We start from the raw sequence: 1,119,391 nt of genomic DNA, 5'->3' as shown, positions 1-1,119,391 counted from the left end.
GTTCCAGCACCAGCGAATGTGGTTGTTCTCCCGGGTCCACTGGGGCCTTTGTCTTTGGGGGAATCACACAGCCTCTACCAGCTGTCCTCCCAGCAGGGGAACTGGCTCTCCCCGTGGCCCCAAGACCTCCAGACTTCACTCTGCTCCTGGGGATTCACCCTTGTCACCAGAGCACCGCCAGGTATCGAGCTATGGAGTTTCAGACTCTGTGATCCCCCTATTTATAGAGTCTTAATGGAATTTAAACCCTCTTCTTTCTCCTTTCTCCCTTTTTTGTTTAGTCTCTGCGGCTGTTTCCGCTTTTCCACTTTCTCTCAGCTGCTTTTGGTGGGGGGGGGTGCTTTTCCCATTTCCCCACTTCCCCCCATCTCAATCCTCTCTCTGCATGCAAAAACAGCTCCTTGCCCTCTGTGGCTTCTCTCTCCCCCAGTTCACATCTCCGTGCCGAGTACCTGCTGAATTGTGTGATTCAGGTGGTGCAGATTGTCGTGTTAATCCTCAGATCAGTTTTCTAGGTGTGCAGGATGGTTTAGTGTTGGTCTGGCTGTGTTTCATGGATGGGAGACACACAAAAAACTTCCATGCTGTTCTGCCATGTTGGCTCCTCCCACCTTAATATTTTTATTAACTAGATTTTTAAAAATAGTTTTTATTAGTTGTCATTTATTATTGTAGAGTTCCATGACAAAAGTTTCTGAGAGAAAGCCCATAAAGGAACATTTAATTGTGAACAACTTAAATAGGGTATATGGTGAAGGAACATAGAGAACAGTATGAAATATGATGAAGCACTAGAATTTTTGCCCAAGTTCAAAGTAAAAAAAAAAAAAATCACATTAACAGAACTGAGCTGCAATGTGGGAATTTTCACAAGATGAATGGACAGAGAAGAGTATCCTGAGAGAAGACTAAGGTTAGTGATGTGAGGAGAATTGAACTCTTGTATTTTGTGTATATGTGTATGTTACAGTTGGTATTTTCAGATTATGCAGAAATAAGTAATGTACCCTAAAAATACCCTTTAGACTGGAGAGCTGAAATGATAAAGAATTTGGAAAGGAAATGACACTTTAAATTCTGCTCAGAAATAATGGCTTTGTAGTAATGTCTTCAGGACATTTGTAAAACTCTTCAGAGTTCTTCCGACTTACACAAACATGAAGCCGGAAGAGCAAAACTTTGATTCAAAACACTATTTGATCCTCCATAAAGCGGAAGCATTGAAATTGAAAAGAATAAGCACCTCACTATATGTTGGCTACCTTAGCAGCTAAATAGTCCTATTCCATGAAGTGCTATTAGATGATTTTTCTTGTTTCAGCATATTTTGTTTTATGGCATTGCAATAGCCAACGGGTGTGAGCGGTTTATTAAGAGCATTTAGGAAAATGAGTTTCAGATGGTTTTTGGCCATGCTAGCATTGTAGTAAAAGATCTGTCAAACTGTTCACTTACTTCTGGAAAAGTAAACTATTTGGGTCTAATATAGGTCTTCCTCACAAGGTATAGTGAGGTATCAAAACTCAAATGGTGATCTAAGTAGATTTTTTATCTATATTCTCCAATCACAACATTCAGCTAATGTGAATGTCAACTCTAAATTTCAAAATCACGTATTATGTGTACCCTCAGGTGCTATTTCATCGGGTGCTTAGCCACAATTTCTTATACATCCCATCTTATTTTAAGAATGTGTCCTCCCTTGGGGCGCCTGGGTGGCGCAGTCGGTTAAGCGTCCCGACTTCAGCCAGGTCACGATCTTGCGGTCCGTGAGTTCGAGCCCCGCGTCAGGCTCTGGGCTGATGGCTCAGAGCCTGGAGCCTGTTTCCGATTCTGTGTCTCCCTCTCTCTCTGCCCCTCCCCCGTTCATGCTCTGTCTCTCTCTGTCCCAAAAATAAATAAACGTTGAAAAAAAAAATTAAAAAAAAAAAAAAAAAAAAAAAGAATGTGTCCTCCCTAGAAAGATCTATAGCATGTTCAGCTCTGTGCCAAGTACTGTATATGTGTAAGTGCCACCAAGCAGAAATATCACTCATCAAGTACTTCTTAAGAGGCATCAACTTCTAAAAATACTGGTTTAATTCTGCATTGATCTCTCTAAAAGCATGTTTTATTTTACTTAAATAGCAGGTGTACGTTAGAGAAAGTCTTTAAGCAGGGAATGATCTGTTTACCTGTTTGTTCTCCTGACTCAATGTAGAAATTGTCAAAACCTCTCAGAATATCCTTTATTTGCATATACTTTGTAATGAAACCTAGTATATTCTTAACTTTGTTGTATAATAAAGCCATGACTAACAACGTATGAAGGAGAGAAAGTTTTGGTGCTGAGATAAATAATTACTGTGTCTACTATATATTTCAGAGCTTATAATACTATTAGTGGTAAGGCGCAGAATTCACCTATCTAGATCTGTTTAGAACAGTTTATCATCTTATATGGCACATACACTGATAATTGTCCTATCCAGTGAAGAGTGCAAATGATTCTCTTTAAGTGCCATAGCCTATCACAGTGGAATTCAAAGTACTGAGCTACACAGATCACCACCTCCTCATAGCTTTGCTTGAACCTCATACATCCTTATATAACTTGGATTGTAGAAAAAAAAAACCTTCAAGCTATTTTTAGTGCCTGAGTACACTAATGCCTACACCTCTTTGTGTCCTTACATGCACCCATTGGGGGTCCAAAGGTCCTTGACTTTGCAAAGCTTCTTGTGTCTGTGTGGCAGATGGTTTACCTCTATTGAAACAGGACTCCCCTCCCCCCCCATTTAAAAAACAACAACAACAACAACACTTTATTTTGAGAGAGAGAGAGCGCTAGCAGGGGAGGGACAGAGGAGAGAGAGAATCCCAAGCAGGCTCTTTAGGGCTTGAACTCATGAGCTGTGAGGTCATGACCTGAGCAAAAGTCAAGGGTAAAATGCTTAACCAACTGAGCCGCCTAGGTGCCCCAGAAACAGAACATTTTGATGAAAATGGAGGAGAATATAATATGCTTTTGGCAGAAATAGAGGACTTCCCCTGCCCTCCTTACCTCCTCTGATTGACCTCCCCACTTTCTCTGAAGCTTTTAGTTCTTTCCTTGCAGAATGTGTTGCAGACAACAAAGTAAATATGATAACATGCCTGATTTGGGCTAAAGTGACTTCTCTCTGATTAATTTGTACAGATCCTTACCTTTGACCAAACCACTGCCCAATGCAAGAAGAAAGACTGGAGCAAGGGCATGAAATATTAGATGTAATCACTTCCATAATCTCCTGTATGAATTTGTCCAGTTGTCAAACCTTAGGACCTTAGAGCTCTTTGGATATTTTGGGTAGAATATGATTTCTAAAAATGAATTTCTAACCTTGATCATCTTTTTTTTATTTTTTAATTTTTTTAATTTTTTTATGTTTATTTATTTTTGAGGGACAGACAGAGACAGTGGATGAGCAGGGGAGGGACAGTCTGAGGGTAAGACACAGAATCTGAAGCAGGCTCCAGGCTCTGAGCTGTCAGCACATAGCCCCATGTGGGGCTTGAACCCACAAACCATGAGACCATGACCCGAGCTGAAGTCGGATGCTCAACCAATGGAGCCACCCAGGCGCCCCTAACCTTGATCATATTTAATAAATCTAGATTATTTCCTATAGGGCTTGACAGGCACAAAGTTCACAGAAGGTGAGTGCTTCCTGGAAAACCTAGTTCTTTGTATTGTGTGACCCAGCAGGACTTGGCCAGCCATACAACATAATAACTGGACTCCAAAGACTCCTTTCAGGCTACCGTCATTGCAAAGCATGGGTTCTGATCACTTTCCAGCTGTGTGGCCTTGGTCAAGATACTTAACCAGGGCATTTTGAGCCCATTTCCTCATCTGCAGCATGAGTATGCCATCCAGGTTACAGGGGTCATCAACACACTGAGCATTTACTATGCACCAGGCACTGTTCTAGGTCCTGGGGATATAAGGTGATGAATAGCACAGACAAGGTCTTTTGGAATTTACATACTAGTGGGAGAGTCAGACCAAAAAGAAAAAAAAAAAAAATCAAGATAATTTCAGATGGTAAAATGGACTGAAAAACACAGTGGTGAGATAGAAAGTGGGTGAGAGGTACTTTCATAGAATAGGGTAGTCAAAGAGGGCCTCCCAATGGCACTAACATTGGGAAACTGAGCTGAATAATAGCATGGAGCTAGCTATGTGAAGATAAGGCACTGAGTGCTCTGGGCCAAGGGAGCTGCCAGTATGGAACTTTTAAGCGGGAACAATGTTGGTGTGTTGAGGAATGGAAAAGCACTTGAGGAAAGCAGTCAGCGTGGCTTGAGGGCAGTGAGGAAAGGAAGGTGTGTCATGAGATGAGGTTCAGTGGAACTTGACAGTTTAAGCAAGGGGGTGACCTGATGTCGTTTCAGAAGCTCACTCTGGTCACTGAGCAGGGAGAATGGGAGAGGAGCAAGGGGAGAAGCAGGGAGACCAGTTAGGAGGTTCTTGGCTGTGGAGATTAAATGGTCTTATAAGTAAAGTATCCAGCATCGCCCCAAGCAAACAGCAGCTCCCTGATAAATAATTCAGCCTCTCCTCTCATCATGTTCTTGGATCTTGTGATTTCTTTTCCCCCAACAGAGGCTCAGTATTCACCGTAAGATTAACTTCACTTGGCCTCTCTTAAACCAAGCTGGCTACATCACGACAGAGCATCCCTGTCGCTCTCAGGCTGGTAGATGAGGAACTGATAAATTGTGAAGACTGCATAAGCATTCCTTCATATATTCGGTGTGCTGCCGGCCACTGCTCCTGCTACCTACTGCCCTGCACAGTGAAACTAGGTGTTACTTAGAAAAAAAGAGTCATGTGGTCAAGTAAATTGGAAACACTAGGCTAATAGGCTTTTTCAGCAGAACTTCTCATAAAGGACTGAGACTATGTACTCTGTATCCCCAGGCAGGAGACATTATGTCATATTTCCCCAACTTATCTGATCTCAGAAGGCTAAAGTTCTACTGGAAAGACTCTGGAAAACACTTTCAAGCTGTAATTGGGCAACTATTTTTCAGAGTCTGATGATCTGATTAATGGGTTAGTTAGATGTGTCAGTGTCCTTTGGCACAAACAACAGAGGACATCTCTAGCGAAGTTAAGCAAAAAGGAATTCAGTGGAAGCCTATGGAATCTCTGAGAATTGACAGTGTAGCTGGTGAGCCAAATGTGGGAATCAGCAGGACAGGAGAAAGCAGTGGGCTGAGGGAGCCAGAATCCAGCGGTGGGCAATCTGGCCAGGCTACCCACCCAGACGATCACAGCTCCAGTGTTCTGCAGCTGCTTGGTCTTTCGGTTGGAGGTGTACATTCCAGGAAGGGAGCACCACATGGACCTTGCTTTGCAGGTTATCAACTTTTAGAAAATATGACTTTAGTGGCCACAAACAATCCTTTACTGTAGTTTGCCAAGGCCCTGTTGTTAGAAACTTGAGTTGTTGCTTTTTCTTTTCTCAGTAATGCTGTGATGAATATCACTATGCATAATACTTTTGTTTTCATTCCTTCAAAATTTTTTTGGATTATTCTCAGGTATGGAATTATTGGGTCAGAGAACATAAACACTTTAAAGCTCATATTGCCAACTGCCTTTCCAAAAATGTACCATTATAGAGTTTCTGTGATGTGGGGATGGGTATGTCACCACACCTTTGCCAACACTGGGAGTTTGTGACATACTACTTTAAAAAGAAATTCAAATTGGATGAAATTACTTGCTCCCAGCTGGGGAGATTTCTGGAATCTATAAAACAGAGGGTGATTTTGGCAGGCTATATAGATGAGTGAGGTAACTAGTCTAGTCATCTGAAGAAATGTGTGGGTCTAAAGCAATCCTACTTGCATCAACCATACTGAGTGATAGCTATGTCCTTAGATCCACACTGATTTCCTCTGACAGGTCAGGCAAAAGGCCAAAGACTCCCAATATGAATCTACTGATTATAACTTAGTTTTTTTAAAAAAAATCACTATTTTTATACTGTGTTTAGAAGAGAGAAATTATTTAATAACTCAAATGTAAGTTTTTTGGGTGATGTTAGCTGTTTTCATTTTTTTACATGTGATTTTTCAGGTTAGTTTTTCACGTGTGTAAGTGTATGAGTGTGGTCCTGTGTTGCGTGATGAGGATTGGGGGTGATAGAGAGGAGTATATTTCTGGTACATTAAAAGATCAAGCCAAGCAATGCTGTCTCCTTCCACCCGCCCTCCCCCCGCCCCCCAAACAAGGGACACCTAGATGGGTATCTTTTTTTTCCCTACTATATCTTGATATATTTAGTTAGGGGAAACCTTCTCCTCCCTGATGATTTTTGAGATGGAATGCTGTAAAGTCTTCCTGCACTAAGAGTTAAAAAATTGGACCTGCATGTTCTTATTCTCCAAATCTTATCTTGTGTTTGATTAGAACAGTAGCAATATTGAACATCCATTATGGTAGCAAGGTAGGGGAGTGAGACATATCTCCCCTAAACTTCCTACCCTACATCATCAGGGGTGATGAGATGTCTCCAGCTTCTGCGCCAGCGAGAACCCAGCACTTTTGGTGTGGGTTTGCCCCTTTAACAACAGAGGTCAGATTAGGAGTGAACCTCCTTTAAGCCTCTGTCCCCCAACAGCAAAGGTCAAGAAGAAGTCCTCATTTTGGGGTCAGTTGGTTAAGTGTCTGACTCTTGATCTTGGCTCAAGTCATAGTCTCACGGTTGGTGAGATCGAGCCCCAAGTTGGGCTTTGCGCTGACAGCATGGAGCCTGCTTGGGATTCTCTGTCTCCCTCTCTCCCTGACCCTCTTCTGAACACTCTCTCTTTCTCTCTCAAAATAAATAAATATACATTAAAAAAAAGAAGTCCTCATATTAAACAGTGGTCAGGAGAAGACCACAGACACCTCTCCTTTCTCTCTTCTCACAACCACTCCTACCATTATTTTTCCTTAACCTGCCAAGACTGAATTTATCCAATTCCTTATCCCAAGTTAGGTCAGCTATCATGAGAAGCCCCAGACTCCTATGCCACCTCTAAAATTTAATACCTGTCAGGCTGAATATCTCCCTTTCTGTTCAGGATTCACAGTCCAACAGAAGCAATATTCCCTATGTCCTCAACCTCCGTTCTGAATGTTCTGTTGCCATCTGGTTTCCATTTAGAAAAGAGGTTGAAGATAGAGGGGATTTTGCAACTACTGGACCGCGAATCCTGAAGGACAGCAAGGGAAAATTTGTGATCTCCATGTATAATCTCATTTGGAAATAACATTGGAGATCTTAAGTTTGTGTTCCTATGTGCAGGTGTGGCTCAAAAGTCCCCCCTCCATTTTTGTGATAGACACTGAGATCTCATGGATAACCCCATGGGACTATGCTTTCAAAGAGATAAAAGATCCTAGACAACTCCCAGAGTGCCTTCTGAACACAATGTGTTCAAACCAGGCCAAAACATCATGCTGCCCAAGAGGGGAGCACATTCTGGATCTAGGGTATTTGTATTCAAGAGGCTACCTATCATCTTGGAAAGGATCTTGGGCAAGATTTAAGAAACTTGGGTTCTTCCATGAACTAGTTATGTGAGCTTGGGCAAGAAATGTACTGTCATTGTGCCTCAGTTTCCTTATGAGTTAAATCACTGTTTCCTAGACACTAGTCCACAGACCAGCTACGTCAGAATCACATGGGGGCTCTCAGAACTCAGATGCCAGGTTCTTGTATCTGAGATCCTGGTTCAGCAAATCTGGGGTAGGGCCTAGGACCTGATATATATGTACTTTTTTTTAATTATGGAAAGTTCAAACCTATGCAAAAGTAGAGAAGGTAGTATAATGAACCCTCTTGAATATATCACCCAGCTTTAACAATTATCCTTTAATTAATTATATGTGTTTTAGTAGGTTTCTCTACAAGATACAGACTTTAAAATATTCACAATACCATTTTACACCAGAAAAAATAACAGTAGTCTTTTAATATTATCAAAACTCTTGTCAATGTTCACAAATCCACAATTGTCTGATGAAAAATGGTTTCTTTTTGTTTGTTTGAATTGAAATCCAAATAAGGATCATACAATATCATTGGTTCATATACCTCTTAAGTAACTTTTAATCCATTGGTGTTCCTCAATTTAATTTTTTTCTCCTTTAAACCTTTTGTTGAAAAAAAACTGGGTTGTTTGTCCTGAAGACTTTCCCATAGTCTGGGTTTTGCTGATTGCATCCTTACCTCCCATGTTTATTTTCTGTAAAACAGAAATTTGACCTAGAGGTTTGATCTGACTTAGGTTCAAAAGTTTTGGCAAGAATACTTCATAAGAGGTACTGTGCATTTTCATTAGGGTCACATAATGTCTGGTTGTGTCTCTTTTTGTAACATTAGCAGCCATTTATGGTCATTGCCTGTGTCCATTAATTCATTATGGTTGCAAATGATGATATCCTAACCCCAGCATTCCTTTTTCACTTATTAGGTGGAATAATACAGAGAAACTTGCCCTCATCTACTACTTACTGATTTCGCAGTACAGTTCAGTAGGAAACATACCCTAAATTCTTTCATTTTCCAGTTTTCAAAGTCATTTTGATGCTGAGATATTACTATGATCCTCCAAAGTGAGCATTGAAGTTTCATTATTATTTTTAGTAGCATTCTAACCTCGTGGATTTTTAACATATTTGATGTGCTCTGGTCTACTGCAATTCTTATTCTTAGAATTCCTCTCTTTGGCCAGTGGCAGCTTCTTCAAGTTTTCTCTTGAGTTCTTTGGACACATGGCATTGGTCTTTGATAGTTTCCTTGTTTTCTGAAAATGACAAGTTCCCTAGGCTCATCTTGTACATTATTTACCCCAGACTTAAAATATTGCTCAAGCTTCAGTGGAATTCATATTGTTAAGACTCTTCAGTTAATTCTGATGGGCAGCCAAGTTTGGGAACCACTGGGCTAAATCTGAGTTTCCTTTCAACTCCAAAACACTGCTTTGTTTTATTTTTTCTTATTAAAGTAGCAAAAAATTATTTGGAGTGATTTTTAAATATTTATATGAAATAAACATATATTTTGACAACCGATATTCTTAGCTGCACTTTCAAATGTATCTCTCCTGAAATATCTTCATACACTTTGACCCAGAAATGCCACTTTTGGAAATCTGATCTAAGGAAATAATTTTAAAAATGGAAAATGCATTCATCAAAGCTTTATTTGCAAACTGTAAAAAGTTAGACATAGCTCAAACATCCAAAAATAGAGTAGTTAGGTAGATTGCAGAGAATTTACTGAAAGGGATATCATGAGGCCATTAAATGATGCCTAGGAGGACTATGCAGCCAGATGCAAAATTGTATTTATGACATTATGTTAAAATATGCATATGAAAGTGTTTAAAATGGAATATGCCAAAATGATAGCAGTTGGTTAGTAACCTAATGGGTGATTTCTCTCTACCCTCCCCCTTTTCCGATTTTTTCCCCCAAATTAGTTATACATGTATTTGGAAATTCTACAAGTCTGTGATATTACATGATTGACTGGCATGCATTCCCTTGTCATTTAGAAACAACAGGTTTAGGGAAAAGGAGCACAAAACGTAAGATAGAACCCAGAGTTTGGGGCGTTATTTGGGGAGTGGTGGGGGAGATATGAGCACCAGGCTGAGAAGGGCCAGGGTTGGGGGGGTGACAGTGGACATGACAGTACCCCCCCTTTAGTCTTACCTGATCATTGTCTTCATTAAGCTCACAAATGGTTCACCTATGAGCATGAGGAATCTTTAAAAGCTCTTTAGTCTCGCTGTTGACCATCTCTGGCATGTCCTCATTGAGAGCACTGTGGATAGTTTTCACACCAAGGGCTTCGAAGAACGTGGCTTGATGGTGAGGATGACTGTCCAGCCTGTCTGGACAGTCTGTCCAACGTGACTGTCCAACATGACTGGCATGTTGAGGAATTTGGCTTCAATATATTCAGGTAACCAAGGGAGTATCCATCAAAGTTTGTTTGGGGCTTGCCCTCTTCATTGCTTGGCCTTCTGACAAGCTCCTTTAGGTTGTATGTATTGATAGGTGAGGCATGTTTTCTCAACTCCTACCTCCCCAGCACCTGGAAGGTCCTGCCCTGGCTTTCTCTCTCTTGACAGGAGGTGGAAGCTGAGGGTGAGGAAGCGGATAAGCGTCGGCTAACCAGGCTTCTTTCACCCCAATCTCTTGACATCTACTGACAGGCACTTATCAGTACTTCCCCCGCCTGGGAGAGGAGACCTTGTGAGGGAAAAGGTGGAAAGGCAGGTAGGAGCCACATTACAGAGGACTTGGAGGACTGGGCTGAGAAATTTAGATTTTCTCCTTTAGAAATTACAGGGGTTTTTGAGCAAGGGAGTGACGCCATCTGACCTATAATTCAAGAGAACCACTCTGGCGGCTGCGTAGGAGAGGTTGGCATGAGGTAAAATCATTGGGAGGGCAGCCAAAACCACACAGGTCAGGTGAAGAAAGGCCACAGGAGCTTGAACAGAGGTGGCAGCGGCAGGAAGGATGGATTTACCTACCCATGAAAAAGATTCTGTTGCCTTTTCCTCCTTAGCACACAGCACACTTGCATTTGTCCCATTGCCACTGTAACGAATTGCCACAAACTAGGTGGCTTAAAACAATGCAAACTGGTTCTCTTGTAATCCGGGATGTCAGAAGGGTGTTGGCAGGGCTTTGTTCCATCTGCGGGATTCTGGGGAGAGTGTATTTACTTGCCTTTTCCAGCTCCTAGAGGCCACCTGTGTTCCTTGGCTTGGGCTCCTCCCTCAATCTTCAAGGACATCACTCCAAGCTGCTTGCACCCTTGCAGCCCCTTTTCCGACTTTGGCCCTCTGCCTCTCTCTTATGAGGACACTGGGATTACATTGGTCCCACCCACATAATCCAGGACAGCCTCCTCATCTCAGGATTCTTAATGACATCTGCAAAGTCCTTTTTGGCTAGGAACATATAACACAAGTTCTAGGGACATCTTTGGGGGCCATTCTTCTGTCTGCCACATTGCTCATGCTGGTCTCCCACACGGTTAAAAGAGTTATGAAGCCAAATTCTGGCCAATGGAATGTGACCAGAGAAATATGATTTTTACTCTTCCCTCCCAGGCCTGGCCCATAAAATCTCCCTTGTAGTCCTCATGCTCTGTCCCTTTCCCTGCACTGGGGACACAAAGGAGGGCAGAGTCAGAAGGTGGAAGCACCTGGGACCCTCGAGGATGAACCAAAATGCTGTCTGCCTCTGGAACATCCATAATGAGCAGAGTGAAAAATAAACCTCTGTGTTAAGCCACCAAACTTGGGAGTTTGTTGTTAGCTAGCATTGCTTACCCTAGTATCTCAACTAAACTGATTATTGTTTGAGACTGAGAGTGAGGAACAGGATGGTTTAGAGCCTCAGGAAGTGGGCAGGCTGGAGGCTATTAGTCAAGATACAAATTCAACTTGGAAATAAGAATAAATAAGAATTCATTACCTCAGAGTAAAAACGAAGTAAGGCAATAGATCTAAAGACGTTTCATAAATGCTTCTCTTTTCTATATATTCATTAGGCTTTCACAGGAGCCCATTCTGGGGAGGACTGAATATATTTAGATGAGCAGATTCATTTGTGGTCTTGCTTTGATCAGATACCTGAGAGGCTTCATAGCAACAGGGATGGAGAGTTACAGGAATGGGCCATGTCCCAGTGCTGGAGGGACAGGGCTGGAAGGACAAGGGGCTGGGGGAGAGATAGTAGCCCTGACCGGTGGTCAAGGTTTCTGGCTGAGACCAGTTTTGGTGGAAGTCTTAAGCATTTTTTTTGTTCTACGTATACTTAGAAGTAATAAAAAAAATGATAAAACATTTTAAAATTTAAAGTGAATATGCTATAAAGTGAACATTTCCAGTGGTAATGGCTAACAACTTGTTTAGATTACCTGGGTGTTTCTCTATTCATGCGCTAACACACACACACACACACACACACACACACACACACACACACACACTTTCAACTTCCTTTTTATACTTGGTATATCTTGAATAGACTTCCTAATCATTGCCTATAAATATTCCTTATGTTGTAACTATTATTGATAGACATTAAGTTGTTTCCATTTTTTTCTGATTACAAATACTGTCTCAGTGAACATCCTTTGAGCACTTTAAGAGCACTTTACAGAGTCTATCCACTGGAGGACAAATAAATTCCTGGGAGTGGAATTGCTGTATTAAAGAGTAAGAATATTTTATATATTTTTTAAAAGTTTATTTATTTATTTTTGAAAGAGAGAGCACAAGTAAAGGAGGGGCAGAGGGAGAGAAGGAGAGAGGATCCCAAGCAGGCTCCACGCTGGCAGTGCAGACCCCCATGTGGGGCTTGAACCCACAAACAGATCATGAGCTGGGTTGAGATCAAGAGCCAGATGCTTAAGCAACTGAGCCACCCAGGTGCCCCAGGAATCTTTCATAATCTTGACAGGGATTTAAATTTCCCTCCAAACATATACCAATGCCCTCGTTTTGAGGGACTGAAGCTGTGGAGTCAAGGAGGTGCAGAGGAAGGAAGGATTCTTGTGTGAAGACATGATGAGGACAGGAGGGTGGGGTGAGCAAGAGTCGTAACTCTCTGGTCTCAATAGTGCGGGGCCAAAGACAAGGCCTTGGGAAGAAAGGCACATGCTGAGCTTAATGCTCTCTTGTCAGTGTATTAATACTATTATTATTAAGTCTTACTACTATTTCAGCAAAGGGCCCCAAATTTCCATTTTCCATTAGACTCCACAAATTATGTAGCCGGTTCCCACAGGAGGAAAACTTGTCCTTGTGGTGAGGGAGTTGCTGCGTGGGTAGCACTTGGCCCTGAAATCGAAGGGAACAGGACTGGCGCCAGTCCAGGGAGATCTGGACCTCTGAGGAGAGGGGTCACAGGGGCCTGAAAGCCAGGGGCCTGAAGAGCAGCTGGATTGGGGCATCCATGAGAGCCTGTATTCACTGGCTCCCTTAGAGTGTCCTAAAGCAGTGCCCCATCTTGTGTCTCCAGTGATCCTAGAGTGTGGTTCCCATAGCAGCAGCAGCAGCTCTGGGAACTGGTTAGAAATGCAGATTCTTAGCCCCCCTCTCCCCCCGAGCCCCAAACATCAGCATAGCCAGAAATTCTGGTGGGGCCCAGCAATCTGTGCTTCAGCCAGTCTTCCAGGTGATTCTGACAGGTGCTCAAGTCTGAGAACGGCTGTCTAAACCAACTCTGAATCCACAGGAGACCTCTCAGAGTTGTTTTCCAGAAGAGTGTACACCATCTGGCCTCTCGAGGGCAGAAGTGAGCCCTACGAGAGAAGACCCTGGAGCCTGCCGGTTTCCTTGCCCAGGCTGGGGCTTCTTCCTCCCGTTTCAGCTTGACAGAAATGCTTTGGACCATTATAAGTCTCTTGGGGGTGTTAACTTACTTTTTCTCCCTCTCCATCATGAATATAATCTATTGGGCTAATAAAATGCCATGCAGGCTTCATTTCTGTGGTCCCCTGGTGGATCCAGCATATAATCTATAATAAGTCCTCCTCACCTTGGGGGATAAAAGAAAGCTTGGCAAAGATGGATATCCTAAAAGACTTATTAATGATGTGAGTTCTGTTTTGAAGAAGCTAAAAGTCACCGTGTTAGCAAATGCTTTATGATCATAGTTTGGACTCCTGGAAGTCACACATATCTAAGGTAAACATCTTTGTCAGGGAAGGACCCTCTTGGGATGCACAGAATATGAGAATATTAGAATTGGAAAGGGCAGCTAGAGATGGTAATAAAGCTGTATCTTATCTAGCAATAATATTGAAAAATGCTAACAAATTGTTTAAACACCCTGAAGAGTCGGTTCTTTGTGCTGTGGCCAGTAAAATGGGTTGTGGATACACTGTAGAGTGGATATTACAGGGACCTGTTGGGCACTGTGGTTGAGTCCAGGTCTACACCACTGTCCTCCACTTCCCTGCAGTCTGGGGCTAGAAAGGGACGAAGCCACTTGAACTTGCAGTGGCTGAAACTCAAAGTGCATACACTTTGGAACAATGCAAAGGAAATGCCCATCTCTGTTTGAGTGTCCTGGATGAGGGGCATGGCAGCCTGAGGGCAAACCTGGGGTGCCCAATGTCCCCTACCCTGGGAGCTAGATGGAGCATCCCAGCCCTTCCCCGCCCCCCCCCCCCCAATCCTGAACCTAACCTGTGGGACCCAGATCTGTCTGGTCACTTCTGTGCTGTAGGGAGGTATCAGAGCTGGTATTTGTGAGTGCCTCTGTATTTGGGCTTGCCCTTTGGAAGGACGAAAGGATGAACGAACTCAGCCTCAAGAGCTGGAGAGCAGTCATCCTCTACCTGCCCTTTGGGGCCATATAAGCGGCATTTGGTTCTGTGGAGACAGCAGAAGGCTGCAGGTCTCCCTTATGTGCACCCAGACTTTGACATTCTCTTGGTAGCACCTTCCCCTAAAAGGAATCTCTGTGTTTGCCTTAGGCCAGCTGGCTGCAGCCGGAGATGTGCCTGTTGGAGACATGCCGAGGGCGGCCTGGTGACAGACTGATTCATAGAATTTTCTCTAAGCTGCAGGTGTGAAAAGAAGATGGGTTTAGGGTGTCATAACTGATGAAAAGGCTCAGTGGAATAGAATTGACTTTCCAAGTCATTGACACCGGCAGGAAAATGTTAACTCATCCAAGCCGCTTGTTCTGGTCTGATACCCCGGAGTCCCCGGAGGCTCTGCTCTTTCCCATGGTGGCCGCCCAGGGGCTGACTGTTGTTCATCTTCTCCAGCATGTTTGCAGTGAGAGGGGACACGATGCTGTTGGCTGGATTTGCAAACAAGAGTGTGTGATATTCTCTAAAGGGTGTGGCGCCCTGACTTTATAGGATTAAAAAGTAAGTCTTAATGCAGGAGTATTCATCAGATGCTCTGCATTCAATTTTCTTTTTTCTTTTCCCTTGTAAGTGACCTTTTGTTCTAAGAATGGGCTTCTGACTAGCAGGGTTTCCTTGTGTTGGCTGCTTTTTCTCTTTCTGGGCTCATTCTTCGTGACATGATTACCATGTCCCTAGCCTCTATGTTGGATGCTACGATTGGAGGTTACACTGGTGAGAAGAAAAAGGCTCAAATAGATGAATTCTTAGGAGACCAAGGTCTTGTATTTATCTCGTTGCTTGAAAAAGATACAGAGTAGGGAAACACACAGAAGCTGTGACACACAGGTGGAATTATGGCTACATGGAATGCTTTTCAAAGCGTTAGATGGCATTGTTAGGTCCGTGAAGAAACTCTTCTCCTGGGAGGTTCCATAAATTCTGAAATCCAGTCAGGCCGCTGTGCAGGCTGGATTTCCACTCATTGCCTGAAGGAACTGGAATTTGTATATGGAACAGCATTTCCGCACAGTCTTCTCTCTCTCTCTCTCTCTCTCTCTCTCTCTCTCTCTCTCTTCTGGCTTTGAAATTTGCATTCCTTTTAGTAAAATTCGTTGGTTCCAAAACATGTACACATACTTGTTTGTCCATGCCACTTAATCCCTAAGAAATTCGGAATTTTACAAGCTTTTCTTATTAAGAATTCAGTGAAACAGAAGCTGGTGTTGGCAGCTCCCTATTTTAGGTGAGAAACTGAGGCACATTTGAGGTCTGGCACCTTGTGCAACCACAGTGTCCCCACATTCCTGATTTGGTACTGAAAGAGTCAGGGTTCTTAGCTGCATGAGGTCACAAGCCTGGATGCTTCATGTAGAGTCTGGGAATACATGTGTTAGCCCTTTTGGCTTCTCTATGGGGATGGAGTCATGCTGGGGAAGTTTCCAAATTTAGGAAAGGGATTTGATTGCCAGTGAAGTGTCTGTTCATATCTTTTGCTCATTTCTTTATTGAGTTGATAACTCATCAAAACATTCTTTCTGGGACGCCTGCGTGGCTCAGTTGGTTGAGCATCCAACTCTTGATTTCAGCTCAGGTCATGATTCCAGGGCCGTGGGATCAAGCCCCCTGTTGGGCTCCGTGCTGAGTGTGGAGCCTGCTTATGATCCTCTCTCTCTCTCTCTCTCTCTGCCTCTCTCCCTGGCTTATGCACTCTGTCTCTAAAATTGAATTAAATTAAATTAAAATAAGTTAAAAAAATTAAAACATTCTTTCTGAAAAGCCCTTCTTTAACATCTGTATTTGGGAAAAGTCTGGGAAACAATAAAACGCTTAGAAGCTGAGAACCGGCTTATCCCCAAACCATAAATTTAAAATTAAATGTATTTATTTCTCAGACAAAAATACTTATTGTTAGCAGTGTATTATATAGGGTTATTTGGGAATGTTTGGTGGGCAGAATTAATAAGGAGCCCTGGGATGCTTTGATCTCTCATTTTTATAGCTATCAGGCATATGACCAGAGCTGAATGTTTAAAATAATTAAACAAGTGAAGAAAAAAAGCATATTTGTTGTGTTTTTGATTATCAGAAAAGGTAATTCCCTAAAGCCATAACCTCAGAAAACCTAGGAACAATTTATTTTGAGCCCATTATTTGAATATCTTAGTTCTTCCATAACTATAATAAGACATTTAACCCAGAGTGCATTGATCTGCTAGAATTTCATACCACTTGCTTTAAATTGTACAATCCATTCTTCCTACCACATCTATTAACATGTATTGAACACTCAGTACAACCTATCATTTAGGAGATGTAGAAAGACCTAATCTTGAAGCATTTACCAATTAGGAGAAGTGGGTCTGTTCCCTGTGAGAGCACTGCATTTAGCTACTACATTTCGTGAAGGAGCAGGGCTGCTTAACCTCCCAACCTCCGGGGAAGTCAGGCAAGGACACTTCACCACCTGATTTCTGACTTGATGATCTTGATGGTCAGGATATTTCACAGGCCTTGCTAAGATTTACATCTTGGGATCTCCCTGCTGCCTGGGTCCACACCTTTCTGGGGCTCCATTTTCTCCTCTATCTAGATCCTTTCCAGAGGTACACATACTTGACACATACCTGTAACACATAGCTGCCAGTTACAGGGCAGTGGCCTCTGTCAGCAAATTTTATGAGAAAGGGGAAGGAGTTCTCCAGACCTTACCCCCACAGACCAATGCAAACCAAGGGAAATCTTGGAGAGCTCCTAGATCAAGAAAACAAAATCCAAAGACCCTTAGGGAGAGTTGAGGCATCTGGGTAGAGTGGTGTTCTGCTAGATTTAGAATAGTTCTATGGTCCAATAGCAGGTAAAAGCTTTCATTTACTTTGGCGATAAGGTTTCTTGTGGAAATCATGTAGACTGGCATGCAGGGATCCAGGACTAACACTGTGTAAAGAATTGATCCCTATGATCTAAAGTCTGAGTATTAAGACTGAGTTTATGGAACTGACGTGTTCCAAGACTAGGAGTCCTGAGGACTCACAAGAAACACTTACTCTCCCCTCTTGTCTTTGGTCCCGTACAGCCTCTCTCTCCCTTCACTTCTCCCCATAGAAGGGGGAGGGGGGAGGAAAATGTTCTCATTTTGCTAAAGGCTTTTTCTAGAACCTCTTCACCTCAATCCTTAAAACCTTTGAGATGGTATGGAACCAAGGACTGCAATTTTGGAGCCCCTCTTTTGAGTCTATGTGGATGGTGTAGTACTAATGTGTGACATGTGGGAATACCTGACACCTATTGATTTGTTTGTTGCCATGTGGAGCTTTGACCACAACAGAGCCTGAAAGAGGCTCACCTTAACAGCCTGGTGTGTGTGTGTGTGTGTGTGTGCGTGTGTGTGTGTGTTCTTCCTCCTCATCATTACATCTCCCAACTTGTTATCCATCATATTTAAGGTCTCTTTCAAGGATATAAAAAACAAACAAAACTGGCACGCCTGGGTGGCTCAGTTGGTTAAGCATTCGACTTAGGCTCAGGTCCTGATCTCATGGTTTGTGAGTTCTAGCCCTGTGTTGGGCTCTGTGCTGACAGCTTGGAGCCTGAAGCCTGCTTTGGATTCTGTATCTCCCTCTCTCTCTGCCCCTCCCCCACTCGTGCTGTCTCTCTCCCTCTCTCTCAAAAAAAAAAAAAAATTAAAAAAATTAAAACCCCAATACTCATAAAAGAAAGTAGGTGGAGCTGAGAAGGGGTGATGGAAAAAGAAAAATACGTATAAATATGGAGGGTGGCTAAAAACCACACATTTTACTATCAGTGGGCCAGCAGTTGGTTTAGAGCTTTCTAGTCGATCTAGGAGAAGCCCAGCTGGTCTTAGATTACGAGCCAGAAGGAATTTCTTTTGGGCCAAGTTAATCAGTAGATAACAATGATTAAAGTACTTTTAATCCATTTAAATCAGATTTACTTTTAAAAGCCAGACAATTTGGGGGTGGCTAGGTGGCTCAGTTGGTTGCGCATCTTGATTTCTGCTCAGGTCATGATCCCAGGGTCATGGGATCAAGCCCCGAGTTGGGCTGAGCATGGAGCCTACTTGGCATTCTCTCTCTCGCTCCTCTCTCTTTGTCCCTCTCCCCCACTCATGCTCTTTCTCTAAAAAAATAAATAAATGAAAATAAAAGCTAGACAGTTTTAGTGCTATCAATATCCTTTGCCCACCCTTCCTCCTAAAAAGCTCCAACATCAAACAAGTTAATGAGATAAAAATCCCTGAAAGGAACCAAATCTGATTAAAAGACACAACATTATTTCTACCTTCAGTGAGAAGCTGGGGAAATACTCTGCCCACGAATAATGTGGCAGAGTCAGTTTTCAGTGAAGAAGGAAGTGAGCAGAGAGCAGTCTTTGGGTGTGGCAGCATCCACTGTATAGTTGCACCTGAGCCGATAGCTATGAGGTGAGCAAGAGACCCAAGCAGGCCCGTGCGAATTCCCTTCCTGGGGATTTGACTCACAGCATGACTTAGAGGCTGAAGATGCTTGGTTGTCATTCACGCTGATGTGGGTGTCTGGATGGGGCTTGAGCCCAGTTTCCTGGATATCCCACCCCTGACGAGACCTACTGGTCCAGTCCTTTGTGAGACTCTTCACATCCCCGCCCTCTGATGCCCCCGAAGATTCCAATAAAATATATTTTAATTTATGGTGGTGAGACTCAGTTCCTGTTTCTTGCAACCCAAGTATTCTGACATACTGTCAATGTGGCTCCAGAGTGAAATACAGTCAGTGGGATCATTTGAGGTGGTACCAAGGAGCATTTAGAATTTTCAGTTATGTAATTATTTTATTGCATATTGGGGAAAATGGTAAACAGCACATCAAACCCACAATGTTATGGGTATTACTGCTTAGAGTGAGGATACAATTAGTTAGGTCAGGAAGTGAGTTGTTCTAAAGACAAGCACTAAGTGATAGCATAGGTGTCCATGGCTATGGGAAACAAAATTCTCAAAGGTGGTGTCTGAATCGCTGGTGGAGGCCATGAGACCTGTCACATCTTTTCAGGAAAGGGGACACCAGATCTGTGTTTTGAAAAGTTCCCTCTGTGCCATTGTGGTGGCAGAGAGAGGAGAGGCCAGAGACAGCGAGAAGTCTTGTACCAAGGGCCCAGGGAGAGGGCCCCAGGGGTAGCAGCACACATGGCCAAGTGGGGTTGGAGAGGAGGGGCTGAGAAACACTTTGAGACCACCATGTGATCCTTCATCTCCCCTCTTCCTGGTTGCAGGTAGAGAGGTCAGCTGAGACAGACCTCTCTTTCCCCCCTTTTTTCCTCCCCTTGTCATTTCAGTGTGCCCTAACCACCTCCATCCCCAACTCAGACCTGTCTGGCTTCCAGGGCTGCTTGTCTCCAACAAAGGGATGAAGGTAGATCGTAACTCCAATTCTGCAACCTCTCAGCTGAGGCTCAGGTCATCAGGAGGGGCCCCTAGATGCTTTCTGCTGTTTCTCCCGTTTGCCACTCTCTAAGCTTAGGCTCCACGATTAAGGTGGGAAAACTGCCAGCATCCCAGTTATCTCATCTAAAAAATAGGGATGCTAATAATAACACCTACTTCATAGGATCAGATGGATATTGAGTAACACATTCATTGAGAATATTTAGACAGTTGCAAAGTAAGTGTGCCATACATGTTAGGTATTCCCATGAAGATTTCTAGTGTCCATTTAGATAGTAGTACTTGGAAATCCAGAACCACCACTGGGAACACTTTTTGTCTTACAATAACTACAGAGGACACTCAGATGTTTTCCCTCACTCCCAACTAAAAGACAACACTGTATTTTTCTACCAAAAATTCTTTTTTTTTTTAAGTTTGTTTATTTTGAGAGAGAGAGAGAGAGAGAACACAGTGGGGAGAAGGGTAGAGAGAGAGAGGGAGAGAGAGAATCCCAAGCAGGCTCCATGCTGTCAATGCAGAGCCCGATGTAGGACTTGATCTCATGAACCATGAGATCATGACCTGAGCCGAATTCAAGAGTTGGACGCTTAACTGAGCAAGCCACCCAGGCACCCCTCTAATAGCAATTCTAACATTGAATTTGTTCTCTCACCACATGTAGACCCACTGTCAAGGGAGTTACTGAGATTTTTAAAAAATTTTCTGATGGATGATCTGAACCATATAACTTTCTCCCCAGCTCCAGGTTGCAGCTACCTCCTGATACCATAAGCCTGGGTTGGGGAGCAACGGGTATACCTTCAGCTTTTGGGCCAGGACTTCTGTTCCAGGGCTGAGATTTTAAAGGCCTTGAAACTGTCTGACACCAGAGAGAGAAAGAGCCTTGCTTATAATGTAGCAAGACAGTACATTTTTATTGCTGTTTTACAAAGATGCCGAGGTTTTAATGGTGATCTGAAGAGAGAAACAGTTTCTAATGATTTTAGCAAAAGAAACATGGAAAAGGGACTTCTGATTTTGTTTGCTAAGATCCTAGAAGTCACAGGGGTTTCAGATTTCCTTAGGGCTTCTCCTTAGTCTCCAGCTCTCTCATCCAACCCCATTAAGTGTATATATATATATATATATATATATATATATATATATATATACACACACACACACACACATATATGTATATATATACACACATATATATGTATATATATAAGGATATATATACACATATATATGTAAATATATATACATATATATGTAAATATATATACATATATATATGTATATATATGTCATTGTCATCATCACCATCGTCAAGCTTTTGAAGAACTTACCATTCAGGAGGATAGAAAGAGGAAACATTGCACGTTTTTCCTTAATATTGGCATGAAATATTTGGGGGCAATAGTTTTGGAGCTATAGGTTTATAAATTAGTCTAAAAGTGTGTGTGTGTGTGCATGTTTAGAGTTCTCATACAGACAGCTACTCATTTTTTCTCTTAAGAGAAAAAAAGAAAAAAGTATCTTTAACATTCAGCTAAATAAAGTTCTTTAAAGATAAGTGGATTTTGAAATCTGGTGAAAGCCATGAAGCTATTCAATTCAGTATGTTCTTACTAACTGCATGAAGAGCAAAAAAATGGAATTAAAAATCTCCCTCAACCACCAGGGCCCATCCCCAGAGGTAACCACCACAATAGTTTCTATCATAAATTCTTCTGGCACTTACTGTCATCACTTTATGTAATATGCTCATCCCCCTATTTCTTGATTTATTATTTTTAAATGGAATCTTTTAACTTCCTGCCATCTGGAAAGAAGGCTTTAGCTCATTCATGTTTCTGTCCACCTCCTGCTCTCCACACTGGCTACCTGCTGCCTATAATTTTAACTACTTCTTCTAGTGGTTGCCTACATCAACCAAGAGAATCCCTACAGATGACCCACTTACTCCTCCTTCCATCTTTTCTTGTCTCTCTCTGACCTCTTTCACTACCTCCCATCGTATGCTTGTTACAGTTACAATGTCACTGTTTGACACCTTCTTCATTCTGTTCATATCAGTACACATCTTCCTCTACTCAGGATGGGGTTACATCCCGATAAACCCAGGGCAAATTGCAAATACCATTAAGTAGAAAATGCATTTAATACTCCTAATCTACCAAATATCATAGCTTAGCCTAGCCGACCCTAAACGTGCTCAGAACCCTTGTGTCAGCGTACCATTGGGCAAAATCATCTAACACAAAGCCTATTTTATGATACAGTGTTGAACGTCTCACTAATTTATTGAATACTGTACTGAAAGTGAGAAACAGGGTTGTTGTTGGGGAACACAATGGTTGTTTGTGTATCAGTTGATCACTCTTGAGATGGCGTGGCTGCCTGGGAGCTGTGGCTGCTGCTCATTAACACGAGAGGGGACCGCACCACATATTGCTGGCCTGGGAGGAGATCCAAATTCAAAATCTGAAGTATGGTTTCTACTGAAAAGTGTATCATTTTCACACCATCATAAAGTCAAAAGGTCCTAAGTTGAACCATTGTGAGTCTGGACCATCTCTATATAACTAAGGCTCCCATCCTGTCTTTAGGTTAATTCTAAAAACTGAAAACCTATTAACAGCATTTACAATAATGTCAGTAGGTAGGTGTTGGTCATTGTAGAGCCAACTATGATTTGAGCCATATAGTTGAAATTGTAATCCTTTTTTTTAACGTTTATTTATTTATTTTTGAGACAGAGAGAGACAGAGCATGAACGGGGGAGGGTCAGAAAGAGGGAGACACAGAATCTGAAACAGGCTCCAGGCTCTGAGCTGTCAGCACAGAGCCCGACGCAGGGCTCGAACTCACGGACCGCGAGATCATGACCTGAGCCGAAGTCGGCCGCCTAACCGACTGAGCCACCCAGGCGCCCCTGTAATCCTTTTTTTAAGGTTTGTTTATTTATTTATTTTAAGAGAGTGAGAGAGAGAGAGAGAGAGAGCGAGTATGCAGCAGGGAAGGGTTAGAGACAGGGGGAGACAGAGAATCCCCAGGCTCTGCATTATTGGTGTGGCTCGAAGTCACAAACCATGAGATCATGACCTGAGCTGAAATCAAGAGTCGGTCACTCAATCAACTGAGTCACCCAAGTGCCCTGTAATCCTTTTTTTTTTTTTTTAAATCTTTGCTCATCGAAAAATTTTGTAAGCATCTCATCCCAGTGGATTTTCCCTTAAATTTTCCTACTTTCCTTCACTTCTATGAGATCAGTATTGCCTAATATAGATTTATTTTGCTTCATCTAATCTTGCTTTAGTTTTTTCCTATAGGGTATGTGTGTGATAAATCTTTTGGTAATTGTTTGGTACTTACTTTACTGGAAATATTTTTTTTTTGATTGGGAATATTTTTCTTTTACTCTAATGTTTGATTCAATTTGTGGGGGCATAAAATTCTTCGTAGAAACTGACTTTTTTTAATTTAATTTTTTATTTTTTAAAATTTACATCCAAGTTAGTTAGCATATAGTGCAACAATGATTTCAGGAGTAGATTCCTCAGTGCCCCTTACCCATTGAGCCCATCCGCCCTCCCACAACCCCTCCAGTAACCCTCCATTTGTTCTCCATATTTAAGACTCTCTTATGTTTTTGTCCCCCTCTCTGTTTTTATATTGCTTTTGTTTCCCTTCCTTTATGTTCATCTGTTTTGTCTCTTAAAGTCCTCATATGAGTGAAGTCACATGATTTTTGTCTTTCTCTGACTAATTTCACATAGCATAATCCCCTTCAGTTCCATCCACATAGTTGCAAATGGCAAGATTTCATTCTTTTTGATTGCTGAGTAATACTCCATTGTGTGTGTGTGTGTGTGTGTGTGTGTGTGTGTGTGTGTGTGTCTCTCTCTCTCTCTCTCTCTCTCTCTCTCTCTCTCTCTATATATATATATATATATATATATATATATCACATCTTCTTTATCCATTCATCCATCGATGGACATTTGGGCTCTTTCCATACTGTGGCTATTGTTGATAGTGCTGCTATAAACATGGGGGTGCATGTGTCTCTTTGAAACAGCACATCTGTATCCCTTGGATGAATGCCTAGTAGTGCAATTGCTGGGTTGTAGGGTAGTTCTGTTTTTAGTTTTTTGAGGAACCTCCCTACTGTTTTCCAGAGTGGCTGCACCAGCTTGCATTCCCACCAACAATGCAAAAGAGATCCTCTTTCTTCGCATCCTTGCCAACATCTGTTGTTGCCTGAGTTGTTAATGTTAGGGAAACTGATTTTTCGACTATTAAATATATTGCACGACTTTCCTCAGAATCCAATGTTGCTTAAGGAAAGTCTGATTTTTGTTCCTTTTTGGTAATCTCATTTTTTTTCCTGGAAGCTTTTAAGATTTTTCTCTTTATCCTTGGGGTCAGGAGATGTTAGCAGAATATGTCTTGATGAGGATCATTTTCTTTAATCTTGTTTGGAACTTGGTGAGCCCTTTTGGTCTGAAAAGTCACATCTTTCTTCAGTTCAGGGGCATCTTTTTTTTAATGTTTATTTTTGAAAGAGAGAGAGAGAGAGAGACAGAACATGAGTGGGGGAAGGGCAGAGAGAGGGGGAGACACAGAATCTGAAGCAGGCTCCAGGCTCCAAGCTGCCAGCACAGAGCCCGGTGCAGGGTTCGAACTCACAAACCGTGATTCATGACCTGAGCTAAAGTCAGATGCTTAACTGGCTGAGCCACCCAGACATCCCAGAGTCATCTTCTTTTAATATAATTTTGGTTATTTTTTCTCTTCAGCTATGAGTGTACACTCTTACTGGAATTACTGTTAGATGTAAATCAAACTGCCTGAATATATTCTCCTTCTCCACTCTTCTGTCGTATTTTCTATTTCTTTGCCTTTTTACTCTGTATATTCTGGGAGAGTCTGACTTTGCCTTTAAAATCATCAACTCATTCTTCTATCTTTCCCTCTCTTCCTTCATTTTTATATCGATGCTTACATTTTTTAATTAATCAAAATCTTTGCATTCTTTTTTTCAAATTGACCATTTTCCATAGCCCCCAGCAGCTGACATGAATTTCCTTTGGAGGTGTGTGGGTCTGAGTTTTCCCGGAGCAGGAGCCTGGTGCTTTTGCCTAAGTGGGTGGAGCACGTTGAAAGGCCCACCGTGTAGGTATGTTGCCAAGTCAAGTTGGCGGGTGGCCGTGGGACACGCACACTTGCCCGCATCAGGAGGTCTCCTCTTTGGGTGGAGTGCTTCAGTGTAGCGGGCTTGCTGTGGCTCCGTATCCTCAGTGCCTTCCTTCTCTGCAACCCCGTGATTTGCTCCAGGACAGTCCTTTGTGTCTGGTGGAACCTGCTACCTCTCCAGGCCTCCCTTGGGCAGACCTGCACCCTACACTTTTGTCTACTGTCTGGCGGTACCTTTTTCTCTGCTCTGTCTCCCTCAGTCCCAGGCCATTTGTCAGGGATTCCTTAAGACTTCTGTCTGCTGATGCCACCTTTCCTGGTGGCTGGGGAGGGAGATGAGATAGCCCTGGGCCCTCAGTCCAGGCAACACCAGGAGCCAGAAGCTGCAAGTTTTTATCTTGAGTTGTTCAAAATTCTGCTCTAAAAGCCCCCCACATGGAATGCACAAAGAATCTATCAAGTTTATCTGTATGCTAGATTTCTGAGGTAGCTAATATGCCTTGCGTCTGTATGCCCAATTAGCAACAAGAAGATGAGTTCCTGCACATTCTTTGGTTAATTAGATTGGCTATGAAATCACTCATTTGATGACCACCCTAATGAAGCTAATAAAAGCCTCTTCTGAAGCAGTCTATTCTTCGTACCTTAAGTACTGTACCTCGCTCAGCTACGCTGTCTATTTTCACGCTCCGTTGATTTCATTAGATACAAAATAAAATCACTACCTATTAAAATTGCATTAAAGTACTAACTTAAACTGACAAAGGCTTAGAAACTTAGAGCCTGAGCTGTTGTTCGGCCTCCTGTATATGGGAAATTCCTGCATCAGGCAGACAGTGGATTGGGCATGGTCCCGTGCTTTATCACCTAAACATTCTGCATTTCCCCAAGCTGGGTGGGGAGCCAGGAGTGCAAGCTGCCAATGAAATTACTTGGTTTCTCATCAATCAGTGATTCAACAGCATTTTAATGGTTCAGTGGTTATTTTCTGATTTCCAGAATCAGATGTGGCAAATGTGGTGATGAGAAGAGAGACACTTTTTACATGGCCAGCGTAATGCCTTCAGAAAAGATCACCCATGGAGACATTTTCACTGTTGATGGTTTGGAGCTGCTAATGCAGAGGCCAAGGCCAGTAGAATGGCTATATACTTCCAGTATCACATGTAATCAGTGTTACCTGATTTTTAAAAAACAAAAATTATCAAAAAAACAACAACAACAACAACCTTGGTTCTTACAAAAATAGGAACAGATAGCTTCCCCAAACCAATATGTGACCTGACTATATCCAGGGAGAGTGAGGCAGAATGGGAATCTGGGGGCAGGTTTTGGAAGTATGTAGCTGGCAGGTGCACAGAGAAAAAGGTATTGGCTGAGAAAAGAACTCTGTTCCTGGCCCAGATCTGGGTTACCTTGTGACCTTCAGCGCGTTACTTCGTGGACTTCAGCTTCCTCATCTGTAAAATGAGGCTGTCATGCCATATATTACCATTGCTCTCACCAACCAATTCAGTGTGTGTGTGTGTGTGTGTGTGTGTGTGTGTGCGCGCGTGCGCGCGTGCATGCAGGCTCATATGCGTGTTGGTGCAAGCCTGTGTGTGAGATTTTTAAAAACTGCCCTCCAAAAAATGGCCCCTCTCCAAATTGAGTGCCACTGTTCTAATCCAAGCTTCCTGCTGCTGCCAGGTAATGTTCCCTTTGGGCCCCACATTAAGAATTTTGTTCTGATCACTTTGAGACTGAAGTTCTGACAGCTTCTGAATCTGTGCTCAGGAGAATGGGATGGTCTGTGCTCACAGGCTTCAGAGGAGGGAAGACTCTGCCATTTCTTTCCTTCCATCTTCCCACACTTCCTCACCCCCTCTATGGACTCTTATTAGCTGACCCCTGAGGTCGGGTCCTCAAGGCAGGAATCCAGAAGGTGACAGGACACTGTCCCTGATGCACATACTGAGATCCTAGCACTTGCACAGCAGCTTTCTAGGTGCCACAGCATTCTAAAGAAAGCGTCATGCAGATGAAGAGTATGACACAAAGATGTAAGGAAAAACTGACATAAAAATCAGTTTATTAACTACTTGCTCTGTATAAGGCATTGTGCAAAATCCCTAAATAATTGTCTTGAATCCTTACAACAGTCTAGTAAAGTAAACATTATTCTCCCATATTACAGATGAGAACACTGAGACCCAAGTGGTTAAGTAATTTGCCTAGGGCCGCAGAGCTCCTTAAGTGGCTGATCCAGGACTGGAGATAAGCAGAGCTCCCTGCCACATGGCCAGACAAGGAAGAATCATGGAGCAGACTGCTTTTTGGACTGTGGGTTGTAAACCATTAATGGGATATGAAAATCAGTGTGAAATCAGGGTTTACGAACAGCATGAAGAAAACAGAACAGACTAGAGAGTATCAATTACATCTCATGTTTTGTGAATTGTGTATGAGTGTGTACATGGTTATAACGTAAAATCAGTTTCCTGTGTTGTGATAAGAAATAGTTCTAAAACTCTGGCTTGGAGAAGTTAATGAATGAGAGGGAGTGAGAAGGGCTCTGCTTTGGGGAGCCTAGGCTTTTCCCTCCAGAAATCGACCATGACCTGGTTTTGTCATTTTAAACACCCTCTTTACATCCTGATCTCCTTTCCTCATGGTTCTTTCCAGCTCTGAAATTCAGTGATTGTTTGAGAAGCACAGACAATTTGTGTCCTAGGAATTTAGGGGACAACAAGGTTTCTGGCACTGAGGAGCTTCATGGGGATGTTGTCGCCTGAATGGAGAGAGGAGGCTGGTGTTTCTGGGCAGGGGGACCAGCCTGAGCAAAAGCATGGAAGTGGACTCCAGGGGTACAGGAGTAGAGGGGTAACTCACAGGTGGGGTGGGAATGCAGCACTTCCCATGCTGGGCTGAAGAGGCTGGGCAAGGTCTTGTTGGCCGTGGGGAGTGAATGAAATCTTTGGGTCAGAAGAATGGGTTGATACAAGTACACTGAATTCTGGAGTTGCAAATTCCTCAGACGCCAGTCAGATCCCATGAGAGAATGCAGTGGACCAGGTGGGGACTCGGGAGCTATCCATTTCATGGCCCCTCTGAGGGGGCAGCCACCAATGATCTCTGGAAGATCATCTTACAAGATTCAGGTCCAGTGTTGCTAAAATTCAGATTTTTCAACAGAAATCTGAATTTTTAAAATTATTTATTTATTTGGAGAGAGACAGAGGGAATGTGAGCAGGGGAGGGGCAGAGAGAAAGAGAGAGAGAGAGAGAGAGAGAGAGAGAGAGAGAGAGAGAGAGAGAGAAAGAGAGACAGGGAGAATCCTAAGCAGGCTCCGTGCAGTCTGCACAAAGCCTGAGGAGGGGCTCAGACCCACAAACTGTGAGACCATGACCTGAGCTGAAGCTGGACGCTTAACCCGAAGTCAGATGCTTAACTGACTGAGCCACCCAGGCGCCCCCAGAAATCTGAATTTTTATGTGAAACTCCTGAATTGTAATGTAGGTAACTAAAAGGCAAGACTGCTGTAACAAATACACTTCAAGATGCAGTGCCTTTAAGAAGATGGACCGTGGTTGGTTTGGGGGGGCCAGCTGTGCTCCACCTGGTCACTGAGGGTCCAACGCTCCCTCCATCTTGTGCTGCCCCGCTTTACGGTATTGTACGCTGGGTCACAGGCTTGTCCCTGCTTCAGCGGCTATTTGCAGCTGAGGCCAACCTCAGAGTAGCTGGCGGCTGGGGGAAGTCTGCCAGCCACACTCCCTATAGCTGGGTGGCAAGTCCTTCCACAAACAGGTATTTGGACAGAGCGTCTCCATATTTACCAAATGCCATGATCCACCATGGCAGTGAATGTATTTCTGTAACACTATTTGTTAAGTTACATGGACTTTGATAATGCCAATATATTGTATCATATGGGGACACACACATCTGATTCCTCATTTTGGGACTTTTAGACTGTTTCCCATATTTGAAATTAGAAACAATGTCCTAATGAACATTCTTAACTAAAACTTTAGACACATCCTCATTATTTTTAATGCCCGAGTTTCTAAAGTAAGATGTCAGTCAGAGAGTGTGTATTGATCTTTCTGCCTCCGATCTCATTTCCTCCCTCCCTCACTCCTACTTTCCTTTCTTCCTTCCTTTGTTCTTTCCTGGATTTGTCTTCCTTCATTCTCCTTTTATTTACTTTTATCTTATAAAATACACCACACCTAAGGAAAGTACATAGATGTACATTATAATTAATATGGAAAAGACGAATACTCATACCACCAAGTCAAGAAATATAATGTCACAAGTCTCCCTAAAGCACTTCCATATGCCTTCTCCACAGAGGACCCCATCTGACTTTTGTGGAAGGCAGTTCCTTGATTTTTAAATAACATAATTTTGTCACCTATGTATATACTATGGTGTAATTTCACCTGCTCTTGGACAGGTATTATAGTATTATATGGTATAGTATTACAAATAATGTAGGCCTTGCTCCTTTTACTCAGAAGTGTATATAAGATTCACATGTTTTTATATATACTCTGGTTCATCTCTTTTCATTTAATATTCCATTGTTTGACAGTGCAACTTATTTGTCTCTTTTGGTGTTTTGGATTTTATAAACAGTGTTGTTTTGAAGACTCTGGTCTCCTGGTGCCCATGTCCACAGATTCTTCAGCACATAGGCCCTATGAGTAGAATTGCTGGGTCACAAGGTTGAGCATTTCAAGTTTAGTAGATAATGCCAAGACCTTTTTCATACAGTATCAATAATTGGTGATTTTCACTAGCAGTAGATGAGAGTTCCCCTCCTTACCAACAGTTGATGTTGCCAGATTTTTTTATTTCTTTAGCAATTTGGTGTTGTGTTTCATTGTGGTTTGTGGTTTAAAAAATTTTTTTTAATGTTTATTTTTGAGAGAGAGAGAGGAGAGAGAGACAGAGCGTGAGCTGGGGAGGGGCAGAGAGACTGGGAGACACAGAATCTGAAGCAGTTCTGGCTCCAAGCTGTCGGTATAGATCCTGACACGGGGCTTGAACTCACAAACCATGAGATCGGTTTCATTGTGGTTTTTAATCGCATCTCCTTGATTACTAATGAGACCGAGCACCTTTTCATGTATATTAGTAATTTCAATTCATTCCTTTGTGAAGAGCCTAAATAAAATCTTCTGAAGTTTTTTTTCTATTAGGTTACCTGCCTTTTTCTTACTGATCTGTGGAAAGTCTTTGTCATGTGGTTAGAAGTCCTTTGTCACTTATGTGTGTTGCCATATCTTCTCCCATTCCATTTGGTTTTTACTTTATGTTCTTTTTTGATGAACAGAAGCCCTTATTTTTTTTAAAAAAAATTTAATGTTTATTCATTTTTGAGAGACACAGAGAGTGAATGGGGGAAGGGCAGAGAGAGAGAGGGAGGCACAGAATCCAAAACAGGATCCAAAACAGGATCCAGGCACTGAGCTGTCAGTGCAGAGCCCAGTGTGGGGCTTGAACTCATGTACCGTGAGTTCATGACCTGAGCCAAAGTCATATGCTTAACCAACTGAGCCACCCAGGCACTCACAGAAGCCCCTATTTTTAATGTAGTTACATACATATATTTTTTTTTCTTTCATGGTTAGGGCTTTTGTGTTACATTCCACCACCACCATCCCCTCCCCCCCCCCCCGCACTGAGATCATTAAGCTGTTCTACATTATTTCTAAAAGCATTATTGTGTTTACCTTCAACATTCAGAATTGTAATTGAGCTGGACTTGAGTTTTATATATAGTATGAGGTAGGTGTCTTTCCATTGTCATTTTTCCCCCATATGAACATCCACTTGTCCAAGCATCATTTATTGAAAGACTATCTCTGTCTTATCCTTTTGCGATGGCAGCTTGTCACAGCTCAGGGTCCATAAATGCATGAGTCTGTGATGGAGTCTGTGATGGTCTATTCTGGTCCATGGTCTATTTTTCTGTCCCTGTACTAATATCGTACTGTCTTCATAATGAGAGATTTCTACCAAGTTTTTAATATCTGTAAGAGGAAGTCTTCCTATTTGTTCTCCTCTGAGCTTTCGTTGGCTTTTTCTTGACCCTCCACATTATATATCCATCAATTTTTGTAGTTAGCGGGGGTGTTGATCTGAATAACCACAATTGTTATTAGCAGAAGCAGTACTTTCTGGGTAGAACATTTGAATTTGGATTTAGATATGTCACAGAGATACGTCACTCTGCAAAAGGTGAGATACTAATGTACACTCCCATAAGTGGGTCATACCAAGATTTGGAATGAAAAAAATGCTATCTATAAGGTTTGAAATTTAATTTGGGTGGGGATATAGTGTTGACATCATGCCTCTTGTAGCTGCTCAAAAAGCCTGTGCTGAATATATGAATCTTTTGGATGATAAAAATGCCAGGTGTAAAGACAAGCAGTATGGGTTTTCCCTTATCATTGAAACTGCATGTGTGGTACCCATGTTTGAAAATGATTGATTATATACTATCCTGAAAAGAAGGCCTAGAGACACTTACAGGCAAAGTGAGTGTTTTAAAAAACCCTTCGTTACCTAATAACCTTAACGGCAAGAGCAAACTATGTGTATGTATATAGTTTACAGAAGCATTCAGAGGACATTGCAGATCTTGGGTGCGTGGAATTGGCTAGCACCTTTGCAGTGCTCTTGAGCCAGCAATGAAAGTATTTACCATTGAGTTAATCAGGAAATAGCATGACGAGGTTGTTCAGTGACAGCTCACCAAGGCTGCAGGTTGAGTGAGACCGCTTTAGGTGCATGGGCATAATCATAAACCCTTAGCAACAGGGAAGCTGGCAACTAAAGGGTTAATATTAGACACCCACTCCTGAACCAAAATCCAAACATAAAAACCAACCCATGGCTCCAATAAACTGTGTGGTTCATGACCTAACATAGATGAAAGGGGTGATGGGGCACACAAGATGGAAAGTGTAATAAACAAACAAACACACAAGCAAAAAAGCCTCCGTTAATGAGCATTCTGACCACGATCAAATCACATGCAAATTGGGAGTGTCTATTTGAATTGTGTAATTGGAACTCATCACATGGGGGAAGAAATTCATAGGGTAGAATTTGGATTGTACTAGGGAGACACTGAACTGAACCATTAAAGGTTAATGGAGCAGTTAAGCTGAGGAAAGTTGCAAAATCAATTTTACAGCCAGGATGTTTGTACATTCTTTCATTCATTCACTCAACAAATATTTGCTCAGTGTGCTCAGTGTACTCCATATGCAAAGCACTCATACTAAGTCCTAAAGCAGTTTTAAAGATGGGCATGACAGTAGTATAAAACGTTCACACTGATTTCTTTAAGTGGCAACATGTCTGCCTTTGAGTTGTTATGTTTCCCACAAATTATGGTCTTTGTCTTAAGAAACTTATTTTCTGGGACGTTTCTGAAAGACTGGAACCCTACCATTCATGGTATGTCAGATAGTTTTCTTTATTTTGTTTTATTTGAGAGAGAGAGAGAGAGAGAGAGAGAGAGAGAGAGAGAGAGAGAGAGAGAGAGAGACACACGCAGGGAGGGAGAGGGGCAGAGGAAAAAGAGAATCTTAAGCAGGCTCCACACTCAGCGCAGAGCCCAATATGGGGCTTGATTCCATGACCCTGGGATCATGACCTGAGCCAAAATCAAGAGTCAGTGCCCAATAGTTTTCAGAAGAATGAAGGATGATTTTTAATTTTAGTCTGGGATTGGTCTGTCTTTAACACTTTTTAATACTTGCTAATCTTCCTCTCCTTTAAAAACAAAACAAAACAGGGGCGCCTGGGTGGCGCAGTCGGTTAAGCGTCCGACTTCAGCCAGGTCACGATCTCGCGGTCCGTGAGTTCGAGCCCCGCGTCAGGCTCTGGGCTGATGGCTCAGAGCCTGGAGCCTGTTTCCGATTCTGTGTCTCCCTCTCTCTCTGCCCCTCCCCCGTTCATGCTCTGTCTCTCTCTGTCCCAAAAATAAATAAACGTTGAAAAAAAAAATTAAAAAAAAAAAACAAAAACAAAACAAAACAGAGATCACGTCTAAACCTTTTATAGGTGATAATCTAACTAGAATTTAATAATTTTCTTTTGGTTTTTGGTTACCTTTCAGTTTTGGAACATGATGGTTTTCCATACCATTTTTATTTATATAATTTTTATTTAAAATAAACACAGGTCAGGTCTGGAGCAAGGAGTCAGATGAAAGAAAATAGTGGATAAATAATAGAACAATATGTGCATGTGGCAAGAAAGAGGGGAAGTAGCAGTGGAAAGAGCGAAATTTGGGAACCTTACGAGGAGAAGTGAGGCGTGCTTTGCTCAGCTAACTCAGTGGTTCAAGCAGGAGCCGCAGAACACGCTAGGCATTGGCTGCCTCTTCCTTCTGTGGTAATTATGGAAGCTCCCAGAAGGAGGCTTTTCTGCCTGTCTTTCTGTGGATGGAGACTGGCATTGGAGCAAGGGGCCTTCCAAGTGGGGAAATGACTGTGGAAGCCTGAGAGTCAAGGTGTGTGCTACAGTTGACGGTGGTGCCCCAACTGAAGTATGCATCAGAATCAGCAGGAGGGCTTTTCCAGGTACTGTTGGAAATGCTGGAGGTAATATCCAGTGACTGGGGGAAGGGGAGTGTTTAAACCTCACCTGGAGAAGGTTGTTGAAGGCCATGTGAGAAGGCCTGTGAATCTGGAGAATAAACACAGAACTGGCGGTCTGGCCGCTGGGCTTGGAATGTGCATCCTTTTGTGGTTATGGACTTGCAGTACCACCAGGTGCTTCTGTTTCCTCAGTTCTTCACGGCAGTCAGTGACTAAACTCTGTTTTAGCACATTTATGTATCTCTCCTGTTGCCCATGAGACCTCCTTGCATATTAGCCCCAGTTGGGTGGCACTTTTGTGGGAGAGATTGGGAGGAGAATGCTTGGATGTGGGAGGACGGAGAGATCTTCTGATCTGGATTCTTTGTTCTTGCTTTGTATCGAAGCTGAGTACAGGGTTAGGCTTTCAGTAATCCTTGGGGGACACCATGAAGTCAGGAAGCTAAAATTCTACTGGACCTAGTTATTCATGGGCAAAATTAGTGCCTCATTTCCAGTCCTCTTGAAATATCTATCCTTCTCTGGTGAGCGATTATAAGGATGAGCATCTGTAAATTGCTTTGAAAGTGAACCATGGTTGTGCCAGGAGATGACATTATCTACCTTCTCTTGATGGCAAGAAACAGCAATGTGGGGAGTCTTGTAGGTAAATAAAGACTTTTTGAATCAGGAGGAATCATGGGATTAAACTAAATGTGAGCCCCAAATGCACACAGTGCATATTCAGCACTTTGCCTTGAACTACCAGATGGATAATAATCTGCTAGGGGATATTCTGTGTGGGTTATTTAAAAGGATATAAAAGATTGCTGACCCAGACTGGGACTGTATGCAAGCTGTGGGCTCATCTGCAGCGACTGTACACATATTTCTAAGGGTTTCCAGCAAAACATAAGTAAACAATTGCCTGCCTGAGTGATATGGGAGTTTCATAAGGGCCATAAACACCCAAGCTGATGGCCAACATGGTTGGACAAATCCAGCTGTTTACAGAAACAAGGCCATTCAGCCAAAGCATACCAAATGGCACCATCTTTCATGGGTTCTTTTCCAACATGCCATGCCAAGCAGAAGGGTAAAATCTGAGAGATGGATGCCCAAGCGTTCTGACCTGGTGACACCAGCAAAAATGCTGCAAACATGTGAAGATGTCGTGGCCTTCACATCATTATGGACAGAATTAAACAAGCCAGGGATCCAAAAGCCTCCAGAGCAGTGCCATGCATATTAATTGAGAACAATTAATTTTCACTGGAGAGGCCTTCTTTCTGTCATTAGTGACTGTTATTCCCACTTTGTCAGCACTGCTATTCTGTCAAACCCGATATTATGTGTTATGATGCTGCACATCCAATTTTCATTCTCTAGGTTCAGAGTCCAGGCCATGGCAATGGCTGAACATTGGTTTTCCATAACGGGTGTTAAGGGATGAACTGAACCAGTAGGGCTAAAGCCCAACAGTCTCTTATGTTCTGTGCAGAGGAGATTTGGGGGAAAAAAACCCAAAATATCCACCATTAAAATAACAGTGGAAAAATAAATTTGAATGAACCCAGGTGTTTGTCATAAAAATCACAGCAAATATCTCAGTACAATAAATTCCTAATTTCTTATGTTTTCCTGGAATTTCATCAAGTTGATTAGATCCTGAAATAAATGACAAATGGGGCATTGGCTGGAAATGAAGAAAGCAATGCATTTTCATATAAAGGCTAGGAGTTTAGATATATATTGGATTGGAATTTGACCTATGGCATTAAAATGCAGATTGTCTCCCAAAAACTGTAAGTGGGACACAGACCTGCAGATGAGACTTTTATGCATAATAAGTTGTGTCCTAACAATGAAATCTTGCATAAAAATAGACAGCTAACAAGGCAAAGGAAAAGAAACAGTTCAACAAATCAACAAAACATTTTGTGCTCTAGAAATGAGTGTGACAGAAACCGAGCTCAAGCCGAAAGGTTGCTCCTTTGAAGTGAGTCAAACCACATGTTGTGTCGTGACTGAGAAAAGAGGAATCTGAAGAAGGACAAGGATATATCATCTGAAAACTAATGAGACGTTACATTTTGAGCCAAAGTTGCATCCAACTTTTTAGCATGTAACTAGGCAAGATCTGAGCCAGAGGATAAAGAGTTGACATAAAACTTTGGGGATTCAGAACTCAGACACTACCACAGAAAAGGAAAGGGAGAAAGGACAATCTATAGAGCTGAGAAGATGCAGAATGGAACAATCCAGGCTGAGAACTACTTTCTATCTCCAATTTTTCCCTCTGAGGGATTTGCTATCTTGTGACTGCCAAAACAATGCATGTATGAGACCATACATTCCACTTTGTTCACCAATACATCTTAGAAATTATGCAGCATACATTAAGCACAGAGGTCACCTAAGGAAAGTTGCTGTTTCTGCATAACAGTTTGTCTGTAAGTTACAAGAATAGAGAGATAGCATTGCCTAGAATGGAATCAGCTTTTGTGTGTGGCAACGTGTACCGTGAGACTCATGACATGCCCCTAACACTCATTCTTCTGCAGAAAGAACCGATGTCACAGTATGTTGCTATTGTAATTAAGTGCTGCCACGATTTCTTTTTCTTTCTGTTTAATGCAAGCAAAGGAGGTATTTCTGTTGCTTTCGGCAAATACAAAAGTTGAGAGTAATGGACTAGTTCTGGGAATTGTGAGCATTATTTTACTTATTTTTGTGCTAAGAACAAAATATTCTCGTATGGTTGTGCAAGTTGTGTACTGCACAAAGGCTCCAGCATCTGCTCATTAGCTGTGAACCCTGACGAGGGGCTGTACCTGGGGCAGGGAAGGGGGTAGGGAGGCATCTCTTTTTAATTTGCACTGCTCCAGGAGAATCCTCTATGAACCACCTGGTAATCTTATGTAGCCCAGAGGCGGGAATGGAGGGGACCAGTCCACCCACCTGCATGGCCCTGAGTAATTTATTGTAGGTGTTTACCCATCATTAAACATCAAAGTGGCTGCTACTTTGCTTCCTACACTCTAATGTGTGGACCAGTCACACAGGAATCTTGCTAAACAGCAGACACTGATGCAAGATGTCTTGGGCCTGAGATTTTGCATTCTAACAAGCTCTCAAGTGACCTCGTTCAGCTGATCCACTGACCACACTTTGGGTAGCAAGGCCCAGGGGACATCAAGGCCATCAAGACACACAGGTCAACTCCAGCTGTGATGGGCTCCATCCTCCCTGCTGTTTGAATACTTCTCCCTATCTTTTTGCACCCTTCCAATGTCAACCAGAACCCTTCCTGCCTGAAAAGAAGCCCTCACCAAACCAAATCCCCAAATATCCCTAACAAAAGAGGAGGAAAGAAAGTGATAGGACATCCTTCTTTCTTGTAGATCCTAAGTTCTTTCAACTTGCTTCATTCCTCCCTTAAGAGAAAAGACCCTTCATGTGGGGTGGGGGCAGGAATTACTAAGGGCTCCATGCCATGCTGTGTGCTTTACCTCTGAACCCTCCCTGGCCTTTTCTGTCTATTCTAGGAGACAGATATTATTATCCTATTTACAGATGGGAAACTGAAGCTCAAAGAGATTTCATATCTTGTCTAAGAACATTGAACTTGTAAGTAAACTTGTAGGGAATTAAATCCAGAGCTGATTCCAAATTCTGTACATGGGCCACTATCTGTTTTTAAATCTCAAAGAACTTAATTCTTTCTGTTAATAAAGAGACGGTTTTCCAATTGACCGCCTATTATCAGATACTGTGGTACATGAGGTAGAAGTCACATTGAAGGCATGAGGGTGTTACAGCAGACATCCCTTTATTTGTTTTAAACAGAATTCTATTAGTGCAGAGGCGTGTGGATGTCCCATGGAATTTCTGCCAATGTGATGTTATCTCTTCATCCTCATGACTGTTGATTTGGGTGACTGGTTAATTGTTTTTAAAGCATTTCTGATCAGGGACTGAAACTTCAGTGTCAAAGCTTCTCATCTTTTCAAATATCATATTTCAAAATACTCTTGAGAGTTATCTCTCCTGACTGATCAGGATGGATGGGGGCGGTGGGGGGGGGGCAGAGCTGGGCCTAGATGGTCCACAGAGAGGGGGATGGCTGCCTCTCAGCAGATACAGGGAGGCCTGGCCTCTGAGCATCTGTTAGGGTACAGACCTTCTGTGGAGAGAACAGGCTTACTCCAAGGAGGAATTCCTGTGAACTGGAGCTCCACCCTGGGGATGAGGGGCAATAATCAGAGCAAAGCACTCTGCACACTCCCAGCTTCAACCCTATTCAGTGTGTTCATAACTCACAAGTCCTGACCAACTGAGGGAGAAAGCCAGGGAAATGAAATGATTTTCAAAGCGCTTCAAGACCACTGTCTAGCTGAGGATAGCAGAAGACACAGATTTACTGCCACTGGGCGATGTTTGGCATGGAGATGTGGAAAGAGATAACAGAAGCCGGGTCTCTTGTTTCCAGGTAATAGTTTCTCCAAGAAGCCTTGTCCTAGAAGTTATTCATCCTTACATGCTTCAGCATGATAAATAGCTTCATTCAGCATGCTGAGATGACCCAGCAGCCTAGCGCATCCGAGGGGTAGATGTAGCCCACACTAAATTGCCTTTAGTGAACTGAGCATTGACATTATGCCATTGGATTGCATTGACTGGTCTTATAAGAACCAGCACTTTCTGCCCCAACTCTATAGTTGTTTTTATTGTAGATTACAGAGACACATTTAAGGACTTAGTCTACTTTCTCTACTGCATAATTCTTTTATGAGGACCCACAGCAAATCGACCAGTAAGTATTTATTGAACACTTACATGCCAGATACTATGCTAGTATTGGGAAAAGAGTAGTAAACAAAGAAATCACATAAATGAGGCTTACAATAGAAGGAAGATAAAAAATTTTTTCTTAGTTTTCTGTGTCAGGTAAGGCTGTTGGTCTCCTGACCAATTTTATTTCTTTACACTGGCTACTGGGAAGCTCAGAACCAATTTTTTTTTTTTTTTTTTTTTTTGGCTCACCTCTAATAATTGAATAAGACCTCATGGAATGAATCGCTATATAGAAGCACACCCTTGGCTTCATGTTATTTTCCATTTGATCACTTTTCTTGTATTTATCTTTGTGGGCAATCTCATATCCCTACTATCTCTCTCTCTCTCTCTCTTTTTTATAGGGGGCTGTAATTAAATAATAATCAAAGAGCCCAGCAGGTCCTTGGAAGCAGAGGTCAGGAAATACTGATGATTAGATGTGGTTTCTGGGAGTAAATCTGACTAAAAAGGCATGCTAATTAGTGTGATAGCAGTCCTAGCTGTGTGGCTGAGGGGGGCAGGGATTACAAGTGCGCAGCCCAGCCAGTGTTGGTGATAAATAAGGCCAGGGGAAGGTGTGAGTGGTGAGGTCACTGATGCCCATGTGGGGGCTGGGCTGCATGGAGGTCCTATGATCACTGCCTGGCTAGATACTAGAATGTAAAGGTGGGAACTCAGAAGAGAATGCACTGCTTTAAGGGCAGGTGGAGAATAAGGCACAAAGATGAAGCATGAATGAAACCAAAGCTGCAATTAGGCAGTAAGCCATCACGTTGATTAGGAGTTTTTGGTTCTAAGTAACAAAAATGGACTCTGACAAACTTAATGGGGAGGAGGGAGAATTTGTGGATGCATTTGGAGTAGCTCACAGGATCTAAAAAATAAATCCCCCAGGTTAATAGGCTTAAAGACAGGGCCCCTCTGAAAGGTTAATGGAGCATCTCTCTAGGGCCCCACTGATGGGAGGCGGAGGCTGCAACTGTTTTCTGTTTTTCAGTCTGTCTGATGAAGATTCAGACTGTCTGGCACGTACAAGGAGTTCAATACACATAGATTGAATGAATGAATGGAACTTTCATGAAGAGAACACTTAACTTGCTAAGTCTGGGTCCCACATATGCCCCTTGGGAGGAGAAGAGGAGTACTTTGGCCAAAGTTCTCATCAAAGCCACAGTCAATGGGGCGGGGTGGTTCAGACACTGTGCCTGAAGAGAGGAAGAACGGAAGGGCAGGCCAACCCCAGAAGGATGCCTGATGCAGGCAGCAGAGAAATGGCTGGTGGACTAGTTGTGGCAGGGGGACATCTCCTTGTCCAGTTAGCTTGTCCCTAATGTCTGGTAGGAAAAACTGTGCAAAGAGACTCCAAGGCTTTGTTCCCAATCTTCTGTCTTTATTCCCACACTCAGTTAGACGTTTCTTGCTAGTATTTATTTAAAAGTTTTGTGTGTATATTAACCAACGCAAAGGACCTATTTCCTCCTCTGAAATCCTCCTCTAGTTATCATCCCCTTAGAATGAGTTGGGGTAAGTATTCACTCTTCTTCTGTTCTCTGGAAGAGTTTGTATAAGATAGGAATTATTTACCCCTTGAAAGTCTGGTAGAAAGCCTGATAAAGCCCTCTGGGCCTGTTGTTTTTCTTATGGAAAGATTTTAAATGACTGCTTCATTTCCTTATAATCATAAGACTGTACAGGCTATTTCTTTGTTTGACAATTAAGGCAAGTTTTTTTTTTCTTCTTGGAACAACCATTTCATTAAAAAATTTTAAGTAAATTAAGTAGAGCATTTATCTCTGGAGGTTTTTGGGCTCTGTAAAGGGCTCGTGAGTATTCATTATCTTATTTAAAATCATACGAAATAGAAGAGAGCCACCCTTGGACTGATGATGGTGTGTTTTAAATCAAGGATTATGATTAATCCAATTCTGTGCATTTAAGTTCCACTGAAAATGCGTATTTGTTGCAAATATGAGTGAGCCAGTCTATCTTGGTGTCCAGGGGTGAATCTGGCAGGCCCCCAGTGACACTGACAAGCTTGGCTGGAAATTGTCCAGATACCCTTGACTTACATTTTTTTCCAAATCCTGATCATGGAGGAAGGTCTTGGAAGATTTTGATGCCATGGGCTGGGGTACTGGGCTGACAGCACCCCGGAATGTTAGGCCCCTATTTGTCAGGGATTAGGTAAAGGTCACAGCCAATGTCCAACAGCGTTCCTTTTCCCCATCACAGGGGTCCAAGAAGAGATACTGAAGGAGCATCCTGGAAAAGACTCTGAATTGCAATGAACTAAACAGTGAGCCAAAATTAAGGACAGCCTATGGCATGACTGGCTCCTCTGCCAGTGAAATTATTAGGTGACTTATTATATGTCTGGGTCATTACCATGCTAGCAGAATAAGTGGATTCAAAGGAAAAGAATTTCTGAACAAATGTGGGAAGAAAGGCATTGTTAGCAAGTCTTTGGATGTCATGACTTGTGACAAAGTTTGGAATTAATAATGACACCATGCAAAATGGTAAAAATTTTGCCAGCAAGGAGAGGGTGGAGATGCCGGAACCTGTAAATTTATGCCAGCTGAGCACTGGCTGTGGGGGCGTGTGGCAAATGGATTTACTATTTTGCCGACTCTAGTGAAGTGTTAGAAAATTGCAACAAAATTTTTCCTATGCAAACAATTGTTTAAAAAAGGGTCTTCCCTCAAATAACTGCAATTCATGGTGCTTTCTGAGTAACCACAAACCCAGAGACTAAATTAAAAATACTAGAAATTATTTTTCTTGGAATCATGCTGAATATGAAAATGGAGATTTTCTTTCCTCCACAACGCCCTCTCTCTTTAATCAGTCTTTCAGTGAGCCAATATAACTTATTTATTTTTATGGGGAAAAGGTAGAGGGAAGAAGGGACAGGGACTTTTGAGACAGCAGCGGAAGAGAAGTGGGTGGGCCCAGAAATGGAGAGATGAGAAGTCACACGATTAAACTCTACCGCCTTCCTCTGTAAACAGGGATTAATAGGGCGTCTGTCCTGACCCGTTCCTAGAGGGGATGCTTGCTACTTGAGAAAGGTGCACACAAAACTCTACTCTGTCCTAGAAATGCCTCATCCTTACACTTTATCAGAACGACAGGGGGAAAAGTTATTTGAACTCACTCAGGGCGTTATGGATTTTTCTGGAAAACGGGGGAAAGTCAAGTTCTTTGAACATTTTCCTATCCTGAAAACCCACGTGAATTAGGTCACTTTTCAAGAGTCCTTGCACTCCTGAGATTCTATAAAACTCACTGAAGAATAATGGCGCAAACAGCAACGTTTTAAATTTAGAAGAGTCCTTTGGCTGAGAGAGGCTACCCAAAATAGCACAAATGTAATTTTGCAGTAACTGTCAAACTTCCAAAAACTTCATCGGGCAGGAGGTAACAGAACACCTCCAGCAGATCCGCGCTCTGTTTACCCGCAGCCCGTGAGCTTCAAGACTCCTAGTGATTCGCTGCTGCTCAGGCAAGGCCTCCAGTAGGGTTCGATCATCTGGGCATCTAACACCCAATCACCGCTGAATTACTGGAGGCTAGTATAAGTGTCCCCATTTTATGGATGCAATTGAGGGTATGGCTTAGTCGTCTCTCTTACTCGCAGGAGCGAGCGATTTTTCATCTTTTTGAAAAGAAAGCAACTCAAAATGACTTCTTACTTCCAACAACCGTGTTTCCTTTAGTCGAATCATTTGAGCTCCTCTGTAAAAGCAAGAAGCAAGGCAAGTTGTTTTGTGTGTGTGTGTGTGTGTGTGTGTGTGTGTGTGTGTGTGTGTGTGTTTTTAAACTGCAAACTACAACAACAAAGAGGCACTACTCCCCGACCCTCCACCACCCCGGTTCCCGAGGATGTCAGTCACCCTGGAAGCGTCAGTCACCCTGGAAGCGTCACCAAGAGCGGAGGTCGGGAGAGCATTTTCGGGGGGCGTCCCGAGCGGCCCTGTCCGTAGGTGGAGTAAAGCGAGAGGCAAGACGCCCCGCCTGCACACTCCTCCCGAAAACTGATGCGTCTTCTTTGACCCGGGGGTCAGAATGATTTATTACTTCCTCAGTGAGGGAGAAACCCCAGACCAGCTGGAACGCGTGAGCCGGGAGTAGAAAGCCTGCAAGCGGCGCTCGGCGTCCTCGGAGCGCTCCCGGGAGCGGCTGTGTCCCCGGTTCCCGGAGGAGCCGGGCGGTGCAGACGCCGAGGGAAGAGCAGAGTGGGCGGCCGCTGAGGGATTTCTGTTCAAACTTTATCACCAACTCTTTCTGAGAGCAAAAATATGCGGCTGAGCCTGGCAGCGGCAAGGAGACTCCCAAGTTTCTCAGAGCCCCCGACGCCCGATCGCTCCGAACCCCGCGCTCGCGCCCAGGCTTTATGCGCACGAATTGTTACGGCCTCTGCCGTGCGGCTGGCGGCCCGGGCTGCGTCGCCGTGAATCGAGTCCCGCATCTCCAGCCCCCAAGGCGGCGGCGGCTGGAGCCCGACTCTGGGAGGAGGGCGGGCGCGGGACGGGCGGAGGAGGAGGGCAGCGCGGCGAAGGGGAGGAGCCGCAGCGACAGACGGCGGCGCGCACCAACCCGGCGCCGGCTGGCAGGAGCCGCGCAGAGGCTGGCCCGAGCGTGTTGCAGCCGCTCCGCGTAGGGGGAGTCGGGTAGCAGCATCCTCCCGGGCGCCGCTTTCGCGCGGCGGCGGCGGCGGCAGCGGCGGGGGCTTTCTCTGCCCGGATACCTCTTTGGCCAGAACTGGTCGGTGCCCGGGGGCGGGCCGACAAGGGAGCGCTGCAGACTCGGGCCCCCTGGCCGATTGTTGTGTGTGTAGGGTCCTCCCCGGCCAGTCGGAGGCTGCGGAGCGGCGGGCGCTGCCGGCAATGCCGGCCCGGGCATCCTCCGAGTGATGGAAGAAGCAGCTGCTGCCGCTGCAGGGTCGCGCTGCGCCCCATCCACCGCCGCCAGAGAGATGGGAAGGTTCGGGGCGCGGAGGCCGAGAGCGAGAAAGGCGGAGCCGCTTTGCCGGGAGCTGGGTCCTGTATAAGCCCCCTCCCCCAGCCGGCTTCGCCCCCCAAAGCGAGGAAGGAAGCTGCGGTCTCGAGAGGGCGGCGGAGACGCCGCTGGAGCTGGGCACGCCGGGCTCAGCGGAGCGCAGAGCAGGGTTCCAGGCCCGGTGAAAGTTTCCCTTCCCAAGCCGCAGGGCGCCTGCCGCCCGGAAACTGCCCAGGGCTTGCGCTGCTGAGTCCCGCGGACCCCTCTGAGGCGCGGGGACTCCCGGGGAAGACAGAGAAACCGAGGAACGAGTGACAGCAGGACAGACCACCCGGCCGTGAACCCGGGCGGCTCTGGGGTGCGCCCGCGGCTCCAGGTGAGCGGGGGAGCCTGGCAGACCCGAGGGTGGGCGTTACTTAGGTGGAGGAGGCGGATGGGGAGGAGGATTCGGGCGCATCGGCTTACTCTGCTTCCCCTCGCAGGTCTTTCTCGGAGCCGCTGCCATGGGAGAGACAGCTTTGGGCGTCGGGGACCAGCCGCCGCTGCTGCCGCGCCTGCCTCGGAGCCGCGGCCCCAGTCCCCGCGCCCGAAGTCGGCCCGCTGCGTCCCCCTCTCGGGCTGCAGGGCCGCCTCCGCCGCGCCGCCGGCCCCGGCTGTGCCTGTGATGAGCCGCAGCCCGCTGCGAGCCCTGCCCCCGGGCGCGCTCCCCCGGTTGCTCCCGGCCGCGCCTGCCGCCGCGCCGCGCGCCCTGCTCCCGCCGTGGCCCCGGCGCCCGGGCCGTCGTTGGCCCGCGTCCCCGCTCGGAATGAAGGTGTTCCGCAGGAAGGCGCTGGTGCTGTGCGCGGGCTACGCGCTGCTGCTGGTGCTCACCATGCTCAACCTCCTGGACTACAAGTGGCACAAGGAGCCGCTGCAGCAGTGCAGCCCCGACGGGCAGCTGGGTGCCGCGGCAGGGGCGGCTGGCGGCGGCTGGGGGCGCCCGGGGCCGCCGCCAGCAGTGCCGCCCCGCGTACACACCCGCCTGGACCCCCGTACGCCGTACCGCCCTCCCGCCGCCGCCGCCGCCGCTGCCGCCGCCGTCGTTGGGGCGGCCCCCGCCGCCGCAGCAGGGGCGGCGGGGGCCGTAGCCCCTCCCCGCAATGGCAGTCGGGGCACCGGGGGTAGCGGAGAGAAGCGGCAGTTGGTGTATGTGTTCACCACGTGGCGCTCGGGCTCATCTTTCTTCGGTGAGCTCTTCAACCAGAACCCCGAGGTGTTCTTTCTGTACGAGCCAGTGTGGCACGTGTGGCAAAAACTGTACCCAGGGGACGCTGTTTCCCTGCAAGGGGCTGCGCGGGACATGCTGAGCGCTCTGTATCGCTGCGACCTCTCCGTCTTCCAGCTGTACAGCCCCGCGGGCAGCGGGGGGCGCAACCTCACCACGCTGGGCATTTTTGGTGCGGCCACCAACAAAGTGGTGTGCTCCTCGCCACTCTGCCCCGCCTACCGCAAGGAGGTCGTGGGGCTGGTGGACGATCGTGTGTGCAAGAAGTGCCCACCGCAGCGCCTGGCGCGCTTTGAGGAGGAGTGCCGCAAGTATCGCACGCTGGTCATCAAGGGCGTGCGTGTCTTCGACGTGGCCGTGTTGGCGCCGCTGCTGCGCGACCCTGCCTTGGACCTCAAGGTCATCCACCTAGTGCGCGATCCTCGTGCTGTGGCCAGCTCACGCATCCGCTCGCGCCACGGTCTCATCCGCGAGAGCCTGCAGGTGGTGCGCAGCCGGGACCCGAGAGCCCACCGCATGCCATTCCTGGAGGCCGCTGGCCACAAGCTTGGTGTCAAGAAGGAGGGTGTGGGCGGCCCGGCAGACTACCACGCGCTTGGCGCTATGGAGGTCATCTGCAACAGCATGGCCAAGACACTGCAGACGGCCCTGCAGCCCCCGGACTGGCTGCAAGGCCACTACCTGGTGGTGCGGTACGAGGACCTGGTGGGAGACCCCGTCAAGACCCTACGGAGGGTGTACGACTTTGTGGGGCTGCTAGTGAGCCCCGAAATGGAACAGTTTGCCCTCAACATGACCAGTGGCTCAGGCTCCTCCTCTAAGCCTTTTGTGGTGTCCGCTCGCAACGCCACGCAGGCCGCCAACGCCTGGCGGACGGCCCTCACCTTCCAGCAGATCAAACAGGTGGAGGAGTTTTGCTACCAGCCCATGGCCGTGCTGGGCTATGAGCGGGTCAATAGCCCCGAAGAGGTCAAAGACCTCAGTAAGACCCTGCTCCGGAAGCCCCGGCTCTGAGAGGGTTTCCTGGGAGACTTGATTCCTTGTAGAGACACCCACGGGAGGATTGTGGTGTATTTAAACAAAAACAGCCCAGACCCAAACTGAGGAAGCCCACGTATTCTATTATAGATATATAATATAAATAACCACACAGGCACTTGCTGTCAATGTTTTGAGTCATTGAATTTCAAGGAACAGCCACAATACACACACGTCTCAGAAAAGGCAAGACTTGAAAGCTCTGACCAGCTCCCCTCCTCTCCTCTCCCCTACCTTTTTTCTCCCTTCCTTTTTCTCCCAGTTCTTACCCTCTCTCCTACCTGCCATGTGTTTTGAAGTGGGATGTTGATTAAATCAAGGTCCAGTAACTTAAATCTTGTTTACAAAATTTTCGTCGCATCTGTGAACACGTAAAAGAGTCATTTGGATGTGGGGTGGGGTGGGGTGGAGAAAGGGGAAGTTGTCCAGGAGCACAAAGCTCTGTCGGACAAACCAAGGAGGCATTCTTCTAAAAGTAGACTTGTGTAAAAGGCAAAGATTATAAAGTGAGTATTAATTAAAAAAGGTAATAAATAATATTCTTTTTAATATCTGCCTCCATTACTTTGGATTTACCTGTGCTACTTGTCCTGTGTAGCTTCGGACGGAATTTGCTTCCCCTCACCCCACCCCATTTTCCCAGTCTGTTTCCTAGAAAACTGCTAGGACGGGTGGCAGCAGCTTCTGACTCCTTGATAAGAACCTTGGAGTTGTTTTCTCACACGTAAATCACAGCCTGTCAGGTGCCCAGGAATGGGAACAAACCTTGAAATTCTAAAGGCAAAAACCAAGCAAGGCACTGGAGGAGAAGGCCCACTCTACTTTCCTGTTCCACTGTGGGCACAGAAAGGAAGAAGCAACCCGTGAGGATTTGACGGCATTCAGTTTTGATTATTGTTGGGTTAAGACTGGGGAAACTTGACGCAGAGACATGTTTTGGTGCTGAGGTTAGTTCAGAAAAAGGATTTTGTTTTTTGACGAAAAGTGTGTAATTAAATTTTCTGAGGATTAAAACATAGACCTCGAAAATTAGTGTGAACACAGTGTTGACAATGGTAGCAACTTCTTTAGAAAAATGAAAGAAGTATGTGTGTCTGGAGTGTTTTTCTGCCTGTGACATAGTACATGGAGGCATTTGAAAAGGGGAAGTTTTCATCTGAGAACCATAAGGGTACGCACAGGCTTTTCCTTTTCTTTCTTGCTTCCTATTTAAATTAGTGCAAACAATATGAATTTATAATGGCTTACTTGGGATGCCCATGAGGCTACATTGCTTTTCCTTACTGTGTTTCCTAAAAGTAAAATTGCAAAGAAGCTATAACATGTTGCAGACAGTATAAGGCTTCAGCCAAGAGCTTCTTTTAGATATGAAAATGAATTATGGGAAAGAGGAAATGAAATGAATTATGAGTAAGTGTGTTGGATTTTGAGATTTGGTATTTTCCAGGGAGAAAACCATTCCAATTTTCCTGCAATGGTAATGGTGTTGCTGCTGTTCTGAGCCCATTTATACTGAAACATTCTGCAGAATGTCATATTACAATAAGAAGTTATGAAGCCTGAATAGGAACAAGAGACAGTGTAGTTCTATGTTTCATTAAATACGGTACAAGTTCAATATCATCATGACTTTATTTTCTATAATTTATTGTGAAATCTCTGCAGGCCAAGCTGTGTTGGTTAAATGCTGAGGATTTTAAGGAAAATATGATGAAAAATAATACATACATGGGAAATATTCAACACAAGATGATTCTTAAGTATAATTTTCATTACAAGGTGAACTCTCACCATGCTGTTAAGCATTCAAGATAAAGAAGCACAGAAGTTAAAAAGAAAAGTTGTATTTAGCAGTGGGTTTTATCACACATTCTAGAATGATTAGTTCCTGACTTACTAAAACAGTTTATAGTGTTGTGTTTATTAAACCAGATTGTAGCTATAACATATCGATCCTGTTTTCTATGGTGTTTTCATGGTAGCGCCTATGCTGAAGTATCATGGCCAATAGTGGAATATTTGCAATAGCTTTAATTTAAGAAGACTTTAAAATTAAATGAACAAAATTAATATGAATGTGGGATGACTATAGATGACACAGGTTTAACAGGAAATCAAGACAGCATCATTAAAAAGCAACCATTCTGAATAAAATAACCACTTAAAAACAAATTTCATACGGCATGAGAATCAGCTATCGCTTAATCACAGTAGAATTCATGCTTGGTTTTTGAGTGAAGGAGTTTTAAACAGTTGAATTCATTCTCCTCTCAGTATATCTAAGGACTTTGTGTTGAAGTGGAAATATGCTGTTTTTGGATTTTGTATTAAAAAAATATTAGATGCTGTGTAGAGCCTTTGCAGCCTGCAGAGCATTGTGGCCTCTGCTCAGATGAAATTTTAAGCGTAAACACAGAACATTTGTCCCCTGTGCTGTGTCTGAACGTGGTTTCCGCCCGAAATACCCTTGTTTTGTAGCGATGCATTCTCTCCACTCTGCCACTCTGTAATTTGAAAGGTGAATTGTCGCTCCTGGAGATTTGTTCCTAGCTGCATTCTAGGAAAGCAAGACAAGTGTAGTTCCCACTAACGGCCGACATAGTCATATCAGTGGCATCCAGCTTCCACGGGTTTGAGAAGGAGAGATGCATTTTTTGGTGTTAATAAGCTTCTGTCAGCCCCTGGTGCAAGCAGACCTGTGTCCCAACAAATTGCAACAGAACCTGTGACGATTTCTGAGGCAGCAAACGTAAAAGAGATCCTTTCACATTTCCCAACCTGGCAGGATATCCATCAGCAGGAGGAAATATTCTTCAGAGCAGGTTATCTGAGTGATTTTTATTTTCAGATTCTGCTTAGCTGATAGCACGCCTGACTTACTCCTTTGACTTTGGAATGCCTTTGTTAATTAGAAAGCTCTATTTAGAAAATGTAGTCTACCCAGTGCATTTAGTCAACAAATATGAGTTTAGAACAAGGCAGCGGCACTGGCTGGGTGCTTGAATTTCAGGGAGCTCAGAGGCACTCAAAGGCCTCATTCAGGCTGACCTGTGGGCACCTTGCAGGCAGGGACTGGGGTAAATCCTGTACCCTTCAGTGTCCATAGAGTGAGTACTTGACAAATACTTGCTAAGTACCTCCACGAAATCTAGAACTATCAAAATTTGGAAGTCCTCAGAAGGGCAAGAGCGGAAGAATGTGTTACCTGTTTGGAGAAACTGCCAAGCTGTTCACCAAAGTTTGCTGAAGGAAAGGGGGGCCTTAGGCTCCTATGTTGATGTGGGGAATGGGCAATAGGAACATCTTCAGGATTTCCAGGGTGACTGTGCATAGGCTAGTATTTCCCACAGATGAAATAGAAACAAAAACTCAGAATTTCTGAATGTGGACAAGTAAAAATTTCCAAATGAGGAATTTGATGTTTATTCTTTGTTTTCCCAATTGCATTAACAAGATAAAGGCAGAACTCAAAACATCCCTGCAGAAGAAATGAACTCTCTGAGGGAGAGCTATGAGGTTGTTCATTATTGCAGAAGCCATGTAATATTTATTTATTATTTTTAGTGCTTTGGATGTGCAGTTTAAAGGACTTTGAGGTGGATTTCACCCAGGCATAGGAATAGTTACTTTCAGGAAGTTTGGCCTATTGTGGATGCTGAATGAGACAATGGCTGCCTGTTCCCATGCATCTCTGCCTGGCCGTGGCCAGTTCTGTCCAGGATTTCTGTTGCACACAGTATAGTTGCGGCTGGATTATGCTGTCGGTTTGAAATTAATGTGAATCTGAGTGAGGCTGTTAATTAACATTCCCTGGGTCTGAGCAATGAAATAAAGATCATGTTTGAAACCTCGTCTCTAGAGATGACTTCAGAAAGACCAAGAGGGAAATAAAAAGGCATGTCTTATCTGTAGTCGCGAATAAGGATGAGGTGTCACTTTACCACCCTCCCCCAACTTTCTTCCCTCCCCACACATGACATCCATGCGCGTCTGCACATGCATTTGAGTTCCTGTGTTGTCTTCAGTCTGGAAAAGACAACGTTTTGACACCAGCTAACAGGTATGTGGGGAGGGGTACTTTCGATTTCAGGCGAAATTGGGACAGTGAGTGGCCAATGATTCTATCAGAACCTATGACTGTTCTGTGTCAGGATCCAGTGTGGACATGTAGAAAATGACAACTGCAAAGTGAGGAATGGCTTGAAGTGTGTAATGGGCTGTCTTGAGGTAAATGCACACGTTACAGACCCCTCTTGTCATTCACCTTGAGGAGGGCCCCTTCAAATCTGTCACGGCGAAGAACATAATTTGTTCATGTCCTTCCCCCCCTTTCTGGACTTGAGCTGCTACTTTTGCGGTTCAAATGCATGCCACTGAGCCGGCTCGGGTACAGGCTCTCGTACGAGTGTTTAATAATTTAAATTACAGGGCTTGACTTTTATTACATCTGATGCAATTCTGCACACCCTTAATCAAAGTATGCTGAGGAAATTGTTAAATTCTGAATAACACATTAAGCTTACAGAATGGGAAACTTTATGAACCAGTGCTTGGATGTGGTATTGTTTGTAAACTTGAAGGGGCCTTGAGGGAGTAGGAGCCTATCCTATACTTGGCAGGATGGTAAAGGATGATCAAGTGTGGCTAAGGCCAAAGCTTAACTTTTGGTTGAACCAGTTACTTGTAATCAGAGATCAAAAAGTGTTTGGGGACTGCTTGAACTTGCAGGTTTGTGATAGTCACCCTGCCAAGTGAATGGCGGTGAAAATGATCACCAAAGTGGCTCCCATCCCAAAGTGCATAGGCAGGGCTTGGCAGAAATTCACCGTGAAGCAGTTAATCCTCTAGACAGGACCAGCTAAATAATTTGTGGAGCGCAGTACAGAATGAAAGTGTGGAACCCCTTGTTAAAAAAAATTATGAAGCATTTCAGTTGAGCAACAGCAAAGAGTTAAACCAAGCGTGGTGTCCTTCTGCCTGCGAGGCCTGCAAACTGCACAGGCTGTGTGCCGTGGAGGCAGTCCTGCATCGGATGCAGGGGCTGAAATGCCTGACTATAGGAGAGAGCAAATAATGGTGGCATTCAAGTTCCTGGGAAATCAGTGCAAAGGTAGAAGCTATTGTGTGCAACTATAATTAAAGCAAAGACATACCAGTGAGACAAATGTACTTTGCATGATGGAATTCTAAGGAGGTGGATGTGCACATGACAAATAATCCTTAGTAACTGCAGCCAGTGATTGACAAGGCCTTCTGAGTCATCAGTTGGGCTTGAGGGCACTTGGGACTGAGTGTTCTGAGGACTGGTCAGACAGAGACAGCCTATGCTGTTGCAGGAATCCTCACAAGAACAGGATAGACATCTTTCAGGAGGACGGAGAGCACACTCTCCTTGTCCTCAGCAAGTGGATCCTGGTGCGTGCCGCTAATGATAAAGTTACCTTCCTTCTGGAACTACTGTGGGGCTCTGCGTTTGCTTCTTGTGTAATAGAGAGGGAAAGTCTATGTATGGAAGAGCAAAAGGTCAAGTGACAATAAACTCAAGGAGTAAAGGTGCAAGATGTACTAAGCCGACTGGTGTGTCTCTTCATTGTGCTAAGTATAGTTGGCTCGGTCTATTTTTATTGCAGGTGTGATATGTCCCATTTTCCTCCAGGTAGCAATTCTCCACCCTCTTTCCCTGTCTCCGGCCTCCCATTTCTTCTCTGCTTTGTGGATTCCTACTCATTAGTGAAGATCCTGGATCCTTCGGAAGGTTTCATTTATTGGCCCTGCTCCAAGATGCAGAACTGTCTGTCTGTTCCCTACTTCCCCTTGTTCCTTTTGCATTGATCTACTGGTGTCAGTCACTGCAGATTGAGCTTCTTTGTTCACAGCCTCCTTCCTTTCCTAGTCTGGGCGCTTCAGGAAGGGTGGGACTGGATCCATGTGTGTGTGTATCTCCCACGCTGAAGCAGTGTCTCGCTCACAGGTCTTTAATAAGTGAGTGATAAATAAAAGATGTAGCCCAAGAAGACATTTGCTGAAGAGCCTTTAGAGTTAGTATGCTACATTCCATAGTGTCTTGGGCTTTGTACGTGTGGCAGACAGGAGCTGAGAAAGAAGGCAAATGAATGTGGACGAAAGGAATACCAAATAATGCCTTCCATATTAATGCCCGCCCCCCCCACCCCCGCAAGAAAAGTAACAAATGAACTTCAGTCAAACAGAAATGATGCAAGTTTTTAAGAGCCTAGTAGGAAAATGTATTATTGTAAAGGAGGCAGAGGCTGTGTATTTGTTTTTCACACATGGATCTCACCTCCACTGTGATTCTCTTTCAGCCTCTCTGGGGACTAGAAATTTTCAAGAAGCAACATGGAGGTCTAAATATTACATTTCCATTTTCAGGTGTCCCAGTTACTCTGGCAAACTCTTCTTCTCTCTAGGGCTGAATGAGCTCCTGGGAGGAATTAAAATATTTGATGTTCTTATATTGGTGCTCAGTATCTTTAGATGAAGGGTGGTATTACGTTACTCTTTTTTAAAAGAAAAATATAAATGAAACACATTTTCTTTCTGAAATAATGGCCCTCACATTTATAGTTTTTAGTCCTGTTATTTAACCAGCCCTACTTGCTGGTGAGACCAGTAACCTTCCCAGGACGTGAGTTCCAAGTGCACTTTATTTAGGGTAAGTCTCAGTTGCACATAGTTTTTCATTTGTATTTCCACATTTCCCAAGTGACTTCTTGATGTGCTGTGCTCTTTATAACTTGCTATCACCATTTTAATTTCACTTTCAAGTGCCCTAACTGGCAGTAATGATGGTAATAATCATAATACTATCATTTACCCTTTGTAAATCATTTGTTTTGTGTTGGTCACTGTGCAAAGCACTTTGAATTATGATTCTATTTTATTCTCGCAACAATCCTATGGATAAGTATTATTATTGTCCCCATTTTACAGAAGAACAATTTAGGTTTAGATGGGTAATTTTCCGAAGATCCCATAGCTAGGACGTGGCAAAGCCTCTTTCTTTTTGCTTGGTAGATCAGAGATCACACTGTTTCCATTAAGGGATACCAACAAGGCAGCAAATCTTTTTGTCCCAGCCAAGTGCTTTCTGAGAAATTCTTGAATGCTTGTTTCTGAATGCTTGAGGCATGATGCCTTCAGCCAAAGAGGAGGTGTTACCTATATCTTTAGAGATGCATTTTTATGCAGCAGGAAGAAAAAGGTCACTGTTGGTTTGAGTGCTGTTGGATGAAATTCCTCTTGGAATGACCCCTGTTAGCCAAAGAAGTCACGGGCCATTTGGGTGGTGGGAAGAAGCTCTTTGTGACACCTGGACAGGAAATTTGGGAGTTGGGAGAAAGAGAGTGAAAGGAGAGGGGAGTGGCAAAGGGAGGAATAACAGGGGACAAGTAATAGGACAGGGGGCTCAGGATGCTGGGGCCCAAGAAGGGGACACTGACATGGTGCTCCCCAGAAGAGAATGGCCAGTGGCAGGAAGACTGATGTTCAGCTGGGCATTGTTTGCCCTACTGGGCTGCACTGTAGTTGCCTTTGTTGCCCAAACCTCCAGTAAAGGCTGTTACATGCCTCACATTGGGTGGGTGGTGCTTTGCAGGTGGAAGGGATCAGAGTAGTGTCAGCCAGGAAGACATGGAACAAGAAACCAGGAGAGGTGAAATGCATTGAAGCAAATGCAAATTCTGTAGTTGACCTTGGAACTGTTGGCTTAGCCCTTGAGTCCCTGGGGGAGTTTGAGAGGGAGGGGAATTTCTCTCCTACTGTGAGCTGGGGCTTCCAGGCAATCTTATTTGAATTATAAAGGACAAGGTAGCCTGAGCGAGGCTCAAGGAGGGGGCTTGTCAGCAGGCTTATATTTGTTCCAGGGTTAGGAACTCACTGGGCAAGTGGAGACCTAGCAAAGTCAGGAAGTGTTGGTATGTCATAAAAACTGAAGTGACAGAGTCAGCTCAGGCATTTGCAAGTGTCAAGTGAGGTGCAGAAAGGCTGTGAGATGTACTCTGTGTCCCTAGTTTAGAGGAGGAGCACAAACTAGAAATCCCAGCTCCTGATTCCCTGTTGGAGTCTCTCTGACATTTTCTCATCCTAGGACTTTTTATTTTCTTGGTTCCTACCAGTCTTTTGGCCACTCCAGTATTGCTCAATGTCTCTATACTATGTCTGGGATCAGAAGAGTGCCCTTTGGGATTCTGGTTAAGCTTTAGTAAGAGATGAGGTTGAAACCAAAGCAGACAGCTGAGTTTCTGTTCTGGGTGGTCTGAAAATGTCATTCTGTTGGGCATCTGTCGAGGTTTTTTGGTTGTAAATCTGACTCAGTTACAATGAGAAAAATAAGTAATGAACTGGAAAGGTTGTGGGGAGCCACAGAATTGATGAATAGCTAAGGAGCAACGCTGGACACCTTGCTTTCTTCTCTCCCCAGCCCTGCCCTCCCTTCCCCTCTCTCCCTTTACCTTCCCCTCTCCTCTCTTTTTCTCAACTCTCCTTCTCTTCTCTTCTCTTCTCTTCTCTTCTCTTCTCTTCTCTTCTCTTCTCTTCTCTTCTCTTCTCTTCTCTTCTCTTCCCTTCCCTTCCCTTCCCTTCCCTTCCCTTCCCTTCCCTTCCCTTCCCTTCCCTTCCCTTCCCTTCCCTTCCCTTTTCTTCTCTCCTTCCTTCCTTCCTTCCTTCCTTCCTTCCTTCCTTCCTTCCTTTCTTTTTTCCTCTCTTCCTCCCACCATCTCTCTCTCCCTCTCTCCCTTCATCCCTCCCTCCTTCCCTCCTTTCTTTGCCTTGCTTCACACATTCAAAATTCAAAGTGCTGGATGAGAGAGTTGCATTGGCTGAGGTTGGGTCAGGTATCTGTTCCTTGGCACCTGAGCAGAACACCTTGCCACCAGTGGGTGCCACCAGTCCCACCCACCAGCATCGATGTGGGGAAGTAGTTTTCCCGTAACAAAATCAGAATGCAATTATAAAAAGTAGGGGGATGAATGCCAGGTGGCCTTAAACTAATAAATATCTTAAAAAATTTTTTTTTTCAATGTTTATTTAATTTTGGGACAGAGAGAGACAGAGCATGAACGGGGGAGGGGCAGAGAGAGAGGGAGACACAGAATCGGAAACAGGCTCCAGGCTCCGAGCCATCAGCTCAGAGCGTGATGCGCGGCTCGAACTCACGGACCGCGAGATCGTGACCTGGCTGAAGTCGGACGCTTAACCGACTGCGCCACCCAGGCGCCCCTAATAAATATCTTTTATATTCATTTACACACTTATTATTCTCCTGTTATCTTGAATAATTGGAGGCTATTTAGAGTCCACTGCACACAAGGTGGTTAACTCCGCATTGTTATGTTAAAATGAGGCAGAGATGTGCCTCATTAGTTAATTGGGACACCATGCCTGTTGGACATAAAGAAGATCATCCACTTATTTACCCTTAAGTAATGTGGATGAGGGAGAATCCAGATGGAATGAGTGTGGTGAAATTCATGTAAATGCCATATTTTGTGACATGTTTTCCTTCAGGTTTTAATAGTAATGCCACCCTATACTGCCATAATGCTTTGTAATCTGCCAAGGATGGCAGATATTACCGGTTTCCCACCCACTAACCATTCTTGTGTCTTACTCCCAGAACCTTACTTTTGTTCAAGGGGGCAGTATGCTCAGCTAAAAATATTTCCCAGTCCCCTTGGTAGGTAGGAACGATCATGTGATAGTCAATGAGTCGTAAATGGAAATGTGCTAGCGGTTTTGGGGCAAGTGTTACGTTTCTGAGAGAGACAGTTTTTTGTTTTTTGTTTTTCTTGCCTGTTTTGTTTTCTTCCTCCCTCCTTCCCTCCCTCCCCTTCTTTCTATCTTTCCTGCAGATTGAGTCTGGAAGTGGGGCCTCTATTTCAGAACTGAAAGGCAGCCACGAAGGTAAAAGCAGCTTGCAGAAAGACCGAAGCTGGGGACACTGAAGCTGGGGATACTGATGACATTGTGGAGCCACTGCATAGCCTTGGACAACCAGCCTTCAAAATGTCCTGTGATGTGGGAAAAATAAACACCTAATTGTTTAAACTGTTGCTGCCAATTTTAATTGGCATAATCTTAATGAATACGCCAAATACTTTCACTAAGGCAGATATAAGATTACGATCCACCTTTTACAGGAGAAGAACCTGGTAGTCAGGCTGAGTTGTTTGCTCAAGGTCTCAAAGTGTAGGAAGTGACAATTTTGATGTTCAAATTAGTGCTCTTTTCACTCAGCCAGGGGCACTCAGCTGGGTGTGGAACTGTTCCTGCAATCTGGCTGGGGGCGGGGGGTGGGGGGGGTGGGGGGGGTGTGGATTGGGGGCCGTGTGTGTGTGTGTGTGTGTGTGTGTGTGTGTGTGTGTTTTGCCATGACTGGGGAGTAATGCTGAATGTTTTGCTATGCACAGGACAGGCCTATGTAATGAACAATTGTTCTGCTAGAAATGCCGAGTGGTTCCATTGAAAAACACTGAGCTAAATTAAGCCAAAGAGAATTATGTACTTACTGACTCAAAATCAAGAATAAGGCTGGTTCATAATGATATTCAATAAATGTTAAATGATAATGATATCACTATTGTCATAGCATCATTATCATTGCTATTCTGGGATTTGTGGCTATCATGAATTTAAAAGTTGCATGTTTCTCTAGCTACATTCTGCTGTTTTAGGTGAGATGTGGAGAAGATCGCTGACTGGACAATGGGTAATGGATAGGGAAAAAAAGGAGAAATACTGGCTTGAGACTGTCAATGAGATCAAAGATTTGAGATTTTCTGTAAATAAAAATAAAATCAAATGATATAAATAATTCTGGCAGAATAAAATATAGAACGTTGGTCAGGAATTCTTGAAAACTACATGTCTGCAGTTGTTACTAGTCAAGGGCTAAGGTATTTGGTAGTTGTGTTGGATTGGAGGGGGAGATGTTGAGAAGCTGAAGGGCTGAGATGTCAGATGGGTTTCCAACACAAATACTGAAGTCACGGATAATGGTGGTGGAGACCATGGTGGACAGGAGGTGATGGATCTGGGTGCTCAAATCTTGCAGGTATCTCTGGTTTCTTTCTTTCTTTTTTTAAATTAATAAGTTTAGTTTTTAATTTATATCCAAGTTAGTGTATAGTGCAACAATGATTTCAGGAGTGTATTCCTTAATGCCCCTTACCCATTTAGCCCATCCCCCTTCCCACATCCCCTCCAGCAACCCTCTATTTGTTCTCCATATTTAAGAATCTCTTATGTTTTGTCTCCCTCCCTGTTTTTATATTATTTTTGTTCCCCTTCCCTTATGCTCATCTGTTTTGTATCTTAAATTCCTCATATAAGTGAAGTCATATGATTTTTGTCTTTCTTTGACTAATTTTGCTTAGCATAATAACTTCCAGTTCCATCCACATAGTGGCAAATGGCTTAGATTTCATTCTTTTTGATTGCCAAGTAATAGTCCATTGCTTGAATAGTCCACTCATCCATCGATGGACATTTCGGCTCTTTCCATACTTTGGCTATTGTCGATAGCACTGCTATAAACATTGGGGTGCATGTGTCCCTTCGAAACAGCACACCTGTATCCCTTGGATAAATACCTAGTAGGGCAATTGCTGGGTTGGAGGGTAGTTCTATTTTTAATTTTTTGAGGAACCTCCATACTGTTTTCCAGAGTGTCTGCACCAGCTTTCATTGCCACCAGCAGTGCAAAAGAGATCCTCTTTCTCTGCATCCTCGCCAACATCTGTTGTTGCCTGAGTGGTTAAGGTTAGCCATTCTGACAGGTGTGAGGTGGTATCTCATTGTGGTTTTGATTTGTATTTCCCTGATGATGAGTGATGTTGAGCATTTTTTCATGTGTCGGTTGGCCATCTGGATGTCTTCTTTGGAAAAGTGTCTATTCATGTCTTTTGCCCATTTCTTCACTGGATTACTTGTTTTTTGGGTGCTGAGTTTGATAGCAGGTATACCTGGTTTCTGAAGATGACACTGTCTTTGCCCACTACTTGTTTGGTCTCATCACATTCCAATGCACAAACCAGCATCTGCATGTTTGTGCCTTGTGGAAACTTCTGTGCCGGTTCACACAAATGCCTTTTTCCTTTGATCACAAATTAGCACTCATCTGCATAATATTTATACTGGCTTTAAAATATGATGTGTTTCAAGCTAGTCTGCAGTCCAACTTAATCCTAATCTCAGGAGCAATTTAACCACACTTTTTGTTTCTTGTCCCCTGCAGAGAAAGTAGTGTAATGAAATATTTCTGGAGTGACTGAATCACACCACAGCTGAGGCAGAGGTGGGGCAGTATTGTGTCAAAGGTCTTCAAAGCCAATCAGTGCCCAGTCCTTTCCAAACTTTGTGTGCTTTGCACTGTGGCTGGTCCATCTGCCTCCCTCCACATGGTTGTTGATAGTATTTATCAAGTGTCAGTGTTTTTCTCCATGCTTTCACTGTCCCCTGTATGTGCTTCTATCATGTATTTGGAGTGGTGACTGTGGGCTTTTGGCTCCTCAGCATCCAACCCTTGATTTTCTTTTGGGAATCCATGTGTCCTGCTCTCTTGGTACACGGGGTTCTGCTGGAGCTGACTCTACCCCAAACTCCAGGGTTTGCCAGGAGCAAAGTCTGACTTCTTAGGACACAGTGATTGGTTAAGGGCTGAACACGTGACCCAATTAGGACCAATAAGATACCTTGAATTTTTCCTGAGACATCTGGGATTGGCAGGCACTCTTATTAAGAGAGGGCATATGGGAGGTTCAGTCGGTTAAGTGTGGGACTTCAGCTCAGGTCATGATGTCACTCTTGGTGAGGTGAGCCCCGTATCTGGCTCTGTGCTGACAGCTCAGAGCTTGCTTCAGATTCTCTGTCTTTCTGTCTCTTTTTCTCTCTCTGTCCCCTACCCTGGCTCTCTCTCTCAAAAATAAACATTAAAAAAATTAATTAATTAAAAAAGAGAGAGAGAGAGAGAGGACATATGGACTGGCCAACCCATGTTGCCTCCAGGAGAAAGAAGTCAAACCACAGAAAGCAGAGCAAAGAGATGGAGAGAGAGAAACTACGTATTGGAGGAGAAAGGGGAACTAGGTATTGGTGACATCATTTTAGCCTGCTTTGAAGTGGACCTGAAGTTGGCCTTACCAGGGTTTTGCAAATACAGGAGTCAATTACATTCCCTTTTTGACTTGAGCCATTTTGGGTGAGCTTTTTCTTTCTTGTAATACAAAGAATCTCAATGAATACTGAATTTACCTGGGGTGTTATAAGCTGTCTCTCCTATTACATGGCCCGTCCCTCTAAGGCAGGGCCCTTGTCTTATCATCTTTGTGTTTTCTGTAGAAGGCACAGTGCTTGGCACCTGGGATGCCTCCAAATTATGTTTATTTAATTGTGAATGGAATGATCTTGAGCTCACTTTACAATTTTGCTGCTCAAAGTGGGGTCCTCAGACCAGCAGCACCAGTGCCTCATTATCCTGCCATATGGAGTCTGCATTTTAATAGGATCCCCACGCAATCAATGTGCATGTTAAGGTTTGGGAAGGGCTGCCCTGCAGACCTATAGACAACTTCGGTTTGCAAACATCCAGCCCGGAGTAGCTGTACACACGAAGCAGCACCTCTGCCAATTCTGGCTGCATTTCAGGCCTCTTCAGTGGGCATCTTGCCCATGGGGCTCCATAAACGTATAGATAAAGATGCTCAGAAAGCCAGCAGTGGCATCCGCAGCTGGTCCAGTCCCACAGGGTGAGGGAAGTGAACGACCCTCATGGCTTCCTCATAGATGCCTGGATCCCTCCCTGGCACCACATCCTGGCAGCCTGCCAAGAGACTGAGCATTTGTTTATTTATGAATATGTTAACAACCCACTAGATTCTTTTTGGTTTGGGGAGCCTGGAGAAGGCTAATTGAAACCTGAATTCTGTCACAGTCTAGGGAATACCACACATTAAAATGAATTCTGGGCTCCCATCCTGCAGCATTTTAGCCATGAGGCTGACTCAAGAATGTGATTTTTAGGAGTCTTTTTGAGCATACATTATCAGGAGAGGTAAAGGCAAACGAGCATCATGTAAATAGAAAAGATGAGGATCACTCTCATTTCTTATCTTCAGGTGGTGGGAAAGTTTGGTTGCCACACCCCTAAAAATCGAACGTTTGCCATAAAGGACAATGTTGATTCCTGCCCCCACCCTGACTTCTGCTCACTCCATTTGCGAATACATTTTACCATAGGAGTTTTACACCCAGCCGTAACACATGAAGTCTGAACCAGTTTAGAAAAACAGAGTCTCATGGAAGGATCATATTTGCATGTATTTATACATATGTACATGTGACCTAAATGATCTGCACAATGTTTGAATAACACAGGGCAGAAGGAATGAGTCATTTCTCTTCTGTAACTTAAGAATTTGTTTAAAAATGACTGTTAGGAGACTTGAAGCTGGGGGCAGAAGAGGGACACACTCACGTCCTCTAACTGCGGTTTGCTGTCCTGCAAGTGGGACTTGGACTGACTCAGCATTGTCCCCACGGGGACGTGGTTCTGGCGTGGCCATTGGCAATTGCTCTTCCAGGCTTCTCAAAACACCTGAAGTAATTCAGAACTTTGGCCATCATTTCTTCCAGCCTCCAGTCCACAACTGTGTGTCAGTTGTGGATCAGCTCTGTGGGTTGCAGTCATTTTCTGATGATACTGTCAGAGGACTTCTGTGAGCTCTTAATTGTTAATAGTTTGTGACCTTACCACTCTGATAAAAATATCCCAGTGTGGGATACTTGCATTTTAATATCCAGCATGTTACTCATCCTTTGTTTCTAAGTGTCTTCATGTACACAAGTTTTGACAACCAACATAGTTTGCAATTCCAGTAAGTGGGAGAAAGCAAAACCACACTGACGAAACAAGACACATAGTGGAGCACATTCGACTAGGGGTAGCCTGGAGAAGCACTCCTTGGGCAAGAATTCTGTACAGCCAGCCAAGCTGACTCTCACCAGCAAAGGCTCAGGACAGCCCTGAGTGTAGGGCAAAGTCAAGAGGGTGGCAATACATGGTTCTGTATACATTGTATCCCTCTCTCTGTGTAGATAGTATGGATTTTAAAGGAAACAATTTCATAGACAAATAGCGTTTTAACATATCAGAGCTGAAAAAGGTGGGGCTAAACACTCCACTTTGGGCTTGAGTGCACCTAACAGGTGGTATCTAATCTAACAGGTCCCTAACCTAACAGCCAGCTGGTGCAGATAATGCCTTCTTCCTCCAGAACAGATGCCAGCCCTGTTAGATTTGCCAAGCTAGTGGTTGGTTAACTTTTCAAAAGCAGTTTATATTTGCAAAGAATGGGTACAAAAGATTCTTCTTCCTTTGACTTCAGGAATTACTATCAGAGGATGATAACCATTTGCCTACCTTGATTGAGGGTACTGTTCTAGCCACTGTGCTGTGAATATATTTAATCCTCACTGTGACCCTCTGAGGCAGCCACTACTCGTATCCGTTTACAGATGTGGCTGAAAGAGGTGGAGATGGGGCGCCTGGGTGACTCTTGATTTCAGCTCAGGTCATGATCCTGCGGTTCATGAGTTCGAGCCCCACATCGGGCCCTGTGCTGACAGCATGGAGCCTGCTTGTGGTTCTCTCTCTTCCTCTCTCTCTCTGCCCCTCCTCCAACTGGCTTGCGTGCTTAAAAGAGGTGGAATGACCTGCCGGGTGTTGCACATTTATAATCACAGGGCCATCGGCCTCAGCCCAGAGCCCAAGCCCTTACTAGGCAAATTCCCCCCCCCCCCCCCCCCCCCCCGTTAAAGTGTTTGTAATTGTTCTCATCTCAGACCAACATGGCTACCTTCTGTCAAGTTAAAACCCTAGACTAGGCCTGACTGTTTGCCAACAAGAGGAAAACATCACACAACTCCTTCCTTATCTGGGCGTAGTGACTGAGGAATTTTTGTTTTTCATTTTTTCAGGTTTTTATTTTTTTAGGAAAACTTTTAAATTTTATATAAAACTATCTAATCCAGAGTCCCAATTAGGGTCCAATTTCTGATTTGAATCATCATCATGTATTACCCATATTTTGAATTGAATGAATTGTTTTAATGCGAAGTCTAATCTGGGTGCACGAGGAGAGCAATTATTTCTGTTTTGGTGTTATATAGAGTCAGCCAACATGAAATGATTTAGGAGGACTTATTTATGTGTTTTCTTAATCAGAATTGCAAGCAGGGGACCTCAGTGACCTCACTGTTAATAAAGATGCACATGTAAAACATAGTCACACGTGGATATTGGTTTTTTCGGGATTGGGTCCTCAAGGCATTATGAAGATATCGTATGATGTTCTGAGTAGGCTGAAAACAAAATCCATGGGGTGCCTGGGCGGCTCAGTTGGTTAAGTGTCCGACTTCAGCTCAGGTCATGATCTCATGGTTTGTGAGTTTGAGTTCAGTGCTGACAGCTTAGAGCCTGGAGCCCGCTTCAGATTCTATGTCTCCCTATCTCCCTGTCCCTCCCTCCACTCACACTCTGTCTCTCTCTTAAGACTAAATAAACATTAAAAAAAAAGAACAGGAAAGAAAATCCACAGTATTGTGTGCTTAAAAATAAGGATAAAGACATTATGTGTGTGTGTGTATGTATGTGTGTGTATGTGTGTGTATGTGCACGTATGTGTGTATATGTGTAGGTGTGTGTGTGTGTCTGTGTGTATATGTGTATGTGTGTGTGTGTGTATGTGTATGTGTGTGTGTGTGACAACCACTATTGTTTCATGTCGTAGTTCTGTGCTCGCTGACACAGGAGGCAGCTGCAGAGCACAGATTTAGTTATCCAGAAAATACACACAAATCACTCTGGACCAGTAAACAACCAGTAAGAGGCAAAAAGTCAGGGATTGACTAAAAGTGATGTTATCAACTGATAACATCACAGACTAGTTTGGGCAAAGGACCCAGAATGATCCATGCTTTTTTACTTTGTCATGAAAGAGTTCTTGGATTCCCCTTAACTTTCCCTGAATATTCAGAGAAACATTGTATCTTTGCTTTCTTTTTCCAGGTGGTGGTCTCTGATAAAAAGATACTGTCCTTTCATTGTCTGGGGACCATGCTAAACCCTGTTTTATTACTGATTTTATATAGTTGGCAGGAAAGTTAGGTGAGATGAAACTCCTAGCAGAGCACAACACTGAGTGCTTGATGGTCTGATATTGAAGGAATGCTTCCTTAAACAAAAGCAAACCCTCAATCTTGACAGTTATGTTTAAAACTCTGATTTGGAAGTGAGGGAAGGGTGAGGCAGGAATTCTAAACACAGTAATAGTGAGTTAGGATTAAGTTTAAAATTAGGTTTCATTGAGGGGCACCTGAGTGGCTCAGTCAGTTAAGCGTCTGACTTCGGCTCAGTCACGATCTCCTGGTTTGTGAGTTCAAGCCCTGCTTCAGGCTCTGTGCTGACAGCTCAGAGCCTGGAGCCTGCTTCGGATTCTGTGTCTCCCTCTCCCTCTGCCCCTCTCCTGTTTGTGCTCCCTATCTCTCTCTCTTAAAAATAAATAGATATAAAAAAAATTAGGTGTCGTTGATAGGGCATCTTTAGCAATGGTAACTTCTCTTTGTTCTTCCATCTGAGCTTGGTATTTTTCTCTCTTCCCCTTTATTGAAAACTTGGGCAACAAAACAGCCTAAAACCACTCCTTCGCCTCCCTTCCTCAAACAAACAAAACTAACCCAGGATCCACAAACATATATTTAAGACTCTGACTTGGAACTCACGGAAATGGTATTAAGCAAGGAAATTTAGTGTTTTGGTTGAAATGCCCCTTCTCCTTGGCTCATATACTTTTGCTTACAGCTTGCAGGGCTCTGAAAGAATTCATCTGGAAAAAAAAATCAAAGGCTTTTAACATTAAACAGCCTTTTCATGTTCATAAGCCATCTGTGCTGTGACTTCAACCAGCATAGTCTCGATGTTGCCACACTAAGTCTCCTTGCCCAGGAAGTGAGCATGTGCTGTCTCGAGTCCAAAGACAGCCCCCAGTCCAGCTGATTTCACTTAGGGAGGCATTGGCGACGGGTCTCTGTCCTACTCCAGCTCAGTCGGATGTAAACATAAGTGAGGAATATGACAGGCATCCCCAGGGTCCTGTGGAGCCCACAGCATCTGGATTCCCTTCTCTCTTAAGCAGTGGGTCTGATTTCACTCATACGTTCTCTACAACCTGCCTGGGTCTGGGGTGGGTTGGTCATATGTATGCCAAGAATATTTTTCCATGGGGCAAAACAACAGTAGCTTGAAAATTGCCATGTCGATTCTCAAAAGTAGGTACTTAATAATTCAGCAGAAATTTAAAGAGTTGTAAGGTGCAAGGGACACAGGTGGTCATATTCTCTCTCCTCGTGGAGTGTATCCTGGAGTAGGAGAGACGGACACTGCTAGTGTAGGACAAGTGCAGGGAGGAAGGAAAACTTCCTTGGATGGAGGAAGAGCTAATCCATACTGGGTGGTGGTGGTGGTGTTGCTCAGGAAGGTTTCAAAGAGGAAGTAATGCCTCTCCAGGGGTCTGGGAGGCAAAATAGGAATTCTCTGGAGGGGTGGGATTAAGGCCAGGTTAGGGTATCTGGCAGAGGGAGAAGAGCCTGGGAGAAGAGTGGTGGGGTTGGCGTCGGAGAATGTGAATGATGAGCTGGAGAGACAGGCAGGACTGCTGGTTGCTTCCCAACAGCATTATCCCTCCACCTATCCTCTTCATCAGAACCACCATGTTTTATGGAAGCACCCAGTATAAAGACTACATTTCCCTGCCCCCTTTGCAGGGGTGTGGTCCCTGTCTAAGTTCTGTGAGGAGGAAATAGAGTGATGTGTATATCCTCTTGGCTGTGCCCTTAAAGAGTGTGCCCTTCCTCCTTGCCTTTCCTGCTTCCTGAGGGCTGGAATGTGGATGAGATCAGAAATGTTCTGGGGATGGCCCTGCCCTAAGAAAGGGTCTGGGACCTTACAGTCATGGACTGCTCATGCTCAGATGGTTATATGAAAGAAAAATAAACTTCTGTCTTATTTAAGTTACTGGTAATTGGGGTTTCTCTTATAGCAGCTATATTTATGTTCATAACAATTCAGGAGGTAAGGGGCCAGATGTTTCTTTCCTCCATCTGAATAGCATGCTCACCGAGTGCCTCTTCTCTGGAGGACTGTGTGACAGGCTGGGGTTATAGTGGTGACCAGGCTGGGTGGAGTGCCCACTCCCATGCAGCTAGAGTCTAGTGGGCCAGTGTGTAGGGCTTTGTAAGCAAAAGAATAATAATAATGATGATGAAAAAGATGATGATGATTAGAGCAGCTGACATTTATCAAGAGCTTTCTCTTGGCTACACATCGTGTGGAGTACTTGTCACATTACTTCATGTAGTACTTACAGCAGCCCAGTGACTTAACTACTTTTGTGTCCCCATTTTATAGAAGAAGAATGAAGAGATTAAGTAATTAGTCTCAAGTCCCATGAAGAAGTTTATTCATTTTTTATTTTATTATATTATTTCTTAATTTATTTTGAGAGAGAGAGACAGAGAGACAGAGAGACAGAGAGAGGGAGGGAGAGAATCTCAACCAAGCAGGCTCTGTGCTGTCAGCTCATGAACCGTGAGATCATGACCTGAGCTGAAATCAAGAGTTGGACACTTAACCCACCGAGCCACCGAGGCCACCCAAGAAGTTTGTTCTCCATTTTCGCAGCAGCTGGAAGCAGGGTGGGGTCGAAAACACCTGTGGGTATAAGTAGGTAGGCATGGCCAAAAAATGGGCTAAGGTTAGTGTAGGGTTTGTTTGAACTTTTGCACTTTCAGGTCACTGCTGCCACCTGTTGTTGGCTGACTTCTTAGTTCTCTGACAGACCACACAGTCTGGTTTCTACAAAGCTGGTTCTAATCACACCCTGCCCCCTCCTTGCTAACTCCAGCCACTCCCCAACCAGAACCATCAGAAACGTTTTATTTTTTTAATGCTTGATTTTGAAATAATTTCAGATTTACAAAATATCGCAGGAATAGTACAGAAGACGTTCGAAGCCCCTTCACCCAGATTCCTCAGATGTTAACGAATCTCACACACACACAGCTGCAGTGAAATGATAAAAATCAGAAATTTAATATTGATGTGATACTGTTGTATAACCTAGAGACCTTATTCACATTTCTCCCATTGTCCATCTAACGTCCCTTTTCTGGTCCAGGATCCTGAGGTTAACACGTTGCATTTAGTTGTTATGGCTCCTTAGTTTCCTTTAATTTGTGACAACTTGCTCCTCAGTCTTTGTACTTCATGACCTTGATGTTTTTTAAGAGTATTGGCCAGTTATTTTGTGGAATGTCCCTTAAATAGGGTTTGTCCAGTTTTCATGATGATTAAGTTCACATTATGCTTTTTTGACAAGAACGCCACAGAAATGATATTGTGTTCTTGTGCAACATATCAGGAGGCACATGAGATTGACCTGTTCCATAACTGGTGACATTAACTTTGATAGCTTGGCTAAGGTGACGACTGACAGATCTTTCCAATGGGCGGTTACTATTTTCCCCTTTGCAATTAATAAGGACTTTATGGAAGATACTCTGAGACCTGCGTAAATATCTTGTTTCTTATGGCATATGTCAAATGGTAATTCAGATAGGAGCTTTCCATTCCCTCTCATTTATTTGTTTAGTCAATTATTTACATTGGTATGGGTTAATGAATTTTGTTTTATTCTATGGGCAATTACCTATTACTACCACTGTTTATCTTATTGCTATAATTGTCCCACATTTGGTCAATTGGTTTCTGTGTCATTTTGACATATCCCCATCATTTTTTGAGCATGTCTTACTTTTGCTCTAAATGTAGAGCTTGAACTCACGACCCCAAGATCAAGAGTCACATACTCTACTGACTGAGCCAGCCAGGCACCTCTGAGCATGTCTTACTTTTTGGCATCATAAGATGACCTAGCCTCACCTTTTATTTTTTCTTCCCTGGGCTGGAATCAGCCATTTCTCCAAGGTTCCTCTTTATTGAAGAATGCTGTTTAGAAATTAAGATCTGGGTGCTAGATCTGGTCATAAACCAGAATAATTTAAGCCTCAATGCAAAGGGGCTTGGCTGTGTGTTGCCATTTTTCATTCTTTCCTGCTCAGTCACTTCTTTATCATCCACTTATTTCTGACCTGTGAGGTATCATAATATAAGCTATTGTTCTGATAGTTACAGAAATATCAGTGTAGATATTTATTTTTATTTACTATGTTTCAGCAAATATTTATGGAACACTTACTATTCTAACAATTCATCTTTTTACTTGTGAGCACCAAAATTTATTGCTACTATAGCCAAAAAGAGAGGAGATTATGGATAATCTAAGTCTGATCATATACTTATGCTTTGGTGTGAATAGATTGTATCTATTTAACTCCTTATCAGTTGGTTAACTCGAACCATTTGCTCAAGCTACTGTTCAATTTAGTGGAGCAAAGTCATCTTGACTAGCTGTTTGGCATTGTTAGGTACTAATTAACTAACACATTTTTCATTTTTTTAAAACAATTGTGCTGTGGTGTAGATATGACGTTGGCTAGAAATTCAATTTCCCAGTTTGTAATGCATTTGTCAAAATGGTTGAATCATATCAAACCTCAGCATAGCTGATATGCTGGAACACCTATTTCCCTGAAGGATATCAGAGAATTATATACGTAGTCAACAGGTAATTTATGAACTCCAAGACCAAATATCCCAGTGCAAAAGCTAATCTATTCTGTTTTGGTGAAGGATGTCTCTATTTCATTTGCTATGGATTCCTCATCAAATTCACTCTATCGCTCAAACAAGAGTGCAGCGAGCAAACCCTCAGAACATGATTTAATCATGTTGATTTAGTCCACAATTTCCCACATGGGTAATGCAGTTAGAGCAATCATATAAATCAAAACACCTGATTCTTCTCTAGAAAGTCAAAGACTTTTCTACATTGTATTTGATGTATCTGGTGCCAAATGATAGATTAAGAAGGAAAGATGCAAGATTTGAAGAGAGAAGTTAGAAGGGATTCTATATATTCTTTTTATAAAAATGCATTTTTGTTGTTGCTGTTGCCAGAGCCAGTCCCCCCAAAACTTGAGCAGTTCCTGGTATGATCACACATGGGTTGTCATTGTAAAAGTCATCGCTGTTCAAGATATGCATCTGAGTATGTTTACCAGACTTGATGATGGCACTGACCTTGCAAAGAGAAGAAGATCCCCAACCGTCTTGGAAAGGTCATCCAGATATCTCTACTACTTCCTAGGTGCCTCAAGAGACTAGTTCAACAGAAGGTGTTTCATCTGAGTAGTTCTTCCCTTATCATTGTTTTCTGAAAAACTAAGGTCCATTCAACCTCCATCCTAGCCTCTCAAGACATAATATGACACCATTTTGAAGCCACTTGGGAGCATCATTTCTTCATCCAGAGCTCCTGATGTAGAAATAGTCAATGTCTCTCTTCTCAGCACACAGAGACTCATCTTCCTGCTGCCCAGCTGATAATCCTCGATTTCAATTCTCCTTCGCAGACTATCCCTAACAGCAGGTATTGTTGTCATCATGAGAACTGTGGGACAGAGGAAAACTCATGACTGACCCAGATCAGCCAACTTGGCAGCAGAGTATGTTATCCCTCAGTATTTGTTAAAAACCTAACAAACGGCCTGGTGTTTGCCAAACACCTTTTCAGCATCCCCATTCTCCCCACTCTATCCCAGGCCTTTTGATTCTGTGTGTTGTCGCTGCTGGTAATTGCCATAGAGGGTTCAGAGGGAGTTCTGTAAACTAGTTCTTGCACCCAGAAAACAGCAATTATATTTTCCTACTCTCTTGGGATTCTGTATTGATCCCCTATTACTACATTCATTCCTTCAATAAGATGGTCATTTTCTGTATGAGAATGTTCTACCTGTTCTACCTTGGAGAGATAGGCCAATCTGTTTAAGAAATGCTGCAGTGAGAAGATTTGACCTAACATGACTTGCTTTGATGGTGAAAGAAAGAGAACATAGTGCAGACTCACCCCAGGGCCTTTGCACTCGCAGTACCTTCAGTTTGGAATGTTATTTCCTGAGATCTTTGCATGGCTGTTCCTCTCTTGCCATTCAGGTCTCAGCTTAAATATGCTTTCCTCAGAGAGACTCCCCTTACCACACAGGCACTCTCTTTCCTGTCTTCCAGTTTTATTTTCTTCATAGCACTTATCATCTGATATCATTTTGTTGGTTGATTTGTTTACTTGACACCCAGGGGCTAGAATGGGAACCCCTTGAAAGCAGTGACCTTGTCTGTTCTGGTTGTAAGCGTATCCCCAGAGTTTAGAACAGGCAAGGTGAAATCTCTCTTATAACAGGTCTGGGACACCTGTGTCAGCTCATAGGTAGAGCTATCAACGTCACCCAGAAGAAACAAGTCCTTGCACCTCCTTCATTGGTATGCTGTGTCTCAGGTATATCACCAAATTGTAACTCCGCCTGCTCCCGTAGCTGTCTGTCTCTTGGAATTTCATGATTATGATTGCCTTCTTTGTAGAGATTAGATGTATGATTGCCTTCTTTGTAGAGAAAAGATGGATTTTGGTGGCAAGTGAGGAGTCATTTGCCTCTTACTTACTTCCAAGCCTTCTTCCCCAGCTGAAAATTACATAAATTAAGCGGCTGTGGTGTCCAAGCCAGCGAGCTGTCAACTGTGTGTGGAGTATAGTTCACACTGTAAGTCATTTCATAAGCAGGGGTGCAGATAGGATTTGCTTCGCCATGACATTTGGGGCTGGCTGCTGCTTCTGAGGGGCCGAGGGGAGACTGTGCCACCAGGCCACCTGACCGTGCGCGCCAGGACTGAGTCCTGCCGTCTGATGTCTCTCCCCTAGCTCGCCTCTCCCCACGCCAATTAATATTACGAAAGGGCAATGTTTATGCAAAACCACATGCCGAGAGGCCTTTTGCTCCTAATTTAAACTATTAAAATGCCATTAAGAATTGCACAGCACATTTCGGCACTGTTTTCCTTCATTATTTCTTGTTGAAGAACAACCATGTGGAAAGGAATGCATTTTGTTTCTGTGCAAAGTGGAGCTCATTTTTTCAGGAGGGTTTATGGTGCCCGTTGGTGGGATTCATCTCCCCAGACCCAACCCCTCTATCCGGACATAGAGTGGGCAGATACGATTTCTGTCAGTGAAAATAAGCACAGTTCATGCAAACATACCAAGGCATTTATTTTAAACATTTGGCTGAATAAAACATTGTGGCCACTGCACTGGAGACAACCTTCGTTTCAACCATGGAATGTTTTGGAGGCCATGATATTTCTATTGTTTGCTTGTTCCTTTTCGATAAAGCATCAACATTGATTGTACCACGGCTGATACCTCATCAGAAGTTACATCTGCTGCTCAGAGGCAAAACTGGTTATCGGAAGACCAGTTCATATGTCATGGGAAACTTTTCGTGAATATATAGTCTACCTGCAGGGCTTGTTATTTTTGAAATTTTTGCCCAATTTACATTTTTTTGGAGATTAAAACACACTCAGTTTGATCCCAGCTTTGACCTTTTAAATTGCTACAAGTTAATCTTTGGCTAAAAGCATGGAGAGCGGGAGTAATTATATTTTGTGAAAGAAGCAGGTTATGTGCACAGAGGGTGACCGCAGTTATGGTAATGTGTCTCTTAGACAACGTTTCCTTGCTAGAAATGGTATAAACAAAGAAAAACAGTATTTTCATGCATTTTTATTGAAAAAGTGTACTTAGATTCTGGATGGTTGCTTTGCAAACAAGCTGCTCCTGGGTATTTTCCTTCCCCTTGCTTTTCTCCATGAGCGATGGTGTTCCTTGGCAAACATTGCCCACGGACTGCCATGACATGGGGTGGGGATGCTTCCTGGCTCACGCATGCTGAGTGATTCATTTGGGGGAGCCAGTGTGGTTCAGTCTGAAGTCTGAGTCCCCTTAGGCAATGTCCTGTTGACCTTTGAAGAAAGAGTAGTTTTTGATTTTTGCCTCCTCTGCCCTGTTAACCTCCCACAGCTGGCCACAGAAGTGGCTCCTCTGGGCCCCTCTACTTCCTGCCGGAAGGGACAGAAAAAATAGTGGAACTTGTTCAGTGCCAACATTATCAGCATTATGGTCAAGGCTTGGCATCCATGCACTTTTCTAGCCCTCACGCCCCCCCCCCCCCCCGAGAATGTACCATCTAACCCCATTTTATTGGTGGGAGAAACTGAAGTTACTCACCTGGGAGGGGGCAGAGATGGGAGTTGGATCCAGGAGTCAGACTCCAGAGCCCTTGGAAGGCTCTAAACCATCACAACAGGTGGCCTGCCATCTAAAGGGCCCAGAAGTCCTTCAATCATATCATTTGCTTGACTGAGGAAATGAGCAGAAATTCTAGAAATCTCCAAGCCCCAATGTCTAGGGGAATACATTTTACACAGAGAGCCTGATGCTGTTGTCTCTGTGGGGACAAGTACCACCAAGGCTTCACATAATGAGATCTTGTGAGTTGGGACTCAACACAGGTAGATACAATGTCCTCCAAAGTAAAAATCTAAGCCAGATTGGCTTATTCCAAAGATGCTTATTCCAACATGTTCTCTTCCTCTTTCTCCTTGTCCTCAATATCCTGTGCTGGACAATGAAGCTCCTCTTAGAAATGGAGGAAAAACACAGGGTTTATAGTGTCATCCATTGGAAGTTCAAGCCTGGGCTGCACTGACAACAAAATAAATGACCTTAATTTACTCAATTTACTCAAACTCTTGACTCTTGACTTCCTCCTTTGTAAAATGGAGATAATTACAACCTCATCATCATCTCCAGGGATGCACCAGTCTTTATCCTTTGAGTATTGGTTTGATCTTTGGAATAAAGCCAAAAAAAAACCTTTGCAGGAAGGAGCTGTGAATAGGTGGGCTCTCTGGGTGTAGCTGTGCAGAGAAGATGAGACTGCCCTGCCATGATACTCCTTTCCTCAGGTGACCTGTTCAGGTGACCTGTGAACCGACTCTGATGTAATTTCAGAAATGGCGTCCTCTTGGCACAATTGTGGGAAGAAGAGTAGCACCTTCCTCCCGTTGGGATGGAAAAGTTCAGTTTGCTAAACTCACTTGTGGGTCATATGATGCCTTATGGATCTTTATTTCCTTAGAGACCATGGTTGAATGTTTACCGCTTCATAAATTTTCTTTGCGAGGACCTCAGGCCTGGGTAGGTACTTAATTCTTTCACAAAATGGCGAAACCTGGTGAGTGGGAATAGCCATCTTCCAGTTATTCTTTATGACACAAACTTAGACAATTAATTGAAACTCTTGAAGCTTCTGTTTCTCAACTCAAAAATGGGACATTGTTGTGTCTTGCAGGATTGTTGAAAGGATTAGAAATAATGTTTGAAAAGCATTAGCACACTGCTGGTGTGAAGTAGGTACTCAATAAATTATATGTGCCATCACTGAAATTCCTTGAGCAGAAAAGGATAATCATATTCACAGCTGGCTTTAAAATGTATGTTACTTCCAACAAACTATGGCTCTCCCAAGTATTTAAGGACCTTAATACTGGTTTTAATACACATTTACCAGTGCCTATGTTTGTGCCCAATTAATGAAGTATTAATGGAGATCTGGGGTCACCTCAAGTGTGGGGAAAGCGACAACAGAGAAGGGAGAAAAAACCCTGCAGAACTGAATGAGGTCCCCATGTTACTGTGTTGGCCACGGTGGACAGGTGCTGCTATAGCCCAGCCTGCTGTGTTGTGGAGCCACGATGTGGAGGCAGAATAGGGTAGTGGCTAACATCATGGCTCTGCAGTCACCATCTGGCTTTCAATCTCAGTTCTGCCGTTTACTGTGCAACCTTAACCTCTCTGAGCTGCAGTGTTCTCATCTGAAAAATGGGATGACAGCATTTACTTTATAGGGTTGTATAAAGTTTAAATGAATTACCATATGTAGAACACTTAAATCATGGCTAGCCATACTCAATAAATGTCTGCTTCCAGATTATTGCACTGACACTTATTGAGCACCTCCTCTATGCTAGGCACTGCTCTAGGTGCAGGAGAGAGTATGGGCAGAGTGCGTGCCCTCATGGAGCTCTTAGACAAGTAAGCATCATAGGTAGACTAGAAGCACTGTGAGGGAAAGTGAAGGAGAGCAAGGAAATACCTCATGAGTTAGGGAGGGTGGCCAGGGAAGGCCTCTCTGAGAGGAAGACATTTGACATGAAGATGATGGATGCCTGGTGAGTTTAGAGCCTATATGAAGAGTTGAAGGTAGAGAAACACTAACTTTTAAGAGGGTTTCAGAGCTGTGACGTGGTCCTGTGGTCAGGAACTCCCTGAGAGATATTACGTTGTTCCATAACCCCATGCGCCGGCAGTGGCCTCACAGCAGGGTCATCCACACATGTGGAGTGCATTCAACCAGGAATTCTCCAGAAGATGCCACAATGCACAGTGGCAGCCCATGCCCTCCCTGTCAGAGGGCTCATTGTCTTCGGGAGGTGTAGATGGAGGAAGTGGCACCCAGAGAGAGACCATGGCTGAGAGACTTTGACTCTCCAGGTCACTCCATAGCTGATAACAGTTCCAACGTGAGCAGCCCTCCGGCCTGGTGTCGCCCCCTAGCGACCAAGAGCCTCTCTGGGGAGCCCTGGCTGCGGGACCTGGGCCCAGAGAGGCTTCTGTCTCCTCTCTCCATCACCCACCCTCTGCCCTCGCTGTCCTCTCTTCCCTCCACCTCTGCCTGGAAATGCCCAGAGCTGGCAGCAGTAGAGGTGGGGATTCAGGAATTCTGACAATATGACCCGAAGATCCACGTGATCCATGCCCCCTCTCTTAACAGCAGCAATTATAAAGGCAGACTTTCATTAAGCAGCTTAGGGGCTTTTAATGGAATTGGAAATTGGGTAATTATGAAAACAAATAATCACAAATGGAAGATTCTATGCAGCTGAGCAGAAAACTAAATCAAATGCACGTTTCACACCAGGTAATTCCAACGTGCTTAGACCCACTTTATAGATGTGGAAAAGCGAGCTATTAAGACTACTCCATATCCAAACTTCTCAGCATTATACATTTGTACATTAATATAAAACGCAAGTGTTCTTCACATCTGAACTCAGCAGATTACAATACTTGCACTAAATGACAGACCTGCTAATTATCTGGGCTCGTGCTTGTGGTTGTGCAAGATACACTTAGCCCAACTGTGGCGGTGGCCCTGCTGGTTGCCTATCCAACGTATACTTTCATTTTTACCAGGATGGTAATTTTGATAGGGGTTGGTGATATGTCCAGTAAAATGCACACCTCTCAGACTCCCTTGCTGCTATGAGTGGCTATGCGAATGTCATGATGACACTCATTGCTTACACTGAGTTGTAAGCAACATGCTGCTAAGTGATTTTTGGGAAAACGTGCTTTCCGGATGCAAATTCTTCCCGTTTCTATTTCTTTATCTCCTTCCTGCCGGAATGTAGATGTGATGATTGAAGGTACTGCAGCTATTTTGGAACCATGAGGCAACAAGCATGAGGGATAGAAGGCTTGTGGGGCAGAAAGAGGAACAGAGCCTGGGATCCTGATGCCTGTGTTACCTTTCTGAGCTATTGCTAGGCTGCTGACCCCCCGGACTGCTTCTCGAAGAAGACCTATAAATCCTTATCTATTTAAGTCCTTGGTAGTCAGGTTTTCTGTTCTTTGCAGCTGCCCACATTTCTAACTGGCACAAATAGCTTCCATAACAATGGGCTAGCAGACATAATTAAATTTCCCCTTTCTGAAATGGGCACTAGATTTCGTGTGAAAACAGAGGGCATATGAATGGATAATGGAAACAATAGATAGTCTAGTTCTCTGCAGGAGAATTGGCCTATCTAGCTATTGCTTTGTATTAAATTATGGCATCTGGCCTCCTATGTCTTTTGTTCCTTAAAAAAAATTTAAATGGAAGCATTCCTTTGTGAAGACACTGACTGGCCACTGGGTTTCCAGATCTGGCTGGGCTTCGTTCTGTTCCTGTTTAGCCTGATTTCTTGTCCTGGCTCTTTTCTTCTTGGCTCCATTTACGGCCCAAATACTGATCTCCCTGCAGTTGTGATTTCAGAGTTCTTGCCCTTTCATGTTGACCAGGAGTGACTTGATGTAGAGCCAAAAGAAGGGGCAGGGAGACACCAGCCTTGGTCCCATTTGCTTTTCTTGGCCCTTTAGAAAAAAATTCAACAGCATTCCTAGTTAATTGTATCTTCTCTCCCTTTTATTTTGGCCCCTGGTCCACTGGATGAGAAAGAGGAATGTGGTTTTAGGCAAGGGGCTTCCGGTGTGCAGTTACAGTTTGGAGTCTGGTGCCCCCCCTCACTCCTCTGTGTGGCTTAGTAAAAGCAAGAGAGTGCTGGAAACAACATTTGCACGTCCCTTCAAGCCATCGGCACACAGGGGACTCTGATGCATGCCAAGATGTGGCCTAGCCTCCAGACCCTTCTTTGTTTGTGTCCACATCTGCCCAGGGATTTCCCAGAGAGAAAAAAATTCACACACTTCCTTTCTCAGAGTGCTGAGGGTCATGTAGAGAGCCTGGGGTGAAAAGCAGAAGCGAGCATGGCATTTATGGACTCTTCTTACATGTGGGAAATAATCACCCTCTGAGCCCTTCCTTTTCCAGCAAACATATAATTGCATCCCAAATCGAGAAGTGCCAATGCCACATACCTGCGAATGCCGAAACTGGTAAAAAAGATTAAAATGAAATGGGCGTCTCCAAAGAGGCTTTGCTCTCCTCTGTGCTCTGGCAACTGTCACCTGCTGCAGGCTGGCTCCTCATCCAAACTCCTTGTTGTGCAAAAGAGGTGTTTTGTTTTGTTTTGCTTTGTCCTGCTGTCTCATTTCATTTCCCTTACCCCTTTGTCCTTGTGTTATTTATGGGACAAGGCTGAGGAGTGAGTTGCTGAGGCACTTTTCAGCATATGCTTCATAAGTTTTATGAACCTCAATTGGATTTGCTTTTTTGTCTCCATGTCTAGGCTGAGTAACTTCTTTCTGGAGTATAACCTATCAGCCTGCTAAAGGCAATGAGTACAACGCCCCTCCCCCCTCCCGGTGCTGCCCCGAACCTTCCCAGCCAGCCAGCCTAGACTCTTTCCAATCATTTGCTTCATTTCCTGATGCGACGGGGCACCTGAAATGGGGCACACAGCTTCAGCTGTGGCCTGTGGGACAGGCCATCAGTCACCTCCCCTGCTCCTCGGCTCAATAAATAGACGTCTCATGGATGCTGTTAACTGATGCCCTTTTCAGAAGTGAGGCTCCCTTTTCTCTGTGGGACCTTCTTCCTTCATGCGGTTTGTAAAGTGCTAAGCTAACTCGAAGTGCTCAGAAGTCAGAAGCAAATGAATTTGCTAGACCTAGGCACTTGAATAGGAAGGTGGGGTCTCAGATCAATAATCAGGCAAATTTTTCAGTCAAGTGTGGCTGACACCTATCACTGTCGGCCTTCTCAGCATCAGAGCATCCTTCTTACTGGAGACTCATCTTTCCTTGAGGGGTCTTAGAGAGGGGGAGGACCCAGATGCCCTCAATAAAACCAACGAGGGTGACAGATACTCCTTGTTTGCTTGGCAAATAAGACACTTCCTCTGAACTTGGAACTTTCAGGGAGTGATGCAGAGGATGAAGAGGCCATTGGAGATAAGTTGTAGCAGGTGGAGTGGGGTGGCCTTGGCTCTGGTTGGGGCCAGCCTGACAGCACCCTGCCTGGATCAGAGCTTGTCTGTGTTCCTGGGATGCCCGGCTTCCCCTCTTCTATTTTCCAAGCCTAGATCTCCAGTCTTCCCAATGACTCAGCATGCCCCTCTTCTTTCAATATGTTGCTTTTCATACAGCCTAACTGGCATCCAACGGAAACATGAACTCTCCCACCCCTCTGCCCACCTCACAAGCCACTAGAGAAAACTCAGGAGACACTGGCTTGACCTTCCATTTCGGTCATCGTTTTTACTGGAGATGGACCACAGTTCATTTTTTATCCAAGAGGAATGACCCTACTCACCCACCCCTATCATGATCTGAATTAAGGCCAGGCTTGTTTGCTTTATTGCATTTTAGGGAGAAATTCAGAGAAGGTGACCAATGACTGGTGTTTTTAGCACACAGGTGGTGCACCAATGCGTGCTTTTCATAAAAGGTTCAAAGAATGCCAGAATATTTAGAGGAAAACACCATAGCCTTCTCAGCCGGTGCCCCAATCGCTCTTGCCTCCTCCTGTCCCACATGGCAGGAATGGTGAACACTGCTTTGCATTTGTTTGGTCCATATACCTTAAAACACAGAATTGGGACATACTATGAGTTTTGCTTTGTTACTTGTTTTTTCAGATAATAACTTGTCTGGGATATCTTTTTTAAAAAAATGTTTATTTGTTTACTTTTGAGAGAGAGAGAGAGAGAGAGAGAGAGAGAGAGAGAGAGAGAGAGAGGGGCAGAGAGAGAGAGAGAGAGAGAGAGACAGAGAGAGACAGAGAATCCCAAGCCTGATGTGGGTCTTGAACTCACAAACCATGAGATCATGGCCTGAGCCGAAACCAAGAGTCAGATGCTTAACCAACTGAGCCACCCAGGAGCCCCTGGGATATCTTTTTATAAAGTTTCCATATATTCTCTTAACACACACACACACACACACACACACACACACACACACACACACAATATTCTATATCATACTTTATTTACCCTTTCCCATTTAGGAGTTTCTAATTTTTCACTAGCAGAAAAAAAAATGCTCCCATGAACAGTCTTGTGTATTTATCTTTGTGTTCATATGTAAATATCTTTTCCAGAATAGATTTTTCTGGAATTGAATTTTTTCTACAATGGCATTCCTGGCTCAAACATTATATATATTTAGTTTTGATAGGTGCCATCCAACAGCTTTCCAAAAAGGCTCCACTGATTTGCGGTGCCTCTTATAGAACAGCCCAGAGCTCAGTCCTCTAGCTCTTTCAGATTCTATAGGCGCTTAATTCTCTCTCCACTTAACATTGCCACAGTGGTTTTGATTTCCTGCAACAGAATCCTGCCTGAGATCCCATGCTATGATCACACGTCTCCTCTGCTTTAAACACTTCTGTGGCTACCAAATACAGTTCAAACTAAAACATTATATGCTTCCCTTGAGCCCCACTTTTACTCATGGCCCAGTCACAGCTTCTCTTGCCTCTGGCATCAAGAACGGCTCAGCCCGCCTTTCAGGTTCCCCAGAATCCGACTCCATTCCCTCGTTAGTCAATATGGTTTTGCTGTTTTCCTACCACTCACCCTGTGCTCTCGATGTTTTGAATGAGTGTATCTCCTACTGGTCTGCTTTAATCTGCAAGGTGGAAATAAATACCTGGCACCCACTCAGAGGGACTCCTGTCTTTAGGCTTTTGCTTTTTCCCTCTAGGCTCAATTGTCGTTTCCAGCTTTCCCTTATCTGTGCACACCACTCAGGACAATCCCATCCTCTTGAAAACTGCCAGGGGGATGATGCTTGCTTTTGTGTGGGTTCTGCTCTGGTGCGCAACCCCTCCCCCCTCCCCCCCCACCAATTGAACTCAACATTCGATTGTATCAGGGTGTAAAGCTGTTCTTTGGTAATTGGTACACACATGTGTATGTTTTGTCTCAGTTTAGATGGTAAGGCCTCCATGTAACAGCTACCGCATCTTGTTTTCCTTTTGTATTCCAAAATGTTCAAAACAAGAGAAAAGAAAGGATTTTTACTGACTACCAATTATGGATAAAATGCTTTCTTTGCATGACCTCATTCAATTTCCACAATAACCCTGGAAAGATATTTTTACCTTTTGGAGATATGAAGCAACTTTCCCCAGGCAAATTCCCCAAATTTAAATTTAGATCTGTCTCACCACAGCGCCATAGTGCTCCTAAATCTGTTGCCTGACCAAGTGCCCCTTAGTTTTTTATACTCCTGGGGAGGGGGAGGGATGGTGACTCCTACTATGAGTAACCAATTCATGGAACATGAAAATGGGCCTTCTTCGTCTAGATAGTGTTTCAGGATTTTCAGAGTATTTACTCTGTGTGCTTTTATTTTCTTCCAGATATTTAAAAAACTTTTTATTTTGAGAAAATTTACTTACAAGGAAGTTGCCAAAACAGCACAGGGAATTCTCCAATATACTCTTTACGAAGCTCTCCCTAATGTTAAACCCTTATATAAATATAATTACAATAACTAAGAAATTAACATTGGCCCAGTGTTAGTAATTACGGATGATGGTAGAATTTTTCCAGTTTTCCTACCGATGTTCTGTTCCAGAATCCAATCCAGGAAGCCACATTGCCTATAAGCATCATGTCTCCTCGGCCCCTTCCGTTCTAGGACAGTTCCTCAGTCTTTCCTTGCTTTTCATGACTTTGATAATTTTGAAGAATACTGATCAGGCATTTTGTAGAATGCTCTTCAATTTGGGTTTGTCTGGATTTCTCAGGATTATATGAGTTATGGATTTGGGGGAGGAATACCACAGAGGTGACTCGTCTGCCCTTCTCAGTGGATCAGATCAGGTGGTACGTGCCATCATAACATCACTAGCCATGTTGGCCCTCATCAGTTGGCATGGGTGATTTCTCTGCTGTAAAATAACCATTTCTTACCTTTAAATGAATAAATACTTATTTGGGGGGAGGATAATAGTTTGAGATTATGGAAATATCTTGTTTCTTCTTACATTTTACCCACTAATTTCAATATCTCTCTGTGGGTTACGCCTTCAAAAGGTGTCACTGTGGTGTTCTAATAGTGATTTTCTATTTTTCTCATTCCATCCACATTTATAAATTGGAATTCTTGGTTAAGGAAGTGTACTTTTTCTCCTATGTATGTATGTATATATGTATGTATGTATGTACTCAATTGTTTGTTTACCCACTGTGGACTCAGGGATATTTACTTTATTTTTTGGGTTATAATCCAATAGGATTGCTATTTATTTTATTGCCCAGATTGCTCCAGCTTCACATTGGGAGCTCTTTCAGGTTGAACCCTGTGCCTTTTAACATGTTTCTTTTTTCTTATTTTTAATAATGTCTTCTTTTTTATAGTCGTCTTTTTGCTTTTTACCACCATGAGACACTTCCAATTCCTCTTGGATTTTTCCTGCTCCAGCCCTGGGGTCAACTATTTCTCCAAGGAGCACTGGTTCCTTTCATTGGAGTGTGGTATTAGAAACCAAGATCAGGACACTAGGTGTATTCATTGCTACTGGGCTATTACTACTTCTAGGCTCTCTCAGTGGACAGACTGAGTTAGAACACACGTGTGTATCTTTACATATCTATCTATCTATCTATCTATCTATCTATCTATCTATCTATCATCTGTTTATTATCTATCATCATCTACCTATTGCCTAAAATAACCATGAGACTTGATATCAAAGCCAAAGACTATGATATCAGAACAGTGGGACAATGAGGAGTTATTGTTTAATGGGTACAGAGTTTCAGTTTAGGACAATGGAAAAGTTGTGGAGATGGATAGTGGCAATGGTCGCAACACAATGTGAATTTACTTAAGGACACTGACTTACCCATCTAAAAAGGGTTAAAATATTAAGATTTTATGTTACATATATTTGATCACAATAAAAAAAAAGTAGCCATAAGTTCATGCTGCTCCCTCCCATATCCATAAAGCCCTGCAGGGTTTCTACTAGCTTTCCTCTTGCCTTATTTGTAACTTCTTTCTCTAACAGTAAGAAACTTGGTTCTCATTACCCACAATATATTTTCTTATATGTTCCGTACTGGCATACATATAAAGTAATTTCAGAATTGTTAACCAATACCCTTGTGAGAAATAAATTTACCAACTAGAGTACAGTGTTTATGTACTTTCTTTTTTGTCCCTAGCCTTAGAGTACCCAGTCAAGATACTGTTTTCCAAAGTTACTTAGCTCAGTTCCTTTCCTCCTCACCCTCTTCGATGTGGTCATGTCACTCATTTGTAATACACTTGGATTCATTTGTCACAAGTGCTTGCTTGATGGCCAATGAGATAATGCATGCAAAGTGCCTAATGCACTACCTGGCATGAAACAGAGTCTTGAGAAATATGAGCTGAACCTGAATTTGTGGTAGTGATTAGTGCTGTCCATCAGCTTCATTACTCCAGCCCTACAAAATGTCAAAAGAGCTTGCATCAGGTTTCAAGGGCCATTCTTGTCTGTGGCTCAGAACCGGGGTAACCAGCCCACAAAAATTGAGTCAGAAGAGCTGCCCTCGTTAACATCGTGCTTTACACGGCTGAGCTGCTTCTCCCAGGACGGTAAGTCTGTAGGTTTAAATGATGAGTAACAGTGAAAGGTGTGAATCATGCAAGGGATAGAAGACTCCATGAGTGTAAAACTATACAGAAACACAACAGAATGTCTCAAAACAGCCCTCCTTTCACCTCTCATTCACTTTTCCATATCGGCCAGTCACCTCTTTATCTCAGCAGAGGAATCTCAGAGATTCCAGTCTCCCCTTGGTCAGCTGGAGATGAAGTCAGGATTTTATAGTTGTTGCAGGCAACAGGAACCAGCTAACTTGAGCAGAACAGGAATGTGTGGGAGGATATATGGTGGATGACAGGACTGAAGAGAAACCTGCTGGACCTTGTTTCAGAACAACAGGGACTCAGAAACTCTGGGAAGCTTGGTGGCAGGAGCCAATTGTCAGTGTGCCCAGGTCATGGCTGCCAGAATGAACCAGTTGCAGAATTCTCTCTGCGTCTTTCCACTCAAGACTCGATTTAGGGGAGGGTTCCATGGATCTAGCCTGGGTCACATGCCCACTCCTGGCTTGAGGGAAGGCAGAGAACCTTGCATAGAGACCCACTAATGGGGACAAGGTGGTAGATGGCAGGCAGCAGATGTCCACTACTTTCTGGGATGTACGCATCTTCCTTCCATCTGTTGTGAGCTCTAAGTTAATTTACCAATAAAAAAAAATCAAAGAAATAAGCTCCTTTTCTGCACATTCCCTACATCTATTTACTTAAATTTTAAAAAGTTACATCCCCACTGCCAGGGCAGGTGTGAATTAGGCTGTGATATGTGGTTGGCTCTGCTATTGTCCAAGTGGTTAGTGTTCTAGGCCATCCTTCAGGTCAGTGCGAAGTTCATGGTCAGGGCAGGTCCCTCGGACTTCTATCCAGCTTCTTTTGAGACAGCCCTTTACTGTGGAGTTTGGGTATTAGTTTGAAGCCCTTGGAGTTTCCCTGATTTCACATTGTATGAAATCCTCAAATAAAATCCAAAAAGAAGTTACGTTGGGTGTGCAAGTCAATTTAATACAACATCAAGTTTAAAAGCATGGAAATTTGGAATTAGAAAGACTGGAATTCTGGGGCACCTGGGTGGCTCAGTCAGTTAAACGTCCCACTCTTGGTTTCGGCTCAGGTCATGATCTCAGGGTTCATGAGTTCAAGCCCCGCATCAGGCTCTGCACTGATGGCATGGAGTCTGCTTGGGATTCTCTCTCTCCATCTCTCTCTGCCCTTCCCCTGCTCTCTCTCTCTCTCTCTCTCTCTCTCTCTCTCTCTCTTTCAATAAACGTTTTTTATTTTTTTTAAAGAAAGACTGGAATTCAAATTCTGATGTGACCACTCATCTTCTGTGTGTTCTTTGGTGGTATCAACTTCCTTAGGGCTCAGTTTCCCCTTCTGTAAAATGTACAAAGGGTCTAGATGGTAAAGATACAAGCAATGGGATGAGACCCTTGAGTTGATTCTCCAGTCCACACTCAATAGCTGCATGACCATGGGAAAGTCACTTGATGTCTTTCACATCTTTTCTTATCTGTAAAATAGAAATAATGGTAGTGCTTCCCTCCAAGGCTTGATCTGAGAACTAAATGAAATAATTTACAGAAGTCACCAATGTTATTACTGGCACAGAGTTTTCTTGAAGATTAAATTCCTATAGGTGAGGTCCGTGGTGTAGGGCCTGCCCTACCGTGGTAAACCTTCAATAATGGTGACCATTGATACTGCGTGTCTTAGTGGCTGTTTGTGAATTTTCTGTGCTTCCTTCTATTTGTGTGGGTAATTGAGTTTCTGTGTATGTACCTATATTTTCAGCAAATTGCCTTATATCTGGTGAGAGACTTGCTGTTGCTGTTTTTATCTTCAGAGAATTCTAAAAGATTGCAAAGACCCGAGGAGGCTTTGGAAAACTGTTTAATAAACTGATTTGACTCAACACTCTAACTTCCTCTTGAGTTACTGAGGTGGTGAGACTCATCCTTAACTGCAAGTTTCTATTTGTAGAGCTCTAAAGGTAGAGCTGAAAATATATTCTAAATGTAGTCAAATATAGATGAAGAAAACAACAGGCAGTCCTATTTCAAAAAGTCTGAATTCTTTGTCCCCAGTTTCCTGGAGATTTGCTGAATTCTCTACTTAACTTTGTGGAGACTGAAATATCTGACTGTGTCCCAATATTAGGGGAGGCCCACAGATCCCATGGAAGGGGCTTTAAAGCTAAATTTCTTGCTGGCTTCTGCATGAAGAGTGTTTTCCTTTCTACGACCTAGATTTCATATCTTTATCACGAGTTCTCCTATTCTGCTTTTCCATTCCTTTTGAATTCTTGGACACTGCCCTTCTGTCTTCATGATTTATCACCTCTCTGTTTCTCTAGAGGCTGCCCGATTTCTTCCCTGGAGACCTCAGTGTCTGTCACAGTCATCCCGTGATTTCATGCTGACAATGTTCTTGGGATGGAAACCACTCCATCAACTCCTCTAAGGGACAGGCTGTTCTGAAAAATTAATTTAACTTCTCAGTAACCACATCACCCCTGGATCAGCCCCAGACCCGTGGCTTCTCTGACTCCCAGACACCCCTGCCTATGAGGGGGCTGCTTTTTAGTTGGGTTTCTTGGTGCCCTTTGAGTTTCCAGCGTGGGCCTCTGGGGACTACAGCTCTGCTCAATAACCTGCCATCTTCTTGTGAGATGTGCCTTTTAAATTCTTCAAAACAACTTTCTCAGGATGGCTCCCAAGCCCCTCCATCCAACAGTGACCATGATTCAGTCTTCAATCCCTTTTGTGATTCCTTTGCATCTAGTAGCACAGACAAGAGTCACATTTATGACAAAGCTATGGTTTTGGGGGGACTTTGAAGGGGGTTGCACTATTACTTTCAAAGTCTCCCTTTATTTAATTGCTAATTTCCCATTTCTTAATTTCCAAGTTCTACATAGGTGAGTTCTCCCACTACAACTGTGAATTTTGCAAGATAAGTTCAGGGTTAGACTTCTATCCGGGATCTCTCCGAATAGTAAACTGTGAATGGGCTTTGGGAAAGAAATGTGTTGTGGTGAAAAGTCATTGTATTCATCAAAATATTAAGAACCTTAGTTTTGCTTATGAATTTTTTGGGGCATTTAGAAAACTTTTGAAATGAATTCGTGTTTAATTTCAAAGCCCATCATTCTTTTGCTAATCTGTAGCATCATCACCCGCTTACTTAACTGGAGGCATAAATAACTCGGGAGGGAGACTTGGGGAGTGAGCCAATGAGGAGTCTTCCCTGCTGCCTCTTCTGAATCTCTGCATGTGAGGTGTGAGGGCAGTGACACCATTTGTGTCTGGGTGAACTGAGGCAGGATCTGGTGACATCATATGAAATTCAAAGTGTCTTGAACAAGGTAGGCTGGGCACAGGGCTCCACTTTTCAAATGAAGTCATTTTTCCACTTTGGGAAAGTACTTATTGAGCACTTACTATATACCCAACATCGTGCTTGACAATATAGGAGGCATAATCAAATTAAAGACCTGGCTTCTGCTAACTTCAAAACACTATTGGTGGAAAGAGGGGCACCTGGGTGGCTCAGTTGGTTAAGCATCCAACTCTTGATCTCGGCTCAGGTCATGATTTCCTGGTTTGTGGGATCGAGCTCTGTGTCGGGCTCTTTGCTAACAGTGCAGAGCCTGCTTGGGGTTCTCTCTCTCTCCCTCTTCCTCTGCCCCTCCCCCGCTCTCTCTCTCTCTCACTCTCAATAAATAAATAAACTTAAACAATATTGTTGGAAAAAGAGGTACAGATTTTGGGAACTGACATAGATATCAATTAGAAAATGGTGCACATCAGTAGAACAACCACCATGAGTGTAATTAAATTCATACGCTAAGTGCAACTGGAGTTTACAAACGTGACAGAGAAGAAGATTACAACTGTTGGGAGGTCTTCCTGGGGGAAGTGGGCTTTGAGTGGGTCTTTGAAGGAAGGAGGCTATATCTGCTGGTGTCCAGATATGTTGCCTTAGAGACAGGCAGAAATGGGTATGAATCACATGCCTCATTTCAGAGGTTGTGTGACATTGGGTAAGTTATCTCATCTTTCTGAGCTTCAGTTTCCTAATCTGTAAAATACAGAAAACACATCACAGTGTTATGAAGATTATATATGATAACATGGTAATTGATGGAGGGGCAAAGTTGTTTCAATGGGAGAAAAGAAAAACTTTTCAACAAATGGTGCTGGAAAAATGGATATCCATATGGGGAGAAAATGAGCTTAGGCCCCTACAATGATCCATGTATAAAAGTTAATTTGAGATGGTTGATAAATGCAATACATAAAATCAGATCCACAAATCTAAAAGAAAGCATAGGAGACTATCTTAGTCACCTTGAGGGTAGGCAAAGACTTCTATGTCAGGACATGGAGAGCACTCACCATAAAAGATAAATTCATAAATTAGACTATATCAGAATTAAGAATTTCTACTTTTTGAAAGATATTGTTAAGAAAATAAAGACAAGACACAGACTGGGAGAAAATATTTATAATACATATACCTGACAAAATACATATCCAGAAAATACCAAGCACTCTTACAACTCAACAATAAGAAGACAACTCAATAAAAACATGGGCAAAAGATTTGAACAGAACATTCAAAAAAGAAGATATATAGGTAATAAATACATGAAGAAGATAATCAATATTTTTACCCATTCAGAAGAAGCAGTGTAAAGCCAGAATAAGATACCACTAGATATCTATTAAAATGAGTAAAATTAAAACAAGTATAATACCAAGTTGTAGAAGAACTGCAACATTCACACTCTGCTGAGGAATTTAAGTGCATAACACCACGGAGAATGTTTGCCAGTTTCTTACAAAGTTAAACGTACATGTATGCTATGACTTAGCAATTAAACGTATATTTATCCAAGAGATGTTGAAACTTATGTCCACACATACAAAAAAAAGATTTGTGCAAGAATGTTCAGAGCAGTCTCATTCATGACAGCCAGAAATTAGAAACCTACATGTTCATCACTATGAAAAGATAAGAAAACTAGGAGATATCCATTGTAATTGAATACTACTCAGCAATAAGAACAATGACTAACACATAACAACATGGGTAAACCTCATTATGCTGAGTGAAAGAAATCAGACACAAAGGAGTATTTACAGCATGATTCCATTTATGCTAAATTCTATAACAGACAAGATGAATCTATAGTAATAGAAATCAAACAATTGTTTTTGTGGGAGGGAACTGAATGGAAAGTGGCACAAAGGAATGTTGTAGGATGATGGACATGATCTCTATCTCTACTGGACTCATGGTTACACAAATGTGTATAATTGTCAAAACTCATTGTATAATCATCAAAACTCTAATGTATGGAATTGTTGAATCATTATATTGTATACTTGAAACTAATACAACATTTTATGTTAGTTATGCTTCAATGAAAAATAAACATTAAAATACCCTCATTGAGCTGAACATTTAAGACCTGTGCATTTTACTGTATGCAAATTATTCCTAAATACAAAAGGACAGCATTGTAAAGTGCTCAGTATGTGGTAATTCTCAGGAATGGTGGCTATGAGTATTACAGGTGTGGACAACAATATCAGGGGTTTTAGTTTTGATCTCCTGCCCAATAAGCCAGTGGCTTGGTCAGCCATCTGCTTTGCCAGCAGGGTCTTGTGGGACTCAGATGAAACTCTTGGCAGATGCTAGAATGTTCTTACTGTACCCATAAAAATGCACCTGAATTCTGTGTGAACACAGATACTCCTTCTCTCTCCTCAATGCTCTCTCTCTCTCTCTCTCACAAACACAAAATTATGGACCTTCCTTCCTTCCTTCCTTCCTTCCTTCCTTCCTTCCTTCCTTCCTTCCTTCCTATCATCTATCATCTTTATGCCACCTCATTCCAAAGTCACTTTAATGTGGATTATAAAATACATGTCAGGGGCACCTGGGTGACTCAGTCGGTTGAGCGTCCAACTTTGCCTCAGGTCATGGTCTCACGATCTGTGAGTTTGAGCCCTGCGTGGGGCTCCGTGCTGACAGCTCAGAGCCTGGAGCCTGCTTCAGATTCTGTGTCTCCCTCTCTCTCTCTGCCCCTCCCCCACTCGTGCTGTGTCTCCCTGTCTCTCTCTGTCAAAAATAAATAAACGTTAAAAAAAATTTAAAAATACATGTCAGCCACTGGATAAATGGTGTAGGAAATAAATGTAAAACCAAAGCCACAAAGAAATAGACACCATTTGGTCCTGAACCCCTGCTAGAAGCAGGTTACAGATAGATTTGACTCTGAGCTTCCTAGTCAGAACAACAAGAAGAGAAACATGATTAGTTACTAAACAGCCCACAGAGCAGATTAACTTGATCATAAAGCAGCGTCTTGGGCTGAGGTCTGTTGTTCAGAGCCCCAGGTTTCCAATTTGTTTGCCTGAGTGGTGGATTAGTGTTGAGGGGAGAAGGAACCAGAGAGTTTTTCACTCTTGGCTCGATTTTCCTGGCAGGGAGATGCTCAGAGTTTCCTTTTGGAAGTGAGTGGAGCTGGGGCACTCCCTGCAGTGGAGACAGCATGATTTGTATTCCTAGTCTCTGTGGTCATCGTCTGTGTGCTCAGCCTGTCCTCACTGCACAGTTCATCCTCACGCTGTTTTTCTGTGATTTCAGTTTTGATGTTGACACCTTTTCTCGAGTTAAATTCTGGCAAGACAAACTTGTTGCTGAATGGTGCATCCCAGCAGTGGTCCCTTTCATTCATCTCGGCTGTGTTTCTTTGATTACGGTAGACTTCTATTTTTCCTTCCCCTTCTCAGAGTCATTTTAGACTTTAAAACCTCTTAGGGCTTTGGCTGGAGCTATCAAGTGCATGGATACAGGCATTTTTTAGATGGAGAGCACTCTTCCATTGACCCTCTTAAGAATGAGCTTCCTAAGTGGAGGCAGTCATTGGTCTTGCAATAGAGTACAATCCATCTTCCTCTTGTCCTAAAATGTTACTACCCCTAAGAATCTGCCATTTGGTAGCTTGAAATGAGATTTTTAGGCTGGCCTCTGGACTTAAATCTTGATTTCCAATAATGGGGAGCTTGTAAGTGTCAAGCCACCAGACTGGGTGTTGGGGGATATAGATTTTAGGTTAACTTCTGGGGCTGATGTTAGGCAGGTGACATAACCTTTCCAGAGCTGCTTTCCTCGAAGCGCAGTGGAGGAAATAGGCTCAGAAAGTTGTTCTAAAGGTCAAGTAAGATATAACTCTTGAAAGTGCTTTGAAAATCTGAGTGTTTTAAATTCTCAGTCTGGGGGTGCCTGGGTGGCTCTAATGTACTGGTTAAGCATCCAACTTTGGCTCAGGTCATGATCTCACAGTTTGTGAGTTCGAGCCCTGCGTTGGGCTCTGTGCTGACAACTCAGAGCCTGGAGTTTGCTTTGGATTCTGTCTGTCTGTCTCTCTCTGCCTCTCTGCCCCTCCCCCACTAGTGCTCTGTCTCTCAAAAATAAAAAAATGTAAAAAAAATTAAATTAAAAAAAATTCTCAGTCTGCAAGGGAGAGGAAAAGAAGGAAATATATTTTCACCAGGATTGAATTTGCAGGTTGTATTCAGCGCCTTGGCAGGAGGACAAAAGAATTAGGAAGCATATTTCCTGTCCTGAAGAGTTTTAGAGTTTGAAGAATGTACATAAAATGCAAACCATTTACTCTTGAAACTCTGTCTGAAGTCTTTTTTCTTTTTTTTGTCTGAAGATTTTGGGGCCAGACTTGTTTCTTTTTGTTTCCTTCTTTAAATACTTAACTTCTTCCTCCTGACATTGATATTTAGGTATCACAAGAATATCTCTTACTTCTCTTGAGAGGTATGTTTCAGATAATGAGAGTTTCATAATGCATCATGTTTCTCTTATTGCTTTGGCTACCAGGAACCTCAAGGCTACAATTATTGCTTAATCTAAATAACCATGATATCCAATGTGCTTGAGCCATTTCCTTTTGCTTCCTCTTTTTCTTACCTGATGTCTTATTTTTCTTTTGCATTTGAATAGTCTTAGTGAATATCTCTCTGCTGGTGCAAGTTGTTGCAGATTTTTTTTGGAATTAGAAATAATTTATATAAATTAATTTGGAAGTATAAATAATGCCAATACATAACAACACCTAACAAACACTGTTCTATGAGAAAAATGCATTCTGAGTTCTAATTCAGCATCTTTCCTCCAGTCTTAGTGGTTGAAGAGCAGCCTGTCTTGAATTCTAAAGCAGCTCTAACAGCCAATGGCCACCATTGAAGAAATTAAGTACCAGGTGTGAGGCACTGACCACTTGAGAATTCTCTAGATTGGTGGAGGAACAGGACAAGCTTCAGGCCAGTTCTTTCTCAGCAGCTCTTAAAAGGGTCTGCTCAAGCAGATCTCCTTCCTGGTCCCCATTTGCACATTTACATATAGTCAGTGCTTGATACTCAGAATATTTTTCTCATACTTTAACCTGCTTGTGAGGGGCGCCTGGGTGGCTCAGTCGGTTAAGCGTCCGACTTAGCTCAGGTCATGATCTCGCGGTCTGTGAGTTCAAGCCCCGCGTCGGGCTCTGTGCTGACAGCTCAGAGCCTGGAGCCTCTTTCGGATTCTGTGTCTCCCTCTCTCTCTGACCCTCCCCTGTTCATGCTCTGTCTCTCTCTGTCTCAAAAATAAATAAATGTTAAAAAAAAAATTAAAAAAAAAACATGCTTGTGAGTCCCCTGGACATCTTGTTAGAATGCAGGTTCTGATTCAGTATTTGTTGGATGGGGCATGAAAGTCTGCATTTTTTTTTTAATTTTTTTTTTCAACATTTATTTATTTTTGGGACAGAGAGAGACAGAGCATGAACGGGGGAGGGGCAGAGAGAGAGGGAGACACAGAATCGGAAACAGGCTCCAGGCTTTGAGCCATCAGCCCAGAGCCCGACGCGGGGCTCGAACTCACGGACCGCGAGATCGTGACCTGGCTGAAGTCGGACGCTCAACCGACTGCGCCACCCAGGCGCCCCGAAAGTCTGCATTTTGAATGAGTTCTCAGGTGATACTGATACTGTTAGTCTGGGGAACATGCTTTGAGTATCGAGGACTTAGAAGTCATTTAAACCTGATCTGTTGAATGGACAAATCTGACTTGTGTATGAAACATACTTCCTAACATTAGAACTGGCTATATTGCTAGACATGCTTTCTTTTAAGAATCCTAATTCTTCATAGTTCCTAGTTTTTATCAGTTGAGCATCTTCTGTTAGAAATTTATTATCTCTTCCACCTCTTGGTGAGTTTCTTCTTTCTTCCTTCACCCCCTGACCCACATCACACTCTGAAGTCCATACCTAAAGAAAATATGTTGTGAGCTGTAGTGTCACTGGATAAAGGTCTAGGCTCTCTGGTCTCAGAGGTAGACTGGCTTGTACTTTTTTCTCAGAACTGGGGGTCCTGCAGGGCCTCGCACCTAGTTGGTCCTTCTTAGATGTTTGTTGCTTGATTGGCCTGTGATTCTAAATATTTTTGATAACTGAGGAGAAAAGATCAACAGAAAAATTTATCAACATCTCTCTGCCCATCAAAAGCAGAGGCTAATGCACACTGCATTGGTTTCAGAAATTACCGGGAAGATGATGGCCCTACTCTGCAAAATTAGGGATGATGATGGGCATTGGTGTCCATGTACTGGGTGCATTTGCTCAGGTTTTCAGACAGCTCCTATAATGCTGGTTCACTTCACATCAGGCCACAGAGACCAAAGGTATTCACAAACCAGTGGCTAGAAAACTCTACAAAGTATGCTGTGGAGGCTGCATGTATGAGCATCTATGCCACATGCTGTCTGCCATGTTCCTTCTCCATTCTTGATTCTCCATCACCTTCCTCCTTGCCTCAGTCAGCGAGGTGAATCAGGGATGCCAAGTGACATCTCAGAACTTATACATCTGCATAAACGCACCTTTTTCTACTGAGTTCCTCACCTTGGAATAAGCTTGTAGTTGCCCCAGTAAAGGAAGGGTTCCATTCATGTTGCAAAACATCAGTCATGCTGTGTGTCAAAACAAATTTTTTATTGGCTATGCTTAAAGCATCCAAGTTTGTTTATAGAATATATGAAAAATAAATTAGGATGTATTAAGGAGTTACTGTTTAATAATTTAATTCTCACTGATTTGCATTGATATGATTTTGTGAGTGGAAGAAGAATGTTTTGTTACAATTAGTGAGTGGTAAGTCGCATACACATCAGATATTGAATGGCACTTCTGCTATCTTGAAAAATTTAGCTAAAGTCCCAAAGCCAATAATTGGATAATAATTCCTAAGGAGTTGCTGCTAGACATGTTCCTGCAGCACCTTTAATGAAGTGGCCACACCAGCCCAGTGATCTTCAGCCTAATAACCACCTGCAGCCTACATGAGGAGAACACTCGAAGTTCAAGGGGGATCATTAAGGAAATGAATCACGGGTCTTTGGCTTTTCCTTACAAGCCTGGGGCAGGGGTGGGTCCTCCAGGGCACCAACAATGTATCACAAAAGCATCAATGAGGGAGAACGTAAGTCCACTTTGTACCGTCTCCTTTTTCCCTGCTCTTACACTGGAAGAGAGATGGGTAGAGATGGAGAAGGTGTGGAAGGGCAGGGAAGTACAGACCACTCTCCACCCACATGCAGATCAGGACTAAGGTGGAAGAGAGGGTGATCAAGTTAGAGGGTGATCAGGGAGAGGTGGTTAAGATCAATATTTTGATTGAGATTGGACCAAGCCAGAGAGAGCCTTGATTATCAAAATGAGGCTTGTTCTTAGACATGGCAGTGATTGCAAAGTTATGAGATCTGTCAAGTGTGGTCAAGGGATAGAAAAGGGAGATCTGACAGGGCAGGTGTGAAGGCAGTGGCTGAGGAAAACAAAGCTGTTTCCCTTTTCTTTTTTAATTTTTAAAAAGTTATTTATTTATTTATTTAAATTTTATTTAAATCCAAGTTAGTTAACATAGAGTATAATAATGGTTTCAGAAGTAGAATTTAGTGGCTCATAAGCTGTTTCCTATTTGAACCCCACTTGATCCAGGCCAGTCAAAGCCGGTGTTTCACATAAGCCTGGGTGCACCTAGGGGAGTACATCATGTCAGTGATCATTGTCTGTCCTGGGTGTTTCAGGGAAGAAAGGATAGAGAACCTTTGAGTTATACTTTATATTTTAGCCTCAAGAAATACCATACTGGTGCTCAAGGGGTGAGGCCCTGTCCCATGCTGCATTCCTTGTAGATATTATCTCATTTGGCTTCTATTTCTTTGGATTAACAAACACCTTTTTTTTTTTGCCTTTAAAAAGTTTTTAATTGAAATATAAATATTTCAGGTGGCACAGTCAGCACAATATTTCTGGGTGGCTCAGTTGGTTAAAGTGTCCAACTCTTGATTTTGGCTCAGGTATGATCTCACAGTTTGTGAGTTTGAGCCCCACGTCAGGCTCTCTGCTGACAGTGCAGAGCCTGCTTGGGATTCTCTCTTTCCCTCTCTGCCCCTATTCCACTGGTGCTCTCTCTGTGTCTTTCAAAATAAATAAATAAACTTAAAAAAAGAAGAAATATAAATATCTCTAGGAGGGCAGCACCTGAAGTAGTATTAGTCAGTGACTTTGGTGGAATGTCTGATGGGATCAATTCCCCATCCCTGCTCAGGAACCTTCAGTGGCTCCCCAGGGCCTGTGTAATTGAGCCTGAACAATCTAGCCTGGCACACAGTCCCTCCAGGAACTGGTTTCAGACTGCTCTTCTGGAATGGATTCCTAAATCCTCCCATCTTTTCCCACAGGTTGATATAACTCTTCTGGATTCCATGCCTCCTCTTGAACATGCTACTCCCTTTTCCCCCTTATTCCCATCATAGGGAATAATTCTCTCCATCATTGTCTTTAAAAAGTCTACCCACCTGGCTGGGTTAAGAGGCCACCTTCTATATAAAGACCTCCTCTTACCTCTCAATTGATTTCTCTCTCCCTTAGTGACCCTTAATGCAGAAACCAGCCCCTGCTTTGATAAGAGGATGTTACACATCAGGAGTTAGAGAAAGAGAGCTACAGTTTCAGCAAAATGACAACTTATGGTAACTTTATTGGGCAGACACTGGGACTTCCTTCAAGCATATGTCATCAGTACCCCTCCTTCTTTTTAGATTTATTTTTAATTTTTTTACAGCTCTAAGGTTTACTCTTCTCTCTCATATTGAATCTTTTATTTTAAGTATAATTTATTGTCAAATTGACTAACATACAGTGCATACAGTGTGCTCTTGGTTTTGGGGGTAGATTCCCTTGATTCGTCGCTTCCATACAACACCCAGTGCTCATCCCAACCTCATATTGAATCTAATGAGACCTCCTCTCCCTCAAGAGTCATCCAGGTTCCTTCCCCTGCTGATCACATGGCAATTCTCAGAGGAGTTCCTTGTAAATTCTATGTGTTAAGGAACTGACTGATGAATACTCCCTTCCTATCTACCATGCAGCTCTTAGTGGAAGACAAATCTTTAAAAAGTTTTCTGTATCCAGGGGCACTTGGGTGGCTCAGTCAGTTAAGCATCCAACTCTTGAGGTCAGCTTAAGTGATGATCTCAGGGGTCTTGGGATGGAGCCCCCACGTGTGGCTCTGCAGTGACAGCACAGACCTTGCTTGGGATTCTCTCTCTCTCTGGCCCTCCCCCACTTGCTCTCTTTCTCAAAATAAATAAGTAAACATTAAAAATTTTCTGTATCTGTAGATTTATTGTTTACGTCATCCTATAGTGTTGTCTGTACACAAAGTCCTTAACTATATTGTCTTGCTATTTTTAGTTAGTTTCTTTAATAACTTGTCTTTTATTTGCTTCAGAGCTCACCTCTACCATTGCTTCCTCGCTTCTTGTCACATGAGGCAGTTGAACACGTAGGAAGAAGTCGGTGATTGTTAATTGTTTTACTCTCTAATTAGACCCACTATGGAGTAGATACTACAGGGTATTGGTTTTTAGGGGTGTAGGAAAGTAATTTGGGACAGTCATTTCTAAAGACCAAATGTGTAAATATTAACTGAGTTTGCCTCTCTCTAGTCCTCAGGGGACTTGAAGCAGATCAACAGACTTTTCAAGAAATAAACCACAAGTAGCTGAAAAACACCAAAGTTCAAACTGCATCCGGTGTAAGTCTGTGAGAGAGTTTCTGCAGCAGAAGGAAGTTTGTTGTTCTTGACCTGAACCTTAGTATTCTATGATACTATTGGGGCTGCAAAAATGCTTCTAATCTCACTGACAAAGTTACGTTTTTATCCATAAATCATATCTGGAATTAGAGGAACTGACTGACTGATAGAGAAAAATTTCCCCAGTGACAGTAGACAATGTATGTGTGTGTGTATATATATATGTATTTAAATAAGTGTAATTGGTTACTATTATGAAAATATTATTTCAGTTTTAAGTGGTGTTTTTCTGAATTTGATGTGTATTATTTTAAAAATACGATACAGACATAGCTTTTAAACCACCCCCCATCCCATGCCTCTGACATTATTCATACTGAAGCTTTCAACCAGCCAACTTGGAAAGCACTTTCAACTACAACTCACATCATTAGTGTTTTTGCTGTCTAAGCAGAAAAAATTGGGATGCAGCTTAGCAAAGGCTGAGGAAAACATAAAAGAAGAAGGGTAATAGATCTGTTTCTCAAATAGTTTTCCTGTGTAATGAGCAGCCTAATGATGTTTTTCAATTAATATATTTTCATTTATCTCAAGATGAGAAACCCAAGAATATTTTGTTAGGATAATCTGTATTTACCAAGATGTGTGCACTTTGGAGTCATTGGTCTTTACTCAGCTCTTGCTCTGCCAGACTTCCCCTTCTGGGCCCTCACAGCTTGGTGTCAGCTCCTGATCTTGCTTCTGGGCTCCAGGCTGGACTTTCCAACTCCCTGATAAACATTTGAGAGAAGTCTGGTTGATATTTGTAACTAAACAGGCTAAGGTAACCTTACAATATATCCCCTAGCAATATTTGCATTTATGCCATTGGCATCTCTCTGCACACCTGAATCACCTTCGACTTATTTGTTTGGTTTCCTGTAATCAGTGGCAGCCAATTCCTGTTGATTCAGACTTTAAAATATTTAGAGAGCACTTTCTCAGGTTTCTATTTCTATTTCTGCTGTCCTAGTTCAGGTCATATCCTCTTGTGCTTGCCTAGGTCATGGCAACTAATGATGGTCTAATTGATCTCATGAGCTACTGTGATTCTCTCTCAAAAACACACTTCATGTTACCCCCACAGTGCTCTTCTTAAGGAATTACTTAGATGACGCCCTTCTCCTGCTACAAGCCTTGTGGTGGATCCCCACTGCCGACTGAATCTGCCTCTTTTTTTTTCCTTTTAATGATTTCTAAATTTATTTTTGAAAGAGAGAGATAGAGCATGAGCAGGGGAGGAGCAGAGAGAGAGGGAGACACAGAATCTGAAGCAGGCTCCAGGCTCAGAGCTGTCAGCACAGAGCCCAATGTAGGTCTTGAACCCACAAACCATGAGATCATGACCTGAGTGGAAGTCCGACGCTTCACCAACTGAGCCACCCAGACACCCTGACTGAATCTGTTCCTAATCTAACTTTCCAGCTTCATTTTCTGTAACTCCCTCCCATCTCCCTGCTCTGAACTGCAAGCAAACAGCTCACTATTGTTCAATGAGATACTTACTCACGTTCACCCCCTGTTCTTTGCTTGGGTTGTTTTCACCCCTAGATCCTCCAGCAAGACAACATACACTGTCCTGCAACTTCCCCTAGTCCCTCACCCCTGCCTGTCCCAAGCATTACTCTTCTTTTCAGGTTGAGAAACACAATCTTTCCTGGTAGGTTTTATGGAGACCATGTTTACATTTCTGTCTCTACTGCACATCAACTTGAGCTCCTGGAAAGTAGGGACTGTGTTTTATTTTATTTTATTTTATTTTTTAAAAATCATTATTATTATTATTATTATTATTATTTTTTAAGATCCAACTTAGTTATGTTATTAAGTGCTCAGTGAATTCTTCTTGTTGATAAATGAATTGTTGCCCTCTTTATGAATCTTTATCTGATCCCTGGAAGCAAGATTATTCTCTTCTTTATGTAACTATACTAATTTGTATATACCTCCAAGGTTTTTCTCTTTGCATTTGGTTTTTAATGATGTGGGTTAGTATATTTTTCTTTGTATTTATCCTGCTTGGGGCTTGAGGGACTTTCTGAATCTGTGGCTTGACGTATTCTGTCAGCTTTGGAAAATTCTTGGTCATTATTTCTTCAAATATTGGTCTGCCTCCCTTTTTTTCCTGCTTCTCTTTGGGACTCTATGTCCATATAATTCTGCTGGGCCTCCTGTGTTCCTTTCTGTATTTTACATCCCCCTTCTCAGTGCTTCACTCTGGATAATTCCCACTCTTCTATCTTCCAGATTACTAGTCCCTTTTCCAGCTGTGTCTAATCTTCTATCAAATCTATTTGTTGAGTTCTCAATTTCTGATATGAGTTTTATAAATTTATTTGTGATTCTTTTTTATAGATTATAATTATCTTACTTTTTATTTTCATTAATCTATACATCATAGGGGTTTTAAAGTATTTAAATAACTCCTTAACTCTCTGGAGGGTCTGTTTCTATTGTCTTTTTTTTTTGTGCCTCTTTTTCATCTCTTTTGGATATCTGGTAACATTTTATTAAATTCTGGACAGGTATATGAAAAACCACAGAGGTTATAGATGGTACTTTCTTCCTCCAGCACCGAGATGCTGCGGGCAGCTCTGCTCAGCTTCCCGTGGTCTTAGAGGCCATTGTCTACCTCTTCATAGCTGCTCCTTCTGAACCAGCAAATGCCACGAGGGGAAATGCTGCTCCGATTGTTGGGGTCTGGGGTCCCTTCTTTTCCTAGATCTGGGCCCTTTAATTCCTGGTTATCTTGCTGGCCCTGAACTCCAAGTTTTGTCTCCATATTTCTGTGAGAAGATGAAAGTGCTGCTTAGCTCTTTTGCCCCTTAGCAGTTGCTTTCTGCTTGGCTTCTCCGCCTTTCTGTATGTGCCATGCCCTGACGAGATACGAGGTATGGAATGCTGGGCTCACCTCAGTGAGTTTCTCTTTTCTCTGGGCTCCTGGCCATACAAAGCCTGACTTTCCTGAAAATTCCCAGTGTCTTCAAACAGATGTATCACACTTTTGTAGCTTGTTCAGTGGGATGATTGCTCTGCTATATGATAGTCTGCTATAGCTGAAAACAGGGCTCTATGTTCTATTACAGCACTTTCTTCTACTATAAATTTCTAGGTGTGTTTCTTTCCCTCATTTATAAGTTACTTGAGAGCAGGAACCACATCTTATTCCATTTATCTCTGGTAAAATGCCAATTCATTCATTAATTCATTCGATAGTATTTTTTGAGCACCCACTATGGGCTAAGTGTGGAAAGATTCATCAGTGAATAAAACAGACAAGGTCTCAGCCTGTAGTCCTTGTAGTGGAGCTTATTTGCTAGTGGGAGAGAAGACACATGAACAAAGAAAATGCAAAAATACCAAATAGTAACATGTGTTAGTGTAATATTAAATTAGAATGCTGGAATGGAAGGCGGGTGGCCACTTAAAGCACTCTCTACGTGGGTCATCATTAGGTTGAGGTCTAAATGACAAAGAAAAAAAAAATCAGGCACGAAGAGCCCTGGAGTAGATCCAGGTATAGGGAGGAACAATGGCAAGGGACCTGGGGTGTTTGCTAAAGTGGATTAATGTGTGAGATTCTAAATTCAAAATGTCAATGTAAGCTTTTTTTTTTTTTTCTTAAGAGAACATTACTTTATACGTCTTGAAATGGCTTCTAATTATAAGTTGTAAATGTATCTGAGGTACTTCAGTCATTTAGGAATCTTGAATATTACTTATGGCTCCTGGAAGAACTAAGACATCTATAACAGGCATACTTCACTGCAGGAGGGTCCCTTGCCCGCCAGGGTGGCAAAGCTGAGTGGAAACAATAACTGATTTTTCCTTATCTTTGAGGCTATCTGAATTTGAAATATGCTATTTTTGTTTAACAATCATATTAATAATTATTTATATATGGGGCGCCTGGGTGGCTCAGTCGGTTAAGCGTCCGACTTCGGCTCAGGTCATGATCTCGCGGTCCGTGAGTTCGAGCCCCGCGTTGGGCTCTGTGCTGACCTCTCAGAGCCTGGAGCCTGTTTCAGATTCTGTGTCTCCCTCTCTCTCTGCCCCTCCCCCGTTCATGCTCTGTCTCTCTCTGTCTCAAAAATAAATAAACGTTAAAAAAAATAATTATTTACATAAAACAATTATATTTTTATCAGGGCTCTGTATCAGTCAGGAGCTTAGCAACCAACAAATTCCGATTCATATAGTTCAAGAGACTGCAAATAAGAGGCTGCTTACAGGGGTGTAGACAGGGCGAAGGGAACAAGCAGGGATGGTGAGGGATTAGCAATGGTGGGAGCCAATACTGTCCTAGGCCTGAAGGGACAAGGGGTGTTACAAAGTCCATTACTTCAGTCCAGTGCAAGCTGAAGTCAGGGAAGGGTGCAGCTCAAAAAATATGGCCCAGAGCAGGAAAGGAGCAAGAAAGAAATGCCTGGTCTTCTCTTTCCTTCTGCCTCATCTTGAGGTGCCTCCTTTGGCCAAACCCACCCAAGAGCCAGCTGGCAGTGGAGCCTGGTTGATGCAATGCGGCCCGCAGGAGTTGGTCCCCAGAGCTCAGAGCTGCATGGACAAAGGCCAAGGATGGACCCAGGGCGAGGAAGAAAGTAAGCCACAATGCACACATCCTCACTTTTGAAATAACAAGCAATAATAGGTCTGAAGAGAGTTTGTAGGTTTCTTTTGGAGCTCCAGCCTCACTAGGACCTGTGTGATACAAAGTGCCTTTCCCCAGCTAAGGATAGAGAACCTGAGGGGTTTTCAGTCATGTCTTTAAGCATAGGAAATTATTTGAAAAGAAGTTGAAATCAGCTCGGGGGACTCTGAGAATGGAATTCGCAGTGGAGTTTTTAAGGCTTGTTTTAAGGCCAAGTCTTGTGTTTGTGCTTGTGGGAGAAAGGGATAGACCAGGAAAGAGTAGGTATGAAGGTGCAGGATTGGGGGTCTGGGAAGAAGAGCCCTGTGGCCGACATGGATTTCTCAATGTATAATCATTGATACCCCCAGAAATTCTTGAAATCTAATCATATGCTGAAAATGTGTTTGCTAATGAAAGGTTCTTGACATTGATACGAGCATGGTTTTATGACGCACAAATACTTACATTTTCAATTCAGCAATTTTAAGTAGCCAAAATCTTCAACTGTCATTGCTCGACATATACAAAACGCCCATGCATACTTGTCTGTGTATTCTCCTACATAAAATATCAATGCTCCCAGGCTCAGATACTTGGTGGATTTAGGCTAAGTCATATTTAGACCACATCTGATATTTTGTCTAAAACTTCCCGAACTGAACAACCTCTTATTCTACATCCAAATATTGTGTAATATTTCAGTCAATAATTTTTTGTTAATGTCGAACTTAGATTTCCGTTGTTTCTCTTTCATGTGGAAAATAGAACAGTTCCTAGATGGGGAAGGGCATGGGATATATCTTATTGGATCAAAGGGTATGCATACCGTTTTGTTCTTGAGCACTTGAAATGATTTATGTCACATATTCCCTTCCAAAAGCTTAGTATTTACCATTCTAACTATTTTATAAATTGTTAACTCATTAAATTTCAAGCATTTCTGTGAAGTAGGTACTATTATTATTATGATGCTCATTACACATATGCGGGAGCTGAGAATGGTGGCATGGAGGGGTTAAGTACCTAACACAAGGCTGCACGGTTAATAAAAGGAATTAAAACTGAGATTTAAACAGGAAATCTGGCTCCACAGTCTGTGGCCTGCACTGCTATGTCAGGCTGTCTGCATTCAACAGTGGCTTGAGTTTTATGATAATTCCACTATTGTAGGGTTGAGATTTCCATATTATGAATCGAAGTGTGTACCAAACATTTAAACCAACATTTTCAAAAGCACCCAGTACATCAGCCCTCACATTAAAAATACTGCTAATTAGAATATTACCATAGCATTTAAATACAGAGAACAAACTGAGGGTTTCTGGAGGGGAGGTGGGTAGGGAGATGGGCTGAATGGGTGAGGGATATTAAGAAGGGCACTTGTTGAGATGAGCACTGGGTGTTAATATGTAAGTGATGAATCACTGGGTTCTACTCCTGAAAGCAATACCATGCTGTATGTTAACAAACTTGAATTTAAATAAATAGATTTAAAAAAAAAGGATATTACCAAAATAGAATCCATTAATGTTTCTTTGGGCCAATAAAAGGAAAAGATTTAACAAGCATTCCTTAAAATTCACTGCAGGAATGCTGCTATAGGATGTCCCCTGTAGAAAGGTTTCTCTCAACGAGTAAGTTTGGAGAACATCATGTGTTATATCCATGTATTTGAGATTCACGACCCACATAGTAAAAGTTCAATGAAGTCCTCACTAAAGACACCTGTTTAACTTTTTTTTAGCCCAGAATTTACCAAGTTAAGTTGACAAAAATTATTTTTTCACAGAACACTTATTATCAGACCGAAGGGCCAGTGTTGTACAATTTTGAGCTGGTCCCTTAAAATTAAAGCCTTGGCTCTGAGATTTCTTGAAGGCAAACAAAAAGTGGGGAGGGGCTGAAGAAAATGACCAGCAAGCGAAATGATTCAGGCTGGCATCTTTGTGTCTGCACTGTCCAAATTCTCCTGTTAAGGTCTACAACAATCTGCTAAAAGGGTATTTCCTATCACTGAATAGCGTCGTCTGTTGGATTTCTTTCTGATCTGAGGCAGCTCTTGATGCAAATTTGGGAAGAGTAGCGGTGAATCTCACTTGCCTTTCCTGTGTGTGCTGTAGATATCTCCTCAAATAGCCTTGCTTTGTTTGACATTTTAGAGTGATTTCTGAATGTTCAAAAAGGGCAGATTCTAAATCCAGATCTGGTGAGAAATGCTGTTACTTATCTGAGAAGAGCAGCAATGGAGTGCACACACAGATGTGAAAGGAGATCTTTTTAAAACAGAAATGAGAGAGGAGAGAGATAGAGAAGAACTTGATGTAGGAATTTGATATTACTGAAGGCCCTGCAGTTATGGTAGGCACCTCATGCTGTAATTTCTCTTCATTTGGGCTGGGATTCCCAGCCACATTCTAAGAATATGGTTAAGAACATTGTATTCTCTGTACTGTAACTCTCTCTCTCTCTCACTCTTGCTTTCTCTCGATTTCTCAACACCAGTCAGGTTTGGGCTTATTGTATTTTTGGACAACTCGTTCTGACTCTGGCTTTGTCCTCTCTTCCCATGTCTTCCCCACGGTAGTGACCCCTCTGCCCCATCTTTTGGTCCCTCTGGACAAGTCAACCCTCCCCAGGGCAAGATGGAGAACAACTTCGCTTTCTTACAGTCATCATTGCTTCTCCTGTTTCTCCCCATCAACTGGCTCCCAAGGCCCAGGACTATCAGGAACCACTGTTGTGTGGACCCTCAACGCTGCGCTTCTATTTTCCATTAGTCTTGGGCCTGCGCCGGCAGGGAGAAAACTGCTCTCTGGAAGTAAACTTGTGACCTGTGCAAAATGAATTCACTTTTCGATGGCACCAGAGGACCATTTAGTAAATTACTTTCATTGTACAGAATACCACCCTGGTGTCCTGGAAGATGGAATTGGTGTCACATGGGTGAGCTATTTTCTCCCTGAGAAAAAGTATACTTCCATAAAGGGCTCTGGCAGGTGTGTGATGATCTGGTCGGGGGGGCGGGGGGAGGGGGATCTGGCAGGACAGGGCAAGCATGGCGATAGAGTTTGGTCCCTAACACTTCTAGAAGTGGGTCAGGAGGGTTTTCTGGGGACACTAAAACTAATTCTTCACTGCAGTTTGTGGCAGTAACATTGACTAATGGAAACAACAACAATGGCAACAAGTGTTTACTTAGCTCCTGTCAAACTCTGGCACAGTGGAAGATACTTCACACGTATTATGTCACTTAATTTAGCAAAAACAGTAAGAGATAGGTATTTTGATATCACTGTTTCATGGAAATGAGACTTTAGAGAATTTAAGCCTCATATTAAGGTCAGGCACATAGAATGTGTTGACATGAGAGTACAAATTCATTCATTCATTCAACAAATATTTATGTTACAGAGACCCTTCTGGGTGCCAGGGATATAGCAGGCAGCAAACCCCCCAAATGAGAATATAGTATATTAGACAATGAAAAGTGTAATGGAGAAAAATAAAGCAGGATAAGGAGATGGAAAGCCTTTTTGTGGATGACTGTTCTATTTTATGTGAGCAGGGGTCAAGGAAGTTGTCTCTGATAAGGTGACATTTAAATAGAATTGAAAGGAAGGCAGAAGTGAGTCACGTACATACTTCAGAGACCAGGAAACAGTAGGAGCAAGGGCCCTGTGATGAAAATGTGCTTGGCGTGGGCAAGGACAGGAGATCAATGTGACTGGAGCAGAAAGGGGGAGGGGCAGGGGTAAGAAATGAGGGTAAATGCCCTTATCAACGAGACCTCCGAGAGCTTCCTCGCCTCTTTTGCCACGTGAGTACACAGTGAGGACTGCGGCTATCTACAAACCAGGAAGTAATCTTTCATCAGACACTGAATCTGTTGGTGCCTTCATCTGGGATTTCCCAGCCTCCAGAACTGCGAGAAAGTTTTTTTTTTAATTTTAATTTTTTAATGTTTATTTATATGAGAGAGAGAGAACTTGAGCAGGGGAGGGGCAGAGAGACAGAGACAGAATCTGAGGCAGGCTTCAGGCTCTGAGCTGTTAGTACAGAGCCTGATGTGGGGCTCGAACTCACGAACCATGAGATCATGACCTGAGCTGAAGTTGGACACTTAACCGACTGAGCTACCCAGGATCCCCAGAGAAATAAGTGTTTTTAAGCCACCCAGTCTATGGTATTTTTGTTAGAGGAGCTCGAATGGGCTAATTCACACTATAAAGGCTAGTAAGGGTTCTTCCTTTTGCCATGGGAGATATCAAGCCCCTGGTACTCTTTAATTGCCCAGAGTCAGGAGGCCCAGCCTCTATGCCCCAGGAGAGAATAGTCACCCTTTGGGGTTCCATGAATGGATCACAGATGGATGCTGTAATTCTTCACTCTTCCAGCTAGGTATAGAGGAGAACAATACCCCTTTCACCTTCACCATCTCTGTGCTTTTTGAAACTTGCATGGGGAAGTGAGTTGCCCAGCAGAACAACTCTGAGGAGGCCCCTGCCACCCTCTAGACCCACATACCACGTTGAGTCACAAGATTGGACAAATGGCTTCGGGTTTTCCCACATTTCTTCCTGAGAGATTTCCTGGGCCAACTCCATGCTGAATATGTCGTGAATATATTTTCTTTAATCCTTAATCACCATCCGATAAGCCCTCCCTGAATGTTCCCCTATCCCCATGCTACTCTGTACATGCTGAAATCTGACCCTTCTTCCATTTCTCTTCATCTGTCCAACCTTCCCTCTATGCCCTTTGGAGCTCTTGGTTGTCATTCTGTCATCAGCACACACATTCTCATCCTCTTCCCTGGATGTGCCCTTTACCCTCTCACTCCAGCTGGACCCTGGCTCTCCCTGAGGACACTGCTTCTTCTGCAGTCTTCTCAAGGAGAGACTTTTGATTTCATACCCCATGGACCTTAAAGCCTGGAAAAAAGGGCAAGTCTCTTCCTGACTTGCCTTTGCTACTTCTAATTAATCATTGCTCTTGCTTCCAACTTCAAAGCTCTCAGCCCCTTTGAAGCACATCATCTGATGTTACCACCTGCTACCCCACCTTGTTGTCATTCACTGACCTTAGTCCTTGTGCCTCCAGCACCTGCTTTGCTGTCTTTATCTCTACTGCCAACGATAATGATAGTGACAGCGCTCACTGAGTTTTCTCTCTTCTCCTGGAACTCTTCTAAACACCCCAAAAGCTTTATCTTATTTAATTCCTTTAATGCTATGAGATAGGTATTGTTACCACCCTCATTGTATAGATGAGCAAACTGAAGTGCAGAGAGTAATACACTTTGCCTAACATCACACACAGTTAGTGACAGAGTCAGGACTGGAAATGCAGGCTGGCTCCTGAGCGTGCGCACTTAAACACTATATTAAGCTGTTTCCTTGTCAATGTTCTTGGCAAACTTAACAGCTATGCAGTTGACCCGTTTGACACCCTGGCCTCTCCGTTCCTTGATCTCCTTGGTTCCTCTACTCTACCACAACTACCCACACCTACAGTCACATTCATGGCCTTGTCATCAGTGATAACAGCGTTACCTCAAAATGTTGATTTTGAGTTTTGCACTCTTTGTGTCTTTCTAACCCTCTACAGTAGTAGTCCCAATTCAGAAATCCCTCAACCTTGGGAAAGCCTCAATTCCAACAAATGGTATTAATATATCCCGTACCCCCTGCCCCAAATCTTCATATCCTTTCAGTGGAGTATGGCAACAAGTTGAGGGAGCACTTCCTGATTTATCTAAGGCTGTATAACAAATCACCACAGAGCTTAGTGGCTCAAGACAGCAAACTTTATTTGCTCACAATTCTGCAGGCCAGAAATTTGAGCAACACTTGACTGGATGGCTCTTCTGTTCCATGTGGCTTCAGCTGGAGATCCTCATGAGGCTGGAGTCAGATGACAGCTGAGATTGGAGTGTCCACGACTGCCTATCTCAGGTCTGGAACCTCGGTGGTGATGGCTGGGATCTCTCTCTTGCTCTCTCTCACTCACTCTCAGTTCATGCAGGGCTGCCTCCAGGGTCTGTCTTGGGCTTCCTTACAGGACAGCTGGATGGCAAGAGTGAGTATTTTAATTGGCAAAGCTCGAAGCTGCAGAAACTTTGCACACAGCACACAGCACTTTGGCTGCATTCTCTTAGTCAAAACAAAATATACAGTGAGCCCCAATCCAAAGGGAGGGGAAATAGACTCCACCTCTTGGTGGGTGAGTGGCAGGATCATACCGCAAAAGAGCATGTGCATGGGGGGTATTGTTGTAGCCGTCTTTGGAAATACATTTTAACCGTGACATAGCACTTCAATTTCCTATTACCTGTCTCATCCTCTCCCCTTTCCTCCTTGCCTGACAATATTCCTGACCTGGTCAAACCCAACTATCAATCCACTCCATGCTTGCATTTGAGTAGATGAATGTTTCTGGAGAAAAGTCATGCAACTTTCTGAATTTTTAATAGAAACGTTCTAACTTTCTAATTTTGCTTCCAACCAGCTGGCCTTCTTTCAAATTTGCATGCCATGCTCCTTCCAGTCTCTGGCCCCTGAATGTGACACTCCCCCAAACATTTGCATGGCTGCTGTCAACCATTCACATCTCATCTCCTCCCAGAGGCCTCTGAACACCTTAGTCAGGAAGATTTCACTTGCCCTCTTGTAGACACCCCATATCACATTACTTCATTTTTTCATAGAAGTCACCCTCTAAAATTTGCTTATTCATCAAATGGTTTCTGTGTTTACTGTTAATTTCCTCACCAGAATGCTAGCTTTTTGAGGGCAAGACTTTATCTTGTGATCCATAGAGTCTAGACAAGGCCTAGCACAGAGTATGTTCTCTGTGGATATTTATTAACTCGCTGAACCAATGCTTTTTGGTTTACTGAATCATATAAGTAATTCAAGCATATGAGAAAAATTTCAAATAACATCAAGGCATAAAATAAAAAGTAAAATTATCCTTCTGCCTTCTCCAGGTCCTGCTCCTAAAAAGTAAGTTGGTTTGGGAAGTTGCGGAATTTAGCACATGAACATCATCCCTCTCTCTCCTCTTTTTTTTTTGAAAGTTATATTGTTGTTTAGAATGTCTTCTTTTGTTTCCCTTTATAACTATATACCTTCTTTTGGTTATACTTTATCACTATTTCTTGGGTCCCCTTTATGTAATAAGAGAAAAGGTACCATAGCCTCTCCCTTCCCCTAGTCTCTATCCCCTCTCCCCTCAACATGGGTTATTACTGTTACATGATCAAGGTTTATTACATTTATATTCTGATCTGTAACTATAATTACGTCTTCTGTGCTTTTACGATAGGTTAGTTTCTTAAAATCAAAAGCCATTAAATGGCAATTGGAAATTATAATTATGTAAATATTATTCAGTGGAGAACCAAGTAGTTTGATTAGAGTTGTAGAGAAAGAAAAATAATCCTAAATTACCAAACTTATGGCACTCAAAGGAGAAAAGACCCAATCTTCAAGGTCAAATGAGTTCTCTGTTTTCCACTTCATATTACTTTACTTGCTAAAATCATGCTGCAGTTTAATTTGCTTTGATTTGACATATGACATTTCTTGACAGCTTTCTTTATCTTTTCTAAAATCTCTAATTGCCTCTCTTTTTTTCTTGTTGATATGAATATTATAATAATAAAATAAATCTTTTATAGCAGTTACTCAAGGTCAGGCACTAAATACTGTGCATGCATTATTTCATTTAATACCCACAATGACCCCAGGAAGTAGAAATTATTTTTATACCCATTTTTAAACCAGAAAAGTGAGCCAAGGGGAATTTAAGTAATTGCTCAAAGTCACATACTTAGTTTGTAATTTGAACCAAGCAGTCTGATTTTGGAGATGGAGATTTTAATCACGTGATTTATTTATCTAATTAGTAGGTATATCAAGCTTCTATAATTACACTGTTGTCGAAATAAATCGATTTTTTTTAATTGATGGCCTTTACGGGGTGCAGGGGGCATTCCCAACTTCCTGTTTCAGTGTGAGTTTTAGGTTTTAGTATTGCTGCATAGCCGTCATCTTGACATTTTTTTTGTTGCACTTCTGGTTTGATCCACACATCTTCCTGTTTCTTTCGTTTCATTTAAATTTTTGCTGGCATACATATAAGTCTTTCAGAAAGTGTAACTAGAAAGCCAAATTTCTGAATCCTTGCATGTTTAAAAAGTTCTCGCACTTGATTGATGGTTTGCTTAGCTATAGAATTTAGGTTGAAAATAATCTACCAGAACTTTGCTGGGATTGTGCCACTATCTCCCAGGATCCAGAATAATTGATGAGAAGTCTGATGCCCATTCTTTTGTAGATATTTCCTCCATCCCCCCCTTAAGGTTTTTGTTCTTCTCTTTAACTTTGATGTTTCAAAATTTCATAATAATATGTTTAGGTGTGGGCCTTTTTGTTCAGTAATTGGTGCATCCAAGACTTGTGTTAGCTTCTGCTCTAGGAAATTTTCTTCAATGATTTATTTAATTTTCTTCCTTCCAGTTCTTATTTTTTTCTCTCCTGGAACTCCTGTGGGATTGGTGGTGGAATTCCTAGATGGAAGTTAGAGCTACCATTTTGCTTAAGTTTTTCTCCTCTTTTCCTTTAAAAATTTCCTCCTTTCCTTTCTTCTTTCTTCCTTCTTTTAAATCTCAATCTTTTCTGTGACTTTGTCTTCTGGCCCTTCTATTGATTTTTCTTTTGACAATTATGTACTTAATTTCCAAAGCATTGCAGTTGTTCTCTGTACTATGTTCAAGTATCCTGTTCAATTTTGATGGATACAGTCTCTTTTCAAACCTGTACATGCACTTTAGTAATCAGTTCCTTTGTTTACCTTCGAGATTCTTTCATGCTGTTGGTTTTCTTAAAATGTTTGCTGAGACTTGGTGGCTTGTTCCTGTTTGTAATAGAAAGATTAGATTTTTAAATGTGGGCCACTAAGGTAAATTCCTTTTGGAGCCGAGGAGATCTCTTTTTACAGCAGATATCACCATCCTTCTTTTCCAAAAAGATGTCTCTGGGCTATTCATACTCTGGGGGCAGTTCACACTGCTTGCTCCCCATATATAACCTGGTATATTTTTATCCAACTAAAACCAGAATAAAGTGAGTGCCATGGGAAGGCTTAGGGAGAAAGAAGGGGAGTCTGTCGTATAGGTGGTGGTTCTGCCACGGGTTAGTATTTTAAGTGGCTGATTGTGTACAATGGAACCCTAGAAGGTTTTTGTTTTTGTTTTATTATTATTGTTATTGTTATTATTTTATTTATTTATTTTTTTTTAGCAAGAGCAGGGGAGGGGGCAGAGGAGAAAGAGAATCTTAAGCAAGCTCCATGCCCAGTGTGGAGCCTCATATGTGGCTTGGTCCCACGACCATGAGATCATGACCTGAGCTGAAATCAAGAGTCAGATGCTTAACTGACTGAGCCACCCCGGAGTCCCTGTTTTTGTTTTTTTAAAATGAAGACTTTATTTTTGTAGAGCAGTTTAAGGTTCATAGTGAAGTTGAGAGGAAGGTACAGAGGTTTCCCTTATACCCCCTTCTTCCACATACGCATAGCCTCCCCCACAATGGATATTCCACAACAGAGGGGTACATTTGTTACAACTGATGAACCTACACTGACACATCCTGATTACCCCAAGTCTATAGTTTACATTAAAGTTCACTCTTGATGTACAAACGTATGATGACATGTATCCATTACTATATTATGCAAAGCATTTTCACTGCTCAAAAAGTCCTCTGTGCACTTCCTGTTGCCCCTTCCCTCCCCCTGCCCCCAACCCCTGGCAACCATGGATCTTTTATTTGCCTTTTCTAAAATGTCATATCCAGAATGTCATATTATTGGAATCATATAGTATGCAGTCTTTTCAGATTTGCTTCTTTCACTTAGTAATATGCATTTAAGTTTTCTCTCCAAGTCCTGATAGTTCACTTCTTTTTATTGCTAAATAATATTCCTTTGTCTGGATGGACCACAGTTTATTTATCCATTCATCTACTGAAGGACATCTTGGTTGCTTCCAATTTAAAGTGTTTTTTAATGGTGGTGAGTTTTTTGTCCTTGTGTCAAAACCCATTGATCAGAACTATCTCCTCCAGCCCTGCATTATCTTACAAAGTCACTGCCCCACTGTAACCACTGGCAACACAGCCAACTTCCAGGACTCAGAATATAGAGTAACTGTTTAAATCTCTGTTGTCTAAGAAGGGGCTTGGCAGGTTACCCTTGGGCCAGCCCTGGCCTCTTCCTAACTTCTTATTTCGTGCCTATTTTACCACGAATATATCTTTTTTTCCCTCGTGAATATGAGATCATTGTGAAAATTCAAAAAGTTCTGAAGTTGGAATATTAACTATCACTCAATATTATACCACTCAGTAAACAGGTGAAAAGGTAAGTAGCACATGATGTATACAGTTTTTAGTTGACTTAAAAAATTTTATAGCTCGTATTTTTTTGGTAAGTTTATTTATTTTTGAGAGAGACAGAGACAGTGTGAGTGGGGGGAGGGGCAGAGAGAGAGAGAGAGAGAGAGAGAGAGAGAATCCCAAGCAGGCTCTGTGCGGTCAGCACAGAGCCGGATGCAGGGCTCAAACTGACGAAACTGTGAGATCATGACCTGAGCTGGAACCAATAGTCGGATCCCTAACCAACTGAGTCACCCAGGCGCCCCTATAGCTCGTGTTTTTAAACATTCTTCAAAACATGATCCCTGATTGTTGCATGGTATTTATCACATGGGTATACTACAGTTCAATTTTTCTCTACTTTTGAAGTTTGGGATATTTCTAGTTTTTTTTTTTTTTTTTTTTATCATGAATGCTACTATGAGAAATAAACTCATTCATAAAGTTTTGCTTTGTTTTGTTTTCACACATTTCTTAGTTCCTTGGATTAATTCTTAGAATGCAGGTAATAGACAAAAGTGTTTCAACACATTCTAGAGCTTTTGTTACATACTGCCCAATTGTCCATCTGATCGTGAAAAATGGCTAGACTTTTTGCTAGTATGTAAAAATTCCCTTTTGACTGAACTAACATCTAAACTTGATATCGTTTTAAAAAAGAGAGAGACTGGGGAAACAAAGATTTTCTATCAGTATGACAGGAGAAAATATTTTTAGGCGTTTTTTTCTCTTGCATTTTTAAAAAATCCTTAGTGAGATTAAATATGTCTGGTATCCCATTTGCATTTCTTCTTTAGCAATTTTTCCTTTCAGATCTTTTGCCTTTTATTGTGCTAGTGTGCTTCTCTTTTATTATTTGTAAGCCTTTTATAAATTAAGAATTTTTCACACATTTATATGGACGTATGCATATCTGTATCTACAAAATCAAACAATTTACTTAAATATTGTTTATTTAAATCTTGCTATTGTTGCGTTTCTAAAGCAGGGGTGAGATGTGAGCCCTCCATGGAAGGGTTGGGCCTCCTCTCGGAGGCACAGAGCCCACAGAGCCGTCAGCGCTGTTACCATTTTGCAAAGCTCCAGGGAAGCAAAACAAAAGAAACAGGGCAGCTTTGAAGGTCCCTGCCAAACTCTTTAGAGCAACAGGATTAGGAGGAAAATGAGGCTTCTAAGAGCATGACTAAACATTTAATACCCCCTTGGAACCCACAAAACAAAAACACAATCATCTTCATCTCACAATTAGAAAGAAATCACGAAGGACAGTGGCTTTGCTGATCTCCTTAAATGCATTATAAACCTTAGATGGAATTTTTTTTTTTTTTTTTTTTTTTGCAACAAAGTGGCCAAAGCTTTATGGCTAGCACAGGATAACTCAGAGCAGATCTTCAGGTACCCAAGACTTTTCATCCCTAGAAACATGGGGCTTAATTTCTACATCATAGGTGGTTTTAGTCTGCATAAATTTACTACTGCTTTTGAAATAATTCAATTTCAAGAACAATGGAAGCTCGAACCCACTTTGGTGGTGGCCATTAATAGCTCTTGTTTGATGAATAATTCTGAAAACTCTTTTTTTCTTGTCACAAAAAATGAACTGGTGATGCATATGCTAGCATTAAGAAAGAGCTTAATATATTGGCAGATAAAAACACAGCACACACTGAAGGAATGTATTATGGACATAAGCCATAAAAATGTTTTCAATTTCTTTTGGTGTTAGGATACAGCGTAAGAAACTAGTCAATTTCTGGAGAGTCACTTGAGGCAATTTGCATATAGAATGTTTATGGCAGATGTGACTGAATAAATGGAGCCAGTTCCTGTGAATGTTGCCTCCCATCTTTGTCCAGGCTACCAGCATCTGGAAATTGTGGCCATGCTGCATTAAGAAAAATGATTACAGGGATCGAAGACAATATTAGGTCTTCCCCACAAAGTTTATATGATTTTAACTGAATTTGCAGCTAACTGATGTAGTACTATTAGAGGTTTCTGTGAAGTGAGCAACTTAAGGAACTCTTTCAACAGCAAGAGAAATAAATATTTTTCTCCCAGTCCCCAAAACTTTTTTCTTTTCTTTTCTTTTCTTTTCTTTTCTTTTCTCTTCTTTTCTTTTTTCTTTTCTTTTTTTTCCTTTCCTTTCCTTTCCTTTCCTTTCCTTTCCTTTCCTTTCCTTTCCTTTTCTTCCCTCCTCTCCTCTCCTCTCCTCTCCTCTCCTCTCCTCTCCTCTCCTCTCCTCCTCTCCTCTCCTCTCTTCCCCTCCCCTCCCCTCTCCCTCCCTTTTTCTCTTCTCTTCTCTTCTTTTTTTCAATGGTGTAACATGAATTCACCCTGTTTGTAAGCACTGACATCCTTTTGCATTTCATCCTGGAAGAGAGCTTACTGCAAAGCCTTCTTTACCGCCAGATTCTGGGGAAGCATTTATTTACCTACCAAGGGAGGGGCACTTCATGTGGATAAAAAGTGATGAAAAGGCTATGAAAAGTGACACCACTGAAAGAGAGGATCATTGGCCAAATTACAAAATGCAACAGACAATTTTCTTTGACTCCATTCCAGATGTGAGAAACAGGTAACGTAAGGCAATCATCCTGCCAACAGGACCGGTTTCCTTGGGGCCCTGGCAGAGACAAGGAGGGGCACAGTGAGTGCCACAGATTGTAGCTCATCATGGACTTCTCAGCCCAGATGCAATGGTGAAAATAGATAGGCTCCACTTTCTGTTTGGTTACCTTCAGGGGTCAGGTCCCAGTGCATGTCACGAGCTCTGCTGGCCGGCCTCTTTCCCAGCCACCCTCCGCTGGCTCCAGGGTCTTCTCAAGAGCAAATGTCACCAGCTCAGGTTGGCCTTCCGTGACCTGCCCATTTAAGTTACATCTCACAGTCACAGACACTCATGGCCTCCTGTGGTGTTCCTTCATGGCTCCCACCGTCATCTGTAAATGCTCATTCAATTGTGTGCTTACCGGTTTCTCCGGCCAGGCTGTGGTCAGGGCTCTCTGCTGCTCCCCTGCACCTGTAGAAAAGGTGCCCAGTAAACCTTGGTGGCAAACGTGGGAGATTTGTGGTTTTCTGAGGGCGACTGGTGTCCATTCTCCTGCCTTGTCCAGGCAAAATTCTCCAACAGCTTGATTTCCATCTGTTTCCTTTTTCACTTTCTCTTTCCTTTTCTCTGTCCTCCCTCCCTTCCCCCTGTTCATTTGTAACAACTTTATTGGTTTCCTTGTTTTTTTCTCCCGTGTTTCTCTAGAAGGAAGCAGATGGGTAGAGGATTTCAGATGAATACTGAATATCACATCCCCATTGATGAGATCATTTCAGAATATTCTAAAATTATTCTTCATGGTTCCATGGCCGGGGAGAAAATATCCCTGGGTTTTTGAGAGTCAGGATGCTGCTGCTGCCAGGTTTAAATCATTATTAAAGAGACAAAGGCTCACCAGGATAAAGCTGCTGGAAAGTTTTCTTCAGCAGTAGAGTATATTCAATAAATACCACTCACCTGGAGGTGTGCTGGGTGAGAGCTCCTTCTTTTGTGTGTATGTATATAGTTACTTGTTACTGTACCTAAATGCCACATCTGGGGGGAGCTTACTTTTCTTTAGAACTTTAAGATAGCATCCACCCCGGGACTACCAATAGGAGATGGCTTGGCCCTGGAAAGAATTTTTAAAAAATTTTTTAATGTTTATGTTTGAGAGAGAGAAGGAGAGGGAGAGAGAGAGAGAGAGAGAGAGAGAGAGAGAGAGAGAGAGAGGCAGAGTGCAATCAGGGGAGGGGCAAAGAGAGAGGGAGACACAGAATCCCAAACAGGCTCCAGGTTCCAAGCTGTCAGCACAGAGCCCACCGCAGGGCTTGAACCCATGAACTGTGAGATCACGACCTGAGCCATAGTCGGACGCTCAACCGACTGAGACACTGAGGTTCCCCTGGAAAGAATATTTAAAAAAATTTTTTTTTTGCATTTATTTATTTTTGAGAGACAGAGTGAGACAGAGCACGAGCAGGGGAGGGGCAGAGAGAGAGGAAGACACAGAATCCAAAGCAGGCTCCAGGCTCCAAGCTGTCAGCAGAGCCTGCTGTGGGGCTCGAACGCATGAACCATGAGATCATGACCTGCGCCGGTCAGTCGCTCAACCGACTAAGCCACCGAGGCGTCCCTGGAAAGAATATTTTTAATAGTACAATATTAATGGCCTGAAATTTCCCACCCCTCCTCTTATAAAAGCAATGTGGGCAACTGTGTCAGAAGGGCGATGTCATGCCTTGAGACGTGAGAATATGACACGTGTTCCAGGTAGTAGTGCCTACTTGCCACATTTGATCATCTCACTCTTTACTCTCTGGAAAATAAAGGACACATGGGCTTGGCTCCTTTAGAGAAGCAATCTGAACTTTGTAAGGATTAAGCCCATCAGTTGGGTGCTGAGCCATCTCTAGCTGAGTCGTTGGATTCAAAGAGCAAGCAGACCCAGCCATGTTACCTGAAAGGTAAACACCCTCCCTGCCCAGCGGTGTCCACGACAGTTTGACTCAGGTCAACTGCCTCTTTCTCTCACCTTCAGCTCAGCCCGGGAAAGGCTGCCCTGGTGCAAAGCTCTAGAAAGGCTCGACATCTCATGCAGGCAGGCAGATCTGTCAGTAACCTAGCAACGTGGCAACAAAAGCATCCTCATGCTGTTCAGCTTTTCAAATAATGAAATGATAGTCACAACATTTTGCATTTAAACTGCACCATCTCCAAGGATCTTAAAATCTGTTGTGAATAGAGAAAAGGAGTCCCAGGAACTTGCTCCTCCTGGGATGGCTAGCTCCATTTTACAGATGGCTAAGCCAGGGCAAACAGAGCACGGAGGTCCATTTCACATGAGTGGGAGAACTAGCTGGGCATCCTACAGAAAGGACTTCTAACCAATAGAAAAAAACTGAAGAAAAGGAGCTGTAAACCAGCCCATTTTTTCTCATTAAACTTTACAACTCCTACGGAGCAGAGAATATGTTGATCATATATTTTGAAAAGTCTCAGCTTTACTGATTGCTAAATTATAGATGAGATCAATGGGTAGGTGGTCTTACAGCCACACTGCTGAATAGAGAATCAGCTCTAGGAAAAGTTTGCAAGACATGGTTAGTTTTCTAAGAATGTGATTATACCGTGATTGTTTTCTCAAGATGTAGTTCATTTCTGATCTGAAGGCAGATACTGTTGTTTGTCTCTGCCTTCTTTTTTGTTAGCAATGGTGGTTTGAAAAACATTGCTACAAATTTTTTGATATTCCTTCCAGTGAGAGATAGGGTCTTTGTAATCTCCCCTGAGTCTGGGTGGGTTTATGACTGATCCAACCAACAGAGTATTGTAGAAGTTATGCTATATAGCTTCCTAGGCTGAATCCTATAAGGTAATACAGTTTCTTCCTTATTCACTGACATTGGGAGCCCCAGGAGGCCATGTAAGGAGTCTGACTACCGTGAGGCTGGCACGCTGTGTAGAAATCCAAAGCACTGTCAGGCTATGTGTAGGTACTCTAGTTAACCATCCCAGCTGAGCTCAGCCTTTGAGTCATTCCCACCCAGGCACCAGACATGTGAGTGAAGAAGTCTCTAGATAATCATTCTGCCCTCCGCCCACCTCCCATTCATTCCAAAGGTCCCACCTGAATCCTCCAACATCGTGAAACAGATACTAGCTATCCTTTCTGTGCCGTTTTCCAAATTATCTGCAAGAATCATTAAATCGTTGTTTGATGCCACTAAGTTTTGTAACCAAACCCATTTGTACGCCCAATGTGTGGTGCGGTCAGTCACTGAGACATCGAGTATGCGTCAAGGTTTATTTGAGAGATAGCCAACCAACCAGGGCAAGGCAAGCCTCAAATCTACCTCCCCAAGGGTTGGGGTTGTATTTATTTAAGGGTGACTGCTCAGGATGTCACGGGGGATGTAGGCTGAATGCAATATGCTTATTAGATATAGGGACAAAGGAGTGTGTCCTCCTTTCTGAGCATGAGCAGTCAGGAATCCTGTCTCTTCGTGGGACATGTATTCATTAAATGGCAGCATACACATGACAAACAGGGGAACATCCCAGGTGTGTCCTCACAGAGGTTACTTTCGTTTCCTCTTCTGTGCGTCTGCAAGAATTCTTCCCAGCCTGATCTAGTCTTAACTAGTCTCATTGGTGGTCCGTAGGCTTCTGCAAGACAATCTCGTAAATCAGTCAGATCAGCCAGTGTTTCCTCAGGGTAGGATGGTAAAGCATTTGTTAATGTGTTGGTTTCAGTTTAAGGACATTTCTTGACTAGCAACAATAACCAGAACACTAGCAAAACCCCAGTGGTTCACCCTCCTCTGCATATTTGTGTTCTGGAGGAGAGGCTGTGGCCCTTTCTCAACCGCTGAGGATGAATATTTATTTGTCTAAGAGAATTATGGTCATTTCGTTTCTTTTACTACATGTTTAGATTGAGTATGGCCCAGAGATTCAATCCTGGCCAATAAGGAGAGTGGAGAAGTTTGCTGGGGCTCTGCTCTCAGGACATTTCCCCTTCTTCTCAATGAGATTTGCAGGGCAGAGTGGTTCTCAGTGCTACCTTTGGGTGCCGTTGTCTGTACATGATGCCTACTCCTGTGCTACCCATCCTGGGACTAGGAGGAGAGCCGAGAGCCCACGAGGATGAGCCACATGCTGAAGGTGATAGGTCAGAGAGACAAGGATGGAGAAGCTATGTCCTTGGTTAAGCACCACATCGGTGATGCTCGATCCTGGAACCACCACCACCACCATTTCCTCATTGTTTAAGCCTGTGTGTGTTGGGCCTTCTGAGACCTGCAGCCAAAGCTTCCTAGTAGCTCCCTGATATTTCAGAGCATAGGTTTTGGTCCTAAAGCTCTAGGTTCAAATCTCAACTCTGTCACTTACTTGCTGTGAAACTTTCAGTTGTTCTAACTCTGTTTCTTCATCTGTAAAATGAGGATAAACACGTTTTCATCACTGAACTTTTATGAAGATGTAATGATTCACTCAGTAAATACTTATCGAGTGCCTGACTCCCAGATCAAAGAGGCAGAGAAATTCTTTCCAAAGACGGCCTGCTTCGAATCCCCCTCATCGACAGAGCCTCGTCGCCCTTTTTTTTTTTTTGCACCGTCTTTTATTTCTCTATGAACACATCCAACTACTCTTTTCTTGTTTTCTCCCTCCCTAATATTCATGGCCTGTCAATGAAGATCGTGCTTAAGAGCGGTCTTGATGTCCACTCACACCTGTAGCTGAGAGACGTGGTTGAGGGGTTCTTTCCTGTGTGGCTGGAAGCATCACACATGCTACGTGCTGCCTTGCCCCTGTTTATCCCGAGGAATTGCCCCGTCTCACATTTTAGCTCTCTGGGCCTGGTTGGAATTCTGTCTGCCTGGCTGCCTAGGCAGCCCTTCAACCCTGAGTGAGGTCTTCAAGTGCTGCTGTCAAGCCCCTGGGGGGAGAGAAACAAGTCACGTCCGCCCAGCCTAGCTCTGGGCTGCTGGGCCCCGGAGAACTGCAGCCGTAGAGCCATCGTGTCATGAGTGATGGGCCATGACCTCTCAGCTGTGCAGAACCTCCCCTCCAAAAATGCACATGCGTCCCTTTCCTTTTTCTGTGCACTTGCATCTGCTCACTGAGGCATCTCCCTGGAGCTCAGGATGCTGCATGGTTTTTAGGGTTTTTATGGGTTTGTCAGTTCCAAGTGCTTCTTGCAGTCTTGCAAAAGAAACCTGCTGAATCACCACGGGTGGCCAAATACTGTGGCCAGAACTGGCATTTGACGGGGTTTCTGAGGAGGAGGCCACTGGCCGTTCAATCCTTACGGATTTGTGAGGGGCTGTGGTGGTCTCATTAGGAAGGGAGCAGGCAAGTAGTTGCCTTTTGGGGTCCTACCTCTCATCCCGACTTTTTTACCTCCTTCTTTTGGTTATAGAGAAAACACGTCACCTCTTAAGTCAGACAGATCTAGATTTGAAAGCTGAACTTGCTGATTAGACACTGTTTGTTCTTAGGTAAGTTACTTAACCTCTCTGAGTCTGTTTTTTTTTTTTTTGAAAAAAGATAATGCTTAACTCATAGGGTTGTTGGAAGGATGAGATGAGCTCACTATGCCTAGCGTAGTGCTCAAGAAATGTCTCATTTTAGATGTCCTCTTTGAAAACACAAGTGCACATCGAGGATTCCTATAATACAATAAGTGCTTATCAATGAGCACTCCCTCATCACTTAATGATAATTAAAGCAAGGATCGACAGGAGTTAAGTAGAGAGGGTCAAAAGAGAGAGACAGAATCTCGTAGGAAATGGGTGATAGTACCAAAGACATTGATTTTCTCATCTTGCGGCTTTCCCTGGAGTTGGGCCTTTTAGGGGAAATGACTATATATATATATGTATATATATATATACATATATATATATTTTTTTAATTAGTTCTAAGGTATATACTTTTTTCACAGTTTAACATCTCTGAATTTTGAATTCATCTGACAGTTTGTGGCATTTATAATTACAACTTTTTAAATGATACATGAAGTAAGCTATAATTGAGGGCATCTTAGTTTTGATGAATATGGTAATACTTTTTGTAAACAACAATAGTGCCAGGGATCTGGGGCTTTCACTGGGATCTCTTAGAACTGCACCTCCAAAGTAGCCACTATCACCATGTGGATTTTCAGAACTTGAAATGTGGTGAGTCCCCCCACCGTGACATGGTGTAGTGCAAAACACTTACCAGATTCTGAAGATGTAGTATGGAAAAAAATAATGCGAAAATATCTCCTGAACACTTTTTTTTACTGATTACATGTCAAAATAATTATGCTTTGGATATAGTGGGTTAACTAAACTACATGACTAAAATTGATTTCATCTTTTTACTTTTTTAAATGAAAATTTTAAAAATGTTTACTCATTTTTGAGAGAGGGAGGGAGAGAGAGAGAGAGAGAGAGAGAGGGAGAGAGAGAGAGAGAGAGAGAGAGAGAGAGAGAGAGAGAGACAGAGCATGAGCAGGGGAGGGGCAGAGAGAGAGGGAGACACAGAATCTGAGGCAGGCTCCAGGCTCTGAGCTGTCAGCACAGAGCCTGACACGTGGCTCAGACTTACAAATCTTTGAGATCATGGCCTGAGTGGAAGTTGGCTGCTTAAATGACTGAGCCACCCAGGCACCTCTCATCTTTGTATTTTTTTAAAGTGGCTACTAGAAAGTTTAAATTCCCACGTGCGGCTCGCATTACATTTCTCCTGGACAGCATTACTTTGGAAAAAGATCAGACATTGTCTGTTGTGACCACCCTATAGACGCTGGATGGACTATAGCCCCAAATTTGGTTCAGATTATAGCATATATCAAAAGGATAGGAAAAGGCTTATTATCACATAATGATGCTTTTTAGGGGAGGGTGGAGTGGATCCCAGGCAGGTCCAAAGATGGCTGGAGAGAGGAGGGAAAGGAGACTGGTTAGAGGATGGGACTGAGGTGGGCGTTCCCACCCCCAGAGATTTATCTGGCCTAAAACTCCCTCAAGGGAACACCTGGGCTTCCCCCCCACCCCCCAGCTTTCCCAGATGTGGGACAGAAAGGGAAGATGAAAGGGGAAGGTCAAAAGTGTCAGTTCCAAGTGCTGATAATAAACGAGCCATTAGCTAATCCTGCACCCTCATTTTACCAGTGAAGACTCAGACGTAGAAAGGGGAGGTGACTTGCCCGATGTCACACAGACAGCTAGTGGCAGTGCTGTCACTGGGGAGACCAGAGATGTTTTCCCTTCTGTTTCACGGCTCCTCTTGGAAAGCTACCTTGGAGGACAAGAGAATCCTTTGTCCAGGGATGGTCTCCATGTTTTATGGCTCTGTTGGGAAGGAGGAGAGGCTGAAGGGTAGTGGTCAGGCGTGGCAACAGCCCCCAGGGACTCTCTTGCCAGGGCAGAGGGAGGCCAATTTGGCTGATGTTTGCTGACAGGCTGGCTCAGGAAAATGATTTGAAAAGTTAATACTAACTTACCATAGAATGAAAAGGAAATCAAGAATCCTGAAAAAAACAAACAAAACCCAAAAAACCCCAAACACAAATAAATCCATGAGGATGGAGTGGGCATTGTGTGTACACTTTTTTTCAACATTAAAGTGGCTTTGAATCAGACCAGGAAGCCCTCACACCTACATTTTGCTTGAGGATTAAAAACTTCCAAGAGAGGTTACTAGTCCAGGGACAGAGGTCTCCCCTTGCAGGTGCACGGCTTAAATGCTTTGCAAAGAAAAGAAAATAAACTCATCGGGATTTGTTTGAAAACTTCAGTAGAGTTGTCTTGACTGTACAGCATGAATTTTGGAAGCCCAGGTACTTAAAAACACACTTGTGAAGAGACTGATTTTAAAATCTGAAACTTTGCCTAGTTCTTGGCTTCCCTGAAGGGCCTAGTGGCACTTCAGTGTTTTCTGTTGATTGTAGCATACACAAATGCAACTGCATTTGTTTTGACTTGTCTGATTTTCTTCCATCCCGGAAGTAGAGCAGACTTCTCTTGGAAATGACATGGGGTAAAGTCTCAAATAATTACCAATTCCAGCTGACACTTGGTGGGACCCTGGAGCATGCTTCTATCTGCTACCTTCTTGAAAGAATATAGGATAGAAGAAATTGATTGAGAACCAGGTAAAGAGCTCCTTGTAGATTGCGGCCAGTCAAGAGAATTTCAAGAATATTTGCACGTCGAGTCAGCCCACAGTTGCCTGGTGAGTGGGACGTGATGGATATAAACAGGTAAAAGCTGTGGTCAATACCCAATTAACTATATTTAGCTTTGAAATGTCTTTTGTTTGGTACTGTCTTCTGAATATGAGGGATTTTATGGTTGAAACAATACCCACCTATACCAAGTATATATTCTGTGCCAAACCTGGGGTAAAGCGATTTCACACTGGGGATAGCCTCTCTATTCACTCTATGATTTACTGTCTGAGGGGCTCTTTTCCTTGGAGAGGAACATTCACTACTATCTATCTTTTTACTGATGCTCAATTTGTTAATTTTTTAGATTTTATGAAACAGTAGACAGCTCTTTAATAATTAAACAGTTAGTACTCCTCAGAATATTTGTACCTACTTACAATGACTAATCAGTCAAAATTTAGGAGTTTGATATTTTCCCTCTCAAACTCAGAAACTTATTTGATTAAACTATTTTAAACAGTTAACTTTCCCAAGTCCAAGGTATCAGAGTCTTTTAAATGCTCTAAAAACCTTAAGAAGGAGATAAAACATGTGGAATACTATGAAGATTGCAGACCTTATTCTTGCAATCACAGTACAGATTCCAATGTTTTATTGTTTCTATCCATACCTGTACCCTCATTATCACTCTAATTTCTTATGCCTTCCCAAGGTAGCAGTAATTTTACCAGAGAAACTTACATGGCAGAATAAACCAGCAGAATTTTGGGTCTGGGCATGGTACCCATTTTCCAAGTTCAGGATGCTTTAAACCAGAGTCTGGTCAGTGGCCCTGACTGTGTCTGCTTTTTTTTTTTCTTTTTTTTTTTTAATTGTTAAAAAAGTTTTGAGAGAGAGAGAGACAGAGCAGGAGTGGGGGAGGAGCAGAGAGAGAGGGAGACACAGAATCTGAAGCAGGCTCCAGGCTCCACGCTGTCAGCACAGAGCCTGACGTGGGGTTCGAACTCATGAACTGTGAGGTCATGCCCTGAGCCGAAGTTGGACGCTCAACTGACTGAGCCACCCAGGCGCCCCTGTATCTGCTTTTTAATTTGTTTCTCTCACTAATCATGAGATTGTAGGATTTTAAGGCTTTCAGACTTTTGATGTATGCTGTTTTTTTCACTGTCGTGGTGTATATTGGCTTGGCCAAGTCTTTAAGTAAAACATGGAAATATAGTTACAATTTCCTAACATCTCATTATTATTAATAAGTGCATGGAGATGGTTAGCTTCATGTTGTACGTTCTCCTCTTTGGGCTACAAGGTGGATGCTGAGATATATACCTTCTAGGTCCCTCCCTGAGGACTCAGGCACTCATTCCCCCAGAGGGCAGGCATGTTGCCTGCTGATGGCTCATAGCAAGGTCCACCCTCAGAAACTGACCTTAGACAAAGGCAGCTGCCTTTCTCCAAGGACAGGTTGATGTGGTGGTGCAAATGTCTGAGCCCCTTGCCTCAGTATGGGATATGTCTGAAAAGCCATTCCAGTTTGAGAGCTCCCCACGGGATCGGCTTAGACTTTGGCTGCCACCGCATCACATTTCAACACTCCCCTCTGCCCCTTCCTGCCCACTTGCTTTCAGCAGTTGTTCCCAACAGGACACCCCAATAAACTTCCATCTCAAAGTTTGTTTCCGTGAAGCCCATCTGTGAAGGTTGGTGTCAGGTGTAGTCCTAGGAAATAGGATCTGGGTGATGATGCCACCAACCAAGTGGCAGTGAGGACCCCATCACCGGTTGTGGCCCCCTGGTGTGTGATATGGTGCAATTGCTAAAATATGGTGGACTGAGATGGGATACTGGCAGAGTGGAATTTACCAGCAGATGAAATATTTCAGTATTGGAGAGGTCAGGAAAAGTAAACATTTTTAGCATTATGAAATTGGATGGTAGTTGGTTGGGGGTACCAAGGCACTGAGAAAATGAAAGACTGAGGGTGATTAATCACCAATTTAAGGTGAAGTGTGAAACGCAGAGGGCCTCCTTGGCAGCACATAAAGAGACTCTCATTTCCTGTAGCCAAAGGGCAGAAAATGCTCAGCATTAGGTTTAGGACTTAATTATAAGGGTGATGGACCTCCAGAAGAGGTTGAATTCTCAAACTTGGTAAGTCTGCTACCCCAAGGTCAGGGTCCTGATGAGAAAGGTGTGGGACTCTGAGACTTGAGATGGGGTCATCTGGGTTAATGTACTTGAAAATTTTAATTCCTACAGTCCCCTGAACCCTCTAGGCCTGTGGAATGGCCATAGTTCTCACTAATAAAGGCTAGTTCACCGTTTTCTTGAAGACAAGACAGAGGTACTCATCCTGGCCCCCTCCAAGATCTATCTGTATCTCTTCCTGAGACCAACGACTAGAGTTGAGTCACAATGTAACCTGGCCAGAGAAGTGCTGGGCCTGTAAGGGAAAAAAGGAAGTAGCAGTCCTTAGTGAATATGTGGTATCCTGATGGGGAGGAGCTGGGTGGGATGCCGGATCGAGTGGTGGTGAAGGGAAATAGAAAGTTGCCTAAAGGAGAGTTTACTGATATAGGGACACTCTCACAGGACACATAATCTGACACCTTGGAAAGAACCTTGGGGGATGGTGCCGATGTGCTGCTGGCACATTGCTCTTATAAGTTTGAAGAAAGTAATGGTCTATGCTAACTGAAGGAGAAATGCCACAACTGTGTAGCAGATGGTAGAGGGATCAAAGAGTCAGAGAAGTGAATGTGCTAGAGATAATATACTAAGTAAGGGTAAAACAAAACAAAACAAAACAACATTCCCCCCCCCCCCAAACAACCAACTGCATTCCAAGGGAAAGCCAGAAGAATCATCCACTTCACACACACACACACACACACACACACACACACACGGCAATGAGCTGGCAAGAAGGACGTTCACATCATTGAGAAGTTTGGAGGTGTTGGTGTTCTGCAGGTCAGGGCTGACAGCAGACAATGCTGTTAGGACAATGAGTTCAGCAATGAGGCTGCTAGGATTCAGGTGCTGGCACGCAACTATCAGGAAAAAGTGGAGCACCATCTTCATAATTAATGGCAAGGTCAAGGTGGCAGCTGGAAACCTTGACCCACCGAGAGCTGGAGAGATGGTTAGTAAAATACAGTATCCCTACAGGTGAGAGAGAGTGGTAGCCATCAAAGGATTGCTCCATCCATGCAACCAAAAGGTATCGAGGATAGATTATCAGGAGTTTGAGGGAACTACTCCAGTAAAAATTCATGATGTCTCGGGTCCAGTTTCCAGACCTGAGACAGTTTTGGACTCGAAACCTGTTTACTGAAGGAGAGGCAGAGTAATCAGGAGGAAGAAATCTGCAACACCATGGCAGGTGAATATGGTGATAATTCCTCTGGGTAATAATTCATCCAAGGGCCTCCAGTGGTTTTCTCAGCCAACTGTGCACTGGATAAGGGGGCATACCGAAACATTTCAGATACTGTTGGCCGCAGAGTCTGAATTGATGTTAATACCTGGGATCCCTCCCTCTTAGACAGTCCAGGCCCAACTCACAGTATACACTGGGCTCATCCAGAGGTCATTTTCCTGGAACAGACATACTTGGTAGTTTGCAGAAGTGTCATACTTGTTCCTTAGCCTCTAAGCTAAGAGATAGTATGGTGGAAAAAGCCAAGTGGAAGCCTTTGGAGCTGCTGTCCTCCAAATGACAAAATAGACAGTAACTCTGGTGACCTTCAATGAACTATGCCTCCCAATGTTTACACCTTTGTGTAGTCCCCTCCAACATTGACTCCGAACTTGGGAAAATGGATATGAGTAGGCATGGTACAAGCAAAGGCTTAATAAGAGGTTGCACAGAGGGGCTTGTCCTGGAATGCTTGCTCTTAGAATCCGGCTGCCATATGGAGAAGCTCTAGGTAGCTGCATGACGAGACTACATGGGAAGAGAAGCTCCAGCCTGCCAGCCATCTCTGCCAAGGTGCCAGCCATGTGAGTGTGGCTATCTTGACATTCCAGTTCCAGCTGCCATCTGACTGCATTTGCATGAGAGGCTCCAAGCAAGAACAACAGAAGAATGATCCAATTAAGCCCCTGAATCAGGCTAAATAATAAAATAGTTGCTGTATTAAGCCACCACATTTTGTGGTAATTTGTTATTCAGCAACGAGTAAACATAAAGAATATAATGGGGAATGGTGGAGGTTAGTATAACTGATAAAGACCTAAAGCCTCTCAAAGTGCAGAATTTTGAGTGGTGCATTTACTTGTATACTCTCATGGGAGGACAAGTGGTTCAAGGTAAGAATATGAATGAACTCTAGGCGCTTGTGAATGGGTTGACTGGTTGGTCAGAGGTCTGGCAGGAGAAAGATCAGAATGCTGGGGGTAGGAAGGCCTGGGGAAGAGACATGTGGATGGATCTATGGGAGTGGCCACAAAGTGCATCCTGTGAATACTGGAGAACATTTTATTTCCCTGTTCTCACTGGTTCACCTCCATGCTGTATGTGGGAAGTACCATTCTTAAATTTAATGTTGCTCTCATTTCCTGAGCTTGTTTTTGTCCTGGCTTATACCTTCCTAGGAGCAGGTAAACCATTTATGTCTAAGATGGAAATGACTTTCCTGGTAGCGGGTCTGAGTGTGGTGAGAAAACCCCAAACCTCCCTTCCTATGGGCTGGGGTAGTGTTCAGATGATTACGCAATACATTTTCTGATGTATTGGTTCGAATGCTAAGGTTTGCACATATTGTTGACAAGACTGCTGCAGCCATTATAATCAATCCTTAACTGTGAAATCTGAACCTTTAATCTAGGAAACATATCCAGAGATGGCCACGGCGGTTCGTATTATTTGAGGTAGAATATCTTATCCTTCCTTTATTAAGAGACTTGAGTAGGTACTTGATGTTGTCTTTAACTGGATTAGGTACTTGGCTGTCTTCCCAGTCCACAATAACATGCTTTCTTAGAGAAGTACACCTTCATTCCCACGGATGCGGTTCTGGAAGCCAGGTTTGTGCTACCTGACGCCTGCCTCTCTGGTCACAGCGATTTGGACCAGAGGTGGGCACCTGACCCAAGTTGAACCAACCAGACTTTTCTCCTGGGGACTTGGAATTGAGAGTATGGCCCAGGCAGTTTGTGCTGGTCTTTTGCTGAGAGAGGACAGAATCTCGGGAGCTGGGGCACACTCACCTTCTGCTCACACGTGCATGGGGAAGCATCAAAGGCTTGTCTTCAGAGGGAAAAGAGAAACAGATGTTAACAGCTCCAGAGAGCTTTCTTCTTTTGGGGCTTCCACCCTTTTCTGATCCTACCTTTCTTTTGCCTTCTGAGATACTCCTATCTCTTTATAAAGCCTCCTCCTCCCTTTAAGCTAACTTGAGTTATTTTCTGTTACTTACAACCGAAGAGACTTAATCAACAGAGGCCCTTTTGCCTGAACATTCTGCTGGTGCCTGCACATTGCTGCACAGCTCTTCCTGTCTCCTTCTTCCCCTCTCTCTCCATCCTGCCTCCACGCTCTTTTTGTTTTTGCTTTTAATTCTTCCCCTCAACACTGCATTATGATTGTAAATTAAGCTTACAGAGGATCCCTGTTCCAACCCAAAGCCATTTTCTTGCCAGGAATCCCAGAGCTACAAACCCTCAGCTTTGAAGGGTAAATTAAGCTGAAGGGTATACCTCTCAGAATATAGTTCACAATCTCTTATCTAAAGAAAATATGCAAGGTCATTGTCTTCCCTAAAGGCAGCCTCCTCCTAGTTAAGTACCTATGTCTGGTTCTGTTTGTGTGATCACCAACAGCTCCTTTCAGTGAGAAGGAATAACAGGCACCCAGCAGACAAGGGAAGACAAGAGGGTGTTGTGGCCTTTTACATGAGTTTTTTCATCTTTCTTTATGATTGTTTAATATAAAAGAAGAGAGACTTCATAGTCCCTCCACCTGTCAGTCAAGGAAAATCAAAATGTGACTCATTTGTTTAAATATATTTCATAAGTTTCCTCCAAATTCAAGTACTCTTGCTTGTGTGGCAGAGGGAAAACAACAAAAACCTAGAAATAACAATGATTTTCAGAAATAGGAGAGTGGTTGGATAACTATAACGTAGCCACCTTTCAGAAAATTGAGTATTTATTTAAAAAAAATGATTCAGAGCAGCACGTATAATAGTAAGAGCTCTATCTGGGGCAAAGACTGCTAGTTCCTACCACCATCCTCCAAATAAATCTACCCCTTTGTGAGACTTTTTAGCTTGGACACATAGTTGCCCAGGGGAAGACTACACTTCCCGGCTTCCCTTGCAGCAAAGTATAGCCGTGTGACCAAGTCCTGGTTAATAAGAAGTGAGGGGATGTTAGGTGGCCAACTTCTGTGTTGTTCTGAAAAGAAGGAAGGGGGTGGGAAAGATCCTTTTTCCCCCCTCTTTCGTCCACCATATTTCCTGGAATGTGGCCATTTTCTGGAATGTGGCTATTTCCTGGAATGTGGCTATTTCCTGGAATGTGGTTAACAGGCCATGTGGATGAATGATTCTGCTTGGGGAGGACAGACAACAAGATAGAAAAGGCTTGAATGCCTGGCTCACTGTGTGCAGCAGAGTTCCAGAAGGCCCCTGGACCATCTACCTAGGGACTCTGAAGGCAGGAAGAAATGTCTGTCTTCTTAATTTGGATCTGTTATCTGCAGCCAGACTTATAGCCCAATTAATATCTTATCTAAGTAGGAAAAGAAATTCAGTTATAATGTGCACAGCATGATGTCATTTAAAAGTGTGAGTGAAAGACTCTACCTTGTACACACATGCATATATGCTTGTAAATGTTTAAGTGATTATAAAGAAAGGTGGGAAAGTAAGTGGCCAAGCTTCTAACTTTGATTTCCTAAGAGGTGGGGTGGGGAGAAAGTATTTAAACTTTTCTTTAACATCTTTTTTTTTTTTTGACTTATAACAAAAAAATTTTTTTTAATCTACGAAAGAAATTATTTCAAGTTTTCCTGAAATTAGCATAGCTAATGCGGAAGTATTTATTTAAACCATGCAGTTGAAGGCTTTTGTGGTAAAAGCTCAGGGTCAGAAGCCCAGCCTGTCCTTCTGCCATGGTAGGGCACTCTATCTGAGTGAGAGATTTATGGTTGTGGGTCACTCTTACAAACTTGTTTCTAGGTAGAGGTGCTGCCAGCTCTTTTTATGTATTCGAAAAGGGGAAATGTTGTGTTTTGTATACAGTTGTCTCTCGATTTGCTGCCACTGTGGAGCACTTAGAGGAAGAGATGGACAGAATGAGTGAGGAAAATAATTAAGCTGTGGAAAGTCATGTCCCTAGTAACTTCTAACCAGCTGACCACATGGTCAAAGCTCAGGGTGAGAAGGGGAGTCAGATAGCCCTGAGTTACTGCCTACAACTTACCTACAACAAGTAGTGAGATTTATACATTTGCTGATATGGGCTCAGTTGGAAATGAAAATTGGGAAATCACACGCGTCAGAGTCAGTAACCAACAGCAAAAGCTTTCAAATACCTTTTCCAAGCATTTGTTTAAAAAAAAGAATTGTTTTTTTTTGTATTCCACCAAACCTCCCTATTTCTCTAAGTGTGAATGCCACAAGACTACATACAGTTTGACAAAGGTTGAAACTCTGCTATTTATTGAGCATAGGAGCTAATTAAATTTTTCCACATGGGGGACCTAGGTGCCTCAGTCGGTTAAGTGGCTAACTTCAGCTCGGATCTTGATCTCATGGTTCATGAGTGTAAGCCCCACATTGGGCTCTCTGCTGTCAGTCTGGAGCCTGCTTTGGATCCTCTGTTCTCTCTCTCTCTCGCTTCTCTCCACTCTCTCTTTCTCAAAAATAAATAAACATTAAAAAAATTTTTTTTTTTCCATTTGACCAAGGACAGAGAAACCAAGGGTTTTTCATCCCTTGGTAAAGTGGAAAAAAAAATCAGTGAAAACAGAAGGGTGTGATGTACATACATTTGGAAAGGCATCTTTTCCAGGACGAAAATGAAGACTATCAAAAAAGTACTAAATAAATTCCAAATGGCATAAACTTAAAAGGCATAAAATTCTTAATTAGATGTAGGTGAAGGTTACCTGGCATAGTAGGAAGAACATGGACTTTGGAATCAGGTAGGTGTGTATTCAAATCATTGATTTTACACTTATATCAGTGTCATAAGATATTAAAATAGAACACTTTTGGTGAGGCTTCAAGACCATGGGATTAACTTATATTTCAAGGTGAGGAGACCATCGTGATGACCTGCAATAAAGTGTTTGAAACCAGTTTTGGGTCCCTTATCCCCTCAGCCATCAAGGGTTTAAAAAGGTTGAATAGAGATTTAAAAAAGATTTTTGTTTGGAAGGGTGGAGCACTTTTCTTTTACCTCAAGCCTGGGGAGAAGGTCTTCAATGGAACCACCAGTGAGTTCGATGTTTGTCCCAATGAACCAATGTCTGAGTCATGCCTGAGACAGCAGAAAGGTAGACTGCTGTGGCTTTGCTTTGCTGAGAGAGGAGTGAAAAGATATTGCTGCAAAGAAGGGGAATTTCACTCCCAAGTTGTCTGGGGCAAAGAATATATGTTTTCTTTTCACCAGGTATTGTTCAGGGCTATTAGAAGACTGGGGAGGGTTGTCTTCGATACCAATCAAGAAGACTGCCTTGAAGGGCAAGGTGACCCGAACAGAGAGTGGTGTTGGGTATCACTGGACCAAGTTTGATGGGAGAAACCAGGGTTGGCGGGGGGGGGGGTCCTCTGAAGAACCCACAAAAGTGCTCCTCAGAAGAAAGAGTCAGTTGTATACAGCTGCCAGTCCTAGGAAGCACTGGTGTCAGGTGCACTAATGGTGGCAGGTGGGGTATAATTGCTAAAGAAGACTCAAGGTCACCAATGTCAGTGCTGACAAATCTATAGTTTATTGCAAGAGAGGATAAAATATAGCACCAGCATTAAAGCAGATATATACATTTCAGCCACAGGTTGTGTCACAGTAAGGAATCAGGAGAGACCAGGAGCAAGCTCTAACTGTCTTCCTTCTGTAAAGGCCATGGCAAGATGCGCTAACTCTCTCAGAGAGGAACCACTGTTGTATGCACAGAATACATAGGAATCGGGGAGCCCAAAGTAGTCTCAACCAGAGTTTCTTTTCTTTTTTGTGTGTTTTTTTTATTTTCACTTTTTAAAATTTACATCAGTTAGCATATAGTGCAACAATGATTTCAGGAGTAGATTCCTTAGTGCACCTTACCCATTTAGCCCATCCTCCCTCCCTCAACCTCTCCAGTAACCCTCTGTTTGTTCTCCATATTTAAGAGCCTCTTATGTTTTGTCCCCTTCCCTGTTTTTATATTATTTGTGCTTCTCTTCCCTATGTTCACCTGTTTTGTATCTTAAAGTCCTCATATGGGTGAAGTCATATGATAGTTGTCTTTCTCTTACTAATTTCGCTTAGCATAATACCCTCTAGTTCCATCCACATAGTTGCAAATGGCAAGATTTCATTCTTTTTGATTGCTGAGTAATACTCCATTGTATATATATACCACATCTTCTTTATCCATTCATCCATTGATGGACATTTGGGCTCTTTCCATACTTTGGCTATTGTGGATAGTGCTGCTATAAACATGGGGGTGCATGTGCCCCTTCAAAACAGCATACCTGTATCCCTTGGATAAATGCCTGGTAGTGCAATTGCTGGGTCGTAGGGTGGTTCTATTTGTAGTTTTTTGAGGAACTTCCATACTGTTTTCCAGAGTGGCTGCACAGCTTGCATTCCCACCAACAATGCAGAAGAGATCCTCTTTCTCTGCATCCTTGCCAACATCTGTTGTTGCCTGAATTGTTAATGTTAGCCATTCTGACTGGTGTGAGATGGTAGCTCATTATGGTTTTGATTTGTATTTCCCTGATGATGAGTGATGCTGTGCATTTTTTCATGTGTTGGTTGGCCATCTGAATGTCTTCTTTGGAGAAGTGTCTATTCATGTCTGTTGCCCGTTTCTTCACCAGATTATTTGTTTTTTGGGTGTTGAGTTTGATAAGTTCTTTATAGATTTTGGATACTAACCCTCTATCTGATATGTCATTTGCAAATATCTTCTCCCATTCTGTCGGTTGCCTTTTAGTTTTGCTGATTGTTTCCTTCGTTGTGCAGAAGATTTTTATTTTGATGAGGTCCCAGTAGTTGATTTTTTCTTTTGTTTCCCTTGCCTCTGGAGATGTGTTGAGTAAGAAGTTGCTGTGGCCAAGATCAAAGAGGTTTTTGCCTGCTTTCTCCTCGAGGATTTTGATGGCTTCCTGTCTTACATTGAGGTCTTTCATCCATTTTGAGTTTATTTTTGTGTCTGGTGTAAGAAAGTGGTCCAGGTTCATTCTTCTGCATGTCGCTGTCCAGTTTTCTCAGCGCCACTTGCTGAAGAGACTGTCTTTATTCCATTGGATATTCTTCCCTGCTTTGTCAAAGATTAGTTGGCCATACATTTGTGGGTCCATTTCTGGGTTCTCTCTTCTGTTCCATTGATCTGAGTGTCTGTTTTTGTACCAGTACCATACTGTCTTCATGATTACAGCTTTGTAGTATAGCTTGAAGTCTGGGATTGTGATGCCTCCTGCTTTGGTTTTCTTTTTCAAGATTGCTTTGGCTTTTCGGTTGGCCAGAGTTTCTTATACTCTGCTGGTCATGTAGGTATATTTTTGGTATGCAACCAGGTCCAATGGCTGAGACTTTTGGGGGTCTCACTAAGGCCAGGTGCAAATAATCAACCTCATTCTTATTAAACAATGCTGACAAGTTGGTACCAACCAGCCCAAAACTTGGACACATGGCTATAAAGTGACTATTAACTGTGCCTTGACCAGGATTCAATGCCATGCTGGTATATACTTCTTTTTTGAGTAAAACAGCTCAGGTGTGTTCCAGGCTTGCTGGAATTAATCTTTGTAGTGCACCAACTCATGACAGTCCCTGTGTAGTAAGAATGTTTCCACTGCTCACTCTCCCTGCACGCTAAGCCTAGAAGAGGTAGAGAATAGTGGAGGAGAACAGAAGCCCAAGATGAAGAAATAGAGTTGATCACACCTATTTCCTTCTCAAAGCATGTCTGTCTAAGGGACAGGTAAAAGAGTTCATTCTAAATGGAGTTGAATATTACAACTATTACCTAGGACTAGATATTTTAATTATTGAACTGAGAACATTTTCATGACTACAAGTACCTAAAATGCTTTTTTTTTAAATTGGTGACTATTGACCATAAACCCATGAGACTTGCCTTAAATTTCATCTTGTGGGCAGGGGAAAAAATTAGCCCCTCAGAATGGGTTTGAATAAGTAGGAGGAGAAAATGATCAAGCCATTTGTTACTATATCACATGAGTTTGGTTCTTTTAACATATTGGTTATATGGGAATATCAGGGGTGCCTGAGTGGCTCAGTCGGTTAAGCCTCCAACTTTGGCTCAGGTCGTGATCTCACAGTTCGTGAGTTCGAGCCCCACTTCGGGCTCTGGGCTGACAGCTCAGAGCCTGGAGTCCACTTTGGATTCTGTGTCTCCCTCTCTCTGTCTGCCCCTCCGCTGCTTGCACTCTGTCTCTTGCATTGTCTCAAAAATAAGTAAACATTAAAAAGTTTTTTAAAAAATATGGGAATATCAAAGGTAAAATTGGACAAGTGCTAAGGAATGTCCAAGAAAAATAAATAATCAAATAGATACATATTTCCCACTCCAAACCCAACTAGAGACAAGGAGTGGATTCTTTTTGCTTTCCTTATGAAGCATAAGGTTTACTTATATCATTTGGTTTTGTGATGAAGATAAAGGGATTAAGGTACCAGTTTTGAGTTTAAGAGCTTGGTTTGCAGGATTAAGAGATATCTGGAACAGCAGGGAAGGTTGCAGGGTTGGTGTGTGAAACTGCTCTTCTAGTCTGTTAAGGCATGTGACCAGAAGCAAAATGAAAGTGCCTTTTCCCTGCCTTCCCCCCTTCCCTGCCTTGGGGTTGGTTTGATTGGGTTCCGTGACTGGATTCTGGTCATCTGATGAGGGCAGAAGTGGTATGCCACTTGCAGACCTGGCTCTTAAAAACCAAGTGGATGCTCCAGATTTCTCTTTCTCTGCTGCTGTGATGTTTAAAGGTAATGCTTTCTAGATGGAGACAGGACAGAGGAAGTTTTCCTGACCTGTTCAGGGCTTTGTGGGAGCAAGTTCAGCCATAGATATGTTGGGTTAAATCATAGGTTAAATTATCCTGACTAATACGTGGGAAAAGAACTGTGAAGAAAGGAAGGAGCGGGTACATGAAGCAGTTTTCACAGACAGAGGTCTAAAGGTGGAATCAATATTTCTTTTAGATCAATATTTGTTGAAGAGAACAGGGAATAAGGAAAGAAGAAATGACACAAAATAACTCTATCTCGTGGTTGCATTAAAAAAACTTAAAATATGTACAGAAATGTACAAACATCATACAGTTTTCGCAAACTGAATGTGCCTGGCATGTGAATACAAACAACCCCAAACATCCAGAGCATTACCAGGATCCCAGAAGCTTTCCTCCTGGACCTTCTCAGTCACAAGCTCGCAGGAGCACCTGCAGGCCTGACCTCTAATGCTGTGGCTGCACCTTGACCTCCACTTCACCATGTGACCTGAAAAGGATCTCCCTGCCCCAGCCTACTTAAGTTTCCATATTACCCAGAAACTCTAGGCTTCTTGAAATTTCTTAATTTTCTAGTTTTCATAACTACTAGAAAAAAATAAAGACAATGGGGAATTGAATGAAAAAATTATCAAACTGATTTTAATTCTTGGTGGACTTTAGTTTAATTAATATCAGTTTAATTTTCTTCAAATGAGTATTATACATTTTTGTATGTCCACACAAACTTAAAAAGTTAGCTATATATGTTACAAAAAGTATACCTTTTTACATTTTATTTCTTCTTCTTATTTTTTAAATGCTTATTTATTTTTTGAGAGAGTGAGTGTGAGTAGGGGAGGGACAGAGAAAGAGGGATACAGAGAATCCAAAGCAGGCTCCACATTGTCAGCACAGAGTCTGATGTGGGGCTCGAACCCATGAGCCATAGGATCATGACCTGAGCCAAAGTCAGACGCTCAACGGACTGAGCCACCTAGGCACCCTTCCTTATTATATTTTAAAAGAGATTTTACAACGCAAGTTGTATAGTCATAATCCAGTATAATTAAAAATAAATACTGGTGAAAACAAAACAACACAAGAAAGCAAATACTGGAGAGTAACCAAAATATTGCTACATGGAGAATAAGAATAAACAGAAAATACTTGGTGCAATCAAAAGTAAAAACTGTAATTTACAATCTATGTACAAGCAAAAAAAAAATAGCTTTATACTTAGACCTCATTTCAAAAGCTGTTCTCATAGAAAAAGTCACAGCCTCAAGTATCTTCAGTAATACAGAAGGACTAAAAATAAAGATATTACCTCTCTTTAAAAAGGGGGAACCCCCCCAATTAACCTAAATAAACCAGGAAGTGAGGATTACCATATTTCATGGTTTCTAAGACCCATTTTATTTTTTCTTTCGACATCTCGGAAATCAGAGTGCGTCCTCAATTTCTGTTGACCATGTAGCAGGGTGACCTTGTTATTGCTCGTGCATGTAAGAATTTGGCTGTTCTTTCTGATAGCATGATGGCAATCCCTTGGTGTCTCAGTCAAAAAACCATTTAAACACTATTTGAGGGAGGGATATGAATACTGTTTCATGACTGAAATATTTTGAATGACACTTCCAGTAACAGAGAACTACAGCAAAACTTGTAGAACAAGTATTAGCAATTTGGGAGATCACTCTTAAAAAATGCAGTGTCATCAGCACAGAGGACAGTATTGTATGGGAAAATGGTAACATTAATGAGTGAGTGGATAGTGATTTACAAGAGTTGGGTTCTCGGGGAGAAGACATCTTAGAAATCTCTTAAGCAATTCTGTATTTTCCTTTTATGGATACACAAGAGAAATATGATAAAAATTTATGCCTCATGAGTTTCAAAAACTCTTCCAATAAGTATGAAATAATATTCTAAGTGATAAGAAGGCCTTATGTCCTAAATTATGTGAAAGTGTTTTATTTTTCTTAGTGGTGTCCAAAATAATGATGAAATGTGGTAACACAGCCAATAGAAAATGAAAAGAGTAGAATGTACAAATAAATATAAAAACTAGATTTTTGGGCGCCTGTGTAGCTCAGTCAGTTAAGTGTCAGACTTTGGCTCAGTCATGATCTCAATGGTTTGTGAGTTTTGAGTCCCGCATTGGGCTCTGTGCTGACAGCTCAGTGCCTGGAGCCTGCTTCGGATTCTGTGTCTCCCTCTCTCTCTCTGCCCCTCCCTCACTCATGCGCTGTCTCTCTCTCTCAAGAATAATAAACATTAAAAAAAATTAAAAAGACTAGATTTTTGAAAAGATTAATAATGTCTACATAAACTCTTCATGAGCCTGATTAAGAAAAAAAGTGTGAGAGCAAAAATATATAAGATCAGGAGTAAGAAAAGAGACAGGGTTACAGACAATGCACATTAAAAAGGTAAGAGAATGGCATATGCAACTCATCAGCAAACAATGTGAAAATCAAGAAAAGGGGCTGGTGAACTTTTTCTACAGAAGGCTAGGCAGTAAATATTTTGGGCTTTCCAAGTGAAGAGGTAAATCAAGGGTATTATGTAGGTATTTAAATAACCATTTAAAAATTTATAAACCATTCTTAGCTCAAAGACTGTAGAAAAATAGATGGCGGGCCAGATTTGGCCCATGAACATTATTTGCTGACCTGAACTAGAAGAAAATGATGATTTCCCAGACAAATACAATTTCCAAATACGACCCAAAAAAGATTGGGTAATTTGAACAGAACAATTATTGTGGAAGAAATTAGAACAACACTTAAAGATCTACTAATATAAAAGACACCAGGGTTGGATGATTTCAACAGTTGAAAAATATTTAACCTTTAAAGAACAATAATGCCAAGTTATTTCTGACCATAGAAAACTGTTACAGATCATACATAGAAAAGAGATGGAAATCTCCCAAATTCATTTAGTGAAGTCACCATAGTGGTAATATCAAACTCAGTTTTTTAAAAATTTTATTTATTTTTTATTTAAAAAAATTTTTAATGTTTATTTACTTTTGAGAGAGAGAAAGAGAGAGCATGAGTTAGGGAGGGGCAGAGAGAGAGAGGGAGACACAGAATCTGAAGCAGGTTCCAGGCTCTGAGTTGTCAGCACAGAGCCCCATGCAGGACTCCAACCTATGAACCGTGAGATCATGACCTGAGCCGAAGTGTGACGCTTAACCAACTGAGCCACCCAGGCACCCACAAACTCAGTTGTTGCGCAGCTAGTATGCAAAACATATAGACAAACAGTACTTACAGATATAGCTGAGAAAATAAAAAATGAAATATTAGCAAAAGAATACAGCAAAGTATCAAATGAATGGCATATTTCAACCAAGTAGGAAAGGCAAGGTAGTTAGATATCAGGAAATCTATCAGTATAATTTATCAGATCAACAAATTAAGAGGAAAATCATGTGATCAGAGCAATAGATGCTAAAAGGACATTTTCTAAAGAGTATTTTAAAAGTTTCAAAAAAAGAAAAAAAAACCACCAAAAACCAAAAAAACAAAACAAACCAGCAGTTATTCCTACAAAAACACTCTAAATAAATGGCAATAAAAGGAGGCTTTTATCATTTAGTTATGATTAAGACTATTTTTCAAACCAAAATAGGAAATGGGGCACCTGGGTGGCTCAGTTGGTTAAACGTCTGACTCTTGATTTCAGCTCAGGTCATGATCTCAGGGTTCAAGAGATCAAGCCCTGTGTGGGGCTGCCTGCTGAGTGTGGAGCCTGCTTGGGATGCTCTCTCTCCCTCTCTCTGCCCCTCCCCATGCTTGGACTCTCTGAAAACAAACAAAAAAATAAACATTTAGAATTATATTTCTAAAAAACAGAAACAAAACAAAACAAAAACAAAACAGGAAACATCGTTCTAAGTCCTGAAATGATAAAGGTAAGTCAATGAAATTCAGAAACAAGATGACAAATCTTACCTTTATTATTGAATATTATTTTGGAAATTGTATTGGATGTACTAAGATAAAATAATATGTTTAAATATTGGAGAAAAAAGAACTAAATTGATCATATTATTTCAAATGTAAAAAACCAAGAAATTCTAGTTTTAAAAATTTCTAGAACAAATAAGAGCATTTGGTAATGCTGGACACAAGCTTTTTTTTTATTCCAGAAATAAGAACCTAGAAATGGAAATGAGAAAACATTCTGTTTATAACACTAACAAAAAATTTAAAATATGGATAAGAGAAGGACAGAATCTATGTACATGGAATAAATGACAATGTGAGATGGAAGGATATAAATTAGCTGAATAAATGAAAAAACACATCATGTTCTTGGATGGAAGAGTTAGTATCATATAAAATCAATTATGTCACTATTAATATATCAGTGCAATTTGAATTAGAATTCCAATGAAGGCTTTTGGGAGGAAAATTGATTACAATGATCTTAAATTTCATATGGAGGAAAAAAGTGCCTATGAATAGCCAGTAAAAGTGTAAAGGGAAGCAGAGCAAGGCAGCATCTATTTTACTAGGTATTAAAACACGAAAAAGCCACCATAATAAATCAATATGATACAAGCAATGGGACAGCTGTATAGATCAGAGCACAGATGGACAATTCAGAAATAGATCCTATTTTAAATGAGAATTTTATATATGAAAATGTGGTATTTCGACATAGTGGAAGAAGAGAGATTTATTTAATAAATAACGTGAGCACAACAGGCTATCTGTCTGGAAGAAAATTAAAGAGGACTCTCATCTAGTATCATTTATAAAAATAAATTCCAAATAGGTTAAAGGAATGAGGTTTGTAGGGTCTCTTTAAACTGATGGATCTCACTGTTGGAAATCATGCTTTGGCTACCCCATCTCTGTCGCCCTGTCCAAAATCCTCTCAGGATGAAGGGAAGCTGGGGGCTGAGGTGGGGCCTCTGTTGCAGCTGCCCTGTTGCGAGGGAGCTTGGAGGTGAGGCTTTAGACACGATGCAGGAAGACAAGGAGAATAGGTATTGAGTTGGAGCTAGTGTGTCTGTCCACTTAAGAAAGCCAGTTGGGGTGGGGGGGGGGAGGAGAGAGAGAGAGAGAGAGAGCTCGCGGAGGAGAGAGAGAGAGAGAGAGAGAGAAAGCGCGTGCAAGAGAGTGTTAGTTTATGTTGGTGTGTGTAACCCTCCAAGCTTTCTAGAATAGCTTTTACACAGGAAGAAAAAAAATGTAATTACTGCTGCCTCTTTCTTCATACTTAAGTACTTTGGAAAAAATAAGGAATGAAAGCCAGAAAAGTAAGCAGAAGGCTGACTGCTTTCTTCACTCATTAAAAAAAAATTTTTTTTTAATGTTTATTTTTGAAGGAGAGTGAGAGAGGGGTGGGGAGAAGAGAGAGGGAGACACAGAATCTGAAGCAGGCTCCAGGCTCTGAGCTGTTAGCACACAGCTTGGTGTGGGACTCGAACTCAACAACTGTGAGATCATGACCTGAGCCGAAACCAAAAGTTGCACGCTTAACCGACTGAGCCACCGAGGCACCACTCTTCACTCATTTTTTTTAAAAATTTTTTTTTCCAACTTTTTTTTTTTATTTATTTTTGGGACAGAGCGAGACAGAGCATGAACAGGGGAGGGGCAGAGAGAGAGGGAGACACAGAATCGGAAACAGGCTCCAGGCTCTGAGCCATCAGCCCAGAGCCTGACGCGGGGCTCGAACTCATGGACCGCGAGATCGTGACCTGGCTGAAGTCGGACGCTTAACCGACTGCGCCACCCAGGCGCCCCTCTTCACTCATTTTTAAGGGACACCAAAGACAGGTGTGGGGGTCATTCAGCATTTCCCCAGCAGCCTGCAGAGGAGGACCCTTGGGTAGGGGTGCTTGGAAGTGAGCATTTAAGGCCCAGTGGATAATTGCTCTTGAAAGAAATCCTATTCCCAGTGCTTCTGGCATCCCGGCCTGAGAGACAGCCAGGCACAGAGGTCACCTTAGAAAAGCAGTGGGCTTAGGGTGGAGAGAGGACAAGAGGCTGCCTGAGCAACTCCATCAGGGAGAGAGGCCGGTTGTGGCCCCTGATGACAAGAGGGAGGAAAGGAGTTCTCTGCTGCGCTGGCCAGGGATGTGAAGGACATTTAAGCTTGGAGCCCAAGGTGAAGCATTGTTGCAGCCAAAGCTATCGTCTGAAGGACTTGGAGGGGTTGGGGAGGGGACAGGGATAGGAGGGGTCCCCAGATTCCAGATAACTCTACCCTAGGCCAGAGAGGTGTTTATGTAAGGGCTGGTACGTGAACACAGAGACAAAGCACATTTAGCACTGTTGGGGTTCTCTGCCAAAGCCAGTGCCTGGGTGGGGCCCCTGTCCCCAGGTAGTGACAGAGAGGCAGAGCATGAACAGCACAGCCCCTTGTCTCTGGCTCTCACCTATCATGCCAGCTTGGAGACCTTCCCAAATATGAAGTGGTCAGGGCTAGAGGCCCCCAGGAATGGTATCAGAAGGAAGGAGTATGGTTTTGGGCTTGAATCCCAAGTGACCTGCTCTCTAACTGGCTATCTGGTCATGGGCAGGTGGCCAGGTACTCTGAGCCTTGGTTTCATTGCTGTTAACATGAGAACTAAGGGACACGATGGGGCTGTCAGGAGGTTCAACAGAAATGAATTAGATAGCACTTTGCATAGTCTGCCATAAAGTAGGCACTTAGTAAGAATTTTCTTCATTCTCTCTGAGGAAGCAATCATGGCCTCCATGGTATGATGGAGGCCTCTCTTTAGTCAGGTCGCCTGGCCCTGCCTCAGAAGGGTGGGGTGAGTGTGGTTTAGTGAGCTGTTTCAAGGTATATTGTTATCTGCTGGTTTATCTAACTTGTTTGCTATTGCACCTCTTTGTCTAGAATAGTGCCTGGCACATGGTGGATGGTCAATACAAGTGTTCAGTAGGCGAATTAATTTGTTTCTTTTATCATTAGGCTACTTTGAATGAAACCCTAGAAATACCATAATTTTCACCCAGACCATTTTTGTCACCTGGGGATCTATCTTCCTTTCAGTTAGTTTTTCACAAAGAACTGACACTTTCTTTTTTAAAAAATGTTTTATTTATTTTTGAGAGAGAGCGAGAGACCACAAGCAGGGGAGGAGCAGGGAGAGACGAGAGAGAGAGAGAGAGAGGGAGAGAGAAAGAAAGAGACAGAGGATACGAAGTGGGCTCTGTGCTGACAGGAGCAAGCCCAATGCGGGGCTCAAACTTATGAACTGTGAGATCATGACCTGAGCTAATGGATGCTCAGTCGACTGAGCCACCCAGGCACCCCAGAACTGACACTTTCTATGGTCAGTACCAGGTCTCAGATCTCACAAAACATTACATGTATTAATATATACCCCAACCAAAGTCTGCATTAAAAAATAAATATTTTAGGGGCGCCTGGGTGGCGCAGTCGGTTAAGCGTCCGACTTCAGCTCAGGTCACAATCTCGCGGTCCGTGAGTTCGAGCCCCGCGTCAGGCTCTGGGCTGATGGCTCAGAGCCTGGAGCCTGTTTCCGATTCTGTGTCTCCCTCTCTCTCTGCCCCTCCCCCGTTCATGCTCTGTCTCTCTCTGTCCCAAAAAATAAATAAACGTTGAAAAAAAATAAATTAAAAAAATATTTTACTGGTATATTAATAAAAAGATTTCTGCCTGATGTTTTAGAAATTACTGGCTACTGGAAACATACTTAATTTACTAGGATTTCTTTGCAATCATTATGCCTACTCAGGAGTTTTTGCAAGGTGAGCAAAACTCACTTACAAGTGGTTTTTTGATGTGATGAAATTTTTATGAATGCTAGACTCAACAATTAATGAGGTTAAAATAATATTGTATTTTGGCAATAAACATTTATTTATTTATATTTTGCTGGTTGCTTTTCATATTTGGGAGCCCGTGATTTTACATTCTGGCCTCAAACATTTTTGTAGATCTCTGAAGAACTTACAGGACACAGGCCCTGGACCTAGAGTGCCTGATGGAGAAGATGGTCTCATAGGATCATAGACTCTGCACATTTGTAACTTATCAGGAGTGGGTCTAGGTGCTGTCTGAAAGAGGCAAAGGACATTTTAGGAGATTGTCTTTTAGCTCTGGCCTCCACTCCATTCAGCCCTGATTCTCCTTTTAATGTCTCATCCCCCCTACCCGCCCCATCTTCTTTTGGTTTTCACTCTCTGCACTCATTGAAACCTGTCAGTTGCATCACCTGCCCTCAAGGCCACAATTCCTGGCTAATTGGGCACAATGATCTGCATTATTTTTTTTAACTTTTTTTTAAATTTATTTTTGAGACGGGGAGAGACAGAGCATGAACAGGGGAGGGTCAGAGAGAGGGAGACACAGAATCTGAAACAGGCTCCAGGCTCTGAGCTGTCAGCACAGAGCCCGACGCGGGGCTCGAACTCACGGACCGCGAGATCGTGACCTGAGCCGAAGTCGGCCGCTTAACCAACTGAGCCACCCAGGTGCCCCAATGATCTGCATTATTAAATAGTTGCAGTGCTGGGCTAAGTCATTCATTTTTGTACTCCTTCACAAAGGAGGGTTAGCAAATGTGAGTTGAAGGTAAGAAATGGTGGATGGGTTCTTTGCAGTAACTAGAAGGCATCTTCCCTTCCCAGGTAACGTGGCTAGTTACAAGGCCTTCTGGTGAAGGTGCTCCTGTATGGAAGTTCCTTCAGTGTCTCTCCTCCAGTCTTGTCCCTATTCAGAGAGTGGACAATGGAATGAGGGGGAGAGGAATGAAGATCACACATCTGAGATCTGATTATACAACTGCCTTTTCAGTCTTGCCACTCAGATTATGCTTTGAGGATAAGTAGCATCTGTATCACCTGGATAAGTAGCTTGTTTGAAATACAGAACCCCAGGCTCCACCACAGGCCTGCTGAGTCAGAAGCTGCATTTGAACAGTCTCTAGGTAAGTTTGTGTGAACATTAAGGTTTGAGAAGCCCTGTACCAGACATCACCACCTGGATGTCCCTTAAGTACTCAGTGTCCACTAGTATGAATCGAACCTGCTCATCTGCCCCCACAACTTGTCTTGCTCCTGACGTTTCTTTCTTTCTGGCTTTATGGGGTATCTTAAATATAATTTCATCATAGGACTTGTGTATTGTGTATTATGTTTTATTTTTACTGCATTCTCCCTGTTGTATTATAAGCTTCTTGAAGACAGGTTTTAAGTCTATTCAGTTTCTATCACCAGCAACTTTCAGTGAGACTGAAGCAAGCTTGACTTCTCTGTACCTCAGTTTCCTCATCTGTAAAGTGCAGGGTCTTCATCTTAAAGAGTCCTTCCAACCCTAACATTCTGTGATTCCATGATGTGCCTAAAAGAATCAGAAGTGTGAGGTTGAAGCACCTTGAAAGCCACCTAATTCAACAACTTCCTTTCCCTATCTTGCCCCATGATACTCTTGCTAAAGGTAAACCCCTCAGCCACATCTGCCTCAAGTGATGGTCCAGCTTAAGCATAGCCATCTCTAGTAACAGAGAATTTAGGACCTCCGCATCAGTATATTCTATTTTCAGAAGACTCTACATTTTTAGAAACGTATTCTTATATTTTTGACACTTCATAGTTAAACTAAAAGAGAATGGATATTGGGATAAGATAGAACTGGTCTCCAGTTCCATGAGAGCCACTAACTAACCGTGTAAGTTGGACAGACTCTAAGATGACTTTGTGACCTCTGCCTTCTGGTGTTCATGTCCCTGTGTAATTCTCTTCCCTTGAGTATAGGTGAGTCCTGTGACTTAGTTCTAGCCAATAGAATACAATAGAATTACACTATGTGGCAAAGGTGATGTCACTCCCACAATTATATAAGATTCCATGTCCCTAACAGACTGTCTTGCTATCTCCAATGCTGGGTTTGAAGAAGCAAGCTGTCATTAATTTTATAGCCACAAGGAAACAAATTCTGCCATCAGCCTGAGGGAAATTGGAAGGGGAAACTTCTCCAGTCGAGCCTCTAGATAAGAACCCACCTCTGACTGACACCTTGATTTCAGCTTTGCAGCAGACCCAGTAGGCCTTTCTTGGCCTCTTGACTCTCAGAAGCTGTGCAATAATAAATATGTGTTGCTTTAAGCTGTTATTCATATTTCAAGAAGTGTGGAAGGGAGGGAGGTATCATGGCAGTAGTAGCGAAGTAGGGGTGGATCAATTATGTGACTTTGGGTGCAAGTGATAGAAGATTCAACTACTGACAGTGGATTGAATAATAAAGATGTTTAATATCCCATATAAGCAGTGAAACTAGACAGAAACCAGTCTTTAGGCTTGCTTAAGAAAGTAGTTCAGTGATGTCATCAAGGATTTATGCCGTCTCCATCTTCTGTCTCTGTCATCTTCAGTGTGTGTCTTTGTCTCTCAGTTGCTTCCTCATGGTTGCAAGATGGCTGCAGTAGTTCCAGGCATCACCAAGCCCAGCGATGGAAAAGACGCCTTATTTTTTCCTTCTCATGCATCTTTGTTTTTAAGATCCCACCCTCCCTCTTCCCTTCTTTCATATCTCATTGGCCGAAACTGTACTACATGCCACCCCTAAAATAACCAATGGGAAAGAAAAGAGACCATCATGTTGTGATTGGTTAATGAAAATTCTCTGGGGTAGAGGAGAACCAGGTCTCCTCTGAAGTACAAGTCTCCCTAATCCTTGAATCAACTCAGGGTTCTGTTAGCAGGGGAAATAGGGTATGAGATGGCAACTGATGACATCTGCGATAGGGTGGGTGATGCCTTTGGGTACTGAGGCCTAGCTCTGTTTCAAATCCAAGTCTGAAAGTGGCTACCGTTTCTTGGATGTAGATTGACCCTTTACAAATTCTCAAGCACTTTAACGGGTAGCTGTGGGTTTTATTCTGGACATACTAGATTTCATCAGACCTAAGAAACCACACAGTATAAGATTCACCATTATTTTATGAACTTCTAAGATTAAAAAAGTGGCTTTAAACTCTGACATAATGTCCTAGAAGTAGTTGTATGTGGCCCTTGCATCTGTAACACTAGCCCTTTGCTACTCTGAAATTTCTTTCGTCTCTTCCAAGGGATTCTGCTGTTACTACTGCTTTCAGTTGCATTGTTGGTGTGGGGCAAATATAACTGCATCATTTCTCGTGGATTTCTTCTTTTTTTAGGTCTTGAAAGCAGTTGGTTGTTGCTTTGGGAGAAAGTATGGAATTGCAGTTGTTCCTATAACAACAAATATTTGCTTCACAAATGTCAGTTTACACCCCACTCCTCTGTTTCTTTATGCACACACAATAGCTCATTATTTGAATGCCAAAATGTAGGATAATCTTTTGAGAGACTTTTAAATGGCATTGAACCTCAACACCCGTCCTTGCAACCACATATTGAACTCAGCTGAAATTCAGATGACAATATAAACAGCTGTGACCAAGTTTGCCATGCAGAGGCAATGACAACTATACCATGATTGCCTTGATTCTGAGGCACATTTTGATTTGAAAGATGTTAAAACGTGGGAGGAAAAAGGCATGTCTTAGAATGGATGAAATATGGTACATCTAAATAGTGCAATAGTCTTTGGCTTAATCAAAACTATTGATGGCTTCATGTTCCTCATTAACGTCCAAGAGAGTGCAGGCTCTGCAATATACTAAAAATGCAGGGAAAAGCTGGTCAGTCGTGGCTTGAATGGTTCTAATTACATCGGAGAGATGTGGAGCAAGGCTCTTTGCTGAGCTGGCTGTTCAACATGAGTGGTCACCACCGGTGCTTATGATTTTCTCATTGCTAATTGGACAAATGCTTGTGTCGTCTGTCACTTCCTGAATCTGTTTTCTGCTTCACTGCACTCTTCACTAAGGCAATAAGATACTGCTAGAAATGAAGAGGAGTATGTGTGCACGGACACACACACACACACACACACACACACACACAAGAGTGACAGAGACAGACGAGAGAGGCAGAGAAAGAGACAGAGAGAGGAGCTTGCCAGTCTTGAGTTTAGTGAAGAAAATCACTTGCTGTAAAAGGTTGGTTCCTGAAATGCTGAGATCCAGTCAGCCATGTGAAATCAGAGAGAAACCACAGCCCTTAGTGGGACTCTGTGGATGGGGCTTCTGGGCATAGTCTCCCTCAAGGGCCCTCTCTCGAGATGAGTGTGGGCTCCTGCTGCTGTGCCTGCATCCGAACGCTGCAAATCCTGGAAAACAAAACCAGGTTCAAGATCAGACTGCCCTGCGTGCAGATACAGGTTTCCAGAGGAAAAACAAAGAAAGAAGAAAAAAAAAGTGTGAGAACCATCTTATCTGATGTCAAACAAGTGAACAGCACTTTCTTTTTTGATGGTTTGCTGCAGAAAAGAACACTTTTTTGGCAAAACTCCACTCTGCCTTGAAGTTGGCTGTTCTTCAGAATCCTGGTCCCTGGCCCACCCACCCTGCATGACTATTTGCTGCGTTGCACGAACTATACTAAAATGGCAGCATGTGCTTGTCAGATGCAGGAAGGGAGGACTGGAGTCACAAACATCTCTCTGATCCCCATGGTCCCCTTTTGTCCCCAGCACAGGCAAGTTGAGGCTGAGGCAGTTGGTGATGTGATTTTAGTAAACCCCATCTTTCTTCATGCTTCTCCTAGCCCTGAAATCATTGCTTATTCTTCTAACGTTTGTGCTTTTTAAATTTTACCTCTTGCCTTGGTAGAGTAGAGGAAAAGAAAACTTCTTTCTTTTTTTGCGAATAGTGTGTGGTATTAGACCACCACACATTAGTGAGAGGTTCGAATCTGATAGAATGAGGTTCAAAACCTGGCTCCTTCACATACTGATGTATTACCCAGGGTGAGATTGTTAACCTCTATAAATCCAGGCCTGCTTATCTGAAAAATGAAGGTCATAATGCGAAACACCTCCCTGATTGTTTGAGGATGAAATGAGATCCCTCATGCACAGTCATGGCTGCCTGGCACCTGCTAAGTGTCCGAGAAATGGTAGCCAACACTGCTATGTTCCGTTTATGCATTTTTAGGGGGTTTAAGTTCATTATTAGCCTTTACTAATTCCATTACTGTCAACCCCTATGTTCCCAAAGGGAGGATCTGGCCCCTGACCTTGTTTGGTTCTCACAACACTCTTTCTGTGGGCGATTGATTGCACCTCCCTCCATCTTGTGTCTTCTAGCTCTCTGTTTCTCCTGTTGGTCAAGCCTCTCTTCCCAGCCCCAGATGTCCCCAGTCTCCGGCTGGCAAGACCCAGCTTGCAACTAATACTGAAACTGAACTCAGTGTCTTCTCCCCAAATGTGCTTTTCCTCTGAGGTTTCTCTCTCACACTGGCTCCCAGGCGCCCCACACAGAACTGCAGCTCATCCCAGCCCCACTTTCTCTATGACTCTCCACTTCCAGGGATTCACCAACACTCCTCTGCCCCCTATGCTCCGTCCCCTCATTCCTGTCCCAGTGCCCGTGGACTTCTGTAGTTTTACTGTAATAAGCATTCCTAACAGGCCTTGTTTCCATTTTCTCCATCTACCAATCCATCCTTCCCTCTGTTGCTCTTATCTATTTACATTCCTGTTTAAAAACCTTTTGTGGTGCCACGTCATCCTCAGTGTAAAATCCAAACTCCTTAACAGGGCCTGCAAAACCCTTCCTGATTTGATCCACCCCTCTTGTTCCTACAAAGGGACTTTTCCCTTTGTTTTCAAATTCCTCACACTCCAGCCATATGGGAATGCTTGGAACACTCTTCCTTTTTTTTTTTTTTTTTTAAGTTTATTTATTTTGAGAGAGAGACAGAGACTGTGTGTGCATGCTTGCCTGAGAGCGGGGGAGAGCCAGAGGGAGAGAGAATCTTAAGCAGGCTCCATCCAAGCCCAGCACAGAGCCCGACATGGGGCTTGACCCCATGAACCCTGAGATCATGACCTGAGCTGAAACTAAGAATCGGACACTTAGACTCAGCCACCCAGGCACCCCTTGAATACTTTTTCTGATCAATGGGAATCTCCTGAACTTTGCATAAATTCTTCCCTCAGTCTGGAATGCAATCTTCCTAATTTTTTCTTTGGGTTATTAATTTCATTGGGTGATTCATTTCAGCTCAGTTGACTCCCATAAAGCCTTTCCTGACTGTACTCTCAAATATGGGTTAGGTTCCCTTCCATTGCACTTCATTCCTTATGCATTCCTTAATCGTAACTCTTACCACACTCCTTAAATGAAGGGAATTTATTTTTAAGCTCTGTATCCACCATACTTAGCATTAAGCCTAGCACATGATAGAAATACAGTATGTTTTCTGAAAGAGTGAATAGAAGAAGGAAGGAAGGAATAGATCATTTTGATGGTAATAAATCTAGAAAGTACACGGTCCTCTGAGACTCGATGCAACATTTCAGTACTTGCCACAGCAGACTTTATATTGGGATATAAATTGCCTGTGTTCCCTCTCAGTTGTCTGCACATGAACAGAACCCCACTGTGCTCTCCAGAATCAAATACCATTACCTTCTAGGGCCAGGTTCCGGGCGTGGGAGGAATGAATCAGCCAGCTTGCAAGTTCTGTCCTTCTGACAATGGAGGTCACATAAAGAGTTTAAGTCCACCTTCTCAGCCACTTGACCTAGGAGTACTGAAGACTCTGAGAGAATAAATGCCAAGATGCATCAGTACATCAGTCCTGATTCCGGCCTTTCTCATTGGATACTGTTCAGTTTTTATTTTCAAGCGGCCTTCTAATGGTTAATAACCTCTCTTCCGTCTCACTTTCTATCATTATTTCCTGTTTCTCTGTAACAAAAGAGAGATTTTGACAACACATGAATATATCTGTAGATCTGGGGTGCTCTTTCAAAGCTTGTGGGTTTTTATGTTTTTCATCAGATTGTCGAGACTTCTGAATCTCTAATTTACCCTGAATGTATGCCTGTTCTGAGCAGCTCTGATCAACTTAATTTTCAAAGCGTTTGTCTTCCACACACGGAAGGGGTTTGAACAGTTCCTTTACTGGTCTGTGCACTTTTGGTACTTTTGTCCCTTATTTCTGGGAATAGTGGACTAAAGGACTAGGGAGCCGGCAAAGTTGGAATTTATTAGGAGGACTTGCCCCTCTCTAGATCATTAACAACTTCAATGAAAAAGAAGTCATTAAACGAAAAACTTCCTGTTTTTTTTTTGTTGTTGTTGTTCAGCCATTATAGATCAAAAGCTGATTTCAGATGAGGGCTAATGCCTTTTATTTTTATATAAAGGATCTTTGAAGTGCCAAGAAGGCCATGCCCATTCCTCAAGTGGGTAAACTTGACAAGGGAGGTTACTAGATTGATCCAAGGTCATACAGCAAGTTAAGTGTCAGAGTCTGGGAAGAATAAACACCCAGGCCCTGACATGCTGTCACTGCAAAATTTTGCCAAGTGTACCCTAATGGTCTGATATTTTATAGCTTAGGTGACAAACTTCCTTTATCAGTCACTGTCTTCCTTTGTGACTAGACAGTTTTTTTTTTTTTTTTTTCTCATAAGCCCAGGAGATTTGGCCTCCTTTAAAGCTGACCTCAGGATCCTTTAATTCACAAGCTTGTCATCCTCAGGTACTCAAGACACAATGAATGGGACACACAGTTCCTAGGAGGCTTGCAGACGTCTTTTCCCAGGTGACACCAGCCTGCGGACGAATCAGAGATGATGTCCTGGACTGATGCCCTGAGAATCCCAGCATCCTCCCTGCTGTGTAGTTCTTGGCTGCACGTTTAAAAGACAATCCCAGAACGTAGGCCTCAACCTCAGAGATTTGTATTTAATTGGTTTGGGATGAGGCTCAGGCATGGTTATTTAAAAAAGAAATCTCTTTGAATGATTTTAATGTATGACCAGGGTTAAGAACCAATATTCTTGTCTACCTTGCTGATTTGGTGCAGAATCACTTCATCCTTAAAAGCAGGCTTTGTAGAGCCATGGCCAAACAGGTCAGAACTTCACTCTATTTTTAATTTAAGCCACATTTACTGTACTCTGCAGATGCTGAAGAAAGCTGGCTTATCCTAGCGAGTCACAGGCTAATGATATAACTTCTCTGTAAGGCGGCCCAGACAAATGAAGCAAACTCAATCTCTCATCTTCTAAAGCAGCTGGATGGGTAGAGCGTGAATGGAACAGGCTGGCATGCCTCTGGAGTGAGGAAAATTGTGTCTCTTGAACCTGTCAGAAGTTCTTGAAATAAAGCAGTGGATAAAAGGGACCAGTGGCTATAATTTATTTAGTTTTTTTTTTTTTTTTCAGAAGCCTTTGATAAGTTCTTCATAAGAAGAACTTACAGCTTGTTCTGGTAACTGGGGAGCTTGTAACTGGGGAGGAAACTAGAAAACTGCCAGGGATTGAGGACTGATCAGGAGATGAGACAGCCCAAATTAGGAACAAATGGCCGTTTTTCAGTGTAGCCAACTTTGGCAGGAACCTGCACGGTGATCTGATCAACAAACCTTGTGAGTTTTACGGTTCTTTTTTGTTTTCATTACCCAATTTCATAGAACCCTTTGAGAAACAAGGCTCCTTAAGCAAATGGGGTTAATAAACCAGCTTTCTGCCCTCCTTCTTGTCCATGATGGCTTGTCCAAAACAGAGCAGCAAGGTTGGGTGGCTATTTGCCTGGCTTTAACCTCAGTTCTTGGTTTATATTATGAAAATGTAAGATCTTCTAAAATGTTGTAAAGAAACTGAATCATAGTCATTCTAGAGACTGTCGTGAAAGGCTAATGTAATGGGTTGTGGTAATCAGCAGATAGGGCTAGAGCTCTAAGAGGGTGAGTTACTTAGACTTTACACACCAGTTCCTCCCATTTTTAGGGCCTGCTACACTGGCCTGGAGACCTCCTGTTGCCCAGGTAACCGAGGCCTTCCTATCTTGGATCCTGTGGAAGATTTTGCTTCTCTACCATCTACTCCTGCCTTTTCAAAAAATCTTAGCACTGTGTTTTTGTTGTTGTTGTTGTTGATAAACTTCTTATCACTCACTCAATTCATGGAATTCAGGTGGGACCTGTTACTGACCTGCCTGCCTAACATCCATATATCTTAGCTCCAAGGTGGATATGTCCCCTTGGCCTGGCCAGTTAGCACCCTCCATCCCTTTGTCCTCAGCGACTGAGTGTTGGTCACCTTGCTCAAGTTGGTCTAACGAACTCTGGCCAAGGGATTTTCTTGGAGCTACTGAGAAAGAAGTTCCTTCTGTCTGTTGCATTTGTGAAGCTGGTTACCAAGGGTCACCATGAAGAGCCAAGAGATGGAACATGACACACTTCCCGACAATGTCTTTTGGGTATCTGGATCCAGTCATATTTACCAGATATGCCCACTGGACTTTTCTGTTATATTAGTCAACAAATACCCCCTCCAATGTGTCTTTCCTCCAGCTGGTTAAAGCTGTGTCTCTTTCATTCATACAATCCTTTCCTTAGAGGTTCCTAGTGAATGCTTTCCTATACACACTAGTGTCCCATCAAATTAAAATGAGTCTGTCTCATCTCCTTGGGGCAGTCGTGCATGGTGAGCTCACCTAAGAAATGAGTCTGTGCTCCTGAGCCATTGGGAAGGGGATGTCGGGGGAGGGGGTTGTCTCAGGAAAAAGTTGACATTCTCCAGTTTTCTGGAGCCAACAGTTCTTCTTTTTTGGTGAACCCAACAGAATAGATATGAGGAAGGGGGGGTTAGGAATGAATCGTTACTGATTGAGTTCTCTGTGCTGGGTATGGTGTCAGCCGCTTCACACACATTACCTCAATTCTTATACAGATCTTATGTATATTAGTATCCCTGTTTTACAGATCAGAAAATAATATCAATAGCAATAATAGCTACTATTTATTGAGTGCTATGTTCTTTTTTTAATTTTATTTTTAATTTAAAAAACATCCAAATTAGTTAGCATATAGTGCAACAATGATTTCAGGGATAGATTCCTTAGTGCCCCTTACCCATTTAGCCCATCCCATCGCCCACAACCCTTCCAGTAACCCCCTGTTTGTTCTCCATATTTAAGAGCCTCTTATGTTTTTTCCCCCTCCCCATTTTTATATTATTTTTGTTTCCCTTCCCTTACGTTCATCTGTTTTGTCTCTTAAAGTCCTCATGTGAGTGAAGTCAAATGATATTTGTCTTTCTCTGACTAATTTCACTTAGCATAATACCCTCTAGTTCCATCCACATAGTTGCAAATGGCAAGATTTCATTCTTTTTGATTGCCAAGTAATACTCCATTGTATATATATGCCACATCTTCTTTATCCATTCATCTATTGATGGACATTTGGGCTCTTTCCATACTTTGGCTACTGTTGATAGTGCTGCTATAAACATGGGGGTGCATGTGTCCCTTTGAAACAGCATACCTGTATCCCTTGGATAAATGCCTAGTAGTGCAATTGCTGGGTCGTAGGGTGGTTCTATTTGTAGTTTTTTGAGAACCTCCATACTGTTTTCCAGAGTGGCTGCACCAGCTTGCTTTCCCACCAACAATGCAAAAGAGACCCTCTTTCTCTGCATCCCTGCCAACATCTATTGTTGCCTGAATTGTTAATGTTAGCCATTCTGACAGGTTTAAGGTGGTATCTTATTATGGTTTTGATTTGTATTTCCCCGATGATGAGTGATGTTGAGCATTTTCTCATGTGTCGGTTGGCCATCTGGTTGCCTTCTTTGGAGAAGTGTCTACTCATGTCTTTTGCCCATTTCTTCACTGGGTTATTTGTTTTTTGGGTGTTGAGTTTGATAAATTCTTTATAGATTTTGGATGCCAACCCTTTGTCTGATACGTCATTTGCAAATATCTTCTCCCATTCTGTAGGTTGCCTTTTAGTTTTGCTGATTGTTTCCTTCGCTGTGCAGAAGCTTTTTATTTTGATGAGGTCCCAATAGTTGATTTTTGCCTTTGTTTCCCTTGCCTCTGGAGATGTGTTGAGTAAGAAGTTGCTGTGGCCAAGATCAAAGAAGTTTTTGCCTGCTTTCTCCTCGAGGATTTTGATGGCTTCCTATCTTACATTGAGGTCTTTCATCCATTTTGAGTTTATCTTTGTGTCTGGTGTAAGAAAGTGGTCCAGGTTCATTCTTCTGCATGTCGCTGTCTAGTTTTCCCAGAACCACTTGCTGAAGAGACTGTCTTTATTCCATTGGATATTCTTTCCTGCTTTGTCAAAGATTAGTCGGCCATACATTTGTGGGTCCATTTCTGAGTTCTCTAGTCTGTTTCATTGATCTGAGTGTCTGTTCTTGTGCCAGTACCATACTGTCTTGATGATTATAGCTTTGTAGTATAGCTTGAAGTCAGATTGTGATGCCTCCTGCTTTGGTTTCCTTTTTCAAGATTGCTTTGGCTATTCAGGGTCTTCTCTGGTTCCATACAAATTTTAGGATTATTCTAGCTCTGTGAAGAATGCTGGTGTTATTTTGATAGGGATTGCATTGAATATGTAGATTGCTTTGGGTAGTATTGACATATTAACAATATTTGTTCTTCCTACCCAGGAGCATGGAATCTTTTTCCATTTTTTTTTTTTTGTGTCTTCTTCAATTTCTTTCATAAGCTTTCTATAGTTTTCAGTGTATAGAATTCTCACCTCTTTGGTTAGAGTTATTCCTAGGTATTGTATGGTTTTTTGTGCAACTGTAAATGGGATCAATTCCATGATTTCTCTTTCTGTCGCTTCATTTTTGGTTTATAGGAATGCAAAGAATTTCTGTGCATTGATTTTTTTTTTATTTTTATTTTTTCAACGTTTTTTATTTATTTTTGGGACAGAGAGAGACAGAGCATGAACGGGCGAGGGGCAGAGAGATAGGGAGACACAGAATCGGAAACAGGCTCCAGGCTCTGAGCCATCAGCCCAGAGCCCGACGCGGGGCTCGAACTCACGGACCGCGAGATCGTGACCTGGCTGAAGTCGGACGCTTAACCGACTGCGCCACCCAGGCGCCCCTGTGCGTTGATTTTATATCCTGCAACTTTGTTGAATTCATGAATCAATTCTAGCAGTTTTTTGTGGAATCTTTTGGGTTTTCCATATAGAGTATTATGTCATCTGCGAAGAGTGAAAGTTTGACCTCCTCCTGGCCATTTTGGATGCCTTTTATTTCTTTGTGTTGTCTGATTGCAGAGGCTAAGACTTCCAATACTATGTTGAATAACAGTGGTGAGAGTGGACATCCCTGTCTTGTTCCTGACCTTAGGGGGAAAGCTCTCAGTTTTTCCCCATTGAGGATGATATTGGTGTTGGGTTGTTCATATATGGCTTTTATGATCGTGAGGTATGCTCCTTCTATCCCTACTTTTTTGAGGCTTTTTATCAAGAAAGGATGGTGTATTTTGTCAAATTCTTTCTCTGCATCTATTGAGAAGATCATATGGTTCTTGTCTTTCTTTTATTGATGTGATGGATCATGTTAATTGTTTTGTGGATATTGAAGCAGCCCCGCATCCCAGGTATAAACCCCACTTAGTCGTGGTGAAAAATTTTTTTAATGTATTGTTGGATCCGGTTGGCTAATATCTTGTTGAGGATATTTGCATCTATGTTCATCAGGGAAATTGGTCTATAGTTCTCCGTTTTAGTGGGGTCTCTGCCTGGTTTTGGAATCAAAGTAATGCTGGCTTCATAGAAAGAGTTTGGAAGTTTTCCTTCCATTTGTATTTTTTGGAACACCCTCAAGAGAATGGGTGTTAACTCTTCCTTAAATATTTGGTAGAATTCCCCTGGAAAGCCATCTGGCCCTGGACTCTTGTTTTTTGGGAGATTTTTGATTATTAATTCAATTTGCTTACTGGTTATGGTTCCAAATTTCTATTTCTTCATGTTTCAGTTTTGGTAGTGTATGTGTTTCTAGGAATTTGTCAATTTCTTCCAGATTGCCCATTTTATTGGCGTATAATTGCTCATAATATTCTCTTATTTTTGTTTTTATTTCTGCTGTGTTGGTTGTGATCTCTCCTCTTTCATTCTTGATTTTATTTATTTGGGTCCTTCCCTTTTTCCTTTTGATCAAACTGTTAACTCTTTCAAAGAACCAGCTTCTGGTTTCATTGACCTGTTCTACCGGTTTGTTTGTTTTGTTTTGTTTTGTTTTGTTTTTTTTGGTTTTGATAGCTTTAATTTCTGCTCTAATCTTTATTATTTCCTGTCTTCTTTTGGTTTTATTTGCTGTTATTTTTCCATCTCCTTAAGGCATAAGGTTAGGTTGTGTATGTGAGATCTTTCTTCCTTCTTTAGGGAGGCCTGGATTGCTATATACTTTCCTCTTATGACCACCTTTCCTATGTCCCAGAGGTTTTGGGTTGTGGTGTTATCATTTTCACTGGTTTCCATATACTTTTTAATTTCCTCTTTAACTTCTTGGTTAGCCCATTCATTCTTTAGTAGGATGTTCTTCAGTCTCCAAGTATTTGTTACCTTTCCAAATTTTTTCTTGTGGTTGATTTTTAGTTTCATAGCATTGTGATCTGAAAATATGCATGGTATGATCTCGACCTTTTTGTACTCATTGAGGGCTGATTTGTGTCCCAGTATATGGTCTATTCTGGAGAACGTTCCATGTGCCCTGGATAAGAATGTATATTCTGCTGCTTTAGGATGAAATGTTCTGAATATATCTGTTAAGTCCATCTGGTCCAGTGTGTCATTCAAAGCCATTGTTTCCTTGTTGGTTTTTTGATTACATGATCTCTCCATTGCTGTGAGTGTGGTGTTGAAGTCTCCTACTATTATGGCATTACTATTGATGAGTTTCTTTATGTTTGTGATTAATTGATTTACATATTTGGGTGCTGTCACATTTGGTGCATAAATGTTTCCAATTGTTAGGTCTTCTTGGTGGATAGACCCTTTGATTATCATATAATGCCCTTCTGCATCTCTTGATACAGTCTTTATTTTAAAGTCTAGATTGTCTGACTTTCTAATGTCAGAGTATGGCTGCTCTGGCTTTCTTTTGTTGACCATTAGCACGATAGATGGTTCTCCATCCCCTTACTTTCAACCTGAAGGTGTCTTTAGGTCTCAAGTGGGTCTCTTGTAAACAGCATATCGATGGATCTCGTTTTCTTATCCATTCTGTTACCCCATGTCTTTTGATTGGAGCATTGAGTCCATTGATGTTTAGAGTGAGTACTGAAAGATATGAATTTATTGCCATTATGATTCTTGTAGAATTGGAATTTCTGGCGGTCTCTGGTCCTTTCTAATCTTTGTTGCTTTTGGTATTTGTTTGTTTGTTTGTTTGTTTGTTTATTTATTTATTTATTTATTTATTTATATTTTAATCTTTTCTCCCCTCAGAGAGTCCCCCTCAAAATTTCTTGCAGGGCTGCTTTAGTGGTCACAAACTCCTTTAATTTTTGTTTGTCTGGGAAACTTTTAATCTCTCCTTCTGTTTTGAATGACAGCCTTTCTGGATAAAGAATTCTTGGCTGCATATTTTTCTGATTCAGCACACTGAATATATCCTGCCACTCCTTTCTGGCCTGCCAAGTTTCTGTGCATGGGTCTGCTGCAAACCTGATCTGTCTTCCCTTGTAGGTTAGGGACTTTTTTTCCCTTGCTGCTTTCAAGATTCTCTCCTTGCCTGAGTATTTTGTGAATTTGACTATGATATGCCTTGTTGATGGTCAGTTTTTGTTGAATCTAATGGGGGTCCTCTGTGCTTCCTGGATTTTGATGTCTGTGTCTTTCCCCAGGTTAGGAAAGTTTTCTGTTATGATTTGTTCACATCACCCTTCTACCTCTATTTCTCTCTCTTCCTTTTCTGGGACCTCTATGATTCTGATGTTGTTCCTTTTTAATGAGTTTTGATTTCTGTAATTCTTAAATCATGCTCTTTTGCCTTAATCTCCCTCTTTTTTTCTGCTTCATTATTCTCTATAAGTTTGTCCTCTATATTGCTGATTGTTCTGCCTCATCCATCCTTGCCGCTGCTGCATCCATCCGTGATTGCATCTCAGTTATAGCATTTTTAATATCATTCTGGTTATTTTTTACTTTTTTTATCTCTGCAGAAAGGGATTCTAATCTATTTCCAATTCTAGCTAGTATTCTTATTTTCATGATTCTGAATTCTGGTTCAGACATCTTGCTTGTATCTGTGTTGGTTAAATCCCTGGCTGTCATTTCTTCGTGTCATTTCTTTTTTTTGGGTGAATTCCTTCATTCTGTCATTTTGAAGGGAGAAAAGGAATTAATGAAGTAGAAAAATTGAAATTAAAAAAATTAAAATTAAAAAATATTAAAATTAAAAAATTAAACACACACACATCAAATAAATGATGCTAGATCCTAGATGTGTTTTGGTCTGGGTGTTGAAAGTGGTTTGACAGATTAGAGAAAAAAAGGGGGGAAGGAAAAAAAAAAGGAAACGTTTGAGAATTTGAAAAAATGAATACACTGAAGTAGACTTAAATGAGATGATGGGAGTAAAATAGAATTTGAAAAAATATACATAAAAGTAAAGGGTATAGTAGAAAAATATTAAAGAAAAATATTTTTAATAAAAATTAAAAATAAATATGAATTTTTCTGTATTCACGAAAAAGAGAAGAAATGAAAAAGAGAAAAAAGATAAAAAAAGGAAATCGTTTGAAAATTTGAAAAAGTGAATACAGTGTAGTAGACTAAAATAAAATGATGCAAGTAAAACAGAATTTGAAAAAATTTACATAAAACCAAAAAATATAGTAAAAATTTAAAGAAAAACATTTTCAATAGAAATTGAAAATAAAAATGAAGTTTTTCTCTTTCTGCATTCAAGAAAAAGAAAAGAAACAAAAAAGAGAAAAAAAGAAAAAAAAAGGAAAAAATGGAAATTGTCTTAAAATTTGAAAAGGTGAATACACTGAAGTAGACTTAAAATTATGGAAGTAAAATAGAATTTGAAAAAATTTACACAAAAGTAAAAAATATAGTAATAAAAATTAAAGAAAAATATTTTTAATAGAAATTGAAAGTATATATGAAAAATGAATTAATTTAAATAAAAATAAAATGAATTTTTTCTCTTGCTGTATTCAAGAAAAAGAAAGAAATGTAAAAGAGGAAAAAAAAAAGAAAGAAAATTGAATAGCTGGCCTGCTAACTGATTGAAGTAGGACTGAAATTACTTCGTTTCCCCTAGAAGTCAGGTTATGAAGCGCTTCATAGTCTGTAAACTAAGTAGGCGGTGAGACTTGTGTTCTTGAAGAGGGAGGTTGGCTCAGGTAGGCGGGGCTCAGTGTAACGGCCCTCCTCTCCACTAGATGGCGCTGCTAGCCATTGGGGTGGATTGTTGCAGCGCTCGTAGGTCCATATGCGCCTGCGCAGGAGCGGTGAAAATGCGCCACCCAGCTACCCAGTCTGTTTTCCCCAATCAGCAATCATGCGCCTGTCCTCTGTCTTCAGCTTTTGTCCACTCCTCGCGTTTTCACTCTTTGTGACCAGACCCCAGGCAGTACCTCTCTCCTGAGTTTTGTCTCAGATGCGGCTACTTTCCCCGGCCACTTACTTCCAAGGGACTGCGGCTTTGACCTGTTCCACCCCTTTGCGGGAGGGTCTCACCGAGCAATGGCCGAATGAGCAATGGCCGAACGTCGGCTGCACCCAGGAGTTCTTGCTGGACCTTGCTGCTGTCCGTGCCCCGAGACTGTGGCCAGGTGCCTGCCCGCCTCAGAAAAAGTTCGCGAGATAGTGTAGCAGCAGCTTTTCAGGGATTATGGAAAATCACAACACACATCTGGCACCAGGCTTCACCCTTAAGGACCTTGTTCCAGCACCAGCGAATGTGGCCGCTTTCTGGGGTCTGCGGGGACCAGGTGGCTTCAACAGTCTCTACCAAATGTCCTTCCAGCAGTGAAACCGCTTTTCCCTGTGTGGCCTGAGAACCTCCCGGACCCCACTCTGTTCCTGGGGATTCGCCCTTCCCACCAGAGCACCGTGAGGTATGGAGCTGCGAAGTTGCAGCCTTTGCGCTCCCCTTGTTTACAGTCTTAATGGAATTTAAACCCTCTCCTTTCTCCTTTCTCCCTTTTTAGTTTAGTCCCTGCGGCGGTTTCCAATTTTCTGCTTTGTCTCCAACTGCTTCGGGGGAGGGATGCCTTTCCCGTATTCTCCCCCCACCATCTGTCTCCGTCCTCTCTCCCCCCGCAAAAGCACCTCCCTTCCTGTGGATTCTCGCTCCCCAAGTTCGCCTCTCCGCGCCGCATACCTGCTGAATTCTGTGGTTCAGGTTGTGCAGATTGTCGTGTTAATCCTCCAATCAGTTTTCTAGATGTGCAGGATGGTTTAGTGTTGGTCTGACTGTATTTCACGGACGCGAGACACACAAAAAACTTCCATGCTGTTCCGCCATCTTGGCTCCTCGAGTGCTATGTTCTAATGTTGACTACAATTCTACTCTATCCATTAGAATCATAATAACCTGCAAGGTAGAGATTATAATCTATATTTTATAGATGATGAAACCAAGGTTCAGAAAAGTTAAGTTCACCATTATGCAGCTAAATGAGGAGAAATCTGCATTCAGGCAGACCTAATTTGAAAGCCAAGCTTGTTGTGAAACAGATCTTCATTAATAGGTTTGTGATGGGTCTGATCAGGTATATATTTAGGACTAAGGAGGGCCTCTCAGCATGCCTGATATTGGAAGGGAAGAACAGTCAATAGGAATAAATCACATATGGTGCTGCCCACCTTGGGCCCTGGCATAGTGACCACCAGTTTTAGTTGGGACCTCCGGTCAGGTTACTTGCTTAACAAGATCTAAAGGAGATCTCCAATAAAAAGGAAAAAAAATGGGGAGTGCCTGCATGGCTCAGTCAGTTAAGTGTCTGACTCTCGATTTCGGCTCAGGTCATGATCTCATAATTCATGGGTTCGAGTCCTGCGTTGGGCTCTGTGTTGACATGGCAAAGCCTGCTTGGGATTCTCTTTCTCCCTCTCTCTCTGCATCTTGCCTGCATGCGTGTGCGTGCTCTCTCTTAAGATAAATAAATAAACATTAAAGAAAAATAAAGGGAGTTCTTTACCCAGGACTTTAGAAAGACAACAAGAAGCAATAATTAAGACCACAATGTAGATCACAGCTCTCATCCAGCCTATATGTTGTAAAATAAACCCACACAGATCCAACACATACTGGATGCTCCTTATATTTGAGCATCTGGTGTTAATTACTAGTTGATAAAATGTGGAGCTGGCTGGGATTAGGGGTTGTTTGCCAGGGCCTATTAGTATTCTTCCCTTATGTTGTGCCAGTCCTGTTGATCTGTGCTAATGTCCTGTGGTGATTTGTGTCCCACATTGGTCCATGCCAGCCCACTTCAGATGTGTACTCTTCTTTTTGGGTCAGAGTCGAGATCCAAGTTACAAAGTGTTCTTTTTTAGAACTCACCCCCTTGGAGCACAGTGTTAAAGGTTTATCAATTGCATTTTGGTTGTGCCATGTACTCCTGTTCCAATTGTTAAATTTATTAAACAAAAAGGTCATTAGACTGAGGTGTCTCTAATGCTATGGCTGCCTAATGTAAGCAAACCAAAATCTAAGCCTGTAAATGCTTCAAGATTATAAAATCGAAATGCTAAAGATGACCAATCACAGCCAACTAGGCTTTAAGCTGTAGCCAATCAAATACTTTCTTGGTTTTCATACCTTCTCCTTATAGGTCTTTTCTCTTAGCACTTATCAGCAGAGTGCTCTTAACCACTTCTGGTTTGGGGTGGCCCAGTAGAATACATTTTTGTTCAAATAAAATAAAATTTAATATGTCGCAGTTTATCTTTTAGCTGTATGCTAAAATATGGCTGTATGCTTATGGTACACTGAAAATGGCTGCCAGAGATGTTCATGTTCTAGTCCCTGAAACCTGTGAATATGTCACCTTACATGGTGAAAGGTACTTTGCAGATGTGATTAAGTTCAGGATTTTGAGAGGGGGAGATTATCCGGATTATCCAAGTGGACCCAATGTAATTACAAGGTCTTTATAAGAGGGAGGATCAGGAGGATCAGGCAGCTCAGCGTCAGTAGAAGGAAATACGATAGCGGAAGCAAGGAAGTGGTGATGAGCCCTGCTCTGCAGCAGCCTCCAGAAGCAGAAAAAGGCAAGCGGCCTCTCCCCATGAGCCTCCAGGAGGCACTTCTCTCCTGACACCTGGACTTTAGACCATTGGGCCTGATTTGAATTTCTGACCTCTAGCACTGCAAGATAATAAATGTGTGTTGTCTTAAGCAACTAAATTTGTGGTGATTTGTGACAGCAGCAATGCTCCAGACCAAAGCTTAGATGTTGGAAGGAATTTTTTTTTTTCCCTCCAGCAAATGCCTTCTGCCAATATCTGCCACATGGTACTTTAGTGATGTGCTTATGAAGGTGTACACATGACTTCCCCCGATCCTTCTAGATGGGTTTTGTGGGTTCCTCTGGCTTTAAGAGGGAAAAGAGTAACTTCTGATTTGTGTGCATCCTGAAAAACATTCCCCCTCCTTGGCAAGGCCCTTATTCTCCACTTACTTCCTGTGTCCCACTAGCATTCGGTCCCCTTGCCACAGCAGCAGCCAGTAAAAACTGTCTGCTTGCTCTGTCACTGGGTTTTACTGTGATAGAACAGTGCTTGTCAGTTAACTAATACAAAGTTAACCATTTAATTCACACTTTGATGTTGTAATTTGAAGACTGCAGTGGAATGCCAGTTTCCACTGGGTTACTGAGGGACTTGAGGATGGTGACTGCATCCCTGGACTGGACTCAGCTGGATAGGAGGATGACTCAACTTGGAATAGGACTTGTGGGCTGTGTGAGCCAGTTAAACTCAGAAGATACTGGGGACTAAACTTGTTTTTATCCATCCATCTTCCCTTTAGTAGGGAACAATGATTATCAGAAGCTTGCTTAGCATCTACGAAGTCACCGCAAAGGGAAGTGTTAATATATGAAAGTTTTGAGGATATTTAATTCAGGAGAGCTGTTTAAAAGCAGGGAATTAAAAAAAATGCTTGGTGAAGTCTAATATGTGAAAGTATCAAGGGAGAGCTATTCTGGGTGTGTCAGGGTGGGAGTTCCTCCTCCGTGGTGGCCCCTGAAGGTCCTTGGAGAGCCACCGTGTTCCTGCCACGGAGAGGCCTGGTACATCAGCCTGTGTCATGGCAGAATACACCTTGTTGATGCCAGCTGTGGAATCTCTCCCATCCAGACTGATGGGGCAGGACAAATGCTTCATGATGGGGTCTCCGAGCTTCCCCCTGTGTGCTCCAGGCCAACCACACCCCCTTGTGTGCCAGAGTCTGTTCTTAAACTGGGTACAATACAATTGATTAGGATTTATTTTTCTAAATTACAATTACAGTTCAGTTTTGTTTCTTTGAAATAACACCCTGGTTCCCTTGATTGGTGTTTTGAATGTTCCCAATCTCTTCAGTCATACATTTACAATCTTTTGGCTTATTTCTACAGATGGCTAAATTCATGCATTATGTATGGGTTTTACAGGTGGTGTCTCAGAGGGCAAATTTATTCCTGAATATTTGTTGAGTATTATGGTCACTCTGTGCGCCACATAGGTGGTGATGGTCTCAGTTTGAGCGGAGCTGTCTACTCTCCTCATGGGAAGCCTGCTCACTAGCACGGCAAAGAATGCCTGTGAGGGGGTTGGACAGAGAACATGTTTCCTTCTTTCCCCCCAAATTTCTGAATGGGGAGGGTATCCTAAGTGTGGAAGTTGGATTAGAACTGTCAAAAGTGTATAAACTCAGCTTTAAAGCTTGAGAACCTCAAGTCATGGTTCTCTTTGTTCTACAATAATGCAAAATGCCTGTGTTTGTCACCAGTCTAGAACAGAATGACAGTTTGAACAATCAGGCAGAAACAACTTGACTGATAATGACACTTCAGTCCCAGCATCCCTATCTTCACGGAGACTGTGCTAACTCAGCTCTGCTTGGTTTAGGACTCATAGCTTTACTGTCCTTTAATGAATTAGTATCTCAGTTGAGGTTGGTTGTGACTTCTTTCTTATAATTGTGTCTAATTAACATCGAAGTCAAAACAATAGCTTTCTTCCCCCCCCCCCCCCCCCCCCCCCGGCATCCTTCAGCGGCTTATATAGGAGCTTCTGGTCTTCCTCTCTGCTCTAGCTTTCTCTCACTGCTGCCAACTCAGCCCTCACCCAGCTCTGAATTTCTGTGAAAGTTGGAAGAGGGGGGACGATGACCCTGGCGCATACCAATCATATGCTTCCTGTCCTCTCCACCCCCAACACTTCCGTCACATGCCAGCCATATGGTTCAACTATTGTCCTGTCTCCAGGGGCATCAATATTTTTGTTCAGAGACCCTCAGGCCCCACCTCATCTCCACAGAGGGCTTTCTCATGTTACACAGCTGTGCTATGTGTCTTCATCACTTGAACTTGACCCACTAATGCCGCTCTCCAGGGGATCCACACAGTGTGGGAGATGCATCACTGAGATAATTACATGCGATGGAGAAAAGTGTATCCCTCAGAGCAGGAACTCTTTTGAGGTTAAAGCCACCATAAGTGCTTGTGAAAGTGCTGATGCCTGGAGAGAAAGAGCTCATAATTGCCATGTGATTCCAGGCCACCCGAGAAAGCCAAGCCTAGTGGGTACTGGAGGGAGGATGTGTCACTGTAACAAGTGTGATGGCTAGAGGTCGTCTTAATTGAGCTGCTAAATGGAGTTGTGTGTATTTTTTCCTTTTTAATGTGGATGGGTCACAGTTTTTATGGCTGCACTTGTTTCATCTTTCTTATAACTGGCTTGGCTTTATTGGCACAGCTGGGTGTTGTGGACTGAGAATTATTAGGAGTAATTACTTTTCCCTTCAAATGGAAAGCCTTCTTTACCTCTTCCTAGGTTATCTGTCAAAAGTACTTAGTATAACCTGACCTGTGGTAGGTGACTGAATCGGATTTGCTTGCAGCTTCTTGGCATGTGTTTCTCAAAACGTTAGCATATGATGATACTAGCAGGCATTTGATACACCTACGGGCCACCATTTTCATAGGAAAAAAAAAGATGTAACACAATTTTTAACAAAGTAAAATGAAAACTGCATTCAGAATTGAAAACAGTTTTGTTTCTGTGAGAGACACGATAGAGTTTACCATCCTTCACTAATGAATCCATATGTGTATACAGACCCTATAGTCTCTATCCGGTGGTGGAGAGTCTGAGTCACAGATGAATTTCTCTATCTAGCCTATTGCTTTTTAGTTTGCATTTCTCCCAAATTTTAAAAATCTGAATTCATAATATGTCTTCGGTAATGGAGGGACATGTAGGGTGTCTCTGTCAGATAGTTCTGGGTATCTGAATATAAACCCCAAATTACTGAGTGCTTTCTCGTTATTGTCTTGGTGCCCAGAAGCCCCTCTTTCAATTAGCATGTCTGACTGTGGAAATAGAAATGTTTCAACAAGGAAGATGATAGTGAGTGGAGACCTTATTTATTTTTTGGCTGTATTTGTAAGTCTTCTCCATATTCTTTTGTAGCATTTAGATATGGCTTTTAAAGTACTTATTAAATATTTGTTGAATAAATAAAGGTCAAGAGGTATATTGGTGACCACTGAGGTTCTCTCTGAATAATGCAGTGTGTGGATGGACATTTTTATTTGCCTCTCAAAGGGCTCCCTGGGTACCCTAACAGTATTTTGTCAGTATGACCCTAACACACTTTTCTAGTCTACCTGATGAGGCATGAAAAAATCATTGTCAAAGTGGAAAGTCTTTTCTGTAGCAAGGGCTTTAAGTAACAAAGGAAACGAAAAGTTATAGGGCATTTCATTTATTTATCTCACATAAGCCAAGAGTTGATTTATACTCGATTCATAGGTGGTATTGTCCACCTGAAACGTGAAATACCAACTAACAAACATATATGATCATAAAGGCTTTTCACCTTGAAAATTGTGGGCTAAAGTTTACTTTTGTTTCCCCTGTAAGCATATTTATAATGAAACTGGTTTAACAAACATTTTGACAAAAGCATAGCCTGACCCATTTTGCTGTTAGGCATTCAACTTTGAATGAGGTGCCTGTGGCTTATGACTCTTTTTCAACTTTGGGCCAGATCTATCAATTTTGTACAGGAATGTATTATTTTGTACTTGTTTTGGACAGATTCAAGGGTCTTATTACAGAAAAGAAGAGCTCTTTGAGCTCTAAGGATGAAGGGAAAGCTTTTTACCCTCCTCTGACAAGTTTCGTACCAAATGACGTCCTGCAAGGGGTCAGCGGTGAGGTGATCGCTGCTGAGCCACAGCCCATGTTCTCACTCGAGTCTTGTTTGCTACCTATGTGCATACCATTTTGAATCATAGTATTTCCATTACTGTTTCTGTCTCTGCTTTAACACTCCATTGAACTCCTTTTGAATCACTGATCCATTTTTATGAATTGTGATGACATGATACTAACAACCAAAATGTATATTTGCCTAATGTAGAGACTTATGCCCAAATAAGGAGTAAACATGTTATTCCAGATAAGCTGCATCCTGTTAACTGAAGACTAGCTAACTGGAGAGCTGCTGGGGCAAACTACCCAATACGATGCTCATCTGTCATGGACCGACTTTAAAAGTAGAAGGATTTTTGTGAAAGATCACAGTTAATATTACATTTAAAGTGAGTGATCTGGCTGTGAAATAAATGGTTCTGTCCCTTTATTTTTAAGACTGCCAACCTGCCTGTACACCCCTTGAAAGATAGTTAAAGACCACCTGTTAACCAAGTCCCAAGCCTGAGAAACACAGCTCTGGCCTCAGCTACTCAAAGTGTGGTCCAGGGACCAGCAGGTCAGCATCACCCGAGAGCTGGCTAGAAATGCAGAAGCTTGGGTCCTGACCCAGACCTTCGGAATCAGAATCTGTGTTTTAATAAGGTCCTCATGGCATTCAAATGCACATTAAAGTCTGAGAAGCTATTTTAGACCTCTCTTTCTAAGATGGATGTCAGGAGGGTGTATTTACCCTCTTAATAAAGAACGGCAGCATCGCAGCCTTTAAGGATGTCAATCCACACCCACTGAATTGTCAATTGAAGAGGAGCAGAATATGCCACCCCCAGAATGTGCCACTTTGGCCATATGGATCATTTTGGGTGGAAAACTCTGGGCTCGTCAGACTCAAGAAGAGCTTTTTACCTCCCTCTTAACTGCCTAAAAGAATTGACATAGCCTCCTCTTGCTCCCCACCCCCCCAAGAGAACTACCACCAGAGATAACTTTTTACATCACAAGGACATTTCTGTATGGCATAGAAAAGTTTATCAACATTTGCTCTTCCCATCTTGCTGTGAATTGTCTTCCTTCCCTTTGAAGCCCCAGAGACACTACCCCCTTCTCCTTAGCTCAGGATGGTGTATCAGCCTCAATGACCTGACTGCCAGGGAGTCTCATATTTTTATGGGGCTCCTGTATGTACAGAATTTGTTTTTCTCTTGTTAATCTGTCTTATGTCAATTTAATTATTAGATCATCCAAAGAACCTAGAAGGGAAGAATGAAAATGTTTTTCGCCTCTATGCAATCCCTGACTGACCCAATAATCATCTCTTCATTTCTGGCTGGTGCATACTGTGGGGTGAGGGGGGGTGCATGGGTGGCTCTTGGTCAAGGTTTCACCAGGGAAAGGATGCACTTGGAGACCCATAGCCAAAGTTGACTGAGCCAAGGTTGGGCCAAATTCTGATGCAGTTCTCATCTTTGGAGCCAGTGTTATGAAAAGGAGCAATTTGAAGTGATTTGGCAGATGATGTTGCATGGTCACGGGGGCTTGGAGGGAGCAGTTATTTTTTCCTCTTTTGTTCAGGCAGCAGCTGTGGCTCCCTATAAATGATATCCCAAATGTGTTGTATGCCAGGGATTTAGAACTTGATGATTCACAGGTTTTGTGAGTTGGTGCTTTTGTAGCTGGACAGTGGTCTCAGAAATACATGTAGTTATAGTCTGAGGGTTGAGAATTGGCATCCTCAGCACCTCTCAGTTACTTTCTAGCCAATGAGCTCCTTCTTGCTCAAGGAAATGTGATACCACTGGACAGGCCCTCTGCCCCTCCTGACACAGCTTCCTCCCATCCTTCTTTTTCGTTAGATTGTCCTCACCACGTTCCTAGCTTTTGCAGCCCATTCTAACCACCACTTCCTCTAGGAAGCCTTTCATGACTTTCTGCAACTGGATCATGTCTCTCCTTCCTGGAAAGTCCTTGTAATCTAGTGGTTCTCAACCTTGGCTGCAAATTTGAGTCATCTTGGAAGCTTCACGAACTCTCGTTGTCCAGGCCAAAGCCCAGACCAATGAAGTCAGAACCACTGGGCTTGAGACTCAGTAGATTGTAAATCTCTCCCAGTCAGTCCAGTGTGAAGCTAGAGTGGAGGAGCAGGACCATAATTCTTTTTCCTTTAAAGTTCCTCTTTAAATTTTTATTTAACCTTTTTTTAAGTAGGCTTCACACCCAACACAGAGCCTAACACAGGGCTTGAAATCACGACTCTGAGATCAAGGCCTGAGCTTAGATAAAGAGTCAGATGCTTTACAGGTGTGCTGTGTCGAAGGGACACATGCACCCCAATGTTTATAGCGGCACTATCCACAATAGCCAAAGTATGGAAAGAGCCCAAATGTCCATCGACGGATGAATGGATAAAGAGATGTGGTAATACATATATACAATGGAGTGTTACTCAGCAATCAAAAAGAATGAAATCTTGCCATTTATAACTACATAGATGGAACTAGAGGGTATTATGCTAAGTGAAATTTCTCAGTCAGAGAAAGGCAAAAATCGTATGACTTCACTCATATGAGGACTTTACGAGACAAAACAGATGAACATAAGGGAAGCAAAAACAATATAAAAACAGGGAGGGGGACAAAACATAAGAGACTCTTAAATATGGAGGACAAACAGAGGGTTACTGGAGGAGTTGTCGGAGGGGGGATGGGCTAAAAGGGGAAGGGGCACTAAAGAATCTACTCCTGAAATCATTGTTGCACTATATGCTAACTTACTTAGATGTGAATTAAAAAAATAAATTAAAAAGATAAAAAAAATAGAGTCAGATGCTTAACTGACTGAGCCACTTAGGCACTCCCTCTCCCCCCTTTAAGGTTCTTCTTAAACCTCATTCTGCTATGGATCATACAAGAGACCACTGTTTTCACTTTATTCCTGTGCCCAGATTAGAAGCTCCCAGAAATCAGGGTTAGAGTTTTCTCATCTCTGTGTCCCTTGATAGCATCTAGCACATAGCTCAGTGAACTTGCATATTGTTTCTCCTGCTAGTCATTCACCCTGCCTTGGGTGACCACTGACCCTGATCAGAGAGGGTGTGGCTACTGTGGTTCCTGTGGTCATCATCACGTCCATTTCTGGATTCAAGGATTGGAGGTGGGGAAGTCAGATATGTGTGTGCTGAGATAAGCCAAAAGTTCTGGTATTCCAGGACCTTTATCCATTAAACAAAGAATTATATTCTGCTAGAAAAAAATGTGCTTAAAGGTGTAGATGACTAGACTTCTTTCTGTCTGCTCAGAGTCATCTCTGAGATGCTCATTTGCAGCATAACAAACTAGTGGCTTAAAACCACAGTAAACATTTACTGTCTTACATAGTCTCTATGGACCAGGAATCTGAGAGTGGCTTAATTGGGGTGGGGTTCTGGCTTAGGGTTTCTCATGAAGTTGCAGTCAAGTTGTCAACTAGAGCTTTGGTCATATGAAGGCCCGAATGGGGTGAAGGATTCACTTCTAAGGTGGCTCATGCATATGACTGACAAGTTGGTGCTGATTGTTGGCAAGAGGCCTCAATTCCTTGCCACATGTTCTCCACAGGACTACTTGAGTGTCTTTAGAACATGGTAATTTATTTCCCCTCACAGTGTTCCAAGAGAACAAGGCATAAGCTGAAATGTCTCCTTTAATTATGTACTATTATGTCCACAGTATCATATTGGATATACAGGTCAATGTGGGTGGGGACAACACAAAGGACTTTGCTTTTTCTTTAGGCAGGAGCAGTCATTTAAATGATTCTGCTTGATCCTGTATAGGATGAGCATATGATGTAGGCTGGCCAACTGGATAACTCTGTCCCTTGGGTGATAGGATGAGCATATGATGTAGGCTGGCCAACTGGATAACTCTATCCCTTGGGTGAATATTATTGGTGTAAATGTGGGCATGTGTAGACACAAACTAGGCCAACCACTGTCATTCCTAGGATTTTGCTAGAGCATTTGAGAGAGAAGATGTCCTCTTGGTTTGGAGCTGCTGGCAGACATCTTTGCAGCTGTTGGTCCTGGTGAGAACAAGGCAAAAATGGAGAAGACCAGAGTAAGGAGAGAGAGAGAGAAAGGAAGCATGTTGATGGCCTGGTTTGTGCCCCAATATTTAGCTAACTTTCTCTCCTGGGCTTCTAAGTTATACACGTGAAGACATTTTTTCTTCAGCTAGATTGACCTAGATTGTGACCTCTTGGCACCAAATCAGTTCCGACTAATCCAGGGTCTGGAAGCCTGGGGCCTCCCAGCTTGTTCTGGTTCACTCTGCCCTTTATGTGGTCATTCTCCAGTCTCTGGTCTCTCTACTGCTTTTTTTAAATTATTAAATATTTTATTTATTTTTGAGAGAGAGAGAGAGAGACAGAGAGAGACAGAGCATGAGTGGGGGAGGGGCAGAGAAAGAGGGAGAGACACAGAATCCGAAGCAGGCTCCAGGCTCTGAGCTGTCAGCACAGAGCCGGATACAGGACTCAAACTCATGAATGGTGAGATCATGACCTGGGCTGAAGTCAGATGTTTAACCAACTGAGCCACCCAGGTGCCCCTGGTCTTTCCACTGTAAACCCCAGGAAGCTGAGGTGTATTTGTGTAGTCTCCTGTCTCCAGTGTTGGGGTATCAAAGGTTCCTAGTGCATACCGACAGACTTATGCTAATTCCTTCTGCAGCCTGGTATATGGGAAATAATCATGATCTTTGAAGCTATACAGTTCTGGATTCAAAACTTCCATCTGCCCTTAATCAACTGTGTGATCTTAGGCCAAGGGCTTACCATCTCTGTCTCCAAGGTCCTTGCACATAAAGCAGGGCTTGAAATGTGATGTTCCCAGGGCTCTCATGAGGATGAAATGAGATATCACACATGGAAAAGTGAGGCCCATATCAAAGGGCCATTTTTTTCTTTTTTCCTTCCAGACATAGTGCCAGGTACAATAGAGCCCTACCTAGCCAGGATTTAATTCAGTTCAGTTCTGTTAAATTAGCATATCCTGAATGCTTGCATCTGCAAGATGATGAGTGGACAATGAGGTTTCAGGAGAGTGACCTGGTAATTTTGCTTAACTGAGGGCTGAGTTTCACCGTATGATCGCATTGCCTTAGGCCACGTTATGAAGTAGAGGGTATTTGAATCTGATCTCTTGCACTAAATCCTTGCTGAAGCACTCCCCTCCCACTGACCAGGATGGGGAGTATTAGGGAGGATGCTGGCATTCAGAGAAGCTGATCCCTGTGGTGTGGTTCAGATGGTCCATTCCCCTCCTTCACCTACAGGCTGGCTTGTTGGAGCTCCCCTCTCCTCCCCATTCATCGCTAAAACTAATCAATCTGTGTGATGAGGTGAGCCAAGATGTCTCTGAATTGATGTGCTTCCTGGACTCTATCATTGCTCATCTGTTCCATCTTTATTTATCCCATTAATGATGCTGACATTGGCAATTCCTAACCTTGATTATCAGCAGTACATTGTAAGGGTTTAATAAATGTTTGTCAAACTGAATGAATGACAGGTTGATGGACAATATTTGGGAGATATATGGAACCTTCCGCAGGTAAGTTTCTTACTCCTTGCAACCTCCCCCACACCTAGTCTAACAGCTGCCCTGCTCTGAATAACAAACATCTGAAAGCTTCTTTGCTAATCTCACAAGTACTTTAAGATTTTGCTTCAGGGCCATCTTATGAACATTAGTTATCCTTGAACTGTGGTACAGATGGAGAAGGGGTAGGAGACCAGATCAACACTCTGAGTAAATCAGAATATAGCAGGTAATGTATATTTTAGAAACAAATCCCTAAAGTGCTCCTTTCAAACACATTTGAATTCAGCAAATAATCTACCTGTTTCCTTAATTTTGTGTGAGCATTCCTCTTACAACCTTTGTCCTTCTGTTCCAGTCAAGAGGGAGATGGAGAGGGAGGGGAGGGAGATTAGATGAGGGAAGTAAAATCTCAGCTCAGGGTAGACCTTCAGAATGGGCAGTCTGGAGGTCTCTGGTATGAGCTGAAACTACAGTTCAGAGGCAGAATTTCTCCTTCTTCCCAGAAGCCTCAATTCTGCTCTTACAGCCTTTCAGTGGATTCAATCAGGCACACCCAGATTATCTAACATAATCTCCTTTACTTAAAGTCAACCAATTATGAATGTTAATTATACCTACAACACACACATGCATAGCAACACCTAGATTAGTATTTGATTGAATAATTGGGGATTATATGCCAGCCAAGTAGACAGGTGAAATTGGCCATTACAGTTGAGGAGAGGTTGGGCAGTTGTATAAGGCCAAAAACACAGTAACAGTAGAAATCAACATTTTTTCTGCATCTAACCCTTGTCCCACGGGAATGCCAGATCTCCCTATAAGGGATTCTCCAAGGTTTATTTCACAGGTGCATACTCTGTCCACCCACTGGATTTTGCACTCCTCAGTTCTCCATTCTGTTCCCTCTTTCTTCTTCTTGTCAGGGGTTTACCCAGGGTTTGAATGAAAATAATCTGTGATGCCTTTTGAAGAAAAATATGCTCATCCACGCAGAGATTCTGGCATCGTCTTTTCGTGGGGTGGGCATACTGGAATTTCTTTGCAGGAGTTAGAGAAAGGTGAGGAAGTTGTGGCATTTGAAAAACTCTTTGGTAAAGCTGTGATGCAAACCTCATTCTTCCAAATACACATCTTTAGGCTAGACCTTTTCCTTAAACTTCAGATCTGTGTAAACAACATCTGGACATTTCCATGCAGCTCTCCCTAAGAACCTCAGGCTCAACATGTCCAGAGTTGAATCTGTTGGCTTTTCCCCAAATCTGTTCCTCTTCCCAATACCCTCAATGACTGGAACCATCCACCTGCCGTCATGTAAGCCTTAAACTTGGGGTCATTCTGGGCTCTTCCAGCTTCCTCACTTTCCATGTCCAATCAGTTACCAACATTGTAGACTCTAGCTCTGAAACTTACCTGGAACCTCTCCTTTAGTCCATTCTTCCTGATTCTGCCTTATTTAAGTTTCTCATCATGTCTCTCCTGGGCTATTGAAATAGCCTCTTGACTGGGCTATTATGCCTTCTCTAGGCTTACTTGTACTCCATCTCCCCACAATCTATGTAATTATCTTTCCTGTTTAAAATATTTCGATAGCTCCCCATTCTCACAGGATCATGGCTCAGACTCTTTAGTTTGATCCGTACCTCCAGAATTATCTCTTATACTCCCATTCCTACCTGCAAACAAAAACAACCTATATGGTAGCCATGTGGACTAAATTATATGTAGTTCCTCTAATGTGCCAGGCTGCCTCACACCCCTTCGTCCATGCTGTTCCTTTTAACTGGCAGGTTCTTCCCATATTCTAGTGATCAGTCTTACCTCCTGCCCCACAGACCAGCACCAATCATATCTGCTTGGTGAAACCCTCTCATCTTTCAAGATCTCACATGTAACTTCTTCTTTAAAGCCTTTCTTGACCATGCCCCCTCCCACACCCCCATCTTGAAGCCACTTTCAGAACTGACCATACATGAATATGGTATCATTATAAAAATTAAAAATAAGGTGGATAAACCAAAGGCTCTCTTGATTCAGCCCTTGTAATTGCACTCCCCTCTTGGTTATCAGTCTGTCATGGATCTTTCCAGACTGTTTTTCACTAACAATTTATCTTGGAAATATTTCCATGTGAGTGCATGCATATGGACCCATTCTACACAGAGTGTAATTGCTGCAGAGAATTCCCTAGTATGAGAATATTGTGGTTCCCTTATGCTATTGATGGATATTCTCCTCCCCAATATTTTGCAATAACAGTGCCACAATGAATATCATTTTGTCTGCTTCTTTATGCATAAATGCTAAGTATTTGTTTTCTACACAGATGCCTAAAAGTAGAAGTCTGGATAGAAGGTATACATATTTGATTCTGCATATTCTTTCCATATTTTTATGTCTGGTTGAATGTTTTAATTTTTCATGCATTGGTAAGAGTTCTTTGTGTATTTTGAACAATAATCCTTAGTCTGATATACACATAGACGCACACACAAACGGAAGTATGTGCGCACGTGTGTATTTCTCCAAGTTTGTTTCAAATTTTGCTTATTGTCTTTGTCATAAGAAATTTTGTGTTTTTATGCAAATTTATCACTTTTTGTTTTGGGTTTGTGTCTTTCTCATGAAACTGTTCATATGCCAAGGTTATTTACATATTCTTTTTTAATTTTGTTATCCTATAGGTTTTTTTTTTAACACTTAGCTGTTTAAATTACTTGCAATTTAGTTTTTTATGTTGTAGGGTATTACCTGATATTTTTCTTTTTCCAAATTGAAAGTCAATTTGTCTGCATTACTTACTGTGTAATAGCCCATTTATTCTCAGCCCAAATTTAAATGCCATTTTTTAGTAACTAAATTTCTAACTATATTCATGAACCTGCTTCTGTACTTTGTAGTAGATTTTCTTGACCTCTTTCCTTATTTCTAGGTCATTACCACACAGTTTTGGCTGCCGTAGCTTTATTGTATGTTTTGGTATCTTATAAGGAACCTATCATTTTTTAGCAGTCTGTCTTCTCCAACCAGATGTTTGATGGATGGGACGGAGTCATATTTGCCTTTGAATTTTAAGGACCTTTTATGTAGTTTTCATCCATGTTTGTTGGATGGTGCAAATGAATAAACCCAGAAGCTATTGGTACTATTGATGCTACACTTTATATTCTCAAGGTCTCAAAGATCATCGTGAAAAATAACAAATTTTTTAGTTTTTATTCCACTTCCTATTATAGTTCAGTACTTCGATGAGTTATTCATAGGACTCTTATTATTATTTAATTTGTTTTTGAATAAATAATTCGTCCATAGTGTACAAAACCCCAAAGGCACAAAAGTGATAAATTAAGTCTCCCCTCAGTTCTTAAGAGGAAATTATACTACCAATTTCTTCTTTAACCTTCCAAAATGGCAGCATACCATCTACTCTGTTCTGCACTTTGCTATTTTCATTTAACAATACATCCTAGAGATCATTCCATACCAGTACATGTGATACTGTCTCATGAGATGGCTGTGCTGTGTTTTATTTAACCAGCAATTCAGTTGTTCCAATAAATATCCTTTGTATGTATAATATTCTCAAATATCTAGAAGTTCTGCACATGAAATCGGTGGGTCGAATGGTATTTGAATTTTCAGCTTTGATTTATACCATTAAATTGCTCTCCAAACAGTTTCTAGAAACTTCACGAATGAAGACCTTAATGGCACTTCCCATCAGGCTTCTGACTTGCTCAGGCATGTACTGAGTACCACGGGGACACTACAGAGGGTCTAGCTGGGAGACTGACAGTGAGTGGAACTGTGTGTGTGTGTGTGTGTGTGTGTGTGTGTGTGTGTGTGTGTGTGATGTATACTTGGTAAGAAGCTCAAGGAAAAACCATAAATCAATTAATTAATTAGAGTCCTGTTTAAAGCTCTAATAATGAGTGCAAGCATTAGTGGTTTGAATAAAGCTCCTTTGCCTTTATTATTCATTAGAAACTGGCAGTAAATAATAGGTTTGAATTTCACAGTCCTCATGCTGCTAATCAAAGCACAGAGATCTTAAGATCATAAATTATTATCCCTCACAACAGGACAATAAAGGAAATTTGGTTTTATGAATTGCTAACTGGGACACTGGCTAGCCTCTCTCTGGGTCTTGGGCTGATTCAGAGGGAAGGATGCTGGTAATCACATCTTGAAACTGGAACACTGTCTTACAGATCAGGTGGGGCAAAATTTCCTCAAACTCATGATATTTTACTTACCTGGAGTCAGGGGGATGAGTGGTCTGACCCAGATTAAACAGCCCCTTATTCTCCTTGTTGGCCGTGGTTCATGATGGTCAGCTGGAAAGGGTATTTTTCTAAGCAGGAAGAAGGCTTTCCTGTGGGCAGGAGGCTGTTTTTGCTGTGCCCTCTTAGGGAGTTGGTGCTGGGTTTAGATTGCGTGCCTTCCTCTCCCCACTCCTTCTCATTTCCATCTCATATGTCATTTTTCTCTCTACTCCTGCCTCCACTAATGTTAGTCTGTTTTGAGAGGATCTTCTCTTTCCCTGGTGTGTCTTTCTCCACGCAAAGCAGCAAAACACTAGGTTCTTATCTCTTCTTTTCATAGGATGAGGACAGAAAGAAGATGAATCCTTATCTTCTGACTTGCCTTTTTATTCCTCCCCCCATTTTTGAGGCTTTTCACGATTGTGTGTGTATGAAAGTGTGAAAGGAGGAGGCTGTTCCACTCTGCCTGCCTTAGCTCTCCCTTCTCTGGCTGGCACACCCTCCCAGCCCACCAGTGTTCTCTTCTTTCTTTCAGTGGCTTGTCCCTATGGCTTTTCCTGGGCCACAGGACCCTTGCATCTCCCTTACATTACCTTTCAGTGCCTACTTCACCTCGCATTTCAAGTATAAAGGCTTAGAACTACCAATTAGCATGAGCAGAGAAAATGTCTTTATCTATCATGTATCTATCTATCTATCTATCTATCTATCATCTATCTACCATCTATAATCTATTTTAGGGGGAGAGAGAGAGAGAGAGAGAGAAAGAGAAAGAACACTAGAAAGTGAGCATGTGAGTGGGAGAGGGGCAGAGGAAGAGAGACAGAATCGCAAGCAGGTTCCACATTCAGTGCACAGCCTGTTAGAGGGCTCAATCCCATGACCCTGGGATCATGACCTGAGCCAAAATCAAGAGTCAGAAGCTAAGCTGACTGAGCCACCAGGTGCCCGAAAATGTCTTTAAATAAAGCATTGGCCAACACAATCATACTTTATGACAAAAGTTTATTAGGATTAGGTCAAATAGAAAACTTCATGCTTTGCCATTTGCATATTTACCCGGAATGACCAGATTATACTTAGCTGAGTATAAAACAGTTTGTGCCCCTGGATCCTACTGTTTGGAAGAAAATCAACATATGTAGCAGTGTGTCTGACACCACCATGGTTAATAGCCTAACAACTGGTTAGCAAAGCATATGCTATTTTCAAGCTTTGGGCCTGAGGAAGACATCATTCCCTACCTCCTTCAGAAACAGACCCATCATAGCCTGGGCACCTAAGACTAGAGCCTGCTTTTTCGGAGTCTAATATTAACATCTATATTTCAAGAGAAGCTAGGCTTGAGGTATCTTTATGGCTTAAAAGGCACAGATCATGCAGCTGAATTAAAAGCTATTGTGTCGGTCTGTCATGGGCTATGAGCCATATCTTGTAAGAGGAGTCCCCAGGCTGCATCCTTGAGTCTTCAGTATGGTCTATGCATCATCGGCTCTGCTCCTCTAGCTTCTGCTCTTGCTAATCAGCTGTGGGTGTTGGGTCTGGAAGACGGGTTGGGACTCCTGCACTGTCTCCTGCCATGTGGAGAACAACCTGTGCTCTGGAATCTCATTACTCAGTGTACAGAGGGGACCTGCCACAGGGCTAAGGAGTGACTCAAATGCAAGCAAGGATGGGGAGCCTTGTTCTTCAGGTAAAATATAGTATGGAGAAAAGAAAACCGCTCTTCCTGGAAGGGTCCTACCAAGTTGGAAAACGGAGCTGCATTTAGCGCAGGGTACACCCAGCTGGAACTAACCCTTTGATTCATTCCATGGGAGAAGCAGCTTGACAAGAATGCCCATGAGAACAGTGGGTCACCACACGGCACGGCTTCTGTGAGGCCATCAGCAGTGGTATCGATCCCTTGTCTGGGCTTTGCAAATAGCCCTGAGGTCATTAAGGGCACGTGGGAGTCTAGGTCTTTATAATATACAAATAATCAGGTACTAAATAACTTGGCATAACCTCCAGCTTAGGAGCCAGATGTTTTGCTCAGAAACTTTTTTCCTTATTTTTAAACTCTCCCTAATGAAGGGAATGAAATCCAAAATTGAAGCGAAGGCCTGGAGAGCTCCCTACTGAACGGAAACCCCTCAGACACAAGGGTATCTGTTCCTCCCTTAGCAGCAGCGAGACTCCTGACTCCCTCGCTTCTCTGCCCTTCCCACCCCGCCCAAGTCGCTAATAAAAATGGCTGCTGTCAAAAACTTAAATTCAGTTGCATAATAGAGAGGGGTGATAATAAATTCTCATTTCTTTAGGCACCAGAGGATACTTGTGACAATGTTTTGATTCTCTTCAATTTGTGCTCTTACTGCATTTTCCAGCTTCTATTCCCCACGCTGCCTCCCCAGCTTGGCTTGTATCTCTCAGTGAGCCTGGCATTACTTGTGATTACGTCTGCACTGTTCACCACTAATTCAGCTGGGACTGACCCGGAGTCTGCTCGAGCTTGAGTTCGTAGCCTCCTAGGCCGAGATCCCCCTCGTAAATGTTGTCTTTGCTTGGAGTCTGTGGTGAAGCTTTCTGGTCCAGACCCAGCCCTGCAGGAGGACTGCAGGGCGAGGTGGCTTGCTCCTGGTAACTCATGGCCAGTTCGTCCTGATTCACAATGCATTCTACATCTTCCTCTTTTAGCTGCTCCTGGATTTTGGGAAGAGAGAGAAGTCACTTCATGATGAAGAAAGCAAGAGCAGTCTGACAGTGTTAGAAAGTAGGGTGTTTGTTTTCCTTTCTTAATGGCCCTGTCTTGCCTTGGCTGAGGTACCTGCTGCAGGCAGGTGTCGCGTTTCCATGTCTGTGGGCATGGTGGAGCATTTCCCCTGTAAGACCTGGAGGCATAACACAGCCATATGGGGCCTCCAGGCCTAAAGAGAGAATTGGTAGAGAGCGCGTGCTAACCGAGTGCCTCCTTGGGTTAAGGGAGTTAAAATAAAATTCAGTGGATTTCTTGAACTGGTACATAACTAGGTTGAGAGGAGTCAGGAGTTAGGAGAATCTTGGCACCTCAGAGTACGGAATGATTCTCAGTGTTGGTTTTGGAACACTCCTGCCTATCACGAAATTCTCAAAAGGCAGTTTCTGTTACATTTTATTTGAAAAGTGTGTCCTCACAGCATGCTTCTTGGGATGGGTATCACAAAGCTAAAAATGGTTGGAAGTCACCATAGTAGATAATGGCAGAAACTAACTGGATCTGACCAACGTAGCTTTCCTCAGACAGAGCTTTCCTTGAAGGAAAGAATAAGATTTCAACTCTTCCTTCATTGGCTTTGGGAAGACCATACAAAATCACTCATAGAATGAGCCCTGGCTAGGTGACTGAGGTCAGTGGTTTCCAACGTTAGGCCGTTGAATCCCTTGGAAGGCTCATGGAAGCATAGATACTGGGCCCCAAGCTCAGAGTTCTGAGGTGGGGGGGGGGGGGTGCTGATAATTTGTATTTCTAGCAAGTTCCCAAGTGATACTGAGGCTGCTGGTCTGGGGACACACTTTGAGAACCACTGCCTTAGGCCATTGTGTCCTGAGCACATCTGAGACACATTTTTCTCTGTTTATGCAAGGGAGTGCATAAACCTCCAGCTGGACAACCTCCAGGGGCGCCACACACTCCAAGGCTTTGCTCCTCTCCAATCCCTGATGCTGGTTTGTTTGTAATGATTCTAATTGCTTTTCAGAATTTTTTATTCCACTCCCTTGAGCTATAAAGCACAGGCCTAATATTCAAAACCTCAAAACACAGCAGTTTGTGAGGACATGTTACTTCTTTTATGTTTTCTAAATTCATTTTATGGTTAAAAATATTGATTAAAAAAAATTGTATTCTTAAAAGAAGAATGAGCCCACATAAGCAACATCTGAAAGGAAAAGAGAAATGCTTCTTGGTGCAGTGAATTTTAAAACGCTTCCTCCTCAAGCTGGGAAGTAATAGCCCTGAGGTTCCTGGGCTCATCGGTATTCACCAAGCCCGGCCCACTCCGGGCAGTTACTCACCCCATAGGCCTGCGGACTGGTGAGCAGCCGGGAAATTGGCCCGCACCATTCAGGTAACGTGGTGGTCAACGGAGGACCAGAGTGGGTTAAAATTGGTTTCAGATATCTGTAAGGCCTGTTAAGGAATACTTGCCAAAAGGAAGTTAGAATTTAGTTTCTCACACAGCACAAACCTTTGCATGCAGTGAAAGAGACAGTTATGTTCACCTTTAAATCCCCTACTCCCTCATTTAGGAGGCAATCTGGCCTGCAAAAATTGCTGTTTATAATCTTTGCTCCACACACTTTTCCAGCCCTCCTGGAGGTCTTTAATCATGAAGAAATGGGGACTGGGCCAGCCAACATCAGAGAGAGGGGTGAATGTTCCTCTTCTCCTCCCCTCCCCCCACCAATGTCTCATCTGCTTGGAGAATGCATTCTTAAGAATTATCTTAAAACAATAGCATAAAAGATTGTGTTTTCTTAAAACAGCACACATAGCTTAAACCGCCAGTAATTTTCACAAAGAAGCAAGAGGTATTTCATAAAATGTTCAGTCACTTTAGGACTGGGTAGTGAACATTGATTGTTTTCCAAAATACTTTATTTTCACTATTCAACACAGGCACTTTATACTTCATACATCAATGCGCTTCTATACAAAATTATGTAAATAAGCTGGTGCCAAGTTCATTCTATTGTCTAGCACCTGTCTTTCTTATCTCTTCATCCCAAAGTGCTCTAACAAGTTAAAAGAAAACCCTGTTCGTCTAAAGCTGTTATATTTCCCTCCAATCTAGCAATAGTGAAACCCCTAGAGGCTGCCTCAGGTTGCCTTATTATTTCTTTTTTTTTGCTCAAAGGAAAGTAGTGGAATTATTTCCCCATTCCATCAGACACAACTTTTAAGCTTTATATTATTTCCTCTGCTGGAGAATATTTCACCTCATCAACTTTCTGAAAAGCTATAATAAATAGAGAAAAGGAAAAAATGGAAAGCGGTTAACTTCGTTTGGCTTGTGAAAATCTGAAGTCATCCCCAGGCACTAAGGATGTGAGAGGACCTTGGAGATGGCTCTCCTGGAACCCATCTATATCTGGACACCACTCTGTCCTTCCTGTGATGCCCGAGCATGTGACAGCAGAGGGAGATGCAGCCTACAGGGGCCAGGAATCTTGTTGCCTCTGGCTTCAAATCCTTCCCCATCAAATTGGTGATGAAACAGGAGATACTCATGAACACAGTCTAGTTATGATGCAAGGAGAGCTGCTTAAGAGCATCTATAATTCCAACTGAAAATGGAAAACTTGGCAATTCCTTTCACACGGGCAGCTGTTGTGCTCAGTGGAGGACCAGGGAAGATGTCAAAGTTCAGAGCCTGGCATTCCCTGTAACATTTTTTGAGTATGTCTGTGACTCTGGAAAGCCTGTGATGGTCTTCCATTAATTTTCATTACAAATTGTTATTTCCTTCATTGTATGGATGAATGAATGGAAGCCTAGAGATATAATGATATTGAGTAATCCAAAAGCTCCCATTGCTATTTGAATCTGCCACCATCATCACTAGCAAAAGATAAATGAGCAGGGCAGAATCATGCATGTGACCAGCTGGTTCTCGAGAGAGAAACGCTTCCAGACCTTATCCCTGCTGACGAGCTGTAGACCTTCTCACATAGGGGCATGTGAGGATACATGGTCTTATTAGGGTTTATGGTGTGAACAGGTGAGCAAAAAATACTTTTGTAGGGAGGTGAGATGGGTAAGATAGATGTATAACTGTAATGTAAATCAGGGAAAATCCAGCCAATTTTATTTCAAGATGGAAAAGTGACAGTAAGTATGCAACATTTTTAGAGATGTCATATTAAAAACAAAAACAAAGGGGTGCCTGGGTGGCTCAGTCAGTTGAGCGGCTGACTTCGGCTCAGGTCATGATCTCATGGTCCATGAGTTCGAGCCCCGCGTCGGGCTCTGTGCTGACAGCTTGGAGCCTGGAGCCTGTTTCGGATTCTGTGTCTCCCTCTCTTGACCCTCCCCCATTCATGCTCTGTCTCTCTCTCTCTGTCTCAAAAATAAATAAACATTAAAAAAAAATTTAAAAACAAAAACAAACCTGAAGAGATTTGTCAAGGCTTTAATTGTTTCAGAGAGGCCTGGGCAACTTTCTCTATTTGAGGTTCTCAGAATATTGAAAAATTAAATTATATAACACCAAAATAATGTTACAAGAGTAAGGCACAAATTTAGAATTGTGTAATGGACATTTTCTTGTTTTAATCCTGATGACGTATCTCTTTAAGTCTATGTGTAATGTTACTGGAGCTAACACTTAGAGGCGAAATTTTAGCTTTTTTGAATGTGAGGCCTGGACCTCAGGGGGTACCATTTGGCCTCTTTTGGATAGGTTCTGGGATTTTTGACTCTCAACGCCTTGGCATAACTGTCGTCTCTGCCACTTTTTGACTGTGTGAACTGTGGTCTAGTTATTTACCTCTGTGAGCCTCAAGTATTGTTGTGAATATTAATGGGAAACAACATTATGCAAAAATGTTTTTAAACTCTATGTGCTATTCACATGCTATTTATTTTGTTTTAAATAATTATTTTCTAAGCAATGCTTCTGAGAAATGTTTGTCTTGATCATTGTTCAGATAATAGTGGGGAGATGGAACTGAGGGTAGAGAGGAGAAAATGGCATTCCAGGCATTTGGTGTGGCCTTGGGGGTCACAGGCTAGTTAGCAGGTGGGACATTTAAGGTACTCCTACATCAAAAATGGCTATTTGGGTCAAATTTTGTTGTATAGGCAGCTAGTGTGAGGTGGTAGGTGACAGGTGGGCAGAATTTATTGATGTATGACTCTTCTAGGAAACTGATGATGTTGCTTTTGCTGCTCTGATGTCTCAGTAGCTGTGAGTTCAAAGGAACGAGGCATACCCTGTGTGGCAGTGAGCGGAATGTGCAAAGCACCACCCCTAGCCATGGTGCATGTGCAGCAGAATCTATGTCAAACATCTTGGTTTGCCCAGTGCTTATCATATATCCTGTGCTCAGTGGATGTTTGTTGAATTTCTGATATAGGAAACTATTCTGGGATGGTATGAGTGATGGAAGTAGATCCTGGGTAACTGTGACAAGAGAAGATGAAGGGGGCAGATAATAGCCAACGGACGAGGTTTTTCTGAGGATAAGAGGCTAAGAAATGTTACGTTGAAGATGGACCTCTTGGGCCTGAGTTATTAGACTGAGGGGACCATGAAAAAAGACTGGTAATGGCATGAACTGAAGTGGTTAAAAAATAATCTGGTTTCTTATTCATTTGCTCCTTCATACGCTCACATGTTTTTGTTTTATGTGCCAAACTGGTGAGGCATCCACACAAGGACATGGACAATTAATTGCATTATAAAATGGAAAGCTCCCTGGTGTCCACACTGTGGTTTCCTTGAGGGCAGGAAACCCTGTTCTGTTCACCTGGATACAGTGCTTCGCACATTTTAGATGTTCAAGAAATAGCTGTTGAATTAATGAAGACAACAGGCTCAGAGAGAGGAAAAGAATTGCTCAATGGAACCCGGCCAGACAGTTAATGGCAGCGCTGGGCCTGTGATCAAGGACATTTCCATCACACGGGGCATCTTTCTTCTGCTACAGAGACACTGAATGACAGGTCTCATCTGATTGGACAGCTGATTTGGAATTGAGGAATCCATGATTTTCCGAGTTCTTTATTGCTGAGCACTGTCTGGAAAGTGGCTGGATCTCCAGGGTTACCTTAATTATTAAAGAGTAAGAAAACTCTTCTGATCTACAAAAAAAACCCATGCTGCTGATTTCGCAAAATGTGTTATTTTTTTCATCAAGTTCTAGTATATGTTTGGGGAGGGAGATTCCCTGTTGGGTATTTTTGGTACAGCTAGTTTTGCTTCTCTAATAAGCTAGAAATGTATCGAGATGAAATGTGAAGCTCTGGGGGGAAGAAAACAATGACTTTTCCCATCTAAAGGGCATAGGTTTGGGAATAGCAGTTTGGTTCAGGAGATGTAAGTAAAAGCTGGAATTCCATCCAGAGTTAACACACGTGCAATAAGGAAGACAATTAACAGATGCCCTTTTCTTTTTTGGCCTGAGCTATCAGAAGGTCCAGAGCTAAATTTAATGTTTAACTGAACTAACATCTAAAATACCTGGCAACACTGATTTCTTTCTCTTTTTTGTTTGTTTGTTTTTAATTATTTTAAATCCTCATGTTTTACCCATTGTAAGTTGCCAAAACTAATGAGTGTACAGCCTGCTCATATGCTTCATATGACATGGTCTTACCTAGACTAGTGAGATGCAAAACCCCAAGCAAAGATGCAGCTCTACAAATGAGTATCTGCCCCTTTGAGGAGACTAAGCCCCGTTGCCCCCTACCATGGACTGAATGTCTGCATTCTTCCCAAATCCATATGTTGAAGTCCTAACCTTCAATGTGATTGTTTTTGGAGATGTTCTCTGGGAAGTAATTAGGGTTAGATGAGGTCATGAGGGTGGCCTCCATGATGGGATTACTGCCCTTATAAGAAGAAATACCAGCGTTTATTTGCTCTCACTCTAAATGTCCACAAAGAAGAGGTCACGTGAGCATAAGTGAGATGGTGACCATCTGCAAGCCCAGAAGAGAGTTCTTACCAGAACCTAATCATGCTGGCACCCTGATCTCAGACTTCTAGCCTCTAGAACTGTGAGAAAATAAATGTCTGTTGTGTAAGCCACCCAGTCTATGGTATGTTGTTATGATAGCCTGGGCAGACTAACACACTCCCTCTCTCTGGACCTCTTTAAAAATCTCTGAGAGTCCTGAAGACCTATGTTCTATCCTGGCTTTCTCTAAACTTGCCTCATCATGAAGATCATCTTGGACATTTAAGAATTCAGATATCCCAGGGGCACCTGGATGGCTCATTCGGTTAAGGGTCCGACTTTGGTTCAGGTCATGATCTCACAGTTTGTGAGTTCGACCCCTGCATCAGGCTTTGTGCTGACAGCTCAGAGCCTAGAGTCTGCTTTGGATTCTGTGTCTCCCTCTCTTTCTGTTCCTCCCCAACTCATATTCTCTCTCTCTCTCTCTCTCTCTCTCTCTCTCTCTCTCTCTCTCAAAAATAAATAAGCATTAAAAAAATTTAAGAGTTCAGGTTTCCAAGTCCTGCCCTGGAGATTCTGATTTGGCAGGTCTAGGAAGTGGCCTGGGACTCTGTACTTTACAGATAGTCTATATTTTAAGCGCCCCAGATGACTGGTGATTAGGCAAGGTTGGAACACGATTCTCTCTGGAGTACCCTCCATAGGAGATTCAAATTTTAAATAGGAAGAAAAAGAACATAGTGTCTTACATCTACAAAGCCATCATTTTTAGGGTGAAGATAGTTATGAGGTAAGCCCATTTGGCCCAGAACCCAGGCCTATCTAATGTAATGACCTTTGCCATTTGTTCCATCTTGTCTGGGGGATGGGTCGGATACTTGGCTCAAAAAGATGAAGCCTTGATGATGTTACACCTGAGATTGAATTAATGAAGTGTCATGTCTGAGCTTGTGTAGGAAGACTTTGTGTATATTGGGAGCATTTGCATGTGCTTGTATGTATAAGTTTGACAAATGGTCTTGCTATCTGAATAAAATACTCATCACTGCACAGCTGTGTCAAGAACAAAAGCGCATTTAGCTCTCTATAGGCTTTTCAAGAATATACTCTGTGCTCTTTCATTTATAAAACATTTCCATATGTCTTATTTTCTCCTTACAACTGTAGGTAGGAGCTATAGTCCCATTTTACAGATCAAGAAATGTATACACAGATGGTTTTTCAATTCTCTTCTAATCTATTCTTACCTCCTTTTCCAGGGTGCATTTAGCTTCCAGTTCTGGCTTGCCATCAGATAGTCAGGGATCAATGACAGGTGGGTGGGGAAAGATAAGTACATCCTGTAGTGGAAGCCAGCCTTGCCCTCTAAGCCCATACATGCCAGCAGAAAACCAGGTCCCACTTACTATTGACTTTCTGAGTCCCACACTGTTATTTGAGTCCCACACAGCATCCATGAACAAAGCCAGTAGAGGATACACAAAATTTTACATATCCTATCACTCTTTGCTTCTAATATACAAATTACACCCCTTCTGCTTTGTTTCCCAGGAAATATGGCCTAACAAATTGACTGTGTTTTCCTTCTTTCCTTTGCATATATCACATTTCACAATTGAACACTCACTGTCTTGCCATTTTGGGTGAGTCTGCGATGAGCCATTCTGCAGAGAGCTGGCTGGAGGTTCAGGTTGGAGGAAGGCTCTAAGAGCCCAAAAAAGAAGCCTTCTTCTTTGAGCTATTTCATCTCTCTGTTCTCTCTACCTCGAGGGAGGACTTCCAATTTTGTACCAGGCACTTTCAGAGAACATAGGAGTAAGATCCTGTCTTTGCAAGCAGTCACTCTATTTCAAGAACAAGCTATCAAGATGGCACCTTCTACTAGGCTATTCATGAAGTTATGGTTTTAAAATAAGGAAAAGGCAGAAACCCTCTTTCTCTACACAGATGAACATATACTTCTTTGGTTGACAATTCTAACCTTTACCATCTTAAAGGAAATTTCTCTAGACAACTGCTGGGGCAGAAAGAAAGCAGCAAATGCTAGAATAAACACCTGATGCATAAGCAGAATTGCCTGCAGGAAGCCAGCAAGGAGTGACCGTATCCCCCTTCGGCCTGGTCTCTAAGCTCTGCTACTCATATGTCTAATCGGTGAATGGCTCTCCTTTCAAGGCCAAGCTGGTATGTCCCTTTCTCCCAGCAACTTTCTCAGACATGCCATGCTGAGCTGCTTCAGTTCCATGGCTGTTCTGTAGCAATGTGTATCTATCTTTCTGGTAGCATTTATCACATTGTCTGGAAGCTAATTGTTTACATCTCCATCTTCCTCTAAGCTCCTTGAGGGCAGGAACTTTATTATTATTTAACAAAATATTTATATTGTAGAATGGAAAAGGGATACATCAAACCTCACCAATCCAATATATAGCCTAATGGATCATTATAAAGCAAGGAAATCACCCAGACCAGGAAACAGAATTTTGTTACCCAGACCTGAGGCCCCTTCCAGGTATCTCATCCTAATGCAAACTCCATTCTCTCCCCACAAAGAACTACAATCCTGATTTGTACACTAATCACTTCCTTGAGCTTTTTTTCCCCTTTAATGTTTATTTATTTTTGAGAGAGAGGGAGAGACAGAGCATGAGCAGGGGAGGGGCAGAGAGAGAGGGAGACACAGAATCCAAAGTAGGCTCCAGGCTCTGTGCTGACAGCTCAGATGCGGGACTCGAACTCATGAACCGCGAGATCATGACCTGAGCTGAAGTCAGACACTCAGCCGACTGAGCCACCCAGGCGCCCCATTAAATGTGTTCTTTCTTTTAATCTGTAGGTTCCTCCTCCACCCTTTTAACTTCTCTAAAATTTATCTGCTGAAGAACCTAGGCAATTTGACCTGCGGACTTCCCATAGTCTGAATTTTGCTGATTGCAAACTCAGGTGCTGCCCAGCATGTTCCTCTGCCATTGGTACTTCCTGTAAGTTCCTAGCTGGATCCAGAGATTGGATTCAGATTCTCTTCCATACCGTTGCAAGACTGAGAAAGGCACCTCATATCTGGTTGTGCCTCTTTGTGTGATTTGAGCAGCCTCTAATGTGTAATGCCTATATCTATTTGCTCACTGGGGATTGCAAATAGTGAAATTCTAATTATATATTTTTTATTATTTTATTAGTAGAATCCTTTTATAAAGAGACATTTTTCATTTATTCTATTGAGATATTCAGTGAATAGTCAAAATAGGAAAGACAAGATAAATGCTTGATTTATTCCATCTATTTATCAGTTTTCCAGATGTTTGGTTATCATCCTCTGAAAAGGACTGATTCTTTGTTTAAATATAATTATAAAGTAATGAATTTAAATGAATTTGATTGCAATTATTATCATTGTTGAAATGCAAACTGACCCATAGTTGGTCAATGGGAGTCTTTTCAAACTGACTCCGGAGTCCTATTGACATGATGCCAGTATCTTTGATAGCTTCTTTCTCATCTGTATGACAACTTGTTCTAGGCTCATCTTGAACATTGCTTGTTTCTTACCTCAAACCAACCATTTCTCCAAAATTCTCTGATTTCTTTTAGTGAGAAATGGTATTTTAACAGCAAAATCTGGGTGCCAAGGGTTACAATTTATAGTGAGGTACTGTTAAGTGTTCAACAACTGACTCTTTTTTTTTTTTTTAAAGCTAGATTTGTAGCATTTCCCAGTTTCCATGGTATAAACACTCCCATTATGGCTGATTTCAATATGTCAACATGAAGTCCCTGAATGTGGAGTTGGGACAAGATGTGTACAATCTGTTCTCACCAGTTAGTGCAGACCAGCTTCAACATGCCACTGGTTATATATCTCATGAGTTACTATGGATACGTCCAATTCAAGTTCAAGATTCAAGTTCTGATTCTCAAGGACATAAGGAATGGTAGAATTAGAATAGTCCATAATTACTCATTTGTTTTATCCTTTATTAAATATATAGTAGTCTCAGAATAATAATAATAATACTGATAGAACCACCATAAAAATTACATGATACTTTAAAAAACTTCTGCATATCCTCCCTATATTCTAACCTCTCATTAAAAAAAAAAAACCCTATTGTGCAACTATATGTAGTTATACTATATCTACATTGTCAGATCATATAGCCATTACATCCTACACCCTCTCTCTTAGCTCTTGTTTAGTCCTAGCTCCCTGGGTAACTATATACTTAATGCTCACCCTCCTGCCTTATGTCAGTGTTTTTCTAGTCATTTTGATTGTTTGAAGCTTGTTTTTTATTAGATTCCTCAGGAAGAACTCATGGAAAAATTCTTGAGTTCTTGAATACTGATACCAAATTGTGCCTTTTATATTTTGAAACTCTGTTTTTCTGGAAACAAAATGATTGGCTTATCACTTTCCTTATTTGATTGTCTTGCATATGTTTCTAGTTTTTTTTTTTTTTTTGACATAAGTAGTTGCTACTGAAAAACATAATGCAAAGACAATTTTCTTTTCTTTATAAACCACATGGGATTTTTTTCTAGATGCCAAAAAGACATTTTATTTAAAGTTCATTAATTTTAGTAAATTTTTTCTGATGTTGGTTGATAGTCTCAGGTACTTGAATATGACCTGCTTAAAGATCAGGTGATCTTTAAAATGAGTAGTTCCAAATGTTTTAAATGTGTTGTATTTCAGCAAAGTTCTCCTGCATTAATACTTGTTCTGTTTCTTTGCTTTGCTTTTTTTTTCCTCAGAGACTCCTATTTTCTGGATGTTTAATCTTTGGCTATCTTCAATATTTGTCACTTTCCCTTGAATCCTTTTTATCTTTTTCTTCATTTCTGTTTGATGTAAAATTTTTTTCTTTCCTTTAACCTACTATTAAGGTATTATCTGTTGTGTTTATTTACTTTTTTATTTCTTCTAATTTACTATTCATTTCTGATATGAGCTTTTTCTTCATTTTAAATTACTTTCAGGGTTTTTTTCTAATTCTGATTCATGTTGTTCCTTTATGTCATCATTTTCTTACTGTTTTAACTTGTTTTATTATAGATTATTATAGTTTTGACCTAGTTGTGGCATGTCCCTCTGGCATGCTTTGATTGTCAATAGGGATATTATTCTGTTATCTCCTTTTTTTCTTACAATAACTCTCCATGGGATTTGACTTCTGTACTTTTCTGTTGTTGTTTTTTTTAATCTAAAATTAGTTTTCCTTAACGTATAGAAGGAGGCACTATTCAGGAAAACTTTTTCAACTTCATAGGGCTCTCTCCTCTGTTGTTTTTATATACTGGTAAGCATGAGATTTTCTCATCTGTTTTCCTCCTCAGCTGATCTGGACCTTGTCTTTCCTTCGTCACTATTGTCTTTGTCCAGCTCAATTTTGATTTTACTCCGGGTAGCTGCTCTTGAGTGCAGGACCCTGATCTTGAAGGGCACCCTGGTGGATCCATTTTGAGAGCTCCTGACTGCTCCAGCCCTTCAGTCCTTCTTACTGGGACCTTTCATTTACTCCTGGTAGAGAGGGCAATACCCCCACCCCCACTCCCACTCCAGTTTCAGAGATGTTTATCAAATTAGCCCAACTACCCTCTTCAGGAAATACTATTGACTATTTAGGAGTTCTTCTGTTTTCAGGTCCATCACATACTACCCTAATTGCTTCCTTTTCCCCCCTTCACAGACACTTGTGTTAATGGTGGTTTGTCTCTACTCACTTGTAACTTGGGCTTTGTGAGAAAACTTGTTTTCTCAAAACTAGTTTTGATTTGAATGTGTCCATGGATTTTTGGTTTTATTATCTAATTATTCTGCCTGTTTTTATGTAGGCATTTGGAGGGATTGAAAGACTGCTGTTGATGCTTCCCAGAATGGAGAAGTGGTTCTTCACCTTCCTGGCCTTGGACTGAGAGCTTTGAAAATTTGCCCACATGCTCATCATTTGCATACAATTTCACATGACATTTCAAAGTGTTCCCAGAGGTCTTGAAATGCATCCATGCTCCCCTAGAGGTCCTGAGCTAGGAAACTCTGGTCAGGAGCAATTAAGTATTAAGAATGAGGACAGACTAAAGGCTGATAAAGTGGGGTACTTTTTACACTATTTGTATTGGAAGTTGGTTTTCTCAGTGATATCTCTAAGATCTACCTATCAAATGTTAAGATAATTCTATTTGGTTCTTTGGTTCCAGACAGACAATCCAGAGACAGAAAAAGGGCAGTGGAGTTTGTGGAAAGTTTAAAGGAAAGACAAGAGTGGTAGGATGCCGAAGCAACCAACATAAGTAGGGCAAGTGGACATCAGATAAACAAGGGGAATGTTGGAATCATGAGGCTGGAGATAAACCTGAGAGCTCATTTGATCCACAGTCTCAGTTCTTAATAGAAAAGAAAGTCTAAACCTGGGGTTTTCTCCAAGTGTGGTTACTTGACCATTTGCACTGGAATTTCCTATTTTGCTGGTTAAAATGCAGATTCCCAGGTCCTTGAATATGACCTGCTTGGGTGGGAGTTCTACTAATCTGCATTTTACCAATCCCCTAAAAACCACTGGTCTAAGTGATGCAGAGAAGAATGGCATCTGGTCTCATGAAGGACTCTGGATGTGGAGGTGCCACATTTATGAACTGCATAGTATAATAATAATAATAATAATAATAATAATAATAATAATGATATTTATATCACCTTTACTCTGTTATTGTTTTTTTCTCCTACTATTGTGTCCTCAAGAATTTTCTCTTTGGACACAGGAGATCAACAGATTTCCAGTGATTTTTTCTGACTATCACATGCATTTGAAATCCACTGTACCACACAGAATGCTCAAGTTGGCTCAAGTTGTTTTGAGAGAAAGAGTTCTGGAGTAAAATGTTGCGCTATTCACATGGAATAGGTCTTGGCTTTTAGTGGCCTCTGGTTAAAGGAACTGCCACCCAGATCCAGACCCCCTCTGTCAGCTCACAATGATTTGACAACAGACCTTTATGGGTCACCTCCCTGGCGGTGTGTCAGAGAACTGGGCTTTGGGAAGTAATTCTACTCCAGCATTCCAAGTCTTCATTCTGGTTTGGAGGGAAATTTCTACTTGATTTCTTCCTCCAGCATTGATTGCATATGGTTTTATGAATGCTGGAGCCTCAGCTGGCTACCCCAGGATTCACATTTAAGACATAGGTGGCCAGCCCCGCCCTAGCCCTCTCTCAAGTCCCAGAAGAGTGTGTGTCTGAGGGGGACTGGTCTCCATGTAAGCATGGACAGGGATTCCTTGGGAATGCATAACTGTTCTCATCTTCTACCCCTGGGGAAATAGGAACAGTCCATTCTGTATCGGCAAGTGGAGCCTATGGGTCAGGACTCTCAGAGCATGAAGTTAAAGTAAAAACTACCTTCAATACTTTCATGGAAAGGGAGATAGCAGACACCAAATACAGATGGCTGAGGTTCTGGCTGCTGTGATTGTTTCTCAATTTGAGCAAAAGTCTCCAACTCTTTATGCCTTGATTTTCTCATTTCTAATAAGACACATGGTGCTATGTTAGGTGTTGGTTGGGTAACTATTTAGCGATTGCAATTACCTTGTGTATTTGTTTCCCAGGACTGCCATAGCAAAATACCACAAACCACGTGGCTTAAACAACAGAAATGTATTGTTTCACAGTTCTGGAGGCTGGAAGTCTGAGATCAAGGTATTGGCAGGCTTGGTGCTGTCTGAGGGCTCTGTCCCATGCCTCTCTCCCTGGTTAGGGCCAGCAATTCTTGGTGCTTGTTGGCTTGTAGATGTGTTACTCCCATCTCTAACTTCATCTTCCCATGTTGTTTTCCCTGTCACTTCGCATGATTAAAGTTTTCTTATAAGCAAACTGGACCCATCCCATTCCAGTATGACTTCACCTTAATTAATTACATCTACAATGCACCTATTTCCAAATTAGGTTACATTTCAGGGTACTAGGGGTTAGGACTTCAATATATCTTTTTTTTTTTTTTAGGAGTAATTTGGCCCATAACATCCTGCTTCTTCTGAAAAATCCCAAGTCTTCGGTTCATTTTTAATTTTTTTCATAGTAGTTAAAAAGACAGGCTGGGTGTGAATCATAGCTTTGCTACTTATTATCTATGAGTGGGAAAATTTCCTAAACTCTTTGAGCCTCATTTTTGTCATCCCTAAAATGAAAATAGCTTACAATAGTGACCTCACAGGGAAGAAGATTAGGTGAGATGAAAATAGATACAATTTTTAGCACAGTTTAGGGCACATAATAAGCACTCAATAAATATTAGTTAACATTATTATTATTCTTTCACTGTATCCCTTAAGGAGTTTTGTGAGTATTAGAAACATATTTCAAACATCCTCAAGTCAATTTACTCATGAAACACCCACCACATATCCTGCAGAGTTCATAATATTTCTTGTGCTGGCTGCTGGAGCCCTGAGACAAATATTGCAAACTTTCTCTCAGAAGATTCCCTTCTATTCTTGGAGCAGTGCCCCCACACAGGGTGCCCAGGGAGGCATTGCTCCTTGTTTCCTGACAGCAGGATTTCTGTGGAGCATTTACATTGTGAGGCTCCTCATAGGACCCTAACAGGACAGGAATGACCTGTCTCTAAGAATGAGGCGCTTGCTCAGAATGTGCTTGCTTTAAGATCACCTTAGAGCACCTCTTTCTCATCATCACATTTGTTTCTCTGGGCCATGGTTGTCCTTGAGGCCATTCTAACCTTCCAATACTCTAAGGACACCTTCTCTGACCTTTTAGCAAACTCAGTAGAATGCATGCCCTGTGGCTCTTTGAGGAAGACAAAACCTTTTCTTTCTCTCTCCCTCCCTCTCCCATCCCTACCCCAGAAATGCTGGCTGCTGTAACCCACTGAGTTTGTTATAGGTATGGGCATCAGGGTATGTGACATTAGGTTATTTTTGAGCTATAAAATGAAGCCCGTTCAGGAGACATTAGAAGCTTTATTTCCTTTGACTGAGGAGATACAAGAGGAGAGCTCTTTGTTGTTACAGGGTCACGTGTCATAAATAATCTCATTCCCCTCTCCAGGCACATTTTTCTCTCAGATGCAATCACTTTCAATTTTTTTTTTTCTTTACCTCACCCCCTACCTGGAAATACATTTTACAATTGCCACTCAGTACATGCCCTAACATCTGCTCAATCATACATATATAACACTAAAAATACTTCTACGATGCACTTGGATCTATTCCTATTCCCTATCCAATCCTATCCCCTACCCTATTCTATCTTACCCCATTCCATTCCACCTGTCTTCTGTTATGCTTATACTAGATACGGCTAGTGTGCACCAATATCCAATCCTCCTCCTTTTTCAGGTACCTGAAGTAGGTATATCAGCTTCCTTGAAGGAGGGGTGGGGGTAGCTACATGACTAATTTTAGCCAATGTGTATGGTTCTAAGTGACTAGTGTCACTTTTACATGGAAACATAGACTGAAGACCTCTATTTCGATTAAGCCCTAATTCTGTAGGGCCTGCATGCAACCTTGTTGACTTCTTCCCTGCTACCATGACCCAAGGAGGCCTCAGGCTGAGATAGTGGAGCCACAGATCAAAGCTGCTTGGATCACTGAATTGTCATGTGGAGGATAGTGGCTGTAAAGAGTCATCCACATCCTTTGTGGCCTTTAAGTGAGAGAGAAATAAACTGCTTGATGGGCCACTGAGATTTGGGAAATGTTTGTTACCATGGTATAGTCTATCCAGTTCTGACTAATACACTGCTTCTCTTCCATTTCATTTGTTGTTTAGAAATGCTGGTTCCAACCCATTATGGGTAGCCTCGTACAGTTTGCAAATCATTTTCCCAAAGCATCTGCCACATCGATAACCCCAAAATAGAGACGGAGAGAGGGCTCTCCATAGTGGAGGGAGAACATAGACGACCACTGTCTGTCCTCAGGGTCCTAATTTCTGGAGTTGGTGGACTTCAGGAATAAGGGCTAAGTAGTTGTGTGACTAGGGTCCTAGAGAGTTAGGTTACAGTTGCTTTGGTGGGGGATGCACCAGAGACTAGGTCCAAAGGTGACTGAGTAATGGACTTACCTTTTCTGTGTGATTTTGCCTTTGAGATGTACATGATTCCAGACTCAGGTCTCATATTCTTGACACTTGAACTTCATTGCCCTCTGTTGATCTCATCCCACTTACTTTTCCAACCTTATTCCCCACACTCTTTCACAAACCTTAGCTCCTGATAAATAAAATAAAGCAACGATTCCCATTTATGTGTCGCTATGTTTCTGGGCCTTTGCATATGCTGTTCCCTCCATTTGAACAACTTTTCTTTTCAGCTGGCACTTGGAAATCTTAAATCCGTTCTGACACAGCTCAACTGTCACTGCCTCTGAAATCCCATTTATCTTTTATTTACGTCCCTTCTAGCATTTACCGTTCTCTCCCCTATGGTTATTATCGTTCTCCTCCAATCTTATCTTGAGCTAAGCTGCTTCTCTTTTAGTTTTTTCACAAAAGTCCATCCAGATAAAAGGGTTCCTATGAACAATAACCACAGTACATACCCAAAATTAGAAAATCCACTGACTTAAAACAACAACAACAACAAAACAAGGTTGATTTACTAAGGTTGACATGGAAGGCCTTTCTAGGCTGCCACAGTTCCCATATCCACCAAATACTTTACAGATTTTTATCTTTGAATGTTCTACTTCCACTACTGAGGATGTCCTTCCTTCCTTTGTCTTTCAGGGAGACCTGTTTATTCTTTAAATCTTGTGGAATAGATTCCTAGTATTTGCCTAGCCAATATCCAGTCTCCCTTTCCTCCTTACAACAGAAGGAGGTTCTATTTCCTCAGCAGATTGAATGGCAAGTGAAATGGAAAAAGTTTGTTGGGTAGAATTTCTAGAGAAGCTCTTTAAAGACAGCATCAAATTTGATGTTTCTCCATTCTTGCCTGGAACTTAAATGAGCTGTCTGGAGTTCCAGCAGCCATATAGAATCTATAAGGTACACTTGAGGGCAGAAGCTGTATACTCAGGACTATAAAGGAGAAAGACAGAAGGACCAGAGAAATACTGATGACATCATGGAAATCTATCACCAGCTTTATATTGTCTAATGCTTCTTTTACATGAGATGAAAACTTCTATTTTGATTAAGCCATGGTTATTTAGATTTTTCTGTTATATGCAGCCAAACACAGTCCTAATGGGCATACAGCTCAATGCAAATAGTTCCTCTTTGTGTCTATCCCTGTATTCTAACTAGAGGATTTTTTCACTGGGGCTCCCACAGGCTTTCACTCAGACCTCTCTGATTACATTGATGATAATATATCAGGATTTTTTGACTATACATCTCCTCACCTGTTAGACTGTGAGCTCCTTGAGGGAGGAACATTTTCTCATTCCTTTTTGTATCTGCAGTGATTAATGCCCCATAAGCAGAAATGAGCCTTCCTAATCGATGTTTACTGAATTTTACTGAGACTTGAAAAGCCTTTAAGGTTTTCCGTTAACATGTAAATTATTTTGGGAAAGGTATTATCTAAAGCCTAAACTTTATTTGGGATTTAGTTGGCAAGAAATAAAGTCATGGGAAATGACACTGGATGGGAGTCCTAGGGATGGGGTGAGAGAGATGAGTAGGGTTGGACTGGCCCCTGGAAGGAAAGGTGGGAAAAACTGCAGCCAGAGATTCCAGTCTGCCTGGATCTCCCAAGGCGGCTCTCCTTTGCTGTTACGTTTTCCAGTATACAAAACCTCACTCCCCTGGAAAGCCCTGAGAGGAGACGGCCTGCCTTAGGAATGCTTTACATTACCCCTCCTGCCTCTCTGAAAGGCAAAGCTTCTCTCCTGAGACTGGGTATCACAGATAACTGGCTCCTTGGGCATACTTGCAAGTCCCTTCTGTGTGCCCCAACCCTGTCCCTTTGGTCCTCCTGCACCACTTTGGAAGGGTCCGTCACTCTTGAGTTGCAAGATTAAATGAATGCATGTTTGGATAAGATGCTTTTGGGCCCTAGATCAAAGTCTTCACTGTTCAGGGTCTAGACCTCTTTCAGAGCAAGTATAAAACCTGCCTTCCCCTTCTAGTGAATTATGGGTGCAAAAGGAAAGAAGTACTGCCCATATCTGCCATATCAATACATCTTCTCAGGAGCGGAGCTCAGATGGCGTACTCAGAAACCAATGTACTGAGAAAATGGAAAGACGTACTTTCTATTAAAACCACTCAGAAATTTTATTGGCCTGGACAAATATGATCCTTTGGCTAGGAAAACCCACTAGAGAGCAAGTTAAACCATGTCTCGTAATATGGTTATTCTCCCCTTGTAAAAATAATAAAAAATGTTTTGGTAGGTTTGTTCTGTGTGTTTGTGTGTCTGCTTTAACAAACAGTTCCAGGCCCCCCCCCCCCTTTTTTTTTTTTTGTAAGTCACAGATCTGGATGTATGCCAAACCGGTGGCAGGAGCTGTCCCGCTTGCCACAGAAAAGGAAGAGAAAGCACTGAGTCGTTATACAATCTCACTCTCCTAAATCAAACCTTCCATTTGCCATGATTATTTACCATTGCTTTGTAATTGTGAGCAGACAGCTGAGTGGAGCTGGAAGTCTATTCATTCTTTAAAGTGACATAAAGTGGCACTTGGAGTCCCAAACGATAATTGTTCTTTTCTCCTTGTTAATATCTAACCGCTGCTAGGAGTTCTGTGCAAGATTCATTTAATGCCAGCTCCAGAAATTTCTGTGGGATTTGGCTCTTGGCCTCTTTTTGAAACCCAATTTGAAATCACCCCGAGGAACTGGGAAGGCTGAATTGATTGTGACCTTCAGTCAGAATTCCTCTCTAAATATTTTAGCAGTATGGAGAGTTTTCCCTCATTTACATTCCTCTGCTACTCAGTAGTGGTCATGGGTAGGAAGTATTGGCCGTTTCTCAGAAATGCGATTACTTTGAGGGCATTTCCAGCTCAACCTGAATCTTAGGAATCAGAATCTGGTAAGGAAACTAGGTCTTTGGAGATTTCCATCTTAGTGTTTAGACAAAAATTTGAAGCCTATGAAAACCACTCTGCAATGGTGGACGGGTCCTTGCTTTCAGGGCTTCCCCCCACCCCACACTGAAGTGATCATTTGTGGGTGAGCTGCCAAACCTACTAAAACTTTCTGTTGATCACATGAGTGAGATACAGACAGTCACATCCTTTGGCTGTATGTGAGGTTTCAAATATCCTTGCAATCCCTGCTGATTAACTACAAAAAGGGATAAGAAAATAAATATATGCTGATATTAATGGGCCTTTCTTTTTTTTCAAGCTTTTATTTATTTTTGAGAGAGACAGAGCGTGTGAATGCAGGAGGGGTGAAGACAGAAGGAGACAGAGAATCCCAAGCAGGCCCCACGCTGCCAGCACAGAGCCTGATGCAGGGCATGAAACTGAGATCATGACCTGAGCTGAAACCAAGAGTCTGACGCTCAACTGATTGAGCCACCCAGGTGCTCCTCAATGGGCCTTTCTACACTATAGAGGAGTTCCTGCTATTCTTACCTCCTGATTTCAAATGCTATGTAACGTAGTTGAGTTTCTGACCTGAGCTAGAATAAAAAGCAGTAAATTTACCCCTCTTTGACCCTCTGGCTCAGAATTGCAGTGTTAACGGTGTCTAGCATTTATTAAACACTAAGTATGTTGAAAGTTCTGTGTTAAGCACTTTACATGAATGATCTCCTTTAATCCTAGGGGGTACCTCTTTCATTATTCCCATTTTATGGGTGAGGAAACTGAGGCACAGGGAGACAAAGGAGCCATCCCATGGCCACACAGCTAGGTAGTGGTAAAGCCAGGAGGTGAACTCAGGCTACTGTACTGCCAGATTGACTCTCTATCTCTTTGATTCTGGAGCTCAATGGACTTGAAAAGAGTCATGAGAGGTGACTCGTAGGAGGTCTTAGAAAAGACCTGCACTTTTCTGAATTCTCTGAGGCTTCTTCGGCACCATTCACACCTGAGGCCATCACGCCAATAGGTGACTGTAGCCCAGAAACTTTGTGCCAAGACTCACGGGCTTGGGTTGGGACAATTGCCCACCATTTGGTATTTGCCATGAGAGAATTTCCTGGAGATTTCCATTTGCAAAGGTTGGATTTTTAACATTTTGTCCCATGTATCACTGGTTGTTTGAGGAAAAGGAAAGGAAAATAGGGATGCTGTAGAAGAGGAACTGAGGTCTCTCACCATCCCCAGTTTCTCTTATAGTTTTGAGTTTCCATTCATAAGCAGTAGTGTTTCAAGCATTTTAGGAATTGGATACACAGTTGAGAGAGTATGAGATGTGGCTTGTAGCCCAGAACCCAGGAGAGTTTTGAATATAGAGGTTAGTAATGCAAGCAGAACTGAAAGATTCTTTTCTCCTTCATCCAACAAAAGAGAGGTCAAGGGCTTTCAAAAATTGGTGACTGTGGAAGCTTGGAGAATTTTCATATTACACATGCCATCTGCTGACTGAATAACAGTTATAATTTTCTCCTAATTGAATTTCTTTTTTTGTTGCCAATTTTAAGAGTGTTTGCAAAGAAAGGTGTGTGTGTACTCTGGAGGTGGTCGTGGTAGAGAAGGTGTGAGGGTCTCAATAAACCTTCCTAGCACCTGCCTGAGAGCTAAGGCAAGGCCCTGGGCCCGTGTGCACAGCACCGCTAGACATAGAAGCTCTGTGACCTTCTTGAGAATTTGGAGGAAGCCAAGCCAAGCGTTCCAGGACTCTTTCTGTTGATTTCTGTGGGGCTGCAGGACTCCTGACACCATTCAGAGCCCTCCGAGTAAATCTAAAATTTTGAAAGGAAGCTAAGGCATTGTCAGTACAGGCCGTGCCCAAGGTCCCCACTGATCACTGAAGTTTACCACTTGGTAACATCCCCTCCAGCTCCCAAACTTCCTTTCAGCTGGGGACTCACAGAGTGTTCTTGCTCAGGGTAAGGTTATATTGTTTTGCAGTGTGGAGTGATATTCTTTATCTCCCATTGGTATTTCCTAGTTTAGGGATGCAGTTCTAGATTTAAGTGGAGCTGGAAAGCCACCACAGCAGATTTCAGTGACTGCATATAACCATCAGAATGGTATCTTCTGGTGTCCCGCCGCCCCGCCCCCCCCCCATCAGGAAGCAAATAACTCAGATTAACTCCAAACTCTTCAGAATCAAACTGCATAGTGTCTGACAGACTGTGAAAGCCGGGGCCAGTGCAGGTCACCTTTGAGTCATTATAACCCACATCATTCGAAGTCTTAAAGCAAAATGTGGCTCCCCTATTTCTGGACCTCACAAGGTGTGGGTCACCATCTCCATCTCTCAGGTCCTTCTCTGTCCTGATAGCTGGGCTGGCGTGAGATGGGGATAATTTCTGGCAAGCAGGGAAGGCCCTAGAACTCACAGCAAGGTAGCTCTCGATGGGCAGTTGGTGTTGACTCGGAAGAGGTGGCAAGGCTGACATTTCTTCTTCGGTGCTTGACCTTTGACTTGGCCAGCTCATACTTCGGGCACAAAATTTTTCTTTGCCAATTTAGGAGACTGCTAATAAAGCAAACTGATTTATTTGAGGACTCAAAAAATAGCCTTTCAAGGGGCAGACATCAAAGGGTGCTACAGATTGAGAGGAAAAATTCTTCCACCCCTTCTTTATACTCTGGGAGTTCTTTTCCTGTGCTTCCCATTGCTAGCTTCTGGTGTGAGTTTTGTGTTTCATTTTTATGATTCACAGGTTCCTGAAGTTGAAAGAACCTGGAGCAGATTGTCCATTGTTTTGAGTTATCCTTGCAAATTTTCTCTCTTGGCCTACACAATGAAGGAACCGACTCTATAGCTATTCCCTCAGGGTTTGGAATAATTCCCATTGCTGCTATTCCTACAGGCGAGTACAACCATTTCCTCATTTTCTGCTCAGCACCTTGTCCCTCAGTGGTAATGGAATAATAGTGAGTTTATAGACTCATTGCATTTATGGACCTTTGCACTTTAATTAGAAATGGCCTGGGTTAAGAGAATTGCATGACGTGGACCCCAAAGGGGATTTTAGAGATTAAAACATTCCAAGAGAAAACAATTTGGATTTTCCAGGAGGGCTCAAAATTATATGAAGTGCTTACTTTTAACTAGGATGGTGTTCACAAGTAGATTTTTGCCTGTACCAAAAAAATGCCTTCTTGGAAGAAAAACAAATTTGGGCTTTTGATCGATTTGTTTTTATTCAGAAAATCTGAAATGGAATTAATTTTATGTGTGGAGAACTGGTCATTGCTTCTACTGTGGACAGTACTACAATAGGAAAAAAAGGAACATTTCCTTCTGAAGAGAATTGTAGTGAATTGAGAACTAAAGAGCTTATGGAAAATAGCTTTCAAATGATTATTTTTGTTTGCTTAAATGCTTGATTATGATGATTGTAATTCCAGCTATACACAGAGAGAGCATGGACTAAAAAGCTAAGCCTAGACTCCCATTATGACAAAACCCAGAGAACACATCACACTTTATAAAATCCAAATGCCCACAGGTTTCCTGGGTCTGCTGAGTGAAATAGAAATACACAGTTCAGGTCCTACTGATGTGCATTTTCAGGGCCAGGAATTCTTTCCAGGTGTCCTTTAAAAGATGTTCCTTGGCCCTGGGTCACTGTAACAACTTAAGAAATAAGACCTGAATTTGAAATTTTCTTGCTTGCATGCAAAGGTCGGCCCTCTGGATTCCGACAGGAAGCCTCTGGGGTGGGGGTGGGGGGTGAGTAATACATCTGCAGATGGCTCAGGGTTCCAGACAATAAGCTCATTCCAGTCCCTGAGCCAGACAGTTTTGAGTGAGATGATTTCATCACTGCTCTAGACGGGATGCCTCCTGCTACTGCGTCACTGCTGAGCAGAGTCCTGTTGCCAGTGACGTTCCATGAAGCAATTCTTGTTCTTTGTGTGGAAAGAGTAGAATCATTACACACATGCAGTCATTTTAACTTCTCAGACCATAACCCACATGACTAATACCAATAAACTTTGAGCCAAGAGCCTAAAGCCACAATGGCCAGACAATCAAGTAGAGAATTTTAAATGACTTTGGAAGATCCAAGGGCTGTCATGGCAATTTAAAGCTCTGATCCTTTCTGGCCAAAAGCAAACCAAATACCCTTGCTTCTGCCCTCATCCAACTTGCATCATGCCCCCAGAGATGGCGAGGATGTGGTTGCAAGAGAACTGCCACTGCTGGTGGAAGGCTCAGAGGTCTGGTAAATGGCTTGGAGAGCGTTCCATTGTCAGAATGTGAGCCTGCCTCAGCCTGAAGAAGGACTAGGGCCACTTGATAGCTGCTGGTCTGCTCAGCTGGGTTGTCAGTGGTAGCACAGGCTGGAGGCAGAGGGTTCTGTATGAAGGGTGGGTGGAGGGATGCTTCTACACCTGCTCTGTTGTAGGGCCAAACAGAAGAGCTTGGTGTTGGAGGCTTAATTTTACTGCCTCCCAAACAACAGCAGCCAGTGATAATGTCGTGCCAGTAACAAGGCTGCTCTGGTACCCTTTGACTTGGCTTTTTGTTTTATTCAGTTTCAAGAATGTTTCTGAATAGTTTTAAAAAACGTTCCTTTGTCTTCACCCTATCAGCTCTGAAGCTCTGGAAAAAAAGGCCAAGACACAGCAAGGGCACCTCACATTTGTTCTGACTGAAATTGACTTCCTTGTCTCCATCTCCCCAAGACCTGTTTTTCCCCCCATGCTCCCTGTCTCATTAAAAGCTCCATCATGCACTGTCATGCTCAAGCTCAAGCGTGGGTCTGACCTTCAACTCTATTTTCTCACTTCTACATCACAATTGATCAATCAGTTACCAAGTTCTGTCTATTCCACCTGCCAAAGACTTCCCTGTCCGTCCGTCCGTCCATCCGTCCATCCATCTATCCATCCACTTCTCTCTAGCCCACAACTTGCTGCTGTCACCCAGGCTGCCAGCACCTCTCTTCTCAGTGGCTGCAACAGTCTCCTCACTGGTATTGGGGTTCTGCTGAGCAGCCCCAGCTCACTGCCTGCCTCCATTCGCAGCCAGAGTGGTTCTTCTGCAATGTTGACTAGATTATGGTACTTCCCTACCTACAACCCTACTGAAAGCTTCCTGTGGCCCTGAGGAGTCTAAACTGGGCCCTTTGAGACCCATCTCCTGCCTCTTGAAATGTAATTGCACGTGCTGAGTCCTGTCTTCTCTTATTCTTTGCACTTCTGTTTCCTCCACCTGAGTGCTGAGTCTTCCACTGTCCCTGGCTAGTTCTTCCTCCTCAGTTACTCAGGACTCAACTCAGGTGTCAAGGCCTCTGAGAAGCTCACTGTGACTCTCCCTCTTCTGGACTTCTACATCCTGAACCCACTATAACTAGGGGGGCTGTGTAATCTATTGTCAAAGCTAAGACACTCATGGGAGTAAAAGGGGGCACCTGTACATTTTATGCATGGACAACAGGTGTAAATTGGGACTGACCCAGGCAAACCAGGATGTATGGTCACCCTAATTATGGCATTTATCACACCTTCAAATTGCCTGTCAACTGGTCAGTCCTCCCCTCCCGCTACCGGATAGTCTGCAAGTTCTCAGATGACAGAGAATACCCAGTTTCAATGTAGTTACTTCCATAAAAGTTTCTCAGTACATATATTTTTTTGTTAAACAAATGAGCGAAGGGACAAATATGGCTGAAACAAGCTGGAGTCTAGTCACCCGGTCCCAGTCTCCAGAGTCGGATGGGAAAACATTAGTCCTCAAACCCTGCTGGCAGGCATGGATGTCTAATGGAGCTAGATATTCTCTGTTTCCTCTCTGAAGAAGTCTTCAGCCATCACAAATTGCATAGAGAGGGGGTGTACTAGTTTACCTTGATAACACCCCCCAAATTCTGAATTCTAAGGCACATCTAGCTGAAACGAAGCAGATGGGTTGGGTCCCAAAGTATGTTTCATGGCAGATTAAGCACCTTATGATGTTAAGACACATTACATGATAAATGGATTCTGGGTCTAAATAAGTCACGAAATTAAGCACATCTCTTTATGGCTGAGACCCTTCTACACTGTAAGGTAAGCAGTGTTTCTCAAATTTAGATAGGACCTATCCTCCTTACCTCTTCTCTCTCCTAGACTTCTGTCCCCTAGACTCCTAGACCCACTTTGGGAATTAATAAAATCATATTGCCCACACATCTTTAGGCAGGTGAAAGCTTTGAGTCCCTCAGGGTAAGGGCTGTGCTTTATTTATGTCTTCCCATTGCCTAGACTGGGACCTGACACATAATCAATGCTCAAAAAATGTTTGTTGCATGTGGACTAGAATGCCATGGATTCAACTGAGGACACAAGAGCTTGGGGTTGAGGGAATCTGGGTAACCCTGCCCTGCAGCATCACAGGTACCTTAGCAATAGGGAGGGTGCTGACTTGCCTAAAGATGACCAGTGAGGCTGGTGGAGCTTATCTTTCACTCCCTGTCACCCTCCTTTTGAGCAGTGCCCTCCTTGGCCTCACACCCTGTTTCCATCGCACCCTCCCAGCGTCCACACCCACAGGATTTGACTGTCAGTGTCTGTTCACCAAAATGCTAAGTTGATGAGGCTTAGTCTTACTTGGTGATGTTTGCTTAGATGGTTCCTGCTAACACTCTCCTGGTCTCAAAGCGATGCAGCTTGTGTGGCAGAAGCCCAGGAGGCAGGGCTTACATTGAGCAGGACCTCGCCCCCTCTACTACACATTATATTTCTCACTGGACTCACTTGTGAGGCTGTCCTCGATGGTGTACCAAAGCCAGGTGTTCTCTCCAGCACTGGAAGGAAACCTTACAGGTCAGCATTCAGAAAGGAAAAGGCTGAGGATCTTGGCTTTGAGACATCAGGAAAGAAAAGCACAAACTAACTTAAAACTACCCAGTAATGGAGAGAAAAATAAAGCAATCACAAGTTCACAAGTGCAACCCAGCTCCCACAGCACAGGTTTAAAAAGTCTCTCTTGAAGAGGTTTTTTGCAGTGTAACTTTGATTTTTTTTTTCTTTTGAGATACTATTCCTTCTTTCAAATTTATTATTTATTACAGAATGAAAAAATTCCATGAAGCTACAGGCCTCTTTTTCCACTTTCCTTTCTGAAAGGGGGAAAAAAAAATCAAGAAATGCCACAGTGAAATTTTGTAGTTGAGCCAATATGAGCTGCAAAGCGAGTCCAGCTGAAGAGACTGTCACCCGCACCTCTGCTCTGAGCCAGGGAGGGTAGGGTTTGAGGGGACTCTCACATAGGTTCCTTTGCTCTCACAAACAAGGGTCATCCTCTGGGCTCCTTCCTGGCCTAACCTGCTACTCCAACTGGAACAGCAGGCAAGAGCCAGGAGTTTCAAAGCAGCAGAAGCCCCTCCATTGAGCACACGGAGAACACAGAGCCAGAGGCCTTCTGTTTGGCTTAGAATCCCCTGTACCAGGCCCTGGCATGGTGCTTGGCTGCCATGGAATAAATAAGGATGAAATGTAGCCTTGTCACTTTAGGTTAGATTTTACCTCTGATTAAGTTCAGTCTCGGCTGACTTTGCTATCACATGGATTAGGAAGCACTTTGGATTTCAGGGCAGTTTGGATTTCTGAACTACTGGTGACAACTGGTAGACTTACACTGTCATTTCCATGTATAGCTGAGTAAACCAGATCAGAAAGGTTAGGGAATTTGGCTTAATGCCTTCATCTGTGACTGGAACCCAACTTGGCCTAGTTCCAGAGCCCATGTGCTTTCTGCTGTATCCTGCCTCCTCCTGGCCACACGAAGATCCTCTGTTTGTGCTTTCCTGTGTTTGTGGAGCAGCCCTTGTAGCTGGAGGACATCCTAGAGCTGTAAGATGAGGGGTGTGGATTAGATGATCTTGAAGGTTCTTCCTGACCTCACATTTTGTGACGAAGCAAATGTATGTTCCACTGTCTCAAATGGGGTTTGCACCTAAGTAAACACCTAGGAAGAGAAATCTGTCCCCTTCAGGATCCTTTTCCCAAATTGCAAGACCCTGGTGCCTTTTGGACCAAGTGGCATATGTGAGTCCCCAGATCCCTCTGTGCTTGAGGTCACTGCTCTGGCTACAGCAAAGGTGATCTTAACTGAGACAGGAGCCTGGGGCTGGTTAATGTTACATCTCCTGGGGGACAAAATAGAAGCCACTAACCACACTATAGGTCCCAGAGCTGTAATTAGAGCTCTGATTTCTTTCTTTCCTTTATGGTTTTTTTTTTTTTGGAGGGGTTGGAGATGGAGGACCCCCCCCCCCATTAAATTGGTGAATGTGTGGGTATGCATTTCTCTTCTCATCTGTCTTTATTTTGGAGTGTGTTTAAGGATACATATTATGTGCATTCCTCTCCCCATATATCTCTATGCTTATATCAATTCATAAATAAAATATATAGCTGCTTGGCTAAAATGTATCACTTGTCTGCAAGATTCCTCCTGCAGGTTAATGTCTCCTGCCAGGGGAGCTGCCCCGGTTTGCATTGACTTTCAATGACCTACTTGTATGCACTGGTTCAGGCAGAGTTTAACAAGTGGCCTGGCAGATATGTGTATCTGCACATATTCCTCGTTCTTATACTTGTTTTAGTATTATTTGACTTCATTCTGCCAAAAATCAATAGTATGTGCATAAAGTTAGCTTTGCCATCACACCTTTAGATAGGAAAATGGTCATGAATAGATATTTTTAGAAATGGCTGAGAAGGGGAGGCTAATTCATGCTGTTTATCATTCTATGGCTGTTCTGTTATTGGCATAATTGACATTTTCCTGATAATTGCCTTCAGTATCCTCAGTGCTTATGGGAAAAAGGATCTTCAAGATGGAATCCACCTGAGGACTGGGCATCGTGCAAGTTCGCTTTCTGTTGTTGAATGTGATCTGAGACCGAGGTTGGTGGTTGTGAATTTTAGTAGGTTAGTGTCAATCACGAGAGCTTATCTGAGTCATATTTGGCCTGGAATTGTAAATTCCTGAACAATGTGACACTCGAGCACTGGGCAGTCTCAGAATTGGAAGTTGGTTTAATCCCCATGATCAGATTTTAAAATATGATTCCTACAGTATTTACTCATACTGAAGAATTTTATCTTTTAGCAAAAGTCAATGTCTTAAATTTCTCTGTTACCCTTGCAGGAGGTATTTATTGTTCACATCAAGCATTCAACTGGGACCAGAGTAAAAAAAAAAAGAAAAGAAAAATTTTATAAACTTATTTGCTTATACACATGTGTAAAAACAAACAGAACAAATAAGATGGGATGATAAAACATAAATTCCTATAAAATATTGTAGAATACACTCAGCCAAGTCAAGTTCTTTGTGTATTGAGAATAATTGTTTCTTGTAAACTAAATCACAAAGTTGGATAAAAAAATCAATGGACTATTATTTATATTTCATTTAATCTAGATGCTTTAATAATGTCTATTTGGCCAAATACAGTATTGATTTTTCATTGCTGTGGGATTCACTTAACCTCAGGTAAAACTAAAAAAAAACCCAAATTGCCTACCTTCTCTTGTAATTGTTGGTGTTTACAGTGGGAAAGAACACGCTGAATGTAGGCAACTGATGGAGGAAGGGGGAGAGAATGTAGGAGTTTGGTTTTCTGCCTGCTTTCAACTGGCAAATGCCTATAGTAGGTGTGAGATAATAGAAAATGTGTACGTTGGTCTCTGTCTCCTCCCCACTTCCCACTGGGCTCCTGACCCAGGGCTCCTGATACTTTGTATCTTCCTAAGTGATCAGAGTTCTAGGAGTACCACTTGTCCTAGTATTTGCCTTTGCCCTGGCCCTGACCCAGGGCTCCTAAAACTCTTATAAATTCCTAAGTGATAAGAGCACTACGGACATTTCTTGTTCTAATGAGGCAACTCTGGGTAGGCTCCCTGATGGGGGCTGGTCACCAGAAAGACCAAGCCATGATTAGAAGCTTGGAATTTTCAGCTCCACCCTTCACTTTCCAGAGTGGGGAGAGGGGCTCAAAATGGAGCTAATAATTGGTCATGTCTACGTGAGGTAGCCTCCATAAAATCCCACTAGCAGGGGGTTTGGAGAGCTTCCAAATTGTGAACACATCCACATGGGGAGGGTGACGTATCCCAGCTCCACGGGAACAAAAGCTTCTGTGCTCGGGTTCTGTGCTCCAAGAACTCGCCCTATGTACCTTTCATCTGTCTATTCATCTGTATCCTTTACCAAAACCTTTAACAAACTGGTAAACCTATGTTAAGTGTTTTCCTGAGTTCTGTGAACCTTTCTAGCAAATGCATTGAACCTGAGGAGGGGTCATTGGAATCTCTAATCTATAGCTGGTTGGTTAGAAACGTGGGTGACTGCTTGGACTTGTGACTGGTATCTGAAGGTGGGGGGCAGTCTTGTGGGACTGAGCCCTTCCCTGTGGGATCTGATGCTATCTCTGGGTACATAGTGTCATTTTAACTGTGGATATCCAGCTGGTGTCTGAGACTTGCCTGTTGTTGTGGAAAAACCACCACACATGTGGTGACCAGAAGTATGAGAAGTGGTGTGCTATGTGAGTAGTAAAAGGGGCTCACAAGAATGAAACACAGTAGGGAGGAACTGGGTTTTTCCCACTCAGGAAAGAAAACAATCTGGGTTTTTCCTCTAGAGTCAGGTAAGCCTCACATCCTTACAGTGCATTTTCCAAGCTTGACAAGGCAAGACTATTGCCCAACAAGGTACTTAGTAAGTGTGTGACAAGGAAGCAGAGAAATCTAGTGGAGGAGTCTGCATCAGATAAAATTAGAAATTCCAGCTTCTATTTTACATGAACTTTATAAGGAAATTGGCTGGATTCTAAATGGGCTGTCCAAATACTAAAAGAAAAGAAATTCAGAGACAAGGCTGGGTGGATGGGAGAAGGATGGGCAGTAGCAATCGTGAAGGCCTTGACCAACAGGCCTTATATACTATAACTTCTAATAATTGCCTTATTTTATTCTTTTTAAATTTTATTTGAGAGGCAGAGAGAGAGAGAGAGAGAGAGAGAGAGAGAGAGAGAGAGAAAACGTGAGCAGGGGAGAGGGGCAGAGGGAGAGAAAATCTCAAGCAGGCTCCACACTCAGGGTGGAGCTCTACGTGGGGGGCTCGATCCTACTACCTTGGGATCATGACCTGAGCCAAAATCAAGAGTTGAATGCTCAACCCACTGAGCCACCCAGGCACCCCTAATAATTTTCTTAATTAATTCTTATGGATTTGTAATTTACATGCAATGTTTCCATTTTGCACATGAAGAAATTGGGTGCTCAGAGCAGTTAAGTTACTTGTGTAAGGTCACACAGCTCCTATTTAGCAGGACTGGATTCCAGCCTTTGTGGGACAACACGCTATGCTCTTTCTGCACATGGCCCATGTGCGAAATGGAATTATGTCTAAAATAACATTATCATTAAGATTATTATTTACAATTTCAGTTTGTGCTTATGACTTGTAACATTTTCATCTGCACGGTAGAGGAGCTGACCAGAAGATCACTGAGGTCCTACGTATGCCAAAATTTAATGATTTGATATTATTGGTTTAGAAAAAGCTTGAGATTACCTCTGGCAGTCCAGGAGCTGAATTTGGTTTGCAGATAGGTTTTGTTTTTCCTGTTGATGGAACAGGCAAACGTCTGATGTTTAAGATTTTTTTGAGCTAACATTAAAACAAACGAAAGCTTATCTAAAAATCTGACTTCCAGCTTTTCTTGAACAATCAGCAGATCTGGCAGTTGAGTCTGCACTCCTGAAAGGTAACAATCCCTTGCTTCTGAGTCCCAGCTCTTCACTTTAGATGTTGTCTGTAATTCTCCACTTTGCCATAGCCCCCACCAACCCGATGAAGCCACATGTCGATTGCTTTTACTTTTTTCCCCCCTCAAATCTGGTAGCTCCCCTTCTCTGTACTGCCCGCCTTGTCCCTGTAGGCACCTTTAGGTGGGTTTCATGATACAGAGAACAGTAGCAGCTCGAAGAGTACAGATTTGCATTCAAGAAACTACCATGTTACTGATCAGTTCTTTGATCTCCGGCTAGCCCATTAACCATTCTGAACCTCAGATTCCTCTTCTGTTGTGTGGGAATGGTGAATGATTTGGGCAAGGTTAAATAAAATAGTCCATGATATTATGCTCTATATATGTTAACTGACCCTAAGGCAGTCTTGAAAACCTTCTTTAAAGAAATTCTGCTTCCCCCTACCACTCCACAGAGGATGCTATAACAGACAATGTAGCCACAACCTCTCATATCCATCTTCACAGCTAACCTAGCCACCTATACCCTTTTCTAGACCATTTCCCCCTCCCTTTCATGCTTTCTTTAGCCAAGTGATTTTTGATTGTGCTTCAGACCATTTCCAACACTATTATAATTACATAGCAACGTCTTTTCATAATGTGAAGAGGAACAATTGAGCAAAATTTGCAAGGGCTCCTGTCCTCCACCCCCAACACTCCTTCAAGCAGCTGCTGTTGGCACCTTTCTTTCCCTACTGAGAAGTGAGGCCCCTGCACTTTCAGGCATTTGGCTACTATTGTGGGTCGTTCCATTGTCACTCCGGTTTCAAGGGCCTGAAGTAATATGGCATTGCCCATCATGTCTGAATCACTTTTTTCTTGATTTGAATCGAGTGTCAGCTATGGTGGCGGTACATGCACTTGGAATGGGGAATGAGGAGTGGATCCTGGAGTCCCAATAGTGGCAAGTAAATAGTAACCTTTGGGCTTTGAAAACCTTTGGTTTTCAAAGAGTCCCGGGCCTGACTCAGCCTCAAACAAGAGGGAACGCGGTCTGTGGGGGCCTTTACAGAAGTAACCTGCATTTCGGCAAAAGCATGAAGTTCAATCAAAATTACTCAGAGTGGAGAATGGCTTTCTCCTTGCATGGATGAGAAAGGTGAGACACAACTTTTGTTTTGCCTGCTGAGTTCTCTGCAGGGTTTATCTGTTTGGACCAAGTGTTGAAGCCTCATCGCAGGGTTCAGGTTAACCACTGTGTGTCCACCTTGTGGATGAACAGGACTAGAAAGTGGGTGTTTAGAGCTTGTGCTGGGCAGGTGCTGGGCAAACAGGGAAGGGAGTCTGTATGGATTTACAGCCCAACGCTGGTCCTTCCCCAGGTGTCTGTTTGCTTCTGTGCTTGAGTTAGTCAGTGTCCTTTTTGCTCTACTTATTGGATTATAGCTCTGAGCCTTGTTGCATTTCGTAGCAGGAACATGAGCTCTTACTGGGGAGGTGGAGAGGATGTGGCTCACTAGCACTATCTTGATGTGTTTCTTTCTCTTGGGGATTCATTTCCCAAGTTCAGGATGTGGCAAAGAGCTTCCCTGGTCTTCTGAAGAGCCAAACTCAAGGCTGCTAGCAGGGCATTGGCAACAGAGGACCTGCTGCCTTGGGACAGATACTGCCAGTTAGGAATAAATTTCTTTTCTTTTTTAAAAAAATTTAATGTTTATTTATTTTTGAGAGAGAGACAGAGAGAGAGAAAGAGAGAGAAAACACAAGTAGGGGAAGGGCAGAGAGGGAGACAGAATCCTAAGCAGGCTCCAGGTTCTGAAGTATCATTAGAGCCTGAAGTGGGGCTTGAACCCACAAACCGTGAGATTGTGACCTGAGCCGAAGTAGGAGGCTCAATGACTGAGCCACCCAAGTGTCCTGAGGAATAAATTTCTAAGTGTTTCAGGGTGCTCAAGCACGGCTGAATGAATTCCTTGGCTGGTTTATTCTTACACTTTGAGAGCAGCTTCCATAGTGCAGTGAAAACACAGAATGCAGGAAAATGCTGTTAAGCCAGGCATCCTGGGGGCTCTGAGTAGATGGATCCATTTTGGGAGCTTGCTCTGAGAAATTTGGAAACCAATCGTTGCAGGTAATGCATGTGTCCTAAACTCTTTACCTTTCTTGCTGGAGGGCAAGGAATACAGGAGCATGGGCGGTGAGACAAACCCTGTGGCTGCCATTGCTACTTTATAATCTTAGGCAAATCACTTCATCTCTCTGAGCCTCAGTTTCCCTATTTTTTAGACAGGGATCACTGCATTCATTGAGATGATGCATGCTTGCATCACTGTATGCCTGATGCTTAGCACACAGTATGTGTTCAAGGAATGTCAGTTTCATTCTCCGTTTCCGATGGCCATGTATTTGCTGTCCTAGCAGAAAGTGGGTTGAAGGCATGGAAAGAGTGTTTAATATTTTATCTGTTATCCATCATTTACTTTCTCTTTTCTAAAGCATTACAGCTCTTTTCTGAGAGGTAAAGAAGGCCCTAAGAAGATTAAATCAGCATGTAAATTTCAGCTTAGTTCAAAGCTAAGCCCCTTAAGAAACCTTTATTTTGCAGAGAAGCTGCAGCTGTAGCAGGGACTCAAGCACAGGAGCTGCAAGCCCGCGCACTGGCAAGGCCATCGGGGCTGCTTGCCTTAGCACGCTGGTTCTCAAACAAGCAGACAGCAGGATCGCCTGGAGGGCTTGCTAAGACAGCTTGCTGTGTGGGACCTGAACATTTGCATTTCTTATGATTCCCAGAAGATGGTGACGTTCCTGGTCTGGGGACCACAGCTGAAGAAGAAACACCACTTAGTGGGAGGAGGCACGCAGGCAGTGGAGACTCCTGGGCTCTGGGCCTGTAGTGTTTTTAAGTAGCTGCATGACCGTAGGCAAGTCAGTTACTTGAGCCCTAGGAGACACAGCTTCTTTGTTGGACAAGACACAAAAAGTATAATTTGGAAAAAGTGTAATTTAGAGCAGAGTTTCCTAATCTTTTTTTCTCTAGGGGGTGGCCACCCCAGGCCCTGCTGGGCTGATAGGGGCCGCTGAGGGGATGAATATCATGGTACATCTGTAACATATCCAGAGTGTTTGGCATACAGGCTGGGAAAGTCTGACCAAGTGGTTAAGAGCATGTGCTTTCGTGTTCTGGAAATCTTAGGTTAAGTACTCCTTCTGCCTTTCCATGTGGTCTTGCAGCTGTTCACTAAGGAGTCAGCCTCAGTTTGGTCAGCTGTGAAATTGGCACAGGGCTTGTACCTATACCATAGTTTAGTGGTGGATATCAAATGAATGCATTATTATTTCCATCTCTAAAATTCTGCGATTCACTCTTTGGGCCTATCCTGTACCTTATTGGAAGAAGGGGATAAACCTTCCCTGTTTAGAAATGTAAAAAGTTAAAAAAAAATTTTTTGAAGTGGGGAGTGCTCTAAAAGCATGCTTCTCAATCTCTAATATGCATCTAGATCACCTGAGGGAGGACTTTGTTAAAATGCAGGCTCTATTTCCTCTGGTCTGGGGTGGGGCCTGAGATTCTGCATTTCTTTTCTTTTTAATTTTTTAATGTTTATTTTTGAGAGAGAGAGCATGTGTGTGCATGTGCAGTGTGGGGAGAGGGCAGAGAGAGAGGGAGAGAGAGTATCTAAACTGGTGCTGTGCTAACAGCACACAGCCCAATGCAGAGCCTGGACTCGTGAGCTGAAGTTGTATATGTAACCGACTGAGCCACCCCTGAGATTTTGCATTTCTAGACAGCTCTCAAATGATACCTGGTCCGCAGAGCTACACTCTGAGTAGCAGGACTCTTGAACAGCCATTCCCGAACTGGTTTGCATATTGGAATCATTCGGTGATCTTTCAACAACCCCAGGCCATTCTCCAAAGCAATTAAACCACAGTCTCTGGGGACAGGGTACAATGGTTGAGGCTTCCCATGTAATCCCAAGGTGCAGCTTCTGAAAGTTGGCTGTGTATTGCAGAATTAAAAAAAAATGATGTTTGGGTCCTGCTTCCAGAGATTCTGACTTGGTCTGGATGAAGTCTGAGCATTAGGGTTTTTAAAAGCTCTCAGATAATTCTAATAAGCAGCAAAGTTTGAGAACCTCTCTCTGAAGTCTAAAGCACTCTTTAGTAAGGCACAGGGAGAAATTGGAGTGATTCATATTCCAGAAGTTTCAAATAATTAATTTCCCTTCACATGGACCCCCCCTTCCCTAGGACATTTGCACTGAAATATGGCCAGAATAAGAACATGTTTTACTCTTATTTTAAAGGCAAAAACCTGTTTAACATCTGCATTCAGGAAGCTGTGTTGTCTAGTAGCTCAGAAATAGGCCCGAGAGAGCATTCAGCTCCTAATCCCTTTCACCACTGCCTTCAGTGTGACCTTGGGAAATCTTTTCATGTTCATTTTCCATATTTCCTCCTTTGCAAAACCTGGCTAATCCCACACAGTGACCACAGAACTGGTTTATGGTCAGATGTGACTTCAAAAACATTCCTGCTGCACGTCTCCTAAATTGTTGTGATTTGCTGACTAACTTTGGACATTTATGCAAATGCACATTTGTGAGTCTTGAAAATCTGTCCCATTTGAACTATAGTTTTCTATGTGTTCCCTCTTTTAAGGGTACCAACTACTTCCTGTTCTATTCACACAAGGTTTAGGCTTAACATACCCCAGAAATTCATAGAAATCAGCAAGAAAGCAGAAATGGTTTTTTAAAGCTGTGCTGAGAACGCTGACTGTACCCAGTTAGTGTTCTTCTCAATCCCCCAGCGGAAATGTCCCTCACTTGTCTGTGTAGTCCACCTGGTGGCCCAGCCCATGCTTCTGGATGATTGTCTGAACTCCGGCTTAATGAACTGGGCTCATGAATCGTTGTTTCATCAGCACTTAGTGCACTGCCCTTACGTGCTTAAGAGGTGCCTTTCGGACAAGTGAATGAAGCGGTAGAAAGAAAGAAAATAAGATAGTACAGAAGAGCCAACGGCTTCCAGAAAACAGGAAGGAAACAATATTAAAGGCAAAAAGGAGAAAATAAGGAATTGATACCAATAAAGAGTAAAGGGAATGAAGTAAAGGGCTGAAAAAGCCCAATGAAGGAGATGTGGGAGAGGCCTGGATGTCTGAGGGAGGTGTGTGTGGAGTGGGGAGATTAAGAAGGCCCCTGAAACAGCCAGAGAAAGAGTAAAAAATGACAGAGAGAAAGAAATAAGGATAGTGAGAGGAGGGCCTAAGGGAAGCTGAAGGTAGAGGGAGAGGAGCAGAAGCTGGGAAGAAGGGGTGGGGAGAGAGGGAGGGCTGTCACAGGGGACAGGACCTCCAGGGGACAGGACTCTTTCTCTGTACCGAGGACAGCCCACTGTGGCTCTGGCCTGAGAGAGGCCTGGAGGGAAAAGCCAAACTGGTACAAGTGAAGTGGGTCACTACCAGGGATTATCACGTTTTCTGGAATTGGATGTTCAAATTGCATAATACTCCTTGTTCTCAATTATCCTCCACAAGAGAGCAGAGTCCCTCCCGTGGTACAAATGCACCTCAGCTGAGCCCCAGACAGCCACTACTAACACCACAGACAACCCCTTGGCAGCCTTTCCTGCCCTTCCTTTCTACCATATCCTGCCCTTCCCCCACAGTGCCACAACTGCATATCCAGGCATTTCCCTTCCTGACTTCTGCGCACGGCCATCTAGGCTACCTTCCTGTTCCTCCAGGGCCTCTGCCAGCCCATTCACAGCCTTCGTGCAGATTAGAAAAAGGGGCCCATGAGGGTCATGAGCAGATGAATTAGAGAAGGGTACAGATAAGAGCAAACAAGACTAGTATCACAGAGCCCGAGATTCCAAGGAGAAGCTCTCTGTGTGTGCTGGGGGTGGGTGTGTGGGTAGAGCAGTGTTTGGGGAAAGTTTTTCATAGAAAGTGATATTGGAACTGACTTTCCAAAGATGAGCAAAATTTTCCCTGTTCCAGGTGTTCTTTTTAGGCGGGGAAAAGTGGAATGAAGGGAGAGGCCTTCTGCAGGGACGGGAATAGCAGGTGCAAAGGAGCAGAGGTGGGCAAAGTTAAGATACACAGTATTTTTGGAATGCTCGTGTAAAAGGCAGTCAAGAGGGGCTGAGTGATGGAAATAAGGTTAGAACAGGTAAGAAGGGCCATGTCATGAAGGAACTTGAATGCCAGGCTCAAAACCAGATGTCACCTTCTATGAAATAGGGAGTGTCTGGTGTGAAGCAGGGATAAGACATGAGCTCTGCATTTGAGAACGATTACTCTGGAAAGGTATGATTCATTGCTTTTTATATTTGAGCAAACTCATCCTCAAAGGTGTATTTATAAGTGAACTGTTCTGTGTCCCACAGTTAATGACAGAACCAGAATTTGACTCCATTTTGTTGTGTTAAACCACACCTCAGGTCTGAGTGACCTCCGTGAGATTTCCCTTACAGAACTTGCGAGGCTCATCTCACCTCACTCAGAAGCCAAAAAGGACTAGATTCAAGGCTAGCCTTGATAGTACTCTTTGGGCTTCCAAAAATATGATTTAAAAAACCTAGTTCTTTCATTTCTTAGCAGAAGGACTTTATTCATGTCAGATTAGTCTTTAGAAAGCTAAACCGAAATGCTCCATTGGGCATTTATTGGCACTGAGTTCCAGAAAACATGTCTATTGTCAGCTGAAAGAAGGAAAGGGGGAAAATCGGGGGGAAGAGGGCTCAACTGTCTCTAAGATCCCCATGGGAAGACCGTAGCCACGTCAATTCTTAGTGGCCCACTGCTATGGCAGACTTGGAAGCCAAGTTGTATCTACTTGTTTTGGTCTGTTCCTTCAACATAACTTCATACCAGGTTTTATGATAACAAAATCGACATTCTTCAATGTTTTTATCCTTTTCTTGTCTCTTATACACAAGTGAAAATTCTACTAACCTGAGATGGCCTCAGGGAGAAAAGAGAAAGGGCCTTGAAAATCCCTTTGATGAGGGTGATCTTGTGAATCTCTGGTTGCTGGAGCCATTCAAGGAAACAGCTTCCCCAACCCCCTTTTAATGCCCATACCTGGGAAGTGACTTTGTTTTAACTCCAGCAGCAAGAAACACTTGGGTGAACAGGGGATGTACCATGAGTCTAAGCCACAAAACCGAGAGGAACCCAAAGTCTGCTAGTCATCTGGAGTTTTATAAGAGAGGCCCTTGGGATAAGGGGATGTTGGTGCCTTTTGCACTTGGCTTCAATTTGAAGACATGCAGGCCTCAGTCAAGAACTTGGTTTCAAGTTAGACTTGATAAAAGTCCAGCCAAGGCTGTCTCATAATGAGATATCCAACGTCTGTCTTCAGAGAAGCCAATAAATTACTCTTATCACTGCTGATAAGGCTGAGACTCTTTGAGGCTTCTCTCAATAAAGAAAATGTGAATAATAATGACTCTTCCCCAAATGTTCCCTGAGACATTTAAAATCCATTGTCTATTAGTAATTTTTAAAAACGTTGGTTTAATATCCTTCCCTTCTTTAAGTCTGGTGGCTTTAAACACGTTAGTTTTAACACACAGATCTTTCCAAAGGTTGACTGTGTACCTGCAAGCCAAAGTGAAAATTATCCCCACCCTTAGGTCACAATTCCAGCCCCACAAATTCCCCCTTAAACACACACACACACACACACACACACACACACACACACACACACACACACACTGGCCTTCTAGCTCCTCCTGCTGGTGACTGCTCAGCTCTGCTTTTAACTTTATAACTGGGTCAACTAATTGATTTATGTCTATGAATAATAACTTTCAAGAATATTTTATATTTTGATATCTGATCCTGGACCAGATGTCAAAATTAAGATCTGGGGATTAGGAAAAAGATTCCCCTTTCCTTCGCACAGGCAGTGACCAGGCAGAATCACAGCTTTTATATCAATATCTACGTGCTCGCCATTCCTAAGTGCCAACTGATGTGTGCCCTTTGGGTAGGGTGGGAAAGGGAGAGATCTGAGGGCAATTGTTTGAGAAGCTCCATGAGGCATTTCTCCTGCTGCTTCTCACCATGTTCTAGAAGGTGGTGTCTGGTCCTTCTCCTAAACCTCTTATTGAATCACACTTATTTTGTGAGGCTGCAGGCGACTGGTGGTGATGATGACAACACTAGAAGTACTGAGTGCTAAGCACTTTATATTCTTTACCTCATGTATTCCTCTTGACAACCATATGAGGTAGGCAACACCATTTTACAGCTGAGAAACTGAGGTTCAGAGAAGTTAAGTATGTCTCATAAGTGGTGAAACGAGAATCTGAACCAGGTCTATGTGATCTTAAAGTACTGAAGGCAATTTTTGTTGCTTTGGTAAAAGTTCACAACTGCTTGGGTTTCACTCTCTTTACGACAGGGGTGCTGGGGGAGAGCAAACTGATAGGAAGAGAAAGTCTAGGGAAGAGGCAGCCAATGAAAATACAAATACTCTACATAGGGTAGAAAGCTCTCAAGGAAATGCTTTGGCAAATTTGACACAACTGGTTAGTGAAGGTCAATTCTATTTTAAAGCCCCTGATCAAAACTAACTGCCCATCACCTCATTAAAAAATAAATATGTGAAGATAAAAAGTATGTCTTTAACCAGAAGTGGGCTGGCAGGAGTCACAGTTCAAGTCACACAAGTGCCTCCTCATCTCTTTTCCTGGCCTGTCTCACTTTCTCAGCTGTCAAGTGCTGGAGAAGAATATTTGCTGTTTGTCAAATTCATATTTATCTGAGAATAGACAAAGCAGTCTCAGAAAACCTCCTTTTGTGCTATATTCTAATCAGCAATTTAATCAGATTATGAACATTTGTTTTTTTTCTCTTTGTGCATATGATCAAAAAAATCATAAAAATGGAATTCCTTAGAATAACATCCTAAAACGTGACCATGAGAAATGTGGACATTGTTTTCCTTACTGTCTCACTCTAGCCTCACTTTCTTCCTGAAAGATTCAAATGCACCTCGGAAGCACCACGGGGGGGTTGTGGGGTCATAGTAGAAGTGCTGAACAGGAAAGCAGTGGTTTGTTGGCAGACGGCTGAGGGCTCCCCAGAGGACCTGGCCCCCTTTTGCCATCACGTCAGCATCCACCTGCTTCCAGCTAAAAAACCTCAGGACACCAGCATCTTCTGCTTGGGGTATTGCCATGGCCTGCTCTCCCTGCTTGCCCTTTGTCCCTCAACACATTCCCTACACTTCAGTCAGAGTGATGATTTTAAAGTATGGCTTCCTTAGCATAAAACCCAGCACTGGAACCTGGTGAACTTGGCTCCTACACTGTCTGGTCTCTGCTCCTCCCCACCTTGTCTTTCCCTGTTCCAGACCTTTCTCAAATATGCTTGCCTCTTTCTTCCTCTCTTTTCTCCTGACCTGCAAGCATGCTGAATCCTTCCCCTGGTTATATCTCAGAAGGAATCTTACTTCCTCAAGGGGGTCCTCCCTACTCTCTATCCAAAGTTATGTTGACCTGTTTCTCCCTTTCCTCTTCTATAATAATTACGGGTAGTTTGTTCTTTATAATAACAAGTAACTCAGGGCTCTGCTGGGACAGGCTCCCTAGAGCAGATTAAGCACTCTTCCCAACTCTGTATTCAGTGACCTCACGTTAGTAGACTGACATCAACCAACGGTGGGAGGATTTTTACCTTATAAATTAGCATATGCTATAAAGCAGTTTTTAACTTTTCCCCCAGAGAGCTGGTTGTTAAACATTTATGAGCACACCACTGGTTATTCCCATAAGAACTGAAGGTATCCCAGTTCTGCCCACAGAGCCTGGCTCATAATAGGGTTCTATAAATATTTATGAAATTAAACAAACATAAATTGAGACTTTCAGTGTGGCCATACTGAATTGTATTTTATAAATATATATAAATATATATGTGTGTGTGTGTATATATATATACATACATATATATAAAATCTCTCATCTTGACAATGATCTCATGAAGCTAGTATTGCGTCCCTTATGTTTTGAATGAGGACATTTAGATTCAGCAAAGTAAGTGATGTGCCCATTGTCATAGAGTGAGTTAGCTGACGATCCCTTGAGCCTGTACCCTGGGGCATTGCTCCAGCCCATTGCCTTCTGCTCTTGGCTGTCTGCACTCATGCTGTCTTCAGCCTGGCTTGGGTCTCTAAATACAAACTGCAGCTTGTCTTTTCCTGAGTGGACTTGTCTTTGTGTATTCATTTGCCTGGTCCCAGTCTCACAATCATAGCCAGTTGACTGCCCACACTCTGCCTGATCAAGGTCTCTAGTCTGTCCTCCGGATGGGCCCTGCCTTTGGACACCTGCATGTGGCCCAGAAGGCACAGGACATGGCATAACAGATGAAGGCTGGGAAGCTTCTGGAGCCCCATGCCTGGGACTCAGCAGTAGGGTAATCAACTCATCCTGGTTTACCCAAAACTTTCCCAATTTTAGCACTGAAAATCCCACGTCCTGGAAATCCCCCAGCTGGTATGGTTGGTCACCCTACTCAGAGCACAGAGAGATCTGAGGCCATTAGAGGAAGAGAAATCCCAAAAGAGTTCTGAAAGCACAGCATCCATATAGACTTCCTTAGGTCCACCTTCATACTGCCTGCTGACTTTATGTGTCTGCATCCCCATCTTTGAGAGTGACTAGCACCAAGAGCAAGTCATTTAATTTCTCTAAGCCTCTGTTGGTTGATGTATCTACAACATAGAGATAATGAAGACTAGCTACATAATTTGTGGGACTCAGTATAAAATGAAAATGTGGGGTCCCTTGTTCAAAAATTACTAAGAATTTCAAGATGGTGTCCACAGAGCACAGAGCCCTTCTGAATGGGGGTCTCTCTGTGGCTCCAATCCTCTCAAGCCTATGAAGCTGGGCCTGGAAGTAGATGATCACACCTCTCATTCAAAGTTGTGAGGATTCAGTGGCCCAAAGCATCAACAGCACTGGGCACGATGCCTGTTTCAGGGATAATGTTCAGAAGATGGTGGTAATTGTTTCTGAGGTCTGATCCTGTTTCCCCCTCACTTGCTCAGCCTCTCCCAGAACAGACACCTGAATTCTTACCTTGACAGTAACGTGAATTCAGTAATCTTTTGTAAGTCACTTCAGCTCCTCTAGGCTCAGAGTTTTCCCTCTATAAGACATGGGGATTGCGGGAAATCTCTAAAGAGCTTACCAGCTCTAAATTTGTTTCGGCCAACTCCGTGACATTTATACATATGAGCAAGGTCTTAATGTTCTTTGGAAAGCAGTTTCTTCCTCCCTGGGTTTTCTGAGATTCTATTTGGCCTTCAAGTTCCATTCTTATCAAAGAATCTCTCTCCCTCCAACCCTGAATAAATCAAGCGTTCTTAGAATATTTCCAAAGTTCTTTTAATTCAAAAGTCAACCCATTTTATACCTGAGCAGTCTAAGGCTTGGGGCAGCTGAACACCTCACTTGAAGCCATAATGAGTTGGAGAAGTGTGGGAATCAAACCCAGATCCTCCACAGTAATATACTGTTTCTATCTTGCCTCAGGAAACACCAGAGAGTACCTTTATAATTGTACTTTGCAATTATTCTTTCCTAAAAATTTTCTTATAAAAATAAAGAGGAAGTAGAAAAGAAAAAAAAAGCTTTCCATTTGGGCTCACTCGATGAATTTTTTTTTTCAAGTATGTCCCCATTTTCCTCAAACCCTAGGACATCTGACCTAGTTCATGATTTCTCTAGTATTTTCTATTTAGTAAGGACAAGGGTTTCCTCTCTTCCCATTTGAGTGTAGGATTCTCAGACCCTCTCAGCATGTTTCTGTGCTCTAGAGAGAATTAGCAGATGTTCCTTTAATGGCACATCTTCTTAACCTTTTGTTACCTCCTATCACAACTGGTCTCTAGGGGATATCTAATTCCCATAAAAGAAAAGGTTGGACAGAGGGAAAGAATGTTCTCAGCCATTTCTTGGGCCTGGTCCATGTGAACTCCTACTAGACCTCTCCATGGGCATCTGGTCATGTGCCTGGTAGTTGGAAATTCTTGAGCTTTTCCCAAGGATAAGAATTTAAAAAAAGTCTCTGTCTCTGAAAATCCTGTTGCTTCCTAAAATCATGCCTACCCTTGTCTGTGCTGGTCCTTTCACCAAGGATCCTCAGCTGGACAATGGATCCAGCTTGCTTTTTGAGAAATTTATTTTTTAATATAAAGTTGTACTTCTCACACAAATTGGCTGAGGGCCAGACAAAACATGTATTGTTTTAATGGGAGTGAAGACTGTAATTTTATGTTCTTCTTTTAGTTTAATCCAACCTTCTTCTGCTGCAATGTTACTGAACTGACATATGTTCCAAGTCAACTGGAAGGAGTTTTTTGGTGCCACCCTTGGCATTCATTAAGATTTAGGGCAATATGCCATTTTCTCCATTTCAAACAGCTTAGAAAGGAAGTCCAAAGGCTCAGATTCTAAGCAACTATGATTTGTCAACCAATGCCTGAGAATAATGTTTGTAAACTAAGAACAATTTCCAGTGAGTACTTTCTTCCTTTTCCATAAGGTTGTGTAATAATCTCTTTTCTAGAAGAAATTCACATATATCTGGGGTTGCTATGAATTTTCAATAAGTATCAGGTCAACATGAGAGCTTCAAGAAGCTTGGAGTGAAATGCAGGGGTGGAGAGGCCTTTACAAATAAAACCAGAAAGTCTTACGCTTCAAAAAAAATCTCAGTTTAGAATCTGGGTTTGCATCTACTTCAGAATTGGATACTTTCTGCTTCCTGCCCACTATCCTGGCACGGGGATGCTTCCTAGAGACTGCAGAGACTGTAGAGTTGCAGAGATGGAGTTGTAGTTGTGTAGGTGGATGGAACATTCCTTAGAGGGCCAAGAAAGCTAGTGGGCATAATCCTGTGTGTGCAGAGAGGGCAGTGATGAGAATTGGTATATCCAGAAGAATTTGTGCCATGGTGACCCTCATATGCTCATGAGATTGTGTGAACACTAATAACACAGGTGACCATAATTTCATGGATAGAAAATCAGAATGAAAATTTAAGTTCTAGAGAAAATTTTCTGGGCCTAAAATTCTTCAGGGCTAAGAACATCCTTAAGTCAAACTGGATTGTTTATTCGGGAGGATGTCGGATGTCCTTAGGCCTCTTATTTTAGAGATCAGGAAATGGGTGCCCAGAAAGGTTAAGTGAGCTGCGAGGTTGTAAAAGGGAAGACTCTCTGTATAAACAACTTGATATCCAGAGAACCTTTCCCATCCAGTTCAGCCAAGACTGAAAGTGGCTTCTTACCTGCCCCACAAAGTCAGTGGGAAATGGTGGTCTTTTCTTTAAAAACAAGTCTCTCTTCTTAGCTGCCCAGCATCTTTGTCTTGTGTAGGAGGGTTTATACTTTCTCCAGAAAGGGAAGAATGTCTCAGTGAGCAGAAAAGACAGTGAAGTACCCCTGATAGCCAGAAACCAAAATGAATATGCCTTGACAGTCCATGTTTTGGTAATTTGGGTCCATCTAGGGAAGACCTTACATGACTGGTGAAATGACACGGCATATTATTTTTGGCATGGGATCAAATATATTCTGCATTAATAAACTAATGTGTTTGCGTTTCCTAATGGTTATGACCCTCTGTTTTGGTTAGTCTGGAACTTTAATGGAATAAAACCATTGAAATATCATGCTTTATCATACATTTGTGTAGCACTTAGTTACTGAGAACACATCACCTCATCTATCCCAAATGTCTGCTGTGTGAGGCATGTGTTCTTATTTTTACAGATAGAGAAATTAAAAGCACTGGGAAGAATGACCTTCTCAAGGGCAGGCAAAGAAGTGGCAGATGTAAGGGCTTGACCCTGGGACTTCCTATTCTGATTCAAAATTCTCTTTCTACCATATCATAATTAAATTTTTTCAGGTGGTGATAAATTCTTCTGTAGGACTCAGGTGAAAGCAGACTTTACTCCCGGGCAGGTTAAGTGCTTCTTGTACCGATAACTACACATGTTACCTTGCAGAACTAAACAACAGTAATGAGGAGGATTAGGACTAAGTAAAGTTGTATTAGAAGCAGGTGACATGGCAGATCTGGTTACATAAAATAAAAATATTGGGAAAAATGTCTTTTCTGATTGTGTTGACAATGGTGGGGAAAGAAACAATGTTCTGAATGTTCTTTTGTCTCTACCTATGGCTCTGGATGAGTTTGCTCCCCTGTGTACTGAATACCATCCCTGAACATTGTGAGACTGAAAAGTGACGATCGTCATTCCATATTTTCATTTCTTTGAGATCTTTCCAAGTTCGGCTTTTGAAAATATGTTGAAAATACATCACACTTCTTTACCTGATGGGGAAAAACTAAATGAGCTAGTACTTTTGAGGGATGAGACATATTCTATTTGTCTACCGGAAGGTGAAACAAAGTATTAAGTTCCAATCTTTCTTTTTTTAAGCTCCAATCTTCAGGGGGGAACAAAGTCTGAATACCGACAATTTGGTCTGTTAAATCTTTTTTAAGTTACAGAGAATCACACCCCAGGAAAATACTCAGTTGCCCTCTCACAATGTCAGAGGATATGGTGTAATCTACTTCTGTCGTTTGCTGAACAAGAAGTGATGTGTGGATGCGTGGGTATGGGGATGGTGGATGGTTGAAAATGCAGTGTAGCAAGGCTCCATCAAGTAGCAAATCAAAGGAGCAGGAATAAACTTTGGAGGAAAACTGAAGTGGTTGCCAAAAAGTTGACCCTCAGTTGTAATGTCACCAAAGCACTCCTACAAAAGGTCTGGCCTCACCGTTTCCAGCAACGTGAGCACTTGTCTGGAAAGAGGCTCTTCTTAAATCTTTGCTCCAGTCTCCATGTGACTATCTCTGAATCTGTCCCAAAGACAAGAAGCAGGTAAGCTGCTTGATGTCACACCAGTACAGTAAGCGTGGCCTTTCTAAATTGGACACTAGCTCACCAGCCCAAAGAAATCATCTGTTCCCTCATCCTGCTTTTCTTTCTAGTAGGTGAAAACCCATCCTGTCTTACACAGCTGACAGAGAAGTAATATTCTACACTTTCCTTTGGACAATTCATTCTTTGGAATAGCAACCCCAGGTTCCTAGAAATTTTTCTGTCTTGAAACTGAGTCCTTCATATTGCATCTTACTTCAGTGTAGCTGGTCACTACTTTCTAATAATATCAGGCATTTGGAGACTGACATCCTCCTCCTCATACCTCTGACCATTGCTCAGACCAAGATGGCAGCTCACACTCGGTGATAACCCCTGCGGTATGATGCTGACTCAAAGACTTCCCCAATCTTCTGTCCCAGAGAACATGCTCTCTTCAAATACCTTCCTTTGGGTCATTTTCTGGGCAAGAGAGCTAACTAATTCATCTTATTCTTTGATGAAGCTAGTGATATTACCCAAGAAACAGAACAAAGGCCAAGGAGGTTAAAAAAACTAAAAAGCTATAATTAATTAAGCTTCTACTGTGGACCAAGCACCATACCAAAGTCTTCTACATGAACCTTCACAGGTGAGCCTCAGGAAGGCCCTTCAAGGTAGGTTTGGGTGTTGCTGCTTTTGTAGTTGAGGAAATGGAGCCTTGGATCCATTGTGAATGGAAGAACTGCAGTTCAGTGTCTTGCTGATTCTAAGGCCACACAGCTTCTCACAGAGGACAGGGGCTCATTGATGGTGAAGGGTTCCAACCCAAAGCTTAAATCCTATCCATACTTCTTTTTTTTCTTTTAATGTTTGTTGCTCCCCTTACAGCCATAGGAAAATAGCTCCACATGTGATTCACAGAACACACCCAGTAAGCAGCTGGTTTGAGATTGAAAAAGTCATCTAAGCCATAGCCCTGCTCAATCCTGGCAGCCACAATGATCAGAAATCAGGAGCACCTGCGTGGCTCAGTCAGTTGAGCATCGGACTTCGGTTCAGGTCACAGCTCATAGGTTCTAGCCTCGCATCAGGCTCTGTGCTGATGGCTCGGAGCCTGGAGCCTGCCTGGGATTCTGTGTCTCCCTCTTTCTCTGCCCCTCTCTAACTTGCACTCTTTCTCTCTCTCTCAAATGAATGAATGAATGAATGAATGAATGAATAAAAAAAAAACACAACAACAATGGCCAGAAACCATAAGATTTCTTCAGGCTGTCTCACCAGCCTGTCAATAGTTCTATTTTCTCCCTGGATTCTCCCAAAATGTTCCAAGTGTTATTCCCATTCTACAGATAGAGAAACCCTCTTCCTGAGAGCAATGAAGTAGTGAAAGTTCACAATTTTTTGACTGCTTGGCTTTTAGGGAACACGTGGGTCTTTCTTCTTGTTCCCTTCTGGGTAGAGGGGCAAGACAGCATGTCTCTCTTCCCCTAGACTGTCCTACAGAAAGGCCTTGGCTGCTATGCTGGCTTTCAAAGTGGGAAGTGCTGCGGCACAGAGCAGGGGGGCAGAGGGGAGCACATTCCCCCTTGATTCCACATGGGCGGAGCCCATCCCCAGGGGGTGACCAGGCCAAGGCCCAGGTGTGGAGCTGACAATGCTGCCAGGACCTGCCTCTTTGTGGGACCAAGAATGTGGGGTGTGCATGGGTGGAGTGGAGAGGGAATTCAGTCACCTTGTCCTTATGCCTACCTCCATCATAGCAATTAATTCCCTCAGTTATGACTTTGAAAGTCTCTGTCTCCCCACTGGACCATGAGCTTCTTGAGAACAGGGTCTGCCTCTTCCCATTTTCCATCCTTAGGAGGCAGCATAGTTTGTTAGCACAGAGTAACTTTTCAGTAAGAATATATTGGACAAATGGAGGGAGAAACGTGGCTATCATATGAAGATCACCCTTCTTTCCCCTGCTGCTGAGATCTCGAATTGCTCTATTTCACTATATGTTGGGATCCCACGCTCCCTCCTGCTCACCAGCCTCTCCTCACATTGTGCTGGCCCTTCTCCCTCTGGCCTGTCCCCACACAGGGCTGACCCCAGGGAATAGAAATAAGGAACCTGGCAGACGGAGCCATATGAATGAGCATTATGAGTTAGTTTGGGGGTGGGGAGAGACTGGTTTGAATTATAGTTTTCCGGGGCTGGAAGTGGGGACTGTGTGAGTGACACACAGCAGCTGTTTCCACTTAAAATTGATTAGCAAGTATCACTACAAATGAACTCAGAATTTAAAACAAAACACCATGGAAATGAATCATTCTAAATCATTCTAAACTGGTCGAAGGAAAGACTTTCTCCAGCTGAAGACCAAAAAGATCTCCTTTAGTTCTGCTTTTCCCCACTGGCCAGCCCTCCTGGAAGCTACAGTCCCCCACATCACTGAGATGAAATGCATACCAATTCTTTCCTGCTGGCTGCTTGTCACTAGTTTTAACTGGCCTCGAGCAAATGCCCTGGCACTGTCTGCAAAACTGGAAGTAAAATGCCGCCCGAGACAGAGGCAGCCAGGCTAGCTTTCCCCTGCTTTCGGGCAGGAGCCACATTCTCAGAGCAGCCCTGGGGGCTCTCAGAAGTGGTCTATTATGACAGTCAAAAGTGAGTAGCTGATAGGCTCATGGACAGTGCTATTTCCATTAGCCTTAAAAGGTGCTAAAGCACCTGGAAAGTTAAACATAAAATACTGTTTGGTTTTCCAAAATGTTCTCATTAGAGAATTAAGAGTTTAATTCGCAGAAACAAATAACCCCAAGGTGTGATACTCAAGGAAATTTCAGAGAGTCCTGTGGTTATTAATGACCATACAATGAGCAGTCTTAGTAGAAAGCCTGATAGGGGAGGCAAATCAAATAAAGAAAATCAATTTCTGAGAATAAATTAAATTTAAAATGCGTCAGCTATAGGCCTCAGCAAAGACAAGTTATAGTACATCTTCTGGTCATCTAACTAATGGAAGTCACATTTTATTCCCATTATACTGGGCACATATTACCAAGCTCTGATCTCTCTAAAATTAGATCTTTGCAAAGATATAGTTGGCTCATCCTGACAGGGCTGATGGGTGGTGAGAGCCTCTAGCAGCAACACACTCCATCTGGGAAGATTCTGTTCTGTTCAGCTCTATAAAGCATCTTTGTGTTTCAAGAGTTGATGGATTGCTACATGGCACAAAACAAACCTTAGTGGCCCGTTGTCTTTCCACTGCTGCTTAGCACACAGAGTAAGTACATGGCTGGCCCTAGCCAAACATTCATGTCACTCCCCGACAAGAATTGGAAGATGCCACTTAGTCACTTTCCTACCTAGTTTTGTTTAAAATCATGTGTAAGAATCATGGTTCGGGAACCGTAAGATAAAAAAGACCTAGGGGTTGCCTGTCCTTTGGCCAAGGAGACATGATGACACTTACTTATTGTCTATACCAAGTTTAGGCTTTTACATTATCTTTTTTAATTGGAAGAATTCCCACTTGAGCAGAGTTAAACTGAGTGTTTAATGCTTCCCCGGGGTAATGCTAAAGTATATATTAATTGTGCACTGGTAGAATGAACGTGATCCCTTGGCCCTGTTTTGTGGAAGGTACTGGAAAAGATGGAGTGTGGGATCTAGACAGAGAGAAAAGACCTCCAAATAGTAGCCAGGAAGGGTCTTTGGCTGGTGAAAAGAAATCAGGAGGCAGAAAGGGGAAGATAACACCGAGATGTACCCTTGCCCAAAGCTTCATCTAGAGGGTTCTAAAATATGTATTTGAGTTTCTGAGTAGACAAGGTTGGATTATTCTTGGCTGAGGAAGTCAAGATAGAGGGGTATTGGGTTTGGGGAGTTGGAGAGTTTACAGTTAAGATAGGAGGAGGAAATGATGAAATCACACAGGTGAAAACATCCCTCCCCCAACCCCCAATCTTTAGATATTGAAAACCACTTGCCACCCACAAGATGGCAAATTTGACCACACGGGAAAATTTTATTTTGTTTCATTGTTTCAACTACCCAACATTTATGATGTGCAATTACTACATGTCAAATAGTCTGTTAGCCAATGGGGATATAACCTTAATTATAACATAGTCTTTGCCTTCAAACTTGCTCCTATTCTAGTGTGGGAGACAGAAAGTAAACAGGCAACTTTGTTCACCTTGTTCAGAGCCCCTTGTGTTCGGTGCTCTGAGGGGGGCTAATGAGAATCTCTGGGAGTGTATGGGATGGGCAGTTATTACCAAACTTGGTGGCAAAAGGACCTCGCCTACATTGCAGGACTTCTGAGAAGAGCTGGTCTGCAACAAAGTGTCAAGCAGACAATATCCATGCAGTGACTGCCTTGGAGGTGTACTTTTAAACCTGCACTGACACTGGTAGGCATAGTGCTAAGAAAATACGTGGTTTCCCTTCTCTGCCCATGTAACCCTGTCTTCTCTCTGCTTCAGCCTTATATCCAGGCAGTAGGTCTGGGTTCCCTCCCTGGGTCGCTGAGAGAGGTGTCTTTCTTCAGAAAACCTTTGGGATTTGGATTTTCTCAGGAAGATGGAGGAATGAACACCCACTCTTGTGTCTAATCCTTCCCCTTGACCCAAAACTTCCCAGAAAAATGTCTCAAAAAAGCTTTCCTGAGACTTAAGCCTTCTGCCCCACCCACTGATTGCCACTTCTCCAAGACTGGAGTAGGGCAAATAATGGGACATATTCGAGGGGGCATTTTTTATCAGAGATATATGGAGTCAGCAGATAGCCACCTTCATGTACCGCTCTGTGCAAAGAGGAATAAAATAGATTTCTTTTCCAAAAAAAAAAAAAAGAAAAAAAAAGAAAAGAACTGGTTGACCCCATATCAGGCTTATAAATATATAGTGATGCATTCCAGACATTTGCTAAAATCCTGACTATCTCATAAGGATCAAAAATAGAAGAGTTGAGGAAAATCAGTTCTGCTGGAATCAGCAATATAGAATGGACACACCAGGGAAGGAGTAGAGAAGGATGATATTGACAATATTAAGACAAAATTCATGTTGAGCACTTAAAACTGTTTGCAAGTGTTACTTCATGTGATTCCCCCAACAACCCTCCCAGGAAGGAGCTATCATTATATCCATTTCACAGAGGAGCAAACTGAGGCTCAGAGAGGTTAAGTAGCTTGCATGGGCACAGTAACACAGAAATACTAAGTGGTGGGCACAGGATTCAATCTTAGTTCTGATCCTAGGATTGTTGTGAGGACTAAATAAGTTAATACTTGCAAAGTGCCAGCAACAGGGCCTGAAACAGAGCCAACATTCAATAAGCACTCACCATTATAACTAATGCAGATAAATCTCTCTTGCAGATTTCTTCCAAGAGAAAAACAAATGATCTCCCTTCAAATTACCAACCTAATGCAGATCCCTCAGTGATTAAAGTCACTAATTATCTGCCTCTGAAGGAGAAAAGAAATAAGGCAGGAATTTGCCCACTCCCTCTGTCCAGTCAGGTTTCGGGCACATAGTGAGATGAGAACACGGTGTGCATTGCTCGGGCAGCCCTTCTCAGAGCTGGGCTCCCTCCTGAGGGGCTTGCTGCCCATGCACATGTCAGTGAGGCTCTTCCTGAGCCCGTGGCAGGGAGAACTCCTACCCCATTTGCCTTTTGCTTTTCTCTCAGATTGGATATCTCAGTGTTACCCAGATCAAAAGACTTTCCTTAGTCACAATCCTCCTGATTCCCATACCAGCAGGAGGGTGTGAGGTCTTTTAGGGGGTTGATAGATGAGATTTGCTGAACCACACTTCCCACCAGTTTTTTTCCAAGATGTAACACTCTGGGAACTGGAGAAAACAGACATCTATTTTCCTTCTTTGAAAGAAAGCAGTATGTACAAAATTTATTATTTATTTCTAGAGATTTGAAATGTTCTGTGTTCCATTTTCTTCTTTCTTGCTCCATCCCAGTATCTTTGTAGGTCTTTGCCACCCAAAGGGATTTGTAAGATTGTTACAACCATCAGCAGTGCAGTGAGATGTTGATATATAGTTGCCTGTTTTTTTTTTTTGTTTTTATTTTTGTTTTTTTACTTTTTCTCAATCTACTTTCAAAAACTATACCTAAGGTTGTTTCGCCATTAACTAATAAATGCTCCTAATGAATTTCACCCTTCTTTCAACAAATCAAGACTGGGTTTTTCAAAGGGAACATGAGAAATAAATTAAAACTGTATTAGGAAGAAGCTGTCATCACTGTAATTTTTAGAATAAGATAAGCAAGCAATTTTGTGTTATTTCTTTGAGGAACTCAAAGTAACAATCAATTAACCCTGTGAAGTAAATATGAGAGAAATGTGATTAGGTACATTTTTCTCATGAGAAAACAAACATGGAGAGGAAAAGCAGTTTGCTTGTTCAGAATTCACAGTGCAGTCAAGCAGGACTTGTAACTATCCCCAGACCTTAGCCAGTAAGTGTTAAGAGTCAACCATCTAGAAGTAGCCATTGGATCAAACAAAACAAAACAATTGTCAGTTGCAAGCAGCTGCCCTTCATGGGGTACAAACTCGGGACTTGCCAGAGTCCCCGCCAGTTCTCCCTGAAATGGGGTAGCATCTCAGTTGTCATTCCTGTCTTTATTCAGCCTGCGATACTCAGTTATGCCTTCTGCCTGAGGATAAGGTATAAGACGCCCCATCTACCCAAGTGCAGTTGTCACCATAATTGTTTTTAAAGTTTATTTACTTTGAGAGAGAGAGGAGCAGAGAGATAGGGAGAGAGAATTCCAAGCAGGCCCACTGTTAGCGCAGAGCCCAATGCAGAGCTTGAACTCATGAACCAAAGATCATGACCTGAGCCGAGATCAAGAGTTGGACACTTAACCAACTGAGCCATCCAGGCACCCCTATTCTTGCCAGGATTCTTGAAACTAGTTGCATAGGAGAGAGGCAGGACAAAGGGAGTTAGAGACACGGGGAGATGCTAATGTGAATTGAAGTCTTTTTGGGAGAGAGGGACATGATTTTGACCTTGCTAGAGAGGGACTGGCAAGCTAGAGAAGGGAGTGGGAAGGTGGGGGAGAAGGCATAGATTGTGATGCCACTAAATAAAGGAGTTAGTACAGTAAGGCTGGTTTTCAGTTGTCTTCTGGTTTCATATGTCACTTGCTCTGGGTCTCTGGGAAGGTCTCTTATCTTGACCTCAGTTTCTTATAATACATAAATTTGATTTCTTATAATTGTCAAACTAAAATAAAGTATCCACTATGTAAAGGTAATGGAAATTGTCATAAATTGGTCCTCCTGAAATGGCACCTGATAAAACGGGAGCTTACTCATTGCAGACCCGATTGATGGCTAGGCATGCTGGAACTCACGTGCCTTGTACATGAATTGATGGAGAAGACGAGGGGCAGTTTAATAGCAGTTTGAGAATGTATGCAAAACAGAGGCTCTGGTCCCCAGGGTGGGTTCTGGGCAGCCCAGGGCAGAGGCTTCCTTGGATCTCACTTCGGGTGTCCCACAAATTCTCTTTTTGACCTTGTCAAAACCACTTTGGCTGTTGCCTCATGTTTCCCATCTACAAACAGTAGCTAATGAATGATACCTACCCACAGGTTGTAGGTAGATTAATTAGTTAATGTTTGCCAAGTACCTTGAAGATCAGAGCTCTGCCTATTGTAAAAGCTTTTTCCTGCTTGTCCTGAGAAGTCTAATCCCTTAGAAAAAGAGGCCATTTCACAGGGCAGTGGCTGCCCTCTAACTGATGGGATAAGATCTTCCCCCATGTTTTTATCTGTCAGAAGAAAGGAGTTTGTTTAATTAGCAGGCAATGCTTTTCTGGAAACAGCTTCTGTGAATTTGCAAAGAGGCTACAACTCCCAGTGTATTATTATCACTTATCTTTCCCCCCCAGCTGACATTTGCAGCCTGTTGCAAGTCACAAATTCCTAAAGGATGGACGTAGTGGAGAGAAAGCTAAGTGGCAATGGAGACAAGCCACTAAGGATTTCTGCTGAAATCCAAATTTGAAAACTTGCAAGAAACATCTGCAAGATTCTCAGGGCAAAATGGTAGCAGAGAGAGTGTAGGCCTAGAGGGACTATGGGCAAATGCCTTCCCATTTTGTGATTCTATTTTCCTGACTCTGAAATGGGTTGGAAGTCCTTGGCTATTCCTTTGCTTTTCTGGCATATTGTATGGGCTGGTGCTGTCACCTGGGTCCAGTGCTTCAAGATTTTTACCACAGCATGCCCTATACACATGAGCTATTTGTCTATTGGAGGTCCACTTAGTTCTCTGCTACCCGGATGGCCACATTGGAGCAGCTGGGATGACATTTCTCATCACTCTCCAAATTTATTCTGCTTCTTTGTTAGTTCATACTCTGCTTCTCTCCACTGCACTGTGAGCTCCAGGAGGCCAGCCAGGCACCTTGTTCCCCTTATTCAGTGCGGTATCCTCAGTGCCTGGGACTGGCCTGGTGCACAGTAGTTGCTCAGTGAATATTGCTTGAGCGAATTATTGCCCATCCTCTATACACTACCACTCCAATGGCAACAAACACCTGTTTGGAAGAAGATGAAGTTTCACAATTCACAACCTGAATTGTTGTGGGTTTAATTGTGTCTCCCCCCAAAAGATACATTCAAGTTCTAACCCCTGGTACTTGTGAATGTGACCTTATCTGGAAATAGGTTCTTTGTAGATGTCATCAAGTTAAGATGAGGTCATACTGGATTAGGGTGGGCCCTAATTATGACGACTGTCTGTAAGAAGAGGGATGTTTGTACACAGAGACACAGGCAAACAGGGCAAAGATGACGTGAAGACAGAGACTGGAGTGAAGCATCTGCAAGTCAAAGAATACCAAAGATTATCTGACAGTAACCACCAGAAGCTAGAAGAGGCAAGGAAGGATTTTTCCTTGGAGCCTTTGGAGGGAGCATGACCCTGCTGATGCCTTGTTTTCAAACACTGGGCTTTCAGAACTGTGAAAGAATACACTTTTGTTGTTTTAAGCCACCCAGTTTGTGGTACTTTGTTACAAAAACCCTAGGAAGCTAATGTGTGAATGTTATTACAGATCAAAGAGACCCTTTGGGGAATGAGATGAGAAGACTTCTTACCTTTGCTTAAAAGTTTAGTTTACTTATGGCTTCCACAGAAGAGCAAAGCAGTGTGTTTTTAATCATAGCAGATTTGTCAGAGAGGTAACGGATAAAGATGGAAAGAGAGGGAAGTGTGTGCAATCTACAGAGGCTTTCCCTTTGTGCCAAAGAGCCTCCTGATCCTTGTCTGTCTATCTGGTCTTCGAATATGGCCACCCAAAGTCCTTCACATCCCACGGTTAGCTTCACTCAGCAGGTCTAACTCTTTGTTCTTTGGTTGCCCTTCACTTTGGAGCTTTAAGTTCTTACTTTGTGTGCCCTAGATTTTCTGTTTCCAGAGAGACAAAGGGGTCTGCCAGAGGTACTGTGGTCTGTGTGTCAGGTATGTGTTAGGACAATTCCCCTCACATTAATTTTAATCACTAAGGCCCAAAGAGTCAGCTGAAATAGTACATACATTGTTCTGAAGTATATTTCTAATTGTAAAGAATATTTACAAATTCAATTCAAATATTTTTGGAATGTCAATGGTTCTTGATTCTGAATTTTAGATCCTTAATAAGACTCTACTCACTCTGGAGCAGTGATTCTTGGACTTGTTTAGGTGACAGATCCTTTGATGGCCTGATGATGTTATGGAGTCTCTCCCCAGGCAGGTGAACATCCACACAACATCTTGATGATGCCTTTAGGCCCTGGATTCCACATTAGGAAACTATGCTCTGCTCTAGGTGGATCATCTTCTCCCCCATCCCAGCTGTCAAAAGGGGAATCCACTTGATCCTTCCACTGACTTCTCAGAAGAGAAAGGGGGTGCAAAGGAGTCCTGGCCTCCAGCTTTTGGGAACACAGTAGATCTGACCTTTTGGTGGATCTCATCTGACTCTTTTTCCTTAATTTACATAGTTTACCAGTGTGATGGTTAATTTTATGTGTCAACTTGACTGGGCTATAAGGTGTTGAGTTATCTGGTCAAACATTATATTGGGTATGTCCGTGAGAGTGTTTCTGGATGACATTAACATTTGAATATGTAGAATGAATAAAGTAGAATGCCCTACCCAATGTGGATGGGCTCCAACCAACCAGTTGAAAGCCTAAATAGGACAAAAAGCTGAACCTCCCAGAAATAAGAGGGAATTCCTCCTGCCTGGCTGGCTTTGAGCTGGCCTTTTGGTGACTTTGGACTTCACCTGAAACATTGACTCTTCCTGCGTCTTGATCCTAGTGGCCTCCAGACTGGAATTTATACCATCATCTCTCCTGGGTCTCCAGCATGCTGACTGTGGATTTTGAGACTTCTCAACCTCCATAACCATGTGAGCCAATTCCTTAAAATAAATCTTTTTATATATAGTCTATTTATTCTGTTTCTCTGAAGATCCTTGACTAATACAGCCAGGGAAAGAGGAGGCAAGACCTGTACTTCTTTTTGCTTGTGAACTAGTTCTTCCTCAGTGGATCTAGGCCTTCCTTTTTTTGTGTGTCTTCAAGCCAGAAATTCTAAGGGTTACTTTTAAGGTGTTTATTAGGACAAAATAGGATACCTATAGATTAAAAGAAAAAAGAAGTCTATCAGACCAGTGTCTGGCATGTTGTATACAATGGTAATCATAAAAGATGGTTACATTTGCTTTGTTTCTGGCATATGGCTCCATTTGTAATACATATATGCACCTTGAGCATACGAATATTTTAAAAATGGTTTCTTGAAGTTGGCTTATGTCAGTCTTCAGTTTGTCAGGCTAAGAAAATGAATGGTTACCTAATTTTCTAATTATTTAATTAGAAAATATACTTGGTCCCGATGTCTCCATTTTTCTTTACATTACATTTATCAGTCTGCTCTTGCTGATAGAGGTGACAATCCAGGTGAAAGCTACTTCCCTTTGCTGTCCTTTGTTGTTATCATCACCTTTCTCCCTTGCTCAACTTAAAAATCCTGCTCTCCTGGGTGGGGGCAGAGATGAGGGCAGGAGAACAGCATCAGTCTTCCTTGAATAAGACTTAACAAACAAGTGGGAGCACCATAGGTTCACTGCACCGCTTCTCAGGCAACATGTAAACTTGGTCTAAATCTTCCTCCCCATCCTCATGGCCTGCTTGGGTCCTTGAAGCTCCAACAACACAGCCCCTGAGAAAGCACTATCCAGGCAGACCAACCTGGGCTCCAGCTGCATTCAGGGGCCTTCCTCTTACTGGTGTGTGACTCCCATTGGGTGGGTTCCTCCACTTCTGGAAGCAATACCTGCATATCACGGTTTCGAGGAGTGCATAGATGTAAAAGGACTAGGGCTGTGATGATACAGTGTGGATGCTCGGTAAATGGTAGCTGCATCTCTGTTAGTCTGCATTAAGACTCTCACTGTAGCCTCTGAAAGGCTGTTTTTCCCACCTCGTCCACTACTGTCAGCTTAATCTTAAACTAATGTCACTTCTTTCATTAAAAACCTTCTTTGGAAAATAAGCAAAAATTCCCCAGATCTTTTACTCTGGTTGGTCAGATTATAGGCGACTTGCTATTTTCTTTCTTGTGTATTTCTGTCTCTTCTACTGACCAGTAAAAGAAATAAAAAAAACAAGCCTCCATTTTTTCCACAATGGTGAGAACAGTTCTGAGCCTGCTCTCCATTGGCTCTGGTTAAATCTGTCCTCATTGGTCATGTCATTGTGTCAATTAACCTGCCCCAACTCCAGATTCTCCTCACCTGTAAGAAGTACTTTGTGTAAGGATTAAATGGGAAAATACATGTGAAATAACTAACACAGTGCTTAAGTAATCAGAGCTTTGAGTTCCAGAAAATACCTGAAATACTGGCTTTGGTAGGTATTTGTTAATAGATATGTGGAACATAGTCAACCATGTCTCTGATTTCCTCACCCTCTATAACCCAAAACCTTGTCCTTGGCCTCAGTTCAGGCAGAGCTTACTGTCAGGTCAGGTTTTCCTCTGGCAAGGTCAACCTGGCTGTCCTTTTGATCTTCTGTCTCAGACCGCAGTCTCCCAAGGCTGGACCCTGTCTTACATGTCACATATGCAAGTCAGCATAAAAGTCTTCCTTAACTTTTCTAAGGGCAGAGATGCTGTGGGCAGGAGAAATGGAACAGCACAGACACTCCTGGAAGGTCTTGGCCAGTTCCATAAGACACAACATGCCCTTGGGCTCCGTGGTGGTTTCAAACCTTTGGAAGCCCACAGCCTAATGGCAGTTAGTACCATCCGTGACAGCACTAAAAGGGACAGTTGCAGAAGATCTATTGGTGCCTTGTCAGTAACTGTTTAAAGTGAATCCTGCAGACCTGATCTCTGCCTATAGGATCAGCTTGGGGCAAACAAACACAGGACATATCAGCCATCACTTGTGCATGTTCTGGAATGTACAGATATGCCCTCAATCGGTTCTTAGGAGTCAAAATGCATTTTGGTTTAATGTATTGCTTTAAGAAGGAATAATCTGTTTTCTTATGGTTGAAGCCCTGATACCACTTGGTATTGGTTTTTCTATTCACGTGTGCAACTTCTCTGTGTGCCTTTATGTATGTGTATGTGAATATTCACAAAAATTCAATAAAAAGTTTTTAGCAATAATGGAAAGAAAAAAATGTATAAATCTTGGATGTGTAGTGAAAGGAGATTTTGACTATGTTTGGACTCAATTATTGGAGAAATGACTACTTTGAAGGGTATAGGGAAAAAAAGAAGAAATCCCTCCCTACATGTGTTTCATATTCTGTCAGCACTTGCTGGCTATCTCTTATTCCCAGGCACCTGTGTAGTGTTTGGGTTTCATTTCAGGGAGAGATTCTAGTCCTGGTAGGCATTGCTGAAGCCACCTAATGTTAGCGCCTGAACAGGGACATGTTTTCTGGCAAGTAAAAGGACTTTTCCTGGAAGAAGCAAGAATGATCCTCTTCTGGACAGCATTGGAGAAAATTGTTCAACTGAGTCATGGTAACAAACCTCAACTGGGTACTTAACCCTGCCAGATACCCAATTATCTGTGTGTGTGTGTGTGTGTGTGTGTGTGTGTGTGTGTATGTGTGTGTGCGTGTGTGTGTTTAGAAGACTTGCTTTTCCACCCTTAAAATGACTTGCTTTTCTCTCCTCTAGTCCTGTTCTATCCTTGTTGCCAGCCAATGACCTCACCGCATACTCTATTGCAAAAAAAGGGGAGCCATCAGCTGTAACAGAAGGGAACCACCTCATCTCCCCCTCCCCAACCCCCTATCATACTCCTACCTGTCTGGGCTGCAAGCTCTATTTGTCTTTCTTCCATGTGTTTGACAACACCCCCCACAAAAGCCAGTAACTCCTCATGGGATCTGGATTGTATCCTCTGACACATTTTCAGGGAATTCCTTTTTTATTCACTCTTTATCACTGATATCTTCCTTCCTACTGAATCATTTCCATCAGCTACATACAAACATGATCTAGTATCTCCCGTATTTCACTTCCCTCTACACCTTGCCCCATCTATTTACTTCCTTTTAGAGCTCCCTCAAAAAGTTAATTTATGTTTATTGTCTCTTTTTCCTCATTTTTATTCACTCCTCAATCTACCCCCACTATCTGTTGCACCTGCCACTCCACTGATTTTGTGAAGATCAATGACATCTGTGTTGCCAAGTCCAAAGGACTCCTCTCTGTGTCCCTCAGCCCTACCAGCACACTGTACATTCTTCTCCACACACTCCCCTACCTGACTCTCAGGACCTTGCTTCCACCTTCCTACTCATGGGCCTCTCCTTTGCAATCTTCTTTGCTGAATCCCATCCCTCTCTCTAGGTCTAAATAGTGGTGTCCCTGGAGGGTCTGTCCTGAGAACTTCTCTCTAGCTGATCACACCTGAGAACACCATCTCTCTAGCTGATCTCATCCATGGCTTTAATAGTACCTAGAGGTTAAAAAATCATATGTATGTGTATAGATACATATCCATATATTTTCATATTTTTTTCTGAGCTCTAGACTTATATATCCAACGGGCTACCTACCATCTCCATTGGCTAATCTCAAACTTAACGTGTCTGAAATGAATTCTCAAGTCTTCCCTGCTGCCAGCCAGTCCTTCCTATCTCTGTAACTGGGATCACCACGTGGTTGCTCAGGTCAGAAACACGGAAGTCAATCTTTTCCTTTTCCCTCACCCTGCTCCCCATACTAAATGCATGAAAGTCCTGTGATTCTACTTCCAGGCTACATCTCAAAGCATCACAATTCCTTGCGTCTAGGCCACCCTTGTCTCTTGCTGCACCAGTGTAAACAGCCTTCTGACCTTCAGATGCCATGCTCACTGTCCGACAATTCTCCATAGCACAACAGGAGTGAGCTGTACAAAAGCAAATTAGATCACATTGCTTCCCTGCTTAAAACCCTTTGATGGATGCCTACTTCACTTAGAATAAAGTATATACAACTTAGTCTGGCCGACAGGACCTGCATGATCTATCTTCCCTCACTGGCTTTCCCTGCTTTCGCATATGGTGTTCCTTCTGCCTGGAACCCTCTTCTATCAGTTCAAGCGAGCTCATTTTCAGTTTCAGAAAGCCTTTCCCTGACATGGCAAACAATGACCAATTGTGTAATTATTCCACCTGCTTGATTTGATTTTTGTTTTTCACCTTGCTAGATTTTAGGCTGTAAGCTATGTGACAACAGGGGCCATGTGTTCTATCCTCACACCTAGTACAGTGCCTGGCACTTAGTAGGTACTAAATAAATATTGTAGGGTCACTGAGGTAGTATATCTTGGTGCACTTAAAATCAATGGTCACGTGTCTCTCCTTCAGGGGCCCATTTTCTCTTGTTTTGTGCTCATAGTTCTTACAAATGGTGATAGAGGCACTCATCTATCTTGCAGTAAAATAAATTTTTTTTTCCTCAGCAGTAACGATCTTCTTGAATCTGTCAGCAGACACACATTCAGAAATAAGTCTTAGGATAATTCCAGTTGAAAAAGCTCAGAAATGGTCCTTGCAAGTATTCTGAGAGTTCAGTGGGGAACTGGAAACATATTCCCCTAGAATTTCAACCAGAACTCAACTTGTGGAGGCTCTTTCAGACAGAACAGAAAGAAGGAAGTTTAAATTCTCCAGAAATGGCAGATGATAAATCCAAATGAGTGCTAAAATTCCTCTCTTAAAAAATCACCGCCTCCTACAGTTAAAGAAAAAAATTCATAAAAGCAGACTTGGGCAATGGTAGTAAAGGAGGGTGAAAAACTTTTAAAATGTGGGGGAAAAAGCCAACCTAGACACTAGATCAGACAGTGCACAAGAAGACCTTTAGCATGGTGCCATGTGGGATAAATACAAATTTTAATTCAAGAGGATAAGGAGACATAGCTTTTGTCTGTTTTATTTTCCCATCTCCTCTTATTACTACTACTAGTAGATTGATTCTATTTTTTGTGCCTTGAGGCTTTTATTGTTTCCTATCATTTGAACTTAGAAGTATTTTCTCTGCCCCCCCCTCCTGTGCCCCCTCTCCCCTTCACTATTCTTAGTTCTTCCACAAACATCTTCCATCTATGGCCAGCTACTCAAGATATAGAAATACCCTCTAACATCTTTCCTGTTCAGTGTACTTGGGGATAATACTCTGATTGTAAATTAGGATGAACAAAACATTCTGACCCCAAAAGTTTGGTGTTCCCACACCGTTCTGCAATGTGGTAGTGACTAGATTTCCCAGGCTACCTAGGGAAAAAATCAAGCACACACAGTAACTTTTGTGGGTAGCCATGTCAATTCTTCTAAATTTGTTCTAAACTCTTTGAGTGCTACCTAGCCCTGTCCCCAACTTACATGTTCCACTAAAAGTTGCAAACCTGGGTGAGCTATTTTTACTGAGAAAACATGGGTTCTGAAAGCCTCCTCTCTTCTCATGGAATGCATGTCAACAGGGTGAGTTTTTCTATTTGAATATTTCTGCTGTATGTACAAGTACTATTTTCCCTGCCTACATGGATCTTAATTAACCAAGAGTAGATAGATACCAAGAAATCTGAGTTTTTGTTAAAAAATAAACTATTACATATGGTACTATGACATGGTGGATCCATGTCATTATATATTAGTCTAAACCCGTAGAATAAAACCCAAAGACTCTATTTTTTGTGCCCTGAGGCTTTTCCTGTTTCCTATCGTTTGAACTTAGAAGTATTTTCCTCTGATCCCCTCATTTGCCTTTGTACAACACAGAGAATGAACCCAATGTAAACTGTAAGCTTTAGTTAATAATAGCATACCAATATTGGCTCATGAACGGTAACAAATGTACCACACTAACCCAAAATGTTAACAATAGGTGAAACGGTGCAGAGATGCAGTATATGGGAATCTGTACTTTCTGCTCAAAATTCTGTAAACCTAAAACTTCTCTGAAAAATAAAGTCTAGGGGCACCTGGGTGGCTCAGTTGGTTAAGCATCCAACTTCGGCTCAGGTCATGATCACATGGTTTGTGAGTTTGAGCCTCATGTTGGGATCTCTGGTGCAGAGCCCACTTCAGATCCTCTCTCTCCCTCTCTCTCTGCCCCTCTCCCACTAGTGCTTTCTTTCTCTGTCAAAAATAAATAAACATTAAAAAAATAAAGTCTGGTAAATTAAAAAAAATACAAAGTAGTTTATCATCCCTATGGTCTTAAGATATTTGCTGATATTGAAGATTATTCTGCTTAATTATTCTGAACAGCCTGAAAAAATTGCAACAGTGAACCATAAAGAAACAGGAGAAATTCTCCTGCCATCTTAATGGGATGCCGATATAACACTGGAGTCTAGATGTCCCTGATCATGCTTGACACATTCCCCTTCCTTCAGCTCCTTGATTCAAAGCCCTACACAGTATTCAAAACCCAGTTCCCTGTGATCTCCTTATCAGAACTTCCAACTCTCCACCTGGAAATAATTTTATCATTCTTGAACCTGGAGGTAATTTGCTTGAACTTTCCTAGCTTCTGGATGTTATACATAGGACCTCTCCATTTTTTGTTGGTGTTGTTCTTGTTTTGTTTTGTTTTTAAATCACAAGTTATCTTTAGCTGCTGGAGCATTTTTGGGTTGTTGTCCCTGATTAACTTGATCCATTCTCCTATCTGCTATGGACCCCAAGGATTGCTACAACACTGCATGGGTTTCTCCTCTTGGTGACGCTGTTCTTGCCTGCCTGACAGTTTGTAGGACTGTTTCATGCTGTTCCATATCTGCATCAACTTTGCTTGACCACATTTGACCCTTTAAGGATATTGTTAAGGAGCCTTGAAAATATAACCTTATTGCCTCATGTAGGCTCCAAACTTTCCACTGAAGTTGACCTTTGCATGTGGTGTTTGTTCTATAAGGGTCATGTAGACAAACAGCTGACTTTCAAGTATCCAGCCACTTAAGAACAGGGAGCGGTTTCTGAGCCTCAGTGCAGCCATAACCCAAACGGACACATTGCTCTATAATACAGTAAATTCTGTGATATGAGGAATGTTCTCTATTTAGGACAGCCTTACAGATCTGGTAATTTACTGTCCCTTGAAAATGTGTGTGTGTGTGTGTGTGTGTGTGTGTGCGCGCGCGCGCGCGCGCACGCAGCTTGGGGTGGAAGTGGTAGTAAGGAAGTTGATGGGTGAATAAAGAAAGGTGAGAACCTGATACCAGGGCCAGAACAGGGAACTCGGTAGAGCCACGAGGAATAAAATAGCCAAAATGAAGACTAAGTAACTTGTGGAAGATGTAAAGGGGGTTTCCTTTATGGGTGTTGGTGGCACAGATCTCTATTGACAGGAAATTTGAAATCACTGATTAGCAAAAGCAATTTTGATTTCCCATCAAGTTCTTGGCATGTGTGTATGGATGATATAGGTGAATCTGGCTCGCCACTCCCCATGGCGCTCACACTGCAGGCGTGCTGGACACCTGTGCGTCCATCTCACTCCGCTCCGTGGACTCACTGGCCTGGCAGGCGGCTCCTCTGGCCTCGGGGTCAACTCGCTTGCCCCTCGGAAGGAGCCCCATTCCTGTTCCATCCCCATTTCTGAGCGCCCAGCCGTCCCCCCTCTTGGAAATGCCCTTCTCTTCGGCAGGGACATTAGGGTCCTCATTGGCAGGGCCTCGGGGCCCCGGCCTCGGTCCCTGGGCTTGGTACCTGCCGGGTCTCAGAGGCTCACTGGTCCCCCAGCTTTTCTTCCGCACCTACACTGCCCGCAGGCCTGGCTCTGTGTTTTCTCTCCAGAATACAGGGGGGAGGGTAATTAAGAGAAAATCCCAAGAAAGAGCCTTCGGAATACTTGTGAAACGCTGTAGGTGCAATTCGTGGGAAGCAGAATGTGGCCAGGCTTTGAACTCCAGGGTGTGGGAGACAGAGACAGTAAAGTGAGACACGGCAAGCCTTTGGACAGGCCAGAATCATCCGCAAGAGCACTGATGTGCTGGGAACCGCCCAGCTGCATTTTAAACCAACGTGGACTTTAGAGCAGGAGAATAAAAAGATAAAGCTTCATAAATGGGAAGTCAAGCCGTTTGTGAATGGAATACGCTCAGTCTTTTTATTTTAAATTCAGTGCCAAGTGGCAGGGAGGGGACTTTATTAGCTTCAAATCTCACATTCAACACTGGGGACAGCTAGCTCATCAGAAGCTAAGAGGGACAGGCTTCAGGCAGTCTTTGGCCATTTCTGAGGAATGTGCCCAACAGCCAAGTAGTAAGATCCAAAATGTGGAATAAATGGCACCGGGAAATATCTCTTTCTCATTAATTTTCATTTATAAGTAGACAGAGAAGTGGTTGGATATTATTTTGAGAATGTCTCTTTAAGCAAAAATTTATTATTAATGGCAAATATTTTAGGACATGGTTAGTTGCACCTTCTTGGGTGTCAAGCACATGCTGTTTCCTGAAAATCATAAAATATTGTCCTTCTGTTCCTAGCGGGAGGCACATATCCCATTGTCTTGTTTCCACAATGCTTAACTGTGTTACAGCAAATGTCAATAGTGAATTAACTATCCCTTCGAACGTTTCAAAAGTGACTTTTAATTAAGCGTATTAACCTGATGTATCATCATTTGAGCAGCAAGTAAAATAAGATTATAGGCATTTTCAGCTTTTGGATGCCTGCAGAACATGAAAAGCATTTTATGAGGCTTGCATTAATGCATATTTCATTATAATGTAATTCTATATTAGATATTCCACTTATGCATAGAGCTAAAATAGTTTCTGCTCTGTAGCGATGCCGATTTAAATGAGTAAACCACACGGAATGGAGAAAGCTTAACTCTTTGTGCATCTCAGCATTATGCTTACAGAAGAAATCTTTAAGGGCAGAATTTCACCTTCAGTAGAGAGAATATAACACTTCTGCTTCAGGTGGGATGGGGCGAGAAAGAACGGATGTAACATTTCTTCTGCACAACATTACCTGATCAGGGATAATTCTGAGCATACCGGGAGCATTTTCCCTTTATTCCACACATAGCCAGCTGATAGGTTTAGATGCACTGAGCAGTCCACAAGACCGAGTTGCACATGAGAGACTTGTGAGGGCTGGTGGGCTGCCTTGACCACTTGGATAAGTACAGCAAGCACAACATAAATGCAAACAGAAACCCTGGGAACTAGGTGCATGGCCCTCTGCAGGGCTGCCATGAAGTATCCTGCACAGTATTACTAATAGACCTTTTACAATTTTTATAGCTTCCCGAGTTATTTTTGAGTCAGTGCTAGCATTCAATTATTTCCTGTTGAATAAGGAACAAAACAGGCCTAAAGACTGAAAGGAAAGGCTGCTGCAGGGAGCGATCTCTCCAGATGGAAGTTTTCTGGCAGATTGTGATTTGTGACTCAGAATGAGCCCAGATCACTGTGCCATATGGGTGGCAGCAGAGCCTGTAGACACTGACTCAGTGAAGTCACTCAGCAACCCCTGAATTCCTACTATGTGTCAGTTACTAGCAGGGCACCAGGAAACAAACATGAGTAAGTGATAGTATGTGCAGTAAAGGAGTCCATTCGTTCATTCATTCATTCATTCATCAACATTTACTGAACATTAACAATGTGCATCATATATTCAGGGATTTGAATATGTAAACATAGAGTAAATCACCATATGGTATTATGACAAAGTCAGTTATAAAGATAGGAGGAAAATGCTTCACAAGCATGGAGATGGAGAGAGAGACTAATTATATCTGGCATATTCATAGAAATTCTCCCAGAAAAGGTGACATTCAGCCTGAATCTTGAAGAAGGATTAGGGGATTAAGTGAGGAGGAAAGAAGGACAAGGCCATTCCTAGCAAAGGAATAGTGTGAGCCAAGTCATGGAGTTAAGGATTCGTGTTTGGGAGGAAAAATAAGAAATCAACTGTGAATATAGCTTGTGGCCTCATAGGCAGGAAATGCAGCTAGAGAAATAACATGTGCAAGATCTTCTATGCCACGTTAGAGTTGTAGCTGTATTCCATACATTGGGGATGGCAAATCCCAGAATTCTGCATTTTCTATCCTCATGACAGATGTTCTCAATCTGCCATGAATGGTGTTCTTTTCTGCTGAGCCCAGGACAACCCATACAATCCTTCTCTACAAAAGACTGTGGAAGCTACCACCAACCTACTGGAACTGGTCCATAAGAGAAGAAATATATTCACCATCTTTGCTACAGGCAAAGGAAGCTAACTAAGGGTTTTAAATATAGGAATGACAAGGTTGGATTTGATTGTTGGAGAGACTCTTTTACTAAGTACACTAGAGCATAAATTGGAGTGGGGAAACTCTTGAATCAGGAAAACTAATAGTAAGCTATTTAATAGTTTAAGCCATTGGTTTTCAACCCAGATGCACATTGAAATACTCACGTGCTTGTTAAAAATATCTTCTACTTATTTTGCTTTAAGTCAGTCAGAGAAAGACAGATATGTGATTTCACTCATATGTGGAATTTGAGAAACTCAACAGATGAACAGAGGGGAAGGAAAGGAAAAATAAGATAAAAACAGAGAGGGAGGTAAACCGTAAGAGACTCTTAAATGCAGAGAACAAAATGAGGGCTTCTGGAATGGGGGTGGGTAAAGGGATGGGTTAAATGGGTGATGGGCATTAAGGAGGGCACTTTTCAGGAAGAGCACTGGGTGTCATATGTAAGAGATGAATCACTGGGTTCTACTCCTGAAGCCAAGACTACACTGTATGCTTAACTCACTTGAATTTAAATAAAAACATAGATGGGGAAGCAAACCATGAGAGACTCTTGAATTACAGAGAACTAACTGGGGGCTGCTAGAGGGGAGGTAGGAGGGGGGATGGGCTAAATGGGTGTTGGGCATTAAGGAGAGCACTTGCTGGGATGAGCACTAGGTGTTATACGTAAATGATGAATCACTGGGTTCAATTCCTGATACCAATACTACACTGTATGTTAACTAACTTGAATTAAAAAAAATAAATTTATATTAAAAAAAGATATTTGTTGAAAAAAAGGTAAAAAATTCTCTCTCTCCCTCTGCCCCCTCCCCCACTCATGCTCTCTCTCTAAAAAATAAAAAAAAAATTAAAAAATTAATAAAATATCTGATACTTAGGTCCCACCCCAAACCAATGAATCCAAGTGATTCATGTGTGCCCAAGGGTTAAGATATCTTGTCTGGGTATTAGTTAATGAGAATATTTATTAAACAAAAGAGGTTTTATTCTCTTTCAGTATGAGCTTAGATAGGAGAGAAGATGATTTGGGGAAGATAGGAAAGGATTTGCCATTGTTTGGTCTTTACTCAAATACTACTAATAAAAACTGTGCTTTCTTGGTGTCTTCTGTCTATTGACATATATAGATATATCATTTCCTTTAATCCCCACATTAATCCTCTCAGTATGTGTTTATTATCCTCAATTTACAGCTGAGGTAACCAAGTCTCAGAGACTTTAAGTAACTTAAGATCATAAGGCAATCTGATGCCAAAAGTTATATTCTTTTTACTCCTTCTTATTACTATCAGGTCTTTTATTTAAATCACATACAAAACACAGCAAATATATTAGAAGAAATAATAGCAGTTGGGGAGTGTGTTGTTACTTTTGGGTATGATCAAATTCATGTTCAGAAACTAAAACTTGAGTACTTTTGCTGTGAAGCAGGCTGGGCTGGCCCTTTGGCCCAGGAAATAGGTGATTTTATACCTACTGAAGTCTTGGGGGGAAGACTGTTAAGAACATAAGCATTTCTCTCTGGGTCAGGATATGGTTATTCCCACCCATCAGGAAAAGTGCTTTCACTTTTTGTTCTATTTGGCTCAAATTCTACTTGTATACACATCACGTCATAGGCCTGACTAGGTGCATTTGTGTGGTTGTGATTCCTGTGTACAAACAGTACAAAGACACATCTAAAATTAAGAGATATACCCACCCATTTTAAATGTCCTTTCACAAGTATCTATAAAATTTGGGTTTTACCAATTGTTATTTAGCAACTAAATAATGCTCAATGTCTGCCTAATTATTTGGGTCATTTCAGTACTAAGAAGCAGGAAACTAGTGGTAGTATTCATGGTAAACATTAAGTTCTTACTTGGTTTGAAACTTCAATTCTAGAATCTCTACAAAACCAATGCAGCTATATAGCCAGCACCCATGATGTGTGTCTAATTAAACAATCTGTATCTCATCTACAAGTCGGCAGGCTGCTTCCTGGCTTGGGTGATAAGCCATGAAGGTTGGGCTCAGAGAGGGGCATGTCACTCAGCCAGGCCCATGGCTTGCCCTGATAGTATAGATGCCAGCAGTGGAACGTATGACAGAGTGCAGAATTCCTAACTCCAAGTCTAATGCCTTCATCTGTCAGATCATACTAATTCATAGCGACAGAGCCAAGGAAGGGGTATTTTATGTATGTGTTATGATTTATTCTGTTGGCAAAATCTTATACATTTCATTAACATTTGCTTTTTTATCATTGGAAGGAGACCCTAGGACCTTGACTTCTCAGCGATGTTCTGTGGATCACCCAGATTCCTTGGTGGGTAAGAGGGGACCTAAGTGGAAGTCATGAGGTGGAGACGAAGATGGAAGAGGGAATTGGACTTTAGAATATTCATTCCATTTTCAACCAGAGAAGTTTTGCTTTTATTAATTTCATTTGAAAAATAAAGGCTATAATTGGTGTGAAGAGCACTAGATCTAAGGAATCTCTGGGTAAAACATTTGCATATGTCAATCATTTGGACTACTTTCCGTTTTAATCAACCGGAAATCCAATTTTGATCCTGCACATGTTTGGAAAAAGTGGCCTGAACATAGCTGAAAAGAGTTGTCACAAAGCCCATGAACTCGATTCTCAGGAGAGGTCTGGATCTACCTGCAGGTCCTTACGCGATGGCCAGTGGACTTCAGATGGCTTTAAAGATAAGGTTTCTGATTTAACAATCCTGGTTACTAGATTTCAACAGCATATATCAGCAGAGAGCTATTGGAAGCTGACATGCTGCAAAGTCATAGATACCACGGCAGAGGAACTGTGTTAAGACTTAGTCACCTGCTGCACTGGAAGGACTATCTCATAGTGGGGTGAAATATGGAGTCTAGACTCTGACAGGTTTGGGTTCATGACCGAGTTTGGCCCCTTACTTGCTTTATGACTTTGAGTCTCAGTGTTATTGTCTGTAAAATGGGCATAGTAGTCAAGCTGTACTTGAATCTGACAGGACAGCTCTTTCACAGAACTTCTGGACTTTCCCAGAGCTTTCCTGTCAGCCTGCTACAGAAGAATCCCCTTGGCTCATGGTTAAACATATAGATCCTTCTACCCCCAGGCTGCCCGAATCTGAATCATCAGGGGAAGGGCCAGTAATATGACCATATAACCGAAGCCCCAGTGGATTCTGAGCTGCCCCACTTTAGAGGTAGCTTGATAAACCCCAATAAAGGTTCCTGGGGAACTAAAGAATGGGGAATTCCCAGCCTATGGTGACCCTGGCCCCATGTCCCTTTTTTCCTAAACCTATGTCCTCTCTATTGGTAGAGAAGCATCTTCCTTGGTGCTTTGAAAGTCACAACTCATTACTGCTTCTTGTCAGGGCCAGAGTGCAACCAGTCAAAACCCTGTGAAGGTGAGTCACATGGTTTTTTTTTTTTTTTTCTTTCCGTACTTAAGGGAAAGGCTAAAAGAAGCAATTGAATGCCAATTAAGTGACTTTTATATCTAAGAGACCAGCATGGATGTCCCTTTAAATAAATAGTTTTATTAAAATGTACATTCATGTGTATTTGAAGATGAGTGATTGTGTACTTCTTGCACCAGGCTGAAAAGGGGCTACGTTATCTTAGTGGTCTTGGAGGGCTTCAAAGAAGAAAAGAGCTCTCATTTTGATTGCAGTGTCAAAGTGTTATGGCTGTCAACCCAGTTATGCCTGAATATATTTTAAGAGGCTTCATTATAAATAAAACTGAATCCTGTTTTCTGTAATATTTCTGTTTGCAGAAGGCATGTGGCATAGAGAAGGCTATTGTAAACATTTGTGACCCCATTTGGCCTGTGTGTTTTTCTGCATCAGACTGAAAATCCTGACTGGCAGACAGGGCAGTGTCATATTTAACAAACACTTTTGTGAAACCCATAGAGAGAGGGAGAAAGGAAGCAAGTAGGAGCCAGTCAACTCTGTTTAATCGTTTCTTTTTGGTTTAACTCATTTCCAGCCCGAATTGTGTGTGTATATCTTGAGACATACATACATATATTTTTAAATAGGTCTTTAAAAATAATGATACACCAGACTACACCCCAAAACCAGATGATGGCTTTACAGGTGCCTGCTTCCACTCACAGCAACCACGGGGTAGAAGACAAGAATTAGAATGGCCCAGGGCAATCAGTCACCTTTATGTTTAAAAAAAAAAAAAACAGTCTGAGGATTGCATGTCTAGTCTTCCAAGTTATTAAAATAATCACGAATGAGGGCATGGTGCTTGGCACTTTACCATTATAACAACAGCTTCTTCCAGTTTTGAAGATTAGGAAGTAGAGATTTGAAAAAGTTAAGTGACTTGCCCAGGTGACTCAGTTGTAAGTGAAAGAGACAGGGGTCTGAACCCATTGTTTTAAATCCAAAGACCTAAGTTCTGCAATGTTACACCACCTCTACCTTATACCATAAAATAAGGCCATGTGATCTGAAAATGTCCTCACCTCTCTTCTCAATTCTTGGCTGGAATTATAGCCAAGGAGTGGTTGAGAATGCTGGAAACTTTCAGACTCCATGATTTGAGTCTTACTGATGCCTCCCACATGAGACAGCTTGAAGGGATGGAATTTTGGCTTCCCCATGCCACTATCTGCCACCAGTGGTTTCACTGTTAATCATCATCAATAATCATTTGTGAGTCACTTGGAATTCCACCTTGCTCTATCTCACAGTCTTCTCAGGGCTCCCTCCTGGTGTGAAGGTTCATCACGAGGCTCCTTGGACAGGTGCCCTCAGCCTCCTTCACTGTTTGTATGTATTGGCTGCCATCTCTCTGTGATTAATTACAATTAGCACAGCTGCATATGAGCAGAGCGTTTGGGGGAAAGAAATGCAGTTTCTAGCTCTCTTGCTCACCTATTCAGTTCAAGCCCTGGGTGAGGATCTTCTGTTTGAGTCCCCAGTTGCTTAATTCTTGCTCAATACACACGTTTCTCTTTTTCGTCTTTATGTCCACTCCCCCCTTCTACACTGACATAGGACTCTGTTTCTAACATGAATAAATTACTCTTCAGATACTTTTTACTGATGTCTTAAGACTTTCCATCACGTGATACTGCCACATTGTTGAAAGCTGTTGCTGTGCTTGGTGAACAATAGTTATTAGTAAAAGTGCAGATTGTTGAGGTGCACCCTGGAGTTCTCAGCAATCACATCTACTCTGATGATTTCTATTCCTGTTCCAAAGCTGATCTTCAGTGTATTCAGTTCTGATCGTTAGGTTCGGGTTAACAACTGTTGCTCAATTCACTGTTCTTACAATTATGATTATGAATCCGGGACTGACAACTTCTTCTGTCAAGGGATGTGCTGCCTGAATTAGGGACTGTGCTACATACAATTATAGCTCCCAAAAAGGTGTTAACTGACATGGAAAAAAACCCAACCATGTCAAAGACTAATACATAGGAGAAATCTCAAAAGCATTAAGGATACAACATGAAAACTTTTGCATCATGACATTGTAAACAAAATAATAAGTGACCTGGAATCATGGTTGATTAAATTCATGTTAGAAGCCCTCAGTACTATCGTATCATGCTTAGTCTCTTGGGCACCCTTGCGCATTGTCAGCCACAAACTATAATTTCATGCTTGACTAGCCTAATACGGTCTTAGGTTCCAGATTCTGTGCACAACCACAGCGAGCCACAAAAATTAAGTGAAAAGCAAATCAATAAATAAAAGAGTGGGCAGAAATCAAAAGACAGTGCTGAACACCAACCTGAAATAGAACAAACTTCTCAGTGGAATACATCAGTGTTTTTACTATCATTTAACTAAAGGGCCTTTTTGATTACCTGATGATTCAACATTTACTAGACATATACTAGAACACCTGCTATGTGCCAGGTGCTGTGGTAAGCCTTGGGTGGTCGGAATTTTTCAATGGAAAGCCAGAGGAGAACCCATCTCAACTACTCTCTAGCTAGTCAAGTCTTCAAAGAGACTCTCTCAAAAGGGTTTTGGTTTGTGTCTTTGGCAGCTTTCCCAGTGCTCCCTGTTTGCACCTTCAAGATTTCTGCAGGAAAGGGGGCATCGATCCTTTCTCAGATGCAATTTATAATAATTATTGACTTGACGCTTAATGTATTCATCTGTTTATGTTTCAGAATATACTCAGAAAAGGTCTTCTGCTCAGACCTTCCTTCATTCACTAAAGATTCTCCTAAGGTCCAAAAACCTGTTAGCAGGCATCCTTTCATTTCTTCTTTCCTAGATGGTACTATGAATGGATCAGTATGAGGAAAGTAAAAAAGAGATGGAAAGTTTATTGTAACTTGTTAGTCATCAGCACAAAAGTTTGTGTTAATTTCTATATGTTTTGTGCAGTTAAGTTCATTTGAATGTTATCATTCTTGCTGGTAGCAGAATCATAATTAAAGCTGAAAAGGGTACTTAATTCTAGGGAAATTCTTTAAGAAATCCCTAAAAAAATTCTACAAACTAACCCTCCCATCATCTTCCTTTAGGCTGAATAAAATCTGTCCAAATGTCTTTTGGAACTTACATTGAATACAATCAGTTCTTTTCTCTGAGTTTATCTCAGGGTAGCATTAATTTGGTATCATTGGGAGGGGATTTTCCTTAATTAGGATTAATTAGGATTTTTTTCACTGTTCTTTTGTCCTTCTGTTGTGCAGGCCTTTTGGAGCTGAGGGCTCACAGGTGCCTAGTTCCCATGAACTTGGTTATGAGAATGTACATCTGAGATGCGACCAGTTTTGGAGCCTTCAATGCCTAAAGTTAAAGACTTTAAAGGGTGGTTTGGTGGCTGCAGAATAGGGTTTAAAAGCAATAATTCATAACTGCACTGTGTTGCAAAGGAGGGCAAGAGAATCATTCTAGGTCAGTCTTTGCTGTGCAATACAAATTTGTATTGAAGAATTAAAGGTATTGGAGGATATCCTATAAAAACCATTATTGGGCATCTGTGAATTAAACACACTTTTCAGGAGGTCGCAAGCTGCCTGCCATGGTATTATGAGCAGGAGAAATGGTGCAAAATGGTTGGGAAGAGATGTGGAGAGGAATAACATCTTCGGGTACCAAATTGAAAGTTAAACTTCTTGAGGAATTTTTGAATCCTGGTCAAGTAAATTGACAATATATTCTTTTACTAGAACTAATCCAATAAGCAAATGCAGAAAATGGCGCCATATGAATGCTAGAGATTGAAATCTTTCACAGTGATATAATATATTGTAATACTTAATATTACTGTGAGACCATATATTCATCATGTTTTCTTTAGCATGCTTATCCACATAGACAGGACTGGATCCAGATTTTGTATAGCCTGAAGGATACCCACCCCTTCTTAATATAAAGGATATAAACTTCCGAAAATAAAATCAGGACAAATCTTTTACAAAGGGGCTCCTTTAAGTGAAGGACCCTGAAAGCTCAGTGATATTAATTCCTGGTGAATCTACTTCTGAATGTTTAGAGCTATGTTATGGGAACCTATGTCATGGGCAGGGCCTAGCTCTCCTGTCATCTCGGAAGAAGGCAGGCAAAGGTAAATATGAAAACTACATTTCCAAGGTTCACGCTTAGTACATTTGAGTGCTTTGCTGACCATCTTTGAACCTGCTGTTGACCCCTTTGGAAGGGACTGCTCAATGAAACAAACACCAGGACTTCTGCTTCCTTATGACCAGTGGGCCCTGATCCAGTATTTACTGGATTTCTTCTCATGAGGCCATTTACAAAGTTATGTATTTCTGTTTATTAGATTTAAAATACCCCACCCAATGTTACTGCCTATGTAGCCACCAGAGCAATATCTACAAATAAAATAATTTTCAAGGCCAAACAAGTGCTAGGACCTAGATTTGTCAAGATTAACTCAAAAAAGTTGTTAAAATCAGGCAATTCTTGTAAATATCGTAACACATCACCTTATTTCATAAAAGCAAGCAAACTGAAAATTAGCTTCCTTTCCTACCTACTGGGTGATCTATTTAATCTCTCAGGCTGGGTAGGGTGTATCTAGCGCATGTTCAAGCACACATGCATGCACACACACACACTTGCGCACACGCACACACACACACACGTTTTTTCTTTGTGAAAAGATAATTTCTTCTTTCTATTTTATCTCTCTTTGAACAAATTGTAAAAACAATGTTCAAATATTAGCTAATGTAATCTTCAAATGCTAGTAATATAAAAATGACTGTAATAATAAAGTGGTACTATTGCCATCCATAGCACTGGCACTTCCACTATTTCTCAAATCTGCAACTACCCTATTTTCTAGTTTTTATTCATTTATTCACTGAAATGACTGATATGGGTAGTTTAGACACCCAGAGGAGGAGATTATGATTTTGACCTTAATAGATGGTTTGACTGTGCAGAATATCCCTTGGACTTAATACTAAAAGAAGTTATGGATTCCCCCCCCCCCCCCCCACTTGGCTCTTTTCCTCTTTATTATGAAGGAGACTAATTGTGTGATCATGAGCACATGTGTGACAGGAAATATTAAATTCCTTTTGATTTTAATTTTTTAAAAAGTTTACTTATTTTTGAGAGAGAGAGAGAGAGCACATGATCAGGGAGAGGAGGGGCAGAGAGAGAGAGAGACAGAGAGAGAGACAGAGAATCCAAAGCAGGCTCTGAGCTGTCAGCGCAGCGGATGTGGGGCTCAAACTTACGAACTGTGAGATTGTGATCTGAGACCAAGTTGGACACTTAACGGACTGAGCCACCCAGGAGCCCCACCTTTTGATTTTTCCTTTTGTGGTGATAGGAACAGAAGGGTATTCTTTTAAAATTCTTTTTTTTTTTCTAGGCAAAGTGGGGGAATAGACAGCAAGAGTAAGTCAGTTCTCAGAATGAGATATTCTAGCAAGATGTAAAGAATGAAAAGTAATTTTCGAAAGCTAGGAGAGAGCTGCCACAGGTGGTAGTTGATCAAATCAGTGACATGGCTTCATAATGTGGTCTCAGAGTCAGCAAGAAAATGCAGGAGTCCCTATTGTGTCCCCCAGCATGAATTTAGAGGGTCTTCTGGAAGTTGGAGGGCTGTGAAGGTGGCATGTCTACTAAGATGGTATCAAAAGGTGATTCATGCTTATGTATAAAAGAAAGCACTTTTGTCTGTATTTTCACCAAGGTCATTTACCCAACAGTGCTGGCTGGGAAGCATGGTTCTACGTCCTATGAGTTCCCATTTAAGGAGTTTGTCTATGATCTGAGCTCTGAGCAAGGTCCTGAGCCAAATGCCTGAGCAATATTATATCTAAACTAACAGCCAGGTGTAGTGATCAATGATCTGAACAGCTTGCAAGTTATGGCTAAAAGAATGGCTTACCCATCAAAACCAATAACTCCCAGAATAATTATGATTCTAGCTTTTGGGCTGAAAATTATTTAAATGAAAGAGTATTTACAAAAGGAACAGCAGGGAGAAGAATCATGTAAATTAGATTCATTAAATGGACAGATTCACTCACAGTTCATTTTGGGATAATTTATGCCAGTTTTCTCTGATGTCATCTGTTGTTCAGGTTCATAATTAGTCATGCTCATTATTAACTGATGGAGGTTGTTTTGTATTTTGGCAGAAGGAGGCATATTATCTGGGAAATCTATGGATATTAAGCTTTCAATATAGGTGCAACATTTATTTGCAAAAATGCAACTCTTATATTTTCCCCAATAATTCACTCTCCTGATGCATTTATCCTGATGCATTCTGTATCCTTACAAGGCTTTACAGAAGAATCTCTCTCTTTACTAGTATATAATCTAGAATAGGATAAAATGCTCATTCGAACTCTTAGTGTTTTCTACTTAGAATAATTTTAAGATATATTAAGAGACATCTATTTTATAGGCCAAGTTACAGATCTCCTGAAAAATCCAATAAGATGATGATGCCCATTTAAAAGATTTTATGATCAGAAAATTCATTTTAAAGCTGTTTTATAACTCTTCCAAATGTAAGCAATATATGTATCTAAGAGGGTAAGTCACTAATCCATTTAGACCCTTTGAAATTCTTGGTGTAGCTTGCAGTCCTTTATGTGTCTCAGTTCTATGAGTTTAGTGACTCTAACCTTGAGAAAGTAACAAGAATGATGCCCACTGTTAATGTTTCTCTTCTAAAAAACAAAATGTTTCCTAGCATGTGATTGTTTTTTTCAAAAAATAGTTGACTCTGCAGTATTGTACTTAGATCATTTCCCATTTATAATTCTTTCTTGTTTCAGTGTGTCGGAGGGAAAAGAAAAGGTGTTATGTAGTTCTTAAAAAATTCAACCAAATAACAATCAGAACATTCTAAAGGGTTTATCTTGAACGTAAATTCTGAAAGTAGTAAAACTGGTGAAGGATGATTTACATAATAGCTGGATGAAAGAGAGAGTATTCAGGAAAACACTTGAGTTTTTTGTTTCCATAACAGAATAGAGGAGACACTGGATGGGGATTAGGTTTGGAGAGGATTCTTGAGTTTGGTTTTGGGTATACTGACAGTGATGAGTCTTTAAGGCATACAAATGGAGATATCAAGTAAATTGAATTTATGTGTCTAGAGTTTGACGGTTATAAATCTGTGACTCACCTCTGTTTTCATGTTATTTTAAATTAAGCTTGTAGATGGAATCATTTAGGGATAGAGAAGAGGGCCTTGGATGGAATCTTGATTAACTCCAGTATTAATGAATAGAGAAAGATGAGTCTAGAAATAACTGGCCAGAGAAGTAGGAAAAAAACTCAAAGAGAGTGTTGAGTCAGGGAAGACAAGGCAAAGAAAGAGTATTACAATAGGAAGGGAGCAATCAATGGTATCACGTGCTGCTAAGAAGACATGTCAAAAGAAAACTGAAAAATATCCATCTAATTTAGGGATATGCTGGTCGTTGTTTATGTAACAAGCTGCTTTAGTAAAGCGGATGAGGTGAAAGCCAGATCTAAGTGGTCTGAGGTGTGAACAGAAGGAGCGCAAAGGAGACATTGGGTATAGTCAACTTTTCTGAGAAGTTTGACTGTGAAAGGGAAGGTGATAGAAGATGATTGACATAGGGGTTATGGGGTTACTGGAAGCTTTTATTTATGTTGCTGTTAAATGATTAAGATGTAAGCATGCCTAAAAGCCAGTTCAAAGGCTTTAGTTGAGAAGGAATTGGTTGATGTTATAAGAAAAGAGAAAGTATAGAAGTAGGTTAGTTTTAATGTTTGATAGATGGATGAGAGTTCTCACCTAATGGCTGTGAAGTAGGGGGTGAGCTCATTTGTTGAGAGATGGGAAGTTGGAGAGTTGAAGTTTGAGGAGAGCAGATTAGGTATGAAAAATAATTAAAGATAAAAATTATGACAGACGTGAGGTAAAATAGTTGGGCAGTACGGGTCTGTTTGAGGTGGGTTATCAGTAATTTATAAGGGAAACAGTCCTCCCAGGTGTGTAACTATAACAGGGCTCAGCTACTCATATGTGGTCCCCCCAGAAGCAGAGAGTTGGGTTCATCACTGCTTGGGGTTTTGTCAGATGGATATACCAAAAAGAATGGGCAGGGGAATCTAGAAGTGCTTGCAAAGGTGTTACTGAAGTGATGGAGCATGGATTCTAATGTAGGAAATATGGAGAAAAGGGAGATCTTAGTGAACTGGAATCTCATTGAAGGAGGAGATTATCTATTCATATGTCCCCTTAATAGTTTGTCTATAGAAGAAGAAAAAATAATGTCTTGTTTAAAGTTATATATCTTTAAAGTCACTGATTATAAAGAATTTCTTTTTGATTATACCAGAGGGCAAAAGAGAACTAAGTCTAATTTAACTGCTTCCCCTCCCCTCAAATTTGTAGGAGGGCCCAAGCACAGACAAAACAAATTTCAAAGACAAGCACAGGCTTGTATATATTCTTATCTGAATATAGATTTCTCCCTATCTGGCAGTTAAAACTCTCTCTGCATAATAAATTTGTGGGAAAAATACTCTCTTCATTTGTTAAAGGAACAATATCGTGTACACAAAATTGTAGTCCAGATGAAGAAAAAAAAATGGAGAGAGAAGATAAAAACCAAAACTTTACTCAAAGGCGAACCTCATTTAATTTTCCCATTATTTTCAGTAAAATGAATGCTGAGCTAATTGCTAGAGAAAACTGATACGTGGTGTTGTAAAAAATATACTTAAAAATAATCATCCAAAGCCTCATTTTTTTTCCTGTACTGTGTGGCTTTTTAAAATATATTGTTTTTATTAAAACCTTTAGATGAAAGGGAAAGAAATAAAACACTAGCTATTAGAACACAAGAGAAACACAGTGAGAAAGAACTTTATATTCAAACTCCACAAAAATGTTCAGATGACTGTTGTCAATTTCCTTCACTACATAATAGGTGATATCACAGCCAAGGGCAAGTCTAACTTTTCGTTTTTTCCAGAAAGGAAAATGACTAGTTATTCCGGAAAAGCAAATGAAAGGAAATGGAATTTTCTCCTCACCTCAAATAAACCTCAAATAAACAAAAAGCATCGAACAGTTCAAGGACCTGAACTTGGACCTCGTAGAAGACCTATACTGAAGCAATTGCTAGAAGTCCAGAATGTGCCAATCTGTGAGCCTAAGAGATGATGGATAAGATTTATCTCAGCAAGGCACAACAAAGGTATATTCTGTCATTGACTTTGGTCATGTACTGGCTTAGGAAATTTCACAAGCATGGCAACCAACAGTTTAGAGTTTTAATGGAAAAGGGGCTTTATGTATGGTTTAATCAGATGGTAATGTGAGAAAGGAGCAGGAATAGTTTTGTCTGTGTTAACAAATGGAGGTGTGAGAAATCAAAAAGGGGAAATCAAGAAGATCGCTCAGATAAGTGAAGGAGTAAAAATGAAATTCCTCCAAAGAAAATTTGTTATAAGAAATTGTAGGCTTTTTTGGCTAAACCAAAATCAAATGGAAACTACTTCCAATTGAGGTCTAGAGTTATAAAGCACAAGATAGGGAAGGGGACCCTGGATGGGGATTTCCCATGCCCTCAACTTTGCCGAGCCTCAGTTTCCCCACCTGAAAAGAGAGAAAAATGCCTCCTGGTCTGTGCTAAAACAAAAAAGGCCACCAGAGTTGTCACCTGACACCCTTATCTATAGCCACCTTATTTAACTGAGGAGAGCTGGCTTTTCAACACCTCTTCCCAACACTTGGGATGTATTTTATAGATAACCTGTGAGTGAGCAGCTATTTCTAATTGAAAGGATTACTCCAAAACCAGCATGATGAAGAAGATCCAGTTAGAAAAAAATATTTGTAAAGTGACAATTTAAGGAGCCATTTAAAAAAGATGCGTTCATGGCTTGTCAGGAGCAACGTAAGATTGCTTTCTTTGTTTCTGTCAGAAATGAGGTAAAATCAGGCCATTCTGGAAGCTAGATGAGAGGGTAAGCAGCTATTGGCGGTGGCATATTGGATTTTATTCCATTTATCTCTTCCATTTTCATGTATGCTTCCTGTGATTGAATCATAGGAAGTTAATATGTCTATTATTTACTTCCTCAGAGTCTAAGAAAGTACCTTTATTAACCATAGGCCATCAAAATGGGCTATTACATTCTGTTGAGTTTGTAAGAAAAAAAACATGACGAGTATGCCCTATTTCTGGAAAACAGATTCCAAGTGTGCATCAGAGAGCCAGGCATCTCTTTCCTTTCTTCACACAATACCACGAAAGAATATACACTCCTTTTCATAAAAGTGGCTTTTGTTAGGCCAAATTCTCAATGAAGGATTGTTTTAAGCACTTGCATTGGGCAATATGGTTGAAAGCATAAATAGACATACAAGACTGAAAAGCGAGCTCTAATTTCCAAGCCCATTAAAAAACGTGGAGGATACTCTGGGAATTATGAGTGGTCAAGGCCTCAGGGATTCCTGAACTTGTGTGCAGACCGCTATGTATTAGGGGAGTTTTTCTCACTGTTAAAGCATAGGAAGTACATTCCATGTACTGTACAGATGGGGAAACTGAGTCTTGGTGTGGTTTGTTAAAAAAACCCAGCAAAACCAGGGTCCAAAACCAGGATTTCTGACTCATAATCTTGTACTTTGTGACCCCTGGGGCCTGACGGCATGCTCACTGAATATGGTTTCTGGCTTAGCTAGAGAATACCTGACTTTTCTCACAAGGAATACTCTATTCACTGAAAGTGATGCTTGAGTGTAATGCTTGCCATCATATTTTACGATGGAAAAACAGGCAATTTCATGGCCGGATGGCATCTCCAACCATCCTCTTGACCATGGGTCAGGAGGAAGCCAGCTGTCCTGGGTCTCAGCTGACTGCAGCCAGGGGACTCCATCTTCCCCTGCTCTGAATGCCTTGCTCCTGGCTACTGGGAGACCAGGGTGAAAACACATGCAGTAGTCCTACCTCCATGTGTTTACTCCCAGTGAGGGACACGTGGCATATTCAGACCAACCACCATTGAGCTGGAACAAAGTTGTTTTGCCTGAAAAGCCTGTAGGTGGGCTTAAAGGTGTTTACTTGAGAAGAGAGGAACTGTGAGAGCCTTTTTGCTCCTACAGAGGCAGGCGTTTCAAGGTCAGCCCTGGAAGCTCCTCTCCTTGGGCAGAATCTGGGCAAGCCTCATCCCCTGGAACTAGGGAAAAGCCATAGTGTATGATCATGAAGGAGGGTGGAACACATTAATTGATGCCATTAAGTAATAATAATGATAGCAGTCCTTTATTGAGGGCCTATGTTTTTTCTAAGCTCTGTATTAGGTATAATTACTAAGTCTGACGTCACGAATCTTACAACAATCCTGAAATATAGGTATTATCATGATCATCATCCCCATTTTAAAGATTAGGAAATCAAAGTTCAGAGAGTTCAATAACTTCCTCAGTATCACACAGCTAGTAATTGGCAAAGATTTAAACCTACTTATTTGACTCCATGCTGCTCCAGACCAATAAGTTTGAACTTCACTTGGTTGGATGTAGTATCAGTGATGTATTCATAACATAAGTTAACCTGAAGGTTAATTTAAGCAAAGTCTACAAACAGAAGACAGGTTGATGTGACTGAATTTTTATGAAATACTAAAATAAGCATTCTGCCTCTTTTTGAGTAGGATATTAATGGCAGAGCATCTCACTAAGGGGGAGTAGCTCAGAAGACAAAATGAGTTCACTCAGAGGTCTAGAGAACTCCATTTATGAGGCAAGGCTGGGTGAGTGGCTTGTTTATCCCAAAGAATAGGCTCAGCAAGAAGACAGAGCAGGCTCATATAAATAAGTTTCCACCTGGGGCGAACGAACTGCTTGTCTTCTCCATTCGAGTAGTCTGCCTGCCTTCACTCTGGGACTGGCAGAAGCAAATGTACAGTGAGGAGGGCTGGACTACCCCCCCGCCCCAGGCACTCAGAGCCCCCCACCTCCTTGTAACTACACCTCCCTGGCCCTTCTCTCTGCAGCCTCGATACCCTTAGTAACACAGCATTGGGTTCTGTGAATTTGGGGCTAGAATTTTCTAGAATCTATCTCTTTCCTCTCTATTCTTATCACAACAACCATCACTTAGGCCTTTGTGACTTCTCCCTAATCAATGCTGTTAGATCAATCTTTCTAAAACAAGACTCTGTGTCACTCCTATGTCTACAAATCATCAGATTCCCCCTTATCTATGGAATCAAATCCAGACACCTTCATCTGATACTCAAAATCTTTATGGAATTCCATAAACACGGCTTTTTAGTCCCTTCTCTAATACCCAACGCTAAGTGTACCACGCTGTCATCCTCACTTTGTCCCAAGCATACATAATACTTCCCCACATTCTCACCTTTGCTTTGCTTAAAAAAATGTATAAGCATTAGCTAGTGTTTATTTGATACTTCATAGTTTTCAAAATGGTTTCACTTAACCTTTTTCCATTTAAAAATTATGGTTGCTGAGTGGGGTAGATACAATTATACTCATTTCACAGATTAGAAAATGTTGGTTCTGAGCAGGTCTAGAACCTGAGGTTCCATAGCTGAGGGTCCAAGGCAGGTCTAGGGGCCAGATCTTCAAATTCGCTCTATTTTATAGTTCTGTGATGCTTTTCTCTCTCCTGCATCTGGCCTTTCCTCTGCCTCCCTCCAACTGCTACTTGTCAATTCTACCATTTCCTCAAAGTCCAGCTCAGACCCACTGACTCCATGAACTCTTCCAAAATAATCCAGGAGAGTTATGGCTCTCTCTCCTCTGAGCTCTTCACAGCTCCTCCAACCTTGCCTGGCACTTAAAGCAATTAGGTGAGGAGGCCTGGGAGTTCCTGGATAAGGGCCGGAGGTCAGCTTAGATCAAGTATTAAAACTTTTTGATCATGACTCCAGTTAAGAAACATGTTATAGGGGCGTCTGGGTGGCGCAGTCGGTTAAGCGTCCGACTTCAGCCAGGTCACGATCTCGCGGTCCGTGAGTTCGAGCCCCGCATCAGGCTCTGGGCTGATGGCTCGGAGCCTGGAGCCTGTTTCCGATTCTGTGTCTCCCTCTCTCTCTGCCCGTCCCCCGTTCATGTCCTGTCTCTCTCTCTGTCCCAAAAATAAATAAACGTTGAAAAAAAAATTAAAAAAAAAAAAAGAAACACATTATATATCACAAAGCAGCGTGTATGTCATGAGTGTGTGAGCACACACACACACACACACACACACACACCTCTGAAACAAATTCCATGAAATAGTATTAACTTCTAATTTTGCAATACACCCTCAGATTTTCTCTAGCGTGCTTTTGTTTATTAAAAGTGCTGGTTAGGAACCTGCCAAATTGATTTTGAGAACCATTAGTGAGTTCTGATCAGTAGTTTGGGAAACTCTGGTTTAAATCTAATCTGTTTCTTCCAAATGGTCTAGACAGCATTTTCAAAGATTTGCAAGAGACTGAGCAAGCAAGAGAGCTATGTTCATCAGGGATTTAATCAGTAATTCCTAACAGGAACACAAACAGCTCTCACAATGGCCAAGCCAGGAAGGAAGAGCACTAGGTTCTACTTGCTGGAAGGTCAAGGATAGGGATTATTTCCACCCCCCCCCCCCAGCTTTACTGAGGTACAGTTGACAAATAAAAATTGTATACATTTAAGATGTACAAAATGATGTTTAGATGTATGAATACATTAAAATGATTACCACATCAAGCTAATTAACAAATCCATCATCTTAGATAGTTACTATTTGTGTGTGTGTGTGTGTGTGTGTGTGTGTGTGTGTGTACGGTGAGAATACATAAGGCCAACTATCTTATTAGAACATTTTAAGTATATGATTTAGTATTATTAACTATAGTCACCATGCTGCACATTAGATTTTCATAACTGACTCATCCTGCATAAGTGAAACTTAATAACCTTTGACCAACATCTTCCTATTTTCCCTAAACCTCAGCCCCTGGTAACCACCATTATACTTTCTACTTTCATGAGCTTGAACTTTTTAGGTTTCACATGTAAGTGAGGTTTGCAAGATTAGGGATTCTTTTTTTAAATTGTAGTTGACGTAAAATTTTATATAAATTTCAGGCATATAGTGTAGTGATTCAACATTTCTATTTATTACTCAATGCTCACTACAATAAATGTAGTCACCATACAACATTACTACAATAGTATTGACTATATTCCCTGTGCTGTACTTTTCATCTCTGTTAGTTTGTACCTCTTAATACCCTTTACCTATTTTACCCATCTCATCACCCACCTTCCCTCTGGCAACCACAATTTTTTTTCTCTGTATTTAAGAGTAGGTTTTTTGTTTGCTCATTTGCTTTGTTTTTTAGATTCCACATTTAAGTGAAATCCTGTAGCATTTGTCTTTCTCTGACTTATTTCACTTATCATAGAATACCCTCTAGGTCTACCCATGTCATCACAAATGGCAAAATTTCATTCTTTTTTCTGGCTGAGTAATATTCCACTGTATATATATACCACATCTTCCTTATCCACTTATCTATTGATGGACACTTGGATTGCTTCCATATCTTGGCTATTGGAGATAATGCTGCAGTAAACATTGGGGTGCATATATCTTTCCAAATTAGTGTTTTCACTTTCTGAAGGTAATTACCCAGTAGTGGAATTAATGGATCATATGGTATTTCTATTTCCTTTTTTAAAAAGTTTATTAATTTATTTATTTTGAGAGAGAGAGAGAGAGAGAGAGATGCAGACAAAGGAGAGAGAGAATCCCAAGCATGGTCTGTGCTGTCACCACAGAGCCCGATGCGGGGCTCAATCTCATGAACCGTGAGACCATGACCTGAGCCAAGATCAAGAGTTGGTTGCTTAATTGACCGAGCCACCAAGGTGCCCCAGTATTTCTATTTTCAATTTTTTGAGGGACCTCTATATTGTTTTCCACAGAGGTTGTACTAATATATGTTCCCTCCAACAGTACATGAGGATTCCCTTTCTTCCACATCCTCACCAACACTTGTTATTTCTTGTCTTTTTGATTCTAGACATTCTGACAGATATGGAGTGATATCTCATTGTGGTTTTGATTTACATTTCCTTGGTGATTAGTGATGTTGAGCATCTTTTCATGTGTCTGTTGGCAATCTACATGTGTTCTTTGGAAAAATGTCTATTCAGGTCCTCTGCTCATTTTTTAATTAGATTTTTTTTTTTGGTGTTGAGTTGTATAAGCTCTTTATATATTTTGAATATTAACCCCTTATTGGATATATTATTTGCAAATATTTTCTTCCATTCCGTAAGTTGCTTTTTTGTTTTGTTGATAGTTTCCTTTGTTGTGCAAAAGCTTTTCATTTTGATATAGTCCCAATAGTTTATTTTTGCTTTTGTTTACTTTGCCTGAGGAGACGTATCCATAAATATGTTGCTAAGGCCAATATCCAAGAGATTACTGCCTATGTTTTCTGTTAGGAATTTTATGGTTTCAGGTTTCACATTTAGGGCTTTAATTCATTTTGAGTTTATTTTTGTATATGGTGTAAAAAAGTGGTCTCGTTTCATTCTTTTGCATGGAGCTGTCATGTTTTCCCAACATCATTTATTGAAGAAGCAATCTTTTCCCCATTGTATATTCTTACCCCTGGTGTTTTAGATTCATTGACAATACAGGCATGGGCTTGTTTCTGGACTCTCTATCCTTTTCCATTGATCTATGTGTCTAGTTTTGTGCCAGTACCATACTATTGTTTATTACTACAGCTTTGTAGAACATCTTCTAATCCCAAATTATATACCTCCAGCTTTGTTCTTCTTTCTCAAGATTGCTTTGGATATTTGAGGTCTTTTGTGGTTCCATACAAATTTTAGGATTGTTTGTTCTAGTTCTGTGAAAAATGCTATTGGTATTTTCATAGGGATTGCATTGAATCTATAGATTGCTTTGGGTAATATGGACATTTAAACAATATTAATTCCTCTGGTCCATGAGCATGGTGTATCTTTCCATTTGTTTGTGTCATCTTCAATTTCTAGCATTAGTGTCTTGAAGTTTTCAGAGTATAGGTAATTCACCTCCTTGATTAAATTTATTTCTAGATGTGTTACTCTTTTTGGTGCAATTGTAAATTGAATTATTTTCTTAATTTTTCCTTCTACTATTTATTATTAGTGTGTATAAACACAACAGATTTCTGTATATTAATTTTGTATCCTGCAACTTTACTGAATTCTTCATTAGTTCTGATAGTTTTTTTTTGTTGGAGTCTTCAGAGTATTCTCTATACAGTATCATGTCATCTTCAAATAATGACAGTTTTACTTATTTCTTACCAATTTGGATGCCTTTTATTTCCATTTCTTGTCTTATGGCTATGGCTAGGACTTCCAGTACTATGTTGAATAAAAGGGGTGAGAGTGGACATCCTTGTCTTGTTCCTGACCTTATAGGGAATGCTTTCAGTTTTTCACTATTGAGTATGATGTTAGCTGTGAGGTTTTCATACATGGCCTTTATTATGTTATTTGTTTCTTCTAAATACACTTTGTTGAGAGTTTTTATCATGTTGTATTTTGTCAAATGTTTTTTCTGCATCTACTGAGATGGTCATATGGTTTTTATCTTTCCTCTTTTTTTTAATTAAAAAAATTTTTTTTAATGTTTATTTATTTTTGAGACAGAGAGAGACAGAGCATGAATGGGGGAGGGTCAGAGAGAGAGGGAGACACAGAATCTGAAACAGGCTCCAGGATCTGAGCAGTCAGCACAGAGCCCGACGCGGGGCTCAAACTCACAGACTGCGAGATCGTGACCTGAGCCACCCAGGCGCCCCTATCTTTCCTCTTTTTAATGTGATGTATCACACTGATTGATTTGTAAATATTGAACTACGATTACATCCCTAGAATAAATCCCTCTTGATCATGGCAAATGATTCTTTTAATATATTGTTGGATTTGATTGCTAATATTTGGTGAGGATTTTTGCACCTATATTCATCAAGGATATTGTCCTGTAGTTTTCTTTTTTTTGTAATGTCTTTTTCTGGTTCTGGTATCAGGGTATTGCTGACCTCATAGAATGAATTTGAGAAGTTTTCCTTCTTCTTGTATTTATTGGAATAGTTTGAGAAGAATAGGTATTAATTCTTCTTTAAATAGTTGGTAGAATTCACCTGTGAAGCCGTCTGGTCCTGGACTTTTCTTTGTTGGGAGTTTTTTGATTACTGATTCAATTTTGTTACTAATAACTGTTTTGTTCAAAATTTTCTACGTCTTCATGATTGAGTTTGCTTCTAGGAATTTAAAGGATAGAGATTCTTAATGGGCTAATTAATGGAGGCATGGGGTACATCGATTACACAGTGTGTCATCTTCAAGGGATTTGTGGGTGCCAGAGAGTTGGGGAGGAAGATTTCTTAATAAGACATATCTGCAGACTGAGAGGAGACTTATGTGCTCATCATAATCTTGAATATCATAGGAAGTTAGCTAGAATTTAAAAATAATAAAAATGTAATAAAATTGTTTATATCTGCATAGTGGGTCTGAGGGCCTTCAGGCCTATAAACCTGTCATTGAATTTAGTATCATTTCAACTTTATGAAGCACTTGATGTTTGCAAAGTGCTTGTACAATTACCAATTATAATGTTCATATTTTAAACATTTTAGTTCAGAGAAGGCCTGAAGACTTCAATCTAATAATAAAAAAAAAAAACGGAAAAATAATTGGTCAAGCTAAAACGTAGGCTTCTAAGCTTGTGCTGTTGAAGCTGTTTCAATGTGGGGCACCTGCTTCTGAACTGGGGTCCCCTCTTCCTTTTGGCACCTGGAGTCTTCAGTGCATGCAGCTAGCCTGGGGCAGCCACTCCTCCTGACAGACACTGGCACGCTGCTTTTGGGAGCTCCAAGCATGGTCTGTGTCCACGTGAAGCAGGGGATGGAAAGGCAAAGCACTTGGCACCTGCAATCCCAGCACTAGGCACCAGTGCAGGATGTGGGGAGAGGGGTGCTTGCTTTCTGGGAAAGAGCAGTGAGGAAAGGGAGAAGCAGTTACCCTCTTTCCTGTTCCTTGTATTAACCACATAATAAATGATTAGAGGTAGACTTGCGTAGGAGCCTGTACATACATACAAGCTGGAAATAAGCTCTGGCCATGTTTACAGTGAACAGGTCAGCGGAACCCAACACACTGGTGGATTTCAAGAAATTCCAAGGAAATGGTTTCAAGAAATATAAAAAGTAATCGCTTGAGGATGTGTCTGTTTCCTTTGGAAAAAGGTTAGCTCTCCCCTGCTGCTTCTCCTACATTTAAAAGCCCATAGCATTGGCTACCACTGGCAAGTAGCTGTCCCAAACAACTTCTGCCAGAAATTCTCCCATTTCTGACCATGGACTGGTAACTGAAATATGAGAAGCTGAGATGAAAGACTGGGTTGGCTTTTTAAATTAGGAAACATTTAGAGACAAAAAAAACCAGACTCTTAAATACAAAGAACAAACTAACAAACTGGTGGTTGCCAGAGGGGAGGTGGGTGGGAGGATAGGTGAAATAGATAAATGGGATCAAGAGTACACTTATCTTGATGAGCACTGAGTAATATATCAAATTATTGAATCATTATATAATACACCTGAAACTAATATAACACTGTATGTTAGTTATACTTCAATAAGAAAGAGAAATAAATAACAATGGTTAAAATGGCACATTTTATGTAGTGTGTATTTCGCCACAATAAAAAAATTGCTGAAAGAACTTGATAGAAAATGCAAGATGCTTCCAGGAACCTCTTTAAGGTGCAGCATTCACATATCTTATTACCATTGCAGCATGGAGTTAATTCTTACAATCCCCGGGGGAAAGTACTGAGATGACCAACTGTCCCATTGTGCCTAGGACGGAGGGGCTTCTCAGGAAGCAGGACTTTCAGTGCCAAAACAGGAAACCAGAAAAAAAGTTGGTCACCTTAACAGTAGCCAGCAAAGGCACATCTTCAAGAAAGACAAGATGGCAAGATTGCTACTGGTGGAGGACAAGGTGAGGTAGTACGTAGCGAGGCAGTCTTCAGATGGCAAAGCAGGCCCAATCAAGACTTCTTGCACTTACCACAATGGAAATGTTTTTTGTTTTTTTGTTTTTTGCTTTGCACTTTTATCTAAAACTGGATTGCCTTGGCTTCTTTAATTTACCTTTTTGATGACCAGTGGACAATTTGAATAAGGAAACCGTGCGGACCTGGCCTACATAGGGCTGGAGGTGCTGACAAAGAATACGCTGATGGACATAATGCAGAATGCAGAGACTGTCTGTTCTGTAAGCGTTCAAGTTAAACCCCTTGGGTCTTCTGGAGAATAAACAAACAACTGAAATGGCTTCCTCTGATGAGCCACTTGGCTGCTCAAGGGCAGAATCCCCTGATCGACTTTTTTGCTGGCTGCCAGCTACTCAGCATTGTACCCCAAGTATGAAAATCAAAATTTGTGTTCCCAAATGACTTTTCTTTTGCCTGCTCTACTTCTCTCTCTCATATTTAAATCCTGTTTGATTTTTTTTGCCTTTGTTAGAGGAAATCAGTCTATTATTTCCCCTTACATACAAATCAATAGCTTGTTAATAATTTAAAAAGTAAACCAGAAAATATTTTGGTAGACTCTAACAATTATACCACTGGATCATTTTTGTTAGTGAAACTTAAAAACCAATCTCTTACTGAAATAATGTTTATCTTTAAATACATTTGTATTTTGAAACACATCCTCAATGTTCCAAAGCATCTTGCAAAGAAGAATGAAAACATTCCTGTCCTCATTTTTACCCACATAGGAAACTGGTGGGTGTTTTCATTAGCAACTATCCAGAATCATTTTAATTTTTCTGCTCTCCCCATTGCACCACTTTCCAGATGGCCATGCGTTCTCTTCATTATAACAGATTGGACTGTGTGACTCTGTGCTTAGGGTGCTGCATTGGTTTCCTGCACTCAATAGGATAAAATCCATTTTCTTGACCATCACACAGGTGGTTCTGCCCCATCTGTCCACACGGTAACTCTCCACTTTTGCTTCCCATTGATCCAGTCACACTGAAACTCTCACCATTTTCCAAACACCTCACACCCTGTTTGTGTCTTTGCCTGAGCTGCTTCCATTGCCAGGAAGTGCCTCACACCCTCAGCCCAGCTCCTTACAGTCTTACTTTTTTCCCCCACCCAGTTCGAAAGTTACTCTGTGTGGCTTCCCTGATTCTCCACAGCTGGTTAGTTGGCTATACCAGCCGCTGGCTTCCACAACACTTTGCTCATAACTTTAATATAGTTCTTACTCATTGCTGCTGTCTCCACCTCATTAGGATGCTGGTATCTTGAGGGCAACCAGTATTTCTTACTATCTCACCATTTCTTATTTCGTGACCTCAAAAGAAGCTCGAAGACATACTTACATTTGTTCTTAGAGAAGAAGCATTAAAACTAAATTCAGTTAAGACAATGGAAGAATATTTAAACAAAATACTTATTTTTTTTTCAGGAGGAATAAATATTAAAACCAAATCTAATTCTGGAAGCATTAAATGTGTAGGTACCCTATCAATGACTGTCACACAGATGAATCAGATTTGTGACAGAAAGGAAGCTTCAGCCTATGATACATTGCTCTACCCTTAGCTACCTGATTTGTTAAACAAAAGTATAAAATTAATACTAATAAGAGAGAATTCTGATAATACAAAGTGTAGGGTATAAGAGTATCATCCTCTACTTCAAAGGCTGAAAGCACTGTTCTCTGGAGACTACCTCCTTTCTCGTCTTTCTTCCAATTCTGTGCCTTGCAGGCAGATCCATTCAGGCTCCTTTCGGCTACGCATGCCACACCTACACGGGTTCTCCACAGCATTCCCTTTGCCCAGTATGCTCTTCCTCCCTTCCCATTGTTTCATGTTAGGAAATCCCAATTCCCCACAGACTCCTTGCCGCATGATTAAAAGAACAGTATTTGTTTCTCCAACAATCTCTTCATCCTCTAACCACCAGGACACTGATCTCTTTGCCCACTTTTATTTATGAGTTGATTTGACGTACGTCGAGAATCTGTCATCATCATCTACCTGGGGAAGTGAACTTTAATTAGGCAGGGCCATGTCTGCCCACATGCGTTGTGTTGTGTCTATCACAATTTCACACGCAGACAAGGGCTGAATAGTGTGGTCCCCAGAACAGACCCGGTCTCTGTCTCCCTGTCAGGTGAGAATATGTGAGGCTGGTGGCAATGGCTCATGCTAATAATGTGTTTCTGGTAGCTCATGAATGTGTTGGCAGCCTGTAAATGCGTTGGCTACTACAGTTGAGAAGGAGTGAGCAAGTAACGGTTGAAGAAAATTTAAGCAAAATACTCTTTCCCATAGGGAAGAAATATTAAACCTAAATTCAAATCTGGCAACATTAAGGTAATACATATATTTTTGTCAGTCTCAACATTTTTCCTTCTTCTTTTTTTTTCCAAATAAAATGATTCAATGCTGACCCAGAAATCTTCAAATATAACATCTTATAGCTAATGACAAAACACCACCTGAAAGGTGCAATTGAAAGATTTTCTTTATCATGAGAAGGTACAAGAGGAATAATTATCATCAAAGGCTTGTATTGCTTTCATTGTGGAACAGCAAAATTGCTGCCCTTCTCTATCAAGTCAAAATTGTTATCTATGGTGTAATTTCCAGAAAAATAACTATGGGACGATGGACTATAACTTAGAAAAATCATAAATGAAGCAATTGCATGTGCAGAACAGACGACACAAGGAAACTGCCTAACACCACTATATCCATTGACTCAAGATCAAATAAGACGAATTTTATATGATTTGTAGCGTAAGTGGAAGCTTTCGTTTATGTGGCAATTGAAGACTTTCCTATGGTAGTAAAATATGGCTGTTGCAACTGAAACTTGCAAGCATACAAAATAATGGATACTTTGGTCACTCAGAGATAATAAATGATGGTGAATATGAAGCAATTACATGACGTCTCCATTTAAGGGATGTAGCCATCAACAGGTAGTCATGATAATATAATGAAGCTAACATTATTAAGTACTTATCTAAGTGCTTTGTGTTAACTCATTTAATTCCCAAAACAATCCTTGGAGGTGGGAACTTCCAGTATTTCCATTTTGCAATTTAGAGACTGGGCACGGAGATGGTGCCCAGTCTTTCCCAAATTTACACAGCTAGTAAGCAGACAGGTTACAATAGCAAATCAATATATCCTGATCTGTGAGCCAGACTTTCCTCAATTTGATAAAAACCAAGAGTGGAATGTCTAAGTGTATCTTTCTTTATACCACAGTCATGTTCCTGCAAAGACATCTGTAAATCAGAAATTTAAAAACAGAGCCAGAGTAGAATGTAAACTTTGTGAGAATTTGTCAGTGGCTGTGTTCCTAGTGCCAGGATAGTGCCTGAGTCATGGTAGGCTCTTGGTAAACATGTAACAAGTAAGTGAATAAACAGCGAAATGAGGAGAATCTAATAGGGTACTTTGCAATGAGAAAGTGTTCAATAGATTTGTTTTTAATGGGATTTAAAGGAATTTACTTTATGAATTCATTCTAGAAGAGGAGTCACTTTCTGATTTTTTATATGCATAAATCCACATTTTCATATCATTTGCTTAAAGTAAAGATGAAATGGGAAAGCATTTTCATTTAATAGAATATTCTTAAAATTTTTATAGAAGAAAAGGCAAAAAAAAAAAAAATCAAGGATGTCAAAATTCTTGTAGAGTCCTAAGATTATTGTAGAAAGCTCAGTTATCATCTCAGGACCTATAACTTTTCATATTCACGGTGGGAGATCCAACATTTTCGGGCAACAATTCACAAAGTCATACTTGTAGTCACTTCTCAGGCCTCCAGAAGAGTTTTTAGTCCAACTATGGAATACTGCAATGTATTTAGGCTATAGAATCTTGAGAAACCTGCACCCACTTAACCTGCACCCACTTAACTGTCTTAATCATGGGCTCTGAGAGGTAAATGAAAAAGTTTCCAGTAGTAAAGAAAAAAACTCAAAATCAAAACTAATAACTCACCAACTTTTCTCATAGATTTAGCCAAAATAGAGGACAGTAATGGGAATACCCATTATATGGAATAAGAAATCATGGAAGCCCTAAGTCAGGACCTGAACAAAAGACAGTCTGTGTTTCCATCCAGGTACCATTAACATTCCCCTACATTGGTTCTTACCAACAAGTTGTGGGAACACAAGGGCCCAGTAACCTAGTGGTTTTTTATTTATTTATTATCTATTTTTTTTAGTAAATTTTAATTTCATTTCACTTAGGTGCTATATCAAGGGCTATCTATAAGATCTTTCTACACCAGCACCTATGAGGACAAGGTTGACCAAAGTCAAGCTGAATACCCAATGAATTACCCACCTGGATAAGAGTGGTAGCTGCCCTGCTGCCTGGTGCAAGCTTAGCTCCTCCCTACATCCAGCTTCTCAGGGGCAAACAGTTACAATGTCCCGTGTACCATATGCAGAGAGAGTCTTTAGAAAGCTGATTACTTATATTTCCAATATTTCAAAATCTGCTTTCTGAAACCACTTATGGAGTCACCTGTTTCCATTTTGCAAAGTTAGGGTTATAAATAATTTTAATTTATGGCTTTTCCAGAGAGGTCTCTCCTTCCCCACTCCTCCATTAAACTCTGGAGATGCCAGGGTGTCTCTTTCCTATGCTAAGGACCACCTGCCATTTGAAAGGGTCCTCAGAACCTAGCATATTGCTTGGTGCATAGTAGGCACTAAATAAAATGGAATGAAAGATATCTTCCTTATATCCTCTGCCTGCAAACTAGTGAAGCTTTTGATGAGCCACCAAAGAGGCTATCATATACAACTGCCAATTGTTTGCGAGGCACACTTGCAAACAATAATGTCACACATATATTTACGCTACCAAAACTCAGTGGATGGACCACCAGAGCCAGGACCCTTGGATTCCTTAGGTGGACACAGCCTGCTCTTTGTTGATTATGAATGCTGGCTCCAAGTCCGTCAGTAACCTTGGATATGCTTTTTCTCTCCTTTGGGCTCTGTTGCCTCATTTATAAAATGGGGATCATAGAGCTAACATTCCTTGCTCCTCTGAGAATTTTTTGTGAAGTAAACTCAAGTCATTCACAAGGCCACAGTACTACCCCAATAAATAATTCATGGATGCTTCTGCTAGTCAGAATAAGTAAAACTGCAATGCAGTGATCATCATTTAAAATGGAAATTGCTGCTCACAATATTCATACCTACGATTGAAAATAAGTACGACTGTGTGGGATATAATGAATCCTGTCAGGTTTTAGGAGGGGAAGGGTTTTTTTCTCCCTCCTTTTTTTTGTTAAGACTATAATGCAATTACATTTAAATCCATTAAATACTTGGTTCCAAGTGTCCTTTTGGATGATCCTGAGGTTTGCCTTTACTTTCCTGGAATGCAGCCCCAGCCTGTCACACTTCAGTAGAGGAGGGGGTCTGGTATCTGCCACTTCTCTTGCCAGACTCTTTAATGGGAAACTCAAGAGCTGCAGCTTCCACACGTCTGCCGTGGGCCTTTCATTTTGTTGGTAATACCTCAGTGCACTCTTCATTCCAAACCAGTGATGGGAAGGAAGTCTCCATCCATGTTGTTTTCTGTCATTCTGTTACTGTGTCAACTTGCCAATCCATTGTTATCTTTGCACTTTCTTACATTTATGTAAAGGTTGGCAACCACATAATAACTCCTTATTTTCAGCTGATGTCGATATACAGGAAGTGCTAAAAATGATTTTGGCTGCTCTTTTTACTTTGGAAAAGGTCATTCTTATCCTGTGTCATTCACAATTGTAAAACTAATATATACACATGCTTAAGCGCTAAAATACACATATCTCTTAAGGAGAGACATGATAAATGATAGAATGGAAAGAGACTGTAGGAAGCAGACAGTTGAACAGGATCATTAGTCACCTATGAATAAGGCAACCTAAGATTCCCACTCCGGCTGTAACACTGTGGATCTGAGCAAATCATTTTACCTGATGCCTTAAAGATATGAGTAAGGGGTATTACTTTCTGTTTCTAACCTCCTTGTTATAAGAGATTGTTAGTGAGGATGATAGGTGGCTCTAAAATTTTGAGCTCTGTAATCTAATACTAAAATGCACACACAATAGGTGAGATAAGATGTATTCAAAGTCACCCAGACAGAGAGTGGGTTCTAAGCTTGATCCAGGCTTGCATGTAGCAGATGAGGTGTACTAATTAAGCCTAAGGAAGGATGAACCAACGATAGGAAGGAGGTCAGTGAGGAAACAGAGATCCATGTCTGCTGTGGTGGCTGTCCCTGCTTGGGGAGAGGGACACTGAGTCTTGGGGGTGTAGATGTTATTTGGATACCAAATGGCAGTCTGGGTGAAAACCCAAAATTATCTATTCTGCCTTGCCCTGGTTTCAAACTCAGTTAGCAACCTACAAATAACTATTTGGGGGCACCTGGGTGGCTGAGTTGGTTAAGTGTCTGACTTTGGCTCAGGTCATGCTCTTGTGGTCCATGGGTTTGAACCCCATGTTGGGCTCTGTGCTGACAGCTTGGAGCCTGGAGCCTGCTTTGGATTCTGTATCTCTCTTTCTCTCTACTCCTCCCCCACTCACACTCTGTCTCTCTGTCTCTCTCTCAAAAATAAATAAATATTAAAAAAATAATAATTATTTGTATTTTCCTGCTACATCAATGTCTGTCTAGAATGAAGATGCCCTGAATAGAAAATACTGCTTGCTTGCTTGCTTTATTCCTTCATTCATTTATTCATTCATTCCACAAATATTTACTGAGTGTCCACTATGTGCTAGGCACTGTTCTATGCCCTGAGAACACACTAGTGAGTAAGAACAGACCCAAATACCTGTTTCAAGAAAGCACATAACCTGGTTGGAGGAGACTATTGAAACAAATGAATAAAATACATACTGTGTCAGATGGTGATAAGTGTTACGGTGAAGAATGAAACAAATAAGGGATGACAGAGCGCTCCTGTTGGGATCGCTAATTTAAATATGGAGCCAGAAAGTCTCACTGACAATTTGAATGAAAGAGTGAAGGAGGGAAGCATATGAATGTCTGAGGGAAGAGTCAGTGCAAAGGCCTGGAAGCAGGAATGTGCTAGGTGCATCTCAGGAAGGCCAGAGTGGCTGGAGCATAGTGAGCCAGGGAGCAAGAGTAAGAGGTGGGTCCAGAGGGCCACTAGAAACCAGATTGTGACTTGAACCTTCCCACAGCTGGGAAAGGACATTTCTCCCCATGAGGATACAGATCATGACTTAGCAATTTGGTGTCTGGCTCTTGTACCTCCTTTGAACCTGGCTAAGGTGCATCCATTTCTATGAACCTAAACCATTCTTGGAGTTTTTGGCATATTTAACGTTCTGCCCCTGAAAAATTGAAGACCTGACCCAGAAACCGGGGGACTCCTTTATGGTGCTGTTCTTAGGGTGACCAATCAAGATTCCTAACTTTATCATTGCATGTATCTTCAACAGGTATTTGAGATGTGAGCTCTGTACTACATCATGTATTCATCACTTTAATAGTGACTTAATGAACATATTTAGATGGGGTTTTACATGTAAAGTGAGGGATATAATGGATACAGAGTTGTCAATGAGAAAGTTCACATAAGTATATTGATGGACCTGATGGTGAGAGATCTGGGCTTGAATCATGGAACCAACACTACCTATGGAAGCTTAACAAAGTTCTTTTAAGTTCTCTGAGACTTTGTTTCTTCCACCTCCAAAAGGGTGGTTGTAAGAATGAAATAAAATGAAATGGGTGGTTAGGAGGATTAAATGAAATAATGTACCCACTGGCAAATCATCTGTGGTCAGTAACATCGTTTCCTTTTTCATCTCCCCCTTCTCAAATTCTCCTTTGCACTGCATGATTCAGAATTGCTGCCCACCTTGAATCACAAGGAAATCTTAATTACCCATCAATTTTGGCACCATAGGCTTCCAATAACGCTCTTGAACAAAGGAGCCCAGGTTGTTTCAGTGAAGGCCAACACAATCAGCAATCCATTTGGTTTGCACCATACTCTCTAGACCCTTCCAACCTCCTACAGAGCCGTGGAGGTGGAATGGTATTATAAATGTAAGGCACCCAACACAGTGTTTGGCCATTATTTGTCCTCACTCAATGTTAATTTTTATTATTTTTATTCCCCTGTAGTTTTTTTTGGAAAATGTTATGGAAATGTATATGTGTATGAATTATGCTATGAAAAAGTAAAAAAAGAAAACAAAACTATGAGCAACTGGGGCTTGTTTTACTGATACCAATAGTACATTAAGAGGGTCTTTCTAGGGTCTGAATTATGGGTATAAGTTGAATGTGAATTGAGTACTACCCCAAAATTGGTTTTTCTACTACCCAATTATTCAGTGGGTATGGGTCACTATCTCAGTCACCGATCAGTTGACTTTAAGGAGATAATCCTCAGTAATGTGAGTGAGCCTCATGTAGACAGTTGGATGACCATAAGAGCAAAACTGAGGCTTCCTTAAGAAACAAAGAATTCTGCCTCAAGACCGCACCATTAGCTCCCACCCGAGAGTTTCCAGACTGAGAGCCTGCCCTACAAATTTTAGACTTGCATCCCCCACATTCACATTAGCCAATTCCTTGACATAAATCTATGTATATGTATGTGTGTGTGTGTGTGTATGTATGTGTATGTGTGTATGTATATGTTTGTATATATTTATATGTATGTGTATGTACATATATATCTATGCATGTGTGTGTGTGTGCGCACATGTGTGTATACTCCTATCGGTTCTGTTTCTGTCTCTCTGGAGAGTCCTGATACAGGTGCATATGAAGGCTTATTTATTCTTCTTTTCCTTTTATCATAATTCTTTATGATGCCTAATTTGCATGATGCAATTTCACTGAAATGAAACTCGAGCAACTCTAAACGGCATAGTCAGTTTCTTTCAGCCTGTCAACAATTTCTTTTTGGCCTAGGCCAGGCCACTTGACCCTGGGGTGGGGGATCATCCCTACACTGATGGTGGCTGGCACAGCCTACCTATGAGATTTAAAGGGCACATCACCTGTGTTCTAGGTGAAAAGCAGAAAAAACATAAATGCCAGGTGGATGATTTGTTTCGGAAATACAGATGTCTCAAGAGGTCAAGAGGTGGAAACTGGTTGGTTTGCTACTCTCTGGGTATGAATTCAGAGCGTAAGTAGGATATAAAAACTTTGTTGTCTAAGTGAAAATACATTTGTGCAGTGGTGGTAGCACTGCAATTTGTAGAATGAATGCACAGGAGGACATATTACCATGAGAAGAGATGCTACTGACAGGGTAAATCTGCTTTCAGTTTTTGCAAGTCTGTCTGCAATCATATGGAAATAAACCCCTGGTGAAAAGTGAGATAAAAACTGTGACGTCATCTGAATTTAGTGTCACCGCTCTAAGCTAAAATTTTGGGTGAGTCTCCACTTTCATTTCTGGTCTCCAAGTTATTTTTCCCACTTTACTCCTTTTCTTCATTATAAAGCATTCCTCACAGCACTGTCAGAATTTGAACAAAAACATCTTATATCTCATTTCCGATTTGTCATTTTGTGTTATTATGATTTATAATAAGACATATGTATATATGTGGTCTTTGGCCTTTAAGAATTTCCTAAGTGATTACAGCAAAAATGGTATCCTTTGTTATGTTAATGAGGTGGCATTTGGACCCCACATAAGGATGGGGGCTGCTTGCCAGGAGAACCAATCTGTGATCTGAGGGCTGGATATTTCAGTTTCCCCTCTCCTTCACCTCTGGGGGGGCGGGGAGAGGGGCTAGAGATGGAGTTCAATCACCAATGGCCAGTGATTTGATCAGTCATGCCTATATAATGAAGCCTCCATAAACACCCAAAGGACAGGGTTCAGAGAGCTTCTGAGTTGGTGAACATGTGAGTATTTGGGGAAAGTGGTGCACTTTGAAAGGGCATGAAAGCTAGGTAACCTCTCCCACATTCCTTGCCCTCTGCATCTCTTATCCTTTTATAATAAATTGGTGATACTTACTAGCTAGTAAAATGTTTCTCTAAGTTCCATGAGCCACTCCAGCAAATTAGTTGAACCCAAGGAGGAGGTCATGGGAACCTCTAATCTGTAGCCAGTGAGTCAGAGGCAGGACTTGAAAATTGGGTCCAGGAACCCAAAAAGACATTTTCTTACTTTATACATTTCATAATCAAGCAGCCTTTTGTGTATTCTTTAGTCAAATTTTTATAACTTCCTAAAAATTTGGTTATCAGATACTGTAAGCAATGGCAGGGGAAAACTGTATTTCCAGATGAGAAATCAACCTGGAACATAAACCCGCATAACTTGCTAAGAACCAGCTTGCCTTAGAGAGACCAGGAAGGCTTTACGTAGTTAATGAGATTCCAGAACCTCCAAGAGGAAGTTAATGGCCAAGACCAGTGCTTTTAAAGTGGTGGAAACCTACACTGTCCATAAAGGCTCAAGATTGATCAAGGCAAGGTATCTGTCCGGAGAGAGAAGGGCTGTGGGAAAACAAAACTGTAGGCTCAAAACACCTCTACTTTGCACATGTCCATTTTGTAATTCTTGGAATGTTCTACTTTTGCAGAATTGCTTTTTAAAATCTCACCTGTTTTACTTTTGCTTATATCTGCAATCTTCAATTGGCTTCTCTTCATTCTTACATAATTTTTTTTCTTACATAGCCATTCCTCCAATTTGCCTTCCTTCCCTCCCTGCTGTGAATTTCCTGTATTTCTCTTGCCTCCTCCCCCATTTCCATTTTACCTCTTCTGCACCTTACTCTTTGAATTTCTTTTGGCTGTTCTTAATTCTTCCTCCTCTCCCACTGATCTGTTGTGGTTTTAATCATTGCTTAGGTGCTTTAAAATCACCCAGTGACTGACATTTTCTCCCTGAAAGGAGAAGGATTTGTGACTGTGGAAAACTAACTACAAAGACCCAACACATTCAATTTTCAGCGCAGTTCTTTCCTTTCTTCCGTGGTGCTTTTGCTTGGGATTAGAGATGGACCACTTACTGCAATTCACAATGGCAAAGCCCTTCAGGCCTCACTTCTCAGCCCTGTCAGTCACAAGGCAAGGTGTATTGGAGCCACTATGCTTACACTGATTGGTAGAATGTTAAAATTGGCCTTCATGAAGAAAAGCTTACTCAAATCTGCCTGGAAAACAAACTTTTCCATTATTTTATAATGTGGTGATCAGACTCATTCTTCCTCTCAGACCACCCGTTCTCTTTGCCCCCTGCGCCACCCCATATTTTTGCCTCATGAAACAAGAGCACACAAATGGGTTTCTGGGAGAAGGGTGAAGGATTTTTGTTGTTACTCTGGCCAACTGACAAGAAGTAAGATCTTTGCAAAGGGAAGAACAGTAAAATTAGTTCAACAGATCAGTCCTCAGGACTATACGATTTTATCATCTGGCATTTAGGGAAATATTAGGTTGCCACGAATACACTAAATTTGTTTGACTCTGAGAGATTTCACTTCAGCTCTTTGTAACACTTAAGTATAGACTAATTCAGCTTTTCACTTTTAGATAAATTTGGTCGTGAATTCACGTTACCTTTCTGTGTTTCTTGAAGAGCAGGAACATATATCTCAATGACTAAGTGCTTGAAGTTAATGTCTGGCAGACAGCAGGATCTGGGAGATCATCATTATCAAAGGATACTTGTGGTCAAAGCTGTACCACATTCTGAAGAGCCAAGCACTCTCTGTTTTGGTTGTGTTTTTATCCAAGTTATTTGCTTCCTGGAGAAAGACAATAGAAAAAGGTATAGGATAAATAATCAATATAAAATATTGACATATGTGATCAACATTAATATAGAATATATTCATATATTTTCACTATAAAAATACATGTCAAACAAATTTAACCACATTAAAATTTTTTTCTGGGTTGTGAACATTTTTTAAAAATATTTTTAATTTTATTTTTTGAGAGAGCACAAGCAGGGGAGGGGCAGAGAGAGAGTGAGACACAGAATCGAAAGCAAGCTCCACGATCTGAGCTGTCAACACAGATTCTGATGTGGGGCTTGAACACAGGAACGTGAGATCATGACCTGAGCTGAAGTCAGATACTCAACCAACTGAGCCACCCAGGGGCCCCTGGGCTGTAGGCGTTTTTATCTAAATGGTGAAACAGCTGCCAAGCAAATGAGCTCATAGATCTTGCCATGTGGATGAGACTCTTGTGGCATAATTCAACATTTACTTTTCCTCGTAATCCCTACTTTATTAAACATGTAAGAAATGCCACTTTTTTGACATCAATAAAAGTGATATTTCTGTCAGATTGCTGTTGTGTGATTTTTCCAGTTTACTTCTGTCAAATTTGGATGGTATTTATTTATGACTTACCAAAAGGTCAAGTCTAAAGGGATGATAACAATCTAATAATTGTTAAGCTAGTTTTCATTCATTTTCTTTTTGATCATTACCAAATGCTATGGTTAATTTTTGATATCTTTCTATTTTAAGAGTTTTGAAGTACATATTCCTTATAGAAAGCCTGTAATAATCGAATGTGCTTGTCTTTTTTTTTTTCAAAATGGTCAAAGTGGGAGGGAAGAAGATAAGGAATTAAAAAGGGAAAGCATTTGGCCTTTCAGACAGCCATGGTCAACCCCACCAACTTCTTCGACATTGCCGTCAACATTAGCATCTCCTTCTAGTTGTTTACAGACAAAGTTCCAAAGACAGTAGAAAACTTGCATGCTCTGGGGAGAAAGGAATTGGGGAGAAAGGATTTGGTTATAAATGTTCCTGCTTCTACAGGATTCTTCCAGGATTTATGTGCCAGGTGACCTGACTTCATAATCCATAATGGCAAGTCCATCTATGGGGAGAAATTTGATGATGAGAATTTCATCCTGAAGCACATGGGTCCTGGCATTTTGTCCATGGCAAATGCTGGACCCAACACAAACAGTTCCCAGTTTTTCATCTGCACTGCCAAGACTGAGTGGTTGGATGTTCGGCATGTGGTCTTTGGCAAAGTGAAAGAAGGCATGAATATTGTGGAAGTATGGATTGCTTTGGGTTCAGGAACGGCAAGACCAGCAAGATCACCATTGCTGACTATGGACAAATAAATTTGACTTGTGTTTTATCTTAACTACCAGACTATTCCTTCTGAGGCTCAGGAGGGCCCCCCTTTACCCCCATTTGCTCAAAATATCCTATAATCTTTGTGCTCTCACTGAAGTTCATGAGTTCCATACTTTCCTTACTCTCCTCCAAGTCTAGCTCAATTGCAGAGGTAAGTTTATGATTATGAAATAAAAACTAAACAACAAAAAAGAAAAAAAGAAGAGAAAAGCATTTGATGGGTGTTTATGTGAGACTAGAGGATGAAGTGTGAGAAAAAGGAAAGAAGGTAAAAAATGTGAACCTTAGAGACAGATGATAATGAATATTGCAGTGTGGTAGGAAGGAGATTCAGTGGCATTTTTACTGCTTTTGTGTATCCGATTTTGCATATTAAGAAAAGAGATTTATTTCTAGGCTTCAATCTGTTGTAACTTTCTCCATCAATAAAAGCATTTATATATCTTGACATGGACTTTATTGCTTTGTTCCATTGCTTTGTTTGGACCCACAGTTTTAATCCCCAAATTGTAACATTTGTTCACAGTCCAGTAACGATGTGAACATTCTCAAGAAATGATGATGTGTGGAAGACAATTGCAACCCACGGGCTGTTCCAAAGCCAGCCCATAGATGAACCCAAGTAGATTTGCTTTCATTTATTTTATTTACTTTTTTCCCCATTCCCAGACAGTTCCACTGATAGTGAATGATAAAGAGCTCTGTTCTGCTCTCTGAAACATGTGTAGCAGCAGATGCTATAGTTCCACCCCCACAAATAAAATGGGAATACAAGAAAGCAAAATGTGGTCCATTTCTAGTTCATATCTTCTGTCTAAAATGGTTGAAGCAGAGACTCACAATAAAATTAAAACCCAATCTGGCAGCAAACCTTGTATAAATTCTTGAATGGTGTTCCCTAGAATGCCACTGTCCTACATGGTGCTGATGGAAATTTTATGTTAATTGTTTAGAAAAAGACAGGTCTGATAGTGTTGGAAAGGTCTCTTATATATGGACTTCTCAGAGGCTTTCATTTATAAATGAGCATTGTAAAATCTTCAAGAGGGAAGTGTTTCTCAAACTTGGAACCGTAGAACCCATTCATCATTCCCAAGCCCCACGGTGAGACATCTATGACCTTTTCAGGGACATTAGGTTTAAAAAATCTGTTTTCTTATAAACCTGAGTTCCATGCCTGGTTATCTAGAGTTAGACTTTATTCATCATATCCCCGTCAAAAGGAAACCAATGTCAATTTAATTTCTGTCCTTCCCCTGAGTCTTTCTGTAGCCGTTTCTATCTCAACAAAGGTGTCAGATTTGCAAAATCACAGCTGCACATAGTGTTTTCTTTATTATTTTGTAACATCTGCAAACTGTTTCTGAGTCACCATTTCTCCAATAGGCACAGCTTTTGGAGTTCAGCTGGCAGAGTAAAACTACTCACCCTAAAGCAAACTAGTTAGAAAAATTGGGGGCCAACAGTAGAGAGTTGTCTATCTGTCTATCTCTCCATTTTCCTTTTCTTTAAGAACAATAAAGGACTTACAAAATCTTATCCATCAGCAGGCACAGGAAATTTTTGTTAGCTCTAACATCTACTGATGACAAGATAGTCATTGAAGAAAACTGATAGAAATTAGTGTAAGCAAATCACAGTTTGGGTTTGACTGTTCGTTTTTAAGTATAGGTGGTCTGTGTGGTGGTGAGCTCTCCCAGCCTCTAGCACCCTCTCTGCAGCAGTCCCACTGAATGACGTTTGCAACAACGACACTGAATGCTCATTAATTCCTTGGCAGCATGCTAGTCCCATTATTTCATTAACTTTTTTTTTAGTCATTAGTTTTCAGCTTTCAAAACACTCTATCTATCAGGGTAGTTGTGTTTACACCTATTGTATAGGTGAGGACCTAGAGAAGCCCAGAGAAGGGAAGAGATGAGCCCAAAGTCACACAGCAAGCGCAAGCAACAGATCTGGAATTTGATTGTAGGACTGCTGGACTCCAAAGGTGATGTTCTTTTTGCCAGTATCTCACTTAGTCTTTAAGTTTTAGAAAGTACAAACATTAAATAAGTTATTGGGCTGCAGCTTCCTAGCCTGAAAAACTAATTGAAGAAATTGGATTGGCTGGTCTCCAAGGTCCTAATCATATGGAAAATATTATATTTATATATAAAGCACAACAACAACAATCACAGCTGATACTTCTTGAAAACTTACCATGTGCCAGACAGTATTCTAAGTGCTCTTCATAGATTAACTCTTTTAATTATTATAGCAGCTGAAGTATGTTCTATTATCATTCCTATTCTACTGATGAGGAAACTGAGGCAACTGGGGCACAGAGAGGCTTCCAAACACACTTGGGACCTCTCAACAGCCAAGATTCCTCTCATCCAGGTGAGGCCCCAAGTTATAAGTGGGGAGTAAACTAGGGCAAAAGAATATTTGAATGGGGGGGCACCTGGGTGGCTCAGTCAGCTAAGCATCTGACTTTGGCTCAGGTCATGATTTCACAATTTGTAGGTTCGAGTCCTGCATCAGGCTCCGTGCTGACAGCTCAGAGCCTAGAGCCTGCTTCAGATTCTGTGTTCTCCCTCTCTCTCTGCCCCTTCCGGCTTGCACTCTGTCCCTCTGTCTCTCAACAATAAATAAACATTAAAAAAAATATTTGAATAGGGCGATGAGGTCAGGATTCTGGGGTGATCATGTAAGTTAAGACAGAGCTGCTACCTACATCCCCAAACATAATGAAAATGCATGGCTCCTATCAGCTGGGTAAAGTGCTGAAGGCTTTGAAAGTGTCCCTATAGAAACTTAACATCATTGTTAGGTATTTCTCTAGACTCCTAGATACTGGTTTCAAGGGTTTTTCAAGGTCTTAGAAAAACCTTTTCTGGCTTTCTTTCCTCCTTCCCTATCCTTTTTATTTTATTTCCTGAGGGGAATATACTAGAACTCACAAGCACTAGTGAAATATCTTATACTCTATTTCTGGCAAGACTTTCAGAGATATTTTTTTGACAGTTGATAAGAGCAGCACATATTAGGTAGCACTTTGGAAAATGTTAACAAATGTAAATTTTTTTCAACTTTATTTTACTTGAGAGATTGGAGATGTTATTTATTTTACTAGTTTGTAAAGAAATTGACTGGGTTCTAATTAGAATAAAACATAGACCATATTTTCCCAGGTGAGGGAAATGCCACTGATGACCCAGCATTGACTTTTCTGCTGATCATAGATAAAATTTTCAGTGGGTATCTTAAATATCTGTTGGCCCAGTTCTGAATCCATTCATTTATTTTTCTGAAGTTATTGATGACTTAATAACTTGGTTATGAAAGGCCATCAATAAATGAGTAGAAATAAATGAGTTAGTCTACTCTGTGCTCTGCTTGTTCACTGGGGGTTGAAGATAAATGTGCCCAGGGAAGGCCAGCCTTTGCAGTCACCCTGGAACAGGAAAGGTATCTGATTAGGCAGCACTGAGGGCAAGCCTCTGGGAGGGTCCAGATGGGCAGAGGACAGCAGGTAGCATTAATTTACCTAGATTACTCTGAAGCAGAGATCAACTCACACCCAAGGACAATGGATGTGACCAGTCATTAGAAGTAGAATCTGGAATTTGATGGTATTTTCTTTATCACTAGCAGTATTTCTTTTCTTCTGAGTTCCTTGTCTCAGAGGGGAAGTGGTGTGCATGTTGGAACACACAGAGGATAGAGAAATTGAAAACCAAGATTTGAGTCTGACTCTCTACCGTTTACCATTTAATAACAATACACTTATCAACTCTGAGCCTCATGTTTCACGGTTGTAAATGGAAACCAGAGATTCAAGAGCATTGAATCCTAACTTTTATTTGCCCTTGATACTTCTAAGAAGCAGAGTGCTTGATATATGTGCAATTTCTGGTTCCTTTATTATCTTCTATTTCTGGGAAAAGGTAAAAGCGACTGGGACATTAGATATCTTTCTTTTTCCTCCTTAGACAAAGGAATAAACCAGAGGTTGGGAAGTGACTGAGCACAGAAGGGAGTGAGTCCTTACCTTTTAAGTGATGCCCTCACCCTTGGCACCACCCCAGAGAGGAAGCAGTAGGAAAATTGTGAAGGTGTTCTTTGTTTTATGCTTATTTAGACCTCTGGGAGAAAACAAAAGGCTCAGGCCAGAAATCTGTGAAATCCAGAGAGTGAAGCAAGAAGGGACTGTTTGTTATATTAACCTTAATGAAAAAGGACTAAGCAAATGCAAATACATTCCTCTATCAATATTCAAATGTGGGGCCTTTGTTAAGTGAACTGGATGAACTCAGCTCTGGGATAATCATGTGGGATTGCTCCTCATTTCAGGGGGATTCCATGGATTAGGAGACAGAGATTTTCCTTTCTATTTTTTGAGATTTCATATCCAATATTAATGTCAGTGGAAGTTGCACAGAATTATAATAAAGACAAATAATTATCATAACAAGCCCGTAGAGCTCCTTATGGGTTCCAGAGCATTTTTACAAGTTGTACCTTTGAATAAAATTTGATAGCAGTACTTTTGATCTGCCATTTCCCCACAATTTGAAATGTATTTATGTAATAATTTCAAGTTTATTGCCTTGATTTTCTAATTTCCAAGGAGAGGGCCAGATTCTGTGCCCCTAAGGAGAAAAAATTCTGGATTTTGAGGAAGGAGCATAATACAATTGAAGGTCAATAGGAAATTTTTCCAAATTTACATTTTAAAATGTATATCAATTCTTAGCTTCCACATAGAAACTACTTTATACAAATCTTCTCACCATCCCCATGCCGTGATGAATTCATAAATATTCTCTAGAAGGTATAGTCAGAAAATACATGCTTAGGAAAGAAAAAATGAAGGAAAGAGTTAGTCAAGGATGGATAAAACTGTTATGGTAACATGTAGACAAAGATAAACTACCAGATGGGCTACACTCATGGTTTAGCTACAAAGAAAGGGCTTGTTCAAATAGCCTTTCTGTATAGGACGTCCAAGTTAATCTGGGAGAAAATAAATTATTTGGTTCAGATAAATATTATATTGCAGTGGTTTAAAAATATATACCCATAAATTCTTTGGCACTTTTTCCTTTAAAAGATGGAGATTGATTTCCCTTCCTACTGAATGTGGATTGTACTTAGTGACTCATTTTTAATCATTAGAATGGAGCAGAAGTGATGGTGTGCCATATCTAAGACTAGGTCATAAAAAGACATTGTGGCTTCCTCCTTGCTATCTGGTGTTAGACCATGTGAGGGAAGTCAGGGGCCATATTGTGAGGACACTCAAGTAGCTCTATGGAGGGAGAGATACATGTGGTAAGGAAATGAGTCTTCTTGACGATAGTCAGCAGTAAACTGGTGGCCTTCTGCCATCATGGAAGTAGATCCCCCAGCCCCAGTGAAGCCTGCAGATGACTGTAGTTCTAGCTGACATTCTGATTGCAACTTCATGAGAGACCTCAAGTTAGAAACATTCAGCTAAGTTGCTTTCAAATTCCTGACCCATAGAAACTGTGAGATAATAAATATTTGCTGTTTTAAGCCACTAATTTTTGGGATAATTTGTTATGCATCAATAGAAAGCTAATACAACTATATACTAGAATCATCAGTTCCCAGTGTAAAAGGCATTGGAGTGGGAATTGGGAAGAGATAATAAGATGATACGTCACAACTCTGTAGTTTACAAAGTGCATTCACAAAGGTAACATATTTGGGGTATAGAAGATATATTTCCCCCTTAAGACTATATCAAAACTTATCCTAGATCTAGTATAACATGTTAGGGATTTAGGACTGAATATAAGGCATAAAATGATGGACCAATTTACAGGCAGGAGGAGATTCACATCATTTCACTATACTTCATAGTCTTCTTAACTAATGCCTGATTTATATCGCAATTTAGTTGGTGTGCTCTTTTATATGCATGTACACACACACACACACACACACACACACACACTTACATCCATGTACACACATCATAATGGAAAATGCACCTTGGAGTATCTTACTCATAATGTCCCCTAGTGATGGTGTCCCAAACCACAAACACCAAAGCAAAGATAAGAGTCTCATATTGAGACTTGTGATTGGAATATATAGTATTATATATTTGAAAATAAAACAAAACAATGTATTCCCTTATAAACCTACTTCTAAAATATGTAATGGTTGACAATCATAGAATAACTGGTTTCATAAGAATATGTTAGAATTTAGGTATTAGATGACAGGCAGCAAAAGCCTGTGATTCTCAAGAGAAGGACAACGGATGAGGTGAGCCTATATTCTCCTGGACCCTGCCTGGAGGCCCTATTCCCATTGCAGTGCAAGAAGGTAGAGTCCACGCTGAGAACAGTCCAAGCAGAGAGCTGCCATCTCACTGAATCAAGGAACTAGGGACTAGAGTTTGGGTGTTGCTGAAGTGTCTGGAATTTGTTGTTGTGGTGGTAGTCTTGGGAAAGTTCTTTTAATTCTTTGAATTTCAATTTCGTAATTTATAAACTAGGGGTGATAACAGGTGTTTTGATTGGCCACGGTAAAGAAAAGTGGGTATACACATGGCACCTAATATATAAAAAGTGCTCACTAAATGGTAGTTGCCATCTTCTTCCACTTCCTCTTTCTCATTATCATTCCTGCTTTCTAGAATATGAAATGATTGAATGTATAGGTAAGAGAAATATATGGAATTTGGTCCTATGCAGTAAAAATTAGTTGGAGGAAATACACTTTTGGATGTATAAAACAAAAGTAATTATAACCCAAATAAAGTCAGTATTACCAAGGGAAAACCTAGGATATTTGCTGTGGAAAATCCCTTTTATTTTTCTCAAAATTCTACTAGTTACAATGCAACATAAAAACCGCTCATCTGGGTCAGGTCAATTTTATAGAGCTTAGTATTCTATTTCTGAAATATTTGTGGAGGTATAGTATGGAATTTATATTCTTATGAGGTCAATTCCAACAGTATAGGAGCAAGTTTGGAAAAATGTTAATTGTTAAATCTGGAGTGTGTGTGTGTGTGTGTGTGTGTATACACACATGGAAATATTTATTCTGTTTTCTATAAGTTTCTTAGGACATTTGAAAATATTCACAGGGAAAAATTAATTTTTTCATATATATTTTTCATATATACATGAATATTTATTCTGTTTCCTATATGTTAATTAGGATATTAGATTTGAGAATTCACAGGGAAAAATTAATTTTTATTTAAAGATGAGGTGATACCAGCATCTGCTAATTAATCTCTTCTCCTCTTGAACCTACTTGTATTTCCAGCCCTTGCAACTCTAGATGACCATGAGAAATAAGTATCAATTGCAGAAGAGCAAATCCTTTTATTCTTCCTCAAATGAGCGCTTTCAGATTTTAGGGGTATTCCAGGTTATGGTTTTCTGGGAATTGGCAAACAAGACTTCATTCACCTTACTCACACTCTTCATATTTTTATAGATACTTTATTGTATTCCTTCTTAGTGCTAATCTTTCTGCAGGAGAAATAGTAATCCTTTTAATCTCCCTCTGCTAAGTTATTGAAGTTGCCCTTCTCTGGACCTTTCTCAGCTCTGCTCTGACTTTCTTGAGCTGCAGTGACCAGAACTGATCCACACAGGTTACACAGAAGCATAAGTGACAACCAAAACCAGAATTTCAATGAAGAAACTATGGGAACAAAAAAAAAAATTGGAAGTGAGCATTAAGAGAGCACATAGAGAAGCACAGTGTTAAAAAAAATAAAAAATTATGTTAGAAAAGATGAAAATTAACCTCATTGTAATAGTTGGAAGAGTACAGATGGGAGAAAAATGAGTTCTTAAAAAGGGTTGATCCCATTACTTCCAAGCTCCAAACCTTTAAGGGTTTTCCCTCCATCACACGTAGAATAAAACCACACTTAATCACCTTGGCCAATGATTTGGCTGCTCTCTGTTTCTCCCAGTTCATGTCCATCTCTCCTAACTTGTTCACCAATTCACAGCCACACTGGCCTTCCTGCTACTCATGGAGCACACCATAACCCATTGTGACTCTACAGCTTTCATCCTTGCGGTACCCTTTTTCTGGGCTGTTTTTTCTCCAGATCCCACACGGCTCACTTCTGCACATCATTCAGACTTCTGATCAAATGCCACTTCCTTAGAAAGGTCTACCCTGGGGCATCTGGGTGGCTCAATTGGTTAGGTGTCCGACTTCTGCTCAGGTCATGATCTCATGGCTTGTGAGTTCGAGCCCTGTGTTGGCCTCTGTGCTCAGAGCCTGGAGCCTGCTTTGGATTCTCTGTCTCCGTCTTTCTCGGCCCCTCCCTCGCTTGTGCTCTCTCTGTCTCTCTGTCTCTCTCAAAAATAAATAAACATTAAAAAAAAAATAAAATAAAAACAAAGGCCTGCCCTGATGAGGCAATAGCCTCTCCTCCATTGTTCACCATCCTCTTATCTGCTATACTCACATCATTTACCTTTTTTCTCATCAGCATCGTCCATTAGAACAAAAGCTCTGTGAGTGAAAACTTTGAACTGGTAACTGCTGCATCCTCTTCACATGTAGACTAGTCTCTGACATGGTGGATTGTATGGATGAATGAATGAATGCATGAAAGCATACCATTTCAGAGTGGAAGTTCTGGAACCAGATTGTCTAGATTAACATTCCACCTCTTCTTGCTATGTACCCTTGGACCAGCTATTTAACTTATTTGTATAGAGTTTCCTCATTTGTAATATGGGGATAACAATGGTATCCGCTCATAGGGATAGGCTTATCTTGGAAATTGAATTAATACAGACAAGGTGCTTAGAAGTGTTAACAATAGCCTGTACTCAACAAATGTTAGAATGATTATGAGAAAAATGGCAAAAAGGGAAAAAGAAGCAACAGTGGTGAGCCTTCTTGGGCAGCAGGAATTTCTATTAATATATTAAGGCAAGTGTGATGCTGCAGTGATTCTCAACTTCTGTGCAGTGCTGTGTTTTCAAAAACTCAGCATCAATTACAAGGAAAACCTCTTATGGTGGGAGTAGGGGAGGGGGTGGGAGTCTCAGAGTTCTTTTGTTTTTGCTTTTAAATTTAAGAGACATAAAATTCACAACTGTACTATCTCCCATTTCTCAAAGAAGCACATTTGCATAGAGTACATATTTAAACTTTAATACCTGTATGTAGAACATGCTTTCTAAAGCTTTTGGGTCTGGTACAAGCAAAAGTATAATACCATTCACACTCTAAAGCTGTTGCAAGGCAAAAAGGAAAATCGTGACATTGCTGGTTAGTGACAGAAGTTCGCATTTCCCAAAGGCTGTTTTACTGTCCACCAACTGAGAAAGAAGAAGTTCCTTAAAAAATATAATAACGTGTGTTTGTTACTGATTTTGAGAGTATACAATCAGTAATTGCCATAACTGTAAAATTTTTAGCTTTTGGTAAAAATAGTCTTCCTCTTTTTCTTCTATTTTTAGAAGTTGACTGGTGTGAAAATCATCTTATTTGTTAACACAAGCCCAATTGAATACATGCAAACCAAGTGGAAACATGCAATCCTCCTAAGAATGAGGGTTTATGCTCTTCAGTCCTCCAGAGCAACAGATGCTGATAATAAGCAAAGAGATGTCAGGCAAAATGAGGGCAAAGAGGTTCTTGACACATGGTTTGGAAAGTACCAAAAAAAACACCAAAAGCAAAAACAAAAAAACTGTCCAGGTCAGTTGGCAGCAGCATGGACACTGTTTTTTTGTTGTTGTTGTTTTTTTTGTTTTTTTAATTTCTAGCTCAATGCCACTGTTTCCTATACTTGACACGGAAGATAAGAATTATTCCAAGGTTTGGAGAAAATCTCTTTCTGAAATGTAGCTACCTTGGTAGTCAAATATTATTATGAATAGGAACACTTCCAAGACACCTCTTAAAAACAAAATTATTTGAAGGAGCAGAAGTTCAGTAGGAACCATGTAATTTATAATAAGATTAGTTAGCTAACATTTGTACAGCTCGTTATGTGTCCTGTACAGGAAGCCCCAAGTGAGAAATATCTTTTAAAACGGTGGCCTGCGAAGTTTTGTACTGCTTGAGGAGAGAGTACACTTTTTCCCTCTAATTAAAATAATTTAGTATATTAGTGATTATTTTTCCCTCTTTCCTTGCCTTGGCTACCAAAGCTCACTTGTGGCTTGACTAAGCAAGTATATAGGACCTTATGATTTGCTTATTCTTGATTCTCTTTATCCCTCTGGTTTTGACTTTCTGCTGTTAGTAATATTATTTATTGAATTTTAAAATTCTCTTAAAATATTTTACTATTATTTTATTCTATGGGTAAACTGCCACAAATCCTTCATAAGATGAGATGGGTTTAACTAAATTAAGTTTCATAGTTTTCATAAATATAATTTCACTTGATCGTTATACCAATCTGGAGAAGTAGACATTATTATCAACCACATTTTACACATAGGGAAACTGAGACTCAAAGAGGTAAAACAACTGTTGGAGATTCAAATACAATGCAGTTTTCACTGGACCTAGTTGCCCTATCTCATGTCTCTAACAACAACAACAACAACAACAACAACAACAACAACAGCAACTACTACCTTCTACTGGTTTCAGTATCTTCAGGTAGGAGTTATTACTGAATTAACAATGGTTTGAATGAGCTAAAATAAAATGTTTAAATTGTAAAAGGAAGGAGTTAGGCTCCTAGGTAATCTTCCTAATAATTATATGTGATTTCAAAATATTAGGCAGCTAGAGAAAGATGAAGAATTTCCTTTGATGCATTTTCTTATTCTATCTCTTTTAAAGAAAAAGATAGAAGAGAAAGATAGAATTTAGATAAAAGTTTTGCTTGAAGGTAGGAGGATGGATTAGTTGACCTATATGAGATGAAAATGCTTTTCAAAAATCAGCCACCATGGCACCTTACTAACTACTCATTACAGCCCACGAGTATAAGGAGATGGGCTTTATTCTCCCTTCTCAGGTCACCAAGCTGGCCCCAATCCCAGTGTGCTGGCACACCTGCTGTGCTCACTCCTGCAGTGAGGTGTGTTTCCTGGGCTATGGAGTCTGAGAAAACAGCACCAGCCTGGCCTTGAAACACATGTACAAAAAAAAATTGAAAGTACAATAAGCCAGGATCATCACCAACTTAATTTTCCAGGCCTTTTTATAGAGCACAGGATCCTTCCTTCTTTATGTCTATGTAAACCAGGAAAGTAGCAACATTTTGCCCAGGAGCACTAACCAGCTGTGCCTTACTGATGGCATTATAGAAAAAAAAATCACAAAATAAAAGAGATGGATCCTCTTTAAATCCAGGTATGATCATAACACGAGTCATTAAGCAACATCACTTATTTATATTATACTACTGTGTCTATCTGCTTACAATTTCAACAAAAGGTGCAACATTCCTACACAATTGTTTTAAGTACTGAATTAGAAATGGCTAATGCAAAATTGCCAATGGCAGATTCTACTGCGATGTCAGGTTCAAGTTCAGAGTTTGGGGAATACATTTCCTGTACTCGAGGGAACAGCACATTATTTTGAACAAATTTCCCTAAGGATTTTCAGGTCTCTGCAGAGAATGGTTGTGTGGTTAAGTTAGGAATGGATCACCTAGACAGTTTTGCTGTGCTTTTGCAAATTTTCAATGTTTCAATATTTCTATACACCTAGACCTGATTAACGAGAAGCTGTGCAGGAGAAACAGGTCCATTTGGGCATGTGTGCCCGACATGCATTGGACATGCACTGAATAAAATTTCACTGAGATTACCTAGCTAGCCAGTCCCTAGGCAGAGGATTTGAACTCCAGGCTACCTCATTCCAAGAACCATGCTCTTGCTTTTATACTGTAGAGTTTCCAGCTTCTTGTTGCCACAGAGAGGGTGCAAGTGCATTCTAGTTCTAAGCATTCTAAAGGTTATACAAAGGTTATCGATACCCTGTATTCCCAGGTATTTTATAGCCATTGGGTGTGTTTTATCAGTGGAGGCAGTGCCCTTTAGGTTGAGCCCCTTGGCCACATGCTGGACAAGCATGGAAGATTCCATGAAACAGAACATTTTATATTTCTGTACTCTATGAATTGGCCTCTTTGACTTGCCTGGTGTGAGGTGGGCTCCTTCAGATCTTCATCCAGATCCACACCAACTCTGTTAAAGAAATGAGAAAACTGGTAAGGGCCTTGCTGCAGATGAGACTCAACAGTTTTGTGTGGCAGATCACTGGAACCAAATATGATACAGATCAAAGGAAAGGTTTGGCAGAAAACCATCCTACCTCTCCCTGAATCAAAAGAACCTCAAATGCATTCGTGTCACAATGAGAACTTGTACAGCTGGGCCTCAGCACAGCTAGTGAGATTGAGCACCAACTCCTGTTCCTCACTGCTGTCTCTTGATAACAGTAGGAGCCTGAGAATGTCCACAGCCCTGAAAATAGAGATCCTGGAGGAAAGGCCACCTGCTATCCCTGCAGGACTCATTGACCAAACTGCTCCCGGAATGTGGGGGCTGGGTTGGAGCAGGCTCCTGGAGACAGAAAAGAACAGGCCTTTGTCCAGATGCTCACCAAAGCTGCCAGTAGAGAGGATTCAGCGTTCTGGGGCCTGAGGCTGAGACAATTTGACGTGGGGGCCTCTTTTTAAAAGAGCCTGTAATACGGTGTGTCTGGGTGGCTCAGTTGGTTGAGCGTCTGACTTCGGCTCAGGTCAAGATCTCATGGTTTGTGGGTTCGAGCCCCACGATGGGCTCTGTGCTGACAGATTGGAGCCTAGAGCCTACTTTGGATTCTGTGTCTCCCCTTCTCTCTGCCCCTCCCCTGCTCATGCTCTTTCTGTCTCTCAAAATAGATAAACAGTAAAAAAATAAAAAAGAAAAAAAAATTAATACAAAAATATGACCACAAAACTAGGTATGGAAATGACTTTTGGGAAAGAAAAAGTAAATTACAAAACGTTTCATGATTTAAAAATCTGGCAAATGCAACAGACGTTTCAAAATCCATAAAAATAATTAATATTCGAATTAACTGCCTAACACACTTTTAAAATAACTTTTTCCTCTATAAGTTTTGCCTCCATACTTTGATACTTTCTTTATATGGCAATGATTTTGTACAAGAGAGAATAGGAAGATAAGGTAGCCTTTCCTCTAACAAGATCGATCGAAATTATTAATAACTGGGAGGCACTAAAGCATGCCTGCTTACAGACATGCCAGCTGTGTGCAGTGCTGCTACATATTAATGCCCTGAAAACACAAGATTTCTGGTAAATTTCATTTTGTGCAATTCCCATAAACAAAGCACAGTGGGCCTGTCAGTGTATATACTGCGTCATCGAATATATTCCTGAATTCTGTTTTGATGGGGGCACCAATGAGAACGGAATCCTCCACTTGGAATTTTACACATCTCATGATTGGAAGAATTTTCCACAGACTAGCTTCAGGCTCAGGACATTTTAAGCCTTGTTTTTCTACAACTGCCCACAGACTTCTGAAGCCTGGCGCTGTAGGACATATTCAACTTTGATTCAGCCTTGTGGCACTATTCTTATAAGCCATTCCTGCACTGCGATGGCCAGCCATGACTTGCCCATGCATAGAAGTGACTGCAGACCACACAAACATATCCTACTAAATATAAACTAAATGCATTCCCAACTCAGCTTCCCCTGAGTCGGATCCCCCAAATGCCCACTCTAGGGCCAACAGACCAGAGGAGAGGTATGACTGAGGGGAAACTGTAGTGGAAAGAGTCATCAAACCCCACTGTGGTTAAAATATATTCCTTTTGCAAATCTTGCAAAAACATAGGACCATGGGAACACAATGCTGGGTTTCTTCCCAGGGCCTCGAAAGGGCCAGAGCAGTTGAGGGTCCTGGAGTTTGAACTTCCTCTGCTCCAGAGTGGGCCTCTGTCTGTCTGGAGGCAGGCTGGGAAGACTAGGGGAGGACTAGGGGGAGCAGCCCAGGGCCTCAGACATCCCACCCAAGCTCCACCAGCACCTGTCCTGTGAATGCCTCAATTCCTAGAGCTTTGGGGTCTTCCCTTTAACTCCTACCCCTGCAAACACTTCTTTAGCCCCCTTGCCATTCTGTTCTCCAGGTGGAGGAGGAGAAAGCAGGGTGAGGAGCCAGCAGCTGGCAGGTGTGCTGTCCAGTGAAAGGAAAGCAGTGCAGAGACAGCTTATTTAAAATACTTCTGATGCTTCAAAAAATCACTGTCTTCTGGCAATGAATAGCCTCTTCTTTCTAAACCAGGGAGCGAAATGGGTAGCTATTTATTGTATGTGGAACTGAGAAGAGCCTCTGGTAGGGACTAACCTTTGATTTTCTTAGAGTAGAAAGATCTCTTTTATCTATTTGAAGTCAGATTGAGAGAAGGAATGAGAAAAGAGGGAATGAGAAAGGAGGGAGGGAAAGGGGTCAGGGAGGAGAGACAAGTAGGGATGAGGAAAGAGGAGAGGGAGAGTCACCCTGTGGCCTAATAGGTAAGGCATTGGCTTCCCAAAGAAAGAAGGGAGGAAGGAGGCAGTGCATGGGGAGGGAGGCAGGGGGAGAGAAGTCCTGGGGAGGAGAGGAGCAGGAGAAGGGGCAAGGAGGGTGGAAGGCTAGGAGAGGTGAGAGACAGGGAGGAAATGAGGAAGGGGTAGGGAGAAAGAGTGAAGGGGGAGCTAGGGCCTGGCCTTCCAAGGTGGGTCCAGGCAGTGACGCTGTGGTGCAGATGGCCTGGGTCCAGCCTCTGTGAACAGTGAGGGACAGGTGTGGAGACACCCTGGCCCCCCGCCTCATGATGCCGGGCCACATTCAAAGCTCTGATGGCTCTGAGCTCTCTGGCTGATGCTGAGGACCCCTAGGAGGCTTTATTTCTGGGTAAGCCTAGATCCCCCTTCTCCATGTCCCCCTCCTCAGTGGACTACCTGGCACCTATCTAGGCTATGAATTGAACTGGGGGTCCCAAAGTTCCCATTGCTGCATCTATTTAGGGCCTTTTTCTGGTTCCCTGTCTAGAAAACTCAAGAGGACAGAAATCGAATTTCACAAGAAACCCAATAAGGTTTCTTGTTTGAGGCAGTACTAAGGTTTTCCACAAAAACTTAAGTTTTCCTTTCCAGCAGCAATCAAAGCAGACGTTTCTAGTTTCAATTATTCCAGCAGCCAGATGGAGCTGAGGAATGATGGCAGCAGATTAAGTTCTTTGGTTTTATGTGAGACTCAGTGAGAAGCATCTCAGAGGCCTGAGAAATGCTGTTCTACTGGGAGCAAGAACAATGCTTCCTCCCTCCTCCCATTTCATGGAAGGCCAAAGTCTGCTCCTGGGGCCAGGCCTGTGGCCCTTCTTGGCCTTGAGCAGACTAAACATCTCCTGTGGCTTGAGGAAAGAGAAACTCTATGTAAGTTCTTTCTTCCCTCTTGGGGCAGCTGTGGCCCTGTCCTCAGAGAGTGTGCAGTTTGGCAGGTTTAATTAGAAAAATCTAAAACATTTACTGTAATTTATGTGTTATGAAGGGAAGTCACATAAGAACAATATCTTCCTCTCTTGATTTTACCTCATTTGATAAAAACCCTGCTAAAATACATTACCTGGCTCCCTGCCTCCTTAAACAGAATGTGATGGGGATACTTGGATCTTTCCTGGAAGTCCCAGCACCACCACCGGCCCCATAAAGTGTAATACTCACTGTGTTATAATGATTTCCAAGCACTATATGAACCTCTTTATGCCCACATTAAGTGGTCTCTGGCTACTATTCTTTCTCTTTTAAAAATTCTTATATCTGCCAGTTAGATTGCCTAGATTTCCTGCCTGCAACAATATATTAGCAGATGGTCTCTGTGCTCCCTTCTACCTTTTAATTTAGTACGGGACTGATTGCTTGATAGTCAAATTTAATACATTTTTTCAAGTTTACAACACACAGATATGCACACATACACAACAAAACAATAAAACTGAAATGTTACAGAAGCGATTACAGTAAAACACAGTTGTTCCCTGTCCCACTCTCTGCCCTACTTCCACAGACCAAGTCCCCATTGCCTCTGAGGGCAATTTTCTACCTTTTCTCTACTGAGATAAATATACTGATATCAGCACGTGTGGCACGTTCACACAGCATCCCCAGGGTTACGCAAACATGCCAGCTGCATCTGTGTCTCTTACTCTCTTGTTCAAGAGAGCAAGTCAGAGTGTGAAAGTGACATTCTGTTAGGGTTAACCTTGAATCCACTCACTTTTAGGTATAAAAGATCATTTACACACTATGGGTTTGAGAAACTAATAGAAAGAAGACACCATGGCACACAGCTTGTAGTGCTATGTGTGTTTATAGCAGCTCCCCAGGTGAGAGATCACAGGTGTATGGCACGTATCTTTCCTGTGGTATCAAGCCCCCTTTCTGTTCATCTGATCCGGATACAGTGCCCCAGGGTTGGTAACCGGACCTGTCCTTATTTCTGAGCATTACCCAAAATGGTCCCTGAGCCGTGGCCCCACCAGATCTGCCAGTGCCTCTCCCATCGATTGAATCCCCTCCCTCTAAACTCCAGCGTGGCAACCACTGGGCACCTGTCATGCACTACCTCCTTTCCTGAACGTTCCACTACAGTCCCTAATCTTCTGATCACCACCATGAACCATCCATCTTGTTGCCCTACCTTGTTTCAGATTCCACATCACTGTCTGCTTTCATTGACTTGGACTGTAAGTAGCTTTGTACCTCCAACTCTGATCTCTGCTCGCAGACTGAACCCTTTCTGTAGCACCTGTGATCATCTTGCTCTGGCTACTGCAACCCTGGCCCACCTTGTGTTCACCTGTCTGGTTCTACCTGCCAGTGCTCTTCATGATATATCAGCCCTAGCTGGAATCCCAGGACTCACAACTACCCTGTGGTTGCTGAGGTGTCACTGAAGCCCAGCTATTAAGAGCCTCTCCCTGCTGTGTGACCTGCATCACTCACTGTGCTCTGGTTTCCTCATTACAATGGGGATAATAACAGAACATGCTCCCCAGACTTCTGGTGAGGATTCAATGAGAAAATATTTATAAAAGTGGTTAGCTTAGGACCTGGTACCTTAGGACCTGGTACCTGGTACCTGCTCTCAAGAGATGTTAGCAGCTATTGTCCATGTTATTGTTTTTATTATTATCAGTACTTAAACAAAATCCCTGAGGCCAATGCTCACTGCCATGCTCACTGCTCACTAATTTCAAGATCAAACCTTCTAGTCTCCAGCTCTGCAATGGACAACCCTTGAATATATTAGAGTAATACCTACAATTGAGCCACAGAGATTTCAGAGGAAAATATTATTTTCATTTAAGGGGGGGGGGGCAAACTTCCCAGATTGGAATTTGTTTCAAATTTACTGGTAGGCTGTTGGAGTCAGAGGTCAAAGAAGGAAAGGAAGGTGTCTGAAGAGCAATGAGAAGAGAGGGTATGGGTAGAGCCAAGCAGAAAGAGCAGAGAGAAACAAGGTGAAAAGGAAGCACAATGTGATTACAAAGATTAGGTACAGGTGGTGGATACCTAACTGTAAAGGTGCATGCAACTGTAGAAAAGGGAAGCCAAGGGTGGATGATGAACAACCACACAGCCCCCAAAACATTTATGAAAATACAGTATAGAAAAATAAAGAACCAATAAGAGATTTAAAAGCAACTAAAAAGACTGACTGGTTAAAATTTTATACAATGTTTTGCATTCTTGATGTACCTTTTAATTTTAAGCAAGTTGAGTGCTGCCTCTATGGTATTCAAATGAAAATGAAAGTGAGCTTTGCACATATTCCCAGCTGTGCTCTCAAACATCTCACTCCGGGTTCCTCATTTACAATGAGCATCCAGCTCCATTTTCAGAGCAAAACACATCTCTGTACTACCATAATGCACTTCCCCTCCTATCGCGCTTCCATTCTTTGGCGAATTTTATTAGACATATTGAAATCTCAGGATGCTCCCATATCCAATCATGGTCCAAAAGAATGCTCCAAAGTTGGGTTTTTCTTGGAGGGGAAGCAAGGTGAGTAACTAACAAAAGGCTCACTTTTCCCATTAAAGTCAACAAAATCCATTCTGATCCTTATCACTTAGCACCTCCAGAAAGGCAGTGAAATATTATTAGGGCTTAGTCTTATTGTGTGAATCCCAATGGTCCTAGGTGCAATTTTGGTTCTTTTGAACCTCCTGCTGACAGGGGCTGGGTGGTGGGGAAGGAGATACGATTTTCTCTAAGAATTGTGTTTGATGACTAAGTGTAAAAAATGACATTTTCAGTAAGGGAAGAGTGACTGGGACAATGGAGGAGTCTTCAAGACATCCCCAGAGGTTTGGGGACTATTGTGTAGCTGGAAGAACATCACACAGGGGCCAAAATCTGGTACCACCCAGAATCACCACCCCCATCCTATATCACTTGAGTAAATATTAGTGGAACTTGTGTATGACCCAAATTAATCTAATTAATCCCTCATACTTTTTATATTTGTTTTGGGGAAATAAGAAAATGAACTAAAGTAAATGAAAAAACTCACCTTGGTTCATTTTGCTATTTCAATGTGGCACAATAGTTAGGAGTTGGGAGTGTGGAGCCAGGCTATATGAGTTCAAATCTCATTTCTATCATTTACTAATTTATAACTTAGGGACAAATAACCCCTCTAAATCTCAGTTTTCTTGGTTATGAATGGAGATAAGTATATATCTACACTATGGACTAATATAAGGATAAAATGAGTTAATACATATAAAGTGTGTAAAATATTGACTGCTACCTACAAAGCTCTCATGAAACATAAGCTAATGTTCTTATTGTTCCTGTTATTAATAGGAAAAAAATTGATGTATCCTACATTGAATGATAAATATAATATAGGTTAGGGTTGAGAATAGATATCCTATAAATGACATATGCTAGGATATAAGGGTGAATGACAGGATTCCTGCCATCAGCGGTCCAAGATCTAATAGGGAGACAGACACTGGAAACAAAGAGCTATGGTACAGTGAAATAAGCATTGTACACAGAGTTATTTGAACACACAACAAATAGCCCAACCAAGATGGGATATAGAGAGGTTGGGTACATTTCACAGAGGAGTAGGGTATTGAAAAGTGAATGCTGTATAAGTGCCTGACACTAAGCTTTTTGACTGTAGTGTGAGTGACTGACATCAAGCTTTTGTTTGCTGAGGCATCCATTTCAAAGTACATCCATCTTGAATAAACATACTGCCAGCTGTATATACAGCTACTAGCTAAACAACCAGATAGGGAATTCAGCTGTCCCACTCATAAAATTTCCTCTTTCAGAAAAGCCCTGGGTAACCTAGATGACTGACCACTTGAGTGATCCCACTTCTGATTTCCCACACCCTAATTCCTGCCCTTTGCTTTACATTAGCCACTAAAGACTGAACAAGTGAACACCTAGATACCCCACCCTTGGATCTTAATAAAGGCAGATGTCCAGGTCCATGCTCTTTCTCTCTGTGTGCCCACAACCTTGCTGCATGGCCTCAAGCATGCCAAGTATATACTGTCCAGGACTCACGATAATAAATCTCATTCCTCAAAGTTCCCTGATGGTTTTTGCTGAAGTGTAGGCATCTTGTAATCATGATGAAAACCACAAGGGCTGGTCCAGCCACAACATTGGCCCTGGTGGAGAAAATGTCTGTGGGATCTTCTCTATGAGTAATACAGCCAGGTGTGTGCCTCAGGCATTCCTAGCCCATAGCATCACTATCAATAGGCTTGGGCCAACACAACAGAAAGGATAAGTTTAATGGCAAGTGAAAAGGAATTTGGGAGAGGGCACTATAGGCTGAGGGCACAGCATGGACAAAGGCATAGAAGTTTAAAAGTACCAAGTAGGTTTGAGACATGGTAAATAGCACTGTATGGCTACACTACAAGCGTTACCTGTGATGAGGGGCAGGTGAGATCAGAAAGTAATTTCAGGACAATTAAAAAGGGCCTTGAATACTATGCTAAGAAAGTGGTTTGTTGTTGTTGTTGTTTTTGCTTTTGTTTTTGTTTCCTATAGGCAGTAGAGGTTGAAATAGATTCATGTTCTAGAAAAATCACTAGTGGCAAAATTGTGATATTAAGAAACTGGAGGCATGAAGGTCATTTAGTAGTAGACTACTGAAATAGTCCACCCAAGAGTCCATTAGAGTCTAAAGGGAGAGAGTGTGGTGGAGAAGAGGTAGATTTGACAGACGTGTACTTGGAGGGGTGGTGGTAGCACGTGAAAAACTGTGTAGTGAAGGAGAGGAAAGTATTGAAATGTTTCTGAGTTTCCTCTCAGGACACCAGAATTGTTTACCCCTAACGTTAACCACATTACGGGAGAAGTAGGAGAGGGAATTTTCCCTGAGGTGCATCCTGTTAGAAAGTTGAAACAAGCTCAGAGTCAGTAGGGCCTGAGCAGATATATTGTGAGTGAAGCAAGGTTAGCTCTATATATTGTTATCAGCTCAAAAAAAAAGAAAAAAAAATAGCCCCTCCCCTTTAAGAGTTTTGGCTGTTTGCTGTCTGAAGTGGAGGTTGAGACCAAACAGTAAAGTCCAAGGAATAAAGGAGGTATAACGGGTTTCAAGGTCAAGATCAGTGGACTAGGAATGTGAATGGAAGCTGGAAAAGGGTGTGTCACGTTTGGTATCTGCAGATAGTTTGGGCATCTTATTTACAGAGAGGCTGGTAGGAAAGAGGCTCAGGAGAGTAATTTATCATAACCTTGGAAAGAAGTGAACACTTTCTGAATGAAGTTTGTGGCAATAGATGTAGAAAATTTCGGTGTGGATTAATATGCACTACATGGGACAGTCCCATATGGGAGATGCCCAAATGTAGTCAATGCGGGCTCAGTATCAGGAAAAATAACAGCCCTTCACTCCTTGTTTGCTTTCAGACAAAGGATGAGGAATTATATCAGAGGTGTAATAGAGACTCTCTTGGCCAAAGACTGGGTAGAAGATTTTATACATCAGAAGACTGGTTTTAGAATACAAAGGTTAATGTGTATTGGGAGGCAACTGGAATTTCAAATTTGGGAAGTGACAAGATGACATATCTGCTAGTGAAGTGAAGGAATAAAAGGAAGTTCCCCAGTTTGGGGACATGAAGCATGTGATATGACTGTGAACCCCTATTGAAGAGTAAGTTTCAAGCCTGGGGATGCTGCTGAGAGCAGAGCTGCCCCTCTGGGTTTCCACCAGTGCATGAACACTCTGTCATCTGTTGGTTCCCTGTATGTTCTCCTAGGTTGCACTTTCCCACATCTGGGACATGTCTGATTACCAAATTGAAAATGGCTAGATCAAGGGTTCACGTGCTGTCTTGGTGTCCAGAGGTTGTCCACATGACTTTTATTTTCTCCCAGAGATTATGGATGGGTCTTTATCAGGCTGACCAGAGTAAAGAAGGGTCTGGTCTCTCTTTAACTTTTTGCTGACACAGTTTACTGAAAATACTAGGGAACAGCTAACTAGAGGCATATAGCATAATCACCAGGAGTTAGATGCCCTGACTAGCTAGTTCCACCATTTACTCTGTGACTGTAGCCAAGAAGCTATGCCTCAGTTTCCTTTTCCATAAAATGGAATATGAATAGTAACTATTCCAGGGTGCTTGTGAGAAAATGCACTCAAGGGGCTCAGCACAGGACTATAACTAGAAAGTACTCAGGAGCAGTAGCTGCTACTATTGTTGAGGTAATTGTTGATGTTGTTGTCATTGCTACTTAGGCCCTCTGGATGAAGATGTAACTGAATAACTCCAGCATCACAGTTATGTTTTACCTTTCCTCACCTGAGCTTAAAGTAGGTTTTCCTTGTGATTCGGGTTCCAGTGAAGGCTTATTTACAGTGTAAAGACAGATTAGAGTAGGTGTGCTCTGGATGTGTGGATGAGCTGTGGGGCCAGTGTTTGTAATGTCTGACAATTTAGAAATACATTTGGGAATATGTAAGTATGCTGGAAAAATTATGTTCTTTGAGAAATAAACACCAATAAACAAGTACATGTCACAGACACAAATGCAGATCTACGTCCTGTTCTTTAAGTTTGGCAAGACTTCCTCTGAGCTTGGAGTACTTAGTTCTGCCAAGATGTAAGCTAATTTCAGGCTACAGATAACAGTCAACCATAACCTGGATTGAGACTGAATCCTCAGACTAATTTCTTTTGACCTAAACCACAAGCACACTGACATCCTTTGGTGGGAAGATAGATACAATAGCTTATCAAGTCATCTGGACTTTCTGCCCTAAGGCTTCACTCAGGGTGCCCTGCTTGGGCAATTAGGGATTTATCAGAGCCAAGGGCACATTCCCCAGAAGAGCTATCCTTTCAAGTGGATTAGCTTGTTTAAATTCTCATATGTTACCCGGTGGAGCATCTTCTCGATGTCAAACTGAAGACTATGGGGAAAACAAGACATTTTATTACTGAATATGAGGTTGTTACAGGAGTCTGCTTTCTACGTTGGTGTGAAACTAAAAGTGGTTGAAAATAAATCCCAGACTGTTAAGGGTCTGAATGAGAAGCAGAAAACTTAAAACCTAGAAACTGACGTGGTTTTGGAGTGATGGGAATTCAGAGCTGAGGGTCAAGAAAGAATTCTTGAGACATCTTTTGGTGCAAAAAAAGGTGATTTTATTAAAGCATGGGACAGGACCTGTGGGCAGGAAGAGCTGCTCCTGGACTGTGAAGAGAGACTGATCATATACTTGGGAGCTGGGAATGGTAAAGTCAAAGGGAAGTTTCCAAAGGGACTTTCATATGCTAAAGAAGACTCAAGGATACTGGAGGCCTAGCTAGTCTCAAGCGGAAGGTTGTTTTTCCACCTAGCAAAGCATTAACATGAAGACAGTAGGAAGTTTTCCTGGAGAAATGTTATACTCAGCCAGCCTCAAGTATTTGTCAGTGGGCTGCAGGTTATAAGGAAATTTAATTTTATCTGCCATCTCCTTGTGCCTCTGTTGCCCACATCATAAACTGTTGTGGTTACTTCTCAAACGGCTCATATGACAGTATCAAAAGTGCATCTCCTTGTCTCACTCAACACCATTCCAAGCTATTAAGAACTCCAGGTGTTCCCTATCAAAATAACACCAGCATTCTTCACAGAGCTAGAACAAATAATCCTAAAATTTGTATGGAACCAGAAAAGACCCGGAATAGCCAAAGCAATCTTGAAAAAGAAAACCAAAGCAGGAGGCATCACAATCCCAGACTTCAAGCTATACTACAAAGCTGTAATCATCAAGACAGTATGGTACTGGCACAAGAACAGACACTCAGTTCAATGGAACAGAATAGAGAACCCAGAAATGAACGCACGAATGTATGGCCAACTGATCTTTGACAAAGCAGGAAAACTATCTAATGGAATAAAGACAGTCTCTTCAGCAAGTAGTGCTGGGAAAACTAGACAGTGACATGCAGAAGAATGAACCTGGACTGCTTTCTTACACCAGACACAAAGATAAACTCAAAATGGATGAAAGACCTAAATGTAAGACAGGAAGCCATCAAAATCCTCGAGGAGAAAGCAGGCAAAAACCTCTTTGATCTTGGCCACAGCAACTTCTTACTCAACATGTCTCCGGAGACAAGGGAAAAAAAAAGCAAAAATGAACTATTGGGACCTCATCAAAATAAAAAGCTTCTGCACAGCAAAGGAAACAATCAGCAAAACTAAAAGGCAACCGACAGAATAGGAGAAGATATTTGCAAATGACATATCAGACAAAGGGTTAGCATCCAAAATCTATAAAGAACTGATAAAACTCAATACCCAAAAAACAAATAACCCAGTGAAGAAATGGGCAACAGACATGCATAGACACCTCTCCAAAGAAGACATCCAGATGGCCAACCGACACATGAGAAAATGCTCAACATCACTCATCATCAGGGAAATACAAATCAAAACCACAATAAGATACCACCTTACACCTGTCAGAATGGCTAACATTAACAACTCAGGCAACAACAGATGTTGGCCAGGATGTGGAGAAAGAGGATCTCTTTTGCATTGTTGGTGGCAATGCAAGCTGGTGAAGCCACTCTGGAAAACAGTAGGGAGGTTCCTCAAAAAACTAAAAATAGAACTACCCTATGCCCCAGCAATTGCACTACTAGGCATTTATCCAAGGGATACAGGTGTGCTGTTTCGAAGGGACACATGCACCCCCATGTTTATAGCAGCACTATCCACAATAGCCAAAGTATGGAAAGAGCCCAAACGTCCATCGATGGATGAATGGATAATGAAGATGTGGTATATATGTAGAATGGAGTATTACTCGGCAATGAAAAAGAATGAAATCTTGCCATTTGTAACTATGTGGATGGAACTGGAAGGCATTATGCTAAGTGAAATGAGTCAGTCAGAGAAAGACAAAAATCATATGACTTCACTCATATGAGGACTTTAAGAGACAAAACAGATGAATGTAAGGGAAGGGAAACAAAAATAATATAAAAACAGGGTGGGAGACAAAACAGAAGAGACTCATACATATGGAGAACAAACTAAGGGTTACTGGAGGGGTTGTCAGAGGAGGGATGGGCTAAATGGGTAAGGGCACTAAGGAATCTACTCCTGAAATCATTGTTGCACTATATGCTAACTAATTTGGATGTAAATTTAAAAAAATAAAAAATTGAATTAAAAAAAAAAAAAGAACTCCAGGTGTAATGGTGGCCTGATCCCAGCTCTCCATTAAAGAGCGTCCCTGGTGTGCAATGTTGATCTGAAGTGCTGTCATTTGTTTTTAATATGAAATTTATTGTCAAACTGGTTTCCATACAACACCCAGTGCTCATCCCAACAGGTGCCCTCCTCAATGCCCATCACCCACCCTCACTTCCCTCCCACCTCCCATCAATCCTCAGTTTATTCTCAGTTTGTTTTTTTTTTTATTTTTTTAACATTTATTTATTTTTGAGACAGAGAGAGAGCATGAATGGGGGAGGGTCAGAGAGAGAGGGAGACACAGAATCCAAAACAGGTTCCAGTCCCTGAGCTGTCAACACAGAGCCCGACGCGGGGCTTGAACTCACGGACCAGGAGATTATGACCTGAGTCGAAGTCAGACGCCCAACCGACTGAGCCACCCAGGCGCCCCATCAGTTTTTAAGAGTCTTATGGTTTGGCTCTCTCCCTAAATTTTTTTCCCCTTCCCCTCCCCCATGGTCTTCTGTTAAGTTTCTCAGGATCCACATAACAGTGAAAACATATGGTATCTAGTTTTTCACATGTTCTGGCTTCAGTGGGAAGGGGCCTGGATGGGAATGTGTTATCTGGATGCAAGGAAGGTATTCTCTCCATGAGACATCATCTACAAAAACCAAGAATGAACTTTGACAATGAAAGTAAACACATGGAACGTACATTTAAGGAAACATAAAATTCTCTATGCAATCATTCAGGAGCAAAGGCGACTCAGCCAAAGTGAATGATGACTAGGAGACATTTAGGTGGAATAATGTCCTGGAGGTAATCCTAAAAGGGTAACAAAACTTTGCAAAACTTATGGATGTTTATCCACAGCACAAGTGATGAGAAAGGTACAATTCCAATAGTTGGTTCTGAACTCTTCATCCCCAAATGACTTTACTTGTTAGTAGGGCAGGTAATCTACAAGTTGTTTTGAGAAGGCTACCTCCCCACATCATGACCTTCTATAATTTCTAATGCCTAAATTTCCTTAGCACTGGATAAAGCTCTTCATTCTCCATCAAAGATTAGACCTAAAGGCAAAAAACTTGGGAGATGTAATATTCAGGGTTGTATTCATACAAGGTGCAAGGGAGTAGATCAGATTTATTCCTGAGAACAGAAAGAGGTGAGAACAAAATCCCAATGGCAAAAGGGCACCAAGAGTTTGAGAGAAGGCACCATGGAGCATGGAAGTTAGGGAGGCAGAAGGTAAAAAGGCAGCTGGAGATGTAAAATTATAATAGTAGCAGCCAACATGTATTGAATGCTTATGGAGTGTTATAATATGCAGTAGGTAATATTCATGTATTATCTAAAGCATATGGAGGTTGGGAAGAAGATCTGAAGTTGTCAATGTAACACTATACATTTTAGTAATTAAAAATAAAAAATATATTATAATAAATAATGTAAAATAAATAAATAAAATAAATAAAATAAAAAATATATTATATTAAATATATTTGTGTAAGTTAGTCATTAAAAAGCACTTGCAACTGGGTTCTGCAATAATTTTTTACCAGTAAGTCTGTTGCTTCTGGCTATCTATCACCAACATCCTGCAGATGGTAGAGAATTATTAACCACGTATACTTAAAACATGAAAAAATAGCCAAAGAAGATTGTTTCACCAACACTAATAAATCATTAAAATAGAAATTGAAATAGCTTTGGGATAAATAATGGTTGCCCACACCATTACTTTAGCCCACATTTGGAAATAGATTGTGATCCATAACCTCTACAAACAACTGAAATCTTACTCTCCTTTGGGGTGCTTACTTATCACTTTGGAAGGCCATGTGATGGCCTTTGGAAGGTTAACATGTGATGCTGTTAACAGTTAGTGCCCAACTTTGTCATAGACACCTATTTACTTTTTAAATAAAAACATCTTTTGTTTATTCCAAGAAAAGTTAAACCAGAAACACTAGTCTTAATGTTGCATTATCTTGCTTTTACCTAAAAATGAATAAATATCTTATTTTTAAAAGGGAAATTGACAGGGAGAGATAATGGGTAAGCTAGGAAGCTGATATTGCATGACTCATCAAAAGAGAAGAAAATAATTTTAGTTTCTTGCTGAGAGGGATTAAAGTACATCACTAGAAAAATAATGTTCTTTTCTGACCAAACCAGCTGCTATTAACAATGAGGCTGAGGCACAGGCTTGCATTCAGGCCTGTGTTAAAATGAAATTAAATGTTTAAACTCTAAAAAGGAAAAGAATTCATGGTTACTGCTATGCATCGAAAAATTGCACTTTTATTTCACAACGAAAAGGTTAAAATCAGGGGTGTGAGGGAAGAATTAATGAGAGTGCCATTGGGAAGAAGTTGTCTTAGAGCAGATGAGAAAGAGGAAGACGAAAGGAATGGGTAAAGATCTGCTATAAAACTGGTTTTCAAATTACCATGAAGATTGCAGAAAGTGCACAGCATGGGAACAGAATTAGCATCAATTTGGCAGAAAATGAAATAATGAGAGTTAAGTGAAAGCTCATGGCCAATGCAATATTCAGGCCTTTCCAGTCTATCATTCTGCAAGATCATGATGACAGCTTAAACAACTATTGCATATGAACTGATATTTTTCTTGACACCACACTCTCTAAGTCCTAAAAGTATGTATCAACTAGGATGGGTGAACTCTTTCATTAATTCCTTTCTTCCCTGACTTCTTTCATTCATTCATGAAATCATGGTTGAAGATATATCATGACCATTATTACATGCTAGATATTGTGATAGATACAAAAAAATGTGTTAAAGTGGATACATCCTCAAAGTACTTACACTGAGTTTCATTGAATCAAAGGTGCCATCAATTATAAAGCACACTATTACTTTATGTGTTTCTAAGAAGAAACATGCTGCTAATTGTATTTCTGACACCATTGACTACAAGACACATCTTGACTTTAGATATGTTAAGACGTGAAAAAATGTACTGTTGGAATCAATGACACACCTGCACAAAATAATTTAAAAAATCCATCACTCAATAACAGTGCCAGACCATTAAGCACATCAGCCTCTGGGCATTCATGTATGAGTAGGATGTTATCTGCCCCTTCCTTGGAAAAGGCCCAAACAGGTATTTTTAAATCTTTTAACAAAATGTTTTTCTCTGCTTACAGATTAAAAGATAATACATTCCCGTTCTTAATTCTATGGCAAACATCTCCAAGTCTCTAGGTGAAATCAGAGCTGGGACTAGGTGACATGAGGCACCCTCTCTCCATGGGCTATGCAAGGGCTGACTGAGCATTTGTCTGATCCTGAGAGTGTAGATTTTGCATCTTAGGTACTATGTTTGCCTCACCCTCATCCTGACCTTGGGTGAAGTAACCTCACAATTGTTTAGATTGCCCACCTGCCCCCCACCCTGCATCTTTAGGAGTTGTAGGACTTTTTCCATTTGTTCCTCTAGATCTACTCTCCCTCCTTCACTACACTGTTCTGGGCTCCAAGATGCTCAGGGATGTGGATAGCATTTACTGCATTCTCTTGTCCTTCAAACTTTGGATTGGTTTGGGCAGAAGGGGAGCAATGGCAGGATATTGGAAGGAGGGAGGAGAACAAAGACAGGATATTTATTCCTCAGGCTACCTCTGTGCCAGGTCACCATGGTTGTCTGTGTCCCTCTCCCAAAGCTTCAGCTCCTAATTGGCAGCCTTTTTTATACAGCTACTCTCTATGGTTCTGGTCAATACTCCTTCCTGTCCTTTTCAGTATACAGTGGTAACTACCCTCCACAGATTCCAGCTCTGGAGTACTGCACTAACCCTTAATGGTTTCCTAAAACCAGCCTGTGTCTTTGTAAATGTTCCCTTTATGAATTTTCTTTAAATGACCCAGTTTGAATGTACTACTTGTTTCCTTCCCGTATATAGAAAATTTCACATCCATAAGCATGCAGCTACATGAAAAGTCTCACTTGAACTGGGAGCTTTTAAGTTTGACATTTCTTAAGAAACTCTTGAATATTATAAATTTAAACAGAGTTTTGTTTCTAGCCTTAAAGTTACAATGGTGGTTTTTAACTGTTTCTCTAGGGTGCCTGAATAGTCATGCCCAATTTGATATACACTGATCCAAAACCTAGGCAGGACCAGGTTTTCACAGGGAATTTATATATAAGTTGGGGCATCTGCCAGTTGCAGATGTGAGGAGTGCAGATCATACCATAAGGCACAGTAGGACCTAAACAGGAGTGCTGAAAATGTTCCAGAACAGAATCCACTTATTATACCCAATGGTGAATGTGCTTTATTAAATGTTCCAACTTAAACTACTGAATTCTGTAGAAATGTTAAGCACTCTCAGAAGTCTTTCTAGAAACTGAAATTGTACCCTAGTGAAGAGTGAGGTAGAGCTCTCTAGCTCAGACTGAGCAATCTGGATCCTGCTGACCTTCCTAATGGTGAGCTTGGTGAAAACAGTTCCCATCAGGCTCAGAATTACAAGCGTAAGGGACCTCAGATCATCTCATCCTACCACATTAAAAAAAATTGTTTTTTAACATTTTATTTATTTTTGAGAGAGAAAGAGACAGAGTACGAGCAGGGGAGAGGCAGAGAGGGACACAGAATCCACAAAGCAGGTTCCAGGCTCTGAGTTGTCAGCACAGAGTCTGATGCGGGGCTCGTGAACCACGAGATCATGACCTGAGCCGAAGTTGGACATTTAACCGACTGAGCCACCCAGGCGCCCCTCATCCTACCACATTTTAAAGATAAAAATGCTAAGATCCACACAGAACACTTGGCAAAAGTTGTGAGGTAGTAAGTAACAGAAGCAAGGCTTTAACCAGTTTTTAAATTTAGGTTGTCTCCTTTCAACTCTGTATGCTGCCTACCTGAAATAAACAAATGAATAAGGATGAAGGAGAACATGAAACCTTTTTTAAACACTTCAGTGAGAATGAACTATTAGGAGAGGGAAAGATTAAAATGTGTAAATTAGTGGAAGAGACTTATGTCCCAAATGTCAGCATACAACAATACTGAGTGAATTTGAAATTTGAAAGACATATGGCTGTAGTGTGTTATGATGTGGTATTTCTCAAACTCTTAATAATTCATGTAGCAAGTTTGTGATTTTTTATGTAATTGAAAACTATTTCTATCCTTATTTCTTCAATATTTTTCTTTAACTTTTCTTTCTTCTATTCTGCCAGTTTGCTTCATGTAATTTTGGGTCTTCTTGCTATGAACATGTGTTTATAATTGTTATACATTTCTGATGCACTGTCATAACATATTATCACTATAAAAGGGTCCTTAGTAACATGTATGTGTGTCACAGTCCATTTTGTCTGCTGTTAGCACACTATTCTGCTTCTTCTACAGTTACTGTTTTCATGGTATATCTTTTTCCAACTTTTGCCTTTTAGCCTATTTGTTTCTTTGAATCTAGTTGTATCTTGTTTACTTTTGTATTTTTAAATCTAGTCTGATAATCTTTGCCTTTGATTAGATTGTTTAGTTGATTCACACTTAATGTTTCTATTAATATAGTCAGATTTACTTCTGCCATTTTACTAGTGGTTTTCTATATGTCTCATGTATTTTTTATTCCTCTGCTCTTCCTTTACTGCTTTCTTTCATATTAGATATTTTCTATGTTCTTTTTTAATTCCTCTAACGGCTTCCAAGTTACATTTTTTGACTTCTTTTCTGAATGGTTGCTTAAGGGATTACACTATATATCTTAACTTATCAAATTCTATTTCAGATTTATTCTATGTTAATTCCAGTGAGATATACAAAATTTGCTCCATTCTATTCTCTCCTCCTTCCTTTGTACATTTAGTGTTATATATATCACATTTATATATGTTACAGATATAACACTATAGTGTTGTAATTGTTGATTTACATAATTTTACACCTTTTTAAGAAACTAAGAAGAAACCAGAAAACTATACAAAGTTTTTGTATTAATCTTCTTATATCGTTTTTGGTACTTTTCATTTCTTCCTGTAGACTCAAGTTACCATCTCATGTCACTTCCTTGCTTGCTCCTTTCCTCTTTGTGTTATTATTGTCAAATATATGTCTCTATATGCTGTAGGACCCACAATTCAATTTTATAAATATTGCTTTATCCTGTTGTTTTAAAATTAATTTCAAAAAGAAGGGAAAAGACGTACATAATTATGCTTTTATAGTTAACGCTTAATTTTCTTTGCCAGCATTTTTTTTTCATATGGATTAAATTACAAGTTAGTGTCATTTCCTTGCACCTTAAAGAATTCTTTTAGAAAAATTTTTTTAAAGTAGGTCTGCTAGCTACACATTCTCTGTCTTTATGTTAGAGTATCTTTATGTGCTCTTCATTTTTGAAAGATAGTTTTGCCGGTTAGAGTGTTCTTGGCTAACAAATTTTTTTGAAGCACTTTAAATATGTTATCTACTATCATTTGAACTCCACTCTTTCTGATAAGAAGTTAGTTGTTCATGTTATTGGAATTCTCTTCTATGTGATAAATCATTTTTATTCATTACCTTCAAGATTTTCTCTTTGACTTTCAACAGTTTTACTGTGATATATTTAGATACGACTCTATTTTGGTTTTCCTACTTGGAGTTCATTGAACTTGGGAGATATAGATTAATATTTTCCATATTTGGGAAATTTCAGTCATTATTTCTTGAACACTTTTTCCCCTTTCTTTCCTCTCCTTCTGGTACTCTCATTATATGCATGTTGGTGTGCTTAATAGTGTCTCAGAAGATCTGTTTATTTTTCCTTTTTTTTCATTAGTTCTTCAGATTGAATAATTTTTAATGACTTATCATCAAGTTCATTGATTCTTTCTTCTTCTCAAATCTATAGTTGAGCCCCTCTAGTGAATTTTCCATTTTATCTATTGTACTTTTCAACTTCAGAATTTCCATTTTTAATATAATTTTTATCTCCTTATTTATATTCCTTATTTGATGAGTCATTGTATCATACTTTCCTTTAATTAGTCAGCATGGTTAAGTTAGTTGTTTGAGGATATTTATAATAGCTGCTTTGAAGTCTTTGTGGCCTTCATCTAGGCCATCTAAATGTAGTTTTATTACTTGGTTGTGGTGGTTGTTGTTTTTCTGTACAAGGGTCATACTATCCTGTTTATGTCCATGTTTCATAATATTTTGTCAAAACTGGACATTATGGATATATATTGTAACAATTCTGGATTCTGATTAGCCCCCTCTCCCATCCCCAGGGCAAGTTGATGTTGCCATTTTTGGTTAGTTTAGTTTTTTAGTGGCTTGCCTGGACAAAGTATGTGAAGCCTATTTTCATTTTGGAAGTCCTGATCAACTGATGTTTTACAAGTTTAATTTATCTTAAATAATATTTATGAAATCATGGTTTGCTATGATAGCTGTATATTTAATATTCTTTAATCCTCAGTATACCATCAGGACTCATTGGACCTAATTTTAGTTTTTGAGTTTGTTTTTTGAGTTCTATTTATAAGTATTGATTTTTCATGTCTTTTAAAATTATTTCTTATAAACCTTCCAAAATACAAAGAGAGGTCTTACTTATTTAGGCAAATAAAATACTATTTTTTCCTTACAATTACTACATAGGTCCACTGGATTCTTTTCAAAATCTAAGATATATTATAAACTGATAATGATCTTATTTCCCATCTCTTGAAAAATTTTTCTGTTTTATCATCCAAAAAATTATGTCAGCATTACTCATTATTCTCAGTGATGCTAAACAATACTAGATTAATAAGAAGACAAGAAGACTGATAGGATACCTAGATATAATAGTGAAATGAGTCATCATTATTTTATTATCTTTCAATTATCTTATTATGTTACATCTGTCAAAAAGGTGTAAAAGAAGACAGGAGACAAGTTCTGGGGAAAATGGCAGACTAGGAAGATCCTAAGCTCATCTTATCCCACAGATACAACTAGTTAACACTCACATTAGTGTAAATAATCCAGAAAATGACCTGAAGATTGGCAGAACACTCTCCACAGCCAGTACCCTGACCACAGACAAGACCCTTCCCCAGAGAATCAGCCTGGGTCTGAGCCACAGGGGTCTCTGAAGTGTGGGGTTCTGAAACACAGCCATGTCTGAAATAAAACTCTGGAGGGAGGTGCCACCTGGCAGGTGGACAGCTGGGAAACAGAGTGAAGGTGGGGGGCTGACTGAAGCCTGAGACACAGGAGGGGTGATTGATCATGTGCTTGTGAAGGTACAAACTTCCTGCTCCAACTAGACAGCAGGGTGATGCCATTTTCACCATTAGCCCACCAACACTCATGGACCCCAGTGAGCTAACCAGCGTCACCAAGTGGAAAGTGGAGAGTTTACACCAATCCCGGCCCCCCTGTACCTTCTGGGCACATCTCCACTAGGGCAAGTCAGCCTGAGAATCAGAGCAATAAGCCCCTCCCACAGAAGACCAGCACAAATCCCTTCCATGCACTTAATCTACTGCTCATAGAGTGCTGCAAATTTTCAGGGTTAGGGGAAACTCAATCTAACTTCATTTATTATTTGTTTGGTTTTGTTGTTGCTGCTGTTGTTTTATTTTGTTTTGTTTTTTTGCTTCTGATTTCGTTGTTTTTTCTTTTTGGATACAGAAAGAGCAAATTTTTAAATTTAATTTAATTTTATTATTATTTTTTTAAAACTTTTAATTCTTTTTTTCTTTTTTTCTGTCGAGACTCTCCTTACAAGAAGACCAAAGCACCCCTGGTACCTAGCTTCCTTTATTTAATTTTCTTAAATTAAAAAAATTTTATTTAAAGAAAGAAAGACAGAACAAGAAGAAATGATAGAGATTTAATCAATACAGATATAAGTAAGAAGTCTGAACTAGAATTTAATACAACAATTATAAGGATACTAGCAGGAATTAATGTAGTATAAATCTGAAACAGCATCTGATAAGTTAAGATATATAGTGTAATCCCTTCAACAACCACTCAGAAAAGAAGTCAAAAGATATAATTTAGAAGGCATTAGAGGAATTAAAAAAGAACATAGAAAATATCTAATATGAAAGAAAGCAGTAAAGGAAGAGCAGAGGAATAAAAAATACATAGATGACATGATATTATATATAGAAAACTCTACATATTCCACCAAAAAGCTACTAGAACTGATAAATGTATTTCATAAGGTCACAGGATACAAGATAATGAGGCAACAGAAAGAGAAGTTAACAGAACAATTATGATTGCACCAAAAATAATAAAACACCTAGGAATAAACTTAACCAAGGAGGTAAAAGACTTGTAATCTAAAAACTGTAAAACATTGTTGAAAGAAGTTTAAGATAACACAAAGAAATGGAAAGATATTCCATGCTCATGGGTTGGAAGAAAAAATATTGTTAAAATATTCATAATACCAAAAGCAATTTACAGGTTGAATGCAATCCCTATCAAAACACTAACAGCACTTTTCACAGAACTAGAACAAATAATACTGAAATTTGTGTGGACTCATGAAAGACCCCAAATAGCCAAAGCAATCTTGAGAAAGAAGAACAAAACTAGAGGAGGCATCACAATCCCAGATTTCAAGGTATACTACAAAGCTGTCATGATCAAAACGGTATGACATCAGCACAAAAATAGACATATAGATCAATGGAACAGAATGGAAATCCCAGCAATAAATGCATGCCTAAATGGTCAATTAATCTTTGACAAAGCAGGAAAGAATATGCAACGGGGAAAAGATAGTCTTTCAGCAAATGGTGCTGGGAAAACTGGACAGCTACATGCAAAAGAAAGAAACTGGACCACCTTCTTACACCTTATATAAAAATAAATTCAAAATGGATTAAGGACCTTAAAGGACATTAATGTGAGACTTGAAACCATAAAAGTCCTAGAAGAGAACACAGGCAGTAATTTCTCTGACATTGGATGTAGCAATCTTTTTCTACATATGTCTCCCAAGGCAAGGGAAACAAAAGCAAAAACAAACTATTGGGACTACATCAAAATAAAACCTTCTGTATAGTAAAGGAAACACTCGACAAACCTAAAAGACAACATATTGAATGGGAAAAAGATACTTGCAAATGATATATCTGATGACAGGTTAGTATCCAAAATATACAAAAAATGTATACATTTATATACATAATTTATTGTCAAGTCAGCTAACATAAAAAAAATTGGAAAAAAAAGAATGTATACAACTCAATACCAAGTAAACAGATAATCCAATTAAAAATGGGCAGAAGATATGAACAGACATTTCTCTAAAGAAGACATGCAGATAGCCACAGACATATGAAAAGATGCTCAGCATCACTAACCATCAGGGAAATGCATATCAAAACCACAATGAGATATCACCTCACACCTGTCAGAATGGCTAAAATCAAAACACAAGAAACAACAAGTGTTGGTGAGGATGTCGAGAAAAAGGAACCCTGGTGCTCTGCTGGTGGGAATGTAAACTGGTGCAGCCACTGTGGAAAATAGTATGGAAATTCCACAAAAATTTAAAAGTAGAAGTTAAGTTTAAGAAACAAGACAATGAATAAAGAAAAAAAGATATAAACCAAGAAACAGACTCTTAATTATAGAGAATAAACTGATGGTTACCAGAGGGGTGGTGGGGAGGAAATGGGTGAAATAGGTGAAGGGGATTAAAATTACACTTATATTGATGAGTCCTGAGTAATGTATAGAATTGTTGAATTGCTATATTGTACACCAGAAACGAATATAACACTGTATGTTAATTATATTGGAATTAAAATTTAAAAAATTAAAAAAATAAATAGATATTAAAAAAAGAAGACTGGAGAAATTTTGTCATCATCTTTTAGCTTTCACTGGATGCAATTGAGAATTGAGAACTTTTCAATTTTTTTCACCCATAATGTCAAAAAAAAATTACAATGAAAGGTATTTTACAGCTCTTAGACAAATGAGAAGTCAAATGCAAAGGGCTACCCAAACTCTATACTCTAAGTATGATGGTTGAATTGACTGTATTAGCAAAATCTTACACATAACTCTTCAGATAACAATATCCTACATGAATTGTTTTAAACTCAAGAATTCATTAATGATGAATGTAATTCTAAGAGCACAAAGGAAATATGACATTCTCACTCAGTCATTGAACATAAAAAACTTTATCATGTAATATTTTACAAGAACTCAGATTATCCCATGTTTCAAAAGGACATGTCCATTACTCTTTCATCTTTTATGTTTTTATGCCAAAATTACTCGACATGATTTGTAAGTGGACAAATGCTGAATCAGGAATGTATACAAAGATGAGTGGAAGGAAATTAAAATAATTTAATAGATTCATTATTCTAATTGCTGTTTGTAAATCTAAAATGGACATGTTTTGTAGTGTGGAATTTAAAATATGGCCTTCTTCTCTTCAACAAAATTATGATTAACCAAAAGTTCCACCCAAATCTTTAATTTTTTCACTTTGATAATGTTAAGTACAAGAAAAAGATCCATAAATAATGATAAACTACAACTTCTTAGTTATGTATTTGAAATCTGTAATAAGTATTCACAAATTAAATATTTTCCAGGTGCATGTATGACAGTTGATGAGCAAATAGTTGTACCCAGAGGATGTTGTCCATTTCAGATTTCTCTTTCTCTCTTTCACAAAAAACTGTTTGATGTGTTTATATTCTTTACCAAAATTTCCAATAAAGTTGTTTTTCACTATCCTTTTATTCTTCTGAAAATTATTTGTAAAATGTCATAAAATGTAAACAATAAAGTGCATTGGATGGCAAATGATGGTGAATATTTCTCCTATGATACTAGTGGTTAATCATAAATGTACAATTAAAAATATTTAAAGTTCATCTTCTACCACCTAAAATACTGCATTCATGTAAATGACACTTTAGGCACAGGGATGTGCTAGAATACCTAATAGGTTTGGAACCAAAATGACTCAGTTTTAATTTTAGTCCCACATATTTTGGCTGGGTAACCATGGACAAGAATCCTCCCTTCTGTGAATCCTCATTTATTAACTTATAAGAAGAGGGTAATAGAGCTTGCTTTGCAGAATTAGCATCATATTCAGTGATGAAGACAAGGCACCCAGCATACTTAGTAGGAAACAGCAGGTGCTCAATAAATGTTTGCTTCCTCATTTTTTTCTCTTTAGTATTGATAATTTTTGTTGAGGCAGATGCATGACTAGATTATGACTAATAGAAAAATAGGTCTGGCTCAAAATATTACAAATAGAGGAATGGCACTTTGTGTGTGTGTGTGTGTGTGTGTGTGTGTGTGTGTGTGTGTGTGTAGGCATGTGCATATATGCATGAACATGTGTTTAAAGGCATACAATTAAGTGAAAATAAACAAATCTTAGTGGAAAAATGAGATGAAGAGTGTTTATACATGAATGAAAGAGAAGTGGAAGGATTATATTAGGGGAGTATTATACAAATTTCCAGGCCTGATAGAGACCTTGATGTGCTCTCTTAATGTTATGTACACACCAAGAGAGAGAAAGCAAGAGCACCTATTCTTGGGTCTTCAGTGCTCCAGATATCTTTTGAAATGTAAGTTTCTCTCTCTCTCTCTTTAAAATTTTTTTTAATGTTCATTTATTATTGAGAGACAGAAAGAGAGCATGAGCATGGGAGAGGCAGAGAGAGGGGGAGACACAGAATCTGAAGCAGACTCCAGCCTCTGAGCTGTGGGCACAGAGCCCGACGTGGGGCTCGAACTCACAAACTGTGAGATCATGACCTGAGCTGAAATCAGACACTTAACTGACTGAGCCACCCAGGCACCCATCTCTCTCTCTTTTTTAAACGAAGTGAATGATTGTTTCTTAGTTTTCCCTGTTGACAATTTCATTACTATTATTCAGAAGAAAATGGAAGCAACAAAAGGGATTGATATTGCTTTCATTATTGACCAAGAAAGCAGAACAGCGATAACAAAGAAGGAATGGGAGGTTGCCATGTCATCTTGGGATTTATTAATGTGAGAAACAGAAATAGTAGACTCAGTCAGGTATATTCTTTGGCATTAGGAAGGCATACTTCATAATATTTAGGAAAAATATGGCAAAACTGTCAGTGATATTAGGAATCACTACATCTCTTTTGGAGAAAAAATTAGGCAATATATAAAAGTCATACACTATTTGGCACCAAAAGTCTATTTCTGGGAAATAATTCTGAAATTAAGCCATCCAACTGACAATTAAAGTAAAACCCAAATTACAAGCATCATGTGTATCTACATTCCAAAAACCCATCTGAAACAATTAGGATATTTTGTCTCCTCACCTCCATTCCAATTACCCTAGAATAGCAGTCAGCAAATGTTTGATATAAAGGGCCAGTAGTAACTATTTGGGGCCATACTCTATTGCAACTACTCAGCTCTGTGGTTGTAGCACAAAACCATCCATAGACAATATGTAAACAAATGAGCATGGTTATGTTCTAATATTTTATTGTGAACTTTGAAATCTAAATTTCCTACAATGTTTACGTACCAAGAAATATTATTCTCTAAAAAAGTTATCTGAAAAATGTTGCTTCACCCATTAAAAATATAAAAATCATGGGGCACCTGGCTGGCTCAGTTGGTTGAGCCTCTGACTCTTGATTTTGGCTCAGATCATGATTGCTTATGGTTGTGAAATCGAGCCCTGCATTGGGCTCTGCAATGAGCTTGGAGCTTGCTTGTGATTCTCTCTCCCTCTCTCTCTGCCCCTCCCCTGCTTGTGCTCACCCCCTCTCTCTCAAAATAAATAAATAACTTTTAAAAAATGTAAAAATCATTATTAGTTCACATACCATACAAAAACAGGTGGCAAACTTGACTTAGGATGTTCTTAGGACCTTTCTTCCCTCTCACTCCACAATTGGGTCTGGATTTTTATAGTATCAGCCCATAGAAAATGTATATTTCTTCTCTATTTGTCACCTTGGATGCCAATCCCTATTTGTAATGTTCTTTTTAAGACACAGTTTTCCATTAATCGTGTTGTGGTTATACATCCTACCTCACCAAATATTATTGATACCAAGGAGAAAGGAAAGAAGAAACAAGTATTTATTGATCACCTTCTATGGTGAAAAAACATAGGTTTTCGGAAAGGGAGTAATGGTGTTCCAAGCAACATTGTCTTGTAAACTTGATGGAACACCAAATAGACTGAAGAGCAGATTGAAGAGCAGGCCAATGCCACAGATAAAAGTAAATGTGCAACTGGTTTAGTTTTGAACCATTCAATCCCTAGTGACTCTTATAGAATACTCCTGCAAAAGGAGTGTAACTTTCTAGGCTTATAGATGCATAGGGTTTTTCAAGGAGCATCTCTCCCCCCATAACCACAGCCTATGGGTTCTCTCCATTTCAGAGACTGGTTGGCAAGTTGAGGCTGACCAGGATCTTTTGAATCACAGAGTCAGGACCCAACCAAGCCTAAGGCTCATTTAAAAGTCCATCCCAATCCATAGTTCAAGTTCTTTCCACAGAAAAATGACAAATTAAATGAATTTAAATAATGTCATGATCAAGGTTAACTAAAGCAGTGTGTTTCTTATAATATGCATATTTATCACCCAACGATTTTGTTAGCATGAAGAATCTAATTCAGCAGATGTCTTAGTCAGCTTAGGCTTCCAGGACAAAATACCATAGACTGGGTGGTTCAAACAACAGACATTAATTTCTTCCAGTACTGGAGGCTGGGAAGTCCAAGATCAGAGTGCTGGCTAATTTGCTTACTAGTGAGAGCTCTCAGATTGCAGATGGCTGCCTTCTCACTGTGTGCTCACATGATCTCTTCTTTGTGTGTGTCTGGAGAAAGAAAGAGCACTAACTCTCTGGTACGTCTTCTTGTAAGGACACTAATCCTACTGGATCCCACCCTTGTGACCTCATTTAACCTTAATTACCTCCAAATAGCCTCTATCTCCAAATACAGTCATATTGGGAGTTAGAGCTTCAACATATGAATTTGAGGGGGAGGACACAAAGCAATCTGTAGCAGTAGGTGAGTGTGGCACCTGAGATTCTGCATTTCTAATAACTTCCCAGGTGATGTGGAGGCTGCTGGCCTTTGGACCACATTTTGGGTATCAAGGAATGAAAGTCTAGGTTCCCAAGTCCTGCTTTAGGAAAGAGTGAGGGTGATCAATGATGAATGGGATGACATATAGTTAATCATATTAATAAGGTTTGTTCAGGAATGATGCTGATGACAATAACAGCACTGCATCCTGTTTGTATGTAAGATGTCATCAAAGAAAGCACAAGACATGAAGAGATGCACGAAGAATGACGGCCTAGTCTTCAACAAATGACTCCAATTAGAATTGTGTTGAACGGTATCTTTGAGATTTCTGGACTTTTCCTAAGACATGTGAAATTCTCCAGATCAAAAGCTTCATGCCTCTAAATCTAAAAGTCTTACCAAAGACTGAGTCTCTGAAACATTATTAAAAGTTCATTCTCAACTAATGTGAAGAGATGAGAAAAAGAGTGCCATATGAGAAAAATAATCTTAGCATATAAAGAGGAAAGAAAACCCTGTCTTAGTTTCCAAACTCATACTTCTATTCACTCTGCAGAGATAGGTGCAGCTTGAAGGAAGATGAAGAAAGAGGCCATTTTGCCATAATTTTATTTGGACCTCCAATTTGTACATCACTGTCCAGGAGAAATGAGGACTGACTTTACAAAAGATCTGATAAAAAGAAAAAGAAAAAGAGAATGCCTTCCCAGATATATTTTGACAATTTCCTACAAATGAGGCTAGTTAATTCTGGGCTCAGGAATACCAGTTTTCTTTAGTGATATGTTGCTGGTTCTCAGAACTATTTTGGATATTTGTGTCATTCTTTTTCTTGAGCATGAAGTGGGCTCATTTGGATGTGAGGTCAGGCCACTGTACCCATGTTCAGTTACTGGTATTAACTGAAAGTAAAACTTTGGAAGCTTCAATTGTAAATGATGTGATGTCCTTCTATTTCTTTGACTGAAAAGTGACAAGCATAAAAAATAATTATCTGACCTTCCATGGCCTGTCTTTGGAAGAACGCTTTTTTGGGATACTGGACATTTCAGACTCTGGTTCATGGCACAAGGACCAACACTGTGAGCATCCCTGGAAGCCTAGAATAGTGGTTTAACCTCCCAGTCCTTTTTTTTTTTTTTTTTTTTTTTTTTTTTTTGCACAGCCTTGAACAGAGCAACAGAAAGGTCTGATTAAAATCAGCTGACAGTATTCAACATTCCCATTTCATTCACAGTTTAAACCTTCTCACCAAGGACTAAGTTAATATGGCAGAAATCAGCGGCAAAGGATTAAGCAAATATACTTTGCCTGAAGCTATCCCTCTGCATCAAAGAATCAAGTCAAGCTGGCCTAAGTGGAGGCACAGGATGGAAGAGAGTTTTTCTAGGAGGCTCTCTGCTTGGCTCTTTTTTTTCCAAGTGAAAATCTTGATTGACCTGCTGCTTTTCCTTGAAGCCAGGCATGAAGACTGATTCGGATGGAATCCAGAATATTAACAGATTTGTTTGAAAGAGTTATCTGAATATTAAGAGATCTTTACCAGCAATTCTTTTATTTGATTCCCCAGATCTAAATTTTTCAGTGATATGTTGCTGGTGTTCTGGGCTGCAAGGGGTGGAGGGAAGAAAGACAAAAACCATAAATAGACCTAAAGTGCTAAAGTTGTATCTAATAATCATTGAGTTTACAGTGTGAGGTTGTGTTTAATTACTTTAGGGACAAGTCTTTTAAGAAGCTCACTTGTTTCCTTAATAGTGTGTTTAAGTTGAATAATGGGGTCCAGTTGAGGAAATGCTGTCCCCCACCCTTCATTTTCTATCTCCAAGGCAGTCCCTTTGACCTGCAGCAGAAGAGAGTGTTGGAGAGGGTGGAGCCTTCTTCTCCCTCACTTCAGAGACTGGGCTGGACATTTCTAAGATCAGCCTTTATTAAACATATACTTTTTGGCTTGTTTGTCACATTAATATGTTAACTGCAGCCCTGGACTGGTGACAAAGGAATCTGGGGTGAGCAGGGGGTATATGCAGATTTGTAATGAGTATGGTGCCTCATATAGTGTCTTGACCATTTCAGGCACCTCAAACTTTATATATTTGAAATGGAAGTTTGTGTCTTTCCTTTCAAACTTATTCTTCCTTCTCCATTTTCTGCCTTGCTAGTAGTATTTATTACCTTCACTTAGTTACGCAATCTCAAACTCTCACTCATCTTTAACTCTTCTCACTTCCTATTCTCCACTTCCAGATGCCAGCATCTTTCTACTTCCAGAATGGCTTCTCAATTTGGCTCTTCTTTTTGATCCTGCTGCATCTGTATTGTAGGCTTTTATCACTTTACTGTAGAATTATTTTCACCCTTTATCCCAGGGCATTGCTGCTGGAATTGTCTTCTTTTGCACTCTATTCCTTTTCTAATTTTTTAAAGCTGAATAGGCATATTTTATTTATTTTCACTATTTTTGTTTTAATTTTTCTAATATACTGAAAGCACTTAAAGCTATACATTTTCCTTTGAACACAGCTTTAGCTGTGTCCTATCCTCTTTGGTATGAAGTATTTTCTTTTTTATTAGTCTCTAGATAATGATAAATTTTAGCTAGAGCTTGCCTATTATACCAAAGATAATTCAAAAGAATGTTTCTTAATTTGCAACAAATCAAAAATTTTTGGTAATAATTTATTGTTGATTTACAATGTTACTGGATTATAATTAGAGAATGGAGCCTATCATATTACTCTTTCTTTTCTCTTTTGGATGAATGATACTTTGGCTGGATAGGATTTTAGGATCATGATCTGTTTCTATTCATAATCCTTCTTTCTTTCTATATGTGTTAATTCAGTATTCTTTAGATTCTAGTACTCCAGATGATGTATAATCTGTTCTTTCTGTCAGAAGGTCTGTAAGATTTGCTTCCTACCTTTGAAATGTAGGAATCTCACCAGAGTAAGTCTTAGGATTTTGTTGTTGCTTTCCCTCTTAATTCATCCTCTCTAGGATTCAGCAGGGACTATAATCTGAAGAACCCAGTATTTTTTCAGTTAGGGAATATTTTCTTCCATTATTTGCTTAGTACTTTCCATGCATTTAGTACTTCCCATGCACTTGTTACTTCATATCCTCTGGCATTTCCATTGTTAACATGGTAAATCCTCTGGATTGGTCTTCTGAGTCTCTTTTCTTGTTCCACATATTTTTACTTTGGGGGGTAGTTCTCTGTGTCTTGAAATGTTTCTTTAACTTGATCTTCCAGAACACAAATTCTATTCTCAGCAGTGAACATTCATTTTTTCAAATTGTCTAGTGAACTTTTAAAATTCAGAAATATCGTTCTTAGTTCCGGAAAGGCTTTTCTGTGCTCCAATTACATCTTTGTTCTAATTACTTTTATTAATGTCCTCTCTCTCTCTCTCTCTCTCTCTCTTCTATTAGTTCTACTATAAATGAAGCTGCCAGCTCTACTTGCTCAGTGTAGTCTTTTTCCCTCTAGTTACAGAATCCCCTTAAGTGGGCTGTAATTTTTCATTACCTACTCATTTTGTGTGCTCTCTCAATATCTGTACCGACCAGACTGTTAGGGTGTTCTATCAGTGATGGCAGAACAGGGGGCAGGAGGCATGCCAGTGTCCATTTTTGTGGCCTGTAGCCAGCAACAAAGCAAACTGATAACTTTTGCTGAGGTGCTGATTGAATCCTTTTTCAACATAACACACAGATCAGTCTGGCTCATCAGAGAAACCCCAAGTAGGTCCAAGAGTGTGAGTATGATCTGGTGATCTTTTTGCATTCCATACCTGTGGTCAGGAGCAACATAGCCCCTCTTCTAAGAGACAGACATCTGCCACATGGGCTTCTTCCAGGAGCCACAAAATGCAAGGCCTTCGCTTTCAGGCTCCTTCTCTGCTGTTGGGCAGCAGGTCTTGCTGAACACTATGGAACCAGAAGTCCCCAATATGCTCTCCCCTTGAAGTGTCCTCTGGACTCTGCCTCTAATCTCACTTTTGACTCCAGAGAAGGGATTGAAAAGGGCAGGGAACAAGAACCATGCTTTTTCTCTGGCAGCAACTTTCTCTGATTCCAAGTTATCTTTTTAAAGTGCAGGCATGATAATCCCAGTACATCCAGAGCCTCCCCATTTCCTGTAGCACAATGTCCAAACCCTAAATCCTTTGAGCCCTCCTCAAGCTGGATGCATTGAACTAGGCCACGTATCCTATATTCTATATTTTCTGTCATACTAGACTTCACGTTCTCCAAACCCATGCCACGTATTCTCCCTTCTGTGTTGATGTACCTATTCTCTTCATCTGGAAGTCCTTCCACTTTCCCCATCTTTGACTTTTGGCATCCTTCTCATTCTCTAATTCAGGTACCATCTTTTACAAGAAGCTTCAGTTGGATCTATTCCTCACTCCCCAGTGCTCCTGTTTCTCCTATTTGTTCCTCAGTGACAGCACTTAACACAGCTTGCCTTTCTTAGATAACCTGTGTACTTTTCTCCCTCTCCCACCCCAAACCCTAAATAACGTGAAGGCAAGTTCCAGGTCTATTACATTCTATCTCTTCCTGTAGTGTCTTACATGAAATGAGTAATCTTTGTAGGGTTGAATTGATAATGGAAAACATTTAAACTGGAAATTGGTAGATCAATCCTGACCTTTTCTTACCATAGGTGAGAGATACAGCTATAAAAATCTGCTGAAGTTTAATGGAAGAAATGAAGCCTGAGCAGCAGTTTACAGACTTCCAACTTCATAAAAGCCCTCTGAATCCCACAAAGGACTTCCAATTATTTTATTCCATCCCATTGAGGCATTACTGTACAAAGAGCAACGGGATGTGGAGTAACAGGGACCATGGTCAGTCATAGGCACTGAATTTCATGCAGAGCCTTATCCTCAAGCATGAAGGTTAGTCACGTAAAAGATGGCTGGCTTTAGCAGCACATCCTAGAAGTTTGTCCTTTTCAGAAGGCATGTTGTACATGAACCATTAAAGAGATGAACTTTGAAGGGGAAATGCCTCTGATACTGCAGGAAGTTTGAAAACATGCATCATGTAAAGAAGTAGAAAGATTAGACAAGCAAGTAAGGGGTAGTCCTATGAAGTGCACAAGAAAAGACTTTTCTTATCAAAGGCATTTTCAAAGGTGACTCATTACAATGAAGCAAGACTCGCCCTACTCGTCCCAGTGGCAAACTCCCACTCAGACAGAAGCTGGACACTCTCCTGAGTAGGAGCCCCTGTGCAGAAGGAGGGTGTGCTATGGAAGGAGAGAAGAACAGGAACTTACCAGACCTCTGTATGACTTGGGAATGAGCAAAGAAAAGGCTGTTGGATGAGCAACAGTCTAATCTTGACCTAGTCTAACCATTTCTCTGCTTGGGGGCTCCTTGAAGTAGCTAATCTCTGGTGCCAGTTTTTTGCTGTTGCTCTGGAAGCCATGTTGAAGGCATTAAAATACAGAGACCAGTATTATTAACTGTGTGTCTGTGTGTGTTTATTGTAAAGATGTGTTAGCATGCTCCAAGCAGCTTTCCTTGGGTGAGAATATACTGTAGCTCTTCCTGGAGAGGAGCCTATTGTCCTCTTTAAGAATTCCATTAAAGTACGCTGTTGCTTTAAATAGACCATTTAAAGTTAAGGGCCAGTGCCTTACCCAGGGCCAGACACATAGCAGCCTCTTGAAAAATGTGCTGAAATTGAATAGTCAGTATTCAGTGAAAAGGCAGAGATTCAGTCTGATATTTTCTTCCTTTTGGAACTTCATACCATTTATTTTTACAATTGTATTCCAGTTCTTTTTTTCCTCTTCACAACCCCTTCAAGACTATCTGTGTATTTTTGCATGTGTTTGTATGTGTATGTATATATGTGCTTTTGTGTGAAGCGTGTATGTCTTTATACTTGTGTGTATATATGTATATCTTTATAGACATCTGTGTATGTGTGAGTATATTTGTGTGTATATCTGTCAATAAGTGTGTTTGTATCTATTAATTGCGTGTACATGTGTAGCCATGTCTGCTTATGTGTGTATACCCATATGTATATATATGTATATATACTTGTATATGTGTGTATAACTCCATATATATGCATTATGTGTGTGGGTATGTGTGTCTATGTGTGCATGTATAAATTTTATGTGTACATATTAGACACCCACTACAGCCTAGTGATAAAGTAATTTCTTCATAGAAACTAGTTGAAAAGAGTCTAAATGCCATTTTGCTTGGGTTCATTCTCTGAGTCTTGTAGCATTACCTGAGCAGGATGGGGAAAGGTAATGAAGACAGAGTTACTTTAGTGGAATGGGGTGTGGGAGAGCACTTTGGGATGTTGACATTAGCCATCCAATCTAAAGAGAGATATTGATGGTGCAGGAGATGGGGAGGGGAGAGCTGAGGGAGGAAAAATCTGAGAAATGACAGAGGATGGAATACAGAGCTCAGGGAAGGGTTACCATAGAAAAGAGAAGGGACAAGTCTTTTACTGGGTTAGGAAGCTCTTTCCAAACCAGGTGACCTTGTTTCACTGCTCTCAGGGAAGAAGCAATGATGACAGCAGACTTGAAATGCTCCTTGCTATGGACTGGATTGTATTCCCCTAACATTCATATATTGAAGTCCTAACCCGCAATATGATTGTATTTGGAAATAAGACTTTTAGGAGGTAATTAAGACTATGGAGGACATAAGAATGAGGACTTAATCCTATAGCATTGGTGGAAGGAGAAGGAGAAGGAGAAGAAGGAGAAGGAGAAGGAGAAGGAGAAGGAGAAGGAGAAGGAGAAGGAGAGGAAGAAGAAGAGGAAGAAGAAGAAGAGGAAGAAGAAGAAGGAGGGGGAGGAGGGGGAGGAGGGGGAGGAGGGGGAGGAGTAGTGGTGGAAGTGACCTCTCCACTTGCATACACTGAGGAAAAGCCATGTGATGATATAGTCAGAAGAAGGTCATCTGCAAGGCAGTCCTCACCAGGAACTGAATCTGCTGGGATTTCCCAGCTTCCAGAATTGTGAGAAATAAATTTCTGGGGTTTAGGCCATCCAGTCTGTGGTATTTTGTTACAGGAGCCCAGGCAGACTAAGACACCCCTCAAGAACTCTGCATGTGCAGCCACTAACCTGTGGGAGAGTAGCCTCCAAGGCCCAGAGGGACTCTAACTTTGGGAAAAGCACATCCTTGCTTGATGTGATAGTCGCAGAGGCTGGGACAATGGGAGGCCTTCAGAAGAAGGGGTGTTGGGATTCTGTAGTCTCTTCTCAGTCAAAGGAGCTTCATTACATGCATTTCTTGTGCGTCTCTACCATGACATTCTATTTGGCTAATTCCTACTCAGTTCCCCCAAGAAGGAAGCTGACCCAGCAGGAGGTTCTGTTCTGAGCATCAAAAGGTCATAAAAATTCATGATTTATTATCTCTTCTTCCCATATCTGCTACCCAGTCTTCTTGGTAAGCCTGTACTGGGTTAAGAATTCAGTGTCTGAATTCTTCACTTACTGGTATTGTGACCTAGGGCAGGTTGCTTAACCACTCTGTGCCTTTGTTATCTAATCCATCTACCTTGTAGCCTTGCTGTGGAGGATCAAGAAAGTTAATGTATGCATTAAAAAAAAAATCTTAGCATGTGGTAAAGACTCAATGTTGGCTGTTACTATCTTTTGCCAACCATCTTCCTCAAATTCAGCACAGGACTTGTGGAAGTTCCTGCAGCAGATGCATGGGCAGCTCAGGCCTAGGCACATACTTCTAAAGGAAAATGCTGTTGATTGTATCAGGAGAAGAAGATGGGCGCAAGCGAAGTTGGGATGGCAGGTTTGGTAGTTGAAGGTGAAGGGGTTCATGCCTGTTGGCTTCTGTTTTCTCAATGAAGTGTGAACCAAGGTCATCAGTTGATAAGCGCAGGGAGGAAGGGCTGTGTTGTGTTTGTGAGAGATGGAGAAGGAATGAATTAGATGTCTAAAGGAGGGGGAAAATGAACCTTCTAGAGAAATCTAGTAAGCTTGCTAAGCAATATTGAGTGCCAATTTGAGTCTTGAGATCATGAATTTAAAGTGAAAACAGAGGCTTGATTGTGTGAATTTCTTCCAACATCCAGCAGCCTGGGTGTTGGCAGGGAGAAAGCACGGAGAAAGTAGGGAGTTGCTTTCTGATCGATTGCCCTCATTTGTGGGGGGGGTGTGTCCACTGTCCACTAAAGTATGCTTTTATAGACAACAATTGTGCCAATTTTTTTTCCGTAACACATTGTGTTAATGATAAAGGGCAATATATTAGAGTCTTCTCACCTTGGTGCAACTTCATTTTTATTCCCTTGTTCCTTTCCGCTGAGACTACATGTTTAAATTACCAGTTTATGGTAATTTAATTTGTGGAATGCTTTGGACAAAGAACTCATTTTGTTAGTTTATGTGGCTTTGGGTCCTATATTTTCTTTTCATTATCCTTTTGGAGCTTAATTTCTGCCAAAGCAACAAAGGCACAGGGCAATAACAAAGGCTCCTATTTATAAAGCCCTTACTAGGTACCAGCCACTGTTCTAAGCACTCTGCGTATATGAACTCACTCATTTTTCACAACAGTCCCATTTTACAGATAGGGCATAAATAACTTGCATGGGGTCACACAGTGAGTATGTATCAGAGCTGTTGTTCAATCCAGGCAGCCTTGCTCTGGAGTTCATGCTCTGCACTTCTCTAATGCACCCTTGAAAATAAGTTAGTAAATTAAATATTTGTGTCTTTCTAAAAGATTGACTTTCTGAAAAATTTATAGTAGATCTACCTGCCTCTAACTGTACCATTTCCTTAGCTTCCTATCATGCTGTATTTATCTTCCCACTCCCCACTCATTACGGATAAAGTTACGAGTATCATCTGTCAAGCTGGCCAATATGTTTATGAAAGGCCTACCCCATTTTAGTGCAAATGAGATAAAGATGACCAAAGCACCCACAGACACAAGAGCTGATTGAAAAACAAGCTATGTAAAGAAAAAGAACAGGTCAATGATGTTGAACTTATTTTAACCTCAGTGGGAGCCTTTTTAGCTCCTGAGCAGATGCCAACTGGTCTGGTTGTGTTGGAGAACTGCTCTGGCAACAAGATTTCAAGGACTCTAGTCACTGAGCTCTTGAATTTCTGAGTATAGAATGCTAGGAACTAGAGGTGATGTTCTGAGTTCAGTGTTAGCAACTTTAATTTGTCTCTTTGACCAAATGGGATATGGCTGGAGCTCCAAGCATCAACCGGACAAGGTCACATCCTAGTAGTGTTTCTCATGATGGGTAAGGCGACAGTTGGCTGAATGGAGAGGAGGCAAGTTTGGAGCCCCTAATACATAGGACCTAGTCTGGACCCAGTTGTTTACTGGTGGTGCTGCCTCAGGGAGGACATTTAAGCTTTCCAAACTGCAGTTTTCTAATTTACAAAAGGAGGAAGTAATACCTTCCTTGCAGGGATGTTGTAGGGATTAGCAATCAGCTTGTAAACTTCCTAGTATAATATACATTCAATTAACTAAAGCCACCATTATTTATTATTACACAGAGTTAAACATGGCAGTTAAAACTCTCTAGAAGAATTTTCTTAAATATATCCTTCATTGCCTGAGCAGTCACCTATTCCTCCTAGTTCTATGTCACCTTGGGGATATTCAGAGAGGGTGAAAAGGCCATAAAAATGCAACTTATTATACTCATTTGTTATTTTAGAAAGTTTTCACTAGATGGCACTTAAGAAATTACATGATCATTTTAACTTGTGTTGGGCTTTCTATTACTGTATATATATAATTATGGTATTTATTATTGTTTTTATTATTACTTAACACTGTGGTGAGGAGAAAGGTGAAAGAATTATTTATTGATTGTTTCTATTGACCAGGCACTGTGCCAAGTTGTTCTGCATACATTTAAATATCACAACAACTTGGGAAATTTAGTGGCAGCATTATTTACATTAAAGATAAAAAAAACAAGGCTCAGAGAAGTTGAGTCACTTTTTGCAAAGTCACACAGCTAGCGAGTGTCAGAGCCAGTCTGGCCCCAGCCTCTCTGCTCTGACCTCCATCCTTGTGACTTCCTGAAATGGATACTTATGGTCATAGCTGTTTGATGGTAGCAGTTAAGTGACTTGTTCAAGGCCATACAGCTATTGAAGAGGAGACACAAGACTGAGTCCCAGTTTTTCTCATCTTTAGTCCAGTTTTCCTCTTTTTCCTTGACTGTCTCGGGGTAGATAATATAGAATGTTTGAGAACATGGACTATTAGGTTTCTTACTGTCAAAAATATGGAAAGAGAAAAACTAAAATGGTGTTGGACTAGAATTGAAGGTATTGGTGTGAACTCTCTATGCACAAATGAACATATATAGAAATGAACATTGTGTGTCTCTTTTTTCACACACATATAAGTTCCTAATCCTTTCCACCTATAGAGCCAGCCTTGAAGCAGCAATGAGCACACCAAACACCAGATCTTGGTTTCTAAATACCATTGTTCACTAAAAGGATTGAAGAGTCCTTGGAGGAGTGGAGGTTGGAGTAGGGAGGGTGCAAGATAAGCCTGATACATCTCATTGTGCCAATTCACAAGGAAGTGCTCTAAAAATGATGGAAAAATATCAAAAAGCCAGAGCAGACAGGTTGAAGGGATTCCCAATAGGCAAACTGGAAACAATCTGAGCACAGAAATAAATAATAGTAGTAACACATTATAATCCATTGAATAAAATAGAAAAGCACAAGTCATTCGCTGATATAAGTAAATGACTTCAAAGTTTGTAAGGTCTGGAATATTTACGTAGCTTCAAAGTGCCTTCCCACAGAACACTTATTAATTATGGAGGGCAAAAAGAGTAACTTCACAGTGGAGAAACCTAGTTGACATCATTTCTATTAAGTGATCAAAGTGAGTATCACCAACAATGTGACAAGCCTAAATCATGTGCCTCTTGAGAGCATGTAATGAGAAGAACTCAGGATCACTTCTGAGATATTCATGCTAAACATGCAACACCTGAATCTAATCATGAGGGACTATCGGAGACCCCCAAATGAAAGATCCCTACACAATATTTGGTTTGAAATCTTCAAAAGTATCGAGGTCATTAAAGCTAAAAGATTGAGGAACTGCTCCCAATTAAAAGGGACCAGTGGGACGTGACAAGTAAACACAACACATGAGTTTGAACTGCAGCCTTCTGCTTCAAAGGGCATTACTAGGAGAATTGGTAAAACTTGAGTGGGGTGTGAGAAATAGATGGAAGAAATGTTTTGAATGTTAAATTCCTGATCTTGGTGTTTGTATTGTGGTTATGTAGGAGAATATTTGGTTTGTTGGAACTATATGCTAATGTATTTCAAGGTGATGATGTATCCGGTGAACAATTTACTCTCAAATGGTTTGGTAAAAAAAGGTATATGTATGGTACTTGCAACTGGTTTTAAGTTTGACATTTTTTTAAAAAAGTTATCTTCTGAAACAATAAAAACCTCAAAACAAAAACAATAATAAAGATGGAACACGGGTGCTGCATTCAGGGTTTATAGTAAAGTGGTTAAAAACACAGCCTCCAGATTTGAATAAGCTTTGCCACTTACTAGCTACGTGAACTTCAGTTATTTGTGACTTACTTTCTTGGTGTGTAAAATGGGGATAATAAAAGCACCAATATTGGATCCTTGTGGATTTAAATGCATTGGGAACTGAAAAGTACTTAATATCAGGGCTTAATACTGTTTGTTGTTTTTATTACATATTGGCAACAACATGATTCTCTGGGATCCATTTTCCCCTCAGGGCACATGCCAGGGAGAAAGATCTGATGTGTCCCTTCTGACTTCTTCAGCTACAAATATAATTCAGCTAGAAAACATTTGCTGTATGGTCAACTGTATTATTCAGGCAGATGGCTAGAGGTTTTATAGACTGAGGAAATTTAAAATAACACCAATATGTTTATAATCTTTGGATATATACTTAGTTTTGATGTGGGGCCTAATGGGGATTATGGTTTGTTTGTTTGGTTTTTTTTTTTTTTTTTGACTATACATAATCATTGTATCAGGCCCAAATATTGTGTTGGGAATAATATAGGCATTAGTATGAAGACAAAGTGATTATCACATTGACAAGATGTCTCTTAAGCAATTTAAACATATACATGCATTGCTATTACAAAGGATTAAAGTATATCCACTACTAAAAATGGCTAGTTCAATTAAAAATGCAAATTTAAAAACCGAAATGAAAACAATGTTCTGGTTGGAAAGGAAATATAGATAGCGTTTTAATGTTGATTCTTTGAACTTACTTCTTTTCTGCCTTTTGGATATTTAATTTCAAGCCATAACAGTGCAATACAAAGAGTTTAATTTGGGGATGGGGAGTAAGGCTAGTATTTTGCAAGTCTCTTTTGGTGTATATTTTTTGGTTCATCTCCACTAATGAAATTCAGTTTAAGAGCCCTGAGTTCTTTTCCTGTCAACTTTGGTTGACACGAGAGCAGATGGCCTCTGACAAAGCCTCTTCGATTTCTCATTTAGTAGTCTTTCAAAATGTTACTTTAAAATGCTTTAGAGGTTCACAATGACCATTGCTAATATGACAAGATGGGCTCTACTCTACCTCACAGAAAAGAGTGAAAAACTCCAACGGGGCTGAACTCTAACTTCGACCCTGGGATGCCCACTTGAATATGCCCCTGGTCCTAACTAAATAGCCACACTGGATTTTTTTTTCCCCCGAAAAAGGCAGAGCATTTTTGATGCACCTTCAAGATTCCATTTATATCAGTGACATAATGGTGTCAGCTCTTTGAAGGAAGAAAGAACAGGCAGCAATGGGTATTGTATTGTTAAGTGCCCAAGAATCAATTACATCCTTGCTGAGACAAGAGGCAATTTTCCCATTTAAACTTCACAGATGTACGGACTGGCAAATTATTGTTGGGTTGTTGCTTCTTTTATTATAATTAACAATTAAAAAACACACGTTATAATGTAATTAGCTGTTTACTGACTATTACTGGCTTAGGTCGTAGTGGAGACTTTACTTTCAAGGATATGAACTACTAAAAAAGTATTTTAATCAACCCTTTTATATTCACTCACTAGTGTGGAACCACTTTGGCCCCTCCCAATTAAGCCACTGGAAATTTCCAAGCTGATCTGGGTTTATAAGAAGCATCTTGTGGAAACCTATCAGTTTCCTTTCTTAAAATAACCTGCTCAGAGTTCATTGATTCTCCATTTCTGGGAAATGTGGCAGCAATATTCTTGCATACCCCCCCCCATTCCAACCACCCTTGTTGCTCTTATTCATCCCTAAATAAATTATTTTATCTCAGTGTAGGCTCATATTCTTAATATTTTGCAAACACACACACATGTAGTATGCATAAGAAACTATTTTCACTCAAGGTCAGCTAGACTTTTTGTGATCACCCTTATGTGGACAACCTATTCGAAGGAAGCTAATAATTTGGATAATAAGCAATGCCTTGTTGGAAAAAGGCACTAGAAATGGAAATTATTAAGTTTTAACAATAGATGACTGTTCATAGTTATAAGAGCTAACATTTGTAAGGTACTTATTAGGTACTAGGCACTTTTTTAAGTACTCTCTATACTGTCCACATAGAAACTCATTTAACTCAGCCAAGAGACTGTACTCAGTCTCTTAGGCCATGGCTACAGAACTTGAAAGTGATGGTGCTGGAATTCAAATCCAGGCAGGTGACCCCAGAGCCTGTGCTTTTATCGCTATAGTCTACTTGTATCTACAAAACATGATGACTTTTAAGCAAGGTCAAGTCAATTTTTGATTTAAAGAAAAACCCATAGAAATGAAGTAAAAGAGCCTTGAAAAGCAATTTCTTCATATCCTGATTGACAATCAATGCTGATGAGATTCCTAGTGAATATTTCATTTGCTAACTCTGTGCCAGGCTAAGGCATGAAATGGGTTAAATGCCCAGAAAATATCCATGGAAATAATGGCAAAACTTATGCCTGTGTAACGCATTCATGCATATAACAGATTATTGAAGTTGCCTATATACCTCCTTATGTGGCCTCAGACACTAAATCTAAGAAAAGAAACTGCCATATTTTGCCACATAATTAAAGCTATTATTATTATTTAGATATTTAGGCTACTTTTTAAGTATTTAAAATTATACTTAGAGGGCTCCTGGCTGGCTCAGTTGGAAGAGCATATGACTCTTGATCTTGGGGTCATGGGTTGGCTGTAGAGATTATTAAATAAAAAATAAGGGGCGCCTGGGTGGCTCAGTCGGTTGAGCGTCCGACTTTAGCTCAGGTCATGATGTCACAGTTCGTGGGTTCGAGCCCCTCATCGGGCTCTGTGCTGACAGCTTGGAGCCTGAGCCTGCCTCAGATTCTGCATCGCCCTCTCTCTCTGCCCCTCCCCTGCTCACACTCTGTCTCTCTCTCCTTCAAAAATAAGTAAACGTTAAAAAAAATTTAAAAAAATAAAGAAAAAATAAACTTAAAAAAATAAAGTAAACCCCTTTAAAATAAAACAAGCTGTTTTTGGATCTTCTTCCTCTTGCATCAGGGCATCTTGTGTAGAGGAGTAAATGGCCTTTAACAATTATCAAGTAAGGTACTTCTTACTTGTACCCTAACCTGTTAGAAAATAGGGCTAGAGGCAACTTAGGATAGGAGGTCAAGTAGCTGAACAGGGACAGGTGCTATGTGACGAAAAGGGAATGGGGTGGTGTGAGGGGTGGGTAGAAACGCTGGTTTCAGAAAATTTAGGGCTTAGACGTAGTTATTACAACTGAGCCCAGCACAAGGCAACAGTGGAACAGTGAAATGTGTTTTGGCTTCTGAGATTTCATCTTTTATCCTTGTCCCCTGCCCGGCTGCTGGCACTTAATGCTGATATTTCTCTCAGGCATGTCTCCTGCGGCTCCTTCCCCCCAGGGTCTCTTAGCTGGCTGTCAGCTCATCTCTTAGAAGCCACAGCTTGATATAGGCTTGAGAAACTACCTCTCCCAGGAGAGCTGGGGTAGAATAAATGAGAGGACTTGGAAAACTTGAAAAGGTGTTACAAGTATTTATTGTTATTATTAATGGGACATTTGAAACAGTAATACCTTTAAACTATGAAACTGAATCAAATGATAACTTAGGCAGTTAGGTAGATTGTGAAGATGTTTGGATGATGTTTGAGGTGAGGGGCCCAACTTGGGACTCATAATATGACTATGTGTAAAGACTTTGCCTTGTATGAGGGAGAGAGGAAGGGAGAAAGCAGGTGAAGGTAGAAGGCAAAGCCCCACTGAGTCTATTTGCCAGGAGAGAGGCGAGGGGAGGGGAGGGGAGGGGAAGGGAGAGGTGGGGAAGGGAGAGGAGGGGAGAGAGGAGGAGGGGAGGGGAGGGGAAGGGAGAGGAGGGGAGAGAGGAGGAGGGGAGGGGAGGGGAGGGGAAGGGAGAGGAGGGGAGAGAGGAGGAGGGGAGGGGAGGGAAGAGGAGAGGAGAGGAGAGGAGAGGAGAGGAGAGGAGGGGGGGGAGAGGAGAGGGGGGGAGAGGGGGGGAGAGGAGAGGAGAGGAGAGGAGAGGAGAGGAGAGGGGGGGAGAGGAGAGGTCAGGTCTCCCCTTGCTACCATTCTAAACACAGTGAGAGCACTTCACCTTTACAAACATTTCTTGACTGCCTGCCATGTGCCATCACTGTGCTAGATGCCAGATGAAGTACCATGGTGACCCAGACATGTCCCTACCCTCAATTAGCTGATGGCCCAGTGAATGACACCAACAGGCAGATCCTCTCCATGACTGTCCAAACCCAGACACCCACTTTTAGAAAGTCAGGCAAAGGTCTGGGAGGAAGGATGAGACACCTGGAAAGAGATCGCCTCCACAGGGGGAGAAGCAGAGTGCGTGGCGTCCTGGTCGTCACAGAGTGTGTAGGACAAAGCCTCTGTATCAGTTACACCCATGATGGCAGCTAACTGCCAGCCAAGGCCAGAGTCACAGAGTATCCTATGTTCATGCCAGAATGTATAGACCTTAGAGGTAATCTCTTCCAAATCTGTTATTTTACAGATAAGGAAATTAAAGTCCAAAGATGTGCTGATTCATGAGGCAGTGAGAGGCAGAGCTAGGCACAGAAACCAAGTACTCTCATGCCACACTTAGGCCTGTGCCACAGGGCCTTGGCAGCTATTAAAATGAGGACACACCTAGGGGAGGGGGCATTTTCAGTCTTATGAGTCATTTGCACTTCAGGGTTAATGACTTCATCAGAGCCTTTTGGAGAATGGATTTGGGAAGAGGGTGATGCGAGATGGGAGTAGGCACCTCAGGTGAAGGAGAGCAGATTGACGCCACCGAATCAAGCTTCGCTGACTCACAATGAGGCTCAATCACACAGCCATGGGTCTCCCCACACATGTGCCTTCATATTTTATCATTTAGGCTGACAAGGCAGAAACCTCTTATAACAGAAGTGAGCCCTGCAGTCTCAGGGAAGTGCTGAATGTCATGTACACTCCTGCATCCTTTTTCTCCACAGAGGAAGATTCCAAAGATGGTGCAGGGGCCGACCCCACTGTTGAATCCGTGATACTCACAGACATGCACAAAAGGCAGGATACGGACGCCCCAGCTGGCCCACCCAGGGCCCGTGTGGAGGAAGCATGGCAACCGCAGCCAAGCTCCAAGAGGTGGGGAGGCCGTGCAACTGCATGTGGCCTTCTGGGGAAGCATCCTGTTTACTTGCATCAGCTGCATTAAGAACTCATGGCAGTCAGTCACTGTCAGTCACTGACATACCTGGTCCACCAGCCCTTCTGTCCAGCCATCTTTCAGGTCGGGATGATCACATGACCCAGCTGGGCCAAAGATAAGGAAGCACAATTCTGTTGGGTAGGGTTTTTAGGAGATTTGCTTTCCTGATTAAAAAAAGGGTGACAGACTTGTGGGTTATGCATGCTCTCTTCCTTCTTCTTCTTCCTGGAACACGGATCTGTGTCAGACTCTTATGACCATGACAAACTAACACAACAAGGATGATGGAAAGAGCCTGTTATCACTGTCATCATTGATTTTCTGTACTCGTTCTGGACTGCTTCTTCCACATATCTTAACGCGTGAGACAAATAAGGCCGTATTTGTTTAAGCTGTATAGTTGAATATTTTCCTGGTTTCATAACAAGCAATGATCCTGAGACTTAAGACCTTTCACAATCTGATACCACAAAACCTCTCCTGTCTCACCTCCCGCCACCTTTCTCCCTTCTCCAAACCACTTTTCTCCAATTCAAAAGTTGTAGCCCTGAGAAGTCTCCCCTGGGAGAACTGCTTGCACACTCTCCCCTGTGTTCTTGCCTTGTACACACCACTAATGACAGCATGTAAAACCATGTATTATTCATTGATTTGCTAAGATTCTTTCCATTGTCTCTGAATTTCATTCCCAGCCTCCATCTTTGCCTCCTACAGTGTATTCTCAAACAGCAGATGGAGGGGCTCCTTTAAAACACCAGTCAGACTCCAACCCTCCTCTTTGCAAAACTGTCCACTGCCTCCTCATTTTCAAAGTAAAAGGTGAAATCCTTATAATGGCCTCTAAGGGCCCATACGATCTTTTTGTCCCCATTAATTCTCCAACCTCCGCTCCTGCCAGTCTCCTACTCTCTAGCTCTTTGGCCACATTGGCCCACTTTATCTTCCTCCAGTGTGCCAGGCACACTCTCATCTTCCGGTTTTTGCATAAGCTGTTCCCTCTGTTAATATGCTTTTCCTCCTTCCCCACCTTCAAGTCTTTGTTTAAGAGATTCCTTCTTATTAGTCCTCCCTGGATAGTCTAATTCAACCTGCAATCCAACCCGGTTCTCTATACCCAGGCTTCCACTCCCCCTTTATTCCACTCTAATTTTCCTATAGCACTTATCACCTTCTAATATACTGTATGACTTACTTATTTATTATGTTAATTGCTTATGGTTTATTTCCTCTTACCAGAATACAAACTCCTTGAGGGCAGGAATTTTTGTCTTTTTGTTAGCTAATTTATTTTAAATGCCTAGAATAGTGCTTGACACAGAAATATTTGAGTGTATGAAAAAACTGATTCATGTAAGATCACCATGGCACTGAGGACCTACTATGCACCAAACCCTCTCAGCTCCTGGGGATGCGGTGGGAATGAGATGTTATCCTGGCCCCCAAAAGTCTGCAGTTACCCCACCTAGACTAGTCTTGTTAATAAGCAGATTATATTTAGCATATAAAGGAAAAAGAGGAATTTAAACACTGATTTCTGGAGGGCTACTTGATTACAGCCACATCTATAATTCATACAGAAAAGGGAAACAGATGACTCCAGATTTTGGAGAACTTTATAATGAAAGATGCTACAGTGAGCCAGCTACCCAGGAATCAGTATTTAAAGGGTTCTCTTCCCCTGAGAATGGAGGCCAGCAGGCTGATCTTGCCCACATTGTATCCCAACTGAAGTCACTTCTCAGTTTTTTGACTATGGCTGAGGAATCAGAATCCAAGACATGACCTGACTGGACCAACAATATCAACCAACTACCCTGGATATTAAGTTATGGCTCTAGTAACTTTCTTTGAACCTAACAACAACAGGGAGAATTTAAATAGAGCTCTTGAGGGAACCTGGGTGGTTCAGTCGCTTAAAGGTCTAACTTCAGCTCAGGTCATGGTCTCATGGCTCGTGGGTTTGAGCCCCAGGTTGGGTTCTGTGCTAACAGCTCAGAATCTGGATCCTGCTTCAAACTCTGTGTCTCCCTCTCTCTGCCCCTGCCCCACTCACACACATTCCCCCCACCCTCTCAAAAATAAACAATAAAAAAAAATTAAATACAGCCCTTGGGCCAGCATTCCTTTTCATGAAAATCTCACCAGACTCAATCATAAGATTTAAACTTGATAAGTTTGCTCTCGATTTTATGTAAAAATGGACGATTGATGTAGTAGCTGCAGAGATTTCTTCCTTTTGCTCAAATATGTTAGGGCAATAAGGGCTCCTCTTGATTTTAACTTTTTTGGCTTTTTGTTTAAAGGGATGGTCACTTGGGCTTTTTGAGGAGTCTTCCACAAGCAGCATGGAGATTTATTTACTTTATTCAAAAAAATTGTGGTGAATAATTTTTATTGTGTGTTTCAACTCTCATTCCTTTGATAGAAAAGTACTTTATAACTGATAGGCATTTTAGCAGATCAAGGAGATTCATTACCCTGGCGGTTTTTCATTTTCAGATAGAAATGAGTAAAAATTATCCAATTTCTCTCTTTTATAATAACGTCCAATACATTTAGTGTCCAATTTCACACTGTCCCTTGATTTATAGCGTTTGCCAGATTAATCAAGATCTGCTGATATTATAAAAGTTTGGGTGTCTCTTAACTTACAAACCTCAGGAGGCAGGCACAGAGAACAATACAAAGGATAAATCTGTTTGACTCTCAAACACATTCTAGAAAGTAAAAGAATCTATATTCTATTTACTCATGTGTTTCTATCTTGTCCTACCCTGTCCCAAATCTGGAGGAAATGAACAGATTCTTGGCAGCAGAAAGGATCTCTTGGAAACCTTTGTTAAAATCAACTGGAAAGTAAAGAAAGTGGGAGGTACATATCAAACCTTTAGAGTTTCGATAGTCTACATGTTCTGTATCTTTGCACGTCAAGTTTTCATCTAAGATGCCTTTCTACCTGCTATCTCACTAAAGCGTGATGTGCTGCAGATGACCTTTGGGTTAGACTCTCCCAGGTCTGCCACTAACTGCCTGTGTGACTTTGAACAAGTCACTTAATCTCTCTTGGCTTCATTTTCTTATCTTTAAAATGGGCACAAAAACAAGATAAGAAGTCAAGTATACGGCACATAAAAGCATGATACTATAATCCCCATCTTCCTCCCCTACACACATCATTTCCCCTAATTTAAGCAATGACTCAAACTCACTTCGAGTCCTAGAACCTTTTTCAAGGTAGCCTTCATTGTGAACTGTGGTATATGATGCCATATATATGTGGATGCAGTTCTATCTCCATAGATACATTGAGAGGCATTTGAAGACAGGGATTAGGTATTGAACTGTGTTCTCCTCATTTTCTACACAGTGTAACTGCTTCATAGATGTTAGTGACTGATCAAGAAAGAAAGAACAAAGAAAGAGAGAAAGAAAGAAAGAAAGAAAGAGGAAAGGAAAAAGAGAAAGGGTTATCTTTTTTTGCTTATGTAGAAATCTCATGTTTAGTTTTCTGTGTGCTGACATCTCCTGCAGCTCCTCAGAGCTGAAGACGTCTTCATGAAAGAAAATCCTGTAATTTTCCTTTCCAGCCTCTGCATTGTGCTGTAATTTTCCTTTCCAGCGTTCTATTGCAACTACTAACCACCTTAACCTCTTTTTGTAGGCCCTGTCCAGTTTGAGGGCACAGGTCAAAAGAAAAGTCCTCTCTAGTGCTTACTTCTCCAGAAACTGCTGATTTTCCCCCTGAAATGCTTCCTGTGCCTGCCTGGTCTCCCCATCCCTATGGCTCTTGCTCTAGGTCAGGTGCTCTTCTTCTCTCACCTGGATTCAGTTCCATCAATTTCCATCTTCCCCTGTTCGATCCATAACCTCTGCTGTGGGGCCAATTTGACTCAGGTAGAGCTCCTACCATCTCAGTGGCCCTACTCACAGAATCAAATCCCTCAGCCCCATCCCCAGCATCCTCCATGACCTCTCCACACTTAGCTCTTCCATTTCTTCATGTCCTCTGGGCTTCATTCTAACCACGCTCATGTGGTCCATCCCATGAGCCCCTTCTGATCTCTCTGTTACTACTTGTTAATCTTTCCCTGGCCACCCAATGCTGCCCTTGTCTATAGCTCTGGATCCCTGTTTTTTGTTTTGTTTTGTTTTGTTTTTTTAGGCATGGTACCTGTGCCTGTCTGTCGTCAAGCTTTCCCATCCCTCAGCTAGAGTAAACCCCTTCTCCTGGAATCCCTTGGACCCTATGAAGACCCCTATAAAACATTTATTCCTCTCAATCCTGTCTTATATTTAATAATATATTTTGTATTACAAAAATTTCTAGTTTTGGATGTCTTTTCTCTATTTGATTTTCTTGTAAGCATTTTGAAGAGAGAATGCATGACTGATATGTCTTTTCTTTTTAAAGAAGTTTTTTTGTTTTCCCATTATAAATACAATGCACCTTACTTCTCTGAGTTGGAGGAAAGGCATTTGTAGATAGATAGTGAGAGAGCTCGAGTCCAATAGCCTTGTGTTTTCTTGGTGAAGAAGATAGCAAAGTCAAGGTTTTAATGTGAGAATTTCAAGAAAACTTCTTAAAAAACTAATACTATTTTTGAAAAAAATATTTATTTACTTTTGAGAGAGAGAGAGAGAGAGACAAAGAGAGAGCACTAGCAGGGGAGGGGCAGAGAGAGAGGGAGAGAGAATCCCAAGCAGGCTCTGGCACTGTCATTGCGGAGTGGGACCCAGGGCTCCAACCCATGAACTGTGAGATCATGACTTGAGCCAAAAATCAAGAGCCAGATGCTTAACTGACTGAGCTGCCCAGGTGCTCTTATTTCTCTAATACTATTAACAATGCTTAGCTTATTTATTTCCACTTCCAAATATAATTTTATAGAAAACTCTATTGTCTAAAGACATTTGCCGACTACAAAATATTTGGAAAATTCAGAAGTTGGAGCAAGGGAGGAGGTCTTCACCTTGAGTCTAATACATTGCCTAGTACATTAGACTTTCTCTAAATTAATTATCTTGAAGGAACAAATCAATGAAATAAAGCTTTTCAGAAGATATGAGACTTTGGAATGAAGATCAGGGCCATGTAAGTCTGGGACAGGTGTCCAGAGCAGCTTGTAGAGTGGCAGGATTTGAGGGGGGAAAGGAAGCCCCATTTAGGTCTTTCCCGAAGGTTCCCTGCTTGAATGTCACTCAGTCCAAAATGGCACATGAGAATACTTCTCTCTGTTCCTCTCAAACCACTAATAGACCTGGAGGGCAAACACAATTATACACAAAATAGGACTACTTGGCACTTTTTACACCCTTTCCTCTTTGGAGGGACCTACTTGGGCCAGAGGTAGGACCAGGAGAACTCGTGTAGAAAGGGAAGTGATATATTATGAGCAATTATATGCCAATGAAATGGGCAATCTGGAAGAAATGGACAAATTCCTAGAAACATACACACTACCAAAACTGAAACAGGAAGAAATAGAAAATTTGAACAGACCCAGAACCAGTAAGGAAATCAAATTAGTCATAAAAAATCTCCCAAAAAACAAGATTCCAGGGCCAGATGGCTTTCCAGGGGAATTCTACCAAACATTTAAGGAAGAGTTAACACCTATTCTCTTGAAGCAGTTCCAAAAAATAGAAATGGAAGGAAACTTTCAAACTCTGTCTATGAAGCCAGCATTACCTTGATTCCAAAACCAGACAGAGACCCCACTAAAAAGGAGAACTATAGACCATTTTCCCTGATTAACATGGATGCAAAAATCCTCAAGATATTAGCCAACTGGCTCCAACAATACATTAAAAAAATTATTCACCACGACCAAGTGGGATTTATACCTGGGATGCAGGGCTGGTTCAATATCCACACAACAATTAACATGATTCATCACATCAAAAAAGGAAGGACAAGAACCATATGATCCTCTCAATAGATGCAGAGAAAGCATTTGACAAAATACAGCATCTTTTTTTTGATAAAAAGGGAAGTGATAGACATTGGCAACAAACCTTTAAGATGATTGCACACCTTTTCTTTCTTTTTTCTTTTTTTTAATATTTAATTTTGAGAGGGACACAGAGCATAAGTGGGAGAGAGGCAGAAAGACAGGGAGACACAGAACCCGAAGCAGGCCCCAGGCTCTGAGCTGTCAGCACAGAGCCCGATGTGGGGCTCAAACCCATGAACGGTTGAGATCATGACCTGAGCTGAAGTCTGATGCTTAACTGAATGAGCAACCCAGGTCCCCTGCACCAGCTTTTATCTCTAACTAACCAGTATCCAAGTCCCAACCCACGTGTACTTCCCCTGCTCCTCAGGACAGCACCTTCGTGTTTACCTCTCTCTCTGCCCTTCTCTTGTGCTAAATTCCTGTCAGTCAGCCCTCACAGTACCTCTCCAAGTACCAGGACTGTGGGGGCTACCCCTGGCATGGGGAGAGGTGGGTTCCAGCCTGCCTGAGGCTCTGGCTCGGTGTCTGTGGGGAGAGCCCTGCAGTCAGTCTCAGCGCCCGGCTGCCTTCCCGGTGTGCCCCTCCCTCACTCCAGCTGGCTAATGAGCCAGAGCCTGGTCTGTGAAAATTTATTATGAGAGCATTTAGTATTAGCATGAGGCCCTGTTGCCCATCACTGCTCAAAAAACATTTTGAGGCCTTCAGGTGGAAAGTGCTATAAATGCAAAACAGCTTCAGCTAGGTCTTGTTCAGTCCATCAGCAAATGATAGGTGAGTAACTGTCCTGTTCCAATGAGTCCCTTCCACTTTGTGGATGATGATTTGTGAAAATCACAGCAGAAGCAAGGTCCTCTCCTCTCCCTTGCTTTCTTCATGGTGCAGATGGAAGAGGAAACAGTAAAAGTACAGCTGCCCTGGTTCTTGGTCTAATGCAGCAAAATAAGACATTTCCTCTTCATGGACTGTAATTTGTGGCTAATTAGGTATAAATGCATTCTGGCTTACCATCTCTGATCCAGAGGTCAGCTGGTGTGTTTCCTAATGGATCAACAAGAGAGAAGGCAAATGCTCATCACAGGGAAATGAGCATCCTCAGCTGAGATGTGCTGACCATATCTGTGTGAGCATTGGTTCTCTGTCTGGAGGGAGTCTGCCTGGGGGCCATCTTCCTTCTAGTTAATGCATCTTTAATGAGAACACTTAAACATTATTCCCTTCTAAAGGCTTTCCCCCACTCCCTGGATTATACATAGCCAGGCTGGAGCTAGATCTCCCTGTGATGTTTCATGGTACTATGTGTCATTCATGCATAGCTCTTGCCGGAATATTATCATCTCACAATTGATTCAACCTGTTTCTCCCACTAGACTCATAAGGTCCACGATGGCAGGATTAGGTCTGCCTCAGTTCCCCACTACTGCTCCAGCCACAGTGTCTTCCACTTAGCAGCTGCTCACTACGTTTTGAATGAAAGAATCATAGACCATTAGCACTGGAAGGGACACTGAAGCCACCAGACATGACACAATTTGCCCAAAGACACACTGATCCTTGCAGAAAATCATATTTTCCTGATTCTTAGTCCCACATTCCTTTCTACAGTCACTTGTGAGTCCTCTCCCCTCAGAATGAAACAGTCACTCCAGAACCACTCTGGTCGGTGGCCTCAGCTCAGATTCCAGAATGGTGATCAGTGGATACAGGGTGGTTGGAGGGAAGGGACACCCGGTGACAGCTCTATCATATCCAGCTCCCTCAGACTGTTAATGTATCCTGCTTCCTTTGAGGCACTGGGACATTGTATTGAGTTCAAGATCTAAGACTTAACCCAGAAAACAGCTGATCTCTACTAGAAGAACATTTGAGGCCTGAGGCAGCTCAGTAGGCAGAAAAGTAGGTCAAGTTAAATTGTATAAGCAGGGGAAATCCTTGGTTAAATGATGGGAGGCATGTTGTGATCCCACTGACAGGGTCTTGGGGAAAGAAAGATTTCCCACCCCCATCCCCCCAACTGGAGGTAGAAACAATGAAAGGACTTTACTTACCAGAAACATCTATTCTGTTCAGGGAAGAAAAATAGCTCTTAAGAGTATTCATGAAATAATTGCAATCAAGAGCAAAGCTATAAACATAACAGCATGAATGGTACAGAAAGATATAAAGAGCCAGGTGCACCAGAAAACACACTGTCTTTAAGTTAAATGGCTGAGTTCTCTCTTATGGTCACTATGAAATTATAGAGGGGAGTTGTTAGCTTGGCATTTCCTTTTTCAATAGTAAATCAATGGATCCTTCATTTTCACTAAATTGTTTTCCTGCCCTCCAGGGAAAATATGACACAAGCATAATGCAGATGCGGAAAGGAAAGGCCAGGCTGGGACAAAACATTTAATTAAATCCCCTTTTATAAAACAACCTTCCTTCAGCTTGACAAATGGATGAAGCAAAATGTGCTTATACAGGCAAAACAATTAACCAGGTTCATAACAGTTTATAACTAGCATGGATCAATCGCAGGTGGCAATTCATTCCATTACACGTCACATGTGTGCTGGGGAAGGGGGAGGGGCAGAGAGACCCAGTCTCCTCAGAGTGGTAGCTTCTGAGCAACTCGCTCCCTCATGGAGCAGAGATTTGTGGGGGGTTCGCAGTGCCCAGGGTTCTGTGTTTAAGGAGCAGGGTAGAAATGGGTTCTATGGAATATGCCCCCGGTGTATGTGCATGTGTGAGTGCAGGGAGTTGTACAAAAAAAGGACAGTCCAGTGGCCCAAGCTGCTGAACTCAGGCCTCTTGGTCTGCCCAGGGCTGTTGCTACAATAAGAGGCTGCTTCCTATGTCCTTACTAAAGTGCATTCATTTGTTAAGTCATTTGTGCAATTGCTCGATTTGTATAGCATGAAACTTGTGTGATTGCCCACTCTGTGCTACTCACAGCTGCAGGTGATGGGGATATAAAGATAAATGAGCAGTGTCTGTACCTTGGGGAATCACACAGCCTAACAGCAGTAATAACACATAACACTCATAGAAACTGATCACATGATAGGCACCATTCTAAGCCTTTTCTATTAGTTAATTCCCCACAATAACCCCAAGTGGTAAGTGCTCTTGTTCCCATTCTGCAGATGATGAAACAGAGACGCAGAAAAGGCAAAATAACTTGCCTCAAGTCACACAGCTAAAGAGATCCAGATTAGTACTCCAGTAGGTGGGCCTCTGAACCCACCTTCCTGTACACTACCTCCAGCTGCTTCCTGCTAAGACTGCTATACCTTCAGAGTTCAGTGGGGGCACAGGGACCAAGGGGTCATTTGTCTGTGGGATCAGGAAATGTTCATAGAAGAGAAGTCGCTATGATGCAGCACCAGGTGGAAGATGAGTAAGAAGGAGAATTGCGGCAAGAAAGGCAGCCTGAGCCATGGGGGTTTCAGAGGCAAAGGCTGGAGGGACCTCACAGTAGGTTACCTGTCACACCGTGGCTTGTGGAGTCATGTAGCTTTCACTCTGTCCCCTAGTCAAGGGCCAAATTTGGGATCATGCCATTCTTTTCTGTGTCCCCCATTCCCTTCCCCAGAGCTCCCGATAAATATGAGGTGAATGGAAAAGAAAGTGTGGGGCAGAGAACACAGAGACTTGGGCTCTGAGAGGAGGCTGAGTGGTCTATTATGGCCCTGGTAGGTGGAGGGGCGGCAGTTCAGGGGGATGTGGCTGCAAGCACAGCACAAAGCTGAAGCTGGTTATGCTGGGGGCAGAGGTGGCTTTTCTAAAGCTCTGGCACCTAAGTCTGGGTTTTAGGGATGCCTGTGTGGCTCAGGCAGTTAAGCATCTGACTCTTGGTTTTGGCTCAGGTCATGATTTCATAGTTGTGAGTTTGAGCCCCACATCAGGCTCTGACAGTGTGAAGCCTGCTTAGTATTCTCTCTCTCTCTCTCTCTCTCTCTCTCTCTCTTTCTCTCTTTCTCTCTTTCTCAATAAACAAACAAACAAACAAACTGAAAAAAAGTTAAGCCCACATTGGCTCTAGTTAAGGAGTTCAGAGGCTACCCTGGTGCCAGATTCAGTGTGCTTTGACATTGTGGGCTTTCCAGGGCAGCAGAATTAGCCAGTGCAAGTTGCATTGTCTTCATGCTCACTTAAGCCACATTCATACTGTGTTTACAGCAGGAAAGGGACAGTTAAGATGGAGTGAATGGTGCAGGAAACAAGGGAAACACATGCTGATGACAGCTGAGAATGTATTTGACTTTCATTTGCCACTTTCCTCTGCAGGGGAGACCCACCTCAGGATTTTACAAGCCCTGAAAACACGGAATTTCATAATGTTTCCTGTAGGAAATCAAAAGGGCCTTTAACGCATTCTAATGATTTCTTTAATTGCCACTAAGCTCATGCTGCTTGAATTCTGGGAGTTTTCCCCATTGTTTATTGTTAGCAGAGTGGGAACACACCCCATTGGGTACATGAAGATATTTATGAAATGAGCCGTAGGAACCTGGAGGAGTTCTCTGAGGGCCTTAGCAAGGCTTTACTTCTCAAGGCAGGGTCTTTACTGAACATAGTGATTCTTTCTTTCTGATGTGAAATTCCAGGGGACTTTGTGGTAGAAAATCACTTGAACAGTGCACCCTCAAAAGGATTTTGGCTGGCAAAATTGAAGCTGTGTAAGTATGTTCATATAGAAGAGGCTTTAAGACAAGCCTGGCATAACTTTTTTTTAAGTTTATTTTTAAGTTTATAGAGAGAGAGAGAGGGAGGTGCAGGGAGGGGCAGCAACAGAGGGAAAGAGAATCCCAAGCAGGCTCTGCACTGTCAGTGCAGAGCCTGATGTGGGGCTCAAACTCACAACTGTGAGATCATGACCTGAGCCGAAACCAAGAGTCGGATGCTTAACCAACTGAGCCACCCAGGCACCCTACGCCTGGCCTAAATTTTGTGAGATGCTATTCTACAGATCTTGGTCTAGATTTAAAGATGCTCTTCTTGGGAATTCTAGTTACTGAACTGGAGTTGCCTCCATTCCGTGCTGTCAGAAGTCTGTCCATTCTTGGGCTGTACCCTTCCAGACAGGCTTACTCTTCTCCAAGATCTTACTCTGCTGATAATAGATATTCTTGCTCATACAGTGTTTTCTTTTTATCTTTTCATTTTTCTATTCCCTCCCTTACATCAAAACTCACATATGCTAAGTCTCATTTTCTCCAGAGTCTACTTTCTGTTTGCCCAAGTGGTAAACAGTAACTGATAATCTCATCTGTATTCATGAGTAAATGGGATATACTAGAATCTCTCTAAATTCTTCTCCTAACCCCTTTCTCCACTCTGTGGTAGAATACCTGTTTAATAAGTGCTCTTTGGGGCTTTAAAGGGTATTGCAGTCCACATGAAAAAGTGTGGAGCTATGCTAGGGAAATTGAAAGGTGTATTTGTACATAAGATGGTACCCTCACAGAAAACCTTGGATGAAAAATTTTAGCATCAAACTATGAGTCCATTCCTACTGTGTCAGATACCTTAGCATATACTCACAGCCACTTTCTTGTAGCCATCGGTTTCTCTAACTTTCGTAAAGAACCCACAAGTTAGTCAAAGGCATCCCGGCAGGTAAACAGGTATATCTCTCAAGCATTTAGGACAACCCAACACTGCAATTGCTAATTTCATGTGAACCAATATCTGTACATTTTATTTTTAAAAGAAAACCCTTCATCTTTCAATGTAAAGAGTTATATTGAAGTGGGCTTTGTGTGTCCAAGATGGCCTGTGCAGAAAGAAAGTCTTTTCTATGCCAGCTTTTTTATGGGTCCTTTTCCCAGAATTCCTTACCTTGGCCTTCCCAGAATTCCTATACCCTATGTTTAGCTATATATAAAGTGTTCTTTAAAATATCCTGTAGGCAGCAGGTCATTTATTTATCCATCCATCTATCCATCCATCCATCTATCCATCTATCCATCCATCCATCCATCCATCCATCCACCCACCCACCCACCAACCCACCCATACTTTTATTGAATCAGGTCACTTGTCATTCCCTTGCTCAACATTTTTCAATAGTTTGCCATCACCCTCATGATAAATCTGACTCCTTGCCATGGCTACCCACCCCTTGCCTATCCTTCCTATGACTGCACATTTCTCCCTTCACAAGCAATACAGACTTCCTCATGTTCCTTGAAGGCCTTTTTGGTCACTATTCCTTCTGCTCAGAACCTGCTTCACTGAGACACTTAACACCATTCAGGTCTCTGATCAAAAGTTACTTTCTCAAAAGGTTTTCCTTTCTACAATAGAGACCCTTGACCCCATAGCGTCCCTTTTCCCTGCTTTAGTTTTTATCCCAACACTTACTTAAGATTATCATCATATAAGATCACAGATACTTACTTGTTTTCTACTTGTCACTCTTCCTACAATATAAGCTCCAGGAGAGAAGGATCTTAGTCTTTTCTCCTCTTTGCTCTATACCAAGACACTAGAGAAACACTTAACAATAGTTGGCAGTCCATACGTATTCATTGAATAAACGAATGATTGTCTGAGGTAAGTACTACGTTATCCCCTTTTTAAGGTGGGGCAATTGAGACTTAGGTGACACACAGGAAGTGGTGGATCTAGGATCCAAATCTAGTTTTAAATCCAGGTCCAATTCTCTTTAACCCCTAAACTCAACTGTCTGCTATTGCCATACTATTTGTTGGATCCCCAGAGACAAATGGGACATAATTATTTCCTTCTGCGAATTCACAGGTAATAGTAACAGACAGAAATAGATTACATTAAGGAAGAGTGACTACCTGGATAAGGCACAGAAAGGGAAATGTTTAACTCCATACAAATCTAGTTGGAATGGAAAATATTTTCTAGTCAAAAGGGAGAGGTCATTATTGGTAGGAAAAACAATGTGTTGCAAAAGCACTGAGACTTGAAGTGTTGGGGGGTGGGGGTGAGCACCCTGAGCTGTCTGGCCTTGCTGGAGTGGTAGAGAGTGAGAAGGTGGAGTGAACCAGGGCTTCACAGGCAGGTACTGGCGCAAGAGAATTCCACCCTGTAAGTCTGATGGCGACACATACATGCAGATGTACATATTGACCAAAATGAGTGTACAAGGACAATTTTATACAAACAAAAACATGGGTGTCCCATACTTTCTTAAAGGATACTTTCTCAAAGGACTCAGTATATTGTTACAGAGCAGCATCTCAGAAAGATATGCCCCCATTTCATACAACAGAGAATATAGTTTCAGCTACCCAGTTCAGAAGGCTCCCCAAGCTCTCTATGCTTAAAAACCAGTGCTATCAGCTTCTGTAAATTGCTTGCTACCCGTATAAATTTGAATTTTTAAAACCCACAGGTTTCAAGTAATTTTTGTTAACATGATAAAGTGAAACAGAGCTGGTGAGGCCAATTAGGAGAGACTAACATAGGCACGTTTAGGTTTGCCACAGGACGGAAGGGTACACATGTAGTATAAAGAAACTATGTGGGTCCATGGGCCTGGTCTGGCTGGATCTGGGGATGAAAGACAAGGATTTTCCTACTTCATTTGGAAGAATGTTCTCCAGCGTTATGATCCATTGACTGTTTCCAGTACTTCAATATGACTGACGGCCATTTAAGCCATATAAAGTATGACTAAGGACTCTCGTTACAACCTCCGAGAAAGAGAGAGGTTTTTGAATCCTCTGTAACCCTTTCTGACTAAACAAACACAGGAAAGCATGGTATACAACAAGCCATCCCTAGAGGTTAGCAGAGCAGGGCAGAGGTAGGGAAGGTTGGAAATTTATATTTTTGAGGCAAGGTTTACAGTAATTTGTGTCACATCATGCTTTTCCATTTAGGATTTCTCAAAGCTACCACAGAGTCTCCTGCACTACTTATACATGCACCTGCTATACTGATGAGATGGGCATTGTTTTAAGGTTTTAAGCATAATAGTATTTTAAGACATAACCTCATTTGCTGCTCTTTTAATTGCTGCTTTGTAATGCTTTATCTATTTTAATTACTGTTTTAATGTACTGCTTGTACCCTGAGGTGCTTTCTGTGAATGGTACCATTTTAAGAAATGAAGAATTAAATAAATAACTTCACAGGTGAGAAATCACATTAGTCAAACCTGTGTCTAAAAGAGCATTGTTATTTGCCTGATACGGAGTGTTAATAAGCAGTAGTCTCTCTTTCAAGCATAAGGACTGAGCTGTGATGTCCAAGGTCAGACACAGAGCATGGGTAAAACTGGGAATGGAAGGCAAGATTCCCAAGGGTTCATTTAGTTTCCAATAACTAGAATTCATGCTATCATGTTTAAGTTTGATCTTATGTTCTCAACAAGTCTTTATGAGTAACAATAGCTCTAATGAAGGCAAAAGTATATATTTTCCACTTAACTCCAGCAGCAATTGAATTGTAGTTCTCTTGGCCAGGAAACAAATTCCATAGACCCAGTTCTTAACCTGAGTCATGTTACCCTTAGTCACACACTCGATAGCATTCCTTGGCTTAATAAAGTAGGAAATGGACTGCTGGCTTGGAGTTTCCTGACTTGAAGTAGGTGCTGTAATGACATAACTCCCCTCTACACCCCCACAGCCACACTGAGCTTTTTATTTCCGTATTTAAAGCACAGGCAAGATCAAAACAATAGATGAAATTTCATAAAACAGTAGTAGTTACGCCTAGATGTTTTTACTAACTTCCTAAAAACACTTTGGAATCAGCTCCAACTGCATTTATAAATGAAAAAGGAAATGAAGCACAACACCCCAGCCACAAAATTCTTTGGTCTTGAATTGGCCAGATGTCTAGATTTCCTTTACGTAAACAGGGTCAAATGTGAGGCCAACCATTTGTAAACTCCCAGATCCTCATGGGCAAGGATGCTAATGAAGTTGTCTAGTTTCCACAAAACTGTGATGCAACTTCTTAGGATGGAGAAACCAGGCAGATGGATGCAGTCGGCCCAGGGCCTAGCCCGGAGGCCTACATGGAGTAGGCCATTACTCATGGAGTAAATGTGGCTCATGGAGTGCAAAAGAAAAGAACTTTATCACACCTCCCCTTGGCCCCAATATACACATATGTACACACTTGCTTCTACAGACTCCTATGACTTTTTATTAATCTCAGACAGCTTACAAGAGTCCTCTGGTCACTTGTAATCACAGAAGTGGTCTCAGTTCAGTAATAAATATGTTTAGTTACATGAATAACACCCGAATGTGAATATGAAATTCTCAGAGTGAGACCCCAGTTTGGGCCTGCTGCAAGGGTCAAGTCCTTCTTTCTATCCTCCTTTTATTTCCCACCCTACTCCTGCTTACAGGCTGGTCTCTCTCTCCAAGGATAAGGAACAGGAGAAGGAGGAGGGGCAAATGGGGAAGAAAGGTTATGTCTGTGTGGCATAACTATGGCATTGTTTCCCTTTGGTTATGGCAGATATTGGAAACGTTTGTCAGGGCTCTTCAGAGGCCCATCCATGGCTGGGACTAATTTGCAAGTTCCTGACATGGATTGTGTTTCATCCACTTCTTCCTTGGCCCTGAACATCTGACTGTACAGACCTGGCTTTCTTCTGCTGTGACTTCCTCACCTCTCCAGGTGACATTCTAGGGCAGGGTCTAAGAGACAACTCCATATAGGCTTTCTCTATTACATCACACAATTAATAAGAAACGTACTCCTTAGGTATGTTTTTGGTGGGAATGTATCAAATTCCCAAACTGTGGATCTCACTCTGTTCCAGGCTACTTTAGCCAGCTTCTGAATTTCTCAGACCCAGGTCTGCCCCTTCAGTCTTCTGGGGACATGCAGCAGTCTTGCCGATGGTCTCACTGAACTCCATCTCATGGGCTTATGATGAGGGACAAACCTTCTCTGTGTTATTCCTTTCTCACAGGAAATGGGACTCACAGATCTACCTTGGCCAATGGCATGTGAGTAGATATGATACACACCATGAGCGAGTAGTTTTTAGAAACTTTGGGAGTTTCAGCTCCTTGCTCCTTTCCTTTTCCACGAGAGAACAGCATGTTCCAGGTAGGGCTGCTCCCTTAGTCTGGGTCTTAGAATGAGAAAACAGATGGCATAGCCCCAGCCAACCTGCAGTTAAGAGGAGTTGAGCCAACCTGAGCCACAGATGAGAGCCCAGTAGAGATAAGCATCCCTCTAGCTGACCCCTAGCCTTTACATAATTTGAAAAAGAAACATATCTTTGTGAATGCAAATCATTTAGATATTTGGGCTATTATTTTTGCAGTGAAAACGTGACTTACACACTAGCCAAGTATTGGCCAGGAAGGTATTAGGGAAATTGGAATGTGTCCTGGAGTCCAAGTGAAGACTGAGGTTTCAAGTAAGATGGAGGGGCAATTGAATTCAATATTGCTGACAGTCCAATAAAAATTAAAAATGAGGCTTGACCATTGCATTTAGCAACATGAGGGGCATCAAGACTAATAAGAATAGTTTTGGGGGCAGAATGATGGGGGCTACTACCTATTCATAGTAGGTTCAAGAGAGATTGAAAGGAGAGGAGTTGTAGACACTGTGAGCTGAAACTATTTTGAGAGGTTTTGCCTTAAAGGACAGCAAGGAATGAGGCTGTGGCTGGAGAGGGATGTGCAAGCAAGAAAGGTTTTTTATTTTTATTATTAAAGATGAAAGTAATTAAACTAGGTTTTAAAACTGTTCAGTGAAGAGGACAAAATGATGATATGAGAGAGAAGACAGACAACATTGGAGTGATGTCTTCCAATAAGTGAGGGAGGATGTGACTACCACATGAATAGAAGGATGGGCCTTAACTGGAGTAAGGTCAGTTTGTTCCTCTTGATATAATGGAAGGTGGAACTTAAGGACACTGATGCTGGAAGGTAGGTTTATGGAGAACCTGTGGAAGCTATCTTTTTATTGCTTCTATTCTCTTTGTGAATGGGGGAGATCATCAGCTGAAAGAGAAAGCTGGGGAAAAGGTAACAGGTGCTTGACAGAAGGGAAGGAGACAAGGTGAGAATGAAATTATCTGGTAGAATTGGAATGTTGATGGGCTAGGGAATTTTAGGATAATTGCTGGGCAGCCCCCAAAGTCCCTGAAAGCCTACTGCATATGAAGTGTTATGCTCAGAGCTGTGAGACAAAGGGAAGAAGAGACCCAGACATTGCCCTCAGTGGTCTCACACTCTAAGGTAGAGAGTTGTCATTCAGATATATCAGTGAATCATGAGTTACTTCTGCGAGGTATGGTCTATTAGGAAAGGAAGTATGGCAACTGCGGTGGGAGCACAAAGCAGGGAAGAACCTATTTTACCTGTGTGGTAGGATGCTGCTGATGAGACATTCTCATCATTCTCAGAGGGGATGACTGATTCTTAGTCTAAGGCATGAAAGGCACATAGTACTCATCTAGGTAATGAGAGGGGAAGGCTGTCCTGGTAGAGAGAGAAGCCCTGTACAGAGGAGGTAGTGTGGCCTGTTTGGGGGAAATAGAAATATTTCTTTTTAAAATTTTTTTTTTAACATTTATTTATTTTTGAGACAGAGAGAGACAGAGCATGAATGGGGGGAGGGCCAGAGAGAGAGGGAGACACAGAATCTGAAGCAGGCTCCAGGCTCTGAGCTGTCAGCACAGAGCCTGATGCGGGGCTTGAACTCACGGACCGTGAGATCGTGACCTGAGCGAAGTCGGACGCTCAACCGACTGAGCCACCCAGGCGCTCCAATAATAGAAATATTTTAATATGGCTGAACTCTGTGTGTGTGTGTGTGTGTGTGTGTGTGTGTGTGTGTGTGTGTGTATGAATGTGCACAAGTACATTGGTGTATGGACTCACATGCATGTATGTTTGGAGGAGGGGTGTATTTGTGACCAAGTGACTCCTAGAGATACATGTGTTGAATGTCATGATCAGCAACAGTCTGCCTTCCTATTTCCATTTGATGTGTGTCACTTGAAAGTATCTCCCCCCAAACCCCACCTATTATTGCAAATACTCTTGGAAGAAGCCAAAATTATGATGATGTTTTTTATTTTTATAGCACGTATTAGAAGTAATAGGACACAATGAACAATGAATTGAGAAGTTCGTTGTAAGATATAAATATAGGCCAGATTTCCATTTCACCTTGGTGTCCTGAGTTACACAGACTAGGGATTCGGCTCAGTGACTGAAAGAAAACAAAACAAAACAAAACACAATCCTAGCCAAATGTTTGTGTTGAGGATTGGAGGTAGAAATATTGAGTAAAACAAAAAAATCAAAACTATACTATCAACATACATCAATACCTTTACAAAATACATTTACTCCTACAGCTTTGTGTTTTTTTGTTGCCAACAAAAAAATTCTCCAAAAACCATCACCTCAAAGTTTACCTTGAAAAAGGAAACAGCAAAAGTCATAGTTTACAAATGCCCTGTGTGACTTCTGTTTAAAATGGTTTCCAATTAGTAGTCCCTAATGGTGCCTCTGCTAAATTCCTACTCAAATGCTTTTGAATGCCCAGAAAAGGCAAACAATTCCAATACCATTGAAAACCCAAAATAATGGGCAAGTGAATGTTACAATATCCTAAGAGTTTTTAAGAATCATAAGGCTTATAGAGCTATTTTGTGAAAAACAACCAGCATCCTATCCCCACTTCATGGAATATCACATCCTTGCTTGCCTGCAAGACAGCAGAAATATACTTTGTTCTTAGTCCCCCCAAAAACCTATTGCAAAGCGTCATAGGGCAGTAGTAAAAGGTGGGAGTTGAGACTGTTGTGTCAGCTACACAAAGGCAGGGACTTTTGTCTCTTCTCTTCTATGTCTTACTGGTTGCTGGCACAGAGTAGAAGCTCAATAAATATTTGTTGAATGAATGTGAATGAATGAAGGAAAAGATGGGGGACAGAAGTCCGTATTTCCAATAGCACATTGCATTCTGTGGAGAGTATATGTCCCATATGTAGAGTTGTAGCCAAGGATGAAGGTAAAGAGATGCCAGGAATACAGTATGCTACATTGGCTCAAAGGGCCTGAAAACCAACAGTGAGGACAACAGAGAATTCCTCACACATATGGCATAGCCTCAAAGATGAATATTTGCTTGATCCTAGGGCCTGGGTTATAAATGTTGCAAATTGACTTGCTAGCTATGGCTCCAAGAAAAGAATGTGATGAACAACCAGATGGACATTGTGGGAGCCAAGGGCAATTCACACACCTGTCTGTTGGCAAATATTGAGTCTAGAGAGATTTCTCCTTATTAAAATACTAGCAAAGACAAGAAAAGTAGCACAGAGTTTATCAAGATATTCTATACAATAAAGAAAAAGAAACATCTTCCTGAAGACCTAGAAGAAAGGAGTTTCTGGAATTACAACAAAGTTTTAGAAATCTGTTAGGCATCTTCAAAAACATCCAATAATTCCGGACTATAAGAAACAGGACAGAAAGTCACCAAGAAAAGAACAAATTACGTTGCCAGTGTTTAACTCACTCTTACTAGAAAGCAATTAGGCAAAATACATTTTAAACTTTGAAAAATATTCTACCCCTTGACTCTTTAATCCCATGTTTAAGGATCTACTCTAAGAAAATAATCAGAAACACAAACAGGTATATATGTATGTAATAATCACAGTATAATTTATGATAGTTTAAGATAATTCTAATTTAATTCTAATTTAATATATTCTAAAACCAATTTAGATAAATAATTGTGGTATATTCATATGATTTTATTATTCAGTCATTTAAAATAAAATTTCAACAGATATCTAATAAAATTAGAAAGCTATCATGCTGTATTTTTGAGTTAAAAAGTAACAGACCTGAATTTTGTAAAAAAGATTGATTGCCAAAAATGTCTTTGGAAATGTACTAAAATGTTAACAGTAATCATCTCTGTAAAAAGACACCAAGTGAATTTTATTTTTTAAACAAGTTTTTAGTTTTTAAATTTTATATAGTAAGCACATATTAGTTTTACTCATAAAATTAAACACCTGTTTAAATTTCTGGTATTGGCTAATGAAAAATAAAATTACTGTTTCGAACACATTTAGAATAAAACCTTGGCTTGAGAGCATAATTTGTTCTGGAAACATGCTTGTAATCCAAAGTACTTGTTTATCAAAGCGAATTTCATTTACCATTGGCTCAGTTGTGATCATGTGACATTTGGCATCATGTACTACTCGTATTGCAAGACATCGATCATTTATCAAGTTAAAATTTATTAGAAATGTCTGCTTGTCTTGCAAAAACACTCTCAGAACAAGTTACTCATAATTGAAAGTTTTACTGCACTTTCTCCCTTTCTTTGAGAATCCCACTGAAATAACAAGACTGCTGTACAAACATAAATAGACCCATAAATACAATATATTAAAGAAAGAAAAGGATGAGATTATTTTGATGACTAGACTGTAATAAACTACAACCTGCATGGACAAATACTGCAGGCCACGCTACTCTGTGGCAGAACTTTGGGAGGGCCACACCAGAGGGGCAGGTGGCCCCAGAATGGGCTGAACATATCCATTTCCAGCATTTCAGCTGCAGTTTTCCAAACTAAGGGATAGTTTGCTTGGTGGGAACTCATGTGTGGGTGCTGTGCTTGAGGAGAAATAGAGATAAAGAGGCTCAAGGGGACATCAGGTGACCCTTAATGTACAAATTGAAGCTTGGAAAATATAAGAAAAAAGTAGCCAGTGTCACTGAAAAGCCAGCTGTTGAGATGCTTTTGTACCATCATCTCCAAATATGGGTGCTGCCTCACTACAGGCCAATTATAATTTACTTTACAAACCCAGCACTAGGTTGGGTGGAACACTCTACCCACTAAAAAAAAAAAAAAAAGCTAATGTTTTTCCAAACATTCCTTGTACTCAGTACAATGAAACCTGCATTAAAGCATATTTTGCCTCTAATGGGCAATTCCCTGTCTTAAGCAATTTCTTCAGAGTGATTCTGTATGATACAATCTGGCAATTATTTTTAAAATCTCCAGCTAAAATCCCATATTTTGGCTATGCAACTGATCTTTAGGGTGGATGCAAAATGGGAGTTTTATTGCAACTCTGGATTGTACACAGTAATTTTTCTTAAACCATTTCATTAAGGTTTAAAATGCATACTAGCAGGTAAAAGATTATAATAGATTAAAAAAAAAACTAAGACTTTATTTTCTGAAGAGAAGTTAAGGACCCCGGGGAATTAAATTATGTTGATTAAAACATGGAAATCTATTTCAAGCAACACTAGCTCACTGCTCACTTATAACCAAAATAAAATGGGGGAAAGAGAGGAAGTCCCACTGTTCAGTGCTTATAAAAATGACTTTTATATATTGCTTTCACTCTTTATTTTAGGATTCTACATTACCAGGACTAGAAGAAAGAAAAGGAGCATGAACATGTTAAGAAGAATATGAGGATTTTAAGTTTTAATTCTGGGATGAGAAAAATATAGCAGACAATTTGAAGATTTTTTAACTGTCATAAAATGATATATCACACACATAAGATACACATAAAAGACTAGAGAAAATAAGAATGCAAGACCTTGATTACAAATAAAATTATAGTGGGAAATCTAATTTACCTTATTTAGAATCTGACATCTAGTAAAAATATAGGTAAGATTATAGAGAATTTGAGCAACATAATCAATAAACTCAATTTAATAGACACACAAAATTATACTGGGAAATCTAACGTACCTTATTTGGAATATGACATCTATTAAAAGTATAGGTAAGGATATAGAGAATTTGAGTAACATAATCAATAAACTCAAGTTAATACACACACACACACATAAATTTTTTCCTCAAAAGTAGCAAATATACATTTTTTTCATGTCCATGGAACATACACCCTGATCAGTTATGTACTTGATCACAAAGAAAATCTTATATTTCAAAAGTAGAATCACTACAGTTCACAGCCTCATAATTTGATAAATTAGGAATAAATAATAAAAAGGTAACCAAAAATTGTAATTGTTGGGTAAACTAAGAAACTTTCAAAAAATTATCTATCAAAGAGAAACAAAAACTGAATCACCTCAAATATAATCACTGATTCGGGCAAGGATCATTGACAGATGTTAAAAACAGTAGGTAAAAGATTGCTGGAAACAAGATATTCACACAGTGGTCAAGTATTACCCCATAGGTTAAAAACTAGTTACCAAGGTAAAACTGTACCTTTACAGTAGACGTTACCACCATAACCATATGAACAAACTTGGTATCATCAATAGTGGGACAGTCTGACCTTATATGTCTGCTGACATGAAATACACACTATTGAGCATATAACGTCATCCATGAATATTCTTGCCAAAAATGTTCAACCTGAATTTCAGGCCTGAACATAATTTCCAGTTTACAGTAAATGTAGCAGAGAGAAAAATACATTAACTGATGCTATGTAGAAACAAACAAGTCCAGAATGTGGAATAGTGTACATAACAATTGACCTGGTTTCTTCTAAAAATCAATGTCATGAAAAATAAAAAAGAAGCTGATTTAAAGAAACTACAAAAATTTTTTTTAACCAAATGCAGTGTATAACTTTGATTGGATCTTGAATTTAAAAATATCTATGCAGTATTTATTTTCTTGCAATAACTGGGGATATCTGAATATATATTGACATGATAAAAACTATTCATTGTTTTTTTTAATAAGTATTTTTAAGCATAGTAATGGTATTTTGGTTAAGAGAATGTCAAAGATGTATGCTTCAGTATTTGGGTAAGAGGTGTGTGATGGCTGTCCTTACATCCGATTCAGTGAAAAAATAAAAGAATAAATAAAAAGCACTTGCATATTTAATATATGTGATCTATATGTACATGCAGAGAAGTATGAAAAAACAAGATGGAAAAATTATTAATGTGTAAAACTAGCTGAAAGACATATGGATACTTATTTTACTATTCGTTGAACCATGTAAAATCACCAATACTTTACCATTTTTGAACTACAAAATGATAATTTTACATTTGAATATACCAATTACCAGAGGAGACCCTGGAAACGTGATTACAGACCTACTATTAAAATGACTCCAGGAACCAGATGGTTTTACAGCTGACTCCTAACTAGTCTTTAACGACTTGACCATTTTTGGTGTGCCTGGGTGGCTCAGTTGTTTAAGCCTCTGACTTTGGCTCAGGTCATGATCTCACTGTTTGTGATTTTCAGCCTTGCATCAGGCTCTGTGCTGACAGCTCAGAGCCTGGAGTCTACTTTGGATTCTGTGTCTCCCTCTTTCTCTGCCCCTCCCCTGCTCATGCCCTGTCTCTTTCTCTCAAAAAGAAACAAACATTAAAAAAAAATTTTTTTTTTAAGATTTGATCATTTTTATGTTATTTTAGACCATAAAAAATAGAAAAGTCTTCAGTTAATGTCATGAATATACCATAGTCTTATTAATATCTAAACCTAATAAAGACAGTCTTCTCTCCCCCAAAGAGAAAAACTATAATTTCAGTAATTATTATATATATAAAATTGTAGAAAAAACGGCTTTTCTGAGAATATAAGGATTTTTAATTATCAGAATATCTATCAATATGTTTCATCACATCAATAAAATAGAAGAAAAAACTTTGGACAGAATTCGGCAGTTATGCGGTGTGGAGAGGTGAACTTGGGGAGCGAGAGAAGCTGCGGGAAGGGAGGTGCTTTTGCAGGCAGAGAGAGGACGGAGACGGTGGCGGGGGGAAGAATATGGGAAAAGCACCCCTCCCCAAAAGCAGCTGGAGAGAAAGTGGAAAATTGGAAACAGCCGCAGGGACTAAACTAAAAAGGGAGAAAGGAGAAAGGAGAGGGTTTAAATTCCATTAAGACGGTAAACAAGGGGAGTGCAAAGTCTGCAACTCCGCAGCTCAATACCTGGCGGTGCTCTGGTAGGAAGGGTGAATCCCCAGGAAGAGTGGGGTCCAGGAGTTTCTTGGCCACATGGGGAAAGCGGTTCCACTGCTGGAAGGACATTTGGTAGAGGCTGTGAGGCAACCTGGGCCCAGCAGACCCCAGAAAGCGGCCACATTTGCTGGTGCTGGAACAAGGTCCTTAAGGGTGAAGCTGGTGCCAGATGTGTGTTGTGATTTTCCGTAATCCCTGAAAAGCTGCTGCTACACTATCTCGCGAACTTTTTCTGGGGCGGGCAGGCACCTGGCTGCAGTCTCGGGGCACCGATAGCAGCAAGGTCCAGCAAGAACTCCTGGGTGCAGCTGACATTCAGCCATTGCTCATTTGGCCATTGCTCGGTAAGACCCTCCCACAGAGGGGCAGAACGGGTCAAAGATGCAGTCCTTTAAAAGTAAGGGGCCAGGGAAAATAGCCGCATCTGAGGCAAGACTCGGGAGAGAGGTACTGCCTGGGGCCTAGTTACGGAGAGTGAAAAAGCGGGTAGTGGATGAAACCTGAAGACAGAGGTCAGGTGCAGGATTGCTGATCATGGAGAACTGCGATTGCCGATCAGGTAGATGAGTGACGCCATTTTCACCTTTCCTGCGCATGCGCGCATGCGCACACACAACTACAAGCACCACCCCAATCCACCGCAGTAGGCTAGCAGCGCCATCTAGTGGAGAGCGGGGCCGTTACACTGAGTCCCGCCCACCTGGGCCAACCTCCCTCTTCAAGAACACAAATCTCACCGCCTACTTAGTTTATGGACTATGAAGCGCTTCACAGCCTGACTTTTAGGGGAAAACGAAGTAATTTCAGTCCTATTTCAATCTGATAGCAAGTCCATCTATTCAATTGTCCTTTTTTTCTCTTTCAATTCTTTTTTCTTGAACACAGAAGAGAAAAAAATCATTTTTATTTTCAATTTTTATTAAAAATATTTTTATTTAATTTTTTACTATATTTTTTACTTTGGTGTAACTTTTTCAAATATACTTCCATCACTTTATTTTAGTCTACTTAGTGTATTCACTTTTTCAAATTTTAAAACCATTTCCTTTTTTTCCTTTTTATTTTTTCTCTTCTTAGTTCTTTTTCTTGAATGCAGAAAGAGAAAAACTTCATTTTTACTTTCCATTTCTATTAAAAATATATTTAATTTTTTTACTACATATTTTGCTTTTATGTAAATTTTCTCAAATTCTATTTCATGTCCATCATTTTATTTTAGTCTACGACAGTGTATTCACTTATACAAATTTTCAAATGATTTACTTCCTTTTTTCCTCTTTTTTCTCTTTCATTTCTTTTCTTTTTCTTGAATACAGAAAAATTCATTTTTAGTTTTAGTTTTTATTAAAAATATTTTTCTTTAATTTTTTCTACTATATTCTTTACTTTTGTATAATTTCTTTCAAATTCTATTTTATTCCCATCACCTCATTTTAGTCTACTTCAGTGTATTCATTTTTTGAAATTTTCAAACAATATCCTTTTTTTTCTCCCTCCCCCTTTCTTTCCTCTGTCAAACCACTTTCAACACCCAGACCAAAACACACCTAGGATCTAGCATCGTTTATTTGATTTTGTGTGTGTGTGTGTGTATTTTTCATTTTAATATTTTTTAAATTTTAATTTTTTTTTAATTTTAATTTTTCTACCTCATTAATTCCCTTTCTCCATTCAAAATTACAAAACTAAGGAATTCACTCCAAAAGAAAGAGCACAAGAAACAACAGCCAGGGATTTAACCAACACAGATACAAGCAAGATGTCTGAACCAGAATTTAGAATCACGACATAAGAATACTAGCTGGAGTCAAAAATAGATTAGAATCCCTTTCTGCAGAGATAAAAGAAGTAAAAAAATAGCCAGAATGAAATTAAAAATGCTATAACAGAGATGCAATCACGGATGGATGCCATGGCGGCAAGGATGGATAAGACAGAACAGAGAATCAGCAATATAGAGGACAAACTTATAGAGAATAATGAAGCAGAAAAAAAGAGGGAGATGAAGGCAAAAGAGCATGATTTAAGAATTTAAAAAATCATGACTTGTTAAAAAGAACAATATCTGAATCATAGGGGTCCCGGAAGAGAGAGAAATAGGGGTAGAAGGGTTACGTGGGCAAATCATAGTGGAAAACTTTCCTAACCTGGGGAAAGACACAGACATCAAAATCCAAGAACCACAGAGGACCCCCATTAGGTTCAACAAAAACTGACCATCAACAAGGCATATCATAGTCAAATTCACAAAATACTCAGGCAAGGAGAGAATCATGAAAGCAGCAAGGGAAAAAAAGTCCCTAACCTACAAGGAAGACAGATCAGGTTTGCAGCAGACCCATGCATAGAAACTTGGCAGGCCAGAAAGGAGTGGCAGGATATATTCAATGTGCTGAATCAGAAAAATATGCAGCCAAGAATTCTTTATCCAGCAAGGCTGTCATTCAAAATAGGAGAGATAAAAAGTTTCCCAGACAAACAGAAATTAAAGGAGTTTGTGACCACTGAACCAGCCCTGCAAGAAATTTTAAGGGGGGGCTCTCTGAGGGGAGAAAAGATGAAAATATAACTAACTAAACAAACAAACAAATAAATACCAAAAGCAACAAAGATTAGAAAGGACCAGAGAACACCACCAGAAACTCCACCTCTACACAAATCATTAAGGCAATGATTTCATACCTTTCAGTACTCACTCTAAATGTCAGTGGACTCAATGCTCCAATCAAAAGACATAGGGTAACAGAATGGATAAGAAAACAAGATCCATCTATATGCTGTTTACAAGAGACCCACTTGAGACCTAAAGACACCTTCAGATTGAAAATAAGGGGATGGAGAACCCTCTATCATGCTAACGGCCAACAAAAGAAAGCTGGAGTAGCCATACTTATACCAGACAATCTAGACTTTAAAATAAAGGCTGTATCAAGAGATGCAGAAGGGCATTATATCATAATCAAGGGGTCTATCCATCAAGAAGACCTAACAATGGGAAACATTTATGCACCAAATGTGAAAGCACCCAAATATATAAATCAATTAATCACAAGCATGAAGAAACTCATTGATAGTAATACCATAATAGTGGGAGACTTCAACACCCCACTCACAGCAATGGACAGATCATCTAATCAACAAATCAACAAGGAAACAATGGCTTTGAATGACACACTGGACCAGATGGACTTAACAGATATATTCAGAACATTTCATCCTAAAGCAGCAGAATATACATTCTTCTCCAGTGCACATGGTACGTTCTCCAGAACAGGCCACATACTGGGACACAAATCAGCCCTCAATGAGTACAAAAAGGTCGAGATCATACCGTGCATATTGTCATACCACAACGCTATGAAACTTGAAATCAGCCACAAGAAAAAATTTGGTAAGGTAACAAATACTGGAGACTGAAGAACATCCTACTAAAGAATGAATGAGCTAACCAAGCAGTTAAAGAGGAAATTAAAAAGTATATGGAAGTCAATGAAAATGATAATTCCACAATCCAAAACCTCTGGAATGCAGCAAAGGTGGTCATAAGAGGAAAGTATATAGCAATCCAGGCCTTCCTAAAGAAGGAAGAAAGATCTCAGGTACACAACCTAACCTTATGCCTTAAAGAGCTGGAAAAAGAACAGCAAATACAACTCCAAAACACAAGAAGACAGGAAATAATAAAGATTAGGGCAGAAATTAATGCTATCAAAACAAACAAACAAACAAAATCACAGAACAGATCAATGAAACCAGAAGCTGGTTCTTTGAAAGAATTAACAAAATTGATAAGCCACTAGCCAGTGTGATCAAAAAGAAAAAGGAAAGGACCCAAATAAATAAAATCAAGAATGAAAGAGGAGAGATCACAACCAACACAGCAGAAATAAAAACAATAATAAGAGAATATTCTCAGCAATTATATGCCAATAAAATGGGCAATCTGGAAGAAATGGACAAATTCCTAGAAACATACACTACCAAAACTGAAACAGGAAGAAATAGAAAATTTGAACAGACCCATAACCAGTAAGGAAATTGAATTAGTAATCAAACATCTGCCAAAAAAACAAGCGTCCAGGGTCAGATGGCTTTCCAGGGGAATTCTACCAAACACTTAAGGAAGAGTTAACACTAATTCTCTTGAAGCTTGTTCCAAAAAATAGAAATGCAAGGACAACTTCCAAACTCTGTCTATGAAGCCAGCATTACCCTGATTCCAAAACCAGACAGAGACCCCACTAAAAAGGAGAACTATAGACCAATTTCCCTTATGACCATGGATGCAAAAATCTTCAACAAGATATTAGCCAACCAGCTACAACAATATAGTAAAAAAGTTATTCACCACAATCGAATGGGATTTATACCTGGGATGCAGGGCTGGTTCAATATCCACAAAAGAATTAATGTGATTCATCCCATCAATAAAAGAAAGGATAAGAACCATATGATCCTCTCAATAGATGCAGAGAAAGCATTTGACAAAATACACCATCCTTTCTTGATAAAAAGCCTCAAGAAAGTAAGGATAGAAGGAGCATACCTCGAGATCATACACTTGATCTTAGCCAAAAGGCCGAGAAGCGATTACCTCGAGATCATAAAAGCCATATATGAAGGACCCAACACTAATATCATCCTCAATGGGGAAAAACTCCTCCCCCTAAGGTCAGGAACAAGACAGGGATGTCCACTCTCACCACTGTTATTCACCATAGTATTTGACGTCTTAGCCTCTGCAATCAGACAACACAAAGAAATAAAAAGCATCCAAATCGGCCAGGAGGAGGTCAAACTTTCACTCTTCACAGATGACATGATACTCTGTATGGAAAACCCAAAAGATTTCACCAAAAAACTGCTAGAATTGATTCATGAATTCAGCAAAGTTGCAGGATATAAAATCAACGCAGAGAAATCGGTTGCATTCCTATAAACCAAAGATGAAGCGACAGCAAGAGAAATCAAGGAATCGATCCCGTTTACAGTTGCACCAAAAACCATAATATACCTAGGAATAAATCTAACCAAAGAGGTGAGAATTCTATACACTGAAAACTATAGAAAGCTTATGAAAGAAATTGAAGGAGACACAAGAAAATGGAAGAAGATTCCCTGCTCCTGGATAGGAAGAACAAATATTGTTAAAATGTCAATACTACCCAAAGAAATCTACATATTCAATGCAATCCCTATCAAAATAACACCAGCATTCTTCACAGAGCTAGAACAAATAATCCTAAAATTTGTATGGAACCAGAAGAGACCCTGAATAGCCAAAGCAATCTTGAAAAAGAAAACCAAAGTTGGAGGCATGACAATCCCAGACTTCAAGCTATACTACAAAGCTGTAATCATCAAGACAGAATGGTACTGGCACAAGAACAGACACTCAGATCAATGGAACAGAATAGAGAAGCCAGAAATGGATCCACAAACACAGCAGGAAAGAATATCCAGTGGAATAAAGACAGTCTCTTCAACAAGTGGTGCTGGAAAAACTGGACAGCGACATGCAGAAGAATGAACCTGGACCACTTTCTTACAAAAATAAACTCAAAATGTCTGAAAGACTTCAATGTAAGACAGGAAGCCATCAAAATCCTCGAGGAGAAAGCAGGCAAAAACCTCTTTGATCTTGGCCGCAGCAACTTCTTACTCAACATGTCTCTGGAGGCAAGGGGAAAAAAGCAAAAATGAACTACTGGGACCTCATCAAAATAAAAAGCTTCTGCACAGCAAAGGAAACAATCAGCAAAACTAAAAGGCAACTGACAGAATGGGAGAAGATATTTGCAAATGACATATCAGATAAAGGGTTAGTATCCAAAATCTATAAAGAACTTCTCAAACTCAACACCCAAAAAACAAATAATCCAGTGAAGAAATGGGCAAAAGACAGGAATAGACACTTTTCCAAAGAAGACATCCAGATGGCCAACCGACACATGAAAAAATGCTCCACATCACTCATCATCAGGGAAATACAAATCAAAACCACAACGAGATACCAACTTACACCTGTCAGAACGGCTAACATTAACAACTCAGGCAACAACATATGTTGGCGAGGATGAGGAGAAAGAGGATCTCTCTTGCATTGTTGGTGGCAATGCAAGCTGGTGCAGCCACTCTGGAAAATAGTATGGAGGTTCCTCAAAAACCTAAAAATAGAACTACCCTACAACCCAGCAATGCCACTACTAGGTATTTATCCAAGGGATACAGGTGTGCTGTTTCAAAGGGACACATGCAGCCCCATGTTTATAGCAGCACTATTAACAATAGCCAAAGTATGGAAAGAGCCCAAATGTCCATCGATGGATGAATGGATAAAGAAGTGGTATATATATACAATGGAGTATTACTCGGCAATCAAAAAGAATGAAATCTTGCCATTTGCAACTACGTGGATGGAACTAGAGGGTATTATGCTAAGTGAAATTAGCCAGAGAAAGACAAATACCACATTACTTCACTCACATGATGACTTTAAGAGACAAAACAGATGAACATAAGGGAATGGAAGCAAAAATAACATAAAAACAGGGAGGAGGACAAAACATAAGAGACTCATAAATATGGAGGGCAAACAGGGTTACTGGAGGGGTTCTGGGAAGGGGGGATGGGCTAAATGGGTAAGGGGCAGTAAGGAATCTACTCCTGAAATCATTGTTGCACTATATGCTAACTAATTTGGATATAAATTAAAAAACAAAAAACAAAAAACTCTTTAAAGCCCCCCCCAAAAGCTAATTGGCAGAAGTCAGAATTGAAACTCAGTTATCTCATCCCCCCCCAAAAAAAAACAAACACAAAAAAAACAAAAGAAAAGCCTTTGTGATTATTTCAACATATGCTAAAAATGCTATTAAAATTCATCTGACATTTTTAATAAAAGCTGTGAGTAAAGCAGGGTTATTCAATGAGTGCTAGGTTCTGCTCAAAGGATATTAGCGTCTATTTTGTTATTTAAAGTTCACATATTTAATCTTCGGAGGCAAATGCTGTTGTCCCCATTTTATTCTCTAGGGCAAATGTCTAGAAGGGGGATCCTGAGTCATATGGTGATCGTATATTTAACTTTATAAGAATCTGCTGCAGTGATTTACAAGTTGGCCATACCATTTTGCATTCCCACCAGCAGTGTTCCAAGTAATGTTCTAGCAATGTCCCACCAGCAATTCTTTTCAAATCTGTAACTTGTATTTTCATTCTCTTAACAATGTCTTTTGCAAAGCAAAATATATTTCAATTCAATGAAGTCAAATTTATCTTTTTCTTTTATGCATGATGTTAGTATTATAGCTAAGAATCCTTTGCCTCATTCAAGGTCATGAAGATTTTCTATTACATCTTCTAGAAGTTTTATATTTTACATTTTTATCTATCGTCCATTTTGAGTTAATTTTTGTACAAAGTTTGAAGTTTAAGTCAAGATTCATTTTTTTAGTGTTTGGATATTATATTAAGTTTCTATTGCTGTGTAACAAATTACCACAACCTTAGAGGCCAAAAATAACACCTATTTATTAGTTCACAGTTCTGTAGATCAGATGTCTGGCACAGTGTGACTGGATCTTTTGCTCCGGGTATCATAAGACTAAAATCAACATATGAGCTGGGCTGAATTCTTGTCTGGAAGCTCTGGAGTAAACTCTGCTTCCAAGTTCATTCTTGGTGGTGGTGGAATTCAGTACTTTGTGGTTGTATGCCTATGGCCGTCTTTTTTGTCAGGAATATGCTCAGAACTTAGAGGCTGCCCACATGCCTTGCATTCCTTACTACCATCTTCATGCAGCAGCAGTGCATCAAATCCTTCTTGTGTTCTCTCTGAATTCCTTTTCTGTGACCAGAGAACATGCTGTACATGTAGAAAGGCTCATGTAAACACTCCCCAGATAATCTACCTATTTTAAAGTCAACTGTACCATATAATATAAACGAAGCCTAGGAATAAAATCTATCATATTTGCAGTTCCAGTAATTATGCAAGGCATGTACATCAGAGTGAGAAGGGACAGGAAATGTTGGGAGGCATTCTAGAATTCTTCCTACCACAAATACCCAATTATTCCCATACCATGTGTGGAAAATACTATCCCTACTTCATTGAATTGCCTTTGTACTTTGCTAAATCAATGAGTCATATTCGTGTGAGTCTATTTTTGGACGTTTTTCTATGTAGTTGACTTGCTTGTTTCTTTCATCAATACCACATTACTTGGTTACAGCAGTTTTATAGTAAGTCTTAAAATCAAGCAGTGGGAGTTTACATCTTAATTCTTCTTTTTCAAATTTGGTTTAGTTATTCTAGTCCCTTTGCCTTTCTTTCTAAACTCAAAAATAATTTATCTGTATCTACAAAATAGTCACCTGGAATTTTGATTAGGTTTGCATTAAATTTATGGACCAATTTATGGGGAATTCATAACTGTATTGAGTCCTTCAGTCCATGAACATAGTATGGCTCTCCATTTATTTAGGCCTTTCTTGATTTCTTTCCTTGGCATTTTGTAGTTTTCAGTATACAGATCCTGGATGTGGCTTGTTAGCTCTTTTTACTAAATATTTAAAATTTTTAGAGCTATTGTTAGTATTTAAAAAATTTCTGTTTCCAATTGCCCACACACACACATATATATATATGTATGTGTATATATATATATATATATATATATATATATATGCACATACACATGCATACACACACACACACACACACACACACACATATATATATATATATATATATATATATATATATATATATATATACAGAGTTTTTGGGTATTGATCTTGTATCCTAGAACCTTGATACGTACTCATTTATTATTTCTAAAAGATTTTTTTTTGCAAATTCTTTCATTCTTCATAGATGATTATACTGTCTGCAACTGGGTGGTTATATGTCTTCCTTTCCAATCTTTATGAATCTTGCTGATTTTTATTGCCTTATTTCATCAACTAGGATTACCAATATAATGTTGAATAGAAGTGGTGAGTGGATGTTCTTGACACATTCCTGATATTCAGAAGAAAGTATTCAGTCTTTCATTATTAAATATGATGTTAGCTATGGGTTTTTGTAGATGAATCTTTACCAGTTTAAGGATGTTTCCTTCTATTCATAGTTGTCTAGGAATTGTTATTTTTTTAACATGTGAAAATTGTTTTTTGCCAAATGCTTTGCCTGCATCAATTGATATGATCATGTTTTTTTTTTAACCTATTAATATGATAGGTTTCATTGACTGACATTAGAATTTTGGATCTGTTTTTCATTCCTAGGGTCAATCTCATATAGTTGAGATGTTTAGGTTTTTTTTTTCACATATTGCTGGATTTGATTTGCTAATATTTTGTTGCAAACTTTTGCGTCTATGGTCATGTAAGATTTTGGTCTATAATTTAACTTTCTTGTGATGTTATTGCCTGGCTTTGATATTTGAGTAATCCTGCCCTCTTAAAATAAATTGGAAAAAGTTTCTTCCTCTTCTATCTTGGAAGAGATTATTTAGAATTAGTGTTATATCCTCTTCCAAAGAAGAATTTGCCAGTGAAACCATCTGGGCCTGTAGTGTTCTTTTTTAGAAGGTTTTAAACTATGAATTCTATTTCTTTAATGGATATAGGATAGATCAGTGTATTTCTTCCAGAATGGTTTTTGGCAGGTTGTCAATGATTATTACATTTCACCTATTTTGTTGAATTTATGTTCATAGAGTTGTTCATAGTATTCTCTAAATATTCTTTAAGATCTGTCATGATATCCTCCTTTCGTTTTTGATATTGGTGATTTGCATCTTTTCTCTTTCTTTTTGTTAGACTGACTAAAAATTTATCAATGTTATTTATCTTTTCAAAGAACCAGATTTTGGTTACTGATTTTTCTCTATTCTTCTATTATCAATTTCTTTGATTTCTGCACAAATCTTTTATTATCCTTCCTTTGGGTTTAGTTTGCTCTCTTAATCTTCTAATTATGAGAGATTAAATTGTTGATTTGAGAACTTCCTTGTCTTCTAATATCAGCATTTAGTGCAACAAATTTATTTTTGAGCACTATTTTAGCTGCATCCCACAAGTTTTGGTATGTTGCATTTTTATTTTCCTTTACTTCAAGATATTTTTTAATTTCCCTTGAGTTTTTGTCTTTGAACCATAGATTGTTTAGAATTGTGTTAATTTCTAAGTATTTGAAAACGTCCAGTTATTTTTTTTAAATTAATGTTTATTTCTTTATTTTGAGAGAGAGAGAGAGAGAGAGAGAGAGAGAGAGAGAGAGAGAGAGAGAGAGAGAACGAGAGGGAGAGGGGCAGAGACAGAGGGAGACAGAGAATCCCAAGCAGGCTCCGCACCATGTGTCAAGTGCTGTGCACTTGAAAAGAATATGTATTGTTCTGCTATTGGGTGGAGTGTTCTGTAAATGTCAGTTAAATTCAGTGGTTAATGGTATTGTTCAGTTCTTCTATTTTATTGTTGATTATCTACTTGTTATACCAATTACTTAGGGAGGAGTATTGCAGTTTTAAACTAAGTGTGGATTTGCCTATTTTTCCTTTTGGAGGTACTTGCTTTTGCTTCATGTATTTTAAGGCTATGTTATTAGGTGCATACACATTTTATATAGTCATCTTCTTGGTAAGTTGACTTTTTTACCATTTTGTAATGTCTTCTTTATCCTTGAGAAATTTTCTTGTTCTGAAGACAATTTTGTCTGAGATTAATATGACCACTCCAGCTGTAGTTTGGTGTTTGCCTAGTACATATTTTTTAACACATTTTCCACTTTTAAATATTTAACCTACTTATATTTTTATACTTAAAGTGTGTTTCCTATAGACAGCATATCAGCATATAGTTGAGCCTAATTTTTATCTACTTTGATGATCTTTTTTTTAATTGATGTCTTCATACCATTTAAATTGAATATAATTATTGATATGTGAAGATTTAGATCTACCATCTTATTACTAGTTTTCTGTTTGTTCCTTTTTTCCTTCTTGTTCTCCTGCTTTCTTTGGAGCAACTCAAATTTGAATTTGTTGTGTACTCCACATCATATATTTAATTTTTTACTGTATCTCTTTGTTTAGATTTTTTTAGTGGTTGATCTAGAAATTATAATATAAAATCTTTCACAGTCTACTTTGAACTAATATTTTACTATTTGAGGTAGAATATAAAAAACTTACCACCTTTCAGGTCCCTTTACCCACTCCCTTTTTTTAAAACTCCATAAGACAAGGTTAAAATTTTTCTTATAACAATCATGTATATTTGAAATATATTAAGAGAAAAATATTTTCTATTATATTAAAGATATATTTACCATTTTTGTTGCTCTTTCTTCATTTCTATTGTTCAAAGTTTCCCTCTAATATAATTTCCCTTCTATCTGAAGCAATCTCTTTGGCTTTTTTTGTAAGAGCAAGTCTGGTGGTGAAAAATTTTATTCTCATTTTTGTAGAAATTGGATGATTTCTAATAATCTACAAGTTCACAGACTCTTTCATCTGTCATCCTTTATTTTGCTGTTAATCCAATCCAGTGAATGTTTCATTTTGTTATTGTGTTTTCAGGTCTAAAGTTTACATTTCTCTCTTTCCTGTACCTTCTATTTCTCTGCTGATTTTTTTTTTTTCCATTTTTCCATTTGTTTCCATTGTGTTTGCTCTTCCTGGAGCCTGGTAGAGTAGCTGCTTTAAAGTCTTGATCCGTTCATTCCAAATTCTGTGTGATCTTGGGATTAGTATCTGTTGATTGTCTTTTCCCTTGTGAGATATTATGATTTTTCTGTTTTACATATGTTGAGTAATTTTGGATTTATCCTGGAAGTTTTGAATATTATGTTAAGTGACCCTGGATCTAGATACGTTACGTGACATAGGATTCTCCTATGGAGAATGTTGATATTGTGTTTTACCAGTCAATGAACCACATTAGGTCCGAGACACAAGCCTTACCAGCCTTCTGTTGCTGGTGCTTTCAATGTCAGTTGTTTCAAAGTCTTTGCAGTGTAATCAGATCTGTCCTGCATGTGCTAGGCACTAGATCTGTGCCATCCAGTGTCCAGTCTGGAATTTGAGTGATTCTCTACATTGTAGATCATTTCTCAAAGCCTTTGGTGTGCTATTTAGGGTCAGATATATACATACACAACTTGGAGATAAGCTCTAAAATTTACACAGGATTTTATTGGAACACTTTCTTGTACTCTCTCCACTCTACAATTTCTTCCACAGGGCTTTAATTTCCCTATATTACATGTTTCCCATAATTTTCCCCATAATATTGTGCCTACATCAGAGCTCAAACAGTGAGAGGACTAAGGGAGAAAAAAATTCAATGGGAATTCTTCCCAAGGTCTCAGTACCTCAGTTTTTCTATTTGGAATTTTAGGGGTCTGTCCAACCGCTACTGTCATCACCACCACTGCTGCTTCAGAATTGCTTGGCATTGGGGTGAGACAGAATGAAATAAACAACAAAAACAAACCCATGGGATTTCCCCCATTCTTCTGACCCACAGGGGTCTCCTTCTCTGTTCCTTGTGCCCAGAAAAGAGCATTTCTCTTGCAGTTCTTCTTCCTTGTTGCATAATTCTGGTCTTTGTACTGCTTTTGAGTCTAGGTCAAGATATTCCAGAGAAGAAAAAAAAAATAGGAAATCCACTGCTGGTTTGATAGTACATACTCTGAATTCTGTTTGCCTTCCTCAATCTGTCTGCTACTATTTACTTTTAAGAGCCCTTAGATAACTGCTACATGCATTCTGTTCAGGGCTTTTAGTACATTTAGTGAAAGACACATGAGGGAGTAAATATTATTACTCAATCTTGACCAGAACTGGGACCCCCTCCACAGACTTTTGAATAGCAAGATTCATCTATTAAATTTAAAATCACTTTTTTTTCAGACTTACTTAAAGTAAGATAACTTTATTGGACCATACTTTATGATAACAGGCTAATAAATTCTTTCCAATAGAGCAGAATGTTCATTGTTTGGTAAACTTAATAAATAGGTGAAGTTTATTGATACTGATGTTCTCAAGAGCATTTGGAAAAGATAAACAAGCACATGTCTAATGGAGGATAGCTGGCAGTGTGACGATAAAGCTGTTATCTCTGGAAGCAGGAAGATTCTATACACAGAAAGAAAGCATATTAAAGAACCCAGATGATGGGGTGCCTGGGTGGCTCAGTTGGTTAAGCATCTGACTTTGGCTCAGGGCATGATCTCATGGTTTGTGGGTTTGAGCCCCACCTCAGGCTTTGTGCTGATAACTCAGAGCCTGGAGCCTTCTTTGGATTCTGTGTCTCCCTCTCTCTCTGACTTTCCCCACTCATGCTCTGTCTCTCTCTCTCTCTCTCAAAAATAAATGAACATTAAAAAAATCTAAAAAATTATAAAGAACCCCGACAGCATTGAAAGCAAATTTAGGAGCTTCTAGTTCATATACTTGTTAGAAACCTAGGATATTTTTAGATCAACAACAATAGGTTGTGACTGTTATCCAATATCTTTAATAGAATATGTCAAACTAGATTGATTTGAGCAATAAATATCTGGAGTTGTGGAACAGTTTTTAGAAGAAACTACAGAAAATAGAACATAATTTTAAATGGGGGTTAAGGGTCAGAAATATAAAGTATAAGTCTACATTCAAATGAGTAAATTGGTTTTCCATGTTTCATGATGGAAGGTATTTCTGAGGTCTGTCAATTGATACAAATTAATATAAAATATTTAAATTAGTAAAAAAATCAATGTAAAATAATAAATTTTATACAAATTGATAAGACAGTACAAATTATCAGGTAAGATTGTAAGCAAAGCTTATGTTAAGAAGAAAATAGAAGCATGCTCTAGAAACAAACTTTCTGAGCTGTTGGATAATGGTAATGATTTTTGTGAGCATTTTTCTTTATCATTTTGAATGCATAAATAGGAGCTGCCTACAAAATTGATTAATCTAGTTACTACTTAAAATGAACTAAGGTCCTGGGGTGCCTGGGTGGCTCAGTCGATTAAGCATCCATCTTCGGCCCAGGTCATGATCTCACAGTTTGTGAGTTCGAGCCCCGTGTTCTCTATGCTGACAGCTGGGAGACTAGAGCCTGCTTTGGATTCTGTGTCTCCCTCTCTCTCTGCCCCTCTCCTGGTTGCACTCTGTGTCACTCTCACAAAAATAAATAAACATTAAAAATTTTTTTTAAAAAATGAACTAAGTTCTCCAGAGACTATTTTTTTTTGTTTCCCATGTAAACTATGCTTTCACAAATACAATTAATTAATAATATTTATATGTATGTATGTGTGTGTATACATATGCCACAAGCAGTAAAAGAATGTTTGGATAGTAAAAGGCTCATAGTTGGTCATGTGGGTATTGCTATAGGAACATTTGTTGAGCACTTACTGTGTGCCCTAAATTCTTTATACCTGCATCATTTAATCCTTATAACAATCCACAGAGGTAGGTATTCTTATTCCACTTTTACAGATAAAATTGAGGCATAGAGAGGCTGACTCTATTGCTCAGAATCCCACAGCTAGTAAGAGAAGGAGGCAAGGGGGGCGCCTGGGTGGCGCAGTCGGTTAAGCGTCCGACTTCAGCCAGCTCACGATCTCGCGGTCCCTGAGTTCGAGCCCCGCGTCGGGCTCTGGGCTGATGGCTCAGAGCCTGGAGCCTGTTTCCGATTCTGTGTGTCTCCCTCTCTCTCTGCCCCTCCCCCATTCATGCTCTGTCTCTCTCTGTCCCAAAATAAATAAACGTTGAAAAAAAAAATTAAAAAAAAAAAAAAAAAAAAAGAGAAGGAGGCAAGGTTGGTACCCACACTGTCTTATCTCCAGTTTATGTGAACTGACTTACTACATTAGTATACCAGTGAGGCAAATTGGTAAACATGCATGAGACTTTGGATACTAGAAAGGAAACCCAACAGAACACAACTAGGTACTGAGGAGACTTAATTATCTGAATTCCTCCATTATATTATATGGACATTTTCTTAACTCAGTAATAAAGAAAGTCTGTGAGCAGGTGTATTTAACTCTGTTATTGTTTAAAATTAAAAAAATGCTCCTAAGGACAGTTCTCTCATTATATCTGTGTGTATTCCAACGTTTATTTATTTTTGGGACAGAGAGAGACAGAGCATGAACGGGGAAGGGGCAAAGAGAGAGGGAGACACAGAATCGGAAACAGGCTCCAGGCTCTGAGCCATCAGCCCAGAGCCCGACGCGGGGCTCGAACTCACGGACCGCGAGATCGTGACCTGGCTGAATTCGGGCGCTTAACCGACTGCGCCACCCAGGCGCCCCTATCTGTGTGTATTCCTATGATAGTTGTTATTAAAAATTTTATAGTTAGCGGGTATAAATGATAAAGAAAGCATTCTAGCATGGCATAAAATGGGATGGGTCATAAACCAAAAATATAAGTTAAAATTTTAACAAAAATAATAATAGTGGAGACATTGTGCTGTTATTTACTCTGCAAGGGACACAGGTTAGTGTGTTAATTTTTTGTGTGATATGTGGAAGAGGCTGACAAAAGGCTGACTTGGGATCCTGGATGGGGTTGGGAGATAGGTGACAAATTCCTACAATTCCAAATTCCTATAGTTGAGGAAGACAAGCTTCCTCACTTGGCTACTTTGGACCAGGGTTTAACCTTGTTTACCTTTAACTGTTCTAGGTCAAAGAGAAAATCTGCACCAAGAAATTTCTGTGCTGCATAAGCAAGTCAACACACTCATGATGGATGAAGATTTCCTGTGTTTGTTTTTAACAGGCCTGTCTTGGTTATAAAAGCACATCTCTTTTTCCCCAGAGGACCTGTTAATCAAGGCAGATTGCAGGCATCAGGAATAAGCTAATTTATTTAGGGCCAGAGAAGAATATGCTACTTGAGCATACAGGCCTTGGGCTTAGGCTGCCTGGCCTGGCGTCTGGCTCTGCAACCCAACAGCCCAACCCTAGGCCAGTTTGCCAGGACTTACTCACCCTCGGAGGTAGCTACTATTATTATCCCATTTTATACATCAAAAACTGAGCCACAGGGAGGTTATATGACTTGCATTTTGTTAAATAGTATCTGGCACAGATTAAGTACTCAATAAAAGCTGACTATTATTGTTTGGAATGTTAGCAGCCAAAATCTGGAAGCTGTAGAAATCACCTTGCTGAGGGCACTTTCTAATGCTGTCTGGAATACAAGTTCTGTATTGCTCTGGTGTGTAAAGCTTTCTGTACTGTGGTTGAGATATTTTGAAGCATTCCTATATGGGGGGAGCCCAGGAAAGGTTTGCACTGGGGTATAGGTTCCATTATCATGTGCTTTGTTAGTGCCATACTCTAAACCTAGGATGGGGCTACCAACACAAAACAGTTACTACTGCCAGAGAGTTCTGCCCTGTTGGTCTCCGAGGTTTTATTTGTAAGCTACATGTGTGGTCATTTGGTGGATAATCCTGTTTACTGGCTTCTGTAGGGCAAAGCCTGATACGTTTGATCTCTTTTGTTTCCTGGCTAACAGCAAAGCTAATCCTTGGAGTCTGAGGGTTGGGTTTTCCTCACCACCAATATTAATGTATTCTGCAAAAAGGAGGAGATCTGGATTCTAGTCAAGAAACCATTCTTCTTTCTTTTACATGGAAACCTCCAAAATAATCCTGCAGGAGTCTATTCTTTTTCTTTAGAATTTTGAAAAACAAAGTTCTGTGATTTATTTCAAATATTGCATTAAGAATATTTTATTGTTTTTTAACGGAAAATAAAATAGCTTTAGGACAAGAAGTTTGAATGTGCTTAAGACAAGACTTTATGAAGAATTTGTTTCATATATAAAGATCATTCTGAATTTCTCTAAGCACAGGATCCTTGCTGTTTTGAAGTCATTTCCATCAAAGTGCAATTCATATTAATACTATCAATTGTTACCTGATATAAAACATTTTATCTGCATCCTACTGTGGTAGTTTGAGGCTAAATGGAAAATTTTATAGGGGTAAAAACTAACTCAAGTACATACCTAATAATTTAAAAGAAAAGATGTAGAATTAAAGGAAATCAAGAAAGAAAGGTAATGTGAAGTGTATAAATATATTATATACCAAATGAGGATGTCTGAGTGTATTCAATATCACATTCGCATTCCTGCTTCTTGGGCTTTCCATTCTTGTCATTTTATTAAAGCTCCAATTTACTTACATTCTGGTATTTTATGGAAAAAGTCTGACACAAAAGTTGGTTAATGAGACGTTGCTCTGTAAACAAGCAAAGCTTTGAAAAATACAGTCTAAATAATGGACCACTATCATTTAAAAGCTATGATGGAACTGAAGATTTCTTTGATAACATTGTAAATCATGACAGGGAAGTGAAGCGTATGATGACGGTATCACTAACACATGACTGAACCAAATCTATGTTATACTTGTGTGTCCATTTGTACACACATTAACTTATGTTCCTATTCTTTAATGTTTATTCTATTATATTCTATTTCCCTCCCACTAATCAATGCACTGTGACTCTTCCTTCTCAAGTTAGCCCCGGCCTTCCTCCAGTACAGGTGTAAAGAGTTTAAACCGAAGGCTTAGGTGTGCCTGGCCCTGGGCAACCCCAGTCAAATCTGGCAATATTTATTATCAGCCTCATCTTCACTTGGGGTTAGGAAGTCTAAACCAGTGGTTCTCAAGATGTGACCTTGGAACCAGCAGCATTAGCATTGCCTAGAATATGGTAAAATGCAAATTCTTAGGCCCTGGTCCAGACATATTAGGTCAGAAATCTGGGGGTTAATGAGTCCTCTGGGTGATTCTGATACTCACTCAAGTTTGAGAGTCTCATCTTGGTCTTGTTGTATCCTGTCCCTGGGTTGACTTCCTGGGTACTCACATATGTATGAATTTCGGTTTTCCTTCTTTGATTTCCTCATGACTGCATCTCTGATCTCTCTGGCTGGATTTCTGCCAATTCCAGATTTAACAGTCTAGTTCCCAGCTGAGATTTCCACCTTTTCTATTATACTGAAGCCCTGCCAGTTTCTTTCCCTAAATACATCACAGCCCTCCCTATAACCCTCTCCACCTGGCCGGTGGCCAAATCTGGCCTTGAATTGGGCCGTTTGGAGCTAATTCCCTCTGGGGCTTCTCCATGATCTGACCGCATGCTGTGCCCCCCAGCAGGCCATAATAATGCTGGCTTAAGCTGACCTCCAGACCCCTCACCTGTGGATGCTATGGTTGACATCACGATCCTTCCTTATGAGGCTCTGTTGTATATAACCTCGGTAACCATTCTAACCTGCCTAAAGACCCATTATTAAACTCCCCTCTCCCTGATGTTCTGGATATGAAGAGAGTGCATAAGCTATGACATCTATTCAAAATCAATGGATACCTTTGGAAAACACTATAGGAGAGTTAGGTAAACACTTTAGGGATAAAACATGCTCCTGATTTAGGGATGATTTCTTCAGGGTAAAGAAAGACAACATTAGAAAATAAGTTACATTTGAATTACTTTAGGAAAATGTTGATATCACTACTTCATGTTCTAATTATTCTAATTTACCTGATGGGGTAGTTAATACTTTTATCTTGTGGAGATTAGTATCCTCTAACTTTTCTTTTCCAAGCCCTAATATTTCCATGCCTGGATCCACCTACTTAAATTTATTTTCTAGAAACCTGAACACACCACTATCTTGCTAACAGTTCACAGGGGACCCAGTGCTGTAGAGTTTAATGCAATATGTGTGCTCATCCATAGGAGCCTACAGGTAGCTACTACTGTGAAGGAAATTGCAGGTCACATTTATATGCCTAGAAAATAATTCAACAAGCATTTCAAAACACTCTCCATTCACCTTTGGTCAAAGCCCTTTTATGTGTTTAGCAATAGTCACAGTACTTACTTCAAGAAGTTTTTTATTTCCTTGAATTTGTTTTAATGCATGGCCACTTGGCCCAGTTTAAGCCTAAGTTCTCTTGTACTAAAACTCTGAGTCCTGTTTCTGCTTCCTCTTTGTCAAATGGATAGAAAATTATCAGTAAGTGCTTAACAAAAGGTAATTTACATTGTGGTTATATTCATTTAATGTTTCATGTAGCAATTATTTATTTAATACTGTATTAGTGCTAGAATAAGAATCTTTGAAAGAATCTTCTTGGAAGTCATTTGATAATCAGATGGATCTTTTCCTATTAGATGTGACTGTATGGAATTGCCTTATAGAGATTGGGTGAGGACCAGGGAGGGGTTGCATGATCATCAAGATATACAGCATCGAGAAATAAAATGTGATTTACCTAAAGCACTGTTACATCCTGGGATATGACAGGATATAACAGAACCTAGGTCAAAAATATACTTAAATAAAGACAATAACATTTTAAAATAGATTTATCATTTTTACAATTGGCACAAGCTATTCATTTTAATCAAATTTCAACCTTGTCTACTATACCAGAGCCCTGTCAGCTCCCTAAATACATCACAGCCCTGCCTTTAACCAACCCTCGCCTCATGGTGGCCAAGTCTGGCCTGGAATCAGTTGTAGTTAATTCCCTCTGGGTCATCTCCATGATCTGACAACCCCATGCTGTGCCACCCAGGAGGCCATAATGATGCTGGGCCTAAGCTGACCTCCAGACTCCTCACCTATCAATGGATGCCACTATCTACTATCAACAAATCAGTGGATGCCACTACCCATCCACTATCTATATACTTTAGGTTTATAGCGATCTTCTTCCAGGCACTTCTTGGAGGGTCTGTGACTGAAGCTTCATTGCCTTTTCCTTTGAGAAACCATCTAACTCGTGGCTACATAGGATCCCTCTGACTAAACATATGGTTCACTAATCAAATATATTTAAGTATTTCCTGTGTCCCCATTTCTATCCTAAGTGCTTTGAAGAATTAAAAACAAAACAAATATACTTTCTCCTTGGTATTACAGTTTTTCTGTATAAATCCTATTGAATTGTGAATATCTTGAGAACAAGACCTGTGTATTTCTCATTTTTGTACTCCAGAGAATACTACATTGTCTTCAATAAATACTGCTGAATGGAAGAATTCATAGATAAATAAATTCCTTTCTAGAGACAGACTGTAAGCAGACATCACCCTGAGAATTCTAGGACTCTTAGAAAAGTCATTTCAGTTGGTAATAGGTCTAGGAGAGGACAGACTGTTTCACCTTGTGAATGAAAGTCAACTTTACCCTAGGGAAAGTTAACATACAGACCTGCCATTGTACTCCTGACCAAATCAGCAACACCACAAATGAGACAGTGAAGCCATGCCTCGTAGTGACATCCTTTGCTGAATGGAGCCACTCACCTGATCTGAAGCCAAGTCAGCATGGGGGTTGTTCCTCCTCCAAAGACCCAGACTGTGAAGAACACAAGGAGCAGCGTGGTGGTAAACATCATTTGTTTGGGCTGAGATTCTGTGTCCCGAATAGCTAAGGCAAACGCTATTGCTCCTCTCAAACCTTACGGGAGGAACCAAGAAAGCATAAGAGAAAATGAACATCTGCATGAAACTCATTCTCATTTTACTAAATTTATCTTTTTGATTTGCTAACAAACACAATTACTTTTTTAAATTAAACTTTTTGAGATAACTATAGATTCACATGCTGTCCTGAGAATAGAGACTTATCGTGTGCTCTCTCCCACTTTCTCCCCAATGAAAACATCTTGCTAAACAAGTACAATTATCACAACCAGAATTTTGATGTTGATTTGGGTCAAGATAAGGCACATTCCCAGCACACTAACATCCCTCATGTTGCCCTTTTATAACCACATCTACTTCCCTCCCACACACTCCCTGCTTAACTTCTGGCAACCAGTAATCAAATCTCCATTTCTATAACTTTGCCATTTCAAGAATCAAATGGAATCATGAAGTGTGTAGTTTTTTTTGGAATTGGCCTTTTTCACTCAGAATAATTCTCTGGATATTCCTCCAGGTTTCTGAACACATCAGAAGTTTGTTCCTTTTTATTGTTGAGTAGTATTCCATGGTATGGATGTGCCATAGTTTGTTTAGTCATCTATCTGGTGAAGGACATCTGGGCTGTTTCCAGTTTTATGGCTATTCCAAAAAAGGCTGCTGTATATATAACATAAGTGTTCATTGCTCTGAGGTAAATGCCCAGGAGTGTAATCACTGACTGCATAGTTTTAAAAGAAATTACTAAAATGCTTGCCAGAATGGCTACATACCATTTATATTCCCACCAGAAATATATAGGTCATGCAGTTTCTCTGCATCCTAACCAGCATTTAATGTTGTCACCATTTTTTAACTTTAGTCATTCTAATAGGTGAGTGGTAGTAGCTTTATTGAGTTTATAATTTGCAGTTTCCTTCTTTAAAAATTATTTATTTTTTTTGGAGGGTACAAGTGGGGGAGAGGCAGAGAGAGGGGGACAGGGGATCTGAAGTGAGCTCTGTGCTGACATGCTGACAGCAGTGAGACTGCTGTGGGGCTTGAAGCAGTGAGGCTGATGTGGGGCTTGAAATCACGAATGGCGAGATCATGATCTGAGCTGAAGTCGGATGCTCAACCGACTGAGCCACCCAGGTGCCCCAATAATTTGCATTTTGCTAATAACTAATGGTGTTGAATATTTTTTAATGTGCCTAGTTGTTATCTTTATACCCTCTCAGATGAAATGGCTCTTCATGTCTTTATCTCATTTTCTAATTGAGTTGTTGGATTTTTGATTGTTGAGTTTTGAGAGTTCTTTATATATTCCAGTTTTTTAAAAAAATTTCTTTTAATGTTTATTTTTGAGAGAGAGACAGAATGCAAGTGAGGGAGGGGCAGAGAGAGAGGGAGACACAGAATCTGAAGCAGGTTCCAGGCTTTGAGCTATCCCCACAGAGCCTGACTCAGGGCTTGAACCCACGAACCGCAAGATCGTGACCTGAGCTGAAGTTGGCCACTTAACCCACTGAGCCACTCAGGTGCCCCTATATATTCTAGATACTATCCTTTGTTGGGTGTATATTTTGCAAATATTTCCTCCCACTTTGTAGCTTTTTACTGATTAAGTCTAATCTGTAGATTTCCCTTTTAGGAATCATGTGTTTGGAGTCAAGTCTAAGACTTCTTTGCTTAGCTCTAGGTCCCAAAGATTTTTCCTTATGTTTTTAAAATTTGTTTGCAAAAGTTGTATAGCTTTACATATTACACTTAAGTCCATGATCATTTGAATCAATTTTTGTATAAGGTATGAAATTTAGGTTGAGGTTTTATTATTATTATTATTTTTTGCCTGTGAATGTTTAATTTTTTCATTGAATTGCTTTTGCAACTTTGTTAAAAATCAGTTGGGTATTTTGTGTGGATCAATTCCTGGATTCTCTATTCTGTCCCATTTATCTCTGTATCTTTCTGTTATCTAATAGCACTCCAACTTGATTACTGTAAATATATAGTAAGCCTTAATATTGGGTATAATGATTCTTATATTTTGTTTCTGCAACTGTTTTAACTATTCTAAATTTTTTTGCTTTTCCATAAAGTTTTAGAATAATATTGCCTATATCTACAAAAAAATCTTTCTGGGCACAATTACTTTTAAAAAATCAAATGTGTGAGATAATAAGAAAAACCAAGCCTATGGACCACTGAAATTAATAAATAATTAAAAACTGTTTAAGAATTACGTTAGCCTGAGTACATACTATTGTGCTGTCTATAATCTAAACAACCTAATAAACCTGCTTTTTCTTGTTTTTTTCTTCTTTAATAATAATAAGTGAATTTTTATGAATCCACATTAAACATATTTCCAAGAGGTATGTTAAAATTTCAAATCGGAGTGTGATGATACAAGTAAAAACAGATGAAGGCTTTGAAAAAGAAGTAAAAGCACACATAGTAAAGTAAAAAAGTTAAAATGGAAGATCTCTCTTGGGTAACACAAGACTTGTGAGACATTTATGGGCCTTGTTATATCAAGTAACAGGTCAAATAAACATTTATAAGGACAACAAGAATAAGTCTAACAGGTAGGGATTTGGCTGTTTTTATATGAAGGTTTGAATCACATACATAAGATTTCAATGGTCTATTTATTATAACATTTACTGCATCTAAATTTTATAACATTTACTGCATCCAAATTTTTATTCATACATTAAAATAATTTTAGAAGTTAGACGCAGTGGGGGTGCCTGGGTGGCTCAGGCGGTTAAGTGTCTGACTCAGGTTTTGGCTTAGGTCATGATCAAACAGTTCATGAGTTTGAGTCCTGCATTGGGCTCTGTGTTGACAGCATAGAGTCTGCTTGAGATTCTCTTTCCCTTTCTCTATATTACTCCTCTGTTCATGCTGTCCCTGTGTCTCTCAAAATAAATAAATAAACTTTAAAAAAAAAAAGAAAAAGAAACCGGACACAGGATAGAATGAAGAAAGCTATAGCCTGGTTTATATCCCTGGCTTTCCAACTTAGATATGATGTTCCTTTCTTATCTCCACACCACGAATATACAAGAGACAAGTGGCATAACACAAGATTCAGAGGGTTAGGCTGGAGAGACTTAACATATTTTGCCTGAAACAAGGAAACCTCAAAAGAGAGAGGAACATGTATTCCGATTATAAAATACCTTCAAGGAACAAAATGTAATGGAGGAAGGAAATTATTCTAAATTTCCATGTAGACAAGGAAATTGCCCGAAGATAAGGGAGATAACATTTGAAGTAGATATTAATATAAAAAATTCTTATACATCAGAAATTCTGAACACTTGAGATGCCTGTACTTGAGAAGAAAAGTCCTCCATTAGAGATGTTCCTGCACTCAGACCCAGCTGGAAACAAAAGAGTAGGGATATTAATAACCATTAATACTGGGGAATATTTTCATAATGCCCTCTCCAGGAAATACAAATGGTGTCATTAGGGAACAAAAACTAAAAGAAACTCTTGCAACAGACTTCTGTATCAGAGGAGAGAATTTATAGGTCAAGGTAAAGCTCCTCACAGTGTTTAATCACAGTATAAGATTAGAGATAGAAAGTAATCTTTTCATTTTCTCTTCTCTTCAAGCTCGCATTGCTAGAAATAAAGCAGCATTTCCCCAATTAGGTGGTGAGAATTAGAAATATTAAGTGATGACACTTTAAGTATTTCTTATTTTATTGAATATGTGTGTGTGTGTGTGTTTCAACTTTGAATTTTTGTGAGAAAGAAGAGAGTAAAGACTGGAATAACAGAAAAAAGTTGTTACATCATGCTTATTGTAAACTCTTTCAAGTTAGATACCAAGGGCAAGAAAGTATACAATCATTTCTTTTCCTAAATATGTTTAATAATGTGTTATGTTAAACTAGTGTAACTATGCTCTTAAATCTAAATTATCTATACACGAGCAGTTCTTGGTTTAAAACTATACTCAAAAGATAGCTGTATCTGACTTCATAAGAGACATATCCTTTATATAAAACTTTCTATTTACAGGAGATTCAGTGTAAAGATCTTTGAAGAAATAAAAAAAGGAAAAGTTCAGCCACTGCCTTTTACTTCTGGCAGGTTTGAGATACATTGCTAAAAGAGCCAAACTCCAAAATGTTGACAAGAGGATGCTTTCTCCATGTGATGATCATCTGACAAGCCACAGAAACAGGATATTTTTAGACAGGGGATCATCTGTCTGTAGGCCTGGTCAAATGTGCCACATATGGCACATGCCACTTGTGAGACAGCCTGGCACCATGGGAAGCATGGAACTGAGACAGGTGAGGTTATAAGTGGACAAAGGTAGGCTATTTTAGAACTCCAGATAAAAACTAGTGCCTATATTCCACTCATCCTTTATGATTCTGAAGTTACTTATCACACATTTTCAGCCTAGACTATTGCCAAACCAATGGCCATTCATTGCTTCATTCAATATACATGTGTCTTAGTTTGCCATAACAAAATATCAGATGGGCTGCCATAGCAAAATACCATGGACTGCGTAGCTGCAATAGCAGAAATTTATTTTTCACAGTTCTGGAGGTGGGGATGGCCAAGATCAGGGTGCCAGCATGGTGGATTCTGGCAAGAGTTCTCTTCCTGGCTTTCAGAAGGCTACCTTTTTGTGCAAAAGCAAGCTCTGTATGGTGTCTCTTCTTATAAGGGCAGTAATGCCATCACAGGAGCCCCACCCTCATAACATCATCTAAACCTAATTATCTCCCACAAACTCCTTCCCCAAATACCATCATGTTGGATTAGGACTTCAACATACGAATTTGAGAGGACACAATTCAGTCCATTTGCTTTGTGGAGATTCTGTGTACACCTATCCTATCTACTTACCATGGATTTGGGAAACAGAGGGCTTTAGGATTGAAATAAATTACTTCACCTATCAGCAAAATACTAGAAATGAAAAATTAATTTTGACTTAGGAGTTTCTTTTAGCAAAACACTATTTCTAAAGAATATGTCCACTTTGCTTGGAAACTCAGAAAACCCAGAATTCATTGTCAAAACTTGTGTTTTGTTTTGTTTTATGGGTACACTGACCCTTTGGACTTACCTTTCTTTTTCTCTTTGCTTTCATCAACTAATGGAAATGATTCTATACCTTTGGGGGTTGATAGACTATACTATTACATTTTAGATGGGTTTACTTTGCAGAGATATGACATATTTCACATACTCGGTTGGAAAGTTAGCCTCATCTTGGGGAATAAAAGAATTACCTGCAATTAAATGTGGTTTCATTTAAAATTGGCCTCTAAGGGATTCTTATGTTAATTATATTGATGTTCTATTCATAACAATAGAAGACTATTGAACTAAGGAAAGCTTCCTAGCAAGGACCCCTGCTGCAGAAAATATGCAGCTTCCTGTTTATCTTTAAAGAGCAAAACTGAAACTTAATCTGCTATAAATTTGCAAATGCGTTCTGAATGGTTGAAGGTCAGATACAGCTACATTTAAATCACAGGAATATAAGTACTCCCTAAGGCACTTTTACTAAAGGTACAAAACAACAGTCAAAAACTAAATTACTGAGCATTCACTACGTGCTATACATTACCCAAGACACAGTGGGTATATGCAATAGTGAGGAAGTTGGGGCTCCTCTCTTGCAGGGCCCATGATCCTTCAAATATGACTCTCTTAACAGGTAAATGGAGATAAGGTACATTAGAGGTGTAAAGTGTATATCTGCATGTATAGTCTGATGAAGAAAAAGATAAGATTTCTAAACCTCATGAGGGTCCAAATCAAAACCATTGTCAACAGATATGTAATGTTTAAGGAGCTATAATCAATGGTGGGACACAAGAAGTCTTTGCATCCATGGTTTTCTATACCTGAGTCATTTTCTCCCATCCAAGTTCTCTACACTTCTTTCTTTTTATAACTCTCACCTAGACTTCACCTAATTCCAACTAATCTTCAGAGCTCAAATGAGTCACTAATTTCTCTATGAAGCCTCCTCAGAGGTCTGGGCCTGGGTTGGACTAATTTATGTGCCTAGTACAACCTGTGCTTCCCTTATCAGGGGACTTATGACATTACATTGCAATTGGCTAGTTGTTGTTTATCCACAACACTTATAGCAATGCCAAGCACATAATAGGTGCTCAATAAATATTTATTGATCAACGAATGCATGAATGTTCTGTTTTTGATTCCAGATTACATACAGAAAAACAATTGATACCTTCAAGTTTAATGAAATGGTTGAGTAATTGTTTCTGCAAGTTCAGCTTCTGCCCTTTTATCATTTATTGAGACTCTTAAAACCTTATATTGAGAATCAAGAGACCTGGGATCTGTTCTCAGGCCTGCTCCTAATACGTTGTTTGGTCATAGGCAGGTTGCGTTATTGGGATCTGTATTGTCTCATATCTAAATGGAGGTTTTAAGATGAAACTTATGGTCTTTAAGTAGTAGTACCCATCAGAATCAGCTTGGAACTTAAAAATATATGTAGCTATTGATGCTAGAGTCCTGACTCTAGAGATTTGGATTCAGTGGAGAATGGGTTACATGATATCTCAGGCTCCTCTCACTTCTCACTGTACCACCTAGGTCCAAGGCCCATTACCTTAGACCCTGACTATGCTGCTGGCCAACACTCTGGTACTGAAAGGGCAGGCCTATGCCAGCCGACTCCATCTTGTTCTGTGTCCTTCACCTTGACCACACCTCCTCCCCTTGACTCCATCTTGTTCTGTGTCCTTCATCTTGACCACACCTCCTCCCCTTGACTCCATCTTGTTCTGTGTCCTTCACCTTGACCACACCTCCTCCCCTTGACTCCATCTTGTTCTGTGTCCTTCACCTTGACCACACCTCCTCCCCTCGAGTAAACCCTCCCTCACCTGCCGGACCCTTCCCCAGGACCCCTCCCCAGCCAATTGGCTGAGGCCATAGCCATTACCTCACCCACTGCCCCCAGGCCCCAATAAAACCTTTGTCCTTTTGAAACTCGCTCTCTTTCCCTGGTATCTCACCGCTGCGTGGGTGCAGGTAGGGGATTGAGCTCGAGCTAGCTCGAATAAAGGCTCTTTGCTTTTGCATCGGACTCGGCTCCCTAGTGGTCTTTGGGGATCACGAATTCTGGGCATAACAGTACCTTGGCCTCACAGCCTCCATCCTCTCCTCTTTCCAGACTATATTCCTCTGAACAGTTTCTTTAAAACCTAGCTTTATCAGGTTCTGATCAGACCCAGCAACCGTAAGTGGCTTCCCACAGCCCACAGAAACCTTTGAATCAGAATCTTACCCCACTTTTCCCTCCTCTTCTCCTAGTGAGAATTTTCATACCAACAAGATGCTCTTCATCTCTTCCCATAAACAGTTGCTGTCCTTACCTCTGTGCCATGCCCCCACTGTCAATCCCTTTCATTTCTTTCTGCATATATTCTACCCCATGAAATTTCCCCAGAATACTCCAGTCCACATTGTTCTCTCTTTCCTAGAAATCCTTAGAAATACTCTCTCTTTCTTAGAAATAAAACATATTGTCATGCCACTTGTATTAGTAAATGATATTCTGAAATGAATCAGTGGTTTAATTTGTCATTTACTCTCAACTCTTAATCTTTTAAAGGCTGGAATTACATCTTCCTTATGCTCACAGTACTCAAAACATGAAACTCAGTATATACTTATAAATTGAAAAACTGTGTTTAGGGTGGTTAGGAAAGCCACTCTGGCTGGGTGAGTTTTGAGCACAGACTGTAATAGAATGAGGAGAAAAAAAAAATAGAATGAGGAGAGATCATGTGGGTACCTGGGAAAAAAAGCATTCCATGCTACTGGAACAGTAGATGCAAAGTCCTTGAGGTAAGGTTATGTCTGGTATGTTCAAGTAGCAGCAAAGGGGCTGGCATGGCTGGAATGGAATGAATGTGGCAGGGGGTAGGGAGTGGAAAGAGATAATGCCAAAAAGGTAACAGAGACAGATCATTCTGGGCTCTTGAATAGCAAGGTTTTTGAAATTTTTATTTTCTTAGAATTTATTTTATTTATTTTGAGAGAGAGAGAGAGAGGGAGTGTGAGCAGGGGAGGGGCAGAGAGAGTAAGGGAGAGAGAGAATCCCAAGCAAGCTCTGTGCTGCCAGAGCAGATACCAATTGCAGGGATGGATTCCACAAACTGCAAGATCATGACATGGGCTGAAGTCAAAAGTCTGACACTTAACTGACTGCGACACCCAGCACACTGACTGAATTTTTTTTTTTTTTTTTTTGAGATGGAAAATTTCAGGAAGGTTTATGGCAGGGTAATGATATGATCTATTCTACTTAAAAGCATCACTCTGGCCCTGCTATCAAAAACTGATATTGGGGCACCTGGGTGGCTCAGTTGGTTGAGCGTTCGACTTCACCCCAGGTCATGATCCTGCACTTCGTGGGTTCAAGTCCCGTGTCAGGCTCTGTGCTGACAGCTTGGAGCCTGGAGCCTGATTCAGATTCTGTGTCTCCCTCTCTCTCTGCCCCTGCACTGCTTGCACTCTGTCTCTCTGTTTCCCCCAAATAAATAAACATTAAAAAAAAAACAAACTGATATCAAGACTGGAGGTAGGAGGTCAGTCAGGAGGCTGCTGCATTAGTCTGGGTAAGAAATGAAAGAGAATCAGACTAGAGTGGAAGCATGGCAGATGCCTGACTAATTCAAAGGTTGACAATATTTGCTGATGGGTTGGATGAAGGGTATGAGAAGAAGACAGAACTCCAAGAACTTAAGGCCTGAGCCACTAGAAGAATTGGGGGAAACTGTGGGAAATGCATGTTGGTTTAGGAGGGATATCAAGGATACTGATCTGGCTATTTGAAATCCAAGATGCCTGTTGGTCATCCAAATGAAGACACTGAGTGGGTAGTTGGATCTAAGAGTCTGGAGTTCAAAGGAGAGGTTAGTCTTTTTACTGGGGAGAGTGGGAAGGTGGGAGGGAAGTTTGGAGCTTGAAAAGTGTAGGAAGATACAGTTTATTTTAAACCAAGTCTGTTCTTGCCTCAAGGCCTTTGTACTTGCTGCTCCTCCTGCCTCCACCTCCTCCCAGACTGCCCCTTGGCTGTTCTTCCTCATCTCAGTCCTCAGAAAGGCTGCTCTGACCATGCCATCCAAGTATCCTCCACTTTCACCCAGGTCTTCTTTGCCTGTCTTTTATTGCACTTGCCAACATCTGAAACAAATTATCATGCTTATTTTTCAATCTTTAAGATCCGTGTCCCTTCACAAGAAAGCAAGCACGGTGAAAGCATATCTAGTGCTACTGGATGAATCCATGAATGAATGGAGGAGGGAAAGGTCATATTTGCATTTGGAACACGCTGGAACCCAAAAGAAAATGAGCAGTAGATGGACACAGAAACTGACCCATCCCTTAAAAGAAAGATCTCTAAGATGAGTTATTTTGCTGATTTTCTTTCCATTTGGGATATAATCAATTGCGATCCTTTTTTTCCTTTCATTTAGAGTACTGTTAGGGGGTTGATTTCAAAGATTTTACACTTTCTTATCATTAATCTGATAAATCAAACCCTACAGTGGACCTACAATTGAATTATGTATTGCTTTTACCCTTGTGGAAGTCCCATGACCTTGCAAAGGGTAAGTAACCACTTTCAGCAAAAATGTCAGTCTGGTTTCAAAATACATTTTCCAGGATAGTACAACCTTGCTACACAGTTCCATTTTCAGTTCAACATCATTTTATCACATGGAAGCGATACCAACAGATTGTTTCAGTGGAAAAGCCTTCCACTGAATTCAAAATAAATGGAGTTTTTTTTTAAAACTAAATCTGTATTAGACAAGCAGAACTTTCTTTCCTTCGTCTCTCTTCCTGAACTTGAATCATTTAAACTTAAGGTCACTGAGAAGGAATGCAACATAACTTTGGTATATTTTTGCATAAAATGAAGTTTGTTTTTGGATGCCTTGAGCAGCCAGGAAGGGTACTGTAAATAGGATTAGCTCTGTCACGGCTCTGAGTCAACATGCATAGATGCCTCTGGCTTTGGAAGTTTATTTTTATGTAAGTAAGGTGGATGTGGTAGTAAACTGTGGAATAATCCTTGCCACTAGCTGAAATCTTCAACAGAGTTTCAAAAGAAAGGCTAACAGATCAGAAGAAAGCCAATATTTGGTAAGTAGTACCCAACTTATGTCCAGGTTGCATTTCAAAAGTCAACTTATAAGTTTTCTGTTCAAACAAGTGGTTCTCAACTTCGGTGATTTTTGTCCCCTCAGGGAATATTTGGCAATGTCTGGAGACATTCGTGATTGTCTACAACTAGGGGGCAGAGGACACTACTGTTAATCTTGTAGGTAGAGACCAAGGGTACTGCTTAACATCCTATAATGTACAAGACAGCCTCCACAGAAAAGAATGATCTGGCCCCAAATGTCAATAGTTTGCTGGGGTTGAGAAATCCTAGTGTAGACACTGGATTGCTTTTTCCCATAGGAGCAATGTTATAAATGGTGATAATGTTCCTACTGTGGAGGGCTATTTTGGCAAAGATGGCTATTTAACCTATTCTTATCCTTCATGGTATGCTGCTGTAACTGCACAAACCACATTTCCTAGCATCTCTTGCAGCTAGGTATAGACAGATGGGAAGTTCTTACAGTGAAACAAGAGCAAAAGTGACAGATGTCATTACTGGGCCAAGGCTTCTATGAAGTGGATGTTCCTACTCCAGTCTCTCTTTCCTCTTCCATTGGCCAGTTATAAATCACAGGGAGTCCCTGTAGCAGTGATTCCCACACTTTGGCATCAGAATCACCTGGAAGACTTGTTCAACCTCAGATTGCTGACATTCAGCCCCAGAGTATCTAATTCTGTGGGTCTATGGTGGGGCCCAAGAATGTATATTTCAAATAAGTTCCCAGGTGGTGTTGATACTGCTGGTCCAGGGACCACACTTTTAGAATTCTTGACTTAGGTAATTATGATGCTACAATATGGAAAGAGCCTGGTGATGTTTGAGTCACCATCTAGAGGAGAGGCATCATTTTCCCTGCTTCCATGTCAATATCAACCCTGGCCTGTAACACGAACCAGAGAGGATTTACTACTATGGTTCAACCAGTGAATTTTGAGAGTCTCTGAATTCCAGCAGCTTAGCTTATCCCAAAGCTCTCTACCTTAACTCTCTCTTTCTCCTACATGTCCCTGTAGCATCACAGAATACTTTTTCAACAGGTGAGAAAATAGGGGCTAGGAGCGGCCAAGGTTACATAATAAATGTTTGGCTGGTTATCAATCTGTTTCATCCCCCCTTTTGAATATTTAACTCACAACAAAGATAAAAGAATCATGGTTATCTTAAATTTGAGTTTTAAGGAAAAATGCAAAAAAGAAAATTTTCTTCCCCTCTCCTAAGGAGAAGATCAATCTGAGGCAACATTTTAAAATAGCTATTTTCCCTTTTGCTCCTCCTCCCCTACTCTTTCTGCACGACTTCTTACTCTCTTTCTTTCTCTTTCTCCTATTCTCAGCATCAGTCTCCCCTAATCCAGAATGACCCATTTTAGACTCTCCTGTCAAAACCCCCATTTCCTTTTGCAGCCAAAATTAGCTTCCTGCCAGGAAAAAAAAAAAACAACTGAAAACAATCAGAAGGAAGAAATCTGTTGAGGAAGGATAGCACACAATCCTCCTGAATGGCATGCTTTTAAAAATACTTGTTAACATGCATACTTTCACGTTTACTTGTGGAATTTAAAAAACAGCTTCAGGAAAGTCCAGTGACACTTTTCAGACACTAAGGGAAGTGGGTGGTGAGTGGGATGAGGATCCTATAAAGGGAGGGCAAGGCTGTCATTCACAGGCAGGGCACCTGCCTTGGTGTCTGTTTCTTTCCTCATGTGGAACCATGAGTTTCTAAAGTAGTTCCTGGTGCTTTAGGAAGAAAGATTTCTAGGCAAAAGCAGAGGAAGACTGGGCAGTGGGCCTGAGACCCAGCCCTAGTCACAGAGGTTTGGTCTATCTGTGAAAGACTTGGTTGCCCAAATAGCATTTGAATCCTTCTAATATATCAGAGCTAACGCTAAAAATTCCTAAATTACTTAATGGCTCTATGGACATTTAGCACCGGCATTATTGAAAGTAACTGCTTCTTTCTCATTTGTGCATATAACTTGAGTCAATCTTAAGTGACTTCTTTCAAACTCTATCCATAGAACCTGAGGGCAGAATTAGAGGGATTGGTGCTTGCCACAGACAGACATACTTTTTGAACTCAGTTCATGTGTGTTGATAGTTTTCTAAGGTTATGTCTACATTATAACCAAACAAGCAAGCAGTTAGTAAGCAAATTCAGGCAGAAAATGGGGGGAAATAAAGTAGATTATTTGTTTGCCTCAATGGACAGGTTAATTTGGTTAAAATTATCAGATATTGGTGATATTTCTGAATTCTGGACACCCTGAAAAACTGAAACGTACACAGAAATTTCCTGAATTAAATGATAAAATTATTTCTTTTTCTGTATCCTAGAATCTTATCCTTGAAACAGGGAGAGGTGACAGGCACTCTGGATTGTCTCCTTTCATCACGCAGTAGCTTTCAGGGGCTGGCATGCTCCTGTTGGCTGCACTCTCTCACTAGATAGGATGATTGGGTTACCTACAAGATCTTGCCTCTTTCGCACACCCAATAAATGTTTAAGTAGACTGTGACATTACACATGGGTCAGTTTGTCCCAGAGGGGGCTACACCACATTTTTCTCATAAAAACTGGTACGTGGAGTTACAGCATTTTGACTTATGTATTTAGTGCCAGGAGTGAGTCGCTGCTAGAAAGAAAGGCAGAATGTCAACAACTGTCCTTAAATGAAGGGAAGGAAGGAAAGAGGAGTCCTTGTCTTCCATGAGTGTGTCACTAACACTTCACACTGGCCTGAGATGGTATCTTTGGCAGCGATATGATAGTCAAGCCTATTTTCTGGAATTAAAACCTCAGTCTCTGATAGGAGGTTTTCCAGAGAGCAGTTGTGAGTTTATATGAATCATGTCTCTGTAAAGCACTAATGGCTGTCTCATCTGTGGTAGTTAAAGAAAGTGATAGAAACTCCCACCCGTTGAGTATTTCCTAGGTGGCAGTTCCATGCCGGGCATTTTAAATATACTTTCTAGTTCTATTTTCAACATTGAACATCTAAGGTAAGTATTATTATCCTATTTTACAGCCAAGGGAGTCGAAATTTGGAGAGGGTTAATCATATAGCTCTGTGTGGCTGAGCCTGCTTGAAAGCCTGAGCTTAGTGCACTTCACCAAAACAGCAGTTTATATTCAGAAAATATTGTGGTGTGCCAAATGGCAGAATCTAATTTGTTGCTTAAAAATTCAAGAGCTGGTAATTTTTACTATAAATTTATTTTGGAGCTAAGTGAAGAATGATAACATTTTGACCTAATAATAGGAGAAAACAACTCTATGGGGCTGGCCACAGGTCTAAACTAGTTCTCAGATGTTCTGAATTTATCATAACCAAAATAAACGCTTCTCAGCCTTTGAAGCTATGAGGATTTAATGGCATCTGAAATTCATATGGGCCTACTATATCTGTCTACTCTGACACAGCAATGGTGCTCATGGTTATTTCTTATTCAAGGTGACTTTTTCTGTGACTGCTTGATACACCGGTTAAAACACTTTTCATGTCTCATTTCCTGCATAAGCTGGTCAATTCTGTCCCATTTGAAGACCTCAGAAGACCTATGTCAGTTGTCTACTTTGCTCACTAATGCCTACCCCAGGCCTACAGTGAGAGATGAGGGCTCAGTGGAAGTTCATCTCCTCTAATGAAGAAAAAGTTCTGAGCCTATGCTGCAGATAGTTAGTTCCCATACACTGGTAAGGGAGAAATAGTGACCTAATTAATTGCACAAGAAATGGCCAGGGAAGGAAGGATATATAGCATGGGATGGTGAGAGAACACTGGACTCTGAGTGAGGGGACTGCAAAGAGGTAGGCCTGGCAAGGAATGCTTGACCACATCCAGTCTGTCTCTCTGGAATTATGAAGAAGGGAAGAGGCAAGGTAAGAAAGAGCCTGTTGCTTAGATGGCTCAGACTCTCAAATAATCCTTGTATATACATTTAAAGAAATCTTTTCCCAAGCTGAAGTTAGAGTCAGCCTGATCTTGATTCAAATCACCTGACTCATGTAAGTCTCAGGGTTTTTAATGAGATTTTAGTTATTTTATTTTATTTTTCATTTAAAACAATTCTCTTTAAAAAATGTTTATTTTTGAGAGAGATAGATAGAGCATGAGCGGGGGAGGGGCACAGAGAGAGGGAGACACAGAATCAGAAGCGGGCTCCAGGCTCCGAGCTGTCGGCACAGAGCCTGATGTGGGGCTTGAACTCATGAACTGCAAGATCATGACGTGAGCCAAAGTCAGACTCTCAACTAGCTGAGCCATCCAGGTGCCCTGAAAGATCTTAGTTTTTTAATGGAAAAACAAACACATCCCTCCAACATAAAGCAGGCAAAGATTTGAAAAATACTCTCAGATCCAAATGGTACTTTTGTGAAATATTAACAATGTTTACTGTTATCAACACTCAGCGAAGGGTGAAAATATTTTCTTTCATTTAAAAAATGAAACGTTTTAGTTGTTGATCTCTTTCCTTAAAATTATCGTTGCTTGGCTCCTACCTGTGGAACCAGGTAAGCTTGGTCTGAGAGGTTCCTATGGACCAATTCTGGAATTAGGAGTTCCTAGGGCTGACAGAACAGGAATGGATAGTCCTTAACTGGTCATTTTAGTGTAATGTACAATTTTAGTTGGGTAGAACATGTTGTAGGTTGTTCATTTATTTGCTTATTTATCTACCAATTATTTGTGGAGGGGTACTCTTTCATCTAATGTGCTGAGTGCTGATGTGGGTTTATAAACCTTCTAGCATAGAAGGGATTGCAAACAGGCAAGCAAAAATTCATGGTAGAATGTGAAGGGTACCAGGAGAGGAGAAGTATTGGGTGCTCTGGAAACAGATGAGAGGGACCAACCCAGATGGAGTTATCGAGGCTTCCTACAGCAAGTGACGTCTAAGTCAAGATCTGAAGAAAAAAAGAAATTAGTTGAATAAAAGAGTGAAGGTGCGTGGGTATGGCAAGGGTTTTGAGCAGAGGGAAAGACTGAGTGAGTAGGGGGAAAGACTTCAGCAAGCTAAAGGAAGTGGAAGAAACTCAGTAACTGGGTAAACATTGTTAATGCTGATCAGACGGCAAAAGGAAGAACAAGAAGACTGGTATCTAGGAGGGTCTAAGGCAAAACAGTAAGGTAGAAGGAATAGATCGAAGAAAGAGGTTCAGAACAGAAAACCATGAATTGTGATTATGTTCTGGGATGTGCTACTCAAACTTTCACATCCACATGACCTACCTGGAGATCTTATTAGAAGGCAGGTTTGGCCTCATTATTTCTAAGGAACTCTCCAGTGATGTTAACGCTGGTCTGAGGAGTGCACTTTTGGTTATCAAGGATCGAGGACATGGGAGTGTCCCTTTACATGGTGGCTGTTAATTGTCGTGAGGCAGTCCTGGTAGCTTAATGGAGTTCCATTAGCTCGGGTAGTAACAGACACAGATTCTTGTTCCTAAGCATTGCTGAGACAATGACTTTTGCTCTTTACTTTCATGAATTCCTCTTGTTTTCTTCCTGGCTGCAGTTGATATGTCAGCTGGGTAAGGCCACTTCTGAGTCAGTCTCAAATTGGCTGTGACCATGGCATGACTGACTAATGGCTCACCAAAACGACATGGGGAAAGGTGGTCTTCTCCACCTCGACAGTGGTTCTTTAGTTGTCCTTCTGTAGAATACTGCTGTTCTGTGAGCTGCTGGCCATAGTGTTCCCTAACACTTGAATAACAGTGGCGGTCTTTTTACCATTGAGGGGAAAAGATGAATGCTAATGGGAAAATTTTCTTAATTTAAGTTTTTCTTCCATGACTTTCTCTTAATCCTTTGATGCTGGCAGCCATTCGGAGGCTAATAAAGAGTGCTGGTGGACAACCAAATGAGCAACAACAACATTAAGCAGCAGAGCCTGGGGACGCTAGTGCTGCTGTCTTCATGGCAGAATGAGCTTATGGATGAGGTTTTGTATTATATCGGTACACTCTGGCCACACGGTCCTGGTTAAAACTCTTCCTAGTTTATGCAGTAACGCACATCAGGGTTCCAATGTCTCTCCCAAGAGGAGCAGAAATGGACAAACTGGAGAAGCATGTTCTCTGACATGTTGTCAGGCTCCTTCGCCCTGTTCAGGCACTTCCAGGCCTCCCTCCCGTTCAGATGAGCACAGCGGCTCTGCACAGAGGCTCTGCAGCCCAGCAGGCCACAGTCTCCAAGTCAGTGGTTTCAGGAGGGCTGCCAGGGCTCACTTGGGCTTGGCATTTCCCCTCCTTCCAGCAACTCCCGGCTCTTATTTAGTTTTAAATTAAATAAAAATTGTAGCACATGGATTTGAATTAAAACAAGAGGCCTGATCTTTGTAATATGCGCCACATCAATAGGAAAGCTAATTTGTGCGAAGCACATCTCCTCCTTTAATTTAAACCACAGAACTCTGCCTCTTTGGTTTCAAGGGAACTGAGAGCTGGGGCGGGGCAGCTCACTCCTGGCATTAACTAGGGCTGTGCTCCAGGGCACCAGGAACAGTTTCAGGAGAGCTTAGTGTTCCTCTTAAGCCCTTTGTGCTGGGTGTCACACGATACACCAAAGCAGTTCCGAACTCCTGGCCTTGAATTTAAAGAAGGCCTTAAAAATGTCTCAGGGTAAACTTCCTCCAATTGACTCTAAACTGCAACCTAGCTACCAGAAAGAGAATCTGCATCACTGAAAGCTTTCCAAGGCAGAGAGACCACTACTGAACTTGAGGCTATTCCTCATTTTCAGGCTCCAAGCCTTTGTGTGTGTAGATTACTAGTCTGTGCCAGGTGAGGAATTCAATCTGGGTTCTGACAGTTGCTTCACTCAGTTTCACTGGCTGTAGTGGCAAAAGGTGGAGACTGGGGTGGAGATGGCAGTAGCGCTGTCACCCATGAACAATGTGAGCTTTACTCAAAAACACTGCAATCTACTCGGCACCAAGCCCTTGTTTCAATGCTCACTGCAGGCCCCACTCACTGCCAGGAGATGGGTGATAAATAGCGGGATCCCTTTGTAAACTTTCACCTCCAGGGGAAATTTATATATCTGGGGCACCCTCTTTAAGAAAAATAATACAAAAAAAAATCTTTTACCAACTTTATATACCATCAGACACACTTCCAGGGCCCCTCCAGGATCTTGGAAGGGGCCCGTGTGAATGAGGAAGCCTGAGGCATAAGCTTCTTTGGCTTTACAAGTGAATCCACTTCTGTTAGGCAGGCATTGCCAGCTATCCTCCTGCCCAGTGCCAAAAGGGTATGCAGAGGGTGAGGGTAAAGATGATAGAAGAGGATTTATTAGATGATAGGTGTAATCGATTAAGACAAAGTTCTTGTTCTGATCTGACTGGGTTTTGAATATATTTTAAGTTTATTTATTTATTTGGAGAGAGAGAGAGCATGAGCAGGGGTAGGGGCAGAGAGAGAGAGAGTAGAGAGAGAGAGAATCCCAAGCAGGCTCTGCGCCGTCAGCACAGAGCTCGATATGGGACTTGAACTCACAACCTTCGAGATCATGACCTGAGGCAAAATCAAGGGTCAGATACTTAATTGACTGAGCCACCCAGGTGCCCCTTGACTGAGTTTTGAACCACCTGAGGTGCACTGTCTTAGTGAACCAAATTTAGTCCACACAAAGCCAAGCTCTCTCTAGGCTGCAAGTCTCTTAAGGGCAGGGTCCATATCTCTGTGTTTGTTCCTAAATACCTACCCAAGAGTGTGTCATTGAATGTCTGCTGAATAAATAGTTGGAGACTGTGAATGAGTAAATGTGTAAATAAGTCCACACCCCATTTTAAATAAAGGGTCATTGTTTACAATCTCTACAGGACTCTGAAAAGTGTTTTGAACTATGTAAAGAAAGGCTCCAAATAAATGTATTTTTGGAGTATGGACAACTGGATTCTGCCAGAGGGCTACTAAAGCCATACTTCTTATTGGGTAACTCAAACTACTCTAGGCATAGTTAAGAACATTAGGCTATATTATAAAGCAAATATTTTTAAATTTTTGTATTATTTTATTTATTTTTTGAGAGAGAGAGAGAGCAGAGGAGGGGCAAGAGAGAGAGGGAGCGAGAGATTCCCAAGCAGGCTCCACAATCAGTGTGCAGAGCCTGATGTGGGGCTCAGTCTCACAAACCTTGAGATCATGATCTGAGCTGAAATCAAGAGTCAGATGCTTAACTGACTGAGCCATCCAGGCTCCCCTAAAGCAAATATTCTTTAAAGGGACTGGCTTTCTCTTCTGGTTTCTGGGTGTTGTTGTCATACGCCCCCAAAATGCTAGACAGTGTGCTATGTGATCTGCTTCTTTACCTCCTCCTCTGGCTTATGTTACCTTAAGTTGACCTCTTAAATTATTTATCTCCTGGCAAATACATTTAAAATTTTAGATCCTGAGTGAAGGTAGAACATGTCAAAATTCACACAGAAAATCAAAGCTGAGTCTTTTCTGAAGACAAATACTGCCCTGCACATGGTGAACTCACCTGATGCTTCCTACACTCCAATGGGGGTCAGTAGGCACAGTGTACAACTTGAACTGATGGTTGGGAAGGGTGTCACCCAAATGTTTGATTTGTTGTAAAATGGTCAATGACTGGGTTTGCTTGAGAGACATGTTAGACATGTTGGGATTGGCCTATGTTAGGAAGGGCCTGGTTTTAATTCTCTTGAACTTGAGGGTAAATCTGAAGTAGTGTCATGTGGGTAAGAAGGCTCTAAATTTGAAGTCAAGAGGCTTGGGTTCAAGTCTCATTTTCATCTCTAATTGGTTGTGAGATTGTGGGCAAGATAACCAATCTCTCTATGTCTCACTCACTCTGTCTCTCTGTCTTTTTAATCTGCAAGAGACTAATAATGCCTAGCCTACCTTGGTCTATATCTGAGTCTCAACTCATTGCTCCTAAAAGGTCTTAGAAAGGTTAGAGTGACTTTTAAAATTTTTTTTTTCAACGTTTATTTATTTTTGGGACAGAGAGAGACAGAGCATGAACGGGGGAGGGGCAGAGAGCGAGGGAGACACAGAATCGGAAACAGGCTCCAGGCTCTGAGCCATCAGCCCAGAGCCTGACGCGGGGCTCGAACTCACGGACCGCGAGATCGTGACCTGGCTGAAGTCGGACGCTTAACCGACTGCGCCACCCAGGCGCCCCAATTTCTTCATTTTAAAGCTAGGAAGATAGCTTTTTAGTGGAAAATCCAATGTTTTTCCCATCATATTGGGAATATCATCAATATTATTAACTTGTAATTAAAATGGCATTAAAAATAGAATAAGTAACCCAATCTCTTTGTTGTTCAGATTCACTTCAATGTGAACAGCATACAAAACAAAAATCTAGTCAAATTTATAAAAAGAAGCCCACTTTGACTTTGAGGTCAAGCTGCTGAACTGCTAACAGTGAGTGACTGATGCCCAGCAGATGACACAGATGCTCAGTGTGGAAGACAATGGGTGTCAGTCTCTCGATTATAATCATGTACAGTAGGTGTCCTAAAAATTTGGCATGATAGTCTTTTTGGTAATTGGAACTAGCTGATTGGCATTCTCCTGAATTAAACTAATAATATCAACTCCCTTTATGTCATGGGGGTTATTGTTGTCCCCCTAGAGGGTGAAGATGCTTTAGAACAAGGCCAGATAGTAAATATTTTATGTTTTGTGGGCCATGCGGTTTCTGTCGCAACAAGTCAACTCTGCCTTTATAATGCAAAAACAGACAAGACAGTATATAAACAAAACAGTGTAGCTGTGTTTCAACTTTATTTACAAAATTGGTGTGGGCTAGCTTTGGTTCAAAGGTCATAGTTTGCTGACTCCTGGCTTTAGAATATCATAAAGATACCATCAAATTCTGGGCCTCCTAGGAGGGCCTGGGTGGCTCAGTTGGTTAAGTGTCTGACTTTGGCTTAGGTCATGATCTCAAGGTCTATGGGTTCAAGCCCTGCATCAGGCTCTGTGCTGACAGAACAGAGCCTGGAGTTTGCTTTGGATTCTGTGTCTCCCTCTCTCTCTGCCCCTCCCCTGCTCATGCTCTTTCAGTGTATCTATCTCTCTCTCAAAAATAAGCATTAAAACAATTAAAACAAAAGAGTTTTAAAAAAAATTCTGGGCCTACCCACATCCCTGGGTCATACATACTGCTGGCCTCAGTTTTTAGCACAGCTTTACTCCTAAAGCTAAGCAAACACAGAAGGTGCCAAACCCTGGAGGAACCATCAAGCCAGGTGGCCATTTGGGCAGGCACTTCACACCCTGACATGGCTATCCCAAACCTCACACCTTTCTCAGAAGTGATCTTTGTAAAATAAAGCATTGTTTAAAATATAATACTTGAGTTTTAAAAATAAGCCAAAGTAGTTATTCTCTGGAGTAAAACTACAGATGTTTTGATGGGAAGGAAGGAAAAGTGCTTTCCAGCTCCAGAATTGGGTTGCAAAAGTGCAGCTCAGTGCTGACTTCCTATTTACAAATGATCAAACTTGCCTTTGTTTACCCATAATAGAAGTCAACTCATTTCCAAAGTTCATTGCTGTTCTAAGTCAAAGATCACCTGTCAGTTGAACTTATTCTCTTTATGACTCTTTCACTTCGGCATATCTGGAAATGGAGGGAAGCATGGTCAGAGGCCCACACAAGGGCAATTTTAAACTCTGGGTCTTCATTTTTTTTCCATACTTGATTAAATAACTCCTTCTCAACCTGGGAACTACCCACCCCTTACTGTGTGGAACAGGCTACAAGGGAACTGAAGGTGAAACAAGCCTTTTATTCCTAGTACTACTTCTGAAAATGTGGATTTTGAGACACTTGGGTGGGTTCAAAGTGGAGTCTCACAGACCTGGATTTAGGAATGCTTTGTTCCTTGGCCAAGTTACACAACCTGTGTGAGGTTCTGAACTTCAGTTTCTCCATCTACAAAGTGGCTTAATATATACTTCATAGAACTGATCTATAGTGAGCGGCAGATAGTAGATATTCAATAAATGATAGTTTCCCTCAGTTTTTCCATATCCCCTTGTATGCCCCAAATTCTATTTGTTTGCTCTATTCTATGAGTGTTTATTATACTCTCACATATATTCCCACGAACTGCCTCTGAGGGTAACGTAAGTGTATTCACACATAGAAGGCATGTAAGGAAAAAGCTTTCTGAATAAGGAAAGACTGCTGGTAGGAAAATTGATTGAACAGAAAGAAATCACCATTCCCAGAGTAGTTCAGGGTCAGAAAATTCATTTGGTTTATTTTCTTTTGGAATAAGGTACCTTCAGGTATGGTTTAAATAAGTAGAACATAGCTTTTTGAGAGCAGAGAGCTTGTCAGTTAATACACCCGTGTTTAGAACTGCTCTGGGCAATAGGTAAGTGCACAATTAATACCTGTTTTCTCAACTAATAACTGAACATACTTAGATATGAGTTACTTGTGTATTAACTATGGGAAGTTCCTGGAGTTTTGCATAGGGAAGGAACAGGGATTTTAAAGAGAAGTCTTTTTTTTTTTAATGTTTATTTATTTTTGAGAGAGAGAGAGAGAGCAAGAGAGCAGGGGAGGGAAAGAGACACAGGGAGACATGGAATCCAAAGCAGGTGCCAGGCTCTGAGCTGTCAGCACAGAGCCAAATGAGGAGCTTGAATGCACGAACTGTAAGATCATGACCTGAGCCGAAGTCAGACACTTAACCTACTGAGCCACCCAGCGACCCTCTAAGGAGAAGTCTTAACACTGGACAAATGTGGCACCATTTACATACTGTTTACCTTCAAGTATGCAATTTGTGAAATGACTATGCAAATTCTCTGATATGAAAATTGATCTGAAATAAGTTAGGGGAACGTCTAATACCCATTCTAGGCCAGTTTCTGGCAGATACTTCAGTTTTATTTTCCTTCTGGAAAGAGAAATCCCCCTGTTGCTCAGAACTTATGGAGTACCAGCATGGCACTAGGTAATGATGGGGTAAAGAGTAGTAGATGCCATGGGGGTAAGAGAATCAGGAGGTCTCTATGTCTCCTGCTTTCCAGGTGCTGTAAAAGTATGAGAAAACAGTAGTGCTAACACACAACAGTTCACATACCTGAAAACATCATCATGTGCTGAAAATTCCAGGGGATCTTCTGTTTTCGGCCCAGATTCAGGAGGAAGGAGAGGGGGTATATGTTGCAGGCTCTGGCCAGAAAAATTGCCAGCTATAGATAAGCAAGGAAAAACATTGAGGAAAATGCTACAATTGAGGGTGCCAGTCCTTGGGCTGTCATTGTTACGTTCTTAAGCTTCTCTATTTTATGACCCAGAAAACAGGGACAAATATGTCAATACGTGTATGTCCAACTTGCTGCCAAAACTCATCTTTAAATGTCAACTCCTTTCCAGAAATAATAGAGAACTCTGCTTTTCTTTGAATATCTACTTGGTTTAGAATTGTTAGCCCCATATCATTTCAATCACTGGAAATTTTCTCATCACATTTATGTTGCTGATGACTGACTCTTTGCTCAACTCTGCCACCAAATGTGAGGCAGAGACCGTTCAGAGGCTGTGGCATTATCTTCTCAAGCAGCACTTTAGAAAGGATAAATGTACTTCTGCTCATGATTGCCATCTTACTTTCCATTAGTTTATACTCCCTGTATCTAGCAAGCTTCACTTCCGTTTTTCTTTTAGTTGATTTGACTTTAAGAGGAATTGCTTGTCTAGATGTATAATGCAGCTGCTGCTTTAGGAGGTATTGTGCTGAAGTCCAAGCTTTGTAGGTTAAAATCTAGGAAAATATTGGTGGGAGTCATCTCTCCCCTTTTGTCACCCAGGACTCCTGCCCTGATAGTCTGTCTATCCCAGTTTGCCCTTAAATAGGATGCAGTTATTTGGGAAGAGGGAGCTACCGTCCATGATGTAGGGTTGATGAGATTGGAGAGTTCAGCTGAATGTTCAGTGAAAAGAGGACAAGAGGCAAATGCAGGTGCTTAGCTGGAGCAGGGCTTACAGAAGTGCGGTCAGCTCTCCTGGCTGTCAAGATCACCTGCCTGTGATCTGATAGGACATCTGCCTAGTTCCTAAGTGGAAAGAAGGACAACAGTTGCTGACTGTCCTTGGAGACATCCCCAGCACCTCACCATCCTTTCAGACAGACATCCATTCCTACTGGGGAATGCTTATACCCCAGGCCTAGAGCTCCCAAAGTCCTCTGCATTAAAAGTAAGGCCTACATTTTGTTATTTTACTTATAGGAAAGGGCTATCTTATTAAAACAGACTTACATGTACACAATGATTAAGACATTGAAAGCACATCCATAATGCCAATTTCATCTGATTTTTACTCTGTGTATCCTATTTTCAAAGTCTTCACTGGAGAAAAGATTTTACCATCTTCTAATGAAAATATTTCTAAAGCTTAGTAATCTTGGCTATATTCTGACACATTCTACTGCAGATTAAGTATATTTCTCTATAAAGAATGGATTGACATATTTTTATGTAAATGATTTATAATTTAAAAACATACTCTGAATATTCAGAAAATCAATATCTTTTGAATATTTATTTTCAAGTATTCTATTCTCCTTTAGTTTTCCTCGTTTATTTCTCTCAGTATTTTCCAAACTTCTTATCTTGAACCATAAGCACTTAATAAAGGTCTGAATTTCTTAGCATCTTTTCTCTCCTAACTAGAAATTACGTATCTGCCAGGAATTTGAGGCTTGCAGTAAACTTGAGGAAATTACTTTAACAATTTAACAGAATGAGTAAAAGTAAGTAGTTTATTCTTTTCCCTCATCACTCCACGTTCTGTATTTCAAAGGATACAAAGGCTCCGAGTATAAAAAGAGCATTAAAGATATGATTCTGGAACGTGAACAGCGCCAGGCCCATGTAACAGAAGATGACATTCTCAGCCAAGAAGTTCATAAATTCAAACAGCTGAAAACAAAACAGAAACCAAAAACCATTAATTATGACTCAGGTTTGAATCCACTTAATATCTTGTGACTGTTTTGGTGAGTGGATGGTTTTCTTTTATCTGTGTGTGCAGCTTCTGGAGGGGTGGGTGCAGGCCCCCTGACTACCCTGTCAGGCCCTCTAACTCTACCCTGGCTCTCTACCCAGGGACAGATGTGGCAGCCATGTCAACATCCCATCTTCCTTTCCAGCTACAAGGCAGCCAGAGATATACCTGGGTATATTAACCACCATGATCCTTCATAGAACAGTTCCTACAAGGATGAAAGACTATTCCTTGGTCTAAAACTGAAACTCAGTGACTGCTTAAGGTGTACTTTAGGAAAGGTTGCAAAGATGGTGTGGCTGCTTCTGACATTACTCAGTAGATGCACTTGAGTTCCTAGGCCCTGAAAACTGTTCAAAAAAAGTTTTAGCTAGATTGCCTTCCTCAGGTAGGCAGGAGGGACAAACTTGGAAAACTTGAAAACTTGGAATAAGAATGAATGTCAGTTATATTTCAATATCAGAATGATCAGTATATTTCAAACCCGAGACAATGAGACTCATTAAATTGACTGATGTAGGTATATCCATTAAATGTCTACAATTTCTAGCTGGTAAAAAGAAAATGATTAATCCCAGGGATCAGTTTATGCAATGAGAACACAATAGATACATCAAATTCAGTCAGAGGAATGGAGTAATAACACGCTATGCAGAAGGATGCTCCCAAGAGTTATTCTTAGATCATTAACTAAACAATTTAAGTTGAACATGAAAAACGTTCTCCAGCTTCCACATTAGAAGTAAAAGGGAAATGTGTCCAGAGGCTACAAGAAACACATATTTGGAAGAGACTTTAGTTTATGTTCCAGAATTTTCATTTGGAAGTTTCTGAAACTTCATTCTCAGACCTACATAAATCACCGTGTTAGGTAAATGTCTCTGGAGGCATTTCTCTTGACTTTTTAAGGACTCATTATTTTTTCATGTAACGTATTTATGGCCCCACAAATAATGCCCAATACCTGCTTACCGAGAGTTGACAGAAAGAAAAGCAGAATCTTGTCAGAAACATTATTTAAAGCCAGTAATAGAAATAAAGGATTAAAAAAGACACAGCTCCTGTGGTACAAGATGGTCTTTCTTCAGTGGTAGTGATCATCAATTATCCTGAGAACTTGTTTCACATTCTAGGCCTGCTCATCTTAATAAACACTGTCACCCAAATAACCACCAAAAACTTAAAACCATGGGAGAAAATAAAGGGGATAGGGAGCACTTTGCTACCTCATCAAATCTTTACTTTTGCAGAAAACGAGATTTGGCCACTGTCTTCATTTGCTCAGTCTGTCATAGCAAAATACAATACTGAGTGGTTAAAACAACAGAAATTTATTTCTCACAGTTCTGGAGGTTGAAAAGTCCAAGATCAAAGTGCCAGCCAATTAGGTTCTGGTGAGAACTCTCTCTGGTTTGCAAATAGCAGCCTGCTTGCTGTGTCTTCACATGGTAGAAAAAGAGATCATCTCTCTCATGTCTCTTCTTGTAAGGGCATGCATGAATCTCATTCATGAAGGTTCCACCCTCATGACCTAATCAGCTCCCAAAGCCCCACCAGTACATACCACCACACTAGGGGGTAGGACTTCAACATATGAATTTGGATGGGGGGCACAAACATTCAGTTCATAGCAGCTATCCAGTTTCTAACATTAATAAACACATGCAAGATTAAATTCATAGAGCCTCTTCTCCTGTCCCCATCCCAAGTACTGTAGAGAGGACATTTCACCATCTAGCATCCATTTGGCTTCTTCTTGGTGGTCACACCCCGATTTCCCTGGGATCCCTCTTCTTCCCCACTCTCAGATCACATGCTGACACTTCCATACTCAGATATAGAATATATGATTTAGGACTAAACCACTCAAATCAACGCATTTCTCTAGTCAGCATGTTTGGTGCAGAAATAGGTGTGGTGCATTCAGAGCCAAAGAAGTACAGTGAGATCTTGGCAGGAAATGCTGGGACAAACACCCCCACCTTTTCACTGTGTGAGAAAGTAGGATGCAGGCCAGGAGCTGCTGTTAGTCACCTTGTGATTAAGGGGAAATAGCTCTCTGAAAGAGAAGCCATGTCCTGATGACACTGCTTAATCTGTGTTCGACCTCTCCCAAAGCAAAATCTATCCTTGGACTTTTGAATTAAAAAGACAGATGAACATAGGGGAACAGAAAGAAAAATAAGATAAAAACAGAGAGGGAGTCAAACCGTAAGAGACTCTTAAAGACAGAGAACAAACTGAGGGTGGCTGGAGAGGTGTTGGGTGGGGGAATGGGCTAAATGGGTGATGGGCACTATGGAGGACATTTGTTGGGATGAGCACTGGGTGTTATATGCAAGTGATGAATCACTAAATTCTACTCCTCAAATCATTATTACACTATACGTCAACTAGCACTTAAATTTAAAAAAAGATATGACAAATTAATTTGTAGATCAATGTTTAATGAAACAAAAAGATAAAAATTTATTACCAATTTTCTGCAACATGCCAGTTTAAACATGATTTTTTCCCTGTATTCTCAGTACCTGAAGTAGACAATTTTAAGGTTTTCTAAGTAGACAGAGATAACATATACATATAAACAATGAGAATTTGTTTCTTTCTTTCCAGTTCCTATATGTTGTTTCTTTTACTCTTTCAAATTTTACTGGCTAGAACATACATCATAATGAAGTACTGATGGTAAAAAAAAAAAAAAAAAAAACCAAAAAACAAAAAACAAACAAAAAAACAAGGGATGCCTGGGTGACTCAGTTCGTGAAGCATCCAACTCTTGATTTCAGCTCAGGTGATGCATGATCTCAAGGTTTATGAGTTCAACCCTCACATCAGGCTCTGTGTTGACAGTGCTGAGCCTGCTTGGGATTCTCTCTCTCTCTCTCTCTGCCCTTCCCCAACTTGTGCATGCTCTTTCATTCTCAAAAATAAAGAAATAAACTTAAAAAAAAGACCAAGAAATCACTTTTTGGTTTGAGGTAAGGTTTCTATCACTTAAAAGGATATATATATATATATATATATATATATATATATATATATATATTCTTTTACAATCCCGTACCAGTTTAACAAAACACCTCTCTGACTCAATATAGATTACAAAGTAAAGGGTGTGATCAACTGTTGGATTTTGTTCAGATAGCAACAAAATCAGTTATCCCTGCCCACCCCTCCTCCCTGCTCCCACCCCCAACTTTAATCTATTCCTCACATGTAAAGGAAAAAAAGTATTTGGTAAGTCAGTTTTTTTCTTTTTCTGTTGGTTGTTGAGACATAATGGGAATTTGCCCTATACATTTTACATGGAGACTCATGGTATTAATTGTTTTGGAGATTTGCTTCTGTTGGAAAACTCAGGATTTTAACTTGATTTAGTCACTCAGTTTATTGAAATCTAGCACTGACCAAAATTAGAAGTAACTGTTTATATACACATTATACAGAAGTTCCATTTTCCATTTAGGTCCATTTCTAGGTCTGCTCTTTGTTTCTATTGTTATCTATTCTTCTACTAATAACATCTCTTTTTAATTAATGTAGATCCATAATACATTGTAATATTTTATAGATCTAGATTTTCCCATATTTTACCTTCTTCAGAATCTTCCTGATTATTTTTGCATGTTAAAAAATGTTTTTTATGCTTAATCACTTAGAAGTGTATAAATCACATATTTACAATTTAAGATTAAAGAAGAGAATATTACCAGCACCCCAGAATTACTCAATTCCCTTCCCACTTATACTCCACACCCCAATGCACTGCTATCAGCACTTCTGTCATTGCACATGACCTTTCCTTCAGTTTCATGTGAATGGAATCAGACAATATATATTCTTTTGTATTTGTCCTCTTTTACTCCACATCACGTCTGTGAGACTCTTCATGTTGTTGCGTATAGAAGTAGCTCATTTTTTTCAGGGGCGCCTGGGTGGTGCAGTCGGTTAAGCGTCCGACTTCAGCCAGGTCACGATCTCGCGGTCCGGGAGTTCGAGCCCCGCGTCAGGCTCTGGGCTGATGGCTCAGAGCCTGGAGCCCGTTTCTGATTCTGTGTCTCCCTCTCTCTCTGCCCCTCCCCCGTTCATGCTCTGTCTCTCTCTGTCCCAAAAATAAATAAACGTTGAAAAAAAAAATTTAGAAGTAGCTCATTTTTTTAATTATATGAATATGCCACAGTTGATTTATTCATTCTACTACTGATAGACATGTGGGTTGTGTTCCGTTTCCGGCTATGATGAATTTTGCTGTTGTACATCCATGTTCGCATTCCTATGGGATTGTCAGGACACAGCACCAAGCAGTTTTCCAGGTTGGTAGTTCCAGTTTGCACCTCCCATCAGCAGTCCTTGTTGGCTCACGTTCTTGTCAACACCTGGCTTTTGTTGCTTTGTTTTTGAATTAATACTTTTGCCTGCTCACATTGCCATCTGAACTTATTGGGGATCAACTTGTCCATTTCCACAACAATAACCCACTGGCATTTTAGTTGGAATTGGATTAAAGGTATAGAGAAATTTGGAGAGAATGCACATGTTTAGAATATTGAAACCTAAATCCATGAACATCACATATCCTTATAAAGATTTTGTTTTTCTTTCATTTCTCTCAGTAATTTCTGCATAAAGATTTTTACATATTGTTGGTTAGATTTATTCCTAGATTTTTTTTGTTACTGGTGTAAATGATACCCCTTTCAAAATTCATTTTCTAACTGTTGGTTGCTAGATACATGTATACAATTAATTTTTTACCAATCTTGTATTCAGGGCCTTACTAAATTTATTCAATAATTCTCATAGCTTTTTGGTAGATTCTTTTGGATTTCCACAATTATGTTGTTTTCAGATAAGGATATTTTGTTTTTCTCCTTTCCATTTGTTATACATTTTGCATCTTTTTTTCTTGTCTGATTATACTTGTCAGGACATCCAGTTCAGTTCAGTGCAGAATAAAAGTGGTGATGGAGCATCTTTGTCTTATTCCCAGTCTTAAAGGAAAAACTTTCAAGATTTTTCTACTAAATTCATAGAAACCCTTTAAACAGATTAAATAAATTCCTTCTATTCCTAGTCTATTAGGAATAGATATTAAAAAAAAAATCAAATGCTTTTTCTTCATCTATTAAGATGATCATACAGTATTTTTTTTCATTTTTTAATGTTTATTTATTTATTCTGAGACAGAGAGAAAGAGAGTGTGTGAAAGGGGGAAGGGTAGAAGAGGGAGACAGAGAATCTGAAGCAGCACAATATCCCTTTGGGATATGGATTGGATATGGATTTGGATTGTGCTAATGGCAGCACAATATCCCTTTGTATTTTCCTACCAAATTTTATTTCACTGTACCCATTATTGGACATTCGGTTGTTTCCAGATTGTTCCCCTTTAGACAATGCTGCATTGAGTACCTTTGTACAATAGCTCTCCCCAGTTGAGTGATTAATTCCTAGACATGAGCTACTTCTGTTGAAGGGTATACGTTAATTTTTCTTTTTCAACGTATTACCAGTCTGCTCTTCAGAAAGAATATACCAGTTTGCATCTCTAATAATGATGCAGAGGGTGCCCTTTCCCCACATACTTGCCAAAAGTAGTTTTTATCAATTTAAAAAAAACCTTGACAATCTGATAGACTCACTTATTTTAAATTGTAGATAGTTATTAGCATTTTTAAAAAGATTCCTTTCATAGCAGTGTAGCAGCATTGATTAGCACTCCTTTGTCTATTTATATCATGTGGCAACATTCCTCTGAATGAACAGGCTTCATAATTTCCTTCTTGGGGCACTTAATGAAAACGTGTGGGTGAATTCAATTTTATTTCACTTGAAAAATCTCCTTTAGGCATTTCAAAAGGAGAATCTATGGTAAGACCATGCTGACAGAAGCAACCAATTTGACCATTAGGACATCATTGCCTGAGTCTGGATGGAGTAGTTAATTATTGAGGGAATAGATTTATTGGTCAATTTTGGAGGGGAAAAAAACCCAAAAAAAACCAAAACCCAAACTCCATTTCCAAACTAACAACAACAACAACAACAACAACAACAGTCAACCTAGTCAATTCATGATTCAGTATTCACTATGAATAACCTCAAATGTACTTTGTCCTCACTCAGGGTCAATGAAAAAACAAAACAAACAAACCTTAACTCAACATTTTATTTATCCAGTACAGTAAACAACATTTGTTTTATTTCCATTAATTCTCAGTTGTGTGCTTTTGGAGAGGATCCAACTTAAGTTAGCTTTGCTTAGGAAAGCTTTTCTTCAGGAAAATAAAAAGCAAGTTAATACCACAAAGACTAGGGAAATATTGAAACTACATAAGAGGGCAATCAGTGTTTAAAAACTCTGAAGGTTCATGGTAACCATTCATATGTTAATTAAACAACTTAAACAATTTAGCAAATGATGTTCTCTGAAGGCTTCCTAGACGTTAAATTTTTTAGTATGAGATACTAAGAAAGTAAAAAAAAAAAAGTCATACTTATTTTATAAAATCACATCACTAATTCTGATGGGCATTTTTCTCCTATTGGTAAAAGAATGAAACTTTACTATTTTACCCTGGTTCATACAGAGAAATATTACAGTGGTGCACTGTACCGCATTCTGCTTACCTAATACCAATTAAATTCACATGGATTCCTCAACACAACTTTTATTTGGCATAGTATAGTTTGACACCATTTACTGACTTGCCTCTACTTCTCCACGTAATATGCTGAAATCCATTTTATTTGGGATGTGAAAGAAGCTACAAAACTAATAAAAATGAATGAGAAGGAAGAACTAAAAATGTCCCTTTATTTTCTCCATAATTTTGTCCCAGGATTAATTTTTTGTTTGTTTGTTTTAAAATTTGTCTTTCTTCCTAACTGGGACCTTTCGTTAGAGAATATCTCAGATTTCATTTTTTATATACTATTGGGTATACCTATATTTTGAACAAGCTGGAGTATAAGCGAATAATTTTTATTCCTGCATTGAAGGATTTGAAAGCAAACATTATAATATATTTTACTGGAATTATAAACTTTTGCTCCTGAGATTCTAATATTTGCTTAGCTCCAGTCCTGAGGAAATTTGTTAATGGTAAACCCAATAATTCCTATGGGCTTTTAGAGGTAGCATAGGAGTTGAATGATACTGAAGACCTGTGATCTTTACCACTAGGATGTAAACGATCTAAAGGCTTTACTTCCAGTCATGGTCTTGGTTCCCAGAGTGTAGCCTCTCTTATGAAGCTAAAGATTTATAATTACATATAAGTACAACTGCAAACCTTTGAGATTCTTCTAAATTTAGGACACTGTAATAAAAGCAGTTTTACTACTTCTAAAATAGTAATAATACTAAGGGACTAATTTTTTTAGGATTTAAATTATGCTAGGGAATGTGTTAAAGACTTTTATGTACTTTAAAATGTTTTAACAGTTTTTTTTATAACGACAACAAAACTCATAAAGTGATAATCTTATTTCCATTTCACAGTTGGGGAAGCTGTACTCAATGGCATTAATGTACTTGCCCACATAAAACACAACAAAGGGAAAAATTGAGCTATCTGAAGTTTTGTTCAAGGCCCACACCACTTTTGCCAGACTAGGCTGTCTCTCCATTATGTGAGTTTCAGGTTTGGGGGCGGCAAGATGTTTGTTAACAATAGTATTGGTGAACATTTATAACACCTTAGAGTTTTCAAAGCATATTTAATATAAACTTTTTTGTTGGATCATCAGAGCAACTCTGGGGGTTGGCAAGGAAGGTATCTGTGACTCTGACCACATTTTTTTTTAAGTAAAGAAACCAGAAAGGTAAATTTCTTTGTATCCAACTAGTGGAAACAATAGGGGGTAACTTGAGGTGGTGGACACTTATCCTCTCCCAATGTCTACTACCACCCGGTCACCTGAACCAATCCCACCAAAAAAATCAAAAAGTGAAAACAAAACTTTTGCCCTGCAGTTGTAATGTTAAGGCAAAACTTCTTTCCAATCCTAGAGAAATTTGCATGTAATGATTATATATATATATTAGTTTTTTTTAAGTTTATTTATTTTTGATAGAGATAGAGAGACAGCACTTAAGTGGGGTAGGGGCAGAGAGAGAGAGAGAGAGAGAGAGAGAGAGAGAGAGAGGGAAAGAGAGAACCCCAAGCAGGCTCCATATTGTCCGTGCAGAGCCTGATATGGGGCTCAAACTCATGAACCATGAGATCACGATGTGAGCTGAAGTCAGACGCTTAACCAACTGAGCCACTCAGGTGCCCCTCCAAGATCAGATTCTTTAAGTTTAGGACTATAAAGTCTCTGAAGTGGAGGAGGTATACCACTTAAGTGTTCAGAGAGTTTCTAATTTGTCATAAACTTCTTTGAGAATTCTTGGGCTCCCTATGCACTCTGGGCTGGTACCCAGCCCTCTCCCATACCCTGAATTTCATTCTTCTTTTAAACTTAATTTGACTTTTTAAAAACATGAGAATTTCAGAAGCACAGCCTATAAAAACACAACAAAACACATTTTAGGAAGATGAATAGGCATCATTAAGTAAGTAAAGTTAATATAGGAAATAAATGTAGTTACAGCTACAAGGAATTCAGCTTCATTAAACTGAATAAATACTGTAGCCAGATTTTCTTGAAATCCTTGAGCTTATAACTTAAGGGGAAGGTTATTTTCTATGAACTTGTTAAATTACTTTAGCCAGTAAATACTGATAATAGTATTCTTATTTCTGGAGGTTTTCCATTTTTGATTCTTTTTCTTTTTTGTGGGGGATGGTAATTAAAGTGAAAGTACTGAGTTTGTAAGGTTTTATTTAAGTCAATACACTACTAAGTTAAGAATAGCTCCTCTAGTATGCAACTTCGCAGAGTGATTATCATGATATTGATCAGAAATACTGGCCCCCAAATAAGATTGGGCTTAGATCTATTTTGATGAATTGCGCACATGCGCGTGCACACGCACACACACACACACACACACACACACACACACACACACCCCACAATATAGGATTACAAGATTTCAAGGATAAAGTCACCTTATAATATATGTGCAGACATCTGGCCAATGCTTGATTGCTCCAACATTCTTGTCAAGGGGCTGCTCAGCATGTAACTGAATACTGCCAAAAGCAGAAACCTCACTACTTTCCAAGGAAGCAAATGGCATTTTTAGACATCTATAACTGTTAGAAAATCCTTCCTTATGTTGAGCTGAAATGTGGTTCTCTATCACTTTCAACTACTTCTTCCACTTCTATTTCTTGGGTTCATAGAAAAAAAGTCAAATACAGTATTATTTATTGCATACTGTTTTGCTCTAGCAGCAGAAAGGGGATTTCTATCAGAATCGTTGCAGTGGTAGGCAATTCTACAGTTTAGGCAGCAACTGCCAGTTTTCATTCCACAGTCTTGTTAGTCTTGAAAATAAACATTTTGCTGGGAGTTTGTGGTTGGCATATAGGACCCCAAGTGTAGAATAACTGCAAAGACTGGGCTGGGGGGCTACATAACCAGAATTATGTTCAAAGGATCAAAGGAGTGTTCTCTAGAAGGATCGTCTCAGGAAATCTAACAGTACTGGCCCTTAGGAAAAAAAATTAAAATCGTGGCATAACATAATTAGTTTCTCTGTTGTTTTGCCAATAAATACTAGCTAAAGAAAACTAGCTGAAACAATATATTTTCTGGGCAGAAATTAAAACCACGCTGAAAAAATTCTCTTAATGAATAAACCAAGAGAAACATTGCTATTAATATTAGGTACTGGTATGAAAAATTCACACATTATCAAAATTTTTTAAAGGTTAATTTCCATTTCTTTAACTTTTTTCATTTAGCTATGATGAATTTCCTTTCTTATTCATCTTGTGTGTCTTTTTATCGTTTGTAATTAGCCAATGCTAATTTTTTTCTTGAGTGGGAGTATGAAGAATGTACACACAAAAAGGGAAGATTTCTAATGATGTCATTTTTTTAGGTCTCTGAGTTGTGTACCAACTTCCCAGGTCTTGCTAGTGATCTAAGCGATAGCCTCCCACGACATGGCTGTGGATACACCTCTGCATCCACCATGAGAACAATGTGCTCTTAGTATATGAAGGTTTACCACTGGAAGCATACAGAAGGAATACTGAGCCCCAAATGTCATGAGCTGTGTTTGATTTTTCCATGCCACTCCATTTTCTTGATGAAAGTGTTGCAAACAAAAATACTTAGGATCAAGGACATTATTAAGTGCTGCTTTTTATCAGCTATTTCAGAGAAAAATGCATTAAAATACTACTAGATATTTATCCAAAAGATACAAAAAATGCTGATTTGAAGGAGCATATGGGCCCCAATGTTTTTGGCAGTGCTATCAATAGCCAAATTATAGAAAGAGCCCAAATGTCCATTGACTGATGAATGGATAGAGAGGATGTGGAGTGTGTGTGTGTGTGTGTGTGTGTATACATATATATACATATATACATACATATATACATGTGTGTGTGTATATGTGTGTGTGTGTATATATATATATATATATATATATATATATATATATATATATGCATGCAATGGAATCCTACTCAGCAATCAAAAAGAATGAAATCTTGCCATTTGCAACAACATGGATGGAATTAGAGTGTATTATGCTAAGTGAAATAAGTTAAGCAGAGAAAGGAGAAATATATGGTTTTACTCATATGTGAATTTAAGAAACAAAACAGATGAACAGAGGGGAAGGGAAGGAAAAATAAGATAAAAACAGAGAAGGAGGCAAGTCATAAAAGACTCTTAAATACAGAGAAAAAACTGGGGGTTGTTAGAAGGGAGGTGGGTGGGGGGATGGGCTAAATGGGAGGTAGGTATTAAGGACGGTACTTGGGATGAGCACTGGGTGTTTTATGTAAATGATGAATCACTGAGTTCTACTTCTGAAACCAATACCACACTGTATGTTAACTAAGTTGAATTTAAATAAATTAATTAAAAAAAAGAAGAACATCAGGACAAATGCAAAAAGCTAGAATCAAATAAGTATTCATTGAAAAAGGCTTTCCTTCACTATTTTAGAGTCAGAAGTAGAAACGTGCGTTTGGAATAACACTTAGTATCACTAGCTTGAAAGTTTCAAGAGCCTCTTTGCTCCATGTTACGTTTTTCCTAATAAGTACTGTCATTTATACTAGTGCATTGACCACATTCAAATTCCTTTGACAAACTTTCTAAATTAGCTAATTTTGAATATACTACTGTATGTAAGGGTATAGCAGTAATCAGAAGTTTTCAGAAAAATTTCTTTTACCATCCTTCCCCCATTTCATATTTTTGAGGGAAATAACTTGAACACTAATTTCTTTTTTTTTGGAACAATGCATGGGAGTAGATATTTTATTAATTTAGAAGGTAAAGAGATACGGATTTTTTACTTGTGTGTTTCAATATGATTTTAAGTCTAATGCATATACAACTAAGGGTTAAAAATCATTTTCATTATGCAAAAGAGTTTGAATTCAATTTTTGAACTATGGTGGAGTAGAACATGGAAAGGCATTCAATAGAAGGCTTTCATTGAATGAAAAGCATTCAATGAAGTTTAGAGTAGAATATTGATTCTGCTGAACATGATGAGAAATTGGAGAGTGTGAAAGGGTCTTTATAAATCAGAGAAATCAATGAAAAAGAAAGACAAAAAGCATATGACATTTGAATAATGCCATTCAATTGGATAACAGCTATCAAATGATTTTTATGAAGGCACGAATATCAATAAATCATTATTTGATGAAAATTAAGTTTGCTTGACTTGCTTCTTTGTAATAGACAGTTAAAATATAGTGGATATAGATTGTCAGTACTTACACTGAACTCGAGAAAACTCTTATTGTACACTGATAAACTTCGTTGAGTTTTCATTTTCAGTAAGATTTATAAAGCCCTTCTCCTTAAAGCCTCTTTGTATTGAAACTATCGCACATCCTTGACAATATAGGTAACGTCAAAAATTATGAATTATCACAGTACAAGAATGCATTTCTCTTTGCTTCAAGGAAGACACTTATATTTTCACATAAAAACCATGCATGCATAAATCAATCTGAATGAGAGCTTTAGCTTTGACTTATTTTGGTGGTTTGGAGCTAAGTTTATTCTTGTTCCGAACTGTTTAGGTACTTCAAAGTAACCCACAAAGATCCCTCAGAAAGTTTTCTTGGGCTATATATGTATTTTTGATGATATTCGGGATGAGTTGCTATGCAAAAAATAATATACATATATAGAGGGAAAGACTCTATTATAGATGTGCACTAAAAGCTCTTCATCAGTTGCCACTCTGTAGTTTAACCCTCCATTCCTTCTGTAAAGCACAATGATCTATGCCTTCTGCACAGTAAGTGCTGATGGCTACTGAGTTACTCTCCAGGATGCCCAGGTCATTTCTATCCCCACCAGGTGAATTTTAGGCTTAACAAGGGTCAATCCCACTTATTTCAAAGTCAATTTATCTCTGCTTTAAATATGTATTTGTATATATGTAATATATATATATATATATATATATATATATATAAAGTGTATATAATTTAACTATATAGATTCATTAAGTATGAATATGAGAGAGTTGATATTTTTCAAAAAAACTAAGTTAAATGTGTAGAAAAGACTTGGTAAAATTTAGTTGCTTAGAAAACCTTACTAACTGAGTAGGGAGCAGGACAACTGTAAAATGTTGCAAAAATATATATCTAAATACAGAAGGGTTCTTAGCTTATATTGCCTTGCCAATGTTTTTGAATTCTTGCTCTGAACTAAAGACACAGAAATAGAAACTAGAAGTTCTGGTAGGTACATTTTAGGTGTGTGTGTGTGTGTGTGTGTGTGTGTGTGTGTGCAAGAAAGACAACCTAGAACTCTCAGATTCAAAGAAAACACATTGACTTTATCAAAAGATTGGCAAACATGCATTTATATCAGTGATAATTAAATGCTGGAGGTATTTGTGTCATTTTTTTATATGATTCCTTTCTTTGACTTTTCCATCAAGTGATGTTGGATCAAAGTAGTGTCTTTTCCTTCTCTATTTCAACTTCTTTTTTTATTTAAAAAACCTTTGTTACCATTTATTCATTTTTGAGAGACAGAGACAGAGCATGAGTGCAGAGGGGCAGAGAGAGAAGGAGACATAGAATCTGAAGCATGCTCTAGGCTCCGAGCTGTCAGCACAGAGCCCTGACACAGGGCTCAAATTCATAGACTGCAAGATCATGACCTAAGCTCAAGTTGGACGCTTAACCGACTGAGCCATCTAGGCAACACTCAACTTTTTTTTTTTTATATTTGGTATTTCCATTTGGTTCTTCCTACAACTTCCTGTGCTTGCTTCATGTTACTAATATCCTTTATCTCTTTAAGGATACTAATTATGCCTTTTTAAAATTCTTGGTCTGTCCCAATAATTTTGCTTCATGTGGCCTATGTCATCCAGATTTTGGTCTCTGTTTTATAGTAGTTGCATTCATAGGGTATCTTGTTATTTTAGCCTATAATCTCATATCTTCTCAGGGTCAATCTTATTTGCCAACATTATAAAGAAAGGCCCATATGCACACTAGAATGTCCAGTGATTTTTAGGAGATGGGAGGAGATGAGAGGAGATGAGTTCCTGGGTCGAGAACACCCTCAGCATCATCAAATTTTAATCTCCCCCCAAAATTGATTTGGGTTCACTCCTCTGGCTATTTCTTTGTCAGGGATTTACCCCTAAATCTTTAGAATGAAGCAACACTGGGAAGAGGTGATCTCTCTAGGTTATCTTCAATCAACCTGGGGATTTGGAGACACAGGAGATGGAGAAAAGGATGCCCAAGAGCAGAGCACCTAGTCATCCTGCACCTGCATCAACTTCTTTACTGCCTACATGCTACCCCTGACACTACAGAGGATGCTCTAGATGGTTGCAATGAGGCAACTCTTCAAGAGAAAAGTTGAATGTACAAGTTAAAAATCTCTAACTGATCTTTCTTCCCACTCCTGCTTCTGGCTCTTGTCCAGGTGTGATCATCCTCCATACCACTTGATGACCACCTCTGGCCTCTCCAGGTATTCTTAAAATTTTTGTAACTTTCTCAGGTCTATGTTTCCTCTCTATTATGTAATTTCTCCAGATTTGACTTGGGACGAAGGAGCCAGCAGTTGAAGCTAGTTTGCTATCTTATTAGCATTGAGTTTTGTATTATTTTTTAAAGTTAAAGTTGCTGGTTGAGAATGATAAATGGTATTGAGGGTTCTCCTCTATAGGGGTTTCTGAGTTTAATTTGAGTCCATTTATAGCCCAGATCAAAATTACTGCAGGGTCTGCTCAAGGAATAACTATGGAAATGATATAGTCTGTGGCTTATGCCCTTCAGTCTCTCTGTATATAGCACTTCCTCCACTTTCCATGGGTGAAGAAGTCATACGTTTCAAAGTTTTTGGGACTGACCTATATTCACATGCTTTTTCTTTTGTCCCATCTAAGTACAATTGTGGTTTTCCACCATGCGTTCTATTTTTGATTTGGAAAACAGTTACTCTATGAAAAAGATCTAATTCCTTGAACTCCTTATCCTCCAGATTCTGAATATCCTAGAATCTTGTCTTCCAGTCACCAAACCAATTACTTAGAAAAGTGAGTAAAGTCATGCACAGGAAATTTCTTAAAGAAGATGCACAGATGACCCCAAAACTCATCTGTAAGGTCTGGAAGGATACTGACCACATTTGTGGTATTTGTCACTGAACACCAACTCCCAGCATAGACTTTAGCATATCATAATGCTTAATAAATACCTGTGGAATGAATAAAATAGATAAAAGGGGGGAATTCCCAGTGCTTTGTGTCACTGTAAGTTTGCACATTTTTTTCTACATGAAAATTTAGGAAAGTATAATAAAATTTATGGTTCATAAAACCTTGATTGGAGCAATTCCACTTCTGGGAATTTATCCTAAAGAACTAACATGACAAGTATACATAGATTTATATCAGGATGTTCACTGCTTAAAATAAAAAATATGGAAAACGACCAAAATATATATTCTCTAAAAGGAGAATCTTAAATGATATAAAAGGGCTGACACATCTAAAGTTTCACCACCATGTATGATGTTGTCTATAGGTTTTTACAAGATATGTTCTATCAGATAAAGGAAGTCCTTCCCTTCTATACTTTGCCAAGAATTTTTATAATTAATAAGTGTTGAATCTTTTATATTCAATATTTTTTCTATATCTACTGAGATTTTTTCCTTTGGTTAATGTGTTAAATTATACTTACAATATTGTAATATTAAAAGTATCCTTGAATTGCTAGGATAAACCCAGTTCAGTCAGAATGTATTTTTTTTCCACACTGATGAATTTGGCTTGATAATATTTTGTTCATAACCTTCATATCTATGTTTATAAGTAAGACTGGCATGTATGTTTCATTTTTTATTACTGCCACTGACAAGTTTTGATTTCGGGAATATTATAGTAGTTTCATGAAATGATTTGAGGGACCATTCCTCTGTCTTTTTTCTTGACAAGTTTGTATAAAATCGAGTGATCCATTTCTTGAAAATCAGATAGAACTCACCTATAAAACAATCTGGGCCAGAAACAACCAGATCTACCAAGGATTTCTCTGTGCTACTTTAACCCTGTCCCATGGATCTACCTATATACTATGATACAATCTTGCCACCTCACACCATTATATTCACCATATTAGAAATCTATAAGGATATAAGAAAGGATATAAGAATATAAGAAAGTGTAAGTGGAAATATGCTTAAAATTTCAGTAAAACACCCTTAAACATTGTCCTGAAAAATGGAAAAAAAGGTAAAAGAAAGAAGAGGAAGAGTCTGTTTAACTTCTCATTAGGAATATTGCCTGACCCTCATTACACACACCTCCTGATTCTCATTAGGCCTCCTCAGATTTCATTTAGTTTTCATGTCATTGCTTATTTTATATGAGGGCTACATAACAGGTTCTCTTCCAGTCCCAGAATTCCATGGAGAGTAAAAGAGAAGATCGCAATCATTAATGAGCTATCAAGGAGACACATCTTCAGCACCTCCTGAATCATGTAGAAATCCCTAGTCCACAGGTCTTAGGAATGACTAGCAAAAAGCCAGTATTTTAGTTTTCTAAATATATTTTCACAAAATAATGCTCATCTTTGCTTTCAAGGTGCATGATTTTGTAAGGTAGGAAAAAATGACTTGTAAATTGAAATGAAAAATATAAATAAGAGTGTCTTATTTTTACCTTTTATAAAACTTCTAAACTTTGAAGAACTTCATATTTTTCTTAGTTTTTAGAAAAACAAATGAACAGATTTAAAAAGCTATATAATTGATTTTATCAAAACTCAAAGCTAACCCCAGTAATTACCCCTCTTTGTAATATTTAAACCTTCTGGCAAACATGAAGGGCTCAATGAAGGATAACTCTCATTGTTATATTTGTCTATAATCCCCTCGATGTCTAGCATATTCTCAATTGTTAATTGTTGAAAGACAATGAATTATGATAACATTGTGTATACTGAAGGTAAGCAGGTAAGGAGATAGGAATGAAATTTTGGTGGCATACATGTTTATTTTTACTTCTGCCCCATAAGCTATATAAAAAGAAGAAAGACTTGAATGTCTTTTACCCAAGTCAAGCAATGAAATCCAATGGTAATGTTTTATTTTTTTTGCTATGCTGAAAAGACATGATTTTGGTGTCCTTTTTGAATGTAAATTTTAATGCTGTAGCAGAACAGATGGAAGACTGAGAAGGGAAGACCAGAAAGTAGGAGGGAGATCAGGATGGGACTGACTGTCTCAGAGAAACCAAGTGAAGAGGAGGTTTGAAGAATGTATCCATTGTCTACAGTGAAAAACTGGGCTGTGGAAGGGACTGAGAGGTTGAAGATACAAAGGGGAGAGAAGATGACCCAAGTCCTTGCTAACACAGGAGAGGAAAAGGATAGAGGCTGAAATGAGATGGGGGGGTCAAGGTTAACAGAGTCCCCATCCAACTGATGGCCTCACTGTCTCAGTCAAGCTTAAGGCAGGGAGGGTGAGATTGCAGAACACACAGAAAGAGGAAAAAGGGATCAGCTTTAATAAGCAGGGAAGAACATGCAGTGACCATGTAGTTTCTTTATACGTAAATAGTTCTTTTGAAAATGCTTGAGAGGACTAGAAACAGTTTATGCACATAGATTTTGAACTAAGTCCCCCAAATTGTATCTACACCAACTGCACGGACTTTCCAGAGTGCCTACCATTATGACCAATTCATGGAATAAGATCTCTTAAGAATCTACCTCTGTACTTGACAGAGATGAACACGTATGCTGAATACCATACAGATGTCAGAAGAAATTGTCAGCCTGGGCAAAATATGGGCTACTTACTTTATAAAGTGCTAGCCAAAAGAGGATGCAGTTAATTAAGGAACTGGTTCTCACATTTGTAAGGCTTTTGGAAATATAATTTTTTTTATAAACTATCATTTAGATGAACACAGATTCATTATGAAAAGACCTCTTCTTGAATCATAAGGACAGAGTTCTAGCAAGCATCAATGATACGCTAAACAGTGTCCCTGTGTGAGCTAAATATTATTTCTCCCATTTTGCAGATGAGGCCTCTGTGGCTCGGGGAGGTTCACATACTCAAGATGCCACAGCGAACAAGTGACAGGCGAGGACTCTGGCTCTATCAGCTTATTGATAGATGCTTTCTCTAGAATGCTGAAGTAGCATATAAGTCTTATCTTCTAAATCTTCCCACAATCTTCTCTTTGCCCTGTGAGTCTCCTAGGGAAACATTTCTTCATTTACTCTAGGAATTAGAATTCAAATATCAACACATCCTTACAGCATATTTCTGTGCCTGTGACTACTGAGGAATAGTGTACCCCTTTAAAATGTACTTTTTCACTTAGATTGTACAGATGAGTTGTTGTGGAACCAGATTTAAAATGATGCATAAATAAGATAGAATGAAACGATAAAAATCCACAGGTTGAAAGAGAAATAAGTAGATGGTATCTAGATATATCTGTTTGGCCAGTCATGACAAAAGAAAGAAGAATTAGAACTGAAGGGAAATGTTGGGGTTACAACTGTCAAGCAAACAGTGCAGGATGCAAATTTGTCCATACACAGTTTTATCCTTGACAAAATTAAAATAGTTCAGAAAGATGGAAGGAAAAATGCCAAAATATTAGTAATTACACTGGTTGCTTTTAGGCAGCAGGGTTTTCTATTAGCTCATTATTCTGTTTCATATTTACCAATTTACTACAAAACTTATGCTGTTTTTATAAATAGAAAAAAAATAATGAAGTCATAGCCATCACTGAAACCTTTCGGCAGGTAGCTTTGATGGTTGTTTTAAACCCACGGTGGTGGTGGTGGGGCGGGGGGGACTACACCAAGCCCTCCAAACACAAATCCCTGCTTGTTTGGGGCAGGGAGTAAGTAGGCAAAGCAGTTGCCAGAAACACAACAAGGAAAAGTCTCTTGGGTTTGTTCTCTCATTTCAAGGGAAAACTGAAATGCACCTCTGCACAGGATTGTTTCAATTCACTTGTGTCATATCAGCGAGGAGTGGCCGCCCAGGAAGGCTCAGGAGCAGGCTGCTCTGTGGGCATGCGGTAATAAAAGAAAAGAGGCAGTAATTGCCCAGCAATTCCAGTTGTCTTTAATGTAACTCCAACCTAATATACTTACTTCCTGTATTTTAGCATCCACACCAGGTTTAGAGAAACAGACCTGCCAATAATTTTAAGAGAACAAAGGCCCCTCTCAGCTCGCACATCCCCCTCCCCAGCATTGCACCCTGCCTCCTCACAGCAGCGCTCCCCTCCAGCAATCAATTCCATTTCTAAGGAGACAGAGAACAATTTATTCAGCTTCAATTTGCTGAGAGGAAAACCTCCTATTCTCTAATATTAATTCTTGAAGCAGATTCAAAAACAATTTTTCTTCCTTGCCAGGGTTTGGGGCTTTGAAAGATATTAATGTAGACAGTCTTTGAAATATTAGGACTTGGCAGCCATTGTAAGGATCTTGAACTTATCAAGGCATAAAAGGAAGTCTGAGGGCAAAGTATATGTTATTTTACGTGTTGAAATATATATCAAGCTTCTGGTCAGGGAGGGGCTTGGGCACCCCTGGGGTAGCATGGACATATGCATAGATAACTGTTGTATTCACTTAAACACAAATCTTCCTGGTAATAAGGATCAGGATTATATGAGGCAATATTTTCTTATTTTAAAGTAGGTTTTCTTAAAATTTTTTTTAATGTTTATTCCTTTTTGAGAGACAGAGACAGTGCGAGTGGGGGAGGGGCAGAGAGAGAGACAGACACAGAATCCAAAGCAGGCTCCAGGCTCTGAGCTGTCAGCACAGAGCCTGAGGTGGGGCTCGAACTTACGAACTGTGAGATCATGATCTGAGCCGGAGTTGGACGCTTAACCAACTGAGCCACCCAGGCACCCCTAAAGTAGGTTTTTATATGTCTAGTTCTGAAACTATGTCCATGAGATTTTATACAAATCCACAAGCATATAGTGAACAGTGATAAGATAGCTTGATAACAAATTTCAGCACCTGTATTTCTCTTTCATAGATATAATATTGCTATTTTTTTAAACCATTTTTCACAGATAACATGTAATGTGTTCCAGCTGCTTCTTTCTAGTCTTTACCATTAGATTAATAAACTATCATTTTAACTAAACACATTTGCTGTATTGGAGTATAGTAAGCTCCAACACATGACTAAAATGTTTAATTGATGGGTGACTGTGTGTGTGTGTGTGTGTGTGTGTGTGTGTGGCTAGAATTTTCTATTGGTTCATAAAAGTAAAAATCAGAAAACATCACAAAGCTGAAGTAACTAGATTAGGTTGATTTTTTTCCACTTAATTTGAGTAGATGTCTTGGTGCCACACAGTATGTGTTTAGCAGTACTGACTCAGAATTGACAAATATAAGCTCTCATGTAATAAAGACAATCCCAAGGACTCCCTGCGTCAGTCCATCTTCCATCTTATCTTTCTAAAACACAGATGTAGTCATGTCACAGCTTATGAACCTTAGCTGGGTTCTTACTGTCTATCAAATAAAAACCAAACTGCTTCCTTTGCGTGACATTCAAGACTCAAGACCTTCTAAGAACTAGCAACATGCCCACCTCCCAATTCTTAACTTTTTGCCCCTCTGGACCTCCAGTGAGGGCAGAACCAAGGAATGGAGGGGGCCATAGATGAAATTGTTTTGTGGGGAGTTGTGGTCCAGGCACCATAGGTCTAGCCTGTGAGACAGGCTTAGCAGGAAAGAGAATGGCACCTCATGTCAAGAGCTGGGCAGTGTGTACCTGGAACAAGGGGAGAGGAATGTCACCAGGCTGGGGCCAGGCTGAGGCATGGCCAAGGCTAACTGGCTACAACAAAGCTAGATACTCAGGGCATGGGAGCAGGAGGAGAAGGAAGAAGACTAAAGCCAGAGAGAGATGGAGAAAACTATTTCCATTTCTTTTCCTCCAGGATCATGTCCATGGGCAGGCTTTGTAGAAAATATAGACACTCAAGGAAGGGGAGAGTTAGTATTCCTCTTTTGACCACTAATTTAGACCCAGGTTCCTTTTGTTCATCTTCCTTCTCTGTGCTGCAGGCTCTGTGACCTTGGTCAGTTTACTTTGCTTTTCTTGCTCCTTTTAATCTCCACTGGTAAAATGGAGACAGATTAGTACCTACCTCATAGAATTAATTATTGGAAGAACTAAACAAATTAATTCAGGTGTCTGCACATGGTAGGTCTTCTATAAATCTTACTAGTTATTATATTATTATGATGTTTAAGACATTTTTTCTTTATGCATTTAAGAAATAATAAAGCATAGAAAGCAGAATTTTACTACCATGTAACTAAGAGGGTGACCAACTAGTATCACTTTTCTGGGATCTTTTTCTGTTTTAGCACTGAAAGTCCCATATCCTAGGATCCCCTTATTACTGGGAAAACTGTTGGCTGATTACCCTACTAACGAGTGTGAGAACTCTTTACAAATAGAACATCCACTGCTTAGCAGCACAATATTGATTTAATCATATAAATTGGCCATTTTTGTAGGCCCAAACCATCAACTAGTAGCAATTTCATATGATCTAACTTTGTAGAAAGTCCCAAATGGCTATAAAGGGGCTAAGCAGTGTAAGGGGACTTCTATACTTTAACTTCCCTCTAGATTTTTTTTTGTCCCTCCAGATCAAAAGAAAGAAAAGACAACAAATATTTCTTAAGCAGACTGTGTACCACGAATTGGACTATTTCATAAATAAGGAGTTTATTAACTTTACTTTGGTTGATCTTTATGACTCATAAGCCAGGAGAATCAACAAGACAGAAATATGAAGCCAGCAAGAACCTTAACTCTAAAGAAAACGAAAGAAAGAAAAAAAGCCTGAAGGAGAACATATGCGTCTTAAAGATGAGAAGGAGCAAGCCAAGACCATGGAGGGAGGAGACAGACTTTGGAAACGAGGTGCACAGACTCCTGGATAATCTAACTCATTGAGGTTCAGAGACTCAGCCAAGCTTCTTGAGCAGGAATCACAGCATCTTATTTTAGGGTGGCAAATGCCTTTCTGGAAGGAAGTTAGCATCTTATGGCCTGAACCACAACACTGAGATAGTTAAAAAACAAACAAATACACACACACACACACACACACACACACACACACACACACATAACATAAATGAAAAATTTTTATTGTATAAAAACACAAGAAGGAGATGCAGTCCAAATTCATCTTGGCTTTTGAAAAAGACATAGAGAATTTCTTAATTCATCTGAAGCATTTTGGCCCCATTTCTAGTAAAAAGAAGTTTTAATTGTTTTTGACATGTCAGCCTCCTCAGAGGTTTAGACAAAACAAGGGCATTATGACCTTTTGTTTGTTTTGTTTAGGGAGTATCATCCTATGAGAAGATCTGTGAATGGATTTTGTTAGTATCCAATGCTGTTGTTGGATACTTTTATATTTGGGTGAGATGAACACATTAGAGCAGGGATATTTAACTCTTAAGAAAAGTTAAAGTAAACTTTAACGAAGAGAAGAAGACAGAAGTCATAGCCTTCAATTCCAAGGACTCTGAGACCTACGAATGTTACTGGTTTCTAGGGAGAGACTGAAAAATCATAGTATTTTATAAAGCACTTTATATTCAGATAAAATTGTATGGTATTTATAAAGTACTACACTACATAAAGTTGTTGATATGTACATTAAAAAGTGAAGACTTCACAAGCAGGAGACTAGAAAGATTGTAAACTGTACCTGATGCTGTATTTCTAGGAAATTTGGCAAAAGAAAAGTCTGTCCAAGGTGTGCCCTACTTTGTTTTGACTTGCCAATAAGGGGAAAAGATGACTGCCCATCGCCCAAGTCCAGGATAGAGGAGTGCAAACCTGGAGTCATGCTCGCCTGCGGTCTAACTGGAACGTCACCTAATCTTAGAACTCAGAAAGGCAGCTGCACTTCAGATTTATGGTGCATTGCAGTCTGTGTTTATTGAGTTGGTAACATGAACTGTGTGAGTGGAAGGGAATAAATACCTGCCTTCAAGGAATTGAGAAAGTTGAGGTTTATAAACTACAAGTGGTGAATAAGCTAGTGAATTATCATGATTAGTAAAATATTCAAGTTATATTATCTAGTCAAGCCTTCTCCTTAATGACCAGATGAAAAAGTGCTCACACATTTCCTCAAGTCCACCAAAAATCTCAAAAACGCTATCCAAATAGTTGTTGCAATGCATAAAAAAGGGACAGAAGAATCAGACCAGATAGCTGTCTAAAGGGCAGAGCTGGCTTCACATTACTCCATAAAGAAGAGTGTTATTCACTATATGTTTTCTCATCTAACCAGCTTCAGTTTGGTAGCTACTCTAACTAAATTCATTGAAAAATTACCATAACGTGATTCAGGATTTGCCTAGGTCAACCTGTCTTCTTTTAGCATTTTAAATTTGATTTAATGGAATAAGATAATCCCACTGTAGACCAGAAGCTTAAACTGCAAGATGTAATTATAAGCCCCAATTCTAGCACTCAAAAACAAAACAAAACAAAACAAGATAACCAAAACAAAACCTAACATGCATATAGTGCCACAAACATCCTGTAAAAACAAATGGGTACAAGCTAATTTGATCCTCACAACAACCCTATTCATTCATCAACAGCTATTTGGTGAGTACTGTTATGGTATGAGTACTATTATCCCGGTGTTGTGAAGTAGACGCTAAAATTACCTCCATTCACAAATGAACTTGATTCACCTGACCCTCATGCCTCCCCTTGGGCATCCTGGTCCCACTCAGCTCTTTGAGATTTTGAATGCTCTCTTGGCAAGAAAGCAAACCACAATCCCCAAACTTCTTTCCTGGTCTCTGCCCGTAACACTCTAGAGCCTGTAGTGAATTCCACTGGGTTTTATTTATTTGAGTTATCCTCAAAAGAGTACTAAGAGCACCTGTTCATGCCTTTGGGGACAGGGACTCAGATGAGGATATGCAGGAGCTGAAACCATGAACAGTCCACAGTCCATCCTCTTGCTGGAAGGCGCACTAAACCAGGGAAGACATCATATGTGGGAAGCTTGTCTTCAAAATCTTTAGAAAAGAGGCAGTCTACACAAACCTTTCTTTACTGAGTCCTTCTCATCTCCTCTTTATAGCCTAACTCTATAAAATACAGTGTGTGGGTGTAAATGATGAGAAATGGTAGGAAAAACAAGACCAAATGATGTAGGTTGTTGTTAGCATATACCAAAGAGTTTCATTTTAATGCAGTATATCTATATCATGGCTTGGAAAATCACCTATGACATAGTAAATTTTTAAAAAAAGCTTTAAAGGGGCGATGGGGTGGCTCAGGCAGTTGAGCGTCTGACTTTGGCTCAGGTCATGATCTCAAGGTTCCTGAGTTCAAGCCCCGTGTCAGGCTCTGTTGACAGCTCTGAGCCTGAAGCCTGTTTTGGATTCTGCGTCTGCCCCTCCCCTACTCATGCTCTCTCTTTCTCTCTCTCTCTCTGTCTGTCTCTCTCTCAAAAAAATAAACATTAAAAAGTTTTTTTAATAAAATTTAAAAAAAGCTTTAAAATAGTAAAAAGTAGAAGAGAAGAATATTTTGCGTAGGTAAATAGCACAGGTGCAGAAGCAGACCGAAGCTGAGAGCCCATGTCCGGTTCTTGTCCTCTACCTGCCCTTACTTCCCAGGTGCCAAGGTTGTGTATAGACTGACCTCGAGATACACAGGATAATTTGGCACTTTTATTTTCTCACTTCTGGGCAGCATTGTGCCAGGTGTTAATAATTCAAAAAAGTCAGGGATCCAACCCAGCAGAAGATGCTTTGAAAAGGACAAATACACTGAAATCTGGGAAAAGGCAGTGAGTGAGGCTAATCAGATAGAAGTAGATGTATGAGCATACCATATGCAAAACATAGCAAAGCTGACCTTTGTTGTGTTACTGATGCATAACCATGAAGAAAAAACCTTGCATCTTTAAATACCATATATCTTTGAATCTTTTGGAGGTAGAGGCATTTTAAAAATGTATCCAAGAGAGGGAGAAAAAGAATTCAAACAGACCATTTGCAGCAAATGCGCCTCTGTCAGGGAAAGGTCTTTGTAGCTAACGGGAAATGGCATTTCTTTGTTAATGAGGTGAACATTTATGAAGAGCTATTATGCATATTTTTCAAAAATAATAATGTAGATCTCTCCTGCAATGCAATAAATGTCTGGGTTTAGTCCACCTAACCTATTGTCTAAAATATAATGCAATTCCTAACATAAGCAGCTATGAAGAAAGTGAGTCATATACTGCTAGTTGTAACAATTCTCAAAGCTGTGGCAAAAGCTTTTGTTATTAAAGATTTCACACAGTAAAAAGTGAGTGTAATAATTGCCTTGCCAAGATTTCACCTGAAAAAAACAAACAAAACAATTCTGTTCATGGGGAAAAAAGCCCATATTTTACACATTGAAAATTAAATCAGCTATCAGATAATTTTTGAAACACAACACCAAAGCTCATAGTAATTAAAAGATGGTAATATTTCAAGAATCAGGTAAATCTGGAAGTCAAAGGAACACAAAAATTACTTATTGGTGCTTTTCAAGTTTTTAAATTCTAAAATTATTTTTTTTTATTTATTTTTTTTTTTTTTAAATTTTTTTTTTTCAACGTTTATTTATTTTTGGGACAGAGAGAGACAGAGCATGAATGGGGGAGGGGCAGAGAGCGAGGGAGACACAGAATCGGAAACAGGCTCCAGGCTCTGAGCCATCAGCACAGAGCCCGACGCGGGGCTCGAACTCACGGACCGCAAGATCGTGACCTGGCTGAAGTCGGACGCTTAACCGACTGCGCCACCCAGGCGCCCCAAATTATTTTTTTTTAAAAGTTTATTTATTTATTTTGAGAGAGAGAGAGAGTGAGCCAGCAGGGAAGGTACAGAGAGAAGGACAAAGAAAGAATTCCAAGCAGGCTCCTTGCTGTCAGCACAGAGCCCGATGCGGGTCTCAAACCTACCAACGCACCAACTTTGAGCCGAAACCCAGAATTGGACATTTAACAGACTGAGCCACCTAGGCACCCCCTCAAATGATTTTTAAATGGTGTGTAACTTCTGTCCAGCAGAGCCACAAATCAAATTATCTCTATGTTCATCAAGGTCAAAATTTGAAAGGTAAAGTGTGACTTTATGAACTTTGACTATAAAAATGTGAATTGTATATACTGGTTTTCTCAGCACGGCCACCATGAAGTCTCATATTCCTGTGGCAATCACTCTCTCCCAGAGCCTGCTGCATTAGGCACTTCTTACAGAACCATGGAAATGCTCCTCCCCAGGGTCAGGCATTGATGCTTTTGAATGCAAGTGGTGGGCCTGATTTAATAGGCAGACCATTGGCTCATGTTAAGCTTCAGGGCATTCAGAGGCCCCAGACTCTTTTGGTCCACAAAGCTTGGGTTTATACTCACAAGGTGGTGGCAGGGCAGAGCTGGGGGCCTGGCACCCTCCTAAGTCTTGTGTGCTGACCAACATAGTACATATAAGTGTTTTTTTATCGACCCTAGCAGTTGCTTGGCTTGACATTTGGAAATGGGTAGAAGAGTTTGAATGATGGACAGTGGGATCAGAAAAACATATTTGGCTTATGGTTCTCTTTGAATTGCAACCTGTTTCACTGAGAAACTAACAGTATACCTAACATTTTACTTAAAAAAAAAAAAGCTTATAAATCAGTCATTTTTTTGTGTCCTGTAGCATAAGCTGAAGCTTCTGATGTAATTTAAAATCAAGCATTTTCTTTTCAAATAGAATTCCTAGGTTGAGGCCTTTTAAAATAGTGATAAAAAAGTACCTTTGATCACATAAATCATTAGAATATTTGGGTGAACAATAGAAATGAAACTGTGTCTCTTTTCAAAGCAGATCTGAAGCCTAAATCCTGAAGGTTACCACTTAAATCGTAATAATAAATCATAAGCAAGGAAAATATTTAGAAAAGAATAACTTAAAAGCACTTAAAGTGCTGAGAAGGCATATATATATATATATATATATATATATATATATATATATATACATTCAAGTCAAAGTAAAATTAAGCTATTGATGAGCATACAGACTGGAACATTTCTTAGACAGTTGAAAACACTTCAGCATTTTGTTATGGAAATTGGGATACTTTCTACATCACAAAATCCATGAGTACATATTGTTTCTGAACAAAAAGATTCATGTTAAAAGCAGAAACCTGGAGTCTGGTTCAATTCTATCACTTCCTGCCATTGATTCCGGGTGGTATATTTTCATGTCCAGTTGAACACTTGTCAGTGAATTTACATCTATTTTTCTGTTTAACTCTGAAAAACATTGCATTACTTGCTTAAAATTAAGTATTAACATATGCTTTTGGATACAGGATTTTCTGTTTTTCTAAGTAGTTGAATATGTTCCTTGTGGTGATGTGAGCTTTTGAAGCACTTATGACTTATGATGCAAATGTGTTCTTTGGGGAGGGATTCAGTGAATAGAATGTGTTCTAAGTTGAAAGCTCTTGAGAACGTAAAAGAATCTGAAATTTCTAATACAAACATGTGTAACATTTACACATAGATTATAACTTTACACACATATTTGATTCTTCTCTACACATTTATTATGTAGAAACATTTCACTTTTCTTTTGCACAATTCTGAAAAATTGTCAGAGTGCCTTAGCCATAACTCTGGGAAACAGACATGGTAAGTGTTCTTCTAATTTATACTCAATAGTGTACATTAATTAGAATCATTGACGGTTAAGAAACACCACCTCCTCAGCTGATGAAGTTAGAGATTGATTTTAGACTCTTAGACTCTTAGACTCAAGAGCATTGAGTCTACGAAGATTTTTTTTATTGGGGCTCCAAACAATTTTAGGTGGAGAAAAAGTGGGAAAAATTTCTCTTTCCTAGAATTACCTGTAGTAGAGGATAGTATAGGTAAGTCCAGAGTCATATAGATCCTATACTTAGAAACTTTCCAAATGTATTTTATGAAATTCATCCTATAATAATTGTCATGTGAAACTGAAACTGGTAAATGAGAAGTAAGTTGTGAGATACTTTTAAGTCAGTAACTAGAGATGGAAGAAAGAAAGTTTGGAGAGGTGAGAAAGGAACTAGGTTTGAAGTGTGTACCACTCTCATTTTCCCCATCCCTACCTATTTGCTCTGTGATCCCACGTATGTTACTTACCCCCTTTGTGTCCTAGTTTCCTGCTCAGCAAAATAGCTGCTAATAAGACCTAACTCACTAGTTGTTGTCATGAAGATTAAATATAATAATTTTCACCAAACTGCTTTAGATTGGCAGCTATTATTCAATAAGTACTAATTAAATCTGCATTCTACTAAGTTAAGGATTGAATAAGTGGAAGTAGAAACCCTTAACTCATTCCGGTTGGAGTTCCATTTTTTATGCAGTGGAACAGTTTAATATGCTGTGATTGCTATAATGAGTCTGAATCTTAAAGTGAAACCTCCATTTGTTTGCTTCAGATGGGTGAGCAAGTCACCCTATCAGAGAATCTGTCAGTTGGTCTTTTTAATTTGGGCAGTGTGACTGCCTACTGAGATCTATGAACTGTGGAAACACTTATTTGGGTGACATCTCCAAAACGTCCTACTTGCAAATATGAAGTTATTTATACAGACATACAAATTTTGATGTCCCTAAGCCTCTACATCCTCACACAGAATATAAAATCCCTTCCAGAGTTTCCTTTTCTCTTAAATATTTATGGGAATCCCAAACAGGAGTTTCATGGGTGACTTCAATGTCCCCTAGGTCACTGGTTCTTAAGTATGGCTGCAAATTAGAAGCAGCCAAGGAGGTTTGAACGTTTTGGCTGCCCAGGCTGCACCCCATGCCAATTAAGTCATTATCCCTGGGGGAGGCATCATGATTTTGACAACTCCCTGGGTGATTCTAGTGTGCAGCCTGGTTGGAGAATCAGTGCCCCAGGCCCAGCAGCATGTGGTTCACACATGTCGCCACTTGGGCGGCTCCAATCTGCTGGATCAAAACCCTCACCTGTCAAATGACAGAACCTCAGTCCTACTGTATCCAGTATCTTTCCAGGCTCTTAATTTTGGCCACTCATTAGAATCACTTAGGTAGAATTTTAAAAATATTGCAGCTCAGACCCCACCACAGGGTAAGTAAGTCAGAACTCTTGGGCATGGGGATCAGGCATCTGGGATTTTTGAAATCCCCTTAGTGATTCCGATGGGCACCAGAATTGAGAATTACTTCTCTGGGAGCTTCTAACAGGAGGGAGCAGGGGTGGTTCATAGGATCAGAGTCTAGAGCTTACCATGCCTCAGCTCTGGCTGCCCATATGGTTTTTCTACTCAGCCATCCAGACACTACTTACACTGACCTATTCTTGCTTTATTCCAAGCTGCTGACCATTCTCTCCACTGCTGCCCACATTGCACCACCTGTAGTCTGCAAGTCTAGGACTGCCTCACTCCTTGCGGCACCTGACACTGGTACACCTTAAGCTCTATTCCTGCCTGATTCCTAGTCTCTGCCACTTACTTCTCTCTCCAATCAGTAGAAGAGGACTTCGTTTTCCCATGCCTACTTCTTCTAGAGATGGTCTAGTAGAGTTGCTTGGATACCTACTTAAATTATTTCAAGTTTGCTACTCAACATTCTGAACAAAGAGGAGGATCCCAGCAGTAAAACAATGTTGCCACCCCCATTTTACAATTAGTGCTCTCCCCCTCAGAGTGCAGGCATGCCAGCAGGTGAGTGGCTTTGGAGGGCCACGTTTATTTCTACAGGGTTCCACAAGAAGATGCTGACCCTCGGGATATACTAGATGCCTTCTTTATTAAAGGTTTACTTACTTCTCTCTATGTTTAACTTCTTTCTTTATCCTTTTCCTCACATATATATCACTACATGCCTAAATTCCAATTACAGATAAAGTTCAAGCTCCTTCCCTTGGATTGCCTGGATCTTGGGCAAATTAAAACCAGGGCTAAACACGTGTGTTAGTGCCTAAAAACATTCTAGAGCCTTTAATAAACTGTTTTCTTCCGGGAAAATAGGGAACACCTCCATGAATGTTTTTGCCTTATTCCACAGGCCCATGTATCTAAGTCCTGGCAATAGTCCAACCATTACATGAAACATTCAGTAAGGCCAAATGGGGAAGAAAGGTTCCCTTTAAAATCAGACTATTTTTCCCTGGAAGGTTAGATGACCTAAAACTCTCTTAAAATACTTGGATGAAACAAAAGACTCCTGTACACCACCTGTCCCAACTTGGTACTATAAAAGCAAGCCCCAAACCAAACAATAAATCAGCACAAAGGGAATAATAGTGGTGTTTTCCCTAAGAGGGCAGTATAAATTATTAATTTATGCTAGAAATGAGTACAGGCACTGTCATAAAACTGAATTATTATAACACCAGCCTGCAGACCACCATTTGAGAACACCTGCATAAGGACATAAAAAGTTAAGCTATAAGTTTGCTTTGTGGCCCTAGGGAAGACCCTGGGGGGCTACTCACAGAACTTTACATTAACCATCCAGAAACCTGCTGTGTCAGAAGTCAGAATTCTGAAACTCACTGGTTCTGGTTCTTGTCCCACTCGCACTAGCTGCGAGCCCCTCTCTGTCTCTCTGTTTCTGGTTGGCCCAAGAGATCTTCTACCTTGGCTGGCCCTATGTTACCATCAGAATAACATCTTTAGAATGGAAACATAAGATGCAGGATGATAAGTGCTGAGGTATGAAGCCATAGTCCTAGAAACCAAAAATAACATTGTCTCCAGATCTGAGTCCCAAGGACCACATTTTCACAGATCTCTGGGAAAGAGAAGAGTTGTGCAAATCCAGTTACCTGCAATGACTGAGAAAAGATTGGACATCCTCTCCCAACAGAATAATTCCTTTAGTTTTGATCGATATCTTTGTCCCTCAAAGTTGCCCTTGAAATTTTAATTTGAATGGAGCAAAGCACATACAAAAAGGGAAAATAAATATGTTATAAAGCATAATTTTTTAACTGCCTGGAACCAATGGACAAATACAGCAGAAATAACTTGTTACCTGGATGTTCACTGCTAAAGCAGGTCCATTATAAGGGACATTCTCTTCTTCCTTAAGAACAGATTGGTCACTGCTGATTCCAATCAAGTTCTTTCTCAATATAACCCAGAACAATTGTGTTAAGTGACTTTCCTAAAACCAAATTCTTATTATTATTTATTAGGTTTCCCTTTCAGGTACCTTAATCAAGGTTCTATATCATATATCCACTGATGGAATTTTTTTGGATTTTTGAGCTGTGCCTCCAGAAGCAATTCAATTTCTCTTCTGAAGGAATTGCACAAAGACTTAACATTTTATTAAATCCATTTGCTGCATCTTTCAAGACCATCAAGGAAATGGCATCCTTAAATTTGGCAACATTCTTTAGCAAACACACACTCCAGCACACATATTCAGCCTTGATGTTTTCTGTGCTGCATCAATAAAATTTAATTAAAATGAGTAGAAAAATTACAGTAATTTCCATTTATCATCCCAAAATGCCATTATGAGACTGAAACCCTTCATACCTGTACCTATCAAGCAGGGTAATAAAACTATAATGGGCTATTCAAGGGGGTAATGCCATTGCAATCCTTAGAAATTTTAAGGTAATAATGAGCAACCATCTGTCTTGAATGTCATTAAAGCAAGGACCAAGCCAGCTGATCTTTTAAATCCTATTCAGATAAATTTTTCCATGATGCATTGAATCAGACCCATACATAGAAGGACATGGATCATAATGGATCATATATATTTATATGTTGATATTTGAGTAATAATGATGGTATTTGGTTTTGTTTTCTAAAGGTGAAAGAATGAGAGAGAAAAAAAGAGTGAGACAAAGAGCAAGAATGAGAACGAGAGAGAGGAGAGAGGATTATCTCTCTGAGGAGCTAAGCCTCCACATAATGAAAAATAATACAAAGCCATTAGTTTGGAGAAAATGTAATAAAGAAAGTTAAATTTTAGGAAAAAGCTGAATGAAATAAATATATTTTTTTGGAGTTTTGGAAGTTGAGAAAGACAAAGTGTAAGAAAGCTTTGAAATCTTGTTGGCAAGAAATTTAAAGGCAAATTAATATGGCCACAAAGATACTGCCTGTCGGGTAAAGATAAAGATAGTCCTGGTAGATGAATCTAATACAGAGCCTTTCACAATGATGATGAAGAAGCAGAAGAAAATAACTAACAATACCCAATTACTCTTAGCTACATGGAATACTGATGAATCTTTTTTAAAAAATTTTTATTCATTTATGAGAGACAGAGAGAGACAGAGCATGAGCAGAGAGAGAGAGACACAGAATCTGAAATAGGCTCCAGGCTCTGAGCTGTCAGCACAGAGTCCGACACAGGGCTTGAAGTCACGAACTGCAAGATCCTGACCTGAGCCCAAGTCGGACACTCAACTGACTGAGCCACCCAGGTGCCCCCTGATGAATCTTGAAAAAAGAGAAAACCAACAGTAGCAAAATGGCATAAAATATCTGTCACAAGATAAAGAGTAGAATAGGATAGAAGAAGTGATAGCACCAACACTTTGGTGGAAAATGAAAAAACTTTCTTGGTTCTACCTATTAAGACCCTCTCAAGCCAGTGTGAAAGCTGAGAAGGGAAAAGAAGAGCAACGAGAGGAATGGTGAGTCAGAAGGAAAAAGTTTACTTAGGTTCATAGTCCTCTATTAAAGGAAAGAGGGAAGAAGAGAAGCCCAAGGAGAGGCAAGACAATGATAGTGATAAAGGAGAAAACAATGAATTAGAGGAAACAGTAGTGGAATGGATAAGTAAATCCAAGAGCTGTTTCTTAAAATGATTGGTATAATATGCAGTTTCATAAATTAAAAAAGGAGGAAAATACATACACGTCATTTTCTATAGGAAAGGTACATGATCAGATGTATTAAAACAATATTAAAAAATAATGGGCTATGACGCACAACTCTATTCTTTGCAAAATCTGACTAAGAGTGGTATTTACCCCATGGATCTTTCAGTGAATATTAACTGGGATAATTGATATGAGAAATGTATTTATAGTACCTTGCACAATAGAGTTCAAGAACTGTTATTAACAATTTTGAAAAACTGGAGAGGACAAATGGTTTATTAGGAAAGTAAAGTTGACTGAAGAAGTAGAAAAATTCAGTCACATAAGAAATTGAAACCATTATCAAAATATGGCTTCCAAAAATGTCATCAGGCACCATGGTAGTTTTAAAATATGTCCACAATGCTTTCATACACCTCCCTTCAAGAGGTGGAGCTTAATTCCCCTTCCATTGAGTGTATACTGGTCTTAGTGACTTGTTTCTAACAAACAGATTATGGTAAAAGTGACAGTGTGTGACTTCGGAGGATAGTTAATCAAAGTCATTTCTACTTTTTGTTCTCTCTCTTCCCCTCTCTCCCCCTCTCTCTGTCAGGGAAAAGTAAGCTTCTATATCATGGAGGACACCCAAACAGCCCTCTGGATAACACAGTGAAGAACTGAAACCTTTTACCAACAGCCATGTGAGCAAGCCAACTCATAGTGGGTCCTCCAAGCCCAGTCAACTGTTAGATGCTTCAGTTTTGGCCAACAGCTTGTCTACAACCTCATGAGAGACTGGTAGCTACAACTACCCAGATAGATGGATGCTCCTGGACTCAGAGCCCTCAAAAACTACATGAAATAATAAAAGTTTGTTGTCCTAAGTTTCTAAATTTTAAGGTGATTTGTTACACAGCAGTAGACAACTAATACACCAAAAGTTGCGTTTAGAGGTAGGTGCTAGGTATTTTTAGCTTGCAGTGCATGTCCCTTGAGCTCAGATTCATGTCCAGGTTGGCTACTGGGTTGGAGAACTGACTCTACCTCTCCATGTTATAGAACTTTTTTGGGATTCAGTTTCCTCTAATAAAATTCTGGGTTTAAAGGCTTATCTTTATAGTCTCACCTCACTCTGAACTTCTTGGATTTTATGACTTAAAAAATTCAACTGCAATTATATACCATGATAAACAAACACAGATGTGTGGTTAAAAGAGTTGGTAAGATTTAATTGAGAAGTTACAGTACAATTATAGCTTTATCAAAGAAAAAAATTACATGAAAGATTTTCAAGGGAAAGCACAGTTCATGTCTTACTTAGCTTTATTTCTCTCTGAGCCTCAGTACCTGGCATACAGAAGGTACCCAATACTAAAGGTGCCGAATGGTCATTTGTGACCTCTACTATAATGCACATTGATGTGGAGTAAGGCTTCTTAACTAGGGGTTCACAGATAATAATTCTTTCTGGGCACTGAAAGTACAGCGTGTTCTTGCCATGATGTAGGAGCTCCACTCTCATTAGCATTTAAAAAAGAACACTTATTAGCTGAACTACTAAATGTCCTTTATACAATATAATGAGTTTCATTGAAAAGAATCACCAGCTTAGCTAAGGAGAAATTTAAACACTTTGCCATCATTTATAAATTCAACCCTTCTAGATGGTATTTTTAAAGGTACTTTGAATGAAGGGAAGAAAAGTGGTAGAAATCTTGACAAAAGAAATGTAATTAGAGTAAAAAAATAAAAAAGGCAATTCTATGCTTTATGAAGATATCTTTGATCTTACTTCTCAGAAGCCAGGGAAGCAGGGGCATTGTTGCCTATGACATTCTCTCTCTCTCTCTCTCTCTCTCTCTCCACTGTGACTTGGAACAGGTAACTGGGATGGAACGTGCCTGCTTTTGTTAAAAGTGACAGAGAAAAATTGCATAAAACCATAATCAAAAACCACTGTAATGCAAATCAAAAAGGTGGAGGCACACTCCATGAAATTCACACAAGCAATGGAATTGTACTTGATCTTTCTTTCAATATCTCAGGATTACCCTAGACATTTGCTTTATGCCTCCAACTCATTACATTTAAATTAATGCATCATATCAGAATTAAATAAAACCATTAATTAGCATATATTGTTTCCCCTCTTTATTTTTTATCTTGGAATGTTAATGGTCATAATTCATTCATTCATTCATTCATTTATTAATTCGGCAAGAATTTAATGAACTTCTAAGTTCAAAGCAAAAATCAAATGGTAAATTTCCATAATGTTTCATATAGACCACAACATCTGAAGAAGTTAGACAGGACAAAAATATGTCTAGAGCTACAGAAGGTTAAGATAAATTTAGATGTTATATATATAAGCAGTTTATCAAAAGGAAGTGTGGTGAGCAGTGAGATGGATGTCATAGATTGATGTCATGTCCTCCATGATGCTACCTTCATTATCTTTGTAAGGCACAGATCTGATTTTTATCATCATCTCCATGCCTAAAAGCCTTGAGCAATTATTTGCCTTATAGGATACAGTTCTCTTAAATGTAGCACAGACACTAAAAGGTCTGCCTGAAATCACCTCTCCATTTTAATTCTCAGTTCTCTCTCATAACCTTTCCTTTCTGCTCCCTGCCTTATACCAGCGGCCTCAACACACTTCTACCTACTTCCCCAAGGCAACTCCAGTCACAGTGCACTCCCTCTTTGTTTCTGGGACTTGTCAAGCTCTTCCTTAGGTTTACGGTTTTGCCTACTCTTTTCTCTTTGCTTTCATCCCCCATGAAATCTGCATGATAATCTTCTAATTACCCAAACATTCAACCCACAATCAGCTTCCCATGAACACCTTGCCTCCAGGAAACAATTCCGTCCTCTGGTTCCCATGACATGTTGCACATCCCTCTGTGTTAACATTTGTCACATGGAGTTGTTGTTTGTGTATGTGTACACACACATGTGTACGTGTGCATGTGTGTGTCCCTGCAATATTAGGAACCCCTAAGGATGAGAATTGGGTCTTATCTGCCTTTGTCTCTCTGGTGTCTAGCATGGTGTCTGCCACACAATCATGCGGTGCATAGTTCACTGTCAGTCCATGCTTGAATTGAAAAGCCGGAAAGCCCTTCAGTAAGATCTTGAGACTCACCAGTAGCAAGGTAAACTCTGTACTCTCCACCTCAGGGATATAGACAGTCTTAAAAAACCCATTACAATCACTTTCCAGGAAAAGATACACAGCCCTCCATGAAACTTTTCACTCCAGTATGAACCAGGGACTTCAGTTTTTGATCACTTCATCCTTGAATTTGATTCAACAATTTATTAAACATGGTCTACCCAATGATTTGTCCTCAAGATCAATGGCAAACTCTGATCTCTCCTCTCATCTCAACTGCATTGTAGTCTGTAAGCAAGTGATCTCTGCCCAATCTTAGAAAGAAGGAACAAGATGCATATCTTACGTTCTAGGTAAAGTCACAGAATATTAGGTATAGAGCATGATCCTTAAAACCCAGTCTATTAGGTATAGAGCATGATCCTTAAAACCCAGTCTGGGGCTCCTGGGTGGCTCAGTCGGTTAAGCGTCCGACTTCGGCTCAGGTCATGATCTTGCGGTCCGTGAGTTCGAGCCCTGCGTTGGGCTCTGTGCTGACAGCTCAGAGTCTGGAGCCTATTTCAGATTCTGTGTCTCCCTCTCTTTCTGACCTTCCCCCATTCATGCTCTGTCTCTGTCTGTCTCAAAAATGAATAAACGTTAAAAAAAAATTAAAAAAAAACCCTAGTCATATAGTTCAATCATCCATTTTACAAATGAGAAAACTGAAGCTCACAGGTATTCAATTAATTACCCAAAGCCTCCACCATTAGTCATAGAGATGAGGGGCAAACTCCAGCATTCTGGACTCTCAGTCTCCTTTCTACCATATCATCTGGCTTCTCCCACATTCTAAATCTTTTTCTTGAGTTTTCTTACAAAGTTATACACAGCACATCCAATTTGGCATCATTGTTTTGTTTTTTTTTAATTGGAAATTTAAATTTGGATTTGCATTGCTGCCTTTCCATTCAATGGTGATAAACACTCAAAAGATCATCTGGAGGGAATGGAAATAAAATAAGCATCTGGAAAGAATGTGCTATAATGAATATGTCATTGTTTGCTCATAAATGCTAGACAAAGAATCTGGTTTTCAAAAATAAATGCATGGGAAAATCTATGTCAACCCCAACCTGTACTTTAGTAAGAAATAAATAAATAAATAAATAAATAAATAAATAAATAAATAAATAAATAAAAATACACTAAAAGTGCTAGATTTACAAAGATTATAGAATTAAATATAAGACTGGAGCACCTGGGTGGCTCAGTTGGTTAGGCGTCCAATTCTTGGTTATGGCTCAGGTCATTATCTCACAGTTTGGTGAGTTTGAGCCCTGCATCAGGCTCTGTGCTGGCAGTGTGGAGGCTGCTTGGGATTTTCTCTCTCCCTCTTTCTCTCTACCCCACTCATGCTACCCCACTCATGCTGTCTCTGTCTCTCTCAAAAATAAACTTTAAAAAAATTAAAAAAAGAATTAAATATAAATGACTCATTACCTGAATTAGCTGAAAGTGTAATAAAGATCACCAAACATTCATTCATTCATTCATTCATTCATTCATTCATTCATCTATCCATCCATTCAAGGTTTACTGAATAAATGATACTAAGCCCCACGGTTGCTGCTATCACAGCTATTATTCAAAGAATATTTAGTAATAGGCAAAATAGTTTGAACTACAAGTCAAAAGATATAAGTTCAAAGTTTGCCTCTTCCACTCAGTCTTTTCTGTGTTATTCCTTAATTTTTTTTTAATGCTTATTTATTTTTGAGAGAGAGACAGAGTGTGAGCAGGGGAGGAACAGAGAGAGAGGAAGACTCCAGGCTCTGAGCTGTCAGCCCAGAGCCCAGTGTGGGGCTTGAACTGACAAACTGTGAGATCATGACCTGAGCTGAAGTCAGAGGCTTAACCAACTGAGCCACCCAGGTGCCCCTTCTGTGTTATTCCTATCAGCATATAAAAGTACTGTATTTTTCCACCTTAAAAATAAAAAGAATTTTCTTTTGGCATCATGTCTCTCTTCAGGTATCATCTCATTTCTCTGTTCCCTTTCACAGCAAAACTCCTTTGAAAAACAAGTCTGTACATGCAGTTTCCAATTTCTTTCCTTCCATCCTCTTTTGAACCTATTATAATTAGGCTTTCACCCTGACACTCTACCAATATGACTCTTATCAATGTCATCAATGACATTCATTCTCTTTATCTTAATTGGCCATTCAGCAAAATTTGGCTGAATTCATCATGCTCCTTTTTGAGACACTCTCTTCATTTGATTTCCAGGACACCATACTTTTCTTGATTTTTCCTTCTCCATACTGGCTACTATCTCTCACTCTCCTTTACTGGTTCCCAATGTCTTACCATTGGAGCGCCTCAAGACTTGGTTTCTGATCTTTCCTCTGTTTCTCTCTTAGACATCTCATCTAAGAGTTATAACCAGTCTCATGTTTTTAATATCTCTCTATACTGATGACATCGAAAATTATACTTCTCACCCAGACCTCTCTCCCAAACTCCAGAATTCTAGGTCCAACAAGGTACTCAACAGCTCCATTTTATTGACCAATATACATCTCAAATGTAACAAGTCAACAACCAATTGTCTCTCAAACCTGCTATCTTGCAGTGCTCCTTGGCTAATAAATGACACCTCCATTCTTTTAAAATTTAAATATTATCATGCCATGCCTTTACTTAACAACCTCCAGTGTTTCCTTGCCTTGTATAGGCTCTCCATGACCTGTTCCTTGTCACTGCTTTGCTACTGTCTTTCATATTTTCCCCTGGTCCACTTTACCTCAGCCACATTGGTCAATTTGACCCAGGTGGCCTTTGTATCTGTTGTTCTCAGTTCCTGGACAGCTCCATTCCAAATGTCCATGTAACTCTCTCTTTTTCTTCTTTCAGGTTTCGCTTTCTTATTGCAACCTTCCCTGACCACCCTATCTAAAATTGCAACCCTGCTTTCCCAAACACAAACTCCTAACTCCCTTGTCTGCTTTACTATTGGCCTATGACTTGTCATAAGCACACTATATATTTAGCTTGTTTATTCTGATTATAACAAAATCTCCTCTACTAGAAATTCTTTTTTGTTCACTCTTGTACCCCATCACCTTGAACAGGGGCTGGCACAAAATAGGCCCTCAGAAAATATTACTTGAATGAATGAAGGTAGTCAGTGATAATAAAATAAGCTACCTTTTAGGTAAAAAGGTAAGTAGAAAGTAAATGAGGAAAGTATGTCATACATGTTAATGCATAATGCATGTTAATTATTCCAATTAATACTATATCTCTTGTGTATCTGTTGAAAATAATTTTTATGTGGGAACTGCAGGAAGGGAAGGAGAAATTCTAGTTAAAAGGGAGTGGTATGGAAGTATGTGGTTTTGCAAGTTAGCCTCAGGCAAAGTAAAGAGAGCTTTGGAAACACCCTGGAGTTTGGCCCAGATCACTAGCTCCCAGGTCTGCTTAGCAAGTGAGGACATGAAGGAGGAAAGGGCTGGGAGGCAGGCTGGGATTTGTATGGGTAGTGTCATAGGGTCTGTACGCAGTCTTCTGGATGGTTCAGGGTGAGACCTCGAGGCTCACAGACTTCTATGTGCTCATGTCCATCTTGAGCATCTCTAGCAGTTTTCAGTTTCTAGGGCAAGAGTCCAGGCTTATAGTATTTGTCTATTTCTAGGGCTAGGTGTGCATACCCTAAAGGAAGTGCTTTGCTATGGAAATATAAATCTTTATGGTGGCTAACAGCAACGATGTCTCTATTATGCTGCTTTGTGCCTAACACATAGAGATGTTACATGTGGTTTTCATAGGTTGGAGTGAAAATTAATTTGCTAAACATATTTTAAAGTGAAAATGCTTAAAAACTGAGAACAAACTGAGGGTTGATGGGGGGTGGGAGGGAGGGGAGGGTAGGTGATGGGTATTGAGGAGGGCACCTTTCGGGATGAGCACTGGGTGTTGTATGGAAACCAATTTGACAATAAATTTCATATATTGAAAAATAAGAAAGAAAATGAAAAAAAATAAAGTGAAAATGCAATTTTAAAAAGGCACTGTAATTTTTGAAGCTATAAAGGATATATAATTCTTAAAAGTCTTTGTATCCAGATATAGGTATTTGATTAGCTGATATAGCCACAGTCCATGAATACAATTCCTTTATAAATCATATCACCTTTGCATTTTATAATAAAAAGTTGATTTTCACAGATTGTCCCTAGACTTTACTAATTAACTTCCCTTGTTCCCATTAAATAGTCCTGGGGACAGAGGCACAGAGCCTGTGCAACTTCTATTTTTCCCACTGACAGTGAGAATAGTGTGGGGAGGTACAAAGAGATATTATTCTCTGTAACCATGTATTATCATATAATATTTTACAAATTTTTCCCTGTTTCAGAAAGGAAATAATGGTAACCTCTATAATACCTGCCTCAGCCTTTCTTTACAATTTGTAATTGGTTTCCCACATGGAGTTTGAACTTCGCTTGCTACACTGCTACAGATGTGGCCAAGAACTTCTTATCTGTGAAGTTAATTAAAGGGCTGGATCTCATTTCTTTCAAAGTGGTGACCTCAGACTGTCCACTAGGGTGGAGAATATGTGCGCGTGTGCATGCATGTGTGTTCAAAATATGTACATATGCTAGATATGCATATATTATGAAAGAAAAATAAGTAGAAAATGACAAATCCTGAGAGAAAAGCAATGAAGAAAGGTATGAGAAGGGAAGGGAAGGCATTCATTAAGTTTCTACTATGAATCAGGCACCCAGGAAAGGAGGTAAAGGGGGAAACAAAGATGGAGGGATGCAATTACCTGCATGTTAAAGAATGAACTTGTAAAAATCCCCTTTCTTAAAGAAGAGTACTGTAAGAAAGGATGTTGGCAGTCCATCAGGGAGTGCTTGTCAAGTCATTCAGAGGAGAACAGAAGTCTGTGGGGCACTGATTTTGGCTTTGTCTCCCCTAGGTGCTGGGTTGCTGTCTCGCCATGGGATGAGTTAACTTTGAAGTTCTGCTGAGCAGTCTAGATAGCATGACTTAAAAGTGCGAGTCCCTAACCAGAGTTCAGTTCCCCAGAATACAAATGCTCAGAGAACCAGACAAGGTCAGGAAAAACCAGCCCAAGGCATTTCCCTTTAAACCCTAGGGAATGCAGTAGTCTCTATAATTAAAAGGATTCCTATACTGGAAGTTTCTAAGTATTGGTATCATTTTTTTTTTCATTTTTAAAAACTGTGGGTCCTTAAAATATCTCTAATTGTATCTTTATGATTCCTCTGATTGTAAGAGGGGGAAGGGTGACCTTGCAGAGTCCCTGGGGAGGCAGGAGATAGGGTCAGGTCCAGCTGATCTTGGGACATGAAAAGAGAAAGAGAAGAAAACAATTAACTATTTTAGAGAGCTTTAAGGTAAGTCTTCAAAAACTCCTATTTAGGTTTTGCTAAGATGTCACTTTGGTTTCCCCCACTCCCACTGCCCCAATATCACATCAGATATCTTCAGCACTGATGAGCTTATTATAGAAGATTCTCTGCCTCCATTTGCATTTTGGGGTAGATTATACTTTGGTCCAATTCTTCATTATTCTCTATATCCATACTCCTTACCATATAACCTTGTAGTGCTTTCCCACTGTGGGCTGGGGACCTGCTCAGTCTCTTGACCTTGGGCTCAGGCATGTGATTTTCTTTGGCCAGTAGGATGTGGAAATGTGATGCAAGCAGAGGCTTGAAATGAACTTGCACATTGGGGCTTGTTCTTCTGCTAGGAGAAGAATGACAGACAGGTGGCACTGGCACATGCCCCAGCCAAGCCTACCTTAGACTTAAATCCTGCAGATGTGTGCAAAATAAATGTTTCTTTTTGAATGCCACTGAAGTTAGGTTGTATGGTTGTTTGTTACACAGCAAAAGGTAACTAATACAAATGCCATTTGATCCATGCTCCTCTTCTTTGCCAGAGTGATGTTTCTTTTTTTTTTTTCAATTTTTTTTTCAACGTTTTAATTTATTTTCGGGACAGAGAAAGACAGAGCATGAACGGGGGAGGGGCAGAGAGAGAGGGAGACACAGAATCCGAAACAGGCTCCAGGCTCCGAGCCATCAGCCCAGAGCCCGACGCGGGGCTCGAACTCCCGGACCGCGAGATCGTGACCTGGCTGAAGTCGGACGCTTAACCGACTGCGCCACCCAGGCGCCCCTCCAGAGTGATGTTTCTAAAATGGAACACCACTTATCCCTTATCTTAAAATTACTTTGCTTAAGATACATTAGTGACTTCTTGTTATGGGCTGAATCCCACCCCCCACCCCCCAACACCAACTCCCTACCCTTCGTCAAATTCATATGTTGAAGTCCTAACCCCCAATATCTCAGAAAATGACCTAATTTGGAAATAGGGTCATTTAAAATACAATTAGTTTAGTTAAAATGAGGTTATACCAGAATAAAGTGGGCCTCTAATCTAATGTGACTGGTGTCCTTATAAAAAGGGGAAATTTGGAGACAGACACACTCTTAGGAAAAATGTCATGTGAACATGAAGGTAGGGATCAAGATGATGTGTCTACAAGTTAAAGAATAACAAAGATTGCCAGAAAACCACCAGAAGCTAAGAGAGAGGAATAGAACAGATTCTCCTTTACAGTCCTTAGAAGGAAATAATCCTGCTGGCACCTTGATCTTAGACTTCTACATTTCTCAGACAATACTTTTCTGTTGTTTAAGCCACTCCCCATTACCTCTAGGATAAAGTCAAAACACTCTTTCACAAGGTATGAAAGTCCTTTCATAAACTGCTCTCTGGCTTTATCTATGGTTTCAACCCTCACTGTAGCCTTACCCCATTCCCTAGCCACACAGAACTAGTTACAGTGCTTTGATCAACTGCTTCAGAGATTTTGTCCATCCTCAACTTTGGTTTCAAATGCCCTTCATACTGCCTTCCCACCCCCTACTAGGTTCCACATGATTACCTAATTAACTTCTATTTGTATTTCAAGCTTAAGATCAGATATCATCTCTGGAAACTTTCTCTTCACCTTCCCAATTCTAGCTACAAGATGATGCCCTATTGAATGCTCCCCAAACACACTATACAGATATTTCTATCACAGTCCATATCACACTGTGGATAATTAGTTGTTCATTTCACATCCTTACCCTCATCAACAGACTTGATAATGAACATCTTAAAGACAAGGTCATATCCCATGTCCTTTTATTCCTAGTACCTAGCATAGTGCTTGGCACAGAGGGGCTGTGCAGCACATATTTGTGTAAGGAATCTATATCCAAACACATGTGTTTTTGGCATATGGAAGCTACATTCTGCTAGTGTGACAACTGGCAGCTGAGTTTACGGAGTAGCGAAAGCACCCAATTAAAGACCAAACATCACTTCCTTATTCTTCTTCATTTCCTTCTCTCTGTATAACTACCCAATCTCACATGCTTTATAATGCTTTTAGATGTAAGTGACTGTGAATTATTACCGACTGTGGGCCTTTCATCTTCAAGACTGACAGTCTATGTTCCACATTTCTCAGGAGGGAGAGACTATTATAACTATATTTTTGCTTACCAAGAGAATTGTTAATGGTTATCCTGGAGGAAAAAAAATCTATAAATATCCAACCTATAATGAAGCCTTAAGCGTACTTTCTTCCTTCGCTAATGAAATTCTTTCCAAGTGCATTGGCAGACTTGCTACATAACCATTACACTGTGAAAAGAGACAAAGCCTGTAGTGAATTTTTTCTTTTACCTGTTTAGTCCTCGTTTTGGAATCCAATGACAGATTGTTGTAGGTATAATGTGCCTGGGTGACTCCACAGAAAAGAACAGCGACTATTCCTGAAATTCAAAAACATACTGGTCAAAACCAATTTTCTCTGCCATCTAAGCCAAAGGGTAGGGCCACCTCATCTAGACGAAGATGGACTAGGTGTCAGTAGAGCTACTTCTAACAATTACCATGACGTAATAGTCTCTAAAATTAAAAGGATCCTATATTGGGGTATACCTTGCTACTTATTTTAAACATGGGTCTTACAGGATTAACCTAAAGAAAAGTATTAAGAAGTACCTTCTTCTCTTGTCACGAGTTAAAAAAGTTATGCTTGGAGAAACATGAACAAAAGACTATATAATCAACTCTGGGCTTCTCCTAGCCAGTGCCAACTGCTTTTTTTGCATTTTATACTAAATGCTGGCATATTCGCTCAAACATTGGCTTTTCACTGGGTACCCTGATGAACCTGAAGAGGTTCCCATCATACACAGTGTTAAAAACCATGAATCACAGACCTAAGAAATTCACAAGGGTTTTGTTGCTCATGCTGATGCCTCTACTTGCCAAGCACAAGAGAAAGGTCCTTGTTTGCCCCTATGCCTCCTTGACAGAGCTGGGAGTTCTGTTAATGCTGCTGAAGAATCACATGAGCACATCCAAGGCACACACTCCTTGCAGGTAAGCTGGTCTGTTCTTGTGTGTTTCCAACCCACAGTGGGCTCTCAGCTGCTTCTAGGCTAGCTGCAGGATTTATTTCTTAAGTCATCAGTATACCCAGCTTTTTTTTTTTTAATTTTTTAAAATTTATTTTTGAGAGAGAGAGAGACTGACTGAGCACAAGCAGGGTAGGGGCAGAGAAAGAGGGAGACACAGGATTCAAAGCAGGCTCCAGGCTCTGAGCTGTCAGCACAGAGCCCAAGGCAGGGTTCGAACTCATGAACCATGAGATCATGACCTGAGCCAAAGTCGGCTGTTCAACTGATTGAACCATCCAGTTGCCCCCCAGTATACCTAGCTTTAAATGATACATGAAATCATACACACATTAGATGTTTCCTGGGGACAGAGGAGTAGCAACCCTGAGACAGATGTGTCATTTGTCTCTGGGCTGTTATTCTCTGTTATCCCTCCTGAGCTGGGGTATGGAAGTGGTGGGGGTGGCATTCTACTTTGGATTAAATATTCTATTAATTATGGGAAATTGAGCATAGAGGAGGGCTTTGGGAAAAACACAAGATGTAAGTATTCCTCAAGTCAGACCAAGGGGATTGAATTGAATTTCAAGCAGCAGAATCTTTCCAACTAAAAACACTCATAAATTAAATGCTGATGATTCTTAAGAGTATAGAGATATGTGAACTGAATACTGACATTGCAAATGAATCTGCAATAAAGAATTTTAAAGAACCAAGCATTTTTTAAAATGTTTAGACTGGATGCTTCTATTTATACATCGGTTATTTCTTGGATTGGCTTTGGATAAAATATTGCTATGGCACATTTACCTAGTACAAGTGCACAAACATTTATATTACTTATTTTCTTTTAATATGCTTCAAAATTTTAGGCAAAAGGATAAAAATGACTAGGAAATTTCGCCAAGAAATATATATTCAGTAAGTATTCTATAGATTTTTGGGTAACTTTTCAGTTTCTTAGCCTCTCCTCAGAAATACTAAGAAAAGGATGCTTACAAAATATATGTCACTCTTCACAAATATTCTATTAAAAAACAACCAATAACAGAGAAACTTTTAGGGTACTGAAGCACTTTAGGTACTTGAGGCACTAGGAAGATTGCCATGCATGTTATTTTGTTATCAAATATTTTTCTTTCTTTATTTAAAAACATAATTTATCTCTCTCTGCTGATTCTGTAGTCTGTTGGAGATTTTTCTGGGTGAGGTTTAGCTGACCCTCCCACTGATGTGGAAATGTTTTGATTATATATATTGATTTGTGGAGAAGTGGTGAATAAAAAGGGTGGGAGTACGTGTGGGTAGTACCTAAATGTATTCTGAGAACAAGTGGTAACAAAGAAGTGTTATAAAGGATAGGGAGGGGATTTAAGATCCGCTGAATGCCTACAGTGAACCAAGAATGCACCATTTTGTAAAAATCATCTTATTTATTGCATTGATTTATTACCTCACAACAGGCTTAGCACTATTAACCAGCTCTTCCTACTGTCTTCCCCTTTCCAGTAACAGCATCTCCATCCTTCTTGCTGTTCAGGCCAAAACTCTGGGATCACCCTTTACTTTTCCTCTCTCTGTAAGTCAGTGATTTTGTTGGCTGGTCCTTTGAAACTTACCTAAATCCAGCCACTTCTCAACGCTTCCTCCCCTAACACTCTTTTCCAGGCCACCATCACTTTTTTTTCCCCCCTGGATTACAGGTTCCTGATTGGTCCCCCTGTGTCCACTGTTGGACTCTCACAGTCTAGCTTCCATACAGCCAGAGTGATTCTTCGGACAATTCAGATCATGTCAGTCCTCTGTTCTAAACTTTGTAATGGATCCCCATGATGAAAAGGCCCTGTAGGATCTAGTCCTGCCTCCTTCTCCCCTTCCTACAGATCTCTGAGCTCATCTCCCACTATCCTCACCCCTTGCTGTACACTATATGCTAAGCACGTTCTACTGCAGTGTCTTGAGCTTCTGGTTCCCACTGTTTGGAAAGCTGTTCTTCATATATCCACATGGTTCCCTCCCTCCCTTAAGATGTTACATTATCAGACAGGCCTTCTCTATGCATTCTATAAAAATGGTCCTTCTCATCATTCTCTACTTGCCTATCTTGCTTTATTTTTGTATATTATTCACTGCCACCTAACATTTTCTATATTCCTGTGTTTATTTTCTGCTTTCCAGCATTGCAAAGGAAAGCTCATGGAGTGCACAGGGATTCATTGGTCCCTAACCCTTTGAGCAAAGCCAGGCACATGGTAGGCATTCAGCGAGTGTTTATTGAATAAGTTAATGAATATCCCTATTCCCATGTAACAAGTAAGAAACAAAAGTAATTTACTCAAGGTCACCTTGAAAGTGGCAGAGCTGAGATTCACAATTTCACAAACTCCCTGTGCTTTTCTGCCTATATTAGACTATCTGTGAATGTTTTAAAGTAATCTTAAACCATCTGAAAAAATATCATTTCTGATGTCCCAGGGAAATAGAGATATGAGGATTACATATCTGATGTGGCTGGATATCTTGTTTTCCCTAGTAGCTTCACTGGTTTTCCTTTCTTTGCCTCCATTAGACTACTAACAGGCAGTGTTTCTGCTAATCCTTTTTTTTTTTTTTTTTTTAGCTCTGTGTATAGATATGTCACACAAACAATGAAAAGTGTACCTATCTGACCAGATACTTGGTGTTGTAATTAAAACAACTGAGTTGATCTAACCCTTAGTATTAGCTACATAATCATAATTCTATACCTTAGTAATTAATTAACTCACACAAATTACTGTAATCAGTATGACTTTTACAAGCCAAAACATATTTTGAAAATGTCTCATCTAAATAAACCTATTATCTATAAATTCTCTGCCATGTAAGCAAATTCAGAGTTGAGAGTTTTCTACCTTACAGAAGTATATTTTAATTGTTATTATATTTTTGCATACCTCTGCCTGTTAGCACTAGTTGTACTACTGTTGTGTGGGGCCCTAGACAACTCTCTTACATGCTCTGCAACTCAGATTCTCAGCTGTATGAGGAGAGGGAGGGGCACCAAGTGCTCTTTGTGCGGGTCAGTAAACTAGTGTCTCAGCTCCAAACCCAGCCTCTTGTGCTTGCCCTGTGATATGGGCCTGGGACCATTCAGACCACATCTTCCTTTGCCACAGCCTGTTGAGCTCTGCTAATATGAGTCCCAGAGGGAGGCTAAGATGTGAGAAGGGGAAAGGCCTTGCTCCCTTCCTGTTTGCTTGCTGCTCCTGTCAGTTGCATCTCAGCCATGGTTCTTCTCCACAGCTTTTTGAAGTTGGTTCCAGCCTCATAGGCCCCACTCAGAAGTCTGGTTCCCAGCTTCAGCAGTTACCTCTTAGGAAATTCTAGATTCTCTTCCCTTTGCTTCTCCTGGCCCAGGGTTTACATTTGCTTCCTGTAATTACTACCTGTGTTGCCTCAGTGCCCCCGTTCTATTTTTTCAGGTCTCTATCATCTGTATACTCAATCTCCTGCATTAAACTCTGGGCATAGCTAGTTGGTTTCTCTTTTCCTGATGAACCCTGACAAGTCCTCACTTGTGGGTCCCTTCTCATTGTAAACTTTGATGGTTCTCTGAAACTACTGAAGCCATGTCATCTGGAAATAAGATCCAACCTGTATCCTCCCGCTATGACTGGGACAACAGGGGATGTCAATGGCAGCTGTGATGCCATGCCAAGTTCCATTCCTACTTATGGAAGGAATTGACATTTTTAAAAAGTGATGGGAGTTTGAGCCAGTAGATTAGAACAAGAGGCTTGGGGGAAGGGAGTAAGTTAGGCCTAGAACTACTAGAGAGGCATGGGCTATACTTGGACTTGTGTCTTCTGATTTCCAGTCACATGATCTTTCCAAAATATGAGCACTATCCTACAAAGAAGTGACTGCCTTGAAGTGTGAGAAGTTTCCTATGATCTGAAATGTTTGGGTTGAATGATTATCTGCCAGAGCTGCTGTGGAAAAAATTTCTTTTCCTAAAGTTTGGATATCCTCCAATTATGTGGGTCTGTCATTTTCCTATATATTACTTTATTAATTCACTAGGATTAACACCTCAATGTAGTCTTTTTTTGTTTTTTGTTTTTGAATTATTTGTTTTGAGAGAGTGTGGGGAGGGGTGCACAAGTGGGAGAGGAGCAGAGAAAGGGAGACAGAGAGAATCCCAAGCAGGCTCTGCACTGCCAGCACAGATCCTGATATGGGGCTCCATGCCATGAACCATGAGATCATGACCTTAGCCAAAACCAAAAGTCAGACACTGAACCTATTGAGCCACCCAGGTGTCCCCTGACCCTTTTTTAAAGTTTAGGACAAGGAACTAATACTGATCCCAAATGAATCAGACATTTTTAGTAGAGGCAGCCCAACTTTCTCAAAAGGTAAAGACAAGATAAATTTATAGATTTTCAAATATCCTTTCAAGTTTACATAGGCAATTCTTCTAAAGTAAAATTTTAAAACATATCATTATCATACCTTCTAATCATAAAAATTTTTTCAAGAGCTATGAGGTTTAAAGATAAACTCAGGAAGTCTCCTGGGTATAGAAAAAAAAAAGTGTTTCTAAATCTTTAGACCACAAACTTTCAGGTCAAAGGACATTGAAAATGGTGAATTTCAATGTCTGTGTCTAAGTGACAGACACAGCTCACCTCAGAGGAACCCACTTCCTTTCTTTTCTCTTACTGCTGTTTCTTACCCCTCTGTTTTGCTTGTCCCTCTCATTCCCAGCCTGTGCTTAATTTACAGCGACCCTACTATCCTTTCCATATATCAGAAGCTTCTTGGGGGAGCCTGGGTGGCTCCCTTGGTTGGGTTTCTGACTCCTAATTTCAGCTCAGATCATGATCCCAGGGTCATGGATGGAGCCCCAAGTTGGACTCTGCTGGCAATGTGGAGCCTACTTAAGATTCCCTCTCTTTCTCTCTCTGTCTCTGTCTCTCTCTCCCTAAGTTCCTTTCCCCTACTCACCCTGTCTCTTGCTCTCTCAAAAAAAAAAGAAAAGAAAAAGAAAAAAGAGAAAAAAAAAAAGAAAAAAAGAAAGAAAAGAAAATAAAAGTAAAGAAAATAAAAAAGAAAAAAGGAGCTTCTTGATCCCACCTGAAAACTCAGGTGGCTTGAGCATCTGTGGCCTGAAGCATCTGAATTTGGCAGGAGAGATTTCAGAACTTTACCTAAAGCCTCTGGAATGTTAATCTACATTTGAATCACCTGGAAATCTTGTTGAAATGCAGATTATGGGTGTGCCTGGGTGGCTCAGTCCTTAAGTGTCTGATTCTAGATTTCAGCTCAGGTCAGGATCTCACTGTGTCTGAGATCCAGCCGCACATCAGGCTCTGAGCTGACAGTGTGGAGCCTGCTTGGGATTCTCTTCCCCCCACCCTCTCTGCTACTCCCTCACTTGTGTGCTCACTCTTTCTCAAAATTAATAAATAAACATTTAAAAAATGCAGATGCTGCTTCAATAGGCTGGGAGTGGAGCCCATGATTCTGAATTTTATACTACCAGGGCTATCTGTGCTACTGGTCCTAGCATTGCATTTTGAGAAGCAAATCTCTGACCAACACTTTGGCACTAAGTATCAATTAATTCACTTTTGTTGTGGCTTGGTTTTGACCTTGTACCATCCAAAATGTCTTTTGCTAACTATAAAAAAAGTTTTAAAATTCTATATCTGTATTTTAGTCTCCATTTTTATTCACGTAACTTTCTAGAATTGACATGATTCTATGAAGTAATTTCAGTTTCATGGACATTTGAGGAGTTTAAAATTTTTTCATTTTGGGATTATTTATTTTTAATCCCAGCAATACTAGAATGTGAAAAGAAATTACTTGCATGGAATAAAATTGATAGTATATTTTACTATCAATAGTTCAATAAATCTTTCCCCCTCAAAGAAAAAGCAAACAAATCAAATTCTTTGATCACAATGTTATAAAATTGGAAGTTAACAAAACCATACCTTAAAAAATGTATCCATTAGGGCTTTTTAACTATATTCTCCTAGATGAAATTGAAGATGAAATCAAATATGAAATTTTAGCTCATGTAAAATAAACAGCAATAAGTGTAAATTCTTTATCAACACCAATGAGATAAAACCAGATTACTCAGAGGAAAGTTTACAGTCTTACATGCTTTCCATTAGGAAAAAGAAAAGGAAAAGAAAGGAAAGGAAAGGAAAGGAAAGGAAAGGAAAGAAAAGAAAAGAAAAGAAAAGAAAAGAAAAGAAAAGAAAAAGAGAAAAAATGGACTGTTTACCTCAAGAAGCTAGATAAGAGACATAACAATGGACCCAAAGAAAGTAGAATTAAAAACCTAAAAAAAAAAAAAAAAAAGAAAAAAAAAGAAAAAAAAGGAAAAAAGAAATAGTCAAAGAGAACATACAAAAACTAGATTTGGTCAGTAAAATTAAGAGTTCTAGGGGTGCCTGGGTGGCTCAGTCAGTTAAGTGTCTGACTCTCGTTTTGGCTCAGGTCATGATCTCAAAGTTTTGTGAGTTTGAGCCCAGCATCAGTCTCTATGCTGATGGTGCAGAGCCTGCTTGGGATTCTCTCTCTTCCTCTCTCTCTCTGCCTCTCCCCTACTTGCGCTCTCTCTCTCAAAATAAATAAATAAACTTAAAAAAAAAAAAAGGATTTTTAAAGTAACCGTATGGTTCATGCCCCTCAGGGCTTGGGGTCCATCAGGGCTTTATCCTGCCCAGGTACCACTCACTCTCTGTTCATGGCTGCAGATAGAAAAAGAGTAATGTTGGCCAATGGCTTCACTCATCTAAGAGACAATTTTTCTTATTTGGATAGCACCCATCTGTCTTACAGGTCTGTTCTGAGTATAAAGCCATATGATGGATATTAACATGCTTCATAAATTAAACATTAATAAGTAAGTACATGTAAGGTTTTAGTACAATTACTAGAAGTAGATGAAAGGAAGAAGACATGAAAAGAAGGAATAACTCAGAGAAGCTCATTCCATGGATAGACACAACAATACTTCTGGTTTAATAAACTGCTGGGGGAAGAAGTACAAAGCCTCTAGTACATGTCTTGCATATTCTATGCCCTTAATCATTATTTATTACCATCTCTTCCACAGTAACTCCTGCATCAAGGAAAAACAAGTGAAAATGTACTCCTTATTCCTAGTAATCCAAACTTAGACAATTCTCAGTAATACTACAGTGAAGGTACCAGATTTTTGCAAGTTACCTTGGGTGTCTGCTATCATCTACTCAAATTCTATTAGTCTACTGAGGTCATTCAATGAGCAAAGCACAGGTTATGGCTATGGGGGACACAAGGATGAATAAACCTGGTCTGACATCCCAAGCAGCTTTTTAACTCCTATCAGAGACAGCATGTACACAAAGACATCTAATAGCAGGTATAATGTAGTAGGAGACAGGAAAACAGAAATCCTGAGATGGTGTGATTTCTTTTGGGCTGTGGTAGGTGGAAGAGACATGGGGAAAATTTCCCTAAAAGATGCAGAGGCATTAGGGCTTTGAAAGATAGAAAGAGTTTGATGATGCAGGGTCAGAAGTAAAGAAATCAAGTGAGTGAAGAGGGCGAGGTAGGAGACCGTGGAGCATGTATGAGAAGCATGCAGCTTACCTGCACACTTAGGTTTTACTCCATCATAAGTTAGGAAATAAATACAAATTGAGTTTATTAATTATATTTTTCTAAATAAAAAATACAATAAAAAAACCGTTATTACACTGTATTCTTAAAATGGTCAAACTAATTACTATAAGCATAAAAGCATTTAATTTACATGTTTCATTAGTCCTGGCATCCATAAAAATGTGAAGCCTCCAGTATGCCCATCCTGTGCAGGCAAATATTACTTCATTTTCCTTTGCAACAAAAGTAAAAACTGGTCATTCTATTTCCATCTCTGCTGCAAAAACAAGCAGTCACTAAATGCAACTGCTATGTTGTATGCCTAAGATCTTGGATTCAAGTTCTATTTACGGGGTCCTGTTGCAATGACAAATGGAATCAAGTACATATATCTGGGTCCACAGGGGGTGGCACATGCTCAAAAAATATCTGGGATCTAAAATAAAAAGGAATTCTGAAAGAAATCAAGAAGTGGCCTAGAGAAAATAATAATACTTTCTGACTCATGTGTGTACACAAGATTGCCTTTCACTGTCTGCACGGTGAGACTACAGTGGTGTACAAGATCCCTAAAGGGCTGGCTGCAGGGGCTTATTTATGCAATTTTAAACAAGAACTAGAACCAATACTTTATGACACTAGCTAAAAGAGCTGTTTGAGAAACCACAAAGAGGTACACAGTTAAATTCAAATTAATTGGCAAGCAAAGAAATTTAGGGAACAGCATGAGGAGGTCTGTAATTCTCTGGGAAAAATAATGATTCTGCTGGCAAGAAAATTCTTTCCATTGAGATCAGCTTTCATAGGACAATTAACACTTTCTGGTTAATGGAGTGACGTGTACACTGTTCCCCTTGATTCCCACTCTTGGACCCTTTCAGAGTGCATTAGTCCTACTAAATATTGTATATGTATATGTATACATGTACACATAAAACATATGCTTACCTGAGCAAGATTCAGTGTGTGGTTGTAAATCATATAAGGAAAAATGTACTGGGTTGGACATCAAGAGACCTGGGATGTGGTCACAGTTCATCCACTTAACTAGGTGGCTGACTTGTGCAATTTAGATTCATTGCTTGGTCCATTGTCTTCTTCTCAATGAATTCAAGAAGATGGTATTCACCAAATTGGAGTATATAAGAAAACACATTGAAATATGGAAGAAAATATAAAAACTTCATAGTTTTTAATTAGAATTTTTGTGTATTCTCAAGTATGTAAGTACCTTTGTGGGCAAACAATTATGCTTGTGTGCAGACAGGTGCATGATAAAGATATTTTATTTTATTTTTTTGCCAATAAGGGTCAAGAAATGCTGACAAACACTGCTCTAGATGACCTCTAAGCATTTTCTGGTCTTAAATATCTGTGATCTGAGTGGTTCAGCTTTTACATTTGCTTCAAGGTCTGTGTATACGGATTGAAGAACTACATGGGGCTCCAGAGCTTCACTGTGACTTCCTGTCAACTAGATTACTGGTGTCTCCCTAGATCTCAAGGACTCGGTCTACACTCCCTCTTTGTATCACCCCCGAACTCCCATAGTTCTGTCCCATAGGCACAGAAATGTAGGTTGGTCAGAAGAAAGAATCTCTGTTTCAAAAAACATTTATCTGCTTTGAAAAGAGAATCAAGAGAAATTAGTTTTTGATCCTCACATACAAATAGATGTTTTTCTAGACTTATTAGTGGCAGGTCCATTTTCTTCTAATATTTAAATTTTCTTATTCAAGAGTATCTTCACCTATAGTCTCTGTTACTGATAACATTATTCAGTAGTTCTTTTTTCATTAAAAGTTGATGAAGCCCTCAGATACAAAAGCGGAAAAACAAACGTCTGTCACAAGGAGCACGATTTTCTTTGACATTAAATGCAGACTTGAGGGGTTTCTAAGAGTGAAGAATATTGCATTTTTGGACAGGAAATATTGATTATATTATCAGAACACAGAAAGAGAGTGTGAGAGAGAAAAAAATGTGTCTTGCTCTCAGATGGTACTCTGAGGGGTTTTAAAGTTGATGGGTTATTTTTCCATGCCATACTTTTATTTGTTTTTGATCTAGTAAAAAGAGACATTTCTGACAGGTTTCCTACCACCACTGCTGAACGTGAACCTGGAACTGAGAAGTCAAAGATTTAACGAAATGGAAAACTCCTTCAGGGAATATGAAAGATTCCAAGTTTCCAAAGAGTACGATTACTGTCTAGTTCACCATATTTGGCAACACCACAGTTGGCAGATTAATCATGAGTCTGTGGAATACAAGGACATCAATACAGAAAACAGCACGAATCTATGTTCTTATTTCTGTTTTTTTCCAATGCAGTATAGGCATGCATTTAAGAGTTACTTCCTGTCTATGTTGCAAGGTTTATAAATTTCCATTTAAAACAAAAATATCCTTCAAAATGTAGCAGAGGGTATTTATGCAAATTAAACTGAGGTCTGGAGAAGAAGTAAAACACTTTTTCACTTATATCTCTGGCATTCCATCTCAAGCATTGGTGTTCATCAAGCTTACCCTCTTTTCAGTTTTCATTTCCTTGGAATCAGCTAGCACATTTGCACCAAAGTCACTTAAATCTCTAATGAACAATGTCACTCAAGATTTCCATGTCCAATTGCCCACTATACCCTTCTATGTAGTGTCCACATTTCTGTAGCATCTAGGAGACTTTTGAATGAAGTAATTTTTGTTTGTCTCTTTCTGTTGCATGTATATTCCTCATTTTGGTGAAATAAACCATTGATCCAGTTGATATAGGGACTTGGAGTTATCCTTGACTCTTCTTTCTCCTTCACCTACATGTTACATATTTGTGCCATCTATTTTGTGACAATTTTCTACATGCCTATGAAGAAAATGGGTTTTGTAAAAGAACTTTCTTTTTTTTCCCCTATGCCTACTGGGGTCATGAGGAGACATTAAACATTGACTGAAAACATTTACAGTGAAGAAAGCAGGGGTAAATTTGTCCACTACTCAAGTTACATGTGCAAGGTTGTTTGAATATTGAAATGATGAGCTATTCAGTTCAAGAAAGTGCAGCTGTGAGTTAATGAGTTATTATGCGAGGAGATGCACTTTACACCTGTGTTTATTGAGATGGCAACATTGCGTGTTTGCCCTTGGTTCAGTGTGGTTAACTAAGCCCCTTGAGAATTTTGGGTGCCTATTACTACAGTTTGAATGCCTAATATTCTGAGCCTCCAGGTTTTATTTTTTGGCTTGGAAAACACTCATTTGTTTTTAGTGCACCTCATGTGTTAGTGAATTGTTGGCTAATTAAATGGATTCATGTGGTTCTGTCAATATGAAAGCATGAGCAGTTTTAAGCAAAGAGATGTCAGCTAATGACATGTCCTTAGAAGCAAAAACTGGCCAGATATGTTTTAAGAAACAATTCACACCAAGTCCCCTCCCAGTGATTTGTTTTATTTACTGAGATCCAGAAATATATTTTCCACCAATTCATGCAATGCATCACTGGCAAGCCAAATGGAACACATCCACCTCTAAGCTAAAGCCTTCTTAAGAGTTTCAGACAAATTTTTGCCAAGCTGAGAGAGGATGGAGGTAAGAAGTAATGAGCCAACTTACTTAGATCAAGTAAAGTCTCAACATGTCCAGTAACAGTCACTTCATTTGGTAATCTTTCTTCCTTGTCTATTGTAAATGAGAAAGACTTTCCCAAGTTCTCCTTTTCCTGACTACTTACCCTATAAAAGCCTTTCAAGAACTGACCTGACAGATAAGCAGAACCTTAGCTTCCAAGCTTCAACTTTTCCTTATCATGACGATGTAATTAGGCCCTTGTCATTTGAGACCAACAAGAGAACATGACTGGGTGATGGGCTTGAGATGAATTAACTGTTTATGTTGTGCCTGATGTTTTTGTGTGTTGAGTGCTGCCTTCAGACATCCTGGTTAATTCCTTCGTAAATGTGCCAGAGCATTTGTTTTCACCCTTCTACATTTAAAAAGTTTTTCAGAGTTTCTTACTCTCTAGAATCAGACTGCAAAGCCCAATAGCATTACTTAGTAATCAGGAGTTGTTTTTTTTTCTTTCAGATTTTTACATGTTTTTTTTTTTTTTTTTTTTTTTTGTAGATGGATGATTCTAAGGTGAGTAAACAGCAAACTATACCGTTTAACTTTTTGTATGAGAAAATGAGGTGTGCCAGTGGCCTTCCTCCCCCTCCTTTGCCTTCAGTGGATATAAAATATGCCTTAGGAATCTAAAAATGGAAACTGCTTTTATTACAGCAGTGCCCGGAAGCAGAGAAATCATTAGACATGGTGTCAATGTTGCCATTAGAAATCATACTCTTCGTGTGTTTAATGACAGTCCCTGTAAGTTTGCTTCTGGCAAAAACCTGACCCCCAAAGCCTCAGCTGGGAAACAGATTATAAAAATGAATTCTCAAACAACCTGTCCAGCTGTGCTTTTTGGTTATCTTTATAAACTGAAAAGCAGCTTCTATCACAGGATTCAATTCCATTAGAGATTATGCTATAAATAATACCGCCAAATTATTTTCAATATTCAATTTAAAATAATGGCTCAGTAACCTAATGACTTTTAGAAAATAGAACTCTGCACAAGAAAAATTCTACCTGATCAGAAATTAGGTATGCATGTGTATCGGGTACCTCATAGAGAGAACACCTTGGGGTCATGTATTTACTCAAAAGCCACATTTTGTACCTGTACAATGTCTTTCCATTACAAAATAATAAAATCCTTTTACCTTAGCAGTAAAGAAAATTGAGATACCAGTGGATAGGATGACTTATCCCAATCCCTCAGCAAGTGAGCCAAAGAGCCAGAAACCAGAGACATATCCCTAAGTGGCTGATTTTGTAAGTTGAGTGGGCACATCCATATACATTCTCTTCTTTCTATGCTCTCCTGGCTTGAAAGAACTCCCTAAAGTCCATTTCTATCTACATACTCCCATTCTCTAGAAAGACTTCTTCCTTGCATTTGACATTTTGCCCAGTCTTCCCAAGTGAAAGTTTTCTCAAACTACACTTGTATATTTCCAACAGCAGAGAACCAAACTTCTGGCTAATAGAAATCAGAACATTCATTTGCATGTCTAAAAGCCACTTGTTTCTATAAAACTAAGTTCTTCTATATGACTATTGAACATTTGCAGGTGCAATTTCCAAGTGACTGAGATGAGGCGGCTGCAAATGTGGCCCTTGAAGTAAAAGATAATCAAAATAAATCAAATGATCATCATCAAATTAGTAACAACTGAAAGTGAAAGCAGAAGATGTGGTAATGAGCAAGCTCCCCTCACACTGGAGTGTTCATAATGAATCTTATAAGAAGCTGAATCGAAAATGATAATGAACACTGTGCAAACTGTCTTTAAAAGCTTGATCCTTTTTGTTTGCCTATGACTGTGCATCTGGCATAAGAGGGTCCCAAGTGTCCTAGCCTAGAGGCTGCGCTGTCTTTGAGCCTCTTTCCCTTCTGATCTGTCACCAAGTTATTCAGTTTCTTTTGTGGAAATACATCATGGATAATTCCTTCCCTTGTACCATTTAGGTTTCTTTGTTTGCAAGCAATAAACACTGATTCTGGCTACTGTCATCAGAAAAGAATTTATTGGAGGGAAGAGTGATAGCTCTGAGAAAAAAATGTACAAAGGCAGCCCCAGGAATCTTTGTCAGGAATAAATAGGGGGTTTCAACAGGGCTTTGCTGTTGGAAAGAACAGGTGCCAACAATCATACATCCTTCTATCTCCCTTAAAGGATCACATCCTAGGCAAAGAGTGTCTGATTGACCTTGCTTCAGATGTCCCTATTCTCTTTGGCAGGGGAGACTGGGACACTTTGATCAACAAGATGGTATCTGATGAAGGAGGGGTAGTTTTCTAAGCAACAACACGATGCTATTACCAGTGAAGAGGAGAATGGGTGATGGTAGCCCAAATCAATGTATGTCTATTATATTCCTCTCAACTAGGCTCTGGTTTCCTCAGGTCTATATATCTGTATTTTAACTTAATAGTGAAGCAAATGAAATTTCTGATTAGTGTGATTTCTGATATATTCTTTAGTTGATGTATAAATCTGCTCTGGAATATACTGACCAGTGGACATATACAATCTTTAAGAATGTTATCAGGCACAGGTCACTCATTACCTTATAAAGCAATCTGTTATTCAGATTTTGGAAATTTTTCCTCTTGTTGAGCTAAAATCATTCATTCAATTGCTGAAAAGATAGTGAGTGCCCAGAAGACTTCAGTCATACTCTTGGTGCTAATACAGCCCTCACAGATCTGACAGTCTGATGTAACTTTGGCCTATCAATCCTAATTCTACCCATTAGCTCTAGTTCTAGATTTCAGAACTACAGGGAATAGATTGAATAGCCTAGTGAAGTCTAGATGCACATAAACAAACAGTAGCCAGTTAAAAACTATAACGGAAGAAGTTTTGATTCATCCGCATACCCTCCAATATAAGATAGTTTAAAAAGTACTTAAGAAGAAATTTGTAGTTGGAGTGTGACGACAACTATAAAAATTTACTAAGGATCATAAAAGATGACTTGAATAAATGGAGAGACGTAACATATTCCTGGGTGGGAAGACTCAGCATTGTAAAAACACCACTTCTCAAATTAATCTAAAAATTTAATGCAACCACAATCATAATCCCAAAGTTATTTTCTGCTTGAAATTTAACAGTTACTTTCAAGTCCATCTGGAATAATAGAGATGTGAGTATAGCAAAGAAGCTCTCGGAAATGAGGAAAGGGGGTGAGGGATGGAGCTACTAGATAGTAAAATGAACAATGAAGCTGTAAAGGGTAAATTTTTTAAGTTTCTGTTTTTACGTTTATTTTGAGAGAGCGTGCACGTGAGAGAGAGAGAGAGAGAGAGAGAGAGCGAGAGCGAGCTTGCACCACTGGGGGAGGGGCAGAGAGAAGGAGACACAAAATCCCAAGCAGGCTTCAGGCCATCAGCACAGAGCCCAATTCAGGGCTTGAACTCATGAACTGTGAGATAATAACCTGAGCCAAGATCTAGAGTTGGACGCTTACCTGACTGAGTCACCCAGGCACCCCTGAAATTATCAAAACAGTGAAGACCAAAATCTCAGTGGTACAATAGAAAGCCCAGAACCTGCACACACATTTATGTACCTACAGACATGGACATTATATCATAAATACATAGGTTACACTTGAAGGGTGTTAGGGTGAATGGATAACCTTCTAGGAAGATGATCAAGTCCCTACTATATCCTGTACTACATATCAAAACAAATTTCAGTTGGATTCCAATGCAAAAATAAAATTATTAAAAGAAAGTACATATTATCATTAGTAAACACTTGGGCTTTCCATGCAAAAATTAATAAAATCTTAGGCTTTTTAAGGAGGAGATAAAATTAACCACATAAACTTAAAAATGTCCATACTATCTTTTTCCTTTACTAAGCAAACAAAATATAACATATTTAAAAGATAAAACCACAAATTGAAGAATATTTATAGCTTATGTGACAGTCAAAAGGTTAATTTTTTAAAGAAATAAAAAGCTTCTAAAATTCAATGTGACAACCATAAGCATCTCAGTAGGAAAAAGGACTAAGGGCAGAAATAGGTAGTTCACCAAAGGAGAAATATAAATTGCCCATGACATGAAACTAAAATGTTTTCTTTGGTACAAATATAATAAATGTAAATCACAACGAAATGGAGGCTGATTATCAAATTAGCAAGGATGGGTAAGATTTCGTATGGTAAAGATGTAAGTAAATGAGGTCTCTTTCATTGTTTGTGGAAGCATAAAGGGTTACAAATTTTCTGGAAGATAATTTGGATGAATTTTTCTAAGACATTAAGATTTTGGCCTTCCTTTTAACCCAGTAATAGAAATGAATACATGAGTCTATAAGGATGATCATGGCAATCATATGTATAATACTGAAAAGTATAAACAATCAAAAGGAGGGGAGAATAATTATGGCAAGTTGATAGGATATCCTATTAAGCATCCATTAAATAATAGAGAAGAATATCATGAAAAATAGTCACTATAAATTCTTGAGTGTAAAAAGCAAGTTACTTCAAACTTAAAAAGTATAATTATATTATGCATGAATGTATATATTTAATTAAATGTATGTATATGCATATAATTAGATGCATATAATTAGATGTATATTAACAATAGTTATTGAGTAAGAAAACAGGTAATTCAAATATAATGTCCTTCTGTGAATCTATACTTTCTAAATTTTCTATAATGTTTATGTATTAATTTGGTAGAAAAACAGACATACTTTGTTTAAAGTAACAGAAATCCTTTTTTCAAATGAAATCTTATGTGAAAACCCAATTGATGGAACCAATAAAAGGGATAGTGTAGGGATGACAAGCCTAGCACCCTGCTCACTTGGTGGGCATCCTGGAGCACCACTTTGAAATGTCAGGGTTGGGGTATTCTGCTGAGAAACCAGTGTATGTAAGCACCATCCCTAGGATCTACATGATGGGTTGTTCATGAATGCAGACAAGGCCCCAGGATTGCTGGTTACCTCCATGGTTACTCATCAACTGTTTATAATAGCTTATTCCACTTAGTTCCTTATATTTGTTGTCACATATTCATTTGTTATACACTTTTTAGAAAGTTTTCTAGATTTTAGCTTTGCAATATCTTAGTTTACTTGTGGATTAGAACTAAAAGGATTGTATCATTACCAGAAATAACATTAGATAATTATGTTTTTATTATTATTATTTTAATGTTTATTTATTTTTGAGAGAGAGAGAGAGAGAGAGAGAGAGAGCATGAGCAGGGGAGAGGTAGAGAGAGAAGGAGACACAGAATCTGAAGCAGGCTTCAGGCTCCAAGCTGTCAGCACAGAGCCTGGAGTGGGCTCGAACTCACGAACTATGAGATCATGACCTGAGCCAAAGTCAGACACCTAAGTGATTGATCCACCCGGGGCCCACCCTTAGATAATTATAATTTGATGCCACTCTCTCAGATTTTCTTTGAAGTTGATCTGAGAAATTACTACATCAAGAATACATGTTCATCTTCCCTAAACTATTATTAAAAATATTGTCCCCTATGGTGTTCAAAGGTCCCTTATACAGGGATACATGTGATAAATTCTCCTAAAATTTTAGTACTGGAAAAAAGTTTGCCCATTTTTACAAATAAGTATGATTTCCTTTTATAATGTTGTATTATTCCTGTATAACTCATCATCTTTCCCTTTTGGCTTTGGCTGCCAGAAAGCCCAGAGTTATTATTTATTGCCAAACCACAGCAATGAACAGCTGTCTAATTTTGCAGAAAAACTCTATCCCAAAGCACTTGAGTATTTACTCTCAACTAAATGGTCCCATGATATGCATGGCTCATGTTATGAACTGTCTCAAATCCAATCTGGAAATAGGCAAGGATTAAATAATAAACAAACAAAGAAACAAACAAACGGACAGACACATTAGTAATTTAGTCTAACCGGGCTTGGTATTTGGCAGTAGAAAATGCTTACACCTAGAGTTTGGTTTCTATCAAATACTTAGGCACATTGCTTAATCTGGAGTACTTCTCTGACGTGAGTGTGTTCTTGGGTGCAGCTGTGGACATTTGGGTCTTTCCACTACCATGGCCCACACATACATTCACCCATCCCATGAGGTGGTCTGTGTGGCATCCAATAAGGATATCAGGTAGAAAAGGGTGGCAAAAGAGAAATGGACAGGTAAACCAGCAATCTGTACAAGGACTATAATCTTTTAAGTAGTTACTAGAACAAGATCTTGCTGAAATGGATCAGAAACTACAAAGACAATTTTCACACATAAAAACAAACAATTTTTAGGTAATGGTGTGTGTGTTTATTACAATGTTCAAAAGTAGACTTCAAAATAGCAGGTGAGTTAAGAGATTTCTTTACCTTTCTAGAAGGTCAAATATGTATTCTTATTATTAACCTTGCTTACCTTTTACAACATGTTGAGTAGTGAAAAGGGCATAGAATCTGGAGAAAGGGAACCAGAATTATTTTGAATGGCTGATGTAAATTTTTTACCTTCATTATTTTAAGGGACACAATTGATCTTTTCCTCTGGAATGAATAAGCTCTTTAGCAACCTCCCTACCAACAGTGGAAGGCACTAACATAACATTGTGTTGTGATGATTTGGATATAAGGGCCGGTAGGGTGGACTCTGGTAATGTAGCCTTGGTATACACTACCCTAAGAACTGGCAGGGTGGCTATCTGCATCAGCAACAGACACCTTCAAAGTTGTGGGGAATAGCTTGGCCCCTGTGACTCTGCAGTAAGTTGGGTCAGCTGTCCAGAACAACAGGTTATCATTACAAGAAAGATGTGCCATACATTTCACAGGAGAGCCAAAACCAATCTATAACCAAGTGGACCAGGCAGGCTCCTGAGACACCAAATATCTTCCTTCTCATGAGGGCTTGCCTGATATTCCACAGATGGAATTTCATTCAAGATAGCAACGCTTCATGCCCAAGAGCCTAACTGTGGAATCAAATCTCCTAGTTTTAAATCTCAGCTCCATCACTTACTGTTGGCTGAGTGGCCTGGGTGTAGGCCCTAACTTTGAGTCCTTTGAATGAGCAAGGATGTGCATGAAAGGCGGTTAGCTAGCACTTGGCTCATGGTACACCTTCAGTATATGTCAACTTTTATTATTATTTAGACTTAAAGTACCACCTAATAAAATGCAAATAGCCAGAGAGGCATACCTTGTTACCAGTGAATACTTGGAGTGGGGTGGAGAATCTCACCACTTGAATGTCAATTAAGATGACAACAGTAGGGAACAGCAAGGGATCAAGGGCTGAAACCTGGGAGAAGCAGGGAACTAGGCCAAAGGAGAGAAACAGCTTTGACATTTTGCTCAGAGCCACAGTGATTCTTCTACACGGAAAGGCACCCAATCGTTGCAGCTATCCAAGCGCAAATCCTTGCTGTTGCAGAAAGGCAATCTAATTGCCGAATCCAGATCACAGGATCCATGGCCCTTGGGACATTAGGGACTGCCCCTTTCTCTATTAACTGCTCTGCCTCAGAGGATTCTATATATAAACTTTCTATGGTAAGAGATATTAAATTGTAGAACCGCCACGTTAGCTCTTTGTTTTCTGTATGCAAAGATTCTCAACACTGGTGTGGGTGGAAATGTGCACGCCCTGGGCCGGCTGCCTCTACTGCCTACTTGCTGTTAGCAGCCAATGGAAAACCACCACCCTTTTCTATAAAGCACTTGTGCACCCCTTCACGTCGTGAGTAGACTTCCATTTGTAAAGTCATCCATCACCTCTATATTTGTAGATTTTATAAATTTTTTTTTTCAACATTTATTTATTTTTGGGACAGAGAGAGACACAGCATGAACGGGGGAGGGGCAGAGAGAGAGGAAGACACAGATACGGAAACAGGCTCCAGGCTCTGAGCCATCAGCCCAGAGCCTGATGCGGGGCTCGAACTCCCGGACCGCGAGATCGTGACGTGGCTGAAGTCGGACGCTTAACCGACTGCGCCACCCAGGCGCCCCCTCTATATTTGTAGATTTTAACATACCCTCCTGACCAGTGACAGAGAAGAGGAAATAGCATTTTGGAGGCTTTCCGTTAAGTTTTTGCATACAAAATGGATGAGTTATTATCCTCCCCCCTCCCCCAGGGTACCGAGCAAAGGCTGATTCAGGCACAAACCCATCTTGGAGAGAGTCCATCGCACCTCCTGCTGGGTCAGGCAGGCATACGCATGGGAGCACATACACATATCACGCATGCAATTTGCTGTGCAGAATGCAGCACTGACCTGTCAGGCCGGCAGCCTCAGCAGACAGGAAGGCGCTCCAAGACAGGAGGAAAAACAGGCCTGTTTCCAGCATAGGGAACTCACACAGCTTGGTAAATTTGGTCAAGTGACAAAGACACGTTAAGGGAAACAACAAATGCTTTGAAAGCGAAATCTCCTCCTTAGCTGAGGAAAACTAATCTCGTTGTGATCGGTTTCGAAGAAGAGCACTGATTTTCAGACCTGACTGGGAGGCTGTAGGTCTCACTGGGACTGCTTTGAAGGCCAGCATGAGTTTCATGCCTCACTGGGGGCTGAACACTCCAGTAAAAATGCAAACCTGTGTTCCAATTTAAAAAAAGGTGTCTTACTAAGAAGATAAAATCACCTAACTGTGGGTACAAAACCTCCTGAATTTGGCCTTGGTCCTTGGGGTGTGCCTCTCGGGAGCCTGCAGCAGATGAGGCAAAACAAAGCCATGGAGAGTAAAGCAGGGTGAGGTGCTTCAACTACGTCAGCACCAAAGGAGGTCACTGCTCCCTGGAGAGCCATAAGCCGTGGACAGATCACCTTAAAGACTCCTCTCCTGGGGATGGAAATAGGATCAGAGCAACATTCACATTCAGTGATAGGGAAGATACCCAGGCCATCTTAGTACAAGTAGGCTAGGGGAAAAAGTATATCATTTCTAGGTCAGGCAAGAAGCCCTTTGGCAGGCGATGGTTCATTCTGGCTGAGATGACACTTGGTCAATAAATAGCCTATAAATTACATATAGAGCAAAGGCATAGTGACCCAAATCATGCAGGGAAGGGATTATAGGAAGATGATTAGGAATAGGTGATCGATGGAAAAGGGTCACATCGCAACTATGCCTACAGTTAGGCAAAAAAAAAAAAAAAAAAAAAAAAAGCCCTCACAAATAAGGATATGTTATGTGGCATTTTTATGCTTCAAGAAAAAAAAATCTAAAGAGATTCCACATTAAGAGATGTTTAGCAGTAGGGCAGGGAAGTGAAAAGCATGACCCCTGGGGCAGAAGATCAAGGTCTGAGTCTTGGCTTTGCTAGTTGCTGGCTGTGTGATTTCTGAGCAATATGTTAACCTCTCTGAGCCTCATTTCTATCCTATGTGAATTATCTGCACCAAGTGTGCAGAGTAAAATGAGATGAACATTTAAAACGTTTTTGCAAAGTTTTAGAAAGCACAAAATGCCAAGGATAAGCAAAATAACACCATGGTTGGGAGTGTAGCCTCTGGAAGCCAACTCCACTTCACTGTATCAGCTTCTTTGCCATGCTCCATAGCCATTTTGTATCTTGGTTTCCCTGTCTGAAAATGGGGATAATCATGTAACCTACCTCCTAGGTATATAAACCAGTCATTATGTGTTAAGAGTGCTTGGTATGCAACAAGGAATATATAAATTTTTCTATTAGTGTGATTTAAATTAATTCATTCTGTAAAACATCTTTCCTGGAATCAGATTCAGTAAACACCTAGGAGCAATTCTTTATCTGGAAGAAAACATGGGCTGGACCCTTTTCCAGCAATCCTTCTTGTGACTTGGAGGGCAGGCTTTGTTTTTAATGGGATTTGTTCTTCTGAATTCCCTCTTTCACGTTATCGTGGAGAAGGCTTAGGCCACTTTGAGTAACGGTATATCAAATGGACATAGGACATTCTTCTCTTTCAACCTTGTCCAGAAAGTAATTCAGTTCTGGGTCAAGACCCCAGCTTGCATAGAGCCCAGGGACCTATGCCCTGAGGAGCATTGCCTCCTTATGGACAATGTATCAAGGTTATGATGATGGAGGGGATGGTTGCACACCTGTCTCCTCTGCAGCCTGAATTTGTGAGAGGCAAGGCCATTGATGCTGCGTGACAGATTCTCCCACTGAGACTGAGCCCCTGTCCCTTCCATCTCTCCACCATTTTTTCCAGATCTGATCCAGTCTCATGGAAGACTTCCAAATTCCAGGAATTTTTTCCCTTCCCTTACCACCTTATTTACTTATGTGTCCATACATTGCCTTCATGCCAGGTGGAGAAGAGTTCCAATTTCAGCTCTTCCACCTAGGGCAGGCTCTGGAGCCAAAAGACATGGGTTTAAATCTTGGCCCTGAAATCTCCTAGCTTCAGACAAGTTGTTTAACCTTTATGTGTCAGTTTCTTTAGCTGTAAAATTGAGATAATAACTGTATCTCCTTCCCAGTGTTATTATAAAAGCTATATGAGAAAATCCATTAGCAAAATGCTAATGACAATGGCTGGCAAATGGTAAAGTTCTCAACAAATGTTACAATAATAATAATAATAATAATAATTGTGTCCACTATTATTGATATGTGACCCAGAGGAGCTACTTAACCTCCTTGAGCCTCAGTTTCCTCATGTGTAAAATGAGGATAATAACAGCCTATCTTACAGGGTTGATTCAAATTTAGATATATATATATATATATAAAGTCCTTGGCACATGCTAGACATTCATTAAATGTTGCTATCACCATTGCCATTACTTATTCAAAACAACATGTGGCCTCCATCATAATTCCACTTAATAATCAAGAGGCAATAGGGATTAGTGATAAAGAGCATGGTCTGTCTCTGGGTCTGTCTCTTGGTTTCAATCTTGGGTTTGAATTTTGGCTCCAATTCTTACAAGCAGCAGGACACTGGGTATTACCTTGACCTTTCTAAGCTTCAGTGTCCAATAAAATTAAAATATCTGCATGATATCATTATTATCAGGGTAAAGGAGGTATAGTGTGTAAAACAAATAAAGGCTTTACATATCATAAGTACTGATATTAATCATTAGATTATTATCATTATTTTTATTAGGAATCAGCCCTACTTTTTCTGAGTTACTTTATTTCTTTGTCAATGGAATTGATACTCTCTAGGATTTCTGGGATAAAACTTGGGAGTGGCCTTTGAGTCTCTCCTCTTCCAATCATTAAGTCCTAGAGATTCTTTTAAACATTAGTCTCCTTCTTGATGATTCTAATCTTCTTTTTCTGATTTGTCCTGTGAACCTGTTTCTTACTTATTGTTTAAAAATGGGACTTTCAATACATCACTCTCCTGAGCAGAAACCTTCAGTAGCTAACTGTAGACTATAGAATGAAACTCAGATTTCTCTGAATAATACTCCAAGATACTTCACAAGGTGATTCCAACCCATTTATGTATCATCTTCCACTGCTCACCAGCCTGAGCCCTGTGGTCCTCTCAGGCACATCTGCATGTACCACATTAGCCCCATCCCCATACCTTAATGAATGCTGGTTTTCTCCTGAATCACTTATCACATAGCCTTGTTTATATCCTACCTATATTTCAGGCTCAGCCTACACTGCCATCTGCATGTAAATACTGCTTTTAAAATTATTTTTCAGAATTATAAGGTTGGCCAAGAGTCTTTTGGACTATTCAAGAAACAATGGACCCATCCACATCTGTATTTTTAGCATCCTAATAAGTTGGCTGTGGCTTTGCAACTCACCTTCTAAACAACTCTTATTGCAGCCCTTGTCCTTCCAAGTTTGTTACTAATTGAAGGTAGAGTCCGTATTTTATTCATCTTCTGACTCATGTTAGAAACCCTTAGTAGGACCTAACCTTTTAGCAGCTGCTCAGTGAAACTCTGCTCTGGGTCAGTCCCCATAAAAAAGAACCTAACATTTTGCTTTCTTTGCTAGAGACTTGACCCTTCTTGCACCCTTCTTCTTTCTCTTTTCCCCAACATCTTTGGTCTTTGATCCTTTGTCCTGCCTCTTTGGATGGCTTCTGCTAGGCCCTCATACTTGACATCAGCTTTCTGGCTTTCTTCCTCAACTCTAACTTATTTTTGTCCCATCCAACTGCTCTGACTGAACCTCTCACTAGACCAGCTTCAATCTCTGGCTCAAGTCCTCTAGGAACTCTACCCATTCTCCTACCCTACTACTGCATAAGAGGGAATGAGACATGACACAATTGCCCATATATGGCAAACATGTCATTGCTGCCTTCCTTGCAGGTCTTCTGTAAAATAGCCAGAAATGCTTCTTTAAATATACAGTGATCTTTGCCTTGGCCAGCCTTGTGATCTACTGATTGACAGAAGTTTGAAAAGGAAGAAGATACCCAGTTAATCACCCCTGGTCAATCCTGTCTTGTTCTTGACTTTGAATTTTCAGCTCTTTCTCTTGGCCCTAATATAGCCAATCCAGATCATGTCCAACTATTTTCCTAGGTGGCAGTTTTTTAGGACTGTTGCTATCCTAGGGTCAGACAGTATCAGCGGTGCTAGAACAGGCCTTGGACAAGAAAAGAGCCTGGGCCTCTGTGCTGCTGGTATCAAACTGTGCCTCAAGGATGACTCAGAACTAAGATGGCCCCAGTGGAATTGCATCACACTTGAACCAGACTATCTAGCCATTCATAGCCTAGAGATTGTCCATCCTCAGAAACATTCCAGGGACACTGACAGCTCTTAACAGTCCCCAGCTTTGCACATACACACACAAAGGATATCAGTGCTGTGACAACAGCATATGCAGACCCCATTGCAAACGAGCCAGCGAAGATCCCCAGGAAATTCCCCACGGACTGGAAGAATGCTGCAGCATCAAACGCATTTGGATTCTCCTTGGGACTGTAAATGGATATAGAACTGAAAAGAAAAGAGGGTGAAGGTTAGTCAGTGACTTCCCTCTTATAGCCCAAATACCAGAAGTCAGAAGTTATCACCCACATTTGAGGAGGGCACCTTCTTCTGTGAGGTTCGGTGATGGCTGGAAGAGTTCAGAAGAAACAAATGAGAACAGGGAGAGGTGGAGAAAGTAGAAAGCTTTCCTTTTCCTTACAGCCCAATCCCATGGTATCAATATATTGTTGCCAGTCAGTAAACATTTTTATATTGGAAGGGTCATAAAGAATATTGTTTTTGAGCAAACTAGGCATTAAAACATGGTAGGTGTATAAGGAATCTGCTGAGGAGATAGATAACTGTGAATTATTTAGTGGCCATATGTCTTCAGTGCTGTTATATATTCACAAATGCTCCTGATAAAAAGTGCACTTTTATGGCCTGTGCACAAATGGGCAATACAAATCACAGCGTGCACAAAATATTCTGCTGTGATCTTGTCATAAACCACAAAGCATTCCTCCTCTCCAGTGTAACCCTTCAGAAACAGAGCCCAGACGATGCTTAGAGCATCACAGTATTAACCCCTGGGGAGAGACAAAACCCTCATTTTCCCACTGAAACAAATGGCAGCAGCTGCCCGAGGTCATCTTTTAGACCCCAATTCTGGTGGCTGCCGACAGATTTATTTCCATAGAGAAAAATCAATCCGCCAATAGGCAGTCTGCTCACTTAAATATTTTTGAGGACGCTGCATTTGCTATTTTTTTTTTAACCAGGGCCTCAAATCCCAGAGTGTTAATATGAAGGACAAGGTGCATCCTATTTTAGGAAATATGAACTCTGTATTGTAGCATTAAAATGAACAGACATGCTAGAACCAGTTTTGGGGAGACAAATAAAGTAGTATTTCAGGATTTTTTTTTTTTACAGTTTTTATTTTAATTATGAGGTCTTTAAAACTAATCAGGAAAATCAAGAGTTTTGCAATAGGTACTGTTAGGGATTTTGTAGCAGTATAGAAAGCAAAAAGTACACTAGACATGTTGACTTGAGATTAGATTGGATTTTACAGAGATGTAACTGACGCTTTATGGTTTGGATGATTAGAACATGTTAACTTTCTGATTTGAATTTTTGTATCTAGAGACTAGCTAAGTGGGGGTGGGGGGTGGGAGGTGTGTGGGGAGGGTGGAATGGATTCCATTTCTTCTACAGGAAGATGTGTGGCTTAAAAAAGGTAGTTTTAAATGTTCTTACTTTTTTCCCTGGATGTCTTTAAAGCATTAAAGTAGGCCAAACACTTCTACTTTGATCATGTAATTGGATAAGGAAGATGAATGTGGATCTCAAATGGAACCCTGAAATGTATGCAAGAAAAGGATTGCCTTTGATGTGTTTTCTTTTTGTAAAGTGTTGTGCTTTGCAGGAAAAAAAAATGGAAAAGCAAACCCATATTAAGGTCCTTTGTATCTGACAGTCTAGAGAATGGGTGTAAAACCCCATGACCATTATGAAACTTGGTGGCCAATGCTGCAAAGCTTGATGTGTGAGTTGACATTCACCATATTTCTTCATTCCAACGAAGGAACAATAGTGATGAGAAAACATTCTATTTGCATTCTGCCCTTTCAACAAAGAGCTTTGCATAGTAATACAGTTGTGTAAATAATTCTGTTAATTCCTGGGGCTACCAATAGACCTGGTCCATAAACAGGTACCTCTTCACCCTCATCTCCAGCTCTGCACTCCTAAAAGTATTTGTCTGTCCTTATGCTTCCTAACCCTGGAGCACCATCATCACATCTTTTGGCCATATCCTCTACCATTATTTATGTAATGTTTTTCTTTAAATCAACTCATTTTTATTCACATGCAAGAGCATTTATTAAAGAATGTTTACGAAGTCATAGGTTTGATGTGCTAATTTTATCTCTTCTTACTATATACGAGATTATGTAACTATTACATTTGATAAAAAGTTCACCTTTGTGTCACCTAAAATCATCTGGGTAACCCCACTGTTCTCAGTCTGCATTTTGGGAGACATTATCTTCCTGGGCCCTGATGCTCCACCCAGTACAGGCAAATTTCATATACTTCCTTGTGATGTTTGATTTAACTTAAAGGTAAAGGCTAACTCCCCTTGACTTATGAAGACTTGTATGTTGAATTTGCTGCCCCTAAAGCTCCACAGGATGTATACATTGGGTACCTACTAAATGCCAGGTGGTGCATTAGGTGCAGGGTGTCAGGGGACAGGCAGGAAAGGGCATAGAGAAGAGAAGCAGAATTTGAGTCAAAAAACATTTTATTGAAGATATACAAGGCATATATATGGAGGCGGAGAGGCTAAGATGTAGATGACCTTAGCTCTAGTCATGGTGCTAAGTGTGATTTTGTGAGAGACACACAACATTTGATGGTGCAGATGAGGCAAGAGTCACTATTTCAGATTAGAGGAGATGGCATTTGATCAAGGAAGCAAGTCAACAGACAGTGATGGGAAGAGGGCACTTGAGGCCAAAGAAAAAGTGTAAGCAAAGGCAGGAAGGCAGATGAGATGAGGGCATTTCAAAGCAGAACCGTATAGTTATGGCTGGAACACAGGGACCATGTACGTGGGCACCTACGGAGAGGGACAGATAGGTAGATGGTGTCACTCAGCTTTAAATTTCACGTTAAAAATATACAAAAGCCCTCACGTTTACATAACATTTTGTCCCCCTTATGCCTTAATTACAACTTCATCTGATCTTATAGCATTCCTGCCAAGTAAACATGGCAGATATTGTTATCCCTCCTTTTCTTTCTTTTCTTCTTTTATTTTTTTTATAAAGCAAAGAAACTAAGTCAGAGAAATTAAGACCATAGAGCTATTGTGTTCAAAATGTAGATTTTTTTGGTTTCTCCCTTAAAAAAGTGATTTTGGGAGGAAAACATGAAATCACATCAGTATAGTTGAATGAGTGCTGCACTGACTATAAATACAGTAGAAGTTCAAGTACTAGAACATTTAATTTCATCCCTGTATGGAACATGGGCAGCCCTTTCCTATATGCAAGGACAGAGCAGAGTGCACTGTATGGGACAATAGTACCCTCTTCCCCATCTAATTAGATGGCAAGACTCGGGGCTTCTCATGGGAACCTGCTTTCAGGCTTGGCTCCTGGACCTAAGCTTTGCTGGGCCTGGCCTGGATCTTTTTCCTCTTTCTATGCCCAGGACACAGACTGGTGCCTGGCACATGGCAGGCCAAAAAAAGGCTAACAGAATAAAGGTAGGATGATTGGAAAGTTGAAAGGAAAGAAAGAAGAAATACAGGAAAGAAGCAGGTTTACAGAAGCTAGTCTTGAAATGAATCATCATCTATGAGATTTGTTTTTATTAAGCGATGACTTTATATAGTTACATTGCGGGTACTTTTAGAGTCATTAACCCAAACTGAAGATGACACTTGAGACTCTTAAGCCTCAAAGGTCTGACCCTTATTGGCTATATGGTTTGGGGCAAGTTATTTCATCATGCTCAGACTCAGTTTCAAAGCCTGTATAATGGAAATTTAATTATATTATCTCTCAGAAATGCATGAAGATATGAGGTACATTTAAATCCTGTATATTTATCTTGTTGATTGCAGGGCCATTCACTGGGTGCTGATTATGTTCATGAGAAATAAACACTCAATGAATGTTGACTATCATCATCACCATCATCATCATCATTCTGCCAAGAACTTCCACAAGCCTGACAATGACAGAGAAGAGAGTGCTGTGGCTGAACCTGGCCTCAGCTCCTACTGCAGGGAGATGGGGTGAGGCTCCCCTCCTGGCATGCTGGGCTTCCAGGTTGTTGCAAGGAACTAGGCACTTTTACATGGGAATAGACAGGTCTCTGGGGGGAAGAAATGGCAGTAGAAGTGAGGCTAAGAAACTGTCATGTTTGTTGCACAGCTTTTCATTCCATGGATCCAAAATGAAGGGAGCATCCTCAGCAGTCTGGGCAGGGATCTGTCTCAGGATAAGAACAGGAGAGGAAACTGAGCTTGAGTTGGGTCACCCCTAGGTAAGTGGCACTGCTAGTGGATTCCTAGTAGACATTCTGCAGGCCCTCTGGCTTCTGGTGAGGAGTAATGTAAAGAAAAGTCAGGGAGGATGCATCTCTCTTGACTGCCAGGATTTTAGGAAGCTGTTCCCCCAGGCTCTAAATCCTGGTGAAGGAGGCATCTCTTTGGGCTCTGGTTTTCAGCTGCAACACTAAGCCTATGGATTGTAGAGCAACAGCTGCAGAAGGTGCATTCTGGAAACAAACAAGGGTTTGGGTAGCATATTCCAACTTCCACCCAAGAGAGGAAGAAATACCATGTTCCAGCAGTTTCAGCCCTTTGGACTTAAAAAGAAAACCATTTCCTCCCCCATACTGAGGGGGCTGCTCGGACAATTCGCCAAAGCAAATATTGGAATGGAGAGAGGAGGAGAAGAGGAATTAGACTTTGTTAACCTGTGTGTGCTTGTTCTCTGGGGGCACTACTCTGAAGAGGCACTGTTTATAGCACAAGCTGGTGAAGATAGATCTACAATCCCCACATTTCTGGAAAGAATATTTAAGTTAGATGAAACCAATATCCTTGAAAATGATATGAGCAGAAACACATAGTGGTGTTTAAATATTCATCTCATAAATTGGAAATAAGTCCAGGTTATTGATTCATTCTGTTCAGGAACAGATTATTCAGCAAAAACTAGTTTGATGATAGTATATTGTATCCGTTCTCAGAAATAAATGTGTGCAGCATCTTTTATTCACAAATTTTTGAAATGGATGAGATATCCTAAATTCCTTTGATGAAAGCAACATGAATAAGGATCATGTTGCTCACTGTATCATTTAAGATTCACAGACAGGATCACAACTCCAACGACCCATTTTTTTCCCCCATCTTTATGATGTTTCTTCAGGGAACTCACCTGGCAGCTTAGGTAGTGTTAATAGCATAGAAACTGAATCTGGCATCTGGGTTCAAGTCTCAGCTCTACCACTTACTGCATGTGTGACCTTGAGCAAGTTACTTAAATTACATGCACCTCAGTTTCCTATAAAATGAGGATGATAATAGTAGTAACTATCATACAAGTTGCTATAAGAATTCAATGAATTAATGTTTATAAGGCACTTGTTATGGTACCTGGATCACAGGAAGAACTGGACAAGTATTTCTTAAGTAAATCTTACTTCTTCAAATAACCCATTCCTCCTCCTGCTCCTCCTCCTTCCTTTCTCTCTCTTTTTCTCTCTTTTGAACTGAGAGTTTGCTTTACTTCTAAAAAAAAGTATCTCAAATTAGGTGTCCAATTAGCACTTCAACTGAAACAGAACTGAGATGTCATCACATGTCTCTCTTACACTCTGATTCACTGGTCCCTGGTCTAGGATCTCTGGGTGTCAGGGATCATTTGATCTTAGAAATTGTTTTTTGTGGAATGGTGTATGATATGTATGCTCAATAAATGCTAGTGATGAAGAAGAAGAAGGAGAGAGCAAAAAGTAAGAAGAAAAGGAGAAAGAAGAGAAGAAGGTACTACAATTATGCTGGAAGTGAAAATGATAAAATGTAGGGAAAGTAATCTATAAATGGTACCACCATCACTACCACCAGTGCTATCCCCTCTGTGACTCTGGTCTCCTTACCATTCTGGATCCTATTGAATCCTCTCTCTCTTGGTTTTTACAATCTTACTTAAGATCACCTGGTTTCTAATACCGTCCACTTTGTTAATTTTCACTGCTACTGCTAAAATATTTTGCCTCACATTGGCTTGCTTAAACTACTCAACAATGCCAAGCTCCTGGGCAGTTATTCTTTCATTATGATACTGTCCTCTGACTGGCCCTCCCAGCTCCCACAGTCTACTCATGGTCCTGGGTGCCTGACGGGGAAAACCTACTTCTCCTAGCCCTAAGTCTAGTCTATTAACATGAGATCAATGTCACTCAAAGACCTTCAAAAGTAAAATATTAGAAAAACACATTGTATCCCTGCCAGAATTTTTATGAACATAATCATTAAAGGAAAAAATGAGAAAATCATTGCTATACCCAAAGATATACAAAGGACTTACCATTTTCTCTGAAAAATCTTTAATCCCTAACAAAAATATTTCTAACTGCTGACACTAGTTTATTATAGAGTTCCTGATTGGTTGGGATACATATATCTATGTGTGCGCGCGCGCGCGCGCACGCACACACACACACACACACACACACACACGAAGTGGTTTATTATTTTTTTTTCTATTATTTATTCCAACTGTACTATATCAAATCCTTCTTTGTGTGGGTATATAGTTCCATTAATGATGCCTTAGCCAAATTCCACTATTTGGTTTATTTTAGTTATTAAGACTTGGTACAGTCTAGCTTAAAACCTAAATTGTCAAAGCAGTATTCTTCTCCTCCCTACAGAATGTTCTACAGCAGCAAGCAAGATGACTTGGAAGCAAGGAGAGGCAGAAGAGGTGTTCCTCCAATTTTCTTCTAGGCACCAATGTTCCCTGCTGTTGGAGGCACAGAGGAGGGATGGGGAGCCAAACTGGTTCCTGCTTGATCCCTCTCTTAGAGGCCTCTGCTGACATGGTAGCAACTCCATTTTGCTGAGAATCCCCTCACAGGCACCACTTGATCTTCCATCTGTCCTGCCAGCTATGTACATTCCCAGCCCTTTTCTATGGCTTGGATCAGGGACCATTTGGACAGCTTGGTGCCTCTCACCTTTTGTTTGACCTCCAATCCCCTTTAGTGGGCCATGGACCGCTGTGCCAAGTGGGCTCACCTTGCCCTCTCCCTAAACACCCCAAACCAGGGAGCCTTCAGGTCCTGCTGACACGGACTGTTCATGCTAACTCCTTTTAGAAATCTCTAGGTCAGTCCCCATGTTTTTGTGTACTCCCATTCCATGAAACCATATCCAAGAAACCCCTTTCTTTGTTCTATTTTGAGAGAGCCTTAGACCTTTTGTAGTTTTCTCCAATGGGGAATGAGCTGGCAAGGCCTCTTGCAGGTAGCCTCAATCTATTGGATGATTCCTTCCAGTGGAGGCCCTTCCACTTGACTTAGGATGGAGGAAGCACCCCCATGGACAGAGCTAACAGCTTCACATCTCAGACACTGCAGTCTCTCCAAGGATGACCCCATCCTTCCCTAACCCTTCATACACCAATTTGAAGCAAAGGAGATGGTGGGGAGGTTGAAGGAAATGAGACTGATTCTGTTGCCAATTAAACCAGTTGGGAGGCCTGTGGCCTTAACTGCTGGGGAGAGCTGCTGTTTTTTTTTTAGTATGGAGCCATTTATTAGCTTTTGTTTTCATCTTTGCTCCCTAAATGCAATTTGGAAAACAGGAAAAGACCCACAGGAGGATAAAGTTGTGACCTTTATGTCAGGGTGCGCCTAGTTTCTTTTCTCACTATCTATAGTTGCTTTTGTCATTCTGCTCTAAAGATTCATGTTAAGGAGAAACACAACATAGAGGGCAATGAAAATTTGTAAAAGCTCCTCTGTTTAGTTGGCCCTAAGTGTCACAGGTAAGAAACAAAGTAGAAGAAAAACTAATTACAGTGCTATGTTGTGGTTAAATTTTTTGTCCTTAAAAAAAAAGAAACAAGTGGATCCTTATCTATTATTTATCTTTTAATAACTGTACCAACCTGCCCTTTCTCAAGAAGTTGCTTAATTATGAATAAGGAATTGATTTTTATGGGGCCAAGAATTGTGTGTACACATTGGAATTCATTCTGGCATCTGCCTGCCCATTATGCTGGCTTATGTTTTGCCAAAGGCCAATGAAGCTCTGTCAAGAGGACCTGCTGTAAAACATAATGACTTCAGGAATTGGGGGCATTCCAGGCACCCTGGGAGGTTAGAAGAGCTGCCTGTTAATAATAAGAGGCTCTAGCCAGAAGTTTGCTGAGCTTGAGTTAGAACCACTGGGTTTCACCTTCCCAAGGGCCAACAACCCTGTAGGGTGGAGAGCCATATTTGCCGAGGGCACATTAATAACTCTTTCAGCTTCTGGAGGACCATTTAGTTAATGACTGTTTCCTGAGAATCCAAATTCATACCAAGGTGTGATTTTCCAAATCCTTGACAAATATCATTTTGCCATTTTGACATCTGGCACAAAAGAAAAAGATGAGGGGAATTCTGTGGGAAGTATGAGTTAATGTGTCATAGCTGCCCCCAGAATAATACAGTCTCAAGCTATATCAACTGATTCATTCCATCCATAAATATTTATTAATCACTTACTTTGTGCAGATATTGTTCTAGGCACTAAAGATCTAGCAGCGAACACAACAAAGCTTCTGACCTCATGTTTCTTACATTCTAGTGGAGAAAACAACATAAAAAGTAGCTAAGCAGATAAACATATGATTTAATGACAGAGGCTGAAGAGCAAAATAAAGTAGCATGAGAGGATGGGATAGAGTGATAGGGAAACTGCTTTAGTTAGGGTGGTAAGGAAAGACTTTTCTGAGAAAGATTATTAAGTGGAGTCCTGAATAAAAAGAAGTGGAGAGAGAGACCTTTCTAAGTCCCTGAAGCAGAGCTTGCTCGGTGGGTTTGAGTTGCCACAAGGAGGCCATGTGGCTGGAAGGAAAGGAGTGAGGGGAGAGTGGTGGGAGACCAGGCTGGAGATGGGGCTGGGGCCAGGCCTTGTGGAAACTTTCAGGCCATTTTTAGGTCTTAGGATAGTCTTCTAGGAATTAAAGGGCAGCCACTGGAGGGTTTGGGGTCAGAGAGAGCTACAGTATGGAATATTTCAGATGAAGGCTATGTCAATATCAGAAGAAGTTGGTCCCATTGTACTCCTCAATGGCTGGAGCACACCAGGCCTCTCTTCATCAGTCCAGATGCTGCCATTATCTGAATGAGACCCAACAAACCACAGCAGACCATAGGAGAAGGAGTAAGGTGGTGAAGAGGAAGATGGAAGGAAGGAGGAGAGCTTAAAGGATAGATGAATTTAGTAGCAACAGCTTCAGTGAACATCTGAAATGTGGTCATGCAGAGGAAGGACTGGACTCATTCTTTGGGTTTCAAGAGGCAAGATACAGTCCAAAAGTAAAAATGTCAAAGGGAGAAAGATTTTAGCTTTATATTCTATTCCCGAATTTCCTAATTCTTATATCTGATGCAAAAGGAAATGGGCTCTATAAAAGGATAGTGAGTTCTCTGTTGTTGCAGATACTTAAACACAGAATGGAAGAGTTACTTGTAGGGTGGTATGGAGCAAAATTCATGCACTAGATGTGGGATAATGTGGCCTCTAGGAACCTCTCACCCCCAGAGTTATTGATTCACTATCTATTTTCAAGCTTCTTCCAGGAATACTAGGAGAGGGATGTAGGGTGCTTGGCTTTCTGTGCTAACCCCAATCCTGCCGTTGGAAATGGCTGAGCACTGTACTGCAACAGGGATGCAGTGAAGGCACCAATGATTTAGGTTGGAGCTGGGTTGATAATGACATCAAGAACAGTTACAAATTTCAACATGGAATAAAGCCTTTGACAGATTCCTAAGTGGCTCTGCTCCATTAAGTTCCAACTTTAAGGTGACAAAGAGAGCCCTGAGTTTAAAATTGGTTAAAAGGGAAGAAGAGTTAAAGGAGGTTTGTTATGAATTATGTGTGCATTTTCTTTGAAAGGAGATCTTAAATTACTTTGCAATTTAGTCTGAAAAGTCTTGTCAGAATTGAATTATTAGTCTGTGGGCTTTGAGAAATTTTCTCTTGCACCTAATATTGAGAGGAAAGTGAATTTGAGATAGTCTTTAAGATAAAAGTAACTTGCAAATACTCTTCTTTTATTTTGTTTTCTTTCTTCCTTTTATGAGGCAGAAACAGGAGTTTGAATCCCACTACTGTGAGCCTATTTAAAAAAGAGAGAGAGGGACTAATTCTTACCATCTAATGGGAATTTCAACCCTTTCTCCTACTTTTCACTTCCTTTAATCCTCACTAATGAAATCTTAGCTCCGAAGAGTGCTGTGGTATGTGAAACTTTTAGTCATAATAGATATTAAAAGATATAGAAAAGTAGGTTAATAGCCACTAAAGATGGAAATCTAGTTAAAATTAAAATATAATCATTAACAGGTTGAAGCAGGACCAAGTATTAATCCCCAAGGTTGAAATGGAGAAGGGGGTCAGGCACTCAAAATACTATTTCTTGTATTCATACCATGGATCATTCAGCATGGATCAAGCACTATGGTAAGGATTTTTATAAACATTATCCCATTCAGCCATCACAGGACCCCCTGAAGTAGGTGCCATTGTGATTTCCATTTCACAGATGAGGAAATTATGGCTTAGGGAGATTAAGTAACTTTATATATTTCACCTCATTCAATCCTTCCAACAATCTAATGAAGAAATAATTGCATTTTAGAGATAAACAGACTCAGGGAAGGTAAATCATTTGCTCATAGCAACTTACTAGTAAATCGAACAGGAGGTATTTAACTCAGATCTCACCAATTGAAAGCCTGTGTACAATGCAGACTAGAAAGAGGTAGCATCGGGATCTGGCACCTGAGTGTGATCACAGATAAATAACTCAACAAATGCTTCACCTTCATAGGAACGAAGAAAAGACCACTCTGGGAGTTTAAGGTTTTAGGACATCTAGTTGTGATTTGTAAGAAAAAGCGTTGCATTAGTTAATATATCCATCTCAATATGAGGAGTTTTGCTGACAACCTAGTGTTGCTTATAGGCCAGGATTTCCTCATGGAGACCTCTTTTCCATATTGAATGGTTTTAATATCTTGGCGTTCATACCAACATCAACCCACGTTGTTCATTCTATGTGGCTGTTCAGCCTGTGCTTCCACATGGTGATTTCTATCTCTTTATGGTAATTACTTATCTGTGTCTCAGGATCCTCATCTGAAAAATGGTGATGATAACAATTATGCCTCCTACTTAGAGTACTTAGAGTAGGGATTAGCTGTATCAACATGTGTATAGTGCTCCTCCCTGGGACACAGAAAGCACTCCATAAATGTTAGCTGTTATTGTTGTTACTGTTATTTGTATGGATATTATTGGAATGATCGCTATATCTTTCACCATTTGCTCAAAAGAAATCAACAAAAACTGAGCTCTATTTCTAAGAATATGGAGGCATTTAGGAATTCCAATTAATGTGTCAGAATATTATAAGAATCTTCTGGGGGTGAAATGAGCAGTATGTTTAGAGTTAGATCAAATACTGAATTCATCTTTTTCTTAATGAGGCCTGTAGAGCAGAAGGCTACTGGGATAGTATCAAACAAGGAGATGCATATAAATTGTTAACAATACCTAAGCACAAAAGATCCATGGTTGTCTTGCAAATCCAACGGAGCTGAACTTCTAGCAGCTTTGCCGGAGAAGGGGACACAAAGGTAAACATACCACAGAAATCCTGTTGCTTTACCTAAGGCAAAAAATGTTCATGAACAGAGGGTGTCTAATGAAGTTGTGTGGGATTGCTGATTAGCAACAATCAAGGAAAAATCACGAAACCAATGGAGTTTGCTTTTATGGAGATCACCAATTCACAGCTCACCACATGCTACATAGAGATAAAGAAGAATCTAAAAACAGGCATTTGCTTGCATTGGGGCCTGCAATGTTTCAGACATGCTGTGTGCTGAGGACAGAGATGAGTGGCTGAATGAAATGCTAGTTTCCTCTGGCTGGTCAAAGGACTTTTCATAGACAATGGGCTGCCTTCCTAATGTAAATGCCTTTCATTCCCATATTAGACAAATCCCACTCTCATTATAAGAGATTCCTGAGACAGCCTGAGTTTTACCTGATGACAAGCAAGTTCCTGGAAAATATCTGCACTGATCAGCTCATTCCCCCAGACCCTTTCCCTACTCTTCCATTTATGAACAATTAAGTGAGTATCTGGGCCCCAAATCACAAATTAATTTAATTAAGAATCTGCATCCATCTTTTTAGAGTTAAAGATGATTTCGCTTGAGTTCAAGGTTATCTTTGGGGGCAAAGCACACAGTTATCTTCTTAAGTTAATGTATTTTACCAAGATAGTTGCCTCACTGCCACAGATTTCAATTTTGTGCTTGAAGCATGGGACTTACAGACCAACAAATTATACCAAACAGAGTTTTGCTTCTACATGATGTTTTTATATTACATTATATGTGTCTAGCAGTTGTTATCAAGTGGATATTGTAGAATGCTTAAGTTTCACAGAAGAGTCATCTCTGATAGTAGGTCTTGAAGACACAACTTCATCTGGGATAAAAATGTGGACTTTGAGATATATTTGAATCTCAAGCCAATACATCTTGTAAGAATTACGAGATTCCTCACTCAAGCAATTAATAGGCCTTTCCTACTCCATGCAGTAAAGACAGTTACTAAGATATGGAGGCAGAAGCCAAGCACAAAGATGAACACTTCATTTCCTAAGGCCATTGCTAAGCTTTGGAGGAGTACAAGCTACCACTGGGTGCCAGGAGCTAGAGCCCTGGGCCATGAAGCAGTAGAGAATGGATTTTGCACATCTAGGCAGGCAGTAGCTCAGAGGCTGGGGGAACATGCAAGTTGGATGTCTCAGTTGGGGACTGGGGTGGAAGGAGGTCAGTGGAAGGCTTTACATCAGAACCAGGTTAGCAAACCAAAGTGAGTACATAAATAACCAGTGAGGGGGCCAGGAAATCAATGATTCAAGGAGTCCACGGATGGATGTGAACCCAACATAAATCTACACATGCACGTTTCTGGGAAGGGGATTCCTTAACTTTCATCACCTTTTCCATTTAGTTCATGACCTCAAAAAGATTAAAAACCACTGAAGCATGGGTACAAGTATACTGATAATAGAACAAGGAGGGAGTGGTTAAAAGCTGAGGCAAACAGTGATCTGCAGAAGGTGAGACAAGAGGTAGAATCAGATAACCACTGCAAGGCACAGGAAACAGGAGCACCTTGGTAATGGAGGAAAACTTGTGCCTAAGTCATGACCTTTTTTCACACACATCCTGCTGGGGCAGGGATTGTATGTGGCTGATCTGGGAGAGCAGACAATGTACACAGGAACATAAGCGAATAGTGACAGGTTAGAAAGAGTGGCAATTCCTGACATTTAAGTATATCTGGATAGAAAGTTGAGGTTTTGAGAGTTATATTTGCACAGAAGTAAATGACAGAGTTAGGAAGTATATAGCAGGTAACACCATGAAGCATACATTAATGTGTGGCCTGGGTCAATCCTACTCTCTATACATGGTTTAGCTTATGTCAACTCTATTGATACAACACATCCAAAGACCCATGTCAAGACTTACTATCATCACCACTATTGGACTTGGCTTTCTGTAGGCCAACCAGAACATGTGAGACACAGCAGCTCCCAGGCTTGATTCATTGTGCCCATGACGTGATATTCAAAGGATCTTGTCTTTGTTTATACGTTATGAGAAAAAATAGGCTGATGCTCCCCCCAAAATTTGGAGGGAAATGTCCCTTGAGGGTTACATTATGAAATAAATAGCACAATGGTAATATCATTAGGGATGCAGACGTCTATTTCTAAAATGGGTTAAAACTAGTGAATTTTTCCTATAATTTGTGAGGGAAGAAGCAGGTGGCCAGGGTGGGTCTGAAGGAGAATAGAATTATTCTTCTATCCATTTAATGGGTATGCTATTAACTAGAGTTGAACTTTACTTCTTGGGACTAAGGTTATATAGAGATTGCAAACTCTTTGAGAGACAGGGCAGAATTCAATGATTGTACCACACTGTCTCCTCTGGATTAAGTGTATTCATTAGATTTTTATTCAAACGTATTACCACCTTCTTGGTAAATTCCAGTTTTTAAAAAATGCCTCAGGGCCATTGTTAGAAAGTATCCAAATGAAAACAGAGGTGAGCCAGTGATAGGAGAATGCCATTTAGTTGAAAATAATAAAGGATTGTGGCTGCTTTCATATTCATTAACTGTGCATGTGTATGTGTGTGTGCATGTGTGTGTGTGTGTGCGTGTGTGTGTGTGTGTGAGTGAAAGAGAGAGAGAGAAGCTCCACAAAAAAATCTTATGCTAAGAAATAGCAAAATCCCTGTTTTTGTGTGTGAAAAGTCTGCTTTAGCACTTAATGCTAATGAAACTTTATCAGGAGGAGGTCAGTGCACAATTAGAGATTATAGCACTGTAAATTCTTATGAAATGTGATGGAGAAGGCCTAGGTAACTTCATCACAGGAAAAGTATGATAATCCCTGCAAGCCTAATGCCAGTATTTGGGGTCTATAATGAAATGGAAGGGTAGGAAAACCGGACAAGTGCTTCTGCCATTTTGCCTACTGACTTGGAATTGCATGACACTTCTTGGCTCTGAGACCGAACAGTCTGTGTAGGTGGCAGTGGAAAGGAAGGAGGGCATTGGTTCTGTTAAATTATTTACACTGAAAATGTTCAGGCTTTAAAATTCTGGGTTAAAAAAAAAGAACTTAAGCTGTAAGTTACCAAAATGATGAGATAGAGAAAAAATGATTTCTGGCTTTCAAACCATAATAGAATTAACTAGTAAGATATAAAAAGACAGTTTGTTGGTAAATTGAGTGATCAGTCTGTGCAATGCCAGCTTAATTTTAGAGTCTTAAATACTGAATTTGGAGAGCCTGTATGGTCTGTTTCTGCAATATGTTCCATGTTAAAATTCTTTTGGACTTTGTGCTTTCTACATTGCAATGTTAATAGCTGCCAGTTATTGAGGGTCTCTTGTAAGCCATACATGCATTTTGTATATACTATTTGTAATCTTCACAATAATCCCATAGGAGACATAACAGTATCTATGTATTACAAGGAAGAATTGAGGAAATTGAGGAAGGTTAAGCTACGTGACCAAAGTCATGTGGTAAGTAAGTGGTAGGACTGGCATTAGAACCCAGTTCCAAGCCTTCTATGTTGCCCTCTCCCTCTCTGCTACCAATAAACTGTATGTTGGCAAGTTCGTGTATCAACAAAAGGTTAGTTATATGTAGTGGTTTCAATGGGTAAGTGCTTTCTTTAGGTAGTCTCTACTGGTGAGGTCTTTAAATTATCTACTTTAACTTGTATCTGTGTATTTCCTTAGTTCTTTCTTCATGTATTTATTTAATAGTAAACCAGAAAAAAAAAAACTGGCCCCAAGAGCTACTGAAACTGAAATAGAATAGGGTTGCTCTACTCCAGACTTTCCCCTAGGCTTAACAAAATGTTTACGTTTGAAAGGTAGGATGTTTTGTTTGTAATCTGGCAAGAAGTCACATATCTGTTCCTGGCTGCTACTAAATTTTACAAATGATTAAAACATTATTTTTCTCTCACAGTGGAATGTATTACCAAATGGAGACTCCTCTTGGGGCAACATGATGGAAACCTACACCACAAAAGCAAACTTGGAGACATCTGGACTGGATGTCACCAAGAAATGGGAGCCTCAATAAGTTCTCTCTGAGCTTATTTGTTCTTCAAAATACACAAGGGTTTGGGGCAGTAGTCCCTTGCGATGTAGGCATACCAACAAAAGTTTAAAATGGAGCTGGTAGACCTGATGGTTCTTACAAATCCAAGATCCTCCCCAAAGAACCATATTCCTTTGGCTTCAGAGGTGGTTCAGCAAAAATGGAAACATTTTGGGGCGCCTGGGTGGCGCAGTCGGTTAAGCGTCCGACTTCAGCCAGGTCACGATCTCGCGGTCCGGGAGTTCGAGCCCCGTGTCGGGCTCTGGGCTGATGGCTCAGAGCCTGGAGCCTGTTTCCGATTCTGTGTCTCCCTCTCTCTCTGCCCCTCCCCCATTCATGCTCTGTCTCTCTCTGTTCCAAAAATAAAATAAAAACGTTGAAAAAAAAATTAAAAAAAAAATGGAAACATTTTTTAAATGAGAAATTAATTATACTGAGATGCATCCTATACCAGATGATGATCTCTTCTCTACCAACGACTCTTATCAAACATCTGCCTAAGGCTACCATAGCCAGGAAAAGGTACTACTGACTTCTTCTGAAGAGACTGATTATCTCCTTTCTTCATTGCTGCATTCTTTTAGAAGCTTCCCTTCCTGCTTCAGAATTTAAATCAGCACATCCTTCATTCTTGCCTAGTTTAGTGAGAATAAAATTGTTAGAATTACTTTCCTTTTGAGTCTCTCAACTAAGATGCAATGCCATACCATGAATAAATTGAATATGGTGGTGTGGCTAACATGTAGAAATGAGAGAGATAGGGGTGCCTGGGTGGCTCAGTCAGTTAAGCATCTGACTTTGGCTCAGGTCATGATCTCATGGTTCATGGGTTCAGGCCCAGCATTTGGCTCTGTGCTGACAGCTCAGAGCCTGGAGCCTGCTTTGCATTCTATATCTTCCTCTCTCTCTGCCCCTCCTCTGCTGGCGTTCTCTGTCTCTCAAAAATCAATAAACATTAAAAAAAATTTTAAAAAGAAAAAGAAATGAGAGAGAGACAGACAGACAGACAGACAGACAGACATGTCTTATGAGCACTGAACTGAAACTCATACTTGCCCTGATTGCCAAGGCAAGCAACATGTGGAATAAATGTGGGCAATGAAGACTTCTCTGGAAAAATTCCATCAAGTGGTATTCTAATCCCAAATTCTGGCTTATTTGTGTGTAACAATTTCTCGGTTGGCTTAAATGGGAAACAAACCTGGCGGCGGAAAGGAGAGAGATGGGATATACTGCTCACTGTACAATAGATTCTAATATGCTACCTTGTCCTTTAGTAAAAGTAAAGCAATCCCTTGTGGCTGAGCTTAAAGGGAGAAGGTTTTTTGTTTTTTGTTTTTTTCAGTCAATTTCTGGAGTAGGATGTGATGGAGCCTTCTGCAATACCTTCACTGTAGCCCAGATCAAAAACTTTCTCCATGGGCTTCTCTGCTTCTTCTGAGTGATGGGAGGAGAACAAACCAGGGCACAAAATGGTTCAGCAAAGTTGGGATGAAATATAATTTAATTTCATATAATATATAAATATAATTTATAAATTAAATATATATATTTAATATATATATATAATTTATAATTAAAGTACCTCATAGTTAGGTACTTCTTGTTGAGTTATCTGGCTGTTTCCATCAAGGACATGGTTTATGAGATCAATAAAATGATGTGACATCATGCTAAGGGAATATGAAAAACTCATTCAAAACTCAGCGTACAGAAACTCCCCAACAATGCATAAAGTTTTGAGCACATGTCACGGCAAAATCTTTCTTCGCCTGTCTTCGTATTTACTTTCCTTCTTAAACCTCAGCAAAAAGAAAGTGCCAGAACTTTTAGCATGAGCCCATGAAAGACACGATTAATCTCAGAACTGAGTTAAAAGGAAACTGAAGCTTACTCTTAAACTATTTCACACTTACTGACTGAGACAGAAGCAAATTTAGAGGTTCCTCAAAGCTCAGAGAAAGGTGTGGTGCTGAAAGAAGCAGAAGAAAAACGCAGCTTTGAAGAATTCTAATCATAACTGTTATTTCTATGAAGCAATTCTATTCAGAGTGGCATATTGGGGGGGCTAAAAAATGAGTGCTGTCCTCCCTAGAATCCTAGTATTGAGAGCTAGTAACAAACAGTTGGATTTTAACTCAGGGGCCACAGATAAAAGGCTCCATTTCTGCCTATCAATTCCCTGAGCTTTCCAGTCCCCTAGGAAATTTCTTTTGAACATATTCTCATACCTTTTTTTTTTTTTTTAATGGAAATGTTAGTGGGAAAAATCCACTTAATTGTAAGGGACACATTATTCTGAGAGCATAGCTTCCCTCACAAATATCAGCGTCACTTCCACTGCTCTGTAATAAGTGGCTGCAGCTGTTGCCATGGCAATTTTCATTTTTAAAAAACTGTATCCACACAAAGACAAGCAACGCAGCTGTTTCCATGAGGCATCATAAAACAACCCCAGATGTAATGACGCTCGTGCCTTTTGCCAGAATGAAGGGAACATGTCTGTAAATCCAAGCAGAACCAAAGATGGGGCTGTGGCTCTGCTCTGATAGGGTCTTCTTGGAGGGTCACTTAGAGCTGATGAGAGTTCAGCTTCTATCCATTTTTCTCAGGCAGATATTTAGCATCAGGTCATCACTGGTTATGCTGTTTACATAACTTGCTCCAATAGCTGTCTTTGAAAAAGACACCCTCATCCCCTAAATCTCCACATGCTACCCCAGAACATTCCAGAAGCAAGCTCTACTGACAGCACTAGCCCAGGACTTGTTTATCTGAAGTTCCATGCCCCCCTACCTACACGCTATGAAAATGCTACCAGAAAGTCAACACAGCATGTTTAAAATCATTTTCCATTTTCCTGTTAGGAAGGTGGGCTGCCTGCTGTTGTCCTTGCTCCTCAATAGGGAAGGCATTTGGTTTTCTCTGTGTGGGGTCCTGTAGGCACCAATAATACAAAGACAAAAAGATACCTGTGGAGCTGCCATTTCTTGAACAATGGAATTCTCTTAGGGAGCAGGAATCTTTTGTTTGTTTTGTTTTTTTGTTTTCAGGGTCTTGATTTGCTTGGCAAATCTGATGCTGAAAATTATGTGAGGAGAACTCACAGCTTCAAAATGTTGGTGGCCTCAATCCTTTATTTTGAACAAGATTCAAACTAGCTACCCTCCCATTGACCTGGGGCGATAGTTCTTGCTGTCACACAGGTGCAGTGGGACTGTGACAGCAGATTAAGTTGGAAAAGAAAGTCTAGGATGTGCTTCATGGGGAAAGGTTTGAAAAGAAATTATATTCCCTGTCATTCTTCCTCCCCAGCTCATATTACTATTTAACTCTCAAAAAAACATAATTATGTTTCTGGATTTCTCTACAGTTTATTAAACAGTCAGTTCCAGCTCTTTTGTTGTTATTATGAGCATTGAAATATGAACAGTATAAATCACCGAATGCCCAGGAATCTAATAATAAAAGGACTTTACTTGGAAGGCATAAGTGGTTCTTTTATTCTACGAGGAGGGCCTTTGTTTGCAAAGAAATATGGCTGTTCTTAACATTTGAGTAATCAGCAATCTTTGTGGTGGTTGTTGCTATTAAAGGTAAGCTTGAGATGTGACCTACAAAATAATCCTCAGGAAACTGTGGGCTTCATGAGCTGAACAACGGCCTGGCCTGTGTTTGATCCTAACTTGCCAGGGACACTCTCTGTGCCCCAGCAAAATACGACTTCTCTCCCTCATGCTATTGCAATGCAAATGGCACTACAGGAGAAACAAAGAATCCAAATTCCTTCACAGTGCCTTAGGTGTTAAAATGTCATACATAATAAAGTATATGATGAAATGGAAATAATTAAAAGAAACAAACACCTTATGGATCCCTCCATAAGAAATCAGTGTATCAAAATATTTCATGTCTGTTGTCATCTCTCAAAGTAAGAAATCAATCAATGGCTCTTCCCATATTTTTTTTTAAACTCAGAAACCAAAGGAAATATGGAGGATGATGTCGCTCGTCTGAGGTCACACAGCTAATCAATAACTGTTCTATTATTTTCTGGCCTCTTCCCTACCAGCCCATTGTTGCTTCCAGATATTCTGTTATCCTGAAAGGCAGCAAAAACTGAGAAATTCCCTCTGGGTGGACTATAAGTGTGTGAAAAATATTCAAGAGTAGTACTCAATAATTTATCAGATTTAAATATTAACACGGCTAGGTCAATCCTTAAAGCTAATAACTCTACTATTTTTTTAATATTAATGATGTACAAAGATTAGTGACATTCTTGTTCCTCCAATGGGTTTGATATCACCCTCCTGAAACCCAACTCACAGTAATCAGAAAAAGTGATCAGTATGAAAACACCCGTGTTGGTCAGCAACCATGGCTAAGGAAAGAATTGGGAAATTCTCTCCTTAGAGAGGAGCTAAGATAATGAAATATAGGAGATACAGATTGTTAAAAAGACCATAAAGCTGAAATATTTTCTCCACAAATGCTTTAGACTATTTCAAATCCTCTATTTCACTGTGCCCCAAGGCTGAGAGGAGAGACCCACTGGGCTGCCTGCCTCTCTCCTTCTTGGCAGGGCTTGCTAAAGATCAGAAAACAATGTGGGAAGGAAGCTCTGTGTGATTTATTTTAACTGATCATAAGAAAGTGGCAAAAGAGAATGTAAGCAGAAATGCTGCAAGTGTATTTAAGCACACATTTCATTTCCCTTAAACACAGGAAGCTGAGGGGGAAACAGTCTGAATAATGACAGTAGGGGAGTTATTTTTCCAAAATATCTTCTCTTACTCTTAAATATAGAGAACAAGCTGAGGGTTGATGGGGTGTGGGGGAGAGGGGAAAGTGGGTAATGGGCATTAAGGAGGGCACTTATTGGGATGAGCACTAGGCGTTGTATGGAAGCCAGTTTGACAATAAATTATATTAAAAGAAATATCTTCTCTTTGATGAAATTCCAATATGATTACTTCTATTAGGATTCATATTTATTCATTCAATGACTACCGAGTACCTATTAAGTATCTAGCACTACTATAGATTCTGGGGATATCTAGGTGAATATGGGAGGTGGAAAGGCAGAGACAGTCAACAAATATGTAAACCAACAATCAGTCTTTTGAGATGGGGAATGAGCTGTGATCCTCCCCACACAAAGATTTAAAATAATTTAGATTTAAAAATTAGAAAGTGACTTCATAGACAATATCTGAGTTTCATCATATTCTAATGAAATAAATTTTGTGGTGAGCTCCATTTTGTAGATTTGGGAACTGAATTTCAGCAAAGTTAAGTGATTTGGCCAAATCCATCTCAACAGTAAACGGGGGAGCCAGGATTTAAATTCAGGACATCTTTCTTCAAAATCTCTGCTCTTCACCATATCATATCGCCTTCATAGATTGTCTTTAAAATGTGTGTACCTATGTAGAGTTTCCAGATCCAGCATTAAACAATTCTCCAGATTCATGTTATTTAACCCTTCCACCCTTACTGCTAATTTATAGTACTGCAGAATTCAGATTTAACCACTGTGTTTGAATTTCACTGTGGAGAGGTAGGAGAGCTGGTGTTAGACCCTTTGGATCTAAAAGAGTTCTGTCACCCATGGAAGCAGCAATTTACTGGGCAAGTCACTCAATCTCTCTAAGTGTGGTAAATTCCATGGCTGCTATAAAGATTCAGTGGGTAAGTGGCAATGTAGAGCATACCCAACAGGATGGCCACATATGCAACCCTGAGGAATCACTACTTTGCCTCTGTTGCCCAACTGGTAAAGAAGGAACAAAAATAATGTTAGTTTATCTTATTTATCTCTTAGAGTTGTCATAAGAACAGATGTGAGAAGACACTGTGAATGGTGAAGTAAAATTATTACTAAAAGAGTCCTCTAAAACAGATGCTTGATGGAAGACACATAGCTAGACTAGGCTTCTCATTTCACTCACAAAGAGAGCCCAAGTATTCTGCTGCAATTTGGGGTCATTGCCATGGTGTCAGCAGACCTTTAGCTAACAGATCAGGTGGTCCACTTTCTAGGTTCTTGTGCCCAGAGGCCTATGAAGCACACTGTTAGGGGGCTATTTATTGAGCCCATTTTGTAGCTGTTTTGTAGAACCACTCAGAAGGAAGGTCCAGTTCCATATATTTTAATAAGTGCCTATATCACATGGGATATGTCCATATGTTTACACAAGAATTCTGCTCCCTTTCAGACTCTTCTGGAGGAAACACCTTTGCCGGGCCCAAGACCCTCTCAGTCTTCCCTTCCCTGCATCCATGTTTTTCCCCCTTTCTGTGTCAGCTCTCCCTCACTACCCCAAGCCCATCCCTCCTCCAGTGCTCTGTGCCTGCCAAGCCCCCACCATCCCTCCCTGCCTTCACTCTGCCTTAACTAAGGCTGAAAGCCCTGCTGTTTTGCATTTTCAGTTTATGTGCCATAGTCTTCCCTTGTCCTCTTCCCTATTTGTTTTAAATTCTTAGGTAATGCCTTTCTTCGACTTTTAAAAACTTATTACTCCTACAGGTTTGATTTGTCATTAACACTATCATATAAAAAATTAACTTTGGGGTTGTATTACTTAATGTTTCAAAGCAGCCAACAGTCAGGGGAGAGAGGAGGTCTATTGGACCATTTTGCTTTGACAAATCTCTGGCTTGCTCACTATGGGACCAGCAGCACGTAGCCGGCCCACAGCCACCAGCCTCCTTCCTGTGCATGCTCCTGACCCAAGCTGGACACTCTGGCTCAGATCCAAGGACTCTAGGTCAACATGGCTCAAGATCTCAACAGTGAGATCTTAGCTAGAGTCCGCTCTTTCAGAAGTTCTGCCCAAGTGAGGAAAGGCAGCTGTATGAGGTCAGTTGCTCCAAACATTTACTAGAGGCCCATAAAGGGACTTAGTTAAATTTTAGCAATACTTTTACCCTCTAGAAATTCTTAATACTTAAATACATTACTTTACTTAATAGTAGTTTTGTGCTTCTTTTAATTAATAGTTCATTCATTTTTAATGTTCTAATATTTCCTTTTAAAAGGCTACAGGAAATACAGAAATGAGTGGGGTAATTCTGCATGTAGTCTAAGATGAGAGAGCCTAAAGTGTTTTTCCACATTGAATATGATATCTTATGCTTAGTTCTGTGATACTGGGTAAATTACTTAATCCAATTGTACAATATAGATGATGGTAGTGTCTGACTTTCTCCAAAGGAGTCCCCCCAATATTGTAAGACTATTTCCTTCTTTCAGTTTTAGCTCTGTCCCTGAGGACCATGTAAAATGCAGTAACTACTAAAAGGCATTTGAAATGGCATTCCCCAGACTTGTGGCTGAGAATGCCTCTGACCACATGTGAGTGTAAAGGTTTTAAACACAAGAGCTTCTCTTCTATATTCTATGTGCAGAAATCTATTTAAGTCCTTGAGCACATTCAGATTTCTTTTGAGAAAAATGTTGACTTTATCCCTGCAGAGATGGGAAAAAAATATGCACATTAGGCCTGCACATTTTCACACTGTACCAAGTACATTTGTCTTCTGGGACTAGAAGTATATACACATCTGTCATTAATCAATAACATAAACATTGACTTCCAGCCATAGACATAAATGCTGAATAGTGTTCATGCAATACTGAAAAGTGCTCTCATGTCTGAGATTCAAGGAAGACCATCTAAAGTATATGAGTACCAAACAGTTTTCTGGTTACTATGGCAACCATCCTTTGAGATGGCCCCCAATGATCCCTGACACTTGCTATCTGCACCCATGTGTGGTCCCTCTCACACTGTACCAGCCTTGGTATGTGTGACCAACAGAATGTAGTTGAAGTGATCGTATGTCACATCCAGGAGTAGATTTAAAATGTCACTGTGGCTTCCATTTTGGTTGCTTTCTCATTCTCTCATACGCGCTATATCACGATTTTTCTCTTGGACTGCTCTCTCCAGAGTATGCCAAGTTACGCCCAGCCCTACAGAGCAGTCTGTGTGGCAGGGAAATAGAGCATTCTGCCAACAGCTATGTGAATGAGCTTCGAAGTGTATCCTTCAGTCCCAGTTGAGTTTTCAGAGACTGCAGAGCTGGCTAACAGATTGGCTGTAACCTCATGAGAGACCCTGCAGGACAACTCAGCCTAAATAGACCTTCAGAAACTGTGAGATACATGTTTGCCATATTAAACAGCAAAGTTTGAGGTAGTTATACAGAAATATACAACTAATAGTTACTTAGGTTCTAACTTTGTTTCACATCAGATCATCAGTAAACAACTTTAAAGAACTATTATAGTAGCAGTTTTATTCAGCTATGGATTGTTGCTTTACTTTTAGCCTTTATAGAGGGTGGATTTTAGAAGACCAACTTGAAAGATACCTCTTTTTTTTATATAAAGACTTTTTATAAGACTTTTATAAGACTTTTATAAGACTAATCAAGGACATTGCCTAATATGCCACTCTATGCCCTATTTTTCATAGAGTTTAATAACAAAACTACACTGGTGAATGATATGTGTGCTATTTAACTGACTTAGAGAACTACATAAAACTTAAGTTATTTCCCTTTCCACTTTGCTGCCAGGAGTCTCTGAACGAAATTTAGTGCTAATTAAGAACTTGATTTGTGCCAGATACCCATGTTCTTGTTTCTTTTAAGAGATGTCTTATCATCTTTTACATTTACTTATCCTTTTTGAAAATAAACATTCCTTAGCCCTATAAACTAACTCAAGTCCTTTGTGAAAATTAAGTTGAATTCAAAATATTGTAAGTTTGTTGAGTGTTTGTTAGGTGATAAGCAGAGTGCTAGGATCTAGAAATGCAAAGATGAACAAGACAAGAGGTAGGGCTTCCTCTTAAGAAGGTCAAAAGCTAAATACATGAATGAATGAATGAATGAATGAATGAATGAGTAAATAAATAAATAAATAAATAAATAAATAAATGAATAAGTCAAAACCTAGTGATAAACAGTTATGTGAGGAACCAAGCGTAAAACCAGGTGACAGCCATGCTCTTCACGGAGTGAATAAAGCAGGATGAAGGTGTCAGTGAGAGAAATAACTTCTGACTTGAGAGAGCAACCAGTACTGGCTCTGAGGAAGAAGAGGCTGACATTATGTCTCAGGGAGAATAAGAGTCATTTAGGACATTTAGGACATCTAGAAGTTTAGTATGGCTAAAGCAAGGGATGGAATGGAGGTAGAAGTGCATGGGGTACAAATCAAAAGCAATTAATGTGCTTCTGAGTATCTGGGAACACAATTTATATGGAAGAGATTGCAACATAATAAAGGCTATTTTTTCCACATTAGTATGGACTAAATTAATAAATAGCTAACCTACCAAGGAATAATAAAGCTATTTAATAACAATTTACAGTACTCCCACTCAGCTGTGATACTGCTGAGTTCTTGTAGGACTAGAAAGAAGAAATAATTTAGAATTGGAAGCATGTCCAATTCTTCTTAATTACCCACAGATTCTGTCAAGTTTCCAACAAGGGGCCCCCTGGTTGAGACAAGAGTTAGAGAGAGTACTGGAGTCTCTGCTTCCAAAGAAACCCCTAAACCCCACAAAGATACAAATGCACCAATACAAAGCATAAATGAAAGCCTCTTTTCCTCTTGTCTAAACCACACCAGAAGCCATTATGTTCCTATTACTGCAGTTAATGTATATATTTCCTTTACAAGACCTTGGATTTCTCCCCAAAATAAATACGCTTCCATTGGAGCATATCAAAAAAAGCAGGATCAGAGTTCTGACTTTAATGAGTTAAAGGAGTGTCTACACACTAAAGCACTCAGCAGTGAGCTAGCGTAATTAGCCCTTTACACATTTATTAGGATCTAAATGGTGGTTTATTTGATGGCAATCCATGAACTCTTTAGCTTCTTTAGACCAGAAATTGCAAACTCAGGTGCTTGCCAGGCCATGCCTACAATGTAAAGGAACAAAGGAAAGTGGTGAGAACACTAACACTTGAGCCAGTGGCTGTTAGTACTGGCACAGGGATGCAGGAAGAACTGTGTTTTCCTGGTTATTTTTGTTTGCTTGTTTGTTTTTAAGAGACACTAAAAACCTTAACTATTATGCATAATTAGCCAATTTTTAAATATTGGAAACTAACATAAAATATTTAAACATGGCATGGACAAAACAACAGATGGAATCTGGCTGGAGGACTACATGTTTATAACTTCAGCTTAAGACAATTATATTAGCAGATATTATCTTTGGCACATATTAAAGGAATTTAACAGAAACCACTTTTAAGACCTCTATTTGTTTTCAATGACCTCATGACATCACTGAGTGTTGACAGGAGTAGAGAGCAGTGTTAAGCAAGTTAAGTGTCTTCGGAAAGACATTAATAGGTTGTTCTAGCAACCAGTAGAACTAAACTAATGCAGAATTCCCTCCTGTATTAGTGTACATAAGTTTATATGTAAATTATAACAACATTTTAAACACTTAGCTGAATTCAAAATAAAGAAATGGGAATCGCCAGGAGTAAGAAACAAAGTAAAACTCAAAGCAAGAATGATAAGCCCTATGTGATGTCTTTAAAAGAAAAAACTCACAGAAGATGAGTTTGTATGCTTTCTTTAGCTGAACTGAAGAACAATATAAACCAATCTCTCTCTTTTCATTAAAACCTTGTTTCACAAAAAATAAAAGTAAAAAAATATATATGCATAATATAGAAATACTACAATGAGAGGAAGGCAGAAAAAAAATTAAAGGAAAGAGCTACTACCATAAGAAATGAAAACAACTGCATAATTTAAAAGATTGAAAATGATTAATGATTATGATACCTTAAGAATAAATAAAATGATAATGATTAATGATATCTTAAAAATAAGTATAAAACATTATGAAAGAATATAGCCAATTTGAAAAAGAAACAGGCAAAAATTTAAAAAGAAAACCATGGGCAATAAAATTAAAAAGTCAATTGGCACAGCTTTAAAGAGAATTAGAAGAGGATCTGAGGAAATTGTCCAGGACACAGGCAAATAAAGAGGGCAAAAATATAAAAGAATATTGAGAGCCATGCACAATAAATTAAAAAAATTGAACATAGTAATTTACTGCTAAATTCCTACTACTGAGATAAGTCACTAATCACATATCTTTAGTGAAAGAATCACTAAAGGAACAGCTTCAGAAAGAAGAAAACTGGACCCAGAGGAAGAATATGTACATTATGTAATGTGAAGCAAAGAAACTATTAAACATATAGATAAACCAAAATAAGCACTGATTGTAAAAATAACCATGATTATTGAATAGTTAAAAATAAGGTGGAATAAAATGCTAGGCAATTAATTACATGAGTGATGGAAAGAGTGAAGGGATGATGCCAGAGACATTTATTTATTTCAGACTTTGTTGATAATGTATGTTATTGTGAATTATGCATTTGGATAATGACTAAAATAATAAAAGGAACTAAAATGAATCACTTCACAGTGGTAAAACAACAACATGAACAAAGAACTCAATAGTCTAAATGAAAGCAGAAAAAGTAAAAACAGGAAGCATACAAAAAGCATTTACACTGAAAGCACAAAATAAGGTATGTGTGCATGTGAATATGTGATCAGGGATGAAAATGATGTTACCTCTCATCCTATTCTACCACATATATGCATATATCTCTCATCCTATTCTACCATATATATATATATATATATATATATATATATATACACACCCACACACTATATATAATATATATATGATACTATAAAATAAATGCATTGTATGTTATACTACTATGCAACGTATATGTATTATATATATAAAATTCTCACAAAGAGACATATACAAGGATATTCACATGGCATTTTTGTAACAATGAAAATGTAGCAACAACTTATAGGTTCATCAACAGGAAAATGCACAAATAAATGGAAATATTTATATAACAGAATATTACACAGCAATTAATATTAGTGGATTATATCTTGAATTTTCAATATGGTTAAGTTGCAAAAAATATAATGGCAAATGGAGAAAGGAAGTTGTAAAAGAATAACAGAATATATCATGACCAATAACCTAAAAGTCATTAATAGCCCCATTTTCATAGTGATTTTTTCTACTAAGGAAGCAGAAAAACTAAAATATTCAATATCTTGCCCTGTCTTGCAGCAAGTGGTGTATCAGTTGTAGCAAATGAGATGTAGTAATATCTTTGGGTGTCTTTTCCTTCCCAAATAAAAAGACAAAACTTAAGGAAAAAGGCTTTTGGCCATTTTCTCTCCTCTTTTTCCTTCCTGGAATGTGAACTCTTGAGGTTTTGTAGGCCGCAGGTAAAAAGCCACACACCAGGATAGTGCAACAGGATGATAGATAATGTCACTATTGTCTCTGATGACACGGCTAAGCCACTGAATCACCATTGAACCACCTTTCCCTAGATTTTTTGTTATTTAATACTTTGTAGAGGAGTTTTCTGTTACTTGTAGCTGAATGCAATCTAATTGAAACAAGTAAGTACAACACACTACCATTTATGTAAATTTTTTAGAAGAAAGAAAGGTGTTATATGTTGTTTATAGCTACATATAGACATAGGGCATATAAAAATTGTCAGGAAGAATACACACTGACTTCAGGGTAATGGTTACCCTCAAGGGGAAGGGAGTTAGGGAAAGAAAGATAATAGGAAGAGGGCTACAACAGTAGCTGTATTTTTATTCCTGTAAAAAGAATTCTGAAATAATATCATTCTTTTTAAAAATTCTGGGTAATGAGTACATTTTTTTTTGGCTGTATATTTGTATATAGCTGAATCATTTAAAAAGTTTTCTCTAGAAGAAAAGAAATGTGAAATTATGTAAATTCTCTAGGTACCTATGATGGGTCATGGTCTGTTGTGTCCTTTGTGGGTAGTGTTCTATGACTCCATTACATGATCTATGTCCCCACTCCAGTGAGTTAAAGCAGGGGTGAAGATGAGTCTTTTCTGGGTCAGACTGTTCTAGGCACAGATCTGCTGCAACTATAGCAAATGACCTGGGAGAACAGATATCTGTTCAGCAAGGTAAGTAAATAAAAATTCTGGAGACAGTGATCTAAGAACTTTAGATGACTGGCTCTAAAGCAAGCAAGCAGGAAAACATGATGATAGGCAGTTGGAGTTGGTGAGGGCAAAGATATGGTATGATGACAAGCCTGAAGAAATAAATCCCAGCTCATGGGCCAATTTGCTATGGGGGAGGCCAGCCCAGAATCAATATTTTTTCAATTACATTTAAAAACGATTTCACAATCTAGTATTTGGACAGCAAGCTAGCAATGTTGTAGTTATTAATTTTTAACAAAAGTTTAGCTATATGAGATATGTATTCTCATGGGAAAAAATGAAAAAAAAAATCAAAGAGTAAAGAGGGCATAAAATGAAATGTAAGAGTCTTTCTCCCCCTTCCCAGTCCCCAATTCCCACTCCCAGGAGTACTATTAATATTTCTCATGCTTCTAGACCTTTTTTATGCATAGATTAACAAACAGATATCCTCTCTTTTCCAGAACAAATATGAGATAATATCATAAACATTATTCAGCAAATTACTTCTTAAGTCATGTATTAGATGTCTTCCAAAGCAGCCACACAGAATTATTTCATTCTTTTGAACAGTTGCAAATGTTGCATAGAAGTTATCATGTTTATTAAACAAGTTCCATATTGGTGAACACTTAGGTTGTTTTTAATTTTTTTGCTTTCATAAACAACATTGCAATGAATATCCTGTTATAATTCATCTTTTCTCTACAAGATATAAAAGTCCACTTTTATCATATTCAAAATACCCACGTGTTTATCTGAAATTTTTTTCTGACTCAATCTTCCACAAAGCTGCCAGCCTTTTCCCTCACAAGCACCAAACTTTGATGGCTGAGTTTCAGAATACATTTTAGTATCTGGTAGAGCTCGTTCCTCAGCATTACTCAGGACTTCCAGATTTTTACCTGTTATTCTTGAATGTTTTTGTTTCCAGGTAAATTTTAACATTGTTTTGTTAAGTTTAGAATATCCAATCTCTTTCTCTGAGCAGCCTGTCATTATCACATACCCCACTTCATGAGGATTTTCTTTCTTCAGAGACTGAACCAGGAATGCTCTGGATTGGGGACAACAGGCACAGAGGAGGAAGAGTGGCATGAAGAACTGAACAGAGGTGGGTTAAGCAAAAGTCCACATAATGACCTGTAAGAACCCTCAGACCCTTTTCCATACTGGGCTCCCAGGATGTTGGCAATTGACTTATACCTCCTGTTAGAGGAATTATTTAGAGAAACTGGTTCACAGATACTTAGATTTGGAGGGGCCCTCGAGTAAACACCAGTTTCCTCAATTACCTTTCAATGAGGCTCACTGGTTGACAAGCTCAGAACTTGCCTGTAGCTCATTTCCAATGTCTTAGGCCTCCTCTCTCCCCTTTCTCTTAAATATGGGTATTCAGTTAAGCCTGTCTAAAGTGGTGAGGAAAAACTGAACAGAATGAAAAGGCAGAAAAAAAGAATTTGTAGAAAGCGGACCAAATTTAAGGCACTGAAAAAAATATCCTGAAATCTATTATCAATATTCTGAGGAAAGAGAAGATATTGCATTCATGAAATGAGAACAGGGGTCTAGATTAAGAAACAATCTAAAAATAAAAAGAGGATTTTCTAAATAAAAAAAAAATACAAGAGTTGAAATGAAAATTTCAAAATTGGAACAAAAGTTGAGTAAATCACCTAGAAAATGTTTATATTAATAGATGGGAAGATGTTTAAATAGATATAAGGTGAAGAATTGAAAAGTAGAAAAGATGAGAAAACGAGATGATCAGGTCAGTGGGTTCAACATCTTATTAAATGGATTCTATAAAAAGAGAAGAGAGAAAAGAGTAGATGAAATTATCAGACAAATGGTATGAGAAAATCTCCCAGACTGCATGATATAAATTTCTAAATTGTAGGGCTCACCAAATACGAAGCACAGCGAATGGAAAAGAACATTATACCAGGCACATTATTGTGCTGTTTGAAACAAAAAAAAAAAATAAAGAGAAAAAAAATTTAAATAATTCCTTGAGATATAAAAAATAAATCACAAAGGGATGAAAGTCATGCAGCACTGGACTTCTGAAAGTAGCACTGGAAGCTGGAAGACAAGGAAACATGTCTTGAAATTTTTGAGGTACCCCGATTTCTAACCTAAAGTTCTATAGCCAAAGTATCATTCTAAGCACGAGAGGAGAATAAAGCCATGTTCACCATCCAGTATCTCAAAAGAACTGATCTTTATGTTCTCTTTGTGGAAACCTATATTCATGAAAATATAGGGGCTAGGTGAAATAAGGAGTGGCTTGAAATTATGAGAATAGACAAGTTGTTGAAAGGCATAAGTGCCAAGAGAGAAACACAGGTGAGGACAGATTCTTAAGGCTCATTAACTATAGTGATCAGGAGAGAGATGCAGTTAAGACAAAACAGCAGTGGCTCCAGGGAAAGACAGCTAGAGAGCCAGGTTAGTGCAGTGTAGGGAATGGATGGACACGGGGCGAGTACTCAAAGGCAGGTAGTTGAACAGTTTGATACTTCAGAGAAGAAAAAAGCACGAGTTCTTGGAAAGGGCACTTTGAATAGAATAAAAGAAATGGAGAAACAGGTTTGGTTGAGTCAATGAGAAGAAAGCCAATTTACAGGGCTTAAGGGGGGAGATAAGAAAGCAGAGTAGTAAAACTCATTCACTAATTTTGGTGATGGAAGAACAATACATTAATAGTAAAAGTAGATAGTAGCGGCAAGCAGAAGTACTGCTTAAGAAGGGGAAAATAGGAGCATATCTGAAAAGAAATAAAGGTGATGATACAGAAGAAAACACACAACGTAATAGAGGCAGAGATTAAATTAGAAATAAAATCTTAAAATTGACACAAAGGGATGAGGATCTAAGTGAAGGGATTCACTATAACAAGAAAGAAGTATAATTTATCTGAAAGTAGTGAAAAGATTAAGGAGATAAAGGTAGAAACAATTTGTGTTATGCTAAGGTCTGATTCATTGTGTAAGAGTCAATTTATAAGCAATGATTTGGGTATTCCTGTAAATCAAAACCTTTAGGAGAAACTTAGAAGGATAGTAGAAGAACAGCAGGTTGAAGGGGCAAGAAATAGATTTGAAAGATGTTAAATGGATAGAACACCTGGGGCTCAGAAAGTGGTTCTTTCTCACAAGAGCCATGCTCTCGTGAGCCATGCTTGAAGCAAAATCTTTAATGGGATCCAATAAAGGGACCTGGTAGTAGATCATAATTAGTTCACAAGAAATTTGTTGGATAAGATTATTTAGTCAGAAGAATAAATTGCTTAAAATAATTATCAACAATACATTTTTTTTTCATGAATAGGTAACTTGGGTGCTCAGTCTGATGTTTAGCTTTTAGATATTTTTGTCAATTTCTAGAATAATTTTCTGTACTTTCCTCTCTTAAATTTTCAATTTCTATTTTCACTAATTATTATTATACCTTTTTGTAATAGTAAAAAATTGCCAACACACACACACAGTAAAATAAAACTAATATCCAACAATAGATGATGGGTTAAATGTTCTCAAACACTTCATGTGGCATCATACAATTTCTAAATATGGTATAGGCATACTTGTTTTATTGTGTTTTACTTTATTATGCTTTGTAGATATTGTATTTTTTTGTTTACAAAGTGAAGGTTTGTGGTAACCCTGTACCCAGCAAGTCTGTTGGCACCATTTTTCCAATAGCATTTGCTAACTCTGCGTCTTTGTGTCACATTTTGGTAATTCTTCCAATAATTCAAACTTTTTCATCATTATTATATTTGTTATGGTGGTCTGTGATCAGTGGTCTTTGATGTTACTTTTGTAATTGTTTGGGGGTACCATGAGCCACACCCATACAAAAGAGAGAAATTAATCGATAAATATTGTGTGTGTTCTGACTGCTCCACCAACTAGCCTTTCCCATTGCTTACCCTCTCCTTGGGCCTCCCTATTCTCAGAGACACAACCATATTGGAATTAGGACAATTAATAACCCTGCAGTGGCCTCTAAGTGTTCACGTGAAAGGAAGAGTGCACGTCTCTCACTTTAAATCAAAAGCTAGAAATTATTAACCTTAGTGAAGAAGGCATGTTGAAAGCTGAGATAGGCTGAAAGGTATGTGTCTTGTGCCAAATAGTTAGCCAAGTTGTGAATGTAAAGGAAAAGTTCTTGAAGGAAATTAAAAGAGCTACTCCAGTGAACACATGAATGATAAGAACACAAAACAGTCTCATTGCTGATATGGAGAAAGTTTGAGTGGCCTGGAGAGAAGATCAAACCAGCCACAACATTCCCTTAAGCCAAACCTAATCCAGAGCAAGGCCCTGACTCTCCTTAATTCTATGAGGACTGAGAGAAGTGAGGATGCTATTTTCAAAAGAAAAGTTTGAAGCCAGCAGAGGTTCGTTCATGAGATTTGAGGAAAGGAGCCATCTCCATCACATAGAAGTACAAAGTGAAGCAACAAGTGATGATGTAGTAGCTTCAGCAAACTATGCAGAGGATCTAGCTAAGATAACTAATGAAGGTGGCTACACCAAACAGCAGATTTTCAATGCAGACAAAACAGCCTTAATTGGAAGATGCCATCTAGGACTTTCATAGCTAGAGAGGAGAAGTCAACGCTTGGCCTCAAAGCTTCAAAAGACAGGCTTACCTTCTTGTCAAGGGTTAATGCAACTGGTAACTTTAACTTGAACCTAATATTCACTTCCATGCAAAAAATCTTAGGGTTCTTAAGAATGATGCTATATCTACTCTGCCTGTATTCTATAAATGCAAGCACAAACCAGGATGACAGCACATCTGTTTACAACATGGCTTACTGAATATTTTAAGCCCACTGTTGAGACCTATTGCTCAGAAAAAAGATTCCTTTCAAAATATTACTGCTCATTGGCAATGCACCTGGTCACCCAAGAGCTCTGATGGGGATTAATATTATTTTAATGACTGCTAACACAACATCCATTTTGCAGCCCATGGATCAAGGAGTAATTTCAGTTTTCAAGTCTTATTATTTAAGAAATACATTTCATAAGGTTATAGCTTCCACAGACAGTGTGATTCCTCTGATGGATTTGGGCAAAGTAAGTTGAAAACTTCTGGAAAGGATTCATCATTCTATAGATAGTTATTAATGTTTATTTATTTTTGAGAGACAGAGTGTGAGCAGGGAAGGGACAGAGAGAGAGAGGGAGACACAGAATCTGAAGCAGGCTCCAGGCTTTGAGTGGTCAGTACAAAGCCCCATGTGGGGCTTGAGACCACAAATTGTGAGATCATGACCTGAGCCGAAGTTGGATGCTTAACTGACTGAGCCACCAGGCACGTCAAAGATTCATCATTCTAGATGCTTTTAAGAATATTCATGATTCATGGGAAGAGGTCAAAATACAATATTAACAGGAATTTGGAAGAAGTTGACTCCAACCCTCACTGATACCTCAGAGGGGTTCAAGACTTCTTCAGTGGAGGAGATAAATATAGATGTGGAAATATCAAGAGAACGAGAATTAGAAGTGAAGCCTGAAGATGTGACTGAATTGCTACAATTTCATGATAAAAGTTTAATGAATGAGGAATTGCTTCTATGGATGAGCAAAGAAGCAGTTTCTTGAGATGAAATCTACTGGTGAAGATGCCACGACGATTGTTGAAATGACAACAAAGGATGTGAAGTATTACATAAACTTGCTTGATAAAGTAGCAGCAGGGTTTGAAAGCATTGACTCCAATTTTGAAAGAAGTTCTACTGTGGGTAAAATGCTCTCAAACAGCATCACATCATGTGCTAGAAACAAAATGTTAATGAAAGGAAGAGTCAACTGCTGCAGCAAACTTCAGTGTTGTCTTAAAAAATTGCACAGCCACCCGACCATCAAGCAACCAACCATCCTGATCAGTCAGCAGCCATCAACATCGAGGCATGACCCCCTGATCAGCAAAAACATTATGACTTCTTGAAAGCTCACTTGCTGGTTAGCATTTTTTAACAATATAGTATTTTTAAAAATTAAGATATGTACATTATTTTAGACATAATGCTATTGTACACTTAATAGGCTACCATATAGTATAAATAAACATAACTCTTATACCCACTGGTCATATCCTTTGGTTTTGGGAAACCAAAAAAATTTATTTGACTTAACTTTATTGTGATATTCACTCTATTGCAATATTCGCTTTATTGCACAGTCTGGAACCAAATGCACAATATCTCTGAGGTATGCCTGTACATATGTATATATTATGTATATGTATAAGCAAAGAAATGGTATATATATATAATGATGGTTGTCTTTAAGTAGGTTGGATTATGGCAGGGGTTCTAATGTACTTATTTTTGCTTGCTTACAATTTGTTACTTTTTTCTGAAGTATCTAATTTCATTTACAGATGGGAAAACAATAAAAACACACAAAAAAGACAAATACTAAAATTTTTCAGACTTGGGTTTTCAGATTTTTTCTTTAATTAATTAACTAACTTACTTTTGAGAGAGAGAGAGAGAGAGAGAGAGAGAGAGAGAGAGAGAGCAAGCATGAGGTGGGGAGGGGCTGAAGGAGAGGAAGAGAGGCAATCTTAAGCAGACTCCATGCCCAGTGTGGAGCCCCATACAGGGCTCAATTTCATGATTGTGAGATCATGACTTGAGCCGAAACAGAGTTGGACAGGTTTGCAGGAGGAACCTGGGAGTTAAGATGTTAGACTGCCAACATGAATGCCCAATTGAGGGGCGCCTGGGTGGCACAGTCGGTTAAGCGTCCGACTTCAGCCAGGTCACGATCTCGCGGTCTGTGAGTTCGAGCCCCGCGTCAGGCTCTGGGCTGATGGCTCAGAGCCTGGAGCCTGTTTCCGATTCTGTGTCTCCCTCTCTCTCTGCCCCTCCCCCGTTCATGCTCTGTCTCTCTCTGTCCCAAAAATAAATAAAAAACGTTGAAAAAAAATTAAAAAAAAAAATGAATGCCCAATTGAAAGCAGAGGTAAATAATTGCTTCTTGGATGGTTAACTGACTGAGCCACCCAGGTGCCCCTTTTCTCTTTAATTTATAAAGTTTACATTAGTCCTTAGTAAAGTTACTTAGTTAAGTATGTCTCTTCAGCTATTAGGTTTGTTCTGTGTTCTCCTTTTATACCACTTCATATCCTTTATATGAAAAGTTATCAAATCATGACACAGTGAAGGGAAACAATCATTTTTAACCAATTTTTACTCTCAATCTGTTAAAAACTTTTCCAAACAATTATAGCAGGCATAGCTCCAAATGTTGATTATTTTGGTTTTTTCAAATGAATACATTTTTTGAACATTTAGTTTCCCTTGTATTCTGGAGACAGAGATGTGAGTGGATGGAGGAAACAGCAAAAAACAAACAAACAAAAAAGAGATAAGAAAGAAAACCAAGTAGTATAAACCTGATCTGTGGCACTTCAAAAATCAAAATGATGCATGAAAAAAATGGAAAAAATTTTGAGGGATCACTTTGCAGCCAATTGGTCTCCAAAGTTGTTTTAAATTATATTCTTTCCTGTAAGGTGACTAAGAACTATTCTAGGGCCCGAGAGCATGAGTGAAAAATCACACAGCAAATTAACTTAGAATGGATCTTCAATGGAAAGTCAAGAGGTCAAGGACAATGATATTGTAGAGGTCAATGTGAAGCAATTAGAGATCAAAGCAGGGGATACTTTTAAGTTGAAAGTTTGGGTCAATCATTAATGTTAGAAGCATCCAAAAGACAGTGCTGGCCTTTCTCCAAGACAGCATCCCAGCTTGCCCCACAGGGGGTGGGTCACTTCAGAGTTGCACTGGCCTTGTCTCCATGTAGGCAGTAACTGCCATTGGTAGCATCAAGCTTGCAGAGTAGATATCACTATACATGACAGAACAACAGTTAAACTTTGTACTTTCAGCCTGTTTCAGAGTCTCAAATCCTGAATACACATGAAATTGTACACATGCAGCCCATTTAAATGGGATATTGTCTTCAAAGTAGAACCATGCTCTGTGTGATCCTATTGCCTTCAGACAATCCCTGTCACTCATGGGATAATATTTTGTGAGTAAGCAAGGAGGTGACTTCACTTCCAGTCATAATCGACCTTCAGGGTGGTGCCCTTGTGCTCTGACAGGTTTGCGAGAAGAACCTGAGTCAGGATGCCAGACTGCCAACATGGATGCCCAGTTGAAAGCAGAGGTAAATAATTGCTTCTTTGAGGTGATTTCAAGGTTCCCCAACAGAACTGTGTATTTATCAAACCTCTATTTCATAGTATCCGTTTGTTTGTAGCCAAACAGACAAAAATACCTACAAGTCTGAGCTGATTTGAAATGACACGCATGGGAAGTCCCAGCTGATTTGTACCAAGTTACGTTTTCATACATCCCTGAGGGCAAACTCTATGACACCTCTCACTGAAATGTTCCAGCCTGCCACATAGAGGGGAGTACTGTTATTTCAATTTGCATATTACACATAAACAAAAGGAATTACCTCAATAGCAACTTACTTAAAGAACTGCCTTAGAAACCCGAAGCACTTTAAGAAAGCTAAATCAGAGCAATATGGATTTTCCCTCCTAATGTAGGGAAAAAAAAAAAAAAACCAGAAAGAAAACAGCAGGGGCTGAAATATGTGACAAACAATTTGGAAACAGCTGTGCTGATTGCAATAGTCTCCCAATAATATACTGCTTGTATTCTCTTCTCAGTTTGATTCCTTGACTCCAGGAACTACTGAAAAGATACAAAACATTTTCTTATGGCAAGCTGCTTTTACTGTGATCAATTACCTTCCTCCTGTATGCTGTGCTGTAGTTGAGAGTCACATGATTAATGTTCAACTCAGGGGGTCTGAGGTATATTTGGTTGCTTTTTCTTTTCAAAAACCATCTTAGAGTTGAAAAGTGTAGAAAAGGAATTCCAAGTATCAATAGAAAATGATTAATTTTCTGGCAGTTATCGACCATACTGAAAAGAAAATTAACTATAGAATCATGTAGAATTTGTGCAATGTTCTGTAATTCTAATATGTTTGAAGCCCTGGCAACCAGTTTTCAGAATATATATCAAAACTTCTCAAATTTTGCAGTTAAATCTTTTTTTTCTTTTTTTGATCACATCTAATGACCACTAAATCTTTCACAAATATTTATTAAGTGCTACCAGGTAGTATTAAGTAGTAGTAGTAACCCTAATTTTTTTGGTGATTTACGAATTTTTTACATTTAAAAATATCGTCTGGTATTTGTTTTCACATAAGTCATGATGGTGGAGTTAAAACATACTTTCTATTTTGTCTTTTTCCAATTGGCCAGCTAACTGGCCCCACCTCATCTCCTTTCTCGTTTTTCACTAAACTGTGATGCTAGTGTAAACATATAACACACATGCATGCATGCCCACTGACACACAGCTATTTATTTCTGGGTGTTCTATTTTATTCATTTGACCTGTCTATTCCTGTACTGCTGCCACCCTGCAATAATTATAGTAATTGTATCATTCTATTATTCTTTTTTTTTCAGAATTGCTTTAGACGTTATTGTAACTCCCTTATTCTTCCATATGAAATGTTAATAATTTTGTCCAATTTTAGAAAAACAGTGGTCCTATTATTTTGGATAATTGCATTACATTTTAAAATTTATTTGTGGAGAAGTAGCATTTTTAGTATTGAGCTTGCCTATGCAAGAATATAGTATATCTCTCCCCTATTAAAATTTTATATTTCCTTTCCTACAGGTTCTGAGCAGTACCTGTGTGTGTGTTTTCAGTTGCCCACCTGCTCCAGAGCAACAATCAGTTGCTTGAATGAGTCTGGGTTCTTCCTTTGTTTCCTATGGGAGTCTTCAACAAGCCATGTGATGAGTACACCATCTCTGAGAGTTAAGATTAGTGTTTCCTGGGCTCAATTTCATGGTCCTGCTTCTGGTTAGCTCTCTAAACAAGTTCCTTTACTCATTTGTGGTATGCCTGTATCAATTTCTGATCCCATTTTCCCCTCTCACCCTTGCTACGCATCATTTGGTAAGCTGTATATTTAGTTCTTTGATCAGTCTTTCTGGCTCTCAATCATTTCTGCCTCTCTTTTCTAATGAGCCACAAAGCATATTCAGAGATACTTCCAGCCTGGGAGAAAATAGACTGTACAGAGCTCTCTTCCGATTCCAGGCACTTTAATTCATAGTCCTCCAACAGACAATAGAGTACATCTTACTGATTGCCTAATAAAATGAGGAGAAATTGCTCTCTGAATGTGCTATAATTGGATCATGTCTTTGCTCACATGGCATTCAATAGGGATCCAGGGCGATTTAAGTTTTTCTGTCTCTTTATTAGAATGAAAAAGATATAAACCATAGTTAGGACATTGGAAACTTGCCACTCCTGCGATGAGTGGTAGAACTATCAATTCAGATTCCACATTTATGGGATTCTTTTACATGTCAGTTGGGGTACTTGGTGTTCTCACAGATACTATCTGACTATATAGCAATCTCAGTTTTTCAAAGAACAGCTATGAACCCAGGAATTTGAAATTAAAAAAAAAAAGCTATGAAAGCTTAAGTCCATGTATTAAAATTATCATAGGAAACCATTCAGAACCAATAATAAAATAAATGTAGCAGGCATCATTTGCTGCATTTTTATGTATTAGGCGCTGTAAACAATTTATGATTGTTGACCTTTACAACAACTGCATGAGGTATGTATAATTATCCCCATTGTATAGATGAGGAAAACAGGTACTCAGAGCTATTAGGTACCTTTACCATGGGTGCACATTGTACTTGACAGAAGTAGAAATTGAATCTTTATCTGACTAAAGTTTGTTTTCTTTTCAGTACAGTATTCTGCCTCCATCAACCCTTACCTTCTATAGAAATCTAAGAAGTTTAGAGAAATTGATTACCTGGTTTTATAATGTAAAACATATTAGAAATGGCAAAATTGAAAGAGCTGAGAGACTTCTAGAGTGCAAAAACTTAGAATTGAAAATTTAGGAGAATAGAAAGCTATTAAAAAAAACACATTTCGGGAAGACTGGGTTGCTCAGTCAGTTAAGTGACCAACTCTTGATTGTGGCTCAGATCATGATCTCAGGATCATGAGATCAAACCTTGCGTCAGACTCTGCACCGACTGTGGAGCCTGCTTAACATTCTCTCTCCCTCTTTCTTTGCCCCTCCCCTGCTCTCCTTGCTCTCTGTCTCTCTCTGCCTCTCTCTGTCTCTCTCTCTCTCAAAAACAAAAACAAACAACAACAGAAAATAACAACAGCAAAAAACTCCTGCCCCCCACCAAATGAATAATCTGGGGAAATTTGATGAAGAGAAAAATAATTCTGTATGTCCCCCAATAATTTCTGAAGTTATTACTGGATTATGTTATTACATAGGGTTAAGTTATATTCATTCTATTCTGTAAAAGTGTTGAGAAAATTTCCCAGAGAATTTTAGAGATAGAAGGGACATTTATGGATCATGATGTCAAGCTGACTTTACAGATATAAATAATTGAAGTCCATGAGGTTTTAGAGTTGACTTTGACAAGTCCTGGTCACTGGCAGAGCTAAGCAAAGACCTCAGTTTTCTTAACTCATGGCTCAGGAGGCTGACAATTCCTCCTTGCTTCTGCTCCTAAGAACACTTTGTAACATTTCTTAGGAAGCCTCTCCTAAGTATGGATAAAGAAAATAAATCTCTTTGTTTGACATTGTTAAATTAGATGTCTAGCTTTTTCTTATCTATTATATAAATTACTACTTTTTTTAAGTTTATTTATTTATTTTGAGAGATAAAGCACAAGCCGGGGAGGGGCAAAGGGAGAGTGAGAGAGAGAGAGTCCCAAGCAGGCTCCACGCGCAGCTCAGAACCCGATGTGGGGCTTGATCCTATGAACATGATATCATGACCTGAGCCAAAATCAAGAGTCAGAAGCTTAACCGACTGAGCCACCCAGGTGCCCCTCAATCCCTCCTTTTTGTACAATAAATCAGATATTAGACAAATGCTTGCTTAAAAGATGATCATGGTCTCCTTAGACAAAGAAATAAGACAACAGAGAAAGTCAAGTATGGTAGAAAAAATGTTCAAAGTAAAACGGGAACCCAGAAGACCTCTAATGTAGTTGAGATTTAGAAATAATCCAGCATAGTTTCCAAGATAGGTGTTCTTGAGTTCAGTCTTAATGGACCCCTGGGAGCCAGCCTGGCAGATGAAGGAGGAAATGGCATTCCATTTCAGGCAAAGAAATGTAATCTATCATCACATGGAGGCTGTAGAGAAATATCAGATAGCTTCATTTATTAGGTAGTAGTCAACAAACTACAGACAGCCTATCTAATCCAGCCTACTATTGTTTTTAAATAAAGTTTTATTGGAAGACAGATATGTTCATTTGTTTACATGGTGTGTTTGGCTACTTTTGTACTACAATGACAGAGTTAAATAGTTGCTGCAGAGACCATATGGGCTTGTAAAACCTAAAATATTTATCATCTGATGATTTATAGGAAAAAATTGCAGAACCTTGGATTACAGTACATGGAAGCAGAGTGGCAGATTATATCCTGATGGCCCATGGGCTTCATCTGATTGCCATGTTTTATTTGGTCTGAACACTGTCCTTTTGTTTATTTAAAAGAAAACATGAAATGCTTTCAACATTTAAAAATTAAGAAATTTCACATAAAAGTCCAGATTCCTTGCTTCTCTTGAAAAATCAGGTCCAATTCTGGACCTACTTGTCTGCATGACAAGAATTAGAGCTGAGTAGGAGCAGCTCCATTCAGATGGCCTGAGCTCCCCATTTTCCCATTGTCCTTTTACTCCCAGCCTACCTCACTCATCTGTCTACCTCAGCCCTTAGCAATCTAAGTTGACAAAGTCCAGAAGAAGCTAGAGATAAAGGTAGAGGTGATTTAATGAAGATCTAGGAATGCTTTGTTGTAGAGTTTGGACTTGATCCTGACGTGTCAGGGAATCACTGAAGGGTTTGAAATAGCCCAGTGATCTCACAAGATTGGGCTTTTAAAGAACAAGACTCTGATAGAAGCAGGAGAAATGGACTAATAGAGAGATCCAAGACAGTGAGGAGTTTAGAGGCTTTTAAGAAGTCTAGGAAAAGATGGAGGAAGGACTTAACTTAGTGTCAGAGGGAAGGTAAAGAATAAATGAATAAATGAATAAATGAATAAATGAATAGGAATATTTGCATGGCAGCCAAGAGCACAACTAGGACTGAAATACAAGTAGTAGATATTAGATTGACAAAAGCTAGCTACTTTTGTTCTTGCTGGAATGGTGTGGGGGAAAAACATTAAATACCATTTCCTGAACCACTTGGATATTTCCAACAGAGTCTTAAAGTCAGGAAGATGTAGGGCCTACTTTGTGTGGCCTACTGATCAATCTGTATCAAGACAGCTTATGCAACTTTAGGAATGATAAATGTTGAAGTGGGGCAGAGAAGCTCTGGAAGAGACTATAAAAAGCATGAGGTCAATGGCCATGGCCTTGCATAATAGGTAGAGGCAGAACATCAGGGTGATTGTAGGGAGAAATAACTTTGTTGAGAGCCGTGGGGTCCAATGTGCATCCCGGATTTGGAAAGTCTGGTATATCGATATATAAAGCTCACAAGGGCTCAAAGACAGTACTGAATCCACATGCCTCCTCCCACTCTTTCATAAATCTGTCTCCATATTGGTGTTTCTGATGGTGGGAGAGAGGCTGCCTCAGGACCAACCTGGCACTGTAACAGGAGACATACCCATCTTAACAGCCTCCCTGAATCACTTCTTGTCTGCTGGAAAGACCCTTATGAGCCTTCCAATAAAGATGTATTCCCATATAATAGTAAGTAGTATCACTATAAGAACTGAAATGCTATTATCACTTATATATGGAAAGATAATCTCAAAACAATTATGTGACAGAAAAAAAAAAACAAATCGAATTTCCTAGAGATTTTGGACTAATGTTCTTTAAATGGAGAATGAAAGACATGGAGGTTTTAGGCCATTTCTCTGATGAAAAGAGAAATGGCAGTTTTCAAAGGGACTCATACCACACTACCCTGCATTTTGAAAAGTATGATAGCTTCTCCGATGAAGTCCATCGTAACAGTGAAAAGAATCTTTACAGAAGGGAAAGGATTTTTCTTCAACAACCCACAAACCTCTATCTAGTTCATTCATCAGAGTTGTTGAGGCAATTTTCTAAGCCCTATATTTTATTAATATTATAGAGAGATGTTGAAGAATGCCCACAAGGAGTAACTGAAAGACAAGAGGAAAAGTAAGGAAATTAAAAAGGAAACCTAGAAAATGTTGTCACTGTAAAGATTATGGTTTCTGAAGCAAAGTCTCAGACAATACTCTATTTGAGAGAACTTGTGATAAATGCTCTAAGGAGAGTAATTTTGTTTGTGTATGAAGAAAAAAGAAAGAAAACACATTTCCAAACAGTAACTAATATTTGGAAAGGAAGCTTACTTGAAGCAAACCAGAACCATTATGCTTGGTCTGATGAAAACGGGATTTTCAAATTAGCAAAAATTTGCATTTTATACATAATGCACACACATTTTCCATGCACAGTATTCAAATATTAAAACTTTTACAGAATCTTTTATTTAGTGTAATGCATGTATACAATATTTTGCATTGCCCCAGATAAAAATTCATCTCGTGGTGTCATGCTGTGTCAATCCCGAGGAAAGGCATACAAATCCTTATTTTACCAGGACAATAGCTTTGGGTAAGAGGATAAACTACTTCTCCTTAATCTCTACCACCCTCCAGCTGACTCCAGGGGCTACACCCATGGCCAGAGGCTTGGGGAAGAACTGAGGTGAAACACTTCTAAGAATGATCTTCTCTTTCCCAGTATCTCAGCAACCTCTGGTCCCATTAACAGAAGAAGCCAAATAATAAATAGCATTTTCATGGTATTTTACTGTTAACAAGGAGCCCATCTCATTAAGTTTTCACAAAAGTTGCACCTATATTTTGTGGATGACAGCAATGCAGGCCAAATAAGTCAAGTAACTTGTCTAGGATCATTAGGGAGGGGCAGTGGTGGGGCTTCAACCCAGGAAGTCTTTGGGCCACCTTATGCTCATCCCACTGAACCCCCTGCCATAGCTGTGAAACCCTTTTCAGTGGTTCCTGGGTCTAGAATCTGGAAGTCATGACATAATCCTTTGGTTCGTTTGCACAGGGATCCTTCTCTTATAAGGTCTCTTTCTTTAGACATTTATTCTATCCATCTCACTTCAAATTTACCAAATATCTGAGCAGTGGCTCTTTTAGTAAGTACTGCCACTTTCTAGTTGAAGAGTCTTGGGCTAGCATATCTTTCTGAGCATTAGTTTTCTTATCTATTAAATGGGGATAAGAATTGTCTATTAAATACTATTGTTGGTGGAATTAAATGTAATGGTGTATGTAAATCACTTAGTACATAACACAGTAAACACTCAATAGATATTCAAATTTAAAAAGAAATTAGTTGAAAGTGATAATGCACAAGCTCAGGTGAAGCACATTTACCCCTCCAGTTAAACTGAGCTATCAGGAGAGCAGGCCATTATTTATTTAATGTATTTGCATTTAATATATTTTATTTATTTTATTTAATGTAGTCTGTATTCTACCCTGGGACTCTCTCGTAATATAGGTTAATCACTTCTACACATTACTTTCTCAGGAAAACACTATTTTCTCACTGTTTATGATACCTTAGAAGTAGCATGCTCTTGTTCACAATGTGAGAAACTAGGAAGAAGATGTTTCCCTAAAAAGATGGATGAGGATGGAAGGTTGAAATGATAAAAGGATAAAGAGAATACCGTAATAATTCACTCTTTAATACTCATTGTTAGTGAGATGAACTGTAGAGAGCTATTTGAGTCACTTAAATTGATTATTTCTGTTAGTCCAATCATTTTCTGAACAGTGAAATTATTTTCTGAACTATACTTTGGAGGTAACAGTTACATGACATAAAATAGGAGGCATTTAGTCAACACTAATTTTACAGATGGCATTAATCAGGCCCAGAGACTATGTTCAAATATGTTGTTGAAATGTCATCGTTAAACTATTTTATTATTTTCCCCAAGATTATTATATTAAAAATTTCTTCTGTGCAATAAATAAATAAATAAATAAAGCTCAGTTAAATGTATTTCTTTTGCCAAACAAGTTAAAACAGACACAAATAGCACCACCACAGGAGATTCACTATAAATATTTTACTAACTAAATATCTTTTGAGTAAATTCATGACTATGTCTGTTTTCCTCTGGATCATCTGCATGTGAAGAGGTCACTTTTTTAGAGATATCATAAAAGGAAAAGGTAATATTCTTTACATGTAACTGACTGCAATCCGTTACTACACGGGGGAAAACACTAAGAAATAAATGATCTGTCCACTCTCCTAATCAATTAATGGACAATCATTAATCAAGCATGGTAGCTCATCTGATCTTGAAACTACTCAATACATATATATTGAGCATCTACTAGTGCAAGGAACTGTGCTGAATGGTGACAATGTGTTGATGAGGAAAACATACATGGTCCCTGTCCCTATGGAGTTTACATAATAGTAAAAGATAATAGACAATGAATGAGTAAATAAGTGAATATATAATTGCAAAGTATGATAAGTGGGGGTATAATATTAAGAATTGCCAGTATTAAACTGAAATATTCTTTCAAGTTAAATATTCTTATTGATCTAACGCTCAGATTTAACTGGGTATCCTACATTTTTATTTGCTAAATCTGGCTACCCTACCAGTATACCAGTATAGAAGATAACTCTGTGTGTGTGTGTGTGTGTGTGTGTGTGTGTGTGTGTGTGTGTGTGTTATGGGGGGAAGGCGAGAGATATACTAACTAGGATAGTCAGGCAAAGCTCACTTCAGATACTCTGTTTAAGTTGAGATTGGCCAGATGAGAGGGAGCCAGCCAGGAAAGGAAGAAGGCATGCTGGGATGCTGTTGCAGGTGGAGGTGGAGGTAAAGAATTCCAGACAAAAATAATAACATGTGCAAAGGCCCTAAGATGTTCATTCATTCAACAAATATTCACACAGTGTCTATTATAAGCCAGGCACCAGGCACTGAGAATACAATGGCGAACAGAACAGAAGCATTCTCTACCTTCATAGACCTGTAAGTCTGAGGAACCAGCTGAGGATGTTAGGACACAGCAACAGAAAAATCATATTTCACAAGGGGAGGAAAGATAATCCAACTATGTCATTGTTATTTCCTTAGCTGCTAATATGTGCCTCCTGAAAAAACAAAACCATGTATTTTTATTAAATTAAACCACCTTTTACCTTCAACTTGGCCAGGGGAAAAAAAGAAAAAAAAAGAAATTGATAAACGACTTTTGTTATTCTTTATAATAACTGTCTTCGGGTTACTCATCAATAAGATGTCTCACAGTCAATGAGAACTAAAATAAACTCTTTAGGAAGATATCAGACTCATTTAAATAACTCCCTAAACCAATCAATTCAAGTGGGGAGAAAAGGCAAAATGCACAAAACAACCACTTAATTGATCCAGGGTGCCTGAAGAATAGCAGAGATGCTTTGTATGTGAGAAAGGAACAACAAAAAAAGAATGAATTCTAGAAATGTAGCCATCTTCATAAAGGTCCTGGATAACCACAAATACCTTATTGTCCAGGGAATTGTCTTTTTGCTCTGAACATCAGTTAATTTAGGGAAAGGTAGTTATTCTTATGGATAAGAGCATAGAGCATTCCTCTTATCACAGAAGTTAAGATAAATTCTATCTTGATAATTACCATGAAAATTTTCAGATAACATTCATTGTATTAATTATAACACAGCTCATGGGGACAAATGATCTGAGATCAGCTTTCAGGCCATGAGTTGAGTTCATTATATGAAAATCTTAGAGGAAACAATGAAATTCTGATTTACAGCTCAATTTTTAATTTGGTCGTTGGAACACATTTTAAAAATAAATTCACATTCCAATGTATTTTCTGAATACAGACTTTGCTTTAAGTATATTTCTTTGGAAATGCTCTTACCTAGGTTATTCATCAGTTAATAGCCTAAAACAAAATCTGATAGGATGATTATGATATGATAATTAATAATTCAGAGTCTAGTGGTATCAAACTAACCTTAACTACATGTGGTAGTCTATTTCTACAGTCTGTTGCTAGATTCTGAATATTTTATTCAGTGTATTTGTTATACCTCTCTGATTCCTATCAATTGCAAATCTGACAAGCCTGCAATCTGTCCCTAGATCTCAGTCATTAATAAAAGTATTAAACAAAATAAGCTCATAAATAGGCCTCTTTGCCAAGCTACTAGAAATATTGACTTTTATTGCTACTCAAATCAATACCCAATTATTTAATTTTGCTTACATCTAAGTTCTCCATATTAGTCCCAAGTTTCTGATGAGAGGCCAAGTGCCTTGCATAAATCCTAACAAAATTTGGTAGGGATTAAAAATAATCTCCACATTTGGGTCAAAAATTCTAATGCACTTTTGAAAACATAGAAGTAAACTCATTCACAGGAGAGAAACTAGGATGACTAGGAGAAACTAGGATGAACTAGGATGGAATCAGAACTAGGTCTTATACGAACAGAAGTAGGGATTTGCAGAGGAGAAAACAAATTCCATCTGATAGTTTCATTTTTTTCTGATATATAAATGGCTTTATTTTTTCTAACATATAAATGAAGAGTGCTCTTCCTTAATACTAAGGGTGGCAAATTTCCACAGAGGTTGGTCAGGCAATGTGAGTGAGAACAGCCTTACTCTTCTACTTTTCCTCCTCTGATAGAGACATAAGTGCAAGAAATAATGCTTTTCTTCTTAATTCTCCTATAAATGGTTACTGTGCAAATTCAGTAACCCGTGATCAGTGATCCCTGCGCTCAGTTTAGAGGCAATATGGAGTGTTAGGAACTATGACTAACTGCAAGTGTCATGTCTGGGTTAAAGGGGAGGGGCAGCCATCTTAATGCTAGCTAATTGTTGCCTGGGGAGATGTTATCTATGTTCCCTGATATTTGCACATCTTACAGCTTTTTCAAAAGAAACCAGAAGTCTAGGTTTTTCTGTTACCTCTCTTGATTTTTAAATCTGGGCAATAAATTCAGATTTTTCTAAAAAAAAAAAAAAACCACACACACACACACACACACACACACACACACACAAACCCTTGCCAGTCAACACTGGGGAAGTCCAACAAAACCAGTCTGCTGGTTACTGTATGATTCCTAGAGATTAGACCAGGACCATGGGCTTAAAGATATAGGGAAATCAGGTAAGAGATAAGTAGAAGTAAGAACTCACTGTTCCTCAGAGTTGTCCTGATTTCCCAACAGATCACCACATCTGGGTGGATTGACTTCCTGCTGGTCATGCTGGAAGGCACTTAGTTCTACTGCTACTGAATTGATTGATCTTTAGTTTTTTTTAAAGTTTATTTCTTTATTTTGAGAGAGATAGCGACAGCATGGTCAGGGATGGGCAGAGAGAGAGGGAAAGAGAATTCCAAGCAGGCTCTGCACTGTCAGCATGGAACCTGATGCAGGGCTCGATCTCACGAAACCATGAAATCTTGACCCAAGCTGAAACCAAGAGTTGGGTCTTATCAGATTGAGCCACCCAGGTGCTCCTGATTGAGTCTTAATGCCTGCCTCACTCTGAGAATCCATGGTTTCAAATAAAGCTTTACCTGGGGTTCAGGGAAGGGAATCTACGGTTGGAAGATTCCTGAGAATGTTTATTGGAGAGGTAGGATGTGATCTCCATTTTGCAAAATGATTACCATTCAGAGACAGAAGTCTTGGGAAAGAAGTCCTGACTGATAAAACAATAAACACAAAAGAGTAAAGGTGGAAATGAGGGTGGCCTCAGATGGGGGTGGTAATGATAAGATTCTAATGGAATAGTTGGTCTATGGCAATTAAACCTGGTGTCTCAAACCAACTGCCTTCAGTTATGTTTGGCCATCACATTGTTTAAAATTAAAATTGAACCAAAAGTACTTTTGGAGGGCACCCTCCACTTAGCCACTGGTCCCTCCATTTCTTGTTGTCTTATATCCTGGTCTATCACAAATTCACATTACCTGTCCTGTCTCCAAAGTGGTTAGATCTTCCCTACCTCTCTTCCTCCAGCGATAACTTGTGAATTTTGTAAATATATTTTCCTGAGTCAAATACATGGTGCATAAATCTAATACTTCTTAAAAATTATTATATGGTTAGGAATTTGGAACTTCAAATAAAAAATCTAAATGGAATATAGAGGGTTTGATTTGAAGGTGGAGGAAAATTTCATTTTTATTTTTGGAAGTCCAAACATTGGATAACATATCTTATATTTAGCTGGTTTGATAAGTTGTCCCCATGGTTTGGGAACCTGGTACACCTCTTCCACAAACCTGGACACAACTCTCAGTATTAGGGCTCTATCAGGTCTGGCTGGGCCTATTCTGTTCTGAAACAGTAGATCAAGTCTCTAATGATCAGTCAAGTGGCTGGTTGGTTGGACAAAGATTTCAATTTTCAATGAATTGCTCTGGCATCAGAGACACACACTAAGGTCTGTCTCATAATTTAAGGTTTACTCTCATAATTTAAAATCAGGCTTTGCTGTGACACAAATACCTGTGATTATATATGCCTTTTATGAACATCCTCCCAATGGATCCGCACTGCATACCTATTCATTCACTCATTAGACAGAGACCTACTAACAAAAGAAGGACAGCTATTATGCCAGTTGTAGGTGCTCAGAAATCTAGTGGTAAACACAACTTAAAATCTCTATTGGGTAAGCAGAGGAGATACTTTTATTTCTATTAAAAAGGTCTTTATTACTTAAATTATTTTTATTACAGAAGTAAAACAAAAATATACTCTCTGCATTAAAGATTAAGGCAATGCAAAAATATATAGAGTAAAATGCAAAAGACATTCCCTTACATGCAATTATATACAAATGTTATTTTTTGCATAAATGCTAGTATACAATATATATTTTTCAGAAACATTATTTTGATTTTCAATGTTTATTTATTTTTTGAGAGAGAGAGAGAGAGAGAGAGAAAGAGAGAGACAGAGGTGAGTGGGGGAGGGGCAGAGAGAGAGAGGGAGACACAGAATCTGAAGCAGGCTCCAGGCTCTGAGCTGTCAGCACAGAGCCCCAAGCAGTGCTCAAACCCATGAACCCTGAGATCATGACCTGAGCTGAAGTCAGAAGCTCAACCAACTGAGCCACACAGACAGGCCCAGATACATTATTTTGTAAATTAAATTGTCTTACAGATTTTTCTATGTCTTCTACTTTTTAAAGGCTGCAAAGTTTTCCCTAGTTTGTATATAGTATAATACATTTAATCTCTTCCCTATCAATAGGCATTTTGGCTGTTTACATTTTTGTCATTCTACTGATGCACTGTCTAGGTATCTTTCTCTGCATAAACAATTGTTTATTGAGGTGTATTACTAGAAGTAGTTTTTCTGGGTATATTTAAAATTTTAGGTGATAGTGACAAAAAGTGTGTAAGAATGCTTGATTTTCTTCATTCTTGCCAACACTGATCTGAACATAAACTCTTTAAATCTTGCTAATTGGATGGATGAAAAATATCTCATTTTAATTTGCATTTTCTTATTTATAAATAAACACCATTTTACTTGGCTATATATTTTGCATATGTATATACACACAGAGAGAGATATGTAAATTATTTTTTCATATTTTATCAAATTTTCTACTGTTTTTTCTTTTTCACACCTATCTGTAGTTCTCTGTATTTAAAACTCTAATCATCTGAGGTGCCTGGGTGGCTCAGTTGGTTGAGTGTATTACTCTTGATTTTGGCTCAGGTAATGATGTCACAGTTTGTGAGTTCAAGCCCCTCGTTGGGCTCTGTGCTGACCCTGCTAAGCCTGCTTGGGATTCTCTCTCTTCCTCTCTCTCTGCTTCTCCCCTGCTTGTGCTCTGTCTCTCTCAAAATAAATAAACTTTAAAAATTATTAAAAAATAAAACTCTAATTGTCACAAATGTTGCCATCATTTGTTTTCTAACTAGTTCTGCTGTTAATTACTTTTAAAATTTTTGTATAGTTAAGTTGGTTAATTTTTTACTTTATTGTTTTAAAAATTTGAACTTTATTTAGGAAGATCATTGACATCTAAAACTATAGAAATTGCTCCTAATATTTTCATGTTTTTTTCCTAACATTTAACTCCAAAATCCATATACAATTTCTTTTTAGGAATGATGTGAATTAGGCATTTAACTTTTTCTCCCAAAGGAATAGCCCATTGCCCCATACTATTTATAAAAACATCCAATCTGTTGCCTTTATATTGGAAGGATAATTTGGCTTGGGTTTCACATTCTTTCCCTCATAAGTGAAAATGTGCTGCTTTTCCATCTTCTGAAATTGAATGTCACTGTGGTCAAGTCCAAGGCCAACCTGATTATTTCTGCTCTTATAAGAGACTTGGATTTTCTGCCTAGATGCCCCCATAATTCTTTCTTTAAACTTGAAATTCAGTAACTCTGCCAAATTATTTCATGGTGTTGATGATTCCAAATGAAATTTTCCTGGCATCCAGTGAGTTCTTTAAGTCTTTTAGTCCACATATTATATCATTTCGGGAGAATATTGTTTTATCATGTTTTAAAATATTTTCCATGTGTTTTCTTCTTCAAAAACACCCAAATGTCTGCCATCCATTTCTATCATATTCTTTATAGTCATTACTACATCTTTGTTCTATTCTACTTTGTTTTGTGTTATTTCAAGTCTGTTTTTTATGGTTTTGACATGTTTTCAGAGAAGTTCATTCTATTTTTGTTGCTTGTAGAGTGTCTTTTATCTCTTAAGTGATTTTATTTATCTCTCTAGTTTTTCTCCTGGGCTCTGCCAGCACACTTTTAATCTCCCTTGATTATGTCTCTTCTTTTAAATCTTAAATTATATAATAGATACAGAGAGAATCTATATTGGCCTTTATGATAATGGAGAATTCTTTTGTCTAAACTTTTCTGTAATTCTTTGGTAAATATATTTGGGGATTGTGGGCTCTTCTTTGGCTTAAATTAAAAAAAAATATTTTGTAGTTCTAATGAACACGGCCTCCTTTTTAGTTATTACTCATCTTGAAAAGAGACTGGATGTTTGTTAAAGAATAGTACAATGATACAAAGTAAGGGATGAAATAAAGTTGAATAAGCTGAGGCTGACTGCAGTTTTAATTTGGGTTTTGTTCTGTTTATCTATTGTTGTGTAACAAATCACCCCATACCTTAGTGGCTTAAGCCAACAATCAGTTATTTTGTTCACAAATTTGCAAATTGGACAGAACTCAGTAGGTTCAGTTTAATTCTGCTGCGCCTGATATCAGCTGGGGCAGCTGGAATGGGGTTGGAGGGTCAACTTCAAGGATGGATCACCCACCCATCTGGCTAGTCTTCTTGGCTGTCATTCCCTCTTCAGATAGTACTCTCTGCAGACCGTCTTGACCATCTCACAGCAAGGTGGCTGGGTTCCAAGAGGGAGTGTCCCAAGGGACAGGAAGTGGAAGCTGATGGTTTCTTAAGGTCTGGGTTTGGAAACTGGCACAGCATCTCTTCCTCTGCCTTCTATGAATCCAAGGCAAAGGAACATAGACTTCAACTCTCCATGAGAGGGGAGTCAAAGAATGTGGGGCCATGTTTTAAAACTGCCATAAGTAACTTGTTTCAAGTATCTGTCACCAAATTTGTTCCCTTTCTCTTAGGAATACATCTTTTTGCAGTCCATGGCATTCAAATTGAGGTGGTATAGAGAAAAGACCCACAAGTTGCAGATAGATTGTTTTGATTTAGAAATCACTGCCCCCCACTCCAATGAAAATAGTCTCTTCAATGTCCAAGCTAGGAAACTAGACTGTGGGTCAGCATGACTTCTACTCATCTTTCATTTTGAAAGGTCAGACTATTTCCCCCATTTCTCCCTTGGCCCACCTACCTGATCTTATCTGTTCTCTAAACAACGGAATATTGGCTGGTCCTTTCAGTAAGTGATCTGCTGTCAGATCTGAGAAAAACCAACTTGACTTGGCATATTTCCATCTCTCATTCAAGATTTCACATTATTGACAGCAATATCTCATACTTAAATCTTACACAGTTTATGATTTGGAATTGTGGCTATTTCCATTTCATGGGCTATGAAAAACTTCTATTTTTCAATGTTCTTCATGGTTTTAATTTGCTTTGAGGGAGACTTGTAAAATATTTTACCCTGCTATCTTAAGCAAAAGCTCCATATGAACTTTAGAATCACCTTAAAAATATCTGTTGGGATTTTAAGAGGGAGATTAAACTGAAGGTATAGATTACTTGGCAGGAGAGATGACTACAATATTGAATCTTCCAATCCTATTCATAGTAGGTCTCCTCATTTATTGAGGTGGTCTTTTTTGTCCTTCACTGAAGTTACTATTTGTCTTCTCAGATATCTTGTAGGTTTATTTATTTAGGGCTATTCTAATGGGTTTAGATTTAAAAATGCTATTGTGAACAAAATAATTTTCCCATTTCATTTTATCATCAGTTATTGCTGATGTCTAGGAAAGCTGTTGGTTTTTGTGTGTCAGTCTTCTGTCCAGCCAAATTTCTGAGCTCTCTAATATTTTGCAATTTGAGTCTCATGCTTTTAAGTAGACAATCATAAGAGCTCATCTATTGAAAATTTTATTTTGATTTTCATATTTTCAATTTCTCTGATTTTACTTTTTAAATTTCATGTTTTATGGATATAAATAGTCTCTTGTATTCATCTTAGTAAATAATTAACATGTAGGTTTTGGTTTTCTACAGTTTTATTTCTTTATAACATTGGTCTTATCTGCTTTTATAATCCATGTTTTCTGTGCAATCTCACTTCTAAAATCCCAACAAATTTTTATTTTTTAAGATTAAGATAGATAGGTATACTAAAGCAGCCATCTTGATAAAATCAGAAAGTGGACTTAAAGGTGACTGACTTGCTCAACTGTATGATGACAGAGTCATCATCTAGACTCTCACACCAGCTTTCACTCCCCCATAGAAAAGTAAAACACACTATCCACACGAGATATGTTCTAGATTAAAGTTTTCCACTAAAATACTTACCAGAATTACTAATAAAAAGAAAATTGAATAATACATATATATATTTTTCTACTTTTCATCACTTTTTCTTATAGACATGCTAATGAAAAGACTAAAAGTCAAAAGCTATAAGAACAATAGACAATGCCTGAAAATCTAAATGACAATAGTCACATAAGTATGAATTCACTCACTTAAAAAGATATTCTGATGTCCATAAAAACAAAATTAGCAGGTAAAGATGTGGATGAGGTTAAAGATAAAAAAGTATAAATTTCCAAACATATTAGAGTTAAACATTAAATCAAATTTTACCATTTAACTGCCATTCTGACAGTAGGCTATTTGGCACAGGCTTTGAATTTGACTTCCATATATCCAATTTGAATTAAGCACCTTGAGAAAAATCAGATTTAACTACATTATAATTCTGACACTACGGGATGATGCCAGAGAGTATATACTCTGGATTTTATGTGTTTGATTTCATATAAGAATTCCCTGGCACTCATTCCACTATCTTTTGAAATGAGAAACTCGTACTGTTAACCCATGAAAAGCAAACTAAATGGTGAAAAAATATCTCCCTTTTCCTCTCAACACTGCATGTCATTCTGGCAATGAAAAAAAATGATGTATTTGAGGACCTCTGGGTCAGGAAAATTGATAAGAGCTCCCAACTTCTTTCTCATAAACAACCGATATTTTAAAGCTATTAACACAGGAGCTGGGCATTCAAAGACAGTTCATTTATCATCCAATAGCTGGCTAGGGTGTCAGGCCTTGCAGTCAGGCTCTGAAAAATGGGCCCTGAGTTCACCCTCTATAGCTGAACAGCTGCTCCTTCCCAAAGTTTTAATCAGATTCCCTGAGCATTACATGCCCCAGTAAGGCAGAGCCCACATAAAACTTGCAATAAGCCTGCCATGTAAATTCATTATGGAGCTCAAGTAATATAAACAGATTATGTTCTTCAGGCCAAGAGAGCACTTTTAATTTAGACCAAAATTATGATTGCATATTGAGTTGGCCCATTGTTCTCTGGAAAATTTTTTCTAGGAAAAAATTCAGAAATAATCACCTGAAATAAACGGTATTTTTTTGGTTGCTCAGAATGAAGCCAGGATTGAACACATTGGAAAGAAAATATACCTTAGGACAAAAAAAAAGTCTCAACCCAGAGCTCCTGAAACTATTTATAAGTTGTCTTTTTGTTTAGATGCACTTCCCTCGAATCCCTTAGGTGAGAACCATAGGCTTCTTCAGACACTAAAGGAAGTTTATGACCACCCCACTAAAATTTAATGTGCAGTGTTTTAAATCATATTATTAACAGAAGCCAGTTTAACAACCTTTGGAAATTTAACCTCACATGAGGCTGGAGTCATGATTGGTTCATGTCATAGACGGCTTCTCACAGATGGCTCTGATATCTAGTTACAAATTATTCTGTCACTAGGCTACTGTCTTAGGGATGTATTCCACTGGTCGCAACATAGAGAAGAAGAGGGAATCACCATCAATCCCCCACCAGATATTAAAGGGCATTAGAATAGAGACAAATGACATTTATGCATAGAGACAAAAGTGTAATGTGTCAATCAGAAGGACTGGCTAGTCATGGAAGAATCTAGAAGAACTGTAGAATCAAACACTGTATGTGACCATTCCAGATTTATGTAAAGAGGAAAGAGAAAATTTCAGTTATCCTCACAAACTATGAGTAGTTTTAAGTTATCCTGTTGGTATGGATTCAGTGGGTGGTTTCCAAGCACTTCAAAATTTCAGGTTCCATGGTAAAAAAAAAAAAAAAAACTTTTGGGTGAAGGATGCATCTATCTGTCATCTTTTTCCATGATCACCATACAACCCTCTGGATATTATTTGCTTTATATGCAGGTTTGCCTATGGGAAAGACTGCTTTTATCATATGATTTGGGGTACTTGAAATTCTGGTGAAAGTAATTTCCTGTGGTGAATTAATAAAGCAGATGCTTATTATGATTCTGTTTCCTAAGTAGCTTGACTATGGAAAGAAAATGAGCTGATCATGCCAGCATCTATATTCCAGTCATTGGGTCAGTCATTTCTTGGTGTTTATTATATCAGCACCCTGTCCACATCTGCCTCAGATGTACTTTGCTTAGTATAAGTCACTGTCTTACTCCATGGGTGGTCATCCTGGGCCCAGACTAGAGAACATTACCAAGTTCTTCAATGTAAACAGCTAAAATTCAAATAGAGTCTAAAAGGATTAAGAAGCTACCCATGACTTAGTGACACTGTACAGCAGAAGACAGAAATAACTTCAACTCTCAAAACTGGTTTGTTGCCTAGAACATCAGTTCAAAGTTACCTGGGCATGTAAAGGGCAATTTTTAAAACATCTACATCTTATAGCACATCAACAACCGGTACGGCAGAAAATATCTCCTGCTGTCCACCCATGGAGGTAACCTTTTCCAAGAAATTGGAGAGAACTGAAGAGATGGCTTCCTAATGTGGATCATAAATCTGACAATAAGAAAACATGAGGTAAGCAGATAGAGAGTAAGGGAAACTAGGAAGATATGGTAAAGATAAAGGACAGCCTCCAGAGAGAGAATGTTGAGTTCCACAGCTGGAAACACTACAGCTACATAGGCGAGAGCCTAAAATCTTGAAGAAAAATGCGGTGACCCTAGGGAAGATACTTTACCAGATAGGAATCCTTTGCATGGTTTGAAATTATTGAAAATTATCTAGAATTTCATATGAATTGATTTCAACATTTCTAAGCCAAATTGAAATCTGTTTTCAGACTCTTGTGCACCATTTTGAGAAATATTTTGATGAACATGACTACTTGAGTGAAAACTGGATTGTGTTAATAAGTAGGTCTTTTGCCATCTCCACTTTCTCTACATGATATAATCTCTCCCTCCTGTATCATTTGGTGTTCACTGTTTTCGAATATTGTAGATGATAACAGAGTGCTTGGTTTTGCCTTCTTTTACATTTCTTCATTAATAATCATTATTGTTATTGTCACAGGCATTCCTGATTAAATTTATGGTTGTTTTGGGGCGCCTGGGTGGTGCAGTCGGTTAAGCGTCCGACTTCAGCCAGGTCACGATCTCGCGGTCCGGGAGTTCGAGCCCCGCGTCAGGCTCTGGGCTGATGGCTCGGAGCCTGGAGTCTGTTTCCGATTCTGTGTCTCCCTCTCTCTCTGCCCCTCCCCCGTTCATGCTCTGTCTCTCTCTGTCCCAAAAATAAATAAACATTGAAGAAAAATTTTTTTTTTAATTTATGGTTGTTTCAACATTTTTTTGCTCACCACTCCTTGTCTCCCACTTCTTTCTGAGCTGTTTCCTATTTCTATCACTGGTTACCTATGAGTGGTAAATTCTGCCTACTTGAACATATCTTTATTTCATTCTTACCCTTGAATGATATTTCAGTTGAATTTAGAGTTTAGGTTTTTGGTTATTTTCTTTTGGCAATTTGTACATATTACTCCACTGTCCTCTGGCAGCTATTATTATTAATGAGAAAACTGGTGCCATCTAAATTGTTTTCCATTGTAAGTAATCCATGTTTCCTCTCTGGTTGCTTTTAAAATTGCCACTTTGTCTTTGATGATCTCATGTCTCTCTACAATGTATTTGGATGTGAATTAGTTTTAATTTATCCAGCTCAGGTTATAATGTGATGTTTCAATTTCTCTCTTCAATTCTGAAAAATTATCATCCATTATATCATTAAATATTGCCACAGATTGATTTTCTTTAGTGCCCCCTTTAAAAATTCCTATTGATGTATTCTGAATTGTTTCATGCTATCCTCCATGTCTCTTAGCCAACTTTTTATATTTTTCTAATCTGTGCTGCATTCTGGGTCATTTGCCAACTTTATCTTCTGGCCCACCAGCTGGATTTAATATGACATTTGTCTCATTCAGTTTTAAAGCCAGTATCTGCATTTTTCTTTTTGAAAAGTTCTTCTGTTTTCTATTTCACTTATTTTACTATCCCTATTTTCCTTGCTCCTCCATTTATCTCTTCAGTAATTTTTAATATGCCCATTTTATAATTATTCTCAGATTTTTGTAATTTTTGTTTAGTTCTTTAGGGTCCTTGTTCTTCTGATTCGCTTTTTTGTTGTTGTTTATCTCCTGGCTTTTCTTCATGATGGATTTTTTTCCCCCTTTGTGGCCTATAAACTTTTACTGTGAGCTCATTTTCAAGAAAAATTATATATTTTTTTCCTGTGGGATTTCTATGTGCCTGGGTTAAGAAAAGATCAGTTCAGAGTAGTTTAGCATATTTGGAAATAAGGAAAGAGAAATGAGGCTAAGGCAGGCAATTCAATAGTAATGAAAACTTTTATATTAATTTATTGGCTTCCATTTCCTTTATCACAACTGCCCAGAGCAGGGATTTGATTCAAATCCCAGATAGATGGCAAGTCTCCTCACCATTCCTTAAAGGCTGGTGAAAGAGTCTATGTGACTGAGGGAGCACTTTGGATTAGGCTTTATTCAAAAAGATTTGTTCAAGTTCCATTACCATGAATGAATCTATCTATAGATAAGACACTGACTTCCACGTGGAAATAGGAGTCCAGCCCCCAAACCTCTGGGTCTATATCCTTCACAAAATCCTGTGGCCACTGATTGCGATTTCTCTCGTTTCTCACACCTGGGGAATTTCCTTTTTTTTATTCAGAATCAACTCTACATTTAAAGAAGAATTTTTGCCTTTTCAAACAAAGCATTTCTTTCAGTTTGTAATGGCATAGAGCCTATCTGTTTCATTTTAATCTACCATGTTCTGAATATTTTATTATCATGAAATATGGTAGTTCTGGGATGCCTATTATACTTGCCCTCCACTTATTTTCTTCTTTTAAAAAAATCAATGTTTATTTATTTTGAGGGGGGAAGGGCAGAGAAAGAGAGGGACAGAGGGAATCCCAAGCAGCCTCCATACTCAGGGCAGAGACCAATGAGGGGCTCGATCTTACAACCATGAGATCTTGACCTAAGCTGAAATCTAGAGTCTGTCACTTAACTGACTAGGCCACCCTCATGCCCCTCCACTCAATTTCTTCTGATAATAAGATTCCATGCTACTGGCCACAGGGATGGGGAAATGATTCAGATCTGGCCAATCATCATGTTTAATTCCTTTAAAATACAATGTGATTGGCCTAGGGGTGACCTTCTGATACAAGCATAGCCAATCTGAGTCCTTCTCTGTGTCTGATATATAAATATTGGGAGAATGAAATGTCACTTTGAGTTAGAACAACAATACAAGCTTGGAGATCACATTAGCCACCCTCTTCTGCTTGTTAGAGTAAGTCATGTATCTGTACGGGAAAGAATGAAGCTAGCCCTAAGAGGAAATCAGAGCCAAGGAAGAACAAGGAAAGAGCAGACAATAAAAAAGAAAAAATAGACATGTGTGAATCTCTGAGTCTTGCCATGCCCAGAGTTAGCCCATCTAAGTTAGCCCAAAGTTTAGCCCTGCTAAAAAGGCCAATGAATTCTTTTTGCCTAAGCTAATTTGATTTAGGTTTCCTTCACTTACATCTGACTGATACACCAATAAATGAAAATACAACAGAATTAAGATAAGAAAGCATCAGTATGGACTTCTTTCATTTATATATTTTTGGTAGGTCCATTTGTCATGCATGGCTTGACATGGAGAAAAGGAAGTTCTAAGTCACGGGGCTGAGTTCTGGAGAACCAGTGAGTGAACATCAGATCTAATCTGAGAGACCAGGGACAGAGTCACAGGATAAGCCAAGGTCACTTTCCAGTAATCTGAACAGAGACATTAAGAGCTAGGGTAGGGAGATGTCAGAGTCATAGCCAGGAAACAGAAACCAGGGATCATGAATAAGAAAAAACAAACACAGCCACAGCAGCAGGCAGGGGTGTGGGCAGCAAGCACTGGGAGTTCTGACTTAAAACTGGAGGTCATCTGAGCTCTGCCTCCTAGCCACTTCTTAAAGATGCCAGGATGCCTTCCCATTCCTGCTAGGTGATGCCACCTGGTGTCCAAAAAATGAAGTTGGCATGGAATTGACTGCCAGGACAAGGAGTTTTTAAGCAAAAAGGCCTATAACTTCTTTTCTTAAATTATATATCACAGCAGTATGTAGAAAGGCATCAAAATAAATGCATTTCATGCTGATTATCAGCTTCCAAGGCAAATATCAAAGTGAATTACCTTCAGAAAAATGTCAAGATATAAGAACCTTGTTTTTAAGTTAAAAAGATTTGTGAGAAATATACTTTCTGGTTGTGATAATAGTTTTGGTTTATTCTCATCAAAAGGAGACACCTCATCACCCCTAGGTTTACAACTATGGGTCAAATGAGAGAGGAAGTTGAGCTAATGAAGATAACTAACAAGCTTTTCAAATATTCAGAAGAAGCAGTATGAAGAATATTCAACCTCATCCTCTGGGATAGATTTTAATGAGAGAATTAGTAAAATGTCTCTGCCTTCATCTGAAAAGCTATATTAAATGGCTCCTTCAGTAATTATTTGAAAACCTTCCAAATAATTAACTGTGTGTTGTGGGGGACAGAGAAATGTAGAACTTGCTTTCAAGGAGCTTGCAATCTACTTAGAGATAATGGTACCAAGAGAAATAATGAATATCCTTAGTGATATATGTTTATAACCAAACCTACACAGCTACTTTCTGGGATAATTTTTAGAGCAATGTTTGTGCACATATTAAATCCCATTATAGCTATTGTTTGCCTATTTCAGTGAGGAGTTGTTGAGGACAGGGATGGGTGACTGTACCTTTCCATCTATATCACCAATGTACAGTGTAACGTTTGGCACATGTAGATCCTCAGTACATTTTTGTTGCATGAATGGATATCTCATTTCCTTAGTCACATGGTTCTTTGAGTCTCACTGCCATCCCATTAACTCCCATGTTAACTTTTCCTTAAGGTGCATGGAATACAAAGAGTGTGGTTTTTCAAAATGTCACTCAATCTAAGTGCCAAGCAATCACCGGTATCACTCTTTAAATGATATTTTCTAGTAAGAACCTCTAAGTAGCATAACACTCTTACTTAGAAAAGGAAAATTAGTATTCCATTTCTCCCTTTTTTTAAATCATCTACATTGAATTTCCCTAGAAGCATTTGCTTAATAGGGAAAAAAGGCACCTAGTACGTATTTATTGTCATCTAAGAGCCAGCTGTTTAATGGGGTTCTTATTTTATCTCTAAGAAAAGCTGGAGGCATTTGCACACTGTGGAATTATTTCAAAAGTAGATGTTTCAGTACAATACCGGCAATATGTCTGTTTTCCAGATAAATGACTGAGAACACTCAACAACCTCTTTCTGCTCTTTCATGGGTGGAAAAAAAATTTACACTTTAACCTTTATCGAATTTGTATTTTTTAAAAAAATTTTTCCTAATGTTTCTTTACTTTTCAGAGAGAGAGAGAGCGTGCGCAGGAGTGGGGGAAAGGGAGATGCAGAATCCGAAGCAGGCTCCAGGCTCTAGGCTGTCAGCACAGAGTCCTACGCAGGGCTGGAACTCAGGAACCATGAGAATAGGACCTGAGCCTAAGCTGGAAGCTCAACCAACTAAGCCACTCAGGCGCTCTGGTAGAATTTGTATTTAAATGAAGATTGCTGGAGCGCCTGGGTGGCTCAGCTGGTTGAGTGTCAGATCAAGTTGTGATCTCAAGGTTCCTGGGTTCTAACCCCGCACTGGGCTCTGTCTGCATTGACAGCTCAGAGCCTGCTTGGGATTCTGTGTCTCCCTCTCTCTTTGCCTCTCCCCAGCTCATGCTCTTTCAATCTCTCTCTCAAAAATAAGTAAATAAACTTAAAAAAGTAAAAATGAAGATTGCCTATTATTAAGTATGTTCATGGGGGATTCTTTGGACCAGAGCTGATCATGGGTAGCTTAATGTATTTCTAATAAATATGTATTTAGCCAAAAGAAGAAAATGAAAATCACCTTTGATCCTACCTTACACCTCGATTTTATCTATAAATTATTTTTACGTTATAATTATACATGCACACACACACAAATTTGGCTTTTTAACCAAAATAGATCTTACTGTATATTCCATTTAAACAGTTTCTTATTTTGTTTAAAAATGTATTGTGAACATCTTTTCACATCAATACATTCTCTCTATATATCATTTTTCTAATGACTGCATAAGGATTACATGATATTAATATATTATAATTTATTCAACCATCTAGTAACTTCTGTACAACTTCTTGCTCAAATCAATGCACTCATTTCCATGGAGAAATTGTTACACAGTCCCTTACTTGTTAAGATAAATTTCTAGAAATGAAATAGGTGGATCAAAGGATTAACAAATTCTAATGATTCTTAATAAATAATGCCAATTGCCTTTGTAAAAGTTCTATCACTTTTCTCTTTCACCAACAACGTAGAAGGATTCTCACTTCCTCAAACTTCAATTTACCCAAAGTATAATTGTTCTTTCATGAGATCTGAGGATCTGAAGATTTGCTTGTCAAAAAATGATACTTATTATTGGTTTAATTTGCTTTGTTATTAGTGAAGCAGATCTTATTTCATAGTGTTATCAGCCATTTATGTTTCTTCTGTTCATTACCTACTTATGTCTTTTGCCCATTTTTCTATCATGTTTACCTTTTCCTTATTGGTGTTTGACAACAGTAGTAATATCAGCAGCTAATATATAATGTTTATTGAGTGTTATAAGCCAGGCTCTGTTCTGGTATTCTATGTTTAATCTCATCTAATGAGGTGAGTGGTATTACCAGCCTTGTTTTATAACAAGGCATCTGAGGCACAGAAAAGTTAAGTAGTTTACCTAAAGTCACATAACTAATACATTTGGTACATTAAGGAGATTTACAATTTATCATGTATGTTATGAAGACCACCAACCTATCAACATTGTGTGTTGAGACTGCTTTCATGGTTTATCCTTCATCATTTAATTTTATTTGTGGTGACTCTTGCCTCCTAGAATTGTTCGACTGTATTGCCATCAAATAGATTGCTTTTCTTTCCTAGTTTCTGCTTTTGATACCTTGATCACCTAAAGAATATTTTAAATAAATATAATTCAAACAAATACAAACACTCAGTATAAAAAGATGCAAAATAAAGAGTTAAATTACATTTGTCCACTTCGCATAAATCATAGTTCTACATAGCAAAAGTATCTCCTTTTAACCATTTATGGTTTTAGTTCTTCTGATGGTTGCCCTGTGACTCTAAGTGATAGGCAGATACATCCATTTCTTGATTTGTCAACTCTACACAGTGTACATTAATTACTATGAGAGATGTGACATTTTCGTTAACTTATTCCTTCCTTCCCCTCTCCCCTCCTCCAACTAACTCCCATGAGTAATATCAATTTTCGCTGTGAGTGCCTTTATAACTTTAAGTAATATACTTCAACCTCTATTTCTTGATTTATCAACTTTAGACGGCATGCTTTAACTAAGTGGCTCACTCTTAATGGGGTAAACCACATGTGAAAATGGTTATTCTCTATATTCCTTGGATCATAAAATGTCGTATTTATGAAGGAATGCTTCACTAGAAGCAGGTCTATCCTTAGTCATTTTAATGAAATGAAAGAGATCTGTGTAAGTAGAATGAAAGATCTTGATATAAATGGTTATATAAATTATAAGTATATATCTTTATATAGCGTCAATTATATAGAATTATAGTCTTTCCAACTATATTGCTTTATTTATCGCTCAGAACAATTTTGTAAAGTATATAGATATAGGCAAGGAAACAAGCATGAAGAGCTCACAGCTGTATGGAGTCACTGTCATGGCTTCTAGTTTTGGTTTTCTTTAGTTTCTGTGCACCATCCACTTCTTTTTTGTGGCAATATCACTCTGAGCAATAATCCTACCTTTTCCCAGTCTTAGTTTATGTACTTCCTGGTGAAAATGAGCACAGTTTTAAACTCCTGACGCATATGCCTTAGAGCTGAGCCAATAAACGCAGGACATTTCCTTGGCCACAAGAGGGTCTGAAACGGCGTCACAATCTGTCAGGTGTACTAAGATTTGGACTGGGACTAATGGGACGGAGATTCTTGCTCTATTCTCCTGAAGAAAGATATAGTCCTAGGAGATGCTGGCAGCCAACTTGGGACCAGGTGAGGGAGCTAACCCTGAAGAAGCTGAGTGAGGGGAAAAAAAAAGGAGTCCTGCTCATTTCACTGGCTCCTTTGCTGCCATTTCTACTCCTGCCGTTCAGTCAACACAGCCAACACAAATTCCCTTTTTGCTTACTCCAATTTGGGTTGGTTTCCTGTCAACTGTAATAACTGCACCGCTAATTCATGGCAAGCCTGACATCAGCTCTTTTGACTTTCTATTCTACCATATTGCCTCTGAAAGTAATGTCTTTGTTCAAGATTCAAAAACACATGTCCCTCTACAGTATGTCTTTTGCCTTTCTTCATAGACTATTACACAATCTTTAGAAGTGCAGAACCATCATGTGGAATTCATTCATTTATGAACCAGTCCACGTACTACACTTTTGGGCACGACACTCCGTACATACTTAAAATGACAGTATGGGTAAGAGAGAGGCTAATTTCAAAAATTTTTGTTAAATAAAGTTACTTTTATTTTAAGATAAACACTTCTGGACAACCTCTTTTTAAGCTCTCGGGACACCATCCACCACCTGCTGCTGTGTACAATAGTTGTGGTCATCAAATTTAATTATACATTAGTTGTCTGAAATTCAGAGCACATTTAACCTAAGAAACAGTATTATAATTTGCCACGTGCTTCTTAGACTAGCACAGAAAAGCTGACTTAATCTAAAATGTGGCTAAATTACTATATATTTGAATGAAATGCTAGATCACAGCACTGTAAATTTTAAAAATTTAAAATTTTAAATAAAAATTTAAAAAATACTAAAACTGGAAAGGATAGTTCTTAAACAAGGACATTTGGTGGTGGGAGATGGGAAAGTAAATGAAAGTATGTGGCCATTCCAAAGGAGCTCTGGAGGTAGTGCCAAGGGCCAAAGTGGTCAATGATTTGAGTTCTTTATTATACTCGACTTCACATCAAAATGTGTAACTTCTCTTTTCCATGGCACAAGAAGAGCTGTATCACTATTCTTAAACTTCAAAACTACACAAAGATGGAACTAAGAAGAGGAAAACACAAAAGAAGTTTTATTTGTTCTTTTAATATGCATTTCAAGCACATAGATTCGCTCTTACAAAACTCACTATCTAAAAAGGCAAATATAAGTTCAAACCCAAGATTGCCCTGCTGTGCTGGAAGGGAATTGACCAAGGTTCATGCAGGGCTGGAGTAGGAGCTTAGCATGTGGGCTAGTGGTTCCCGAAGGAGACTGAGGTAAGTGCTGAAAGACTTGATTAGGAAGTAACAGAAGGTGGGAAGGAGTGAACTCTGTGCATGTAAAGGCATGAGTTACCAGCCAGAGAGTTGTGTCAGGGTGCTGTGCATGGTTTAATGTGAAGGAAGAGAAAAGTGAAGAAACAAATGTTTGAACTTCTGGTCTGAAAGTCATGCAAAACTTTTAAATAGGGAGCAAGAAGATAGTTGGAAGAGACAGTGTGGGGATGAGGCATTAAAAGGAAAGGGAATATGTGTGTGTAAGTAGGTATATAAAAAGAGATGGTCATATGTGCTGTGATGTAAGTGTAAAAGCAAGTAAGCAAGTGAGCAAAGTGAAGAGGACACCACTGTGGAAAACTGCACAGAGTGGAGGGTGTGGTCAGCAACAGATGGCACTGGTGGCCAAACAGTTTGGATCCCAGGCAGCGTAGGGGCATTCTACTCAGTAGAGCTCAGAAAGAGGCCAGTGGGGTCCAGGTGTACCAGGAAGAAGAAAGAGCCTGCAGGTCTGAAAGTGTGGAGGTTTCCATGTCAAGTATTCCTAATTTAGTTTTACTTTTACTTTAAAGGTGGAACTCATTGGGTTCACTCTGCATGACACCTAAATTGCCAAACCTGTGAAACCTAAGATTTTGGCTGGAATGGCAAGTGTCCCATGCCTAGAAACAAAAAAAAAAGGAAAGAGATCTTTCCACGGTGGGAAACACTTTAGAAGACATGCAACACATGGGTAGATGAGTAGAAAAGGCAGTGCCAGTAATAACCATGTATTGACCTAAAGAGATAATAAATAGATTGTTTCAAATGCCCCTGGGCTTGTGCACAACAGCATCAACATTCATCCCTGAAGTCTGCATTTTAAATGGAAAACTACTGTGAATGGTAGGGCTGAAAGTGGAAAGGCCAAACCTTCCTTTGGTTGTAGCTGCATGGTTCTTTCCCAAGCGCATTTGTGCTTTGGTGGTTTCGCTTCACTTGGCCTTTTACAACTTGGCAGCTCAGGACACAAAAATGAGGAACTCAGCAGATTAAAAAAAAATTATTCCAAATGTTCCTTTAATACTAGTATTTCTTGGACAGAGATTCCTGATGTCCTAATTAATTGTTCTCAGTGTTTCTTTAAAAGCATCCTAATTTAGCATTTGTGAATCTGCCATGGTTTTTGCTCTTAATTTGCACTCACTGGTATTTTCCTTTAATGCAGGAGAGGCACTCTCAATGGCCAGGTGAAATAACAGTTTATCTGGAGACACTTGCTTAAAATTTGCTGAGCTCAGTGACAACTTTGGGTGGTAGCCTTAAGAAATGTCAGCTGGCAGAAGAGTCGTTCTGCTCCGTGATTTCCTGCTTGCCTCCGTGAGATCTGACTTTTAAAAATCCTTTGTTACTTCACAATACATTTTCAAATGCATTTGAAGTAATTAACACCCTGAATTGAATCCTGTTGTCACATTTAATTATCAGATAGCTGTTTTCCTTTGGGTTATTCGACAGTTGCCCAAAATGTTGGTCTTAATCGAAAACCAAGAAGAGACCTTTGACATAGTGAAAGCCACCGAAGTGGCATTTACTAAATATAAATGGTAAGTGTCTAAAGGGAAGGTGAGGAAAGAGCACTAGTTTTCATCTCGAAAGGAAAATTCTTCCAGGATCAAGGGAAAATTATGTTAGCGCTTAGCTGAAGCTCCATTAGTTTCATATGTGACACGATGATTTCAAGATGTGTGTACTCCTATAACACATTACATTTGCATTGAGAAATAAAGAGTATTCTGACTCTCAAGTTCTATCTCCAATTTGTCAAACTTACTATAAATACAATAGTTAGCATTAGTCCATTATCTGGAAAATGGCATGTATAAAGAAAAAAAGTAAATGATGTTGATTTGAAATGAAGGAAGCTCATTTACATGCATTTTAGGAACTCGAAGTGAATCAGCTAAATATAGGCACCTGGGGAAAAAAACAGTTACCCTCTGGGTGGTACCCTGTAATAGGTTAGAAACATGAAACTCATTAATAGTGTTAAAAATTAGGTACCTAATGAATTGTACCCATTATTAGAGATCTTCTGTGGTAACAATTCCTTAAGAACTAGAAATTGCCACACCTCTTTGACATAAGAGAAAAGATACTATTAAAGCCACTGGGATTTATCACCAAGCAGAAGCATATTTCACATGATCAAAAAAACAGAGGCCCAGTTCTGGTACTTACTATGTAAGGACAATGGCCACTGCATCATTCAACACACTCTCCCCAAACAGAAGTGTGTATAGGTCAGGGTCGACGTGCAGTTCATGGAAAATGGCCAACACAGTCACTAGGAGGAAACACACACAAATATACAGGGTTAGCTGAAGCATAGCCATGTATTTATCCTTGGGTGTGGTCACCTCTGAAAAGAATTCATTAAATGCTCATTTTCTCAAATCAATCCTCTGTACCCACACTAGATCTTTATTAAAACAAACAAACAAACAACTAATGAGTCATTCCCCCGTTAGAGATTTCTCAGGGCTTCTCACTGCTTATAGAGAAAGTTTGAGCTCCTTGGTACAAGTCTTCTATAATCTGCACCTTGTTTACCTTCCAGCATCTCCCCCTGTATCCCCTGTCAACCCTTTGCTGCCTGCCTCAAGCCATATTGAACTTGCTACAATCTCCCCAGATCATGTAGTTTTTTAAATTAACTTTGCATTTTGGTTCACTTTACCAAGGCAGAGATTTCTTTCCCATCCATGAGCTACCATTCCCCCTTTCTTTAAACACACACACACACACACACACACACACACACACACACACACACCTTCTTACTCCAACATAAAACTTTCTTCAATCTTTAAAAACCTCTCAAGTGTTCCCCAGGACCCCGATCCCTCAGCAGAAATCTGGCTCACTCCTTTTTGATCCCAGCATTTGAATCAAATCACAAAACCTATCAGAGAAAACACTGTGAGCTCCCTGGGGATAGGGCACATCTTTGCAACACAGGGTACTTGGCAAACTCTCAATAAGTGTTTGATGCATGAATGAGTGAATGAATACATTAATGTATGAATGTTGTTTCATGGCCCACTCCTGTGAAGGGAGAGGTGGCCAGCACCTGGCTCATTCTCTCTTGAGATTATACTTATCTATAAAGATGAACCTGATGTTTCTAAGAGCAAGACCTAAGGACTTGTTTCTGGCAGACTGCTGCATGGCTACTATATGCCACATATCATACAGAAGTTCTCAGAGTACATCAGGACAGTAAATAATCACATACTGATTATCTGTGTTCACCAAAACCATTCAGTGTCTTGATACTTTAAACAGTTTTGCAAAGTGTGAACAGCAATCATTAGGAAAATGATCCGCTGAGTTGATTGCCAAAGGGGTAAAGACGATGGCTGGGAATGCTACTGATGGTAAATTTTTAAGGCAGAGTGGGCATTTTCATTTCTGTTCTTTCCTTTCCTGTTTCATGGACTGTGAGGTTAGTAACTATGTTGTATAAAAGAATAGTGCTATGGGGAACAAAAGCTGAGTTGGAAGGTTTTGTAAGTAGAGTGAAGAAATTTGGCACTTGTTCTGCTGCAGTAGGGAGCCACGAAAGGAATTTAGTCAGAAGAGTGACAATCTGATTTCAGTTCTGAAAATAAAGCACAGGCAGAAGGGCAGAGGGCAGAATGGACATATGGCTGGAGGCTTTCCCAAATGTTCTAGCAAGAGATGGTTGTACTAGAAGAGTCCTAGATTCAGACTCACAAACTCCTGAACATCCTGCTCCACCCTATACGTCCACCATTCTGGGTTCTGATAGGTCAATGACCACAGTGCTTTGTATTGCACTTATTCATTGATTCTCATCTTCCCTGAATGTCAGTAGCCCTTAGGACAGTGCTACAATATAGTAAGCCTTTAATGAGTGAATAAGTAAAAGGCAATGGCAGAGGGGACACAGCAGAAGAGACTGTATGTCCCAGATATTTGGGATAGAGAATTGGTGAGTCTTGGTGTTTGAGAGGCAGCAGGGAGTGATTCTGGGTTTTAATCCTGGACAATTAGTAGATGAGGTTGCATAAGAGAAATTAGTTTGTAGACAGGGGAATCCACTAAGTTTGGTTTTGGACATTCTGACTTAAATAGTCAGGTGGAATTTCAAGTGGCAATTTTAATAAGAAATCTGGAAATAAAAGGTTTGAACTCTACAGCGTTGAGGCAGAAGAAAGAATTTGGGGGTTAATAAACACATAGATGAAACATAAAGCCATAAGAATGACCGAGTCCCTGGGCAAAGTATATAGACAAAGAAGAGAGTTCATAGGAGATTCTTGGGGGACATTTACAGTTAAGGGATGAGTGGAGAAAAAGAAACATAAAAAACACATATGGTATATTTGCCAAACATAACTCTAAGCATGAACAAATCAGCTGGAAACTATCCATCATGAATTTCTGTAAATAGATTTTTATTTACTAAAAGTTATCCTGGAGGAAGGAGTATTGAACTCAACAACCAGCTTTGAGGTAGAAGAGACAAGAGAAATAAAATGTCATGAATTGGCATGACAATTAGCCAGATTCCATTTTACCAGGCATATAGTCAATTTCATTATTCTAGCTGCATAGGTCCTTAATTATGACAGGTAAAAGGCAGAGATGTATTCTGTAGTAGTTGGTAGCTATTCACATTTGCTACAACCCTTAGCCTTTGCAGGTAGTGGTAGTAAGGAGAGGTAGCAATTACCTCTGCTAAGAAAAAGTACCTCTTTCTTCTTTTTGGGTAAAGACCCTCATCAAAACAAAGAGGCTTCAGTTAGGGGTTTTAAATAAGAACATATTCCTTTTGCTAGGATCTTGTGGAACAAAAGTAAATTTACTCCTAAACTACAAAATTCTATCATGGCAGCTCTGTTGTTGACTTTAGTCTCTGTAGTTATTTGTATTTCTAAGCTCTGAAGATGACTTGCAGCTCATCTACACTCCCACAGCATTTCCTAGGCTCGCAAATAGGGACAAAGGTGGGGATTCCACTCCCCACCTCCCCAGTTATAGGGTCTCCTCTGTGCTAACAGGGACTCCTCATCTTTCCAGTGAGAACTTAGGGCATTTGAAGGGAAAGGATTTTAACTGAATATGCAGTTTTGTTCAAAACTGTTCTGACATTCCCACAATTCCTTTTGCACAAAGAACTGAACTCTACTTCATAAGCGATATCCCACACAAAAGAGAAAAGCTATTACTTTGCACATTCCTATCTACCCTGTGAAGAAATGGAATAGCTTCGAAATAAAGCCAGGCAGTGTGTCCTACAAGAGGGAATATTTGCTGGGACCACAAGTGAGTTGAATAGGTGAGTCAGGAAATTAGCAACCCACTCTTGCTGCTAAGCTTGGAGCTCTTAAACAACTCATTTAATTAGCTTGCTGGCAGGGCTCAATCCCACACAGAACGTCCAAGACTCGTATGTACCTTCCCAGGAGACCATCTCTTGCAACAATGGAGGACACACTCACACCAGCTCTGCCCACACCTGACTGGGTTTGTAAGGACAACCTGGGCTCAAGGCTGGCCAAAAACCAATGCCTATTTAGATGAGCCTTCTCGTGATAGTATGAGGAGAACACACTGGACAGACACCTTGTAGATAGGAAGGGAAGGAGACACAATCCAATTTCTTAAACCTCTGACTTTGGTCATATTTATCTTGGTCACACTTTATAGTTCCACTTATATCTTAGTGGCAAGTTCCAGCACCCCTGTTGGGGTTTGGGGCCACCTTCTCCCTACCTGACCTTTTAGCTTGAGGAAAAACCCACTTTGTCTGTCAAGTAAGGGACACAAATAATAGATATCACACAAGTAAGCACATATAACCTCATGTGTAAATAGATCAACACACACACACACACACACACACACACACACACACACACACACCCCTATTCCAGGTAAGAGTAGTGGATGATTAAGAAATGTCATTGAATAATTAGAGATATCTGAGAAAATAATTGTAGCAGTCAAACACCAAGGGGTAGCAGGGGGCATGAATGATGAGGAGTGGTGTGGACTGCACTTCTCAGAAGCTGGTGATAAGGGATGGAAAGAGAAAAAAATAGTAGCCTATGGAGTATAAAGCCAAGTGAAGATTTCTCTTAGATTTCTAATTCATAGGCTGTGCAGAATAAGCCAGAGGAAAGAGGCTGAAGACAGAGGAAAAAGAAGGGAAATGGCTGGATCAAGGTCTAGAGAAGGCAGAGAACAATTGAGGGGTTGAAATAAAGTTGTCTTCTCAGGAAAGCAAGATCTTGCTAAGAGCAAGGAGACAAAGGTATAAATTAGAAGCTAAAAGAGGGTTGAAAATGTCTGCTGGTTGGGGGCGGGATGATTCAAGTTTTATGAAAAACTGTTAAGGTCATATATAATTCTCATTCTTCAAGAGAAAAGCTCTAACAGTGAAGTAATATGATATTTAGATTAATTTCTTCATCATACCAAGAGTCTTGTCTCCTACTACAACCTTATTACCTTATTAGATCATCAAAACTAGTATTTTATCATCTCAAATATAATAAACATACCTGGGAATAAAAATACAGATGGTGACTGCCTGACCCCATCAATGCCTCCATGTGCTGACTCTTAAAAGATGTTTTGCTTTTTTGCCTTTTTTTTTTACTTCTAGCATTTTAACTGACCACTTTTCTAATGCTCTTGCTCTTTCAGTCACTTCGAAGTCTTCAGGGTAATTTAGTGACAGTCCTTTCCCTAGGATCTCCATTAGTAGCTTTCTGACCCATATTTTTTTGTTGTTTTACAAGGAATTTAAATTTCAAATTATATTTTAAGGTGGCAGCTCTCAACGACCTGGCACAAGATCTGCCTGGGTCTATGGGCAATTCCACACAATAGTTCCTACCCCTGTTGTTCTAAGTCATCACTCAGCCTTGTCAAAATGCTGGCTTTCCCTGGAGAGTGATCTCTCTGGTTGTCTGTGCAAATCAGTATGTATGACACTTGTCCCCGACACATGGAGAATCAAATATCTCAGGCTTGTGCAGCTGAATTGCGTCAGGCCTGACAGGTGGAGAACCCTGGAATTCTCATAAACAAGGTAGCATTTTTCCTTTCTAAAAGTGAGTATTGTGAAAATGCATTTTCTTTTTCTCAGAGGGATGATGGAGGAGGAAATTTTCCTGTAACTTTCCCCATTTTTCTGAAATACTGTACATAGTGAGATTACAAGGAGAAGCTTCCAGAAAAATTGAGGTATGAAATACTGGAACTCTTTGAGTCTAATCCTTCTCAGTGGAGAATCAGCAGCAGAATCAGTACACAGATTGGTTTTGCCAGTCAAGCTCTGCTAATCGTAACCCAGAAATACAACTAGAAAACCTCACCCTTCTGAAATAGGACAGAGAAGTGATACTAGATCTAGAAAGTTAATCACTAGAAGTTACTTCATTGAAGTAATTCTAAATTAGAAGTTATACAAAACACCATGAATGATTTAGCCTTAAAACATTGTAATCTTATTTTGGCCATCAGTATGATATATCATTTTGGTACAGAGTTAGTAGTGGAGAAAATACTATATGCAACCACACTATTATAGTCTTCTTCATCAGGGATCCTTAGGAGAAATAAGCTCTATTGACTGAAGGCAATGTCTTCAAAGTATCATCTAGGGACTCCTGGAGCTTCCTGAGACCTACACAGGAAGATCCCCAAGGTCAAAACCATTTTCAGAATAATATGAAAATGTCACTTGCATTTTTCATTCTTAGTCTTTCATCTGTGTACAGTGGAATTTTCCAGGGGCTATATGATGTGGGATAGTGCAAGTGAATGCAGAGGCAGATGTGAGAATCCAGCTGTCTTCTATTATAACACATATTTAAAAATATAAAACAATGTTACTCTTCTCAGTAAATTTTTTTTGTTTTGGAAATTTATTTTTCATAAAAATATGTTATTTAAGATGTAAATAGTTTATTATTATAATTTTAAATTAACAAAATATGTTTAAAATTGTTTACATTCTAATATGGTACATATTGATAGATATAATACACATAAACTCTTTGAGGTCTTCCCTAATTTTGAAGAGTTATACAGGGATTGTGACAACAAAAAGCTTGAGAAGCATTGTCTTAAGCCATTTGTTTATTTAATGGATTAGCTTATATTCTATGCATTAAGGGTGATACTAGCTAAGCATCACCTTGTAAAGAAATGAAAAAAAGAAGTCCACAAATCATTTTCTATAGAGCTTAATTCTCTTCTTGGATTCCTGTTGAGCAAGGCTCCCTAGATCTTAGTATCTTTTGTCATGCAATAATGAGCTAATTCTTTCAGCATACATGAAGAGGATTTCTAATAACTTTTTTGCAGGGGAAGGGCAGAGGAAGAGAGAAAGAGACTCCTAAGCAGGCTCCATGCTCAGCACGGAGCCAGAGGTAGGACTTAATCTCAAGACCCTGAGATCATGACCTGAGCCAAAATCAAGAGTCGGATGCTTACCTTACTGAGCCACCCAGGCATCCCTCCAATAACTCTTAAATGAGGAAAATTATTCTTTTCACATTAACTCCCCTAGCACACTTTTGGAATCACATTTCTGTCATTATTATTTGTATTTGTTTAAGTGCTTTTTTTGGAATGTATGTGCTTTGTGGACAGAGATTGTTTCTTCAATATGTAGATGCATAATAAAAACACTGATAATCACACATCTTTTCCTGGACTTCAAACATGGCTGAATGGTGTTCCAGAATAATCTACTTCCTCTTGTGCTTAAAAGCCAAAAATATGGTCCTTAGAAGTCACTAAGAGTATAAGAGGGTAATCTGAAGATCATGAGGTTTGACATTAAGGAGAGAAAAATAAACAAGACACATAAAAATTGAAAAGACAGAAACATGAGAATAAATCTGGGGTTGGGGGTGGTGTTTTTTAGATCCTGTATTTGGGAATTTATGGGCTGAAATATGCTGGCACTTTAGCTAGTACTTTACAATTTTTCCCAAAGGTACCTAAAATGGGAATATTCTATATTTAACATTAGCACAGAACATAAACATTTAACAAAGACCCAATTTTCTCACCAATGGTGTTTAATGAGCCATGGTGCAGTTTAATGGGGAATCTTTGCAGTATGCCCAATATCTGAGTAAGGATGACTCATCCTGTTGTACAAGGATTCTCCAATCAGAATTATTACTTAAGCATTTTGCCATTTTAAAAATGAGCATGGTAGGCAAGGGTTTACCTACAAATCATGAAATAAATTCAGAGAAAAGCTCAGTGGAGCCATAAAGCAGCCAAAATTTGGATGGGTCCCAAGAAATCAGCACTTGGAGGTACAGATATCATTGTGGCCCATTAAATGCAACTATTGTAAGGAAAGAGGTAATTGTGTTAGTTATGATCACAGTACGCATAAAATAAGTGAGCCTCACAAACAAATGTTTCTCTTGATACAAAAAATTATAAAAACAAATAGTGTCTTATATTATCATGTCTCAACCTGTGGCTCAAGACCCTAAGGACAGTAGAGGAAGGTTTTAAAATGACAGATGAATATTCCTGTTTTCTAAGAAGATTAGCAAAACTGTTAAGAGTGAACAAAAGTAATATTGAGAAGAGTCAACACTCAATGTGTGACACAAAGGGAAAAAAAGATATTTTAGGAGAAATCATATCATGAATCCACTCATTCCTGTCATCACTTTGTGTGGTAGGCTGTATAATGCCCCCCAAAGATGTCCATACACTAATGTCTGGAAGCTGTGCATTGATTACTTTATATGGCAAAAGGGTCTGTGCAGGTGTAATTAAGGTTACCTTAAAACGGGTAGATTACATTGGATTATATGGTTGGATCCAAACTAGTCACATAAGACCTTAAATGCAGAGAAACTTCTTTGCCTGGAGTCAGAGAGATGCGGCCTAAGAGAAGGCAGAAAGGAGACTCAAAAAAAAAAAAAAAAAAAAAAACAAAAACAAAAACCCAAGGATATCAGGAAGATTTCACATGTGAGAAAGACAGCATACACCATTGCTGACTCTGAGGTGGAGGAGATCACCTGAAAGGGCCAAAGTGAGATCTAGGAGGCAAGGGTGTCCCCAGTTTTCAGTCAGCAAGGGAACAGGGACTCCAGTCCCACAACTGCAAGGAACAGATTCTGCTAACCACCTGAATGAGCCTCAAAGTGGATTCTTCCCACAGCTTTCCTGTAAGAGCCCAGCCAATCAACACTTTGATTTTGGTCTTGTGAGACCCAGAGTAGAGAACCCAGTTGAGTCAACCTGGACTACTGACCTATATAAGTGTAAGATAATAAATTTGCATTGTCCTAAGCTGTTTGTGGTAATTTGTTATGGCATCCTAGCAAACCAGTACACTCTGACCCCCTCTCACAAGAGGAAGTACAAAATGATGGGCAGGTTAAGCACCCAGGCATTTGACTTTTTAATACATGAATTACTGAATAAGGATATGGCTGGAACGACCTCTCATAAGCACAGTCCTTCCTGCCCCAACCCCACCACTGGTAGAAAAGAAGTCACTTAGACACATCTATGTTTTAGATCATGCTTAGCAAAGAAAAACCCAGACCAATGAGAAGGTTGTGGGTTTGTAGATGTGTGCCTATGGGGCCCTTTGTGCTGCTTAATTATCCATGTGTGTCACCCTCAGTATGATCATCATGCACAACATATCACTCATTTACTCAGAATGTATTCTTTTATAGTTCATCAAATCATTTTATTTTCCAGTGTATATCCTGTCTGGAATATACTGTCACACAAAGTCAGTATGAGGAATTGGTGCTGAGGTGGGAATAACAAAGTCTAAACCAGGATGGAAGGTCAGCACAACTGGGCAAACCAAACCTGAGGAGAGCAAGCCAAAAGTTAGAAAGCATCTCTCATGATAAAAGCAAGCAATGGCCATTTTAATTTTTCTTCTTTGAACTTTGTTTTATAAATTTTATAAATTTACTATAATATGCTACTTTTAGATCAGAAAGGACAAAAGTCATTTTAAAAACTGACAAAACTTAATGAGGAGATAAAACATGGAACTCGGAAGTCTCTTCCCACATCCCAGGATACCATACATGAGGACCCCTACCCTCCCCACTCCTTCTCAGGACTTCCTCCCTGGGCTTACAAACTGCCAAGCCCTCTGTGTATCATGGCACTGTAGATTACTGTCTCTCCAAGTGCTCTCTTTCTTTACACTGGGGAGACTAGCCTCTCTTAGCTTCCCTTCAGCTCATCCAGCCTCTCTTTCTCTCCTTTGTGAACCTGTTCCTTTAATACAAATGCTCCCCAGGAATACCTCCTCCGTTCCCTTCTCACTTTACCAACTCATCCTGGGAAATCTCATCCACACCCAGTCATCTTAACTTCCAGCCCATCCCCTTCTCTGTCAACTACAGACTCCAATATCTAACCACTGCCAAGACAACTCCACCTGGAGTTCTTCTACTGGAATAAAAACTTAGTAAGTACCAACTGTGTGTCTGACCCTGAGTGTGGGTGTTCCCCACCCCCAAGCCAGCCCCAGTCAATCTGCTGCTCTTGCTCCTGAATGACTCAGAAATGGCATCATCACCAAGAAGCTGTTTGTTTGTGTTAAAAAAATGTTGTGAGTTATCTTGTTTGAAATGGGAAGATCTCTGGACTTTAGAGGATATGATATCAAGAAGCAAGCCACACTTTGCAGTTCAGTAGTTTACAGGGTCAATCAAGGAAAGAAAAAGAAAACAGTTCCAGAGGTGCTATACTACATCAGATACTGCAGCATGAACTAGCTTTGTCATTTCTGAAAATTTAGCCCTCTATGGTAATCCTTCCTGGACTGGAAAATAATATAAGAATGCAGAAGTTCAACTGTAGATAAATGCATTTTCTTATGTGAAAGCAGCACTTAAAACAAATAACCTCCTGAGAAATAGCTTACAAGCATTTTAACTTCTCTTTGAATTGGTCCTCTTGGATAAAAAGTTCATCACCACTGGTTATCGATTGTTCATCTACATATTCACCAATGCCTTTTATAGTTTCTGGAGTGCAGTAGACAATTAATTCTGTTGATTAAATGAGTGAATGAATGAATGACTCTTGAAGGTCATGCACCATGTAGCTAACTCCTTGAGCAGACCAGCCCCAGCCTCTCTTGTATTTTCCCACTGTGATCAGTCACTTCATTGCCCACTCTCTGACCTGGCAGCACTTGTTACAAAAAGCTGTCTCCATTTCAGTTCAAAATAATAAACTGAACAACACAATGCTTTTTATCTGTAGTATCCAGGTAAAAGGTCAGCCTCTGTCCTTTCTTGGCTGTGTTCTAGGAGGGAAGTTGCTTTGCAAGGAATTCTAAAGCAAGGGGCCTCTGACAGGCAACGCAGGGCAAGAGGACCCAACCCCAGTTTGCTACTAGTGGGTGCTCTCCTGGCTCCTCTAGGCAACTCATTTTTAAGGAGGCACTCACTTTCAGGGTTGTGTAGGTGTGGGCTCTGCACTTACAGCAGCCTGAGAGTAAGTGCCATCTTCAACTTGACTCTTCAATTGCCTTACTGCTCCATGGTTTTGACCTTAGGCAGCCAAGCTGAGCCCTAGAGGGAGCCAAACAGCCTCTTATCCAAGGAGATACTCTTAAGAAATTTCCATCCAATTTGCCACAATGTGCAATATCTTCGTTCGCACCTAAATGGAATGTGTGGGCTGGATGCTGACTTTCAAAACTTCTGTCCTGCAGGTCTGCCTTTGAGTATCGCTGAGAATGAACTGCTTTCATTTAAACAGAGCCATTCTGTTCCCCAAAGCAGTGAGCCAGAGAGGTCTGTCAGCCACAGCTGTTTCCCAGCTGTCCACAGAGCTGTTGAATTGCTTCAAACGGTTTTTCAGTGTGTTCTTGGAATCCCATCCTCAGAACACCTGGAGTCTTGCTTTATCTGCTTTCAATATCCTGAAGCATTTATATAGTTGGTTGTCATCTATTATCTTCTCCAGTTGTGTTCTGTGGAGCTGATTTTCCATACCTGGGTTTCTAATATCTGAAGAGAGACCTTTGTGCCAAGACCTTGCTATTTACAACTCTGTCCCAATATAGAGATAATGATTGGGAACTTGGCTCCAAACTAAAACCAACCTGCAATCAGATACTAGCTGTGATGCAAATAAACTTGGTGATCTTGAGCCAGTTACTTAACCTCACTAAGCTTTCAGTAACCTTTGTCAGTACAGTGGAGATAAAAATATTCCCTCCCTTGTAAGTGTTTTGGATAACAGTTATATGGGATAATTCATGTTAAATATCTGGTGTATTGTAGCTCAGTTAAGGATGGGTATGATTACTGTTATTATTCATGTCATCAAAACCATCAGAGGGGGTTTGTCCATTATAAAATGGAATGATACCTTCTACCTATGTGTTTCTCCTTTGACACTCAAAAATTACTTCAAGGGAAAAAAATGATATTGTCAAGCAGAGAAGCAATGGAAACTCTTCTCTACTTCCCTCTCTCACAAATTACCCCTTAAATTTCTGCACTTGGAATGAGTACCTAATTCTTGTTCAGTGGGCATTTACTTTCTCTCTCGGAGCCTCAGGTACTGTCTAAAAATGCAGTTGAGTGAGGTTGTCTTTAAGGTCCTTCCAGAGCTAAAATTCTGTGGCTCTCAGACTCAAACTCCAAGCCAAAGTCTCCACATGTAGAGTGTACATGTTTTCCTAATTATGCTGATGGAGCCTGGGTGCAGCATTGAAATCAGGAATTAAGCAGCAACTATATAATAGTGTCCTGGACAAATGACTGTAAATTTGATTCTTGTCTGCATGAGTGAGGAGAGAGTTATAATAGCAAGTGCATATGCCCTCCTTGCCTTGACCCTAACCCCCAGGATTATCAACTCAGGACACCCCCAAAGGTGTCTGAGCCCAGGGAGATCTTACTAAGTTTGAGCAGGTCATGTTGTCTGTGGCCCTATATGGGAATGAAAAACCTCTATCCATAGGGCCATCTCTTATAGGAGAGAAACAAGGTTCATGTTTCTTTCAAATGACATGTTATCTTCCTCAATCAGGCAAAATATTGGGTTGAGGTGAGGGAAGCTTTAAGCCTTCCCAGATCCCCTCCCCACAGGAGTGGTACAAGGGTCCATATCCCCTTCTTCTGTGCTTACAAAGCTGCCTGGACTACCAACTTGTTGGTACCAAACTTGTATCTACATCCCCCTTTAGAGAGGAGCTTCTTGAGGGCAGGAGCTGTGTCTGGTTTATTACCCCTTCCCTCAACCACTTCTACAGTGCCTACTACATAGCAGGTGCTGCATAAATGTTTGCTAAGTGAAATTAATCATAAAAGGAGAACTTGACTGTCGGGTTTCATTTTGTGCTAAGCCTAATTGGCACATCACTGTTCTATTTTGAGAAGTAGCAGTGGTATAGAACAAAGAATATTGGACATGCTTTGTCTCTCATCTCTGGCACTTATGAGCCTTGTAAATTTAAATAAACCACTTATGCATTTAGAACCTCAGTTTATTAGAATGGAGATAATTAACTGTGGTGATGATCAAATTAGATGATATATGTGTACACACTCAGTTAATGGTTGTTATCACTAGATGACATACTCCGAAGCAAAAAATTCAGATGGAGCTTTTCATTTGCTGCCAATTGGTAGCTTTGGGTTGCTTCTAAATATTGACTCAAGTGCACCATTGCTTTGATGGGTAGAATAAAGATGTTACTGATTTTAGAACTAGCTGAAAATTAGCTACAGTCAATAAAATATTTTGATCACATGGCTGTTAGTAACTTACAAAAACATAGTCTACTTATCTAAGGAAATAGAAGTTCTAGTTTTTGTATCAATCTTTCTTCACTTACTGTAAAATCTTGAGAAAATTTTAAAAAATCCTCTGCACCCAATTATTTCACTTAAATGCACGCATCCTCCCTACCCAGGAAAACTATGTGAGAATAACTGAAGTGCTGGGTATGAAGCTATTTGAGTTCTTTGAAAAAGATACACAATATAAATCTAAGCTGTTATTTTTATTTCTGAGTAAATTTGTTCAAGAATAGAATCTGAGTTTATATGATGGTGTTTTATAGACCTGGGTTTATGTAGAGGCTTTTAAACTGATACTATCCCAGTGTGTTTAATATGGAATTGGATAGACACAGAAAATGCAGTAGAGTACTGTTAAATGACACCGTATGCAGGTTTGAAACACAATGCATAGTGAAAATGGCTGGTCTCTCTGCATTCTCCAGAAGCCTGCTGCCTTCCGTGGGAAGTACACTGGTTTAATATCCTCTGGCTTCCTCAGAGGTGTAATTTTTTCCCCCTGGAATTCAATGAAAGCATAAGAAAGGGCCCTGAATACTCCCTCACTGTTTGCCTTCTCCCACAGCAATAACAATACTTCTCTACCAAATATTAGATACTAAAAGTAGAGTCACCCAAGTTTCTCCCCAAAGAATTGGGCAAATGGTTCAAGGACATGAACCTTAAACTGTATGTGAGTGTTTTGTTTTTTTGTTTTTTTTCAGAATGTAGGCATAAAACCATCTCAGTCTCCTCGATGCTGCTTAGAAGATATTAAATGAATGTCATCTCTGTTCTCTAAGCCAGCCTGGAAGTGAAGGAACTACTTTGTACATTTCATCTTATTTTTGACTACAAGTAGAAAGTTATTCAGCTTTCTCTTGAATTCCTGTGTAGAATATTGATAACACCAGTGATGAGAAACCACAAACTTACTGTAGTCTAAAACTCTGAAATGCATAGGCAGAGTGGGCCAGAGGTGAAAAAAGAACAATATATACGACTTTAAAAAGAAGACATGATCCAAACAAAAGAAATAAATGAAGACCGCAATTAAATATGGAAAAACAACAGTGAAAGGAGAGTGTCGACTAAAGGGACTGAAGGAAAATAAAGCTAAAAAATAAAAACTCTTCTGATTATGGCAGTTGGTAATCACTTCTCCTACGTTAAGAAAATGAACCCAAAAATCTAACCAGAAAATTCAATGATGAATGAAAAAAAAATCAGACAGCCCCATTAAGTCACCCTTACTGGAAAGGCATTTCTCCAAAAATAACAGTTCTACTTTTAATTATAGGTTCTTGGGTTTGTTAATCAGCCATCTTCCTCAAGGCTAAGCTCGGTGCAAATAACAGACAAGGATTCAGCAAAATGTCCTGTTTAATTAAAAAGAATTTAATTAAAAATATTTTTAAACACATGACCAATCACCATTATTTATGCAGATGTTCCTTCATGGTTCTTTGGAAAGGCTTTTTCTTTTCTTTTTCTTTCTTTTTTTTTTTTTTTTAAATATGCTGTTCTTCTGCAAGAACTGCTGTGAAATGAGAAGCACTATGACTGGTAGTTAATACCTATTTTTATCAAAACAGCAGTGCAGCTCACACATCGCCGGTGCAGCCGTAACCATAGTAACCCCAAGTAGAAAGGGTCTTCAGATTATCAACACGATCAAAGGTAAGATAGTTCATGTGCCTCTGGAATAGTTACACTGCGGCAAACTTTAAAGGATAAAGATGGATTTCCTCCTCCCCCAACCCCATACCCTAAATGTTGAATGAAAATAGTGACTTGCAAGTACAGCGTATAAAAACGTCTCTCATTTTAGAAGACTCTTATTTCCTCAAAGTGTTAATAGAAAAGATGAAAACTCAGTGCTATGCATTTGTCCCGTGCTTCTTCCTGATTATGCCCAGGAGACAATAATAGTCATTTTGTCGAGTTGGGAGGATTTGCTAGAGGGAAAACCTCACCCTCAACTGCCCTGAAGGATGAGAAGCCATATTTTGTGTCCATGTGTTTGGAGGATGGCTATGGTCAGTGGTGACTGTAGGGCACATGGGATAAGCTATATACGGTGATGCAGGGTGTGGACTGGCAGTCCACTTATGAGGAAAAGGAGCTTTTCATTAGAGAAACAGTGGAACCGGTTTTAAAAAGCAGTGTAATACCAACCTAAAAACAGACCTGAATGTGGCTTTATAATTTGTGGTTGGGACAGGATGGAGTGGGGACAGAGCAGGGAATAAAAAGCTAGAGTACCCATGATCAGTTATTTTATCAGAGGAACTATGATTTATATAATTCAAATAGAGGCTAGCTAGTAGGCAAGTTAGTATACAAGCCTTTATACAACATTTTGTAATGCCTTATATGACCACAGGAGCAGCATCTGGAAACACAGGGAAACTACTTGGAATTTTAAGTACCCAAATGTATAGCGGATATTACAAAAAGTAGAGAATCCACATGAAGATAAATATAATTCAATTATTTTTCTTCTTTAAACCTCTTTATATTGGAGATAGACTATGAAAGTGGGTGAACAAGTAATGAAATATAAGAAAATAATTATTTCATCATGGCTACTTAAGAAAAGAATGGTTATCTGGCAATTTTATGTTCAATTGTAAACAAATAAGAATGCTATGATAGTATTATCTAAAAAGCCAATAAAGTGCCTTAGAAGAACTCACTACTAATAAACATTTATTTAATAAGTTAGCAATTTGCAAATAATTTTCCATAACGCATTTCATTTGATCTTACAGTAATTCTGTGAAGAAACTGGAGGTACTTTCTGTTTTGTTTTGCTTTTATAGTATTTATTTTAAGCATGGGAAGTGAGGTTCAGAGAAGTTAAAGCACTAAAACATAGTGCTCCATTCACCCATGACACTAATCTTGCCTTAATGAACAGACACTTTCAATATCCAGGATAATTCAGCCACTAGAAGACCCTATTCTTACTTCATTTTTAGGTAACTCTCCTACCCCATCACATGTCTATTTTATTTTTAGTGGCAGTTTGTTTCTCTTGGGATTGAAAGTTTATGATCCATCCCTAACTGTGATCATTTTAGGCAGATAATTTTCTAGGAGCTCTCTTAGATCTTTAACCCACAGACAAAGGAGCTGGCACCATATTCCTCAGTGCCCTAGCTCACACCTCCCCTTGGGACCAATTTGCACCAGAATTACAGCGACACCTACCTGTGATTTTAGGTAGCACATATTGGGAATGTTGGGTAATGGACGCTGCCAGGAGACAGCTTGGCTGGTGGCATCTCAGAAGGGAGGTCACTAATCTGAGAGGTGGATGTCTCAGAGATCAGTACTCAGCCCAGTTCACTCTATAACTCACCAGTTTACTCAGAAATACAAATATTTCACTCATCAATTCCTATATTCATTAGGTCTCTGGACTGTCTACATTAGCAACAACTGGACATTTAGAATTGCAGTTTTGGAACCCACCTCAGACCTATTGAATAAGAGTATCTGGAGACAGAGCCCAGTAATCTTCATATTAACAAATTCTCCAAGTGAGTTTTAAGTACACTCAAGTTGGAGAACCACTAAGTAGAGCAAGAATTATCTCAGCAATTATCTAAGTCCTCTTGGAATTTATGAGGAAATTAAGCCTAAAAAGGTAAAGTGGCCACCTGATTTGCTCTGTGAGTCAGTAGCAGGCACTAAACTAGACCTCAGATCTCCCAACTCCCAGTAATAAAAATAGCATGGTGCTATGACACTTGTCAAGTATAGGCTGGTTGGGCTCAACATTAGCAAAGCAGAGACTTTGTATCTATATTCCTCTTGGCTTCTAATTTCAATAAATGAATTATCATCCATGCATTTAATTTAAGTTCCAGACAGGATAATGCCAGAGTGAATTTTCTAAAATTCAATTAACAAGAGCCAGTAGTCTCCTTATGAAAGCCAACATCCAGTACTCAGGGCTTCATCAAGCACTTGGGATTCTTAGCACACGTTAGCTGCCAGAGCAAGTCAAGATGTGTGACATACATGTAATACACAAAGTCACTGAATTTTTTTTTTACTTCATGGCATGTGCAGTAATACCATATTGAGTTGGAATATTTTCCCTTAAGATCTCCTCATCACATTTCACAGTAATTTACTAACATGATATAAAAAATGATTGGTTAATTTTCTCACTTCTATGAAATTTTGAAGAGTTCTTTTTTACATACATAGATCTGCTTCAACATAAATGCATAAATGTGATCACATTGTACATATGCTGTTTATTTGTTTATTTTGTTTTAATTATCTTTTTTTCTTTTTAACACGTCTCCCCTTTTCCCATCTCTTCCTTGCCTAAACGTGTATCTTTACTCCTCCTAAATAACCCTATTTATACTCTAATATATGTCCACCAAATATCTTTATATTAAAATTATCTTTGTAATAATCACATACACACATTTGTAACAGATGTTAAATCAGAAGTTTAAGGAACAAAGAAAAAAATAACATGTCCTGCAGTGAGATGCACAATTTTAAAATATATATCCAAAAAAATGAGAAAATCTCTCCCTCTAGACTCTAACCTAGAGGTGAAGATTTGTGAAGAGAGTTGTTTTCCTGCATGTGAGCTGTGAATATCACACAGGGGTGTTTGACTCTCATCTCAAGCCTAGGGGAAGGGACTTTGGCGAGGCCATCAGACAGCTTACGATGTGACTAGAGTTTGGGGACACGGTGAAACACTCTATGATTCTCAAATAAGAAATCTAATGGGCTATGGCTATCCAGTTGCTCTGATGGTAGCTAATTATCAATCAAATAAAACATTTCCTTACCACATCTGTGGCTCTACCTTGTAGAAACTGCATCCAGTAAAGGGTAGATGTGACATATGGGAAAGAATAAAGAACCCAGCCACACCTGTTCTCCAAAAGGTAGGCAACCTACCTTCAACAGGCTAGGGAAGATAGCGTGAAGTCTTAAATTAAGTTGAAAACTTGGGATATTACACAGGATTGGACATGTTCACTGCTGAATTGAGACTCCAATTGCAACTTAAATAGGTTTTTATCCAGCGGGTGGAAAAAAATTTAACCTCACTGAATACTTTTAAAGGAGCATGGGAGACACTGGAATAGAATAGAGCCCAGAAATAAACCCATGATTATATGATCAATTAATCTATGATAAAGGAGATGGGGATATGCAATGGGGAAAATACAGTCTCTTCAACAAACAGTGCTGGGAAAACTGCACAGCAACATGCAAAACAAGGAAATGGGACCACCTTCTTACATGATACACAAAAGTAAAGGATTTCTTTTAGGATTAAGGACCTAAACATGAGACCTGAAACCATAAAACTCCTAGAAGAAAACACAGGCAGCAATTTCTCTGACATCATCCATAGAAACATTTTTCTAGACATATCTCCTTGGGCAAGGGCAACAAAAGCAAAATTAAAGTATTGGGACTACATCAAAATAAAAAGCTTCTTCACAACAAAGGAAAAAAATCAATAAAACAAAAAGACAATCTACTGAATGGGAGAAGATACTTGCAAATGACATATCCAATAAGGGGCTGGCATCCCAAATATTTAAAGAACTTACACAACTCAACACAAAGACCACCAATAACTCTATTAAAAATGTGCAGAACACATGAACAGACATTTCCCAAAGAAGACATACAGATGACCAATAAACACAGGAAAAGATGCTCAGTATCATTCATCATCAGGGAAATGCAAATCAAAACCGCAATGAGATATCACCTTATATCTGCCAGAATGGCTGAATCAAAAACACAAGAAACAAGTGTTGGTGAGGATGTGGAGAAAAATGAACCCTTGTGCACTGTGGGTAGGAAGGCAAATTGGTACATCCACTGTGGAAAACAGTATGGAAGTTCCTCAAAAAATTAAATGATCCAGTAACTCCACTATTGGGTATTTACCCAAAGAATACAAAGACTTGAAGATATATTCACCCCTATGCTTGTTGCAGCATTACTTACAATAGCCAAGTTACAGAAACAATCCAAGTGTCCATTGTTAGATGAATGAAGAACCCAAGGATCCATCAATAGATGAATGGGTAGATGCACAGTGGAATATTACTTAGCCATAAAAAATAATGAGATTTTTGCCATTTGCAACAACATGGATGGATCTACAGGCAATAATGCTGAATAAAATACATCAGTCAGAGAAAGAGAAATATCATATGATTTCACTCATGTGGAATTTAAGAAACAAAACAAAGAAAAATGAGACAAACCAAAACCAAACAACAAACAAACAAACAAACAAACAAAAAACCACCAGATTCTTAACTATAGAGAAAAACTGATGGTTACCACAGGGGAGGTGGATAGAGAGATGGGTGAAATAAGTGGAGGGGATTAAGTGTACACTTACTGTGATGAGCCTTAAGTAATGTATGGAATTGATGAATCACTATATCGTACACCTGAAACTAATATATCAGTGTATGTTAGTTTTACTGGGAAATTTTTAAATTTTTTTTAAAATTAAAAAATTAAAAATAAAGAAGCAGTGGGAGAAAAAAAGCCTTGCTTTATATATACGTATACGTTTGTATATATGTATTAAATATTGGGATCATTTTTTATGTACACTTTTCTACATCTTGCTTTACATAGTCAATAATGCCTCCTGGAAAACTCTCAAGTCAGCTGGAAGACCACTAATTTAACCTCTTTAATGGTTACATGATATGGTGTAGATGTTCTACGACCTTCCAATAATTTCCCTTGTTGATAGGATTCACTTTGCTCCTTATTGTTTTTTTTTTCTCTACTTAAAAAAGATGTTGCAATAAACATCTTTTGTCCATACATCTTTAGGAACCCAGTATTTTTACTTCTGTGGGACAGACTCCCAGAAGTCAGATTACTAGGCCAGAAGGAACTATATACTTTCAATTCTAATACTTTTTGCCAAATTGCTTCCCAAAGGTCTGTTAATGATTTAAACTTTCACTAGCAGTATATAGCAGTCTACTTTTTGCTGCCTCCCTGTCAGCAATGACTGTTATTTGGCATTACAATTGTTGCCAAACTGCTACAGGTAAAATGATATGCTGTTACTTTATTTTACATTTCTATGACTTCTGGTGAGTACACAACTTTCCATATTTGAACCCCAAGTGAATTTGCTCTTCTATGAATCACTTCTTCATAGTCTTTGTCCATTTTTCTGTTATTTATTGCTAGATTGTCATTTTAAAGCGTATTTCTTTACACTTTAGGGAAATAGTAATATCTGTCCTCTACATTTAAATGCTTTTCCCCCAAAATGTTGTCTATTTGTTGACTTTTTAATGGTATCTTTTGTTATTTAAATATGTTTTTATATAGTCAAATACATCTATTCTTTATTTATAGATTCTGGGTTTCCATTCTTTGTTAAGAAGAATTTTCCTATTTATAATTGGCAAATAAAGATATACATATTTTCTTACAGTTCTTTTACTTCATTTTGTCATTTACATTTTAATTCTTCTAAGCATATTTTTATAAATGGTTAGATAATCCCAATTTTATTATCTTCTAAATGGCTAGCCAGTAAATTGTGCAGGTACCATTTGTTAAATAAATCATTCTTTCCCACTGGATTGAAATACCTGTCAGCTGAATATGTTTGTCAAATTCTCATTTATACTGAGATGTGTTTCTGGATCCTCTATTCTTTTCCACTGGTCTGTGTAATCCTAGGCCAATACCATATTGCTCTGATTATAATAGTTTTGTAGTAGATTCTTATATCTGGTTAGGCAGTTCCCTTAATGCTCTTATTTTAATTCATAAATATTAATATAATTTTATTCAGTTCATATTTTTAAAGTGTTATATTTTCATGAGTGTGGCATTGAATTTTTATTTAATTTAGAGACAAGTGGCATTTTTATTACATCATTCTTCTCATTACCAAGACATCGAGCTAACACAGGCTACTGGCTTCCTCCCCAAAATCAAAGATAGAGAAAGTACACAGAGAAAAATGGAATTGAGATTAACAAATCACAATAATAATACCAAAAAAACCCGGAAATTGCCTGGGAGAAGTAAGGCTGTTTTGGATTGCTGGCTAGTAGAAGGAAGGTGAGGGAAGTGGAAAGGTGCAACTTTCAAAGGGCAGCTATTCACAGCAGTGAAAAGACAAATTAAAAAAAAAAAGTTTAAGATCCACCCTTTAGGCTCAACTTGCATTTCCATGAAGTAATTATTGCTCAGCTCCTTACCACACAAGGCACACATAATTAGCTAGACACTAAGACAGGTGTTCATGGGGGGGGTGTGTGTGGTAATAACAGGGCATTACAAAAGATCTCCTGGGGTAAGAAGTTGATGAAACTGTGGCATTCTCTTTCCCTACAAATCCTGGGGCTGGTGGATTACCATTATAATTTCTCCCTAAAGGTCTTAATTAACCCTAACGTGAACAATTGGGTAATGCAGGTTTCTCAATCTTGGCACTACTGACATTTTGGGCCATATGATTATCTGCTGTGGAGGGCAGATTGCTCCATTGTCTTTAATTTATCTATTGAGTTCTTTACTTGGAAAATCATGAATTTTATCTGCCCTTGACCATCCTAAGATTTATTACCAGGTGTTTGTTCAAATTGTCTTCTGACAACTTCAGGAATTTATTCCATGTGTGTATGTTCTGTTTGTTCTGACTGATCTTCCTCTCTCAAGCTGCTGAAAAGTCATGTTGCATTTTTATTTTTCTCTGTTGGCTAATTGAGTATTATGTTAAGACTGTTTGTTGGACTATCTTCCAGGATAGCAGTCCTGTAAGTACCATCAAGTAGCCCGGTTGTATAGAAACACTTCAGGCACTTGGAGGAAGCCACCCCCTTAACAGAGACACCAAGTTCAGTCAAGCAGGTCACCCTTTTCCATTACCAAAATCCACATATTCCTACAACTCATCTGACTTTAGCAAAATCAGATAATTGGACTCTATGTTTTTAGCAAAATCAGGTAGATTGGAGAGGGTAATAAAAGGCAAAGAAGCCAAGTTAAGGTCACCCCTTCCCTGGAAGCTACTGTTAACCTTCATGAATTTTTTAGTGACCATAATGTTTACATTAGGACCAAATGATTCATCTCTAAACCTTAGTTTACTCTTTTGTAAAATAAGGGTGTTAGATTAATTCCTAAAGTCTCTTTCTGCAAAAAATATCCTACCATTTTATTATTTAAAATCACCCCTTATGTCATCTGAAGCAATGTGTAGAAAATTGGATCCATGGCTAAATAAGATGGCTATAAAAATTTTACAGGGGCACCTGGGTGGCTCAGTCAGTTAAGTGTCCAACTTTGGCTCAGGTCATGATTTTATGGTTCATGGGTTGGAGCCCTGCATTGGGCTCTGTGCTAATGGCTCAGAGCCTGGAGCCTGCTTCAGATTCTGTGTCTCCCTGTCTTTCTGATTCTTCCCCACTCACACACTCTCTCTCTCTCAAAAATAAACAAACATTAAAAATAAGTTAAAAAATTATGAGACAATTTGGAAAAGTTACACACACACACACACACACACACACACACACACACACACACACTGGAATATTATTCAGCCATAAAAAAGAATGAAATCCTGCCATTTGTGAAAACATGGATGGACCGAGAGGTATTATGATAAGTGAAGCAAGTCAGACAGAGAAACACAAAAACCATATGATTTCACTTATATGTGCAATCTCAAAAACAAGACAAATGAACAAAAAAAATGCAGAAACAGACCCACAAATACAGAGGAAAAACCGGTGGTTGCTAGAGGTGAGATGGTGAAGTGATGGGCAAAATGGTTGAAGGAAAGGGGGCAGTACAGGATTCCATGTGGAATGAATAAGTCATGGAGATGAAAGGTACACCACAGGGATATAGTCAATAGCACTGTAATAGCATTGAATGGTAACAGATGGTAGTTACACCTGTGGTGAGCATAGCATAATGTATAGAATTGTTGAATCACTATGTCGTACATCTAAAATGAATGTAACATTGTGTGTCAACTATACTTTAATAAAAAGAAAATTAGAGAAATTTGAATGTGGACTAGGTATTAGATGATACCAAAGGACTAAGGAAAATTTTGTAGGTTTGATAATGGCTTCATGGTTACATAAGAACAATGTCCATAACTGTAGAGATGTATATCAAAATACATGTGGATAAAATGACAAAACCTGATATTTGCTTTCACATATTTCTATCTCCTGCCTATGAAGTTAAATATAAAGTATATTTGTGTTTTATAAAAGTAAAATTACTACATTACACATATTATGCTCCTAACTTTAACCAAGCAAGTCACAAATGAATTTAGTTGGTCAAGGGAGCATTCTACTAACCAACTAGGTAGATTCATGGAAATCCATTACTATTACCAGGAAAATAGGCAAAAATGTGCATGTCATACTTGCTGATGGTAAAATACCATCCTCATTTTAGTATATCATAAAAATAACAATATAATAATAATAATAATAATAATAATAATAAATATCTCATTTAATCCTCACAAATAACATTTAAAATAAGTCTTACTATCTTCATTTTATATATGGAGAAACTGAGGCTCAAATAGGTCCGACAGAATATGAATTTAAACACAGGCCTATCCCACTCCATGGACAATATTCTTAATCAATAGTCAATGACTGTTCTATTTATTCAGTAAATATTTACTATGCCCTGTGCAAACCTCAACAGGATTCTTGTATTTTGAGATCTGTAAATGCTTTCTTAAAGATCTGGTCATTAAATGTTATTTAATGCTGATGATGATAAAGACAAAAAAATGGATCCTATTAAGTACTATATGTATTTTGACTTGCTTAATTGGTGAATTAAACTAATAATTTACATTAACTAGATTTTTAAATTCTAAACTTAATGAAAAGAATTATAAACTGTATTTTCCCACATAGCTACACAGGTAGTTTCTATTTACTCCTTTGAGGTAAATATTTATTTGTCATATCCAGTCTTCCCAATTTAGGGCCATCAAATGTGTCAACATACTTTGAAACAGGGGTAACATAATATAAATGTCAAGTTTCTTGGAACTGTAATAATCTACATAAAACAAAACAATAATGGACATTAAAAAAACAACTCAGAATGTCAGACTTTAGGAATATGTGATTTATGTTTCTACTAAGGAAAAAAAAAACAAGTTGAGACATTTGACAGGAATCTATTTAATCTGTTTCTCTCAAGCCAGAGGTTGCAGTATCTATAGTTCTGAATGGCACATACATGATATGAAAATAATACAGAGCTTCACTCTTGTTTCTCTTTGCTTTTTTTCTGAAGTACGGATGAAACTAGTTTACAGGTTCTTATGTATTGAAGCATAAAAATAAGACTGGAAAAAGAGACTTTAGAAAAAAAAATTCAGACATATTAGTTCAAAATCATAGGAATAAAGTGCCTGTATTTCACCAAAATGCCACAATCTGTGCAGTGCACTGTATCTACACTTAATTCTTCTACTTGATTTAAAATATTTCTGTGGTATTTTTATTAGGGATCATATTTTTGTGTGGAGTCATAAAATGCTGAACTCATTGTGATAGAGACTAGAATGTTGGTGGCCAGGGGCTGGGAGTGGGGGCAATGGGGAGATGTTGGTTAAAGAATATCAACTTCCAACTATAAGATGAATAGTTTAGAGCTCCACAATACAGAATATTAATACAGTTAACAAAACTATAATGTATACTTGAAAGTTGTTAAAAGAGTAGAACATGAATGTTACCACCACCACACACCCACCCACACGCACACACACACACACACACACACACAGAAAGGGAATTATATGTGGGGATAGAGATGTTGACTAACTTTATTGTGGTAATCATTTTGCAATATATGTGATTATCAAATGATCACATTGTACACCTTAAATGTACATATGTTATATGTCAAAAATATCCCAATAAAGCTGGAAAAAAGGATTATATTTTTTGGTTTCACCACTTCCATATCTATATTGCTCTAAAATAGTGCTGCCCCACAAAAACATAACATAAACCACATACGTAATTTAAAATTTTCTAGTAACCACATTAAAAAAATAGAAATGGATAAAATTAATTTTGATGGTACATTTTTATTTAACTAAATATTAAATGAATCTTGTAATTCCAAAATGTAATCAATATAAAAGTTATCAATGGGAGATTGTGCTTTTTTTCATATGTCTTTGAATCTAGGGTGTATTTTACACTTAGAGCCCATCAATTTGGTCTAGCCACATTTAAGGTAGCAATATGTGGCTTGTAGCCCTTATAATGGACAGAGCAATTCTTGAGTAAGCCCTATCTGAAGTTACGTAAATCAGGACAACCCGAAATAATTTTCTTGGAAAAAAACAGGACAAGTATATGAGTAAGAATTATTTTCTAGTTTTAAATACTGGACTAATACTTCTGGAGTTCAAAATAGTACAGCTGTATTTGAGTCTCAATGCAGCTGCATTATATAAAATGAAGACATTTTATTCCAAATAGGAAACAGAGAAATTGATGAAGTGAGAAAATGCACAGCCCAAATGCACTTGAATGAGTGGCTTCCTGCGGACCTTGAAAGAAATGTCAGTCCTGTAAATACTAGGATGAGTTTCTGGGATCTTCTGAGTGATTAATACTTAATGTAATGTGCTGAATTTTTCCTTTTCCTAAAGGAAGCTCCTACTGTGGACATCTTCCAACCTAAACAGTAACAATAACAACAACAACAACAACAAGGACCTACAATACTATAAGTGCTTCTGCAAGTCTACAATCTATGGCCTGGTGCTTTCTGGAAAATTTTAAGCTACTGACCAACTGGTGAAGGGAGAAAGAAATATTGGCTGTAATACTGGACAAGAATAAAGACACATATTTTTGTGTTAGTTGAATATATCCTTTTTGGAGGACAGAAACCAATACTGCCACTCAGGTGGAAGTTTAGCTATGTGCTGGGAGTTCCACCCTTATCTTAAGTCGCTGTCCCTCTTGTGGTCATGAGACTCCTTATCTCTGAGAGTGATCTGGAAAGCCAGATCAACTGCTTCACATTCCATATTTAAGAAGAGATCCTCTTTCAAGCTCCACACTGTGCTCTAGCAGTTTCTTTTACAAATATATCCATTCATTAATTTAATAAGTATAAATTAAAAACTACATACTAAAATGGAAAATGGGGGAAACCAGAAAAAAAATCCTTCCTCATAGGGGACAAAAAACATAAGGAAATAAATAGTAGATTAATAGTGATTAGTGCTATACAAGAATGTAAGGCAAGGAAGGGGGCTGATGAGCATCATGATTTGTGGGAAACTATGTGGCAGGGGAGATGGGGTTCAATTTTTGATAGGATGATTAGGGAAGGTCTCATTGAGGTGATATTTGAGCAAAGACCAGAAGAAGGCAAGGAGGGAGAAACAACAAATGCAAATGTGCTGAGGCAGTAACAATACTGATGTGTTCAGGAACAGCACATGGGTACACTGTGACTCCCAAGTGTCTTTATGCACCTTAAAGACCTCTCTATGTCACTCACTCCATGTAAAGGGACATTTCATACTTATTAATAAAAATCCACTATACTAAATAGTCAAATTTACTAAACTGGGACCCAAGTCAATGATGAACGAGACAGGAGGATAGTATGAGGTCAGAGAGTTCCCTTACGGGCTTTGGGCATTTGTAAATTGAGGGATATTAACTAAAGCCTCTATTTCCAGTTGTTGTCATATTGTCTTTCCAGTTGTTGTCATTTATCTTTCCTCTCTTCCATCTCCCTACTTTTCCTTATCTAAACACACCTGAAGATAAGCTGGCTGATTGATCAAGTCCTCTAAGTATGTCTCTCCTCCCCTATCCTGCCATTTACCATACATGATCTCTTTGGGGGCTCTGTCTTTAATCATCCACTTTCTGTTAAGTGTTCCTGCTGACCTTTACATCATCAGCAGGATCTTAGTGAGAAAAAGAGGAAATTAAATCAAACAATAGTCAAATTGTCTTAACTGGAGGTAAACTGAAAATTGGCCAAGGAGAGTCAGAAACATTCAGGAAGAATTAGATTTAAGTCTAAATATGTATCTATAAAGAAAAATATGAATAGTTAATAACACCTGCCTAAGATATAACTAAGGCTAAATGGAAAAGAATTAATTTAAAGAAGGCCAAGAAGAGCCAAACCTGGAGAACATAGGTTCTTTTTCATAAATTAGGGAGTCACAATAATTTAGGCAATAAATGAATAATTGTAAGGTAAGATTAACTAGGTGTTTTAAGGTTGTTGAAGATCTTAAATTGCACCAATTTAGCAGAGTAGGTTCAGTGTGTTTTAATATAACAATTAGTTCCCAGTAAAAGAAGAAAGCTTAAGTATTCCTTTTCACATGTGGATCTCTACTATGTAAGATCTCTAACATTTGCTGAATCAGGGTTTGAGTCCAAGAATGTCTAGGTGGGGGGACTTTGGGTTGACTTTTAACTTTCTTTAAAACAAAAGCTTGTTTAAAAATGAAAACCAATCTTACAGAAATAAGAAACAGGGAATGTTAAAGCTGCAAAGAATTCTAGTCGAAACTTTTCATTTTACAGATGGAAAGTCAGTTTCTTCATCTGTAAAATGAAAGGTTTGGGAGAAATGAGATTGAATATCTTCCACATCCAAGGATGCATAAAATCTAGAAAGGCTAAATGGTGCCCAAAGTTGCACAGCTGGTCTGTGCCAGACTTGGAAAGTAGATTTGGTTCCCGGGACTCTCTTTATGGCTGTGAGTCAATTCTGTATTTTATTTATTTATTTATTTATGTTAAAAAAAAATTTATTTTTTGATAGAGACAGAGCATGAGTGGGGGAGGGGCAGAGAGAGAGGGAAACACAGAATCCGAAGCTGCCTCCAGGCTCTGAGCTTTCAGCACAGAGTCTGACGCGGGGCTCAAACTCACAAACCGCGAGATCATGACCTGAGCTGAAGTTGGACGCTTAACCGACTAGGCACCCCCAATTCTGTATTTTAAAAAGTTTAGTCAGCCCAACTGTTTGACACAATGCAGATAAATATCCATCTTACCAAGTTGGTTTATTTTTCTATTTCAGTCAGTTTTCCTGTGTCCTGGGATATCACCAGCCACAGAAGGAGCAAAGCTTTAACACAACACAATTGTGCTTGGAGCTGGCTGAATCACTCAACAGAATGCAACAAACTTGGCCTTTAGTGTTGGGACCAGGGAACAATGGATGCACTGCTTTTAAGCATGCAGATTTGTGCAAAAATGACATGAAATGGGACCTGACTGTTAAAAGCAAAATGTCCATATATAGACAAAAGAGAACAGCCCTAAGTAGCTAGAAATCACTGATGGGTTGAAAATATTTCATCCTGAGTTCATGCTTCCCATGTCTACCAAGGAACTCCTCCATTTCCTTCGGGCTGTGAGAGTATAGCATGAAATCTTCCAGCAATGACTAGTGGCTAGGTCATCTTCAAACATGGAGGTGGAGCAGTCTGTCCCTATACACTGCTCTGGCGCTCTGGTGCTGTAATCTACACCAAGAGTTCCTAATCTGAGACCTCCTTTTATTTCATCTTCTTCCAGGAAGTAAGTCAATATCATGCATTAAAAAATTATTTTTCCTACCTCATACCATAAACAAAATAAAGCAGGTAAAAAAGTTGGAAAAATATTCGTACCTTATATTATAGACAAAGGTTAATATCCCCAATACATTAAGGGCTTCTAAAACTTGAAAAATAAAGACTAACAACCCTACTGGAAAAAAAATCTTATAAACAGATCATTTTCAGGAAAAAAATACAGATGTCCCTTAAACATATGAACAAATTTTTAACCTTACTCATAATAAAAGAAGTACTAAGTCAAACCGGAAGGAGACACAAATCTTTACCTACTATAAGTAAATAACCAAAACTGTGATAGAAGTCTGCATTGACAAAGTGGTGAAGAATACATACTGTCATATGTATCTGGTGTGAATGGAAAATAGTGCAAACTTTATGGAGAGGAATTTGGCATCTAAGAAAATTACAAATGCATTTACCTTTTAACCGGTTTCTAAAACCTATGCCAAAGAAACACTAGCAAAAAGTGACAGGGTATTTATTTTAATATTATTAGTTGCAACACCATTCATAATTGCAAAGGACAAGAAAAAACTAAATGTCCACAAATAGACAATGGGTTGAATCATCTGTGGAGTACTCTGCAGTTATAAAAGAGAAAGAGATCTTTACATATTGCAATGGAGGACTCACCAAAACATTGTTAAAGAAGAGTAAGGTGAAGAACCATGTGTATAGTAGCATATAGTAGAGTATGTGTATATTTGTGTATTTACTTAGATTAAAAATAGAAGGATAAATGAAAAACTAACCAAAATGGTTGGAAAATTAAGGTAGAGGGGACAGGGATAGAAACTAGATGTCTCTTCTTTGTTCCCATGGTTTTCATTTTGGAATTCTCTAGCTATTTAATCTAATTTCATAACAAAATTATAAAACAGTTTTTAACTAAAATAAAACAAATGAACAGTATTGCATATTCACAATATACAATCTACAAAGGAATTATTTCAAGGCTCTTAAAACAGTAATTTTTAACTGTTCATCACTAGTGAGATACTCAAAAGTTAAAAAGAACCACAGTGAAATCTTAAGCAGTTTTCAATAATCATATTTTTAATAATGTATACTAAAATTTTGAAAATATTTATTTTAAGGAAATAAATTATATTAATGTAATAAAAAGTAGGCAGAAGAAAAATAAAAATAAAAATTTAAGGTGGTTAATTAAAATTTCTGTAATCCTAAATTTGGGCTGAAAATATTAATATAAGTTTGTGATATTGTTTCTCCTTTAAAACAAATAAAAATATTTAGAAACAATGACCAATCCAGTAGCAATGAAACCCCCTAGTGCCCAAAATTTTGGTCTATAAATAAATTTCCCTCTTTTCTTTTTTAAATTTTTTTAAAATTACTTATTTTTGAGAGAGAGAGAGAGAGAGAGAGAGAGAGAGAGAGAGAGAGAGAATGGACAGGGAAGGGGCAGAGAGAAACGGAGACACAGAATTCAAAGCAGGCTCCAGGCTCTGAGCTGTCAGAATAAAGCCCAATGCGGGGCTCAAACTCATGAACTGTGAGACTGTGACCTGAGCCGAAGCCAGACAGGTGCCCCAGTAAATTTCTCTCTTATAAAGAACCGAGGCTTCTTGGGGAAATGGCTGGTTCCAAGTCAGGGTACAAGAAACACACAAAATAAGGTTGGAACATCTAGTCCTACTCAAAGACAGGAAACCTATGTAAGACCCTTGGGGTCATGACAAAAGGATATAGGAGAAACTTGAAGAAGCAACCAGTTGTCAAGTAGGAGTATTCTGAACATCAAAGAGACTGACAGCAATAGATTAAAACACATCAACCATATTAAAATCCATGTGTTGATATAATACTTTAAAAAAGAAAAATCTCTGTGGTCATATGTGGAGGATGCTAAGGAAACAAGTTATTATTTTGAAAATTAGTAAATAAAGGAAAATAACAAATCATTTATCCTGCTTCCTTGTTCAAATGATATCATGGGGTACTACATAGTTGATCTGGAAAGCTGCTTATTTATAAGAGAGTACCAGCTAATAAATACAAAAGGTAGGATACAATTAGCATACCACCAGTTTGTAATCCCTAATTAATATTGGACTAATTAAGCAGTAACCATCAATGGATACTAAAGGCATTAGCCAAAATGGGGAATGCTAAAAGGTAATGCTTCTCAAATCTTAATGTGCATATGAATCACTTTAGGATACTGTTGAATTCTAGAATCCAATTCAGTAGATCTGAGGTTGAGCCTGAGGTTCTGCATTTGTAATAAGCAAACACATGGTGCCAATACCACTGGTCAGATGGCTATTCTCAAAAAAGACAAAACAGCCCCTGACATTCAGGAGCTGGTCTACTATTATTATCGGGGCTTTGGTGTTCTCCTGCGGAACGTAAAGAATTTCACAGAACAACATCAGACAAGGTCACTCTGTGACCACAATGAATCAAGACAAAAACAGAAATATTGCAGAACAGAGCCACCTGGGTGGCTCAGTTGGCTGAGCATCCAACTCTTGATTTTGGGTCAGACCATGATCCCAGGGTCGTTAGATCAAGCCTGTGGTGGGCTCCATGCTGAGCTTAAGATTCTCTCTTTCTCTCTCTCTCTCTCTCCCTCTGCTCCTCTCCCCCACTCATATATGTGCATTCTCTCTCTAAAACAAAACCCCAAAACAAAAGTAAATGAATAAATAAAACAAAACAATCCAACGACAACAAAACAATAATTTATAATCATGTCTCAACAGAAATAATGAACACTGTCCAAACTAAAAAACTGACCAAACATCTTCCTATCTTAGCTATTCTAAGTGACCACTACTTCTTTACCAATTTTAACTTTAGGCTCAATCCAATCTTTCCTGATTTTAGATAAGACTTATTAAAATGCACTCTTGCTTCCTGACAGCATCTTATCCAGAGCAAAGCTCCAATTCCTTAAGCCCTCCCTCAAATCACCAAACATATTATGCCTGAGCCTATAACAAGTCTTTTCTAATACCCACTGAGAGGTCCCATGTTTCCTCTGGTGTGAATTTTCTCTCATTATAACATGTAATAAACACATCTTTTTAGCTACAGGTGTGCTCTGGTGGGTTTTGTTGGAATAGCTGTACAACAGGGTGATGAGTCAAGTTGACAGCTGAGTCACTATCACTACGTGATATTTTGCTATAGAAACTCGCAACACCACCTACAAAGTAATCTTGCCAAAAAAGATGAACGTGAATCTCATTAAGCCTCTAGATTTAACCATCAGATTTACAAGAAACGTGTGCTATAGAGGTATATTTTAAGGAGCCATATTCAATCCAACCACAAGACAAATTGCCTATTTCCCCCCCAACAAATAACTGATGAAAATAAAAGATGGAAGAAGAACATACAAATTAAAAGAGACTTGATACTCAACGCTAATCACTTGTAACATGTAGCCCTTATTTGGCCCTAATTTGTATAAACTATTACACAAACTAATAATGATAATTACAAAAAAGCAATTGGGGATATTTGAAGAGAGACTAGCTCTTTGATAAAATTAAAAAATAATTATAGGGGCACCTGTGTGCCTCAGTCGGTTGAGTGTCTGACTTTGGCTCAGGTCATGATCTCACAGTCTGTGAGTTCGAGCCCTGCTTCGGGCTCTGTGCTGACAGCTCAGAGCCTGGAGGCTGCTTCAGATTCTGTGTCTCCCTCTCTCTCTGCCCCTCCCCCACTCATGCTTGTCTCTCTCTCTCTCTCTCTCTCTCTCTGTCAAAAATAAATAAACATTAAAATAATATTTTAAAAAAAGAATAATTATAAATATTTTTAGGTTTCATAATGACAATACCATTACAAATATTTACAAATAAATGATACAATATCTGAGGTTTGCTTTAACATAATCCAGTCATTATGAGAGGGAGTGTAGGGAGGGTGTAGACAAAAATATTGACCATATTTGGTAACTGCTGAAGGGTATATGACAGTTCTTTTTATTATTCTCCCTACTCTTAATATGTTTGAAAAGTTCCATAGTAAACAATTTTTTTGAAAATATTTTTTACTTTTAAATTCAATAGGTCATTTTTGAAAGAAGACAAGTTGGAGAAAAAAATAACTCCTATAGCTCAAAATGGCTATATATCCTAGAAAAATAAGCTATAATGAATTTTAAATTCTGAAATCCCTACTACTGAAATTGCTTTCAGATCCATTTTTTGAAAGCTATTAGAATATTTGCCTGTTTCTTTTCTTTCTTTTTCTTTTTTTTTTTAATGACTTACAGATATGTCAACTACAATTGAAAAGGAATAGGAATTATTATGATGTAGACTCAGGTGAAGGACTTTAGAGAAACATTTAATATAAATGTTTGATTCATAAAAAGAAACACACACACACACACACACACACACACACACACACACACAACATACGATTTGAGCAATTACCTGGATCTGTAGCAGACATCAGTGAACCAAAAAACAAACAGTCGGTGAAATGGAAGTCTCCATTTTTCAACTGGCCAGCATATACCATAGCTTTCACAAAGCCATACATAATTAACCTGTTGAAGAGAAAAATAAGATCTTCAAACATCAAGCTGAATCCTGTGCAAACCCACGCTATCATTGCTAACCTTCTAATGTGCTTCCTGAATAAACATCATTCACAAATTACTACCATTCTGCCAATTCATGGTCATGCTAGCTCTCAGTACATTGCTGAGATTTCTTGACTATGAAAGACACTTTTACCAAATATCCCCACTCATTCACCTGGCAAAAGGTAACAATATTTTCTAGTATATTTCAATGAAAATAAATAAATCTCAAGAATATAAAAAATAATCTGTCAAATATGTCATAGCAAATTATGCCCACAAATACAGCAGCTGGATTAACATCTGTACATGGATTGCTTTTCAGTTTTCATTGTTTTATGTGGTAGGGGTGTCTGAAAAGTGTTCAAATTTCAAGTCTGTCACTGGAATGAGAAGGATATTGGTCACACACAGCACACTCAGTCCAGCCAGTTACTCTATAATATATGGGTCTCTACTAGTGCTAGTGTCAGGACACTTCCACACTGGGTAGAAAATCACTGTTAGGTTAGAGCTCTTGTAACTTCAATACACTGCTGAAAAATGAATCCTGAAAGGTTTATGTTTTGATCTTCCAAGGATAGCCATTCTTTTCATGAGATTATAAAAGGTTTATAGGTTTACCAAACCCATACCATGGAACAGAGATTGTCTATGTTGGTCATCATTTGCCACTCCATAATTTTTAAATTGTATTTAATTACTTAACTGACTGATTTTTGCCAACATCATACTAGAGGAAATACAGAGATTGGTGAACTGGGCCACAGTAAAATCACAGTAAGTGACTCTGAGAGTCCTTAGAAACTATATACCCTTACACTAACAGATGGATGTTTAAATATTCACATGCATTGAAAGTTAATTTCTTGAAAAATGTTCTAAGGTTGTGAGCATGGCTAAAAAGCCTAGAAATCAGATATCAGAAATTATAATGTTAATGAGAATGCAGATGTTTCAAAATATTTTAAGAAAAAAATTCTTCATTAGAAAATATTTCAGACACATCTGCATTTGAATCCAGGTTCAACCACTCACTAGCTGTATGGTTTTAGGACATTAATAAAACCTTCTGAGCCTTAATATCCTTACTAACGAATTTGTGGTAACAATAATAGTTGGCCCATAGAATTGTTTTAAGAATTACCTGAGATAATATACATTTGGTTTCCGGCACAGAGCAAATTCCCAATGAGGCTATTATTACTGCCAATAATATTTATCAAAATATATATTTACTTACTATTTCTATTTTTTCACATGCTTTAACTAATTTAATCCACACATTAGTCCTATAAGGAAGGCACATACTATTTGCATTTTACAGATAAGAAAACTGAACACAGTATCATCAGGTAACTTGCTCAAAGTGACACAGGAATTAAGTTTTGCAACCTAGAAGCGAACTGTGTGGAATTGGCTCCTGAGTCTATAATAATATTGGTTAAATGAACAGATATATATTTTACTTTATATATTATCCCATGTAATATATTCACAATTACCCTATTAGGTGGTTGTTCTAGGTTGTATGAAGGCATAACAATGGAATATCCCTAAGAACTTGAAAATAAGTTGAACTAGTAAGACAACTCATAATGGGTTTGAACAGAGAGGGTCAATATTACTGTGAAGAGTGTGGACTGCAGTAAGGAAGGCTGAAGGCATTAAAATATCTGAGACAGGCTATGTCATGGGACATAGCAATGGTTGCTGGGAAGAAGCAAATCCAAGAGGTCGCAATCATGGCAGCTTACTCACACTTATGCTGGGAAGGGTATTCTGCCAGTTACTAGGGCATGCAGTCTCTTAACATATAGGGTAGCTTCATTCAGTTTGTTCGTTTAATAGACATTTATTATTTAACCCCTACTATGTGTCAGGTTTCATGCTAGGTGCTTAAGATACATCAGTGAATGAAACAAATATCCCTGCCCTTATGAAGCATACATTTTAGCAGGATAGACAGTAATAAAAAAATAATAATAAATTCAAATTATATTTGTTAATTATATCACTCTCTGAATTGGAATCTACAAGTGTGATCAACCTGGGACATTCTGGACAGTTACAACATTCATGGGAATGCTCTTCAGTAGTCATCCCTTCAACCTCTTCTGGTGTTCACCCAACTTCACCACCCTTTCTCATTGGAGCTATACTTCAAATATTGAGCATCAAAAAGCTCTAGAATACTGTAAACTTCATGACCTGTGACTATATTTCTAAATCCTGTGCCCATTAGTTAATTTTACAGGTTGGAAATCTAGGTTTAGAATTAAAATAACTTGTCTCATATTGCATAGAAGCCATTAGATTAGGTAAAATAAAAAAATATATGCTACACAGACTTGGCAATATTACATAGAAACTAGAAGCCTCATATACTATTGATTGAAATGAATAAAAGTCTTAACTAAAGTATTAATTTTTTATATTCTATAGCTTATTAAATTGTTTCCTACAGATTTATGCCCAAATTAATCAAATATATACCAAAGGTGTATATTCAGATTATTTCAGATTTCTGTTATTTGTAAGAGTAAAAACTTCAAAGCATCCTAACTGTCCAGTCACTAAATTACAAAACACATATATTTGAATTAACATGCGAATTATAATACTATGTACAAGACTAAATATTGACATAGAAAAGCAAATTGATAAAGTAAATTATAAAGTGGTAATAAATAATTTCTGATTTTATAAATATTGAACATACTTAGGCATACATATAAACAAAAAAAGACCAGAATTATATAGACTAGAATGTTAATAGTAGTTATATAATGGAATTAAATGTGACTACTTTTCTTTTTGCTTTTCTGTATTCTTCCAGTTCTTTTAAAAAATAGTAATAATAAAAATAAATAGCAACAGGGGCGCCTGGGTGGCTCAGTCGGTTAGGTGTCCGACTTCGGCTCAGGTCACGATCTCTCAGTCCATGAGTTTGAGCCCTGCGTCGGGCTCTGTGCTGACAGCTCAGAGCCTGGAGCCTGTTTCAGATTCTGTGTCTCCCTATCTCTCTGACCCTCCCCCATTCATGCTCTGTCTCTCTCTGTCTCAAAAATAAATAAACGTTAAAAAACATTAAAAAAAATAGCAACATACATTAGTGAGTGCTATTATATAACATAATAGACATTCATCTGTCATTTAATCCTCAAAATTTTATGAATTAGGTGCTGTGGTTATTCTTTTTTACAAATGAGAAAATTAGGTCAGAGAAGTTAAAAAGCTTGCCTAAGTTCACAGAAGTTAGCTCTCGAGAGACCTGGATTTGAACCCAGGCAGTTGGATGCCAACGCCTACATCCTTAGCTACCGTCTTTATAAAGCTTTTGCATTGCTTTGAAATCAGGAGAGACACACATAACTGTTCACAAACCCACCCTCCCCACCTCCACACACACCCTTACACACATGATTCGTTTATTTACTCCAAATCAATTCTGGGACATAAAGTAACTATAATTCTAATAGCTTACTTGAGATAACACCAAAAAAGGAGAGAAATAAAGTCCAGTTCAGTACAAGCTCGATACTAATAACAATGGTCATCATCGCTGGTAATTATAACAATCCAATAACTAGTGTGCATATACTATTGCCACACCCTCCTTTATAAATGGGAGCTATTGTCATTGATGCTACATTATTATTAATAAAAACTAGTTACAACTATATTAATTGGGAAGCTAAAAAAAAAATGAAACCATTAGCAACCACCATGTTCTCACAGGATGGTGTATTCTATCAGCACTTCACAGGAAGTATTTCAGATGGCTCAGGATACAGGAGAGATGTGGTTTGATGGGAAAAGAGAATCTGTTAAAGTCCAATGCATACAGTGCTGTGAAGATGGGAGACCTGAGTAAGATGTTCCCCAGGGGTCAATCTGTGGTTAGTGACAGCCTGGGTTACAGGGATGGGCAGAGGCAGAAGTGCCTCATAAAAACCAGAAATGTTGATAATTTGATTTTAACAAATAATCCACTTAGTGCTACTATTCTTTGAAATGCAAAGTGCTTGTGCTATGAAGGATACAATCTGTCCATAATCTGCTCTCAAAGAGTAGAGTATTACAGGATGGCAGCCATGTCACTGATACTCATAGAAAGCATTGGGCAAAAGAAAATTTGGAGAAATGCCCAGCATCATACCCCACACACTCCCTTTATTATTTATGATGTGTGTATTGGTTTAACATTTCATAAGCCTATTTTATACTATTAAATTTCCACACCTATAGATGTGTGAAAACGTTTCAAAACAAAAAGTTCCAGAAGGCTCAAGTGCTGTGATGACTTTTAAGTATGCCATCTTTATCTCTCCCAGTATTTTAAAGAAAGAATATATCTTCTTCTTTTTTTAAAAAAAAAAAAAGTATTGATCAAGCAACGAATAGATCAACTGGAAAAGGCAGTTTTTTGAACTGCTAGAGATAAACTGGGAGAGTTGTCAGTTTGGAGATGCAGCTGTGTAGACCACTCTCATTAGGTGCTGGAAGAGTCACATCCCTGCTGGTGAAAGCGTGTGAAACAGGCCACTGCATGAAGCTCACTCTGGCAGTGGGAAAACCCAGAACCAACAACTATGGAAGCTATATGAAGGTTACAATCTACCATCTACATTTCTGATTTCTATACCCACACACTTTCCTTTAGATAAGTATCTTTCCCTAGCTATCTGTTCACATTTTATGGATGCTTTGTATGTCACATTTTCTTTTTTTTTCCAGAGTATGCATTCAAAAGCAATATTCCATTGGAGAACTCATAATTTCTTTTTTTGGAGGGGGGCTTTATTGAAATATAGTTAAGATATAAGAATGTATAAGCTTAAGGTATACAATGTCATGATTCAATGTATGTATATATTGCAAAATGAATAGCCAATAAAGTTAGATAACATATCCATCACCTCACAAGTATATTATTTGTGTGTGGTGATAAATTTTAAGATCTACTCTCTTACTAGCTTTCGAATATTCAATATGGTATTATCAACTATAGTCACCATGCTGTGCATTACATCCCCAGAACTTACTCATCTTATAACTGGAAGTTTGTACCTTTTAATCATCTCCACTCACTTCTTCCACCCCCGACTCCCTGCTCCTGGCAACCACCAATCTGCTCTCTGTTTCTATGAAGAGAATGAATAATTTCTTAATGCTAGGCTACATGGGGTTGGGAGGATATTCTAGCCAAATTCATTTATTCATTCACCCATGCATTCATTAATTTGCACATTGACTCATTCATAAAACAAAAAAATTATCCAAAGATATAATTCCTCCTCTGAGGGAGCTTATATTTTATTAGAAGAACCAGACATTTAATAGCTAATTTATAATTATTTTATTAGTATTGTGCCTAAGTCTTATGGGAAGAAGTATAGTTTGCACATGTGCACATTTCTGTAGCTGCAGAACATAACAGGGGGACGTTGTTTTATGGAAGAGATCACAGGTTCAACTTTAGAAATGTTGAAATTAAGCAGCCAGTGAGACTGGTACACAGGTTTGTATCTCAACAAGGGATTGGCTCAGGACACAGATTTGAGAGCAGACACAGTGTGGTGTATGTTACTGCAGCCGTGGGTGTGCATGAAAGTCCAAAGAGAACATAAAGTGGAAGAGGTATATGATGGATGTGTGGGTCCAGCCTTTGAAGATGAGATAGAGACAATGAAGCAGCCAGCAGAGGTCAAGGATAAGTCAGAGATGTGAATGGAAATCTAGTAGAGTGTCATAGGAGTCAAGAGAAGAAAGTGTTTCAAGAAGAGCATTGATAAATAGGGTTGAATGTTGCCAACAGGACCATTTATTTAGTGTCATTAGGAGTGTGGAAGCTCATGTGAAATTTGAATGGGTTGAAAAGCCTATGGAAAATGAGCAATTAAGACAGGCAACATACTCCACTCTTCTGAGAAGTCTGACTACAAGTGAAGCCAGGTCTGTCTCCAGACAGAGAAGGGGTTTGCAGTGAGACTTGATCATAAACAGGTGAGGAAGAAGTTGTGAAGAAGCTCACATCTCATGGTGGCTCACAAACAGGGGACACAAAACAGCAATTCTGCTTTGTCAAGATTATTGGCATGAGGTGATGAGCCTGACTTTGGGTGGAATTATATGGGCTTTAGAGAGTCTGTAGGATGTTAGGCTCCTATAGGTGTCAAACAGATGATTCTCCTCTTCTGTCACTGTTTTGTCATTTTACCAAGTCCTATGAGAAATGCAAAGGTAAGCCAGACATGATTTCTTTTTCTCAGGAAAAAGACACAGGTCACCTGCATAAGCAGAGCACAGAGTTCCTGGAAGAGATGCAGATCAAGTGCATTGAGTTCATAGAGGAGAAGAAGCTGTCTTTACTTGGGGACTCAGGATAGGCTTTGAGAGGAAAGTAGCATATCTGCTGAACCTGAAATATACATTCAAGTAACGAAACTACCAGCAGTGTTTCATCAATATGTGGGATGCCCCGACTACTTATTTTTTTCCCCAGAATGCAAAACATTTACCACTGAAGGTGGTTTGTTCTTTAATCAGTACAGAATGCAATGTGCAAACAAATGAAGCCCTTCCTTTGGAAATCCAGGGAACCATCTGCCATCTGTCACTCACTGTAGAAAAGAGTGGAAAAGGCCTGTCCTGACTAAGCTGTGACTCCACCTCTGGTTTTCACTTTAGAATTCAGTACAGGCTGCTCTGCTTCAAGAAGTCCTTGAAACCTGCAGCTCTGTTGTAACTGAAGCAGGTACTCAGATCTCACAGTGCTATATGGCCCCTTTGGCCCATTCCACTTTCCCCACCAATCTCAAGACTTTGTTCCTTCTGTTTCATTGAAGGTTGGGGAGAAGAAGAAATGAAAAAGTAACTTCAGTGGCTTGTGGGCATATTAAAAGTGCCTGCCCTTAATCCCTTCTTCTCTCAAAGGGTTGGAAGGAGACAGGTTTTAGAGGAAGAGGAAGCCTGCATTCAATTTTTCTGTGCCTAAGTGGAAAGAGGAAGCTGGTTAGGTAATGGGATGGTGGTTGAGGGAAGGAGAACAATGAGAGGAGGGCTCATTGTCAGGAGCATAAGTGTGTGTGTTGAGGTTGGGAAATTCTATACTTAGGACATCTGGCCACTCAAAAATTTTGTTTGCAACAGCCATCACCAGAACAACCACACTCCTACAGTTTTTTTTTTCCTATCTCTGGCCTCTATTCTCTTCTTAGCTGCCACACAGCCCATGAGAACTTGACTTTTCTCAAGTCACCTATTTGCCATTGAATAGTGGGCTCTCTGGCCCCGAGATTTTAATAAGACTTTGGTAGGAATACAAAGTGGAGAAGGAAAGAGGGAACAAATATCTGAATACTTGTTGAGTACCTACTCTATGCCAGGCCCCATGTTAGTGCATTTTATATATTTTTCAACACACACACACACACACACACACACACACACACACACACACACCAGCTAGGCAGCCATCATGATTCTTATTTTATAAACAAGAAAACCCAACAAGTAATAGAAGTGAAATTTAAATACCGGTTCCTTTCTACTTTTTACTATTGGATACTAAGTAGAAAATTTAAGATATATTTGCCTTGGCTTCACAAATTTAACAAGTCAGTTACTATATATTCTTTGCTCCTGATAGAATGCCTTTGACATAATATTATATTCGGAGTAGCTCTTTAAGAGTTAGGAGTGGCCCAGGAGACCTTCCTTTTAGGCATTTAGTCAGGCTGTAAAAGGGTATGGAAAGCATGTGCTTTCCGTGATTTTTCCTTTAAGCCAGTTCTATATCTGGCTTCCTGTGAGCCTGAAGTGGCCACCACATTTTTTCAAGAAAGGAAAGACTGCAGAGAAGAGGTTGTGATGAACTACACTGCTCTTTAACCATGGCTAAGGATATTGGATCTTGGGTTCCTTGAAGCAAAATCAAGTGAGTTCATTTCCCAAATACTCCACTGTCCATCTGCCTGTCAACTTGCCACCTTACTGGGCCTTTCCTGGAGGATTCACCCACCCATGAATTTTTGTGACAATTTCTGCTCCCATAGCAACTTATGCAATTACCTGCAGAGAATCAATTCCCCCTTCTGTAAAGTACTTCAAGATTCACAGAAGAAGTGTGATATAAATCCCAAACTTGAATGTGGAATGGGCATAAATTGCAATGTTGACCTGTACTAACAGGTAGAAATCTACTGAAAGATGAACGAAACACAGGTGAGAGCTTAACTGTGCATCCTGATTGTGTATCTACTCATATCTACTATCTGGGAGTATGCTGGCTCATTCAGGGGTGAAAGGGGATCACTGTTGAGAAAATCTGAAAGGAGCAATGAGGACTGTGAAGAACTTAGCCACACTTACTCAATGACAGCCTGCACCAGCAATCTGGGATATGCAGTAGAATTCTCTGAGCAACTTGAGTTCCTCACTTCTCTCTACTCCCAGGTCATCCAGCCTTCTCCTTTCAGAAAACCGTGATTAGTGCCCCCTGGATATAATCACTGTTCTCTTTCCTCTATTCTTCTATCAACTTGTATCCCCACTGTTCCTCTGGTGTGATTTACCAGGCTCTCTCCTTTATTTCATTAAGGTCTTAAATTCTAGCCATGCATTCTTTGTGTGTCCACCTTACCTGAATAATTTGAAGAGAACACATCCAGGCTGTTCTGCCTTTTTCCCTCTCTGTTCCAAGCTCCATTCTACACACACATTACCCAGCCTTGCTAGATCCCAAAAGTTACAAAGATGAATCAGATGTGGCTTCTGCCCTCTAGGAGCTCACAGCTCAGGAGGAGGAATAAGTCATGTGTATAAATGACTGGACTACTATGTGAAAAACTTCAGATTCAGTAAGAAAGCTAAAGGTACAGTGAAATGGATTTCAAAGGAGGAAGGGAGAAGATGGTCTGGGGGAAGAAAGTATTGGAGATAAATATTTCTTGAAAGGCAGATGGGGTCAGACCTGAGTTGTGGTAGAAGAAAGAGGGATAATAGTCACCACAGGAAAAGGTAACATGGGGCAACAAAACAAGTAGTAACACACGAGGTATTCACAACGAAGGTTGGATAATTCAATGTGATGAATTCTTCCACTATGTATTGTTATATGGTCTAATTCAATGGTCCTCAAATTTTGCTACATATCAGAATTACATAGAAAGCTTTGAAAATCATGATGCCCAGGATATATCCCAGACCAAGTATATCAGAAACTCTGTGGATGGAACCCATGCATCCATATTTTTAAAAGTTCTTCCATTGTTCTGATAAGTAGCTAGGATCGAGAACAAGTATTCTAAATCACTACATCTTGTCTCTAATGTCCAGACCAATCATCTGGGGATCAGCAGGTCTGCAGTAGGATCTGGGATTCTGCATTTTTAATGAGCTCCTAGATGGAGTCAATGCTGCTGGTCCCAGGCCATGCTTTGAGTAGGCAGCTCTAAATGAGAACCCTGTTAACTAAGTAAAATATCTCAGCCATCTCTGTGCATTCTGGCTCTGATGGTAAACTCCTTAATATGGCAGCACTTTGAATTCATCAATAGAGTTTATCTGAGATGCAGTTAGATTACAGGTCCACATACAGAAAGCACATAATACCTACTGCTTGGTGGCTTGGTATCCCTGTTATGTATGGATGAAAGACAAGGATTACTGGATAGCATGTGAGGATTCAAGGGGCTATTAGTTCTCGGCTCCAATTTGGAACTCCTTGTAGAAGAAAATTAAAATGGGATAGGGGCCAGAGAGTGAAAGGATGTCTTAATCACTAAAATGTAAAATTTAACAGATCTTTATTATGCCTGTGATCTGTAGCTCCACAGAGACTTTTTTCCCTAGGTACAGAGATCCACCTTTCCCTGCCACAGGGAAAGTGCCATGATTGTTTTGGTATCATCTGAGGCTGGTAACTGCAAAGTCCTACCAAGTTTTCAAAACTGGTGAAGGAATACTCAACCTTTTCTTTTTAAATATTTTTTAAAAATTCTAGCATAAATTGCATATTTGTTATGAGCAGTTATTTTGCTGGTTATATAAAACAACAGGTTTCTTTGCTTTGGGATGAACTATATCAACTCAGAAGTTCTGACTGGCAGTACAAAGGTGTGTATATACACACATACATACATATAATTTTTATTAATAACAAGAAGCTTGCACAAAATATCTCACAGTATAAAATTCATCCAGTCTGAAGTAGCAAGAGAGGCACTTGTTGCCCTGCACATGTGGGCTCTTGGCCACTACTTTTCGCTTGAAAGACACAAGTACAATTGTTACCTCACTTGCTCTCACCTTTCCTGAAAGGTGGATAAAATCAAGGTCCATTATTCTCCTTTCACAGATGAAGAACTGCCACAAGGACCTTAGAGGCCTACCTACCACCTTATAGCCTTTGCTCTGTTGTTTTTCCTCAAGTGTGAAACTGAAACGCTGGTTGGAATCAGTTGTTTAAATCAGGGGAAAGAAAACTTAAAAATTATTTAACACAGAATACCTATTTAAAAATCTAGAAACCAAGGGGCACCTGGGTGGCTTTGTTGGTTAAGTGACCAACTTTTTGATTTTGGTGCAGGTCATGATCTCATTGTTTGTGAGTTTGAGTCCCATGTCAAGCTCTGAACTGACAGAATAGAGCCTGCTTGGGATTCTCTCTCTCTCTCTCTCTCTCTCTTTCTCTCTCTCTCTCTCACCCTCCCCACCTCAAAATAAATATATAAAATTGAAAAAAAAGTCATTAAAAAATACGCAAACCATGATCCATCCAAGTTAATGACTTGGTAAAAATTATATTGAACTTGGCTGGTAGCAAGACAGGACTGGAATGCCAATTTTCTTCTAAAGAGATTTTGCCAAAACTGGTAATTTTCACAGATTCTCTGCTGCCTGGAATTTTAGCAAAGGGAATAAAACTTGTGATTCGAATGTAACTTGCTAATCTATAATTCCCAGAAAATTTCCCATCCCTTTTCATACTCCCTAAAGCATGTTTATGTTCTTCAATTCTACCATTTGGAACCCTAAAGCCAATGGCTGGTTGCAATAAAATGTAAATAACAAGAAAATGCAACTCTCTGGATTTTTCCCCATTCAGATCAATTTTCCAGCAAGTAGAAAGCTCATAAGTAATGCAGATGTTTAAAACATATTTAGCTCAAATTAAGATGTTACACTATTTACTGTTTGATGACTTTAAGATATATTATCATTATTGATGACAAGATAGAATGAAGAACTTATCTTCTGAGTGATGAAAATCAAATATTAATTCCTTGCTCTGATTCTTCTTTTTCAATCATTTCAATACATTTTCAATAACTTTTTGATCTAGAATGGAAATTTAAAATGGCCTGTTTTGCTTATGATGCATATAATACAATTTATTACTTGAAATTCCTTTGTAGTTGTAAAGTGAACTTCTTTTGTAACATTTCGAATAACTTTTCAGAGCAGACAGACTGTTCTTATGGGCTTCTCTTCCAATAACAGGGTTTACCCACTATTGAAATATAGAAGAAATTACCAAAATTCTCTTTAGAGACCAAAATAATAAAATATTTACTACCGTAGTTATTCCCTCATAGATCCTGAGCTTTGAGACCATTACTCCAGCAACACCACCCAGCAACACAAGTATCTGCTAAAGAAGGTCATTTGGTTTATTAAATCTTATTACTCTCGAGTGTCCCTGACATAATATTAACTGACGATACTCCAGGGCTATATGTACATGGGGTCATCCTTACCAATCTATGCAAACATTTCTGACAATCACTCAGTCATCTGATCTACACAACACCAGAAAATTAATATAACTTACTCTTCACCTGTGCCCTTACTTCCTATCTACTAATCCCCATCCACTTGACCTATGGACTGGCTTTACACTACTATATATTAAACTGAAATGTAGACAGTTCTTCATGTCCCCATGTGATTTGAGTTGAATGGACTTTGAATTTAGCTGTAAGACAGAAGCTGGTGGAGTGAACCATCTGTAGATGAGGGCCAGGTAAATTGGCCAATAGTTAATGATTTCATTTCTTAACAACTTTATTCCTCTGGAGAACAAAGCACCTGTTATTACCAAGTATGATTTCATCTTTAAGGACATAACACAGAAGGAATATGTGTCTTCTTGTTTTTAAAAATGAGGTTCAGAGGAAGAGGATGTAATCAAGTTGATTTAGTCAGCCATACAATATATTTTTAATTAGTGCCTACTATATGCCCAGCACCTGATAGGATTCTGTGTATAAAATGGAAAAACAGGTAATGGGCAGCCTGCTCAGGTATGTAGAGATAAAACAGACTGTTAAAATCTAGCATGGTAAGTGCCTCTGCCAATTTCTAGCTCTTTGACCAGAGGCAAGTTCCCTATTTCATCATTTCCTCAGTTTCCTTGTCTATAAAGTGAGCATAACAATAGTCATTGTGTTATTACCACTGCTGAATGATCCAAGGGGTTCTTTAGTTCTTCCAGTTATCATTTTTGTTGGTAAACACAAAAGGCCTTTTAGTATTAACCTCTGTTTCAGAGAACCAGTGAATTGAGAAAGCCTCGAATTTGGAGCTTTCAAGAGAAGCCTTTAATAAATTGTTTTCAACACAGAAACATATGTTTTCATCTAGTTCACCATAGAAAGTTGATGCAACATAATTGGAAAGAGATTATCCTTTAAATAATTCTTGATACTTGATCTATTGTGGCAGGCATCAAAGAGACCACCTTCATGGCAACTATGGTTAATGAAGGCGTACTGCCCATTTGAAAGTTGCTAAGAGAGTAGATCTTAAAAATTCTCATCACAAGAAAAAAAGTTGGTATCCACGTATGGTGATGAATGTTAAGTAGACTTATTGTGGTAATAATTTTACAATATATGCAAATATTGAATCATTATGTTGTAATGAAATTAATATTATATGTTAATTATACCTCAGTAAAAGAAGACAGAAGACGGCAGCAAAACAAAAGCAAGAAAGAAAAAGACAAAAACAAAAAACACCCCAAAAGACAAAAAAAAAAGCCCAATGACACCAATTTTTCTAATACTACAACATCTAATCTCAGATCTCCTTGAAGAAAGTAGTCAAGGAACCAAGCAGAAGGTGGTGAAGGCAAATTTTCCAGGAAGTCACAAATAGCTTACTTGGTGTAGTCACCTGCATACTAAAAATATTCAAACAAATATTACTAAATTCCCTACCCAGTGAAGTGAAAAGAGAAAATAATAAAAAGACAGATCTATGGCAACATAAGTAGTAGAGATAAGAGACCTGGATCAATGGAAGCATATTTTGCAGACTTTGAGACATACTAATTCCACTCTATTCAACATTGGACAGATCTCAGCTAAAATAGTTTCTCGTTCAAAACAACCATTTGGAAAAACAAAAACAAAAACAAAACAAAAACCAACTAACCAACCAACCAAACAAAAAAAACAACCATTTGGAAAATGCCTCCTATCATACTAAGGGGTTAGAAATATGTTAGATGGATTAGAGGTGTAGAGCTGGGTTTGGTACCTGACAGAAGGCCAATAAGCAACATGGCACCCAGAGTTCAGAACTGGAAGGTGGTCAGGGCACCTGAATGGCTCAGTTGGTTAAATGTCTGACTCTTGATTTAGGCTCAGGTCATGATCAGGTGGTTCATGGGTTCAAGCCCCATATCAGGCTCCATGCTGACAGTGCAGAGCCTGCTTGGGATTCTGTCTCCCCCTCTCTCTATCCCTCCCCGACTCGCTCTGTATCTATCCTTCAAAATAAATAAATAAACATTAAAAAAATAACTGGAAGGTGGTCATAAGGGAGAAAGAGGACTTAATATGCTCCCCCAGAAAGCCAGGGGGAAAAAAAGGAAGGAGTGGAGAGTGGATATTACAAAGAGTTAGATCAGCCTATTGAAAAACTGTCCAAAGAATAGTTGGAAATGCACTATTGGAGGTGGTTAGTTTCCTTCCCCGGAGGAATTTAATCATCCCTTAAGTGTTCTATAAAAAGAATAATGGTTTACGCTATTAAAAAAATACAGGTATACTTGAGGGACTGAACTTGGGGGAATGGAACTAAATGACTTTTAAGGTGATTTCAAACTTTCAAACTTTATGATTTTGTAAAAATCTGAAGGACAAAATCAAAGCAAAGACCAAGAGACAAGATGAGAAACTTTGTAATTGACAATATTTTCTACAATTTAATCAGTTATCAAAGTAAAAATAAAGACAGTTTGACAGGACCTAAAACTGGTGCCAGGAACTGATTATATTAACCAGCACTCCTTTCCTAACTTGACAGTAGTTTCTTCACAAATGCTTGGTTTGGGATTAGAGTGAGAACAGATGAAGCTATCCCTGCCTATGTCAAATACCTCAACCTTCTCAGGAGATAGGAAGAGGAATTCATAAAACTCCTTTAAACTCCTCAAGACTGGGAAACAACTCATTTTTCTCCCCAGATAACACTAAACATGATGTCTAGCAGCCTCTCTATCATATATAATACCTAGACTCCTATTCTGGCCCATAGGCACCTCAAAAATCACCAGCTGTGAGCCCGAACATAGGATCTTATCCAGAATCCAGATGTTATTCCAGTGTCTCTTTTCTTAGCTAAGGCATCAATTCCCACTCAGAAAACTGTAGGTCATCATGGACACATCTCTACCTTCTCACTGCCCTCCTCCCCATATGCGGTCCATCACTAAACTATTTTATCTCTTGAAATGGTTTCAAATACATCCACTATGTAGTCCGGGCTAACAGCACATCTCCTCTAGATATTTCTATGTCTGCTAAAATTGTGTCATTGTATCCCTTCACTTTCCACCAAAGTGTAGCCAGAGTAACTTAAAAATACAAATCTGACCATGTATCTCCATGCTCCAAACTTTTTTTTTTTTAATTTTTTTTTTAACGTTTATTTATTTTTGAGACAGAGAGAGACAGGGCATGAACGGGGGAGGGACAGAGAGAGAGGGAGACACAGAATCGGAAACAGGCTCCAGGCTCCGAGCCATCAGCCCAGAGCCTGACGCGGGGCTCGAACTCACGGACCGTGAGATCGTGACCTGGCTGAAGTCGGACGCTTAACTGACTGAGCCACCCAGGCGCCCCAATGCTCCAAACTTTTTCACGACTTCCCAATTGCTCTTAGATTATTGCCAAAATCCTTATGGGTGATTATTCTTTTCCAGATCCATTCTCCATCCTTTCCACCCTGCTCTGTGTCTCAAGAGGCTGATTTGTATGGACTGCTTCAATGGGCTCCCTTATTCCCTGGTTTTTGGTTAAATTTGACAATGTAGGTGAAAAGACACTGACTGGAGATCAAGAGTGGGTGATAAGATTAAGTTTGGGGTATGTATTTTTTTATTATTTAAGTTCCCTCCCTTCAGGGTCTATATGGGCTCTAGATGTCCTTCCGTCAAAGGTCACAGCTCCATTAAGTTGGTCCTGTACACACAGCTCTCTTTTCGGGTTTTAGTACCACTTCATCCCTTTCCCCTTCACATAATGGTGCCCCACTGTTACTAACCATGGGGAAATGGATGACCCTTTATGGTTTTTCTTTGTCCTGCCCATATCTTTTAACTAGTCTTCACACATTACTCTTTCAAGGAAACTATTCTGCAAAAACTATTCCTGCAAAAGTCGTATTTGTTCAGTAGAATCTTTTGTAATGGCTATACTTCCTCATAGCACTTACTACAGAATTAATGAATTAGTTGTATAATTGATTATCTAATGTCTATATTTCCTGCCCGGATGAAGGCAGGGGCCATTTGTCTTAACCTATCCCCAAGTCTCTAGAGCATTTACACATAGGTGCTCAATAGCTATTTATCAAATAAAAGGGATGGTGAGAGTAAAGACAAGAAAAGATAGGGAAACCAGGGCAAGAGTGAAAGGGCCCTGGTCGGAATGACCAGAATCATCACAAACCAAGGACTCCCACACTGCAAGGTCAAGAAGTAAGGGAAGTATAGACTGTCCCCTCACTGTCACAGAAAATCTGGGGAAGTCATGACATCAAAAAATTGTTTGGCAGGATACATCTTACAAGGGGATCATCTATCAAAGAGGGTATCTTCAATTAAATGCATTTTCAAAATGTGAGAGGTTTATATCCAAAAGAGTAAGTCATTTTCTTTTTTTTTTTGCCTCAAAATGAAAGTATTTTTATTTGTATATGCCAATTATACTAAGTATTAATTTACTTTATCCAAACTCCTTGGTTTTCAGAGGTAAATTCTCAGAAGTTTTTCAGAATATGACTTACTAAACCAAACTAAGGATTTTTCTTTTTTGACTAATTTTTATAATGTGGTCTAGTGTTTTAAGCTGCATGATCATTGCTAGAATATTTATGCTTGGAAACTTATATGGGTGAGATGGTGTAAATGTTTTTTAAGTGTTTTTGTTGATTACTTATAATTTAAAGGCACATTTTTCCCCTTAAGATTAAAGTGTCTTCAGTGACAAGTGGACTCCCCACTGTAAAAAAAGAAAGTATAATTTTTTTTCCAAATGGACAATTAGACAGTAAGGAATAATAAATTGACTATTACTTAAATGAGGCTAAGAGATGATTTAATGATTCTGGTGTCACTACTTTACTATTCTGCACAGTGTACCTAGTACCTGACAGACTGTGAGTCATTTATTAACCTGTACAGATGGATTTACATCCAGGAAATTCTAAGATGACTGCCTCAGTTTGAGACAGGCTGCGGCAAATACCTGAATAGCTGGAAGGAAGATTGGCCTTGAAGAAAGTAGCCTCTGACAATTTGTAATTCCCTTTCTAGCAAATTTTCATTATGGAACCTCAGAATAAACGGTCCTCTGAGGACTTCTCTGTGGCCAGATTTTCTTTTTTTTTTTTTTTTAATTTTATTTAAATCCAAGTTAGTTAACATATAGTGCAATAATGGTTTCAGGAATAGAATTTAACAATTCATCACTTACATATAACAGCCAGTGCTCATCCCAAGTGTCCTCCTTAATGCCCATCACCCATTTACCCCCTGCCAACCTCCCCTCCAGCAACCCTCAGTTTTCTCTCTGTATTAAGAGTCTCTTATGGTTTGCCTCCCTCTCTGTTTTTATATTTTTCCTTCCCTTCCCCTATGTTCATTTGTTTTGTTTATTAAATTCCACATGAGTGAAATAATACAATATTTATCTTTCTCTGATTTATTTAGCTTAGCATAATACATTGTAGTTCCATCCATGTTGTTGCAAATGGCAAGATTTCATTCTTTTTCATTGCTGAGTAGTATTCCATTGTATATATATATATATATATATATATATAATGTGTGTGTGTGTGTGTGTGTGTGTATCACATCTTCTTTACCATTCTATGTCATATCTTCTTTATCATTCTATATCATATCTTCTTTACCATATCCATTCTTCAGTTGATGGACATTTGGGCTTTTTCCATAATTTAGCTACTATGGGTGGTACTGCTATAAACATTGGGGTGCATGTGTCTCTTCAAACCAACATTTCTGGATGCTTTGGATAAATACCCAGTGGTTCAATTACTGGGTCGTAGGGTAGGCTCTATTTTTAATTTTTTGAGGAACCTCCATACTGCTTTCCAGAGTGGGTGTACCAGTTTGCCTTCTCACCAACAGTGTAAGAGGGTTCCCCTTTCTCTGCATCCTTGCCATCATCTTTTGCTTCTTTAGTTGTTAATTTTAGCCATTCTGACAAGTGTGAAGTGGTATCTCATTGTGTTTTTGATCTGTATTTCCCTGATAATGAGTGATATGGAGCATCTTTTCATGTGTCTGTTAGCCTTCGGGATGTCTTCTTTTGAAAAATGTCTGTTCATGTCTTTTGCCCATTTCTTCACTGGATTATTTGGTTTTTGGGTGTTGAGTTTGATAAGTTCTTTATAGATTTTGGATACCAACCCTTTATCCGATATGTCATTCGCAAATATCTTCTCCCATTCCATCAATTGTCTTTTAGTTTTGCTGATTGTTTCCTTCACATTGCAGAAGCTTTTTATCTTGATGAGGTCCTGATAGTTCATTTTTGCTTTAGTTTTCCTTGCCTCAAAAGACATGTCTAGTAAGCTACTATAGTTGAGGTCAAAGAGGTTGCTCCCTGTATTCTCTCCTACAGGATTTTGATGGTTTCCTGTCTTACATTGAGGTCTTTCATCCATTTTGAGTTTATTTTTGTGTATTGTGTAAGAAAGTGGTCTAGGTTCATTCTTCTGTATGTCACTGTCCAGTTTTTGCAACACCATTCATTTGCTGAAGATACTGTCTTTTTTTCCAATGGATATTCTTTCTTGCTTTGTTTAAGATTAGTTGGCCATACATTTGTGGGTCCATTTCTGGGTTCTCTATCCTTTTTTTTTAATATTTATTTATTTTTGAGAGATAGAGACAGAGTGCAAGCAGGGGAGGGGGGGAGAGAGAGAGAGAGAGAGAGAGAGAGAGAGAGAGAGAGAGAGAGAGTTGGAGACACAAAATATGAGGCAGGCTCCAGGTTCTGAGATGTAAGCACAGAGCCCAAGTTGGGGATTGAACCCACAAGCCATGAGATCATGAGAACACTCAACCTACAGAGCCATCCAAGTGCTCCTGGATTCTATTATTTTCCATTGATCTATGTGTCTGTTTTTGTGCCAGTACCATACTGTCTTAATGATTGCACCTTTGTAATACAGCTTGAAGTCCAGAAATGTGATGCCTCCAGCTTTGTGGTTTTTTTTTTTTTTCATTATTGCTTTGGCTATTCAGAGTCTTTTCTGGTTCCAGACAAATTTGAGGATTGTTTGTTCTAGCTCTGTGAAGAATGCTGCTGTTAATTTGGTAGGGACTGCATTGAATGTGTAGATTGTTTTGGGTAGTATTAACATTGTAACAATATTTGTTCTCTGGATCCATAAGCATGAAATGTTTTTCCATTTCTTTGTGTCTTCTTCAATTTCTTTCATAAGCTTTCTATAGTTTTTAGTATACAGATCTTTTACCTCTTTGGTTAGGTTTATTCCTAGGTATTTTATGGGTTTTGGTGAGTAAGTAATTTTCTATCTTACTAAGTTACCACAGTCTATAGCAACTTTGCTAGGTTTCACATTAGTGTTACCTTGAGCTATTTTCAAAAGAAGAATGGTATTTTATTTCCCTCAAGACTCAAATGTCAATATTTTTTAGAAAAGATACATACTTAATTTCTAATTAAGTATTATCTGTTAATTTTCTGTTCACATCAAAGGGGAGATTAAAGTATTTCATTCCAGACTCCTGACAGGTAGAAAAGAGTGGCCACCATTGGCTTGGGAGCCTGTGCAGGGCAGGACTCAGGTAAGTCTCTCCTGTTATGAAGTTGTAAGAATCAAGAGGAGGAAGAACACTCAGAAAAAACATACTAAGGGAGGACAAGGTCAAAGTCAGAAAATTAGTCCATAATGGGGTTGCCAGTTCACATGGTGATGCACAGGGCTGAGATAAAACAAAACAAAAAGGTTAAACAAACAAAAATAAGCAAGATGATGATCAAGGGGGAGATGGTGAGAGGAGATGGGGGAGAGATAATTCTAGAGTGAAAATCTAGGAAATTTCTACAGCCCTTTATGTGGTTCTTTTGCTGTTGGCTTGGATATCTGGGAGGTCCATGGAAGGCAACAGTAATATTTTCATTGACTACAAATGTTGAGACCAAGAATGGGCAGAAGGGAACAAGCAAGAGAGGAGAGACAGAAGACTACAAATGAACCATAGCCTTCAGCTGCTTTATAATCTGTAGTTCCTAGAGATAAATCATTCTTTGGTGCCTCCTAGGGTGAGCATACCATGGTGAAGCTCCCCTCCAGAGCATCAGGAATGTCCTTACACTAAGCATGACCTTATACAAGTATCAGTGCTTCTCAAATTCTTTAAAAAAATTTTTTTTTCAACGTTTATTTATTTTTGGGACAGAGAGAGACAGAGCACGAACGGGGGAGGGGCAGAGAGAGAGGGAGACGCAGAATCGGAAACAGGCTCCAGGCTCCGAGCCATCAGCCCAGAACCCGACGCGGGGCTCGAACTCACCGGACCGCGAGATCGTGACCTGGCTGAAGTCGGACGCTTAACCGACTGTGCCACCCAGGTGCCCCGTTTGCTTCTCAAATTCTGAGATGCAGACCAATCACTTAGGGATCTTGTTAAAATGGAGAATCAGTAGGTCTGAGGAGGGGCCTATATTCTGAATTCTAAGTCATCCTCTTGTGATATAAATATTACTGGTCAATTTAAGTAGCAAAGTCCTAACAACATAGAAGGTACTCATTTTCCAATAAATGGCGCTATCTGAGCATGGCTTCTCTCTTGCATTCCTCACCTACCACAGAGCTTGTAATCTGCTGCCAGCAGCAATTGACTGCTTTCAAAAGTGTTAGGATTGCTAGCTAACAGTAAAAAATTATACATAAGAATTCAGACTCTGTAAAAAAAAATTTTACTCTTGTAAAACAAGATCTAGCAATGTTAGACCATTTTTTCCTCATGGAAATGACCCATTGGAGCAGAGTGGTGGCTGCCTGTTTAAGATGAGGTGTTTACTTTCTACCTTGCAACAGTCTGAACTGCTCTTACATCTAGGTGGCTTCAATCTTTTGCATCCCCTACTTTATCCCTCTTTGCATTTGTGTTTGTGAATTCTGATGTACTAGTTTGAACCAAGATGCACCCCATTTGTTATAAGAGCATTTTGCTTCTAATAAAGCCTTTTCAGCTGTCCACACAACTTTTGAAGAGCTATGTCACTGGTATTGTGGATGGAAACAGTCCACAAATAACACATTTACTGTTGCAGGTTGGGCCTTATATATTTGCAGATAAGGAAAGAAAAAGTGACCAGTTGAACAGACACTGGTAGGGTTAGTAGGTCTACACTTTATAATGTGGATGCAACATCATGAAGTGTTTAATGTTGAAAACATTGAGAACAAAAAAGAAACATTCAGGGAAAACAACATAAAGCTGAAATAACTCCTTTTTCTTCCTGCAGTCTGGATATGCAAGCTCACCTACTGGTTTGATTTGCACTGTTTACTTACATTTTTTCTGTTCTTCGTACATATTTCTCTCCCCCACTCACAAGATTTGAGAAGAAACTCAGGGGGAAATGTTTTCCTGGCATATTTTTTTAATGTTTTCATTGAAACACCAACAGAGTCCTTGTAGAGTGAATATTTTTGCCCTTGCTATGGAACCAAGGTTTGAATGAAAAGTATAAGCAGCAATGTGCTGGATTAGGCTTAGTGATGTTTGTGCTCTGCCAGCCCCTCTTATCTGGAGCTGAACCCCTTCTGGAGTGAAATACCTGGGTTCTAACACCTGTCCTGCCCATTTCTACAACCACCTGGACAGGCAGGTGCTGCTGTTCCCTTGATCTCTTCATAGCACCCCTACAGGTAGCTCAGCCCCATTCTGCCGCAGCTCACCTGGAATAGCCTACCCAGATGGTATCTCATGGATAGAAAATTTCCTTTTCCTCAATCCTTTTTGTCAAAAATTATTATGAAATACCCACTGCCTGATGAATGGATAAAGAAGATGTGGTGTGTATATACAATGGAATGTTACTTGGTAATCAAAAAGAATTAAATCTTGCCATTTGCAACACTGTGGATGGAACTAGAGTATATTATGCTAAGGGAAATAAGTCAGTAAGTCACTAAGCGAAAGATAAATATCATATGATTTCACTCCTATGTGGAATTTAAGATACAAAGCAGATGAACAGATAAGGGAAGGGAAGCAAAAATAATATAAAAACAGAGAGGGAGACAAACCATAAGAGACTCTTAAATACTGAGAACAAACTGAGAGTTACTACTGGAGTGTTTGGAGGGGGCTTAAAGGGTGGGAGGCATTAAGAAGGACATTTGTTAGGATGAGCACTGAGTGTTTTAGGTAAGTGATGAATCACTAAATTTTATTCCTAAAGTTATTATTACATTATCTGTTAACTACTTTGGATTTAAGTTTAAAAAATAATAGAAAAAAACATTAAAAATTATTAATTATGACTTCCATTCCTTTAGGACTCTGCTTTCTGAATTTTTTTTAAATATTTTTTTTTAACATTTATTTATTTTTGAGACAGAGAGAGAGCATGAACAGGGGAGGGTCAGAGAAAGAGGGAGACACAGAATCTGAAACAGGCTCCAGGCTCTGAGCTGTCAGCACAGAGCCAGACGCGGGGCTCGAACCCACAGACCACGAGATCATGACCTGAGCCGAAGTCGGACGCCCAACCGACTGAGCCACCCAGGCGCCCCTGCTTTCTGAATTTTAAAGTGACAACTGAATACAGTGCAAAGAACATTTACAGTCAGAAATTCTGGGTTCAACTCCAAGCACTGATATTTGTAGTTATTTAATAGGACAACTTAGCTTCTCAGATTATCAATCTCCTTCTCTGTACAATGAGGATAACAATACTTACCTGGAAGACTATTAGGATAACATGCAGTAACTAGGTCAAAAAATGACTGTTGAATCTTAAACAGATTTTAAAAATTTATGCTGGGGTGCCAGGGTGGCTCAGTCAGTTGGGCGTCCAACTTCAGTTCAGGTCATGATGTGACAGCTTGTGGGTTTGAGCCCCACAACAGGCTCTGTGCTGATGGCTCAGAGCCTGGAACATGCTTCAAATTCTATGTCTCCCTATCTCTGCCCCTCTCCCACTCATGCTCTGTCTCTCTCTGTCTCTCTCTCTCTGAAAAATAAATAAACATTAAACAAAATTTTAAAAATTCATGCTAATGTGTTCATGGCCATTAATTTCTTAATGTGTTCTTTTAGTTCACATTTGCTTCTTTACAGAACTCAACTCACCATTACTGAGAGGCTATAACTGTGGGCATTTGTATTCCACTGCAGATAAAGAGCTCAGAATTTCCTCATGCAGGCAGGTGACTTACCATTTTCTAATATATAAGATCTTTGGGACAAGACTTGTAACTCCCTCAAGGCCCCTCCATTCTTATGGGGAGACATCTGGGCTATAGCAGTCCATGGGCACCGGACGGCACAGGCATGATGCTTAATGATAAAGTAAATTATAAATTTAAACCGTTTTCACTTGGGGAGAAAAGTCTCCTTTTCTTGTGTCTTTAATAAAAAAAAAAAAAACAAACCAAAAAAAAAAAAAAAAAAAAAACCAACCGTATGAAGCCATGCAACTATAACATAATCTTTAGCATTCAAGTAAGCTCTTTCAGGAATGGGAGAAATTAGTTTTAAAAAAATAGAGCTTTGGGTATTCAGCTTTTAATTAATTAATTAATCTAGTCACTATTTTATTTGAATATTCCTTTGTTTTTTCAAACAGGGAGATGGTACGAGTCTTAACAATATGGGAGATGGTGGTCTGGAAAAATACCAGAGTCCATATTTTTATCTGAAAATAAAATACATGCAAATATATGCGTGATGTTCCTTGTTGTAAAATCATGTAGGGCTAATAAAACCACAACTTGGTACCTGCTGTTGTCTTCAAGTGGAATACCTTTTGCCTCTACTACTCTTACCTTTTGATATCTACCTGAAATAGTCCTACTCAAATTTCAAGTCTCAATTCAGAGGGTGCTATCTTTGGGAAGCCATCTTGGTCTGCTCACTATTTGCCCTGAATCTTCCAAGATAGTAGTATGTATTGTCTCCTTCCTTCTCCTATCCATAATTCCACAGTAGATATAGCTTATCATGTTGTTTTGTAACATTTGCTTACTTGCTGTAACTAAGCTGTAGGTGCCCCAGGACAGGTACTGTATGTTATTCTTCTCATCTTCAACACCTAGCACAGTGCCTGGAATTTAAGGGATGCTGAACAATTACTTGTTGAAAACAGTTATGATTAATTTTAAAAAAGCAATATTATGGTAGTAATAGTGAATTATCCCTACTCCTGGTCCTGTGTAGGTCTTCTTCTCATTCTGGAATATCACAGTCCATTTTTCACTCATCAACACAGATGTATGTAGGTTGAACGTGGTAATACTTTTTGTAGGCCAACTTTTCAATCAGAAAATCAGAAGCCCTCCTATATGAACACTCTTTAAAGATTCCTCCTGAAACACTGCTTCTACTATTGCTCCTACTATTGCTCCTACTATTGAGTACATGCCTAATAATTATTCAATTAAATAACTAATCTACTTGTTCTCTCATACTTGGCTGTAATTCCTAACCCTAATAGCTGGCAGCATTTTTCAAAAAGCTTCCAAATGAATGTTCTAAATTAAGCTCAGTTGATATTTGTAAAGATTTTGATACACACACACACACACACACACACACACACACACAGACACACTACGCTTGGGTTCTTTACTGGAATTTTGAGGCAAATATTTCAAGAGTTCTATCTATATAGCTATACACATGACAAATAACTTGGGAAAAAAACCCAACAAGACAGATTTCTACCTAGGCCCACAGTTTTTCTTTACTGTTCTTTTCTTGGCAATCAAAATCAGGACTCGCTGTAGGGCTCAAGGCCACCTGAGGAGGACACATTTGGTTGCCAATGCCTTTGGACCTCACTTGCAGAGGAAAGAACAAATGAGGACGTGCAGAGTTTTATTATTTTTATTCAAACCAGACATAAAGAGGTGTTAGGAAGCAGGCTCTCCTGCCAGTAAAAGCCTCCTCAAAATGTCTCCGAGGCCTGCAGGTGTTCTGACACACCCTTTATAACTGCAAAGAGCCAGCATTCCTTTCCACTTCCACCCTCTGTGGCTTCGAACAGTCCCTCAGCTTCCCGCTACTTTCTACCCTCCATCTACCTGTCCCTGAGGAATATACGTAGCCTTCAACAGGAAAATAGACAAAGCATTGAAAAGTACCTTCTTAGGTTTTTATGTTCAAATCTCTTTTCTAGGACCAGTTGAGAAAAGCAAAAGAATGGATAAATGAAAATGTTGGCTGTCTAGGTACAGGAGAGCCAATTTAATGTTCTGAAGCTATAACCTATGTATAGTTCAGCCCTTAAGTATTTTCCTTAAGCCTTATCTTAATTAAAAGAACAAAGTCCTGGGGCGCCTCGGTGGCGCAGTCGGTTAAGCGTCCGACTTCAGCCAGGTCCCGATCTCGCGGTCCGTGAGTTCGAGCCCCGCGTCAGGCTCTGGGCTGATGGCTCAGAGCCTGGAGCCTGTTTCCGATTCTGTGTCTCCCTCTCTCTCTGCCCCTCCCCCGTTCATGCTCTGTCTCTCTCTGTCCCAAAAATAAATAAACGTTGAAAAAAAATTAAAAAAAAAAAAAGAACAAAGTCCAGGTCATCGGATATAATTTTTGTACCCTAGAAAGGTTCAAAACTCCTTAAAATACCCCCTTATATCTCCTACCTACTGCAATCACATGCCACATCCTCAGAGTGTGTGGGAGAGAGTTATATGAGAGGACCAAGTCTGAACCCCCCCACCCCCCCACTCCCCCTTAGGCAGACAGAGGAGGAGGAATGCTGGGATTTCTTAGTCCGTTTTGTGGCATGATATAAAGCAACACTTAGACGTGATGAGTTTCCACTCCCTAAACCTGGGATACCTTGAAGGTTCAGAGATGGAATATCTGGAAAAGAGGTAATTAATAAAAAGGGAGTGAAGGGGAAGAGCTAGAAGTATGCCACAATAATCCATCCTGGCTCCCAGGGAGGAGAGCTAATATAAGGGCTAGGGAGGTAGGTAACTTCCCCATAACCCCATCCCCCTAACTTCCTTCCAGCAGCCTGGGCTTTACAGAATCCCTTACAACTATCTTGGGCAGAAGTAAAGCACAGAATCAGAAAGGCAGTGATTATAGGCAGTGGTGCAAACAGAGGACAGAGGAGGAGGGAGAGATATCCTCACAAAGTAGCAGCTAAGCACAAGGAGAGAAAGTGGGGGCCTTTTCTGAAGTGACCTTTAATAAGGCAGGTTGGATGGACATCAGACAAAAGCAAATGACCAAGAGTCTACCAAAGCATTATTATTTTTTTTAAACAGGAGGTTTTTCTTTTATATCTCAGCAATCTGACTGTCCTTATCTAAAATAAAAATATTATTGAAAAGATAGCCTTTAAGAAGATTGTTGTAAGCCAAAACAATTATTTTAAGTGAATGAAAGGCAGCAGTATGATATTAAGTTTTAAGGAATTTGATGAATGAAGGGGTGGGGTTAAGAGGAGGAAATAAACTGCTTTTTCGACAGATGTAAATCTGGTAGTAGTCTCCTTCCTCCTACATTCAACAGTTTTCTGGCAAGCTAAAATGACTCATCATTATTAATAAAAATTGATGGCACACACTATGGTCAAGTCAGTGTACCAAAGCTCTGCTTTCCCTGAGTCCCACACAAACTGCAGAATCACATACGACTCAGGCTTCCCTCCTTCTATGCTTAGTCAAAAATCTTCTGGCCTTAACTTTCTTTTCTGGGAAAAGTAATTTCTTTTCACTCCCAGACTCCTTTTGAATTTTCTTCTGAGTTTTAGTCAATTTGGTTTCAGTGGCCACTAATTACTCTCTGTGCTACATTTTCCAGGACCAATTTCTGTTAACTTACCCATTTTTTATTTCTAAGAGTCAATTATTTTAAATAATTAGTACTTTAATATTTGCCGAGTACAAAAAGGACTCAGAACAAAAATACCTTGGCTATCTCTTAACTGTCTATTTCATTTAAAACTGAATTCCCATGTAATCTCTATCCCATATCAACAGTTCTAGCTAGTGCTGATGCCACCTATTCTTTGTGTACAACTTTCAAATTGTAATTTTTTCCCTCAGTCCCTAACTATAGCTTGATGATTACTCTCCATTTCAGTCTTCCCTAAGTCAACCCAACTGGCTGATTGAGCTCTGGTACCCCTACAGATAAACAAACCCAGCAACATATAAATCTGCTCTGAGTTTCAGCATCTGCCTTCTTCAGGTGATAAAAATAATATGTCTTCCTGGGTATGTGATTGATGGAACAAAGATTGCTTTTAGAAACAACAGACCAATAAGCAGAAAAGAAAAAAAACAAAAAACAAAAAACAAAACTGTGTTCCTGAAAAGCAAGATCAAGACAAAAATTTTATCAGGCTCCTACATACATAGAGTTAGATGCTAAACTCCAAAACCAGGTGTTCTGGGTAGAAGGTACCCAAATCTGTCATTGCTTCAAGTGTAAGTCCATCAGGAGGCCAGGATGGTGATGGATGAGACTTCTATATCTGGTATACCAGTATCTGGGGATTTGAGGCAGGAAATTATTTTCATACTTTTCATGTTAATCCAAAGGATGAAACAATGTCTAGTGAGCAGGCTAGGCTAGCTCAAATGACACTTCAATACTGTCAGAGTGTTGACTCTACTGGACTCAACACACAGGAAACATATTTCCCAATAACCTGACATTTCCTAACTATGCACTTTTTATAAGATAAAGAATTTGAAGGTGAGTGGTCAGTAGATTAGTGATCCAGATAAGGCAAGTTGTCTAACACCTCACCACTCCAATCACCATTGCAAGTGTGTACCTGGTCTAGGACCATCTGTATCACCTAGGAGTGTGCTAGAAATGCAGAATCTCAGGACCCACCCCAGACTTACTGACCTGGAATCTGCATTTTAACAAGATTCCCAAGTAAAGAGAGTTTCAGAAGTTAACTTTGAGAAGCATTGCCTACTGAAAAACAAAACAAAGCAAAACAAAACACCAATGGACAGAGATGCTAGAACAATGTGTAGATAATTGTCAAATTATTGATTTGACTTCTGGAGATGGAAGCTTTGCCATTACTGGGATTAAAGCCCATTGTGGAGACCTCTTTTTCTATGTCTTCAATCCCTATCTCATTCCCTTTGTGGAAAACCACCTTTGGATGAAGAAGACTGACCAACAGGGGAGATGATAGACAGTTGAGGACAGTCTCTTGCACCTAATTCGTAGCTAGAGAACAGCATTTAACATATTTCTCAAAACTGAACCAAAATAATAGCTCCTTCAAATTATTTCAAATTATGTAAATAGACTTAAATAAAACTCCATTGATTGCTTCTGATGAGAAGAGCCTAATATAAAAAGCATTTAAAAAATTAACTTTTATGAAAATGTATCTGGTGAGTGAAGACAGCTATTTTACCTACCACAGAGTCATTAAAGACTTCCATACCAATGGCATTCCTAGGGACCAGAGCATTCACTCCTCACAGGTAAAACACAGAGGTACAATGCAAAAAAGGCCATTAGAGGTCAGATGGCTCGAGGTCCTTGTGTTATAAGTGGGAAAATCAAGATAGGGAGTTAGAAATAGATGATATGAAATCAAAGCCCAGTCTTTGTCTTGGTGAATCCAGGTGTCCTCCCACCCTAGGGAGGTTGTGACTGAACTCCCATGATTTGATCTTCATAATTGAGCATATCACTATTTTGCTGATAAATTTCTTTGGTGTTCATTTTCCCCTCTCCTAGTATTGTATAAAGGCTTTGAAGTCATGAGATGTGTCTCATCCTTTATTCTGCCCAGTGACTATGATAAAGTTGGGAACACAATTCCAATCAGTGGTTGCCTATGGTGAGGATGAGGGCAACTGGGGCACCAAGGAGACTTTGGGGATGATGGAAATTCTCTCTGTATCAACTGAGATGGTATTTAAATGGTGCATGTATTTGTTAAAACTCATCTAACTATACTTAAAATGAATGCCTTTTATTCTATGAAAATTATATGCGGATAAAATTTATATTAACAGGTATATAAAATAATTACCACATATATTGTTAAGTTTTTGTCTCCTAACACATCATTAGATTTCTGCTTGCCCCTGAACATTCTACATAGAGTCTGTGATACATCTCTTCAGTGGATAATATTTCTCTATGAATAAGCTATAATATAAATATGTTCATATTAAGAGGAATGGAGAGGTACATGTGCATTTCATGGTCAGGGTTTTAAAAAGTATTGACCCAGTTAATTAAATAATGTCTTCATATACTGGGAAAAAAGTCCATCTCCTTTCTCAAATGCCTGAGGGAAATACTCTGGGAGGATATGGGTGATTGGAAATATAGTAACCAAGATAGTAGTTATCTTTTCTTAATTCTTGAGAAATCCGTCATTGCAAAAGCACGCAGCATAAAGTTTAAAAGATTCATCCCAGTGCCTCTAAGATTGTATTTACTGCATCTGTGGGATTTCTTAATAATCACTTGAGGATTGAGATGAATCATAAAAGATTTTGAAAGTAAGAGATCCCCAACCCCACAAAAATCATGAGTAATTGGAAAAAAACAAAATGAATAGTAAGAAAAGAAGCTGTCTTCCTAATTAGAGGATAAACAAACAATAAAGGCCTAAAGTTTTAACATTGACAAAGAAGAAACAAACTTTAATTCACACTGTCTGGCACACAACAGATATTCAATAAATATTTGTTGACTGGTAAGTAGAAATAAAAAGAAGTTTCCGAGTGCTTTGAGAAGAAGAGGATACAACTGCCTAAAATCTTATCATTATTTCTAACCAAGTAGCTCACGTATAAGATTATACTTCCAACTATAAAAGGTGAACGATAAAGAAAATCTGCATTAATAAATACTTTCTCTAAAAATGCTACTTGGGGCATCGGTGAAACCATTGTTACCTTTTAAAAATCAACTCAAATGGCCTTATGTATTATGCCATTTGATTTATAAACATTTGAATTATAAACATTTAGAATTAAAATATATCCCTATCTACACTGCATTAGTCTTATGGGGACCAAAAATTCCCGGCCATCTTTAGGCTTGACACTTCTTTCTCTCACTATTATTAGATTACTCTTCAGTGAATCATATTCTATTTACTACTCAGGGAAAAGACTTCTGCCTCTATCCTGCCAGAACTGTATGGCTAGCAGGGCTCAACTTTGACAACACAGGGCATCTTGGCTTTAAATATGTATAGTAAAGAAAAAAAGACAGCTAAGCAAATAAAACATATTAACTCACTGAGTGCTCTCCCTTCATAGATGCAGAAAATTCTTTTGACAATGACCCATCTTGGGCTATTACTTTTGCTTGTCACTATGGAATCTGTTACTATTGAATTATGTCTATGTCAACAGATTCAATCATTTAGCTAACATTAGTTTATGTGATAAATATTAGTTGATGCCTATTTTGTGCCAGGCACTATCCAGAGTGGTCACCATGTCCCCATGCCTGCTAATCAAAGTTATCACCATGTTTCCACTTCCTGCACAGATTTTATTTCTTCTCCATCTTATATTGTCCCTTAAAGTTGTTTTTAAGCCTCCAATTGTCAGTAGGTGGAGCTACTTTAATTTGTTATTAAACAATTAACAAAAGACAACCACATTTCTAGGGACTGTGGCTATTGTGGGCTAGACACTGAGGGTAGAGTGTGAACAAAACAACATGGTGCTGCTCTCTTGGGAATTTATAGACCAACAGAAGAGACAGACACTTAATGAGCAAACACATGGTGACTACTTATGGTAAAGATTCTAAGAAAATGACAATATCAGTGATAGATAACAAATTGGAGTGGGATGGAGAGAACTAGAAGGAAGAAGCAAGCAAAGCATCATTCAGGATGGAAAGGATAAAGTCAAGTGAAGATCTGGAAGAGGATCACTGCAGGCAGGGATAGAAGCATGGACAAAGACCTCAAGGCAAGAAGTATAGTATATTCAAGCTTCCATAAGGAAGTAGAACAAAATGGATGGAAGGGAGAGATGGGTGAGGTGAGCTTGGAGAGGAAGGTAGAGCCATGCTAGGCATGTAAAGTATTTGGATTTCATCTGAAATATAAGAGAAGCCACAGAAGGATTTCAAGCAGGGATGGGGAGGTATGTAGCCTGATATATATATATATATATATATATATATATATATATATATATATATATATATCCTGAGTTATATTTTTAGAAGATTTTTATAGCTGCCTTCAAGTAAAAGTTCAGAAGTCACAAAGGAGGCTCTTACTTGTATTCAGGGGGAGAATAATTTGCTTGGACTTGGAGAGTAACAGTGAGGATAGAGGGAGGAGCATATTAAAGATATATTTAGAATGAAAAAATAACCTCACTGAAATAAATCTTGATTCATTGATTAAGGGAGTGGGGCATGGAAAAATCAAGGGTGACTCTCAAGGAAGGTCTAGTTTTAACAACTTTTGGTTCTGATAACTGATGATGGTGGAGATATTTTGCAGGGACCTGCTAACAGTTAAATTGTTGAAATGCCTTTTGGTAAGTTAGGATTGACAAAGTCTGATCATCCCCTTATAGTAGCAGAGCCATCTGTAATCTCGTACTAGTTTACATATTTAGACTCACCTCCTTGCCTTCTTGCCTCATGATGTATGCTGTATATCAACACCTAATTCCCTCTACCATCAGGCAGTTCCCTATCTCCACATTCCTGCACATGCTATTCCTTCTACCTAGAATGCCCTCCCTCCATTACCTGGCCAACTCATTCTCATTTTTAAAACTTAGATTATGGGTAATCTCCCTAAGGAAGGCTTCCTTGACCCCCAGGCTGAGATAAGTATCACTTCACTGAGTTTCCAAACTTTCACATTATTCTGTTGGCCCTGGAATCCGATGGACCTGGGTTTGAATTAAAACTCTGATATTTTAGTTGTGAGGTCTTGGAAAAGTTACTTGACCTCTTTACACCTCAGTTCCTCATCTGTAAAAACAGCATAATAGTATCTACTTCATGGGATGTTGCAAGGAATACACGATATAATCTAGACAGAGTGCTGGCACAAGGTCAGGGCTCTATAAATGTTAGCTCTTCTTACTCCTATCCAGGTGTCTGTCTCCTCTGCTGGTCTAGGCCTCCTTGAGAGCAGGGATTATGCCTTGTGTTTGTATCTGTGAATTGAAACAGTTCTTGGCACATGGGAAATATTTAACACATACATAATAAATGAAATCCAGATTCCTCAGGATGGCATATAATGCTTTGATCCACAAACCCCCTCCCATCCTGTCACCTCAGTCTCTTCTCCATCCACTCCTCTGTGCCAACCTCTCTCCCAACTCACCTCATTGTGACTTCTTGCCCTTGGATTTTGACCTTGGGTGCCCTCTTTTTTGGCATCCAATATGAAAATCTCTTCCCTGTTTTTGTTGGTTCCTTGTTTGTGTTGTTTCTTCTATCTGGAAGGCCTTCCCTAGTCTGAAAACTCCTACTATTACTTATCAATCAGAATCAATGAAAATATAATCTACTTTCTGTACCTGGCCAATTTCCCCCCACTGTATCCATCAAGGAGTTCACCTGTGTACTTATTTTATTATAATGTTTCCTATTGTATGGTAGGTACTAGTTATGTGTTTTCTCTTTTTTTTTTTTAACGTTTATTTATTTTTGAGACAGAGAGAGACAGAGCATGAACAGGGGAGGGGCAGAGAGAGAGGGAGACACAGAATCTGAAACAGGCTGTAGGCTCTGAGTGGTCAGCACAGAGCCCGACGCGGGGCTCGAACTCATGGACCGTGAGATCATGACCTGAGCTGAAGTCGGACGCTTAACCGACCAAGCCACCCAGGTGCCCCATGTGTTTTCTCTTTTATCCTGTGAGTTCCTCAGGTACAATGTCTGGTATTTTATCCCTGTATCTTATTCTCTAAATTGTATCATATATAGTAGGTAGTTGGTTGTAGTTTATTACATAAATGTTTGAGGAACTGAAGTGCCCATATCAAGGCCAAGTGGGGTAGAAAGAAATACTTATATGATTCTGGCAATCAGAACCAGAAAGGGGCTCATGAAGACTTCAAAGAGCGTGCTTGTGGAGGGTGGGTGATGGATATTGAGGAGGGCACCTTTTGGGATGAGCACTGGGTGTTGTATGGAAACCAATTTGACAATAAATGTCAAAAAAAAAAAAAGAGCGTGCTCTCTTCTCGGACCCCCCCTTTGAAAGGAAGTATTTTGGAGACTTTGGCATGACTGGGTAACTCAAGAGCAAGTATTCATCTTATAACCCATCTCCCCTACTTCCTCAAACCTACTTTCTCCCTCTTGCAGTATTAAAACAAACTGACCTCTTTTCTGTTATTGTTCACCATTCCTTGGACTTCCTTTATGCAGACTGTCTATTTCCATATAGCCTGCTTTTCTTCAAGGATTTATATTAAGGGATGAAACAATTGGGATTCCTGTACTGCTTCTGTTTGCTTCTATAGTCCCTACTCCTCAGAACATACTTTCTGCTGGGCAAGTTCTCTGTATGTCCTTCTCTACATCTGACCTGGAGATAAGAACTCATTGCTCACTACTCTCAACTAACAAGACATTTTGTACATTCCTATGCTCCTATCATATTATCATCTGTTAACAGAGTTGTGAGTACTACAAGACCAGGAACTATTTCCAATTCATATTCATATCTTTAATGCTCATCTAAATGCCTGGAATACTGTAAGCACATAATAAATGATGGATAGATAGGTGGATGGACAAAAGCAAAAGATAATGCCTTGTGAACTAACCCACCTCCTTTCCCCCATGTTTATTAAGCTTTCTGAAGTCAGCATGACTTTTTTTTTTTAATATAACCAGTTAAGATGCTATAGGCTTCAAGTGACAAAAATATCCTTGGCTCATATTGGTAATTTCCAGCTCTGCCATTTTCACCTGATCAACATAGACTGGTTCCTTTGTGGTCATAAAATGGCTGCAACTCTTGTTCCAGCCATGATATGTAGACACAACAACCTTTAAAAATGAAAGGCTATCTCCCCTTAGGAGAGAGGAAACCTTTCCCAGAGGCCTCCCAGAGACTCCCCCAACCCCAAACCTCATTGGTCAGAACTAGCCCAACTAATCTCTGGCAGGGAACCTAATCATACCTATAGGGATTTACTCTTGAACTAGGGAAGAAATCACCATTCTCATAGTCATGTGGATAATGGGTGGATGCCTAAACAAAATAGGAATTCTGGTAGCAAGGGGGAGGAAGAGAGGATGCTGGGTAAGTATCTGTTCCTCAGGTCTAAATTCCCAACTGATTCTCTTATTCAGTGTAAATATCCAAATAAGGTTGGGTTTGAGTTCTACTGCTCCTTCCTGGGCCTGTACAGGGTCAATAAAGGGATGAGGACATTCCTCCTGCTTGTTATCAGCCTCACTTCATTACCTCTATCTCTTAATTCTCCTTTTCCATAGCTTGTTTGCATTTGTCTTCCCACCTGTGGGCTCAACCTTATAAGGTCTCCTCAGCCATGCCTCTGAGCTAGAAAGACCCCTGTCCCCCTCTAATATCAAATATTGTTACTGTTAAGGCAATCTTGGGTACAATGCCCCACGATAAACATGTGACTCTTAAGATGTGACAAAGTCATCCTTGCTACATTTATGACCCAGAATATGTCTTTGGTACCCTAATTGTAGTCACACCTCCAAATTCACTGCCATTTTATGAGCAGATCCCACTATATCTTTTGCCAAAGTTATATTTGAACCAAATCATTCCTTTCCAAGTAGTAATATATCCCCATGATCTGTTTGTTTCTATCACTTTCCAACTGTCAAAGGATGTGAGACATCACTTGAAATTGTGCTCCAGTGGCTCCTTTAAGCACTTCTCTTGCCTGCCATCTGTTCAGCTACAGCAATATGTCCAGGAATTGCCTTGATGTCTTTGTCTGGTTCGTTTTCAGTGCATGACCTACCCAACAGAGTTTATTTACATGGCTTCTGTTCCTGAGGATTGGATCTGCTCCAAGAACCCTGTGCTGGTTAGTGACTAGGAGCTGTCACTTGATGTTTATTGGAGCATGTGTCATTGATTCAGAAGATGAACTTGATGACAACAGAAGGCCCAGATCTCACACGTCAAAAGATAAGCACACTATGCCATGAATTTAAAATATTTCACTTTGTCTAAAATTTGGTGGCAGTTTATGCCTCTGTCAAAAATACACAATCCCCTAACTTAGCCTGCTAAGTCCTATTTTGTATTTCCATCTGTAAACATCTTAGTTTGTGTTTAATCTGTGATCTGGTCATGGACAAAGTAGAGATTCTACCAGGAAAAGTCAGAGCAACTCTTTATTGGTCTGTCCCCATGTGGCAGAGATACCTCAAGCAACATTAATAACCCTTTTTATCATACATGAAAGTGTGTGTTTATGCTGTTAACCTCAAAGAAAGAGCTTTATACAACATAGCCTTTAGCTGCATGTGTGAATGTCTCAAAGAGACCTATGGGAATTGTGAATGAGGATTTGAGGACAGCCTCTGACCACTTTGACTTTAACTTCTCATTAACAAAACCATCACTTAAATGTTTAATGTCCAATTTTACAATAGACAAATCCACGCTTCAGTAGACTCCATCTAAATACTTCATTAACCTCTTCCCCAGTGATACCTCCTGGGAATCCAAGTTACTGCTGAGCTATCTTCTCTAAAGGCACTTTCCTTACTTACAGAAATAATGGTGACCAGTTTATGAACTCCAGAGAAAGGGTATTTGGGTCAGAGAAACAAAACGTGGTAAAATACAATATGATTATCACTAGAACAAGTTTAACCAGAACCCACGGCTGTCTCAGACTGAATATGGTGAATAATAACTAACACTTAGAATGGTCAAACTTAGGCCAAAAATTGTCAAAAACATCACCTGACCTGCATATCAGTGAGTAAAGACTATTTTGCCTTATTCTCTACATCAACTGGATATTTGGGGGATATTTCCCCCAAATAGTCTGTTCCATGAACTATCATTACTTCTTTTTGGTTTTAGCTCAGCTCAGCTTTTGGCTTTAAAATTCTCAGGTTTTGAACTTTAAAATATACAAAGGTTGGAGAGAAAGTGGCTTTGGGTTTTTCTCAAAAACTTAGGTTTTGAATGTCAATAGCAAAGGCCTTGAAGGACTCAGGTCATAGTGAATATATATGGAAGAATAAGATTTTGGTCATGGTTATGTTTTCCAGTCCCTCTACCATCAGCACCAAATCCAGATAAGAAACAGCTTCCAGGCTAGGAGAGAGAAGAAACGGAAGGGATGGAACGGAGGCAAAGACAGATTTTACACATTGGTGTGTCCCTGGGCTGCAGGTTGGAAGTAGGGATGGAGGGATAGATACCACTCTTCAGAGAGACCTGGAGCAATTTGAGAGCATGGGATTTACGCATTTTTTTTCCCTAGCTAGGCCCCAGTGAGGGTGCCCACCTTACCTGGGTCAATGGTGGAGTTGAGTAGAAATGGGTCTTAGGTGCCCATGTAAATGAACCTATGGTGACTTTCCCCAAATACCTTGCTGTGATTCCTGGTACAGAGATAGGTAAGACAGCCCAGCAGACCCAAGAAGCCTTGTCATACAAACAAGGAGGACACAGGGGTCATCTACTTGGACCAAATATGAGAAACTACCCAGGATGCAGATCTGTCATAGATTGTGGACAGAGGACAATGAAATACCAGATGTCCCCACTTTCAATCAACACTATGACTCCTAGAGAGTCCCCAAGAAAAAAGAAAGAGAACACTGTGAGCTGACTGAAGATAACTTGGATCAACTATTAAAACCTTGAATTGATTGAGGTTAGTGTAACTAGTCAAAATTTTGTTTTTGCTCCTAGGTATAATGGTGATTTGAATTATAAAAAATCAAGTTACATGGCTTATATACCCAAGTTTGTTTTTGTTGACAGATTATGTGTGTGGGTGTGTGTATACACATATGTATAATTTATGGAAAAAGGAAATAAATATATAAAAACCTCAGAATTATATCTTTATTTCTTCTTTATATACTTATAAATTTTTAACCATTTTCCAAGAGGTATGTGGACTTTAATATTAGAAATAAAACTATTAGCTACTAAAGGAAGATGAATTCAATGTAAGTAACCAGTTTGTGTGCCTCAGAGAAATGAAACATCAATAAGAGAAGATCTTATCTAAGCCCTTCCTATTCTGCAGGCTGATATGAGCACTTCTGTGGCAGGATGTAGCAGGAATTTTTGGTTGCTCATCCTAGGCCCTTTCCTTTCCTTCTTTCTGGCCGGCACAACTTTGACTTTGTTCAGGTAACCACCCTCAGTACACTCCAGGTGAGAGAAGACCCATGCCCAGCTCAGGAGTGAAGCATGACAATCTAAGCCAATGAAACATCAGAAGAAATATGCTAAAGAATAGGGTATTGTGGAAAATGTTTCTTAGCTCTTAAAAGGAGACTCAAGATAAAGATAACCCTTTCAGCTTCTGGATGTCTGTAAGAAATAGCTGCCGGGAAATGTGTCAGTTCCTGTCCAACTGTGAGGAGGGGAGTTAACTTGATGGGAAGAGACTGGAGACAGCAAAGCAAAAAGATGAGAGGAAACTGGCCTGAATTTAAGTTGCTCGGCTAACCAACTGTGAGACCTCCAGCTGTCTGGTTATTTGAGACAGTAAATCTACTTACTGTTCAAAGCATTTTGAATTGTTCTTGTTTGTTTTTTACTTGTAGCATTGCTACACAGTATACACACTTAGCATATGGTACAATCAATGATGACTGATTTACTTGTTTGCTACCCACCTTCCACGAGTCCTTCTTTCATCCTGCTCTGCATCATGAACTTCTTGAGAGCACAGAACATGTGTTATTTGTTTATGAGTGTATAGCTAACCCAGGGCTGTGAAAATGTAGATACTCAATGGACTTATGCTGAACAAAAAGTAGCTAACCATAAAGAGGAGTGAAGTTTTCACATATGATACATACAACATAGATGAGATTTGAAAACATTATATTAAGCAAAATAAGCCAGATACCAAAGAGACATAAGGTATAAGTTATTACGGAACTATGATAAACACATACCTCTCCAACTTGGATATAAAATGTTATCAAGATAGTTGGAGTCCCCTCTTCAATCCCATCTCTAATCTCTTTATTTCACCAGATAGAAGAGTTTTTCAACCGTCTTTGTAATAAATCAATGTTTTAGAAACATAAATATTAGGAAATTAGTCTACATTTGCTCATAAATTCATTTATGCTTTCATTCAACTACTACATCAAGAATCTAGTGTGTGCAAGCATTATGAGAACAGCTTACCTAACCCCTACTCCCCATTCTATATTGTAGGTTCCAATTTTCCTAATTTGTATTCAGTTAAATAGCAAACAGCTGATTGCCATCTTTATAACAACCTTCATCTTGCTCAACACCTCTGATAAATGATTTTTCTCCTTCTCATCTCTAAATCATGAACTTTTAGTCTCTATAATCTTACATCCAAAACTCATTCTTCAACCTTCTAATTAATCTTCTCTTTTTTTCCAATGTTCTCATGTCCTCCTATGCATATTTGCTAATACACTAATGAATACAGTATCTATGGCTCCTAGATAATCATATCAACACTTAGCACTTACTGAGGACTTCTGATGTGTGGTTACTGTACATACAGGTACTGTCCCTAATCCCCATAAATAGCCTGTTTCAGAGGCACATGGATAAGTTATGGATGGATCTAATGTGTTCAAAGTCACAAATGTGACAGAGTTGGGTGGGTGGGTGGTGAACTAAGGTCAAATAATGGCCATGCACTTTTCTGCACTCTCATTCTCTAGGTGGCTTTATGGCTAACATAAAGTATCTTATGGATAACTCATAATAAAGATGATCAGATTGTGAATTGTGTTGTTTCCTGGACTTCGGTCAAGGTGCACTATTTAATCTGGTTACAGCCCAATCATATCCATTTAACAAATGACAGTAACTAGCATACGCAGAATCAAACATTTGCTTTGGGTAGAAGGAAGAGTCTATTCACTAGGACACAAAATGAAATTAATGACAAAATCAGTGTTCATACATATGAGAGCCACACTTCTTGTCCTGTTGGTAAAATAAAAATTAAATTCTCCTCTTTTTCCCTATTCTCCAAAGAGAAAGCAATCATTGGGATAGCTTTTGAGAACTGACTGCCTAAATGAAAATCTTAATAATGATTAAAGCTTCTTCAATAATGTAAAGCAGAAAACATACAATAGACCCCTAAAGTCCTCAAATAAAAGGACTCTTGCCTTTTGGGGAACTCAAGTAATATTTTATTCAGCCATGGAATCCTAGACTTAAAAACATATGCTATTTGTTTTGTTTCATTCTTAATTTTTTTTAATGTTTATTTTTGAGAGAGAGAAAGGCAGAGCGTGAGCAGTGGAGGGATAGAGAGAGAGAGAGGGAGACACAGAATCCGAAGCAGGCTCCAGGCTCTGAGCTGTCAGCACAGAGCCTGATGCGGGGCTTGAACTCACGAACCATGAGATCATGAACTGAGCCAAAGTTGGACGCCCAACTGAATGAACCACCCAGGTGCCCCCAAAACATATGCTATTTGTAAAATTAGATTTGCATTAACACCCCAGTGAGTCTGGGAAACAAAAGGTGGAGATTAAGACTTTTCTTATTGTCTGCCCAACAATCTCAGGGCAAGGAATGTTGTGAATCAATACTCAACACAGTGCCTGGCTTCATGAGATAGGAACTGCTGACTAAAAGAATGAATCAATAAATCTAAGGGAAGCTAAAGGAAAAGTAGGATTATATAAAAGCATTCAAACTATAAGCCTCCTTTTTGTCAGATTTCATGGACACTATATAAGTTTTTGAATAAATAATTTGATTTCTCAGGTTTAATGACTCAAGAAAGAATAAACTGAGTAGATGCCTCACAAATCCTGCCAACATTACAGTGTTAGTGTGTAAAATTATGGGTTATAGAGTAAGAAAGACATGAGTTCAAATCTCTGCTTTCCCATTTGCTGCTTGTGCTACACTGAGCAAGTTACTTAGCCTCCTTAAGCTTTATTTAGTGTTTTCAATAATGATTTTAATGTACCACTTTCAGATTTTCTTTTCAACCCTGTTCTTTACCATGTGCTGTCATTTCTTTTTTTGGAAATCATAACTATAAAACCTAAAACATTTTTGAGTTATGCAAACAACTTCCCTTCTTATATTTTTAATAGGCGGTGCTCTTCCATGAATCTATACCTTTATATATGTTGTGTTCCTTTTCTGGACCTTCTATTTGGCTTGCTGAGTTACCAACAATTCTTTAAAATCTATGTGTCTCCATCCCTGGGAATTTTGCTCTGCCCCTATCCCAACCCTCCACCTCCTCCCAATACCAAATTTAGTCCCTCCTTGTCTCATATTCTTCCTTATACCTGTATTATAATAGTTCATTATTATTATTTTATGTGTATTATAATAATTCACCAATATCTATTTGTGTGTCTGCTTATTTTCTGGCCTGAGAGTTCCCTATAGGCAAGAACCATGTTCTCTTTGCCATTATACACAAGCATCATGTCAAGTATTCATTTGATCATTAAATAGACATGTTTATTTAGCATCTACTACATGCCAGGCACCATTCTCAGCATTTTGATTCCAAGGTAAACAAAACAAAATCCTGCCTTGTTAGCATTTATGTTCTAATGAAATGTTGTACAAACACAGAGCTCACCCTAAATAGAGGGCTCTATGAAAGTAACTATTTACTCCCTCTTTCAATTTCTACCTAAATTTCTGGGATATTTTTAAACCCAACAGTGAGAAGCTTGAACACTGAGACATCTTTACTCTATTTTCTCTTAGTTCTCATGATATTCAGAATAAATAACTATGGTAGGTGACATCTGTAAAAGATAAAAACACAATTCTGTGTTCCTGCACACTAAGGAGAGGGTAGTTAATTGGCTCACTAATCAGTTCTTGAGCAAAGGGCTAACACAATAATGGGCCAGTAATGAGACAACTCACCCAAGCCAGGCTACTGGCTAATCACATCTGGTTTGTAAAGTATTAATCAGCTCTGAGTCAGTGGGTAGGGAACATTAAGAATGCGGTTACTTCCTAAATAAATTATTTTCCACTTACTCTGACAATCATAATTGGTGCTTTTGAAAGAATTATTTTAATACACTTAGAGCAAAGCTCAGATACTGAGTCACTCTACTAATATTCTTTGATTAAAATACCAAGTTATAATATTTTATATTATTAAAAATTTATGGTAATAATAACTCAATAGATTTCATGCCACATTAAAAATGTCAAGGCAGTGTGTCGCATTTTAACATTTGGGTCTTTTATATCATTTCATGATGAAAACAACATTATCTGCCTCAATATTTTAATTAGTCTTTTAACTGGAATTGTCTCCACGGGTTCACTGAAAAATTAGCTCTTTTCATTTTCCTATTACTCTTTATGTTCTAGGTATACTGAATGTTCTTCCTGTTAGTCATTTGCCTTTTCCAATTTTTCCCAAGACGTTCTCACAAAATTGGAAGCATTTTTATTTTTGGAAGACAGCAGGTAGAATAATTAAGTTTGAATCACAGAAGTAAGGCTTGAATCAGAATTCACTCAATATCTAAAATAAGAACCCTACGAAAAAGTTTTTTAAAACTCTCATGAATGGCAAAGCTAGCAAGAACTGTGCTGATGATACATATCAATCTCAAGTTTCTAACATGTGCAGAATGAAGGTCTACATACTTGGCTTGTGCAGAAAATGTATTTTGCTTCTGAGTTGATATTACAATTTCTTCTAATATCCTATTATATACTAATGTTTTACATGCACCTACAGAAAACATGATTTCCTAGCATTCATGTTGGTATTTACTTAATTTTCTTCTAAGTACATAAAGAAGTTTTACTGTAGAAAATTTAAAAGTGTGGGAAAAATATACAGCAAGACAGATTATCCATGGTGTCCATTACCCATTAAGACCTTACCATCATCATCATCATCATCATCATCATCATCACCATCATCAAAAATGCTTACAGTAAATAAATACATAAAATGTGTCCATATGTTTTGTTAGTACTTTAGATGCATCTCTTACTTAAACCTCATAAAAGCCCTATGAAATAGTATGGTGGATTTTTAATATTATTTTTGAAGGATTAGCTTTTATTCCTATTTGTGTGTGTGTGTGTGTGTGTGTGTGTGTGTGTGTGTGTGTGTGTGCTTTTCCCTTTATCACGGAAGTTGGAAGATGGATAATTACCTGTCCTAGACCCACTTAGGTTCTGCATGCAATTTACATTTTGCCAGTTAGTAAAATACTCTAGCATTAGATGTGGGAGACAACCAGAATCCATTCTTCTTCTAGCAGACATGTAGGCTTCAGCAGAAATTACTCTTTCAATGGTCTCTGAGTCCCCTTCCAGCTACATACTATGGGGCTTAGGCATAACTAGAACAATGTATATAGTCTTCTATAGTCCTTAAGACTGGATGGTCTCTGTAATTCCCCCCTCTCTGAAACACAGCTGTAAAATCTAATGACCACTTTCTTGACTTTCCTCTCCAGCCCTTCTAACAGTTTTTTAAGCCCCCAAATATTATTACTTCCTTTTTGGTTGAAATACCTGGAATGAAATACCTGCTTTCCCAACTGAACTATTAATGTTACAGCTAAATAATAATATGACTCTTAGGATATTTTACAATACCAAGAACAAATTCTCCAATTCTCCAGACACCAACTAGGTGTCCAACAATTTAATTCAATTCTGACACTATCTACCTGGAGTTAACATCAGATCTCTTAAGATAAAAGGTTTAGTCCCACAGGATTGCCCCAATTCAGATGCCAGTTGCAAGTCCTTGGGCCCCCTGTAGTTCTGACCAACCACCTATATATTAGGATTTCCCCAAACCATCTCTCAGTTCAATAATTAGCTAGAATGGTTCAGAGAATACTGGAAAACTGTTTACTATTACCAATTTATTATAAAAGATACAAATTAAGAACATCCAAATGGAAGAGAAGTGCAAAGCAAAGTATGGGGCTGAGTGGGAGGCACAGAGTTTCCAAGTCCTCTCTAGGCACATCATCCTCCCATGACCTTGATGTCTTCACCAACCTGGAAGCTCTTTGAACCCCATCATTTAGGTGTTTTTTTGTTTTGTTTTGTTTTGTTTTGTTTTTATGGAAGTTCTATTACATAGGCATGACTGATTAAATCATTGGCCATTGGTTACTAAACTTAATCTCCAGCCCCTCTCTCCTCCCTGGAAGTTGGAGAGTGGGGCTGAGTGTAACCATGTTTTGGACTTTCTGGTCACCAGCCCCCATCCTGAAGCTATGTAGAGATCCAAAAGAGTCACCTTATAAGAATGAACTTGGGTATATTGTTGAAAGGAACTTGTTATAAATAATGAAATACACTCCTATCACTCCAAAAAGTCCAAAAGTTTTACACAGTGTCAGGAACCCAGAACAAAGGCCAAATATGTATATCCCACTGTACCACAACTGACATCTCACAGTGGAGAACAAAAAGAAATTAATAAATTCATTGAAGGTCACATGGAAGAAAGTATTAGGACTTAGGTTTATGTCCATTGGGTCTGTATTCAGAGGCAGCACTTTTGACCCTCATGATACACTATATATCATTTTGACATGTTTTACATCAGGGTAATTTTTATGTATTTAACCCATTTGTGACCCATGCCATTTATAAAATATATCAATTTGCAATTTTTTACATGATGTCAAGAATTTCTTTGTCATTTGCACATTTGACTAATAGAGAACTACACAACATTCAATTTTATTTAACAACATATTTAAACAGTCCCTTAATATTGGACAGTGGGGTGAATTCTAATTTTAATTCTTAAATAATGCCAAAATGATTATCTTTGTTCCCAAGCTTTGCTTACATTTCATAATGTACCATAAAGAGAGATTTTTTAAAACCGGGTTACTAGATCTCAGGTTGTGAATTTAAGATTTTTATACTTATATTTTAAGATACACTTAAATGAGCAAATGAAAAATGAAACAAATTTAAGGTATGTTTTAAAACTAACAAAGTAAAATATAATTGAAAAAAATGTCCTTCTTGCCCCAACTACTTATTCCTATCAACCACTATTCCTAAAAAAACAAAAAGTCCCTGATTTTAAAAAAGTCAAACCCAAAGAGAGTTTTTATTTAATATTTACTAAAAATCTGAGGCTTTTTGCTATGAAAGGGACAGAATTATGACAAAGCTGATGATGTTGATAATTGTCACTTTTATTAAATTAACAGGTTGATATTTCCTTACTAAGATTATTGATCTTATGATTAATAATCACAATAAAATTAAGGAAACTCCAAGGTTCACATTTAATTTCATTTAGATAACTAAAATTTCATTTGAAGATTTTGCCTTCAAGCAATGATATTTTTTCTATAATAACATAGGCAGGGTTAATCTGTCTTTTTGCTTTCTTTAAGTCACTGCCTGAACAACTAGACTAATGGTTGTCACAGTATGGTCTCTCCCTATCCCCAAAACTTCAGTATCTCCTAGGAATTTCTTAGAAGTGCAAATTCCTGAGCCCTACCTAGACCTACTGAATTAGAAATTCTGGAGAAGCAGCCCAGCAATCTGTATTTTTATAAATCCTCCAAGATTTATTTTTGTCTTTTTTTTTTTTTTAATCTTTATCTTCATCCATGTCAAGGTATCTTGGTCCCATCTATGTGTCATTCAAGATGCTATTTCTTTCAATTAGGTTTTTATTTGGTGACTCAGAGCATTAGCGTTGCCAACAGGACTATCTTATTTAGGATTCTGATAAAGTCCATCTTCTTCAACTTGGAGATCCAAGAATTCTCCAGATTATGCTATCTGAAGAAGCTGCCAACTCAGTGAGAAGCCGGCCAAATTTACAGAATGACTGTTACCTCAGGTAGTAAAAAATTATATGAGACTAGATCAGAAAGAACAGCATTGCTACTTTAGACAAAAAAAATTAAGAGATAGATCATGTATATTAGAATATTATTATCTGTATACCAGATTGCTGTTTTGAACTATCAAGAATGTCATAGGTTGGGGAATCTGAAGCTATGTGGGGAATAAGCTTAGGAATTTCCTGAGCTTACACCAATGGGTTAACAAGGCACAAAGAATTAGAGGGGTGCCTGGGTGGCTCAGTCAGTTGAGTGTCCCACTTTAGCTCAGGTTACGAGCTTGTGGTTTGTGGGTTCAAGCCCCACGTTGGGCTCTGTGCTGACGGCTCGGAGCCTGGAGCCTGCTTCAGATTCTGTGTCTCCTCTCTCTGCCCCTCCCCAACTTGTGCTCTGTCTCTCTATGTCTCTCAAAAAATAAATAAACATAAAAAAAAAAAAAAAAGAAAGCCATAGGATGTACACACCCAAGTTTGGGTAAACAAGATTAGGTAAAAAAAGATCAGGTAAATGGGGCAAAGGCCCCCGGTATAGGACAAATTGGGCAAAGGCTCCCAGTATAGGACAAAGGTATAGGAATAGGGAATTTCAGGATGAAAACATCCAGGATGAAGTAAACAAGATTAGGTATGCAGGGCAAAAGTGCCCTCCAACTTAGTACAGTAGCAGAAAGCTGCTTTCATAGGAAGGAAGGACCAAATTAGGTAAACAGGTAAACAGGGCTATAGTTCACAATGGGGCCAAGTTGCCCAGAGTGGAGCTAATTAGCAAAAGAAAGGTGCCTTGTTGACTCTGAAGTAGCATGCTCTGTGTTTCTTGTCCCCTAGACCAATTTAGGTAAACAGAGGTATGGCCTCATGTCTGTTGTAAACAACCTTCCACCCAGCGCCAGGATTTTGTTTTGTATTCACCCAACCCCCCACCCATCCCCATGAGTTAATCCTCATGATTCATTGTCTCTTTGTGCATGTCCATCACCACGTTTGTAAGCCTCTGATCCTAATAAAAATGGAGCCTGACTCTTATCTCCTCCCAGATATGGATAAGATGTACCATGATGTAGATGGGTCTTGTGCATAAATTAGTTTTCCCCAAACTTCAGTCATTCCCCTGTCACTATCAATTTTCATTAATATGATTCAGTTTTAAAATTAAATATATTTATTTCCATCTTAATCAATAATAGTTGTAAAATTATAGTTTCTTTAGAAGTCATATACTTTTTTCTAGTACAAATTAAAATAAATACATATCTGTTAAAATAAAGAAATCTATTTAAACAGCATCTTGCAGCAGGAAATAACAGATGTTGGTGAGGATGTGGAGAAAGGGGAACCCTTCTGCACTATTGCTGGGAATGCAAACTGGTGTAGCCACTCTAGAAAACACTATGAAAGTCCCTCAAAAAATTAAATAGAATGACCCTATGACCCAGTGATTGCACTACCAGGTATTTATCCAAATGATACAAAATGCTGATTTGAAGGGGCACATGCACCCTAATGTTTATAGCAGTACTATTAACAACAGCCAAATTATGGAAAGAGCCCAAATGTTCATTGACTGATGAATGGATAAAGAAGATGTGGTGTATATATATATATGTATATATATATATATATATACACACACATATATATGTATATATATATGTGTGTGTGTATATATATATATATATATATATACATATATATATATATATATACACACACACAAACACATGCATACATACATTCAGTGATGAAAAAGAATGAAATCTTGCCTTTTGTAACAACGTGAATGGAACTAGAGTATATTATGCTAAGGGAAATAAGTCAGTCAGAGAAAGACAAATATTATAGGATATTATACGATTTCACTCATATGTGGAATTTAAGAAACAAAATAGATGGGGGTGCCTGGGTGGCTCAGTCAATTAAGTGTCCCACTTCAGCTCAGGTCATGATCTCACAGCTTGGGAGTTCAAGCCCTGCATTGGGCTCTGGGCTGACAGCTCAGAGCATGGAGCCTGCTTCTGATTCCGTGTCTCCCTCTCTCTCTCTGCCCCTTCCACACTCGCTCTCTCTCTCTCAAAAATAAGAACATTAAAAAAAAGAAACAAAACAGATTAACATAGGGAAGGGAAGGAAAAATAAGATAAAAACAGAGGGAGGCAAACCACATGAGACTCTTAAATACAGAGAACAAACTGAGAGTTGCTGGAGTTGAGGGGGGGGGATGGGCTAAATGGGTGATGGGCATTAAGGAGGGCGTTTGCTGGGATGAGAACCGGGTGTTATATGGTAAGTGATGAATCACTGAGTTCTGTTCCTGAAACCAAAACTACACTATATGTTAACTAACTTGACTTTAAATAAATAAATACATAATAAATAAAAAGCGAGCATTTTGTGAGGTACCTGGGTGGCTCAGTTGGTTGAACACCTGACTTTTGATTTCGGCTCAGGTCATGATATCACCGTTTGTGGGATTGAGCCCATGTAGGACTCTGTGCTGACAGCACAGATTCTGCTTGGGATTCTCTCTCTCCCTCTCTCTCTACCCCTCTCACTTGTGCTCACTTTCTTTTTCTCTTTCTCTCTCTCAAAATGAATAAATAAACATTTTAAAAAGAAAGCATCTTGCTTACCATTAAGATATATTTGGCAAACATTAAATTATTTATTAAAATATCACATCTCTTCTTTAAGGAATCCCAGTTAAGAATGAAAACTGTGACAAGAGAATCTAGCTATATTACAAATATATAAAACAACCTCACTAAAGGGGTATGGGAAAAGGACTGTCCTAAAACTAGAGGTAAAAGAACTGCACATAAATACTGTTCTCCATAGGGATATGGCTTAAAAATTCTGATGCTGATATATATGTATTCTAGAATTAAATAATTAAGTAAATGGTTTCTTCCTATTGGGGAGAAAATTTATAGATCAGCAAGGGGAGGAGGTTAGCAAGATCCATGTGGTAATGGACCAGAGTTTGTGACATTATTGGTAAGAACTTATGTTTAAGTTAATAATGTTACAGATGGTTACATATAGAGATACTTATAGATATATGTGTGTATATGTATATATATATATACATCTATCTATCTATCTATCTATCTATCTATTTATCTATCTATCTATTGCATACCTGCATACATTTCTTTGCTCTGTCAGCTGACACTGCCTAAAAGAACTGACCCCAGTAGTAATGAGTATGCCCGGCACTCAGATCTTGGTTTCTGATAATCTAATCATTCTCAGTAGAAGGAACCAGTACTCCTTGGGAAAATTCTAGCACTGATCAAGAAATACACAACATGAGTCTGGAGCATCTTGTAGTGGCAGAAAATAAGGAAGTGACCCACCTCCATGAAAACTTCACAGTGATGAAGGTATGTCAATAGAGCATAGGAACCAAATGAAAGAGTTCCCAGTGGCCAAAGCCAATCATCAAATTATTTCAATAATTTGAGCAACAAAATAAAGTAGTATCATATTATAGACCAAGGTATAAAATAAATATGTGAGCCCATATTAAAATAAATAATAATTGAATAAATTAATAAATGGGGAGAAGAGACAAATCTCTTCATGTAGATGAATTCCAAAACAAATTATGGAGATGTTTTACTGAAAGGAAGGGGAACATAACTCTCTACCCCTTAAGTGTGGGCTTCCCATAGTGACTTCCTTCCAAAAACCACAGTAAGGAAGGGGATGGAGAGGAGTAACTTTATAATGGAGAAACCTGAAAAATAAACACTAAATCAGCCAGGTGATCAAAGTCATCATTAATAGTCATAGATCATGTTGAAAGTTTCTATCCTGATATGATGTGATGAAAATGGCCCTTTACTTCTTGATTTTCTTTCTCCAAACCCATAACTCCAGTCTTCACTTGATCTTAGCCAAAAGGCTGAGAAGCTACTCCAGTCTTAATCATGAGAAAAATATCAGACAAATTCCAGTAAAAGGACATTCTATCATATATTTGATCAGTGCTCAAAACTGTCAGTCATCAAAAACAAGGGAAGTCTGAGAAACAATCAAGAATTGCCTAAGGAGATATGGTAACTAAATGTAATGTGATATTCTGGAGGGGATCCTGGAACAGAAAAAGGACACCAGGTAAAAACTAGTGTAAAACTTGAGTTAAATAGAGCATGAATTTGAGTTAATAATAACATATTGGTATTGGTTCATTAGTTATAACAAACATACCAAACTAATGTAAAGTGTTAATTATAAGAGTAACTACATGGTGTGGGGGTGGGAAGAGATGTCTCAGGAACTCTGTACTATTTGCTTGATTTTTCTGGTAAATCTATAACTGTTCTAAATATAGCCTATTATTTTTTAAAAATTAAAATAAATATATTGCACCTCTCTAAGGGAACCTGCTGCCTGTTTTCAGGAGGTTATCTTCAGCCCCTCTAATTGCACTGCTCTGTAGGGTTGTGTCAATTTATGCCAGTTTAGTAGGGTGATTTTAAAGCTAAAATCCAATCCCCACTCTGCTTCACACCCATCAAAGACATCCCTCATGGCACCTCTTGACTGGAGAAAGCAACTCTTTAACAGGCTCAGTATGTGGCTCCCTCATCATGGGTCTCCAGAAAGTGTTAATTGGAGATGACAGTTACCTGCATAGTCTATTCTCACACAGGTGTCCCTAACTTAAAACCCCTTCAGAGCTGAGCCACAATAATAGATAACTTGTCCCCTTTCTCCCCAGGGCCTCATCTCCACTCATTCACCAGTCTGCCCAGGTTCTGCATGTGTTCCTCTAACCATTAAAAGTACTTCCTGATTCTTTCTTTCTCCCCTGTCTTATTTAGATAATAATTAGAATGCACCATTTTATAGTCTAATGGTTTTAACAGACTTCAAAAATCTCTACTGGTCTAGTAGCTTTTTTAGTCAAAATGATTAAGTGAAAAACAACTTTAAATGTTTCCTGAATTAGGCAAATGAATAATGATTAAGCCTGATTAAGTGAAGAATCAGAGGAAAGGGGGTGAGCCAGAGGTAGCTTTTTATACCAGGTATTTACCACGCCAACGTCCAAAGGAAGTTTTTAATGAGAAAGGATTTAGATGATACTTATCTAAAGTGAGCCCACTAAGGGGGAACTACCTTACATATGGTGGATACCCAGAACGCAGAGTTAAACATTCATTTTTTTTAATCAGTCCAAGTCTAATGGCCAATTAAGGCCCATTTGTTCAACCTCACCATCCTCTTTTGCTGTTTACTGCTTCAACTTTGAGTGCCAGAAGCTTTTTAAAGAAAGCTTGACCTTTACACAAAGGAGCTTTTTCCGTTTAACTTCTAATGTAATAAGACTGGCAAACAAAATATACTAGCTTGATGCTCAGGCAATAACCCAAAGGAAAAAGAGATGAGGCTTCCAGACAACACACACCACAGCAACTGACAAGTGAAAAATACTAACCAATGAGCATTTTTAAGCAACCAAAATACATTTTTATAATAAGCTTCTCTGGTTACAAACCACTTACAAATATTTTTATTGTTGAAGTACAGGAAAGAAGACCCCAGAGAAAGAGATTTTCAAATAACTAATTCAAATTACCACAGTTTTATCTCTTGAACTATTCTCATTTTAAAGCAATACTGTATTTTTTAAAGTTGTCTTACTCCTTATCATAATTCTAGCTCAATGACTAGCCTAGGAGTCTAGAAAGAACACTAAAATCATCCTTCATGAAAACTTGACAGCTGTCCACTGCAGCCTTTATGGGATTGACTCATAAGCCTACTTATAGGCTTGCAGTAATAACATCACCGATGCCTAGAACACTATAGCTGCTGTATATTTTTCCGGGAGTTCTTTTCATCAGGGCCCTGAATTTGGGCAGTATACATTTTGAATTTTTATATCAATGGCAAGTGCTAAAATTTCTATCTATTGTGTGACAAGCAATGGAGATAAGATGTTGTAGAAGATTGACAAGGTCCCTGCCTCAAGGAAATTATATTTCAGTTGAAAAGGAAGAAAATAAATAAACACGGGGATCACTTTTGGAAATTGATACCTACTATGGAAAAAAAAAAACATATTAGATCCCTAGTCAGATGAGTTCCTCTGCAAGTGGAAGACCTGAGCAGAGACTGGATAAAAAGAAGGAACTAAGGTAGAACTAGGGAAAAGGAAAGAACAAAGGCCCTGAGGCAGGAATGAGCTCAGAGACTCTAGCAAGAGAAAGAAGGCCTGTGTGGCCTTGAACATAAACAACAGTCAAAAGATGAACAGGGGATACATCATGTTACCTAGTAGGCCATGGCAAGTACATGGAATCTTATTTCCAATATGGTAGGAAACAATTAAAGGATTTTGGTCAGAGAAGACATGGATTTCCTATATGGAGAATAGATTTGGAGAATGACAGTGGCAACAGGGGACGAGTTTGGAGGCTATTAGAGTGGCTCAGGCAAGAGAAGATGATAGCTCAAACTCACAGTGGGATGGGGGAGGTGTTAGGGAGGAAAGGGAAGTGGTCCGTTCATTCAAATATTTATCGAGTGCTCCTTGAGTGTCAGATATTTTCCTAGGTTCTCTTTTTTTCTCCTTTTGGAACTTCATCCACAGCATTTCAATCATACCCCTCTCACAACACTTAACACCTTGTATTTTTATTTTCTTGTTTGTGTTTGTGACTCTCTCACATGAAAAATTGTGAGATCTTAGAGACCATGTCTGGGATACAATTTTTCTATTCCCAAAGCTCAGTGTTTGGCATCCAGTGGTCTCTCAATAAATGTTTTTGAGTTTAATTGAAATGTTGAATTGAATTCAAGACTCCCATCTCAAATTCTCAGGAAAAAGAAAAGCTTGTCATCAGCCCTGCCTATTTGTGTACATTCGTCTTTTTTAAAGTGCTCAAATAATTCCTTTCCAACATGGTATGGTTTGCCACCTGCCCAATCCAAAAATAGCACCAATTAATGTAAACAAAATTAGAAAACAGTTGGCTAGAAACCCTTGCTTTCTCAGTCATCTGCTCTCAGTTTTCCTCCCTTACCATAGAAAAAGACAACCAAATAGAAAATTTTTGTCATCACTGGTGATGGTCTTTACAATATCCAAGATGAAAATATTTCTCTCTCCACATTAAACTATGTGCCAAGTCTAATTGCTTTTTCTTTCAAAGTACTATTTTTTTAAATCCCTTTTTGATCAGATGTTACAATGTGAATCATCAGATAATGACAATACTGTGGCAAGCTGAACAACTGGCCCACAAAATATTAAGTCCTAATCCCTAGAACCTATAAATGTTGCCTTGTACGAAAACAGGGACTTGGTAGGTATGATTCAATTAAAAATATCGAGGCAGAAAATTTATCCTGGATTATTCAAATGGGCCATAAATGCAACTACATATATCCTTATAAGACAGAGGAAGAGAGAGATTTGAACACACAGAGAGAAGGAGATGTGAAGATGGAACACAGAGAGATTTGAAGATGTTGGCCTTGAATGCTGGAGTGATGCAGCAACAAGCCAAAGAATTCCAGAAGCACCAGAAGCTGGTAGAAGCAAAGAACCAACTGGAGGAACCAACTAGAACCTCTGGAGGAAAAGCAACCCTGCTGAAACCTTGATTTCTGCCCAGTGATACTGATTTCAGATTTTGGCCCCCAGAAGTGTGAGAGAATACATTTCTGTTGTTTTATGCTTCCATGATTGTGATAATTTGTTACAGCAGCCATGGGAAAGTAATACAGCAATGCTATGCTTTATTTTATTTTTTAAAACTTCATCTTAGGGATTTGGTCTGCCTTCTGTCCTCGGTAGCTTCCCGGTTCACATCTCAACTTACTGGAAGCAGCATTGCTCTGAGATCTGGTGAAATGACCATCAGTCCAAGGTCCTGTGCTTTAGAAACCCAACTATTGACCTTGCCCAGAGGTGCCCTCCCCACAGGGTGAAGAGTGTATGGAACCAAGGACATGGGGTTACCCTATAAACCTACAACCCTTTTGTCCAAGCCACATTCCAGTGTCTGACATTCTGTGGTTCCTTGCCATTAATGCTTCCTCCTGAGACTCTATGGGTCCTCTTCCTTAGTCTGAGATGGAGCCATAGTAGGCTGGCAGCCAGAGATCAGAGTCCCATTATCTCACTGCCTCTATGTTCTGGCAGTGAACCTGGAGTCTTGGGAATTCCAAATTGGAATAGGCCTTCCAGGTAATTATTAAGGTATTTTAATCAAAGTAGAAGTATGAACATATTTATTTAGTAGTCTTCCAGCCTGACTTTTAACTTTAAATATTTAGGCACATGGTATGTAGATGTCCATCAATGCTCTGGTCTTGAGCCTCATGAATGTTAAAGACTCATGGATAGGACTGGCCTTACCAAGATGACATTATGTGACTTCCTCTGACCTGGTGTCTGATAGCTAGTTTGAAGAGCATTCCATGTTCCAAAACTACTTGATCAAACTTCTTATATAAGTTTCTTGCACATTACTGTAACCAACAGGGAATGGGACCCAATAATAAGAAGAATAGGGCTTTGGCTGATGAACATGGATGCAAAAATCCTCAACAAATTATTAGCCAACTGGATCCAACAATACATTAAAAAAATTATTCGCCATGACCAAGTGAGATTTATACCTGGGATGCAGGGCTGGTTCAATATCTGCAAAACAATTAACGTGATCCATCACATCAATAAAAGAAAGGACAAGAACCATATGATCCTCTCAATAGATGCAGAGAAAGCATTTGACAAAATACAGCATCCTTTCTTGATAAAAACCCTCAAGAAAGTAGGGATAGAAGGAGCATACCTTGAGATCATAAAAGCCATAAATGAACAACCCAACACTAATATCATCCTCAATGGGGAAAAAATGAGAGCTTTCCCCCTAAGGTCAGGAAAAAGACAGAGATGTCCACTCTCACCACTGTTACTCAACATAGTATTGGAAGTCTTAGCCTCTGCAATCAGGCAACACAAAGAAATAAAAGGCATCCACATCAGCCAGGAGGAGGTCAAACTTTCACTCTTCGCAGATGACATGATACTCTATATGGAAAACCCTAAAGAGTCCACCAAAACACTGCTAGAACTGATTCATGAATTCAGCAAAGTTGCAGGATATAAAATCAACGCACAGAAATCAGTTGCATTCCTATACACCAACACTGAAGCAACAGAAAGAGAAATCAAGAAATCAATCCCACTTACAGTTGCACAAAAACGCATAAAATACCTAGGAATAAATCTAACCAAAGATGTGAAAAATCTATGTGCTGAAAACTATAGAAAGCTTATGAAAGAAACTGAAGAAGACAAAAAAAAGTGGAAAAAGATTCCATGCTCCTGGATAGGAAAAACAAATATTGTTAAAATGTTGATACTACCCAAAGCAATCTACATATTCAATGCAATCCCTATCAAAATAACACCAGCATTCTTCACAGAGCTAGAACGAATAATCCTAAAATTTGTATGGAACCAGAAAAGTCCCCAAATAGCCAAAGCAATCTTGAAAAAGAAAACCAAAGCGGGAGGCATCACAATTCTGGACTTCAAGCTATACTACAAAGCTGTAATCATCAAGACACTATGGTACTGGCACAAGAACAGACACTCAGATCAAGGGAACAGAATAGAGAAACCAGGAATGGACCCACAAACATATGGCCAACTAATCTTTGACAAAGCAGGAAAGACTATCCAATGGAGTAAAGACAGTCTCTTCAGCAGATGGTGCTGGGAAAACTGGATAGTGACATGCAGAAGAATGAACCTGGACCACTTTCTTGCAAAAATAAACTCAAAATGGATGAAAGACCTAAATGTAAGACAGGAAGCCATCAAAATCCTCAAGGAGGAAGCAGGCAAAAACCTCTTTGATCTTGGCCGCAGCAACTTCTTACTCAACACGTTTCCAGAGGCAAGGGAAACAAAAGCAAAAATGAACTACTGGGACCTCATCAAAATAAAAAGCTTCTGCACAGTGAAGGAAACAATCAGCAAAACTAAAAGGCAACTGACAGAATGGGAGAAGATATTTGCAAATGACATATCAGATAAAGGGTTAGTATCCAAAATCTATAAAGAACTTATCAAACTCAACACCCAAAAAACAAATTATCCAGTGAAGAAATGGGAAAAAGACATGAATAGACACTTCTCCAAAGAAGACACCCAGATGGCCAACCGACACATGAAAAAATGCTCAACATCACTATCATCAAGGAAATACAAATCCAAACCACCGTGAGATACCACCTTACACCTGTCAGAATGGCTAACATTAATAACTCAGGCAACAACAGATGTTGGCGAGGATGAAGAGAAAGAGAATCTGTTTTGCATTGTTGGTGGGAATGCAAGCTGGTGCAGCCACTCTGGAAAACAGTATGGAGGTTCCTCAAAAAACTAAAAATAGAAGTACCCTATGACCCAGCAATTGCACTACTAAGCATTTATCCACGGGATACAGGTGTGCTGTTTTGAAGGGACACATGCACCCCCATGTTTATAGCAGCACTATCAACAATAGCCAAAGTATGGAAAGAGCCCAGATGTCCATCAATGGATGAATGGATAAAGAAGAGGTGGTATATATATATACAATGGAGTATTACTCAGCAATCAAAAAGAATGAAATCTTGCCATTTGCAACTACGTGGATGGAACTGGAGGGTATTATGCTAAGTGAAATAATGACTTCACTCATATGAGGATGTTAAAAGACAAAACAGATGAACATAAGGGAAGGGAAACAAAAATAATATAAAACCAGGGAGGGGGACAAAACAGAAGAGACTCATAAATATGGAGAACAGACAGAGGGTTACTGGAAGGGTTTTGGGAGGGGGGGATGGGATCAATGGTTAAGGAGCACTAAGGAATCTACTCCTGAAATCATTGTTGCACTATATGCTAACTAATTTGGATGTAAATTTAAAAAAAGAAAAGAAAAAAGAAAAAAAGAAGAATGGGGCTTTGCAATAAGAGCTGGCATTAAATCTGTGCTTCACTACTGGTGGCCCGTTCTTTAAGTTCATGGAACCTCAGCTGCCTGTTACCTGCCTCACTGCGATAACTTGAGTCTCTACTCTTGCCTACCCCACACTCAATCCCTTTCCCACCCAGCAGCTTAAAGTAATCTTTTTAACAAGATAATCTGATCTTGTCACTGACAAAGACTCTCACCTTGACCAAACTTTAGTCAGGTTTCTTCCCTTTTTTGACTAGGTCCTGTCCTTGGGTATTGTCCTTAAGAGCAAGAATCCTACATCAGTTTATTAAGAATCTCTACGCTCAATATCTAATCACCTTGACCTGCCTTCAGCAAGAAATCTGTTGAATTAGCTTAGCCAGAATCCACCCTCATCCCTGATGTCTCCTCTAAAAATTTTCCATCCACTGACTTCACACTCTGCTCCTTGGCTATAAATCCTCTTTTCTTTGTATTCAGAATTGCATCCAGTTCTATACTGAGGTCTCTTTATCCCTATTGCAATAGTTTCCAATTCATATTGGTTTTGACCACTTTAACTACTGTGAAGCTCTGGTTTCTCTTTTTTTTTTTTTAAATTTTTTTTTAACGTTTATTTATTTTTGATACAGAGAGAGACAGATCATGAATGGGGGAGGGACAGAGAGAGAGGGAGACACAGAATCGGAAGCAGGCTCCAGGCTCTGAGCCATTAGCCCAGAGCCCGACGCCGGGCTCGAACTCACGGACCCTGAGATCGTGACCTGAGCTGAAGTCGGACGCTTAACTGACTGAGCCACCCAGGTGCCCCGCTCTGGTTTCTCTTTGACATAATTTCTCTGCAGAAAATTGTCCAAGTACTTCCCATCACACGTAGAAGAAGAACCAAACTCTCCACCACAGCCCAGGGTCTGAGTCTGGCTTCTCTCTGACTTCCTCTCCTCTCTGCTTCTTCCCTGCTTACCTTTCTCTAGATCCACCTTCCTTCCTTTTGTTCCTTGAAGACATAATGTTCATTTCCATTTGGGGGTCCTTTCTATCTAGTTGGAATGATCTACCCTTAGATCTCCTCAGGACTGGATGCCTTCTTCCAAGTACCTCCCAGCTCAACTATTACTTCCTGATGCCCCACTGCCTGGCTCACTCCATCACATCACTTCCCACTGGAACCACTGTATTTACTTGTTTGCTTACTTATTGACTGTCTCTCTCTCCTAGTTGAGTGGAAGCCCCCGTGTGGGCAGGAATTTTCTGACTGGTTCCCTACTGTATTCTCAGTACCGAGCATAGCTCTTGGTCTATAACTATTGCCTGAATGAACACTTGTCATAGGGCTGCTCTGAGGGTTAAATGAGTGGGTTACCCATCTCACACGAGGCCTTTAATAAATGCTGGTCCTCCTTACCCCCTCCCTCTGATAGGATGTGTGAGTCATGGCCTTCCGGCCTCACTACCTCTTGCTACAGGAATGTTCATGCTTTATCTGATACTGCAACATTTCTTTTTCCCCTCATAAAAATCAGGGGTCACATCTTAACAATCATTTCTTTCTCACAAGTGAGAAATACATCCAATAACCCCAATGAATGTGTATGTTCAATAATGCATTTAATACATATAAAATCTAACAAGAGATTTCTTCCTGATTTTATTTATTCATTCAAGTACAGCTGTATAAGAGGTGCAGGGCCATATATGTCTATATAGTTTTAAAAATGTCTTTGTTTATTTACTTGCTTGCTTGCTAGCACTATCCTTCTTCCCAAACACACATACATGCACACACACATACATCCACACGCTTAATTCACAGAAAAAGATTTCAGAAGTCTTAAAGGGGAAATGTAAAAAACAAAAGATTTCTTTAAACTATATAAAATAGTTGAAATTGGGGTAAAAGAAGATATAAGAATAAGGATAGTACTAACTGAAGACAGGAATAAAGCTAAAATCGCAGAGCAAAAAAAGCCTCAAACATAATAAAAGTGAACATAATAACATTTTATAAGTAAATGAGTAATAAAAGTATTACTTTTAACAGAAAATAAATATGGCATATTGATTTTCTAACTGAACTTAATTTTTTTAAGTCTTGTTTTTGTAGACCTACATTCACTTCATGAATACAAATGTAGACTATTAAAGAAATTTTTTTTTGACAGACAGTGAGTGAGGTGTGTGCATGCACACATGAGTAGGGAAGGGGCAGAAGGAGAGAGAGAATCTCAAGCAGGCTCCACCCTCAGCATGGAGCCCAAAAGGGGCTCGATCTCACAACCGTGAGATCATGACCTGAGCTGAAATCAAGAGTTGGATTCCCAAACCCCTAAGGGTTTAATAGGCACCCCTATTAAAGAAATTTTAAAGCACTCAGTTATTATAAGCACTGTAAACACATAGTTTTATTTATTTGTTTGTTATTTTAAATTAATTTTTCATAAATACTACACATATCTGTTTACCTTATTTGGGGGTGATAGGGTTCAGGATACACTGCTCCAGAACGTAGATTTGGCATGTGGATTACTTCAAGCTAAAAACAAATGAGGCCCACCCAAGAGAGTTGAGAAATGCTTTTTACCTCTCTCTTAATTGCCTGAAAGAATTTAGATAGGGGGCCAGGAATGGAGCTATCACCAGAAATAACTTTTCACATCAGAAAGACTTATGTGCATGGCACAGAAAAAATTTACAAAACATTTGTTTTTCCCATCTTCCTGTCAACTGTCTTCCTTCCCTTCGAATCTCCCACTACTCCATTCTTAGCTCAGAATGGCATACAAGCCCAATTGCCTGACTGTTGAGGAGCCTCATGTCTTCAGGTTTTCTGTATGTATAAAATTAAATTTGTTTTTATCCTCCTGTTAGTCTGTCTTATGTTAATTTAATAATTAGACAAGCCAAGGGGCACCTGGGTGGCTCAGTCAGCTAAGCATACAACTCTTGATCTCCGCTCAGGTCATGATCTCACGGTTTGTGAGTTCAAGCCCTGCATCAGACTCTGTGCTGATGGCATGGAGCATGCTTGGGATTCTGTCTCTCCTTCTCTCTGCCCCTCACCTGCTTGTGCTCTCGCTCTCTCTCTCAAAATAAATAAACTTAAAAAATAATTAGATCAGACAAATAACCTAGAAGGGAAGAAGGGAAAAGTTTTTGTCCCTTACGGGGTCACTGCCACTCTTGTGACATTGAAAACAGTTATGGTGTCCTTCTTTAGCATACACAATCAACATGTTTTCTTCATTTATTCTTTGTTTTCTTCCTTTCTGAAAAAAATATATCTATGTTTAAAGTTAAGAAGAAAGTTAGCTGTAAAATCACATTTCAGAAACACTACAGCAATTTGAAAGAGTCACAGCCCACAGCAAAATGCTACAGCATCAAAGAGCTAGGCTAAGAATTCCATGTGTGAAGAGTTAGATGGCATTCCTTCTCTCCCACTCAGGAAACATCCCCAGATGCCAAAGATTAAGCATGCTACTTTATAAGACTAATGTTAAATGCTTTCTACTTCATTCAAAAGAAAAAAAGCAAATCATTCATAAAATTCAACATTTTAGCAGTAGCCTAATATTTGTGTCACATCTTACAAGTAGAGTTGAGGAGAAAGGCTAGTTAGGCTAACACTCTTGCTCTTTAATTTCCAGGCCTAAATGGTTCAAGAGTTGATTTACTTCTTATTACAATTCTCAGTCAAAATTGCCCTTGAAGATCCCTTAATTGGTCCATGAGGTACAACTATACTGGTTTCAAGAGCATATTCCTGCACAGTAATCTTTGAGCAAACCATTAATGTTTGAGAAACACTAGATAGACTAAAGTAAGGAACATCTACATGCAGATGTTTATGCATCTAAATTACTCTGCCTTTCAGATGTGATTAAACCCTAGCAATGAGTACGGTAAGAAATCTAAATTATGCAGGCTTTCCTCCATGATCTTAATATTTGTTAGTAGTAGACTTATCATCTAGTTAGTAGACTTATCATCATAAGCATAAAATTTCATTGTAGAGAGAGAGAGAGAGACTCTCAAGTCAGCATCTTAGTTGAATGCATGATACCATATTGTCTTGTTATTGCAGTTAAAAGTGGCCCAAAATTCAAATGTAAGACAACTCATGTATTGAAAGAGTATTACTTACAATCCTAATCTTCAGTTATAATCATTTATTTTGAACTTTGTTCTAACTTTCAATGGAGGCTTTAAGAGCTTTAGTAAATTACAATGTGCTTGAATTTTTACTGAATTTTCTATTCTCACAAACCACATTTCTTCAAAGAGGCCTAACCTTCGTGGCATTATATTTTTTATAATACCTGTAATCAAGGCTTTAACCGAGGTCCTAGGCAAAGCTAACAAATAATTATTGTTCACAATAGAGCTAAAAACAGAAGTCTAATTAATTAAAGAACTAATTGAACTTCCCTACTACTGATACATTAGTTCCTGCTCTGACATAAACATTAATCAAAGTCATTGAATAATTCAGCTTTCTACTTCCCTCACCTGTGTAGACAAATCCACCCACTATCCAGTGGGGGTAATGTTGAAGAAATGTTTCATGATGCCATTTGATAATATCTTTATTAAATATCAGGAACTGATAACCATTCTATGGGAAAATGAGAAGAAAGGTATAGGAGAAAAGCAAAATGCAATTATATACATATATATAATTAAATATATATTCCCTACATATTATAAAGAATACAAAAATATGAAACATATAAACTATATTATAAAGATTTCTTTTCAAAAAAAATTTTTAATGTTTATTTTTGTGAGAGAGATGGAGCTAGAATATGAGCTGGGGAGGGACAGAGAGAGACACACACACCCAGAATCTGAAGCAGGCTCTAGGCTCTGAGCTGTCACCACAGAGCCTGATGTGGGGCTCAAACTCACAAACTGAGAGATTATGACCTGAGCTGAAGTCAGACACTTAACCAACTGAGACACCCAGGCGCCCCTCTAAATTTATATTATATATAAATCTAAATATGTTTCCTCTTTGAAAAAATAATCTATGGAGAAAAGAGCCTTTTGAGGGAACAGTTTAAAGTATTTTACAAAAACTTTTGCATTTTAATGAAGTGGGCAATTTAGATTGCAACTGTACAGGGACAGTGGATTTCCTTTAATTATGTGATTAGATAAATATTTATATATTTTTTCTCTGTTGAAATCCAGGCTTCCTGTTGAGTCTAAATGCTGGCTCTCTCCCCTCCAGTTGGCAGAATCAGTTTCCAGACCTGCTGGAGAGGATTCACATCAGATGCTGCCTTGATGAGAAAGAAAGTCATCATTAATGGGCAGTTCTGTTTTTGAAGCCAGGCTAATGGGGACCTTGTTTGGCATTGCAGGGTGAGGCAATGTTGCTGTTCTTACCACTACTCTATCAGGTTCAAGCTGTGTAGAAAGGAGATTGCACACTCTTGGAGGGCATCCTCCAAAGAATCTATCACCTTAAATTCATAGTAAGATATTCCAAGAAGGCCCCTACATGGAGACCATTGTAGATGATACAATGCATGGCCTTAATCTCTCTTCAGAAATGCAAGAATTATTTCCCTGAGGCTGAAAGAAAACCCTCAGCTGTCAGCCCCTATACAGATTTCCTTGGTTGCAATCTGCAATGTGATTGCCTTGGTTGAAGAGACTCACCTTGTTCAAGGGCATATTTCCTTTCAAGGACAGCCTGCATTCAATGATTTAAAAGGATAAAGATCTGACCTTCTTATGTCAATTTAGGACAACTCTGAACAGCCATCCTGGCTCCAGGGTCTCCATTCCCCTGGGGTCAGCTGGGCCTTTGTTGGGACAACATTGTAGCTCTACTTCTTCCTCTGCCCCATTCTACCTCCTTCTACAAGCCTTCATCACAAGAGCACCTCCCAATCTCTGCACATTAATCTCTGCTTCAGAGCAGACTTCCTGGGGAACTGACCCATGACAGAGATGACAGGACGTTCCATTCCAGAAGAAGTAAATACTGTGATACTGATCAAGATCAGAGTAACAAAGTGGGCATGGCATCAATAGGCAAATACTAAAAGGAGGTACGGGGGAGAACTAGGCCACACTGAATACTAAAACGAAGTAGGCAATGTTTCCCTTCTCCTCAGACTGTGTTGAGTCAAGCAGTTTCTGGACCAGAGCCTGGGGCATCCTCAATGAGTCTGACTGTCAAAAAATCCATTCTCTCCAATATGGCCTGCTATCAAGAGGAAAGGACAACCGGGGTTGGGAGGAGGGGGCTATTCCTCCATCCAATCTTTTTAATCACCTCCTAGACACTCATCAAACTCTTCAGAAAACAGCTTCAGAGTTACTTCAAAGAAGCCTTACTTCAAAGTGATGCTCAGAGATTTTAAAATAAACTCCAGAGTTCTCAGAAATCTCCTCAGCAGCAGCAGCAGAGTGGGCACCACCCCTGCTCTTATTGTGGAAGGAAAATGGCATTCTGGGGATCTATCTCATTAGCAGAGAGAATAGCAGCCCATCTTTAGCACTGCCCATATGGAAACAAGCTATTCACAGAGTTCTAGCAGAATCTGGCCACCATCCTGTCCATTCTGAATTCTTTTTATCACTTTCACCACAGGAGGTCTGGTGGATCTCCAGATGAGACCATAAATTTTAGACACCACTGCCTGATGAAGGTGAGACATGATTTAATACAGGAGATCTTCACCGGGCTTTACTGACCAACAGGCAAAGAAAAACCATCACAGCTGACAGTGTAGGCCTGCCCATCTAAGGGGCGTGGGGGTAGGTATTCTAAGAAAGGCAGAAGATAAAGGCAAAAGTGTGGTGGCAACTTTAAAGAATAAGTGTAGACCTAATACTTGGTGATGTCTTTGTCCCCAAAAGCCATTTCAGGCCTGCTGTCTGCACACAGCCCCAGCTCATAAAAGGGCACCAGGAGAGCTGTGTGAAAAGGTTCCTTTTCTTTTTTTAAAAGTTATCTGCTAGATGCTCTGAAAAGAGCTTTTTGTGTTGAGCTTAAGGCAGCTCAGTTTAACTAGCAGTAGGCAGAGCATTGTTAAAACGGATAAAAATGGGAGATAAGCTTTGCTCCCACAATCTGCTTCCAAAGGATACAGAAAAAAAAAAAAAAGAAGTGGCTCCTTGGAGGCACATTGTTGCTGCACTTCGTGGGCTCAGAGGCCTTCCTCTGGAATTAATATTTACCTCCAATTACAGTTTCCTGGGGTAAAGAGTCCCCACCAATGACTGTTCTAAAAAGCTTTGATTTATTGAAGGGTTAGGCAAATCCACTCACTTAGGTACCCCCTCACAGAAAGCAGTCAACAAAAAGATTAAAATCAGAGCAGAAGGAATGTTTTATTTACATTTCTTTGAAGTTCAGACCTTTGTTCCTTTTCTTACCCCACTCCCCTTAGCAAAATGACACTTAAGAAGTTTTCTCTGCTTTTAGAAAGCTCACATCTTCCCCTAGGCTGTAGCTTTGCCTTGTATTTTGCCACATTTGGAAGGCTTTTCTGCTTCCTTGAAACTAGGATTTGGCCTATGTGAAAAAAAGTAGAGATGTATCACTTTGCTCATTCCAAATGCATGCAAGTTGGGGAGCAGCAGACTAGCTCAATCTTGAAGCACGACACCAAACATTGACTGAAAGCTCTACTTTCTTTTTCCCTGGTCTCCTGTTGATTGCAGCCACAGAGAGTTCCAGCCCCTTCTTTGGATGAGTGAGAGAACAAGGTAGCATTTTTCCTCCAAGAAAGGAAAGGAAAGGAAGCCAACAAGGGCTGTCCCCTGGGGCCTGATGCAGCACCAGACTTTTGTTCTTTCCTGGTATCCTTCAGGACCCTCACTGGTTATCACAAATTGAGTTTCAGAATGGGGATTACCCATGGCAACCTCAGACGGTTTCCAGGGGGTGGATGCTGTCCTCTCCTGTAGTAATTCCTGGAGCTTCGTGAGACCATGATGGCCCCTCACTATAGACAGACATGCCTGGGTGGAGAGGGTTTTAGTCCTCCCATGCCTTCAGCTCAGTCATCCCCAGCCTTGTTGGGGTCACTTGCACACCAACACTGCCCAGAGGGTGTATAATAACAGATATAAGAAAAGGTCTTGAAACTTATTTTCTAATTCTTTAGGTGGAAAGAAGAAGGAAAAGGAGATGTAAAAGAATAAAACTTTTTAATAAAGAGAAAAACAGTGAAGTCAACAAAGTAAATAGATAAATTTCCAGAAATTTCCTGTTGACAGGAGACAGAATTCTACACATGTGCTGAATCTTCCCCTATAATTGGGCATGTCTGGTTGTATCAGGATTTCCCCTCATAGTAGTCAAGAGTTGGGCTTAAAGTCCAACCAGCCTCCATAGTTTGACCACCTTTCAGACAGAGATCATGTTAGAGAGTCTCTAGACAAAAATATGAAGATTTGACAACCAGCTGGCAGAATTAATCACCTGAATTCACAACAGTGGAAGAGTGAGACCAAAGGAATAGAAAAACAAACACATAAACACTGAGATGACAAAATAAGGGGAAGTGTTCTTATAGCCTCTCTCTCTGTAAAAGTTAGTTCCAAAATGGTAACTTCAGGGTCAGGTTATGATGCTTTGGGACTTTTTCCTGTTCTTATCCCTCTGAACAGAAGTAAGCAGTCTGGCCAGGAAGCTCCTGCCAGTGAATATTTTCTATTCTTCTTTTGTCAGGGTTTTCCTTTTCAAGCTCCCAACAAGATCATTTTGCCAACAGAGCATTTTCTTGTGTATGAAGGGTTTCAGGGATTGTTTGTTCTGAAAAGCATCTGCAGACAATAATTGGGAAATGTGTTAAACCTGCCATCAATTTGTTTTATTGACATGGAAGCCTCAGTGGGTCCCTGAGCAGAATAGACTTTTCCCCATGTGAGCCAGTTACTGAAAAGGCTGAGCCACTGAAAAGGCAGAGTCAGAAAGAGGCAGACACCAGGAGAGGAAAGTGACAGTGGGAATACAGAAGGGTAGAAGCTGAGCCAGAAGTCCTGAGACAAACTCCTTGATGAAAATAAAATCTTCTTGGGGCACCTGGGTAGCTGAGGCGGTTAAGCGTTCAAATCTTGGTTTCAGTTCAGGTTATGATCTCATGGTTCATGGGTTCGAGTCCTGCATTGTGTTCCGTGCCGACAGTGCAGAGCCTACACGGGGTTCTCTCTCTTCTTCTCTCTCTGCAGCCCCTCCCCCCCCCCAGTTCATCCTCTCTCTCTCTCTCTCTCAAAAACTAAATAAATATAAAATGAAATGAAATAAAAGAAAAGAAAAAATAAAATCTTGAGATATTGAAAAGGAAACCTGGTCATCACAGAAGTATCTCCAAAAAAAGAATATTCAGGGATTAAGACAAAGGTAGGTGTTGAGGAAAGATGAGAGTATGTGTATTAAAAGTGCCCCATCTGGGTGGCATGGTTTCTGTCTGTTAAGCTGTTTAGTCTTAATAAACAGTCTCTCCCCTTCCCCTTAAAATATTGCATTTCATTCTGCCATAGAGAAAACCAAAGTTGCTCAACTTGGTTTATGGTACTTGGACAAATGGTAATTTTCAGTTTATAATTCCCTTGAGGGGAGTTAATGTTTCAATAAATTATAAAAGGTGGGTTTGACTCGTTTTACAGCACCATCAAACCTTGGTATGGATATATAATCTCATAAAGTGAATAGGTGGATTTGCACAATGGGTGGTATTAGGAGCCTTCAGATGTTGTCAGAGAGCACATGGGGCTGGTGACTCTCCCCAGCTGTCCCCAAGCTGCCTCAGAATGGAAAGACACTTCCCTCTCAGGAGGACGCCAAGGCTCACTGACTTAGCTTCTCCAAGGCGAACATATTTGGATCTGCACTGGTATACTCATCTGTAAGACTTAGTGATCTCCCAAAATAGTGACTTCCAAAATGACAGGTGTGTTTTCAAGTGTTTGTCATGTTCACAGGCATCTCAGAGCAAAGAAGAGTTTTACACATTACATCCAAGGGCATGGGGAAAGAGGGAGTCCCTAAATCATTATGGAATCTTGGTCAAGGTAATTTAATATTAAAATGTATAATCCTGGTTTTAAAACATGTTAGAGCCCTATTAAAAGCAATAAGGCTCAACATATTTTAAAAGCTATTTATTGTGAGGTTCTTATGTAGCCATATAGAAATGTCTTGTTAAGCAGTCAGGTGGAAGATAAAGAGAAACATGGCAGTATTGATAAAGAAACACTAAGAACAAATATCATGATTCATTATTTGTCTAATTTATTTGTAATAGGTACCCCTCCAACTTCCAAAGAGAGTCTGAAGTCACTTAAAATAAGTGTCATAGACTATGTCAAATATTTTAATATATACTGCAAATATGTATGTTTGTGTGTATGTATAATTTTAAAAATGTATCAGGGGAAGAATGCAAGAGAATTATGTTGGATGTCAAGAATTAAGTTAAAGTTGCTTGACTCTAAATTTCTCTTTGAGGTTCATAGAAGAAGAAAATAAATGAAAAGGGAAGGAAAGAAAAAAGAAAAGATGATGGACACCATATAACTGTTGGGGAAATTGAGGTTCTGGTAAGAAACTTGCTCAGTGGCATGTCTTAGGTAATGCAATGGCAGTTCCAGGGACCAAGTCTCTGTGAACACCATGGTAGTTATTACCATGGCATTTCTTAGCAATCAGGTCTTCTTCCTATACCTACACACAGTCTCTGTACCCACACAAAGTCAAACAAATCACTTTTCATCCATCACACTGTCTCATAAAGTGAAAATATCTAGAGGCCTTTCAGTGTCTGTCATCACAAAACAAGAAGGACACAATCCCATAATTAGACCTCAAAATTCAGGAAAGAAAAGCTCTTTTCCAAGAACACTGGCAGTCCTAAGGACTTATAAAACCTTGGAATTAAGTAATTAAAGCCATTGATGCACCAGGCAAGGGCCATACTATGAAAAAAGTTACCTATTATCATTTCCACATGATACTAAATTCTAGTACCATATTTTTAGTGTGCTTACTTAATAACATCTGTGCTTCAAATTGCCTGACAAACTTTAACACAAACATCCATTTGCCTTATAATCTTTGCCCAATGTTAAATATTAAGCACCCACAGATTTTTCAAGGGAATTATTTTCAAAAGCATTTATTGGATCTCCAAACATTTGCACATCAGAAACCATGGCACTCAAGAGAGTGTTGGTTTGTTAGATGGATAACCCATTTTTATAGCACTAAATACAGATAGCCTGAAAATACTAATAGGAATAGTAACATTATAAGAATTTGTGAATTAAGGGGTGTCTGGGTGGCTCAGTCAGTTGACTGTTAGACTCTTGATTTTGGCTTAGGTCATGATCTCACTGTTCGTGGGATTGAGCCCTGTGTCAGGCTCCACACTGCCAGCATGGAGCCTACTTGGGATTCTCTCTCCCTCCCTCTCTGCTCCTCCCCTGCATATTTGCGTGTGCAATCTCTCTCTCTCTCTGTCTCTCTGTCTCTCTCTGTCTCAAAATAAGTAAATAAACATAAAAAAAAGAAATTGCACATTGAAATATTTTCAGACTTCAAAAGAAGATCAAAAAAATCTGTCTCTCTGAACAAAGGTGTATGCTTCCCTTAACTGGGCAATGAGTATTACATAATCCATTTTTTGGTTTGTCTAAGGAAGCACAGAGTTAAATTAAATGTTTGAGGTAACAAATTAATACTGGTAGTTTGATTCTTTTAATTGATATCTTAAATGGTTCTGTTTGTATTTTTATTTGTCCTGTTACTATAAGCTGCCTTAAAGCCTTTTTAAAAAGCAATAAATCATGTATAAATAAATATATGAAAATAAAAATACTTTGTACAGGGGCTGAGGTAAATTGTAGGATGAACCCTAGATCAGGGCACAAGAGAGGTAAGAGAATAAATGCTCCCACTTTTGATATAACAGGAACTGTCCCTTGGAAACAATGCTCGACAGGGCCAAACAGTTTCCAAATCCCAAGAGAAGAAACACCAAGCCAATAAAAAGGAGAATTCAATACTTTCTTTTCTTTTCTTTTCAATAATATAGATTTGTGCACCTAAATAAAAATCAATGGACAGATTCAAAGGCCTTCAAGTTCCAAGTAGATAGTATAAATGCACAAAGTGATGAAAATTACAGGGAGCTGGGTCTTATGGGTAAATGGAGAATACACCTCCCCACCATTCAAGTTTAAATTTTTATAAAACATGCTTCAAGAAAAAACACATCTCTTGACCACATTTGTTGGCTCATTTTGTGACGACTGATCTAAATAATCAATGAACTTCATTCCACTAAAGTGTCTCAACAGCAGAACCACTGGCACTTGGAATGGAACAATTTTTCACTGAATGAGACTTTGCTGTGCATTGTAAATCAATGAACATCCGAGTCTCCCAAGAACCAAACAATTAAAAGTGTTCCCCCCAACCCTACACATTTCAAATATGTGTCTCCTGCCCCTCAAGGTGAGAACCACAGTGTCTAGTTTTATGGCTAACCTATTCTCTTGACATTTTCATATCTCACCTTGTATTTTTCCTCTGTCACAATAAAGGTATAACATGATTTTCAGGACTGAAGAGGGACAGTATAATGGCAAACCCTTTCCTTTGTCTTACATCAAATTAGAAAGGATATGGTGAAGGGGTTGGCAGGAAATATGAAGATAATGAGATGAGGAGGAGGAAATGATCAAAGGACGAATCAATGCAGTCACTAGGCAAAGGAAACAGCAGGGAAAGTATGTGGGGATGGAGGCTGGACTAGTGATTTTTTATTATTGCTACCACTACACAGTTTTTCAAAGCTGCTCTCTTTCATCCTCTTCCATCATCTTGGAACGTCCCCAGAATATTCAATTTGAGAAACTTTGCATTTGTATCTTTGGCCCCTAAATAAAGGTAGAATCCTGTCTAATGAGTACCATTTATAACATCCAGTTCTACATAATGAGGCCATTGCCAACTCATGGTCAACAGCCACACTAACTGAAGGTTGCTGTTATGGATATAATTAGCTTCCTTAAATGGAAAACTCATGTAGAACAGATGTATTCTCAAGTCATTGTTCATTTACCAGTCAACCTAGTTAATAATCTATTGAGATACAGTGTTACATTCAAAACTAGAAATTACTTTTGGATGATTGCATGCTATATCCTTTGTAAATCTGGCATCAGATTTACAGATTTCTCAAAGTAGGGTTCTTTTACTTCCTTTGAGTGGAGAATGTTGTAACCTATGGGGACTTAATGGCTGTAGGGTTTCCCCCTGGTAGAGTAATGACCCTCACATTTTTAAAGAAAGTAAGAAGGTCTTAGGGATATGAAGACCTGAAGATGTTTGGAATAAAGCTGTTAATAGAAAACAGTAATGAACCAAGGTAAGGGGTGGGAATATTGGTGTCAGACAATTTCAAAAGTTCAAATAGAGAGTCAGAGAAAGACAAAACAGAGTATAAGATCCAGGGCAAGAAAAGTTCAGGAAGTATAAATGACACTAAGCTTGGTTCTAGCAGAAACTAGCAGACCTAGGCAGTGGAGGGGATAGACAGAAGAAACAGGGGCAGGGGGAAGATGAAGGGGCCAGCTAAGACCGCATAAAACTGAGCTCTTAAATATAACGTCTGTTTATTGACAACGAAGGGAAGGTTACAAAATAAGAGGTTATGAACAAGTTTCTACAGCCTCAGAAACTGATTCAAAATAACCCCAGACATTTTTTAAAGCATCTATACATTTTAATAATTATAAAAATATCCACAACTAATATTCATTAGTTATGATGTAGGCAATGTGCTATCCACTTTACATGGATTAACTCTTTTCATCTCAACACTATTGGTAACCTCAATTTAAAGTTGAAGAAACTAAGGTGGAGAGGATTAAATAACTCCCCCAACTTAGTCGCATGGGTACTAAGGTTTCAAATCCCTTCTCTTAACCTTTGACACTGCCTCCTTTCATGTATGACACTGCTATTCTCTGGACGACAAACCCGAGAACTATGGTTACATCCCTATAGTGGGCCCCAGAAACCTGTGTGCACCATCCCCTCCCCAGTACAGAATTGCTCAAATCAAGGTGGACACCTGGTTTCATCTCAGATTCTACCCACCATCCCCCCCGCCCCCGCCCTTAAATAATTTGGATTTAGAATAGAAATAACCAGTCAGCGTGGATTGGTCTTATTTGCTGAGGAAACCATCAATGTAGGGGCTATGGGATGTCTACTTTTCTCCCTCCAGCTCCACTGAGAGGCAGAAGGAGGGGAAAGTGGCACAACACAGAAAAGAAGTAGAAAGTGAGCACTTCCTCAGTTCTTAGTGGGTGTCCATCTCCTTATTTCAGGCCCTTCCTGGGGCCAACTCCTTTCCTGCCATCAGATTCAATGATATGCCCTCTGTTTTCATTATAAATACTAGTTTTTTGCTTAGCTTGTCCTGAATTGATTTCTGTCACTTAAACCAAAGAGTTACAACTAAAGCGACATAGAGAAAACTGAAATCTGTGGTTTCTATTTCCTCTTATGTATTTTACTGTCTTAAGCACTCCTCCCTTTTATCAATAGCATATTCTTTCAGATGAGGGGGTCCTTTCCTAAGTCCCACTGGGTTTTAGTCTTAGTAAAATAATATCGTGGCAACAAGAGGACCTCCATCTCCTACTGGAAAGACTGGAAACAAAGTAACCCAACCAAACCTGGTGGCTTGGATCTCCATGCCCAAATCTCCCACATTTTATTATGGACATTCGTAGAATGCCTACATAGCAACTGGGCAAACAGATATATGCAGACTCATACTCTAACATGCCTTTCTTTGAAATTCCCCAAATAGCCCTCTTTAGACATTATCTCCTGATGAGTTTGATGTTGTAAATACAGAGAGGACAGTACACATTTGCATCATGGAAATGGTTTAAAAAAAATAATAATAACTACCACCACCATCACATCTACGGTCATCAATGCTATTTTTATTTGTAAAGTGGATTTTAATTTTAATAGTATTTTGATATTTTTTTGGTATTTTAATTTTAATGAGCTATTTTGATAGCCTACTGATTTCATTAAAATGAAATTCTATTGCAGTCCTTAAGAAATAATTAAAATAGCCCCTGATGGAAGCTCAACTTCTATCTTCCCAAATAAAAATTTGCAGTTGGTTGTTTTATTAGTGTGATGATCCTCAAAGCAACTTTCCCACATGAACTATGTTTTTATTAGGGACATGGAGGCAAGGATAATACCTGTGATTATTTTCTCAAGTTGACCTGAACCAGTCTGAGCAATTAATATGCTTGTGGATGAACACAGATAGAATAAGGAGATTGTCTTCTCCATCTTTCTCATTTTACAGATAAGGATGCTAAGGCCTAAAGAGCAAGGTCATACAATTTAGTAGCCAGGTTAGCACTAGATCCTGAGTCTGCTGATATTCCTGACTTAAAGCTCTTTACATTTCACCTCTCTGAGAAGGCTTTAGGGATGACTTTTAGAATTTCATAACCTTCAGAGTTGAGGAACTCAAGATCAATTCAGGTGAGAAGCAGCCAGCATAATGCTGGACACTGGGAACTGGGAGTTCCAGGCTCTGCCTTTTACAGAGTTGTACTTTTTGGTTCTATTTGTAAAAAAAAGAGGAATTATTGGTTCCAAGGGCTTCTTGACATCCTGGAGAATCCTTAGATGCCTCTTGAAGAGCTGGCTAGTCCTCCTCTGGGACTCGGCTGCAGCTTCTACTGGCTTTCCTAAAGAGTGGGCAGAACCAGAAACACACATGCTCTTCTTGTAAGCCAAGGGAGTTCCCCCTTCCCTCTTCCTTCAGAACCCAGGTAAGGCACATGGGATACAATCAACCCACAGTAATATTCAGCTATCTGTGTTAGTCACTAAAATAAGAGTCAGGTAGTTCACAAGACTTGGAAATTTATAACCTTCTTTTTTTCATCTTGACTTTAGCTTACTAGACTCTGAACAACAAAATTTTGAGTTGAAAGAATCCAGTCATCTGAGTATAAATAGATCAGTTCAAATAACTGATGTGTGATTTGGTCATTGTGGTTCTAAAGAAATGTACAAACCTCTGTATGTCTCTTGTATAATAAAATACCATCATGGATTTTATACTCCTGGTTTCTGGTATCAATTCAGCCTCCTATGATAGGTGTTACTAAAAACCTTTGAAGTGCTTGTTTGTACATGCCAGATTTTTTTTAATATGCTAACTGATAAATAATTCTACTCTGCAATCTTTCAAAAGAAAAAAAATTGCCAAAAAAAGACAATAATGCCATGAAAAATGTAGTAAAAAGCAAAATAATTTCTTTCATATTTATTTTTTATAAAGCACATAGAAATATGGCTCAGGATCTCCACCTAGTGGAATCTTTAAGGGGATAACTTGCTAAACCACTAAAACAAGAAACGGGAATGGGGCCATTAATTCAGATGAGTGATTTTCTTTTTTCTTTTTTTTCTATATAACATGTATTTATTGAAAGTCTGATATCATAAGCCAATATTGCTCCTTTTTAACTGGGATGGTTCACATTTCCTAGGTTATTATTAAGAGATCTCCACTAAGATCTCTGACTCTTGAGAGCTATCTTTTGTCATTGCAGGCAGGAGACCTGGGTTCCTCCTCCTTTCCTTTGCCAGGTCCATATTAAAGGATTCCACTACTTTTAAAAAAATTTCATTCTGGCTTGATAGGGAAAGGAACTATTGCTCAGGAAAGGTCATTTTTATCCTAATTATTGTCATCAAAAGTTTGATGGAGGAATTTGACAATAAATTTCATATTAAAAAAAATAAGACCCAAAATTTTAAAAAATCTAAAAAAAAAAAGTTTGATGGAGGAAGTCACTAATAGTATCTAATAAGTGATATAAGTGGTCTCAGCAGGTTAAAAAGATATAATAAATCATGGGGCTTTCATTTACTTTGAGGGTGAATACAGACTCTTTCTGTGCAGCCAACTGAAGAAATTTCAATGATAGCATGTCATTTTCCAGACAGACAACTTCTGGTCCTTTTTCCCCATGAAAGGTAAAACATATGCAATTCAAGTCACACTAACTGCTGCCCTCAGACTAATTTCTGAAGATGCTTAAGATGCATAGCCACCTCATGTGGCCAGTCCAGAGATATGGAAAAGCTAAGGATTTCCTTGCTAAATCTTCCATCTTCTTTTTATTATGTTGGTATTTTGTTTTAGGCACCTGAGTCCATCACCAATGATCCCCAAGAGATCACTAAATCAAAAGAAATCCCTGTTTTCTAACTCCTCAGGATCAGACTCTATGAGTCTGTCATCACACTGTCTATATGCTGCCTAGAAAGATGAGGGGCATTAGGGTTCAATAAGCATCTAGTTATAATTATACCGTTCAGTAGACTAATTATTTATTTATGACTAGTATATCATATTTGGTAAACAAATGCTTATTACATTGAATAGCATTTAATTTACATGATAATTGTTCTTTACTACCAAAAAAAAAAAAGTGTCAGTTGTTAGTTGGTACTAAAGATTGCTGTCTATAAAAGGTGTAAATCTGTAATCACTGATATAAATCATTGATATAAAGCTGTGCTTCATAGTCACCCTGGGCTCTATTTAGCCAAATCCAATATTACTTTCAAGTTAGATTTGAGTTTTTATTTAGGATGAATGGTGGGATAACTGCACTAATGGCTAAAACTTCTTCATCCTTCCATCCCTTTGCTATCCCTTTTCAGTGCCTTCTCACTCTGCCTGTGGCCTCAGCCATATGGCTTGTTGGCCAGTGGGATATTAGCAGACTTGGCTCAAAGAGAGGCCTGATAAGGCACTTGCACATTTCTGCTTCCTCTCTCACACCTCTGTCATCACCATGAAAACATGTCGAGGTTGGCCTGCTGCAAGATGAGAGGCAGGTGGCCAAATTACTTTTGTCACTTCAGCCAAATATCAGACATGTGAGTAAGACCACTCGACACAGGAAGAACCAGCCAGCAGAGCAAAGCCTGAATTGGGGACCTGCAAACTCTTGAGTTATTAATACCTTAAGCCAATGAGTTTTGTGGTGGTTTGTTATGCAGCATTACTGAGGCAATAGATAAATGATCGAGGATGCACACTAAGTTTGGGAATGGCTTACGAGTTAACCAGAGGAATTTCTTATTGGAAGACAGTAATCTGCGAGCAAAGAAGAATTATAGTTTGGGACACTGAAAGATGAGTGCCAGAGGGGCAAAAGTGAGAAAGTTCTTCATGGGGAGGATAATTGACATTTTAAGAAAGTTGAAAAGGATATAATATCAGACAGGGCCAGAATCAATATAACCATACTTAGCTAATATGTATGGAAGAAAGGGATTCTGATGGAGGAGGGTGGCTACCACACAAGATTTACCCTCATCACAGATTTAAAAGTAATGTGTTTATTTTAAAAATTGCAAATTGATCATTTCTACAGCTGAGTCTTGGGTTTTTTTTAGCTGTAAATGGGGGGATATACTCGAAGAGTTCCAAAGTTCCTTCCACATGTCCCATAATTTTATTACTTTAGTAAACCTATTCATTGTTTTGCGAAACAATCCTTAAAAAGCACTGTAGTCACCCCACAATTGCTGTATGCAATCAGATAGTAGTATTTATAGCATTAAGGCCACTAGGATCCAGTGTGCCTAAGCTGAAGAAAACCTCATGAGAATTATGCTAATAATATGGTTAGGGAGTTTAGAACATGGGTCTCATTTAGGAGGCATGCCTCTTAATTGGATCTCCAGATATTTCTGAAGGAGACAGAATGAAAGAACCAAGGTTTGTCTAGAATAACATGAGCAAACTTCATGCCTGCTATTCATGTAGGGTATCTTCAGGGTATCTTCAGACAGGTCTGGGTAACAAGAGCTTTCAATAGGTGAATGATCTCTCACCTACATGTAATTTCCCATACTGAGTAAATTTATTTACTTCTTCCCCATGATATACACATATGAAATGGCACTGCCCTTAAGATGATTTGGTTACTGGAGTAAAAGCATGTATATGTGTGTGTGTATGTGTGTGCATGTGTAAAGTGGAAAAACAAATTAATTTCAAGGGCTGCGTTAACTGACTATTGTGTTTTGGGAGAAGAAGGATAGTTTCATGGGAAATCTCTCATTAGTCTCAACTAGAAAGCTCCCTGTGGCTGGGGACCCATCTCACTAAAAAAAAAAAATTTTTTAATGTTTGTTTATTTTTTTAGGGAGAGAGACAGAGCACGAGTGGGGGAGGGACACAGAGAGAGGGAGACACAGAATCTGAAGCAGACTCCAGGCTCTGAGCTGTCAGAACAGAACCCTGACATGGGGCTCAAACCCACAAGCTGTGAGATCATGACCTGAGCCAAAGTTGGACACTTAACTGACTGAGCCACCCAGGTGCCCCATCTCATTTTTATACACCTGTAGCATACAAGCCCATTGTAATGAACACTGTAGACCCTCAGCAAATATGTTCTATTGTTTCTCCTCTTTTGTGGTAAAGAACTTTTAGTGCAGCCTTGCTTTTATAGAGGTGAGAGGGTTTAGAATTTCTTCAACAGTAAGTATGATTCGACTCTTCCTTCATCCTTTACAGTATGAATTTTAAAAAATTCAATGAAGGTTTAGAAATAACAACCTATTTCCTTAATGAAATGGCCTTGTAGATAGATGTCTAGTTTCCCAATTATCTTTATCATTTCATGTGTTTCTATGACACTTCTCCATCTTATAACTAAAGAGGATAAAGGGGAAGTCTAATGATTTAGAATTAACTATACAGACAGTAATTATATGTTTCCAGTATTTCACTCCCTCAGAATTTTTTAATGATCACAGTATATTCACTTGAAGAGAGCTGTTATGAATTCTAATGTGTGCTCTGTTTGTTGCAAAGTTTGTACCAGTCAATTAAAGATAAATAGATAACAGCGATAGAGATATGCTCCATAACCATCCCATTTGTCCCTCTAACTGGGCTTTTCCATCTTCATTTCCATTCCCTTCTTATTCTTCATACCACTTCCTCTGCATCCAACTTTCACACAACATTCATACACTGCTTTCATACAACATTCACTGGCTGATTATACACACATGAAGGGCTCTTCTCTCAATGATTCTCTGTTAGAAGAGAAAAAACATATAAACATTTCTACCCATAAATAATAGTGATGACTGCGGTAATAAGCAATCAGAATACCACTATGTTTGGATTTTTCCCAAGAATTTCACATATATTAATCATTTAATCTTCACTACTACCTGTGCTGTATTTTATCCTCAAGTTATAGATGTTGAAAAAGGTTGTTCAATTTTTTTTAATAAAATGAAAGATTGTTCTCTTAAAATCAGATGTACCACATCCCCTGAGCATGTTTATAGAACACTGTGTAAAAGGTATTAGACCTGGATGGAGTGCATCTCATCTAAACATAGGGGGAACTGGTTTAAGATATGAAAGGGCTTTGTGTAAAAAGAACTACTCAGACAAATAAAAAGACACATAGATTCTACATAGTGTAGCTGTATTACATTGAGATGTGCAATGCTATGTACATGATAGGCGCTTTAAAAGTAATTGTTGAATGAATGGCACACCATATCAATGCTCTATGAACATGTTTTCATTCAGCAAAATGTGGAAGCTAATGAAGAAAAGTTGAATTTCTTAGTAAAGTTTCCAATTCTAACATACTAATGCTATTTTACTTAAAACAAGATTAGATTCGTACCTCTGTGCAAAACTTAATATAAATGTTTATAGGTTATCACTTTGAAAAAATGTTTCAGATTAAATTTGATGAGTTTTAAAAAATAAGGTCTTTTAGTTTGTTATAAAATGTTAAGCCTAGCTTCCTGGTTAAAGAATTTAAGTATCCATTCATTTTCCCCCATTTGCTGTCTGTGTGACTTTGGTCAAATTACTTAACTTTTTTAAACCTTGATCTCCTTATCTGTAGAGAAGGAAGAAACAACATGATAGAGTTATCAGATTAAAGGAGAAAATATATGTAAAATACTTAGCAACGGACAAGTGGTGGATAGTAAATATTGTTACTACTAGCAATTAGAGATGAAACAAGGAGTTGCCAAAGTAAATGAAAACAAAATTGTGCTTTATAATCTTAAAAATACAGAAGTGGTATCTTCAGCTCTGATGGCCTGAACTTGCTTTGGACGCTGCACAGCATCATGCTTTTTCTACACTCAGAGACCCAAGCGTCTCTTTACTCCCTTGCATGGATTTATATAATCCTTACCCATGTTAACATTAGTGAAAACAAGCCCATGTTGAATTCAGTTGCTGATACCAGCCTAGTCTATTTAATGTTTTATTCTTCAGTCCCAAAGGTATTCTGAAACAAAAGCAAAACCAGTTGAAAACACTAGAAAATATGAGAACTGTTTCTTTTCCACACTATATAACAAATAGTCTCTTTGCTATTTTCCAAGAATAGTCTTGTGGCCCCCAAACCTCCAGGAAGCTATGCTAACTTGTAATTCTGTGTTAGCTAAAGAATAAAAAGTACATACAAGCATATAAAAATGTAAAAAAATACAGCAGCAAGTTAGGCCAATAGTGAAATGAAAAGGTAGTACTCCAGGAAAAGGTCAATAAAACACAGCAATCTGTGTTAGATAAATAAGAGCATATGCTCTGGCTGCAATTCAAAACCTTTCCCCCCCAATATGACATAGAGATGGATGGTGTTTACATGCAGAATACACTCCTTTGAGTGCAGAGATAAGATATGCCAAGAGCTGTGTGGAATCCCTAGGGAGCTAGCTGCAACTGTGGTCCCTTTTTCTCCAATTCAAGAGAAGATGTATATAAATGCAAGTAAGTATTATAGGGTGGTAGGGTAGAATTCATTCTAACTATATGAAGAATATAAATGTTTATCTCTCATTGACAATAATTATCATTCATAATAAATTACTTGCAACACGTCATGTATCTTGAAGAGGAGGATTCAACCTCATGGATACATGTTATCTATAACATGCTATTCTATAAATGTAATGTTATCCCAGTAAAAGCATCTAGTTCTAGATTTTGAATCGAGATCAAACAGGTGATTTGTAAGTTAATATTAAAAATAAGCAAGCAAGGGGCGCCTGGGTGGCTCAGTCGGTTAAGGGCCTGACTTCGGCTCAGGTCATGATCTCACAGTTCATGAGTTCGAGCCCTGTGTCGGGCTCTGTGCTGACAGCTCAGAGCCTGGAGCTTGCTTCGGATTCTGTGTCTCCCTCTCTCTCTGCCCCTTCCCTGCTCATGCTCTGTCTCTCTCTGTCTCAAAAATAAAATAAACATTAAAAAAAAAATTAAAAAAAATAAGCAAGCAAAAATAGTCAGAAAAATTCTGTGAAAAAAAGAAGACAGTAGGTCTATCACATGTTAAAACCTATTGTATAGCCATAATAATTAAGACAGTGAAGTAATGATGCTTAAAAGTAAAGACAATAAATAAAATGTATTGTTTAGGAATAGACCCAAATATATTTGTGAATATGGTATAGGACTAAAATCATATCTCAAATAGATGTGTAAAAGATGCATTGTTGAACAAATGCTATAGGAACAAATGAATAAGTATCTTGTGTGTGAGGTTGGAAGGAGGATGCATAAAGTTAGAACCTTATATCACAATATTTGTACCAGAAATTGGAGATAGACTAAATAATTAATCCAAACACAAACCAACAGACATGAAAGCACTTAAAGAAAACAAGGGAAAAATCTTTTAGTAAAATTTAGACTGGAAAATATCTTTGTAAGAATGACCCTAAACTCCACAAAATCAAATACTGGTACCTAACACCAATTTTATAAAAAAGGATATTCCTGGGAGGAAAATAAACCTTCATCATAAGCAAATGACAAATTGGAAAAAAATATTTGCAACTCACATCAGAATGGACTAATCTCACTGATATGTAAAAAGTTCTACAACTCATAAAGAAAAAGACAAAATAAAATAGACAAAAGATATGAAGGTTATTCACCAAAAGGAAGTATAAATGGCTCTTAAATAAATGTAATGATCAGCTTTACAATAAAAGAAATGAAAATGAAAACTCTAAGTTATTATTTTACACCTATCAAAATGACAAAGATCAGATCAAAAGGTTTGTAGAAAAAAAAATGCTTCTCCTATAATACTATACTCCTATAATACTCTACTTGGATCCTTGATTGCAAGTACACATTATATTATATTCCAGGTTCGGCTGCCATGATAAAATACCACAGACTGGGGGGCCTAAACAGCAGACATTTATTTCTCATAGTTCTGGAGGCTGGAAAGTCTAAGATCAAGGTGCTAGCCAATCCTGTTCCTGGTTGAGAGCCTTCTTCCTGGCTTGCAGATAGTTGCTTCCTCACTGTGTCCTCACAAAGTAAAGAGAGAGCTCTGATCACTCTTCCTTTTCTTGTAAAGACATTAATCCCCATCATGGGGACCTCATCTACAGGACCTCATCTAAATTTATTACCTCCCCAAAGGCCCAACCTCCAAATGCCATCATACTAGGGGTTAGGGCTTCAACATTATCAACTGGGGGGCTGGGGAGGACACAGACATTCAGTCCATAACAATATAACAATGCAAGAAGCAAGGGAATCTTCTAACAGGCCTGAATTACAATGGCTGATAAGAGTAACCATAGGGAACAGGAAGAGGAGTGTTCTCTATACAGAACCAATACTCACTGAATGCCAACCATGTGAAGACAGCATTATTCTTTGTGATATTTATTTTGTTTTTGTGACATTTTGGGTAGGATTCTGATTCAATTATGTGTAGTGCATGGTGTGTACAAAAGAAGGGAAGTAATGGAGAGACTAGACTGAGTGAAGCTTGCCTTTCCAGATTAATAATATCCTTATTAGTCACACACACATCACAGAGGCACACACCCTGAACTTGCAGAGAATAGATGCTGTGGGGAAAGGCTGGGATCGCAAGCTCAAGTGTATTTTTTACACTGAATTGTCCCATTTAGGCCTAATTTGTAATTGGAACTTTAGGAAAATCCTTAATCACAGCCAGGAATTGTATTGACATTGGGGTGGAAGCAGTTAATAAGACATTATGATTTCCTTTCTACTCCAGCTGCCAGTCCTTGTATTTTTTGCTGTGAAAGTAGAAACAACTCAGACTTTTTTTTCCTTTTGTCCTTACTTGGAGTCAGCCAGCAAAGGACGTCACTTCTTTTCACTTACCAGGGGAGAGAGAAGTGACTACATCTCATTCCTGAATTGATAGAAAGGAAGACACAGCTTCCTTTCCAGACTACCCTCCAGGCTGGGCAGCAGAAATGGAAGAAGAAATGTTCAAGGATGGCCAGATGGTCTGCTGAGCCACAGCTGGGCCTCCAACCTAAGCAGATGGGCCCAAGGCAGCCTGGGAGGAACCTGGGATTTTGTGTGTGTGTGTGTGTGTGTGTGTGTGTGTGTGTGTGTGTGTGTGGTGTTGGGGGTGGGGGATAGCATAATGTTTCCCATGGGTCCCAGAATGGAATGGCACACGCATGACTCACGCTGCTGGCAGCCCTGATGAGATTTTGCTGCCAGGACAAGGAAGGGTATAAGAAATGGAACATGTGGACCAATGCCTGAAGTCCAGACTATGACGTCTCTGGGAATGTCAGCACGCCCAGATAACATCCAGGAAGCGCCTGCCCCCAAGACCCCGGTACTCTAAAATCTTCTAGTATTGGACACAATCCCACGGAGACAAATTTAGTTTCGCCACCCAGAATACTGGGGCCTCAAAACAGAAAACAATTTTAGTTATAGAAAAGAAAATTTTATTTCTGGCACACTAAAGCTTATGGATTAAAAAACAGTCAGTACAATCAAGTATAGATATTTGAGAAGGAAGGTTCTAGTTAAAAGGGCCTCAAATTCCAGGTTAAGTGACGTGTAGTTTATTCTATAAGTCTGGAGGCTCCGTGGTTATTTCTGAGCATTTTCTCTGCCTAGTTGTTATCTGAAGTGAAAAGCAGGTCCTGGAAAGAATCGTAGCACTTTAAACCCTACTAGTTAAATACTTCAAAAGGCTTTTTCAACTCAATATGATAGTATTCACCACTATTGTGACATGGTAATTAGCAAGCTGACTGGTTGCTCCAAAGGCCGGTTTGTAGAAAACTGCCAGATCATCAAACTGTGGCTGGAAACAGTGGATCCAACTGTCGTCTCCAAGAGGTCCCACCCAACTGATCCCAATTTCAGAGGCATGGCATCAGCTCTGTATTTCCATCTAAAAATTCCAGAGACCTATGGAAATAGAGTTGATTTTAATGATGCTAAAGGGTTATACTTTAAAATTACAATTGTTAGAGATCATGGTGAGTTTGGGTGTCTGTTTTGTTCAGTTTTTTTGTTTTTTTTTAATTTTTGAGTGTATATACTGCTCGAATCACTAGTTATATTAGACCAAGATTTTTTTTTTTTGAGTATAGATTGTACTGAACCTTCACTGTAATTAATAGTGTGCTGCTAAATGTTTAACAACTGGCTCTTTGGGGGTAAATCCCTGATTTGTGTAAGTGCACAGTGACCAATTTCAGGCTACCAATGGGAGGTCTTTGAAGTAGAGTTGGGAAGAAATGCACAATCATCCCTAGTACATACTTCCACTGTATTTCCACGAAACAGATATACTTGTAAATAACCTCAAGAACATGAATAATATAGCAAAAAATTAGAAAGTGCAAAGTTTTTAGTCTTTACTTTGTTTATAATATAATTTATGTATTTGTATATTTTTATTTTTTCATAATGGTTGTATATGACAACTGGCTCACAAAAATCCTGAAACATTAACTGTTGGCTCTCATTAGCCCAGTATAAGCTACACCAGTGTACCACTGATTGTTACCCTATCCCTGGCATGGTGATTGCCACCTAGTAGGTGTTTTACATATGTTGTGTGACTGAATTAGTTCATTAGTTAATGAGTAAGTATCAGAGCCCAAAAAAGTTTTCCAAATGCAAATGCAATGTAAGACCAAAGTTTGGGGGCATCTGGGTGGCTCAGTCGGTTGAGCGACTCACTTTGGCTCAGATCACGATCTTGCAGTTTGTGAGTTCGAGCCCCGCGTCGGGCTCTGTGCTGACAGCTCAGAACCTGGAGCCTGCTTTGGATTCTGTGTCTCCCTCTCTCTGCCCCTTCCCCACTCATGCTCTCTCTCTGTCTCTCAAAAATGAATAAACGTTAAAAAAATTTAAAAAAAAAGACCAAAGTTTGTTTAAAATCATGTAAGGAGTAATCCCTACAAGTAAAGCAAAATGATGTGTAAGGCAAAATTTTGTTTTCTTGGCCTCAATAAATAATAAATCAACTAGTAAACTTCTCCCTTTGTTACTACATAGCATTCATATAACTTAACAGTTGGATTTTAAACTTGGTAAGATAGTAACCAATTGTGGCCCCGTCATTTAGTCTTTCTGGGAAAAGCATGTTATCTGGGGGCCTTCACTAGTAACAGCGATGTCTTTTATTTCATAAGTTGAATTAAAGGTTTATTAATGTTTGATTTTTTATTATGCTTTCAGAACATCAGATAGGCATAGAGTATTTGTTGGGAGCACAGGTTGAGGCCAGATGACTTAGGTTCATATCTCAGTTCCTTATACTTACTGTCCATGTGACATCTGCTATGGTACTCATTCCCTCTGGTCTGCAGTCTCCTTATCAGCAAGTTGAGGACAACAGTACCTGCTTCATGGGATATGTGTGAGGACTGAATACATTAATATATAAGAAGTGCTTAGAACAAATACAGAAAAGGTAGCCTCTAAGTGTTAACTATCATATTATTATGTGAATCATGTGTTGTATTATGAAGAAGAAAAATAAAAGACAATTTTTAAAAAAACAGAAGTTAAACTACATATTTTTGCAGCATTTTCTAATTAAAAAAATTCTACCCTCATTTGCTCATTCTGAGACTTTCAAATTGATCTAGTACCTAGGGACAAGCCCACCCCAAGGATAAATGAAAATCCTCCAGTGTGTTCCCATCCCCTTCTAGGACCTAGTCAGTCTCCTGTCACTTGCCTTCTTGGTTCATTTTCTTCTCAGCTTTCCTGGCTTTACAAAACCCACTATAGCTCTTCACCAGGACCTTTGTCCCTACCTGGCCTAGAATAGGTGGCCTAGAATTAAATTTCTCATTCTCACTATGATTTGTGTGAAGGACCCCAGGTCTCACTAGCCTGAGAGACTAGAACCCAGCCCTACCAGTCTTGACCCTACCTGAAGGGGGACAGGAATCAAATAACACTTAAAGCCTGTATCTGCAAATATGAATACACAGGAGATGTAATTTTAGCCCTGGGAAGACCTTAAGGTAACAGGGAAACGAAGAGGAAAAGCATTGGACTAAATTCAGAGTTAATGAGGTCAAATGAAATGATGCTTATACAGTGTCTGGCACTTAAGAGGTATTCAATAATTAATACCTTCCCTGGGACACATGAGAACTAAATAATAAATAACTCACTTCTTTCAAGCCTGACTAAATCATTTATCACCTCCAGGTAAAATTGGGAGGTTAGAGTAGTTGATACTTAAAGCAAGTCTGCCTCAAAAAGTCATTACATATTTCCCCCCAGGCTAACTTTTGATTACACTTAAAGCCCAGGGATAAGACACAACAAGCCTTGTTGAGTCAATTCAAAACCCATAAAATTGTGATTTATAAATTTTGCCACCAGAGGGCACAATATAAAAGCCAATGGCTGCTGAGTTACAGCTGGTGCAGCATTTTACTGTCTATAATTATTTCATTCTGTTGATTTTGGAATAGAGTTTCAGCTTCGTAGGTGGTGATAGTTGCCCCCTCCTGTTTAACATCCATTTTAATATAATCCACAATCCATTCTTCGCATGTTTAGGGTTTGCCTGAGTCTGAAATCTGCAAATAATTTTACCAAAATGGCTATTCACATCTGCTTACTGAAACAGACCTTTTTTAAACTTCCAATTTTTCTTTCCAATAGGCAAGAGATTGTAACTTTGAAGTGATCTTGAAATCTAAACTTACAATAACACACGGTGGTGCTTTTAAGCACTGCTTAAAATCAAACTTTGACTTTATGTGGGTGTTAGTGGTTAAAAAGTATGGGTGTAGTTTTACCAATTTGTTTTGTGCTCTAAGTCTAGTTTATATGCAAATCCTTGGTACACTGAAGAAATGTGCATGCCCTTACAATGTTCTAAGAAAATCTATCACCTTCAAACTTTTCATGTGTGTTCTTTAAATCTTAAACACCACATTCTTTAACTAATTTACTATTCACTTCTGCTTTCTCAAATGTTTTTATTTAAAATACTGTCAGTTTGAAATGGTTTTAGTGTATATTACAGCAGACTATGTATTATTCCCATCCTTTGAAGGAAATGGGTATAAAGACAATTATTAAAAGTCCTTTTAGTCTTTGTGCCAGTGGAATTTTCCCTCTCTCTATTCATACCAAATTTTGTTAGGGGCATTTTCCCCCTAGTATGAAATGCTCTTTATAGTGATTTAATGGACTTACACAGTGGAGCTGTAGACTAGTGACAAAGCATGAAATCTGAACAGTAAGGAAGGTGTTGAAAATGAACCCTAAAGCATTAGAAAGTCAACTTTTCTATTCTAAGGAATATAATTTGTTATATTTTCTCCCCCCACCTTTTAAAAGGGATAGAACAGGCAATATGCCATTTAAAATATATATAATATTTATATATTATATAATTATAATATATAAGAGCTATTTTTCATAACTATAACATCTACAGACTCATGGATTTTTATAAACTATGTAAACAGAGCAAAAAAGACTAAAATTCAAATTAATAAAACAAAAGGTATCATAAATATTATTAGATATTAAAATAAAAAACTCTGAGGGGCGCCTGGGTGGCTCAGTCGGATAAGTGTCTGACTTCAGCTCAGGTCATGATCTCATAGTTCATGGGTTGGAGTCCCGCATCGGGCTCTGGGCTAAGTGCATGGAACGTGGAGCCTGCTTTAGATTCTGTGTCTCCCTCTCTCTCTGAACCTCCCCACTCACACTCTGTGTGTGTCTCTCTCTCTCAAAAATGAATAAACATTAAAAAAAAAGACAAAAAAATAAATAAAAAATAAAAAACTCTGAGAAAATCTATAAAGTGGGGGGGGGGTATTTTTCTAGATCAGAATTCTTTTCAATCGTAAGTAATCTCTGAAAGCAACCTTTTATTTCCCTTTCAAAATGAATGAATTTCACACCATGGTAGGAATGCTGCTTCAACTAAGGAAAATCTATCCCACATAAGTTTGTTATTTTAGAAATATTGCCAACTGTGAACACCTCCCATCATAAGAATTTTATAAAATCACTTAAGGAGTATTAAAATATGTCCTCGATATAAAAATTATCTTTTGGGAAAGCAACTCACCTCGTTTAGGAACTTAATATCTATCTGGTGAAAAATTTATTTAGTTTTTTGCAGGTACCGAGGATGCCACTAACAGGCATTTTTGTCATCTTTTCCCTGGCTATCTCTCAGACATGCCAGGCTGGTGTTGGTGCACCCATCACAGAGATCATGCCTGAAGCTCAACTCTACTGGGGCCTTCCTGGAAAACATCTATTTTCACTGAAAACTGGACAATCAGAGTTACTTGAAGCTCAGCTGCCTCAAACCAACGTACTCCATATGGAAAACTCAAGACAGGGAAGAATGTAGTTAACCCAGATTTCAAGTATCCAACTGAACTGCTTCCTTCTTCTCCCTGGCTCCAATAAAAGAAAATCTGAAGCAAAGTTATTTGAGTCAGAAGTTTTTTTTAAATAAAGCATCTTCTAGAAAAAAACTCAAAAATGCTATCCCTTAAAAATGCTTAATTTTCTGATGAACTTTAATGAAATCAGGATTTGTTCTGAGAAACTAATTATCTACCTAGTGAACTTTAACCAAACTTTTTTTTTAAAAAAACCACAACTTAAAAACGATTTTCTAACCATTTTCTTTTTCTGTATGAAATGCCCCTACCATGAAAAATATCTTTGCATTGACCTCCCTGAGTACTACTTCTCAAACTCCCTGTGATGAAGGAACAGTAATTAACTAATTTATACTACTATTATTTCCAAACTATTGTCACTGATACTTTTATAAAATATAATAAAAATGAAATGCTGGATAAATGGTATTTGTACATTATGTAAAATACAAGCCCAGATATTTTATAATTAAATTAAGCAGATACAAAAGGATTCTCTTAAAGCACTGAGGACATGGCTAAATGCTTATTCCGAGTTTTTGTACATATTCCTCCCTATCTTGTAGTGCTTAATGTATAGAGCATCTCAGGTCTATAGACAGCACTTCCAATAGGATTATTTTAATGGCCTTTCCTCTTATAGCAAAGTTGTAAAACACTTGATGTGTCCTAATTACATTGTCTGAAGAGTACTAACACTATTTAAACCATGTTTCAAAGTATCATCTAAATAGATATGAACAACTCAAGGTTTATGTAAAGTCCCTTTCATCTTGTGAAACTTTAAAACAAAGATCTCATAACTGTCACTGAATACTGAAATTCTTCAATATGGGAGAAATGGAATAAGAAAAGACTTTTGGAACTATATATTAATGCCTAAGTATGTCCCTTGTAAACTTATCCATTTGGGGGGCAGAAAAGAAGAGAAAAAGGAGGCTTAGAAATGTACATAAGAAAATATCTTTAAAAATAGCTATATTTTCCTAATCGGATATATGGAAAGTTAGTTAAGTTTAGAAGGCAAAAGAGAAAAATCTTTGGGGAGACTTCTGTACTTTTTTTTTGTCCAACAGGAAAACCAATTTCCTTACAAAAAGTTATTCTTTGGAAGTAGCCAGGCTGAACTGCACATCAATCGAAGTAATAGATCAGTTGAGTCTAAGAAAAGATTAGAGACACAACTCCCAAAAAGTATAATTTGGGCTGCAATTGAGTGAGTTAATGCTGGTTGACTTGCAGGCTTTGTGTATGTAATTTCCTCTACAGATTACCTAAATACAGTTTTCCAAACTTCTGTGAACATAGCACTATTACCAGTGTAGTGCTCTTACAGTGACATCAAGCTATACTTCCAGTGTCCCTAAACAACTTCACTGGATTTATATTCATTTCTAGTAGATCTGGCTCAGGGATGTGTTTGGGGGAAATCTCATATCGCAGCTGACTTGATGTGCAACTGAAATAATAGATGTAGAAAAACAGTTCATTAAAAATTGAAAGTGGTACGTTTATGTGTGTGTGTTGGTATGTTTAGGTGTATATATACAGTATAGGTAACATACCTATTTATTTATTTATTTATTTATTATTTATTTATTATTTATTATTATTTATTTATTATTTATTTATTATTATTTATTTATTTATTTATTTATCTCATTTATCGTTATTATTTATCTCATTTATCATAAGTCTCAAACATCACTTGTTGTAATGAGTGCTTAAAAAGACTATAGGTTTCAAAGGATGATTATGAAAAGTATTTACAGAGATCTAGGAAGTAGAAAAAAATAGATACCATGCCCAGTTTTGACAAATACTAATGAACAGTACATGAGAAAGTAATTTAACTTCTTCAACACTCAGTTTTCTTATCCATTAAATAGGATAATTTCTGTGGTTACCTACCTTATATGCTTAATGAAATGCAAATGAAAACACTTTGTGCTGAGGAGGAAGAACTGTGAAAATAGTATATTTTGCCTATATTTCTAACACTAGAGTATCCTTCTTATATAAACAGGCCATTCTGAAATTCTTTCCTAAAGCATGGGACATCCATAGTAACCACTTTCATTCTTCAAAATGAGTCTCCATTTACTTTCCACTCTTAGAGGATCATGTTTACCTTTTCCTACATTCTTAATTTCTCTCTGCTGGGATAAGATTGTAATTGTATTTAGCCCTGTGAAGCACAGTGGGTAACTTATCAAGTAATCAGGGTATTGATTTCTATAGAGGCCTTAAATTTGTAATCTAGAATAAATACCCTTTTTGTTACAAATTAAAAGCAACACTTTGATAATCATGTAAGCAATTTATCTACATATGCTAGAAGCCATTATTATCATGGCAATGTAGAAAACGATCGTGAGAAATGTGATTATTGAATCATGGTCAACTAATTTGACAATACATTATGATCTTTTCAAGAAAAGCTCTTATTCAATCATGACTTTGTCAATAGGATAGTTTGGACACTTAAAGAGAACAGGCAAGGCCTTCAAGAGGGCTAATATCTATTCTGTAAAATAGAAGAAATAAAGTTTAACTTGGGCAACTATGAAAGTTTTGGTCTCACAACACCTATGCTAAGGGATTAAGAAGGAGGCCACCATACAGGTAAGGCTAACCAGAGGAAGTTTCCCTCTAGCCATAAGAGTCCAGCTCCTCGTGCTATTCTTCAGACCCCTGATACAGTTATAGAGATGAAGTGTAGTAGAGCCATTGCCAAACTGGTCAACCAAGGTACTACCACTGATATAGGCCCGGTGGACTTTGGGAATTCAGGAGAATCCTAGGTTTAAGTAAGAACTAAAAATCTCTAGTTTTCATCCGGTATTAGACCACTGGGGATATAGAAAATACCTGGTACAGTCTATTTGCCATCAAAGAAAGAGGTTGTGTTAAAGACTTATCATGTAGGCATTCTTTTCTTTTTTTTTTTAATAACAGATTTTATTTTTTGAGTAGATTCAATTCACATAAAGATTAAGTGGAAAGTTCTCAAAATCTCAAAATACGTACCCATATAGTTCCTCACTCCCACCCCCCAGTTTCTCCAATTGTTAGCCAATATTGATACGTCATTATTAATTAAAGCCCATAGTTTACATTAGGATTCACTCTTTGTCTTTTGGACATTCTTTCTTAAGAACCCTAAGCTTCTACTATAAATTAACAAAATATTCAGTAAGAGTTGATGCTATAAATAAGAATACTTATGAAAATGTTTTGCTAAACTCTTTAGCATTCTAAAGAAAAATAAGAAATTGTTTTAATAAAGAAAATGTGGTAAATTTTATTATGCATATAAATATATTATTATGATAAGAAAAATTTTAATGAGGAGTTGGGCTAATGAATGAGCTTAATGCAAAATAAAGCACATGGTAGTGAATGGCACAAAGTAAAAACTCAATAAATGCAAGCAACTGTCATCACTATAGTCAATACTTCTTATAATTGTAGAACTTTTTTAAAGAGGGGACCAAGTGATATGAGGAAAAGATTGTGTAATCTACTTCACAAAGTACTGGAACAGAGGTTCCAAAAAAAAAAAAAAATCCAGTCAAAATCAGGTCAAATTCATATAGATGTTAAAATCACACTTACAAATTGGTGAAAGGAAATGCAACCACAGGAAAAATAGTCAAGAATCATATGAATATAAAGATTGTAGGTACTATCATCCAGTAGCAATGACCTTCAAGATTACACTTGCTCACTGAAGCTCAAACCATGATGTCATCATTCATATTCATGATTCTGTTGATAATGTAGCTTGCCTTTTGGAAACCTTTATAGCTACCTCTCATGCAGTGGGAATTAGTAAGTAAGGGAGAAATAGAGCAATAAAGCATCTCAGAACTGTAGTTAAGATTGACTTCTATTCCTTTTATTGGGGCCATTTCATTTTAATGACATCAGAGTGTAATTGCTAAATCAGGTTGAGCACCTCCCACACTGGTAGTGCTAAAATCCTTAGACCAGAACACTGGGAATTTCTCACTGTGATGGCTCTGTGTGCCTGACTAACAGTATTCTACTAATTATCTTCTACATAATACACATACAATATTTGACCCAGACATGTGCACAGGCACAGATTACCATATAAATCTGGTGGATATAAATTGTAAAATTAATTGATGTGGTTTAGTTTCAAAGATGCTTGAATAATATGGATTAAATGCAATTTAAAGTTATCTTGATTCTTGTAAGTAAGTCTGTCCTTACTAAATCCTAAGTAAAGTATTAAATCTCTCTACCAGTTTGGGAGTGTAGCATAGCAAATTCACCTAGGGGTTTTGTTAATATGCAGATTAGGATTCAAGAGGTCTCGGGTGAGACCTAAGACTACATTTCTAACAATTTCTACATTTCTCCAGGTGCTACTGATGCTCCTGCATGTCCAAGGATGCAATTTAAGTTGCAATGCTGAGTATAGCACACAAGCTCTGGAGTCTGTCACACCCTGGAAGTTACTTAAGCAATCTGAGCTTCAGACTTCTCAGTTAAATGAAGGGAACAATAGAAGTATCTATTTCTATTCTTTGTTGTGAAGATGACATGATATAATAAATGCAGGATGGTAAGTTCAAGGCCAGGAACATAGAAAATAGATTTTAAAATGCTAGCTCTTGTTGTAACTTTTGTTGTTTCTATTAACCCCTTGTCAGTGAAAAGATATATATTTCTTAAATCTTTTCATTAATTCATTGATTCACTTGGCAACACATTAACTCTTATTGACTCTTACTAAAGGTGAGGGCATGATAACTAAGAGGTTAAATCTACTAGGGAACATAAGACAAGGATGGAAGGCAATAGCACATGAAGTCCAAACTATACTAGATTTGACAGTCAAATGCACAGTGAGCTTATGGTTAAAGCAAAAAAAAAAAAAATTGATAGCCACTTAGACTGGCCTTTATTTCTCTAATCTGTTCAACATCCATGCTTTGTCAGTTCCATCTCCCAATCTTCTCTCACATCCAACCAAACAGTCTCTGGTTTTAAACTAATATCTCCTCCTAACTGCTCTGTTGCATCTTGCCTTGACCCCCTCTCATCCATTTTTATATTCTAGTAAGAGTGACCTTTTAAAAGAATATCTCCCCCATTTAGCACTCCACAGCCTATAGAACGATGTCCAAATTCCTGAATAAAGGTTTCAAGTCCCTGGGCTGACTTCCCCCTCCACCATCTTTATCTCCTACTATTACCTGTCCATGCTCTGGCCTCCCTAGACAAGAGGCACATTCTATCCTCTCTGCCTGAAGTGGTTTCTCCCAGATTTTTGCCTAGCTACCTCCTTTGAAATCAATATAAGATCTCAGGTTAGCAATCATTTCTTCAGAAGCCTCTTCTGACCCCCTCAGTGTGCTCCCACAGCCTCTTCCACCTACCTCGTCATAGTTCTTATCACACCAGACTCAACCCTCAAGCAGATGCTCCACATCTATTATGATCTCTTTGTACCATTTACTTCTTGTTCATACTCACTGAAGTTGTGCTTTTCTGTGTGTTTGTGTGACTCCTTCATGAATGTTTGCCTCCCTCATAGACTATAATCTCTAGGCTAGCTGGAACTGAGCCATTTTCTTACTCATCAAGACTGCTAGGGGCGCCTGGGTGGCTCAGTTGGTTAAGCGGCCGACTTCGGCTCAGGTCATGATCTCTCGGTCCGTGAGTTCGAGCCCTGCGTCGGGCTCTGTGCTGACAGCTCAGAGCCTGGAGCCTGTTTCAGATTCTGTGTCTCCCTCTCTCTGACCCTCCCCTGTTCATGTTCTGTCTCTCACTGTCTCAAAAATAAATAAAACGTTAAAAAAAATTTTTAAAAAAGACTGCTAAATTGCAACACTCAGAAAATAAAATGTTGAAAATGAAACTACTTACAATATAATACAACATTCTAAGGACTAAATTGAATAAAAGTTGTGCCTGATTCTTAGAGTGAAGACTTCAATCTTTATTGAAAGACTTAAAGAAAACATAAAAAAGAGGTATCAGATTTAAGAACAAAAAAAACAGTATCATATATATGTTAGTTTTCCCTAAACTCATCTCTGGATTTGATGTAGTTCTAATCAAAATACAAACACAGTGAGTCAAAAACTTAGATAAGATGGTTCTAAATTTTTTACAATAAAAGAAAAAGATCCAAATAGTTATTATACTTATAAAGAATAATGTAGGGGAGGTGGTAATATTTATCCTATTAGATATCAAGAGTTAATTGCTAAAAGGTATTAATGATTAAAATAGTGTGGTATTGTCACAGCACTAGAGAAACTGATCATGAAGAAATCTGACAATGGTAAGCATTAATGAGGATGTGGTGCGATGGAAACACACCTACTGGTGGGGATACCACTTGGAAAAACAATTTGATATTGCACATCCCACTCCAGGTTCACTGCTTAAAGAATCTTTTACATGGGCCCCAGGGTTCTTGGACAAGCAATTCTGTTCATAGGAGAATAGGTACAGTGTGGAAAATTCACGTATTTGCATATGATCAATAAAAGTGAATGAAATATTGCTGAAAACCATAACATTGGTGAATTTTAGAAAAAACATGAATGCACAAAGAATCAAAGTTTAGAAAACCCATGACAACAGAGAGTATGGTACTATTTTTTTTTTATAAAAAATATATAACATGGAAAAACTATAAATAAAATTCAGGATAAGATTTACCCCTGGGGATGGGATAGAGTGGAGAATATGGAAGAACATACAGATAAGTTCAACAGTTTGGGTAATGTAGTTTATAGCTTGGTGAAGAATTCATGGGGCTTCCATTTTTAAGAAACTCTTCAAGACCCTGGAATAAATCCCCCCCCCCACAATAAAATCCATGTGGCATACTTCCTTAACCTTATTTCTTCTTAAACTGTTCAAGCAAAGTGAATAAGCTGCCAAGACCAAGCTTTTGCCATCTCCAAAGCTATCTCCATTCCCAAAGCACCATCATCAGCCAGATGAATGTAGATGTAAACCTGACTTGACACTGACAGCCTTTGACAAGGGAAGTGTAGCTATGGAAGAAAACCCCTCAGCAGAGATGCTGTTGCATTTATAGCTGATATGGCCACAGTTCCACCTCCACATTCTCTGCATCACTGGTGGTAAAAAGAGCAACTGAAGTTCTCAAATTAAATAAAACTTCTCCATAATTGCCAGCTTTAGCTGATCAAGGGCCAATTTTCCAGGAATGTCCTCTGCTTTAATAACATAAAATCTTAGTGAGCCATGCTCTCTACCTTACCTTTTGTGAGATTTATTTATTCTTTTTTAAATTTTTTTAACGTTTATTTATTTTTGAGACAGAGAGAGACAGAGCATTAACGGGGGAGGGTCAGAGAGAGGGAGACACAGAATCTGAAATAGGCTCCAGGCTCTGAGCTGTCAGCACAGAGCCCGATGCGGGTCTCAAACTCACGGACCGCGAGATCATAACCTGAGCTGAAGTCGGCCACTTAACCGGCTGAGCCACCCAGGCGCCCCTCTTTTGTGAGATTTATACATATATCTTTCCATAAAAAAATTATATCCAAACATAGAGTATTATAAGATACTTCTTAGTAAGTCATTTAAGTCATCAGGCTAGGAATTCATTCTTACTGGTTCTGGAATATCAGGAAGTCTAATAAATAGAGGAAGCCAATGAGTTAGGCCCTCTATAGTTGACTTGATTTTCCATCATGTTTTCCTTTTGTAGCCACAGGTTTTATTCCAGGTTCTGAATCCCATTTGCTAGTATAATCTCTTGCTTTGAAATCTCTGAAGATATTTTATAATTACTTCCTGTGGCACTTTATTTGCAAATATGACCACAATAATTCTTCCCATCCCTATATGCATACACCTTTGTGATGTGACTTCATCAGACCTTCCATCAAGGGCTGAAGCCTATTTCCACATGTCTTGAATCTTGCCTGCTCTTGTGATAATCTGACCAATACAACATGGTGAAAGTGATATTGTGTGACTTCTGGGTCTGGGCCTTAAGAAGTCTTGCATTTCTGTTCCTATCATCTTGAAATGCTTCCCTGAGACCATCATGGGAAAAAGCCAGGGCTAGCCTACTGGGAGATGAGAGGGTACACAGAACAGAGGTGAGTCCCCAGACCAACCAGCCAATAGTCAGAATAAGCCACCAGACATTTGAATGAACCCATCTTAGACCAGCCAATTCTAGTCAAGCCCTAGATGACTGTGATCACATGAAAGACCCCAGATGAGAACCACAGAACTGCCCAGCTGAGTCCAACCTAAACGGTTGAGCCAGAAAATTATGAATAAAATGGTTGTATTGAGCCACCAAGTTTGGGGAGTGGTTTGTTACAAAGCAATAGGTAACAGATATACTTCCCTTATTTTTTTTTATCTTTTATCCAAATGAGGTGTGGTGGTAGTGGTGGTGGGTGGTGGTGGTGTGTGTATAAAAGCTGAGCTCTTCGATCAGAGTTTGGACACATTAAGGAAAATGTTTGAATCTGTGCTTGAGGGTACTGAAGAATGACTGTAAACTGGGTAATTCCAAGACTTGAATATTTCATTTAAAAGGAATCCTATAGGCAGAATCTTTTAGTATGGATTGCTTAATAATGAGACTTCTCAGATATATTCTTTTTCAGAAAGAATATATTTCCACTATTCTTATACATTTTTCTTTCGTCAGTAGCCATTTCTTATTTCACATCTACAATCTAACATGTTGGGTTTTTTTTTTCCTTCTACATGGCATTCAACATTTCTCTTCCTAATTTGGAGTTAGGTTTTATTTTCTTTCCTCTTTGATTCTTTCACAGTTTATTTTTCTCTGTCCTGTTCTGTCATTCTTATCCTTGACATCTTCTAAGGGTGTAATAGAAGAACTGGATTGGTGACTAACACAAAGATCCATATGGCTCTGACAACTCCTTTACCTCCAAGCTACTTTTCTGATGTTCTCCACAGTCCTTCTGTCCTACCTTTTGTTTCTTTTCGTCAAAAACTTCACTCCCCTCTCTGCTGCCAGAAATACAGCCTATGCATGCTGTGATATGGATATGAGAAACCACACTGCTAAGCAGCTCAGGCTATACTTGACAGATTAGAGATTATTTTTTTCCTATTTGGCTGTGTCAGGGCAGCAGTATATTTATTTTTCTCTTTGACACCAGTGACAGTTATTACTGTGCCAGCTCCCAATCCAGAGAATAAATGAAAGCACAGAGGAGGCATGGGGCCTTCCAGTCTGACTCAACACAGCCTCCCCGAGCTCTGCTGTTTTGCAGCCTACTGCAAATGGAGTCTCAGAGAGCAGCAGCCCAGACACTGTCTCATGGGATGGTGAGAAAAACATGTTTGGGAGGCAGGAGAAGAGACAGAGGAGAAGGAAGAGAGAGGTGGAGTACAGAAGAGAGAAGAGAGGAGAAACATAGGACTTTGTGGTTGATAAGCATTAACCAGGGGGATGCTGGCAGATACACTCTTGGCACTTTTGCCTCCCTGCTACCGCCTGCCAAACTGAGTTGTTCTTATTAAAATACACAAAGAGAAACAATAAAAGAATCAGAGTTTCCCAGAAATGGAAGTAAGCAGTATAATCAAGCAGAGTTTTCTACTTGTTCGCTCTTTTATTTTCTTTTTAACATAATTGACACATGCAAGAGAATATATTGAAAATATATGCAAGTTATATTGAATACCTGCAAACACACTCCACTCCAAGAGCCAGAATATTACCAATAACCTATCTCTTCTATATGTTTCTTTCTATCTCATTCTTTTCCCTCTCCCCCAGAAATTACTACTTCCCTGAATTATGTCTTTTAATTCCCCCTCCTTACTACACATATGCATATATGCCTTCTCACACAGAATCATGCATGCTTAAACAATACTGATTAATCTTGGTCATTTATAAATGTTGTCATGCTACATAAAGTCTTGGGACTTGATTTATTGATCTTACATGAAGTTTCTGAGTTCATCCACACTGTCATAAGCAAGTTTGTTTCATCCTTTTTTTAAAATTTCTTAATGTTTATTCATTTTAGAGAGAAAGAGAAAGATAGACCGTGAGTGGGAGAGGGGCAGAGAGACAGAGGGAGACACAGAATCCAAAGCAGGCTCCAGCTGTCAGCACAGAAACTGATGTAGGCCTCGAACTCACAAACTGTGAGATAATGACCTGAGCCAAAGTCAGATGCTTAACCTACTGAGCCAACCAGGCACCCCTATTTCATAGTTTTTGCAGCTGGGTAATATCATGTTATACAAATTTACTTGCCTACTCTCCTTTTTTTTTTAATGTTTTTTTAATTTATTTTTGAGAAGGAGAACAAGCAGGGGAGGGGCAGAGAGAGGGAGACAGAGGATCTGAAGCAGGCTCTGCGCTGACAGCAGAGAGCCTGATGTGGCGCTCGAACTCACAAACCATGAGATCATGACCTGAGCCAAAAAAAAGACACTCAATCGACTGAATCACCCAGGAACCTACCCATTCTTCTTTTAATGAAAAGTTGTTCCCAAGTTTTTGCTAATGTGAACAATGCTGCTACAAATATTTTTATACATGTCTCCTAGTATACATGTGCAAGTGGGTCCCTAAGGAAAATACTAAGAAACAGAGTTATAAGGCATACCAACATGTACAAAGTATATAAGAATATAATAATAAATTTTAAAATTATATACTTATAGATATATACATTGGAGTAAACTTATAAAAGTTAAAAATAACAGGTAATCCTGAAGAAGAGTATCTTTTTTGCCTTATCCTGTTAAGATACAAAGACTTATAATGAAGCTGTAGCAATTAAGAAAGTGATATATTGGGGCAGAGATGGATTATAGACCAATAAAATAGAATTAAGGGTGTAGAAACAGAAGCCCCAGTAGATAGTACAGAAAACATAGTAGATCCTGGGGAACAGTAGAACTAGACAATAAGTGATGTGAGAATAATTGGTTATGCATCTGAGGGAGAAAAATTGGTTGTCTATTTTGTAGCATATATAAAAAATCAGTTCTAGAAAATGAACTTACAGTAAAAGGCAAAACTTAAAACACTTTAGAAGAAAATAGGTTTCTGATTCTGGAGTAGGAAAGATTTATTAAACAAAACACAAAAACACAAAATGCTAACCATAAAAGAAAAAAATAATAAATTTGACTATATTAAATTTAAGAACTTCTTTTTTTAATGTTTATTTTAGAGAAAGAGAGAACAAGTGGGGAAGCAGGGGGTGGGTGGAGAGAGAGAGAGAGAGAAAGAGAGAGAATCTTAAGCTAAGCATGGAGCCTGATGCAGGTCTTGATTCCATGACCCTGGAATCATGACCTGAGCTGAAATCAAGAGTCAGATGCTCAACCAACTGAGCCACCCAGGTGCTCACAGAACTGCTGTTCAATAAAAGACATCATGAACAGGGGCACGTGGGTGGCTCAGTTGATTAAGTGTCCAACTTCAGCTCAGGTCATGATGTCACAGTTTGTGGGTTCGAACCCCTACATCGGGCTCTGTGCTGACAGCTCAGAGCCTGAAGCCTGCTTCAGATTCTGTGTCTCCACCCCCACTTTGCTCCACTCCCACTCATACTCTGTCTCTCAAAAATAAACATTAAAAAAAAAGACATCATGAGCAAAGTAAAAGCACAAGACAACAAAAACTAGGAGAAGATATATGCAACATATATTGCTGAATATGGATTAACATATAAAGAAACAGGGCAAATCAATGAAATATTAAACATATAAAGAAATGTGGTAACTTAATGAAAATATGACAAAACAACTCAGCAGGAAAATATAGAAAAAACTTGAATAGGCATCATATGAAACTATAATCAACTTCACTAAGAATCTAAGAATCAGGGAGGTATAAATACAATATAATTTTACTACTATTAGACTGCCAAAAATTAACAGGAAAAAATGTACAACCACTTTGGAAAATGATCTAAATTATTTTGTAAAAATGAATGTTCATTTGTAGACTCTATCATCTGGCACTTGCACTCTTAGGTGTGTGTGTATATATATATATATATATATATATATATATACACACACATATATATATATACGGGATGGCCACCAAGTCTATATATAGACTTTATGACCACCCTGAATGCAGCCTAGAGGCTTCTTCAGCTCTAATTAAATATGGATATATATAAAATCCTTCCTGTCCCAACTATCTCTGCTCAGGCTCTTGAAAAACATACTAGTCCTTTGTATTTGTAGATTGCAGTTCCCTAGGAAATCTGAGTAAACAGTGAAATCTATGCGGACTCTCTTGCATGAAAAATTTGTGGAGAGTTTAAAGGGGTTCATTGCCTCCTTAAAGTCCTCTGTACCATTTCAGGATCTGTGTTTTCGGATTAAGAACTCTCCTCTGAGTCATTCTCTTTCCAGGGCTAGAGTTCAAGGAACTGAGGTATGGCTTGGCCTCCATCTAGGAACTATACTTCTTCAGGTTTTGATTTGAGACTAGTAAATGTGTTCCATCTTCCAGATTTAGGAGTCAGCATTTTGAGATACTCACTCATCATAATTTATGCTAGTCAAGAAGAGAGTAGCAGTGGGGGGCCTGGGTGGCTCAGTTGGTTAAGCATCTGAGTCTTGATTTCAGATCAAGTCATGATCTCACAGTTATGAGATCAAGCCTGGTTTTGAGCTCTATGCTGAATGTAGAGCCTGCTTGGGATTCTCTCTCTCTCTTTCTCTCTCTGCCCCTACCCCCCTTCCCAAAATAAATAAACTTAAAAAAAAGAAAGAAAAGAAAAGAAAAGAAAAGAAAAGAAAAGAAAAGAAAAGAAAAGAAAAGAAAAGAAAAGAGCAGCAATTCCAGAACCAGTGCTAAGGGCACTTAGGCCTAAAGATCCCCAGGTCAGCTGGCATGATGACACCAGAAGGTGGAGCAAGACCTTCCACAAGGCCCCTTCACCCATATGCCTGATGGACAGGTGGACAGAGTGTCAGGCACAGCTTCTGTGCCTAAGAAGCCCAACAGGAAAACCAATACTTCAGAGGAATGTTGATAAGAATAATAGACACATCCTCACATTTATGAATTCAGGTTTTCTAGAGTGAATTACCCAGAGTCCAGGAATTCTAACCAAGTTAAATGAATAATATCATTCCTTCAACCACTTGCATTAGGAAAACACAGGTATCATTTCTACTTTGCAATTATATTTATAGCTTATTCTTAAATATTCAGATTTTTCATAATTGTTAGCTATTGTGATAAATGTAAGAATGTGAAATTATTGAGGGCCTGGTTTGTCTGACAGATATAGTTATTAATTGCAAAGCACTAGAGAAATATAAAGTATCATATTAGGAAAAAGAGCAGGAGATTCTAAGAGTGTTTTGAAGTCAGACTGACTCCACCATTTACTGCCATTTACTTATCGGGCAATCTTGTGCAAATCTCAACTTCAGCATCCTTCTATGTAAAATAAGAATAATAACAGTACCTACCTCACAGGAGCACTGTGGGAATAAAATGAGACAGTGTCTATAGAAAGCAAAGGCACATGGGATGAGATTTAAAAAAGTAAGCTATTTTTAAAATTAACACCCTATTCTTCACATTTAGATCCATGTCTATTTCTCCCAATATTTTTGAAATTATGGAATTTGTTTTAATTCCTCACTAACAGAAAAACTAAAAGAGTATTACTTTTATTATTCTTAAGGAAGCACTTCATGGAAACCAAAGAATTCTTTTTTTTATTAAAAAAAATTTTAACGTTTGTTTATTTTTGAGACAGAGAGAGACACAGCATGAACGGGGGAGGGGCAGAGAGAGAGGGAAACACAGAATCGGAAGCAGGCTCCAGGCTCTGAGCCATTAGCCCAGAGCCTGACGCGGGGCTCGAGCCTGACGCGGGGCTCGAACTCGTGGACCGCGAGATCGTGACCTGAGCCGAAGTCGGACGGCTTAACCGACTGAGCCACCCAGGCGCCCCATGAAACCAAAGAATTCCAAGGACAAAATGTATGTGCTGACAGAAAGCATTAGGTAGGTTGTCATTGTGATGATACATCTGTATCATACATAAGGGTAGAGACATAGGGCCAAAGACAAAGGAATAGTCTCTAAAGATGAAGGAGATGAACAGAGAAAGATTCCAAATACATGGGGTTTATTCAAAAACAGAGGTGTATTTAAGATTTTTCTTATATGATAAGACGAGGAAAGGACTATAAAAAGGTGGTTCAATTCTTTAAGAACATTAAAAAAATTAAAATTAATTTTTTAAGTTTCTCTGATTTTACTGCAGAATAGATTTATTAAACTTTCTCATAAATATAAAAGATGGTTTACATCTAATTTCTGAAACATGAATTAATAAAACTTAATTAAGAATTCTTCTCACTCACATGGATTCAGTGATATCAATTCCTATAAAGCATCTGAGTCCATCTAAAACCAACCTGTAGTTTGATTAGATCCAGTCATTATCTACATAAGACCATGGTCCACCAGCTCAGTTTTCATTCATGGCCCATAATCACTCTTCATAGAATTTACATTCTCAAAAATTTCTGATCCCAGACTTCATTGTCCTGTGGCAGCTGACTCTCTAGCATTTCAGTTCCCACCCTCTCTTGCACAGCTCTATGAAATCTGCCCTCCAACTTTGAATCTTATGTAATACTCCCTACACCCACCAGGACTAATGTACTTGATGGCATGGAGAAGCCAGGTACCTCATCCCTCACCATTAAATGACTCCCCAGAATCTATCTCTTCTATGAAATTATTCTCAGAGTCCAATCTATGACTGTCCTAAATCTCTCTTTCTGCCCATTTCATGCAAGTCTGTGTATATGCATAAACCTAGGCATTCTTCCTTCCTCTTAAAAATGTGAATTCCTTTTGAATGGGATTCCCAACTAAAAATCTTTCATATCTGTGAGAACTCCTGTGGGACTAATGAAGAAACAGGTGGCATGTTAGTGAATATTGACTAGTTCATTTAATTTTATTTTTAGTTTAATATTTTAGATTTTATTTTTAACTAATGATAATAAATAGAAGTAAAGCACATTTTTGGCATTAAGAATTTTACTCTGGAACCAAACTATTTCCTTACTAATGCCAGCTCTATTACTTACACCATGTGCTCTCTAAACCTCAGCTGTTTCAAATGTTAAATGAGGGCAATAATAGTATCCACTTAACAGGATTATTTTAAGGATTAAATTAAATAATCCATGTAAAGTACTTTTAAAAAGGGCATACTACATATCAAGTATTTGATGAATGTTGTGTTGTTCTTATTACCTTAGATTATCAGGAAAGTATAACCAGTCATTTTCTAAGGTTTGAGTGTACATTTGAATCACTCATATAATGAGAATCACTAAATTATATAAGTGTCAGTTAAGTCTTAATTCAAGTTTGTACCTTTCCTTCAGAAGTTCTGAAATTGTATCTGGTGATCAACAGCATAAAAATAAATTGTTTCTTATCATACAGCACCCAAAACAATTGGAATTGCCAATACTCTCTTTATTTCTGCCCTTAGGACAAGTGTGAAGTCATCTATCACCTCCTAGAGGTTTAATCCATTAGATACTCCAATTGCTGTCCTATCTGACTTCCTATTATTAGACACTGTCTACCCTCCCTTTCCCTATTCCTTTGACTTCCAGACACATGTCCTGCTTGTTTTCTTCCTATATCTTCCCAATACTTCTTAGTCCTTTGTGGTTTTCTCTTCCCTTTCTTCAGATAATTTTGTTGCCCAGGTAACCTCCTTTCTCACTCCTAACACTTGCCTTGGATTACCCCATTATCTCTCAAGATTTCAACATATTGATGACTCCATGTCCATCTGTACTGTCACTGTCTGAGGCCAGGCCCTCATCGCTTCCAATTTAGCTTATGAAAATTGCCTCTTAAATGGCCTCCTGGCTGCCATCTTTTCCCTGCTTTAAGATTTCTCCTTCACATAACCACCAGAATGACCTTCCTGAAATGTAATCTGACTTTGTCCTCCTCAAGCTAAAGCTCCTTTCCCTTGCTGGATAAGACCTTAAGAAGGAACCCTAATTGGGGGCACCTGGGTAGCTCAGTTGGTTAAACATCCAACTTTGGCTCAGGGCATGATCTCACAGTTCATGAGTTCAAGCCCTGCGCTGGGCTCTGTGCTGACAGTTCAGAGCCTGGAGCCTACTTCCGATTCTGTGTCTCCCTCTCTCTCTGCCTTTCCCTCATTTGTACTTTGACTCTCTCTCTCTCTCTCAAAATAAGTAAACATTAAAAAAAAAATTAAGAAGGAACCCTAATTGTTGTTCAGATTATGCCTCGTTCAAACAAAAGCCCATGGTTCTAAAAGTTTCCCTGGGGCTGTATTTTTTTATTCAAATCACTTTCCAGCACAAATCATTGATTGCAGCCTTAAAATCAGAAGAGGTTATAAATTCCAATAAATGAATTTTACCAGAATTTTACCAGAATTTACCAAATTCTCAAAATGAATTTTCCTAAACTGAAATTTTTTAGAAAAGTCAATTATATATATACACACACACAGTACATTGTTGTTCTTTTTGAAAAAGAGATTATAGAGTTTTCATGATGGTGAAAGCATATAATATAAATACATACACTTAAATATACTTAAAATCAGTTAGACAAAGAAAATGGGGTAATAATGAAAACTGACTACTCCATAATTTAACAACATTTTCCATAAGCTTAGATTTAGATCTATTATACATTGTAGATCCTCATATTATAGAACTGCTAACCATCAATCTTTGCTAGAAAGTGATGAACACTGTTAAGAGTCCACACATCTCAGAGCCTTCTGTCAATGTATATGAACAATGTAGAGGAATGTATAAGAATTCCAAGAGAAATTGCTAAAGAAAGAGGGGATGATAGTAAGACCTGCTGAGTCAGAAGCCAAAGTCTGGATTCTGTCCTGTCTATGGCCCTACTTCATAAGACAACTAATTAGACTTTTAAGATATTACTTTTTTCATCTTCAGAATAGGGGCTTTAATTGCACAAATCTCTAAGGCCCTTGTCAGCTTTGAAATTTGAATATTAGCTGCTATGGCTTATCCACAGAATAGAACAACTCTCCTCTAAACATGCTTTGAGAAGGATAAAATCTATATTTGCCCCTTAGTCACAGTTTAAAGATCTCTTAGGTGTCCAGACTTAATGAGGTTCCTCAATCTATATTCCTGTAAGCCTCCACCTTCAGGTGCTAAAATCTTTAGCTTCTTCATCTCTCTAACTATGCTGGACATTTTCATATAATGTAGCCTGAATTGTTCTAGGCTTGAATCAATAAAAATTTAACAGAGAACTCAACATAACCCACACCCCCTGCTTTCAGGTCCAAGTAACGATACCTCCATAGTCTTCCAGTGACACACACTAAATACTTCACAAGGAAAGAGCTGGATAAGTAATTAGTGTGTGTGTTTTAGCTCCAGTTTCTTGCATTAGGGTTATAACATCTGTATGCAGTAAAGTTAAAGGGTAGAGTTGGCTCCATCAGACAATTTCAGACATCCACACCATCACGGTCATAGCAGCTGACATGTTTTTTGCAGTGGAGATTTAATGTATTGGATAGGATTATGAGTGAATTGGATTGGCTTCACCATTTTGTATCATATTTTGCTTTATGATGAGCTGTAAGCCAGAGTCTATATAGTTAGACTTGGGGGCTTAGTAACATAACCAATAAAATATAGTGAGGAAAAAACAAGGCAGCATTCTAGAGTATATCAAATGAAAAGCCATCCCAGCATTAAAAATTCTGCTGATATTTGGAGATGTCTGTCTCAGACTGCTCTCTTATAAATTTTCCCTTAGAAAGCACACCCTTGCCATATAGCTATTACTGTACTCTGTCAAATACAGGTAGGGTCCTGCAAAGAAGATGAAAAAATAATGCAGTGTGTTTACCTGAATTATTCAAGCAAAAATAAAGGAATGCAATGTGCTTTACTTAACTCAAGCCAAGATCTCTACATTCCCTAAATCAGAGGTCCAATACTCACAGAGAAAATTCAGCAATCTGATTACAGTTTGCTTTGATTTGTAGCCTTGCAAGCTTAGAATGGAATCAGAAAATATATACACCTTGGAATGGAATCAGAAAAATGTGTAAAGATGTGATATACAGAAAAAGGTAGACAATTCACCCTGTCAGTGTGAGTCCAGAAGTGTGAGATTCCTCCCACAGATGACTGGCCCCACGGCCACCTGTAACTTGAGCTCCAAAAGTCACTTACCCTATGACGATACAGGAGATGGCAGTTCCCAAGAAGGCATATGTTAAAATAGATCCTAAGTTTTGAAAAAAGTGTCTCTGGGGAGAAAAGAATAGATTTTATATAGTATGTCCATATTTTTTCTTAGTGTAACAGTAAATAAAGATAAATGTATGCATTTTTACAGGCCCTCCCTTCCCTCACTGTTTAGGCAAATTCTGGTTTTGGAACCTTAATTCCTGGCCTTATTGCACAAATAAGGTTGAACTGATTTACACTGCAAAGGACAGAGGTTTCTCAAAGAAAGGAGGAAAAATGCATCTAGAAAATGACAGGGTAGAGATGAGAGAAACGACTGCCAGGACTGGCTGGACCTGAGAGAGAGAGCAAAGGATTGGGCCAATGTCCATGTAGAACTCTGGCATGATTAACAGAAAATGAAGTTTTTAGGAAATGTTGTTGCCAGTGAAACCCCTTTAATATTTTAAAAATACTATCCTGAAATATTTTAATTGCCTTTTGACTTATTGGATCTCTGACTTCTATTTCTTCTGAATGCAATGAAACAAAACCTTAATCACCTACAACAATTTATTTTAATGAGTCACACAAATGATGCCTAGTATTAGGACTGGGGATAAGGAAGGATGAGGTGAGTAAAACCAGCCTTCTAAGTCTTCTCAAAGGTTGGCTTGGGAAAACTCCCTTCCAGTTGTGTAGTTGGGAGCTGAGCAGTTAGAAGTGACAGCAAGAGGGAGCGTGGAGTACACAAGAAAATAGGGTCTGTACTGCAAAAGCCACCTGGCTGCAGGCACTGACAGGCCAAAGGGAGGAAGGCCCCTGGAGTCTCTGGGGTGGGGAGCAGGGAGCAGAAAAGCAGCCGCACTACCTCTGCATCTTGAAACCCACACAGGCCAGAGCCTCAATCTGCGGCACAGGAGATGATAGCACTTAAACTATCAAGGGAATTACTAACCTGTGAAATGTGCACATTCAGGTGATACTTAAATAATGTCAGGCGAAAGCACAGAAGCAACAAAACTGGATTTCCTCTCTATGAGCATCAACAGCTGAGTATTAGCAAGGCACCTTGAGTTTTTACCCTAATTGATAAGCCCAACGTCTATCCCAATTAATAGCTAACTCTGGTTACAATCATCTAGAATGATATTGTTCAATAGAAATATGATACAAACCATGCGTGTCATTTAAAATTTTTCTAGTAGGCACATAATAATAATTTTTAAAAAGGCAAAATGAATTTTGATAATATATGTCTTATTTAACCCAATATATCTGAAACATTATCATTTCTACATGAAATCAATATCAAACATAATGGAGGTATTTTTTGTTCTTTTTTTAAGTTCATTGAAATCCAATGTCCATCTTATACTTAAAGCATATCTTCATTCAGACTAGCCACATTTCAAGGCTTAATAGCTGCATGTGCCCAATGGCTAGTGTATTGTATAGATCAGATTTAGAAGGATTATAAGCATGTCAGATTTGAATCTGTATCACAGGTATCTAAGATAATGATATCCTTACAAAATAAATAAACCCATAAAATAATTGCTTTTTCATTAGCACTGGTAAAATTCTCTGCTAAATGATAAAAGAAGAAAACAACCACTGTATATTTACCTTCTTCAGGCTATATCCTGCATGAAATATAATTGGTGGCAGTAAAACATTGAAGAAGATTTCTGGATCAAATGTCATCTGCCAGAAAAGATAAAAGTATAATTACAAAGATGATCCTTTGGGTCACTAAAAATGTGCTTTAAAAATACAGTTATACTCACCTTTGGTAAGGTTGTATGAGGTATATTAACATGCTATTAAATTAGCACAGATGAAAATTGGAAAAAATGCAAACAGAAATTCATAAATGCAATATAACTATGAAGTAACATTTTCAATGTACAACCTATACTCCATTCTATAGCTAGCAATAATAACAACAACTCAATAAAACCCTTCTAGGCAAAGAAAACTCTTATCATTGATTTTGATTAGTTATCCATTCTTCATATATCAAATATCTTTATTATACATATATATTTATTTATTTTCTGGTCAAAGAAATTTTCTGGTAATGCTCAAGCATTTTAGCTTCTGACAAGGACTTATTTGAACTTTCCCCAAGTAAAACATTTTTTAAAAGTTTGCTCTTAGTTTATCCTACTTTATCCCATTCCAGAGTTTAAAATATTTTCCAAACTTTATGTAAAAATATATTTGAAAGTGAAAATGGATTTTTCTAGTGTTTGTTTATTGGCTTTTACTTAAGTGTTAACATAAAGTTGGCCAGAAAAAAAAAACTTATTTGGTGTCAAATACAATGAAATGAAATAAAGAGACTCTTGAATCTAAACCTACTATTTGTTGGGAAATCTGAAGATGAAACTCTTTTAATCTTTAAAGTCTTACTTAGACTTATTTTCTTCTTTCTCTACCCCATTCCCCAAATACACAATGTCGTTCATTATTTACCACTAAGGCCTTTTACCATTACAATATTCATCAAAATCTTTCACATATAGTTTTCACAATTATAATATCCAATTTCCCCTCCCTTTTTTTTGCCTTAATTCTAACTCATCTCTAGAGCTGGATCTCAGAAGCTACTCTTCTCTGAAGTCCACTTTGATTTCCCTAGTTTCTTAGGTGTTTTTTTCCTTTATTTAAAAAAAAAATTAACGTTTATTTATTATTGAGAGACAGAGAGAGACAGAGCATGAGCATGGGAGGGGTGGAGAGAAGGAAAGACACAGAATATGAAGCAGGCTCCAGGCTCTGAGCTGTCAGCACAGGGCCCGAGGCAGGACTGGAGCTCACAAACTGCGAGATCATGATCTGAGCCCAAGTGGGACGCTTGACCTTAATCGACTGAGCCACCCAGGTGCCTCTCTTCTGTGTTCTTTTAGCACTTTGGATCCTCCTCCTTTTCCATAATAGCCCCTCAATTCTACTCATGTAACATTTGGGAAGGGGTAGGTGGGACTCAGCCGGGTCTCAGAAACTTAATTCATCCATTGATGTTATAACATCTTGTATCAATGAACATTCAGGTAGATCAACTATGGGCCATTCATAGCTCTCTGTGCCTCAGTTTCTTCATCTTTAGAATGAAGATAATAGGAAGCGTGGGTGGCTCAGTCGGTTAAGCATCCGACTCTTGGTTTCAGCTCAGGTCATGATCTCACAGTCATGGATGGAGCCCTGCATCAGTCTCTATGCTGAGCTTGGAGCCTGCTTGATATTCTCTGGCTCCCTCTCTCTTTGCCCCTACCAGGCTTGCTCACTTTCAAAATAAACAAATAAACATTTATAATAAAAAAATAAAATATAATGAAGGTAATAAGATGATACCTAATTCTAAGGTGGTTATAAAAATTAAATCAATTAAAATTTGTAAAGCCTTTGCAGCATTACCTAACATCTAGTAAGCACTTGTAAATACTTATCCCTAAAGAAAATAAAATATATGAATAAATATTTTCCAGTTATACTATTTGAAGAAACTGCTCTGCTGTTAGGAACTCTTGAAGGTTACAGCTGTGTAAAATCTGGGCAAAGAAATTATGAATCCTTCTAAGTTTGCTCTTTTTTCAAATATTATCTGATACACCATTATTGATCTATTTTTATGAGGCCTCTTTGAAAGTATATCAATTGCATATTTGAAAGTTTTTAGCAAAGAGATGTATTTCTGAGTGCTGGGGGAAGGAAGCAATGCAGCTGTGATCATCTGGAAGAAAAAAACACAGTGGCACAAACATTTTGGACAGCAAATCCCTTGCCTCAGCAGTTTTTCTGCAAAAATCAGGTTAATCACTCAACCAGAACATTTCAATAATCAGAATGCCCCATTCCCTGCATGCAGGTTAACTAATGTACTATTGAATTATATTTTCTGGAGCAGCCAGATGAAACTGGCAGGCTGAGAATGGCATGCAGCATACGAGGATTTATTTGTATATACAAAACAGATTTGTGTTCCTTTCAGACTTGCTATAAGCTTAGGAACTGCTAAATCAGAGTTCTGGGAGTAACTCCAAACCCAGACAATTTCTCAGAAATGGCTAGATCTGCTGCTGCACCAATCTCCAGATGGCGATTCCACATTTCATTTTCCTCAGATTTTGTGTTCAAGTCATGGCCTTAGAGGTGAGACTGTTTCTAAGGCCCAAACAATTAAAATTTTTCAATATATAGTGAGGGGGAAAACATCTAAGACAAGTGAGTGGGAAAAACAGAAAGCTAAAAATATTTCAGCTAAAGACATTAGTCTTTTACGATATAAAGCATAAAGGCCAGACCCATCCAACAGAACTTCCTGTGATAATGGAAATAGACTACAATTGTACTGTCCAATATGGTAGCCACTACCCACATGAGCTATTAAGCAATTGAATTTCAGGCTAGCGCAACTGAGGGACTGAATTTTTTATTTTCACATCTCCTGAGTAGTAGCTGGCAAAGGCAATTATCCTCATTTTCCAGAGACAGGAGAGGAAATGAATGGCATGCTCAGTGTTAATCAGTGTGACAGGGATATCACTAAGAATTGGGCACATATGCATGGGCAAACTAAATGTGTAGTTTCTGAGGGAACATCAGGCTAACATAATTACTTAGGGCAAGATTTAGGAATGTTTAAGAGGAGTTGGGACTCAGATATGATTTTACTATTTTGGTAATTCCTGATTCCTTTGGAAAAGTGGAAGTGGTTAACACAATAATGTGTTCATTCATTTTCAATGATTTTTTTTCATTAAAATTTTAACAAGCCTCTGCTACAAAGTACTTAAAGATATACTGATAGATATACTGAACCCATGAAGGCTATAGTCAAAGGAAGGAAAGATGATATTCAAGCACAGTAAAAGGAACAGGGCTAGGCTGTAATTCAGAGTTCTCTAGGACAGAAACACCAAAACACCATTCTGGGCTGGCTGACCCTGCAGGGAGGCTTGATGTTCAAGCAGCATATAAGCTTGGCTTTAAAGGATGGATAGGAGCCTATCCATGGGGCACCACCATGTAGAACATGCTCCTTTGTCTACCCTGGGGGCAGTGGGCCAGGGTTCACCAAGCCACAGAGCAAATTGGTAGCTTCCTGGAGTTTCGGTTATACTTAATAGCAAGTGATTTGAAACATTTTAAGTATTAAAATAAATGAAGATTTATTAAAAATCTCAAAAAAATCTGTATGCACTTTTCCTATAAATAGGAGACTTCAAAGAAAACTTGGCTCACTCAGGGCAGGCAGCTTTGGGGCATACCTAGAGACACCTCAAGGGTGTCCATTTCCTTTCCTCTGCTCTAAGTTATGCTTTAGATAGAAGGCACCAGACACACTTGGGAAATAACAATAGATAATGCAGGGCTCCTGAGGGATGGAGAAGGAGGTTAATGCAGGTGCTGTGTTGATGGGTTGCAGGGTTGCCATGACATATCAATCCCTTCATCTTTGGGCTAAGGGATGGTCAGAGGCCCAAGTCTAATCCTTTCAGCCCTGAGTAGTCTCATCAGGACCCTAATTTTCCTACAGTTTACCCCCATTGACCCGATACAATCATTTTCTGTGTCATGATGGGGATAATGTTGGCATGCACTTCTTTAAGCAAAGGTTATCTCTGTAGTTATAGCTATGAAGCCAGGAAAAAGATAATCACCTCCTCACTAAGTATACAGAAAATCCTTCTTCCAACTTCCACCTTTCCTTTCTGCCACCACTTTCTCTCTTTGACCACGTAGAGCTGGATTTAAACTACATTCATTCAACCATGGAGAAAAGTAGAAATGTTTTACACAAGTAAGATTAAACAATAAAATGGCCAGTGGGAGTATAAATTTGTATATCCTCTTAATAGGGTAATTTGGCAATAGATATTCAAATGTTAAATGTCCGTACCATTTGATTCAGCAATATCTCATCCAAGAATTCATCCTGCAGATATGCCTATACATGTATGGAATGGCCCCAAGGACAGGAGCATTCATTGCAGATGAAAGAATTGGAAAAAAAATGTTGGGGATGATTAAACCATGAACTGGTTAAATAAATTATGGTGTAATCCATAAAATTGAATACTATATAACTTTTTTAAAGGCCGAGGAAACTGTATATGCATTGAAATGGTTACTTTCTATAATTTGTTGTCAAGTCAAAAGAGCAAGGTATAAGAGCATGTCTGGTGTATATAAAAAAATTGCTATGGGCTCACCAAACCCATTTCATTTTTGTCCTGGTCAGACACCTGACTTCATTTCCTTGTAGTCAGGTGGGGCCATATGACAGAGATCTAGCCAAATAAATATGGACAAAAGTAATATAAATTATTTCCAAGCCTGGTCCCTAAAAACCCCCTAGATCTTCCATGCTCTATTCCTTTCTTTGTTAGTTCATCATAAAGAGCATTTGGCAGAGGTCCCAAATCCCTAGAGACTGGCAGAGCCACTAGATTAAAGGAAGTTGGGATGATTAATTGCTACTAGAGAAGACTAGTACTCCCTTTACTGGCCCAAAGGCCACATTGGATTGGGACATGAGCAAGAAGTAAACCATTATTGCCTTAAATCATGGAGATTTGGGGGTAGCTGGTTAAAGCATTTTGCTTATTCAAGGGGATGCAAAAAAGGGGATGCAGAATATTTACATACATATATATGCATACACACACATAAACTATTGGTTGTCTCCAGTGAGACTAGGAAAGAGAAGCTGCCTTAGAGGTCACCCAATCTCGGGGTCTGCAATCTCTGCCAATCCCGGGGCTGCGTGGAGGGGGCAGGTTGATGGGAAATGGGGACAACTGCTCTGGCATCTGTCCTGAATCTGCCCTCTCGTTTCTGCCTGAGCAGTTTGGGTTTTTTACACACTGTGAAGCAGCGTCAGATTTTCTTTGAATGTAGCGTTCTGCTACTAAAAAATGTTTGAAGCCCTGACCTAATACTGTCCCCCAGAAAGTTCAAGAAACATGTGGAAGGTCAATGGGCCAGTGAGAGGCAGCAGTGAGCTTAAAAATCCTAAACCACAGTTGTTTCTCTTTTATGACATTCATATTGTTAATTTTGCTTCAAATGTCTTAAATGATGTCTCAGAATTAAAATCTCTCCTTCCACCCCTCCCTGGAGGTAACTAATACCCTGAAGTTAGAAAGTGTTTTTCTTTCCATGAGTATGTTCATGTACTTAACATATATGTGTCTGTAAGCAATAATTAATATTATTTTTACTATAGAATATTATATGTAATCAGTGTATTTTAAAATTTTACAGGGGCGCCTGGGTGGCTCAGTCGGTTAAGTGTCTGACTTCAACTCAGGTCACAATCTCGCAGTCCGTGAGTATGAGCCCTGCGGCGTCGGGCTCTGGGCTGATGGCTCAGAGCCTGGAGCCTGCTTTGGATTCTGCGTCTCCCTCTCTCTCTGCCCTTCCCCCATTCATGCTCTGTCTGTCTGTCTCAAAAATAAATAAATGTTAAAAAAAATTTTTTTTTAATTTTACAGAAACTTAATATACGTATAACTAGCATATTGCATTTGGTGTATTTTAAAATTTTATAGAAATTTAACCATAAATATTCTTTTGTATTCTTTTTACATTCAATATTATTTTTAAAGATTTATCTATATTATTAATACATGTGGATTTTGTCCAGTCACTTAAACTGCTATATAGTGTTCTATTGAATAAATATATCATCATTGTTTTTCCCTTCTCTAACAAGAGAGTTAGGGCAATTAAATTGTTTCTTATTTTTCGCTATTACTAAAAATAATGCAATGAATATTATTGTACTTAAGTGCACACATGTGAAAGATTCTCTACAAGTGGAAAATACCTACAAATGGACTGGATGATAAAGTGTATAAATCTTCAACTTTTAACACGTATCGGCAAATACTTTAAAGTGGTTATACCAATTTACATTCCCACGTAAGAGTATAAAAGTTTTTTCCCACATTCTAGTAAACACTTAGTATTGACAAATTTCTAATTTTTGCTATTTGGATAAGTATGAGCTGTTATCACATTATCGTTTACTTTGCATTTCCCTTTACTAATGAAATGAGCATAATTTTCTTGTTTATTGACCTTCTGTGATACCTCTTTAGTGAATTGTTGATCTTTTACCCAGTATGATTTTTTTCTTGCTGATTAGTTCATCATACAATTTTGTTACTATTTTGTTTTGGTTACTTATATTTCAAATATATTCTTCTGTTATCTCCTTAAACTTTTCACCTTTGTCTTTTAACTGTATTTATTGGGGTCTTTTTCAAGAAGAAATTTTTTATTTTAATGTAGCAAAATTTACTCCATTTTTACCTGTGATTTCTGCTTTTGGTAACTTATTTTTAAAAAAAATCTTTCCCTGTCCTAATGTCATATATTTTCTCCTAAAGTTTAATAATTGGCTGTTAATAATTAAGTCTTTAAAGCATCCCAAGTTTATTTATTATATGATGTGAAATAGGAATCCACTTTTATTTTCTTCTATATGGATAACTAATTATCTCGGGACTATGCATAGGTGTTTGGTAGTTCATCCTTTTCTCACTGATTTTGGTTGGCTTTCTGTCCAGTGCTTTTCAAAGATCCATAAGACATTCATTCTAATAAATACTTGATATCTATTATCCAATAGCTTATTTAATAGTTGAAATATAAGAACAGATTTATACACATAGGTATTCACTGAAGCATTATTTACAGTAGTGAAACTTTAGAAGCAATTCAAAAATCAAGCACATTTACTTCCATTACCCTGAATTTTCAAAAGCCTGAGGGAAGTGTTAGGTTATGATAATAAATAAAGCAAGTTAACAAAGTTTTAGAAACCATCTGACTTAAACCACATAGGAAAAAATGTATGTAAAAATACTGCATAGAAAACTATTTAGCAAAATTTACAGTGGCTGCATAATGTTGTAGGATTATTTGGATTTTGCTTAAGAAAAAAAAAACACCTTTACAGTCTTAACCAAATGAACATCTTATAAAGTTATCATTTAGAATTATGAACATTTGAAATAGACCTGAACCTTTAAAAATATTAAGGGATAATAAAAGGTGATAAATAATATATAAAAGAAAATTAAGAATTGACCCAGATTTGTTAGGATTTTCAGGGGGATAAAATATCTCAAAGGGCCTAATATAGAATCAGGCAAATGAGCAATAAGTGCTCATTAAATAGTTAACCCATATGATGTCCAAATTTTTTTAGTTATTTTCATTCTTTTCAAAACTTACTGGAAGGATAAGAATAGTTGCCTCCCATAGAATACCTAATATGGATGTTTAAAAATGGTGGACCACTGAAATATAAGAATTCTGCAATGCAATTTGTAGAAGCAGAACTAAATTACAGAGAAATGGCAAAAGGAGAACTTTTAATAGAAGATAATTTTAATAATCATAAATTATAATTGACAAATTATGAGACTATTATACCACAAAACTACATTCACTTTTGAAGTAAGTAAAATTCTAGAAGTTAGAAATACACTATGAACATTACACATGCAAAAATGACAGATATAAACACTGGTATTTCTCTTTTTGTAAAATGTTATTTATTTATTTATTTGTTCATTCATTCATTCATTCATTCATTCAGTGCATGAGCAGGGGAGGGGCAGAGAGGGTGAGAGACAGAGAATCCCAGGCAGGCTCCATGCTACCAGAGTTGGGCCTGATGCAGGGCTCGATGTGGGACTCAAACTCAATAAACTGTGAGATCATGACCTGAGCTGAAATCAAGCATGGGATGCTTAACCAACTGAGCCACTCAGGTGCTTCGATGCTGGTATTTCATTGGAAGTAGGTAATGTCTACAACTCCAGGCAAAATTAGGTGGAAAATTGGGAACAAAACATTTTTATAATTCTAAATATTTAAGTTAGCAGCAGGGAGTTTTGCAAAGAACATTGAACTCTGAGTCCTAAAAACAATTCTGCAACAGATCAATCTTGATCAAGTCACATAAGCTTTCAGAACCTCAGTTTCCTACTATGAAGCATGGGGGCAATACCTGTCCACCTCATGGAATAACATTGAGATTGAAATAACAATAAGAAAAGCAAATCAACTCCTTGGAAGAGGTAATGCATGGTCATTATAATTTAGGCAGGGCTAAAGTTCAGAGTCAGCTTTCCTCATAGACTGGTTCATTATCACTTATTAGTCCTAATAATTAATAATAAAAATAACAACTCACATTTCCATAATGCCATTACAGGTTGAGAAAGTGCCTTCATACATAGTATCTCATTTTTTTTTCTTCACAGCAACCCTTTGAAAGTATGGTAAACACCCCATTTTTTACAGAGGTGAAAACAAGTCTCAGAGAGTTAAGTAACTTATCCAAAGTCATATACCTTGTAAGTAGCAAGACTGACTCAAATCCTACTTTCTAATAATGAGTCCATTGTTCTACTGATAACAATGCTGACAACAAAACTAATAGTTATTATACTTTGAATACTTACTATGAGCCAAGCATTATTCTTTTTTTTAATTGAAGTATAGTAGATGCAATATTACACTAGTTTCAGGTGTACAACATAATGACTGGACAACTCTATACACTATGCTGTGCTCACTACCAGTGTAGCTACCATCTGTCACCATACAACACTATGACAATTTCATTGACTATATTCCCTATGCTGTACCTTTCATCCCAATGACTTACTCATTCCATAACTGGAAGCCTGTACCTCCCACTCCCTTTCACCAATTTTTCCCAGCTCCCCACTAACCTCCCCTCTGGCAACCATCAATTTTTCACTATATTTATGGATCTGTTTCTACATGTTTATTTGTTCATTAGCTTTGTTTTTTAGATTTCACATAAAAGTGGAATATGGTGTTTGTTTTTTTCTGTCTGACTTATTTCACTTAGCATATACCCTCTAGATCCATTTATGTTGTCATGAATAGCAAGATCTCACTCTTTTTATGGCTGAGTAGTATTCCATCCTATCTCTATAGATACCACATCACATCTTCATCCATTAATCTATCAACGAACACTTAGATTGCTTCCATATCTTAGCTATTATAAATAATGCTGCAATGAATATACAGATGCATATATCTTTGTGAATTAGTGTTTTTTTTTATTTGGGTAAATATCCACCAATGTAATTGCTGGATCATATGGTATTTCTGTTTTTAATTTTTTGAGGAACCTCCATACTATTTTCCACAGCAGTTGTACCAATTTACATTCCCACCAACAGTGTATGAGGGTTGCTTTTTCTCCACATCCTTGCCAACACTTGCTATTTCTTGTCTTTTTGATTCTGGCAAGTATAAGGTGATTATCTCCTGGTGGTTTTGGTCTGCATTTCCCTGATGATTAGTGATATTGAGCATGTTTTCATGTGTCTGTTAGTCATTCATATGTCTTCTTTGAAAAAATTGTCTATTCAAGTCTACTGCCCATTTGTTCATTAGGTTATTGGGTTTTTGGTTTTGAGTTGTATAAGTTCTTTACATATTTTGGATATTAACCACTTATCACATATATCACTTGCAAATACCTTCTTCCACCCAGTAGATTGCTTTTAAATTTTGTTGACTGTTTTCTTCAAAGTGCAAAAGCTTTTTATTTTGGTGTAGGTCCTAATAGTTGATCTTTGCTTTAATTTCCCTTACCTGAAAAGACATATCTAGAAAAATGTTGCTAAGGCTAATGTCAAAGAGATTACTGTCTATATTTTCTTCTAGTAGTTTTATGGTTTCAGGTCTCACACTTAGGTCTTTAATCCATTTAAAAAATTTTGTATATAGTGTAAGAAAATGGTCCAGTTTCAGTCTTTTGCAGGTAGCTGGCCAATTTCCCCAGCACGATTTACTGACGAGACTGTCTTCCTCATTGCCTATTCCTGCCTACTTTGTCATGGATTAATTGACCATTTAACTGTGGATTTATTTCTGGGCTCTCTATTCTGTTCTATTGATCTATGTGTCTATTTTTGTGCCAGAACCACACTGTTTTAATTATTATAGCTTTGTAGTATATCCTGAAATCTGAAATTATGATACCTACAGCTTAGTTCTTCCTTCTCAAGACTGCTTTGACTATTCAGGATCTTTTGTGGTTCCATAAAAATTACAGAATTATTTGTTACAATTTTGTGAAAAATGCTGTTGGTATTTTGGTAGGAATTTCATTGAATCTGTAGATTGTTTGGGGTAGCATGGGCATTTTAACAGTATTACTTCTGCCAATCCATGAGCATAGTATGTCTTTCCATTTGTTTGTGTCATCTTCAATTTTTTTCATCAATGTTCTATAGTTTTCAGAGTACAGGTCTTTTACCTCCTTGGTTAAGTTTATTCCTAGATAATTTATTCTTCTTGGTGCAAATGTAAATTTTTTTCTTAATTTCTCTTTATGCTACATTTTTTGTGTATAGAAATGCAGAAGATTTCTGTATATTAATTTTGTATCCTGCAACTTTACTGAATTCATTTATTAATTCTAATAGATTTTTGGTGGAATCTTTAGGGTTTTCTATGTACAGTATCTTGTCACCTACAAACAGTGACAGTTTTACTTCTTCCTTATATATTTGGATGCCTTTTATTTCTTTTTCTTATCTGATTGTTGTGGCTAGGATTTCCAGCACTATTTTGAATAAGATTGGCAAGTGTGGACATCCTGGTCTTTTTCCTGATCTTCGAGGAAAAGTTCCACATTTTTGATTATTGAGTATGATGTGGCTTTGTCATATATGACCTTTATTATGTTGAGATATGTTTCCTCTAATCCTAACCTTGTTAAAAGTTTTTTAATCATTAATTGATATTGTACTTTGTCAAATGCTTTTTTGGCATCTATTGAAATGATCATATAATTTTTATCCTTCATTTTGTTAATGTGGTGTATCACACCACATTATTTGTAGATTTATTTGTAGATTTATTTGAAAATATTAAGCCATCCATGCATCCCCAGAATAAATCCCACTTGATCATTATGAATAATCCTTTTAACGTATTGTTGAATATATTTTGCTAATATTTTGTTGAGGATTTTACATATATGTTCATTAGGGATATTGGCCTGTAGTTTTCTTTTTTCTGTAATATCTTTAGCCAGGCACTATTCTAAGTGCTTTACATGTAATTTCTTGTTTGCAACTCACAATGACCCTATAGAGTCGTTAGGATTGTCCCATTTTATAAATAGGTAAGTTGAAGCATAGGGACATTAGTTATCTCACCCAACGTCACACACTGGTAAGCGGCATATAAACCAAGTAACATGGCTCTAGAAGCTACTCTCTTAACTACAATATTCCATCTACCATTCTCCTAGGTTCGGGTTACCCACTCCACTGTTGGATATGTCCTCATTAGCTGCAAATACATAAAGCCTACCTCGGTTTTCCAGATTATTGCCATAGCACCTAGTCACAGATGATCAGAAAGTCTCATATGTTTCTGCATAAGATTCCTTTAAAAAAATTTTTTTTAATCTTTATTTATTTTTGAGAGAGAGAAGGAGACACAGGATCCAAAGCAGGCTCCAGGCTCTGAGCTGTCAGCCCAGAGCCTGATGCAGGGCTCGAACCCACGATCAGTAAATTCATGACCTGAGCCAAAGTTGGACGCTCAAGAGACTGAGCCACCCACCCAGGCGCCCCTGTTTCTGCATAAGATTCTTAACACATAAACTTACCTCTGTTACCTCTCTCTTTACTAAGGTAACCATTCATTCTGGTTTGACCAGAACACTTCCAGGCCCACTTCACTTTCAAAAGTTTCAGTTTGAAAGACAAATTATGGTTTCCTACTCCCGATCCCAGATGCCCAGATTCCTGGCCTTTCACAAACTACACATAACTTGGATTGCCTGCTGGTCCCTTCTGGGCCTATTCTTCATTGTGTTGGTTGCCTATCTCCCCAACTAGCTGTGACACTGACATGACAGTGGAACTCCATTCTAAGACTGACTTGATAACAGCAGGGGGAGGAAAAATAATAGGTGAGTGTGAGAAGGGCCTGGTATTCCATCTCAAGTATTCATTCCTTAGTACCCAGGTGAGAATTACAAAAGAAAAGATATCCAACACAACTGAAAATTTACACATCAAGATTGATTCCTCCCACCCCTGGAATTGATCCTAATCTTGGCCAATCTTTATTTATAGGCAAAAGAAATTATGCTTTTTAATCCTCTGAATACATAGGAGCATTGCAGTCTCACAGAGTTTTCATTTTTTCCCTATAATTTTTCTCAGTGTGAATAATCTTTTTAGGCCTTTGCTTTAAAGTGTGTTTACAGCTTCCCTATCACAAGACCTCACCAGGGAACAACTGGCCTGGGGAAGCTAGACAGGGAAGGGCTGAGTCAGCAAGGACCAGTCGTAGTAGGCATGCTTGAGAAGGTATGGGGAGAGGTGGAGGCGCTGAAATCAGCAGAAAGTAGATGCGAAACAGCTTGATTTAAAATTAAAATAATGTGTTTCTCAAATGGTGCATTCATCTTAAAAATGGTGTATTAAAAAACAACATTAAACTTCCTCCATCATGCCCACCTCAAACTTAATCCCAAGGAGGAAACCCATGCCTGTCCATCAAGGGAAGATGTTAAGAAAGCAGAGTAATATTTATAGCATGCCTAACACTAATTTTTTTTTCATTTTTTGAAAAGCAACCCTATAAAGTGGGTATCACTAATCCCTGTTGGTTTTTTAAGAATTTTTTTTTATTAGAGAGAGAGAGAGAACACGAGTAGGGGAGAAAGATGGAGGGAGAGAGAGAGAGAAAGAGAGGGAGAGAATATCCTGAGTAGACTCCAAGCTCAGCATGGAGCCTGATGCAGGAATCGATCCCATGACCCTGGAATCATGACCTGAGCCAAAATCAAGATTCAGGCACTCAAATGACAGAGCCACCCAGGTGCCCCATTAATCCCTGTTTTATAGATTTTACAGATAAACAAAAATATGAGAAGTTAACTTGTCCAAGGTTTCAATGCCGCAAGTGGCAGAGATAAGATTCAGCCTAAGTTTAATAGCAAAACCACAATGGACTGAATATTTGTGTTTCCTCAAAATTCATATGTTGAAATTCAACCCCCAAGTAGTTAGTTTTAAGAGGTACAGACTTCATGGGGCACATGGATGGTTCAGTCGGTTGAGCATCCAACTTCAGCTCAGGTCATGATCTCACAGTTTGTGGGTTTGAGTCCCGCATCAGGCCTGTGCTGATGGCTCGTAGCCTGGAGCCTGCTTTAGATTCTGTGTCTCCCTCTCTGCCCCTCCTCCACTTGTCCCCTGTCTCTCAAAAATAAAAAAGAGAGGAGCCAAGATGGCAGAACAGCATGGAAGTTTTTTGTGTGTCTCGCACCCATGAAATACAACCAGGCCAACACTAAACCATCCTACATGCCTAGAAAACTGATTGGAGGATTAACACAACAATCTGCACAATCTGAACCACAGAATTCAGCAGGTACATGGCGCAGAGAGGTTAATTTGGGGAGCGAGAAGCCGCGGAGGGTAGGGAGCCACTTTTGCAGGTGGAGAGAGGACAGAGACTGGGGAGAGGGAGAGAATATGGGAAAAGTACCCCTCCCTCAAGGCAGCTGGAGAGAAAGAGGAAAATTGGAAACAGCCACAGAGACTAAACTAAAAAGGGAGAAAGGAGAAGGAGAAAGGAGAAGGTTTAAATTCCATTAAGACTGTAAACAAGGGGAGCACAGGGTCACCCAACTCTGCAGCTCGACACCTGGCGGTGCTCTGGTGGGAAGGGTGGATCCCCAGGAACAGAGTGGGGTCCGGGAGGTTCTCAGGCCACACGGGGAGAAGCGGTTCCACTGCTGGAAGAACATTTGGTAGAGACTGTTGAAGTCACCTGGTCCCAGCAGACCCCAGAAAACGGCCACATTCGCTGCTGCTGGAACAAGGTCGTTAAGGGTGAAGCCTGGTGCCAGATGTGTGTTGTGATTTTCCATAATCCCTGAAATGCTGCTGCTACACTATCTCATGAACTTTTCCTGGGTTGGCTGGCACCTGGCTGCAGTCTCGGGGCACCGGCAGCAGCAGGGTCCAGCAAGCGTTCCTGGGTGCAGCTGACATTCGGCCATTGCTCGGTGAGATCCTCCCACAGAGGGGCGGAATGGGTCAGAGCCACAGTACTTCAGAAGTAAGGGGCCAGGGAAAAGAGATGCATCTGAGACAAAACTCAGGAGAGAGGTACTGCCTGGGGCACAGAGAGCGAAAAAGCAGGGAGTGGACAAAAAGCTGGACAGAGGACGGGTGCGCGATTGCTGATCCAGGAGATCAGACTGGGTAGCTGGGTGGTGCCATTTTCACCGCTCCCATGCATGCGCATATGCACCTACCATGCACTGCAGCAATCCACCCCAATAGGCTAGCAGCGCCATCTAGTGGAGAGCGGAGCCATTACACTGAGCCCTGCCCAACAGGGCCAACTTCCACTTCAAAACACAAGTCACCGCCTACTTAGTTTATGGACTATAAAGCACCAGATAGACTGACTTCTAGGGGAAAACGAAGTAATTTCAGTCCTACTTCAATCTGTTAGCAGGTCAGTCTATTCAATTTTCTTTCTTTTCTTTTCCTTTTACCTTTCTTTTCTTTTTCTTGAATACAGAAAGAGAAATAATTCATTTTATCTTTATTTAAAATGATAATTCATTTTTCATATTTATTTCCAATTTTTATTAAAAATATTTTTCTTTAATTTTTATTACTGTATTTTGTACTTCTGTGTAATTTTTTTCAAATTCTATTTTACTTCCACCATTTTATTTTAGTCTACATCAGTGTATTCACCTTTTCAAATTTTCAAACAATTTCCTTTTTCTTATTCATCTTTTTTGTTTCTTTTCTTTTTCTTGAATGCAGAAAGAGAAAAACTTCATTTTTACTTTCAATTTCTATTAAAAATAGTTTTCTTTAATATTATTACTATATTTTTTGCTTTTATGTAAATGTATTCAAATTCTATTTTACTACCATCATTTTATTTTAGTGTACTACAACGTATTCACTTTTTCAAATATTCAAACGATTTCCTTTTTTTTTCTTTTTTAAATCTTTATTCTTTTTGGTTTCTTTTTCTTGAATACATAAAAAGAAAAATTCATATTTATTTTTAACTTTATTTAAAAATAGTTTTCTTTAATTTTTTCCTACTATATTCTTTACTTTTGTGTAAATTTTTTCAAATTCTATTTTACTCCCATCATCTCATGTTAGTCTACTTCAGTGTATTCATTTTTTCAAATTCTCAAACGATTTACTTTTTTTTCCTTCCCCCGCTTTTTTTCCTCTAATCTGTCAAGCCACTTTCAACGCCCAGACCAACACACCTAGGATCTAGCATCATTTATTCTATTTGTGTGTGTGTTTAATTTTTTAATTTTAATAATATTTTAATTTTGATTTTTTTAATTTCAATTTTTCTACTTCATTAATTCCTTTTCTCCCTTCAAAATGACAAAATGAAGGAATTTACCCCAAAAGAAAGAGCACAAATAAATTACAGCCAGGGATTTAACCAACACAGATACAAGCAAGATGTCTGAACCAGAATTCAGAATTGCGATAATAAGAATACTAGCTGGAGTCGAAATAGATTAGAATTCCTGTCTGCAGACATAAAAGAAGTAAAAAATAGCCAGAATGATATTAAAAATGTTATAACGGAGCTGCAATCATGGATGGATGCCACAGCAGCAAAGATGGATGAGGCAGAACAGAGAATTAGCGATATAGAGGGCAAACTTATAGAGAATAATGAAGCAGAAAAAAGAGGGAGATGAGGCAAAAGAGCACAATTTAAGAATTAGAGAAATCAGTGACTCATTAAAAAGGAACATCAGACTCATAGGGGTCCCAGAAGAGGAAGAGAGAGAAAAGGAGTAGAAGGGGTGAACAAATCATAGCGGAAAAATTTCCTAACAAGGGGAAAGACACAGACATCAAAATCCAGGAAGCACAGAGGACCCCCATTAGGTTCAACAAAAACCAACCATCAACAAGGCATATCATAGTCAAATTCACAAAACACTCAGGCAAGGAGAGAATCATGAAAGCAGCAAGGGAAAAAAAAGTCCCTAACCTACAAGGGAAGACAGATCACGTTAGCAGCAGACCTATCCACAGAAACTTGGCAGGCCAGAAAGGAGTGGCAGGATATATTCAGTGTGCTGAATCAGAAAAATATGCAGCCAAGAATTCTTTCTCCAGCAAGGCTGTCATTCAAAATAGAAGGAGAGATAAAAAGTTTCCCAGACAAGCAGAAATTAAAGGAGTTTGTGACCAGTGAACCAGCCCTGCAAGAAATTTTAAGGGGGGGCTCTCTGAGGGGAGAAAAGATGAAAAAATACATACATACATACATACATACATACATACATACATACCAAAAGCAACAAATATTAGAAAAGACCACCACCAGAAACTCCAACTCTACAAGCATCATAAAGGCAAAAAATTCATATCTTTCAGTACTCACTGTAAACGTCAATGGACTCAATGCTTCAATCAAAAGACATAGGGTAACAGAATGGATAAGAAAACAAGATCCATCTATATTCTGTTTACAAGAGACCCACTTGAGACCTAAAGACACCTTCAGATTGAAAATAAGGGGATGGAGAACCCTCTATCATGCTAATGGTCAACAAAAGAAAGCCGGAGTAGCCATACTTATAGCAGACAATCTAGACTTTAAAATAAAGACTGTTTCAAGAGATGTAGAAGGGCATTATATCATAATCAAGGGGTCTATCCACCAAGAAGACCTAACAATTGGAAACATTTATGAGCCAAATCTGGCAGCACTCAAATATATACATCAATTAATCACAAGCATAAAGAAACTCATTGATAGTAATACCATAATAGTAGGAGACTTCAACACCCCACTCACAGCAATGGACAGATCATCTAATCAACAAATTAACAAGGAAACAATGGCTGTGAATGACACACTGGACCAGAGGGACTTAACAGATATATTCAGAACATTTCATCCTAAAGCAGCAGGATATACATTCTTCTCCAGTGCACATGGAACATTCTCCAGAATAGACCACATACTGGGACACAAAGCATCCCTCAGCAAGTACAAAATGATTGAGATCATACTGTGCATATTTTCAGACCACAACACTGTGAAACTCAAAATCAACCACAAGAAAAAATTTGGAAAGGTAACAAATACTTGGAGACTGAAGAACATCCTACTAAAGAATGAATGGGCTAACCAAGAAGTTAAAGAGGCAATTAAAAAGTATATGGAAGTCAATGAAAATGATAACACCACAGCCCAAAACCTTTGGGATGCAGCAAAGGAGGTCATAAGAGGAAAGTATATAGCAATCCAGGCCTTCCCAAAGAAGGAAGAAAGATCTCAGATATACAACCTAACCTTACGCCTTAAAGAGCTGGAAAAAGAACAGCAAATACAACGCCAAACCAGCAGAAGACAGGAAAAAATAAAGATTAGAGCATAAATTAATGCTACCAAAACCAAAAAAACAGTAGAAAAGATCAATGAAACCAGAAGCTGGTTCTTAGAAAGAATTAACAAAATTGATAAACCACTAGCCAGTTTGATCCAAAAGAAAAAGGAAAGGACCCAAATAAATAAAATCAAGAGTGAAAGAGGAGAGATCACAACCAACACAACAGAAATGAAAACAATAATAAGAGAATAGTATGCCAATAAAATGGGCAGTCTGGAAGAAATGGACAAATTCCTAGAAACATATACACTACCAAAACTGAAACAAGAAGACATAGAAAATTTGAACAGACCCATAACCAATAAGGAAATCGAATTAGTAATCAAAAAGCTCCCAAAAATCAAGAGTCCAGCCCAGGTGGCTTTCCAGGGGAATTCTACCAAACATTTAAGGAAGAGTTAACACCTATTCTCTTGAAGCTGTTCCAAAAAATAAAAATGGAAGGAAAACTTCCAAACTCTTTCTATGAAGCCAGCATTACCCTGATTCCAAAACCAGAGACCCCAGTAAAAAGGAAAACTATAGACCAATTTCCCTGATGGACATGGATGCAAATTCCTCAACAAGATATTAGCCAACTGGCTCCAACAATACATTACAAAAATTATTCACCATGACCAAGTGGGATTTATACCTGGGATGCAGGGCTGGTTCAATATCCGCAAAACAATTAACGTGATCCATCACATCAATAAAAGAAAGGACAAGAACCATATGATCCTCTCAATAGATGCAGAGAAAGCATTTGATAAAATACAGCATTGTTTCTTGATAAAAACCCTCAAGAAAGTAGGGATAGAGGGAGCATACCTCAAGATCATAAAAGCCATTGATGAACAACCCAACACTAATATCATCCTCAATGGGGAAAAAATGAGAGCTTTCCCCTAAGGTCAGTAAAAAGACTGAGTGGTCACTCTTGCCACTGTTATTCAACATAGTATTGGAAGTCGTAGCCTCTGCAATCAGGCAACACAAAGAAATAAAAGGCATCCACATCAGCCAGGAGGAGGTCAAACTTTCACTCTTTGCAGGTGACATGATACTCTATATGGAAAACCTTAAAGAGTCCACCAAAAGAACTGCTAGAACTGAGTCATGAATTCAGCAAAGTTGCAGGATATAAAATCAATGCAAAGAAATCAGTTGCATTCCTATACACCAACACTGAAGCAACAGAAAGAGAAATCAAGGAGTCGATCCCATTTACAGTTGCACAAAAACCCATAAAATACCTAGGAATAAATCTAACCAAAGATGTGAAAAATCTATATGCTGAAAACTATAGAAAGCTTATGAAAGAAACTGAAGAAGACAAAAAAAAAGTGGAAAAGATTCCATGCTCCTGGATAGGAAGAACACATATTGTTAAAATGTCGATACTACCCAAAGCAATCTACATATTCAATGCATTCCCTATCAAAATAACACCAGCATTCTTCACAGAGCTAGAACAAATAATCCTAAAATTTGTATGGAACCAGAAAAGTCCCCAAATATCCAAAGCAATCTTGAAAAAGAAAACCATAGTTGGAGGCATCATAATTCTGGACTTCAAGCTATACTACAAAGTTGTAATCATCAAGGCACTATGGTACTGGCACAAGAACAGACACTCAGATCAATGGAACAGAATAGAGAACCCAGAAATGGACCCACAAACATGGCCAACTAATCTTTGACAAACCAGGAAAGAATATCCAATGGAACAAACATAGTGTCTTCAGCAAGTGGTGCTGGGAAAACTGGACAGTGACATGCAGAAGAATGAACCTGGACCACTTCCTTACAAAAATAAATTCAAAATGGATGAAAGACCTAAATGTAAGACAGGAAGCCATCAAAATCCTCGAGGAGAAAGCAGGCAAAAACCTCTTTGATATTGGCCACAGCAACTTCTTACTCAACACGTCTCCGGAGGCAAGGGAAACAAAAGGAAAAATGAACTACTGGGACCTCATAAAAATAAAACCTTCTGCACAGTGAAGGAAACAATCAGTAAAACTAAAAGGCAACCAACAGAATGTGAGAAGACATTTGCAAATGATGTATCAGATAAAGGGTTAGTAATCCAAAATCTATAAAGAACTTATCAAACTCAACACCCAAAAAACAAGTTATCCAGTGAAGAAATGGGCAAAAGACAGGAATAGACACTTCGCCAAAGAAGACATCCAGATGACCAACTGACACACGAAAAAATGCTCAACATCACTCATCATCAGGGAAACACAAATCCAAACCACCATGAGATACCACCTTACACCTGTCTGAATGGCTAACATTAACAATTCAGGCAACAACAGATGTTGGCAAGGATGTGGAGAAAGAGGATCTCTTTTGCATTGTTGGTGGGAATGCAAGCTGGTGCAGCCACTCTGGAAAACAGAATGGAGGTTCCTCAAAAAACTAAAAATAGAAGTACCCTATGACCCAGCAATTGCACTACTAAGCATTTATCCACGGGATACAGGTGTGCTGTTTTGAAGGGACACATGCATCCCCATGTTTACAGCAGCACTATCAACAATAGCCAAAGTATGGAAAGAGCCCAGATATCCATCAATGGATGAATGGATAAAGAAGAGGTGGTATATATATATATACAATGGAGTATTACTCAGCAATCAAAAAGAATGAAATCTTGCCATTTGCAACTACATGGATGGAACTGGAGGGTATTATGCTAAGTGAAATAATGATTTCACTCATATGAGGACGTTAAAAGACAAAACAGATGAACATAAGGGAAGGGAAACAAAAATAATATAAAAACAGGGAGGGGGACAAAACAGAAGAGACTCATAAATATGGAGAACAAACTGAGGGTTACTGGAGGGGTTGTGGGAGGGCGGATGGGCTCAATGGTTAAGGGACACTAATGAACCTAGTCCTGAAATCATTGTTGCACCATATGCTAATGAATTTGGATATAAATTTAAAAAAAAGAAATAAATAAAATAAAATAAAGAAAAAAATAATTAAAAAAAAATAGGTGGGGCCTTCAGGGGTGATTAAGTCATGAAGGTAGAACCCTTGTGAATGGGATTAATGCCCTTACAAAAGAGATACAAGAGAGTTTTCAGTTTCTACCATGTAAGGACCCAATGGAACGACAGCCATGTAGGAAACAAAAAGCTTGCCCTCACCAAACACAGAATCTGCTGGTGCCTCAATTTTAGAGTTTCCAGACTTTAGAACTGTGAGAAAACAAGTTTATTGTTTATTCCCCCAGGCTATAGCATTTTTGTTACAGCTGCCCAGGAAGACTAAGACAAAAAATCTTATGCACTTCCCTATATCACTTTGAAAGCCATCAGAGTTTAAGCTGACAATATAAAGCTCAAATAGTAGAATTTTGTGACAATCACCTTGTGGGAAAGGACTTTTTGGTGAGGTAAAAAATGAGGTGTTTGGATATTTCTAATTCTCCTAAAAATGAAATTATATAGAAATATATTCAATGGTGTGCTGGTAAACCATCTCTATGGATGAAAAAAAAAATAAGCCCACAAGCCTTGACAATTTCTGTCATGTAAACAAATATGCCTACCATGGCCCATTTCAATCTACAAATGTTTGAGCAACTGGCATATAAAATACTTGGATATTTAATAAATAATCAGCTCTCAAAATCCAGGACAACCCTACTCTAGTACTCTACTGTGTCATTTTATTCCAGCTATATGTTAACTCTTTAAGTACCATTCTTGAGCACAACATCTATATAAGATCCTAGCCTATGGGAAGTATAGGAAATCAGGATATGCTCCCCCCTACCTGCCCCCTCCTCCAGAAAAAAAGTCCTTTGAGCATAAGAATTATTTTGTACTGATTATTTTGAAGAGAAGCTCTGAAGCTCTGAAGACAGACTAGAAGTTATCCTTTTGTAAGGAAAATTTACACTAAGGAAATCTCCATTTGTAAGGAAGCCTGTCTCCTTCTTAGTACCAAGAAGAGAAGTATGACTCTAACTCATAAGAAATGTATCAATGGAGAAGGCATAGACTTAAATCTGCATAACAACCTTACTCTTGTTTATATTAATTTTCCTGGTCACCTTCTTAAAACTTGCCTTCTTTCTTCTTTTTTTTAGCCAAAAATGGCACTTTAGCCTGAATTCTAAGCCCTAAGTGTCCCTAGTCAAGAACTTAGACAAATAGAAGAAAAGATTTTTTCCTCCCCTATGTGGGTCAGTATGTTGGATACTGGGATTCTCCTTCAGTGAAGGACTTGTCCCTGCTGCTAGAAGTGCTGTTAGCCCCTTCAGGGATTGTCAAAGCTGCAAAAAGCCACCTCATCCAAGCTCAGCCCTTTTTCAGAGTAGCCTGTATCCAAAGATAGAATGATTTGGTATTTTAGAGCCCAGGCCATCTCAGTCCAACTGGGTATAAGGCTGAAGAGCCATCCTAACTCCAGAGCTTCCCATGGGGTTAGCTAAACTTGTTGGGCTTGCATCATAGCTTAACTTCTCCCTTGGCCCACTCAGGCTTATTTACTTTTCCATTCATAAGGTGTTGATCTCAAGGGCATTTAACCATCCCACTTATAAACTCCACCTCAGAGTCTACTTCTTTGGGAACCCAATGTGCAACAGTGAGAAATAAAGGTGAAGATCACCTAAACATGCTGGACATTTTGCTCCACACACCCTCACCTGAGGCAGACCTCCCTAAATCAGACAGTGTCCAGTTAGTCTTGTAATCAGAAATGGGAGCAGCTGAGACCCCTGACTCTTGCTTAAATAGCAACAGGAGACAAGCCATTTAAATGCAGAGTTTCCTTATGGTTCCCATCCTTCTTGATGGTTTCCACCCGTCCTGTGCTGACAGATGTAGTTCCTACCCTCAGACTGTATAAGCCACTAATGAGCAGCTTCTTACGGACCTTAGGGAAAAAAAAAACAGGAAATACAGTGGGATGGAACCTTATTTAACTACTCACTGGAGGCCAGCGATGATAAGTGTGCATTCTTTCCACAGTTTAATGTTTTAAAAGGAACAAAGCAAAGGGGGAAAGAATTGGAAGATCCATTTTAAGTTTTATCTACTCAGACTAAAAGTCTGATGGGAAATCTCTCTTTCTCCCTCCCTCCCTCCCTCCCCTCTGTTTATCCTGTGCCCAGCCTCCTTTTCTCTGTCTCCCTCCATTCCAACTTGATTATTTGAAGATGAGATTTGTAACAATTCCACTATCTGAGTAACAAACAACCAATCAGAGAGCCCTGGTTCTTCACTCTGAGAGGAAATGCATGATACATATAGGGTATAAAATGGCTAGCAAGTAAGACAGTGCAGAGTAGAATGAAAAATAGCCATTGACCACAGGAGAATGATACATTATTATCTCATCGACTCAGGACACACAAAGCATCTACCATGTGCCAGGCATCCTGCCTTGAACTGGGAATACAGTATAACCACAGATAGGCCTTGTCCCTGCCCTCTTGGAGTTTTATAGTCTAATGAAGAGATAGACATCAATGTAAACATCACATATATAAATATTAATTTATAACTCAGCTAAGATACTAGTGGGAGAACAATAGGTGGAACTATGAAACAAAAGAATTGGATACTGGTGTAAAACAGCATGGAGTCACTTAGAGTGAGGACAAGTATTTCCACAAAGCTGGTCAATCCCTAAGAACACCCTTAACTCAGGCCAAGAGCCCAGTGTATATATTGATGCTGATGAGACTTGTAATATAGTATTTAAGAGTTCAGAAAATAGCAGAATTTTTGAAGAAAGATATCCAAAACAGCTAAAATAAAAAAAATTAATAAAATATGACCTAATATCTCTAAGTTGCAGTGTGCATATGCTAGCGAGTGAACAAGATGATCCCTTTGGGTATGAAAAGAACCTTTCATATTTTATTTTTATCGCATCCTTGTAAAAGTTCTAATTTGAGGGTCGCCTGGGTGGCGCAGTCGGTTAAGCGTCCGACTTCAGCCAGGTCACGATCTCGCGGTCCGGGAGTTGGAGCCCCGCGTCAGGCTCTGGGCTGATGGCTCAGAGCCTGGAGCCTGTTTCCGATTCTGTGTCTCCCTCTCTCTCTGCCCCTCCCCCGTTCATGCTCTGTCTCTCTCTGTCCCAAAAATAAATAAACGTTGAAAAAAAAAAATAAAAAAAAAAATAAAAAAAATAAAAGTTCTAATTTGAGGGGCACCTGGATGGCTCAGTCAGTTAAGCGTCCAACTTCAACACAGGCCATGATCTTGCGGTTCATGAATTCAAGCCCCGTGTCGGGCTCTGCACTGACAGCTCAGAGCCTGAAGCCTGCTTCAGATTCTGTGTCTCCCTCTCTCTCTGCCATTCTGCCACTTGCACTCTATCTCTCAAAAAACAAACATTAAAAAAATTAATAAAATCACTTTAAAAAATAAAAAATAGAAGTTCTAAATTGATACTGCTTTATAATGTACATAATATGTTGGTATAGTAATAATGTACATAATATATTACTACTTGCATTTCATATGTATAAATCGGCATATATTAGATACATACACTCAAGAGTGTTTTACTGATGGGGTACACAATCAAAAGTTTTGAAAACAGTGTTTTAAAAGTACTTAGCAGTTAGCTGGTACATAATAATAATAATTAATATTTACCAAGAATTTACTACATGCCTGGCATATTAGCCTTTTATATGAATAATTTCATTTATCCCTCATAATAACATTTTGAGGTTGGAACTAGTATTGCCTCACTTGATAAAACTAATGCACTGAGGGTTAGATTACATGCTGAAGATCACCCAGCTGATTAAAGGTAGACATGGTGTTTGAACCCAGGTATTCTGAGTGGAGTGGGATTCCAACTATGATATTGTGCGGCCTTATACATGCCAGATTCCTAACACATTATGTGTTGATGTTTAAAACAATAATATTTTGGAGTTTTTTGGGAAGGTTACTTAGGAATATTTTGGAAATGACACACAATAAATACAGGGCTCATCAATAAGTACAGAAAATAGTATCAAATAACAAGTTATGAGTCATATTTTTTAAATATCAGTGTCTCATGGAAGGTAATTCACCATGATCTTTAACTGAGTAGGATAGGGAAATGGGGAGGAGAGCTTCAAAGCTCCCAGCCACCCACTCTACCCCAAAACAGTGTGAAAACCTGTCCTTTAGTACCTAAGTGGGTAGCAGCTACTCAGCATCCCAAAGGATTGGTCTAGGGCATGTTCTGCTATGCTAGCTACCATAGCTCCTAGAAGATGTGTCTGTGCTACCACTGTAAGTCATTTCTGGCACTAGACAAATAGATGCTCAGATGGATGAAACCCTGGGTTTCTTTTCACGGCCAAAGCTGCAGAGGCCCAAGGACTACTATCATGTCCTTGGTGACTTAAGATGGCCCACAACCAGCCAAAGGTCAGAAGGCAGAGATGATTGGGAGATGAGTGGGGATCCCACTTGTTTCTTCCCATTGTGGTCTGGAATATTTTCTAGGGCTTGAAGCCAGAAATTTGAGAAGCCGTTGACTTCTAGACACTCACCTCTTACCAAATTTTATCATATTAGAAAGAACACTAACCCCAGTGATAAAGATACCCATACACTTTCACATAAATGCTTTCTTTTCACAACTAGGACTGAGTGTGAGACTTTGTGCTCGAATCACATGGCACTCCAAGGGCTCACTGGCACCAACAGCCTTTACATTATTTTGAGTAGCTAGGATTTTTGTTAAGAGATAAAATTGAACAGCTATTTGGAATGTACCCCCTGTCTCCAAATAAATGTTTCAGTGGTTAGTTTCCTCAGAACATAAGTCCTGAGTGGGGCGCCTGGGTGGCTCAGTTGGTTAAGCATCTGTCTCTTGATTTCAGCTCAGGTCATGATCTCACGGTTCACAAGTTTGAGCCCCACTTCAGGCTCTGTGCTGACACTGTGGAGCCTGCTTGGGATTCTCTCTCTCCCTCTCTCTCTCTGCCCCTCCCCTATTCATGCTTGTTCTCTCTGTCTCTCTCTGTCCCTGCCCCTGTCTCTCTCAAAAATAAATAAATTAAAAAAAATAATACTTAAAAAAAAGAACATAAAGAACATAAGTGCTGAGTGATGATTTGAGAAGAAGAAAAAAGTCCTCTATCTAGAGGTCAGAAGAGTTCCTGAGTGCCTTATCCATAGCCCTGTATCAGAAATCTAAGCTATATTCCAGGTGGCAAGGGTTTACCCCAAACTCTCCCAAACATATCTGGTAAGGAATGCTGTCTAGAATACTTCTTAATCCTGCAATTTGGGGTGTTCTCAGCTACAAAGTGTAGTAAAACAACTCCTTTGGTGTTTACGTTCTGCATTCTAAAGGCAAGCCTGGCTAGAGTGCCATGCAGAGACTGCCAGGCTTCCTGTTAATTCTGCATTTTGTTCATTTTCACTCCCCATCCCAAGTTGATGTCTCTTTTCTCCTCCACCCTTCTTTACCCCAACAAATAGAATTTTTCCAGGATTTTTGGTATAGACAAAATGGTCTTGAATATTGATGAAAAATATAGCAAAGGCCTGGTAAGGGAAAACATGACTTCCAGAAAGCTAAGGCATTTAATGTTACTTAGTTTTGCCCCCTGCTTTGAAATTCTCTTCTTCCAGATCTCTGCATGGCTCACTCCCAACTTCATTCAGATCTTAGCTCCAACTTCACCTCCTCAGTGAGGCCTTCCCTGCAGGACACACTTAAATATACTTCGCTCCCCATCCTCTTATTTTGCAAACTTTTCTACATAGCACATGTCTCTACCTGACATTACATTATAAATGATTGTGCTAAACTGTCCTTTGTCTATCTCTACCCTGGAATCTAGGCTCCACGAAAGCAAGGCCTAGCATATGATGAGTGTCCAACAAATAAATATTTGTTCAATGACTAAATGAATGAAGAAAATCTATTCAATTACTAAATTAAAACCAAATGAAACTAATCCTCAGGGAAATATAAACCAAAACTACAATGAGATACCATGTCCTACCTGTTAGAACAACTATTATCAATAAGACAAGATATAAGTGTTGGTGAGAAATGTGAAGAAAAGGAATACTTGTGCACTGTTGGTGGGGATGTAAACTGGTGCAGCCACTATGGAAAATAGTATAGAGGTTCCTCAAAAAATTAAAATTAGAAATACCAAATGGTCCAGCAATCCACCTCAGGGTATTTACCAACAGAACTGAAATTATGAGACTGACTCAGGACCAGAATTGAAATTAAAATCCCCACAAGGTATCTGCCCTCTCATGTTCATGACAGTATTATTTACAATATTATTTATAATTATTTACAAGAGCTAAGATATGAAAACAAAGTGTCCATAAATGAATGAATAAAGTAATGTGATACACACACACACACACACACACACACACACACACGGTTATTATTCAGCCATAAAAAAGAAGGAAATCCTGCCATTTGCAACAACAGGATTGACCTTGTGGACACTATGCTAAGTGAAATAAGGTAAAAAAAATACAAATACTGTAATACCTCACTTATGTCAAATCTAAAAAAATGAACTTGGAACAGAACAGATTGGTGGTTGCGAGAGGTGAGAGGTGAAGGGTCAGGGAAATGGGTGAAGGTGGTTACAACATACAAACTTACAGTTATAAGATAAATAAGTCCTGGGGATGTAATGTACAGCATGGTGACTATAGTTAATAGTATTGGATTGTATATTTGAAAGTTGCTAAAGAAGTAGAACTTAAAAGTTTTATCATACAAAAAAATCATAACTATGTGAAGTAATGGATGGTAACTAAACTTATTGTGATAATCATTTCATAATACCTACATATATCAAATCATTATATATCTTAAACTAACACATTCTTATATGTTGATTATATCTCAATAAAACTAGAAAAAATAAGAAATAAATAAAAATACTTTCACAGCAAAAAAAATAAAAATAAAAAATAAGACAAAAATAAAAACAAACCCAAATGGAAAAATCTTAGAATCTTGAGACATTTCTGAAATCATCTCTCAGGCTAACTTTTTGCAAAGAAAATTGGACAAAGGTGGAAGAAAACAGCTAAAATGAAAGAAAAAAAGAACTGTTAAGTTTTTTAATAACAATAGAGATATTAACTATCCATCCTTAACTGAGGTTTAGGATGACAGTAGCTAAGTCTATTCCACTCACTGCCAAGTTTGAGAATCCCCCCTGGTACTTCTCATGTTGTATTATCCAAGACTTGTCACGATAGCAAAACATAAATCATGAATCCCTGTTCTCTACAGGATGGAGGAATAATTGATAATATCCTACAAATGTTTCTCCAAACTCCAAGTGCTGATTTATCATGATGCTTGCTTCTCTCAGTGTGCCGAGAACAATTTTAGAGGAGATTTCTTTCGTGTCTTTTCTTATTCTTTCCAAAAGTGTCCTAGCATTAACTGGACATATTTATCTCATGGTCCAGTGACTCCTTCTGGTCAAGCTTTTCCTGTTACCAGAAGAGGTTTGCTCTCTGGCCTATGGAACCAGAATAATCAAGCAAAGAGAAAGACTGGAAAAAACAAAAATCGTTCACAAGTAAATATATAAGAATTAAGAATGAACCACAAAAAGACTAAATTACCATTAGAAAAAGTTGGACAGTGAGAATAAAAATAAGACACTGATATTTTAATGCTGTAAATACAAAATTATTTATAAAAGTCACATGATTAGCTGTTGCTATAAAGGCTTCCTTAAAATATCTCAAAAATATACAGTATTACCAACACAATTGATAATAGCTTCAGTGTGACCTATTTGCAGCCTCGCAATTTTCCTTATTAAAACAACAGAGAGAACTGATTACTCAGCAGGGTAACCTTCTCTAAAATAACTTCCTTGACAAAATGGATAGTGTCACTTGTCACACAGGAAGTGAAGACTTGGCAGAATTTTCTCTGGGTAGTTTCCTTTGACTTTTCACATTACAGTCAACTGATTTACGAATAATAGGAAGTATAAATTTAACTGTGCTGACAACACTTTGGAAGTGTACTAGATCTGCAAGACCTTTCCAGCCAAATGGTCTCCTGACCCCTCCAACTCAATATGGCAAAAACATAATGTGTTAAATCAATAATAAATAAGTTGGTTATGAAATGGATTAATTCATTCATTAATTTTAAACCATACATGTGAAGTTCCCCTAACCTGCTCTTTCCCCTAACTTCTAACTTCCCCATTTCTGCCGTACCACCTCTATGAACCCATAAGACCTAGGTAGCAGAGTAAGCCATTCTCTCTTCTCATGTCCAATGGGTCCAAATTCTGCAGCATCTTCCTTCCTTGCTTCTCTTCCATTCACCCCTTGATTACCATCCAAGTTTAGGCCTCATTTGTCAGCTTGCTTTCACTCTCTACCCTCTACATGACAGGCAAACTATCCCTTTGATTTTATCAACATAACACCCTTCCACTGACTACAAATAGAGAGTGCATTACTCAGCTTGGCATTCAAGGGCTTCTGTAATCAAGCTCTGCCATTATTTCTAACCCTACATTTTATTGGTCTTTCATATACCAACAAATTTAAATTGTTTTTCTTAGAATATTCTTTTTTTCCACTTCCATATCATGTTTTTGCCTTTGCTTATAATGACATCCCCACTTCCATACATTATATACACCACCACTACCAAAGTTAGTTAACTTTTCTTTCTTTGAAAGCTTTCCTATCACCTTAGTAAGAAATAATATTGTTTTTCCCGAGTGCCTGTGGTACTTGACCTACTCCCTTAATACCAAGCTTTGTGGTACATTTATTTATTTACTGTGTTTTCCCCTGATTTATTAATAAACTCCTTGAGAGCATTCATTACTTTAGAATTGAAGCTGATGGGACTCACTCAGTTCACCTGTATTGAAAGGACGAATAAATGAGTGATAAAGTTCTTTTATAATCTGCTTTTCAAAAGCAAGTTTTAAACTCTCTATTGATATGAAATTCAGAAATTTTTAGTAGACATTTGGTAGTTTAAATATTATATAACAAATTAATATAAAATAATCATGTAACAGAATATAGGCCTCACTCAGCTAAAACTAGTTAAAGATTATATATATATATGAGGGGGGGTGCCCATGAAGAGGGAAGAAGGGCAGGGTGGGGAGAAGGAGAGAGAGCAAGAGAGAGAGAGAAAGAGAGAGAAAGAGAATCTTAAGCATACTCCAAGCTCAGTGCAGAGCCCAACATGGGGCTCAATCCTATGACCTTGGGATCATGACCTGAGCCACAATCAAGAGTTGGATGCTCAACTGACTGAGCCACCCAGGCACCGGTATGTATTATATATTGATCTTTTCTCCCCAACAAATGTTAAATGAGTGAAAAAGCATGCACACACGTGTCCTTAATCCCTGGCATTTATTAAGCATTCCAACATTATCTTGTAGCAGCAATGATAGCATTGGTGTTAGAGGTAGTACAGTGGTGACGATACTGGTGGTGGTATTAGAAGTGATAGTGGTCATATGATATTTTATGACTTCACTCATATGAGGACTCTAAGATACAAAACAGATGACCATGAGGGAAGGGAAACAAAAAGTAATATAAAAACAGGGAGGGGGACAAAACATAAGAGACTCTTAAATATGAAGAACAAACAGAGGGTTGCTGGAGTGCTGGAGGGGTTGTGGGGGGGGGATGGGTTAAACTGGTAAGGGGCACTAAGGAATCTATTCCTGAAATCATTGTTGCACTATATGCTAACTTGGATGTAAATTAAAAACAAAACAAAACAAAACAAAAAACAGCTGCATCTTAAACTCACCAAGTTGTGCACACTAAATATGTATAGCTTTTTGTATGTCAATCAATTGTCAATAAAGTGGTTTAAAAAAAAGAGTGGTAGTGGTAATAGCAGTAAAGACAGTAATAGTAGTGCAATGTAAAGGGCCTCATAGTAGCCAGACACATTAGATACATCATCTCATTTAAACATTAAAACAACTCTACAAAACAGCTCTAATCTCCTCATTTCACAAATAAGAAAGTTGGAGTTAAAGGAACTTATTAAGGATATATGGAAGATCTATCTGGTGCTGAGTTTTTGCGGGTGCTGAATTTTTTCCCCCAGTACTCCATGTTACATCCTTACCAGTCATCCAATGAATGGAATCCTGTTGCTTCTGACAAACATTGATTGAATAATTGATTGATAATGCATAGTTGAGTGCAGTGGAGAATTCCCAGTAAGAAAGACAGACTGTGGATTTTTTATTTTCACTAACTATGCCCCCTGCTAGCATTGGCACATAAGAAACAAATGTGCATTAAAATACGGTGTGGCCATTTATAACAAGGTCCTTTCCACTTAAAGTCATCTAATATGGTAAGTATACCGGTGGATGCCTCTTTCTCCACCAGCAATGAGGGGAGGACTTACTCTGGATACTGAATTGCCTACTGCCAACTTTGGATGCCTGGAGGAACAAATACTAATTATGACAAACAATTCACATAATTTAGACATTAATCTAGGAAATACTTGAGCTATTCAAGGTGAATTAAACTTTTTATATACAGAATTCATAATCCATCCAATTAAAAATCCAAGAAAACCCCAGTGACTTGGACATTTTCTCCAAGTCTTGCCTTAGTTTTTCAAAAGCAAACACTGGAACTGGCTGATGATAAAGGAATCAACATGTCAACAATACAGTAACAAAATTTCTGATCAATTACTGGCAATCCTGCTAGAAAAAAATTGTTATAGTAACAGGTAACTATCAGCATTTGGGGGGGGTCAACCTGTTTGGTGAAATAGTGCTGCTAAGAAATGAAGATAAAAATAAGTAGAGAGTGAAAAAAAATAAATACTTAATTTATGTCCAGGTGCTAACTAGAGGTAAAAATGAAGAGTGTGTTTTAAATAAAACCCTATGCTGCCAACAAAGTCATTTGAATTATTTTTTATTTCAGGGTAGATAATTTTCTATTATCCACATGAATAGAAAGAATCATATGGAAGAGATCATCCAAAACAACAGAAGATTAAGAAAAGAGTTAAGGTGGTGAAGGAGTAAGGGGACCCTAAGTTTTCCTTCAACACAGCTGGATAAATATCAAACGTTCTGAACACCTAAATAATTGATCTGAAGACTGAAAGAACAAACTGCATATCTAGAGGTAGAAAAATGGCCACATCATGGAAAGTAGAAGCTACAGAAAGATGATTTGGGGGACAAAAGAATTGAGGTGAGGGACCTCTGATCACAGAGAAAGGAGCGAGAGAGAAAGAGAGAGATAGAAAGAGTGAAGACAGCACACAGGGGGATTGCACAAGAAAAACTCTTCCCCAAAAACATTGGCTGGGAAAAGGAGAGGGGCTGACTACCACAAGCTTTTATAAGCAGTGGAGCTCAAAGGCGAAAGTTTAAGAAGTCTGCACCATTGCAAGGGTCATGTTTAATGGGCTTAGTGCTGCTCCTGTGGGGAAAGAGAGTGAAGCCCTAGGAGTAGACAGTACAGTCTGAGGATTCCCTGGGTCACACAGGAGACAGAGTTCCCCTTCTTCAAGTGCATTTGGGATAGGTGGCATGGCCTCTCCAGGTACAAAAGAGCTCGCAGGTGCCAATGTGCTGCCCTGTTCATTAGCATAGGAACAGAGACACTTGCTGAGGGCAGCAAACCTTGGTGCCAGCTTTTTGCTGTGCTTTACCATAAAATAAAATTCAAACCACTGTGTGGTCATGTGACTGCTTTTCTGGGACAAATGACCACAATGTAGTGAGACCCTCCCTAAAGGATCAGCACTGATCCCCCCATGCCGGGTTTTTAAAATTTGTAGTTCTGAAGCCCTGACATGTGCCTGAGATAAAACACAGGAGTACTGTGCTTCCTGGCAGGCAGACAGAATGGACAAAGACAGGCTGAAGGCAGGGATCTGATGGAAACTGGGGGATACAAGAGGGAAGACTGCTTACTCTTCTGTGAGGGCTTTCTGAAGAGTGGCAAATGCGAACTCCCCACTTTGGGGACGAAAGAGTGAGGTGATGCCTTTTCCTCCCAGCCCATCAGCACTAATGACTTCATTGAGCAACACAATGCCCCCCAAGTGGAGGCTGGAGCCTCTTACACTAAGCCCCATGCCCCTGTGTCCTGCAGGTGCATCTTCACTAGGGCAAGTCAGCCTGAGAATCAGAACAGCAGGCAGAAGACCAGCACAAACCCCTCATATGCACCAAGTCTACTGATCATAGAGTGCTGCAAAGCTTCAGCTCTAGAGGAAATAGGATCTAGCTTTTTTCAACAAGCAGACCAAAACACGCTTACTTAAAATTTGCCACAGAATAGGCAAGGTCCAAACACCCGCCACTGAAGGCAAGGAGAAACTCTGCAGAGGACGGATGAGGGAAGGAATCGCCAAAACACAACAGTAGAATTCACACTCTGAAATACTTCCTGAAGCACCAGGCCCAAGACAGTATAGAACCTCTCCTTAATATAGCCATTACTCTCAGGAACAGGAATATTACAGGCTTTCCTAACAATCACACACACACACACACACACACACACACACACACACACACAGTGACCTAGACAAAATGACAAGACAGGAAATTCACCACAAAAGAATGGGAAGAAGTAACAGCCAGGGATTTAATAAAAATAGATATAAGTAATATGCCTCAAGCAGAACTTAAAATAACAATCATAAGGATACGAGCTGGGCTTGAGAAAAGCATAGAAGACACCAAAGAATCCTTTCCTGCAGAGATAAAAGAACTAAATCTAGACAGGCGAAAATTTTAAAAAATGCTATAACAGATGCCAAACCGACTGGATGCAATGACAATGAGGATGGATGAAACAAAGAAATGAATCAGTGATGCAGAAGATAAAATTATGGAAAATAATGTAGCTGAAAAATATTGGATCACACATGTAGGTTTAGTGAACTCAGCAACTCCATAAAGTGTAATAACATTCATATCGTATCATTCTCCCCCAAGAAAAAGAGAAGGAGAAAGGGGCAGAGTTTACTTTATCAAATTATAGCTGAAAACTTCCCTAATCTGGAGAATGAAACAGACATGAAAATCCAAGAGGCACAGATAACTCCCATTAAATTCAACAAAAGCTGGCCTATACATTTCATAGTCAAATTCATGAAATACAGACCAGGAAAGAATCCTGAAAGCAACAAGGGAAAAAAAATCCTTAACCTACAAGGGAAGACAAATCAGGTTCACAGATCTGTCCACAGAAACTTGGCAGGCCATAAGGGAATGGAATGATGTATTCAATGTGCTGAATGGGAAAAACATGCAGCCAAGAAAACTCTATCTGGCAAAGCTGTCATTCAGAATAGGAGGAGAGATGAAGAGCTTCCGGGAAAAATAAAAACTAAAGAAACTCATGACCACTAAATGAGCCTTGCAAGGAATATTAAATATTAAAGGGGACTCTTTGAGTGGGGAAAAAATAGACCAAAAGCAACAAAGACTAGAAAGGAACAGAGAACATCATAAGAAACACCAACGTTCCGGGTAATACAATGGCTTTAAATTCATATCTATCAATAATCACTCTGAATGTAAATGGACAAAATGATCCAATCAAAAGACATGGGGTTTCAGAATGGATTAAAACAAAACAAAACAAAACAAAACTCATGTATATGCTGCCTACAAGAGATTCATTTTAGACCTAAAGACATCTGCAGATTGAAAGTGAGGGGATGAAGAACTATACATCATGCTAATGGACATCAAAAGAAAGCTGGAATAGCCATACTTATATCAAACTGTATTTTATATTTTTTATTTTTTTAAGTTTATTTATTTATTTTTAGAAAGAGAGAGAGTGCAGCATGAGCAGAGGAGGGCAGAGAAAAGGAGAGAGAGATACCAAGCAGGCTCCATGCTGTCAGGACACAGAATCCAATGTGGGGCTTGATCCTACAAACTGCAAGACATGACCCGAGCTGAAATCAAAAGTCAGATGCTTAACTGACTGAGCCACCCAGGCACCCCCAGACAAACTAGATTTTATGTATGTATGTATGTATGTATGTATGTATGTATGTATAAATATTTATTTTTGAGAGAGAGAGAGAGAGTGGGGGGGGGGGGGAAGGGAAAAGAGGGAAGAGGAGAGAGGATCTGAAGCAAGCTCCATGCTGACACCAGAGAGCCTGACACGGGCTTGAACTCATGAACTGTGAGATCGTGACCTCAGCTGAAGCCAGACACTTAACTGACTGAGCCACTTAGGTGCCCCCAAGTTAGATTTTAAACCAAAGACTGTAACAAGAGATCAAGAAGGGCATTATATCATAATTAAGGGGTCTACCCATCAAGAAGTTGTAACAATTGTAAATAGTTATGCCCCAAACTTGAAAGAACCCAAATATATAAATCAATTAATAATAAACATAAAGAAACTCATAATAATACAATAATAGTGGGGGATTTTACAGCAATGGATGGATCATCTAAGCAGAAAATCAACAAGGAAACAAGGGCTTTGAGAGACACACTGGACCAATGGTCTTAAGAATGGACCAGATGGACTTAACATATTCAGAACATTCCATTCTAAAGTAGCAAAATATACATTCTTTTCAAGTGCACATGGAACATTCTCCAGAATAGATCACACACTGGGTCACAAATAAGGCCACAACCAGTATAAAAAGACTGAGATTATGCTATACATATTTTCAGACAACAACCTTATGAAACTTGAAGTGAACCACAAGAAAAAATTTGGTAAGACCACAAATACATGGAGGTTAAAGAACGTCCTACTAAAGAATTAATGAGTTAACAGGAAATTAAAGAAGAAATTTAAAAAGACACGGAAGCAAATGAAAATGAAAACATGACAATCCAAAACCTTTGAGGCAGCAAAGGTGGCCATAAGAGGAAGTATACTGCAACACAAGCAAGAAAGGTCTCAAATACACAACATAACCTTACACCTAAAGAGCTAGAAAAGGAACAGCAAATAAAGACTTAAGCCAGCAAAAGAAGGGAAATAATAAAGAATAAAGCAGAAATAAATTACACAGAAATAAAACAAAACAAAACAAACAACAACAACAACAAACAAATAGAAGAGATCAAAAAAACTAAGACCTGGTTCTTCGAAAGAATTAATAACATTGATAAACCCCTAGCCAGGCTTATCAAAAAGAAAAGAGAAAGGAACCAAATAAATAAAATCATGAATGAAAGAGGAGAAATCACAACCATTACCACAGAAATACAAACTATTATAAGAGAGTATTATTAAAAATTATGCCAACAAACTGGGCAATCAGAAGAAAGTGATAGATAAATTCCTAGAAACATACAAACTACCAAAACTGAAACAGGAAGGTATAGAAAATTTAAACAGACCCATAGCAGCAAAGAAATTGAATCAGTAATCAAAAATCTCCCAACAATAGTGCAGGGCGAGATGACATCCCAGGGGGATTCTACTGGACATTTAAAGAAGAGTGAATACCTATCCTCTAACTGTTGCAAAAAATAGAAATGGAAGGAAAACTTCCAAATTCATTCTATAAACCTAGCATTATCTTGATTCAAAAACCAGAGAAAGACCCCACTAAAAAGGAGAGTTATAGGCCAGTATCTCTGATGAACATGGATGTAAAAATTTTCAACAAGATACTAGCAAATCCAATTCAATAGTACATTCAAAGAAATATTCACCATGATCAAGTGGGATTTATTCCTGGGCTGCAGGGCTGATTCAATATTCACAAATCAATCAATGTGATATACTACATTAATAAAAGAAAGGATAAGCATCATATGATCCTGTCAATAGATGCAGAAAAAGTGTTTGATAAAATACAGAATCCATTCTTGATAAAAACTCTGAACAAAGTAGGGATACATGGAACATACCTCAATATCATTAAGGCCATATATGAAAGACTCACAGATAATATTGTCCTCAATGGGGGAAATCTGAGAGCTTTTCCTCTACTGTTGGGTACAAGACAGAGACATCCACTCTCACCATTACTATTCAACATAGAACTGGAAGTCTTAGCCTCAGCAGTCAAACAACAAAAAGAAATAAAAGGCATGCAACCGGCAAGGAAGAAGTCAAACTTTCACTATTTGCAGATGACATGATACTCTATGTAGAAAACCTGAAAGACTCCAGCAAAAAATTTCTAGAACTAATACATGAATTCATCAAAGTCTCAGGATATAAAATCAATATACAGAATATGTTGCATCTCTATACACCAATAATGAGGCAGCAGAAAAAAAATCAAGGAGTTGTTCCCATTTACAATTGCACCAAAACCCATAAGATATCTAGGGTTAAACCTAACCAAAGAGGTAAAATATCTGTATTCTGAAAACTAAAGAACACTTGTGAAAGAAATTGAAGAGGACACAAAGAAATGGAAAAGCATTCCATGCTCATGGATTGGAAGAACAAACAATGTTAAAATGTCTATACTACCCAAAGCTATCAGCACATTTCATGCAATTCCTACCAAAATGCCACCAGAATTTTCACAGAGTTAGAATAAACAATCCTAAAATCTGTATGGAACCACAACAGACACCGAATACCAAAGCAATCCTGAAAAAGAAAAGAAAAGCAAGAGGCATCATAATTCTGGACTTCAAGCTATATTACAAAGCTGTAGTCATCAAGACAGTATGGTAATGGCACAGAAACAGACACATAGATCAGTGGAATAGAGAACCCAGAAATGGACACATAACTATATGGTCAACTCATCTTTGAGAAAGCAGGAAAGAATATCCAATGAAAACAAGACAGTCTCTTTAGCAAATGGTGTTGGAAAAACTGGACAGCAACACACAGAAGAATAAAACTGGATCACTTTTTTACACCTTACATATAAGTAAATTCAAAATATATGAAAGACTTAAATGTGACATAGGAAACCATCAAAATCCTAGGTCAAACATCTTCTTTGACCTTGGCTATAGCAACTTCTTAAAAGACACATATCTGGAGGTAAAGGAAACAACAGCAAAAATGAACTATTGGGACTTCCTCAAGATAAAAAGCTTCTGCACAGCCAAGGAAACAATCAACAAAACTAAAAGGCAGTCTATGGAATGGGAAAAGATATTTGCAAATGACCTATTGGATACAGGGTTAGTATCCAAAATCTATAAAGAAGTTATCAAATTCAACCCACAAAATTAAATAACCCAGTGAAGAAATAGGCAGAAGACATGAAGAGACATTTTTCGAAAGAGAATATACATATGGCTAACAGACACATGAAAAGCTGCTCAACATCACTCATCATCAGGGAAATGCAAGTCAAAAGCACAATGAGATAGCACCTCAGGCCACTCAGAATGGCTATGATTAACAACACAAGAAACAACACATGTTGGGGAGGATGCCGAGAAAGGAGAACCCTCTTATACTGTTGGTGGGAATGCAAACTGGTGCAGTCACTCTGGAAAATAGTATGGAGGTTTCTCGAAAAGCTGAAAATATAACTACTTAATGATCCAGCAATTGCAGTACTAGGTATGTACCCAAAGAATAAAAAAATACAGATTCAAAACGGGTACATGCACCATGATATTTATAGCAGCATTATCAACAATAGCTAAATTATGGAAAGAGCCCAGATGTCTCTCCACTGATGAATGGATAAAGAAGATGTGGCATATATATATATGATGGAATATTATTCAGCCATCAAAATACATAAAATCTTGCCATTTTCAACAATGTGGATGGAGCTATAGTGTCTTATGCTAAACAAAATAAGTCAGTCAGAGAAAGACAAATACCATATGATTTCACTCATAGGTGGAATTTAAGAAACAAAACAGATGATCATATGGGAAGGGAGAAAAACAAGAGAGAGAGGGAAGCAAACCATAAGAGACTCTTAACAATAGAGAACAAACTGAAGGTTGATGGAGGGAGGTAGAGGGGGATGGGCTAAATGGGTGATGGGTATTAAGCAGGGCACTTGTTATGATGAGCACTGGGTATTACATGTAAGTGATGAATCATTAAATTCTACTCCTAAAACAAATATTACACTACATTAGCTAACTAGAATTTAAACAACATTTTGAAGAAATAAAATATGTGAAAAACAGTAATATAAATCTACTAAGAAAACCAGAAAAAAATCCAGGATATGGGACATTGTACAAATGACTTGGACACTTCAAAAAGTTCAATGTTGTGGGAGAAAAGGACTTTTCCAGATTAAAATGTGGGCAAAACCTTGATTAGATCCTGGATCTATATTTAAATTATGTCCTAGATGAGGACACAGTTTAAAAAGACATTCTGGGACATTAGGGGAAATTTATCTCATACAAATAGATTATATTAGATGCTATTGAGTTATTGTTAATTGTCTCAAGTATGACAATGGCATAATGGCATTGTCCTTTCAGCTTTTAAATATATTTTAAATTCTTGATCTTCATCAAGACTATTACCATAAATTCAGCTCTTCTATGAACTTCTGAAAATACAAAATTATAATCAATTTAAAAAAACAGCAGAAGATTTAGAAGTTGTTCCTATTTATTTCAGAAATACATTATTCAATTTGTGTTTTGCATGCTTCAATTTACTTTTCTAAGTTTGATTTAGGCTCATATTATAATTAGTTTTACTTTCCTGAGCCCTCACCAAGTGCTAGGAGGAAGTTAATCTAGAAATGTGCTAGTGGAAAATAATGGGAAAAAAAAACACTAAAAATTATCCATCTTGAGTGAGGAAAAATGACAGACCAAGTATGTCCCTTCTTACCCCAAATCTCTCAAAATAGAAACAAATGTGTGTGTGTGTGTGTGTGTGTGTGTGTGTGTGTGTGTATTAAAAGAAAACTAAATCCGTACGGGTGAAAGTGATAAAATAAATTTCCATCAAGGAAACTCTCAGGTCTAACTCAGAAAGTTCTGTCATGAGTCACATAAGATCCTGGTTCCTGGGGCACCTGGGTGGCTCAGTGGGTTAAGTATCTGACTTTGACTCGGGTCATAATCTCACTGTTGGTGAGTTTGAACCCCATGTCAGGTTCTGTGCTGACAGCTCAGAGCCTGTAGCCTGCTTCAGATTCTATGTCTCCCTCTTTCTGTGCCCCACCCCTGCTTGCACTCTATCTTTCTCTCTCTCAAAAATAAATAAACATTAAAGAAAAAGATCCTGGTTCTTAGCGTGTACTTATAATATTAAACGCAAATTCACTTATTCTTTATTTCAAAGACTAATCCAGAATTCATAATACACTACAAGAGGTAATCTTACCTATTTTCTGACCCAGAGTCCTGAGAACAGAAGGAAGTTTCCTTTCAATAACTGAAGCAGTTCACAAATTTGCAATAATAAGACCATTTTTAAAAGATAGGTCACTAGGGGGGCACTCTTACACTGTTGGTGGGAATGCAAACTGGTACAGTCACTTTGGAAAATAGTATGGAGTTTTCTCAAAAAGTCAAAAATAGAACTATCCAGCAATTGCTGGATACAAAAATACTGATTTGATGGGATACATGTACCCCAATGTTTATAGCAGCATTATCAACAATAGCCAAATTATGGAAAAGCTCAAATGTCCATTGACTGATGAATGTATAAGACAGATGTGGTGTGTGTGTGTATATATATGTATGTATATATGTGTGTGTGTATATGTACATGTGTACGCACATATATATACATACATATACGTACACATGTACATACACACACAATGGAATATTACTCAGTCATCAAAAAAATGAAATCTTGCCATTTACAATGACATGGATGGAGCTAGAGAGTATTATGCCAAGTAAAATAAGTCAGAGAAAGACAAATACCATATGATTTGACGCATATGTGGAATTTAAGAAATGAAACAGATGAACATGGGGGAAAAAAGGAGAGAGAGGCAAAACATAAAACAGATTCTTAACTATAGGGAAAAAACTGAAGGTTGCTGGAGGAGAAACGGGAGGAGGGATAAGTTAAATGGGTGACAGGGACTAAGGAAGGACATTTATTGTGATGAGCACTGGATATTGTATATAAGTGATGAATCACTGAATTCTACTCCTGAAGCTAATATTATACTATATGGAATACAACTGGAATTTAAATAAAAACTTGAAACAAAGAAACAAAGATGGGTTACTTTACAATTTTTCTTTTTTCTATCTAAGATTTCTAAACTGGTGGAATCAAGGTCTCTTGAGATTGACTGTGTGTCAGTAAATTTATAAACAGCCAAGTGGCCAGTGTTCTGTGTTGGCAGCCAAAAGCTAGTCACCTTAAATCAAGATTTACAAGCGCAAAATTTTTTATTCCCCTCATTTTCCTTTTTTTTTTTTTTAATTTTTTTTTCAACGTTTATTTATTTTTGGGACAGAGAGAGACAGAGCATGAACGGGGGAGGGGCAGAGAGAGAGGGAGGCACAGAATCAGAAACAGGCTCCAGGCTCCGAGCCATCAGCCCAGAGCCTGACGCGGGGCTCGAACTCACGGACCGCGAGATCGTGACCTGGTTGAAGTCGGACGCTTAACCGACTGCGCCACCCAGGCGCCCCTCATTTTCCTTTTGACTTAAGGAATATTTGATATGAGTAGCCAGCTGTCAATATATATAATGACACATGAACACGTGTGTAAATATTTGAAACAAGTATCATGACAGGCAGAGTCAGAATTATCTGTTTATCGAATGCATCCGTGCTTTGCAAAGCAATTATATTAAAAACCATTCTTTTGCAACTTCTAGGAAAAAATACAAACAACTAAACTTACAATAAGAATGTATCAAGGCATTAACCCCTCAGTCAACTAAATTGGCCCAACAGTGTGCTGTTTAAAAAGAACATATACACGTGTATTAATGTATTACATATGATGGTTCAATTTTTTTATACTTGAAAACAAAAATATATCACCAGCTGTAATCCTTACCTTTTCAAGTATAGCATTGCCTTGGTGAGGATTGATGTTATGTTGGCTTATTTCTCTCTTGTATTTATATTCATAAACTTGGTCAGTGATATTAATCAGCAGAGTTGATGGACTGAAGGCCAGTTTTCCACAATCATACACAGTTCCACTTTCAATATCAGTTGGTGCTGTAGCATATCGTATGATTAATCCCATTATTAGCCCTAAAATAAAGAATAAACAATTGCACTGGAGGAACTGAATCTAAAATGTTCACTACTGGGTGCTTTTAAATATATGATTTTAAACTTGTAGAAGTGGCAGAAGAAAAGGTTATACATTGCCTGGTTTAGAAATTGCTCACTATTCCATAGATACTGGTTCAATAGATTGACTGTACTAAGATATTTGTGGTGTGGACACTATTGTTCGAATATCCAGCACATATTTCCCCCCTTCTTTCTTTCCTAATGGAGCCACAAATTTTGGAGGGAAAAGCTACCTGCTTCTTCAATCTACCAAAGTGATTCAAGAAAACCTTTGCCCTGTAAAATATTGAGTAATCTAATAATCAGTCAGGAGATAAAATTTCCCAGAAAGTTTTTGGTTCACAAATTAGCACATGTATAAGATAGACTCATCAAACTAAAAGGAAGCACTTATATACCATGGTTGGGAGAGCGGTGTTCTTGTTTTCTCCCTTGGGACATGACCAAGACAATTTATTTCTCCATTTTTTGCTGAAAGATATTTTGTGACCTTAAGGGGATCCAGTCCAAGGACATAGGCAATATACTGAGAATGGTAGGGCCATGGTACAGACAGAACTCAGTTCCTGATGACTTCACTGAACAAATGGATCAACCTATTCTGGAGCTACCCTACTGCTAGACATAATATATTCTTTAATTTTTCAAAAAACTTTGAATCAAGTTTCTGTTTATCTGTAGCAAATGCATTCTAAAGATACAACATTCCTTTCAGTGAAGGTTGAACTCAAGTAATAATCCTTGACTTTTAAGTTTACATACTCTGTTAGTATGCTCATGGTAATCTGGTAACTGTAAGCTTTCCTAATATTATGGATATATTAACAAATAGCAAAGAAACTTCAGAGGATTTTACATTCCTCAATTTAAAATTAGGACTGATACATGCGTTTTAGGGTAAATCCACAATTTACTCTTTAAACATCAAATGTGGGAGGTTTTACAACTCTTGTGAATCCAGTCATCTAATGGACTTTCATTTATTTATTAATACTTTGTTGGGTATGTATTTTGTACAAGACATTTCTAGATTTAAAATAAAAACAGTCCTGGCCCTATAGCTCAAGTTTGTAAAATGCAAACCCTTAAGCAAACAATCATAATACAATGTGACATGTGCTATGACAGTTAGTAAGCCCTCTGTGTTATATGAGTATAGAGAGAAAACGCTCTAAAGCCCTTTGAATGATGCAAAGCTTTAGATGAATCTTAAAAGGTCATGTAAGAGTTTTTCAGATAAGCTGAATCAGGGAATAAGTTGGGATCCAGGTTGCACATGTGGGTGGCAGTACATAACAGCAGAGCTAGCTAAAACTTCCCCAGGAATTGGAAGGATATATTCAATGTGTTGAATCAGAAAAATATGCAGCCCAGAATTCTTTATCCAGCAAGGCTGTCATTCAAAATAGAAGGAGAAATAAATTGTTTCCTAGGCAAACAAAAACTAAAGGAGTTCATGACCACTAAACCAGCCCTGCAAGCAATTTTAAGGGAGATGGATACTTTGAGTGGAGACAAGATGAAACAAAACAAAAAAGACCAAAAACAACAAAGACTAGAAAGGACCAGAGAACATCACCAGAAACTCTAACTCTATAGGCAAGACAATGGTAATAAATTCATACCTTTCAGTACTCACTCAAAATGTCAATGGACTAAAAGCTCCAGTCAAAAGACATAGGGTACCAAAATGGATAAGAAAACAAGACCCATCTATATGTTGCTTACAAGAGACCCATTTTAGACCTAAAGATATTTACAGATTGAAACTAAAGGGATGGAGAACCATCTATCATGCTGATTGTCATCAAAAGAAAGCTGGAGTAGCCATACTTATATCAGACAAACTAGATTTTAAAATAAAGACTGTAACAAGAGATGAAGAAGGGTATTATATCATAATTAAGGAGTCTACTCACCAAGATCTAACAATTGTAAATATTTATGCCCCCAATGTGAAAGCGCCAAAATATATAAATTGATTAATCACAAACATAAAGAAACTCATTGATAATAATACCATAATAGTAGAGGACTTTAACACCCACTTACAACAATGGGCATATCATCTAAGCAGAAAATCAACAAGGAAACAATGGCTTTTAATGATACACTGGACCAGATGGACTTAACAGATATATTCAGAACATTTCATCCTAAAGCATCAGAATACACATTCTTCTTGAGTGCACATGGAACATTCTCCAGACACAAACCTGCCCTCAACAAGTACAAAAAGATCAAGATCATACCTTGCGTATTTTGAGACTACAACACTATGAAACTCGAAATTAACCATAAGAAAAAAATTTGGAAAGACCATGAATACTTGGAGATTAGATGAACATCCTACTAAACAATGAATGGGTTAACCAAGAAATTAAAGAGGCAATTAAAAAGTGCATGGACGTCAATGAAAATGAAAACATGACAACCCAAAATCTTGGGGTGCAGCAAAGGTGGTCATAAGAGGGAATTATATAGCAATTCAGGCCTTCCTGAATTGCTTCCTGAATTCCTAAAGAAGGAAGAAAAGTCTCAAATATACAACCTAACCTTACACCTAAAAGAGCTGGAAAAAGAACAGCAAATAAAGCCCAATACCAGTAGAAGAAGGAAATAATAAAGATTAGAAAAGAAATCAATGATATTGGAAAAAAAAAAACAGTTGAACAGATCAATGAAACCAGGAGCTGGTTCTTCAAAAGAATTAACAGTATTGATAAACCACTAGCCAGGTTGATCAAAAACAGAAAGGAAAGGAGCCAAATAAGTAAAATCACAAATGAAAGAGGAGATCACAACCAACATTGGCAGAAACACAAACAATAGGGGCGCCTGGGTGACTCAGGTGGTTAAGCCTCTGACTTCGGCTCAGGTCATGATCTCATGGTTTGTGGGTTAGAGTCCTGCAGCGGGCTCTGTGCTGACAGCTCAGAGGCTGGAGCCTGCTTCAGATTCTGTGTCTCCCACTCTCTCTGACCCTCCTCTGCTCATTCTCTGCCTCTCTCTTTCAAAAATAAACAAACATAAGAAATACAAACAATAATAAGAGAATATTATGAGCAATTATTGCCAATAAATTGGGCAATCTTGAAGAAATGGACAAATTCCTACAAATATATAAACTACCAAAACTGAAACAGGAAGAAATAGAAAATTTGAAAAGACTATAATCACTAAAGAAATTGAATCAGTAATCAAAAATCTCCCAAGAAACAAGAGTCCAAGGCCAGATGGCTTTCCAGGGGAATTCTATCAAACATTTAAAAAAGAATTATAGCCTATTCTTTTGAAGTTGTTCCAAAAAATAGAAATGGGCAGAAAACTTCCAAACTCAGTCTACAAGGCCAGAATTATCTTGATTCCAAGACCAGACAAAGACCCCATTAAAAGGGAGAACTACACATCTATTTCCCTGATGAACATGGATTCAAAAATTATCAACTAGATACTGGCAAACCGCAACCAACAGTAAATTTAAAGAATTATTCACCATGACCAAGTGGGATTTATTCCTGGGATACAGGGCTGGTTCAATATCTGCAAATCAATCAAAGTGATACATCACATTAATAAAAGACAGGATAAGAACCACATGATCCTCTCAATAGAACCAGAGAAAGCATGTGACAAAATATAGCATCCTTTCTTGATACAAGCCCTCAAGAAATTAGGGATAAAAGGACCATACCTTAAGATCATGAAAGCCATATAAAAACACCCACCACTAATATCATCCTCAATGGGAACAACTGAGACCTTTCCCCCTAAGGCCAGGAACATGACAAGGATGTCCACTCCCACCAATGTTATTCATCATAGTGTTGGAAGTCCTAGCCTCAGTAATCAGACAACATAAAGAAATAAAAGGCATCCAAATTGGCAAGGAGGAAGTCAAACTTTCACTCTTTGCAGATGACATGATACTACTCTATGTGTAAAACCCAAAAGACCCCACCAAAAAGCTGCTAGAACTAATACATGAGTTCAGCAAAGTTGCAGGATATAAAATCAATGTACAGGAATCAGTAGCATTTCTATACACCAATAATGAAGCAATGGAAAGGGAAATCAAGGAATTGATCCCATTTACAATTGCACCAAAAACCATAAAATATCTAGGGATAAACATAACCAGAGCTTGAAAACTCTATAGACTGAAAACTATAGAAAATTTATGAAATAAATTGAAGAAGACCCACAAAAAAATCGAAAAACATTCCATGCTCATGGATTGGAAGAACAAACATTGTTAAAATGTCTATACTGCCCAAAGAAATCTACATATTCAGTGAAATCTCTATCAAAATAACACCAGCACTTTTCACAGAGCTAGAACAAACAATCCTAAAATTTGTTTGGAACCACAAAAGACCCTGAATAGCCAAAGCAATCTTGAAAAAGAAAACCAAAGTGGGAGGCATCACAATACCAGATTTAGCCTCTACTACAAAGGTGTAATCATCAAGACAGTATGGTACTGGCACAGAAACAGACACATAGGTCAATGGAACAGAATAGAGAACCCAGAAATGGACTCAGAAACATACGGCCAATTAATCTGTGACAAAGCAGGAAAGAATATCCAATGGAAAAAAGACCGTCTCTTCAGTAAATGGTGTTGGGAAAACTGGACAGCGACATGCAGAAGAATGAACCTGGACCACTTTCTTACACCATACAAAATAAACTCAAAATGGATGAAAGACCTAAACATAAGACAAGAAGACATCAAAATCCTAGAGAAGAAAATAGGCAACAACCTCTTTGACCTCAGCCACAGCAATCTCTTACTTGACAGGTCTCCAGAGGCAAGGGAAACAAAAGCAAAAATGAACTATCAAGACCTCATCAAGATAAAAACTTCTGTATAGTGAAGGAAACAATCAGCAAAGCTAAAAGGCAACTGATGGAATGGGAGAAGATATTTGCAAATGGCATATCAGATAAAGGGTTAGTATCCAAAATCTATAAAGAACTTATCAAATAATCCAGAGAAGAAATGGGCAAAAGACTTGAATAGACACTTTTCCAAAGACATCCAGATGGTTAACAGATACATGAATAGATGCTCAACATCACTCATCATCAGGGAAATACAAATCAATACCACAATGAGATACCACCTCACATCTTTCAGAATGGCTAAAATTAACAACTCAGGAAAGAACAGATATTGGCAAGGATGTGGAGGAAGGAGAGCCCTTTTGCACTGCTGGTGGGAATGTAAACAGGTACAGCCACTCTGGAAAATGGTATGGAGTTTCCTCAAAAAATTAAAAATAGAGCTACCTTATGACCCAGCAATCGCACTACTAGGTATTTATCCAAAGAATAGAGGAGTGCTGATTAGAAAGGACACATGCACCCCAATATTTATAGCAGCACTATCAACAATAGCCAAAGTATGGAAAGAGCCCAAATGTCAACCGACTGATGAATGGGTAAAAAAGATGTGGTATATATATACAATGGAATATTATTCAGTGACCAAAAAGAATAAAATCTTGCCATTTGCAACAACACTGATGAAACTAAAGTGTATTATGCTAAGCAAGATTAGGGAAAGAGAGAGAACAAGAGAACACTAGGACTGCAGACCATAGGCAGAGACCAAGCCATATGACTTCACTCATATGTGGAATTTAAGACACAAAACAGATGAACATAAGGGAAGAGAAGCAAAAATAATATAAAAACAGAGAGGGAGATAAACTATAAGAGACTCTTAAACACAGAGAAAAAACTGAGGGTTGCTGGAGGAGTGTTCAGTGGGGGGATGGGCTAAATGAGCAAGGGGCCTTAAGGAGGACACTTGTTGGGATGAGCCCTGGGTGTTATATGTAAGTGATGAATCACTAAATTCTATTCTTGAATCATTATTACACTATATGTTAACTAAGTTAGATTTAACTTTTTAAAATGAATGAATGAATAAGTGAATAAATGAATAAAAGTTCCTCAGGATTTATGTTTACCAATGTGTAGCATAGTTCTTGGGAAAGTTGGTGCTCAGCCAGAGATTGTGTTTCTTGGCTATCTTGTCTCTGGTTGGGTTCTCACCAACAGAATACAAGCAAAAATAATATGTGCCACTTCTGGAACACAGCTTTGAATGGGTAGGTGAGTTTTCCCCTTCTCTTTCCCATATATCTGATAGATGGAAACAAAGCCCCTATAGGTAGACAAAGCCACCAGACTGAAGAAGCCTGGGTCCCCAAGATACCAGGAGGGAGAAAGCCATCTGCCAACCAGGAACACCTACATTGGACTGCTATGTGAATGAAAAGTTAACTTCTGTTGTGTAGTCACTAAAATTGTAGTATTTTTGTGTTAACTGCCAACAGGATAACCTACTGAAGATTATGTATAAATACATGACTTAAGAAATCTGGTGGATTTAGAGAGTTAGTAGTGGTGTAAGAATAAAATAAATGGAGGGAAAGAGAGATGAGAGATAAGAGATGAGAGATGAGAGAGAGAGAGAGAGAGAGAGAGAGAGAGAGAGAGAGAGAGAAGGAGAGAACTCTAGGACAGCAGACCATAGGCAGAGGCCAAGTCATAAAGAAGTTCCTGGGTATGCTAAAAAAGTTTTTATTTTTAACCCAATTGTAATGTAAAACTATTGAAAGATTTTAGGCAGGAGTGTAAAACAATAAAATTTCTATGTAAGAGCTATCACTTTGACAACAGTGTGGAGAATTAAACAGAATGATGGGGGAGAATAAAAACATACTTCTTTCAAGAATATTTTTACATCATTCCAGCTTCAGTGTTTGGCCCACTCCTCCAATAACAGTGAGAAACATTGTATCCTAACCTTTGTTAGCAAAAGAAAGTAAGTGATGGATATGTAACCACTATGAATGCTTGATCCACCATAGAACAGTTGGCAGCCTTTCATGTTCCATGCCAATTGATTACAATAAAACTAGTCAGGAAAGAGAAGGGAAGACACATTATGCACACTGCCAGTAGTTTAGGGTACCTGTGAAGAACATCATTTTTCCAACACTCTTTGACTAGGAAGGATTCATTTTCTAAGTTATTCAGCAGGTACCATGAGTGATACTATGACCTCTGCTTGCTATTCAAGTGGGATATAAATAAGGAAAGCACAAGACACTAACTTCATGGGGCCTGAATAGAGAGAACCTATATTAATACCATTTAAAGTTCCCAGAAGGTGAGCCAATTATTTTTGCAATATGCTTTCAGTGCAATAACAAGAAGTAAACATGAAGTGTCCACTGTTTTTCCCCAAGCAGGGAACTCAATTATTTGTTATAGTGAATGCCTAGTACTTGGGTCCCTGTGGTTAAATTCATACAACGTCCCAAAACCTAAACAGCCCTGCCTGAACCTTTGCACCAGCTCTAGTCCCAGCTTTCAACAAGAGGCACGTTGGAGTAAATAGAGTAAGCTGCTTGCCACCAGAGGTGATCAGACGTAATGGCCATGACGGTGCATCTCTCAGACAGATCTCCTACTATGAAGGCTGCAGTTGACCAATGGTCTCAGCTACTGTGCTCTGGAGTCCATGACCAAATTCACTGAGGCCAGACAATGACTGAGTTCAGTAGGGGTACTAAGGCAGGGAGGCGGGGCTCCTCTGAAGGGTCACTATGGCTTAAGGATGCCCCATGAGCCTCACTAAACCTTTCTTAGAATTGTGCCATAGCCTGGGGCACCTGGGTGGCTTAGTCGGGTAAGCATCCAACTTTGGCTCAGATCATGATCTCGCAGCGCATGGGTTCTGGTCCTGGGTCAGGCTCTGTGCTGACAGCTCAGAGCATGGAGTCTGCTTCAGATTCTGTGTCTCCCTCTCTGTCTTCCCCTCCCCCACTTGTGCTCTGTCTCTCTCTCTCTCTCTCAAAAATAAACATTTTTTAAAAATTAAAAAAATAAAAAAAGAATTGTGCCATAGCCTAAACATTTTACTACATAGCCTTCTTTCCTTCCCCACCTCCACAGGGTATGCAGCTGCACCAGGGTCTGGCAGTTGTCCCAGAATTCAAAACTCCCTCCCCATTTTCCATCAAAAAAGTTTTTCCAATAGGTCTTTCACACAACTAATCTCTTCCCAGATTCTCCTTCTTGGAGGACCCAAATTAATACACTTGACAAAAGGCTCTAGCCCTGCTTCTCTTCAACCCCGCGTCTTGAGAGGAAGCAACATCTTGACACAGTGTAAAGGCCAGTGAGGATACTGCAGCTGAAAGTGTGCTCAGTTAACAAACACATACATCCATTTGTACACCCCCACTGCAGTAGCAGCAGCTGGAAAATCCTTAATATCTGAGGCCAGACACCTGCCTGTAGAGCCTGATAATGCATCTGACAGCCAAACGTCCACTCAGTGCTTTAGCTATATGTTGAAATAAATATGGAGTGTTGAGTTAATGCACTTCCAGCACAGTATTGTTTGAAAGCAGGTGAGAGATAAAGTATGATATCTGGTAGGAAGAAAATGCTAATGAAAGGGGTTGTTTGTATACCCCACAAAGACAAAGGATAAAGAAAGCAACAACCACCTATGCACAGAGGGAAACAAGAGACTGTCTGCTATAGTTCCATGGACACAAACCACCGTTCTCATTGGTAACCCATGAACTACGACCTTACCTTCCCAGGAGAAAAAGAGGCAGCTTGTCCCAGCAAAGCAATACCATGCAGCACATGTGTGCACAGGCCTGGTTCCAAATTATATCCTCACAAGCGTGACACTTCCCTGAGCTTTGCCCCCTAGCCAGCTGATGGTATCACCTTCTCCAAGTAAAAACTCCAGTCCAGATGCATCCCCTGCCCCTACAAGTTTAGGCATTTGGGCAACTAAGGCAAACGTTGTATATATGTGCTCTCCAGGGAACCCTGACTTCTCCCGAACAGCATACAAGCCCTAGGTTGAAGCTTGGACAACATATTTTATCTCTAAGGCACTCACAGTCCTACAGATTCTATCTCAAGTCCCACCTATGGGGGACCATGCTCTGATGCAGCCTGTGCTCAATGAGTTCCCTCATCTTTGATTTCTTATAGCATTCATAGTTTAAACCAAACCCTTTGTGGGCCAATTTAATAAAGGCTTACATTGTTCAGCATTGCTTTGTAGACCTTGGCTTTGTCTCCCCCACTAGACAATGAGACTGTTTACGACAGAGACTCTGTGCTATTTTTCATCTCTTTTTCCTTTAAAAAGCTACACTTTAGGCAGAATTGTAACCCAACTTTCCCTAAGTCCACAAACTCCCTTGGAGTCAGGAAGAAAATGATCCTCCAAGTTTATGTAATTGGTCAGTGACCAACATCTTAAAATGTAAAGAACATCACACCAAATGCTGTGATGTTCCTGTCCTGGCTGAGCTTGCAATATACCTCCCATAGCAGATGCCTGAAAGGCAAGTGACACAGTGATGTTTGCAAGAGAAGGAAGGAAGGAAGAAGGAAGGAGGAAAGAGGCTCATGGGCACTCAAAATGAGAAACATTTAGAAATATGAGCCTTGTCTTTCTGGACTGGCTTTCACTTCATTCTCCACATTGAAAATACAAGAAAACCCCACTCCTTCCTCCCTCATTCTGCTTTCATGCCACAGACACACAAGGCATTGCTCTGAGACTTGAATTACAAAATGAATAAGATATGGCCCTGACCCTAAAATATTAAAATATTTTAATCTTACAGGGCCTTTTCCTCTTGTCCAATATTGTGATCCTGATTTCCAGTGAGAATAAAGCACAAATGTTTTCTAAGGCTCTTCTCATATTAAGCCTGTATTTCATAGACAATCTGCCTGCATCTTGTTGATGATCATTCTACATGATGCTGAAGCATTTCCCAAGGGGGCTTTTTTAAGAGGAACATGGATGGGAATTTACTTGCATATATAATGATTATATTTATGTACAATGGAACAGATTACAGAATGGTTTTGAAAATAGTACTAAAATCTCTCTGTGATCAGACCTATGGTTGTGTTTATACATTATCACACACACACTGCCACACTGCATGGCAGCACACCGTAGGAGGCTCCCTTCAGAGTCTTTTTCTGGAGGAGTGGTGCTCCCCTGACATCACACAATGCAACAAGCCCATCTATACACGTGTCTAATCAGACTAGTTCATAGGTATATATTTAAATGCTACATGCTACTGGAGAGAATTTAGGAGCCTAAAGCAAAGGTACATAGTTACTATATGAAGATTGTAGAAGAACTGAGTTTTGTAAGTTCTTTCATTCTGTATGCATTGAATGGCTACCAAGAATAATGTAGATAAATGAGGCATTGCCCCTTACTAAAACAAGAAGATAAATCATTAAACTATATAATACTATATATCAACTTGATTAGTGTATCAGATACTGTTGATTGCCAACCCAGCATCCATCCTGCCTCTTTCCCAAAAAAGCCCTGATTTGTACAGCTAGCCACCCCTCCTCCCACAGCTATCTACTCAGGATAAGTTGACCTTTCCCTCAGCTCCAAGGGAGTTCCCTTTCCCCTTGCTGATAATCGGTACTGCAATGGCCATGTGACTCTATTCTGGTCAATAAAAAGTGGAGGGAAGCTAGCTAGGGAACTTCTTAGAAAAGCTTTGATATCCTAAGAGAGAAACAGAAGAGCAATGAGCTCTCTTATTCCTCAGAATATTATTGGGCCTAGTTAAGATACCAGGAACTTCCATACCCACGTTACTCCTCACCTGATGTTAAAGTCAGACTGGGAATAGCAGAGCAGAGCAAAGGAAAGAACCTGGGTCCTTGATAACAATAATGGGCTGCTGAATCAACCAGCCTTGCAGACTGTTCTCTGGAGTTCTAGTCATGGGAGCAATAAATGTCCTTATTGCTTAAGTCTGTTTCAGTCAAGGTTTCTGTTATTAGCAACTGCATGCATCTTTATATAAACTTTTCTTTTAAACAAGTTCTAACAAAGTTCTAAGGAATCCTAAAGGAGAGACCAACTAACTCCTTTCCCCAAAGTATTAGGGAAAGCTTTACATTGGAGATTCTTTTTTTAAATTATTTTTTAATGTTTATTATTTATTTTTGAGAGAGAGAGGAAGAGTGCAACCAGGGGAGGGTCCGAAAGAGAGGGAGACACTGAATCCGAAGCAGGCTCCAGGCTCTGAGCTGTCAGCACAGAGCCTGATGTGGGGCTTGAACTCACGAACCACAAGATCAAGACCTGAACTGAAGTCAGACGCTTAACTGACTGAGCCACCCAGGTGCCCCTAGGAGATTCTTAAGGATTTATAGGAAATCTCCAGGTAGAGTAGAGGACAAGGACTTTCTAGAAAGAGGAATTCATAAATCAGTGACCACAGTGCTAACCAGGTATATCAAGCAGTTTGGGAAGGCTGACTAGGGCAACTGAAATCAGGGACTGTAGCACACCTGAGAAATAACAGAGGGTGTTCAAGAAAGAGAGATGATTGGCAAAAAGGTCTTGAGAAAGAACCATGAGAGATTCTTGTTGGAAGAGAGATTTGCTGTGGTTTCCAGAAGAGGTAACAGCTTTGGAGACAATCATCTTAAGGGAGAAAAGAAAATTAAGGTATGGTAGGGACATGGAGAGGAAGTTAACATCAGAATTTGTCTTATATTTCTGTGAGGAAAAATTTAGCAAAGAAATTTGAGTACAGGAATGTCAAGATGACGGTAATAAAATTAAGCCCAAGGAAGAGTATTGTTTACCATTATTAGTACTTTTTATTATTAGTGTGAGACTCTTTAAGGCAGGGAATCTGGGATACTATTTCAGTCACCCAGATTCAAAAAATATGAACTAGGGATTCAAAATGTGGAAACAAAGAAGAAAAGGGTCTGACAAATATTCTAAGGAAGCCAAATCAGTGGACACCATTAACTGTGTGCAAGATAGTATTCACATATATTAAAGTGTCATCTCCACAACTTTTACATTTTTACTTGATAGTTATGTATCTCACCCCTACTCAGTCTTATCAATATTGTTATCAGAACACTGATTTAGAGAAATGATATGGGTTTGCATATCAAATATTGCATGCATTTCCTTTTAGCAGTTTAGTTTTACACTGAGATTAATCATAGATAGAACCAAAAGTAAAAATATGCAATGCCTTCTGATTATTTAGGGATTTCATTCCTTCTCTGCCCTCCCACCAATCTTCTAAATTCAAAGGACTTAAGGAAAGTGTGGGTGTTGCTAAAAGGGACACAATTTATTGCTCTGTGCTGGTTCACTATCAACTTGTTTTGGTGAAGAAAAAAAATCCTATAAGGGTTTCAGAACAGGTCTGAGGCAAGAGTAAAAGTAAGGGGTCCATGAACTGTCCTACCTTAGGAAGCCTCATTCAAAGTTCTGTCTTCTCACAGGTTAGAGTCACATGGGAAATGACAAAAAGACACAACCACCGGATCTTCTACCACAGCAAAGTGTCCAATGTTTTTCTCCATCCTTGGTTTATACCAATAATGCACATAGGCACACACACATGCACACAACATACACAGAGATACACACTACATATTTCACAGCACTCTGGGGTTCTCAACATAGGATTATAGACAACTTTTCTCTAGAAACTATCTCAGCCACCAGCTTATATATAGCTCAAACCCTTTGCTGCAAGCATCTTAGGAGATTTACAGAAGAAATATAGATATGTAACTAGGTACATATTAAAACAAAATTATTTATAATGTTTACACAAAACAGTCTATTTTTTTGTTTTGTTTTTGTTTTCTGTAAAACCAGAAGGGGAAACATTATAAACAAATATAAATAGTGAAAAAGGAGAGGGGGGTGGGGAACTCTCTAATAAGTGAAGATTTTCTCCCAGGCCTCCTTTTCATCACAGGATAGTAATGTAGTGAGGAAGAGAAAAGAGACGAAAGTAAAGGATACAAAACTAGGAACCACATATTGAACTTTATTTTCCTAGTTCTGAAACTTTAGTGTATCAGAAGTCTCTGGAAGCTTTGTTAAACACAGACTGCTGGACTCTGCCTCAAGTTTCCTACTCATTAGTGGGTCTGGGTTGGGGCCCACATTCTTGCATTTCTAAAAAGTTCTCAGGTGATGCTGTGAGAAGCACTGTCGTATAAGACAACAAATAATTCCCACCATTATGAGTGCCACCACAGTCCTAGAACTCTGTCAAAGTCCAAACCACCTCATGCTCATGCACACAGGTTTCATAGAGCATAGAGAGCCCAGAGGCATAATTAAAGATTCTACCTTCAGTCTCTTCCAAATATTCAAGTCAATTAAACTAACAGATGATGAAAGCCATTTTGTATGATTCATATGAATAAGGCACTTACAGAAACTTCCCCCACCCATTCTGACAACCACAGATATTTAAAACAAGCATAAGTGTGGACTTGCAACACTGCTTTTCCTGATGCTAGGGCAGGTGTTTCCAAGTCAGCCTCATCACTCTCTGTGGGACAGTTTAACCCAGCTTCTTGGCATGGATGTACTTTCACAATATTGCTCCCATCGAATTTCCCATGCTGGGCTTTATGCTATGACAGGATAACATTTCTGAGGCCTTAAGGTAAAAGAAAAACTTAACTACTTGCCTCATTTCCCCACTGCTGACTACCTATCAACAGCAGAAGCTTTCAAGGTGGTGTTTTTGCCAATTATTCTGTGCAGCCTTAGCCAAAGTTGTAAATTTTTGGAATTTCTTTTCCCTTATATGCAAACTGAATGAAGATCATTGTATTTTGCATGGATGTCCTGAGGATTAGCAATAATATTTATACTTAAGATACCTCAGTCTCTATCTTTCTTCTGTAAACTTTCTAAGATACCATCACCTGGCACAGAGTAGACATTTATTAAATAATAGAAACTCTGGGGCGGGGGGACAAGACAATGGAACAGCATGGAAGTTTTTTCTGTGTCTCGTATCCATGAAATACAGCCAGACCAACACTAAACCATCCTACACGCCTAGAAAACTGATTGGAGGATTAACACAACAATCTGCACAACCTGAACCACAGAATTCAGCAGGTATGTGGCACAGAGAGGTGAACTTGGGGAGCGAGAAGCCACGGTGGGGAGGGAGCCACTTTTGGGGGCAGAGAGAGAATGGAGATGGGGGGTGGGGAGAGAATATGTGAAAAGCACCCCTCCCCCAAAGCAGCTGGAGAGAAAGTGGAAAATTGGAAACAGCCGCAGGGACTAAACTAAAAAGGGAGAAAGGAGAGGGTTTAAATTCCATTAAGACTGTAAACAAGGGGAGCGCAAAGTCACCCAACTCTGCAGCTCGATACCTGGCAGTGCTCTGGTGGGAAGGGTGAATCCCCAGGAACAGAGTGGGGTCCGGGAGGTTCTCAGGCCACACGGGGAGAAGCAATTCCACTGCAGGAAGTACATTTGGTAGAGGCTGTGAGGCAACCTGGGCCCAGCAGACCCCAGAAAATGGCCACATTAGATGGTGCTAGAACAAGGTCATTAAGGGTGAAGCCTGGTGCCAGATGTGTGTTGTGAGTTTCCATAATCCTGAAACACTGCTGCTACACTATCTCGCGAACTTTTTCTGGGGTGGGCTGGCACCTGGCCGCAGACCCGGGGCACTGGCAGCAGCAGGGTCCAGCAGGCATTCCTGGGTGCAGCCAGCATTCAGCCATTGCTCATTTGGCCCTTGCTGGGTGAGACCCTCCCACAGAGGGGTCGATGGGGTCAAACCTGCAGTCTTTCAGAAGTAAGGGGCTAGGGAAAATAGCCGCATCTGAGACAAAACTCGGGAGAGAGGTACTGCCTGGGGCCTGGTCACGGACAGTGAAAAAGCGGGGAGTGGATGACAGCTGAAGACAGAGGATGGGTGCACGATTGTTGACGGGGTAAACAGAGTTCCAATACTAGAGACTGGGCAGCTGGGTGACGTCATTTTCACCACTCCCGAGCATGCGTATACGCACCTACCTGCACCACAACAATCCAACTCAGCAGGCTAGCAGCGCCATCTAGTGGAGAATGGAGCCATTATACTAAGCCCCGCCCAACTGGGCCAACCTGGCGCTTCAAGAAAACAAGTCTCATTGCCTACTTAGTTTATGGACTATAAAGCACTTCATAGTCTAACTTCTAGGGGAAAACGAAGTAATTTCAGTCCTATTTCAATCTGTTAGCAGATCTATCCATTCACTTTTTTTCTCTTTTTCACTTCTTTTTCTTGAATACAGAAACAGAAAAAATTCATTTTTATTTTTAATTTTTATTAAAAATATTTTTCTTTAATGTTTTACCATATTTTAAACTTTTTTGTAAATTTTGCGAATTCTATTTTACTTCCTTCATTTCATTTTAGTCTCCTTCAGTGTATTCACTTTTTCAAATTTTCAAATGATTTTCTTTTTTTCTTTTTCTTTTTTTCATTTCTTTTCTTTTTCTTGAACACAGAGAGAAAAAATTCATTTTTATTTTTAATTTTTATTAAAATATTTTTCTTTGCATTTTTTCTACTATATTCTTTACTTTTGTGTAAATTTTTTCAAATTCTATTTTACTTCCATCATTTCATTTTTGTCTACATCAGTGTATTCATTTTTTCAAAGTCTCAAACGATTTCCTTTTATTTTCATTCGTTTTCTTTTTCCCCCTTTTTTCTCTATCTATCAAACCACTTTCAACACCCAGACCAAAACACACCTAGGATCTAGCATCATTTACTCGATATTTTTCTATGTGTGTTTTTAATTTTTTAATTTTAATATTTTTTAAAATTTAATTTTTTTACTTTTAATTTTTCTAACTCATTAATTCATTTTCTCCCTTAAAAATGACAAAATGAATGAATTCACCCCAAAAGAAAGAGCACAAAGAAACAACAGCCAGGGATTTAATCAACACAGACACAAGCAAAATGTCTGAACCAGAATTTAGAATCACAATAATAAGAATACTAGCTGGTGTCAAAAATAGATTAGAATCCCTTTCTGCAGAGATAAAAGAAAAAAAACTAGTCAGGATGAAATAAAAAATGCTATAACTGAGATGCAATTACAGGTGGATGCTGCAGTGGGAAGGATGGATGAGGCAGAACAGAGAATCAGCAATATAGAAAACAAACTTATGGAGAATAATGAAGCAGAAAAAAAGAGGGAGATTAAGGCAAAAGAGCATGATTTAAGAATTAGAGAAATCAGTGACTCATTAAAAAGGAACAACATCAGAATCATAGGGATCCCAGAAGAAGAAGAGAGAGAAATAGGGGTAGAAGGGTTATGTGGGAAAATCATAGTGGAAAACTTTCCTAACCTGGGGAAAGACACAGACATCAAAATCCAAGAACCACAGAGGATCCCCATGAGAGTCAATAAAAACTGACCATCAACAAGGCATATCATAGTCAAACTCACAAAATACTCAGGCAAGGAGAGAATCATGAAAGCAGCAAGAGAAAAAAAGTCCCTAACCTACAAGGGAAGACAGATCAGGTTTGCAGTAGACCTATCCACAGAAACTTGGCAGGCCAGAAAGGAGTGGCAGGATATTTTCAGTGTGTTGAATCAGAAAAATATGCAGCCAATAATTCTTTATCCAGCAAGGCTGCCATTCAAAATAGAAGGAGAGAGAAAAAGTTTCCCAAACAGAAATTAAAGGAGTTTGTGACCACTAAACCAGCTCTGCAAGAAATTTTAAGGGGGGGGGGGCTCTCTGAGGGGAGAAGAGATGAAAATATAAATAAATAAACAAACAAACAAACACCAAAAGCAACAAAGATTAGAAAGGACCAGAGACCACCACCAGAAACTCCAACTCTACAAGAATCATTAAGGCAAAAAATTCATGTCTTTCAGTACTCACTGTAAACATCAATGGACTCAATGCTTCAATCAAAAGACATAGGGTAACAGAATGGATAAGAAAACAAGATCCATCTATATTCTGTTTACAAGAGACCCACTTGAGACCTAAAGACACCTTCAGATTGAAAATAAGGGGATGGAGAACCCTCTATCATGCTAACGGTCAACAAAAGAAAGCCGGAGTAGCCATACTTATAGCAGACAATCTAGACTTTAAAATAAAGACTGTTTCAAGAGATGTAGAAGGGCATTATATCATAATCAAGGGGTCTATCCACCAAGAAGACCTAACAATTGGAAACATTTATGAGCCAAATCTGGAAGCACCCAAATATATAAATCAATTAATCACAAGCATAAAGAAACTCATTGATAGTAATACCATAATAGTAGGAGACTTCAACACCCCACTCACAGCAATGGACAGATCATCTAATCAACAAATTAACAAGGAAACAATGGCTGTGAATGACACACTGGACCAGAGGGACTTAACAGATATATTCAGAACATTTCATCCTAAAGCAGCAGGATATACATTCTTCTCCAGTGCACATGGAACATTCTCCAGAAGAGACCACATACTGGGACACAAAGCAGCCCTCGGCAAGTACAAAAAGATCAATCATACCGTGCATATTTTCAGACCACAACACTGTGAAACTCAAAATCAACCACAAGAAAAAATTTGGAAAGGTAACAAATACTTGGAGACTAAAGAACATCCTACTAAAGAATGAATGGGCTAAACAAGAAGTTAAAGAGGCAATTAAAAAGTATATGGAAGCCAATAAAAATGATAACACCACAACCCAAAACCTCTGGGATGAAGGAAAGGTGGTCATAAGAGGAAGTATATAGCAATCCAGGCATTCCTAAAGAAGGAAGAAAGATCTCAGATATACAACCTAACCTTATACTTTAAGGAGCTGGAAAAGAACAGTAAATAAAAGCCAAAAACAGAAGAGACAGGGAATAATAAAGATTAGGGCAGAAATTAATGCTATCAAAACCAAAAAAACAAAAACAAAAACAAAACACAGAGCATATTAATGAAACCAGAAGCTGGCTCTTAGAAAGAATTAACAAAATTGATAAACCACTAGCCAGTTTGATCCAAAAGAAAAAGGAAAGGACCCAAATAAATAAAATCAAGAGTGAAAGAGGAGAGATCACAACCAACACAACAGAAATGAAAACAATAATAAGAGAATAGTATGCCAATAAAATGGGCAGTCTGGAAGAAATGGACAAATTCGTAGAAACATATACAATACCAAAACTGAAACAAGAAGAAATAGAAAATTTGAACAGACCCATAACGAGTAAGGAAATCAAATTAGTAATCAAAAATCTCCCAAAAAACAACAGTCCAGGGCCATATGGCTTTCCAGGGGAATTCTACCAAACATTTAAGGAAGAGTTAACACCTATTCTCTTGAAGCTGTTCCAAAAAATAAAAATGTAAGGAAAACTTCCAAACTCTTTCTATGAAACCAGCATTACCTTGATTCCAAAACCAGACAGAGACCCCGCTAGAAACAAGAACTATAGACCAATTTCCTTGATGAACATGGATGCAAAAATACTCAACAAGATATTAGCCAACCAGCTCTAACAATACATTATAAAAATTATTCACCACGACCAAGTGGGATTTATACCTGGGATGCAGGGCTGGTTCAATATCCACAAAACAATTAACGTGATGCATCACATCAATAAAAGAAAGGACAAGAACCATATGATCCTCTCAATAGATGCAGAGGAAGCATTTGACAAAATACAGCATCCTTTCTTGATAAAAACCCTCAAGGAAGTAGGGATAGAGGGAGCACACTTCGAGATCATAAAAGCCATATATGAATGACCCAATGCTAATATCATCCTCAATGGGGAAAAACTGACAGCTTTCCCCTTAAGGTCGTGAACAAGACAGGGATGTCCACTCTCACCACTGTTATTCAACATAGTATTGGAAGTCGTAGCCTCTGCAATCAGGCAGCACAAAGAAATAAAAGGCATCCACATCAGCCAGGAGGAGGTCAAACTTTCACTCTTCACAGATGACATAATATTCTATATGGAAAACCCAAAAGATTCCACCAAAAAACTGCTAGAATTGATTCATGAATTCAGCAAAGTTGCAGGATATAAAATCAATGCACAGAAATAGGTTGCATTCCCATACACTAATAATGAACCCACAGAAAGAGAATTCAAGGAATCGATCCCGTTTACAGTTGCACCAAAACCCATAAAATGCCTAGGAATAAATCTAACCAAAGAGGTGAAAAATATATATGTTGAAAACTATAGAAAGCTTATGAAAGAAACTGAAGAAGACACACACACAAAAAATGGATAAAGATTCCATGCTCCTGGATAGGAAGAACACATATTGTTAAAATGTCGATACTACCCAAAGCAATCTACATATTCAATGCAATCCCTATCAAAATAACACCAGCATTCTTCACAGAGCTAGAACAAATAATCCTAAAATTTGTATGGAACCAGAAAAGACCCCAAATAGCCAAAGCAATCTGGAAAAAGAAAACCAAAATGGGAGGCATCACAATTCCGGACCTCAAGCTGTACTACAAAGTTGCAATCATCAAGACAGTATGGTACTGGCACAAGAACAGACACTTAGCTCTATGGAACAGAATAGAGAACCTAGAAATGGACCCACAAACGTATGCCCAACTAATCTTTGACAAAGCAGAAAAGAATATCCAATGGAATAAACATAGTCTCTTCAGCAGGTGGTGCTGGGAAAACTGAACAGCAACATGCAGAAGAATGAACGTGGACTACTTTCTTACACCAGACACAAAAATAAATTCAAAATGGATGAAAGACCTAAATGTAAGACAGGAAGCCATCAAAATCCTCGAGGAGAAAGCAGGCAAAAACCTCTTTGATCTTGGCCTCAGCAACTTCTTACTCAACACATCTCCAGAGGCAAGGGAAACAAAAGCAAAAATGAACTACTGGGACCTCATCAAAATAAAAAGCTTCTGCACATCAAAGGAAACAATCAGCAAAACCAAAATGCAACCAATGGAATGGGAGAAGATATCTGCAAATGATGTATCAGATAAAGGGTTAGTATCCAAAATCTATAAAGAACTTATCAAACTTTACACCCAAAAAGCAATCCAGTGAAGAAACAGGAAATAGACATGAATAGACACTTCTCCAAAGATGACATCCAGATGGCCAACGGACACATGAAAAAATGCTCAACATCACTCATCATCCAGGAAATACAAATCAAAACCACAATGAGATACAATCTTACACCTGTTAGAATGACTAACATTAACAATTCAGGCAACAACAAATGTTGGTGAGGATGTGGAGAAAGAGGATCTCTTTTGCATTGTTGATGGGAATACAAGCTGGTGCAGCCACTCTGGAAAACAGTATGGAGGTTCCTCAAAAAACTAAAAATAGAAGTACCCTACGACCCAGCAATTGCACTACTAAGCATTTATCCAAGGGATACAGGTATGCTGTTTTGAAGGGACACATGAATCCCCCAATGTTTATAGTAGCACTCTCAACAATAGCCAAAGTATGGAAAGAGCCCAAATGTCCATCAATGGATGAATGGATAAAGAAGATGTGGTATATATGTACAATGGAATATTACTTGGCAGTCAAAAAGAATGAAATCTTGCCATTTGGAACTACATGGATGGAACTGGAAGGTATTATGCTAAGTGAAATTAGAGAAAGACAAATATCATATGGCTTCACTCATATTAGGACATTAAGAGACAAAACAGATGAACATAAGGGAAGGGAAACAAAAATAATATAAAAACGGAGGGGGACAAAACATAAAAGACTCATAAATATGGAGACAAACTGAGTGTTACTGGAGGGATTGTGGAAGGGGGGATGGGCTGAATGGATAAGAGGCACTAAAGAATCTACTCCTGAAATCATTGTTGCACTATATACTAACTAATTTGTATGTAAATTAAAAAAATTAAAATGAAATTAAAATAAATAAATACATAAATAAATAAATAAATAAATAAATAAATAAATAAATAATAAATAAAGGAAGCCTTCTAGAGCTAAATGTGTGAAAGAGTATGGGTTTTATGGTCCTGGGCTTAAAGAAGCTCAGCTTGCTGTTGGTTCCACCAAGTCACTTCATGTCTCTTATGTGCCAGTTTCCTTATATTTTCTTTTCTTTTTTCTTTGCTTTTCTTTTCTTTCCTTTTCTCTTCTCTTCTCTCCTTTCCTTCTTTTCTTTCTTTCTTTCTTTCTTTCTTTCTTTCTTTCTTTCTTTCTTTCTTTCTTTTTCAAGAGAGAGCATGAGCAGGGAAAGGAACAGTGTGAGAGAGAGAGAATCTCAAGCTGAGCATGGGACCTGACATGGGGCTCAATCCCATGATCCTGAGATCATGACCTGAGCCAAAATCAAGAGTCAGAGGCTTAATTGCCTGAGCCATCCAGGAACCTCAGTTTCCTCATTTGTAACATGAAAATGTTATACCTACTCCCCAACACACACACATGCACATACAAACACACCCAGGTTTGTGATACCCAGTGTCGCATGGAGCCAAACTACCAAGGTTTGAGTGGCTATGGCATATCATAGGTATGTGATCTTTGATAAGTTATTTGATTTTTGTTGTCTCAGTTTCTGCATCTAAAAAAAGGCTGTTGTGACGATTAAATGAGTAAACACATGTAAAGCCCTTATGACAAAATAGTTCACATAGTAAATGCTATTTGTGTTAGCTATTTTCACTATTATATTTTGATGTAATAGATGTTTAACAAATGTTGGTTCTTGATATTTCCACTTCTTTAACCATATAATTTTAATTCAATTTAGACTATAATAATATCTCCGTAAACAGTTTGAATCATAGATTCATTTTCTTGATGTGTACAGTCATTACCTTTTAATACACTGAGAGGGGAATCTTTTGAGGAATCATAATAGTTTGCACTCAGGGCTTCCTCTGTAGCTCCTTAAAGATCCAGAAGCACAACAGAATGTATAGGAGGTTATTTTCTTAAAATCAACTTTTGAAAACCTACAGAGAGCAATATGCCTTGAAATTTTTCATTTTTTCAACATTTATTTGGCTAACACTTTACTGCACAGAAAATCTTGCCCTGATCTCTGAAGCTTCTTAAAGTCAACCTTTTTACACTAAAGGGAAAACAAGTTTAGTTCACTGGGCTCTTGACCCTAATTAACTTTGCTACAGATCCCTTCAAATTAAACCAGAACCACTCTGATTTTCACATGACACGCATCCATAAGCCCCTGAATCTCAACCTGCTCTCCCTGTTCTGATGGTATAACTTGCTCTCCTTACCTTTCTGACGGGAATTCAACAGCATTTACTGAGCACTCCTTACAAAATCAGAGCAGGACTAAAAGAACTAAGAGTGGTAAAATAACACTAACTAAAATGCTGTCTGGAAGAAAGGCCTGAATATCATTATAGGCTGGTAGGGTTCTGGAAAGAAAGCTACTGGTTTGGTTGGAGTGACTGAGAGATGCCTGACAGCTGAAGTTAGTCTTTGCCTAAATTTTGAAGGACTTTTGAAGCTGGAAGGGAGCTTTCATTTTTTCCTCTTTCTGCAGATAAGAAGAACAAGGCCAGAGATTAAGTCACTTGGCCAAAGTAATGCATCTAGCTACTGGGGAAAAAAAAAAAAGTCATCAAGATTGAAAAACCCAAATCCCCAAGAGAGAATCAAATGCTTTCTCCATTAAAGCATACCACATTTGAATAAGTACAAAGCCTCAGAAGAGCCTTCCAGGCAGGGGGAGGAGGGCAAAGTGGGCAAAGTGGCAGTAAACAACTCCTATGGGCCTGGCAGTCAAGGAGTCAGTGCTGGACAGGAGCAGAGCAAAATGGATCAGTAGGGTGGAGCCCCATCATGTTCAGCAGCACAATTTTATCCTGAGGAACTTCCAACTAGTGCCCTATGATTTTTTAAGAAAGATAGCTTTTAAAACCTTAGTGATTCACATGTAACTGCATTATCTTTAAATTTCAAACAAACAAAAAAGCTATTGAGTGAATTATTTAACCTTATTGTATTGTTAAGTATACTGTTAGATGACAAGACATAGTTTACATAGTTTAATATGGCATAGTTTGATGAAATCAAAATCTAAACTTTGTGGCTTGGAATTTCTTGGAATTTCTTTTCTGTCCGCTAAATAGTGAGCAAATTTCCACATGAGTTCAGAGACTGTCCCTTATATTGGAAGGCCATAAATCAAAGATAGACTTCTAAGAGGTTTGAATTGTTCTGTCCCTAAGCTTAGATCCCAACCCTCAAAGGTATGGCATTATGAATGTCCTATAAAGTATGAGAGCCTCCAGTGATGTGTAATGAAATTCTTAATCCTATCGGGGAATAAGGAGAGATTTTTCTTTTACGAACTATGAGCATGGGATGGGATACAGGGCCCTAAGTGAGCAGCACTAAGTGCACCAGCTGCTGTCAGTCAATATTTTGGCCATTAATAGTCATTTAAGCTATTAGTCCAATTTAAATGACTATCATCATGGCTTAAGATATAAACCAGTTATAGATTTCAATCCTTAAATTTTGAAATAATGAGAGCCGCAGAATGTCATGAAACACAATTACCCATTACTGTTCCTCATGAAGCAAAAATATGGTTGTAATGCTGTTACTGATTTTTAAAAGCATCCTAGGACCCTTAATGTCAAAAAAGAAGATATTTTTCATATAATAGATTATTTGTAGTTGGGAGTATCAGACTGATCTCCAATGAACACAGAATCAAACTGAACACTACACATGATTTTTCTTGGCCTCCACAACCCCTCATAGGATATTTTAAGGTTAACAACTTGGAAATTGTTTCTATCAATAACTATAAGAGAGCAATTAAGTGTTCTATTTGATAACTTTTCCCCTCATTTTTCTTGAACTGCTCATTTCCTAAGTCCCTGCTCCTTAGAATTTTTAAGTTGGATTCCTGATCTACTGATAAAATGCATTAACATCTAATCTTTCTTCTAAAGGATATTTGACACATTTCAGCAGAATAACCAGCAGAAAGGCAGAATGTCTTAGTAGAGATGGAGGTTGAATCCCAACTCAGCAGCTAATTACATGACCTTCACCTAGCTAAGTTTTCCTTCCCTTGCCTGTGAAATTAAGATATTGGAATTATGATCTCTAAGACTCCTTCCCAATTTGTGAATTTCAAATTCATTTATAGGCATTGGGCACTTCATTCACTTGGCATTTCCTTTCCCCTTCTCATTTAAACGTGTTTATTAGAATGTCCAATCTTGTTCCTCTGTTGTAGTTTCAGACTATTTTATCACTGATAGAAAGTCCCCAATAAACAGTTTAGATACAATGATGAACAGGAGCCAACTTTATAGACATGTGTATGTATAAAAGCAAATGGACCTTGCTATGAATGACTGTTCAGTTTTGGGGAAGTTAGTTCACTGCTCTGAGATTTAGTTTCTTCCTCTGTATAATGAGGGGGCTGGAGAAGATAACCTCTATGATCTGCTTAAATTTCAACAATTATAATTCTTTACCAACAACAAAAAAATAACACTAAAATAAAAGTATTTTCATTCATTTATATAGTTTAAGATAACTCAAGGATACTCAAAATTTTAGTAAAGGAATAGTTATGCATACATATGCATGTTTTCATAATTTTTATAATCATTTTACTTTGCATTGTTTCAGAATTCGCTTTCAATAACTTACATATAAGAAATTCAGAAGAATGGAAATCACACAACTTAATCCCACTCTTACAAACCACAAGCCTTAAGAATAGCAATTTAAAGAAATGCTATCTGAACCATTCTGCAATACACTAATATTTTATGATTTCAACCTCAACTTGAAAGTATTTCATGAAGTTTTTAAGAAGTAAAGGTAATCTGGGACTTTTTTCAGGCTCAAAAGTAAAAGTTGCACTTATATATTATGAGTACAAACTATGGTTGAATTTTAATAAATCATCAAAAATTTTTTTTTTAATTTTTTTTCAATGTTTTTTTTTAAATCATCAAAATTTAATCAAATATTTACAAAAGAATGTATCCATCATGGATTAGCTGAAATTGGTAAAATGAGTCATAGTTTAACCGTATTCAGTGCCGTGAAGAAATCTTCTAATAAAGGTTTATAATTTAAAAATCTGTGTTGTTATACAAAACCATATATAGCCCTTTAATTTAATGCCAAGAATTGCATTGTTTCTGGCTTCTCAGATTACATCCCATATCCTCTTTGATTATTTATTAGCCAAGTCAAGAGAAAGATCATGGGTCACTGTGGATGGAGAAAAGCAAATGACTGGTACCTCGGGCTTTACACCTGACAGAACCGCTTCCTTTCTGTTTGACATTTTCTTCAACCTGATTGTGTTTTCCCCTCAAATGAAAGTTTTGTTTTTTGCTTTAAGACCCTCAGTACAAAAGAATTTAACTCTGTGCTCGGAAGGGATCAGCACATCAGTCTCCTGAAAGAAAATATACTGCTTAGCCTATAACTTTAAGCTCCTAGCTCAAGTATCTCACCGTGGAATCTAGTTTAGGCATAGAATTTCTTACAGTCTCAAATCATGACTGTACATTATTATCATCACAACATCACATGGTTAGCATATAAAATTGATCCTGTGCCCTGAACCTCAGGGATATAAAAGGCTTTAAGACTTCCAAAATGAGGGAAGAAAAATATAAAAGTACATTTTTTGCTATGAATTATAGCAATGCTTCACTTGTTTGCATTGTGTTCAAAGTTCCTATCCATTACCAAGCTGAGATAAGAATAGTATAGCAAGTTTTAGAACTACTGGTGTCTTGCATTGTACTTTCAAAGACGAGAGTACAGCATGGATAATCTCTGCACATTTTACTAAACTTTCTGAAAGGAATGACACGGTAAATTGTACAGAAAGAGCAATACTTCAGGAGTTTAAAATATTAAATGCTTTTTCAGATCTTTCCCCCTACTCCCCGCCAAAGGCACATAGCATATAATATTAAAAATGACAGTAATTATAAATTAGAAAGTGTAAAATCAGGCTAAGAAATGAAAAGTATTGCGTAAGGAAACTTTTGTATAAGAAAATAAAACATTGCCCATATAATTAAAATGGGTTTGGATACAGTTTTTCCAATAGCATGGGTGGGGTATGTTTCTGCCAGTTTCCTTCTTGAAACTAGTTGCCATAAGACGATTCATTCCATACAGTTTTAAATAATGCTATTTCCAGAACGTTATAAAACTCATCAGTCCCTCCTGTGAAAGATTGCTGCTCTTTGTGACTGCAGAGTCCTGACTTCCCAATATCTATCATTACAAAAACAAACAGTTTGCTCGGTTGGACTCCCCACATGACAATGGACCCGCATCTGTCAACAGACTCGCATTATGTGCCGCCTGAGAACACGACTATGACATTTACTCTTGTGACAGGGCAAATTTCAGCAGCTCATCTGGAAAGAGATGAGCATTCATTATGCTGCAGCACCTTTCATCAAGCTAATGACATTTCAATCAGCACATTTTCTCCAGTTTCAATACTTTGCCATCTGAGCACAAGTCTCTAATTACGCCCAAGCAACAAGTTTCACATCAATCCTACAATTTCTGCACTCACCATACACCATTGCTCCTCCGGTTTCATGCAAGAAGCGAAATCGATGATTTTTAAATAACCAGATTGTCAAAATGGTAAGGATGAGCAAAAAATTAAAGACAAGCAGCTCCACTGCTCCCTGATGTTGAAACTGATACTCATCCTTCTCTGACATAAACCTTTGCTGTCTCTCCATTCTCTGGTCTTCTCGTAATTCCTTAGACAAAAACCTGGATAAGGACTATTTTATCCAGATTTGCCTGAAACAGTCTAGCTGCCTGAAGATTTCAGAATAAACACTGCCACTTAAGTTGCTACTTCATGAGCGTTCTGCCTTAGTATTCAGATGGCTTCTCGTTACAACTTCCTGTTTCTCTTAAAGCAGCCCTGTCTCTTTTCAAACTCCAGAGTGTAGTTTCATCATGGACTCTTACGGTCTTGAAACAATCCATTCCACGAAATTATCTCTCATGTTGGACAAACCTGCAAGCAATCATTCTGAGATCTTGAGTCATGATTCTTATTGTTTTAAACAAGCTCCTTAAACTGCATAACTGGTGAACTGTAGATTAAGAATAAAACAGATCACCTTTCATCAGCAACATTTTCTAAGTTCAAAAAGCTAATTCTGAATCGTAACCTCACTCACACGCCAGATTTCACCTCTCCAACCAAAGTCTACCAATGTGACAGGGTTTAATTGATGGCTCTGATTTGACCTAAGATGATTTCACAGGAATTTTGTTTTAAGGTGAGAATGAAAAAAGAATTTAGTATATGACTCCTCCTCCCTCTCTATGGCTTTATATAACTGGTAGTCACAAGTGCAGCATTTAAACTGCTCCCTTTTACCAAGAATAAATGAAAGCAAAAGACACAAAGAAAATCCTGTCCCCATCTCTACAGCTGTGCTGTTTGGATATGTTAAGTCAAAAAAGAAAAGGCACTAAACACATATCTTTGAAGGAAGAAACCATATAGCCATCCTCAGCAATACTACGTACATGGATTTCTCTTTACAGAGCTTCTGGTCCAGACATCCAGGACCCACAGAAATCTGCCATAGATCACAAACTTTCTCTGTCCTGTGGCAAAACAATGTGGTGAGGTCACTGAGGAATAGTCTGCCACCAGCAACAAAGGCTCCAAAAATCACAAGACTTAGACCGTAACAGTGATGATTCTTCAGCTCACCTTCCATTTGGCAGGCCATTTCTGTTTGAATTCATATTTTTATGCTTTTTGAAAAAGTTCAAGACAATATTACTACCAGGGGCTCTGCTGATTTTTCAGCAACTGCTATGATTTGTTGGCCTTATTGGTTCTATAGATTAGCTACATCCAAGGGTTCAGTGCAATTAGATACATCCAAGGGTTCAGTGAGTTTTTTTCTCATTTCATGGGTTAAGTGAGTTTTTTATCATTTATGGTACCATTGTAACTCAGGAGTATAAATCATTTAGTATGCCCACATTCAACAGAATTGGCATTCAGTGTGTAGAGTGTAAATGATTTCTTGAGTAGAGAAAGTCCAAATATATCCTCCAAAGCTCTTGTCACCAAAAGCTAGAGGTCAAACATATAATATATTGGAAACTAACTAGCTCCCCAATAACAGTTTTACCCACAGGAAAGTCTCTCAACCACTTACTGTAAAACTGCTGTTTCAGCTTCTTTGCCTTCTGCAACTTTTGAAGCTGATTTCCTCTCTGAGTTTAACTCAGTGGGGGGTATTTATGTGGGCTGCAGATGTTCTTTTAACACACTACCCTTTTTGGCAGGCATATATGTGATGACTAATATTCGCACTGTTTTGAAATCTGTCAGCTAACGCTTGTGAGAATTTCATGAAGCCTTAGTTAGCAGGTTCTACCTTTACAATTTTGCAATCCCACAGGTTTAGTCTTGAGTTGTTAGATTTACAAGATAACCCGAATTCAAAGTCTAGCAATTCCCTTTTCTTTTTTTCTGTTTTGATCATCATTTAATTACTTTGGTTTCCTTTTAATAATGGTAATTACTCCATCTGGATAGAATAAACTTTCTTTGGTTGTCTTATTATGACATCCAATTGCATTCTCTTACCCAATAACACAGCTCAATGAGAGGATTAAAGTCCCTGAAATGTTTTGATTGGCTAATACATTGTTTTTAAAAGTCCTAAATTTGATGTCAACATACTCAAATAAGTATATTTCACATTGAAAACTATATATATGGCTTCTCTAGAAAAACAAACAAACAAACAAACAAACAAACAAAACTGGTGAGATCTGGCCCACTGGGCTCTCCTTCCCATATGGCCACAATCTGTTAGTGCCTGTTTGCCACAAATCCCATTCATCCCATTTCACTCATTCATGTTCCCTGTGTGGCCCCTGCAGTCATTTGGAAGTGTGGCCCCTGGTTCACTCTACAAATGGAATATATTCACTGTTCTGCTGTTCAATATCATTTTATTTTCTGTTGCACCAATAAAAGTACAAAAAAATGAAATAGAAAAACATATTAATATGGCACCTACCATGGACAGGAAATATTTTAGGAAATTTAATTTGGTCTAAATTAATGTTCATAAAAACTCTTCTTTCTACAGCTGAGGGATTTAAGGCTTAGAGTTGACAACATATGTAAGGGTGTATAACTAGTGGAAGTTAAATTTCTGTCTGGGGTTTAATGGCCTTAAGATGACATTTCTACGGTGATTAACTCATCTTGGTTTGTCAGGGACTTTCCTGGTTTTAGTACTGAAAGTCCTGTATCCCAGGAAACTCCTTAGTCACAGGCAAACCAATCATCCTAACAGCCAAGGTTTCCAAAATGTGAAAATCCTCTTCTGTCAATAATAACTATTCTTTCTGACATTCCTGAGGGATAATTCACACAAAGAAGAATATCAGTTAAAAATTAAGGCACTGTTTTATTAGCTGGTGACAATAATCCTTAGTGCCAGGTTCTCTGATGAAGTTGGAATGGAACCCAAAATTTAGGCACAAGGCTCAAAGAAACATTCTTGATTGTTCCTTAATTCCTCTCTTAGAACCTGCTGGCCAGTGAGTCAAAAGTTCTTGCTGCAAGATGCAACATGCAGGTGAGAGGAAGTAAAGAGAAAAACAAGATGGCACAGCCCATTTCAGTGAGTATGCCCTGCCTTAGCTTGCCTATCCAGCACCATGGAAGGAAAGACTTGAAGAGAGGAGCCTCCCAGGCCCGGTAACCTTGTATTGCATGGTAATACCACCACTAGTGAACATGACCAGTTAGAATGCATAGACTGAGTTTCAGAATCTAACCAATCATTTGAGAGTTCCTTATTCTTGGAGAGGACAGTGGAGATTGTGGGCTCAGAGGATCAAGAAGGGAGATTTTCCTAGGGTTGAGGAGTGATGCTGAGAGTTCCCTTTCCTCAATCACTAGAGTCCCACCCTGCCAACTTCTCCCTCAACCACTGTGTTTAACAGAAAATACTTAAGCCAACCCAGTGCTTCATTCACTTGGCCTATCTCCCAATATTCATCCCTCTCTGAGACCGGTGAAGTGGGGCTATATATTTTGCCCCCAAAATTTCTGAAATGGGCCAGGACAGGACTGTAATTAAGTTTACTTAAGGAGCATACCATGTCCTGAACCAAAAATTCATGCCCCACCCCCCATTCTATTGTCAAATTTATCATAAATCCATCCATTAAAGTAATGAAATAAGGAGACTATTAGGCTGGGGTGGCTCTAATGCCTTGGTAGCCTATGCAAACAAACCAAATCTAAGCCACAGTCAATGCACTCAAATCTAAGAGTGAAACTTAAGAACAATCAATTACAAACAGCCACCTAGACTCTCCCAAATAAGGCAATCACTTAAGTGATACCCAATCAAATAATTTCTGAGACTCACTTCCACATCTTTTCTATAAATACTTCTCTCTTAGCTCCTGTTGGTAGAGTACTCCTAAACACTTTCAGTTTAATGCTTCCCCAGTTTAAATGGATATATACTCCCAAATAAACTTTTACAAATTTTAATGTGCCTTAGTTTACCTTTTAACACATCTCAGCTTCCCTACCCTCCAAAAAAGTCACATTAGCACAAAAATGTCCCGAATTTGAAGAATATGTACCCCTCCCATTAATAGACTCTACAGAAAAATAAGAGTTCAAAAATTTCACAAGGAAGTTAAATTGCAATAAACACTTAAACAATATTAACTTCCCCAAAACTTACTACCCAATACCTGGTTTTTCTTTGTCTGCCTCTGTAGAGTCTTGGGTCTCTGGAACCCAGGGCCAAAAACCCTCAGTGGGGGAAAAACACATTTTGGAATAATGCTGGAGCCTCTGACCACAGCAAACCCCCTCGGGCATAATGTCCCTCTCTTAAGAATGTAACAGATACCACCTACTCCCCCTCAGGTTCCCCTCAGGAATTGGACAATCAAAATACCTAAGGAAACTAAGTAAACCATAAAACTTATGTTATCTGAGGGACAGTAAGGCCATGTCTGACTCCTCACACAATGGAATGGAGCCAATCAGAAACGGACAACCCAGCATCTAGAGTTATCCAGCCAGTAAGGGTAGAACCTGAGAAGGAATGAGGGGGAAGGGAAGAGGGTACTGAACAGAACCTTATGAAACAAAGACCCTTGCCTATAGTCATGGGTATTCACCCTCAAATGCCCCCTCTCTGTAAAGAAAGCTTTCATACTACTCTTATTTTCTAATCTTATACTCTAATAAACTTTTGCCTGCTGCTCATTTTGTGTCCAGTTCTTCATTCTTCGAAGCAGCAAGACAACAAATCCCCAGTACGGAGGTGAAAAATCCTGCAACATTTCTATTCAACAACTCAAGTACAGAAACATGTTTGGCATAAATGAGGATCTCTTCTTTCTTCTACCCTACAAGGTGTGTTCCTTCAGTGCTCTGAAGTGGGAAAACCGGGATATAGACCTCACTGTTTTTTCCCAGGTGACAATTTATCTCTGGATTGTTGATCTTTGATGGCCAGGAGTACATAAGAAGTTTCCCTATTCAGGGATAACCAGAAAGAAAGTGAATCCCCTTCCACTTGCACTGGATGCCACTTACTGGCCTTGCCCCAGAAAACATATACGAGATTCCACTTTTTATTTAGGCATTTATTCATTGAAGAATTCCCAAAGCTGTACAGAGTGGAAGAAAAGCAAATTTGGCATTGTGCTTGTAATCTAGCCACATCGGCCCTATGCCATTAAAGGGCAGTGGCTTCACAGCTAAAGCCTCAAGAGTGAGGAGGGTCCCAGATGGATAGCCCTGGATTCTTAATTCAGCTTCTTCTCTCCTTTTGTCTCCAGCTTTGTCCTGGCAACACATCACCACTTTTCTTTTGTAGAGAGAAACAATTAATGTTACATACTAATTATATCTCAATTTGAAAAGGTTAAGAAAAAAGAAATAAAAGCTTTGGTCCATTGATCCCCTCTTCTGTCTTGCACATATTGAAGAGTCAGGCATGAGAAACTCATTGGCTTTTTATTGTATTTAATCTCTGTCAGCTTTTCACAAGGTAAGGTAAACGCAAGCTGGCCACAGTGGCTTCCCCCAACCTAGGAAGGAAGTTTCAGAGATGAAGGGAAGTATGAGCTCCGGAGCCAAGGACAGGGAGGACAAAATGGAAAACTGCCACTGGAAGCTACAGCTTGTTTTAATGAAAATTTCCTGCAATCAAAGACCTGAGAAAATGCATTTCTTTGATTTCCTATTAACTGTCCACATGATAAATTAACATTCTTCTTAGGATATAACTTCTATTCTATGTCTTAAAAACTAGTAAGTTTGACCTCATTAGCTAAAAGACATTTTGCCCTATCACTTCTGTTAAGTTATAAAATGTTTATATGAACTAAGAAGAAAGGCCCCATACCTTTCATCTCTCCCTAATTTCTACACTTTTTTCCAGTGAGAGAAAGGGACAAAAGAGAAGGGAAAGCAGAATTTTCAAAAAGGTGACACTGAATAATCTTAAATATATTTTTCTGAAATGAAGTATGTAAATGGCAAGCAGGTTTTGACAGAAATACCTCTAGTGTCTCTTAAATCTATTAAAAATCCAGCCTTTGAGGCAGGCTTTGTTGGATGATGTCTCAATGTGGGTTCCCTCAAAAGCAGAGCCTAAGACAAGGACTTAGGTGCAGCTAGTTTATTTAGATAATCCCAGGAATCACAAGTGAGGAAGTGTGCATAAAGACCAGGAAATACCATTATTCAGAAATAAAATTATAAGCCTCATTGGAGCCATTCCCCATTTCATCCATATCTTTACAGGGTCTGTGTACTTTGAAACTTTAATTTATAGGTATGCTGAAAACATTCCTTAAGCAGCACCTAAGATTAATTTTATTTATGCTTGAGGCAACTAAATTACATAATAAATTCCATGACAAACAACATGGGTCTCTTGGATAAGGGAAATCATGCCCTATGGCCAGCGGAGTTAAAGTCCCATATCACCTGTGGAGACGAAATTCTATATGCTTTGAAATGTTATTTTATGATGGTTATGTCATGTCTAAAGTTTATGCTTTAAATTAAAAGTTCAAAACTACCCTGGGACTCTTTGAAGACTATGTAACTTGGTGTATGCACATATAAACATACATTACATACAACCCCAGGATTGTACTCCAAATAAAGTTTAAATTAACAATAGGTGGTTAAATATTCATTTTAATCCAGCATTGAAAGTTTTTTTTTTAATTTTTTTTTTCAACGTTTATTTATTTTTGGGACAGAGAGACAGAGCATGAACGGGGGAGGGGCAGAGAGAGAGGGAGACACAGAATCGGAAACAGGCTCCAGGCTCTGAGCCATCAGCACAGAGCCTGACGCGGGGCTCAAACTCACGGACCGCGAGATCGTGACCTGGCTGAAGTCAGATGCTTAACCGACTGTGCCACCCAGGCGCCCCTCCAGCATTGAAAGTTTTAAGGGATTTCATAGAAAAGTGTGATTATAGTTCTATAAAAATGTCCTACATTACTGTGGAAGAAAATGACAAATTCACAAAGCTTTTCAATGGCATTTCTTTTGTGTGTTCTTATTACATTAGATATTAGATCCAAGAATGTTTCTTCATTACCTAGACTAAGTATGGATATGCAAATAACAATTATATTATTCAGTTAGAAGATATAAGTAAGTAATCCATTCTCATTTCTAAGCTCTAGTTGAATGTATATGCTCCCTCCCATTCATATGTTGAAACCTAATCCTTACTATGATAATATTTGGAGTTGGTCTTTTGGGATATAATTAGGGACTAGTGCCCTTATAAAAAGGACCCCAGAGAATCCTCTTGGCCTTTCTATCATGTGAGGACAACAGCTAGAATATAACTGTCTATACATGAACCAGGAAATGGATTCTCAACAGACTCCAAATCTGCTAGCGTCTTGATTTTGGGCTCCCCAGCCTCCAGAACTGTGAGAAATAGATGTTGTATAAGCCACTCAGATTATGGTAATTTTGATATAACAGCCCAGACAGACTAAGACACTAGGTAGGGGAAAGAATATTCCTCAAAATACTATCAGGACATATAAATCTCAATTAAAGCTGTAACAGAGAACATTGTATTATAGCAGCTGTCAGAAAGGCTCTTCAAGTTTCTCAGATTCCTTAACAAAATTCTTGAAAAGATAAGACAATTATGAACATTTACTCACTCTTCATATTCTCTCTACAGAAATAGTTTTTCTACAGCACATTTGGGCTCCACAACTGAGGGACTATAAACAATATACAGTTTGCAAATGTTAAGTGAAGAATCTTTTTTTAAAAAACAAAAATGTCTTCCTGTCTCTACTTTGAACATACTTTGAACCTTGTCTGTTAATGCACTATAATCTTGAGAAATGTTAAATTTAGAAAAAGCAGAATCAATTGATTGTCAGAAATTTAAGATTGAAACAGTGCTGAATTCCACCAAAACTCACTCTTACAACTAATTTATATCCATGTGAAAAATGGAATTGTTCTATTAGGATTCAGCACTTTAACCTCAGTTCCTCCCTTTCACTACCTTAACAAAAGAAGAATATACACAAAATAAAAACTGAGCAAGAACACAGTTATACCCGAAGTATAAGGCTTTTGGTGAACTATGTTTGAGAATCTGGCTTAGACCAGAGGCCTCCCACCTCACCCAAAATCTACATGGGAAAGTAAGGAGACACATTCAGAGACACACTTCCTGAGGTAAGACCAGATCTGCAGGGCAGACTCCACATCCATGCACTTAGCCTGTTTTAAGAAGGGAGGTCTCCTGCAGAGACAGCAGGAAAGAGAAAGAAAAAAAAAAAAAAAAAGAATGTTAGCGCTCTACCCACCCCTCAGCCTTCAGGGCTCACTTCAACTGCAATGATCAAAGGAGGAGATAAAATGTTCAACCTTCTCTGCTCCCAAGCACTGGAAACTCACCTCCAGTAAGGTGTAGCCCAACTGATATGAGAGTGGGATCACCCACTGAACATTCCTGTTCCAAGGGATCAAGAGAGAGGCAGAAGCTCCCTCGTGGCACCTCCAAAAGGTTAGATGTATAGGTAGAAGTTTCCTCCTGCATGGACCACTGCAAAATGTGGGGATAGTAGCAGAAGGATTGCCCATTAAGTCTCCTCAGGTATTTGTGCTTTAAACCTGTTGCATTTAACTGTCAAGCCTGTTAGGCTGTCAGGCTGACCCACTCCAGAGAGGAAACCAGCAATGTGTCTAAGCAATTCTCCTGTATTCAAGAGGATGCTTCTTTTGAATCCTCCTGAGACCAGTGTGTTGAGTGATCTAACTGTTGCTCCCTGCGAGAAAGGATAAACATTTATAAATTTGCCTTAACTCCACCTCACACCAAAGGACGAAGAATTATTCCTATTCAACTTTTTTGTGTGTAAATTGTGTTGATCTGTATTGTGCAACCAGTTTTTTTTTTTTAAAAGTAAACAGGCTCCATGTGCTAGCATAAAAATACTCAAAAAATGCTCAAAAAATAAAACAACAAACATCCCAAATTTGAACACTGATTATTTGATTATTAAGTTGAAAGAGTAAGCGCTAAAATGCTAAATCAAATTCCCTTTCCCCTTGTAAACTAAATTCATTTTTTTCTGTATAGTTTCTGATTTTGTTGGATTGGTCTCATTCTGATGGGTCCAGATTTCCTTCAGCAGCTGTAGTACTTTAGACCATCTCTGAAGCACTGAGATGACTGTAGCTTCTTCAGCAACTACAAAGTTGAATTAATCCAGCCACAAATATTCATTCTGGTGTGCTAAAGAAAAGGACACCTGAGAATCACAGCACCAGACTTACTCTAATAAGTTAAGAAAACACAAGCAAGCAATTCCCATGCCACTTAGAGCATCATCCCAATCAAAATTATCTGTCCCCATTTTTGTAATTAGTACAACCCAGGTCGATATTTTTGTCATCATTCATGGAACATTGCTGAGAGTTTTTACCACTGGGAAATGCAGGCATGTGAAGAAAACACAAAGTTACAGGTAAAATATTTTGGTATCAGGATGACCAACACAAACGTCCATATGGGCATGTGGGCCAGAGGAATTTAAACCCACAAGGGAGGAAGTACCCATTCACTGGCACATTGTGTTTCCTACACTAATGGGGAAATTCACTTGGATATATACTGCACTGTCTCGCCATTAGAGAGAAACATTCAAAATACTATCTTCTTTTTTTTAAAAAAGTTTATTTTGAGAGAGTGAGAGGGTGAGAGTGGGGGAGGCGCAGAGAGAGGGAGAAAGAGAATTCCCAAGTGTCAGAATCTGCACTGACAGTGCAGAGCCGATGCAGGGCTCCAAATGACAAACCATGAGATCATGACCTGAGCTGAAATCAAGAGTTGGATGCTTAACCCACCGAGCCACCCAGGTGCCTCAATACTATCTTCTTTTAAAACCATAAAATGTGCAGTGATGACACCTCTAGTCCAGTTCTCCAATAAATTTAAATTTATTGGCTGCCCTGTGTTTGTCCTGCATGTTGAAAACCTCTTAATTATTAATGAAATGACAAACATCTAGACCTTTAACATACTCCACTATAAAATCATGTGAGGGAATTGTTACGATATGAATGGCAACAGTGTTATGGTTTGTTGGGGCTGCATGATGAATATTGTTTTATTTCCTCTACTTTCATGTGAGCTGAAAATCTCCATAATAACCTTTTTTTTTCAAATGAATTTTTATGTCTTTCTTGATTGCTGCATTATGCTTTTTTTTCATGTGATTTTCCCTAAAACCTTGACGTTCCTTGGCTTTTGGACTTACCAATCCTTGAATACATTTTTCCCACATAATCAGTGATGCAACTATTCCTTCAGATACATCTTTTCTTACAGCAGTTTGATAATCCCCTAATATTCCATTCCCTTCCGTTCTTCCATGAATCCTACAAGATCAGCAGGGCCTTGAATGTTTTTTCCTCCTGGGTAGCATTGATAACTGGATTAGAATGCCTGACGTCTTCTTTCTTTAAGACAAGACAGTTATTCTAGGGTTCCCCATACAAAATTAATGAGTTCCAGAGCAATCAAATGTGTTCACTGTTTAAAAATATCCAGTCACCTTCTTCATCCTAAATTGTATAATTCTACCCATAAGTTATCTTCCATCTGCCCAGCAGCTAACCCTGGCTTGTAAATTATCTCTTTTGAATTATTGGGCTACTTTTACAGTGACTTATCGTCCCTAAACCCTTGTTCAGAGTCCTAACTCTATGAATTTCCTGGACATCTTCCCCCAAACCATGGCCATATGAGTTTTGCAAACTAAAGTGATGGTGTCACCTTAAAACTTATCAAACAATGTTTAATGTATTCTCTGCTAATCTTCCAGTCCTTTTATCAAATATTTTCCATTCTTTTCTGAAAACACCATGCAACATTTCCACAAAATTTATATGTATATGCAGATACATAAGGGGAGTATTTTCAGGTTTACAAAAAATTAAGAGACAGATACAGAGATTTCCCTCATATCCTTTGCCCACACATGTATAGCCTCCTCATTACCAGAATCATTCATAAGAATGACACAGTTTTTTTACCAAGAACAAACTTACATTGATATATCATAATTGCCCAAAGTTCATAAAGTTCTCTTGTGGTGTTGGAAAAATGTATAATGACATATGCCCATCATTATAATATCATACAGAATATTTTCACTGCTCTAAAAAAACTTCCGTGCTCTGCCAATTCATCTCCCCACTGTCTCCACCTACCCCTGGCAATGACTGATCTTCTCACCTCCATAGTTTTGCTTTTACCAGAATGTCATATAGTTGGGATCAAATAATAGTAATGTAACCTTTTCATATTATTTTCTTTCCCTTAGTAACATGTATTTAATGTTCTTCCATGTGTTCTCTACCTGGGCTTTCACTGGGGGAGTTAACCCAGTTAGCTTTCCCCATCTTACTGTTTTTATTTGTTGTCTTGAGCTCTCCAAAGTCCTTGACTGGGTAACACTAAAATATTTCCCTTTTTGCTAGTCCCATCTTTTTTCAAGAATTCAATCTTATTTCACCTCTATTTCAAAACATATGACTTCATTTTACTTTCAGTTTTCCTCATTGATGCTCTGATTGCAAGATCAAACCTCTTTCCAAAGAGTTTTCTGTCCTTGATATATCACTAAACAAACCAAATTCCTAATGTCAGAGTGTTCTGGGTAAAAATCTTAAAATTGTTCCTCTTTAGCCTTTGGTTCATAATAAGGATGGTTTTGTTTTGCCCTCTACTTCCACTTAAAAATGTGATATAGCCACTATAGGAGAAGGCCAACATTCCTCTTTCTTTCTTCCACTACCCTTATGTGGTTAAAACTAGTTGCAGTTTCTGAAATCTACACCCATGAGCAGAATTCTAAACATATCCAATTCAGAGCCAATTTATGACTGGAGGTACAGGTCAGGGTATTTCCAGAACCCTCTGCAGTAGCCTCATGAGCCCTAGAAATTATTTGTCTCTTGATGTAGTTTAAAACAAGGTAAAGAAGTCAGAATTTGGAACAAGTGCTCTAGAGTTGCTACTGAGGCCTGATGCTGAAAAACTAGAGGATGAAATGAACACAGCAGTACCCAGTGCCCCATGGGAAACTTAACTTACAGACCTGGCTGAGAAGCACTATGTGGGGGGACAAAAAAGATGCCATGAAAATGATAATCATTCTTTCCACAAATGTCTAAAAAGGCCTCGAATAGTGAAGATCACCTGCTTTGAGGTGGAACTCTATAACTGGAACTCTGCTTCTGAGCATCCTTGTGTCTGATGTACCAGCTGTGGACATGCTATAAGCCACTATGAGCTGTCCCAGCCTAAGCTAGCCACCAAGTCCTACCCTAAGATTCTCAGTCTCCTTAGATTTCCTTATAGTGACCAAATGCCCATCTTGCGTATCTACTTGTTTCCCAGCCCATATTTTTGAGGTATTTTAGGTTAAAATTTTCTCTTGCTCACCTCCAGGGCATTGACTGATGAAGTGAATACTTAAAAAATAGATAGCCAACTGTATTAATGCCTTAGCAGTGCTTCTGCTGAAGTATATTGGAGAATGGAGCTTGGATCTTAGAATTAGAATCTGCACATCACAATGGGGCTGTGTCCAGGCTGCAGACAAGACTGTGTAGCCACTTACCGAGCCAGCTTCAGGGACAAGCCTACATTGGGCTCGGTCTCAAATAGGTACTGCTGCCTGTAGAAGGACGTGACCCCGGTGGGCTACTGCATTGCCACAGAAGTGGAGGTGAGCCTGTTTGCATCTGAGAGCTCAGGGGGTCACAGAAAGAGAGAAAAGTGGTCTCTTCCTGTGTTACAAGCATAATCCTCCAGGGTTAAATATAGCTTAAGTATCACTCTGCCTGAGGAGGGTGGGAGGAGGGGCACAAGCCTCTTAGACAGGACTATTCCAGAAGGAGAGAAGAGTTGGTGAATGTGTCTTTCCTTCTGGGCCAAGATGGACTCATGTGAAGGAGAGAAATTTTCCACCATAACTCTTCTAAGTTTTAGTTTTTAAAATTGGAGAGACCACAATGGGGGAGGCCAGACCTTCAGATGAGTCATCTAATCAGAGAAAGTCAAAATTCAGAAGCTTTCCCTATGAGACATCACAGAACTCTGGTTTTAGTATTCATATGATAATATAATTGATAACTTTGTATTGTAATGCTTCTAACAAAGTTTTTCTAAACTCTAAAAATTCCACCCTTAAAATACAACCTTGTATTTCAATATCTCTTCAGTAATAGTAACTTCACTCAGGAGGAACACTCTATTATTGGTCAAATATCGTGGTTCTCAAAGCAAAGTCTGGACCAGCAGCATTAGCATCACCTGGAAACTTGTTAGAAATGCAGATTATTCCACCTCAGCTCACTGCATATGAAACCCTGGTGGGGTGAAACCCAGAAACCTGTGTTTAACAAGCCCTCCAGATGATTCCAATGCTCACTAATGTTTGAGAACTACTGGTCCAAGACATGCCTTGATAGACAGATGCTTCAGTGGAGCAATAAATGACTCATGTCAAAAAGTGAAAGGATCTAATACACAAATGAAAAAGTGCTCAGGTCTGGTTTAAAAATACAGATTGAGAGGTGTCTGGGTGGCTCAGTTGGTTAAGCTTCTGAGTCTTGATTTCAGCTCTGGTCATGCTCTCATGGTTTGTGGGTTCCGAGCTCTGCATTGGGCTCTGCATGGAAAGTGTGGAGGCTGCTTGGGATTCTCTCTCTCCCTCTGTCTCTCTGCCCCTCCTCTGCTTGCACTGTCTCTATCTCTCTCAAAATAAACTTTATAAAAAAATACAGATTGAAATAATTATTGTATAAAATCACATGTAAACAATACCACACATGCAAAACCTCAAGGTGATACCAATTATCCCACTCACAGATAAATTGAATGCCAATGCACTGTTATTTAAGGAACAGTTGTATGTGACCAGTGCTATATTTTTTTCTTTTTAGTCTTCTTTTTTAAGTGTACGAAAGGACAGTAAACATCCTGTTCATTCTCCCAGGCATTGCATCACTTCCATTCCCAAGGGGTCGGCATCAGCTCCTGTCTGCAGTGTCCCACAGGCTTGGCCTCCTCTCTCCTCCTTCATCATTTATCTGATTCCCCTTCCTTGTTATACGTTTTGCCTCCGTAAAAAGGTAAATTGCTGTTTTGAAATAATATTCGACGTGGTTCTGCCTACATTGCCACTAAGAGTGTTGACACAGTAGACACAAAGATGATGATTATGCAGACATCTAGGATAACAAATGGTGTTTTCTTATCCTTTGTCTCTTTTTTTCTCCTATCTCTCTAACTCCTCTACTCTATCTGGAAGCTCCTCCAGATACGATGTCCCTTTCCTCCTTTTATGCATTGGGTGCTAGCTCCACACTGCAGTCCCAGCTGTCTAGTGACATCTTTGTGAGTCCATGCTTGTCCCATCATGCTTTCTTTTCTTTCTTCCTTTTATATTATCTCATTTTCTTCCTTCTTTTGCATTCTCTTTCCTTTCTCTCTAATTTCCCCTACTCCTTCTGTATTCCCCTGTCTTCTCTCCCTCACCCTTCTTTCATCTTATTTCCCCTTTCAGCCCAACTTAGGAGACACTGAGTCAACTGGGAGGCAAACAGGAAACATGCAAGGTACTTTGGGGACACTGAGAACACTTGATGCTCTGAGGGTGAAGGGTCCAGTCCTGTGCTGGGTGTCCCTGGCCATAACAATATCTAGAAGCCAGGACTGGCGTGGCATTTACATTCTATGCACATTTTCCCCCTGGAGTTCACCCTACTAAATTATTCCAGTTTCAAGTACTTACTTTCTTTGGCCTCAGTTTCCTGTCTCTCTCCCCCAATTCCAACTTCACTACACCTTGGGAATATCTGTTATAAAAAATAGGCAAGAATGGTTTCTTACTACCCTGTTCTTATTAGTATAAAACTATTGCGGAAGAGGTAGTTAACAAACAAAATGTACATATGCCATTAAATCACAAGGTAACAGAGATTTAAACATCTCACGGAATTCTCATTCTCCCAAGGTGTGTACTATTCCTATAAACTCCTAAGTTTTTTTTCTATTTTTTTAAAAATATAATTTATTGCCAAATTGGCTTCCATACAACACCAAGTGCTCATCCCAAAAGGTGCCCTCCTCAATGCCCATCACCCACTTTCCCCTCTTCCCCACTCCCCCATCAACCCTCAGTTTGTTCTCAGCGTTTAAGAGTCTCTTATGGTTTGCGTCCCTCCCTCTCTGTAACTTTTTTTCCCCTTCCCCTCCCCCATGGTCTTCTAATAAGTTTCTCAAGATACACAAAGTCATAAATTCCTAAGTTTTAACAAGAAATCCAGAGGGCATGTTAGAGTTCTACTGGTCTGGCTTTCTGGAAAGCACAATTCTGGGCAGCCATTTGCTCCTTGCTGTGACAAGCAATAATTCTTCAATAATTTTTGATAATTTTCTTCTGTTAACAGTGGATTTCTATTCAGGAACACCTCTGATTTCTTGTTGAACACCACCCTCTACATCTCTCAAATTCAAATGTGTCCCCCCTCCCCTGCCTCAATGTCCAGTAACTATTGTTGCCTTTAAGGATGGCAGAACCGAACCAATGTGCGCTCTGTGTCACCTCTCAACAATCTGCTCTTTAGTATTTCACACAGGTCCTGCAAGAGGCATGTTAATGAGTCAAGAGAACAGATCTAAATAATAATCATTTAAACTCCCAAAATGCAGAGATGCAGCACTGCTACCCTGGAAGTCAAATCTACCTTCACTGCCACTCCAACCAGGCTAGAAGTTTAGACAACTTTTATAGTATTTGTCTTACGTTCCCATTTCTTAGTTTTGCCATAGTTTGGGTTTTTACAGATAGTAATAATAGCTAACATTACTGTTACCATAGGAATTCATACAATCAGCTAAATCACCCAATGAAATAGGTACTATCACTATGCTCATTTACAATAAGAGGAAACTAAATGCAGAGGAAAGGCACTTGTCCAAAGTCCTACAGCTAGGAAGTAGTACAGCTGGGATAGGACATCACTTTATCATTCATCTTTGGATTTGAAAATAATGATAGTGAAAATATAGACTTAATTAAGACCCTTTTGTATTTCTATTTGAGTTCTTTCTTCTTTTTCCCATTTTTGATCTCATATCACACAAATCCTCCTAAGTCAGAATTTGGATAAAAGGCCTTGAAATGCATAAATTTGTTCTGAAAAATAACACCATTAATTAAAAGCAAAATTTCTGTTTCATCAGAAAAACATGATTAAAATTGCCAGAACATTTTCTTGGGTTAAAAGTGGAAGAGGATTCTGACCACCACACTTCTGAAGGAGCTTTTAATTACTATTCATTGCTTCCATTTTTAAGGGTGAACATGAAACCACTTCATGCTTAGGCAGTTAGATATCTGACTTTATTTTGCCCTTGTTTTTTTTTCAACATGTAATATTGAAAAGAATTGTTTTACTGCTTATAACGACGTACATCAAGAAAATAATGCCTCATTTATTTTATGTCAGGATTGGATAAGGCTCTTGGTGTGTGTCTTAGTCAATTTGAGCAGCTATCACAAATTACCACAGATTGGGTGACTTATAAACAACAGAAATTTATTTCTCACAAGGTGGGAAGCCCACTTCCTGTTTCACAGACAGCTGTCTTCTAGCTGTCTTCACATGGTGGAAGGGACAAGGAAGCTCTCAGGGATCTCTCTCTCTCTTTTTAATGTTTATTTATTTTGAGAGAGAGAGAGAGAGAGAGAGAGAGAGAGAGAGAGAGAGAGAGAGAATGCAACCAGGGGAGGGACAGAGAGAGAGGTGAGAGAGCATCCCAAGCAGGCTCCACATTGTCAGCTCAGAGCCTGATGAGGGGCTTGAACTCACAAACCATGAGATCCTGACCTGAGCCAAAACCAAGAGTCAGACACTTAACTGACTGAGCCACCCAGGTGCCCCAGGTGATTAGAGTTTTAAATACACAGAGAACTACAAATCAGTGTGAAAAAGAAAATACAGGAAAAAATTCTATAAAATATGAATAAATAATTTACAGATCTGTGTATATACAAACTATAGTCAAGTAAAATGGGGTTCATTTAATAACAAGAAAATGCAAATTAAAATGAGATATTTTTCATTTTTCATCCATCCAATTAGCAAAATTTAAAGAGTTTATTCATGTTCAGATCAGTGTTGGCAAGAAAGAAGAAAAGCAAACATTCTTACACACACTGGGATCTCTCTTATAAAGGTACTACTCCCATTGGGTGGAGCACTAATGACCTAATTACCCCCTAAAGGCTCTACCTTATAATACCATTACATTGGGCATTAGGTTTCAACATATGAATTTGGTGGGGGGAGACACAAAACTATTACACAATTTATAGTAGTACAACAAGTAGACTTAAGTTCATTACTAGTAAAATATATTCTTTCCTTGCCCTCTTCCAATGTTTTACATAAGGGCAGTTTATTCTCAAGTACAAGCAGTCTCATAGGTTAGCTGGACTTTATTTTGAATATACATATAAGATATAACTTTAAATGCTTAGGGCTTCCTTTCATGGGCTGTGTCACACCCTGCATATCAAACGTACATGAGAAAGCCAATTACACACTGGACTGTTAGATTCTTTGATTTTTAATTCTGAGTCTGCCACAGGCATATGTCTCTGAGAAAGTCTTTGAAAAACCTTGTTTTCACTTCTTTCCTTATAAAATGAGATTTTACAATCTGCTAGAGAAATTCTGAGGATTACATATCAAATGATGGCAAAGCACTTTGAAAGTACTAAATGGGATTATTAATAATTTAAGAGAGAAGCAAGCCTTCATCTGAGTTGTTGAAAGAAATATGTGGCATATTTATTTCAATCATTTATCATTTCACTGAAATTTCCTCTACCTTGAGCTACTCAGAAAACACCTGATTCTTTTTAAAATGGGACTTTAAAACTGGTTCTCTTTTTATAGTTTTTCAAAGTACTTTCATACCAGTTACCTTATTGGAACCTCACAAAAACCCCAGGAGGTATAAATAACATATTATGTAGGAATGAAGCTGCAAGAAATAGAATATCCTAAAAATATTCTTTTAAACAAATAGCATTTATTATCCTTGCTTTAAGGAAAAGACCAGGGTTAAGAAGTTCAGGGCAGATCAAGAGACTCAGTGGTGTCATCAAAGATTTAGACTTTTGTCTTTTCCCTCTGCTATCTTTGCTGAGTTGGCTCTTCACTTCATGTTCACAAAATGGCTGCTATGGCTCCCGAAAAAATTTGTTTTCAAGGTAGAAGGACACCACACTAACCACATCTGTTCCTTTACAAGTAAAACAAAAGCTTTTCTAGAAGCTACCCCTGGCAGAATTACTCTAAAACTAGATCATATGACCCTTGCCAGGGCAAGAAAAGGGAAGGCAGTGAGTGTATGGTTTTTTATGCTCTGTAGAGAAAGACAGAAGGGAAGGAATAAGGGGGCTGAGAACAACTCTGAGAACCCAATGCCAGTATTGATGAAGAATGAGAAGCATTAAAAAGTAATTTTTTCGGGGGCGCCTGGGTGGCGCAGTCGGTTAAGCGTCCGACTTCAGCCAGGTCACGATCTCGTGGTCCGTGAGTTCGAGCCCCGCGTCAGGCTCTGGGCTGATGGCTTGGAGTCTGGAGCCTGTTTCCGATTCTGTGTCTCCCTCTCTCTCTGCCCCTCCCCCGTTCATGCTCTGTCTCTCTCTGTCCCCAAAATAAATAAACGTTGAAAAAAAATTTTTAAAAAAAGTAATTTTTTCCAGATGGCACAGCAAAGAAAATTAAAACAGATCTGAATTTTTCTGCTTAAGTGGAAATATCTAACAATAAATTATAAAGTCAACTGAAATTTTTTAAGGGGTGACCATGCTGAGGCCTACTTCAGCTACTCTTACTGACATATACATATATGACCCCAGGTACCTCCATAACAGTGCTGAAGCAGAAGAATGACTTTCCTCCTGTGCACATGATCAACTTGTCAGTTTTTGAGGAATCACCTTTTACCAGCAGTCCAACATACAGCCTGCTCTCCTTTTCTTGTTCTCCGTTATAAAGGGAAATTCAGCAAGGCCATACTGAATAAGTTGGAAAAAGTAATCATTTTAAAGAGGACAGCAACAGGGAAAACAACTTCTGTGTCTCCCTGTCTGAATCAGTCATAGTTTGTGTGCAAGAAAAAGAGCTTAAAAAATACAACGCAGGGAATTGTGTGCTTAGGTGTGTTGGAAACAATAGAGGAGTAAGGTACAGAAATGACTCCCAGTCAACATCATACAACATGCTTGTCAGGAGAACTGCTACCTCTGACATTCAGAGATGTGGGACTTCAGAAGGTGACTTTTGGGTTAGGTGACCTCAAAACTCATTGCCAATTCTGTGATGCAGGGTCCAGGAAGCTACAGTCACCTCCCTTCCCATCACAGCTGCTCCTTGACACACCTATCTGGTTATCAACACACTAGACTTTTGCTCCAAAAAAACCCCAAAGTCTTCACAATTATGTTTGCCAGTAGAAAGACCCAAAGCAAGATGGCACCCATCTCATATCTGCCTTAAAGGCTCTGCATAAGTGCATTCGGTTAGAGTCTAATTTGCATCCAGAACACCAGCCTTGTGGGAGTTTAGGAAAGGTAGGATTTAGTACGCCAGTCTCTGCATGATTCTACACACACATGGAAGTTAGAACTGATGCTGAGTGCCATCATGTCCATAACACTGCTGCCCCTTTCAAACACAGATGGAAGACAGGGACCAAAGGGTTAACAGTAGAAAAGAGTTTTCCATTAGTGTCTACCTTTTGGCCAGGACTTGCTCATGATGTATGAATTTAACTTGGTCATAAGTTCCAGTGACAAAGGCTTAATTTAGCATAAATTCCACCGGATATCAGATCTGCTGTCTGGTATATAAAAAGCAACAGTCATTATTTACTGAGGACTTATTTTGTGCCAGACAGTATTATTAACGCTTACATATAATTTATTAAAACTCACAATAACTCTGTATGGTAGGAAACGTTATTAGAGCCAATGTTCAGATGATGAAATTGAGGAACAGAGTCCTGAATATTGTAGAGATACCAGTGGTGGAGCCACATTTAGCAGAGCAGTCTGACTCCAGAGTCCAGGTTCCAAATAACTATAATGTATCGCTGCTCCATAAAATTAGTTTAATATACAGCTATACTGGAGGAATTTGCCCTTCACAATCTCCCTTTTGATTTACCATTAGGATTCTGCTGGCTCCCTGATCAATCAATTTTGATGACTTTTATAGAAATAATCCAAGATGGTACAGTTATAAGCATTCCTGTTCAGCTAATCCTATTTGCCACTGGTATCTATCATAAAATTAGATCTGTATTTTGCTTGAGATTTTTTCTGAGATTTAAACTCACATTGAAAGAAATTTATCATTTTCCTAAGAGTTCCCCCAAAATCAAAAGGGAGGACCACTCATTTTACACTTTTCTCATATCAGAAAAAAAGGCCTTAATTCTTCAGAGGAGGCTTGGGGGGCCAAATGTTATAGGACTCTCCCCTTAGGCACACTTGATTAGTCTAAGGTTTTTCACAGGATAGTGAAAACTGTAACTAAGAAAAGAGCCTTAATTCTTCTTAGGGGGCCAAGCTGTGAACTGGGAATTAGAAACACATACCATGAAAATGAAGCCAGATGACCTGAAAAAATGATACATGGGAAAAGAGAAGTACCAACGACCAACAGATAGGGGGAAACTAATATAGAGAGGGTTAATTGTGGAAGCGATCAATCTGATTATAGCTGTGCCTGACTGACATCAAGCTGCATCCCCTGTCTTTATTTCACGACAGTACCCCAGAGGTCTTCTCAAAAACTTCCAATAATTCCCCATTTTACTTATTCATTCCTATATAACAACAAACCATCCCAAAACTTTGTGGCCCCAAACAACGTTATCATTTATTTTGCTTATAAATCTGCAGTTTGGGCAGAGCTGGGAGGCAGCAGTTTGCCTCTGCTCCAGTCAGCACCAGCTAGGATGGCTTGTAGGTTGAGGACTACAGGAGTCTGAAGGCTGGCTCATTCACTCCCAAGCCTGGCAGCTGATACTGGCTGTCAATGGGGACCTCACTTGGAGCTGGGGTGGGAACACCTTCACGAAATTCTTCAGTCAGAGGGGCTACCTGACTTCCTTACAAGGTAGCTAGATTCCAAAGGCAAGCATCCCTGGAGAGGAAGAGAGTTGGGGCAAGTATATCAGCTTTCATATAACCATGAAATTAAAAAATGGTCACCTCCACATAGTCACAGGCCCACCCAGATTTATGTGGAATGTCAGCATCATATTGTAAGAAGAGCTTGTGGTGTGTACTACATTGATGTGGATATCTTTGGAAAATATGATCTGCCACATCCTCTGTAAGGTGATATAGTGCTATTGTGATGATATTTATTTATTATCTATGTATGTATAATATAATCAAATGTGTGTGTGTGTGTGTGTGTGTGTATGTGTGTGTGTGTGTGTGTGTGTGTTAGTCTTTGTCCCTGACTTCTGGCACATAACTCCTAAAACCCTTGGAATCTCTGGAGTGACAGTGTCTCTTATATTCTAATGAGATGACTGCTGGCTGAGGATCCCTAGGCAGCTTCAGGATGGGGGCTGGTTGCCAGAAAAACCATGGCATGAATAGAGGGTTGGAACTTTGAACCTCACCCCCTGACCTACAGGAGAAGAGCCAGTGATAGAGTTAATCACCAATGGCCAATGATTTAATCAGTAATGCTTGCATAATGAAACTTCCATTCTAACCCCTGAACGACAGTAGAGTTTCATCAGCCTCCAGGTTGATAAACACAATGAAGTGCAGAGAGGCTGGCAGGCCCAGAGAGGACATGAAAGCTCTACACACCCTCCCTCCCCATACCCTGACCTATGCATCTCCTCCATTTGGTTGTTACTGAGTTGAACCCTTTATAATAAACATGAAATTGTTAAGTAAAGTGTTTTCCTGAGTTCTGTAAGATGTTCTAGCAAATTATCAAAACTGAGGAGGGAGTCATGGGAATCCTCAATTTATGGAGGCCTGGGAGTTGAAATTGTATCTGAAGTGGTGGCAGTCTTGTGGGAATAAGCCCTTAATCTATGGGGTCTGTGCTAACTCTGGGTAGTTAGTGTCAGAATTGAATTGAACTGTAGAACACCCACCCCCAGTTGATGGTTGAAGAGTTGGAAAATTTGTTGGTATTGGGAAAACACCACACATTTGGTATCAGAAGTGTTGTAAGTAGAAACAGCACAAAGTTATTTAAAAGTGTTTTCTACTTACAAACAAGTGTGTTTAAGTTTTAAATTATATATTTGTAGCGTACACAAAAAATAATTCGTGTATGTATATAGATAGAAATATAATGAAAACTGTCACTCCCTCCCTACCTCCCAGCCCTCCAGTTTCCTTCTGTAGGGGCAAGACATGTTATCAGTTTCCTGTAAGTCTTTCAAGAGTTACTTTTTGCTGCTATAATATACATAGACCTCTCCTTCAACTATTCCATGCAAATGGTATCCCCTTTCAGCACTTCATTCTTTCAGTTATAGAGATTACTATGTATATGTATATTTTTTCTCAGCCTTTTAAAGGGTACTTAGTATGCCAATATAAGGATGTACTATAATTTGTGTAACCAGTAACTTATTAATAAACATTTAAGGTTGTTTCCAATAAAGCTTTTACAAACAACTCTGCAATAAACAACCTTCTATATCTCTCCCTTTGCATGTATATGAGTATATTTATAGGATAAATTTACTGGAAATATGACTTATGAGTTAACAATTATAAGCCTTGGCAATTTTGTTAGATTTTGCCAAATCCCAGTACTAACTCTGAATACTCGTTTCCAACATGTTCCCTAACACAAGATATTATCAGAATTTCTGATCTTTGTCAATCTATCGGGTAAAAAATAGTATACCTGAGTAATATGTGTTTCTCTCTATGAATGGTGGTGAGCATCTGTGTATGATTTTCTTTGAACTATCTTTTCATATCCTTTGTTCCTGAAGGACTATTTTAACAAGCCTGGCAGATATCTGCAACCATTGCCTAAATGCCTCTGCCAACGCAGAGGTTTAAAGCCAGGACAGAGATAGGACCTAAGACGGGGAGAATCTCAAAACTATGTACATCAGAGAAGAAATATCTTTTCAAAAAGGGTTTTCTTTTTTAATTTCATGACTTACATATATTTTTTAAAATGTTTATTTATTTATTGTTAGAGAGAGTACATGCATGCACGAGTGGGAGAGGAGCAGAGACAGGCAAAGAGAGAATCCCAAGCAGACTCCACACTCAGCACAGAGGCTGACACGGAGCTCCATCCCATAACCGTGAGATCATGACCATCTTAAAGTATCTCTGAGCAAACAGGGTAACTTTCTTTATTTTCAGTAACTTAAGGAATCAAGTACATGACAATATCCAAGGGAGGAAGAAGGGAGAAGACCATTAAATACTAACTTAGGTGAACTTCCAACTTCTAGAACTTTGTCTCTAGGGAAGGACAAGATTTCCTGAAAGGTCGTTCCTCCCCTTAGTTGAGCCTTTTAAAACAAGAAAGAAATGAATTTCACAGGAGTGTGGACTGTTAACTAAATTTTCAGGCAAGATTGTTTTGATTAAAATTATCATGGTAACAATACCTGAGTGAAAAGTGGTTCTTCTGTTTATTTTTCTTCCACTATAAGCACAATCTGTGGGTTTTGTTTGCTTGTTTGTTCCTTTTTACTCACCTAATTGCATTTCCAAGCTGGAAAATATACATTTAGTTATAGAATAGGATTCTCTGGGTTTCTTATTATCAGCTAAAAATGTAACTGAGGATGAGGATCCTGTTCAGCTGCAGTTTGGGGGTGCTTTGTGGCAGTTAACATGGGAGGAGAAGGGTAAGTTGACAGTCCACCGAAATGGAAGGGCTGATAAGGCAGTCTCTTCACCAGGCTGTGATGCAACTGGTCTGGACATGCCAAACTTTGGATTTTCTACGGTACCGAAGTTAGGAGGAGAGAATAGGAAGTGGACATCACGGCAAATACAAAGAGGACAAAAGAGCATTTTTCCATTACCTCAAGCCTTTCCCAGATACCTTATAAGTAACGCAGATGAATAACTGGATTCCCTCCTTCCTTGCTTTGCCATACTCTTGGGGAGTCTTACAAGGGAGTAGGGACCCAGATAAACCTCAAACTGGTAGTCTACATTCGTTGTGTCTTATAATCTTTCCAGTCCAATAGGTGGTGGGGGGTGTGAACCAAACTTACTGTATATATCTTAATCTCAAAGTAGAAATAGCAGCCTTGAGTTTTGGAAGTAGAACAGAGTGATAATGTGAGTCCGAATGTTTTGATATAAAAAGGGAGTGTTGATTATTTCCCCTGCATGAGGTAAACATCACCTGGAATCTAGATGTGTGGACAAAATGAAAGATACCAACTAAGACTCGTTATCATTAGCCTTGTGACTCCAATAGACAAACTAAACATTCCCTTTGTGCAATGAGAACAGTCATAATAGAAAGAAGAGGGTAGCCTGGGCAAAATGCTGATGCTCTCTGTGGGCTTCCTCTCTGAGTCCTTTTTCCCACTCTCACTTGTCACACACACAAGCTAATTGTAGCTATGATGTCAGTTTCAAAGTTTAAGGTTTGACTTTCACAACCGTGACATTTAAGTAAGGGTCCTTTGAAGCCCCAGAGTTTTCCAAATGTGGATGTGAACAGCTGAACTTAGATACTAATAGCTCTTGCATGTGGGTTGGCAGAAGGATGGAGGCAGGACCACTAAGACAGGAAGGTGGGGATGGCCAGGCTAGCATGGATCTGTCAGGGTTAATGAGTATAAGGAGCAGAGTAATGTTTTCAAATACCACCCAGTATCTTTTCTGTGCAATGCAGGTGGGTTCCCCCCCCCCCTTTTTAGCTTTTCACTATAAAGACCAATTGATGAAAGCAACAAACTGAAGTAATATCTAAAGAAAACTTGTTTGAACCTTTTTTCTAGTGAGACTCTTTTTTTCTCCTGATAACCTAACTTTTCAATGGTTTTCTTAAATATCCCATAACTGAGTTTTCACACATCAAGATCTAACGCTTGAAGATCAGATAAGGAGGGGAAAGGACAAAGTTCAGAAGGAAAAATCTCATCCAGAGTCTAGAGGAAGAGAACTAGTAATAAAGCAAGTCTCCTGGAAGTCTGCAGAAGAGCAGGCTCTGGAAAATTGAAGTCAGTGGGACAAATTATCTTCTTTCCCTGTGAGAAACTTCCAGCCTGCCAATCCTGCCTCCAGTCCAGCCTGGGCAAGGTAAGGGAGCAGTAGTTGGGGAATTAAGATACAGTCATCTCAGAACAGCTTCATAGATCCCAACCATTCCACTAGCCTTTGGAAAAGCAGTCAGGTGTTCTTGAAACCTTGAGGAAGGGGTCCCCAGAAGACCTGCAGTCAATTGAGAAGGCTACATTGTGAGAAGAGCTGACAATTGAGGGCAGTAGCAAGGTTCATGAACATGCTAAATTTGACCTTACAGGCTCTGGGCAAGGCATTCAGTCTCTCTGAGCCTCAGTTTCCTTATCTGTATACATCTCACAGAGCTGAGATGGGAATTACACATGCTAATACACTTTAAGTTCATAGAACAATGCCCTTTCACATGGTATGTGCTCAATAAAGGCTTGTTGTCATCAACATCAGTTGTAAACACTGCTCCTAACACCAAGTGAGACCAGCTTCGCTCCTATGGTTGACAAGCAAGACCCTAGTCATTAAGAGGCAAAAGACATTGTGGCAGATGTGGCAAGTGGCAAAATAAAGTGAGATACTGTAACCAGGGTCAACAAGTCATGAACCATGCCCCCAGATTTACATCAATCAGATAAGGAAAAGATGGAATAACACAGACTAATTACTCACAATACACTATTTTAAACTGGATGAGATGGAAACAATTCACTCGACAAATCAAATATTTTTTTTAAACATTTATTTATTTTTAAGAGAGTGGAAGCAGGGGAGGGGCAGAGAGAGGGGACAGAGGATCTGAAGCAGGCTCTGCACTGACAGCAACCAATCCGATGTGTGGCCTGAACTCACAAACTACAAGATCATGACCCTAGCCAAAGTCAGATGTTCAACTTACTGAACCACCCAGGTGCCCTCAAATATTTTCTGTGGTGAAGAGGCTTGTAAGAAGGTAGAGGAATATGGGAACAGATATAAAAAAAATAAAGGCAGTTCGCTTTCATGCACATTTTATAAGAGTACATTAAATTCTGTCATATGGTTCTCTGGCCTTGTTTTTAAGGAAGTTAATTTAATTTCATGCACATTTGATTCATGCTCATTTGATTCATGTTCATACTGGCCTACACCTGTCTAGGGAAGTGCTAAGGACTGCCAGCATTCATTGATCAGTAGTTTCTCTGGCAATTGAATAATTTTTAACATAAATTTTATATACTTGATTCTAAACATAATAAAATTTGAAATTTAAACAAAATATAAAGAAGAAAATTTCAATCACTAGTTATTACACAAACCAGAATGGACTATAGTGAACACTGTAAGAATTTTCTCCAATTTTTCATTTATGCATAAATTTTTAAAATTACAGTTATATGATATCTAAAATTTTGTATTTGTTTTTTTTTTACTGAGCATTATATCGTGTACATTTTCCTGGAATTACCCAGAAGTAAAATTTGTTCGGAAATCATTTTAATATCTATATAATATTCCATCATGTGAGTAAATAAAAACGTGTTAAATTTTTCCTTTATTGTTTGACATTTAAATTGTTTCCAATTTTTCATTATGATTAATAATGCTATATTGAAATCCTTTTACCTAAATTAATTGCTAGGTCATATTCTGGATTTCTAGAAGAGAAACCATTAAATCTGTAAAATTATCAACTTCATATACTTTACATTCTTATTTCCAACTTTTTTCCCAAAAATGTCTAAATTTATATTTCTTTAAGCAGTATATGAGAGTGCCCTTATCAACTAGTCGGTGATGAATCCTTTGTTTAAATAAACTCTATATTTCACTAGTGTTTTTCTTCTAGTCATCCATCCATTAACTCATTTATTCAACAAAAATTTAGTGAATGCCTGCCCTGTGCTAAATATAGTTCTAAGTGCTGAGTGATAGCCATAAACAAAATCCCTGCTCTCACAAAGGGGTAGGTTGTAAATAAGGTCAGAAATGCAGCCAGCACCCGATGGCCTAGCGCCCTCTGTGCCACAGTATGTAAGGACTTTGAATTAAATTTTATATGTAACGGAAAGCCATAAAGAAAATTCAGATAGAGCAATGACATGATCTTGTTTACATGTTTAAAGGATCATTCTGACTGTTGGTGGTGAAAAGAACATAAGGAGGTATGAGAGGCATCCATTACCCTAAATTCCTATTCTTCCAGGCCAGGAAATTGGTAAGAGGGCTAGGACAGGGAGGTAGGGTGCAGGTGGTGAAATATGGAATCTAGATGATTATTTATAAAAGATTTTTTTTTTACATAATTATGGTAATCTGCCTTTTATTTGTTATTTTGTTGAAAATATATTGCTGGTTATCATTTAACTTTTAAATTTGTATATGCTTTTTGACATATGATTTTTGACTTAACATTTCTATGTATCAAATCAGTTCTTTTCATCCTCTTTTGCCCTGAAATTTATTTTTTGTGGTTAATGGGTTTATGAAACATGATATTAAACTCTAATTCTTTCTGTCACATTTTTGTCGGAGGCCTAAAAAGGTTGTGACAAAAACAAATGGGTGGCAGGTGCTCCCACATTCCCAAATGTCTCAACATCACTAGCAAATGAGTAACAAACATCAGAGTGTGACCCTTAGCCAAACCATAGAAAACGGCCTAAAAGGACTGACAATGAAAAAGCCAAAGGAGGTGGCTTTTTATTTTATTTTAATTTTATTTTCTTAATTTTTTTTATGTTTATTTATTTTTGAGACAGAGAGAGACAGAGCATGAGTGGCAGAGGGGCAGAGAGAGAGGGAGACACAGAATCAGAAGCAGGGTCCAGACTCTGAGCTGTCAGCACAGAGCCCGACACGGGGCTCAAACTCACAAACCGTGTGATCATGACCTGAGCTGAAGTCGGTCGCTCAACCAACTGAGCCACCCAGGCGCCCCGAGGGTGGCTTTTTAGAGAGAATACTTGGTGTAGGTTTCATACCTACCCTGAGAGGACAATTAGAAACTTTTCCTCTTCATCTCAAGCCCAGTTGGGGGCTTCTAGGAGGCCATCCTTGGAGCATGGTATGTGGTTCCCTGGCATTTGGGGACTCACAGGACTAGAGTGACTCAAGCCACTTGCCAGTCTCCAGGGACATATTAGCCAAAGTGACCCATGGCAGCAGAAGGCTGCATTTAGGTAGTGATAGTGGGTCAAAGTGCTTATTTCTCTGGAGGCAGATGTGAACAAGCATGGTGGTGCAGAAGTATTATTTAATAGGAAACTTCTACAGTGACTAACCCTCTGATTTGTCTAGGACCGTCCCACTGTTAGTGCTAAAAGTCTCACATCCTGGGAAACTCTTCCATCTCAGGTAAATCAGGGTAGTTGGTCATCCTACACCTTAACCAAAAAGTCATAAAAAAAGGGAGATAGAGGCTCAGTGGGCACAGAGGCAAGAATTAGCCCATGAAAAGCTCTGCAGTAGAAGGGGCTAGCAGGGGACTCTTCCAGTAGTCCCCCCAGAAAACCTCTGCATGATAAAGAGTCAGTTTTAAACATCTGTGACAGTCAGGGAGAGCAGGCTCAGAGTACCTTACTAGCTGTCAGAACTTTCTGCTCCTCACCACTCCTACTTTTATGACTGAATGTAACTTGAGAGACTTAATACCTAAAAGGGTTGGATAAATGATGGGACCTATATGCGCAGAACAGTACCCAGGTACAAGGGAAGAAAGATGCTGATGTGGCAGATTCACAAGGATGGCAGTGAGAAAGTATGAAACTAACTGATGTTGCCTCCCCTCTTTCAATGTCAGTCACAGTGTCATGAAGGGAGATGAGGGTATCACTGGATTCTTACCCAGAAGCCAGTTTTCCAAGGGTACATTTGTCAAGTTCTATCTCTTTTTCACTAGGTTTATATGTTAAACTCTGTTTAAGGCTATCTGTGATTCTTTGTTGGTTCTTATAAAAATATGGTATTTCCATATTTACATATTATAAAATACAATTTCTATATTTCAGTTATTAGAGTTTTACAGTATATAGTCATTCACTTTTCAAGATACACTTTGAGAAAAATCTCACAAATTCTCAATACTCAGCACATCAGGATTTTAATTACATTATAATAAAATATATTAATCTGGCAAGCCTTAACATTTTAAAAAGTGTAGTCTTTCTAGACCATCTGTGTTTGAATGATGACTTTGCCACTTGTGAGCTCTGTGGTCATGGGCAAGTTTCCTCATTTATAAAATGAGGCTAATAATCATATTTACTTCAGATAGTTGTAGTGAGGTGTAGAATGAGTTAACAAATGAAAAATACTTAGAAAGGTGTCTAACATGTAGCACATGCTATGTGTTTGCTATTATACTATTATTATTATCGAGAGACATGGTATGTATGGTTGCTTTATACAGGGTGAACATAGCAAATCTGGAACTATGCTCTTTATACTTTCCTCTCCTATGTGGTTCCGGTTAGGGTTGGCCACAGAAGAAATGTAGACAAGAGTTAAGGGAGGAAATGAAGGACTAATTGGGCCTACAGCTCCTCCAGTTAATGTCAGACTTCCTTCTTCAGCTCTCTAAATCTGAGTCAAGTTTATGCTCCAGGCTCACACTGGGTAAGTGTGTCAGCTTGTCCTGCAAGAGACCTGCATCATTGGAGTTGGAGGTGATGAAAGAAAAACACAATTTCCAGTCTTTCCCTGCTCTCCCCCACTTAAGACCATCTTTTTTTCCCATTTGCCAACTCTGTTGACACAAGGCCAGCACTAGATGCAAAAACAACTGCCTTAAAAATAATAATAATAAAAAAAAAATAGGGGCACCTGGGTGGCTCAGTCAGTTAAACGTCTAGCTTCAGCTCAGGTCATGATCTCATGGTTTGTGGGTTCAAGCTCCATGTGGGGCTCTTTGCTGACAGCTCAGAGCCTGAAGCCTGCTTCACATTCTGTCTCCCTCTCTCTCTGACCCTCCCTCACTCACACTCTGTCTCTGTCTCTCTCTCCCTCTCAAAAATAAAAAAAGGAAGGGAGGAAGGAAGGAAGAAAAGAAAGAAAGAAAGAAAGAAAGAAAGAAAGAAAGAAAGAAAGAAAGAAAGAAAGAAAGAAAGAAAGAAAGAAAAACATAAAAAAAAACCCACAAACAACTGCCTTACATTGATTTCTCAACTTGTTCCCACAGTTGTAAGGTCTAATTCTTTAATAAATCCCTTACTCTCCATCACTCATAATGGTTTTGCTTCACTGATAGAACCCTAATACAATTTCTCTCCATTTATTCTTTTATTTTATTTGTACTTGTCAGTAAATGTAATTTTCACCATGTATGTTTTATACATTTCTTAATAGGCTCAATTCTTATTCTATTTTATGTCTTTGGCTGACATTGAGAATGGGATACTGTGTTTCCCTTACCATGTCTTCTAATAGGTAAATTTAGAGAAACTACTCATTTTTGTATATTTTATACTGTATTCTGGGCACTATAGCAAACTCCCTTATCAGTTCTAGAAGTTTTTACAGGTACCCTTTATATCACTTAGGAAAGGAGAAAGTATTGGGAGCACAATACTGTTACTTTCCTTCCTTTTAGGCATGTCTCAGCCTTTCGAATAATAACCGTTTTTGTTCTCCTCCATTCTTCCTTTCACCCTGGTAAAGGGTAGTCTTCCTTAGTTCTTGAGCAGAAATTTCAAGCTTCTTTCAGTTGTTCTTTGGAAAATAGTGTTTGTGAAACTCTTCCATGATATTCCACTGCTAAGAAATAAATGGAAAGCAACTATCCTCCAGACTCCCAATTTCTTCCAATTTTACTGCAGCCCTTAGGATGGGTTATCCAGTTCAATCCACATAATAAAGCTCTTAGTGTTTCTTTTCAGCCAGTGATAATCAGATCAAATTGCAGGCTTGAAATGTAAATGACCCAGAATCTGAAACAACTCACCACTGGTGAAATATCAGCCCCACAGAAAATTGGGTCTGCTTTACTCTGAAAATCTAGTACTAAGCCAAAAAAAGCCAAGAAGCCTGAAAAGAGGGACAAAGATTAAATAAGCAAATCATAAACACTTTAGAAAAAGAATAATTTTCCTCAGTCCATGAGCCTATTAAATATTCAGTTCTTAATGACCAGAACATAACATGATTGCTTACAAAAAAAGGACTATTCTTCATCCATGGCTCTTCTTAGCTGAATCACTGGTATTATCCAACACAAATCATACTTTAAAATGTTGTAAGTTTAAAAAAAAAAGAATAAATGCTTTTGCTAAATGAAAATACCGTGCTTCTTCTGAAACAGATGGAAGCAAAAAGCTTTCTGTTCACTGCAAGCATGCACCAAATCATGCCCACAACCTCTATTATATGAGCTGCAGGCTAAGTAATGACTTTTCTTTTATATTTTTAATTTTTGAAAAACATGAAATGAATATATTTTGTAATATATTGAAATTACATGAAGGTTAAATTTAAATGCTGCTAAAAGGTAAACTGAGGCATATTAAAAATGTTTTTAGGGGCGCCTGGGTGGTGCAGTCGGTTAAGCGTCTGACTTCAGTCAGGTCACGATCTCACGGTCCGTGAGTTCGAGCCCCGCGTCAGGCTCTGGGCTGATGGCTCAGAGCCTGGAGCCTGTTTCCGATTCTGTGTCTCCCTCTCTCTCTGCCCCTCCCCCGTTCATGCTCTGTCTCTCTCTGTCCCAAAAATAAATAAACGTTGAAAAAAAAATTTAAAAAAAAATGTTTTTTAATTTATTTGAGCATAAATCTACTGCAATAGAGCATCACCAAATTGGAAGTGATGGCAGAGCTCCATTGACAAGGAGCTCAGGGAGAGACTTTCACACAGAAAAGGGGGAAGCAAAGTAAGGAAATTATTAATTGGCTATAACTTAAAGCCTAGTTGGCTATTTGTGATTGGTTGTCCTTAGGTTTCATTTTCATAAATCTGACTCATTTATAGGCTAGGATTTTAGTTTGCTAATGTAGTCCACCATTGCAACAGAGCTACCTCAACCTAATGGCCTCCTGGTTTAATTAATTTAACAGGGTCCATCAAGAAAATTTTATTGAAACACATACATGCTCTTTTGTTGACACATTGTCCACAGCTAGTTTCACATTACAACCTGAGTAGAGTTGTTGCAAAGGAGTATGACCTAAATGCTTACTATCCATTCCTTTGCAGAAACAGTTGGCTCACCCCTAGGTAGACCAGTTTGAAACCTTGGCACTATTGATATTTTGGACCACTTCCCATCCACCCTTAACAAAAATGTCTCCAGACTGAGAACCACAGTTCCAGATGATGAGAATAGCACCCCTGCAATCTTCACAAGGACCTAAGGACAATCCAGGTTGCTGAAAGGTAAGAAAGAGGAAAGGAAAGGGAAAGAAAATGCTACAAATACTATTTATATGTAATTTTAAAACTTCCCAGGGGGCACCTGGGTGACTTAGTCAGTTGAGTGTCCCACTCTTGCTTTCAGCTCAGGTCATGATCTCATGGTTCATGAGTGTGAGCCCCGTGTCTGGCTCTGTGCTGCCAGTGGACAGCCTGCCTGGGATTCTCTCTCTCTCTCCCTGCCTCAAAATAAATAAATAAACTTAAAAAAAAAAAAAAAACTCCCAAGTATAAAGTATATGATGGTATCAAAAACTGCAATTCACATGGATCCTAGGTATGCAGGGAACATGAAGTTATTTTTGGTTCTTAAGACATCAGTCTTCCTCTTAGCAGCATAATGTAATGTAGCACCTCCTACTTGCAAGGATTCCTTACATGTTAATTTTCTGATAAACTCTTAATTGTATGCTAAAGATGCTATCTATACATTTAGTTTGCTACAGGCTGTGGTACTTATTTCTTTAGGTTCCAGAAAGTTCTCTGATAAAAGAGAATTTCCTTAGTTCCCAGAAGATTCACTCTGGGGAGGGAAGTTTTCCCCTCGCAATTTTTTTTTTGTTTGTTTGATCTTGTTGAACCTTTTCTGACCTCAGCCTCCTTGACTTTACTCTTGCCGTGACTCCGAAGACCGCCTTCTCACCAGTCTCTAGAAGTCCCAGTTTGAGTTTAGCCTGGGATTCAGACATGTCTGACATTTCTAGGAACTGTGCAGTGAACTCAGTAGCAGCTTGTTTTCCCAAGAACCTCCTAAGGGAAAATTCATCCTAAGGGAAATAGGTGCCAAGCACAGGGGGCTTAGCCCAGAAACATCTGAAGGGAGAGAAGACTGTGAACATAGTAAATTGTCTGATATGTACATTCGTCTCTGGGTCTGATATGTACATTCGTCTCTGGGTCTAGTCCCTACTGTGCTGGGACTCATGTCCCTAAAATAAACCTGGGAGAACTACTGCCCTAAAAACACCTTTAAGACATCAAGCATTTGTCTACCTACATAACAAATTTTGACATTCAAAAAGTATTGAACTATTTTAATTTTCAAAAAGTTAAAAACATAACTTTCACACAAATATAGTGAGCATGTATCAAATATTTATTTAATTCAGTAATGAAGGAACTAACAGAGTCTGGTTTAAAAAAGAATATAAGAAAAAATTATTCACAGATTTGTATTTGTAAACTTGTCTACTCACTAAAATTTAATTGTAACCCTGAATCAATACTCGTGGCACTTTTGCACTCATTCACGAAGGCTTTGTGCAGAGGTGTAGTGCAGAGAAGTAAAAAAATTGAATTTCCCAACATCTAAGTTGCCAGCTGCCAGCAAAGAGGAAGGAGCTCTGCCTTCTTACCTCAGCTCTCATGCTGTAAATGAGTATCCTTTTTGACGTCTATTTATTGCCATATTTTACAAAATTTTTGTATTTTTCTTGGTGAATCTACTGTTCAAAATGACTCCCACACAAAGTGTTGGGATGCCATCTATTGTTTTTAAGCTCAAGAAAGTTGTGATATGCCTTACAGAGAAAATATGTGTATTAGATAAGCTTCCTTCAGACATGAGTTATAGTGCAGTTGGCTGGGAGTTCAACATTAATGAATCAACAATATATAGTAAATAAGGTGTCTTTAAAAGAAACACATAAAAATCAAGGTTATGTGTTGATTAACTGATGAAAATGTGATGAGAAGCTTGAAGGAATCTAACCATGCCTTTCCTCAGTAAAAGTTTTGTACTAGACAGAAATCTTGTGTAGCTTATCAATTTTCTAGAAGGTAACATCCATACCGAGCAGAAACCTAATGCTTCATTATTCACTAATTCAGTGTTCACAGTGACTTTATAGAATGTACTGCCACAAACACTGAGCATCAACTATATATAAATTCAGAGAAGAAAAGAATTCTGGAATAGAATTGCAAAGTTAGATTTAAAAAAAGTGGTCAATGACTACCATTAGTAGTACAATAAAACTTTTGTACTAGATAGAAATCATTGGCAGCTTATCAATCTTCTAGAAGTTGACATACAACTTTACATCGTGGAAAAATAATCAATAGTAAGTAGAAAGTCAAACCTGCAGTCTGCTAGAGCATCAGTTGACTCTTAATCAGGTTTGGAAGACAATGCTCTAGTATAGGTTTCTTGACCTCACTACTCTTGACACTCCGGGCTGGATAATTTAGATCACCATTGCTGGAGGTTGTCCTATGGGTTGTATGATGTCCTGCAGCGCCTCTGCCTCTATTCACTGGACACCAGTAGCACCTTACCTCCCAATCTTAACAATTACAATTGTTTCCAGATTTAAATAAATAACCACTAGGGGTCAAAATTGCCCCTGGTTAAGAACCACTAGTTAGTATGATTTTAAAAGAGCACATGGTTGTATTTTACTTTTTTCTAAGTTTTGGATGTTTTTTCTTAATACACTCATTTATGAGGGGAAAAAAGATGTCTCTTGCCCTCTGCAACACACATGGACACATGCAGCATAATTTGGAATCCTGTGTATATTTTATTTTTCACTTGTTTATATTTTATTTTTCAAACACAGAAAACATTCAATAAATATTTCCTGTAGGAAGTCATAAAGCTTGAAGTTTCCAGAGTCTCAGTCTAGGGTGAGGCATTGGGACCGGGGATGGAGAGGGCAGGTGCCTGAGGAGAAATATGTTATGGAAGCTGAATCATTACTGCCCATAGGAGATATCTGCCTACCTTCTCCCAGAAGGACTGGAGGGCTACACTTTATAAGGGATGAGGCCCTAAATGATGAGGAAAAGAGATGTCCAGTTGGAACTGTGACTCCATTTGTAGACACAAGCTGCTAAGGCCTGGGGAATTAAGTGACATCAGCCAGTGACATTATCACAAGGATGGCTCCATAAGAGTAGTATGGCCTCTAAGGGATTAGAAAGGGTATAATTCCTGGCTCCCCCACAGATTAGCTTAACTTCTCAGAGCTTCAATTTCTCTATAAAATGGATATAATAGTAGTACTGTTATGAATTTAACTGCATCCTTCAAAATTCATATGTTGATGTCCTAATGTTCAATGTGATGTTATTTGGAGATGAGGTCTTTGGGAGATAATTAGGTTTAGATGAAGTCATAAGGGTGTTGGGATTAGTGCCCTTATAAGAAGAGACACAAGAGAACTTGCTATTTCCATCCAAGAGAATTCACTCTCTCTCTCCATCCAAAAACACCAACGAAAATTCATGTAAGAACACAGTGAGAAGGTGGTAGTCTAATACCCAAGAAGAGAGCTCTCATCATGTACGAACCCTTATGGTACCTTGACCTTGGATTTACAGGCTCTAGAACTGTGAGAAATAAACTTTTGTTATTTGAGCCACCCAATCTATTGTATTTTCTTATGGCAGCCTGAGCTAAAACAAGTACTAGCCTCACTGAATTACTGGAGGGATTAAGTGAGAAATATATATACATCTCCTAGAATAATATCTAAGAACTCCTTATATCTTAACCAAATGACACATATAAGAACTCCCTACATTTTAACCAAAAAAGACAGAACCCTCAGCTGACTTATAAGTGCCCCATTATACACTGCAGTTTTCTTGTTGCTGAAAATTTTGGATCCCATGATGCTCTTACTGGAGAAGCTGCTATTATCACTAATTTTTTTCTGAATTTAGAACTGTTAAGTAATACCAGTCCCCATACCAGTCTCCATAGCAGAGTATGCAGTTTGATTATTTTTATAGCTACAAAAATGTATTGGGTCTAAACTATAAGAGTAGATAAATAATGATTCAGTGTTGCCTTTTTTTTTTTTAATTTTTTTTTTTAACATTTATTTATTTTTGAGACAGAGAGAGACAGAGCATGAATGGGGGAGGGGCAGAGAGAGAAGGAGACACAGAATCGGAAGCAGGCTCCAGGCTCTGAGCCATCAGCCCAGAGCCTGACGCGGGGCTCGAACTCACGGACCGCGAGATCGTGACCTGGCTGAAGTCGGACGCTTAACCGACTGCGCCACCTAGGCGCCCCCAGTGTTGCCTTTTTGAAGGGTTGTTGCATGTTGTGTTCCATTTACGCCAAACCCAAAAGAACCATATAATATGCCACCTGAAAGAGTTCATCTACATGTGGAAAGTAAGGATTTGCAGCCTCTATACAAATAATGTAAAGTTTAGTCTCATACTAAACTTGGAAAGTTCTATGTCAAATAGTTGTGGGCTCTGTACACAGCAAATATGAATTAATGAATGATGCAGTATGAACACCAGGCTTTTATAATAGAGACATTTTCCACTTTTTTTTTCTAGTAGCATGTGTCACTGTCAGTACCTGATGAATATTGAAACCTTATTTACATCACCCTCTCTTTCCATTGTCAGCTCCTTTAAATATAGTGACCATCTCTTTCCATGTTTTTGCAAAATGGCCAAAAAATAATTCAGAAAACAGACATTATCCTTGGCTATCCTTAGAACTTCAGTCAATAAAAAATAGGCCAAAGCCAAAGTGAATGGTAATTTTGAAAGGACAGAAAAAAGCATTAGATGATACATTCCAGATTTTTTGGAGATTTCCCTGATACATGTTTCCCAGAAGAAACTTTATCCCGAAAACACTTTATTTGGGTAAGTACATGGCAGATGGAAAAGTGTCTTTGCTTACAATATTGGGATAGTACACATTTCTGACTTAGAACCCTGTTTTAAACATCTTGGCATATATAAAACGGCCTCTTATTTCAGAGAATTGGGAAATGATTATAATTTTTGCAAAAGGTTTCTACCTGTTGCTTAAATGTAAAAGTATTTATAGATGTATGGCAGAGAGTGTAGCCCTCAGGTCTAGAGCAAATGAAGGGTTGCTGAACCAGGGTACCAGGTCACCTCCCTTATAATCTCAGAATACTTGTGCTGGCTGGATGGGCAGAGGGTCAGGATCATGGTTACAGGCTCAGGAAGTATTCCTCTTGCCCCAGTCCTCTTTCAGATCTAAATCACAGGGCATGTAAGTAATCTTTTGAGGTACTCTCCCTGTGGCCTTAGAAAGATTTACAGGTATAAAGAGAAGGGTTAGTGCTTTAAGCAAATTCCTGACTAGCAACCTAGTCAATGAAGCATATAATAATTTTACCCTACAGATCCAGATGTGCAAGAAAGTCATGTTTCCTTACTCAAATCAAATTCAATCTCAGTCTATGTCTCGATTGTCCAGAGCTATTGGGAAATTGAACTTCAGGATTATTAGGCTTGCTCATGAGGGTTACAGGAAGGCCCTGGGGGCCTTCCACAGAGGAAAACACTTGGAAGGGTGAGAAGCAGCGAGAAGTTCAGTCCCGATAAATGCAGATTATCAGGCCCTACCTACCGAACTGAATCTCTGAGTTAGGGACCCAGCAGGGTTTGTTTTAACAAACCCTCCATGTGACTCCGATGCAAGGCTAATTTTGAGAAAGACTGACCTAATACATTCCATTCAATTAACTCATGTTTTTGAAAGCAAGAGCATCAGTCAACTTCTGTTTTCCAGGCTCCAGTATAGCTCCCTTATCTTAATTCAATGCAAGGGAAGGAAGAGCCCTGGCTACATAATCAGAAAATAAACACAAAATGCAAAACATAAGCATCTCACACAGCAAAGGATCTGAACAGATATTTCTCCAAAGAAGACATACAGATAGCCAACATATATATGGAAATATGCTCAACATCACTAATCATCAGGGAAATGCCAATCAAAACCACAATGAGATAGCACCTCACATATCTCAGACTGGCTATAATAAAAAAAAAAGACAAGAAATAACAGGTGTTGTAAGGATGTAGAGAAAGGAAACTTTTCTGCACTGTTGGTGGGAATGTTCATTGGAAGAGCTACTATGAAAAATAGTATGGAATTCCCCAAAAAATTAAAAACAAAACTACCAGAAATTCCACTTCTGAGTATTTATCCAAAAATCAAAACAAAAACAAAAACACCAATTCAAAGAGATATATGTACCCTTATGTTCATTTGCAACACTATTTACAATAGCCAAGATATGGAAACAACCTATGTGTCCATCAATGGACGAATGGATAAAGAAAATGTTTTGTATATATACACAATGGAATATTACTCAGCCATAGCAAATAATGAAATCTTGCCATTTGTGGCAACATGGATGAACCTAGAGTATATTATGCTAAGTGAAATAAGTCAGACATAAAAAAGACAAATACTGTATGATTTCACTTATATGTGAAATCTAAAAAATAAAACAAATGAACCAACAAAAAAACAGAAACAGATTCATAGTTACAGGAAACTGTTGTTTATGAGTGGGGAGGAGTGGGGAGGAGTTGGGGGACAGGCCAAATAGGTAAAGGGGATTAAGAAGTCTAAATTAGTCATGGAGATGTAATGTACAGCATAGGGAATATAGTCAATAATACTATACTATAATACTATAGTAACTTCGTGACAGATGGTAACCAGACTTATTGTGGGGGTCATTTTATATTACATAAAAATATTTGGGTCCCTGGGTGGTTCAGCCAGTTAAGTGTCCAACTCTTGATTCCAGCTCGGGTAATGATCTCGGAGTTTGTGAGTTCGAGTCCCGCATCAGGCTCTATGCTGATGGCACAGAGCTGGCTTGGGATTTTCTCGCTCTCCCTCTCTCTCTCTGCCCCTTCTCCACTTGCACTCTTTCTCTCCCTCCAAATAAAAAACTTTAAAAAAATATTGAATTGCTACAATGTATACCCGAAGCTAATAGGATATTGTATGTCAATTATACTTCAATTTAAAAAAATAGGGGGAAAAAAGTGAGGCTTCAGAATGGCTTTAAGGTGATGATTGAAAAAAAGGCAATGACTTAAACTGCTCAAAAGACAAAGTGCTAAGGAGTCCTGAGGGTCCTGAGGCTGTGAAAGACAATTTCCATCTTCCCTTCTTGTGTGCAAATGTAGAACGACCTGCACACGTAGGCACTTAGCTAGGGACTGCGAGGCCCCAGGCCCCTTTGCATCTAGGTGGGGCAATGGAGTGTGAACAGAAGTGTTGTGTGTCACTCTAGGCTTGGGCTTTAAAAAAATGTGCATGCAGCTTCCATCCTACTTTTCCTTTCTGTGAACTGAAACAGAGAAGTGCTTGTGACCCACCTTTTACCCTTGACATAAGGGTACCAACCTACAGCAGAAGCAAGAGAGAAGCTACACATCCTGGACCACTACATGAGAGGAATTACATTTCTTAATCCACTGGTTTGTTGGGTTCTTTGTTATACAACTTAGATTTTCATGTTACTAATCTAAAAACAAAGGGAACATCTGAAAGATCAAGGCAATGCTTACAATTCACTGAAGTCCAAATAGCACCAAAGCTCCCACAGCACCTGGCACACAGCAGGTGCTTTATAAATAGTTATTAAATGAAGGAGTGCAGCAACATTAGGAAGGATTGGGATACATTAGGAAGTAAGGGATTCCCAGTTGTCTCGTAAAATAATCTGCCTGAACGTAAATCTAAGTGGTGTGTTGCAATCTACAATGAGAAAAGTTAACAGCACACAAATAGCAACAATGGGTTAAAATCAAATGGGAATCTTTGTGTGTACGATGTAGAAATGATTGTTAATTATACAGCAGTCATTTAAATGATTTGCAGATAGTAATCACAGTCACTGTCATTTTCCAAAACAAAAGACCTATACATGCACAGACGTATACAGACAGGTAAATTCTTCTTTTAACAAGCTTGATGAGACGTCAAGCTTGCTATGCTGTACATGGTCTGTAAGAAAATGAAAATCCATTGCTACAATATTTAAAGTGAATACAAAGTAGCTTTTTATTTACCCTGTAAAAAGCAGTTTGGGGTAGCATATGGTATATGACTCTAATGCCATTTGCTAAACATTTTTGAGGGTCTACTATGTGACAAGTATTAAACACAGTGAAAAATTCAAAGATAACAAAAACAGGCATAAAGATATTGAAGGGAGAGAGTGTTACATAAAGCAGAGGTTTGAGTTTCTAAGAAATGGTAATTAAAGGATATCTAAACAGTTCTGACTATGTTGAAACTTTCTGTAGTGTCTCTATTTGATGCCTATGACAAAAGTTATTCTAGAGCTTAAATAAAATAACATACATAAAGCACCTGGTTTATTCAGTGACCCCCCCAGAAATGCTAGTTCTTTTCTTCATACATTGTAGTATAGTGTCTTAAAATTTGAAAAAAAAAATTCAAAATATTTCATTGGTAATTTGTTCTAAAGCCATAAAAATTATATTTGCCTATCCCAAGTCCCACATGTACGTATGTGCTCACACATACCCTTCATCCAGAGCATGTAAAGAGTACTGCATTTTGTAAACCAAAGGATAATTGGCTATAATGAAGATCAGGGGTTTCAGATACAAGCAAGAAAATTCCACTCTATTTTTGCTGAAAGCTGATTTATTGGAAAGAAATTCAGTAGCTTACAGAATCCATAGAAAGCTCAAAAATGATTGCCTGTTTCCATTTTTCACTAGCATGGAGACAGTTGTTGTAATGACAGTGTTGGAAATACCAGATACTTCCTCCAGGGTTGTGAATAATAAATGTCTCTATTTCATTTTCTCTTGTGGTCTGTTGTTGAACTGCAGATCACCATCTGGCACCTTGTGCTCGACCTAACAAATGTTAATTTAACAAAATCGTAACTTAAGTATATTAGACCAATTTCCTGGCAGAAGTAAGTAAGGGGTACCGAAGAATGGGTACTTTTTAATTTTTACAAGGGTGCCAGAAGAATTAGCAGCAGCTCTATCCAGCCAGTTTCCTCTGAACTCAGAACTTCTCTGGGCACATTGGAAGGTGCCCCTCCTGCTCCTAACTAAGTTGCTTTGTCCTGAGTGGATACCACCATTCACTACCATTCAATAGCCAAAGTTCAACTGAATCTAGGCTAGAGTGTTTAATATAATTGGAGGCTAGGAGTTTACAGAGGAAATTAAAATAGAAACAAGAGAAAGTAAAGCTCTGTCAATGTTTTTACCTTACCTTGGGCTTATCTGCTACCCAACTATCTCTTTAGCCCCCAGATAGAGCCCATGTTTTATAGCCAGCCTACTGCCCAGACATAGAAGTGCCTTTGACAATGTCACAAGGGTTGAGAAATATTATTTCTTTCCACCAACCTATCTTCAGCCTGATGTCCATTCAATGTTATGATAATCTCCATAAAAAACAACAACAACACAGGGACACCTGGGTGGTTCAGTCAGTTAAGCACCTGACTTAGGTCAGGTCATGATCTTGCGGTTCGTGAGTTTGAGCACCGTGTCGGGCTCTGGGCTGACAGCTCAGAGCCTGGAGCCTGCTTCTGATTCTGTGTCTCTCTCTCAAACTCTCTGCCTCTCCCCCACTCATGCTCTCTCTCTCTCTCTCAAAAATATATAGTAAAAAAAAAAAATTAAACACAAAAACCAACCAACCAACCAACCAAACAAAAAAAACCCCACTCTGACCAAAGTGAAGACAATCTACTGTGTGTGCTAATGCAGCTCATTTTACTTTCTCTATGTCCTGCCTGGGACATTCTGGAACCGAATTTTTCTTTACCTTTGCATAACAAAAGGCCCATTAATAGATTTTCTTTCTTGGGATGGCTGGATGGCTCAGTCGATTCAGTGTCCAACTTCTGCTCGGGTCATGATCTCACGGTTCATGGTTTGAGCCCTGTGTTGGGTTCTGTTCTAACAGTTAGGACCCTGGAGCCTGCTTTGGATTCTGTGTCTCCCCCTCTCTCTGCCCCTGCCCTGCTCGTTCGCTCGCTCTCTCTCTTTCAAAAATAAAATAAAAATTAAAAAAAGAAAGAAAATCTATTTTTTTTAAATTTTTGAATGTTAATTTTGAGAGAGAGAGACAGAGTGTGAGCAGGAGAGGGGCAGAGAGAGGGAGACAGAGGCTCTGAAGCAGGCTCCAGGCTCTGAGCAGTCAGCACAGAGCCCGACGCGGGGCTCATACCACTCAGATAGTGACCTGAGCTGAAGTTGGACGCTTAACCGACTGAGCCACCCGGGGGCCCCTACCCATTAATAGATTTTCTTAAAATAAATTCCATATGCCCCTTAGCTAAAATAACAAATTACCTACATTTCCTGCAATCACTCCTTCAGAATCATTAGGGTTCAGCACTGAAGCATCTACTACACAATGAAATATTTAAGGAGCTCTTTTTTGGAAGCCAGACCCTGGACTAAGCAGTAAGAATATCAATCAGGTGTGGTTATATTCCAGCTTGGAGAAATTGGCAGGTAAATAAATAGGTTCAAGAAATTGGCAAAGGAGTGACCATAAAAAAATGTTCAGGTTCAAACAGCAGCATGAAAGAGGAAATGGCTCTTTTCAACTGAAGTGGGAGGGGAAGGATTACAAAAGTTTCAAAAAGGAGATAGTCACAAACTGTGGGCATGGTAAATAAGGGATGAAAAAGACGTTCCTATTAGGGTAGCATATGCAACGATGTTTTTAGAAAACCTGAAGCAAGTAAGAATGTCAGAGAGTAGGGATATGAGGAAATCCCTACCAAGAGACAGAACTAAAAATCCAAAAAGCATGTAGATGATGGAGGGCCCTTTATGCCGTACTAGGAAATTTTGACCTCAAAAACACCTAAGACTGAGGTAGAATAGGTTTTCTATTTTTTTCTCTTTTTTAAATGAGGTATAATTTACATGTAATATCCTATTAGTTTCAGGTGTACATCATTGTGATTCAATATTTGTATACATTATAAATGTTTTAATGATTAGAGAGCTATGATTTTAGTGCAGCCATTTGGGGAATTGATTAGTTGGAGACACCAATTGTTAGTGTCATGGTGGTCCAGGTGAACGATCATGATGACCATCACCTGGCAACCCCAGAGCATTCCAGCAGCTGAAATGAATGGATATGGAACGTGTCAGGAATTGGAATTCAGTTGAACTTTGTAATTTTTTAAGCGTTGTCCAGGTAAAGGTGAGAAAGAGATGAGTCTGTTGGCATACTGCATTTTGGGGTGAGGAAGAAGGTGTTTTATAGTATTTTGCTGAGGCACAAAACAAAGAAGGAGGTAAGTATGGACTTAAGGGGGAAGGGAAATTTAAATAAAATTAAAGCAGTGCAGGTTCTAAAATTATCATCATGCCCATATTTTGTGCACCTGAATCCCTCTGGATATGCCCCATTCTCTGCCTAAGGAACTCGATCAAATCTTCCCAAGTGCAGGCAGGTGGAGCAGGGAATTGCTCCAGCCTTCACTTTCCCACTTCAGGATGAGCAACATGCTAATGCATTTATCACGTCAAGTCTAGATTCTCTTGGCTTCCCATCTCAGCTGGTACTCCTCATCAGGGCACTCACTGGACATTCTGTCTCATGATGTGCAATCAGAGACTCCAGATATACCACCAGCAGACACCCAATAAAGAGCAAGTACACAGTACCTAACTTGGAATAAATTAAATTAGTTAGTAAGGCGTGATATGCATCCATCTGACTATGAAACTACGGTTTATGCTCTAGAATCAATTGCTACCTCCACAGACAGCACATCTTAAATAGTAGGTGATAATGCCAAAGAGAGCATCAGGAGTGGCCATGCACCCCACTGCGTGCAGGTCTCCAGGAGCACCCTGGTTGTATGGGGCGATCAGCCCAGCAGAGAGCAAAGAAATAGGGATCTCGAGACATGCAGAAAAAGTTAGACCCTATTTTTACCCAATCTTGGAAATCTAAAGAAAATCAGAGAAGTATATATCAAGGAAAACCCCAAAGCCTCCTTTACCTTAGTAGAGGTTAAACATTTTCTATTTCTTGGAATAAAATGCATTCAGAAATTTCATCTTAAAGCCAGTAAGAGTCATAGCTATCTATTTCTTTTTCTCTGTAGTTTCTGTGGGTTGGTTTAGAGGTTCTCTTAAAAAAAAATGTTCCAGCAGGGGTCTCTCTTTGCACATGGTACAAAAAATTCTTAGAAGTTGCAATGGAACATTTTTGTTTTGCTTATCCATCTTACAATGTAAATGGATGTGGCTGCAAAATATGTCAGGCTCTTTTCTTACACTATTAGAAAACCATGGGAAAGCTATAATATAATGTTTCATATCACGGTTTGGGTGATGATTAAACTAGTGTGTTCACTACAACATAATGCGTCAAGCAACACATTTATAATCTTTAGTCACTTTTTTGTTTATATATTATACTTCAAAACAAGTTTACTTTTTTGAAAGTATAATCCTCAATTTGACGTCTGTTTGCATGTTTCCTCACTTCTTTGTTTCATGTTTCAAGTAACTAGAACATCAGGAATTGACAATTTTATTTACATATTGCATTCAGTTTTATACGTATTTTATAAATAATGACATTTTTGTGTGTGTTGGCAGAAAAAAGGAAAAAATTAAAACATAACTGCAATATTCAAAAGAAAAATGAAACTTGTTTGTGAGGATTATACACTACAAAGCTTTGCATGGTTTTCAAACCATGAACTTTCAGAAGGAGGTATCATTATTGGTATCCAAGTCTTGGGGATGGATCCAAAGAGAAGATGGATATTTGTGCTGTGATATCTCTGGAGCTTTTACTTCTGGGTGGAGCAGGTCAGCAAAGGGCCTCTGGACACTGAAAATTTGGGCCTTCTGAAAGAGGTTTGTTCATCCTTACTGTAACCAGTTGACTTATCCTGAACAGAACAGAAATGGCCACAAACCACCCCTTTGCAAGTTAGTAAATGACACCTAAAATACAGTGCTTGAGAGAAATGCTTGCCATTAAAAATTTTTAAACTAGGGAAAGAAATTAAATCCTGTTAAAATCCTCGGGACCAAATTTCTGCAAACCACCCAGACTGTTGGTTTTATTTTTGCGGTTTAATCTCAAGCTTCATTCTTTTTATTTTGCTTTAGTTAAGACTACAACTATCACTTCTTTCTTTGCCTCTGTTTCTATTCCCTCTGCAATCTCTCATTTCTTTTTTAAAAAATTTTTTTAACATTTATTTATATTTGAGAGAGAGAGAGAGAGAGACAGAGTGTGAACAGGGGAGGGGCAGAGAGAGAGGGAGACATACAATCCAAAGCAGGCTCCAGAGCTGTCAGCACAGAGCCCAATGCAGGGTTAGAACTCATGAACTGCGAGATCACGACCTGAGCTGAAGTCGGATGCTTAACCGACTGAGCCACCTAGGTGCCCCTGCAATCTCTCATTTCTGAAAATAATTTCTTAAAAAAAGTATCAACATTTTAGTAACACCTTTTAATAAAGTACACATTTCTCTTCACAAAAATTAATATTGGGCCATAAAAACTTTTGACCCATCTGACCACTAATAAAACAGAAAATATTAAGTGAAAGTGTTTTATTCCAAATGACATTGCCACCTACTTTTTAATAGTATTAGAATAATCATCTTAATTCTCTCTTGGAAAGAAAAATCCATTAAGATCCTTTAATGAAGGAAATATATATTTATAATGGACCAAATGGCAACATGCCTTTGTCTAAAGCAATCATACTGCCCAATAAAGGAAGATCCACATTTAAATGTGGTGCCTCTGAACACCAAATATTACAAGAATTCTTAGTCAGCAGGATGCTATGCCAAAAGCACTCCACAGATTGGTTTACTCCTTTTTACTATCCTGTTGCCTCATTTTCAATATTTCTTTAATATTAATAATAGCATACTGGATTGTTCCAACAGCATAGACCTTAACATCCTATGCTCATTTATCTCTGGATCTCAGAGCTATTCAAATCAATAAATATTACAAATCCTTCTCACTGGAAACATTTTTTCACTATTTTATGTTTACATGTTTCTTCCTGCCTTCCTCTTTCCTATGCAAGCCACGTCTCTGCCCTCTGTTTTGCTTATTGTTTCCTTTCTCTCTTGTTTGTTCAGCTCTGTACAATCATTTCTCTTTGCTCTGGCCTTTGCTCCAGCCTCATGTTCATTTCAGCCTCCACCTTTTTTCCCTTCACAAACGTCTTTGATTCTAGTTGACAGTTTAAGATTTTTTCTTTTACTTTCCAGAGGCGCCTGTTGCCATAGTGACACATGACGATGATAAAGACCATGACTGCTTCCTCTGGCACTCCAGTTGCTATAACAATGCCAGTTAGCTGAAAATTCTGTGGAAACTTGTGAGAAGGATGCTAGTTCACACCTTTTTGTGGGACAGTCTGCCAGAAAATGCTTCTTAGTTAATGGTTGTTTGTACCAGTAAAACTTGAGTCCATTAACTTAAGGGCAGCCCATACTTCAATAACTAAAAAACTGAAACACCATTATTTTACCTCTTTATACCCTAGAAAATTCTCCCTTCCCTGTCTTTGTTTGACTCCCTTCCTATTTTATTTATTTTTATATTAAAAACATACCTGATGTAGACTGAATTGTGTCCCTCCAAAATTCATATATTGAATTCTAACCTTCAGTATGATTGTATTTCGATACAGGGCTTTTGGGAGGTAACTAAGTTTAAATGAGGTTATAAGGGTTGGGCCCAAATCTGATCGGATTGGTAGCCCCAGGAAAAAAGGAAGAGAGGTAGAGATACCTTGTCTCTCTCAACCATATGAGAATGCAGCAAGATAGGCATCTACAATTCAGGAAGAGAGCCCTTACCAGGAACTGAATCTATCTGCACCTTGACCTTGGACTTCCCAGTCTCCAGAACCGTGGGAAAATAAATTTCTATTGTTTAAGTCATGCAAGGTTATGGAATTATCCATATTATTATATTATGCATATTATCAAGCTTATGGAAGCTTGAGCTAATACAATACCTTAATATTAATATTGCTGGATCTTGTTAAGTGCTTTTGATTTTCAAAATATCAATTTCTGGAAATGTACCCAAATAAGGTAATTATAAAATATTGCAATGTTCATTATCAATATTTCATCATTGAGTACTAGATGAACTAAGAGAAAAAGATGAAAACATTCATTGATATTTTTGTGTCCTTTGTGTTCTTGTTACAGCTGTCTTATTCTCAAGAAAATATAAAGAAATGTATAATTATCTTCATCTTTATAGTTACTAGAACTCACTCATCAAAAGATAGACAAAACTTTTACTTTGTTGCAATTGTGTCACCTCCCTAGGATGTAAATCTAAGCAGTTTGCGACCGCTGGTACTGGTCTCCTTTGTGCCAACTCACATGGAGGAAGGGAGCAGCTAGATGATCAAATCTTGCTTAGGACTGATGTCAGAAGACCTAAAACTGCTTTTAAAAAATAAAGACTAGGGGCACCTGGGTGGCTCAGTTAATTAAGCATCTAACTTCAGCTCAGATCAGGATCTCACAGTCCATGAGTTGGAGCCCTGCATTGGGCTCTGGGCTGACAGCTCAGAACCTGGAGCCTGCTTCAGATTCTGTGTCTCCCTCTCTCTCTGCCCCTCCCACACTCACGGTCTGTCTGTCTGTCTCTCTCAAAAATAAATAAACATAAAAAAAATTTAAATAAAGTCAATTTTTTTTAAAGTATCTGTCTAGTGACACAGTTCTAGTATTACAAAATGTCAGAAGAAAGTTAAAAGCAACCATGCACAACCAGAAAGGAAGAAGAAAAACTTGGTACATCTCAAAGAGTGTTAAACTAAGGAACATCAGAATACAGAGTTTTGCTAGAGAAGATATTATGAATTGGCTTATTCAATGGCTCCTACATTTACTTCTACCAAAGATGTTAATCAACATGACATTAATTTATCTGAGTAGATGTAAGACTTCATCATGTTGAAAGTGTCAGTATGTTGTATTTTCAGTGCATAAGTTTACAGATAATTTTGAAGTGTAAAGACACTGAAATCGTTTGAGAATTCCTAGGGAATTTTAAGGAAAATGAAGGTTATCCTTATACAATGATACTGAAAGTAGTTTCCAGTTACACAGACAGTCCCCAACTTATGATGGTTTAACTTACAATTTTTCAACTTTACAATGGTGTGAAAGTGATAGGCATTCAGGAGAAACTGTACTTCAAATTCTGAATTTTGATCTTTTCCTGGGCTAGTGCTATGCAGTACCATACTCTTCCATGATTCTGGGCAGCAGCATCAAGCTGCAGCTTCTAGTTGGCCACGTGATCATGAAGATAAACAAACGATAACACTTAAAACCATTCTCTGCCTACACAACCATTCTGTTTTCCACTTTTGGTACAATATTCAACAAATAACATGAGAAAGTCAACACTTTATTATAAAATAGGCTTTGTGATAATTTTGCCCAACTGTAGGCTAAGTGTTCTAAGCACATTTAAGGTAGGTTAGGCTAAGCTATAGTGTCCAGTAGGTAAGGAGTATTAAAAGCAATTTGTACTTAAAATATTTTCAACCTATGATGGTGTTATTGGGACACAACCCTATAACTCTATAAATTGAGGAAGATCTGTATAATTGTTCTAATTGTATTATAAAACTACCTGATTTTTCTTATTATGGTAGAATAAGATCCTCTGTGCTATTATCAGTAATAAGAATAAATAAAAGGGCGTCTGGGTGGCTCAGTTGGTTAAGCATCTGACTTTAGCTAAGGTCATGATCTCTCGTTCCTGGATTCGAGCCCCACATCCAGCTCTGTGCTGACAGCTCAGAGCCTGGAGCCTGCTTTGGAGTCTGTGTTTCCCTCTCTCTCTGCCCCTTCTTGGCTCCCACTCTGTCTTTGTCTCTGTCTCTCTCAAAAATAAATCAACATTAAAAAAAATTTAAAAGAATAACAGTAACTTCCTATTATGTGCCAGGCGCTATTCTAAGTGATTCACATCCATTATTTCTACTTTTCATTACAAACTTGAAAGGTGAGAAACTAATACATGGAAAAACAGGTTGTGGGAAGTTAGATAACTTATCTAACTTGGTCACAGTTCCAATATTTCCCTTAAGGTTCAAGAATTTAAACTAACACCACAGGCCAAAACATGATCAGTCAAAGGAGCATACCAGGAACCCCAAGGTTAGCCCTATATTCAGTTGCATAAATTCTGGAATCACAACTGCATCAAATTGGCTGGATAATTGCTATATATGTATATTACCTTTAATGCCACCTGGTTTATTTATTGAACTATCTAGACATTAACTTCAATTGCTTTTCCTCACCACTCTGCCTTGATGAACCAGTAGAATATAGCTTGAAAAAAGCAAATGAGATTTATGAAAACTTAAGTGGTTTCAGAATGGGTTTAATTATTCAAGAGACCTTCAAACCTGGAAATGTAAAATTTGATCTCCAAATTGCTCCAGCTTTCAGTGACTGAGTGGTTCTGTGTGTGTGTGTGTGTGTGTGTGTGTGTGTGTGTGTGTGTGTGTGTAGAGAAACAGTGAACGTGTGAGCCAGAATGGGAGTGGACTGACTCAAAAGGAATCACATCTGTCACTATATTTTGTAATTTCATTGGTCACTTTAAGAGCAATAGATTAGAAATTGTTGCAATATGTAACCACAACCAACTTTAGGACACCTATATATTACTAATTGACATACAATATAAATAAATTACCCTTCAGAGTGTTGTAATTTTGCACACACTTTAGTCCCTGGAAACCCCAAAGTATGAATGATTCCATCTAATATCCAGACTCTCAGTCCAAATCTTTCTGGTTTCTTTTTTTTTTTTTTTTAATTTTTTTTTAAACGTTTATTTATTTTTTGGACAGAGAGACACAGAGCATGAACGGGGGAGGGGCAGAGAGAGAGGGAGACACAGAATCGGAAACAGGCTCCAGGCTCTGAGCCATCAGCCCAGAGCCCGACACGGGGCTCGAACTCACGGACCGCGAGATCGTGACCTGGCTGAAGTCGGACGCTTAACCGACTGCGCAACCCAGGCGCCCCAACCTTTCTGGTTTCTTAAGGGGGAAAGAATCCCATCAATAAAATGTCTTCAAAGAACTGTCTTCTTTTTGAAAAATGTTCATATTATACTGAGCTGCTCAACAAAAATATGAGGATTTTATTTCTGAGAGATGTTCCCACTGAAAGGAGAAGAGAGACTGGAATTAAAAGGATAGCCTGGAGGAGGACAGACTAACACTGTGGGCAGTGAAGCAAAGGCCTGTGGACTTCTGGACTTCTGATCTCTCTAGTCTCTGAGCTCTCAACTCCCTTTCCTGTGCTAACCCCAAAGAGTAGGGTATTATTAGTTTTTAAGTCTTGGGTCATCCTGAGCACATCCTCCAGGTTTAGAAGTATTTAGAATATAAATCACTTGTAATGAGAAGTAAGGGTCCTCCTTGATTAATCCCTAGAAATTAGCAAACTGGTAAGTGCAGTAAGAAAGTAATTAAGAGTTTTGCCTTTTTATCCTAGCCTTCTCACTCCCTGAGTAACTTTGGGCCAGTTATTATTTCTGGCCTCAGTTTCTTCTAAAAATTTAGGGGTATTATGGTATCTCCATAATTAATACTATGGCTAATAAACTGAGGAATAACCTGTATGCATTTCAGCTCTTCAGACAAGAATGATGTACAATTGTTCCCTGGGAACAATGATGCCATAACACATTCAAGGGAGGAAAGGTAGAGGACTAGATGAAATAAGCCTCTGGTGCTTTGGGCTAAGATCCTGCAATATTGACAAATTTATCCCCCTTGTTACAAAAAGTATTCGAGGTGACCTACAAAGATACATGACAAGCAGAATAAAATAAACTGATGAGGTAAAGTTGGAGTAAAAGAAAAACAAGTTTAGTCTAATACAAGCACATCACATAGAAACAGAAAATTTGGAAAATTTGTTTTTGACTATTCTGATAGGTGAATTAAAGAGAAAAATATGGTCATTTCTAAAATTCACTGTCTTTTAAGTCCTATGTTGCTGGTAGTTGGAGGGTAGATAGAAATGGGATGATTTGCTCAGAGAACAGTTGTTCCTAGAACTGAAGTAAGAGAGATGTTTTTCATGGTTCCTTATAAAGGAAGAATATGTGATGTACTATAGTGATTTTCAGCTGGGATATGCAACAGAAGAGGACCTTTGTTAACATATGCAATTATATGTTAACATATAGAATCATATCCCTGGGACTCAGTCTCAGATTTATGATTATCTTTGCATCTATGCATTTGACAAGAGCTTCAAGTGCTTTTGATCTAGTGAGGTCTACAAACATGCTTTAAAGACCCACCCCTGCAATGAGGATAATGGTGAGTTTCAAGTGCTGTTTTCTCAATACATTCTTCAATAGAGGCAGGTGGCATAATGACAAAGCACAATTAAATAAAAGTAATTTTATGAGGACCAAAAAAAAATAGTCTGGGTACATAGCTCTCTCCCAAATCTATGTCTGATATACAATGTTAAAATTTTAAACATCAAGAGGGATTCAAAAATAGGTAACTCCCTATTGTGTTTCCCTTTAAAGTGAATGGAAGCTGGTCCCAAACAACCTCACTGTCTGTTAGAAAAGCATAATGGAGAAAGTCCAGAAGCATGTGCAAAATTGTCTCTTCCTTTTATTCAAAATGATTATTCCAATTCCTACATAATTCACAGGAAGACTGAGATTCAGGATTGGCTTCTTGACTTTCATTTGTCTATAGTTTCTTAGAAACTTGAAGCTTAATTTTTAAAGTATGAAGGTACCCCTATGTGAATTTTCCTCTGAAGTTGGAGGTTGGAGGATGGCCAGGAAACTCCTCCCCTTTCAATCTTCTCTGCCTCCTCTCCTCCTTCCACCCCTCCATCATTTTAACTCTTGGTTTGCCTCACCCTATTTTTTTTGAAAAACAACTTTACTGAGATACATTTACAAACCAGCAAGTTCAAAGAACATATTTCTATAGTTTCTAGTATATTCACAGACCAGTATGACCATAACCACAATCAACTTAAGACACTCCAAAGAAAAACCCTTACTCCTCAGTTGTCATTACCTGTGGCCCTTCCTCCCAGTCTCTGGCTACCATTAATTTATTTTCTGGTCTCTATAGATTTGCCTGTTCTGGACACTACATATAAATGGAATCATATAATTTTGTCTTCACGGTCTTTTAGAGTCCACTCTATTCTTCCTCTGGTTCAGCCTTTTGTGCTAGATTATTTCTAAGCTAAACAAGGTGAGGGATGGGAAGAGCTTCTAATGTTCTATTAGGAGGTATATGCAAGGTAATCACACTACCTGTTTAAGATCTTTTTTGGTAGGCCATTCAACCAGCTTTATCATCCTCACCTCAGGAAGTGACTAGGTCCGAGGAGGATGAGGAAGGCACAGGGAGGGAAATAAAACCTTTTTAAAAACTGATTTTTTTAAATTAATAAACCTCATTTTTTAGAGCAGTTTTAAGTTCACAGCAAAATTGAATGGAAAGTTCAGAGAGCTCCCATGTACTTCCTGTCCCCCTACACATATAATCTCTCTAATTATAAATATCCCCCACCGGTGGTACATTTGTTACAACCCATAAACCTACACTGACATATGTATCAATCAAAGTCTACAGTTTACATTAAGGTTCACTCCTGCTGTTGTACATTCTATGGATTTTGACAAATGTATAATGACATGTATCCACCAATGTAGTATCTTACAGAATGGTTACACTATCCTAAAAATCCTCTGTGTTCTACCAATAAATTCCCCACCCCTCATCCCCAACTCCTAAAAATTACAGATCATTTTACTGTTCCCATAGTTTTGTCATTTTCAGAGAGTTACATAGTTGGAATCATACTGTATGCAGCTTGTTTAGAGTGACTTCTTTCATTTAATGATATGCATTTAAGGTTCTTCCATGTCTTTTCATGGCTTGATCATTTCTTTTTTAGCACTGAATAATATTCCATTGTCTGGATATACCAGTATATTTATCAATTCGCCTACTGAAGAACATCTTGGTGTCTTCTAAGTTTTGGCAATTATGAATAAAACTGTTATAAGCATCCATATGCAGATTTTTGTATGGACATAAGTTTTCAACTCCTTTGAATAAATACTAAGGAGTGTAATTGCTAGATCATATGGTAAGAGTGTATTTAGTTTTAAAATAAACTGCCAACCTGTCTTCCAAAGTGGCTGTTTCATTTTGCATTCCTACCAGCAATGAATGAGAGCGCTGTTGCTTCATATCCTCACCAGTATTTTGTGTTGTCAGGGTTTTGGATTTGGGCCATTATGATAGGTATGTAGTGATACATTATTGTTGTTTTAATGTGCAATTCCCTAATGAGATATTTTCATATGCTTATTTGCCATCTGTATATTTTCTTTGGTGAGGTATCTGTTCAAATCTTCTGCCCATTTTTAATTGGTTTGTTTATCGCTGAATATTTAGGAGTTCTTTGTATATTTTGGATAATAATCCTGTATCAGATGTGTTTTTAGAAAAAAGAAAAAAAAGATGTGTCTTTTGCAAATACTTTAACCCAGTCCTGATTTGTTTTATTTTCTAGACATTGTCTTTCACAGGTCAGAAGTCTTGGGTTTTTTTCTTCTCCTCTGTACTTTACTTTTTTTTTCCAGTTTGATTGAGAAATAATTGATATAATCACTGTGTAAGTTTAAGGCATACAGGAAAATGGTTGGCCTTACATATATCATGAAAGGATTACTACAATAGGTTCAGCTATCATTCATCATCTCATATAAACACAAAAAAAGAAAAAAAGTAAAAAAAAAAAAAGAGAAAAAATTGTTGCTTGTCATCTGATGAGAACTCTTAGCTACTCTCTTAACTTTCCTATATATCGAACAGCAGTACTAACTATGGTCATAATGTTGTATATTACATGCCTACGTTTTCTTTAGCTTATAACTGGAAGTTTATAACTTTTGACCACCTTCCTCCAATTTCCCCTTCCCCCATCCTCCACTTCTGGTAATCTAATCTCTCTTTCTATACGGTTCTTTTTTCTTTTAGATTCCACATATAAGTGAGATCATACAGTTTTTGTTTGATTTATTTCACTTAGCATAATGCTAAGTGGACTTCAGGATCCATCCATGTTGCTGCAAATGGTAGGATTTCCTCATTTTTTATGGCTGAATAATATTCCAATGTGTGTGTGTGTGTGTGTGTGTGTGTGTGTGTGTGTGTATGTGTGTGTATCATCATTTTTGTATCCATTTTGATGGATACATCAATAGACACTTAGGTTGTTTCCATATCTTGGCCATTGTACATAATACTGCTAGGAACCTGAGGGTGCAGACACCTTTTCAATTTAGTGCTTTCATTTCCTTTTCATTTCCCAGAGGTGGGATTGCTGAATCATATGGTAGTTTTATTTTTAATTTCTTGAGGCTTCTCTATATTGTTTTCTATAGTGGCTACACCAATTTACAATCTCACCATGAGTATACAAAATTTCCCTTTTCTCCACAGCCACATCAACATTTATTATTGCTTGCCTTTTTGATAACGGCCATTCTAACAGGTATGAAGTGATATCTCATTGTGGTTGCAATCTGAATTTCCATAATGACTAGTAATGTTGAGCATGTTTGATGTACCTCTTGGCCTTTCATATATCTTCTTTGAAAAAATGTCTATTCAGGTCCTGTACCTATTTTTATTTTATTTTTTTTCCTTTTTTAAACGTTTATTTATTTTTGAGACAGAGAGAGACAGAGCATGAATGGGGGAGGGGCAGAGAGAGAGGGAGACACAGAACCGGAATCAGGCTCCAGGCTCTGAGCCATCAGCCCAGAGTCTGACGCGGGGCTCGAACTCACGGAACGTGAGATCATGACCTGAGCTGAAGTCGGACGCTTAACCGACTGAGCCACCCAGGCGCCCCCTGTACCTATTTTTAAAGTAAGCTATTTGAGGGGATTTTTTGTTTTTGTTTTTGTTTTTGTCATTGAGTTGTAGGAGTTCTTTATATACTTTGAATAATAACCCCCTATTAGATACAGGATTTTGCAAATATTTTTTTCTTATTCCATATGTTGTCTTTTCACTTTGTTGATGGTTTATTTTGCTGTACTGAAGCTTTTTTAGTTTGATGTAGTCCCACTCATTTATTATTATTTTTTTTATTTAGTTGATTGTGATTTAGGCGTCATATCCATCAGGGAAATGTAAATCAAAACTACACTGAGATATCACCTCACATCTGTCAGAATGGCTAAAATCAACAATATAAGAAACAACATGTATTGGTAAGGATGTGGAGAAAAAGGAACTCTCATGCAGTGTTGGTGGGAATGCAAACTGGTGCAGCCACTCTGGAAAACAGTATAGAGGTTCTTCAAAAAGTTAAAAATAGAACTACCTTATGATCCAGTAATCTCCCTACTGGTATTTACCCAAGTATACAAAAACACTGATTCAAAGGGATACATGCACTCCTATCTTTATAGCAGCATGACTTGTAATAGCCAAATTATGGAAGGAGTGTCCATCAGTAGATGAATGAATAAAAAAGATGTGGTATATATATATGCATATATACATATGCATATATATATACATACATACATATGCATATATATACATATATACATATATATATATATATGCCCACCCACATTATATACCCACATATACACATATGCACAATGGGATATTATTTAGCCATAAAAAAAGAATGAAATACACCATTTGCAATGACATCAATGGAGTGAGAGTATAATGCTAAGTGAAGTAAGTCAGAGAAAGACAACACCATATGATTTCACTTATATGTGGAATTTGAGAAACAAAACAAATGAGCAAAGAAAAAAAAGAGAGAGAGAAACCAATAAACAGACTCTTAACTATAAAGAACAAACTCATAGTTACCAGAGGGGAGGTAAAGGGGATGGGTGAAATAGGTGATGGGGATTAAGAAGTGCACTTGCTGTGATGAGCACTGGGTGATGTATGGGACTGGTGAATTGCTATTTATGCTCCTGAAAATAATATAACACTGTATTTTAACTATACTGGAATTTTAAATTAAATTAAATTTAAAAACAAAATATCATTACCAAGATCCAGGTCAAGAAGTTTTATTCCTATGATTTCTTCTAGGACTTTCATAGTTTCAGGTATTATATTTAAGTTCTTAATCCATTTCAAGATAACTTTTGTGAGTAGCGTAAGATTGGGGTCCAGTTTCATTCTTTTGAATATCCAATTATCCCTGCACTATTTATTGAAGAGACTGTCTTTTCGCCATCGAGTATTCTTGGTTCCCATGTCAAATATTAGTTGACTATATATGCTCGGGTTTATTTCTGGGTTTTTTATTCTATTCCACTAGTCTATGTGTCTGTTTATATGCCAGTATAATTGTTTTGTTGTTGTTGTTGTTGTTGTTATATTATAGCTTTATAGTATAGCTTGAAATAAAAAGTGTTATGCCTCCTGCATTGTTCTTTCTCAGGATTTCTTTGGCTATTTGGGATCTATAAGTTCCATAAAAATTTTAGTGTGAATTTCCTCTACTTCTGTAAAAAATGCCATTGGAATCCAAACAGAGATTTCATTGAATCTACAAATGGCTTTGGTCAGTATTAACATTTTAACAATATTAATTAATTAATATCAATTCTTCCAATCCATGAACATGAGATACCTTTCCATTTATTTGTGTTCTTTGATTTCTTTCATAAGTGTCTTATAGTTTTCAGAGTAGAGAACTGTCACCTCCTTGATTACTTTTTTTCCTGATTTTTTAACTGTTTTTGATGGCTAGTGTAAAGAGGATCAATTTAATTCTTTTTCAGATTTTTGTATGTTATTTTTTATCTTGCAACTTTACTGAATTCATTGATTAAATCTAATGGTTGAGGCTTTAGGATTTTCTATACGCAGTATGTCATCTGCAAATAAAGATAATTTTACTTCTTCCTTTCCCATTATGATTGTTTTATTTATTTTTCTTGCCTGATTGCTCTAGCTAGGAATGCCAGTACTATTTTGACTAGAAATGGTGACAGTGAGCATCCTTGTCTTGTTCCTGATCTCAGAGGAAAAGCTTTTAAACTTTCATCATTGAATATGATGTTAGTTGTGGGCTTGTCATATATGGACTTTACTATGCTGAGATATGTTCCTTCTATCTGTAATTTGTTAAGAGTTTTTATCATGAATGTATGTTAAATTTTCTAAAAATGCTTTTTCTGAATCCATTGAGGTGATCAAACTTAGTTTTTTTTTTTTTTCTTCAATTAATGTGATGTATCACATGAATTGATTTGTGTATGTTGAACCATCCTTACATCCCAGGAAATAATGCTATTTGATTATGGTGAATGAACCTTTTTTGAAGTGCTTCTGAATTTGGTTTGCTAGTATTTTATTGGGAGTTTTTTCATCTATATTTATCAGGGATACCTTTTCTGGCTTTGGATAACGCTGGCCTCTTAAAATAAATTTGGGAATGTTCCCTCCTCTTTGATTTCTTTTTTTCTGAAGATTTTGACAAAGACTGGTGTTAATTCTTCTTTAATTGTTTGGTAAAATTCACCAGTGAAGCTTTGAATTCCTGGCCTTTTCTTTGTTGGGAAATTTTTGATTAGCAATTTGATAACCTTACTACTAACTGATCTATTCAGATTTTCTACTTTTTCCCAATTCAGTCTTGGTAAATTATATATTTCTAAGAATTTTTCATTTCTCCTAGGTGTCTAATGTGTTGGTATACAGTTGTTCATAGTGCATTTTTATGATTCTTTGTATTTCCGGGGTATCGGCCGTAATGTCTCCTTTTTCATTTATGATTTTGTTGATTTGGATCCTGTTTTTTCATTAGTCTAGGTAAGGATTTGTCAGTTTTGTTCATCTTTTCAAAAAACAACTCTTAGTTTGGTTAATCTTTTCTATTGATTTTCTGTTCTTGACTTCACTTATTTCTGTGCTAATCTTTACTATTTCCTTTCTCCTACTAACTTCAGGCTCAGCCTTTTCTTCTTTTTTTAGTTCCTTAAGGCACAGAGCTAGGTTGCTTATTTGAAATTTTTATTGCTTCTTAATATAGATGTTTATTGTTATGACCTTCTCTCTTTAAAATACCTTTGGTGCATCCCATGAGTTCTGGTATATTATGTTTCCATTTTCATTTGTTTCTAGAAACTTGTTTATCCCTCTTTAATTTCTTTGATCCATTGGTTTTTAAGGGGAGTGTTTAATTCCCATGTATTTATGAATTATCCAGTTTTCTTCCTGTTACCAATTTATAGTTTTATGCTATTATGGTCAGAGAGGATATTTGGTATAATTTCAATATTCTTGAATTTTCTAAGACTTGTCTTCTGGTCTAATATATGGTTGTCTTAGAAATTTTTCCATGTACACTTGAGAAGAAGGCATATTCCACTACTTTTAGGTAGAATATTATGTATGTCTGTTAAGTCCACTTGGTCAATAATTTGTTCAAATCTGCTCTTTCTTCATTGATTCTGTCTGAATGGTCTATCCATTGTATAGTGTGAAGAATTAAAGTACTCTACCATTATCATTTCTCTATTTGGTTAGTTTTGCTTTATATACTTAGGTGTTCAGGTTTTGGGCACATATATATTTACAATTGTTATATCCCCTTGATGAACTGACCGCTTTATTATCATGTAATGATCTTGGCTCTCTTTACTATTTTTAGTTTAAAATCTATTTTATCTGATGTAACTACCCCTGCCTTTTTTTTTTTTTTTTTTTTTTTTTGGTTACCATTTGCTTGAACAACTTTTCTCATTCCTTCACTCTCAGTCTATGTCTGTATTTAAGGCTAAAGTGAAGCAACACCCAGGGTCCCAAGAATAAGAACAGGGTGCAATGACAGCTGGCACCACTGAAAGCTGTCACATACCAATCTTCCCTCCAACTGCAAACAATACCAACCACCTCACCTGCAGGGCCCTCATTTCCTTCCAAAGAGAAAAATACAGGAGACACAAGACCACCACTCTCTCAAGAAAGCTCACACCTTTTGGAGAAATAATGGATCCACTATGGCTACAAATGTGCCACAGGCCAGAATTCTAGACAAGATATTGCATGCTCCCACTATGATTTGTTGAGAAGAACAGTCATCCCTGTGGTCTTCTACCTGAAAGCCCAGAACCTTATCTTACATCAAATAGACCTTGAATGAGGCTCACTGACAAACTCTGACAGCCCTGAGAAGGTTCAGAACTGCGACATGTAAGGTAGGCCTGGTTGGACCAGACCTGAGAAGGATGCCTGGGAGATAAAGCCTTGCATCAGGCAATAGACCAATGCTGCTTCCATGGTTTGGACAAAAGTACTGTGGAAACCTGAGATGCTGGCATCAGCAGGAACTGAGCAAGGAGTACAGAAGCCCTCTGCACCATCTCTGCAACTTCTCTGTAAACTAGAATCACTTAAAAGTAAAAAAATATATATTAAAAAATAATAATGAAAATAAAGTGAATCTCTTGTAAGTAGTATTTCATTGGGTCTTGTTTTTTGTCCATTCACCCATTCTATGTCTTTTGATTAGAGAATTTAATCTATTTACATTTAAAATAATTATTGATAGGTAAGGACTACTACTGCTATTTTGTTAATTGTTTTCTGGTTGTTTTGTATATCCATTGTTCAATGTTCCTTATCCTGCTATCTTTGTTCATGTTTTGATGTCCTTTGGTATCCATATGCTTTGATTTCTTCTCCTTCTCTTTCTCCATCTTTTTCTTCCTTCTTTTTAAAAATCTATCATTGTTATAGGTTTTTCCCTTGTGATGACCATGAGGCTTACATAAAATATCTTAAAATTATAATACTTCATTGCATACTTTACACTTTTACTTCTCCCTCTCACATTTTAGGCTATTGCTGTTACAACTTACATATTTTCGTAGTGTATAATTAATAAGAGATTATTCCAGTTATGGACATTTTTATTATATTTATTTTCTTAACTTTAAACCATTGTTGTAAGTAAATTACATACCACAATTACAAATTACAGAGTCTACCCTTGACTATATATTCCATAACCAGTGACCTTTACACTAATTTTTTTACGTTTTTATGATGTTTGCTAGGCTCTTTTTATTTCCATTCAAAGAACTCCCTTTAGCATTTCTTGTATGGCAGGTCTAGTGGTAATGAACTCCGTCAGCTTTTGGTTTTCTGGGAAAGTCTTTATCCCTCCTTCATTTTTGTAGAATAGCTTCACTGGGTATAGTATTCTTGGTTGACAGGGTTTTTTTTTTTCTTTTAACATTTTGAATATGTCATCCCATTCTCTCCTGGCCTCAAATATTTCCGTTGAAAATTTTACTAATAGCTTTATGGGGATTCCCTTGTAGATACTTCTCCTTTCTATTGATGCTTTAAAAATTTTTTGTTGTTGTTGTTCTGGATCAAACATTTTTATTTATTTGTCTGCCAAACACAAAAGCTGATTTCTATCTATAATTATTTTTTAAAGATAAGAAACAGTGAGTCAAATGAAGAAACAACTGTGGCCTAACTGTGAAGACTATGGCACTCACCATGAGGCTGTAGGGAGAAATGGTAATGACATTAGCAGGCTTTCTCCAAGAAGGCTCTGCAGCACCTCACACACTGCTAGTAGATAGTCTCAAAGTCAGACTCATTCCCATAATAAATAATAAATTGTTTCAATAATAAATTGTTTTTGTGGATAACTCTCAAGTAGTTCAATTTTAGATTTGCATTTCTTTTCCTATTCAAGTATCTCAGATTGCTTTCATCCATATGTAGTATATAATCAGATGTAGCAAAGTCTTCTTTGGTAACCTGCCAGGCAATGTTAACCCCACAGACTGATGGGAATAATATGCTTTTTTATTTAATTGTGCCCTCCATAATTGGGAGGGTTTGCTATTTCATATGTAGATGTCACTACATTTTCTATCCTCCAATTATCTGAAAGCTTTTGATCAGTTACAAGTTTTCTGAAAACTTATTCTGCAATGGGTGACTGACATGTTACCCAGACACAAAGAGCATAGACTTGGATATCTGCTCAGCCATCTTCCCATGCACCAGTATTATATTTTTCAGCTCTAGAATGTTTTTTTTTTCTTTTCTTTTCTTTCTTTCTTTCTTTCTCTCTTTCTTTCTTTCTTTCTTTCTTTCTTTCTTTCTTTCTTTCTTTCTTTCTTTCTTTCTTTCTTTCTTTCTTTCTCTTTCTTTCTTTCTTTCTTTCTTTCTTTCTTTCTTTCTTTCTTTCTTTCTTTCTTTTTTCTTGCTTTCCTTCTTTCTTTCAATTCTATTACTTAGTCAAACTTTTCATTTTGTTCATGCTTTGTTTTCCTAATTTTGTTTAGTTGTCTGTGTGTTCTTGGAATTCACTAGACTTCTTTAAGAAAATTATTTGGAATTCTTTGTCTTATAGTCCATATATCTCCATTTCTTTAAAATCATCTATTAGAGCTTTATTAGTTTCTTTTGTTGGCGTCATATTTACCTACTTTTTGTGATCCTTCATTCCTTATGTTGCTATCTGTGTATTTAAGTAATCAGGTTCCTCTTCCAGACTTTACAGGTTTGTTTTGGCAGAGACAGGTCTCCAAACAGTCAAATTCAAACAGTCAACAGTTTGTGTTTCTGGACATGTATACTGGTAATGTTCTTGGGTAGGTGGGGCCTGTGATTATGATTTATTTTGGGGTGAGGCAACTGTGCAAGTTCTGAGGCCAGGGATGGAGATGGTGGTGCCACTGGGTGAGAACAGTTGAATAGGGCTGCTTTTTTGGTTCACTACCCAAGTGAGGCTGCAGGATGGGTTCCATGACTGTCTAGATTCTCTGTTCACACTTACTAGATGGTTAGGTTTGGGTACTATATTCATTAATAGATGAGGCTATGAATTATCTTTCCTTCCCTGACTGGTCAGCAGTATGGGACTTAGGGCTTGTACAGCTCATTGTTTGGGGACCCAAATCAGGCAAAAGTGTGCACTAAATTTGCTTGTCAGCTGAGGCCACCAATTCTTCTTTGTAGACAGGGAAAGTCACAGATGGCTCTCTGTTCAAGTGTCACTGTAAGCAGGGCTATTGGATAGACTCTACAGCTTACCATGTGCTCTGGTTAGGTTCCTTGGTTAGGCAGGCTTGAGGCTATATGCAGCGATAAGTGGGGCTACAATTTAGTTTCTCTATATGGGCATAGTGGGAGAAGCAGCTGTAAAACTGGCAAAGCTCTTTGTTGTCTTAACTCAAGCCAACCTGTGCCCCAAATTCCCTGGTTGGAAAGGGCCACTGGCTTTGCTCTGAAAACTATTGGTTCTGCCTACCTGTGTCTCAGCTTAAGCACTACTGCAGCACAGAGCTCCCAGGCATCCTTGCCAGCTCTTCTGGTCAGGTGGGACAGGGAGCCACAGCAGGTAGGCCTATGTTCAAGCTCCCTTGTCTGGAACAAGGAAAGGGGAAGGGTCACTCCAGGCAACTCTCAATTTCCCAGGCTATCTAGCTGGGAGTGGTTGGGAGCTACCCTCAGCTTTGGCTATGAATTAATCCTTCTGCCTATGTATAGCACAGAAACTTTCCTGTGCCTGGTACTGGCTTTGCTCTGGAGGTGATAAGCTCTACCTACCCACCTCTCAGTTTGAGCACTACTGTTCTACACAGCTTGTAGGTGTTCCTCTGGCCAGTAGATGTGACCAGGAGATACTCACCATAGTGGGCAGGGCCATTATTCAGCTCCTTGCCTGAGCACGGGCAAACAAAGCTCTAGGGCTAGCAATACCCTTCATTTAAAAATTCAAATCAGGCAGATCTGCACCCCAATGAGTTCCCTAGTCAGACTGCATTACCAATATGTTTCTTCAGATGAGCAAAACCATTGGTTGAGATTACTACTTTATCATTGCAGGTATAAACTTGATCTGCCAAGATCCATGTGCTTGTTGTTATAAGATCCTCCCTGCTTCTCCATCATAAGTCAGATTCCCAGTGGTCAAGCCCCCAAGGTTCCCCTGAAATCCCCATGGAGTGAGATGAGAGTAGAGGTTCCCACAAAGCAACCCCAATGGTCAGTGGGGAAGACTGGTTGTCTTCCCCTGGGTTCTCTTTTTGTCTTACTGGAGGACCTAATGGCTCAAGGAAAACCCCTCCATATAGTGTTGCACTGGCCTGAGGGAAGTGAAAAAAAGTCATTAGGTAGTCACTTCTCTTACCCTTCTAATGCAATCTGTCTTGTCTCTGTGGTGTAGGAGGTGATTTAGACTCACCCTCATGTTCTAGAATTCTTTCAGTGAAGTTCTCATCTTGAGTAGTTGCTAGCTGTCCTTCTTATGATGGGGAGCAAAGTCAGGAATGATCTACGTTACCATCTTGGTGAAGTCTAGTTTTAATGAAGTCCAGCTTATCAATTGCCTCCTTCATGAACAATACCATTGTTGTTGTATCTAAAAGTAGTCACCATATCCAAGATCACCCAGATTTCTCCTGTTATTTCCTATGAGTTTTATAGCCTTTTGTTTTGTATTTGGAACTCTGATTCATTTTGAATTAACTTTTGTAAGGAATGGTCTATGTCTAGATTTATATTTTTGCATGTGGTATCCATTTTTTCCAGCACCATTTCCTCAAAAGACTATCTTTGCTTCATTTTATTGTCTTTGCTCTTGTGTTAAAGATAAGTTGACTATACTTATGCTGGTCTATTTCTGAATTCTCTATTCTGTTCCAATGAACTACTTTTCTATTCTTTCAGCAATACCACAGTTTTTTGAATACTGTAGCTTTATAGTAAGTTTTGAAGCTGGGTAGTATAGTTCTCTGAATTTGTTCTTGTCCCTCAATATTGAGTTAACTATTCTGGGTCTTTTGCGTCTCCATGTAAACTTTAGAATCAATTTGTTGATATCCACAAGGTAAGTTGCCAAGATTTTGATTGGGATTGCATTGATTCTCTATAGATAAAGTGGGAAGAACTAATATCTTGACAATATTGAGACTTTCTATCCATGAACATGGAATGTGTATGTATGTATGCATGTATTTAATATCTTTCATCAGAGATTTGTAGTTCTCTTTACATAGATTTTGTGCATATTTTGTTAAATTTATACCTACATATTTAAATTTGGGGGGTACTAATGTAAATGGTAATATGTGTTTAATTTTAAATTTACTTATTAAATGCTGGTATATAAGAAATTGATTGACTTTTACTTAGTCCCCATTAAAGTGTGTACTGAGGGCTCTGCAACTGTACTAGTTACAGGGCATGTATAATAATAACTAGTTATCAACCTCAAGGAGTAAGGGGGAGGCAAAAGAGAAGGAAACATGTAATCACATTTTTAGAAAAGAAAAAGCTATCCCAATCCCAGTCTGAGAAAAAAAAAAAAAAACATGTTTTGAGTGATGTAATTTATTATGTTCTTTTGGGAGAAAGCGTTACTCCTAATTAATTTTTAAACAATTCCCCTACAGATTTTAATAGATGAAAATTTGCTCTGGGGAATCAAGTGACTGGTTACCCTGATGACTGCCAATCAAGAATCTGATGATCTTTTTTTAAAAAATTTTCTAAGCTTATTTAATTATTTTGAGATATTGCATGCATGAGCAGGGGGTAGGGGTTGGATGTGGGGGAGGGGCAGAGAGAGAGGCAGAGAAAGAATCCCAAGTAAGCTCCACACTTGGCATGGAGCCTGACATGGGGCTTAATCCCATGAACCATGAGATCACGACCTGAGCCAAGACCTAACAGTTGGACACTTAACCGACTGAACCACTCAGTTACCCCTAGAATCTGGTGATCTTTAACCAAACATTCTTTCTTCTTTTTTATATCTGATTCAACAATAATTATGTAATCATTCTTCTAACTATAAAATTTCTTACAAGAAAGCATCTTTCAATTGGCTAATATACACTCTTACAGGTCTTTTCCTTGCAGCAAAGTTCTAATAAACCTCGACACATGCTCATAACTAAATTGCCTGAAAAGCTTTATTTAACATTGTAATAGAAAATTAGTCAGAGTTGTAATAGAAGTTATCACAAGGATGTGGGGAGCACTTGAATTTTGGATGTATGAGTGGGTGGGGGTGGAGGAGGAAGGCATTCATTCCGAAGTGACATCTAAATTGAATACTACAGAATGAGTAGAACAAAGGGCAGTAGAGAGATGGGAAGAGTCTGAGACAGTAGCTAAGAAAAAGACCTAGAAGGGAAAAAGTATTATCTGTGTAGCAGGTGGCTACCCTGCCCATGTACATTGGGCTTGAAAATGTCCTGTTCTCCAGTGCACATTCACCTTGCCTGTATCTGCATCTAAACCTGAGATTTCCCCCAGGAAGCAGAGGGGCATTTTTCCCTTTTTTGGGAAATGCTGGTAAAAAACCTGGAAGGAATATAACATCCCCAAGGGTTGTCCTCAACCAATGACAGAGTGGTGTAGCTGATACGTAAATTCCCCCATTTATTCTCCCCTTGGATGGGATAATTCTAAATATGTTTCACAGTGTTTCCCAGAATTTCCCCAGGGATTTGGCGCCAGTCCAACTGTGGGCACTGGGTTCCTTTTCCTGTGTCACTGCCCCACTTCCCACCAGTATGTTCTGAGCTTCCCAAATAAAGTGCTTTGCACACCAGGCCTTGTCATAGGGTCTGTTCTGGGGAATTCAGACTGAACAGCCTGTTTGGGGTAATTGCAAGCAGTTAAGCAACAGAGAGAACTTGTGATATGCAAAAAAGGTAAAAGCGAGGTTGGGCTAGAGTATGTAAGGCCCTGATTTGCCATATTCAGCAGATAAAAATCACGATGCCCAGTTAAACTTTAATTTCAGATAAACAACAAATGACTTTTTAAAATAAGTATGAATTGGGCATAGTTATACTAAAAAATATCGTTTATCTAAATTAAATTTACTGGGTATCTTGTATTTTATCTGGCATTGCTATGGGATCTAAAAACGATTTGGAGCTTTATCAGTAGGACACTTTGGTTCCAGTGTGGAACATGGGTTTGAGAAAGGCTGGAGAAACCAGTGAGAAGACATAACCACTGCCCAGAGATGAGGCCTGGGTCTGGGGCTTTCAGGGAGATGGGAGAAGTAGATGGAAGGCATAAGGGAAAGTTATCTGCACTTAAACTAGCTGCCAGGGCAAAAGAACTATCTCATTAGACAGGATGGGAAAAGACTACCAAAAATGAGTGCAAAGTCCTGAAAATGCCCCCAGAGTGTTCAGAAAAAGACATCAAACTATCAATGCAAGGCCTCCCTTCCTTTCCTCCTTGATGTGCTCATGCCCATGGAGTAGAATGCCCTTTTTCAGGCCAAAGCACCTTGCCCCCTGAATCAAACTACAGGAGTAACTATAGGCCTGAGCACTCCTCCTGAACCTCTCTGATGACCTAAATTAGAATGGGCTCAGCTCAGCCCTGTCCCCAGATGAGCCCTTGACCAGAGCCTCTGGAAATTACCAGATGTACATGGCAAGGGACACTAAGGAAAAGCAAATTCTCTTTAGCTTATTTTCTCTTTGTTGCTGTTGTTCCCTGAGATGGACCTTGCCCCATACGATAACCCCAGCCATGGTACACACATTTCTCAGAATGATGTCACAGAAAATCCAGTCTCAACATGGAAAGGGATAGGAAGCACATTTGGAATCACACGGTGTTCTCTGTGTGAAGAGCTCTTCAGTTTCATTTCAACTTTCATGAAGGAAATTCTATTCCTGTGGGAAACCACTTCAAAAACAATATATTGAAAAAGAAAGAAGAAAAATGAACTCCATTATACCAATGGTACATTCCTTTCTTCTGTTTTGCTCTGTTTCTCCCATTTGTAAAATGCACACCAAAGACTATTAGAGAATATAATTTGAACTGCTTCATTCCAAAGTTAAAGTGTTGAGAGTTAAAAAAAAAAAAAAACTACAGTGAAATAAAAACAGGTCTCCCTTCATTTTTTAACACGAATTTGATTATAACTTTCAGTTCTGAAATTTGAAATTGTACAGGGCTATTTCCTCAAACTAAATTATACATACTCTTATCAGACACTAAAAAGCATGAGTAGTTATCTGGAAATTATGTGTTTTCTACCCACATTCACATATGCACACAGAGACTGTAGTATGAGCAATTTGTATAAGACAAGCTATTGATCACACATTCATCTACCCCATAATAGTCAAGTTGGCATCCCAAGGTCTCTGGGTCTACTCTGTGCCAAAGATCATTTTGATTGTTTACATATAGTATATATATAATTTTCATAAGAACCTCATAGGGTGGATATTCCTCTTCCCACTTTACAATGTAGAAATTGAGGCTCAGAAGGGTTAAATAACTTTCCCAAGGTCACACAGTGTATAAGTGACATGTATGGGCTGAATTGTGTCCCTTACAAAATTCATATGTTGAAGTCCTACCCTTCAGTACCTGAGAATGTAATTGTATTTGGAGATATGGTATTTAAGAAATAATTAGGTTAAAATGAAGTCATTAGTATGGACCCTAATTCAATATGATTGTGGTCCTTATAAGAAGAGAGAGACATTAGAAATATGCATCCAGGGGCTCCTGGGTGGCGCAGTCGGTTAAGCGTCCGACTTCAGCCAGGTCACGATCTCGCGCTCCGTGAGTTCAAGCCCCACATCGGGCTCTGGGCTGATGGCTCAGAGCCTGGAGCCTGTTTCCGATTCTGTGTCTCCCTCTCTCTCTGCCCCTCACCCGTTCATGCTCTGTCTCTCTCTGTCCCAAAAATAAATAAAAAAAAAATGTTGAAAAAAGAAATATGCATCCACAGTGGAAAGACCATGTGAGGATACTGAGAAAGCAATCATCTACAAGCCAAGCAGAGAGGCCTGAGGAGAAACTGACCTAGCCAACTCCTCAATCTTGGACTTCTAGCCTCCAGAATTATGAGAAAATTAATTTCTATTGTTTAAGCCACCCAGTGTATGTTACCTTGTAATGACAGTCCTATAGCAGCCAACCCAGAATTTCCATCTGATTTGCAATTTTCCTGAAATCATCATTTTTCACCAGAGAATCAGGTCTGGGAGAAAATGGGGTTAAGGGAGAATTAATTTTACTTAATATTCAATGTGCCAAGGCAAACTAGGGTTTAGCTCAAGGTAACCAAATTACCCAAGATGGCCCAATGTGGGGGTTGTGGTGGTAAATGTGGTGATGTTGGGAGTTCTAGGGAGGAAGGGCAGTAATAACTCAAGCCCAGAAGAGCTAGAAATAGGATTTTTCCTTCAGGTAATCAGTTTATTAAATCAGACCTCAGACGATGACCAGAATCTCAGATGCAGGATCCAGGCCCTGTCATGTAACCCAGCACGGGGAATTGGAAAAAGTGTAGTAAGGGTCCCCAAGTCACCCTCTCTCCCACCAATTTTCCATATATTGCACTGAAGCCTTGATGACTAAGTTATTAGGCCCCTCTTCTGGTCCAACAAGGATCTGCTGGGGTAAGGGAGAGCAGAGCAGAAACTGGGCCCATGCCTGGTGACCCAGACAAGCTCCCCAGAATGCTGAAGGGGGCCAATTCTCCTCCTCATGATGAATTTTTCCTTCTCAGAATTTCCTCCCAAAGGAGAGAAAGGGAGCACAATTATCTATGGAATCAAGTTTGCTTAGATGTCACTTTAAATGAATAGGAGCCAGCTTCAAATAAAACAACTACTCCCTCTTTCTGGTTTTCCGGGGCAGAGTCTGTGATTTTTCTCCACCTACTCTTCCCCACTCTCCTACCACTATCACAGGTGAGGGTTCTCAGCCCTGCATCTTCTGGCCTTGATGGATACCCAGTTCAGCTCATAAATCCCTCTCTTACAAATATCATTTTTTCTATCAGTTACCAAACTTCCCAAAAAAATATTCTCAAGTCTTTGAAATTTGATATCTGTGATATGCAAGCTGCCCCAAACCCAAGGCTTGGGCAAGAGCCGTTTCTTCCCAGACTTAAGGGCTGTACTAGGCTTTATAGTTCCCTAGAGAACTGGAGTGCTGAACAGAAAACTGAGGCAGAAACAGTACTGGCTTTCATCAATCTCTTGGAGCAGGTACTTATCAGCATGGAACTCCTGAGTTTTTAATATACAGGGCCCCAAGGCTTGCTAAATACTGAACCTGAAACTGTACTCCACTCTACCTCTCACTGTCCCCCCACTGGCAAGATGAAAGCTCTAATGCTCCTGTTTGGTCCTACTATGGTCAGAGTCAGCCAGAATAGGACTCTGCAGATCCATCTTTACTTCACCTTTTCTTGAGTAGACAATGAAGTAACTTTATTTAAAAACTTGACTAATGTTTAACTCTTGGCATTTTGAACCTTTTATTCAGTGATGTATAAAAGAGTTTATTAATTTATTTGGAGCCTGACAGATATAAGGGAGACTTCCCTACTTTTAGCCAAATATTCACCTAAAGTATTCTAGAAGAAAATAAGAACTAGGGGGAGATGAGGAAGAAGGAAACAAGGAAAGGGAGGCGTAGGGAAGAGGAAGGAAGGGAAAATTTCCAGCTCTTTGGATCTAATGGACTAACCTGCTTCTCTTGCCTGTTAGGGGTGAGTGGTCTGTTTAACTTCAGTTCTGTCTAGATAATGAGCAGATAACAGCATACCTACCCCTTGCATAGGATCTCATGATGACTGCTATATCCTAGGGCTTCATTATCCTTGGCATGGGTCTCTCTAGGCCTGTAGCCTTTCACTATGTGATTCCTTAGAAGGACCTTGTGAAAAGGTGAGCAAGTAGTGCCTGATCCCCAGGAATTCTCAGCCAAAATCCAAAGGTGGATCTGACTTCTTTCTTTTGAGCCCTTAACAGAACTCCAGTTTCTTGGTATTACTTGGCTCAGAATAGTATTATAAGAACTACACTTATCAAGTTGGCCCTCCTGGATTTCCCTGGCATAGTAAAAATAGATATGGCTTCCCTGTGTCTAGGTTCAGATTTGCTGATGTGACTGTCAGCCCTTCTTGGGTCAAGAGTTCAAGATATACAGATGTAATCAACTGAATGTTTGTGTCCCCACAAAATTGATATATTAAAGCCCTATCCCCTAATGTGATTATATTTGGGAATAGGGCTTTTATAGAAATAATTAAGGTTAAATTAGGTCACTAGGGTAGGGTACTACTCCAATAGGATTAGTGTACTTGTAAGAAACATACCAGAGCTTTCACTCTCTCCCCTGTGAAGGTACAGTGAGAAGAGAGCTGTCTATGAGCCAGAGAGAAAGCCATTACTAGAAACAAAACCTTGCCAGACACTGATGTTGGACTTTCCAGCTTCCAGAACTTTTAAGAAAATAATTTTCTGCTGTTTAAACCATGTAGTCTGTTGTATTTTGCTATGGAAGCCTGAGAAGACTAAAACAAAAGAGTAAAACATATGCCTCAGTTTTCCAGGGAAAATATAAAGGGAACTTTGATTTCCACGTGTATATCATTAGACAATCTACAAAGGTTGTCGCAACCATTATTTTAAAAGTTTCTAACTGCAGACCTAAATGGTACATTATGATACTCATTTTACAAAAGGGAAAACAGGATAGAAGAAGGAAGGTGATTCGTGCAGTGTCAAATGTAAGGGAGGGGGTCAAAATCGGAACTCATACCGAGACCACTGTTCTCTGCACAAAACTAAGCTGCTCTATAACAATCAGTCTTCACACCATGATGTCATCTGCAAATTTGATAAGAAGGTTTCAATGTCTTCACACAAACAATAAAAGTATTTAACGGGGGAGTTGTTACTTACACTTTCTAACCTGAAGACGACAAATGGGTTTCATCTTGCAAGCCAATTGATTTTTTGGCAGTGGCTGCCAATCCTGTGTATTGACAAGGGTTGTGAGGTCACGTTAGGAAAGAAAATCTGGATTATCTATCAACATTGGTCACAGGCACAGTAAGTGAGTGTGAAGCATGTAAACCTGGGATTACACATGCTACTCCAATCCCCAAGACAACATGGAGTCCTCATGGATGAACAAAAATGCTTTCCAGCATGAAGAACAAAAATATATAAACAAGGTCAGCCAAGGATAATTTTTTTTCTTAGAATTATTTTTTGAGTTACGTCTCCCTGATTGCTTCTCCCTCAATTTTCATTCTTCTCTGTCAGAATCGAAAGTTGGGGCCTTGAAACTAAATTTCAAAATAAATTTCTTACATGAAATTTTATGTAGGAGATAACTAGTGTCTAAGAGACAAGTTCTTCAAGATTTTACAATAAACACAGACGCAGATTTCATGAAGGACTGAGAAGGAGGAAAAAATTGGTTCTCAAGAACATTCATAGCAACTGTTTCATGGTTGGTAGAACAATTGGATATATAATCAGGGAGTAAACAACTTTGATTATAGTGGATTATACCAAGAGACATAATAATATGGCTGTAATTATATATCAGCAGTTGTGCCTCAAGTTCTTTTGGAAAATAGCTACTACAAGTTTTACAGAAATAGATTCAAGATAACAAGAAACATAAAGATCACAGTAAAAGCCCTTTGAGACTAAAAAAGTGGCATCTTGCCTCTCCCCATTCTTCAAATCTTAAATATTTTCAGAAATAAATCCTTACTGTATATGACAGTAAACTACAAAGCATGTCCAGCTTATTTGCCCCCTAATTATTCAGTCCTGCATAAGCTAGATGCATGCTTTCAAAACAGATACATGCTTAAAATTATTTAAGAAATAAAATGGCTCAAATAAGACTAATTTATCAATACTTAATAACAGAAGCAACTTCATATAACTACTTTTCTTACCAAAGATTATCAAATGCCACTTTCATTGACCAAAACTGATAAAAGCTGTTTTTATTATGGAAACTAGAGATATATAAAGAAGATCTTAGAAAAAAATCAGAACCTGTTTTAATTCCATCTTGTTGATTTTTTAAGAGTAACTTCTGATTCTTGAAGATAAAGCTTTTTCCATTAATTTTGAAAAGTAATACTCCTAAAGGTTTTATTGGAGCCTTCCACAACTTGGGTTCTATGACCTAGATGTTCTCTACTCCTAGTATTTATGTTCCTGAGAAAAGCTCGCTGGTAACATAAATAATGAAGTCAAACTTCTCATCTTTTTGTAAAATAAAAGTAAATTATAAAATTGGTACACAGAAAAATTGAGAAAGTGTGAAGCTCTAGCAAAAGCACTTAAATGTCATGTAAAAACTAAGGAAGAAGATCTAAACCCACTTAGTGACAGGTTTGATTTCAGAAAAATGAGACACTCTTCTTATTTCACAAAGTATTTATTTTCAAATTAATAATCAATTACTCAAATACTCTTTCTTTGAAAATAGGGCTCAAATGAGGTAAGAGAAAATAAACCCAAGTTCTAAAAATACACAAAGGCCTCAAACAATACATTTTCTTAAAGTCATAGAATTGGACACTTAAAATACTCCATTGGGTTTGTATCAGAAGTAGTTAACTTTTTGATACAAGTTATTGGACAGAAAGTAATAATAATATCTTAACTTTGTTAAGTGCGTTAGTGCTCCCAATTCACACATGTCATTGGTGCCCCCTTCCTGCTTGGTCTGGGGGAGACTGACCTGACCTCTGCTTGGTGAAAGAAAGCTCTGAGCTTTCCTCAAATTTCCCACAGGTACAAGGTGAGAGAACAGAGAATATTTCATACCCTAAGGTCATTTTGGCTTCCAGGCTATTTCTGCCCAATTCCAGTGTTAACTCAGATGCAAGACATCCCCTTTCTTGAGTTCCACAAAAATTCTACTCTCACAAAGCTTGTGAAAGTGTACAGAATTTCTGAATATCTGGGGTGTCATGAGAGACTTGGAAGGGGTTTATATTGCAGCACATAGGTAATCTCAGATGAACAGATTCATCTCTATTCTTTTCCTGTGGTTCAGTTTCTTCAACACTGGGAATGTACACCTGCCCATCTCCCTATACTTATGGGTGACTATAGCCTCCCTGCCTCCCTCACTTCTTGTCCCCTACTCTTAGGAGCAAACAAACTCCTCTTTTCATCTAGAGCCACAAATTCTCCAACAAAATACCCATCCCATCAGGATACCATCTGTGCCTGAATATAAGAGATCCAAGAATGCATTTTCCAAAAGAGAAGATCCCCTTTAAAAAGTTTCTGGCCAACATTAAATGATTGACATAGGAGAAATAGTCAAATGTCTTCTTACGGTATTGAGTTTATCAACTGAATCACACAATCATATTTAAAAATACACATGAACCTATACTGCTTTATAAAATACTGGGTTTTTATCCTCATTCTCACAGTTCATGAAAATTCTTCACAACTGACATGAGTGTCTTTGCCATCAATAGAGCCATTGTTAAGTCATCTGACACAGTTCCTCCAAACACATCAAGTTCGTTTCTTTCTAACTAGTTGGAAGTACAGCATTTTTAATCCTGCCAGACTGCTTAAACTGAAATTTTATCCCAAGTCGTAAGAATCAACTTGTTATTTATGTTCTCCATAATGTAACCATTTAATTTATTGCTTTTTAAAGTGACACTTAAGCCTTATTTACAATGACATTCAACACTTACAATTCAGAGGTCACCCTAGGGAATGATGATTATAGTAGCGGGGTTAAATTTCTTTGCCTTCTTTTTTTTTTTTTTTAAATAACCAAGAATCTCAGGTGACCTTTATAAATAACTGAAATTAACACTGATTGAAGCTGTTTCAGACATATACTCCCTAAATAGTTATTTGTTGCCCAACTATTGAAAGAATGATGTATGAGACTTGAATTTAAGGTTGCTCTCTTTTTTGGAGGGATAATTTTGAGGGGGAAAAAAACTGCAAACTCTCACCTTATAACCTAGCACATAGGCAACTGTCCCTTAACTTCTTCCCTAGAAGGACTGTGGGGCCAATTGTTAAAATTTTCCTTATTATCCATACACTAACTATATCATTTAATATTTGTAACAGGGCAAATATTAATCCTATGTTACAGATGAAGAAACTGAAGTTCAAAGAAACATAATGACTTGCCTAGTGTCAGATCACTTGACAGTGGGTGAAGACTAGTCAAATGGTTTTCCTTAGAATAAAATAAAAACAAAACATAATAACCTTTCAAAGTTGCTAAGACAGTAAATCTTAAACGCTATCACCACAAAAAAGAAACTGTAATTATGGAAGTGATGGCAGTGGTAGCTAATGTTCTGGGATGATCATTTTGCAATATATAAGTGCATAAAATCAACATATTGTACACTTTAACATACATGATGTTGTATGTCAATTACATCTCATTAAAGCTGGGGGAGAAAATGTGTATAATGACCTCATAGTACTGTTGTAATAATAATAGAAAAATGAAAGACCACCAAATTAATGATTAAAAAAATAATAATGCAATAACCTGGATAATGGTCTGTGATGAAGAGGAATGCTTTTCCAGCAATTGACTTTGTAATCTAAAAAATAAATATCATTCTTTATGTATTCTTTCATTGCCTGATATTTTAAAACATCCCTTGGAATTCTTTTCAAGGCCTTTCTGGTTTTACCTGTAATTGGATCATTTATTACCGAATTCAAAGGTTTAAATAATTATTTTCTTTTGCTTTAATTTTCACATTTTTTAAAGAATTTGTGACTATGTTAAATAAGAAATCATCCAACTGATTCTTGTTTATTTTTAAAACTAAAATGACACATTATTTCAGTCTTTCCAAGGAAGTTTTTGTTCTCATTGCTATACTGATGTAATGGATTTTTTTTTCTTAAGAATCTGGGGGACAATTCAACAGGAGGAGGGCATTCAGAGATAAGACTGCTCTTCTCAGGGGAGAACAGGCCTGATGGTAGGCAGGACTTTGAAAGGGGTAGGGTTTGGGCTGAGGACTGTGAAATTTGGGGTGTGTGTGTGTAAGAAAGAGCACCACCTGCAAAGAAAAGGGGGTGGGGAGACAGGTTGATTTTTAAACAGCTACTCCAAGGATGAAAACATTGAGGAGAGCTGCTGCTAGATCTACGGGAGCTTTGCTGTACAATGCACAATGTGAAATGACTGTGCCACCCCTATAAAAAACATAGCAAAGTCCAAGTTTCTTTGCTCTTTCATATAGACACGAAAGTACTGTGCTTTGTGTACAAATCCTTTTTGGGGTAAACGAGAGAGCACAAAGAAGAGGTAGCCAAGCTAAATTCTTTAAACAGAGGCTGAGTGGAGCCCAGGACCCGGGACTGCTAAATTCTGGATTCAGACCAACCTTTTAACATTTTTAAATGCCAAATACTTTGCTTTTGTCCTCATTCAGGAAACATAAGACCTGAGCAATTTTCATGGTTCCTAAAATGAATCCAAACTGAAAGAAGACATCAGTTCATGCATAACAAAAACTCTGTCTCATAGATTGGAGTGCCTACATCTTTACCATGGTCACCTCCTCAGCTTGAACTCCAAACATCATCAGAAACCACCTAATTAATTCACTGTAAGAAACCACTACCTCGGGAATTACAAAGGACCCAAATTCATATAATCAGTATATTTTTCTTCATGTAGGTGAACACAACTGAGCAACCAAATCAGGAGAAGGCCCCTTGCTCAGAAGGCCCTTTGGTGGGATGCAATCAGAGCAAGCAAAAACACTACACTGAAACTCAGAATGAGGAAAGTCTTATTTGAAAACAAAACAAAACAAACACTCTCAAAAGTCCATTGGGAATACCCCCTGGATCCATAACTACACTGGAACTCATCTGAGGTCAAATACTCTGAAGTCTTAGCAGCTAGGAAAACTGTGCTACTTGACTGAGTAGCCCTCACCTTATTAACAACAGTCTTTCTTTGGACATAATGATTCATTCAATCTGGGGACAGCTCAGACTGTCTTTCCAGTGACTTTGCATACCTATGCAATTATCTTCTCTGTTTTGACCTTCAAGTTTAACTGTCAATAAGAAATCTTATTTCTTTCATTTCTTTCTGAAGCCCACACTGCAGGTTTCTGAGAAAATACTACCATTCTCTCCAAAATAACAGGGCTATCATTTCTGTATAAGAAACCATACTGTCACTCGTTCCTTTTTAAAAAGAATTGCTCTCTAAATATCTATTTCTCCTTTTTTACTTAATTCTAAAGACTCTAAGAAACCTGTAGAAACTTAAAGGTATAAAGTCTTGCAAGGATTTTTTAACGACACTTGTTCTTAAAGGTTTAGATTTTGAATATTAGAAGATGTGTCTTGGTAAATATCCTTGTCAGCACCTCATTTTGCTCCCTTTCAACATGTTTAGATTCAATAGCAAATTCTTACCTAATTGCCTCTTCATCTTTAAGTCGAAATGGAATTCTAGTATATCAACTACTTATGTGGTTTACTTGTTTGTTTTTAATTTTGTGTTCTTCAGTAAAGCTAAAGCAACAACAACAAAAACAACAACAATTCTGGAATGCATTTCAGAGGGCTTTGTGCTTTCTGGGACCATCTAGTATCACAGCAACCACTAAAAGTCTAAGTGTCCTAAAAAAAAAAAAATAAAAACAGGTCTGGAAAATGTTACTTGGCCTATTTATATATTGGGCCTATTTCCATGGCATTCCAAGATTTAAATAATGCATGGAGCCCTTCCCTACCCATTCTGATTAATTATTCATTCACAAATATTTATTGAGCATATCTACTTTGTGTCAAGGACTATATTAGGTATGAGCCATACAACAGAGAACAATGAGCTTTATATCTAGAGTCAGTGTCTACAACCTTTTTAATTTGATCCATGCTCTTAGAAAAAAAGGCACTACACTCATTAAAAAAAATTTATTTATAAATCACATATATGTGTTCCCATTACTGATATCTTATAGATCATGGGAATTCATTTAAAAAAAGCTATTTTAAATAGATGAGATTTTCAAAAGTTAACAAGAAATATGTGTTCTAATGTTTTCTTGCCACATACCCCCTGGTTCAATTTGCATAGCAACTAAGGTGTGTGCATGTCTCACTTTGAAGACCACTGAATCTGTTGTCCAATGTTTAATGCATCTGTCGTTGATATTTAAATAGTGAATTTGTAAAGTGCAAGTGTATTCATTGAACTATTTCACAGATGAATACACCTCTTTCAAAATGTAATGTGAATTCAAGAATTACATGTCAGTATAGGAAAACAACTTAAGAATATGTATATTTTTTTGTTAAACTTATGCAATTTCCCAGACACCAAATTATGTTATGATCTTAGATTGGTAACTTACACAATATATGACGTGAAATAAATACTTAAGCTTGAAATTCTGACAGAGACTATAAATATTTCATTTTATAGTTCTATTTCTTTATCTTTGCACTAATCAATATGAATTAAATTTAATGCCATGCCAATATACAAGATAGTCATTACATAGGGTCTATTATGTAATTGATAAAACACTGATTAATAGTTATCATTTTTTAGTGAATTTTTCTTTAATGAATAATGAAGGTATTGTTTATTATTATAATTCATCTTATTACTATACAAACAATTCTTTAAGAGAGCTCTTTGGAAGATGAATGAAAAAGGCAACAGCCATTGACAGACCTGGTTTCTAGGGTCTGTCATTTTTAAAGATACTAAAATCTTAAAATTTAAAAACATATACATATTTATAAATAAATGAGCTTGTGTGTGTGTGTCTATCTATAAACCATAGGGTCTGAAAAGAAGTAATACTATAATGAAAATTCCCTTCATAGGAGAGCAAACTTTTGAGATTAAGGATGAAAATAAAATATTGGTGGTCAAAAGGGGAGAAAATAGCTTCTTGGGAAACTTCAGTAATGATTTCCAAAGCTTTTAAAAGCCTCACTTTAGATCTAATGTGGAATCAGAATATTTTAAATGGAAAAAAAAAGACTTTAAGTGAAAATTATCAGCTGGACTATTATAAAAAAGGGGATGGCTATATTTGAGATATCTTGATCTCAAGGAAACTTAAATAGATATTACTAAGTGAAACAAGCTTACCTGAAAAGTTATACACTGTATGATTCCAGCTATATGACATTCTGGAAAAGGCAAAGCTATGTAGAGAGTGAAAAGATCAATGGTTGCCAGGAATAGGATGATTTTAGGGCAGTGAAACTATTCTGTATGATACTGTGGATCATACAGTACTGTATAATATTGGTGAATACGTGTCATTACACATTTGTCAAAACCCATAGGATGTACAACACCAAGAGTGAACCCTAATATAAATATGGAGTCTGGGTGATTATGATGTGTCAATGCAGGTTCATCAATTGTAACAAGTGTACCACTCTGATGGGAATGTTGATAATGAAAGTGGCTGAGCATGTGTGGGAGCAATGAAGTATAGAAGAACTCTCTGTACTTTCCTCTCAATTTTGCTGTGAATCTAATACTGCTTTAAAAAACAGTCTATTTGGGGTGCATGGGTGGTTCAGTCAGTTGGGTGTCCGACTTCTGCTCAGGTCATGATCTCACAGTCTGTGAATTCGAGCCCCGTGTCAGGCTCTGTGCTGACAGCTCAGAGCCTGGAGCCTGTTTCAGATTCTGTGTCTCCCTCTCTCTCTGCCCCTCCCCCACTCACGCTCTGTCTCTGTCTCTCTCAAAAATAAATGAACATTAAAAAATTTTAAGAAAAAAAGTATATTAAAAAGCCTACATGCTCTGGTATGCTGCTATTTTTTAATAAGAAGTAAATACTTTTTCAAATAAAATTGTAACATCATTTCTTTAGGTTTTTAACTAACACATTCCATTATGCAATTTTACAGGGAAATTATATGACTAAAATGAGCCATTTACACATAGATGGCCCAATGAGTGTAATAAATATTGACCAAGTTTGGGTTGGTTGAAGTACTTTTATATAAATGCCATTGACTATTTCTGTAGGCTCATTTAAACAGGTAAAAGTAATGATTAATTGGAAAACATTTTTAGTTTTGCATGTGCTCAGAAAGACAATGATTCAACATATTCAATAAAAGGCCATTCTGGAGACTATACTTTGAAGTAAAGCAGGGGATTGAATGAAAAGCAGTTAATAGATCAGGATAGAGACAATTGTGAGACAACAGGTCAAAGGAAAATTACTGAACTTCCCCAGGAAACTTCTAATGATTTAAATCTGCCTTACTAATAATGTTGGAAGAAACAGTTCCTTTTAATTGCAATTTTTACCCTTAAGGAAAGATATGGGGGGGAAATGCTTCATTTTTTTTTGGTTTCTATAGTACTTATCTCATTATATACAAATGTTAACATGAATGTCTCCTCTTATGTCTCAGAACTTTTGATATTATAAGGAACAGAAAAAACTTAAGCTGTGTGACAGGTTCCTAAAGCTATCTCCTAAATCTATTTTCCCCTTCTTACTGAGTAATCAAGTTTTAGAAAGGCATGCAGGTAGAGACTCCATTTCCCTGTCAGCTTTGTAGTTTGGTATGGCCAGGTAATGAAACTTAGAACCAATGATATGTGAATAGAAGTAATGTTTCCCATTTCTAGGCTTTGGCCTTAAAATATTGGGGATACAATTCCCTAACCCCTCTTTCTTCTTTTCCTATAGGGTGGGCTATAGACCAGGCAGTGACCCAGCTTCAACCATCCCCAAAAGGAGATCATCCTAGTGGCAGCAGAGTAATAATATGGATGACTCTAACTCCCTGGATCACCTCATTTAACAAAGCTGCTCCTTTAGGCTTAGATAGTGAAGTCAAACTATTACGCCAGAAATAAACTATCATCTTATTTTAGCAATCAGTTTATGTTGTTTCTTTGTTAAGCAGCTTAACATTTACTGTAAAATAAAACAAATTTAAAAACAAAAGAGATTTATTGACTAATGTAACTGGAAAGTCTAGGTCTTCAGTGGGCTTCATGATTGGTTTGATCAAAGACTCATTCCTTTCCAGGTCTCTTGTCCTCTATGTATTAACCTGGCTTACTTATTATGGTGGTGCAGCCATTAACCAATCATTGAGATCAGAACATGATAATATGTTTTCTATCTTAGACCTAAGCTTCCTCCCCTACCCTAGAGCCAGAGGTGCATAAAGTAGTTGTGGCTACCAAAATGAAAGTTCAGGAAGGTTTCTAAGAAGAGACAAATAGATGCTGGGGAAACAGCCACACCACAATATTTACATGTGTTTCTCAACATTCCTAGTACAGTGGGATTTTTTTTTTTTTTTAAAGAAAAGAAGGGGCACCTGAGTGGCTAAGTTGGTTAAGGTCTGACTTCGGCTAAGGTCATGATCTCACGGTTTGTGAGCTGGAGCCCCACATCGACCTCTGTGCTGACAGCTCAGAGCCTGGAGCCTGCATCGGATTCTGTGTCTCCCTCACTCTCTGCCCCTCCCCCACTAGCACTCTGTCTCTCTCTCTCTCTGTCTCTCTGTCTCTCTCTCAAAAAAATGAATAAACATTAAAAAAATTTTTTAAAGAAAGGAAAAAATGTTCCCAGATCTACCCCTTCTCTCTGACGTCAGCTCCTCTGAGAACGTCTGCCTTACAAACTGTGATCTTATTTGTTGTTGCTTCCTCAGGACTTAGGATATGTGTCAAGCATATAACAGAAGCCAAAAGAAATTTTTTTTAAGTGAATTCACTTAAATTAAGTTTAAAAAGAATACTTAAGAGAAAAAAAATCATATCTAGGCAAAATTCTAGGTGTACATTTTTAACTTGAATTTTAAGTTTGGGATATTGAGGGAACTAGATTGAATCAAATATCTTTGAAAAAACAGAATTTTTTTAGATGGAGTAATAATTTAAAAAATTAAAGGGAAGATACAGAAATCATTATCATTTCTTTTATAAGGCTTTTGTTACACTCAATCAGGGAAATAGAGGAGTAAGATGGGGTTGGGATATTGACCAGAAATAGCAGCAACCAGCATAGAATATTGCATGAAGAGATTAAAACTATAGAGGGTCTACTCGATCTTTAGCCTGAACCCCAGCTGATAATTATAGACAGAATTCTAGTGTTCAGAGTTGGGCAGCAGGCCAGAAAAGCAGCACCCAAAGAATTCTGTCTTGAGGAGCTTATTTCATTCACATTGTGCTCCTTCTCAAAACCAACTTGGGAAGCAGGAAAACTCAAGACCATACAAAGTATAATTATTATCATTCCAGCCTCTGAAGTCCATCTTGTCTATGCAGACACATTGTGGAAAATCACGCCCTTTAGGTTTTTCCCAGAAACCATGTGTTCAGGGCCTGCAAAGTTCCATTTGAGCAAGAGCATCTGGCTTTGTGGCTACATCTCTGTGGTCCATCGCCAAAGGAAAGATCTTTTACTTTTCTTTTTACTAGGCTGATGTAACCATAGGGTAAGAGTTGTGGAGAACCAGATTCCAATCCTAGACTGGCTTTAAACATACTAGTTAGGAGAGAAAGCCTAATAAAACAAATAAGGGTGAATGATGAAAGGCATGTAAGATCTACAGATATTAGATTATAAAATTCTTGACAGAAGTACATTTGTCTCACCTGTACTCTTAGTCCTCTAATAATGGACTCAAAGAACATAAAAAATTTATTCATACAGAAACAGTCATGAGTTTAACTGAACTGCAGGCAAAGCATACATAAAATCGGTAGCTACTGACAACTCCTAAAGTCTTGGCAAATATTTTAGATCACTTTGATAAAGTATGCCTGGGTGCCTGTAAGTACAACCTAATCATTATTGTTATTAAATATATAACCACTATTCTCTTTTTTATATTCATTTGCCCCAAACTAGTACCCAAGCAGTAATTTTTCCTTTTTATACATTTGTTAACAACAATAAAAACACATTGTTAAAAATATGTATTTTACAGGCAAAATTAATTTATGGTAGTAGAAGTCAAAATAATGCTATGGGATTGATGGGTATCAATGGGGAAGGAGTAGAAGAGAACTTTCTGGCAAGGATGATCTTGATCTGTTGATGGTTATAGAGATTTTATATGTATATAAAAATTCATCCAACTTTACTTTTAACATTTGTGTATATTACTATATGTAAAATATATCTTTATTTAAAATATTTTCAAAATATGCATTTTTTGCTTAGGTAAAATTCTAGATTTAGATGCCTTTGGCTTCAAAGAATTATTTCATTTATAACAACATGAACATAAATGATAAGTACCACATGTGCAGCCAGTATTTTCTTCATGGGTGGTCAAAAACTTGTATTGAAATTCTCATCACATTCTACATAATAAATTATTCATGAAGTTCGATAATATCTCTGGAAATTAATGGCCTTTTAAGATAAATTTTTTAAATGGGAAATTAATGAAATTCTGCTACTCCAGTTAATTTTGCTGTAGTTTTGTGGCAGTGTAAGTATGTCTTTGTCTGTAGTCCAACCACCACAAAATCCTATACCCCTGAAATTATAATTTGTGGCTATGATTATATCACTGGTTTCAATATAACTTTCACTATATTTAAAATTTGAGAATAAATATAAAATTGGAAAGAAAAAATAATATATGGTATAGCCAAAGCTCTAAACACAAAATTCAGGGTTAGGATCAACTCAAAATATTTTTTCTTTTTCTTTTTCTTTAAGTTTATTTATTTTGAGAGAGAGAGAGAGACAGAGAGAGAGAGAGAGAGAGAGAGAAAGTACAAGTGGGGAAGGGGCAGAGAGAAGGAGAGAGAGGGAATCCCAGGCAGACTCCATACTCAGCGCAGAACCTGATGTGGGTTTTGAACTCCCAAACAGTGAGATAATGACCAGAGCCAAAAATCAAGAGTCAGAATGTTTAACCGATTGAGCCAACATGGCACCCCAACTCAAAATATTTCCTTATATTTTTCATTCCTTTTAGATACTCCCATGACCACCCTACTTTGCCCACTGCTCAAAACACAAAGTCTGTTTAGGACATTAATCCCTCCACATACAATTACAAATCCTAATACTTGGAGGCAGGCAAAAGCTGTGTTTACCAGACATTTAAGGAAATATCTTATTATATTTTCTTTTTAAATCTTTTCAAAGATGATAATTTTAAATAACAAATGTTCAAATCAACTAATAGATGCCAAAAATAATTGAATGAAATAGCGGCAGTTTTCCTAGTGACTAAAACCAGATATTTTAATACCTTTTACCAGCATTTCTCAAAATAAAGTCTATGAAGTGTTAATAAATCACATTCAAAAAAGGTTTCATGGTTAAGTAGGCTGGGGAAATATTTTGTGAAGAAACTTAAACAGGTTAGTTACTGTAATACCTCCCAGAGCCTTTAATCTGCTCCTGTGCATTGCCATCCTTTAAGAGCAGGCTATAGTTAGCCTTTGAACACTCCTTTACAGAGACTCATAAGATTAGTGCTCCAAGAAGTGCATTTCAGGAAGTACATTTGTTAATGAACAAATGGTTCATTAACGGAGTTTTAAAGTGATTTTTTTTTCAACAGCAGATTCTTTGCATACACATACCTAGTCAAACCAGTAACATCTCTAATTGTCATTAAGATAACATAAAAAAAAAATTACCACTTGAGTTCTATTTCATCACCTTTCAATTATATCATGGTAGCATAACACCTGACAATTTAGACTAATTAAAAAATATATACAGAATATTAAAGTGGTATCAAAGATGAATAAACATTACACCACTTGTTTTAAAAGACCTAATGGGTATTTGGTGAGGTGATTCAAAAATACCTGGGTCCCCAAATCTTGGTTTGTTACTAGTATCAAGGTTGACCTTATGGATAATGAATTTTCTCTAAGGTAGGAGTTACCAGAATGGCTTTTTAGCCTCACCGTGTTCCCCAGGGTAGCTGTCAGCCCCATCTTCATAAATTCCTTATTTACTTTTTAAGGCATATCTTGAAATCCTCTAATAAAGAGAAGTCCCTCCCTGAGGGTTAGTTTATACTCAGCAGATTGATCAGGTATTTTCTAAGTGAGAATCAGCAGGAAGCTTACCCTGAGAGAACAGAGAAGCAATACACTTTAGTTTGAGAGAGAGGAAAGATTTGTGCCCAGTGTGGATTTCCCTTAGGACCCGGCAGTTCAGGTTGGGAAGGCAGTGAAATATCTATGTCTGAGTGAGTCACTCCAGAGTTATAAGAATTTTTCTCTTTTAGCATATGTCACTCAAAAGTCTGAGGGTGATTCAGTCTGTTAAGGTCAACCTCCTATGAGACAAAGGAGGTCAGAGAAGGGGGAGTAAGAAGGTGGGAAGCAAATGAAGTATAACCATTACATCTCCAAGGGCAACTGGATAGTGATAGATGCTACTATTTAAAAATTTCTTCTCCCTAACTTATGTTGGCAAATTTTTACTTATTATGCAAAATAGAATATATCTGGAATCTTCAGCATGGTTACACACAGGCCAATCAAATGCAGCCCACTACTGCTTGCTTTGTAAATAAAATTTTACTGAAATCCAGCCATGCCTATCAAGTCTAGTAAAGGCAGAGTTGTGTACTTTCAAGAGTGACCACGTGACTGACAAAGCCTAAAATATTTACAACCTGGTTTTTGACAGAAAAGCTTTGTCAACCCCTGATTTAAATAGTCCTTCTTTTCCTTTCCATTCTAATTTTCTAAAATATTTTCAAAGTGACTTAAAGTTTATATTTTTGGAATCAGATTTTCCCTATGAAAAGACTCAGGTTATTTTACATTAAGAGCAAATTATAGCTAAGTCAGTATAATAGCTAAGCTAGCACATGCAGCTGAAAAGTAGGGAAATAAAATGGTTGTTTTGAAAATATCCCTTTTTAAGATCACAAACATCTGGATATTTCCCAAGACATCTGGAACACCAACTGACTGACTTATTTATATTTAGCCACGTGCATTTTGTAAACACTTGAGGTAAAAACTAAACATTAGAAGTAAAAATAATAATTTCATGTAACATCTTTGTTCAAAATACTTCTAATTTTAAATATCAGCTTTATTGCTCATTTAAAATGCACCAAAAAGTACAACAAAGTCTATAATTTTATCAGACATTTTGGAGAATTTAAAGAACACGATACTGCTTTCTTTCATTCTTTATTTGGTTATGCAATCTCTATTCTCATTGTCTGAATGATAAAAAATAGCATCATTATGATTTTTTTAAAAGGCCTCAAAACTTAGAGTAAACAATGTATTTTTCAGTTACTCTATGGTAGAGAATCAGCAAAATAGTAGGAAGCATGTCCCATCTCTGAGCAATTGAATTGAAATAAAACTTGTTTCTTGGTCTCTCAGTGTCCTCTCTCTTAATGTTGGAATGACCTTTGGTTAGAGCTAAGTAGATTGTCATGAAAGGATGTGGGGCATTGGAGCCAGACTAGGGTTCGACTTGTTGACCCAATTACCTTCTAGCCTATTTTGGCCCAAGTTTCTTCTCAATATAATGAGAATGATATTTTTATTGGAAATGCAGTATATATGGTACTTGAAAAAAAAAATAATAAAACAATGGCTCCCATTGATTGACATGCTTACTGTGTGCCAGCCACTAAGCTCAGTGTATCATATACACCTTACATCACTTAATCTTCACAAAAGCCTTAAAGGTAGTCAACTGTTATTAGCTCTAATTCAGAGATGAGTTCACTAAAGTGTTTACTTCCAGTTTACAAATTCTACCCTTAGAAGAGCAGCTACCAATCATCTAGTGCCAACTACATGCCCGAGACTTCACATATATTTTCTCAATTAGTACACAGTGCTAACAGGTAGCTGTTTTCATTATCTCATTTTCAAATGAGGAAATTAAGGTTTAGAGAGGTTAGTTTTGCCATAGCTACATAGCTATTAGGCAGAGCTGGGGTCAGAACACAGGAAGAAAAACTCCCAAGGCCTGTGCCTTTAACCTTAACTATACTACTTCAGCAAATAGCTATTATTGTTGTTGTTGTTGTTGTTATTATTATTATTATTATTACCACCACCATAGGTATCCTGTTTAAAAAAACCCACAGGGGTGTCTGGGTGGCTCAGTCGGTTAGGTGATGAGTTCAGCCCAGGTCATGATCTCACTGTTCGTGAGTTCAAGCCCCGCGTTGGGCTCTGTGCTGACAGCTCAGAGCATGGAGGCTGCTTCCAATTCTGTGTCTCCCTCTGCACTTCCCCTGCTCATGCTCTGTCTCTCTCTGTCTCTCAAAAAATAAATAAATGTTAAAAAAATTTTTTTTAAACCATAAAATCAGTACACTAAAAAAACACATGTATGCATATATATGTATGAAACTTGACAAACAGAGGGAATCAAATAGCTCTATGTATAATTTCTCAAATTGAGAGTATTCACCTTTGTACTGAATTGCAAAATAAATATGAGGATTACTGAAAGTCAAAATAAAGCTAAGTACTTCCCACCTGGATTCACTGCCCCAAGACAGTCTTTCTAAAAACAAAATTTGAAATTTTGTATTTCAAAGTTATGTAATGCCTACATCAGATATCTTAAATAGTGTGCCTTGCTGAAAATTTACAAAACCTACAATTATGTCATCTCAAGCTCTGAAAAACAGGCAGTAATGTTTATGAAAGAGCAGGGTGCCAGATATACCCCATGTCAGAAAAATCTATTTGAGTTATAATGCTCTTGTACCCTCACTGCAGATTGTCAGCCAGAGCAATATGCAGAAAATATATAGCTTGCCTGATGGTACCCTTATTATAATAGTCTCAGAATTATGGGATAGATGAATTAGAATTTATACTTGAATAGACCTTTTTCTCTTCTGAGCTTTTGGTTTTTGTTTTTTTGTTTTTTTGTTTTTTGGTTTTTTTTTTTTTTTTTTTTTTTGTCCATCATTAGATTTAGGGATGGTTGCTTAAATGTCTAGAAAGAAATGGTATATAACCAGAAAAATTGCTGCAAAAGTATGATTTTTGTTACAACATTTGGGCAAGTTTTGAAGAAGAGGTCTTAAAACAATAAAAGACATTGTTCACAGAAAATCAATTTTTTTTTTACCATCTAATTCTCAGCAAGTCACTTCCAGCAAATTCTGCAGGAAGCATAGAATTAGTCCATACTGTGTAACCCCAATGGAGAATGAAAATGTTAGAAATGCGAATAGCTTTTCCTGTTTTGCCTTTTCACCATTCTATTCTTTCCATACTTATAATGAATGGAATTCATTCTAATACCATAATTAATACTTCTTTGGGTCACCCACCCAATGGAGAATTTCTGAACACATGAGTATGCCACCCACTGGTGGAAGGCTATTAATCTGCATTTGCAAAAGGTGAGAACTTTTATGGATCCTTTAAGAAAATGGTAGTATCTTTGAGACTTCTGCTTGAATGACCAATTATTCAACTGATTTGTTTCAATTATGCTGTTTTTCCATCATTAAGGTCAAGTTTTATTCACTATCACCATTTAATCTTAGTTTTAGCTGGTCAGTATTATATAGCTAGGAAGAAATAAAGGTCTATGGCCTGAAGAATACCTGTCTTTCTCACACTTCATAGGAGTAGAAAGAGAATGCAAAATATAGTCCCTGATTCAGAGGTTATGCTGAAAGTGTACTTCACAGGTCCTAAAAACACTTACAATTTTATTTTTTTATTCTAGGTATAAGATTTGATAGTTCAAAAACAGATACTGAAGAATCTAAATTCTAAGCTCATTTGGAAAATCTATAATGCATAAGAACTCACCTCATTTTTATGACTGCTCTATTAATAGCTTAAAAAGACAAAATTAAATTCATTCCTAAGGATAATAGACTGTTTTATGGTACCTTTGTACAGCTGAAGATAGAGGATTAAATTACCACTTCAACAGTGAATTATTTTAAATATTTTAATAACATGCTGAATTTTACAAGAGAACAACCTTAACTGTTCCTTCATTAGTAACAAGTAGAGTTGCCACCTAAAATATAGGATGCCCACTTAAATTTAAATTTCAGGCAAGTAATGAATCCATTTTTTAGTATGTATATATTCCCTGAAATATTTGGGACATACATTGCTTTAAAAAAAGATCCTTCTTCATCTAAATTTCAAGTGTAACTAGGGATCCTATATGTTTATTTGCTAAATCTAGCAACTTTATTGGTAGGCCCAACCCTCTGAATGGTTTTTAAGCAGTGATCAGGAGTTCAGTTGGCTATCAACATCCTTTACATTCACCCATTCATTCACTAACTCACTCATTAATTAATTTAACAAGTATTGGAATACCTCCTTTACTGTTGTCAGTATCAGGAATAGTTTTGCAAAACCCCCTGCCTCACGGATCAGTGGTCCTCAATCTTGGTTGTCCATTATGATCAGCTGGGGAGATTTTTTTAAATTTTTTTTTATTAATGGAGTCCTAGATACAACCCTCAAAGATTCTGAATTACTTGTTCTGGGATCTGGCCTGGTTATCAGACTTTTACAACCTCCCCAGATGATTCGAATATATGACCAAGGTTGAGAACCACTGCTGTAGATGGAGACAAATTATATATTCTTAGCCTTTTTTTTTTTTTTGCAATCCCTGCATCTGCCATAAGGCATGCCTATTAATGGTTGAGTCACTCAGCAGATCAACTCTTCAGAGAAGCAAATTGCAAATAATTTTAACTGAGATTTTTCTAAAGCAATGTAACTATTAAGCTAGCATTATACATTATTAAATTAAACTATTTTGCTTCAATTTTAGAACTATGAATATTTAAATGAATGCATTCATCCATTCATTCAAAAATACCTAAATTTCTGTCCAAGCACTGGGCACTGAACCAGGCACTAGAGATGGAGCCATGAAAAAGGTAAAACTCCTATTCATGCAAGAGGGACAATTAGTGTGAAAGCAAAAATTAAACACTTCCTATGAAGAAAATGAATCAAGGAGTCAAAGGAATTAAGTAGTGGGGAGGGGTGCATTTTAGAGCAATCAGGAAAATTTTCTCAAGGAACACCTGACCAGACACCTGAATGATGTGAGGACAGAAATTATGCAAATATCTCCAGTGAAAGGTAAAAGAAATACCAAGGAGGTCTGAACAAGTTTGGTGTGTTCACAGGAAGAGCTGAAAAGACAGTGTGACTACAGCAGTGGTAGGAGGACAGTGATACAAGATGAGGCCATACAGAAGTATAGGTAGCTCCTTAAACCAATATAAGGACATGGGACCATATTCTGGGCTGCAGAGTAAGAGATATGGTTTAATTTACATTGTTAAAAATATCACCCTGGCTTCCTTATGGAGACTTGCTGGTAGGGTGATGGTGCCATAAAAGAGGCAGATTACTGTAGTAGTTAGGGTGAGAGATGATGGTGACTTGGACTAGGGCAGTAGCAGTAGAGTTTTTAAGAAGTGGTTGGGATATAATTTGAAAGTAAATCCAACAGTTGTTTCAGATAGGTTGGATATAGGGTGTGAAGGAAAGAGGAAATAAGAGTATCTTGGAATTCAGCTTCTACTAAGATGGAGATAAAGGACTGACACAAGAGTTCTGGAAGGACCAGGTTAAGTTTGAGGTGCATAATAATTATCCCAGTGGATAGGGTCATTATGGTAGATATGTATATCTGGATCTCAGAGCTGCAGATATAAATTTAGATTATCATCTATATATAAAGATGTACTTTTTTCCTCTATTAAGTTTAATACATTGGACTGGTTTAAACAAAGTGGGGCGGGCAGTCATTTCCTTTCAAAATGAATTACTTCCTTTGGGAGTTCTACCTATGACCTAAACACTGGCACTGATGAATTATAATCCTTTACTACAGAAAACATACATAAAAGGAAATATTGCCCCTACAACTTTTTAAATGTCCTTAGGATTGATACACGAAATAATTATGAAAATTATTTTGATGATGCATGAGGTCTTTTTAGGCTATGGCTAAAAAGAACTTCTCATGATCAAGAAATAATTTTCAGGGCTCCTGGGGGATCAGTCAGTTAAGTGTCCAACTCTTGATTTTGGCTCAGGTCACAATCTCACAATCATGAAATCGAGCCCTGTGTTCAGCTCCATGCTGAGTGTAGAGCCTGCTTGGGATTCTGTCTGTCTCTCTCTGCCCTCTCCCACTCACTTGTGTGCACAAACTTTCTCTCAAATTAAATAAATAAACATTTAAAAAAAGAAATGATAATTTTCAGCTGTAACTTTTATTCTTAAAATTGTTTTATTATATGTCGGCAAGGATGCAGAGAAAGGGGAACACTTTTGCACTGTTGGTGGGAATGCAAAATGGTATAGCCACCCTGGAAAGTAGTATGGAGGTTCCTCAAAAAATTAAAAATAGAACTACCCTATGATGCAGCAATCATACCTAGGTATTTATCCAAAGGATACAAAAATGGACTCAAAGGGGCACATGAACCCCAATGTTTATAGTAGCACTATCAACAATAGGCAAATTATGGAAAGAGCCCAAATGTCCATCAACTGATGAATGGAAAAAGAAGATGTGGTATATATATATACAATGGAATACTTCTCAGCAATCAAAAAGAATGAAATCTTGCCATTTCCAACAATTTGGATGGAACTAGAGTATATTATGCTAAGTGAAATAAGTCAGAGAAAAGACAAATATCATGTGATTTCACTCATATGTGGAATTTTAGAAACAAAACAGATGGACATAAGGGAAGGGAAGGGAAGGAAGAATAAGATAAAAACAGAGGGAGGCGAACCATAAGAGACTCTTAAATACAGAGAACAAACAGGGTTGCTGGAGGGGTGTTTGGTGGGGGGATGGGTTGAATGGGAGATGAGCATTCCTTAATGTTGGGATGAGCACTGTGGGTTATATGTAAGTGATGAATTGTTAAAGTCCATTCCTGAACCCATTATTACACTATATGTTTACTAATTTGGATTTAGATAAAATTAAAAGATTTTTTAAAATTGTTCTATCATATAATTTAATATTAAAACAATCCAGAAGTATTTTTTAAAGGTAAATGATGAATGAGGGGCACCTGGGTGACTCATTCAGTTCAGTGACCAACTCTTGATTTCAGTTCAGGTCATGACCTCATGGTTCATGAGTTTGAATCCTGATCAGGTTCTGTACAACAAAGCCTGCTTGGGAATCTCTGTCCCACTCTCTCTGCCCCTTTCTCTCTCTCTCTCTCAAAAATAAGAAAATCAATGTAAAAAGAATGAAGGTAAACGATGAATGAAAAGTAGATTTTTAATCTACTGTATTTTTTAGAATGAGGTTAATACAAGTAGCATTAGTTTCAAAAGGTTAAAAGGAGAATTTTAATACATTAAATAATCTCTATTTCAATATTTGCTAGAGTATTCCATTTGTAAAGTTTTTTCAAACCTGAGTTGTACTAGGAAAAAAAAAAGATTTGGAGCTTCATATTGCCACTAAACCAGTTATATGGTTGAACACAAACTGTTTAACTGCCTTGAACCTTAGTTTTCTTATTGGTAAAAAAGCTTTAAATCTACTTCAAAGGTCTTTTGTATAAATAACATAATATATGTAAAAGTATTTCATAAATAAAATTACACACCAATGAGAGGTAAATAAGTCATGGCATAGTGTCCACATACTCTTCTATTGGTAAATATATATCCTGTACTCAAGAATTCAAAGCAAATGGCAATGATGTTAACCTCACTACAATAAACTAGTGAAAAAGTATTTCAACCTCAAGAACATAGAGTCAAAATTCTTGTCTCTTTATTATTTTTTTGACTTGTTTCTCTGGTGATATTTGTTTATTTTTTCTTGAGCTATTAAGGTGATTGGGTTTATCTTTTTCTCTCTGTCTTTGATGAAGATAAATGAGATATGTGACATGGTAAGAATAAGGAGTAACCACTGACAGATGGAAAAAAAAGAGAACTATAAAGCATTCAGATAAAGCGCAAATAAACAGCAACTCAACTCTCCTCTAAAATTTACAGTATACAGTAGTGTCAACAATAGCCAAATTATGGAAGGAGCCCAAATGTCCAACAACTGACAAATGGATAAAGACATGGTATACACACACACACACACACACACACACACACACACACACACACACACAATGGAATTATTACTCGGCAATCAAAAAGAATGAAATCTTGCCATTTGCAACAACATGGATGGAACTAGAGTACATTCTGCTAAGTGAAATAAGTCAGTCAGAGAAACAAATATCATATGATTTCCCTCATATGTGGAATTTTAGAAACAAAATAGATGAGCACAGGGAAGGAAAGTAAAAATAAGACAAAAACAGAGATGGAGGCAGGGGCGCCTCTGTGGCTCAAGTCAATTAAGCATCCGACTTTGGCTTAGGGCATGATCTCCCAGTTTTTGAGTTTGGCCCTGGTAGGGCTCTGTGCTGACAGCTTGGAGCCTGGAGCCTGCTTCAGATTCTGTGTCTCCCTCTCTCTCTGCCCCTTCCACACTCGCGCTCTGTCTCTCTCTCTCCCAAAGATAAACAAACATTTAAAAAAATTAAAAAAAAATACAGAGAGGGAGGCAAACCATAAGAGACTCTTAAATACATAGAACAAACTGAGGGTTGCTGGAGCGATGTTGGGTGGGGGTGGATGGACTAAATGAGTGATTAAGGAGGGCACTTGTTGGGATGAGCCCTGGGTGTTATATGTAAGTGATGAATCACTGAATTCTACTCCTGAAATCTTTACTACACTGTATGTTAACTAACTTGGATTTAAATAAAATTTAAAAATTAAAAAAATTACAGGGTAAGCAATATATAACTATGCACTTATATTAGTAATTATTTACTGCTGAAAGTTTTTTTTCTTCTTTTAGAGAGTGAATTTTAACCAATCAGTAAAACACCATTATCAGTCAGCCTTTGGAGTACAGAAAAGAGTTGTATTAAATAGTAATAGGATTCACTCCCATTTCCCTAGTTCTACCCTTGATTCCTGGACCTGTGAATCTTGGTTATGGGAGAACCAACACTATATACTGGATGCTAATGTAAACATAAATAGCCTCCTGGATGATATGGGAGTGACATCACTCATTGTTACTCTTAGTGTCCACCAACAATATTTTTTTTTTGCTTTCTGTACCCACAACCTTACACTCTGTTGGTCCAGATGTTTGAGTTTCAAAAGGAAGAATGCTTCTAGGAGACACAGGGAGAATACCACGTGAAGACAGAGTAATGCATCTACAAGCCAAAGAATGCCAAAATTTGTTGGCAAACTACCAGAAGCTAGAATGATGTAATAGGGAGTATTGCCCTACAGGCCTCAGAGGAGCATAGGCCTGTAGACACCTGATTTTAGACTTTTAGCCTCCAGAACTTGAGACAATAGATTTTGGCGTCCTTTTTTTAAGCCACCTAAGCTTGAGAAAAGTAATACAACTACTATTTTAATAAATCCTCTGCATTTAACAAGGTCCAGTATTTGTTTAGGGATTTACTATTTTCTAGGAACTATGAGCTAATGGACTGTGTCTCCTGTTTTTCAGAAGCAGTTAAGGAGAAACAAGAAGGATAATTGTCAAGATGTAGCACAATCTTTAAGTGAAAAAAATGTTTATGCTCTTCATAATAAAGCACCTTTTTATTTTCACTTTCGGAGAACAATAGGGTATTTTAGATATGGGAATAACATTGGCAAGCAGACTTGGAGAATATGAGCCAGTTTTATAAGTGTAACAGAGGATGAATTAACATTCATTGATGTACTTTTAAACTTCACCAGAATCAAGGGTCTAAAAGACAAGGGAGGCCATTATGTTGCCCAAACTTCTAAAGTAATATTTGATTTCAGCCAAGGAAGTACAACATTACAGACAGATAGGGGAGGGGAAGCAGGGGGAATTTAAATTATCTCATAAGGAAACATTTAAAGGAGTATAACATCCATCATTTTGTCAACAGTGATTGGGTAAGGCTGAGATTTTAGAAGTTCAACAGGACTTTGAAATCTAAAATGTGTTATTTTACTGCTCAAATACATTCTAATACATTGATACAATTCAACACTTTATCACTAGTTATAATCACCAGATAATCTGCAAAAAATATCTATGTCATAGCCAGAAATTCTTTAGATCTTGAAGAGAAAAACCATAAAATTCCACTTTGTGTGCAAGAAAATCATGGAATTGCAGATGGGTTAAAGGGGAGATTTCAAAAGTGGTTCCAGGAGATAGTAACAAGATATATTTACTGATGAAAGTGGTAACTAAAAGTTGGCAACTAGTTTATAGTTAAAAGATCTGCTGCCAGAAGGACCCCAAATCATAATCTTATGTCAAGAGTTAGTACACAGTACAGAAAAAGAAATTATCTAGACAAAGGGATGTGATAGGAATGAGATCATTCTCATTAAATGGTTGGACTGACCTGAAAATATTAATAGTTGTACAAGGCTTTGATGATTCATAACCTCTACATGAAATAAAGTAGGTTAATGAAAATGGATTTTATTATTGCCTTACCCAGGAATATTTCAACATTACCTCTCACCTGAAGCTTCAGGATGTCTGGTAGTTGGTATTTAAGTAGACATGGGCCCTGGAACGAGGAAATCACCACTGAAGACGTCACCTTCTGGTGTGCAGGGCCATACTCTCTAGAGGAATAAGTATAATCTATCAATTATATATTGATATTTTGAAAAGAGCAACTTAGTTCAGGCCATCTTCTATAGCCCCCTCAGATTTTATGTTAAGTCTTTCGACTTAAGAAAAAGTGATAAGACTGCATGAAACATTTTATTATCAGGCCTGTTAGTGGGTGTATCTTGTCCATCAAGTTACTTTGGCTAGGATCCTGTCACAAGACCATACCCATATTGCAGTCTGGGCTGGGAAAGATAGTGACCCCATGTGGAAGAGGAAATGGAATTGATAAGCATCTAGGAATTAGTGTGAAAAAACTGATACATATAAACATACACATAAGTTGAAAAAACATCTATTTCCCCTTATTCAAAGCAGCATTAGTGACAACAGCCAAGACATAGAAACAAACCTAAGTGTCCATTGATAGATGAATGGATAAAGAAGTTGTGGTGTATATATATAATGGAATATTATTCAGCCATAAAAAAGAGGAAATCGTGCCATCTGCAACAACATAAATGGACCTAAATGCACTATATTAAAAGAGGTAAGTCAGACAAAGACAAATACCGTATTATCTCACTTATATGTGGAATCTAAAAACAAAGAACACCAAATTCATAGAAGAGAACATAATGGTGGATACCAGAGACAGGGGTGAGGAGAGGGGAATTGGAAGAAGGTGGTCAAAAAGGTACAAACTTCTAGTTATCTTATATTTACCTTATATCTTATATTTATCTTTACCATATAAAGTAATAATATGGATGTAATATACAGCATAATGACTATAGTTAACACTGCTGTATGGTATGTAGGAAAGTTGTTAAGAGAGTAGAACCTAGGAGTTCTCATCACAAGGAGACATTGTTTTTTTCTTTTTCTTTTTCTTGTATATATATGAGATGGTGGATGTTAACTACTGTGGCAATAATTTTATAACATGTAAATCAAACCATCATGCTGTACACCTTAAACTTATACAGTGATATATGTCAATTATTTCTTAATACAACTGGGGGGAAAACATGCACAAATATCCCCTATTTTCATTTTGTGGGCACTTGCAGCTATGTCTATACCCAACTATTAATTTTTAACCTTTCTGGATTAGATTGGATCTCATTAATCTACAATTTATACTTGGGTTTTGCACTGTGATTCAATCTAAGAGTTTTCTTTACTAGGTAAGTTTATTCCATATAAATTTATTGATCTGAGAGATATATTTGACTTAGTTCTGTCAAATTATTTTATGTTTTCTTCTTTTACTTTTTAAATGTTTACTACAAGTTTTTGGTTTTTCTTTGGTTTAATTTTAGGCTTCTTTATTTTCTTTATAATAATTTAAGTGGTTTCCTTTCTAAAAGCAATATAATATATCCTCTAATTTTTATAGGTTTGAAATGTCTGTTAGCTTAAACTTGTGCAATAATTGGTTAAGTATCAAATTCTTAGGATGTTCTTACTTTTCCTGAGGAAATGTAAATACTGTTTCATAGCCTTCTAGCACTGATTGTTTCTGGGATGAATTTCTATATAATTTTCTCTTCATTTTTGGAAAAAGGTAAATTGTTGGGTTATTTCTTGACATTGACTTATTTGTGTAAATTCCTTCTAAAATAAGATGTTGTGAAACTGCTAATTCATTTTCTAAAGTGTTATATAATTTTTCAATCCCACCAGCATTGTTTGAGTTTCTGTTGTTTCACATCCTTACCCATACTTGGTATTTCTAATCCTTTTCATCTTGGCCATATTAAGGGTATACAGTCATTTGTTCTTTTGACTTTCAGTTTGCATTTTTCTGATGGGTATTGATAATGAACATTTTTTCAGTATTTATTTACCACTTACATATTATTTACATATGATTTTTATAAAATATAATTACAATATAAATACATTCTATATTACATAAATTATATAATTATATACATATATAATTTAATAGATATATGTACATAATTTTTTTCCCAATCTATGGGTTGCTTTTTCATTTTCTTAATGGGATATTTAAAAGAGAAGTTATCTTGAGAAAAGAACAAAGTAGGAGGCATCACACCCTTCCTGATTTCAAGCTATATTATAAAAGTATGGTAATCAAAATAATATGATACTGGCATTAAAACATATTGACCAATGGAGCAGAATCAAGAACCAGAAACAAACTCATGCTTATATAGCCAACAAATATTTCACAAGAGGGCCAAGAATAGTCAATGGACAAAAGACAGTCTATTCAATAAATGGTGCTGGAAAAATTGTAGATATTCCCATATAAAATAATTAAACTAAACACCTGTTTTATACCTCTCACGAAAATGAACTCAAAATGGATTAAAGACTTAAGTATTAAGGTTGGAAGTCAAATAACTCCTAGAAGAAAACACAGAAACAAAGTTTGAAATGGTCTCGGCATTTTTTTGCATATGACACCTACCTAAAGCACAAGTAACAAAGTCAAGAATAAAGAAGTGAGTCTACATCATACTAACAAGCTCTACACAGAAAACAAAAACAAAAACAACAAAAAAATTGACTAAAGTGAAAATGGGGGAAAATACTTGCAAACTTCAAAATAGGAAAAAAATACTTGTAAACTATATATCTGATAAGGAGCTAATATCCAAAAATATAAAAAAACAATTCATACAACTCAATAGCAGAGCCCCCCAAATAATACAATTTAAAAAATGGGCAAAGGATCTGAATAGACTTTTTCCAAAGAAGCTATACAAATGACCAACAAGTACATGAAAAGGTGTTCAACATCACTAATCATCAGGGAAATGCAAATTAAAACCACAATATCACCTCACATCTGTTAGAATGGCCATAATAAAAGAGATAAGAGATAACAAATGCTCATAAGGATGTGGAGAAAAGGAAACACTTGTGCATGGTTGGTAGGATGGTAAATTGGTACAGCTACTATGGAAAACAGTAAGGAGGTTCCTCCAAAACTTAAAATTAGAACTACCATATATCTGAAGGAAATGAAAACACTATGTGAAAAAGATAATCTGCACCCCTATGCTAATTAATGATAGCATTATTTACAATAGCTAAGACATGGAAACAACCTAAGTCTCCATACATGGAAGAATAGATACAAAAGTTGTGATATATTGCAACTACATGGATGGAACTGGATGCTAAGTGAAGTTAGAGAAAGACAAAAATCATATGACTTCACTCATATGAGGACTTTAAGAGACAAAACAGATGAACATAAGGGAAGGGAAACAAAAATAATATAAAAACAGGGAGGGGGACAAAACAGAAGAGACTCATAAATATGGAGAACAAACTGAGGGTTACTGGAGGGGTTGTGGGAGGGGGGATGGGCTAAATGGGTAAGGGGCACTAAGGAATCTACTCCTGAAATCATTGTTGCATTATATGCGAATTTGGATGTAAATTTAAAAAAAATAAAGAATAAAGTTTTTTTTAAAAAGTTGTAGTATATACATACATACATATAAACACATACACACACACTTATACAATGGAATATTATTCAAAATCAAAAAGAACAAAATCTTGCCATTTGGGAAAACACCAATCGACCTTGAGGACATTATGTTAAGTGAAATAAAGACAAATACTGTATGATCTCACTTATATGTGGAATCTAAAGAAACAAAAAACAAAAAAAATAGGGTGCCTGAGTGATTCAGTCAGTTAAGTGCCTGACTTCGGCTCATGTCATGATCTTGTGGTTCATGAGTTCGAGCCTGCTTCAGATTCTGTGTCTCACTCTCTCTCTGCCCTTCCCCTGCTCACACACACACACACACACACACACACACACACACACACACACCCTCTCTCTCTCTCTCTCAAAAATAAACATTAAAAAAAAATTAGGGGCGCCTGGGTGGCTCAGTCGGTTAAGTGTCCGACTTCAGCTCAGGTCATGATCTCACGGTCCGTGAGTTTGAGCCCCGCGTCGGGCTCTGGGCTGATGGCTCAGAGCCTGGAGCCTGCTTCCGATTCTGTGTCTCCCTCTCTCTCTGCCCCTCCCCGGCTCATGCTCTGTCTCTCTCTATCTCAAAAATAAATACACGTTAAAAAAAAAAAATAAAAAACCAAAACCAAAACAGACAAACAAAAAAACAAAAAAACCCTCCAAAGTCATAAAAAAAAAAAAAAAAAAAAAAAAAAAAAAAAGATCAGATGTGTGGTTACCAGAGGCAGTCGGTGGAGGAGGGTGGAATCTGATGAAGGTGATCAAAAGTTACAAACTTTCAATTATAAGATAAATAGTACTACAGATGCAATGTACATGATGACTATAGTTAACACTGCTGTATGGTATGTTTGGAAGTAGTTAAGAGAATAAATTCTAGGAGTTCTCATCACAAAGAATAAGACATTTTCATTTTTTTTGTATCTATATGAGGTGATAAACATTAAACTCATCGTGGTAATCTCTTCACAAATATGTAAGTCAAACCATGCTGTACACCTTAAATTTATACAATATTGTATGTCAATTATATCTCAATACTTGGGAAAAATAAAACAAAGATACTGTTTTAAAACCTAAAGTGATAACAATAACATTTATTAAATCCACTCCAAAAGGAACTAAGACTGTACCTGTGTCAGAACAAAAACTATATAATACAGATTTACACGTAGGGAATGGATAATAAAACAATCCTGAGAGGGAAGCATGGAAGAAAAGAAGAAAGGCAGTTATCACTACGGGATCTTTCAGCACCTCTATAGCATCAAGCAATGAAAAACAATTCAGTAAGGATAAGCTGGATGAGCACTGTAAACCAACAACAGCTGATAATTAAGAAGAAACTGAAAAGGAGAAAAGGAGTAGGAAAGTCAGAATCATTAAAGGATTTTTACAAAAGAATATGAGATTTTACGTTAGTCCTAAGACATATAGCTGTTTTTCGCATCCTACCTTGGGATGAAGTGTGGCCTTACCTTGACAGATAAATTTAAAGACTGAAGAGATTTCCTGGCATTGAGCATCACTTCAGGATGTCAACAGAATCAGGATGATCTCCGCATCGATGCCTGAAATTTATGTATTCAAACAATTATATCTCAAATCCCACATGTTCACTCAATAATCTTAACTTTTTTTTTTTTAATTTTAGAGAGCAAGCACGAGTAAGGGAGAGGGGCAGAGGGAGAGAGAGAATCACAAACAGGTTTCATGCTCAGCACATGGCCTGACGCGAGGTTTGATCTCAGAACCATGGGATCATGACCAGAGCCGAAATCAAGAATCAGATGCTCAACTGACTGAGCCACCCAGGCTCCCCTCTCTCAATAACTTTATAACCAGTGCCCCAGTCACTTTATTTCCTTATTTTATTAAATAACTTATTAAACTATAAAATTTACAAAAAACATTTTAAAAATTAAAGAGTTTTTAATTTTGATAAGTAAATTTAACATTTTTTGCATTTATGATGGGAGCTTTTGGCATGTTATCTCAAAAATCTTTCTCTATCCCAGTTCTGTAATAATTTTGCCTTGGTTTTCTTCTAGAAGTGTCACAAAGTTTTTGCCTTTATGTTCAGATCTCTGATCCATTTCAAGTTAAATATCTGTATTTTTTTTGAAAGTTAAATCAATTTTACATTTCTAGAATAAGTACTACTTGGTAATGATATATTATTTTTATGTTTTGCTGGATTAGATTTATAATATTTTGATAAAAATTTTTTCATCTATGTTCATGAGGGATATTGATCTGTAGTTTTGTTTCCTTGCAATGTCTCTGTCTGGTTTTAGGGTATTAGGACAATGCTGGACTTCTAAAATGAGTCGGAAGTATTTCATTCCCACTGTTTCCTCAAATCTATGTAACATTAATGTCATTTTTCTTTTAATATTTTCTTAAATTTACTAGTCCTTCCACGTGGGAGTGATGTTTTTCTTTGTTTTAGAGGTGGGGAGTTTTTAAATAATAAATTTCATTTTTTTTAATAGGAGAATTTTTCATATATTTATTTTTTCCCTGTGTCAATTTTGTTCAACTGATCTCTTAGACATTTTCAATTTTATCAATTTAAGTAATCAATTTTCCCATGAAATATGTCCGTTTATTCTTTTAATGTATATAAGCTCTATAGAGTTTTCTCCTTTTACATTCCTATCTTTGGCAATTTTTGTCTTCATTTTTTTCTGATCAGCCTAGCAAGGGGTTTATCAATTTTACTGATCTTTGTTCAACTGATTTTTTTTAACTTATTATTTTGATTCATTATTCTATTCCTTATTTCATTCCTTCTACTTATGTTGGACTTAATTTTTTTTTACCTTTTCAAATAGAAGCTTAGGGGTGCCTTGGTGGCTTGGTCGGTTAAGCGTCCGACTTAGGCTCAGGTCATGATCTCACGGTCCCTGAGTTTGAGCCCCGCGTCGGGCTCTGTGCTGACAGCTCAGAGCCTGGAGCCTGTTTCAGGTTCTGTGTCTCCCTCTCTCTCTGCTCCTCCCCTGTTCATGCTCTGTCTCTCTCTGTCTCAAAAATAAATAAACGTTAAAAAAAATTTTTAAATAAAAAAAATAAAAAAATAAATAGAAGCTTAGATCATTGATTTTTTAAATTATTTTTAAAAAATATCAATAATAATAGATATTAATATCATTTAAAAAATATTTGCACTTAAAAGCTACAAATTTCCATGTAGGCATCACTTTAGCTGCCCCTACAAATTTTATTTATTTATTTATTTATTATTTTTTTTTTAATTTTTTTTTCAACGTTTATTTATTTTTGGGACAGAGAGAGACAGAGCATGAACGGGGGAGGGGCAGAGAGAGAGGGAGACACAGAATCGGAAACAGGCTCCAGGCTCTGAGCCATCAGCCCAGAGCCTGACGCGGGGCTCGAACTCCCAGACCGCGAGATCGTGACCTGGCTGAAGTTGGACGCTTAACCGACTGCGCCACCCAGGCACCCCTGCCCCTACAAATTTTAATGTGTTACTCTCACTTTAATTCAAAAATAATTTCATTTCATTTCATTTCATTCCAATATTTGTTTTCTAATTCACTATGTTATTTATTCATTGAATCTGGGTTATTTAAAACTGTGTAGTTTAGTTTTCAAATATTTAGGTATTTATTTACAGATAAATTTTATTTTTTTTAAAATTTTATTTCATTATGGTCAGAGAATAATGCTATATGATTTTGGTTATTTTACGTTTATTAGAATTTTTTGTGGCTCAACGTAAAATCTATTTGATGAATATTTCCCATGCACTCAAAACAAGTATGTATTTTTTGTTAAATGTAGTTTTCTATATTTCAATTTAGGTCAAACATGATGATATTGTTGTTCATGTCTTCTATAAACTTAATGATTTTCTGTAAATTTCCTTTATCAGTTACTGAATTGTGTTGAAATCTTCAACCACAATTACAGATTAATTTAATTTTCCTTTCAGTTCTCTTAGTTTTGGTTTCACACATTTTGAAGCTCAGTTATTAGGTGAATACAGGTTTAGGATTTTTATGCCCTCTCAATGAATTGATCCTTTAATTATTATAAGATGACATTCTTTACTTTGGTAATATCATTTCACTTTAAATTTATTTTGTCTGATATTAATACAACCACTTTAGCTTTTTTACAACTAAAGACCTACCATTGCCTTTATATTCAAAGTGATTATATGCACACCATCAAGTTTGCTTTGTTTTTTCATCTAGCCTGAAAATCTGTCTTTAATTGGATTATTAGAACAGTTGTGTAGAACCAAATTTCTATCTGGCATTATTTTTATTCAGTCTAAAATAACTTCCTTAATCATTTCTGATAGTGCTGGATTGTGATACATTTTCTTAGCTTTGTCTGAAAATGTCTTTACTTTGCCTTCATTTTTGAAGGATATTTTAACTAGATATACAATCTGATTATAGATTTTTTTTCTTTCTGTCAGTATTTTCAAGATGTTTTTTCCATCACCCTCCAGCTTATATTGTTTCAAATGAAAAGTCAATATTAATTCTTATCTTATTAATTGCACTACAAGTAAAATGCTTTTTTTTGTCTTGGGTTCATTTAAAAAATTTTTTGTCAATAATTTTCAACAACTTAAATCTGTTGGTATGATTTTCCTGGTGTTTACTCTGTTGGGAACTAACTAGACTTCAGGCTGTTGGGAATATATGATTTTCTTCAAATTTGAAAAATATTTGACTGCTGTATCATCAAAAAATTTTCCATTCCCCCTTCCTTCTGGGACACTATCTGTACTTATGTTAGATCACTTGATATTGTCCACACTCACAGAGTCAATGTGTTCATTTACTTTTGGCCCTTTTGTTCTTTGTTCTGTAAACAGTTTGTGGTTGTTTGCTACATCTTCAGTTATCTTTTTAAGTTTATTTATTTTGAGAGAGAGAGAGAGAGAGAGAGAGAGAGAGAGAGAGAGAGAGAGAGCAGGTGAGGAGCAGAGAGAGAGAGAGAGAGAGAATCCTAAGCAGGCTCCACACTGTCAGTGCAGAGCCCAATGCAGGGCTCAAATTCATGAACTGTAAGATCATGACCTGAGCTGAGATCAAGAGTCGGACACTTAACAAACTGAGCCACTAAGGTGTCCCAGTTCATTAATCTTTTATTTTAGTGTACAGTCAGCTATTAAGCTCACTGTTGTTTTTGGGTTTTGTTTTTCTTCATTTTGGATACATTTTTTACATCTAAATGTTTCATTTTAGTTCTTTTTTCATATCTTTCATTTGTCTCACTTTCATGTTTCCTCTCTTTCAAAATATTTATAATTAGTATTTTAAAGAATGTGTCTGCTAATTTCATCATCTATTATATTTATTTCTATTAATTAATTGCATTCCTAGTTATTAGTTGCTTTTTCCTGCATGTATAGTAATTTTTTATTGAATACTGAATATGAGTTTTATGTTGCAGAGTCTGGATTTTAGTCTTTCTTTAAAGAATGCTGAGTTTTTTGAACTATTGGGACCTCATGAAGATAAAAAGCTTCTGCATAGCAAAGGAAACAATCAACAAAACTAAAAGGCAACCAACGGAATGGGAAAAGATATTTGCAAATGACAATCAGACAAAGAGCTAGTATCCAAAATCTATAAAGAACTCACCAAACTCCACACCCAAAAAACAAATAATCCAGTGAAGAAATGGGCAGAAAACATGAATAGACACTTCTCTAAAGAAGACATTCAGATGGCCAACAGGCACGTGAAAAGATTCTCAACGTCGCTCTTCATCAGGGAAATACAAATCAAAACCACACTCAGATATCATCTCACGCCAGTCAGAGTGGCCAAAATGAACAAATCAGGAGACTATAGATGCTGGAGAGGATGTGGAGAAACGGGAACCCTCTTGCACTGTTGGTGGGAATGCAAACTGGTGCAGCCATTCTGGAAAACAGTGTGGAGGTTCCTCAAAAAATTAAAAATAGACCTAAGCTATGACCCAGCAATAGCACTGCTAGGAATTTACCCAAGGGATACAGGAGTGCTGATGCATAGGGGCACTTGTACCCCAATGTTTATAGCAGCACTTTCAACAATAGCCAAATTATGGAAAGAGCCTAATGTCCATCAACTGATGAATGGATAAAGAAATTGTGGTTTATATACACAATGGAATATTACTTGGCAATGAGAAAGAATGAAATATGGCCTTTTGTAGCAACATGGATGGAAGTGGAGAGTGTTATGCTAAGTGAAGTAAGTCATACAGAGAAAGACAGATACCATATGTTTTCACTCTTATGTGGATCCTGAGAAACTTAACAGAAGACCATGGGGGAGGGGAAGGAAAAAAAAAGTTAGAGAGGGAGGAAACCAAACCATAAGAGACCCTTAAAAACTGAGAATAAACTGAGGGTTGGTGGGGCATGGGAGAGAGGGGAAAGTGGTGATGGGCATTGAGGAGGGCACCTACTGGGATGAGCACTGGGTGTTGTGTGGAAATCAATTTGACAATAAATTTCACATTAAAAAAAAAAGAATAAACATTAAAAAAATAAAATAAAAATAAAAAATGAAAAAAAAATGCTGAGTTTTGCTGTGGCATTGTTATTTCATCCATTCAAGGTTTTTTAAAAAGCTTTGTTCAGGTGATCACAGAATATTCTTAATATGGCCAAATTTAGCCCTATTACTAAAACAGGACCATTTTGGGATCTCTAGGGAATGCCTTGATTGCTCAACAATGTTTCTCCATTCTGGCTGCTCTAAATTCAAATATTTCCCAGGTGTGTTCATGCTCTCCTTTCCTGCTCTGCAGTCTGTAAACTGCCTCCAGTTAGAAAGTGGAATGATTGAGAGGCACCTAGGTGGTTCAGTTGGTTGGGCAACCGACTTCGGCTCAGGTCATGATCCCACAGTTTGTGAGTTTGAGCCCCGCGTGGGGCTCTGTACTGACAGCTCAGAGCCTGGAGCCTGCATCTGATTCTGTGTCTCCCTCTCTCTCTGCCCCTCCCCCACTCATGCTCTGTCTCTCTCTGTCTCAGAAATAAACATTAAAAAAAAATTAAAAAAAAAAAAGAAAGTGGAAGGATTGAATAACTTATTTCATTTGTTTCCCTTCTCTTTAGGATCACACTCTTCTACTGCCTGTTTTTCAAAATCTGAACACAGTTCTTCCCCACATTTTGTCCAATTTTTTAGTTGTTTATGGTGGAAGCACTAGTGTAGTATTTTTTACTTGTTTTATTTATTGTCTTTTTGTTATAAGATAAAATCACAGAAAAACACACAAAAGAAAATGTAGCTTAGTGAATTACTATAAGGGTAAATACCTGCTTTGTTTTAAATGTTTGTATCCCCCTCCTTCAAAATTCTTAAATTGAAATCCTAATTCCCAAAGGTGATGGTATTAGTAGGTGGAGACTTTGGGTTAGTTCTCTTATAAGAGGTTCCAGAGAACTCCCTGGCCCTTTCTGCCTACTGATAATACAAGAAGTCTGTGACTAAGAAGAGGGCCCTACCCAAGCATGCCAGTGCTATGATCTTAGACTTCCAGCCTTCAGAGCTGTGAGAAATAAATTTATGTTGTTTATAAGCTACCCAGTCTGTGGTATTTTGTTATAGCTACACGAATGGTCTAAGAGAATACCCTTATAACCACCATCCTGGTCAAGAAACAGAAATTGGTTAACCATCCCAGAAGCCTCTCTGTGTGCCCTTTTGCACAGATAGCCCCCTCCCACCCATATACACTATTGCAACTTTTATGACACTCATTTCCTTGTTGTTTTTATGGCTTTTAATGATCCAAGTGGACATCCCTAGACATTATAGTTTAGTCTTACTCATTTTTCTTAACTTGAATTGTCTTTCAAGACTCCTTTTACATACAGGTGTTCCTGGTATCCCTTCTTTTCCTTACTATTTATTTGTTGAAGAAATGAGATGTTTGTCCAGTCTGGTTTCTCATAGTCTGGATTTTTTTTATTACATACTTGTGATGTGATTCAACATGTTCTATTTTATTCTATTTCCTGCAAACTGTCTTCAGGATCTAGAAGTTTGATAAAATTACATTTTTAGCCCCTTGGTAAGACTATAATCTTTCATCTGAAGGTACACATAATTTGTTTTCTCTCAATTTTGATGCAGCAGCCATTTGTGCTCAATGTCTAAATTCCAGTTCATTGGTATTTATAAAGTACCTATGATATGCTAATATTTTTATTGATTAGCTAGAATAAGTTAATAAGAAGACAATTCCTCATTTGATACTTACCAAGTGGTATAGTTCATTTAGGAAAGGAGAAATGAATACTTCCTTCTCTTTTTATTGTTTTTTTTAAGATAATGATTTCTGACTGTATTAGTTTTTTTCAGTTGCTGTAACAACCACAAACTTGGTGCCTTAAAACAACATCTATTTATTCTTTGATAGTTCTAAAGACCATAAGCCTGAAATAAATCTTTTGCAGCTAAAATCAAGGTTTCAGCAGGACCACAATCACTACAAACGTTCTAGGGGAGAATACTTTCCAGAGACCAGTGCTGTATGCCCTTGCATTCCTTTCCTCCCTTTCTCCATCTTCTTCCTCTATTTCTATCACATGACATTCTTTTTTGTCTGTAGTCAAATCTCCCACTGCCTCCCTTATAATAGTACTTGTTATTATATTTAAAAGTCAGAGGGTGAGAGAGAGAGAGAGTCCCTATCTCAATATCTGTAACTTAATCACATCTATGAAGATCCTTTTTCCACATATAGTAAAATTTCTAACAACTGAGCAACTTTAGAGGCCTGTCACAGTGACCAATGAAGTCTTCAAAAACTACTGTTTAATATTGTTATGAAATCACAAACTTTAACGTATTTGATTAGTTTAAATCCATTGTGATCTTTATATAATCTATGGCCAATGAGGGCCTCAATTTGACTTCTGAATTCTTTTGATTATTTCTCTGATATGCAGTATTTCAAGATGTTCTAGTACATTTTTTTTGCATAAACCTGGAGTCAGTCATTTCTTGAAGCAGCCATGGTTTCCTTAAAAAAGGCAGTGGGGGGCAGGGGGAAATGTCAAAATGATAATCTGGAAACCAGGACCACTATTTGCTTCTGGTCGGTAATTTGTTTTTTCTAGGATTTTACAAATTCAGGGTTTTTATACAGCCTTTTCAGTTTTTTAACTCTTTTCTTCCATACTGATAATCTGCTTCTCAATGTCACACAAATAGATTTAGAATATATAATTAGTCATTTGCTTTGTCCCATTTATGCCTTGTCGCATTTAAATATTTTAAATGTGTTATTCTATTTTTTGGCATAAAGCATTGATGTTAAAAAAAATCCCGTGATAATATCACTTTGATGCCTTTATTAAACATGTGCTCTTTTCCCTAGATTCCCAGAGGATTTTTTTGTTTCTTTAAAGTCCAGTCATTTTATTAGAATATGTCTTGGTCTTGATTTTTTGGGGTTGATATTATCAGGTAATAGAGTGCTCTATTAACATATACTTTATAATAATACTTTCAGCAAGTTTTTAGTATTCTGTTTTTTTTAAGGAACTGTTATTTCATATGTTGAATTTTCTTTTTGTATCTTCAGTATTTGTCATTTTCTCTCATATCCCCTTTATCTCTTCATTTTGTTTGATTTTTGTTTTAATTCTCTTTTAATCTACTATTTCTAACAAGAGATTACTTGAGTTTGGGGTGTATATTTTCTCTAGTTTATTTATCAGATCTGGTATAGTTTTCAATTATTTTTTGAGCTGTATCAACTAATTTCTGAGTTTTCCTAGTTCTGATTGTTTTTTCATATCTTGTATCTTTTCCTAATTTTTTATCTCATTTTGAAGTGGTATGTTTCAATTTGCATATATGTTGAATATATCTTTCTAGCATGTTTTCTTTGCCTATAGGTTTATTCTATTATTGTCATGTTTTCTTATAGTTATTTGTCTGGTATTTTATTTCAATAGTTTTCTAATGTTCATTTCTATGTTGATTTAGTTTTCATAACTTCTTAGAAGATTTAGTTCTGATAGCTTCTCTGCTTAGATTCTTTTTATATTATTTTCATATATTAGTAAAACTACAATGGCTTGCTTGGGGCAGATTCTAGCTGCTTCCTTTCCCTTTATCTGGACCACCTTTTTCCTTCATTTCAGTTGTTCCTAATCTAAACAATTTTGTTTCATCCAGCAGTTTCTGTTCAGTATGAAGCCTTGTACATGGAGGAAGCCCTAGTGGGTCAGTTATGAAAACTTATAGGAACTAGCCAACTTACTGGTTATTGGAAAATGTTAAACCTCTTCCAGTTTTAGCTACTATTCTCCAATTGAATTGCTATGATTTCCAGTGAATAACTTTTGCTTTATGTGGGGTTCTTCAGTTCTCAGGTCATTCAGATACTCCATTACCTCTCTCTGCTTTTCCCTGAATAGACACTGACAAGATACAATGGCTTCCCCCTACCTTCTTGTATTCTGAAGCTGCCAGAGTAAAACTTTATTAGGGTGATGCTAATAGAAATAAGATACAAATGGTAACAAAAAGAACAATTTCTTTCTTCTTTGTCTTGTGACAACCCTTTATTGCCCCCTATTGCCAGAACTTAACAGGGAGTAAACTGACCAATCAGAAATTCAATTTTCAGAGTTCTAATTCCAGAATTACAAAGCAAAATATAGAACAGTAAATTTGAAGCTGAGAGATAATACCTTAAAAACTGGCTTCTGTTATATGCTCTTTGTAAACCGTGCCTTTTGTCATTGTATAGTCTTTATTTTATTTAGAACTTTTAATCTTAATACATTTTATCTGATTTTGTATATGCAATTGCTTTTCTTTTACGCCATTGTTTTATTTTCAACATTTCTTCACTGCTCTGTTTAAACACTTTTTTTAAAAGAATATATTGATAGGTTTCGGTTTTGTTTTTTTTCAACCCAATCTGAGAAGCTGTTTTATACACTGGAGAAGTTAATCATTCATGTTTTCTTCCTTTCATCCTACTTTGTTTGCATTTAAAAAAATATTTCCTTATTTTCCTTTAACTATTTCTCTTAGTTTTCCTGTTTGATCATTACTAGTCTCTTTTCCTTGTTTTAATTATGAAATTCTATTGCACTTTTTCATGCAACTAGTGATTATATTTTCATACATTCAAAATTAAATCCATATGAAAGTAAGGGTTAAATGGAAATGAGATACCAACTATTCGTTTGCTAGGTGCTCTGTTCCTTCACTGGATGAGCCCTTTGGAACACTTTTATTTCCCCTCTCCCTGGCCCCAAACTCCTGGAACACTTTTATTTCCCCTCTCCCTGGCCCCAAACTCCTACGATTTGTTGATATATTTTAATTGCCTTTAGAGTCTATTATCAGGGTGCCTTTGCAGTATGCCACTTTTATTTCAAGAAGCATCAGTTAGTATTTATATTACACACACTCATTCACTCTGCATCTGTTTAGATATCTCTTTAAGGTAACAATTGTGTCAGAGCTCCTCATTCTCTCACTCTATTTTCCCATGTCTGTAGATCTGTATTTTCTTTGTTGTTTGATTATAGTCCTTTCCTTTACTACTTCCTCAGTTGTGCTGCTGAGTGATATATTCTATCAATCTTCACATGTTTATAAACAACTTTCTTTGAAATTGACAATTAAATGATACCTTGATTGTATTAGAATCAATGGATCATATAGTCCTTTCCCTAGATATAAATTATACTAAATTTACTAGCTTCTAATATTGTAAATAAAGTGTTGGTTCATCTGATTCTTTTCTTTCATAATTATTCTTCCTCCATTAGCTAATTAGACTATTTTTTCTTTATCCTTGGGACTCAGAAATTTAACTAGATTATTTCTAACATGTCTATAACAAGATAGCATTAGGTCAGTGTGTGGAAAAAAATGAAATCTCAACAAAATGACAGCTCCTTGAGATATTAATGATAGATTCCATGACCATTTCTAATTGTATAATATTAGCATCTCCTTTGGGTAACCATTTTGTTTGCTAATTTGTGACTACTGGTATTTCCTTTTTCATTAACTGTTACTGAGGTCCTATCTTTTCTATTGACTATAATGCAAATCTTGGAATTGGGGTTTGATTGCACCATTGTGTACAAATATACTATGATAATTTTGTTGTATTAAGATATCAGTTTTTGGGGTGCCTGGGTGGCTCAGACGGTTAAATGTCGGACTTCGGCTCAGGTCATGATCTCACGGCTTGTGAGTTCGTGCCCCTTGTTGGACTCTGCTGACAGCTCAGAGCCTGCAGCCTGCTTCGGATTCTGTCTCCCTCTCTGCTCCTCCTCTGCTCACACTCTTTCTCTAAAATAAATAAACATTAAAAAAATCTTTAAAAGAAAATAAAAAGAAATCGGTTATGATTGCTCTGCAATAGCTGATAGGAACTCTTCCTTTTCTGCAATGTCATTTTTACTAAATAACTCTTTTTTTAAGTTTTGAGCCTATGGTCTTCTTTTCCAAAGTAGTGTTTTTCTTCATCAATCCTGCCAGTGTGAGCTCTTTTATTCTGTGGATAAAGAGCTTTCTCAAGTTCAAGACATTTTTTTACTATAAAATACTTTATTGATGCTACTCCATCGTTATTCTTCCACCTTTTGGAACTCCTGTATTATTCACTTTGGGTCTTCTGTATGTGTCCTTCAGTTCTCTGATCTTTTCTTTCGTACTTCCTGTCTGTTTATAATTTTGTTCTGTGCTTTGAGATATTCTTCCACTTGATCTTTCATGTTCCTGATGTGTGATTCATGTGCTAGTTTTCAAGTATGAAAATCATGATTCAAATCCTTGGGTTGGGATAGCATGAGATGTGGATACTACTTACTGTTCTCTAAAATTTCCAGGCTAAAAACTCTGGTCTCAAATAAGCATATAACATCAGTGGAAATGAATCTGGTCTGAAATAAGCATGTAAAATCAAATAATAAATTCTGTTAGTTTGCTAGGGCTGCCATAACAAAATACCACAGACTGGGTGGCTTAAACAGCAGAAGTTTATTTTCTTAAAGTTCTAGAGGCTGAAAATCTAAGATTAATGTGCCAGCAGTGTTGATTTCCTCTGAAGTTTCTTTCCTTGGCTTGTAGATGGCTGTACATTTGCTGCCTGTTCACATGGTCTTTTCCCTGTGTATATACACCTCTGGTATCTGTTTATGTATCCAAATTTCCTCTTTTTATGAAGACATCAGTCAGATTGGATTAGGACCCATCCTAATGGCCTCATCTAACTTAATCAAGTTCTCTAAAGAACTTGCCTCCAAATATGGTTACATTCTGAGGTGCTGGGGGGTTAGGATTTCAACATATGAATGTGGGGGGGGGGGGGCGGGGGGGGTTACAAATCAATCATAACAACTGTCATTGTAAGAAGAGATTATTTGTTGACAATACACATTAAATAATTCTCATACCAACTGATGTGTAACAATTCAGCTCAATTCTTAGCATCAAGCTCTACCAGTTTAAGAATTTAGTCCCTCAAGATTGCACCCACTTCAGAAGCTATGCAAATAGGGTGCCAAGGATATTTACAGTTCTGCTCAGCACACTAAACATTCTTGAGTTCCGGTGACTGCCTCCCTAGGTTTGATAACTCACTAGAACAAGTCACAGAACTCAGGAAAGCATTTTACTTGTGATTACCAGTATAATATTAAAGACATAACTCAGGAACAGCCAAATGGAAGAAGTGCACTACCTACCTTGCACCTTAATGAGTTCAACTGGGAAATTCTCTGAATCCCATCAATTAGGGGTTTTTATAAAGATATTATTACATAGGCATGAGTGATTAAATTGTTTCTCAATGGTGATTAACTCAATCTCCAGCCCCTCTCCCCTCCCTGGAAGTTTGGGGTGAGACTGAAAGTTCCAAGCTTTTAATCATGGATTGATCTTTCTGGTGACCAGCCCCCATCCTGAAGCTACTAGAGGCCTGCCTTATCACTGAGGAAATTCCAAAGGTTTTAGGAGCTTTGTGTCAGGAACCAGGGACAAAGAAAAATATTTTATTATAGCGTATTTGTGCAAAAAGGTGACACACTGCTTTTAAACCCTTGATGAATACAGACCATAAAAAAGTCATTTAAAAGCTGTAGGTCTACCTTTTCAGAGATTAAATTTACCTTTAAAGCAGACTTTCTCTTCAAGAATGGCCTGTAAAGTGAATGCAAATCAATTTACTCTTACTCCTGGGAAAACTTCAGGTATCTTCAATGTAACTATCTTAGAGAAGCTAAGCATTTTGTTTTGTAAACTGAATGTATCTAGGTGTTTGGTTTCTGCAGCATTTTTGGCTTCCTTGAAAGAAGTGTTTTTTTCTCTTTGGATTTGGATTGCCATGTGTATTATTGTTGCTGTTTTTCCTTGAACTTGTTGGAACCTTTCTTTTGCACCTTCCAGTCACTACATGGCTTTTGTATTTATTGCCTAAGAATAACTGCTAATGTGATGCCTAATTATTGATTTTGTACTTTATATAAATGGAATAATACAGAATGTACCATCTTGTCTGGTTTTTCCTCATTTTGTGAAATTTGTCCATGTTGTTTAACACAGTTGTAAATGGTTTTATCATATATATTGCTATATCATATTCCATGGTGTGAATATACCACAATTTATTCTTTGTTAATGGACATTGGAATATTCTTCAGTTTTCTGCTATTTCAGTATGGCAATAAATATGTCTGTTGGTGAATGAATCCATGAGTTTTCTCTTGGGTATAATCTTAGAAACAAAACTGTTAGGTCACAGGGTATGCATATGTTCACCTTTAGTAGACACAACCAAACAGTTCTCCAAAGTACCAATTGACATTCCAACCAGTATTGTATAAGAGGTAGGATTTCTCCACATTTTTGCCAAGTCTAGTATTAAAGGTGAGATTTATTGTTTTTAAATGCCTTCTTAAGTCTTCTGCTTGTTGTCTCCCTCCTCCACCAACCATCACTGGGTTTTTTTCTGATTGATTTCTAGGAGTTCTTCACATAATCTGGATACCAGTCTTTGTCAAATACGTGTATTGAAAATACTTTCTCCTACTCTGAGTTACTTAATCATTCTCTTAATGAATACAAGTTCTTAATACAGACGGATTTATCATTTTACCTTTATGTTTAGAGCTTTTGGTATTTATTAAGAACTCTTTACTGATGTGTAACAAGATTAATCTTGTCCAAAGAAAGGTATGGCCCTCATCCCAGTAACTTAGTTACTGGGAGGTAACTGTAAGCCCTTGGAATGTCCTGCCTCAAAGGAGTGTCTTTGTTTACCTGGGGGCTTTAAACCATGCCAAGTAGTCTATACTAACAATGTGATTTATGGTGAGGACCTTGTCCCATGTGGTATCACACTGACCTCTGGAGGAGCAGAAGACTAAGATCAGCAATATGGGAAGAAGAGCCATGACTATGTAACTTACACCCCAAAAAACACTGGGCACCAAGGTTTGGTTGAGCTTCCCTGGTTGACAACACTCTGTCTGCATCACCACATATCACTGTTGGGAGAAGCAAGCACTGTTCACACAATGCCACTGGGAGAGAACAACTAGAAGCTCTCTATACCAGGTCTCTCCTGTACCTTGCCCTATGTACCTTTTCCTGTTGCTGATTTTAATCTGCATTTACCATAGTATAAACTGCAACCATGAGTATACCAGTTTTGCTGAGCTCTGTTCTTCCCTGGGGGTGATCTTAGGTATTTCCTGAATCACAACCTATTATAAGTCAGACAGAAGTTCTCCTGTTACCTTTGAAAAGCTTTAGTATTTTATCATTCACATTTAGTTTGTAATTCCTAAAGGAAATTGATTCTGGTATTTGGCATGTGAAGACAGATCAAGATGTACATGTTTTTTCATAATATTCACTTGATCTTGTATCATTTATTATAAAGACCACCTTGGGAACTACACTGTTTAATCACTTTTGTTGTAAGTCAGCTGACCACCTGTGTGTTTTTACTGTTTGTATTTACTAAGTACTCCAGTGTTTTGTTCTTTAAGAATAACTCGGTCATTCCTCATTCTTTGTAGACATGTCTGAGTTTTTAGCTTGTCAATTTAATTAAAAAAAAAAAAACATACAACTTGGGATTTTGATGGGGGTTATGCTGAATTATAAATTAACATCTTTATAATATTAAATCTACTAATCCTTCAACATGGCATATCACTCTCTCCATTTATTTAGACCTTTGTCTTTCAATGATTTGTAATTTCCAGTGTAGAGTTGGTGTCCATCTTTCTTTCTTTAGCATTATTCCTATCTTTACATTTATTCCTAAAAAACATAATATTTTAAATGATGCTATAACTTATATATTTGGTATGTATAAAAAACCCAGAGAATCTACAAACTATAAGAATTAATGAGAAATATAGGGGCTTCTGGGTGACTTAATCAGTTGAGCGTGTCAGACTCTTGGTTTCAGCTCTGGTCATGATCCCAGTGTCACACTAGGCACTGAGTGTGGAGCCTGCTTAGGATTCTCTCTCTGTGCCCCTCTCACATGTGTGCTCTCTCCCTCTCTCTCTCTTTCTCTCTCTCTCTCTCCCCCCCCCCCAAAAAAGAAAGAAATGTAGAATTGTTGTTGTTATGATATATTATAATAAAATATTATAATAAAAATACTTTAGTTCTACATATAAGCAACAAATAGAAAACAAAATATAAAAAAGATAGGCTAATGTTTTATTAGAGAAAAATATTTCTCTTTATGGCTTTTACAAACTTAAGAGGAATTTGAGAATAATTTTTATTTTATTTTTAAATTTTTTAATGTTTATTCATTCTTTGAGAGAGAGAGAGCATGAGCAGGGGAGAGGCAGAGACAGGGAGACACAGAATCCAAAGCAGGCTCCAGGCTCTGAGCTGTCAGCACAGAGCCCAATGAGGGGCTCAAACTCACTTACTGTGAAATCATGACTGAGTCAAAGTGCGATGCTTAACCGACTGAGCCACCCAGGTGCCCCAAGAGAGTAATTTTTAAAATAGAACTTTTAAAATACTGTCCCTGAAATTTCCTTTGCAATTATTTCCAGTTTTAAGAGAAAAAACAATGTAAGAAATGTAAGTCATTGGTAGTCATCTTGGTAGAAACATATATTCCAATAAATGAATAAACATTCATATTATAATTTAATGATTTTTATAGGAAAGTTTTTTACTATTTACTGTTGGTTATCTCTTTGGTATTTGAGACAAACACTGAACTTTTTCTTTTTTTATGCAGATTACATTACTTTGCTTCAATGTCTTTCATTACATACAGTTCAAAAATTGAGTACTAGTATCTTAAAGACTTACAAATCAAAACTTAATAACAAAAACTAAAATCTGCTCTTATTTAGAGTTTAAAGCTTGCTTTTAAACAAATCCTAGGACTTCGATTACTGTATTTACTACTAAGTCGGCAAACTTATAACTGCAATTAGATTCTATTTTATTTTAGAATGATATATTATCTATAAAAAGACAAACTAATTATGACATTCCAGTTTAATCTACTAAGTTGCTATTTTTAATTTGTCAACAAGTTCTAATAATGGTCTTGTTACCTTGTGATTAGATCAGCACACCATATATTTATATATAATTATTTAAGTTCTAAGTATCAGGCTAATCTTCAAGGAAGCTTAATTATAATAAATAAATATGTACCATTTTGTGATTAATTCCTGGCTTCTCAAAAAAATAACTAGAACTCTACTATTTCCTAAGGGGGAAAAAAGAGGAAAAAGTCCTGCATATCAATCCACTGCCTTTAGTAAGTACAAGGTAGCACAAGGACAGAAAGTAGAAGATGGTCTGTCAAATCAGACAGATCGGTGAATCAGTTACATTTCAAAGAAGGTAAATCTGTTGTGGACTAATAGTTCAATGGGCCACACTCTGGAATTAGATTACATTGGATGATATGACATCTCTACAGTTAGTTCCTGTGATAATATGATTTATGACAACCTTGGAATTTCCTGAGCATAAGAGCAATGGAAACATCGATTATTATATTTTTTCTGTCTTCAGTTCCTGAAAGAACTTCAGAGCCATAAAGGTAAAATGAGTGTTTTGTTATTCATAACATGCCTCTTTCCACCACAACTGGGTTTACGTTAATGGGTCACTTTTGAAAAGCACTGAAGGATGGGGGCTGGTTGCCAGGTGAACTAACCAGGAATAGAGGGTTAGAACTTTTAGTCTCACCCCTTGATAAGAACAGAGAAGAGGGAAGGGAGGAGCTAGAGGCTGATGAGTCACTAGCGGATGGTGATTTAATCAATCATACCTATGTAATAAAGCCTCTATAAAACCCCAAATAGATGTTTTGAGAACTTCCAAGTTGGTGAACACATGGTCAGGGAAAGTGGCACACTTGGGAAGGTCATGGAAGCTCCTAGTCCTTTTCCCATACCTTGCTGTATGCATCTCTTCCATCTGACTGTTCCTGAGTTACATCTTTTTAAAAAATTTTTTTTTCTAATGTTTATTTATTTTAGAGAGAGACAAAGCACAAGTGGGGGAGGAGCAGGGAGAGAGGGAGACAATATACAAAGCAGACTTCAGGCTCTGAGCTATCAGCACAGAGCCCTACGCAAGGCTTGAACCCATGAACCGTGAGATTATGACCTGAGCCAAAGTTGAACGCTTAACCAACTGAGCTACCCAGGTGCCCCGAGTTACATCTTTTTGTAATTCACCAGTAATCTAATGAATAAAACGTTACTCTGAGTTTTGTGAGCCACTCTAGCAAATTAATCAAAACCAAGGAGAGGGTATGCAAGAGAAGATAGGTGATAACCTGGACTTGCTACTGGCATCTGAAGCGGAAGCACAGTCAGTCTTGTAGGACTGAACTCTTAACCTGTGACACAAAGAAGGGGTCATGGGAATCTCTGATTTATAGCTGGTCATTCAGAAGCACAGGTAACTACCTGGTCTACCAGGTAGACAGTGTCAGAATTGAGTTAAATTGTAGGACACCCACTTGGTGTTGGGAGAATTGCTTGTTGATATGGGGAACCCCCCCAACACACACACACATACACACACACATATCCCATATATTAGAATTGGTGGCCACAATCTTTAGTGTTCCAGATGGGAATTCTTAATTAATTACCTACAGGGTTTATAAGCCCTTTTGCAAGGAAAAACAAAAAAACATATCGCAACTATATAATTTTGAATACTAAATACATATTATGTTTGATACCCAAGTACAAAACATAAATAGCCTTCTTCAGCTGTGGATCATCTTTACAACTGGCACAGCCATTAGGCTAAAGACTATGGCATGGCAGGTCTTTTACCTATACATGTGATTTCCATTAAGGGATCCGGTAAAGATACCTTACTTAGAAGTCCAAGCTTTAGCTACTCAGAGGATGCTTTTGCTCTGTAAAGGGCAGCTGAGGCTCCTCTTCAAGCTTTCTGGCAGACTTGCTTAGCCACAGCAGTGGGCTATAGCTGCTTTCATTCACCAGCGGTGGCCAGTAGATTCATTCACCATCTACAAGCCAGTAGATGCAGAGAGGTAAGAGACATAGGATGTAAGGCTTAAGAAAACAGGCTGTTAAAGGAGAAAGAAGCAAAATTATTTTAGTGCACACAACTTACTCTCCCAAAAGAAGTTCAATGCAAATATAATGTTGGTAACTTCAGGAATTTCTAACTTGTTTATGCTCTTTCAATATTGCTTAGACCTCACTATATATCACAGATATATAATAAAGCTGGTATATATCTCTGTTTCATCCACTGGACTTGGAGAACCCATACCCTCAGATTCTTGAACTTGGGGTGGAACTGAATAAAGGGAACTTTCCGTATGTATGCCAATCCATAAAATAGGTAATAATAATGTTAACTTACAAAGGTGTACACATTTTGGGTTAACTTTTCAAAAGATCTTAATAACTGGGTATGAAAGTAACCTCTCATTGAAATGGTGTTAATTTTTCTGTATTTTCACATATTATTTCCTTTGCTGAAACAATGTGGGAAAAAAAAAGAAGTATTCAAAATTTACTACGAGAAAAACATGCCTCTCTGGATCAGCCTAGCCAATAACAATGAATATTAATTTGAATTAATATAAATCATGAATTAAAGGTTCCAGTTGCATTTGAGCTAAATTGCATTGTTTTGCACAAGTCAGAAAACTACTATAATTCAATTATAACAAGCAAAGTCCTCTGGTGTTTATGAGTTTTATACATCCAATGGAGTCAACTGTTTGATGATAGTGAACCTGTCCTAAAAATTACCTACATCTAGTTTTTGATTTCAAATACAATAAAATGTGTTTAAAATACCATTAAAACACTGTACACAACCTGTCCTTAAAGTAATCAAATATATACCAATTAGATTATTAACATTACTTGGTAAAGAGTTACAACTAACGCTGTCAAGTGTTTGAACTGTAGGCAATGGAGTTAGAAACCAAGGAAAAGATCCTGTCATTTGTGGGAAAATGACTGTGTAAGTCTTTTAACTACACTGAGAATAATATATTATTTACATTTTGATAGATAACTATAAGATAACTGTAAGATTCAACAGCTAACTTAAACTTAGAAACACAAATGTGGCACTAAAGAAAATGGACAGAGGGAATTGTATTTGTATCTGCCTCATTCTTTTCTTCTCAGTATCCCCATCTCAGCAAATAATAAATCTAGTGGATAAAAACCACACAGTGAGAGCTGTTGCTTCCCCTTCTTTCACATCCAAACCTTGAGTAAATTATGTTAGGTCTGTATTCAGAATATATCCAGAGTGTTCCCACCAGTGTCCTTGCTATCACCCATCCACCTATCCAGTAACTACTAGTAAACAACTTCTTAAAAAAATAATGTTTGAGGTACTTCAGCACACAGAGAATGGCCCTTTTGGCCTTTACAAAAGAAATAAACTTCTTACCTATCCTGAATCTCACTACAGTGCGTTGTTCCAGGACATAACTGCCAGGGCACCTAAAAGTCAATATTGAGAAAATTAATGGCTAGGTAAGATTCTAGCAATAAATAAATAATATTCGCCCATGAAAACTTAAACTAAATGATAAAAATCCCAATCTCACTAAGAAATACATTTCGATAAAGTATTACTTTCTATAATTATTCAAAATTATGATATTTATATGTTGATCATCTGTATATTGGTAACAGTCACAATGATTAAAAAAATTTTCCTGGATTGACTTAATTTTAGAACATTAGGACAAGATATGGAATAAATATTAATATACACATTTTTTTTTTGCTGCAGCAAACAATGATAGCCAGTAAGACTTTTATGCTTAAAACCATTCTATATAAGAATAGAATTCTGTAGGTCTGGGTTTCTTAGTAGCATACCACTACTGACATTTTGGGCTAGTTAATTCTTTGTTGTTGAGAGTTGCTTTGTGTAATGCAGAATGTTTCACAATATCCCTGGCTTCCTCCCACTAGATACCCAGTAGCCCGCACTCCCTAGTTATGATACCAAAAATGTCTCCAGATATTGCCAAATATACCATGGGAGGGAGGCAATAGTCCCTGAGAACTATTGCTGTGAATGTAAAGGACAGAACAGCAATATAATGTAATGCTTATTCAAGCAAAGTGTTAGTTCACTTTTTAAAAATGGATGATGAGTATCAAAATACTATATTTAATTCCATTGCATACATTTAAAGGAGTGACTGCTACTGTAAAATGCCATTTACAATGCACTGGAAATTACATTATTGGACATTATTTAAACTTATGGGGAAGAGCTTTGGATGTTAGCTTATATTCCATTAGTCAAAAGCATCCTGTAATTTATAGGATAGGTGGGTAATGTACTGTATCACTCACTTACTGATCTTTCTTCAAACCCTAATATAGTACTTAGAACACTCTTGAGTTTCTCTCTTATAGCTCTAAGCCTTTTTGTTTTTTACCTTGAGAAATGTATTAAATTTTTGAACACTATCTATCTTGATAAATGTCCAGAAAACTTAACTAAAGGTATCAAGGCTTTTACACAAATGTAAAATATTTAGAGACAAAGCAAGTATTTTTACATTCAATTTGTGTAGACTGGTAATCTTTTGTATTTCCACTCTTCAAATGATGCCTAGAGAAATCCAAGGATTTGGAGGCTGAGAATACTTTAAGAACTCCCAAGATTTTATCCACACATAGAAGCAATTCTTAAATCCTGTTACTAGTCACCTAACTAGTCTCTAAGTATGGTCCAATTCTCTCAGCTTAATCAGTTTACTGTCAAGGATGCTAACGGATTCATTCTAGCTATAAACATAAAAATGTATGGAGTGTTTTTGTTTTAAAGAATTTTCACATAAATTATCTGGTATTAATCAAACACATCTCCAGGACAGGTAAGAAAGATATTAGGGATAGGAAATTTTTAGTTTAGTAAATGACTTGCCTAGTTTACAATTCAGCAGTGGCAGTAGCAGCAGCAGAGTTGACATCTCCAAACTAATCACACCAAATGCTTTTCTTAGGAAATCCTCATTTGAGATTTTGCTCATAACTTCACATTGTATGGAGTTCTGGGATGCTTGAAGGCAAATTAAATAAAATTACTGCCAGAGGTGGCAGAGAGTCCTTAGCTGTAGAAGCCAAATTTCTTAGTCATTTTATACAAGGCTCTGAAGACTAAATCTTCCAAGTTGTCTGTATTCAATGTAGTATCATTTAAAAATCCCTTCTATGTTGAATATTGAATTCTTATATCAGGAAGGACAATACATTAAACTCAACAGTACTTTGCAAGAGGATGGCTTCTTTTTTTGCAATCAAGTAACTGTTGAGGACGATACAGTGAAGTAAATTTGATAATCCAGAACAGAGGTTTCTTATTAAGCCCTTGTAGAGTTTGTCTATACATGACAGTTACCAGTGCCTTCTAAAAATCATTGTTCAATCCCTGAAGTGAATTCAGTAAAGCCTCAGATTTTTAAAACCGTATCAAGAGCCACCTTTTTCTCAGAACTACTCCCCATGTTAACTATTCGAGCGCTTAAGCTAAAAAGGGTTCTGTATTTTCAGCTACTGCTAAAGAGCCCGGGTCCCCTAAAACTTATACCAAAACAAGGCGCTATAGTTCAGCATTTCCGAGTTAGTTTTGCAGTCGTGGCGTGAATCGGAGCCAAAGAGCCTGTGTGGAGCGCCAGACAGCCCCGAGTCCCCATGGCTACCGCCACAGCAACGCGTCGTAGACCGCGGGGCAGGCCCGGGCCCGGGGACGCGGAGGGGCGGAGCCGGAGGGGGATGGGTGGGCCTGAAGCACCAGCCCGCTCCTCACGGACGGCGCCGGGAAATTCACTTCTCCGAGCCGGAAAAAACGGCTTCAGGGCCGGGCTGTGAAAACTGGCGGGCAGCAAGGCAAACATGCCAACTGCTCATCCCCGATTCTTCGCAGTAGTTAGGGCAGAACTCCCGGCGACACCAGGCCGCGTCGGTTCCCTCTCCATCACACTTTAACTTCGTTTTTTCCGTACCCGCTTAGGAAATTTAAGATGCCTCCGCAGATAATAACAGACGCCAAAGACGCGGTCCCCAAACCGTCAGCCAACAACTCACGCCTTTCCCACGTTTTCACCGCAGGCCCGCCCCCGACCTAGAGCGCGCTGGCCTTAAGAGACACGATCTCCCGCCAGGCGTGCCTTGTCTCGCCCCGCCCCCAGGCGCGCTACCCACCCTTGTCAGAGGCGAGGAGCACGTTGCCCCGCCCCCTCTGCCTCCGCCCGGCGTGAGCAGTCCGGTGAGTGAGGGGGTGGCAATTCTGCAATTCTTTTTTTCTTTTGGCCCCTCTCACAGGACCGTTTCCATGATGGCGAAAGAGAGGCCCCAGTAAAACTCAACAATCACAAGAGGTTAACCGTTAACTAAAAGTCATTTTACCACCAGATCTCACCAGCTATCCCTCCTCCAAAAGCTCGAGCTCCGCCCCCAAGGAGCCGGCCCCCAAAGCCACCCCCGCGGGCTCGCGCTTACGCTTTCCGGGCGGCGCGCGACGCGCTCGCTCCGCCCCACCAGCCCCGCCCCCTGGCCCCCTCTCCCTCTCTGGAGAGCCGGCGCGTACGAATCGGGGCGTGAGGCGTCAGGGACGCGCGGGCACCTCATCCTTCCCACCTTCCTACACTGTTGCTACTTTTCGCTGTGAGACATTCCAGCTTCTCTTCCCCTTCCGTGAGTCCCTCCTTCCCTCTCCTCAGAGACCCCGCTCGCCCCACAGGCGGCCGCCGCCGCAGCTCTCGCGCCCCCGAGCGAACAGTGCGCGTGCGCGCGCGCGGACGCGCGGCCGTCGGGTCCCCGCGCTCCCTCCCCCTCCCGCTCCTCTATAACTTGGTTGGCGTGAAGGAGGCGCCGCCGGAGTCGGAGGGCGGGGAGCTCGGAGGAGGGAGCTCGAGAGTTGTGGAGTCTAGTGACTGGAAGAAGTCGCAGCCTGCTTTGGTCGGCTCCTTCCCGCTCCCCGTCTTTCTCTCTTACACACCTACTCCGCCTCCTGCCCCAGCCCGCGACCTCGCTCCTTCTCTCGCCCGGGGGCCCCAGCCGGTCGCTCTTCGGGTTTCGGCGCGGCGGGGGCGCCCACGGGGTGCCCTCGCCCTCCGGGTGCGTGTGGACGGGCGGCGGGCGGGATGTGGCGCCTGGTGCCCCCGAAGCTGGGCCGCCTGTCCCGCTCGCTGAAGCTGGCGGCGCTGGGCAGCCTGTTGGTGCTGATGGTGCTGCACTCGCCGTCGCTGCTCGCCTCCTGGCAGCGCAACGAGCTGGCCGACCGGCGCTTCCTGCAGCTCAATAAGTGCCCAGCGTGCTTCGGCACGAGCTGGTGCCGCCGCTTCCTCAACGGACAGGTGGTGTTCGAGGCGTGGGGCCGCTTGCGCCTGCTGGACTTCCTCAACGTGAAGAACGTCTACTTCGCGCAGTACGGCGAGCCCCGCGAGGGCGGCCGCCGCCGAGTGGTGCTCAAGCGCCTCGGCTCGCAGCGCGAGCTGGCGCAGCTCGACCAGAGCATCTGCAAACGGGCCACCGGCCGACCCCGCTGCGACCTGCTCCAGGCCATGCCCCGCACCGAGTTCGCGCGCCTCAACGGCGACGTGCGGCTGCTCACGCCGGAGGCGGTGGAGGGCTGGTCCGACCTGGTGCACTGCCCCTCGCAGCGCCTGCTCGATCGCCTGGTGCGCCGCTACGCGGAGACCAAGGACTCGGGCAGCTTCCTGCTGCGCAACCTCAAGGACTCGGAGCGTATGCAACTGCTGCTGACCCTGGCCTTCAACCCCGAGCCGCTGGTGCTACAGGTAGGCGCGGAGCCCGGGAGGGGGGCGTCCTGCCGGGAAGGGCCGCGCGGGCGAACTGGAGTCGGAGAAGTGGCTACACCCGCGCTCGTTGCCCAGTTTGGACCCGGCCGGGCTGGGCCAGCCTGCGGGCGTGGGAAGGGGGCGGCCCTGGGGGACCCTTGGGCACTGTGTCGGATTGCGGAGGGCGACCTGGCTGGTGGAGAGTCTGCTCTTGGCACCTAGACTCGAGCGCATCTTGGATTTGACTGCGGATCCTTTAGACACCAGAGGGAGCGCGTCTTGTACGTTCCCAAAATGTCTCTCTTGTGAGTTTCCTTGGGCTCTTCTCCCAGCCTTTCCGCTTTTATCAGCCGGGGTTTGCGCTTCCACGGCGCAGTCTGTTCATGAGCCCTTGGATCTTTCTTAGTTCTTCTCAAGTGTTTCTGTACCGCGTTTGCTCTCCCCTTCAGTACTCTTTGTGGCTGGTCTAACTTCGCCCCCAAAGTCTTTGTTTTATTCTTTAACTCCTTTATCTGGCAGCTAATTTGAGGAAAAGCTGGGGAATGGAGACTGCGGTCAGGGATGAGGTTAATCCATAAATCGTGCTTTGAGTGGGACTAGGAAGGGGAGAAAGTAAGGCATCTTTGGACTTGGACTGGGAGGGTTTGAGGCCAAGACCGACATTTTCATCCTGATTCTGTGACCTGCCGTATTCATGTAGTAATTTGACTGCAGGAAGAAGATGACATGTTAGGCCAGGGTGAGAAACAGGGGAAGGAGATTCTCACCTCTGGGCCAGTTGAGTTATTGGCTCTCACGCGACTTTATTTTGAAAACAAACGTACATTTTAGGGGCGAGTAGGTTGGCATCTTCTTACTGGTGACCGCAAAAAGAGAAAACAAAACCCGAAAAACTGTTGACCACTGGAGTAGTTCCTGAGTTTTTACACATTCCCACCCAGCTTCAGTGCGGTGTCCTTGGATAGTGGTGACTAATGTGGGATTGTGATCCCTCCTGTAATTGCAGGAAAGTTACCTTGCTCCTTTTCCATGCCTGTTTTGCTGTTTATCAAATACAGGGTGGGGAGGATAACTTAAAATTAATCACAAGTAACTTGGTTATGCTTCATTCTCTTTCTGTTCTGCTGAGAATGTCACCAGTGGGGGGGGGTGTGGTTGTACAGGATTCTTGGTTTTGTTTTTTTAATCTGAAGCGCGTGAATAGGAATATCTGGTATTCATTTATATTTCTTTTCTCAAGTTCTCCATCACCCAACTTAGCTAAGAGAAACCAGCTTCGTTTAATTAGTTCAGCCAAGTAATTTTAACACGAAGTAAATACTTTGCCTCAAGACTTTAGTGTGAGTGTTCGTAAATTTTAAGCTGTCATAGGATGTATGTAACGAGTCACATAGAAAGTACAGATTGTATATTAAACACTGCTCTCTTTAACAATGAATGGTATATAGAATTTAGAGGGTAAACTTCCCTGCAAGAAATTATTTTACCAAATAATTTCAATAAAAGCAGTCAGCCTGTGAAGCTTAAGTCCTCATTTATATACATTTGATTTGAAACTTTTTTTTTCATTTATCTTTTTTCTTTGAGAAATAGATGTTTATATTAGGAAGGAGATGTTTATATTAGGAATGTTGGTCCTTGTAGAAAGCTTCAGCAGTGTATTTGCAGATAGTCTGTCAAGATTTAGTAAGGAGCTATCTTAGTACACATTTTCTCACTTGTAATAGAGGGTGCCTGTTGAAAGATTTTTATCAGGTAATTATGAGTATTGATGTATTAGAATCAACAAATACTAGGACTAATGTTTTAATAACATTATCCACTGCTTTATAAAAATATCTTGGCATTCATTTTGCACTATGGTAAGTCTGCTTTATATGAGAAGCTTTTATATTTTTTGAATTTTGAAGTTGTCTTGACATTTTCAGTTTACTTTATAGTTGAGATAGCCAAGTGTGCTTGTATCTTGTTTTCTGATTCACTCTTCCCTCAAACTTAACTCTTTCTCTGTTTTCATCTTTAGCGATAAACAACTTTAAAAAAATCAGTTGTGTTCTTGTAATTTAAACTTAGTGACACAATTGCTCTGATCTGGTGGGTGGTCGAGAGATAGGTTATGGGATAAGAGTTTGTTTTTAGTATGTGAGGACATGTACTTATCAACATTGTTAATTTTGACTTTTGTATTTGCATTTTAAATTCAGGCAACCTAGCTCTCTAACTATTGAGTGATATGAGAAATATAAATTTGAGGTCCTTAATACCAGTCATTCATATTGTTTGTTTTTTTTTTTTAACACGATGACAAGCAAGTTGAATAAGATTTATTTTTAAATAAGAAATTTTCCTAGAGCTGCTACTTTCTTTATAGAACCCTTTCCTCTTTTGGAAAAAAATAGTGAGTTAAGAAGTATGAACAATGTAATTAAGGTTTGATAATGGTATAAAACCACTACAGTGAAAGGAGTCTTAAAATTCTGTGATTAGGTACAAAGATTGTTACATACTAAGTCAATGATGTTTAATTACTTTCTGTTAACTAGACAAACAAGTACAATCTTAGTATTTATATAGTTTCTATAAAACGTAATAGCCATTTATGATAGTATGTGGTATTAATAATGATAGAAAATTTGGCTGTATAGATGTACTTTTTGGTTCATGTATTTTAAAAAATATTTTTAAAGATCCAAGCATGTATTTTACAGCATGAAGAGGAGTTCACATTTTTTTTTTTTTTCCAGGAGAGGGAGCTACTTATTGAATTTTTGGACAGTTGGTCACAAATTAGATTTTTCTTATATTGTCCAAAAACTACTTTGGAGAAAAACAAGTATTTGGAACTGACTTAATCAAACTGCTCTTAACAAAAGTTCCAGTGTGGTAAACATGCTTCCAAAATAAATATTTGAACCAAAACATGTATGTAAATTTAGCCCATTAAAAATCGCCTCTTCTGATGTTAAGAAACAACAAATTGAATTTTCTATTATGCCTTGAAAGAAGACATGAAAGGTGTTAAAAGTCTGTAAGACTTATTACACTCATACCTTATGTATGTAAGGCTATATAGATTTGTAACACAGCCTTCCCAGTATGAAATAGTATGAAAAGTACAACTCCCTTCTTATTGTTGGATAGCTTTACTAGCCCTTACAGCAGCTTATCTAGTTCAAAGGAAGGTTTTCAGCCATAGGATTATCATCTTCTAAAAAAATTTTGTGAACATCAAGTAACAAAATGCTAGAACCTTTATCTTCTACTCTGATACTTTTTCTTTTCACAGAAAAGAATGGAGAGTGGAAAAAAAATGGAGAGAGAGAATTATTTATTCTATATTTTTTTATTAATTTTTTTTAATGTTTATTTATTTTTGAGAGAGAAAGAGACAGAGCATGAGCAGGGGAGGGGCAGAGAGAGAGGGAGACACAGAATCAGAAGCAGGCTCCAGGCTCTAGGGTCTGAGCTGTCAGCACAGAGCCCGACGCAGGGCTGGAACCCACGAGCCTTCAAGCTGTGAGATCATGACCTGAGCTGAAGTCGGCCACCCAGGCACCCCAGTTTATTCTATATTGTTAATAGCATTCTTGGAATATTGGAAAATCAAGATGTTAAAAGTGTTTGGCAAGATGGCAAGATGTTTTCTGTTATTTTCTTGGTAAATTTTCTACCAATATTTGTAGTTCCCTATTCTTAAGTTTATAGAAGCTGTGTGTTTGTTAAAGAAAAATGCTGTCTGGATTTCCTGAAGCCCAAACTGTGTATCTGACTTGACCTAGAGATAGTGATGATAGTCTTACTTACAGAAATAAAGAAAGCTCATGTTTGTGTAGTATGAAGGAAATGGAAATTTGTTTCACTACATTTGTAGAACTTTTTCCTAAATTTCCTGCATCGTGGGTTTAATAGGAGTTCCTTAATTTTTACAGTATGTAACTGTCACAGTGTGGGTTTTTAACTTTTATTTCAATTCTTGTACATGACATAATACATGCGAAACACATTATATAGTGCCACATGCCTAGTAAGCACTCAATAAATATTAGACATTAAATAAGGTAAAAGTAACTGTATCTAGTGTATTTGACCAGTTGGTTTGAAGTTTGGTTGGAATATGGATCACTTTAAAGGTAGTTATTAGACTATAAGCCATTACTTATTTATATTAATTTAGTCCATTCCTATATTACAGGATGAATTTTTACAGAAAACTTTGAGTGAATGTTATTTTGTCCTTAACAAATCCTTCTTAAAGGAACGTATTTTTTTTTTTAATTTTTTTTTTTTTAACATTTATTTATTTTGGAGACAGAGAGAGACAGAGCATGAACGGGGGAGGGTCAGAGAGAGAGGGAGACACAGAATCTGAAACAGGCTCCAGGCTCTGAGCAGTCAGCACAGAGCCCCGACGCAGGGCTCGAACTCACATACCGCGAGATCGTGACCTGAGCCGAAGTCGGACGCTTAACCGACTGAGCCACCCAGGCGCCCCAGGAAAAATATTTTTAATGTGTACTGCCTAATATACAGTTTTTGAAGTAAACAAAAGATTATGGTCATTTAACCAACTGTCTTACTTTGGACAAATTGATAAACTTCTTTATGGGACTCGCTTACCTACAAAATGAGGCTATTGGAGTAGGTCCTTTTCCTTTTTAGCCTCAATAACTGTGAGTCTCACACTCTTGATTTGAAAAATTATTCTTTTTCTATTTCTTTTCTAAGCTTGACTTTAACTGGTAATTTTAAACTTCTAAAAGAGGATTGGGGGTTTTGGTGCTTGGTCCCTTCCTGGTAAGAGGGTATGAGATTGGAGAACCCTGTTTCAAGCTTGTCTTCCTCCCCAATTTTTACACAGCCACAATCAAACAAAATGAACAAAAACGAAGATTGCCTTTAAAGGGAAAAAATACGGAGCTAAATGTAGCCTAGTGTCTTGTGGGGCAGTAGCAAAGTTTTGAAAGGATGTTCCAGACTGTCTCGGGAGTTTCTTTGCCAAGTAATAGCTTGGGAGCCACCTACTTCTCTCCCACCAGATACAATTGTGGTAACTGCATTCCCAGATTTAGTGTTCAGAGATGTTTCTGACTAGGTAGTTCTAAATAGAGCACTTTTTTATCTAATTCATAACCTTAAATCTAGAGGTTTTATTGTTTTTCTGCTTTTTTTTTCTCAGAGGTTGCATCAACACTTGACGAAAAAACTGAAATAATAAAATAATTCTGTCTACCTCTCATCCAAAAAGAGACTTTTATTTTGGAAAGCCCATAGAAACAGGCAGTCACTCTTAGGAAAGCACACTTCCAGATCAGTGGAGCAAAATAATTTTGCTCCACTGGCCTATTTTCTGAATTTATTCATATCTTCTCACCATTATTAATTCTGAGGTCCTTTCTGTTCTTTTGTCTGATCTTCCAACTATTTCCCTTCATATTTCCACCACATGGATCGGCACATACTCCTCACATGTTAGGGAATAGATAAGCTTACTTTTTGGGGTCTGCTTTCTAGGCATGGGTAGTCAATTTCTCAGCGGATCATCAGACTGGTTTTTATTTTGTTTTTCTGGTTTATGGTCTCTGGCCTACTTCCTGTGTTGCAGTCATTACTGCTAACTTCACAGAATGCTGACATTTTTTCTTTCTTAACTTTCCATTCATTATGTATAAAACTACTACTACCTTAGAATATAAGCCCTGCATTTTCCCTGCACTTATAATGAACGTTAGTAAATAATTGTAAATTACTGCTGTAAGATGTGGATGGTTACACATCCCAGTCATAGACCCTGAAAGGTTTGAAATTATGTAATCAAATCTTTTATCCAATTTGTATGTCCTTACTAAAATTGATTTTTGATAGGGAGTTATCTATGAAATGCCTGGAAGCTCTTTGGACTTGTAGAACTGGATTTTATTTGTTCATTTGGTAAATAGTCAGTTATAAGATACCTGGATTCAAAGGATCTGTCTAGGCAGCAGGTAACTTACTATGTAGGAGGTACGTATATAAATGAATATTACAACCACTATAGCATTATAAGCCCTACCAAAAAAAAAAAAAAAAAAAAAAAAAGGTGCCTGCACTCTGTCAAATGACTCGTTTAGGGAGGGACATCTTAACATATCTTTATAGGAGTGGATACCAGGAAAAATTTCACAGAGGAATTGAGTTCTAAAGGATAAATGGGATTTAGCCTGTGGATGGGGTCAGGGGGGATGAGAGGAGTGGTAGAGGCAGTACTGTGATAGCATTCTCTACTACCTCAAAGCTATTGAATGGTCACTTAAAGTTTTAGAGCCTCGGTTTTTTAATCAAAAAAATAGGAATTATAACAGTTATCTAACAAGATTGTTTTAAAGATTAAAGGAGATGCAACTATTCAGTAAAATACACAAAATGTCTTTAATTGTAAAGTTTTTTCCAATATGTTACTACTTTGCAAATCAACTCATTTCATTTTTAGATAGGTGTAGTAGCTGAAAAGTTCTTTAGTACGTTATGTTGATATCTTAGAAATACACATTTTACTCTTCCTTTGACAAACCTTCAAAATGTTACCTTATTTGCATATATACACATCTTAAATACCTCTGTAGCAGCTTTAGGCTATAGGGGTTTTTTTGAGTAGTAATTAAAAGGAGGGTTAGGGATTTGTCCCCGATGAAACAGAAAGACTGTTGTAAGAAATAGGGTTTAGATAAAGATTCAGTAATATAAAGCAAAAGTTCACTTGTTTTCTGTAAGTTATTACACGTTAATAATTCTAAATAGTACAGAAACTAAATGATAATTTTAGAAATAAAGGTTAGGTCTGGTCTAATTTCTTAGACTCTGAGGCAGAATCTTAAAAGATCCATCTATCATCATGGGGGCGCCTGGTTGGCTCAGTCAGTTAAGCGTCTGACTTTGGCTCAGGTCATGATCTTCAGGTTCATGAGTTAGAGCCCTGTGTAGGGCTCTGTGCTGACAGCTCAGAGCCTGCAGCCTGCTTTGTATTGTGTCTCCCTCTTTCCCTGCTCCTCCCCAGCTTGTGCTCTGTCTCTCTCAAAAGTAAACATTAAAACAGATTTAAAAAAAAAAAAAAAGATCTATTATCTGAGGTAGGTATGTTGCCTCAGGGTCTCCATATTTTGCCTTTCTCATGCACACTTGGAGTTTTAACTATGAGGTGAAAAGATCTGGCAGGAATTCTGTGGCATTGCTCAGTAGTTCCAGGAACTGATCTATATACACTTAGGGTACAGTGAAGATGGCAGGCCAGGTCACAGTTTGTGCAGCCTTTGTGTTCTGGGGCACTAGGTGTAGACAGCAAACAAAAAACAAGGTAATTTCAGATTTTACGTACTATAAAAATAAAGCAGACTCTTGTGATGGAGAATTGGATTGGGGATAGAATATTCTAAATTGGGTGGTCAGGAAAAATGACATGTTAGCTGAGGTGTGAATAATGGGAGAAAAAGCTAGTGGTGCAAAGATCTGAGGGCAGTGTTTTTGAACAAGAGATATTGCAAATCCAGAGGAGTAAAGAGCGTGGGAGTAGGAAAGCATGGTAGAATAGAAGATCATAGAGGGAGACAAGGATCATATCCTATACAGCCTTGTAACCTTGCTAAATGAGTTTAGGATTTTATTTCAGAGCAATGTGAAACAATAGAAGTGTTTTGAGTAAGGCTTGGTTTGTGGAGAATGGGTTGTATGGGGTAAGAGAAATCTGAAAAGCTTTTGCACAAGTTTGGGGGAGAGCATGGTGGTTTGGATTAAGATGGTTGCAATGAAGGTTATAAAAATGACAGAACCAGTATATTTTGGAGACGTAGCTCAAATGACTTCCTGATGGGTAAGGTGTGATGGAACAGAAAAATAAAGTCTATCTCCTGGGATTTTGGTCTGAGCAAGTAACTAGAGAGTAATTCTTTATGATGATGAGGAACCCCAGGCTTTGGGGTAGGGGAACCAAGAGTTTTGTTTTCTTTATTGAGTTTAAGGCAACAACAGAAACACAAATCTAAAACCAGGCATTAGGTCTAACAGATACTTTGCAACCAGAGGATATTTGAGGCTTTTTTTGGAAGGGTGATGTTAATTCTGCTTACATTTTTAAGGAACCAGGGAAGTAAGTTACTACTTACTGTTCTACTTGGCAGACTGTTTAAAGAAATCAAGTCTTGACTGAAGAAAGCAAGGTAGCATTCTTAGGTTAGTGGGTACATATGAAGCTTATTATATTCTTTTTCTTTCTTGGAAATTTTGTCTTATTAGAAGTCAGTGTTTGAGTATGGTGTTTATAGATACGTATTTCAACTTATAAATGTGAATCACACTTTCTGATTGTGACAGTAGTTAAGAAAACATCAGTTGAAACTAGTAAATTTACGCATATTTAAAATATGTGGCCAAGTGGGTTTGTTTTTTTTTTTGTTTTGTTTTGTTTTGGTAAGGAGAGTGCATTTATTCATCTTAGACTATTAATTTCTATTAAACTTATACAAATTTTTTGTTGATGCATTTTGACATTAGTTTCCAATTTTGGAAATAGCTGTTGACATGATATTCAGTGAAATAACATAACTTTGGTATTTTAAAGGCATTGCTTAATATTGTTGGAATTCGAGGTGGGTAGAAGATGGCATTCAGAAAATTATTTAGGGGTGCTTGGGTGGTTCAGTCAGTAAAGCGTTCAACTGTTGATTTCGACTCAGGTAGTTAATGATCTCATGGTTCATGGGTTTGATCCCTGCATTAGACTCTGTGCTGAGATCGTGGAGCCTGCTTAGGGTCCTCTCTCCCTCTCACTCTGCCCCTCTCCCCGCCACATGCTCTCTTTCTCTCTCTCTCTCAAAATTAGTAAATAAAAACTTAAGGAAAAGTTACTTAATGAAGTAAATAGAACATATTCTTAACTTGAAAATCTTGAGATTATTAAGATACTATACTATTTACAATGGAGTTTGGCCACTATTTGGCAGTATAAAATTAAGAAGCTAAAGTCTCAGAGAAGTTTTAGCAAAAATTAGGTAACCATTAAATTATCCCAGTAATTTTACTATGTTCCCCCTCCAGACAGTTCACAAAACTGTGAACACATTAGTCTGTCACCAGTACAGTTGACTAATCTCTGTGAACAGCTGTTATAACATGCATTACTACAGTGGGATTTTGTTCAGATTTGGGCTTTTAAAAATAATTCGAAACAAATTGAATCTATTCTTTTGGTAACATTCATTTTCTATAAGCATTCCCAAGTTTAAATTTGTGTGTGTGCCGAAATGCCAGTCCTGTAGAAAACCTATAGATTTTAGATTGTATGTTTTGATAATAGATTTTTTTTCAAGTCAGTTTCTTTGTACTAGGGATTCTCTTCTTTACAAAGTGAATCTTGTAATACATCTCCTCTTTAGGTAAACTTCAAAGTTACATTCCTTTTAATGGAATGTTGTGAGTTAGTAAATGTCATTAAAATAATTTATTTCCTGTATTAAAGGAAGTATAGTCTTTTAAATTTAGTATGCAAACCCTACTTTTGGTCATGTAAGGAGAAAGAAAAAGATTATAGATCACAAGTGCTAGAGTTAACTTTATTTTAATCTGTTTTATTTGTATGTTGTATGTGTTTTTAAAATAACTGTTCTGACAGTATCAAATGACCTTAGTAATCTGGTAGGACAGTGGTTGTTAAAGGGTATTGTGATAATTGTAAAAACTTGTGTTTTTTGTTTAATTGTAAAAACTTTTTGTTGTTGTTAAGAATAACATGTCACAGGATATTTAATTCCAGTATGTACAATGTTTCTGAATGTTAAGCCTTTTTTTTGTTTGTTGTTGTTGTTGTTTTCCAAAGCATATAGACCATGTTGAGGAGTTTGTGTTTTATTGTGTAAATCCCAACATAATTTGATCCCTTCCTTCCTCTCCAGACTATTACCTGAAGCCATTTCCTCCTCATTTATTTTTCTGAAGGTGATTTGGCCTTTTTTTCAGTTCTGAGAAGATGGTTTCTGTCTGTACTGTGTGCCTCGAACTTTCTGACTGCCCCCTCCCCAGTCTATCTAATACTGTTTTCATTCTTAGATTTCAGCATAAGTAGCACTTCCTTAGAGAGGCTGCCCTTTCTTTACCACACAGTCTGAAATAGGTCTCTACTCTTTCTCAGCTACTCTTACTTTGTAATTTGTAACAAATTGTGTAGTTTATAATTTATGTGTATTTAACAACCATCCTCCCAACTCTGGCTGAAAAAGCTTCCTGCGAATAGGGACTATGTTTTATTTACAACTGTTTACTTAGCATTTCATGATGGTGTTAGGCTAGATCTAGAATTTTTTAATACAAAATTTATATTCTCTTCATTCCACACTGAATCTCCTAACTCTCTTTTACTCCAGCTGCTTGAGTAGTCAGTGGAATGTGAGTTAACCTACAGTCCCTTACCTGCAATTCCAGTTTAAAAACTTGACAAAGGTTTTGTCAAATTAAAAACATATATATGAAAGCACATGAGATAATTTATGTAATTTATCCCACTTAGAATGTATAAGCTTACGTTATTTTCTCAGCAGAATATGTCCCAGACTCTGCATAATAGGTGTATGTAATATATGCACTGTTACCTTTCCAAAATTTGGAAACTTCTGAAACAGGAGGATATTGGATTGAGGGGTTGTATCAGCCTTTTATCTGTGTGACTTTGGGCAAATCATTTAAACTGTGCTAATACGATTAAACTAGATTTACAACTCACATACATTCCAACTCTAGAATTCTTAGATTTCACATCTTCTTTATAAATCATATAAACTATCATGATGGTTGATTTTGATCAATAAATAGGTGATGGATTACTTCAGCACTTAGAATTTATTCTGTGGTACTTAACTATTGTAAATGAAAAGTAATTACAGTGTTGAGTTTATGTGTATATATGTTACCAAGTTTTAATTTTTTTTGTATTTTTGGTGTTTTTTTAGATGCCCTACACATTTTTCATTACTTAAAGTTTGGTGACTAATATATTTCATTGTAAATTAGAAACTACTAGAGGACAGTAACAATGCTTTTCTAGTTTGGTAGTTCTTGACTGTATTTGGAAGATGTTCATTATTCCTAGATGCCTTTCAGTAAGTGATATGAAAATAAGGGTAACTCTTGATGAATATCTGGACTTCTTATTTAGCAGATTTATTTAGGAAGTATAAAATAAATAGGAAAAATAAAATGTTTTGGTAAGCATTTCTTCATAAAGTAATATTAAATCTGCAAAGTATATTTTATACTATTTTTCTTTTGGTCCTTGGATTGCCTTGATGAATATATGTGGTGGTACAAATATTCCAGTTTCACAGAGGAATAGGCTAAAGCTCTAAGAAGTTTTGGCTTTGCCACAGTCACTGTTAGTGAGATGCAGAGTGAAGGTGGACCTTAAAGCTACTCTTATGATTTCAATTCCATTATTCTACTTGTATATTATATTGTCTTTTAAGTATACAAATTTTATAAAATGTTATATACCATAAAGAGCATAAGATATCTACATTTTCTGATCTTTAATATCAAATATGTACATATAATGTCACCAGTGGTTTTGTTTACTTATTTCTGTAACTTTGGCTTTAAGCTACTGTCGATGCATGTAATATTGTTATTAGTAGTATTTGGGTTTTATCAGGTATCCAAGAGATAACTTGCAGTTTTCTGTTACCAGAGAGAGAGAGAGAGAGAGAGAGAGAGAGAGAGAGAGAGATTTATCTTAGGTTTCATACTCAAAATACTTTATATTTTATAAATTAACAGTGATGGCATTTAATATTTATTTAAATCTTATCAGTCATGTGTATCTTAATACTTGAATATCCATTTTTAATTTCTACATTGCTAATAATACTCCTAGAAGTTTTCTTGGGTTCTCACCAACCTAATTTTAAAAAAATACAGTAATGGAAATACATAGTTTTATAACTATTTTGTAACTTTGTACATTTTTGAACTAATATTTAGTTTTAAAGACTTTACATATTACACTTTGATGTAGGTTAAGACCTGATAAAAAACCATAAACAATTAATTGGAGTGCCTCCAGTCCAGTTAGAATTTAAATCATTCCAAGTTTAAAGACTCCTTCCTTCAAATGAAAAGTATTTGTACATATTTTTTCAATTGTAAATAACTTATTAAAATACACACACTTTATGTCAGGTTACTTTAAACTATGTGTCCGTTGTTCTAGGCAATTTGAAAATCTGATTTTAAGGTTTGTTTTAAAATAAAACCTGTGTTTGGGCGCCTGGGTGGCGCATTGGGTTAAGCGTCCGACTTCAGCCAGGTCACGATCTCGCAGTCCGTGAGTTCGAGCCCCGCGTCACGCTCTGAGCTGATGGCTCGGAGCCTGGAGCCTGTTTCCCATTCTGTGTCTCCCTCTCTCTCTGCCCCTCCCCCGTTCATGCTCTGTCTCTCTCTGTCCCAAAAATAAATAAAAAATAAATAAAAAATAAAAAAAAAATGAAATAAAATAAAACCTGTGGACCTCAGCAATAAACTTCTTATTCTAGCTGCTGCTGTGTGTGTGTGTGTGTGTGTGTGTGTGTGTGTGTGTGTGTGTGTGTTTGTGTTTGTTTTTGCCCTGTGGGAGTTTGGGAATCAGAGAGTAAGAACTTGTGTTTCTCATTGCTTGATATATTTAACAAGTCCAAGTCCACTCTGTAACATCTTAAAATTTTGTCTCTCAAACTCTGACCATGGAAATTTGATGCTAAGCCAGAATTGTTTTAAATAAAAATTATATTTCGGCTTCCTTTGAGCACTTTCTTTGTACTGTAGTGTGTTCAATAGAATTCTTTTCTCATTAATGAAATCTGACTATTTTGATTATACAATGAAAAAATGTCATCTGAACTAGTAGCATGAATTCATTTATTAAAGTTCTTCCAAAAGATTAGATAGCAAGCTATGTGAAAGAATTGTAGTGCACTTCTTAAAATGAGGCATAACAGGATTTTAGTTAACATTGTCAAAAATCATTGTATGAATATAAAATTGCTCACTGTGACATTTGTTCATATATTTTATCCTCTTCTATGAGGGCCTTGGGTAATGAAGTGTATATTTAACTGTCGTTTGCCAGTTGGAAAGTCTCCAAAAACAAGGAGGCATTTGTACATGTGCAGATGTTGGCAGGGTTCCCTTTTCTCCTGTTGTCAAAGACCATTTTATTTTCACAAAGATATGTTTGTATCTGTTTTACAGTATGGCATGTGAATAATATACCAATAGTGTATGAGGGAATTTTTTTGTTTTACTTTTTGCAGGACAAAAGTATATGATCTCCCATTTACCAATTTTTAGTGCTTTCCTTTTTTTTGTTAATGTCAGGTACTTTGTACATGAATACTTCTGGGAAACAGTTAAATCTTTTGTAATCATTTGTGTAAATTTTCAGGGTCATGGAGGTATTTTGAAATTGAGAAGAAAAAGTTGAAAATATCACATGGTTAGCAAACCGGATTTAGCAGTTCACTTTGGACATGAGCAGTCTGTCACTTTTCCCAGTATCCATAAGAAATAAAAAATTCTCAGATACAAGAGGAGAAGGGTGCTTCCCTCTAATTGCTAAAGAATCAGAGTAGATGTTGGATCTGAATTAAAATTGAATCAATTCATTTACTATATGTAAAGATTCATACTATCATATCTTTAATTTACATAATTAGTGTTTTATCACAAAACTGCAGATACTAAAACTTAAAAGAAAGTTACATACACAAAGAACAAGTAGTTACTGTTCATTAATAGTTATAGTTGAAAGAAATCACAAATGAAAATAGGTAATTATGGATGAAGTTTAGTTCTAAGAACCTTTTGCTTTTAAGTTGACAAACATTTTAATGTTAAGGATATTATTGAATTGTTTCACTTTTATGAAAGTTCAGAGTTAAGTTAATATTATTTTTATAAGGGGTCCAAGAAGAAAGGCCTCATCTCCAGCTCTTTAAATGTACATAGATTGTTCAATTTTTAGCAATAGAAGTAAGCTGTATTTATATTCTGCAGTGTTTTCCTTTGTTTCCCCTGCAGTGTTTGTGTAAATACCATCTTACAATTTTTCCCCCAATTCAAGGAAAGATGCTAGGCTGAAGGAATGGCACATAACATAACTTCCTCTAGTCATGTTATCTTCCAAGGAATTGTTTAAAACATTACTTCCCATCCTTTTGCACTACAATGCTCATTTTTGTAGTTGGGCATTTTAGCACTAGAAAGTATCTTAGATAAAGCCTGACATTTGAGTTGAAAGTGACTTGTTCATCAATATGGAAGACTTTTGTTTTAGCCAGTTAATTTTCCCAGTGATTACAAAACCTAGAAAACCTTGCAAAGATTAAGATAATAAATAATTTTGAAGTTGAGCTAAAGGTGAACAGAAAATACAGTGGGAGTAGGAAGGGACTTGGGACCAAAGGTACCTGGAGTGCAGGTGGCATCAATAGGATATCAGACTGCTTTTTACCAATCTTGGAGTATAGGTTAAGAGACACTTCTGTGAATCCCTTGCTAAATTCTACCCCTGCCCGCTTGTGGACTAGGTATAGCCTCTATTAAATGCTCCCTTAGGACCTACACTACTTCTTAATAACTGACATTTATTATACTCAAAATTACTTGCTTGCTATCTGTCTTCTCCTCTAAAATTTTTATTTTAGAGACTCTGTTTGTTCATTCACTCTTCTTGCCAGTACAGCACAGTGTGTGCTGCCTGGTAAATACTTGCTGGCTAATAGGCCTGTAGTGCTGTTCATTCAAAGGAAAGGATGGTTGAATGTACTTAAACAAATTAGAAAGATAAAGGAAAATGTAAATACTTCTAGATTTGGTAATAAGGAAGGTGGCTTATGTTTTGTTGATCAGTTTGGTTCTGAAATTTTGATAAGCAAGACTTACTCTCTTTTAGCATTATAATGTAAAGTTACCTATTTAAAAAGATTTTAGGTCCATAGTAATGTTATGAATTAGAAAAGAAATCAACTTTATTTCTCTTCAACTCCTGAATATAATAAGAAATATCAAGTGCATGCCTAGTAACAGTCTCTGCTAACAGGATCGGGGGAGGTGGGGTAGACCTAGGATATCTTCATCAGGATCTTTTGTAATATGAAGATAATTCTTTTGTAGAGTTTTCCATCTGATGAAGGTTGGCCATTTGCAAAATATCTTGGAGCTTGTGGAAGAATGGTGGCTGTAAATTACGTTGGAGAAGAACTGTGGAGTTACTTTAATGCACCATGGGAGAAACGAGTTGACCTCGCTTGGCAATTGATGGAAATAGCTGAGCAGCTTACAAACAATGACTTTGAATTTGCACTCTACCTCCTGGACGTCAGCTTTGACAATTTTGCAGTTGGTCCTAGAGATGGGAAGGTAATCATTGTGGATGCTGAAAATGTTTTGGTTGCCGACAAAAGGTTAATTAGACAAAGTAAGTATATAAATTTTAGATTTGCTTTTTGTACAGATTTTTTCTATGATAAAATAAAGTTTACATTTATATGAAACAAACCTTTAGTTTCCTTCTTAGATGGCAGCCTTGCCTCTGTTTTTTTTGACCAGTGTCAGTAAACACATACTAGTTTATTATATTTGTACTTTTAGTCAGAGTTTCTCCATATTTAGTAAAATATCCTTTGAGTTCAAATGTCCAGGTATACTGTGTGTGTGTGTGTGTGTGTGTGTGTATTTTTCATGTAGTCTGCTACAGTTTGTGGTTTAGGAGTGTAATGCAGAATTAAGTTTTTATATAGTGACAGACTACCAGAGTAAACATGGAGGTCTTATTTTCCTGTGGGATCTCTTACAGTGATGTTCTGTGTTCCATTGTTCTGTGGGGTTCCAACGGTGATTTTTTTTGTTTGTTTTTTTGTTTAACCGTTAGATGATTTCTAGCACTGCAGATCCCTAACTTTGGTTTGACATTATTACATCTTACCCAAAACTTTCCTCTCCATTTATTTGTGAGCTTTTCATAGGATAGGTGGGCAGACTGTCTGAAGTGTTTTGAAAATTAAATGCCACAGGAATTTTAAAGTGTCAGAGACAAAGCCTGTAACTCTGTAATTAATCTACTTAGTAAAAGAAATTGAAAGATTGTTGCTCTATGGTGAATGTCTTATATTTTTAATCCCCTCTTCTCCTGTCTTATGAGGATTTTTTGATGAACTCAGACCAAAAATGTATGGCATCTGGGAAATGCAGGAAATTAACAAAAATTTATTAGTTTGACAGTTAGGTTTTGCACGATCTTCTCTTGATCCTGTTAAATACTTGGTTTTTCCCAGTACCTTGTTCTGATTCTATACTCACCAAACTGTTTTCTGATTATTTCTTGACGTGCTATGTAGATCCTCCCACAGGGAGTAGACAGCCTGCTAGAGTGCTTTATTCCCCACTTACTTCTTGCTACGTTTGTGAGTGTCGCATCGGATTCCATCATGCTTTTCTTTTTTAAATGTATAGTTCAGGGGTGCCTGGGTGGCTCAGTCGGTTAAGCATCTGACTTTGGCTCAGGTCACGATCTCTGGTTTGAGTTCAAGCTCAGCGTCAGGCTCTGTGCTGACAGCTCAGAGCCTGGAGCCTGCTTCAGATTCTGTGTCTTCTTCCCTCTGCCCCTCCCTGGCTCACACTCCATCTCTCTCAAAAATAAACATTAAATTGAAAAATAAAGTATACGGTTCTGTGGCTTTTAGTATATTCACAAAGTTGTGCAACTTACCTCAACTTTCAAAATTTTCATTTCAGTGTTTGTAAAAATAATTTCTTGTAATTTTTTTATCCAGACATTCTTGGAATACATGTCACAGTTTTATACCAACTAATTCCTAAGCTTGGATAAATACAACTACACAAGTGTATTCATATAGTGAGCATTGCTCCAGTGCTACTTTAGCCCTGGCCACTTTTGAAATGTCTCATTGAAGGGCTGTTTAATTTTTTTTCTTTTAACGTTTATTGTTGAGAGAGAGAGAGCACGAGCAGGGGAGGGTCAGAGAGAGGGAGACACAGAATCCGAAGCAGGCTCCAGGCTCTGAGCTGTCAGCACAGAGCCCAACGCAGGGGTTGAACTCACGAACCCTAAGATCGTGACCTGAACTGAAATTGGATACTCAACTGACTGAGCCACCCAGGAAAGCTGTTTAAATATCTACTTTACAAAATGTCATATTTATTTATTTACCTTCTTTTCTGACCTCTTTCTGGGAAATGGTCTTTATTTTTTCTTTCACAAGGACACTGAGGTTTCGCTGTGGCAAAGGAAAGGCAGTGTCCTTTCCTTTATTATCTAAACTAGTAAACTTTCCTTTATTATCTAAACTAGTAAAAACCATACACATTAATTTCTCTATTTCAGAGTAGATCCTTCTCTGAGAACTTGTTGTGTTATTTATCTTCAGCTTCCCACTCCTTCCTTAAAATCCAATTTCTCTTCCCTCCCCATAAACAAATATGTCTAAGACTTTTCCAAGGCCCTGTGTTTTTTCACCTGTTTTTAATTCCATTGTTTACTCTTCCTGTTTTACTCCCTCAGCCTCCATTCATGCCTCCACCCATTAGAACCTGACTTAAAATCCTGTATTACCATTAGCAACCACCTAATTGCCAAATTCGTGAAGTGACTGATAAGTAACAACTTCCTGCAATTCTTCCGTCCTTTGGTTTCCTTCTACTCACATAGTTTCTTTCTTAACACATAAAGCTGATCTTATCACTCCCTCGCTCAATATTTTTAATGACTTCCCATTGTTCTTTAGGTAAAATTCAAACTCCTACTTAAATATCAACACCAAAAAAACAATCCTATTAAAAAATAAGCAGAAGACCTGAATAGACATTTTTCCAGAGAAGACATACAGATGGCCAACAGACATCTGAAAAGATGCTCAACATCACTGATCATAAGGGAATTGCAAATCAGAACTACAATAAGATATCACCTCACACCAGTCAGAATACCTAGTAACAAAAAGAGAAGAAGTACAAGTGTTGGTGAGGATGTGGAGAAAAGGAAACCATCATGGACTATTGGTGGAAATGTAAATTAGTGCAACCATTGTGGAAGACAATATGGAGGTTCCTTAGAAAGTTAAAAATAGAAACACCATATGATCCAGTAATTTCACTACTGGGTATTTTCCAAAGAAAACAAAAACATCAATTTGAAAAGATGTATGCACCCCTATGTTTATGGTAGCATTATTTAAAATAGCCAAGATATGGAAGCAACTTAAGGTGAATGGATAAAGAGGAAGTGTGGTGTGTGTGTGTGTGTGTGTGTGTGTGTGTGTGTGTGTGTGTGTGTATAAGGGAATATTAACCATAAAAAAGGATGAGATCTTATCATTTGCAAGATGGACTTAGAAGGCATTATGCTAAATGAAATAATTCAGGAAGAAAGAGACAAATACCATGATTTCACATGTGGAATGTAAAAAACAAAATAAAACCAGACTCTTAAATACAGGGAACAAACTGATGGTTGTCAGAGGGGATATGGGCAGAACTGATAAAGAGGATTAAGAAATACAAACTTCCAGTTATAAGTCACAAGGATGAAAAGTGTAGCATAAGGAATATAGTCAATAATATTGTAATAACATGGTGATAGTTGGTGACCACATATCATAGTGAGCTTTGGATAATATATAGAAGAGTCAATATGTTTTGTACCTGAAACTAATAAAACAATGTGTATTAATTATACTTCAATTTACAAAATAATGTAAGCGCTTAAGGTGAACCAATGTTTTATTTAAATTTTGTAACGTATTTGTAAATGTTTCAAGTGAAAGATTGAGTTATGTTCTCTGTGTACAAAAGAAATGTTAAAGAGACCTAAAGAAAAAATAAAATCAAACTTCTTACCAGGGCCCAATCTGCATCACTTTTAATATCCCTCTGTCTACTGCCTTTGATGCTTCAGCTACAGTGGCCTTTTGGTTTCTTGAATGAACCTTTTACTTCTGGGCTTTCCCATAATGCAGTGACCTCTGCCTAAAATGCCTCACCTCACCTCTTTCCCATAAATAGGTAGCTACTTGTCCTTTGAAGCTTAGCTTAAATGTTATACTTGACCACCGTATCTAATGGTAGGGAGGGTTGTTTCTTTCTTAAACCTTTCTACTGTTAAAAATGTTTGTTTCCTTCATAGCATTTTCCACTGTTTATGATAATGTTTATTTAATGACCATTTCACATACTTGATTGTAAGCCAGTGAAGGCAGGAACCATCTATTATTTTGTTTGCCAGTATATACCCTTGCCTGCCATAGAGTAGGCACTCAAATAATGATTTGCTGAATGAATTTTTTTCACTAATTTCTCCTCTACCAACCCCTTAAGTCCCAAAGGTTCTGCCCTTTGTTTCTTTCTTTGCTTTCAACACACTTTCCAATATAATTCAGTTCTTCTCTTGGCTCCATCAAGCATTCTTATGTTGATGAATTCTAAATATGTGTACTGTACCTCTGACTTCAAAGTACTAAGTTTCGGGGCACCTAGGTGGCTCAGTCAGCTGAGTGTCTGACTTCGGCTCAGATCTCATGGTTTGTGAGGTCGGGCCCTGAGTCGGCCTCTGTGCTGACAGCTCAGAGCCTGGAACCTGGTTCAGATTCTGTGTCTCCCTCTTTTCTGCCCCTCCCCGGCTCGCGCTCTCGCTCTCTCTCTCTCTCTCTCTCTCTCAAAAATAAACATTAAAAAGTTAAAGTACTAAGTTTCAAGTCAATTTCTAATTGCACATATGATATGCCTACCTGAATACCTCATAGGTACTTTATATTTATTCTCTCCATATGAAATGTTAAACCTGTTATGTAAATACTGTTGACCTTGTCATCCATTTAGAACCTTCATCTTAAACTTACCTGTTAATTTTTGTCTCCTACGTTTCTGCAATGTGGCTTTTTTATCTGGACTATTAGTTGCTCTCATCATCTTAATCCCTCCCGTCTTCATTCTAGAGTCACCTTTTCTTTTTCTTTTAAGTGTATTTATTTTGAGAGAGAGAGAGAGAATCTGAAACAGTCTCCATACCGTCAGTGCAGAGCCCGATGCCAGGCTCAAACTCACGAATTGTGAGATCATGACCTAAGCAGAAATCAAGAGTCCGATGCTGAACCCACTGAGCCACTCGCGAGCCCGCAGTTACCTTCCTGTAAAAGAAGTCATGTTCATGACCACCCAAGTTTCAACCTATTTCTCTAGGCTCTTCTATACTTTCTCTCCAGGAGCTGTCTCACATTCTAGCCTCAGTGAACTACTTATCTCCTGAATCAGCTGGAACAATCCCTTAAGTCCTTGCCTTTGCACATACTATACTGAGCCTACACTACTGTTTTCCCTCATTTCTTTTCAGACTTAGCCTTTTGTTTTAAGACCTAAATCAGATATTCTCCCTGCAGCCTTCTGTAGCCCCAGGCAGGAGTACTGCTTCCTGTGTACTGTTGTAGCATTGTGTCCTACTTCTCTGTATGGTACTTCCTCTGTATGGTGGAAAGTTTCTATCCAGACTAAACTCTTTAAGTAGTAGGGGCCTTATCTGATCTTTTAGCCTGACGTTGGGTAACTCCTGATAAATGTTTCTATATAAGTTAATATATTTAAATGTTTAAAATTATAATACAATTGGAGCAAGAAATACTACTGTGGTAATTAGTGAAGTGTATTTTGGGAAGCAATGAAAACATTTTTAAAATGTATTTTTCTCTTTCTGCTTTTCCCCCTTTCACAGATAAACCTGAAAATTGGGATGTATGGTATGAAAGCAAATTTGATGACTGTGATAAGGAGGCTTGCTTATCATTTTCGAAAGAAATTCTTTGTGCTCGTGCGACTGTGGACCACAATTATTATGCTGTTTGTCAGAACCTCTTATCCAGACATGCCACCTGGCGTGGCACTTCTGGAGGACTCCTTCATGATCCACCAAGTGAAATTGCCAAAGATGGCCGACTAGAGGCCTTGCTGGATGAGTGTGCCAACCCAAAGAAACGCTATGGCAGATTCCAAGCTGCAAAAGAGCTGCGTGAATATCTAGCACAATTAAGTAACAATGTGAGGTAGTCTATGCTGAACTTTCCTTTTTTCCATTTAAATAGCACTGGCTGAAACTAAACCACCAAAAACTATATGGCAAAATGAAATTTGGAAGTAATACATTCAGAAGATGATAAAGTTGCACTGATAGATCTTATGTTAACATCAAAATAAGACATTACTTCAAAAATTACATGACGCTTCTGCAAATAAGTTTGTTCTTACACTTTGGAGACTTGAGCTATCATTGACTGCTTCGCTCCCCTGAATGCCTGAGTGGATTAATGAATATCGTGAAGCTATTGGAAATGAGTCTGATAGTTACTTTGGCTTGTGTATCAAAGGGTACTTGGTATTTGACTTAGTTTGCATTACTATCATGATTTTGTGAATCTCTTGCATTTACTTTGAATGTCAAGTTAGATTGGCCTGTTTTATAGGCCGCTTTTTCCTTCTGATGTGTAGGTGTTCCCCACCCCCATTTTTATGTTTTTTATTAAATTTTACACATTCAGGTTACTCTAGTTTATTTAAATTTGAACTAGTTTTTGTTCAGTGCTATGCGGTACACATTTACTGTTAGGGCAAGATTCCCAAGTTTACTGTTTTTTCAGAGCTGAATATTTTATTGTGTAAATACTTTTCTCTCCACATTCTGTGGTTTCACCATTGCATGAAATCATTTAAGATTATTTAACAGTTACATCCCTCTATGCCTATAAGTGTACACTAAACATGAAGTTTGGCATATGTTGCAAAATGTCATCTTGTCCTTTAAAAGGCTTTAAGAAGAGTATGCTAGCAATCTTCACCTTAACATTAATTTTGATTGAGGGAAAAAACAACACAGTATTTTTTAAATGCTAACTAGTCCAAGATAGTAATGCATATGCCAAAGAAATGTTAGATCTAGTATCATGGTTAGATTTTAAAATTGGTCACCTACTACTACTTCTTATCACACTTTCAATAATAGAACTCTGTCACTGTTACATTCAGATCTCCCTGGTTATTCTTTTATGTTCAAAAGTTAAGCTACTGCTTCCAAGCATATGTGACTTAAAGATATCCTATCTTATATTCATTGGTAGTTTCGCAGACATTAACATGGTAGTCATCATCTTAGTTTAATTGGGCATTATAACATTATTTACTGATGGACTAGTAATTTTTATTGAAAAGCATAGTTTAGCCAGTCTGCCCAACTTGGTCTCCATTACCCCATTGTTAATCAAATTTAAGTATGTGGATAAAAAAATAATGTGTGAAATTTGTGGGCTATTCTAAAAAGTTACAATATGTAAATTGACTATCACTGACCTAGGTGATCCTTTTTTTGTTTATTTGTTTAGAATTATTGCTTTAGCTTACAGCAAAGTTTGGTGTAGTGTGCAGTAGTATTTAGTTCTAGACTGACCTTATTCTAAATCAGAAAGTGATTAAAATGTGCACAACCAAAGCCAAGTTTTTCTTTTCTTTTTCATTCATTCGGCAACTATTTATTGACCATCAACTCTGTGCCAGGCACATTACTAGCTGCTACACACTGTCTGAACGTGACATATGGTTAAGTAACTTTACAATGATTATCAAATACTTTAATGTAGATATTTAAGTTGAAATAGCATTGAGATAAGATGGTGCATTCATGTTATTTTACTGTTGTGATAGAAATTCTGCTTGTACCATCTATAACTGGGTTGCTACAAAAAAGCATGATGAAATCAATAATGTTAATCCCAGTATAAAAACTGGGAGAAGGGTAAGGTCTCTCCATTATAAAATAGATTGCATTATGTTAATTTTTATACATCCGTATATTACAGGTATCAACTGGCCCTCAAAGAAACATTTAAGTGCTAGAAATTTTACTAAGCTGACTTTTTACAACTTCAGGAAACTTTTGAGGGGAGTAGGTAAAATGATTTGTCAAACATTCTCCACTTACTCAGAACTTCAAATAAAGTACACATTTTCAAAACAGCACCTTTTATATTTGATAAGTGTTCATTACAAACTTTAGAATGCCAGTCACAGAGGGTTGTCTTCATGTGGCTTAGCAAACGTTCATGTTACTTTGGAAAAGTGATTGTGATTGCAGAACAGGAAGTGAGAAAACACTGCCAGCAGTGATTGCTACTGGAGGTAGTTGTTACAACTACCATTTCCCCCATGAGATTATGTGGAAAGATTGAGAAGATAGTAAAAGAATTAGGAATTTTAAATTACAGGGAAAAATATGTATGTGAAAAGCAATAAATATTTTGTTCACTTTGCTATCAAGATGTTCACTATCAGATATTTATTATACAGCAGCAATTTATATTTTTAATCATTGCCCATTAATAGACACAGTAAAATATTTTTGAATCAGACATTTGGGGTTTGTATGTGCATTAAAATTGTCTTTTGTACTGTAAGTTACTGTTTAATTTGAATATTTTATCAGAACTGTCTCCCTGTGCCTTTATAATAATAAAGTTGTTTCTACAACTTTTAATGATCTTAATAAAGAATACTTTAAGAATCACACTTTTCATACTATCTCTTAACTTCAAATATACAAAATTTTTTTAATGGAAAGAGAGGTTATGTAATCAGTTTTTTTTCCTCTTGCATGTATATTTTTTTCTCTTGCATGATATCATTTTCAGAAACTGTGGTTGGATATGAGCTGAACTTAAGTTTGTGTGTTTTCTCCTGGTTTTCTGTTGTAAACTTTTTTAATAATAGGTAACTTTTACTCTTGAAATGGGAGTTTTAAAACTTCATTATGGATTTTTTCAACTGTATACAACAGAATAACATAATGAACAATAGTTGATTATAGTTTTATACTAACTTCAAAAGTTAGCAACCTATGGCCAAACTTATTTTATCTATATCCCAACCTACTTGCCCCCAGGTTATTTTGAGCAAATCTGAGAGATGTTATTTGATTTGACATAACACATTTCTCTTCCAACAAAATCATGGTACCATTTCACATCTAAAAATTAACAGTAATACCTATCAGTTCTCACCAAAGCAGGAAGGCTCTCAAATACCACCATCTTTTCTCAAAAGTAATTTGATAATCTCTGTATGGATAAGAGATTATGGATAATAACTACAATGGACCAGAACAATTTAAATATGTAAATTATGCATTCCAAATGTTAATAGCAAACAAAGATAAACCAATTCAGTCACCTTTGGAGGGGTATTAAGGAGTTATTCTGGAAACTGATTACTTGGAGACAAAGAAGCATTCATCCTGCCTTATCCTAGAGTAAACAAATAATTGAGTGGAAGAATTTATAAAATATGTAGAATTATTCCAGTTAATAAATGCAGGAGTGTTAGAATATCACCATTTCACAATTCCTAATCAGAGTTAGGCAATGGCCATCAATCACTCCTGAAGCCATTAATTGAAAAGCTGAGGAGGAACTTTGGGTACATCAAGATGACAAGACTTGAACTCATTGGTCTATTTTAATATCCCTTATACTATGACTCAAAAGAAAAAAAAAACTGATCAAGCCCCTAGTTCTATTAATAGGAAGTACATGACACAAGGAAACATGTTAAAAGCTACCATGGGCAAGCAGTCAACAAAATCTATAACAGGGGCAATTCTACAGGGTAACTGACTTGGTTTTGTTTAACAAATTGCAAAGAAAAAGAGAGGGACCCTTTACGTTAAAGAATCTTAATTAACACATAGAGTAAATGCAAATGCCACCTTTGAATCCTCACTTGAACAAAACAACTTTAAAACTGGAAACAAATTTAGACAACTGAACCATAAGGTCTTGGGTAACCTTACCTACTTTAATTTTGCACTTGCTCTAATATGTGAAAAACCATAGAAGTCCTTATTTTAGACTGAGTTATAGTCTGTACTAGTATAGACTGTACTAGTATAGCCTGTACTATAACTCAGTCTATACTAAGTTAACTATTGTCTAAATCTTGGATAAGAATATTTTGCTTTTTCTTTTGAAAAATTATTTGCCCGTGGTCTCAAAAATAGATAGTGGCAGAACTGGAACTGAACAATGATTTTCTGATTGACTTCCAACATTCTTCCTACTATACCATATTGCAACTCTTGAGAACCAGAAGCATATATATAGTTGAAGGAAAGATTATGTAAATGTAAAAAACATATGCATTTCCTCAATTATTATAAATTAGGAGAGGGGAAGATTTGTGAGGGCAAGGAGAGGTAGATCCTGAGATACAGATGAGGTAAAAAAGAAGAGGAAGTCAGGGTTAAGAGAGATGAGGAAAAGGGTTTGAAAACGAGAATGAAAATCTCAAAAGGGTAAAATCTTAAGGCTTCTCCTATATCGATATTGACTTAGATTGCTATTCCCATCATGAATTTACTAGTATACTATCTCTAGGGGTCTACTAGCCTTTTTTTTTTTTTACTTTCACCTTCTGTATCCTACAGATATTGTTTAACTGTACGCTATGTCTTGTACCCTAAGTTCTAAGAATATGGCCTTGTAAGATAGTCTACCTTGTAAGGTGACAGACCATTGAAAACTCAGCAGTTTGAGTTCAGTCAAGCATGGTTTTTTTGCTATTTTAGTTTTCCTATGTATATCTCATATGTTTAGGTAATTAAATACTGAAAGAAATCTCTTATAGGCTGTTAGATGAAGGTAGAGCTGGTGAAAGCAATGATCTTTCAGCATTTCATTTTATTCCTGAAACGAAGTCAATGGCCCTCCAATGCCATTAAATAGTCTCTTTAATTTTCTTTTTTCCTTTTTGTAGTTAAAGATCTTGTTACTGATTTTAGTTTCCTGTAATGTTTTCATCCATTTTTTTAGCTACCTAAATTACTTCATTATACTTGCAGTCTCCTAAGGACTTTTATGGAGGTTATCTTTCCATTTTTTGAATAATCAGTAATATTGGGTTCGTGGGAAGGGAGTGGTGAGGAAAATACACCCAGCCCAAATTATTTTCTGAGATTTGCTTTAAAATGCGTGTTTTTTTAACTGTCTTATCAACAATTCTAAAAGTCAACCTTTTGGATTTGTTTTTTAATCAATGCCTATATTTTTATAGTAATACCATCATGGGTTGAGTTTCTTTGATTTATTCACTTTTATTCGGACACTAATCTTTTGCAGTTCTTTTATGTAATGATTTTCAGACAATTTTCAAATGTTTAGGAAAGGAGGATAAGGTAAGAATTGAATCCTAGGCAGATTTTGGTCTTAATGAAACTAGTTAATGATATTTGGTGCACCCTTAGATATGATGAAGTTTTGAGGATAGTTCTTCCCTATCTTCCTCTACCTGTATTCTTTAAAAAGTCTCTTGCTGTTGTTAAAGACATACATAGGAATCTCTAACACTTAACACTTGTCTCCCATGGAAAAATAATGTTTCTCTTATTTGAGAAAAGACAATTAAAAAGAGGAAATAGTCATCTTTGAACTGTTAAAAGTGTATACTTAGATGTTTCTGAGAGGCAGTCTGAATCTGTCCTTTGACAGTTGCCAGTTTTTAGCCTAGACAAATTATTTAACATCTCTGAGATAGTATTCACATTAAAGAAACTCAGAATTTCCTGTTTGACTCTGACAAGTTTACTGGACAGATGGGGTAATGTATAGGAAAACACTTTATAGCTGCAAAGTGCTATTACAAATATATTGTAATAAATATAGATTGCTTGCCCAGAGAAAGAAGGAGCTTCATTCAAGAACTAAATAATTGGCTTTTTGCTAGCTATCAGTGAACAGCCACCATGGCTTTTACCTCTTTATAACTAAGATTAAATAGTTTTAGCAGTGGGAGAGGCAGCAGATATTTTCAGAAAACTTTTCGTGGTTTAGCTGAAATTGCCAAAGATGTGATTCAGCATGATAATTTTAAGGGGTTCCAGTTTCTGGTGCTTAATGGGGTAATAATTTATAATCAAGAAAAAAAAATTCACAATCTTTTGGGGAAGGAGGGTTGTTCTCATTCTTGAAGCTTCATTTTTTTCATCTTCTGTTGAAATATCAAAAGTAAGAAAAAAATGTCAGTTACCATGATACTTTAGGTATGTCTACTTGTCTTCAGCTCATGGTTTCATTTAGAATTTTCTTTAGTTTATCTGATCAAATTTAAAAGGAACCAGTTTCTATAACTTAAGTCTTAGAATTCTCAAAAGAGGAAACACAGTGGAAAAAGACATGGCAAAATATGCAAGCTTACCACTGATAATAAACTACCTCATCTCAACCTTCTTCATTGGAAGGTGGCAGTACCAGTAAAAATGGTAGGATCAAATGAAGAGTTTTCCTCTCGGCTTGGCAGAACAGGAGTCTTAGGCAAGGATTTAGTGAAGGGACAGGGAGTGCTAGGAGGCAAGAGACATTCCTGGATAGAAACATACTTTCTTTGCCGCCTCCCCACACCCACCCTGTTCCTGTACCTTAGCCCTTCTTTTCCTCAATAAGTAACTGCTTAATGCTGTTTGTGTTAGATTGCATTACATACATATAATTTATATAGTGGAGATCATACTGTATAATAGGGATCATGTGAATCTTCAGCTGTTTTTGTTCTAATTTTTTTTTCATGATCAGCCTCGATCAGTCTAAATTTATTTCATTCTTCTAAATCAGGGTGGCAAACATTTTCTTTAAATATCAGATAGTAGGGGCACCTGGGTGGCTCAGTCGGTTAAGTGTCCGACTTCAGCTCAGGTTATGATCTCTCGGTCTGTGAGTTCGAGCCCCGCGTTGGGCTCTGTGCTGACAGCTCAGAGCCTGGAGCCTGTTTCAGATTCTGTGTCTCCCTCTCTCTGATCCTCCCCTGTTCATGCTCTGTCTCTCACTATCTCAAAAATAAATAAAACGTTAAAAAAATTAAAAAAAATAAATAAATATCAGATAGTAAATATTTTAGACTTTACAGGCTATGTAGTCTTTGTTACAGTTACTAAATTCTACCATTGTATACCACAAAAGCAGCCACAGACAATACATAAATTCATAAGCATGGTTGTTTCAATAAAGCTTTATTTGTAAAAACAAGACAAGTTTGGCTCATAGTTTCAGTTTACCAACCCATCCTAAATTATTACATCGTATTTCTGCATAAAAATAGTCATACTTTGGGGCCCCTGGATGGCTCAGTCGATTAAGCTTCCAACTCTTGATCTTGGCTCAGGTCATGATCTCAGGGTTTGTGAGTTAGAGCCCCCGTGTAAGGCTCTGCGCTGACAGAGCAGAGAGCTGAGCCTGCTTGGTATTCTATCTGTCCCTTTCTCTCTGACCCTCCCAACTCATGCTCTCTCTCTCCCTCTCAAAATAATTAAATAAATATTTAAAAACATAGGTTCTCTAGTTAACCATATTCAGTTTTTCACTATTAAACATTACCGTTATGAATATCCTTATACAAATAATCCTGTACATGTGTGAGTACTTTGTAGGAAGTGAAATTCACAGGTCAAAGATGTGTGTATTTAAGTATAAATAAAGCTTCTAAATTCTCCAAAGGCCTTTACTAGCTTATACTTCCGAAAACTTTTTAAGAATGGGCTTCTTATTGCCTCCCAACACTATTATTTTTAAAATTTTTACCAATATTATGTGCAAAATACTATTTCCTTGTTTTTATTTGCAACGGCTTAATAATTTGATGAAGCTTGAGAGAACCAGTAACACCCCTTTACCTTCCTGCATGATTTAGAATAAATTAAGAGGCATATGTAGGAGTCAAGACATAGACTATCACCTATGCTATTGATAAAGCTGTTGGATAGCTTGGCCTATATCTGTGATAACTATAGTTTTCCAAATACAATATCCTAGAATTAATCTTCCCCACTTTTATCACAGGAAGAATAGGAAAACAACAGACCTTCTGCCATTAGCAGTCTCTCCTTGGAAAAAGACACATGAAGAAACAGAATTTGTGATTCATGGGATAGTCATATCCTAGAAGGAAAGAGAGAAAGTGGCTGAAATGCACATGACAAGTTCCCTTTCCCAAACTTACCAGTTAGAAGAGTCACTGGGAAAGGGACGAAGACAGATCAGGAGTGCCACTTTTAGGCAGTCCTTCCATCAGGAAAAACGAATAGGAAGTCAATGTTTTCCCCCAACACTCCAGCCTTAGGCTGACCATCTTTCCAATGAATTTGATGGCTGTTTAGTTTTTTGTGAACTGCTTATTCTTATTCCTTGCCCATTTTTAAACCCTGACTTGTTCACATTTGTCTACAGCTTTGTAGGAGTACTCCGTTCTTATTAAAGATATTAGTCTTCGGTTATTCGTTGAAATTACTGTATTTATTGAAATCTAAGATGCCGTTGCTTATAAGACACTTTTATTTTATATACTTCTAATGGGGAGGGGAGGTTTAAAAAATACAGTTAAGTAAGCTGTCTCACAGTGAGTCTTCTCACTCAGAATTTTTGTATTAATTAAAACAGCTTGCTTAGACTTTTTTTGTATGTGTGTATACTAAAAGAGAAAATATAAGCAAGATAGATTGACTAAGGTATTCACAGAACGTTTTATATTCAGAGTTCACCCACCCTCTTAACTCAGCTTTCTATTCAGAGCCCTTGCTGTACATGGTTTTCCACACTATATATCATCCTCTATGTCATCAAATGCATTGGTGCAGCCATATTTCTCAGAGCCATATTTCTTCATTACTGTCTTTAGAATTTTTTTTCAAGCCATAGCCACCAATTCTGTGGCTGGCACTTTCTTGATGCTGGCACTTTCTTGAACTTACAAAAACAAGACAAAAAGGAAAAAAAAAAACTAGGATTCATATTTTCCTCCTGAAACGGTTCTTGAATACTGTGTTGGGTGAAGTGTTCAGGGGTTGTGCTTTTCCAATAATAATCTGAATAACCAACCAAATTTGAACCTGTGTGGGCAATGGCTCCACCTCACAACTACTGCCTGAAAGACAGCAAATGTAAGACACCATTGATTGTAAAACAAATGTCCATTTGAGATATGTTAAAATTCAAAGACATGTTTATGTTATAATTGATGACTTAGAGTGCTCTTTTCCTATGTGTCATAAGGTTTTTTTTTTCCTTTTCATGTTATGTGGTAAATCATATACAACAAAATTTATCATTTCACTATTTTTACATGTACAACTCAGTAGTGTTAATTATATGCACAATGTTGTGCAAATATCACCACTATCATTTCCAAAATGTTTCGTCACCTCAAACAAAACTCTATCCATTAAGTAATAAGTCTCCATTTCCCCTTTTTTCAGGCCCTGGTAGTTTCTGATCTCTAAGAAGCATCTTGTAATTTCTCATTTGATTCCAAATTTCTTCTTGTGATGCATACTTTTCTCAAGTACAGATTTTTCAGTTTTGATTCTGAGAAAATGATTTGTTCACTCTTAACTGAGTTAACTAAATTCTGAATTATAAGTATGCTGTTTGTTACCATCTCAAAAATCTAGATGAATCTTGGCAAATGGGGGGGGGAAATGTTAAGTACTTTAGATCTTTAGCAACACTTTTGTTATTCTGACATGTTTTCCAGCCTGTCAAAAACATATCTAGGTAATTTGGAACTTGAAGAAATATTTATTTATGTCATAAGTTTGCATGAAGAAACCTTTAAAAATAAACAATTCAATAGTTTGGATCCCATGTGAAATTCTTACTCCATAAGAGTAAACTAGCATTAGCTATTTTAATTAAGAAGCATTTACTTACTGCCTTTCTTGTGCATTCTATAGTGAGAAAAAGAGTGATTTTAAAAACCATGAATTAATTCATGCCATCAGTTTTTTATTTACCCTTCATGTATGGTTTCAATAAAATTTCTAAATCTGAGTATTGACAGCTGCTAAAAGTAATGTTCATATCTGTTTTGTGTTTCTTTTTAAGATACTCTTAAGTACATGTTAGGAAATGACCCATCAGATGAGATTAGCTTTTAAGTTACATGCCACGTCAAGTTATATTTAGTGCTACTGGCAAAAAATTTTATGGGTCTGCAGATCTTTCAACTTTGTTCAAGGTTTTGGCAAGATTTTTCACTGTGTGTGATATTTGTTTCCTTTTGGCAAGTTTCTGACAACTTGATGCTTTTAAAAATATATGTTTGTGATGTGATCTTCAATACTTCCCTTGCACCATTTTATTTTTTGACACTAAAAAGTTAGTTTGTACCAGGCCTTGAGCTGAACAAAATATATGCTCATACGTGTTGCCACATTTTGAGAGGTAGTCCTTTCTTTGGAGGGCATTTCTATTTGTGGATGAATGTACTTGGAGTTACAAAAATGAGATACTAGAAAAAGAAGAAGAGTTGTGGCCACAGGAACTTATCCTTCATCCATTTGCCTCCTATCACCAGCAAGACTAACAAGAAATGCTCTAACAGTTTTCAACTGTTTCCAAACAAGAGACTATTGAAAAATCATTCTTAAAGGAGGGAAAGGCCTAATCTAAAAAAGTGAGACACATTCATTAATTTTTTTCTGTCAATTTTGATTTGAAGTCTTTAGGAAAGCAATTTCATTTTTACTTTTATGTTTTTGAGAGAGAGAGAGAGCATGAGCAAGGGAGAGGGGCAAAGAGGGGGTAGAGAGGTTGGGGAGAGAGAGAGAGAGAGAGAGAGAGAGAGAGAGAGAGAATCTTAAGCAGGCTCCATGCTTAGTGCAGAGTCTGATGCAGCACTCAATCCCATGACCCTGGGATCATGAACGGAGCCAAAATGAAGAGTCGGATGCTCAACCAACTGAGCCACTCAAAAGCCCTGAGCAAGTTTATTTTTATACTTTAAATGAGTTAAAATTATATCACTTTGGGCTGTCTTATCACATTTAATCATTAGGCCATTAGTATACGGTATGTTAAAAGTTTCGGGAAATTCTGGGTTTCCCCCCTTGTTCCTCTGAGCAACTGCCTTGTAAATAAATGTGCTTGCCTGGTCAGTAGAGAGTTTGGCTGAAGGAAAGAGAGCATTTAGGACATTTCTTTGATCTCTACTTAGAAACAAAAAATTCCAGTTGTATGCTTTACTCTGCAAGATACAAGGAGGCAGTCCTTGATGACATTGTCCAATGTGATTTCCATATGGACTCCAAGGTCTTAAAAGAACTCTCTCTAATCTTCTGTCTTATAATGTTCCAGATTTAAATTCCATCTATACCCACCTTTTAGCTCCTTTGCTGCCACCCCAGAGCTGAGTCACCATGAACAATCTCTCTTCGTCTTTGAGGCTGGGTCAAGCCTGAAGGATAACATGAGAAAGCACCTCATCCTTAAGGTTGAATTAGCTCTTTGGATTTCAGAATAGATGTTCTTTGCTGAGAGCTATTACAATGTCTACCTAAACATTTTCATCTTAGACAATGGTGCGGCAAGGTGAGGATAGCTGCAACCTCAAGGCAGAGGCTATGTTTACTTCTGTTAAACATGATTTGACAGAGATTTAAATGCTGCTATTTTGTTCTGATAAAACTAGTGGTGCCTATGTATAAATTTAAGGACATGCATTCTCTGTATATTTAAGCATTTTAAGAATATTTTATACAATTCTTTAAAAAGATTCAGTTTGCTAAATAATTCAGAGTATTAAAATTTAAGATCGAGAGAATTTACTAAGTTTTAGAGAAAGGAGACATAATTTACATGCCAGGATATTCATGATTGTCTTTACCACCAGTGAGCTGAATAATCTTGGGAAAATCACTTTGTTTCTTTGGTTGTCAACTTTCTCTTTGTAAAAGGAAGTAGGATTAAATTATTCCTAATGACATTTTCAGCTGCAGTTTCCTATAGTTTCATGTTCATACAAATTTATTGTGGTCTTTAGAATACACTTAAACACCTTATTTTAAGAATTCTCAAAAATTGATATTCTAACATAACTATATTCTAGAATAATAAATACTATATCATTGGGTAAGTCATATTTAACAAGTTACTAAAGAGTTGTTAAATATTTTAAAGTATTCTTTTAATAGATATCTAAGCCTTTAAGGAACTGTAGGTCTGTCAGGACAATGAGAAGTGAATTTTTTTTTTAATCCAAGTTAGTTAACATATAGTGTAATACCAGTTTTAAGAATAGAATTTAGTGATTCATCACTTACCTATAACACCCAGTGCTTATCCCAACAAGTGGCCCCCTTATACCCATCACTCATTTAGCCCATCCCCCCACCCAACACCCCTCCAGCCACCTTCTTTGTTCTCTGCCGTTGAGAGTCTCTTATGGGAATGCCTGAGTGGCTCAGTGAAGCATCTGACTCTTGGTTTCAGCTTAGGTCATGATCTTACAGTTCATGAGTTCAAACCCCACATGAGCTCTACTCTCACATAGAGGCTGTTTGGGATTCTCTCTCTCTTTCTCTCTTTCCTTGCACCTACCCCCACACCCCCCAGCTCATGCTCTCTCTCTCTCAAAAATAAATTAAAAAAAAAAAGAATATTTTATGGTTTGCCTCCCTCTCTGTTTTTATCTTATTTTTCCTTCCCTTCCCCTATGTTCATCTTTTTGTTTTTTTTAAATTTCAGGAAGTGAACCTTTATAACTATAGTGGGAAGCAAGGTGACTTGTATTAAAAGCTTGCTGGAGGATAGATGTATTCTGTAAACTGTGGTGGGTCATAGCAAACTTTGTGTGAGAAGCATGTTGGTGCAGAAAGTAAGACCAAGGGATAAAGTTCTTCTTAGACATATTTTTCCATACTTTCCTGTGATTGATTTTAGTGCCTAAGTGAAAAGTATTTGCTTTCGTACACATTTGTGTATACGTGTGATGTGTTCTTTGTTGAGGGGGAACGTGGTGATGATGCAGATGATGCAGAGGATGATCTTGTTGCTAAATAAGTTCAATTCTCTAGAATTTGTAAGTCTTTTTTATTTATAGGAAGTGTTTTTAAAGCATTATAAAATAGTGTTTCCTTTGCACATTATTCTAAGTCTCTAAATAGCTGTTTATTCTATTAGATCCTAAACTCACTAAGGTTCTCATCAAATTTATCTCAAATATTTGTAAAATAAAATTATATTCACATTTGAAATACAGCATTAACGTTTCCCTGTGGAAATGATTCATAGAATATGACTATGCCCTTTCCTTGGTTTATTTTTCTCCCTGGCTCTTTTTATCATCTATGTACTATACATTTCAGTCATTCATTTTTTCATTCCCACTTGCATAAATGACTGCCAAGATCTCAGCTCAGTCTGTTGAGGGACATTTGAAAGAGAATAAAATAAATGACTAATGAGCTGGTCTACATAATCCCACTTAGATATATATATTAGATTACTAGATTATTCCATTACACACCTATTATGAGCTCCAAACCCTAAAATATGAACACATCACATCTTCAATGTCTTTCTTTATACACTTGACATTGGAGTTTCCATTAGATATCACTTGTTTAAATAAGGTTAATTTTTTTAATTAAGAATATGTATTGGCATAATTAAGTGATTGTAGATGGATTACTAAAATCATCTTAGAAAGGGTAAGAATCATTCATTTATACTAAGATTGGAAGTGACTTAAAAATCTGAATCTTTCTAACAATTGTTTGTTTCCAACAACTTTTTCTTCTCTTGAAATTGTTCATTATGAGGAGGAATGATAATGGCTATCGTAAAAAGAGAATTTGTGTCCTTAAGAGACCTTGGCCTTACCAGAAACAGATTCTAAGTTTTTTTTTTTTTAATAGTTTCTAGTATCTCTTTTCCTGCAGTTTTATCATCTATTCCTAATTTTGTTTTCACTATATTTACACATGAGATTAAAATTGATATAGTTTATAATACCTACCAAATATACTGAACTTAAATTAACAAGTGGGAAGGAAGCTGTGACATTTCTTTTACATATTATTACTGATCAAAGAATATAGCATGGGTATTTTGCTCCAATAGAACTCACTTAGAAACTTTCAATGATATGAAGGCAAATATTGTAAGAATGCTTGTTAAAATATTTATAGGGGGAAAAATAAGACTCTAATGTCAAAGTGAATATTAAGAAAAACATGAAAACATGACAGGACTAGGAAAATGAACACATTATATTATCAAAGGGTATAGCCATCGAGTGAAAAATATGATATAAATACCAGCTGGGCAATTTGAAGGTTAGATACTCGAAAACAGTACAAACCACTAGCATTTAAGAAATAACAGAGTATCTATTGAAACTTCTCTACCATCAGGAAGAAAGTGCATGGGAAAGCTGACCAAATGTGGTCACTTACCATTATATTAAATCACTGGGTACATAGGTCATAGCTGGCATTAAAGAGAAACACTTGCAGGATAGAGGGAAAGTGGAGAGAGTGTTATGGTTAGTAGTCTTTGACTGTAAATAACAGAGTAACTCAAGCTACCTTATGTAAAAATAGATTTATGTTATATCATATTCTATTTTATTATGATATGATATGATATGATATGATATGATATGATATGATATATTAGTGTCTCATAGTCCAACAACATGAATGTGGCCAGGCTTTAGGAAGGGAGTGAATCCAGGGACTGAAAAACATCAGTTTCTCCCCATTTTTTGTCTCAAACCACACTTTGAGTACAGGTCTAACTCCTGGCTGGGAAGACATACAAAGATCTTTTCTACATAGACTTGTAAGATAAAGCTAATGTGTTTGATAAAGTGTTGCTCAGTAGCAGAAGGTTGGCCTGGGATGGTGACTTTTCTGTTAGAGCTGGGAATCCTCAGGGCTTGCATTACCATGGGAGGAGTTTGGGGGTAGAACAGGTGTGTCATAGTAGGGCAGGTCAGAAAGTCAGTGTTCATAAGACTTGACGTCCAGGAGACAAAGATCCAGGAAAGGACTAAGGGGTTGGCTTGAGTCTTATAGGGCCTTACCTTGCCCTTCCTGCTCTTTTAATCGGGAGAGTGGTCTTACCTGGGCTCCTTGTATGGCTTGCATTCTATCTCAGCCTAAATGTCACCACACAGAGGCTTTCCCTTACCAATCTACTTAAAGAAACCTCCACACGACACTCAGATCACTCTTTTATAACTGTTTTGTCTCCTTTGAAGGGCTTATTTTTCCGAAATTATCTTATTTCTATACTTACCTATTTGTTTGTTCGTACCTTCTGCTGTTTCTGTTTTCCAGTCCCTGGATTCACTCCCTTCCCAGGACTTTTCTGACTCTTTCTCCTTTGTGTCTCTATCATCTAACACAATGCCTAGCACATAGCAGATGCACAATAAATATCTGTTGGATAAATGACTAGGAGCATAGACTGCAACTGTAGAATTGGAGCTAAGAGCAGTATGTGGTTCTAGAAGCGAGGAGATTATATATGGTGCCTTGTTCTGGAGCAGACTGAAGGTCTTTCTAGTCCTATCAGAAGCAGGATCTACCCACCCCTTGTAAGTGGGGGACTTAAAGTACTTACTTATTATATCTATGTTTCAGTGAGGTTAGGAAATCAAGACTTATCATCTAGTTTGGGGTCCAATATTAGTACGGGACAGGGGATTATGTGCTCAAAACATAAAGGGTCCTGGGGCATGTCAGACACCCTTATGCTCTCTGAGAAAGTGTTCAGCCATCTGTTACAGATAATTGTTTCACAGCTGTTGCCAATCTCCCAGATTTAAAGGGAGATGAATAGAGTTTTTGAGAAGGAAAGAAGTGACTTGCAGCTATTTATTACACCAGATTTCTAACAAAGGTTTTTTTTTTTTTTTTTTTTTGGTTAATGAAGGAAGAATTATTTTAAATCGTCTCTATACATTTGAAAGACTTAAACTACATTATATGAAAAAATAAGATATCTGCAGCTAAGCCTGAATATTAGTGTTAGGACTTCATGGTTTTCTTTTCCTTATTTTTTTTTTTTAATGTTTATTTATTCTTGAGACAGAGAGAGACAGAGACAGAGACAGAGACAGAGTGGGGGAGGGGCATAAAGAGAGGGAGACACAGAATCTGAAGTAGGCTCCAGGCTCTGAGCTGTCAGCACAGAGTCCGACGTGGGGCTCAAGCTCACAAACAGCAAGATCATGACCCGAGCTAAAGTCGGACGCTTAACCGACTGAGCCATCCAGGGGCCCCAGGACATCATGGTTTTCTAATGAAGTTTACTGCTGTCTTTCACATCATGGGAGTCAAGGTAATGTAAGTGTACAGTTTTCCTTCTTTTCTCTTCATTTTTGGCTGTCTTCCTGAGGAATAAACTTCATGAAGATATAAGATATTTGTTCACTTAAACAGGAGGAGTTTCTCTGAAAGAGAAGGTGGGGTAATGTTTGGAAGAAGGCAAAGAAACTGGTCCATCACAAGCATTAACTTTTGCACTAGAACTTCAACTTGAATGTCAGGTTTTGGTAACACAGCATTAAAAATGTGCTGTAAGTTGGCCTATATTATACCCTGAAAATCATTTTTTCTGCAATGGTCATTTCTTGAATTGTTTTGCTCTAAGAGCAAACTTGCTTTTGCACAGCCAGAAAACATTGCACTCTAAAGGTCAAGTTTCAGCAATCTCAGACTAAACAAATAAGTCTAACTTTGGTAACTCGTGACTTTCACTACAGTTTTTTTCTCCTGATATTTATGAATTTAGTATGTATACCCTATTCTGGAGGGAATTAAATAATGCAATTAAGAGTGCTTATTCTACAATATGTAAGGAAAAGGGAGACTTGGGCATATGTTCCTCTTGAGTTCTCCCCTTAGAAGAATTTGCACCTTCAGATCACATGCACTTCTCAGATCTGGTGTGAAAATACATTAAAAAACCCAGGTCTTGGGATGCCTGGGTAGCATATCTGGTTAAACATCTGACTTCTGATACTGTCTCAGGTCATGTTCTCATGGTTTGTGAGTTCGAGTCCTGCATCTGGCTCTGCACTGACAGTGCAGTCCTTCTTGAGACTCTCTGTCTTCCTCTCTCTCTCTCTCTCTGCCCCTCTCCTGCTTGCTGTCTCTCTCAAAATGAATAAACATTAAAAAATTAAAAAAAAAAACTCAAATCTTCAGAGAGCAATGTCAGGTCATAATCTCAAGTCTCTATCCTTAGTTCCAAGCTTCTCTTGAAACTGTGCTGGTTGAATCTCCACTGACTTTTCAGAAAAACTCAGTTCTTATACAGAAGCATAGGATCCAGGTCCATTATCTATCACTTTTTTCCTAATGGTACATTTCCCTAAGGCTGAGGCATTCTGGGAGTCAGTGAAGGTAGGGGTTAGGGAGACCAGGAAACTTAGTGGTGTCTAATGGAAGGCCAAATCCCACAGAAAAATTCCTTTCTCTTCTGACTGTATAATTTCCAAATCTAGTTTTCTTCAGGTTCTCACCAGACTTCTTCTTTTGGCCATGAGAGAATAACAGAGATTGAATTTATTCTTTTTCAGGAAACAAACAAGGAAACAAGACAAAATATATGATAAAATAATCTTTAAGGCCCTGGACATCAGGCAATGAAAGATAGTGATACTTAAAAGATGGGAAAACAGAGAACACATGAAGTTAGCCCTGTTATTGCCTGTTTTAGTGCCTGATAGAGTCTCCAGGCTGTGGTGCTGGGAAGAGAAACTAAGGCAGAGGACAATGGGCTCCCTGAGTGAAGGAGATGCTTTGGGGTGTCCAAAGAGATTATGATAACAAGTAGGGTTCACAAGGATGAGTGCTGAAAAGAGAGACCTACACAATGAGAAAACCTTGGAAATCTGCAGAGGGTCCCCTTCTAGGATTCAGGAGAGTCTTAATAAATCCATGCATGTGAGGAAACTATGTATGAGTTCAAGGAAAGAACTATCCAAAAAATGATTAGAAGTAATAGAACATTCATACAGTGCCAACAAGGCCTGATTGCATCAACCACACTGGAAGAATCTCACAATTCACAGGGCGTTGAGTAGAGGGCTCAAAAGGGTCATGGTAGTGGACAATAGTTAATTAGCTCTAAACTAAATGCTACTCTAGTTCTACATAGCAAATCTTAAAAAAAAAATTCAAAAAGATTAAATTTTCCCAAGTAACTTAGCTGTATTGAAAAGGAAAGCTTAAGAATATTTATACAAAAATATGCAGGCCTCAATAATATAAAATCAACAATGTCTGATATAAAAGGATTACAAGGCATTCAAAGAGGCTGCAATATAGGACTCATAATGATGAAGAAAAAAATCAAAGAAAGCTGACTCAGAATTGGGTTAAGATAAATACATTAATACAGTTATTAAATTACATTCCATATGTTCAAAAAGCTAAAAAGAATAATTTTAAGAGACCCAAATTAAACTTCTGAAGTTGAGAGCCAGAATGACTGAGACCTTAAAATATACTGAATAGGTTAAACAGAAGATAAGACACTGAAGGGGGAAAAAAAAAAAAAAAGATGAGTACACTTGAAGACATAAGTACAATTTATCCAAAATGAACCACCATGGGAGAAAGGAATAGAAAAGAGCATCATTGAGGTCTGGGAAAACTTCAAGCATCCTAGAATGTTTATAATTGGAGTCTATGAATGAAGGTAGGTAGAGAAAAATACTTGAATAAATAATGGCTGAAAAAATTTCAGACTTGTTGAAATTTTAAAAATTTTAAACTTCAAGAAGCAATGGACTCCATGCACAAGAAACATGAAGAAAACTATACAAAGGTACATTTTAATTAAATTACATAGAAAGAATGACAAAAGGATAATCTTAAAAGCAGATGGAGAAAAGAAAAAAAATACAAAAGCACACTATAGATGAATAAAGATAAGGTTCACAGCAGATTTGCTAGAAACAATGCAAGACATGGATGTTTGTTCTAGTATGGAGGTTTTTGCTTCCTACTTTGCCTTCTTTGACACTATGGCCGGAGAGAGTTGGAACACCTCATTATATCCTCACAAGGCTAGACTTCTAGGCTTCCCACTCATCCTTGGCTGGCATGGATGTGGATGGGGCCTTGCTTTTTTCTGTGATGTTTGGCAAGAGTATAATAATTGTCTAAAGGGTCCTGTTTTCGAAGTTGTTCTTTTCCTGGTCCTTTGGCTAGAGGAAGCAGGCTTTTGTTGGGCCTTTTTATTGTCTGCATCCATTGGCATTTATGGATCATTGGCTTCTTCAGCTCCAAGTCTGGGATATCCGAGACAAAAATAAAACCCACAGAACCCAATACTTGGCCATCCTTCAGGTCCCAAATTCCCCAGCCAGTCTGCCTTTTTCTCTCCATCTTTCAGAATCTTCTTATGTTTATTTTATATATAATGTTCAGAAATTTTAGTTGTACTTCATGGGAGAAATAGGAAAAGTACATTAGCTATTTTCTTGGTAGCAAAAGTCTGGACAACTGATTGCTCACAAATTGCCAAGGTGATTCAGTGGAGAAAAAAATAGTCTTTTCAACAAATGTTACTGGAATAGTTAGAAAATACATGCAGAAAAAAAGACTTGATTCATAACCGTAAAATATAATAAAATTAACCTTAAATAGAGTTTTAAGAATAAACTTTAAAACTCTAAAACTTCTAGAAGAATGCATAAAAAAAATCTTTCTCATCTTAGGTTAGGGAAAGGGCTTCTAGATACAGTAGTGCCCCCCCCCCATCTGTGGTTTTGCTTTCTGAGATTTCAGTTACCCACTGTCAACCATGGTCCAGAAGCAGATACTCCTCTTTCTGATACATCATCAGAAAGTCAATAGTAGGTCACAATACCTGCATCATTCACCTCACTTTGTCTCATCAGTTGGGCATTTTATCATCTCACATCATCACAAGAAGAAGAGTGAATATAGCACATTAAGATATTTAGAGAGATAGACCAGATTCACATAACGTAGGTTAAAAATAAATTGTTATAATTGTTCTATTTATTATTGTTGTTAATCTCTTACTGTGCCTAATTTACTTATTAAACTTTATCCTAGGTATGTATGTATACATAGGAAAAAACATGGTTATATACATAGGGTTTGATGCAATCCCCGTTTTAGGCATCTCATGGGGGTCTTGGAACATAGCCGCTGTGGATAAGGGAGGACTCCTATATAACATAGGAGTATGGTCCCTGAAAGAGCAGACTGATAAACTGCACTTCATCAAATGCAAAAATTTTTGTCTTCAAAATTCATGTCAAGAAAGTGAAAAGACAAGCCATAAGCTTGGAGGAAATATCTGCACAACACACATCTGATAAAGTACTGACACCCAGAACATATATATAAAGTTCTCAATAGTTCATAAGAAAACAAGCCTCTGAATTTAAAAATGGGCAAAGGAGTTGAAAAGACAATTCACCACGTAATAAAATGTAACCACACTGGCTCCTCATTTGTACATGGCAACAATCGTCTGGAGCTGAGTAGTAGTTGCTACCTTAGATTGGGCACTGGTTTTCTGGTTTTCTTCAGTCCCTACCTGTTACCTTCCTGGTCCTTGCAGGAACGTGAGTTACCTGATTGATCTCTGTTCTAAGTGAGGTTACTTCTGTCATTGTCAAGTTTGTGTTTCACATTAAAGTAGAGGCAATTCTCTTCCCCCCCTACTTGCTTTTCCCCCAGACTCAACTTTCACACTGGATCCCTCTCGGTTGGCTTGCAAAGCTACACAGTCTCCACGACGACATTGAAATTATTGGTTGTAAGGACTTGATTAATTACTTCTCTTCCTATAAACCATTCTTCTCTCTATCTTTAACAGTTATAATAAAAAGAATGATCTAAAATAGCATGAACTCTATAAATAAAAATTTGCGTTAAACATAATTCATCAAATTCAAATTGATTTGAAATCCTAAAATTGTACTGAAAATGGAATTTATTCTATGTGTCCTTGTTTTAACATGATTGTCTCAGCCCCTACTGGGCATTAAGCCCTCAGTGTAATTTATGATATGGAATTAATTATTTTGCTCTCTAGTGCTACAGACATCACACCCTTCACTTGCTGCATGAAAGCACAGGATCTGAGGCCTCTGAGGATAAGGTTCTGTGTTTGCCTACACAGCCTTCTCCTTTTTCTATATGTTTACTCTAAAATATACACCAAGAATGGTTGGTATACAAATATGTACTTCCCAGTAAATAATTCCTCTTTGTCATTTTTATTTGGCATTGAGACTTTCATTCTATCAATTGAAGATTGATAGAAATTAATTGAAATTACTCTAATATTCTTCAAATGGAATTTTCACAATACCAGGATATATAAATTCTCATAAAATACTAACTGCTAATCTATATTTCTAAAAAATTTTTTTTTATTTAGAGAATTCTTAATGTGCCTGGGAAACTCCACTCAGAGGACAAGGCTGCAGTAAATCTTTGTGACAATTGTACTTCTACGGGATTTGTGTGGTGAGGTTGGATCGAAAATTTACATCCACATAAAAGCCTGCACATGGATGTTTATAGTAACTTTATTCACATTTGCCAAAACTTGGAAGCGACCAAGATGTCTTTCAGTAGGTGAATGAATACATAAACTGTGGTACATCCAGGCAATGGAATATCATCTAGTACTAAAAAGAAATGAGCTATAAAGCAATGAAAAGCCACCAAGGAACCTAAAAAAGCATATTGCTAAGTGAAAGAAGACAATTTGAAAAGGCTACATATGGTACTATTCCAGCTATCTGACATTCTGGAAAAGGCAAAATTATGGAGACAATAAAACAATCAGTGATTGCCGGGGTAGGGGGGCAGTAAGGATGAATAGGTAGGGCACAGGGGATTTTTAGAGTAGTGAAACTATTCTGTATGATACTACAATGGTGGGTACTTATATTACATCTGTGTCTAAACTCATAGAATGTACAACACCAAGAGTGAATCGCCTGCAACAATTGTAGCACTCTGATTGGGGGTACTGATAGTAAGGAAGGCTATGCATGTAGGGTGCATATGGGAACTCTGTACTTTTCATTCAGCTTCTGCTCAGCTTTGCTATGAATCTAAAATTGTAAAAAATGAAGTTTATTAATTTAAAAAGAATGTTGGATGGCATTTAGAATTGAGAAGTCATTTGACACATTGGAAGTAACACAGTCCTTGAATCAGAAAACACTATTTGAATTTGACTCTACCAATCATTCTGTGGTAACTTGGTGAGATTTAACTTCTCAGGGCCTTGGTTTTCTTGGGAATAAGTTAAATGAATAATATTTATTTTGCAGGATTGATATGGGGAGTAATTGCCGTACCTTCCTACTGGGGCCAAGGGATTTATTCTTCCCACCAGCGGCAGGATAAGGAGGAATGCCCATTGGAGGCCCTTAGAAGGCAATAGATGAAACTATACCCTTTTCAGGAGCAATATACGGGAGACAGAGGAAAGAGTAAATCCAACCAGTCTCAAGTATATTGTGTTTTTAAGTTTTTCCTTTTACTCTTGCTGTGATAATGTGAGATCTCCTTAGATAAACTGATGCTATTTTTAAAATACCACACATACTCCCATCCCTGGAAAAGAATTAGAAATGATACTCAAAAAGCTTTCATGTCTTGATTAATTTTCCCTCCAAATATTAGGAATTTGACTAATATTTCCAAAAATATTTCCAAATATTATTCTTTCTGAAGAAAGAAAAATACCTACATGAAAAAATTACTAGGAAGAAGTAGTCCCAGTATAATGGATCCTAGTCACTAATCTCATTGAGAAATTAAACTTGTAATTAAGCACATAAATGGAGAGCAATGACAGGCAAAGTATCTTGAGAAATATGAAAAGAGAAAAATTAAGACAATTGGGAAGAGTGGATAACCACAAGAACTGTCAAATGGGTTCTTTTCCATTTTCTCCTTTACCCCATCCCAAAAATGCTCACTTAAAAAAACAAAGTAGTGTCTAGTGGCAAACCAACAAACTCTACCACAGCATTCATTTCTTCCTTTTTCCTTTCTAACAGTTCCCCTCATTTTTTTTTTGTTGCTATATCTCTTTGCCCCTTCCAACCAATGGGCTTCAGGTAAAAAGACATTTTTCCCACCTCTAGGGATTGGTGTCATTGACCTAAGATAATCCCTCTTCTTTGGCCAGTGATGGCTTTAGAAATGGGAATGTGATGTGACAGTTTGTGCTAGTGAGATGTGAAGACAGGTTTGCTGAGGGTTTCAGGTAAAGAAATTTCCTTGCGGTTAAAAAAGAGCCAATCAAAAAAGATAGTCTGTCTTTCTCTGGTCATCATGGTGATGCAGATAAAAAGCTCAGAATTGACACAGCTCCTTTTTGGTTATGCAGAAGCTAATCTTAGGATGAAATTAATTCACAGTGGAGGACTCGGTGGAGGGAATTATGGAGAAAAAGGACCGGAGTTATTGGCTTGTTCTAAAACTATAGTATGCCTTCCCCTGGAATTCCAGGTATATGGGCCAATACATATCTTTATCTGAACTAGCTTAATTGGATGTTTATTTGCAGCTGGAAGCATTCTAGCTAATATCAGCCAACTAATGAGGTATTAAAAATAGTTATTTTATTAACACAGGCACAAACAAAGTTAACAAAGCTATGGTAAGATCTTTAGATCATGGCACAGGATAAAGAAAATGAGTTATTTGATACTGTGGGAAAGAATACTAAAAAGGCAGTTGACTTGCCTATCTGAAGCTACCACCACTCATTTTTGAACGATTAAGACATTACATTAATGTCTTTTCAATTCACTTTTTTTTGACAGCGTTTTGAATTGTTACATGGTCTCATACTTATCTGAGCTTGAGACTTAGCAGAAACACCATGAATAACTATGTAAGAGAGTTGGAATAGACTCAATGGAACTTAATCATATCATGGATAATGGAAGCTGAGTAATATTGACGGTTATAACAAAGATGATGGCAGGGAATTTTTTATAAGGGGGTTTAATGCAACATTGAATCTAGATGCAATAGCATTTTAAGACTAGGTTTGATAACAGGTATTTTCAAAAGGTTGGAATGTGCAATCAAACTGTGGAGATAGACTCACACTGATATTTCCCGTGATATGAAAAATCCCTTGACTTTTCGGCATATAATTTCTAACATAGAAGAGGAGAGCACACATTCCCTAGATATTCTGAAATGACTCTCACTTGTCAACCTTCTTAATGGGGATGGGATTAGAATGTCATTGATTCAGAGTAAATGTAACAGGTCATTCATGATGAAAGAAAATGTTTATTTGTGGAAGAAAGGAAAGAAGGGAGGAAGGGAGGAAGGGAGGGAGGAAGCAATTTATTTCAATGACCACTTAAACTACTGGCCTATATAAGGAGTTCTATACTGTTAAGATGATGAATTCCACAAACCACTCATGAAACTCTTCACCTTACTTTACTGTTGGTTTCACTGTATACTCTGGGTCCAGATTCATCTTTCCAGATGCCTATAGAATATTTTCACATGTATGTCCCACTATCAGCTCAAATTTGGATATCCCAAATCAAGCCTCTGTCTCATCTGGAGCTTTTCCCCATCCTCCCACTTTCCTTGTATTTGGGGGCACACCTTTCTCCCAGTTACTAAGGGATGCATCAAGTCACTATTCATTTTCTTCCTCTCCATTATCTCTCTTACTGAATTAGCCCTGGAGTCTTGTTTACTCTTCTTTAAAGTGTCTCTGGTTTCTTAATCCAATGGTTACAAAACCTCAACTGACTCATTGTTGTTATAGACATGTCACTACTTTCCCAGGTTTTATTTACCCCCAATTCAAATCACACCACACACTTCTGCCAGATTAATCTATCTAAAACATTGCTTTTATTGTGGCTTTCTTTGGCTTGAGAGCTCACAGTAACTGTATATTGCTTGAAGTTTGAAATCCAGTTGAACTTGACTGTCATTCCAGGTCTTTTATCATTGGTCTAAGATTATTTACAAAAATTGTCTTTTAAATCTCCTCACACTATACTCTTTGCTATAAATTGGTTTCTGGCATGTACTAGGTGCATTTCCCAAAGCCTTGCCTTTGCTTATATTGTCTCTGCCAGACGTGCCCATTTTCAAATCCTTCTCTAACTCAATCCTTTCCCTTGCTTTCTTACTTTCACCCTGACTCTCAATGCAAGTATCCATGCCAGGTTTTCTTCCTGTTCAGCTAAGTCTTATCTATGTAAATATTTTTCACTATCTCAGTTCACAGTTATTCCTTTCTGAAGGAGCATCCCCCCAGGGTAAATTGCTTTAAGTTGTGTAAAGTTACGCAACTGGATGTCAGTATTATGCAGCTTTGAAAGGAATGAGCCTTTGATCCCATCTCTGGCTGGACCCAAACAAGAGCACTAGGATTATGATACTAGTCATAATGTAGCCTGGTGTTTATCTGCTAACCGTGGTCTTCCTCATCATGGCTTCCCTATTACAAATATCTGTAATGGAAAATGACAATTAAATCCTTACTTAAAAAAAAATTCTTTCTTGGGGCTCCTAGGTGGCTGAGTTGGTTGGGCTTCTGACTTCGGCTCAGGTCATAATCCCACAGCTCCTGAGTTCAAGCCCCACATCAGTCTCTGTGCTGACAGCTCAGAGCCTGGAGCCTGCTTCAGATTCCGTGTCTCCCTCTTTCTCTGCCCCTACCTAGTTTGTGCTCTGTCTCTGTTTCTCTCTGTCTTCTCTCTCTCAAAAATAAACATTAAAAAAAAAGGAATTATTTCTTTTTTTTCACAATGGCATTTTTCTTTTTAATTTACATTTTAATCACCCATTGCTCATCACAAGTGCACTCCTTAAGTCTCATCACCTATTTCACCCATCCCCCCACCCACCTCCTCTCTGGTAACCATCTGTTTGTTCTCTATAGTTAACAATCTGTTTCTTGCTTTGCCTCTCTCTCTCTCTCTTTTTTCCCCTTTGCTCTTTTGTTTCCTTTCTTAGATTCCACATATGAGTGAAATCATATGGCAATTTTCCTTTCTCTGACTTATTTCACTTAACATTATACTCTCTAGCTCCATCCATGTCATTGCAAACGGTGAGATTTCGTTCTTTTTATGGCTGAATAATGTTCCATATCACATCTTATTTATCAACTCATATATTAATGGACACTTAGGTTGCTTCCGTAATTTGGCTATTGTAAATCATGCTGCTATAAACACAGGGGTGGATGTATCCCTTTGAATTAGTGTTTTTGTATTCTTGGGTATATGACCAGTAGGGCCATTACTGGAGAGTAGTTCTATTTTTGACTTTTTGAGGAAACTCTATACTGTTTTCTAGAGTGGTTGCAACAGTTTGCACTCCCACCAGGGGTATATGAGTTCTTTTTTTTCCACATCCTTACCAACACCTGTTGTTTCTTGTGTTGCTGATTTTAGTCATTCTGACAGGTGTGAGGTGATAACTCATTGTAGTTTTGATTTGCATTTCCCTGAAGATAAGTGATGGTGAGCATCTTTTCATGTGTCTGTTGGCCATCTGTTTGTCTCCTTTGGAGAAATGTCTGTTCATGTCTTCGGCCCATTTTAAATTGGATTATTTGTTTCTTTTTGGGTGTTGAGTTTTATCAGTTCTTTGTATATTTTGGATACTAACCTTTTATTGAATATGTCATTTTTCCCCATTCATTTGTATTGAATATGTCGTATTTTCCCCATTCCCTACATTGCCTTTTAGTTTAGTTCATTGTTTCCTTCACTGTGCAGAAGCTTTTTATTTTGATATAGTCCCAATAATTTTATTTTGTTTTGTTTTGTTTGTTTGTTTGCTTTTGTTCCCCCTGCTTCAGGGGACCTGTCTAGAAAAAAATTGCCACAGACTATGTAAGAGAAATTACTGCTTATGCTCTTTTCTAGGATTTTTATGGTTTCATATCTCACATTTAGGACTTTAATCCATTTTTTAAAATTTTTATTTATTTATTTTGAGAGAGCATACACATGCATGAGTGGGGGAGGGGAAGAGAGAGAATCCCAAGCAGGCCCCACGCTGTTAGGGCAGAGCCCAACACAGGGCTGGATCCCAAGAACACTGAGATCATGATCTGAGCTGAAATAAAGAGTGACTTAATCAAGAGTGACTTAACAGACTGGGCCACCCAAGTGCTCCAGTATTTAATCCATTTTGAATTTATTTTTGTGAATGGTGAAAGAAAGTGGTCCAATTTCATTTTTTTGCATGTTGCTGTCTAGTTTTCCCAGTACCATTTGTTGAAGACACTGACTGTCTTTTTCACATTGGATATTCTTGCCTGCTTTGTTAAAGATGAATGACCATGTAATTGTGGGTTTACCTCTGGGTTTTCTTTTTTTTTCTTTTTTTTTTTTTCAACGTTTTTTATTTATTTTTGGGACAGAGAGAGACAGAGCATGAACGGGGGAGGGGCAGAGAGAGAGGGAGACACAGAATCGGAAACAGGCTCCAGGCTCCGAGCCATCAGCCCAGAGCCTGACGTGGGGCTCGAACTCACAGACCGCGAGATCGTGACCTGGCTGAAGTTGGACGCTTAACCGACTGCGCCACCCAGGTGCCCCAACCTCTGGGTTTTCTATTCTGTTCTTTGTTCTATGTGTCTATGTTTGTGCAAGTACTATAATGTTTTGATTACTACAGCTTTGTACTATAACTTGAAGTTTAGACCTGTGATATCTCCAGCTTTGCTTTTCATTTTCAAAATTGCTTTGGCTATTCAGGGTCTTTTGTGGTTTCATACAAATTTTAGGATTCTTTGCTCTAGTTCTGTGAAAAATGTTGGTATACTGATAGTGATTGCATTAAATGTGGAGATTGCTTTGGATAGTATAGACATTTTAACAATGTTTGTTCTTCCAATCCATGAGCATGGAACGTCTTTCTATTTCTTTGTGTCTTCTTCGATTTCTTTAATCAATGTTTTGTAGTTTTCATAGTACAGGTCTTTTACCTCTTTGGTTAGGTTTATTTTTAGGTATCTTATTATACCTAATTATATTTATATATATATAATTATACCTAATATATACCTAATTATGTAATATGTATATAATTATATATTAATCCCAATTATATATAGGATTATTTTCTTAATCTCTCTTTCTGCTACCTCATTATTGATGTATCGAAATGCAACAGAGTTCTTTATATTCATTTTGTATCTTGTGACTTTACTGAATTTGTTTATCAATTCTAGTAGTTTTCTGGTAGAGTCTTTCAAGTTTTCTATATATACTATCATGTCATCTGCAAAGGGTGAAAGTTTTACCTCTTCCTTTCCAATTTAGATGCCTTTTGCTTCTTTTTGTTGTCTGATTGCTGTGGCTAGGCAAAATTCTTTCTCATGCTTAAGTGCACTGTGGTTGTAAAATCTACCCTGTGGTTAGAGAATCCATTAAAACAATTTAAAATATTTAGAAAAAGACTGTAATCCCTGGGCTCTATCACAATACAGAAAAAGGCAGAATAAAAACTTGTACATAATATCTTGAGTATATCAAAATATTTCTATTCTAAAAAATACTGGAATATTAATATTAACAGTGGTCATTTGGGGATGATAGCATTGAGTGACTTGCTATCTTTTAAAAGATGGATGTATTGGGGCGCCTGGGTGGCGCAGTCGGTGAAGCGTCCGACTTCAGCCAGGTCACGATCTCGTGGTCTGTGAGTTCGAGCCCCGCGTCAGGCTCTGGGCTGATGGCTCGGAGCCTGGAGCCTGTTTCCGATTCTGTGTCTCCCTCTCTCTCTGCCCCTCCCCCGTTCATGCTCTGCCTCTCTCTGTCCCAAAAATAAATAAACGTTGAAAAAAAAATTTAAAAAAAAATAAATAAAAGATGGATGTATTTTAATTTGTGTTGTAGAATAGTGGAATAAGGTCTACTCCTAAGTGTTCTGTAAAAGTTAACAAATTAAAGCCTAGAAACTCGTTGCTTTTTTTTTTTGAAAAGCATTAAAAAATATGAATAAATAGGAGATCAAATATTATTTGTTAGAACTTATGGGACAGGAAGATAGTTAAATGCAATATTGTTTTGAATATTTACAGTAAGAAAGGATGTAACAGAAGCAACTTAAAAAATAAATAGCTTTGTTTTGTTTTGTTTATTTATATTTGTTATTATAAAAATTTTAAACATACCCAAAAGTAGAGAGAATACTATATATAAAATAATCCATATATCTACTACTTGGATTTTAAAATTGTTAAAACTTTTTCTGTATTTGCTTCATCTATTTTTTATAAAGTCTTTTAAGATAAAATATTGACATCATGACATTTTATTCCTAAATACTTCATGGATTTCTTAGAAAATGAAAACAGTTTCCCACATAACTACAAATCTGTTATCACAACTAAAAATATAACATAATTACCTTACACTATCTAGTACTGAGCCCATATTTAAATTTTAAATATTCTGTCCTGTCCCCAACATATCTTTTATAGCCAGTTATTGAAACCAGGATCCTAATGGAGGGACACATAGTACATTGATTTGTGATGTATTTTGACTGTTTTTATCTACAACACCTGCTTTTTCCTCACTCCCTCCTTTACTTCCTTCCTCTCCATGATAGTAACTTGTTGATGAGACTGGGCCAGTTGTCTTGTAGAACAACCTGCTTTTTAAATGTGTTTAATTGCTTTGTGGTGGTGCTGTGTTAGCTTGTTCTTCCAGCTCCTGTTTTACTATAAACTAGAGGTTCAATCTTTAGGAGTGATGACATTCAGGTTGAACATTTTAGGCACAAATATTTTATGAGCGAAGCCACCTAGTTCCTAACACATCCCATTAGGAAATGCATGCTATATGGTTGCCCCTCCATCATCATGCCAAGACTGATCTCTGAGCCAAAGAGGCCCCAGGTAGATTCCTTCCCACAAAGCCATATTTCTCCCATCCAACCTACATTGATGCTTACTACCACGTAGCTGGATTTTAAGATTGATCACTTTTTTAAAAAAATAGAGTCCTCCGTATAAGTTCATACTTAAATATACTTAATTTTAGAAAGCCCTTGAATTATATGAAAACTGTTTTTGACTTTGAAATATGACCACACAAAAGCAATGTCCTATAATGAGCAATAAAACCATTGTATTAGACCAAATGATGTAATTTTTCTTCAGCTATAAGCTCAATTCCTTTAAAACTTTCCTGTGTGTTGTACTAAATAAAAATTTTGATATGTTTCATTCATATGGCAGAACTTATGGTTTTTGCTGTATTAAGTATCCAGGGGCCCTAACATTGCTTCTTTTCTGGTGCTCTCAGAACACAGAACACAAATGTGCTTTTGTGTGCTTTGTGGCTTGCCATCTGCCAATCAAAACTGACCGTTCCCTCTGTGCCAGCCTCTTGCATGGTTCCTGGGTTTTTGCCAGTTCCTAAACCTGGCAATAGAACTTATGCTGCAAAAATTTGTGTTTCTACATTTCCTACTCACTTTAAATTCTGGGCAAAAATAAACTCTTTTTCTTTGGGAGGGTACTTAAATCTTCCTTCTTAACTTTGAACTCTGGGCACATGCACTATATGAAAGGTGCTAAAATTTATGCAATTTAAATAAAGATTTAAATGAACACCTATAGGGGCACACCTTTAAGGGTCCAACTTCGGCTCAGGTCATGACCTCTCCGTTCATGGGTTTGAGACCCACATGGGGATATGTGCTGACAGCTCAGAGCCTGGAGCTTGCTTTGGATTCTGCATCTAGCTCTCTCTCTGTCCCTATCCCACTCATGCTCTGTCTCTTTCTTAAAAATAAATAAACATTGAAAAAAATTTAAAAAAATAAATGAATGCCTATAACCATGATCAACTGTGTATATTTGTTGTGATGGTCCCTAAGACATCATTTTCTTAATTAATGGAATATGGACTAGATTTGTTGATATATTAGCAACATTTCAGAATGGCATCTAGAATGCGGCACCTAACTTGCTCTTCAATTTTATATTATTCTTAGTAGCATTTTCCTTGGAAGCCATGTGCTTAAAATGAGTAGGGATTGATCACTTAACTTAGTGTTTAACTTAGCAGATATAAATCTTAGGATGCTTTGTCCTTAGGTTGTTTTTGCATTAGCAAAAATATACCTGTTTAAATATGGGTTGTTGGAAACAATGTAAAAGTTAGAAATACTAGAAAGGTAGACAAAGAAGAAGTAGGTAGAAATAGAAACATTTATTTTTCACAGTTACCAATAATCTGCTTTCCTTTTTAGAAATGCCTTTGACTGGGAGGGATTATATATTGTATGTTCTCCAAACTGTTATGTAAAATTTTATTTCTCCATGAGTTCTTAAGCTAGAAGCCAAAACAATGTTTTGGGGGGCCTAAGTGCATTGCTTGATCTTGCAAAGCCTATTTCATGGTCTGCTGGATTCTAATGGAGATAGTTGGTAATAAGATAATGTTTATTTATATAGAAAATAAATTTATAACAGAGTGCAAAAAGCATGTAAGCAAGCAGTACCAGCTTTAAAAAATTTATAGTAAAACCATATGGATGTTTCTAGTTTCTCCAGGAAAACACTTTCCTCACACATATACTACAGATACCTCACGGACATACCTATAAACATATATACTTTCCTTTTACTCAAAGGTATATGTGTACCTTGAGGTGTCATTGTGGGGGATTCTTACTCTCTAATTTGAGCTTTAGGATTCTTCTATCCCAAGAGCTATTCATCAGCTTGCTGCTCCTTGAAATCGATTGATAGCAAATGTTGAATTTATTTGCTTAAAGCAAGTTCTGTGCCCCAGTTAAGTGATTTATATATTTCACCATCTAAGAACAGTAAAAGAAACTTCTATAGTGTCTTTTGCTGACCTTGATAGCTGATGTGTTAATAACATTTCAGACAGACGATTTGCAGTAGGCTTTTTGCCCAAAGCTCTGTAGTAAATTATTGCTGCATTGCAGATTACAATTTAATTCCTAAAAAAAAAAAAAAAAAAAAAAAAAAAAAAAGCCTGTATTCTCAGATCCTTGTTTGGGCTGCAGAATCTAAAACCACACTCAGCCTGTGGCATCTTGGAAAAACCATCCTTGTAGATGGAACTTAATGTTATTCATAAATATGCTGTGTGCCAAAAAATGTATAGTGTGATACCTTGATTAGTGAAAACTCTGGGAACTGATCTCCTTTATAATGAAATTGGCAGTATTAAAACTGTGGGAAGTGAAGCTTTGTATGTGGTAAGGCTTGACAAATGACACTGCACAGTTTCCAATTGTTCCATCTAAATACAGGCAGACAGGGCTACAATGAGCAAAATTGTGAGGCTTTCAAAATATGTTTCACCTCCTTTTTACTTTACCTCCTTAAACCACTGGCTTCCTGCTGTCTTTACTCTGAGCTTTGCCCAAAGAGGAAGCATTTATAACTTTCACTTCTACCAGCTTGCCTAGTTGACTAAATACTTTTTGATGAGCACTTGCAAAATGGCAATCTGTGTCCTGAGTTTGTCAGGCACAACTGCTTCCCCCTCCCCCCCCCCCCCCCCCCCCCCCCCCCCCCCCGTCCACAGTGTTTTGTTTTGTTGGCTTTTATGAGTTAGTTGCCAATGTTTGAAGATACAAACAGTTTTACAGAAAAATAGGGATCAGCATCTCTCTTGAAATATAAGAAGCTCTTGAAATATTTGTAACCACCCAGGCTTTCCCTTGGCCACCCTCAGTTGAAGCTGGATGACAACTGTTCACTGTTGACAGGGCGTGTCTTCTGCTTTAAGTATCCCCTCCCCCCACCTCAACTGCTTCACTTGCTGTCCCTTGTGGGCGTTTGTTTTGACTCTTGTATTTAATGACAGTTTTATCCTAACCAGCACTTATGTTTTATGAACGTAAGTTTTATACCTAGTCATTCAAATTATCAAGGGAAAGACTATCTTAAAAGACTGTCTGACCTTGGGGAGCAAGTATGTGAGACTCAAGTCATGAGGTGTCTAGGTCATGAAAGTAAAGTTGAGTTATTCCTATCAGATACTTGGGGTTTTTTTTGTTTTGTTTTCCTTAGAATACCCCTTTCTTCCAGTGTCTCCCTTTCTTTCTACCCGCCCTGGGTCACCAGTGGCAGTTACAGAGATGGCTGCATCTAGATGAAATTGTGTTCTTCATCACCGTGACCTGCTGAAACCTACACTGCCCTGCCCTTCAGCAGGTCACTCCGCGCACCTTTTCCAATCAACGTTTCCCCAAACCTTCCAGCTGTCTTGACAACGGGGTTACTATTGGGCTTATTTACTAAAATCCAGTAGCATGATTTCTCCTCATTTACTTCTATCCTAAATCATAGGAGGCCTATTTCGTGTTTTCCAGCGGAATCGATGCTATTTTCTTTAGTATTTTGTCATATTTGTATATTATATATCATACTTTTACCCTCCTGTATGGAGTTCTGAAGCTAACACCTCAATCTTTGGTGTTTTTTTTTTCCTGTCTTGCTTATGAAATATCTGATGAATAAGTGTGTCATTGGAACACATTCTCTTCATTAATAGAGGTATTACTGCAAGCCTATGTTAATGTCCCACTGGAAATAAGCCTGCAGGAGTGCTCATATTTTCAACAGGTTTTATTTGCTGAATTTCTCCCTGGTGCATTCTTTCAGAATAAGGTAAGGAAATGCATTTTTATGCCTGACATTTGGGTTTTATTTTAATACTGCCCATTGTTTTCACATACAGTTGTAAACACTGCCGCCTAAGGCTGCTTTGTAAAATTGCTTGTCTTAGAAACCTGTTGATCATAAAAACCTAATTTTGGGCTTTTCTGTTCTGCCCTAAGTTGAGTGTGCTCAATAAATGTAGACAGACCAGCCTGAGTACATTCCTGCAAGTCTACTCAAGAAGGGATCATGTACAATGCTTTCTATTCTATCTACCTGGGATGTGTGGTGGTGGGATTTTAGTAATAAAATATTTGTCAGGGGCACTGGTAGTATTAAAATAATATCCTTAAACGGAGAATATTCCTTTCTCATATGAGCTTAGATACAAAGGCTTAGTTATCGAAGCATGACAGAATATAGCATGTTCAGAGTCAAGCTAGGACTTCTGTGCTCAGTGACTATAGAGACCTCAGTGTAGTTGAAGGAATATGAACTGGGAGATCAGGGAAAAGCATGTGTGAGACACCAGAGAGAAAGGACATGTGATGGGGAAGAGAGGAATAGCATGAGCTTTAATCAAAAACCTCAAAGGAAGTTCGAGGGATATTTCTTTAATCAGTCTGCGCTTTTCTCTCCCATTTTACTGACTTCCTAAATAAGTAGACATTCCCAAGAGTGTGCCTGTCAGTGGAAAACTAAGTTGGTCCAGTCAAGGCATTGGGCCCAAGAGTTCTGAGGGACCCATTTGAGTAAAATTTTCAATAGTATTGATTATGGTCATTAACTAGACAATTACATTTGAGGATCATTATGGCACCAATAGAATTGCGTTTGAGTAAAATCTAATTTTTAAGTTGCATTTTTTAAAACTGCAGAGAGGTCTCGCTATGGCATGTTCAGAGTCAAGCTAGGACTTCTGTGCTCAATGACTATAGACACCTCAGTGTAGTTGAAGGAATGCCTATGATGTGACTGTAATTCATCTTTTCAGACTTGTCTCTTGTGATATTTGAATGCTGTGTGACATTGAACTGCTGTTTCTAGTCCTTTCCCTTGATGAAAGAGTATGAAATAATAGAAAATATTTATTGGTCTCTGTCGCTGGTTATTGGAACTCCCAAAACCTTTGTAATTTCCTAAGTGATAAGAGCACTAGGAGCATCTTTTGTTCTAATATTTGGTCTTTGACCCTTGTTCTTGACACAGGGTTCCTAAATCCCTTGGAATTTCCTGGGTGATAGGAGTGTCTTTTGTTCTAATGAGGTGACCTTCGATTAGCTGAATGGGGGCTGGTCACTGGAAAGACCAAGCTATGATTAAGAAGTTTGGAACTTTCAGCACTGTCTCCAGTGACATTGCCCCCCCCCCACCTCTCCCCGCCCATCCTCTGGAAAGGGAAGAGGAGCTGGAGACTGAGTTAATGATCAATCATGCCTACATGATGAAGCCTTCATAAAAAATCTCAATAATTTTGGGTTTGAAGACATTTTGGATCTACATGCCTGGAGGGTGGCAAATCCCACCTCCACAGGGAGAGAAACTCCTGTACTTGGGACCCTTTCAGACCTCATTCCGTATGTCTTTTCATTTGACTGATCATTCATACCCTCTATAGTATCCTTTATAATAAACCAGTGTTGCAGGATTTTTTACCTCAATACTCAGGGTTCATTGTCTTACTGCTTCGAAGAATGAAGAGGTGGACACAAAATAAGCAGCAGGCAAAAGTTTATATTAGAGTATATGATCAGAAGGTAAGAATACTAGGAAAGTTCTCTTTACAGAGAGGGGACGTTTGAAAGTGAATGCCCATGACAATAGGCAAGGGTCTTTGTTTTATAAGGGTCTGGTCACCTCATCCCTTCCTTCCCCTTTGTTCCTTCTCAGGTCCTACCCTTCTTGGCTTGATAGCTCTAGATGCTGGGTTGTCCATTTCTGATTGGCTCTGTTCCACTGTATGAAGGGTGGTCTATGGCCATACCATTCCTTGGGGGGCATATGTTTTATGGTCTACCAGTTATTTTTAGTTAGGTCTGTTGTCAAATTCCTGAGGAAAACCTGAGGGGGAATAGGTGGCGTCTGTTACATTCTTGAGGAACCTTATGCCTGAGGGGGTTTTCTGTGATCAGATACTCCCAGCATTGTTCCAGAATATGTGTTTTTGCCCACCCAGGTACCTCAGGTCCTAATCTTTCTTTTCTGCCCACTGAATCCTATCTTTAACTATCATACCAGTAAATGTAATTGTTTTCCTGACTTCTAGCAAATTCTAACAAATTATTGAGCCCAAAGATGGGGTTGTGGGAACTCCAAATTATAGACGATAAATAGGTCAAAGGACAGGTGACTGCAATTGGTGTCTAAAATGGAGGCAGTCTTGTGGGACTGAAAACTTATGGGATGTGATGCTAACTTCAAATAGATAGTTTCAGAATTGAATTGAGTTACAGAGCAACCATCTGGTATTGTAGAGAATTGCTTGATGTGTGGAAAAACCCACATATCTGGCATCAGAAGTATTAAGTGTATGAGTAAAGGGAAACACAGAAGTGCTTTTCCTAGACAATGGAGAAATATCCTTCTATGCACTTCTGCTCTTTACATGCCACCCACATTTGAAGACCCAGCTCAAATGTCACTGACTCCATGAAGATTCCAACATCATCTCATCAGAAGTAATCTCTCCCCCACTATATTTGCCTTATATTTATAGTTGCTTGTGCTTCTGTCTTAATTCTCACAAGTGCATATATATGTGTGTGTGTGTGTGTGTGTATATATATATATCTCCATCTTCTCACTGTGTCCTCACATGGCTGAAGGAGCAGGGGAGCTCTCTGGGGTCCTTTTTTATAAGGGCACTAATCCCATTCATGAGTGCTCCACCCTCATGTCCTGGTCACTTCCAAAGGCCCTACTTCCAAACACCATCACATTGGGGATTAGGTTTCAGCATATGAATTTGGAGGGGGAGGGGGGAATACATTCAGTCTAAAGAATGTTGCATTGACATATAGTCACTATTAATATTTTGGCATTTTATTTCCAATCATATTTTTACATACACATATATAACACACACACATAACACACATAAACACACATTTGGAGGGAGGAAAAACTCTCTCACTTATTTAATATCAAGGCTCAGAAAGGGCAGATGCTCAAGGTCATTATTGATTTTTTAAAAGTTTTTTTATTATGAAAAATGTAAAAATATACATAAAAGTATTCATAAAATTGTATAAATCTCCATCCTCAGCCTCAGTAATTATCTCATAACCGATCTTGTTGCCCTCACAAAACACAGACAAATAGGAGGGAGTAGTAGAATCACCTATGCCCTCACACATTTTTCTGCCTCCTGTATTATTTTGGAAGAAATCCTAGATACTAGTATGTGTTTCTAAAAGATAAGGATTCTTTTTTTTTTTAAAGCATAACCACAAAGCATTATCACAAATATAACTAACAATGTTCCTTCTTACCGTCAAAATCCAGTTAGCATTCAAATTTCCAAATGTCTCCAAAATGTCATAGTTTCTGTCTTTATTTGCATTTTTACCTGAATTTATTTAAATTATTTAAAATCAAGCCCACATATGATTAACATGATTTTAAGCCTCTCAGTCTATGCATTTCATACCTTTTCTCTCTTTTTTCCCTTGTGATTTATTTGGTGAAGCAACCACATCATCTAGCCTGTACCTTCCTACAACAAATTCTCTATTAATTTTTATTCAAATAAAACCTCAGAGTTTATAGCTACCCTTGGTCTACCATGAGAGGGAAAGGAATTAGAATTTACCGGAAGATATAATTAGCAAGCCATGTATGGTGTCTGAAGGATAGCTTTTGTGTCCTGACGTTTCATTGGCATTAAAATCATATCCATATGATCATGAAATTTCAAACTCAAAAGCATGAGCTTTTTCAGAAATTAATTTCTAAAAAGTGTCTAGTCCTTGCATAGCATTCCATATACTACTGTATCAAAACCCTAGAGGTGCTTGCTAAGAAAATCTAATGCCATGAGTTTAAAGTCAATAATAAACATAGTTTATTGTCTTTTTGTGTGTGGTAACATTGTATTAAGACAAAACAAAGCAGTATAAAAAAACACTAAAAAGAACATAAGTATTTTGAAAGTATAATTGAAAGTATTAGAAAAATGTAATTGTCAAATTCTCAAAGGTCTTGGACATTGTATTCTTGGTCTTTTGTTTGTTTGTGTTTCAAGAAACAAAGACACACTCAAGCTGACTCAGGTGAGAGGCATTTGTTGTCAGGATGCATGGGAAAGAGTGGAAGACCTGGAGCTGCCATCTGGTCAGGAATCACTGGGCACAGCAGCGGTCCTTCAGTTGGCCTGCAGCACTCCATGAGACCCAGTGGAAGCTCTAAAAGCTATTGTCTTCAAAGCCAGTAACCTTACTCTGGAAGGGCTCCATATGACAATGACCCACAGGGCATCATCTCTGCTTCTATTCCTCTTGCCTCTATTGACTTGTCTCCATTTTCCTTCTCTCAGAGGCATGGGTTTTTTTTTGATGCTCTATGGCTTTTACCACCTCATAACTTTTGCAGATAGGTAAATACCTTCTTCTTCCTTCATTCATTCTGGGTGTCTCTCCGCCTCTGATTCTACTACTCCCTCCTATTTGTCTGTGTTTTGCATTTACACACTACTTTGGGAGACTCTGAGTCAGTTCCTCCCCATTGTCCTTTTCTTGCAGAGCACGAGTACCAGGTATGTTTTTAGTTTTTACTGTCTGGTTATATTTATCTTTTTGTATACTCCCTAGCTTAGTTAGTGGAATCAGTGGTCCAAACCATGAACCTGGGAGTCTTCCTTTATCTCATCTTCACTAGCCAAATGGTCACCAGCTACCACTGATTCTACATCATGAAGTGCTCCCAGATGATCTTGATCTCCTTGGCTACTCCCTTATTATCTTCCATTAGGATTATTATAGCACTCTGGTGGGTCTTCCCATCTCTAATTTCTTCCTTTGCTCTAACCTCCACATTATCACCAGAGTGATCTTTGAAAACTACAATTTTTCAAAAGTGGTATTTGACTTGCTTTTAAACTTAAAAAAAATGCCTTATTGTCTATGGCATAAAATATAAACTCCCTAAAATGCCCTACAAGGTTCTTCACCAGTCATCCCCATACTCCTCTCCAGCTTCATTTCCCACCAGCATCCTCCCATGGGCACTGTTCTCCAGCCACTAAGAATTATCATCAGTACCACAAACAAATTATTGCTTATTATTCCTCTATGCCCTTTCTCGTGCTGTTCCTCCTCCTTGAAATATCGACACCTTCTGCCTCCCTTCTGCGCCTATTAAAATTCTACTGCCCTTCAAGGCAAAACTAAAGGTCATTTCATCAATGATTCCCCAGGATGATGGAGCTATTCACCTGCGGTGTTTCCGCAATATTTTATATGCTTGTGTCAGAACACGAATCACATCATCCTGTGGTTATTTACTCCCACGACTATTTCTACCATTGCTGTGGGGACTCTTTTAGGATATGTTCTATGATTTATCCTGCTGACCCCTGATGAGTGCAAGACCTGACACACAGTAGGCATTGACTAGCAAAAGTAGTTATTGTATAATAATAGCCATGAAATTATTCTTCTTGCTCTAGTGTTTACAGCTCTTTGTTTATATTAAGGACACAAAATTGTTAAGGCATCATTTGTGAAACATTATCTTCCTGAAATATGCACAAAATGAAGTTGCTGCCAGTGACAACTCTAGCTAAAAAGGAAATCTATTGTTACTAAACTTCACTAATTACCTTACCAGCAGCTATCACTAGAACTTCTGCTTGGGAACAAAAATCTCTTTTTGTTTTGTTTTGTTTTTTTATGAGTAAAAGTTATCTTTCTGATTAGAAAGTGCATAGGAATGTTATATTATTGTCTGAAAAGCATCATTCTGCTTTCTGTCCATATCTTTTGCTCTCATGTAGAACAGATAAAAGAGAGTCCCTGGGGGTCCCGAATCTGTGGGAAATGATTCAGCAGCAGGTCTTGAATGAGGAAAATCAAAAAAATTATTCTTTGACCTAAAATACTCATGTCCCACAATGACCAGATCTTTCAAGGATTCCGGTGCTAAGTTATTCTGAAGTCTACTTCCAGAGCCTTTCCTTTCTACGCCCGTGCCATATGCCCCCCACGTGATTGTCTCATTATGATTACCCTGAGGTGGGAAGAGGGGAGTTGATTTTAAAAACTGGCATTTTATTTTTTTAATTTTTTTTAATGTTTATTTATTTTTGAGACAGAGAGAGACAGAGCATGAACGGGGGAGGGTCAGAGAGAGAGGGAGACACAGAATCTGAAGCAGGCTCCAGGCTCTGAGCTGTCAGCACAGAGCCCCGATGCAGGGCTCGAACTCATGGACTGTGAGATCATGACCCGAGCCGAAGTTGGACGCTTAACCGACTGAGCCACCCAGGCGCCCCAAAAAACTGGCATTTTAAAAAAGGTTTAATTTTTGAAAAAGTTGGCCTTTTATTTTATTTTTTCATGTAAAATTAAAATTTGGTCTTCAAATAGCTGACTTTATCATGTGACTTTTCTTGTATAACTACTAAAAACTCAAAAGCAAACAACAAACAGAAACTACACCATGATTAACTTTTTTTCATGAGAAATAGCTTCCTGTGGTTGTTAAGGAGTTATGGTGCTAAGTTTATATTTTAATGCTGTGTTTCAACTACCTGTGTGATCTTGGGCAAGTTACATGGCGTCTCTGTGCCTAAGTTTCCTCATCTGTAAAATAGAAATTATAAAGCTATCTACTTCTTTGGGAGTTGTGGATTAAACAAAATGTTGCTTACACATTGCTTAGAATGATGTCTAGAATATAGCAAGGGCAATATAGTGTTTGAAAATATACAAATATTCTCCTAAGAGTTAATAATGTATGTTAGTGTTGTCTGTTAAGTTGTGCACTTTGGTAGGAAAAAAAAGATTGAGAACTATAGCTTTACTTATTTGTTTTTAACTTTTGAAGCACTGTCCCATGTATTATCTTATTTGATCTTTACCACAATACCCTGGGAAAAAGGAATGATACATAAGGTATTAACATCTGAATGGCTTGCCCTAGGTAATCCAGAGAATCAATGGCAGGAAGAAAGGTGCAGGTAGAGTCTCTTGGCTTTCTAGGGGCATATGCATTTTTACAAAATTGGACTATCTGATTAGAAATCAATATACATTATGTTTAAAATTTTTTTATTGACAAAATGACAAACTTTAGCCTGTTTATTTTTTAAGTGTTTATAAAGATAATTGAAAAATCACTTTGTCCAACATTATCGTACAAAATTCTGAATCCTGATTATTGATTTATTTTGATATTGTCAATAAAAATGTCAATATTTAATATAGTAAAATAGCCTGTGTTTATGACCAGAGCTGTTCAGCAATTGTTAGCTTCTTTCAATAAGTATTAGGAATTTCTGGTGATTCAAGATCCCACCACCAGGTACCAGGGATATATTAGAATCAGAGTAAGTCTTAGGCAAATTCTATCAAGGAAACCATTACTTATCAGTAAAGAGGTACCATATAACCTATTCATGAACCTTCAACACCCTACCCACTGTCATCAGACAATTAATCAATGAGATATTAGGTTTTATTCTCAGGTTCTACCATGGATATAGGAAAAGTAATTATAGACTCAAGCTTTTGAAAAGAAAGCTTTTGTTATTGGTGTAAGATTTACTTGCAGGAAGAAACAAGAGAGCATCTTTTAGTTAGAAATCAGACACTTCAATCCTCAGGGCATTAAAAATGACTCAAGTTTATATTTCAAAAATTGGAATAATAACAGTAAATTAGATCAAAATTGAATTAGGAAATTAAAATATACAAGGGAGACACAGTAAATAAAGTACATATAGATTTGAAAAGAAATTCAGATATACATTGACAGGAATGAGAGTAATGGTATTATTTTGGAAGAAGAAAAAGCAGTATGACATCGAAGGGCCCATGAAATTGGTTCCAGAGAGTAAAATTTAAGGGTTTTTTAAAATAAATTAAGATTATAAATTCTAGAACATTTAATATATATTTCTGTTGATTATATAGGGACTATTTTTGTCATCATATTCTCTCCTTTTTGGACATAAAAATCCACACATTTATACCTATATATGTTTTAGCCTCAACTCTGCCTTTTTAATCACTCATATTGTTCACTGTAAGAAACACCTGAGGAAGGTGAAGAAGTGTAAGAAGTGGGTTAGAAGGAACCTCTTGGTAGGCAGCAGCGAACTACAACTGTAAAGGAGGTAAAGGCAGAATGAATCCTTATAGCCACTATTAGAGAGTGGCTTTTTAAATTCATAACACTGTTGTGGTTATTTGTCCTGTGTCTCCATGCACTTACTTCCAGACTTCCTTGTTGTAGTGTTGTATTGCCAATTATATGGAATTGACTCACACAATTACGGAGGCTGAGAAGTCCCACAGTTTGTCATCTGCAAGCTGGAGACCCAGGAAAGCCAGCAGTGTGGTCTGAGTACAAAGGCCTGAAACCAGAAGGACCAGTGGTGTAGGAGCCAGTCTGAAGGTTGAGGACTGGAGTGCCCAGAGTGTAAGTCCAAGTCTAAGGGCAGGGGAAGACTGGTTTCAGCTCAAACATTCAGGCAGAGAGAAGAAATTCTTCCCTCCTCTATCTTTTTGTTGTAATCAGGTCCTCAACCAATTGGATAATGCCCACCTACATTGAGGAGGGCCATCTGCTTTACTTTCTCTAGGAAATGCCCTCACATACACATCCAGAAATAATGTTTACCAGATATCTAGGTACTCTGTGGCTCAGTCAAGTTGACACATAAAACTGTCACAAGTATATGTGGTCTTTCCAGGGATATACTGAGCCCCATTTATGATTGCTATTTCAATTTTTCTTACAACTTCAAGAGAGTGGTGATCCAATAGCCCACTCCTCTGAATTCCATTTATTCTGATTGCCTAATTCTTCTTTGTAGCCATAGAATTCTGTAGCTCCCTCCCAGGTCAATCTCCTTCTCGCTCTGGTACCCTGGAAAATAGAGTCTTGGGATCTGATGGAACGTTGCATTCTTTTATATTCTTCAGAACATACAATTCTTAAAAATACCTAATATTATTTTAGTTAAAAGTATATATTTTATGTGGTTTTGTCTGACTCCAGGTCATGCCTTATGGAGTCTTTCTACTAATATTTTCCATGAATCAGAAAATGTCTTTTCACTGATGTATTTATATTTATATGTTACTATATTCTTCATGGATATAATAAATGATTCAGTAAGATCTGCTTGATTGAATATAAAACTGAATAGAAACTTTGTTTGTTTGATTATTTTTTGTTAGCCTTTTCCTTTCCATGTATCATTGTGGATTTATGGCTTTTCAGATTTAAAGTATGACAGTCAACTTGAGCCAACTTTTTCTGTTTGATGCTCAGATTATCATAACTTTGGCCAGTGGGACCCCCAATTTGATTGCCTCTGGTGTAATTTTGACATGACTCCATAAACTTTGAAAGCTTTCTTGCTTGTTGGCCAATAAGATCTTCATTTGCCTTGTACCTTCTTGCCCCAGACATGGCATGTCATTTTTCTAGGAAACCTGGAAAAAAATAGCATTGGAGGCCATAAAACCTTGTGCTAGTTTTGAAAGTAACATTTTAGAAGTGACATTATAGAACTAGGGAAGAAAGTTGTGGGGGGGTTTCATTTGTTTTGTTTTTTAAATTGTGTAAAGATATAAGATAATTTTGCCTCATTTCCCATGGGAAATTTTCAATCCCATTCTGTCAGTAGGGTGTTCCTACCTTCATTCTTGATTTTAAAATATTACCTTCTTTCTTTTACACTATACAATATATACTACACTTCTATGTATGTCTTATTGAATTCTAGATTCCCAGCACAATCAACATAATTAGTTATTTACTAACAATATTAGAGTTCCACGGTAAAAATACAACGTTAATACAAACCATAAAAGGACTAGACTAAAGTCTAAACATTTCTATGTATTTCCTTTAAATTTTAAACTGCATACTCTAAGGATTTGCAGGTAATTGCTTTGTTCTAGAAATTATGTAGTTTTTGGGTGGCTATATAATTACTAAGTGATTGATAGTTTGGTTCAATTGTTTCCATTAGCTTTCCTTTTGAAGGCTTTGGCATATTATCAGCTGAAAATCCAAATGCTTAAAACAGTGGAAACTTTTAGCTGCTAGTTTTTTCTTGGTGGCTACTGTCAATGAGAAGAGAGAAGAGTCTGTTCTACTTGAGATTAAGTGAAACGCAAATAGCTCAATCTTTGAAATTCTGTACATCATCTGTAACACCATCATCCCTAATAAAAACATATTGTTAAACTATATTGAATTTCTAGAATATCAGAATCTATATATTTTATGTACTTACATATTTTTTATTGTATTATTTTTTAATTATTTTTAAAAATTTATTTATTTATTTTGAGTGAGAGAGCGTGAGTAGAGCATGGGGCAGAGAGTGAGGGAGAGAGAGAATCCCAAGCAAGCCCCATGCTGTCAGTGCAGAGCCCAACATGGGTCTCAATGTGGGGCTTAAACCCGTGAACCCTTGAGATCATGACCTGAGCAGAGATCAAGAATCGGACACTTAATTGACCCTCCCCTGGTTATATATATTTTAAACTTTACTAAATCCTCTTCTGATCTTTCAAGTTTTTAAATTTATTTTGCTTCTTTTTCTGAGCTACAAATTCTTTTTTATTTTATAATCTGTAACATCCCTTTAAAAACCCAGCATCTCATGACTTACATTGTTATACCAAGTTTAAAGTGTATCAATCTAAATCTCCCAATTAGGATCCTATTAACCTAGTACAGTCAAAGTCTTTAATTTTGCTTCAGGAATATCAAGGCAAAAACTCATATTTACAACTCTTGTGATTATCAGAGAACAAAGCCTGGATACATGGACTTTTACACATGGGTCACAACGAGTCAAAGTAATGGGTCAAAAACACTTTGTACATATTATTGGTGTCCTTGGTTTAAAAACAGGTCTAATAAACACAGTTATTTTTCAGAAGTCTTTAGATAAGTACAAATAGATATTTTCTTAAGACCTAAAAATTCAGAATTCTAAAATCCAACTAAGAATGCTATAAAAATATCAAGAGTATATCAAAATAAAATGCAGTCAATTTAAAAAATAAGTGGAAAATGTGGAAGATTTTATGCTCAAGTGGAAACTTTTCTATGGTTTCATATAATTTTCGGATCATCCGGGTCCCGTTAGAATTGTATTTGTAAAGAACGTGCAGGTTTACAACTACAACACATTTCAGTTGCAATTCATTTCAAATGAAAGAAATATCATGTTTTACATAAAATGATAGCTCTTTAGTTGTAGTGCAGAAATTCAAATTCTTAAATAGAAACAAATATGCTGTGCCCAAGATTTCCAATTTCATATCTTATGGTAATTGCACTTGTAGCTATAGTATACAATGTAAAATTGTATTTCTTAAAACTTTATGCAAACCAATAGAAATTTCATTTTTATTATGCAATATTTTTTAAAGTTAGAATTTTATTTTAGTTATATTATTATTTTATTTAGTTATATTTAGTTTAGTTATATTTTATTTAGTTATATTATATTAGTTTAGTTATATTATTATTTTTATTTTATTTTATTTTATTTTATTTTATTTTATTTTATTTTATTTCATTTTTTGAGGGAAAGATAGAGAGCATGCAAGTGCACATGAGCAGGGGAAGGGCAGAGGGAAAAGAAGAGAGAGAATTTTAGGTAGGCTTCACGAAATGTGAGATCATGACCTGAGCCGAAATCAAGAGTCAGATGCTCAATAGACTGAGCCACCCAGGCACCCCTAAAATTAGAATTTTAGACTTAAAGTGAGCCAAATATATGTTTAACTCATTAAAGAGGGACCGAGCAGGATGGCAAAGTTGGATCAAAGGAGAATTAAAAACAGAATGCTAAAGTAAAAGTACTAAATTAAGTGCAAAATAGGACAATAAAGCTTTAATCTCTGGGGTTGTATTTTCTACAGGATAGAAATCATTTACATCTCTACCAGACCAAAATCACTTGCAACTTATCAATTTTCTACAAGTTAAAACCTAACTTCATGAGTCTGAACTTTAATCAATGGTAAATAGTAAGTTAAAAATATAATCCCCTAGGCAGCTGACTTATTAGCCAATGCCCCAGTATGTCAGTGAAAGGACACAGCCATGCTTTTGCCTTATTTCCATATATTGGATAAATTTTTCCTAACCAGGGGTATTTAAAACACCAGCAACAACAAAAACATCCTCAAACTTGTAATGAATGTTTTAGAAATAAAAGTGAGATAAAATATGAATATTTTATTAAAGAAAAGAGAGGTAATTAGGTCAACCCCTTCCCCGGTTTTCTAGAACAAGTGTTTCCTGTTTGCAGATTGTAAACTGATATCTTTTCTCCCTTTTCCTCTCTCTCTCTCTCTCTCTCTCTCTCTCTCTCTTTTTTTTTTTTTTTTAGTCTATTTATTTTTGAAAGAGACAGAGACAGTGTGAGCAGGGAAGGGACAGAGAGAGAGGGAGAAGGAGAGAGAGAGAATCCCAGCAGGCTCCACACTGTCAGCACAGAGCCCGATGTGGGGCTTGAACTCATGAAACTGCCCAGAGATCATGACCTGAGCTGAAACCTAGAGTCAGAGGCTTAAGTGACTGAGCTACCCAGGTACCTCTCCCTCTCTTTTTATTTACTTTCAGAGGCTAACCTCAGGCACAAGCCTATTATCAATTACTGGCATGTTGCTGGTCTTTTTTTTTTTTTTTAAGTTTATATATTATTTTGAGAGAGAGAGAGAAAGAAAGGGGAAGGGACAGAAAAAGACAGAATCTTAAGCACTGTCAGTGCAGAGCCCAGTGAGATGCGCATTCTCATTAACTGTGAGATCTTGACCTGAGCCAAAATCAGGATTTGAGTGCTTAATGGACTGAGCCACCCAAGTGCCCCTTGTTGCTGGTCTTTACCAGGCCAAAGATAACTTTTTATTTTGGAGCTTAAGATAATTTATTTTTTTATACACTCACTTTATGTGACATCCTGACTTTCTGGTTAAAAAATCAACTGTGATATTTAATCAAAATAACCTAATATATATCAACATATTTTATACTTTTTAACCATACATATTTAAAAATAGAAATTTTATATGGCAATGTATTTGGAGCACTCCTTCCCAAACAGTTCTTAAGATTCTTAAAAAAAAATTCTTAATAAATTAATTAATTATTTTCAGGGTAACATATTCTTTCATCTATAAAATGATGAAACATCTATAAAATGATGAAACATCTATAAAACAGCAGATATAGCTGTTTGGATGTCAACATCTATGCACTGTTTGCTGCTAGGCTAATAATTTTCTATTTCACAGTCCTTTGTAATTCAGGCTTACTTGAGGAGAATGGTTATTTTGATCTACATCCTATTATTTAAAAGTTAAGGAATAGACAGCAAAAGAATTAGTTTCTAAAAAATAGACCTTTTCTGGGGATCAGTCTTTGTTCCATTCACCGTGAAGCAGAGTGGCCACCGCTGGCCATTTCTAAGGTGTGACCTCCTCAGGGCTAAGCAACTTCAATAATAATGTTTTGAATATTTAATCTTATGTTGAAATAACTGTATAGAAACTTTTCTGGCATCTCTGAAGAAGGAAATCTGGAAGCTGGTAGGGGCCCACTGCATGGGTTGTTGTCAGTCTAGGAACAAAGTATAAAGGTTATTGGGGTTATCAGGTACTCTTTCATCAATACCAGGTGTTTCACAGGGATCCATATTCCTTAACACAGTCTGGTAGAGGAACCTGGGCCCGTACCCCTTTTAAGAAATAGAGAACAGGACTTTTGCTCCTGGGGCCTTTCAGCAGATAGTTAGTTTTACAAGGCTTGTCCCCAAATTCCTCTCTGCCTCTGTCCCTCTCTGTCTCTCTGCATTTCTCTCTCTGTACTCAGTAAAGTTTCCAGACTTTCCTGGATGTATGAAGAATCAACTAAATTTTAGTTTTCTTTTGTATGCTTCTTTGTCCCATAGATACCAGACTTCATCTGGCCAGGATGAAATTTTTCTATTAGAAAAACAATTCTGTTTTCTCTTAGGTGATTCATGTCATGATGGTTCTGGAAGTCATCAAGGGAATACTTTGGGTCATCTCTGATACACCAAATTATGCAGAATAGAGTCCATTTGGTTGAAAATAACTGAGCAAGCGTGGGGTTTCAGTTTTCTGACTCTTAGAAGAGTGCCCATAAAAAGTGGGTCTTGCCTACACATGAAAATAGGCTAACTAGAAAAAAATGATTTATGAAATCTACAAAAATGTGTTAAGTGGTGGGAAGCAATAACAGAGGAGAGACAGAACAAGCAAACACAGAGGAAGGGCTCATTATGAGCCCTACTTGAAATGATAAAAGTCTTTTGACCTGAAAACTGCTCAAGGAAGCAGTATTTGGAAGTGGTATTTTTTCATGAGATTTTTCAGTGAGATTTTTTTTCATGAGATTTTTCCTGTAGCCGACCACTTCTTTGTCAGGATCTGTTCTGCCAGGCCAGGTCAAGACTACACCAAAGTGTGGTGTGGAAAGACCAAGAATGGTATTGGTCACTTTGGAGGATGAAATGGTCAATCATTTTGTCCAGAGTCAATTGATTATCACACAATTGTTTTTAAACCAGCACTTTAAAAGCAATTAGAGTATTCATTTTGCCAACTTCAGAGATCCAGGTAAAAATGTCAAATACACATTTGAAAAAGCTATTTGGACAAACATTTTAATAAGAAGGATCATGACAGTAAACAAACATTTGAAATAAAAGGGATTCAAATATTGCTTCAGAAGAACAGAGAACAGTATGACCTGGAAGGGGTCATGTCATGTCATGTAATATATTCAAGGCAGTCAGCCTTGTAAAGATATTTTTATTATTAGAGTTTCTAACTTTTAGAATACAGGACATAATAAAGTTCTATGGGTTAGGAGAGCTTCTTTCGTTCACATTACTTACTGGCAGTGAGACCTTCAGCAAGTTGTGTAAACTGTCTGTGCCTCTGTTTCTTTATTTGTGATATATAGCACTGCATATCTTAGAAAGTGTAGACAGATTTAATGAGTTTCTACATGAGGTTTAGAACAGTGTCTGACACACAGTAGGTGATCAACAAATGTTAGCTTTTACTGTTTTGAAGATGCACTCTGACATAGATACAAATGATGATCTGCCAGTCTAGGGGACCAACGAGTGCTCTGGTGTGGTCAGGCTACAAGGTCATCTGGGAAGTGGGGAACACCCAGAACCCAATGGAGCAATTGGCTGAGAGTGTTGAGTTTCCTGGCTTTTTATACGTACTTCATCACTGGTGGCACGATCAGGTAAAATCAGGTACAATCAGGTATGATCAGGTTAAACACCATTGAACATCTTCTAGTTCACCCATAAAAATTATTTTCTAGACATACTATCTTAACTAACAGATATTCTGATACAGATTTCGACAATGACATTTGAAGTGGACTCCTCTGTCATGTAGATTTCTGAATGGGGGTCTTCCAGCCACTAACAAGCCACTGTGGGGATACAGATTAAAATTAAGTTATACATATATCATACTGTTTATGCTTAAAGTAAATTACCACACAGATAATTTGACCTCTCAGTAAGTATGGAGTGAATTTTAAGTTTTAAGACACAAATCAACTCTGACCTTTTACTTTTTAGATTCCTCTGTCACATATGACTGTACAGGAATGTTTATAAAGCAAAACCTGCATTTAATATTTTTACCATTTTTCATCTTACCCATAAAGCTGCATTGATTCAACTTAGGTATCAGGGTAATATTCATAAAGTAAAATATTATGACAGAAAATAGTTTGTGTGATAGGAAATCAACCATGTGAGCCTTATGAAGAAATCTAAATCTCATTATAACAAAATTACAATTTTTCATATTTGTGTGGAAAATTCTCTTAAATGGAATGATTAAGTGAAGATTAAAGGAAATTGTGGTGTGACACATATAGAAATATTCTTTTTTTTCAGAAAAGGGACTTTGAGACTTGAGAAGGCAGCTTTAAAAATACAGAAGTATAAATTCACAGAAAATGCCTCCCTTGTTTTAAAATACTTTAAAGGTGAAACATAAATAAAAATTTTTTAAGAAATTCAAGTGAAAAAATAATGATGCAAAAAATAGAGATTCTTAAATCTAAAAAAAATTAATAAACTGTTAAATTTTAAAACAGTTTTAGATTTATGGAAAAAATGTGAAGACAGTACAGAGAGTTCCAATGTATCCCACACCCAATTTCCCCTATTATTAACATCTTACATTAGTATGGTACATTTGTTATCAATAATGAACCAATTTTGATACTTTATTATTAATTAAAGCCCATACTGTATTCAGATTTCCGTAGTTTTTAACCTAATGTCCTTTTGTCTGCTCTAGGATACTACATTACATTTAGCCATCATGTCTCCTTTGGGATGTAACAATTTCTAAGACTTTTATTGTTTTTGGTGACAGTGACAGTTCTGAGTAGCACAATTCAGGTATTTTGTAGACTATCCCTCAATTTGGATTAGTCTGAAATTCTTCTCATTATGAGACTGGGACTGTGGGTTTTGGGGAGGAAGACCACAGAGATAAAGTGCCATTTCATCATATCATGACAAGGGTAACTGCAACCAACATGGGTTATCACTGTCGGGACTGACCTTAATCACTGGTCTGAGGTCGTATTTGTCATGTTTCTCTACTGCAAACTTACCCTTTTTCCCCCTTTTCATTTTGGACTGTTTGCAAGGAAGTTATTAAGCACAACCCACATTTAAGGAGTGGGGAGAGAATCTTACACTTTTAAAACTATAAGAGTAATGCAGAAAACAAATGCCCATATGCATCCTTCAGTAGCTTACTTTTTTCACCTGTGAATATATTGTGAACATATTTTCATGCCAATAAATGTTTCCACAACATGATGGCAACAGCTGCAGTTATTCCATGGTGCTAATATACCATCATCCATTCAGCTGTCCACTGTTGGCTGTGTAAATAGACTCTCAGAATAGTAAATCCCAAGGACATGGGTGTGCAGAGCAACTTGGGAGAAGGCTGTTTGTTGTCATTAATTTTTTGAGTCTTTATAGTGCCATGATGCAGAGAAGGTCACCTGTTTCCTAATTCTATTCTCTTAATGGGGAAAAAATATAAGACCATATGGTAGAATGTATGTAATACATTTCAAGATATTTCAAAGATGCAGAGAAGATATAGGCTAATCTCCAATATTGTCAGGAAAATTATTTGAAACATTGAAATAGGTAAAAAAAAAAAAAGGATTATTGAATATTCTTTCCATGCGGTGCTGGGCTTCTACTGACTAAGCCATTTACAACTCTGTAGGACAGAGGTTAACTTGTAGATTTTTGTCAAGTAGATATGCAAATAATTTCTGTACAGTGGAACAGATAACCTCTGTTGTTGATCAGTAACCAGGTTTAAATCTAACCTGGTAATCTTATCCTAAAATTTTCTCATTAAATTGTCTACCTACACCTTTTCAAATGCTCTTTGGACCAGTTTTGGCATCTTACCAGTTTTCTCATTAAATTATCAGCACTACTTTAAGATCCTGAAATGTGTTATGATTATGATGCTTTGGCAGAATATTATTTGCTTCTAATGCAATTTTCTATATAACCTAATAGCACAATATTATGTGACACATTCTTGTTTAATGGACACTTATTCATTGAAAAACTGTTAACCTGATTATATACTTAATAAGAATTTTTTATTCCTTACCTATTTGTGAAAATATGGGTTTAGTATAATTAGAAAATGCAGTTGGAATAAATTCCAAATGCTAAAATCATTAGGTAAATCTTGATAGCATTGTTGGATTTGATTTTTACACTGGGGTTTGGCTTTACTCAGGGGTTAGCATACTATGGTCTAGGAGTCAGAGCTGGCCTGTCACTTGTTTAGTTAATAAAGTTTTATTGGCTCACAGCCACATTCATTCTTCTTTGTATTGTGTTTGGCTGCTTTTTTGCTACAACTGCAGAGCTGGGTAGTTGCAACAGAGACTATGTAGCATGTGAAACCTAAAATATTTACTGTCTTGCTTCTAACAGAAAAAAATTTGTCGGCCCTGGGCTTTACCTGTTCTAGGGTATGGCTTCCCATATATTTGAGTAATGTTACTACTTTACTAACATAGAGGACATTGAACGGGAAAATGCCCTATAACAGCAACAGCTGTTTTTCTGTTTTGCAATGGAAATACTTTAAAAAAACCTAATCTACCTCTAATATTTTATTGATCAACATACATATTTATTATATTTATTAAATAAATATACTTTGAACTTCTCATTCATGAGCTAGTCCTATGTAATCAAGCTTTCTAAAATATTTGCGTTATACTGTTGACAATTGGTTCTGAGTCATAAAATATTTTAATAGTTCAGTCTGGCAAATAATTGCTTGCCTGAGGCATATAATGGCCTTTGCTGAGTGAGGAGTAAAGAATTTTTCTGTCATTTTATTCTTGGCCTACTTCCTGATGAAGTGATATAAAATAATAAAGTTTTGGTAATATTTGTAAAACTGCATTTTGGTAAGTGTGTTTTCAAACAGAAGAGACCAAACTTCATGTTAGTACAAGAATAGAGGAAACACGTTTTCCTATATTGCATAGAGAACATTTTTTATTCCATGAGTTGGTAATTTTCAGAAAGCAAAAAACTTTAGGCATTCCATAATTAAGAGAAGGCAATTTCTGAAAATACCATGTCTTTGAAATCCAGATAATACTGATGATACCTTGATTAATTTCCAAACCCACTTAGCCAACTTCTGCCTGTAATTCTTTCTTCCAATTTTTTTTTTTTTTAATTTATAAGTGGATCCATTGGCTCTTGTCTTTCGATCTATTGAAATGTTCCCATTCTCAGTTCTGGGCTTTCAACAGATGCTCACCAAGGGTTTCCTGGGGGCCATGGGGATTGAGTGGTGTTTATAAAGTAAACAAGAGGATAACAGGAAAAGGACCTTGATGTACTCGTCTTCCTGTCTGACCGGACCCCAGACCCTGATAGACACCTAATGTGCATTTATTAAGGATGACAAAGGGCACCTGCCAGCACCTCTTGCCCCTGAGAGGCTGCTCCTGACTCTGGGATTGTGTTTCCCAGCTGCTAGGCAATCACGGTGGCTGCAGGCTTCCAGGGCTCTCCACCACAGCACTATCTCTCTACCCTCTGAGGTCACCGAGGAATCCATCACAATGGATTTCTAACTCCTGTTAGATTCACTGTTTGTTTTTTTCATACCCCACAGAGGCTGCTGTTGGGAAGCTAAGAGGCCATCTCCAATGCTAGCTCTAAAATCTGAGATTTACAGAGTTGGTTGGATTTATATAACGTCCCAGCACATGCTTGCTGCGTGTGCTCCACAACTAATGATTTCTTGCTTATTCCTTCCAAGCCAGAGCCCTGAAGTTAGCTGGGAGTTTTCTTGATAATTCAATCACATAGGTGATGGATTTTGTGAGATTTGAGCATGCCAGCTTTTTAAGGCTGTTTGTCTTCAGACATACTCAGAGGTACAGGAGGATCCTCACATTGCTCTCCCTTGCCCAGTGTATGCCATTTTAGACAGACACTTGTAGTTTCAACTTCTTTGTGCTCAGGGAGAAGGAACTGGGGAGTCCCCAGACTGGAAGTGCAGGAGACACTTCATGTGCCTTTAGAAGTTCACAAGAGGATATTTTGGTCTGTGCCTGTCAATGCTCTGTTCTGCTGCCCCTGGCATGTGACTGAGTTCACCCTGCCTGATTTCTGTAAAATCAGATCCTACTTTTGTTGGCCTAATTGGGAATTGAGGCAATGCTTTTCTAAGTAATTGTTGAAAAAAATCATTAGGATAATTAAGATAATCTTTGTTTAAAGAAGCAAATACAGGAGCTGTAATCGGAATCATGCTAGTGGGTGAAGGGGGGAAACCTAAGACAAATATTCTCCTTTCTCTGATTCGCATTCTGGTAATCCTTTTACTTTTCATTGCCTAATGATATGGCTCGCTTATTGTCAACTTGATCAGTCCTTTGTGTCTACTAATGGCTAACCTATGAAAAAGACAGGGCACCTTCATCTAGTTCACGGAGGACTCAACTTTCAACTCTGCTTCAAAACATTACTCAGGAACAAATATATCCAAAATTGGGGCTTCTTCTGTGTTGTACAGAAACAGTTAATCTCGCAGTCTTTGAATTTTTCAATTTTAAAATCTCTTCTTTGTCTCGTTCATGGACACGTATGTTTATGGAGGTTAAAATAATGACCATAAAGGAATTTTAATGTTATGCTGTAAATGATACTTGAACTTGACAATAACAAAACCTAAATTACACAAGAAGCAAAAATGGAATGACAGGTAATTTTCTAAAGTCAATGATATAGACCAGCCCTAAATTGAAGGTTATTCAGATAAGGGGAAATTGGCAGGCTTGCAGACACTGTGTTTGAGTTTTGTTCCTGTCGGAGAACTCTCTGAAAGGTGCCAGGCTTAATGGAATTTAGATAAAGACATTCTCATTTCAGCCAAAAGTTGAACATTCTTCTGTGTCTGATTTATCCCTGTAATATTGCCAAGTCTGATAGGATTTCAGAAGCTCTTCAACCTTTCTAACAGTCTCAGTTCCTGAGTAAGCTGTCATGGCATCTCAACCCAGAGGTTAGGAGAAAATAAGGAGAATCATAGTCAGTCCAGCTGGGTGAACTTGAGAGGTGCCAAATAATGGAAATTTCCAGTTTAATGTCACAGAAGAGCAAAAGTGAATCAGCTGACACAGGTGAATTTAGGTAGTTTTAATGGGTTGGTGTTTAAGGAGTCCAGAAAAAGCCCCATATCCTAGCTCTAGAATCTTTCTCTCATTGCCCCTGGATCAGATATTTCTAAAATAAAGCGTAGGTCAAAAAACAACTATTAACATTTTATGTGAGTCAGTTGACTAGCTTTCTCTTGCCATGTTGCAACATACTAAGGACAGGTGCCTATAACAACAATATAAAGGATGGATAAAGAGCAAGAAGGGGCTGGAGTGGGGCAGTTGATGGCAGGCAGCTTGGGCAGGTTACTGCAGTAGTGGGTGCAGTGTTGGTGCTTTGGAGAAAAGAAATATGGAAAAAGCATCAGGGGAAGAGTTCAAAAGGCACACTGTCTGTACTCTTGGTGCTTGAAGTGTAATGTGTGTGGGCCAGCAGTAACAGAAGCACCCAGGTGCAAGTTAGAAATGCAAGACCCAGATCTGCTGACTCAGAATAGGTATTTAACCAGATCCCCAAGTAAGTCATAAGTACACTAAAGTTTGGGAAGTACTTGTCTGCATGCTTCTTTTGTCAAGGGTCTGTTCAAGCAAAATGGGGTTCTGTGTTCCTCCGAGGTCACTGGCAGACCTTCAGGATGCCCTTTCAAGCACATGGATTCACCGGCCAAGTGAAGAATTGGATTCACTTTTCAGCAATGTCATTTCTCTTAGCAGCTAGTTTAGCAGAGAGAAAAGAAATTAAAACTTATCTGTTGCTATGGATGAAGGTGTCTTTGAGCTGCCAGGAGGAAGAGTCAATACCTGTTACCACAAGCCAGCTTATGGTAAGTGCTATAATGGAAGATAATGAAAATTTTGTGCTTTATCAGAAGAAACAAAGGAGTGAAAGCAGAGTAGAAGTAATTGAAGTGGGGGTTGGAGGGGTTGGCCTCATGGTACTTGGGATATGTAATGTAGATTTATCTCAATATTTGACCCCTTTTCAAGTGCTACAAGAACTTTCTAGTTAGCTACCCAATACCTATAAACAAATTGGCTTGCAAAAAACACCAGCTGCTGTACTATCAAAATTCCTCTTTTGCTTTGATTCCTTGTTGTGTCTTAGTTGCCAAGACTTAGTGGTGGTTTAATAATATGATTCTTAAATGTTGGAATGCTTTGCATAATGTTTAATTTTAACATGATCGATGAAAATAAAAATGAGCAACTCTCCCTCTATACTGTACTTAGTTGATTAATTGGTTTGGGGTTCACTACTCTAAGTTGCCAATAGAAATAGTTGTTTGAGAGCAGAGCTGACCTGTGACAACTTTTAGAAATCAGTGAAACTTTATAGCCTCATCCCTATTCCTTGGGACTCATGCAGAGCCTCTAGATCCGCAAAGCCTCCTAAGCTCAGGTACTCCATTTTTATGAAGAATCCCTGACCCTTGCTTCATGTACATCTAGACTTTCTTATGTTACAATCCACAGCAGCCTTCTTAACCAGGCTCTTGTCCTCATCTCCATCATCAAAGCCTAGCTGTTTTGTGTTTCATTTCTGTCAGTTTCAGACTAATTTTTTTCTGACTTTATAAGCTAAGGTAGTATGATAACTGCAATTATTAATCTTTTTCCTTTCAGATAGGATTATTACATTTAACTATCATGTATGCCTTTTATATCATTTATATCCTAAAGGAGGAAGTACAGTGGGAATTCAGATACTGCTTGAGAAAAGCTTTCAGCAACTTACTTCATGTGTGGGTTTCTTTTTTTTTCTTTTTTATTCACCAGAAGAAGCAAAATGGTGGTTGGATAGGGGCCACAAACATTTTTTTGTTTGTTTGGTTGGTTGGTTTAGCCTTCAGTGTCTTGGGGTATTTTTTTAACCATTAGTAGCGAATATATATAAATGTGAATTTCTAGCTTCTCTTGGTGAATCTGAAGTTGTGGTTCCACCTGGTCCATATTCTGTCCTGGCAAAAGTTAGCTGGTGCTGAGTGGCAGCTGCCTCCTTGAGTGGGTCCTGCCCTCTTACTGAGAAGTACAGTTCTACTTTTCTCATATTCTTTACCTTCTTGACCCTGCCTGGCATTTGTGTTTGGAAATCCTGGTCCACAGACCACAGTTGGTCTGTGTATGTGCCTGTCCTTAGATTTAGGGAGCAAGTAAAACTAACTAATAAATTAAATATTCTGCTTTGACATCAAACTAAAGTTTAAATATCAACCAGCTCTTGAATAATCAAAAAAAATTCTTTTTAAAAACATTAAAAAATTTTTAATGCTAATTTATTTTTGATCTTTCTTTCTTTCTTTCTTTCTTCCTTTTTTTATTTTTGAGAGGGAGAGAGAGAGACAGAGTGTGAGTGGGGGAGGGGCAGAGAGAGTGAGGGAGACCCAGAATACGAAGCAGGCTCCAGGATCTGAGCTGTCAGCCCAGAGCCCGATGCGGGGCTCGAACTCACAAGCCCGGAGATCACGACCTGAGCCGAAGTTGGAGGCTCAACCGACTGAGCCACACAGGCACCCCTAAAAACATTTTTTTAGTGCTTATTTATTTTTGAGGGAGAGAGAGCACAATCAGGGGAGAGGGGCAGGGAGAGAGGGAGACACAGAATCTGAAGCAGGCTCCAGGCTCTGAGCTGTCAGCACAGAGCCCATGCGGAGCTCAAGCCCATGAACCGCGAGATCGTGACCTGAGCAGAAGTTGGACGCTTAACTGAGCCACCCAGGCACCCCAGAAAAAAATTCTTTTAGATTTAGTAAGTTGGCTAAATCTTTTAAAAATCACAGTTAAGTTCTTGTACTACTACGGTCAAAATTAAGCATTATGCAGAAAATAAACAATTTTGCTATTGAGAGGATTATCGTACTTTGCCGATATATTTTAGGGGCCTATTGGTAACTGAGCCCATAGTAATAAGAGGAAAAGGAGACGCCGAGTAAATCTCAACAAAGCTTCTGCTAATAGTCCACTTTGATGAAAACTTTGGAAAACCTAAAAGTTGAAAGTCTGTCAAAATGAAAGGTGGATATTTAATTTCTCTTAAGAATTAAGGCAGAAAGTTAAGTATAACTAAAAAATGATAGGTTTTTACTAGGAAGGGCAATAAAATTACTAAGCAAGATATTCTAACACATTACAAACTTAGCTGTGCTAATGTATGCTTTCCATTTAAAAAATGATTTTCCTTATTAGCCTTTATGATTGAAGTTATTACAAAACAGATGATCTTATAACTGAATTTTAAGTTCTTTGCTTCAGTGCAGTTCTTTTGAAGCAAGTAAAGCAGATAATAAAAGATAACCTTAGTTTAAAGTAGATTGAAGTAGAACCAAGGGTTTTCTAGCTTACTAAGTAGTGCTGGAGAACTTTTGAGTGCATATGGTGGGGTGGAAGAGAAAAGTGCTTATGCAGGTGCTCAGAAAGTGTGGTGTGTGTAAATCCTTCTGAATCGCAGAAGCAAAATAATTGGGTTTTCTCATCTCAAAGTTTGTTTTTATATACTTGCAGTAGATTTTGCCACAGGTTTTCAATGTTTCTTCAGTCGAGGAATGAAGAGGCAGGCATATATATCTCTTTGAGGGGTGTATGTGTGGTTGTGTGTGGGAGGGTGCAATGAAGATTTTTGCCTATTTTCTATAATTGTTTTACTATACGGGTTTTGAGGGTTTTGTCGTTGTTGTGTGTTTGTTTGTTTTTGTGAGTAGGTATTGCCTTTATTACAAACTTCCAATTCTGATTTTGAACACATCAACCTTGTGAGAAATGGACTTTTTTTTTTGAGAAGCGGAGTGACTTTGCTCTAGGCCAGAAACTCAATGACCCGTTCAAAACCTTCTCTATTGCTCTTTTGTTTTTTAGCTGGAAGCTATTATCTAAATGTCTAAGCCTCCTCCCCAAAATGTCATTTTGATAGGCAATGGATTTGAACATTGGGTTTTGAAGCCAGAAGCCTAGATCAATTATTGTCCTTTTCTTTCTGTAGTTGTTTATTAGTTTAATTTATACTGTTAGAAAGAGATATAGAAATTTAACTCTTTTTTTTTTTTTTCAACGTTTATTTATTTTTGGGACAGAGAGAGACAGAGCATGAACGGGGGAAGGGCAGAGAGAGAGGGAGACACAGAATCGGAAACAGGCTCCAGGCTCCGAGCCTGGACGGGGTCGACGCGGGGCTCGAACTCACAGACCGCGAGATCGTGACCTGGCTGAAGTGGGACGCTTAACCGACTGCGCCACCTAGGCGCCCCTAGAAATTTAACTCTTGATTGGGAATTTCTGATTTCTTTTTCATTCAGTTAACAGTTTGGGCAGCAGAATCAGCTAAAGAAATAGAAATACAGGGGTCCTGTATTTGAGACATGAGGATTGCTTATTCACTCTGCATCTCTATAATTTTTCCCAAGGCATTCGGAGATGTACAAGGGGCTGGCCTTCCTGAGCTTAGGGTTTGGTACTTGTAAGAAACCTAGGAGATCATTTCTTTTGTCGTGTTAAAAGGAGAGAGTGCTAAACCCCAGGTCAGTAAACCAAGACTTAATACCTAACCTAAGTGCAGTTTCAAAACCGTAGGAATATAACCTTAAATCAATCAACATGGAATTGCTTGGTCAGCACTAGTGGGATACTTTATTCCATAGACCACTTCCATTCCCCTTAGAAAGGGGACTTAGTCTGAAACAACCTGTTCTTTGCTAGTAATATCCTTTTCATGTACCCTTTCCACCTTTAAACAGCTTTCTTTTTCCACACCTTGGTAGAGTTCCTTTATGTTGCTAGATGGGGTGTTGCCTGATTCATGAATTGTTGAAGAAAGCCAATTTGATCTTTAAATTTACTCAGTTGCATTTTTGTTATTTAATATTACAATTTGTCTTTGTCCCCTGGGTCATTCATTGTCTCCCCTATCTTTCCTAAAGCATAGGTTTATTCTAAGTGTTAAAATTAAATACTAAATGGAGACCAGACTTGAGAATTAATTCCCTGAAGCAGACAAAACCATTTAAGCCACATAAGCAAAACAAAGTAGCTTATTCCATGACACAAGCTAACCTTAAGTTGTAAATGCCTCTGACAATCATAAAATTTATGTCACCTTCCTAAAAATAGTATGAGATGATCACTTTTAACCAATCCCCTGCCTTCCAAAAACTTGAGTTGCAATGACTGATCATTGTAAAGGGTTAACAGCTTCCTCATTTTCCCTGTATAAGGCATCCTGTAACTTCATGTCCCTGAGTCTCATACCAGCCTTTGAATTTGAAAGCTCACAGTTTATGAACTGTTCTTACATGTGCGATAAACTGTTTCTAAATATTATTTATTGACTTGGTGGTTTTAACTTTGCTATTTCTGGATTTATTACACACACAAAAAAATTTTGTATCAATATTTTCCACATTTGTTATAAAAAGAACTGAATTTTTCAGACACATCATTTGAAACTTATGTTTGAATTGTGAAAATTGGCTTTGATATCACTAACAACTCTAGGGAGCTCAGAAGTATATGGGCAGCCTCTTATTAAAATATGTATGTAACTTATAGTTTCTTCCCTATTAAAGTAACACAAAGTCACAATAGAGATATTGGAGAAAACTTTAAAAAACATTAAGGAAATAGAAATCATCTATAACTTTGCACGGAGAGGAATCTGATCTATTTGCTTCAAATATATTTTATGTGTTATTTTACATTTGCATTTTTTGTTACAAAATTTAAAGTCATGCTATGTATTTTTGTATTCTGATTTTTAAAAATTAACAGTTTTGGGGCACCTGGGTGGCTCAGTCAGTTAAGCGTCTGACTTTGGCTCAGGTCATGATCTCTTAATGAATTCCAGCCCCAGGTTGGGCTCTGTGCTGAGAGTTTGGAGCCTGGAACCTACTTTGGATTCTGTGTCTCCCTGTCTCTCTGACCCTCCCCTTCTTGAGCTGTCTCTCTCTTCTGCTCAAAAATGAATAAATGTTAAAAAAAGTTTTTTTAATTAAAAAAATTAACATTTTATCATGAAAATTTCCCTGTATACTTTTACATTCTTCAAAATCATTTTGTTTTCTTTGTTTTTTAAACTTTATACATTTATTTTAAGGGAGGGGGAGGGATAGAGAGAGAGGGACAGAGAGAGAATCCCAAGCAGGCTCCACACTCTGCCAGGACCCAACTTGAGGCTTGAACTCAGGAACTGTGAAATCATGACCTGAGATGAAATCAAGAATTGACATTTAACCAAGTGAGCCACCCAGGCACCCCCCAAAAATATTTTGAATAGCTGAATAGTATTCTATTTCTAGAAGGAACCTAATTTAATTAAGTACTTATTTTCACTCATTTACATCATTTCCAGTAATTTCATATAAATGATTCTGTGACATCTTTTTACTTAAATGCTTTCTGTGGTCCTTCAATTATTTCCTTTGAATAACTTTCTAGAAGTAGAGTGATTGAAACTGTTTCACTAAAACACCAATGACCTCCAGGTTTCAAAATCCCAAGGACACTTTTTTCTTTGTATTATTCTGACTTCTCAGAAGTGTACCTGCAACACTTTTTTTTTCATCCATAATTCAGCAATTTCACCAGCAACATCCTTTTCTCCCTCTACTCTTTTCTTAGCCTATTTTATCTACTCCCATGGCTTTAAATGTAAACTGCGTGTTGACAATTCACTAATTTCTATTTCCCATTAGGTCTTTTTCCTGACCCGTCTTCACTTTCAGTGTCTCACAGGCATGGTACATCTAGCATCTTCAGACCCCATCTCCCTCTCCCCTTCCCAGCCTGTTCCATCTCTGAGGTTTGCCCCTATTAATGAATGAGCCACTGTTTACCCAGGTGCCTCTTGGTCCCTTGCTCATGCTAGGGACTTGTTCTTGACAAGAACATGTTGAATTCTATGTCCAAAGTAGATCTCAAGTCCATTTCCAGAGGGAGATAGAGAAAGAGAGAGAATCTTAAGCCCAATGTGAGGCTCGGTCCCACAACTCTGGGATCATGACTGGAGCCAAAATCAAGAGTCTGTCGTTAATCAACTGAGCCACCCAGCTGTCCCTAAAGGTCTTTAATTTGCTCTAAAGTGTTACTCTTTCTTTTATCACCCAATATATGTTCATAGCTAATGTTGATTGATTAGGGATGGTGTGTGTGTGTGTGTGTGTGTGTGTGTGTGTGTGCATGTGTGTAAGAGAGAGAGCATTCTAATTCTTTCTGTCCTAAGTCCTTTACCATTGATTTGACCTTGTTTATGGAGTATGAATTCACATTTCCACTCTTCCTATTTGCTGTATATTAAAAATTTACTGTAGCTGGGGGTAATAATCTTTATTTTGGGTAATGCTTCATAATGGTCAAAACACTTTTATGCCATTCTCTTATTAAAATCTCAAATAAGTCCTTGAGGTTGACAGAACAGGTATTATTAAACCCATTTTGTAGATGAAGAGATACGAGAGTTCATTTTACTTTAATTAGCACGACTAGTAGAGGGTGTGTTTCAGATTAGAATTTGGCTTTCTTTAATTCTCAGTCCAATATTATTATATTACTTGTGATTAAGATAGAACCTTGTAATAACAACCTGCTTTATTTTTGCTGTTGTTGTTGCTGTGTATTGTGAAATGAAATTGCTTACATTTCAAGTCCTGTTAATCTTGCGTAATTGAAACATTTACTTTTAAAAAATGATGCTAATTTGAGATTGAGAGCACTAGTTAAATTTGTAGCAATGTGTAAAAGATGACTCTGGTTCCTCCAGAATAGACTCAATATTTTCCAAATTTATTTCCCTTAGCATTATAACAAAATCAGATGGCTCTCACCATTCACCAAGAGCTACCTGGACCCGATGATCTTGGCTCAAAGTCTAGCAAGAGGTTAAAGCTTGAGATTTTGGCCCGGAAATCTGTACTTCAAACTGAATGTAGTCTTTCAAACAAATTAGTCTTCTCAAAGAAAGGAAAATGATTTTATATTTCTAATAATGCTATTATTTCTTACACTTTAATGGCATTTTTGCTCCAAAGTTCTTGAATGGTAACCTTCATTTTTCTGTATCTAGTGAATCTTTTAAACTGGAGTTCTATTTGAATGGTTGTTCAGGGTGTTGGCAAGAGTTATAAAGCGTTTATATTTTATTCTTGACTGGATTCTGGTTGAGAAATCGAATGGCACAAATGTTGAAAGACTAGCTTGCTGTGGACATAATGAAGCAAGCAAAATGAAATCTCCCAAGGATAAAAGTGTAATGTCCTTTACTTTTTATCTTTTAGGTACAGGCTTGTGCCATATCTTACTTTCTTGCTGTGGGCAAAATGGAGTCAGGGTGAGGGGGCAGGTTCTTATGAAAAAGATCAAAAGGAAAAAAGAAAGTAGGGGTATGGTAGAAAGGGAACTGAAATACACCTGGGGCACAGATATCACTGCCCCTAAACTTTCTCTTTTGAATTGAATTTAAATATTCAATTGAGTTGGATTGAACTTAAACATCCCTCCAGCATTAATGAGCATTGGAAGTGTATTTATTCTTTTATTTAAAAGGGTAGTTTTTCATAGTTCATAGCACAATTTGTAGGGGTAAGTTTTCAAACCTGGTTTTAATAAGAAGACTTATGAAAACATTTACATAGAACTGTAGAAGGATGATTCAGATAATCTAGGAGATTCAACACTATATATGGATCTTTCTTGATTTTTTAAAAAAAATAGTGATTCTTATTTTTATTTTCATTCCCATGGCAACACACTAAAAGAGTCTAGCCAAGGTCTCTGAAACTAGAAAATAATCTTTTCTTATCTGCTTCTAAGAGTTTATCTCTTTCTATCTGTCTGTTACCTAACTTCAAAAAATAGAAATCTTGAGGGGGGTGGGGAGCAGGGGTGGGGGCAGGGAAAATGGGTGATGGGCATTGAGGAGGGCATTTGTTAGGATGAGCACTGGATGGTGTATGTAAGTGATGAATCACAGGAATCTACTCATGATGCCAAGAGCACACTGTATACACTTTAGGTTGGCTAACTTGACAATAAATTATATAAAAAATAAATAAATATAAATTAAAAAAATAGAAATCTTGCTCATTACCAAAATGTTTATTGCATAAATTGGATAATTTACAAAAATGTAATGAAGAGAGTAAACATAGAAAGTAACCCAAAATTCTACCACTCAGAAATCAACATTCTTTTTTGTTGTTGTTTTCTTTTGGTCTTCTTTGTAAAAAATAAGCAAATAAACAAACCAACAAAAAAAACCATTTAAAATATTTGGAGCAACCTGAAAATTTTAACTTTGTTTTCTTTCTCTTTGTACTATACAGTGTTTCTTTTTATATAATAACAAATATTCCTCTACAATATAAAAAGTGTACTGGACCAAGACCAAGTCATCAATATGTAATATAAAGCCACAGAACCTTGGAAAACAACTATAACCAAGAAATTCTTTGTAGTATTCTTTCAGTTTTTCTATGGATCTTTGTATGTATAGGTGCTCAAAACATACATTAGTTGAATTAGTTGAATGGATGTTGAATTTCAATGAAAATAAGCTAAAGGAAAAAGGAGCATTATTTTTACCTCTTTTTCCCTATTTATTATTTTCAGTTCTTGGAAAAGCAGACACCAAGATGAGATTAGACTGCAAGAAATTGATTGGAGAAAACACCTGTGTTTTAGTCCATTTGGGTTATAACAGAGCATCATAGATAAGAAGGTTTATAAACAATGAAAATTTAATTCTCAAAGTCCTGGGGCTGGGAAGTCTTAGATCAAGGTGCTACAGATACCATGTCTGGTGAGAACCTGCTTTTTGGTTCATAGATACCTGTCTTCTTGCTGTGTCCTAACAGGGCTAAAGGGACAAGGGAGCTCTCTGGGGCCTAATCCCATTCATGAACGTTCCATCTTCATGACCTAATCATCTTCCAAAGTATCTGCCTCCTGATACATCATACTGGCAATTAAGATTTCAACATATAAACTTTGGGGAGATACAAACATTCCATCAATAGCTTTCCACCATTGTCCTCCCTCTAGTTCATATCCATATTACATGCAAAATACATTCATTCCATCTCAGCAGCCCCAACAGTCCAGCATCAACTCAGAAGTATAAAGTTCAAAGTCTCATCTAAATACCATCTAAATTAGATATGGGTGAGACTCAAAGTACAACTCATCCTGAGGCAAACTCTTCTCCAGCTGTGAGCCTGTGAAACCAAACAAATTATGTGCTTCCAAGATACAATGGTAGAATAGGCACAGAATAGACATTTCCATTCCAAAAGGGAGAAATAGGGAAGAAGAAAGGAGTTAACAGATCCCAAGCAAGTTCAAATACATGCAAACTCTATGAAATCTTAAAGACTTGTAAATAATCCTCTTTGATTCTCCTCTTCAGGCCCAATTGAGAAGGCAATGTCACTTCTAGGGCTCAATGGGACAGCCCTGAAGCAGCTTCCTGCCTGGGCCTGGGGCTCTCCTGGGTTGGGGTCCTAAGCCAGAAGCTCTGTTGGAAAGCCTTGTCCCTTGAAATCCAGGTGAAGGCCTGCTTCCCAGGCTTACATGGAGGTTGCCAGAGTGTGCTGCCTACACCCTCTATGGAGGCGGCCAAAGTAGCCTGTGCTGCACCAGGGCCTCCAGATCTGTGCCATTGGAATGCAGAGAGTGGAGGCTGTGATGTGAGGCAGCACTGGGCAACTCATGCACATTGAGGTCCCACAGGCATCAGTCTTTTGATTTTGAAATTACTCAGCTCCTCCTGTCCCCCCACCTCTCATCCCCACTCTTACACTCTGGGACCATGGTGGCTTTGGAAACTCTGATGCTCCCTGAATTGCCTTTGGAATCATTTTTCCATTTGTAGAATAGCACTTGGCTTTTGTTGAGATAGGGGACTAGGTCTGTGGTTCACACTTATCAAAAGTGGTTACTTGGCCACACCCTTAGTTTTCTCTTTCTGTCATGCTATCGCAAGTGTTTGCAATATCCATTGGCTGAGAATTTTCCAAATCTTTAAGTTTTAGTTCCTTTTTGGTTACCAATTCCATTTTTAAGTCATTTCTCCTTTCTCACATTTTACTATAAGCAGTCAGGGGGAGCCAAGCTGTACCTTCAACACTTTGGTTAAGAAATTGCTACAGCTAAATATCCAATTTCATTGCTCACAAATTCTACCTTCCCCCAAATACTGGAACATGAACACAATTCAGCCAAGGTCTTTACCACTTTATGACAATGATTACCTTTTATTTAAGAGAGAGAACAAATGGAGGGTTGATGGAGGGAGATGGGTGGAGGATGGGGATTAAGGAGGGCACTTGTTGTGATGAGCAATGGGTGTTATATATAAGTGATAAATCACTAAATTCTATACCTGAAACCAATATTGCACTGTATGTTAACTAGAATATTTTTTAAGTTTGTTTATTTATTGACAGAGAGAGAGAGAGAGAGAGAGAGAGAGAGAGAGAGAGAATTCCTGGCAGGCTCCATGCTGTCAGCTCATAGCTTGATATGGGGCTTGAACTCACGAACCGTGATATTATGACCAGAGCTGAAGTTGGACACTTAACCAACTGGGTCACCCAGATCCCCCATTAACTAACTAGAATTGAAATAAAAATTTTAAAAGAAAAATAAAAAAGGATTCCCTTTTATCCATCCATATGTTCCTTATTTCTGTCTGAGACCTCATCAGAATGGCCTTTACTGTCCCCATTTCTGCCAACATTCTGTTCATGATTAGTTAGATATTCCCTAAGAGAGTGGATGTTGTCTGTCCAGCTGTCCTCTTTTCTTTGGGAGCTGTCACCACAATCACCTTTAACAGTCTATTCATAGCAATGTAGACTTTTTCTAGCATGCACCTGCAAGCTCTTCCAGGCTCTGTTACCCAGTTCCAAATCCACCTCCACATTTGGGTATTTGTTATAGCAGCATCTCCAGTTCTCAGTACTGACTTCTTTCTTAGCATGGACTGCTGTAACAGAATACCATAGGTGGGGTAGCTTATGAACAACAGAGATTTATTTCTTATAATTCTGGTGGCTGGAAGTCTGAGATCAGGTTGTCAGCAGATTGGATTCTGGTAAGGGGCTTCTTCTGGGTTGCAGATGTCCACCTTTCATTGTTTTGTCATATGGAAGAAGGGGTGGGGGAGGTCTCGGGGGGGTTTTCATACAGGCACTAATTTCATTCATGAGGCTCCACCTTCTGATGTAATCACCCTCTAAAGGCCCTACCTCCTAACACCATCACATTAGGGGTTCCAATTTCAACATGTGAATTTGGGGGGAGGGGTGGACATAAACATTCAGTCATTAGCAACCAGTGAGGGAGAGCTGGGAGAGAGCTGGAAGAGGCTAGAAGAGGCTGAAAGAGCTACCAGCCCAATGCAGGTCTAACCTCTGTGAAGGAGAGATGGCAGGAAAAGGACTGGACAGGCTGAACCTCAGATTGCAGCACACTTCTAAGAAAGCTGCAGCAAGAAGTTCTTAAGTCAAATTTGCCTGTCAGAGGAGTTTCACATATTGCAAGAAGGGGCCTGCCTTAGTATTCCTACCACACCAGTTATTGGCTGAGTCTGGGGGAAAGCACAGCCTTGGTGCTCACGCAGTGGGGGATTCAGAGCCCCTGGAGTCCTCAGTCATTCCTCTCCCTGAAGCAGGAGATCTCCCTACTGCACTTTCATGGACACTACATCCTAAATTTGTTTTTTATTGGTTTTTACTATAAAGGTTAAAACTGATATCAGCATCTACCTATTGTCAACCTAGAAGTCTAAGCATCATAAGTGACTTTTCAAGTCTTTGACTTTTTCATTACTAACTTTCACAAACTTCTCTCCTTGTTCAGTTCAACCACTATTGCAGTGTCAAGTTGTTGACAATTGTCATGCAGGTTATTATAGCTGCCCTCCACTGGTTTCTGTGCCTCTAGTCACTGCCTCAACAGTGTACTTCACATGCCAGAAAACTATTCCTAAAACATGACTTGCTCTCTTGCTTACAAACACTTCATTTGCGTTGTTCTCAGCTACCTTCAAGACAAATTTGGAATTCATTTACCAAATAGACAAAGCCCTTCCCAGCCTTAGCCCTTATCAGTCCACACTTTGTATACTCATCTAGAACCATACCGGATTTCTTGCGAATCCCTCAGTACAACATGCTTTTTAACGCTCCCATGCCTTGGATCACGCTCTTCTCTATCCTGGAGTTCCCTTCCTATGTTTTCCTTTGATGAACTTAAATCGATACCTTGCTCTCCTCTCACCACCTCCCCTTTCCCCACCAAGGATTAAGAAACGTTGATTTTGTCTTATTTTCTTCAGAAATTTTTATAGCTTTATTGAGATATAATTCACATAACACAAAATACACTCATTAAAGTATTCAATGGTTTTTTATTTATATTCTTTATTAATTTTAGGATATTTTTATCACTCCAGAAGAAATCCTATGCTCATTAGCAGTTATTCTCCATTCCTCCCTTCCAGCAGCTCCTGGCTTCTTTCATTCTGCATAATATTTTAAAGGTTCATCCATATTTTATGAAAACCTCATTTTATTGCCAAATAATATTCCTTTGCATGGACATACCATACTTTATTTATCCAGTCATCAATTGATGACCATTTGGATTGTTCTCATTTTTTGGCTTTTATTAATATTTGTGTATGAGTTTTTGTGTGGACATATGTTTTCATTTCTCTTTATATACTGTTAAATGAAATCACTGGGTCATATGGTAACTTCATGTTTAACTTTTTGAAGAACTGCCAAACTGTTTTCAAAAACATTTAAAATTTTAAATTCCCACCAGCAGTGTATGACGATTTCAATTTCTCCACATCCTCATCAACACTTGTTATAATATGTGTTTTTTATTCCAGTCATCCTAGTGGGTGTGAAGTGGTATCACATGTCTTCAAGTTACATTTGCTTTATGGCCTAAGATTTTTGTTAAAAATAAAACTCTTTATAATATTGTATTGCATATTTGAAAGTTACTGAGAGCAAATTTTAAAAAAGTTATTATCACATACAAGATCAACGAACCAACCAAATAAAAAACCTGAATATCTCTTCTCCTATTTTTTTTTTCTTTTTTGAGAGACAGAGAGAGACACACACACAGAAAGTGAGTAGGGGAGGGTCAGAGGGAGAGGGAGAGAGAATCCCCAGGAGGCTCCATGCCCAGCACAGACCTCAACATGGGGTTTGATCTCACTATTGTGAGATCATGACTTGAACCAAAATCAAGAGTTGAATGCTTAAATGATAAGCCAGGTATGCCCTCCCCCCACCCCAGATATCTTTGCTCTTAGGCCTTCTTTGATTGCCTGGATCACCCCCATTTCTTGTATTCTCGTGGTTCTCCATACATGTCACTATTACCCCAAGGATATTGGACAGTCACTATTTGTTGTTGTGCAATTCCTTCCTAAACTTTGAGCTCCAAGGACAGAGATTGGTCATTTGTTCATTTTTCATTTCAACCTAGATCTCATTTCTCCACTGTGATTAAGAATAGACTGATAACAAACTATATAAGAATATATCCTTTATATTACCCATTATCTTTATGGCATAGATGTGTCCTTTTCATTTCTGCCAGGAAGTTCCCTAGTCATGGTGTGTGATGGGATATATGTTAGGAAGGCATTCTGCACAAAGTTAATATCTTCTATGTGCTTCTATCTGAGTCTTCTCAGAACTATTCTCCTTGTATGACTCCATCTGCATGTGGGAAATTGAGGCAGTTTACCAGAATTACTTCTTTATTCTCTTACCACATTATCTTAATCTATTATTCATCCAATAAAATTATTATATTTAGTACTTCTAGAAAACAAAAGAGGTCCTCTTAAATGTGTATATATTGATGAAATACCTTGTTGGCCATTCTGCTACTATCTTTCAAGATCCTATATCCCATCTTTCTAACTTTTGAAGGTAAAAACTTATTACTTCTGGTCTCTCCTATAGGCTCTTTAATGAATATATGATATATCAAAATTATATTCACAAACATACATGTTTAAAGTAAGAATTCAGGGGCACCTGGGTGGCTCAGTTAGTTAAGCATCCAACTTCAGCTCAGGTCATGATCTCGCAGTTTGTGAGTTCGAGCCCCGCGTCACGCTCTGTGCTGACAGCTCAGAGTCTGGAGCCTGCTTCAAGTTCTGTTTCTCTCTCTCTCTCTCTCTCTCTCTGCCTCTCCCTTGCTCGTGCTCTGTCTCTCTGTCTCTCTGTATGTCTCAAAAATAAACATTAAAGGGGCGCCTGGGTGGCTCAGTCGGTTAAGCGTCGGACTTCAGCTCAGGTCATGATCTCGCGGTCCATGAGTTTGAGCCCCACGTCGGGCTCTGGGCTGATGGCTCAGAGCCTGGAGCCTGCTTCCGATTCTGTGTCTCCCTCTCTCTCTGCCCCTGCCCCGTTCATGCTCTGTCTCTCTCTGTCTCAAAAATAAATAAAACGTTAAAAAAATTAAAAATAAAATAAACATTAAAAAATCAAAATCAAATAAAATAAAAGTTACAAATGAATGTTCAATTAAAAAATAAAGTAAAATTCAAATGTATGTGTGTGTGCATCTTTGTGTTTGTAAGAGTGGAAAGGTTATTTTAACAGTTGCACAAATGTTCTTTGGAATGGAAATTTGTTTGGAGGGAAAAAAAAAAACTCTCTATAAGCTTATTGAAGATAGAAACTAAGCTCCTGAGGGTGAAGGTTGGAAGACCTCTTCCCCTCCTCCTCTTCCTTCCTTCTTTTCTTCCTTTTCTCTTTCTTCTCTCTGCCCTCCCTTCATTCCTCCCTCCCTTTCTCAAAAATATTTATTGACCTCTTGCTCTAAGGCAGTATTCAGGGTAATGAGGATAATAATTAAATCTTAAAAATGAAATAGGTAAACACTTGAATATAAGAAAAAAATAGGAATTTGGGGAAGTAGGGAAAAAGAAGAGTGCAAGAAGAGAAAGCAGAGAGGAGAGCAGACATGACAGGCAGCTTGAGCCAGCTGAGGTGGGGAGTCAGTAAGAAATCCTGGTGTATTGCCAGGAAGATGTTTATTTTATTTGAATACTGGCTGTATTTTAGTCATGGTGATACATATTGGGGATATAAAGCCCATTGTCCCTGCCATGTCTGGAAAGTTTTTATTTTTTTTAAGTATTCAGGTATAATTTATATAAGATAAAGTTCATTCATTTTAATGTATAGTTAAAAGAATTTTTTAAGTGCAACAGTCATGTAATCAACACTACAATCAAGATACAGAGCAATTCTATCACCCCACCCTAATATTTCCTAGTACCTCCCTATAGTCTATTTCTCCTCCATCCCCAGCCCCTGAAAACTATTGATCTGTCTCTAGAGTTTGCCTTTTTCAAAGTGTCATGTAAATGGAATTAGAATCTGTAGACTTTTTAGCCTGACCTCTTTTGCCTAGCATAATACTTTTGAGATTTATCCATGTTATTGTATGTATCAACAGATTGCTCCTTTTAATTGCTGAGTAGTGTTCCATGCTAAGGATATACTATAGTTTGTTCATCCATTTATAAGTGAAGGGCATTAGAGTTTTTGGAAATTATGAATAGCTGTGAATAGAGTTTTGTTTAAAGATAGGCTTTCATTTCTCTTGGGCAAATATGTAAGAGTGAATTTAGGGGTTTCATTGGAAATGTTTGCTTAATCTTATATGAAGCTACCAAATGTTTTTCAAAAGTAGCTGTATCATTTTGCTCTCCTACTAGAGTTCTAATTACTCCACATCATTGGAGGTTTTTGAGACTAGGAATGTCTATCATCCTCTTTCTGGTTGTTTTCAGTGCTGCAATGTTATTTCATTTAGCTTCCCCAATTCTCAGTTATTTATGATATGCCTATTCAGCCCTACATGGTGGAGAACGATGAGGTACATGAAAATATTGGGAAATATGGCCTGTACCTGGTTCAGCTCACCATGGATACCCACACAGAGACTGTGCTTGTCTTTGAGGGGGATTAGTACCCAGATACTCTAAAGGTCACCAGCAAACTATGGATCAGATTGGAGAGTGATAGAGATAAGATCTTGATGAGGAAAGACAAAGGCCAAATGAATGGCTCAGGAGTGGACATGATATCAACCCCTCTTTTTCCAGAGTCTAGTATATTTAGGCAGTTCTGCTGGATCGTTTGGACAAAGCTCATGGGAGACAGAAACCAATTCAGAACTGGGAACTGACTGTAGGAAAGAACGTAAGGGTGACATTAATTATATATGATATAAAAGACTGTGTGATGGTACCCAATTTATGTAAGACTTAAAAATTTTTTTCAATTTATTTTTGAGAGAGAGAGAGAGACAGTGCAAGCAGAGAGGGACAGAGAATTGAGGGAGACACAGACTGTGAAGCAGGCTCCAGGCTCTGAGCTAGCTGTCAGCACAGAGCCCAATGTGGGGTTTGAACTCACAAACTGTGAGATCGTGATCTGAGCTAAAGTCAGACGCTTAACCAGCTGAGCCACCTAGGTGCCCTTAGACTTTATTCCTAAAATTATACCAACCCCAGAATGAATAAATGAATAGGTAGGCTTTAGTTTTCAACAGCATCTGTATATAGCTTCAATGAAATGATTACATTAGTAACTTGAAAAGGTCTTTAGGAATGTAAATATGATTTTGTAATTACAGTGATCCTCTCCATATTATAATGGTGATATTTCCAGTATTTTAATGTAGCAATTCTCAACAATTCACTTAGCACAATGTCTTCAAGGTTCACTCATGTCATACAATGTATAAAATTTACTTCATTTTTAAGGCTGAATAATATTCCATTGCATGTATATACCACAACCGTTCATCTGTTAATGGACACTTGGATTGTTTCTACCTTTTAGCTATTGTGAACATGCTGCTATGAACATGGGTATACAAAATCCATTTTGAGTGCCTGCTTTCAATTATTTTGGTTATATACCTAGGAGTGAAATTTCTGGATCATATAGTAGTTTTTCAATTTTTTGAGAAATCACCATACTGATTTACATAGTGACTGTACCATTTTACATTCCCACCAGTAGTGCACAAGGGTTCCAATTTTTTCACATCCTTGTAAACACTTGTTATTTTCTGGTTTTCTTGGATAATAGCCATACTAATGGGTGAAAGCCATGCATTTCCCTTATAATTAGTGATGGTAAGCATCTTGCCATGTGCTTGTTGGAAATTTGTATATCTTCTTTGGAGAAATGTTTATTCACGTTCTTTGTCTTTTTTTTTTTTTGATAGGTGTAGTCACCATCTATCACCAATAATGTTATTACAATATTATTGACTACATCCCCTATGCTGTACTTTTAATCTCCATGGTTTATTTTATAACTGGAAGTTTGTACTTCTTGATCCCCTTTATCTATTTCAACTATCCCCCTGCACACCTCTCCTCTGGCAACCACCAGTTTGTTCTGTGTATTTAAGAATCTGCTTTGTGTGTTTTTGTTTGTTCATTTGGTTTGCTTTTTGGATTCTACATATAGGTGAAAGCATATGGTATTTATCTTTCTCTCTCTGACTTATTTCACTTAGCATAATACCCAGTAGGTCCATTTGTATGGTTGCAAATAGCAAGATATCATTCTTTTTTATGGATGAGTAAAATTTCATTGTAGATATATAAAACACATCTTCCTTATCCATTCATCTATCCATGAACACTTAGGTTGTTTCTATATCTTAGCTATTGTAAATAATGCTGCAATAAAATATAGGGTGCATATATCTTCTCAAATTAGAGTTTTTCTTTTTCTTTTCTTTCTTTTTAAAAATTTTAAAAGACATTTGTTAATTTTTGAGAGAGAGAGAGAGAGAGAGAGAGAGAGACAGAGAGTGAGTGGGGAAGGGGCAGAGAGAGAGGGAGACACAGAATCCGACGCTGCCTCCAGGCTCTGAGCTGTCAGTACAGAGCCCAACGCGGGGCTCCAACTCAGGAACTGTGAGATCATGACCTGTGCTGAAGTCAGACACTTAACAGACTGAGCCACCCAGGCGCCCCTAGAGTTTTTGTTTTCTTTAGGTAAAACCCAGTAGTGGAATTACTGGATCGTATGGTAGTTGCATTTTAATTTTCTGAGGAACATCCATTCTGTTCTCCACAGTTGCTGCACCAGCCTGCATTCCCACCAACAGTGCATGTGAGTTCCTCTTCCTCCACATCATCACCACATGCTTATTATTTTTAAAAAGTCAGGTTGTTTGCTTTTTTTGTTGTTGAATGAGAATCATTTTTAATGGTTCTTTAAAACAGACATTCTCAATTTTTATTTTGATAATCAGAGTGAGGTGCACTTCTAATAAAGTACAAAATTCTTATGTTCCTTAATTATGGCACTTACCACAAGCTGGTTTGTACTATGACTAATTTTCTTCACTTGAACAGCTGGAGGACAAGAAATGTTTGATTCTCACCTGATAAGTCTTAAGTTCCTATGAAAGTGGGTAGTGAATCAAGTCCAAGAGAGTGAGTTAGGGTGCATGGATATTTCAGGAAAACTCTCAAGTTTTTCAGGTTTCTATTTCTGTATAACAAACTACTCCACAGCTGAGTGGTTTTAAAAAAAAGTGAACTATTTAATTTCTTATATTTCTTATGATTTTGTGGGTTTGTATAATGGTTCTTCTACTAGTCTTCTCTGGGCCCCTCAGGTCATTGCGTTCAACTGGCATCTGGGCTGGATGGGAAGGTCCAAGATGGCCTCACCCACACTATCAGTTTGGGGGCCTTGATGAGGAAGGATGTCTAGAAGGCTGAGAAGATTTTTTTTAATGTTTATTTATTATTGAGAAACAGAGAGAGAGCACGAGCAGGGGAGGGGCAGAGAGAAGGGGAGACACAGAATTGGAAGCAGGCTCCAGGTTCTGAGCTGTCAATACAGAGCCCCACGCAGGGCTTGAACTCACAAACTGCGAGATCATGACCGGAGCCAAAGTCAGATGCTTAACCGACTGAGCCACCAGACCCCCCAAGGCTGAGAAAATTCTTACGGCCATTTGTCAGTCAGTAGTCTAGCCCTAGCTTCTTTACATAGTGTACTGGTTCCAAGAATGTTAAAATAGAAGTTGTAAGTTCTGTTAAGACATAGGTCCAAAACTCACAAAGCACCAAAGTCAAAGTAAGTCACAGGCCAGTCCAAACTTCAAGTGGAGGGAAAATAGACAACACATTTTGATAAGAGGAGGGTACAATCACATTTGTGAAAGGTCATGGGGGATGTGAGGGATCGTGCCATCATTTTGGGACATAGTCTATCACACCAGGTGATTCTGAGGTCTCCCCAGGAACATGACTCCTCTAGTTCGAGAATCACGTGTATGTAAACTCAACTACTTCAATGACTGCTCATTGTATTGTTCTCTTTCTTCTACTCTGCAAATGCTCTGATCCTACATTTATTCCTTACAGTCAGGAGGAATAAGACACAGAAAAGTAGGTATCTCTTGTGTGAATGCATGAAACTATAGCAACAGATTTGTAAACTCTGTACCGAGGCTGTGGGAACAGAAGGAGTCCTAAAGAATGACAGTTTTTGAGTTGGCTATCTATAATATAATTTGTAAATACATTTTTCATGTGAGAAGATAGACCCCAAATGGAAGAGCATTAATTTTGAGTTGTTTTTATTCACTCACCCACAACCTTTCACTGATAGGCCTTGTGGCCCACAAAACACATGTATGAGACAGCTGCCCGGATCAGGTACAGATGAGCTGAAAACCTGCACAAAATAAACTGATACAATAAGGTTTGTATCCTCTACCTTCACTTAATGTGGAGCAGACCAGTGTGAAGAAGCAGAAAGAACCCAAGATCTAGACTTACCCTTACTGCCAAGTTTTGGTACAACCTTGGCTGGGTCAGCTAAGAGATCCTACATTTTGGTGTCCTCATTTGTAAATTTATAATACATCTCTCAGTGTTGGGAAATTAACTAAAATGACCTAGGTAACAGGTGGCATTATCTGTTAGCTGATGTATAGCAACTAGCATCCAGAACAGTTAAACAAGTAATAGGGTTCTGCTGCTAAATTATGGTACACTGAGCTCTGATACTGGCCTATTACACCTATAAGCAATTTCCAGGTGCTTTTTCTGGTTGTATTTGGCTTCTACTCACTCTGATTAAGTCATGGCTGCAGCTGCTGCCATCGTTGCTCAAACAAGTCACATTTGTTTGTACTGGTAAATGCATGATTAAAATCAAAAGGAAATGCAAGAATGCTATTCAGTTTATAAAATTTTAGTGTTCATCACAAGCATATTGTATTATTACTTATCTTGTGTGTATATCCAGTTCCTAAATTAGATTGGTTAGTTTTTGAGGGCAGACTTTGGGCCCTCATGCTATTTGAATCTCTTGCATCTACATCAGCCTCTTCTTAATATTTGGTGATAATCAAGATCAATAACTTACTGCATAAAACGTGCACTGGTCCTCTTAAAATGTGCACAACATTTAGGTGGTAATGTCTTGTTACTGGTGGAATTGCATCCACTCCAAATTCATATGTTGAAGTCCTAACTCCAGTATCTCAGAATGCAACCTTATTTGAAGATCAAATCTTTACAGAAGTAATCAAATTGAAATGAGGTCATTAGGGTGGGCCCTAAGCCAATATGACTAGTGTCCCAATAAAAAGGGAAAATTTGGACACAGAGATGCACACAGAGGTAAGACAAGGTGAAGAGAGACAGGGAGAGTCAGCCATTGATAAGCCAGGGAGAGAGGCCTGGAACAGACCCTTCCCTCACAGTCCTCCGAAGGAACAGAGCCTGATGACACCTTGAGTTTTGGATTTCTAGCCTCCGTAAGTGTGACAAAATACATCTTTGGTGTTTAAGCCACCCAGTCTGTAGTACTTTGTCATGCGGTCCTAGCCTACTAACACAAGTCTTGGGGAAATGGGCGTGGCTCTGCCCAGCGTCTTTTGTATCTTGTAGAGAGGAGTTGTGTATTGTCAGTGAACTCATCTGCAATAATGACAATGACAAATACAAATCAGGGAAATTCTGCAGCCCTCTTATGAGGCCTGTATGCCACCTTCTTTCTGATAATCCTGTTTGATACGTATCTGGAAGAGAAGTAATAAAGATACTTCTAAACTCATATCTTTCTCCAGAGAAAAATTGGAGACCGAGTTATGAGTCTTATTTCCAGTTTTGGATTGGATTGCGTTCCTTTCTGTAAGAATCTTTTTCAAGCACAGGGACAGCTTTTTAGCAAATGGATGAATTACATGTTTCTTCCTAAGAGCAAACATTCCTTGATGAGTTGGTATCAGGGTAGGTAATTTGCATCAGTGTTATTCTGCATGATAATAACATAATGAGTGGTGAAAATCCAGCATTAATTCATATGGGAACCTGTAAACCAGCTTGGGGAGAGCAACACAGCCTCTTAGCCAGGTAACTCTGAACCATAACAGTTGGGCCACACTGTGCATTTGGAGTAGATCTTAGTGTTATTTTACTTATGTTTGAGACTGAAGATATCTTATTCTAACCCTTTTTGCAGTGAATATCTATTATATGCCATGGAAATTTACGTTTAAGCTGGCTAAGGGCATGTTGAATGAGTACATATGAAACTTCCTGAGGCGAATTTCATTATCAAGTTCAGCGTCTGATGACTAGTTTGATTCTGTTTAAAGGCATAGATATAAGCACTGCCACCCACCCCTCTACCCTGCTTTTTTTCTGTATAATTGTAAGTGTTGCTTTACTCACTAGTTTAAAAAAAAATAAAATTGTGAGAAATTCAAAACTTAAGGAATCCCAGAGAAAATGATAAGCTCTTTTTGCCTGGGCTTGCATCTTCACCCAGTTTTAGTAAGGAAAGACATATTGCAGCTTTTCTAATACACAAATAAGAAAATAAAATGAGTGAGCCTGTGCGTGTGTATGTACCTGTGTGTAGTATGTTGCATGCTGTGAGAAAGATGGAGAAGCTCAGTTGATTGTGATTCTGCATTCTGCCCTAATTTTCTTTAAGGAAAAGGGAGAGGAGGCAGCAGAATCAGAATGGAAAGAAGCACTCCTTAGTGAAAAGCCACAGGGCTATAGGGATGGTTAGAGTTATATTCAACTAGAGCATACACTGTTCATCCTTCAGTTCTGTTTTTACTTAGGAAAATCCCTTTCTAAGGCTAAGATAATGAGATAAGTCTTTCTTTCCTCCTGCATCTTTGAATGAAGTAGCTTAGATAAAGCAGTCTTTGGAAACTATGACTAACCGTGAGATGTGGTAAGTAGATTTTGTAGAAAGATGTTGTAAGGAGTGCGATGATAGATATGGATACACTGTAAGTTCCTAAGGAGAAAGTTGTTACTATAGTAAGAAGTGTTACTATTCACAATAGTCTTCGTTAGACATCTGGGTAATACATTTTTTTCTGGTTTTAAACTTTATGTATGTCCATGATTAATTATGGGATTGTGGCTTGGTTAGATTTGTTTTTAGAAGAAAAAAGTTGTGTTCAATTTGAAATGTTAAAAAATATCCACAGCATAGAGTCAAATCGGGAATAAGGATTAATCTTGTATGAGACAACAGGGATACTTGGAAGAATTTCTGTTTTATTCCGCCATTGCTTAGGTGAAAACAAAACTGGAGCATCCAGAATACCAGCAGGCTGTCCACATACTAGCATGATAGAGTGAGCTTTGGGATAAACAGACCTTGGACATTTGCTAGCTGTTTGGGTTTGGTCAAGTTACTGAATTCCTCTGAGCCTCAACTTACTCAGCTGTAGAAAGAGAACAATACTGACTTATCCATGCTCAAGTGATGTACTGAAAGTTCTTGGCTGTTAGTAGGTACTGAATGTTGGCTTTGGGCAGTGGTACTCTTACATCTGTGGTAGGAGGCACTTTAACAGAATAGAAGAAAAGCAATTGAACTATTTCTGTGAAAAATGCAAGAATTTAGGAAAAGACTTTCCCCATCTGCTTTTCCAAGAGTTTGTGCAGTGAGCAGCCTTTCTCACAGAGAACATTTGATTGTGGAGTTCCTTGAGTAAGAGAAAAAATTAAGGATTCTATTGTTGTGCTTGTGAATACACATTAATATTTACCCTCTTTTATTTTACCTATATTCTGCATGTGACTTTACGTTCTGTCAAAGTAATAAACATGGGGAAGTCAGAGGCCTGCTTTGTGAAACTCTAGAGTATTTAAACTTTCTCTTTTGTATTGTGATTGCTTCAGTCTCTGATAAGAATGCTTGAAAGGCAACTAGATCTAATTCAAGAGATAAAGGGCAGATCTCTGACAGAAAATTGCCATTTGATGGAAGCATTTTCCATTTATACAGTGTAACTTATTTCAGTCTTTCATATTAGTGTGGTTTTTGAAACATCAGTCTGATAAAACTCCAAGAGGCAATTTCTAGATAAGATGTGTGTCCAGTAGAATGATTTATATATGATATATTTAATTGTATAAATAAATGTTATTTCTCCTGAAATGGAAATTTTCAGCTATTCTAAGAGTCTCTCCTTCCCTGACCCCCACTCTCTTTTATTTGTCTTTCCCTATAATAGCATTTCTGTAATTTAATCAAGTTGCATCCATTCCTTGACCAGAAAGAAACAGACCAGCACAAATAAATTTATGACTTGGTTCTTATTGCATCACTCATTAGTTTTAATTTGATTGTGTTTATCTCTCCTTAGAGTCCACCAAATGGATAGGCTTCATAGGGGGCAGTATGGAATTTATAGACATTGGGTTTATGTGGGAGTCACTGAAGGATGGTATCTCTTGCAACACTTAGTATGTTTAGATCTAGCGGAACATCAAACCAAGTCACATCCTTACTCACCTCTAGACATCATTTGCTTATTTACCGAGGATTATGAAGAAGGAAGAATAGCTTTTGGATTTGTCTTTTCATTATTACACTAGTTCAAGTAACCTTTCAAGGAGTCATATAAATATTCAAGCATATACAATATAACTTTTCTTTTAGACAAAAGTCACAAGCATTCTCCTATTTAAATTGGTACAGCTGCAGAGTTACTCATAATGATTATTTTAAGCTTTTCTAATAAAAAAAGGGCGGGGGCTCAAAGGGCTGGAGTGACGTGTACAAAGGCATGAAGTTAGTCAGTGACAGAGCTGAAACTCAAATCTGCAAGTCTCGCTTCAGTGCTTTTTCCTATGAGCCATTCCATCTTGAGTGGAGATTCGAGTGCCATGGTGTCAAGGCAGACTCATTTCATGGGGAAAAAAATCATATTATTTAGGGAAAGAGTGTAAGGTCTGATGTGTCCTTGGCAAAAGATATTATTTTGGAGTTAGAGAAGCACAATAAAGACTTGGCTCTGATCTTACGTAAAAAAGTCAGCTCTGTCATTCATTGTTCATCTTAAAAGCTTCAATTCCACGCCTAGTATGGTTCAACTCTTGAAGAGTCAGGTAAAGGCAAATGAGATATTGTTGAGGACCTTGAGGAGCTTATAATTCAAAACTGGGCCCTAACTATCCTTCCTCCCACATTGAGGTGGAGGAAGAGATATTAAAATGTTTCTAAAAAATAAGAAAAACCTTTTGAAAAATATAGCATACACATCAAAGTAGCCCATGCTACTGATTTATAAATCAATATACTTATGTTGGAGATGAATATGCTAAATTTTTTGCTAATAGGGATGTGTGACCACAATGTTTGCAGATTCTGTATAAGGAGAGCAATAGGTAAGCCTAGTGAATTTGCAGATAGGTGTGGGGGAAGTAGTTTTTATAACTGGTTTTTATATTATGAAGGATTGATTCTCAAATGGAAAGGGGGATATCCCCCAGTAATACATATCATAATTTTTAAAAGGAAGAGCATAGTTTGAAAAAAGTGATGCATTGTCCTATAGCTTCAATTTATTTTTGGAATGAAATAGTTAATTTTCAATTTTGCTATGGGACAGTGAGAATTTTTGTTTATCATGAAGAGTCATAGAACAAGAAAGAATGAGATAGAACTATTAATTTTTTTAATGTCTGTTTATTTTTGAGAGAGAGAAACAGAGTACGAGCAGGGGAAGGGCATAAAGAGAGGGAGACACAGAATCTGAAGCAGGCTCCAGGCTCTGAGCTGTCAGCGCAGAACCTGATGTGGGGCTTGAATTCAAGAACCTTGAAATCATGACCTGAGCCAAAGTCGGATGCTTAACCTACAGAGCCACCCAGGCACCCCGAGAAAGAGATTTTAAGGGAAGTTTAGAAGAAAAAATGTGGACATTGGAATCAATCATTAGGACATTCACACCTTTGCTGGCAACCCTGGTCAAATCCTTTAAACTGAGACTAACTTGGTTTCTTCATTGGTAAAGTGAATATAATAGTAACAATTTGGTAAGATTGTGGTGATAATTAAATTGAAATAAAGTATCTGGCCATGTCCATACAGTGCCTGATAGATGTTAGACAAAGCAATAGATATTAATGCTCTTCCTTTGAAATAAGAGATCTTAAGGGTTAAATACACATTAATGTTAAACATTAGCTTCTAAAGGTTAGCATTCCATATGAACCCTTCAGTTGTTTATAAGTGATTTTCACATTGCCTAGAGTTATTAACTGTGACTGTTGACATCTTGATAAGATCTTCATATTTGTTCCATAAAGAAGTACACGAAGCAACTGGCAGCATTGTAGTGAGACTTAAAATTCTATTATGGATTTAAAAACAAGTTGAGAGATTAGTAAAACAAGGAAGTGAAAAAGGCAAGTCACAGCATGAAAAGAAATTAATTGTACAACTCCTCGCCTTCCTACACTGGGACTTGAAATGTTCATATTTTCAAAGACCTCTCTGACAAGCAGGGCTGAATGGTTAAGACAGTTAACAGAAGATAAATTATTTAGTCAAAGAAAAGATGAGAAAGGAGTTTTAAAGACTTCCAGAACATACTAAATAGATGAGATAATTGTGGAACAAACATAGTTAATTGAGCAAAATAAGAGCAGGTGAAATTCAACATAAGCAAATGTGAAGTAGGGCACGCTGAAGAATAGGATGTAAATTACCTGCACACAGTGTACATTCCTAATTGATTGTGAAACACCTGTGGAAAAGAATTAACAGGTATTGTGGGTTAAAGAAGCAACTTGCCTGGTACCTGAAACCTATCATAGGGTGAAAGAGCATTTTCTTATTAATGGCCTTATCTTAGTTCTCAAAAATATTATACAGTTGACCCTTAAACAACATGGGTTTGAACTGTGTGGCTCCACATACATGCAAATTTTTTTTTGCAATAAATACAGTACAATGTTATAAATGTATTTGCTCTTCCTTTTAATTTTCTTAATAACGTTATCTTTCTGTAGTTTATTTTACTGTAAGATTACAGTATATAATACATGAAACACACAAAACATGTTAATCAACTGTTTATGGTAGGCTTCTGGTATCCCGTAGGCTATTAGTACTTAAGTTTTGGGGGAGTCAAAAGTCATATGTAAATCTTTGACTATGTGGAGGTGGGAGCAGTCAGCACCCCTAATCCCTGCATTGTTCAAGGTCAAGTGTATTTGTATTCAATGTAGAACATTGCAAAAAGGAATGGGAAGATTCTTGGAAAACAGCAAGTAGAACTGGAGTGGAGGGAAAGGAAAAGCACACAAATAACATTTGTTGAATATCTAATAGGTACCAGGAACTGGGGTACCATAGTAAATTGCATTATTTTCCTCAATTTTTGCCATTGTCTGTATCTAAGCCCTTTGCTCCATGACTTTGCACTTTTCCCCTACCAGAGGTAGATATATTTCCATGGCCCATTAACATTGAGCTTTCCACGAGGCTTGTTTTAGTTAATCAAATGTCAGCAGACATGATACGAACAGATGCTCAAATGTGCTTTTGCATGCAATGGACGTTCTCATGTGTTTCTGCCATTGCTGGAGATGATATCTGGGAGAGCCAGTGGTCTAAGGAGAATGAATATTCCTGGTAAATCATTAGAACTTTGTAATGATGGGTAACTTCATGTGTCAACTTGACTGGGTCACAAGGTGCCCATTATTCCGGGTATCTGTGAGGGTGTTTTTGGATGAGGCAAACATTTGAATCCAAAGACTGAGTGAAAGAAATTGCCCTTTCTAATGTGGGTGGGGTTCATGCAATCAGCTGAAGGCCTGAATCAAATACAAAGGCTAACTCTCCAGTGAGTAAGAGGAATCTCTTCCTCCCTGACTGCTTGAGCTAGAACATCAGTCTCTTCTTGCCTCCAACTCAACTGAAACATCAGCTCTCCTAGGGTCTGCAGTCTGTCAGCTTTTGGAGTGGGACTTACGTGATCCGCACTTCTGGGTCTCCAACTTGTTCACTTCAGATCTTGGGACTTCTCAGCTTCCATTATCATGTAAGCTAATTCCTTATAATAAACCTCTCTCTTTGAGAGGAATTGTGGCTTTTCTAGATTTTTATTGAAAAGAAAAAGTTGCATTCAATTTGAAATATTAAAAAAATACAATATATTGTATATATATTTATATGTATATATGTATGTGTGCACATGTGTGTGTATGTATGAGAATATATATGTGTGTGTATATATATATATATGACCATTTGCTTCATTAGCATTAAGTTGATACATTTATAACATTTGTAAGTTGCTATCTGACTTAATTCTCATGATTATCCCCTGTGGTAGCATTTCACCCCCTCTTTCATAGATGAAAAAACTCAGGTTCCAAGTGATTAAATGACTAGTATAGTATCATACGGTAAGGTGATTACATATGATAGCACTGAGATTTAAATCCAGGTCTCTTTAGTTCCAAAACTGATGTTCCTTGTAATGTGCTATGGTTGTTTTGAAAAACTCAAAAGGGATAACAAGCAGAGGATATTAGAAAGTCAACTATGGTGCAGTGGTTCTTTTTGAGAAATTATTTTAGGCTAGGTTCACTATCAAGCTGGACATCACTCTGGTGCTCCAGATATAGAACCAGTAGTCTAGACTGACCCAGTGATCACTCCCATTGGGCTAAGAAATTCTAGATGAGCACCTAGCTCTTGAGCTACTTCCTACCTGAATATTACACAAGGAATGACTACTGTTTCTGTCACTATTTTCTTTATTCATTATATCACATGGGTCATTTATGTCTTTACCTATATACAAGTGGCTGTGGGAGAGTTGTCATTAGGAGAAACGAATGTCACAGACAAGTTGTTGTAACCCACATGGCTTCCTTTCAAATAGCTAGGAAGGGAAAATACTAACCAATTTCAGAGGAATCCAAGAATTTTGTGTCTTGTTGACTATCTATTGAATTCTACTCTAGCCTAATTATAGTTAATGTCAGCATCAATGTGAGTCTAAATAGACAAAACCAGTTTACTTATTTGTTTTTTATATACTTTCGTTACATTTGACCTAACAAATTAGATTGCTTAATTCTAAATTTAATAAGAGTCTCCTTCAGAGCTTAAGACTTCACCTATACTTGTTACAGCTTTTTTTTTTTGGTCAGGAGTTATGGGACAAGATGTTTCCAACATATTTTAACCATAAAATTAAAATTGAATTTCAGTTAAAATTTTTTTTACTGTATATTCATTTTTGAGAGAGAGAAAGAGAGTGAGTGAGCATGTGCAGGGGAAAGGCAGAAAGAGAGGGAGACACAGAATCCGAAGCAGGCTCCAGACTCTGAGCTGCCAGCACAGAGCCAGACATGGGACTCAGACCCACCAGCCATGAGATCATGACCTGAGCCAAGTCAGACTCTTGACCAACTGAGCCACCCAGGTGCTCCTGAAGTTTCAGTTTTAATGCTTGATAATAGAGTTAATTTAATGGGGCGGTAATTTTTAAACACAGGTTTTCTATCTTGAAACTTAGTGTTACCTTTTCTCCCTCAGAGGTCTTCTCTATGTCTGGATATGTTTCTCTATCTCCTGTAAGTATACAGAAACCTGTTATGGAAGAAGATAGAATATGCTTGATTCTACCAGGAATGTAAGAATAAATAGCTCATTCTTTGTAACTGGAACTCTGAAGACTTGAGATAATTGATTCTTATACTATGCCCCATTGGACTTTTTTTGAGTGTGATTTTTAGTCAGTATGAGTACTTATGAAACACACCTGCTTTTTCAAAGACATTTATGTTTAAATGTCTTTTTTTAAAGTGTTTGTTTATTCATTTTGAGAGAGAAAGTGTGGGCAGGGGAGGGGCAGAGAGAGAGAGAGAGAGACTCCCAAGCAGCCTCCATGCTCAGCGTGGAGCCTGATGCAGCGCTTGATCCCACAACTGTGAGATCATGATCTGAGCTGAAATCAAGAGTTGGATGCTTAACTGACTGAGCCACCCAGGCGCCTTTATGTTTAAAATGTCTTATCTAGATTTAATAGTGGCTTTATCATCACTTTATTTTTGAATTTTTAACTATTTCCCCTTTCTGTTTTTAAGAGTAATATATGTTTATCATGGAAACCTGGAAGAATACCAAAATGGTATAAAGAATAAAAATTGCTCATATATTAATAATATGGACTGAATAACTGATAATAATTTGACTGTTTTATAACATTTCTATGAACACATATTAACATTCATTGCCACCAAATATATATGTATAATAAATATAAATGTATATTATAAATATATATTATATATGTATATATACATATATACATATATACATATATATATATATATATTACTTAAAAACATTTTCTGAGAATTTTCCTATGTCTTTGAAAACATTTATTTATTATTTTTTTATTTTCAATTTTCCCTTCTTAGGGGAAACTCCTTGGTGGACATTTTGACCTGGACAAACTTCCTCCCACTTCAACACAATAAGCCCTGGGGTGCCTGGGTGGTTCAGTCTGTTAAGCATCTGACTCTTGGTATCAGCTCAGGTCATGATCTCACAGCCCTGAGATTGAGCCCTGGGCTCTGTGCTGAGTGTGGAGCCTGCTTGGAAATCTCTCTCTCCCTCTCTCTCTCTCTCTGTCCCTCCCTTGCTCATGATCTCTCTCTTTCTCTCTCCAAATAAATAAAAATTAACTTAAGAAAAAACCTCAATAAGCCCCAAACTGTCCTCACTTCCTCCTTCAAAAAAAAAATATATATATATAGTTAATAGATATAGTTAATATATATAGTTAATATATATAGTTAATATATATGTATATAGTTAATATATTATAAATACATATCCTTCAAAATATATATATATATATATATATATATATATATATATATATATATATATATTTCCCAGTCTCTTAGTGAATGGTGCTAAAATTCTATTGGTAATATAAGATAACAATCTTTTAATCCTCTTGCATTTTTCTCTCTCCCATCCCCCTGTTTCCAATCACTCAGTATGACCCACTGACATCTTGGCAACGTCATTCATATTCTTCCTTCCTTCCTAATCCCATTTGAACAATTCTGTGAGTAAAGCCTGTAGCACAGAAGTGTGTGCCCCCTTACTATGGACACCACTGTCTTCTTCTATTGCCACCTCTGTAGTGTAGGCCACCTCTGGATTAGTGGTGACCTTCTTCTGGATTATTATGATACACTTTTAACCAGAGAGCAGCTTAAGCCAAAGCAGGCTCAAAAGTCCTTGAGGAATTATAGAATATCAGGGATGAAGGAAGCGTTCATCTAGGAAGGGAAATGATGTTTGGAGAAATTGAGAAATGTCCTTGATGTTAAATAAATATAAGTGGCACTAGAACCAGGTGTCCTAATTCTTACTCTAGAATTCTTCAATTCCCTCACATCCTTTCTAGAGCTTTCTTTTTTTTTTTTTTAATTTTTTTTTTCAACGTTTATTTATTTTTGGGACAGAGAGAGACAGAGCATGACCGGGGGAGGGGCAGAGAGAGAGGGAGACACAGAATCGGAAACAGGCTCCAGGCTCTGAGCCATCAGCCCAGAGCCCGACGCGGGGCTCGAACTCACGGACCGCGAGATCGTGACCTGGCTGAAGTCGGACGCTTAACCGACTGCGCCACCCAGGCGCCCCTCTAGAGCTTTCTTAATGTGTGTCCTGCAAACACCAAAAATCCTTAGTCAATGATTCGAGGTCCTCTACAAACTGACTCCCAGTTCACACTTCCACCTTACCTCTCCTTGTCCTTTGGAGACTTCCCAACATTATACCCTTTGCTCCTGCCATCCTCTGTGTAATAACCTCTGTGCCTCCATCCTTTATCAGTTAAAAATATTCTTATGGAGGTGCCTGGGTGGCTCAGTCGGTTAAGCATCAGACTCTTGATTTTGGCTCAGGTCATGATCTCATGGTTCATGAGTTTGAGCCCTGCGTGGACCCCAAGTTGGGCTCCAAGCTGACAGTACAGACCCTGATTGAGATTCTCCCTCTCTCCCTGTCTTTCTTCCCCTCCTCCACTCAGGCTCACATGCTCTCTCTGTCTCTTAAAACAAATAAACCTAAAAAAAAAAAAAAAAAAGAAAAAAAAAAGAAAAGCTTCTTATGATTCAGAGCCAAGAGGTAACTTAGTCTATTTAGTCGAGTCTTTCTTGTAGATTCCTGTTGAGATGATCTTCTGTCTGCCCTCTAAACTTTAAGGCATTTGAATGGACTGTTGTTATCACTTCATAGTAATACGGATTTTACATAAAAGTGTAGATTTCAACATTCCTACAAATTCTATGCTTGTTAAGCACAGGGAAAAGGAATTCTTAATCTTTATTTCACTCAAAGCATGTAGAATGCAGCTGTTTGTGCAGTTCAGGATCATGAAATATTTTTAGACAAATAAGTCATCTTATCTGTTTAGGTACAGGTATTAATTATAATTATACTCACAAAGAAGATGTCTAATAGTATGAAAATTTTGACAAAATAGCCAAATTACTTAATTTTTGATATCCTATGTTAGAGTGTTCACACCAAAGGGAGTGCATGATATTGGAGTATGAGATGAAAATATTAGAACTTTTCTCTTGATCTTTTAAAAATTGCTATTTCTTGTGCAGGTTTTATAATGTATATAATTGATTACTAAAGAAATACATGCAGATAATTTACAAATGAATTCATTTGTAAATAGGAGGATATGAAGGATATGAAGTAAAAAACTTACACTGCTGGCGTGCAACCAGAAATGCATGAATGAGAGTTCCATTTCTGGCAGTGGCTGACAAGACTGTTCTGGACAAGCCACCCACTGCTTTAGAGTTTCTCCAAATAGCTTGCTATAACGAAAGTCAGGGGAGTTTCTCTTTGCCTAGTATTCAAAATAAATGTTATGCATGCTCACCTACATTGTAGTCTTGATTCCCATGCCTAAGAAAGTTCCAGTCTCCTTAGTGATACAAGTGAAGCTTAGGGTTGATCTTTATTGAGGGTCAAGTCATATTTTTCTGGCTTTTGGTAGATGAACTAGTGGATAGGGAAATGTATTGGCACCTTTCCTGACCTGAAGGTTCTCTTTGTGAGTGGACTACATGGCTGCCACAGCAGCTGACTGCAGGATACTGAAGTTTGGATGTCTACACATTATCGATTTCCAGATGTATAGTTTTATGAACCAATATCAACTACCCCATATGTATTGTTCCTAGGAACAATCAATAATTTGTGAGCAAAAGACTTTTTTAAGTCAGAGGTTTATTTATATATATATATATTTAAAGTTTATTTATTTATTTAGAGAAAGAGAGAGGGAAAGGTGGAGAGAGAGAGAGAGAGAGAGAGAGAGAGAGAGAGAGAGAGAGAGAGAAAATCCCAAGCAGAATCCACACTGCCAGCTCAGAGCCTCACAAACTGTGACATCATGACCTGAGCCAAAATCAAGAGTTGGACGCTTAACTGACTGAACCAACTAGGTGACCCATATTTTTATACTTTTTAAATGTAAAAAAATGTATCTTTCCTGGATAGAAATGTATATTCTGGGTTACTTTTTTTAACTTATGATAATACTGGGAACATTTGGTAAGATAGGTATGAAGCAACCTTTTAAGATTTATAAAGCATCTATCATAACAAATTAAAGTGTTTTATTTACCTTTGAATAGGCAGTACATACATATAAATACTCAAAAAATAGAAAATAATTTACAGTGAGAAAGACCTTTCTCCCAACTCTGTCCCCCAGTTGTCAAGTTCCCTTCCACATTGGTAATCAGTGTAACTTGCTTCTAAGCTATTTCTCCCTTTCTTGAGGAAATAGTACACTACAGGCATTCTTTTCCTGTGCTTCTTGGAGATATTTTCACCTTAGTATATGTATCATCACCTCAGTCTTTCTTTTTTCTTTGTGTTTCCTCAGATTTATAACCATTTCTGTACATATGCAGCCAAGTTTATATTTTTTTAACCAATCCCCTATTGATGAACACTTAGATTTTTCAATACTTAAAAAACATAAATTTGTGATGAATTATCTTATTACCAAAGGTACATCTGCAGGATAATTCCCTAAAATTGGCCTTTCTGGGTCAGGGCATGTTCATTTGTGATTTGGAAAGCTACAGGCAACTTATCCTCACTAGGAGTCAACCCAGTCTCCAGTCCTGTTAGCAACACATGTGGTTCCTGGTGTTTGAAGTTTTGCCCATAGAAGGAATTACCAAACTTTTGGACCATTGCCAATCCAATGGGTAAAAAATGGCGTCACAATGTAACTCTAATGATCATTGCTCTCATTGTGACTAAGGGTGCATCATTTTCTTGTACTTAAAAATCATTTGTACTACTGGGTAGCTCAGTTGGTTAAGCGTCTGACTGTGACTCTTAATTTCAGCTCAGGTCATGATCTCATGGTTGTGAGATCAAACCCCCTATCAGGCTCTGGGCTTGAAGTGTGGAGCCTGCTTGGGATTCTTTCCCTCCCTTTCTCTCACCCCCTTCCTCTCTCTCTCTCTCTTTCAATAAATAAATAGATAAATAAATAAATAAATTTTAAAAAAAAGAATCATTTGTATTTCTTCTTTTAGGATCTGTCTTTTCATAAACATTGCTCATTTTTAAAGAATGTTTATTTATTTAGAGAGAGAGAGAGAGACTCCACTCTTGGTTCAGAGCCAGACATGGGGCTTAATCTCATGACCTTGGGATCATGGCCTGAGCCAAAATCAAGAGTTGGTTGCTTAACCAACTGAGCTACCCAGGCACTCTAATTTGCCCATTTTTTAATGTTTTTTTTTTTCTTTCCAATTTGAAGGAGTTCTTTTTCTATTTTTTGCACATATATATGAAATCAGCCCCTTCTCTGTGTGTGGATTGCAAATGCTTTTTTTTTTTTTTTTTACTAGTTTGTTTGCTGTTCATCACAATTTTCTCTGAAATCCTTTGCAACATTAAATCACTAATTTACTGAATTTCAGTCAGAATAAAAACAAGAAATACAACTAAACAGAAAAGTCTTGAAGAGAAAAATAAATTTTAATGTGGGATAATTAACAATAAATTTTAAAGTAACATGTGGCTAATTCCACTTAGCTGAACAAACAAACAAAAGCAGAAACAGATCCATAAAACACAAAGAACAAACTGGTGGTTTCCAGATAGGAGATGAGTGGGGGGGTAAACAGAATAGGTGGAGGAGAGTAGGAAGTCCAGCTTTCCAGTCATGGAATGAATAAGTCACAGGGATGAAAGGTGAGCATAGGGAATGTAGTAGCGTTGTATGGTGACAGATTGTAGCTACACTTATGGTGAGCAGAGAATAATGTATAGGGTTTTTTTTTTCAATATATGAAGTTTATGGTCAAATTGATTTCCATACAACACCCAGTGCTCATCCCAGTAGGTGCCCTCCTCAATACCCATCACCCACCCTCCCCTCCCTCCCACCCCCCGTCAACCCTCAGTTTATTCTCAGTTTTTAAGAGTCTCTTATGCTTTGGCTCTCTTCCACTCTAACCTCCTTTTTTTTTTTCCTTCCCCTCCCCCACGAGTTTCTGTTAAGTTTCTCAGGATCCACATAAGAGTGAAAACATATGGTATCTGTCTTTCTCTGTATGGCTTATTTCACTTAGCATCACACTCTCCAGTTCCATCCATGTCGCTACAAAGGGCCATATTTCATTCTTTCTCATTGCCATGTAGTACTCCATTGTGTATATAAACCATAATTTCTTTATCCATTCATCAGTTGATGGACATTTAGGCTCTTTCCATAATTTGGCTATTGTTAAGAGTGCTGCTATAAACATTGGGGTACAAGTGCCCCTGTGCATCAGTACTCCTGTATCCTTTGGGTAAATTCCTAGCAGTGTGTATAGGGTTTTCAGATCTCTATGTTGTACACCTAAAACTAACATAACATAGTGTGTCAACTAGAGTAACAAAAAAAAATTAAAAAGGAAAAAAAAGTAACATGTGGAACTTACGAAATTCCTTCTTTTCAAATGAAGATATTGTGGCTCAGAGATGTTAACTGCCATACACAGTCATATAGTAACATAATGGTAGACTATACAGTAAGCATTGTTGGTTGTCAACCTAAGACCTTTCTTTTCTTAAAAAAAATTATTTATTTATTAAAAAAAATTTTTTTTGATGTTGATTTAGTTTTAAGAGGCAGAGAGAGACAGAGCCTGAGTGGCGTTGGGGCAGAGAGAGAGAGAGGAAGACAAAGAATCTGAAGTAGGCTCCAAGCTCTGGGCTGTCAGCACAAGGCCTAATATGGGGCTTGAACTCATGAACCACGAGATCATGACCTGAGCCAAAGTCAGATGCTTAGCGTACTGAGCTACCCAGGTGCCACCAACCTAAGACCTTTCATTCTTGGTAGCTGATTCTGATTTTTCAAGTGTCCACCGTTGTGTTACTGCCCCAGAGCTAATCCTGATTGGTCTCAGCCTTAAGAGGGGTCTTGTCAACTCATACTGGTAACTGGCCAAAGAATTGTTGAAGGGCTTCCAGTATAACTTCTTTGGCTCAGGGCATCTGGGTGGCTCAGTTGGTTAAGCGCTGCCTCTGGATTTTGGCTCAGGTCATTATCTCATGGTTTGTGGGATCCAGACCCATGGCAGGATGCTGTTAGCAAGGAGCCTGCTTGGGATTCTCTCTCTCCCTCTCTCTCTGCCCATCCCCAGCTCATGCTCTCTCTCTCTCTCTCTCTCTCTCTCTCTCTCTCTCTCTCTCACTCTCAAAGTAAATAAACATTAAAAAAAAAATTTCTCTGGCTCATGCAAGTAAAGACATACCCTCCTTTCTTTAGCTGCACATTGCTGAATGAGATTTGATGCCTAGAAATGAGGCAGCCATTTTGTCACCATGAAGGGCACTAGCCTAAAAGGGAACTGCATGCTGAAGATGGCAAAGAAGAATGGAAATCTAGTGCATGTGCACGTGCATGTGAGAGTGGGTGATGGATGATGTTGTTGAGCTGCAGAATTAACTGGTTTCAGAAACTTTCTGCTGTGGATTCCTAGTTATACAAAACAGTAATCTTAATTGCTTAAGCTAATTGAGTTGTGTTCTTTTTTTCCTTCCTTCCTTCCTTCCTTCCTTCCTTCCTGCCTTCCTGCCTTCCTGCCTTCCTTCCTCTTTCCTCCCTCTTTCCTTCCTTCTTCCCTCCCTCTTTCCTCCCTTTCCTTCCCTTTCCTTCTCTTTCCTTCCCTTTCTCTCCTTTCCCTTCCCTTCCCTTCTCTTTCCTTCCCTTCTCTTCCCTTCCCTTCCCTTCCCTTCCCTTCCCTTCCCTTCCCTCCCCTCCCCTCCCCTCCCTTTCCTTTCCTTTGCTTTCCTTCCTTTCCTTTCCTTTCCTTTCCTTTCCTTTCCTTTCCTTTCTCTTTCTTTCTTTCTTTCTTTCTTCACTGGGAGCTCAAAGTTTTCTAACTGATACAATACAGAACCTAAATCTCCTACTCCAAGCTAAGTGAAGTTTTGAGTATGTTATGTTTTGTGCACACAGACATCAGATATGAAAATTTTATAATTTTTATGGAGAAATATATTGAAAAACTTTTTTTCTAGGATAAAAGCAGGTATAGAATACATATTTACAAACCTAACTAAATGAAATGCATAGGTCTTTACCATTATTTCTCTTCAGTCAGGCGAAGTCACTTGTTCTTTAATGCAATTATTTTTCCAAACGGGTGGAAAGTTTTGTTTCTTTGTGACACTAAAGTCAGAGCTGATTCTTACTGTAAAAGATCACACTTGTGCATTTGTTTTAGCATTCTCTTTCTTGACAGTGGGGTGCAAAATATAAAATAAGAGCCTCTGTGTATCACTCAAGGCCCTCCAATTCCATCTTCAGCTTATTTCTCCAACCCAACTTTTCACCGTATGTCTTGATTTATCCTTTGTGCCAGAAAACCTGAATTAATGTCCTCCTCACCACCCCCCCACCCCGTCCCCCCTCCACCTCCCCAGTGAGCTCCTCATGTCCTTGCTGCTGTGTTTACCTCACATTGTTGTTTCCCTCTCTTTTCAGGGCATGGCTTTATGTCTGTGCTGGATGTCCAAATCCTGTCCCTCCCATCTTCAATCCCACCTTCCCTGTGAAATTTTCTATGATACTCCCTTTCTCTGCTCTCAACCCTGGTGGAAGTATTGCCTTTGATTCTGAATTCCCAGAGCATTTTATCTTTGCCTTTTTAAATAAATTAATGCCTTGTATTTATCTTCATTTTTTTTTTTCTGTATTTTTCTTCTGGCTACTTTTCCTTGCTTTTTGAATATTTCCAAATTTGCAAGTATGACTTTAAAAAGGAAATATCTAAATAATTTTGAATAACCCAACTGGAGCCTAAGCTCCTTGAGGAAATACATATTTGCTTCATTTTTATAACTCTCCAATAGCATAGCACTAACACTGAGCCTTGCCCACAAGGTGCAGCAAATATTTGTAAAATAAATAAATATGTTGGATATCTTGCCATATTTTTCTCAAATACTACTTTTATAGCTTGCTTATGTGTACTTGTATCAATTCAACTAGCCATCAATAAATCTCAAGAATGGTCTCTTGGCGTTGAAGAGTCAATTACACCCTATAATTCTTCAAAAAGGAAAGGATCTGAATAGTGTCAGGTACTGTTGGTCAGAGTAACCATAGCTACAGTTCTTGCTAGCCATGGTAGGATCTAATAATTAAAAGTTGGATTTTTTTCTCTGAATTACTGCCCCACCTTCTCCCATTTTCCCTAGAACATACAGAACAGAAAGCAGGACAGAAAGACTCTAAGAAATGTATCTATTAAGTCATTAAACTTGATTAGCTTTTTGGGCGGTGGGTATTGAGCTATAATTGTTTTGCAGTGGACTGATCATAATGTGCTTTTAAATTTTACATGTTTCCATAGTAATATAATTTATATTACAGATTATGTATATATAATATAGATTTATATTATCTTCTAATTTGTGTTATATTCTAGATTATAAATTCCTAATGGGGGGACAATATTTTCTCTTTATGTCAGTGCAGGTCCTCCAGGAAGCAGAAACTAAAACAGTAAGAAGTACAGGAGACTTACTGGGGTGAAAGATAAAGGTGAGAGAGAGCAGATGTAGGCAGGGAAAGCCTTTGGATGGGAGTATAGTACTCACACAGCGAGTCCTGTGACTTGGGAGTAGGATGGAGGGAGGTATGGTCAGAGCCTCACACTGGTGCAGCCCCAAGAAAGTCTTGGCCGGACCAACAGAGAGCTGTGGTGCCATGACGGACCACAGAGAAGGACCACGTTGGGGGGAAATAGTTGGGCCCTCACATCCTCCATGCTCCGTCATCAGCTGGAATTGAAAACTGTAGTTGACGGACAGGGTGGCACGCTTGGGTGCTTTCAGCTACCGGCACGTTTTGCAGCAAATTCTCCCTTGAAGGAAAAGCTCGGGGACTTCCTCCATGTTTAGTGTTGCACTGAACGTGATAAAACATATAGACTGGTAGAGAGCAGACCTTTAAGAAAACGAGTGTATAAATTGAAAGTATTTAGTTTTCTTCAGTGCTTCTAACAATGCACACACTATGGCCCATTTGTAGATGAGCAAGTCTTTCTGTGAAAGTTATTACTCGAAATTGGAGAATTAGCATAAGCTGTGACTGCATTTTTTCCAATATTTCCAAGTGCTTTTAAAGTTTGCTTAGAAATCATGGACTCTGAATGACTAAATCATGTTTTTCACTTGGACAGTGCTTAATTTGCCTTGGATTAAAGCTATGGCTAAATTTAAATATGGGTGGAAATACACACAGCCATATGTTAAAGCTAGTGGTAACTACTCCAACTTGCTGTCATGTCATGCTATGACTGTGTTTACACTTCACACATGAGTGTACATATTGATCCTTCACCTTGTAAGGAAGGTGTGATTATCTACGTTTTATAGACAAGGAAGTTGAAGCTCAATAGGGGAGATCTCCCAAGTGAGGTCACACATTTAGAAAGTGGCAGGGCTTGGAATGGAACCCAAGAGTCTCTCACTTCTCAGCCTGTTGGTTTTCTACTTGCTAGGATGCCTCGCTTGATAGTTTTCACACAAACAATTATATACACAAGTTAATCTCAAGGTCTGTGCAAGAAGATAGGAGGAAACTAAGTTTTGCTGAATTTTCTTTTATTATATCACTGTATTAATTCAAATATTTGAAAGGTGAAAATGGCAATCGCTTTAATTCATAGCACATACAATTTAACTGGAGAATATTAGCAAGATTTTATTACATGCCAATTATAGCAGTTCATGTGTGCACAAATGAAATAAATACATACTACAAATTTTTGTGAAAAGCACTAGCTATATTTTTTTCTTCCAGTTGGCTAAACATTATGGCTATTTATCTCTTCCTTACCACTTTCCTATATTTTTGTTCACTGACAGGTTTCTAAATTCATATCAACAAAAGCATTTTTAAGAATCTACAGGAGTGCCTGAGTGGCTCAGTTGGTTAAGCGTCTGACTTCGGCTCAGGTCATGATCTCGCTGTTCCTGGGTTTGAGCCCCACATCAGGCTCGGTGCTGACAGCTTAGAGCCTGGAGCTGTTTCTGATTCTGTGTCTCCTCTCTCTCTGCCCCTCCCCTGCTTGTGCTCTCTTTCTCATGCTTTCAAAAATAAACATTAAAAGAAAAAAGACAACTATCATGTTCTTAAAAAAAAAAAAAGAACCTACAAGTGTGTGGTGTTAGAATTTGTACTTAACGGAAATTAAAGATATTCAGAGTGAGCTAAATGGAAGTCATTTTACCAAGTCAGGAAACCACTTTACATGTATAAGATGCCCAAAATATGTTTTAGGAACAGATATTGGCCTTTTTGTGACAGCATTATTAGATTACTAGCAAATTCTTAATTTTTTATTTTGAAAATTCAAAGTATAACAAACAAGTGCAGTGAATAGCCAAAAGAACACCTGTGTCCCCCTTATATTGTTATGCCCCCCTTGCTTCACATTGTTTCTTTTTTAAAAACAAAAAAAAATGTTTACTTATTTTTGAGAGAGAGAGAGAGAGAGAGAGAGAAAGAGAGAGGGATTGTGAGTGGGGAAGGGGCAGAGAAAGACGAGACACAGAATCTGAAGCAGGCTCCAGGCTCTGAGCTATCAGCACAGAGCCCAATGTGGGGTTCAAACTCATGAACTGTGAGATCATGACCCGAGCTGAAGTCAGACACTTAACCCACTGGACCACCCAGGTGCCCCTCATATTGTTTCTTAAAGTATCACAGATATAGGTGAAGCACTTCTTGTCACACTCCCAGATCCCAATCCGTTCCCTCATGTATTAAGGATGACCTCTGTCATGAAATTGGTGTTTACCATTGTCATTCACATTTTTATTCTTAACTCCACTTACATATACATATATCCACACAACTCATGAGTAGTATATAACTCTGTGTTGCAGGTTTTCAAAGTTTGTATAAATAGGATCAGACTACACATTGTTTCTGAGGTTTATCTATTTTGATACTTGTTATGTAATACATGCTCTAGAGGTCATTCATTATAGCTGTTATGTAATAAACTATTAAATGAATATTGAATATATGACATGCTCAGAATCCATTCCCCTTGATAGGTAAGAGGTTGTTTCTAATTTTCACAAATTAGTGTTTTTCTACTCTTTTCTACTCTGGGGCAACAAAAAAATTTTATATTTTTTCTCAATGTTTGAAATTTTTACTGCTTTACATTTAAATGTTTAATTCATCTAGTATTATTTCTTGGAGTGAAGTGGGGATCTAATTTTTTTTCATATAGATAATTATTTTTTCCAATATCACATTCACAATAGCTCTTATTCCACTGTGATGGTTAATTTTATATGTCAACTTGGCTAAAGTACCCAGAAATTTGGCCAAACAGTATTCTAGATGTTTCTGAGAAGGTACTTTTTAAATCTGAAATTAGTATTTAAATCAGTAGAATTTGAGTAAAGTTGATTACCTTCCATCATGTAGGTGGGTGGGCCTCATTAAATCAGTTGAAGGCCTTAACAGAAAAAGACTGACTTCCCCAGAAGAGGAGGGAATTTTGTTAGCAGATTGCCATCAGACTTAAACTGCAGCATCAACTCTTCCATGGGTCTCCAGCCCGCTGGCCTACCTACTTACTAAGGTTTGGACTTGCCTGCCTCCACAACCATGTGAGCTAATTCCTTAAAGTCAATCTCTCTCTTTCTCAATAGAAATGCACATGTAGATATATAGGTGTATGGATCTACAGACATACATGTGCACATGGATCCTATTGCTTCTGTTTCTCTGGAGAAACCTAACACACTCACTGATTTGTATGCTATGTTATTTCCTCACTGCCAGATACCAAGTTTCTGTGTATGCTCAGATCTTTTTCTGCCACTATATTGTCTATTTTTCTACTCCTTTTCAACTTATTATTTAATATCTGGATACTTCTTTTATGACTCGCTTGACGATTTCTTTAAAAACCAGCTCAATGGGGCGCCTGGGTGGCGCGCGCAGTCGGTTGAGCTCCGACTTCAGCTCAGGTCACGATCTCACTGTCCGTGAGTTCGAGCCCCGCGTCGGGCTCTGTGCTGACAGCTCAGAGCCTGAAGCCTGTTTCAGATTCTGTGTCTCCCTCTCTCTGACCCTCCCCCGTTCATGCTCTGTCTCTCTCTGTCCCAAAAATAAATAAACGTTGAAAAAAAAATTAAAAAAAAAACAGCTCAAATTTTCTTGAAGTTGCTTCGAATTTATTAATATGGTGAGAATAAATTGTGTTACTGAGTCATTTTATCCATGGCTATGGTATATCTCTCTACTTATTCAAACTTTCTATTTCATTTCTTGATAATCTCTATCTTTGCCCAAAGACTTTTTGTGGCTGATTTTTGTATTTATTTTGTATTTTTGTATTTATTTATTATCAGTGGAAACTTTTTTATTACAGTTTTACTATTGTGTTTCTATCCATTTTCTGCCTCTATCTATCTACCTATCTATCTATCTATCTATCTATCTAAGTAGGGGATCTGCTGACTTAACTGGTAATAGGGTTGCCTGAAACAAAGACCACATTTCTCAGCTGCATTTGAAGTTGGGGGTGGCCGTTTCACTAAGTTCCAGCCAATGGTATGCAAGTGAACATGTTCTGTGAGGTGTTGAGGAAGTGTACTTAAAGGAGGGGTCATGCTCCTCTTGCCCTTCCCGTTGGTGGTATAAGAACCTGGTGACTGAAGCATTAGGCAAGTGGTTTAAGGACCTGTTTACGTGCACTTAATATATTCCGTGGATCTTACTATGGAATGGAGTTTGTGGTCAAGTTGGCAAAAATGGGAAGTTCCCTGATTTTTAAAAATTTAGAGTTGTTTCCTTTGGCAAAAACCTGAAACTTTAAGACTGAATTAACGCTTCTCATTAATTTTTTAAAAACCGTGCCAAAAAAAAAAACATACTGAATTTGATGTGCCATTATTTACTTAGTATTTTTGAATCTATGTTCGTGAGACAGATATAAATTTTCTTTTATTATACTGTTACTATTCTGTGGTGGTATTGCGGTTATGTTGGCATTCTGAAATGAGGTAAGTAGACTTCTTACATTTTCTGATCACTGAAACAGTTTCTGTAAGATTAATATCAGTTACTTGAAGTTTTTGTAAAACTGCCTACATAATTTTCTTAGCCTGATTTCTTTTGGTTGAGCAAACTTTGGCTCACTATTGTTTCTGCATTGGCTATTGTTTTCAGTTTTCCTCATTTTTTAAAATGTTTATTTATTTTTGAGAGAGACAGAGCACAAGTGGGGGAGGGGCAGAGAGAGGGAGACACAGAATCCAAAGCAGGCTCCAGGCTCTGAGCTGTCAGCACAGAGCCTGACGCGAGGCTCAAAGCCACAAACTGTGAGATCATGACCTGAACTGAAGTCGGGTACTTAACCGACTGAGCCACCCAGGCGCCCCTCCTCCTGTTTTTAATATCTACCTTCTCCCACTCCTCACCTCCAGTGTTTCTCTGACCCATTGAGTCTTCCTGCCTTCCCTATATTTGCTGACTTCATGAACCTGTACCACTGATCACCTAGAATTTCACGATGGAATTCACTTGATAGTTTGCTGCTGCCTCCCTGCTGTGCTTGGAAAGAGATAGGAGCAAGCAGACCCCCTTCCTTCCTCTTTTCCACCCGGTATCATCAGTCTTACCACAACTGGCATCCTATACTCTGCCAACAGAAGTAATTTCTTTACTGGAAGACTAGAGCCATTATGTTTGCTTTTCTGCTGGTTCTCATAGGGCAAGCCCGATGAAGTCTGAGGTACTGTATACAACATATTGGGGGGTGTCTCTGGTGACACTTCCTTTTGCTTCTGACCTGACTCAGATTCTCCACTCCCATGCCCCAGCCACCCCTGTCCTCTTCTCGCTGTCTAAAAATACCTTCCTCAGAGTAAAAGATCTGGCCTCTTGCATCATTTCTCTCTTTTCTTATTTAGTGAACTTCGCTGTTTTGCATATGGGAGAGGAGAGGTTTCAGTTCCAATTTAAGTTTTCCTTTATGTGCTGTGAGTCATGGACTTATAAACTGTATGCCTAATAACGGAATTTTAGTAAAATTTTAATGTTAGTGAAAGAGTCGGTTTTTTTTTTCCTTTTTGTTTTTCCTGAGAATTTGATTAATATTAAGGCCCTCGTTCTGCACCAGGAGACACAAGGAACACCTGTTTTCTTTCCTGCTCGCTCATCTCAGGAGCCGGCTGGTCTTAGGAAAAGAGCTTCACTAACTTTTAGTGACCGTTGTCTCCCACCCTGGAAAGTGTGACCTTTATTAAAATTATTTGGAATCAGCAGTTCACTTAAGATGGGGAGAAAGAAGTAGGAGAGGGAGATGGAACAATTAGCAATTCCTTTCAGCCTACATCGCTCTGAGAAAATCACCTCTGTTTTCTGAATTTCCAGAAAGCGTAAGGACAAATGATAATAATAGTAATGATGATAAATATGTGTTCAGTTCTTCCAGGCCCTGTGCCAAGGACTTTACATGCATTACTTTATTTAATTCTTACAACAACCTTGTAAGTTACAATAATTACCTCCATTTTATGGATGGCGAAACTGGTTTAGCTGATTAAGAAGCTTATCCAAGATCACACAGCTGTAAGTGATGGGACCAAATTGAGTAATAGGTCTGATTCCAGAGACCACATTCTTGGCCATGAATACAACAAATAACATGTTATCCCTTGTGAGAGGGGAACCCTTCTCTTAAAATGAAAACTTGGCAGAGTCCCACTGGGGGAAACCGCCTCATAGAGCAGCTCCAAGTCCATCACCTCCGAGGCACCCATGCAGCGACCCCGCCCCTACGTGCGGCTCTGGGTTGGTGGAGCCCTGTTTCCTCCAGAAAGTTTCACCACTGAGATAGACTGGCATGAAAAGACACAATTACTTTAGTCACTGCTGAGGGAGAACATGAGGAAAGTAAACCAAGAAAACACCCAGAGCGTAGAAATCATCCAGCTGGCAGTTTGATGATCCTATTCTTGCCTGTTTCCTCTCTGGGCTAGAGGTCTGTCCCCATCTTGGAAGGTGGTCCCAAAGAACTGGGACGTAGCTTTGCTCACCTTATCAGGGAGCCAGTTTCCAGCTTCAGCCGGCACCTTGCTTCCCTCCATCACGTGAGGCCGCTCCTTCCTCACTCGGTTTGCCCTGATCTCAGAGAGCTGGGCCTGCTGCCACGTTGATCTTCCAGTCTTAGGAGCCTCCTCTTCCTCTAGCAGCTGATAAGACTCAGGTGGTTAATGCAAGAATGTGCTGTTCCTGTAGGTTCAGGCATTTGCCCTGAGCCTGGAGGCTAAGGGCAATCACAACACCTCCAGAACTCAACAGCACAAGCAGAAGTGACAAGGCCTGGGTGGTTTCACCACCGTGCTCTGCTGTTCATCACCTGAGGTAAGCAGTTGTAGGAAGAAGCTCACGGCAGCTTGTTTGTTCAGCAAGTGAAATCGTTCTGTAGACCTAAATGCAGCATAGCCCAAGTAGACCAGTGCACCCAGCACCCTCTGAGTGGGCTTTGCTGGTTCACTCCCTCTGATCCCCATCTTCGCTCATCTGCATGGAGCCTTAACCCATGGAGGGTGGGGAAGAGACTGAGCTCGAGGGGGATGGGGATCGACTTCTAGCAGCCCCTGTGCCTACATCAAGGGGAAAAATCATGCATCCTATATATCATTCTTGGCCTTCCTCATTCCTGTCCCTGAGATCTCTGCCAACCCTGACACCCGCCCTCGGAGAACATAAATTCAGCTGCAGAGCGAAGCCTCTTTCTTAGGGCAATTGTCCCAGTAAGTATCTCTTAACATATTTATTTTGGGTTCAGAGTAGGCCTTTAGAAACTCTTAGTTGTGATTTTTATTTATGGAAAAGATGTTGCTAAATTTGTATAATTCTAGCATTTCTCTCAGCAAGATGCTCAAGACTTTGGAATTCCATTCCCTTCTGAGTTGCTTTACAGCTTTTAGGGTGCCAGTATTGTCTACACTAAAAAATCCCATTTTGCCGAGACCGAGGCTCACAGAAAATGAGTAACTTACAAAGAGGGCTCTGCTATGTATTGTCAAAGTGTGGCCTTTCTCTTTGTTTGTTTGTTTGTTTTTAAATATCAAACAAATATTTTAGGGCCTATGAATTTAGCTAAGTATCACTAGATTTTAAGGAGTAGAGAAAATTCAGAAGCCCATCATAAAAGTAAGTGTGGAAGATGGGAGCAAGTGTGTGAGGTCAGGAACCCTGTTTGGAGAGAACCATGCTTCCCCAGTCATGAATGGTATCTTTTTTCTTCTTCTTCGTATGTCTCCAGAGAATCTTAGGCTCCAGCTTTTTCTCACATTTGATTCTTAGTCTTATATAATTAACTGCTGAGTGTCAGGAAGAACTTGCTCTAGGTAGTCGTTTTCCAAGGAAGATGAAAGGCATCTGGGGTAGATCTGGTCCCAAAGTGCATTCTGGAGCCAACTCGCAGTCTGGAGCTGTCATGCTTGCCAAGCTAAATGGCATGTCCAAGAAAGATTGATGCTTATGTTGTAGTCCCCTGAGTTTGGGGAGATTTTCTTATGCTGCATTATTGTGGCAGGAGCTGACTGATACATCATCCTTCTTTCTCCATTCTACTTTCTCTTGTGAAACAACACAATTCCTGCACCCCTGGCTCTGCCTCCATTTCTCTGGATCATTGGGACACAAGAGTCTAATGTCTCTTTTTCTCTTTTGGAACTCTGTGTTGAAGCTGGGAAACAACATGGTCTTTTTTCGGATATAAAATATTGTGAGCCTGAGGTTATAGGAAACTGAGTGTTGTCCGTGTGTAATCTCAGCTGTCAGGCTATAAAGCTAAAAAGTTTGCCCTGTGCTCTGAGAAGAATTTAATCATTCCTTCCACAATTGTTTCATGTTCTTTGGAAAATCAGAAATAATCACTGGTACATCTCAGGACAATTGTACAATGAATAGGAGGATTGCTTAGTGGTAAAATGGAGTGCTGCCTTTCCCCTCCAGAAGGCCAAATACTTCAGATGTGGCAGGATCCATTTAACTAGATCTTGCTAAAAAGAATCTTAGCTATACATACATTTTTATCTTTGAGTAGCTATCGAAATCAGTATGTGGCATTTTATAGTTTTCACTTCAGAATTTCCTAACTAGTAAGAGTGAAACAATGTGTTAAAGATGACCTAGCCTGGTCCATACATCTCCACTGTGAATTACCTAAGTGGCCTTGAAACATTGTGATGGAACAAATGGCAACACAAGTAACTTCTATGGTACCTTTGTCCAAGAAATTATGAGGGACCATTTCATTCCAAGTAGGTCCTTGCATGACTGTATTAGATTATGACAAGAGAAATCCATAATAATAGAGGTGAAAAATGGCATTACTCTGTGCAAGACCCCCAAGTTCAAAATTCATGCCTACATCTGAGTTGTAGCTTCATCTTCCCTCTGCTTTGGATGATTTCAGCCTCCTTTTTCAATCCACATTTTACTAGTTCTTCTTTGTCTATCCTAATTCCCACAATCTCTTATCTTTTCTGACTCATTTTGCTTTTTTAATTTAAAGCATGTAGGTCCTACATTCAGGGGGAGCTGCTTTATTATTCCAAGGTGTTCTATAATCCATCTACACTTACAAATATTTGCACAACCAGTAGAGGTTGAAAGTATAATCACAGTCATACAGTCATATACGTTCCCTTGCCTGACACACACACAGACACACACACAGACACACACACACACACATACACACACACACACAAGGATCCTCACAGGGCTGTCATGTACAACTGTATAGCTTGTACACAATAAACTGTACATGGCCCTAGATCCTCATGCTCAGGATGAAACTCATTTGTCTACACCACACACTTTAGTACTTGTGTCAGTGGTGTTCTCTAATTATTTTATATCCATAAGGCTTGTCTCCATGACAAGCCAAAGTTCTTAAGGGCCAGTCCTCAAAAATAACATCTTTAGAGCTGCCAAAATTCAACACATACAACTAGAAGCAAAATAAGCATGTCTTGTTGCAAGTATTTTTCCAGCCATCCCACCCCTTCACCATACACCTGCACAGCCACTGTGTTCAGACTCCATCTCCTTCTTCTTCTTCAGGAAGGGGAGTTGGGAAGACACACGGTGCCCTTTTCTCCAAAGAGTAATTAGAATGCCTCTTATTTCAGTTACCAAAATAAGAAGACAACTCTATCATGAGTCCATACGAGTAAAGTGTGTGGGTGGGGTGTGCATGCATGCATACATACACTTAGTCTTAGGATACGTAAGTCCAGAAAGACAAGATCATAAATCATCTACCTTTATTAAAACTCATATCGAATACTCTCACCACTTCAGCACTATCACGTCCAGCAGTAATGACCTGGACTAATGGATGGTGGGAAAGTCCTGGAATTGAGGGGATGGTTTTTTAACTTTTGCTTCTGCCACACACACAGGTGAGTGCGGAGGACAAGGACATGTGCTCAGGAGCTGACTGGGCTTGATTTGCATTCCTGCTTTTCTACTGCCTCTTGTGTCTGCTTGTGAGATCTTGACTAAACTCTGAGATCCCTCTTCCCTCATTGGATCATAACTACCTTCCTGCCAGGGTTCTTGTGAACATGAAATGGGTTCACACATCTCAACACCAAGAGCAGTGCCAGTACAGTGTAAATACTCAATTTAGTCTTAAATATTTTTGCATTATCTCCTTTCTCTGAGCTTCAGATCCCAGATGATAAAACCTGTAGGATTCAAAAGATTAGATGAGGTAAATATGCAAAAGTACTTTGCTCTGTATAAAGAACTACACAAATACAAGGCATTAGTTCTTTCAAAGGGCCACCTTTAAACATAGTATTGATTTCTTTGCTTTTTCTTGGAAATTTCTCCCAAATTGATGAGTTCTTTGCTTATGTGATTTGAAAGCAGAATCATGTTGGCTATTACTTCAGACACTGTTGTTAAGTAAAAGATGTCAGACCATACTTCTAAAAGTTAATTCAAGGAACAAGGCGGAGTGTGAGGGAAAGAAAGGAAGTGAGACTATGAAGGGAGCCATGGTGAGGGGGAAGTTACTGAAGGAGCAAACTGAGATGTGGCCAACTGCCTGGTGTACATGAATGCTCCTGTCATGAAACTGCTGTGAAACTCTTGAGTTTTCTGGTAGCTGAGTGATACGAGTTACAGGCACTACCCAGTTGCAGACAAAATCCCATGCTGCTTTCAGTGGTACATGCCACCCTTGACATCACTGCCTGTGGTTGCACAAGCTGTCGGGGGCCACCAGGAGAGTGCCCCACACATGTATGGGACCCTGTCATCTCATTTCACAAAGGGGCTTGTTCTGGTTCTCTGCCACTTGACTTCTAATTCAATGTGCTGATCCATGTCGATGTGTAGGTGGCCTTGCTACCTCTGTCTCATTTGAAATTGTTTAAAGCAGGGCACAACTATATCCTTGTTTGTGGTGAATTACTTATACCTCAGTTCACTGCCTATCATTAAAATTGAGGTTAGGCTTAGGCAAACACTGGCACTTGAAGGAAGAAGGTGAAATTTAAGGGATGAAGGTCCCAGAGTGTCTGACTCCTAGCCTCTGCAGGCCTGTACGTTCTATAACTTTGTGTGCTTTTGTTTTTAATGTTTGTTTTTGAGAGAGGGAGTGCAAGTGGGGGAGGGGCAGAGAGAGGGGGGGTACAGAGGGTCTGAAGCATGCTCTGTGCTGACAGCAGAGAGCCCAATGTGGGGCTCAAACTCATGAACTATGAGACCTGAGCTGAAGTCAGATGGTTAAATGACTGAGCCCCCCAGGTGCCCCTATAGTTTTGTGTTCTTAATCCCCACCTGCAAGTTCAGCCCTAGGCCCATGCATGTTAGTATGTCCTTCTTTCCTCTCTCCATCCCTCCCTCCTTCCCTTCCTCCCTCCTTCCCTTTCTTTCTTCCCAAATATTTCTGAGTACCAACTCCATATCAGATAGCCAGGATTCACCAATGACTAAATCCCCATCCTCATGAAGTTTACATTCCAATTTTTAAGATAAAATCAGACTATAGAAAGTAGAGATTTCATTATTTTTATTAAAAAAAAACCTTTTAAGTATGGTTTTAAAATTACAGAGTAATTCATGCTTGTTATGGACTGAATGTTTGTGTCCTCCCAAATTGAAACTCTCATGGCCAGTGAGATAGTATTTAGAGATGAGATGGTGCTTTTGGCAAATCAGGGTTAGATGAGGTCATGAGGGTGGGGCCTCCATGATGGGATTAGTACCCTTATAAGAGGAGACCACCCCCCCCACCCCCACTCAAGAGCTTGTTCCCTCTCCCTCCCCTTACATGCACAGAGGTCATATGAGCACACAGAGAATGTTGGCTACTACAAGCCAAAAGAAGAGGCTTCAGAAAGAAATCTTTCCAACACCTTTATCTGGACTTTCCAACCTCCAGAAAGATAAGAAATAAATTTCTGTTAAGGCACCAACTCTATGGTTTTTGTTATGGCAGCAAGAGCTTACTAATACAAATGCTCACTATAACACATGCAACAAACAAGAAAGTATAAAGTTAAGATCACAGACTTAAGGGTCTAGAGGTGACATTAGACCTGAAGATGTATTTTGTTTGGCTCACTTGGTATTTTTTAAACAGTTTTGTTGAGATATAATTTACATACCATACAATTCATCCATTTATAATGAGCAATTCAGTGGCTTTTAGTATATTCACAATGTTGTACATCCATCATCACAATCAATTGTAGAACATTTTCATTATGTCAGAAAGAAACTGTGAACCCGTTAACAGTTACCTCACCTTTCTCCTCATTCCCCCCTCCCCCCCCAACCCCTGGCAACCACTAATCTTCTTTCTGTCTCTATAGGCCTATTCTGAGGATTTAATTAAAGTAGAATCATATAATATGTGGTCTTTTGAGACTGACTTCTTTCATTTAGTATAACGTTTTCAAGGTTCATCCATGTTGTTGCGTGTATCAGTACTTCATTCTGTTTTATTGCCAAATAATATTCCATTGTATGCGTATACCCCATTTTGTTTTTTCACTAATTGGTTGATGGACATTTGGGAATTTTCTACTTTTTTGACTATTGCAAGTATATTTATATATATAATATTTTTTGAGGATGTTGGTTTTCTTATGTCTTGGGCATATACCTAGGAGTAGAATTGCTGGATCATCTGGTAACTCTAAATGTTTAACCACTTTAGAAACTTCCAGACTATTTTCCAAAGCAGTTGCAGTGTGTGAAAGTCCCAATTTCTCCACATCCTCCCCAACACTTATCACTTGACTTTTTGATTTTAGTTACTCTAGTGAGTGTAAAGCAGTGTCTTCTATCAATTCGTGGTTTTAATTCATTTTTCCCTGATGGTTAATGATATCTCTTCATGTTGTTCAAGACCATCTGTATGTCTTATTGGAGAAATGTTTGTTTAGATTATGTGGCCATTTTTTAAATTGGTTGATTTGTCATTTCAGTATTTTTTGAAAAATGAGCTATCACTTCAAGGCCAGAAGAGTTTATATACATACCTGAATCTCAGATGTCTGAGATAAAAATTTCCAGATCTGGTTCTTCTGGGCTGTAATTAAGGATTTGGGTAGAGTATTCTTTAACTATGAAAATTTGAAGCAAATATCTACACATTAATTTTAGGGAAGCTTATGTGACTTGAGGCAATCTGAATGCATTATACTAATATTCATAGCTTTTTAAAGTAAATTAGGCACATGTCTGGCAAAGCAGTGCTCCTGCAAACTTTGTTGCTTCTCTCAAAGAAATTTCTTACATCAGCCTGATTCACTTGGTTTTGTTGCCTGCCTCGCCCTGTAGGTATTTATGATTTTGAACCCTGATGCTTCATTTGCCTGACACAACTACTGTTAATAGTTTGGTAGATATTCTTTCTGATTATATCTCTGTAAAATGAGGTGAGGACATTTACTATTTCCAAAATAGCCTTCACTTTGAGTAGATTAATCTAGGAGGGCAGAAACTGTTTTAGGGAGATACCTGCATATTAGTGGAAGAAGACAATAGTGGGTTGGTTTAATGGCCATGAAAAGTAAAGATTCAGGGATTAGTTGAATGAGAGCACTTAAGACCCAGATGAAACCAGAATTGTTGTGGGTTATGAAGTAGGTGTTGTTTTCCTGTTAGAGCTACATGAGCATGAGCGTGGGGTATATGTGATGAAGAGAGCCACGGATATGGGAAAATGGGAGATGGGAGCTCAGGCCCATCAGTAAAAAGCTGGTGAGGGAGTTTCACGGGGTTGCTGGGAATTAGAAAGACTGCAAGTACCAGAAAGCCCGCCCTGTGCTTTTAGTGAGTGACGCCCAGCGCTCTTTTTCAAGTTGTTCTCTGTACTGAGTTGCAATGACCTTCCATTATTCACAGATCTTCAGTGGAAGTGCACTACACAAAACAGCCTTTTCTTACTGGGTATAGAGGGAATGAAAAAGGGGATAGATAGTCCCTCCTTGTGCCCTGTGGTGGGGAATAGGACAGAATATACTGGAGGGACGGCTGGCCAAGGGCTGACCAGGAAATTGGAATGAGAGTTGACAGGGGCAGCGTCTAAGAGAGGGTAAGCTTCCTCCCTAGAAATGTGCCCCTGCACAAAAAAAGTTAAAAGTGATTCCTTGAATACTTAAAGGAAAGGATAAAAACTGGAAAACTTGGGATAGCTAGGTAAAATTTAGATGAGATTGGACTATTCATACTATTTTGCACCCTTTTTAAAAAAATATAATATTTATCCTTCATATACTCAACAAATATCTATTGAACAACAACTACATGCCATGCTCTTTTTAGGCACCAGGGATAGAGCAGGGCATGATGGTGTAGACAAAATGCTTGCTCCTTGGACTTACAGTCAGAATATAGGTAAGCCACATCTTTTAAATAGTTGTGAAGTGTGTTACATTGTATGGCTGTTATCACAATTTATTTAACCAGTCACCTATTGATAGACCTTTAAGTGTTTTCCCCCAGTTTTTTGCTATTAAAAAAGAATCTCGCAATGAATAGGGGGGAAGAGATTAAGGAATGCTGTGGAACTCAGATTCTCACTCTTTCTGCTTCTCTTTTGAGCATGACTTTTGTGTGCTGGTCTTTTTCTTGTTGGCTGCCTGGGCTTCTGTGTTGTTTCTGTGCCTGAGTTTTCCTTCAGCTCCATGGAGTCTTTGCTGAACTCCACACAGGAATAGAGTTTTCATTCTTGCCTGACTTGCCCTGGGACTGACTACTAGCCCTCCAGGCACTTGGCCTTGTTTAATGACTCAGATTAGCTTCTTGGGGCTCTGTCCCACCCCCACTACTGGAACCTCTCTCCCTGCTCCCTAGCATCACCAGAAGTCTGGGATATTCACTGGCTTTGTGATCTTATGTTGGATTTCAAGCACTGGCAATGAGTACAGTCTTTTCCAAGGCCAAACTTTTTAATTTTTTATTAGTGGTTTTTATTTTGAAACATTCTCAAACTTTCCAAAAAGGTGCAAGTACAGTAAAAGAAACTTGTTTTTATGGAACTACTTTAGGGTAAATTGCTAACATGATGTTCTGTTACCTTTGCATATCTTAGTGTATAATTCCTAGAGGCAAGAACATTCTCAGAGAGAGTCGTAATACAACCATAAAAATCAAGAAGTTAACATCAGCACATTGTTAACATTTAATTCTGAGATCCCATTCAAGTTCCTTAGGTTTTTTTAAATTTAGTTTTGTTTTTTGTTTTTATTTTTTTCGTAATATAGCTATAGCAAAGTATCCAGTCCAGAATCACGTGTTGCATTTAATTGTCATGTCTGTCATAGTTTCTCAGTCTTTCCTTGAGTTTCATGACTACTGTTTGAAGATTACACGCCAGATATTTTGTAAAATGCCTCTCATATGGGTTTGTTTTTGTTTTTGTTTTTTTGTTTGTTTTTTTAAATGATAAGATTCAGGCATCTTTGTCAGTCCTGTCTCAGAAGTGATGGGCACTCTCCTCATTGCAATCCCATCAAGTGGCACCTGATTGCGATATTTTCCATATCTGATGATATTCATTTTGATCACTTGATTAAGGTGGTGCCTGAGAGGTTTCTCTACCATGAAATCACTCTTTCTCTCTTGTGATTAGTAAGCAGTTTTTGCAAAGGTGATTTGAGGTAACTGTCTCTTATCAAAGTCTTCATTCATTCATTTATTCATTTACTCGTTCATTTATGTAAGTTTAGACTCATGGATTCCTATTTTATTTAGTTGACTATTATCCATTCCTTTTATTATTTATTTAGAGACTCAAACTATCCCAGGAGAGATCAGCGGGAACCCCTTCAAGCTCAAAGCCAAAAACTCTTACCACCTACTTCATAGTGCCCTCTTCTTTCCAAGTGTAACAAATTCTCTACAAAGGTGATGTACTCTTCTACTATCCATTTGTTAGCTAAGGGAGGTTTCTCACCACTGAGAGCTTTTACTGACTTCCATCCCAGAAAACCTGGGTAGATTACTATACCTAGACACTGAATATCAGTATATCAGAGTATCAAATTTTTGGCTCATGTCAATGTTTATTCTTGCTTGTTCTTCATTTATATACATTAAATTATTTTAAAAACAACTAAAAGTTATTCTCTGAGTACTAACATCCCTTAATTATGACGCAGTTTGCTATGAAATAATCAGCTTTTCATCTCTTGTTTCCCAGACTTAGAAATATTTACAATATTTATTTACATGCTTAATTCTAGCCACCTCAAAAAAGAAATAGTGTCCCTATAACATATGAAATAAGAGAGTAAATAAGAGTTAATAAGAATGTAGGAATAGAAATCATTACAAGAGGAGAATAAATGTGTCATTCCCCTCTTTCCATCCCTGCCTTGAGCCTCTGGCAACTACAAATCTATTCTTTGCTTCTATGATTCAGTTTTTTTAGATTCCACATATATGTTAGATCATGCAGTATTTGTCTTTCTCGGTCTCCTTTCACTTAGTATAATGCCTTCAAGGTCCATCCATTTTGTCACAAATGGCGAGATTTCCTTCCCTTTTATGGCTGAATAATATTTCATTATATATACAATATTAATCCATTCATCTGTCAATGGACAAAGGTTGTTTTCATGTCTTGCCTATGGTAAATAATGCTGCAATGAATATAATGGTGCAGCTATCTCTTTGAGATTGTTTTTTTTTTCTTTAAATGCATACTTAGAAGTGGAATTGCTGGATCATATGGTAGTCCTATTTTTAATTTTTTGAGGAGCTCCCATACTGTTTCCCCTCATGGCTGTACCGATTTACAATTCTGCTAACAGTGTACATGGCTTCCCATTTCTCTACATCCTTGCTAACACTTGTTATCTCCTGTCTTTTTGATGATTGCCAGTTTAACAGATGTGAGATGATATCTCATTGTGGTTTTGCTTTGTATTTCCCTAATGATTATTGATGTTGAGCTCCTTTTAATGTACCTCCTGGCCATTTGAACGTCTTCTTTAGAAGAATTTACATTTCTCACACGTTTCCATATGATGCTGGTATCGCCAGGAACCATACTTTGATAACCACTGCTCTAAACAAATTGTCAATTCTGTGTACCTAAAATAACAACAACAACAACAACAATAATGATATTATTATTATTATTACTATTATTAATTTTTAGCCATTGCCCCTTTCTGTCAATACTTTTTCTCCTACCTCCACCCATCAAGATTTAATGTTTCTTCCCTTTGTAGCGTATTTCCTATATGCTTCATCCATAAAGATCCTACCCCTCCTTTAAACATATGGGTTCTATCCTTCCCTGAGCCCCCATTACTGCTCTGATTATAGAATATGCTTTCTTTATCACTCTGCCAGATACAATACTCCTTGATGAGAAAGGACAGATTCTTAATCTCTTGAAAAATCCTTTTAAATTGTTTTTCTAATTTAGCAGATCTCTTAAGTGGGATTCAAGTAGCATACAATTATATCTATGGTATGTTTTGGCTATTTCTTCTACCCTTGTTGTATAAAATCTAATATGAACTATAGCAAGACCCAGTATGTACATTTCCCACATTTTTCCATACTGGGAGCCAGGCTTGTATTTGACCTATTATGTTAAAAGGGTTCTGTTTGTTCAGGGGTTTGTGAACCCCAAATCTCTTCTTTAGCTTTGTGTTTAATCCTTTCTAAAACAGTCTGTGACAGGAAAGGGAATGACTCTCAAATAATCCAAATTTAATTAGAAACACTGGATGCTTGTGTGTATGGTGGTGGGGAGGGGTGAGAGAGAGAAAAAGAGAGAGAGAAAGAGAGAGAGAGAGAGAGAGAGAGAGAGAGAGAGAGAAGCTCTGTCCCATTTGTTCTGCAACTAGTTCCAACCTTGCCTCAACCCCATGTCTCTTTCTGGCCATTTCTCTGTCGTCCATTAAATGCAGGGGCTAAATTCCCATAGCTTCATTTGTGTGTGTGTGTGTGTGTGTGTGTGTGTGTGTGTGTGTGTTAGCATGTGACTTTGGGCTGTTACACAGATATTTAATTACCAAAGAAGTCTAATAAGCTAATGACTGCCTGAGGCATTTGCTGGGAAGGGGCTTTGTTGACCCCCTCTCTGAAAGCTCTTTCTGCCAGTCACCTGCCGAGACACAGAGAGTCTTGCACTCACATAATTTCCCCAAAGAAGGGTAAACATGGGGGTTACCTTGGAGATGGCTTTTCCCAGAGTTTGAATACTTGCTTTTCCCACCCTTGTCCAGAGAGGCAGGTTGCCAGAACATTATACAGAGTTAGCCTTCTTGGTTATCTCATAAGAACAAATATTCCCCAGACTGTTACTGTGGGAAAATATTAAAAATAATATTTTTCAAACTCTGTTATAAAACTTTGTCACCTATATTTTTGCTAATTTTTGTAAGATGAGAAAAATATGCATTTTATTTGGAAGTTAGTCACATTTTTTAAAGAAAGAAAAATTGTTTAAAATTGTTCCATAATTTGTTTGCAGAATGATTAGTAATCTTTATTAGTTAATGCTCTCTCCCACCCCCAAGAAATCATCCTGAATGACAAGTCTTTTTCTTTGACATAGAAACTTGAATTGGCTTATTGTACATTAAGCCTTTTGGACTTGAGCTGTGGCCTCATAAAAGTTTCCTGGTATCTGTAAGCCCAGTTTGGAAGGCCTCAGATGCCTTCCCAGTGTAGTAAGGTTGTATCTGCCTATATTGGTGCCCAATATTTTTCAATCTCTTACCCTATTCTTCTATGATTAGGGTTTCTATATTCCAAGAAAATAAGGAAATAACATGGTCCAACTCTAAGAAGATTTAAAAAGTTGTTTCATATGCTATACAGTGCTTGTGTACAAAGACATAATGGAAATGGTCTACATATAAAACTGACTAAGTAATAATAATGAGTGTGATTTGGAAGCAAAAAAGGAGGTCTGAAAGGATGCACTCCCAAAGTGAGAAAAATATGTTATGGGATACATCACAGACCTGACCACCCTCTAGGGCTTAAACTTTCCAGTCCACACAATTTCCAACACAATGTTTAGGTTAGAACTTGAAAATGTAGTTAGAATGGGCCTTTAGGTATAGAGGCCAAAAGAAGAAAATATTTAAATACAACTCCTATAGTTCAAAAACTATAAAAAATGTGAATTACTTACCTATAAAGAAGAAACAGCTTCAACAAAAGTGATGTGGAAGAATATTGATGAAACACAAAGGTGGCAAGTCACTGGGTCAGTGCCCAGATACTAAGACCTGTGGGTGACACAGTAACCCAGAAACACATGATGTGGCTGCTGGGGACAGGCAGGAGAGGTGGGGTGGCAATGTGTAGTGGGTAATGTAATCCCAACACGGGCAGTGTATATGCTATGCTGGGTTGTGTTTTTACTGTGCCTCATGACACTCCCTGACGATGCTCTATTTAACTCGATCCCTTTTAGCCTTTCTAGGGTGACGGCTTGATGGGAGCAGCCTGACGAGATACGTTGGGTTCTTTCTTCTGATGAGGTCACACCAAGGTTCTACTAGCTGTTCGCTCATGAATTTGTAATGCAAACGGGTTCTCCTGGAGGCTATATAAACAGAAATGAAGCAGAAACATTCTGCTTTTTAAGGGGCAGACTAAGTATTAGATGTCACTGCTGGGATGTAAATTACAGTTCCAAGAACAGTTAAGTCGTGGGTACCTTGATTGGGGTGGATGGCTTTATCATTTCCTCCACTCTGCAGCTTGTTTGTTTATAATTTGTCCATCATGATCACTAATAGAATAATAATAATAATAATTTCTAAAGTAAGGTTCCCCTCCCCCCTCCATTTTTTAAAACTCTTTAATGGAAATTTAGCAAAAAACTTTGGTGATTTAAGACTAACTTTCATGACCAGAAGAAGATTGAATTTGAATTAGAGGCAGCACATGAGAGTGAAAAAAGTGTGGATGTAGGAGCTAGGCAATCCTATAATTTAAAACCTGGTTTCTTCCTTGAGACCTGTGTGACCTTGGGCAAGTTAACTAAACGTGTTGACCTTCAGCTTCCTCATTTATAAAGTTGAGGTAATCACGTCTACCTCACAGAGTCATCCTCGGATTAAATGCAGCATGAATGCTCAGCATTGACACAGAGCCTGGTTCACAAACAGCTTGCAATCAATATTCATTTCTTTCCTCCTTATATCAGTGGTAAAAGCTAAATGATTCATTTTTTCAGCTTCAGCTGTTAGGAGCACTATTAGTTGGTGTGTGTGTGTGTGTGTGTGTGTGTGTGTGTATGTGACCACTTTCTTTCTTTCTGATGTTACAAGATGCTCCAGGTTTTATTTCTTGCCCTAGTCCAAGAATCAGCCGTTTCTCCAAGGAGCCTTTGTTTTTAGAAACCAAGATCTGGGTGCTAGATGTACTCACATGTATTACTATCCCTTTAAATACATTTTATTTCCTACACAAGTTTTAGATTTACAGAAAAAAAATTGGAAAGGTAGTTCAAAAAGTACCCATATACTCATTTCCTCTATTGTCAATGTATTATATTACTATGGTATGTTTATTATAGTTAATGAACCAATATTGATACATTATTATTTAAAATAATTTTTTTAATGTTTACTTATTTTTGAGAGACAGAGACAGAATGTGAGCAGGGGAGGGGGCAGAGAGAGAGAGGGAGACACAGAATCCGAATCAGGCTCCAGGCTCCATGCTGTCAGCACAGAGCCCCACTTGGGGCTCAAACCCATGGACTGTGAGATCATGACCTGAGCTGAAGTCAGACTCTTAACTGACTGAGCCACCCAGGTACCCCAATATTGATTCGTTATTAAGTAAAGTCCAAACTTTCTTAATGTCCTCTTTGTGTCCCAGAATTATATCTAGGATACTATATTACCTTTAGTTGTCATGTGTCCTTAGGCTCCTCTTGACTATGACAGTTTCTCAGACTGTCATTGTTTTTGATGACCTTAAATGTTTTGAGGAACACTGGTCAGGTGTTTTGTAGGGTGCCCCTCTAATGGAATTGGTGTTTTTCTCATGTTTAGAATGGAGTTATGAGTTTTTGGGGGGTAATATCCACAGGTGAGGTGTCATTGTCATCACATCATATTAGAAGTTCATACTGTCATTATGAGTTATCACTGTTGGTATTGACCTTGATCACCTGACTGAGGTGGTGGTAGGGTTTCTCCACTGCAAAGTTACTTTCTTGTCCCCCCACTTCTGTGCTGTTTCTTTGGAAGAGAGTTCCTATGCTCAGCCCATATTTAAGCAGGTATTAGTTTCTCCCTCCTTAAAGTCAGAGTATCTACATGAATTATTTGAAATTCTTTGCATGGGATCTTTAATCATTTTTTTGGTTTTGCTTTCTGATATCCATTTCACATTGGTGGAAATGAAATGCCTGTTTATATTGGGCAAATATATGCTCTTGGACTTGCTAAATATTCAGAATTGATAATAGATAGGCATACTCTCAGTCCCACATTACTCATGTCTCAGTTATTAAATCTGTGATAATATAGTGAGCCTTGTTCTGTTTTTCCTATTTGAATACCCGTTTCTTAAATAACGCTATTTCAGCTTAAATCTATTGAAGTATCACTACTAATTAAAAGTTGCTTTTTATTTTTAATATAGCTACTAATTTCTACATGGTGAAACATTGCTGAGTTTTCTGATGGCCAACCGGGGCAGATTAGGCTCTGATCTTATTTTGAAAAATAATTGGCCACTAAAAACATGAGGCAAACTAGACCTACTGTGAAGAGCACATTTCCCACAATAATTACTAGGTTGTTTTCTAATAAATGGCTGAGCTGTACAGCATCACATTTAGTATGAGAATACATAGAAGCTGAGAGGAGTTTAAGGTTAAAAGGAAAACAAAATACTCCCTGGGGTTTTAATCACTAATTACAGGTCTATAAATAACCATTTCTTGCATGCAGCAGGCATTTGGTCTCCTGGATATGATTTAGTTTGGCATATGGGCTTGCCAGGTTTTTTTTTTTTTTTTTCCTTCTTCCTTTTGTGAACTGCTTGAAATGACTGGAGAGGTCAGACATGAAGACAGGTGGTGAAAATGTTCAGGGAAAAAAAAAATACAAAAAGTCATTGTCTGGAATTGCCAGCAGTTCTGTTTAGTGACCTAAAGGAGTTGACCCAGCACTATATTTAGATTTTGCAAGATGGTATACCGCAACACACTGTTTGGAGGCCTTCGTCTTTCTGAGTAACTATTGTGTTTTCATTGAAAAGATGTACACTGCTTTCTTGTAGCATCTGGCCCATGCAATGTATAAGGAAGGCACGCATAGTTGATGAGAAATGCTCGCTGAAAAAAATTTTTTTTCGAACCCCAGAGAAGTGTACTTATTTTCTCTCCTTTTGAACACAGATTTCTAAGCATTTCAAAGTAGCCCAAAACTTTAATATATTTACAATAATAAGCATGGTTCTTTAAAAAAAAGTAGTATTTTAATTTTTAGAAAATGTTTATTTGTTTTTGAGAGAGAGAGAGAGAGAGAGAGAGAGCGAGCGAGCATGAGCAGGGTATGGTCAGAGAGAGAGGGAGGCACGGAATCCCAAGCAGGCTCCAGGCTCTGAGCTGCCAGCACAGAGCCCAATGCAGGCCTCAAACCCATGAACAGTGAGATTCTGACCCAAGCTGAAGTCAGACACTTAGCTGACTGAGCCACCCAGGCATCACGAGAAAAGTAATATTTTCAAATTGAACTTCGCATAACCTGAATAAAGCCTTGTATGGTTTACCTGCCAATATTTGTATTCCTTGTTTTATAGATAATTATTCTGTGTAATTTAGGATTATGTCTGTTTTTAAGGCCCTGCTGGCCCTGGGATTATTACCTATTTCCTAGTACATGAAGGAAAAGTCACACCCAGATGCTAGTTTTGTCACCTATTTTGATAGAATCTATATTCATATAAAACATAATTAGGTTGGCTTTAAGGCACTTCCTAAGGAATCAGAAAATCTCATTTTGTACTTCAAAGAGATAGAAGATGGTTGAATGTGAGTTAAAAGTTACACTCAATCAGAAAATAGCAGTTTCTTTATTTCATAAAGTTCAATTTTCCCCTCAAACTACTCCCTGTTTTACATATATTATTTCACATTTATTGAAGGTGGACCAGGGTTTAACTTTGTATCTTTACATTATGTAGAAGATCTTGGAGGATTGAGATGTTTTAAGTCAATGGGTCGGCCATAGACCAAGCATTTTGAATGTTAACCAAGGACTCATTCTACCAGGATCTCATATTAAGATTCTGAAACTACAATAATAGAGGCATGATAATAACCTTCCAGAAGATTCTCTTTACTTCTTTCTCCTTTTCTCCCAACACATTCTGGACCTTCAGGGAGGAACACTTCAAGGTTCTAGGGCCTGGGCTGGGTGATTTTTAAAGTGAGTCTTACAAAGCAAGAAACTGGTTGAGATTTGATAGAGTTTATGACATAATAGCTTTGGATAGGTAGATACATCAAGGCAGTGATTTATGCTATTAGTCTTGTTGGGTAAGCTATTTAGCTGGTTCTACAATCTTGTGTTTAAGGAGCAAGTGTTTTCTCAAGCAATTAGCTATTTTATGCTTGTTCTCATTAGTGTTTAACATAGAGAAAAGAAAATATGCCCAGTCCCAAGTCAGGGACAGAGATCATGTTGGTTTCAGTCCCCAGTATATACACATTCAAACTCTCAGCAACTCTTGCTGGCTTCATTTCCTTCAACCCTCCTGCTAAGACTGCAGCTTAAACATCATCATTTCTCACCTGGAATGCCTCAAAAAATTTCAAATTCCTCCTGCTTTTCTTTTTATTGTTCTAAAACCCATTCTCTACACAGTTGCTAACTGAACACTTTTGTCCCCTGCTTAAAATCTTTGAAAAGTTTTACATTGTACTTGCCGAGCAAGTGGTATCTGTTAACTACCAGCAGAAGTCAAGTCTGAACACTTCTGCCCAGTGCCTCTTAGTACCAGAGTTGCCAAGGAAAGCACAATGCAGTCAAGCACTGAATGGAGCAATGCTTTTACTCACACAGGGAAGAAACTGATAAGATGAGCTTCAGTGGTAGGTGTCAGTCCCCCATGGACAATGGGTCCCTCCATCACAGCTGATGCAGGGCAGTTGGCCTACATGTGTGCTTCTTGTGCTTCCTGTCCCCTCACTGCATGGGACAGATATAGTAGTGGGGTTGACCAGCTGCCATATGGCCCACACACTTAAGCCGACCAAGAGAGTACACACTGAGTCTGAAACAGGGAAAGATAAACCCACACAAGGTGATAAGTCCAGCACAGACTGTGAGGCTGTGAGTGCTCTTTAGCTTTTGGTAGGGAAGGCCCAAGACCCATTTTTATGTAGCCAAAAGGGGATCAAAAGACTGCATGAATGAAGTTACTTTCCCCAGCAGCACTCAGAGTGAAGCCAAAGGTTCTGACATTGACAGAAAGCCCCTGCTGTCCTCTCTGACTTTAACTTGAAATATTCTCTCCTTTGGTCTGGACTGTGTTGTGGTCTTAGGGACCTTTCTTCTGTTCCCACCTTGTGGCATATGGACAGTTGCCCCCCAGGCTTGTCTGGTAGATCTCTGCCTCCAGTTTTGGAATAATTATCTCTCTTTCTCTTTTTTGTTTCTTTTTATGGAATTGAGATCTTATCTCAAGGATCATTTTATCAGAGAGAACTTCCTAGACTACTGAATCCAAAGCACTTCCTTTTGTCCAAATATATTATGTGATCTAACTCTACTTTTTCATATGATTTACTATTATTTGGAATTATTCTATTCACTTACTCATTTACTTGTTTATTTCTGCCTTTTGTCCTGTGAAATGTAAGCCAGAACCTCTGCCTTCTTTAATGCCGTATTCCCAGTACCTAGAATGTTGCCTTGTACATAGTAAATATTTTTAAACATTTATTTCACTGTGTTTGTGGGGATTTAGGAGAATACTCTAATGCTATGCAAGTACAAGTGTAAATTGCTACAGTCCAGCAATATCTATTAATATTGGGAATGCTCATATTTTTTTGATGCATTTCTGTGTCTAAGTATTTACCCTACAGGTATACATATGTATACGTGTATATGTATGTGCATATGTATGTGCAAACAGGTACGTGCTAAGATATTCATTATGCAGAAAAGGGTTAACATAGCAAGTCTGGGGCTGCTGTCTTAGAAGGGCTTGCTTACATGATTGGCTCTTGGTTGGCTTCTGATAACTTGGCTGGTAAACAGTTCCCTGTACTGATCTGAAATGTTGCCAAAGTGATAAGGCTGTTTTACCCAATTGGAGCACTAAACAACTACTTTTATAATGGAAATTTGGGGCTTTAGTAGTTGCTAAGCAGGGGGTACCTATGTGACCAGTCCCCAAGGAAAACCTTAGCAGTACGTCTCTAATGGGTTTCCCTGGGCAGAAATATCAAACATGTGTTACTGCATGTTTTGCTGCTGAAGGAAAGTGCACAGGCTGCATCCTCTCACTGGAGGGAAAGAACATAGGAAGCCTATGTTTGGATTTCTTCAGGCTCTACTTGTGTCTCTTCCGCTTGCTGACCCTCTTGCATAGCCTTTTACTGTAATAAACCTTAGCAGTGAGCACAACTATATTCTGAAAACTGAAAGTTCTTCTAATGAAATACATGAAATATATGGATGGTCTTGGGAATCTGTGAAACACTCATTATGAATTTTCTTCACAGAAAAATATTAAGGCAAGCAAAATGTGCTTGGATAGAGGACTAGTTGTGGCACACACACACACACACACACACACACACACACACACACACACTAAGGAATGCTCTGCAGTACTTCTGTGTGAGGCAGTCTTCTATTCTGAAATGGAAATTATGACCCAGGGTTTTCAGGGAAAAACCAGAATTCAAAGTGGTTTGTGTAACTTGTATGCGGCTATTTGTGCACACACGTATTTTACAGATATACAGAGTATCCCGGGAAATATGCTAAAGAATATGATAATAATGGATGATGCCTCTGAGAAGAACTTGATGGTTGAACAGAAACAAAGGAAAAGAGGTTTTACGATCTATCTTGCACTGCTATATTGGCCACTAGTCCCATGTGGCTGTTTAAATTTAACTCAACTAAAATTAACTACAATTAAAAAATTCAGTTTCTCAGTTGTAGTAGCCATGTTTCTTGAAAGGCACATATGGATAGTGGGTACAATACTGGGCAGCACAGATAAAGAATATTTCCATCACCGCAGAGTAATGTTTTGGATAGCACTGACTTATATCCTTTTGTTTACCATTTACTATTTATATTTATTTTTCAAAAAGTGAATTAAAACAAAATAAAACAAAATATTAGTTGAATGGATGAATGATGAAAGTTGACCCAAAACTTCTCTACTAACAAACTCTTCTAGGAATCTCAACAAATACAATCAAATCACCCATTTTTATGCTAGAGGTTTACATCCAGTTAAAGTAGGTAAGATGAATGGCAGCTTAAATTCTTGGTACCTATCTATAAAAGCAAATCTTCAGCCTAGGGGCTGAAGTCAATTTCAGATCTTGGAAACCCTAGCAAATTCACCAGAGAGTGTGAAGGAGGACAGAGTGGGATTATTAGCCTCTCCCCTTCACCAGTTCCATCAACTTCCTCCATAGGTGTTTGGCTAGTTCCAACACACTAGTATGCAGAGTGAAACAGACCTTCTTGCTTTTCACTCTCTCACTCCCTCAGGAAATAGCTCTTGTAACTGTCCAAAAAGAAATTCCAATCAATTTTATATGCTTGAATTGAGAGATGTCAGTAATGGTACTATTAGAAATTTTACAGTTCAGCTCATTATTTATTAAGAGCCTACTGAATAATAAATGACCTTAATCCTTGAGATTCTTATGGTCTAGTATGGGAGATGGAAAAAGGGAACAGACTACATTGATACAATAACATTATTGGTGCCAATGTACATATTTGCTCAAGATGCAATGAGACCTGGAGGAAGGCCGCCTGGTCCAGTCACGAAGGTTGTGTAAAGACGTTTTAGGCATGGAGAGTAGGAAGAGAACTCTAGGCAGAGGGACGTAACCTTGGCAGATATAAGAGAGTATGAAAGAGCATGTCCTGTCAGGTGTCCTACAGTCCTTGAGTACTGGTATCCAAAACTACAGGTGGAGACCAGAGCAAGAATTAACAACAAAGGCAAATAAGGGTTAAGTGGTGGGAGGCTTTGTGCTGAATGCCAAGTAGTCTGGATTTATTTGGTGGGGGCTGGAAAGAGGAAGAGACTTGGAGCAGGGAGAGGGGTGTCATATTTGTGTAAATTTCCCTGAATGCATTTTGAGGGATAGATTTAGACAGGCAAAACCCAGGCCAGGTGACCGATTAGGAGATTGTTGTCACAGTTCAGAAGAATGCTGATGAAGGCCTTTTTTATTAATGCCTTTTTATTGCCCTTTTTCTCTTCTCTGTCTCAGTTTTTTCTACTTCCCCACTTGTGCTCCTTGACATCATCTTTTGGATAAACTACTTGAACTCAAGTCCTATCTCAGGATCTGCTAGAGGGAGAATATAAAGTAAGAAAAGAAGCAAGTGGCCAGTAGAGTCAAATGCTGCATAGAGGACCAGTATGATAAGAAGTGAAAGTCTTCACAGCTTTCTCAATAAGGATGTAACATTGGTCACCTTTGTAAAAGCAGTTTCCATGGAGCCATGGCAGCAGAATCCAGATTGCAGAGAACCAAGGAGTGGTTTTGAGGTGAGGAAGAAGGAAAATGAATATAGATGCAGCTTCCAAAAAGTATGGCAAGGGATACTGTGATAGCTACAAGGAGACACAGACTCAAGGGTGGAATCTGCCAGAATAGGAGAGGTTTTTACAATGGACATGCCAGACAATCCTATAATCCTACTCCTCATACAGTTGCCTCTCAAATAATCTTGCAGGGTCTGAAAAGACACCAACATAGTAAAAGAAGGACAGGGATAGAAAAAGGTAGGTAACTGATAGCATAATTTGAGCTCCTGGATCCAGTCATGCCTAAATTTTCCAGATTCCTCACCCTTTGCCACTGGACTCGTGAGTTAAGTGAATTCTCCATTTTACCTGAGTCAGATTGAGTTAGGTTTCTGTAGCTTGAAAATCATAAGTAGTATTCAAGCCTTTCTTCTCGAAGGCTAATTGGAATATGTTTCTATTTTTACAACACACACACGCACACACACACACACACACACACACACACACACACACACGCTTAAAAGTACTGAAAGGTAGAGAGAACTAGTAGAGTGAGAAAGCAATAAAGTGGTATACGACCAAATTTATGAAACAAGGCCCTTGAGAGGATGATAGCTGATGGAACAAAGAACTTGAGTGAAATGATTACTTACAAGTAATTTTTACAAAATTTTGGCGTGATGATTTTAAATATGCAAGGAGTGCATGGGGGGCTCAGTTGATTGAGTGTCTGACTCTAGATTTTGGCTCAAGTCATGATCCTAGGGTCTTGGGATCAAGCTTTGTGCTGGGTATGGAGCCTGCTTGAGATTCTCTCTCTCTCTCTCTCTCTCTCTCTCTCTCTCTCTCTCTCCCTCTCTCTCCCTCTCTCTCCCTCTCTCTCCCTCTCTCTCCCTCTCCCTGTCCCTCTGCCTCTCCCTCCCCCACCCCCTCTGCCCATCTCCAGTGCTCATGCTCCCTCTCTCTCTCAAATAAAAATTAAGAAAATTAAAATAAAATAAAAATAGAATATGCAGCAAAGTTAAATAATTGTGAAGTTAGTAATCATATATCTATCACTTGGATTCTACCATTAACATTTTGCATTTCCTATTTTTGCTTTATTACATATCTCATTTATCGATCCTTCTATCCATTCATCAAGACATCTTATTTTTGATGCATTTTAAAAGAAGTTGCAGATATTAGTACACTTTACTCCTAAATATTTCAGCAATCATATCATTAACTTGATTTCTAAATCCATTTAAGGTGAAGTGCCTAACACTTTGAAAAAAATTACCCTTTGATCTTTGAAAATTCAAGCACTGCTATTAATTTGTTCTGTTATTATAATTTTAAAGGATATTTTCATGTTCCCATCACATTTCAGAGCATGACCCATTAGACAAATACCTGAAAAATATAAACTAAGCTTATTCAAGTAGGTTTCTAATATGTTGCTTTATGAAGGAGTCTGAAATAATCATGCATAAGGGTATGAGGTTTGACATATGTCTACTCTGGTCTAGAAAGTCAATTGCATGCTAGTAGCTCTTGCATTGCTACATTGCTAACAGCCTTGCGAATGACCATGAATGCCTAAGTTTCAATTACCATCTTCACTGATAGAACGTTGACCCTGAAAGGCCTTGTGAGCCTGGTTGAATATCTTTTTGAGAAAAAATAGAAATTTAAATATCCCATACAGATAAATATTTTGTACAAGCATCTACCTTGGTTCTTGTCCTAGCCTTTAACTGTATCTAAATACTTTTTTCTCTTTATATTGTAAATCTTTGCTCTTTGAGTTTGATTTCTGGATGTATGTATATTTCTTGGCCTGGCATAATTTACTATTTTGTTGCTGAATCCTGCTGGCTGCTCGTGAGTCCATCATTGCCCCCTCTTCCTGACCTCACAAGGACTCTTTGAACAGTGGCTTCATGTGATTCTATTATGGACATCCAGAGGACTAGGGTAGAGCTGGCAGTATGGAGCTGAAAAGAAACTGCAATCCGGGTGCCTTCACTTTGCTCACAGTTGTGAGTTTTTAGTTAAGTCCTCTGTGTCATATATTCATATGTCTTGCTGTCCTCTTTTTCATGATCAGATTGAACAAAAGCGTTCTGTTGATTGAACATATATAAACAATTTGTCTGAAAAAGAGTATAGCCAAGAGTCTTTTGGAATCTGAAAGAGCTGCTCTGCTCTTTCATCTGTGGCTGATTCCCCCAGCTGAGCTCTGGATCTCAATTTGTCTCTCTTTTTTGTGGAGCTTCTGCCATCACATATACCCTTTGTCTCTGGAAGCTTCTATGTCACCCTCTCTATTGTCTATTTTTTATCATCACTCATTACATATATCACCTTTTAAACTTTTTTAAATGTTTGTTTGCTTGTTTGTTTGTTTGTTTAGAGAGCACAGGCTGGGGAGGGGTAGAGAGAGAGGAAGAGTGAGAATCCCAAGCAGGCTCCATGCTGTCAGCATGTGAGACCATGACCTGAGCCTAGATCAAGAGCCAGATGCTTAACTGACTGAGCCACCCAGGCGCCCTGTAACATTTTTTTAAAGTCCTTCTTTGGCCTCATATTTCCTTTGGAAATGATTTTGTTTTTTATCCTTCTTTCTTCCAGGACTTATCCACATTTTCCAACTCTCCTTTGTCTCTTTCACTCCTCAGATCACTGCAATATGACTTTAGTTGTCTCCTTCCAATGTTAGAGTTATTTTCCCCAAAGTCACTAAATTAATGGACGTTTTCAGTCCTAATCCCATTTCATTTCCTTTGGAAACAAATAGCTAATATTTTTGAAGGCTTACTATGCATTAGGCATTAATGGAACTGCTGACCTCAAAATAATCTATAAGGTAAGTACTATTTTTTTAAGTGTATTTGGAGAGAGAGAGGGAGAGAATGAGCAGGGGAGGGACAGAGAGAGAGGGAGAGAGAGAGAACCTCAGGCAGGCTCTGTGCTGTTAGTGCAGAGCCTGACTTGGGGATCAGTTCCACCAAGCGTGAGATCATGACCTGAGCCGAAACCAAGAGTTGGATGCTCAACTGACTGACTGAGCCCCCCAGGTGCCCCTGGTAAGTACTATTTTTATCCCCATTTGTTACATGAAGGGACTATTGCAAAAGAGGCTGGGAAATGTCTCCAAGGTCACCTAATAATAAGTGGTGCATCTAGAAACTGTAGCCGGGCAAGTGAGCCCGGAGCCCCTAGGGGGATGTACTTGACCATTCTTCCCTCCCTCTGACCTGTGGACATTCTCTTGACTCTTTCTCTCAAACTGTCCGCTTTTCTCTACCTTACTACCACTATCCTGGTTTGGAAGACACTAGCTCACTAGGGTTATTTAAAATGCTTCCCAATCAGCCACTCTGCTTCCAGTCTTGCCCTGTCCAATCCATTTCCTAGACCAGAGACAGAGTGACCTTGCTGGAGTTCAAGCACAATCACAGTACACACTCTGCTTAAAATCCTTCAATGGCTACCTGGTTTTTAATCAAAAGTACAATTCCTTTTATGTGGTCTAAAAGGAACTTCAATATCTGAATCCTGTTAAATTTACCTCTTTGGTTTCATTTCTGGGCAGTCTCCATTGGCCTTTGAGGACCCCAAGCTACTGACCAATGGTCCACACTCTCTCTTCCTCCAGGTCTTTTTTAAGGTTCTCTCATTTTAGAACTTCCTGGAAAGTTCTTGCTGTCAGCAACTTTAGTCTTGTCTCATTTTAGACACTACTACTTGGAAGCCTTCCTGTGACCCCACATCCTGGGTTACATGGCTCTCTGTGTGCCCCCACAGCTCTCACCCTGTACTTAAAGCCTAGGGCTTACCACTGTGTCTTTTTAATCATGCAGTGGTGGTTGTGTTACCCATTAGAGTATGTCTTGCTCACCTAGCCCAATGGCTGATACATGGTAGGTACTCATTAAATATTTATTGAATGACCAATGAATGCAAGCATTTTAGAAGTTTTGAATAATACTAAAAAATGGATCCCAAAATGCATTTTTGCTGGCTTCATGATGCTTCTGGGAACCTCTTTCTTCACTTATGAAATGGCACTACCATAGATATCATCATTCTGATATACTTTCATATGGAAATCACACGACTTAAGGAGCTCAAATTCTATCTCAAAATGTATACAGAATTTTTGTTATTAACAAGGAAAAGCAGAATTAAATGCTTTATAGACATTTGTATCCTCCATATTTTTATGTTTTAATCTCATATTTTTTTGAGAAATGAGCTATTTAGGATGAAAGATTAATTAGGTGGCAGTGTGTTCATTTTATGTGTGTAATAAAACCATGATCCTATAGCTTTTCAATTGGTAACTCAAAGGAAGAAATGACGGTGGTGTCAGAACGATGGAATGGTGCATTTATGTATAGAATAATAATCTCCAAAAATAAGCAGATTATTTCCAAACACTTATAAAAATAAATTATTCTAAGGGTGCCTGGGTAGTTCAGTTGGTTAAATGTTGGCTCTTGATTTCAGCTCAGGTCATGATCTTATGATTCATGAGTTTGAGCCCTGTGAGGGCTGACAGCATGGAGCTTGCTGGAGATGATCTGTCTCTGAATCAACCCCACGCGTGCTCTCTCTCTCTCTCTCTCTCAAAATGAATAAATAAACTTAAAAAGTAAATTATTCTATGAGCTATTTTTACTTTGCTTGAAGAACAGTAGGAAACATAAGGGGATTTGTATTTATTAGGTTTATGCATGTAGCTCTTGGCTCTTTCCTCTTCCTCTTCTTCTTCCCCTTCCTCCTTTCCTCTTCCAGCAGATGTTCCCCCCCCACTGAAATCCATCAGTTCAAGTCTGCTTTGCTATCCTTTTTACATTCTTTTCTCACGCTTCTAGGTTTTTTATGTTTTTTTCTGGCTTTTTATGACTTTTATCATTTATATCTGATTTCTGAATGGCCAGTGAAAGCGTTATCTAGACTAATGTCCATTTGAAAGTAACTATATATACCGGTTAGGATATTGGATTATGCTGAGGTAACAAACAACTCCAAATATCTGAGACTTCAAATAACCAAGTTTTATTCCTCATCCAATAAAGTGTATTATGGATCCTCAAGAGGTTAGATTATCATAGCTCTTTAGGAACCCAGGTTGAGAGAATAGCTGCCCATCTTGAATGTGGCCAGGCACTTTGCCTGAAGGATTTAAAAAAGAAAAAGAAAAAGCTGAAGCATCTCCCACTGGCCATTTGATGCTCCAGCCTGGAAATGACATATACTTCATTTAAGCTTATGACTCATGAAGTAAAAATAGTCACATGGCTCTACCCATAGGGACACCTGGAAGTTCCTGGAAGATGGAGAACTGGGCATACGTGGCAGACTATGCTGATTACCTGAGCAGATACCTGTTATCTTCAATACCACTATAGCATGTCTTCCAATAGTGCTTTGTAAACAGGTTTCCTAGCATTTTCTAGGTGATCTTTATTAATACCATGCCAGATTTCAAGACAATCTGTTTATCTTATCCTCACTCTCTTTCTCTAATGTTCAACACAAAAGCACAGAGTCACTGTGCTGTGCATGAGCACGTTCCTCTCCTTGTCTGGCTTCTGTAGTCACTGCTGTACTGCCCTGTAGCTCTGACCTGGGACTTGTTTTTCTCTTTCTGAGCATCAGATTATCACTTCTGAATCACACACACTTCCTTCTCTCCCTCAAGAGCATCAGCATCTGAAAGAAATGCATAATGGTCATTTCCAGGGACTCTTTTTAAAAAAAATTTTTTTTTTTTACATTTATATATTTTTGAGAGACAGAGACGGAGCACAAGTCAGGGAGGGACAGAGAGAGGAGACATAGAATCCAAAGCAGGCTCCAGGCTTCGAGGTTTCAGCACAGAACCGGACACAGGGCTCGAACTCACAAACTGTGAGATCATGACCTGAGCAGAAGTCAGATGCTGAGCCACCCAGGCGCCCCTGCAGGCACTCTTGTAATGGAATTTAGGATCATAGAATCCTAAATTACTTATATTACTTTAAAAAATGCCTAAGTTTGCCTCCCCATAACCTAAGATTCCAATTTGAAGGAAGCAAATGCCAGTGGAGCACAAAAAGAATGGCTTTGTAATGAGAACAGGACTCCAGAGGTTTACCACAGATCAAGGACCACCCAGGCCATACAGTGCACTGCATTTGTGTGTTTTCTTTGTTTGTTTGTGACTATATGGCTGTATCAGCTGTGACCGCCCTTTCATGGACAAAGATTTTCAGATTTTTTTTGTTGTGGTCATCTTGGTTTTGTTTTTTGTTTTTTTGTTTTTCATTTATTTTATTCAGCACTTAACATTGATAGTAGAAAAATGGATGTATAGTTGGTAGTTTGGTTACCTGCAGTCGAAATGTGAATGGCAATGGACTTATCACAGGTGTATTTATTTGTTTGTTGATCTGTTTATTTATTTATTTTTGAAGTATCGTTGTCATACAAGATTATATTAGTTTTAGGTGTACAGCATAGTGATTTGACAGTTCTGTACATTACTCAGTGTTCACCATGGTAAGGGTGTCACCATCTGTCACCATACAAAGTTATTACAGTATTGTTGACTATATTTCCTACGCTGCACTTTTCATCTCTGTGACTTATTTCTTTTATAACTAAAAGCTTGTACCTCTTAATCCCCTTTACCTATTCTGCTTGTCCACCCACCTCCTTCCCCTTTGGCTACCACCAGTTTGTTCTCTGTATTTATGAATCTGTCTCTATTATTTTATTTGTTTGTTCATTTGTTTTTGTTTTTGTTTTTTAGATTCCATGTATAAATGAAATCATATGGTATTTGTCTTTCTCTGCCTGACTCATTTCACTTAGCAAAATACCCTCTAGGTCCATCCACATTGCCATATTAGCAAGATATTATTATTATTATTATTATTATTATTATTATTATGGCTGAGTATCATCCCATTGTGTGTGTGTGTGTGTGTGTGTGTGTGTGTGTGTATCTCACACCTCCTTCATTCATTCATTTGTTGATATATACTTAGGTTGTTTCCTTATCTTGGCTATTATAAATACTACTGCAATGAATATAGGGGTACATATATCTTTTCAATGAATATAGGGGTGCAATGAATATAGGGGTGCATAAATACTATTAAAATGCATAGTATTTTAATTTCTTTGGGTAAATACCCTGTAGTGTAGTTACTGGATTGTATGTTGTTTCTATTTTGAATTTTTTGAGGAAACTTCATGCTGTTTTTCACAGTGGCTACACTGTCTTACATTCCGCAAACAGAGTGTGAGGGTTCCCATTTTTTACATCCTCACCAGCACTTGTTATTTCTTGTCTTTTTGATACTAGCCGCTCATTGCAAGAGTTTTCCCAAAAGGTTCCCTAATTAAGAGGACTTAGATAAACTATGGCTTTGCACAGTTTTGTACACATGTTTGATTGTAGGCACAACATTCAAAATTAAAGAGGAAAAAGCCAGATTTTCTAGGTCTTCCATGCTACTTTGGGGAATCTTATAATACAATAGTCTTTTCAATATCTTCTCCCTTGTTTTTGTTTTAATAATCATGACATGAATTTCAAAACTGTTTAATATCTCCCTGAGATACATACTAGTGTTCTACAATTTCTTTGCTTCCAGAAAATAATTGATTATAGCACCTATGTAATATAGGGATTCAATGAGAAGAAAAAAAATGACTCCAATAAGGGGCTGCTTTGGGTAAAGTCTTTACAAAGATTCTTTCTTTTTCTCCAAACAGAACCTTAAAATAAATTTGGAGTGTGGAGCAGAGTATAATTGTGACAGCAGTGTGCCTGCTGCCTACCAAAAGTCGAATTCTGTGTCAGGAATGATAATTACTGGCTCTGAAGCAGAAAAACTATCTACTCTGTCCTGATTACTAATTAATCAGGTGCTAAAGGCATTTAAACCACTGACCTTATTTCAGTGATGGAAGTTACAAAGTGATGCTTAAGATTTAAAGGGACACCGGGTCCTTCTCCTCCCCCCCTACACCCCCAAAGGTTAAATGCAGTATGAAAATAATTCTTTGTGTGTGTTTGTGTGTGTGTGTGCGTGTGTGCACGTGTGCACACACGCACACACACACACAAGAGATTATTTGTCTTATTCTCATTGAAGCAGAACCAACAGAGAGAGTGTGGTTTTTCTGAAGGCTCAGTTTTCAACTATAGAATATCCTTGGAAGGGTCCCTGGAGATTTTAACATTCTACCTCCACATTGATAAATAACTCAGATTTATCTTAATAGATGCTTTGTTGGCATTTAAATTGTTTGGATTCTGTCTTTAGGTAATGCATGTTTATTGATAAAATTTTGAAAAATTATGGATAAGAAGAAAAAATACTTACAATGCTACTGCCTTACATTTTGTTATCTATTTTCCATGTATTTTATTTTTTATTGATAGAACAATTTATTAAATCATGCTGTACCTTTCTTCTATAACCTGATATTTTTATTAACTACTTTGTAGCATGAAATTTACTTTGTCACATGACATGATTACTTGGTGGTAGTCGATGGAATAAATGTAAAAAATGTATTTACGCAATCCCTGTTAATAGACATTTTAATGATTTCAACTCTTCACTCCTATAACACTGTATTTTGCACAATTATTGTTGTACATCTCCATTCCTTAGAATAAATGGTTAGAAGTTGAGTTAATAGGTCAAAGGACATAAACATTTTCATGACTTTTGACATATTACTAAATTGCTATTCAGAAAGTTTGTACCAGATTTCATCAATACCAGCAGCATGTAAAAGGACTCCTCTTGGTAACCCGCAGAAATACCGAGTATTAACATACTTATAAATCTTTATCAGTGGATAGGTGAATATGAAATGTTCTTGTTTAAATGTGCATTTCTTTGCTTTCTGTTAAGATTGAACATTTATCAAGAATTCCTATGGATACTTTTCTCAATTGTCTGTAAATGTCCTTTCTATTTTTTCCTTTGGTCTGTTAAACATTTTACTCATTGGTAGAAATAACTTTCTAAGGTTATTAGCCTCTTTGTCTTATATAATGCAAATTTTTGTTCTAGATTGTTTTTTACACTAGAATTTCTTTTGTCCTTTGAAATGAGAATATTGGTTTTTAGTTATAATATTTAAATATGTAACCTAGAGAAAGGAATTTATTTTTCTGGGACTCATTTATCTTGTCTGTAAAATGTGTGTAGGGGGGAGAGGGTGGGGAGGCGGGGGTGGGTGGGGAGGCAGAAACAAAAGAGATTGGATGAAATGATCTGTTACTACTCTTTCAGGCCTAAAACTCTATGATTCCATTACTTCCCAATTCTATCCTAATTACTGCATATAATCAAGCCATATGGTACTTTTTTGATCTTGTAAATTTGGGGCAAGCATTACCATTGCTTATTAAATCATGGCACTACAAATTCAGGGTTAATTTTCTTTTAATGAAGAAACTTCTGCATGACCCCAGGGCTTTTTTCTTCTGTTAAACTGTTATGAACCATTTCCATTTTAAAAACACCAATAGCTTTAATGAGTTGGGCCTGCCACTTTCATAAAATTGCAGTTAATGAATGACCTTGCAGACAGAAATGGGAACACAATTAGAGTTACCAAAGTTTTCTTTCTGACTTTGAGCCTGTTTAACTTTTTCATTATGTACACGGACACACACATAGAGCCTCTGAAAATCAAGTGTACAATATAGTTGTGGCTGCAGTGTTAATCGAAGAGACAGTGTAGTTTATATCTGAAATTATTGGCAGTGACGTCTGCTTATTAGGAGACACTGCAGATTGTTGGAGGGTGGTTTTCATGGTGATTTACAGCTAATAAGCTTGGAGATGTCTGTATTTCTAGATTCATCTATTGTATGGAATAGTCTCTATTTTTATGTTTTAGTTGGAGTAGCTTGGAGAAGTTCCAAAGCACTTTTTTTGTTTTTTGTTTTTTTGTTTTTTTTTTTGTATTGGAACAGCATGGTTCTTCATGATATTGCACGGTGTTGAATAGGAAAGTCTTGAATGTGTATGGGTGCTCTACCTTGTTAAATCACAGGAGGGCCCTACAAGGAGCTGAGTGATTCTCCTTTTTTTTAGGCTAGTTTTTTTTGGCATAATGTAAAAAATATATATATATATATATATTGATCATGAACTCTAGAAGTTGTCATTTCCTGTAGAAAATGTCTGTAAAGAACCCTGACACTAGATTGTATCTCATTAAGGTGCTGCGTTTCCTGTTTTGTTCGTTATAGTTTTGAAAGATCCATCTTACAACCAATTTTGTTAGAAAATCTTAGTTTATAATTACCCAGAATCAACACTTTATTTCTAGTTAAAATGTTCCCTTCTCCCTAAGAATCATTGGAAGAAGGCCTGGAGATATCTCTTCAGGAAATGACTTCCATGGGCTGACCTATCGTGGATTCCTGCTTCTTCTTTGAATCCCAGTCCCCAGACTAAAAGAGTTGTTGTTACCTTTTTCCTTCTATCGCCGAGTATTTGAAGATGGTTCTTGCTATATTTTAGGTTACAAAGTAGCGCAGTGTGTATGATATTTTAGAAAGCTTCTTGATTTAGTTCTCATTGTTAGTAAGTTCTCCTTCACTCCTTCACCATTGTCCCATACCCAACAAACCTGGAGCCTGGAAGAGGAAGATCTGGTGTAGGGGAAAGAAGACAGGAGGAAAAAAGTAAGAGACAAGTTCCTGATAGCAGTTTGAGGATTATGGGGGAGGATAAGGGTGAGAGGTGAGAGAGATAAGGTGAGACTGAGCCCTAGGTCATTTCTCTGGTTTTGGCCTGGGCATGGTGATTAGACAAGAAAAAGGGAATGATGCTGACAGAGTTTCCTTGATTCTTTTTGGGACTCTAGAAGACTTCCTCGCACTTCGCTCTCTACAAACCTGGAACTGGTCGTAACTGAGAATGCTCCATGGCCTAACATAGCGAAGATCTGGATTTTCCTTTGGCAAGTGTGTGATCTAAATAGAATCTATAGGTTCTCACGTGCTCCTGTGGGAGATATAGAAATAAGCTGATTCTCTGGCTGGACACCTTCCTAGCACACAATGATAACACTTATAGTAAACACTTATATAACACTTACATGTGTCAGATTCTTGCTCAAAATATTTTATCTTTATTAATTCATCCTCATAGCAATTCTGAGAGGTAGGTGGTATTATTACTATCCTCTCATTTTATAGATGTGGAAACTCAGACACAAGGATATTAAATAGCTTGCATAAGGTCTCAGAAAGGAAGCAGTGATCTGAAAACAGACAATCTGGTGTCTGAGTCTGGAGAATAATCATTGTTAAGAATGAAGTGGTCTTCTAACCAAGGCCTATAGTGAAGGCTGCCTGGGCCAGACCTCAGGATGTCCATACCATTATGAAGAGTAAACTAAAGCAGCCTGCGGAAGCCTAGTTGAATGAAGAGGTAGATAAATGATGGACTAATCTTTACTATTCAGTAAAGCCTTGTTAGAAGGCTCAGCGATGAGGAGAATTACACAAGAAACATAAATACATACATGCCCTTCGCCCACTGCTGCAACACCTGTCAATCTCTGTCATATACCTGCTGCTAACTTGAGAAAGGAAGGAATAAGGATAAAGAGCAGCTTTTATCAAAAGACAACTGTGTGGCCTAAGTTGATGTTTCAGTGATGGGTTTGGCCTGGGAACACTCTATTGGACTAATTAGTCCTAGTTATTTTCTCTGCCACCATGTAGGTGGGACTCAGGAGGGTAGCCAAATCTTTATAGATAAATCAAGGGAGCAAGGTTTTCCCTGCACATGAGTATAATGTAAGTATCTCAAAGACTGGAAGTAATTTTCTTTTTCTGTGCCTTGAAGGTACTGGAGTATAGTTTTGTTACCATCCATAGGGGGACAAATAAGTTCTAGATGTATTATTATTATTATTATTATTATTATTATTATTATTTTAATGTTTATTTTTGAGAGAGAGAGAGAGAGAGAGAGAGAGAGAGAGACAGCATGAGTGGGGGAGGGGCAGAGAGAGAGGGAGACATAATCTGAAGCAGGCTCCAGGCTCTGAGCTGTCAGTACAGAGCCCAACACGGGGCTTGAACCCATGAACCGCAAGATCATGATTTGTGCTGAAATCGGTTGCTTAACCAACTGAGCTGCCCAGGCACCCCTAAATATGTTATTATCATTTTCCCTAACCAGAGTGAAGTATGACTCAACCAAAATCATCTAAGTGGTTTTTGTTTTGTTTTCTATGTAAACCTTACTATAATTATATAACTCCTGAATTATTTAAGATTACTGCATCTTTCTTTTAAAATAACCATTAGAACACAAATCCCTTAGGGGCACCTGGGTGGCTCAGTCAGTTAGGTGGCCAACTGTTGATTTTGGCTCAGGTCATGACCTTATAGTCATGAGATTGAGCCCTACATTGAGCTCTGCACTGAGCGTGGAGCCTGCTTGGGATTCTCTCTCCCTCCCCCCGCCCTCTCTCTATCTCAAAATAAATAAGTAAACTTAAGAAAAATAAAACAGAAAAACCGCAAGTCCCTTCAGCCACACAATTTATTCTGATCAGGATGGTGTGAATGTCCAGAGGGCTTCCCAGGTGAATAGCAGTCTTCAACTACACTTTGGGTTTCTCAGGCAGAATCTAATGAAACTGCCTGAGAGCAGTTTAGGGGAAGACGGTCCTGGGATTAAGGTATTGTTGTTAATTGGAATATGCCTGGGAAACTTTGGGGTTGGATGCAATCTTTCCTGGATTTCATAGAAGTTCCTATCTTTTTAGGGTGCTGTGCCCCAAACTTTAAGCATTAGAGGACTATCTTTACTATGACTACTCCTGGTGTCATTTATTTAATACTTTTGTTTACATTGATTCACTGTGTTCACTTAGATACATTTGTTTAAAAATGAAGCTTTGCACAATCATCATAAATGATTAAGAAAGAGACACCTTTGTAATAATTAGGAGGCCATAATAAATATAAATACTATTCTATTTTCCCCTTATGTAAAAGAGATTGAAAGAGAATTGAAATGATGCTGTGTAACTCTGTGTCCAAGTACCACTGACAACCATCTGCTATATTACTTAAAATCATCTCAGTGAATTTTTTTGATGTCCATGGAAAACCAGTTTAGGAGAAAATGTGTGATTCTTCTGCCCAGGACAAGCTGGTCCCACCGGCACCAGCCAGAGACGCTCTGGGGCACTGCTGGCACTGCCCTCCTAAGTGGGGGGGGGGGGGGCTGGGAGCAAACAAGTGGTGGGCTTTCCATTGGAATTAGGTGGTGTAGGCTGTAAAAATGCCTCCTAACCAACACAATCTGTGGTGTAGTGTATCACAAAGCACCCGGGATTTTCTCCTTATATTGAGGTGAAAATTGCAGTGAAAGGGGAAACGAACACTTTTTTGCGGGGGGGGGGGGTACTCCAAACTTTTTTTTTTTTTTGCACTGGGTTTCATGAAATCGACAAGATGGCTGTATTTGTAGATAGCAAAGGGCCTTGAAAAGAAGGTGGCCAATGTACCACGATGCGTGACATTGATGAAGTTGGGGAAGGTGTTAGATTCCTGTAGCTGCTATAACAAATCACTGTAAATTTAGTGGTTTAAAACAGCAGGAATGGATTCTCTCATAGCTGTGGGGGCCCAAATTTGAAATCAGTTTCATAGCCCCAGATTCAGGTGTCCCCAGGACTGTGCTCTCTCTGGAGGCCCTGGAGAAGAATCACTCCTTGCCTCTTCCTGCTTCTGGTGGCTACTGGATCTCCTTGGCTCATGGCCACACCACTCCCCTCTCTGCTCTTGTGGCTATTGTTGTCTCCTCTTCTGCGTACGTACTCTCCTTTTGCCTTTCTTGTAATGATGCTTGTGATTAGATTTAAGACCCATACATATGCTCTAGGAAAATCTCCTCCTCTCAAAATCCTTAACGGTTTGAAAGTTTCTTTTTAGCAAATAATTTACATTCATAGGTTCCGGACATCAGAATATGGATACCTTTGGGAGGGTTCATTTTTTGTCATACTACAGGGAGGGAGGGTTATCTGATTTGAATGGAAAGGTAAGGTTCATTAAAACACCTTCTGAACAAGACACTGTGCTGAGCATTTTGTGTATTGTTTACTCCTGACAACAATCTCATAAGTTATTTTCCATATTTCACAGATGGGAAAACTGTTAAAAGGAGCTTTACGTGTCCAAGCTTGTAAAACTTGCAAGTGGTGGATGCTTTAACAAGCCTAGTTTTCAGCAACCACATCACATTGTATTTATCATCTCACTGGTCTTATGTCATCAGGTGGACATGATCTGCCATCCTGGATGCACTGGACCCATCTAGTGCCTGCTCAAGCTCCTTGTTTTCTGCTGAAGCACCTTTGTTATAAGCCAGAGTGAGGACATAATTCCAGACAACCCCCTGTATTCCTGATGGTACTGAATTCATGGGTGAACATAGACTTCCTTAAATAAAGAGAGGGATGGGATCCACCCTGGTGGCTACAACACATCACATATCTTCTTATTTAACATCCAACCTGCTTCAGAGTTAGTCAAGTATTCAGTAGTTTTGTTGAGTTAATCAACCACAATGACAAGCTGGTTATCTTGCTCATTGGAGGCAGAAACTGTGCAACTGCTCACCCTCACATTCCGGCTTTGTGTGTCTCTATAAATTATTTTTAGCAGGTGCTGTAATTGCTGCTAAGAGTGGAGTTTACCAAAGTTCCCAAACATGAACCTGTCGAACAGCTTTACTTTGACAGAAGTTTCTCAAGGGCTATGAAACAAATATTCAGGCAGGAACAAACTTGCCTGGGACGCTTCATTCAAGGTCTAGGTTTGGGGAAAATTTTAACAGGACTTCCATGTGTCCTCATTCAATTCAGTTGAAATTAGAAAGCAAATTATGATGAAATTATTTACCACAATCTGGTTAAAGTGGAGTTCTCTAATTGTGTCATAGGCTAAACTTAAAGAGGAAGAGTGGCAGGGAACTACTTCCTTGTAGACAGGAGTCATGTTGACGCTGTTGAAAACTCCTGTCAGGGTCTGGTTTCCGAATTCCCAAATATAATGCCGCTTTACAGGGAGAGTGGAAAAGAAGTGACCTAGGGCATCGGCTGTGGGGCTCTCTGTTGACCCAAGATGGAGGGACAGCTCTTGGGTGGGTCCACCTAAGAGAACATTCAGCATTTTGCGCCAAATATAAAACTTTAACAGTCATGTGTGTGTTTTTGCAGAGGTGAGTCTAAGACATACAAATAAACAGATTGTGGTCTTCGTTCACGGAGGAAAACCAGACTTCATACTTATGATTCAGAGCTGTTTGCTTTGGAATGCTGCATTTTCCCTTTGCAGGTTGGGTGAATCGAAGTTGTCTTTCCAGGTCTCCTTCCTCATACTTCCCAAACTTCCACCCCAGGCAGTTTCCCCGTGATACTGAACAGCTGCTCCTTTCCAATCGCTACGGGTTTATGTCGTAGCTCTGTATTTATCTTGGATACTCCACTGGGTTGAGCTTATTATCTTATTGCGTTGCCACTGCAGAATTTATTGAATGGAAGGGGGCTGCTGCCGGCTGTGAGCTGAGTGGTAAGTCCAGAGTTTCAGAGCCCTTGTGAATTAGGGCACCAGATGCATAAGTAAGATAAACCTGTTACCCCTCTAGCCCTTGGGATGAGATTTCTCTCTTCTGAGTGCACCTTCTGCAGAGTTAACAATTTAGATTAAATTAGTTCAGAACACAAGAAGGCAATTTTCATTTGTAAAGGGATTAGTTTTTTTCTTTTTTTTCCTAGGCTGGAACAACAATCTAAACACAAAGATAAATTGAAATGGGATTTCATTTTTAAATGGCTTTCACTAATACAAATAATAATATGAAAAGAAAGCTGTTTGAGGGATGCTGAACAGCATCTGACCATGGCATTTTAATAACTGTAGGTAATAAATTTAAGGTTTTAATTTGTGATGCTGCTATTTTAACTGCTTTACTGAAATATATCAGTGTGGACTGACCAGGCCTATTAGGAGCCTTCCTCTAGGAAGACTCATGGAGGTGTTGATCTGTCAGGTCCTAGGGTGATATCCTAGGGCTATAGAGAGGTGAACCAGGAAGGAAATCATCTTTGGCTTGGAATAATTTGCATTCCTAATGCACCTTAATCTGTAAAACATTTGGCTGAATGCTTTATACTGGGGAAACTACTATTCATTCATGCTATAAAACATAATCAAATGCATTTCATGGTAACAAACTACTCAGGTTTAATGAATTTTTCTTTAAATGTGGAGTTAATGTTCTATTTTAGAATTACTTTTGTCCGGTGAGTATTTAAGTGAATGATTACTCACTTAAATATTCTATGGAGTCTTTCCCAGACCTCAGCAAAATGGAGATAAAATGTCAGTTCCTCATTTCCATTTGCCTAAAAAGTACAATTATTAAAAAATAAGCGCTATGGAGATTCTACCATGTTGAGACAGTCCCCACTTTTGTGTAGCTCTGGTGACTTCTGAAGGAAATCGTGCGGTCCCGGGTTGCCACCTGCTCCTCTGGTCATAGATTAATAACATCTGACCAAGCATGAAGGCATGCTGAGGCCATCTGCCGCCACACATAGCAGGACGTGTCTCAGCTTCCTCAAGTGGAGTTCTGACGAACAACATGGCTCCTCTGTCCGTTGACTGCCATCCTATTGAGCCATGTGACCCGGTTATTTTGATAGCAGGAATTCGGCCCTCATTTCGGTCAAACCAGAGCTACATAACCTGCTTGGTAGTGGTTGAGGTATTAGGCCACCTATATACTTTCAATGATAATGATGAGCTCTCTTTTCTGTTTATGTGGTTATAGGATGTCATAGAAGACCATTGCATTTGTCCCTGCCCTTTGATGTGCACACAGCTGAGGAAAATAGATACCAAGAACATCCACTTTTAAAATAAGTTGGGTTCTCTTTCCTCCACACCTCCTAACCACCTTCACCATCAGGATCATTATAACTGTGACCACTCTGCTTTCTGGAACCAAGGGATACTTATGCAATGGCCTTTTGTTTCCAAGGAGCTGAGAGCTGACTCTATAGACGATAGAAAAAGATGGAATTACAGAGAAGGATGAGAGAGAAGAATGCCCCCCTAGCCTGGTATCCATACTATAAAGGTTCTTATGCATCAGTGATTCAACCCTTTCCTAACATGTCCCCTTCGGTGTATGGAGAGGTCCCCAGTGCCATCATTACTAGCGTTCCAAAGGAGGCCTACTGAACAGCCAGAAAGTGGTGGGTGCAGGAGAGATGACATCAGCCCAAGGACTAGAAGGACTTATTCTTGTTCTAACTGTAACAGCTGGGCCTCCTAGGGCAAGCCATTTGATCTCGCAGTGTTTTAGTTTTTTTCACTGAAAAATGAGAGGACTAGAATTGATGGTTTGAAATTGTGTTATAAAATTTTAGAATGGTGTCTTTAGGACTGCTGGCCAGACCTCACACCCCCCTTCCCTCTTCATCCCATCTGGAATGAGAATCATTACCTGGCAGTGAAGCTACTACCTTGTGATCATGAGGACGAAGGCTGCACATTAAGATTTGTGGATCTGGGCCCCTGATGAGATCACATAGGTGCCATCCTGCCCTGGACTGCCTTTTCTCAATTTCTTGTGTAAAACAATGCACTCTTCTATAGGGAAGCTAGCCTTAGTTGGTTTTCTGTTGCAAAGAGCTAAATGCATTTCTAATGAATGCAGCTTTAAACAGTGCAGCTCACCAGGCAACATTGAGATCAATAACCATAGTTAGCATTCATTTGGTATTTTGTAACCATCTCTAGTATAAACCTTGTTTTCATCAGATACTTGAAGGATTTTTTATTTCTTTTAATGGGGGAGTTTTTAGCACCCCTGCAGATAATATCGCTTTAATGTTCTTTTGTAAATGTCTTGTTTTTACATGACAAATCTGAGCATAATATTTATACTCCACTCCTTCCTTATTATACCAATAACACAGAGAAGGTGATTCCACGAATCACAATATGAAATATTAAACCAGAGAATCTACTCCATTATTGACAACTAGTATAGTTAACTATGATTGTTTAGATTAAATGAGGGAATGGTTCTCTTATGCCCTAAATTAACTAACCTTTTGCTAATTTTCAAATAGGCAGACTTTTACTTCTTTTTTGCTTTTAATAAAACAAAGGCAATTATTTCCTTTAAAACTGAATGGCAATTTTAATTTTGAAATATAACTTGGATCTGAATTGCATTTCAGCCGTGCAACTGAGTTAAGTAAATGTAATATCCTTAAAAAACTTGATTAAAATATTCTACTCTTCTATATGTTCACATCTTGATGAATATTAGTAGATTGCTAAAATAATTTGAAATGTAACTCTGGTCCTCAAATAAACACAAAAATCCTTTGGAATAAGATTCTGGCTTGAACTTTGAAAATGTTGAAGACGTATTTGGTTGAAAGATGTAGTGGAAACATGTTACCTAGGTTACATGAATTTATGACAAAAAATATAAAATGGATCTCTGAAAAACGTGTAATCCATCCTCCTCCAATTTAAATACATCTGAAGTCTGTTGCCAATTTGATGACTCTTGCTTTATAACATCACTTATATTTTTGATATCAAAGGGAAAACAAATTTCAAGAGAGTTCTATCCCCATTCTATAAAGTTACGGTAGTTTATTTATAATATGTCATTTTTATCATAGGTCACTAGAGAGAGATATCAGGCTTTCTTTGAAAGAATTCAGAATGATAAAAGAAACCTTAGTTTGGATTTTGTATTAATATGTTAAATTTCTATAAAACAATTTACATTTTGTATAGCAAAAGAGCAGTGAAAGGGATACAACCTTTGAGGTCAAACAGGCTTGTCCTGGAATCCTGGTTGTCCTAGTCTTTCTGTGGGAGACACTGGTTCAGCCCATCAAAGCCCAATTCCCAGCCTCCTCTGCTTTTCCCAGCTTCACACAGAGAGGCTGAGAAAGTAAGATTGTAGCTTCCCCAGTCTCCCCTCCAATGAGGCAGTGTGAACCACTTAGGTCCATTCAGCTATAAGGGAAAGCTCCTGGGGCATTTCTAGAAAATATTTTCCTAAAACGGGAGAGAACAACATGAGGAGAAAGTCATTTTCTTTTTGCCACTGCCCTTACTTATTCCTAAACTGGAGCTATAAATGGATAAAATGGTCATAGTTATCTTCTGACCAAGAAGGCGGGCAACAAGAAGATGCCTGGGACCCTGACCTAGTGCCCCTACTTGGTTGAATTCATTGACCCAACCCTGGGGTTATTAACTTTCTAATTCCTTGTAAGATGATTTTAAAAAATACTTTCATTGTTTATAGCATTCTGACTGACTTACAACATTTATTTCGATGGGCAAATATTTTAACTTCTCTGAGCTTCAATTTCCTTTTAAGTAAAATGGGAATAATAGTACCAGCTCACAGTTGTGGTGGTTATTTTGTAAGGATTCATGGAAATCTGCATTTAAACCGACCAACACATAGTAGAAGCTCTTTGGTTATGTTATCAGACTGCGTTGCATTAGCGAACTTGAAGAAGACAAATTTAATAAGTCTCTACTAGTTTGCAAAAACTATACAATATGATCTAACTTATAATTTCTCACTTAATCCTTCCAACAAATCTACAAGGAGGACATGATTTTTCACTTACAGATGAGGAAACTGAAGGTTAGAAATAGAGTTCCAAGGGCACACAATTTGAATGTGTCAGAGCTGGTGTTTATACCCTAAAGTTCACCCCACATGCATTAAGAGATAGGAGAACCCTGAACTGGGACCACTGGAAGGCACCACCTTAGAGAAACATCAGGTTTCAAACTCAGAGAGGCTCACCATGAGCACCGAAGAATGATGCTGAGAGTTCTGGCATGTGTACTTGCATATCTAAGCATGCTAGTCAGAGGCAGAAGGGAAGACCTGGGCAGCAGCTGGGTTGGAGTGCAAGAGCTGTGGCCAAGAAACAGAAGCCAAGGATCAGGTCCAGAAAAAAGGATAAGTCTGGTGGCTGACTCACATGCCTTCATGAGCCAAGATGGTGACATGAATGTGTGACTCTGGTAGAAAGAAGCAAGACAAAAATGGATGAAGGGGGACTAGATGCTCAAAAGAGGGTGCATGCCCCATCAAAGGCATTTGAAAAAATTTAAACACTGTGGTGTTGAAATAAGACATGTCCTTGGAGAGTATTGGATTGCTGGCCACTGGTTTGCAATCTGGAAAATAATGTAGCAGAATATAGAAGTCCAGGTTGTAAATTACCTCAAAGCCCAAGGTATTTTCCTTTCCTCTCCTTATTTTTTATTCATTGACTCCTTCATTCATTCATCAGTTTTACCAAGTAACAACATCATTTGGTTTCTTTGTTTCATGTGCATTGTGCTACATGCTGGGGTTATTGAGACTCCAGAATGGAACAAAACACAGTCCCTGTCCTCAATAGAAAGAACGTCATATTGTAAATTGCAGAAGACCAAAAACAGCTTCAGAAGAGATTTTTTGTAATGCCTTAGAGGGAGAAGGACAGAGTAGCTGAATCTGCCTGGAGCCATCAAGGGAGGCTGCCCAGAGGAAGTAAGACTTGACTAACTTGTACAAATGAATAGGATTTTGTTTTTGCTGCAGGGTGTGCATGAGGTGACAGCAGTGGTTGGAGCGGGGAAGATTAAGGAGAAGAAACTCTGCTTTGGTGAATAGATAAGAACAAATTTACATGTCAAAGTTTCTGCCTTAAGTATTCCTTTGCATGCAGAGGGAACAGCATATGCAAAAGTAAGCAGACATTAGAATGGGTGAAAGAGTTTTGCTTATCAAGGCTTAAAGCCTGGAAGGAGGGCCAGATAATAAAAGGTTTTTTTTGACAAGTTAGGGCATTTAGATTTTATCCTGTAGGCCTTTGAAAGATTTTACTTAGTAAAATTCATCGGTATTAGCATTTAGCCCTGGAGTCTCCATGGAGGGTAGCTACCGAAGGAGCAAAATTAAAGACAGGGAGACTACACAGAGGCTTCTCCTGTAGTATGGATGACACATGGTAAGGGATTGGACTAGGACAAATTCTCAGATGCTGCTGCTGTGGCTACTGGTCTGGGTTCCACCCTTTAAGAACCTCTGGATTAGGTAACATGCTTGACTCTGCCTTGGATAGGTGATGGTTTAAATCTACTCTTGCTTAAATTTTAGAAGTTGAGGCAAGTACAGGATTGGCAATTTATCTATTAACAAGTTATAAACAACTTGTATCAAAATAAGTGACCAGATAGGAAATTCATGATTTGTTAAGTCTCTGATTCTAATATGGACTAAGATCAAGCAGTTTTATTTTCCATGAATGGTGTAGAAATTCAGGCATAAAGAAATGGAGGGAACTTCATTTTTTTAGGCTTCCATAATTAGGAATGTAAAATAATTTGGAGAGATGATTCCACAAAATCCCTTTGTTATATTTATCATAAGAAGAACTTGTAAACAAGCAAGTAATAGAAAGATTGAAATAATAATTCATACCCTGTAGAAAATATCTTTTATGAGGAAATACAGGAAATGCTATTTTCTTAGAAGAGCATCCTATGAGTAAAGTTGGCTGGAAGATAATAAATGAGTCTATTATTTCCTGAGGCTTTTTACAGATTTCTACCATTCTCAATATCTCTTCAGTTCTTTGATTCCACTTTTCTGTGGGTTTTTCTAGGTACTGCAAACATATTTGGGTGTTTGATGGAGCAACTGTGGCTTTTGAGAGCAGAACTTTAAAAATGTGGTCCCAGGACCTCTACCAAAGGTTGACTGAAATCAGAATCTCAGGGGATCGAGCTCTAAATCTATATTAACAAACTCCCCAGGTGATTCACACAGTGAAGTCTGAGAACCAATTGCATACATATTCAATTTCCAGACAATTGAATGTCTCTTGTCTCAAAAGACATTCTTATGCTTATGTTGGTCTTCCTTGTAGTGACTCTCCACTGTTGTCTCTTTCTTCCCCTGGTTTTATTGAGATATAATTGACATATTGTGTAAGTTTAGGGTGTACAACGTGATAATTTGATACATGCATATGTTGTGACATGATTGCCACAATAAGGTTAGTTAACAGCTCCATCACCTCACATAATTGTGTGTGTGTGTGTGTGTGTGTGTGTGTGTGTGTGTGTGGTGAGAACATTTAAGATCTATTCTCTTAGCAGCTTTCAAGTGCATAATACAATATTGTTAACATTGTCTCTTTACAAGAAATTGTAGTAGATATTCATCCTAGTCTACAAACTCTTGGGCTTAAGAAAACAGCTGTCTTTCCTTCCTCTCTCCTTCCCTCCTTCCCCTTTCCTTCATTCCATCTCTCTTTTCCTACCTTTGCTTCATTTTCCATTGGGTGCTGTCCCATTCTGCCTGACTGAAATGTGGTTACTTTCAGTGCAAAGGTTTGGGGAGCAGTATAGATTTCTTTTTAAGCAAGCGGCACAAGTATTACACATATGACTTTCACTCATGTCCTGTGGGTGAGAACTCAGCCACATAGTGACTTTTGGGTGCAATGGACCCTGGGCAAAATCTTCTTGGCTGGGCAACCTCATGCCCTGATCAGCTATCATAATTTGGAAGAAGGGAAGATTGGATTTTGGAGGAATAATGGGCAAGCTGCCACACTTCGTTTCTAGTTTTATTTCCTACTAATTTTTGTCAGCCACCTCTCTAGAGGTTTGCCTGAATATTGATATCAAGCATTTTCTCCTCAAAGCTTGAGCAATATTATTTGAAGCCTATTTTCTTAAGAATTGAGGAGATACCTGGGAAAGGACCCGTGTTTGTTGCCAAGTTGAAGAAACGTCTGGGCATGGGGGAACTGGTGAATGTCCTGACAGAAGTCTGTGTAGAGGGAAGGACCTCTGCAGGGAGATCTTTGGAAGCTCGTGCAGGGATGTGATTGTCACCTAACCACTGATAGCACATTTGGGTCATTGGGAGGAGGAGCATTGTATAACTAACACCCAAAATAATTTTCTTACCAAAACTTGCAACACTTTTGGACCCAAGACACACTGCTGTTGGGGACCATTCCAATAGTTTTCACATGAATAGGAGAGCCAGTTTCCTCCCATTGCACGATAATGAGCATGCGGTTGGACACCTCACAGAGCCAGGAGTGCACCTGTGCAGGACTGTGGGGTCTGAGGGAGCTCCAGGGAGGAGGACCTTCCACGTGGAAGCAGCACAAGGCAGCTTGAGCATTTGGTGGAACTGTCATTGGCATCATAGTGAGCACAGTGCCTTGAAGACACCTATCCCAGCTAAGGGAGAGATTGCTGTATCCAGATGAAGCACTGCGGAAATTCTAAGAAGAGAAGCTGAGCAGATTCACAGCAGTGGCTGGGAAAGCAGCTCGGATAGTGGTGCACGAAAGCTGCTGGTTGAGCTCCTGTGAGACCTTTGCGGCACCCCTCCGACAGGGAGTTTCCAGACCGCCAGAGCTCTTGCTTAAGTTGATGGGAGCCAGGGTCAGGGCAACTTAGATTCCTTCAGATAGAGACCTGTATGACTTAGGCCAGGTGCAGAACATTCCCCTGTACTGCTAAAAAGGGACTTCCACTTGATGACCTCCATATTTTAAAGCTCAGCCATTAAAATTTGAAAATATCTCACAATTTAAATTGTACTGATTTAAACTAAAAAGTACTCTCCCTAACCCTGATCTGCATGCCTTAAGTGATTTGAGTTAGTGGGGAAGGGACAACTATTCAAGGTGAGACAGCACGAATTATATTACTGCTAACCCTAGAGAATACTAGTTGATAATCCTTGCTCCTTGGGCCCTTCCCACACTTTGCATTTCTCCTTCCCTTCTTTGCTGTCAGCCTTTTATTTTAAATTGTTTAAGTTTTAGAAGCTGGAAAATACCTCTGACATTAGTTATAATCAGGGGCATGTGCAGCCAAGCTCAGAAGGAAAGGTTAAGTGACTTGCTTAAGATCACACAGTTTCTTATTCCCTCTGTCAGATTATAATGTCCCTGAGGACAGGTGCTGCCGCACCAGCTGTGACATGCTCTGCAATGCCCAGTGCCTTGTCACTGACGGTGCAGTAGGACTCAGCTGAAATGAGCTAAATTGAATCTTACTTATGTGTGATGAATTTTATCTTGGAAAATAGAAACAAAAGTACAATCTTGAGAGAAGCCATACTTGAATTTAAAGGCCCATTTCTATGTGAGAAGCTAGGACTTGGATGCATCCTCTATTGGATGAAACTGAAACAAAAAATGTATTTAACTCACACTTATGTAATTCTTCCTGTGTGCCAGGCATTGTTCCAAGTGCTTTCCAAATTTTAATTCCTTTGGTCTTCATAATAGTCCTAAGAGTTAGGGCCTCTGATCCTCAATTTACAGATAAGGAGAGTAAGGCATGGAGGGGCACACAACTTATGGAAGATCAGACGGTGAATAATAACAGACCCGGGATTCAAACCCAGTCAGCCTGGCTCCATGTGGTGTCTCCAAGGGTGTGGACCATGTTAAAACTTCTGGGCGATTTTCTCTCTTTTAAAATTGTTACTGCAGTGCAAGGCTTCCTTTGATGATTTCTGCAGCCTGGTCACAGGCACCGTGTGAGGCTTGCCACTGGCACAGCAGACACATTTTCAAGTCTGTGTCAGCACAGGATCCACCATAGCCAAACATGACACAACGGCCGAGGGGCTGGGACGGAAGTCCTGGCAGGATCCTGGGGCAGAGTCAGTGCACGGCAGTCGTGTGGCTTTGCTGACACAGCTGGCCAGCCTCGAGAGGCTTCTGTGGTGGCCGGGGCGGCGTGGAAGGAAGTGAAAACATCAGCGGTTGTAACTTTCTTTCTGCGTCTTGCAGGGGTTGTAATTCATTCTGGCGAAAGCAATGGAACTTCAAGCGTTAGAACTGTGTCCTTGAATAACTTTTCTTATCCAAGAGTTGAACAAAGTACAAAAGTGGTTAGGTTGTCGTTTAGACTTGCCAGAGAACAGAGAAGTGACTGGAACAACTTGCCATAAAAGGAAAAGTACTCATTTTCAAAGCCTTTACTCAAATGATTGCTTTACTCGAATTTCAGATTTTCCCTGTAAAGATACAAAACTGGCCAGAGGCTCTTGGTTCAAACTGAACTTGTTTTATCTTAATAATACATGGGATTTAATAGTAGAAAACTGGGGAGATTTTATACCTCAAATGTAACCTAGAGCTGGTATTTAGTGGGATAGTGGGAAATGGATTGAAAATAAGTTATGGGTGAATACCAAAACTTTAAAAAAAAACTTTGAAATGTTCTTGGCTGTGATTGTCATACAGTATCAACTTTCATTATTCTTATTTTAGCTCTTTTGAGTTCCTAGGCTGCTATGCTTTGACCAGGGTAGAGAAAGTGGTTGTTCACTAACGTATGGTAATTTCCCAGCCAAAGCCCTATCTTGGGACAGACTGCTTGTCATCTGCTTAGTTGTTTCACAGAGATTCGATAAAGGGAGCATCTTTTCCATTATAAAAAGGCAATTCCACTTTAAAAAGTTGGAGAATTGTACACAGTTTAAATCAACTCTGAAATAATATTGGAACCAGATCAGATTCTGGGGTTAAAATAGATATCTTGGGACATATTCAACAGTTTGATGACAAAAGCCCACCTCCTGGGATTTATAGCTTGAGAGGCATTCATTCAATTTAGAAACAAATTAAATGGAAAGTTTTGAGCTGAAATGTGCAGCTCCTGACAATATGTGGGGCTTCGTTTACCATGCGTTTTTTTCAAGATCAAAATACATACTGAATTGCAACTAGATCCCAGGTACAATGTTGTACAGTATGAATAAGAGATACTTCTGACCTCAAGAAGTTTACAAATTATGGGGCACCTGGGTGACTCAGTCAGTTGAGTGACTGACTTGATTTCCGCTCAGGTCATGATCCCAGGGTCATGGTCTCAAGCCCCACATCAGCCTCCATGCTGAGTATGGAGCCTGCCTGGGATTCCCTCTCTCCCTCTCTCTGCCCATCTCCCCTTCTTGTGATCTCTTTCTCTCTAAAATAATAAGAAAAGATTCTCTTTCTCCCTTTCCCTCTGCCCCTTCCCTGCTTGCTCTCTCTCTCCTCTCTCTCTCTCTCTCTCTCAAAAAAAAAGTTTACAAATTAGATTGATTTAAGGAATTATTATTATTATTAGTTTTTAATCTTTTTGGGGTCATGGACATTGGATTGGTTAGGGTTAGATTTAGCTGGAAGTGACAGAGAATCCTGAATAAGTATGGTTTAAACAAAGTAGTCGTTTATTTCTCCTTCCTTCAAACCTAGGCAATCCATAACTAGAATATTGCCTCCATGTTGCCAAGGATGTAGACTTCTAAACTACTCTCCTGTCATCTTCAACATTTGACTTCCACCTCACACTCCAGGATGTCTGGTGAAGTTTTAGTCATCATGTTGATGGAAGGAGGATGGAGATGATCTCTTCCTATTTAGTAACATGTCTACCTGTTCATGCCTTGCTGCAAGGGAAGTTGGATAATAGAATCTTTATTTTGACATTTCCGTTCTCAGCTAAAAATGAGGGGAAGAATGGACATTGGGAGGGTTGATAATCATCATTCTATGTGGCAGATGCCTTTAAGAATTTTTGTAAAAGCTAAGACCCCTTTATAAAAACTCACCTAGGCACACATACGTTTTTATATGTTTTTACAGCTTTTGCGGAATTCCTTCCCTTTGAGTCCAACCAAGTTCTCCAGGAATATGAAAATACATTAATGATAATTTTCATCAGCACCACCAGTGTCACAGATAGAATTCTCTGGGAAGCAGATCTGAGATGGAGTTGGAAGTCTGAAAGGATTTTGAGGGGAGAATATTTGGAGAAACAAAAGGGGAGGAAATAGGGTTGGGCAGGTGGGAGTCATCAGATAATTATGTAGAACTGAGAAAACTGTCCACGCAATGGCACAAGTTGTCTGTTAGAGGATCTTACACTGGGCAGGAATGGCTTGGCCCTTACACCACTGCCTTGCTCTATTGTTGACTGAAGGCTTCCCTGGCTAGAGTGACACCTTGGCAGTAATTCTTAAAGGGGATCCTAAAGGAAATATAAGCTGGAGGCTATCTACTAATCATAGTCTTTGCAGATAAATAGCAAGTCCTTTCTTGAAGGAACTTGAGTGGTGTATCTTGATGTTTGTCACAGCTGGCTACCATTCAGAGGTTTAAATTGCTGTAAGTCCTTGGGGCACCTGGCTGGCTCAGTTGGTTCAGCAGCTGACTCTTGGTTTCAGCTCACTTCACGATCTCATGGTTTGTGAGACTGAGTCCCATGTCAGGCTCCATGCTGACAGCGAGGAGCCTGCTTGGGGTTCTCTCTCTCTGCCTCTCTCTCTACCCCTCCCCCACTCTCACATGCACATGCACTCTCTGTCTTTAAAAATAAATTAATTAATTTGAACAAATAAATTGCCGTAAGTCCATGAAAGCCAGTTGTGGGTGTTTGTCACTCTTGTAAAATTTTACCTCTAGGTTAGCACTGACATTCTTGGAGGTCTTCCTCATTTGTTTATCTTGCATACTGAATTTATGATAAAGCCATTGAATCCCTCCTGACTCAATCACTTTGGCCATTTGTAATGTATAGCTCAAGAAAGGAGCAGGGCAGCATCCCTCTAGGATAAGGAAATGGAGGAAAACTTTCATCACCTGAACCATCCGTGGCTGAAATGTCATCTCTACCACCACCTACTAACATGAGAGTGGCTAATGCTGGTCAACAGTTTGAGTCATAGACACTCCTCATTATCTGAGAACAAGTTCAGTGGTAACTATTACTCATCAGGGCAAAGAGGGATATGCCAATGCTCCGTGTCCAGTTCAGAGAGGAAGAATGCAGATTCTACATAAAGAATGGTGACAAAATAGCTCAATTATTAAAATGATCAAAATGGAGCTCAGTTAGTACTGTAGAAGTTTAGCTCACATTTTGTCATGAGTCTTGATTATTCGCATAACTGAAAGCCTAGGAGCTGTATCATAATTAGGAAGGTATCAGTGTGATGCTGCATAACCTTTCTACAGTCGATGAGCTTGCTCGGTGCCAGGAGGGCCTTTGCCATGACAGTATGTCAACCATCTAGTGAAAATGTGAATTTAAGATCTATAGTGTCATGTTTTTCTTCGTTATTTTCTTATTGGACAGCAACTGCTGAGACTTAATTTAATTATACTCTTTGGTTCCTGACATACTAACTCATTGTACTATATAAGGCTTTAACCTTAATGTAATTTTATTTTCTCCCTGTTATTCTCAGCCCCGGTCTTTACCCCTACAGAGGACTTCCTTCTAATATGGCTGATACCTATACTTCAGTAGTCTGTATTCTCATAAAAATCTGTAGGGTTATTTGTGTATCTGTATTTTAAATTTCTATAAACTTTACTGTACAGATCCCCCTTAATCTTGAAACATTTAATATAATATTTCAAAGTTATACTCATTGCTATAGAGTCATCTAGCTCCTTGCTTCTAACAACTGCCTAGAATTCCAGAGCATGCATCCAATACCACGTTTTGGCTCCTTCCCTAGTGACAGCTCTCTTAGGTCACTTCCAACTTCTTGATACCACAATCAGTGCTTTTGAGAGTCACATGTCCCGAGATAAGATACATAAAATACAAGAGGTGACTCCATGCCTTTAAGGCATTTTCTGAGTTGCTGGAACAGCACCAAAGCTTCTAGCACAATTGTACTCAACAAGGTGCTTTGGTTCTCCTCATGTCAGGAGACATTAGGCAATATCTGGAAACATTTTTGATTGTCATGACTGGCAGTGGGTAGAGACTAAGGACGCTGCAATACAAGACAGCTCCCTACAGCAGAGTATTGTTTGGTCTAAAATGTCAATTACACTGAGATTGAGAAACCTTATTATAGCAGAATTCTTTTTAGTTCTGCAAATGTATTTCTTGTATACATTCTTTGAGTCTTGATCTGGTTTTCTTTTCCTGCTTCTACTTCCTTGCTGTTCTGTTACACTGACATTCCTTTCCTCATTTGCCCTCCTTTATTTATTCTGTTTTCTCTTGTTCTTTTGTGGCCACCTGTTTTGACTGGGATCAGTTCTTGGCAGCTTCTTTCTGCAAACCTGCAGCCACGTCCAACTTGATGGCTTGATTTGAACTTCCATTTCAATTCTGTCTACTCCTTAATAAAATGCAGTAATATTTCTTGCTGTAAGTTAATAATTTAATATTCTGTGGAATAGTCTGTGGAAGAGATGTTAGTTACCTAATAATTTCCATTCTCTACTTCTACCTTACTGATAGAATCCTAATTTTATTCCAGGTGGAATCAGTAAAATATTAAATATCCAGGCTGCCTGTTCAGTTATTTGAGATATATAAGCAATGATTGTTGGCTGGATCTTCCAAAATGTCCCTTAAAAAGCAGTCCAATAACTACCGTGCCTTTCCCCCCACCTCTACCTCTTCTTCCTTATTTCTTTCTGTAATGTGGACATAATTATCAGCGCTCCAGCAGCCATATTGTGTAATGAGGCAAACTTGATGGTAGAAGTCTATTGTAAGAATAGCAGAGTAGAGATAGAGTTTCGGTCCATGATGATAGAGCAACCACTGCAACAGCCCTGGTTCTCATGTCTGCATTATTATATGTAAGAAAGAAATAATACTCGGGGTGTCTGGGTGGCTCAGTTGGTTGAGCGTCCGACTTAGGCTCAGGTCATGATCTCACGGTTTGTGAGTTCGAGCCCCACATCAGGCTCTGTGCTGATAGCTCAGAGCCTGGAGCCTGCTTCAGATTCTGTGTCTCCCTCTCTCTCCGCTCCTCCCCTGATCACACTCTGTCTCTCTCTCAAAATAAATAAAGATTAAAAAAAATTAAAGAAATAATACTCTATCTTATTAAAGATAGTGTGAGCTTAACTCATGTGAATTCCATCCCCCACCCCCGCCCCAGATGGAAGGAGGTGTTTTCAGTGTGCTGGCAAAATGAAGTTTGAACCTAGAAAACTAAAGATCCCAGATCATGCTGGTCTCATGAAAGTATATTCTTCTTTGTGAGATCTCCTAACTTTCTGCCACGTTTCCCAGGTGATAGACTTTGACCTCATCTGCCTTCATGCTTCAAGATTCATACCATCATAAGCATTCAATATGAACTATCCACTCATGAAATCATCTTTTGTATTTCTAGCAAAATATTATTTTAGAAGATGTTAGCCATACATATGCAATACTTTGAGATATTGTTCACCTGGAAACATTAGCAAGAGGCAATGTTTCCTCATGATCTGAAAAGGATACTGACCTTCCAACCTGAAGAAAGTACCAAATTTCCAACTTGACAAAGAAAATAGTCAAGAACTATTACTGCTTAAAAAAAAAAAATTCAGGGGTAAAACTTAGATTCCATCCTGAAATGGTTTGCATTTTTGAAGAGCTATAGAAGCATGTGGACTTTATTCAAGGAAGCCAAAGAGCCCATGTTCAGAGGACCTGTGCCAACAGATGTGCTAAATCTTTCATTGAGGCCTGAGTGATTAATGGGTTTTTCCTTCATTGTCTCCATTCTGTCCTAGGAAAAGACATAGCTAAAGATTTCTTATGGTATTGGTGGATCTACACTTGTTCTTTGCATCTTGAAAGGAGGTTTTGCCATTATCGTTTAGGTCACGGGAGGCCAGTATGAAGGTGACACTGAGCTCGTCCTCAATTATGATGTTATTTTTATGAGGCTGGAGGAACAGTTGTATAAACAGTATCCCTGTCATCCAGAGGTATCAAGAGTTAATATTTTGAATGAACGACTAAACTAAGGATGTTTCAGACGCTTTAAGATGAAAGTGACAATAATCCTTCTTAGGACACTACAAGTGTTAATGTGGAATCAACCTCATGGATTTAGAAATGCCAGTGTAACCATCTCAGAATAGGATATCCATTTATCATATAAAGATCATGCTAAATCAAGATTTAGAAGTGTTACAGGAGCTGGTGAGGCTAAGATTCACTTTTCCTAGTCTGGGGTGTTTTTAGGCTATAGTCTTGGGGTGCACTCTAAAGAAATTGCTTTTTGCATGAAGTAGTGTTGAGTCATGTGCATTTATCCAGTACTCAGAGGAGCTTTATGAAAGGCTTACAAGGTCTTTTTGTTTTTGTTGTTGTTTTTTCTTTTTTGACATAATCTGACAGAAGGTACAAGACGAGAGAAGTTAGAGCTAATTCCTGGGGCAAAGCTTGAAGATGGAGACCATCAGGTCATAACAAATAGTATAGTATTAGGGAATACAGGTGTGTATAGCTATTTTTTTAGATGGGTAACCTTAAATCTTTCAGTCTCTTGGTACAACTTTACTCCTTAGGATTTAATCAGATTTCTTTGAACCCCAACCCTGTGGTCCTTCCCAATATCTGCAGAGATCTCAGAAGCTTAGTTTTCCTGATTCACTTTAGTTTTGAGTTCTGACTTCTCAACTATCCCTTCTCTGTTGTGAATTTTATGTACAGCTTCTTTATACTCAGCATCACCAAGATGGATAATTATCTACATTTTTCAAAGTACAAGGAAATATGTATTTCAGTTTCCCTGAAGAAAGATTAATTCTTTCACCAAAGTGGTTAAGTAATTTGCCCAAAGTCACCCAACTAGTAAGTTAGAAAGACTACAGCATGGATCATCTTCTCAGGGACCTCATAGTCTTATGACGAGGCAAGCAATGGCCACACAAAATGATAAGAAGAGTTGTGTTGGAGGCATGGAGGGGACTGTGGAGTTTTCTGCCTGGCAGAGAAAGAATACCCTCAGACTGGGAAGATTGCATTACACTGGAGTCAAGACCTGAAAGATAAATAAGCACTCAAGAGTTGGTGAGAGGGTGGAAGGGAGGAAACATGGGAACAAAAACCCAGAGGCAGGACAGTATGATGGAGAGTATGGTGGCATTCTCAATCATCAGGTATGGGAAGAAGCAAATGTAGATAAAAGGCCACTTACATAGAAATATGCCATGCTGCAGAGTTTAGGTTTTATTCCATAGGCATGAGGAGGTCACTGAAAGATATTGAGCAGGATCGTGGCCTGATTTGATGTGTAGGTTATGCTACTTTAATGAGCTCTCTGCTCACTGGCAGCATCCTTATTCCTTACTGAAGGCTGTTAACAGATGTGCTATGAAACATGGGTCTCTGTACTCAAGAACTGTCCAGCATAAGGTGACTCACTGTGAAAGTAAGCACTGTTCCTGGCATGACAACATTTCCTTCCCTATCACAGGGAAGCCACAGAATTTTTCTCCATCAAATCTCTGGTGTTTGGTTATCACAAGTCAGAGAAAGATAGTGTCAGAGCTCTGAGCCACATTCCTTCCAACTTCATCTCCAACATCCCAGTGGAAACAGAATTATAGCCCATGGAAGAAAAGGACCACCCTGACCAATCCATAGGCCCTTTATTACATGTGATGCTTGCCTCACTAAGCCTTCATGACCTACCCAATCAAATCTTTTTTCTTTTTTCTTAAAGAACCTAGGGACCTAAACCAACAACCCCTTCCCTCCATTGCTGGTGTCTCAGAAATGAAGTTATTTGCTCACCCTTAACAGTTAAAGGCATAATGTGCTCTTGAGAGGGACTCTCTCTGGTTCTGAAAAATAATGCTCTTTCAAATGTGGTGAAATTGCTCTCTTATAATTTATTTAAGATGTCATAAAGTTTCTGCCAACTCTGCCCTTTCAAACTCCAACCTCAAATTCTCAACTGGAGCACTGAGCAGCAATTATCTTAAAATCCTCCTCATCATTCTGCCATAAGTAACCTTTCCCAAAAACAATCTAATAGCCTGAGTGTTTTCCTTCAAAGGAAATGTTCCAAACTTCATTTCTAATATTTTTTCCCAAGGCGGTTGAAACTATCTGAAATGTACACAAGACTTATAAAATGGCAATACAATTACCTTAGTAAGGCTTTAAACTCATACGGAGTTTCTGAAGTCATAGTTCTCCTTCAGGACAGGCCTGAGGCAAAATGATACTGTAGGAAATGTTTACACATACTCTGTTAGCAAATTTTCTCTCAACCATGTCTGCTCATGGATTCCATACCTCAGTGTGACTGTATAGTCATGTACTACCTCTCCCAAATTAATTTTCATTTTTAGACTAATTGCTACATTACAGGGTCCAGATTTACCCTGAGACTTGGATGAATCCAAGTAGTAGGGTTGGATGAAATATATCCCTCTTTAATGAAACCATTATGTATAGATATATATACATATTATATATATATATTTATATTAATTATATATAAATATATATGGTACTTATATATAATATATATACATATAATATATATGTATATATATTATATATACACACACATATATAATATATATGTATGTATAATATATGTATGTATATATGTATGTATAATATATGTATATATATTATATATACATATATATATATATTAACCTGGGAAATAAGAATTTTCTAGGAAAAATATCTCTTGAATTTACAAATTGCCTTTGGACTTGCATATGCCTGATGGATGTGGGGGTTAGGGAGCCCAATATCAGTAATCATATGATTATATATGTGTATGATGATTTGGTTCCTGTTTACTTCTTCCTTTAGGCTGTATACTCCATGCTGGTAAAGGCCTTGTCTGTTTTTTCTCATCATTATATTTCCCACACAAAGCACAGGGCACATAAGTGTAAATCAGTATTTATAGGGGAGAATGAAATGGTCTGGAAGCTACTTGAGAGAAACAGACACAGAAGAAAGAAAATGGGTGTCTTAGTTGTCTTAGACTGCTCTGAAAAAATAGCACAGACTAGGTGGGTTAACACAGACATCTATTTTTCACATTTCTGGAGGCTGGAAAGTCTAAGATCAAGATATTTGTTGATTTGGTTTTTGGTGAGACTCTCTTCTTGGCTTGCAGATGGTTTCCTTCCCTTTCTGTGTCCTCACGTAGTGGAGAGAGAGGGGAGGGTAAGAAGGATGGAGACAGACATAGAGAGAGAAGAGGAGGGAGAGTAATCTCTTCCTTTTTTCATAAGGCCAGAGTCCTACTAGATTAGGGTTCCATCCTGATGACCTCATTTAACCTTAATTAATCCTGAAGACTCTATCTCCAGATTTAGTAGCACTGGGGATTAGGGCTTCAACATAAGAATTTTGGGGGAGACACAAACACATAGCAGTGGGCTTCAGAGACAGAAGGACTTGAAGTAAAATTAATAATAATTTACTTATGATCTATATAGTCTCAGACACTTTAAAGTTTCTGATCTCAGTTTCCTTATAAAAATGAAGATAAATAATACTTACCTGCAAGTTTATGAAAAGAATAACTAATATAAATACAACGCTTGACTCAGGGCTTACTCAAGGAAGGAATTTAATAAATATTGCTCTCTCTTTATTACCCCAAGGGGCTCTGTTTGGGGCTGGTCTCAGATGGGACTGAGATCTGTCTGGCAAACACTGGTGGGGTGGGATGTCCAGAAGCCTCTTAGCATGGAGATCTTTTATAAAAGAAGAATCTGGGCTTAAAAAGACTATTAAATATCACCTGCTCACTGTATAGGTGAGAATATAGGTAAAAGGAGTTTGAATGACAACTAGTCCCTTAGTTGTCTGAGCCCTAATTCAAATTATGCCCAAGTACTATGGTAACTGTGAGCAGGAACAAAGATCCCAGTAAAAATGATTAGCAATTTCACTATAAGGCCTGTGTATAGAATATTACTAGCCTTATTTGGGAATTTCTGTAAAAGAATGAAGAGAGAGGTGCCTGAGTGGCTAAGTTGATTAAGTGTCCTACTCTTGATTTCTGCTCAGGTCATGATATCACAGTTCATGGGTTTGAGCTCTGTGTCTGGCTTTGAGCTGACAGCATGGAGCCTGCTTGGGATTCTCTCTCCCTCTCTCTCTCTCTGCCCCTCCCCTACTTGTGTTCTCTCTCTCTCTGTCTCTCTCTCTCCCTATCAAAATAAATAAACTTAAAAAAAAAGAATGAAGAGGAAGATTGAGAAAAAGAGAGGGAGAGAGAGAAATTCTTTGTTATAACACAATAGAAAGTACAAATCCGGAATCTTGAGTTCTCTGTTGTCCCAGTGTGACTGGAGATTAAAGTGTCCTGTGAGTATCTGATGAGAAAAGTGGTGCTGTCTGGTCAGAAGGAATGCTTCAGAATTTGTGTCCAGAGTGGTCTCCTAGCTTCTTTTCAGGTGGATCAAGTCAAATGGAACACAAAAGGGCCAAAGATGGAGCAATCTGGATGATTACTTTTAATTTGACTTCTTTGGGCTGGTAACTGCCTGGTATTTTTATTGGCTATTTAGTGAGATATACTGGAAAGAGAGCTGGACCTGCAACCTGAAATCCCACCTAAAGAAAACTCAGTTATGTTGTTTACCAAGTGAATAACCCTTTTTTTTAAATGCAAGGTTTATTTTCCTTATATGTAATATGATGATGGTTATATTTCTCTATAGGATGATTTTATAGATTGAATGAGATGAAGTATGAAGTACTTGGCACCTAGTAGGCAGTGAATACGTTTAGTGAATTCAGTTGCCTGGGTAGCAACACTCAGAATTTTGTCAGCTTTGCCATCAACTAGCTGTGTCCACTTTAGCAAGTGTTTAGTTACTGGATTTTGCCTTCACACAACCTGTCGATCTTACCACCTTCTCTGATCCATTTCTACTTTGCCTAGGCATCATATGTTCTATTTTTTAAAATGTGTTTTTTAATTCATTGGTAAAAGGGGCTGATTGTGTGATTACAACTTCATTGCTGAGGCAGCATTTTGAGTGGACCCCCATAGAGTCTCAGGAAGGAGGAATCCTTTTGGACTTTGTGCTGCATCAAAACAATGAGACCATTTCTGAAATGATATTTTCCAGAAGAACTATGTCTCCATGTTTTCAAGAGCAAACTTGAGACACTGATGAAACTATTTATACTCTTTTCAGCCAAATTCCTAATTTATAAATGGGAAGGTGTTGAGGTGGAGAACATGAATTTTAAAAAAAATGTAGTGAATCAATGCTAAGGGCAAACAGTCTGGAAGAGAACTTGGTTGGTCTACCCTGATTTAGATCCTCCAACTTTAGCAAATGTTAAGCTTGGAGAGTAAGTTAGGAGAAACGAATTGGCACCATGCATTATTTTTCTGGCTTGTGTGTTTTCTCTAAAGAAAGAAGAGGACTAAAATGGGCTTCTTCCCAAGGTCTGAGCTCTCCTGGTCTCCAAAAGAGGATTAACAGACTTTCATGAAAAAGAGTTTCAGGCATACCAAAGTTGACCCAAGAAGCAAGAGATAACTCCTTTAGTACTTTGTATTCTCAGGGGGGAATTGCTCTACCTGAGAGTTTAATGACTGAAATACCGAGAACAAAAACAGAGGGGTTGCAGGTGACCCAGTGAAGGAAGGCTCTGACACAGAAGCCTGGAAGTGACAGGACCTTGAGTTGAATGCCTGCCTGTGAATATGGGGGATGGGCACTAGACTCAATTCACCCCTGGTGATGCTTAGTGCAGAGCAAGTGGAGCCATAGAACTTTGAAAGGGTTTTGTAAAAGTTGTCAGGGAGAATCCTCGCCATCAACATGGTAGACTGATAACTAGGTGCCTCATTCTTGTCCTTGCAGATTTAGGTTCTAATAAAATGGATGCGAGGGTAGGAAACCGTTAAAATTTATGGTATCCAGTATTTTGTTGATGTTAGTCAATAGATGCAGGATCTTATGCATATTACTAATCCACTTCATTCTGGCATAAAAAACTACTCCCTCAGTAAGTCATTTACATGTCTAAGTGGGGACCACTCATGAAACATTTATTGTTTTATAGATAGGAAAGATTTCTTAAAAATATAAAACAAGCAAAATGGCAAATCAGCCTATTAAAAATTTAGGAGAAGCCTAAATATCCATTAGCAGAGAATGGATAAACTGTGAAGTTTTAATACAATACAATTGAATGCCAGTATTTCTCAAACTTTAGAGTGCATCTAAACCATGCAGGGATCTTGTTAAAATATGGATTCTGATTCTGTAGTTCTGCAGTAGGTCCTGAGATTCTGAATTTCTTTTTTTAAATTAATTTTTTTTTAAATTTACATCCAAATTAGTTAGCATGTAGTGCAATAATGATTTCAGGAGTAGATTCCTTAGTGCCTCTTACCCATTTAGCCCATCGCCCCTCCCACAACCCCTCCAGTAACCCTCTCTTTGTTCTCCATATTTAAGAGTCTCTTATGGCGGCATCTGGATGGCGCAGTCGGTTAAATGTCCGACTTCAGCCAGGTCACGATCTCACGGTCCGTGAGTTCGAGCCCCGCGTCAGGCTCTGGGCTGATGGCTCAGAGCCTGGAGCCTGTTTCCGATTCTGTGTCTCCCTCTCTCTCTGCCCCTCCCTCGTTCATGCTCTGTCTCTCTCTGTCCCAAAAATAAATAAACGTTGAAAAAAAAATTAAAAAAAAAAGAGTCTCTTATGTTTTGTCCCCTCCCTGTTTTTATATTATTTTTGCTTCCTCTCCCTTATGTTCATCTGTTCTGTGTCTTAAAGTCCTCATATGAGTGAAGTCATATGATATTTGTCTTTCTCTGACTGACTAATTTCGCTTAGCATAATCCCCTCCAGTTCCATCCATGTAGTTGCAAATGGCAAGATTTCATTCTTTTTGATTGCTGAGTAATACACACAATACATATACATATACATACACATATATGTGTACATTTTATCCATTCATCCATCAATGGACATTTGGGCTCTTTCCATACTTTGGCTATCATTGATAGTGGTGTATAAACATTGGGGTGCATGTGTCCCTTCGAAACAGCACACCTGTATCCCTTGTATAAATACCTAGTAGTGCAATTGCTGGGTCGAAGGGTAGTTTTATTTTTAGTTTTTTGAGGAACCTCCATACTGTTTTCCAGAGTGGCTGCACCAGTTTGCATTCTCACCAGTACTGCAAAAGAGAATCTCTTTCTCCGCATCCTCACCACCATCTGTTGTTGCCTGAATTGTTAATGTTAGCCATTCTGACAGGTGTAAGGAGGTATCTCATTGTGGTTTTGATTTGTATTTCCCTGATGATGAGTGAATGTTGAGCGTTTTTTCATGTGTCGGTTGGCCATCTGGATGTCTTCTTTGGAGAAGTGTCTATTCATTTCTTTTGTCCATTTCTTCACTGGATAATTTGTTTTTTGGGTGCTGAGTTTGATAAATTCCTTATAGTTTTTGGATAGTAATCCTTTATCTGATATGTCATTTGTAAATATCTTCTCCCATTCTGTTGGTTGCCTTTTAGTTTTGCTGATTGTTTCCTTCACTGTGCAGAGGCTTTTTATTTTGATGAGGTCCCAATAGTTCATTTTTGCTTTTGTTTCCCTTGCCTCTGGAGACTGCTGAGTAAGAAGTTTCTGCAGCCAAGATCAAAGAAGTTTTGCCCGCTTTCCCCTCGAGGATTTTGATGGCTTCCTGTCTTACATTTAGGTCTTTCATCTGTTTTGAGTTTATTTTTGTGTCTGGTGTGAGAAAGTAGTCCAGGTTTATTCTTCTGCATGTCGCTGTCCAGTTTTCCCAGCACCACTTGCTGAAGAGACTGTCTTTATTCCATTGGATATTCTTTCCTGCTTTGTCAAAGATTAGTTGGCCATAGGTTTGTAGGTCCACTTCTGGGTTCTCTATTCTGTTCCATTGATCTGAGTGTCTGTTTTTGTGCCAGTACCATGCTGTCTTGATGATTACAACTTTGTAGTACAGCTTGAAGTCCGGGATTGTGATGCCTCCTGCTTTGGTTTTCTTTTCAAGATTGCTTTGGCTATTTGGGGACTTTTCTGGTTCCATACAAATTTTAGGATTATTTGTTCTAGCTCTGTGAAGAATGCTGGTGTTATTTTGATAGGTATTGCATTGAAAATGTAGATTGCTTTGGGTAGTATTGACATTTTAACAATATTTGTTCTTCTTATCCAGGTACATGGAATATTTTTCCATTTTCTTGTGTCTTCTTCAATTTCTTTCATAAGCTTTCTATAGTTTTCAGTGTATAGATTTTTCATCTCTTTGGTTAGATTTATTCCTAGGTATTTTATGGTTTTTGGTGCAATTGTAAATGGGATTGATTCTTTGATTTCTCTTTCTGTCACTTCAGTGTTGGTGTATAGGAATGCAACCTATTTCTGTGCATTGATTTTATATCCTGCAACTTTGCTGAATTCATGAATCAGTTCTAGCAGGGTTTTTTTTGTGTGTGGAATCTTTAGGGTTTTCCATATAGAGTATCATGTCATTTGCAAAGAGTGAAAGTTTGACCTCGTCCTGGCCAATGCGAATGCCTTTTATTTCTTTGTATTGTCTGATTGCAGAGGCTAAGACTTCCAATACTATGTTGAATAACAGTGGTGAGAGTGGACATCCCTGTCTCGTTCCTGACCTTAGGGGGAAAGCTCTCAGCTTCTCCCCATTGACGATGATATTAGCGTTGGGTCGTTCATATATGGCTTTTATGATCTTGGTGTATGCTCCTTCTATCCCTACTTTCTTGAGGGTTTTTATCAAGAAAGGATGCTGTATTTTGTCAAATGCTTTCTCTGCATCTATTGAGAGGATCATGAGATTTTTGTCCCTAATTTTATTGATGTGATGAATCCCATTGATGGTTTTGCAGATATTGAACCAGCCTTGCATCCTAGGTATAAATCCCTCTTGGTCGTGGTGAATATTTTTTTTAATGTATTGTTAGAGCCAGTTGGCTAATATCTTGTTGAGGATTTTTGCATCCATGTTCATCAGGGAAATTGGTCTATAGTTCTCCTTTTTAGTGCGGTCTCTGTCTGGTTTTGGAATCAAGGTAATGCTGGCTTCATAGAAAGAGTTTGGAAGTTTTCCTTCCATTTCTATTTTTGGAACAGCTTCAAGAGAATAGGTGTTAACTCTTCCTTAAATGTTTGGTAGAATTCCCCTGGAAAGCCATCTGGCCCTGGACTCTTGTTTTTTGGGAGATTTTTGATTACTAATTCGATTTCTTTACTGGTTATAAGTCTGTTCAAATTTTCTATTTCTTCCTGTTTCAGTTTTGGTAGTGTATATGTTTCTAGGAATTTGTCCCCGGATTGCCCATTTTATTGGCGGATAATTGCTCATAATATTCTCTTATTATTGTTTTTATTTCTGCGGTGTTGGTTGTGATCTGAGATTCTGAATTTCTAACAGACTCCCAGGTGATACATTGCCGCCAACCCACAGACACTACCTGGAGTAGGAAAATTCTACCAATAGTTAAAATGAACCAAATCCTCACCTGCCACGATAAATAAATCTCTAATGTATAACTTTGAGGTAAAGAATTAAATTGCAGAAGGATATATAGGATATGATACAATTTATATAAAATATAAATAATGCAAATATATTTTTATCCATGTGTGTCACGTGTAGCGAAAAAGTAACAAGAAGCATAACAACGATAAACATTAAATTCATAATAGTGGCTATCTGGGTGAGTGGACAGGAAAGATGCAGAAATTATATGAGGCTTTAATATGGTCCATGGTGCTTGTTTCTTAAGCTTGGTGGTGGGTACAGAGGTGTTTGGAACATCATTTTCTATATTTTTGTGTGTCAACATTAGGACTTAAAGGTATGGATTTGTGTGTGTGAGCATGTGTTAGTTCAGTAGTCTAAAAAATATTTTTTAATGTTTATTTATTTAATTTGAAAGAGAGCAAGAGAGAGATTGGGGAGGGGCAGAGAGAGAGAGGGAGAAAGAGAATCCCAAGCAGGCTCTGCACTGACAGCACAGAGTCCGATGTGGGGCTTGATCTCATGAACTGTGAGATCATGACCTGAGCTGAAATCAAAAGTCAGATGCTTAAATTACTTGAGCCATCCAGGGACCCCTAGTAAAGATTTTTTATAAAAATTTTGAGCCTTTTTCTTTGTGGTATTTTGTGATCTTTTTCCTTATGATCTCTTCAACTACAGATTCAGTAAACATATTCACAACTGATTTTGTTCCCCAGAGACATGGGAGATGGATAAAGGATTATCAACAGTGCTATATTTGGAAAAGGAAAGAAAAACTTATTTAAGAAAAAAATATACATTTTCTTAAGTATCTTTAGCAGAGGTTTCTGTTTTTTTCCATTACAGGTAATTCTACACATTCTTCATTGTTGACATTTAAAATGTGCCAAAAAAAAAAAAATGTTGACACTCTGGCAAAAGAAGAGCTTATAACACATTAGAAGGGTGTCATTTAAAAACAGCTCATGTTTTATCATTAGTTACATGTAATACTGATATACTTACAGAGAAACATTTTCCACTTAGTTATTATATTTTTGTTTAAAATTAGTTTTAATTCTTTTCTAAAGGAAATTAAAGTAGAACTAGGGATTTTAATGAGTAAAAATAAATGTTACAACTGTAAAAACTGGTTAGATATACAAGAGTTAAATGAGAGAAAGATGCAAATAGAATTCTCACAAAAGGGGAAATACAATTAATATACAGATATTTAGAATTATATTGAAGTTCACTAGGTTTGAAACAGTGCATAATAAAACAACTATGGATGATGGTTTTTGCCCTTCTAATTACTAAAAATATTTTATTATTTTTAAAAAACTGTAACATTTCATTCTGTTGAGGATGTGGTAATGCAAGCAGTTTTGTTATTTGTATTAGAGTAAAGTGTAACAATTTAAGACACTATTTGGCGATATGTGCCAAGAGTTCTAAAAAATGTTCATATTACTACTGAAAATCTCTTTTTAGAATTTAATCTGAAATTCAAGAAATTATGCATAAATATTTCATCATAATTTTGTATATAGCAGTGAACATTTTTGAAATAGCCTATGTTGATTTGGATCCTATAGGATGAAGATGTGAAGATGAGATTATACATGTGAGAAATTTATTGTATGAAACTCCTAGAAAGTCTTGGCTATAATCATTGGGGTCCTTGAACAAAGGTCATAGGATCCCTGTTTTATGTAGGAAAATTCTGGCTCCACTGCCCACTCTATGTCCTGTTATTGGCTGGAAAGAGCTCAGGAGAAGCCTGGACTTGGTGTGAACACAATGGCAGAGCCAAAGGAATAGTAGTTGGGTCTATCAGTTCTACACTAACTGCTGAAGTTTCTCCTGGAGGAGATCTGAGCAGTGCACCTCCATATCAGCCACATAACCAAAATGTCTAGGTAAGCCATGTATTCGTCAAGTTAGGCTTGATGATATAACAAACAACCACCTGCATGACATAATACAATGAAGTTCTAATTCTTGCTCATGTCACAGTCAAATCAGGTATTGGGTAAATGGCTTTTTATGTACTGATTCAACAATGCAGATTCTTTTCTCCTCTATGATTCCTGAGCCTTCAACTTAGTCTTCTTTATCCAGCTGAGGGGAATAAGGAAGAGAACGCACAGGGAATTATGTGGAGGAGGTTAGGGACAGGCTTGGCAGTGACCTGTATCACATTCATTTATGTTCCATTGACTGGAATATGGCAGATCTAACTGCAAGACACCTGGGATTGAAGAGGAGCACATAGATACTGGTACTAAGTTTACTAATATCCTGCCGCATTCATGCTACATCCATTCAGTAGAATATTATGCAGATATATTCACAAGTGTCTTTAAAACTAATTCTATTTTTAGGGGCTCTTGGGTGGCTCAGTGGGTTAAGCATCTGACTTCGTCTCAGGTCATGATCTCGCGGTTCATGGGTTGGAGCCCTGCATTGGGCTTTGTGCTGACGGCTCACAACCTGGAGCCTCTTTGGATTCTGTTTCTCCCTCTCTCTCTGCCCCTTCCCAGCTCGTGCTCTGTCTCTCTGTCTCACTCTCAAAAATAAAAATAAACATTAAAAACATTAAAAAAATGAATTCTAATTTAAAATGAATTATTGAAAGCTACAGGTAATTTTAATAAGCTTTTAAAACTATATAATAAAACTAGATGGATGGATAGCTGGATAGATATTTAGATAGATACAGATATATCAACCTTAGAAAACAACCTAAATCTATGAAGATAAATAATTCAAGAGATAAACTTTCTAGAATATTAGCGTAGTTGTCTTAGAATGTGCCATTGAGGAAGTTTTCTTTTCCTTTTTCTAATTTATATTTATGATTGCTTTTAAAATAGAAAATAAATTTGTGGGGTTTTTATAATGGCAAGGAAAACAAAATAATTTATTATTTTTCAATCATTTTTCTCTACATTCCTGTAAATTGCTGTTGTGTATATATAAACAGAATCCATAATAGGTGATGTGAAAGAACGAACTCTGGGGTGCTGGTAGGAATCACCTAAAGATTGGGCTGGGAATGAGAAAGGGTGACTTGAGAAAAAAGAAACAAAAATATTCTAGCCAAATAAATAATTTATAAAAGTAATCTACCCTGCAGACATTTAGGACAGAATTTTCGCATCAATTAAAGTTTAAATTTTGGGACATAATATTGTTTTGTTTTTGAAAAACACATTTTATGTCATTCTAATGATTAAAGTTAAATTACTGACCTTTGTACATTTAACTCTTAGAACTTAAGGAACTTCCACATTGTTATCACAGGGTATTTTGAATACAGGCCCCTGATGCCCTGAAATGTCTGTATTCTGTCCCTCTCCTCTATCTTTGGTCTGCCTCTGTTCTCAATAAGGCAGCTGCCGTCGTCTACTGCTAAAGCTCTGGCTTCCTCCAATGCCACGTTCTTTCCCAGGAGGTTAGTGCTATTTAACTAAATGACAGCTTTAATGTCAGCCACCACTGCAGCCTTTAAGCCATTCCTGATTAAGCAGGATTCATGCCACATATGTAGTGAAACTAGTATTTTAAAACAAAGCAAAACAACACACACACACACACACACACACACAACCTTAAAAAACACAGGGTTTGACACATTTTACAGTAAATTTCTCTCCTAGACAGCCTGATATGAAGTAAACAAATGGTAAATTTAGTTTCCTTTTCAAAACCAATCATCCATTTCCAAAATAAATTAATCAGGCTCTAGCGGTCTCCAGTTTATGGTGATGTTTACTTCTCTTCATTGGCTTCAATCTTGGAGTCCAGATGGGACTAAAACCAGCTCAACTTTCTTTTTGATTGGTTGGGGGTTGCTGGAGCAGCTGGGGGCAATGTCTGGCATATTTGGTTGATGTGATTTCTGCCCCTCAAATGAAGAGGATCACTTATCCTCAACCCTGAGTCTCTAATAAATCTATTTCCCATGTACAAATACTAGTAGCAGGATGGCATAGAATTTTAACCATTGCTATTTATTTGATGAGACCTCACCATAATTATCATTATCTGGTCCAATTTTGTACTGATTAGTAGAGTGGAAGCTGATGTGGAATAATTGAAAGAAATTGCAAGTGGCCCATTTGCTTAAAATAGCCATATGTAGTGCACTTGCTTCATAATATGCTAGTCCGAGTTCATTTGTGTTGAGAAGGAATATTCTAGATTCCTTCAAAAGCCATAGAAATACCATAGCTAACAGATGTTCTCTGGAATGAACCTTGATATTATCATGAAACTTGGTCTAGTCACTCTTCAGTTGTAGTTCTTGGGCTTTGGAGCCCAGATTATGATGAACAGTCTCATTAGGTGATTTTATGTGTGAACCTAATGCATTTGTGAGAACTGGCATGCCTGTAATTTGTGAACTTTGGATTTTAGATATGCACTTAACACTCAACTTATTAATACCTACAGTTCCAAACATGGGTGTTAGATGAGCAATTGCTGATGACTCTTCAATATGTCCAATTTTTTTTGCAATCTTTTACTTTTTATTAATATTTATTTTATTCCCCACTGCCCAATTTAAAGACCCAGATATATCTGACCCACAGAGATGATGATGTAGAAATATTCTGCTCTTTTTGTCCTTGGATTTCAGATAAACTGTTGTCTAAGGTAACAGTGGGAAAAGAAAGTCTTCAGATTCATTCAACATTTGGCTTAGATTTTTATCAACATGTTTACAGGATTGTTACCACAGTGTAATTAATAATATTCTCTCTTCTCCATGTTATTTTCTTTGACTTGTTGGTATGATTCCTAGCACTTCTTTTTTCCTGTAATATGTTGGAGCTATACATGAAAGTCAGCATGGTCAAACAATGTCAGGCATTGGTATATATATATAACCAAAAGAGAAATGCTGATTTGGTCTTCTACCACATAACTTCTTCATACTTGAATTGTTTTTAATGTAGCAATTCTTTAAACTGTTTCCATATTTAGTTTCAATGTTAATTCCTGCCTTTCAGTAATACTTTTTATTTTAATGGAGTTTATCCTTCCTATTTTTCCACACGTTGGAATGATTAGTGTGCTGAGCACTGGATCTCCCCAACATCTGTGGTGAAAGTGCAACATTAAACTGCTGTCTCCCTTCTCATGAGTCTGAGTCCAGTTGATGTAGGTGCAGGAAAGAAGACCAATGTGCCATTTCCATACTATACAACCTTTGCAAAGAGCCAGGTGCACAAAGATATACTGTGATTTGAAGATGGCTGCTCCCATAAGGCATAACTCTCCCATGCCCATCTTCTTCATTCTGGAGCTTATTCATCAGTCACCTGTGAGAATAATTACAGAGGTTTGAGAAATTAATATGCTGAATGCTGGTAAACTCTTTAAAGATGAGAAGTACTTTATATTAAGTACTTTATGCTAAGTATAATTTTATAAGAAGTACTTTATGCTAAGTATTTTACTTTACACTAAGTACTTTATGCTAAGTATAATTTTTAAAAATATTTTTACTTTCTTATTATGTGAAATGTTATCTATGGAATTTTTGTTGACAAGTTAAATGCACTGAAACATCTTTGCTTTGAGGCAAGACAAATAAAGTAGTTTAAGCCAAAATATTGATTCTAAAATTTTTCTTTTGGGACTTTTGGTTTAAAACCAAATTAATTTGGGCACCTGGGTGGCTCAGTCAGTTAAGCGTCTGACTTGGGCTCAGGTCATGATCTCACGGTTCGTGAGTTCAAGCCCTGAGTCGGGCTCTGTGCTGACAGCTCAGAGCCTGGAGCCTGCTTTGGATTCTGTGTCTCCCTCTCTCTCTGCCCCTCCCCCACTCATTCTCTTTTTCTCAAAAATAAATGAAAACATTAAAAAATTAAAAAAAAAAATAAAAAAAAACCCTAAATTCAACCAAACCAAAATAGACCAAGCCAAACCAACCAGTCAGTAATGTCTTTATCAATGGCCAGTATATCTTATTATTTCAGCATATAATCAGGCAATTTTATATGCTTAATATTGTGAGTTCTGAAGTTGCATAAACTGGGTACAAATCCAAACCTTGCCAATTACTATCTGTGAAATATTAGGCAGTTATTTAACCTTCTTAGATATCAGTTTATTCATCTGTAAAATGGGATGTTGTGGAGACTAAGTTCTATAATGTGTTTGTAAAATAGTGACCCATTCAAAATAAGTGCTTGATTAGTCTGTTTGGGCTGCTGTAACAAAAATAACATAGACTGGGTTGCTTAAACAACAAATACTTATTTCTCACGTTTCTGGAGGCTAGGGAGTGTAAGTTCAAGGTGCTGGAAGATTTGGTGTTTGGTAAGAGACTGTTTCCTGGTTCATAGTTGGCCATATTTTTGATGTGTCCTCACATAGCAGAAATGGTAAAAGGAGTTCTCTGGGGTCTATTTTAAGAGAACACAAATCCCATTAATGAAGGCTCCACCATCATGACCTAATCACCTCTCAAAGGCTCTACCTTCTCATACCATCACATTGGGGGTTACAATTTCAACATGTAGATTTGGAGGAGGAGTGACACATTTAGTCCATAATAAAGCTCAATGAATACTAGGACTTACGAGTTATAAAACATTGACATTCAACCAGTGTTGCAGTATCTTATTTTTCCAAACCCATGATCTATGGCCAGTATCTGGACTGGTTGGTGATGTCTGAACCTAATTAATTGTGTGCTTGGTGTACTGGTAGTTAAACTACTGCATAGGTAGCAATATGTTGTTGTGGGACTATTTCAAAGCTAGAAGTCTTTGTATTCTCCAACTCCTAACACTTTAAATTCCAATTCTCTCACTCTTTTACCACATCTCCCAATAAAAAGAAAGCAATAAAAACAAAAATCCAGTCCAAACAATAAAATGCTCCTTTAGGAGACCATTTTATTGATGTGTTGTCTAAAGAAAAGTGTAAAATATAAACAACAATAGCAAAAAACTAAAAGTCCATGTTAGTTTCAGAAAATCTTCCCTAAGCTATTAAACTTTAGTTATTTCATGTTTGACTGAGTGCCAGCTGCCTGCTTCCCTTTGTTATCTTTTGGTTGATCTTCTGTTATCTGGAGCAAAGTATCTCTCTCTTTCTCTCTCTTTCTCCCTCTCCTTCCTCCTCCCCTCTCCTAGTCTGAAGAGGAAGTAGCATAGCTTTTGTTGATTCCTGACTTAGCCACTGACTTGCTATGTGACTCTGGACTCCTCATAACTTTTGTGGTCCTCAGTTTTCTCTACTCTTTTGATAGTATGATGTATGTAAGTAGTAATTATTGGGTTTTAATAATGATGTTATTTTAGCCAAATATAAAAGAATTACTAAGGGGCGCCTGGGTGGTGCAGTCGGTTAAGCGTCCGACTTCAGCCAGGTCACGATCTCGTGGTCCGTGAGTTCGAGCCCCGCGTCAGGCTCTGGGCTGATGGCTCAGAGCCTGGAGCCTGTTTCCGATTCTGTGTCTCCCTCTCTCTCTGCCCCTCCCCCGTTCATGCTCTGTCTCTCTCTGTCCCAAAAATAAATAAACGTTGAAAAAAAATTTATAAAAGAATTACTAAATCTGGACTAGAATTTAACCTTGCCCAAGGAGACTTCTGGCCTTTGCCCTTGACTGATAGAGATTATCTCTAGATTCTTTGAATGTCCTGCCTAATAAGAGTGTCTTTGTTTACCTAGGGATTTTGAGCCATGTCACAAAGTCTAAAATGTGATTTATGGTAATGACTTTGAAGACTACAGTATTAGCTGATCTATAAAGAGACTGGAGACTAATGTGGCAGTTGATGGAGCCTCAATAAAGACACCAGAGCTTAGATAAGCTTTGCTGGTTGACAAAGCTCTGTGCATATTGTCACACATCATCGTCAAGGGGAGTTAATACTGACTATGACTCCACACGGAGAAGACAACTAGAAGTTCAATGTGCAGAACCTTCCTGGACTCTATGTGTCTCTTCCCTTGGCTGATTTTAATTTTCATTCTTTAGTTTATAATAAACTCTCATTGTGAATATCAGCTTTCACTGAGTTTTGCAAGTCCTTCTAATGAATTATTGAAACTAAGGGTTGTTTTGAGGACCTCTGAACTTTGAATTAATGTCAGCAGTGAGGGTGGCCTTGTGGACTGTGCTCCTAACTCATACTACCCTATGGAGCTTTATAGAGGATTGACTTAGATTATATATGTTAAAACACTGAGAATAGTGCCCAGTACAGAGTAAACCTTAAATAAATCAGCTGTTGTAATCGTCATTATTATTTCATGTCTTCTAAAGTAGTACCATCCTGGGAATGCAGGATCTGAGAAGTTTTTCAGCCAGGGTTGTCAAATGTAGCGAATAAGAATACAGAACACAATTCTACTTACATTTTGTTGTTGTTATTGTTGTTGTTGTTGTTGTCGTTGTTAATCTGAAGTTAAAATTTAACTGGGCTTCCTATATTTTATCTGGCAACCCAAAACATAGTCAAACATGTTCATTTTCTAAATAAAGAAGCTATGTCCACAGAGGTTAAACATGCCAGTATCCATAGTTAGAATGTCATTTCCTGGGATAAAAAACAGATCTTTTGATTCCTATTTACTTAGAAAAAGGCCTAAAATATGCTACAGGTAAAAGAGAAATTCTTTGAAAGGAAAACTATTAAAGGAGTGTAAAAGCTGGTGATGTGTAATGAGGGATTTAAGTGTGCACACCTACAGCCATTCAACTGGGGAATCCCAACAGGTCTCCTGGGTTTTTTCTAGACAGTAATCACTTGACAGAAATTTAAACTTTATATGTTAGAATAACCATTTGAAATATATTCTTAATGTAACTCTAGTTAATGCCTTGATACTGTAAACATTTTCCATGCCTGTTTTAAGGAAGTTGGTATTTTCTGGGTACATAGGACGTGTACTTGGAATTTTACTCATGCTGTTCCCTTATGCTTGTTTAGTTCTTTACAATTTAGGAAGTATTAGTGTTTGAATCTTCACAATAATTTTGAGGGGTAGACTGAACAGATAGTAAAATTTCTGTTTTACAAATAAGTAAACTGGGGTTCAAAGCATTTTTGGCATGTCCAAGTTCACTGGCTCATGAGCTGAGGAGAAGGTATGAGATATTCCAACACCTGGCCCAGGGATTCTTCACGATTCAACAGTTAATGATTCCAGACATATATAGCTGGATTATAAATGAATAAGAGAGCCATTTCCTTCTATGTTAGTCTGCTCTTGCAACCATAACAAAATAACATAGACTTAGTGGCTTGAATTACAGAAATTTACTTAAAGTTCTGGCAGCTGGGATGTCCAAGATGAAGGTGCCAACAGGATTGGTCTCTGTTGAGGTACATCTTCCTGGCTTGTAGATAACTACCTTCTTGCTGCGACTTCATGTAGCCTGTTCTATAAAGATAGAGAGAGAGAGAGAGAGAGAGAGAGAGAGAGAGAGACAGAAAGGTATCTCTGGTGTCTCTTCTTCTTAAAATGACATCAGTCCTATAAGATAAGTGCTCCACCCTTATGACCTAATTTAACTACTTCCTTAAAATCCCTATCTCCAAATACAGTCACATTAGAACTTAGGACTTCAGCATATGAATGGTGGGGGGACAATTCAGTCCATAACATCTTTATTAGGTACCTTAGTGTGCTGAGCTCAGTGTTAATGCCAAGTGATGTAATGGGAAAGAGTGAGAGTTTTACATGATGCTAATGAGATCCACTCCTACCTTCACCACACCTACTTCAGGCAGTTTATCCTCCATGAGCCTCAATAATAACAACACCTAAAAGGGCTATTGTGTGCATGAAAGTGAAACGATGTTGGTAAAGCGTCTGACATGTATGTGTTTGTGTGTGTGTGTGTGTGTTCAAATGTTAATTTGCTACCCCTTTTAATGTTACTAACAAAGCATACAATGAAACATTGATTCACTTGTCTCAATTGATGTATTTTGATTTGGGACAGAGAGAATTGTGAGATTGTTCACCAATCATATTTTTAAATAATAGTTTTTCTACACTGTTTCCACAGGTTCCTAGTTTTAAAATGGCATTTGCCTTTAAACCATATTTTTATGGAGTAAACATTCATGTTTAACTTGAAGTATTCCCTATAAAAGTCTTGTCTCCGGGTGGTCTAAAACTGAGTGTTTTAGATAAAACTGTTTATTTTGCAGATAATTCAGTAACAATATTGTTTTGATTTTCCTACCCTGGATTGCATTACATTTTACAAACATACGAGTGAAACATGCTGATGTGAAAAACAAAGATGTGTTCATTCAGAACACACACAACCTTCAAAATCATGAGGATCAACTACAGACTTGTCTATAGAATTCGTCTGACTAATGTCTATAACACACTTGGCTACAGAAATTGTTTGAATCATCAACATAAAAATATACAATGCTTACTTTACAATGTGCCATAATTTAATTTTTGTGTTGGGAAAGAATTGCAACACCACTTGGACCACAGTGAAAGCAAAGCCAGTTGATCTGGACTGATGATGTTGAGAGTCTTCAACTTGATTTTGGATGTACAAAACTTGGAAGCATGTGAAAGGGTGGGTTCGTCCCTTCAAATATTCGTTATTTTGTTACACCCCTTGCCATACATCCTTGGACTATTCAAAGCAAGAAATTTTTAGCTTCTAGCTGCCCCTTTTTCTTAGAACATTGGTTGTATATGGGAATCACCTGAAGTTTTTAATATCCTGATGCCAAAACCACTTAAACCAATTAAATTGGAACTTTTGGGGTAGAACATAGGCATCCATGTGTATTTTTTAAAGTTCTCCAGGTATGTCCAGTCAAGATTCAACCATCATCTTAGAAGAAAAAAAGACAAATCTTTTCGACCAGAACTGTAGCTTTCAACCAGCTGAACATTAGGTCACCTGGGGGAATATGGAGACACTATCAGTGTCTGGGGCCCTACAAGTGAGGTGCTATCATTTCATTTGTTTGGGATTTTTTTTCTATTAGGCAACACCTCCTTATTCATATCTAGAGCTAACTCCAAAGGTGTGGGCCATAAGAGCAAAAGTAAGTTCCTTTTATCACCTCTACAAATCTCTGGATGGTGCTTAGGTATACATTTCTTAGGTTGTATTGTATTGTATTGAATGTTTTTACCTTCCACGTCCATACAATTACTCACATGGTTAAAACAAAGGAAAAGATAAATGAGTACTTCCAAAAAGATGAATTGCACATATAAGATGAACAAAAATACTTTTTAAGCCAAAAATGTTAAACACACACACACACACACACACACACACACCACCACCACCAATGATTAACTTTTCTTTGAGCATTTACAGTGCCAGGAACTATGCTAAATATTTCTTGTTTAATATTTTCTTATTTAAGAATCTAAGAATCCTGTGAGATAAAGACTACTGTTAACCTCATTCTTTCCATGTGAAAACTGAAGGTTCATTTCCAAGGTCACATGCCTATTAAGTGGCAGACTGTCAGGTCTGAGATTTACCCTACTTGTAAGCTAGCACATTAGCCTCTCATTTTCATGGATGCTGGCAAAGATAGGAGACTCCTGGGTCAAAGACAAAGGACAGAGCAGGCAGCATGGATTTCATGTTCCTATTGGTTACCCTTGCCCCACAAATCCCTGGGAAATAATGTGGATGCAGACCCAGGTGGTTTTAATGGGTTGCATGCAAACTTGTCCAACATTTGCCCTGGATGGAGACATTATTGTAGTGGAGAGCAAATAAATATGCTCTCTGTTCAGAGATGCATGGACCATTTCTGTGTTCCAAAGTTGTTCACCATTCAAATAGCTTTGAAAAATATTCCCATATAAAGGCTGTCAGTGCCTTAGCTGGAGAAATGTGCAGAAATGTGAGAGTCCATGGAGAATTTTCTTCTAACATAGAGTCATATTTAGAGCCCAGTCTGACCCTAGTCTGTATTTTTAACTACTTTTTTTTTTGATAAACTGGAATAAGTAATCAGAATAGAAGAGACAGAAAGATAAAGAGTTCCAAGAAGTAGAGCAGGAAATTGTGGAATCAGTGTTGAAGTTGAGAGACAAAATAACTAGTTCCATTTTTCATGTACGAGTTACAGACTTAGGGATATGAACCACATTTACCAGGAGCTAGTCTCCATTCTGTTTCTCATTAGCTTTCTTTTTCTGGGAATAATTGAGATTCTTTACTCACTTCCCTGCTGCTGGCACCTGGAAAAGTTAATGAAAAAAGGTATAGAGATTGAATGTTTTCCCTGCTAGAGCATCATGCCAGGAGAAGAGGTCTTGGAGCTTCCTCTAGGATAGAGTGACTTTCTTCATAGCCTCAACATTGTAAATAAGACATTATTATTAATACATTTTTGAACTGTAACCAGATTGTGATATCCATAATTGTATTGTTTCTATGTGAAATGTCATTCTAGGCAACCAGCCTTCGAACAAACTTTTGGAATGTAATTTGTTACAAACGGAGAGTATTTCTGTAATATCAGTTGTTTGTGCATATTTCTTTTAAAAAGGTAAGTTTTGAAGCCCAATTTCCAAAGGTTTCTCGAATGCAACATGACTAAGGTGCCATATATCCTCCAATAACTATTTTGTGGAAAAATTCAGCGAAGCACTGACAGAAAGTGTCTTCAATACAACAAGGCTGCATGCATTCTAATATCACTGGATAAATTACCCACATATATTACACAATTTAAGAGTAGGATAATAGAATATAAACTGAAATGGTGAATACGTTAACATGCCATGAATTATATTGTTTTAAGACATAAAGTGTCTGTTCCTCAATTTATAGATGGAGGCAGAGGTTCAGTGAGTGCTTTGCTGGCTGCCTCCCCTTATGAGAACAGCCAATAATTATCTTAATATCTCCTGAAATGATCTACAAGTAATTCAAATTGATGACAACTTGAGTGGTGCCAAACAACTTGGCAGGAAGACAGAGACTTCCTTGAACATGACCATTCGTGCTGACCTGCTCTGTAACCTGATATAATGTGATTTGACTGATGCAGCTAACATTAGGCATCTAGTACAAAATTGGGAAGCAGCACTCTCTCCAAGCCATCAACATGAGAAAAATATGACTCTGACCTGCATTTGTTGAAAGGGATTTGTTTTCTTCTAGCTATTTGCCAGTTTAACATGCGACCACTGAGTCCTGGGACAACTTGCCTATGTAAATTAGCTGGACATACCCAGGAGGATCTGTGGTGCTTCACTGTCCAGAGGTAATCAATGGGCCAATAGATGACAGATAGTTGAAAGAAGAGACACCTTTTTCTGCAGTGTTATTTCTTTATGAAGTGATGTCTCAGAGAATCTATTCCTGCATTGTAGTATCACTTTTTTTAAAAGGATCATTTAATCCCAACTCTTTCCATTCCTAGCTTTTACTGAGGATGAACAGATAATCCGTTTACTGACTTGAAATTATCCCTATGGCATTCTTGGCAATTAGATTACTTCCCTAAATAAACCAACTTAATTTTTCTCCAGGAATAAACTGACATGGTCTTGGGCATCAGACACAGCATGGTATCTCTTCTACCCTGTCTCTTACTTGTGACAATGGTGACATTTTATGACCTATCCATTTCAATGTGTATCATGGATCACACTCTTCCATTTGTTACAATCTTCTTTTCAGTGGCTGCCACATACTGAATTTTTGTTCAGGGAAAAATGTTTTATTTTTATAAAAGATAATGTCAATATTAGGCTAAGTTTTGAATAGAAGCTAATTAAAAATATTTTTTTATTTATTATTTTTCAGAGAGTGAGTGGGGAAGGAGCAGAGAAAGAGAATGGGATAGAGGATCTGAAGTGGGTTCTGTGCTGACAAGCAGAGAGCCCAACACAGGGCTTGAACTCATGAACTGTGAGATCATGACTGGGTCAAAGCTGGCTGCGTAACCGACTGAGCCACCCAGGCACTCCTAGAAGCTAATTTTTGAAACCTGTTTACTAATGTCACTTAATTATTAAATAAATAATAAGTGTGGACCAACTATGAACCAAGTGGAAGGATATATGCTGTGGACAAAGAGATGAATTATACATAGTCTCTACAGTTAGAGTTTATAAGCCCTGCCTGTATCAGAAGAAGTATCAGTTCTCATTGCAATTAAATCACTTGATTACAAAAATTTTTTTAAACTATTTGTTGGTACAGATATTCAAATGAAAATTTGCAAAAACGCACATGCAGCAGACACAGCTGTACTCTGAGATCCCCATTATCTGAGCTAGCAGCGCTCAGCTCCAAGCCCTCTCCTGGAATTGTCCTCAGCTTCCTTGTTCAACAATGTGTCCCCTTCCTATGGCATCTGGCTTCCAATGACTGGGCAATGAAAGCCCAGCCCTCTTGCCCTAATTCAGGGCAACTCTGCAGGGCCATCCCAGCTCCAGAACTTCCTTTGGAATTTTTAAATAGCTGGTGTAGGCATGAGTTTTCTAAAATTGAGAATATAATCACATGAAACATGTTAGAGATTCAACATGTTAATTTAAGTCTGGTCCTCCCTGGAACCCTACTAAAATGACACCTAAGGAATAAAGAAGATTTTAAAAAAAACTACAAGAAGAGAAAAAAAGAATAAAAGAGAAAACTGCAATAAACTAAAAACATAAAATTTGTGAATTCTGGGAAGCTGATGACTGAGTGGCAACTGATGCATCAAACTACAGGAATCTTAAATCTCAGTTTGCTAGTGGGACAGTCAAGAAGAACCAAGCCAATTTGTTCTATAGATGCTTGGCAAGGATAAATAATGAGTTGGTGGTATCAGGTACCTCAGGAAAGGATATTGGATTGGACTTAAACAGGAAGATCTGACGAAAGTCTTGAAAATATCAGATTACTAAAATGCCTTCCTGATCACACAAGACTACTTTTCTCGAACCCATAAAGAAGCCTGGAATAAACTTTTCTTACTGAGGACGTTGAGTGAGACAAATTCTGAACTGGCGGATGAATATTGAACACACCCAGGGAAGCTATGATGGGCCACACCGGACCTGCAGGAATTAAGTGAAAAGCTACATACTGCGCTATGAGATCCTTACACCATTCTTCCCCTACTTAGTTCCTAGAATGTTCTCAGTTGGGTGATTTCCCTATGCAAGAGGTTGGAAAATCACTTTCTGGGGAAACTGACTAGCCTAAGAAAAATCCTATATGCTGAATTTGGAGTCCTCAATGAAATTGTAGGTTTTAATTTGATCATGCTACAGTAAAGCCCAGCAATTGTCAAGATGGATACAGGGCTTCCAATCATCATTTTAGTGCACTGTTCTTAAATGTGAAAGGATACACAAAAATCACCTAACTTTCAAGGAAACCTCTGTAACAGAGAAAGAAAGAAGAATAGGGGAAGGGAAAGAAGAGAAGGGGATAATAGAATCAGAAGAAACAGAGGTAACACTGGGAGACAAACATGTGTGTGTGCTCACACTACATACACACACACAAGCACACACACACATACACACACACTGCTATAGCCTGAATATTTGTGTCCCTCCCAAACTCGTATGTTGAAACCTGATCCCCACTCAGACAGTATTTGGTGGTGGGACTTTGGAAGGCAATTATGTCATGAGGGTGGATCCCTCCTAAATGGGATTAGTGCCCTTATAAAAGAGACCTCAGAAAACTCTTCCATTATGTGAGGACCCAGTGAGAAGATAGCCATCTACAAACCAGGAAGTGGGTTCTCATCAGAGAGTGGATCTTCTGCCACCTTGATCTCAAGCCTCCCAGTCTCCAGAACTATGAGAAATAAATTTCTGTTTTTTATAAACCATCCAGTCTTTGGAATTCTGTTGTAGCAGCCTGAACAGATGCACATACACACATACACACACACACACACGCACCCCTACCTTAATTAAAACACTGGTAAAGATTGTGTGCATTAAATAAGAACAAGAGACCATAAAATAAAGAGAAGTCAGATAATTAAAAAAAAGAGCTCTTAGAAATTTTAAAAAATGGTAGCATAAATTAAAAGTCAAACAGAAGGATTGGGAGATAAATTTTAAAATATATTTCAAGAAGTACAATGAAAATAATAGAAACATGTTAAAAAATGACAAATCCAAGAGGTCTTACATTCAACTAATATGAGTTCCAGAAGGAGAGAACAAAGAAAGGAGGAGTGGAAATCATCAAAATGTACAAACCTTCTTCAGAGTCTCCAGTTTGAAAAACTCACTAAATTTTCAGCAAGAAATCTCGAGGGCCTAACAAAATATATCATCTGGAGAGTTAAATTGTCAAGTCCGAAGTAAAGAATCTTTAAAGATTCTTTACTCATCTCAAAGATGTTTTAACATCTTTTAAAGATCTTTTAACATCTCAAAGATGTTAAAAAGAAAAAAAAAACAAGTTACATGTAAATGCATTAGAAATCATAATGGCATTAAGTAACACTAGGATCTGGAACAAGGACTAACAAATTATGACCTGTTTTTGTAAATAAAGCTTTATTAGAACACTGCCACGCCCATCTGTTTACAAATCTTCTATGGCTACTTTTGAGCTACAACATCAGAAATGAGTACTTTGCAATAAATATCACACAGCCTGCAAAGCCTAAAAATTTAATATCTGGATCTTTATAGAAAAAATGTTAGGCAAACTGAAAGCCTAGAAGACAATTGAGTAATGTTTTCAAAATTATGAGAAAATATGATTTATAACTGATAATGCAATCCAGCCACACTAAAAATCAATCATGAATGTAGAAACATGGTATTTTTCAGATACGTAAAATCTTGAACATTTTACATCCCAAACACCCTTTCTCAGAATACTACTAAAAATGATAAAGGGGGTTTGTGATAAAATTGATTAAAAAAAATGTTAGGATAAAATCTGTAGATCAGATAATGCAATCTGAACTAGGTAGATAAAAGATTAAAACAATATTTTTAATGTTTATTTTTGAGAGAGAGACAGTGTGAGTGGGGGACGGGCAGAGAGAGAGGGAGACACAGAATCTGAAACAGGCTCCAGGCTCTGAGCTGTCAGCACAGAGCCTGACGTGGGTCTGGAACCCATGAACCGTGAGATCATGACCTGAGCTGAAGTCGGAGGCTTAAACGACTGAGCCATCCAGGTGCCCCTAGATAAAAGATTTAGTAGGGATATTCCAATGAATCGATAGTGTTGTTAGAACATTGGATAAACGTAGAGAAAGTTGGAACAACTGGGATAAATTAGTGTTAGATATGCATACATTTTAAAGCAAATACAAAATATATGGCAAGTGTGTCTGTAGGGAAGCAAAGTTTGTACAAGAAAGAAAATGGAATAATAACATACTTAGGTTAACTGTAAACAATATTTACCTGGTCATAATAATATAAATACTGAATACTAATTTAATCTAAAAAGGTGATATAACCATATTTGATGAAGATGAAGGAATTGTGTGTGTGTGTGTGTGTGTGTGTGTGCGCACACGCATGCATGTGCACTCATGAATGGAGAATGGTACATAAGACAGCTAATCTTTCTCTCCATGTAAGAATTAAATAATTAATAGCCATATAATCATGTTATTTTGAAATATGGATGTAAACACCCCAAGCAAAAACTAAAAATGATGAAAGTGGTTACTTTTTATGAGTGGAAATCAGTTGTTGGCAAGGAGACTCTGGAGTGGGAAGAGAAGAGACAGAAGATGGCAGTTTTTCATTTTGTCTAGTATATTCTTTGTTGTTTAAACTGCAAACCTCAATTACTTTCATAAGATGAAAGTAAATTGTAGTAAAAAAAATTAGAGATCTGAAGTGTAACCATTTAATAATTTGAGCTATTTGAAATTCTTCAATTGTCAGCTTTCGCATACAAAATCAGACATTCATGGATGCTGAGATTTTTTTTCAGGGTACAATGTCACCATTTTAGATAAAACTTCTCCTCATTTTCATTGCACGTAGCTATTTCAGAATGAAGGAACAGATCTGAATCACTGAGAATCTGAAAATGGCTCACCTTCCTAGAAAGAGGTCACATATTCAAGAGAAAAGGAGTGAAAATATATTCTTCTCTATCAGTTCCAGCCATCTATAATAAAGGCAGTCATTGAAAAGATTTTTAGAATGTAAAACTAACTTCAAGGCTGATGGCTTAATGCCAAAAGAAATTAATAATCCATAATTATAAGAGATGAAAATAAAAATGATAGATACAAAAATCTGCTTATTAGATTGAAAGATTAACCCGACCTACAATTTGGGAATTTCAACTTACATCCTTAAACAGATGACTGCACTCACAGTAACAGTAACTGCCCCATCTTTTATGCATGCTTAATAACACACTTCCACTGGTGACCATGATTTATAATGCAATGCCTATTTTACAGAGATTCGATCACATACGTTCCAAAAGAAATGTTTGTCTCAAGTCCTATTGGAACCAGAACCCAAAAGTTCACTAATGGTCTCACTAAAATTCACGGAAACACGGTAGTGCTCTTAGAACAATTAGAAATGTAATTCATTTTGATGTCAAAAAAGAATAAAATGTATGCATTAATTTCCAGAAATATAAAAAATTATGAGAACTAGGCAACTTCCAATATCCCCAACAATCAATCTATCCCCAATTCTTGGGGAAAGCAATTGAAATGATAAAGAATAAAATATTTTACATATGCAAAATAGTGTAGGACAAAGATAGTTAAGAGTCAACATCATACTGTGGAAAAGGCAGTTATTTGGGAATTTGGTTGTTGGGACTTGGATTTTAGAGTTCCACTCTCCTGATTTTTGTTTTTGTCTTTATTTTTGTTTTTGAGAGAGTGAGGGAGAGAGAGAGAGAGAGAGAGCGCGAGCAAGCGCTTGGGGGAGGGGGGAGGGGCGAAAAGCAGAGAGAGAGAAAGAGAGAGAGAAAGAATTTCAAGCAAGCTCCATATTCTGTGCAGAGCCCTACATGGGGCTCAATCTCATGACCACGAGATCATGACCTGAGTGGAAATTAAGAGCTGGATGCTCAACCTAGTAAGCCACCCAGGTGCCCCTAAAATTTATTTTTAAAAGCTTTATTCAAAATAACTCAATTGGAAATAGTTTCTCAAGATTTCTGGTGTGATGTTAGAAAGGAATTTGGATACTTAAAGGAAAAAAAACTCAGCAAATGCCCAGCACAATCCTACTGCTGTGGCTGCCTGAAAATCCTTTCTTCAAGAAATAACCAGCCTAAGATTGTACAATTATTCTATATGCAGCCAGGTTACAGTGCTCTATTTTGCCTAGAAGGAATAATGACACGAAGTGGAGATTGGGCCATGGCTAATGGTTTGGACACATGTTTGGAAAATTGGAAGGAGTATAACTGGAGAAGTAGTAACAAGAAGATCTGGAAGAAAAATTTTAGATGAATCTCTCAAACTAAGTCCCCAAATGCTCATCTGAGTCTCCAATATAAAGGAACTTCATAAAAATCAGGCGGATAGGATGTCCACTCTGATTTTCAGTCAACCATTTAACCACTGCCATTCTAATGTTTGTTTCATGAGCTCATAAAGAAAATAGTCATATTGGTAGGATAGACTCCATGCTTAGGTTCAAGAGCATATACTTCACATCAAGGCTGATGTGGGGATAACAACTACTGGGAGTCCAGTTTGCAAGAAAGCAGCTACCAACCTGGGGCCTTAATATAATTTTGTACCTCTGTGACTATGGTAGCAGACTAATGATGTTTGGAACTGTTGCTGTTTAGACTCACTAGGATAGATATCTGTTCTAAATTTGCATTGCTTACTGACTCTGCATATTGATGAAATTCCTGATACCCTGTAATGATTTTCCTTATTTTATGACTTTTAATCAAGGGACTTGGTTTAAACTAAAGAAGTAAAGCAACAAGTTCATGTCCATAGGATTCACTGGAGTCATAAAATAGTTTATTGAAGGCTCATTTATGATTCCATTTGACACCTATTAGCTTATGAAATTGGTGATTCCCTAATTTCAGAAGATATGGTTTTAGTAATCTAGAAAAATAGGTGGAGGGAGCTGATGTTCACTTTCTGACACTATAACTCTTGCCACTCATGTTAATTTTGTTTCCATTTGAGGAATGTTTCCACCAGGGAACATAGCAATGTGTTCATTGCATTTGGACTACCATGTAGTAATTTTGTTTTTGTCATACAACTGGGAAAATTGTGAAAAACAAAGTTATGGCATTCATAGTGTTATTGGCCCTGCCTATCTAGGGGAAATAGGGTTTCTGCAATATGATGGGGAAAGGAAGATGGATGGTAAGAACCTGAGAGACAGTCTGGGGTATCAACTTGTTTTAGTATGGCTAGAAGAAACAGTTAATGTAAGACTATTACATTCTTATATATACACATTACTACCAAGTACACAGATCTCTCAGAATAGAAATTTTGATTACATTATAAAACAAATAACTTACCAGCTGGGATACTGGCTAAAGGCCATGAGAACCAGTAGAGGAAAGAAGTAAGAAATAGCCTCATGATTAATAGCAGAAATTATGGAATTAACTTTTACTATTATTTTCTTCCTTGTATGTTATATACACATCTCTATATTTTAAATCAAAATCACTTCTTTTTCTTTCATTACCAATATCTTTTGTAAAAGATATTATCATGGCGATTAAGTTTTCCATTCAGTTCTAGGTTGTAGAATATTAAGATGGGATCATAAAGGAACTAGAAGAGAAAAATTATAATGACAGAAACTGTGTGCTTGGATCTAGATGAACTTTGTCTCTGGGAGAATAGATGAATTTTGTCGTACAGGGATATTGTGACAGTTTAGATTTATAGATATTGTGTACTGTAGGAGGTGGGCCACAGCAAAAATTTTTTCATTGTTAATACAGCATAATTTCCTTCATTTTTATTTAAAAAAATTAATGTTTATTTTTGAGAGACAGAGAGACAGAGGACTAGCAGGGGAGGGGCAAAGAGAGATGGGGAGACACAGAATCTGAAGCAGGCTCCAGGCTCCGAGCTGTCAGCACAGGGCCTGACATGGGGTTTGAACTCATGACTGTGAGATCATGATCTTAGCTGAAGTTATGCTTAAACCACTGAGCCACCCTGGTGCCCCAATTTCCTTTTTTTTTTTTTTTTTAATTTTTTTTTCAACGTTTTTTTTTATTTATTTTTGGGACGGAGAGAGACAGAGCATGAATGGGGGAGGGGCAGAGAGAGAGGGAGACACAGAATCGGAAACAGGCTCCAGGCTCCGAGCCATCAGCCCAGAGCCTGACGCGGGGCTCGAACTCATGGAGCGCGAGATCGTGACCTGGCTGAAGTCGGATGCTTAACCGACTGCGCCACCCAGGTGCCCCTCCTTTTTTTTTTTTTAAACCAGCCTTCAATTACTTCTTCTGTATTAAATATAGTCTTGTGGGTCTGTTTTAATGTTCATATCCTCCCTTAGCCAAGGGGCAGCACATAAGCCAAGAGAGGTGACTTGGATGCCCTTTTCAATCTTGATCAATAAAATAAGGTAACTGGTTGTGTTTGGAAGTAGATTTCATCGTGATGGTGGGGATGTATTGGCTAGATCGTCCATGTTGTAGACTAGTTTGTTCCCTACACAATTCCTGCACTAGGCTTCTTACTTTCAAACTGTATTGCAAGATTTCAGTGACCTTCCAATAACTTCTCTTTTGCTTAGATTAGCCAGAGAACCTTAAAATTATAGTCTGTGTGAAAATCAAAAGGACAGGTGTCACAAAAGTACACTGAAAATATATGAAATGCCATACAAAGGCATTAATATTATAATGGTTATTATGACTATGATTGTTGTCATTACTTGAATCCAGTCATATTGATTCATGAAATTTTCACTTTGAATCATTAAAAAAAATTGCAGGTGAAAAATGGTGCTATAAGTCACGGGGTATAGTAGTCTAAACACATCCTTTATTGTGGGGAAGTTAAAAAAAATACAGCAACAGGAAAAACTCTATTGACTTCATGGTTTCTATCTATATGAATGAATGTTGAATATTAATATATGCATTTTATAACTTTTTTCTTTTAAATAATGCATTTTTAGGTTTCCTTATTTTGGAAGAGAGAGAGAGAGAGAGAGAGAGAGAGAGAAAACAGGAGAGGGGCACAGAGAGAAGGAGGGAGAGAATTCCAAGAAGGTTCAATGCTGTCAGACAGAACCCATCATGGGGCTTGATCTCATGAATCGTGAGATCATGACCTGAACCAAAATCAAGAGTCGGTCACTTGACCAACTGAGCAACCCAGGCACTCTAAATAATAAATTTTTAAATTGTCTTTGCTTATTGAGTCCATAGAAAAAAAAAACAACAAATGTGATGGTATGATAGAACTATCAGTGAATTTGGAATCAGAAAACCTGGAATCAAAATTCAGCTTTACATCTGTGTGAGTCCTCTCAGTCACAATATTCTCCACTTTTATGATGGGAATAACAATCCCTACTCTCAGTGTTGCTATGATCATTAAATTAGACACTTTAAATGAAAATATTTGCACAAAACATAAAGCAGCATAAGTAAGTGAGCAATTTTTATTAATAATTAATAGAATTTTAGTATATCTCAGCTTGTTCTTCAGAAAACCAACCAAAGTAAGACAACATTCATTCTTTCTTCCAAAAAATATTTACTAAGTTATTACTATGTATCTGCAGGATTCTCAGAATTAATGATAATGCAGCAAACAAAACAGACAAGGTTTCTGCTCTCATGAAGCTTATGCTAATGATCAGAGAGAAAAGAAGATGCCAAAAAATGGGGGCAAGGATTATTTCATTTTTTTTTCTTGTGGGTAATTCAGTAAAACAAAGTGACATGAAATAGGGTATTGGGAAAGTTAGTTCATGTTACATTTTTAAGAGATGGCTGCCAGAATTGTCTGGAGCCAATAGTAGAAGTCAAGAATTTGTCCATGGCATACTAAAGTACTTTGTTATGTCAGGGAAGAACATGATGTTTAAAGGAAAGATTTAGGCTCAGATATAAATTTGGGAGTTTTCAGCATCTGGAAGTTGTCTAAAGTCATTGGAGAGCATGACATACATTACAAAATTAGAAATGATTCCAGGTGTCAGCCCTGGGGAATTCAGGTATTTAGAATTGGGTAGTGGAGAAGAAATTGCAGAAAGGAGTAAGATTGAATGGCCAGAGAGGCAAGGGGGAAAACTCAAGGAGTATGAAGTAATGGGGCAAGAGAAGAGAGTGTTTCTAGAAGGAATAAGTGATCAGCTGTGTAAAATACTGTTAAGATTTTGAATAGTATGAGGAAAGAAATGTGATCATTGGACTTGACAATATGGAGGATACTGGTGACCCCAAGAGCAATTTATGGAGTGTTAGCTTTCTGAGGAATGAATGGGAATTGAAGAAAATTGGATTACTGGTGTCACTTGAGAGCTCAGTGTTTTAAGATGGCTAAGAGATGGGGGCTGGGGCAAGTCTGACTGAGAAATAATTGTGATATGAGAAAGCAGGGAACACGAATGGAAGGTTGTGCTGATGAAAAGTTAAGAACATCGAGAAACCATTGTTCATGTTTACCTGCAGGAGGACAAGGAATTTTGGGGAGGTAATAGGGGACTCACTATTAAGTTACTACTATGTGCCAGGTATTTCCAGATGTTGCATTTAATTCTTATAATCCTATGAGATATGTTGGAATGTCTCTACTTACTTGATATAAAAAAATGAAAGTGACATGTGCACAAAATCTAACAGACCATCCCAGTTCCCACTACGGTATGTGTTTTTCATTCTTCTATTTGAGAAAAGAGAAAAAAAATCACAAGTGTGTGAAAAGATTTAACAGATTCCAACAAGCAGATCAATCACTTGCATCAGTGAAAATGTCCTTCCCTGGAAGAAAGATACTGAAAAAATCGGGAGAAAACTTTAAAAATTTCATTGTGGAATCATGGGTAAGGGGCACAAGTTTTTGTCCAGAGTTCTGGCTCTGTCATTTCATATGCAGAGAACTTTGCTCTGTAACTGTGATATTTCTCCCACTACAGGGGCAGGGTATATTTTCTTGCTTCAAGACTTTAAGTGCAAGCATGTGATGTGAAGAATTGATGGTATGTCCTAGAAGAGGTCTTAAGAGACCTTGCATGTTTTTACTTGCCCCCTTGCATCTTTACCATTATCACGAAATGACCATGTGTGGGCTGGCTCACAGTTCCCAGCAAGAGGAGGAGAGACACATAGAGCAAAGTTGATAAGTTGACTTAGATAAGTTCACCATGATCAGCCAACCTACATCTAAGTCCCAGACCCTTGAGTGAGCCCTGCCAAGTCTAGTGTGTGTCTATGTGATGTTACTACAGCTTTATAAACCCTAGGTTTCTTGTCTGTTAAATATGAATAATCTAAAAGTATAATGTATGTAAATTACATGAAACCTAGTAAGCATTTAATGAAATTAATAATACCTAAAACAGAATTTCATGAAACTATTTTAACAATTATTATTTAATAAAAACAATATTCTTGACGAGATTGAGAAAAAATTGGTTGCTTTGGAGAGCGCAAATACAATAGCAAATGAAATAGTGCAATGAAAGTACTGAGTAAAAGTTTGCATACTGAAGGAAAATCTGATTCAATTTTGTGCTAGGTTTAAATGAAAGCTCAAAAACTTAATCAGAGAAAAAGCTTTTATGAAGAGAAGAGTATAATAAGAACAAACACAAAAGCCTTATAAAGGCAGATCTAGTAGATCCAAATGTGTACAACAGAAATTCCAAATGTCAGGAACTAAAGCAAAATAGAAAAAATAATCAAACACGTATTAAATTAGTTGACTTCGAATGTAGACTCACATCTTCAGAATTATATGACTTATTAAGTAGCAGATACTTTTGAACTTTTTATTATTGAAAATTGCAAACCTATACAAAGGTAGACAAAATAGGTATTGAATTCCCATCTACTTGTCACCCAGCTACAATTATTAAGCCTTGGTTAATCATGCTTCCTGTTCATCCACATCAATTACGTTCTCCCAAATTATTTGGAAGAAAATCTCAGACACTGTATCATTTCCTCTATAAATATTTCAGTTTTTATTTCTAAACAATAACTTTTTAAAAGTATAACCGTTATACTTCTTAAAATTTAATTATTAATAGCTCTTTAATGTCATTAAATATCAAATGTATTGTTTGAATTTGTATTAATCTTAATATTATAAAATGTTTTTTACTGTTTACTTGAATCAAAGTCCAAATGAGGTCCTCACACAGGAATTGTCTGATATGTGTCTTAAGTGCCTTTTTAAAAATAGGTTTCCCTTCCACCTGTTTCTTTATTTTTATGATTATTTGTTGAAGAAACAAAGCTTGTTTTTATCCTGCAGTTTTCTAGTCTGAATTTTGCAAGTTGCTTCCCTGGTGTGTTGAATAAAAAGATATTCTAACCTCTGAATTTCCTAAAAGTTAATACATGAATCTAGAGGTTTGAGCAGAAAAAAAAAAGATTGATTTCTTTTTTCTTTCTTTTCTTTTTAAATTTTTTTATCTTTATTCTTTTTTTTAATTTAATTTTTTTTTAAATTTACATCCAAATTAGTTAGCACATAGTGCAACAATGATTTTAGGAGTAGATTCCTTAATGCCCCTTACCCATTTAGCCCATCACCCCTCCCACAGCCTCTCCAGTAACCCTCTGTTTGTTCTCCATATTTATGAGTCTCTTCTGTTTTGTCCCCCTCCCTGTTTTTATATTATTTTTGTTTCCCTTCCCTTATGTTCATCTGTTTTGTCTCTTAACATCTTCATATGAGTGAAGTCATATGATATTTGTCTTTCTCTGACTGACCGATTTCATATAGCATAATACCCTCCAGTTCCATGCGCGTAGTTACAAATGCCAAGATTTCATTCTTTTTGTTTGCCGAGTAATACTCCATTGTATATATATATACCGCATCTTTATCCATTCATCCATCAATGGACATTTGGGCTCTTTCCATACTTTGGCTATTGTGGATAGTGCTGCTATAAACATTGGGGTGCATGTGTCGCTTCGAAACAGCATACCTGTATCCCTTGGATAAATGCCTAATAGTGCAATTGCTGGGTCGTAGGGTGGTTCTATTCTTAGTTTTCTGAGGAACCTCCATACTGTTTTCCAGAGTGGTTGCACCAGTTTGCATTCCCATCTTTCTTTCTTTTCTTTTCTTTTTTTCTTTTTTCTTTCTTTCTTTTTCTTTTCTTTTCTTTTCTTTTTTTTTTTTTTGCAAGGTGACTTCATAAGTAATGTTGTGTTTCTATCAAGAAGCATACAGTGTCTGAGTTTTTGTCTTCATGATATTAGAAGTGGTGGATGATCAATGCCTAGATCCATTATGGTTTGGAAAATAGTGATACTACAATTTTATCATTTATTCCTTAGGTATTATCTGGAATAGTTCTCTAAAATAAACTTCCCTCATTATTCTCTGGTTACCCACATACAAAGTTGCAAAGAAAAGGCAGGATAGATGTGTGATTCTTTCCCTTTTTCACTAGTTTTTAAAATATGAGTTGGTTCACTAACATCCTACAAACTTAACTTTTTATATCATAGATGCTTAGAGATTAAGCATTTATGATGAGTTTCAAACTACCTTATTTATTATTTTTTTAATGCTGAAAATTTCTCTCTTTGACTAGTGTGAAAGATAGACTTCTGGTCTTTTCATGTGACCGTGATAGTTTCAGAGAGTTTTCTTGCTATGTCTTATGATACAATATACTGGGTAAATCTTGTAAAATTTTTGTTGCAGCCCTGGAATCAGCCATTTCTCCAAGGAGCCCTGATTCCTTTTAGTGGGAAATAGTATGTGATTACCATAAGGGCATTTCTTATAAGTGGCTTGGTCATTGTCTCTTGGCTTTTTTAGTATTCAGAGTTAGGGAATGCTTTTTTCAAAGGAAAACTCATCATAGATTTTGCACTGGTACTTTTGATTGCAATTCAAGATTATAAGAGATTTTACTTAATCATTTCAACATAAAATTTGTAACTCCCTTTCCTCATGCTGAGAATAATGCCTGAGAAACATGCATGTTTCTCAATAATATGGAATAACTGTAGAATAAGAATATCACATTCATAATTTTTTCCCCAAAATATACCCACAGCAGATTCAAACTAATAACACCAACACTTCAGCTCCTATATGACTACTAAAAATGTGTTTTTCATTTCTTTTACTTACTTAAGTGTATCCTGGTGGGGATATATAAATTATTATTCTTTTAAGTCCCTAGGAACAATCTCTGGGCCATCAACTAAATGAACATTGTTTATTCCCCAAATTTTATTTTCATTTGTCAAGGATTGCTTTTTTTTTTACAAAATTTTTTCTTAATGTTTATTCATTTTTGAGAGACAGAGAGAGACAGAGCTCAAGCAGGAGTGGGGCAGAGAGAGAGGGAGACACAGAATCTGAAGCAGGCTCCAGGCTCCAAGCTGTCAGCACAGAGCCTGATGCGGGGCTCGAACTCACAAACTGTGAGATCATGACCTGAACTGAAGTCGGATGCTCAACCAACTGAGCTACCCAGGTGCTCCTGTCAAGGATTGCTTTAAAAATAGTTTTATTTGTAATTATGTGAAGTCTAAAAAAACAAGATATATCCAAGGAAATGTAGACTCTTTATATTCTTTCTCTCCTTTTAAAGGAAACCATTGCTTCTATTTTATGGTTACTTTTCTATTGTTTACTTTTTAAGGTAAGAGGATATATAATAATGTTCATATTCTTCCTTTCTGACCTGAATGATAGCATGTACGCAATTTTCTCCACCTTGGTTTTTAGTTCTTTAATTTAATTAAACTATATTTCTTGGGGATCACTCCATATAAGCATCTAGAGATATTCCTTACTCTGTTTTAGTGTTGCATAGCGCTCTTCATAGGTATACCCACTCTTTAATTAGCTCTGTTGAAGGACTTTTAGGTTTTTACAAGGTAATGATCTTCAGTGAATAGCTTTGTACAAATGACTTCATACTTTTGCCAGGTATCTTTGGGAAAATTCTTACAAGTAGAATTGCTGGTCAGAAGGTAATATATAAATAATTTCACTAGGTATTAACAAATTAACTGCCAGAGAAGTTATGTATTGTTATTCAGAAGAGCAATATGTGGGATAAACTATTTCCCTATTGCCTCATTGACAGAGAATGTCAAACTTTCAGATTTTAATAGCAGCCACATTAACAACAACAACAAAAAATGACACATCTAGAATAAATCTTGGCAAAAGCTGAATTTCCGGAACCAAAAGGAAAACTACACACATTTTTCGCAGAATAGTAATACTCCTCCTAGCTTTGTTAAACTAAAACAGATTTCCTAACAAAGAGTTAAGAAACACACACACATACACACACTCTCATGGTGACATTAAATCCCCCATAACATTAAACGAAGGAAACACTGGCATAGTTGCTTCACAGTTTTCAGGGGATAATTGTGACCAAAGCATTCTATAACTTATGAATTTATATTCTTAAGTGAAGGCTTTATAAAGGAATTTTATTTTTCACTTTTATTTTTAAATTTTTTTACATGTTTATTTTTCAGAAATAAAGCATGAGCAAGGGAAGAGCAGACAGACAGGGAGGGAGAGGAAATCCCAAGCAGGTTCCACACTGTCAGCACAGAGCCTGATGCAGGACTTGAACCTATGAACCATGAGATCATGACCTGAGCTGAAACCAAGAGTCAGATGCTTAAATGACTGAGGCACCCAGGTGCCCCCGGGAGGAATTTTAGGTAGATTTTACATAGAATGATTTAGAAAGTAAGCAACTCAAATAGCCTTCCTGAAAAAAATGCCAAAGTAAATGAAACCAAATAAATATATAAGTTATACAGAAAAATTGAGTTTCAAAAAAAATTGTTAGCATAGTTATGAAGTATTGTGTCAGCATATTATTTTATCAAGAAAGGATACAATAAGAAAATAAAAAATAATATTTCAAGATTATTTTAATGAACACAATGAGTATAGAATGAAACAAGTAAATATAGGGTAAATTTTTTATCTTACTGATGGGAGATTCCTTTTACTTGATTGTAATAGAGAAATAATAGCTCAATTTCTTTTTTTTTTTTAATTTTTTTTCAACGTTTTTTATTTATTTTTGGGACAGAGAGAGACAGAGCATGAACGGGGGAGGGGCAGAGAGAGAGGGAGACACAGAATCAGAAACAGGCTCCAGGCTCCGAGCCATCAGCCCAGAGCCTGACGCGGGGCTCGAACTCACGGAGCGCGAGATCGTGACCTGGCTGAAGTCGGACGCTTAACCGACTGCGCCACCCAGGCGCCCCTAGCTCAATTTCTGATAGTTAATTTAACTTAAGGATAAACACTGAAAGCAAAAATTTAAACCACTTGACCAAAAATGTTAAGAAAACTTGAGTAATATAGAGATATTAGAAAAATAAATCACAAATGTGAAAGAAAACATAAATACCAAAAAACAAAATAAGACCAAAGACAGGACTTTATGTAGTTTATTCTTAACATACTTAAGTCAAAAAATATTCACAGAGGAAAATTAAAAATAAAAGCCACATAAGTAATAGTGAATATTTATTATATTTTTTGATTATCTAGCAATTTTGAAAGGCTTCCTATGTTTGCAGGATTTCTTACTTATGTGTTCAGCATCCTCAAATTAGAAACCAGAAAAACCATTTTGTCAGCCTCTCTTGCACTTAAGGGATACTTGTGTGATGTAAGTAAATCTGATTACGCTCTGGTGCCAGACTGTGGTTCAGAAATGAACTATATAAGAAAGGAGGCTCCGTGAAGAATCCATTGTACTAGCCACACTAGCCAGTTCAATCCTTAAACATTTGGCTCCAGGGGTGAACTGCCTACAGGATTGAATTACTGGCACAGAAGTGTGTTTAGCATCAGATGCAAATAAAGTCTTATCACTGGCAGTCATAAAAACTTGAGTATCAAGTGCTCAGTATTAGTGGTAGTCACTGTTCCCTCCTTGGGCTGGTTCTGTGATATGGTTGTGGGCATACTTTCTGGAATCTTAACCTTTAGCCTTTCTCACCACCCCTCTCAAAATTTTGTCAGCTGTTCAAATCTTTATAATAAACTCATTTTCTGCTTAAGCTGTCAAAATTAGCTTCCGTTGCTTACAATCAAAAACCATGACTTACATAGATTATGACTCCAGAAGTCGTTTTAGAAGACAGAACCTCAGCAAATAGGAAGTGTTTGGAATTGGTTATCTAGTCTCAGTCAGAACAAAATCTCTGAAATCCAGCCAATATGAAAGGCTCTTGGCAAGCAGCGTGAAACAACCTTCTAAATTTCATCAGTGGTCACCTGCAATGAAGTAGTCATGGAAGGTGAGTCTTTGAGGGAACCAGAGCCGCAGCCAGAGAATAATATGCAGGAACATAAAGAATTCAAGGAATATGGAGTGAGTGTTTGATTCTGATGGTACTTGACAACCTAAAAATAATTACAAACCCAAAATCCATTGTTCAAGAGAGAGAAAGAAAGTCATGGAATTTCTCTGCCAAAAAAAATACTTGATTAATTGTGTCATGGAGCTGAAATACCTAAAACCAAATTCAAATGACCCTGCACTTGCTACTATTTTTCCATTACATTCACAGCCATGTTGGTTCTCTTGTGTGAAAGTTAGGGCTTTGGGAAGGAATCTGAAGACTTAGATAGGATATTGAAATTGATTGCTCACATACAATATATTCATTTACTCTCCAAAAATGAGAGTAATACCAACCTCCAAAGAGTCTTTGGAAAAGACTCTCTTCAAAAATGTGTTGGTGTAAAAGAGAAATTAAGAAAATAATCCCATTTACAATTACAACAAAGATAATAAAATACCTAGGAATAAACTTAACCAACGAGGTGAAAGACATATACTCTGAAAATATAAAACATTGATGAAAGAAATTGAAGACAACACAAACAAATGGAAAGATACTTCATGTTTATGGACCATTAGAAAATATAGTTAAATTGTCCATACCACCCAAAGCAATCTACAGATTTAAACCAATCCTTATCAAAACACGAACAGCATTTTTCACAGAGCTAGGACAAACAATCCTAAAATTTGTGTGGAACCACAAAAAACCTCGATGAGCCAAAGCTATCTTGAAAAAAAAAACAAAGCTGAAGGTCACACCCCCAGATTTCAATATATACTACAAAGCTATAGTAATCAAAACAGTATTGTACTTGCACAAAAATAGACCCATAAATCAATGGAACAGAATAGAGAAGTCAGAAATAAAGCCATGATTATATGGTCAATTAATCTTCGACAAAATAGGCAAGAATATGCAATAGAAGTAAGATAGTTTCTTCAACAAATAGTGTTGGAATTAAAAAACAAAGTGTTGGGAAAACTGGACACTTACGTGCAAAAGAATGAAACTGGACCACTTTCTTACACAGTACACAAAAAATAAACTCAAAATGGATTAAGTACCTAAATGTGGGACCTGAAACCATAAAAACCCTTGAAGAGAGCATAGGCATACTTTCTTTGACATCGGCTATAGCAACATTTTTCTAGATAGGTCTTCTGAGGCAAGGGAAACAAAAGCAAAAATAAAGTATTGGCACTACATCAAAATAAAAAGCTTCTAAACATCAAAGGATACAATCAACAAAACTAAATGCAATCTACTGAACGGGATGAGATATTTGTAAATGACATATCTGATAAAGGGTTAGCATCCAAAATATATAGAGAACTTACATGACTCAACACCAGAAAAGACAAATAATCCAATTTTAAAAACGGGCAGAAGACACGTGATAGATCTTTCTCCAAAGAAGACATCCAGATGGCCAACAGACACATGAAAAGATGCTCAACGTCACTCATCATCAGGGAATACAAATGAAAACCATAATGAGGGGTACCCGGGTGATTCAATCAGTTGAGTATCTGATTCTTGATATCGGCTCAGGTCATGATCTCATGGTTTCATAAGTTCAAGCCCCTCATTAGGATTTGTGCTGACAGTGAGGAGCCTGCTTGGGATTCTCTCTCTTTCTCTCTCTCTCTCTTTGCCCCTCCTCCACTCGCACTTTTCCTCTCTCTCAAAAGTAAATAGATAAACATGAAAAAAACACAATGAGATATCACCTCACACCTGTCAGAATGGCTAAAATCAAAAGCACAAGAAACAAGTGTTGGGGAAGATATAGAGAAGAAGAACCCTCATGCACTATTGGTGGGATTGCAAATTGGTGCAGCCACTCTGGAAAACAGTATGGAGGTCCTTAAAAAATTAAAAAGAGAACTACCTTATGGTCCAGTATTCACACTACTGGGTATTTACCCAAAGACTATAAAAACACTAATTTGACAAGATATATAGACTCTAATTTTAATTGCAGCATTATTTATAATAGCCAAGTTGTGGAAGGAGACTAAATGTCCATCAGTAGATGAATGGATAAAGAAAAGGTGACACACACACACACACACACACACACACACACACTGGAATATTACTCAGCCATAAAAAGAATGAAATCTTGTCATTTGTAACAATATCGATGGATGTAGAGAGAATAATGCTAAGCAAAATAAGTCAGTGATAGACAACTACCATATGATTGCACTCATATGTGGAATTTAAGGAACAAAACAAAGAAAAAGAAGAGACAAACCAAAACCAGACTCTTAACTATAGAGAACAAACTGATAATTAACAGGGGGAAGGGGGGGGATGGATGAAATAGGTGAAGGGGATTAAAAGTACACTTTACTTGGTGAACACTGAGTAATGTACAGAATTGTTGAATCACTATATTGTATACCTGACACTAATAACTATACTGTAATTTAAAAAAAGGCATTGGTGAGAGTTGCCCTGTCATCTTTGATGAATGTTCTGGAAACTGTTTTCTGTTGTCTTCGGATGCTATTAGGAGACAGGGTCCTGGAATGGTAGATTCCTCACAGCAGCCCTTAAACGTCAGAGGCATAGACATGGTTGCAATAACTGGTAAAGGGATAGATGTGGTCATTGGAGAGGTTTAGCTCACGGTGAAATATGGTGGTAGGTAATTGCTACTGATCCCTAGACCTGAAAAAAAAATGAGAAGTCTACCAGGATCCTACTTGATTTTTATAACTTAAAAAAAAAAAAGTCTAGTGAACAGAAATCTGACTTAAGAGGCATAGCTTTCCACTCAAATCTCAAAACTTAGTCTGTTCACAGACTAAAACCTCTGAAAAGAGGGATGGCTTTCTTGAGGAAGGAGCAGTTGCCCATCTCACAAGAATGTATGATACCCTTCTAAGTGTCTTCCAAAATGTCATGTGGCCATTTACCCTAGTAACTATGTTCTGGGAAAACAGAAATGATCACATATTTCAGGCATTGTTGGAAATGGACCTGAACAGACCTAAATCCTTGGGTCCCAGGCATCACTTTTGTCCATCAGTCAGAATTGAAGCTTATGTGGATCAAATGAAAGAAATTTTGATCCAATTCAACTTCTTGGATAGCTCATTGGTGCCTCAAAACCATTATCTGGCTATTTTCCAACTTCTGTGCATGTAATTGTCACAAATGTACTTAGCAAATTATAGAATTTCCACAATCCTAAATCTTTGAGTGACAGATATTATGATACAAGGAACTATGTATAAGCCCCTCAAGTTTCCTCTTTGACCAACATTAAAAAACCAAGAGCAGATTTCTTACCAAGATATCTTGATAAGACAAATGCAAAATGCATGCTAGCAGATGAATTCAATTCCATAAAAACAGAGGGGCTTGCTTCCTTATTAAAATTTCTGAGGTCCAGCAGTCTGAGTCTTGAAGGGAAGTCTGTGCAAAGGTAAAGGACAAGCTGCTATAAGTTGGATTTTGGAGGCAACATATATTACAACTGAAAGTGTTATTTGTTTATTATTGTTTATTTATGGGCAAGTTACTAGAAAATCCCATAGCAAGGGAGAAGGAGCTCGCATCCAGTTCTAGACTTATGTTTCTCGATTTGATCTTGGAGGAAAATAACCAGCTTTAGAGGCAGATCTTAGAATAGGGAGAGTTTGACAGTTGACGCAGGTTCAAAAGGTGTTAATCCTATGTGTGATCTAAGTATTATGAAACCCAATTTGATTGTGACAAGGAATTTACTTGGCATGGATATTTTAGAATTAGGTTTGTCAATAATTTTTTCTTCACATGTTTTGTCATACACAAAGAGAAAAAAATGTGTGAATCAAATCTCAGGAGCAGGGCCAGGTATGTGAGAGAGAGCTGAAGGATCTCTAACAGCTCCCCTACCACGCCCTCCCCCCAAACCAAAACAAACCAAACCCCAAATGTTCATTATTAATGATGAAAGGAGCAGGGATAGCAGGGTGGATTTCTGAATTATTTAGTATATTCTAGAGAAATTGCTAATTTATGGTGGATATAAAATATATTGCTAGGGGCACCTACGTGGCTCAGTCGGTTGACTGTTCGACTCTTGATTTTGGTTCAGGCCATGATCCCAGGGTTGTGGGATCAAGTCCCAAGTTAGGCTCTGGGCTGAGCGTGGAGCCTGCTTGGGATTCTCTCTCTCTCCTGTTGCTCTCGTCCCCCAAAAACATTGTTGGATAATAATGGTTTTGAAACCGTATTCTTGGATAAGTTTTCTGCAGAAGTTTCATAAGCCTTGAGTAATAGTTTAGATGAAAGCATTTATCATTATGACACACAGTCAGATTTAATAATTCCTTTTCTTAGCACTGTTTCCTAATCACTTGTATTCTTATGTTCAATTTTATGTCCTATTCATGAATATGCATATAATTTGGCTTCTTATGTCAATGCCTACTTAAATTTGATTCCTTTAATGTCAGGGTTGTGATAATTTGGAAATGGAATAAAATGAAAGTTACCATTAGTACATATTTATCATAATTTAAAAAATGCAAATATAAATAACATTGGAAAAATAATAAAAATAAACTACTCACACTTCTTGGAAGATTAAATAGAGGTTAATTTTTCACTGATTATTCCAGAATTTTGAAAAATTAATATTATATACAAATCTAATTCCCTTTGTTATTTTTTAGCCTGTTTCTGCTGTTGAGACAGCTCTAATATGAAAATTTGGGGTGTTATTTCTTATAGACAGGTATCCATATACAATATACTACTATTATGTATACTGGAAAATGGACATGTTCTTTTTAAAATGTAAGTATATTGCTGGGTTCTGGCTCCATCTTCCTCACTACCATGATTTTCCATAAATTTACCCAGTAATTTTTCCCTATATTTTGTTTCAGAGATTAATATACATATTTACATTTATATTACTTAATAATTTATACTATATTGTGCTAATATATTGATATACATTTCCTTTATATATATATATATATTTTTTTTTTTTTTTTTTTTTTTTTTTTTTTTCCCATGTGTTATGTTAGCTTTGGTTGCAAACTAACCTTTAGCAAGTTTGGCTTTATCCACCAGTTTGTGTGGCTTGAGCTGTGAGTAGGTGCCTCCATAGGAATTTGATAATTTTCCCCCCATATTCCAAAGCCACCAATTCATGGAGTGGCCAGCCATTCAAGTATTATGAGTTTTTGCTGGGTTCTCAAGTAGCATAGTTCCAAAGCCATTGCTTTTCTGTTCCTACATGAACATAAAAACCCAAGTCCGTAGATTAAGAGTACTGATGCTATCTCCCTGAGTATCTCCAGTATTATTTCACACACACACACACACACACACACACTCACACTCACACACTGGTGTTCAGAACTCTCTTGAGTTTTTAGTTTTTGAAATTCATCCCTACTGTTTTATCATGTTATTCTATGTATTGAGAAATGAACTTGTTATATTTCATCCAGCTTTTCTAAATGTTTATATTAGAAACTTGTTTTTATACAATCATCTACCAATTTGGTGTTTCTACTGATTATGAAACAAGGATTGGGAAGGATAATTTGCTTAAAAATGTCTTTATAATCTGGTGAGCAAACCAGTTTTGGCACTTGAAAATAAGCACATTTGTTGTACTAATTAGAAATCATTTTTATTATTCTTATTCACTGAAACAGATTGTTAGGACAATTTTTGGTCTGGTTTGAGTTACTGCATATACTTGAAAGAAAAAAAAAAGATGAAAGAAGCAAAGCAAGGCAAAATAAATATTCCACAATTCAGATTTATCATCTGACAAAATTGGTGAAGATACACAGAGTTATGTTTATACTTAGAAAATAACTTTAAAATAATTTAAACTTCAACACTTGGCAATTTTAACACTTATCTAGGGCTAAAGTTTTTCCAATGCTGCCTTCCACCAGCAATGAACAACACAGGAAATGTTCTTTGCAATCATAGCAGCATTTTGAGTATAGGATCTAATTTTGTGGAGCTATATATCTTTTGTCCTTTACCACGTGTAGAGCCAAGACTTTTTTTACGGGTTGAAATACTAGTAACATTGGAACAAAAAGAGATGGTTAAAACAGGAATAAAGCTTTTTGATTACAACAAGGCATTTTGAAACCTTTATTGTTGCAGAATTTTAAGCCATGTCTAACAGACTATCCTGAAATTGATGTGCAGATTTCACACTGCTTGATGAAATTTTCACCAAATGGGCTTTTCCCTGACAGTCATGACAGAAGTCGTTTTGTGATCCAGTAGCAAGCATCATTAGTGGAGACGGTGGAGACTCCTGAGTTTTTAATGCATTCTGGGAAACCGCCACAACTTGGCAAGGTCTCTCTGTGGTTGCTTTATAGTGCAGAGCCTCACTCTGTGTAGTAAAAATAAAACCAAATTCATTTGGGCACAGTCTTTTTGTTGCTTTATTTAATTTTCACTTTGGCATATGGCCCTTAAAGCTTTAATAGGGCAGATGTGGCTTTGGAAGAATTTCCTAATCCAACTTGGTTAATGACTTTCATGGTAGAAGCCAGCTCAGCAGTTTTCTCTCAGTCCATATTTAGTTCCTCTTCTCACTGATTTTTCCTATGGTGGAAAACCTCTCCATGGGGCCACCGATTATCCGTAGTGGTTTTCCTGAATTTTGAAGTAACTGCCCTCAGGTTTGGGGGATGCAAAGGCACAGGCAGAGTAAATGCTACTAACACTGAGCTATTGATTCCTGCGGGGGAGAGGCAAGTTAGCACTCCTTTCGTGGTTCTCAGCGTGATGCCTCCAGATTGCTCTGAGGGATAGAGGGTTAATCACATGGGTTAGCATTTGGGGAAATCCTACATGAATTAGAGTTTTTGATGATTATTGGCATTCCTGATGTCAGTGCAGGGCTGTGGAGCCAGGCAGTCTATCCTTCATATCCTGAGGAACAGAAAAGAATGTTCTAGATTTCTCTGACTCTGTTTCCTGACAATAATGTATATTAATGCCCACCTCACAGAATTTTGTGAGGATTCAGTTGTATTTGCAGGAAGTTGTATTTGCCAAACTTGTTATTCACGTGCCATTTGAGCACATTTTAATGTTATATCTGGGTTCTGTCTGTATTATTATTTACTTAAAATGTTTTAACAATCAACTATCCCCCAACTTTTTAAAATTTATTGCTCCTTTGGCCTCATTCCAAGCAATATCTGCAAAAATTTGATGCGCTGGTTATATATATTTTTATTACACATCAAAATAAATGTAAAACTGTCTCTTGCACATTTTGGACAACACTGATATTATGCTCACATAATACTTAATATGATAGCTTCAATTGCACTAGTTGTATCTCCCATTAGACTGCAAGTTACATGACAATAGGGACTTTTATTCAATTTATTTATTCTGATGTCCTTGATGCCTAGCATAATATCTGGCATACGGGGAGACGTCAAATTGTCTGAAAATTGTTTGAGTGTTTCTTGTTTACTTGGAGGAGGAGACAGATGTGGGAAAGGGACTATTCCTTCTCTCCATAGGAGTACCTGCATTCAAACTCAGCATCCCACAGGACTGGGGATGTCTTCCCTCTGACAGAAGGGCTGTGCTTGAACCTCACTTCTCCTGAGCTCCAAGAGCTGGATGATTGACTTTCTGCTATAACTGCAGAAAAGTCTAGAACTTAATCTAGTGTGACTGCCTCCCCAGTATTCTGATTACTACCATACCCTTGCTTTTGCTTTTATCTCTTTTCTCCCATACCCCTACCTCTCCTTTTCTTTCAAACACACACACACACACACACACACACACACACACACTGACAAGGTTGTTTGCATGTTTACCTTATAAGAAGGGAGATCAGCGTGATGGCAGGAGTTCTTCCCTGGAAGCTTCACCCATGATGGGTCCAGGCATATGTGCCTGCGGGGTGATGAAAGGGTGGGGCCCCTGCCTTCCATGCTTGGCTTGCACATGTCCTCAGTGAAACCCTTTCCTTAATCTGTACTAAATGACCTTGTGGAAATCTTCTCAAGCTCTCCTTCATGACAGTTGGCAAGATAAAAAGGGACATTCTGCATAACTGAAGGATGGCAGCATATATATATGTAACCTGATGTTCAGTGAAACAAAACTTTCTAAAATCAGAACATATCCTTACATGGTGTCCAATTCCTAGCACATAGTAACTACACAATAAATATTTGTTGGCCGCATGATGAATGTGTAAATGAATACTTGCAGACAGTGAAAGAATAAATGGCTGAAAAAACTTCCTACCAGTTGTTTTTTCATGGTTAGTAGAGTACAATGAATAAAGCCCAGAAGAGTGGTAAACTAGAACTTAATTTAGCTGGCACTTTTAGGAGATGACTTATTCTAGATAACCACATTTCCTGAATAAGTGAAACTTTGCCTTCAAAGTATACATTTGCTTCTTGAATAAGCTCTCTTTAAAAAGCCCTAGTTCTCTGCCTTATTAAATTGAATATATTGTATATAATTTAACAGTTCCCTCAATACTTATTAGTGAAAACTGTATTTTAAAAATAATTAAAATTAGGTATGGATCTAGAAATTTCAGGAGTCTTCTTTTGTGCAATTTTTGCTTGGCTGAAAAAGAACATGTGTAACCAAAGGATACTGATACCAAGCATGGTCCTCGGTAGGAGTCTATTCTTTATCTCCACAATGCTTACCTTACAGGGGTATTTCTTTACGGAAAGGAATTTGGAAAGGTTGTATACTATACTTAGTTAATCACGTATTTGTTTTAGTGTTTGTGCATTAGCTTGAGTTTTGACTCCATCTCAGTTTTCATCTGCAGAACAGGAAAAACCTGATTTTCTTCTTATTAGAAATTCTTTTGGTGACTTTGTAGGCATAACATCCAATTAGGGATGTGTACAAGAAGACTCATCGGAGTAGACTTTTATAGTTAATGTTTATTGAACACATGCAATTGCCAGCCACAATGCTTCAGAAAACATTTAGAAAGCAAATGTTTCTAACATTTAAACTTTACATTGCAGCTATATGAAATGAGAGGCATCATCACCATTTTGTAGACGAAAACTGATGCACAGCGTGGCTTAGTAACACTCTAGGAAAGTTGTCTGTTGACCTTTCTTGCTGACCCACTTTTCTCCACACTGGACATCTATCTTCCTTCAATCCCCTACGTTATCAGTGATATGAAGGAATTGTTTGGAGGTAATCAGGTCTAGGGATAACCAATGGGAAGCATAGCATGGTACCAGGAACAGCTTTAATGTCAGCGTGAAATTTTGCCATGATGAGAAAATTATCTTACACCTTGGGAAATTTCTTGCTGGTATGTCCTCAGTAGAGCCCCAGTGCATGTCCTGTGTTCTAACTGCAGAGCCAGAGCAGTTCTGCCCTGTGGAGCTTCTTCACTCCCAAGCCCCACCTCCTGTCCCCTTGGCAACCAGGCAAAAACAAAATTCCTTTCACTTTACTCTGCAAGGCAGCTCACCTTTCTTTTTGAAATTTCCTCTTGTTTCAGACCATGAATTGATTATTATTTTTCAAGTCCAGAGACTTTTCCAGGTATTTTCCTAAATAAAAAGCCATCTTCACTGGTATATGGAAATAGCCCTGGGTATTAGGTTTTTGTTTGTTTGTTTCAAATATTGATAGTTTTCTTCTCCACTACGTCTATTAATATCAAAAATTGAAAAGAACTTGATGATAGGAAACTGGCAAATGCAAGATATGACCATATGATGAATTTTAGGTTTAATTTCACAGGAAAATGTTCGCTAATATTTAAGTGAAAAAACATACTATAAAACACGATGTGTCCTTTGAACACCCCCTGCCTTTTGTTTGTTTAAGAGAATTACTCAGGAACTATATATAAATACCATTTATTGTCTGCCATAGACTATTACACAGAGATCCCTTCTGGGTCTATCGTGGTGTGTGTGATCCTTTGCTCTTACTCAAATTCTCTTAACTGCTGTGCTTCCCTGACACCACCTTTACTAACAACTAATAATTACCAAGAACTTACTCTGTGCCAAATGCAGTTCTATGCACTTCACAGGAATGAGTTCATTTAAACTCATTCAAAACCCCAGATGAGGCATGTACTTCTATTATTCCTACTTTATAACTGAGTAAACTGAGGCACAGAGAAGTTAAGTACATGGTTCAATTCATAAAGCAGTTCAGTGGGAGAGCCAGATTTGAGCCCAGAAAGTCTGTTTCTGGGCCCTACCTTCACATCTACTAAGCTTGTGTAGCTCTTTCCTTTCTTGTTCTCAAATATCACTTCTTCCTACATCAGTTGGTTCTGCTTTGATCAACCATTGCCATTTCTAATGTGTTCCTCTGTTTGTTAGAGTAGAATGGGAATGGTTGGCCTAAACATAATCTCACATATTGAATCAGTGACCTTCGTTTTAGGTACCATATTAAATCAATAGTTTCTGGCCAAATGAATGTCTATAATAGCTCACCTGCCCTCCCATATGGAAAGGGAATAAGTCTTTCCTTGTCATTTAAAGATCTATTCTTGTTTAATCTAATAGTTGAGTGGCTGGAAGTCTGACTGTCAGATAATTGCTGTGCTCTGGTGACTATATACTTAATACTCTTTTCTGGTCAACCCCTTTACTGTCTATGGTAGAACTCAGAGATAAGGGGGTTAATGGAGCATCTGGTGCCTCTGGTGATAAACTTGGAGAAGCCCCAGGCCTGTAAATAATAGATTGTGGGTGGAATGTTTTTTTATTTATGTCTGGAGAGTTTCTGAGGTGAGGAATGATGGACGGGGGATTCCCATGCAGCCTGGTGACACAGATAGCAGACGACAACGAGCAGAACACTGATCTGTTTCAGCGAGGCCCTAGATAGGAGCCTAGAGGTGCCCATGCCACCCAGTTGTTTGCTTCCTCAACAGGAGAAGGGAGCAGCCCCGCTGGCAAGAGAACAGTGGGCTTCCCAGGACTTTGTTATGAGGTTATGTTTTCATCCTGTTCCAATCTCTGCTTGGCTGGATAGGAGTTTCTCTTCTATAAGGGCACATCATAAATGTGTCACCATGCAAATTCTCTGTAAGAACTGATAATTCTTCATATCTGCCTTCAAACCCTTTAGTGATCAATTTCCCTGAAGTTTCCTGTTGAAGGAAACTTTCTTTTCTTTTCTTTTCTTTTCTTTTCTTTTCTTTCTTTCTTTTTTTTTCTTTTTTGTATTAAGAGAGATCAAAGGCAGCTGCACAAGTGAAGGTGTAAGAGGGGGGCAGTCTCCCTGAGTTCCAGTAGATAAGATCATGTGTGTTGTTTCACCCTAGTTTCCAGAAAGAAAATAAATGATAAGAACTAAATCGAAACCCCTTGAGCTTGCTTGTGCATGAACTGATTTTCCTTGCAGATCTGTCTGCTTTCTGTGGCTGGAGGAGGAGAGGAGGCCTGGGAGGGTGGTGCGAGATGACTGAAGAGCAAACGCCTTTGCCCTGAATTTATTATGTAGTCTCCCCGGTCGTGTGACGGTGGAATTCTCTCTCCTCACCCCTCACCTTTCCTCCACTTCCTACCTTACACAACATTATAAGGTGGCCTTTAAATGAGCATGTGTGCAAATTGCAATGTAAGGCCATCACATAATCTCCCTTTAAAAATTATGGGTTCATCTTGATATGTAAGAATTGCCTTGAGCTCTGGCAAGATACCATCCTTTGGGGGTTAGAATAGCTGCCCTGTGGCCCTTTGACTGGGTTGCTTTTGTTATCACAGTACGCCAACCTAGATTTGCCCTGTCACACAAATGTGCTGTCAGCAGCTTAGTTTTGACAGTTTTAGTTATGTGTCTCCTTGTAGCATATTGTCACACATACACTGACAAGAAGAGATGTAGTGTGCTAAATATAAATCCTCCAGGAAAAGGAGAGAAGTAGCTCTTGGGACAAAATCTATAAACTACTTTTGAGTTAATTTGTTTTGTGTTGGATTAAGAATCATTTCTAAGTGATAGAAAATGATTTTTTAAATATCTGGCTTATAAGAAATGAAACATTTTAAACAGAAAACTAATGGACGATTTTAAAACATTAAATGACAATCCTTTAATTGTGTATATATTTACCATAAAATGTTAGTGAAAATATGGATATGTTAACACCAACTTCACTTATGGCAATGAAAGTTTACACATGCTCTGCTCTATCAGAGGAAATGACTTGTCTGCGTAGTTATGTTTGTTTATACTCTTTGGTGGTGTATGACTCCAGAAAGATTAAGAACCTAGTGTGACGCCAGTATGGATAGATGTTGGTCATCTGGCACACCAGAAGGGGAGGCCAGTTACCTTGGAGACATTTGATCTCAAGCACAGATTCATAAAGGATACAATACATATTTAAAAGGCAGGTTTCAGCTGGCTAGCTCAGTTGGTAGAACAGGAAGCAAGCTATTCAGCTCTTGATTGAATTGATGTCAGGATCCCAACAAAAGAAAAGCAGCAACATCAGGTTTCAGTTCTTAAGCCTACCGTATATTTTCTTCACCTCCATTCACCCCAATCCCAGCTTGACTTTTCTCATTTTATTCCTTCTCTTTAGACTTTTTTTTTTAAATTTCAGAAGCACTTGAAATGACAAAAGCTTAGCCTTATGAGTGAAGTGTGCATTATCTGATATATCTTCAATCCAAACCCCCTAACTTAGCTTTCCAAATAGATCACACTTCTAAAAAATTCTAAAAAAAAAATCAAGATTTTCCTGATTGGCTTTTCACTCTTTTTCAAACAGAAGATGACTCTTTAGGCATCTGTCCCTTTTTGATCAGATTGTCCCTTTGGTCTGGGAGTCTGGGATGTCTTGTTATCCTTATGGTTTTTCTCAATGTATTCTTCCTTCGGGCCAAATTTAATACCATTCCCTCTTTTGTCCCCTCCACAAAACAGCTACTTGTCCTCTATCTTATCATGCAAATGTTCCTGTGTTCCTAGAGTTTATTTCCTTCTTCCTTATGCTCTTGTTAGCTGACTTCATGTCTATCTTTTCCACTGACTGTAAATTCCTCAAGTGCAAGAGATTTTTGTTCTTCACTTCTGTTTCCTGTGTAGGGAGTAAATGCTCAGTAATTGTTAATATGGATAAAAGATCATGAGTGAGGCCCAACCGCATGGAAGCATATGGTATTGTTAATCTTGTAGGAAAGAAAGAGTCTAGTAGCTTCTTGTCTGAGTGATGGTTCATCTCATGGTGCCTCCACACCTCTGGCTGATTCATCAGTGAAGGGGATGAACCTGAAAATATTATTCTCCTCTCATGGTTGACTTCAGTATTACATTTTTATTATTTTACTCAAGAGTAATTTGGGGACATTTGCCATACAACAAAACAATAAAAATTAAACTAAAAAAAACAACAAAGAAACATGAAAAGCAAATGAAACATTAAGAGCCAGATAATAAAAGTGGGCAAGAGAAAAGAAAGCTAGACAGCACAGCTTAATTAAGGCAATCTCTTATACATTCATTCTAAGGGAACACTGCACAGCGTCTCTGACATAATTAAACCAGTGTTTGTTAAGACTCTTCTTTGAGGACTAGGTAATTAGCATAATCAATCAGATGATTAATATAATTAATTATCATATTCCACAGCATTAATAAAATCAGTTGGGCTTAAATTGGATTTAAGCATTAATAAAATGAGTTGGATTAATAAAATCAGGTCCTGTGTAGGAAACAAACACCGAGGTCTCTACTAAGTACCTTGAGCAGAGATACGCTGCCAGACTTGGGCTCTGCCACTGGATCATCTGCTCTAGGACTGATGGTATTAAATTTGGGTGGAAAGGAGGACTTAAGCAATGGGTCTGCGATCAGGTGCTCAGTAACCCTTTGGTAGCCACCTCCAGATATATAAAAATATCTCAGTGGCATTCCATACACCTACTGCCACCAGTAAGGACAAGAAGTCACAGAGTGAGAGGTTAGACTTGTAAACCACTGACAGATACATGGAACAAAAGGTTCCCTTAACTCTGTCCAGTCCTAGCCAGTTTAAGTAAAAGGCAGGATGAAGGTGGGGCGTGTCTGAAAGGAACCAATGGAATGTCACCAAATGGAAGGACTCATGGTAGATCCAGAACTGAAATGTGAGAGACAGAGGTCCTGTTTCTCTGTGCCTGTCTGCTTCACCTTCTAGCCACTTTCAGGTCTCTTTTCCCTGCTTCTTCATGCAAAAACTACAAATACCAACATGAGGCACATCTCCTCAGTCCCTACATGTAGATGTTCTTAAAGATTCAGTGTCATCAGATAAGTGATCAGAGTTCCTGAGTCCTAACTCTAACCTCATAGGAGGGCGGATCTCATTAATCCAGCCTGGGTCAGTATCTACCTAATTGAACAATGTAGGCAAAAGAGGCAGAGTCCTAGAGGTTGACTGCTGGGAGGGGTGTGAGAGAAAGGGCGCAGAGTCTGGGAAGCATTTACAAAGATCTCATTTAATGAATGTAAGTAAGACTGACCGCATTTGCAGTTAAGTGAATACCCTTTCGGAGCTTTTGTCCACTGCAAGGAAGGAAAACCAGAGCATTCAGGAATCAGCTTTTAACTCCTCTTTGACTATGGGGGAGGGATATTTTGTACCTTAATGAAGACTGTGCCTGATCATAAGTGACATTACTTAGAAGTACTGAGTCTCAGTCACTCCTGTAGAAAGCAAGAGAGTGAAGTTCAACCATCCTTGTGAAATTGAAAAGCATGAATAATTACTTCCATAATTGTTTCTGCACATTTATCTGGACAAAAGCAGTATCTGAGGACAACAATTAATGATTTTAATAACAGTTGTCATTTCTTGCTGTGGACATTAGTTGGTATTTGGCCTTCAGCTATGACATTATACTCTCAGCCACTGTAATCACTTCAAAAAAAAAAAAAAAAAAAAACCAAAACGTGTAGACCAAGACACGAATGATATCAGTTCTCTTTGAACCCTCAGAAATGATGATAGTTGTGGTGACAGTAGCAATTGGCAGCAGTGACTTCCTTTTCTGCTCCACTCCTTCAGGGCCTCCCAGCAGACTGTTGTCTTCCTTTGTTTCCTTTGGCTCCTTGCCTCTTCCTCTCCCGAAAGGCACCTGTTCTGCTTTTTTCACATTCCTGTAGAGTACTGCATGACTCCACAGTTAACCTCCATACTTTCAGTCAGAACAGGGAGCTATGCTTTATGCTTTATACTTTAAAAAGGAAACGTAGACCTTTCTGGAAATGATTAAAATATAAGTTGCATTTCTGAGTCAGACCAACCTCCAGCAAGCACATTTTAAGAATTACTCTTCAATATATTTCTTCTTTTATTTTATTTTTTTATTTTTAAAAAAATTTTTTTAACGTTTATTTATTTTTGAGACAGAGAGAGACAGAGCATGAACGGGGGAGGGGCAGGGAGAGAGGGAGACACAGAATCGGAAGCAGGCTCCAGGCTCTGGGCCATCAGCCCAGAGCCCGAGTGGGGCTCGAACTCATGGACCGTGAGATCGTGACCTGAGCCGAAGGCGGATGCTTAATCGACTGAGCCACCCAGGCGCCCCTTCTTTTATTTTTTTAAGTGATGATTCTTTTTTTTACATTATACTGTGACTTTCTTTATTATGCTTTAGTTCTGATGACAGTGCTACCAAAATAATAACAGTGTCTGCTCCAGTAATTTAACAGAGTGAAACCTACCACCATCCATTCTGAAGCATTAATAAAAAGCTCTGTGCTAAGTGAGCTTCAATGCATTTGGAAGAAAAGGCTAGACATCAGGTGTGAAAAGGTTACCTCAAAGCAAACTATGTATTATGACAATTTGAGAAGCTAATAGTTATATATTTGCCTTTTTTGTGTTTCTGTTGTTTTAGAAAACACAATGAACCTTTATTATTCTGTTCCTTGTTCCGTTTCCAATCTAATTTCAAGTAGCTACATGACAAGAACCTTTTCATATTTCTTTTATATTACCTCAGCTGAGCACAAAGCAGGTGTTCAATAAATGTTTGTTGATTGATGTATATGAACAAATAAATATCCGTGTAAAAAGTTTTCTCAAGTTTTTAATAATATTTATAAAACCTCAGTGTAGGATAGAATATAGTTTTTTCCTTTTCCTGTTTCCCTTTCCTTCCTAAATAATTCAGGTAAGGTTGAGAAAGGTGTCAATGTCATTGGAAATGGGGAGCCTTGGTGGCCTAGAGTGGGCTAGCAGTCAGAGGTCTCACATGGTAAGAAAAGCTTCTGCATAGAAGGGTGGCCCAGCATGATTAGTCAGAATCTAAAGAAATCCCATGGATGGGTGGCTTTCCGCAGGATGTCAGAGTCTGAGCAAGCTGAGGGTGTTTCTGTGTGGGCGTTTGTGTGTGTGTGTGTGGGCGGGGGGAAGGTGTGGGGTGGCTGGCATGGGAGGTGAGAACCCAGTTTGGGGTGAGGAGAATATCCAAGCTGGCTTCGAGTTCCTGGAAGGGGAGTGAGTGGTGGCAGAGACGGAATATTGGCTATATATAGAGGAATTGATTAAATAAATAATATACTAAAGATAATGGGAATCAGTTTCCCATGGATGGAAAAGGTGTTATAAATATAGCAAGAGAGAAAACTAGAATGAACCCTGTGGATTGGATTCGACTATTGATGTGAATTTATGGCTTTCAATATAGATTGAGGGAGATAAAGAACTATAAAAATAAATATAGTTACATCTAAACACTCTGAATATTGATATATATATGTGTATCTATGAATGTGTTAAGTGCATATATACATATATTCCCCAGGTCTGTCTGTTGAGAGTACTCTGGAGCAACCATTCTCCACAAAAATGATTCAGGGCTCTTTGAGAAATGCTACTTTCAGGTCTGAGACAGGGGAAGTTTGATAAGCCTGTCATCTTATGGTAGACCAAAGAACTCTAACACTTTCTTGAAGGGGTTCCCACTGGCCAAACTAAGTTCAATTTGAGTATCAAAGTAATCTGTAGATTATAATCCATTGATAAAATAGGAAACCAGGAGTCTGTGATGATACAAACAAATAAATGAATAGACTAAAAGCTTGATAAGAAACAGGATATTTAAATTATTTCAAAGTATCCTTTCACAAAATAGTTACCAAGCAATCTTTTTTTGGAGAAACATGACAGATCCCATGTTAATCAAGTGATCAAAGTGAATATCATTATCAAAGGGACAAACTGAAATTATGTCCCAATTCTTATATGTTAGAAGAATAAGCAAATAAATAACAAAGTAGGAAGAAGGAATTAATACATATGAAATTTGAAATATATACAGAATAAAAGTCTTATCAGTAAATAAAAGCAATAGATGGAAAAATTAATAAATATTTGCTAAGTTTGATTAAGGGGGAAAATAACATGATTACTAAAATAGCAACAGAATATAAGATACAGGGCTATTAACTAGAGCTGTGGACGTGAATAAATTTGAATAAAATACTATTTACAGATTTGGATCAATAAATTTGTGATTCTAGGAGAAAAACTTATTTTTCTAAGAAAATGTAAATTAATAGCAGTGACTCAAAAAGAAGTAGAAAATTTAAAACCATCAATAACTGTAGAAGAAATTGAAAATGTAGTCAAAAATTTCTCTCTAAAGAAAAACTAATGCCAGATGGCTTACTGTAAGTTTCTTAGAAATTTTAAAGGAATTGCTGATTCTCATGTTTTAGAAATTCTTCCAGATGATTCAAAAAGGTGGAAAGCTACCTAATTACTCTTCTAAGGGTAGATTTAGAGTGATACCAAAACAGTGTGATTTTAACAAAAAGAAAAACTTCTAGTAGTATTTAATTATAAATACAGATGCAAAGTATTCTAATTATAAATATAGATGCAAAAGTCAAAATAAGTTATTAGCAAGGAAATTGCAGCAGAGTATTGAAGGTGTGAGTAAGTAGGGATTATATCAGGAATTCAGATTTTTCATCGGGAAATCTAATGTGATTCTCTATAGAAACAGATTAAAGTGGGCGGAAATACCATGTAATTATCTCAATTGATGCACTTCAAAAACATTTAATAAAATCCAACACCAGTTAATTTTAAAAACTACTTGGAACAGAAGGGAAGTTTCTTAATGTGTTGATAGGTACCCATGGGCTATCTATAGCAAGCATCACAGAAAATGGTGTCACTTCTAAAGCATTCTTTTTTTTTTAATGTTTATTTTTATTTTTGAGAGAGAGAGAGAGACAGACAGAGAGAGACAGAGAGACAGAGCATGAGCAAGGGAGGGGCAGAGAGAGAGGGAGACACAGAATCCAAAGCAGGCTCCAGTCTCTGAGCTGTCAGCACAGAGCTCCATGTGAGGCTCGAACCCACAAACCAGGAGATCATGACCTGAGCTGAAGGCAGATGCTTAACCGACTGAGTCACCCAGGGAACCCCTTTTTTATTTTTAAAACATTTGTTACAGAGAGAGAGAGAGAGAGAGAAAGAAAGAGTGAGCCAGCTGAGGGAGGGGCAGAGGGCAAGAGAGAGAGAATCTTAAGCAGGCTCCACACTCAACGCCGAGTCTGACATGGGGCTGGATTCCATGTCCCTGGGATCATGACCTGAGCTGAAATAAAGAGTTGGACACTCAAGCAACTGAGCCACTCAGGCACCCCACTTTTGAAGCATATTTTTAGTGAGGAAGAAGGTGAAGATGCTATTACTGCACCTTTTCAACACTGTGCTTGAGAACTAAGCCCAAGCAGTAAATTTGATTTAAAAACAAAAACAAACAAACAAAAAACACAAAAAGAAGTAGAATGAGCACTATGAGGCAAATGTCATTATATGTAAGTGATGGAATAATCTAAAATAGAAAAACCATGAATTTACAGCAAGTGTTTAAGACCATTAATGATTTAACAGACTTAAACCATTATTAGAAAGAAAAGGTCTAGGCTTGTGGGAAGGGCCACTGTGAATGACGCCACTCTCGTTTTTGTCCCTTTTTGACCAGATGACAAAATTAGCTTTACACTGAAAAGTATTATTAAGTATCTGTATTGTGTTAACCCAAGTGGTGTTCGTAAGAAATTACTTCACTGTCTTTAGAAATGAAGCTTCTATCGGTTTATGTCATTATTTGGAAAACGTTTCAAGATAGAAAATAGAGTTGGACTGAGATCCAATAATCGTGTTGTCCCCCCAAAATATCCATTTTCAAATGTTTACTTCCCTTTTCATCTGTTTATGGAAAATCATCACAAAAGCAGATTCACATATTCGAATACATACAAACTCATATTCTATATTTGCAGTGGAGTTCCATTTTCTTTTTATTTGTATGACCTTCTGAGATGTAGAAATTATTATTATTGTCATCATTACTTGCATGCTTCATTGAACCCTTTTTGAATCATTGATCTAAATTTTCAAATAGGAGCATTAACTCAGCATGATACTTACATAGAGAATATTAAATTCACAATTATAAAAAATATACCACAAATGGTAGAATAATTCATCAGCAGAGACAAAAATACATTCTGTTAACCGAAGAATAGGCAAGAAGAATTGATAAACACACTTAGGATGCCTACAACAACTTTCAGAAGGTGATGATCATTATACATGTAACAAGATTTCTGCAAAAATCAAATCATTTCACATGATAAGTTTATGGAATGCCTGTTAGTGTAATTGTTCCTTTGCTTTCTCTTCTAAAGCTTCTGTTATCTGAAGACCATTTAATTTATCACCAGATGTCTGGAAACCTCACTTCAGGAAACCCTGCTTCACATATTTGAGGAATGGAAATTGATGCAACATCTGGGTTAAAATTATACAGAAGTGTAATAGTTAAGATATGTTTCTCACCTCGACCCTGTTTTCATGCTTTTACTTCTATTGGTGGAGAGGCTCAAAGCCATTCCCTGGTGCTAAGCCTAGACCCGATACTTTCTTCTCCACATTTGAGAACGCTTTATTAATTGTTTGAAAGCTTCCGTAGTGATCATGGTGCTCTAGAAGTCATTGGCGGTGGGACAACAGAACCTCATAGAACTTTTTCCCCAATAAAATCATCTTTTAAAACTGCCTGTATCTTGTCTGTTTTCAAAAGAAACACATTAGTCTTCGGTTTAAAGAACATTTTCCGAAAATGTATTCCAAAGTATTAAATCTACCTTTTTTGTGTTATTACAATAGCCAAGAAATAAATCTGAGTTTATTTAGTATAAACTTGGTGCTTTTAGACAAAGCAAACAACTTCAAATTGCTTAGGAAAATATTCAAACTTGATGGAGCCTTCAGACATTGATTTAAGCATGTGGCTTTTGGTTTTTGCATGTTGAAGGGATTGGATATGGCAAAGTCAAAAATGTATGCACGTGTGAGTGAATGGAAACAGAGAGAGAGGGACCTCTGTGGACTATTCCCTTTGCTAACCTTATGTTTTCTTGGCTTTGAAGTGGAAATATCTGGTATTTCCAGCTTGGACTAAATCACAGATTTCTAATGAGTTTTCTTGATATTTGCTCTGACCCGATTCAGGTCAGCTTATTGCTTTTTCTTGCAGTTGAAAAGCAGAGGAACAAGAGGTAAGCCTTCTTTTGCTCATTAAGGTTTCAGCCAGTGATCTTAACTCAAGCATTTCTAATTAAAATGTAAAGATCATTAGTATGCGCCATTAATAGAGGTTTGTCTTTCAGCTCAGAACGCTCCCTTGGAGGTGGCAGGCTCACTCCTGCACCCACTGGTGCCACACAATTGCTGCTCTTGGCAAGGTCTCAGAACAGGCTGGGGTTTCTGTCTGCTACCTGAGCCGCTGGTGACAACCGCCGATTATGTCTGGCTCAGGGCAAGGAGGAGCCAAGAGTAGAAACAAACTGCAACAGCAGCTTTTCCTTGTTACTGCCCCCAATTCCCAGCACTGGCATTGCTGAATGAGAGAGAGGCAGAGGCGTCCTAGAACTGATAAGAAAGACATTACGTAATATTTTGAAGTGATGTATCACCCTCTCCCTCAAAATGAAGATGTATATTCATGTGGTGGGAGATCTTTTACTTTTTTACGTAGGGCTTCAGGAATTCAAATTTCTACGTAATCCACATCATGCAAAACATTTTAATGTGTGCTATGTTTCCCTAAAGATAAATACTACTTTTGGTTGACATTTGCAATTGAGATACGAGCTGATAGAAGTTTTTAATTGTAATTGCTAAGCTACTTGATTTTGAATATGAAAATTGTGATTAATTGAATCTTTAAAGGCACATGACATGTGCAAGAATCAAATGGAGACTTTAACCCATAGCTTGTAATATTTATGGCTTATTTTGTATGTAGTATGTTAAAAGAATAAACTGAAGAGACATACTGAACAGTAAGTTAGAGCTTTGGGAATGTCCAATTACTTAGCCTTCATCTTAGGAATATTAATGTAGGGATTTAAGGCAAATCAGAAATAAGAATAAAATTACTTTAATTGTGTCCTAAATACTCTAGTAATTACATAAAACACTTGCTAATTTATTGCTTTTATTTTCTTCTCTATATAATCATCTGAACTTCTGACCCATTTTAATTAAGTTAGAATATAATTAGTGTTTCTATTAAAGTATTTGGAGTTAATAGAATACAACTTATTTCTTTCATAATCAAGATTACTATGTTGCCTGGGGGTACTTGTGATTTCTAATTTCGTTAGACTCAATGGCAAATACTAATAATTCACATGTACATTTTTATGCCTCTCATCTTACTGATTGACCTTTGAACTATTTGAGAAAGAAATATGAGCATTGACTTTATACCATAGCTTTATATAAAATTCATCCAAGGTTTAGAATGTTTAGAGACTTATTATAAACACACTTGTAATAAGAAGGTGCTGGGTTTTAATCTGTATCATAAATTACATGTGCACTCCACAAAGGGCTGTTAATAATTTGAGGGTGTCGAGAAAGATAATCATCTACTTACTATGATAGCAAGAAAGAGTTCTAAAAGTAGAGTTGAAGTCAAGGGAGAGACATATTATGAATAGCTTTGTTTTGTTATAAGAACAGGCATTGTCTGGTTTTTCATTTAGATATAGCTATTGGAATATACTGGGAGAAGCTCAGTTACCACATAGTTTTTCAATAGGAATAATTTATTAACTATAAATCAATGCATTCAATTGTCATAGTTTTATAAGACTTCAAATACAAGCGTCTGTAAGTCAGAATAAAATGTTAGATTACATATTCCACTGTCATCATGCTTCATATGCAAATACTTGTTCATTTAAAAATATATGTATGTGTATATCTCTAATGACAGAGTGATTCCTTCTTAGATACTGAATAAGCCCAGTAAGCCAAGTCAGCCAAACACAGTCAACCCACCCCAAGTGGAGCTTATCAGAGCCTAGAAAACTATAGCCATGAGTACAGTGGTTCTCAAACTTGAGTGAGCATTAGAATCACTGGAGGGCTCATTAAATCCATATTGTTGAGCCCCACCCTCAGCATTTCTAACAAGTTCCCAGGTGATGTTGATGCTGCTATCTGGGGTCATGTTTTGAGAACCACTACGTTAGAAGATGCCTCTGAGGCTTTCAGAAAAGTTTTCCTTGTTTTATTCCAGTTTGCACTTCACTAGATTTTTTTTTCTGTGTAACTCATCAGAAAGAAATGACCTTAACATTTTGTAACATCACTGTAAGATGTTGTCTGCAATTATTTTTACACTGGGTTTCATATGCCAATGAACATGCATAACGTATATCTAAAATGTACGTTTTTATGAATGTATAATATCTACCCATCATCTATCAAAATATAACTGTATGTTGGGTTAGTTTCCATTCTGTTAAACTTCTAAATCCCCTAGTGATTTTGAACTTAAAGTTGGAGATGATGGTTAGAAAACGGTTGGAAGCTGGAGGGAAACCTCTAAGGTTTTAACATTACACTTTTCTCAGGTAGAGCTGAGTGACACATCATTGACTTTTAAAGAGAAATTGGTGGGGCACCTGGGTGGCTCAGTTGGTTAAGCACACAACTTCAGCTCAGGTCATAATCTTGCAGTCTGTGAGTTTGAGCCCCGTGCCGTGATCTGTGCCGACTGCTCTATCGGATGTTAAAAAAAATAAAAACATGCTCTATCTCGTGTTAAAAGAGATAAAAAAAAAATAGAGATTGGTGAGGAAAATTTTAGGCAATCTTAAAGACATCAGATATCTTGAATAATTCTGTCCCTTTCCAAAAATGTTTCAGCATTGAGACGTTCTAATATCTGAGACTGATGCTGTTTTAAACATATAAAACCAGGTGTATGTGAATAGTTATCTTGGACTGACTCAGCTACGTGTTTGCTTTCTTTTCTCTCACACTACACATTTTCTAGTCAGCCCTCCTCAATCCATGCAGATCTTCAAATTTGTAGCCACTAGCGCAATCCTAATGTCTATAAAGCCTTGCCTGGCAACTGATGGGAGCAGATGTTAGGCGAAGAGCCTTGGAACATCTGTTAGAGCTGCCCGCTGTTCCCTGTTGAGGGCTGCTGGAGCCTGCACAAGGGTTCACACTCTGTCTCCTTCTCTGACTCCCACCCGCGCACACTTGATTAGAGATTTAAAAATTAGGGACCATTACAAGGGGCAGGCTTCCTAGCAGAGGTGACGCCCCCAATCTCCTCCCAGGAGTCTGTCTGCCCTCTGTGGGGTGGGGAGTGCCATGACTGTGGTCACACCGTGGTGCCTTATCTCTACATCTCGCATCATCTGGAGACTGTTTAGGCAAACATTTGAGAATCTGAGTATTTGTTGGAAGATTGCCTCTTTTTTTTTTTTAATTTCCAACATGACTTTGATATTTGGGGTGGGGCAAATTAGCATGCATTTCTGAAAGTTCAGCACCCCATGTCCACTGAAAAACTTTTTAATCTTTATTTCATCAGAAACTATAGGGTGTAATGGTAGTGGAATTGTAGATGTATGTATAAGGTATGGAATTAATTTAAGAGGTGGGGATCATATTTATAGGGGGATCAAGCAAGTTTCAAAAAGGAGATGGCACATGAGCAGGTTGAAATATGCATGTGTAATTATAACAGTGGTGCATGTACCTGTAAAACATTCAAACTATACATTTTGTGTTTGTATCTATAAAGATTTAGTGTATAATGTTCCGAAACATCTCTTTTTAAAATTGTTTTTCCAACATTTATTTTTGAGAAACAGAGAGAGACAGAGCATGACTGAGGACAGGCAGAGAGAGAGGGAGACACAGAATCCAAAGTAGGCTCCAGGCTCTGAGCCATCAGCACAGAGCCCAACTCAGGGCTCCAACCTGCAAACTATGACATCATGACCTGAGCCGAAGCTGGACGTTTGATTGACTGAGTCATGAAGGCGCCCCTGAAACATTCTCTTTGACTTAAAAGTATATCAATGACATTTTTCCTATTTGGTAGCTACAGATAAACTTCATTCATTTTAATAGTGGTCCAGTATTTATTGTGTATTTGAATTCTAGTTGATTTAACCAACCTCCTACTGATGGAATTTGTCTTCATTTTTTTGCCATAGCAAATGATATTGTAATTAACGTGTGTGTGTGTGTGTGTGTGTGTGTGTGTGCGCGTGTGTGCACGCTCTCATGCCTTTGTACATATGCAGGAGTATTTTATTTTTTATTTTATTTTTTAATTTTTTTAATGTTTATTTTTGAGAAAGAGAGAGACAGAGCATGAGCCGGGCAGGGGCAGAGAGAGAGGGAGACACAGGATCTGAAGCAGGCTCCAGGCTCTGAGCTGTCAGCACAGAGCCCAATGTGGGGTTCAAACTCATGAACTGTGAGATCCAAACAAGAAACATCATAGCTGGTCAGTCTTCTGTCTGGCAGGGATTATAAAGAGTGAAATTCTCCACAGAAGAACCAGCATGTACAAGGACCCAGGAGCATGGGCAATGTGCTTTGTAAAATGCAAAATTGTAGAGTAGTTGGAGCCTTAAGTTTATGAACAAAGATTACTAACGTCACTAGGAGGTCCACAGCAAAATCAATGAAAAAGTTTTCTGTAAATAAAACACTGCTCTCCAACAAAAGCACAATATTTACTCATTCCAGTTTGTTTTAGATCATTCATGCTTAGACTTATTTTAGCCCTTTGTTAGTTTTTATGGAAAGCCAATGTGTTTAAATGCAGTGTTTTAAAAAGGCTTTACCTTTTAACACATTATTGTTAGCTTTCAAAAGTAAACAGTTTTCATCATTTATATTTCTGTAGCTTCCACCTCCCTCCTTGGGAAGAAGAAATGCTGAGAACAAAATGTTCTAGAATTTTAGTGTTTGCCTGTCATCTCCCTGAACTTCAGTTTCAGTTTTCTGATGAGGAAACTCTTTCTAAACTTATATTTTTTCTTCTTTTTTTTAGTGGTCCAAGCAGAACTAAACATAAGATCATGTGACAGTGGGATGTAGGTATACATGCAGACAGAAATTATTTGTTGCTGTCTTTGTCATTAATGTTTTATTCTTAATGTTGGCTTTTTGTAAAGCAAATGCAAGCCTAGTGCTGAAACGTGTCCAAAAGTTGCTCTTTGTAACTAGCTCTTCCCATCATGGTTATTGACCCTAATTCAGATAAATAAAACCCCTAAACCCACTTTTTTCATGGTTAGAACACCATTTTCCTTTTATTCTCTCTCTTTCTATTTCTCTCCTGTCAGATATCCAGATAGCTGCAGGCAAGAAAAATACCTTCAAAAGTTATGTTGACTTAAATCAGCATCATTTCCAAGGTTTAATCATTAAAATGTAATTAAAATGTCATAATGCTTACTTAAAATTGCTGATTCAAATTTACACATTACAATGTAATGTAAGTTGTTCTAAAACATCATGCCTCCCTACAAGAAATTAAAAAATAAAACATTATTTCAGATTTACTGATAAAATTGACATAGTATTCTACAACTCCAAAATATTCACTAAAAAGATTTAGTTTCTTTTTGCTAAACGGTTGAATGTTTAAGGGGATTTCCTTTCCAGTATCATGGGTGTGGTGCACAGATTAGTGGGAACACAGGGAACGTGAGAGAAGGTTGCTTATAAAAGCCCCACATTGGAACACCATGTAAATGTGCCAAATTGACTAGTACAGAAATAGACAACTTGTGGAATTTTGGACATTTTCTACATTTAGTGGTGCCAGACCCTGGAGGGGGCAGGCAGTCTGGTCCAAGAGCAGGTAAACAAGTCGACGGAAAGACTGATCATTGGCAAGACTGCCCTTTGAACTGTGGCATCTCCGAACTCCCCAAAGGTCAGCTTGAGTTTGGCAAATATTGCAATTCTCCCTGTGATATGAAAACTTAGGTGCTGAGCAAAGTGCTCTATCATTGCTATCTAGACGTTCAACCTCCAGGATGGTGCCAAAGGTTTTGTTGTCATGGTGTTTGGAGTATATTCACTGATACTGCTGTCTGGAGAAAACCAACTATTGTCTTGAAGGATCTGTTTCCTTACCATCCTCTCTCATACTCCTGGAAACAACAACAACAACAACAACAACAACAACAAACCAGTGACTAGTTTCTTCCAAGAAACTACTGGGGTTTTTGTTTGTTGGTTTCTTTGCTAGGTGACCTGGGAAGGAATCAGAGAGTGGCCCTCTCAGTAGGTGCTTGGAGGGCCCTGGGGAGACAATGGTACAGCTGGAATAAAAACCCATAAAATGTCTTCATGAAGACCACTAATGTGAGCCCCACGTAGTTGAGCTGAAGCTTATGTTGAAGGTTTGCAGGGCATCTGACACTTACTTTTCACCTTTCTTTTTATAAAAGGAAAGTGAACAGGCTGTGATGTTTCTGGTTTTCTGGGAAAGTATTAGAAGCTTGTTAATTATGGTAGAGTGAACATGGCAGGAAAAGGAAAAATATAATTTTAAGTATAATGGTGCATGCTGGAAACACAGATTGGCAAGCATATGGGGTTCTGGCATCTGGACAGAAGCTTTCATAACCATCTGCTTCTCTGAGGTTATTTTGGCAATTTTTGCGGTAATTCCAGTGATTCACAGGTCTGGGCTAAGGTGTTTTTTTTTTTTTTTTCTTTAGTTTTATTTTATTAAGCTCCAAAGAATTCTTTTTTTTTTTTTTTTTTTAATAAAGGACAAACTGATGGTTACCAAAGGGGAGAGGGGTGGGGGGATGGATTAAACAGGTGATGGGAATTAAGAAGTGCACTTGTGATGAGCCCCGGATGTTGGATGGAAGTGTGGAATCACTATACTGTACACCTGAAACTAATATTGCACTGTCTGTTAACTAACTGGAATTTAAATAAAAACTTAAAAAAAAAAGAATGATGTGAGCTAAAGATTTTTAGCAATCAGTTAAAGAGGACACAGGTACATAGAGATAGTTACTGGTTCCTCTGTCCGTTGGTTAGTTTCATTGTTGTGGGTGTTAAGTCGTCTTAAAATGGTCTACGTGCCAGTATTTCATTGTGATGGCAACAGATGTTCCTTCATGCTAACATTTTTTCTCAGTTTTATTCACCAAGTGACACTCATTTTTTTTCTTTCAGAATTAATTTGGTGTATTGCCTCCCCTGGCTGTGAGATGTGAGGAATATGTGAAGGTATGTGTTTCTGTGTTCTCTGCTGCTAGTCCTGAAATGCAGGAACCCAACTGGTAACCTCCAGCTCTCCTTGAGTTTCTTGTTCTACCTAATGTGCCCTGGAATTTTGAGAATTACAGTTTTTGGTAGTTAGTGGGGTGTCAAGTGATGTTCTAATAAGAACTCACATGCACAGAAAGTCATTTAACGCAGGACCATTGTGGTTAATAATGAAGCAATGTACTGACTAGCACGATGCATTATGGGTTGAATCTTTATATCAAATTCTTAATCATAAAAACACTACTTATTATTTATATTAATTATGTCAGATAATGGGATATGTTTTAAATGTAAAAGATTGTCAGTACAAGGATGTGAACGGAAGGGCTTGTAGGTGAGAATGAAAATGGGCTAGCTGGAAATGGCAGTATCCTTCAGAGCCTTAAGTGTCTGTGTCCTGGGCCTGTCTACCACCTCACCATTCCTCTTCTAGGACTTGATTCTATTTTATAAAATATTGTCACACACTCATAAGGCCATATGTGATCACTGCAAGATTGTTTGTAATGGAGAAAAATTGAAAGAAATTTAAATGTCAGTCAAGAGACAAGTGGTTAAATAAATTTTGGAAATGCCATACGATGGAATATCACATAGCTATTTAACAAAGTGACATTTGTACATCTATGACACGGAAAGATATCCATTATGTATATATTTAAGTTTTTTTTTTTTCAACGTTTATTTATTTTTGGGACAGAGAGACAGAGCATGAATGGGGGAGGGGCAGAGAGAGAGGGAGACACAGAAGCGGAAACAGGCTCCAGGCTCTGAGCCATCAGCCTAGAGCCCGACGCGGGGCTCGAACTCACGGACCGCGAGATCGTGACCTGGCTGAAGTTGGACGCTTAACCGACTGCGCCACTCAGGCGCCCCAATATATTTAAGTTTTTTTAAGCTTACTTTAGAAGAGTATGTATTCCTATTATTTTTTATAAAAAAACAATATATACTTATTTAAATGTGTAAACAAATAGAAAATATGTGTTACGTAATGAATATGTCTCCCCAAAATTCATGTTAAAGCCCTAATTTTCTAATAATGTGATAGTGTTTGAAGGTAGGGCCTTTAGGAGGTAAATACATTTAGATGAGGTTCCCAGTGTGGTCATGATGGGATTAATGTGCTTATAAGAAGAGGAAGAGACCAGAGTTCTCTCTTTCTGCCATGTGAGAAAAAGTGAGACAGCCACCAGCTGCAAACATGGGAAAGAGCTCTCATCAGAACCCACTCATGCTGGTACCCTGGTCTCAGACTTTGCAGCTTTCAGAACTATGAGAAATAAATATCTGTTGTTTAAGGCTCCTGACCTATGGTATTTTGGTATAGCAGCTCAAACTGAGATAATATAGAAAGACTCCAAGTAGACTGTAAATAGTACATGATTACCTCCAGGATAAGACGAGGTGGGCAGAGGGGTAAATTCTCCTTTTTTCAATATATACTTCTTTATTGTTTAAATCTTTATTAAGTATGCATTACTTTTGTAGTTTAGAAATGGTAGGGAGGGAAGGAAGAAAGGAAGGAGGAAGGAAGGAAGGAAGGAAGGAAGGAAGGAAGGAAGGAAGGAAGGAAGGAAGGAAGAAAGGAAGGAAAAAGATCCATTGTGAAGTCCCAAAGTCCATGTTGCATTGTCAGAGGTTATTTTGTTTACCCATTTATAGAATACGAAGTTAAAAGTTTCTCAGGTTACTTCTTCCTTGGATGACCTTAAAGATGAAACCGTGTCTCATATCCTTAGCTCCTCATGAGATAAATGAGCTTTATGGAAGAACATGTTATATTTGGAAAATATTTTCAAATATATTGTTGAGGAAGATTTAAAATGGGATATTTGGGGCTCCTGGGTGGCTCATTAGTTAAATTTCCAACTCTTGATTTCCACTTGAATTGTGATCTCATGGTTCATGGGATCAAGTCCTCTGTCTGTACTGACAGTGTGGAGCCTACTCGGAATTCTCTCTCTCTCTCTCTCTCTCTCTGCCCCTCCCCGACTCATTCCCCCCCCCCCCCCGTTTCTCAAAATAAACAAATAAACATATAAAAAATGGGATATTAAGTTGGAATTGTACTGATTTCCCTTTTAAGGAATTGGGTTTAGAGTCCTGCTTCTCTTGTCTATTATGTCTTTTTTCCTTCTAGATTAGGCTTTTGTGGAGCCCTCTGACACATGATATTTTTTAATCTATTAAGCAGAGTCAGTAATGATAACCTATTCCCTTTTGTCACAAAATGTTTAGTTTTAATTTTCCTCCTAGACTATATGTAGATAATTTAATTTCAGTTTTGCTCTTGTGAACAATTCCAAGGAATACCATTGGTGCCATTGGTTCCAAGACATTAGGAGAGCCTGGATTCTCATAAAGATTTTCAGAATTTTGGCAAATGCTATAAATGAATGATTTCCAAGTTGGTCTGCAGATCAAAATAATCTGGGAAGTTGAAAGAAAGAAAAACAAATCACAATATCAGACCCTGACTCAAATGTACAAATTGCAATTTTGAGGGGATGCTATACAGAAATCTATTTTATACAAACTTCCCTAAATAATTCTGGTGTATCTAGTCCCACATTAGCTGCAGATTGACATTTGGGAATGAACCATCTGCTATTTATCAAAATAGCCTGTGAATGAAATCACAAAAACACATATCTCCAACTTCCTGGTGAAGCTCATATTGGCATGCAAGCTTTGTCCATATAATATGCCTATTTTTTAATCATAGTAGGCAGGGGTTATGAGTAAGAGAATGGCCAAAAAGAGGTGGATGGCCAAATGTTGCAATGTGAGAGGAGGTTTGGCTTTAAAAATTCTGTCAGAATACCCTTCTCTAACATAGGAAAGGGCCATCATGTTATCTCTTCCCATAGTCTTGTGAGCATCATGAGACCGATCAAGTTTCATAAGATTCTGTGAGCCAGATCCCCTTCTCTCTTTGGTTCCTTGAGCTCACAGGGATCTATGATGATCACAGGGGGTTTTGATAGTGGTTTTGGAAAGCTTTTAAAAAACAGAAATCAGATCCCATTATTCTAAGTAATTTTTATCTGTAACACATTATGAAAGCTACAAAAAAATTCTCAACAGAACCCCTTATCCTAAAGGATTTACAAATATTGGAAATGGTGGTTTAAGGCAGTGAGTGCCAGCAAAAGGAATTTTGATATATTAACTGTAAATAGCTTTTAAATTGTTTGCAGTTATTAAAAAACTATAGAAGAAGAATCTACATTACATAGGCTGGTTTATTTTTCTATCTTTTAACTCTCTTATGGAAAATCTCAAACATATCCAGGATATATAAAGAATATTGCAATGCATCTCTGCATACTCATTACCCAATTTCATTGATTAACAACACTCTACTATTAGTTTTCATTGTGCTCCCATTATTTTCTGAAGTAATTTTTTAAATGTTTATTTATTTTTGAGAGAGACAAAGTGTGAACAGAGGAGGGGCAGAGAGAGAGGGAGACACAGAATCTGAAGCAGGCTCCAGGCTCTGAGCTGTCAGCATAGAGCCTGACGCGGGGCTTGAAACCAAGAACCATGAGATCATGACCTGAGCTGAAGTCAGATGTTTAACCAACTGAGTCACCCAGGCGTCCCTGAAGTAATTTTTTAAAGGTTTATTTATTTATTTTGAAAGAGAGAGAGAGAGAGAGAGAGAGAGAGAGAGAGAATGCACACACAAGTGAGGGAGAGGCAGAGAGAGAGGAGAGAGAGAATCCCATGCAGGCTCCCTGCTGTCAGTGTAGAGCCTGATGTGGGGCTCAAACCCATGAAATGCAAGATCATGATCTGAGCCAAAATCAAGAGTCAAACGTTTAACCAACTGAGCCACTCAGGCATCCCTATTTTCTGAAGTATTTTAAAGGGAATCCCACACATAATATCACTTTGTCCATAAACACTTCAGTATGAAAAGGATATTGAAAGTAAAGATATGCCAAATGATATGCCTACATATCTACTGACAAAGTTTCATCACTGCCTCATTACTTGAAATCTCACATTTGTTTTACGTTTTATAAGTTGATCGTAACTTAAAGCAAGTAACCAGGTTATCTCAAGAACCATTAAGAAAACACACTGAGAAGAAACATAATTTACAAAACAATAGATGTTATAGTTCTTTGAAGAGAAAAATTATAGTCTACAAACAGAAGTGTTTCTTTTATAAACCCTTATGTTTGTTTTATAAAAGTTAATACAGGGTCTTGACACAAGACATACAAAACTTTCTCATATACTATTATTGTCCATTAGCCAGGAAATAGGAGCAATCAGAATAACTCAATATTTGCTTCTACTGTCAGTTATTTGGAAAAAATAGAGTCCATAACACAATCCACTTATTTTTTTTATTTAATTTTAGAATTTTATTTATTGATGGATTTGTTGAGATATAGTGGACATGTAATATTAGTTTTGTGTGCAATAAAATGATTCCATGTTTGTATATATTGTGAAATGATCACCACAATAGGTCTAATGAACATCTATTACCTCACATAGGCACTTTATTTTTCTTGTGATGAGAACTTTGATTTGCTCTCTTAGCAACTGTCAAATATACGATACAATATTATTAAACATAGGCACCATGCTATGCATTACATCCCATGACATTTATTTTATAAATAGGAGTTTGTACCTTTTGACCTCTTTCACCCATTTTGTCCACCCCTGACCCCCACCTCTGGCAACCACCAATGTGTTCTCTGTATCTATGACCTCAGTTTTTATTTTCATTGTTCTTTGTTTTTTTTTTTTAAGATTCCACATATAGGTGAGAACATAAGTATGTGTCTTTCTCTGTCTGACTTACTTCACTTAGCATAATGCCCTCAAGCTCCATTCATGTTGACAAGAATGACAAGATTTCCTTTTCTAAAAAATTCCTGAATAATATCCTATTGTATATATATGCATATGTGTATATAGGTATATATGTATATATATACATATATACGTATGCATATATATACATACACATATATACATATACATACACATATATAAGCACACAGACATTTTCTTTACCCATTCATCCATCGATGGACACAGGTTGCTTCCATGTGTTGGTATCGTAGTAAACGCTGCAATGAATATGGGGGCACAGATATCTTTTCAAATTGGTGTTTTCATTTCCTTCAGATGAATCTTCAGATGGAGAATTGCTGGATCATATGGTGGTTCATTTTTAAGTTTTTGAGAAAACTCCATGCTGTTTTTCATAGTGTCTGCACCAATTTTCATGTATTTTTTTGTAACTCCTATCCAACAAAACAAGATTCTCAAAAATATGAATGATATTTGTTGCATGTCCTTTATATACTTGTAATTCTTATAAATAATGCATTAACAATAAATGTAGGCCTGCAAACTATTTCAAAGTGGGCACTGATTGTTTTGTTTCTTTCTCATTTCCTTGTTTGTTCGGTTTAGGGAAAACTGATAGACTCATCAGCCCACTTACAGATAATGGAGTCTCTTTTTTTTCTGTTAAACACAATTGCCCTTTGCTGGCAGGTTCCAAATCTTCCAGTCTGTGGGGCTGACCTTGACCATCAGGATTTAAATGAAACCACTCTCCCTTCAGACCAGGAAATCCTGTGAGAAACTGTTTCCATCTCAATACTTCAGAGATCTTTGTGGGATCTAAATTTATTACCGTCGTCTCTTCCTCTACTTTTCTGTATCTGCTATGTTCTGAGCTCTTGGGCATTCTGTACCTTTCATGCCTGGTCTTGTCCTACCATACCACCGACACTGTTTCACCCTCCAAAGGCCTTTCCTCACATGATTGCATGACAGCCAACCTTTGCTGGTGTTTTGGGAGTAATTCAAGAATAATGACTTCATCACTGCTCCAATTACCTCTTGGACATCCCTGTCCTCTACTCACCCCACCGGCTTTGCCCAGTGTTCTTGTGGATCATTTTCTTCTCCTTTTTCTTCTCCCAGGACCTCTGTCATGTCCCTGCCCTTGAATTTTAAACTTCTTAAATATTCTGCTAAATAATTCAGTTTTATTTGTTTAACTTCTCTGGCTGATGGTGCCTGAGTGCTTCATTTTTTATATTTAGGAAGTTTTTTAAAAAACACATGTGAGAAGAAAATTATCCCATTCTCCTAGGAGATGGGGACACTGGTTGTCCAGATTTAAATGGCAATTTTTACCCTCTTGGCTACACAAGCTCTGTCTCTTCTCCTCCCCTCCCCTCCTATCCTCTCTCTCTCACTCCTCACCCCCTACTCTTGCTCCTGTCACTCTCTCTGTCTCTATCAACCCACCGTCCATCTATACCATACTACTTACATGTGAGCAAGGCCAACCCCCCACACATATACACTCCAAAACAACCCTGGCTGTTTCTGAGCTCACTTTTCCAAAGGGCACATAAGAAAGTATCATGTGAGCAAGTTACATGCTCCTGTTAAATGTGGGAAAATTCTCATATGGACTGTTTCTCATCTATTCCCCTCTGGGTGACAAAGTAGAGGGATTCCATGAAGACTGTTTTACATCTGGGGAAGTGGTAAATTAACAGAAGTCTTCATGGTACACACACACACACACACAGTACCCCAAACAGAAATTCCTTTACAACATGGTCACTCTACCTCTGCCTCCATACCTCTGGGAATGGAAGATAAGCCTCACTCCTTTGTGAGAGTCAAAGCCAGTTTGGCTTTTGCAATAGTCTTAATTGTAAATGTTCCCCTTACATTATATCAAAATTTAACTTTATAACATCCACTCATTATCCTTGGGTTTATTCCCTTTGGGGGACTTTATCCCTTTGGGAGTCTCAAAAAGTAAGTTTATTCATTCTTTCAAAGAATAGAATTTTGTATATTTGGAAATAATTATCATGAATTTCCTCATAAAATCATCCTTTCTCAGGCTAAACACCTCTTTTTCTCTTCAATAATTCCTGTCATGTTATAGCTTCTAGACCTCGTACCTCCCTGATTGTAGTACTTTGGAGTCACTCCATTTTGTCACTGTGTACTCTCAAAATGCCACATCTCGCAGAATGCCTTGTGCAAAGTAGATGGATAAATGCTGACAGAATTTAACTTGACTGAACACCATACTGTATCCAGTGCCGAGTCCAGAGAAACTCTTGCCATCTTTCATCTGGACATTACACTTTTATTAATACAACATAAGAGTGCATTAGCTTTATTATAAATCACGTGGGCTTATAATATAACATCTGCTGACCTTTTTGTCATACTCACGTATTCCTTCATCTGAATTTGGTCACCTGATTTCCTGAATCTAAATGCAAAGGTTTACATTTATCCTTGTAAGTTTCGTTTTGTTTATTTCATCCCACGTTTTCACCCATTTGGAATCTTAAACCTTTATCCCATCACTGAAAATACCAGTTTCCCTGCCACAATTTGGGTCATTTATAAATTCAGTAGATTTAGGGGCGCCTGGGTGGCTCAGTCGGTTAAGCGTCCGACTCCGGCTCCGGTCATGATCTCATGGTCCGTGAGTTCGAGCCCCGCGTTGGGCTCTGTGCTGACAGGCCTGGAGCCTGCTTCAGATTCTGTGTCTCCCTCTCTCTCTGACCCTCTTCCGTTCATGCTCTGTCTCTCTCTGTCTCAAAAATAAATAAACATTAAAAAAAATAAATTCAGTAGATTTGTCTTTTGCCTTTATCCAAGAATTTGACGATTTTCGTAAAAGTCCATTGCAAGGATGGACTTGTAACCTGTATTTCTTTGCTTCTGGCTCTTTCTGGCATTGTGGGACCACATGTCTGTTGAGATCATAGGGTGTGTATCGCATCCGGTCTGCAGAAGCATGATCAGCCACAGTGTGGGATGTGTGTTGTCATTCCCCTTTCCTACCTCCTTTGTGCGTATTAAGCATCTCAATACACAAATTTCCACTACTAATATCACTGAGTACCCATGAAAGCATGGTCATTGCCTGCCACCTGTTTCCAGGCAACAGGTGCTGGGTGTTGCTGTGGCAGAGGCCTTGAACTTTCCACGGACTATGGTCCCTCCCAGGCCGTCCTGCCACTGCTATAGCTCTGGATCCTTCAACGTGCCACAGCTCTGAGTGTTCAGTAACAAAATCAGGAGTGAAAACCTCCT

At 38.8% G+C, this 1,119,391-nt stretch overlaps 3 protein-coding genes, 5 long non-coding RNA genes and 2 pseudogenes across 23 annotated transcripts; 5 read left to right on the top strand and 5 right to left on the bottom strand.

Annotated features, from left to right (window-relative positions):
- Positions 1-43,709: 43,709 nt before the first annotated feature.
- CHST2 (carbohydrate sulfotransferase 2) lies at positions 43,710-49,625 on the top strand. Its single transcript, XM_023260491.2, has 2 exons — positions 43,710-43,852; positions 43,959-49,625. Exon 2 carries the CDS (start codon positions 44,141-44,143, stop codon positions 45,752-45,754), a length of 1,614 nt encoding a protein of 537 aa, XP_023116259.1. The 5' UTR covers positions 43,710-43,852; positions 43,959-44,140; the 3' UTR covers positions 45,755-49,625.
- Positions 49,626-104,811: 55,186 nt separating this feature from the next.
- Positions 104,812-112,722, bottom strand: LOC102899057. Its single transcript, XR_890746.3, has 2 exons — positions 112,439-112,722; positions 104,812-105,092 (listed from the first exon to the last, which is right to left on the bottom strand). It is a non-coding gene; the product is annotated as an uncharacterized LOC102899057 (long non-coding RNA).
- A 29,841-nt stretch (positions 112,723-142,563) lies between these two features.
- Positions 142,564-147,136, bottom strand: LOC109491466. Its single transcript, XR_002144824.3, has 2 exons — positions 146,837-147,136; positions 142,564-144,531 (listed from the first exon to the last, which is right to left on the bottom strand). It is a non-coding gene; the product is annotated as an uncharacterized LOC109491466 (long non-coding RNA).
- A 27,287-nt stretch (positions 147,137-174,423) lies between these two features.
- Positions 174,424-868,403, bottom strand: SLC9A9 (solute carrier family 9 member A9). Of its 13 annotated transcripts, none has more exons than XM_023260486.2 (21): positions 868,230-868,403; positions 865,652-865,704; positions 864,077-864,296; positions 860,146-860,223; positions 846,182-846,274; positions 760,965-761,028; positions 719,377-719,579; positions 677,551-677,628; positions 675,925-676,001; positions 571,940-572,055; positions 539,205-539,310; positions 471,634-471,772; positions 467,131-467,236; positions 446,893-446,981; positions 403,251-403,364; positions 401,522-401,633; positions 379,125-379,278; positions 290,430-290,478; positions 276,861-276,940; positions 177,471-177,576; positions 174,424-176,120 (listed from the first exon to the last, which is right to left on the bottom strand). In XM_023260486.2, the coding sequence occupies exons 5-21, from the start codon at positions 846,227-846,229 to the stop codon at positions 175,893-175,895; spliced, it is 1,869 nt and encodes a 622-aa protein (XP_023116254.1). In that variant the 5' UTR covers positions 846,230-846,274; positions 860,146-860,223; positions 864,077-864,296; positions 865,652-865,704; positions 868,230-868,403; the 3' UTR covers positions 174,424-175,892. The 13 variants fall into 13 exon arrangements, 12 of the variants coding, with proteins under 12 accessions (XP_023116254.1, XP_044893416.1, XP_044893415.1 ...); XM_045037481.1 differs by lacking the exon at positions 760,965-761,028 and adding an exon at positions 841,131-841,236 and having other exon boundaries at positions 868,230-868,402; XM_045037480.1 differs by lacking the exon at positions 860,146-860,223 and adding an exon at positions 841,124-841,236 and having other exon boundaries at positions 868,230-868,402.
- Positions 229,427-246,166, top strand: LOC109491468. The gene is made up of 2 exons (XR_002144830.3): positions 229,427-232,227; positions 244,865-246,166. It is a non-coding gene; the product is annotated as an uncharacterized LOC109491468 (long non-coding RNA).
- On the bottom strand, positions 363,138-363,347 carry LOC111556488 (annotated as a pseudogene).
- Positions 758,766-826,473, top strand: LOC109491467. 4 transcript variants are annotated; one of them, XR_006585439.1, is made up of 7 exons: positions 758,766-758,894; positions 760,167-760,302; positions 769,457-769,608; positions 771,302-771,536; positions 773,576-773,667; positions 778,635-778,814; positions 826,280-826,473. It is a non-coding gene; the product is annotated as an uncharacterized LOC109491467 (long non-coding RNA). The 4 variants fall into 4 exon arrangements; XR_006585436.1 differs by having other exon boundaries at positions 769,457-771,536; XR_006585438.1 differs by lacking the exon at positions 826,280-826,473 and adding an exon at positions 792,902-793,258 and having other exon boundaries at positions 769,457-771,536.
- On the bottom strand, positions 803,941-807,771 carry LOC101096097 (annotated as a pseudogene).
- Positions 868,404-869,093: 690 nt separating the features above from the next.
- Positions 869,094-893,630, top strand: DIPK2A (divergent protein kinase domain 2A). The gene is made up of 3 exons (XM_003992038.6): positions 869,094-870,026; positions 885,189-885,492; positions 890,794-893,630. Exons 1-3 carry the CDS (start codon positions 869,370-869,372, stop codon positions 891,123-891,125), a joined length of 1,293 nt encoding a protein of 430 aa, XP_003992087.1. The 5' UTR covers positions 869,094-869,369; the 3' UTR covers positions 891,126-893,630.
- Positions 893,631-1,055,169: 161,539 nt separating this feature from the next.
- On the top strand, positions 1,055,170-1,061,180 carry LOC109491462. The gene is made up of 2 exons (XR_002144820.3): positions 1,055,170-1,055,430; positions 1,060,842-1,061,180. It is a non-coding gene; the product is annotated as an uncharacterized LOC109491462 (long non-coding RNA).
- Positions 1,061,181-1,119,391: the final 58,211 nt, after the last annotated feature.

This window comes from Felis catus, chromosome C2 (assembly GCF_018350175.1).
Source record: "Felis catus isolate Fca126 chromosome C2, F.catus_Fca126_mat1.0, whole genome shotgun sequence".
Classification (NCBI taxonomy): domain Eukaryota; kingdom Metazoa; phylum Chordata; class Mammalia; order Carnivora; family Felidae; genus Felis; species Felis catus.
Note: the sequence above shows the minus strand (reverse complement) of the source record. Positions and strands in the feature narration are given on the sequence as shown.

Coding starts and splice junctions, on each gene's coding strand:
- CHST2 (XM_023260491.2), top strand. CDS start 44,141: ATGAGCCGCAGCCCGCTGCGAGCCCTGCCCCCGGGCGCGCTCCCCCGG.
- SLC9A9 (XM_003992039.6), bottom strand. CDS start 746,293: ATGGAGAGACAGCAAAGGTTTATGTCAGAGAAGGATGAGTATCAGTTT. Junction 719,580..746,118: donor CGGAGGAGCAATGGTGTATG/GTGAGTGCAGAA, acceptor TCTTTATTTTAG/GGCTAATAATGGGATTAATC. Junction 177,577..276,860: donor TGGTACAGCTTTGACCACAA/GTATCCTTTGAT, acceptor CAGGCCTTACAG/ATATCTGAAACCAATTTTAA.
- DIPK2A (XM_003992038.6), top strand. CDS start 869,370: ATGTGGCGCCTGGTGCCCCCGAAGCTGGGCCGCCTGTCCCGCTCGCTG. Junction 870,027..885,188: donor CCGAGCCGCTGGTGCTACAG/GTAGGCGCGGAG, acceptor ATTCTTTTGTAG/AGTTTTCCATCTGATGAAGG. Junction 885,493..890,793: donor CAAAAGGTTAATTAGACAAA/GTAAGTATATAA, acceptor CCCCTTTCACAG/ATAAACCTGAAAATTGGGAT.